The sequence below is a fragment of the Oryctolagus cuniculus genome, chromosome 6 (genome assembly GCF_964237555.1).
Source record: "Oryctolagus cuniculus chromosome 6, mOryCun1.1, whole genome shotgun sequence".
Lineage (NCBI taxonomy): Eukaryota > Metazoa > Chordata > Mammalia > Lagomorpha > Leporidae > Oryctolagus > Oryctolagus cuniculus.
The window spans coordinates 71,500,220-72,338,150 of NC_091437.1; the positions used below are offsets into that span (position 1 = coordinate 71,500,220).

Sequence of the window (837,931 nt, forward strand, 5' to 3'; positions counted from 1 at the left end):
CGGAGCTGTGGGTGCCCACACCCTCCACATAGGGCTACCATGTCCCTCTAATTTCAATAGAGTTTCCTTGGCTATTTTTTCCCCAACTCTTCCCTGAGACTATACTATCTGCACTTTTTTAAAAACTATCTGCTCCTTCCTGACATCTTAGTACTCCCCCTATGATCTCTCTTTTTTTTAAAAAAGATTTATTTATTATTTGAAAGTCACAGTTACACAGAGAGACCCCTATGATCTCTTATGACACTTTTACAATTGGCTTCTGTCTACATCCAAAGTACTAAACTTTATGAAATTGAATTAATTAAATAAAAATAACAAAAACAAAATTAAATCAAAAAGCTAAATAACACAATCTTGAAACATTTTCTTAATCTAAGATTTTCTTGTTTCCATGCAGACAGTGAAGGAGAAATCTCTTTAACTGCCATCCAGGTCCATTCCATCCCTTCTGTTATCTCCCCAGATGTACATCACAACTAATAAAAGTATCATTCCAATTCCTTTTCTGTTTTAATTGTATTTATCCATAATCTGTATGTAGGACTAGTCTTGTTAGCAGTTTTATTGAAATGAAACTCGGTGTGTGCACCCTTCTCTGCCTTGATGACTTTTCACTACATTAGATATTTGGAGGTTATTCCCTTATAAGAACACATGCATTTAGTCTGCTACAGCAACACTGAGGGAGTGCTCTATCATCACAATTTATTCTTTGCCATCTCATACACATCAATGCTGTCTCTTCTATTTTCAAGTGATTCACTGTATTTCTGCAGTGCAGCATCATGTATACTTGAATAGTTTCTCTGAGGATGTTCTGTTAGAGATGATGCTGATGATGCCAGTCCTTGGTCAAACTTTTTTATTACTGTTTTCTTGAGATACAATTCAAGTACCCAAAGGTCATCTTTTAAAGTATACCAATAAGTGGGTTTTATCATATTTATAAAATTGTTCAACAATCAGAGTCTGCATTAAGCCACTGCTTGTTATATTAGCATTCCATATTGGAGTGCTGTTTGTAGTCCTGGCTGCTCTGTTTCCAATTCAGCTTCCTGGTAATGCTCCCTGGGAAGGCAGCAGAAGTTGGCCCAAGTGCTTGAGTACTCCCACCCCACCTCATATGGAGGACCTGATGGGGTTCCTGGCTTTTGGCTTCAGTTTGGCCCAGCCCTGCTTTTGAGGCCATTTGGGAAGTTAACCAGTGATTGGAAAAATCTGTCTCTGTCCCTGTCTCTCTCTCTTTATCTCTATCCCTCTGCCTTTGAAACACATAAATAAATATTTCCTAAAGAAGAATTGTACAGAAATCATTTTTCTAGAGGGCACTTTTTTTCTTAATTTTTAATCTGTTCTTTAAAATAAGTATAGAGATGGTTCAAAAATTAAAGGATATATAAAGATAGATGTGGTGAAATCTTATTACTCTCATTCAAACCACTATTTCCTCCCTTCTGCTAGGTAACCACTTTTACACATATTTATTTTTGTATGTACCATGCATTTTTTCATGAAAATACAAACAACATATTTGTAAACAATATATATCCTTTCCTTCTTTTCTTACACTGGAAAGGCAAAAACACTGACTCCTATTTTGCCAAATGTTTCTTTTCATTGAGTTCAACTTAGATGTTGTTATCTAGGCAGTCTACTGACTATTTATCAGTCCCCTTTTGTAAATTGGTTGCTCTAGTCACCTACTATCACAAATGATGCTACAATAAGTATTCGTGTACACACATTAGGTCATCTTTGCTATGGTATGAATGGGTCCTCTCCAAAATTCAGGTGTTGCCAAAAAGTTAGAATTAAGATATGTAGCCTTTAAGAGGTAATTAGGCTATGAGAACTCTTTCCTCATTAATAGGATTAAGGCCCTTATAAAAGAGATTTCGTGCAGTGTTCAGCTAGCTTACTCTCTTGCCATTCTGTCTCCTGCCAAGGGAGGATGGAATAGGAATGCCCTCACCAGACAATGAATACTGATGCCCTGAATTTGAACTCCCCATCCTCTAAAACTGTGAGAAAGTAAAATAATTTCTGATGGTAATTATCAGTCTCCGGTATTCTGCTGGAACAACATGAACAGACTAAGACAACATGTGTGCAGCTATGTCTGTGAGGTTAATTCCAAGAAGTGACACTGCTAGCTAACATGGCAAACACACATAATTTTGAATAATATTGCCAAATTTCACTTGATAGATTTGAATGATTCTATATACCCCAATAGAAATATATGACAGTGTTGTACTTCAATATGTGCTGTTAATTACTTGAAGTTTAACTAATTTCTCTTATCATAAGTAGGGAGGCACCTTTTCCATATGAATAAAAGCCACTTGTGTTCCTTATTCTTTAACTTTCCTTGTCCTTTGTCCATTTTCCATTGGGCTTTAGGTCATTTCCCCCTAGTTCCCAAGACCAATCTGTATATTAGGGATAGATTGTTTTGATATGCTATGAATTCCAGGTATACTTCCTGGTATATTGTACTATTTGTCTTTGCTTGTGCTTTATCTGGATTTATCATGCACGAATTAGAGTGTTTATATAGTTGCATAAATCAAGCTTTTATTTTATGACTGATGAATTGTGAGTCACAGTGGGGAAGACTTTCTGCACTTCCTACACTTAGATAGTAAATGAACTGCTCATGATTTCTTTTCCTCTGTGATAGAGAGACAGAGAGGAAGAGATAAAGATGAAAGCTTCTATCTGTTGGTGCCCTTCCCACATGCCTAAAATAGCCTGGGCTGGGCCCAAATTGAAGCCAGGAACTTCACCCAGGTCTCCAGGTAGGTAGCGAGGAACTAATAATTTGAGTCATCACAACAACTTCTCGGGTCTGCATTACCAAGAAGCTAATATAAGGAGCTGGAGCCAGGTATTGAATGCAGGTACTCTGGTGTGGGCATCCTCACTTGGTATCTTAGCACGTAAGCCATCGGGCTAAATGCGTTCTCAGTCCATGTTTAATTATAATATTGTACCTTGGCAGTTCTTCCCAAACCTCCAACACACACATTTAAATCTTTGTAGCTCAGAGCACTGCTTACTACTAGACTAGAAAGGAATATACACTAGTAGATGTCAAGAGTTTTTTTCCACATGAGACCTTTCTTAAAACACAGTCTGACCCTCTGATGGAAGGAGAGTTGTCCTGGGGATGCAGCAGAAGTGCTCTCAAGGTTTGTCCTCCCTTGCTGTGGGGTCCCAACAATCATCATAAGCAGAGTGAAGCCACAGACAACTGCAGAAAAACAAGTGAGTCAAAAAGGTTAATGAGGAAGAAGTTAAAATAAGACTATTCTTGCTTATTTTGGTATATGTAATTGTTTGTTGAGGAGGTGATGAAACTGGAGAGGATGCAAGAATGCATTCTTGCACAGACTCATCTTCCTTAGAGACAGTTCCTTTTTTCACTGAGTCTGGTTATTAATAAATAATTCCTTGTCAATTTAGTAGTGATGGTATAGTAGAGAAAGCATGGTCTTTCAGATGCAGGTTCTAATCCTGAACACATAGTAGCTATGCAATCTTGGCCAGCTATTTCTTTTTCATAATGATTATTTATATATATAAATCATTTGAAGACTTCATATGTGGACGACTCTGTGCTAAGTACAAGGAATATAAAAGTGAAGATGCTAGACGTGGTACCACCTTACAGCACAGAGGTGGAACCAATGGTAAACATATAATTACACAAATAATTATATTATTTTAGTATTATTATACCATCATCAAAGGATCAGAAGTTCCCATGAAAGTCAAGAGCAGGAAGTTTCAGATTTGAAAGTTGAAAGAAACTAACGTTATTGGGTACAGGCTTGATAGGTGCACAGGAATTGGCATGGTAATGGGAGGCTAGGGCCTTTAAGGCAAATAGAAGTACAAATGCTTAGACCCTGAGGCTCCAGGGGAAGACAATGAGAAGGAAGGACAGTACAGAGAGCATCATCACCACTGGAAGGTCCATGTGGACAATGGATTATATGTGTGAGATGGACCAGCTGAAAGAGAGGATTAGAAGACATGTGCTGGGATGCTACTAGATGTCTGGGCCTGGAAAACACTGATGGCAGTGGACACAAGGTGACCAGAAGAGAGATTTACACGTGGGATATGGGACAGACAGGACTTTGGTAGGAGACACAAAGTGTTCACAAAATTCCCAAGTTTCTGTATGACTTCCTAGAAGACATCAGTGTCATTACTGGGACAAAGAGGGAGGGGTGGGGAAGAGAGAGAGAGATGGAGAGAGAGATCTGAATAGACCCAAGTTTTGGAAAAGAAACCTTTAGGCAGAAGAACATATCCAAATAGAGAGAAGAGAACAGTGTACTGGGGTTAGAATGGGAGCTGCACAGACAGATGTGGCTGCTGATATGAAATTGAGAAACAAGACGCAAATGGTGAGCTGGTCAGTAAGCTGCTAAGACTGGCTGACCCAGCAGTGGCAAATCTCTCTTCTTGCTGGATTCCCTGTCAGAAGCCCAATAGTCTAAATCTGAAACTATATTTCCAAATGTTGGCAGCAATCTATCTTTCTTAAGCTGAGCACCCTCCCCCCCCCCCCCCGACATACCCCTTTTAAACTTCATGGTTTCAGTTATTAGAGGGTAGGCCTCTAGCATATACCAAAAGTCATTTGTGGTTTTAGGCACTGGACCTCCAACAGGAGAAGGTGGAAGCATAGCGACTAGGGAGGAGAGAAAGGCCACAAGTGTGTCCCTCACAGAACAATGTATTCTTACAGAGGTACAAAGAGTGCTTTTGAAGCCAAAGTCTAATTTACATTTCTGCATGACTCTGAGAGCACCACTCCTTGTGAATTCTTTCCTCCTCCCCAGGCTGAAACTGTTTCCAATTTGCTTATTGCTTTATCTTTTTTCCTTTTCTTTCATCCAGTAGACACTTTTTTTTACTGAATCTTCCTACCCAATTAGTCTTTGCAAACTAATCCACCATCTGCTCAGTCCCGGCTTTTTTCATTGTGTTTGGTTAGAAGTCTACTTCTCAAAGGCTAAGGCCCCAGCATATTCACTTGAGGGGCTAAGGAAGATCGGCTGCCTCCAGTCTTCGGAGTGATCCCTGGTCAGGTATGGGAACTGGTTAGAATTCCCAGCTCTCTGGGCGTGGCTCAGACCTGCAGAATCCCAAACCCTTCTGGTGATTTGGTTGTCTCTTGAGCATGTCAGTATGCAACAGGTAAATGTCACCACTTTGCCCTCATCCCCAACGGATGCAGTAGTAACAGTCTTTTCTCCAGTTTATCAGCAACTGCGACTTAACTACTGATTATTGCATTCGCAGCCGCCTTCTGGCTTCATTTTTTTTTTTATTTTTTATTTTTATTTTTTGACAGGCAGAGTGGACAGTGAGAGAGAGAGAGAAAGGTCTTCCTTTGCCGTTGGTTCACCCTCCAACGGCCGCCGCGGCCGGCGCACCGCGCTGATCCGATGGCAAGAGCCAGGTGCTTATCCTGGTCTCTCATGGGGTGCAGGGCCCAAGTACTTGTGACATCCTCCACTGCACTCCCTGGCCACAGCAGAGGGCTGGCCTGGAAGAAGGGCAACAGGGACAGAATCCGGCGCCCCGACCAGGACTATAGACCCCGGTGTGCCGGCGCCGAAAGCGGAGGATTAGCCTCGTGAGCCGCGGCTCATTTTAATCGTATGTAAAGTCAGTTCCTGTCTGACAACGGATAAAAAAAATTTAATAAACAGCAACCATGCAGCACAACACACCGCTAGACCTTTCCTGCCCCAAAGCGCTCAGAACCCAGCTCAGGTCGCGCAGGCGCGCTTGGGCGGTGACCAGGCGCGGAGAAGCTCCGCCCTACGCCAGATCGTCATCCAATTGCTACGCGCGGTGCGGCGCGCCAAGGTGGAAATGGCGACGCGCACTTTCCGGAGGCGGCGACGAACCCAAGAGGCAGGTACCCGCAGGGAGATGCCCCGTGGCGTCCGTGCTTATGGACTCAAGGTATGCTTTGTGGCTTGAGCCACGACCAAGGCTCCTTCCGCGCCATAGGGTACGCAGCTCTGTCCTGCTGTGCCCGTTCTCGGCGGGCGGTCGCGCGTGGCCTGCGCGGGACTGAGAGAGTGGGAGTTGTGGGTGCTGTGGCTGGCGGGACCCCCGGCCGTTGGTGGAGCCGGGGAGAGGCAGCTACCGTTGGGTCCACCCTGGGTCGGGCTCCTGCCCGGGCACGCGCGAGCCCTTTCCGGGCAGAGTGGGCTCCTGAGAGTCGAGTCTGTGAGGAGTTTGTGAGACAGATCCCTACTCGCTGGTGGTGGCTGCTTTTGAGTTGTGTCTTTTTACCTCTGTCGTCTCAGGAGCTGAGAGCGGCAGGTTTTCACTGGCGCTGCCCGTTTTTCCCAGATGTGTCTGTTGCCACACTTTCCATTGCACCCAAGCTTTCTCTAGATCGTTCTCTACCGGCTACAGCGGGAGAGGTACTTGGAGCCAGTGGCTCCTGGTCCCTGTGCCAGAGCCTCTCGCAGTGTGTGGGTGCTGTTGGGTGAATGAGGCTTAAATGGTGCCGCCTCCAAGTGAAGACATCGTTTTTATTGTTAACTGTACTTGTCTTGGTGTGTGTCCTTTGTCTTCTTAAAAGTCCCTTCTAAGCTCTTTGCTTACATGTTTGGCTCATACAAAAAGATCTAAAACGCTGTCATAGTGCTTCCCTCCTGACAGCTGTTTTACTCAAACTGCTCCCCCCCCCCCCCGCCCACACTTACTGATTTAGTTTCCTTGTCTGTGCCAATCTTCCTTCTCCAATACCATTGATTATCAGAGCATGCTGTCAGTTTTTAAACTGATCTTAGGGACTAAATGAAACCGATTTTCAACAGAGCTGTTGATTTGATAACACATCCAGATTTCAGAAACACTAAAATGTGGGGGAAAAATCAAGAAACTAAGTGAAGTTGCCTCATCCACTATGTGTTATTTACCTGGTCCCTGGAGCATCTTACATATTTGCCCCCTGAGCATGTCTGATGTTGTTGTTCTGTCTGTCTCAGCACTGCTTGGTCACTTCTGTTTACTGTCTCCCTGCCATGCTCTGATTTTGTCTTTTGTGTTTTTTTCTCATAAGTTTACCTTGGGGAATCTTACACCTTGATGTTAACTGTAACTGTTTTAAAAATGACATTAGAGTTGTAGTTGACCTTTCCCTTGAGCTTAATTCGATGTATCATGAAATTCTCTCACCCTGAGTCCACCAGACCCTAATAGCTCCCTGTCACTCTAACTTAGAATTAGTATTTTTGACTTGACATTCACTCTATCATTTTTGAAGACTCAGTTTTTCTTTTCACTAATGTATTGTTTTGTAATGGATTGTTTCAAAATTGAAGAAGTTCAGAACAAATATTTATTATTTCATACAGTTTCTGAGAATCATACATCTGGTGATGGCTCAACTGTGTAGTTTAGATCAAGGCCTCCCAGAAATTTGCCACGAAATAAAGGGTCATTGGACCTTAGAAGTGGAGGATGCACTTTAAGCCCACTGGTGTGGCTGTTGGGAAGTCTCAGTTCCTTGCCATTTCCAAAGTGAAGTTTACAACACAGTAACTGCCTTCCCAAAGTGCAAGATCGGTAACAATCTGAGGCAGAGGCCCTGGTGTCTTTATTAACCTAACTTGAAAGTTAAAAACCATCTCTTCTTTCCCTTTATCATATAGACCAACCTGGACAACATGAGGGTGACCATAGAAAGTATGAATGACAAGTGGTAGGCATGATCGGGGCCATTTGGGAAGCTGGCTACCATAAAAGTTTTGATCCAGGAATTTCTTTTTCAGTTCTGTTATCCTAGATCAGGCTCGAAGTACTTCATGCTTGAAATATTATTGTTATTCCTGTGCTTAAATATTATTTTACTTCTTTTTCATTATGCAGTAATTTATTTCACACTTTTCTGTGCTAAGGGCTTTGTATGTATCAACTCATTTAATCCTTTAATCCTGTGATTAGGTACTATTTATCTTATTATGCCACAGTGCCGGCCCCCTCTTCCTTTCTAATCTAGATGTCTGTTGTTTCATCTCCTTGCATACTTGCTGTGGCTTAAGCCATTACAGCATTGAGAACAGGTGGCAGGAATTGACATCCCTTTCTTGTTTCTTCTCTTAGGGATAAAGCATTTAGTGTTTCATTATTCTGTAAGATTTAAGTTATGAGTTCTTTAGATGCATGTGTTTTTTTATGGAATTGAGAAAATACCCTTCTATTGCTAGTGTTTTGAAAGTTTATTATGGAAAGTTTTTGACTTGCCAACTATTTTGCTGCATCTATAGGGATAGTGGTATGATTTTGTCTCATATTAATATGACATATTACATTAATTAAATTGTACATTTTAATATCATTCTTAAATTCCTGGGAAAAATTCCTATTGGTCATGGTATATAACCCTTTGTATATATTACTGTATTCACTCTGCTGGCATTTTTTGCATATTTATAGGTGATACTGGTCTGTGTTTTCCTATGATGGTTTTGTTTAGTTGTCAGAGTAATTTGGTTGTGTGAATTGGAAAGTATTTCTTCTGTTTTCTGGATTAGTTGGGAAGGATTGATATTAATGCTTTTTTATTTTTAAAAAATGTTTTTCATTTAGTTGAAAGGTCAAGAGAAGAGAGAGCTCTCTATTCTCCCAGTCCCCACAGCAGCCAGTGCTGGCCCAGATAGAAACTATGAGCCAAGAACCCCATCTGGATGTCCCAAGTGGGTAGCAGGAGCATAAGCACTTGAAATCATCTGTTTCCTCCCTTGGTGTATTAGCAGGAAGCTGGATTAGAAGCAGAGGAGGTGGGACTTGGACTGGCATTCCCATATGGGATGAGGATGTCCATGTAGAGGTTTAACCCACTGTGCCACAACTTCTACCCCATTAGTGCTTATTAAAATGTTTGTTAGAAGTCACTATTGGAGCCAAATGAACTACAGCTTTTGTTTGTGGAAGTTTTTAAGCACTGATTTAATATCTTTGTCACAGATTTTTTTTTTAATTTCAAATTAAATTGATTTTGAAACTTGTGTCTTTTTAGACGTTGTCCATTTTATTTTAGTTATCTAAATTTGTTGGGATACAGTTCTTCATAGTATTTTCATAATTGATTGATACCTTGCCTGGGAATAGGCATCTTGACTGGAAATGTAAATTGAATTTTCCTCAATTTTTTTTATTAATTTATTTTTTTCAAGATTTGTTTATTTGAAAGGCAGAGTTGCAGAGAGAGAGAGAGAGAGAAGTCTTCCATCTGCTGGTTCACTTCCCAATTGGCTGCAATGGCTGGAGCTGCAGAGATCTGAAGGCAGGAGCCAGGAGCTTCTTCTGGGTCTCCCATGCAGGTGCAGAGGTCCAAGGACTTGGGCCATCTTCTGCTGCTTTCCCAGGCCATAGCAGAGAGCTGGATTGGAAGTAGAGCAGCTGGGACATGAACTGGTACCCATATGGGATGCTGGGATTGCAGGCAGCAGCTTTACACACTACGCCACAGCACTGGCCCCTATTGTATTTATTTATTTATTTATTTATTAAGATTTATTTATTTGAAAGGCAGAGTTACAGAGAGGCAGAGAGAGAGGGAATTCTTAATTCATTGATCTACTGTCTTCTGTTTTAGAAGTTTGTTTATTTATTTGAATGGCAGAAAGAGAGAGACAAAAGGAGAGATCTTCTACCTGTTGGTTTACTCCCCAAATTCTCTCAATAGTGAAGGCCTCCCTGGACTGAAGCTAGGAGTCAATAACTCCATCCAGGTCTCCCATGTTAATGACAGGGCCCAAATATTTGAGCCATCATCTCCTGCCTCCCAGGGTGTGCATTAGCAGAAAGCTGCATTTTGGAAGCACAGGCAGGACTCAAGTCAGGCACTCCCTTATGGAGTGCAAGGGTCCCAAGTGATGGGATCTCAGTGTACACCCCTCCTCTACTATCTGCTGACATGCATTTTGTTTTAAGTGATTCAATGAAACCATAAATGGGATTAGAATTGGAGGTAGGAATATTCAAAACCTACAGATGTTATTGGGAAAATGAAAATTAAAGCATAACTCACTACTTCTACTATGTAAAAACTCTGTTCCATATATAGGTAATGATCGGAAAGGATAATGGGCTAAGATGGAGGGAGAGAAAAGTATGGGTGTATAGAAGAAATGGGTTGTAAAAAAGCAAGAAATAGTCTTTAAGAAAGAAGAAGTATGAAGTGAGTAGTTATGTTGTTTTCAGATACTTTGTAAACTGGTTTGGATGTTTGTACCCTGAGTGTCATTGCCCTTTGACATGATTTTAAATGCTGGTTAGATTCTAAACACTGGTCATCCTTTTTGGGAACTAGGTAGCTATTATTACCAGTGTTTAATGTTTTTAGGTAACCAGCAGGGGGAGTACTTACTCATGTTCTTTTTGGAACAAAAACTCAAGCTAGAGAATTCGATTTATAATTTGTGCAATTTAGAACAGTTTTTAAATCATTCTCCTGATCATAAAATAAATATACTAATTGTAAGTCTGTTAGAAAGTAAAGAATACAATGGAAAAAGTGAATAATAACGTATCATCAGATAGTATATGCATTTTGGTCTATTTCTTGCTAGTATATTTTCTGCAAATGTTTGTCATATCTGTTACAAAATTGGCGCATTCTTATCTTAAAATTACATATTACTAGTACTACATTCGAATTTTCTTTGAAAAATCAATCTGATTTTTTTTCTGTTCTAATGACATCAAAATTAGGACATTTTCTATTGTATCATAATTGAATCATAAATTGAATCATAAATTCTTAGTTACTGTATAAAAAGTGGTACCATTGAGTAAAGAAGATTTTCCATTGTATGTGTTTTTTTTAAAGATTTTATTGATTTATTTGAGAGGTAGACTTACAGACAGAGGAAGAGGAGATAGAGAGAAAGGTCTTCCACCCGCTGGTTCACTCCCTAAATGGCTGCAAATGCTGGAGCTGAGCCAGTCCGAAGCTAGGAGCCAGGAGCTTCTTCCAGGTCTCCCACATGGGTAAGGGGCCCAAGCACTTGGGCCATCTTCCACTACTTTCCCAGGCCATAGCAGTGAGCTGGATCGGAAGAGGAGCAGCCAGGACACAAGCTGGTGCTCATTTGGGATGGCAGTGCCTCAGGTGGAGGCTTAGACTGCTGTGCCACACTGCAAGCTGCATATTTAATATTTGTGAAAACCTATGACCTGAGAAAAACAGTATATAATAGTGTCTGCTTGAGAGTTATTTTATCTGTAGAAAAAAAGAAAATCCTACTTAGTTCCTGAGTTCTGATCACAATTTTACCAAGATCTCAAAAGTATTTCTTTTTTGGGGCAGGTGCTGTTGTGCAGCAGGTTAACACCGTGGCCTGAAGCGCTGGCATCCCATATGGATGCTGGTTCAAAACCTTGCTGCTCCATTTCCGATCCAGCTCTCTGGTATGGCCTGAGAAAGCAGTAGAAGATGGACCAAGTCCTTGTGCCCCTGCACCCGCGTGGGAGACCCAGAAGAAGCTCCTGGCTCTTGGCTTCGGATGGGCGCAGCTCCGTCCATTGCAGTCAATTAGGGAGTGAACCGGTGAATGGAAGAGCTCTCTCTCTTTCTTTCTGCCTCTATTCTGCCTCTATTCTCTCTGTTTAACTCTGACTTTCAGATAAATAAATAAATCTTAAAAATAAAAAGCATTTCTTTTTATATGTTACCTCTTTAAGTCTTTTATGTTTTGAGCTAGTTTATTAATTTTGATGTTCAGCTCTTTGTCTTTTACATATTAATAAAATGTTGGTAACAAATATACATCTATAAGTATGGAGAAATATAGTAACCAATGGGAAACAGTTTAGATGAGAGTTTGTACATATATAAAATTGCAGTGGACAAATCCTGTATAAGTCTATTGGGAAAGGAAATGAGCCAGCTAGATGAGGTCAAAGGGAGGAATTTTTTTTTTTTTTTTTTTAAACACAAGAATCACCTGAGGTGGCAGTCAAATGCAGATTCTTGAGCCTCCCTTCAAGATTCTCACTTGTGATTTGGGGACCGAGGTATCTGTAAATGCATCCCTGTTGATTCTGATGCACTGAGACCTTAAATTACATTAAAAATATAAATGTATGTATAATATGGAATTTACCATTTTAATAGTTTTTAAGTATGTAATTCTGAGGCATTAAATATATTCACACTGATATAAAATGAATGTATCTCTACCACATTCAGATGTTGTAACCTATTCCCTGATGTGATGATTTTTAGTTGTAGTACCTATGGATAGAACCCTTATGGGTGAGATCAGTGAGTAATGCATAGTAGTTAGAGTTCCTTTGCATTCTTGCCAATATGTGTTGTTTTCTGTTTGTTGTTGTTGTTGTTTTGACTTTTTATGATAATCATCATACAGGATGTAAGTAGTATTTCATTGTGGTATTTATTTGCATATTTCCATAGTGATTAGCATGTTAATCATCTTTCTTTTAAATTGTGCATGTTCTTAAGGATACTAGACCCTTATATATATTATTTGCAAATATTTCTCACAGTTATTCAGTTTTTTTTTAAAGATTTATTTTATTTATTTGAAAGAGTTACAGAGAGAGAGGTAGAGACAGAGAGAGGTCTTGGGTTCACTCCCTAGTTGGCTGCAACGGCCCAAGCTGTGCTGATCCGAAGCCAGGAGCCAGGAGCTTCTTCTGGGTCTCCCACATGGGTGCAGGGGCCCAAGGACTTGGATCATCTTCTACTGCTTTCCCAGGCCACAGCAGAGAGCCGAATTGGAAGTGGAGCAGCCGGGACCAGATCCGGCGCCCATATGGGATGTTGGCGCCTCAGGCCAGGGCCTCAACCCACTGCACCACAGCGCTGGCACCACAGATTTTCTTTTTACTTTCTTCATAGTATCCTTCAGAACTGATGTTTTAAATTATCACAAGATTCAGATTATATATCTTATTTTCTGTCACATGTACAGAAACTACTGGCTAACCCATGATTGTGAAGATTTATTTGTGTGTGTCTATGTTTTAAGATTTACTTATTTGTTTGAAAGGCAGAGTTAGGGAGAGAGAGGGAGAGACACAGAGAGAGAGATATCTTCTGTGCCTTAGCTCACTTATCAAATGGCTGCAACAACCAGAGCTGGGCCAGGCCTTCCCAGGCGCCTTAGCATGGAGCCAGACTGGAGTCTGATGCCCATATGAGATGCCAGACTTGTAGGCAGAGGCTTAACCTGCTGTGCCATAATGCTGGCCTTTGTGGTTTTTTTTTTTTTTTTGAAAATATTTACTGTTACATTAAGGTCTTGATCCATTTTAATTTATATATCTATATCTTGTATTCTTTTGTATGTGATTCCAGTTGTTATTTTTTTTTCTGAATAGTCTTAGCATGTTTTTCAACAATCAGTAGGCCATAGATCTTTGGATTTAACTCTGGACTGTGAATTCTATTTCAGTGAATAGGTCTTTTGTTATGCCAGTACCATATTGCTTGATTAAATTTGTAGTAAACTTTATAGTAAATTTAAAACTGGAATGTGAGTTTTCCAGTTTTGTCTTTACTTTTCAAGATTGATTGGGCATTTAAGACTCTTCGAATTTATGATTTTTTTTTTTTGACAGGCAGAGTGGATAGTGAGAGAGAGAGACAGAGAGAAAGGTCTTCCTTTTGCCATTGGTTTACCCTCCAATGGCCGCCACGGCTGGCGTGCTGCGGCTGGTGCACTGCGCTGATCCGAAAGCAGGAGCCAGGTGCTTCTCCTGGTCTCCCATGGGGTGCAGTGCCCAAGAACTTGGGCCGTCCTCCACTGCCTTCCCGGGCCACAGCAGAGAGCTGGCCTGGAAGAGGGGCAACCGGGAAAGAATCCTGCGCCCCGACCGGGACTAGAACCCGGTGTGCTGGCACCGCTAGGTGGAGGATTAGCCTAGTAAGCCACAGCGCCGGCCTCGAATTTATGAGTTTTAGGATAACATTTTACATTTGTGTACAAGAGCTTGTTGAGACAAAGGTCTTCCTTTTACCGTTGGTTCACCCTCTAAGGGCCGCTGCGGCCGGCGCACCGTGCTGATCTGAAGCCAGGAGCCAGGTGCTTCTCCTGGTCTCCCATGTGGGTGCAGGACCCAAGCACTTGGGCCATCCTCCACTGCACTCCTGGGCCACAGCAGAGAGCTGGACTGAAAGAGGGGCTACCAGGCCAGAATCCAGAGCCCCAACCAGGACTAGAACCCGGTGCGCAGGTGCTGCAGGTAGAAGATTAGCCTGTTGAGCCACAGCGCCAGCCGTCTTCTCATCTATTAATACAAGGTGTTCTTCCATTTATTTTTTAATTCCTTTCAGCTGTGTTTTATGGTATTTGTAGAAATATTGTAGCTACTTGGATACATTGATTTCTAAATACTTTTTTTGTGATACAGTAAATGGAATTTTTTTCAAAAATTTGCTTGTTGGAATGTTTACTGCTACAGTTTGGAAATACAGCTCATTTTTCTGTATTTCTCTTGTATCCTGCAACTTTTCTGTATTTATTAGCTTTAGTAATTTTGTGTGGGTTCATTTGTATCCTATTTATAAAATCATGTCATCTGCAAATAGAGGTCATTTTTCTTCTTCCTTTCAAATTTGGATGCCTTTATTTTTCTTGCCTAGTTCCAGAAGAGTGTTTAATTGAAATGGCAAAGATGTTATCCTTGTCTTGTTCCTGATCTTAAGAGGACCCCTTTTGGAAAAGCAATGTGTCATGTAAAGATATTGCTTTGTATTTAGTTGTTAAATGTTTTTATCATGAAAACATATTGAATTTTTAAAAACATTTTTCTGTATCAATAGATCACCTTTTTTTTTCTTATGTTCTCCTAATGTGGTATATTACAGTCATTGATTTTGAGGTATTGAACCACTTATGTATGCCTAGTATAGATCCCACTTGTTGATGATGTATAATCCTCGTAATTTTTTACTTGATTCAGTTTGCTAGTGTTTTGGTGAGGTTTTTACTATTTTCATAAAGGATATTGGTTTTATTAGGGTATGCTGACCTCAGAAGGGTTAGCTGTGTTATTGTCTTGTATTTTTAGGAGAATTTGAGAAGATTTGTGTTCATTTTTAAATAATTAATAAATAACTGAATTCATCTAGTCCTGTACTTTTCTTTGTTGGGAGGCTTTCAGTTATTGAGTCAATCACTTTACTTGTTGATGTGTTCAGATTTTTTAAATTATTCTTGAGTCAGTTTTGGTGGTTTTTGCATTTCAGGGATTTGTCTATTTCATCTAAGTTAACTTATTTTTGTTGTTTATTAATATTCTCTTTTAATTTTTTAAAGTTTTATTTTATTTTTTTGAAAGGCAGAGATACAGAGAGAGGTAGAGTCAGAGAGGTCTTTCATCTCCTGGTTCACTCCCCAAATGGCCGCAGTAGGCAGAACTGAATTGATCAGGAGCCAGGAGCTTCCTCCAGGTCTTCCACATGTGTGCATGGGCCCAAGCATTTGGGACATCCTCCTCTGCTTTCTCAGACCATAGCAGAGGACTGGATTGGAAGCAGAGTAGTGAGGACTCAAACTGGCACCCATATGGGATGCCAGTGCTGTAGGGCAGGATTTTAACCTGCTGTGCAACAATGCAGGCCCCTAGTGTTCTCTTAAGTTTGGTAGTAATTCTCCCACTTCTTTCTGTTTTCGTAACTTAAATCTTATATCTCATTTTCTTCATCAGTTTAGTTAAAAGTTTTTAATTTCATGTTTTTCAAAGAAACAACTTTTATTATTTGTTTTGTTGATAAACTCTACTGTCTATGTTATCTGTCTCTGTTGTAGTCTTCATTATTTTCTCTTTTTTTGGTGCTAGCCTTAGATTTAGCTTGCCTTTTTTCCCCTTTAGTTCCTTCATGTGTAAGGTTATTGATTTTGGTGTCTTTTTATCTCTTTAAGATATTTACATCTATAAATTTTTCTGTGAACACTCTATCTCCTAGCTTTTGGCATGTTGTATTTTCATGGTTTTGAAATCATGTCCTTATTTGCCTTGTAATTTATTTCTAATTTTTCTTTGGCTCACTGTAATGTGTTGTTTAACCTGTCTTTATTTGTGGATTTCCCAGTTTTCCTGTCGTTGATTTCTAGTTCCATTCCACTGTGATCAAAGAATATATTTTGTATTATTTCAGAATTTTAGGATATATTGTGTAGTGTTTTGTGGCATACATGTAGTCTGTGCTAGAGAATGTTCCATGTACACTTGATAAAAAAGTAGTCTTTGTTGGTATTATATGTAGTGTTCTTCATATGTCTGTAAAATTTAGACAGCTTGTAGGGTGTTCAACCCCTCTCTTTCCTTATTAACTTTCTGTCTGATTCTATTGAAAGGAGGATATTGAAGTCCCCATGTATTGTGGAATTGTCAGGTTTTTCCTTCAATTCTATCAGTTTTTGTTTAATATATTCCAAGCCTATGTTAATAGATTTGTGTTTATTTTAAGATTATTATATCTTCTTGATAGATTGACCCTTTTTTAAAAAAAGATTTATTTATTTACTTATTTGAAAGGCACCTACAGGGGAAGGGGAGAGAGAATGAGAATGAATTTCTTCCATCTGCTGGTTCACTCCTCAACTAGCTGAAATGACCAGGGCGGGGCCATGCAGAAGCCAGGAGCCAGGAACTCCATCTTGGTCTTCCACATGGGTGAAAAGGGCCCAAGGCCTTGGGCCTTCCTTCACTATCTTCGTAGGCACATTAGCAGCAAGCTAATCTGGGACTCAAACTGGCTCTCTGATCTGGGATGTGGATGTTGCAGGCAGAAGCTTAAGCCACTGCAACATAATGCCATTTTTAAGACATTTATTTATTTATTTATTTGAAAGGCAGAGTTACAGAGAAGCAGAGGCAGAGAGAAAGAGCGAGCAGTCTTCGATCCTCTGGTTTACTCCCCAGATAGCCACAACAGCCAGGAACTAGGCCAATCCAAAGCCAGGAGCCAGGAGGTTCCTCTGGTTCTCCCACACAGGTGCAGGGGCCCAAGGACTTGGGCCGTCATTCCACTGCTTTCCCAGGCCATAGCAGAGAGCTATGTATGTGATGCCAGCACTGTAGGCATTGACTTTACTCCCTACACCACAATGCCTGCTCTAGTGTCCCCCCCCCCCTTTTAATTACAGTTTGCCCTTTCTTGTCTCACATAACAGTGGTTATTCTCAAGTTGGTTTTATGTAATACTGATGTAATACTCAACTATGACAGTGGTTATTTTCAAGTTGTTGTTGCTGTTTTTTTTTTTTTTTAGAACTTTTATTTAATGAATATAAATTTCCAAAGTATAGCTTATGGATTACAATGGCTTCCCCCCCATAACGTCCCTCCCACCCGCAACCCTCCCCTTTCCCACTCCCTCTCCCCTTCCATTCACATCAAGATTCATTTTTGATTCTCTTTATATACAGAAGATCAGTTTAGCATACATTAAGTAAAGATTTCAACAGTTTGCTCCCACACAGAAACATAAAGTGAAATATACTGTTTGAGTACTAGTTATAGCATTAAATCTCAGTGTACAGCACACTAAGGACAAAGATCCTACATGAGGAGTAAGTGCACAGTGACTCCTGTTGTTGACTTAACAAATTGACACTCTTGTTTATGGCATCAGTAATCACCCTAGGCTCTTGTCATGAGCTGCCAAGGCTATGGAAGCCCCCTGAGTTCACTGACTCTGATCATATTCAGACAAGGCCATGGTCAAAGTGGAAGTTCTCTCCTCCCTTCAGAGAAAGGTACCTCCTTCTTTGAAGACCTGTTCTTTCCACTGGGATCTCACTCGCGGAGATCTTTCATTTAGGTGTTTTTTTTTTTTTTTTTTTTTTCCCTAGAGTGTCTTGGCTTTCCATGCCTGAAATACTCTCATGGGCTTTTCAGCTGGATCCGCATGCCTTAAGGGCTGATTCTGAGGCCAGAGTGCTGTTTAGGACATCTGCCATTCCATGGGTCTGCTGTGTATTTCACTTCCCATGTTGGCAGAATTGGTGAGAGAGAGACAGAGAGAAAGGTCTTCATTTCGTTAGTTTACCCCCCAAATGGCTGCTACGGCCGGCGCGCTGCGGCTGGTGCACCGCACCGATCCAAAGCCAGGAGCCAGGTGCTTCCTCCTGGTCTCCCATGCGGGTGCAGGTCCCAAGGACATGAGCTATCACCACTGCCTTCCAGGGCCACAGCAGAGAGCTGGACTGGAAAAGGAGCAACCGGGACTAGAACCTGGGGTGCCAGCGCTGCAGGCAGAGGATTAGCCCAGTGAGCCGCAGAGCCAGCCACAAGTTGGTTTTAAGTAATACTGATGTAGCCCCCCCCCCCCCCCCCGGTCTCTCTTGGCTGCTGTTTGCATGGATTATCATTTTCCATCCTTTCACTTTCAATTTTTTGTGTTTCTTGGACTTAAAGTGACTGTTATAGACAATATATTTGATTCATGCTGTTTTAATACACTCTGCTGTCTCTGCCTTTTGAATGGAGAGTTTGGTGCTGTTGAGTCTGAATTTCCCAATCAATGCACTAGGCACAGGTTGCAGATGCAAAAGCAGAGGTTTGTTTGTTACCAGCTGGCTTGGACCCCCAACCCCGCACACAGCCCTTTAGCCAAGCACAGGCAATTGGCCCCTTCGTTTGCATAAGAGAGGTTTTTATAGCCTCACACTTGCAAGGGTGCAGGTCATCTCCTATGTAGGTTACCTTCTTACTCTCTATATGGCAAGGTATTGGGACCTAACATGTTCATTGGTTCATTTAAACATATAGGCTATACACATTATGTGGTGGGAAGGCCACGCAAAGGGGATGGCATGGGGAGGCACTGGCGGGAAGCATTGGGCCATAAATTCCAAGGGAACTGGTGGGGAGCAGAAGGTCATAAATTCCAGGAGAGCTTACCTTCTTTGTTCTCAAGGACCCGGCCTGCCCCCTTCATGGCCCAAGATGAGGCCTATACAGCAGGCAGGGACTCCAATCCTTACAAGCGCATTTATAGTTAATTACTGATTATGATGTCTGCCATTTTGTTTTCTGTATTTATACCTTTTTTCCCTTAATTTCTCCATTACTCCCTAATTTTGTGTGAAATTTTATTCTCTAGTGTGCTGTTTTAAATCCTTGTTTCTTTTTCTTTTTTACTTTTTTTTTCTCTTAGTTGTTTCTCTGGATTTTACAATTTATAATAGCATAGTCTGAATTAATACCAACTTAACTGAAGTAACATGCAAAAATTCTGAACTTGTAGAGCTCCAAATCTTTAGTTTTTATATTTTTACCTTTATGCATCATGAACCCGTTATCATAGAGATGTAATTGTTGTTTTATGCATTTGCCTTTTAAATAACATGAGGAAGAAGGACTTATAAACTGATAATTGTAATATTGCTGGCTTTTATATTTATATTCATATATTTGTCATTCTTTTTTATGTGTATGGCTTTATGTTATTTAATTGCTATTCATTTCATCCTGATAAAGTTCCTTTAGCATTTCTCGTAGAGGCTACTTATGGACTTGGTCAGCTTTTGTTTATCCAGGCATATCTTAACTTCTGTTTTATTCCTTCAGGATAGTTTTATTCAATATAGAATTCATGGTGGACCTTTTCCCTCCAAGCACTTTACATGCAAGTATGTTATCCCACTGCTTACTGGCCTCCATAGTTTATGATCAGAAACCTGTTGTCAGTCTTTAATGAGTATCCCTTTTATGTGACAAGTCACTTCTCTCTTGCTCCTTTCAAGATTCTGTCTTGGGCAGTATTTCTTAGTGTGGATCTTTTTGTGTTTTATTTTGATTAGTTTTTATTGAGTTTTTTGAATATGTATATTAATTTCTTTTATCAGAATTGTCAGCCATTTCTTCATATATTCTCTCTTCCTTCTCCTTCTCTCTTTTTGATCTAGCACTTTTGTTATGTTGGTGTACTTGGTGTTATGTGGGTCTCAAGTTCTGTTTATTTCTCTTCACTCCTTTTCCTGTCTACTTCCTTAGGAGAGATAATCTCAGTTAAATCTGTCTCCAAATCCACTGATTCTTTCTTCGAATCTGCTGTCAAACCTGTCAGTGAATTTTCCTCTAGAATTTATATATGGCTCATTTTTATAATTTCTCTCTTTATGGATAGTTTATTTTGCAAATTGCTATTCCCGCTTCCTAGTTTTTAGTTCTTTGCTTGTGGTTTTCTTTAATTCTTTGAGTATATTTAATATCATTTATTTAATATCTTTGTAAAGATTGGTATCTGGATTTTCTCCTGTGTATGGGCTGTATTATCCTATTTCTTTGCATGTCTTCAAAAATTATATTGAAAACTGGATTTGGATATTACAGTGTGACAACTCTGGAAATTATATTCTCCATTTCCATGAGGTTTGCTGCTGCTGTTTGTAGTGTGATATTTTAGTGACCTTCCTGAACTATATTTTGAAATCTGCATTTTCTATATTGCCACTGACATCTGTGGTCCTTTAACTTAGTGGTTAATTAGTGCGTTGACAGAATTTCTTGAAATGCCTGAAGACAGAAAAAAAAGAAAGAGAGGAGGGGAGGGAAGGAAAGAAGAAAGGAAGAAAAGAAAGAAAAAAAGCAAAGACAGAAAGGTTGAAGGAAAAAAATCTGAGGGAAAAAAATACCCTCCCCATTTGCAGATTGGCTCTGTGTACAGGTATGTTTTTCACACGTAGCCAGGATGTTTGTAACTATATCTTAACTTTGACTTCTTGCTTGCATGGATCCTTAATGTCAGCCAGAGTTGAGTGCTTCAGATATTCTTAAGTCTTCTATGAGTTTTCTAGGTCATTCCTGTGGCCTTTTGATTCCTTTGTATATAAAGGAACTTTTATAGGCTTTTGTTTACCCTCATATCTCCTTTCCCAGTTTGTTCCTTTTATTGTATTTCATTCTGTGTATCTCGTCCTGACTGTTGTCCATTGCTCTAGGCTGCTGTGACCCATACTTGCTCTTATAGATGTGTTGAGTAAATGCTGTGTAAGAATTGTCCCAGCTCTGGGATGGCTCAAGTTTTCTGAAAAAAAAAAAAAAAAAAAAGTCAGACTCATGCTACAGTTCTTCAGGGAGTTACAAGATAGGTCTAAACGGAACAGCTCTTTGAGAATGAAGCACATGTTGATTCCCCCTGGAAGTAGCAACCTGCACCAGGAGTGTGAGCTGCTATCCTCATGTAGGTGGGTAGTTTAAAACAGCACACACAGTGTTTTCTGAATGCAATGTAGCAGGTGTTTCCTTCACTAGACTCCCTTGCATTGCTGGAAGTTCTTGACTTAATTTTAGACTTTCCCCATTTTGAAGTGAATATGTGATTCTTGCCCTATTCAACTCACAGGGTTACTGTGAGACTACTGAGAGAAATTAAAGTGATTTTTAGAATTACATTTTCATGTTGTATGTACTGCCTATGTATCCTCCCATTGATTTCTCTTATTACTCTTGTACCTTTTTTGTGTATTTATGTGTATGTGTGTTGACATCCAGTAGTTGTGTCTATTTATTGTGGGCAGGGCTTATCATGTATCTTCTTGTTTCCTGTGTCTAAGCTATTGCAAGTTCTAGTTTGCTGAAATTAGTTTTTAATAATAAGAATGCATGGATTTCAAAAATTTTTGCCTCAAGGTAAACTTATGTTTCAATTCCATCATCCATGAACTCTTTTTATTAATACAAAGAGAACAGATTTCTCCTATTTCATTGGTACAGTTCTAAGATAACTGTACTTCTCTCCTTCCCTCCCTCTCCTTCCCAGTATCTCTCCTTCCCTCCCATCTTTTCATTAATTTTTGTGAAAATGTGATTTCAACCCTATGTACAATCACAGTCTTAATTCACCACTAACCATAATATTCAGCAATTAAAAAGTAGGAAGACAGGGCTAGCATTGTGGCATCATTGGTTGAGTTGACACCTGCAACGCTGGGATCCCATATGCTCCACTTCTGATCCAATTCTCTGCTAATGCGCCTGGGAAAGCAGTAAAGGGTGGCCCAAGTCCCTTGGCTTCTGCACCCATATGGGAGACAATGATGAAGTTCCTGGTTCCTGGTTGCAGTCTGGCCCAGCCCCCGGCCATTGCAGCCATTTGGGGAATGAACCAGTGGATGGAACAGATGGAAGATTTCACCTGTCCCTCCCACCCCCAACCCACGTAATTCTTCTTTTTAAATAGATATTTATAAATAATAAATAGAAAATAAGAAGTAGGAAGACCACAGTTCCACAGGAGTGTAAACAAGAGCTAAAAGCAACGATAATGTCACAAGATATCTGCTTTGTTCTTGTATGTATATTTTTTGTATTCTATATTAACTGCCATATATCAAAGAAAATATGATATTTGTCTTTTTAAGACTGGCTTATTTCATTTAGCATAATGGTATCCAGTTGCATCTATTTTGTTGAAAAAGACAGGATTTCATTCTTTTTTATGGCCAAGTGTGTGTATATACCATATTGTGTATATACCATGTTTTCTTTATCCAGGCATCAGTTGATGGACATCTGTGTTGATTCTGTATGTTAGCTATTGTGAATTCAGCTGCAATAAAGGTAGGGGTACAGATAACTCTTTCATATGGTGACATCACTTTGTTTGGGTAAATACCAAATTGGAATAGCTGGGTCATTTGTAGATCAATTTTCAGATTTCTGAGGCATCTCCATGTCTTCCATTTTGAAATAGCTGACTAGGGTCCAGTGCTGTGGTATAGTGGGTAAAGCCGTTGCCTGCAGTGCCAGCATCCCATGTGGTCGCTGGTTCGAATCCCAGCTGCTCCACTTCCTATCCAGCTCTCTGCTATGGCCTGGGAAAGCAGTAGAAGATGATCCAAGTCCTTGGGCCCCTACACCTATATGGGAGACCTGGAAGAAGCTCCTGGCTCCTGGCTTCAGATCGGCACAGCTCTGGCTGTTGTGGCCAATTGGGGAGTGAACCAGAGGATCAAAAACCTCTCTCTCCCTCTCTCTCTGCCTCTCCTTCTCGCTCTGTGTAACTCTGACTTTCAAATAAAAATAAATAAATCTTAAAAACAGCTGACTAGTAAAAAATACTGAAATTCCATTTGCTTTTAGTATGAGAGCAGGTGCCTTTTGTTGTATAGATTGAGAACTTCTGTGACTTATGGAGCCTCATTAGTGATGAGCACCTGTTAGACTTGCATGTTTGTTGTGATACCGTTCCACAGTGTTTCCTAACAACATCAATCCGTTAATGGCAGTTTTCTGATAGATTGAACTAAAGGGACAAGGAAAGGGGTGTCTTTTTCATTTGTGTAAAACTGTAGCCATATTAAGGATAAGGCCCTTGGTTTAGACCAACCTGGGTTTGGATCTTGTGGTAGCCATTTATAGATATGTGGCATTACATGGTCTCTTCTTAATTTGTCTACAAAATTGGATTAATCGTACTCATTACATTATAATGTAATGTATAGGACCTGGATGAGATAATGTATATGATATGTTTGCTACAGTGTCTGGCACCTTCCAAGTGCCCAGTGAATAATACGAAGCATCATGCTTACTTTCGTTGGAGCTGGTTACACTTTAGCAGCATGTGATTACAGACATGTTTCAAATGACTTGTAATTAGGGGAAAGATTTAATTGAAAGACCAGCTTACCATCTTTTTTTTAAACTTTTATTTAATGAATATAAATTTCCAAAGTACAGCTTATGGATTACAATGGCTTCCCCCCCATAACGTCCCTCCCACCTGCAACCCTCCCCTTTCCCACTCCCTCTCCCCTTCCATTCACATCAAGATTCATTTTCGATTCTCTTTATATACAGAAGATCAGTTTAGCATACATTAAGTAAAGATTTCAACAGTTTGCTCCCACACAGAAACATAAAGTGAAATATACTGTTTGAGTACTAGTTATAGCATTAAATCTCAGTGTACAGCACACTAAGGACAAAGATCCTACATGAGGAGTAAGTGCACAGTGACTCCTGTTGTTGACTTAACAAATTGACACTCTTGTTTATGGCATCAGTAATCACCCTAGGCTCTTGTCATGAGCTGCCAAGGCTATGGAAGCCCCCTGAGTTCACTGACTCTGATCATATTCAGACAAGGCCATGGTCAAAGTGGAAGTTCTCTCCTCCCTTCAGAGAAAGGTACCTCCTTCTTTGAAGACCTGTTCTTTCCACTGGGATCTCACTCGCGGAGATCTTTCATTTAGGTGTTTTTTTTTTTTTTTTTTTTTTTTTTCCCCTAGAGTGTCTTGGCTTTCCATGCCTGAAATACTCTCATGGGCATTTCAGCTGGATCCGCATGCCTTAAGGGCTGATTCTGAGGCCAGAGTGCTGTTTAGGACATCTGCCATTCTATGGGTCTGCTGTGTATCTCACTTAACATATTGCATCATTCTCTCCCTTTTTGATTCTATCAGCTAGTATTTGCAGACACTATTCTTGTTTATGTGATCCCTTTGGTTCTTAGTCCTATCATTAAGATTAATTGTGAACAGAAATTGATCACTGGGACTAGTGAGATGGCATTGGTACATGCCACCTTGATGGGATTGAATTGGAATCCCCTGGTATGTTTCTAACTCTACCGTTTGAGGTAAGTCAGCTTGAGCATGTCCCGAATTGCACATCTCTTCCCACTCTTATTCCCACTCTTATATTTAACAATGATCACCATCATTTTTTTTTTAACTGATTGCTTTTAAGTTAAGGATTGCTGTGTTTTCTTCACACTTCCCTCTTCTGAGGTTAGCAGTGAACCCCTAGCATAGATTTGGTCAGATAATTTAGAGGAAGTGAGAACAAATATTTGAATCTGTGACTTTTGAAGGGATTTTGATGATGTTCTAGGTAGTATGATCTTTGTGTGGATTAAGTCATAGACTCAGTTCATAGGTTGCTGTGCATCAACTAACAGTGGGGAATCAGGAATGGAAAAGAACCAAGATGAATTCATTGTCCAGTTTTTTTTTTTTTTTTAAGATTTATTTATTTGAAAGGCAGAGCAACTGAGAGAGAAGGAGAGACAGAGAAAAGAGGTCTTTCACCTGCTGATTCACTCCCCAAATGGCCACAACACCTAGGGTCGGGCCAGACCCGAAGCCAGGAGTCAGGAACTCCATCCAGGTCTCATGTGGGTGGCAGGTTCAACAACTTGGGCCGTTTTCCGCTGCCTTCCTGGTTGCTTTAGCAGGAAGTTAGATCAGAATTGGAGCAGCTACGACTTAAACCAGCCCTCTGATACAGGATGCTGACATTGCAAGCAGCAGCTTAACCTGCTGCTCCATAACACCGGCCCCCATTGCTCACTTTTGAGTGGAAAATGATTAATAAAACTGGACCATGATTGTGATTTATTAGCAGTTTCCATTCATTTTTGACTTTTAAAACCCTGGATTGAGTGAGAGTGGGGTTTGCAGGGTGATTGTAGCAAGCTTGGTATGGGCAGTTTTTGTACCATAGGGATTTTTCATTTCATGGAAAAAAAGAAGTGTCCAACTAATGGCATCCTGATCTGGAGTGCAGGTATAGCAGAAAATATTTCTGCTACTTTTCCTTTCAAGTGATGAAAATGAAACAGATCACCAAATTTCTGACAGTTAAATTAAAAATTCCAGATTGTTGAGAAGAGTGAAAACAGAGAGCCAAGTTAACAGATGCAGGATCCTAGTATCAAAATCATTTAGTTGAGCTGTATTGAAGTAGTCCGGGTTGTTTGAACATTGCCTAGGTATTTGATGGTCCCAAAATTAGGTAATTATCCTATTGTAAATCCAAGCAGAATTGCATATTTCAGGATTTACTACTTAAGATATAATAATCTTCATTTTGAAATTATATGAAAGTTATATAAAATATGACATCTGTTTCTTATTTTCTCTGAGAGCAAAAGAACAACTTTAAATATATGTAAGCTGTTAGACCCTTCAGAGTTTTTCCACTGAACATTTTGAAGCTTTGGAATGGTTACGCCCTTTCCTGAAACTCTTCCCTAAAAGGAAAAGGTAGCATAGAGATAGCATAGATGTGGGCCTATATATAGTTAGAGTAATTATTTATGTTGCCTCTAACTTTATTCCACAAATGCTAAAATTACTTACGTACCAATGAGTAAAGCCAGAACTTTTAGAATTTGTCACATGTAGAACATATGTTATACATGAAACCCTGATTTCAGGAGGAAGAAGACAACAGAAGAAAGCAACATTTTACAAGATAACAGGGGTGGTACTATTGATAGTTAATTTGTGTCTTATTTCCAAATGAATGGTTCAAAAAAAGCCACTAAGGGCTATGGTAGTTCAGAAGGTATCCCAGAGGAGGGATTTCTGAGGGATACATCATAGTGAGATTGAAGGAAGTTGAAGTGACAGCCTGGGCAGAAAACCAGATGTGGGCTAAGGAAAATGTTTTTGAACTGTAGTGTTTAGTATTTGTTCTGTCCCATTGTTATGGTTTTCTCCTTCAGGATCTGGGACTCAATTCTCCCACGTGGATGGCACAGACCCCACTACTTGAGCCATAATCTGTGCATTATCAAGAAGCTGGTGTTGGAATTGGAGCCAAGGGTGGGACACGGGCACTCTGGTCCGATATGGGATGGTTTTCCCAACTGGTTGTTTAACCTCTGTACCAAATGCCCATTCCCTGTATTTATTTTAATGTCATCTTTTCCTGAATTTGAGAGGTAGCTTGTATACCTTATTGTTGCTGTTTTTTCCCTTGCTGTTTGCAAAAACATGGCCACTTGTTTATATGTAGATAGTCCCTGGCTCTGCTCAGTCACACTGCTCCAACGGGACCTTTTCTTTATTTCTGTTGTCCATGTATTCCTGAGTGGATTCTACTCCCAACACTTTCTCCTCAGCATGGGACCCTGACCAGTTTAGAGTATCCCAAGCTGCCCCTAGCCTGTCTTGTCTTCTTAGGATGGTACTGTCACCTGGTGCAGGTGCGGTTCTCAGGCTGAGGTCTGCTCTGCTTCCCTGTGAGCCCTGGATGGCTAGGATCTCAGGGCCAGCTTTCCCCCCTGGCTTCCCTCAGCTTCCTTCTTTGCAGATCCTGTTATTGTGCGAGACTTCACAGGGTTGATAGTTTGTACTCACCTGCTTGATTTTGGAGTTTGTTGACTACTTGCAGGTGCTGTCTACATGCTTTTGGTTTTGTTGATCCAGGTGCTCTATCTTTATGTGAAGATTCAGAGAGTTACAAAAATGGTGCCCTTGCTGCTGTTACTGGATTTCCAAATTGTCTGCTGTCATTTTCATGGCTATTTAATGAAATTGACTTAGTTTTTTTTTTCTTCCTCTTAAAAATCACCTCAGAGAAAGAAGAATCGGGGTATAGAGTATCCATCCTTCCCAGGAGACGGGCTACTGCAGTGCAGAGGAGCGGGAATCAGGACTGGAGGAGCAGCTGTCTCCCTCTTGGAATCATGGCGCAGGTGTGGAGAAGGATTTCAGGATACTTCTGGAACTCCGGTAAAGTAGCTATTGAAATAATATCCCTGAAATACTGAAAAAGAAATCCTGGATTCCTGTACATTTAGGCCATTGCAATTACATTTCTTTGGAATTCCCTTCTTTATTTTCTTTCAGTGACACTGTAATTGATGCATAATTCCCTCCCCTCATTCCTTGAGTTCCTTTAACAATTGTGGCAGGTCAGTATTACTGCTTTATGTCATGCAGAACCTTTCTGCTTATTTGTAACTGAGATTACATTCTGAGAATTTTCTCAGAAGTTGAAGCCATTTTGTGCATGCTAGTTTTCACAAGAACTATGTTGATAAAATGACCAAAATATTGTGGGTTTTTTTTTTCCCCAAATTTATTTATTTATTTGGAAGGCAGAGTTACAGGGATGCAGAGGCAGAAAGGGAGAGTGAGAGTTCTGTCATCCATTGGTACACTCCCCAAATGGCTGGAGCTGGGCCGTTCCAAAGCTAGGAGCCTGGAGCTTCTTCCAGGTCTTCCATGAGGGTGAGAGGGCCCAAGGACTTGAGCCATCCTCTATTCCTCTCCTAGGCACATTAACAGAGAGCAAATTTTAAAGTGGAGCAGCCAGGACTTGAACCCACACCCATATATGATGCCAACACTGTAGGCGGTGGCTCTTAGCTGCTACACCATAGTGCTGGACCTGGAATATTCTTCATTTTCTTTGTAAATTTATTCAAGGTATACAAACTTCATGCATTTCACATATAGAAATTTAGGAACATAGTGATTCTTCCCACCCTACCCTCCCTCCTGCTTGTACTCCTATCATTCTTCCTCCTTTCTCTCATATTCCCACTCTTTAATTTTTACAAAGAAATCTGTTTTCAGTTTCTTTCATATTCATAAAATTAACCCTACAGTAAGTAAAGTGTTCAACAAATATTATAAGGGGCAAAAAAAAAAAAAAAGCAAAAAACCTGTTTCTCAGCAGTAGAAAGGCCTGTAAACTAGGATAGTCACAATATTTTTAGTAGTGATCTACTGTTAATTTTTGTCTATGTGGCAATGTACAGTCCTCATAGAGAATTGCTATCATAAACTCTCAAGATAATTTGGGTATAGTAAGTAAGACCTTCTAGGTAGTCAGTGTTGTATAAATGAAGTTACTAGCATTGAATATTAACGTGAAATGTTTCTATCAGTCTACTCTGTTTAGATTCTTGAAAATATAAAAATTTTATAAGTATATAAGGAGTATGTACCTTAATAATCCTTAAATTGGTGCATATAAGTATAGGAAAACAAGAATGTGTTAAAGGAGTGTGTAATTTAAGATTTGGATTATTATAAAAATCAGATTTTTTTTCTCTTGTCATGTAAATTCCATCATTATTCTTATTTTGCCTGCAGTCATTGTTGACAGCTGAAAAGAAGACCATTACAGAAAACTATCCTGAATTATCCCCTAGACCCAAGGAAGGTAATATCACTTTGATGATTTCTTGACACAGAAAGTATAGACTAATATAGCTATTTATGATTGGTTTTCCTTTCTTTTAAAAATTACTAACAAGGTTTGGATAGACTATGTTTTCATGGTTAAAATAATTACAACAGTGTAAAAGGATATTTTTGAGACCTCTTACCTCTGTCTTTGTCACCATATGCCCCATTTTTTCTGTCCTTATGGATAAAAGCTTTTTCGGTGTGTCCTTCACTTTTATCCCAGAGCCCAGACTCATTACCCCAGGGTTTAAAAGGAGATATGGCTTGGGAAATGTAAGCTTATGAACTGTGTTACATAAGAACCATACTGATTCAGGTTATGAAGTTTTTGGTGAATTCATTAGGGAAGGCTTTCCAGCTACAAAGGGTAGGAAACTCTTGCTTCCCCCTAGTGTCTGAATAAATGAGGTTGAATGTATCTCCTGCAAGAAGACTGGCAGAAGGCAGTCTTTTTTCCACGTTGTACAGTCATAATGTGTGCTTGGTCTTCATGGCTGTCAGGTGATAGCTAAATTCTCCAGGCTGAATCCATGGTGGGAGTGTAGATGCTGAAGATTTTATCCAAGTGAGCATTGTGCTTCCTTTGGAAAAGAATGCCTCTCGAACCTTTTACATGGGGTCACTTCCAGTAAAGACAGGGAGTGAAATTAGAAATTTTTTATAGAGGTATGTTGTTATCCAGATGAAATTGGTATTTATTAATAATAAAGAAGAGAGAGGGTGGATATCAGGTAGGCTGCTAGATCTGCTGCTGTGGGCAAGTAAGAACAGTGGGAACTTGAACTTCAGAGGTCTTGGTGTGTCCTGAATATAATCTTGGGAAAACAAACTAAATACCCTGAGCTTCAATTTTTGTGACACAGAAATGGGTGTAGTTGTGTGTGCCTCATTGTGTTATTATAGTAAGTGAGTTCAAAAGAAAAATATAAAATACCTTGTTCAAACGTGTATACTTGAGTACTAAATTGATGGCAGCAGTTTTAAGTCTGATGGTATTGAGAGCTAAATGAGAGCCTGCCAATTTATTTTTTTCTTGTAATTTTGCCTTAATTCAAAGAATCCTGGTGAGATTATCCTTAAAACTTTATGCAAGAAGTTTTTTTTTTTTTAAGATTTTATTTATTTATTTGAGATGTAGAGTTACAGACAGTGAGAGGAAAGACAGAGAGAAAGGTCTTCCTTCCATTGGTTCACTCCCCAAATGTCCACAATGGCTGGAGCTGCGCTGATCCAAAGCCAGGAGTCAGGTGCTTCTTCCTGATCTCCCTTGTGGTGCAGGGGCCCAAACACTTGGGCCATCTTCTACTGCTTTCCCAGGCTATAGCAGAGAGCTGGATTAGAAGAGGAGCAGCTGGGACTTGAACCGGTGCCCATATGGGATGCCAGTGTCACAGGTGGAAGATTAACCCACCGCACCATGGCACTGGCCCCTAGGCAAGAAGATTTGACATATGACATTGATTTCAGTATTGCCAGAGTTTTGTACATTGTTGATTTGGGCAAGTAACATTTTAAAATCTCCATTTGATAAATAACCATAGTCGTTGACACACACATGTATTTTCTTTATTAGAAACTGCCACACCTAAGAGTACCAGTGGGCTTACTGACATAACTTGGAGTTCCAGTGGGAGTGACCTGTCAAATGAAGGTAAGACATTTTCTAAATCACAGTATGATAGTAGATACGGCCCTAGAATATATAAGCTTTGTAATAGGAATATTTTATGTCCAGACAATAGGACCGGTAAATGGTAAATGGCAAACTGCAAGAAATTCAGTTTTTGTCAAACATTGGATTCATTATTGGCTGCAGCTTGCATTCCTTTCTAATATTTGTTGTTGGTTATAATTTTTTCTGAGTTCTAACCTCTATGCCAAGCCTTTAGAAACGTTTTCTTATTTAGTATTTCCTAGAGTAACTCTACCGAGATAGGAGTAACAATGTAAGTTTGGATCTTTAAACTTTGTTGGGATTCTGTTTTGGATCCCTTTGACTTCAAAGCTTGTTCTCTGAACTCCTACAGAATGCTACACCCACACTACCACCTGGCTAACTTGTGGTTATTGGGTCAATATTATAACAATGAATGTGTGATTGAAGTGTAACTTTTACCAGTTTTGTTTGCTATTAGTATTTTGTGTTGTATCTTGATTTAGACAGTTGAAAATAGGGTTTCTCAGTCTTGGCACTGTTATCACTTGGGTCCAGATGCCTCTGTCGTGAGGAGGAGGACATTCCTGTGTGTTGCAGAACGTTTTGCACCTTCTCTGATCTCTATCCAGTAGATTACAGTGATGCCACTGGTCCCCGTTGACACAACCAAAGAGGTCTTCTGAGGTTAGGCATCCCCTGAAGGACACACCCCAGTTGATAGACACAGACTAGAATTATAGAAATCATGTAGTTTTTTTTTTTTTTAAAGAAACCTTTTATTTAATGAATACAAATTTCGTAAGTCCAACTTTAGGAATATAGTGGCTCTTCCCCCATACCCTCCCTCCCACCCCTACTCACATCTCACCACCTCCTCCCTCTCCTATACCATTCGTGAAGATTCATTTTAATTAACTTTATATACAGAAGACCAATTGTATATTAAGTAACGATTTCAACAATTTGCTCCACACACGCAAAGCTGTGATGGTGCTTGTGTTCCTTTGGCTTCTTGCTATGAGCATTCAGCAACCAAGAGAATTTCTCTTGCATTCCCCTGCATGCCTCCATGACTAAACACCATGTTGGATATAGGAAGTAATTGCTATTGTGCATCTGCTTTTCTCGGGGGTGGTCTGAACTTCAGGTTTTATAATCAGTATAGTGGGCTTGGACTGCGTCTTCTGGAATGACAGTACCAGATTAAAGAAGACTTTTTGTCTTATCTCATTTTAACTTTACTCTCTTCCTTTTTGTTAAGATTTATTTATTTATTTGAAAGTCAGAATTAAAGAGCAGAAAAGAGGCCGGTGCCACGGCTCACTAGACTAATCCTCCGAGTACTCCGGGTTCTAGTCCCAGTTGGGGCACCGGTTCCATCTCGGTTGCTCCTCTTCCAGTCCAGTTCTCTGCTGTGGCCCGGGAAGGCAGTAGAGGATGACCCACTTGGGCCCTGCACCTGCTGGGAGACCAGGAGGAAGCACTTTGCTCCTGGCTTCGGATTGGCGCAGCGTGCCGGCCGTAGTGACCATTTGGGGGGTGAACCAACAGAAGGAAGACCTTGCTCTCTGTCTCTCACTCTCTCTAACTCTGCCTGTCAAAAAAAAAAAAAAAAAAAAAGAGCAGAAAAGAGAGGGAAATCTTCCATCTGCTGGTTCACTCCCCAAGACGGTAGCAATGGCGAGGAGTGAGCCAGGGTGAAGCCAGGAGCCGGGGCTTCAACTGGATCTCCCACATGGGTGTCAGGGGCCAAAACACTTGGGTCATTTTCTGTTGCTTTTCCCAAATGTATTAGCAGGGAACTGGATCAGAAGTGGAGCAGCCGGGTCATGAACGAAGGCAAGATGGGATGCTGGCATTGCAGGTGGTAGCTTTACCCATTACGCCACAACTCCAGCCCCTTAAATTTTTTTTAAGTTTTAGATTTACTTCAGGTATTAAAGCTAATATGTTATTTTTAACATTACTTCATTGCACTTCATAGGAATTTTTTTGCTATCAGACCTCCGAAGTAAGACCATGTTATTTTATGAGATTTCTGTGTCGTTGCAGTAGCTCTTAGGGAGCACTTAGATGGTGGTGTGCAGAAAATGTTTATGTGATATGCTAGACCTCAGAGACTAATCTGTCTTTAATAATGATATTTGTTTCTCTAAGCAGACTGCATTAGAATCAAGACATTTGGCTTTTTAACATGAACATAATTTTAATTTGCCACCTTAAAAGTTTGCAAAAGTAGCATCCAGTTAATAATGATTTGATGTGATTTAAAAACTGAATTTACTTTCATGGTTTCCTTACTTTAATGTAAGAAATTTAATAGAAGAAATTAATGTATAGAAAAATTTGAATCGAAAATAATGTTTGAAATTTTTTTAAATTTTTTTAAATTTTATTTGACAAATAGTTAGACAGTTAGAGAGAGACAGAAAGGTCTTCCTTCTGTTGGTTCAGCCCCAAATGGCCACTATTGCCAGCGCTGCGCCAATCCGAAGCCAGGAGCCAGGTGCTTCCTCCCAGTCTCCCATATGGGTGCAGAGGCCCAAGCACTCTGGCCTTCCTCCACTGTCTTCCTGGGCCACAGCAGAGAGCTGGACTGGAAGAGGAGCAGCTGGGACTAGAACCCAGCGCCAATATGGGATGCCAGTGTAGTAGGTGAAGATTAACCAAGTGAGCCACGGCGCCAACCCAAGTTTTTTTGTTTTTGTACTAGAGAACTGGCTAAGTAAACACGGGTTCATTGACACAGTGGAATTCTATATTGTAGAAGGGAATAAGGATATTCCCTGCTTACTAATAAGGAAAAACGTCTTAATTATGTGAAGTGAAAAAGATTATGGTTTGTAAGAGAGGTGGAAAAATAAAACATGCACAATTACTTATATTTAGCTGGAACAGGCAATGGAAACTCTGCAAGCATATAAAACAGGTGGTAAATGTAGTTAACTTAGATTGGAGTGGGGTTAAGAGATGCGAGAAACAAAGTGACTAGAAATAAGGCTAGGAATATATTTTCACTGACTTAATGTATATTTAAAATTTATTCAGAAATGGGGATATAGTAACTACTGAGAATAAAAATAGATTTAAAAAATTTAAAAATTTGAAATTAAGCAAGTTACAACTTATATTTTTTAGATGAATTGCAGTTCATTGACTGGGAGCTCGACAGTGACAGGGAAGGTGCTGGTGAATGTAACGAACTTGAAGATGGCGAGGGTACCATGGATATCTCAGACTGTGCTTCCTGTTCAAGTAGCCAGTCTTTGACGAGTGATGACAGGCTCTCTGAGTTTGCTAAGGTAAGAATGGATCGTTTCAGAAACTCCTATTCTTTTATAACATATGTTCATCAAGGCCTTTTGGTGTTTCTCCCACCGTTCCTTCTCAGGGATCATCCTTTTCACTCTCAGAGCTTTCTTTTGAGCTCCACACCTTGGTCCTTAACTCACATGCTGGTGCTGTGCTTCTCAACATGGGGAAATATGGAGCTCTCTCCCCCCTAACTCTCCACTGCCAACTAGGTAATGAACTTTGGCTGTCCCTCCAGGGCCCTAGTACAGATAGGTCAGGGTTTGGTTAGTTGAGTGTGCAGCATTTACATCATTGTAACTCAATAAGGAATCTTGATCATCAAGACCAGTGCTAATTATCATGATGATCTTGAACAACTATTTGTGTTGCTAGGATTTTTTTTTTTTTTTTTTTTTTTTTGACAGGCAGAGTGGACAGTGAGAGAGAGAGACAGAGAGAGAAAGGTCTTCCTTTGCCGTTGGTTCACCCTCCAATGGCCACAGCGGCCGGCGCGCTGCGGCCGGCGCACCGCGCTGATCCGATGGCAGGAGCCAGGAGCCAGGTGCTTTTCCTGGTATCCCATGGGGTGCAGGGCCCAAGCACCTAGGCCACCCTCCACTGCACTCCCGGGCCACAGCAGAGAGCTGGCCTGGAAGAGGGGCAACCGGGACAGAATCCGGCGCCCCGACCAGGACTAGAACCCGGTGTGCCGGCGCCGCTAGGCGGAGGATTAGCCTAGTGAGCCGCGGCACTGGCCTGTTACTTGGATTTTTTAAAAAACATATTTGTGTGAAAGGCAGTGGGACCCAGAGATTGTCCATCTGCTGGGTTCATTCCCTGAATGCTCGCAGCAGCCAAGGGCTGGGTCAGGCTGAAGCCAGGAGCCTGGAACTGCATTTGGGTCTAGCACTTGTGTGCCAGGGGTCCAGGTACTTGAGACTTCTCTGACCACCTCTTTGGGTGCACATGAGCAAGAAGGTGGAATCTGAATTGGAGCCAGGACTCAAACCCATGCACTCTGACATGGGGTGTATGCATCCCCAAGTGGCATCTTTACCAATTCATGAAAACACCTGTTCCCTATATTGACTCTTTGCTTAGGTAATTTTACTGAACATTAATGGAATCCTAATATTTCATCATTGTCTAACTCTCTGATCATCATTTCTCTACATAGCAGACTTTCTGTCATTTTTATTTTCTTGGTGAATGTTTCCTACAACCTCCTAGTTGTTCCAATTTGGATTCAAGATCCTCTTCTCTTTGTGATGTTGTCACTCTGGGGATCTCTGTTGCCCATCATTCTAGGAATTTGTACTCTTGTTTCCTGCATGGTGCCCCTTTATACTGCATTTCATGTTTTCCTCTTTCTTGGTTTTCACCCTTGTTTTGGTTGAACACATCTTCTGTTAGCTTCTGAGAAATGATGTATAGAAGTTTTTTGATGCTTGGCATGTCTAAATATGCTTTGATCTTACTGTACTTTGACATATTATTGAAAACTTCTATAGAATTTTAGTTTGGAAATAACTTTTTCTCGAGTTTTAAAGGCATTGCTTCATTGTCTTTTAGCTCAAGAGGTTTTGCCAGTCAGGCTGAAGCTTCTTATTAATGATCTTTTAAGATTCTTTTTTCTCTCTCTGTGAGTCTGCCTTCAAATAAATACATGAATCTTAAAAAATTAATATGAATATATTTATAAAAATTCATGAAAAAATAGAATGAAAAGATAGTTATTTTCGTGCAAAAAAGTTTGAATTTTGTGCCGGATAGATTTATTTTTTAGAAACCTTTTGTTTAATGAGTACAAATTTCCTAAGTACAGCTTTAGGAATATAGTGATTCTTCCCACCATACCGACCCTCCCATCCCCACTCCCACTACATTTCCTCCTCCCTCTCCCATTCCCTGTCCCATTCTCTATTCAGATTCATTTTAAATTAACTTTATACACTGAATACCAACTCTCTACCTATAAAAGATTTCAAAAATTTGCATACATGCACACAAAATATAAAAAATCTGTTTGAAAACAAATTTTACAGTTAATTCTCCTAGTAACTCATTGAGGACAGAGGTCCTGCATGGGGAGTAAGTGCACAGTGACTCCTGTTGTTAATTTAACAATTAACACTCTTATGTATGACATCAGTGATCACACTTGGCCTTTAACATAAGCCTCCAAAATATGGAAGCCTTTTGAGTCCACAGTCTGTGTCAATATATGAACAAAGCCATAAGCAAAGTGGAAATTCTCTCCTCCCTTCACAGAAAAGTACATCCTATGTTGGTAGCCATTCTTCCCACTGGTGTCTCATTCACAGAGGTCCTTCATGGAGGACATTCTTTTGGTCACAGTGACTTGGCTTTCCATGCCTGAAATGATCTCGTGGACTTTTCAGCCAGACCAGAATGCCTTAAGGGCTGATTATAAGGTCAGAGTGCTATTTAGAGTGATTGTCATTCTATGAGTCGGCTGTTTGTACTGCTTCTCATGTTGAAACAATCTCTTTTTTTTCTTTCAATTCTATCTATTGTATTACCAGACACTTGATCTTATGTATATAATCTCTTTACTCAGTCCTATCTATATGATCAATTTTACACTTAATATCATCACTTTAACACTTAAAATGGCATTATTACCATAAAGCTTAATGGAATCCGGAGTCCCATGGGAAATTTTTAGCTTACCCTTTGAGGTAATTCCATAGGAATGTATGCAAAACGATACAGCTTTACAATTACAAACTTCCTCCTTCCTCTCTTATTCCCACTCTTATTTTTTACTGGGATATATTTTCAATTGACTTTATACCAATATGATTAATACTATGTTTTTTTAAACTTTTATTGAATAAATATAAATTTCCAAAGTACAACTTTTGGATTATAGCAGCTTTTACCTCATAACTACCCTCTCACCTGCAAACATCTGATCTTCCACTCCCTCTCCCATCCCATTCACATTAAGATTCATTTCCAATTATCTTTATATACAGAAGATCAAGTTAGTATATACTAAGTAAAGATTTCAACAGTTTGCACCCACACAGAAACACAAAGTATAAAGTACTGTTTGAGTACTAGTTTTACCGTTAATTCACACAGTACAACACATTAAGGACAGAGATCCTACATGGGGAGTAAGTGCACAGTGATTCCTGTTGTTAATCTAACAATTGACACTCTTATTGATGACGTCAGTAATCACCCTAGGCTCTTGTCATGAGCTGCCAAGGCTATTGTCATGAACTCAAGGCCTCTTGAGTTCGCCAACTCCAATCTTATTTAGACAAGTCCGTAGTCAAAGTGGAAGTTCTCTCCTCCCTTCAGAGAAAGGGACCTCCTTCTTTGATGGCCTATACTTTCCGCTGGGATCTCACTCCCAGAGATCTTTCATTTAGGTCTTTTTTTTTTTTTTTTTTTTTTTTTTTGTTGTTGTTCATAGTGTCTTGGATTTCCATGCCTGAAATAGTCTCATGGGCTTTTTAGCCGGATCCGAATAACTTAAGGGCCGATTCTGAAGTCAGAGTGCTGTTTAGGACATCTGCCATTCTATGAGTCTGCTGCTGTGTATCCCGCTTCCCATGTTGGATTGTTTTATCCTTTTTGTTTTTTTTTTGTTGTTGTTGTTGTTTTTGTTTTAAACTTTATTTAATGAATATAAATTTCCAAAGTACAGCTTATGGATTACAATGGCTTCCCCCCATAACGTCCCTCCCACGCGCAACCCTCCCCTTTCCCACTCCTTCTCCCCTTCCATTCACATCATGATTCATTTTTGATTTTCTTTATATACAGAAGATCAGTTTAGCATACATTAAGTAAAGATTTCAACAGTTTGCTCCCACACAGAAACATAAAGTGAAATATACTGTTTGAGTACTAGTTATAGCATTAAATCTCAGTGTACAGCACACTAAGGACAAAGATCCTACATGAGGAGTAAGTGCACAGTGACTCCTGTTGTTGACTTAACAAATTGACACTCTTGTTTATGGCATCAGTAATCACCCTAGGCTCTTGTCATGAGCTGCCAAGGCTATGGAAGCCCCCTGAGTTCACTGACTCTGATCATATTTAGACAAGGCCATGGTCAAAGTGGAAGTTCTCTCTGTTTTCTCCTTTTTAATTCTATCAGTTAGTATTAGCAGATACTAGTCTTGTTTATGTGATCCCTTTGACTCTTTTTTTGACAGGCAGAGTGGACAGTGAGAGAGAGAGACAGAGAGAAAGGTCTTCCTTTTGCCGTTGGTTCACCCTCCAATGGCCGCCGTGCTGACATGCTGCGGCCAGCGCATTGCGCTGATCCGATGGCAGGAGCCAGGTGCTTCTCCTGGTCTCCCATGGCGTGCAGGGCCCAAGTACTTGGGCTGTCCTCTACTGCACTCCCTGGCCATAGCAGAGAGCTGGCCTGGAAGAGGGGCAACTGGGACAGAATCCGGCGCCCCGACCGGGACTAGAACCCGGTGTGCCGGTGCTGCAAGGTGGAGGATTAGCCTATTGAGCCACGGCGCCAGCCGATCCCTTTGACTATTAATCCTATCATTATGATCAATTATGAACTGACACTGTTCACTTTGAGTGAGATGGCATTGGTACATGCCACCTTGATGGATTGAATTGGAATCCCCTGGCACATTTCTAACTCTACCATTAGGTGTAAGTCTGAATGAGCATGTGCCGAACTGTATATCTCCTCCCTCTCTTATTGCCACTCTTATATTTAATGGTGATCACTTTTCAGTTAAATTGAAACACCTAAGAATAAGTGTGTGTTAATTAAAGAGTTTAACCAATGGTATTAGGTAGAAAAATAAAATACTATAAAGAATAAAATAGTAAGTTGTTCCTAGACAGCCAGGACAAGGGCTGAACAAGTCATTGTTTCTCATAGTGTCCATTTCACTTGAATAGGTTTCCTTTTTGGTGCTCGGTTAGTTGTCACCGATCAGGGAAAAAATATGATATTTGAGCTTTTAGGACTGGCTTATTTCACTCAGCATGATGTTTTCCAGATTAATTCATTTTGTTGCAAATGACCGGATTTTATTTTTTACTGCTGTATAGTATTCCATAGAGTACATATCCCATATTTGCTTTATGCAGTCTTCTGTTGATGGGCATTTAGGTTGATTCCAGGTCTTAGCTATTGTGATTTGAGCTGCAATAAACATTGAGGTGCAGATAGCTCTTTTATTTGCCAATTTAATTTCCTTTGGGTAAATTCCAAGGAATGAATTGTCTGGGTTGTATAGTAGGGTTATATTCAGGTTTCTGAAGAATCTCCAGACTGACTTCCATAGTGACTTAACCAGTTTGCATTCCCACCAACAGTGGGTTAGTGTCCTTTTTTCCCCACATCCTCGCCAGCATCTGTTGTTGGTAGATTTCTGAATGTAAGCAATTCTGACAGGGTTGAGGTGAAACCTCATTGTGTTTTTGATTTGCATTTCCCTGATTGCTAGCGACCTTGACCATTTTTTCATGTGTCTGTTGGCCATTTGGATTTCTTCTTTTGAAAAATGTCTGTTTAGGTCCTTGGCCCATATTTTTAAGTGGGTTGTTTGATTTGTTGTTGTGGAGTTTCTTGATCTCTTTGTAGATTCTGGTTATTAATCCTTTATCTGTTGCATAGTTTGCGAATATTTTTTCCAATTCTGTTGGTTGACTCTTTACTTTCCTGTTTCTTTTGCAGTACAGAAACTTCTCAATTTGATGCAATCCCAAATGTTAATTTTGGCTTTGACTGCCTGTGCTTCTTGGGTCTTTTCCAAGAAGTCTTTGCTTGTGCCTATATCTTGCAAGAATTTCCAATGTTCTGTAGTAATTTGATAGTTCAGGTCGGAGATTTTGATCTTTAATCCATGTTGAGTGAATTTTTGTGTAAGGTGAAAGGTAGGGGTCTTGCTTCATGCTTCTGCGCATGGAAATCCAGTTTTCCTAGCACCATTTATTGAATAGACTATCCTTGCTCCAGGAATTGGTTTTAGTTCCTTGATCAAATGTAAGTTGGCTGTAGATGTTTGGATTGATTTCTGGTGTTTCTGTTCTGTTCCCTTGGTCTATCCTTCTGTTTCTGTACCAGTACCATGCTGTTTTGATTATAACTGCCCTGTAGTATGTCCTGAAATCTGGTATTGTGATACCTCTGCCCTCGTTTTTGTTGTAGAAGATTGTTTTATCTATTCGAGGTCTCCTGTGTCTCCATATGAATTTCAGCATCATTTTGTCCAGATCTGAGAATTTCTTTGGTATTTTGAATCTATAAATTGCTTTTGGGAGAATGGACATTTTGATGATATTGATTCTTCCAATCCATGAACATGGAGATTTTTCCATTTTTTGGTATCCTCTTCTATATCTTTCTTTAAGATTTTGTAATTCTCATTGAAGAGATCTTTGACATCCTTGGTTAAGTTTATTCCAAGGTATTTGATTGTTTTGGTAGCTATTGTGAGTGAGGTTGATCTTAGCATTTCTTTCTCAGCCGTTGCATTGCCTGTGTGTTCAAAGTCTGTTGATTTTTGTGCATTGATTTTATATCCTGCAACTTTGCCAAACTTTTCTATGAGTTACGATAGTCTCCTAGTAGAGTTCTTTGGATCCCCTAAATAATCATATCATCTGCAAAGAGGGATAGTTTGAGTTCTTCCTTCGCAATTTGTATCCCTTTCATTTCTTTTTCTTGTCTAATGACACTGGCTAAATCTTCCAGGACTATATTGAATAGCAATGGTGAGAGTAGGCATCCCTACTGGTAGTGAATCTCAGTGGAAATGCTTCCAACTTTTCCCCATTCAATAGGATGCTGTCCATGGGTTTTTCATCAATTGCTTTGATTGTATTGAGGAGTGTTCCTTCTAGACCCAACTTGCTTAGAGTTTTCATCATGAAAGGTGTTGTATTTTATCAAATGATTTCTCTGCATCTATTGAGATAATCATATGGTTTTTCTTCTGCAGTTTGTTAATGTGGTGTATCACATTGATTGATTTGTGAACGTTGAACCATCCCTGCATCCCAGGGGTAGATCCCACTTGGTCTGGGTGAATGATCTTTCTGATGTGTTGTTGCATTCTGTTTTCCAGTATTTTATTGAGGATTTTTATGTCTATGTTCATCAGGGAAATTGGTCTCTCATTCTCTTTCTCTGCTGCATCTTTTTCAGGTTTAGGAATTAAGATGATGCTGGCTTCATAGAAAAAATTTGGGAGGATTCCCTCTTTTTTGATTGTTCTGAATAGTTTGAGAAGAATTGGAGTTAGTCTTCTTTAAATGTCTGGCCATGAGTTGTCTAAATTGCGTTGTTTGTGTTGATTAATATTCCTTCTGTACCCAACTTGCTCAGAGTTTTCATTATGAAAGGGTGTTGTATTTTATCAAATGCTTTCTCTGCATCTGTTTTGTTCGTTAGTTCTTTAATATGATGTATCATATTGATTGGTTTGCTGATGTTGAACCATCCTTGTATACCAGGTATAAATCCCACTTGTTTGGAAGGAATATATTTCTGATGTGCTGTTGGATTCGATTGGCCAAAATTTGGTTGTTATTCAGGGAATTTGGTCTATAATTCTCTTTTTCTGTTGTATATTTTCCAGGCTTATGAATTAAGGTGATGGTGGTTCCATTGAAAGAATTTGGGAGGATTCCCTCCCTTTCAATTTTTTGAATAACTTGAGCAGAATTGGAGTTAGTTCTTCTTTAAATATCTGGTAGAATTTCATGGTGAAGCCATTTAGTCCTGGGCTTTTCTTTGTTGGGAAGGTCTTTATTAATGATTCAATTTCTGTCTTGGTAATGGGTCTGTTTAAGTTTTCTGTGTCTTAATGGCGCAGTTTAGTCAAGTTGTATGTGTCCCGGAATCTATCCATTTCTTCTAGGTTTACCAGGTTGTTGACATATGGCTCTTTGTAGTAATTTCTGATGACTCTCTTTATTTCTGTGGTGTCTATTGTTACATTTCCTTTTTCATCTCTAATTTTATTGATTTGCGTCTTCAATCTCCTTTTTTTGATTAATTGGGCCAATGGTGTGTCAGTTTTGTTTATTTTTTCAAGAAACCAGATCTTTGTTTTGCAGGTTTTTTTTTGTATGTATTTTTTGTTCCAATTTTGTGGATTTCTTCTCTAATTTTAATAATTTCTTTTCTCCTACTAGTTTTGGGTTTGGTTTGCTGTTGTTTTTCTAGATCCTTGAGGTGCTCTGATAAATCATTTATTTGGTATCTTTCCAATTTTTTGATGTGGGCACCAGCTGTTATAAACTTTCTTTTTAACACTGCATTTCTTGTATCCCATAATTTTTATTTATTTGAAAGACAGAGTTACAGAGAGAGGTAGAACCTGAGGGAGAGAAAGATCTTCCATGCACTAGTTCACTCCCCAAATGACCACAATGGCCCGAGCTGAGCTGATCCGATATTAAGAGCCAGGAGCTTCTTCTGGGCGTCCCACTTGGGTGAAAGGATCTAAGGACTTGAGGTTCTTTTACTGCTTTTCCTGGCCATAGCAGAGAGTAGAATCAGAAGAGCAGCAGACGGGACTTGAAGTAGTGCCCACATGGGATACTGGCTTATAACACGTTGCGCCACAGCGCCAGCCACATGTATCTTATAAATTTTGATACATTGTATTGTCTTCTTCATTTGTTTTAAGAAATTTTTTGATTTCGTCTATGACCTAATGTTTATGCAGGAGCATGTTGTTCAGTGGCCTTGTATTTGTGTTTGTTCTAGAGATTCTTGAGTTGCTGATTTCCTCTTCATTTCATTTTGGTCTGAGAAGATGCATGGTATGATTGGATTCTTTTGAGTTTGCTGAGACTTGCTTTATGGCCCAGGATGCGGTCAATCCTAGAAAAAGTTACATGTGCTGGTGAGGAAAATGTGTATTCTGTGGCTGTAGAGTGGAAGGCTCTGTTGATATCTGCTAGGTCTATTTGTTCTGTAGTGTCGATTAACTCTGTTGTTTCCTTGTTGATTGTCTTTCTGTTTGATCTGTCCATTGCTGAAAGTGGGGTATTGAAATTCTCCATTACTATTGTATTTGAATCCATCTCTCCCTTTAAATCTGTTAACATTTCTTTTAGATAGCCTGGCACCCTGTAGTGAGGTGCGTGTACATTTATAATAGTCACTTCTTCCTGATGAATTGATCTTTAATCATTATGTAGTGCTCTTCTTTGTTTCTTTTAATACTTTTTTTTGTTAAAGTCTATTTTGTTTTGATATTAGGATGGCTACACCAGCTCTTTTTTGGTTTCTGTTAGCATGGGTTATCTTTTTCCATTCTTTCAGTCTGTATGCATCATTGTTGTTAAGATGTGTTTTTTGTAGACAACAAAATAGTGGGTTTTATTTTTAATCCTTTCAGCCGGTCTGTGTCTTTTATCTAGGGAGTTGATACCATTTACATTCAGGGTGACTATTGTTAAGTACAGATTTTGCACTGCCTTTTTTCTGTAAACAGCCCTAATTTTGTATTTTGAGTTTCCTTTGTATTTTCACTGGGTGTTTTTTCTATATTCATCTTCTTTTGTAGTGATGTTCCTATTTCTGTGTTTCTGTGTGTAACACATTCTGGAGCATCTTTTATAGGACTGGGCAAATAGTTATAAATGCTTTCAATTTCTGTTTGTTGTGGAATATCCTTATTTCTCCTTCATTCATTAGAGTTTTGCAGGGTACAGTATTCTGGGTTGACAGTTTTTTTCTCTTATAAAAAAAAAAAAGCCTTGGATTATATCTCGCTGTTCTCTCCTTGTTTGTAGCGTTTCTGATGAGAGGTCTACAGTGATTCTAATTGGGTTTCCTCTGAATGTGATTTGGGATTTCTCTTGTGCACATTTTAAGATCTTTTATTGGGACCAGTGCTGTGGCATAGTGGGTCAAGCTGCCGCCTGCAGTGCCAGCATTTCATATGGGCACTGGTTTGAGTCCTCGCTGCTCCACTTCTGATCCAGCTTTTTGCTATGTACTGGGAAAGCAGTAGAGGATGGCCCAAATCCTTGGGCCCCTGTACCCATGTGGGAGACCTGGAGGAAGCTCCTGGCTCTTGGCTTCGAATCAGCATAGCTCCAGCCATTGCATCCAGCTGGGGAGTGAACCAGGGATTGGAAAACCTCTCTCCCTCTCTCTCTCCCTCTCTCTCTCTCTCTGCCTCTCCTTCTCTCTGTATAACTTTGACTTTCAAATAAACAAATAAATATTTTTAAAAAAATCTTTTTATGCTTTACCTTGGAAAGTTTTACTACCATGTATTGTGGTGAAGACCTTTTCTGATTGTATCTATTGTGAGATTTGTGTACGTTCTGTCTCTTTCTCCAGATTGGGGAAGTTTTTTGTTATTATTTCATTAAGAAGGCCTTCTAATCCTCTCTCTTTCCATGCCCTCTGGAACTCCTGGTGTCCAGATGTTGGATTATTTGATAGCATCCTGTAGATCTCCAACTGTGTTTTTTAGTTTCCTAATTTCTTCTTTGTTTTTTTAGACTGTAATATTTCCAAAAATTTGCCTTCTAGTTCTAATATTATTTCTTCTGTGTCACATATTCTGTTATTTAGGCTTTCCAATACATTTTTTTATTTGGTCAATTCAATTCTTTAGTATTAACATTCTGACTTCTCTTAGTATCTCAGTTTCTTGGGAAAACTTTTCATTTAGATAATTTGCTTCTGATTGGTCCTAAAGAATCTTATGATTAACTTTCTGAATTCCATTTTTGGCGTATTATCAATCTCTTCATCTTTACCTTCTGAGTTGCAGTGCTCCTTTGGGGAACTCATAATGTCTTCGTTATTATTTAGTGTTTTTCCTTTGTTTTTTGGCATTTGTGTATTTTTTCTTTTTTCTGTCTATGGAGATTCTCTTGTGGTGAGGTTTCCCTCTTTCATGAACTACTATTTATCTGTGTGTTGAAAGTGGAAACACAGAGCGCCATCTACCGGAGCCCTGCTCACATCTCAGTTGTGGTGGAGGTGGGTATGTGCTCCAGTGCACAGAGCTTTTTCTACTTGGCCCCGGCTTGTTTCTCAGTGGTGGATGGAATGAGCTTGTGTTTTCAATATTCAGGACTTTATGTTGTATGGCTTGTGTAGGGAAGAAATTCTTCTGAAATATTGTGGCCCTCATTCTCGGGTGGGGAGTATGGTTCAGTGGACTCCACAATTGAGGGTCATGGGCTCAGGCAGCAGTCCCCTGCTTACATTTGAAAATGTAAACAAAGAATATGGCTTCTCTCAGCTGGCTGTAGGTCCGCTTGGGGCGTGGACTGACATAGGTGGGGGGAGACCTGCCTCACCTTTCTGTTTGTTCTTCTCTACTTTTTCTTATTTTCCCCCAAGTGGAGCTTCAAAAGCAATTTTCCAAGCTCTGCCTCCCACTGCTATCTGCAGTTCCATGGACCTGCGATTTTCCATCTAACCTGGTCTGCTGGGGGCTGGCCCCAGCCTCCTCAGTCCACACCTCTGCTGCTTCCCATTCTTATTTGCTCTTTTAGAGTGGACCTGCCCAGTCTCTGTTTGTCACCTGGGCTTCCCATTGAGAATTTCCCATGGGTCTGTCTCTGGCGTGTATCTTTTTTCCTTTTTAAAGATTTTTATTTATTTATTTTGACAGGTGGAGTTACAAACAGTGAGAGAGAGACAGAGAGAAAGGTCTTCTTTCCATTGGTTCACTCCCCAAATGGGCGCTACGGCTGGCACTGTGCAATCCGAAGCCAGGAGCCAGGTGCCTCTTCCTGGTCTGCCACGCAGGTGCAGGGGCCCAAGCACCTGGGCCATTCTCCACTGCCCTCCCGGGCCACAGCAGAGAGCTGGACTGGAAGAGGAGCAACCGGGACTAGAACCCGGTGCCCACATGGGATGCTGGCCCCACAGGCGAAGGATTAGCCAAGTGAGCCATCGTGCCAGCCCCTCGTTTTTCCTTTTTAATTATCTGTTTTGCCCCACATGACTCGGATTGTCCTGTTCCTATACCACCATCTTGTGACCTCTAAGATTTTGTATTTTGTTTTGTTTTGTTTTTGTGAGGGTGCATGGGCCCTTCATTTTAAGTTTCAACACTTAAGAATAACTGTGTATTAATTACAGAATTCAACCAATAGTATTAAGTAGAACAAACAAAAAAATTACTAAGAGGGATAACATATTAAGTTGTTCAACAGTCAGGGCAAGGGCTGATCAAGTCACCGTTTCTCATAGTGTTCATTTTACTTTAACAAGTTTCCTTTTTGGTGCTCGATTAGTTGTCACCGATCAGGGAGAGCATATGATATTTGTCCCTTTAGGACTGGCTTATTTCACTCAGCATAATGTTTTCCAGATTCCTCCATTTTGTTGCAAATGACCGGATTTCATTGTTTTTAACTGCTGTATAGTATTCTATAGAGTATATATCCCATAATTTTTTTTATCCAGTCTACTGTTGATGGGCATTTAGTTTGATTCCAGGTCTTAGCTATTGTGAATTGAGCTGCAATAAACATTAAGGTGCAGACAGCATTTTTGTTTGCCAATTTAATTTCCTTTGGGTAAATTCCAAGGAGTGGGATGGCTGGGTTGAATGGTAGGGTTATCTTCAGGTTTCTGAGGAATCTCCAGACTGACTTCCATAGTGGCTTAACCAGTTTGCATTCCCACCAACAGTGGGTTAGTGTCCTTTTTTCCCCACATCCTCGCCAGCATCTGTTGTTGGTAGATTTATGAATGTGAGCCATTCTGACTGCCAATATCTTGCAGGGTTTCTCCAGTGTTCTCTAATAATTTGATGGTGTCGGGTCATAGATTTAGGTCTTTAATCCATGTTGAGTGGATTTTTGTGTAAGGTGTAAGGTAGGGGTCTTGCTTCATTCTTCTGCACATGGAAATCCAGTTTTCCCAGCACCATGTATTGAAAAGACTGTCTTTGCTCCAGGAATTGCTTTTAGTTCCTTGATCAAATATAAGTTGGCTGTAGATGTTTGGATTGATTTCTGGTGTTTCTATTCTGTTCCATTGGTCTATCTTTCTGTTTCTGTACCAGTACCATGCTGTTTTGATAACAACTGCCCTGTAGTATGTCCTGGTATTGTGATGGCTTTGTTTTTGTTGTACAAGATTGCTTTAGCTATTCAAGGTCTCCTGTGTCTCCATATGAATTTCAGCATCATTTTTTCCAGATCTGAGAAGAATGTCTTTGGTATTTTGTTTGTTATTGCATATAATCTGTTAATTGCTTTTGGGAGAATGGACATTTTGATGATATTGATTCTTCCAATCCATGAGCGTGGAAGATTTTTCCATTTTTTGGTATCCTCTTCTATTTCTTTCTTTCCTTCTTTTTTTTTTTTTTTTTTTTTTTTGACAGGCAGAGTGGACAGTGAGAGAGAGAAACAGAGAGAAAGGTCTTCCTTTGCTGTTGGTTCACCCTCCAATGGCCACCGTGGCCGGCGCACCGCGCTGATCCGATGGCAGGAGCCAGGTGCATATCCTGGTCTCCCATGGGGTGCAGGGCCCAAGCACTTGGGCCATCCTCCACTGCACTCCCTGGCCACAGCAGAGAGCTGGCCTGGAAGAGGGGCAACCGGGACAGAATCCGGCGCCCTGACCGGGACTAGAACCCGGTGTGCCAGCACCGTAAGGCGGAGGGTTAGCCTAGTGAGCCACGGCGCCGGCTTCAATGACCAGGATTTTTACTGGAGCTGATGCTTTGTGTGTTGTCTTCCCACCATGTACTAAAATGTCAGGTTTCCAGAAGGCAAATCCATACTCAGTATAAACCATACATTTTCACATTTTAAGCATACGTTTTATGTAGTTTTTAAGCTTTTATATATAATGAATGCAAATTTCATAGGTACAGCTTTAGGAATATAGTGGTTTTCCCCCCCATACCTACCCTTCCTCCCTGACTTCCATTCCGCTCCCTGCTCTCTCTGCCATCCCATTCTTCATTAAGATTAATTTTTAATTATATACAGAAGACCAACTCTTTAATAAATAAAGATTTCAACAGTTTACACCCTGCACACACACACAACATAAAATGTACTGTTTGAGAACAAGTTTTGCAGTTAATTCTCATAGTACAACTCGTTAAGGATAGAGTTTCTACATGGGGAGTAAGTGCACAGTGACTTCTATTGTTAATTTAACAATTAACACTCTTATTTATGATGTAAGTAATCACCCGAGGCTCTTGCTGTGAGCTGCCAAGGCTGTGGAAGCCTTTTGTGACCACAAACTCCATCAGTATTGGGACAAGGCCATAAGCAAAGTGGAAGTTCTGTCCTCTCTTCTCAGAAAAGTACATCCTTCTTTAATGACCCCCTCTTTTCACTGGGGCATCATTCACATAAATCCTTCATTTAGGATATTTTTTGCCACAGTGTCTTGGCTTTCCATGCCTGAATTGTTCTCATAGGCTTTTCAGCCACATCCAAATAAGCATACATTTTAAAAGATACATTAATTTGTCTAATTATGAACATGGGATATCTTTCCCATGATCATGGGATATATTTATATCATTTGCTGTTTATTTCATTAGTGTTTTATAGTTTTCAGCAGACTGAGTTTTTATTTCCTTTGTTAAATTTACTCCTTAGTATTTATTTGTTTTTTAATTTTTGAACAGATTCTTATTTCTTTGAAAGAAAGAGGCACAGAGATCTTCCATCTGCTGGTTCACTGCACAAATATTTAAGTTAGGTGTGTCAAACTCAGTTTGGGTCTACAACATGGGTGGCAGGACGCACATGTGTGAATCATTACTTGCTGTCTCCCAGGCTATAGGTTAAGAAGAAGCTGGGATCAGGAGTGGAGTTTGGGACTCCAACCTAGGCATTCTGTTATGGAGGCCCAAGTAGAGTCTTAATCTCTTTCCCAAATACCTGCCTCTATTTATTTATTTTTAATGGTATTGTGAATAGCATTGATGTCATAATTTGTCTTTAGATTGTTCATGGTTAGTGTAGTGAAACAGTATTGGCTTTTATGTGTTCCTTTTGTATCCTGCAACTTTACTAAATTAGAGTATTGCTTCTAACAGCTTTTTGATGGAGTCTTTAAGAGTTTTCTGTATATGAGATCATGTGATAAACAAACAGTTTCACTTCTTCCTTTCTGATTTGGATGCCTTTTATTTTCCTCTTGCCTAATTGCTATGGCTAGTACTTCCAGTGGCACTTGTGTGTTGAGTAGAAATAACAATAGTGAGTATCCTTGTCTTACTCCCTGTTCTTAGAGGAAAAGCAGCTTTACTATGGAGTGTGATAGCTATGTGTTTTTTATATTTGGTCTTTATTATGATAAGATACACACATATTTGTCATCAGACATTCTTTTTCTGCATCTATTGAGATGCCCATATGGTTTTTGTTCTTCATTCTCTAATGGAGGTGGTTCACATTTATTGATTTGCATTTATTGAATCATTCCTGCATCCCACTTGATCATGTTAAATTATTATTATTATTTGGGGCTGAACCAACGAATGGAAGATTCTCTGTCTCCCTTTCTTTCTTTGTAACTCTGCCATTCAAATCAATAAAATAAATCTTAAAAAAATGAGTTTGAAAGTACAGATTGAGTATCTTATCTGAAATGCGTGGGACCAGAAGTGATTCAGATTTTACATTTGTTTTTTTGGTTTTTAAAGATTTATTTATGTATATGAAATGCAGATTGTCAGAGAGAGGGAGGGAGAGGCGGATAGAGAGAGAGATCTTCCATCTGCTGGTTCACTCCCCAAATGGCCACAATGGCCTGGCTTGTCCCAGCCCTGACCAAATCCAGGAGTAAGGAACTTCATCCATGTCTGTCAGGTGGGTGCAGGGGCCCAAGCACTTTGGCCATCCTCTGCTGCTTTCCTTGGTGCATTAGCAGGGTACTGAATCAGAAGTGGAGCTGCTAGGATTCAAACAGGCACCCACGACCAGTGCCGTGGCTCACTTGGCTAGTCCTCGGCCTGCAGCGCTGGCACGCCGGGTTCTAGTCCCGGTTGCTCCTCTTCCTGTCCAGCTCTCTGCTGTGGCCCGGGAGGGCAGCGGAGGATGGCCCAAGTGCTTGGGTCCCTTCACCCTGCATGGGAGACCGGGAGGAAGTACCTGGCTCCTGGCTTCAGATCAGCGTAGCGCCGGCCGTAGTGGCTGTTAGGGAGTGAACCAACGGAAGGAAGTCCTCTCTCTCTGTCTCTCTCTAACTGTCTATAACTCTCTGTTTGCCCCTCTCTCTCTCACTGTCTAACTCTGCCTGGCAAAAAAACCAAACAAACAGGCACCCACATGTGATGCCGGCACTGCAAGTGACAGCTTAACTCGCTGTGCCACAGTTGTGGCCCTGATTGTTTAAGTTATTTAATATTTGCCATATATATTATAAGATACCTTGAGAATGGGATACAAGTATAAACATGAAATTCATTTATGTTTCATATATACTTTATACATGTAGTTCAAAGGTAATTTTAAAATATTTCAAGTGTGTCTGTTTTGACTGTGACATGAGATCAAGTATGAAATATTCTGTGGAATCATGTCAGTAGTCAAGAATTTTTAAATTTTAAAACATTTTGAATTTCAGATTTTTTGATTGGTTGTGCTAACCTTGTATTCCTTCCACTTAAGTCTTTTTGAAGATTTTGAGAAGGATTGATATTAGTTCTTTAAATGTTTCTTAGAATTTAGTAGTGAAGCTATCAGGTTCTGAGATTTTTTTTGAGGAGAGATATTTTATTTCTGACTCAATCTTCTTGTTCACCATTGGTCTGTTTAGATTTTCTATTTCTTCATGATTCAGCCTTGCCAGAATTCATCCATTCCTTCTAGGTCGCCCAATTTGTTGGGGTATAATTAATCCTAGCAGACTCTTAGGTTAACTTTGTAATTTTGCAGTATCAGCTGTAAGGGACCTTCTGTCATTTCTAATTTTATTTATTGGTGCCTTTTGTATTTTTTTTTTTTAGTCTTTGTCTAAGGGTCTGTCAATTCTGTTTATGTTTTCAAAAAACAAAACTCTTAGTCTTATTGAATTTTGTATTTTTCTAGTTAATTTTCCATGCATTCTGCCCCAATTATTATTATTTCCTTCATTCCACTAACTTTGGGCTTAATTTATGCTTTTTTATGTTCTTTAAGTGTAGCATTAGATTGTTTGAGATTTCTGCTTCTTTAAATTTTTTGTTTCTACATATGATTGATACTTGGTTTCAGCTCATTATGATAAAAAAATACTTAATATGATGTCAGTCTTTCTAAGGTTGTCAAGACTTCTTTCATGGCTTAATGTGTGATATGTCCTGGAGAACAGTTAGTGTACATATAAGAAGAATGTGTATTCTGCTGCTGTCGGATGGAATGTTCTGTAAATGTCATTTGGTTTAAGATTGTTTCTATTTCAGTATTTCTTCCTGATTTTCTGTCTCGATGATCTTGCTGAAAGTGAGGAATTAAAATACTCTGCCAAATGTATTACAGTCTTTCTCTTCCTTCAGATCTGTTAATATTTATTTTATATGTTTGGATGTTCAGATATTGGGTACATATATCATTAAAATTGCTATATTTTCTTGATACATTGACCCGTTTTTCTCTTTTTACAATTTGTGACTTAAAGTCTATCTGCATATTGCTACCCCTGCTTTCTTTTGGTTTCCATTTACATGATACATCCTTTTCTATCCCTTCATTTTCAGTCTATATATGTCATTCATCATGTAGTGATTCTCTTATAGGCAACATATGGTTCAGTCTTATTTTAAAATTCATTCACCACTCTATCTTTTGATTGGAGAGTTTGATCCATTTAATCGAAGATTTTTCAGAGTTTGTGGACTCAAAAAGCAGTCTTGGCAGCTCATGTCAAGAGCCTCGGATGATCACTGACGTCATAAAAAAGAGTGTCAATTGTTAAATCAACAACAGGAGTCACTGTGTACTTACTCCCCATGTAGCACCTCTGTCCTTAATGAGTTGTACTATGAGAATTAACTGTAAAACTTGTTTTCAAACAGTACTTTATACTTTGTGTATTTGTGTGTGTGGATGTAAATTTTGGAAATCTTAGTATAGAGTTGGTCTTCTGTATATAAAGTTAATTAAAAATGAAGAATGATGGTAGAGGAAGGAGGAGGTGGGACAGGAGTGGGGGTGGGAGGGCAGTTATGGGGGAAAGAACCAATATATTCTGAAAGCTGTACCTATGATATTTGTATTAATTAAATAAAAGCTTTCTTTAAAAAATTGAAGATTTTTGCCTTCTCACAAGAAGCTTGTAATTTAATTTTGGAGCTGAAACCCACTGAAATGAAGCTGTGTTAGACTGATAACAAGCTGTATCATGTCCATATCAAATGCACTGATAACTTTGCTCATGAAATGATCAAATATGGGCTAACAAAAACATTAATATTAACTTGAAAAAAGACCATTGGAGAGTTGTCAATAACCAGCAGACAAATTGGTTGTTGAAGCTGAATGGAGTTCTCCATGATGCCTTGCCGGAATTGGTTTATGAGACAGTTGCAAAGGATGTGGTTTCTTAGGTCCTCAAGGTCTATAATGACAGTTTAGTTACTTGTTGTCTTACCTAAGAACCTGAGGAGTGCCTCCTGGAGAAAAAGGTGTAAGTATTTTACGGTGAATAAAATAAAATGGGACCTTACTTACTAAAATCAAAAAGGTAAAGGTGCAGGTGAATCAATCAAGCCCCCCAGTCTCCCCAAAAAATAAGTATTCCACTGAACTACTGTCAGTTGAAGTGCCAGCTGCAGGGGAATGTGGTGGTTGGCACTGAGGCCATCCTAAGGCTAGAAAGAGGTGAAAATGCCTGTGTATCAGAAGGAGGATGGGCATCAGAAATTGGTGCCCATCCCCACCCCATCAGATGACTACAGAGTGGAAGATGCAGGGAAACAGTGAATATTCATTGGAGGACTCTGATCCTCACAATAAGGGAGTAGCTACCTAAGAGACTTGGTGAGGAAAAACTGGACTTGGAAGAATTTCAGAGCCAGAGACATCCCTGCACTTCTCCTCTGTCCAGTTAACAACAGCATGACTCCCCCTCAATGCCTGAGAGCTTTCCTCCCATTCTCATCTCTCCCCAGGACCAACCTCTACAAGGCCAACCCTCCACAAGGCCAAGCCACAGATAGTGTTATGTTCAGATACCAAATTAAAACAAAAAGGAGCTGTTTCCTTACTCCCTTCTATTCCTGGCCTTGTTCTTTCCCAGGGCCCTTAATTTGATTCAGCTAGAAACCTTCCTCAGTTCTTGGGTTAACCACCTTCTCCATCCTGGGCAGAGTAGAAAGACAAGTTCAAGAAGAGGGATTCTAAAAACCAAAAGGGGGAAGGGACAGGCGACTAAAGTGTTTTCTGAAAAGATGGGAAAGAACACTGGGGAAGAAGAGGAAAGATAAGTAGGTCATTGTCTTGCACCTATAGTACAAAGTGAAGAAAGTTTGTTTTGGAAGGTAAGTCCTAGGTGATTTGACCTCTAGGCCCCAGATTAAGGGATAGGAGGTCAGTGGCAACAGCTGCCTGGTCCTGGTTGCTGAAGCATTAAAAAGTACCATGACAGGGCTGTCAGTAGGCAGACCTTGTGAGCCAGGGTTCAGTGTGCTCTTACTATAGGGGCTTTGTGCCAAGGGGTGGGGATGGAATTTATTTCTTAGCTCTTGTGCTAGCTCCATACTTATTTGATGCTAGCCACTCCCTTACCTGCTACAACACTGATTTTTGTTCTGCTGGGACTGCTCATGGAGGTCTATACCACAGCTTTGGCCTGCTGCAGCCCCCAGATTCTAGGGTTCACTCTTTAGCAACTTCTTAGCTATTGCCAGAAAGAAATCATACATGTTCATAGACGTCTTGGCTAGAGTCTCTATAAACAGTAAGCTGTTGTCATCTGCATGTCCTCAAGCCTCTTCATATTCGATCGTGCACTTTTCAGTCAGGTCAGCTTTGTTCCCCACCAGGGCAATTATGATGCTAAGACTGGCCTGCCTCTGTAATTCCTTTACCCATGTCTTTGCTTGGGCAAATGTTTCCTGATTAGTAATTTCATAAACCATGATTTCAGCTTGGACATCTCTGTAGTACATGCAGACTAAGCTGTGGTATCACTCCCTTCCAACTGTGACCCAGATCTCAGACTTGACTGTTGTCATGTCCAGACAAACAGAGTTGGTGAGGAAGATTGCTCCAGTGGTACTCTCCTGGTACTCATGAAATTGTCCTTTGACAAAACAAAATACCAGAATAGATTTTTGCATTGCAGATTGTCCTGCAAGACCAGTTTGCATTGGCATATATTGGTGGCCTTAGGCTGCCCATTGGGCCTGGCTATGCTTCTGCCACAAAGTGACAATACTGGGGCTCTGTCTTCCCTGTCAGGCCCAAGCCTGTGTTGCACAAAAGATAATTTGATAGGTAAGAATTTACTACTGACATTTTGCTCATTGTTTTCTGGTTGATTTTAGACTATTTGTTCCTTTGTACTTCTTGTCTCCCTTTGTGATAAGATGATTTCCTGGAGTTGTAGGCTCTGATTCGTTAGTTTTTATAGTAAGGAATAAAAATATAGTAAAAGTGGTTTTATGTATCTACTGAGGTTTTTACTCTGTTACCATGAGACTTATATGTAATAGCTTATAACAGGTTATTTTAAGTAACAACTTAAAGCACTCATTTTTATTATTTGTATTATGAGAACTCTACATTTTTATACTACCATCTACATTTTGTTATGATGTCACAATTTTCGTTTTGACAGTTTTATCTTCTAGTCTTTATACTAGAGAGATAAGCAATTTGTGTTTCACCATTATATATTATATTTTTATTTGACTATGTACCTTCTTTATATGAATTATACCTTAATGTATTTTCATGTTATTTAGAAGTGTGCTTTTCTTTCAGCTTGAAGAATTCCCTTTTTAGCATTTCTTTTAAGTCAGGTCTGGTGGCGATGAATTCCTTCAGCTTTTACTTAACTGGGAAGTCTTTACTGCTCCTTCTTTTCTGAAAGACAGCTTTACCAGATATAATATTCTTGGTTGACAGTTTTTACTTCCAGGACATTGAATACATAATTCCATCCCCTCTGGCCTGTCAAGGTTTTGCTGAGAAATCTAATAGCTGTGGTGGAATTCCCTTGCAGATGATCCTCCTGCTACTTTCTGATCTTTGCCTTTGAGTTTTGACAGTTTGATTTAATATGTCTTAGTATAGTCTTGTTTGGATTGAACCTGATTGCTCTTGTACCTGAATTTTTATGTCTTCCAAATTATTCTTATTCTCATTTTATTTTTAAATAAGCTCCTTTCTCTTTTTCTGCTCTTTCTATGATAACCACAGTACATGTGTTGGTTTGCTCAATTGTGTCCTATAATTCCTATGTGCTTTCTTCACCCTTTTTTACTCTTATTCCTCATACTCCCCCTTGATAACTTCAAATATCTATCTTTACAATCACTGGTTCTTTCTTCTGCTTGAGTCTGTTGTTGAAGCTTTTTATGGCATTTTGCCATTCATACATTTTGTAGTATAGCTCCAAAATTACTGTTTGGTTCCTTTTCATGGTTTTTATCTCTTCATTGAACTTCTTTTTTTTTTTTTTTTTTTTTTTTTACAGGCAGAGTGGACAGTGAGAGAGAGAGACAGAGAGAGAAAGGTCTTCTGATCCGATGGCAGGAGCCAGGAGCCAGGTGCTTTTCCTGGTCTCCCATGGGGTGCAGGGCCCAAGCACCTGGGCCATCCTCCACTGCACTCCCTGGCCATAGCAGAGAGCTGGCCTGGAAGAGGGGCAACTGGGACAGAATCCGGCGCCCCGACCGGGACTAGAACCCGGTGTGCCGGCGCCGCAAGGTGGAGGATTAGCCTATTGAGCCACGGCGCCGGCCCATTGAACTTCTTTTGTTCATTTATTGGTTTTCCTGAATTTGTTTAGTTGTGCTCCTGTATTTTCTTGTAGTTCACTGAGCTTCTTTATTTTGAATTCTTTGTCAATTTGTAAGTTTCCATTTTTTTAAAGTTGATTACTGCTACTTTATTTTGTTCCTTTGGTATTCATGTTTCCTTGATTATTCATGATCATTATGTTTGTACACTGGTGTCTGCAGTGGAATTATTTCTTAACAGACCAGGACATATACCATGATCTAAAATTTCCTGTTGAGTTTTCAGTATATAGACTGGACTAACAATGCTTTACCCCTCAGAACGTCTTCAGTGTGATAGTAAGAGACTCCTGTGATGGGTGATCTGCCTCTTTTGTTATTGTCACATTGCATTAAGAACGTGTTTTTTAAATATTTCTTCTCGGTGATTTTCTCACTCTTAGAGCAGTGATTGCCTTAGTGGTTAACTGTCTTTGATGTGATCTCATGTTCTTTGCCTTTTAAATCACTTCATTTCCATTGAGGGAGATGATCATGGCTTCATATCTCAAGTTAACTTTGTCATTTTCATATCTTATCTGATATTTCATGAACATGTTCTGAACTGATAAAATAAAGCATGCAATGAAGTTGGCTTCATGAGTTCCTTTGTCTTGTTTTGAATAGAAGAAGAGTTGTTTATCATGATTTTTAACATTACTGACCTGAAAATTATTTTTTGTCAAAACATTAGTATTAGGTAAAACCACTTTCTTTGAACTAACTCCTTTCTTTGCTTGATTTTGGGAAATAGTCTTAGAACCAAGAATGTATTTATCACTTGAAAACTTGTATAAAGAACCTTGACAAGCATGATTTTAATGCTACATGGATAGAGACACTGCATAGTTGGCTAGGTTCACCAGCTAGCTAAAAAGCTCATACACAGTTGTTGTACTGCTTGCAATTCAAATTCAATCCTTGTTAAAATCATAATTCACAGTATGACAGAATTTTCACAATTGTAGTTCTTTTGGAATAAAATGTACAGTTATAAGAAGTAAATTATAAATGCCTATTCTCTTATGTATCTCTGGGTAGTAGGAGTACTGGAAAAATTTATTTTCTCTCTTTTTTTTTTTTTTATTTGTTTGAAAGAGTGTGAGAGAGAAAGAGAGAGAGACCAGTCTTCCATCCACTGGTTCACTGGTTCACTTTCTTTTTCTTTTTTTTTTCTTTCTTTCTTTTCTTTCTTTCTTTCTTTCTTTCTTTCTTTCTTTTTTTTTTTTTTTTTTTTTTTTTTTTTTTTTTTTTGACAGGCAGAGTAGACAGAGAGAGACAGAGACAAAGGTCTTCTTCCGTTGGTTCAAACCCCAAATGGCTGCCACGGCTGGCGTGCTGCGCCGATCCGAACCCAGGAGCCAGGTGCTTCCTCCTGGTCTCCCATGCCGGTGCAGGGCCCAAGCACTTGGGCCACCCTCCACTGCCTTCCGGGGCCACCGCAGAGAGCTGGACTGGAAGAGGAGCAACCGGGACAGAATCCAGCGCCCCGACCGGGACTAAAACCCGGTGTGCTGGCACCGCAGCCAGAGGATTAGCCTAGTGAGCCATGGCGCCAGCCCCACTGGTTCACTTTCCAAGTGGTGCAACACCAGGGCTGGGCTAAGCCAAAACCAGCTATCTGGAACTCCATCCAGGTCTCCCACATGGGTGGCAGGGGCACAAGCACATGGGCCATCTTCTATTGCCTGTCTTGGCACATTAATAAGGGGCTGGATTGGAAGCATAGCAACTGAGATTGGCAGTGGTACACCAATACAGGATAACAGTATTGCAGGCTTAGCCCACTGCACCACAACCCTGATTGCTCTTCTTTATTTGTTTCAAAATATAAAAAGAAGTAAACATAGCTTTTAATAGCCCTTCCTCCAAAGGAGAGAAAGAGAAACAAATCATATAATGAACATTTACTGGGCCTTGAACTATGCTAGTTGCTCTATATACATTTCCCCTATGAACCTTAAACAGTCTTGTGAAATAGATGTTGTTATGCCCAATTTTCAGACAGGGAAACTGATAGAAAAATATATAATCATGAACAAGTTCTTTATGTAGTAAACAACACAGCTGTGATTGAAACTACCACATAATAGTAATAAGTGCTGGTTTACTGCTTAGAATCTACACTGCTTAATTTCTTAACTGGAAAAACATGAAAGGTGTGGTCATAGAAAAGAGTAGACCTTGGCTTGCTTACCGTTAAAATACCTAAGAATTTTACCATGTAGTTCCTCTCTTAAAATACACTTACATTACTAAAGTAGCATATTGAAGCATAACATACTACTCTGTTGTTCAAAAGTGACTCAAAGAGTGGTTTGTCCAAGTGGGCATTGAGAGACATTACCATATATAGACAAGGTCCTTTTGGATGGATGATCTGCCCTATCACACTGCTGTTTTCTCTGGCCTCAACTTATTCTTTTCTTCCTTTCCATTGCTCATATATGAAAACAAATCCATTAATTTTCTTTCTCTTCTCAAGTACAGTCTCTTCCAAATACTGATAACTGTCAAATCTTTTTCTATTTCCGGTTGCCCCCCTCAATTCCATATGGGTATAGCAGCCTGATTTCATCTTTGTGGATACCCTGAAGTTTCAAAGCCATATCCTTTCTTTTAAAAGTTTATTTCATTTTTGGGGGGAGGAAGGCATACACATACACACGCACAGACACACAGAGCGAGAGAGAGGGAGAGAGAGAGCGCGCACGAGCGTGCATGTTTGTTCTTGCTGGTTTACTCACCAGATGCTCACAAGGCTGGGGCAGAAGTGTAACCAGATCTCCCCTGTGGGTGGCAGGAACCCAATTATTTTAGATACCCCTCTCCCCCCAAGAAAGCTGGAACTGTACATTGAATGCAGGTACTCCATCATGAGATGCAGACATTTTAACCACGAGGCTATAAATATCTGTTCCCTCTTTGAGTTAATAGAAAAAGTTTGAAAGCTACTGCTCAGAGGAATTTTCATACATGCCCAGAGGAAATATGTGATGGTACAGCAGACAATAATAACTTTTCTTTGTGATGTTGACTTTTGGGACCTTAGCAAGTATCGATTATTGATGTGACTATCCATATCCTTCAGTTGACAGCATTCCCCATGGTTGCCTGGATTTTCAATTTATTTAATCAGTGTCTTCCATAAAAGTTTCCTATAGAGGGCAGCAGAGCCATAGCAGTGAGCTGTGTTCATAACCTACATTTTTCAGGAAGTGTGAAGGAAATTGGAGTTAGGTGAGCTTTGTTATATAATTTTTATGTACTTAGTAACCTTTTTGCAAATATGAACTAATAGGCGTAATAAATACCAGATAACTAAAGTGAGGTTCAGGCTTTTGATAAGCTGAACAACAGAAACTATCAGGCACAGATAAATGATCTGAAAATAATCCATAGTTTTAAGGAGAAAGCAAGTGTGATTTTCAAATTTGCAATATGGATTCACTGTTATAAAACAGAAGTTTTCTTTGTATTCTTACCAGTACTGATAGAAAAAAAATGATTCAGTAATTAATAAATGATGGAACTGTGGAAAAATTTAACAAAACAAGAATAAACAATATTTTTTATTCTTACAAGGAGATATTATCACACTTTATTATTTTTTTTTTATTTTTTGACAGGCAGAGTGGACAGTGAGAGAGAGACAGAGAGAAAGGTCTTCCTTTTGCCGTTGGTTCACCCTCCAATGGCCGCCGCGGCTGGCGCACTGCTGCCGGCGCACCGCGCTGATCCTATGGCAGGAGCCAGGTACTTCTCCTGGTCTCCCATGGGGTGCAGGGCCCAAGTACTTGGGCCATCCTCCACTGCACTCCCTGGCCACAGCAGAGAGCTGGCCTGGAAGAGGGGCAACCAGGACAGAATCCGGCGCCCCAACCGGGACTAGAACCTGGTGTGTCGGCACCGTAAGGCAGAGGATTAGCCTAGTGAGCTGCGGCGCCGGCCAATTAATCACACTTTAGAAAGTGAACTGACAAAGTCTTAAAGCATTTTTTAATTTAATGATGATAGTTGTGATTCTGTTGCTCAATTTTTTATTGTAAAATATACATCATAGAAAAGTTTCCACTTTGACCTTTTTTTTTTTTTAAGATTTATTTATTTATTTATTTGAGAGTTAGGGTTACAGAGTGAGGGAGACAGTGAGAAAGGTCTTCTATCTGCTGGTTCACTCCCCAAATGGCTGCAGTGGCTGGAGCTGGGCGAATCCGGAGCCAGGAGCTTCCTCCAGGTCACCCATGCAGGTGCAAGGGACCCAAGCCCTGTGGCCATCCTGTACTGCTCTCCCAGCTCATAGCAAAGAACTAGAATGGAAGAGGAACAACCCGGACACGAATTGGCACACATAATGGGATGCCGGTGCCACAGGTAGGGCTGTGTAGCCTACCACGCCACAGAGCCAGCTCCCACCTTGAGTGTTTTAATGTGTACAATTCAGTGTTAGTAAATACATCTCTAATGCTGTGCAACCATTATCTCTTTCCATCTTCCAAAGCTGAAGCTCCATACCCTGTAACTCCCATTTCTCCCTCTCTTCCACTCCTGTCAGTCACCATTCTACTTTCTATAATTTTTTATACTATAGCTGATTCATTGGAGTAGTATCATATAATATGTCTTTTTTAAAAAATTATTTATTTATTTATTTTGAAAGAATTACAGAAAGAGAGAGAGAGACAGAGATCAATCAGTATTCTACTTGCTGGTTCACTCCCCAGATGGCCACAATGGCCCGTGCTGAACCAGGCTGAAGCAAGCAGCCAGGAGCTTCATTTGGATCTCCATGTGGGTGGTAGGCACCCAAACAATCGGGCCATCTTCTGCTACTTTTCCCAGGTGTATTAGGAGGGAGCTGGATCAAAAGTCTTCTTGTGGCTGGCTTATTTCACCAAACATCATGTCCTCAGGAGTCATTCGTGTTATGAGAATTTCCTTCCTTTTTAAGGCTATTAATGGTATTCTGTTGTATGTTTATAATACATTTTACTTAATTTGTGGCCTGAAGTGGAGTACCCTGGAAAATTATATTGAGGAGAGCATGTGTACTGATGTGTTTGGATATAGGGTATATGTCTGTTAGATATAGTTGATTGATTGTGTTTCAATTCTCTGTTTACTTACTTTCTGTCTGATTTGTCTATATTGAGAGTAGGGTATTGATTTCATTAACTTATTCTAGAACTGTCTTTTTTAACCATTAAGTTCTACCAGTTATGTTCACACACTTTAAGGCCTCCTATTAGGTACCTTTCTGTTCCTGCTGCATTGAACCTTTTATTAATATATAATTAAAAGCTATTTTTCTGACATTTTATAAAAGATTTATTTTATTTATTTGAAAGAGTTACAGAGAGAGGTGGACACACACACAGACACACACACACAGGTCTTCCATCCACTGGTTTACTCCCCAAATGGCCAAAACAGCTAGAGCTGAGCTGATCCAAAGCCAGCATCCAGGAGCTTCTTCCTAGTCTCCCATGTGAGTACAGAGGTCCAAGGCTTTGGGTCATCCTCCCCTGCTTTCCTAGGCACTTTAGCAGAAAGCTGGTTCAGAAGTAAAGCTGCCAGGACTTGAACCAGCACCTGTATCGGATATCTGCACCGCAGTTTGTGGCTTTAACCTGTTGTGCCACAGCTCTGGCTCCTTTCTGACGTTTTGATAGTCACTTCTGCTGTCTCATGGTTACGATGTACATGGAGTATCTTTTTCCATCCTTTCATGAACAAATCTTGGATGTAAAGTGAGACTAATGTAGACAACTTAGAGTTGGATCCTGTTTTATTGTTGTTGTTTTTTAATCCATCCCAATCCCTGTCTTTTTGTTTATAGAGTTTTTTAAATCTATCTAAATTTAAATAACTTCTCCTGCAGAGGAACTTACTGCATTTTGCTGTTTATTTTCTATACACTTTCTTGCTTTTTTTCTCTTGTTTCTTGCATTATGAAATTTTTATCATGAAATATTTGAAATCCTTTTTCATTTCTTTTTGTGTATATTTTATAACTGTTTTCTTTGTGTAATCATTGGGATTACACTTAACATCCTAAAATTTTAATACTGCACTTTGAATTTAGACCAAGTTAACTTTAATAACATGCTGAAAACTGCTTCTTAACAGCTCCATCCACAACCTTTCAGGCTGTTGATGTTACAAAACAGTGTCTTTTTGCATTGCATGTTCTATATTATAAACTAATAATTCTTTGACATGTATCATTCTCTCAAATGATGTAGGAAACAATCTGTGGAATTACAAGTCAACATTCTAATACTACTTTTTGGACTGATAATTTTAAAAAAAATGTTACTTTCTTAAATCAGGTAGAAAACAAAAAAGTATTGTTACAATAATACTAGCTTTTATATTTCCTTATATTTACCTTTATGGAGATCTTTATTTTTCAGTTAGCTTTTAATTACCATCTAATGTCCTTTCATTTGAACCTACAGGACTCCCCTGAGCCTATTTCACATGGCAAATGTACTGATCCATTAGTTTTTGTTTATCTAGGAATGTCTTAATTTCTTCCTTACTTTTGAAAGACAGTTTTGCCAGCTGCAGTTAGTATTCTTGGCTCAGGTTTTCGTTTTTGTTTTTTCCCTTTACAATGTGGGCCCATTACCTCTAGCCTTCAAAGTTTCTGGTAAGAAATCTGCTGCTAATCTTACTGAAATACCTTCTATTTAACAAATGATTTCTCTCTTCCTGCTTTCAAGATTGTTTGTCTTTTGAAAATTTGATTATAACATGTCTGGGTGTGGATCTCTTTGAGTTTATTTTGCTCTGAGTTTGTTGAGCTTGTTGGAATATTTTATTCATGTCTTTCTTCAAGTTTGAGAAGTCTCCAGCTACTCTTTTTTTTTTTTTTTAAGATTTATTTATTTATTTGAAATGCAGAATTACAGAGAGGCAGAGAGAGAGAGATCTTCCATCCGCTGGTTCATTCCCCAGATGGCCACAACAGCTGGAGCTACACTGATCCAATGCCAGGAGCCAGGAACTTCTTTCGGGTCTTCCACGCAAGTGCAGGGGCCCAAGGATTAGGGCCACCTTCTACTGCTTTCCCAGGCCATAGCAGAGAACTGGATTGGAAGTGGAGCAGCCAGGACATGAACTGGTGCCCTTATGGGATGCCGGCACTGCAGGCAGCAGCTTTATCTGCTACGCCACAGAGCTGGCCCCTCTCGCCACTGTTTAAATATTCTTTCTCTCTTTCTTATAAGCCCAAGATGTGTATGTTAGTCTGTTTCATGATCTGTTAGTTTGCAAGCAGTTTTCTTCAGTTCTTTTCCTTCTATTCCTCAGAATCAATAATATCTATTATCTTGTCTTTAAATTTACTGATTCTTTTCTTCTGCTTTCTGAAATTTACCTTTGAATTCATCTACTGAATTATTCATTTTCATTGATAGGCTTTTCAGCTCCAGATTTTATTTTTGACTTCTTTTTAGTTTTCCTGTCTCCTTGTGGATATTGAAATTCATACACTACTTTATGCCTTTCTTCATATCTTCCTTTACTACTTTGAACATCTTTAAAGTGATGGTTTTAAAGTCCTTGTCTAGAAAATCTAGTATCACATCTTTCATAGACAGATTCTGTTGATTTATTTTCTTCTGTGAGTGGGCTGTACTTTCTGTGCCTTGTTTTTTTTTTTTTTTTTTTTTGAAAGTTGGTTGGACATTTGAATCTAATAATGTGGTCAATTATTAAGTCCAAATTGTCTCCTTCCAAGGGATTTTTTTGTTTTGTTTTGTTTTGTTTTCACTGTTTTTCTTTAATCTATTTTATTATTGTAGGCTGTTTCTGTGCAAATATCCGCCTGAGATAATTTAAGGTCTTCTCATTCTTTTTTGAGCCTGCACTTTTCCCTTCATGAATCCACAGATACTGTTTGTTTATTGGGAAGGGAGGAAGAGAGAGAGAGAGATTGATCTATCCATCTTGCATTTGTTGGTTCACTTTCCATATACCCATAACAGGCCGAAACAAAGACCTTGGAACTTGATTCAGGTTTTCCATATGGGTGGCAGGAACCCAAGTACTTGGGCTATCAATTCTTGCTTCCCAGATTACACATGAGCAAGGAGCTGGAATGAAGAGTTGAACCAGAACTTGAACCTAGGTACTGTGATATGAAATGCAGAATCAACTGCTATGCCAAAAAGCTGCCCCAGTATTTACTTTTGAATGTCTTGATCTTTATTTTCTGGATCCCAAAAGAGAGGAAAGAAAAAATTCAAGGATGGGAAAAGAAAGCACATTAGCTCTTTAAATCTCCTGAGAGTCATTTTGCTGGAGCGGGAAGGTCTTGCCACAGTGTTGGGGGGTGGGAGGGGTGTAACAACAGTGACTACTTGCCTTTCTCTGCACCTCTGTGATCAGAAGCATAAGTCAGGGATTAAAGCCATCATTCTCTATATTTTGAAAATGAGGTCCTTTTTGCCCACTATGGTTCTTTTAAGGTACATGCAAGTTGTTCCTGGGAACACACGCACAACTGCCTGCCATGAGGCTGATCATGATAAGGGGTAGCTGCTGTTGTGCTGAAACTTGAAATTTACCAAAATTAGTTAAATTTATTGTTCAGGTCTTCCCCTGAGAGCCACAAACCTTCACTAGGCCCTAGGGATCCAAACCAGTTACATAGAACAGATTCTGCCATTGTAATTATTTTCTAGGTGGGGACAGAGATTCCTTATAGTTCTTGCTCTGTCATCTGCCTAGAATCCTCTGATAACATACTTATATGTGAGGATTGGAAGCGTGCATTTTAGAAGCCCTCTTTGATGTTAATTAAGTTTGTATTTTTAAAAAAGTGACAAAGTAAAGGGAATACTGAAGTTTTATTTTTCTTTGTAAAGATTTATTTATTTACTTGGAAGGTGGAGAGTTACAGAGAGGCAGAGGCAGAGAAAGAGAGATATCTTCCATTGACTGATTCAATCCCCAAATGGCTGCTGTAGCCAGAACTGGGCTGACCCAAAGCCAAGAGCCAGAAGTGCCTTCTGGGTCTCCCATGTGGATGCAGGGTCCCAAGCACTAGGGCCATCTTCTACGGCTTTCCCAGGCCATAGCAGAGAGCTGGATCAGAAGTGGAGCAGCCAGGACTCAAACCAGTGCCCATATGGGATGCTGGCACTGCAGGCAGTGGCTTTATCTGCTGTGTCACAGTGCCGGGCCCAAAACTAAAGATTTTTTTTTATATTTATTCATTTATTTGAGGTCTTCCATCTGCTGGTTGACTCCCCAGATGGCTGCAGAGCTATGCCAATCTGATGCTAGGAGCTAGGAGCTAGGAGCTTCTGGGTCTCCCACATGGTGCAGGGGCCCAAGGACTCCACCACCTTTCCAGGCCCCAGCAGAGCACTAGATAGGAGATGGAGAAGGTGGGACTCGAACTGGCACCCATATGGGATGCCAGCACTGTAAACAGTTGCTTTATTCACTAAGCCACAATGCTGGCCTCAAGACTGAAGATTTTAATTGTGCTTTTCATGTAAGTTTATTTTAGAGATTACATTAAACATAGAAACATTGCATTTAGAAAAACTAATTCATATTCCATTGTGTTCTCAAGGTAGAAAAGAGAAATGTTGAAGAATTTATCGAAGAGTCTCTGCACTTTTGTCATTATTTTATAATTCATGTGCTGTGTACTATTTATAATATCACATAGTAGCGATTTTTGGCTTTTAATCTTTTAAAGAAAATGAGCATTATATGTACCAAATACTATTTGTATCATCTGTGCCAGAAATTTTACCTTTCCAACAGCCCACTTATTGTTTGGCTGAACTTTAGCTTATGAGATAGAACATAGGTTTTGTAAACTGCCCTTTTGCTTGGCATAAATCTTCTTCCTCTTTTACCTTGTCATCCCATTTCTCTTCATTGCTTTTTTTTTTCTTTTACTTTCTTTCATTTCCCAAATACTTCTGTTTTCTGATATATGAAGTTCTAGTATAGGGAAAGATTAGAAAATATTGTTACAACCATATAATATTTAAAAGTTATGATTTAATTCACCATAGGTCTGACATTTTTTTTTGTTTTTTAAGATTTATTTATTTTATTTGAAAGTCAGAATTATACAGGGAGAGAAGGAGAGGCAGAGAGACAGAGAGAGGTCTTCCATCCGCTGCCACCTACTGAAAAGGAGAGTTTAGAGAGTTAGATTAGCCTTATCTGCCTGTTAAACCAAAACGTAATTACTCTTCAGAATAACATAAAGAAATCTAAAATTTCTAAAATGTTGTCATTCACAGTGTCCAAAATATAATTCACACATTAATATACAGATATATATAATACCTGTTGAAGTGAAATGGACACTATGGGAAACGGTGACTTGATCAGCATAGCCCTGACTGTTAGTGAACAACTTAATACATTATCCCTCTTAGTAGTTTTTTTTGTCTGTTCTACTTAATATGACTGGTTTAATTCTGTAATTAATACACAGTTATTCTTAAGTGTTGATATTTAACTGAAATGTGATCTCTGTTAAACATAAGAGTGGGAATAAGAGAGGGAAGAGATGTACAATTTGGGACATGCTCAGGCTGACTTGCCCCAAATGGTAGAGTTAGAAACATACCAGGGGACTCCAAGTCAATCCCATCAAGGTGGCATGTACCAATGCCATCTCACTAGTCCAAGTGATCAATTTCAGTTCACAATTGATCATAATGAAAGGACTAAGAGTCAAAGGGAGCACATAAACAAGTCTAGTATCTGCTAACACTAACCGATAGAATAAATAAAGGGGAAAGTGATCCAACATGGGAAGTGAGATACTCAGCAGACTCATAGAATGGCAGATGTCCTAAATAGCACTCTGGCCTCAGAATCAGCCCTAAAGGCATTCGGATCTGGCTGAAAAGCCCATGAGAGTATTTCAGGCATGGAAAGCCAAGACACTCTGGCAAAAGATCTCTGTGAGTGAGATCCCAGTGGAAAGAACAGGTCTTCAAAGAAGGCGGTACCTTTCTCTGAAGGGAGGAGAGAACCTCCACTTTGACTATGACCTTGTCTAAACAAGATAAGAGTCGGAGAACTCAAGGGGCTTCCATAGCCTTGGAAACTCATGACTGGAGCATAGGGAGATTACTGATGCCATAGACAGGAATGTCAATTGGTAAAGTCAACAACAGGAGTCACTGTGCACTTACTCCTCATGTAGGATCTCTGTCCTTAGCGTGCTGTACATTGAGACTTAATGCTATAACGAGTACTCAAACAGTATATTTCACTTTGTGTTTCTATGGGGGTGCAAACTGTTGAAATCTTTACTTAATGCATACTAAACTGATCCTCTGTAAAAAAAAAAAAAAAGAAATTATCAACTCCCAACTTGACTCTCACTGGGATTAAACATGACAATAGGTCTGATCTGATTTCATCATCATTTAAAAAAAAATCATCTATTATTTTTCACTTTATGTTTCTGTGTGGGAGCAAACTGTTGAAATCCTTACTTAATGTATACTAAGCTGATCTTCTGTATATTAAGATAATCGAAAATGAATCTTGATGTGAATGGAAGGGGAGAGGGAGTGGGAAAGGGGAGGGTTGTGGGTGGGAGGGACGGTATGGGGGGGAAGCCATTGTAATCCATAAATCGTACTTTGGAAATTTATATTCATTAAATAAAAGTTAAAAAAAAATAATAATATAATTAGACACACATCAATATACAGATAATATATAATAAAATCAGGCACACATAAATATACAGACAAAAATTTGAATCATACTTTAAAAAAAGTCATTTAATTGAGACTGGCTCCAATATGAACTGCATGTCAAAATTAGCAGATACTATAACTGTTTTAGGTCATAAATGAAAACATGTATGTCATGGATCAACAGCTAACAATCTTCAACTAAAAAAAAAAAGAGGCCAGATAAAAGAACCAAATGCAAGTTCTATAACTTAAAAATAATATATTTGAACTCTTTAATTAACACACAGTTATTCTTAGGTGTTTAAATTTAACTGAAAAGTGATCTCCATTAAATATAGGAGTGGGAATAAGAGAGGGAGGAGATGTACAGTTCAGCACATACTCAATCGGACTTACCCCTAATGGTAGAGTTAGAAATGTGCCAGGGGATTCCAATTCAATCCCATCAAGGTGGCATGTACCAATGCCATCCCACTTGTTAAAGTGATCAGTGTCAGTTCATAATTGATCATAATGATAGGATTAAGAGTCAAAGGGATCACATAAACAAGACTAGTGTCTGCTAATACTAACTGATAGAATTAAAAAGGAGAAAACAATCCAACATGGGAAGTGGGATACACAGCAGACTCATAGAATGGCAGATGTCCTAAACAGCACTCTGGCCTCAGAATCAGCCCTTACGGCATTTGGATCTGACTAAAAAGCCCATGAGAGTATTTCAGGCATGGAAAGCCAAGACACTGTGGCAAAAAAAAAAAAAAAAAAAAAAAAAAAAAAAAAAAAGACCTAAATGAAAGATCTCTGGGAGTGAGATCCCAGCGGAAAGTATAGGCCATCAAAGAAGGAGGTCCCTTTCTCTGAAGGGAGGAGAGAACTTCCACTTTGACTACGGACTTGTCTAAATAAGATTGGAGTTGGCGAACTCAAGAGGCCTTGAGTTCATGACAATAGCCTTGGCAGCTCATGACAAGAGCCTAGGGTGATTACTGACATCATCAATAAGAGTGTCAGTTGTTAAATTAACAACAGGAGTCACTGTGCACTTATTCCCTATGTAGGGTCTCTGTCCTTAATGTGTTGTACTGTGTGAATTAACGGTAAAACTAGTACTCAAACAGTACTTTATACTTTGTGTTTCTGTGTGGGTGCAAACTGTTGAAATCTTTACTTAGTATATACTAAATTGATCTTCTGTATATAAAGATAATTGGAAATGAATCTTAATGTGAATGGGATGGGAGAGGGAGTGGGAGATGAGATGGTTGTGGGTGGGAAGGAGGTTATGGGGGGGAAAGCTGCTATAATCCAAAAGTTGTACTTTGGAAATTTATATTTATTAAATAAAAGTTTAAAAAATAGTATATTTGAGGCCGGCTAATCCTCCACCTAGCGGCGCCGGCACACTGGGTTCTAGTCCCGGTCGGGGCACCGTATTCTTTCCCGGTTGCCCCTCTTCCAGGCCAGCTCTCTGCTGTGGTCCGGGAAGGCAGTGGAGGATGGCCCAAGTGCTTGGGCCCTGCACCCCATGGGAGACCAGGAGAAGCACCTGGCTCCTGCCTTCGGATCAGCGTGGTGCGCCGGCCATGGCGGCCATTGGAGGGTGAACCAACGGCAAAAAGGAAGACCTTTCTCTCTGTCTCTCTCTCTCACTATCCACTCTGCCTGTTAAAAAAAAAAAAAAAGTATATTTGAGATAAAAAAATTGATTATTTAGGGTGACAGAGATTGGGGAAGAAAAAAAGAGTTGGTAAACTTCTTAAGTCAGTAGAAATTATTTTATTTTCTTAAAGATTTATTTATTTACTTAAAAGTCAAAGTTACACAGAAAGAGGAGAGGCGGGGGGGGGGGGGGTCTTCCATCCGCTGTTTCACTCCCCAGATGGCTGCAACAGCTGGAGCTGTGCCAATCTGAAGCCAGGAGTTTCTTCTGGGTCTCACATGGGTGCAGGGGCCCAAGGACTCGGGCCATCTTCTACTGCTTTCCCAGGTCATAGCAGAGAGCTGGATTGGAAGTGGAGCGGCCAGGACTCCAACCAGCACCCATATCGGATGCTGGCACTGCATGCAGCGGCTTTTACCTGCTATGCCACAGTACTAGCCCCAGAAATTATTTTTTTAATGAGATTTATTTGAAAGTCAGAGTTACAGAAGGAGAGAGACAGAGAGCTCTGCTATCCACTTGTTTTCTCCCCAGATGACCACAACAGCCAGATCTGGGCCCAGCCGAAGCCGGGAACTTGGAGCTTCATTCAGGTTTTCCAGATAGGTAACAGGGGCCCATATGCCTGGGCCATCTTCTACTGGTTTTTCAAGGCCATTAGCAGGGAGCTGGATTGAATATGAAGCAGCCAGGACATGAACTATTGCCCATGTAGGATGCCATCATCACAGGCAGCAACTTTACCCTGTACTCCGCAACACTGGTCCTGAAATTATTCATTCTTAGAAAGTAATAAACGGTATTTCAAAAAATGAAGTGACTGGTAGAACAGTGCCAGTATTTGTGCTGTATATATTAGACCTTTGGAAATACCAAGTTGATCGCTGTCTGACCTTTTTAATTTATTTTTTAAGTTTCACAAGGTTTAATACATGTGTTGTTTGAGTGCTAGAAGTAGAGGACAGGGAAATTTGGCACAAATTTTTCAAGAAATAATGGCTAACAATTTATATAAATTAGTGAAAAAAACAGTTTATATATTCAAGAATCTCAATGAATTCCAAAATAGAGAAATACAATAAAGTAGGACTTGGGCAAATTATGATGAAGCTGTTTGAAATGATGCTTTCCAAAAAAGAACAATTGAAAGCACCCAATGAAATAGGTCTATAACCAGTGATAGCTGACTGTGTATGTAGGTAGTCATCAAAACTCTTTGATTGAGAGAGTCTGAAATTGCAAGAGTGGGTGTACAATGCCTCCTTTTGCCTTCTGGGTTCATTAAAAATGTAAAATAAAATAGTGCAGATTCTGTCAGAACATTTTTGACAATTTTGGCCTGGACATAAGATATAAAGTACTCCAGTATTTACTCTTTTAGAGACAGAAACAGGTCTTGCACATCTTAGACTCCTGTCTTAACTGTCTCTTACCCATGCTTGGTCTTGGGCAAGTTTTCAGCTTTTTTTAGACTCAACCAGCTTCTCTGTTAACTCACTTTAACAGCCTATTCCTCACGTAGTTACCTTAAAAATTGGTGAGTCACAGAACACAATACACTAGCACATAGAAGACATTCAAGCAATGTCAGGTTAATTTTAGTTTGCAGGTAGACATTCCTGTGTTTAAAATAGATTCAGAAATACAATTAGTCTTTTATTACTTTGGCATTCCTTTAAAGTCTGAATGATTACAAAACTGGTAGGCACCCGCCTACTGTCTACTACTGTTTCTGCTTTCCAAGGTCTGGTTGCATCCCGATTGGGAATTATTAAACATTTGTATGAAATAATATTTTAACTTCTGTTTGTATCAACATTCCTTTTCTTGAATTTTAGTTTACTGGTCTGGTAAATGCTGTAACTTTTACAATGCTAAAATGTTGTTATCTAACGGTCTATTCTGGTTGTGTTAGTAGAAATATATATTTATATTTGTCTCCAGAGACCTTATTCCATAGATCATGATATAAAAGTATAATTTATTAAATTAGCTTATAAAATTAAAATTTAATTCATCTATTCTAGTGGTTTTAGTAGATATATGTAATTATATTTGTCTCCAGAGATCTTATTCCACAGATCATGATATAAAAGTATTATTTATCAGATTAGCTTATAAAATTAAAATTTAATTGATTGGAAAGACATACATACAAACACAGACACACCTTGTGTTTGCTAGTTCACTCCCCAAATGTATGCAACTACTGTGGCTTGGCCAATCCAAGGCTAGGAGCTTGGGACTAAATCCAGGTTTCATGGGTAGCAGAGACCCAGCTGCTTGCACTGCTGCCTCCCTAAGCATGCATTAGCAAGAAGCTGGAATCAGGTATAGAGCCAAAACTTGAACCCAGGTACTCTGATATGGGATGCAAGTGCCCCTCGTGGCATCATATCTGCTATACCAAGTGCCCACCACCTGAAGTAAATTTATTATAGATGTTATCTCAATCTTTACCATTGTAAAGTATTCTCCAAATGTTATTTATACTTATTCATATCTTGTCTGACATCACATAACTAGAGAATGGGAGTTGTCACTTGGACACATCTCTGTGTGATTCTAAGTGTGGTTCTCTGAGCTGTTTTGCTGTACAGCCTCTCCTTTCCTTCTCTGAGCCCCACTTTCTTGTGTGTGCATGTTTTCATTCTCTACCAGCTCTTTTGATGGTACCAATGTGCTAGCTCACTCCAGATTTAAAAAAAGAGCTTCTCTACGTCTTCTATTTTAAGACAAATTGGGAGGTATTTGGTCATCTTTGCTGGGAGCTGAAAAAAAAAGTGGTCTTTTAATGACCACTTTTTGATGTTTACATGAGAAGTTTCATATTTTTAAAAAATTTAAAAAAAAAATTTTAATAACACATTAAAGCAATTAACACCTATATTACTAATGATCTTTCCCATTGTGTTGGATCCTTTGGTTAAGTGGTTCTGAACTCTATAAATGAGAAATTTTCTTCAATAGGGTTTTTATGGCTAATTCACCAAGAATTTGCAAGGTGAAGAATCCTAAGATGATTATATATACTACTTTGCATTGGGATCTCTTGAGAGAAAATGGTAGTTGTATTTGGTTTGCTAGGGCTACCATGACAAAACAGCATAGACTGTGTAGCTAAAACAGCAAATTAATTTCCTTACAGTCTTGAGGGCCAGAAGTCTAAGAACTGGTTATCCTTAAGGCCTTTCTCCATGGCTTGCAGATGGTGGCCTTCTGGCTGTGTCTTCACATGGCTTTTTCTCTGAGCAGATATATCCCTGGCATCTATCTCACTTCTCATAAGGACATCAATCGTATTTGGTTAGGACCTGTGCTAAATGTCTGTGTTTCAACTTAAACATCCGTTTAAAGACATAAGCTCCTAAGATGGCTTCATTTTGAGGACTTAGAATTTCAACATATGAATATGAGTTGAAGGACACAGTTAAGTCAATAATGAGACTATAAAGTGAAATTTTTAAATGAAAATGGAGAATTTATTTTTTAAGGAAGAAAATATATGCTTTTAGAATCTTATATTGGGAATATAAAGTAGGTAGTTCATGATGTCACTTGGAATGGTTTGTAGCACATTTGTTTAGAGGTACTGTATTAAAACAACATAAGAAAATTAATTTTTCTCTTTACCCAATATCTATATTTCTAGGACAAAAAGAAGGAAAAATGTATTGTAAATAACTGCAAAAATTATTAGAAAGTGGAGAAAAGAGCTTACAAGAGAAATTGAAGATTTGTTTCTCATGCATTTATTTCAGTATCTTGGTCATCTTTTCCTTTTTCAAATTCCAGCAGTTTTAAAGAACATCAGTTGTAGTGAAAATGTTTTTCAGATTATAAATATTCTGGAAGGGGTTTACCTAAAACAGGCTGTTTTCCAACTTTCTGAGTTCCAAAGCCATAGAGACATCTTATGATGTTTCAGGAAATCTGTCCCATTTTTTCCCTCACTGGCCGCTGTAGCTACAGCAATTGTGACAGCAGCATCTGAGGCTTGTGCTTTTTTCTTGAGAAAGGAGAGTGCTTCCAGGCCTTGGGCCTTGGTCCCCAGACATCTTGATGAGGGAACACTGCCTATTCTTTACCCAAATGCCTCTGAGACATCTAAATTGAGGAACTTTTCTTGGCATTAGTATTATTTCAGGGGTTGTCCAAGCAGAAGAAAGACAGCTTCCAACAGAACCAAAGTTGACAGTAAGGTAGTGGTCAAAGACCCCCCCTTTCCACCCCCAGATTTTTAAAACTATCTCTATCTTTTTACAAAAGAAATGACCTTAAACACATAGATTGTTATATATAATAATGAAAAGTGCAGCTCTTTGCTTTCTAAACTATTTGCTCTCATTTTGCTTTATGTATTTCCTTAGCAGTGTCAATTTATCACCAATCGCCTAATTGACTTTTTAAAAATTTTGTTGAGGTAAAAATCACATAGTATTGAGCCGGCGCCGCGGCTCAATAGGCTAATCCTCCACCTAGCGGCGCCAGCACACCGGGTTCTAGTCCCGGTCGGGGCGCTGGATTCTGTCCTGGTTGCCCCCCTTCCAGGCCAGCTCTCTGCCGTGGCCCGGGAAGGCAGTGGAGGATAGCCCAAGTGCTTGGGCCCTGCACCCCATGGGAGACCAGGAGAAGCACCTGGCTCCTGCCTTCGGATCAGCGCGGTGCGCCGGCCACAGCATGCCAGCCGTGGCAGCCATTGGAGGGTGAACCAACGGCAAAAGGAAGATGTTTCTCTCTGTCTCTCTGTCTCTCTCTCACACTGTCTACTCTGCCTGTCAAAAAAAAAAAAAAAAAAGAAAAGAAAAAAAAAGAAATTCACATAGCACTAAATTAATTTCCAAAAGTACTTGTCAGTGACACTTAGTATACTTATAGTATTGTACAACTACTCCCTCTATCTCATTTTTTTAAAGAATTATTTATTTATTTGAAAGTCAGAATTATACAGAGAGAGGAAGAGAGGGAGAGAGAATCTTCTACCTGCGGGTTCACTCCCCAAATGGCCAAAATGGCTGGGGCTGGGCCAGACCAAAGCCAGGAATCAGGAGTTTCTTCCAGGTCTCCCTCATGGGTGCAGGGGCCCAAGAACCTGGGTCATCCTCCACTTCCTTCCCAGGCACATTAGTAGGGAACTGGATCGAAAGTAGATCAGCTGAGTGTCAAACTTCTGTCCATATAAGATGCCAGTGTTCCAGGTAGTGGTGGTTTACCCATTATGGCACAATACCAGCCCCTCCCTCAATCTCATTCTAAGACAGTTTCATCTTCCTAAAAGGAGACACTGTACCATAAAAATCCATTCCATATTCCCCTTTCATCTGAGTCTTTGGCAATCCCAGCCTGTACTCTTTCTGTGGATTTTTACCTGTCTTGGGTATTTCACTTAAGTAGAAATCATACAGTATGTATGTTGAATGGCTTTCTGAAAATCATCTTTGGAGAACTATCTATTAAGATCCTTTGACGAGTTTGTTTTATTTATTTATTTATTTATTTATTTATTTTTGACAGACAGAGTGGACGGTGAGAGAGAGAGACAGAGAGAAAGGTTTTCCTTTTGCCGTTGGTTCACCCTCCAACGGCCGCCACGGCTGGCGCGTTGCGGCTGGCGCACCGGGCTGATCCGAAGGCAGGAGCCAGGTGCTTCTCCTGGTCTCCCATGGGGTGCAGGGCCCAAGCACTTGGGCCGTAGCAGGGAGCTGGCCTGGAAGGGAGGCAACCAGGACAGAATCCGGCGCCCCGACCGGGACTAAAACCAGGTGTGCCGGCGCCGCTAGGTGGAGGATTAGCCTGTTGAGCCGCGGCGCCGGCCTCTTTGAAAAGTTTTTTAAATTGTCATTTTCCTGTTGAGTTTTTTTTTTTTCCCTAAGATTTATTCATTTATTTGAAAGGCAGAATTACAGAGAGGCAGAGAGACAGAAAGAGAAAGAGAGGTCTTCCATTCACTGGTTCACTCCCCAAATGACTGCAATGGCCTGAGCTGGGTTGATCTGAAGTCAGGAGCCAGGATATTCTTCCAGGACTTCCCCACAAGCATAGGGACCCAGAGACTTGGCCATCTTCCACAGCTTTTCCAGCCCATAGCAGAGAGCTGGACCTGCAATGGAGCAGCTGGGACCCATATGGGATACCAGCACTGCAGGCAGTGGCTTTACCTGCTGTGCCACAGCGCCTTCTCTTCCTGCTGAGTTTTAAGAGATAACTAAACTCATGTCAAATATATGATTGAGAACTGGTTTCACCCATTCAGTAAGTTCTCTTTTCACTTTCTTATAGTATTCTTGGGTGCATGAAAGTTTTAGTTTTAAGACAGTACAGTTTATATTTTTCTTCTTTTTACTCATGTTTTTGGCATCATGTCTGAGAATCATTTACTAAATCCATGATCATGAAGACTTATACCTATATTTTCTTCTTAGAGTTTTATAGTTTCAGCTTTTACATTTAGGCTGTTGTTCCATTTTGCGTTAATTTTTGTGTATAGTGTGAGGCATGTAGAAATTCAGTTATCCAGGCTCTGTTTGAAGACCATTTATTGTTCACTAAAAAATCATTACATGACAGTCTTGTTGAAAATCAGTTTGCCATAAATGTATGGTTTATTTCTGGACTGTCCATTCTGTTTCATTGGTCTGTCCTTATGTCCCATGCCATACTATTTTGCTTATTGTACAAGTTTTGAAATTGGGAGTTCTCCAAATATGTTCTTCTTTTTAGTATTGTTTTGGCTATGCAGGCCTCCTGGTAATTTCCTATAAATTTTTTTGAAAGGGAGCAAATTTTTTTAAAAGATTTATTTATTTATTTGAAAGAGTTTCAGAGAGGCAGAGGCAGAGAGAGAGTCTTCCATCAACTGGTTGACTCTACAAATTGCTGAAACAGCTGGAGCTGGGCAGATCCAAATCCAGGAGCTAGGAGCTTCTTCTGGCTCTCCTGTATAGGGGGAGGGACCCAGGACTTTGGCCATATACTTATACTGCTTTCTCAGGCCATAGCAGAGAGCTGGATTGGAAGTGGAGCAGCCAGGATACAAACCTGTCACCCACGTGGGATGCTGGCACTACAGGTGGTGGCTTTATCCACTATGCCACACGCAGGCCCCAGTTTCATAAAAATTTAAGAACTAGTTTTTTTCATTTCTACAAAGGGCATTGAAATTTCTAGGGAGTGTATTGAATTTATAGATTGTTTGGGAATATTAGTGCCTTCTTAACAATGCTAAGTCTTCCAATTCATGCAAATAGAGCTTAACATTTATTTAGGTTACCTTAGGTGTTTTGGTTTTTGTTTGTTTGTTTTTTAGCAGTGTTTTCTAGTTTTCAGTGTAGAAGTCTTTTGCTTCCATGGCTAAACTTATTCTACTTTTATTCTTATTGATGCCGTTATAAATCATTTTTTTAAATTTTCATTTTTGAATTATTCATTGCTAATGTTTAGGAACCTAATCATTTTTATATATTATATTCTAGAATTTTGCTGAATTTATTAGCACTAATAGTTTTTTGTGAATTTGTATGACTTTTATGTGTAAGATCATATTATCTGCAAATAGACGTGGTTTTAAATCTTTCCAATTTGTCATTTGTTTCTTTTTCTTTACTAAAAGGTATGGCTGGAACTTCCAGTACAATATTGAATAGAAACCCCAAAAGTAAGGATTCTTATCTTGTTCCTGATGTTAGAAGAAAGCTTTCAGTTTTTCAGTATTGATATGTTACTTTTGGGTTTTTCATAAATGCTTTCTATCTGGTGGAGGGGTTTCCCTTCTATTCCTACACTGTTGTGTGCTTTTAATCACAAAAGGGTGTTGAATTTTGTCAAATGCTTTTTCTGCATCAGAAATGGTCATATGATTGTTCTACTGATAGATTGAATTGATTTTCATATGTTGAATCACCCTTGGGTTGCTGAGATAAATCCCATTTGTTCATGGTGCAAATCCTTTCATTATGCTGCTGGATTCAATTTGCTAGTATTTTATTGAGTATTTTTCTTATCAATATTATTAAGAAATATTAATATGTAGTTTTCTTGTGAGGCTTCTAAATGTACTTGGCATTTGAGCAATGCTAATTTCATAGAATGTGTGGTAAAGTTCTCTGCTTTCCTGTTTTTTGAAGAGTTTTAGAGGGTTTGGTGCTCATTCTTACTTAAATCTTCGGAAGAAATAACCGGTGATACTCTAGTCAGATTTCCTTTCTTGGGAGACATTTGATTCTAATTTAACGTCTCTACTTGTTACAATTTCATTTATATTTTCGATGTTATCTTGAATCTGTTTTGGTAATACGTATATTTCTAGGAATTTGTCCATTCTGTCTAGATTATTTAACTTGTTGATGTACATTTGTTTTAGTATTTTCTTATAACTCATGTTATTTCTTTAAGAATAGTAGTGTTGTATCAATTTTCATTTCTGGTTTACTTATTTGCATTTTTTCTCTTTTCATTCATCTAAAGGTTTGCCAATTTTTTGATATTTTAAAAGAGCCAACTTTATTTTCAATTTTAATTAGCTCTGATCCAAACTTTACTATTATTTTTCTCTCTGCTAATGTGTTTCTCATTCCTTGAAGTGTAAAGTTTGGTTTCTAAATCTCTATTCTTTTTTTCATAAAGACATTCATTATAGCACTGAATTTCCTTCTAAGCACAGCTTTTGCTAAATCCCACTTGTTTTGTGTTACTGTTTTCATTTGTCTCAAAGTGTTTACTACTTTTACATCATCATTTACCCCAGTAACTGTTAAAAGGTGTGTTGTTTTGGGCTGGCGTTATGGGTCATGGTACAGCAAACTGAGCAACTGTCTGCAATTTTGGCACCCCAGAAGAGTGCAATTTGAGGCCTGGCTACTCCACTTAACAATCCAGCTCCCTCTAATGTTCCTGGGAAAGCAGCAGAGGTGGTCCACATTCTTGGGCTACTGACACCTATGTGGGAGACCTGGATGGATTTCTGGGCTCCTGGCTTTGTCCTGTTCCAGCCCCAGACATTCTAGCCATTTGGGATGTGAACCAGTAGATAAAAATCAATCAGTCTCTCTCTCTCTCTCGCTCTCTCGCTCGTTCTCTCTCACTTTCTCTGTGTGTGTATGTGTGTGTGTGTGTGTGTGTGTGTGTCTTTTGCCCTCACCTTCTCTGTAACTCTACCTTTCAAATAAATGAAATACAGCTTTTTAAAATTCCATGTATCTTAATTTTTTAGTTTTCCTTCTGTTATTAATTTAATTCCATTGTGGTCCAAGTAGAGGCTGTTTTGTGACATATTCTTATTCCAAGATTAAGATGTCAGCACAGCCAAGCTGTCTCTCTGAAGGCACTGTAGAAGGATCTGTTTCAGGCCTCTTTGAGCTTCTGATGTTCACATGATGTTCTCCATGTGTGCTCAAACGGCACCAATCATATTGGACTTGAGGCCTCTCCTACTCCACTTTGACCTCATCTTCAGTTGATTAAAGTTAGGTTTTTTTCTAAATAAGGGCACATTTTTGAGATGCAGGGAGTTCAAGCTTAAACATGTAAGTTTTGCATAACAAAATTCAGCTAATAACTGGAAAAGTTCCTTTCTCTTGTAAATTTATGAATTTATGACAAGTTGCTATTAATTTCTATAAATGTTTAGTAGAGTATTCCTATGGAGGTGGATATGCTAGGACTTTCTTTTTAAGTTTCAGATTTACTTATTCAATGTCTTATTATAGTTCGATTCTGATTTTCCATGTCCACTTGAGTCAATTTTGGTAGCTTGTGCTTTCTTAGAATTTGTACTTTCTTTCTATCTAACTTTTTGTTAGATAATTTTTTTTTTTTTTTTTTTGACAGGACAGTGAGAGAGAGAGACAGAGAGAAAGGTCTTCCGTTTTGCCATTGGTTCACCCTCCAATGGCCGCCGCGGCCGGCGCGCTGCAGCTGGCGCACCGCGCTGATCCGATGGCAGGAGCCAGGTGCTCCTCCTGGTCTCCCATGGGGTGCAGGGCCCAAGCACTTGGGCCATCCTCCACTGCATTCCCTGGCCACAGCAGAGAGCTGGCCTGGAACAGGGGCAGCCGGGACAGAATCCGGCGCCCCGACCGGGACTAGAACTCTGTGTGCCGGCGCCGCAAGGCGGAGGATTAGCCTAGTGAGCCACGGCGCCGGCTCCATTAGTAATCATTTAATCAGTACTGTTAAACAAATGGCATTAAGGACCTGCAGTAGATTTATAATGTTGCAACAGTTACATGTCCTAACAGCCATAACATTGTGAGTAATATGAGTAGTGTTGTTACCATTTGAGGCAAGGGGGTATGGTGAAAGTTATGATATTATCCATTATACATATAGTAAATGGTACCTGATTCTGTGAAGAATGTTCAGGTATGTGATTGGACAAGAAATAAATACTTAAAATTTATCAAGTTTATTGATAAATCACTCACGCAGTCATGGGCCTATGAATTTTGTGATGTATTTTGAAATCAGATTATTTATACAGAAAGGGACCTTACAGCAGTTATTTGCCCAGGATTTCCACTTATTGGAAGTTTCCACTTATTGAAGGAATAGACCTATTCAAGTTTACATCAGCAGATAAGATTCCAGCTGTTATTAAGAGGTCCAAAAAGGAAACCTGTTGAAGTGAAATGGACACTATGAGAAACGGTGACTTGATCAGCATAGCCCTGACTATTAATGAACAACTTAATACATTATCCCTCTTAGTAGTTTTTTTTTGTCTGCTCTACTTAATATGACTGGTTTAATTCTGTAATTAATACACAGTTATTCTTAAGTGTTGAAATTTAACTGAAATGTGATCCCTGTTAAACATAAGAGTGGGAATAAGAGAGGGAAGAGATGTACAATTTGGGACATGCTCAGGCTGACTTGCCCCAAATGGTAGAGTTAGAAACATACCAGGGGACTCCAAGTCAATCCCATCAAGGTGGCATGTACCAATGCCATCTCACTAGTCCAAGTGATCAATTTCAGTTCACAATTGATCATAATGAAAGGACTAAGAGTCAAAGGGAGCACATAAACAAGTCTAGTACCTGCTAATACTAACCGATAGAATAAATAAAGGGGAGAGTGATCCAACATGGGAAGCGAGATACTCAGCAGACTCATAGAATGGCAGATGTCCTAAACAGCACTCTGACCTCAGAATCAGCCCTAAAGGCATTCGGATCTGGCTGAAAAGCCCAAGAGAGTATTTCAGGCATGGAAAGCCAAGACACTCTGGCAAAACAAAAAAAAAAAAAACACAAAACCTAAATGAAAGATCTCTGTGAGTGAGATCCCAGTGGAAAGAACAGGTCTTCAAAGAAGGAGGTACCTTTCTCTGAAGGGAGGAGAGAACCTCCACTTTGACTACGACCTTGTCTAAACAAGATAAGAGTCGGAGAACTCAAGGGGCTTCCATAGCCTTGGAAACTCATGACTGGAGCATGGGGAGATTACTGAGGCCATAAACAGGAGTGTCAATTGGTAAAGTCAACAACAGGAGTCACTGTGCACTTACTCCTCATGTAGGATCTCTGTCCTTAGCGTGCTGTACATTGAGACTTAATACTATAACGAGTACTCAAACAATATATTTCACTTTGTGTTTCTATGGGGGTGCAAACTGTTGAAAGCTTTACTTAATGTATACTAAACTGATCTTCTGTAAAAAAAAAAAAAAGAAGAAGAAGAAATTATCAATTCCCAACTTGACTCTCACTGGAATTAAACATGACAATAGGTCTGTTCTGATTTCATCATCATTTAAAAAATCATCTATTATTTTTCACTTTATGTTTCTGTGTGGGAGCAAACTGTTGAAATCTTTACTTAATGTATGCTAAACTGATCTTCTGTATATAAAGAGAATCGAAAATGAATCTTGATGTGAATGGAAAGGGAGAGGGAGTGGGAGAGGGGAGGGTTGCGGGTGGGAGGGACGTTATGGGGGGGAAGCCATTGTAATCCATAAGCTGTACTTTGGAAATTTATATTCATTAAATAAAAGTTAAAAAAAAAAAAAGAGGTCTGCTTAAAGTGGCGTGGCCCATCTGCTGCTTTCCCAAGCGCATTAACAGGGGACTGGGTTGGAAGCGGAGCACTCAGAACACTAACAGGTGCCCATAGGGAATGCCAGTGTCTCAGGCAGCAGCTCAAACTACAACACTGGCCCTCTTTTTTATATTCTTACTGACTCATGTACAGATAAGTAAGACAAATATTTACCAAAATACTTGAAAGAATTATAGGTGCTTTTATAAAAAATATGTACATTAGTGATATAGGTTATAATTTTATGTGGGAATTTCATAGTTTGCATCATAATCAAAATATTGATATACATCCTCTACAAATACATTTAATGATAGTTTGATTTGAAAAAACTTTAAATTCTTTAATGTTCCAGTATTTATATTATGGTTTTTTGGAGGGAAAGCAACTTTGGTTGTGAGAATAACAAGTTAGCTCAGGGTTGCTTAGCTAAATATTGGTGACCTGATTACATGCAGGCCAGTCTGATGTGAAACTCTTTTTCTATCTGCTAATGCCCAGCGTCTTCTTACCTATCTCACTTCATTCTCTCTACAGTCACACAGGTAGTTAGTATCATTCTTGTTTTATGTGGAACTAACCTGGACACCTGGAAGGGAATTTCCTTATCTAAGGCTACTGAGCTAGTAGGTGGAAGAGCTGGGATTTAAGTTGAAGTCTATCTGACTGTCACATTGTAAAGCATATATCTTTTCTTTATATTCCATTAGTGGCCTAGTTTAGAAGACATTTCTATTGCTTCTTTTCTTTTTTTTAAGATATATTTATTTATTTGAAAGAGTTACACAGAAGAAGAGACAGAGAGAGAGAAAGAGAGAGATCTTCCATCTGGTGGTTCATTCCCCAAATGGCCACAACACCTGGGCTGGGCCAGGCCAAAACCAGGAGCCAGGTCTCTCATGTTGGGTGCCCAAGTCCTTGGGCAATCTTCTGCTGGTTTCCCAGGCCATAGCAGAGAGCTGTATCGGAAATCAAGCAGCCAGGACTCAAACTGGTACCCTTGTGGGATGCTGACACTGCATGCAGTGGCTTTACCACCGTGCCACAGCACCAGCCCCAGCAAGCGGCAAGTTAACCAATCCCAGCCACCAATGTTATATTTTTAAAGGTAGCTTTTAATATACATTTTAAACTCCCTTCATTATTATTACCTTTCTTATCATCCTTGGTATTTAAATGCTTATTTATTCCCAATGCAGAAATTTATCCTGGTTATTACTCTTTATTCCTGCCATTAGGATATATTGTACTAGATAGTATTTGTAGGTATTTTCCCAGCATGTTCTTAAAGCCAGACTGTTTATACTTTTGAGCAGACATTATAATATATATAGGTAATTTGTGAAAACACAACTCCCTATTTCATATGGGATTTCTTGGACTGGAAACTGTGAAGATACCCAGTCTCCAAGCTCATAATATAGCTGACCTAACTTTATTATACTAGTCAATTAATTCTGTGTTTAACTAAGTCTGTATTATCCTTGTTTACTTTTTTTTTTTTTTACAGGCAGAGTGGATAGTGAGAGAGAGACAGAGAGAAAGGTCTTCCTTTTGCCGTTGGTTCACCCTCCAATGGCCGCCACGCTGATCCGGCAGGAGCCAGGTGCTTATCCTGGTCTCCCATGGGGTGCAGGGCCCAAGCACTTGGGCCATCCTCCACTGCACTCCCGGGCCACAGCAGAGAGCTGGCTTGGAAGAGGGGCAACCAGGACAGAATCCGGGACTAGAACCTGGTGTGCCGGTGCTGCAGGTGGAGGATTAGCCTATTGAGCTGTAGCACCAGCCCCTGTTTACTTTTAATTTAGGAAAATTTTTGAAGAATATGGACTTGTATATTTATCAGATTGATTTGTTGTTGTTGTTGTTGTTCCTTTTAAATCATCTAGTAGAAATCCTAGTATTTGAGGTTATAGAGTACTTTTTCTGAGCTAGTTTTCCTAAAAAAATTATTTGGCATATAAAATTTGATGATGGTATTAAAATTAAAACTCACTAAGAATAAACAATCTTGCATTATTATTGCTTCTATTTATTTTTGGCTCCAGGTGTCTTAGAGTTGGATTTTCTTGTATTCAGGAAGAGACTCTGAGTCCCTTCTTTAGCATCAGCTTTGATTCATCACTGCTACTACCTAGCATAGAAGTTGGCTTGTGATATAACTCACCAAATGTTTATCTGTTGTTAATGAATTAATAGGGTGGAAGATGTGAAGCAGGTTCACTATGCATTGATTACCAACTTGTTTGAGTCCAATGAGGTAGGCAGCCCCCATAGGAAATTATATGAAGTGAATTTATTACTTACCTGACAGGCAGTACAGGACAGTGGAAGTCTAGGATACACTGCAAGCCAGTCCCCCAAGAATCAGGAAATCTTCCCAGGACAGATAGTGTCTCATCTGTGAGTGCCCGACGTGTACTGTAGTTGAGGGACCTCTGCCTTGGGTTTTGTATCTCAGAACCACAGGATGCAGTAGATTCATATGTGGAAGGAATACTGTTTTGGGAGTGGGAGGAATGTAACAGAGCCCAGCTGTTCCAGCTACACCCTCATTATCTCCTCAGGTTGCATTCCTTGTAAGTTCTACAGTTATTCTTTAGAGCTACAAATGACAAAGGGGAGAAAATTGGGTAGGTCCAAGGCTACTCAGAATTATTCTGCAGAAGAACAAAAGAAAAAGCTTATAGGAATTGTGGTTCTAAACCCTTGTTTCTTTCCTTGACACACATGAAAAATGACAATGTAATTTATGTGCCTTATTGTCAGCGTTCAGTACGTTTTTAAAACTAGCTAATAATACCTTTGGGAATGTGAGTAAATATGATGTAAATTTGTTCCAAATTCTTAAATAAGGGTCAGACATATGCCTTGGTACTTCACTATTAATTATTGTGTGAAGTGAAACAACTTGAACAATGAAATAAAGAATGATAAATATTGTATTATAACTTAAAGAATAAGGCAATGAGCCCATAGTGATAGTAGAGAAAGAAAGGGTTTTCAGAAGAATTTCTGTGAAAAATGTGAAAGCGATGAGGGAAATAGAAAAATCACCTTTACACTACAGTAATAATTGTTGGAGGCAAGGTCTATGAATGAGTGCTAAACTTAGTATGCAAAGCAAAACGAGAAACAAGACATGTGTATTTGTAGTATTTTCCCCCCAAATATTTATTATATACTCCAGGGAAAATACTTACATTATATGTTGAACCCTGTCAGATATCCTGTTAACTAAGTGTTGTATGTTAAACATAAAAAGGCACTGATATTCTATACTTCCTGATACCATGAACTGAGAATACACCACCATAAAATCCGTAACACCAGTCTAATCATGAAAAAATATTAGACAAGCCCAAACTAAGGGACATTCTACAAACTATGCAACTAGTACTGTTAAAGGTGCCAAGATGATGAAAGATAAGAACAAACAGAACAGTCACAGACGGGGGATACTCAGGAGGCATGATAGCTAAATGCCATGAAGGAACCTGAGTTGGATTCTGAGACAGAAAAGGTGGAGACAACTGATTGAAGCCTGCATTTTATTTAATAGTGTTAGAGTGATGTTCATTTTTTGGTTTTCCTAGTATACCATTGTTGAGTAAGATGTTAATATGAGGGGAGGCTAGATGAAAATTTTACAAAACTTCTCTATTCTATCTCTGTGCCTTTTCTGTAAATGTTTCTCTAAAATGTTATCAGAACACTAAGTTAAAAAAACCTGTCTTTTGAGATTTCCAGTATCCCCTTATGTTCATATGTGTTAAATGAGTATTACCTTCTTATGTATACATACAGAGGTATGCATGAAAGCAGGCAGTCTCTCTTCTGTATCATTTGGTGTAGGTGGACTCATTCTGTAAAGATTGTCATGCAAAACTTTGCATAGAATTTTCATAATTCTAGTGCCAAGGCTGTCTAACTTGTTGAATTGCTTCTTTTCAATAATATGGAATGTCATGCTAGAATAACCTAGCAACTATATGATACAATTGATTTTATATAAAGTTAACTAATATAGTAAAAAGTATTTTTTTATTTGTAGATGGCATAGCATAGGAATATACAGTGGAGATGACTTTAATTACTTGGAGCAAAATTTGAAGCATAGGCTGACTTCTGAGCACAGTTGTGGTCCATATATCTGTAAACATTAGTTGGTATCAGTATATTTAGACTAGTTTTAACTTTCATGTGAGTAAACCTTATTTGAAAAGATAAATGTGCTTAAACTAAAGAAGCATTTGTTTGAAAGTAAACTTTATTGTTATTCTTTATTCCACTGGCTGTGTTTAATATGAGAAATTTTTTCAACAAAATTATATCAATATCTTTTAAGATTTAGATCTTTTACAATTTAAATCTTTTACAATTTAGAAGGAAGAAACACCGAAAATTACTTAACTCTGTTAAAAAGTAATTTGACTATGTACTCCTCATTTTTATTTAGAGTCTAAGCCATAAAACTTACCAACATCAGTTAAGACTCTCTATTCCTGTTGCTTTGGCTTACACATTGGATGTCTGTTGCTTTAGAAGGAGAGATCTGATTTCTTTTAACCTCCACCATTAACGTGGTGAAGAATTAAGACTGAAAACTACATGGTTTAAAGATAAAAGAAAGGAGTAAATCTTCATCGTTTTAGTAGTGACTTCTGCTATGGCTGAATGTTGGTGGTTTGGATCTTGTTCACTGTTAATGCTCTGTGACTCCTGTAGGTTTTCTCTGCAAGTAGGCTGAGGTGATTGTGAACTACTCTTGCTAATCATGTAGGGAATGAATTATGCTAATATTGTGCCAAGGATAAAATTTTGTGAGAAAACAAAGATAGCAAAAACTAAAGGGAAGAAAATCGTGGTTTGTTTTGTTTTGTTTTGTTTTGTTTTGTTTTGTTTTTTCCTGATAGAAAGTATCGAGACTCCCTATGTACTTATGCATGTACCAAATGATGTTTCACTCGGCTTCTTATTTGTATCTTACCTTTGTGGCCAAGTTAATATATCTGTATGGCAGTGACATAACTTTACTACCTTTACCTGTGGCCCACATTTTTCTCTAGGGCTTTCCACGGAAGTGAGTCAACACGTTGTTTCTGGCATCACTTGCTGTCCCTCCCTAATATGCCAGCCTAGTGTGCTTTGGAAATTTCCAGGTACATTGTTGGACGAGTCAGCATAGGAGGAGGGCCAGAGTGAGGGTTTAGAGAGCTTGTAAAATGGTTGTTCGTGGAAGCATTCAAAATGGCCAAAATGGAGTGAGAATTTAAAAACAAACAAAAAAACCCAAAATAAATAAGAGTCAAACCTTGAAAAACCCTAATTATAGTGAAATGTCTCTTATCATTTCATTTGGAAATTGATTCTAAATGTATACTGAGATTCTTTTTAGCATGGATTTCAACAAGTACTTTTGTGTTTGTGCCAAGAACACAGTGTTCTGTTAAGTCATCCAGTGAGGAAGGTTGCTGGCTTGCTGCCAACCAAGGTCAAGTTCATTCAAATAAGTTTCATTGTAGATCTTGAGTGAGGAATGTTCTTGTCTTTGCACATTAGGTGGAACATGGCAATTAGTTATTTTAAAATAAGCATATTAATACTTGTTTTTTAGAATTGTTTTTTCCTCTTTTATGGTTTCACATACAGACCTTTGATTACTAGTATCACATTCTTGTCTACTCATTGCCTTTCCATGCCTGAGAATATATGTCTGTCATTAAGTTTACTCATTCCTTCACTGTTTGAAATGAATGGCTATTCCTCTGTTTCTTTTCATTTTTCATTTTCCATCTTTGTAATAAAGCCACAGAAATTCATTGACTATTTTGCAGTAAAAATATAGTAAGTACAGATAAAGCTAATGAATAGAGCTAATAGCACCACTCACATGGCACAAACATATTCAGAGTACATATTTAAACCAAGTTTTTAAAAAAATATTTTATTTGTATTTGTGTGAGTAAAGAGATGTATCTTATATTCTATCCAGCTCACCAAACATATGGAAAATAACTTCTTTTCTTTTGTTCACTGTAATAGTTAACCAGGTCATAAGTTTGTATTGAACCTGATAATGGGTTTTAAAAGCTTGCCTTTGTTTTTGGCAAATGTCTGGTAATGTGCCTTTTTTTCCTCCAAATGATCATTATGTTTTTTTTTTCTTATTCATTAATGTCTTTCTAAAAGGCATTAATGCCTTTTTCAACAAATATTTACAGCCCAATTAGAGAGAATGGTTCACAGTTATAGGTCAGACTTGCAATGGAGCATTTATGACTAGGAACCTGTTTGATAGCACAAATTAAATAAGTAAGCAAGTGAAGGAGATAAATCAAATACAAGCTTTTACAGACATATCAAGTATTTAAAACCAAAAGTATTATCAAAAAGCTATAACATAATCATTCCCGTGGGGCTTTTTCCTATATGAGTTAGATTGGCTGGGAGTCTTAAAATCAGAGTCCCATGAAATTTGAATGGAAGAAACTTTATTTTCCCTTTAAACCTTCCCTTGTTAAAAGTGCTCATTTATTGCTCTTCCAAGGTCCTCTATAAACAGTATGAAATTTTTAAAAAACAAAGACTATGTGTGCATGAATTTCTTAAGAAACCTTTCTATGTTGAGTGCTAGAAGTAGTTTAATGTTTCCTTCCTATTCCCCTTCAAGTGGTTCTGTTGCTGTAAATTAAGCATTGGTTCTGATAAAGAAACAGAAGATGAGGTTCAAAGGTTGCCCAACACAAAGACATGATAAATATTAAGGAGGTGGAAATGCTAGTTACCCTGATTTGATCTTCATGCACTATATACATGTTTCAAATTATCACACTATACCCCATAAATTTTACATGCAATAAGGAAAAGTTGGGTGTAGGTATTACATCTTGCTAGTACCCTTCTTGCTTCCTTAGTGCCCTTTGTCATTGCACCTGATAATTGCTGCCTCACTTCTCTCCTCAACTAAGCTGAAAGTTCCTTGAGGACCAGGATCTTCATGAATGAGTGAGTGATGCATATAGTAAAGAGAAGAAATGAGAACCGATAGTAGCAAGTGATTTTTTTAAAAGATTTATATATTTATTTGAAAGTCAGAGTTACATGGAGAGACAGAGAGAGAGAGAGGTCTTCCAATCACTTGTTCACTCCCAGTTGGCCAGATCTGTGCTGGTCCGAAGCCAGGAGCTAGAAGCTTCTTCTGGGTCTCCCATGCGGGTGGAGGCGCCCAAGGACTTGGGCCATCTTGACTGCTTTCCCAGGCCATAGCAGAGAGCTGGATCGAAAGTGGAGCAGCTGGGACTTGAACCGGTGCCCATATGGGATGCCGACACTGCAGGCAGCGGCTTTACCCACTATACCATAGCACCGACCCTGCAAGTGATTTTTAAACATCAGCAACAAAATCTGGTGAAAAAATATCATAAACTCATGAGTTAATTTGAGTTACATACCTGTATTTATAGTAAAAGCATAGTTAGGTGTTACTGTTTAATCATTCAATTCCCATGAAAATAGAAGTGGTGATATTATACTTCTGTTTTATTTTTATTCTGTCCCTTGAATTTCTCAAGTTTTTAAATTGAGAATCAGAAAGAGAAGCTTACATACACACAGAAGGGAGAGATGCAGAGAGAAACATCTCCTGTGTTCTGATTCACTCCCCGGATGTATGTAACTGCTGATTGGACCTGGGAGCACGATTTAGAGGTCTCCCACATGGTGGCTGGAACCTAGTTATTTGAGCCATCACCTGCTGCCTCCTAAGGTCTCCATTTGCTAGAAGCAGGAATCTAGAGCCATAGTTGAGAACCCTTGTTCCCCGATGTGGGACACAGCTGTCTTACCTGTCATTTTAACTGCTAGGCGAACTGCCACCCCAAATTTCCCTAATCAGACAATTTCACTTATGAAACGAGGGCAATGGGATCAAGTTAATGTATGAGACTTGCTGTCTGAGAGCATAATTTTTCATTCAGTGCAGACCTCCTCAGGGTGTTCAGCACTACTGAAACTTTAATATCCTAGTTAAGAATACTTAACAAAGTATGTTTCCTGATGTAACCAAAATATTCAACCATGAGAAAAATTAAGGGGAGAGAGATTCTGTACTTGATCAGGAAAAAACAGTTAAAGAAATGAGTATGTAATCAACATGCATGATCACATGGCTTCATCATTTGAAAACTTACTGTCTGGATTTTACATGATATTTAAACTTAAATGGACCGCTCATTAGCAAAGCTAATGTGTCCCAAGGGTTGAATATATTTTTAGGATTTGTATAACTTACATTTCCAGAAGAATTTTAATGGAAAACATTGTTGAACAGACAGCAGATTTGCAGTAGGCGGTGGCAGGGATGGGGTGGCATCTGTTACCTACAGTAAGGCCAATATGAACATAAAGTCCTAGCAAAGTTTGAATACTGAACTTCAGTTTTTAAAACTTGTGTAATAGTGACAGCTGCTATTTTATGAGTGCCTACCTAACATGTAGAGTGCTACAGAATCTGTTTTCCGAATATTTTCTCATCCAGTTTTCACAGTGACCCTTTTGAAATGGGTATTACTATCTTTATTTTGCAGATGGGGTAACTTGTCTGTGTCTCCAATAAGAAACATACACAGTATTACTTTGATGGTAGGGGACAAAGTGAAGACAACTGAGGGAATCTTTGAATTAGAAGAAGTGAATCTATCAGCTAGCTTATAAGGGAACAGTTAAACTTTCTAGGCCAGCTTCCTTCTGGTTCTTAGAGTCTTGCATCCACATTTCTAGGTCTTGGCACTCTTTGGTATTTGGATCTGAGGGAGAGAAACTCATTCCAGGTTCCCATGTCCCAACACCCACTCCATAATTGTCTGTCAGGACTTGCTGTGATTATCTGGCCTGTGTGGGAGATTATCAGCACTCCAGTCTGCCTGGTGTATATCTTGTAGTTACCTGAGCTATCCCACCAGGTTCTAGGCTATCTGCTGACAGAACGACTGGGCGAAGGGTCTTAGAGTGGCCAAGAGGAGGAAGAAATTTGCTTGAGTCAAACTTGTTTCTTTTATCTTACTTTTACTTTGATCATTTCTCTTTGGTCATGGGTTACATTCTGTGTTTGGTGGAGCAAGTAACATTTATTTCCTTTGCCATATAATTTTTACTTCTTTTGTTTTAATTGAACTGAATTATAAGAAGGAAAGTATGATGAACCTTCTGTTCGTTTCCATAAATATAGGTTTTTGTTTTTTCACTTACAAGGAAGAAATTCAAGCCTAGAATATGAAGTTCTGAAAAATTAGGGAAAGAAATGAGGAGGAAACACGGAGAAGGAAAATAAAGGAGATTTCATACATGTAGAGTGGGTAGTGTTTTAGAGCCTCATGAGGAATTGACATTGTGACATAGTGAGTAAAGCTACTGCCTGCAATGCTGGCATTCCATATGGGCACTGGTTCATGTCATGGCTGCTGTGCTTCTGATCTAGCTCCCTGCTAATGGCCAATGAAAAGCAGCAGGAGGTGGTTAAAGTGCTTAGGCCCCTGCTACCCGTGTGGGAGACCTGGAAGAACCTCCTGCTCCTCGCTTGGAGTTGCCCAGTGCTGGTTGTTGTGGCCATCTGCAGAGTGAACCAGCAGATGGAAAATCTATCTCTCATGTTTCTTCCCTTTTCTCTGTAACTCTGACTTTCAAATAAATGAATAAATCTTTTTTAAAAACCCTCATGGGTCTGGGGCTGTGGCACAGTGGGTTAAAGCCCCAGCTTGTAGCGCCAGCATCCCATATAGGCATCAGTTCAAGTCCTGGCTGCTCCACTTCTGATCCAGCTCTCTGCTATGGCCTGAGAAAGCAGTCAAGATGTCCCAAGTCTTTGGACCCCTGTCCCCACAGCAGGGACCCAAAGGAAGCTCCTGGCTCCTGGCTTCGGATAGACTCAGCTCCAGCCATTGTGGCTATTTGGGGAATGAACCAGAGGATGGAAGACTTCTCTCTGTTTCTACCTCTCTCTGTAACTCTGCCTTTCAAATAAATAAATCTTAAAAAAAAAAAAAAAAAAAGCATCATGAAAGTCAGTCGGTGATAAAAGATAGAGATGTATAATTTGGGACATGCTCAAGCTGACTTGCCCCACATGGTAGAGTTAGAAACATACCAGGGGATTCCAATTCAATCCCATCAAGGTGGCATGTACCAATGCCATCTCACTAGTCCAAGTGATCAATTTCAGTTCACAATTGATCATAATGAAAGGACTAAGAGTCAAAGGGAGCACATAAACAAGTCTAGTACCTGCTAACACTAACCGATAGAATAAATAAAGGGGAGAGTGATCCAACATGGGAAGTGAGATACTCAGCAGACTCATAGAATGGCAGATGTCCTAAATAGCACTCTGGCCTCAGAATCAGCCCTAAAGGCATTCGGATCTGGCTGAAAAGCCCATGAGAGTATTTCAGGCATGGAAAGCCAAGACACTCTGGCAAAAGATCTCTGCGAGTGAGATCCCAGTGGAAAGAACAGGTCTTCAAAGAAGGAGGTACCTTTCTCTGAAGGGAGGAGAGAACCTCCACTTTGACTATGACCTTGTCTAAACAAGATAAGAGTCGGAGAACTCAAGGGGCTTCCATAGCCTTGGGAACTCATGACTGGAGCATAGGGAGATTACTGATGCCATAGACAGGAGTGTCAATTGGTAAAGTCAACTACAGGAGTCACTGTGCACTTACTCCTCATGTAGGATCTCTGTCCTTAATGTGCTGTGCATTGAGATTTAATGTAACGAGTACTCAAACAATATATTTCACTTTGTGTTTCTATGGGGGTGCAAACTATTGAAATCTTAATGCATACTAAACTGATCTTCTGTAAAAAAAAAAAAAAAAAAAAAGAAATTATCAATTCCCAACTTGACTCTCACTGGGATTAAACATGACAACAGGTCTGATCTGATTTCATCATCATTTAAAAAATGATCATCTATTATTTTTCACTTTATGTTTCTGTGTGGGAGCAAACTGTTGAAATCCTTACTTAATGTATACTAAGCTGATCTTCTGTATATTAAGATAATCGAAAATGAATCTTGATGTGAATGGAAGGGGAGAGGGAGTGGGAAAGGGGAGGGTTGTGGGTGGGAGGGACGGTATGGGGGGGAAGCCATTGTAATCCATAAATCGTACTCAATAAATTTTCTGTAGCCTTCAGCTAGAAGTGGTTAAAGTTTACATTTTTGTGAAGTTTGTTTCATGTGAAGGCATTAACTCTAGCATGACTAGAATGTCATAGACATCTAATGGGAATGATCAGATGTTGGGACCCAAATATGATTATAAATTTTCGTTATATTTTGATATTTTTTTAAGATTTATTTATTTATTACACAGAGAGAAAAGGAGAGGCAGCGAGAGATATAGATATAGAGGTCTTCCATCAGTTGTTTCACCCCCCAGTTGGCCACAACATCTGGAGCTGCGCCCACCTGAAGCTAGGAGACAGGAGATTTTTCTGGATCTCTCACGCGGGTGCAAGGGCCCAAGGGCTTGGGTCATCTTCCACTGCTATCTCATGCCATAGCAGAGAGCTGGATCAGAAGTGAAGCAGCCAGGACTTGAACCGCAACCATATGGGATGCCAGCACTGCAGGCAGCAGCTTTACCCGCTACACCACAGCACCAGCCCCTGATGAAAAATATCTATCGTTTCTGTTATCCCTGTTTGGGGACAAATGTCTTAGTCTGGGACTTTGACAACTTTTCTTTCTTGGAAAGTCTCATGAGTCAAGACCACTTGTTCAGAGTCCCAAGAGTCATATGTATGTCAGAGCTAGAGACTTCCTTTTCCTTAGGCTATCCCCAAGAGCTAAAAGGGGTAAAAGAGATAATGAATACAGAATAATGATTTTATGTCTCACTTTCCCTGTAGTGACTGAGTAGGAGATGAATTTGTTTGATTTCTTTTTTCCCTAGCTGTAGAAAATCAACCTACCACTACAGATAAACTTAAGTAAGATTTTGATCACTCAACAGTATCCTCTATAAAGTTTGTTCTTTAATTTAGGGTAGTGAACATCCCGTCGCTTAAGAAAGTATAGTATTTGGTACCAGTGTTGTAGTATAGCCAGTTAGCTGTCACCTGTAGCACTGACATCCTATATGAGTACTACTTCTATTCACAGCTACTCTGCTTCCTGCTAATGTGCCTGGGAAGGCAGCAAGTTATAACCCAAGTGCTTTAACCCCTGCCACCCATGTGGGAGACCTGGATAGAGTTCTGGGCTTATGGCTTCAGCCTGACCCAGCTCTGGCTGTTGCAGCCATTTGGTAAGTGAACCAGTGAATGGAAGATCTCTGTCTCTTCCTCTCTGTCTGTAATTCTGCCTTTCAAATAAATAAGACAGCCGGCGCCGCGGCTCACTAGGCTAATCCTCCGCCTAGCGGCGCCGGCACACCAGGTTCTAGTCCCGGTCGGGGCGCCGGATTCTGTCCCGGTTGCCCCTCTTCCAGGCCAGCCCTCTGCTGTGGCCCGGGAGTGCAGTGGAGGATGGCCCAGGTGCTTGGGCCCTGCACCCCATGGGAGACCAGGAAAAGCACCTGGCTCCTGCCATCGGATCAGCGCGGTGCGCCAGCCGCAGCGCGCCGGCCGCGGCGGCCATTGGAGAGTGAACCAACGGCAAAGGAAGACCTTTCTCTCTGTCTCTCTCTCTCACTGTCCACTCTGCCTGTCAAAAAAAAAAAATAAATAAGACAAATATTTTTAAAGAAACTGTAGTATTTGCTTCTATGTATTGTATATATTTGTTATGTCCTAAGAATATGTCATGAATGATAGTTTTCATTTTGGAATATGTTACCTGCTGCCTCCTCTTTCAATAAATGGATCCTCAGTAATCATAGTTAAAATGGTATGGTGAAGACCAGCTTCTGTACTGTGTATTTATATATATGCATGTATGTGAACTGAAAGAGCCTGGAGCCATTTACCACTTTTTCTCACAGAAGTGGAAGGACTGGCTTTCCTAGAACAGAAGCAACAAAAATCTAGCTCTGTCTCATCACTATGTGGCCAATGTTTGGCTGTTCTCAGTAGTCCCTAAACAACCAAACTAATTGCTTTTAAATTATAATTTGGTAAGCTTTTAGAAATTTATTCTGCTCAAGTTGTTTACCATTGGTCCATTTTGACTATACAGGAAAAAGCTGAAGCACAGGAGGCCTGTCAAATGCCTGTGAGCCCAGGCAATTGACACAGGAAGGAGGCCCGGGGAACCTGCCTACCAAGAGAGGCCACCCTGTCTGAGTACATGGGATAGTGGTCAGCCCCAGCTGGCTGTGACCTCGTGAGAACATGATTCCATCATTGCCAGATCCCTTCAGTTTTGGGAGAGCTAGTCATCCAGATCTTTAATTGGAAAGCTTTCTTTTTTTTTTTTAACTTTTATTTAATGAATATAATTTCCAAAGTACAGAATATTGATTACAATGACTTCCCCCCCATAATGTCCCTCCAACCCGCAACCCTCCCCTTTCCCACTCCCTCTCCCCTTCCTTTCATGTCAAGATTCATTTTCGATTCTCTTTATATACAGAAGATCACTTTAGCATACATTCAGTAAAGATTTCAACAGTTTGCTCCCACACAGAAACATAAAGTGAAAAATACTGTTTGAGTACTAATTATAGCATTAAATCTCAATGTACAGCACACTAAGGACAAAGATCCTACATGAGGAGTAAGTGCACAGTGACTCCTGTTGTTCACTTAACAAATCGAAACTCTTGTTTATGGCATCAGTAATCACCCTAGGCTCTTGTCATGAGCTGCCAAGGCTATGGAAGCCCCCTGGGTTCACTGACTCTGATCATTTTTAGACAAGGCCATGGTCAAAGTGGAAGTTCTCTCCTCCCTTCAGAGAAAGGTACCTCCTTCTTTGATGACCCATTCTTTCCACTGGGATCTCACAGAGATCTTTCATTTAGGTTTTTTTTTTCCCCCAGAGTGTCTTGGCTTTCCATGCCTGAAATACTCTCATGGGCATTTCAGCCGGATCCGCATGCCTTAGGGCTGATTCTGAGGCCAGAGTGCTGTTAGGACATTTGCCATTCTATGGGTCTGCTGTGTATCTCACTTAACATGTTGCATCATTCTCTCCCTTTTTGATTCTATCAGCTAGTATTTGCAGACACTATTCTTGTTTATGTGATCCCTTTGGTTCTTAGTCCTATCATTATGATCAATTGTGAACAGAAATTGATCACTGGGACTAGTGAGATGGCATTGGTACATGCCACCTTGATGGGATTGAATTCGAATCCCCTGGTATGTTTCTAACTCTACTGTTTGAGGTAAGTCAGCTTGAGCATGTCCCGAATTGCACATCTCTTCCCTGTCTCGTTCCCACTCTTATATTTAACAGCAATCACTTTTCAGTTGAGTTTCAGCAGTTAAGAAGAATTGTGTATTGATTACAGTATTCAACCAAAAGTATTAAGTAGAACAAACAAAAAAAAATACTAAGAGGGATAACATATTAAGCTGCTCATCAACAGTCAGGGTAAGGGCTGATCAAGTCACCGTTTCTCATAGTGTTCATTTCACTTTAACAGGTTTCCTTTTTGGTGCTCAGTTAGTTGTCACCTATCAAGGAGAACAAGTGGTATTTGTCCCTTTGGGATTGGCTTATTTCACTCAACATAATGTTTTCCAAATTCCTAACAGGGATCACTTTTCAGTTAAAATTTAAACACCTAAGAATAATTGTGTGTTAATTACAGAGTTCAACCAATGGTACTAGAACAAAAAAAAAAATACTAAAATGGATAAAGTATTACATTGTACATCAACCGTCAGGAAAAGAGCTGATCAAGTCACTGTTTCTCAGTGTCCATTTCACTTCAACAAGTTTCCCCTTTGGTGCTCAGTTAGTTGTCGCCAATCAGGGAGAACATATGATATTTGTCCCTTTGGGACTGGCTTAATTCACTCAGCATGATGTTTTCTAAATTCCTCCATCTTGTTGAAAATGACTGGGTTTCGTTGTTTTTGACTGCTGAATAGTATTCTATAGAGTACATGTCCCGTAATTTCTTTATCCAGTGTACCGTTGATGGGCATTTAGGTTGGTTCCAGGTCTTAGCTATTGTAAATTGAGCTGCAATAAACATTAGGGTGCAGACAGCTTGTTTGTTTGCCAATTTAATTTCCTTTGGGTAAATTCCAAGGAGTGGAATGGCTGGGTTGAATGGTAGGGTTATATTCAGGTTTCTGAGGAATCTCCAGACTGACTTCCATAGTGGCTTAACCGGTTTGCATTCCCACCAATAGTGGGTTAATGTCCCTTTTTCCCCACATCCTCTCCAGCATCTATTGTTGGTGGATTTCTGAATGTGAGCCATTCTAACTGGGGTGAGGTGGAACCTCATTGTGGTTTTGATTTGCATTTCCCTGATTGCTAGTGATCTTGAACATTTTTTCATGTGTCTGTTGGCCATTTGGATTTCCTCTTTTGAAAAATGTCTCTTGAGGTCCTTGGCCCATCTCTTAAGTGGGTTGTTTGTTTTGATGTTGTGGAGTTTCTTGATTTCTCTGTAGATTCTGGTTATCAACCCTTTATCAGTTGCATAGTTTGCAAATATATTTTCCCATTCTGTTGGTTGCCTCTTCACTTTCCTGACTGTTTGTTTTGCAGTACAGACACTTCTCAATTTGATGCAATCCCAAATGTTAATTTTGGCTTTGACTGCCTGTGCTTCTGGGGTGTTTTCCAAGAAGTCATTGCCGGTACCTATATCTTGCAGGGTTTTTCCAATGCTCTCTAATAATTTGATGGTGTCAGGTCGTAGATTTAAGTCTTTAATCCATGTTGAGTGGATTTTTGTGTAAGGTGAAAGGTAGGGGTCTTGCTTCATGATTCTGTACGTGGAAATCCAATTTTCCCAGCACCATTTATTGAATAGACTGTCCTTACCCCAGGGATTGGCTTTGGACCCTTGATCAAATATGAGTTGGCTGTAGATGTTTGGATTGATTTCTGGTGTTTCAATTCTGTTCCGTTGGTCTATCCATCTGTTTCTGTACCAGTACCATGCTGTTTTGATTACAACTGCCCTGTAGTATGTCCTAAAATCTGATATTGTGATGCCTCCGGCTTCGTTTTTGTTGTACAAAATTGCTTTATCTAGGTCTCCTGTGTCTCCATATAAATTTCAGCATCATTTATTCTAGATCTGAGAAGAAGGTCTTCGGTATCTTGATTGGTATTGCATTCAATCTATAAATTGCTTTTGGGAGAATGGACATTTTGATGATATTGATTCTCCAATCCATGAGCATGGAAGATTTTTCCATTTCTTGGTATCCTCTTCTATTTCTTTCTTTAAGGTTTGGTAATTTTCATTGTAGAGATCTTTAACGTCCTTGGTTAAGTTTATTCCAAGGTATTTGATTGTTTGTGTAGCTATTGTGAATGGGATTGATCTTAGAAGTTCTTCCTCAGCCATGGCATTGTCTGTGTATACAAAGGCTGTTGATTTTTGTGCATTGATTTTATACCCTGCTACTTTGCCAAACTCTTCTATGAGTTCCAATAGTCTCTTAGTAGAGTTCTTTGGGTCCCCTAAATACAGAATCATGTCATCTGCAAAGAGGGATAGTTTGAGTTCTTCCTTCCCAATTTGTATCCCTTTAATTTCTTTTTCTTGCCTAATAGCTCTGGCTAGAACCTCCAGAACTATATTGAATAGCAGTGGTGAGAGTGGGCATCCCTGTCTGGTACCAGATCTCAGTGGAAATGCTTCCAACTTTTCCCCATTCAATAGGATGTTGGCTGTGGGTTTTTCATAGATTGCTTTGATTGTATTGAGGAATGTTCCTTCCAAACCCAGTTTGCTTAGAGTTTTCATCATGAACGGGTGTTGAATTTTATCGAATGCTTTCTCTGCATCAATTGAGATAATCACATGGTTTTTCTTCTGCAGTCTGTTAATGTGGTGTATCACATTGATTGTCTTGTGCACATTAAACCATCCCTGCATACCAGGGATAAATCCCACTTGGTCTGGGTGGATGATTTTTCTGATGTGTTGTTGTATTCTATGGTGAGAATTTTATTGAGGATTTTTGCATCTATGTTCATCAGGGATATTGGTCTGTAATTCTCTTTCAGTGCTGAATCTTTTTCCGTCTTAGGATTTAAGGTGATGCTGGCTTCATAGAAAGAATTTGGGAGAATTCCCTCTTCTTCAATTGTTCTGAATAGTTTGAGAAGAATTGGAGTTAGTTCTTCTTTAAATGTCTGGTAGAATTCAGCAGTGAATCCATCTGGTCCTGGGCTTTTCTCTGTTGGGAGGGCCTTTATTACTGTTTCAATTTCTGTCTCAGTTATGGGTCTGTTTAGGTTTTCCATGTCTTCCTGGTTCAATTTAGGTAGGTTGCATGTGTCCAGGAATCTATCCATTTCTGATAGGTTTCCCTGTTTGCTGGCATACAAGTCCTTGTAGTAATTTCTGATGATTCTTTGTATTTCTGTGGTGTCTGTTGTTACATTTCCTTTTTCATCTCTGATTTTATTGATTTGGGTCTTTTCTCTTCTTTTTTTAGTTAGTTGGGCCAATGGGGTGTCAATTTTGTTTATTTTTTCAAAAAACCAGCTCCTCGTTTGGCTGATTTTTTGTAATGTTTTTCTTGATTCAATCCTGTTGATTTCTTCTCTGATTTTAATTATTTCTCTTCTCCTACTAGATTTGGGTCTGGTTTGCTGCAGTTTTTCTAGATCCTTGAGATGCGTTGAAAGCTCATCTATTTGGTGCCTTTCCAATTTCTTGATGTAGGCACCTATTGATATAAACTTTCCTCTTAACACTGCTTTTGCTGCGTCCCATAAGTTTTGGTATGTTGTGCTGTTATCCTCATTTACTTCCAGAAAATTTTTGATTTCTCTTTTAATTTCTGCTATGACCCATTGTTCATTCAGGAGCATGTTGTTCAATCTCCATGTGTTTGCGTATGCTCTAGGGATTCCTGAGTTGCTAATTTCCAACTTCATTCCTTTATGGTCTGAGAAGCTGCATGGTATGATTCTAATTCTTTTGAATTTGCTGAGACTTGCTTTATGGCCTAGTATGTGGTCAATCCTAGAGAAGGTTCCATGTACTGCTGAGAAGAATGTAAAATCTTTAGCTGTAGGATTGAAAGTTCTGTATATATCTGTTAGATCCATTTGGGCTATAGTGTCGTTTAAATCTACTGTATCCTTGTTGATCTTCTGTCCTATTGATCTGTCTATTTCTGAGAGTGGAGTATTGAAGTCCCCCAGTACTATTGTATTGGGGTCTAAGTCTCCCTTTAAGTCCGTTAATGAATCTTTCAGATAAACCGGTGCCCTGTAGTTAGGTGCATATACATTGATAATTGTTATATCTTCCTGTTGAATTGATCCCTTAATCATTATGTAGTGTCCCTCTTTGTCTCTCTTAACAGTTTTTGTGGTAAAGTTTATGTTGTCCGATATTAAGATGGCTACGCCCGCTCTTTTTTCATTTCTGTTGGCATGGTATATCTTTTTCCAGCCTTTCACTTTCAGTCTGTATGGATCTTTGTTGGAATGATGTGTTTCTTGTAAGTAGCAAAAAGTTGGGTTTTGTTCCTTAACCCAATCAGCCAATCTGTGTCTTTTAACTGGACAGTTCAGGCCATTAACGTTCAATGTGACTAATGATAAGCGGTAACTTTGCCCTGCCATTTGCCAAAGATAAGTTCTAATATATGCTTTGAATTCCCTGTGATCTTTTGCTGTGAGGTTTCCTTCCTTTACCTGCTTTCATATTGATGACCATGTTTCTGTGTTTCTGTGTATAACACATCTTTAAGCATCTTTTGCAGGGCTGGACGAGTGGCAACAAATTCTTTCAACTTCTGTTTGCGATGAAAAGTCTTTATTTCACCTTCATTCACAAATGATAGCTTTGCAGGATATAATATTCTGGGCTAGCAGTTTTTCTCACTTAGTACCTGGGCTATATCTCGCCATTCCCTCCTAGCTTGTAGGGTTTCTGATGAGAAGTCAGCTGTGAGTCTGATTGGAGATCCTCTGAGAGTAATCTGACGTTTCTTTCTTGCACTTTTTAGGATCTTTTCTTTATGTTTCACTGTGGAGAGTTTAATTACAACGTGTCGTGGTGAGGATCTCTTTTGTTCGTGTTTATTAGGGGTTCTGTGAGCTTCCTGTACTAGGATTTCTCTGTCCTTCTCCAAACCTGGGAAATTTTCTGCTAATATCTCACTAAAAAGGCCTTCTAATCCTTTCTCCCTCTCCATGCCTTCAGGAACTCCTAGAACCCGAATGTTGGTCATCCAGATCTTTAATTGGAAAGCTTTCAATTTCTACATGTTGACAACTAATTCAAATTTTAAAAAACTCAAAAGTGAAAAACTCCGTGGGTAAAAAATTTGTCCATTGGTTGGCAGTTTTCATCCAGTACTTTAGCGTATCATCTGTTGTCGTCAGGCTTGTTCTTAGAATTGCTGTGCCACAAATATTGCTTTAGTGTTGTTTATGGTCATGTTAAGACAATATTCTGATTTAGCCAACATTTATTGAGTGTATATGGTGAGCATTTGCATATTGTTTACATCATTCTTAAATACTATGTACTTTTAAGTATTGGAATAGTGATGAGTGATGCTGATAAAAGTATAAAAAAAGTACAACTGATAAATGGATTACATGACCCCAGTTACATAAAAGAAGATAGCTGAAGTACTAGTGCTGTGATTTCAGGAGGATATGCATTCCCTAACCTCAGTTTTAACATTCCTAAAATGGTAATAATGATAGCAACTTTTAGATCTTTTTGTGATGTTCAAATGGCGCAACCAGGAGATGAAAGTGCTTTGCAGATGGTCTTAACGCACTGCATAATTTCTTTATGACAAGAAATTATTAATTCTTTAAAATATTTATTTATTTAATTCATTTGAAAGCAGAGAGGGACAGATAGACATTTCCCATTTGCTGGTTTGTTCCCCAAATGACTGCAATACCCAGGGCTAGGGTAGGCTGAAGCAAGGAGTTGGGAACTCAGTCTAGGTCTCCCATGTGGGTGGTGGAGACCCAACTACTACAACTATTACCATCTGCCTCCCAGGCTCTGCATTGCTAGGAAGCTAGAATGGGGAGTAGAGCTGGGTCTTGAACCCAGACACTCTAGTGTAGGATGCTGGTGTCCCAAGGGGAGTCTTAACTGCTACACCAAGTCCCTGCCCATTAGTTCTTACTAAGGATTCAATGCAATTTTTACTGATTTCTTTCCATCCCTTTGACTATTAGGAAGAATCAGGTGAACTCACAATGATGCTGGCCTATTTGTGGCATATTGTGACTCTAGGAATGGCCTTGGTGGGGACAGGCATCCCCTGTCCCAGCAGAGGTTATAGACTGAATAAGGCTGAGCTAGGCAAGCAGGAAACAAAACCAAACCTTGATGTGTGCATATAAGTCAGAGAGCAATGGTTCCTCAACAGCAGTACCTTGGAAACTGTTAGAAATGCAGATACTCAGGCCCACCACAGATCTGAATCCAAATCTAGGGATGGGACCCTGACATCCTTGTTTAATAAGCTGTATTGGTGATGCTGTGGTTTGAGCATGGCTGAAATAGCTGTTCTGAGGGACAGGAATAGGTAGAAGGATTGGCTGTTTTTCGGCAGCAGGTCAGGGGAGATCAGGATTGCAGGACTGATGAGGGCAGGAGGTCATCCTGAGGTCAGGTTTCATTGTAATTGGCTTCCCAGGGTCTGAGGCAGCAGGCCTTTCATGATGTGAGCCAAGAGCACAACCGACACTTAATTGTCAGGGACACCACACGTGCTCTTGGATGTGGTTGTCCAGCCTAGAGGCTGTCTGTGCTACATTTCTTTCAAGCTTTGACAATCAAGAGAGTTAGGTCCTGGAGTAGCTAGAGTGGCCCCTGATAGACATCTAAGGAGCAATGTGAGCACAGGTGCCGGAGACAGCAGGCTGTGGGCGTGGCATGCTTGTATTTGTACATGTGTGCAGCATACTCAGTTGAGGTCACTGTGCTGGATTCCTGCTGTGCTGTCTAGAAATGCCTGTGAGGCTATGGCTTGTGAGCTTCTGCCAAGAGTTTTGAGTGTTGTATGAATACATTACTTAAATTTTTTTTTTCTTGAAGATGTATTTATTTGAAAGAGTATCAGAGAGAGAAAGACAGACAGATTGGTCTTCTTTCTGCTGATTTAACTCCCCAAAAGTCCACAACAGCCAGGTTTGGGCCAGGCTGAAGTCAGGAGCCAGTAACTCCATCCTGGTCTCCCAGGTAGGGAATATAAAAAGTGTAAAAAATATGGCACTTGGGCCATTTTCCCCCTGCTTTCCCAGGTGCATTAGCAGGTTGCTGGATTGGAAGCTGAGTAGCCAGGACTCCAACAATCTGATATGGGTGGAAGTGTTGGGAGTGGTGGTTTAACCCACTGCACTATAACACTGGTTCCGGTCGCATCACTTTTAATGACCTACACTCATTGGCAACAGAGTTGAAAGTGCCTTTCCCAAGTTCTGTTGCTTTATCACTAGTGGGATCTTGGATGATGAGTCATCCTCTGTGCTTTATGCCCTGTAAAGACCACTTTGATCATGATCCCCCCTGGTACCAGTGCCTGGGCTGAGCCCCATCTCAAGCCTTTTCTCTTGGCACTCCTTAATCACACATCGTCACCTGTAAGACCTGTGAGATTTCTGCAATTTCTGGAATCTACCTTATGGCTCCCTTTATTTTTATTTGTAATGAAATAAATCGAGTATACCATAATGTAGAAAGAAAAATGAATGAATATTTTGCATAAACAGCCTAAGAAATAGAATGTTTCAGGAATGGGTTCTGCCAGTCTGCCTGAGTGATTTTATCTGGCCAAAATCATGCTGTCTAGTAAATCTATGCTCATCAAATGCTATCCCACCTGCAGGTGGTCAGTCTAGATCTTTCTTCCTCTACTCAGTGAGCTGACAGTGTTTTCAGTTTGTCAGGGCTCTTGTGACAAAAACATCTCTGCAGGAATTAAAGGGCATAGAAATTAAATTGTATGTGTGTTTTTTAATTAGGTAGAAGAAACTTTTCAAACTGATTCATTCCTTGGTTTCCCTTCTTCCAGCCCCAGCCTCTAGCAATGATTACTGGAGAAGGAAGTTTGTTTAGCTACTTTCCATAGTTATTCATGTTATTGAAATGATACTTTAAAAACCCACTCAATTTCTGATTTTGCTATCTAGAAGGACAGAAAAGCACTCCATTTTGCAGTTCAGCATGGGAACCACTGTTGGGAGATTGTGGTGCTCTTCCTTGAATGTCATATCTAGCTCATTTTCTGTTTTGTATCTCTTTGGTGGTACGTTAAGAAAGTTATTCTTCCAGCATGATCTGCAGGCTCTTTGGGGATATGAAGGAAGGGACTGATGTAGTCTGTTGTGCTCATTCAAAGGTAGGAATCTGTGTTCTAAATACGCTTGGATCACTGTTCCAAAGGAGGAAGGAACATGGAGAAGGAGGAGTATACTTTTTGTCATGGCCCCTATAATAGTATTCTTCTTCAGTTAATTAGAAAATCAAACATTTGATTCTTGATGAAGTGTTTTTTGCATTTTTCCTAGAACTTGTCACGTTTAATCCTACGCAGATTTGACACTGACCTCAGCCTCTTCCAAACTCCAGTATGGCTTCTGCCCTCTTGAATATTGAGCCAAGGGTTACTGTGAGCCGGGTGTTCCTGTTGGCACTCCCATGTCCTGGTGTAGACTTGGTAACTTGCCTCTTGGCAGCTCTCAGTTGAAGTTAACCTGAAGTTAACCATCATATTGACTGAATCTGAACCAAAAGCAATCAGAAAAACCCTGGGTATTGTTCCAAGCTCTGTTTTTGATCTTATAAATTCAATGCAAATTTTTGTTTTTGTACTTAAAAGGTATAGAAGGGACCCCAGAATGAGGGAGTAGTTTCATGAGTTGGTTAGCTCTCCTCATTTGTTTAATTACCAGTTGGCAGGCTCCAGTTTCTCTTCAGTTCACAAAATTTTCATTTGGAATATATCCAGTGTTCATTTGGTTTCTTTCAGTCGCAGCAAATCTCATGGATGATGACTTGAGTTTCGAAAATACCATATGTTTCTCTGAAAGTCTTTTTAGTGGCATTTCTGGTAACTCAGTCCTCCTTAATCCAAAAAAGTCTATTAAAAAGCTGGTTGGGGGCTGGCATTGTGGCATAACAGGTTAAGCCATTGCCTATAGCACTGGCATCCAATATGGGCATCAGTTCAAGTCCTGGCTGCTCCACTTCTGATCCAGCTCCCTGCTAATATACCTGAGAAAGCAGTGGAGGATGACCAAGTCCTTTGGTCCTTGCAGCCACGCAGGAGACCCAGAAGAAACTCCTGGCTCTTGTTTCCTGCCAGGCCCAGCCCGGGTTGTTGCAACAATTTGGGGAGTGAACCAGTGTATGGAAGATCTCTTTCTGTCTCTCACTCTTTCTCTTCCTCTGTAACTCTATCTTTTAAATAAATAAATAAATCCAAAAAAAAAAAAAAAAAAAAAAAGCTGATTTGAGGATGAGTGTTTGGCCTAGCAGTTAAAACACCACTTAAGATACCTGCATTTCTGGGCCCTGCACTGTGGTACAGCATGTTAAAGCCCTGGCCTGTAGCACCGGGATCCCATATGGATGCCAGTTCTAGTCCCTGCTGCTCCTCTTCCTATCCAGCTCTCTGCTAAGGCCTGGGAAAGCAGAGTAGAGGATGGCCCAAATCCTTGGGCCCCTTCACTTGTGTGGGAGACCCAGAGGAAGCTCTTGGCTCCTGCCTTCTGATTGGTGCAGCTCCAGCCGTTGCAGCCATCTGGGGAGTGAACCATCAGATAGAAGACCGGCTTCTCTGTCTCTACCTCTCTCTGTAACTCTGTCTTTCAAATAAATAAAATAAATCTTAGGCCTGCATTTCCCATCAGAGTACCTGGATGATCCCCAACTCTGAATCCTGACTCTAGCTTCTCTTCTTGCTAATACAGGCCCTGGGAGGCAGGGATGAAGGCTCATATAATTGAGTCCCTATCCCTACAACCCTTAGGGGAGACCCAGATTGAGTTCCAGGCTCTTGACCTTGCCCTGGCCCAGTCCCAGCTATGCAGACATTTGAGAAATGAGCCAGCAGGTGGGAGCTTTGCCACTCTATCTTGTCTTCCTCTCTGCCTTTCTCTCTGTGTCTATATGTCTTGTTCTCTTTCTCAAATGAGCAAATTAAAAATATTTTTTTAACTGGAAGAAGGAAAATTTTTCTTCTTCCGTAATATTCAAAGAAAAGAAGAGAATGGAAGTTTATCCTAGTGGTTAAGATATTTGCAATCCACATTAGAGTATCTGGATTTGATTTCTCAGCTCCAGCTCCCTGCTCATGCATACCATGGGAGGCAGCAGCTCAAGTAATTGATTCCCTGCCACCTATGTAGGAGGCCTGGATTGAGTTTCCAGCTCACAGCTTTGGCCCAGCTGGCCACAACCCAAAATGTGTTTATTTGGGCAGTGAATTAGTAGATGGGTACTTGTTGGCTCACCCTCTCTTTCTCTCTCTCTCTCTCTATTTCTCTGTGTGAGTGTATCTTAGATCATTATGATTTTTTTTTCTGTGTATATTCAAAGCTTTGGTTTTCTGTGGAGTTATGGATTCTGTGGAGTCTGAGGTTGAGTTTGCAGGTTTCCCCAGTTTGCAATCACGCAGGCAGAATGTGGATGGCATTTCCAGTGAGGCTGGAGTGGACCTACATGCAGGCTTGTAGCTTGTTTATCAGGGCACTGCATCCCTAACTAAAGGAGGAGTCTGCAGAGGGTCAGGAAGCATATACTTGTATATTTGTTTATTTTTGCCACAAAACCTGGATCAAGTAAAGACATATGCATTTTTCCTTGTGGAAGCATGAAGCTTATTCCTGGGTGTTGACTTTGTTATAATCCATGAGTGGATCTGTCCTCTCAGAGGATAAGGACTCTGCCAATCTTATATACCATGTTCTCATGGTCCACAGGCACTGGGAAAAAATGGAAAGCTTCTCACTCCTGTCTCCAACTCAAAAGCCCTTCCCCAAACACTATTATTAAGTTCTTTAAGGGATTTAAATTAATGTATTTGAAGTTCTATTGCCAATTCTTTGTAGACAAATGATAGCTTACTAGATAACCATTCCGCTCTCCATGTACAGTGTACTCCAGATTCTTCATGATAACACAGAAAAGGTCCCTGTTTGTACCATATGTTCCACCCAGTGACGATACCCACATCGATTTAGCTATCTCCTGCAGTGGACTTCTCCATTGGTTCCCATCTTGCCCACATGAAAACATATATTTTCCAAGTTCTATACTTTTCCTGTTTTGAAGCTTCTTTTGCAGTGTGACCTTGGTGCCAAAAGAATACATTTCAGCCAGCGCTGTGGCTCACTAGGTTAATCCTCTGCCTGCGGCGCCGGTACTCCAGGTTCTAGTCCTGCTCAGGGCACCGGTTCTGTCCCGGTTGCTCCTCTTCCAGTCCAGCTCTCTGCTGTGGTCCGGGGGTGCAGTGGAGGATGGCCCAAGTGCTTGGGCCCTGCACCCGCATGGTAGACCAGGAGGAAGCACCTGGCTCCTGGCTTCGGATTGGCGCAGTGGGCAGGCCATAACGGCCATTTGGGGGGTGAACCAACGGAAGGAAGACCTTTCTCTCTGTCTCTACTGTCTGACTATCTAACTCTGCCTGTCAAAAGAAAAAAAAAATAATACATTTCTTTTCTGAGATTCCTGATCAGTTGTCCCTGATCGGTGACAACTGACTGAACACCAAAAAGGAAACCTCCTGAAGTGAAATGGACACTATGAGAAACGGTGACTTGATCAGCATAGCCCTGTTAATGAACAGCTTAATACATTATCCCTCTTAGTAGTTTTTTTGTCTGTTCTACTTAATATGACTGGTTTAATTCTGTAATTAATACACAGTTATTCTTAAGTGTTGATATTTAACTGAAATGTGATCCCTGTTAAACATAAGAGTAGGAATAAGAGAGGGAAGAGATACATAATTTGGGACATGCTCAGGCTGACTTGCCCCAAATGGTAGAGTTAGAAACATACCAGGGGACTCCAATTTAATCCCATCAAGGTGGCATGTACCAATGCCATCTCACTAGTCCAAGTGATCAATTTCAGTTCACAATTGATCATAATGAAAGGACTAAGAGTCAAAGGGAGCACATAAACAAGTCTAGTACCTGCTAACACTAACCGATAGAATAAATAAAGGGGAGAGTGATCCAACATGGGAAGTGAGATACTCAGCAGACTCATAGAATGGCAGATGTCCTAAATAGCACTCTGGCCTCAGAATCAGCCCTAAAGGCATTCAGATCTGGCTGAAAAGCCCATGAGAGTATTTCAGGCATGGAAAGCCAAGACACTCTGGCAAAAGATCTCTGCGAGTGAGATCCCAGTGGAAAGAACAGGTCTTCAAAGAAGGAGGTACCTTTCTCTGAAGGGAGGAGAGAACCTCCACTTTGACTATGACCTTGTCTAAACAAGATAAGAGTCGGAGAACTCAAGGGGCTTCCATAGCCTTGGAAACTCATGACTGGAGCCTAGGGAGATTACTGATGCCATAGACAGGAGTGTCAATTGGTAAAGTCAACTACAGGAGTCACTGTGCACTTACTCCTCATGTAGGATCTCTGTCCTTAATGTGCTGTGCATTGAGATTTAATGCTATAACGAGTACTCAAACAATATATTTCACTTGGTGTTTCTATGGGGGTGCAAACTGTTGAAATCTTTACTTAATGCATACTAAACTGATCCTCTGTTAAAAAAAAAAAAAAAAGAAAAGAAATTATCAACTCCCAACTTGACTCTCACTGGGATTAAACATGACAATAGGTCTGATCTGATTTCATCATCATTTAAAAAATCATCTATTATTTTTCACTTTATGTTTCTGTGTGGGAGCAAACTGTTGAAATCCTTACTTAATGTATACTAAGCTGATCTTCTGTATATTAAGATAATCGAAAATGAATCTTGATGTGAATGGAAGGGGAGAGGGAGTGGGAAAGGGGAGGGTTGTGGGTGGGAGGGACGGTATGGGGGGGAAGCCATTGTAATCCATAAATCGTACTTTGGAAATTTATATTCATTAAATAAAAGTTAAAAAAAAATAATACATTTCTTTTCTGAGATTCCCTTTTCCATTTATTCCCATTTTCAGGATCTTAAATGTTATTTAAACACTGAACATATTGATTTGTAACTCTCTGCTGCCATTTGTGTTGTTATTTCATTCAGGTAGAGACTAGAATTGATGGACTATTTTATTAACCTGTATTTTAAAGGCTTTGTCTTTCTGGGCAAGGAAAGATAAAGAGAGTATAAAACAGATGAATGGTCCAGAGGAGATGTAGATTCAGTTGTGAAGAAAAGGCCTGTTTGCTTAGCTTCTTAAGTTTGTGCTATATAAGATGCAATGAGATGGGGCCAGCATGTGGCATAGCAGGTTAAGCCACTATTCCGATTCCAATATCCTATATGGACACTGGTTCAAGTGCTGGCTGCTTCACTTCTGTTCCAGCTCCCTGCTAGTGCCTGGTAAAGCAGTAGAGGATGGCCCAAGTCCTTGTGCCTCTGTACCCACATGGGATACCTGGAAGAAGCTACTGGTTCCTGTCTCTGGCCAGGCCCAGCCCTGGCCACTGAGCACATTTGAGGAAAGAACCAGCTGATGGAAGATTCTCTGTCTCTCTCTCTTAACTCTGCCTTTCAAAAGAAATAAGATAAATCTTTTAAAAAATATATGCAATGGGATAAGGAAAAATGTGTGTTTACTTTGCACACACATGGAGCTTCTAGATAGTGGAAAAGGTAACATGTACCTATTAAAAGTGACTGGAAGCCAGAGCAAGACAAATCTAATGCCAGTCATTCCGAGTCAGAGCGAAGCAGACTGTTGAGATGAGAACAATAAGAAGGGTCTTTGTGGAGCTAGCCCTTTTAGGCTAGGGCATGTCTGTCTGAACAGGGGCCTAAGGTGTGGGTACCAGAAGCTGAGAACATGAAATTGCATGATGGGGTCTAAAGTAGGAGTTTGGGACCTAGGGAACACATGAGTGATAGGATAAGAAGCTTTGACAGCCAAGTCTAGGTTGAAGGAGAACATTCAGCACAGTGCTGGTGCCTTTCTTAGTGTGTTTGTGTAGGCTAGGGCAAATGTGTACACAAAACAGGCAAAGGTAGATCCAAGGACATCAGTTTGGGAAACTCATGTTTCTGATGATCCTGTTCTAGACACTGAGTGTTTAAATGGAAAGGAAGGGTGAGTTGTTAAGATTTATTATTGAATTAGTTTCATTTCTGTTCAGTTTGATGTAAAAGAGGACTTAGAGCAGTTGGTAAATAACTATTGGAAAGCTGAGATCCTGTAGAGCTGACTGACAGGATATAGTGGAATTCTGAGAAAGAGGGTGATTATTAGCTCAGCGTTACGACATGAGGCTATGTGAGATACTCAGTACAGTTGTCCAAAAGTATTCATAGAGGAGTTGGTTCTAAGCCCCCCTGTGAATATGAAAACCCCTGGATATGCAAGTACTCATATAAAATGGCATAGTATTAGCATGTGACCGTAACAATTCTCCTGTGTAAGTTAAATCATCCCTACAGTACTTATACTGCCCAAAATGATGAAAATGTTATGTAATTAGTTGTTACACTGTATTGCTTAGGGAATGATAACAAGAATTAAAAGTTTGTACATGACAGACCCAATTTTGTTTCCAGAATATTTTCCAGTTGAAACTGGAAATTGGTGACTATACCAATGAGGAACCAATGAATACCAAAGGCTGACTATTATATATGCTTCTTAGGCATATATAATGTGATTGGATTAAGGACGAAGGGACTGGAAGCAATATTTGAGAGTTGCCTATGGTTTTTTGGTTATTACGGTCTCAGAATTGAAAAATAAAGTCTTTATCAAATAAGAACCTACTATTTTTAATTAATTGGTACTGTAAGATTCCTTCTGGATATCAAGTGTTGATGCAAAATCTGAACTGTGGTAGGTAGAATTCTAAATGACTTCCAATGTGCCCACTCATCACAGTGTACTGAATAATCCCTGGAACTTAGACTAGGATTTGATTTTACCATCGTGATTAGGTTTTGTTATATGGTATAGCTGGCTTTGAGAAAAGACTTTATCTTCAGTGCACTTTTCCTAATTCCTGAGCTCTTCAAATCTAGGTCTGGAAGACAGAGGCTGAAGAAGTTAGAGACTTGGAGCAGGAAGGGTTTGTGTGTTGTTTCTGGCTTGAAAATGGAGGGAATCCCAGGGCAGGGGACATATAGCATCCTGCAGGTCAGAGCAGACCTCAGCAGGCATCCCAAAAAGAAACAGGACCCGCTTCTGTAACTACAAGGAGCTGAATTCTGCACAACAACAAGAATGAGTTTCTACTTGGATTTTTCTCCAGAGGAAGACTAACCACTACCCAACACATAGATTTCAGCTTTGCCATAGCCTGAGCAGAGGACCCAGCTATAACTTGCAGGACTTCTGGCCTGCGGAACTGTGTAAGTTAATAAGTGGGTCTTGCTTTGAGCCAAGAAGTTTGTGGTCACTTGTTACATAGAAATAGGAAACTAACACACAGTATGAGAACAACAGTTGAAGCACGCAAGTAGTGTGGACCATTGTAGAAATTCACATACTTAAGACAGTGGGAACATGGAATAAAAAGAAGTTTAACTGGTTAAAAAAGGCAAGAAATTCTATCACTAGCTTTCTCCTTCTTCCTGCTGGCTCTCTCCACTCCTTTCATAATACTTAGTCCATAACCAGCCTGACTGTTAGTCAGCATTGTAGCAGTAGCATCCAGCAGATACTTGGTGTTCAAGAAGTGTATGAGAAATGATTGAAGGCAAGTAAGGAATTTTGCTTTGCTAGAAAAAAATATGTCTGGTGGGAAACAGGGAAGATGAAGATGGTAATGACATAGTGATTCAAAAGCTAAATTAAAAATTATAGAATGAGAGGCCAGCGCCTTGGCGCACTAGGTTAATCCTCCACCTGTGGTGCCGGCATACCATATGGGCTCCAGGTTCTAGTCCCGGTTGCTCCTCTTCCAGTGCAGCTCTCTGCTATGGCCTGGGATAGCAGTAGAAGGTGGCCCAAGTGCTTGGGCCCCTGCACCCGCATGGGAGACCAGGAGGAGGCACCTGGCTCCTGGCTTTGGATTGGCATAGCTCCAGCCATGGCGGCCATTTGGGGAGTGAACCAACGGAAGGAAGACTTTTCTCCCCGTCTCTCTCTCTCTCTCTCTCTCTCTCTCTCTCACTGTCTGTAACTCTATCTGTAAAATAAATAAATAAAAATCTTTAAAAAAATAATTATAGAATGACAGGTGTTTTCTTAGTTCAGTTGGGCTACTATAAGAAAACAACACAGACTTGGTGGTTTATAAACAGTAGAATTGCTTATAGCTCTGGAGACTGGAAAGTCCAAGATCAGGCTGCCAGCAGATCTGGTTGCTTGGCTCATCAACAGCCACATTTTCTGTAACTTTACATGGTGGGAGGGGTGGCAGTTCTCAGAAGCCTCTTTCATAAGGACACTAATCCCATTTATGAGGGCTCTGCCTCCATGACCTAGTCACCTTCCAAAGGCCCCATTTCCTAATATTATCACATTGGGGACTAATTTCAGCAATTCTAGGAGGACAAAAACTTGCAGTCTCTTGCAGATGTCACTGGTTGTTGACAGAGTGGGAAGGAGCTAAGAGGTCAAAAAGGCAGTTTTGCTAGGGAGATCATACTGCTGAGTATAGTTGGTTTTCAGTAAAATGGTGAATGCTAAAATAAATTTTTAGTAATTCAAATAAAAAGTAGGTCCTTGGTGCCTTGCATTGTCTTGCCAAGGTGAATGTGCTGTGGCTTTGATGTGAAGAGAGAAAAACATCATGGGAGCAGGAACTTCAACATCTTTCTGGACAGACATGGCTAAATGTATGGTTAACCTGGGGCAAAGAAAGTGAGTATAGTCTTCCCTTAGGAAAATTTGCCAACAGTCTTTCCTCTAGTAACATTGTTAACTTTCATAAAGCTTCTTATTCAGTTTCCTGCTTAGCTCTGGAACAGGTCTACTCTGTGAATGTTTATAAGCATCAGGAAGAGAATTCTGGGCATGAGTTTAAAAATTAAAAAGAGAATTAAATAAGTGGGTAAACACATCCCATTTGATTGACACCCAGTGATGCAAGGGATAGAAACAGCCTCTTCTGTCAGAGATTCCTTAGATTTTATTATTAAGTAGTGTGATGTAAAGCTAAACATAGTAATTATAATGCCAAAAAATGATTGGCAGTGTCTTCTCTGTGACTAGGGTACATTTCCTAGGCATGTGGAAATAAACTGTAGGAGAAGTAGCCATAATCATGTAGGCTGGGTAGGTTTGTATATGAAGATGAGGTGGGACATTCTAAAATGGAGGGAAATACGAATGTGAGGTGAGTGAGAGTGTTTGTCCCCTCTGTCTCTTTGAATTCATAGTGTATATTTTTTCCTGAAAAATTTTTGCAAGGAATAAAAATGGAGAGAGGAAGCTCCTAACAAGACAATGCTTAATAGACATTTGACTTTTGTTTTGGATTTATAATTAATGTTTACCTGAACTAGTTAGTGTTTTAACTGTGTTTGAGACCACAAATAGTTTCTTCAATATTTTCTCAAGTGCTTAAGACACTTAATTCTCCCTCTTGACTTCCTCTTAAGCTTTGAAACTGCAATTTCCTTTGTAGGAACAACTTCCTGCTGGGTGCTGCTTTCTCTGGCCACTTCTGTCTTGGGTGTCCTGTGTTTTTATCTGAAGTCCTAAGTGCATTGCAACACTAGCCATTTCATCATGGTGTGAATTGAGAAAGTCTAGCAGGAAATCACAAGTTGATTGTCCTCTATGCCAGCCTCCAGCCTCATGTTTCTTGGTTGCTGTGTCATGATAGGCAGTTGGTATTCTGAGTGGCAGTTATGAAGGGGACACTTTGTGGAATGGACTTCTTTTCCAGGGGTTTATCTAAGACAGTAATCATCTGGGGAGCAAAATACACATAGAAAGAAAATGTTTTCATGATAGTCTAGAAAAATTCTAATGACCCAATACTGCTTTCCTCTATGCTCATATGAAGTTCATTCTTTTCCAGAAATGACTTTTTTGTTTTTAAATCCTTAGATTTAAAAGAATGGGAGGAAATTTCTATTTGTTTCATCATCCACTCTCTGCTATAAGTATGTTGTATACCATTAATTTTACCAGATCTGTGCAAGATTATCACCTGAAAGAAAAAAGAAAGGTTTTGTAGGCACAATATTGGGCCAAAAGTGTTAATCTATGGAGTGAGGAGCATCTGTACATGTGGTCATGGTCTCCAGAAGGTCTGTTCTGTGTGTGATGTCCACCATAGAGAGAAATCTGTTTGCTGTCCTCTCAAGGCAGAAGGAACTTCTTTAGTTTCCTTCTCTATCAACTGCAGAAGTGGCGCAAAGTTTATTTCCCATTTTGTTGCTGTTCAGATAGGCTCCTGACACATAAGGGAAAGATGTATTGTGAAAGATTTTTTTCCCTGCTGTTGTTATTTAGAGATCAGATAAAGAGAAGTTTTCTGTAAGTGATGTGGTCAACATTTATTTATTTCATATTCTTTCAAGCAGTAGATTTCTCTACTAGTCTTGGAGCCAGGCCTACAGAAAGCAAGTCAGCTTTCAAGGAGCTCATAGTTTGAAAAAAGGGACAGACATGTAGACAAATGCTTGTAGAATATAGAAATTCAGTAATAGAAACAGTTTGTACCTGTTGGAAGAGATGACTAGCTCTCCATGGGAAAAGAAAGACTCCATAGTAGGTAATGTTAAAGCAATTCTAGGGGAATACCAATACCAATGGTAGAATTGCAGTGGGTATATCTGGGTGCCTTCTGCAAAATTCACTCTTAAGAGGAAGTTAGAGGGGGGAGGACGTCATCACAGATGCTGGATGCTTGAATAGTCTTCAACACCCAGTAGGAGTTTACCAGGTAGGCAACATAGAGGAAGGGCATTTTGGGTTAAAGAAATAGCATGTAAAAAATACGAAGACAAAGAATAACTTTCTGGGGAAGCATCAGTAATTTGATATAGCTGAGTTAGATCTTTTTTGTGGAAGAGCATCAGGAAATAATATTAGAGAATTAAGACCATGAGGAAATTGAATGCCACACTATTTGTTTTTTACTTATTTTTGTAAAAGATAAGGGAAATTCTTTTCTCAGATTGAAAACACACAAACAACTTGTACTTGTTTTAACCATACTCCCCCTGCAGCTCTTGCCTCATTCTTCTGTCTAAAGCAAAACTCCTTGAGACAGTTCTCTAGGTTTATGGTCTGTGGGATCACCCCTCCCACCCTCTCTCACTGCTTGCTGTCCAGCTTCTGCCCCTGACCTTCATGGTGCTGGATGCCAAGGACTGGACCTATACAAGATTCAATCCAAAGGCAGAGTTTCTGTCCTCATCCTCTGTGGCTTATAAGAGCAGCACTGGTATGTGACAGGCATTGTGGCACAGCTTTCAGCTGCTGCCTCCCATGCTGACATCCCATTTGAGTGCCAGTTCAAGTACAGGCTATTCCACTTCCGATCTAGCTTCCTGCCTAATGTGCCTGGGAAAGCAACAGCAGATGGCCTAAGAGCCAAGCTCCTGGCTTCATTATGGCCATTTAGGGAGTGAACCAGCAGATGGAAGATCTCTCTATCTCTCATTCTTTTGCTGTGTGTGTGTGTGTCTGTCTGTCTGTTTTTCCCCCTTTATATAACACTACCCTTCAAATGAATAAATCTTGAAAAAAAAAAATGGCAGCACTGGGACTGCTGATCACTTGCTCCTCCATCAACTCTTCAAACAGATTTTTTTTTTAAGGAAAGAGAATGAACACCCCTAAAATTTGGTTCTGCTTCATGAAACTGTTGTTTCTATTTGATATATGTATGTCCTGCCGGGTGAAACATGTATTGTGATCAGAAGTTTACATACGTTTGAGCATGCTGAAATGGATCCTAGCTTGGTCCACTGTTCCTTCCTCTGTTCCTGAAGCAAGTCAGTTAAACTTTTTGAGCCTTGGCTTCATTGTTAGCTTATGCTGCTGTAACAAAATGCCACAGGCTGAGTAACTTATTAAAAACAGACATTGATTTCTCATAGATCTAGAAGCTGGAAGTTGGAGGTAAGAGCATCTGTGTATCTGGTATAGGCTTTTTCCTGGATCATGATATGACAACTTCTCATGTCCCTACATGGTGGAAAAACAGAAGGATAGCTCCCTGGCCTTTCCTGCTAACATCACTGATCGCATTCCTGAGGGCTCCACTGTCATGATCTAATCACCTCCCAACACCCACCTTCAAACATTGTCACATAAAATTATATTTTAAGGTAGGAATTTTGAGAGGCAACAAGCATTCAGCCAATAACAGTTTCCTTCCCTTATAGAACTGTAGTAAAGTCCCCTTATAGGATTGTAGTAAAGATAAAAAGAAATCGTGAAAATAAAGACTGTGGCATACAGTAGGTTGCTTTGAAGAAAAAGAGTTCATGGGGCCAGCACTATGGCGTAGTGGGTTAAGCCACTGCCTACAGTGCCAGCATCCCATTTGGTCATTGGTTTGAGTCTTGGCTCCTCCACTTCCAATCCAGCTCCCCCAACTAATGCCTGGGAAAGCAGTGGAGGATGACCCAAGTGCTTAGGCCCCTGTACCCACGTGGGAGACCTGGAAGAAGTTCCTGGCTCCTAGCTTCAGCTAGGACCAGCCCTGGCCATTGTGGCCATTTGGGGAGTAAATAAACAGATAGAAGATCTCTTTCTCTCTCTCTACCTTTCTCTGTAACTCTGTCAAAAAAAAAAAAAATAGAATACATCTTAAAAAACAAAAAAAAAGAAATAGCTCATAAATAGGTGTCTGAGTTCTCCAGTGAGATAGAAATCCTTTGTTTGGAACTTTGTGAGATATACTAAGCACCTTTGTAACCTAACTGTTCACATTGTCTTCTTCCTCAGCCATACTGAATAAATCATACATAACTAAACATGGCAGTCTGTTCCTTCCATAGCTCTTCCCACACTGTTGTCTTTTTTTTTTCTTTTTCTCTTTACAGGCAGAGTTAGACAGTGAGAGAGGGAGAGAGACAGAGAGAAAGGTCTTCCTTCCATTGGTTCACCCCCTAAATGGCCGCCATGGCCAGCATTGTGCCAATCCGAAGCCGGGAGCCAGGTGCTTTCGCCTGGTCTCCCATGCGAGTGCAGGCCCCAAGGACTTGGGCCATCCTCCACTGCCTTCCCATGCCACAGCAGAGAGCTGGACTGGAAGAGGAGCAACCGGGACTAGAACCTGGAGTGCCAGCACCACAGGCGGAGCATTAGCCTAGTGAGCCGCGGCACTGGCTTCACACTGTTGTCTTTGCTTAGAGCACCCACCTCTTCCCAACTTCTATGAAACATCTACTTCTTTTTCTTTTTATAAAGTCTTTTATTTTATTTACGGAATGCAGCTTCGTGCATTTAATATATACAGATTTGAGAACATGAGTATTCTTCTCCCCTCCCTCCCTCCCATTCATACTCCCACCCTCTTCTTCATCTTCCTTTCCCATTCTTATTTACAGAGATAAATTTTTCAGGTAATTATTCTACTCATAAAATTAACCCTATACCCAGTAGAGAATTCACTCATTAGAATGAAGAAAAAAGGAAAAAAAAAATATTATTCCTTGACAGTCAAGGCAAAGGCTGTTCAAAATCGATGCATTTTCTTTCATTTTAATTTTTTTAAAGATTAATTTTATTTATTTGAAAGACAGAGTTACAGAATGAGGTAGAGACAGAGAGAGGTCTTCCATCTGCTGATTGAATCCCCAGAAGGCCGCAACAGTCAGAGCTGAGCCAATCTGAAGCCAGGAGACAGGAGCTTCCTCCAGGTCTTCCCATGCAGGTGCAGGGACCCAAGAACTTGGGCAGTCTTCTACTGCTTTCCCAGGCCATAGCAGAGAGCTGAATCACAAGAGGAGCAGGTGGGACTAGAACTGGTACCCATATGGGATGCCGGCACTTCAGGCCTGGGCTTTAACCCACTGCACCACAGCACTGGCCCCAAGATCAATGCCTTAAAGTGTCAGTTTCGCTCTTATAGATTGCATTTTAGGTACTCTATTAGTTACCACAGATCAGAGAGATCATATGGTATTTATCATTTTGTGGCTGGCATACTTCACTAGGTGTAATGGTTTCCAGTTGCATCCATTTTCTTGCAAATGAAAGGATTTCATTTTTTTTTACCACTGTGTAGTATTCCATAGTGTATATATAGCATAATTTCTTTTTCCAGTCCCCAGTTGATGGACATCTGGGTTGATTCCATATCTTAGCTATTGAAAATTTTGCTGAGATGAATATGGGGATACAGATCACTCTTTCATATGCTGATTTCATTTCCTTTGGATAAATTCCCAGGGGTGGGATGGTTGAGTCATATGGTAGGTCTATATTCAGCTTTCTGAGATATCTCCATATTGTCTTCCATAGTGGCTGTACCAGTTTACATTTCCACCAACAGTGGATTAAGGTACTTTTCTCCCCACATCCTTGCCATCATTTGTTGTTTGTTGATTTCTGTGTGAGGGCCATTCTAATGGGGGTGAGGTGATACCTCATTGTGGTTTTGACTTGCATTTCCCTGATGGCTAGTGATCCTGATTTTTTTAAATGTATTTTTTGGCCATATGAATTTCCTCTCTTGAAAAACGTCTGTTCAGGTCCTTTGCCCATTTCTTGACTAGGTTGGTTGTTTGGTGGTTGTTTAGTTTCTTGAGCTCTTTATAGATTCTGGAAGTTAATCCTTTGTTAGTTTCATAGTTTGCAAATACTTTCTCTCATTCTGTCTGTTGCCTCTTCACTTTGCTGAGTGTTTCTTTTGCAGTACAAAAGCTTCTCAGTTTGGTGTAATCCCACTTGTTAATTTTGGCTTTGTTTGCCTGTGCTTCTGGGGTTTTTTCTAAGAAGTCTTTCCCTATACCAATGTCTTATAGGGTTTCCCCAATGTTCTTGAATAATTTGGTGGTAATGGATCATAGATTTAGTTCTCTGATCCATTTTGAGTGAATTTTTGTGTAAGGTGTAAGATAGGGGTCTTGTTTCATACTTCTGCATACAGAGATCCAGTTTTCCCAGCACCATTTGCTGAAGAGACTGTCTTGGCTGCCAGAGTTGAATTTTGCTCCTTGTCAAAGATAAGTTGATTGTAGATATGTGAATTAATTTCTGGCATTTCTATTTTGTTCCTTTGGTCTATACATCTGTTTCTGTGGCAGTACCAAGCTGTTTTGATTACAACTTTCCTATAATATATCTTGAGGTCTGGTATTGTGATGCCTCCAGCTTTGTTTTTATTGTTTAAAATTGCTTTAGCTATTCAGGGTCTCTTGTGTTTCCATATGAATTTTAGCATCATTTTTCTATATTTGAGACGAATGTTATTAGTATTTTGATTGGGATCACATTGAAACTATAAATTGCTTTTGGTAGTATGGACATTTTGAAGAGGTTGATTCTTCCAATCCATGACTAAGGGAGATTTTTACACTTCTTTACATCTTCTATTTCTTTGGTAATGTTTTGTAACTTTCATCATAGAAATCTTTGACGTCCTTGGTTAAGTTTATTCCAAAGTATTTAATATTTTTTGTAGCTGTTGTGAATGAGATTGATCTTAGAATATCTTTCTTAACTAGGCCATTGTCTGTGAATACAAAGGCTATTGATTTTTGTGTGTTGATTTTATATCCTGCCACTTTACCAAACTCATGAGTTCCAATAGTCTCATCGTGGAGTCTTTTGGGTCCCCTGTATATAGAATCATATCATCAGCAAATAAGGATAGTTTGACTTCTTCCTTCCCTATTTGTATACCTTTGAATTCTTTGAAATCACCTCTTTAGGGAAGATGTCCTTGCTCATGACCTTGAGCCCTTCTCTTTGACTCCTCTCATGCCCCATATTTAAGGTAGCACCCGTACCTCTTTATGTTAACTGATGTATTTTCTTTTCTGTTTTTTTTTTTTTCTATATTATAAGTTCCTAAAGGTCAAGTAAGTGTCTTATTTATCTTTTGTCCTCAGCCTGGAACTATGCCTGACACACAATAAACATGTAATTACTCTTTGACTAGTAAAGAAAGGAAGGTGTGCTGTTTGATATGCTGGTAACCATTTGTGTAGTTGATACTAGGCAGTAGCAGTAAGACAAGCTACTATCCTTATTCTTAAGAACCTTACCACACTTTTTATACTTTCATTTTACTCTGTTGATGACTTTATGAAATACTTATGAAATACTCATCATTCCTTTTTTACAGCTGGTATTCCTTTTTGAGGCTCAGAGAGGTTAAAACCTTGTCCAGATTAACTTTTGGAACACAATGCCTAGTATTCCTCTCAGGGGTTAATGTGGTAATGCTATAAGATTTAAAAAAAGGTGAGAAATCAGGGTAGGATTAGAACTAGGATCTTCAAGAACTTATTTCTTAATTATCAACCATCTGATCTCACTGTGGAAAATGGAAGTAAACATGAAAATATTCAGCATATTGCTAAAGAATATATTCCTAAAATGACATAGAAATTCTAAAAAACTCTGCCATATTGGGGAAGTAGTATTTTGATAATGCTGCTACTTTTAAAAATAATAAAGATCTCAGCCATCTCTTCAGTGATAAGTTGAGTTCAAAATGAAAAAAAAATCACATTCAATATAAATTCCCTAGACTAGGACATATGGTTAGCCTCATGGTTAAGATGCTACATTTATATTGGAGAGCCTAGCGCTCGCTGTGGCAGCACATACGCTAAAATATATTGGAGAGCCTGGGTTTAGTTCTTGGCTCTGGCTCCTGACTCCAGCTTCCTACTAATGTAGATCCTAGGATACAGTGGGAATAACTGAAAGATTTGGGCACCTGTCATCCATGGGAGATCTGGATAGAGTTCTAGGCTCCTGGCATTGTCCAGGATGAGCCCTGGCTGCTGTGAACATTTGAAGAGTGAACTAGCAGATGGAAGATCTCTCTCTCTGTTTCTCTGGCTGTCACTATGCCTTTCAAGTAGATGAAAATAAATATATAAACACTTAAAAATTCCAAATTAAAAAGGTAAATCAAATGTGAAAGATAATGACCTGTAGACATAAATGTCCAGGGGCAGGGTCCTAGGAGAAATAAACTGTTTACTCCTGATGTTTTTTTTAACTGCTGTTGTCAACCCTGGTAATTGTGTGCTGTTGTTTTGGTCTTGACTTATTGGCATATATTCTTTTAGGTTCCTTTGTTTAACTCATTCTATATGTGGTTGTGGTTTCTATTGAGCCATTGTTTTTCCCTGGTCCACTTCAGAAATTTAAAAAAAAAAAAAAATCAGGTTAAAGACAGATGTGGAGAAACCCAATCAAAAGGGATTTTAGAAGAAAATAAAACCTTCTTCTTAAAATAGCAGGGGGCCGATGTTTTGGCACAAAGGGTTTTGGCTTAAGCCTCTGCTTGCAACACTGGCATCCCATTTTAGTTTTAAAGATGCATGTATTTATTTGAGAGGCAGAGTTACAGACAGAGAGAAAGAGAGAGAGAGGGAGAGGTCTTCCATCTGCTGGTTCACTCCCCAAATGGCTGCAATGGCCAGAGTTGGGCGGATTTGAAGCCAGGAGCCAGGAGCTTCCTCCAGGTCTCCCACGAGGGTGCAGGGGGTCAAGCACTTGGGCCATCTTCCACTACTTTCCCAGGCCATTAGCAGAGAGCTGCTTCAGAAGAAGAGCAGTGGAGACACGAACTGGAGCCAATATGGGGTGCTAGCGCTACAGGTAGAGGCTTAGCCTACCTACTATGCCACAGTGCCGGGCCCGTCTGTCTCTTCTATGTCACTCCACCTTTCAAATAAATCTTTAAAAATTAAAACCTTGTTCGCTTTATTTATATTCTTATTTGTCCATTTATGTTTTTAAAGATTGTATCTATTATTCAAAAGCAGTTAAACTGTTACTTAGAAGTACAATAAAAATATATTTTGTCCCATTTTAGATATATTTTCAAATGGTTTCAAATTATTTTACCTTATACAAGTATATAAAGTTTTGAAGTCTAAGTATCTTTTCAGGTTGACCTAAGTCCTAAGTAGATTGAGTTGGTAAGTAAGCAGAAAACAAAAAAAAATTGTTTTTCTAAAGCAGGACCTTCAAAGAAATAGGTCTAATTGTTTTATAGTCTTAATCTATTAGAAGTTTTTTTGCTTTCTTCAGTTTCTTTTAAGATATTTGTCATTGAATCGGTGATTGTGAGTGATGAAGACAGGAATTTAAATAAATTTGGTACTCTCATGAGTACTCTTAAGAACCTAGTACAGTAACAACAAAAAAAAAAGCTTTTCAATTTGTCTTTATTCAAAGTCCTATGTTGCCTGAATACTTAAGATTTATGTAAATGCCAGTTTAGTATTTCTAGGAAGTTTGCATTGTTCCTGGGAAATTTACCATTTTATAATGCCTTGAGATGGGATTCTTCTGAGAAAAAGGTCTTTTCAAAGCCTTCCCTCACTGTTCCTTTGTAGGGGTGTTGATATCTTATTTGAATAACATTGAATCTGGTTATTAGGTAAATTAAATGTCTTAAACTTTTTGGCTAAGAGCCAATTGCAAGAATTATACAAGAATTGCACAAGAAGATTTATCTGTTGCTGACTGGCTTTGAAAATGGAAGAGTCCACGAGGGCAGTAATGTAAGTGGCCTCTCCAGAGAAAAGTGGCCCTTGCTGACTGCTAGTAAGAAATCAGGGATACCAGTCTCCAAGGAACTGAATCTTGCCTCCATATGAGAAGGCAGCCTAGCCAGTGGCTGATTTTAGCCTTGGGAGATCCTGTGAAGAGCACTTAGCCATGCCATGCTTTGCCTTTTATTTGCCTGATTACAATGTGAACAGAACTGTGAGCTAGGTGTTATTGGGTGTTGCTTTAAGCTGCTACATTTGTGGTGCTTTGTTATGAAATTTGAGAAAACTAGTGCAGGAGAATATCAGCCAATCTGGAATACCTGATGCTGGCCAGGGGAGTCATACACTTGGGTTTTCTCTTTGCAATATTTGGTTATTTTGTGAGGTTATAGAGTTCCAGTAAATGCTAAGTTGAATTTTAAAACTCATTTCTACATCTAATTTAGGTGATTTGAATTTCAGTGTTCTGTTATAGCATATTAAGGTACATTTAAATGATGAGGAAAAGAATCTTGAGGTTTTCCTTTTATTTGTTTTTTTTTTTTTTCAACCTTGAAAAGAAATTGAGAACAATCATTTTTATTGAAGCTGAGTTATTCTGGATCAGGATTGACAAAATAGAACTTGCCAAATGTTCAGTGCTTTGCTAGAAGAATTCATGGGACACCCATGCAGGCGGTTTATTATATGTAGGCAGTTGATTACGGCAAAGCAAGCAAAGGAAAAAGGTGTACCAAGTTGTCTGGAGAAGACCAGGCTCAAGGTTCCAAGAACCCTCCTCTTCCAGAGGAGTTGCACTGGACATGTTTCTCTAGCCATGAATCGTGGCAACATTTGCCATATGTTGTCTGTCAGGGAACCTCCCTTGTCCAAGCAATCTAGGATTTTATCTCGATTCGGTCATTTGGGGACTCAGTTCCTGTGTAACTGGCTGTAGTTACTCAAACTGTGGTACCTGAAAAAGAAAGCTGGTGTTCAGCATAAATTACATTGTTTACACAGACTTTCTATACAAAGTGGTACAGTGTAGTCCAGGCTGGGAGCTTGCAAACCATTTCTATCCAAATATTCCAATAGCTCACATCCCAAGTGTTCAGGTCAAGGGCCAGTCATGAGAACAGGCTCTTCCAGGAATACCCATGGGTTAACACTTTGATGAACACTTCATAATTAGAATCTCTGATGGCATATATCTCAGAAACATAAAATATTCTGATAGTTATATTTTGAGTATAATCTTTTAGTAATATGATTATTTTTAGTCAGTATTACCTTTTTTCATGTAAAAAGTATCTGTATGACTTCACAAATCAAAGTCTGGACAACTTTATGGTATCATGAGTCTTTACAGTTTCATCAAGGTAAACATTATTTCGTTTGAATTCACAATGTAACCAGATATTTTCCTGAGAGCAAGGTTTCTAAGCCTTCCTTGCCATTTCTGGTTTTTATAGGGACTGAAGGTACCTGGTATGTCTTTCCATAGTTCATGTTCTTGCATGAATCTCAAAGAGTAATCATTTTCAGAGATGACTTATCTCCATAATATTTTAGCTCATTGTGGCTAATAAAATTCACCACAGTGCATTAAACATTATCTTTTAGCTATTGAAATAATGATGAAACAAGTATTATGAAACCGTATACCTTTTAAATTCCTTAATATTAAATGTCCTTGGTGTATCATCTCTCTTGAGCCTCATACTTATGGAAAAATATATGGTACAAATTTCTTTAGAGATCATTTATTTGCCTTTTTCTCTTATTTGAAGTATTAAGGATAAATAAATATATATGCATATTTTCCCCTATTCTTCTTATTGTTGCTATTTACTAGACAGAGCCTGCTACAATGTGTGTAGGATACTAAGTGGAGAGTAAGGATCCAGAGACTGTTATCTTGTTGTATACTCTGGACAACTACATAAAAATTATTTAGTCTTCTATTTCATTGGCCTTCTTTCACCTCAGAGTAATCTCATGAGGATTAGATAAAATTTGATTATTTGAAGAGGCACCTTCATTTACATATAAGATATGGTGAGACACACTGCCTGCCAGAAACTCATCCAGGACCTCGGGAGCTGACCTGAGATCTAGAAGGAGACCCTGGCCCTCTGAAATAAATGCTTTAGATTTACTTTATAGTTGAGTGTTTTGGGCCCTTAGTGGCTTGAGTTAATTGTGAATAAGCAGCCAGCTATGACTCTAAAGAGCAAAATCTGTATTTTGTGATTCTTTATAGTCCTTCTGATATCCCACATCATGCTACAAGAAGGGGTTTATGAACTTTGACAGGCAGTCATAAAAACTGTAGGGAGCAGTCATGCGATATCATAGGATAGGGCCAGTCAACAGCTTTACTGATGGAGGGAAAGGAAACCCATCTGGCATATGCAGAACCACGTTATGTTGAAATAATGGTTCTTCACAAGAATATCTCTGAGCTTTTGAGAATATTTAGCTATATTCAGCATATGATGTTTAAGACTATAGAAGAGGCCGGCGCCGCAGCTCACTAGGCTAATCCTCCACCTAGCGGCGCCGGCACACCGGGTTCTAGTCCCGGTCGGGGCGCCGGATTCTGTCCTGGTTGCCCCTCTTCCAGGCCAGCTCTCTGCTGTGGCCAGGGAGTGCAGTGGAGGATGGCCCAAGTGCTTGGGCCCTGCACCCCATGGGAGACCAGGAAAAGCACCTGGCTCCTGGCTCCTGCCATCGGATCAGCGCGGTGCGCCGGCCGCAGCGCGCCAGCCACAGCGGCCATTGGAGGGTGAACCAATGGCAAAGGAAGACCTTTCTCTCTGTCTCTCTCTCTCACTGTCCACTCTGCCTGTCAAAAAAAAAAAAAAAAAAAGACTATAGAAGAAATAATGGAAAACTTCACTTCCATGGGATTTCATTAATGTGATTAAAATATGAAAGTCTGTGGGGGATCCACATTTATGAGACACGGGCAAGCTGGTGAAACTGTGGTCAGGTGGGTTAGGAAAGACACCATCTAAAAAACTCAGATAGGTTACCATCCACAGGAACATATTAAAGGCTCCTCTAAATAAGGTCGGAATTTGTGAACTCGAGGCTAACATAGCCTTGGCAGCTCATGACAAGAGCCTCAGGTGATTACTGACATCATAAATAAGAGAGTCAGTAGTTAAATCAACACCAGGAGTCACTGTGCACTTACTCGCCATTAACTCTATCCTTAATGTGTTGTACTATGCAAATTAATGGTAAAAACAAGTATTCAAACAGTACTTTATACTTTGTGTGTCTGTGTGGGTGCCATCTATTAAAATCTTAGTATATATTAAGTTGATCTTCTGTATATAAAGATAATTAAAAATGAATCTTTTTTTTTCACTTTCATATAAATGGCAGAGTGGACAGTGAGAGAGAGAGACAGAGAGAAAGGTCTTTCTTTTTCCATGGGTTCACCCCTCCAATGGCCGCTGCGGCCAGCGCACTGCGCTGATCCGAAGGCAGGAGCCAGGTGCTTCTCCTGGTCTCCCATGCGAGTGCAGGCCCCAAGGACTTGGGCCATCCTCCACTGCCTTCCCGGGCCACAGCAGAGAGCTGGACTGGAAGAGGAGCAACCAGGACAGAATCCGGCGCCCCAACCTGGACTAGGACCCTGGGTGCCAGCGCCACAGGCAGAGGATTAGCCTGTTGAGCCACAGCGCCAGCCTAAATATGAATCTTAATTAAGAATGGGATGGGAGAGGGAGTAGGAGATGGGATGGTTTGTGGATGAGAGGGTGGTTATGGAGGGAAAAACTGCTGTAATACAAAAATTGTACTTTCGAAATTTATAGTTATTAAATAAAAATTTTCAAAAAAAAAAGAAAAGAAAAAGCTCCTGGGAAATCATGCTATGAGGAAGCCTGAGAACTCCATTCAGCTGAATTTATTAAACTGGTGTCTGTGGAGCCTCCTGGGCCCGTAATATCTGTAAGCCTGGCACCCATGGCAAGCTGTATGGAGGAGAACCACAGGGCCCCCAGCTTGGGGTTGTGTATTCAACCTTTATTGCTTTTGTTTTCGTAGGACACCTGCTGGATGCCCTTGAAGCCTCCTACTTTTTGCAGGGCTCTTTTCTCAGTTTTTTTCCATTTATCTCCTCCTAGTCCTCCATTGTATAAGATTGTTGTTGTTTAAGATTTATTTATTTAAAGGCAGAGTGTCAGAGAGGGAGAGAGAGAGAGCGAGCAAGCGAGATAACAGCCTGTGTTGGGCCAAGTCTAAGACAGGCACCAGGAACTCCGTCCAGATCTCCCATGTGCATGGTAGGGGCCCAAGTACTTGTGTGATCATCTACTGCCTTCCCAGGCCCATTAGCAGGAAGTTGGATCAAAAGTGGATAAGCCCACACTCAAATTGGCACTCCGATATGGGATGCTGATGTTGCTGGCAGTGGCTTAACCCATTGCACCACTGCCAACCCCCATTGTATAGGATTGTAATCCTTTGCTTTGAATAAAAACAAAGCCTTGCTCCTCACCAGAGATAACCCATATATTGCCTCTGGCTCTATTTGCATAAATGAACAGGTTTATTTTTGAAACATGTGGTCATGTTTATTTCTCTATCCAGGTATTGAGTATAGGTCTGAGTTGGATGACCACTCAGGCTCCACCATACTGAGGGCATTGTGTGCCACCCCCTACATGGCTCTGGCAGGAGGTAGCCAGACAGGTTAATAGGAAATAACCACAGTTAATAAGAAAATCCCAGGGTTTACAGTTGTCCTTGGAGAACAGGTGCTTTTCTTTGTCTATGATCACTGTAGACACAACACGCAAGGATCTGGGGTTGGGGAGTGGCAACCACTCTAGTGCAGTACTGTAAGACCTCCTGGCCTAGGCACTTTCTGTGCTTCTCTACTCTCAACTTCTGCTGCATGAACTTTGACTGACCCAGTAGTTTCCTTCCTTGAGCATTGTTACTTAACCTTTCCTCCCTCCCTCCATTTCTCATAAGGTGTACCTTTGCCCTCCTTTCGTTTTCCCTTGGCTCCTCAGAGTGGGCACCTTGGACATGAGAATGAGGTGGGGAGTGCTTTTATAAACTGCCTTGATAGAACTTGAGTCCTCTGATTCCCACTGGGCTGCAGCTTGAGGTTAGAAAGATAGATTTGGTTTGGGGAAGGCAAGCCAAGTGGTTTACAGAGGTGTAAGTATGGGTGTAGCTTGTTAAACCTGTTTACCTCTGAGATTTTTTTTTTCCTTCTTGAATGTGTGAGAAAACCTGTAGGTTTTTGTTTACTTTCTCACTAACTGGCTCTGATTTCCATGGATTGAGTTTCAGCCCCCGAAAAGCACACCATGTGAACCGTGAAAGTATATCTCCTATCAGAGGTTTAAGCCTTTCTATTGTCTGGCATTTATTGATTTTCATTGTAATAGAAAATAAAACCCTGGTAGCAGTGGGGATTTTTTTTTCCTATTGTCCATTTTCACACAGTGAAATACTTGATGACTAGCCAGAAAACAGCCTACTTTAATTAAGATGTGTTTGTGTTATAGTTCTACTAGAATATAAAGACCACACAAAGTGAGGACTTTGACTTCCACCCCTCTGTGGCCCGCTCTCACTATATCCACTGTACCCACAGTGATTCCTGGTACTTAGAATAGGGACTGGAAATGAAAGCACTTGGTAACCAGTTTGATAATGTATTACCACCAGTACCCTTTGATTCCCCCAGTTTTCAGAGCAGTGTCGACTTGGAAATTTTCCTTACCATGGAGTATGTTCTGTAGCATTTTTGTTGTCCCCCTCACCCCATCTGCCCTCCATAAAGTGGTCTGCATGGGAGTTATGGGATACCAAGAGTTGAATCCTGATAATTCTCATGTTCTTTCTTAAGCATTGCTGATTGTTCTCAGTTTGTAGTGTGACTTTAAGAAAAGAAGACTGAACCCAGGACAAACAGGGTGAACTCAACATAGCACTGCTCTGGGTAATCTCATAAGATTCTACCTGGACAGGTCTGGGCCTGGTCATTAATTGGGTGGGAGGCCTCAAAGAGCAGAAACCAGCACCCGGCAGGATGTGTGGTGAGAAGCACGCCTGGCCTGCAAGTTGGGGCGCAACCAGTACCTGCCCCACATGGCACCAGGTATACAAGATGTCCTCTGTGCCTTACCTTCTCATGTTGCTGGGGCCAAAAATGTGAGACTTAGGTTTTTGCGCAAAACGTGACCCAGATAAGCTGTTTTCTGTCTTGTAATTGGTTATCTCGAGGAATAGTTTTAGCTTAGTTTCTAGAAATCAGCTGGTAAGTATTAGTCTACAAAGATCCCATTTACACATAGAGGTGATTATTTATTAGTGCTGTTCCATGGTTGCTCTTGGTGTGACCTTTCTATAAATTCTAGAATTAAAAGCTTTATTTTCCAAATGTGAAAGAGCAGTGCTTCATCTGGCTAATTTGCTTAATTTGTCATTGAGGCAGCTTCCCCACAGAGGCACTGCATCATCTTATAATTAGACTTGACTTTCCTGACTGAATAGTTGAAGCATTTCACCGAGGAGGACTCTAGAAATGCAGACTTTCATACATGGATTTTGGTTAAGATTCAGTTTACACAAACTGGAACACTTCAGTTTTGGATAGCTCTTCAGGTATTTAGGGTGATCGTTGACTAGAATCTTTTCTGATGGTTTTTTGAAGAAATTTATAGATAAGATTACAAAATGTAATATTGGCATTAAGAGTATCAGATTAAATGCACAAGGCATTATGCTGATTTTTCCAGTTCTAAATTTGAAGTTTCCAAATTTATAGTTATCCAAAATTATTTTTTAAAGAAACGTCAATGATATTACTGAATGTCTACCTTTTTATTATTGGCTTTTCTGGTTAGATCACCTAAGTAAACTTGTGCTTCTCGTTTTACCAGAGCTGCATTTCCCCTGCCCCAGCATTGCATATCTTACCAAAAATAGGCAGATTTTAAGAGAGAAATAACAGGTCTTTGTTTTTTTCTTATCATCTTAGCGTGCAGTATTATAACATGTCAAAATCAAGAATCCCCAAAAGGAACAAAAGTCATGGAGTCATTGTGATTTTTTAATATACACCTGTGGAAGGCTGTCTGCAATGAGATTAAGGTCAGAAATTCACATCAACTTGAGGGAATCTAGGAGCCAGGGTACTCGTGCTAGTACATCTTCACCTGTATACATTACAAAGACATCTTACTAGATCTTTTCTTCTCCAGGGGCCTCTTTTTTTTTTTTTTTTTTTTTTTTTAAGATTTTCTTATTTATTTGAAAGAGTTAACAGAGAGAGAGAAGGAGAGGCAGAGAGATCGAGAGAGATTGGAAGAGAGGTCTTCCTTCCGCTCGCTCACTCCCCAATTGACCGGAACTGCTGTAACTGTGACAATCAGGAGCCAGGAGCCAGGATCCTCTTCCCTTGAGGGTGCAGAGGCCCAGGAACTTTGACCATCTTCCACTGCTTTCCCAGGCCATAGCAGAGAGCTGAACAGAAGTGGAGCAGCCAGGACTCAAACCGGTGCCCATATGGAATGCCGGCATGGCAGGCAGCAGCTTTACTTGCTACACCACAGCGGCAGCACCTCTAGTGGCCTCTTAAACAAGCACCTGTGTTTCCAGCCTTCTGCCAGATGTTCTATGCTAGGTTTTTGACCATTAAAACTCCAGATAGTATCTTCCCCTTTCTTTGTTCCTGAATGTGTTCCCTATTTCCATTACTAATACATCATCCTCGGTGTCATGAACTTTGGCCTCTCTTAATACTTCACTTGAACTGATTGACTCTTACTTTGAAGTATTTTCATTAGTACTATTTGGTTACTGAACAGTTTTAGAATAATAATTATTAAAGTAGTGGGCCGGAAATGAATCAGCACTTGCCAGTGTACTGAATTATGCCTAGTCCATTAAAAAGCTACATTCACTTAATTTGCTAGAGTAAACTTGGTGGGAATGGTAACTAGTCAGAGGCACAGGTTCAAACTTCTGGAGTGAGGAGCCACATCAAATGGGTGTGAGCCAGTTTGTCCCTCGAATTCATCATTATTCCAGGAAAATAAATTTGGAGCATGGTCCCCACCATTGATGGAACTATTAATTTATCTTTATGTAAGAGGATACATGTGCTCCTTCTGTACACACACACACACACACACACACACACACATTTATTTAATTACACTTCAAAAAATCATCAGTTTTTAGAGCTGGCTTTATGGCTCAGCAGTTTATGCTGCCACTTTGCAGCAGTGGCATCCCGTAACAGTACAGGTTCAAGCCCTGGCCACTCCACTTCTGATCCAGCCTCCTGTTAATGTTCCTGGGAAGGCAGCAGGTGATGGCACAAGTAGCTGTGCCGTTGCCACTTATGAAGGGACTAGAATGGAGTTCCCAGCTCCTGGCTTTGGCTTGACCTAGCCCTGGCTGTTATGGCCATTTGAGGGGTGAATCAGTGGTAAAAGATCTCTCTTTCTCTGTTTGTTTCTCCTCTTTTTCCTCATTCTCTGTCACCCTGCCTTTCAATACATAAATACATAAATAAATCTTTAAAAAAGAAAATTATAATTAAAACTGTGTTATGATTACAATTTTTTAATTAATAGGAAGTATGTGCTTGCCATTTTTACCATTTGCTTTCATTTTCCTGACTGACAGAAATTCCAGGTAGTCTGTTGATCTTTTTTTCTTTTTTTTTTCTTTTTTTTTTTAACTTTTATTTAATGAATATAAATTTCCAAAGTACGATTTATGGATTACTATGGCTTCCCCCACATACCGTCCCTCCCACCCACTACCCTCCCCTTTCCCACTCCCTCTCCCCTTCCATTCACATCAAGATTCGTTTTCGATTATCTTAATATACAGAAGATCAGCTTAGTATACATTAAGTAAGGATTTCAACAGTTTGCTCCCACACAGAAACATAAAGTGAAAAATAATAGATGATTTTTTAAATGATGATGAAATCAGATCAGACCTATTGTCATGTTTAATCCCAGTGAGAGTCAAGTTGGGAGTTGATAATTTCTTTTTTTTTTTTTTTACAGAAGATCAGTTTAGTATGCATTAAGTAAAGATTTCAACAGTTTGCACCCCCATAAACACCAAGTGAAATATATTGTTTGAGTACTCGTTATAGCATTAAATCTCAATGCACAGCACATTAAGGACAGAGATCCTACATGAGGAGTAAGTGCACAGTGACTCCTGTTGTTGACTTTACCAATTGACACTCCTGTCTATGGCATCAGTAGTCTCCCTATGCTCCAGTCATGAGTTTCCAAGGCTATGGAAGCCCTCTGAGTTCTCCGATTCTTATCTTGTTTAGACAAGGTCATAGTCAAAGTGGAGGTTCTCTCCTCCCTTCAGAGAAAGGTACCTCCTTCTTTGAAGACCTGTTCTTTCCACTGGGATCTCACTCGCAAAGATCTTTTGCCAGAGTGTCTTGGCTTTCCATGCCTGAAATACTCTCATGGGCTTTTCAGCCAGATCCGAATGCCTTTAGGGCTGATTCTGAGGCCAGAGTGCTATTTAGGACATCTGCCATTCTATGAGTCTGCTGAGTATCTCACTTCCCATGTTGGATCACTCTCCCCTTTATTTATTCTATCGGTTAGTGTTAGCAGGTACTAGACTTGTTTATGTGCTCCCTTTGACTCTTAGTGCTTTCATTATGATGTTGATCTTTTTTAATGCAGTGTTGCAGTAAACTCAGTATCCCTAAATAACACAAGACAGGATTAGTAGAAAATATTCATGTTTTGATATGTGGTATTTAATTTTCCTAACTTTCTGTGTTGGTTACATATTTACTAAATGCAAACTGGAAAGACAGAAGTTCAAATGATAACAGTTTATCAAGGATTTAATTTCTCCTCATTGGATTGTCAAAGCCTACTTGGACTATATTAGCATAAATAGGTTTGTGGAATGAATTAATGAGAGTTTAACATTTATTTTTAAGATCCACCTTAAAACGAAACACTCAGTGTTTTAGTGAAACTTCTCTCAAATCTTTGTTCTTGTGTTAGCCTTTGAGAGAACATAGCTTTAATGATACTTCTCTATTTCTGTAACTTTCAAGACACTTAAAGAAAGCTTCCATTTTACTGAAGACAAATGAAACATTGAAGAAAAGGATGTGTTCTTCTCACCTGCATCCAAAACCCTAAGTCTTGAGAGATACATGGTGTTAATTGGGCCCAGCCTGGCCTTCTGGGGTTGTGAGTATAGTCAATTCTTTGATAGAGAATGGAATAGTTATAGAATAATAGAAGAGTATAATATACTAAAACTATAATACTATACAGTATATATAGTTATGCTATAACTATAATATATTTCTGAGACCCTATTATTGTCAAGTATTTTAGTTTAGCATTATTGTCAAGTATTATAGTTTAGCATTGAAATGAAGCATTGAAGAAAAGTTGGAAATATCAAAAATCATTGTTTCATTTTTTTAACCCTTAAGGATAGTTTTTACTGGTATTTCCAGGTCATGTTGCTCATATTTAAAAATTTTTTTTTTCAGTTAGTGGCAAGTATTTTAAAATCAGGAGAATTGGGGGCTGGTGCTGTGGCACAGTGGGTTAAAGCCCTGGCCTGAAGTGCCGGCATCCCATATGAGTGCCGGTTCTAGTCCTGGCTGCTCCTCTTCCGATCCAGCTCTCTGCTATGGCCTGGGAAAGCAGTAGAAGATGCCCAAGACCTTGGGACCCTGCACCTGCATGGGAGACCTGGAAGAAGCTCCTGGCTTCTGGCTGCAGATCGGCACAGCTCTGGCCGTTGTGGCCATCTGGGTAGTGAACCAGCAGATGGAAGACCTCTCTCTCTGTCTCTACCTCTCTCCGTAACTCTGTCTTTCAAATAAATAAAATAAATCTTAAAAAAAAATCTTAAAAAAATCAGGAGATTTCTTTACCTCCTCCTGAAATACAACAAAATTGGGTAATGATTGTCCAGATTCTCCAAGCCATTGCAGGGGTCAGCTGGGTCAGTTGCTGGCCAGTTGTTGGTGATTTCTGCTGCTTCCTCCCTGCACTCTGGAGGCCCTCAAGTTTAGAGTCTTTGTCAAGACATTCCTTTGGTGACTCAAACCAGTGATTATTGATATATTTATGTATCTAGATGGCCTAAGAAATATTTCTTTATTTCTTATTTTATTCATTTTGAAATGAGAACGTCTCTAGTTACTAAATAACTTGAAATGAAGAGTTGTCTCCTACCCATTAGTTGGGTTCCTGACTGAATCGCTCTCGTTTTTGTTCTTTCCCCATTTTGATTTTTGTTTTTGCCTCTCTTGAAATCTGAATGTCTGGATCCTCCAGAAAACTTTTCTTCTTCCCTACTTTGAGTTAAATAATACTAATGGAAGAATATTAAGAAATTAATAATATTCATGCAAAAAGCCTTCCAGTTAAAATAATGATTAAATTGAAAAGTAGCCATCTTAGCGACCGAAGGAAATGCATTAAATTTCTCTGTAAGTCTTCAACCACTGTTCTGTGTATGTAAGAGCATTTGTGTGTATTCCTCTGTATTTGTTTTTGTACCCATAAAGTCTTGATATATACATTGTTTTTGTAATTCTCTATGTCCTTATCATGACTTAGGGTCTACCTCTTTCTTAATGGTTGCATTATATTTTCTTGTGTAACTACCATAACCAGCACATGATTAGTGAATGATTGTAGGTTGTTTTTAAAATAATTATGCTGCAGTGTCTGTACCTCCACCTACATACCTGTCTGTGTAATTAATATGCCAACTTTTTCTCTCTTCAAATAGGTAGTCAGTTATCCCCAAATAGGCTTTTACCCCTTCTGTATTGTTCCTTACATACTACCACCTTATCCCTGTGCTATTTACTTGCCAAGTAGTTGAAAAGGATAATCAACTCAAGAATAAGTCCCAAATCAGTAGAGATGATTTATTGTATCATTGCAATATTACCAATTGATCTTGTCATCTGGGACTGAGTTCTACATTAATGTGATTGAAGTCTCTTTACAGGGTTCCTTTGGGGCCTTTCACAATAACTTTGTGTCTCATTAGAGTAAGAATGACATTTTCTGGATGTTGACAGTATGCTGAGTATGGTTTTCATTCGCATTGTAAATGCAGCAAAGGGACCAAGTAGGTTCTTTTGGTTTTTGCTTCACTGATTTGGACTCTTTATTTTTCTTATTTTTTTATATATGAACTTGGACTTGTGTTTTCATCTATTTCTGGAATTTCATTTCTGTTTCATTGGTTTGTCTATTCCTGTGTTGGTATCAAGCTTTTTTTTTTTTAATTTTTTTTTTTTTTTTTTTTTTGACAGGCAGAGTGGATAGTGAGAGAGAGAGACAGAGAGAAAGGTCTTCCGTTTGCCATTGGTTCACCCTCCAATGGCCGCGAAGGCTGGTGCCCTGTGGCTGGCGCACCACGCTGATCCGATGGCAGGAGCCAGGTGCTTCTCCTGGTCTCCCATGGGGTGCAGGGCCCAAGCACTTGGGCCATCCTCCACTGCCTTCCCGGGCCACAGCAGAGAGCTGGCCTAGAAGAGGGGCAACCGGGACAGAATCCGGCACCCCGACCGGGACTAGAAACTGGTGTGCCGGCGCCACTAGGTGGAGGATTAACCTATTGAGCTGTGGCGCTGGCCAGTATCAAGCTTTTAATAACTGTAATCTTACAGTGTAATTTATTAGCTGGTAGGAGTAATTACCCTTCATTTCTTTTCTTTTCTAGAAGGTTTCTTTCTTGAATTTTAGAATGCTGGGGGGAAGTTCTTTAATTGGGTTATGCTTCTTGGTGTCAGAAAAGCATTTCATAATGTATGTTCACTCTTTGCTGATCTGAGGCTCAAAGCTGTTCACTGAGGTCTCAGCTCAGTGAGTGCTCAGCCGTTTGCAGTCATGGAGGCCAGCAGGTCTTTGAAAGAGTGCAGTTGGAAGTGGGGAGCAGGGAGCTTGGTACTCCACCCTGATAAAAACCGCTGTGGGGGCTTGAGCAGCCCTCATTTTTATAGGACACCATCTCCCACACAGTGACTACCTTTCAGACATGAGGAGTTTTCTGTCATCATTTTACATTCAGCTGTTGTGAGGAACAAGCGAGTGAGTACCTGTGTGAGTCCTTTAAAACTAAAGCCTGGTAGGACAACTTGATGATAATGGTGATGATGCTATTGTGGTTATTCTTGCTGTTTTTTATTTACTTTAGTTGGAGGAAGCCTCCTGGGGTAGATCAAGGGTAGAAGCAGTGGAGACTTAGAGGTATTACCATTACCATCATGGCACTTGGTAGGGAGAAGGGTAGGGGACACCTTTGAGTGAATTTTACAGGCAGGACTTACTGACAAACTTACCATCTGTGGGCTTCTGGTTTGAGTACCTGGGTGGAATGTGGAGTTACTAGGGCAAACAGCTGGTTGTGAGGAATACATTAAGAGTTCAGTTTGGGGGCGAGTGTTGGAGCATAGCAGTTAAAATTTCTGCCTATGACGCCAACATTACATATGGACGGCAGGTTGTATCCCAGCTCCTCCAGTTCTGATCCAGCTAGCTCCTTGCTAATGGCCTGGGAAAGCAGTGGAAGGTAGCTCAAGTCCTTGGGCCCCTGCTACCCATGTGGGAGACTCAGGTGAAGCTCCTGACTCCTGGCTTCAGCCTGGCCCAACTCTGGCTATTGTGGCCACCTGGAAAGTGAATCAGTGGATGGAAGATATTCTCTCTCTCTATCTCCCTCCCTCCCTCCTTCCCTCCCTCCCTCCCTCCTTCCCTCTCTCTCTCTCTCTCTCCTTCCCTGCCTCCCTCCCTTCCTCCCTCTCTCCTCTCTCCTGCTTTCTTTGTGACTTGACTTTTAAAGTGAATAAATAAGTCTTTAAAAACAAAGTTCGACGGGAGGAGGCAAGATGGCGGAATAGGAAGGGAGCACACTGATAGTCCGGGGAGAGACAGTTTAATAAAAGTGGAGATACTGCAGGTTCAAGGAAGAGTAGGGAAAGAAACAGCAGAAGAAACTCTTCCAGAACGAGTGATTCACAGCGGACCTGCGTGGAGAGCGTGGGAGCCCACAGTTTGGGACACCAGCGGCAGACTCAACACACCAGCGCTGGAACGCGAGGTGAGCCGAACCTCAATAGCCTGAGACACCGGCAAGCAAGCGGAAAGAGGAGACTAGAGGGAACAACCCCGAGGGGAAAAGTTCACCAGGCTAACTAGAAGAGAGAGAGAGAGAGAGAAAAAAAAAAAGGTGACTGATACGGACACAGGTTTTTCTCTCTCCGCTCACCTCTCAAAGGCGAGCAAGACAAAGAGCAGGCGCCATCTTGGACATACGTCATAAGCAGAGCGACCTCAGGTCTGCACCGGCCCTGAGCCTAGCAGAAAAACCTGACTCTGGGCAGGGCGAATTAACAGGAGACTAGGACCTAGTAAATTTGTGGTGCTACTGAACTGAGACTGTGAAAAAAGAGACGGTGGGGGAGAGAACTCACGGAATTCACGTGAGCACTCTCCAGAGACGCTACAATTCCGTAACTTTGGCAACCCAGTGGGAGACTGAAGGAGAATCTGAGCCCACTCTGAGGGCAGAACAGATTCCCTGTGTGGTCCTTGGGAAAGAGCTTCCGATCTCTGGCTCCTGTGGGTATATCAGTTGCCTGCTAAGTACCTCCAACTTCGTTCAGCTGTGCGGAATTACTTCCCTTTTGAATGAAAAAAAGAAAGAGAGAGAGAGAGAGAGATTGACCACTCCTAACCTGGGAGTGTCACCTTTGGCACACCAAACAGAGCTTTCAGGCCACACTCATCTGAAGCCTCTAAGGCTCCATCAAAAACAGACAGTCCACTTAATCCAGAGTCATAGTATAACAAGAAAAAGCACCACAGTGAAGAAACCAAATATCTCCAATATGCCAAATAACAAACGCAAAAACCGAGGTAATAAAAACAAGGAAGTCACCATGACGCCCTCAAATGAAAAAGACATACCAATTCAAGATTATGAAGATGATGACATAGAAGAAATGCAAGAAGCAGATCTGAAAAAATTGATAAGAACATTAAGAAGTTCTCAAAAACAAATTCTTGAACTACAGAAATCCTTAATGGACAAGATAGAAAATCTCTCTCGTGAAAATGAAATATTAAGGAGGAATCAAAATGAAACGAAACAACTAGTACAACAGGAAACTGTGATAGTGACTGAAGTGAAGAATTCAATAGATCAAATGAAAAACACAATAGAGAGCCTTACAAACAGAATGGGTGAAGCAGAAGAGAGAATATCGGACTTAGAAGACAGAGAACAGGAAAGGATACAGTCAGACCAAAGAAAAGAAGAGGAAATTAGAAATCTAAAACATATTGTCGGGAATCTTCAGGATACTATTAAAAAACCCAACATTCGGGTTCTAGGAGTTCCTGAAGGCGTGGAGAGGGAGAAAGGATTAGAAGGCCTTTTTAGTGAGATATTAGCAGAAAATTTCCCAGGTTTGGAGAAGGACAGAGAAATCCTAGTACAGGAAGCTCACAGAACCCCTAATAAACACGACCAAAAGAGATCCTCACCACGACACGTTGTAATTAAACTTACCACAGTGAAACATAAAGAAAAGATCCTAAAAAGTGCAAGAGAGAAACGTCAGATTACTCTCAGAGGATCTCCAATCAGACTCACAGCTGACTTCTCATCAGAAACCCTACAAGCTAGGAGGGAATGGCGAGATATAGCCCAGGTACTAAGAGAGAAAAACTGCCAGCCCAGAATATTATATCCTGCAAAGCTATCATTTGTGAATGAAGGTGAAATAAAGACTTTTCATCGCAAACAGAAGTTGAAAGAATTTGTTGCCACTCGTCCAGCCCTGCAAAAGATGCTTAAAGATGTGTTATACACAGAAACACAGAAACATGGTCATCAATATGAAAGCAGGTAAAGGAAGGAAACCTCACAGCAAAAGATCACAGGGAATTCAAAGCATATATTAGAACTTATCTTTGGCAAATGGCAGGGCAAAGTTACTGCTTATCATTAGTCACATTGAACGTTAATGGCCTGAACTGTCCAGTTAAAAGACACAGATTGGCTGATTGGGTTAAGGAACAAAACCCAACTTTTTGCTACTTACAAGAAACACATCTTTCCAACAAAGATCCATACAGACTGAAAGTGAAAGGCTGGAAAAAGATATACCATGCCAACAGAAATGAAAAAAGAGCGGGCGTAGCCATCTTAATATCGGACAACATAAACTTTACCACAAAAACTGTTAAGAGAGACAAAGAGGGACACTATATAATGATGAAGGGATCAATTCAACAGGAAGATATAACAATTATCAATGTATATGCACCTAACTACAGGGCACCGGTTTATCTGAAAGATTCATTAACGGACTTAAAGGGAGACTTAGACCCCAATACAATAGTACTGGGGGACTTCAATACTCCACTCTCAGAAATAGACAGATCAATAGGACAGAAGATCAACAAGGATACAGTAGATTTAAACGACACTATAGCCCAAATGGATCTAACAGATATATACAGAACTTTCAATCCTACAGCTAAAGATTTTACATTCTTCTCAGCAGTACATGGAACCTTCTCTAGGACTGACCACATACTAGGCCATAAAGCAAGTCTCAGCAAATTCAAAAGAATTAGAATCATACCATGCAGCTTCTCAGACCATAAAGGAATGAAGTTGGAAATTAGCAACTCAGGAATCCCTAGAGCATATGCAAATACATGGAGATTGAACAACATGCTCCTGAATGAACAATGGGTCATAGAAGAAATCAAAAGAGAAATCAAAAATTTTCTGGAAGTAAATGAGGATAACAGCACAACATACCAAAACTTATGGGACGCAGCAAAAGCAGTGTTAAGAGGAAAGTTTATGGCCGGCGCCGTGGCTCACTAGGCTAATCCTCCGCCTAGCGGCGCCGGCACACCGGGTTCTAGTCCCGGTAGGGGCTCCGGATTCTGTCCCGGTTGCCCCTCTTCCAGGCCAGCCCTCTGCTGTGGCCAGGGAGTGCAGTGGAGGATGGCCCAGGTGCTTGGGCCCTGCACCCCATGGGAGACCAGGAAAAGCACCTGGCTCCTGGCTCCTGCCATCGGATCAGCGCGGTGCGCCGGCCGCAGCGTGCCAGCCGCGGCGGCCATTGGAGGGTGAACCAACGGCAAAGGAAGACCTTTCTCTCTGTCTCTCTCTCTCTCACTGTCCACTCTGCCTGTCAAAAAAAAAAAAAAAATTAAAAAAAAAAAAAAAGAGGAAAGTTTATATCAATAGGTGCCTACATCAAGAAATTGGAAAGGCACCAAATAGATGAGCTTTCAACGCATCTCAAGGATCTAGAAAACCTACAGCAAACCAGACCCAAATCTAGTAGGAGAAGAGAAATAATTAAAATCAGAGAAGAAATCAACAGGATTGAATCAAGAAAAACATTACAAAAAATCAGCCAAACGAGGAGCTGGTTTTTTGAAAAAATAAACAAAATTGACACCTCATTGGCCCAACTAACTAAAAAAAGAAGAGAAAAGACCCAAATCAATAAAATCAGAGATGAAAAAGGAAATGTAACAACAGACACCACAGAAATACAAAGAATCATCAGAAATTACTACAAGGACTTGTATGCCAGCAAACAGGGAAACCTATCAGAAATGGATAGATTCCTGGACACATGCAACCTACCTAAATTGAACCAGGAAGACATGGAAAACCTAAACAGACCCATAACTGAGACAGAAATTGAAACAGTAATAAAGGCCCTCCCAACAGAGAAAAGCCCAGGACCAGATGGATTCACTGCTGAATTCTACCAGACGTTTAAAGAAGAACTAACTCCAATTCTTCTCAAACTATTCAGAACAATCGAAGAAGAGGGAATCCTCCCAAATTCTTTCTATGAAGCCAGCATCACCTTAATTCCTAAGTCGGACAATGATGCAGCATTGAAAGAGAATTACAGACCAATAACCCTGATAAACATAGATGCAAAAATCCTCAATAAAATTCTCGCCAATAGAATGCAACAACACATCAGAAAGAGCATCCACCCAGACCAAGTGGGATTTATCCCTGGTATGCAGGGATGGTTTAATGTGCACAAGACAATCAATGTGATACACCACATTAACAGACTGCAGAAGAAAAACCATGTGATTATCTCAATTGATGCAGAGAAAGCATTCGATAAAATTCAACACCCGTTCATGATGAAAACTCTAAGCAAACTGGGTTTGGAAGGAACATTCCTCAATACAATCAAAGCAATCTATGAAAAACCCACAGCCAACATCCTATTGAATGGGGAAAAGTTGGAAGCATTCCCACTGAGATCTGGTACGAGACAGGGATGCCCACTCTCACCACTGCTATTCAATATAGTTCTGGAAGTTCTAGCCAGAGCTATTAGGCAAGAAAAAGAAATTAAAGGAATACAAATTGGGAAGGAAGAACTCAAACTATCCCTCTTTGCAGATGACATGATTCTGTATTTAGGGGACCCAAAGAACTCTACTAAGAGACTATTGGAACTCATAGAAGAGTTTGGCAAAGTAGCAGGGTATAAAATCAATGCACAAAAATCAACAGCCTTTGTATACACAGACAATGCCATGGCTGAGGAAGAACTTCTAAGATCAATCCCATTCACAATAGCTACAAAAACAATCAAATACCTTGGAATAAACTTAACCAAGGACGTTAAAGATCTCTACAATGAAAATTACCAAACCTTAAAGAAAGAAAGAGAAGAGGATACCAAGAAATGGAAAAATCTTCCATGCTCATGGATTGGAAGAATCAGTATCATCAAAATGTCCATTCTCCCAAAAGCAATTTATAGATTCAATGCAATACCAATCAAGATACCGAAGACCTTCTTCTCAGATCTGGAAAAAATTGTGCAGAAATTCATATGGAGACACAGGAGACCTCGAATAGCTAAAGCAATCTTGTACTACAAAAACAAAGCCGGAGGCATCACAATACCAGATTTCAGGACATACTACAGGGCAGTTGTAATCAAAACAGCATGGTACTGGTACAGAAACAGATGGATAGACCAATGAACAGAATAGAAACACCAGAAATCAATCCAAACATCTACAGCCAACTCATATTTGATCAAGGATCCAAAACCAATCCCTGGAGTAAGGACAGTCTATTTAATAAATGGTGCTGGGAAAACTGGATTTCCACATGCAGAACCATGAAGTTAGACCCCTACCTTTCACCTTACACAAAAATTCGCTCAACATGGATTAAAGACTTAAATCTATGACCTGACACCATCAAATTATTAGAGAGCATTGGAAAAATCCTGCAAGATATAGGTACCGGCAAAGACTTCTTGGAAAACACCCCAGAAGCACAGGCAGTCAAAGCCAAAATTAACATTTGGGATTGCATCAAATTGAGAAGTTTCTGTACTGCAAAAGAAACAGTCAGGAAAGTGAAGAGACAACCGACAGAATGGGAAAATATATTTGCAAACTATGCAACTGATAAAGGGTTGATAATCAGAATCTACAAAGAGATCAAGAAACTCCACAAGAACAAAACAAACAACCCACTTAAGAGATGGGCCAAGGACCTCAAGAGACATTTTTCAAAAGATGAAATCCAAATGGCCAACAGACACATGAAAAAATGTTCAAGATCACTAGCAATCAGGGAAATGCAAATCAGAACCACAATGAGGTTCCCCCTCACCCCAGTTAGAATGGCTCACATTCAGAAATCTACCAACAATAGATGCTGGCGAGGATGTGGGGAAAAAGGGACACTAACCCACTGTTGGTGGGAATGCAAACTGGTCAAGCCACTATGGAAGTCAGTCTGGAGATTCCTCAGAAACCTGAATATAACCCTACCATTCAACCCAGCCATCCCACTCCTTGGAATTTACCCAAAGGAAATGAAATTGGCAAACAAACAAGCTGTCTGCACATTTTTGTTTATTGCAGCTCAATTCACAATAGCTAAGACCTGGAACCAACCCAAATGCCCATCAACAGTAGACTGGATAAAGAAATTATGGGACATGTACTCTATAGAATACTATTCAGCAGTCAAAAACAACGAAACCCAGTCATTTTCAACAAGATGGAGGAATTTGGAAAACATCATGCTGAGTGAATTAAGCCAGTCCCAAAGGGACAAATATCATATGTTCTCCCTGATTGGCGACAACTAACTGAGCACCAAAGGGGAAACTTGTTGAAGTGAAATGGACACTGAGAAACAGTGACTTGATCAGCTCTTTTCCTGACGGTTGATGTACAATGTAATACTTTATCCATTTTAGTATTTTTTTTGTTCTAGTAGCATTGGTTGAACTCTAATTAACACACAATTATTCTTAGGTGTTTAAATTTTAACTGAAAAGTGATCCCTGTTAGGAATTTGGAAAACATTATGTTGAGTGAAATAAGCCAATCCCAAAGGGACAAATACCACTTGTTCTCCTTGATAGGTGACAACTAACTGAGCACCAAAAAGGAAACCTGTTAAAGTGAAATGAACACTATGAGAAACGGTGACTTGGTCAGCCCTCACCCTGACTGTTGATGAGCAGCTTAATATGTTATCCCTCTTAGTATTTTTTTTGTTTGTTCTACTTAATACTTTTGGTTGAATACTGTAATCAATACACAATTCTTCTTAAGTGCTGAAACTCAACTGAAAAGTGATTGCTGTTAAATATAAGAGAGGGAAGAGATGTGCAATTCGGGACATGCTCAAGCTGACTTACCTCAAACGGTAGAGTTAGAAACATACCAGGGGATTCGAATTCAATCCCATCAAGTTGGCATGTACCGATGCCATCTCACTAGTCCCAGTGATCAATTTCTGTTCACAATTGATCATAATGATAGGACTACGAACCAAAGGGAGCACATAAACAAGTTTAGTACCTGCTAATACTAACCAATAGAATCAAAAAGGGAGAGAGTGATCCAACATGGGAAGCGAGATACTCAGCAGACTCATAGAATGGCAGATGTCCTAAACAGCACTCTGGCCTCATAATCAGCCCTTAAGGCATGCAGATCCGGCTGAAATGCCCATGAGAGTATTTCAGGCATGGAAAACCAAGATACTCTGGGGAAAAAAAAAAAAAAAACTAAATGAAAGATCTCCACGAGTGAGATCCCAGTGCAAAGAACAGGTCTTCAAAGAAGGAGGTACCTTTCTCTGAAGGGAAGAGTTAACTTCCACTTTGACCATGGCCTTGTCTGAATATGATCAGAGTCAGTGAACTCAGGGGGCTCCCATAGCCTTGGCAGCTCATGACAAGAGCCTAGGGTGATTACTGATGCCATAAACAAGAGTGTCAATTTGTTAAGTCAACAACAGGAGTCACTGTGCACTTACTCCTCATGTAGGATCTTTGTCCTCAGTGTGCTGTACATTGAGATTTAATGCTATAACTAGTACTCAAACAGTATTTTTCACTTTATGTTTCTGTGTGGGAGCAAACTGTTGAAATCTTTACTGAATGTATGCTAAAGTGATCTTCTGTATATAAAGAGAATCGAAAATGAATCTTGATGTGAATGGAAGGGGAGAGGGAGTAGATAAGGGGAGGGTTGCGGGTTGGAGGGACATTATGGGGGGGAAGCCATTGTAATCCATATTCTGTACTTTGGAAATTTATATTCATTAAATAAAAGTAAAAAAAAAAGTTCAATTTTGAACTTAATCGAATTTGAGATACTGGTAAGTGTGTGAATTGAACCATCTGAGAGCAGATGTACAACTCTGCAATGTAGAGAATTATGTTCGGATGTTTGCAGTAACTTTCTATTAGTCTTCCCTTTGTTAACCTTCTTCTCAGTGTACCTTCTAAGTTCATCTTCCTTACTGATTCAGACATTTTCAGAAGCTTTCTGCTTTCTTCAGAAGATGTTTAAAGTCTTAAAGTTGACGTTCAAAATCCTCTACAGCAGGGCTGGCATTATGGCATAGCAGGTGAAGCTGCCATCTTTAATGCCGACATCCAATATGGCACCAGTTTGTGTCCAGACTACTCCACTTCCTATCCAGCTCCAGCTCCTGGATGATGGCCAAGTGTTTGGGCCCCTGCCACCTACATGGGAGACATGGAAGAAGCTCCTGGCTCCTGACTTCGTTCTGGCCTAGCCCTGGTCCTTGCGGTCTTCTGGGGAGTGAATCAGCAGATGGAAGATTCTCTCTCTCTCTCTCTATTTGTGTCTCTCACTCTCACTCTGTAACTCTTTGAAATACATAAATAATCTTTTTTTTAAAGAACTTCCACAACTTTCCACTCACCCAGTCTGTAGGATTATGTATTTGTATTTTCTCTTGTTACTCAATATGAACTCTAAATTTTCACTTACTTGCACTCATCTATATATCTATATATCATAAATATCCATTGTATTTTCCTGCCTATGGGTTTTCATCCATCTCTCTTTGTGCATCTGTATCTGTTAAGAATTTTCCAATCCTTTGAGGACCAGTATAGGTCATAGGACCAGTATGCTATTTTCAGATGGCTCAGAAATAAGGACTCCATTCTCTGTTCATTTGGAATATTCATACGAGCCATTCATATGTTAATTCCATGCTTGAATTTCATTATGCAATAGTGTCTCATTAAATAGTCTATCTCCCATAATACTTTTTTTAAACTTTTATTTAGTAAATATAAATTTCCAAAGTACAATTTATGGGTTACAATGGCTTTTCCCCCCATAACTTCCCTCCCACCCGCAACCCTCCCAACTCCCATTCCCTCTCCCATTCCATTCACATCAAGATTCATTTTCAATTATCTTTACATACAGAAGATCGTTTTAGTATATATTAAATAAAGATTTCATCAGTTTGCACCCACACAGAACATAGTGTAAAATACTGTTTGAGTACTAGTTATACCATTAATTCACATTGTACAACGCATTAAGGACAGAGATCCTACATGAGGAGTAAGTACACGGTGACTCCTGTTGTTGACTTAACAATTTGACATTCTTGTTTATGGTGTCAGTAATCTCCCTAGGCTCTTTTCATGAGTTGCCAAGGCTATGGAAGCCTTTTGAGTTTGCCAACTCTGATCTTATTTAGACAATGTCATAGTCAAAGTGGAAGTTCTCTCCTCCCTTCAGAGAAAGGTACCTCCTTCTTTGATGGCCCGTTCTTTCTACTGGGATCTCACTCACAGAGATCTTTCATTTAGGTCCTCTTTTTTTTTTTTTTCCAGAGTGTCCTGGCTTTCCATACCTAAAATACTCTCATGTCTCCCATAATACTTTAAACATGGTATGTACCAGGTAAATATTTATTTAAGGGAAACTTTCTTTTTTGGAAATATTCAGCTGGAAGTTAGCTTCTTGGTAGCAATTACCAGAAAAAAAAATCCAGCCTAGTTTTAAAAGAAGAAGAAATCTTTAAAAATAAATATATAAATAAATAAAGAAGAAATTTATTGGAAAAATGCTGGGTATCCTGAGGAATCTAAAATAAAGTTGAAGGATGAACTGGGCCTCAGGTCAGCTTGGGGAACCTCAACAATAGAGCTCCTGCACTTTTAATGGAGAACTGTAAGTAGTGTAACTTACTAGCTTCCACTTAGCTTCTACTTCCTAGACTTTATCACCACAAAATCTGGTGGAAGAGACTCTGATGGGATCAACTTTGGTCAGTTGTCCATCTGTGATCAATCAGCCCTGATGCCTGAAACAGGTCTTAGTGGAGATGCATGGTTGCTGAGATGTGAGAGACCCTGTGGCTGCCTAAAGGTTGAAGGCTATATTTTCGGGGATAGTGAGGTTGATTCTCTGTATAGTTAGAAGTAAATTGCACCAGATATTACTTTCAAAGTACTGCTAAACTTTGGAATCTGGGTCAATATTGACTACTTTGTACTTTGGATAAATTGCAGATGACATCAACCAAGGGCAGTTTAGTATGTTGTTGTGGAAACAGTACCAGGCTGTTTCCCTTGGTGACGGATTTCCCAGAAACTCCTGCTTGCTTAAATTTTATTCTTGTTGCTTGTGATGCTTAATCTCTTATTCAGAAGGCTCCTTATTCCGAAGTTGCTTACATCAGGAAAAGTGATTCCTTGTAGTTGTAATTGTATTGTGTTTTAAACACTTGCAAATGATGGTTATAGATATAGTGACACTTTCTGTTCTGGGACTTTGACCACTGCAGTTGTTTTTCTGCTGTAAAAGATCCTTAGTAACTCTTTTGTATTATTTCTGTAAATGATTTTCATACCTGAAGAAATGAATATGTAACAGTGTCAAGAAGGAGTTTGTCATTAGTTAGCTTTCTAAAGATAGCAGAAAAAAAGTTGGAAAATATGTTTTTAAAAATATATTGTTAATCTTTATTTTGACACTTGAAATCTATTTTTTGTGTATAAAATAACACATTTCTTAGTGAAGATAATTTGATTACGAATAAAATTTCCAAGGAAGAAAAATTTTACCCACATAACCTTTGGTCACTGTTTATCATTAGTTAATCTATCAGAAATAACTGGTTAAAAAAGTCTCTGGGTAAAAGAATTTTCTTAAGGTCCTAGAAAATATGTCAGCATTGTATATTGAGTTTATTCTCTGTGACTTTTAAGTTCAAAAAGCAATTTTCTGACTACCTTTTTTATTTTAACAACAACATCCAGGTAATAAAAAAGATTCATTGTGTCTCTTACGAGAGAAATAAGTGAAACATATGAACAGGCACTTCACTGAAGAGAAAATATGAATGGCCAGTAAACAAGTGCACAGATGCTCAGCCATACGAATCATCAGAGACATATCAGAGAGATACTATTTTACACCCATCAGATAGGTAACACTTTAGTATATAAAAATATATAAACTGATGCTGCATTACAGATTTCAGACACTGCTAGTGGGTCTATCAGTACAGTGGCTCCACAGAGTGATCTCACAGTTGTGGGTAAAGTTGAGAATGGACTATCCAGTAATCCCCTGAGTTGATGTACATCACAGAGAATCTGCCATGTGTATGCCCAGTGAAACAAATATAGCACATGTGTGGTGCAATAATGCTGCAATGTGAAATAATGCAAAATCTTAAGAATCTAGCAATATTGAAATAGATAAAAAATGGTATATTCGGACTCTGGAATACTATGTAGAAATGAAAACTAATATGCCCTGTTCTTGCAAAATAGTGTTATACATGTATATGATATTACAGTGACATACACAAGATATTAATGAAATATCCTGTGACATACACAGGATATTAATGAATGCCTAATCCAGGAGGTAGGCATAGGAAGAGAGACAAAGGAAATTTCAACTATGTCATTCAAAAATATTCTAAAGTAATTATTTGTTATGTGCCTTTGACCTTTATGTAGAAATCCTCTTGCAAGAAGAAAAATATTTGCAGAATAAATGTACAGTTTTAAAATAGAAAATTAAAAACCCATTTGTGTGTATAGATTACTATTGGGGCTAGAAAGAACAGCTAGCATTTACTAAATGCCCAATATATTGGGTTTTACTGCATCACCAATTGGTAAATGGGAACATCACTAAGATCCCTAAAGTAGCTTGCTAATATGGAGTAGGGCTCAGACTAAGACCACATAAAAGTAAAGTCTCTTAGTAAATACTTTCTTGGCTAAAATTACTCCATGTGATCTTCTGTCTTCTTTGCTACATCTGCATATGAAATTGTCTGTGAACCACTTTGTATGTTTAGTTTTTAATGTTTTCAGTTTTTAAATTAAATATGTAAGTACAAGGATGGATTTGAAATTTTCTTTGTATTAACTGTAGCAGGTAAGATAGCATGTAGGTAATAAGTGGTCAATATATTCTTATTCATCAGCTAGTTTTCATTAAAGATTTGATAGCTTAAGCCAAAAATGCCTAATATTGATTGACATGCATTGATGCCAAGAAATTCCAAAGTACTATCTAAGCTGCTACTAAATCTTACTAATCTTACTGCTCTTAAATTCTTCACTGAGGAAATTCATTTGGATTTTGTGGTTCTCATGATTTTACTCCAAGATTATCATGTCAGTTGTGCATAGCTGAGTCCATGTGTCATTTTATGCTATCCTTTATATTTGTGAAATAAAATAAAGTATCAGATGAAAGCTTCCTAAAAGAATAGTCAGGTCTTCTGTTTTCCTTTATTCTTCAAAACATTCTTCCCAAGGTCCTCTGACTTTGTACAATCTCCTTTGTCATATGCAAAGCTCTTGTCTGTCTCTTCTTACCTACAAATAGCTTAAATGTTGATAATCTTACCAAGATCCCAGCCTGGGCCTTCTCTTTTTACTTTCTACATGCTATTCATGGACAGTCTTCTCTAACTCATGCCATCACAACTGTTTCTGGCCTCATGATTCTTGAAGCTGTAGTTCCATTCTACATCACTCTTAAAATTCTAGACCTGCAGAGCTATGGCCTATTGATGTTAGTTTCACCCCAGGTTTTCCCCAGGCATTGCAACCTTAGTTCATCAAAATCAAGTTCCATAATAGTGACTGCCTTTTCAGATGTGTCTCCTGAATTCCCTTTCTGGGTGCACATGCCTCAGATGACTGGTTGCTCATACTAGATGCCTGAGGTCTGCTTTGATTCCATGTTCACTTTCATCCCTAACATCTGAGTCCTCAAGTGTTGTTGCATCTTTTTTCTCTTTTTCTATCAATTCTGTCTCTCTATTCCTGTTATCACTGAGACCCTTTTCATGTGTTACCCTGACAGTGGAAGAACCTTTTAGCTAGCTGCTTTCCCTGCGTGCTGGCCGGATCCCTTCTCTCTCTCATTTCACTTTCTGTTCTATAGAATGTTGTTGGCATGATCATCCCACATTAACATCTGATGTTGTTAGCCCCTGTTTAAAACTGCCAGTGGACCTCACTGCCTCAGAAGGAAGGCATATGCCCTGCTGTGATCTGCATGGCCCCACTGCAGCCTTATCTCTTGCCACTTCTTCTAAACTTTCCTGCATCTCCTGTGTTTTCCCTGACCTCATATTCTTGGTCCTCCTGTCCCTTCTTCATGATATGTATTTCCTTTCCTCTCTGCCTGATTAACTCACATTTAGCATTCAGCTTCAGGTAGATCCTGGGAAGCAAAGCTTTCCTGATGGTGTTCTCTTCGCTGCTCTATCCTTTTGTCCCAAATGGTCTTATTGCTTCTGTTTCGGGTCCTCCTTGGAGGCCCAGCAATACCTCTAATACATTACTTCTGCCACATGTTTTGTAACTATTTGGGTGAAGCTTCCGCCATCCCTGTGAAGCAGCATGAATTCTTTTCACGTTTGTATGTGAGTTTGTAGCACAGGGCCCTGTGGTTGGTTATTTGTTGACTTATTTCTGGGAGAGTTGTTCTCAACTGCAAGGATGATCTTGTCCCCTAAGGGACATTTGGCAATGTTTAGAGACTTTTTTTTTTTTTTTGGACAGGCAGAGTTACACAGTGAAAGAGAGACAGAGAGAAAGGTCTTCCTTTTTCCATTGGTTCACCCCCTCAAGCAGCTGCTATGGCCGGCGCATTGCGACCAGTGCGCTGTGCCGATCCGAAGCCAGGAGCCAGATACTCCTTGGGTGCAGGGCCCAAGGACCTGGGCCATCCTCCACTGCACTCCCGGGCTACAGCAGAGAGCTGGACTGGAAGAGGTGCAACCAGGACAGAATCCAGCACCCCAGCCGGGACTAGAACCCAGGGTGCTGGCACCGCAGGCGGAGGATTAGCCTAGAGACATTTTTAATTTATTAAAGAGGCAAAAGAGAGACAAGGAGAAACAGATACAGAGAGATCTCTCACTTGCTATTTCACTTCCCAAATGCTTAACAAGGGTAGGAGGATTGTGGGAGGCAGCCCTAAGCCAGGAGCTGTGAACTCAATCCAGGTCTCCCATGGGGTGGTAGGATGAAACTTCTTGGGCCATCACTGCTGCCTCCCAGGGTCCATACTGCAGGAATCTGAAATCAAGAGCTGGAGCCAGAAGTCAAAATCAGGCGTTACAATATGGGACTCAGGCATCCTTCCCTGGAGACATTTTTGGTTCACATAACTGGAGGGACAGGTGCTACTGTCATCCTGTAGGTATAGGCTCTGGACAATGCTGGACATCCTACAGTGCACAGGATGGCCTCAGCATGTTGTCCAACCGAAAATGGTAATGGTGCCAGGGGTGAGAGACCTTGCTCTAAGATGGAATGCAAAGCTTTATCTTAAAGAAATGACATCTTGTAGCAAAATGATATAAATATGGAGTTCTAAAATCAGATGAAGAGTTCTCAGTGTTGACGAGTTTCATTTTCAGTCTGAACTGCTTAGGTGCTTTTTGTGGCTCACTTTCCATATTTACATAGAAGCTATCTTGTGTGGAAAACATGTGCCCCAGTGGCTATTATTAATGGGTAAGCAGCTTACTTTTTCTCATTTGAAATGTATCAGTCAGCAGATGACCACCCAAGCAGATTTTTTTTAAGAGTTGGAGGGATGGATGGTGTATTTTGAAAGACTCTTAAAAAGAATTTAACTATATAATCCACAGAAAAGGCCAAACGTAATCAGCCTTTTGTTTTATGTAGATGAGCAAATAAAAGAAACCCTAGAGCTACCCCCACCACCACTGCACACAGGCACACCTGTGCACATGAACATGTAGCGGTCCTTTCTCTTTCATTGTTTCCATCCGTGTGCCTGCCACAGTGATGGCCATGCTGATCTGTCTAGGTTGATGGGGTCCCGTACGTTGTGAATTGACTGGGAAAAAAAGACCCATTCAAGCGAGTATATGATATATATATATATATATATATATATATATGTTACATTTATAATTTAATATAGATAATAAACTACATGGATATACTAACGCACTGGAAAATTAAATATTGGAGGAGAAATTGTTGCTGGTGCTGGAATAACCTGAGGCTGCATTGTATAACCTACTAATGGCCCTGTCATGCACCAGAGCTTTAGTGTATATCTAGGCAAACAGAAAATATCAGGAGATTGGATTAAGATATTGGAGTAGGGAGGGAGCTTACTGCTCTAATTTTGAGATGATAGTTTAAAAAAAGTGGAGGGAGTGAGTCAGAGAAGAGTTGGGGAAAAAGCAGCAAAGGAAATTGCATGCAAATTAAAGGGACACTGTGGACTACATAGAGAGTGTGGAGATGCAAAACTCAGGACTCCAGCAGCAAGAGCCTCTGCACCAGTTTCAGAGAGTAAGGTGAGATCAATCTTCAGCAGGCCCAAACCCCTGGTGATAAAGCTTTAGGAAGAGCCTGAAGCGAATCTGGCTTGGGGCCCTGAGGGGATAGTGTACCTGCTGAACTAAAAAAGAAAAAAGAAAAAAAAAAAACAGGGAGCCATGTTTCTGTCTCCCAATCACCCTGCAATAGCATCCTGTAACAAGCTGATAGAAAGGGGGCCTCATTTTGGACGTATGTTGACAGCTGTGCTAGCTCATATCTGTACCCAGCAACCAGCCAAGCAGAGACTCCTGAGTATGGTGGGGAGAACTGACAGGGAGCTGGGTGCTTGTGACTGTGGAAGGCTTTTGTGCTGGGTCTGTGAAAACACTGAGGCTGCATGGGAAGGCTGAGGGCATGGCTAGGACTTTGGGCAGTCACTGTGGGAGGTTCCACACGCTCAGGGCTCTCTGGTTCCCTGGTGAGGGACATCACTGTGGAATCTATGCTTGGACCAAGGACTGCATAGATGCTTTGTGCGGTTCTTGTGGCAGCACGGACAAATATTATACCCACTGGGGATAGTGAACAGGCACTGGTCTCTTTTGAGTAGAGGAGGTGAGCTGAGTCTATGCCTGCAGAGAAGAACAAACCTCCCCTATGATGATAAAAGAGGGAGGGAGGAAGAGAGAGAGAGAGAGATTGATTGATTGATTTACCATGCCCAACCTGGGTTCATTTTGGAAACTCCCTTCACACCAGAGCACAGAACAGAGCTCACTGGACACACAAACTACACATCTCTAGTTATTCACTGAAAAAGTAGATACTCTGCTAATCCACACAGGCATAATCCAAAGACAAAAGCTGCCACAGTGAAAAAACAAAGAAGAAACCAACAGGTATCCCAACAAATGCTGAATAATAAACATACCAATTCAAGAAACAAGAATAAGGAATACAACATGATGCACCCAAAAGAATACAACACTTCAGTACTGGATTATGAAGATGAAGAGACTGAAGAAATGCCAGAAATGGAATTCAAAAAATTAACCATAAGATTACTTAGAAATAATCAGAAGCAAAAATATACGATCTTATGAAATCTGTATATGATATGAAAGAGAATTTCTCCTACAAAATTGAGATCTTAAAGAGAAATCAATCAAAATGAAATCTTGGATATGAAGAATTCAGTATAACAAATAAATGCAGTTGAAAGCCTTAACAACAGAATCGGTGAAGAAGAAAGAATTTTCTGACTTAGAAGACAAATCGCAGGAAGTTATACAGTCAGACCAAAAATAAGAAATTAGAAAACTAAAAAACTGTTAGGAATCTATAGGACACTATCAAATGACCCAGTGTATGGGTTCTAGGAGTTCCTGAAAGTGTGGAAAGAGAGAAAGGATTAGAAGGCTTTTTTGGTGAAACAATAACAGAAAAAACTTACCTAATTTGAAGAAAGAAAGGGACATCCAAGTGCAGGAAGCACATAGAACTCCTAATAGATATGACAAGAAAAGATCTTCACCAGGACACATTGTAATCAAACTCTCTACAGTAAAACATAAATAATAGATTCTAAAATGTGCACGTGAGAAACACAAGATTACTTTCAGAGGATCTCCAATTAGACTCACAGCAGACTTCTCATCAAAAACCCTCCAGGCTAGGAGAATATGGTGAGATATATTCCAAGTCTTAAGAGAAAAAAACTGCCAACCCAGAACACTGTACCCTGTAAAGGTCTCATTTATGAATAAAGGTGAAATAAATACCTTCCATTACAAACAGAAATTGAAAGAATTTGCCATCACTCTTCCAGCCTTGCAAAAGATGCTTAATGATGTGCTGCATACAGAAACACAGAAGCATGGTCATCACTAAGAAAGAAGGTAAAGGCAAGAAATCTCCCAGTAAAAGTACAAAAGAAATTCAAAGTAAAAAATAGGAATATTTATGGAAAAATGGCAGGGCAAAGTCATTACTTATAAATAGTCACCTTGGATATAAATGGCCTCACCTCTCCAGTTTAAAGACACAGACTGGCTAAATGGATTAAAAAAAAAAAAAAAAAAAAAAACCATCAGTTTGCTGCCTACAAGAAATACATCTCACCAAGAAAGATGCACAGAGACTTAAAGTGAAAGGATAAAAAAAGATACTCCATGCCAACAGAAACCAAAAAAGAGCTGGTGTAGCTATCCTAATATCAGACAAAGATAAATAAAATAGACTTTAACACAAAAACTGTTAAAAGAGACAAAGAAAGACACAATTAATTAAGGGATCAACTCAGCAGGAAGATGAAACTGTTATAAACATATGTACACTTAATTACAGGGAACCAAGCCATTTAAAGAAGTGTTAAGGGATTTAAAGGGAGACATAGACTCCAATACAATAGTAATGGGGACTTCAGTACTGCATTTTCAGCAAGAAAATGATAAAGCAGACAGAAAATCAGCAAGAAAACAGGAGTGTTAATCAACACTATAGAGCAAATGGACCTAATAGATATCTACAGAACTTTCCATCCTACAGTTGCAGGATACACATTCTTCTCACCAGTACATGGAACTTTCTCTAGGATTGACCACACGCTAGACCATAAAACAAGACTTAGCAAACTCAAAAAAATCTAAATCATACCATGCATCTTCATAAAACAATGGAATGAAGCTGGAAATCAGCAACTCAGGCATCTCTAGAACATATGCAAACACATGGAGACTGAACAACATGTTCCTTAATGAATAGTGGACCATAGAAGACATCAAAAAATTTCTGGAAATACATGAAGATGGCAGTACAACATATCAAAACTTATGTGATGCAGCAAAAGCAGTGTTAAGAGGAAAGTTTATAGTAATCAGTTTCTACACCAAGAAATTGGAAAGGCACCAAATAAATGAACTGTTAGTGTATCTCAAGGACTTAGAAAAACAACAGCAAACCAGACCCAAATCAAAAATTATAGGAGAAAAGAAATAATTAAAAATTAGAGAAGGTGTAAATAAATTTGATTAAAAAATACAAAAGATCAGCAAAATAAATAGCTGGTTTTCCCAAAAATAAACAAAACTGACACACCATTGACCCAATGAACCAAAAAAATAGAGAGAAAAGACCGAATTAATGAAATTAGAGATGAAAAAGTAGATGTAACTGCAGACATCATGGACATTTTTTTAAAAATCATCACAAATTACTACAGAATACTAACTGCCAACAAACCAGGAAATCTGAAAGAAATGGATAGATGCTTAGACACATAAAACCCACCAAAATTGAGTCAAGAAGACATAGAAAACCTAAACAGCCCATGACCAAGGTGGAAATTGAATCAGTAATAAAAATCCTCCCAAAAAGAAAAGCCTGGGACTGGATGGCTTCACTGCTGAGTTCTACCAGACATTTAAAGAAGAACTAACTCTAATTCTTCTCAAATTATTCAAGGCAATTGAAAGGGAGAGAATCCTCCCAAATTCTTTCTGTGAAGCTAGCATCACCTTAATTCCTAAAGCTGAAAAAATTTGCAACAGAGAAAGAGATCTATAGACCAATTTCCTTGATGAACATAGACGCAAAAATCATCAACAAAATTCTAGCTAATCAAATCTAAAACACATCATAAAGATGATTTACCTGGACCAAGTGGGATTTATCCCTGGTATGCAGGGATGATTCAACATTGGCAAATCAATGTGATACATCACATTAACAAATTGAAGAATAATAAACATATGATTATCTCAATAGATGCAGAAAAAGCATTTGATAAAATACAATACCCTTTCACAATGACAACCTTAAGCAAATCGGGTTTAGAAGAATTGTTCCTCAACACAATCGAGGCAATTTGTAAAAAACCCATGGTGTTGAATTGCAGGGTAGTAGTCCACCCGAATAAGGATGGACTGGGTCTGAAGAAAGGTTAAGTGCGCCGCTCTCCTGTTCCCCATCCCCCCAATCCCGGGGACAGTCAGATGCAGCGGGGAGTGAAGTCAAGTAAGCAAGAACTCATTTATTGCATGCATTGCAAAGCCTTTTAAAGCACAGGACTGCAGGATTACTGGGGCAGGGCATAAGGACCAACCAATTACTTACAAGGTCATTTTATGGGGAGACTTTTTACAGGACCAGCCATATGTCTGTACACTCGTCATCAGTTGTCGTCACCTCCCTTGATGCTGCGCAGCCAGTCAGCTTTAGGTGGTAAACAACTCTGGGTACCACCTACCTTACTTCCTTTGGGCGCCATCTTTGAATTGCCTCCTGTGCCTAATTCCCCCACAGATTTCCCCCTTTTTTTATATTAAAGAGAAAGAGGAACTGAGTGGAGAGTGTGCCTGTCTTAGGTTGTCCCCTCTGACTGGGATCAGCCCTTTAGGGAGCATGTCTGTCTTAGGTTGTCCCCCTCTGGGGATCTTACCCGTCTTTGGCTACTACTCCAGCTGTTAAGGGCTGCCCCAGTGGATCTTACCCGTCATTGGCTACCACCTCAGCAACTCAGGGTATTATGTATTATACCTCTACATCTTGGCAGTGGCCATGGGCGAATGTATAGAGTTCCCAATCTAGCGCTTAAAGAGCAGCATAACCCAGTTCTTAAAGAGTGGCATATTTTTGTCAGACCACCATTAACTGGACTGCAGCGATGTGATCTTGGACAAATTTACAAGAAAGACCAAGGGGCCCACAAGGGGGAGGAGATAAGGAAGCCATCCCCCAAGGCCCGACCTCAGGTAATGAGAGTTTTCAAGATCTTCTTGGAGGGTCTTGAATTTGTCCTGCACAGCGCCAGAGCGATTAGCATAGAAGCAGCACTCCTGATGTACCGTGATGATCCAGTTACAATGAGGCAGAGGGTCCAATATGGTCTTTTTATCCTTGTAAGAGAAAAGGAAAAATCACTCCTCAGGACGGGGTCTTCCTGGGTGACGTTCTTTGGCAAAAGGGGGGATATTTAAGGTTTCTCACAGGTACCCATAGGGGATTGGAATTCCCCTGAGGGAACACATCCAAATCCTGTACCAGCACCTATCAGTAGGTCTGGTCCTTGCCAGCATCCCGTTGGTGGGTTTTTCCATTTTTACCCTAACCGAAAGGTAGAGTACTTGGAGGGATTGTAAAAGGCTGACAAGGGCTGATGTTTTGGAAAATTTAAAATAGTTAAGATGAGCATGGCCATTCCTACCTGGTCTTGTGGGGGTATGATTCCCCCTTTTTGTTTTGTAAGTTTTTATTTTGTTTTTTGATGATTGTCCTTGTGGGTTGTGAGGAATTTTAGTAGAGTGTTGAATTATTTTACATCTTGGCAGCACTTTTAATTTAAACATTCCGATTGGTTATTATCTCTGAAAGATGAGAGATATATCTTTTGACATTTCCAGGGGCCCTTCTGGAGATACCAAAAGTTTAGAGAATTTAGAACTTTGATTTTTAGAAAGTGTTAAAGGTGCCAAAAGAACTTACATTATTTGGTTAGATTAGAATTTCTTAACATTTTGAAGTGACAGTCATTTATTTAATTAGGGCAATTTTAACACTTTTAGACCAGATTTAATTATAATGATGTTTAACATAGTTTTTTAAGACTTAATTTTTTTTTTAATCTAAACTTAACAGAGACAGTAGAGTACACAATAGATTACCTTGGCAGAATATGAATTTTAGGTCTCTTGTTGTCGAATAAACCAGAAATAAAACCTTGAACATAAGAGTTAGCACATGAAATCATCACATAACTCAAAACTATTTAACAGAGTCACAAAGAGCTTACAGGACCTAACTCTTGAAATGGCAGAGTAACCAATTAAGCAGACACTGTTAAAAAGAGGCGCTACAATTTTCACAAAAACAGATCTATAAAAGGAACAAGTTTAAAGCATATCAAAGACATGTAAAGGCCCTGCATTGAATGGGGAAAAGTTGGAAGCATTCTCACTGAGACCTGGAACTAGACAAGGATGCCCATTCTCACCAATGCTGTAAAATATAAGCCTGGAAGTTTTAACCAGAGCCATTATGCAAGAATCAAATTTGGAAAGAGGAAATCACACTTCCTTGTTTTCAGATGACATGATTGTATATGTAGGGGACCCCAAAACTCCACTAAGAGATTATTGGAATACATAGAAGGCTTTATTAAAGCAGCAGGATATAAAATAAGTACACAAAAATTAACAGCCTCTGTAAACACAGATAATGCCAAAGTCAAGAACGAACTTCTTAGATCAACCCTATTCACAATAGCTATATAAAAAAAAGTCAAATACCTTGTGATAAATTGAACCAAGGATGTCAAATATCTCTATGATGAGAAGTACTCAACATTAAAGAAAGAAATAGAAGAAGATACAAAAAAGTGGAAAAATCTTCCATGTTCATGGCTTGGAAGAAACAGTCATCAAAATGTCCATACTTCTCAAAGCAGCTTACACATTCAGTGCAATACCAATCACAATACTAAGGTTATTCCCCTCAGAAATAGAAAAAAAAAATTATGTTGAAATGCATATGGAAACACAGGAGACCCCAGATAACTAAAGCAGTCTTCTACAATAAAAACAAAGCCAGAAGCATCATAACACCAGATTTCAAGACATAGTACAGGGCAGTTATAATCAAAACAGCATGGTACTGGTACAAAAACAGATGGATAGACTAATGGAACAGATTAGAAACACCAGAAATCAATCCAAGCATCTACAAACAACTTATATTTGGCAAAAGAGACAAAACCAATCCCTGGAGCAAGGACAGTCTCTTCAACAAATGGTGCTGGGGAAACAGGATTTCCACATGCAGAAGTATGAAGCAAGACCCCTACCTTACACCTTACACAAAAATCCACTCAAAATGGATTAAATACCTAAATCTATGACCTAATACCATCAAATTATTAGAAAACATTGGGGAAACCCTGCAAGACATTGGCACAGACAAAGAGTTCTTGGAAAAGGCCCCAGTGGCACAGGTAATCAAAGCCAAAATTATAAATTGGATTATATCAAATTGAGAATCTTCTGTACTGCAAAAGAAACACTCAGGAAAGTGAAGAGGCAACTGACAGAATGGGAGAAGTTATTTGCAAACCATGCAACTGATAAAGGATTAATAACCAGAATATGTTAGGAGATCAAGGAACTCCACAACAAAACAACCCGTTAAGAAGTGGGCCAAGGACTTAAAGAGACATTTTTCAAAAGTGCAATTCCACATGGCCATTAGACAAATGAATAAATACTCAGTATCACTAGCCATTAGGGAAATGGAAATCAAAACCACAATGAGGTTTCACCTCACCTCAGTTATAATGGCTTTCATACAGAACTGAACATAAAACAAATGCTAGTGAGGATGTTGAGAAAAAAGAACCTTAATCCACTATTAACTGGAATGTAAACTGGTAAAGCCACACTGGAAGACAGTGTGGAGATAGCTGCAAAATCTGAATAAGAGCCTACCATATGACCCAGCCATCCCACTCTTGGGACTTCACCTCAGGAAAATTAGATCTTCATATGAAACAGTTTTCTGTACCCCATGTTCATTGCAGCTCAATTCACAATAGCTAAGACATAGAATCAACCCATATGCCCATCAACTTATGACTGGATAAAGAAGTTATGGCATATGTACACCATGGAATACTACACAGCATAAAATGAAATCTGGTCATTTGCAACAAAATCAGTGTATCTGGAAAACATCATACTTCGTGAAATAAGCCAGTCCCAAAGGAAGAAATCCCATAAGTTCTCCCTGACCTATGATAACTAATAGAGCACCTAAAAGGCAGTCTGTAGAAGTTAAATAGACACTTTGAGAATTAATGACTTGTGCAACCCTTGTCTTGACTGTTGAGGAATGTTTTGTTTTTAATACTGTTTGCTGAACTCTTTACTTAAAATAGAGTTAATCACATGTATATAAAGTCATTTGAAAATAGATCTTAGTAAAAAAATAAGCGTGCAAATAAGAGGTGGAGCAGGAAGAGGGATGGGAGTATGTGTGGGAAGACAGGCACTGTGGGAACAATCACCATGTTCCTAAAGTTGTAATTATGAAGTGTATGAAGTTTGTAAAGCTGTATAGTTCTGCATATGTTCCTATGGACTTACTTATAAGGGTATAGTTTAAAAACTTCCATGGGACCCCAAATCCCCTTACACTGGGTGATAAAAATACCATCTTAAGTGTTAAAGTATCATATGGATATGATTAAGTGTTAAAGTGATCATATAAATAGGATTAAGTAATAATAATAAATAGAATTAAAAAGCAGTGAATGCTCCAACATAAGAAGCAGTCAACATAGCTGACTCTTAGAGTGAGAGTTGTTTTAAGTAGCACTCTCACCTCAGAATCAGCTATTAAGGCATTCTGGTCTGGCTGAAAAGCCCACAAAAACTGTAGTAAAAAATGTCCTACATGAAGGACCTCCGTGGGTGAGATCCCAGTGGAAAGAAATGGTCGTCAAAGGAGGTACTTTTCTGTGAAAGGAGGAGAGAACTTCCACATCGCTTATGGCCTTGACTAAATACTGTTGGAATTTGTGGATTCAAAAGGCTTCCATAGCCTAGGCAACTCATGTCAAGAGTCTCGGGTGATCACTGACATAGTACATAAGAGTGTTAATTGTTAAATTAACAATAGGAGTCACTGTGTGCTAATACAACCTCTGTCCCCAAAGAGTTGTATTATGAGAGTTAACAGTAAAACTTGTTCTTAAAGATTTATTTCATTTTAATGTATTAAGTAGAGGATATTCTTATGTCACATAGGTTTTAGTTATGCCTCAGTGTCCAATTCCATTGCCTGTCTTCTTAGATGCTTCCTTAATTAATGATAAAACTCATTCTCAAGGACATACTTGCTTTTTATGTATTAAGTGGAGGATATTCTTGTGTCTCATAAGTTATAGTTATGTCTGAGTGCTCACAGAAGATGTGCCAGGTGCTTCTTCCTGGTCTCCAGTGCAGGTGCAGGGGCCCAAGCACTTGGGCCATCCTCCATTGCCCTCCCGGACCACAGCAGAGAGCTGGACTGGAAGAGGAGCAACCAGGACTAGAACCCAGCGCCTATATGGGATGCTGGCGCCACAGGCAGAGGATTAACCAAGTGAGCCACGGTGCTGGCCCCATCTTGTATGCTTCTTTAATGTTAATTAAGTGTTTTCTTAAATAAAATGCAATTAATTTCAAGAGGCAATGACTTGAAAGCCCTTGTCTCAACTGTTCAGGAACAATTTTTCTTTCCTGTGCAAATGTTTGAACTCTGTACTTAGTATAGAGTTGGTCTTCTGTGAATGAGTGAATTGAAAATGGATCTTTGTGGAGAATTGGACTGGGAATGAGAGAGGGAGGAGGAGGAAGGGTAGGAATAGGGGTGGGACTCTGGGTGGGAGAACAAGATAGTGGGAAGAATCACTGTATTCCTAAAGTTGTACTTATGAAATGTGTGAAGTTTGCATTCATTAAATAAAAAGTTTATTTGGGAAAGGAAAAAAAAAAAAAAAAAAGAAAGAAAAAAGAAGTAGAGCAGCCAGGACTGGAACTGGCACCCATAAGGGACATCAGCATTGCAGGGGCGTCCTTACCTGCTATGCCATTCCAGCCTTTCTCTACTTTTTTTAAAAGATGGATTTATGTATGTATTTTTTTTTTTATCTATTTCAAAGGCAGAGTAACCAAGAGAGAGAAACAGGGAGAGAGAGATCCTCTATCTGCTGGTTCACTACCTAGATGTCCATGGCAGCCTTGACTGGACCAGGCTGAAACCAGGAGCCGGGAGCTATGTCTGTGTCCTCCACACAGGCATTGGGAGACCAAGCACTTGAGCTATCTTGCACTGCTTTCCCAGGTCCATGGGTGGTAAGCTGGATTGGAAATGGAGAATCTGGGGCTCAAACCAGCTGCTCATTCGACCGCCCATATGAGATGCTAGTGTCACAAGCAGCGCCTTAGCCCGCTACACAACACTTGCTGAAGCCCTAGCTCACTTAATACTTACAACATTCCTATGAGGGTTTGTTCTATAGAGAAAGAAAGTGAGGCTCCACAAAATTAAGTGAAGTGTTCAGGTCCAATGCCATGGTGTAGCAGGCACCTGTATCTGACACCCTGTGTCTGAGCTCCATTTCCATCTGTCTCCCTGCTAAAGGCACAACCTGGGAGGCATCAGGTGGTGGCTCAAGTGCTTGGGCCCCTGCCAACTAAGTGGGAGACTCAGATAGAATTCTAGGCTCCTGGCTCTAGCCTGGCCGTGCCCTGGCTGTTGTGAGCATTTGGGGACTGAACCAGCAGATGGAAGATCATCTCTGTCTGCCCCTCTTCCTGTTAAATAAAAATAAAAATGTTTAAAGTGCCAATTATAATAATCCGTAGAATACAAATAAGAAGGCTTCTCTTGAATAATCAGAGGTATTCTCTGGGCTCACTTAAAGGCCAGTTGCAAACTTACGATTGGCCCTAAACTTCATTAACACAGTGAGCTTCATCAACCCTTAAGGACCTCTGTGGGTGAGACCCCAGTGAAAAGAAGTGCCCACCAAAGAATATACTTTCCTCTGAAGGGAGGAGAGAGCTTCCACTTTGCCTATGGCTCTGTCGAAATATTTAAGGAATCTGTGGATTCAAAAGGCTTCCCATAGCCTAGGCAGCTCTTGTCAGGAGCCTTGGGTGATCACTGACATCATACATAAGAGTGTTAATTGTCAAAGAAACAATAGAAGTCACTGTGTGCTAACTTCCTAAGCAGGACCTCTGTCCTAAAAGACTTGTATTATGAGACTTAATAATAAAACTTGTTCTCAAAGGAAAAAAAAAAGAAAAGAAAATATCAGAAAGAAGGTTTTGATTCTCCTCTACAGTATTGACCAGGTGGCTTGAATTCTTGTTTTATAATCTACTTCTCGAAAAATGTGTATTTTCAGAAATTTAAGTAGGAGACAAAAGGAACCATTTAGGACATGTTAGGAAAATGTGACAATGACTCACTGTTAAATAATAACTGCTGCAATTTCCAAGTAGTCTCTGTGAAATATTATATTGCTATTGTGCTAGAAAGATTAAGTTTTCATCTTTTTTCTTAGGTGTTTTTATTTATTTATTTGAGAGATAGAGTTACAGACACAGAGAGGGAGAGACAGAGAGAAAGGTCTTCCATCTGCTGGTTCACTCACCAGATGTACAAATGGAGTTGGGTTGATCTGAAGCCAAGAGCCAGGAGCTTCCTCTGGGTCTCCCACATGGATGAAGGGGCCCAAGCACTTGGGCCATCCTTTTCTGCTTTCCCAGGCCACACACAGAGAGCTGGATTAGAAGAGGAATAGGACATGAACTGTTACCCATATGGGATGCTGTCACCGTGGATGGAGGCTTAGCCTACTACGCCACAGAGCAGGCAAAAAATATTTTTCCTAATGAGTTTAAGATTACAGTGACTGTTAACATCAGCCTTTAAGGTTACTTGTTCAGTTTGGGAGACCACCTGTATGTGTGGCATTTGTCTTTTTGTGGCTGAAAGATTGAAATGTTTGTACTGACCTCAGTGGGCTCTGTGAGATAATGATTGCTTTATACCTTTTTATCCTCTTCTATTTTTGCCTTGGTTTCTTGCCTCCTAATCAGTCCTATGTTTCAATTTTTTTTTTGACACAAGATAAGTTTAGCCTACAGATACTGTATTTGAAAACCTGTTTTATTTTATTTATTTATTTTTTTGACAGGCAGAGTGGACAGTGAGAGAGAGAGACAGAGAGAAAGGTCTTCCTTTGCCGTTGGTTCACCCTCCAATGGCCGCTGTGGCCGGCGCACCGCGCTTATCCAATGGCAGGAGCCAGGTACTTATCCTGGTCTCCCATGGTGTGCAGGGCCCAAGTACCTGGGCCATCCTCCACTGCACTCCCTGGCCACAGCAGAGAGTTGGCCTGGAAGAGGGGTAACCGGGACAGAATCCGGGGCCCCGACCGGGACTAGAACCCGGTGTGCCAGCGTCGCAAGGTGGAGGATTAGCCCAGTGAGCCGCGGTGCCAGCCGAAAACCTTTTTTAACAAATGTAATTATAAGGGAATCAAATGACATGCATGTATAAATTTGGTCTTGGATAAAACACTCCATATTTAATTGCATTTCTCTTAAATTTTTTCAGCAAAGTTCTACAGAAATTTTGGAGTATTCTTCAGAGAGTGAAAAAGATAATGACTTGGAAGATGCCCTGTGTATTGATTCAGAATCTCCCCACAAATACCACTTGAAGTTTGGATCAGCAAAATCAACAGAGTCTGTCTTGTGTACACCCCAGAGACAGAGGGCCAAATTTTTCAAGACATCAGAAAATTCAACAAGGAAGAAGTTTTTAAGGTTAAACTCTAACTTTTAAAATACTTTTCTTTCAGTTTTTTTCTTTCTTTAAAAACTTAAATATCTAAAATGTTAATTTTAAAATACTTGTTTACTAGAGAAGGAAAATGGGCAGAACATAATTATAATTCTGACTAGCAGTTACTGAAATCCTAAATTCTGGAGCAGACTTAATGAATTGTTCACCCAGTATGAGTGTTGGTGAATCCGGACATGCCCAGCTTATGCAACTGCTTTCTGGAATGCAGATTTGTTCTTTGCCCACCAAATTTTCTTGAGCATCCATGTCCTTGGTGCTATCTCATACAAGACACACAAATGAACCACTGTCTGTTCTTGTGTACCTTGTTATCTGAAGAATAGAAACAAATACAGACCTTGTCAGGTTACTTTCACGAATGTGATGAGTGAGATAGGCCAGGGCAGTGCTTGGAAATGTAAAGAAGTATGTAAGAGCCAGCACTCATGGACAAGAAATAGCCAGAGAGTCTGTAGAGAACCACCGTAGAGGATCATCCCTATCAGTAGAGAAGAGAATCAGGTTGGGGTAGCCACAGTGGGCCAAGTAGGATGTGTGAAAGAGCATGTAGGAACCATGTCATACAAGGTCTCTTTTAAATACAAGTAAGAACAATACAAAGCCAAATAGAAACCCATTGAAAGTGAGACAGAGAGGTCGGCGCCGTGGCTCAATAGGCTAATCCTCTGCCTGCGGTGCCAGCACCCCAGGTTCTAGTCCCGGTTGGGGTGCCGGATTCTGTCCCGGTTGCTCCTCTTGCAGTCCAGCTCTCTGCTGTGGCCCGGGATGGAGTGGAGGCCCCTGCACTTGCACTGGAGACCAGGAGGAAGCACCTGGCTCCTGGCTTCGGATAGGTGTGGCACCATCGGTAGCGGCCATTTGGGGAGTGAACCAACGGAAGGAAGACCTTTCTCTCTCTCTCTCTCACTGTCCACTCTGCCTGTCCAAAAAAAAAAAAAAAAGTGAGAGAACCTATGGGAAACAGTGCCACAAAGCAAAAGTAGAAGAGAATTCCATAGAAAAGGGGTCTCAGTAGAAAGAGTAAATATGGGCCAGGGAGCAGTAGGGTGTGGATCTGCTGGAGGTGTCTCCTCATCAAGAGAGGGCAGGTCGATGGCACTCAGGAGTACAGGCTGAGGAAGCAACGGGGTGGTGCCCATGGCTCCTTGCTGGGAATTTGCATTCCAGGCGTGAGGGGTCTGGACTGTTGGTGGCCTAAACGGGCTGCAACCTCTCCAGAGGTTGCAGAGAATATGAGATACAGACTTTGAGACAATGGTGAAGGTTCAGCTGAGGCTGAGAGGGTGGGATAATGACTCTGTCACTATCCTGGAGAGGAAGTGCCCCCCCCGGGGGGGGGCAGTGTGGTGGTGGGGAATAGGAGAGGGGCAGTCAGCCCTGAGCATCAGAGTGGAGGGAAGAGCAGGATGTGGCTAGGTCTAGTGGCTTGGGTTTAGCAGGGTGAAAAAGTTCATGCCTTTTCCCCATATTGTTTTTCATAAAATAGAACATATTGTTTTTCATAAAATAGAACATAAAGCCTTATACCCAAAGTGCAAAAATGGTAATCTCAAAAGAGAATTAATGGTGGTTTGCAGTAATCTTTAGAGAGGAAGGGAAGGATGCTCATTAAAGAGATTAGAGTATCCTCATTGGTAAAGGCAGGGTCATCCAATTACAGAAATTCACATCCCCAGCCCTCCCAAGGGCCTACAATGTGCTGAGTACTGTTTCATGTGCAAGAAACATGGCAGTGAGTAGATGTGACAGCTTCTGCCTGTGTTGCAGTGCTGTAAAGGAGCCAAGATGTAGTAGACATAATGTCAGAGGAAGGTACATTTATGGAGCAAGGCAGAAGGGGGTATAGAGAATGCTCCAGAGTGGGCAATGTCATTTCAGTTTTAAAACAGGAGCTTGAGGGTGGGCATTTGTCATAGCAGTTAAGATGCCTAAATCCCATATTGGAGTGCCTGGGTTTGAGTCCCAGCTCCACTTCTGATCTCAGCTTCTTGCTAATATGCACCCTAGGAGATAGCAGATGATGGCTCAAGTACCTGGGTCCCTGCCACTCATGCTGGAGACACAGATTGCATTTCTGGCTCCCAGCATCATCCTAGCCCAACCCTGGATATTATAGGCATTTTATTAGTGAACCAGTAGATGAAGATCTCTCTCTGTGTCTGAATGTCCTATCTCTCTCTGTCTCTCAAATAATAATTTAAAAGAAAACCAAGGGCTCAAGGAAGCCCTGAGTAGGTGACATATCCAGCAGCTGGAAAAATGGAGCTGCCCTTTCCTGTGATGAGGCAGGAAACTGTGCAGGGATGAGATAGTTCTGCTTTCATTTCTTCAGGGTGAAAAATCATGTCTTTTGACTATTTTCAGTTGAACATTATGAGTCTGAGTAGGAATGCAAGTCTAGACTTCATGGATAATTTGGGTGCTAGGGAGGTGAATTTATGTGCTTCAGTGTCGAGACATTTTTTAGTAAGAGCTCAGTCAGTCTGCAGGGGATCTGGTACAGATTGAGAGGAGAATCCAGCACCTGGCAGCGTCAGGTGTGGAGGAAGAGGCTGCTGAGGGGGAACCAAAATGAGAGAGTATGGTGGCCTGCAGAGTAGTGAAGAAGTGTCTCTAGGAGGAGAGAGCGTGATGAATTGTGGATGTGCTATGTGGTGAGGAACAGGACGTGGAGCTGTCTCAGTATAGTGGTCAGATAAAGGAGACGACTAAAGATCCCAGAGAGAATGAAGAGAGAGGAGCTGAAGACAGAACTCTATAGAGGAGTTCTGCTTTAAGGGAAGGAGATCAACACGGTATTAGTAGGAGGAGAATGTGAGACTGAGGTTTCATTTTTTAAGTTGGGAGAAATTTCAACTTGTTTATGTCTTAGTGGGAAAGGCCTGGGAGAGGAGAAAATTTCAGAGCAGTGGAGAGGAAGACAGTGATGAAGCATGCCCTGAGATTCTCACCAGGTCGTCACTCCTGTTGGTGCACATCATTCACCATGCCAGCTCTGGCTGTGCACCTGTGCATAGGTGGGGTAGAGTCCATGCAGGTATGGGGATGAATCTGGTCAGGAGTACAGATAGTCCATCTATCGACAGGTGGAAGAATGAAATCCATGCATATATAGGTAGATATATGTGGCTTGGGAACAGATTCTTAACAGGAATTTCCTTCCTGAGATGATAGAGAAGATGAAGAGGAAGTTGTGGAATTTGCAGGGAGAGAGTTTGTGATAGTCACAGAGAGGGAATGAGTGAGCTGGGGAATGCTTGATACTGTCTGGTAGAATAAGGTCCTGTTGGCAGTGGTGATAATGAATTAAATTTGAGATTGACCAACCAGTACAGAGTCAAACCTGGGGCTAACAATGGTAGAATGGGCAGCTTATGGGGATTGTGTAATGATACATCAAAGGAACTGATAAAAGTTCTGAGAGCGAATTAGCCCTTAAGGCATTTGTATCTGGCTGAAGAGCCATGAGAATATTTTAAGCATGGAAAGCCAAGACACTCTGGCAAAAAAAAAAAAAAAAAAAAAAAAAAAAACCCACACACCTAAATGAAAGATCTGTGCGAGTGAGATCCCAGTGGAAAGAACGGGCCATCAAAGAAGGAGGTACCTTTTTCTGAAGGAAGGAGAGAACTTCCACTTTGACTATGACCTCATTTAAATAAGATCAGAGTCGGCGAACTCAAAATGCTCCCATAGCCTTGGCAGCTCATGACTAGAGCCTAGGGAGATTACTGACGCCATAAACGAGAATGTCAATTTGTTAAGTCAACAACGGGAGTCACTGTGCCCTTACTCCTCATGTAGGATCTCTGTCCTTAATGTGTTGTACAATGTGAATTAATGGTATAAGTAGTACTCAAACAGTATTTTACACTTTGTGTTTTGGTGTGGGTGCAAACTGTTGGAATTTTCACTTAATTTATACTAAACTGATCTTCTGTATATGAAGAGAATTGAAAATGGATCTTGATGTGAATGGAATGGGAGAGGAAATGGGAGTTGGGAGGGTTGCAGGTGGGAGGGAAGTTATGGGGGGAGAAAAAGCCATTGTAATCCATAAACTGTGCTTTGGAAATTTATATTTATTAAATAAAAGTTAAAAACAAAACAAACAAAAAAGGTTCTGAGAGCAGCCGTAATAATGGCATGGAGTTTAGGACATCATCTGTGAATAACTTGACCAATTGTATGGAAAACAGTGGACTTTGATGTAGATAACAAGGCCTTCCTTAATTTTCCATTTCTCTCTCTCTTTTTAATGTAGACTAAGTTTTTATTAGAAATAGAATTTTTTATTAGAGGACTTGGTGTGTCCATTCTTAAATTCAGGTACATCTGACCAGGAACTCTGTGGGTAGATTTGAAGCAGAGATAACAGGAAACCTAGCAGTTGCCTGTTGTACAGCCTTTAGTGTCTGGACTCAGAGGCAGATTTCCTCCAGGATTTGGAAACTCCCAGCTGTAGAGAACCCCTAAACTCATGTTACTCTGGCTTTTAATCCTATAACTCTGTAGTCTTTTATTGAATTCTAGATTTGACTTTAATCAGATAGTACTTTCAGATTCCATTTTGTCTTCTTTTTTTTCTCTGTAAAGCCATTGCTTTGAAAACCAACATTTGGCCAATAATTATCTAGATAGTTGTACATTTATACTTTTTGAAATATTTCTCATATTATGAATATAATTTTATTTCTTTTTTATTTGAGTGGTAGGGAACTAAAAAGGGAAAGGTAGGGAGAGACAGAGAGAAAGCCAGAAAGAGATACCAAGTTCCCATCTGCTGGTTCACTCTACAAATTCCCACAACAGCTGGGGCTGTGCCAGGCCAAAGCCAGGAGTTAGGAATTCAATCTGGGTCTCTCACATGAGTGACAGGGTCTGCACTGGTAGGAAACTGTTATAGGGAACTCTGAGGGCAAATTGAAGCCAGGAACTCCAATATGAGAAGCAAGCATCTTAACCTAGGTGAAATGCCTACCTCTACTAATGCAATTTTAATTAGTACAATTAAGAGATGGTAGGTATGTTACCTAGATTTAGGGCACAGAGTCTGAAGTCAGACCACTTGGGGCATGCATCTAGCTGCACCTCTCATTATTCCACTCACTGTAAGGCAGATATTTAATATCTTGGAGCCTCAGTTTGTCATCTGTGATATGGGGACAATAATAGTAATGTTTTCATAATTTTGTTTAGAGTGAGAGGGATATAAATGAGTGACTTCATGAAGAAAGGCATACATATCAAATAGAGGTAGACATGTACTTGTATGCAAAGTAGAGATTCTTGAGTATATTTCTGAGCATGAAGGTGATTTTTAAGAAATATTTTCGTGGGGCTGGTCCTGTGGCATATCAGGTAAAGCTACTGCCTGCTGTCCGGCATCCCATATGGGTGCTAGTTCAAGTCCCGGCTGCTCCACTTCTGATCCAGCTCTCTGCTACAGCCTGGGAGAGCAGTGTACTATGGCTTAAGTCCTTGGGCTCCTGCACCTACATGGGAGACCCGGAAGAAGCTCCTTGCTCCGGGCTTTGGCTCAGCCCAGCTCTGGCTGTTGCAGCCATTTGGGGAGTGAACCAGCAGATGGAAGCACTTTCTCTCTCTCTCTCTGCCTCTGCCTCTCTGTAGCTCTGCCTCTCAAATAAATAAATCTTTTTTTAAATAAAATATTTCTATATATTTATTTGAGAGGTAGAGTTACAGATGGTGAGAGGGAGAGACAGAGAGAAAGGTCCTCCATCAGCTGGTTCACTCCCCAAATGGCCACAATGGCCAGAGCTGAGCCAATTTGAAGCCAGGAGCCAGGAGCTTCCTTGGGGTCTCTCATGTGGGTGCAGGAGCCCAAGTGCTTTGGCCATCTTCCACTGCTTTCCCAAGCTAAAGCATAGAGCTGGATTTGAAGAGGAGCAGCCAGGACTTGAACCGATGCCCATATTGGATGCCGGTGCCACAGGCAGAGGATTAACCCACTGTGCCACAGCACCCAATCCTAAATAAATCTTTAAAAAAAATGTTCTGATGTGTATATACACACACACAAGCATTCAGAAATAATAAGTTCCTGTTGGAAAACACAGTAGGTGGTAGCAATAATGAATAAGAACATGTATTTAGTAAAATAAGACCATCTGATCATAGTGGAAGGAGTATAAGTGTGCGAGTAAAATGCAAGCAAAAACAGTAACATCCATCATGGGCATTTCTTGAGAGTTTACTCTATACAAGGTAGTGTTGGAAGTCCCCCGGCTTTAAGGCCTGATTCCTCATCTAAGCTGTTGTGTAATATTAGAGAAGTTCCTTAACCTTTCTCTGACCTCTGTTTGCATCTGTGAGGTGGGAGTTCAGATTTGTTCTTTCTACCTTAGAAGGACATAATTTGAATAAAACAAAGCAGTGTAGTAAAATGATTATTAAAATAAGACATAATCTTAGGATATAATACATTGACAAATTATGTAGTGTGCAGCCATAATAGTAATTGATAGTTGGTTTGATTTCTCTGGAGAGTACAGATGTGTTAGAAGCATAGAATTTTTTCTCTAAATATATCTGTATCTATATATATGCACACATATATACAACATATAAGTATGTATCAATACATACTTATATATTTATAATTTTTAAAATTTTATGTATCTGAACATATCTATATACAATTGGTAGGTAAAGTTTCAGATGAAGTGACTGTAATGTTCAGTGTTATGAATTGTCTCCCTGCCATCTGTGGAAGTTTTAATAATGTTAGTATCCTTGCTATGTGTCTGTGATTGATAATCGATTATCTCTGCACTTCATATAAGGGGCTCATGCCTACACACATACAATTTGGCAGGGTTTTTCTTGACTGGGACTCTGAACCCACTTTACATTTATCTGTTTGCCCACATCTGCTCAACCCATTGTGAACACCCTCACCCCAGACATTGCTCAGGGTTGTCTTTCTGTCTGTATTCCCTAACAAAGTTCTAGGGCCAGCATATAGCATATAATAAGCAAGTAGTACATGTTTAGGGAATGAACACCTGAACTACTAAAAATGGAAAATGAGTTAAACTGATTTTAGCTGTAATTTCTAAAAAAGTGATATTCTTAGAATAAACCTATTAGCCCATTTTTATAAGAATCAGAAAACTTAGCTTTCAAGAAAATTAAAAAATGAGCTAAGAGGAAGAAATGTAATGTTAAACTTTCACGTTTTATCTATTTGTCTCTGGTTGGTAAATATAAAATATAAATTTTCTTTTAACTAAACATAATACATTATAATTCATTAAACAGAGGTGGGCTAGCCGAAAGACTAAATGGACTGCAAAATCGACAGAGATCTGCCATTTCTTTGTGGAGACATCAATGTGTTTCTTACCAAAAACCACTTTCAGGTAAGGCTTGCTCAGGCATCTGAGGTGGTAGGTAAAAGATATCGTAGTTTATTTCTACATTAAAATATATGAAGTAGATTGTTACTCTTTTTATGACTTTTCAATAATATAATTTCCCCCCAACATTCATTGTTTAAATTTTTTTGATATCTCAAAAGTTGTACATGATTAAGTATACAAGTTGGTGACATAGAAAGTAAGTACACACTCAGTGAAACCAACATACCGTCTCTTGAAAAGATGTTGAAATCTAAGAACCTAATCATACTATCAACCACAGATCTCAGATAATTGCACATTTGAAGAACCTATGAAACCAGCGCCACAATCCTTACCATAAAGCTATCCATCACCTCTAAAAGTTTTATTCTGTTCTCTTATTTATAATTACTGTTAATATTTTTGTGATAAGAAGGCTTAATATACACCTTCTTAACATTATAACTGTATAGTATAGCATAATTAACTATAGGCACTAAGTTGTACAGTGATCTCCAAGACTTACATATCTTTATACAGACAGTTTTGACTGGTACCTCCCTAAACCTCCATACCTTAGCCCCTCACAGCCACCATTCCACTCTCTGCTCCTTTTGCCAGAGCACTTAGCCATAAAAGAAATAAAAAGCATGCATCCAAGTTGGAAAGGATGAAATGAAATTATCTGTTTATGGATAGCATGAATATCCTACACACACACACACACACACAGAGTTAAAAACTAATAAATGAATTTAGCAAAGTGGTAGGATTCAAAAGCAATATAGAAAAGTAAGTTGCATTTCCTTTCATTGTTATTTCAATACCTTTGACAATGAATTATCTAAAATAATTAAGAAAACAATCCCGTTTACAACATCAGCAAGAATAAAGCATGTAGCAAAAAATTAATTGTGCTGTTGAAGATTTGTGCTCTGAAAACTATGACTTCTTTCTCCAGGTGTTTCATAAATCTCAGAAATTATTCCAGAAGTTCAATCCATTCTAACGATCCTTCCTTATAGAGCTTTTCCATTCATAAAACAATTATTATTGAAGATTTGGCTTGGACAGTTCTGTAGTCCACCTTTTTTGCGCTAATTCAAACCTACGACTTTCAGACTTTTCTGAGTGTAACCTTATAATAAGGAATGCATTTTGTATCTTCTACACACACAGACAGACACAGACACACACAGATACACACACACACACACACACACACACACCCCTCTGAACACACAATTCACAAACAATGTTAACCTTTATATGCATATCTTTTATTTTTACCATAATCCTGGTCTCACTAAATTGATTTTGGACCCCTCTAATGAGTAGCCAACATGTAACTTGAAAGTTGCTGCTATGACTCAGTGATTTGTGTGATAAATAAAACTATTCTGAACATTCAGAACACCTACCTGTCCTCTGAAACAGTGCTCTTTTTCCTGATGTCTTCCTGTGTGGTCTCTCCATCAGCAGTTGGGGAAGGGAACAGTAGACATAGTCATCTATTCCAAACCTAATCAATAGTCACTCCAGAAAAATGCTGGAAATATTCATTTTAATAGACTCTCAGGTAATTTTTGCTTTTTCTAGCATTTAAGAAACATTGTTGTTCTAATTAAGTTGATCCTGCATTCCCATCTCCCCATACTCCTAGTAATATATTCTACTGATAGAACACTCAACCAGCATGTTCTCAACTAGTACACATTTTTAATTCTTATCTCCTGTATTACTTTCAGAGTCCTTTCCCAATTATCTTAACATTTGTCTTCTTGATTTCACATACTTGTATTAGAATTTTACAATATGAAAAATATTTGTTTCAAGGTGACTTGCCATGTGTGATCCAAGAATCCTCCTTTTACAGAATTCTTGGTCAGTCCATTGTTATACTTAGGACTTTCTTTTTTCATATCAAGGATTATAATGTTCAGTTATATTTATAACTCATTTGATCAGTCAGAAATTCAGGCATACATGAAGATTCCTTAGTCTTACTATCCAGGGAAATCTTAATAACACACTGACTTAAACACAAAAAAGAATTGAATGGTATCCAGAATTAATAGTTGGAGGGAAAAGTGTTAATGCTTCCATCACGTTGGTTGTGGAAGGTTGGCAGTCTTTCTCCGTGTGGTAACTCCAGCTTCAAATTCAATAAAAAGAATGCTTTCTTTTCCAATATTTTACTAGAAATGTCTGAAATGATTTTCATTGATCTAATTGAGACAGCAGTCCTTCCTTGAATGAATCCTAGTCTTTGTTGCAAGAGTACACCAGTCAGTGGCACTCTACCAGCTGTAAGTTTGACTCACAATTCTATTTCTTTTTTCAGAATCAGCAGCAATCATTTGTGATTCTATAATATGATATCTGATTTATTTATATTCTCCTGTCTATAAATGTTTACATGTACACATTTACTTGCTCAAACATGAATGAACTTGAACTGGAATGATCTACCTACTTCCACCTCTAAGTGGTTTAGAGGTGTTGCTGATCATTTTGAGTTTAGTTTTGAGTTCTGTGCATTATAAACAAATCTTTTATCCTGCTTCAGCCCAACATGTATGGTCTTGCCACATGAAAGTTCTTCCTTCCAATTTTGCTCTTGAATTCTTTTTTTCTATTTTTTAAGATTTTGTTTATCTAATTGAGAGGTAAAGTTACAGAGAGAGAGACAGAGAGAAAGGTCTTTCATCTGCTAATTCACTCCCCAAATGTCTGCAATGGCCAGAGCTGGGCCTATCAGATGTTAGGAGCCTGGAGATTCTTCAGGATCTCCTACATGGGCACAAGGGCCCGAAAGCTTGGCCCATTTTCTATTACTTTCCCAGGCCATAAGCAGAGAGAGCTGGGTCAGAAGAGGAGCAGCTGGGAGACAAACCGGCACCTAACATGGGATGCTGGTGCTGCAGGCAGAGGCTTAGCCTACTGTGTCACAGTGCCGGCCCCAACTTCTTTCTTATGAAGTAATCACACAAGAGACTGGTATGGTTGGATTTTTTTGTGACTAGATATGAATACTGCGTTTCAGCAGCAAGGCCACCATAAATTCTGAGTTGTACAGACCAGCTTTGCAGTGAGAGGTTGGGATAGTGTGGTTAGCTACAGGACTGGAAGGAGGAGGACAAGAAGAACATAGCAAGAAGCTGGCAAGAATGTTCCTAGTGTCTGGCCCCTTATAAACCTTAACTGCCAGATCCCTATATTTATCATTCGTTTGCTACAGTGTTGTTCACTCAGCATACTTGTTTAGTTTTCCCTTGCAAAAAAAAAAAAACAAAATTGACAGAACACCAATTCTTTGAGAACTTCTAGTCCATCCTTTTTCTTTGGGGAATTGAAAGTACGAGGCCCAGAGGAGGTAAGTCACTTGTTCTGATTACGCAACCAGTTGAAGGAAGAGACAGGGCTAGAACTATCCTCCTGGTTTTCAATGCCGGGTACTTTTTTTTCTTTTTCTTTTTAGTGATTAGTGCTTTTAATGTTGCCACACTTTGGTTATGAAAATGATTTTCTCACTCTCTACCAATTTCTTCCTGATACTACTATTTTTTTTTGGTGATTTTTTTTTTAACTTTTATTTAATGAATATAAATTTCCAAAGTACGACTTATGGATTACAGTGGCTTCCCCCACATACCGTCCCTCCCACCCACAACCCTCCCCTTTCCCACTCCCTCTCCCCTTCCATTCACATCAAGATTCATTTTCGATTATCTTAATATACAGAAGATCAGCTTAGTATACATTAAGTAAGGATTTCAACAGTTTGCTCCCACACAGAAACATAAAGTGAAAAATAATAGATGATTTTTTAAATGATGATGAAATCAGATCAGACCTATTGTCATGTTTAATCCCAGTGAGAGTCAAGTTGGGAATTGATAATTTCTTTTTTTTTTTTTACAGAAGATCAGTTTAGTATGCATTAAGTAAAGATTTCAACAGTTTGCACCCCCATAGAAACACCAAGTGAAATATATTGTTTGAGTACTCGTTATAGCATTAAATCTCAATGCACAGCACATTAAGGACAGAGATCCTACATGAGGAGTAAGTGCACAGTGACTCCTGTTGTTGACTTTACCAATTGACACTCCTGTCTATGGCATCAGTAATCTCCCTATGCTCCAGTCATGAGTTTCCAAGGCTATGGAAGCCCTCTGAGTTCTCCGACTTATCTTGTTTAGACAACGTCATAGTCAAAGAGGAGGTTCTCTCCTCCCTTCAGAGAAAGGTACCTCCTTCTTTGATGACCTGTTCTTTCCACTGGGATCTCACTCACAGAGATCTTTTGCCAGAGTGTCTTGGCTTTCCATGCCTGAAATACTCTCATGGGCTCTTCAGCCAGATCCGAATGCCTTTAGGGCTGATTCTGAGGCCAGAGTGCTATTTAGGACATCTGCCATTCTATGAGTCTGCTGAGTATCTCACTTCCCATGTTGGATCACTCTCCCCTTTATTTATTCCATCGGTTAGTGTTAGCAGGTACTAGACTTGTTTATGTGCTCCCTTTGACTCTTAGTCCTTTCATTATGATCAATTGTGAACTGAAATTGATCACTTGGAGTAGTGAGATGGCATTGGTACATGCCACCTTGATGGGATTGAATTGCAATCTCCTGATATGTTTCTAACTCTACCATTTGGAGCAAGTCAGCTTGAGCATGTCCCAAATTATACATCTCTTCCCTCTCTTATTCCCACCCTTATGTTTAACAGGGATCACATTTCAGTTAATTTTCAACACTTAAGAATAACTGTGTATTAATTACAGAATTAAACCAGTCATATTAAGTAGAACAGACAACAAAAACTACTAAGAGGGATAATGTATTAAGTTGTTCATTAACAGGGCTATGCTGATCAAGTCACCGTTTCCCATAGTGTCCATTTCACTTCAACAGGTTTCCTTTTTGGTGTTCAGTCAGTTGTCACCGATCAGGGAGAACATATGGTACTTATCCCTTTGGGACTGGCTTATTTCACTCAGCATGATGTGTTCCAGATTCCTCCATTTTGTTGCAAATGACTGGATTTCGTTGTTTCTTACTGCGGTATAGTATTCTAAAGAATACATATCCCATAATTTCTTTATCCAGTCTACCGTTGATGGGCATTTAGGTTGGTTCCAGGTCTTAGCTATTGTGAATTGAGCTGCAATAAACATTAGGGTGCAGACCGCTTTTTTGTTTGCCAATTTAAATTCCTTTGGGTAAATTCCAAGGAGTGGGATGGCTGGGTCGAACGGTAGGGTTATCTTCAGGTTTCTGAGGAATCTCCAGACTGACTTCCATAGTGGCTTGACCAGTTTGCATTCCCACCAACAGTGGGTTAGTGTCCCTTTTTCCCCACATCCTCGCCAGCATCTGTTGTTGCTAGATTTCTGCATGTGAGCCATTCTAACCAGGGTGAGGTGAAACCTCATTGTGGTTTTGATTTGCATTTCCCTGATTTCCTAATGACCTTGAACATTTTTTCATGTGCCTGTTGGCCATTTGGATTTCCTCTTTTGAAAAATGTCTATTGAGGTCCTTGGCCCATCTCTTAAGTGGGTTGTTGGTTTTGTTGTTGTGGAGTTTCTTGATCTCTTTGTAGATTCTGGTTATGAACCCTTTAACTGTTGCATAGTTTGCAGATATTTTTTCCCATTCTGTCGGTTGTCTCTTCACTCTCCTGACTGTTTCTTTTGCAGTACAGAAACTTCTCAATTTGATGCAATCCCAATAGTTGATTTTGACTTTGACTGCCTGTGCCTCCCGGGTCTTTTCCAGAAACTCTTTGCCTGTGCCAATATCTTGAAGGGTTTCTCCAATGTTCTCTAATAACTTGATGGTGTCAGGTCGTAGATTTAGGTCTTTAATCCATGTTGCTTCATGATTCTGCACGTGGAAATCCAATTTTCCCAGCACCATTTATTGAATAGACTGTCCTTGCTCCAGGAATTAGTTTTAGATCCTTGGTAAAATATAAGTTGGCTGTAGATGTTTGGGTTGATTTCTGGTGTTTCAATTCTATTCCATTGGTCTATCCATCTGTTTCTGTACCAGTACCATGCTGTTTTGATTACAACTGCCCTGTAGTATGTCCTGAAATCTGGTATTGTGATGCCTCCGGCTTTGTTTTTGTTGTACAAGATTGCTTTAGCTATTCGAGGTCTCCTGTGTCTCCATATGAATTTCAGCACCATTTTTTCCAGATCTGAGAAGAAGGTCTTCGGTATCTTGATTGGTATTGCATTGAATCTATAAATTGCTTTTGGGAGAATGGACATTTTGATGATATTGATTCTTCCAATCCATGAGCATGGAAGATTTTTCCATTTCTTGGTATCTTCTTCTCTTTCTTTCTTTAAGGTTTGGTAATTTTCATTGTAGAGATCTTTAACGTCCTTGGTTAAGTTTATTCCAAGGTATTTGATTGTTTTTGTAGCTATTGTGAATGGGATTGATCTTAGAAGTTCTTCCTCAGCCATGGCATTGTCTGTGTATACAAAGGCTGTTGATTTTTGTGCATTGATTTTATACCCTGCTACTTTGCCAAACTCTTCTATGAGTTCCAATAGTCTCTTAGTAGAGTTCTTTGGGTCCCCTAAATACAGAATCATGTCATCTGCAAAGAGGGATAGTTTGAGTTCTTCCTTCCCAATTTGTATTCCTTTAATTTCTTTTTCTTGCCTAATAGCTCTGGCTAGAACTTCCAGAACTATATTGAATAGCAGTGGTGAGAGTGGGCATCCCTGTCTCGTACCAGATCTCAGTGGAAATGCTTCCAACTTTTCCCCATTCAATAGGATGTTGGCTGTGGGTTTTTCATAGATTGCTTTGATTGTATTGAGGAATGTTCCTTCCAAACCCAGTTTGCTTAGAGTTTTCATCATGAACGGGTGTTGAATTTTATCGAATGCTTTCTCTGCATCTATTGAGATAATCATATGGTTTTTCTTCTGTAGTCTGTTAATGTGATGTATCACATTGATTGTTTTGCACACATTAAACCATCCCTGCATACCAGGGATAAATCCCACTTGGTCTGGGTGGATGCTCTTTCTGATGTGTTGTTGCATTCTATTGGCGAGAATTTTATTGAGGATTTTTGCATCTATGTTCATCAGGGATATTGGTCTGTAATTCTCTTTCAGTGCTGCATCTTTGTCCGACTTAGGAATTAAGGTGATGCTGGCTTCATAGAAAGAATTTGGGAGGATTCCCTCTTCTTCGATTGTTCTGAATAGTTTGAGAAGAATTGGAGTTAGTTCTTCTTTAAACGTCTGGTAGAATTCAGCAGTGAATCCATCTGGTCCTGGGCTTTTCTCTGTTGGGAGGGCCTTTATTACTGTTTCAATTTCTGTCTCAGTTATGGGTCTGTTTAGGTTTTCCATGTCTTCCTGGTTCAATTTAGGTAGGTTGCATGTGTCCAGGAATCTATCCATTTCTGATAGGTTTCCCTGTTTGCTGGCATACATGTCCTTGTAGTAATTTCTGATGATTCTTTGTATTTCTGATTTTATTGATTTGGGTCTTTTCTCTTCTTTTTTTAGTTAGTTGGGCCAATGAGGTGTCAATTTTGTTTATTTTTTCAAAAAACCAGCTCCTCGTTTGGCTGATTTTTTGTAATGTTTTTCTTGATTCAATCCTGTTGATTTCTTCTCTGATTTTAATTATTTCTCTTCTCCTACTAGATTTGGGTCTGGTTTGCTGTAGGTTTTCTAGATCCTTGAGATGTGTTGAAAGCTCATCTATTTGGTGCCTTTCCAATTTCTTGATGTAGGCACCTATTGATATAAACTTTCCTCTTAACACTGCTTTTGCTGCGTCCCATAAGTTTTGGTATGTTGTGCTGTTATCCTCATTTACTTCCAGAAAATTTTTGATTTCTCTTTTGATTTCTTCTATGACCCATTGTTCATTCAGGAGCATGTTGTTCAATCTCCATGTATTTGCATATGCTCTAGGGATTCCTGAGTTGCTAATTTCCAACTTCATTCCTTTATGGTCTGAGAAGCTGCATGGTATGATTCTAATTCTTTTGAATTTGCTGAGACTTGCTTTATGGCCTAGTATGTGGTCAGTCCTAGAGAAGGTTCCATGTACTGCTGAGAAGAATGTAAAATCTTTAGCTGTAGGATTGAAAGTTCTGTATATATCTGTTAGATCCATTTGGGCTATAGTGTCGTTTAAATCTACTGTATCCTTGTTGATCTTCTGTCCTATTGATCTGTCTATTTCTGAGAGTGGAGTATTGAAGTCCCCCAGTACTATTGTATTGGGGTCTAAGTCTCCCTTTAAGTCCGTTAATGAATCTTTCAGATAAACCGGTGCCCTGTAGTTAGGTGCATATACATTGATAATTGTTATATCTTCCTGTTGAATTGATCCCTTCATCATTATATAGTGTCCCTCTTTGTCTCTCTTAACAGTTTTTGTGGTAAAGTTTATGTTGTCCGATATTAAGATGGCTACGCCTGCTCTTTTTTCATTTCTGTTGGCATGGTATATCTTTTTCCAGCCTTTCACTTTCAGTCTGTATGGATCTTTGTTGGAAAGATGTGTTTCTTGTAAGCAGCAAATAGATGGGTTTTGTTCCTTTACCCAATCAGCCAATCGGTGTCTTTTGACTGGACGGTTCAGGCCATTAATGTTCAATGTGACTAATGATAAGTGGTAACTTTGCCCTGCCATTTGCCAAAGATAAGTTCTAATATATGCTTTGAATTCCCTGTGATCTTTTGCCGTGAGGTTTTCTTCCTATTTTCCTTCCTTTACCTTCTTTCATATTGATGACCATGTTTCTGTGTTTCTGTGTGTAACACATCTTTAAGCATCTTTTGCAGGGCTGGACGAGTGGCAACAAATTCTTTCAACTTCTGTTTGCGATGAAAAGTCTTTATTTCACCTTCATTCACAAATGATAGCTTTGCAGGATATAATATTCTGGGCTGGCAGTTTTTCTCTCTTAGTACCTGGGCTATATCTCGCCATTCCCTCCTAGCTTGTAGAGTTTCTGATGAGAAATCAGCTGTGAGTCTGATTGGAGATCTTCTGAGAGTAATCTGACGTTTCTCTCTTGCACATCTTAGGATCTTTTCTTTATGTTTCACTGTGGAGAGTTTAATTACCACGTGTCGTGGTGAGGATCTCTTTTGGTCGTGTTTATTAGGGGTTCTGTGAGCTTCCTGTACTAGGATTTCTCTGTCCTTCTCCAAACCTGGGAAATTTTCTGCTAATATCTCACTAAAAAGGCCTTCTAATCCTTTCTCCCTCTCCACGCCTTCAGGAACTCCTAGAACCCGAATGTTGGGTTTTTTAATAGTATCCTGAAGATTCCCGACAATATGTTTTAGATTTCTAATTTCCTCTTCTTTTCTTTGGTCTGACTGTATCCTTTCCTGTTCTCTGTCTTCTAAGTCCGATATTCTCTCTTCTGCTTCACCCATTCTGTTTGTAAGGCTCTCTATTGTGTTTTTCATTTGATCTATTGAATTCTTCACTTCAGTCACTATCACAGTTTCCTGTTGTACTAGTTGTTTCGTTTCATTTTGATTCCTCCTTAATATTTCATTTTCACGAGAGAGATTTTCTATCTTGTCCATTAAGGATTTCTGTAGTTCAAGAATTTGTTTTTGAGAACTTCTTAATGTTCTTATCAATCAGGCATGGAGCAGGCACTGCACTCATCACTCTGAAGTCATCTGTCCTCATAAATCATAGTGATGTGCAAATGTTCTCAATCCAGTGCACAAAGTTACAGGTTATTTGTGACACAAAGAAGGATAATTTTGGGGTCAGAGTCATCGATTTTTACTCTTTTAAATGTTAAATGGCTGATGTCTATTTAAACTTCTCTTTAATCTAAGATCACATCTTTTAGCTAATTAAAAAACATCAGTCAATTCTGTCCTGGTTGCCCCTCTTTCAGACCAGCTCTCTGCTAGGGCCCGGGAGTGCAGTGGAGGATGTCCCAAGTGCTTGGGCCCTGCAACCCGCATGGGAGACCAGGAGAGGCATCTGGCTCCCGGCTTTGGATCAGCGCGGTGCGCCGGCCGCAGCGCGCTGGCCGCGGAGACCATTGGAGGGTGACCCAACGGCAAAAAGGAAGACCTTTCTCTCTGTCTCACTCTCTCTAACTGTCCACTCTGCCTGTAAAAAAAAAAAATTTGTCTTCCATTATATTGTAGAAGGTAAACAACCAAGTAACATCCTCATTATCTTTTCTTGTAAAATTCTCATATACATCAGTTACCCAGAGGAAAATGTTGTGGGTTCCCATTTTTCTGTATTTGTTTTAGTTGTATGAAACAAATATTCTTTTCCCACACTTCAGCTTTACTGGTGCTTGAATATGATGATGGAAATACAATGGTGGGAAGTAGGGCCACAGATACCAAGTGAGGCAAGGGGGCCTTGCATATATTCACTCAACAGGTGCCTGGCCTTGCACCAGGCAGGAGACGCACTATGAATAAACAGAATCTGGTCACGGCACTCATAGAAACTCTCTTTTAGGGGCCGGCGCTGTGGTGTAGTGGGTAAAGCTGCCACCTGCAATGCCAGCATCCAATATGGGTGCTGGTTTGAGTCCCAGCTGCTCTACTTCCAATTCAGCTCTCTGCTATGACCTGGGAAGGCAGTGGAAAATAGACCAAGTCCTTGGGCCCCTGTGCCCTTGTGGGAGACCTGGAAGAAGCTCCCAGCTCCTGGCTTCACATCAGCCCAGCTCTGGCCATTGCAGCCATTTGGGGAGTAAACTAGGGGATGGAAGACCACTCTCTCTCTCTCTCGTTCTCTGCCTCTGCCTCTCTGTAACTCTTTCAAATAAATAAGTAAATATTTTTTTAAAAATTAGTAAAGGGAAAAACTGTAATGTGTTAGTTCCTTAAAGAATTATTATATTTATTTGCTTTCAAGATAAATTATACTGTATTCCTTATTCTAACAATTAGCTAAGATAAAATGCTCTGAGTAACACTCTTGGACAATTATAATAGTTTCAGACTTTGTTCACATTATGAAATAGTTTGGAAATGTTAGTGAGTATACTCATGTAAGAGACCCAATAGAGCTCCTGGCTCCTAGCTTTGGCCTGGCCTAGCCCCCACATTTGGGAGCATTTGGGGAGTGAACCAGTGAATGGAAGGTCTCTTCTGCTCTGTCACTTTACCTTTCAAATAAATGAATTTTAAAAATAAAAAATGTTTTCACAGTTAAAGATAAAGGGAGCTTGGGCTGGTGCCATGGCTTAGCAGGTAAAGACGCCGCATGCATTTAGGTACTGGTTCGAGACCAGCCCATATAGGCGCCGGTTTGAGACCTAGCTGATCCATTTCCAATCCAGCTCTCTGCTATGGCCTTTGAAAGCAGTAGAAGATGGCCCAAGACTTTGGGTCCCTGCATCCATGTGGGATATCCAGAAGAAGCTCCCAGCCCCTGGCTTCAGATTGGTGCATCTCGACCGTTGCGGCCAATTGGGGAGTGAACCAGCGGATGGAAGTCCTCTCTCTCTCTCTCTCTCTCTCTCTCTCTCTCTGCCTCTTTTTCTCTCTCTCTCTGTAACTCTGACTTTCAAATAAAGAAAAAATCTTTAAATAAAAAAAAGATAAAGGAAGCTGCAGGAATTTGGCATAGCAGTGCCTGATATGAGTCCCAGCTCATCTAGTTCCAATCCAGCTTCCTGCTAATGCATACCCTGGAAGATGGTAGGTGACAGTTCAAGTATTTGAGTTCCTTCTACCCACATGGGAGATCCAGATTGATTTCCAGGTTCCTGGTGTCAGCTTGGCCCATCCCTGGCTGTTGCAGGCATTTGCAGGGTGATCCAGCAGATGGAAGATCTCTCTTTGCCTGTCTTTCAAATAACGTAAAAATAGTTTTTTTGAAAGAAAGAAAAGAGTGTGAAAAGAAAAGTGTGAAATGATAGATACTACTGTCCTTTCACTTATGAAGTATTAAAAAAATCACACCTTTGTGTCAGGAAGTTAAACATTCAATAATGAGGGGCTAGCATAGTGGAGTAGCAGGCAAAGCTGCTGCCTTTGATGCCAGAATCCCATGTGGGCACCAGTTCGTGTCTTGGCTGCTCTGCTTCCAGTTTAGCTCCCTGTTAGTGGCCTGAGAGAAGCAGCAGAAGATGGATCAAGTCCTTGGGCCCCTGCCATTCATGCCAGAGACTTGCATGAGGCTCCTAGCTTTTGGCTTCAGCCTGGCCCAGCCCTGGCCATTGCAGCCATCTGGGGAGCAAACCAGTGATGGAAATAGATCTCTCTCTCTCTCTGTCTCTTCCTCTCTATGTAACTCTGATTTTCAAAATAAATAATTCTTTTTTAAAAAATTTAGTAATGAGACTGGTTTTTCCAGGAGGCGGTTTTCAAAATGAAAGGTATAGTTGTTCTTTGTCTTTGGGCATTATTTGCCTTCAACACACTTACAGACTTTGTTCTGTAATCTCCAACACCGCTTAAGCCCTCCTTGTCACCCGCCAGAACTTCAGATGAGCCTTTCCATGTTCGTGATGCAATGACGGATGAGGCTGTGGGCAGCCCTGACCCTGAAACCACTTACCACCTGAATCCCTCCACCTCCTCAGGAGTGGTGCCTGTGGTACCCTGACAGTATAGCTCATAGAGTGAGGTTTTTGGCATCCTTGGGGAAATACAGCCAGCAATCTGGCTACCACCTGTTTCCTGTGAGGATGTGGAGTCCCTGAAATGGAGTCGTGGTCCAAACCTACCTTCTCAATAGTCAGGTGAGAAAGAAGAAACATCAGAGCCTGCATTTCTACACAGAAATAGCAGTGTGAGCAGGCAGATGCAGCTAGGATTCCATGTAGACATGTGTGTGCTTGATGCAGTATTTTCTTACAGGAAGTGAAGTAGAAAATGCTAGGCTGATCATTTCTACCAAAGCAAGTTGATTGAAAAGATAAGCTTGCTTATTTAGTTGAGAAATAATTGTTTGGAAATACATATGATCTACTCTTAAGTCTCCTAACATTGTATATTTAATCCCAAGAAAGAGGTTTATGGTGAGCTAATCATTTAATAAGGCCAGCTTCTGGCAGTATTTTATGCCTTTAAAAATGTTTGATTTCTATGAGGACATAGAAGATTTCTTTACATAATGACAAATCCTAAAGCAATTTATGTTTCTTTAAATGTAATAAATGAGAATGGCATGGGTTGAGGAAAGCTTATTCAAAGTCTTTAAATAGCATATGGATTTTTTGTTTTAAACTCCTTTGCTGCCTTATCTCCCACCCTTTGGTTCAATTGTAGGGATCCTGCTTGTGACCTCAGTGTGGGTCAGCTCTGATTTGGCTGGAGAGGTTTAGTTTCAGTTCCTTTTCTTACTTCTCCTTTCCTCTGGGGTCAAGGGAGCTGACTCTGGATTATCTCCAGCTTCCCCTAGGCCACTAAAACCAGAAAGTCCATTACAGTGCTCAATCTATGTTTCCCCCCCTATTTTATGTCCTTAGATGTGTTTCAGTGCAGCAGCGTTATTTAATATGGCGCTCTGTTGTAATGGGCCAGAAGAATTCACTTGAATATTCTTGGCTGAATGGCAGAAATTGTGGTGTTAGTTTGTCCAATATTAGAGCCTTGGTTTTGTGTCCCAAGTGACAATCATTTCCAGCAATTATTTTGAATATGAATGAGCAGAGAAATAAAGGGTTCATCTTTAACTTTCATAATATCAACATACTTAATTTTATTAAAAATAATGAGATCTAAGAAATAGATGAAGGTGTGCTTAATATCAGGGAGCCTTCCATCCAGCTAATATATCTGTCATGCATTAGTTGCTTCTGTCACATCTGTTTTTACCTACACTCTTGGAAACAAATATTTTCTTGTGAATTATTATACATAAAAGTCTATTAAAGGGTATTTGGTGATACTGTGGAATTAAATGATGCTTTTGTATTCCCAGTGGGTTTATTTAATTTATGCTTTCTCCATTTCTTTTTCCATGAGAAGTTTTAAGATAGTTTTTTTTTACAGACCTGAAATTTAACAGAATTTCTTTACTCTCTCTTGTAAATAACCCCAAAATAATGCTGCAAAGCTAGTCTATTCTAACTGTAATATACTTATATAGAAGGTAAAACATGTTTCCTATTGAATTAATGTATGGAGCTTGATAAATAAAATTCATTCATCGGGTTAAATTGGTACCCTGTTAATGATGAAAATTATCCATAGGTTGAAAACTCTGTGTTTGACCTTCAGAAAATATTGATATTGACATGACAGCATTTCCTTTTGCTTGCTCAACAAATTGTCATTCCTTCCCTCCAGCCTAGTTCAGTATCACATTGATACTTGTCCATGCTGTGAAATCATGCAGATGTCATTGTAACCTTTCCCCAGCCTAGTGTTCCAAACTTCTTCAGTTGATTTTTATTTTCAAAGGGACTATAGATTTTCCACTTGGGATCTTTTCCTGGAGAAGCCTGTTTGGATGTGCAAGTCCAGACTTGATTTCTCCTCATCTTTCAGGGGAGATTGCTGAAGGGATAGTGAGTCAGAAGGCCAGGTGGCCCTGTGCTGGCCAGCATCTGCAGCAAGAATCTTCCAGTCTGACAGTGATCTGAGAATGGATTGCTTTTTATCTAAATGCACTGCTTGTTATCTTCCTTCACAAAAGTGGTAGTAAATTCATTTTCCTGTATAGGAAACTTTTCAGCTGGCAGATGTAATAAACAAATTCTTTGGTCAGTAAAATGCCCTGTGAAGTTGGAAAACATTGGAAAGTGTTCCTTTGCATCGTGACAGGAATATAAACGAGTAACTTGCACCCCATGTTTACTCCCTTTCCGTCTACCAGTGTGCACCTTCCCTGGGTATTCTTTCCTGGCACTGGGCACAGGGCTAGTTGCTTCTCCTCCTGGCTTGATAGCAGCACTTCTTGGTTGGCTACCACCCATGTTCATTTTTCCTCTTTGTTCTTTGCCCACTCCTTCTTTGTGTGCTGCTTTAACATGGTTCCTTCAGGCTCTTGTCCTGCGTCTTTTTACTTCTTGTCTAAGTTCTCTTCCTGCATAATCAATGATCATGGCCACCTCCCCCTGCTAGGCCTGACCTGTGGCATCTTCTAGCCCAGGCTCAGTTCCACCTGCACCTAAGTGACCCCACCCTCGCCTTTCTATCACCCAGTCATCTTAGAGCTTTCTCTTTGATTTTTTCAGGTTCTCATGAACCTGTCTCTTAAGTCAAATGCCTTCATTTATTCCACCTGCCATTACCTGGGTTCAGGCCCCTATTCCTTCATGCCTGGATGCTTTTGTCAGTCTCCATCTGGTTTCCCTATCACCCAGTCTTTCCTCATTCTCAGTCTATGGGGTCATCATCCTAAGAGACAAAACTGATAATGTTAGTCCCTGCTTTAAAAAGTTACATTTCCACTGACCTCCTCATATCCTTGGAATAAGTGTCACTCACCTGTGAGCTTTGTTGTGGCAGTTCCTCAGCTCTGCTGACTTAATCTCATTCCTCACCACCCCTCTTTGTGCTACCTACACATGTGCACAATGCTTTGTACCACTTTGTGGATCAAGCTGTAGCTTTCACTTTATGTGCTTAGACACTAGGCCCAGTATACTATTCTCTCTTAGTGCTTTGTAATTATTCTTTTGGTATTCTGTGGCATTATAATACCAAAGGATGTAAGGAATAACTGTACAAGATCCTACAAACATGTATCCTGAGCCATGCTTGGTATCTTAGGAAACCAGTGTTGAATTTTAAAACATTACAGGACATCCTAATGCAGAAACTGTCATAGGCAGATATTGGTTCAGACCACCTGTACCAGGGCTGAAGGGCCTATGTGGGCCACATCATCTGGCCTCAGTTTCTTTATTGGGAAAGGGTAACTTTGTTAAACCTTAGGTTATTTCTACTTTTACAGTTCTGTTTCACTGTTTCACCTTATCATGTATGTTAATACAGCTAGAAGTTGTTCTCAGAATATTCCTGGCTTCAGAGTCCTTCAGAGCTGTGTGTGGTACTTGCAGTTTTCAGCATTGCAACTCGGTGATCTCTTATTGCTTGCCTTTCCAGAGTGGTGCTTTTATGGTAGTGGTCACTCTTCTACTTTTCCCTCTCTTCCCATCAGTTTGTTACAATTCCATACACCAAGACTAAAACTCAAGTTCAGCAGTTGTGAATTTGCCACGCTCCTTTTCGGATATGCACTGTTCTGGCGCATTGTCAATTCTGCCTGTTTCTACCCAAATATAGTGAGCTACCTAACTGCTGATGAGTTAGAAGTTGTTCCTTAGAATATCCTTTATTAATCACCAGAGGGGGCAGAGGTTGAAGGAATGATGTTGAATTAGAATGAAGGGTAAAGAAGCATTTAGAACACCCAGGATTCTGTCGGCTCACTAGGGAGGGGTACTTTTAATTCTTCTTACTGCACAGCTCATAGTGTGTCTTCCTCACAGTGAGGATGTTGCTATGTACCAGTGTGCCTGTGCTTCTGGTGTTCATCAGGACTGTTTAGAGGAGGTGAGAGTAACAGAGTAACCACCCATAATTGACTACCTTGCTATTTTAAGATTGAGTTCCTGAAATTCTTCCCAACATACTCCCTTATTTCTCATTTGATGCTACATTTATAAAAATAGGAGTACTTTAATATCTATTTCTATAAACTTTTTATATGTGTAGAGCTTTAATATATGACCTTTTAAAACTTGTTTTCAATGTGATTTTTAGAGACAATTTATTCCTATTTTCTGAGTCAAAAATATTACCTAAAGTGAGATGAGATAAGGTATTTTAAATGACACTTCGTGTCATTTTGCACACCAGGTGGTTCTGTCTGCATGACGCAGCCCCTGTACAGTCGACTCAGGCATAGCAGCATACCACAGAGTGCGTGGCTGTAGCAACAGATCTCTATTTCTCACAGTGCTGGAGGCTGCAAGTAAGGATGTTGACAGGCCCTCTTCCTGCTTTGTATGACAGCCACCTTCTGCCTTCTCACTGGTGCTCTTCCCTCTGCATAGATAGAGCTCCCTGGTGTCTCTTTTTACAGGATAGGTCTTCTTCTTTCAGAATGGAGTCCTAACCTTCACAACTCATTTAACCTTAATTATTTCCTTAGAGACCCCTTATCGTAATACAGCGACACTAGGGGTTAGTGCTTTCACATACGTGCTTTAGGTGGACACAGTTCCTGTATCTCCTGATTGTCTGATTTAACTTTGTTTAGAGAGCTATTGTTTTTAAAGCCATTACATGCTTTTTTCCTTACTTGGATTTCTTTAAAAATGGAAATTTCCCTTGTCTATTCACTCTGTATAGAACAGTACAGGCTATCCCTGCAGAAAAAGTATCTCTCAGTGCCCGGTACAGCACTATGACACCATGATCCCCAGGAGGCTAAGTGTTCACTTAAGCTACGTGGTGCTCATCCCTAGGGATTGTGATAAACTTTCCCCTCTCCTGGTCAGTCTTGTCTACTTGGGTTTCTTTTTCTTTTCCTGTTTTTTTAAGAGCTGGGTTTCAGATTTCTGTTTCATGCTTAGAATTATTGTGGCTTTTGGAGAAGAATATTTTAAACTGGGTGAAAAGGCAAAAAAATGTGGAATCAAGAAGTGAAAGCACAATTGTTTACAGTTCAGTAAGTAGATGTGGTTAAGAAATGTGTCTGTTCATCATTGCCAGATGACTTAAAATTTTATGGGGGATCATAAATTTTAAACAAAAAGTAATTGTACTGTTTCTAGGATAAGTATGCGAATTTCTCTATAGTTTTTTAAGGTATTATAGGCTAAATCCTTAGGGATTTTGTTCAAAAATTATCTGTGAAATGAATCTAATGACAGCTTATATTTGCTTGGTAATTTAATCAATAACTTAGCAAAGACTCACCCCCTGACTGTTCACTGGTATATATCACTGCACGGGGTTTGGGATTCATTGGTAAAATCAGGAATAGTTGTAACTTCTTAAACAGATTAATTGTATCTAAATAAATATAAATCAGCAGTTCATGTTGATGAAAAAATAGTACAATTCAAGCAATAAATAGATAAAACATAAGTGGAGTTTGATTTTGGAATGTATTGTTCATTTTTCTCTTTGGAGTATCATTTGAATAACAGTTCAATTTGCATTCTCTAGGAACATGTCAGGTGCAATAAAGGTAAATGGAACGCAGGTCAGAAGCATCCTGGTTGTCGGTGAAGTCACTCCTGGAAACAAAGTCCCCAAATTCTTAACATTGGTTCTTATTAGGGTTAATTTGGCTTTTAAGTATTTGTGGATGCTGATAAAAGTGTAGCACACAGTCCATAGTTTAATAGAAATTACTCATTCTCTAAAAATCAGGTATAAATGAGAGGTGCAGTGATGACATAAAGCAGAGTTTTGCTTAGAGAGAAGTTCTCCAGGAAGACAGTGATGGAACTCTTATTATAAAAGCATGATTGTTTATTTTTCACCTTATTATGCAAATAAATTGCTTGAATAGAGCTGTGGAATTTCAGGCTAGAACAGTAATAAATAATAGGCAACAAAACAATGAATACAAATGGAAAGTAGTTTGAATTTTAGCTATTGGATAGGCACTGAAGGACAGAGGGCTCTCATTAAATGTACATTTTAAATGATCACTCTGGTAGAACTTACGAACAATAGGTTGGGAGAATCAGGGAACAGACTGGGGAGGTCAGTTAGGGCCAGGTTATTTATCGTAATAACTAAGACACATCTCAATCCTAATAATATGACAAACTTAGTTAATATTCTTCCTTTGCAGCCATCCCCCCAAAAAGAGACCTGCACATCTGAAATCTTCTCTATATCAATAAATGTTAGTGCCATTCTTATTCTTGCTTAGGCCAAAAACCTTGACGTCATTCTTGACTACTGTCTTTCATATCCACTCCTAATCTATCAACAAGTCCTACTAGCTCTATTTTCAAAGATTATTTGGAATTTAGCAATTTCTTAGTTCTCCCAGCTGTTCCCAGGCCCTGCCACTGTCTTCTCTTCTGGATTGCTGCAGGTGTGTCCTAACTGGTCTTGCTACTTCTGCCTTTGCCCCTTCAGTCTTTTCTCAGCATGGCTCATGATTTGACTTCCCCATTGGTTTCCCATCACACTCAGAGGACACACCCAAGTCCACACACTATGGTGTAAGACCTGTCTCCTCCCCGCTTGATCATTCTGATCTGATCTCTCCTCCGTTGCTCAGGCTCAGGCCCAGGCATTTTGTCCTAGGCAAAACATAAAGTAAGCTCTTCTCTAAAAAGGTAAAATGAACTTTAGAGGAAAGATGAGACTTCTAATGGGGATACCTGGGCCACAATAATATGCCCTTTCTCTTTCAGAATTTGGAGGACCTAGCCCATCATGAAATTTATTATAGGCAAATCATTTGACTTAAGTCTAGAATGTTTTCATTCAAATGCAACCTTGAGACTCTGCAGCATTTAATTTGATCTGTATAAATGTGCAAATATCAATTTGTCTTCCTCCTAGAGTCAGACTGTGGTCCGAGCAGAGTGTGGCATAGGTTATAGAACATACTGAGCATTAACATTGACAACAAAAGTGGAATTTAAATTATATGGTTCATTAAGGAGGAAAACAGAAAGCATGTGCCCTTCTATGTTTTATAAAGTCAGTAATTCCTCCATAAGTGAAAGAAGGTAATTAACTAGGACCAGAGTTAAAGATATTATTTAAAACTTCACAGTTAACAACAAGTATCTCAAACAAAAAATTTTTGATACTGGATTCATTTATTATTTTGTGAGGAAAAGCCATGTAATGACATTTTGTAAAATGTAGCATGGGTTTGTAGCCTTGTGGTTTGGATTCCTGCATCTCACACTAGAGTACTGGGGTTTAATTTCCACCTCTGGTGCCTGACTCCAGGTTCCTGCCAATGCAGAGCCTGGGAAGCAGCAGTGATAGATCAATGGATTGAATTCTCTCCATGTGGGAGACCTGGATTGAGTTCCGGCTCTTATCTTCAAGTGTGGTCATTTTAGAACTCTTTGTCTATTTCTCTCTCTCTCTCTCACACACACACACACACACACTCACACACATGCACACACACACACACATATCCTCTGAAATAAATGAAGTGTGGAAGGTATAATACAGTAGTTTGAGTTGAGGGCAACAAGGAAAATTGTAATAACAGCTAGTGGTGACCAGTGTAGGCTTAAAAATTCCCCGATGTCCATCCCTGATTTGCTACGCTTGGATAAACTCTGTGTGTGTGTGTGTGTGTGTGTGTGTATACTCAACTTTTGCTGGCTAAGGAATGAGGGGGAAAAAGGAACAATGAGTGTGTGTGTGTGTGTGTGTGTGTGTATACTCAACTTTTGCTGGCTAAGGAATGAGGGGGAAAAAGGAACAATGAGCACTTGTTGATATCTTTGGCCGATGCAGAGAAAAATAGCTATTTCAGAGAATAGTGGTAGCACATATATTTTAAAGCCAAATGGGTTAGCTTTTGAGGTATCTTACAAGATAAAGAGAAACAAAATAATAATATAGGAGGAAAATCCAAATTACTATGTGGTTAGTATTTGGATAACTAAATGTACAACTTAATGTCCATGGTAACAAGTATGTTATGAAAAGTTTTTCTCTTAGAAATACTTACAGATGTTTTTGTCCTCTATAGGAGTATGATTTCCTCTTCCAACATACTAAGTTACTTTACTTTGTCCTATCTTGTATAGCATTCATTCTCCTCATAAGATACACATTAACTCATCAACACAACCCACAACGCTATTTTTTAAAATTTATTTATTTATTTATTTGACAGGCAGAGTAATAGAGACTGGGAGAGGGAGAAAGAGAGAGAGAAACACAGAGATATTCTGTACTTTGGTTCACTCCCCAGATGTTTGCAGTAACCAGGACTGGGCCAGGCCAAAGCCAGGAAACAGTAACTCCATGAGGGTCTCCCTCATGGGTGGCAGTGGCCCAAGCATTTGGATAATCTTCTACTGCTTTCCCAAGTACACTAGCAGAGAGCTGGATTGGAAGCAAAGCAGCTGTGACTCAAACACTTTGTTATGGGATGCCAGAGTTATGGGATGCAGCTTAACTCACTGTGCCACAATGCTGGTCCCTGAGTTGACACACATTTAAACGGATCCTGGTGACCTTTATATTTCAAGTGTCATTTAAATCCAGTAGGCACAAATATGTTTACTCAGTTTTGTTATGACTTCTTGGTCATTAAAACCGAAACCAAAGACTTTTTGAGCAATTAGCTAAAAAAATAAACCATCATTCATGAATATATTGAACAAATGTTATCCTTTAAGGTAAATACTGTCCATTTTTTTAAAATGTTACTTATTTTCATGTATAAGGCATAGCAATACAGAGAGTGAAATCTTCAGTCTACTGGTTCATTCTCCAAATGCCTGCAACAGCCTGGACTCTGCCAGGATGGAGGCAGGACCCCAGAACTCCATCCTGGTCTCCCACATAGTGGCAGGGGCCCAGCCAGTTGAACTGTCATCTGCTGCCTCCCAGCATCAGGGAGGCAAGGAGCTAGATTGGAAGTGGTAATGTTGGGACTTGAAATGACATGCCTTCTTTGCTGTTCTGAATTCATATTTGTGGTCTCTGATCTTTGTGGCTCTTTCTCTTTGGCGTTAAGTTCTTGAGAAGTTTCTCTCTTCTTTTCCAGAGCAAGCTCTGTTGAAATCATGACCATTTTACTGCCACAGCGGCAAGCCACACAGGAGTCCATAGGAGTCCATTTCTCAACCTGATATGTGTCTTTACATTTTAAATAAGCCCTGAGAGAGAAAGGTCTTCCTTCTGTTGGTTCACTTCCCAATGACCACTATGGCTGGTGTGCTGCGCCTATCCGAAGCCAGGAGCCAGGTGCCACCTCCTGGTCTCCATGTGGGTGAAGGGCCCAAGCACTTGGGCCATCCTCCACTGCCTTCCCAGGCCACAGCAGAGAGCTGGACTGGAAGAGGAGCAACCGGGACAGAATCCAGCGCCCCGACCGGGACTAGAACCCGGTGTGCCGGCGCCACAGGCAGAGGATTAACCAGGTGAGCCGCGGCGCCGGCCACAATTTCCTATTTTTAACTGGTATTTACCTGAGAGATATTTTACTCTTGGATTTGTCAGGATCTTTGATTTCTAGGATTAGACCTGCAAGTAATCCTCTTTGTCCTTAAGAAAGTCATCTGAGCAAATGACTATATTTTTCAGTTTTCTTATCTGTCAGAGATTAATATCTTCCCTATGTATTTTATCTGGATATTGCTGATCAAGTAAGAGAATCAACTGGAAAATTCTTTGAGAAGCTGATAATAATAACAGTGGCCATCATTATTGCATGTGAGCTGGACCTGCCAGGTACCGTGTGCCGTGTGCTTTCTCTGTTGTCTCCTGGGATCGCAGTACTTGATCGGGGCAGCTAATACTATGTCCATTTAAAAATGTGGCCAGCCTTTTAAGATAACTATAGATAAGGTACTTGAGGATTTCAAAGGGAAGGAATCATTTATTCTGGCTGGAATTCAGGAAACATTTCCTGGATGAGGTGATATCTTGACTGGATCTTGCAGCATTTATGGAAAGTATTGCCCTGGTGGCACAGAAATGACCTTTAGTGTACCATTCAGCTAATTGGAAAACAATCTTCTTTGTAAAATGAGTATTTTTTGTGCTCTGATGAAAAACTTCCTACAACACATAATTTGAATATGTTATCCTGTACTGTTTTCTTCTTCAGAGAGAGCCTACAGGGCTTCATTCTCTTCTGGGAAAGCAGACATTTGCTTCTCCCTTGGGTTCTTGTGTACAGTAGGAAGATTCTACATGCTCCTGGAAAGGACCAGGCTGCACCCAGCTAGTGCTGGGACCACCATGGCCCCATTCATTAATGCTCCCACACCTGTTTGATCACCAGGCAAGCTGTGGCATACAATACTGGAGTGATAGTGACATAAGATAGCCTTTTTATTTGACAAGTTATTTGGTGCCAACAAATCTTGAACAGAATTTATAGTTAAAGGAATTTTGTCAGAATCTATCATATAAGTCTTCAAAAAACTGCTCTGTGGCAGACTGATTCAATTTAGATTTGTAGATATTTCTTCTGTTATCCTATTTATGTGTCTCTATGATTAATTTTCTTATGAGATCTGTCAGGGTCTCTGGGGGACTCTAAGGTAAGAAATAGGTGAAAAATCTGTGTCACTTTTAAACCTGAGCTGTGCAAGATAATAGTATCTGAAGAGAGAACCTCTGCTGTTAGGAAGACAGCAGAGCATGACTGGGACCTGCAATGACAGATGTTGCAGCTCACAGAGCCAAGAGCCTATACTTAGCTGGCCCCTGAATGTGAACAGGGTGCTGTGAGGGTAAGAGCGCAAATGACCCAGGAGCCTGGAAGAACAGCTGCTTTCAGTATAGGGTGGGATGGGCCTGTGCAGTGTTAAAGATGAGCCTTCAACACAGATTCAAGTTTTAACAATTCTGAAAATATGTCCAAAAATGGCCCTATGGCCCTTGCATCCCCTAAACTTAAGGCTTTTGCCTTTACTTCTAAAGACCCTAATTTTCCACCTGCTACTCTGGCCACTTGCCCAGGAAAAAGCATGTGTACTGATCTGCACATGATCCTGATCTTTTTCCTCCTTGCCAACTGAAGAGCAGCTATGCTTCAATAAAGAACACTTGCTAACAGTTGCCCGTGGATGCGATGGAAGTAGAGGAGACATGTTTATTTCATTCCAACTTCCCAGCAACAGCACCCACTGAAATGGTGGGCACCATTTTGGGTTAGGGTGGGAGCTGAAGAAGACTTTATGCAGGCACACAGCAACTAACTGAGACAGGATATCTTTTGACAGTACCGCTGGTAATGGCAGGGAGACACCAACATTCAGCTAGTGGCTCTTGTGTTCATGTGTGATCCAGTGATTTTAGCGGAGGGAACAACCTGCAGTTCCCACTAACTGAGCATGGCTGGGAGATGGCTGGGCAACTCATTGGATATCGAAGCACCTGCAGAATCCCCAGAAGCAAGACACCTAGGCAAACCTTTCTTGGGGAGCATCTGCCTCTTTATTGACTGGACAGGCTGGCAGGGTGGAGAGAAACCTGTGCACCCAGTAACTATGGGAGACTTGTGTGCGGATACTATAGGGACTTGGTGGTTACATGAGAAGATGGAGGTGTAGCGGGGTCTCTGGGCAATCACTGGGTGCAGATCCATATGCTGGGAGCTCCTTGATTGACTACAGCAAATTATTGCAGGAGGAACTGTGCTCACATTGAACACTGTGCAGATCATTTGTGCCATTCATATGATGGCATGGAACACACTGGGGGCTAACACCTGGGCATTGAGATCTACCACACCCAACTTGGATGTGAACCTGGACACTCACCACACCCGCGAGCACTGACCAGAGCTAACAGTGCTCCCTGGCCACACAACTCTTTGTATTCACTGAAAGTGAAGACATTCCATTAAGCCACAGAGACACAGCTGAAAGATAAATGCCAACAGAGGGAAAAACAAGTCAACTCCACAAATGCCTAAAAACATGCAAAAATTAAGGAAACAAGAATATTGACGAACTATGATTCTGTCAAAGGAACACAAATGTGGTTAAAAGCCTTAAGAGCAAACTTGGTGAGGCAGAAGAAAGAATATCTGAACTAAAACACAAATCTTAGGATATCTTACAGTCAGACCAAAAAAAGAAGAAGAAGGTAGAAAACTTAAAACAGTGTGGTAGATTTATGGGATACTATCAAACCCATCATATAGATCTTAGAGTTCCTCAGGGTATGGAAGAGGGAATGCACTTAGAAGGCCTGTTTAAACATGGTACTGGTACAGAAAAAAATGGATAGAGCAAGGGAACAGAATACAAACACCACAAATCAATCCAAGCATCTACAACCAACTTATATTTGATCAAGGATCTAAAACCAATTCCTGGAGTAAGGACAGTCTATTCAATAAATGGTGCTGGGAAAACTGGATTTCCACGTGCAGAAGCATGAAGACCCCTGCCTTACACCTTACACAAAAATCCACTCAACATGGATTAAAGATCTAAATCTACGACCCGAAACCATCAAATTATTAGAGAACATAGGAGAAACCTTACAAATTACAGGCACAGGCAAAGACTTCTTGGAAAAGACCCCGGAGGCACAGGCAGTCAAAGACAAAATTAACAATTGGGATTGCATCAGATTGAGAAGTTTCTGTACTGCAAAAGAAACAGTCAGGAAAGTGAAAAGGCAACCAATAGAATGAGAAAAAATATTTGCAAACTATGCAACAGATAAAGAATTAATTACCAGAATCTACAAAGAGATCAAGAAACTCCACAACAGCAAAACAAACAACCCACTTAAGAGATGGGCCAAGGACCTCAATAGACATTTTTCAAAAGAGGAAATCCAAATGGTCAACAGGCACATGAAACGTTCAGGATCACTTGCAATCAGGGAAATGCAAATCAAAACCACAGTGACGTTTCACCTTACCCTGGTCAGAACGGCTCACATTCAGAAATCTACCAACAATAGATGCTGGGGAAAAGGGGATACTTACCCACTGTTGGTGGGAATGCAAACTGGTAAAGCCTCTATGGAAGTCAGTCTGGAGATTCCTCAGAAACCTGAGTATAACTCTACCATACAGTAACCCAGCCATCCCACTCCATGGAATTTACCCAAAGGAAATGAAATTGGCAAACAAAAAAGCGGTCTGCAACTTAATGTTTATTGCAGCTCAATTCACAATAGCTAAGACCTGAAATCAACCCAAATGCCAATCAACAGTAGACTGGATAAAGAAATTATGGGACATGTACTCTATAGAATACTATACAGCAGTCAAAAACAATGAAATCTGGTCATTTGCAACAAGATGGAGGAATGTGGAAAACATCATGCTGAGTGAAATAAGCCAGTCCAAGAGGGACAAATAACATATGTTCTCCCTGATCGGTGACAACTAACCGAGCACCAAAAAGGAAACCTGTTGAAGTGAAATGGACACTATGAGAAACAATGAAGAATAATAATAATAATAAATATAAATTTCGAAAGTACAACTTTTAGATTATAGCAGTTTTCCCCCCATAACCACCCTCCCATCTGCAAACCATCCCATCTCCTACTCCCTCCCATCCCATTCTTCATTAAGATTCCTTTTTAATTATATACAGAAGATCAACTTAGTATATACAAAGTAAAGATTTCCACAGATTGCACCTACACAGACATACAAAGTATATATGCTGTTTGAATACTAGTTTTACCATTAATTTGCATAGTACAACACATTAAGGAAAAGATTTTACATGGGGAGAAAGTGCACAGTGACTCCTGTTGTTGATTTAACAACTAACTCTCTTTTTTCTTTTTTCTTTTTTTATTTTTATTTTATTTATTTTTTTTAAACTTTTATTTAATGCATATAAATTTCCAAAGTACGACTTATGGATTACAATGGCTTCCCCCCCATACCGTCCCTCCCACCCACAACCCTCCCCTTTCCCACTCCCTCTCCCCTTCCATTCACATCAAGATTCATTTTTGATTATCTTAATATACAGAAGATCAGCTTAGTATACATCAAGTATGGATTTCAACAGTTTGCTCCCACCCAGAAACATAAAGTGAAAAATAATAGATGATTTTTTTTAAATGATGATGAAATCAGAGCAGACCTATTGTCATGTTTAATCCCAGTGAGAGTCAAGTTGGGAATTGATAATTTCTTTTTTTTTTTTTTTTTTTTTTTTTACAGAGGATCAGTTTAGTATGCATTAAGTAAGGATTTCAACAGTTTGCACCCCCATAGAAACACAAAGTGAAATATATTGTTTGAGTACTCATTAGACAGGCAGAGTGGACAGTGAGAGAGAGACAGAGAGAAAGGTCTTCCTTTGCCGTTGGTTCACCATCTAATGGCAGCAGCTGTCGGCGCGCTGCAGCCGGCGCACCACGCCGATCTGAAGGCAGGAGCCAGGCGCTTATCTTGGTCTCCCATGGGGTGCAGGGCCCAAGCACTTGGGCCATCCTCCACTGCACTCCCGGGCCACAGCAGAGAGCTGGCCTGGAAGAGGGGCAACCGGGACAGAATCCGGCGCCCCAACCAGGACTAGAACCCGGTGTGCCAGCGCTGCAAGGCCTAACTCTCTTTTTTATGATGTCAGTAATCACCTGAGGCTCTTGTCATGAGCTGCCAAGGCTATGGAAGCCTATAATGTTCATAAACTCCGACCTTATTTAGACAAGGCCACAGTCAATGTGGAAGTTCCCTCCTCCCTTCAGAGAAAGGTACCTCCTTCTTTGATGGGCCCTTCTTTCCATCAGGATCTCCCTCACAGAGATCTTTCATTTTTTGCCACAGTGTCTTGGCTTTCCATGGCTTTGAAACTCTCATGGGCTTTTTAGCCGGATCTGAATGCCTTAAGGGCTGATTCTGAGGCCAGAGTGCTGCATAGGGTATTTGCCATTCCATGATTCTGCTGTGTATCCCACTTCCCATGTTGGATCATTCTCTCCTTTTTAATTCTATCAATTATTATTAGCAGACACTGGTCTTATTTATGTGATCTCTTTGACACTTCATACTATCTTTATGATCAATTATGAACTTAAACTGATCACTTTAACTAGTAAGATGGCATTGGTACATGCCAACTTAGTGGGATTTGCAGTTCCATGACACATTTCTAGCTTTACCATTAGGGGTAATTCTGAGTGAGCATGTGCTGAACTGTACATCTTTCTCTCTTATTCCCACTCTTATATTTAACAGGGGTCAATTTTCAGTTAACTTTAAACTCCTAAGAATAATTGTGTGTTAATTAAAGAGTTCAATCAATGGTATTCAGTAGAAAAATAAAATACTATAAAGAATAAAATAATAAGTTATTCCTGGACAGACAGGACAAGGGCTGATCAAGTCACTGCTTCTCATAGTGTCCATTTCACTTCAACAGGTTTCCTTTTAGGTGCTCAGTTTTTTGTCACCGATCAGGGAGAACATATGACATACGTCCCTTTGGGACTGGCTTATTTAACTCAGAATGATGTTTTCCAGATTCCTCCATGTTGCAAATGATTGGATTTCAATTTTGTTTTTACCGATGTCTAGTATTCCATAGAGTATATATCCCATAGTTTCTTTATCAAGTCTTCTGTTGAAGGACATTTAGGTTGATGCATGTCTTAGCTATTGTGAATTGAACTGCAGTAAACATGGAGGTGCAGATGACTCTTTTATTCATTGATTTCATTTCCTTTGGGTAAATTCCAAGGAGTGTGGTGGTTCTTGTGGTAGGACTATATTCGGATTTCTGAGGTATCTCCAAACTGTCTTCCATAGTCGTTTTACCAGTTTGTGTTCCCACCAGCAATGGATTAGGGTACCTTTTTCCCCACATCCTCGCCAGCATTTGTTGTTTGTTGATTTCTGTATGACAGCCATTCTGAGGTAAGGTGAAGCCTTATTGTGGTTTTGATTTGCATCTCCCTGATTGCTAGTGATCCTGAGCATTTTTTCATGTGTCTGTAGGCCATTTGGATTTCCTTTTTGATAAATGTCTGTTTAAGTGCTTTCCCACTTCTTGACTGGGTTGTTTGCTTTGCTGTTGTTGAGTTTTTTGATCACTTTTTTTATATTTTCGTTATTAATCCTTTATCAGTTGCATGGTTTGCAAATAATTTCTACCATTCTGTTGGTTGCCTCTTTACTTTCCTGTTTCTTTTGCTGTACAGAAGCTTCTCAAGTTGATGTAACCCACTTGTTAATCTTGGTTTTTATTGTCTGTGCCTCTGGAGTCTTTTCCAGGAATTTTTGTCTATGCCAATGTCTTGAATAGTTTCTTAAGTGCTCTCTAGTAATTTGATGGTATTGGATTGTAGATTTGGGTCTTTGATACATTTGAATTCATTTTTGTATAAAGTGTAAAGTAGGGGTCCTGCTTCATACTTCTGCATGTAGAAATCCCGTTTTCCCAGCACCATTGATTGAAGAGACTGTCTTTGCTCCAGGGAATGATTTTAGCTCCTTGGGCAAATATAATTTGGTTGTAGATGCTTGGATTGATTTCTGGTGTTTCTATTCTGTTCCATTGGTCTATCCATTTGTTTTTGTACCAGTACCAAGGTGTTTTGATTATAGCTACCTTGTAGTATGTCTGGAAATCTGGTATTGTGATGCCTCTGGCTTCATTTTTGTTGTAGAAGATTGCTTTAGCTATTCGAGGTCTCCTGTGCCTCCATATGAATTTCAGCATCATTTTTCTAGATCTGAGAAGACTGTCTTTGATATTTTGATTGGTATCGCTCTGAATCTGTAAATTGCTTTTAGAAGAATGGACATTTTGATATTGATTCTTCCAATCCATGAACATGGAAGTTTTTTCCATTTTTTTTGTCTCTGTTTCTTTCTTTAAAGTTTTGTTATTCTCATCGTAGAGATCTTTGACCTCATTGGTTAAATTTATTCCAAGGTATTTAATTTGTTTTATAGCTATTTTGATTGGGATTGATCTTAGAAGTTCTTTCTCAGCCTTGGCATTGCCTATGTATACAAAAGCTGTTTTTTGGCTGGCATTGCGGCTCACTTAACTAATCCTCCACCTGCGGAGGTTCTGTCCCCGTTGCTCCTCTTCCAGTACAGTTCTCTGCTGTGGCCCCGGAGGGCAGTGGAGGATGGCCCAAGTGCTTGGGTCCTGCACCCGCATGGGAGACCAGAAAGGGGCACCTCGCTGCTGGTTTTGGATCGGCACAGCATGCCGGCTGCAGCGGCCATTTGGAAGGTGAACCAATGGAAGGAAGACCTTTCTCTTTGTCTGTGTGTGTGTCTCTCTCTCTCTCTCACTGTCTAACTCTGCCTGTCAAAAAAAAAAAAAAAAAAGCTGTTATTTTTTGTGTGTTGATTTTTATATCCTGCTATTTTATCAAACTCTTCTATGAGTTCCAGTAGTCTCCTAGTGAAATCTTTTGGGTTCCAGATAGATAGATAGATAGATATAATCATATCATCTGCAAATAAAGATAGTTTGACTTCATCCTTACCAATTTGAATCCCTTTGATTCTGTTTCTTGCCTGATTGCTCTGGCTAAAACTTCCAGGACTATATTGAATAGCAATGGTGAGAGTGGGCATCCTTGTCCGGTTCCAGATCTCAGTGGGTATCATTCACTATTAACTAGTTGGTAAGGAAATTCATATGAGTGAATGCCTATTATTAACAAAGTACTGTTGTAGAAACTTCACTTTTCTTATTATTACTTCATGCTTTTATTTGTTCACTCATTTTACATTAAAAAGCCCAGAGAATAATAGAAAAGCCCAAGTTTATTTAACCACTTGGAATGAAGTAAACATATTAATCCTTTGGGTTCTTTCACTTCACATATTTTTATAATAGAAATAATATGGCAGAGCCGGCGCCGCGGCTCACTAGGCTAATCCTCCACCTAGCTGCACTGGCACCCCGGGTTCTAGTCCCGGTTGGGGCACCAGATTCTGTCCCGGTTGCCCCTCTTCCAGGCCAGCCCTCTGCTGTGGCCAGGGAGTGCAGTGGAGGATGGCCCAAGTACTTGGGCCCTGCACCCCATGGGAGACCAGGAAAAGCACCTGGCTCCTGGCTCCTGCCATCGGATCAGCGCGGTGCACCGGCAGCGCGCTGGCCGCGGCGGCCATTGGAGGGTGAACCAACGGCAAAAGGAAGACCTTTCTCTCTGTCTCTCTCTCTCACTGTCCACTCTGCCTGTCAAAAAAAAAAAAAAAAAAAAGAAATAATATGGCAGATCAATTTGAAATACCCTAGGTTCCCTTCCTGAGTCATACTCCTCTTTCTCTCTCCTGAGAGACAGTGAATATTAGGACTTTTCTGTATATTAGCAACTTCTTGTGTATATTTCTATATAGGTATTGCACAAGGATCCATGAAAGATCTCTTATTGGTTTCTTGTTCATCCCTTCTTTTGTTGTTTAAATCTCTCCATCTGGTACATAGAGATCTGGTTCCCTCACTTCAGCGCTGTGCAGTATTCTATTATATGCACACATTACAGCTTACCTGTCCTACTGGTGCATGTGATGGTTTTAGGTACACATCTCAGATTTCTGGGTGACAGGCTGTGCATTCCCATTTAATTCTCATAGATGTTCCCTAGGACAGGTGGCATGACTTCCATTTGACAAATGAGAAAACTAAGGTGTTGAAATGCTATGTAACTTGGCCAATTTAGGGAGCCAGTAGTTGAATCCAGATCATATAACAACTGTTTAATTTCAACACTTAGCTGTCCATGTAAATCCTCACCTCTTAACCTTTTCCATCATCACAATAGTTGCAGTCAGCCAGTAATAAACATGCTTTTAAAGCAGAAGATCAGAGCAAGTAATGAGGAGAAGGTGTGTAGAAGAGAGAAAAATGGTTATCAACATTGTTCAAATTTTGAAATAAAAACATGGGTCTGAGGTGTCTGTATAGAGATGACTGTTCCTTTAAGATAGAAGACTATTCATTTTATGCTTCTTAAATGAATGTATTAAATGTAATATGCAGATGTATTTTGACTAAGGAAAGATCTATCAGGGGCCAGCGCTGTGGCACAGTAGGTTAATCCTCCGCCTATGGCACTGGCATCCCATATGGGTGCCGGTTCTAGTCTCAACTGTGGCCTGGGAAAGCAGTAGAAGGTGGCCCAAGTACTTGGGCTCCTGCACCCATGTGGGAGACCCAGGAGAAGCTGTTGTCTCCTGGCTTTGGATGGACACAGCTCAGGCTGTTGAGGCCATTTGGGGAGTAAACCAGTGTGTAGAAGACCTTTCTCTCTGTCTCCCTCTCACCGTAACTCTACCTCTCAAATAAATAAATAAAATATTAAATTAAAAAGAAAAGAAGTATCTAACAGTTAGCATGATGGCTCTGTATTTTACTTTGCAAAATGTGTAGGCCATTTTCTGTAGGTGAAGAAAATTAATCAACTGAGTCTTCTTCATGATACTTTATTCATGCTTGAAGCATATGTTTTGGGCTTCATTTTTGCTTTTGTTCTTTTATTCAATTTCTAGGTGGAAAATCTAGTGTATTAATTGTGAAAATTCTGGAGCTGCATGAGGAATGTACCATGCAAGTTGCTATGTGTGAGCAATTAGGAGGGCCACCAGCTGCCAGTCCTTCCCGAGATGTGACACGCGGGCCTGGAACCAGCCTGAAGGTTCTGTTCACCAGGGAGACTGCAGGACACCTCAGAGGACGTCCCCAGGACATCATCCACATCTTTCCTCCCTGGTGAGTACAAAGAACTGGGTCCAGTAGTCACCAGCTGTGAGTCCTGTCTCATAAGAAAAGACATTTTTATCAGCAACATTTTTGTCACTTTATTATAGAGAAATGCAAGGGAAGAAAGCCAGGATTTGACATAGGCTTTATGTATCAGAAGCAACAGATTGTCTTTGATGGCTTGTTTGTACTTCTGGCAGCAGATGTTAATATTTGGGGAGAAGGGATGGGGAAACAACTGTATCAGGATGCTTGCCTACATGTTATGTAAAGAATGTTCTGTTTTTGTCCTCAGAAAAATCATTTTAATAATATATATTATGTTACAATAGAATAATACATATTAACTTCAATATTTCTTTGGTAGTCACTTGAAAGGGAGGATGAAAAGCCTGAATTAAGACACAATTGCGTGGGGTTTTTTTGTTTTGTTTTGTTTTTTTGCTTCTTTGACAGGCAGAGTTAGACAGTGACAGAGAGAGAGAAAGGTCTTCCTTCCATTGGTTCACCCCCCAAATGGCTGCTATGACCAGTGGGCTGCACCAATCCGAAGCCAGGAGCCAGGTGCCTCCTCATGGTCCCCCATGCAGGTGCAGGAACCAAGCACTTGTGCCATCCTCCACTGCCTTCCCAGGCCACAGCAGAGAGCTAGACTGGAAGAGGAGCAACTGGGACAGAATCCGGCGCCCCGACCGGGATTAGAACCCGGGGTGCCGGCGCCACAGGCGGAGGATTAGCCTAGTGAGCCACTGCCCTGGCCCACAATTGCGTTTGAACACTAGGTGCATAACTGTTTATTATTGGATCAGAAATTATTTTCCTGAATGCCACATTAGTTTTCTTTTGCATGAGATATTAAGTTCCACCAAGAAAAGAAGAAAATTTTTTCACTTTTGAGTGAAGGCTTGAGTAGCCTTATCTTACATTCTTTTTTATGTTATTTATTGATTTTCATTTGTGCAATTCTTGGATTCTTAGAATTGGAAGTAACTTAAAAGTCCTTACGTTATACTTTCTTCCCACGGGAGAGATCTTTCTACTGCATCTATAGCATAGGATCTACACATCTTGGTGTCCATGGTGACTTTCTCATGACATTTCCAGAAGTCCCTTGTGTGAGAGCTGTGGGTTCTTGTGTATCATTGGTGGTTTTCTTCCCTCTGTCTCCTTCACTCCTTCTTGTACCTTTTTTCTGGCTGTTTTTCTTTATTTGTGCTCCATAAATGGATTATGGGTTGAAGAACATTAGTGCAGGAAGCCCTGTACTGGTTCTAAAAATGATAAATGAGACGCTTCTTTTTTTATATACCATGTCATCCAACGGAAGATAGGTTGAAAGACTACTTTAAATGCATGTAGAAAGACAACTTCGAATGCATGTGCCTAACAGACAGGTGGCAGCAGCTATTGATTCCATCTGTAAAAGCTTTTGCAAACTGGCTGGCACAGCGGCTCACTAGGGTAATTCTCCACTTGCAGCACTGGCAACCCCGGTTCTAGTCCCGGTTGGGGCGCCGGATTCTCTCCCGGTTGCTCCTCTTCCAGTCCAGTTCTCTGCTGTGGCCCGGGAGTGCAGTGGAGGATGGGCCATGTGCTTGGGCCCTGCACCCGCATGGGGGACCAGGAGGAAGCACCTGGCTCCTGGCTTCGGATCAGCCGCAGCATGCCGGCCGCGACGCACCGGCCGTAGCGGCCACCTTGGGGTTGAACCTCTCTCTCTCTCTCCCTCACTGTCTAACTCTGCCTTTCAAAAAAAAAAGCTTTTGCAAACTGATAGAAGTGAAAATATAGGAAATACTCATAAGATGTCATTTGATGTACTTATCTGGAGCCATTTGACTGAACTTTCTCAGAATGCCACCTCAAAAGAGGGAATCAAATACATAAATACAGTTAATATATACAAACAGATGAAAGAAGTTTGTTCTTATAACTATCAATAATATAAAACAAGATACTTTGGCAAATATTGACAAATATTAATCATTCTCATATGTTAGTGGAAGTGGAAGTTGGTACCTGTTTTGGCTGTATTCATAAACATTAATGTTTTCTGCACTTAGATATAGAACTCTGATTCCTAGGACATTACCCTATAAGAATATGAAGATATTTATGTAAAAGATAATGTCAGAAATGTTTTGCTCAAACATCTAAAATCTAAATGCAGCCTTAATGTAGTCATCAACATGGGATAGGCTAAAGTTATGGTACATTTTGGCACTGTTCAGTAATCTAATATAGTGATGTAGATAACATATTTTTTCATGTCTAAAAGATATCACAGTCTTCTTTTGCAGAAAACAGGTCATAAGATAACACTTGAGGTTCCTGGGGTAGTAGGAGAAGAAGTTGGATTCCCTATGGCAGAAGAAACAGTCAGGAATTCTGGGGTAGGAAGAACATTCAGGGTCCCCAGGGTAGGAGGAAAAGTTAGGGTCTCTGTGGAGCAGGAGAAGCAATGGGGAGGAGATGCAGTTCCTCTTCTCTTTCCATGGTCTCATTTCATTACCAAGAAGACAGACTATATACTCTTTGTATTGCTCAACTCAGATGGCTCTAACAAAATAGCACAGATAAGACTTCTCCTGATTCTGCACGTCAGAAGTTTACAATCAAGTGTTGGAGTTGGTTGGTAGTTGGTTTCTTCTGAGACCTCTCTCAGTGGCTATCATGTGTCTTTATTGTTTGAAGTTTCTGCTTTTTAATTAAGAGTTTGTTTTATTTTTCCAAATATTAACCAAAGTCAGTCTAGATGCCACTTAAAAATAGCCCACACTAATGGGTGGGGGGAGCCAACTCATTTTTTTTTTAACTTTTATTTAATGAATATAAATTTCCGAAGTACGGCTTATGGATTACAATGGCTTCCCCCTCATAACGTCCCTCCCACCCGCAACCCTCCCCTTTCCCACATCCTCTCCCCTTCCATTCACATGAGGATTCATTTTCGATTCTCTTTATCTACAGAAGATCAGTTTAGCATACATTAAGTAAAGATTTTAACAGTTTGCTCCCACACAGAAACATAAAGTGAAAAATAATAGATGATTTTTTAAATGATGATGAAATCAGATCAGACCTGTTGTCATGTTTAATCCCAGTGAGAGTCAAGTTGGGAATTGATAATTTCTTCTTCTTTTTTTTTTTTAACAGAAGATCAGTTTAGTATACATTAAGTAAGGATTTCAACAGTTTGCACCCCCATAGAAACACAAAGTGAAATATACTGTTTGAGTACTCGTTATAGCATTAAATCTCAGTGTACAGCACATTAAGGACAGAGATCCTACATGAGGAATAATTGCACAGTGACTCCTGTTGTTGACTTTACAAATTGACACTCCTGTTTATGGTATCAGTAATCTCCCTATGCACCAGTCATGAGTTTCCAAGGCTATGGAAGCCCCTTGAGTTCTCTGACTCTTATCTTGTTTAGACACGGTCATAGTCAAAGTGGAGGTTCTCTCCTCCCTTCAGAGAAAGGTACCGCCTTCTTTGAAGACCTGTTCTTTCCACTGGGATCTCACTCATCTCACTCACAGAGATCTTTCATTTAGGTTTGTTTTTTTTTGTTGTTGTTGTTTTTTGTTTGTTTGTTTGTTTGTTTGTTTTTTCCCCAGAGTGTCTTGGCTTTCCATGCCTGAAATACTCTCATGGGCTTTTCAGCCAGATCCGAATGCCTTTAGGGCTGATTCTGAGGCCAGAGTGCTGTTTAGGACATCCGCCATTCTTTGAGTCTGCTGAGTATCTCGCTTCCCATGTTGGATCACTCTCCCCTTTATTTATTCTATCAGTTAGTATTAGCAGGTACTAGACTTGTTTATGTGCTCCCTTTGACTCTTAGTCCTTTCATTATAATCAATTGTGAACTGAAATTGATCACTTGGACTAGTGAGATGGCATTGGTACATGCCACCTTGATGGGATTAAATTGGAGTCCCCTGGTATGTTTCTAACTCTACCATTTGGGGCAAGTCAGCTTGAGCATGTCCCAAATTGTACATCTCTTCCCTCTCTTATTCCCACTCTTATGTTTAACAGGGATCACATTTCAGTTAAATTTCAACATTTAAGAATAACTGTGTATTAATTACAGGATTAAACCAGTCATATTAAGTAGAACAGACAAAAAAAACTGCTAATAGGGATAATGTATTAAGTTGTTCATTAACAGCCTACTCATTTTTAAAAGGACTAGATAGTTTTTTATTCCAATGGAAACTTGACAAGACATATTGAATATTTCCTTCTTTGTAGACTGTATCCTTTTCCTGCTTTAGCCTTTGTGTTCATCTAAACTATTTTTCTATGTGGGAAAATTATTTTTAAGAAATCAATAGTCTTTATTCACTCTTATTTGTCCTTTAGTCATAAATATGGGTTGAGGTACAATAACTGTTTACCCCAAGGACTTTAAAGCCCTCTGTAAATGTTGCCTAATAAATTTCCATTGAATTCCTATGCAATGTAATATTCCTTTGGCCCTAACAATCTGAAAATGAACATAGACATAAAATGCCTTGCTTAGAATAATTGCATTATAAAATAGGCATAACTGTATTACAGTAAGAACTTCTTTTAAAAAGTTTTTTAATCTGTAAATTTTAAAGCACATAAAAATAGAATAATGAATTCCATATCTGCACCACAAAGCTGAAACATTCATTAATAACTGAATAAACAAGTTTTACTTCTGAAGGAAACTGAAACCTTTAAATATAATATGATTCCAAAGAAACAACTCACAAGTTAAACACAGATATTGAAAAAAAATAGTGAAGGAAGTTTCTGTGATGATATTTGATGAGAGAGGGAAGTAGAACATCTGGCTGATTATTTCTTACGCCAAATCTAATTACCAGAATGAGGGCCAGGAAAATGTTAAATATGTGATATGAAGGGTCTGCCAACATGCCTGTTATTCACTCAAAAATATTTATTGGCATACCTGTGTCAAATACTTTGCTTCCCCCCAGAAAAGGCATCTTAATAGGATGGAGGAATGGGGGAAAGAATGATACCTGACTGCATTCATTTTTTGTTGTGATAACAGAATACCTGAGAGTGCATAACACCTGAGACTTGGAAACTGGCAAGTCCAAAAGTGTGGTGCCAGCATCTGCTGAGGGAATCATGCCTCATTGTAACATGGCAGAAGGTATCACTTGGCTGTGACAAGCAAGCAAATTAGCTCCGGTCTCTCCTCCTCATCTTGTATTGTCTCTTAATTACCATCATGTGGTGTCACTCTCATGACCTGATGTAATCCCAAGCACCTCCCAAAAGCCCCATCTACAAATAATGTTAATGTTTGACTGTAGAGACTAAGTTTCAGACACCTAAATTCTAAGCATACACCCAGACCATTGCACTGACTTTTCCCATTATCATGGGTATCTCTCTGTGTTAGTGAATACATGTAATCATTTTCTGAAAAATTTTAATTAGTTCATTTGTAAAGAATCCAAGATGGCAGGATAGGGAAAGGAGTAATGGTAAGAAAAAAAAAAAAAAGGTGGAGGAAGTACATTCTGAGGGGTCTAAGGGGAGAGTTAGAAAACCACAGTGGGAATTCTCGGAAGGAAGAGGGATGCTGTGGATCTATGTGGAAGGTGCAGATGCACAGTACGAGCATGGACACAGTATGTAACCCCAGCAGCCAAGAATAGAGAAAGTGCCAGCTTTGGAGAGTGAGGTGAGACAGACTGTAGCAGCCCTTGCCACTGGTGATATAGCTAAAGGGAGATCTTGGCATGCATATGTCCTGGAGCCCTAAGGGGGATAAGGTACTTGCTAACCCAGTAAAAAAAAAAACAGGGTTGGGGTACATCTCTCTCTCCATTACCCCCACAATGGCATCTGGCAACTAGCTGAGAGAGGGCGGATGCCATTTCAGACATAAGCAGCAGCTACAGACGCTCTTGTGCATGTGCCGAGCATCTGACTGGGACAAGATGTGATCTTGACAGCAGTAGCAGTGGCAACAGCTGGGTTGCAGGTGCCAAGCAAGGATCAGGGAAAAGGCAACATTGTGAAACAAGTAGGGGCTACAGCCAGTAGCTCATGTGCGCATGTGTAATCCAGGGATTCTACCAAAGGGAAAAATCCACATTCCCCACTGACTTTGAGTCTGGCTGGGAAGATTGACGGGCCTGGACACCCATGTAGGAATGTGAGGTGCTTCCAGCTTCTCAACATATCACAGGCTCTGGTGCTGAGACTGTGGGAACTATGACTGCACAAGAGGGTGCAGGGTGTAGTTGGGTCTCTGGGCAATCATTGCGAGTGGTTCCAATCACTCAGAGCTCCCTGATTGCCTGGAGTGGGTCATTGCAATGGGATCGGTGCTCACACTGAATACTGCACTGATTCTTTGTGCATTTCATACGGTATCATGCACAAGTGTTGCACCCACCATGGGCTAACACATACATCTCAGGGATACAATTGCTGAGTCATTACCTGCTGCCTCCCTGGGTAGAAATGGGAGCTGAGCCTGGACTCAAACTCAGTAGACACCTTGAAATGGAATGTAGTCATCTCAACTAGTGTCTTAACCACTAGGCCAAATGCCTACCCCCATATAATCATCTTTTTAATGATTACTTAATATTTTACTATATGGAAATATCATAATTTAAGCAGTCTCTTGTCCTGTATTTTCAAGGTTGATTTCTATTATGGCCTGTTTTAAACAGAACTTGAAATAGAAATAGTCATCCTTGTAGTTCGTTCTGATTATGTTCTTAGGACATTTGTAGAAGTAGAAATTCTTGGTCATAGAATATGAGTTTTTGAGCCTGATAGTATTGTTGCCATAGCAACTTATAAAGGTCATAACTATTATCCTTGCTGTCAGTTTCTCAATCATACCAGGATCACATTCAATGTTTTTTATGGCTGCTAATATGATATAATTTCTTTAATCCCTTTCATATTCTTAGCATGTAATATATATCAGGTATTGTGCTGTCATAAAAACTCTGTAGTAGACATTGTTATATGAATAGGTTGGCCCATTCTTCAGGTTATTTTCCAGCATGAACTCTAGGAATTGTGTTAGTAAATTAAAGAGCATATGTGTTGCCATTGCTGCTATGACTTCTTAATAAGATCGAGTTTATAAACCATAGGATGAAGTACCTAATAATTGTCTAATTGAATGCTTTTCCTTAGATTTATTTACTGGTAACCATATCTTTTTTTTTTTTTAATTGTCTACCTTAACCTTTATTTATGCATTTGTTGAGGTCCTATGGGCTTTCTTATCAATTTGCATGTTTGCCTTATATAATAAACTTTTGTATCTATAGTTAATATCATTTACAATAACTTTTTGTTTTCTTCCCAATAGTTATACTTCCCTGTGTGTTTTATGTCATATAGCTGTGGCTAAAGCTTGCAAATAAAGATTTTTCTTCACTGCTGTATTTCCATTGCCTAGAATAAAGCTTAGCACATAGTAGACAGTCAATGACTAGTTTTTTTTTAAGATTTGTTTATTTGATAGGCAGAATATCAGAGAGAGTAAGAAATAGAAAGAGAAAGTTCTTCTATGCATTGGTTCACTCCTAAATAGCCACAACAACCAGGGCTGAGCCAAGCTGGAGCCAGGATCCTGGTCTCTCACATGGGTGGCAGAGACCCAAGTACTTAGTCATCTACTGTCTTCCCAGGTACATTAGCAGGAAGCTAGATCAGAAGCAGAGCAACCAGGACTTGAACTAGCACTCTCTGATATAGATGCTAACATTGCAAATGACAGCTTAATCACTTTTCCACAACTGCAACCACAATGACTATACAATTAATGATAAGAACTAAATCATTATGAAGACATAGTTGTGGGGAGCAACTGGGAGCAACTCGGACTAGACTGTTACTGGAATTAAGACTTATTCTATGCATCTGCTCTCCCACAATATGGCGCTGGGAGAGGAGGAAACAGTTTCTACACAGCTGCCTCCAGTTCAACCAATAAACAGCAGGACCAGCTCCTGATTGGAGGAGAGCAGCGTACTCGGCGTGTGGGTAGCAGAGTTGGGATTGGTGGAAGAGGACTATAAAGGAGGAGAGAGACAACATGCACCAGGAACATCTATCTGAAGGAACACCTGTGCAGCCCCTGAGAGAGCCGGCCGGCGGTGTGCCGCTCCCCCGTCGAAGTGGGGAAAGTGGTAGGGTGGAAGGACGGTAGCCAACCCGGGAAGAACCAGCAGCAAACCCGGGGAGGGCCGAGCAGACAAAAGAACAACGCAGGGTCCTGTGTCGTTCCTCCACGAAGACGGGGAGCGACATAATGGTGCTGTGACTCGGATATGAAGCCTAGGCAGGGTTTAGTGTCGTTCCTCCATGAAGAGGGGGAGCGACACATAGTCAACTTTCTTTTGCTTTCAGTTTTATTAGAAAGACTGTTGATTTTTTCAGTCATTTAAAGAAACTGAATGTTTACTTACTACATAATAGGCCTTGTGCTAGAAAAGAGGAATATAGTGTTCCAAATGAATGGCAAATTGTCTCTACCCTTAAGGAGCCCACTGTATGATAGAAGAGGAAATTATAAAAGGTTCTTCTGAGTATACCAACATGTACGGGGATGTGAGAATACTGAGGCAGTAGGTACAACTGGTAGGTAGTCTGTCGGGCCAGGTGGTTATATGTGTGGATGGGAAGGATTTATGTGTACGTGTACTGAGGAGGGAACAGGTAGAGAGATGTGGTGTAAGGGTGGCTTCTTACAGTTGGTGATACTGGAACTGAGCCATAAGGGCTATGTTGAAATGAGCCAGGGGAGGGACTGTGTGGGCATACGAAAGAATGGAGACCACATTAGTGAAAATCAGAAAAGCCGGAATGGCATGGTGTAAGATGTATGCAGGGGTGTATGTATTGCTTTGTACAGAGTAGAAATTCCAAGACACGAGTGGCAGGAGTTGAGATTGGAGAACCTGTACACAAGTGTTAACAAGCTGTGATTTAGTTTCCTCTGCTTTCCTAAAGAGAGAGGGTATGATCTGATTGACACTTAGAAGTCCGTGGAGAATTGACTTTCTCTAGAAGGCCAGAGTAAAAGTATTTATGAAGCTTTAGGAGATTCTCAAGTGTGAAAGAAAGTGAAAATTTAGAGTTTGATGGGAAACAGTGGATTCAGAATATGTTCTTGCTGATGAGTTTGATGCAGTATGTGAAGGAAAGACAGGAAACAAGAAAGTCAACCAAGATTGTGGTAATATTAAAACACAGTTATTGGCCAGCGCCGCGGCTCACTTGGCTAATCCTCCACCTGCAGCGCTGGCATCCTGGGTTCTAGTCCCAGTTGGGGCGCTGGATTCTGTCCCAGCTGCTCCTCTTCCAGTCCAGCTCTCTGCTGTGGCCCGGGAGTGCAGTGGAGGATGGCCCAAGTGCTTGGGCCCTGCACCCACATGGGAGACCAGGAGGAAGCACCTGGCTCCTGGCTTCGGATCGGCACAGCATGCCAGCTGTAGCGGCCATTTGGGGAGTGAACCAACGGAAGGAAGACCTTTCTCTCTCTCTTATAGTCTAACTCTGCCTGTCAAAAAAAAAAAAAAAAAAAAAAAAACACTGTTATTGTTTGTAATGTTGGTGTTGCTTGTAATTTTTCTTATATAATTTAGTAGGTAAGCAATAATTGCAAAACTGTGTTAAGACATATAATGTATAAAGTAACATTAACAATATAAAAGGATAGGGACACATGTACAGTATTTGTCTATTATTGCAGCTTAGTTGCTATTATCCAAGGTATGTTGTTATAATTATAAGATAGTAATTCTAGTTCCCAAAATAATTAGGGAAAGAAGAGAACTAAAGTGATACACACAAAAGAAACATCAACAGCAACCAAAAAAAAAGAAAAAAAAAAACAGTAATGGGGTGTATGTATTGCTTTGTACAGAGTACAAATTGAAGAACAAAAATATATATGACATGTAAGAAATAATAGATAAATAATGGGAGTAATCTTTCCTTCTCAGTAATCACATTAAATGTAGATGACTGAAACTCAACTATTAAGAAATAGATAAATAGAATTAATAAAGCAAGATGTTATCTATATATTGTCCACAAGACTATTTAAACATAAGGACATAATACGAACAAAAATTAAAAAATGGAAAAGATTCCTTGCAAACGGTAACTAAAGAGAACTGAGGCCATGTTCTTGTCAGATAAAAAATAGACTTTAAATTTGAAAAAAGATACAAGACACAACAAAGGATGTAGTATGTTGATGAAATATTCTCTATAGTAAGAATATGTAATAATTCTAAAATGTGCAAACCTAAGAAAGGAACCCCAAAATATATGAATTAAAAATGGACAGAATCAAAGGGAAAAACAGAAGTCCTGCACAATGATAGTTGGCAACTTCAAAACTCCACTTTCAGCAGTGAACAGAGAAAATATACAGAAGATTAATAAAGAAATAGAGAACATAAAACCAAGTAGATCTAATAGATATACATGGAACACTCCACACAAACATGACACAGTACCTAGGCTCTCTAAGTACATACAAAACATTCTCCAGATTAAACCACACATTAGGGCACAAAACAAGATGTAATAGTCTGAATTGTGTTCTCCTAATATTCATATGTTGAAGTCCTAACTTCTATTACACACCAGAATTTGATGATGTTTAGAGAGAGTACCTTTAAAAGAGTAATTACGCTTAAATAAGATCATAGGGATGACTCCGAATCCAACAGTGGAAGCAGAAGTGGAAGAGCCGGCGCTGCGGCTCACTAGTCTAATCCTCCGCCTTGCGGTGCCGGCACCTCTCTAAACATAATAGTTCCCAGTTGCCTCCATTTCTTTGAAAAAGATAGGATTTCATTCTTTTTTATGGTTGAATAGTATTCCATAGTGTGTATATGTCATATTGTCTTCATCCAGTAATCAGTTGATGAACATCTGGTTGGGTTCCATATTTCTATATTGTGAATTAAGCTGCAATAAACATGAGGGCACAGATAACTCTTTAATATACTGATTTCATTTCCTTTGGGTAAGTTCCTGGGAGTGGTCATATGGTAGATCTACGTTCAGATTTCTGAGGAATTTCTATACTGTCTTCAGTAATGGTTATACTAGTGTATTTTCTCACCAAAAGTGTATTAAGGTACCTTTTCCCCCACATCCTTGCCAGCATTTGATTTTTTGATGATAGCCGTTCTAACTGGGGCAAGGTGAAACCTCTTTGTAGTTTAAATTTGCATTTCCCTGATGGCTAGTGGTGCTGAGCATTTTTTCTTTTTTTAAATTTTTATTTAATAAATATAAATTTCCAAGGTGCAGCTTTTGGATTATAGTGGCTTCTTCTCCCCCATAACTTCCCTCCCACCCGCTACCCTCCCATCTCCTGCTCCCTCTCCCATTCCATTCACATCAAGATTCATTTTCAATTCTCTTTATATATAGAAGATCAATTTGGTATATATTAAGTAAAGATTTCAACAGTTTGCTCCCACACAGAAACATAAAGTGAAAAATACTATTTGAGTACTAGTTATACCATTAATTCACATTGTACAACACATTAAGGACAGAGATCCTACATGGGAAGTAAGTGCACAGTGACTCCTGTTGTTGACTTAACAGTTGACACTTTTGTTTATGGCATCAGTAATCACCCTAGGCTCTTGTCATGAGTTGCCAAGGCTATGGAAGCCTTTTGATTTCGCCAACTCCGATCTTACTTAGACAAGGTCATAGTCAAAGTGGAAGTTCTCTCCTCCCTTCAGAGAAAGGAACCTCCTTCTTTGATGGCCCATACTTTCTGCTGGGATCTCACTCACAGAGATCTTTCATTTAGGTGTGTGGGTTTTTTTGGTTTCGTTGTTGTTGTTGTTGTTGTTTTTGCCAGAGTGTCTTGGCTTTCCATGCCTAAAATACTCTCGTGGGCTCTTCAGCCAGATCCGAATGCCTTAAGGGCTGATTCTGAGGTCAGAGTGCTGTTTAGGACATCTGCCATTCTATGAGTTTGCTGTGTATCCTGCTTCCCATGTTGGATCGTTCTCTCCTTTTTAATGCTATCAGTTAGTTTTAGCAGACACTAGTCTTGTTTATGTGATCCCTTTGACTCTTAATTCTATCATTATGATTTTTCATGTATCTGTTGGCCATTTGAATTTCATCATTTGAAAAATGCCTATTTATGTCCTTTGCCTATTTCTTTCTTTTTTTTCCTTTGCCATTTTTTTAACTGGATTGTTTGTTTTCTTGTTGAATTTCTTGAGTTATTTATAGATGCCAGTATTAATCTTTATCTCTTGCATAGTTTGTAAATTTTTTGTCCCATTCTGTTAACTTTCCGCTTCACATTTCTGAGTGTTTCTTTTGCATTGCAGACACTTCTTAACTTGATATAACCTCATTTGTCAATTTCTGTTTTGATTGCCTGTGCTTCTGAGATCTTTTCCCAGAAGCCTTTACCTATGCCAGTGTCTTGCAGAGTTTCTGCAATGTTTTCCTCTAGTAATTTGGTGCTATCAGGTCATAGATTTAGATCCTTGACCTATTTAGAGTTGATTTTTGTATAAGATGTTATTAGGTAGATATCTTGTTTCATACTTTTGCTTGCATGGATCCAGTTTTCTCGGCACCATTTGTAGAAGAGACTATCTTTTCTCCATTGATTGATTTTAGCTGATTTGTAAAACATTGGTTGACAACTGCCCTGAAGTATGTCTTGATTTCTGGTATTGTGATACCTCCAACTTTGTTTTTTTGTTGTTGTTGTTTAAGATAGCTTTAGATATTCAGGGTGTCTTTCCTTTCCATATGAATTTTTGAATCATTTCCTTTAGAATGTCATTGATATTTTGATTGAGATCACATTACTCTAATTCACTTTGTATAGTATGGACATTTTAATGATATTAATTCTTCCAATCCACAGACATGAAAGTTTTCATTTTTTGTGACTTCTTCTATTTTATTTAAAAAAAGATTTATTTATTTATCTGAAAGAGTTACACAAAGAGAGAAGGAAAAGTAGAGAGAGAGAGAGGTGTCTTCTATCCGCCTGTTATTCCCCAATTGGCCACAACGGCTGGAGCTGTACCAATGCGAACCCAGAAGCCAGGATCTTCTTCCAGGTCTCCCAAACGGGTGTAGGGGCCCAAGCACTTGGGCCATCCTTTACTGCTTTCCCAGGCCATAGCAGAGGGTGGATCAGAAGTGAAGCAACCAGGTCTCGAACCGGCACCCATATGGGATGCCAGCACTGCAAATGAGGCCTAACTGCTACACCACAGTGCCAGCCCCTCTTTGTTTAATGTGTTATAGTTTTCATTGTAGAGATTTTTTTTCACCTTCTTTGTTAAATGTATTCCAAGGAATCCAATTTTTTTGTAGCTATTTTGAATGGAACTGATCTTAAAAGTTCTTTCTCGGGGCCAGCACTATTGGCATAGCAGGTAAAGCCTCCTTCTGCAGTGCCAGCATCCCATATGGGCGCCAATTCAAGTCCCAGCTACTCCTCTTCTGCCCCAGCTCTCTGCTATGGCCTGCGTAAGCAGTAGAAGATGGCCCAAGTCCTCGGGCCCCTGCAGCCACATGGGAGATCGGGAAAAGCTCCTGGCTCTTGGCTTCAGATCAGCACAGCTCTGGCAGTTGCGGCCAATTGGGGAGTGAACCAGCGGATGGAAGACTTCTCTCTCTTGTCTCTCTCTCTCTCTCTCTCTGCCTCTTCTTCTCTCTCTGTAACTCTTTCAAATAAATAAATTAATTAATTTTTTAAAAAAGTTCTTTCTCAGCCATGGCATTGTCTGTGTATATAGAGGCTATTGATTTTTGTGTCTTTATTTTATATCCTGCAAATTTGCCAACCTCTCTTATGAGTTCTAATAGATTCTTAGTGGTGTCTTTCAGTTTCCCTATATAAATGATCATATCATTTGCAAACAGGGATAATTTGAATTCTTCTTTCCAATATGTATCCTTTTGATTTGTTTTTCTTGCCTAATGGCTCTGGCTAAAACTTCCAGAACTTTATTGACTAATTGACTAGCAATGGTCAATATGGGTATCCTTGTCTGATTCCAGATTTTATTGGAAATCCAACTTTTCTCCATTCACATAATGCTGGCTGTGGGGTTATCATATATCACCTTGATTGTCCTGAGGAATGATCCTTCTATATCCAATTTGCAAAAGTTTTTTTTTTAATCATAAATTTATGTTTTATTTTATCAAGTGCTTTCTCTGCATTTATTAAGATAATCATATGGCTTTTATTCTTCAGTTTGTTAATATGATATATCGAAGCATCCCTGCATACCAGGGATAAGATTAGATTAGCTAGTATTGTTTAATGTGGATTAAATTAGCTAGTTTTTTTGTTTGTTTGTTTGAGGATTTTTGTATCTATGTTCATCAGGAATATTGGCCTATAGTTCTCTTTTTTTGTTGCACCTTTTTCTGATTTTGGAATTAAGGTGATGCTGACCTCATAGAAGGAGTTTGTAAGGATTCCCTCCCTTTCAGTTGATTTCAGTCGTTTGAGAAGAATTGGAATCAGTTTTTCTTTAAAAGTTTGGTAGAATTCACTAGTAAAGTCATCCAGTCCTGGGCCTTAATTTGTTGGGAGATTTTTACTGATTCAGTGTCCATCTTGATTATTGTTCTATTTAGGTTTTCTATGTCCTCATGACTCAAACTTGGTAAACTGTATGTATCTATTTCTTCTAGATTTTTCAATTTGTTGATATATAGCTGTTTGTAGTAATTCTTTGTGATTTTTTTATTCATGTAGTATCCATTGTAATGTTTCCTTTTTCATCTCTGATTTTTATTAATTTGTGTCTTATGCCTTTTTTTGTTTGGTTAGTTGGGCTAATGGTGTATCAGTTTTGTTTATTTGTTCAAAACACTTCCTTTCATTGAACTTGGGTATCTTTTTTTGTTTCAAATTTGTTTATTTCTTCTCTTTTTAAATTTTGGTTTGATTTGCTCTTGGTTTCCTATGTCCTTGAGATGCATTGTTAGGTCATTTATTTGATGCCTTTTCAATTTCATGATGTAGGCAACAATTATAATAAACTTTCCTCTTAATGCTGCTTTTGCTGTATCCCAAAAATTTTGGTATGTTGTGTTGTCATCTTCATCTGTTCCAAATCTATTTTTTGTAGAATAAGAAAACCTATCTTAAAATTCATAAAGAATATTCAGGGACCTCAAATATCCAAAACAATCATGAGACAGAAGAATAAATTGGTTTCAAATCTTATTGCAAAGCTACAATAATTAAAACAATATGGTACTGTTATAAGGGCAGAGATACAGACCAATGGAACAGAATAGAGAGCCCAAAAGTAAAACCTTTACCTATATGAAAAAATAAGTTTTGACAAGATGGCTAAGACCATTCATTAAGGACAGTCTTTTCAAGATATGGTCTTTGAAAAATTAGATATCCATATACAGAATATTGTATTGCACCATTATATTGCACTGTCTTTATAGTTTTACTCAAAATAGATCAAAGATCTACATTTTAGAGCCTAAACCATAAAACTATTGGAAGAAAATGTAGGAGAAGATCTTCATGACATTAGATTGGGCAGTGATTTCTTGGATATGACACCAAAAGCATGGCAACAAAAGAAAAAATAGATTAATTATTCTCCATCAGAATTAAAAACTGGTGCATCAAATGATACCATCAAGAGTGAAAAGGCAGGTGCTGGCATTGTGGCACAGTAGGTTAATCCTGTGCATGTGGCACCAGCATCCCATATGGGTGCTGGTTCGAGATGCAGTTGTTCTTCGATCGACCTCTCTGCTATGGCCTGGGAGAGCAGTGGAATATGGCCCAAGTGCTTGATCCCCGGCACCCACATGGGAGACCCAGAAGAAGCTCCTGACTCCTGGCTTCAGATAGGCCCAGCTATGGTTGCTGCGGCCATGGAGAGTGAACCAGTTGATGGAAGACCTGTGTCTGTCTGTCTGTCTGTCTCTCTCTCTCTCTCTGTAATCTGCCTCTCAAATAAATAAATAAAACCTTTTTCAAAAAAAAAAAAAAAAGGGTGAAAAGGCAGCCTTTACAATGTGAGAAAATATTTGCAGATTGTACATCTGCTAATAGATTCATACTACTGCTAGTAATATATCCAAAAGAAAAGAGACACTCATAAAGATGATTGTACTATAAAGTTCATAGGCATATTTACAATAGACATATGGCATGTACATATAATAGAATATTATTCATCCCTAAAAAGGAGACACCACATTGCATATTGAAGTCCCTAGGTTTGAGTCCTGGCTCTGCTCTCAATTCCAGCTTCCTGCTAATGCACATCCTGAGAGGCAACAGGTGATAGCTCAGGTATTTGGGACCCTGCCATCCAAAACTCAGACTAAATTTCTTCCTGGCTTCCAACTTCAGCCTAGCCAATCCCACCCATTGTGGGCATTTGAAGAGTGAACCTCTGGATGAGAACCTTCTCTCAATAACTCTTTCTGCCTCTGAAATAAATAATTTTAAAAAGGAAAAAAATTCTGATAGATACTATAATACTGGTGAACTTTGAGAACATTATGTTAAGTCAAATATGTGAGTCACAAAAGGGAAAATATTATTTAGTTCTACTTGTCTGAGTTACATAGAATAATGATCCATAGAGACAGAGAGTAGAGTTGAGGTGACCAAGGGATTAGGGAAATGAAGAATTACTATTTAATAATTACAAAGTATGTGCTTGGGTTAATGAGACAGTTCTGGAAACAGTAGTGATGGTTATACAACATTGGGCATATACTTAATGTCTCTGAATTGTTCACTTTAAATTGGTTAGAGTGGTAAAATATATTTATAAATGTCTTACCACAATAAAAATGGGTACAAAAAACAAGAAGGCAGTTCAAAACTGAGTGAAAATTCTAGAGAAAATTAGGACATAATTTTGTAGAATGTAAGGAGTTCCAAATATCAAGTAAAACACTGCTTGCTGAGATACACATGTGGAATAAACCAAGTGAAGTCATAGAGGTGAGATGTGCTATTGACTTGTTTCTGAAAGAGTGTGGTTAACATGAGAGAGCTCTATACTTCATCTGCCAAGAGCAAAGTCTATTTACTTCAGAGAAGCTGGACAGCACTGAACTCAGAACACGTATTTCTGATGCAACAACGCAAGCAGTGACTTGTCAGAGACATAAAGCAATTTTGACCCACCTTTGAAGTCCTATTAAGAACTTTATGGTTAAAGCAATAAACTTGTGGTTAAATATTAAACATTATTGAATGAATGGAATGCTTCATATCTAATGCCACCTCCCAATTGGTCCGTTTTTATTCTTTATCACAAAGGTAAAGATTGGAAAAGCAAACAAAAAAACCTCACTGTTTAAAATGTTTTTGCTTTCTGACCCTGGTCTTCTAGGGGTGAGGTGTTAAAGAGCACAAATCTTGAAGTCCTGACCACAAGTGTGGCCTATGAGACGCCAGATGGTGTTCTCCAGTGCTGCCCTCCTGAAAGACATATCACTTACCACGCCAGTGCACACTATGACCTATCAGGTTAAATAACATATGTGAAAAAAATAGTTTATTTGGGCCTGGTGTCGTGGTGTAGCAGATAAAGCCCCCACCTGCAGTGCCGGCATCCCATATGGGTTCTGGTTCAAGTCCTGGCTGGTCCACTTCCAATGCAGCTCTCTGCTATGATCTGGGAACACCATAGAAGATGGCCCAAGTGCTTGGGCCCCTGCACCCACATGGGAGACCCAGAGGAAGATGCTGGCTCCTGGCTTTGATTTGGCCCAGCTCTAGCAGTTGTAGCCGTTTGGGGAGTGAACCAGTTGATGGGAAACTTCTGTCTCTCTGCCTCTGCCTCTCTGTAACTCTGCCTTTCAAATATATAAATAAATCTTTAAAAAAGACAGTATATTTTACCATTTTAAAACTATTTTATTTGATTTACTTGAAAGGTGGCAAGACAGAGATCTTTATCCAGTTGGTTTACTCCTCAGATGCTTGGACCAGACCGGGATGGGCCCTACTGAAACCAGAAGCTGGGAACTCAGTCTGGGTTTCTAACATGGATAGCAAGGACTCTAGTACTTGAGTCATCACCTGTTGCTTCCCAGGGTACACATTAGCAGGAGCTGTTGTGTCAAACACAGACACACCAATATGGTATGAGGGCAATATCTTAACCACAATGCCAACTACCTGTCCCTATTTTATAATTTAATATAGATTTATTTTTGCTTAAAATGTCTTGGAAACAGTCATATTCTCTTGTCTTCTATGTGTTCACATCACAGAAGTATAATATGCTATACTTGCACCTCTTGCATCTGGAATTAAGTTCTTTGTTGATTTCTCTCATTCATTCTCTTTCATGTAGAGATAAAAATCTATAAGATAAATTCAGAGTCAGAATGGAGGTAACCTTTGATTAGGCCCATTCTCAAAATGATAGTGGCTTGTTCTGACCACAGAAGGTCCATGCACAGTTTCCTCCTTTTGTAGTCATTCTTTCTTCTTCTCTACTTCCTTTAATTCTTTCTGGGGTATCCTTGCACATCCATGGTCTGCTTGGGAAAATGCTAATTCTCCTTCTCTTTTTCTTTGTACATTCCTTGCCATCTTCCTTCCAATACCACACAAACTTGGTTGTTCTCTCCTGAATGGCATCATGGTGCTTTCCACATATGCTCATTGTAACATATTCAGTAGAATCTGTAGTGACATTTTTGCTTTCCCTCCTGTGTTGTTGAGTTTCCTGGCTACAAGCAAGTATCATTTGTGGCTTAAGTGGATATCTTGGCTTTGTAATAGCCGATTAACCATATAGTTTTCATGTTCTCTCACAGGATCTCAAAATTAGATATCAGCTTGTTTCTGAGGAACGAGAGAGAGAATGGGAATTTGTATGCTAGTATTTGTAGCTATCAAAGTATGTGATGTTGTGGATCTTCCTACCCTAGCAAATATAAGGATGGCTGGAAATTTTTCATTCTCATCTACCTTTATAAGGAAGAGGGCTTGCAGTGGGAGGGATTGGTAGTATTCATCTGACCAGAGGGCTCTCTTCCTGTTTCTGCAGTGCAGACAGGAGAATACGTAGGAGCAGGCACAACAACTGGAGTTCAGTTGTTCTCACATGGGAAAGCTTCTCTCTCACAGCCCACTTGGGGATACTGTACAGGGATTTCAATGTTCCTTATTGGGTAAAGAAAACTGACCAAAAGGGAAAACATCCCATTTTTTAATTAAGGACTGCTATCTATATCCTGTTTTCTGTGTATTGACTACAAATCCCAAGCATAGTATAGAGTACAATTTTGAATAAAATAGATCTTCTTTTAATGCTATGCAGGAATATATTCTGAGAAAAATTGAAAAATAAGATTTTTAAATGAGCATGTTTATTGTGATATTACTTAATAATTTGTCTCAATAAAAATATCCTTCCTAGCTGCTTTGGAGGTATTATCTCATAAGAATAACCCAAAGGTGAAAATATCAATGCCCAGAAGATTCTCCCAGCTCCAATCCCAGCATCATACTCTGCTGGCTGTGAGCATGGAGCCTCTTTCTCAAAGGATTGGAGGGCAGCCCTCTGCCTATAGGGAGTCTGTGGTGCCATCAGGCTGCCTATGCCTATTTTCTCATTTAGACAAATCAGGGATGTACAAGTGTACTTTTTTTAAAAAAAGATTATTTATTTATTTATTTATTTGACAGGTAGAGGTACAGACAGTGAGAGAGAGAGACATAGAGAAAGGTCTTCCTCCAGTGGTTCACCCCCTAAATGGCAACTGCAGCCAGCGCTGCGCCAATTCGAAGCCAGGAGCCAGGCGCTTCCTCCTGGTCTCCCATGCGGATGTAGGGGCCCAAACACTTGGGCCATCCTCCACTACCCTCCTGCACCACAGCAGAGAGCTGGACTGGAAGAGGAGCAACCAGGACTAGAACCATATGGGATGCCAGTGCTACAGACGGAGGATTAGCCAAGTGAGCCATGGCGCCGGGCCCCAAATGTACTTGTAAATCCCTACTTCGTGACAGTGAGCTCCAGAGCTTTTCCCTAGCAAAAGAAAATATAAACACCCGTTTAATTTTTTTCTGACATCAAGATACTTAAGGATAATAAAAATGATTTAATTAAGAGTAGAACCTAGTTCATTGAAGTTCATTTATTACCTGCTTGCTTTGTAAGATGTCAGTAGAGTTTGTCATTCCCATTTTACAGATGAAGTGCAGAGCTTATACACTTTAAGGGTAGTGGATTTGCTGGAAGCAATTAAATGAGTCCATGGCTAAGTCCAAATTCTAAAACTCAGAGAATGACCATTGTCATTTTCTCCAGTAATTTCATGGACACTAAGTCATTGAAAACCAATAGTGTATTATTGTTTTAAGTTCCTGTAGACCTCTGGGGTAACAACCCTGTGTTGTGGATATGTTTCATAGCTTCTTATCAAGTACCAAGGCAATGTCAGTGGGCATCCCAACAATGTAGGAAAAGGAAACTTTTAATTAATTTCTGTTACTTGAACGCAGCATTATCCTGAAATGCTGCTCAGGAGACAGATGTAGCTGAATTCTAGCCCCCTTTGGCTGCTTCTTGAGTTCAGGAGAGGTGCTAGCAAGGCAGACAATATGGCAGCTTCAACACAGGCTCCCACATTTTCTTTTTTAAATTCTTTTCTAACTTTCATATAAGAATCAAACTATATATTGAGGAATAGAGGTGTGTTTGTTGGGCTATTTTCATAATTAAAATAATCTAAAGACCATGCAGTGATCTTTACAGCCATGCACTGATTTGTACAACAAAACAAAACAAAAACAAAGCTGGAGGCATCACAATACCAGATCTCAGGACATACTACAGGGCAGTTGTAATCAAAACAGCATGGTACTGGTACAGAAACAGATGGATAGACCAACGGAACAGAATAGAAACACCAGAAATCAATCCAAACATCTACAGCCAACTCATATTTGATCAAGGATCCAAAACCAATCCCTGGAGTAAGGACAGTCTATTCAATAAATGGTGCTGGGAAAATTGGATTTCCACATGCAGAATCATGAAGCAAGACCCCTACCTTTCACCTTACACAAAAATTCACTCAACATGGATTAAAGACTTAAATCTATGACCTGACACCATCAAATCATTAGAGAGCATTGGAAAAACCCTGCAAGATATAGGTACCGGCAATGACTTCTTGGAAAACACCCCAGAAGCACAGGCAGTCAAAGCCAAAATTAACATTTGGGATTGCATCAAATTGAGAAGTTTCTGTACTGCAAAACAAACAGTCAGGAAAGTGAAGAGGCAACCAACAGAATGGGAAAATATATTTGCAAACTATGCAACTGATAAAGGGTTGATAACCAGAATCTACAGAGAAATCAAGAAACTCCACAACATCAAAACAAACAACCCACTTAAGAGATGGGCCAAGGACCTCAAGAGACATTTTTCAAAAGAGGAAATCCAAATGGCCAACAGACACATGAAAAAATGTTCAAGATCACTAGCAATCAGGGAAATGCAAATCAGAACCACAATGAGGTTTTACCTCACCCCAGTTAGAATGGCTCACATGCAGAAATCTACCAACAACAGATGCTGGCGAGTATGTGGGGAAAAAGGGACACTAACCCACTGTTGGTGGGAATGCAAACTGGTTAAGCCACTATGGAAGTCAGTCTGGAGATTCCTCAGAAACCTGAAGATAACCCTATCATTCAACCCAGCCATCCCACTCCTTGGAATTTACCCAAAGGAAATGAAATTGGCAAACAAAAAAGCTGTCTGCACATTAATGTTTATTGCAGCTCAATTCACAATAGCTAAGATCTGGAACCAACCCAAATGCCCATCAACAGTAGACTGGATAAAGAAATTATGGGACATGTACTCTATAGAATACTACACAGCATACAACGAAACCCAGTCATTTTCAACAAGATGGAGGAATTTGGAAAACTTCATGCTGAGTGAATTAAGCCAGTCCCAAAGGGACAAATATCATATGTTCTTCCTGATCGGTGACAACTAACTGAGCACCAAAAGGGAAACTTGTTGAAGTGAAATGGACACTATGAGAAACAGTGACTTGATCAGCTCTTGTCCTGACAGTTGATGTACAATGTAATACTTTATCCATTTTAGTATTTTTTTTGTTCTAGTACCATTGGTTGAACTCTGTAATTGACACACAATTATTCTTAGGGGTTTAAATTTTAACTGAAAAGTGATCCCTGTTAGGAATTTGGAAAACATTATGCTGAGTGAAATAAGCCAATCCCAAAGGGACAAATACCACTTGTTCTCCTTGATAGGTGACAACTAACTGAGCACCAAAAAGGAAACCTGTTAAAGTGAAATGAACACTATGAGAAACGGTGACTTGATCAGCCCTCACCCTGACTGTTGATGAGCAGCTTAATATGTTATCCCTCTTAGTATTTTTTTTGTTTGTTCTACTTAATACTTTTGGTTGAATACTGTAATCAATACACAATTCTTCTTAAATGCTGAAACTTAACTGAAAAGTGATCACTGTTAAATATAAGAGTGGGAATAAGAGAGGGAAGAGATGTGCAATTCGGGACATGCTCAAGCTGACTTACCTCAAACGGTAGAGTTAGAAACATACCAGGGGATTCGAATTCAATCCCATCAAGGTGGCATGTACCGATGCCATCTCACTAGTCCCAGTGATCAATTTCTGTTCACAATTGATCATAATGATAGGACTAAGAACCAAAGGGATCTCATAAACAAGACTAGTGTCTGCAAATACTAGCTGATAGAATCAAAAAGGGAGAGAATGATCCAACATGGGAAGTGAGATACACAGCAGACCCATAGAATGGCAGATGTCCTAAACAGCCCTCTGGCCTCAGAATCAGCCCTTAAGGCATGCAGATCCGGCTGAAATGCCCATGAGAGTATTTCAGGCATTGAAAGCCAAGACACTCTGGGGAAAAAAGAAAACAAAAACCTAAATGAAAGATCTCCGCGAGTGAGATCCTAGTGGAAAGAACAGGTCTTCAAAGAAGGAGGTACCTTTCTCTGAAGGGAGGAGAGAACTTCCACTTTGACCATGGCCTTGTCTAAATATGATCAGAGTCAGTGAACTCAGGGCACTTCCATAGCCTTGGCAGCTCATGACAAGAGCCTAGGATGATTACTGAGGCCATAAACAAGAGTGTCAATTTGTTAAGTCAACAACAGCAGTCACTGTGCACTTACTCCTCATGTAGGATCTTTGTCCTCAGTGTGCTGTACACTGAGATTTAATGCTATAACTAGTACTCAAACAGTATTTTTCACTTTATGTTTCTGTGTGGGAGCAAACTGTTGAAATCTTTACTTAATGTATGCTAAACTGATCTTCTGTATATAAAGAGAATCAAAAATGAATCTTGATGTGAATGGAAGGGGAGAGAGCGTGGGAAAGGGGAGGGTTGCAGGTGGGAGGGACGTTATGGGGGGGAAGCCATTGTAATCCATGAGCTGTACTTTGGAAATTTATATTCATTAAATAAAAGTTTAAAAAATGGGAAAAAAAAATGTAACCTCTAAGGGTGAGTGTTGTGGCGTAGCAGGCTAACCCACTGCTTGCAATGCCAGCATACCTTATCAGAGTGCTGGTTTGAGAAACAGCTGCTCTGCTTCCAATCAAGCTCCCTTCCAGTGTGCCTAGGAAGACAACAGAAAATTGCCCAAGTGCTTAGGCCCCTGCCACTCATGTGGGTACCCCATATGGAGTTCCTGGTTCCTGCCTTTGGCCTGACCCAACCCCAGCTATTGGGACCATTTGGAAACTCAAACAGTAGAGAGATCTCTGCCTGCCTGCCTCCCTCTCTCTTTCTCTCTCTCTCTCTGTATGTGTGTATGTCTGTCTCTGTCTCCCCCAACCCCTGTTACTTTGCCTTTCAAATAAATAAATAAATATTTTTAAGAATAAGTACTATTCTAATAAGGTTTCTAAGAGAATATCTCTTTGATAAATTTAGGTAATTATCACCCTCATAAGTAATCTGAGCATGTAAATGTAACTTTTAATGGAACAATGACATAAAACACTGTATGTTGCTTTCCTTTTATATCTCCTGGAAAATGGAATGCTGCAGCACTTCATGTCCAGTTTTAAATATGAAGAAAAGATAAAATAATAAGCATATTAGTAAGAGAGACAAAAAGACCTATGTAAAATGTCCCAAAATAAAAAAAGATAGATGGTTAGAATTGTGTGATCTAAATAATATAACTGGAAAAAGAACAGTTTACTTTCTTAGTTATTGGTTTTATTTTAGTAAAAAATATATCCTAACATCTTTGAAAAAGTGATTACAGATTTTCTCAGAAAATTTATGTTGTTAGAATTACCTCTTTTAAGTTTTTCTTTTAGAAATTGTTCCTAGCACTCAATAATATGACTATCAATCAGAACCAGCTTAAGGGTAGCCATTGAAATCCAAAATGTTAAGTTGAAATATTGTGAAGCATGTATATTTTCAGTAGAAAAAAGCTCAGTAAAGTAACTTATTTTCACTCCATATGTTTGGGAGTACTTTTAGATATCATGTCAGTGTGTGACAGCCTTTATTGGAGCTGTGAGTTTAGGCGTTAGATGGTTCAAGTGTTGCTACACAGGGGAAACATCCAGGTCTGCTATATCTAAACTCGTGACATGATGTGAAATCGGAGTATTCTTCCACAGTTAGAAGGCAAGGTTGCAAGAGCACTGGCTTTACAGGGCGGAATATTGTGTTTTAAGGCTTCTAGATATTTGCTTTATGACTGAAATTGGACACCCTCCTAGATCGACATGAATCTGCGGTTCCTGCTGAGTATTAATAGCTACCTCATGAAGTTGTCGAGGGTGTTATGAAAAGATGATATGAAATCACCCAGCACGCTGCCACTAAATAACAGCCACTCAACAAATGGTAGCCAAAGTTGGACTACGTTTCTTAAGTTGGAAGACATAGTCAATGGCTTCTCAATTATGCAGTTCCTGGGTCTCACTTGTTTCTTTTTCCAGCAAGGCATTGCACTCCTCACTGATCTCATACACCCAGGGACTCCTCATCCTTGACTACCACCTCTGACCCAGTTCTTCTGCTCTTTCTAGACCAAAAGACTGTGTGCCTAAGTCATCAGGGTACATAGATTTGCTTTGCTGTTGTACATCCTGTCTTATTAGAAAACTGATTTTAATTGGCTTACAAAATTGCAGGGATTCAGGATGCCTAAATTTGTGTACAAGAGAAGCAAGCAGGCAGTGGTAGTCAACACCAGGGCTCAGGACCCTATCTGCAGACAGATCATTACACAAGAAAAGCACAACGATATCTGGGAGTGAAACCTTAGAAAAATCTCATAAGGAAGAAGCTCTAATACAGAAATAATATAGTATAGCAAATATAATAGCCTGTTTAGTAACAATTATTTTTCTTAATATCTATTGGTGCCCAGGTTCTAGTCCCGGTCGAGGCGCCGGATTCTGTCCTGGTTGCCCCTCTTCCAGGCCAGCTCTCTGGCCTGGAAGGCAGTGGAGGATGGCCCAAGTGCTTGGGCCCTGCACCCCATGGGAGACCAGGGTAAGCACCTGGCTCCTGCCTTCGGATCAGCGTGGTGCACTGGCCGCAGCGCGCCGGCCACAGCAGCCATTGGAGGGTGAACCAACGGCAAAGGAAGACCTTTCTCTCTGTCTCTCTCTCTCACTGTCCACTTTGCCTGTCAAAAAAAAAAAAAAAAAATCTATTGGTTCAAGCTACTAGCATAACAGCACAGTGCTAATCAGTACAATTGTAGATTTTATAGTATTTACTGGCCTCTATCATGAGAGTGTTTGAGGGCATTTCTGAGTGTAATTTCTTTTTTTTTTTTTTTTTAAGATTTATTTATTTATTTGGGAGGCAGAGCTACAGACACAGAGAGCGAGGTCTTCCATTTGCTGGTTCATTCCCTAAATGGTTACAATGGCTGCAACTGGGCCATTCTGGAGCCAGGAGCTTCTTCTGGGTCTCCCACGTGAGTGCAGGGGCCCAAGCACTTGGGCCATCTTCCAGTGCTTTCCCAGGTCATTAGCAGGGTGCTGGATGAGATGGCAGTACTGCAGGCAGAGGCTTAACTTACTGTGTCACAGCACTGGCCCCTGATCATAGTTTCTTAATGGCAAAATGGAGATAAAAATTAAATGCTCCTGTTAAATTTAATGAGATGTAGTGTCTGATTCCAATGTCTGTGCATAGTAGATGCTCAGTAAATTTTAGGTATTTTATTATTTGTAGTAATTGGCAATGTTTTCTTCAGTAGCCATAATAGTTTTAGAAAATCTAGTCCTGATATGCCTATTCCAGAGGTATTTTTAATAGTACTTAAGAGAAAGAATAAAAAGTCAAAGGTTTAAGCTACTATTCTATAAAAATTACTTCTTGTAGACTTGATAAGTATCAAATGGCAATGAGTTTGAAGTTACTGTTGACATACTTTTCATTAAATAGCCTAGTTCTAGGGATAGAGTCATGTGAAGACTTTGATGGCATTGCCAGTCCTGTAAATAGGTGGATTCCATATGTTGTGTTGCAGTGTGCCAAGGCATATGCATGGCATTGGAAGGTTAAGGGGCCCTTTGAGATGCATGCCCACAGGAAGGAGAGCTGCACTGAGCTGAGAAGCATGGGTTGGAGGGGATGTGCTGCAAGGGAAAATGTTGAAAGAGCATTTGTCATTCCTAGCTTATGGTAATAAAATAACATATTATTTTCTTTTGGATGATTTTTTTTCTGTTTGTTCTGTCTAGCTTAGGAAGGCATTCATGTTATCCAAAGTGAGAATGTCATAAAGTAAAATTTTAAGAAAGGTCTATGGGGCACAATTCTGTTTTACTTTGCTGGACAGTATCTGATTTGTTGAGAGACAGTTTCCTCCTAGCTCCGAGTCCACTGTGGGCACAGCTTCTATCGCAGTCATAAACAGGCAACTTTGAAAAGCTCAAAGTGCAACTCAACATGACTTTCTCAGTATAAGCCACAGTGCAGAAGCAAATGATAGGCTTTCTTCTCCAATGATGAGTGGTGGCTGGAAAGTAGCCTAGAAAGTACTGCCCTTCCTAAACCAGGACATGGGGAGCTAGGGCATTCTGTCAGCAGGGATTGTAACACACACTGGAGGTGAACGTTTTAATAGGCTGATAGAGTTGTCATTGGAGTGAGGATTTACCAACTTAAAAAATAAGAATAGCTGTGTTGAAGAGCTGAGCAGCATTTTGTTAAACTGAACAATCCCATAGAGCTAGGAGGACTGTGATGGTTCTTTATTTACCACCCAGTTTCTCTTGGTTTGTTCTTTAAATGATGCTTGGTTAAATTATCTGGCTTTAAGGCAGAATGTTTAAGATGTTTCAGATTCCAAGGTCTTTTGTCTGACTATGCTTCAGACTTTAAAATGAATCACAGCAAAAAGAGATTTAGCCACCAACCTAAAAAAAAATATAAATTCATCTCATTTGAGACTTATGATGAAATAAAAAGTAAAATAATTTCTTGGAGACTTTCTTCCCCTCTTTTACTGGTATTTGTCTAATGAATCAAAATACCTCCATTTATGTGCCTAGGCGCCTGGTGTCAGGCCCAGTGTTAGTTACTGAAGGTTGAGAGGTTAATATAAAGAAAAGACAAGATGGATTTAGTATCCAAAGTAGGTAAGGAAGAAAGCAATTTAAGCAGCTACTTTATTCAATGTGTATCCATAGAACTGATTAAAGGCCATATCTGTTGTCTCTTACTGCGTATTAAATGTTTGATTAGATCACTGTGTCCTGAATCACTAGATGTAACAATGGGCACCATTTTATTAAAATGTAAGGTCTTTACTTGAAACTTTCCAGCTCTTACAGATGAGGAAATTCCAAGCATTCTGCTATAACAGATAATGTTAGTGGGTAGCTGGTGGATGACGTCAAATATCAGAATGGTAAACAGCTTTGTTCACATAAACTGAAAATGTAGAAACTGGGATCAAGTGTTCTTACTTATGTCAGTGATCAGCAGATGGGTGGCCTATATATGCTCCCCTGTGGCCTGGCTGGGACTTCAGAGTTTTTGTGGGGCACAGCTGAGAGGTAGGAAGAGGCACAGAGCCTGGTAGTTTCCATGCACACCACCTGATGCAGCAAGGAAGATCCACGCATCTGGTTCCTGGAATTCTTTAAGATAATTCTTCTTCACTCCTTTATGGCAATTAATCTTTGCCTTGGAAACAGCTTGGTCTATCAGAAGAGAACTGTAGCTCACATGTTCACAGTGCCATATGATGTCCAAGCCTTAGATGCTTTAAAGCTAATTTTATTAACTGTCTATTTTTCTGATGGCATGTAATAGCAAAGTTAGGGATATTAGCAAGTTCATCCAAGTTAGTTGGCAGAGTCACCCGAAGCCAGCTGGGATTACTAAGTAGTATGGATGGTAATTGCAGGAAGAGCAAAGGCTCTTTCTTGAAGGATAAGACAAGAACTTCCTGCGCTAGAACCATCCTTGTGGCATTACTCTTCAGGATATGCTGACTGCTATTATCATCTGACTGAAGTGCTTGTCACAGTGTTGTGGCTGCTGTTAAGATGTAGTGCTATTTGCTGGTCATTTCAGGTAGGATTTGTAGTTTATGAGAGAACTCTAGGGAAACAGGTATATAATTTAACATTTGTATGTATATGGTAAGTAAAAACTGTTGAATTACAATGTAGCTCTTTAGTTCCAAGATTAATGGTGAAAGAGAGAATTTAAAGAAATTTGAAGGTATTTGTAGGACTTGTTCTGCATCTTGATGGGTGCTTGGGTTATACTGCCATTGTACATTTGTTAAAATTCAATGAACATTCACTTAAAATGTGTGCATTTCAATGTGAGTAAAATTTACCTTATGGAAATTGTAAAATATTGAACTCCAGTTAATTATATGCAAACTAAACTATTTAAAGGAGATGTACACTGATGCCTTTACTTTAGAGTACATTAAACATAAGTTGTATTGATGGGTGCCTAGAGGAAAAGGTGTGTGTTAAAGTATAATAAAAATGTGAATGCTGACATCCAGTTGGTGGGTATACTGGTGTTTCCTGTAAAATTGTTTCAATTTTGCTGTATGTTTGAAAATTTTCCAAATATTATAGAATAAAAAAGAGACTTATGAAGTTGTTTTAACTTAGGATGACCAGAAAATAGGAAAAGTTGAGATTTTATGGTCATAAAATTCTATCTGTAGGCAACTAATGGGAGATGGTTGTATGTGCAAATCTGAAGCCTTAAGTCCCCAGAGGCCTGTGGAGATCACTTGTGTGGCTGAAGACCAAGCCCCAGCAAGCACCAGAACTGTGCTTGCTGAACAAGTAGCTACTCCAGGGCACTGTGTGTTTTGCCTGCCACTGTATTTCCAGCTCCTAGCTTAGTGTGCCTACTTGAGTGTTTATGCTGCCTCTGTGTAGCATGACTATGTACAGACTGAAGACAATGTGAAAAAATAACAGTGAAGGGAGGAAAACAATTTTTAATGACTAGACTGATAATGTGATCCACAAGGTTGATGCTACATATTGAGCCCTTGTCCCGACTGTTGAACAACTTAATACTTTATCCCTTTTAGTATTTTTTGATCTACTTAATACTATTGGTTGAACTCTGTAATTAACACACAATTATTCTTAGGTGTTTAAATTTTACTGAAAAGTGATCCCTGTTAAATACAAGAGTGGGAATAAGAGAGGGAGGAGATGTACAATTTGGGACATCCTCAATCTGACTTGCCCCAAATGATAGAGTTAGAGTTAAAAAAATTTTAAAAGGACCATTTGTAGTTGGTTAAGGTGAAGTCTGTGGGGATGGTAGAGTTATTAATTCTTATTCTTCATTCTTAGAGTGACCATCTATGTTTAGATATGATGTGATCTGCCTTCTGAGTAATTGCAAATGGATGATACTATCACTTTCTAATACAGGCTAAAGCCACTATTTGTCATATATTACTCTACTAATAAATAAATGTTTTTGGATAATTGTTCCTGTCCCAGTTTCTATCACCTTCAATTGGATGTTGTTATAATGGTACAAGTTGTGGGTTTTTGTACCTAAAGTAGACACTTCCTCCCTCCTGTTGCTGATGTCGTTCAGTAATCCTGTACAGTTTGTAAGTAGCAGTTCTACCTTTTAGGCTTTACTACTCCCCTTTGAAATCTCCTCCCAAACATTTATGTACTTCAATCTTTTCCAAAGCCCCTGGCATCCCTTAATTCACATTGCTACCCTCTTTCATTGTACCCTGTGGGGCTCCTATTCTCTTCAATGTTCTGTAAGTCTTACAGTTTCTCAGTACTTCGCCTCTTGACAAAGCCATTTCCTCTCTGTCTTTGCTTTCTGTTCACACGTACAGGGACAGCAAACACTTAGGCAATAACTGTTCTGTACAAGGTGCACAAGTGCTGGGACACTGATCTGCTACTTAGCTTCCTCATAGCGAGGGACAGAAATAACTAGACAGGCAACCACAAGTAAGAAATATTGTAAAAAGAGGTTTCTACAGGGTACCAGCATGGCATTGAGCTCAGATATAGACCTCAGAGATGTTTCCTAAAGAATGAAGTTAGCAGGATAGCAAGGAGGGCTTACCTCCGTGATTCCTCCAACCTCAGCACTCTTGGGTTTTTGCTGCTTCCCTAACTGAGTCCTCATGGCAGCCATTTTTAAAGAAGTGTTTCTATTTTCCTTATTCAATTCTAGCTCTATACAATTTCCACTTGATTGATAGTGTATTTGGGCAATAAATTATGTCAGAATTATCAGTGTGGACCTTGTCACTATATTGAGAATTTAGAAGGTAGTTTGACAGATAGGGTTAAGTCTTGAAAATATGCAAAGAGGAAGGAACGAAATGCATTCATAAATGAGTGTCAGATGTCTCACTTATGACAGTGCGTATGGGAAGGTAAAACTGCCTATGCTCGAACACTCTCAGTATGGACAGGGCCCTCTGGCCCCTCCAATGTAGGTGTTGTCTAGGCCAAGGGACCAATATGGGCTTCCTTGTTCTTCCTGATTCTGCTTTAGAGACAAGGCGATTCCCATTCCAGGCTACAGCTTCCTGATTTTTTTGTTTTGTCTTGTTTTTATCTTGTGTGTGTGTGTTTCCATTTTATTCTTGAAATTGTCTTATTTCAGAAAAAATTGTTATTCCTACCTTCTGTGTCTTTGGACAATTATTTATTTTAAAGCAAGATTCTCTGTGTTTTTTCTTCACTACTTACATTATGTCACTTCTAATAACTGACCTCTTTTATTTCCTACCATTCAATGGAGATAATAGAAAAATGGCAGTGTAAGAAATGTGAAGCCACTCCACTCTCAAAACAGGACAAGCTAACTACCTTTCTTGATTCTGATAAGCCCTGAATAAATGCTCTTTGTGGTCCCACATTGTTCTCTGTCAACTTTGGTGGGTAACTGCCATCCCCATGGAACTGGTAGTCTATCTTGGACAGAGATCATACAGATTATCCCTGAAGGAGATGAATAAGAAGTTGTACTCCAGCCGGCGCATCGGCTCACTTGGCTAATCCTCCACCTGCAGCGCCGGCACCTGGGTTCTAGTCCCAATTGGGGTGCCAGATTATGTCCTGGTTGCTCCTCTTCCAGTCCAGCTCTCTGCTGTGGCCCTGGAAGGCAGTGGAGGATGGCCCAAGTGCTTGGGCCCTGCACCTGCATGGGAGACCAGGAGGGGGCACCTGGCTCCTGGCTTCGGATCGGCGCAGCATGCCGGCCGCAGCGGCCATTTGGGGAGTGAACCAACGGAAGGAAGAGCTTTCTCTCTGTCTTTCTCTCTCTCACTGTGCACTCTGACTGTCAAAAAAAAAAAAAAAAAAAAAAAAAGGAGTTGGACTCCAGAGATAAGACAGGGAACAATGAATAATATTGTTATCTAATCTTGAGGAAATTATAGGAAAATGATATGTATGTCCCTTTTTTTTAGGAAAAGAAGCCCTTTATATCTGATTGTCACAGGGTTCTGTGGCCTAAAATAAAATTAATAATCACTGCTGTAAGCTCATTGAGGGACATCATGATTGAAAAACTTTGATCTTTCCTTTTATGTATGTCATCTGATATAAGCACTTCAATCAAATGGCTTATGTATAGGCTTAGAAGTGTGTTTAAGAGAGTGTCGGGATAAGAATGGGATGTGTCGCTCCCCCTCTTTGTGGAGGAACGACACAAGACCCTGCGCTGTTCTTTCGTCTGCTCGGCCCTCCCCGGGTTTGCTGCTGGTTCTTCCCGGGTTGGCTACTATCCCTTCCACCTCCGTGGAAGGGCGGTTCCCCCTGGCCGCTTTCCCCACTTCCGCAGGGGAGCGGCACACCGCCGGCCGGCTCGTCTCGGGGGCTGCACAGGTGTTCCTTCAGCTAGATGTTCCCCTTAGATGTTCCCCGGTGCATGCCGTCTCTCTCCTCCTTTATAGTCCTCCTCCGCCAATCCTAACTCGGCTGCCCACACGCCGAGTACGCTGCTCTCCTCCAATCAGGAGCAAGTCCTACTGTTTATTGGTTGAACTGGAGGCAGCTGTGCGGAAGCTGTTTACTTCTCTCCCAGCGCCATATTGTGGGAGAGCAGATGCATAGAATAAGTCTTAATTCCAGTAACTCAGTCTAGTCCGGATTGCTCCCCACAGATCCCCCTTTCTTTTTATTTTTGGCGTTGATACGCGCCTGTCTTCGGTGCCCCGTGGCACACACTCTGCTCTACTTGCTAGAGTTGCCACAGGTTCTTACAAGTCCTATCAATCAGGAAAACCGAATCCGGGTCCTCTCTTCGCCATGTTGTGAGGAGGTTTTTAGGCGCTGATGCATGCCTGTATTCGGTGCCCTGCAGCGCATGCTCTGCTCTGCCCGCAGGGGCTTACAAGCCCTAACAATCAGGCAAACCGAATCCAAGCCTTCTCATTGCCGTATTGTGGGGGAGGCCTTACTGATGTTAATTCGTGCCTGTCTTCGGTGACCTGCGGCGCATAAGCTGCTAGCTGCCCGCAGGTGCTCATCGCCTCACTTAATCAGGCAGACCGAATCCAAGCTTTCTCATTGCCATGTTGAGGGGAGGCCTTTCTATTTCTCTATTTCTCTATCTCCGGGCATTCCTATTTCTCCCATTTTACTTCTGTCTGCCAACATTCCTATTTCTCTCATCTTACTTCTAAACTTCTGTTTCTCTTATCCCTGCGGCCTCCCGGCGCCCCGAGGCTGCCTCTCGGCGGCTTCCCGGCTCTGAGCCACTTCAGCCCGCGCCTCTCTCATCTGCGCGGCTTGGCTTCGCGCGCTCCGCGGTCTCCACGCCCTTCGCGTCTGCACCACGGCCTCGCGCCAGCCCCGTTCCCTATCTATTCACGCCCCGTGCTCTCTCTGCACGCGGCGGCTTCCGCGAGTCACACAGCGTAGCTTACGTGTCCGCCACTAGCATTCAATCTAAGTTCCCCGGGCTAGCCTGGCGAATTCAACCCAGCTTACATCTCCGCCCCACGGTTTGGCTTCCCGTCCTTTGCTCCCCGGGCTAATCAGACGGATCCCAATCTGGCTTACGTTTCAGCTTCTGGTTTCAACTTTTCGCCCCCCATTCCCGGGCTAACTTGAGAATCCCAAAGTGGCTTTCGTATCCGCCTCGGCCTGCCCCCCGCGGCTTCAATTTCCCTAACATTTTTCTCTACCCGGTATGTTTCCCCAAACTTTCCTCCAACGATATTCCTCCCTCATTTCTCCTGGCCTCTCCCCACAGTCCGCGTCCGAGTCTGTTTGTTCTAGCGTTCACTTTTGCTTTCGACCTTAGAGATTTCTCCCAGCTTCCCCCCGTAGTCCGTATCTGAGTCTATGCCTAGGCTTTCAATAGCTTCTTCCGGCACCCTTTTCGTCCGGCTTTTCCCTAGGCTGTTTGCTAGTCTCTCTCTCCGATATTTTCCCAGTTCTTCCCGTTTCTTCCCTCTTAAGTTTGCTATCCGACCTAGGTTTCCTAATCCGAGTCATTTCTTCCCTCCTAAGTTTCCTATCCGCCCTAGGTTTCCTATCCGAGTCACGGCACCATTATGTCGCTCCCCCTCTTTGTGGAGGAACGACACAAGACCCTGCGCTGTTCTTTCGTCTGCTCGGCCCTCCCCGGGTTTGCTGCTGGTTCTTCCCGGGTTGGCTACTATCCCTTCCACCTCCGTGGAAGGGCGGTTCCCCCTGGCCGCTTTCCCCACTTCCGCAGGGGAGCGGCACACCGCCGGCCGGCTCGTCTCGGGGGCTGCACAGGTGTTCCTTCAGCTAGATGTTCCCCTTAGATGTTCCCCGGTGCATGCCGTCTCTCTCCTCCTTTATAGTCCTCCTCCGCCAATCCTAACTCGGCTGCCCACACGCCGAGTACGCTGCTCTCCTCCAATCAGGAGCAAGTCCTACTGTTTATTGGTTGAACTGGAGGCAGCTGTGCGGAAGCTGTTTACTTCTCTCCCAGCGCCATATTGTGGGAGAGCAGATGCATAGAATAAGTCTTAATTCCAGTAACTCAGTCTAGTCTGGATTGCTCCCCACAGGATGCAGTTGGAGTTTCACCTAGAGAGAACTCCAGAGAAAGCCCTCAAATTTTGATATCCAAATTTAAACCTGGAAAATTACCAACTATATTTTCATGCTAAAAAATTTTGGTGTTTATCAAGTTAGTAAACTATTTTTGTGATTCTCTATCTCCATAATAATTCAATTTAACTTATATTCAGGAATGAATTTTCATAGCTAGAGATGTGGGAGTGTTCCCCACACAGGAAGATAGACTGAGTGCCTGGCATGTGCCCTGGCTCACAACCTGACAGCAGGAAATCATGTAATATATGTGCTGAATGAGTAATGGATATTAGATCTGTACTGTTTTTGGCACCAAAGTCAGAAACCAAATAGAAACAATAGTAATAATGAAAAGAGTAACTTTGAGAGTTTACTTGTCTCCTAAGGTCTTTATAACATACAGTCACATTAAAGGCAGATGGGCCAGTATCCCTTATAGCACTGTATCCCCTGATATAACTTATATATCCCCTGCATGCAAAGAATAGTTTGCTCACTGCTTTTTGGACTTACTGTGAGTTTATTGGTGAGGCCAAACAAGGTGCTTCAGCTCACTGCCCTGGTTGTGGTAGGTGAACTTCATAGTCCTTTGTGTGATGCCCTAGGGAACAATCCATTGCCAGGACTGCTCTGACCAAGGGCGAAACATGGTGGAAGGGAGGCAATGACAGTGGCCCTTTGTCTTCCTTTGGCAGTGACTCCTTCTATTTAGTTATTTGGACATAGCAATTATTTTTCAGTCAAGTAATGCAAAATAAGCTTACTCTTTTTCTTCCCCTGATTATTGCCAATAAACCTTTAAATTCTAAATAAATTATAATACATCTATTTAGGAGATTTGGATGTACTATGGTTTCAATATTAATAGAAGCTCCACAGGGCTGGTGCTGTGGAATAGTGGGTAAAGCTGCCACCTGCAGTGCCAGCATCTTATATGAGCACCAGTTCGAGTCCCGGCAGCTCCACTTCCAATCCAGCTCTCTCCTATGGCCTAGGAAAGCAGTAGAATATGGCCTAAGTCATTGGGCCCCTGCACCCATGTGTGAGACCCAGAAGAAGCCAAAAGAAAATTGTTTTTTAAAAAAAGTCCATATTTTTCAATCTGTTCTGTAAAATACAAAGAAAAGTACTCTTAGCATTCTGTATAAAACTGTATTGTTAAATACATGTATGCAATATACAAAAACAAAAAAAACTTATATTTACTTATCTGCTCAATGGCTGCAGATAGGTATAGCTGGGAGTTCTGCCATTTAAAAATAACAGATGGCTAGGCATTTGGTGTAGTAGTTAGGATACCACTTGGGACACCTAAATACCATTATTGGAGTTCTAGGGTTCAAGTACTTGCTCCGCTTTTTCTTTATTATTTTTTTTAAGAGAGAAATTTTCAGGGCTGGCAATGTAGCATAGCTGGTAAAGCCACTGTCTGCAGCACCAGCATCCCATAGCAGTGCCAGTTTGAGTCCTGTCTGCTCCACTTCTGATCAGCTCCCTATTAACGTGCCTGGGAAGGCAGCAGAAGATGGCTCAAGTCCCTGGGCCTCTGTATCCATGTGGGAGATCCAGAGGAAACTCGGCTTCTGGCTTTGACTCTGGCCCAGCTCCAGCCATTAAGGCCATCTGGAGAGTGAACCAGCAGATGGAAGATCTCTTTCTTTCCCTCTCTCTCTGTAACTTTGCTTTCCAAATAAATAAATAAAAAGAGGGAGATTTTCTGCTCACTAGTTCACTCCTCAAATGGCTCAGTTGGGCCAAAGCTAGGAACCCAGAACTCCATTTGGGCCACCCATGGTAAGGACCCAAGTGCCTGGGTCATCTTCCACTGCCTTTCCAGGCACATTAACAGGGAGCTGGATTGGAAGCGGAGTAGTTGAGACTTGAATGATCATTCAGATATGGAGTGCCAGTATCACAAGTGGCAGTTTAACCCACTCTACCATGATGCCAGCTCCCTTGCTCCACTTCAGATTCCAGTTTTCTGATAATGTACATCATGGGAGGCAATAGGTGTTAGGTCTGTGCCACCCACATGGGAGACCTGGATTATATTAGCAGTTCCTGGCTTCAGTACCAGCCCAGCCCTGGATGTTTCAAGCATGTAGAGAGTGAACCAGCAGATGGGAACTAAGTAATCTCTGTCTCTCTCTGTCTTTCTCTCTCTGATTCTCTCTCTTTCTTTATGTTTCTGTTTCAAATAAATTAATTAAAACAAAGTGACACTGGTACCAGACACAATTATAATCCTGGATTGGAAAAGAAGTGTTTTAAAGGACATTAGGACAACTGGTAAGATTTGAACAAGAACTGCCTATCAGATTGTAGCATTGTATCAATATGAAATTTCCTGAAAGGTTTTTGTTATCTGTGACCTTCCTAAACTATAAGTACATTCAAAAGTATTTATAACAATGGTAACTACCATGACCACAACAATAATTTGTGTGTGTGTGTGTGTGTGTGTATCTGCTTTGGAGAGAGTGGCAAAGCAAATGTGACAGAAGTCTTGCTGTTCATGAATCTAGGTCAAGATTACAAAGGGGCCAGCGCCGTGGCTCAATAGGCTAATCCTCCGCCTGCGGTGCCGGCACACCGGGTTCTAGTCCCGGTCGGGGCGCCGGATTCGGTCCCGGTTGCCCCTCTTCCAGGCCAGCTCTCTGCTGTGGCCAGGGAGTGCAGTGGAGGATGGCCCAAGTGCTTGGGCCCTGCACCCACATGGGAGACCAGGAGAAGCACCTGGCTCCTGCCTTCGGATCAGCGCGATGCGCTGGCCGCAGCGCACCGGCTGCGGTGGCCATTGGAGGGTGAACCAACGGCAAAGGAAGACCTTTCTCTTTGTCTCTCTCTCTCTCACTGTCCACTCTGCCTGTAAAAAAAAAAAATTACAAAGGAATTCTTGCATATTTTCCCTAAGTCTGAATGCAATTCAAAATATTGAGATGGAGAGGCTGTCTTAGGAAGCCATAGACCTAGGAGCAGAAAAGAAAAGGCATGATCAGAAGGAAGCATGGAGGGTCAAAGCTGCTGTCCAGAGCTGCCACCTCTGCCACTGGGCTTAGTGTTCAACAGCACATGGGCCACCCGGGATTTAAAGCAGCCTTGCACTGAACTTTTCATTATTAAAATAATTCCATATCAAGGTCTTTAACCACACAATAGCCTGTAAAGAGGGGGAAGGAAGCCAAGCCAGAAGGCCCAATCAGTTAAGGAGGGCTGAGGCCTCCTCCACCTTTAACACTTCTGACACCACCCTGGAAGTGCGAAAAAGCCCTTGCCCCATCCCCTGAATTGCGCAGCCTGCAGGACTAGACCCCCGTGCTTCAGATTCACCCCTTCTCTGTTCCACGTGTGGAGAAGCAGAAAGTGATATGGTAAGAATGGCTGATGCTGCTTTGCAGCAAACTGGCCCCCACAATGTGTCTTTAGCCCACAGTACCACTCTCTTCTAATCTCATTTTCTCTTAGCCAGACAAGGCCTGACTTGAAATCCACCACACTTAGTTTCATTCTTCTCAAGCTGTAAAACCAACATCTTGCGAAGAGGGAGGATTCTCACCAAAATTCTCATCTATAGAGGAGTTGTTTCTAAAGATCTGTCAGATCGCTGATCCCCAAGAAACAGAGAAGTCATGATGTATTTTGCCCTAATGAATTCACTTTTTTTTTTTTTTTTTTTTTTTTTTTTTTGGACAGGCAGAGTGGACAGTGAGAGAGAGAGACAGAGAGAAAGGTCTTCCTTTGCCGTTGGTTCACTCTCCAATGGCCGCCACGGCCAGCGCGCTGCGGCCGGCACACAGCGCTGATCCGATGGCAGGAGCCAGGATCCAGGTGCTTTTTTTCCTGGTCTCCCATGGGGTGCAGGGCCCAAGCACCTGGGCCATCCTCCACTGCACTCCCGGGCCACAGCAGAGAGCTGGCCTGGAAGAGGGGCAACCGGGACAGAATCCGGCACCCTGACCGGGACTAGAACCCGGTGTGCCGGCGCCGCTAGGCGGAGGATTAGCCCAGTGAGCCGCGGCGCCGGCCATGAATTCACTTTTTGTAAGCATTGAATACCAACTTAGAAGTGCTTCAGTCCTCCATAGTAGGTCTTGGCTTTCCTTTTCTGTTTACACAGCTACCTTTTTTACGTTTTTCCTGAACCACTGCAGTGGCCTCTACCTAATTACGTATCCACTTCAGAGTTCTTCATTATGCTAGCCACTTTAGGTCCTATGTCTGGTATTGCCACAGCCCCATTAAGAAGCATAGCTTTGGGGCCAGCACTGTGGCGTAGCTGCCGTCTACATTGCTGGCATCCCATTTGGGTGCTAGTTCAAGTCCTGGCTGCTACACTTCTGACTCAGCCCCTATCATTAGGGAGTGAACCAGAAGATGGAATGTCTGTATCTCTGTCTCTGCTTCTTTCTCTGTGTAACTCTGACTTTGAAATAAATGAATAAATGTTAAAAAAAAAAAAAAAAAGACGAAGAAGAAGAAGCATAGCTTTAGCCATATTGCTTGTCTGCTTAAAAATATCAGTTGGTAACTTGTGGAATACAAGACTAGAGCCTGCTTCCCAGTATACATATGAAGATTTCCCTCATACAACTTTTTCAGATACATTTTCTATTGTTCCGCTATTCATTCTGTGGCCCAGTTAATGAACCTGGTATTTCCACCCACCCTTTGCCTGGAATGTCTTGACTCTTCATTTAAGACTTCTCAGATTCCACTTCCTCATGAAGTCTCCACTGATTCTTTCCAGCTGGCTGGGCTCTCTCCAGTGTTTGAACCCGTATTTATATAATTTTTTTAGCTAGTGCTTTTCATATAACACTTGTCATATTCTGCATGATGTAAGAGCTGCATGGGTTTATCCTGTCTTCCTACTTTTTAGATGGCTAGCTCTCCAAGAGCAGAAACTATGGATATGACGGGATGCCATGCATAGAACAAATCTTCTGCGATACAATTGGCTGTAATTGGAATGACTGTAGAAGGCCTCATTTATTCCACAGAGATCTACCTTTAAATCTCCTACCAATAAGAAACCCAGAACTGAGGTCACAGATATCACTATGAGCTATTTTAAGAGATTATTTAAGAGATTTTAATATTTATTTCCTGGAACATATTTAAGAAAGGAAATTGATGCCATGAGACTCCTAAAATAGGATATTCTCGTTTTTTAATAAATTTCCCAGATTTTATTTTTATTTTTTAGAGATTCATTTTATTTATTTGAAAGACAGAGTTACAGAGAGAGGTAGAGACGGAGAGGGAGAGGTCCTCCATTCACTGGTTCACTCCCCAAATGGCCATGATAGCTGGAGCCGAATTGAAGCCAAGAGCCAGGAGCTTCTTCCCGGTCTCCCATGTGGGTACAGGAGCACCAGGACTTGGGCCATCTTCCACTGCTTTCCCAGTAGCATTAGCAGGGGGCTGGATCAGAAGTGGAACAGCCGGGACTTGAACTGGCCCTTTTATGGGATGCTGGTGCTTCAGGCCAGGGCTTTAACCTGCTGCACCACACACCAGCTCCAGGATGTTCTTTTTTGAGCATTGTGCTTTATTCTACACTTTAGGATCAAATAATGAAATGTTAAATGTATACCAATTTTTATACCTTTAAAACTTAATATATATTGTAGTAGCACTACAAAAGAAAAGTTGAAAACTTTCGATCCCTGGGAGAGACCTGAGGGTTGGAAGAAGCAAGGAGCCCACTCACAGTGCTTGGTGGGGATGTTGTATTGGGTTTTCTTGTATACTGGTACTTGGAAGTGGTCCCTCTGGTAACAACACCTTAAGAGTACTTTCTCATCCAGGAGTTGATATTTTTTTTAACCACAGGTATTTATTGATAGATTGAAGAATACAGTTCTAATGGAACAATAAGACACAACTGTGGATTAAAACAGTTTGCCATACAGCCAAAAGAGAGGAAAGGCCATAATCTTAGGAACTTTAAATATGCAAGTCAAGGAGCCTTTGAAGTACTTCTTTCACAGTTGAGTATCAAACAATTCTTCCCTTTTATAAAATTCCTATATTACATCACTTGATCACAAAGTCAGATTGATACTTCATAAAGAAGTCTTCCCTCATTTAGACTTTAATCATCCAGCCTGGCCACTCCTGTGTTCCCTACTCTTCCCAATCTCTTCACAGTGATTTTTTTTTTTTAAGCAGTACTCTTCCTGAAGAATTGTGTACAATCTCTTCACAGTGATTTTTTTTTTTTAAGCAGTACTCTTCCTGAAGAATTGTGTACACTCGTTGCATAGCCTTCAAAGGCAAGGAAACAAGCAAGCACACAAACACATGGTCAGTCAGAGAAAGTCAGCTGTCAGCCAAGGGCAGATATACTTGTATTGGTGAACAGCCTCATACAGGCAGACATTAGGATGGCAACAGCCAATTCAACAAAGTCTAGGTTAAGCTGATTTTGGCAGAGAAGTTACTCTGGCTTGCACAAAGACTTGAAATGCCACCTTTGGTTGTGCCACTGGTGCCAGACCCCTTATTTCTAAGGGATTAGCAGTGGTCTACAGGAAGAACTAGGAAGCTAATGTAACCAAGCAATGAATGATATGGTACATTCGGTGCTTTAGACCTGTGTTAGAAACTATTGGCATTAGCATTTGCCAAGTATAGAAAGTGCAAAACTTTAAGATGCTGAGGACAATCTTTAAATCTTTTGGACTGGGGTAAGTTACACACTTCTGTAACACTGATCTTTGTACTTGGAAATGTGAAGTGATAACCATTCGAGTGCATGTAACACTGAGACATAAATACCATGCTGCAATGGTGAATGCACAAGGCTTTATAGGATGCCCAGCGTCCTTGTTCAAAAAGCCATGAAAAGTCCCTAAATATGTTGTCCAGAGCAGCCATTCTGGTGGTGACAGTGTCCCTAAAACAAGCGATTTTTAAGGTTTTGATTGTGTAAACTTCTTGTGATAAGATTTTTGTCTCTTAGGAGTTAGTTTACAATTTAGAATTAAACCACTTTTTCTTTGCATTTTAGCACAGAACTTATTTGTTGTTAACTTGCATATTCTTTAAAAAAAAAAAGATTTATTTATTTATTTTAGAGTTACAAAGAGGAGAGACAGAGAGAAAGATATTCATCTATTGGTTCACTCCCCACCTGGCCACCATGGCCAGGGCTGTGCCATGCTGAAGCTGGAAACAAAAGCTTCATCTGGGTCTCACACTTGGATTCAGAGGCTCAAATAATTGGACTATCTTCTGCTGCTTTCCCAGGCCTTTAGCAGGGTGCTGGATCGGAAACAGAGCAGCCAGGACTGGAACCAGTACCCATATGAGAAGTCGGCACTGTAGACCACAGCTTAATCTGCTGCACCACAGCACTGGCCCCCACATTCTTTTATATTCTTCTCAAAAAGAAAAAAGAGGAGAGTAAATTAATAGAATAATTTTTTATTTAAGAAAGCTTTTATTTAATTAATACAAATTTCATAGGTACAGCTTTAGGAATATATTGGTTCTTTCCCCCATATCCACCCTCCTACCCGCTCTCCTGTCCCACATCCTCCTCCCTCTCCCATACTATTCTTTATTAAGATTTGTTTTTTACTGAGCACCAAAAAGGAAACCTGTTAAAGTGAAATGAACACTATGAGAAACGGTGACTTGGTCAGCCCTCACCCTGACTGTTGATGAGCAGCTTAATATGTTATCCCTCTTAGTATTTTTTTGTTTGTTCTACTTAATACTTTTGGTTGAATACTGTAATCAATACACAATTCTTCTTAAGTGCTGAAACTTAACTGAAAAGTGATCACTGTTAAATATAAGAGTGGGAATAAGAGAGGGAAGAGATGTGCAATTCGGGACATGCTCAAGCTGACTTACCTCAAATGGTAGAGTTAGAAACATACCATCAAGGTGGCATGTACCAATGCCATCTCACTAGTCCCAGTGATCAATTTCTGTTCACAATTGATCTTAATGATAGGACTAAGAACCAAAGGGATCTTATAAACAAGACTAGTGTCTGCAAATACTAGCTGATAGAATCAAAAAGGGAGAGAATGATCCAACATGGGAAGTGAGATACACAGCAGACCCATAGAATGGCAGATGTCCTAAACAGCCCTCTGGCCTCAGAATCAGCCCTTAAGGCATGTGGATCCAGCTGAAAAGCCCATGAAAGTATTTCAGGCATTGAAAGCCAAGACACTCTGGGGAAAAAAAACAAAAACCTAAATGAAAGATCTCCACAAGTGAGATCCCAGTGGAAAGAACAGGTCTTCAAAGAAGGAGGTACCTTTCTCTGAAGGGAGGAGAGAACTTCCACTTTGACCATGGCCTTGTCTAAATATGATCAGAGTCAGTGAACTCAGGGCACTTCCATAGCCTTGGCAGCTCATGACAAGAGCCTAGGTTGATTACTGATGCCATAAACAAGAGTGTCAATTTGTTAAGTCAACAACAGGAGTCACTGTGCACTTACTCCTCATGTAGGATCTTTGTCCTTAGTGTGCTGTACATTGAGATCTAATGCTATAACTAGTACTCAAACAGTATTTTTCACTTTATGTTTCTGTGTGGGAGCAAACTGTTGAAATCTTTACTTAATGTATGCTAAACTGATCTTCTGTATATAAAGAGAATCAAAAATGAATCTTGATGTGAATGGAAGGGGAGAGGGAGTGGGAAAGGGGAGGGTTGCGGGTGGGAGGGAAGGTATGGGGGGAAGCCATTGTAATCCATAGGCTGTACTTCGGAAATTTATATTCATTAAATAAAAGTTTAAAAAAAAAGATTTGTTTTTTAATTAACTTTATATACAGAAGACCAACTCCATACTAAGTAAAGATTTCAGCAATTTGCACCCCCACACACACACACAAAGTATAAAGTACTGTGTGAAAACAAGTTTTACAGTTAATTCTCATATTACAGTTCATTAAGGACAGAGTTCTTACATGGGGAATAAGTGTACAGTGACTCCTGTTGTTGATTTAATAATTAACACTCTTATTTATGAAGTCAGTGATCATCTGAGGCTCTTTTTCTTTTTAAGTATTTATTTATTTATTTGAAAGTCAGAGTTACAGAGAGAGAGAGAGACATCTTCCATCCACTGGTTCACTCCCCAATTGGTCGCAACGGCCGGAGCTGTGACTATCCAAAGCCAGAAGCCAGGAGCTTCTTCTGGGTCTCCCACGTGGATGTAGGGGCCCAAAGACTTGGCCTTTATTGCTTTCCCAGGCCATAGCAGACACTGGGATCGGAAGTGGAGCAGCCAGGTCTCAAACCAACATCCATATGGGATGCCAGCACTGCACGCAGTGGCTCTACCCACTATGCCACAGTGCTGGTCCCCAACCTGAGGCTCTTGACATGAGCTGCCAAGCCTATGGAAGCCTTTTGAGTCCACCGACTCTGTCAGTATTTAGATAGGACAATAAGCAAAGTGGAAGTTGTCTCCTCGATCCTTCATTGATGGCCCAGAATAATTCTTTTTTTTTTTTTTTTTTTTTTTGACAGGCAGAGTGGACAGTGAGAGAGAGAGACAGAGAGAAAGGTCTTCCTTTGCCGTTGGTTCACCCTCCAATGGCCACTGCAGCCGGCGTGCTGCAGCCGACGCACCACGCTGCTCCGATGGCAGGAGCCAGGTACTTATCCTGGTCTCCCATGGGGTGCAGGGCCCAAGCACTTGGGCCATCCTCCACTGCACTCCCTGGCCACAGCAGAGAGCTGGCCTGGAAGAGGGGCAACCGGGACAGAATCTGGCACCCCGGCCAGGACTAGAACCCGGTGTGCCAGCGCCGCAAGGCGGAGAATTAGCCTAGTGAGCCATAGCGCCGACCAAGAATAATTCTTTAAAACTATAATTCAAAAGTTGTGCTTTGGAAATTTATATTTATTTTAAAAAGTTGAAAAAAAGAAAAAGCTATAGTTTGGAAAAAAATGAGAAGTTCTTATGTGTGATACACATAAGTCATACAGTGAGCTTTTAACTAATTATTGCCTATCAGCATCTTCAACTTTCACCATCATTTTTTTATAGAAGACTTTAATAAATATAAGTTTTGAAAGTACAACTTTTGGATAATAGCAGTTCTTCCCCCCATAACAACCCTCCACCCACAAACAATCCCATCTCCTACTCCCTCTCGCATCACATTCTTCATTAAGATTCATTTTTAATTATCTTTATATACAGAAGATCAACTATATACTAAGTAAAGATTTCAACAGTTTGCACCCACACAGACACACAAAGTATAAAGTACTGTTTGAAGACTAGTTTTACCATTAATTCTCATAGTGTACAGCTCATTTAGGACAGAGGTCCTAGATGGGGAGCAAGTGCACAGTGACTCCTGTTTTTTTTGTTGTTGTTGTTTTTATTTTTATTTTTTTAAAGAATTATTTATTTATTTGAAAGTTTGAGTTACACAGAAAGGAGAGGCAGAGGGAGAGTGAGGTCTTCCATCCGATGGTTCACTCCCCAATTGTCTGCGACAGCTGGAGCTATGCCGATCCGAAGCCAGGAGCCAGAAGCCAGGAGCCTCAAACCTCCTCCGGGTCTCCCACGTGGTTGCAGGGACCCAAGGCCTTGGGCCACCTTGTACTGCTTTCCCAGGCCATAGCAGATAGCTGGACTGGAAGAGGATCAGCTGTGACTAGAACCGGCACCCATATGAGACGCCAGCATTTCAGGCCAGGGTGTTAACCCGCTGCATCACAGCACCGGCCCCATCCTGTTGTTGATTTAATAATTGACACTCCTATTTATGATGTTAGAAATCACCCGAGGCTCTTGTCATGAGCTGCAAGGCTATGGAAGCCTCTTGAGTTCACAAACTCTGACCTTATTTAGACAAGGCCACAGTCAAAGTGGAAGTTCTCTCCTCCCTTCAGAGAAAGGTGCCTCCTTCTTTGATGGCCCCTTCTTTCCACCAGCATCTCCCTCACAGAGATCTTTCATTTAGATAATTTTTTGCCACAGTGTCTTGGCTTTCCATGGCTTTGAAACTCTCATGGGCTTTTTAGCCGGATCTGAATGCCTTAAGGGCTGATTCTGAGGCCAGAGTGCATAGGGTATTTGTCATTCTATGATTCTGCTGTGTATCCCACTTCCCATGTTGGATCATTCTCTCCTTTTTAATTCTATCAATTATTATTAGCAGACACTGGTGTTATTTATGTGATCCCTTTGACACTTCATACTATCTTTATGATCAATTATGAACTTAAACTGACCACTTTAGCAAGATGCCATTGGTACCACCAACTTAATGGGACTTGGAGTTCCATGGCAAGTTTTTGGCTTTATCCTTAGAGGTAAGTCCAAGGGTACATGTGCTGAACTGTACATCTCCTTCCCTCTCTTATTCCCACTTTAACTCTAACAGGGATCAATATTCAGTTGGATTTAAACACCTAAGAATAATTGTGTGTTAATTAAAGAATTCAACCAATGGTATTAAGTAAAAAAATAAAATACTATAAAGAATAATGTGGGGAGCAAACCGGACTAGACTGTTACTGGAATTAAGACTTATTCTATGCATCTGCTCTCCCACAATATGGCGCTGGGAGAGAAGTAAACAGCTTCCGCACAGCTGCCTCCAGTTCAACCAATTAACTGTAGGACTTGCTCCTGATTGGAGGAGAGCAGCGTACTCGGCGTGTGGGCAGCCGAGTTGGGATTGGCGGAGGAGGACTATAAAGGAGGAGAGAGACGGCATGCACCAGGAACATCTATGGGGAACATCTAAGGGAACCCGTGCAGCCCCCGAGAAGAGCCGGCCGGCGGTGTGCCGCTCCCCTGCGGAAGTGGGGAATGCGGCCAGGGGGAACTGCCCTTCCACGGAGGTGGAAGGGATAGTAGCCAACCCGGGAAGAACCAGCAGCAAACCCGGGGAGGGCCGAGCAGACGAAAGAACAGCGCAGGGTCCTGTGTCGTTCCTCCACGAAGAGGGGGAGCGACATAATGGTGCCGTGACTCGGATATGAAGCCTAGGCAGGACTTAGTGTCGTTCCTCCATGAAGAGGGGGAGCGACAAATAAAATAATAAGCTGTTCCTCGACAGACAGGACAAGGGCTGACCAAGTCATTGCTTTTCATAGTGTCGGTTTCGCTTCTACAGGTTTCCTTTTAGGTGCTCAGTTAGTTGTCACCTATCAGGGAGTACATATGACATGCATCCCTTTGGGACTGGCCTATTTCACTTAGCATGATATTTTCCAGATTCCTCCATGTTGTTGCAAATGACTGGATTTCAATTTTGTTTTTACCAATGTCTAGTATTCCATAGAGTACATATCCCATAATTTCTTTATCCAGTCTTCAGTTGATGGGCATTTAGGTTGATTCCATGTCTTAGCTATTGTGAATTGAGCTGCAATAAACATTAATGTGCAGACAGCTTTTTTGTTTGCCAATTTAATTTCCTTTGGGTAAATTCCAAGGAGTGGGATGGCTGGGTTGAATGGTAGGGTTATATTCAGGTTTCTGAGGAATCTCCAGACTGACTTCCATAGTGGCTTAACCAGTTTGCATTCCCACCAACAGTGGGTTAGTGTGGGGAGCAAACCGGACTACACTGAGTTGCTGGAATTAGGACTTATTCTATGCATCTGCTCTCCCACAATATGGCGCTGGGAGAGAAGTAAACAGCTTCCGCACAGCTGCCTCCAGTTCAACTAATAAACTGTAGGACTTGCTCCTGATTGGAGGAGAGCAGCGTACTCGGCGTGTGGGCAGCCGAGTTGGGATTGGCGGAGGAGGACTATAAAGGAGGAGAGAGACGGCATGCACCAGGAACATCTATGGGGAACATCTAAGGGAACCCGTGCAGCCCCCTAGAGAACCGGCCGGCGGTGTGCCGCTCCCCTGCGGAAGTGGGGAATGCGGCCAGGGGGAACTGCCCTTCCACGGAGGTGGAAGGGATAGTAGCCAACCCGGGAAGAACCAGCAGCAAACCCGGGGAGGGCCGAGCAGACGAAAGAACAGCGCAGGGTCCTGTGTCGTTCCTCCATGAAGAGGGGGAGCGACAGGTTAGTGTCCCTTTTTCCCCACATCCTCTCCAGCATCTATTGTTGGTAGATTTCTGTATGTGAGCCATTCTAACCAGAGTGAGGTGAAACCTCATTGTGATTTTGATTTGCATTTCCATGATGTCTAGTGATCCTGAGCATTTTTTCATGTGCCTGTTGGCCATTTGGATTTCCTCTTTTGAAAAATGTCTATTTAGGCCGGCGCTGCGGCTCACTAGGCTAATCCTCCGCCTTGCGGCACCAGCACACCAGGTTCTAGTCCCGGTCGGGGCGCCAGATTCTGTCCCGGTTGCCCCTCTTCCAGGCCAGCTCTCTGCTGTGGCCAGGGAGTGCAGTGGAGGATGGCCCAAGTCCTTGGGCCCTGCACCCCATGGGAGACCAGGATAAGTACCTGGCTCCTGCCATCGGATCAGCGCAGTGCGCTGGCCGCAGCGTGCCGACCGCGACGGCCACTGGAGGGTGAACCAACGGCAAAAGGAAGACCTTTCTCTCTCTCTCTCTCACTGTCCACTCTGCCTGTCAAAAAATTAAAAAAAAAAAAAAGTCTATTTAGTTCCTTGGCCCATCTCTTAAGTGGGTTGTTTGTTTTGTTGTTGTGGAGTTTCTTGATCTCTTTGTAGATTCTGGTTATTAATTCTTTATCTGTTGCATAGTTTGCAAATATTTTTTCCCATTCTGTCCGTTGCCTCTTCATTTTCCTGACTGTTTTCTTTTGCAGTACAGAAACTTCTCAATCAGATGCAATCCCAATTGTTAATTTTGTCTTTGACTGCCTGTGCCTCCGGGGTCTTTTATAAGAAGTCCTTACCTATGCCTATATCTTGCAAGGTTTCTTCTATGTTCTCTAATAATTTGATGGTGTCGGGTCAGAGATTTAGATCTTTAATCCTTAGAGAGTGGATTTTTGTGTAAGGTGTAAGGTAGGGATCTTCATGCTTCTGCACGTGGAAATCCAGTTTTCCCAGCACCATTTATTGAATAGACTGTCCTTGCTCCAGAAATTGGTTTATATTTTAAAATTTCATTTATATTTTAAAATATAAAATTGGAGTTTTTTTTTTTTTTTTTTTTTTTGACAGGCAGAGTGGACAGTGAGAGAGAGAGACAGAGAGAAAGGTCTTCCTTTTTTGCCATTGCTTCACCCTCCAATGGCCGCTGCAGCCGGCGCGCTGCGGCGACGCACTTCGCTGATCCCATGGGAGGAGCCAGGTGCTTCTGCTGGTCTCCCATGGGGTGCAGGGCCCAAGGACTTGGGCCATCCTCCACTGCACTCCCTGGCCACAGCAGAGAGCTGGCCTGGAAGAGGGGCAACCGGGACAGAATCTGGCACGCTGACCGGGACTAGAACCCAGTGTGCCGGCACCGCAAGGCCGAGGATTATCCTAGTGAGCCGCTGCGCTGGCAAAATTGGTTATATTTTAAAATTGCCTCTTGGGCAAATATAAGTTGGCTGTAGATGTTTGGATTGATTTCTGGTGTTTCTGTTCTGTTCCATTGGTCTGTCCATCTTCTTCTGTAACAGTACCAGGCTGTTTTGATTATAACTGCCCTGTAGTATGTCCTGAAATCTGGTATTGTGATGCCTCCTGCTCTGTTTTTGTTGTATAAGATTGCTCTAGCTATTCGAGGCCTCCTGTGCCTCCATATTAATTTCAGCATTATTTTTCTAGATCTGAGAAGACTGTCTTTGGTATTTTGATTGGTATCACATTGAATCTGTAAATTGCTTTTAGAAGAATGGACATTTTGATGATATTGATTCTTCCAATCCATAAACATGAAAGGTCTTTCCATTTTTCGCTTTCTTCTATTTCTTTCTTTAAAGTTTCGTTATTCTCATCATAGAGATCTTTGATATTTTTGGTTAAGGTTATTCCAAGGTATTTGACTTTTTTTATAGCTATTTTGATTGGGATTGATCTTAGAAGTTCTTTCTCAGCCATGGCATTGTCTGTGTATACAAAGGTTATTGATTTTTATGTATTGATTTTATATCCTGCTATTTTACCAAACTCTTCTATGAATTCCAGTAGGCTCTTAGTGGAGTTCTTGGGTCTCCTAAATAAAGAATCATATCGTCTTCAAAGAGGGATAGTTTGATTTCTTCCTTCCCCATTTGTATCCATTTGATTTCTTTTCCTTGCCTAATGACTCTGGGTAAAACTTCTAGTATTGTATTGAATAAAAATGGTGAGAGTAGACATCCCTGTCTGGTAACAGATATCAGTGGGAATGCTTCCAACTTTCCCCATTCAATATGATGCTGGCCGTGGGTTGTCATAAATTGCCTTGATTGTGTTAAGGAATGTTCCTTCTATACCCAGTTTGCTTAGAGTTTTCATCATGAAACATTGCTGTATTTTATAAAATGCTTTCTCTGCATCTATTGAGATAATCATATGGTTTTTCTTCTGCAGTTTGTTAATGTGGCATATCACATTGATTGATTTGCAAATGTTGCACCATCCCTGCATTCCAGGGATAAATCCCCCTTGGTCTAGGTTGATGATCCTTCTGATGTGTTGTTTGATTCCATTGGCTAGAATTTGATTGAGCATTTTTGCATCTATGTTCATCAGGGAAATTGGTCTGTAATTCTCTTTCTCTGCTGCATATTTTTCAGGTTTAGGAATTAAGGTGATGCTGCCTTCATAGAAAGAATTTGGGAGGATTCCCTTTCTTTCAGTTATTTTGAATAGCTTGAGAAGAATTGGAGTTAGTTCTTCAAATGTCTGGTAGAATTCAGTACTGAATCCATTAGTCCTGGGCTTTTTATTGTTGGGAGGGCCTTTATTACTGATTCAATTTCTGACTTGGTTATAGGTCTGTTTAGGTTTCCTATGTCTTCATGGTTCAATTTAGGTAGGTTATATGTGTCCAGGAATCTATCCACTTCTGATAGAATTCCCAGTTTGTTATCATACAACTCTTTGTAGTAATTTCTGATAACTCTTTTTATTTCTGTGGTGTCTGTTGTTACATTCCCTTTTTCATCTCTAATTTTATTGATTTGGGTCTTCTCTCTCCTTTTTGTGGTTATTTGGGCCAATGGTGTATCAATTTTTTTTTTTTTTTCAAAAAACCAGCTCTTTGTTTTGCTGATATTTTTAATGTCTTTTTGGATTCAATTTTGTTGATTTCTTCTCTAATTTTAATTATTTCTCTCCTACTAGTTTTGGGTTTGGTTTGCTGTAATTTCTCTAGATTCTTGAGATGCATTGATAGCTCATTTATTTGGTGCCTTTTCAATTTCTTGATGTACGCATCTATTGCTGTAAACTTTCCTCTTAACACTGCTTTGGCTGTATCCCATAAGTTTTGATATGTTGTGTTTTTATCTTCATTTGCTTCCAGAAAGTTTTTGATTTCTTCCATAACCCACTGTTCATTCAGGAGCATGTTGTTCAGTCTCCATGTGTTTGCATATGCTCTAGGGATTCCTGAGTTGCTGATTTCCAGCTTCATTCCATTGTGGTCCTGGAAGAAGCATGGTATGATTTCAATTTTTTTGAATTTGCTGAGATTTGCTTTATGGCCTAGTATGTTTGACCATCATTTTTACCCAAACCTTTTTGGCTAGCTGTACTATTCTCTCTGCCTGGCACTTCCTCTCTGGTTCTGCCACCTTACCAAGGCAGGACCATGCATGACACCCCCTGGAACTATGACGCTGGGTGTCAGTTTGTTTTGTCTTCCTAGCCTTGCCACTTTGTGGTACTATATGAATCAGGAGAATGGGATTCTGGACTCTAGATTTGGGCTGTCTCCAAGACAGCTGCTTTGGCATTGTTCATTTTTAGACAGAATTTACTGTTTTCATTGTTTCTTCTTTAAAAAACACAAGTAGCAGGGCCAGAACTGGCTGGCTTGTTAAAGCACTGACCTGCAGCACCTGTATCCCATATGGGTGCAGGTTCTAGTCCAGGATACCCCACTTCTGATCCAGCTCCCTACTTACATACCTGGGAAAGCAGCGGAGGATGGCCCTAGTCCTTAGGACATTCACTCACGTTCACGTGGGAGACCAAGCTCCTGGCTTCAGATTGGCTCAGTTCTGGCTGTTGTGGCCATGTGGGGAGTGAACCAGCAGGTGGTATACCTCTCTGTCTCTACCTCTGTATATAACTCTTTCAAATAAATAAATCTTATAGAAAAAAACATATGCACAAGCAGCTTGTGACTTTAAACATTACATTTTCACTATATCTGTGAAGTTTCTTTTTCTTTTTTATAAGATTTATTTATTTATTGGCAAAGCAGACCTATAGAAAGAGAAGGAAGGACAGAGAGAGAGAAAGATCATCCATCCATTGATTTACTCCCCAAATGGCCAAAATGTCTGGGAATAGTTTAAGCAAAAGCCAGGAACCCAGAACTCTATCGAGGTTTCCCACATGGGTGGCAAGCACTCAAACACTGGAACCATCTTTGACTGCTTTCCTGGGAAAATGGATCAAAAATGGAGCAGAAAGAACTTGAACCTACACTCATATGGGATGCCAGTGTCACAAGCTGAGCCTTAGCCCACTGCCCCACAGTGCCTGCCCATGTAGTCCCATTTTTGATGAAAAAGTCTTCAATAGTTCCCTATGATTTATTGAGTTGCCTGAGTTCAATGCCACAACTGATTCCAGTGTCCTGCTCATATAGACCCTGGGAGACAGCAAGTGATGGCTTAAGTAGTTGGGTTCCAGCTAAACACCATAAACCAGTTGGTGGGAACTCTCCCTCTCTAACTAATTAATTAATTAATTTTTAAAGGCCCCATGAGAAAACAAAAGTTACAAATATTTCTTTGATGCTTTCTCTTTTTAATATAGGATATAGGATGTTCTGTTGCAAGAGTAGCTTAATCCACTGCACCACAATGCTGGCTTCTAAATTTACTTTTTAAAGGTGTCATTTAAAATATACCCTTTCAGTAAAAACTCCATACTTTTAAGATTGTATCTCCTATGGGTTTAATAGAATTTGACCCATTAGTAGGGTTCTCATAAAATGTCCCGATCACTGTTTCCTGTTAGTTTATATTCCATGCAAATACTTACTTTTTAGTTTAATATAGTTTAAAGACAATATTAATTTTTATTAGTAAAAGAGCATTTATTATTGTATTTATACAAACAGCCATCTCTTGAGCTCTCAACTAGTATTTTCAAGTTATATTTTTATTTAAGAATTTTTATTTACTTTCATTTTATTTGCCAGATGAGATGAGATCCAGTGCATTCAGGGTGGTATGACTGTAGATTACTTTCATTTTATTTGAAAGGCAGAGAGAGAGATTTTGTCTGCCAGTTCACTCCCAAAATGCCTGCAACAGTGACATCTAAGTTAGGCTGAAGCCTGGAATTCAGTCTATTCTCCCACATGGGTGGCAGAGAACCAACTACTTGAGCCATCATCTACTGCCTCCCAGAGTGCACAATTAGCAGAAAACTGGATTAGAAGCAGAGGAGCCAAGACTCAAACTGGACACCCCGATAGGAGATGCAGGTATCCCAAGCAGCATCTTAACTGCTGTGCCAATCACTGCACCAAGTTACATTTTTAAAGACTTCTCGGGTAGTGAATAAACTTTGAAATCTAAGGAGTTATAAATAGAATCTATCCAGCAAAATAAAAGGAGCCTTTTAAATTGAAGAATAGTTTCCAAGTTAATTTATTAATTTGTTTAGGAAATCTACATTTTGTGGGAAATATCATTTCAAAATCTAGTCATCAAAAAAAATCTAGTCATCAAATGTAACTAAACAGTAGTGGACTGAAATACTTCCTGAAGTACACTGAAACTGTAAAAGAGTTGTTTGTACTGTGAGACTTCATATTGACTGATTGTCAGAATTTTCCAGTTAACTCATTGATCATTTGAAACAAGTGGGCTTAGGATACTAGATCCCAGAGGGATCTTGTAAGGATCAAATCAGATTATAGGTCTGAAATCCTTCACAAACTTGAAAATACAGGTGTTGGTATCACCTGGTTGTTGTACCATTGTGAAGGCTCTTTACTGTGGCTAGTATGCAAGCCAATGGACTTCCACTACCAATGGTGTCTTTCATTCTCAACACAGTAGGGAATTAGCTTGCCTTGCTAGTTCTTGGGACTGAAGTGCAAGTTCTCTTATTTTTCAGCTTATTTCCGGAGAAAGTATGCATTCTTTAATGGGGTGGGTGTTCATTGGCATGATCTGGCCATAATTTATTTATGTTTTCACTTCAGGGAAGGGTGATGTTCTTCAATAATGAGATAAGGCCATCTCAATGATCTTTTGGGTGGTTGTAAACTCAATTTCAGTGACAGTATTTTTCTGAAGTTACCGTTTGGAATCTTGGTACCTTATATGTATATATATTGTACAGACCAAGTATTTGATCAAAATAAATGACATGACAGCAATACTGTCACCAGGCTCTGTACATTTTAGAGCTGATATTAACTGTAGCAATTTTATGTGTCCCTGGCCAGAGACGTGCTATTGACACCTCCCTTCCCGTGCAGAGTTGTTGGAGGAACTTGGGCCCCTGGGAACAGAGGCACCAAGCACCGGAGGGTAGAATTGTTTATAGCAGCAAAGTTGCTGGGAGGACAAGCTTCCCTTCAGAGGAGGGCTGGCAGGAGTGGGATATCACCATCAGGGTCCTGTGGGTGAGAGACAGGCTGCAGTGTGAACTCTGCACCTTTCTCACATGGCCAAGAGCCTGTTCTAGGGTGTGCTTACCATCCAGTGCTACCTGACTCTTCCTCTGCTCCCCTCTGCCTCATTGTATGACCTCTCTGTGCAGCCCTGGGCACCTCTTGTTCCAGGGTACCTGCCCCACCTCCTCTGCCATGCTCGCTTGTGTCCTCATCCTCAGAAAAGCCTGTGTGTCTTCAAAAAAAGCTATAGCAGCTTTTTAATGCATAGTTACACGTGCTAAGAAATTGACCTAGGGGTTACTAAATGGGCATTTTATTCCACTGTATCCAGTTCAGTTGGAAATCAGCATATTGGGATTTATACTTCTCTGTCTCTTTCCCTGTCCTCTTAGATAGTACAGGCACCATCTGAAAGGATTTGAGTAAAATAGGTATAGGGAAGCTTCTTTTAAGAAAAACAGTAAGATGTAATTAACGTAAAATATAGTTTATCATTTTTAAATACACAGTTCAGTAGTTTCTAATATATTCATAGAGTTGTATAACCATGACCACAATCAATTTTAGACCATTTCATCATCCCCAGTAGGAGCACCATACCCCTTAGCAGATACTTCTCATTCCATCCAAATCCCCTTACACTAGATAACCACTGATGTGCTTTCTATTCTGTGGATTTGTCTATACTGGACATTTCATATAAATGGAAGATATTTTTGTGACTAGCTTCTTTAGTTAGTGTAAGTTTAACAGTTATCCTTGTTGTAGCATATATCAATACTTCATTTCTTTTGAGAGCCAGATGGTGTTCCATTGTATGGATATACCACATTTTGTTTATCCCCTCAATGCTTAATGTTTACTTGGATTATTTCTTTTTGACTCATAGGAATAATGCTGCTGTAGCTATTCATGTTCTGGTTAATTTGTGAATATACTTGTATTTTCATTTCTCTTCGAACTATATCCAGCAGTGAAATCACTAGCTATAATGACAGAAAACACTATGTTTAACATTTTTAAATCTGCCACATGGTTGTCCAAAGTGGCTGTACTGTTTTGTAGTTTGCCAAGATCATATGAGTGTACCAATTTCTTTGCTACCTTGCCAACAATGGATACCATTCATTCACCTTTCAATTAAGCATCTTATTGGTGTGAAATGATATTTCACTATAGTTTTGATTTGTATTTCCCTGATAACTAATGATTTGGGGTACCTTGTCATGTAATTCCTGGCTATTTGTGTATCTTCTTTGGACAAATATCTATAAATGTTCTTCAATCATTTTTAGTTGTTTTTTAATAGAAAATATAATATAAAAGTCAGAAAACTCTAGATACAGGTTCCTTGTCAGATACATAATATGAAATATTTTCTCCCATTATATAGGTTATCTCTTTAACTTTATTAATGATGTCTTTTAAACACAAACTCCTTTACTTTGATGCCTTCCAACTTATTTATTATTTTCTTTTGTTGCATGTGCTTTTGGTTTTTAAAACCATTTTGTTCCTAGATTTGATTTTTAATTTTTATTTGTTTTAAAGTCAGAGAGAGAGATTGAGAGAAAGATCCTCTATCTGCTGTTCACTCCCCAAATGCCCACAACAGATGAGGCTGGACTGAAGCTTGAAACTCCCACATGGGTGGCCAGAATACAAGTACTTGGGCCATTACCTGCCGCCTTGTAGGGCACTTAGAAGCACTGTAGCAGGAAGCTGGAATTGGAAATTCAATCAGAACTCCAACCCAGGCCCTCTAATAAGGGATGTAGATGTCCCAAGTGGCATCTTAATCACTGCACCAAACACCTGCCCCTTGAAGATGCTTTTGGTATCATATATAAGGAGCTATGACCTGATCCAATGTCGCAAAGATTTATTTCAATGCTTTCTTCTAGAAAAAGAAAAAGTTTCAGTGTTTACCTATGGATCTGTGATCCATTTTGAGCTAAGTTTTGTGTATGGTGTAAGAGTCCAAATTCATTCTTTTACTTCCAGATATCTAGTTGTCTCAGGACCATTTTTTCATAAGATCATTCTTTCCTTATTGAGTTATCTTGCACCCTTGTTGAAAAGCAGGCCGTTGCCGCAGCTCACTAGGCTAATCCTCCACCTGTGGCGCCGGCACTCCGGGTTCTAGTCCCAGTTGGGGCTCCGGTTCTGTCCCAGTTGCTCCTCTTCCAGTCCAGCTCTCTGCTGTGGCCCGGGAAGTCAGTAGAGGATGGCCCAAGTGTTTGGGCCCTGCACCCGCATGGGAGACAGGAGGAAGTGCCTGGCTCCAGGCTTTGGATCGGTGCAGCGTGCCGGCCGTGGTGGCCATTTGGGGAGTGAACCAACGGAAGGAAGACCTTTCTGTATGTCTCTCTCTCTCTCACTGTCTAATTCTGCTGTCAAAAAAAAAAAAAAGAAAAGAAAAGCAGTTGAGGGGCCAGCACTGTAGCATAGCAGGTAAAGCCTCCGCCTGCGGCACCCACATGGGTGCCAGTTCAGGTCCCGGCTGCACCACTTCCGATCTGGCTCTCTGGTCTGGCCTGGGAAGTCCGTAGAAGATAGCCCAAGTGCTTGACCCCTGCACCCACATGAGGAACCCGGAGGAGGCTCCTGTGTTCTAAGTTTGGATCAGTGCAGCTCCAGCTGATGCTGCCATTTGGGAACTGGACTGGAGGATGGAAGACCTCTCTGTCTCTGTCTCTGCCTCTGCCTCTGCCTCTGCCTCTGCCTCTGCCTCTGCCTCTGCCTCTGCCTCTCTGTAAGCTCTGCCTTTCAAATAAATAAGTAAATCTTTTTTTATATAATTTTTTAATTTGACAGGTAGAGTTATAGACAGTGAGAGAGAGAGAGAGAAAGATTTTCCTTCCATTGGTTCACTCCCCAAATGGCCGCCATGGCCAGCACTGCGCCAATCCAAAGCCAGGAGCCAGGTGCCCTTCCAGGTCTCCCATGCGGGTGCAGGGGCCCAAGCACTTGACCATCCTCCACTGCCCTCCTGGGCCACAGCAGAGAGCTGGACTGGAAGAGGAGCAACTGGGACTTGAACCTGGCGCCCATATGGGATGCCGGTGCCGCAGGCAGAGGATTAACCAAGTGAGCCACAGCACCGGCCCCATAAGTAAATCTTAAAAAAAAGCGGCACCACGGCTCAATAGGCTAATCCTCCACCTGCGGCGCCGGTTCCAGTCCTGGTTGGGGCGCTGGGTTCTAGACCCAGTTGAGGCGCTGGATTCTGTCCCAGTTGCTCCTCATCCAGTCCAGCTCTCTGCTGTGGCCCTGGAGTGCAGTGGAGGGTGGTCCAGGTCCTTGGGCCCTGCACCCGCATGAGAGACCAGGAGGAAGCACCTGGCTCCTGGCTTCGGATCAGTGCAACGCGCCGGCCTTAGCGGCCACTTTGGGGCTGAACCAGCTGAAAAAGGAAGACCTTTCTCTCTGTCTGTCTCTCTCTCACACTAACTCTGCCTGTCAAAAAAAAAAAAAAAAAAAAAGGAAAGAAAGATAAGTAGTTGAATGTATTTGTAAGAATCAATTTTTTTTTCATTTTTATTTATTTTATTTCTTTGAGACAGAGGGAAGGTAGACATCTCCCATATGCTGGTTTACCCCATAAAAATGTGAAATTATCATTATGCACAAGAGGCTATGACACTTGCTTGGAGATGAACACATATATGTGCTCCTGCCCTATGTGGAAATACCATGACCCTTCTGAGAACCACAGAAAAACATACCAAAAACAGTGGTACTCAAGTACTATCCCAAATTCCACCCTATTTGAATATTCAATTAGGGCACCACTGCTACCCTGTAAAAGAACAACCCCAACTTCAGTTGGGGCGTCAGCCATTTCTTCCTCATGATTGGAGCTTGCCTACACTTGTTTCTGAGTTTATACTGTCCCTTTCAATAAATCTTGTTTTCCTGCACACCTTTGTGTCTCCTTCTTGAACTCTTTCTTGCATGAAGATACGAGCCTAGAGCAGCCCAGCCAGAGATTGTGTTCCCACAACATTATGAAAGGTTTTTAACTTTGCATTTAGCATAACCACAGCTTTTAATTTTGCTTAATCAAGCAGGAGTTGCTGCTGTGCTGGATCACACCTGGCCCCTGCCTCTTAACCCACAGATAGATCAGAATTTCCAGGCTGCCTGGCTGTTCTGCTCCCAGGGACCCTCGTCGCAAATGCTGACTCTCCTGTCTGGCATCCTGGGGGTGTAATTAGGAAGTAGGTGAACAGGAGACATGATAAATCTAACTCTGTATATTTCGATGCCTACATTTTATCAAGAAATTTCTGGCTTCTAGATGTTTTGATTATTGTAATATGCAGAAGGTAGAGCCTTTAAGATAATTTGTTTTAGAGCCTCAGAGAATGTGTTTACATGTTGAACTTGTGACAGTTGTGACCAGTTCCTGGTTTTGAATATCTTATTCTGGTAACATATCGCTATAGCTAACAGAAAAAGACAACTCAAATAGTTTCTTAGTGTACTTTCTTTTTTTTTTTTTTTAACTTTTATTTAATGAATATAAATTTCCAAAGTACAGCTCATGGATTACAATGGCTTCCCCCCCATAATGTCCCTCCCACCTGCAACCCTCCCCTTATCCACTCCCTCTCCCCTTCCATTCATATCAAGATTCATTTTCGATTCTCTTTATATACAGAAGATCAGTTTAGCATACATTAAGTAAAGATTTCAATAGTTTGCTCCCACACAGAAACATAAAGTGAAAAATACTGTTTGAGTACTAGTTATAGCATTAGATCTCAATGTACAGCACACTAAGGACAAAGATCCTACATGAGGAGTAAGTGCACAGTGACTGCTGTTGTTGACTTAACAAATTGACACTCTTGTTTATGGCCTCAGTAATCACCCTAGGCTCTTGTCATGAGTTGCCAAGGCTATGGAAGCGCCCTGAGTTCACTGACTCTGATCATTTAGACAAGGCCATGGTCAAAGTGGAAGTTCTCTCCTCCCTTCAGAGAAAGGTACCTCCTTCTTTGATGACCCATTCTTTCCACTGGGATCTCACTCACGGAGATCTTTTATTTAGGTTTTTTTTTTTTTTTTTTTTTTTTTTTTTTTTTCCCCAGAGTGTCTTGGCTTTCCATGCCAGAAATACTCTCATGGGCATTTCAGCCGGATCTGCATGCCTTAAGGGCTGATTATGAGGCCAGAGTGCTGTTAGGACATTTGCCATTCTATGGGTCTGCTGTGTATCTCACTTCCCATGTTGGATCATTTTCTCCCTTTTTGATTCTATCAGCTAGTATTTGCAGACACTATTCTTGTTTATGTGATCCCTTTGGTTCTTAGTCCTATCATTATGATCAATTTTGAACAGAAATTGATCACTGGGACTAGTGAGATGGCATTGGTACATGCCACCTCGATGGGATTGAATTGGAATCCCCTGGTATGTTTCTAACTCTACTGTTTGAGGTAAGTCAGCTTGAGCATGTCCCGAATTGCACATCTCTTCCCTCTCTTATTCCCACTCTTATATTTAACAGCGATCACTTTTCAGTTAAGTTTCAGCACTTAAGAAGAATTGTGTATTGATTACAGTATTCAACCAAAAGTATTAAGTAGAACAAACAAAAAAAAATACTAAGAGGGATAACATATTAAGCTGCTCATCAACAGTCAGGGTGAGGGCTGATCAAGTCACCGTTTCTCATAGTGTTCATTTCACTTTAACAGGTTTCCTTTTTGGTGCTCAGTTAGTTGTCACCTATCAAGGAGAACAAGTGGTATTTGTCCCTTTGGGATTGGCTTATTTCACTCAACATAATGTTTTCCAAATTCTTCGTGTTTCTTCTTCAAATGACCTTGTGGTATAGGTTGAACTAGATTCTTAAAGAAGAAGAAACAAAATCAAAAAAGGTAATTAACTTTGTTGGATGCTGAACTGAATCTAAAACATACATCTCTTAATTTCTTAATCTTGTCCTCTTTGTTTATTACATAGCACCTTAGTAGCAGGTAGATATTTGCATGCATATAATATGGTGCACGCACACACACACACATTGTATCTGACACATCACCAAACATACTACCTGTGACAGACATACCACAAATACACATACCATACACACATGCCTTGCATACATACCCCCTACACTGATACGTAACATAACTGACATGACACAACATATAAATATACACAGGCATCACATACATGCTGCCCAGACTCACATATATACAAAGGGTCTTTAAAAAGTTTATGGAAATGTCATATTATGAATGAGTTTTGAAATTTTTGTGCCAAAATAAACTGACCTTTATAAAAAAAAAGTTTTACATTTTTTAAAAGGTTTATTTTATTTATTTGAAAGAGCCATAGAGGTAGAGACGGAGAGAGGTTTTCCATCTGCTTGTTCACTCCCCAAATGGCCGCGATGGCCAGAGCTGAACCAATCCAAAGCCAGGAGTTTCTTCTGGATCTCCCACGTGGATGCAGGAGCCCAAGGACTTGGAACATCCTCCACTGCTTTCCCAGGCACATTAGCAGGGAGCTGGACTGGAAATGGAGTAGCCAGAACTCAAACAGGCACCCATAGGGGATGCCAGTACTGCAGGCTGGAGCTTTAACCCCCTGTGTCACCGCACCGGCCCAATAAACTTAGCTTTTAATTACATGTGTCCATGAACTTTCTGAAGCCCCTCATATGTAAAAAACACACACTATACAGGTACACACACTACTCATGCAACAGCATACACAAAACACACATGCACACATATACCCACACTTTATCCAGAAACTATAATTTGTGTCACATTATGTGTTTATTCCTCCTAGCATTTGCATATTATGTTTATTAAGATGTATTTATTTATTTGAAAGAGTAAAGAGAGAGATCTTTTATCCGCTGCTTCATTCCCCAAATAACTGAGGTGGCCTAAACCAGGAGCCAGGAACTCCATCTGCATTTCCCACATAAATTGCAGGGGGCTAAGCACTTAGTCCATCACTCATTGCCTCCCAGGCACATTAGCAGGGAGCTAGATAAGAAGCAGAGCATCAGGGACTGAATCAGAACTCCAATATGGGAAGCTGGTGTTGTAGATGGCGGTTTAACCTGCTATACCACAATACCAGCCCCAATAGCATATATTAAGAAACTCAAATTCAATGATTATTTTGTTTGAATGAATACAAAATCTGCATTTTTATTTTACCTATAATCATTATTAGTAATTATAATATATTTTTTCTAAAAATTCTCACCAGAAATTTGCTGAAAACATAACTGGTGAAAGAATTCTCATTCTCATTGATAATCAAGGAAATATAAATTAAAATATCTTGACAGAATGGTAGTGGCCAGTATGTATGCAATTGTAAGTACACACAACTGCTGGCACATTCCAGGGGATGTACTAAAATGTATCATTGTCTTATAATTGATTATAATTCTTTTGGAAATCAATATAGCAATATTTAGCAAATGTCATGAGACATGTCATACTCAATCTAGTTATCCATGCCTACAGATTTATTCCAGAGGAAATTATTTTGCAGAAACAAAATTATAAACATAAAATATTTTTTGTAATAGAGCTCTGTCTCCTCCCCTAAAGACATTTCAAAGTTTTAGAGTTTCATAAAGTATGGCAGGTCATAACACAAAACGGAGAAATAATATAGTATTTGCAAAAATACAGACTACAAAATGTTCTGTATGCTATAATTGTAAATTTATAAATGTATCTATTGACAGTGTAGAAAATGACTGTGAATGAAAATTGTAAAGATTATGTATGTGTTTGTGTTTCCTACAAAAATATTACAAAATATTTATACTTTTCAGTTTCTATCTCCAGACAGTATTTCTTCTTAGAGGAAATGCATCCTCTGCTTTCTTAGTATTTCTAAAGCAAGCTTGTTTGAGACTTTAGTCCTTTCCTCCTGAGAAGGGAGTACTCAGGGCGTGGTTTAATAAAAAAAGTACAGCTGGTGGAAGCCCCAGCTCCAAATGTTCTTTTCACCTTCTCTACAAGCAGATGCCTGGATGATTCGTCTCTCGATACTGTTGCAAGGTCACTTTCTCTGCTTTTTTTCTCCCAAAAATAAAAAAATAAAAAATAAAAAAAATTTTTTGAATTAAAAAATAAATAAAAAACTTTGGATGTTAACAGAAAATAAGGCTTAGAAAGCCAGCTCTGTTCTCTGTGACTTTTTTTTTCTTTGTTTCTTTTATATTTTTTAAGAGGAAGATACTGCCCGTCTTCAAAGCATAACATGAAGGAGTTCTTAGTATGATTTAGTGCAGGCCTCAGCAGCTATCTCTTGTTGGGGTTTGGCTGGAGGCTGGAGCTTCCCGACAGCTCTGACCACGGAGAGGTGGAATGCGGTGCTGACGTCAGGGCTGCTCCTGGGAATGTTTTGCATTCCTCTTCCTGGCAGTGGTCAGGTGGCTTCCAGCAAGAATGAAGGACAACAGCTTCCAAAGGGGGGGGAGGGGGGGAGGAAAAGAACAGTTTTAATCAAAGTACTGTGGGGGAAGGCACTTTTATTCTGAGCCAAAATTGAAATTAGAACCAGATGTCTTGCATTCTGATGCTGCACGGATGTTAAGTACATTTATTAATGACTGTAATAGCTGAGCTATTTGGCTTTTTGCGGAACTTAAATCTTGAAACTCTCTTTTAAGAATTATGGAAAAATAACTTTTGAGTTGACATTTTAACTGTGAAAGAAGCTTTCTGAAGGTAAACGAGAGGACTCTGATGAATTGGTCCTGTAGTTAATGTCCAGGCTGTTTTAAGGTCTGTTAATCTTCTAAAAAGTTGCTTCTGAAACATAAAATATCTGTAATCCATTAATGTATTTTGAGCTGTTCGAATAAATTCAAGCCATTCTATTGAGGAGGAGAGGCAAACTATTTTAGCATCTGCTGCAGAATGTTTTTTCTCAAAATATTTACATTTCCAATGTTACCTCTGTACATTACATTGCTGCTCAAACCAGATATTCAAAACAAAACTTAGCAGTTTCTTAATTTAATAAACATAGGTTTTGCAATGTAGAACAACACTACAATTATGTGTGCAACAGAAAATGGACAGTAATTCAGTTAAATCTTTTCTTGTCTCTTAGCCACTGAAGTACCTTTGTTTGAATTCACTGTACTAGTTTAATTGAAATTTAGGTGCCTGTACTTCAAATGAAATGTTATACACTTGGCGTGGAGTAGGGAGATTGTTGCCTTTCAGGAGATTTTTTACTTATTTTGATGCTATAGCAATTACATTAACAACAGTTCTCCACTTTAGGTGAAATCTGTTTGAACACTTCCTGTTATACATTGAAATGGAAAGTTGCTTTCCTGTTGTAGGTCATTTGCTGGTGAGGAATTTCCAGAAATGTGGAGAAGATGCTGACTCATGGTATACAGTGTTCTGATCCAGCAGCAAGTTGGGCTTAAGGGGGTTTTTGAGCTCTTGGCTGAAGCAAGCAAAATATGTGACTGTAATGTTCTATTTTATTTTTAGATGTAGGAGTTGGGGTGGAGGAGAGACTACTGCTTTAGATGGGATCCTTGCTAATAGCTTCAAAATGGCTAAAAGTTCTAGAAGTAGATATGTGTCTAAATATGGGTTTTCCTGTATAGTCTGTGGTTCAGATTTGGGAGTCAGGTTGTTTTTGTAGTCACCTGATGTTGGTTGCTCTCTTATGTGGTATTGCACATTTTATGTGTATTCCTGGTCTGTCCTCTGTGTTTTACATTTGTTAAATTGTCTGATTCTGAAATTACTGGTTGAGATTTTTCTTTTAATTTGTTTGGTATAGAAATAACTGTTATGTGCGGGGAGGGGGTACTTTCTATAGCAAAAACTCACCTTTCAAACTCATCTCGGTCTCATAAAGTTAAGCTATCCCAAATGTATTCATCAACTCCACAGACGATGAGTACTGGCTCCATATTGGCCCTGAGGGCAAAAAGAAGAGGAGGATATGCTCCTTTTTCTATAGCTGAGGGGCAGGAAATGTGGGAGGCCAGTATAGGAGTTATTTGTCCATCACATGTACACTGTCACTGTGTGGTATTCTGGTAGATATCTACAAGCACAGTGAGGCATGAAGGACAGAGCTGTATCAGTCTGTGCTGAAGTCTTGGGACTGGTGTCTTTTGATCATATTCTGAGGCTATCAGAATTGCTGATTGAAAGTAATGTGAGTAGGCAGTGCTAGGAGAAACAAAAAAATAGGAAACACTGTCTAGTGACGGAGGTGAGAAAGATATAAATGTATATGTGGCAGAGATATTCTCCTTGGATATAAAACTAAACAAATATCAGCAATAGGCTTCAGATACATTTGTGTTGTGCCTTGATGCTACCCACCCAAAACAGCTTGCTGGGTTCGTACTAGCATTGTGATTTTGCTTTCAGAGGCTGTGCTCTTCAAAGAAGTTGTCATGGGCTTTATTTCAGAGGGCTATCTTTCTCCTACACTCCTGAAGAATTTGAATGGCTATTAGTTAACTATAAGGAATCACAGAACCACAGAGCTCTGTTATAAAACTACTTCCTGTTTTGCTTAAAGAATGACAAAAAGAAGAACACATGCCCTTTTGAAAAGACTCCATCCTGTGCCATAGAGGTTAATTTGCACACCTGACACACAAGGGTGCTCTCTGACAATAAGCCCGTCATTTATCTGCCAATTTCCTCTTTTGCTAACAGATTGAAAAGAAACTACTGACCTGTTTTGGTGCTTACAAGGAATTACTAACAGTAAAACTCATATTTCAAACTGTGAGGTCTTGTTCTCTGCTTTTTTTTTTTTTTTTTTTTTTTACAGGCTGCGGCCGGCGCACCACGCTGATCCGATGGCAGGAGCCAGGAGCCAGGTGCTTTTTCCTGGTCTCCCATGGGGTGCAGGGCCCAAGTACTTAGGCCATCCTCCACTGTACTCCCTGGCCACAGCAGAGAGCTGGCCTGGAAGAGGGGCAACCGGGACCGAATCCGGCGCCCCGACTGGGACTAGAACCCGGTGTGCTGGCGCCGCAAGGCGGAGGATTAGCCTAGTGAGCTGCGGTGCCGGCCTGCCTTTTTTTTTTTTTTTTTTTTTTTTTTTTTTTTTTTTTTTTAAGTGTATGTTCTCTGGACACTGCCTGGTTGCCTGTGAACCAAGTGATCCATGAGTCATAATTCATGGTCGCCTTCAACTATGATGTCTGCTTGTAATAGAGAAGACTGAGGGGGTACTTAGGGACTGTCACATTGTGCCAAGGACCCTTGGGAAGGGTTATGATCCAGGGATAAGTCTCAGGACAGAATAATCACATATGTTTCTATAATAGCACTTTCAGGATTTTCTTGTGTTTTTATGGACGTTTTATCTGTTGTGCTCAATTCTCTGAAATTCTAGGTCCTAAATTGTATAAGCTGTTTTATGCATATCTTATAAGTGTGTAGGGTTTTTTTTTAAAGATTATTTTATTCATTTGAAAGGCAGAGTTACAGAAAGAGAAGGAGAGAGAGATCTTCCATCCACTGATTCATTCCCCAAATAGCCACATTGGCTGGGGCTGGAATAGGCCAAAGCCAGGAGCCAGGAGCTTCATCTGAATCTCCCATGTGGGTATGGGGCCCAAACACCTGGGCTGTCTTCTGTTGCCTTCTCAGGTGCATTAACAGGGAGCCAGATCAGAAGTGGAGCAGCCAGGACTCAAACCAATGTCCATGGGATGCTGGTGTGGCAGACGATGGCTTTACCTGTTAGGTTCAGAACTCCAGGCCCAGTGTATAGGTATTTAATACATTTGCTGACACAGAATAAGTGAAGGTGCTCTTCTCTGAAGCAAATCTATATCTTTTCCTCTGTAAGCTTTCTGGTGTATATACACGTAGGTGTGAGCAGCTTTTTAAATAAAACTTTAGTAAAATAAACATACCCTAAAACACTGTTTTTAGCATTTGTAGGTTTAAACTTCCATAGTATTAGCTATTTTCATAGTGTAATACAAGCATCACTCTACCTACTTCCTGATATTTTTTATTATCCCAAATAGAAACTGTACCCAATACACACCAACTTCCCAAACTTCGCTTATCATGGCTCCTGGCACCACCACTCTACAACGTGCCGGCTGTAGCAGCCATTTGCGGGGTGAACCAACGGAAAAGAAAGACCTTTCTCTCTGTTTCTTTCTCTCTCACTGTCTAACTCTGCCTGTCAAAAAAAAATTTTAAGAAACAGCAAATTCCTAGAACAGCAGGTGCTAGATCTGGCTAAAGCCAGGAACAGGATGATTTATCTGGGTCTCCCACATGGGTGGCAGACAGGGACTTGAGCCCTCACCTACTTCCCAGGGTACACTTAAGGAGGATCAGAATCAGAGGTGGAACTCCACCCCAGTAATTCAGATATGGGATACAAGTATCCCAAGCCATGGCATCCACATTATCACAAAACCCAGTCCCATGAAGTATTCTGAATATTCCTAGTATAAAATCTAGTCACTATTGCCTGCAAAATAAGTCTGCAACAAAATTGTAGAGTTCCTTGTCAGTTCTTCTGTAATCCAATCCAGCCTTCCCTTGCCCACAATCACCATCTACTGATGTCATGTTCAACCCAGAACCACTGGAAGAGGAAGAGAGGGGGCTCTCCTGTAATCAACTAGTCCATGTACAAAATGTTTTCTTGGGGCCAACATTGTGGCATAGCCAGTTAAGCCTCCACCTGGGGCTCTGGCATCTCTTATATGGGCACCAATTCGACACCCGGCTGCCCTGCTTCTCATCTGGCTCCCTGGTAATGTGCCTGGGAAAGTAATGGATGATGGCCCCTACACCCATTTGGGAGACCTGGAAGAAGCTCTGGGCTCCTAAGTTTGACCTGGCCCAGCCCCAGCAGCCATTGAGACCATTTGGAAGTAAACCAACAGATGGAAGATTTTCATTTTCTCTCCCCCTCTCTCTCTCTCTCTCTCTCTCTCTCCCCCTCTCTCCCCCTCTCTCCCCCTCTCTCCCCCTCTCTCCCCCTCCCTCCTCTCTCTCCCCTCTCTCCTCTCTCTCCTCTCTGTTACTCTGCCTTTCAAATAAATAGAGACTAAATTTTAAAAATGCTTTCATGCTACATTTTTTTAAATTTTATTTCTTTATTCAAAAGGCAGAGTTACATCACTAGGCCATGAGAATTTTTTCAGCTCTATTACTGTCCTTTTTTTTTTTTTTTTTTAAGATTTATTTATTTACTTGAAAGAGTTACAGAGAGAGAGAAAGAGAGAGAGGTCTTCCATTCGTTGGTTCACTCCCCAGTTCACCACAACAGCCGGAGCTGTGTTGATCTGAAGCCAGGAGCCAGGAGCTTCCTCTGCATCTCCCATGCGGGTGCAGAGGCCCAAGGACTTGGGCCATCTTCTACTGCTTTCCCAGGCCATAGCAGAGAGCTGGATTGGAAGTGGAGCAGCCTGGACTAGAACTGGTGCCCACATGGGATGCCAGCACTGCAGGCGGCAGCTTTACCCACTACACCACAATGCTGGCCTCCTCTTACTGTCTTACAGGACCACCTTCATTGTATATGCTGACATTGATCAATGTCTTTATGTGGAGAATGATTTTATATTTAGCTCTTTAGTACATCTGAAATGTATTTTGGTATATCATATAGGTAGAGATAGATTTTCATTTTTCTTTCTAAATTTTTTCAGGATCACTTGCTGGATAATTTACCCCCATTGATTTTAAACATCTCTTTTATCAAATACTATATTTCTGTACACTATAAGATATATTTCTGGGGCCATCTGCTGTGGCGTAGTAGGTTAAGCCTCTCCCTAAGGTGGTGGCATCGCATATGGACATGGGTTAGAGTCCCACCTGCTCCTCTTCTGGTCCAGCTTTCTGCCTATGGCTTGGGAAAGCAGTGGAAAATGGCCCAAGTGCTTGGGCCCATGTACCCATGTGGGAGACTCAGAGGAAGCTCCTGGCTCCTGGCTTCGGATCGGCCCAGCTCCTGCTTTTGCAGCTATTTGGGGAGTGAACCAGTAAATGGAAGACTTCTCTCTGTCTCTCCCTCTCTCTGTCTGTAACAACTCTGCCTTTCAAATAAACAAATTTACAAAAAAAAAGATTTTTTTCTTGGTTTATAATGTTTTGTGTGTTGATAGCTATTCTTTTTCATTCTGATCTTTTTAGCAAAATATGTTTACTTTCTACACTTAAAGTTTTTACTTTGCAAGAACTTTGAATATGGAATATCCGATAACTTCATTCTCAGCTACTCATCTTTGTTTCTCAGTTTTTCTGAAAATTTCCATAAGGAATTTTAGAGTGATATGTCTCATAACAATGATAAATATTTTGAAAACACTGTATGCACTCCTGTATTGATCAGGTGGCTTGTTAATGATCTTCTAGCTTGTTAATGACCAGCTTAGCATGTGTGAACTTCACAGATAGCAAGGACCTCACTTGTTCATCTTTTTACATCTTGTTGAAACTGGTACCTGCTCTGGTAGGAACTGAACAAAACTTGACCCATTTAATTTTATGCTTGCCTCAGACATGTTCCAAGAAGTCTGCCTAAATAATATTTTGTTCGTTCATTTTCAGTATTAGCCTTGAGAATCTAGGTACCCTCAGTTTTTTCTCTCAGCCCCTGAACTGATTCCTACCTTTCCCAGTTTAACTATTGTTAGCCCAAGACCATGTGCCAGATATGGCATGAAGATTTTTAACTTATCCCTTTAAAAAAAAAAAAGCTGCTGCACATTATGCTTTGCATGTTTAATCCTTAACGCACACTTAAAGGAGACATTATTATCCTAAGTTTGTAGATGTGGAAACTAAAGTCAGAGAGATTAAAGAATTTGCTAAGTGCCCTGCCATGGCAGACCCCAAAGCCATGGTGGCACCGGGCCTAGCTTCAGAAGCAAGCCCGTCTTCGTCTTAGACTTGCTTCGGTGTTTAGTACACAGTGACCTGCTAATGGCCTGGGGGAAACAGCATAATGTAGCCCAAGTGTTAGGGCACCTGCCACCCATGTGGGAGACCCAAAAGAAGTTCTTGGCTCCTGGCTCCAGCCTGGCCCAGCACTGGCCTAGCACTGGCCTTTGTAGCCATCTGGGAAGTAAACCAGGGGAGAGAGGATCTCTCTCTTTCTGTCTCTCCCTCTCTCTGAGTAACTATTTCAAAGTAAATACATCTTTTAAAAAAGAAAAAAAACTTTATTTTAGGAGGCCTATATTTCATCATTTCTTCCATACTGTCCTCCTGTATACATCTAGATTTAAATGTTTATATCTGACATTTGCTTCACTGTTTCACATGCCTGGCCACTGTCCCTCGGGGCTCCTGTAATCACAGCAGCGCTGTGGTACAGCCAGCCATGGACAGCAGGCAGAGGTCTTGACCTCTCCTGACCTGCCCCTATGAAACCTCTGGCTCTCAGAATTTGTGTGTGTGTTCCTCCTCCAGGCTCTGTGACAGCCCTGGCCAGCTGGAGGCTTGAGAAACAGGCACATAAACCTCCTGGCACCATTCAGGGTCTGCTGGGGCCAAAATATGTCACTGTCCTAATTCTCTCAGGATCTTAAAGCATTTTCATATTAAGTTATTGAAAAGACCCAGAGAACCACAGTTGATGGTACATGAGGTCAGAGAGCATTCAGAGGTTGGAAGGCAGCTGGGAGAATTAAGTAATTATTCATATGTTTTAAGACTTTTTAACAGTCAGTATCCAAAGGAGAAAGAGCAGAGCTAACAATTTCCATCATAGGTGCTGGCTGTGGAAGTTGAGATACTTCCTGCAAAGCATTTCTGGTATCATTTGGGTAAAACTTAATCTTGTGTGGGGACCTTTTGCAGAAGGAAGTTTCTATTTCCACAGGACTACATGAAAGGTGTAAAGGGCACACTGTGAATTGGGGATGACACACCCTGTTTTGAATTAGATTTCCTGCTAGTTCTGATTGGCGGCATTCTTCCCGGACTCGGGTGAATTTGGTTCCAGTGTTTGCTTGTAAAACTGAATCCAGTCATTGTATTTTCAGTTTGGCTTCCTGCCTGCTATTAAAGTACAGAGCAAACTTCAGCCAGTAACTCCCTATGATTCTGTGTCCTCCATAAAGAGTAGGGAAAGGAGAGGGGAAAACCCAAGGGTGACTGAGTTCATTTGCATACTGTGCCAGAGGGCAGCTGCTGGCTGCTTTGCCATCACATGATTCTGTGGAGAATCCTCATATTCCACTTACCGGAATAGGAGACAGCCCAGGGCAGGGGGCAGGGTGTAAGCTAGTCACTCACTCTTCATGGTTCTAGCTTTGGCATTATCAGCCATGTAACCTGTTTACTTCTACCTGGTTAGCAATTCTATGTGAAAATGTGGGAGAGTTTCTGTTCCTCCCCCTTTCCAAAGTATTTCGGATAAAGAGTGTGTAAAGAGAAGTCACTGCAAAACCGTGGAACCTCCCTCAGTAGATCTGATTGTCCCTGTTGCATTTTCCTGGAGAGTCAACCAGGCCTTGGACATGGTTGATTAGATTCATGGAGAAGCTCTGTGGGGCTCACCCTTCTCCCTGGAGTCTGCAAACATGATGCAGTCTACTCACTGTAGCTTCAGAGCCCATTGTGACTCCTGCAGAACTCAGTAGGGGAAGGGTCAGAAGGGGCTCATTCTTTGCAAATGTGAAGAGGTCCAGAAAGAAGCCATTTGCTAAGAGTCCCCCAAATCCTCCTCCTCCAACACACACACTTTAGACTTCATAGATTTGGGGAAAGGGCAGTAGGGAAGGATGGTCTGTTCCGGGACTCTTCCAAAGGTCCCTTTTTCACATGGAGGCATTGCCATGGAGGCACTGGATTTGAAATGATGCCGAAGGCTTGGTATATACCCACAGCCTGGGTGACATCGTAGCATGCATACCTCCCACTGTCCTAATTGAGTTAATTCTAGTCTGACCCATAGGATTAGAGCCAGATTGCTTTTTCTTTAGACTTTGCTTAAGCAAATAAAGGTAAATAAATTTTTAGTTTACTGTAACAAAGAGCAGAATCCAGCTACCTTTCCGTTCCTTGCTAGGTACTAAGAGATAAATCCAAGAAGTCAAGACACAGACTTTGGTCACGGGGAACCTTTGGTCTTTCTTTGACTAGAAGCCTTAAGAACAGCTGTCATATCATGACAGACCATGAACAAAAAGGAAAAAGCGGGTTCTTGGTTCTTGGATGTTTTATGGAGATGATCCAGTCAGCTGCCTGGTATTCAAAGGAACCAAATGTACTGAATGAAGGAATTGTTGATACAGTTAGCAAAACCAACTGTAGAGTGCTGTAGGAATGATGGCAAATGACCATCTAAAAACTCTAAACAAGACATTGTTTAGAGGGTCAAAGTGCAGCAATCACATCAGGAGTTCTGATGTCTGGTTTCTGATCTGGCACATAAAGAGCCCGGAAATCATCACTCTCGTCTCCACAAGGAAAAAGCTGAACAAACTGAAAATGAATGCTTCCTAATGAATTGAGGTCATGGAGCAAACCACAGCCCCAAAAATTGTAGCTACAAACAGGTGGATACAGAAAATTTCAGCTTCCTAGGACAAGACCAAGAACAAAAAAATATTTATTAGAACCAGCACCAGGGTAAGACAACTTAAATTTGTGGACAGGCTTGGGAGTTAAAAACTCAATGGGATCCACTCTTGGGGAAAAGGAGCATCCTTTTTTAATTTTGCCTCTAGGAGTCCTTCCAGATTCTCAGAAATCAGAGAAAAAAAAACTCTTATGCTCCTGCAGGGAGAGCAAAAATATTTTTTAAGTATGCTAGAGCATTCTGCTCTTCTTAACAAGGCCTGCCCTCAAGAGAAGCTGTTTTACCTGAATCTGATTTATTAGTGTTTTATCATAGTCCAGCTAACTCGGCAGTAAGGGAAAAACCAAATTTCAAATCCTTCTAACATTTCTAACTCACCTAAGAGAAAAGAAAAAAGCTAAAGACATTCATGTCCCTCAAAATGTTGTTTTGGTTAATAGACCACATATACTACAGCAATGGTCCCCATAAGATTGTATCACCTAGTTATGTTGTAGCCATGTAGTGTATGTGAGTACATACTATGATGTTCACACAGGGATGGATTTCTCAGAACATGTCCCTCTCAGGAGACAAGGATTGTCAGTACTTGTGAAGATCACAGTCCAGAGGCACAGGCTTACTCAAAGATGGAGGCCTAATCACAGGACTTGAGAAGCTCTCCCCCACTGCATTAACACTGCCTCTGTAAAATACTACAGGAATAAAACTGAAAGAATTACATGTCTCAGACCATAGTTAAGAAGGCTTCAGGAAAACCCAGACAACAAGGGAGACAAAAACATGAACATCAGAGAAAATTTTAGCTTATGAGAGCTGTGCTACAGCAGATGGGAAAGACAGCATAACATCTAGGCAGATAAATTAAAATATCAGGTTAAAGTTCTGTGTACCTCAGTTCCTGCCACCTACTATAGCATCTCTGGCTTTCAACAAAAAATTACAAGTCATTCTAAAAGACGGCAATCACAGTTTGAAGAAATAGAGTAAGTGTTAGAACCAGACTTAGATTTGGCCGAGATGTTAGAATTAGTCAAACTGGGACTTTTTTAAACAACTGAAGATGCTAGAGGCTCTAAAGGGAAAAGTGGACAACATGGAAGAACAAATGAATAATGTAAGCAGAAAGATGGGAACCCTAGGGAAGCACCCAGAGGAAGTACTGGAATCAAAAACATCCTAACTGGGGCTGGCACTGTGGCACAGTGGGTTAAAGCCCTGGCCTGAAGCACTGGCATCTGATTTGGGCGCTGGTTCTAGTAGTCCCAGGTGCTCCTCTTCTGATACAGCTCTCTGCTATGGCCTGGGATACCAGTAGAAGATGACCCAAGTCCTTGGGCCCTGCACCCATGTGGGAGACCCAGAAGAAGCTCCTGGCTCCTGGCTTCAGATTGGCACATCTCCAGCCATTGAGGCCATCTGGGGAGTGAATCAGTGGATGGAATCCCTGTCTTTCTTTCTCCCCTCTCCTTTCAAATAAATAAATAAATAATTTTTTAAAGAAAGTGTAACTGTAGAACGTAAGATAGGAGAGAATCTAGATGAACTTGTGTTTGGCAATGCCCCAAAGCCATATCCATTAAAGAAAAAGTGTATCTTAGACTTCATTCAGATTTGACAAATATGTTTGGCAAAAGACACTGTTAAGAGAATGAACTGACAAGCCACACAGTTCAGGAGAAAATCTTTATAAAGCACATAAAGAATTTATATATAAAATAGTAACAAAATAAGTAACCCAATTAAAAAATAGTATAACATTTCTTTTAAAGGGATGAACATATGGTAGATAATAACATAAAAAGATTCATCAGGAGTTGGCAGTGTGGCACAGCAGGTTAAACTGCAGCCTGTAATGCTGGCATCCCATATGGGTGCTGGTTTGGGGTCTAACTGCTCCACTTCTGATCCAGCTCCCTGCTGATGCACCTGGGAAAGCAGTGGAAGATAGCCCAAGTCTTTGGGCCCCTGTACCCATATGGGAGACCCAGATGAATCTCCTGGCTTCAGTCTGGACCAGTCCTGACTGCTGCGGCCATTTGGCTAGTGAATCAATGGATGGAAGATTCTCTCTCTCTCTCCCTCTCTCTCTCTCTCGATTGAAGATGACCTTTCTCTCTCTCTCTCAATTGAAGATCTTTCTCTCTCTCCCTCTCCCCCCCCCACTTCCTCTCTCCTTCCCTCTGCCTCTCTGTCTCTGAAATTCTGAATTTCAAATGAAGAAATCTTTTAAAAAGAGAGAGAGAGAGAGTGAAAAACATGGAGCAGGCATTTAGCTGAGCACTTAAGCTGCTGGTTTAAGTTTCTCATATCCTGTGGCAGGCGCTGTGGCACAGAGGGTTAAAGCCCCAGTCTGCAGCATTAGCATCCCATATGGGTTGCTCCACAGTGATCCAGCTCCCTTCTGATGTGCCTGGGAAAGCAACGGAAGATGGCCCAACTTCTTGGGCCCCTACACCCATGTGGGAGGCCTGGAAGACGCTCCTGGCTTCAGCTACAGATGTTGTGGCCATTTGTGGAGTGAATCAGCGAGTGGAAGATTCTCTCTCTCTCTCTGTCGACCTCTCTCTGTAACTTTGTCTTTCAAATAAATAATATAAATCTTATAAATAAACATTCCGATATCCTACTTCAGGTTACCTGAGTTCATTTGCTGATTCTAGCTTCTTGCTGATGTGCATCCTGGAAGGCAGCAGTGGTATTTCAAATGGTTGGGTTCCTGCCACCCATGTTGGAGGCCTAGATTGAGTTCCCAGCTCCCAGTTTAAGCTCCAGTTGTTCTCAGTGGTTAGGGATTCATTCTCTCTCTCTCTCTCTCTCTCTCTCTCTCTCTCTCCTTGTCTCTCTCTCATCTCTCAAAAACAAAGAAATCCAAAAGCCATCTAGAGGAAGTTGGTATAAATTGAACCATTTTCATTTTTTAAAAAAAAGTTACTTTTTCCTAAAAATAATAGGAAATAGTTGTTGTAGAATATGTGGGAAAACTGCTGAGAGAGATATCAGAATAGAGCCTTGAAACTATCTATTATTGCAGTAGGAACAGATACACCTTTTTTAAAACATCACATAATAAAAGAGTTTACATTTTGGTTGGTTCTTTGCTTGTTAGCATAATATTAGAACTTTCTTGTCATTAAAAGACTTCCTAAGCAGTTATAGTGATTACATCATATTGGGTTAGGTGGACAGATAATAGTTTATTTCTATTTAATGTTTTATTTAAAAATATTTCAATTCTTTCTGTACTATCTCCTTTTAATAAGTTGAGTCAAGTGATATTGATATTTGCAAGACGGAAAACACGTCAACCAAATCTCTCCAAATAGGCTCTAGGAACCCCCATAGACCCTGTAGCATATTAGTGTGCCCATTTCCTCTTGTCTTCATAAGCACTGACCAGATACTCCTTGATTATTTGCAGGGCCCAAGACAGGAGTAGAGTAGAAAGTGGCCATTTGGCATAATGATTAAGATGCTGCTTGGGCACTCATATCCCATAATAGAGGTCCTAGGTTCAAGTCCCAGATTTTTTTGATTCCATTTTCCTGCTAAAGTGTACCCTGGAAGGCAGCAGGTTTTGGCTAAAGTACTTGGGTCCCTGCTACCTACATGGGAAACCTAGATTGAGTTCTAGGCACCTGGCTTTGGCCCTTAGTGTTGTAAGTACTGAGAGAGTGAACCAACACAACAGATGGAAGATCTCTCTGGCTCGCTCTCTCTTTCTCTGCGACTTTTTAATGTTTTAAGTAATTTGTTGAAATATTGCAAGTAGAGGCTCATTTATCATATATACAAAAGTTTACCTCAAGTACCAAACTGCTAAATTCAGAGGTACCTTTGACAGAGAAGTTATAGATAGACAAATTTTTAAACAAAAATAGAAAATATGTTACAAATGAGACTTGAGCCATATTCTGTTGCTTTCCCGGGCCATTAGCAGAGAGCTGGGTTGGAAGTGAAGCAGCTAGGACTCGAACCAGCACCCATATGGTGCCACTGCAGGCAGTGGCTTTACCTGCTATGCCATAGCACTAGCCCCCAGGTCTAATGTTCTTCAGAACCTCTTTATCTTTGCATCAATTATTTTATCATTATAAATGTAAATAGTATGTCTTGAGCCTTTATGTAGCTATACTTGAATGCATACTATTTTTTCCCAACAAGGAAAAGTTCTGCAGTGTTCCATAAGGAACCAGTAGATAATGGCAAGTTGAAGTTATGCTTAAAAATTGTAGATAATGTCTATCTTTGCAAACCTGCTATTGAGTATGCAACAAGCCTCACTCTTTCAAACATAAGGAAGAGCCTGAATTCCAAATTAACCTTGTAACAAGCCAGTGAAATATTCAGTGATGTATCTTGTGCAGTATCTAACCCTTCTCTGTAGATTTTAATAACCTTTGTGGTTGCTGTTGACGTGGTTTGTTTTAGTCTTTGAGGAATGTTTGCCCTTGTTTATTTCTCTAGTTTGTTACTAGCTCATCTTGGAGTGTTCCTTTAAACAATTAGCTGCATAGCACAAAAGGAAAATAAAGCAATTTTGGTGTACAGGGATGAAAAAAATTACTTACATGAATCATGGACATTTTAAAGTAATACAGTTTTTTAGATTTTAACAGTCTAGTACTGAACAAACTTGTTGCATTATTATATTTAACCACCTGTAAGTATATTGTGGTTACAGATGGTTATAAAGGGTTACAGATGGTAGTGTGACATCTGACTTTAGCTTTAGCTGCATGTTGTAATTTTAAAAAAGGGGCGGGGAGCTGTTGTACCCTGTCTGGCTGCCTTTCATGCATGTGTTCCATTGAAAGCAGAGGCTTTGCATACCCCAGGTGATCAGATTAGAACACATGAGCCCATCCTCCTTCCTCGGCTGCAGGACCCCTAGGAGCTGTACACCTGGTAACCTGTGTGTCTGTTCCCTATCTGTAAAATGTCCATGACAGCATAAAGAAATAGTGGCATTCTGCTAAGGTGGAGTAGTCTTCCTAACTGGTGAGGATGTGTATGTGTGTGTGTTTGTGTAGATGGGTTTCAGATGTTGTTTACCCCAGAAGCCTCTGTGTTTGCTGCAGTGGGTATAGAGCTGAGAATGAGGGACAGTAGCATATGGCACTATGTTGGTTGGCTCTTGTACTCCTTGTTTTCTATTGTTAAGAAAATGAAGTTAAGGGGGGCCAGCACCCTAGCTCACTTGGTTAATCCTCTACCTGTGGTGCCGGCATCCCATATGGGCACCGGGTTCTAGTCCTGGCTGCTCCTCTTCCAGTCCAGCTCTCTGCTGTGGCCCGGGAAGGCAGTGGAGGATGGCCCAAGTGCTTGGGCCCTGAACCCGCATGGGAGACCAGGAGGAAGTACCTGGCTCCTGGCTTCAGATTGGCGCAGCGCGCCGGCCGTAGGAGCCACGGGGGGGGGGGGGGGTGAACCAACGGAAGGAAGACCTTTCTCTCCGTCTCTCTCTCTCTCTCTCTCTCTCTCTCTCACTAACTCTGCCTGTCCAAAAAAAAAAAAAAAAAAAAAGGAAGTCAAAAAAATTATGAAGTAACTCTCATAGGAAAGACTCCATTTGATAGCATCTGGTGTCTTCCATGACCCAAATCCAAGTTTTCTCCTTCAGATTGGGTGGACCTTTGCAAGGAGAAACTGTAACTTAATTATTGTTGGTCTGATCTTTAAGCAACATGTAAAAGACCAACTGCTGATAAGAATAAAATTTAATATAATGTTATCTGTTTTAAATGAAAGGCTTTTCATTTTGGGAAAAACAGACACAGATACTCACTCTCCTTGCTTATGTTATTTTGATGGGCCACATCAGATGCAATTTCAGGTGATCTTATCAAAAGTGGTTATTTTTATTGGCAGAACTAAAGAGCATTTCATAGCTTTCCCTTGTGTTAACCTTTCCTCAGCTATGAGATGCAAATATAAGTATGAAGCTTGATATTCTGTCAGCTCTTTTATTGGGTGAACATTGCTGTTCTTTCACTGCATGTGATATTTTTACAATCTTGACTGTTTTTTCTGAAAATCCCTTTTCACGTATAGTTCAAATGGGCCAAGGAGAAACTCCTTCTCTACCCTGGCTGAACAGATTCTTGGGCCCAGTGTCTTTTCTGGAAGCCCTGCAGTCAGTCATTCACCGGTTTCATCCTTGTGTGTTTGGATGCCAGGCACTGCTATTTCCTCTTGTTCAGCTTGCAGCTGTCCTCTTACATCTGGCTGTTCCCTGGGGATGTCCAGTTCCCTGAAAAGCCTTCTAGTTTCTGCAAAGTAAAGATGTTCAGACTGTACAGGCAGGTGGTCTGCCAAAATCTCCTGGCTCAGGGACAGAAGCCTGAGAAGCCCAGTGTCATTGCTTTTACATATAACACCTAATCACAGAATGACCTGTTCAGTATGGCTAGCTACCTAGTGATTTTTTTTCCTCTCCCTTTTTTACTTTTCTCATTCCCTGATTATCTTTAAAGGCCATTATGACTTTCATACTCATAAAGCTCTTCTTTTTTTTTCTCGCTGCTGTGCTACCCAAATCATCTTGTGATTTGGCCATCCTTAAGTCCACAGTGACCCCACATTTTACCATTCTCAGAGTATGCATCTGCATCTTCCTTCACAGAAATAGGCATTCCACTTTAAACAGTGCCTTCTGGGCTCTTTGCTGTCCAGTGGAACTAAACTGAAGATATCCTTTCTAGGTGTTATGTTAGATTAACTGAGGCATGGATAGATCAAGCCCCACTTCTCTGGTCCTGGCTGTCATCTTGGTGAATTAATTTCCTCACTTCAGTTTTCTCAACTATAAATCTGTAATAAAAATATTACTTATTTTGTAGAGTGGCCTTGATGCTTCTTTGAGGCAAAAGAGCAAGTACTGAGCATAATGTCTGGCTTGAAATGAATACTCAGCAAAGTCTTTGCTGTTGTCCTGATGTCAGCTCAAATAGTCCACACATTCAAATCCAACTCAGGTACACTGCTGGAGCCCATGAGGTCATGTCTGTGTGGCAGCATAGCAGATGTGTTTCTCAATTTGTATTTTAGTCACACTGCATAGAATTACATTTTGTTAGATGACAGGACCTCCCAACAGTGTATACCACGTAGCCTAGGTGCCTAGTATGCCCTACTAGCTATGTCTGAGTAAGTATACTCTGTAATCTTCACACATCAACAAAGTCACCTAAGGACATTCTTGACAGAGCTAGGTTGTGGACTTCCCAGCTGCAGCCTCCAAGTAGAATTGCTCTACATCTTGGCCTTTAGTCCCTAACCTGTTCAGTATCTTGCTGCATCACTTACCTGGAAAAAAAATTTCCTCCGTCTTCCCTGCTTTGAGCCAAACTCCAACACTGTGCTTTGGAACTCTCCTCCCTGAACCACTTGAAGAAATCCAACAACCCCCAACCCCAACCCTGTGCAGATTTTTTGTTCCCTTAGCCCCTTGCAGCAGCTCTTCAGCTTAGCTCAGCTGCTCAGTGACAAGTTCCTGAGCAACTTCTTTTTAAATCCATTGACTTTTTCTAGGTTGCGTCTTCTTTGGCTGCTTTGCACCTCTGCCCTTACTCAACTGGGACCTGAGTAACCTGGTCAGCACTGACCCCTCCTTCCTCTGCACCTCCCCTGTCCCAACCCCTCCTCTCCCCAGCCTCTCCTGTGGGTTCCTCACCTTATCTCCCTCCAGCACATCCCTCAGTTTCTCTTTCTCTGAGTCTTTCACATCATATCTCCCAGTAGCTGCCCATATGTGAAGGTTACCATTGGTCAGTATGGAGCCCTAAGGAGCAATGATTAACACATTATATTTATTATATTAATTATGCTGATAGAAAGATATTAATAGTAATGTTAAGAAGTGGAATACTATGTTTTGTGGAGCACAATTACACCAGTAAAATGCATACACAGAAAGAGGTAAAGGACCAGTGTTCATTGCTGTTTGCCTAATGCTTTTTCTGCTATATACTTCTCTGATTTTTCCAAGCTTTGATCATTTACTATTTCTATAACCAGAAAAAGGTTTTTCCCCTCTCTGCCCTTCCTTCTTGGAGTGGTTAAATCTATGTCAATATGATCTAGCATCATTTCCTTCCACTCTTTTCACCCAGTGAGATACCATGTAGATTTCCCCATTCTTACAATGCTATTTGTGACCACTTATTGAAGACATAATAGCCCACTGATTTCAAAAGATACCTAATTTAAAAATGAATCTTAGTGAAGAATAGGATGGGAGAGGAAGTAAGATGGGATGATTTGTGAGTGGGAGAGTGATTATCGGGGGAAAAACCACTACAATCCAAAAGTTGTACTTTCAAAATTTATATTTATTAAATAAAAGTTTTCAAAAAAACAAAATACCCAATTTTAAATAGCATGTTGATATTGTTGCCTATGGTTGATGCTAGAAGTTGTGAATTTTCAGTTTTCAAGTCAGAGGGTTTTTAAGTCCTGAGTTTCTCTAAGGAGTAAAGACTCACCTTGTTTAGGAAGGGTTTCTCTCCTCTCTCCACATCACCACCCACTTCTGGACAAGGCTAACCATTTGGAACCAAACATGGAGGAACACCTGCCTCAGGGAAAGGCCTTGTAGTCAACAGAGAGCAAGCCTACAGACATCCTCTGCCGACACTGGTGCTGCCAAGTGTCAGAAGACCAAGGACTTCAGTCCAGAACTGACTAACCTGATAGTTGGCATTTTTTTAACCTTGAAGGATAGGAGGAGACTCATTTTTCCCCATTCTTCAATGTACGTATATGTGTTTTTAAAAGTTTTAAGACAAGTTTTTTTAAAGCTATTTATCATTGTTCCAGACCACACCTGCTTTTAGGGACTGTACTTGTTCACACTCCTGTGTCAGAGTCCCCTCCGTTCTTGCAAACCGCACCCCTCCCCAGCTGATCCAGCCCCAGTTCACTTCAGGTCTCATTATTGTCCATTCTCTTGGGAAAGTGTCTGAATGAAGGCTAGAAAGAATGTCCTAACTCTTTGGATTTACGACAGTTCGTTTTAACAAATGTATTTCCCAGTATTTAGAATCATTGACTTATCAGTAACATTAATTTAATGGTGTTTTTTTGTTTGTTTGTTTGTTTTTATCTAGTAAAAGGGAAAAAAAAAAAGATAATCCTCATCAAGAATAACTGTGCATTTTGTGTTTCTCTTTGATTGTGTTAACTTCTCACAGATGCCCAGTGAGGAAGGCAGATCAACCCACACAGGGTCATTGGACTTCAAACCCTGGTCCTCCTGCCTCACTTTTCATTTGACCTTTGTGCTCAATGCTGTCCCATGTTCTGGGATAAGCCCATCTAGAGGGGAATGCTATGACAAATAAGATTCAATAGTATGAGATCCGATATGCCATGTGATCGTGTAAATCAGCATCTTAATTGCTAGGCCACTCTTTAGAAGTGAACTTAAAGATTTTTGTTGTGTCATTCTAGGCTTTTAGAAACATTTTTAATAAATTTAAATATTACTATTAAGAATTTTATTTTTGTTGAGTTTTATATGAGTTATACTGAAAAAAAATTTAGAACATTTAGAATGAAAAAGGTACCTAAGTTTTCCACTGTTGTAATATAGGTTGAACATCTCTATTTCAAAAATAAAACCCTCAAATTTTCCAAAATCCAAAACTTTTTTAGTGCCAACAGTTCCATACCTGATCTCTTGCGATGGGCCACAGTCAAAACACAGATGCATCAGAACATTGTATAAAATTACCTTTAGTCTACAAGGTATATATGAAGCACATGAATTTTACATTTAGACTGTATCCCAAATAATTGCTGAGTGATAAATGCAACCTTGTTCAGACCCTATAATAGGAATGTATGTCATCTGGTTAAGGAATATAGAACAGGTAAATAGAGAAAACAATTTCCTTTTCCCTTGAAGACATAAAATATACAAGTGCATCCATAACTGCAAGGAGTGCTATGTAGATGATAGAGGAGACTGTAGAGATTCTGGCTGCACTTGACTCAATGAGGGCAGTCTTCCTCGTGAAAATGGGGAGTAAACTGGTCATAGAGGACAAACAGTATTTCTAAAGAATGTGAATTCTAGACTCTGCTATAGCACACAAAGTTCCCTCTACTAGAAAAATATTTTCATTCACATTCCAAAAGCTCAAGTGCTTTGAAAAACCAGGATGTATGACAGAACAGTGCTGGCAACTATGGAGAAAAATTATCATTGCTATACCTTTAGTAGACTGTATGATCTTTGGACAATTCACTCACCTGAATTTTTGTTATTTTCAGTGTTAGTGACCTGAACTTCATGGGCCACTGTGTGTGTGTGTGTGTGTGTGTGTGTGTTTATTCTGAAAGTTTCTGCATGGAGGATTGAGTAGCTATGAGCACAAATCTGATGCTAACCTGCCTTGTGTATGTCCTAGCCCAACCATTCCTCTGCCTCCATTCTTCTGTTAAATAGGAGTCTTAATAATATCCTCTCTCATGGGGTCAGTTTGAAGGTGAAAAGTGCTTAGAGCAATATTCAGTGTGGACTGAATGCTCAATAAATATTAGCTAGATTGAAGTGGCAGAAGGGAAGGAAGCTCCAGGAATTTGGACCTCCATGAGAACAGTGACTGAACTAGCAGGAACTGTGTGAAACAATTATTTTGGAACTCTGGTTGTAGTACAACATTTGTAGCTTTCAGGGAGAAATCACTCATAAATTTTGGAAAATTTTGGTCCAATATAGATTTCTCTCTGTAACAGCTGCCATCCCCCACCCCTGGCCTCATGGCAGGCAGTTCTGGGCAGCAAGCATTCCTCATGCAGTATGTTGGAGCCAACATGAACAATGAAGATTTTGTCATGTTAGAGAAAAGGCAGAAAATATATTTGAAGAAATAATGGCCTCACATTTTCCCAAAAAGGAAAGACCTGAGTGTACACCCTTAAGAGCTCAATAACAGGAAAAATATAAAAAGAGATTCATGCCAAGATATACTGTCACACTGTTTAAACCAAAAGAAGTGAGAAATAACTTGTCATGCACAAGGAATCCTCAATAATATCAAGAGCTGATTAATTATCAAAAACCATGAAGAGCCAGAATTCAGTGAGATAATGTAAGAAAGATCTATCAACCAAGATTGTATGTCTGACAGTGGTATCTTTCAAGAATAAAGAAGAAATTTAGATAATTCCATATAAACAAAGGCTGAAGGAATTCATCACTAGTAGATGTGCCCTGTAAGAGATATTGAAGGGATTCTTTTAGCTTGAAATGATAGGACATTAGCCCGCAATTCAAAACTATGAGAGGGAAGGAGGGAGGAAAAGAGAGGAGGAGAGAAATAGAGAAAACAAACGTACTGATAATGATAATTATAGGTAAACATGAGTAAATGCAGTAATGCTGTACTTTTGGTATTGCTGGTAGTTTCTGTATGACATAAAAGGCAAATGCATACACCAATAATTATAAATCTGTACTATTCAGTATATGATATAGACAGATATAACCGATAACCATCATATAAAGGGAAAATAATGAAGATGTACAGGTATATAGTGTTTATATACTCTAAAACCAAGCTGGAATGATTCAAACCAGTGAGTTATAAGTTTAAGATGTTAATTCTAATCCCCAAAATGACTACCAAGAAAATAAATTTTAAATACAAAAGAACATTAAAAAAGTATATTACAATAAACAATAAAAATGAAAGAACTGAATGTGTGTGTGTGTGTGTGTGTATGAGACATAGAGGAAACAATCCTTTATCTGTAATCATATTGAAAGTAAATGGATGACAAAAATTGGGTGGAAATGTAAATGGATAAAACTCCACTGTTATAGAGATTGGAACTTGGATTAAAAAAAAAAAAAGAATCTATCTTAATGATGTCTATGGCAGACTCAATTTAAATGTAAAGACACATTGGGGGCAGGGGACCAGCACTGTGGCACAGTGGATTAAAGCCCCAGCCTGCAGCGCCAGCATCCCATATGGATGCCGGTTCAAGTTCTGGCTGCTCCACTTCCCATCCAACTCTGCTATGGCCTGGGAAAGCAGTGGAAGATGGCCCAGGTCCTTGGGCCCCTGCACCTGTGTGGGAGACTTGGAGGAAACTTCTGGATCCTGGCTTCAGATCAGCTCAGCTCCGGCTGTTGCGGCCTTCTGGGGAGTAAACCAGCATATGGAAGACTTTTCTTTCTCTCTGCTTCTCCTTCTGTGTAACTCCGTCTTTCAAATACATCATCATCATCATCATCATCATCATCATCATATAAAGAGACATTGACCTTGGAGTTTGGCCTAGCAGTTAAGATCCTAATTATGATGTGTGCATCCTATATCACATAGGTTTGTATCCAAATTCCAGCTCCTGAATCCAGCTTTCTACTAATGCAGACTCTGTGAGACAGCAAGTCATGGCTTAAGTGATTGAGTTCCTACCATCCTCCTAGAGACCCAGATTGAATTTCTAGCTCCCTGCTTTGCCCTGGCCCAAATCCAGCCCCAGCCATTGTGGGTATTTGGGGAGTGAACCAGCGGATCACAGCTGTCTATCTCTCAAATGAGTAAAAATAAATAAATATTATAAAATAAACAGTCTGAAGTGTAAATCAAAGTGTCTGCACAGTGAGCTTTTAAGAGCCAAAGTCCACTTGGTGCTTTTCTGCTCTCCCCTGGAGGGCTAAGCACAGAGTGCAACATGGTGGTACCTGGGAAGACTTTGACATGTAGATGGACACAGCAGGTGACTGTTGTAGTTAAAAATTTATGTTTCACCTTGGAGTTAGTAGACTTCAAGGATTAATATTTAAAGTGCATCTTCTTACTATTTGTTGAATTTTTTACTTAGTGTAGGGGTAAGCTTATGATTACAAAATTAACTGAAAGTATGTCATTGTAAAAATTGAAAGAAAGAATAAGAAAGGAAGGAGGAGGGAAGAAGGGTGGGATGGGAAGTATCACTACACTATGCTCCTAAATCTGTATGCATTAAATTTGTTCACCTTATACAAATTTTTAAAAAATTAAAGAAATTCAATTAATTCCAGTTTAAGGCATTAAGAAATGAGAGAAATGAGCCGGCGCCGTGGCTCAATAGGCTAATCCTCCACCTTGCGGCGCCGGCACACCGGGTTCTAGTCCCGGTTGGGGCGCCGGATTCTGTCCCGGTTGCCCCTCTTCCAGGCCAGCTCTCTGCTATGGCCAGGGAGTGCAGTGGAGGATGGCCCAGGTGCTTGGGCCCTGCACCCCATGGGAGACCAGGAAAAGCACCTGGCTCCTGGCTCCTGCCAGGATCAGCGCGGTGCGCCGGCTGCAGCGGCGGCCATTGGAGGGTGAACCAGCGGCAAAGGAAGACCTTTCTCTCTGTCTCTCTCTCTCACTGTCCACTCTGCCTGTCAAAAAAAAAAAAAAAAAAAAAAAAAGAAACTCGCTTAAAAAAAAAAAAAAAGAAATGAGAGAAATGAGTATTTTTTCGTTTCTGTTGGAAAGACACATTAGGATGAATTCTTCAGGTAGCTCTATTTTAGTATATGATCTTTAACCTCTTGAGTTGACTTGAGAAATTATAGTTTCCAAAGGAAATGTATTGTTACCCAGGAAATGTAGGTTGCCATGGTACAGCTCTTCAATTTTATATATAACATATGCTTAGGCCGGCGCTGCGGTTCAGTAGGCTAATCCTCCGCCTTGCGGTGCCGGCACACCGGGTTCTAGTCCCAGTCGGGGCACCGGATTCGGTCCCGGTTGCCCCTCTTCCAGGCCAGCTCTCTGCTGTGGCCCAGCAGTGCAGTGGAGGATGGCCCAGGTGCTTGGGCCCTGCACCCCATGGGAGACCAGGAGAAGCACCTGGCTCCTGCCTTCGGATCAGCGCAGTGTGCCAGCCGCAGTGCGCCGGCCGCGGTGGCCATTGGAGGGTGAACCAACGGCAAAGGAAGACCTTTTTCTCTGTCTCTCTCTCTCACTGTCCACTCTGCCTGTCAAAAAAAAAAATTAAAAAAAAAAAAGTATGCTTACCACTAACATCAATTTGTATCCAATAACTTTATAGATCCCTCTGCATTTTCCATAATGAAAGCGTTAATAGTCCAAATGGCATTCTGTTTTATCATTACATGGTCTGATTGACTATTATTTGCAGATTAAGTAATGAGACTCACATTCATTAATTAATATCATCAGCCTACAGAGAGCCCTTCAAGAATTTCAGTATTATGTACCATCTGGGAATTGCCCCTGCAGGAATTGTAGGAGCTAACAATGTATTTACAGTCAACCTATACTTGAACATTTTCCTTAAAAAATTGTGGAACAAACATTTGGCTTAGATTAAGACACTGTTTGGGGCACACACATCCCATATTGACATGCCTGGGTTTAAGTCCTGGATCTACTTCAGATCCAGCTTCCTACTGTTGTACATCCTGGGAGGCAGCAGATGATGGCTCAAATATTTGGGCTCCACACACTTTCCTTTCAGTTGGACTTGCTCAGGGATCCTCCATGATAAGGCAGGAGAGTTGGAGTGTGTTGTGTGAATATGGACCTGCTGCCATATTCACGGGTGCTAGGGGAAGGGGGATACAACACAACATCTGAGGCCAGAGCCAGGCCACTCTCAGAAAGTGATATCAGGAGAGGCCACATCTGGCCTCTCCCCTCACCAGTCTAAAAGGTGACAGGGAAAGTCAAAGGAGAAAAGCCCAGGAAATGTGATCCTTTCCCCAGGGTTAATCCTCACCAGGACTGTAGCCTTCAGAGTACCAGAGAAAATTTTCATTTGCAGGGACACATTCTCACTTTTGAAGGGTCAGAGTGTGTTTGTATTTTTGACTCTACTTATTGTCGAGTTTTTCATGAGCAGTGAAGCTCATTTTGTTGTATTATTTTAATTTTAGCATATGACATGCCCTGCTATGGTTTTGCTGTGCTCTGATTGCTCTGTGACATTCTGAGGTTTTTTGCTGTCCTTGTTGCCCTAATTTCTTTGTGAAAATAAGATGTGCCATTCAAGAGAAATTATGCTTCCTCTGTAAAGTACTTATAACCCAGGAAGGTCCTTCGTACATTTGAAAAACAAAGCATTGTCCTTTACCCAGATTTGCACATTTATCTAGTTTAACTGAGGTTTGTTCTGTTTGAAGCTAGACTAAGCTTAGTATTTGCCTCTATGTGGTAATAATTAAACTTAGGCTTTATGATTTTTGAGGACAGTATTTCTTGGTTTTATTTTACTGACTTTTATGTTACTAGCGTCAACCTCAGGTCTTTTGTGGTCATTGACTTCCCAGACGCCTTTTATTGCTATTCAGGGTGATCTTTTTGTTCTGAATTTCTTCATAAATTTTCAACTAAAAGTTCAATTTAGGATATTTTGTGGATTTTTGAAAAACACATTTCAATCCATTTGACTTGTTTTTTCCCCTTTATTCTCAGTGCACAATTCAAATTCTATAGTCTGTTCTTCATGTCTTGTGCTTTCTCAATTTTTATTACTGTTTCTGCTCCCTTGTGATGTCAAAACATTCAGCCCGTAGATCCTGTGATACATTTGGACATTTGGACAGTGTAGACTTTTATTGATGATGACCTGTATTTTGCTAAAAATCAATAAAATCCCTTTTTACACCTTTTAAAATCAGCCTCTGCTGATTTTTAATTAGCTGAATCTATTTGCAAATTATTAAATTATTTCTATGAATAGTCACTAAGCTGCTTGTTGATAAAATGTTTTTTATAAAGATTTATTTATTTTATTTGAAGGAGTTACACAGAGAGAGAGAGGTCTTCCATCGGCTGGTCCATTCCCCACATGACCGCACCAGCTGGAGCTCTGCCGATCCGAAGCCAGGAACCAGGAGATTCTTCCAGGTCTCCCACATAGGTGCAGGGGCCCAAGGACTTAGGCTGTCTTCTTCTGCTTTCCCAGGCCATAGCAGAGAGTTGGATGGGAAGTAGAGCAGTCAGGACCAGAACCTGCACCCATATGAGATGCCAGCACTACAGGCGACAGCTTTACCCGCTATGCCACAATGCCGGCCCCAATAAAGCAATTTTTTGGTGAACATTGTCCATGTTTTTATTTCAAGTAGGAGTAAAACTAGAAAACAGAGCAGAAAGGGCCCATGCTATTTTTCCTGAGGTGATCTTAAGCCTCTCCTGAGCCAACTTATTATTCCCAGAACTCTGAGGAAAAGTAGTGTAAGTGAAAAACTGAGGTGTTTGTTCTGACCTCTACTCACCTGGGGAATTGCCACTTCACCTTTTTGTCTAACCCTCCATTTTCTTTGTTGGCACACACAGTTGAAGTTTGTGGTTGCTACATCCTATAACTTACATTGATGTTGTTACCTGTAAATTTGGAAATTCATGTATTTTTATTAAAAACGATATACCAAAGATTTCTCAATTCTGTAGTTTAAAAAAAATTCATTTCTTTGTTTAACTTCAAACGTTACACTTGAAGGCTTGTCTTGAATAACTTGTTACAGGAGAGATAGTATTTTGAAATTTAATCTGTACTGATTTTGATAAAGATGAGTTTAAAGAATAATAAACATCATTGTATAATGTAATCATCTATCACATATCTTCACATTGATTATTGCCTTAAAATGCTCTAACACAAATATTGCAATACTGCTATAGCGATAGCTGTAAAATGGAGTCTATTAATTTGGTGATATAATCTAGGTCATTTTTTTGGCTTTTAAATGACAAAACTGGGAATTAAATCTGTGTCTTTAGATTTCACATGTTGTCTTCTCTGCATTATACCACACTAATGCTTTGGACAGACAGTTTACACTTACAGAAAAATGTAGTGGTATGTTGGACATTTCTAAAGACTTGTTTAGAAATGTCTTCATGACTTGTTGACACTACAGATGAGACACTAATGATGCTTTGTAAAATCAATCAATTGAAAAAATATTCTTCAAATTGTAGCTGTCTCCACAACAGTTGAGCTGTGAATCTAATGAATGAGGGTTCAATTTTTACCTTTTCTTCTGTTGCTTAGTGAGTTCTTTATGGTGAATTAAGGAACTAGAAAGTCAAGACATGCGTGTCAATAAGTAAATTCATTAAAATATTATAGCTGCAATGACTGCAGAGATTGACAAGTATAATGGAACTCAAAGGAAGATAGGCAATAAGTGGCAGAGCTAAAATTTGAACCCTGGTCAATGTGACCCCAGATTTTGTTCTTCCTCCTGCTCCTCCTATCCTTTGTATTTTTTTTTTTTGTAAGACTTATTTATTAATTTGAAAGGCAGTTACAGAGAGAGATCTTCCATCTGGTTCACTCCACCATTGTTCACAACAGCCAGAGTCGGACCAGGCCAAATCCAGGAATAAGGAGCTTCATCTGGGTCTTCCAGGGCCCACATATGTGGGCCATCCTTTTTTACTTTCACAGGCCAGTTAGCAGGGATCTGGCTCAGAGTGGAACAGCCAGGACTTGAACCATCACCCATGTGGCATGCTGGAGTCACAGGATGCAGCTTAACCCAATGCATGACAATGCCAGGCCACCCCCGTCTTTATATTTTCTCTTCAGTTTTTGTAGAATTTTTTTTTATTTGAAAGAGTTACACAGAGAGAGGAGAGGCAGAGAGAGAGGTCTTCTGTCCATTGGTTCACTCCTAAAATGGCTGCAACGGCCGGAGCTGCGCCGATCCGAAGCCAGGAGCCAGGAGCCTCCTCCAGGTCTCCCATGTGGGTGCAGGGGCCCAAGGACTTGGACCACCTTGTACTGCTCTCCCAGGCCATAGCAGAGAGCTGGCTCGGAGAGGAGCAGACGGGACTAGAACCAGCGCCCATATGGGATGCTGGCACTTCAGGCCAGGGCTTTTAACCCACTGCACCACAGCGCTGGACCCAGTTTTTGTAGAATTTTTATGACAATAAAAATAGAATACTGGGGCTTTGAAAGTGAAATTTAAATGACCACTAAGAACTATGGTGGTTCTTGCTTCAGATTACATTTTCCAGTGACACTGTGCCTCAAAAAGGAAATGATCAAATCAGATTTACATGTCTAGAGAATTAGACTTCTGGTTTATAGAGAAAATTTGATTTCATATTATAGCCTTCTATGAGTATATCTTTTTTATTCTTTTCACTTCAGTACATAAGTAACTTGTGTAAAATATAGTCTGCTAATCTGTGTTATGTTTATATTCAGATAAAAGGGGAATTAGACCATGTATAATCTGGGACTTTCAGAGCAGCACATGCATTCATAAGCATCAATCTTCTCCAGTGTGTTTATTGGTTTATTAGATATGTGTATCTGCCTTGGATAGGAGGGTAGAAGAAAATATGTCTGAACACAAGGGCTGAGTCTTGTCAGGTAAGAAGTTGAAAATAAAGCCTTAACTGACTATTTCTGAAACATAATACTTTAGTTTAGAAACATCCCTAAGCCTTCTATTTTTAAAGGTTTCTTAGGGTACATCTGATTTTTGGTAGGGAGAGGTACCCGTTCACTCTTTGAATGAGCAGGTAGGTATTTTGCTATTTTTATATATTCATTGGCAACAAACCATATTGACGTTTTCTTGTCACTGAGATTAATGCTGGTGCACTGTGTAAAGTAGGGAACAGAGATGACATGAAAGCCTGTGAAGTTAACCTTAGAATTAGCTGGAGCATAGTAGCCTTTTCAAATCCAGTCAATCAAGGAGCATTTACTGAGTGACCAGAATGTGATTTATTGTCTTCCCTATAAATACAAATTCTCAGATTGCCCTGCAGAACTTTTTGCAGTAATGGAATGTCCTTTTTGTTTCGTTTTGTTTATTTGAAAGTCAGAGTTACAGAGAGGGAGGAAGAGGTCTTCCACCCAGTGGTTTACTCCTCAGAAGTCTGCAATGGCCAGGGCTGGACCAGGCCCAAGCCAGGAGCCAGTTGTTTCATCCAGGTCTCCCATGTGTTTGACAGGGGTCCAAACACTGAAGCCATCTTCCACTGCTTTTCCTAGGCCATTAGCAGGGAGTTGGATCAGAATTAGAGCAGCCGGAACATGAACTGGCACCCATATGGGATGCCAGCGTCACAGGCAGCAGCTTTACCCTCCATGCCACAACACAGGCCTGAAAAGTTCTATTTCTGTGCTATACAGTATGGGAGACACCAGCAACATTGAGTACTAGAACTATGGCTCATGCAGTTCAGGAACTGCATTAAAAATGTTGTTGTTGTTGTTAGAATGACAGAGAGAGCGCTTCTGGTTCACCAACGAAACATCCACAGTGATTGGGACTGGGCCAGGCCAAAGCTGGGAGCTAGAACCCAATATATGTCTTCCACACAGACAGCAGGAATCCTATCACTTGAATCATCACCCCTGACTTCTAGAGTCTGCATTAGCAAGAAGCTGGAATCAGGAACCAAAACTAGAAATCAAACCCAGGCATTCTGATGTGGGACATGAGCATTCTAACTGACTTCGTAATTCCTAGAGTAAATGCATGTCCTTCAAACTTATTTTGTTTCATTTTACTTTATTTCATTTAAACTTGATTAACCAGGTGGATTTAACAGACAGCACAGGTGTAGAAAGTAGCTCTAAAACTGTTGAAATCTGTACTTAATATATACTAAACTGATCTTCTGTATATAAAGAGAATCGAAAATGAATCTTGATATGAATGGAAGGGGAGGGGGAGTGGATAAGGGGAGGGTTGCAGGTTGGAGGGACGTTATGGGGGGGAAGCCATTGTAATCCATATTCTGTACTTTGGAAATTTATATTCATCAAATAAAAGTTAAAAAAAAAAAAAAGAAAGTAGCTCTAAATGTTCTGCAATCACAAGGGACCTTTATGCAATTACATTTAATTCTCTCTATAATAACTTCTCAGATTGCCTAACATTTGATAGCTATGAACAGAGAGCAGCAGTTTCCTCTAGCCCCACCCAGTCCCTCCAGTTTCATACCTTCTTGTTAACCCCATCTAATTTTGTATGCCTGATTAGCCAACCAACTCATCAGCTGTGTCACTTCCCTTTCTAGTACATTGGTTCCTCCAGGGCAATGGCAAGAACTTTCTTGTCTATATCCAAGTAGTGAGTCCCTGGTCCCTCCAGGGGAGTGGCTTAGTATCATGGAAAGAGAACAGACTGGCCTTAAAACCAATTGGTTTGCATTGCAGCCTTGTCATGGACCAGTGGTGTAAAATTGGTTGTTATTTCATTTAGAATTGGTTGACCTCCTCTGAAGATTGGGATAGTCCTGTTTGCCCCCACAGGGTTCTTGTAAAGAGGTCTAAATAAGAGTGTAGCCAATGCAGTGAAGCCCAGTAGAATGTAACTGTGATTGAATATAATAGCAAATGAGCATATGAGCTGTTAACAGAAAAGTAATATTTGTTACTAATAACCTATAATTCTAATTGATATATATGAAGAAAAGGATAATGGGCCTAGAGAAGTAATATTAAATAACCCCAGTATTTTCTAGGCAGTAGACAGTAACTAATTTGAGATAACTGAAGGTGTGATTCATATACACATGTTAGGCACAGATGCAGTTTTTTAAATTTCCATCCACAGTTGGTGGAATCCAAGAATATAGAACCTTTGGATATGATGGCCAATTGCATATTTGTTAATGAAACAAACATTTGTTAATGAATCCCTTGAACATGTCAGGTTATAGTGAAGCACTTAAAAAAGAAAAAGACAGATGCTGCATTCTAGAAGTTTAAGATTTGTAGAGACAGACACTTGAACATGCTAACTGTGAAAAGTACTCTCAGCCCAGAGCAAAAAACAGCTTTTCCTAAACCGAAAGAATGGTGATGTTCATCCCAAAATCACTTACTTTTTAGGCATTGATGAACCAGCCAGCCAACACTCACTGGTATGGAGAAGTCCACATTCCTTCTGTTGTAGCTCCAATAGTACGTGCATGCAGGTGTTTCCTAGAGTATGTCTGCACACTGTATGGATGCCCTCTCAATTAGCCACCTGGGACCAGATTCTAATGGGTTTTCAGGAAGTTTGAGGGCAATCCAGGCATCTTCACTTTCAGAGTGATTTTTTTTAAGTGATAGCCTGAATTTAACAATAGTGTTTCCCTAAGTAGACATTAGTAAATCTATAAAACCAGAATTAAATCTGAGAACTTAATGTGATGATACAATAATTAAGTAGGATCATGTTTTTGAGCAAATAACTGGGTTTTCTCTTTAAAATTAATCAACCAGTTTTTAAAAAATAGATTCCCATAGAATGGGCACCCAGTGGAGGATCCGTCTCTGTACCATGTACCTCATTGAGCAGGCAGAATATGTCCAGCTGCAAAGTCCTGGGCTGGTGGGGCTTAGAATTGAAACTAAACTGTAAATATAAATTTAGTTTATCCCAAGCCTATCTTCAGGGAAAAAAAAAAGAAAATCTAGATTTATTGTTAAAACAACTACAATTCTTAGTCTAACCTCCTTTATCTACCCACTAGAAAATGGAAGGGAAAAGGGGAGGGGAAGGAAGGAATAAAAGAGATATTTCTACTTATTTCTTTAGGTCACTGCATTAATCCCTGTTTATGCATTAATCCTCTTTGCCACTTACCCCAGACTTGGACATATTCTTCCTAGACAGTAAACAAGCCAGTCAATCTCATGATTTGAAAGAAATACTTCTTTTAAGGTGATTATGATAACCTGCATGTCAATCACATTATCCCTATCTCCACATCCACTGCATAATTGTTATTAATTTTATGAGTCTCTAAACACAGAAGAAATTTGATAAAGCTTAATTAGTAGGAAAATGAAAGTAAACATATCTCACAAACCTGAGACTTCCTAAAGCAAATTGTTAACAGGGTATTTCACATGTTGACAGTGAGAGAAAAATGAAAGGATATTTCACATGATTTTCCTTCACTGGTCTCGGGGTTTTGTTTGTTTGTTTGTTTGTTTGACAGGCAGAGTGGACAGTGAGAGAGAGAGACAGAAAGAAAGGTCTTCCTTTTCTTTTGGTTCACCCCACAATGGCCGCTGTGGCTGGCACGCTGCAGCCAGTGCACCGCGCAAATCCGAAGCCAGGAGCCAGGTGCTTCTCTGGATCTCCCATGAGGGTGCAGGGCCCAAGCACTTGGGCCATCCTCCACTGCACTCCCGGGCCACAGCAGAGAGTGGAAGTGGAGCAACCAGGACAGAATCCGGCGCCCCGACCAGGACTAGAACCCGGTGTGCTGGCACTGTAGGTGGAGGATTAGCCTATTGAGCCGCGGCGCTGGCTTGGTCTTGGGTTTTTAAAAGTCTGTTGTTTCCTGTTTAGTTGAGTTCTCTAGATTTTCAGGTGAGAAGAGGAAATGTTTCTTCATTCAAAGCATATGTGTTTAGGCTGCCATTTCTGAGATGCACTCAGAAAACATTTTTGCCAAATTCTGATTTTTATTGATCATACAATATTCTCTGTTTAAAAACAAAACACTTTATAGCAGAAACTCTGGCACTTGGACTCCCCTGAAGACTGCCATTTGTAGCTTTTGATGTATTTCATTCACAGGTGAAAGTCTTCAACATTTTAACCTGTCTGGCTGCTGTGGATGCTCATAGTTTGCTGGAAAGCAGATGGGTTTCCTTAATTCCTTAAAGGAAAGAATCAGTGGGAATCCAACATCCTGATGTTGTTCACTAGTAGTGTTGTGGTTTTGGTTGTGTCTGTGATTTACCAAATAAAATTTAGCACCTAGGTTTGTTTTTATTTTCAGTTCACTCTTCAGAAAAGCTAGTTAAATTTGCTGTAATCTTTAATCTCAATCTATATATGTTCTGTAAATTTGTTGATTTTCACATAATATTTGTGACAGTGAAATGTTGATGAGCAGAAGATAGCCCAAGACTTGGGAGCCACCCACTTGAGAGATCAAGGAGGCCAAGTCCTGGCTTTTGTGCCCATTTGTAGAGTGAACTAGAAAATCAAAGATTCTCATTCATTCTCTCTCTCTCTCTCTCTCTCTCTCTCTCTCCCGCCACCCCCCCATGCCCTCAGCTTTTCAAATAAGTAAAATACATCTTAAAAAATAACAGTAAAGGCCACATCAGTTAGAATTGGACTGGTGTAAAAAGATATTGAAACATCATGCTATGTAGAAAAATAGCACTGATATTGTAGATGTGTAGTTTTAAGCCATAGCTCCGCCCATCTGCCAGTAAAGGAAACAACACATAGGAATTTTTCTGCAGCAACTCTGTGATAATGGAGCATGCTTGTTCATTCCATTGGCTCCAAAGTGTAGTGGTTGCCCCAGGCAGCCCTTCGTGCTGTGTGTATCCCATTCTTCTTTCAGACACCTTGGCCCTGGCAGCCCCAGCTGTCAGCCTCTCTGGGGAAGCCCCAGATGCTCCTGTTCCTTGGGAAATCATATTTCAGCCACAGTCTCTTCCATTGTGGTGATATTTCCCACTCAACTGGTTGGAGACTAGTTCCATAGCACTGAGCTCACCTTTCCCAAGTGGCCATAAAAGAGTAAAATCCAAGCAGGCTTATTGTAAGCTGATTTTAAGATCTAATATCCACTAGCCTTGTCTATTTTATGTAGAATTGCTATTATGTGACCTAGTTTCCAAGATTATATGGGTCTACAAAGTTATATCTTGGACTAAAATTTCAGACTTCCCACATTATGCTGAATCATACTCTAAATATCATTCAGGTTCTGTTTCAGAAATTATGATCCCGTGGATCTAAACTAATATTATCTGTATAAATAGTTACTTTTGGGAAATAAAGGGACTTGTGAATACATGAGAAGACTGAACAGATTTCAAATTAGAGAATTTCCAAGTCCCAGTGATATTTGTACAGAAATAAGTAAACATGCTAATCACAAATAATGTGCCAATTCCAAGTTTACCATAGTTTCCCCTTCCTAAGAACAGTAATTCTATCAGTTTATTTGATTTAAAGTTTAAAGTAAGAAACTGAATTTACTTACAAATTATTCTATTCTAGACTAATTAACTTGAGTTAAGAAGAGTGGCATTAAGCATTAACACAGTTCTAATATTGGAATTTTATATACTATCAAGTTCTCATTACATACATAAACTTTATCTGGCACTTTCTTCTTAAGTATTCAGTAGTATTTAACATATTTTAAAAATTAATTTGAGCCGGCGCTATGGCTCACTAGGTAATCCTCCACCTTGCGGTGCCGGCACACCGGGTTCTAGTCCCAGTCGGGGCGCCAGATTCTGTCCCAGTTGCCCCTCTTCCAGGCCAGCTCTCTGCTGTGGCCAGGGAGTGCAGTGGAGGATGGCCCAAGCACGGGCCCTGCACCCCATGGGAGACCAGGATAAGACCTGGCTCCTGCCATCGGATCAGCACGGTGCACCGGCCGCAGCGCGCTGGCCACGGCAGCCATTGGAGGTGAACCAACGGCAAAAAGGAAGACCTTTCTCTCAGTCTCTCTCTCTCACTGTCCACTCTGCCTGTCAAAAAAAAAAAAAAATAACTTGAACTAAAAAGCTGGAAGTTTATGACATCTTTCTTCCCTCTGGCTATGTCTAGCAGATCTGCATTGTCTTCAAACACTTTGCCTGCCTCCACTCATTTGCTTTCTGGTAACCTCCCCTCCCCTCCCCTCCCCTCCCCTCCCCTCCCCTCCCCTCCCCTCCCCTCTCCTCTCCTCCCCTCTCCTCTCCTCCCCTCCTCTCTCCTCCCCTCCTCTCTCCCTCTCTCCCTCTCTCCCTCTCTCCCTCTCTCCCTCTCTCCCTCTCTCCCTCTCTCCCTCTCTCCCTCTCCTCCTCTCCTCCTCTCCTCCTCTCTCCTCTCTCCTCTCTCCGGGTTACTATCCCTATACACTATAGGCTCAAAATATTACCATGTCAAATTGGTATTGAATGGAAAAATATTAGATACTAAGAAATCTGTCTAGATTAGGATAAAGTACAATCTAGAAGAAAACATAAGTCTCATTCTTGAAAAGACAGAAAGGAATACAAACCTTACACATGTTTGTACATGCTCCACATGTTAGGTAACCTGAGCCCAAAACACAGAATATGAAACTATAAATAAACCTTTTGTCTTTGAGAAGGGAAATTGGAATACTAGAACATTTTGCATAAAGCTTAAACTTATGCTTGCATAATATGTACTGATGATCAGACAAATTAGATATTGACCCTTGTTAACTAGTATTTTTGCATAGTATAAGAAAATCTTAAAGACTAGAAATCTCAAGATCTTAATTGACCAATAAAGTGAGTTTGAGGGTTGTTAATTTACATTGACAAATATTATAGATTTCAATTAATTTTTTCCCAGAAACATCTTATTTAAGGAATACAAATTTATTGTATTTCATAAATATAACTTTAGGAACATAGAGATTCTTCCCACTTTACCCATCTTCCCACGCACACTCTTACCTCTCTTCCTCCTCCCTCGCTCAATCCCATTCTTACTTTTAACTAAGGTCTCTTTTCAATTAACTTTATGCACATACAAATAGCTCTATACTAAGTAAAGAGTTCAACAAATACTACGAAAAAAAAAATGTTCAACAGTTAAGACAAGGGCTGTTCAAAGTGCCAATTTTGAGATTCTGGAGATTACTTTTTAGGTGCTCTGTTAGAACACATGTTATTTGTCCTTTTTTGTACTGGCTTACTCACTAAGTATGATATTTTCCAGTTTCATCCATTTTGTTTCAAACAACAGTGTTTCATTTTTTATTGTTGTGTAGTATTCCATGGTGTACCTATCCCATAATTTATCCATTCTTCAGTTGATGGACATTTGGGGTGATTCCATCTTAGTTATTGTGAATTAAGCTGCAGTAAACATGGTAATACAAATAAATCTTTTATGCTGATTTCATTTCCCTTGGGTAAATTCCCAGGAATGTGATGGCTGGGTCATATGATAGGTCCATATTCAAATTTCTGAGGTATCTCCATGCTGTCTTCCATAGTGGCTTTACCAGTTTACATTCCCACCAACAGTGGATTAGGGTACCTTTTTCCCCACGTCCTGCCCAGCATTTGTTTGTTGATTTCTGGACAAGAGCCATTCTAACTGGGGTGAGGTGAAACCTTATTATGGTTTTGATTTGCATTTCCCTGATGGTTAGTGATCCTGAACATTTTTCCATGTGTCTATTGGCCATTTGGATTTCCTCTTTTGAAAACTGTCTAAGTCCTTTGCTCATCTCTTATCTGGGTCATTTGTTTTGTTGTTGACTTTCTTGATTTCTTCATATATTCAGGTTAATAATCCTTTATCAATTGCATGGTTAACAAATAATTTCTCCCATTCAGTTGGTTGTTTTTTCACTTTCGTGAGTGTTTCCTGAGAAGCTTCTCAATTTGATGTTATCCCTTTTGTCAATTTTGGCCTTGATTGTGTGTGCCTCTGGGGTCATTTCTAAGAACTCTTTGCCTGTTCCAATGTCTTGTAGATTTTCCCCCAATGTAAGTGTGAAGTAGGGGTCTTGCTTCATACCTCTGCATATGAAGATCCCATTTTCCCAGCACCATTTGTTGAAGAGACTGTCCTTGCTCCAGGAATTGGTTTTAGCTCCTCTGTCAAATATAAGTTGGTTGTAGATGCATAGGCTGATTTTTGGCATTTCTGTTCTGCTCCATTGGTCTATCCATCTGTTTTTGTGCCAGTACCAGGCTGTTTTGATTATAACTGTCCTGCACTATGTCTTGAAATCTGGTATTGTGATGCCTCCATCTTCGTTTTTGTTGTGTAAGATTGCTTTAGCCATTCGAGGTTTCCTGTATTTCCATATGAATTTCAGCATCATTTTTTCTAGATCTGAAAAAAATGTCCTTGATATTTTGATTGGTATCACACTGAATCTGTAAATTACTTTCAGTAGTATGGACATTTTGATGATGTTGATTCTTTCAATCCATGAACATGGAAGATTTTTCCATTTTTTGTGTCTTCTATTTTTTTCTTTAATGTTTTATAATTCTCATTTTAGAGATCTTTGACATCCTTGGTTAAATTTATTCCAAGGCATTTGATTATTTTGTAGCTATTGTGAATGGTATTGATCTTAGAAGTTCTTTCTCAGCCATGACATTGTCTGTATGTACAAAGGCTATTGATTTTTGCTTGTTGATTTTATATCCTGCCACTTTACCAAACTGTTCTATGAGTTCCAATAGTTTCTTGGAGTCTTTTGGATCCCTTATATATAGAATCATGTCATTTGCAAATAGGGATAGTTTGACTTCCTCCTTCCTGATTTGTATCCCTTTGATTTATTTCTCTTCCCTAATTGCTCTGGCTAAAACTTCTAATACTATGCTGAATAGCAGTGGTGAGAGTGGGCATCCTTGTCTGGTTCTAGATCTCAGTGGAAATGCTTCCAATTTTTCCCTATTCAATAAGATTTTGTCTGTAGGTTTGTCATAAATTGCCTTGATTGTGTTGAGTAATGTTCCTTCTATATCCAATTTGCTTAAGGTTTTCATCATGAAAGGGTGTTGTGTTTTATCAGAGGCTTTTTCTGCATCTGTTGAGGTAATCATAATTTTATTGTTCTTCACTTTGTTAATGTGATGTATCACGTTGATTGATTTGCCAGTTTTAAACCATCCTTGCATACCTGGGATATATCCCACTTGGTCCAGGTGAATGATCTTTCTGATATGTTGTTGGATTTGATTGGCTGGTATTTTGTTGAGAATTTTTACATCTATATTCACTAGGGAAATTGGTCTGTAGTTCTCTTTGTCTGTTCTATCTTTTTCGGGTTTAGTAATTGAGGTGATGCTGGCTCATAGGAGGAGTTTGGGAGGATTTCCTCCCTTTTAATTGTTTTGAATAGCATGAAAAGAATTAGAATTAGTTCTTCTTTAAATGAATTCAACAATGAAACCATCCAGTTGTGGGCTTTTCTTTTTTGGGAGGGTCTTTATTACTGATTCTATTTCCGTATTGATTATTAGTCTGCTTAGATTTTCTGTGTCTTCTTCGCTCAATTTAGGTAGATTATATGTGTCTAGGAATCTATCCATTTCTTCTAGGTTTCCTAATTTGTTGGCTTACATCTCTTTGTAGTAATTTCTTATGATTCTTTTTATTTCTGTGGTGTCTGCTGTTAAATTTCCTTTTTTGTCTCTAATTTTATTTATTTAGGTCTTCTCCCTCTTGTTTTTGTTAGTTGAGCCAATGATGTGTCAATTTTATTTTTTCAAAAAAGCAGCTCTTTGTTTTGCTTATCTTGTGTATTGTATTTTTGTTTCAAATTTCTTTAATTCTTCACCCTTCAATGCAGCCACAGTGTTTTCACAGTCTCTCAACACACAAGGCTCCCACAGTCATGAGCATCCAGCCTCCTATCAATTTTCCCAGCCAGATTAAGGTGTCTCCTCACAGCTGGTTCCTGAGCACATGGATATGAACCAGTGCAGCTGTTACATATGTCTATATGTCCAAAATGGCACCTGCCCTTTCTTGTCTAGTTACAGGACACTGGTGCCAGGTGTTCAGAGAGAGAGAAATGTGTCCCCATTTTTTCCCTCTAGTTTCCCAGGTACATTGTCCCCCACAGGGCTCCAAGCTAGATTCATAGTAGGCTCATCTTGCAGACTTATTGCCAGTGGCTTTGGCTGCTACAGTCTGGTCTTGCCTCACTCCAATGCTTATCTTCCCCTAGACTAGAACAATAAGCTCCCTCCCTATTCTGCCATCTTTCAATTATATTTTTCATTAGACTTTTTTATCTTCATGTAGTTGTACATTCAAATGTAGCTGTGTGAAATAATATAGACATATGGCCAGCGCCGCGGCTCACTAGGCTAATCCTCCGCCTAGCGGCACCAGCACACCGGGTTCTAGTCCCGGTCGGGGCACTGGATTCTGTCCCGGTTGCCCCTCTTCCAGGCCAGCTCTCTGCTGTGGCCAGGGAGTGCAGTGGAGGATGGCCCAAGTGCTTGGGCCCTGCACCCCATGGGAGACCAGGAGAAGTACCTGGCTCCTGCCATCAGATCAGGGTGGTGCGCCGGCCGCAGCGCACCGGCTGTGGTGGCCATTGGAGGGTGTACCAACGGCAAAGGAAGACCTTTCTCTCTGTCTCTGTCTCTCACTGTCCACTCTGCCTGTCAAAAAAAAAAAAAGAAAGAAAGAAAGAAAAAAATAATATAGACATGTCAGTTGAATCATTTTTATCTAGTTCACTCCAATGACACATTTTATAAAATTACAGTGCAGTATCACAACCAGAATATCAGCATCCATTCAGTCAAGATACAGAACAATTCCATTAACACCATGATGGTTTCTGTTATCCTTTTCTAATTATATCATCTTTCTTCCTTCCGTTTATGCCACCCCTATAGACCTTAGATTATTGATTTGAGATGTTCTGTCTTTTTTAAAGAAAGATTTATTTTATTTATTTGAAAGACAGAGTTAAAGAGAGAGGTAGAGACAGAGAGAGAGGTCTTCCATCCGTTGTTTCACTCCACAGATGGCCGCAATGGCCAGAGTTGCACTGATCGGAAGCCAGGAGCCAGGAGATTCTTCCAGGTCTCCCACGTGGGTGCAGGGGCCCAAGGACTTGGGCCATCTACTACTGCTTTCTCAGGCCATAGCAGAGAGCTGGATCGGAAGAGGAGCAGCCTGGACTAGAACTGGCGCCCATGTGGGATGCTGGCACTTCAGGCCAGGGCGTTAACCTGCTGCGCCACACGCTACCACCTCCCTCTTTTCTTTTCTTTTTTTTTTTTTTTTTATTTTTATTTTTTGACAGGCAGAGTAGACAGAGAGAGAGAGAAAGGTCTTCCTTTTGCCATTGGTTCACCCTCCAATGGCCGCCGCAGCCGGCGCGCTGTAGCCGGCGCATTGTGCTGATCCGAAGCCAGGAGCCAGGTGCTTCTCCTGGTCTCCCATGTGGGTGCAGGGCCCAAGCACTTGGGCCATCCTCCACTGCACTCCCGGGCCATAGCAGAGAGCTGACCTGAAAGAGGGGCAGCCAGGACAGAATCTGGACTAGAACCCGGTGTGCCGGCGCCGCAGGCAGAGGATTAGCCTATTGAGCCATGGCGCCGGCCACCTCCCTCTTTTCTAAAATGACCTCTTTGTATTATTTTAGCTATTTCTCAAAAAAGTTTTTAATTTATTTGTTTTTATTTGAAAACTAGAGTTACAGAGAAAGATAAAGAGAGCACTCCCCAAATGGCCATAAAAGCCACGGTTGGGCCAGGCTGACCTTCACAGATTTTTATAGTAATTTGCATTGTATTCAGTTCATTTCATTTCGTCAAGTCTTCCTTTTTGACTCATGGATTACCTCATAGAAATGCGGGGGAAGGTAATTTTTTTAATGTTTATTTATTTATTTGAAAGGCAGAATAATGAAGAGAGTTGTCTTCCATTCTCTGGTTCAGTCCCTAAATGCTTGTATCCAGAACAGAACAAGGCTGAAACCAGTAGCCAGGAAATCTATCTGTATCTCTAATGTGGGCAGCAGAGACTCATGTACTTGAGTCATCATCTGCTGCTTCTCAGGCATATTAGCAAGAAACTAGATTGGAAGCAGAGGCAGAGGCATGATTCAATCCCAGGCACTCCTAAGGGATACAGGTATCTTAGTGGTAGCCTGACCCACTGTGCCACAACGCTTTCCACAGAAATCTGTTACTTGCAAGTTTTTTTGTTTTTTGTTTTTTTGTTTTTGTTTTTGTTTTTTTTTTTTTTTTTGACAGGCAGAGTGGACAGTGAGAGAGAGAGAGACAGAGAGAAAGGTCTTCCTTTGCCGTTGGTTCACCCTCCAATGGCCGCCGCGGCCAGCGCGATGCGGCCGGCGCACCGCGCTGATCCGATGGCAGGAGCCAGGAGCCAGGTGCTTTTCCTGGTCTCCCATGGGGTGCAGGGCCCAAGCACTTGGGCCATCCTCCACTGCACTCCCTGGCCACAGCAGAGGGCTGGCCTGGAAGAGGGGCAACCGGGACAGAATCCGGCGCCCCGACCGGGACTAGAACCCGGTGTGCCGGCGCCGCTAGGCGGAGGATTAGCCTAGTGAGCCGCGGCGCCGGCCATGTTACTTGCAAGTTTTTGGAAATGTTTGTGCTATCTTTCTGGTATTGATTTTGTTTTGATTCTGCAATCAGAGAACACACTCTGTATGATTTCAATTTTATGTGTTGTGATTTGTTCTATGGCCCATAATGTTTTATATGGGTACATGAAAAGAATGTATTTTGTTGCATGGGTGGTTCTATAATGTAAGGTGGATTATATTAATTGATGATAGTGTTGTGCTCTTCTGTCTCCATGCAGATGATCTAAGTTGTTCTGTCAAATGTTGATAGAGAGATACTGATATCTCCAACTTTGGTTATATATTTATTCTTTCAGGTTTATAATTTTTGCTTCATTTATTTGGAATCTATGTCATTTAGTTGCATATACATTTAATATTGCTATTTCTTCTTGGAGGTTTGATCTTTTTATCATCATGTAGTGCCCTTCTCTGCATCTGTAACATTCTTTGGTTTCAGAACAATGTCACCAGATAATAATGTAGCCCTCCTCCCCATTATCTTTTGATCAGTGATTACATGAGATATTTTCCCCATCCTTTTGCTTTTGTCCTGTCTATATCTCTATATTTATAATGAGATTATTGTAAAACCATATGGATGGATCATGTTCTGGAATCTACTTTGCCAATCTCATTTTTAATTGTTTTATTTAGACCATCATTAGAACTTAAGTCTACCTATTTTCTTTTTGTTTTCTCTTTCTTGTTCTCTTTTCATTTCTGTTTTCCTTTTCCTGGCTCCATGTAGGTTACTTGAGTATTTTTTAGAATTTTACTTTTGTTTATTTATAATGCTTTTGTGTATGTATCTTTTTAACTTTTATTTAATAAATTTAAATTTTCAAAGTACAACTTCTGAATTATAGCGGCTTTCCCCCCAATAACCTCCTGCCCACCTGCAACCATCCCATCTCCCACTCCCTCTCCTATCCCATTCACATCAAGATTCATTTTCAGTTATCTTTTTGTATATGTATCTTTTTATAGCTATTTTGTTGTTTGTTCTAGGCATTACATTATATGTACTTAAGTTATCAAAGTCTGCTGCGCTATTTTAACAGTTTATGTGAAGTGTATAAACCATACCTCTCTTAATATTTCCACTTTAAAAAATTTTTTTTTGTTTGAAAGACATTCAAAGTGACTGAGAAGGAGTGTGTGTTGTCAGGGAGCGGGAGAGAGAGACCTTCCATCTGCTGGTTCATTTACCAAATAACCACCACCGCAAAGGCTGGGCCAGGTTGAAGAAAAGATCCAGGATCTCCATCTGGGCCTCCCACATAGGTGGCCGGGGCCCAGACACTTGGGCCGTCTTCTGCTACCTTCCCTGGTGCTTTAGCAAGGAGCTGAATCTAAAGCAGAGCAATTGTACTCAAACCAGCAATTAGGATACCAGCATCACAAGCAATGGCTTAATCTGTTGTGCCACAACGGTGGCCCTGTTCATATTCCCTTACCCTTCCTATTTACAATATGATTATATTTAATATTTTCTTTGCATGCACTTTTTTAAAGATTTATTTATTTATTTATTTATTTGAAAGTCAGAGTTACACAGAGAGAGAAGGAGAGGCAGAGAAAGAGGGGCCTTCTCTCCGCTGGTTCACTCCCCAGTTGGCCTCAATGGCTGGAGCTGTTCCAAGCCGAATGCAGGAGCTTCCACTGGGTCTCCCATGCAGCTTCAGGGCCCCAAGCACTCAGACCATCCTCTACTGCTTTCCCAGGCCATAGCAGAGAGCTGAATTGGAAGTGGAGCAGCTAGGACACGAACCAGTACCCATATGGGATGCTGGCACTGCAGGTGGCAGCTTTACCCACTGTGCCACAGCACCGGCCCTGCTTCTCTGAATACATTTAGAACTACATCAGATAGTGTTAGTTTATGTGCCAACCCCGAACTAAGAAAGCCTAGTGTATATATCTGTATCTTTCTGTTTTTATTTCTTCCTTCCCATAGATTTTGATACTCTCTTCCTTTTGTTTTTGCTGTCTACTTTACCTTTACTGAACTATTTCTATTATTTTATCTTCAAGTTCATTCATTATTTTTTTTCTTCTGCATTCTGCTGTTGAATCTATCCATTGAGTTTTTTAATAGTATTAGTTTGGGGTTTTGGAAAGAAGGAAACAGTCTTCTTTTTTTTTTTTTTTTTTTTTTTTTTTTTTTGGCCAGGCAGAGTTAGACAGTAAAAGAGACAGAGAGAGTTATAGACAGTGAGAGAGAGACAGAGAGAAAGGTCTTTCTTTTCCGTTGGTTCACTCCCCTAATGGCCCTACTGCCGGCGCTTCACTGATGCGAAGCCAGGAGCCAGGTGCTTCTCTGGGTCTCCCATGCAAGTGCAGAGACCCAAGCACTTGGGCCATCCTCCACTGCCCTCCCAGGCCACATCAGAGAGCTGGACTGGAAGAGGAGCAACTGTGATAGAACCAGCGCCCCAACCAGGACTAGAACCTGGGATGCCAGCGCCACAAGCGGAGGATTAGCCAAGTGAGCTGGAAACATTCATTTTTAAGAAATATCTTGGGGCCAGCGCTGTAGCGCAGTGGGTTAAAGCCCTGGCTTGAAGCGCCGGCATCCTATATGGGCGCCGGTTCTACTCCCAGCTGCTCCATTTCCTACCCAGATCTCTGCTATGGCCTAGAATAGCAGTGGAAGATGGCCCAAGTCTTTGGGCCCCTGCACCCAGGTGGGAAACCCAGCAGAAGCTCCTGGCTTCGGGTCGGTGTAGCTCTGGACACTGTGGCCAATTGAGGAGTGAACCATAATATGGAAGACCCCTCTCTCTGCCTCTCCTCTCTCTGTAACTCTTTCAAAAAATAAATAAATCTTTTTTAAAAAAAGAAATATCTTATTTCTTTCTGAAACTTTCTAGTTTTTCATTTGTCTCAAATTCATAACGTCTTATTGAATAGCTGCTTTAATGCTGCTTTAGAACCTACGTCAGGGGCCAGCACTGTGGAGTAGCAGGTAAAGCTGCCACCTGTAGTGCCGGCATCCCATATAGGCACCAGTTGGAGTCCCAGCTGCTTCACTTGCGATCCAGCTCTCTGCTATATCCTAGGAAGGCAGTAGAGGATGGCCCAAGTCTTTGGGCCCCTGCACCCACGTGGGAGACCCAGAGGAAGCTCCTGGCTCCTGGCTTTGGATCAGCACAGCTCCAGCTGTTGCGGCCAGCTGAGGAGTGAACCAGCAGATGGAAGACTTTTCTCTCTCTCTGCCTCTCCTTCTCTCTCTGTATTTAACTCTGACTTTCAAATAAATAAATCTTTAAAAGAAGAAGAATCTTTGTCAGATAATTCTAACATTTCCGTCATTTCAGCATTGATATCTATTAATTTTCTTTTTTCACTCAGTTGAATTTTTTTTCCTGGTTCTAATATAACAAGGGATCTTAGATAGGAACGTGGACATTTAGAGCATGATGTTGTGAGACTTTGTATCTTATCTGAAACATTTTTAAGTGGCTTCATCTGACATTGGTGTAAGGTCAGAGGATGAGGGTTGTTACTGTCTGATAGTGGTAGAAGTTCAGATTTCCCACTTGACACCTATGCTGTTCCTGCTGTAACGAGGTATGAGTTGCAGCTCCCTGCGAGGCTTCTGCTGATACCAATCTGGCTGAAAAGCCAGAGATGCTGTACTGCTACTCCTCATATGGATTCCACTGAGAGATAAGAGAGTAGAGGGCATCTTCAGTACTGCTGGACATTGGTGAAAGCCCTAACTCTTAGCTAGTCTTCCTCTGGTACCACCTCAGAGGGTAGAGAGGAACACTTAGTTATTACTGTGAAGTTGGGTGATGTGCAGGCCACAGGTGGTCTCCATGTCACAGTGAACAGGGTACTCATTGCAAGCCTGCAGGGTTGAACTCCTAGCTTGCTGCCTCACCTTCTGTCACTGCATTCTGACTTGGCTATTGCAGTTCCTCCTTATAGCCTGTTAGGACTGGAAGCCCAGGCTGGCGCCGCGGCTCAATAGGCTAATCCTCCGCCTGCGGTGCCAGCACACCAGGTTCTAGTCCCAGTTGGGGCGCCAGATTCTGTCCCGGTTGCCCCTCTTCCAGGCCAGCTCTCTGCTGTGGCCAGGGAGTGCAGTGGAGGATGGCCCAAGTGCTTGGGCCCTGCACCCCATGGGAGACCAGGAAAAGCACCTGGCTCCTGGCTTCGGATCAGTGCAATGCACCGGCCGCAGCGCGCTGGCCGCAGCGGCCATTGGAGGGTGAACCAACAGCAAAGGAAGAACCTTCTCTCTGTCTCTCTCTGTCCACTCTGCCTGTCAAAAACAAAAAACAAAACAAAAAAAAAAAAAAAAAAAAAAAAAACCCTTTGAAAAAGGGGAAAAAAAGAGTGGAAGCCCAGTCTCCCCATTCAGCCTTTGTTGCCTACATGGAGATGCATGGTGTTTACCTAGAGTAGAACAGTTTCTGTCTACAGGTTTTGCCTTGCTAAGCTGCCTCTCCCCTAGTTCTCTGGTTGGAGAGAGCAAGCTGTTGTTGACTGTTTTCATCTGCACCTGCTGCTGTTTCCAGGTTGTCAGTTTCTTAAGCTCCAATGTGGGGTATCTGAGGCAAAACAAAATCTCAGCAATTTGCTGCTGTTTGTTCCTCAGGTCCTAAGGTCCCTAGGTCCTATCCAATGTGACTTCTATTCTTCACCTTTCAATGTCTTCTTGAATTTATTTTATGTAGAGTATCAGACCTTTTAGTTATACTTAGAGAGGAATAGGGAAAAATAGGTCTACCCCAGTCTTCTGGAATCAGAAGTCCTATTTTTCTCTTGGTATTACCATCAGTACCTCCTGTTTTGTTATTGCTGTAGTTTGTTTTTCCTCTGTTTCTTGGTTTGTTTGTTTAAGAGATAGTGAGAGACAGAGAGAGAGAACTACTACCTACTGGCTCACTCGTCACATGCCCACAATGGCCAGGTCTGGACTAGGGCTGAGAGTAAGGAACTTGATCTGAATTTCCCACATAGGTGGTAGAAAGCCAACTACCTGATCCATCACTAATGCCTCCTACGGTCTACATTAGTAGGAAACTGGAATCAGGAGCTGAGGATTGAACCCAGGTACTCCTTTGTGAGATGCTGGCAAGAATAGGAGGGGAATCCAACATTGCAAATAAAATGGTGGCATCCTAATTGGCATCTCAACTGCAAAGCCAAATGCCTGACAAGCATCTCCTGTTTAAACACATTAAGATTAAAGTGTTTTCTCATTTCAGGAGACTGAGAGGAATCCAAAAACATTCTCTACTATATTCACAGACTGTTTGTATTTAAATATTAGACTTTGCAGCAACTCTGATCAGTTTGAAGGGAAGCTAGAAGTCCTTTGGCATTTAATGTCATGTTCTTTGAAAGACTAGAGTTGTCAAATTATCTGAAGGTTTATTTGTAGATAATATTTATTTCATTGTTTGGGCACTAGTTTGATTCTTGTTAGTCTTGTTCATTGTCTATGTTTCCCCTCAAGGGGTCCTGATGTCCTTGTCTACTAGTCTAGGAGGGACTGAAGGAGCCAAGCCTAGGGACTTAGCTGACAGCCTTCTAGCCTTGCTAGCACTGGACGTTTACTGGAAAAGTAAAGTTGGATTCATTCACAGTCACAATTGAGCACTAAGGACAGCTATCCATCATTAGATGTGGCTGTCCCTCAGCAGGCTGGCCTGAACTTGCCGTCCATTGATAGATGTGGCTGTTGGCCAGCGCTGCAGCTCACTAGGCTAATCCTCCGCCTTGCGGCGCCGACATACCGGGTTCTAGTCCTGGTCGGGGCGCCGGATTCTGTCCCGGTTGCCTCTCTTCCAGGCCCGCTCTCTGCTGTGGCCCGGGAGGGCAGTGGAGGATGGCCCAAGTACTTGGGCCCTGCACCACATGGGAGACCAGGAGAAGCACCTGGCTCCTGCCTTCAGATCAGCGTGGTGTGCCAGCCGCAGTGCGCCGGCCGCAGCGGCCATTAGAGGGTGAACCAATGGCAAAGGAAGTCCTTTCTCTCTGTCTCTCTCTCTCACTGTCTACTCTGCTTGTCCAAAAAAAAAAAAAAAAAAAAAGATGTGGCTGTCATTCAGTGGGCTGGCATGGTCTTAACTTTCTGAGGTAGCTACATCATTGAAATTTACGTTTCTGATTTAGCAAGAATAGGAGGGGAATCCAACATTGCAAATAAAATGCTGAATTTCTTCTCTTTCAGGCAAAAACTTACTATCCCAAATGGGAGATGCCCTATTATTCTGAATACTTATTTTTGTCAGAAAGTTGTTGCCAAAGAAAATTCAGAAACAACTCATGAAGTGTACTGTACAGACACACCCCTTCCAAGAAGAAACATCACTTTGGTCCAGATGTATAGAATTAGAGATCTATCAAATAATTCATCTGAAATCCAGGTAACCTCTTACTGACTTAGGGATATGTACTTATAATAATATTGATGACTAAATTTGTGAGCGTTTTGGAGTAGGTGGAGATGTTCTTCTTTTGTCTCCCTCCAAATACACAGCAAATACTTCTGCTGTGGCAACTTATTATTCTTGTTAGGCTTGAAGATATTACAGTGCATTTTAGCATTTAGTTGTGATCTTTTATAATATTTTATCTTCCTAATTATGTATTTTAATATTCTAATTTTTAAAAATATGTAAAAGTTTTTATTTTCTCTGTTCTCATCTTGTAATTGTCTAAGAATTCAGTATTAAGCCCTCTTTTTTATCATATTTTTACTTTCTATAATATTTATATCCTTTGGGATAGAAAGAGCTATGTAAGCTTGAAATTATACCCTAGAGGTTGCCTTTTGGAATTTTATTGGCCCTGAACCATACTCATCTGACAAGATGAATTTGGGGAACCACTAAAATTCACTTGCAGTGGCCATGATGTGTGCCTTGGGACACTCTCAGCTCTGATAGTCTGTGTGGCCAGGGTGCTGATCTTAATGTCATTGGGTTACAGGAACCATCACTGAATAAAATGCTGAGATGACAAATTGACAGAGGGAAAGTAAGAAAGGAAAAGAAGGCAAACTTTCATTCTGCTTTGTCCTATATAATCAAGCAAAAAAAAGAAATCTTTCCCATCAAAAAAAGTATCTAGGCAGGATTATTTGAAAAAGAGTGTTCTCCAAACAATTTATTTTTAACATAAAATATGTCTCAAAGAGCATTGTTGCTTTAATATATGGTTGTAAACAATTATGTGGGCCGGCACCGCGGCTCACTAGGCTAATCCTCCGCCTTGCGGCGCCGGCACACTGGGTTCTAGTCCCGGTCTGGGCGCCGGATTCTGTCCCGGTTGCCCCTCTTCCAGGCCAGCTCTCTGCTGTGGCCCAGGAAGGCAGTGGAGGATAGCCCAAGTCCTTGGGCCCTGCACCCCATGGGAGACCAGGAGAAGCACCTGGCTCCTGGCTTCGGATCAGCGCGGTGCACCGGCCGCAGCGCACCAGCCGTGGAGGCCATTGGAGGATGAACCAACGGCAAAGGAAGACCTTTCTCTCTGTCTCTCTCTCTCTCTCTGTCCACTCTGCCTGTCAAAAAAATAAATAAATAAATAAACAATTATGTGTTAACCTGATGAGATATTTTTGTCTCATGACAATGGCTGTGAAGCTGCAGTATAGCATAGTGTACATCATGGCCTTTGAAGCCAGAGGCCCTGGTTCAAATTCTGCCTCAGTCAACGTTCTGCTGTGAGACTGTGGGCAAGATCTGTAGGCTCCTGTGTCTCGATCTTCAGATTTGCAAAGTGGGAGAAGGATACATGTCACCTACTTCCTTGACTGGTTATGAAGGTAAATTTGCTCAATAAGTAAAGAACAAAGCCTGGAATATAGGAAGCTCTCCAGAAATGTTACTGTCTTATGAGAGTGAATATTACTGTGAAGGATTATTGGGAGAACACATGAGGATATCAAGTGTTTAGCCTAGTAGAGTGTACATACAAGCACCTAATAGCAACATCCATTTTTTAAGTAACCTAGTCACTCTTTTGATTTTTAGTTTGTACTGTTGGAATTCTTACCTCAGAAAAGAAAAGCTTATTAAATTACCTTGTGATATCTTAATAAAAGAATTATCTGTGCGTTTCCAAACTATGTGCAAGCTGGTCTGGTATTCCACTAATGAGAAATACTGCATTGTTTATGTTCTGTTGCTCACCTTCCCTCCTCAGCAATGGTAGTTACCTAGGGGATGCAGAGGCCTACACTGCAAACTGTTCAGTTTGTCTTCATCATTCCTTCAGTGTAACACTAATATGTTGCAAGATTGCCCAAGAATGTCATTATTGGGTGTGCATCATGCTGTAAATCAAACTGAAACTGTTCTCTCTGCATGTTTTGACCAGGTTATGTGTAGTGGGGTGACTCCCATGGGCACAGGCTGGACCCATGAGCATGAAGAAGCAAAACAGCACCTTGCAGCTGGCGCTCCCCCAAGAGATTCTCTCCTGGACATGGTGGAAAGCCAGGGAGCCTCCATGTGGTCAGGAGTGGTTGTCCGAGTGGTGGTACAGAGAGTTTATACTCTTCATGGCAGAGATAGCACCTGGGGCCAGCAGGGGAGCAGCTCAGGACTCATAGATCTGCCTGGAGCTCGGTGAGTAACAAGATACAGCTGTGCATGGGTAGTCACCTATGTTGAATGCTGGGGAAAGTAGAGGCCTCTGCACAAGAGAAGTTTGTTAACTTCATTTACAATATAAATGGGTTAGTTTTGTCTGTCTGTTTCTCACATCAAAATTTAGGATCCATAGTATGACAAAAGATTTTTACATACTTATATAAAAAGACCTACTAAAATTAAATTTGTTGCATTTACTTTTACTTTTAATGGATCATGTGATTGAATGTGTGATACAAATATTAAAAATATTTTATTGTTCTGGAAAAACCAAGACATGGTTAGCTATACCTTAAAACACCTTATAATATCAAGTGGTATATGTCTTAAAACTCTGAAGAAATAACTTGTTTTTAAATCTGGGTGCTTTTAGCATGCTGCTTCAGACAGTGTGCATCAGTGATGCCTGATGTGCATTCTGCAGTAATGTAGATGTTGTACATCTACACCATCCAATGTAGTAACCACTGGCCACATGTAGTTGTTGAGCCCTTGAAGTATGACTAGTGCCACTAAGGAACTATATATTAAATTGTATCTAATTTTAATTACCTATGTTTTAAGTAACTACCTATGACTAGTGTTACTGTGGCTGATGGTATAGCTAGATGGCTACACAAGCAAGGACCAAACCCATAACTCAAAATGCTTTGCTCATATAAACCATAGAGGTGATACCTTCTTTTCTACGGAGATTTAGGCCATCTAGTTTTGTGGTTTTTTAAACTGCAATAGACACATCATTGACTGAGGAGCTGATATATTTTGTCAGAGCCTTGGCATAACTCTTTGAAGTTATCTACCTGATGATATGTTCCCATTAAAGCAGTAAGACAAATTTGTAGCAGAATAGAAATTGAAAGTACAGGTGCCACTTGATCAAATCAATCACTTTTTCTTTCTACTTTAATAAGAAAACACATATTGAAGAAACAATAGTTAATAGTCATCTTGATGTCTTCTGATGCCATTCAAAAGAAATAACAGGAAACTTTATGTTAATTATGAATCATCTTCAAATAAATAACACATTGTTTGAAACTAGTGTGAATTTTAAAAAATACCCTTGAGATCAAGAGCCAGAGAATATTTCTTTTGGAATTACAGAAAGAAAAAAAATACCTTTCTTTGGCTTGTAATGAATGAAATCAGTTTTAAAATGTTTAACATGGCTTGCAGTTATAGACTATATTGTACCGTTGAGTTAAATCTTTGGTAGATTTAAATGGAATTAGCTGAGACAGTTTTAGACATAGATGTTTATTTTCCTTGTGTTTTTCATGGAATGATCTAGTGTTAACCCTTGGAAATGGGAAGACTAGTAAACTTGGCATTGAGGATCTTGGTAAATCTACCCCAGCGTAGTACACAGACTATACATTCCCAGGACAGGGTCATAGTCAGGACTGAGTCATTGTGAGCAGAAAATATTATGAAACTGACACTGCACTGACTTCATTATGAGTAATCACAGTGCACATCTTGAAAGCTGTCCCCCAGGTCCTTCAGTGGAACTTGTTTTACCTGTTGAACAAAGAGAAGAAAATTGGAAGCTAAAGTGTGGTGAACTGCTGTCAATGATCACCACTGGGCGTGATTTGGATTTGTGCCTTTGAATATAAACTGTGACATATCACATGAGAATATGCTTGTGGTAGATTAAAAGAAGAGCAGGAACAAATATAAGAAAACAATAATCAATTATTCAGATACAGTGACTATATAATATTCAGATATAATGTGTAATATATTCCTGTTGTTATTAATTACATTAATGGCTAATGTAATTTTGGATTGATGTGAAATACCTTTATAATTTATGGAATATAATGTAATATTTCAATATATATATATATAGCAAAAATCAATCATGGGAAAAATTACTCCTTCAATTTCCCTTTTTACAGACCATAGATTTCCTACTGTTCTATGGTATACCAGAACCTGTTGCCTCTCACTTCAATATGTTTTAGTACCCATTATCCAATGTACCCCTATCTCTCTATCTCTAGCAATTACTATCTTAGATTCTCTAATTCCAACCATTTTATTGCAGATGTCTGGGTTTATTCTTTTATGACTAATATTCCTTGCTATATGTTTATCACATTTTCTTCATTCATCCATTGATGGATATCTGGGTTGATCCATATCTTAGAAATTGTGAATAAGGCTGCAGTAAATGTGAGAGTCTCTTTCATATGCTCATTTCTTTTCCTTTGGATGTTTTACCACAAGTGGAATAGCTTGGTCATTTGGTAGATTTATTTGTAGTTTTTTGAGAAACCTCCATACTGTTCTCCGGCATGGCTGTACTAATCTGCATTCACAACAACAGTGTATTAGGGTTTCTTTTCCTTCACATCCTCACCAGTATTTGTTATTTTTCATCTTTTTAATAATAGCCATTCTAATTAGAGTGAATAATACTTCATTTGTTGTTTTTATTTACATTTCCCTGATGACTAGTGAGACTGAGTATGTTTTCATGTGTTTGTTGGCCACTGGTATGTCTTCTGAAAAATATCTATTTGGATCCTTTATACATTTCTTAACTGAATTATTTGTTTTGTTGAATTTTTTTAGTTTTTTATATATACCTGATTTTAATCCTTTATCAGAAGCATCATTTGTAAATATTTTCTCCCATTCTTTTGGGTATCTCTTCACTATTGTGATTGCCTCTTCACTATACAGGAACTTTCTAATCAGATAAAAATTCCATTTATCTACTTTTGCTTATGTTGCCTATGTTTTCGGTTCTTATGCAAAAAGACATTGTTTATGTTTTCTTCTAGTAGTTTCAGAGTTTCAGGTGTTACATTTTTTATCCATTTTTAGTTTATTTTTACACTTGTGCATGTGGAAATCTGATTTCCCAATTCCATTTAGATGGTTCTTTCTCCAGAGAGTACCTTCGCCACCTTTGTCAGATAAGTTGGCATTGGCTATAGATGTGTGTTTATTTTGGGAGTTTCTATTCCTGTTCCATTGGTCTTTGTGTCTATTTTTATGCCAGTACCACATACACTGGTTTGGTTACAGCAGCTCTATGTCAGGAAATCTGGTATTGTGATGCCACCAGCTTTGTTCTTATTGTTAAAGATTGCTTTGGCTATTTGGAATCTCTTGTATTTCCATAAGAATCTTAAGATTTTTTTCTAATTCTGTAAGCAATGTCATTAATATTTTGATGATGATTGCATTGACTGCTAATTGCTTTTGATAGTATGGACATTTTAATAATATTATTTATTATGAGAGGTCTTTCCATTTTTTCCCGTTTTATTCAATTTTTTGGTGGTTGTTTTGTAATTTTCACTGTAGAGATATCATATGGGCTCCCTTTGGCCATGTAGCATACATAGGAAGTATGAAAAAGCAAGTCAGTAAGACTCCACAAAGAACACAGTAACGCTTTGATATCAGATTGTGAAGAAGGGGAAATTGATGAAATTCCTGATGAATTTAAAAGAATAATTATAAGGATTCTAAAAGATGTAAGAGAATACAGACAGTTAAACAAAGCTAGGAAATCAGTGCATGATAATAAATGAGAATTGGCCTTGAAAACCTGTTCAATGAAATAATAGTTGAAAACTTCCCCAATCTGGAGAAAGATACGAATATCCAAGGACTGGAAGCCCACTGAACCCTAAATAGACATGAACAGAAAATAACTTCTCCACGACACATCACAATCAAACTTTCAAAAGTACAGCACAAAGAAAGAATTCTAAAATTTGGGAAAGAAAAGTGCCAGGGACTTTTGGGCAATTCCCATTAAATTAACAGATTTTTTATCCAAAACTTACAGGCCAGGAGGTAATGGAAAGGTATATTCTACATTCTGGAAAGGGAAGAAAATGCTAACCCAGAGTACTTCTCCAAGCGAAGCAATCTTTCATAAATAAAAAATAAGGACTAAAGGAACTCTTTTTTTTTTTTTTTTTTTTTTTTTTTTTTTTTTTTGACAGGCAGAGTGGACAGAGAGAAAGGTCTTCCTTTGCCGTTGGTTCACCCTCCAATGGCCGACGCGGCCGGGGTGCAGGGCCCAAGTACTTGGGCCATCCTCCACTGCACTCTCTGGCTACAGCAGAGAGCTGGCCTGGAAGAGGGGCAACCGGGACAGAATCCAGCGCTCCGACCGGGACTAGAACCCGGTGTGCCGGCGCTGCAAGGCGGAGGATTAGCCTAGTGAGCCACAGCGCCGGCTAAATAAGGACTAAAGGAAATGACTTTATCACTTAAGAAGTGATGCTTAAGAATATACTACATATACAAAGAAAGAAGGATAACTTCCATTACAAAAATGTGTGAAAGTATAAAACCCATTAGAAAAAGAACAAAGGATATTCAAAACAAACCAAAGAAATTTTAAAGAGAAAATGACAGGACTAAGTCATTATTTATCAATAATCTGGAATGTAAATGAATTAAATTCTCAAAAGATACGGACTGCCTAAATTTGCATTTGATGAGACCTAGTTTTGTGACTTAGTATATGGTCTAGCCCAGAGAATATGCTATATACTGAGAAAAAGAATGTGTATTCTGCAGCAGTGGAATAGAATATTCCATCATTGTGTTAAGTCTGTTTGGTCTATTGTATAGTTTAACTCTTGATGTTTTTTGTTGATATTTCTGTTTAGATATGAACATTAGTGAATAATAGGATGTTGAAGTTCTTTAGCATTATTGTATTGGAGCTTATGTTTCTCTTTATATCTAATAACATTTGTTTTATAAAATGAAGGGCTTTCTTAGGTCCATACACGTATACTATGGTCATATCATCTTGTTTAAGTGATCTCCTGATTGTAACATAGTGACCTTTATTGTCTCTTATTATAGTTTTTGTCTTAGAGTCTGTTTTGTCTGATATAAGTATGCCTATTCCTGTTTTCTTTTGGTTTCTGCTTCCATGAAATATCTTTTTCACACCCTTTTACTTTCAGCTATGTATGTCTTTACTAATGAAGTGAGATTCTTGCAGGTGGTATATTGCTGGGTCTTGTTTTTGTATCCATCTACCTGTTGCTTGGATTTTTCTTTGTGGAGGAGGAGGTGAATCTTGTCCCCTCTTGTGTGGTACATTTCTTGTAGCACATATGAGATTATAATAGCCCTGAGACTAGGGAATCATATTCCCATTTTGCAGATGAGGAAACACAAGCCTCAGATTTTCTCTTGCTGACATTTTTATAAGTGGACAAAAGGAAAAACATAATGGAATATAGAATACTAAAAGGGCACAGTTGCAGAAACTATTGGAGGCAAGATAAAAGGAAGGACATTGAGTTAGAACCAAGCTGTGTTTGGATTAAGGATGACCCAGGAATCAGGTTTCCCTGCGCATCAATCGGACAAGTGCCTCACCCCAAGGAGATTTGGCTGGACTTTGTAGGATAATGAACCTGTGAAGATAGAACGATACCATTTGACCTCGGGTTTGGACAGGACTGCTGAAATGTCTTTTGGGTAAAAGAATGATCATTAATATTTTCTTGATTCATTTGCTGTGATAATAAACAGGGTCTTCAGTTTACAAATCAGGTTAATATAGAAGTAGAATTATAGAGTTGGCATTGTGGCTCATCAGGTTAAGCAGCTGTTTGCAATGCCAGCATCTCATACCAGGAATGCACTTAGGTTTGCAGCAGAAGATGGCCAGTGTTGGAGATCAGAATAGAATCTCTTGGCTTCAGTCTGGTCCAAACATGGCTGATGGGACTATCTGAACAGCAGATGGAATGTCCATCACTTGCTCTCACTGTCACTCTCACTCTACCTTTCAAAAAAATAAATGAAAGAATGAATGAAGTAGAATTGTACTTTACCAACTACTAGTTCTTTGCCTATGTGTGTGCATATATATATATATAGAGAGAGAGAGAGAGAGAGAGAGAAAATGAAAAGTTTATTAAAGTATCTGCCTTAGAGACACATTTAGCAATATACTTTCTTCATTACATTCATCTATCTTTCTACCCATGTATCTGTTTATGTGAGAAACATACAGACAGAGCTCACATCTGCCAATTCATTTCCTAAATGCCCACAACAACCAGAGCTGTGCCAGGTCAAATCTGGGAGCACAAAACTCAATCTAGGCCTTCTATATGGTGACAGTAACCGTTACTTGAGCCATTTCCACTGCCTTCTAGGTCTGCACTGGACAAAAGCCAGAAGCAGAAGCTGAACACAGGCACTCTGATGTGGTACCTGGGCCTCTTAACTGCTAGGCTAAATGCCTGCTCGCTATCAATGTGCTTTCTGATGTAGGCTTTTTATACATACACATGCGACACATATCGAAGATAAAACATTGTTAGAAGATGTAGACAAATAGCCTAGACAATTCCATTCTTTACTACTTGTTATTTCTGTAGTCAGCTTTCTGTTCACAGATAACTTTGGTGGGATACATTGTGGGACACATTTGGGTGTATCTTTGACAGACTCATCAAAAGACATAGGAGAACTGCATAAGCAGTTACCTCTTTCAACTAAAGGCAGTTTAAGTCTGGTCTCCTTGGGACAAAGGACTAGAAGACCAAAAAAGTAGAGAGTAAACAAATAAAACAGCTTAATTAGGAGATTTAAATACAGATATATTAATAATTACACTCAATATACATATATTACCTACTCCATTTGAAAGTGGTGATTTCTACCCTAGTCAGTTAGGGCAAAAAGGTATGATTCAATGATTTGTTGATTACAAGAAAAATCTTTAATTATAATGAATGGATTATGAAAGAATGAAAAGCCATTCAGAATGGCTCTTCTTGAGGTCTCACCATAATCTACTTTACCTAAAGATCTTTCTGTCAGTGAACTTATATCTTCTGAGTTATGAAACATTATCAAAAATGTACTTTAGATTTCAGAAATACTGTAAGAGTCTCCTGTCCATTGTTCTGGATGACTTCATTCAACTCCCAACTATTAATGAAAATACTTCTTTGAGGTTTCTCAAGGTATTGTAGGTCAGAGTAACCAACACAAGCCCACGTTTTACAAATGACTGAAATCAAAGATCACACTCCCTAACCACCAGGCAAGACAATCTGTTCTGATCTACTACGTGTTGATTATTAAAGCATGACTAATAAAGTCATGGGTTTCTCTCTCTCTCTCTCGCTCTCTCTCTCTCTCTCTGACAGAAAGAGAACCCTTGGAGATAATTTGTAGTGGAAATTGAGGCCAAAATAAAGAGTCAGTGAATTCTCTAGAGCCTCTCTGTGTCCTACTGGAGTGGGTCTAGACCATTATTACTAAACTCCAAGATCCTGCTGATTTCTATTAGCACCTTCCTTTTTCCTCTGCTGAAACATTATCTTTCCTTGTCCTTAGGAAAGATAACTTAGAAGCCAGTAATTTAATTTCATCTCTCAGAAATGCCTGAGCTGGGTCCTAAAACAAAACATTACATTCATAATTGTGAAGCATTATCATGGGATCAGGGGAGGGGTCACACACAAAATCATGAAAACAGAAATCTTTATGGGTATAACTTGTCGTAAGTGCCCTGGTGAGAAAAGGGGAGTGGGGGTGCATACTGTGGCAAAAGAACAAAATTTAGTTTAGAGGAGTCAAGGATGGGTATTCTAAGACAGCACTGTTTGACACCTGAAAGATAATGAGGTGTTGGTCAGATAAAGAGCAGATGAAAGAGAATTGCACATAGAAAAGAAGATGCCTGTGTAGGCTCTGAGGGAGAAGCCAGTATGGTCAGCAGAGAGCACAGACAAGCAGACCTCTTACAACCTTGTAAGTCATGTTCAGGAGCAGTGATACTTGCTGTGATGCCCACTTGGCCACGAATAAGGTGGCTCTGTTGCAAAGACAGTAATAACTGTCAGATGGAAAGTGGTTTGGGAAAATAAGTGTGTCTGGTAGGAACATGGTAGAAGTGTCCATTGCTGTGGCACAGGTCAGGGATGCCTGGAAGGGTCCTGAGTCTCATAGGGAAATGAAAAACATGCATATCTAAACATGTGAAATGAGTTGGTGGAGGCTTGGGCATGTATGGGAAATAAAATGGAAGGAAATACCAACAATGTTCCTCAGCTGAGTTCCTTGGTGGACTAGTGGGCCATTTTCTGAAATGAGAATCTTGGTATGACAGCAGGTTTGGGGGAAAGCTTGAGAATTGACCTGTTTAGTTTGAGATTTCTGAGATATTCAAGAAGAGGTGGCATGTGGAAAAGCTGAACATACAAGACTTATACTCAGAGAAGGATTTTAGATTGGAGATAAATATTTGGGGGTTTTCAGGGCCGGCGCCATGGTGCAGTGGGTTAATCCTCCGCCTGTGGCACCGGCATCCCCTGTGGGCACCGGTTCTAGACCTGGCTGCCCCTCTTCTAATCCAGCTCTCTGCTACGGCCTGGTAAAGCGGTAGAAGATGGCCCAAGTGCTTAGGCCCCTACACCCACGTGGGAGATCATGAAGAAGCACCTGGCTTCGGATCAGCACAGCTCCGGCCGACGCAGCCATTTGGGGAGTGAACCAATGGAAGAAAGACCTTTCTCTCTGTCTCTCCCTCTCACTGTCTGTAACTCTACCTCTCAAATAAATAAATTAAAAATAAATTTAAAAATTTAAAACATTTTGGGGTTTTTACTCTATACCTGATGAGCATAAGTATTTGTATATTCATTCATTTGCTTATTTCAGCAGGTTGTATGTGCTCTTGCCAGTCCTTGCCACCAACCAGCCCTCCTCATCCTAGGCTGTGCCTCCCACCTCTCCTCCCTGTACATGCTTCCAGAGGTATCCTGACATAGCTAGTATATAAAGGTAGGGTCATGCCTGGAGGAAGCGCATGGCTCAGCCCTTGTAGTTACAGCCACTTGGAGAGTGAACCAACAGATGGAAGATCTCTCTGTCTCTCACTCTCTCTCTTTCTAACTTTGACTTTCAAATAAATAAATCAATCTTTAAAAAAAAATAAAAGTAAGGTGATGGAAGATATAACTTTAGGGAAATAATAGGAACAAAGTAAAGAATAAATGTAGGGGCCAGCACTGTGGCGCAGTGGGTTAACACCCTGGCCTGAAGCAGCAGCATCCCATATGGGCGCAGGTTCTAATCCCAGCTGCTCCACTTCCCATCCAGCTCTCTGTTATGGCCTGGGAAAGCAGTCAAGATGACCTAAGTTCTTGGGACCCTGCACCCACATGGGAGACCCTGGCTCCTGGCTTTGGATCGGCGCAGCTACAGCCTTGTGGACATCTGGGGAGTGAACATCGGATGGAAGGACTCCCCCCGCCCCCCGCCTCTCCTCTAAGTAACAATGACTTTCAAGTAAATAAATAAATCTTTAAAAATAAAATAAAATAAATGTAGCACTGAACTCTAAGGTCCTCTCACGTTGCAGAGTGAGTAGAAGGGCCAGCAGAGGGAACAAGGAGGCCCAGCCAATGATACAAGCAGAAAACCTGGGGGCCTTTGGGGCATTCAGGATGGGGTTCACCGTGTGGGATTGTGTAACTCTACATATGTTGTAAGATGTCTAATGCAGCCGGCGCCGTGGCTCAATAGGCTAATCCTCCACCTAGCGTTGCCAGCACACCGGGTTCTAGTCCTGGTTGGGGTACCGGATTCTGTCCCAGTTGCCCCTCTTCCAGGCCAGCTCTCTGCTGTGGCCCGGGAGTGCAGTGGAGGATGGCCCAAGTGCTTGGGCCCTGCACCCCATGGGAGACCAAGATAAGCGCCTGGCTCCTGCCTTCAGATCGGCGCGGTGTGCCGGCTGCAGCGCACCGGCAGCAGCAGCCATTGGAGGGTGAACCAACGGCAAAGGAAGACCTTTCTCTCTGTCTCTCTCTCACTGTCCACTCTGCCTGTCCAAAAAAAAAAAAAAAAAGATGTCTAATGCAGCCAGTCCAGAGTACCATGCCCAGGATTTGGCAAGGAGTTCCTGGGTAACTCTGTGAACACGAGGTATAAGAGAGTGGTGAGGGTGAAAGCCAGCTAGACACAGAATGAATGGGAAATGTTCCAGAGGAGACACAGGCTTTGCAGTGAATGTTTTGTTGATGCCTAGCGGATGAGAATGTCCAAATTGAAGTAGAATAATAGAACCATAGTGAGGGCATTCTGTCTATTGTTTCCAAATGGTACATGTAGGCACCAGTTTTCTTTTTTTTCTTTTTCTTTTTTTTTTTTTAAGATTCATTTATTTATTTGAGAGGCAGAGCTACAGAGGGAGGGAGACACAGAGAGAGAGATCTTCCATCCGCTGGTTCACTTTCCAGATGGCCTCAATGAACTCAGCTGTGCCAATCTAAAGCCAGGAGCTTCTTCCAGGTCTCCTACATGGGTACAGGGGCCCAAGCACTAAGGCCATCTTCCGCTGCTTTCCCAGGCCATTAGCAGAGAGCTGGATTGGAAGTAGAGCAGCCAGTACTCAAATAGGCACCAGTATGGCATACAGGTACCATAGGCAGAGGCTTAACCTGCTATGCCTTGACCAGTTTTCTTTTAAAAGTACATTGAAGTAGGCCGGTGCCACGGCTCAATAGGCTAATCCTCTGCCTGTGGCGCCAGCACCCCAGGTTCTAGTCCCTGTCGGGGCGCCGGATTCTGTCCCGGTTGCCCCTTTTCCAGGCCAGCTCTCTGTTGTGGCCTGGGAGGATGGCCCGAGTTCTTGGGCCCTGCACCCACATGGGAGATCAGGAGAAGCACCTGGCTCCTGGCTTTGGATCAGCGTGGTGCACCGGCCGCGGCGGCCATTGGAGGGTAAACCAACAGCAAAGGAAGACCTTTCTCTCTGTCTCTCTCTCTTTCACTGTCCACTCTGCCTGTCAAAAAATATATATATATATATATTGAAGTAAACTGTTCAATGAAAGGAACAAAAGGTCTGATATCAGGCTGGCTGACTGCTGACTCTGCCCCTTAGCCTGGAGACTTGGGGTATATCCTTATCTGTAAAACTGGAATCATAATGCATTACCATAATCCAGACTCATAGTAATGATGTGTTGGGATTATGTATGTAAAGTATTTAGCATGATGCTTCTAATGTAATAAGTGCTCAATAAAGAATACCTCACTAAGTCTTTAAAAAGTAAGCACAGGGTAGGGGCTTGGCACAGCAGTTAAGATGTCACTTGGGTCGCCGGCGCCGTGGCTCAGTAGGCTAATCCTCCGCCTTGCGGCACCGGCACACTGGGTTCTAGTCCCAGTCGGGGTGCCGGATTCTGTCCCGGTTGCCCCTCTTCCAGGCCCGCTCTCTGCTGTGGCCCGGGAGTACAGTGGAGGATGGCCCAAGTGCTTGGGCCCTGCACCCCATGGGAGACCAGGATAAGTACCTTGCTCCTGCCATCAGATCAGCGCAGTGCGCCGGCCGCAGTGTGCTAGCCGTGGCGGCCATTGGAGGGTGAACCAACGGCAAAGGAAGACCTTTCTCTCTGTATCTCTCTCACTGTCCACTCTGCCTGTCAAAAAAAAAAAAAAAAGATGTCACTTGCAACACCCACATCCCATGTTGGAGTGCCTGGTTTGAGTCCTGACTAGTCAATGTCCAGTCCCACTTACTTCTGATGTACATCCAGGGAGCAGGTAATGGCCCAGATGGTTGAATCCATGCCACTCATTTAGAGGAACCAGATAGAATTCTAGGTTCCTGGCTTTGGACTGGCCCTGACTGTTGCACACATTGGTAGATTGTGTTCTCTCTCTCTTTTTCTCTCCCTCCTGCCCTCTCTTTCTCCCTCTCTCCCTCTTTGTATGTGTGTGTGTCTTTCGAATACAATGAAGATAAATAAAAATTTACAAAGTGAAACATTTAAAAAATAAAAGCAATCCCAAATACTCAAAATTGTAAAATGTCAATAAATAACCTCATTACAATAATAGAAACCTAAAATAAGCAAAGAAGAGACATCACATTATAAACCAGCATTCAGTATTAGTGTTGAATCTGTCCTCATCTGCTGAAGAGGCTTACTTGGAATTCATTTGCACTTCTGTGCTTTTGGCCACCTTACCCCACCCTCCACCCCTCATCACTCCCTTCAAGTTGTTGGCCATTTACTTTAGAAAATAAATATTTGTGTAAAGTCAGACAAGACAGAAATTTGAACACCTCTGCATAAACATGTTGCAGAAAACTGCCCTAATGCTGGGTAGAGTTATTGGCTGGTACTACTAGTTATGGTTGCTCTGTAATTGCCTGAACCTTAAACAAAGACATCTCCAACTCTTTAAGATTTTATTTATTTATTTGAAAATCAGAGTTACAGAGATAGACAGAGATCTTCTGTCCACTGATTCACTCTCTTGCAGCAGCCAGGATTGGGCCAAACCAAAGCCAGGAACTTCATCCAGGTCTCTTACATGGGTGGAGGGGCCAAAGCATTTGGACCATCTTCTGCTTTTCCCAGGCCGTTTGCAGGGAGCTGTATGGTAAGTGGAGCAGCTGGAACATGAATTGGCACCCATATGGGATGCTGGCGTCTCAGGTGGCACCTTTACCTCCTACTCCACCACACCGGCCCTCATCCCTGACTCTTATTTTGTTTTCTGTTTTTTTTGTTTTTTGTTTTTTAAGATTTTATTTTATTTTTTTTTTTTTTTGAGAGGTAGAGTTACAGAGAGAGGGAGAGACAGAAAGAAGTCTTCCATCCTCTGATTCACTCCTCAAATGGCCACAAGGGTCATAGCTGGGCCCATCTGAAGCCAAGAGCCAGTAACTTCTTCTGGGTCTCCCATGTGGGTGCAGAGGCCCAAGCACTTGGGCCATCTTCTGTTGCTTTCCCAGGCCATAGCAGAGAGCTGTATCAGAAGAGGAGCAGCCCAGGACTAGAACCAGCGCCCATATGGTTTGCCGGTGCCACAGGCAGAGTTAGCCTACTATGCCACAGCGCTGGCCTCCATCCCTGACTCTTAATAGTGAAGCTGATCCAGTATTAAAGCAGAGTGAGGAGTGTGAACTAATAGATAGGGGATGTGATGATTAGAGATTGCCTTTTGTGTATGTTTAGACAGTGGAGAAAGACTTGTGTCAAGCTTCTTGGATTCCTTTAGGCACTCAGCTGTGGCACATTGAGTCCTCAGCCAAGTCCCCTGGTGGGTACAATGCTCTCCCTGCTGTGAACCTTTACTTTTAGGTAATATGCTGTTTTGATACAGGAAGGCATGGAATTCCTTCTCCAGAAGTGACACATTCCTGCCCTTGATTAAAGAACCCAAAGGAAAGATGACAACTCCCCATCACGCATGATGGTTTCATCTGTTCTTTTGTATACGCCCACATACTACCAAAGTCTGTGGGATGATTTCATTCATTGACCTGCTTAGCATCACATTCTCATAAAGCAGTTATTGTAATGCCTATTTTCTTTATTATGAACTTTTTTGCTTCTTCGTGTTGCAGAAAAATTGAATTTGCTCATTTTGAATGATTTGAGTATTTTTATTGTGATTTGAGTTATTTTAAAGTGAGATTCTGTTTTGTATACACAATTGGTGTCATAGCCTAGTCTAGTTTTCTTACCTGTTCTCTCAATAAATTCTAATAATCTCTTAATATTAGCTCTTTGTTCATTAATCCTAAATAAACTTTTCAATCTCAGTTGCTACCCTCTTGAACTTTTTCTTATTTCTGCTCTAAAACAATTCCTGGTGGTCTTGATGACACCTCACAGGGTCATTTGGCCCTATTTCTTCTCAACTTTGTCTACTGCTAATTCTATTAATGGACATCCACAGTCTTTTCTATTCTTCATCATTGTCCCTGTTCATATTCTGACTTGTTGTGAAGTGTTAAACACTATCAGATGCTATGAATTTACAGGTCTAATATTTATTGTTCTTTGGTGTGCACACAGATATCTAGAAGATGGATCTTGACTGAAGAGGAAGTTGATGCAATCTATCTTATCCCTCTACATCCCCCATGTTTTTAAAGAGTTTTATTGATGTGTCATTCACACCACATAAAATTCATCTTTTTATTATATTTATAGAGTTGTGGTCATAATCATAATTTTTAATATTAGGACACTTTTTTAACCTCAAAAAGAAATCCCATACGTTCTTCTTAGCCCCTGGTAAACACTAATCTACTTTTTATTTACGCATATTTGCATATACTGTACATTTCATACAAATGGAGTCATGTAATTTGTGGTTTTTTGTGACTGGCTCCTTTCAAAGTTATCCATAGTGTGACATACATCAGTACTTCATTTTTTACCAAATATAATAATCTATTATATGGATATAGCATATTTCATTTATATCTTTATCAGTTAGTATATATCTGGGCTCTTTCCATTCTTTGGCTAATTATGAAAAGTGTTATTGTGAACATTCATGCTTTTATTTGTGTGGACACATTTTCAGTTTTATTGGACATTTATCTAGGGGCAGAATTCCTGTCATATGATACCTATGTTTAATTATTTGAGAAACTGCCAGACTGTTTTGTAACGTGGCTGTAACATTTCATATTCCCAACATGAATGTATGAGGTTCCAGTTTCTCAACATCCTCAATAAAACTTTTTTTTATTTCAACTGTCCAAGTATGTATGAAGTGATACCTCACTATGACTTTGGTTTGCTTTTTATTGATGGCTAATGTCACTGAGTGTCTTCATGTGCTTCTTGCTTGTATGTCTTCTTTGGAGAAATATGAGGGAGATTCAGAAAGTCAAAGGAAAATAAAATTAAGATAATTCATGTTTTCCGTGAACTTCTTGATGACCCCTTATATCTTTCAAGCCCTTTGCCTAGTTTTAAAATTTCATTGCTTGTCTTTTTATTTTTCAGTTATAAGAGTTCTTCATGGATTCCAGACGTTAGTCCCTTATCAGATACTAATTTTGCAAATGTTTTTTCCCTATTATGGGACTTTATTAACTTTTTTGATAATGTCCTTTGAAACACAAAGGTTTATAATTTGATACCACCCAATTTATCTTTTGTTGTTACCATTGCTTTTGTTTTCCTTGTTGTATCTAAGAAACCACTCCCTAATCCAAAGTTATAAACACTTTCTTCTAAAAGTTTTACATTTTTTGCCTTTTTTTTTTTTTTTTTTTGACAGGCAGTTAGACAGTGAGAGAGACAGAGAGAAAGGTCTCCCTTTTCCATTGGTTCACCCCCCAAATGGCCGCTATGGCCGGTGCTGCACCGATCCGAAGCCAAGAGCCAGGTGCTTCCTCCTGGTCTCCCATGCAGGTGCAGGGCCCAAGGACTTGGGCCATCCTCCACTGCACTCCTGGGCCAAAGCAGAAAGCTGGACTGGAAGAGGAGCAACTAGGACAGAATCCAGTGCCCAGACTGGGACTAGAACCTGGTGTGCCGGCACCGCAGGTGGAGGATTAGCCTATTGCCGCGGCGCTGGCCACATTTTTTGCTCTTATATTTAGGTCTGTGATTCATTTTGTATACGGCCCAACATTGTAGGTTGAGCCTTCTTTGTGGGTAAGAATTAAGTTTAGTTGTATTGGTGTAGTAGTATTTATTGCATTTTCTGCAAATACTGGGGCTACTTTATATGAGGCCTCAAATATATTTCAGTTAAATGTGTACCATTTGCAACTATATTATGTCTTTGTGTACATATCATTTCTTCTCTTCCAGATGGCAGAAAAGTGATTCATTTTCCATCCTTCTGTCTCTTCTCTAAGCTTTTATCATTTTATTGGTGTAGTGTCATGACATAGCTATCTGACTGAAATTTTAAATGTTTCATAGTAGAATCAGAGATGTAGATAATTTGAAAGCAGTATTTCATGTTCTTTAAACACTAGGCAGTACTTATGTTCTCTTATATATACCTTGATTGACATTCTAAGTGAACTTATAGATAATATGAAAATAGCAATGAATGTTTTCATGTTCCTTTTTTCCTACTTTTATTTTTAATTTATTTCTCTATTTTTATTTGAAGGAGAGAAAGTGATCATCTCTCCACTGGTTTACTTCCCAAATACATGCAAACAGCCAGGAAGGAGCCAGGCTGAAGCCAGGAGCCTGGAATTTATCCAGGTCTCCCATGTGGGTGGGCGAGGACCCAAGTACTCAGGCCATCACCTGCTGCCTCCGAAGATACACATTAGCATATGCAATGCAGGTGTCCCAAGCAGCAACTTAACCACTGTGCTAAACACCTGTTGTGATTTATATATGAGAATTAAACCAGTGTTAGATTTAGATTTGATTTGAAGAAAGAAATGAGAAGGAATGACAACAGCCTATTAACATCAGTATGAACAGTTATAAAGTTTTCATGACAGAATGAAGAAAAGTAACTTCCCAGTTTCATATACTGTCAAGCTATATGCAATAAACTTGCATCTTAACCTTCCCATGGTAAATTTCCAGCACCTGTCATCCATCAAGATCAAGGATGACTTCAAGGTGGCCCTATATAAAAGGCATGGAATTTTTTTCCCTCTCTGTCCTTGACCTCCTTTCCCTGGAAACTTTTGCTCCTAAAAGAGTCTTGAGACCTGAATAGTCTGCCCACCCTTTCCCTGCTCCCCCTTCCCATGCCTGCAGCTGTGACCTGGAACAGCACTGTGGTTACACTAGAACTTTCCTATGAGCCAGATTGCAGCTCTGGAATGTGCTTTGCTGAGATGTCAGCATGAAGAAGAGTCATGGGAAAAGGCACACAGCCTGGCAGAGTCTCTGGGGACTGCTGAATGTAAGAACACAGTGCTGAATGCCTCTGTGAACAAGAAAAGCACCAGTGGGGTAGGATCAAGTCTGACCCTACTTGACTTCCCACTCCAGCTGAGCTGCTACACCTTGCTGTGCCTCCCCTTTCCTCTCCTCCCTATTGTCCATGTCAAGTGACCTATTCTGCCCTATGTCCCAGCTGCTGCTAGACCCATAGGAATGGGTGCAGTCAGCTGGCAGTCTTGGTAGGCTCATCCTTGTGCTGACTTCTTGGCTCTGCAGTTCTAAATGACTTGAACCAGGTCAGCCCCATCTCCACAGAGTAAACAGATCCTCCCAAACAATTCAGTTCCTTGGATGAACACCCTGCTTCCCAAGAGAGACAGACCATAACATAAGAGCAGGTACTGTGTTGCCTGGGCAATGGTTTTAAAAATATTCTGTACCTTCTCTTTTATTTGCACAGATACAAAAAAAGAGTGGCAGATACAAGGGCATCTAGACAGGTGCTTACTTATATTGTGAAACTAGTGGCAGGGTATTATACCTTGCGCTGATTCTTGTCAGCTCCTTCAGAATAATCCCATACTTTGCTTCATTTCTCCCATTTAGCCATAAATAAGCTTTCTAAGGTCAAGGACTATGACTCATCTGGTTTTGGTACAGGACCATGAATGCAGTGGACACTTAACAAGTATGTGCTGATGGGAAAATAGTGACTGTCTGAACAGCAGAGGGAGTAGGGTGAGGTTGTGTGTTCCCTTCTTGGAGTTGTGCTGCAAGTGCTGTCATGTGTGTAAGGAGATTGACAAGGAGGCCACAGAGGTAGGAATCAACAGGAATACTCTGCTTTCAGATACAGATGAAGTCTAATCTACTCCCTTCAGACAGAGTGAGGTACTTGGAACTGAGATCCTTTGAGGCATGTTCCGTCAACATAAACCACTCAGGAAGAAGTCAAAGAGAGGGACCCTTTGGAGGGTGACTAGAGAGGAACAAGGGCAGCTCTTGAAGGAGAATGTTTATAAAGAAAAAAATAGAATTCAGCTGACAAAAATATAAGGGTTTTAAAACATTTATGGCAATTAATGCAGAATAAATAAAGATCAAGAAATAGTAGATGATGAAAGCATTAAAATGCAAGTTTAGCATGCAATGCTTTAGATGACCTGAGAGGAAATAACCCATGATGTGAATTAGATGAAAAAAGAGAATTGAGCCATCTGGTGGAAGCTGGCCAGGAGACTTCACTAGCTCTGTTGCGTAGGGCCCTGTGAGGTCCTCAGCCGCATATCCACCCACCACTTGGCTTCCATCCTGCATATAACCCTGCTTCTTCTTTCTGGTATGGGATTGCAATGTCAGCAGCTCCTGCAAAGAGAACAAGAAGAGAAGACCAGACTGTACTCACATGTTCAGGCTTATGAAGAATAAATCAATGTCAAAATTGCCTGGGTGTCTACCACTTTATAAACTTGGAAAACTTAAGAAGTAGCTTCTACAGCTCTGTACTTCAAGTCTTTGCACAGGAATAAGATACAGTGGAGCCCAGAATACCCAGGAAGTTCACAGACATTTGGATGCAGAGAAACTGAAGATCTCCAAGGGCCTCTCTGTGAGCTATAAGAGAGTAGGCAACTGGAGTGGCAGCAAGGTTACCAGGAAGTCTTATCTTTGAAACTTCGGAACATAATTCTGATTTTTACTCTGCCTCATTCTGTGTCCATAAAAATAAATGTTCAAATTTTGAATTCTATGTGCTTTCTAAAGAAGCATATGGGGGAGGAGGGCAGCATTGTGGTGCACTGGGCAGTATTTGCATCCTCCTGTAATCTTTAAATCGTCTCTAGATTACTTATAATATCTAATGAAACATAAATACTATGTCAGTACTTACGTTACTGTTAGTTATGTTATTGTTAGGGAATAATGACAAGAAAAAATTCTTGGATGTTCAGTATAGACACAGTTATTTTTGTCCAAAAATGATGAAGCCACAATTGGTTTCATCCACCCTTTGGATATGATGGGCTGACTGCATGCTTCATATACAAGAGTATATCTTTTAACTCCATTTTCAACAAACTTTTTGAAGTTCCCTTTTGTTCCCCATGTGTATAGACTACCTGGAAGTTTACATAAGAGACAGTTTCCTGTCACTGCCTCTGAAGTGGATGCTATAGAATGGGCTTCTTAGTTACCTAGTAGAACCATCTGAATTTTGTCTGTATGTACTCATTAGCTTTTACTTACAAAAGACTTCAAAAAGTTCTTGAAAAATAGACAACCCCAGCGCCGCGGCTCACTTGGCTAATCCTCCGCCTGCAGTGCTGGCACCCCGGGTTCTAGTCCTGGTTGAGGCGCCAGATTCTGTCCTGGTTGCTCCTCTTCCAGTCCAGCTCTCTGCTGTGGCCCGGGAAGGCAGTGGAGGATGGCCCAAGTACTTGGGCCCTGTACCCGCTTAGGAGACCAGGAGAAGCACCTGGCTCCTGGCTTCGGATTGGCGCAGTGCGCTGGCCGTAGCAGCCATTTGTGGAGTGAACCAACGGAAAAAGGAAGACCCCTCTCTCTCTCTCTCTCTCTGTCTAACTCTGCCTGTGAAAATAAAATAAAATAAAATAAAGCTCTAAAATAAATAAATAAATAGAAAAATAGACTTAAAAGATGTTTATTGTGTTACCATTTTACTGTTGAATTATTTAGAGTTTTTTTAATGTTTGTTCTTTGAATGTTTACTTATTTCATTACTTGAAAAGCAGAGTGACACAGAGCAAGATGTCTTTTATCTGCTGGTTCACTCTCCAAATGCCTATAATAGCCACAGTTGGACAAGGCCAAAGCCAAAATCCTGCAATTCTATCCAGGTTTCATAAATGGGTACCAGGGGTCCAACACTGTAGTCATCATTTGATGCCCCTCAGGATACATTAGCAGGAAGCTGGATCAGAAGCAGAGTAGCCAGGACATCAACCAGCATTTTGATAAGGGATGCAGTTATCACAGTTTTTGTGGCTTAACTCCCTGTGCCACAATACCTTCCCAGAGGTATTATTTAAAAAAAAAAAAATTTATGTATCTATTTGAATGGCAGTAACAGAGAGAGAGGCAAAGACACAGAGAGAGAGAGAGAGCTTCCATCCACTGATTCACTCCCCAGATGGCCACAGTGGCCAGCATTGGGCAAGACAAAAACCAGGAGCCAGGAACTTCATCCGAGTCTCCCACCTAGATGGCAGGGGCCCAAACACCTGGGCCTTCTTTCACTGCTTTTCCCAGACCATTAACAGGGAGCTGGATTGGAAGTGGAACAGCTGGGATATGGAGGAGCTGGGACACAAACCAGCACTTAACTGGAATGCCAGCATCACAGATGGCAGCTTTACCTGCTACACCACAACACCGGCACCCAGAGATATTTTTATATGCTGTATAAAAGACTATATGGAGGGGGCTGGCGCTGTGGTGCAGCGGGTTAACACTCTGGCCTGAAGTGCCAGCGTCCCATATGGGCGCCAGTTCGAGACCCGGCTGCTCCTCTTCCGATCCAGCTCTCTGCTGTGGCCTGGGAAAGTAGTGCAAGATGGCCCAAGTCCTTGGGGCCCTGCACCCACATAGGAAACCCGGAAGAGCTTCAGATTGGCGCAGCTCTGGCCTTTGCAGCCAACTGGGGAGTGAACCATCAGATGGAAGACCTCTCTCTATCTCTCTGCCTCTCCTCTCCCTGTGTAACTCTGACTTTCAAATAAATAAATAAATCTTTTTAAAAAAGACTGTATGGAATCCACCCAGATGTCCATCAGCTGAAGACTGGATAAAAAAATTATGGTGTATATATACACAATGGAATACTACACAGCAGTTAAAATTTAATCCTGTTGTTTGCAACAAAATGAAATAAGCCAGTCCCAAAAGACAAATGCCATATGTTTTCCCTGATCTGTGGTAACTAATATAGTACCTAAAAGATAATCTATAGTATTTAGATTTTGAGATTCAATAATTTTTAACAGCCTTTGTCTTGCCTGTTGAGGAACAGTGTTTTGTTCTTCATATTCTTTGTTGAACTCTTTACTTAGTGTTGGGTTAACCTTATGAGTATAAAGTAAACTGAAAATAGATCTTTGTAAAAATTAAGAATGGGAATAGGAGGAGGAGGAGGAAGAAGGGTGGGAGTGTGAGTGGGAGGGAAGGCAGGGTGGGAAGGATCATTATATTCCTGAAAAAAAATAAAAAATTTTTAAAAAGACTCCTATCAGACACATAATTTGCCAAAAAATCCTTCCACTGTAAAATCTGACTTTTCATTTTCTTTTTTAAGATGTATTTATTTATTTTTAAAGGCAGAGCAATAGAGAGAAAGAGGGAGAGACAGAGAGAGAGTGTGTTCCTCTTCTACTGTTTACTCCCCAAATGACCAAAATGACTGGGACTGATCTAGACCAAAACCCAGAGCCTGGAACTCCATCCTGTACTTAAATGTGGGTGGCAGGGACCTGACCTCTTGAGCCATCTTCCCTTGCTTTCTCAGGCACATTAGCAGAGAGCCTATCAGAAGCAAAGCAGCCAAGACTCAAACCAGCACTCCAATATTGGATGCTGCCATTATAAGTGATGACTTAACTCAGAATTCCGCAAACACCAGCACCCACTTTTCTGCTTTCTGAATTTGATGACATCCAATTTATGTTTTTTTTTTTTTTTTTTTTTTTTTTTTTTTTTTTTTTTTTTTTTTTTTTGACAGGCAGAGTGGACAGAGAGAGACAGAGAGAAAGGTCTTCCTTTTCCATTGGTACACCCCACAATGGCCGCTGCGGCCAGTGCGCTGCGGCCGGCACACCATGCTGATCCGAAACCAGGAGCTTCTCCTGGTCTCCCATGTGGGTGCAGGGCCCAAGCACTTGGGCCATCCTCCACTGCCTTCCCGGGCCACAACAGAGAGCTGGACTGGAAGAGGAGCAGCCAGGACAGAATCCGGCGCCCCAACCGGGACTAGAACCCAGTGTGCTGGCGCCACAGGCGGAGGATTAGCGAATTGAGCCACGGCACCTGCCTATGTTTTCTTTTGTTGATTGTACTTCTGGTGTTTTTTATTAGAATCAGTTGTCTAAGGTCATGAAGATTTACTACTGTGTTTTGGTTCAAGAGCAGTATGGTTTTAGCTTATGTATTTAAGTATTTGATACAACTTTGGTTAATTTGGCTAGAGAAGGTTCACTGAAATTCTGTCTTTATTTTACAATTAGCATTTCTATTTCTGCAAAAATGGTTATTTGTTTTGGTGGCGATTGCTCTCAATCTGTGTATGGAAGTATTACTATCTTAATATTAAGTCTTCCAGTCCATGAAAACAGGATGCCTTTCCATTTATTTAGGTCTTCATCTAATTTCATTCATGAATGTTTTGTTTGTGTGTGTTTATGTGCATGCATGTGTGTATGAAATTCTATGCCTCTTTGGTTAACTTCACTTCTTTCGAGTCTATTATAAACCCATTGCTTTCTTAGTTTTCTTTTCAGATTCTTCATTGATAACGCATGAAACATAACACATGAAATATTTTTCTTTGTCAATCATTGTTGATCTTCTTGAACTTGTTTATTAGCTATAACAGAGTTGTGGATTTTCTACACGTAAGATCATGCCCTAGGCTGGTGCCGTGGCTCAATAGGCTAATCCTCTGCCTTGCGGCGCCAGCATACCAGGTTCTAGTCCCGGTCGGGGTGCCGGATTCTGTCCCAGTTGCCCCTCTTCCAGGCCAGCTCTCTGCTATGGCCAGGGAGTGCAGTGGAGGATGGCCCAGGTCCTTGGGCCCTGCACCCGCATGGGAGACCAGGAGGAAGCACCTGGCTCCTGGCTTTGGATCAGTGCAATGTGCCGGCTGCAGCGCGCCAGCCGTGGCGGCCATTGGAGGGTGAACCAACGGCAAAGGAAGACCTTTCTCTCTGTCTCTCTCACTGTCCACTCTGCCTGTAAAAAAAAAAAAAAAAGATCATGCCCTCTATGAATAGTTTTATTTCTTACTTTCTAGTTTGTTTACCATTTGTTTTTCTTTTTCTTGCCTAATTACTCTGGCTAGAATTTGTACTATAGCATTGAATGGAAGTAGCAAAAGTAGAAAACTTTATCTTGTTCCTGATCTTAGTGGGAAAACATCTTTTACCATTGGCTTGGCTATTAGCTGTGAATAGCTCACCCCTGTGCTAGCTTGAGTAAATTCCCTTCTTTTCCTAATCTGTTGAGTGTTGTTTTTTATATATATATAAAAGGGCATTGGATTTGTCAAGTGTTTTTTCTGCATAGCATAATCAAGCATTTTTACCTGATGCACTATATAATTAGCAATTAGAAAGTTACTTAATCGGATAATTCTTTCTCTTTTTTTTGACAGGCAGAGTTAGTGAGAGAAAGAGAGACAGAGAGAAAGATCTTCCGATGATAATTCTTTCTAGTAGTGTTATAACCAAATTATGAAAATAATTGCTGGGGGCTGACACTGTGGCATAGAAGGTAAAGCCACTGCCTGCAGGGCTCAGGGCTTATATCCCACATGTTTGCTGGTTCAAGTCTCAGCTGTTCCTCTTCCAATCCAGCTCTCTAGTATGGCTTGGGAAAGCAGTAGAAGGTGGCCCAAGTCCTTGGGCTCCTGTGCCCATGTGGGAGACCCAGAGGAAGCTCCTGGCTCCTGGCTTCAGATGGCCCAGCTCCAGCTATAGCAGCCATTTGAGGAGTTAACCAGCAAATAGAAGACTTCTCCCTCTCTCTCTCTCTCTGCCTCTGTAACACTGCCTTTCAAATAAATAAATAGATAAATATTTTTTAGAAAATAAAGTAATTCCTTTCAGTCATGAGGAGCTAGTTCCATTCTACTTGATCCTTCTTTCCAATAATAGTCTTATTACTTACCATAGCTGTATTATTTAATTTAAAGAAAATTTTCAACTTTACAATAGTTTTATATTTGCAAAAAACATTGCAAAGATAATATGGTGAGTTTCCACATGCCCCCATACCCAATTTCTCCTGTTGTCCACATCTTACATTAGTACCTTACCTGTCATTGTGGCACAACAGATTAGGCCACTGCTTACAATGCCAGCATCCTATATTGGAGTGCCAGTTCAAGTCCCAACTGAACTTCTACTTCCAACCCAGCTACCTGCTAAATGTGCCCAGGGAGGCATTGGAAATGCCTGGTCCCCTGCCTTCCTTTTGTGAGTCCTGGATAGAGTTCTAGACTCCTGGCTTCAGCACAGCCACTGTTGCAACCATTTGAGTAGTGAACCAATAGATAGAAGCTTTTCTCTCTCTCTCTCTCTCTCTCTCTCTCTTTCTCTCTCTCTCTCTCTCTTTCTCTCTCCCCTCTCTCCCTCTCTCCTTCCTTCCCTCTCTCCCTCTCTCCCTCTCCTCCTCTCTCTCCCTCTCTCTCTCTATGTCACTCTGCCTTTCAAATAAATGAATAATCTTTTTGAAAAACATACCATAAGGCCGGCGCCACAGCTCACTAGGCTAATCCTCCGCCTTGCAGCGCCGGCACACCGGGTTCTAGTCCCGGTCGGGGCACCGGATTCTGTCCCGGTTGCCCCTCTTCCAGGCCAGCTCTCTGCTGTGGCCAGGGAGTGCAGTGGAGGATGGCCCAAGTGCTTGGGCTCTGCACCCCATGGGAGACCAGGAGAAGCACCTGGCTCCTGCCATCGGATCAGTGTGGTGTGCTGGCCGCAGTGTGCTGGCCGTGGCGGCCATTGGAGGGTGAACCAATGGCAAAGGAAGACCTTTCTCTCTGTCTGTCTCTCTCACTGTCCACTCTGCCTGTCAAAAAAAAAAAAAAAAAGAAAGAAAGAAAGAAAAACATACCATAACCAGTTTCCCTGTTGTTAGCATCATATGGTAGTATGACACATTTGTCAGAACTGATTAACTGATTTGATGCACTGTTACTAACTTATGTCCATACTTTATTCAGATTCCCTCAGATTTTTCCCTCATGTCTTTTTTCTAGTCCAGTGTCCAACCCAGGGCACCACATGACCTTTAATTGTCGTGTCATTGAAGGTACCTCTTAGATCATCCTGGTTTTTTTATTGCCCTTATGTCAGAATTATTGGTATTTTGTAGAATATCTCATAGCTTGGTGTTTTCTGATATTTAGATGGGTAATAGTTTGGAAAAGGGTTGAGCTACCGCAGAGGTGCCATTTTTATCATCCTTTCAAGGGGACATGCCATCAACATAACTGACCTCTGGGGATGCTGACCTTGGTTTCTGGCTGAGGTAATGTTTGTCAGGTTTATACACTGTGAACTTACTTGTTGTTATTGTTGTTGTTGTTTTAATTCACTTATTTTTTAACTCCCCTTTCATAATATCCTGGAACATGAAGCTGATTAGCTCCTCTTGTACCTAGGAGAATCTGAAGCAAGAGCATCTGTGACTTAGACAAAACCAGAGGAAAGCCAGCATACACAACACATTCCCAGAAAATCTTTGACTTCAGTTATCATTCATAACATTTCTGGATTGAGAATAAAAGGTCGGGAGACCTCTTGGTCCTCAAACATCATTGTGTGGTGGGGTGAACATCATCATGGTCACCAAAAGAGCAAGCATCACCATTTAGTCATGTCCTGTGAAAATAATAAGGCCTATTATTAGCTACCTGTTACTGCTAGGGTTAAACATCATAACATGTCAGAAGTGCTGTTCAATTAGCAGAATTTTATCAAGTGCCTACTGGAGCACATCACCCTGCAATTTAAGAAAATGTTGTTTATAAGAAAGAGAAGATACAATTCCTGTCTAAAATATCTTCATGAAACAGAGTCACCTCCATAACAAGTCTTGCCCTGGATGATATGAGTTAATGTTTCCAAAATACTGACCTCAGATCACTTTATGCTGTTTCAAGTGTAAGAAATACTAAGTTGGAATGAAAGTTGTTTCTCTGTGCCACGCTGTTGTGCTGGGCTGCTGCTCCCTTGTTGGGCTGGGCCAGCAACAAGCCATGGTCTGTCGTCAAGATTCGTGACTTCCTCAGGGTACACAGTGTCCTGAAACAGCTCCTTTATGCCAAAAGATGCCTTTAACATGAAAGTTTCATGTGCTGGATTAGAAAAAAAGCAGGTGATCACTGCACTGTTAGCAGGGTTCTGTGTGTGTGGTTTTGTTTGTCAGAATCCCTCCCCTCTGTGTCACTTCAAGTTGGTTTATTTGGCTAGATTTTTATGATTATTTATTTTTTAAAAAGATTTATTTATTTTTAATTTAAAGGCAGAGCTGGAGAGATGCAGAGAGAGAGAGAGAGAGAGAGTCTTCTATCCGTTGGTTCACTCCCCAATAAATAAATAAACCCAGTGGCCGCAACAGCCTTGGATGCACTGATCCAAAGCCAGGAGCCAGCAGCTTCTTCCAGGTCTCCCATGTGGATGTGGGGCCCAAGGACTTGGGCCTTCTTCTACTGCTTTCCCTGGCTACAGCAGAGAGCTGGATCGGAAGAGGAGCAGCTGGGATTAGAACCAGCACCCATTTGGGTTGTGGGCGCTTCAAGCCAAGGCTTTAACCCACTGCACCACAGCACCGGCCCCGCACTACCTACTTTAAAAAACTTTTTGTACTGAGTTTTCTAAAATGGAAGCCAGCGTTAAGTTTTGTTAACATTGAATCTCACTTTTCATTTAGTCCTGGAGTTGACCTCATGTGCTATGAGATGTAATTCTACAAGATGCATCTCTGTGTGCTTCTTTCCAAGTGTTAGGATTACTTAGCATCACCAAATTCAGTTTTCTGTGTGTTTTTATTTTTAGTTTAAATGTCTTTTTTTAGTTTATTTTTTATTTATTTGAAAGGCAAGTTAGAGAAGGAGCAGACTATGTCTCAGCTGCAACACAGGTGAGCACTTTGGTGGCCGAGCTGCTGCTCTCCTGCTGTCCACAAGCAGTTCACTCTGAGAATGCTCTGTCCTGTGCTGAGCCTGAATCTTTCACCCCTTGCAGCTAATACTTCTTCTCAGGCTCACAGAGAATCAGTCTATCTGCTTTTTCAACAAGACAGCCCTGAACATGGCTCCGGTCACCATGGCAGTCCTAGTAATTGTCCTGGCAGTACAGTTCCTGGAGGGGCTGATGAGTCCCATCTTCTCTACCATTTGTGAAGTTGTGTAGTGCTTTATATTTATCCCAGTTAAGTTTCATTTTGAAAGACTTAGCCCAATGATCAGTTTATTTCTTGAAATACTGATAATGCTGATTTTATCTCTAAAAATTAATTATTATTCCAGATTTTTTTAAGTGTAAATATTTTTATTCAACCAGTATTTGTCCAGGGTGTTCATACTGGGAGCACAGTGCAGAAGTGACTGTGCCATGAGTGCTATGCTCAGAGGAGGACTGGCCAACCCTGGACAGTGACCGTGCAACAGTCTTCCAGGAAGGCTATGGGGAGGACAGTCAGTATGGCAGATCACTTTCTAATTCCCAAGACAGTCTTCATGTCTCCTCTTGTTTCCCTTTCTCCCTGACCTCTCTACTCCAAGGTGGGCCATTGTTATCTGGTTTGGTGTTCCTCTGCTGCATTTCTCAGGAACTAGCCCAACATATGGTAGACACTATACAAATACTTACAAATGAGACCAGAGCAGATAGCTGATTTCTTCAAATCCCTGTCCCAGTGAGCTTGATATGGTGATAGCCAAAACAAGGAGTCCTGTACTCTGCCTTCTCTGCCCTACCTGCATCCAGTCTCTCTGCAGTCCTCCCACTGTCCCTGGGTTCAGAGGCCCTGCAGTCACATCCCAGGGGTTGAGTGGTGCTGACCTTTCACAGGTGTCCTCTGCCATGTCTCTCGTCAACTTGTCCTCAGAAAGACCTTCTGTCTCTCTGTGCCTTTTCCAACTGCAGACTATATTGGTGGTTACTTTGAAGACAGGCTCTTGGGTCAGCATTTATAGTATGAGATAAAATATCAGGATGCAAGGCTGTACTAACTTTTATTAATATTTTTGTCTTTAAGTTTGTATAGTTGATATGAAGTGCAGAATGAGCTGCATGTTGGAGTAAATAAAAATAAACATTGTCGAGCCCATGATGAGTTCAGAAAATTGCGCTCCAACCACAGCTGAGAAGTTGTTTGAAGGACTTGGGTGCTAGCCCCAGGCCTGTACTCCATCTTCACCGCCTGTTTGCTTTTGGAATTTGGGTAACATATCTTAATGTTGTTTTTCCCACTTTAAAATGGGAATACTAAAGATGCTTGTTGTGGGTTTGCTGGCAGCATGTGCTGCACATGGAGTCATCAGGACCTGCTGGAAGCTCACACTGATTGACTAATTGTTTACATTTTCACTAAGATCTCTGCTCTTGTGTCTGGGCTTTTCCTTTGAGGTTGCACAAAAGTTGTGTTCTGGGTGAACCATTGTCAAATCAAATAATATGCAGCTCCTCCAGAATTCTTCATTATGTTGGGAATGAGAGACTGGAACAAAAGGGCAGTGCCATGCAGGTGGAGGCAGGTATGAGTGAGCACCTCCTTGAGGGACAGAGATGGAGCCAGTGCAGAGGTGCTCTGGAGAGAGGTTCTCACAGTATCCATGGGAAGAAACAAACAGGGCACTGGGTCAGATGGACCCAGAACCACATAGTTGCTGGCCAAGGCAGAACATTCAGGGATTCAGTGAGGCCTACTCAGGCCTAGACCTAATGAGGATAAAATCTATATGAGATATTTTCACATACTGAACCACAGGACATTGTTCCTGGGGAAGGAGATCTGAGCTGTGAAGAACAAATGGATGTGAGATGAAGGCAGGGGCCAGCCAGTCACCTTCAGTCAGTTCACATGTCTTAGAACCAAAGTAGCTCAAAGAAGAGGCTAGCAATGGCAGACATTTAACAACAGTTTAGATAGCAATTTGAACTCGAATCAGTTACTTAAACTAGGATAACTAGTTGTGAGGCTCAGTTTCCTCATGATAGCAATATCCCTGGAGGCTTGGTGTCAGAACTTAGTGAGTCTGTATGTGTAAAAAGCCCAAGTAAGTGTAGACAGAAGATACATGATCAGAAATAATACCTATACCCCATCCTAGGTGACAGGTGATCATGAAGGCATGTGGAGATGCTATTGCTCACAGAAGCTCACATGGTCTTTCTGCCAAAGTCCTGATCACTGTGACAAATCTCAAATTGGTGGAATCCAATGAAGTATATTTACAGAGTTGTATGAAAGGTTTATTGACTAGGCAGTGAGGCTCAGGACTGGAGGTTGTGGGACATGGCAGAGGAATGTCAGACACAAAGCTTCCAAGTGAACAAAAGTAAGTCGATGAAATGGAATAATTCCTCTGGAGGGAGAGTTCCTGGGCAGAGTGGTGTATAAAAGCTCTTGCATACCATGCCACTGTAGAAAGAACAATTGCGGGCCGGCACTGTGGCTCACTAGACTAATCCTCTGCCTTGCGGCACCAGCACACCGGGTTCTAGTCCCGGTCGGGGCGCCGGATTCCGCCCCGGTTGCCCCTCTTCCAGGCCAGCTCTCTGCTGTGGCCAGGGAGTGCAGTGGAGGATGGCCCAAGTGCTTAGGCCCTGCACCCCATGGGAGACCAGGATAAGTACCTGGCTCCTGCCATCGGATCAGGGTGGTGCGCCGGCCGCGGCAGCCATTGGAGGGTGAATCAACGGCAAAGGAAGACCTTTCTCTCTGTCTGTCTCTCTCACTGTCCACTCTGCCTGTCAAAAAAAAAGAGCAGTTGCCTAATAATCAGGAGTTCTGGTTGTAAAGGAACTGGGGTGTTGTCCAGCACAGCACACTGAGCTGATAATTATCTCCCAACTTTAGCTGTCACACCTGATGAATAAACTGAGTCTTTATGATGCTGCCTGTCACATGCTTTTCTTTGGTTCTTTCATGTGTTTGAGCACAACTCCTTTATTTGGTATCAGATTAGCCTCAAAATAATTTTAACCACCTGCCTGGCATATGTGTTCTGTTTTCTCCATCATACTGCCTTTAAGATGGAATTGTGGCCTGCACCGCAGCTCACTAGGCTAATCCTCCGCCTTGCGGCGCCGGCACACCGGGTTCTAGTCCCAGTCGGGGCGCCGGATTCTGTCCCAGTTGCCCCTCTTCCAGGCCAGCTCTCTGCTGTGGTCAGGGAGTGCAGTGGAGGATGGCCCAAGTCCTTGGGCCCTGCACCCCATGGGAGACCAGGAGGAAGCACCTGGCTCTTGCCATCAGATCAGCGCAGTGCGCCGGCCGCAGCACACCGTCCACGGCGGCCATTGGAGGGTGAACCAACGGCAAAGGAAGACCTTTCTTTCTCTCTTTTTCTCTCTCACTGTCCACTCTGCCTGTCAAAAAAAAAAAAAAAAAAAAAAAGATGGAATTGTTAGGAGGGAAATAATAGTAGAAGAAGAAAGAAGAGGGAGAAAGAAAGAGGCAAAAAAAAATTACTCTGAAGATTGAAAGAATGCTGAAGGAGCCAATGTCTTTTTAGGAAGTCAGAAGGGATATATTCACACACATATATTCTCTCTGTAAAGTCGGAAAGTATAGTATCGGGGTAAGGAATAAAGAAAAACAGCAGTTGCTTTAAGTAGTCAAGGAAACATTTTGAAGATGATAGAGTTCATCAGAGTTTGAGAAGTCAAGTCAGATCTCTGTGATGGATGTTGGCATGACATCCTTTGGTTTTATTTTGTTTGTGAGATAAAATTTACCATTAAGGGATATAAATCAGTGGCCTGATATATTTTCAATGTTGTGTGGCTGTCATCATCATCTAATTTCAGAATGGTTCATCTCAGAAGTAGAAGTACTCCCCACTCCTCTCCTGCCGCACAGGCCTAAGCAACCACTGATGTACTCCCTGTCTCTGTGGGTCTACCTATTTTGGACATTTTATATTAGTAGAATCAAACAATGTACAGCCTTTGGGATGGACTATTTGGGTTTGTTATTATTTTCTTACATGAATTAACTTCCTTACAGTGATGGAAAATACCAAACGAATGATCTAGGCATGTCATATAATCCGTTCCTTCCTGCGTTATCTATCTTGTCTATAAATTATAGATTTGGGTGATGTGATCTCCAAGATCTGTTTTAATTTTTCATTCTTTCATCTGTGTTCATGCCTGTATTAATCAGATTCTCATCACTGTAACAAATATCTTAGAGGAGCAACTTATGGTTTTAGAGGTTCATAGCCCAAGATCTCATGGTCCGATTGATCTGGCACCTGACGAGGATGGTGGATGGTGGCATGTACAGAGGAAGGATCACATGGAGAGCCAGGAAGCAGAGACAGGATCACTGTGGTCTGTGCATCCTTTGTATGAGTTGGAGACCAAATATGTTCAAATCATAGTAATGTCCTTGTCTTCCTTGATGGTGCCTGTCCTCTCGCATCATGACTTGAGAATCTTTAAGGAAAAGGTTCTGCCTTGTGTGGTATATGTGGAAATTCATTTGCCCCAAGCATCTCAGGACCATCTGACTAAGAGCTGTGTGAATGATAGGGCCTCTGTAAATGTTTAGGAGAGAAATAGAATGTGTGCTTAGGTCCAAGCTGAATGTCCAGGCCACCATCAGATTCTCAGCTCCAAAAGTTCAGGTATGGAAGTAATTGTGAAAGCTAGACTGAAGTCCTGTTGCAGAGGACCTTGGAATTTATCTCACAGGAAAACTCCCGATGGCTGTTGATATGATTAAAGTAGTATCTTCATGGTGAGGCAAGAAGCAGAATTGAAAGCCTGAATGCCAAGGGTGCACAGCCCAGACCCTGCCAGGAGCAAAGAATGAGAGCAAAGGCAGGCAAGAGAAGGACTTCTCGAATGAAACAAGATCATTTGGACTTGGTGATGATTTGGGTTTGGGAGTCAAAGAGATAAAGAGTCAAAGATGGCTTTGACATTTTTTATCTCTGTAACTTGGAAAGTGGCATTGAGAACCAGGGCTAAGGAGAGGGTAAAGGGAAGATCAGACTTGGCATCAGAGGCCTGCCCCTTGGAGTAGCTGCTAGGCTTCCTGGCTGTGAGAGACAGCAGCTTCTGGATGTGTCCCAGTTGGGGGAAGAGGGAGGTGCCTGTATTGGCCTTACAGCGCCCCTGGTTGTGCTCAGAAGGTGGAGATGGAGGTGATGACAGGACACCCTGGTGGGATGTCACACAGAGATGAAGTTGGGGACTGGAGTTCCCAGGGGTGGGGAAGGGTGATGACTCATGAGCCGGCATCTGCACTGCAGATTAAGGTCTCAGGCACTGAGTGTCAGCCCTACATGGCTGAGGCAGAAACCCTTTCATCCAGCAGAGCAGCTTATTGAATGACACTTTCAACCTATTTAAGAAGATGAAAAAGGGCCAGGGCACCTCCCTACCTTTTTGGTTGACTTTGCAAGTAACCTCATACATGAAAAGGCTAGGTTATATCAAAATCCATGATATTATGAAATAATCCAGGCTCTCTGTTTTATTCTTGGTCATGTTCACATAGTCATGGGTAGCACAAGATGGGGTAGAGAAACAGCAATGCTTTGCCAGGACAACCACATTCTTTTTGCCACCAAGCATTGTAACTCAAGGCAGGCTAGGAGGTCCTCTGAGCCCTCTGCAAAAAGCACATCTGTGAAGTGAAAGACAGGAGAAAATCGCATGGGCCCCTTCCACTAGCAGCCTGGGCTTTTTTAAGCAAGTAAAGAAATAATAATCATCTTTATAATAAGACTGCTTCCTCTTGGAAAATAAGTTGCTTAAGAAGAAATGATTTGCCGTAAGAACTGAGAATATTTTATAAGGCATGGATTTATCTCAGATTTATTGATACATATTCATAATAAAAACCAAAGTACTCTGAGTATATTATGTATTTAAGAACTTGCTGAAGGTACTCTCCCTCTGCTTTTGAATGCTTCTCAGCATCTTATTTGTTATAGAACTAAATCCAAGATTGTCTGGAAAAATTGGCTTTGTGTGCTGATAGATCATGTGATTCCCTCCACCCCAAGAGTGCTCGGCACATCCCCTGCACACACTGTTCAGTAAACAACTTCAGAGAACCAGACCCGGGTGGTTCATTCACTGAGAGCATTTGGAAAGGGCTATCTTTGTGCAGCCTTGACGTACTGGCCAGAGTGGAATGGAGAAGTTAACGTTTGTGTTTTCATTAGTTCTTTTTATAGCAATGAACCAGCTGTAGCTGGTTAACCCTACCCTGAGCTGCCTATTAGTGTACAGGTCTCTTACGCAGGATAAAGGGTTTCTGATGGAAACAGATTTTGTTACTCATGATACCACTGACTGTTTACATGAACTCGCTCACGCTGTCATGGGATGTGATTTAGGACAGCTCCACTAAAACCCAGGAACTCCCGGGGTGCTGGGCAGATCCATCCTTGAAAACAAACAGGAGGCTTGGAAAACATAGGTAGCCTCCTCTAGTACACTAACAATCCTTGGGGGATGCTTCTAAAGAAAGCTAGATTTTGGCGATCCAGGATGTTTTCTCTCTGTGTTTCAAAAATTGAATGGAGAAAGTCGTTTTTCTTTCAGCAACAGCAAGGAATTATCATCTTATAGAGGGAAGACAATAATGTACCAAACCATTTTTGGCTAAGTGGAATAGAACTGTTCATGATTCTGCAGTTTTTCATGGGTACAAATGTGGACTAAAGGCAAAATTAACTTTTTATAAATCATGTAGAATACATTAATATGTATATCTCAAATATATTTATTCATTTCTATATAAATGGAAATAGGAAGTGGGAAATATTTTAAATGGAACATTTTATTGATTTCTTGTTTGTGTGGCTGGTCTTGAAATTAAAAGATAACTAATTTAGCCAATATTCTCAGGTAGCCAAGAATCTGTAGGTCTCAACTACTTCCTAGATCAGTCTCACTGGAAATTATAAAATATATTCTCTTTAAACTTTAAACAGTTGCAGGCTGAAAAGTCCTAAGCGATTAATTCATGAATCTGTAATGGCTAAGATTCTTCCCTTAAGGGTTCCAGCAGCTGATTGAAGGAAGGCAGGAATCTCCTGCAGGGTCCTGGGGCAGCTGGTTACTTGATGAAAACTTGTATTTGACTTTTCCTGGTGCTTCCTTTTATTCCTCAGAATAGGGAATAACAGTATTAGGGACTTAGTAACCACATGTGTGAGGATGGTACAAAGATTCAACTTACAAGATTGTTTAAAAAATTAAGTAACCTGAGGCCAGCATTGTGGCACAGTGGGTTAAGCTGCTGCCTGCAACACCAGCATCCTATATGAGCTCCAGTTCAAGTCCTGGCTGCTCTACTTCCCATCCAGCTTGCTGCTACATGGGAGACCCAAAAGAAGTTCCTGGCTCTGCCTTTGGCCTGACCCAGTCCCAGCCATCGCAGCCATTTGGAGAGTGAACCAGCAGGGGAAGATTTCCTCTTTCTCTCTCTCTCTTTCTCTTTCTCCCTCTCTCTCTCCTTATAACTCTGCCTTTCAAATAAATGAAATACATCTTTAAAAAATTAAATTACATACAAAGATGAGATCCCTAGCATGCAGAAAGTCTTGATTTTCTTTTTCTTTTTCTCTCTTTTTTTTTTTTTCATTTATATATACCAAGGTTTGGGCCACAGAGTATCTTGGCCTTGACAGGTATACTTCACAGTCTCTGTTGCAAACACTCAGTTGTTGCATTGTGAAAGCAGTCACAGATGATAACACCTAAGTAGATGGGCGTCTCTGATCTACTCAAATTTCTTACTTAGTATTTCCCTTGTACTTTCCACAAAAGATAAAAGAATTTTCAGCTGTTGTTTTACTGAAGTTTCCACTTCAAACACTGTACATTGAAATACTACATGTATTTTTGAACTTATGAAGAATGTAAAATTACAGTGCTGAATGTATTAATATATCCACTTTCAGATAAAATAGCTCCTGTCACATGAGATGTAACATTTGAAAATTTCAGGTTTTTCATGCAAACTTTGGCTCTCAAATATGTTTAATTACAAAATTTTAAATTTTTGAACCAAGATGAAGTGAAATTTAAACATTGATGCCAGAATTTATGATTCATAAGTAAGAGAAGGATCTCTGGGGAAAACAGAAGATCCTGGAAGAAGAAAATATAAATAACATAAAAATATAAATGAAAACAAAGTTTAGGGTGATTCAAGAGACGAACAGAGGGAGGTGGGAAAGAACCCCCTAGATTCCAGGACCAGCTCTGGTCTCCACACAGATATATAATCTGAGGTAAATTAATTGCTGGCGTTTTCATTTCCTCAGTATTAAGCAGCAAGAATAATATAGTTGGCCGGCGCCATGGCTCACTAGGCTAATCCTCCACCTTGCGGCGCCGGCACACTGGGATTCTGTCCCGGTTGCCCCTCTTCCAGGCCAGCTCTCTGCTGTGGCCAGGGAGTGCAGTGGAGGATCGCCCAGGTCCTTGGGCCCTGCACCTGCATGGGAGACCAGGAGAAGCACCTGGCTCCTGCCTTCAGATCAGCGTGGCGCGCCGGCTGCAGAGCGCTGGCCGCGGCGGCCATTGGATAGTGAACCAACGGCAAAGGAAGACCTTTCTCTCTGTCTCTCTCTCACTGTCCACTCTGCCTGTCAAAAAAAAATTTAATATAGTTTACACATTGTTTATAGTGTTCATGAGATGTGTGAAGGGCTTTAGGAGCTTCAGCTCTCTGTAAGCACCGTTGTCCCCCATCCATGTGACAGGTGCACTGCCTTCTAAGTAATATAGCTGACCTTTCCAGTGCCATAGGATTTAAGAGTACCTATACTTTTTCCTAGTTGCCCACGCATTCATCTTGGCTATCATACCTCACCTTTACAGGTACACAGAGGCACCCATCATGTAACCCGCACTCTCTTTGGGTGCATGTTTGTTGCTGATCGGACTTGCCTAGTCTGTGTTCACTTGAATGCATTTGTTACATTGAATGCATTTATTATGCCTTGTTGACCCAGTAAAGAGCTATAGCCTCTGAGAAGAAGTCACAGTGCCACCATCAGACTGACTCCAGGCCTTTAAAAGGAGACTTGCAGACACAGTGCCCTGGGTACTCTTAAGGACTAGGAGGGACAGAGGGAGCCACAAAGATGCCAAGGAGGAGCACCCCAGTGAGGGACACCTGTGTTTCTGACCCATCCTTAAGGTCACCTGGATACCAGAGGGCAGAGGCAGGATGTAAGCCTGGACTTCTTCCATGTCTCTGCCCTACACGCAGCAGCTCTTGGATCCTCTGACCCTGACATTGGTGATGTGCTCACTGCACCAGGACTTGTGACTGCCCCTTGTTCTTGTAGCAATGGCTAGAAGAAATATTGTAGTCTTGTTTAAGGCTTTGAATTCTCTATGCCCTGTTATAACAATAGCTTTTAAGGAAAATCTGTTAGAGTCCGTTTACAAGCAGCCTTCAAAAATAAGAATTTAGACATTTGTTTACAATCATATGGGTCTAACCTCCTGATGGTTGCATATTTCTTGCATTAATTAATGATTTATAAAAGCCACACAACTTATTATTGCATATCTTCAAACTAAAAAGTAACACAGAAAAGCACTGGGTTCATGAATCATCACAATAAATATATCAGGGAAAATGGTGACAAGATTTAAATTTTATTTGTTCAGAACATACAAAAAAAACATAGAAGAGTTGATGAAGAATTCTTATTTGACTTCTCAGAATTCATAATTAGCCAAAAATTCAGAAATTAACATTTAGTTTTCATTTATAATTGTACCCTATTTTCTGCAAAGCCAGTAAAATACAGCTCCCTGATTATAATGACTGTAATTTACTCCATGACAAGCTAAGTCTTTCTAATAAATTAGACTAGAATCTAACATTCAGCTGTTACCTCGGGATGATCTGAGAAGACTGAGGGCCAACTGTTTTATTGCTTTAGATTAGTTAGGTGATGATAACCATGAGCATTTATAATATTATTTTTAAATTGGCCCTATGAGGTTTTAGACACAGAACTGAATGTACTGCCAGATATTTTTGCAGGAGTCACAGATGTAGAAGAAGATTCTGCACACACACACATCCCCCTCCCCAGCACCCAAATGGAACATATTTTGAGTTAAACCTTTTGGAATGGATTATTTTTAGAGAAATGGCGGGGGTGTAGGGGAGGAAACATGTTCTTCACAACCTTTTTCATTACGTACTAGAAAAAATATTTACATTTTAATATCATTGTGACATGTCCTGTACTGTGACTCACCCTACCAATAGTGGAATATCAAGTTGAACTATTATCCCATCTTTTTAAAACAAACTGCAAAGTTTCTGCATTCTCTGAAAGTTGAGAGTTAACACATGGTACCCAGGCCTGGGCTAGGCTTGGCAAAACTCAAAATAAAATTGCTCAACATCTTTCACTCAAGGCTCATCTTGTGCATAAAATAATGTGACTGTGGAAGTAACAGCCTGCTTGTTTAGTATTCTTCCTGTAATGCTAAAAGCAATATATTGACATTATAGGTTTCAAAACTGGCAGAAGCAGAAAGATTATTATATTTCCTATATAACTATTTTATATAGTCCAATCTTTTTTTTAAAAAAAAATATTTCTTTCTCTGTTTAAAAGGCAGAGTTACAGAGAGAAAGGGAGAGACAGAGAGGGGGAGAGATCTTCCATCTGCTGGTTCACTCCCCAGATGACCACAATGGTCGGGGCTGGGCCAGGCCAAAACCCAGAGCCAGGAGATTCTTCCTGGTCTCTGACATGAGTAGGGAGGGCCCAAGCACTTGGGCCATCTTTCGTTCCATTATCAAGGAGCTGGATTGAAAGTAGAGCAGCTGGGACTTGAACCAGTACCCATACGGAATGCCAACATTGTAGGCAGCAGCTTTACCTGCAATGCCAGCCCCTTGAGGATTGTTTTTATGATCTTTGTTTTATGATATTGAAACATTTTCTTAAAGGTTTAATTATTTATTTGAAAGGCAGAGAGACAGAGAGAGAGATCTTCCATCTGCTGGCTTATTCCCTAAATGCCTACAACGACCAGGCTGAAGCCAGGAGCCATGAACTCCATCAAGGTCTCCCACGTGGGTAGCAGGAACCCAAATACTTTATCCCATCATCTTCTGTTTCCCAGGCACATTAACAGGAAGCTGGATCAGAAGCATGGAGTAGTTGGGGTTCTAACTAAGCACTCCAGTAGTGGGATGCAGATGTACCAGACAGTACTCACCTAAATGTTTTATTCTTTGCCCAAAGAATGTTGGCAAACTATAGTCACCTTCATTCCCACCATATAATATATCAATTTGACTATGTACTCAGAAAGAAGAGATAAGAACTTGGCTGAGAACCTATGATATCCCAAGTACATGCTTTTAATGTTTTCTTTCTTTTCTTTTCTTTTCTTTTCTTTCTTTTTTTAAGAAATACTGAAATAAGCACCCATATAATCTGGCCTATCAGGGTACTCTACACACAAGTGGGCAAAGGCTAACCTCTCAGAGAGATGAGGGAGAGTTCTCCTTTGACTGGAGGACTCAGCTGAAGCTGGCCACTGATCCCAGGCTGAGCTGGAACTTGAAATCAGCTTTGACTCTGAGCATTAAATCTAACAAGGGCACAAGGCAGTTTGCCTTTGTAGATGTAGCAGCCAAGTTGTTTGATATTTTGTGCTCAGTAGAACAGTGACCACTTAAAATCACCAGTTACAGCCGGCGCCACGGCGCCAGCACCCCGGGTTCTAGTCCCAGTTGCTCCTCTTCCAGTCCAGCTCTTTTCCGTGGCCCAGGAAGGCAGTGGAGGATGGCCCAAGTGCTTGGGCCCTGCACCCACATGGGAGACCAGGAAGAAGCACCTGGCTCCTGGCTTCGGATCGGCGTAGCACGCTGGCTGTAGCGGCCATTTGGGGAGTGAACCCAAATGTTTTTATCAAGGAGCTGGATTGAAAGTAGAGCAGCTGGGACTGATTCCAGTTTTGGGCTATTATGTATTAATAAAGCTGCAAACATTTGTTTACAGGATGTTTTGTGGTTTTGTTTCAAGAAACAGAGACACAAAAGAGAGCAACTATCTGCTTTTTCACTCTTCAAATGTCTGCAGTGGTTCAGGCTGAGCCAGAGCCAGAGCCAGGAGTTTAGAACCCAATTAACTGAGCCCACCACTCCTGAAGCCAGTCAGGAGCCAGAGGCAGGTATTGAACCCAGATACTCAGGTATCTTCACCAACATCTTAACTGCTAGCCAAACGCCTGCTCCTTGTGTACAGGTTTTCATGCGAATGTAAGTTTTCATTTTTCTGCATAAATACCCAAGAGTACATTTGCTAGGTGCCACCATCATGACTAACCTATGTTTAGCTTTATGAGAACTTTTCAACATGTTTTCCAGACTGGCTGTACCATTTTGCATTCCTACCAGCAATGTATACATGGCTCAGTTTCCACACTTCCTTAATAACATTTTGGTATTTATAGCATTTTTTTTATTTAGCCATTCTGATTTGTGTTCTGTGTGTTAATTTTTCAACTAGAAGTTTCAGATTTCTAGTGTTTTTTACTTTTCCTACTTTGCAATATATCTCATGGACCACTTTGAAAAACCACCCGTTTATCTTCCCATAGATCTAACTATAAACTTCACCAGTATAAGAAATTTACAACACTCAGGTTTGCATCCCTAGCTTAGGAAGCAAGGTCTGGGATAAGACAACCTCAGGAATATGGTCGGCAAATGGGTACTTCTAACTAATCACATTCCTCATCCCCATTAGTTAGCGTTCGTTAGACATATTGAGCATCTGCAGCAATATGGTGGCTTGGGAAAAGCATAGTGAACCTAATCAGCTAAAAATAACAAGCCCTGTTGAATCCTCAGCTGTATCTTAGATGACAGCTTTTCAAAGTTCAAAGTGAAAAGGAAACTTCAGATACCCTGAAATGAGCAAGCGTGTTCATTGAAGCCGCTGTTTCTCTTTGAGCATCATGTGACAGTACATTCTGGCTGAGCTGCAATTTCTCGCCTACCCAGGTCTTGTCCTACATCGTGGTCTGCCACCATTAAGCCTGACACCCTTGCTGACTTCACTTCCACAGAATGTTGGGTAGCAGCAGAGGTTTGTTTCCCTCATAGAAATGAAATAATGGAGATTCAAACAGCTGGAGAAAATTTATCACCATCCACGAAGTTTCTAGTTAATCTCTCTCTCTCTTTTTTTTTTTTTTTTTTTTTTTTTTGACAGGCAGAGTGGACAGTGAGAGAGAGAGAGACAGAGAGAAAGGTCTTCCTTTGCCGTTGGTTCACCCTCCAATGGCCGCTGTGGCAAGCGCACCACGCTGATCCAATGGCAGGAGCCAGGTACTTCTCCTGGTCTCCCATGGGGTGCAGGGCCCAAGCACTTGGGCCATCCTCCACTGCACTCCCTGGCCACAGTAGAGAGCTGGCCTGGAAGAGGGGCAACCAGGACAGAATCCGGCACCCTGACCGGGACTAGAACCCGGTGTGCCAGCGCCACAAGGCAGAGGATTAGCCTAGTGAGCCGAGGCGCTGGCCTCTAGTTAATCTCTTAAACTGCTGGCTATAAACATCTATCTGACCCAAGGAAATCATGTGTACAACAGGTAACATTTTTCTTGAAATAATATTTTGGACACAGATATTACTTTTAGAAAATATTCAGGTGGCCAGCACTGTGGCGTAGTGGATAAAGCCGCTGCTTGCAGTGCCGGCATCCCATATGGACACCTGTTCGAGTCCCGGCTGCTTCACTTCTGATCCAGCTCTCTGCTGTGGCCTGGGAAAGCAGTAGAAGATGACCCAAGTGCTTGGGCCCCTGCGCCCATATGTGAGACCTGGCTCCTGGCTTCTGATCAGTGCAGCCAATTGAGGAGTGAACCAGCGAATGGAAGACCTCCCTGTCTGTCTCTACCTCTCCTTCTCTCTCTGCGTATCTCTTGACTTTCAAATAAATAAATAAATCTTAAAAGAAAAGAAATTATTCAGGTATGATTCTGATTAGCTGGAATCAATGCTTTTATTGACACTTACTTAGCATTTGCCTAATGCTACTTAATTCTGCTCCAGGAGCCCATCCGGGAATACTATATTCTATAGTTGTCTTATCTCCTTTGACTCTTCTTGGCCAAACTTTAATTTGGTGACATTAATAGTGTTGAAAAGAACTGATCAGGTATGTTGCAGAATCTTCCAAACTGGAATTTATCTGATGTGCTAAGCATGATGAGGGAGGTGTTATATGTCCCTGAGAGGAAAACCACAGAGGTAAAATACTTTTCATCATTTCATATGTGTATGGACACTATCAACATGACTCCTCACCACTGTTGGTGTTGACCTTGGTCATCTAGCTGAAGTAGTATTTGCCAGACTTTTCCACTGTAAAGTTACTGTTTTGCCCCTTTTTTGTCCTTAATTCTTTGGTAGGAAGTCATTATGCACAACTCATATGGGATAAGGAATTCTGATCCCTTTCTGTAATGGTGGAGTAATTATTTGCAGATGTTTCACATGAGACTTCTGTTCCTTCTACCCCGTATTTATTTATTTATTTTAAAGATTTATTTTATTTATTTGAAATACTTACAGAGAGAGGTAGATAGAGAGAGAGAGGTCTTCCACCCATTGGTTCACTCCCCAAATGGCTTTAATGGCTGGAGCTGAGCTGATCTGAAGCCAGGAGCTTCTTCCAGGTCTCCCATGTGGGCATGGGGGCCCAAGCACTTAGGCCATCTTCCACTGCTTTCCCAGGCCATGACAGAGAGCTGGATGGGAAGTAGAGCAGCTAGAGATTGAACTGACTCCCATATGGGATGCCAGTGCCGCAGGCCAGGGCTTTAACCCACTGTGCCACAGCACCGGTCCCACATATTTATTTATTTATTCAATTACTTATATCACTATGGACTCATGCATGTTTATTTTATTCTTTGAGTTATAATCTAGTCATTTGTTATTGCTCAAATTGTTCTAGCTTTTGTCATTGGGAATTCTTTCAGTTGATGCCTATGTCCCTTTGACACACTCCTCGTAGTGACTTTTGTTTTATTTCATTTTGCTCTGTTTTGAGTACTCCTTACCTTCTGGCACTTGGCAATGCTCCAGGCTCATTGGATATATTCCCTGCCGTGGTCCAAAAATCAGCTATTTCTCAAAAAATCCCTGTTTCCTTTTGTTGGAGGGTGGTATCGGACAACAAGAAACACAAGAAGATTATGAAAATAAAAGTCCACTGTAAAGCATTATAGAGTTGATCCATTCTTCAGTAATTATGGCCATATAGAAGCTTTGAAAATAGGAATGCCCTGTTTTGGATTGTTTGTGACCACTAGAAGAGATTATCTGTTACCCCTGGAAAATATCCTTTTCTCAAAATTGTTCTGTAGACCTATAGAGCTGTTGTTTGTTCATTTGCTGTTTCTTTCCTGTCACTCAGACAGTTTTCAATATCATTAATGACCTTTTGCAGATGATACTTTTGTCATTTATTGTCATTCAGCGTTTCTGAGAACCTAGTCTGAGAATTCCTTCTGCCTGGCAGCCTTAGTATCTCCCTGTGCTGGTCCAGATCCCCAGGCAGATATTGCTTGTCTTTATCTCATAGGCTGGGCTTTTTAATTTACAGGCTCACATTATTGCAGCCATCATTTTAGGATATCCTCATATTAAAGGGTCCTGGATGGCTTACCATCCTATCTGTGACTCTCTGGTGGCCAGATCCAGTGATTTCTATATCTGAGATGATGGTGTTGAAAGAATATGCATTCTCGCAGATGTCCTAAACAGCACTCTGGCCTCAGAATCAGCACTTAAGGCATTCGGATCCAGCTAAAAAGCCCATGAGAGTTTCTCAGGCATGGAAAGCCAGACACTGTGGCAAAAAAAAAAAAAAAAAAAAAAAAAAAAAAACAAAGACTAAATGAAAGATCTCTGTGAGTGAGATCCCAGCAGAAAGAATGGGGCATCAAAGAAAGAAGTACCTTTTTCTGAAGGGAGGAGAGAACTTCCACTTTGACTATGGCCTTGTCTAAATAAGATCAGAGTTTGTGAACTGAAGAAGCTTCTATAGCCTTGGCAACTCATGACAAGAGCCTTGGGTGATTACTAACGTCATAAATAAGAGTGTCAATTGTTAAATCAACAACGGGAGTCACTGTGCACCTGCTCCCCATGTAGGATCTCTGTCCTTAATGCATTGTACTATGCGAATTAACGGTAAAACTACTACTCAAACAATACTTTATACTTTGTGTATCTGTGTGGGTGCAAACTGTTGAAATCCTTACTTAGTATATACTAAATTGATCTTCTGTATAAAAATATAATTGAAAATGAATCTTGATGTGAATGGGATGGGAGAAGGTGTGGGAGATGGGATGGTTGTGGGTGGGAGGGACGTTATGGGGGGGGAAAAGTTGCTATAACCCCAAAGTTGTACTTTATACTTATTAAATAAAAGTTGAAAAAAAAGAAAGAATATGCATTCTCAAATACTTTTAAAAACAGAGCTTGATTCATTAGGAACGGGGTACATAAAATAATGGTTGTCAAGTAGCAAAAATTCTTTTAACATGAGAAATTCTGTTTTTGTGAAAATTTGTAATCCTAGCTCAGGAGTATTTACCTGTGACTGTCTTTGGTGAGAACTTAGTAAACAGCACGTGAGAGGTAAGATAAAAGCGCCTGGATGTATTCCTCCTTTTGTATGTAAATGATATTTTGTTGCGATTTTTATGTCATAACAATAATTCTATATTAAATTACCTAATGGCACAGCTGGTTAAGCTACCATGTGGAACACCCGCATCCCATGTTGAAGTACTTGAGATTAAGTTCCTTCTCTGCTTTCAATACAGCTTCCTACTAATGCTCACCCTGGGAGGCAGCAGATGATGACTCAAGCACTTGGGTCTTTGCTGCCTACATGGGAGTCCTGGATGGATCCAGTTTCTAACTCCTAACTTGGCCATCCCCAGCTTTTGTAGACATTTTCATAGTGAACCAGCAGATGGGAGATTCATTTTCATATTCTCTCTCTCTCTCTCTCTCTCATGCTGTTTCTTTCTAAATAAATAAATAAACTGTTTAAAAATACCTGGGTCCAACTGATTACTTGGATCCCCACTCTGTAGGAATTTCTAGGCTAGATAAGTGAAATGCTTCACTCCTTAATTCACATGTCTCTCAAAGAGATATGGTATTTCCACAAAAGTGTATACCAAATTGTTTAATCTGTTAGTGCTTTTTTTTTTTCCTTTTGGCTATAGTTGATTTATAGAGAGAAGAATATATGTTCCTTGCCCCATAGCTGTACTTCTTAGACTGAGTATCACACTCAGTGGCAGAGAAGTTGACTCCATCCAACCTAAACAAAAGAGAGTTATTAAAGGAATTTAAACAGCTTATGCAATCATTGGGGAGACTGAAGAAATAGACTCTAGGTTGAACTTAAAGACCAACAGCCAGGCCACCATAGGAGTGGAAGCAACCAGAAATCAAGCACTTCTATTCCCAAAGCCATGGCCAACAGCAGGGAACTGCCTGATGGTGATGCTATTACTATTACCCCTGACTCTAGAGCTACCCAGTGTGGGCTAAGGGCTGAATCAACAAACTGAATGCCTCATTTCTGCCTTTTATCAATGCAGAGCTATTGGCCAGACTCTGAACTCTTTGTTAATGCATAAATAGCACAGTTAGGCCCTCTGCCTTTGATTGACAGGGTCTGAGTTACAAGGGAAACTGAGGTAGGAAGAGTTTGCTTTCTAGTCTCAGAAATTATAAGAAGACCCAAGGAAGGTGATTGGACTCCTTCATATCCACGAGAAATGTTTGAAGGAACTCACTAGGAAAAGAAAAATGAAACTATGTGAAGGAAGTAGAGGATAACATCAAAGCCTGCAGTCCTAAATTTTCAATTTAGAATGTCACCAACTGTAGGATGTAGAATGTGCAAGACCATGTCTTTGTCCTTTTCATGTAATATTCTATATTTTTAAAGAATTCAAAGTCCAAAAAAATTCTGCATACATCACCTGATAATAAGTATGCTTGAATGTTGGCAAAGCATGGAACCCCCCCCCAGAAAAAAAAAGCTAATATAATAGCCTGAGACTGAAAATTAAAAGAAAATTTCCATATAAGAATGAAAGAGAGGAGCCTGCACTGTGGTGCAGTGAGCAGGGCCTCTGCCTAAGGCACCAGCATCCCATATAGGTGCCAGTTCATGTCCTGGCTGCTCCTCTTCTGATCCAGCTCTCTGCTTATGACCTGGGAAAGCAGCAGAAGATAGCCCAAGTGCTTAGGCTTCTGAGAAGAAGCTCCTGGCTCCTGGCTCCTGGCTCCTGGCTCCTGGCTTCGGATTAGCCCAGGTCCAGCCATTGCAGCTGTCTGGGAAGTGACCCTGTGGATGGAACTCTACCTCTGCTTTCTCTGTCTATAACTCTACTTCTCAAAGAAATAAATAACATCTTTAAAAAAAAAGATTTTATTAGAGCAACTTATGTAGAAGATTCCAGATTGAGATAGACAGTCCAGGCACAACTGTACCAAGCTTTTTCTATACTGAGCATCAGAAGAAGCTAGGTTTTACACATTTACAAATTAACAGCGAGCCCAGATAGGAGCTTGTGTTATAATATGTTTTCTTAAAATTGTCTAGGAGATAGTCCCTCAGATATCCTGCTTGGCTTTATGACCTTATCACAAAGGCTTCTGATAACACTTAAACTTCATGGTTGGAGAGTGGCCCAGTTAGTCTAACAGGCGGTCAGCATCCTTCTGAGACATAAAGAGATCAAAATGGAGAAACAAGGCTCAAGATGGCATTACTATGGTTTGTTGTCATACACAAGCATTAAAGCAATAAAATGTTAGGCTATAGAGTACAACTGTTGAGCCGTGATTTAAAATGAAACTTCAGCGATGCTAAAAGCAGATATACATATTTGAGGTACACTTTTAAAAGTTTTCAAATGAGCATATATTAGGGCAAATAGATATTGCAAACATCAAGAAGTTGAATAAATGAAATCAATTTTTACTTTTCTCTGTGCTGCTTGTTACTGCAGTGCATGAATTTTTTTATTTTTTATTTATTTTTTATTCCCACAAAGCTGTAAAATATGCCAGAGATCCGTTTCTGTTTTATATCTAGAAAAGAGTCAATTTGAAAAGACTTGAGTATCTACTATAGATGACATATTTTTAAAAAGTATGACTATTGCAAATACGTGCTTAATAACTATCACTATGCTCCTAAATCTGTATTTATGAAACATGAAATTTGTTCACCTTTATAAGTAAAAACTATTGTTAAAAAAAATAAAAAGATGATGGGGGGCCAGCACTGTGGTATACTGGGCTAAGCCGCACCTGAGGTGCCAGCATTCCATATGAACACCAGTTCATGTCTTGGCTTCTCCTCTTCCTATCCAGCTCTCTGCTGATGGCCTGGGAAAGCAGTAGAAGATGGCCCAGGCCAGCGCCGCGGCTCAATAGGCTAATCCTCCACCTAGCGGCGCTGGCACACTGGGTTCTAGTCCCGGTCGGGGCACCGGATTCTGTCCCGGTTGCCCCTCTTCCAGGCCAGCTCTCTGCTATGACCCGGAGTGCAGTGGAGGATGGCCCAAGTGCTTGGGCCCTGCACCCCACAGGAGACCAGGAGAAGCACCTGGCTCCTGCCTTTGGATCAGCGCGGTGCGCCGGCCACAGCGCGCCGGCTGCGGCGGCCATTGGAGGGTGAACCAACGGCAAAAGGAAGACCTTTCTCTCTCTCTCTCACTGTCCACTCTGCCTGTAAAAAAAAGAAGAAGAAGAAGAAGAAGAAGATGGCCTAAGTCTTGGGCCCCTGTACCCACATGGGACACTCAGAACTCTCCTGGCTTTTGGCTCCTGGCTCCTGGCTCCTGGCTCCTGGCTCCTGGCTTCAGATCAAACCAGCTGCGGCCATTGTGGCCTTTGGGGAGTAAACAGAAGATGGAAGACCTTTCTCTCTGTCTCTCCCTCTCTCTGTCTGTAACCCTACATCTCAGATAAATAATTTTTTGACAGGCAGAGTGGACAGTGAGAGAGAGAGACAGAGAGAAAGGTCTTCCTTTGCCGTTGGTTCACCCTCCAATGGCTACTGCAGCCGGTGCGCTGCAGCTGGCGCACTGCACTGATCCGAAGCCAGGAGCCAGGTGCTTCCCTGGTCTCCCATGTGGGTGCAGGGCCCAAGGACTTGGGCCGTCCTCCACCGCACTCCCGGGCCACAGCAGAGAGCTGAACTGAAAGATGGGCAACCGGACAGAATCCGGCGCCCCGACCGGGACTAGAACCCTGGGGTGCTGGCGCCACAGGTGGAGGATTAGCCCAGTGAGCCGTGGCACCAGCCTTAAAAATGATTGGCTTATTAATAATAAATGCTTAACAGTAATAATACTAAGGGCTTCATGGTTCTTGCAATGTATAAGTAAAAGGTAGTGGTACTGAGATAAATAGGAGTGGATGCTACACATGGTTGGCAGCTGCTTTTGTGCATTCAGCTGCTAAGGGGATGAGGATGTGCCCACAAGAGAGGTTTGCTCAAATGAAAAACTGGGACTTGGCAGCTGTTCAGCACGCAAGCCCAGCTGTCACAGCCCTTTGTAAATCAGCATATGTAAGAGAGAGTGAGGAGATCACAGATCACAGATTCTCTATATGATGCATGCGCAGTGATGAACTGAAATGGAATACTTGCTAGCAGGTAGAGTAGAGGTAAGAAAGTCAGAACTTCAGGGAGATAGCATCCAATGTGGCTATGGTGGCTGGGGGCAAGCATTAGCAGCCTGTGTGAAACCACAGCTCTCTTGTGGCCCCTAACCTGAGTAGTCTCAGTGCATCTGCTGGAGGATAGCCCTAGCTGCAAGGATTCGTATTCATGGACTTAGCTGAGAAGGCCCTAAAGGTGGGCAGAGTGTTTGGGTAGCTGTGACTTTGTTGGGATAAGAACTTGACTTGTGCTTGCTGTATGAGACCAGTGAGTTAACCTATATCTGCAGCTCAGGAGTGACAGGGCAAGGCAGTCTCCTGGTGTTCTCTGGGTCCCATTATAAACAGTGACTTATAAAGTGTTAATGTTTTTCTTTTATATATATATATATATATATATATTTATATATATATAAAAGACCATTAATAAAAGAGGAAACTTTGGTAAAAATTGAAAAAACAGGTCATATGACTCTGCACACAAAATGCTCATTGAAAATGCAGTTTGGTGGAAGGTGGGGAAAATGTACAGATATTGCACATTTGGGGAATTATAAAGGTCTTAGAATGGATTTTTTTTAAGAACTTGTTTATTTTAGAGATAGAGTTACAGAGAAAGGGAGAGACAGAGGGAAAGGTCTTCCATCCGCTGGTTCATTCCCCAAATGGCCTCAACAGCCAGAGGTGGGCCAATCAGGAGCCAGGAGCTGCTTCTGGGTCTCCCATGCAGGTGCAGGGGCCCAAGCACTTGGGCCATCCTCTACTACTTTCCCAGGCCATAGCAGATAGCTACATTGGAAGAGGAGCAGCTAGGACGTGAACAAGTGTCCTTCTCCCTCTCCCTCTCTCAGTTGCTCTGCCTTTCAAATAAATAAAAAATAATTTTTAATAAGTTTCATATGAGCAATATTTTTCAAAATAGGAAGACTTTCCTTCCAGCCCCAGTGACACAGAAGTTTAGCTGTACAGTATCCGGATCTTGTAGCACAATACATAACACCCTTTCGATTTACTGAAGGTTGGTTTTTTTCCATGCCATGTTTTGTTCAAGTATGTAAACTTTCGGAGGTCATTCCTCATAGTTAGTGACAAGTGGACGATTTTTTAATTACCATGTTTAAACACTAAGCACAGTGTCAACAGAGGCTTAGGGTGTGGTGTTCACATTTCTGGAACCTGTGGGCTCCACCCTCAGTCTGTCCTAGCTGCCTTCAGGACAGAGTGTTGGTGGTTGATCCTTAGCAGTGAATCCAGATCATATCCAGCCCCTGTGGGGCAACTCTCATCCTGTGGAGGCTACCTGTGAAGAAGAACCTGGGGATTATAGACTCCACTGTACTTCCCCGGCCATTCTTTTATCTTGCACAGTGGCAAGTAGGAGCAGGAAGGACAGCCCAGCACATACAAATCCGAATGGAGGCCAGCGCCGCGGCTCACTAGGCTAATCCTCCGCCTTGTGGCGCCGGCACACTGGGTTCTAATCCCGGTCGGGGTGCCGGATTCTGTCCCGGTTGCCCCTCTTCCAGGCCAGCTCTCTGCTGTGGCCAGGGAGTGCAGTGGAAGATGGCCCAAGTCCTTGGGCCCTGCATCTCATGGGAGACCAGGATAAGTACCTGGCTCCTGCCACTGGATCAGCGCAGTGCGCCGGCCACAGCGCGCCGGCTGCGGCGGCCATTGGAGGGTGAACTAACGGCAAAGGAAGACCTTTCTCTCTGTCTCTCTCTCTCACTGTCCACTCTGCCTGTCAAAAAAAAAAAAAAAAATCCGAATGGAAGCTAAAATCGGCAACTCCCCTCCCTGGTGTCTGCACTGTCCTGCTGTGTCATAGTGTTCCTCTGATGATGAGGATGGTCATGTTCCCTTCCATGCACTGAGTCCTTATGAGGCATAAAGAAATTATAAAGTACACAGTTGTGTTCTGTGCTTACAGTGTAGAGCAATGAATAAAACAGATAAGAGCCAGCCCTGGAGAAGTTTCCTTCTAGTGGGGCAGAGACCAGCAACTAAAGTAAACAACATAATTTCCGTTGGTTTGTGTTTATGTGATGTTAGAAAAATAATCTAACTGCTTTATGCCTCACTTTTCTCATCTGTAAAGTGGATGAGAATTTTGATACTCTCTTATGTAATGCAGATATTAATACAATAAAACTCATAAGGCACTAACAGCAGGGCCTGACATGTAGTAAGTATTAAGTTCTCAAAAAAAATTGCTTTTCAGCAGTTAAGACACCACTTGGGACATCTGCATTTCGTATTGGAGTATGTAGGTTCACGTCCCAGCTCCACTCCCAATTCCAACTTCCTACTAATGTGCACCCTTGGAGGCAGCAAGTGATGGCTCAAATATTTGGGTCCTTGCTACCCATGTGGATATCTGTATTGAGTTCCTGGCTCTTGGCAGGCATGTGAAGAATGAGCCAGTGGATGGATAATCAATCTCTCTCCCTTTCAAATAAATAAGATTTTTTTTAAATTTTCTACTATTATGAGAAATAGTATAGTGCTGTGATACAGAGTAGCCTGGGGTAGGAGTGTCAAGGTAACCTTGGAAAGGGTAGAGATGGGAGGTCCAGGAAGGAGACCATTGAGGTAAGACCTGAATGGTGCAGTGGAGTCAGTCATGTAGAGTTCTGAGAGACACACTTCTCAGGCAAAAGGATCAATGATTGTAAAGAAAAGGATGGACTTGGTGTGTTTGGAGAACAAAAGGGAGGTTTGTGTACATGGGATTTCATGAACATAGGAGCCACAACAGAAGATTAGTGCAAAGAACAGGCATGCAGCCCAGAACAATGAGAACCCTTCAAGGTTTTGGCATGAAATGGTTGGGATCTGATCTGTATTTTGAAAAGATGGGTGTGACTGCTCTAGGTCAGATGGAATGTGGAGGTACAATAGTGGGATGAGGAAGCAAATTAGGCTATTTCAGGAATCCAGACAGGTCAGACTGGTGACCTACACCAGAGTGCTGGGGTAAGTGGTGGGAAACAGAGATTTGGAGTCTATTTTAAGAATAATGTTTATGGTATGTGCTAAAGATTGGATATGGAATTATAAGAAGAGAGGACTCCAAGACAACTGTGAGATTTATTGGACTTGGAGTGGCAGTCACTGGGAGAGGTTGGCAGTTGGAGCCCAGTTCTAGGATGGCCTTGATGAGATGAAGGTACCCGTGAGACACTGAGCTGAGGAAGTCTAGCTGGAGATGAGACTGCAGTAGTGCAGAGGTCACCATGCCTGGGCAGGAACTGTCTTCTGTGTTCTACACAAAAACACCAGAAGATAGGTAACATCTAGCTAATGGCAATAAAAAATTAATTGAAAGTCATTTTTAAAGTTAAATTTTAATGAAAGTAGTTTCCCTTTTAATATAGTAGACCAGTGGAACAGAGATTACCAGATACATACAGGAATTTAGTAAATAATACATATATTTCAAATCAACGGAGAAAAGTGAGCCATTCTAGGGACTACTGGGCACATAAATGTTTCATTTTTGCTATATGAGGCTCAGAAAGTTCTTGGAGAATATGTATGATGAAAAAACTACGCATGTTATTGAAAAATTTTTTGTACCCAAATAAATTTATAATTCTGTTTTTTCACAAACTTTTTGAAGTATCCTTGTGTATTCTTTACTGCTATCCAAAATACATGTGATGTTTTAAAATCCCAAGAGCAATAACTGTATAAACATCCTTTGATTTTTCTGAATAAGGTAATACATAAAATTCAACATTTAAAGGCATAGAGATATACGGTGAGAAGTTCATCTCTACCCTTCTGGCCCTCCATTCTTCTAGTTCCCACATACCCTTCACAGACATACCCCCTGACATAATCTCTTATATATCCTTCCAGACTTTGTTAATAAATATGAATGATTAGATGTGGAAGCAGGAGGAAGAGGAGAGTCTAGAAATAGTCTAAGGTTTGTGAAACAAGAAGACTAGTGGCTACTTTAACTGAAAAAGGAAACTCACTGGGGGAGAACAGCTGGAGAGAGCCGGGAAGATAGGACATTTCATTTAGACATGTTGAGTGTGAGGGGTTGTGAATGGACCCTGCCGTACTGAAACAGAATTAGACATAGTGTAAACTCAAAGTGTTCAAGATGGATGGGTAGAGAACCAGAAGTAAATGTGTGTCACTGTGTATGAGAGGCTGGTGTGACATACAGCCCTATCACAAGGTCTCTGAGGGGAGTGATAATCCTTAGCAATGAGTTTATTTAGCACCAGATATTAGCTTCTGTATATCTAAAGGAAGCTAGGATTCCTTGGCAAAATGGCTGGTTCCTGGTAAAGATGAGAGAAAATACAAGATGAGCCTTGAGCATCTCATTTCAGAAAGTTAAGTATATTCTCTAAGAATGAGGGAGCGTCAAAAAGAATCAAAAGAGCACAGGTGCTGGCTTGCAAGGGGCTCCCACTAGGCACATCTGGGGCAGTTTGAGCATGAAAATAAATTGTCATTATGGATTATAACCCATTCAGTAAGAATTTGTGAGTTTACAATGAAATAAGAAAAGAATGAACTGAAAATTTGATAAAGAAAAGGAAGTTACATGGTTCCACAGTTTTTCCCACACAGTATTTTTCAATTTCAAAAGGAAAAAGAGTAACTTGCCTTTTTTGGAGTCTGGCAAGCAGCATCTTAATCAACTAATACAAGTGAATCTCTTCAATAATGGGACAAATCAAATCAGTGCGCCAGCTCTCAGAATGTAATTGGAGGTGCACAGCATCCCTTCTGTGCTATTCTTACCAGTCTGCATCAACTGAATTACATCACAAGAGTGCATCAGAAAGCCCAAATTGAGTCTGTATCCTACACAATAACTGGCCTGCATCCTTCAAAAATGTTAGGGTCATGAAAATGAAGGAAAAACCAAGGAAGCATTGCAGTTTGCAGGGGATCACAGTGACATGACATCTAAAAGCCAGGCAAGATTCTGAATTATCTCCTCTTGCTATGGAGGACAGGACTGGGACACTGGGTCAAGCTTGAATGAAGTGTCAGGATTAGGGGAAGGAATGTCAGTGTTTATTTCCCCTCCTTAATGGTTGCAGATCAGTTATGTTGGAGAAAGTCCTTATTTGTAGGAACTATACAGAGTATTTGGGAGAATAACGTGTTTAGAACTTTTTAGTACATTTGGGCTTGTTTAAAATAATTTTTAATTGTCACAAACATGAATAGAGGTAAGTCCATGGAAAAAAAGTGAGACCCACACTTTCCAGCAGATTGGCAGTAAAGAGAGGGTGGCACAGGCCAGCAGTTAACAGGAGCCTGTGCTGAGCTCCCAGAGCACACCAGGCTGCCTTCCAAAAGAGCTGGTGTGTACACGACAGGCAGAGGCAAGCAGGATGGTGATCAATGCAGAACAGAGACTGGAGGCCAGGTGGGAAAACCAGGCTGAATAGGAAGCCAGAGGGAAGTTGGCTGGGCCTGTAGGCATCCTAGAGCCTGAGGGGAACCAGCTAGAGTGAATTCCTACCTGAGAACCTCCTTCCCTCAAGGAGGAAATGGACCTTTCTTCTGAAAGTGGCCACTTGTCTACTCTCTGAAGTACAGTAAACTCAGAGTGGTTTAGTCTTTGAAATTGAAATTACTTCTTTGTAAAATATATTAAAACAAGTTAATTTCTATCACTGATATTGTTCCTAGTACAGGAACTCTTAGGATTGCAGAATTTTTAAATCTACCACTGATGATTAAAAAAGAATAAAGCCTTCTGCATCTGCATTTTGCCTTGGTAGTTTGTTTTTAGTTAGTGGGTCAGAACAGGCAGAACACATATTTGTACCTCCCAAACACAGATGATTTATAAATCCTTGCATTTGACATGACTGGTTTCTAGGCCAGTTAGGTAGCTTAGAGCGTGAAACCCTGATTCAGAAGCAAATCATCTAAGAATGAGTCAACACTGTGTTCCCTGTTGTGCCAACAGGCCCACTACAGCAGTGCAACTTACCCCACCTAACTCAGCTCGTTTAGACACTTGGCTGGCTCCTGTATTAAAGCTACAGAACCCTGAAGATGGCCTGAGTGACCATGGTCTTGGTTCTCCCATAAGTGCACACAACCAGTGCTATTCTAGTTGCACAGGAAGGGCATGAATCCACTCATGCAGTGGGCCTTAGGGTGTCTGGGCTTCACATCCTTACAGGACCTGGCTTAGGAAGTCTGTGGTTCCTCTGGTTTAGGCCAACTTACTGTTTGGTGGTCAAGAGGAAGCCACAAGGTACTGTAACTTACCTATGGCTAATTGGCGCCTTGTTCCTTACTCTGCACCCAGTTACTTTTCACCCTTCAGGTTTCAGTGACAAGTCGGCATGAGGAAGTGGGAATACCAAATGACCCTGCACTGAGGAGTGCAATGGTAATAAATGAGAAAAAATATACCCCAGTCTGCCCAGGGCTGCTAATTTCATGAGCACATTTTATTTTATTTTTTTTATCTTTTATTTAATGAATATAAATTTCCAAAGTACGACTCATGGGTTACAATGGCTTCCCCCCCCCATACCGTCCCTCCCACCCACAACCCTCCCCTTTCTCACTCCCTCTCCCCTTCCATTCACATCAAGATTCATTTTCGATTATCTTAATATACAGAAGATCAGCTTAGTATACCTTAAGTAAGGATTTCAACAGTTTGCTCCCACACAGAAACATAAAGTGAAAAATAATAGATGATTTTTTTTAAATGATGATGAAATCAGATCAGACCTATTGTCATGTTTGATCCCAGTGAGAGTCAAGTTGGGAATTGATAATTTCTTTTTTTTTTTTTTTTTTTACAGAAGATCAGTTTAGTGTACATTAAGTAAAGATTTCAATCGTTTGCACCCCCATAGAAACACAAAGTGAAATATACTGTTTGAGTACTCGTTATAGCATTAAGCCTCAGTGTACAGCACATTAAGGACAGAGATCCTACATGAGGAGTAAGTGCACAGTGACTCCTGTTGTTGACTTTACAAATTGACACTCCTGTTTATGGCATCAGTAATCTCCCTATGCACCAGTCATGAGTTTCCAAGGCTATGGAAGCCCCTTGAGTTCTCCGACTCTTATCTTGTTTAGACACGGTCATAGTCAAAGTGGAGGTTCTCTCCTCCCTTCAGAGAAAGGCACCTCCCTCTTTGAAGACCTGTTCTTTCCACTGGGATCTCACTCACAGAGATCTTTTTGCCAGAGTGTCTTGGCTTTCCATGCCTTAAATACTCTCATGAGCACATTTTAAGCACTAAACTTCCTTCTCCCTCCCTCATTTCTTTCATTAGTCTTATCCTAATGTAGAACTTAACTAAGACAAGAATACTTCCCTTTCTACTTCTATACTCCGTAGTGAGATATAGGTCCCACTTTATGAACTGTCTGTGTAGATAATTTTAATTGTCTCCAAGAGAAGGAACCATGTCTTATGCCTTCTTTCTCTACAAAGGGTGAATAAATAATTCAACTTGGTACAACCAGCACATATCAGCATCTGTAAAGCATAAATCTAAGGGCTCTGATTGGTGCTTTGGGAATAATAAATATGGTTCCTGCTCTCAACAAACTTCCAAGCTAAAAAGAAAGAAAAAGATCTGTACATAAGACATTATTTTTTATATATTTGTGGCATATGTTCTTTAAAAGATATAATACCTTGCATTATGAGTCATTTGATTTTTGACAAGGGTGTCAGTTCAATGGAGAAAGAATAGTTATTGCAGCAAATGATTGTGGGACAACTGGGTTATCTACTACAAAACAATAAAGTAGGTCCCTTGCCTCATACCATACACGAAAATTAAGTCAAAATGGATCATGGACCTAATGTAAGAACCCCGGGTTGGCATTGTAGCACAAGTGTTTAAACCACTACTTGGGACTGTGGCATGCCATATCAGAAGGCCTTTTGGGGTCCTGGCTGCTCTAGTTCCAATCCAGTTTCCTGCTAATGTGTCTAGGAAGGCAGCAAAAAGAGGCTCAAGTACGTGGGCCCCTGCTGCCCACATCAGAGACCAGGATGGAGTTCCTGGCTTTCCTAGCTTTGGCCTGGCTTAGCCCCAACCATTGTGGCCATTTGGGGAAAAAAAACAGCAGATGGAAGACTGATATCTCTTTTCTCACCTCCTCCCCAATCTGCCTTTCAAATAAATAAAAATCTAAGAGCTAAAATTCTCAGAAGAAAACTAGTACTATATCTTCATAACCTTATGTATCAGGCTATAGTTTCTTGGACTTGACACCAAAAGCATAAACAGAAGAAAAATATATTAATGGGACTTCATCAAATTAAAAACCTTTGTGCTTCAAAAAACTGGTGTAGAAATGAAAAGACAATCCACAGAATGGGAAAACTTTTTTGCAAATCACTATCCAGGATATATAAAGAACACTTACAACTCAACAATAAAAAAGCCTAAATAAAAAAAGTAATCAAAAGGTTTGAATAGACATTTCTCCAAAGATGATATGAAAATGAAAAAAAAAAATGACCATTAAGTACAACATCACTAGTCTTTAGGGAAATTCAAATCAAAACCACACCCATTTGTATGGCAATGTAAAAATTTTTTTAAATTTTTAGTAATAGAAGTTGATGAGACTGTGAAGAAGCTAAAACCCTCATATACTGCTGGTAAGAATGTAAAATGGTGCAGCCACTTTGAAAAACAATCTGGCAGTTCCTCAAAAAGTTAAACAGAATTACCAAATAAGTCAACATTTCCACTCCATAGATATACACACAAGCATGTTCATGTAACTTCTAAAAAGATGTTCATAACAGCATTATTCATACATGAAAAAAATGGAAATAATCCCCTGCCCATCAGCTGATAGAGAAATAAATATGACAGAGCCATGTAATGGAATATTATTCAATAACAAAAAGGAATGAAATGAAAAAATAATGTATGCTACAATACCATAAATTAAAAAACATTATGCTACGTGAAAAGAAGCCAGGCACAAAAGCCACATATTCTGTGATTCCATTTGTGTGACCTATCTATAATAGGCAAATTTGCAGAGGCAGAAAGTAGATTAATTTTGAGGAGGGAAGAATGGCAATGGTTGCTTAATGGAGTGAAGTTTCCTTTTGGGGGATGAAAGCATACATTAAGGAACTAGACAGTACTGATGGTTGCAGAACATTGCAAATGTACTTCATGCCACTGTTGTATACTTTAAAGTTATTAAAATGGTAAATTTTATGTGTATTTTGCCACACTAAAAAGAGGTCAATTTTATGGTATGTTATATCTCAGTAAAGCTATTATAAAAATAAAAAGCATAATAGCTTTTATTATTCACAGGGAATTGTCCTAAGGGAAGAAAATCCAATCACGAAGAGTATACACTGGACAATTACATTTTTATAATATTTTTGAAGTGGCAAGATTTTAGATAGACAGATTAGTGATTTCCAGATGTTAGGGATGGAGGGAGGGGAGGTGGAAAGAGATTATAAAAGGGTAACTTGAGAGATCCTTATGCTCAGTATCTTCCACTCTTTTTCTTAAAGGTTGATTTATTATTTTTAAGGCAGAGTTACAGAGAGGCAGAGAGAGAGAGCGAGAGAGAGAGAGACAGGTCCTCCATCTGCTTTCACTCCTCAAATGCTGCAATGGCTGGAGTTGGGCTGATGTGAAACCAGGAGCCAGGAGCTTCTTCTGGGTCTCCCACGGGGATGCAGGGGCCCAACGACTTGCTTGGACCATCTGCCACAAATTTCCCAGACCATAGCAGAGTGCTGGATAGGAGGTGGAGCAGCCATATGGGATGCCTCCTGTGCTCAATATCTTACCTGTGGTGGTGAATACAGGTTCCTACACAGGTGCTAAAACCTGTGAAGGATACAGCTAAATGTGCACACATACAAGTAAACTTGGTGAAATATGAGTTAGAGTAACAGGTTGTAGCAATATCAGTATCCACTTTGTGATGCCTTGTTGTGATTGGGCTGAGCTGGATCTCTCTGGATTGTCTCTTACAACTACACGTTTCTCTACAATTATCTCAATAGAAATTTCAATTAATAATTAGGCATGAGGTAACTGTCTTTGACAAACCTGTTCCACAGGTAAACTTCTATCAGGTTATAAAGCATCTTATCTTCCTGGGCAATAACCAAAATCAAAGTCCAAGCTGGCACTGATTGTGTCAGCTGTTTTATTTGTGCCTTCCTTACAGACCAAACTTGCTGCGCACGGGTGGCTTGCTGTTGTTCATTTCAGTCATGCGCTATTTTCCAAAAATAAAAAGGATGTGGAGTGTAGAAAAGATCTTTCTCAGACTTTTTCCAAGTCGAATCACTTTCAGCAAAGAGAGATTGTTATTTCTTCCTGTTCGCTGATATTAGAAAGTTTACATGTCACATTTCAGCGAGGAGAAAATACAATTCTTAAGTGAACGAAAAACACATTTCTGTGCAGTAGAAACTGTGCTGTTAACTTCTCGTCATGTTAAAAAGATAAACAACAGGATTAACTGTTTACTTTGGGAGGCCGAGGCTGGTTGTTTTTGAGGAGAAGAACACAATGTCCTGCTGTCTCTGGTTTCCCGGCGGCTGCAGCGGCGGCCCCGCCCACTCGCCCCGGAGGCGCCCTCGGCTGGTCTCGCCCCTGGTCCACGCGCGCCCCTAGACCCCTTCACCGGCTCGTCGGCACGCCTTTCCTTTTATTTCTGTCTTCCCCTAACTGAGCTGTAAGAAGAGTTTAGAAAGCGGTGAGGAAGATCCTTGTTGATCTTCAGGGGCTGCTGGGATTGACAGTGACCTAGAAGGATTCCGGGAATTCTCGGTGGCCTGCTAGGCAGGCGTCACCCGGCACAGGCCCGGCCTGAGGCCGAACCCTCCTCCTCCTCCTTCTCTTCTTCCTCTAAGGACGGCCTGCACCATTCAGTGGGAAGTGCGGGGTTTGAGAAGTGGGGGAGGGCTCTGAAAACTTAAAAGAGGAATTTACTTATTCTCCCATTCTGTAAAGATCCTCGGTTTTGTTGTCCTTATGCCTTGGGCTTTGTTCTGTTGCTTTTATCAATGAACAACATGCATTTTTATAATTTTGAAATATTCTCCAACTGGCATGATGTGACATTAAGCTGGTAAGAGAAGAGGAAATAACACTCTTAAAGACGAATGTTAACTCTATAATGGACTCTCATACTTCCAAAATGTCATGACTAGAAGTGAACAACGAACCTCTTATCTGTATTGTTTCGTGTTGCTGGGAATGCGTTGTGGAATGTGGTTTCATTTGGCACAGATTTCAGTGGGTTCTTCCAACGTGGTCTAGGACTCACCCTCTTGGCTCAAAAATGCCAGAGCCCAGGCCCTGCAAATAGCTCCTTCCAGGGAAGCCACGGCCAATTCTGCTGGAGCTGCTTTCTGACTGCTGCCTTGTTCCCAGAAGGAGGGTGCAGGGCAGCCACCCAGGAAGGAACAAACTGTGGACACAGTATTTTAACGTTTATTGCTTTGCTCTGATCAGGGCTGACCCATGAGGTTGACGCCATTAGGCCCAGTCACTGCTTTGCAAGTGCCAGGCTCACGTAGGAGATGGGCCCTGGCTTGGCTCTCAAGCCCTTCCCTAGGAGCCCTTCACTGAAGAGGCTTCTGAAGATGCAGACGCCCTGCCTCAGGGCTTGGACATGGCAGGCAGTTAGAGAGGACTCACTTTCCTGTGGAGCAACTACATCTGTGACAGCGTGAATGTGCCTGGTAAAATAAGGAAGCTAAGGTTTTGAGCACAGGAGAGGTGGAGGCCCTTAGCTGGGTGTGCAGATCTGAGGGCACAAGCTTCTCTACAGCGCATTTCCATGAGCCCAAAACAGAGCCTTTTCAGGCCCTGGTGCTCCCTGAGCCACGGGCTTCCAGCCATGAAATAGGGGATCATTTGGATGAGGTCTGTGTTGTAGGTATGAGAGGAATATTGATCTCAAATAAGTGGGATTTGTTTTACAGGTTATTTTAAGAACTTTTGACTGGTAAGCTCTGTCTTGGGATGAATGCTCTTACTCTAACCACTAACATCCTACTTCCTCCCTGTGTGACATTTTCTCTTTGCTGATGTAAGCATTTATCTGAGTTAATCACTCCTAAAAATAGCAGTCCCTCTCCCTCAAGTCACAGGGTGCCCACCAGCAGTGGTCAGTGCTGTGTGGGCTATGGAAAGTCACCTGCATCCCAAGGCATAGGGAGAGCAGTTGGATGTTTATTTACCCTACCCAGTGGGTACTCTGTGGTGTGACAACACAGAGTATGTAATGGGTCTGCTTCCCAAAGTAGAAGTTTGATTCTATGAACACGAATCCATCACGTACTTTAAAATGTGAAGTCTCCTAGCCCCTTGTCATGGCTGACTGCTAGCTCCCAATGTCTCAGAGCTCACTAAAGACAGTGCAGTGTTTCCTCCGTGAACTTGGTAGTGGTGCTTGAATTGTAGCTTCCTGGACAGATACATCTAACTTTCTTTGGACTGAAGTAATTGAAAAGACCTGGGGAATAGCACCTTGTCTTATAAAAGGAATCTCGACTCAGAGAGCTTCCTCAGCTTGTCAGTGGCAGTAGAAGGGCAGGGGCCTCAGCCCCTCCATGCTTCTGTTGCCTCCGTCACTCTGTTTTGAGTCATATCCTCCACGGAGCAGTTTGGTCTTTGCCAATCAGCTTAGTCCTTGCCTGCACCATGACTCCTCACCCCGACAACTTCCCTTCTCTGAAGTGAGGCCCATCTCTAGCCCTGATGCCACTCTGTATTTTCTCTGTGTACCCACCTCATTAGAAACCATAGGCCAGGGTAGGCTCTCCCTGTCCCTCATCCATCACATACCACTGTGCTCTCTTGTCTCTCTCTCAAAGTGTTTCTTTGTCATTGTTAATTAATTAATTAGTTAATTTTTTAAGGAATACAATTTTCATAAGTACAACTTTAGAAATATAATTATTCTTCCCACCATACCCACCCTCCTACCCACACTCTCAACCCATCTCCTCCTCCCTCTCCCCAGTCCCATTCTCCATTAAGATTCATTTTCAATTAACTTTGTACATAGAAGACCAACTCTATACTAAGTAAAGATTTCAACAATTTGCACACACACACAGAAAAAAAAAAACTTTGAGAACTAGTTTTACAGTTAACTCTCATTGTATAATTCATTGAGGACAGAGGACCTGCATAGAGAGTTAGTGCACAGTGACTCCTGTTGTTAATTTAACAATTAACACTCTTATGTATGAAATCAGTGACCACCTGAGGCTCTTGACATGCACTGCCTAGGCTATGGAAGCCTTTAGAATCAACAAACTCCATCAGTATTTAGACAATGCGATAAGCAAAGTGGAAGTTCTCTCCTCCCTTTAGAGGGAAGTATAACCTTCTTTGATGGCCACTTCTTTCCACTGGGGTAGCACTCACATTGATCCTTCATGTAGAACACTTTTGCCACAGTTGTCTTGGCTTCCATGCCTGAAATTCTCTCATGGACTCTTCAGCCAGACCAGGAAGCCTTAAGGGCTGGTTCTAAGGTCAGAGTGTTACTTCGAGTGATTGTCATTCTGAGTCTGCTGGGTGGTCTGCTTCCCATGTTGGAACGTTCTCTCCTTTTTAATTATATCTACTATTATTACCAGAATCTTGATCCTATTTATATGATCACTTTAACACTTAATCCTATCTATATGTTCAATTTAGCACTTAAGATGACATTTTTACCAACCAGCTTAATGGAATTTGGGGTCCTATGACGAGTTTTAAATTATACCCTTAGAAGTATGTCTGAGTTTCTGCTAATACTAACTGACAGAATTAAAAAGGAGAGAGCAATCCAACATGGGAAGCGGGATACACAGCAGACTCATAGAATGGCAGATGTCCTAAACAGCACTCTGGCCTCAGAATCAGCCCTTAAGGCATTTGGATCCGGCTAAAAAGCCCATGAGAGTTTCTCAGGCATGGAAAGCCAGACACTGTGGCAAAAAAAAAAAAAAAAAAAAAAAAAAAAAAAAAACAACCAACCTAAAAGGAATGTGAGTGATCCCAGCAAGCAGAAAGAATGGGGCCAGGCCATCAAAGAAAGAAGTACCTTTTTGACTATGGCCTTGTCTAAATAAGATCAGAGTTTGTGAACTCAAGAGGCTTCCATAGCCTTGGCAGCTCATGACAAGAGCCTTGGGTGATTACTGATGTCATCAATAAGAGTGTCAATTGTTAAATCAACAACAGAGTCACTGTACACCTGCTCCCCATGTAGGATCTCTGTCCTTAATGCGTTGTACTATGTGAATTCAAGGTAAAACTAGTCCTCAAACAGTACTTTATACTTTGTGCTTCTGTGTGGGTACAAACTGTTGAAATCCTTACTTAGTATATACTAAATTGATCTTCTATATATAAATATAATTGAAAATGAATCTTGATGTGAATGGGATGGGAGAGGGAGTGGGAGATGGGATGATTGTGGGCGGAGGGAGGTTATGGGGGGAAAAAAGCCACTATAATCCAAAAGTTCTACTTTGGAAATTTATATTTATTAAATAAAAGTTTTAAAAAAAGAAGTAAGTCTAAAGGACTGTATGCAGAATGATACAGATTTACAGTTACAAACTTCCTCCTCCTTCTCTTATTCCCACTTTTATTTTTTACTGAGATCCATCCTCAGTTGACTTTATACACGTATGATTAACTGCAAGTTAAGAGTTCAACAAATAGTATGAATGAAAAAACAAAAAATAAAACTGTTCCTCGACAGTCAAGACAGTCAAGTCATCTCTTAACAAAGTATCAATTTCATTTCTACAGATTTTGTTTTAGGTGATCTATTAATTCTCACAAGTCAGGGAAAACATATGATATTTGTCCTTTTTGGACTGGCTTATTTCCCTAAATATGATGTTTTCCAGATTCATCCATTTTGTTGCAATTGAACAGATTTCATTTTTTATTTACCGTTAATGTAGTATTCCATAGTGTACATACCTCATAGTTTCTTTATCCAGTCTTCACTTGATGGGCATTTAGGTTGATTCCATGTCTTAGCTATTGTGAATTGAGCTGCAATATACCTGGGGATACAGATAACTCTTATTTACTGATTTCATTTCCCTTGGATAAATTCCTAGTAGTGGGATGGCTGGGTCACATGGTAAGTCTATATTCAGATTTTTGAGGTATTTCCATACTATCTTCTGTAGTGGCTTTAGCAGTTTATATTACCACCAACAGTGGATTATGGTACCTTTGTCCCCATGTCTTGGCCAGCATTTGTTTAATTTTTGTATGAAAGCCATTCTAACTGGGGTGAGGTAAAACCTCATTGTGGTTTTGATTTGCATTTCCCTGATGGCTAGTGATCCTGAACGTTTTTTCATGTGCCTATTGGCCATTTGGATTTCCTCTTTTGAAAAATGTCTAAGTCCTTTGCCCTTCTCTTACCTGGGTTATTTGCTTTTTTGTTGTGGAGTTTATTTTCTTTTTCAAAGATTTTATGTATTTATTCAAAAGTCAGTGTTACAGAGAGAGGAGAGGCAGAGAGAGAGAGAGAGAGAGAGAGAGAGAGTCTTCCATCTGATGGTTTATCCCCCAATTGTCCACAATGGCCAGAGCTGCACTGATCCAAAGCCAGGAGCCAGGAGCTTCTTCCAGGTCTCCCACGCAGGTACAGGGGCCCAAGGACTTGGGCCATCTCCTACTGCTTTCCCAGGCCACAGCAGAGAGCTGGATTGGAAGAGGAGCAGCCGGAACTAGAACCAGCACCCATATGGGGTGCCAGCGCTTCAGGCCAGGGCGGTAACCTGCTGTGTCACAGCACTGGCCCCAGAGTTTCTTGATCTCTTTATATATTCTAGTTATTAATCCTTTATTAGTAGCGTGGTTTGCAAATAAATTTTCCCATTCTGTTAAAGTTGCCTTTTCACTTTTCTGAGTGTTTCATTTGCAGTACAGAAACTTCTCAATTTGATGTAATCCTATTTGTTAATTTTGGCTTTGACTACCTATGCCTCTAGGGTCTTTTCCAAGAAGTCTTTGCCTGTGCCAATATTTTGCAGAGTTTCCCCAATGTTCTCTAATAATTTGATAGCATCAGGTTGTAGATTTATATCTTTAATTCATTTTGAGTGGATTTTTGTATAAGGTGTAGGTAGGGGTCTTGCTTCATACTTCTGCATGTGGAATCCAGCTTTCCCAGCACCATTTGTTGATTGTCCTTGCTCCAAGGATTGTTTTAGCTCCATGGTCACATATAAGTTGGTTATAGATGCTTGGATTGATTTCTGGCATTTCTGTTCTGTTCCATTGGTCAACTCCTCTGTTTTTGTACCAGTACCAGACTGTTTTGATTATAATCGCCCTATAGTATGCCTTGAAATCTGGTATCGTGATGCCTCCGGCTTCGTTTTTGTTGTATAAGATTGGTTTAGCTGTTCGAGGTCTCCTGTGTTTCCACATGAATTTCAACATCGTTTTTTTCTAGATCTGAGAAGAATGTCTTTGGTATTTTGATTGGTATCGCATTGAATCTGTAAATTGTTTTCAGAAGAATGGACATTTTTATGATATTTATTCTTCCAATCCATGAACATGGAATATTTTTCCATTTTTTGTGTCTTCTTCTATTTCTTTAATGTTTTATAATTCTCATCATAGAGATCTTTGACATCCTTGGTTAAATTTATTCCAAAACATTTGATTTTTTCTTTAGCTGTTCTGAAGGGATTGATCTTAGAAGTTCTTTCTCAGCCGTGGCATTGTCTGTATATGCAAAGGCTGTTGATTTTTGTGTATTGATTTTATATCCTGCTACTTTACCAAACTCTTCTATGAGTTCCAATAGTCTCTTGGAGTGTTTTGGATTCCCTATATATAAAATCATGTCATCTGCAAGTAGGAATAGTATGACTTCCTCCTTCCCAATTTGTATCCCTTTGATTTCTTGTTCTTGCCTGATGGCTATAGCTAAAACTTCAAGGACTATATTGGATAACAATTATGAGTGTGGGCATCCATGTCTGGTACAAGCTCTCAGTGGGAATGCTTCCAACTTTTCCCCATTCAATAGGATGCTGGCCATGGGTCAAAGTGTTTCTTTTAATGCATGGCCCCTTTATGGCAGAGGCCAGAACTGAAGAAGAGCACAGCTATGAGGGACTTGGGATCAAGAGTAGAGGGAAAAGCCCTGAGATGAGCCAGCTGCTATGGGCTCTGCGAGTTCCATAGGTGTTGACCTAGTGCCACCAGAGCTAGGTTTCCCAAGATAATGAGAAATTTGAATTTTACATTGCTTTCCCATTTCAGTTACAACGTTTTAAAAATGTTACCAGCGTGGGTCCAGCCCTGTGGCATAGCGGATAAAGCCGCTGCTTGCAGTGCCGACATCCCATATGGGTGCCAGTTTGAGACCTGGGTGCTCCACTTCTGATCCAGCTCTCTGCTATGGCCTGGGAAAGCAGTAGAAGATGGCCCAAGTCCCTGGGCCCCTGCACCCTCATGGGAGACCCAAAAGAAGCTCCTGGCTTCTGGCTTCAGATCAGCGCAGCTCCAGCCTTTGCAGCCAACTGGGGAGTGGACCAGTGATCTCTCTCTCTCTCTCTCTCTCTCTCTCTCTCTCTGCCTCTCTGTGTAACTCTGACTTTCAAATAAACAAGTAAATCTTTTTAAAAAAAAATGTTACCAGCGTAGAAACAAAGAAGATATTAGCCAAGCAGAATCCCAAGAGAACCACTTTTAGTCTCGCTCTAACAGGTGATTATCATTGATTTAGAGCATGGGCTCCCACCAGATGTAAGGAGACTCCCTAAAAGCTCTCTGTTCCAAGCCTCTACTCTGCCCCAAAGCTTACATTTTTGAAACAAAAATTTAACCAGAACCTTCATCTATTTCCATTGTTTGATAAAATACAACACCCGTTCATGATGAAAACTCTAAGCAAACTGGGTTTGGAAGGAACATTCCTCAATACAATCAAAGCAATCTATGAAAAACCCACAGCCAACATCCTATTGAATGGGGAAAAGTTGGAAGCATTTCCACTGAGATCTGGAACCAGACAGGGATGCCCACTCTCACCACTGCTATTCAATATAGTTCTGGAGGTTCTAGCCAGAGCTATTAGGCAAGAAAAAGAAATTAAAGGGATACAAATTGGGAAGGAAGAACTCAAACTATCCCTCTTTGCAGATGACATGATTCTGTATTTAGGGGACCCAAAGAACTCTACTAAGAGACTATTGGAACTCATAGAAGAGTTTGGCAAAGTAGCAGGGTATAAAATCAATGCACAAAAATCAACAGCCTTTGTATACACAGACAATGCCATGGCTGAGGAAGAACTTCTAAGATCAATCCCATTCACAATAGCTACAAAAACAATCAAATACCTTGGAATAAACTTAACCAAAGACGTTAAAGATCTCTACGATGAAAATTACAAAACCTTAAAGAAAGAAATAGAAGAGGATACCAAGAAATGGAAAAATCTTCCATGCTCATGGATTGGAAGAATCAATATCATCAAAATGTCCATTCTCCCAAAAGCAATTTACAGATTCAATGCAATACCAATCAAGATACCGAAGACCTTCTCAGATCTGGAAAAAATGGTGCTGAAATTTATATGGAGGCACAAGAGACCTCGAATAGCTAAAGCAATCTTGTACAACAAAAACAAAGCCGGAGGCATCACAATACCAGATTTCAGGACATACTACAGGGCAGTTGTAATTAAAACAGCATGGTACTGGTACAGAAACAGATGGATAGACCAATGGAACAGAATTGAAACACCAGAAATCAACCCAAACATCTACAGCCAACTTATATTTGATCAAGGATCTAAAACCATTGAGTGGTACCCCATCATTTACTCCTAGATGGCAGGAGGAAAGTGTGCTGACACCCATGCCCCTTTCTTACCACCACAGCCCCAGGTCGGGTCAGCCCCTTTACATAGAGCCCTTCGTGGCCTCTGCCCCTACACTGGGCATTACTCAGAGATGGTGGCTCTTTGTCCATCTCTGAACCCCATTAGCTCCCTTCTTTTTAAGTGCTTATCAAAAGTTTGTTGGTTTTTTTCCCACATACTTAACTTTGATTTTAAATCAACAATAAGAAGCAAGCATGTGGTGCAGGGATTAAGACTCTGCTTGAGAGCCTGTATCACATATGGAATACCTGGGTTCCAATTCTCACTCTACTTCTGATTCCAGCTTCCTGCTAATGTACTTCCTGGGAGGGAGCAGGTGATGACTCAAGAATTTGCATACCTGCCACCCATCTGCCACCCACATGGGAGAACTGGATTGAATTCCTACTTCCTGACTTTGGCCTGGTCCAGCCTTAGCTCTTGTAGGCATCTGAGGAATTAACTAGCAAATGAAAAATCCCTGTAGCTTTCTCTCTCTCTCTCTCTCTCTCTCTCTCTCTCTCTCTCTGCCTTTCAAATGAATAAAAATTTTAAATTAGGAATAATGCCTTAGAAGCCCCAGATATTAAATAGTCTTTGAACTCCATCACTGTTTTCTCTTATTGTTATGGTCCAAATGTTTGTGCCCCCCTCAAAAAAAATCCATATGTGGAAATATTCAAACCCAAGGTGATGGTATTAGGAAGTGCATTTGGAAGGTGACTGGTTCATGAAGACAGAGCCTTTGTACATAGAATGGATGCCCTTATAAAAGAGGCCTGGGAAAGATCTCTTGCCCCTTCTGCCCTGTACAGCTGCAGCAAAAGATGGCTATTGTGGGGGATTAGCCTCACCAAATTCTAAATCCGCCAATACCCTGACCTGGTACTTCTCAAACTACAAAATTGTGAGATATGAATTTCTATTGTGTATGCAGCACTCAGTCAGCGATATTTTTGTTAATAGCTGTTGGAACAGATGAAGACACCTGTGTTACCTTTCTCATTTACTATCTTCAAGCCTTAAGTTTCTCAAACATGGGAAAGCTCTTTCCTGTCCTAGGTTTTGTACATGCCGGGCCCTCTGATGAACATTCTCTCCTTGTTGAGAGACTGAGGGTTCCAGGTTCTAGTCTCTACACAAAAGATTACAAGGATGAGATGTAGAAAAAGGATAGCAGAGGAATAAGATTTATTAATAAAGTGAAAGTACATACTCAAGAAGGAGTGTGGGAATGCTATAGAGTGACCTGTAACCCATGAGATGTGGGATCATCCATCCCTTTATATGATCTGGAGATAGAGCAGGTGCTGCTTTGGGTGAGTTTTACAGGAAAGGGTGGAGATTCCTAGGAATTTGGTGACTACTCAATTTCTCACCTTTTTGGGAAATCTTTAAGTGTTATAGAATCAAGTGTGTGATGGGAGTGGGATTGTCAGTCATGGCAATTTTATTAAAATGATATAAAAGGCCGTAGATCACCAGAGGGACCCAGTCAACAGCTGTATTGAGTATTTTTGGTCAGCAATGGTTTCTTCCCAAGTGGTAACTTTGCTACAGTATTGATTTAGGGTCGATCATGGGAGGAGTTTTAGAGGCAGCCCTGAGGGAAGGTGTGGTGACAGATTTATGCCAGCTCTTTCTCTGATCCCTTTCTCCTTACCATGACTTTCTCTCAACTTTTTGCATAGCTGGCTGCTGTTTCTTCAGGCTCAGGTGAAAGATCACTTTGTTTAAGGTGTTGGCACCCCAAATCCCCAGTGTTGTCTCTTACAGCACTCTGTTCACTTCCTTCCTAGCTCTCACAATTTGTGATTGCATATTTGCCCATGTGTTAAGTTGCTCTCCCCCAAGGAAGTACCGAGAGCAGCTGTTGTTGAGCTCACCACCAGGTACCCAACACATCACAGAGGACCTAGCTGAAAAATAGTCTTGCTGTATTTTGCACATAAATGGATGGGTCACAGCTATATTAGACATCTCCAAAAGGCCACAACACCATTTTGGAATACAGTGATGCACCCCTGAGTGCTTTGTTGTTAAGGATCTTGTGATACTTATTTCAAGGTTCTGTGGCCCTCCACGCCTCACTGCATCTGTGGTACTTACATTGTCTGGTTTGGTAGTTTTGTACTTGGCTCATTTGTCAGGTTCAAGCAAATCAAGCTGTCTTTTAGGGGGAAAAAAACAACTCACATTTAAGTCTACAAATTCAGAAGGGATGGTTTCCAAATATTCTCAAAACTTATAAATAAGGACTAAAGAGCCATTATATTTTCCCATTGACACATGCTAAGCATCCAGAGGATCTTTATTTCCAATGGAAGTGAATCAAAGAAACAAACAGAAAACTGACTTCTGGAATGGCAGTGTGAAGACACAGTGGGTTCTTCTCTCAACAAACATTTAACTGGAGAAAATTATAAAAGCAGTCATTTAAAGTCTCTGGAAATTGTCCTAAAGGCATGCAACAAAAGGAGAAACATTTCATCAGTGGAATCAAGAAAATTTACTGTCTCAGTAAGACTAGTGAGTCTGTCGCCTTCAGCTATAACCCTTCCCCACTACTCACACTTGGTTTATGTAGACTATGCTGGGGATCTACTATAAAGGGCTATTCAAGAAGATGACCCCTTGGCCTTCAGCCCCCAGTCAAAGGTACATCTCACCCTAGGATGGCTAGCCACCAGTTTCTATTCACCCATCAAGAAGAATGCCCAAGTGCCCCACTGCAGAGGCTCCCTGAAGAAGAGACAAACCCAGAAGAGCCATGCCACTACATGCCTGAGGACCTGTAGAGCAGTAATGTCACACCAAGAGAGGAGACCACTCTCCCCACTTCTAGCTCCTGAGAAGTGGCCCAGAGCCTTTGCCCAGAGGGAAGCAGTTTTTAAGAAGGGTACTATTGGCCGGCACCACGGCTCACTAGGCTAATCTTCCACCTTGCGGCGCCGGCACACCAGGTTCTAGTCCCAGTCGGGGCACCGGATTCTGTCCCAGTTGCCCCTCTTCCAGGCCAGCTCTCTGTTGTGGCCAGGGAGTGCAGTGGAGGATAGCCCAAGTCCTTGGGCCCTGCACCCCATGGGAGACCAGGATAAGTACCTGGCTCCTGCCATCAGATCAGCGTGGTGCGCCGGCTGCAGCATGCCGGCCGCAGTGGCCATTGGAGGGTGAACCAACGGCAAAGGAAGACCTTTCTCTCTGTCTCTCTCTCTCTCTCACTGTCCACTCTTCCTGTCAAAAAATAAAAAAATAATAATAATAAAAAAGAAGGGTACTATTGCCTGGCCCAGTGCTGGCTGTTTGACCATCTGCAGAGTGACCAATGGATGGAAGGTCTCCTTTTCTATCCATCCCCCTCTCTCTGGAACTCTTACTTTCAAATAATAAATAAATAAATCTTTTAAAAAAATAAGTATGAAACTACAGAAAAGGTTATTTTTCTCTCTCTTTTCTTTAGTTGCCATTATGTGAATTGACTAGATCATCAGGGAATCTCTGCTTCACTTTGTCAGAGCGCCAAGTTTCTGGCTCCAGTTTCACCTACAGTGGTGTCATCTACATGATAGAATCTACACTGCCCTTTCGGATCCAGCTAAAAAGCCCATGAGAGTATTTCAGGCATGGAAAGCCAAGACACTGTGGCAAAACACACACACACACACACACACACACACACCTAAATGAAAGATCTCTGTGAGTGAGATTCCAGCGGAAAGAAGGGGCCATCAAAGAAGGAGGTACCTTTCTCTGAATGGAGGAGAGGACTTCCATCTTGACTATGACCTTGTCTAAATAAGATCGGAGTTGGTGAACTCAAAAGGCTTCCATAGCCTTGGCAACTCATGACAAGAGTCTAGGGTGATTACTGACGCCATAAACAGAGTGTCAATTGTTAAATCAACAACAGGAGTCACTGTGCACTTACTCCTCATGTAGGATCTCTGTCCTTAATGCTGTACTATGTGAATCAATGGTATAACTAGTAATCAAACGGTACTTTACACTTTGTGTTTCTGTGTGGGTGCAAACTGTTGAAATCTTTACTTAGTATATAGTAAGTTGGTCTTCTGTATATAAAGAGAATTGAAAATGAATCTTGATGTGAATGGGATGGGAGAGGGAGCAGAGATGGGAGGGTTGTGGGTGGGAGGGAAGTTATGGGGGAAAAAGCCACTTGTAATCCAAAAGTTCTACTTTGGAAATTTATATTTATTAAGTAAAAGTTTTAAAAAAAAGAAGGGTACTATTGCACTGCCTAAGTGTTGATGACTTTATAATGGTAGGAGAATTCCATGCACAAAGGTTTTGTTGGAAACAATAGAAATCCTGGTAGACAACAATTCAGAAAGTGCCTGTAGCTCCATGATAACTATAGCAGCCAGCAAATGGCAAAGCAGTAGGCTTACAAAGAGAATCAGAACTAGGAGTTTTCCTAGGATCCCAGTCAAACCTTGGGGCACAAAGCTGTGTACAAGTACTCCCCAAGAGACCCACTGAGGAGCAGTCAGAGCAGCTGTGGCCACAAGGAAGACAAAAATGTCACAATTTGCTGACTTGAAAGATCAGCAAGGAGAGAAGGCATTACCAACATGGCAGCTCTTACCACACTGGTTGAACAACAAGCTGCTCTGGCCCAGGGGAACCCATTGAAAAGCAATATTTAAAACAAAATCACATACATCCTTGGCAGTCTGGCTTGCCATACTCTTAGGAGGAATGGAAGAGAAAATTCAAGTGCTACCTGAAGAACAGGAGGTGAAAAAAACCTACGCAGTTGATTTATTGTGATAGCAGTCTCTAAGCCACACACATCCAGTGGTAAAGAGGAAAAATCTAATGGGCTGTGGAAGTTTTATCCATTAAATCCCAGGTTTTTAATTCTGTGGTTATGTTGGTGAATTGACAGGTGCGTTAAAGTAGATTTGAAATAATAAGCTAGATTTTAGTATCATTAAGAATAAAAATACAAATTGTGCTATAAATTGGATACTAGGGTAATATAGTATGTTTTACATAAATATAAACTATCAGTAGGACATTGAGCAAAGGATGCTTTCATACATTACACAATAAAGAAAGAAGTGGTTTTCATGACCTCTCAACAATTATTTTTTGTGGAAAGGAGCAAAACACTGTAAACAAGGGGAACACTTTAAATAATAGATTTGAGAGAGCAGAAGATAGCTTTGGTGAGCTCAAGACTAGGGTAATCAAGATTCTGTAATCTGAAAGAAAAAAAAAAGGGAATGAATAAAATGAAAAAACAAACCCTCTCAGAAATATATAGGACACCATTAAATCTCGCAACAAATGTATGACAAATGTGCAAAAGGGATACTGGTGCAGAAAAAATATTTAGGAAATAATGGCTAGCGGCTGGCATTCTGGCATAGTGGGTTAGGACGCAACCTTTGACACTATCATCCCATGTGGGTGTCAGTTCAGGTCCTGGCTGGTTTAATTCAGACCCAGCCCCCTACTGATGTGCCTGGGAAAGCAAAAAAGATGACTCAAGTACTTGGACCCCTACCACCCATGTGGGAGACCTAAATGGACTTCCAGGCTCCTGGCTTTATAGCCCAGCCCAGTCCCAGACATTGCAGCCATTTGGCGAGTAAACCAGTGGATGGAAGAACTCTCCCTCCCCATCCCTCTCTTCTTCCCCTTCCTCCTCCCTCTCTGAGTAACTCTAGGGAGAGAGAAAGGAGAGAAGAAATTAAGATATCTCAAATGTGATGAAAATTTTTACAAATCCAGGAAGTTCAGTGAATTCCAAGAATGATGAATTCAGAGATCCATACTCAGACATCTCATAGTAAAAATGTTGTAAGTAAAATATAGGGGCCGGTGCCATGGCACAGTAAGTTAATCTACCTGCAGCACCAGTTTGAGTCCCGGCTGCTCCTCTTCCAATCCAGCTCTCTGCTGTGGGCTGGGAAAGCAGTAGAAGATGGCCCAAGTCCTTGGGCCCCTGCACCCGCATGAGTGACCTGGCTTCAGATCAGCACAGCTCTGACCATTGTGGCCATTTGTGGAGTGAACCAATGGAAGGAAGACCTTTATCTCTGTCTCTCCTTCCCACTGTCTGTAACTCTACCTTCCAAATAAATAAATAAATAATCTTAAAAAATATATAAAGAGAAAATCTTGAAAACATCAAGAGAAAAATGATTCATTATATATAGGTAACTCCTATAAGATACTAGCTAGGGTTCATTAGGGTTAGGGTACAGCCGATTAGACCACTGCCTGGAACACTGGCATCTCAAATCAGAATGCTGGTTCAAGTCCTGGCTGCTCCACTTTTGAACCAGTTTCCTGCTGATGATGGCCCAAGTACTTGGGTCCTTGCCACCCATGTGGGAGGCTCACATTTATTTATGAATTTATTTATTCAAATAAATAAAATAAATCTTTTTGTAAAAAAGGAAATGTTTAAATGGAAGATTATTTGTAGTAACCTCTTGTTCACTTATGCCGTGGTTTTTCTAATGTTAATTATCACTGTACTGATCTTTGAAAGAATGTTTACGTAATTAAGTATTCATAACTTTTGTTTCCTCTATGTATGTATGTATGGAATTCCTGGCTCCTGGCTTTAGCCTGGCCCATCCTAGCTATTACGGCCATTTGTGGAGTGAACCAACAGTATTCTCTTTCTCTGTTTCCCAGTCTCTGTCACTCTGCCTTTAAAATAAAGAAATAAATGAAACTTTATATTAGCTGATGTCTTATCATGGAAGCCAGATGGCATCATATTCAAAATGCTGAAAGATACCAATTACTTATATCCCCTTTTTGACCTTTAATTCCTGAAGTTAAGTCAGTAGGATTGAACATTGATTATTTTGTCTTGATAAACTCACCTCTTCATTTTTGTAAAACTCAAAGGTCACAATTGTTCATCTTCATTTTGAAGGATTCTAGCTTTCTACTTGTTTGGATCAGACCTAAATCTTAGCTACAGAACCCTAATTTTTGTGTAAAGTTTCCTTTTTTCTAGTTATAGTACCATGTAAATTGAGTTTGTCCTATAGCAATATCCTATAGCTACTACATATTGAATAATGGCATAGGTACTAGTATATGTGGAAATATTAAGACTACTTATCTTATAGTGAATGACATATTCATTAGGTGCATCAGATTTCGTTGTGGTCTTGGTTTTAAAATACTGGAAGATTGAATGTAGTAAAAAATATACAAACATGTTTGGAAGATTATACAATGTAGAATTTAAAATAAGTTTATTTTGGTGCAAAAAACTTGGAAGTCCATGCATAGTTTTTCAACATAGTTTCATAAGCTTTCTAAAGTAACCTCATATGTGGTTTTGATGTATCTTCCTAAGTAAATCTGCTACAATGCAATCAGAAAAAAAATGTTGCTAGAAGCATTTTAGTGGTAGTGATGATTTTCAAAGAGCATCCATTAATAGGTCATGAATATTAGTGTTTGATGAAACATAATTTGGAAATGCTTTAGGGCCCAACATTGCAGCGTACCGGGTTAAATCATCACCTACAACACTGGCATCCCTTGCCAGTGTAAGTCCTGGCTGCTCCACTTCTGAACCAGCTCCCTGCGAATGTACCCAAGAAAGCAGTGGAGGATGGTCCAAGAGCCTGGATCCCACATCCACTTGGGAGATTCAGAAGTGCTCCTGGTTCCTGGCTTTGGCTTGGCCCAGCCCCAGCAATTGTGTCTTGCCTTCTCTAACTCTGCCTTTCAAATAAATAAAATAAATCTTTTTGTAAAAAAGGAAATGTTTAAATGGAAGATTATTTGTAGTAACCTCTTGTTCACTTATGCCGTGGTTTTTCTAATGTTAATTATCACTGTACTGATCTTTGAAAGAATGTTTACGTAATTAAGTATTCATAACTTTTGTTTCCTCTATGTATGTCTTTAGACTGTGCTGTCCATTAGGGTGGCCCCTGGCTAAGCTTGTTATTTATATTTACATTTAAACTAATTAAAATTAAACATTCAGTTCCTCAGTCACATTAGCCACTTCTCTCTCTCTCTCTCTCTCTTTTTTTTTTTTTTTTTGGCAAGATTTATTTATTATTTGAAAGATAGAGTTACAGAGAGAGGAGAGACAGAGATCTTCCATCCACTGCTTCACTCCCCAAATTGCTACAGTAGCCAAGTCTGAGGCAGGCTGAAGAAGGAGCCAGGAGCTTCATCCAGGTCTCCCACATAGGTGGTAGGGGCCCAAGCACTTGGGCCATTCTCTGCTGCTTTTCCCAGGCCATTGTAGGGAGCTGGATGAAAGTGGAGCAGCCAGGACTCAAACCAGGGCCTAACCCTTTACACCACAGCCCTAGCCCCACATTAGCCACTTTTCAAGCACTCCATAGCCACATGTGTCTAGTGGCTGTCACATTAGACTGCACAGAGAACATTCCATCAGTGCAGAGCTGTCTCTTAAACCACAATAATTTAGACCAAAGGTCTGTTCTTTATTGTTAACAATGGTATGTAAATCAATTTCACTTACACTTGATCCCTTACAGAGCTTTAGCTCCAGAAATTAGGCTGATAATTCTCTCCTTTTGTTAATTTCAAATGGTATTTGTCAAATAGGCTCTGTATTTATTTCACTATAATTTTAGAGTTTTCTTATTTAATGTTGTGTGCCATAGAACAATATAGTAAACCTCTCTGACTTTTTAATATTCTGTGTATTGGGTAAGGATAACAGCAGCCTACCCCCAAGGGCCTTTTGAAGATAAAGTGATGCAAATAGAACAGAGTCTGCCATTAACCAGCTGATATCAGGATGAATCTCTAACCCATGTATACTGTGGAAAAATAAGTGTTCATTATTTTAAGCTTCTAAAAGTTATGCAGCTATTTGTTATGCAGTAGTATATAATGAATGCATTGATCATCAGTGAAGCAGATCAAAATATTACTAAATATTTAGATTTTTTAAACAACTAACTTTGTTTTTGGTCATATACAAAGCACTCTACCTAACAACTAGGCCATGGCATTCATCTCATATATTAAAGGTTTTTGTTTTGTTTTGTTTCGTTTTTGTTTTAAGATTTAGTTATTTGAGAGGCAAAGTTACAGACAGAGAGAGGGAAAAAGACAAGAGATCTTCCATCTGCTGGTTCACTTCCCAAATGGCCCCAACAGCCAGAACTGGGTCAATCTGAAGCCAGGAGCCAGGAGCTTCTTCTAGGTCTCCCATGTGGGTGCAGGAGTCCAAGCACTTGGGCCGTCTTCCTCTGCTTTCCCAGGCCATCAACAGAACTGGATTGAAAGAGAAGCAGCTTTGACAGGAACCAGCACCTGTATGGAATGCTAGTGCCTTAGGCGGAGGCTTAATGTACTGTGCCACAGAACCAACCCCCTAGCAAGTGTTCTTGGTTATGATATGGGGAAGACATTTTCTTCAATATCAGGATTAGTGTGAGGATGCCCAGAGTCACTGGTTTTTCCTCAGTGTTGACCTGAAGTTCTTAAAAGGCAGATGGAAATGAAAAGCACAAGAATTGGAAAGGAAGAAACAAATGATAATTAAATGATTACATCAGGGGTCAGCTCTGTGGAGTAGTAGGTTAATCCTCTGCCTACAGCACCTGCATCCAATATAGGCACTTCTGATCTCTGCTTATGGCCTGGGAAAGCAGTGAGATATGGCCCAAATGCTTGTGCCCCTGCACCCTCATGGGAGACCTGAAAGAAGCTCCTGGCACCTGACTTCTAATCAGCCCATCTCTGGCCATTGGGGCCATTTGGGGAGTGAACCAGCAGATGGAAGACCACTCTCTGTCTCCCCCCTCTGTGTCTATAACTCTACCTCTCAAATAAATAAATAAGTCTTCAAAAACAAACAAACAAACAAACTATGTGCAGAAAATTATAAGAACTGCCCGGCGCCATGGCTCACTTGGCTAATCTTCCCCCTGCGGCACTGGCACCCCGGGTTCTAGTCCCGGTTGGGGAGCCGGATTCTGTCCTGGTTGCTCCTCTTCCAGTCCAGCTCTCTGCTGTGGCCCGGGAGGGCAGTGGAGGATGGCCCAAGTGCGTGGGCCCTGCACCCACATGGGAGACCAGGAGGAAGCACCTGGCTCGTGGCTTTGAATCGGCACAGTGGGCCAGCCACAGCGCACCGGCCATAGTGGCCATTTGGGGGGTGAACCAATGGCAAAGGAAGACCTTTCTCTCTTTCTCCCTCTAACTCTGCCTGTCAAAAAAAAAAAGAAGAAGAAAATTTTAAGAACTAGTCTAAGTACCCCACCCAGGAAAGATACATATGCTTGTGCCCATCCCTCTGCCAAGCCCTATATCATGTGAGTCACTTTTAATATGCACAGCAGATCTCTCAGGTCGTCTTATTCCTGTGAAAATATTAGTAAAATAAGTCCGCACAAGTAAATGATTGCTGCAAGATCCAGAGTTGCTAACATGGTACTGTCTCCCTGTGAAACTATGTGAGTTCCACTGAGTATTATTTAACTTAGGGTACTGTCTGGTTGTTCAGGAAAAACCAGTTGATCATGGGGCTCTTTTCTGCTCAGGCCTGTAGAGCTAGCACTGATTTTAGAAGATAGTGTTTGATAGAGCAAGAAGCATGACAAGTGCTTGGAATTCTGTGTGTGCTGCTGATAAGCTAGTTTGGTTTGGGCTGTCTGTGGAATGCCAGTTTCAATCCAGTTGAACCAGTGGGAATGACTCCACCTCAGGCCTGAGCCAGCATGCCGCTGAGCTGTGAAGCCATACAAGGTGGGAGTGTGTGTGTCCAAGTGTGAACAAAAGCTAGGAAAAGAACAATAATGGTAACTCATCTCTAGGGTGGAAGAATAAGTAAGTACACCCTTTCTTGGTTATTTGAGATACAGGCAAATGTCACATAAAGTTAAAGCACAGGTACTAGCTAATTCCCTTTTTGAACACAGTCAAAAGGAGAAAGGCTTTGTGTTTTTGTTTGTGGGGAGTTTTGTCTTTGTCTTGACTGTAATAAAACTTTTCAGGCTGGCACTGTGACACAGTGGGTTAAAGCCCTGGACTGCAGTGCCAGCATCCCAGATGGGCTCCAGTTCAAGTCTCAACTGCACCACTTCTGATCCAGCTCTCTGCTAATGCACCTGGAAAAGCAGCAGAGGATGGCCCAAGTCCTTGGGCCCCTGCACCCACGTGGAAGACCCAGAAGAACCTCCTGGCTCCTGGCTTCAGATTGGCTCAGCTCCAGCCATCGTATCCATCTGGGGAGTGAACCAGCTGGAGGAAGATCTCTCTCTCTCTCTCTCTCTCTCTCTCTCTCTCTCTCTCTTTCTCTCCCCTCTCCCTCTCCCTCTTCCTGCAACTCTGTTTTTCAAATAAATAAGATAAATCTTTGAAAAAAACTTTTTTTCTTTCCTGCGTATTTAAATTTAGTTTCCTATGTATTTATTGTGAATTCTATGTCCAGCCTCTGTTAATTATCAGCATCTCTTCTTAGGCCATTAATAGGGAGCTGGACTGGAAGTGGAACAGCTAAGACTCCAACTGGCACCCATATGGAATGCTGGTGTCAACAGGCACAGCTTAACCTGCTGTGCCACAACACAGCCCCCCCCCCCATATCTTTGTTTCTTAGTTAACATCATTCAGTACCTATGTCCAGCTTCCTAAAGAGGGGCAAATGAGGGCTGTGTCAAAGGCAAAATTTTTTAATCCATTCATTAAACTGTCAGTAATCTGTCTTCAAACTTTATATGCATATTGTCTGGGTATAGATTTCTGGATTGAAGTTAATTTTTCCATTCAAATCCCAATCACATTTTGTTTCCCTCCCTTCTTTCTGGAAACTGAGGTGTATCACAGTTTACAGTATGCTCCTTGAGAATGGGAATGAAAATATACATTTTTACAGTTGGTTTGTAGTGTCTGTTTTTGTCTTCACCATTTAAAGGCATCCTCATCCCCTACCCAACTCCGTAACAGAATTCTCTACTCTGCTTCTAAATAGGAAGATCAAGGCAGAGCCTTGGGGACCAAGACATGTAGGTGAGCTGAAGGTGGAAAAGACTGCATTTCCTAAGGAGGATGCCCTGCCCTCTGCATGTGATGATAAGCCCTGCTGATCTGTGACAGAAACACCCTAGACTTTGCTTTAAGTGCTAACATTTGTTATAAAGACTACAGACTATGTTTCCTAACATATCGTTGTGATTCACTGGTCTTAATGTGGTGTTTTTATTATCAACTAATTTAAAGTATTATCTCTTTTTTTTTGGTATCAAACACATTGTCAACTTTTTAAAATTTATTTATTTATTTTGACAGGCAGAGTGGACAGTGAGAGAGAGAGACAGAGAGAGAAAGGTCTTCCTTTTGCTGTTGTTTCACCCTCCAATGGCCGCCGCAGCCAGCGCGCTGTGGCCAGCGTACTGCACTGATCCGAAGCCAGGAGCCAGGTGCTTCTCCTGGTCTCCCATGCAGGTGCAGGGCCCAAGCACTTGGGCCGTCCTCCACTGCACTCCCGGGCCATAGCAGAGAGCTGGCCTGGAAGAGGGGCAACCGGGACAGAATCCAGTGCCCCGACCGGGACTAGAACCCGGTGTGCCGGCGCCGCAAGGTGGAGGATTAGCCTATTGAGCCGCGGCAACGGCAAGTATTATCTCTTTTCCACTGTGATTTCCTATTTGACTTATGAGTTGAAAAGTATGTTGTTGAAAGAATTTCAGGGGCCAGCACTGTGGAGTGCCAATTGAGGAGTGAACGAGAGGATGGAAGACCTCTCTCTCTCTGCCTCTCCCTCTCTCTCTGTGTGTAACTCTGACTTTCAAATAAATAAATAAATCTTGAAAAAAAAAAGTTCCATATCCTATCGGACACATTTGCAGCCTAAGGAATATAATTAAATGAAAAATCAAGGACAAATATCTATTTAAATTTTTTCTTACATTTGAATTTTTTAAAATATTTATTTATTTGCTTGAAAGAGTTACACAGAAAGAGGAGAGGCAGAGAGAGAGAGAGAGAAGTCTTCCATCTGCTGGTTCACTCCCCAGTTGGGCACAATGGCCGGAACTGTGCCAATCCGAAGCCAGGAGCTTCTGGGTCTGCATATGGATGCAGGGACCCAAGGACTTGGGCCATCCTCTACTGCACCCTAGGCCATAGCAGAGAGCTGGATCGGAAGTGGAGCAGCCGGGTCTCAAACTGGCGCCCATATGGGATGCCAGCACTACAGGTAGCGTTCTTACCCACTACGCCACAGCAGCGGCCCCAGATATGGAACTTTTTAAAGACATATTTGTCTATTGGTCCACTTCCCAAATGGCTGCAACAACCAGGTCTTAGCCAGGCCAAAGCTAGGAGCCAGGATCTCCCTCCAGATCTCCCATATGGGTAGCAAAGGCCCAAATATTTGAGCCATCATCTGTTGTTTTCCCAGGCATGTTAGCAGGGAGCTGGACTAGAAGTAGAGCAACCAGGACTCAAACCAACACTTCAATTTTGGATGCTGGCATCACAAGCAGCAGTTTAACCTGCAGTGCCACAATGCCAGTCCCCATTTCTCTTCTTTGGTGGTTATCCTTGAAGTTTTACCACATATATTATATTAAGTATCTAACCTCTGAAGTGAAAGTGATGTGAGGACTTGGGAACATTTGAGCTGCATTCACTACAGTTGACTTTCTTGCCATCCATCTCCAGGTTTTTGGCTCTCTACACATAATTAGATGTGTTTTTTATTATGTTGTTTATTTATTTTTATTTGTTTATATTTTTGCTTGCTAGTCTTTCTTGCATTTTATAGACTTTTTTCGTGGATAATTTTCTTTTTCCTAAGTTGCATAATTTAGAAATTATTTTAGGTATTACCTAAGTCATTAGTAAATATTTCAGTCAGGCTCTGTAGGTAGAAAAGGCTGCTAGCTTTTCTTTATCTGAAAATGTTTTTATATCACCACCATTCTTGAAAGATAGTTTTCATGGTACATGGTACACATTCTAAGATGGTTATAAGAATTTTGAAAATATTCTGGTATTACTCTGCTGTCTTCTAGCTTCCTTCATTGCTTTTGAGAAGACTGCTGGAAATTAGATTTTTATTTCTTTGCAGGTGTTCCTCTGTTAAAATTGCCTGTCTTTGGTGCTCTCTCTTTTTAATTGTGTTGTGCTAGAATGGATTTCCTTTCTGTTGTCCTGCTGGGTATTTGTTTTTCTTCCTGTATCTTACATGAGTTGGGAAAATTTCTATCGTTAGACTTACCAATGATCCTTCTTCTTTCTCTGTTTTGCTCTTCTGGGATTTTATTAGACATAGGTGACACCTCATTCTGTCCTCTGTTTCTCCACCCTTCCCTCAGGCTTTTGGCTCTCAGTTTTCAAGTTGCATCCAGGGTACATTATCAGTTATATAACCCAGATCCCATACACACACTTTCCAAGTATAGATAGCTACGTGTTACATCTCAGTGAATTTTATTTCAGAAAGTATAGCTTTCATTTTTCAAAGTTCTATGTCATTCTTCTTCAAACCTATCCAGGCATTTTGTCTAACTTCTTGTGTCTTGTTTTATTTTTTTGTTTGTTTGTTTTGATTTTGTGTATGTGACTTTATCTTTTTTAAATAACAATTCTATTTTTCCTATCTGTTAATTCTTATCTCTCAGGTTCTCAACAGGCCTATTATTTCTTTGGAATCTTTCCACATAATGACTTGCTTCCTTGTGTTGGATGGTAATTATTTGATCACATCTTGTTGAATCTTACTCTATGGCACACTAATGATACAGTTAAAGGCACTTTCTTTCAGGCAAGATTTACCTTTGCTTCTCTTGCAAGCCAAGGTGACCTGCAGATGTAGAGACATCATCAGAAAGCCTAGAGTTCTTGTCCTTCTGGCCAAAATAGCATTCAAGGCTTCTTATCTAACTTTTCTTGTTCATTGTTCGCTTGTGTCATCCGTTCTCCAAAATGTACTTTCCTTGATGTTATCTGAAAAATAGTTTTGTGTTTCACAGTCTATTTTTTTAAAGATTTATTTTATTTATTTGAAAGTCAGAGTTACATAGAGAGAGAAGGAGAGGCAGAGAGATAGGCCCTCCATCCGCTGGTTCACTCCCCCACTGGCCGCAATGGAGGGAGCTGCACCCATCCAAAGCCAGGAGCTTCTTCCGGGTCTTGCACACAGGTGCAGGGGCCCAAGAATTTGGGCCATCTTTCACTGCTTTCCCAGGTACCAACAGAGAGCTGGATTGGAAGTGGAACAGCTGGGACCTGAACCTGCCCCCAGCTTTACACGCCACGCCACAACGCCGGCCCCTCTATAGTCTATTTGCCATGTTATTTACTGACTTTTTTTTTTTCAATCCCTTTGAAATATTTTCTATGAATGTGTTATTGTGTAATAAATACTTGGAAGATTTCATTTACCTCAGTTACCTCAGTGAGGAAAGTAGCAATTCAGTCATAAACAGGCTCTCATGAACACTGCCCTTTGAACTTTAATACTGGGAGATCTCAGCACGTCTCTGGATGTCCATCTTCTCTTTGTTGCTGCCTTGGGGTCACTGGTTCTTTTCCTGCTGGGGTATGCATGTTTGTAAATCAGTATCTTTTCAGAGAAAGCCCCCATTTTGTTGTTATGTTACTTGGAAGCTTTTCTCATTATTGAGCATCCAGACAGAATATAAATGTTTCTTCCCAGAGAAAACGGGATGAAAGTAGGGAGAAAGGATCCTGTGTTTCTGGGCATTTGAGATGATACTTGTCTTTATGTGCTTACTTACACATTTGGCATAGGGTTTATGGTGGTTTTTTTGTTTGTTTGTTTGTTTGTTAGGTTTATGTATTTATTCAAAGGCACTGTTACAGAGAGAGAGGGAGCGACAGAGAAAGAGACAGAGATCTTCCATCCACTGCTTCACTCCCCAAATGGCCACAATGGCCAGAAGGTTTGCTGAAGCCAGGAACCTGGAACTCTTATCAGGGCTCCTATTTGGGTGGCAGGGGCCCAGGTACTTAGGCCATCATCTGCTGCTTTCCCAGGTGCTTTAGTAGGGAGCTGGATCGGAAGTCGAACAGCCATGACTCAAACTGGCATTTATATGAGATGCTGGCATCACAAGTGTTGTGTGGCCACTGGCATGGGGCTTAGTTTCATGCTGTTAAGAGAGTTCCATCTCCTGTATTTTGCTGATATCCATCCATACACCTGCGTGTACAAATCCAAAAGATGTGCTTGAATTCAGCTTCTTTTACATTCACTCAGCCATTTTGGAAGATGGCTACAGTGGATTTCTAGAGAAAGAGAGGGAAATCCTGATCCAGACTTCTCCTCAAAGAACAATTGTGAATGCTCTTTTTACAGAGTCTGCCTTCTGGTCCAGGATGCCTGTGGAATGTTTGGTGAAGTGCACTTGGATGGCGCCCTCCTGAAGGAAAGACAATTGGAAGGGAAACCTTGCAACCTGGCTGGAATGAAGGTTCTGCAGAAGGCTACCAGAGCAAGGTGAGTGTACCAGCACAGCATCTGATTTGCTGCAAGGGTTGGTTCTTTTGTTAGTCTTTTATCTCCAATTATAGTTTTAAAGACACCAAACCAAGATCCTATGGTTCTTCCTATAAAACAAGGCCAGAGGTAGGGAGAATCCTATAACATTGTAAGTGACAGCAAAAAGAATCATGCAGGTTTAGTGTTTCACAGATTTCTTAAAATTAAGAAGTTAGGACCTGACCTTGTGGTTCAGCAGGTTAAGCTGCTAGGTAAGAACACCAGCATCCCATTTTGGAGTGTACGTTCAAGTAGATGAAAGATTTTCTCTCTCTCTCTCTCCCTCCCTCCCTCCCTTTATTTATATATGTGTGTGTGTGTGTTTGTGTGCCATTCTGCCCTTCATATAAATAAATTTTTTAAAATTAAAAAGGTAAAAATTGTGTATACAAGGGCACTTCAAAATGTTCGTGGAAAATGGAATTAAAAGATAGTTTTTGGGGCCTATGCTGTGGTGTAGCAGATAAAGCCAACTCCTGCAGTGCCAGCATACCATGTGGGCACCAGTTTGAGTCCTGGCTGCCCTACTTCCTGTCCAGCTCTCTGCTATGTAATAGAAGATGGCCCACGTTCTTGAGCCCCTGCACCTGGGTAGAAGACCCAGAAGAAGCTTCTGGCTCCTAGTTTCAGAATGGTCCAGCTTCATCTGTTGCAACCATTTGGGGAGTGAACCAGTGGATGGAATATCTCTCTCTCTCTCTCTCTCTCTCTGCCTCTGCCTCTGCCTCTGCCTCTGCCTCTCTGTAACTCTGCCTTTCAAATAAATAAATAAATCTTTTTTGAAGCAGAGGCAGAGCAGAGAATGAGATCTTCCATCCACTGGTTCACTCCCCAAATGGCCGCAACGGCTGTAGCTTGGTCACTCCTAAGCCAGGAGCCAGGAGCTTCTTCCTGGTCTCCCATATGGCTGCACATGGCTGCAGAGGCCCAAGTACTTGGGCTATCATCTACTGCTTTTCCAGGCCATTGCAGAGGGCTGGATCATAAGAGGAGCAGCCAGGACATGAACCGGCAATCATATGGGATGCTGGCACTGTAGGCGGTGGCTTTACCCACTACATCACATCACTGGCCCCTAAATAAATCTTTTTTAAAAAAAATGATAGATTTATTTTTGTGCAAAAAAGTGAAATCTATGCATAGTTTTTTCATAGTGAGCATTTTCCGTGAGCTTTTTGAAGATGCCTTTTATATGACTTCAGAATTTTTTATGCATGAAAGTATACTTACCTTTTAATTCTAATTTTAGACAAACTTTTTAAAGCGCTCTTGTTTATGTGTTTTAATTCTAAAGATTTGTTTCTGTATGTTTTCCTAACTATAACAGTAAGGTGTTTTTCATGATAGTTTATATCCATGAAAACTTAATTTAATGAGCCAGCGCCGCAGCTCACTAGGCTAATCCTCTGCCTTGCGGCGCCGGCACACTGGGTTCTAGTCCCGGATTCTGTCCCAGTTGCCCCTCTTCCAGGCCAGCTCTCTGCTGTGGCCAGAGAGTGCAGTGGAGGATGGCCCAAGTCCTTGGGCCCTGCACCCCATGGGAGACCAGGAGAAGCACCTGGCTCCTGCCATTGGATCAGCGGTGCGCCGGCTGCAGCGCGATGGCCGCGGCAGCCATTGGAGGGTGAACCAACGGCAAAGGAAGACCTTTCTCTCTGTCTCTCTCTCTCACTGTCCACTCTGCCTGTCAAAAAGAAAAAAAAAAAAAAACTTAATTTAATGGAAAGCCATATTTTAAACTTTAAGCAAAACTGAAGTTGTTGCATGTTTATGCTTTCCATAGTAAACAAGTGTGTCTTCTGCAAAATTTGGGCTATCTCACCTAAAATGTTGTTCCAGACAGGCAGAGGTCGAGTGACACACAGATCTGTCCCCAATTGTACATCTCCAGTAATCATCCTAATTTGTGAATCAGAGCAGAAAAGAAATATTTGTAATGGTCATTTAGTGCATTTGCATAAGCAGTGATTGTGGAGTTCTCAGTCTCACTGTTATTCTTTCTTTCAGCTGTATGTTACTTTAGCTGTCTCACTGTTGATATCCATGTAATTATAGTGACATTTGATTTTAGAATAGTATTGGGGGGGAGAGGGATATCGTTTTGAATTCTGATGTTGTGATTTTGAAGCAGTTATTGGGATCGTGTGCAGTGGTTTGCATAATGACTATTCAAACCATGGCCACATGGATCATGAAGGGTTACCCATCATTTCTCCTGGCTGACCTCATAAGCTGGTCAGCTTTCCCCAGGGCCTCACTCTGTGCCTGTCTGCCTTGCCTGTAGCTTCCTCAGGTGCATGACAACTCTGCCTGAGAGCTTCTTTTCCTGGAAGATGTGTGTTTTTTAGATCCCTATAAACCTAAGTATACACAAGAACATTTTTATTGATCCATATAGATGTAGTGTATAACAAATGCTTCCTTTTGTTAGTAAAAAGGCGGTTATAGGATGTAAGTGGTGTTATAAAATAACTGCATTATAGATTGAGGGTTGGGAGGTGTGTCCAGATATTTGGAAAGCCAACCTAGACATGAGACAAGCTTCTCGAATCACATGAACTATGTTCTTATTCAGGTCTAACCTCATTTGAGTCCTAGTTACAATCTACCTTCTGAACAGGTTTAGTTTTACAAGATGAAGATGAAGAGCACTTGTCCCTAACTTGTGACCTGACAGTGTTCAAGGGAAAGTACCTTTGATGCAGACTTCACACAAGAGCTGCCCACCTGAGTCCACTAAAGACATGGGTAGGCTCCTGCCACAGGGTGCTTCAGCTACCAGGCTTCCCAGGATACTGCAGGCTGAGGGAGCCACTCTGCTTGGAGTCTGCAGGACATACTTGTGGAAGTCAGGACTGGGGGCCCAGGGGTAGTTGGCACTATGGAGGTTATGTTCTTTTACCATAATGCTGTATAGCTCCATGTGCACCTAACATTTAATCTGGTTCTTTGGGTTACACTGGCAGCCTAACTACCCTCCACAACATTCCCTTAGGAGAATATATTGAGTATTCCAAATAATTCATTTGCCATAAACTTTTGGACTCCTTTCCATGTTTGAGTGAGTGATGAAATCTTTGATGCTTTTTCAGGTTGGGATTAATTTCTTTATTTCATATATTTAACTTTATTTTGGCATGCAACCATTCAAATAAATATTTAGATTGTCTTTTTGTTCTTTTGGATGCCGTATTTCTTCAAAACAAATTATTAAATGGTTTTGGAATGCTGGATGTTATAATTGCCTATTAATGACATCATCCAATTGTTGGTCATCCATCCATGGCTCAGTAAACATAATATTGTCTCTCTTGTTTTTTTCAAACTGTTGTGTTTTTTTTTTACTGACTCTCATAAACTTTAGCAAAACATACTTCTTTTAATTTTTAAAAAAAAAAAATTTTCAAAATGAGACAGAGCAAGAAAATGGGAGAGACACAATGACTGCAGTTGGGCCAGGGCCAAAGCTGGGGGCCACAACTCATTCCAGGCCTCCCATGTGGGTAGCGGGAACCCAGTTACTTGAACCATCATCACTGAAGTTGAAGTCAGGAGCAGAGCTGGATATTGAATCCAGGTACTCTGATGTGGGATGTGGGTACCTTGCCTGTGGGTTAAATGCCCAACCCAGAAAACACTTGTTGTAAAGGTAATAATATTTCCTTACTTCCTAAAACTCTTCTAAAATGATTAATTGTATAATTCCAGTATCCGATATAGAAAATAATCTTTTCCAGCTGGAAGAGGTTGAATGTTTAGAGTATATCATAGAGTCTTTCAGGTCTGATCCACCAGGTTTCATCTGGTCCATGATTCTAGGGATGAACTATCACTTATCCCTACCTACTGTGCTGCAGCTGTGTTGAGAGGAACTGATAGCCACAGAGCCCTGCAACCATACAGACGTGCTGCTGGACCATGTGCGGGGGCTCCACTCAACCACATGCCTCATGCCAGAAGGTTTGCAGAAAAACAGCCAACATGGCATTTGTTTTTCTCTTCCGTGAATTTGAATCTGAGTGCCTATACTGACTGGTGAGAGTGAAAAGAAAACTAGCCCGAATTTAAATTTAAAAGCTACTATTTCAAACAAGCCTGCCTGGTAGAATGTGTTCACTGGCAAAACACGATACCACCTGTGCTTCCTTCCTCTCCAGAGCACTTGCTGTTTAACCAGGGATCTTCTTCTAAGGCATGATCCATGACCTTTGTTCTGCCCAGAGGCCTGTGCAGCAGTTCAGTTTTGTGGGTTAAATGAGATGAGAAGTCAAACTGCTGTGCTGTCATAGTTCTGTGCATGAACTTTACCTCTCTTACTGCTGATTGTTCCATGATTTTATTTTTATATTACAGGGCAATACTGAGAAAAAGAAAAGAAACTTCCTGAACTATGTTAACCTATAATAGCTAGAGTTAACAAATGCTTTATTTGGCAGGGAAAAGGGTGCTCTTTTTCTGTTCAAAATTCGCAGTAGCTGGACAAGTGTTTGACACAGCAGTGAAGACACCACTTGGGACACCTGTGTCTCATATCAGAGTATCTGGGTTCCAGTCCCAGCTTCACTCCTAATTCCAACTACCTGCTGATACATACCCTGAGAGGCATCAGTAACAGCTCAGACAATTGGATCCCTGCCATCTGTGTGGGAGACCTAGATTGAGTTCCCAGCTCTCGGCTTGAACCAGGCCCAATGGCTGTTGCAGGCACTTGGGAGAGTGAACCAGAAAATGGGACCTCTCGTTCACTCACTCTAGCTCTTTCTCTCTGCCTTTCAAATATAAATAAAAGAATAAGTTTTCAAAAAGCCCTACTAGCATTTACTCCCCAACTTATTAGAACAAAAACACACTCTGAATCTAAAGTATATTGTTAATTTATAGGTGCTATGTTAAATGATTCTCTTAAAGGGCTTTTTAAAGGTTTGTTTGGAAGGCAGGACCAGTGTTGTGGAGCAGTAGGTTAAGCTGCCACTTGCAGCTCTGACATCCCATTATCAGAGTGCTGGTTTGAGTCCTGGCTACTCTACTTAACAATCCAGCTTCCTGATAATGCACCTGGGAAGGCAGCAGAAGATGACCCAAGTACTTGGTCCCCTGCTATCTACATAGGAGACCAGAATAGAGTTCCTAGCTCCTGGGTTTGGCCCTGGCCCTGCCCCTGCCCTAGCAGTTGCAACCATTTGGGGAACTAGATAGAAAGATAGATAATTGCAGCCATTTGGGGAACTAGATAGATAGATAGATAGATCTTTTATTTGAAAGGCAAAGTAACAGGGAGAGACAGAGATCTTCCATCCACTCCCCAAATCTTAAAAAAAAAAAAAAAAGGTTATTTTTTCTTTTGAAAGCATTACAGAGAGGCAGAGGCAGAGGTAGATCTTCCATCCACTGGTTCACTCCCCAAATGGCTACAACAGCTGGAACTGGGCAGATGTGAAGCCAGGAGCCAGGAGCTTCTTCCTGGTCTCCAACACAGGTGCAGGGGCCCAAGCATTTGAGCTATCTCCTACTGCTTTCCCAGGCCATTAGCAGAGATCTGGATTGGAAGTGGAGCAGCTAGACTTGAACTGGCACACATATTGGATGCTGGCACTACAGGCAGCAGCTTTACCTGCTTCACCACAGTGCCTGCCCTCAAATAAATAAATCTTAAGAACAAAATCACAGAGTGGCAGAAATGTAGAGAAAAAGAGAAAGAGATCTTCCATCTGCTGGTTCACTTCCCAAATGCCCATAATAGCTGAAGCTGGACCAGGCCAAATCCAGGAGCCAGGGTGGGTGGCAGGGACTCAAGTACTTGAGCCATCATCCACTGCTTCCTAGACACATTAGCAGAGAGCTAGATCAGAAGCAGAACATCCAGGGTTCACATTGGCACTCTGACATGGGATGTGAGCACCCTAAAAGGCAGCTTAACCCATGGTGCCACAGTACCTAGGGGGACTTCAGAGTAATGAGTTGGAGATTTTATTGAAGAACAGTTCGTTCATATCCATTGTGTACAGAGAGCTGGGCCTGAGTGCTAATAATGACAAAGGAAGCAAATAATACAGTTTTTGACCTTGAAGCCCATCCCTTTGAACCAAAAACAGGACAGGCACAAGTACTTGAGCAGTTGATTCCAGTTGACTAAACAGATCGTAGCTAACTGATCTCAGGTTTTGTGAAACAAATGAGGTTTTAAACCAAATCTGTTGAATTTGGTAAAGTGTTACCTGTGTAGATATAAAATTAACATTGAGAGAGAGAAACATGCAAAGGGAAGAAAGAGGCTTACTGACAAAATAATCCACTCATTTACTCAGTGCATATTTTTCAGTGCTCTTAGTGCCTTGGTCCTGACTAGTTGCTGTGGCATTGAATTTCATGCTAGGTTTGGCATTTATCCCAACCTAGACTATACTGGACTAAAAAACTGGTTAGATAAGCTTTGAATGCTATTATTAATGGGACTTTATATTAATCTCAGAGAAAGTACAGTCACTAAGGTCACTGTGAATTTAGGCAAGAAGAAAGGAAGAAGTGATAAAAATGAGAATGCAGTAAGATTATCCTTAGGCTTGTATCTATCTTTTTTATGTCTTTTTTTTTTTATCTATCTTTGATAAGAGACAGAGGGAAAAATTGGGACAGATCTACAAATTTGTATAGCACTTGAGAGAAGGAAAATGAAGAACCAGTTGCCCACCCATTTTGAATTTTTGGTACATATAAAGCTATATTAAGAGTCATGGCAGGTACCTGGAGTCTAAAATATCTTCTTCCTCCAAGTACTCACAGAGTAGCATCAAGTGAGGAGGAGACCAGGGACAGCTGATGAGTCAGTGCATCAACTCAAAGTGCCCACACAGAGTTGGCAGGAGGGGACTTGGAGCTCTGGAGAGAACCAGAAAGACCTGGGGCTAATGATATAAAGAGCCTTTTTACCTACCTTGGGAGAGCAGTAAGAAGGTAAGGAGAAGGCTGCTGCTCTGTGGGCATTAATGATAGAGAACAGGGCACTGTCAGGGGAGGAGGTATGTTTCAGAAAATGAGCCATTGTTATAAAGAAGTTATTGTTTAAATACCAGCTTTGTTTTAAAGTAACAGATTAAGTGCTGATAAATTTCATCCAGAAGCCAACTTAGTCAACATGTTAAAAAACTAACCAACCCCAACTGCACGGTTGGCCTGTAATAGTCCCTTCCTTAGTAGCCTGTAGTCTGGTTCACAACCCACTGCCTGGTGGCCTCTATGCACATTCAGTGGGCTTTATTTACATGCTACCTTCTCCTCACAGGTGAGTTCCATGCTGTTGCCCCAGGTTCTGCCTCTTTGGTCTTTTGCCTGATTCCCACAGCTGCCTGCTGGCCCCTCTTGTCCACCAGGGCCCATCGTACAGCTCATGCCAATGTTTGGGCCTAGGACTTTGTGGGAAGCCTGCTGATCTGTGTCCCTCCAAAGAGGCATGCTTTGATGTGAATGAGAGTGACATCATAGGCATAGGTTTGAACATGTCTTTTTTGTTGTTGTTCATTTTTGTTTTAGTAAATAACATGCAAATATCTACATTCCTTTGAGGAGCCTCAAATGATATGTCATGGAACAGCTATTCCCCCAGTGCTGGCCTATGCCATGGGCCAGGCTGCTAGGTCCTGTGTCTCATGGCATAATCACAGTCCTGGCTTGGTCATCATTGCACCTTGCTCTTTGCAAGGCACTTAACTGGTAGAGCTTCAGTGAAGGTGACCTTAAATAAATGCCTAGACAGGCCTGCTTTTGGTAGCTCCTTGAGGGCAGGCATTGTTTCTCATTCCTGTATGTGATAGGATGCCTGGCATGTGATAGGTACAGAAGAGATATTTGAATGTGTATTTTGTACTTCAGAAGCATAATTGTTGGAGCTCAAGTTGAACAAGAAGAGTGGAGCCCAGATTGGTCTCAAGACCTCTGTCTAGTGATAGCCATGCAAGCCATTTGCCTCCAGACTGAGACCCTCGTTTCTTAAGCGCAAGAGGAAATGAGTGGCCGGCGCCGCGGCTCACTAGGCTAATCCTCCGCCTTGCGGCGCTGGCACACTGGGTTCTAGTCCAGGTCAGGGCGCCGGATTGTGTCCCGGTTGCCCCTGTTCCAGGCCAGCTCTCTGCTGTGGCCAGGGAGTGCAGTGGAGGATGGCCCAAGTCCTTGGGTCCTGCACCCCATGGGAGACCAGGATAAGTACCTGGCTCCTGCCATCGGATCAGCGCGGTGCCGCTGGCCGCGGCAGCCATTGGAGGGTGAACCAACGGCAAAAGAAGACCTTTCTCTCTGTCTCTCTCTCACTGTCCACTGTACCTGTCAAAAAATAAAAATTAAAAAAAAAAAAAGAGGAAATGAGTGAGGGTGCATTGTGAACACGCTTGATCAAGGATGGCACACATTTGTGTTCATTATTAGCTCTTCGGAGAAAGCCAATTTGGAACATTTTGTGTTTTCATTTGCTTTTCTCTTTTTGTCATCACAAAAGTCAATGAAGGAGGAAGAGGCTGTGCTCCCACCCAGGGTGTTACAGAGGATGGCTTGAGGCTAAGGGAGTGACTCTGGGCGGGGGTGTGGGATTTGAGGCTCCTGAGGGGCTTATCACCTCTCCATCACCTTCTTTCCAGCTGAGTGACAGTGCAGGGAAGGGCTATGGAGGGACTCCTTAGGCATCATTGGGCATCCTCTGGACTGCAGGATTTGTTGCAGACTTATTTCAGATGCTCCTCTAACAGGAAACGTGTAGTTGTAAGAGCTCTCTTTAGGCAAGAAACTTCAATAGTAATTTCCTTCCTTTGATTTTTCCCTCTTCAAAAAGGCCACCCTTTAAAAAAAAAAAAAAAAAAAACAACGCATACTTCCCTTGGGGTTTGAGGTCCAGAATGTCTTTGCTAATTGCCCTGTTTAGAAACCTTGCTTTAAGGTACATTTTTTTTTTTTTTTTTTTTAGGATATATTTATTTGCAAGTCAGAGTTGCAGAGAGAGAGAGAGAGAGAGAGGTTTTCCATCCATTGATTCACTCCCCAGATGGCCACAATGGCTGGAGCTGTGCCAATCTGAAGCCAGGAGCCTGGAGCCTCCTCTGGGTCTCCCATGCGGGTGCAGGGGCCCAAAGCCTTGGGCCATCTTCTACTGCTTTCCCAGACCATAGCAGAGAGCTGGATCGGAAGTGGAGCAGCCGGGACTAGAACCGGCACCTATAATGGGATGTTGGCACTGCATGCAACAGCTTTACCTGTTATGCCACAGTGCCAGGCCCTAAGGTACATTCTTAAGAATTTGTTCATGATTTTGAAAAAATAAAATTGTTCCTGGTTATTCACCTAGGATTTTGGAAGGAAAGGAAAGTACCACTTAAGGAAGAGTGCTGAATCCTGGGCACATAGGTGATTAGAGAAGCAAAAGTAAGCATCTCTTGGTGAAACAGCATTCTCTGAGTTTGCATCCTCATCACTTTAGAAGTGCATTTTGAGTTTTATTTATTTATTCATTTATTTATTTTTATTTGAAAGGCAGAGCAATGAGGGAGGGAGTATGAAGGAAAAGAAGAAGGCCCTCCATCCTCTGGTTCACTCCCCAAATGTCTGCTAACAGTGGTGGCTGGGCCAAACTGAAGCCAGGAACCTGAAACTCGGAATCTGAGTTTCCCATATGGGTGGCAGGGACTGGAGCCATTACCTGCTACACATTAGCAGGAAGCTGGATCAGAAGCAGGCACACCATTGTGGGATGGGACATCCCAAGCAGCAGCTTTAACCACTGCACCCCAATGCCCACTCCTTAGAAGTACAAGTTGAATTTTCCCTATCAGTTTTTTTTCTTCCTGCAACATGTTTCCTATCATTAATACTTTAAGTCAGAATTAAATCTTATTTTTGTCTTTTAAGAGTAGGGAATTTTTGGCCCATGTTTAACAATTGTACAGGAAAGCATAAATAACAGTAAAACACTAAGTAGAAGACCATATAAGCAATTGTTTTTCAGATTGTCACCTCTCTTCTGACAACTAACACCTGGACATGAACTTCTTTTGGCTATTGGTAATCATTTGTGTGTTCTGATGTTCTCCCCTGCTGTTATTTCTCATCAACTTTTCTTACGTATTTTGACCATCCACAACCCTGCATTTTTTTTGCCATGCTTTCTCTAACTTGGGGCAAAGGGACACTCTGCTTATGGTGGCAAGTTAGGAAGGTTTTAAAACTCATGATCAGGAGACCTGGTTGTACTCTTGGCTCTGCTCCTGGTGCCAATAGGCATGGCCCCTCATTTGTCTGAAGATGAAGAGACTGTATGAATGACCTGTAAGCTCTTCAGAGAACTTTTTTTAAAAATAGCTTTATGCAAGTAGAAACTTTTTCCATTTTGAAGTCTTTCTTAAAGGGAAGATTGAACCTCTTACTAAAACAATTTTCTTACATTGGCCCTTTATTTTCCAGATGTGTAGCATACAAGTCTTTGAGTAAGCATAATCAAAGTAAAATATCTCCTTGTAACATCTCCTATTATAACAGTGGTTCTGATCATCTAGTCCATGGTGGGGAACGTCCAGCCTGCAGGCTGTATACCACCCACAAAATCGTTTGGTCTGACCCTGCTAGGGCAACCACAGGCGGGACTTAAAATTCAATAAATCTATAACACTAATTTTTAAGTTGAATGTTATAAGTATCCAAATGGCCCTTGTCAGAAAGAAGACTGTAGTTTAAAAAAAATAGAGAGCATTTTTGGAGGTAAAATAATCTCTACCAAATGTTTTCCTTGGAATGACTACATTTTAGGAAGATGAAATCTACTTTTCTAATCATTATTTGCTTAATTACTTCTTAGTGTCTATTGCTTCTATGAACTGACAATTATTTTTGTTAATGGTTTGAATCAAAGATTGATGGAGAACAGGACTTTTTAAAACTATTTATCTTTAAAGATTAATTTATTTTTTTGAAAGGTAGAAAGTCAGAGAGAGCAATTCCATCCGCTGGTTCACTCCCCAAATGGCTGCAAGAGCCAGGGCTGGGCCAGAAAAAGCCAGGAGCTTTGAACTTCATCTGGGTCTCCCACGTGGCTAGCAGGGTCCCAAGTATTTGAGCCATCTTCTGCTGCTTTCCCAGGTGCAATAGCAGGGAACTGGAATGGAAACAAAGCAGCCAGGACTCAAATGCTCATATGGGATGTTGGCATCACAGGAAACAGCTTAACCCACTGTAGCACAGCACCAACCCCTAAAGATTATTTATTTATTTGAAAGGCAGAATGGTATGCATGCACATGTGCGCGCACACACACACACACGAGAGAGAGAGAGAGAGAGAAAGAGAGAGAAAGAATATATGTTGGTTCACTTTCCAAATACCCTCAACAGTCAGAGCTAGGCTAAACTGAGGCCAGCAGCCAGGAGCTACAGCTGGGTCTCCTACTTGTGCCAGAAACACAAGTTCTTGACCATCATCTGCTGCCACCTAAGGAGTATTAACAGGAAGCCAGATCAGAAGTATGGTATAGCTGGAACTCAAACCCACATTCAAGTATGGAATGCAGGAGTCCCAAGCAATGGCTCATCTGTGCCAGAACACCTGCCCTGTCTTTATTTTAGAGGAAATGTACTTTTGAAATCTGAGGTCTGAGTCCCTTGTCACACAAATCATAGTTAGAATTTATAACTCTGGGGCCAGCACTGTGGCACAGCGAGTTAATGCCCTGGCCTGAAGCGCTGGCAACCTATATGGGCTCTGGTTCGAGACCTGGCTGCTCCACTTCCGATTCAGCTCTCTGCTATGGCCTGGGAAAGCAGTAGAAGACAGCCCAAGTCCTTGGGCCCCTGCACCCATGTGGGAGACCTGGAAGAAGCTCCTGGCTCCTGGCTTCAGATCGGTGCGGTTCCGGCCATTGTGGCCGTTTGGGGAGTGAACCAGAGGATGGAAGACCTCTCTCTCTCTCTCTCTCTCTCTCTCTCTCTCTCTCTCTCTGCCTCTCCTTTTCTGTGTGTAACTCTGACTTTCAAATAAATAAATAAATAAATACATCTTTTAAAAAAGAATTTATAACTCTAAGATTTCAACTCTCTTGTATATCTGGTTACTTTGCTTTAATCACATTAATTAACTCTGGTACAATGAGGTCTTTTTATACTTAATACTTTAATCTGGTTAAAATAGTTTTGTATATTTTGCATAAAAGCAACAAAGATAATCATGAAAAGTTCAATCTGTAATTTATAAAGACATATTTTCTATCAAGATAAGAAAGAAATGTATAGAAATATGGTAACCTGAGTAATATCACAGATTTAAGCTTTAGTTTCTCCATTTTCATCAACAGCCAAATACTCATGAGTCTTCAGTGATTTAATTACAAATATAAAAAAGAAAGGAATTTATATACTAGACCAGAGAATATGTGACGTAGCACCAGTAATAAAATTCAAAGGGATATAATTAAACCAAAATTATCATTGTCCCCAAAACATCATCCCAGTTCAAACACAGAAATAGAATGAGAAGTAAAAGAAGAAAATGTCTTCCAATGGGGCTGGTGTTGTGATCTAATGGGTTAAGCTGCCACCTTGTGAAGCTGGCATCCCATATGGGCCCCGGTTCAAGTCCTAGCTGTTCCACTTCCAATCCAACTCCCTGCTAATGTGCCTGGGAAAGCAGCAGAGAATGGCCTAAGTGCTTGGGCCCCTGCTACCCACGTGGGAGACCGGGAGGAAGCTCCCAGCTGCTGGCTTCAGCCTGGCCCAGCCCTGGCTATTGCAGCCATTTGGGGTGTGAAACAGAGAGAAGATTCTCTCTGTCTCTCTCTGTCTCTGTCTCTCTCTCTCTCTCCCCCTCCCCCTCCCTCCCTCTCTTTCCTTCTCTCTCTGTATCTACCTTTCAAATAAATAAATAAATCTTAAAAAAAAAAAAAGCCTTCCAAAAAAGACATAAAGTAGCCACAAAAAAGGTTTTTATTAAGTCCAAAGCTAAAGGAATATGCTGCGTATAACATGGATAGACTTCAAAAACGTGATGTTAAACAAAGAAAACCATACACAAAGATTGCAGTTTGGACACCTTGCACAGTTATGTGACTCCATCTGCATGAAGTATCCAGAACAAACCCATGGCAACAAAGCAGATTGCTGGTTGCCAGGCACTGGGAGGAAGGAGAAAAGGGAGTGACTGCCAAAGGGATGGGGTTCTACTATGTGATAATGAAAATATTCTAAAACTAAATAGAGGGGATATGTGTACAACACTGTGGATGTACTAAAATGCCACCAAAATGTGCAATTTAGAATAATTATATGTTCTGTGAATTTTACTTCAACTGAAAAAAACAAAATGTCTAGAAAGTGTTTGCACTGAGTTATGAAAATGACTACAAATCTGTCCTAAGTCCAGCTGGAGAGGAACAGTTTCTAAATGGAACTTTGAGGCATAATTCTACATATATCAAAAAGGCGCAACACCATTAAGGCTATTTTTTGGGAAATAAGGGGAAGAATTTATTTATTCAAATGGGTACCTCCTTATATCAGTCCTCACCTTTATCTTTCAATGAAAGCTCCTTAAGATAAGAAAACTGATTTTATATCTGCTCTAACTAATCTGTTTTCATTATCAATGAGAGTGAAAATCAAGACATTGATTGGGGCATACAAAGGGAAACAACAGAGTGACTACAAGGCTTAGCCACCCACTGGGCTAATCACAGGAAGGTAGGTGAATGAGAGCCCCAGACTACCTGAAAGATCCTGTTTGAACTTAACCATCCCCAGCATGACTGTCCTAAGGGCCTGCCCTTCAGCTACTGAAGTAAAACCAACTGTTAGACTAAACATGCCGCTATTCAACAAAAACAAGTTCACATAACTATCAATCCAATAAAGACTTTCAGCTTTGAACACAATCTTTTCTATGGGGCTGTCTTTTCACTAACTGGCTTGTAGATACCCAGATGGACTTTCAGTTGCAGTCCCCAAGGCATTTCCACTGTAAAGGACAGGAAGCTACTATGGCTTCTGCTGTGAGTGGTGGATGTCCACCCCGCTACCCCCATCCCAACACCTCCCCCCACCCCTACCTTGTGCTCTGGCTTTATGGAGGAGGAGACCTTGGATGACACTCATAGACTCATCCTGTTTTTAGAGAGAAACCCAAGGGAAGGCATGCAAGGCAGAATGTGCTTTTCCTCCCACCCATAAGCTTAGTCTTCCTAATATCTTTTGACCAAAAATAGGCTGTGTTTTGGGGACCAACTTATTTTTCTTTGTGTTTTCTAAAACAGTGTAGTGTTCAATAAAAACCTGATTAACAGATGATGAAATCTGAACCAAAACAAACTGATATGAAAACCAGCATTTTTTTAGAAGTAGTTTGAAAAGTGCTTTTGGTCTTCCTTCCTATTACACTACCTATGCCCACATAACCAAGAGACAAATTAAAACCAAGTTAGCTCTTAAGTGTTTCATTCTGTGGGCCTAGCTTATGTAAGGGGTCTTACTGTTTAAAAAACAAAGCAAAAACTTGAAGAGTGCCCATGGTCACTGAGGGGAGGCAGCTGTGATTCAGCGCTGATTTAGAGCACTGGCGCTGGAACCAGCATATCTTGGGTCTTGCCTTGGCTCTTATGTTTGCTGGTTAATTGGTACTAATCGTGTCCTCAGTGACCAATCAGGATAATTAACATGTACTTCCCAAAGGTGTTAGGAGAATTTAATGAGATCATGAACTTAAGAGTGCAAAACAGCATATAAGAATACTTCCTTAGTCCTTTAGCTTATTTTCTCCTTTCTAATTAACTGCAAAAGGGAAACATAGTATTAATACAGGATGTATCTTTGTCTTTTTGGAGACAAACTGGGTAGAGGAAGACTATCAAGAGTGATTTAGAAGACTGACAGATTTTGAAAGGGTTCTATTTTTCCCCAAGGAAGAAAATAAATCTATTTGGAAATTGCTAGGCCTTGTCAATTACCTGATGATAATGGGAAAGAATAGATAATTGAGCCAGTAAGATTAAAAGTACAGAGAGATTTAGTTAGAACAGGGATAAAAGAAACTAGAAGGAAGATCAGCTGATACACCACCATAAAAACAAATACCAGTCAGTCCTCCAGGTTAGTTATTTAACTAGTTAATTTACCTTGCAGAACAATAAGTCTAGGATTCAGTAAATTAGTTAGGGTTCTGGTTTTCTTCTTTTTCATTCATTCCTTCTTGTAGAAATCCTTCCCTCCTCTCCCTACAGAAGTCATAATGACTAGCAGGAGGTGAGTATTTTAAAGTTTTCAAACTATTTTCTATAAAGTAGAAATGTAAAGAGAAAGCCAAAGGTCACAGCAGATGCATGTAGAGTTATTTGCTCTGTTGGAAACTGGTAGGTGGATAGGTCAGACCACCAGAGTCTCTCCACTCAGCTCCTTAGGACTCCAGCTGCATGGTTTGAAAGCAACTATTGAGAGTCAGTTGCTCGGCCAGCGCTGCGGCTCACTAGGCTAATCCTCCACCTAGCGGCGCCGGCACACCGGGTTCTAGTCCCGGTCGGGGCGCCGGATTCTGTCCCGGTTGCCCCTCTTCCAGGCCAGCCCTCTGCTGTGGCCCAGGAGTGCAGTGGAGGATGGCCCAAGTGCTTGGGCCCTGCACCCCATGGGAGACCAGGAAAAGCACCTGGCTCCTGGCTCCTGCCATCGGATCGGTGCGGTGCGCCGGCCGCAGCGCACCGGCCGCGGCGGCCATTGGAGGGTGAACCAACGGCAAAGGAAGACCTTTCTCTCTGTCTCTCTCTCTCACTGTCCACTCTGCCTGTCAAAAAATAAAAAAAATAAAAAAAGAAAAAAAAAAAAAAAAAGAGAGTCAGTTGCTCACATAAACATTTCATGTATTCAGTGTAATTTTTGCTCTCTCAGATATATAGCCTTCGCAATACTTATTACCATGGGGACACTCTGCAACATTATAACTGAGAAGCAGAATGGAAATATTCCTTTGGTAATCTCAAATAATAAATATAAATACCTAATTAAAATATGCTTTTATCAGCAGTATTCTCAAATTTGGAGGATCTTATAATGTTAATTTTGAACAGAAAACTCTTAAATCTTTATAATTTACTAGTGAAATATCTTTTTGTTAACTTGGGAGACTGAAAGTGGAAAGAAAAGAAACTTTGAGCAGTACTGTCATCATTTTTTTCTTTCATTTACTCTTCAAACTAGCTGACAAATTAGGTAGTGATGTCCATTTTTTTGATAAAGACCTGAAACTCATTGAAATTAAGTAATTTGGCTCCATGAATGAGTTAGGCCTCAAGCCAGGACTATCAGATTCCAAAGTCTGGGTTTTGGGTGCTGCAACTGACATTCAGTTACTTCTGATTTTAGGGGAATTCATTTCTGTGAATTTCCCATTTGTTTTATAGTTATAATCCCAGACCCTCAAAACAGAAATCTGATGATTTCTTGTCAGTGCTGTTGATATTTAATTTAGATTCTTGATGCTTTCCATTGTTTTTGTTAAACAACAACAATAAGCTATCCATGCTAGAATTGTCTTGAGTAATCAGGAAGAGTGTCCAATCCATAGTAAATACACTGCCTGCGTAAGGTGGGGAATTTTCTCCTCCTAGTTTACTTAGACACTGATCCATGGAAAAGGAGTTTGTAACAAAGGTAATTTTCATTACTAGCAAAAACAATGAAAGAAAGAGAAGTAAATTTCCTAGTGTGGATAATCATAAAACTATTGAACTTGGACCATACATTTCTAAAAATGCTTCAAATTTGGTCTCTCAGTGCTACCTGTTTTTTTTTTTTCCTGGTTGTTGCTGTTAAAGTGAACAATATAAATTCTAAAAGGAAATTTAATAATGTCTCTTTCAGCTTAAATCTCCCATACTTCTCTCTATCAGTGTAAGCGTATCTACAGAGAGATAGGGCTTGCCTTCTTCACCAGCTCCCAGAAGGCATTTAGCCTGTCTCAGGGCTGTACATCACAGAATAGCTACACACAAGTCTTTGTGAGCCTCTGAACACCTCCTTTACTGCTTTTATATTTTTACTTTCTCATAGTGAAATATAACAGCCATGTGAAAGAGTGCGTGAGTTAAGTGTAACAGCCAATCAATGAATAACTAAAGCACACCCATGAAGCCACCACCAAGTCAAAAAAAAAAAAAAAAAAAAAAGTGACCGACCAGTGTCCAGAAGCCACTCACCCCGTCCTAGAGATCTCAGTTCACTGAGATTCTTCAGTGTGTTTTAGTTTTTGCTACTTTGTGTAGGTCCTTAAAAATATTGTTGGGTTTGCCTGTTTCCAAAGCTTTGTAGAGATGGAATGGTCCTTGTACATTCCTAATGTTTTGCTTCTCCTGCTCACCAGAGTTGCCTCAGACTGGCTGCACACAAGAGGACCCCAGTGTGGGAGCCCACACACTTTGTGCATGCATGTGTACATAGATAGGTGTGTGTGTGTGCATGTTGCTAAACCAATAAACCTGATCTGTTATATACTTTTCACTGATTTTCATTCCATTTTGTGCTTTAACCACAACCTGTGAATCCATGCAGTTGTTCTGGACATTTCTGGCCATCGCAGGCAGCAACAAGAGCCCTTGTTGTGTTTCATAATGCACAAGTGTGCACATTGCTTTGGGGGGGTCAGAGATGTTCTTCACCTTCACTTGATAATGTTAAATTGGCTTCCAAAAGTAGAGTTCTGATCTCCATTCCTATTAGCATCCTAGACTGTTCCTGCTGCTCTACTTTATTATTTGAGTTGTTTAAATGTCTTTTTTTCACCCAGACTTAGCAGCTTTTTGGCCTGATAGGTCTGAAATAGAATCTTATTGTGATTTAAATTGCAATACCTGATTTCTAAAGAGGCCCAGAACCTTTTTAGATTTATTAGCCATTTTAAATTTTATCTTTATTCTGAACATAAGTACTTTATTGGTTGTCTATAGAGTGTGTTATAGGTGGCTTGTCCTTTTGTTCTTTTTATTAACCGAAGTACCAGGTTATCAAATTTATCAGTCTTTTCCCTTATAGTTAAGGCTTTCTTCTATACTTGTTTGACAAATTTTTGAATGTCATGAGGTCATGAACGGTATTTTTATTTGGAATAATATTCCCATATGTTCATTTTCATAACCCACAAGCAGGGCAATGGGGAGCATCTTTTTCTTTTCCTTTTAAAAATTTTATTATTTGAAAGGCAGAGTCGGGGTGGGGGAGTGGAAGAGAGATTGAGAAAGAAAGAAGGATCTTCCATCCTCTGGTTTATTTCCTCAGTGGTTGAAAAGACTAGGATTGGGCCAGACCAAACATAAGAGCCTGGAACTCTATCCAGGTCTCCCACATGGGTGGCAGGAGCAAGCACCTGGGCCATCTGCTGCTGCTCTCCCAGGTACATTAGCAGGAAGCTGAATCAAAAATAAAGCAGCCAAGACTCAAACATTGTGCTCATATTGTATGTCAGCATTACAGGTGTTGGTTAAACCTCTGTGCCACACTGTCAGCCCCTCAAAAATGGGTCAGCCCTCTTCCCCACTTTCTAGTTGTATGGCATAGGATAGAATATTTATCTTGATAAGCTTTAAGTTTCTCACAGATTAAATGGATAAAATACCTACTTTGAGAGGCAAAGGATCACACGTTGCATGTATACTCAGCCCATGATAAGTGGTAGCCCTTGGTTTTAGAATATCCACTTGGCTTTTTTTTTCTTTTGCACTTCACTGTTTTTCTTTGTGAATTTTAAGGTAACCTCTCTCTCTCTCTCTGCCTTTCCCTATCTGTATGTAACTATGCCTTTCAAATAAGTCTTTTAAAAAATTTTTTTGAATGGTTTGAATTCCAATTCTGTTAAAAGATATACCTGGCAGCCTGAAACACAGTCTATCTTGATGGCACTGGGGTGCTTTTGGGCTGGGGAGTTCAGAGTGAGAGAGCTAAGACACTGCCCCTTCCCTTCTGTTCTCCCTGTGTCTGGGGATGGTGGAACTCCAATGAGACACACTCAGAAATGCCAGCTTCAGGCTGGACCTTTAAACCCAGGGAAGGGTGAGAAAGGTCTCAGCTGGGTCCTCCCACCTCCCTGAGGCTGTGAGTGCAGCAGTGCAGGTTGTTTATTTATTAGGCTGGAGCCTGGTGTCTGGGTAAGGGGTGTTTTATAGTTTTCCTCTTCAATATTTGACATGCCAATGTAAAATATTAGAATAGATCTTACAAGTGCAGTCTTTAAAAGGAAGGATACATGATATATGAGTTCATGAAAATAGGATGAATTGTTAGGAGGCAAGTTTTATCCCAAAGTACAAGAGCATATTTGTAATAATGTTTGGTAAAAACACATGTATCTATCAAGAGATATGTACTGACAGATTTTGTGTGGAAGTGTGGGTGTTTCAGCCTCCAGCAAGTGGATTGTGTGACAGTTTTGAAATAAGTACCACCTGGGACATGAGAGAAGGCCAAGAACTGTTTGCAGAGTTTCACACAGCAACATGTTGTAGGACTTGCTTATTTCCTGTGCAAGTGTGTGTGTGTGTGTGTGTGATTTGTAAATATGTAAAGAACTTGTTTTTGATAGTTATACAACTAGATAATTTTATATTGCAGAGCTTGAGGTAAGAGTTGCCATTAGAAAGGAGATTTTTTAAAAATGTATTTGGGGCAGGCATTCTGGAGCAGCATGTTAAGCCAGGCTTGAGACATCTGCTGGTTTAAGTTCCAGCTACTCTTGCTTCTGATCCAGCTTCCTGCTAAGGCATCCTGTGAGACAGAAGATGATGGCTCAAGTGTTTGGGCCCCTGCCACCCATGTGGGAGACCCAGATGGGGTTCTAGGCTTCTAGGAGGTTTCAGCGGGCCCCAGCCTTGGCTGTTGTGGGCATTTGAATAGCAAACAAGGAAATGGAAGATGTATCTCTCTCTGTCCCCTTTCTGCTTCCCTCCCTCTCTCTCTTCTTCCCTCCTCCCTTCTTCCTTCCATTTCTCTTTGTCACTTTACATTTCAAATAAAAGAAATGAGCATTTATTTAAAAGTAATAAAATAAATTTTATTTATTTGAGACAGACAGATAGGTCTCCTGTCCACTGGTTGACCCCCCAAATACCCACAATGGCCAGAACTGAGCCAAGTCAAAACCACGAGCCAGGATCTCAATCCAGGTCTTCCATGTTTGTGGCGGGAACCAAGTATTTGAACCATCACCTGCTGCCTCCCAGGGTGCACATTAGCAGGAAGCTAGAATCCAGGTGAACCCAGGACTGAAATTTTATCACTCTGATATGGGATCATTGAGTCCCAAGCAGCTTCTTCTTGACAGGCAGAGTTAGACAGTGAGAGAGAGACAGAGAGAAAGGTCTTCCTTTTCCGTTGGGTCACCCCCAAAATGGCTGCTAAGGCTGGCACGCTGCGCCAATCCGAAGCCAGAAGCTTCCTCCTCGTCTCCCATGCAGGTGCAGGGCCTAAGCACTTGGGCCATCCTCCACTGCACTCCCGGGCCACAGCAGAGAGCTGGACTAGAAGAGGAGCAACCGGGAAGAATACAACGCCCCAACTGGGACTAGAACCCAGTCCGGGGTGCCGGCGCCGCAGGCAGATGATTAGCCAAGTGAGCCATGGCACCAGCCCCCAAGCAGCTTCTTATCTTCTTCATCAACAAACATCCACTCCTGAAATGGACTTTATATATATAATATATAAAATATAAATTTATAAATATTTATAAATATATATATATAAACAGCTGATTTAATATGTGAGGCATTCTAGTTACAGACATTTGAACTGACAATCAAGATGCCAGTTAAGATACCCACATGCCTCATCAGATTCCCTGTTCCAGCTCCAGCTTCTGAATACAGCTTTCTACCAGTGTGGACCCTGGCAACCAGCAAGTGGTGGCTCAAGTGGTTGAGTCCCTGGTTCCTACGTGGGAGTCTTGGACTACATTACTGGCTCCTGCCCCAGCTTAGCCCTGACTGTCGTGGGCATTTGGGGAGTGAACTAATGAGTGGGGATATCTATTTCTGTCTATGGAATAGTTTTTTTTTTCTTTTATTTTAAGACTTACTTATTTTGAAAGTGTTACAGAGACAGAAGGACAGAGAGATCCTGCATCTGCTGGTTCACTCCCCAAATACCCACAATTACCAATGCTGGGCCAGACCAAAGCCAAGAGTTTCTTCCAGGTTTCCCTCATGGATGGCAGAGGCCCAAATACTTGTGCCTTCTTCTACTGCATTTCGCAGGCAGTTAGCAGGGAGCTGGATCTGAAGTGGAACAACTGGGACACGAACCAGCACCTGGATGGGATGCCAGCATCGCAAATGATGGCTTTACCCACTGTGCCACAATGCTGGCTCCTCAAATAACTTTTTTTAAAGATTTTTATTTATTTATCTGAAAGAGTTACACTGAGAGAGAGAGAAGGAGAGGCAGAGAGAGAGAAAAGGAGAGGCAGGGGGTGGGGGAGGAGGGTCTTCCATTTGCTGGTTCAATCCACAATTAGCCACAATGGCTGGAGCTGTGCCGATCTGAAGCCAGGAGCCAGGAGCTTCTTCCAGGTTTCCACGTGGGTACAGGGGCCCAGGGACTTGGGCTATCTTATACTGCTTTCCCAGGCCAAAGCAGCCGATCTGAAGCCAGGAGCCAGGAGCTTCTTCCAGGTTTCCCACGTGGGTACAGGGGCCCAGGGACTTGGGCTATCTTATACTGCTTTCCCAGGCCAAAGCAGAGAGCTGGATTGAAAGTGGAGCAGCCAGGACTCAAACCAGCATCTATATGGGATGCCAGCACTGCAGGCAGTGGCTTTATCTGCTACGCCATGTGCCAACCCCCTCAAATAACTTGTTTAATGTGAGCTATTCCAGAGTTATAAATTCATCTTACATAATTATATAAATTTAAGCACTGATTCAAAGGAACCATGCAGAAGGCTTAATCTCTTTTTATGGTTTCTTCAGTTAACTTCAATTTGAAAAGTACCTTTCTGAAAAGCAGTGACATAACTTTGGGAAGTATTTAGTAATCCCAGCATCTGGAAGATATTGTAGGATATTCTGAGCAGAAGTCCGTCTCAAGTCAATATGCCCATCTGATGCCCTTGGTAGGTGCTAACCCTGGTCAGCTCATGCCCCAGTTGAATTACAGGATAGCTGAGGTCAGGGCCCAGCAAAAGGTGCATGCATTCCCTGGAAATGTAAATATTAGCTGTGGTGGCTACCATCATCACCGTCCCAAAGGTGTTACTGAAATACTATTTTATGGTATGTATCCTGTCATTTTGAGTATCTTGAGTCATCACAATAGAAGGTTTAAATATAAAATTTACCCATCAGTCAGGACAGTCTGTTCAGAAATCCGACCACATCTTTATATGGAAGTTCATAGCAATTCAAGGGGAAGTGTTGTCTTTGTGTGTGTGTGTGTGTGTGTGTGCTCTAACCCATACTCTCCTTAGCTCCCACAAATCCTGAGCCCAACATGCATGCAGTCTGTCCTCTGCAAAGCACTGGGGGTCACAAGGAGCTGGAGGAGCAGCCATTCCAAAACATGGATGTTGATACCATCCCACTCTTCCAGCCTCTTTCACCCTCTCTCCAGCCCTAAGTTGTCCCCTGGGCCCCAGGTCAACTTTTCAGTAGTGATAACAGCAGTAATGTTTTATTGCGGGAGACCTGCCTTTCAGTTTCCTGGGTGCTTTGAGATTAGTTTGGGTGGAGGCTGAGGCTCTTAGGAAAGGGAAGAAAGATAATATTGTAGCAAAATCTTGAGCAGAGCTGAAGAAGAGGTAATAATGAATACATTTCAGGTCAAGGCAGGAGGTCTTCTTGTAGAGACCTGTCTTAAGTTAATAACCCTTTTTAAAAGGGTTTTATTTATTATTTATTTGAGAGGCAGAGAGAGTGAGAGAAAAATTTTGCACTTGCTAGTTCACTCCCTAAATGCCAGTCTGGCTGGGCTAGACTGAAGCCAAGGACCTAAAACTCCATCTGGGTCTCCCATGTGGGTGGCAGAGAATCAAGAACTTGGACAATCATCTGCTACCTTTCCAGAATGCACTAGCAGGAAGGTGTTTCTGAAGCAGAGTAGCCAAGATCAAATAGGCACTAAGATATGGAGTGCAGGCGTCCCAAGTGTCTCCTGAACTTGTGGTGTTGAAAACCTGCAGTTGATACTTTTTAATAACAGCTCGACTGGGATGTCATTTACATAACATAAAATTTACCCTTTTTAAAGTGTGCAAAACATTGGTTTTTACTCACAAAGTTGTAGAACTGTCACCATTGTCTAATCCAAGAATATTTTCAATATCCACTGACAGTCACTTGTTGTCCTTCACATCCCCTAACAAACACTGCTCTCCTTTCTGTCACCATAGAATGCTTTTTTGGGACATTTCATATAAATGTGACCTCTGGTTTCTTGTCTCTTTCACTTTAGCAGAAAAATCTTCAAGGTTCATTTATGATACAGGTGCCTCAGGATGGAATTTCCTTTATAACTGAATAAATTTCATTGTACAGATATACCAGATTTATTTATCCATTCACCAGCTGATGGACATTTAGGTATTTCAGCTTTCTCATTGCCATGAATAATCTGTTTGTGAACATTCATATATAAATATATGTGTGGACATAAGTTCTTTTTCCTTGGGTAAACACTTAGAAGTAGAATTGCTGCATCACTGCAGTTCTCATCTTGTTAGGCTCTCAAGGTTTCCGTGGCTCCTACCAATTTGTTTAATGATCTGCTGGGCTACTTGATGATGTCTTTGAAGGTTTAACCAAACTTTATTGAAGGAAATGCATTGAGTATTGGGGCAAAAGTTTAATTCATTCAAGATGGTCTGTTGGTATGTAAGGTGATGTAAAAGGACTTAAGTTACCTTCTAGAAGGCATGTTTTCTGTCTTAATCATATATAAACTGTATCTACAAATGACAGAGAGTCTGATACTAAGTGAATTAAGTAAGCAAGTGAGAATATGAAGGTAGACATGTGGCACAGCAGGTAAGCCACCACTTGGGACAACCACATCCTACATCAAAGTGCCTGGAATCAAAGCCTGGCTCTGCTCTCTGTTTCAGCCTCCTAGTAACCAGGAGGCAGCATGTAATGGCTCAAGTACTTGGGTCCCTACCAGCCATGTGGGAACTTGGATTGAGTTCTTGACTACTGGCCCAGCCCTAGCTGTTGTGGGTATTTAGGAATTGAATCAATCAATAGTTCAAACTCTCTCTCTCACATACACACACACACACATAAATTAAATTAAGAAAAAAAAAAAAACAATTTTTTTAAACAAAAGTGACAGGGCCAGTGTTGTAGGATAGTGGGTAAAGCTGCCACCTGTAGTGCTTGCCTACCATATGGGCATCTGTTCAAGTCTTGGTTGCGCTCTTCTGGTCCAGCTCTCTGCTATGGCCTGAGAAAGCAGTGGAAGATGGTCCAAGACCCCTAGGAAGCTCCTGGCTCCTGGTTTCAGATTGGCCCACCTCTGGCTGTTGCGGCCATTTAGAGAGTGAACCAGCAGATGGAATGCATTCTTTCTCCCTCTCCCACCCCCTCCCCCTCCCCCTCTTCTTCTCCAGAACTCTTTAAATTAAATAAAATCTGTAAAACAAAAATGAGACCTCATGAGAAGTTCTCACACTGAAGCATGAAGGAATGTCTGGTATGTGACAGATGCCAGCATTGCTGAGACCCCACATGTCTTTACCAGGTGGAACTGACAAGTGGAGTTTCAAGGGCATGGCCACCCTGACCAAACAGTACAGCAGGCCCACAACCACATGCCCCTGTACCCTACATTTTCCTATTCCTTGCCCCATATTCTGTTATTCTACAGAACAGAGAGACAAGGCCTGTTCTCAGGAGCCTTCATTCCTGTGAGGACAAGAGTCAACAAGCAGGACTAACAATATCAACATAAGAGAGTGAGGTGGATGGAGCTGCATCAAATTGGCTTCAGAGGAGCCTGTCTCCCTGCACAAAAACCAACAGTGGTTCCTGCTAGAATAGTAGTCTCAAGACTTATTGGCCTTTGCTGGTCTCATTGGCATTGGTGTTAGAAGAGCCAAGACAGTGCCACCAGACACCCTCAGAATGATCTCAGAGGATGGGCGATGAGCTGTGACCCACCTGCCTGGACACAGCTTGCTAAGAAATTTCCTCCCTGCCTATGAGACTCTTCAGAACGTCTCTAGGGCCTCACCAACATGGCAAATTTGAAACTACCTTCTAGTTGAGTGTTGGGTCACAGGAAATGTTGGAGTTGTAGGAAGTTACATTATTTACAAATAGCCCACATGCAAACAGTTTTACAAACAGTAGGAAGTTACAACTCAAAATAGGACTCCTGTCTTAAGTTACTGGGCACTGTTAATGATTCAACAGTTAAGAGAAAATTATTTCTTAGACTGCATAAAGATTATGTCTTAAAATACAACCAACCAGAAATACCTGAAGTTTGTTGTCTCCTGACAGTCAGTGACCATTTGGGTAGGTAGACTTGCTGCTGCCCGAGGAAAGGTACAGTGGTTGTCATCAAGCGGGGTGAGGGAGAGTGAGGGCAATGTAGAGAAGAAGGGCAATGGTAGAGCCAGTCTTGAGAAGCAGAGAGGTTTAAACAACCCTTTCAAACTTTTTCATCACAAGAAAATATTTAAGAATCTAAAAGGTTTTAGACTCTTAAATATTATTATGTACCCAAATAGGCTTTTAAATCATTTGGGGAAGCTGAAAGACAAAAACTGATAGAGAATTCCCATCTACTAGTTCATTCCCAAATGCCTACAACAGCTGGGGCTGACCCAGGGTCAAATCCAGGAGCCAGGAACTTAAATTCAGGTCTCTTACATTTTGGCAGGAACCCAAATGCTTGAACCTCCCAGGGTCTTCATTTGCAGGAAACTGGAGTAGGAACCAGAGCCAGAGCCAGAATCAAACCCAGATACTCTGATGTGGGATGTGGGCATCTCCACCACTAGGCTAAGCACCCACTCCCAAAGAGGATTTTTAAAACAAACTTGGTTATATTGACCAATATTTACCACATTATGAAATAAAACTGAAAAGATTTTCAGTATTCATTAATTCACCTCAATAAACAATAAACAATAAACCCATTACATGATAACATAAATAGTATTTTTCTGAAAAATATTTTCTAAAACAAAAACAACTTAGTGGGAGAAGTGGCACTGTTTCGTGCTTTTGCTGCTTTCTGTAATGTCAGGCTTAGTAAAAGATGGTGGATTATCACCTCTGCCCTGAAGTCAGTCTGCTGGTGCATGATGCATCCTGGGCTTTGGGAAATAGGAGACAGTGAAAGTGAGAGAGAAATGGAAACTCTCAGCGGAAAGCAGTTCTGGCCTTGCAGGCCACCTGGAAGAGTTGAGCCGTGCACTTTGAGAACTGCTGATCTGAGATACTCCTTTTTCCAGATGAACTCTGTTGGAGAGTTGTACTACCACAATCATAGATACAGGGAAATTAGCAACTATGTGACAGATTTCAAAAACATTTTACATCCAAAATAACTACTTGGTTTAAAAAAAAAAAAGTCTGAGCTGTCTGAGGATGAACTAGGTCAGTTGGTCAGGTTGCTAATTATCTTTCTGTCTTCTTTAACTGACATCATGATGGTGGTTTAAAGCTCCTAGATCAAATTCCACTCTGTCCACACCCAAAAGAAAGTAATTCCAGATAGTCATAGATAGCCCTGCAAAGATTTTGGAGCTGTTAAATGGCACACTATCAAATGGGGGAAATGACCCCTGAAAAGACTCAGAGATCAGGCAAGTGAATAGGTAACTCTATTGATGGTAGGGTGTGCAGAGTGCAAGGTGTTCACATTGAAAATTTCTAGGTGCTGGAGTTTTAATCGCCTACAAGTCAAAATAAATAACATCAGATATAATGAGGCCAGCAGAAGTCAATTATTTACTGCAACCAAAAAGTCTTGAAAAGTTGAAAAAATAATTGTGTTGAGCTAAAGAACTAAATAATTTATGTAAAAATATGTAAATTTAGCATTGCTTCAAATGACAGATAGGAATCCCATTCCTTCCTCATTTATTGTTTATGTTTGTCTTTGATATCCTTGCTCATACTCTACTCTCATCATCTACTGTTTAGTCCCCAAGAGAAGGGCTCTGCTCTCATGGGCCGGGACTAAGCCCGATCTTTGTCTCCTCATCAAAATGACTGAGAACGCTGGTAATATAGGGCTGCAGGCAGCCTGAAGTTTAGGAAGTGGACGTCCCATTTTAGGTTTCTGCACACATGTAGGTAGCTCAGTTCCATACATATTTCTTGTACAAAGATAGAAAACCTTAGCTGTCTTATGGAATCCAGGAGATACTTCTGTGCCTTGACATCATTTCAGACTCCTACACTGAATTCTTGAGGTCATTTCTGAAAACAATCCCAAGTCAGTACCCTCCCATTGTGATTTTTGGTGTGTTTTCTATTTAGATTTCAACAGCTTCCAGAATATCTCACAAACAAACCACAGGCAAGAAAATGGGCTTTTTTCATTATAAGGAATAAGTTAACTTTGCTTCATATTAGTATTTCTGTTTATTCCAGCCTTTATAATCTTGGGGGTATTTTTTCTGAAGAATTTGGTAATTCCTAAAACAAGTAGAAAATATTTTTAAAGTTAGTTAAAGTCTTGATTACCCTGTATTTTTAGCTTTTTATTACAAATGAGTTGGAAAGGTTGAGGTTCACTGTTGTTTTGTTTTAATCAATACCCAAAGCCTTTTGCAACATGAAAAGCCTTCCATCATCGTCGCCAAGCTTATGTCAGCCTGCAGGAAGGCGTGGATCACAGATGTTGGCTGTTTGCAGGTCTCTCTACAGCTGTGCTCTCAAGAGAAGGAGAATGTGCCTCACTTCTGCTCCCCTGCTTCGGCCACTGCAAACTTCACCACCCTCACCGACCCTCACCCAACATCAAAGACTCTGGAATCAGCTTTGCTCCTCAAATACAGACACGTGGCAACAGCGGATGGTAGCAATATTAGGAATTGGAGCACAGGGACTAGTGTTGCTGAGCAGCAAGAACTAGAACCCTGGTTCAAGTCCCAGCTGCTCTGCTTCTGATCCAGCTCCCTGCTAATGCACCTGGGAAGGCAGTGAAAAATGGCCCAAGTACATGGGTCCCTGCCACCCATGTGGGAGACCCAAAAGAAGCTCCTGGTTCAGCCTTGCCCACCCTGAGCTGTTGCAACCATTTGAGGGAGTGAACGAGCAGATGCAAGATCTCTCTCTCCCTCTCCCTCTCCTTCTCCCTTTCTATTACTCTGCCTTTCAAATAAATAAATCTTTAAAAAGAGTGAGAGAAAGGCCGGCGCCGCGGCTCACTAGGCTAATCCTCCGCCTAGCGGCGCCGGCACACCGGGTTCTAGTCCCGGTCGGGGCGCCGGATTCTGTCCCGGTTGCCCCTCTTCCAGGCCAGCTCTCTGCTGTGGCCCGGGAGTGCAGTGGAGGATGGCCCAGGTGCTTGGGCCCTGCACCCCATGGGAGACCAGGAAAAGCACCTGGCTCCTGGCTCCTGCCATCGGATCAGCGCGGTGCGCTGGTCGCATCGCGCTGGCCGCGGCGGCCATTGGAGGGTGAACCAACGGCAAAGGAAGACCTTTCTCTGTCTCTCTCTCTCTCTCACTGTCCACTCTGCCTGTCAAAAAAAAATAAATAAATAAAAAATAAAAAAAATAAAAAAAAAGAGTGAGAGAAAGAAAGAAGGAAAGAAAAGAAAAGGAAAGGAAAAAGAAATTAAGAAATCAAAGCATAATAGAAACCTACCAGGGAAGAAAATGAGGCAAGAGAGCTGTCAGGACTGCACTTTACAGATGAAAGGTATTTCTTCCAAACCGCTGCTGCCTGCTATGCTCCTCAGAGCAAATGCCCAGTACTGAGGTTGAGAACGGGACACGTAAGCCCTAAAGGACAGGAGTGGGCAGGCTTCCTTTCTGTGACACTCATCTCTAATATGTTCCTAAGTCTCAGTCAATCTCTGGGGCCTCTGTTAACTCCAAATGCTGATAACCCCATCCTCACAGCATCTCTCTTAAGGGATTCCCCCAGGGACTTTTTCATAAGCCTGAAGGTGCCTCTTACACTTCAGTAACATATAGGGGTGGCTCTTGCTTTGGAAGGTGTAGAAGACTTGAGCAATCTTGGAGGCAGTCTCTTATTCCACATCCTGCACATGCTGCTGGTCACTGGAATGTGTGTCTGAAGAGAGCAGCACCTTGCTCCATATATTATCAGCTCATTCTGTTGTAGAACTTTGCACCAGCATGCTCTAGTCACTGGCTGTTTTTATTCTCTTTGGCAAGGCACTAATCATGTTTATCTACCTTTCCCACCTGGAAAGCTCATCTTCAAGTAACCTTTCTAAGACTCTTAAGATTTAATGAAGCAAACTATTAAAAGCCCTGTTGGCAGATAAATTGTGGCAGGAATATGAGAACCTATTTCAATTATTTATTCACAAGATTACATGGAAAACAGAAACTAATTGAAATTTTACATTCCAAGCCTTAGTAGATAATTAAGTCTGAACTTCTCAGTAGTGTTTTAGCTCTTTTTTTACTCACCAAAGCAGCCAGTCCACTGGGCTAAAACCAGCCATTTGGCTTCAAGCAAATGCACACAAGTGGTGAGTTTGTTTGTTTGTTTCTAGAGGTCCATATTGGTTTATAGTTTCTGTCAGTCCTGGCCCAGCCTTTCTTTGAATGTAGGTTCATTATTAGGAGTGAGTGAGTGAGGGGGTGTGTGTGTGTGTGTGAGAAGGGGGGTGGGGGAATATGAAATAAATCACATTAGAAGAATTTGAGTGGAGATTGCAATGTGAATTTGGCCTTTAAATGTCAGCCTTGTTTGCTCCATCCTGCTCTTGCAGTACCCCATCATCATCACCCCAGTGGTACCCTCCAGGTGCATTTGGAGCCCTAATGGATTTTTTTTTTCTCTATCAGGCCTGGCTAACAGAGGAAGTCAAATGTTAGATTCTGACAGAGTGTATGGGTTAGCCAGCACAGCAAGACAGGAAAAGGAAAGAAAAAACTTACAGATCAGTAAAGAAGCAAAGAACATTTACAAAGAACATCATGGTCCATGTAGAAGATTTTATGGAATCTACCAAACAAATGAACAAATAAGCAAACTAAAACCTAGAACTAGATATTTAAGCAAAGTTGGAGGATACAAGATTAACCTACCAGAGTGAATTACATTGCTATGAACTAGCAATGAACCTTTGGAAAGAAAAATTAAAAATATAATACCATTAACATTTGCTTCAAAAAGTGACATATTCAGATATACATGTAACAAAACATGTATAGAGTCTATATAGTGCACATTACAAGGCACCGATTAATAGATATAAATAAACGGAGAGGCATTACCTGGAAGAGACAGCATTGTGAAGATGCCAGTTAAACCAAAATGACATACAACCTTCATGCAGTACTCCAATGCCCATTAAAATCCCAGAAAAAAGTGTTTATAAGTATAGATAGGCTTATTGAAATTTATATATGTCCATAAACTGATGAATGAATAAGTAAAATGCACTTTATTCATATCATAGAATATTATTCAGCCACAAAAAAGAATGAAGCTACATGAGTGAACTCAAAAATATTATGTTAAGGGAAATAAGCCAGTCACAAAAGACCATATATTATATGATTCTATTCATAAGAAATGTTCAGAATACACAAAATTCAAAAATGCAGGAAGTAAATTCATGGTTGGCAGGGGCTACAGAGAATGAATATGACTGCTTACTAGATAGAATGTTTGTTTCAGGCATGATGGTTGCATAATTCTGAATACACCAAGAACCATACTCTGTACACTTGAAATGGTGAAATTTTTGGTATGTGAATTATCTCAATTTTTAAAATTGGATTTATGCTTTTTATATCCCTGTGGTACTGTAAATATAACTTTAATAAATATGTATCTTGTTATACTTCCACTTAAAAAGTATATTAATTACCATCAATGCAAATACAGTTCTAGAAACTGTCCTGGGTGTGAGTTTAGGAAAGCTTGTGTGGGCTCAGCCAGCTCTCACCAAGCCATTTGTATCCTGCTGCCAGAAGCAGCCACATGTCTTTTGGTCCATAGCATCAAGCCCTCTGCTGTAACCCCCTATGTGGGTGTAGAGGAGGATCACAGGCTGCCTCAAGTCCTGCACAGGCTTCTAACTTCTCTTCCCATGGTGACAGCTGAGAGAGTCAGGTGAACCCCTGTCCAACTGTGGTGTGTGTGGCTTTCTCTACTGTGATACAGTAGTCAGAATTTATGAACCACAGAAATACCTAAAACAAGCTACCGAGGGAGGAAGGAAGTTAATTTAGCTCTCAGTTCTGGAGGTTCACAACCAAGGTCGAGTGGCCCCATTGGTTGCATATCTGGTAAGAGTGATCTTGTTGGCAGAGTTTCAAGGTGATACAGAGCATCACATAGCAAGAGGGCATGTATGTGCCTCTCCTTATAAAGCCACCAGGATTCAATGATAGGGCTCCCACCCTAACAACTTAATCCAATCTAATCACCTCCAAAGGCCCCACCTCTACACACCGTGATTACATTGTTTCCACGATCCTAGTGGAACATAAGACATAACATAAGACTTTGGGGACAGAGCCTTTAGTACATAGGCCTTTGGGGACACCCAAATCACAGCAAGTTACATCAGCTAACTTTACCTACTCCACTACATCACCAGGGAAGGGAATGCCATGGAACCACTGTCCCACTTAGTTCAGGTAGGAGGACAACCTGTCTAGCTCCTCTGCTATGTGTTCAGAGATAAAGATGACAACTTTCTGTCAAGTACCTAGAAACTTTGTTTTCACTGAATTTACCTTCAGATTCATTTTATGTCATCTGTAAATTAAAGTATAACTCCAAGAAATTCATTCTGGTATAATGATATTATCAAATCGCCCTATCTTAAGCATAATGTATATCCTTTTTTCCTTCTAAATATATTCTCTAAACATTAAACATTTGAGGTTTTTTTTAAAAAGATTTATTTATTTGAAAGGCAGATTTAGAGAGAAAGAGAGACTGAGAGACATTGTCCATCTATTCAGGTTCATTCTCCAAATGGCTGAAATGGACAAGGTGGGGCAGGGCTCAAGCCAGGAGCATGAAACTCCATCCAGGTCTCCTACATGGGTGCCAAAACACTCAGGCCATCTTCCACTGCTTTCCCAGGCATATTAGCAGGGAGCTGGATTGGAAGTAGAGCATCCAGACCTCAAATGGGATGCAGGTGGCAGCTTAAGTCACTGTGCCTCAACACTAGCCTTTTACTTTTTAAAAAATACCTTCTTGAATAAAAATTTTTATTAACTTTTGAAAAGGCAAATTTAAGGTGCCTGTCCCTTGGCAGACAGATTGTTGTTTAAACATATTTTAAAGGCTGACTTTTTAAAAGAATTTTTGCTCTGTAAAAAATGAAACTTTATGGAAAAATGAATCATAAGGAATGCATTGTAGTGGAAAGAACAATGCATATTAATTGTGCCAAAGTCAGCTTCTGTGCCACACTTGTCCGCCTGAAAGTTTGCAGTCATTTAAACAAATGTGCAAACTGCCCAAGATGAAAATTCTAATTTACAAAGCAGCAAAAGTCATCTAAACCACATCTATTTTTAAAAACAGTGGAGAAGCGGATTTTTTATGAGACTAAGCATTTTATTTAACACACAGCTGACATTCATCTAGGGTTCTGTATTAAAATATAAATGGGAGGCAAGTGTTGAGTACAGCTGTTAAGTCACCACCTGGAATGCTCGCATCCTATATCAGAGCACCTAGGTGTGAGTCCTGGCTCCTGATTTCAGCTCCCTGCTAATATACACCCTGGGAAACAGCAGGTGATGTCTCAAGCACTTGGATCCCCACCATTCATGTGGTGAGACCCAGATGGAATTCCCAGCTCCCAGCTTCAACCTGGCCCAGCCTCAGCTGTTGGAGGCATTTAGGAAGTGAACCAGAAATGGGAGCTAGCGCGTGCACTCTCTCTCTCTCTGCCTTTCAAATAAATTATAGAAATGTATATGTAAATATGTCATTTGTCCAAATTTTTAAAATTAGACAGCAGCATCTTCAATAACTCAGCACCATTACATTCAAATAGATGTCTTCCTTTTTTTTTTTTTTTTTAAGATTTATTTATTTGAGAGGCAGAGTTACAGACAGAGAAAGGGAGAGACAGAGAGGTCTTCTATCCACTCCCCAAAATGGCCACAGTGGCTGGAACTGGTCTGATCCAAAGCTTGGAGCCAGGAGCTTCTTCTGGGTCTCCCATGTGGGTGCAGGGGTCCAAGGACTTGGGCTATCTTCTACTGCTTTCCCAGGCCATTAGCAGAGAGCTGGATCTGAAGAGGAGCCGCTGGTACACAAACCAGCGACTATATGGGATGCTGGCACTACAGGTGGAGGCTTAGCCTACTATGCCACAGCACACACTAAGGCTGTGTGTGTAGAATCATGTTTCTCAAAGAAAATTCCAAGTGAACACTATTTCTTCAGAGTATTACTAGTGATTATACTGACAGGGCTCTGGTGGTTTTAAAGTAAAGGAAACTGGGCTTGACAAGACATCACAGACCCTCCACCCCTGATAGTCCCTGTGCTTATTCCTGAGAGTGACCTGCCAGGCCACAGACGCACTACACACAGCAGCCCCACAGAGTCCTGTTTTCATTAGTTGGACTCCATAGTACACTTTGTGAGAAACTCCAGAAATTTAGGAAAATTGAGAAGCACTCTGTCAACTAACAACAAAGGAGTTTTTTTTATTTTTCTATTCTGCACAAAGAAAATAATTTCTATCTTTTTTAATGATTTTTTAATTTTTTATTTTTTTTAACTTTTAATTAATGAATATAAATTTCCAAAGTACAGCTTATGGATTACAATGGCTTCCCCCCCATAACGTCCCTCCCACCCGCAACCCTCCCCTTTCCCACTCCCTCTCCCCTTCCATTCACATCAAGATTCATTTTCGATTCTCTTTATATACAGAAGATCAGTTTAGCATACATTAAGTAAAGATTTCAACAGTTTGCTCCCACACAGAAACATAAAGTGAAAAATACTGTTTGAGTACTAGTTATAGCATTAAATCTCAGTGTACAGCACACTAAGGACAAAGATCCTACATGAGGAGTAAGTGCACAGTGACTCCTGTTGTTGACTTAACAAATTGACACTCTTGTTTATGGCATCAGTAATCACCCTAGGCTCTTGTCATGAGCTACCAAGGCTATGGAAGCCCCCTGAGTTCACTGACTCTGATCATATTCAGACAAGGCCATGGTCAAAGCGGAAGTTCTCTCCTCCCTTCAGAGAAAGGTACCTCCTTCTTTGAAGACCTGTTCTTTCCACTGGGATCTCATTCGCGGAGATCTTTCATTTAGGTGGGTTTTTTTTGTTTTTTTTTTTTTTGTTTTTTTTTCCCTAGAGTGTCTTGGCTTTCCATGCCTGAAATACTCTCATGGGCATTTCAGCCGGATCCGCATGCCTTAAGGGCTGATTCTGAGGCCAGAGTGCTGTTTAGGACATCTGCCATTCTATGGGTCTGCTGTGTATCTCACTTAACATATTGCATCATTCTCTCCCTTTTTGATTCTATCAGCTAGTATTTTCAGACACTATTCTTGTTTATGTGATCCCTTTGACTCTTAGACCTATCAGTTTGATCAATTGTGAACAGAAATTGATCACTGGGACTAGTGAGATGGCATTGGTACATGCCACCTTGATGGGACTGAATTGGAATCCCCTGGTATGTTTCTAACTCTACCATTTGAGGTAAGTCAGCTTGAGCATGTCCCCAAATTGCACATCTCTTCCCTCTCTTATTCCCACTCTTATATTTAACAGTGATCACTTTTCAGTTAAGTTTCAGCACTTAAGAAGAATTGTGTATTGATTACAGTATTCAACCAAAAGTATTAAGTAGAACAAACAAAAAAAATACTAAGAGGCATAACATATCAAGTTGCTCATCAACAGTCAAGGTGAGGGCTGATCAAGTCACCGTTTCTCATAGTGTTCATTTCACTTTAACAGGTTTCCTTTTTGGTGCTCAGTTAGTTGTCACCTATCAAGGAGAACAAGTGGTATTTGTCCCTTTGGGATTGGCTTATTTCACTCAGCATAATGTTTTAATTTTTTTTATTTATATAAAGGGGACACATTTCATGTATTTCATATATACAGTTTTTTTTTTTTTTTTTTGACAGAGTGGACAGTGAGAGAGAGACAGAGAGAAAGGTCTTCCTTTTTGCCATTGGTTCACCCTCCAATGGCCGCCGCAGCCAGTGTGCTACGGCCAGCGCATCACGCTGATCTGAAGCCAGGAGCCAGTTGCTTCTCCTGGTCTCCCATGCAGGTGCAGGGCCCAAGCACTTGGGCCACCCTCCACTGCACTCCCGGGCCACAGCAGAGGGCTGGCCTGGAAGAGGGGCAACCGGGACAGAATCCGGCGCCCCGACCGCGACTAGAACCCGGTGTGCCGGCGCCGCAAGGAGGAGGATTAATCTATTGAGCCGCGGCACTGGCTATATATACAGTTTTAAGATTATAATGATACTTCTCACCTCACCTTCCTTCCCTCCCACCCTTCCTCCTCCTTTTCTTTTTTTTCCTCTTAATTTTTTTAAATTTTAAATTTTTTTTTTTTTGCCAGGCAGAGTTAGACAGTGAGAGAGAGACAGAGAGTTACAGAGTTACAGACAGTGAGAGAGAGAGACAGAGAGAACGGTCTTCCTTCCGTTGGTTCACTACCCTAATGGCCGCCACAGCCGGCGCTGCACAGATCCAAAGCCAGGAGCCTGGTACTTCCTCCCGGTCTCCCACGCGGGTGCATTTTCCTCTTAATTTTTACAGTGACATAACAAGCTTAATCCTCTGCTAATATAAAGAATTTAACATTTATACTCATTTCATCATAATTTTATTCTGTTCCTTCACAAAATAACTGAGAATAAAATCCTGCCATAAACTGTTTAGGGCAGGTTTCTGAGCTTAAAAACATAGGTGTTTATGACTCTAACAATACTAAGAATTACAGTAACATCAGATATCTGATGTGTTGGGCACCTACGGCGAGAGTAGAAACCATAATAGTGCTGTCTGTGCTTCATTTCTTTTACTCCTTGCAGTAACACCAACAGCTAAATACCAGTCTCCTCCCCACCCACCCACCCTATTTTATAGAAGGGGAGACACAAAGTCCCATGATTAAGTGACTTTCTCAAGGTTGCACAGTAGCAGAACTAACATAAGACCCATGCAATTCTCCCTCCCTGTTAGCAAGGGGCTCCAGTAAAGGTCAAAGCTGTGCCTTCGAAATGCCGTGAGATCTAACATGAGAACCATGCAAGTTGAATCACACAATGTTTGTCCTTTGGTCTCTGGCTTATATACTTTATGTTAGATAAATTTTCTTATTGTATAAGTAATGTACTGGTGGTTCCTGGCTTACATTGGTTCCGCTGACAATTTTTCGACTTTACAGTGGTATGAAAGTTTTGTGCATTCCGTGGAAACCTTACTTGGAATGTTGAATTTCAGTCTTCTCCTGGACTAGCACTGTGTGAGCAGTCCCCTGGGGGTGCTGGGCAGTGGCAATGAGTGTGCTCCCAGTCAGCCTAGTAGTCACAAGGGGAACAACTGATGTACTCCAGTTGCTGAGCCAGGATGTGTAATTAGATATTTTGGCTGCATTTTCAACTTATTGGATGCTTTTCTTACAATTTTTCAGGGTAAATCCTATTGTAAATCAGGGAGCATCTATATATCTGTTTTTGAATAATATATAAGGAATATATAATCCAAAGGAAGAAAGTAAGAATCACCTCCAAGATCTACTCAGTGCTTTCCCCGCAAGGTTTTTGGTTTTTATTTATTTATTTATTTATCTATCTATCCATCTATCTTTCTATCTATCTTTCTATATCTATCTATCTATCTATCTATCTATCTATCTGAAAAGCAGTTACAGAGAGAAGGAGAGACTAGAGAAGAAGAGATTTTCCATCTGCTGGTTCTCTCCCCAAATAGCCACAACAGCCAGAGCTGGACCAGGTCCAAGCCAGGAGCCTGGCACTCCATCTGGGTTTCCCATATGGGTGCAGGGGCCCAAGCACTTGAACCATATCTGCTGCTTTTCCAGGCACATTTTCAGGGAGCTGGATTAGAAGTAGAGCAGCTAAGACTCCAACCAGGGTCCATATGGAATGCCAGCATCCCAGGCAGTGGCTTAACCCACTGCACCACACTCCAGCCCCTTCTTTTCTTTTGATATATTATGTGAAAGGCTTATGGGAAATGCACATAATGAAAAATCAAGATTTGTTTGCATCAGAAAAAAACTTATCTTTTAATTCCATTTTCCATGAGCTTTTTGAATTCCCTGCTTACACAAATGCATACGTAGATAAATTATAATATGTTGCTTGCTTTTCATTTAGCAAGGTAGCATAAGTATGTTTCTGTGTCATTATTTCTATATTCCCATTTCTAATGACTGTATTTCATTGCATAGGTATGTAGTAATATATTGAACAGACTCCTTGTGCAGTTGAGCTCACACATGTGTTAGTCTGTCTGGGTGTCCTGCGCCTCCATCATCTGGATCACTAACCATGTCCTTAGTGCTACGGATGGTGTCTATTAAGCACTGACTGGCTCACTGAGGAGGCACTGGCTAGGTGGTGTTTGAAGCTGAATCCCTTTGATAGCATCTTTTCTTGTTTTAGGACAGTGGGACTCTTCAGTCTGATTGACACCATATGGCCTCCTGTGATGCCTCTGAAAGCACCTGGCCGCGGCCAGCCCTGTGAAGAGGTAAGCTCAGCATCAAGAGCTCCTGGGAGCCGTAGGCTGCTCTGTGCCGAGTGCCAAACCAGGTGTCCTCATCACCTGCACAGTCCATGTCTCCACGATAGCACAGAGGAGCCCTGCCCAGTGAGTTCCTTTGTCTGTGGTGGCACATGAGTATGAGTCGGAACTGGGATTCAGTTGCACTCATCTCACTGTGTACCCAGCCTCTGGCTACTTTCCCTACCATGCAACATGACTTGCGTCTTGAGAGTAACTGGTAATGTGCACTTAAACTGCGTTCTTTACACTCTGTCCCAGCAGTTAGGGTCTTTGCTCCTTGCTAGACCAAGCACACAGTGTTTGTTTTTCCTGCTGCCTGCCAGTTGCTCATAGAACCAAATAGAACAGGAACTCCCTACAAGCCATGGACACGTATACAATCACCAGGTTACCCAGAAATTCCATTTTCCTGCCTTATCAAATTTCTTGTGGTAGTGGCTTCCAAACAGCAAGATGGACTACTAATAGGTGTGCCTTCTACCCTCCTGAGCCTCATCCAGCAGGCTTGCCAGTGGCTGCTGAGGGCATCTGGTTGAGGTAGTGGCTGACTTCTTAGATCATATGAGGGGAATTAATTTCTAAATGACATAGTACACTCTGAAGAATAGATGTTTTTCATGTAGCCTTCCAGAGACAGTATGCATCTATAAGCAAATGTGCATGTTTATATTAAAAGAGTATTTTTTAAAGATTTTTTTATTTATTTGAGAGGCAGAGTTACAGAGAGAGGGAGAGACAGAGAGAAAGGCCATCCATCTCGGTTCACTCCCCAAACATCTGCAGTGGCTGTAGCTGGGCCAGTCCAAAGCAAGGAACAGGAACTTATTCTGGGTCCCACACATGGATGCAAGGGCCCAAGCTTTTGGGCCATCGTCTACTGCTTTTCCAGGCCATAGTAGAGAGCTGTATCAGAAGAGGAGCTGCCAGGACTAGAAATGGTGCCCATATGAGATACCAGTGCCGCAGGCAGGGGCTTAGCCCACCCTGCCACAGCACTGGCCCTAAAGAGTATATTTTAATAGCATATTTTTGTTCTATCTTTGTCTTTGTGTTGAACAGGTGAAAACTCATTTGCCTCCTACTATCTGTTACATCCTCACTGCACTTCCCAATCTGGGACAGATTGATGTCATTGAAGAGGACCCCCTTTCCAAGCTTTACCAGCCTCCAGTTTCCCGCTGCTTAAGAGAAATTCTTCAGGTAGCATTTTGTTTCTAACAAGTTCTTCAAGTATTTTTGCTGTGTCTGTGTGCTTCATGTCATATTACTAATATTTTTTTTGCCTTTTCAGACTGATAACCTGGGTACCCGTTGCACTTTCTATGCAAGAGTGATCTATCAAAGACCACAGGTAATCAGTTTCTTGCTCTCTCTCCACACCCATCTCTCTGTTATATAAGGTATTAAATTATAAAGTATTAGAAGTTTATTAAAGGATTATCTCAGAAATTAACAAATGCTGCAATGAAGAAGTCTTTTTAAAACCCAGTTATGCATGCTAGAGTGGTAACAGACCCATTCCTGTGTGGGTGTGGACCACCAGTCACTGTGCTGAATACTGGGGTGTAAAACAGCCCAGGCATAACCCTGCCTCTGAAGATTCTTGGCCCAGTCAGGTCCATTCCTTTCTGACATACAGGCTGGCTGAAGGAGGGAAAGAGAAACTCAAACCTTGATTGTGGGGTAGAAGTGGGGATGTCAGCTCTGAGAACCATGGATAGTAAAGGACACCCTGTGTTCCCTGTGAGGCCTTGGCAGTTCTAGGAGTAGCTGCCTGGAAGAGCTTGTTGTTGGGTCAGCCAGAAGCAGATGAGGGAAGATGTCCTTGCAGTCTGAATACACCAGCTGCATTATTCAGGAAACCTCTGCTATCAGTCTAATCGCCTGAGAGGCACAGAGGACACCCTCTTTGTAAAACCCTCATGAGTGAGGTACATTGGGTGCATCTGTTGTGAGTGTCTGCCCCTCAGAGGGCAGCTGTGGTGTCACTGATGCCCAGCCAGATCAGAACACCAGAGAGAAGTCCTGAGAGGAGAAAAGAAGCTAGAGCCGGGGCAGGAGACCTGGATTGGACTGGGCAGGCCTAGCCTGTCTTGGCACATGGGTATAGGGGCTAGGGATAGGGAGACCACAGGCTGTCTTTTAACCAGACTGTGCCTGCCTATCAAGATTGGATACACGTATCCCTGCTTTTCTTTTTGTTGCTGAAGTAGTCTAACACAAATACTGGCCCTTACATTGTTTTACCCCTATATGCTTGCGAATCTCTCTAGAGTGCATGTGCTTATACACAGCAGAGTTCAGCTGCCTATAGGACCACCAATTTCCAAGTACACACACCCACTGAAAGGCCGTGGAGCCTTTCCCTACTACATAAGCCATCTGCAGTTATCTTCTGTATGCATCTATCATGAACAAATCCTTTACATTTCCCTAATCATCCATAGACAGTTGAAGAACAATAACACAACTGGAAGGATATGCTTCTTACCTTCTGAATTATTAGTGAGTTGCATATGTACAAATATCAGCAGATCTGTGTTAGCACAAATGTGTTACATCAGCTTAGCCTGCATGTGTGTCAGGACTAGGCAGCCAGTTCCTGCAAAGGACCAGACTCTCAATACTTCAGGCTTCTCAGGCCATATAGCTTCTGTGGCAACTACTCAGCTCCACCTTGCATTGAAAAAATCAGCCAACTTGTCCTTCAAAAATGAGTAACCCAGGGCTGTCTTCCCAAACCTTTATTTATGGACACCAAAATCTGAATTTCATATAATTTTCACATTTTATAAAATACTCTTTTTTTTCAACCATTTAAAAATATAAAAAACCTTAAATAAATATGGAAACCACACTCAGCTTGCAGGTCACACTTAAACTTGCAAGCCTGATTGGCCCATGGCTTTCTGACCCCTGATCTAGAAGGCAGTTTTGGTATCTCTTGTGAGCTACCCCAGGGCTTTACAGGGAGGGGACAGGCCCTGTAAGGATAAGGTTTGAATATATGGTGTGTCCTTAATTTCCAAAACTGGGGCAAACTAAAAGCCAACTTCATGCTTCTGCACCCACCCAGAGAATGGTGCAGGTGTGGAGACACACTCAGCATCTGGCACATTCCTGTTCTTCCATGGTGGATGGTGGGTCAGGGGCCAGAGGTGGTTCACTATGCAGGTGCTAGATACTACAGATCCAGCACTGTCTTCAGGAGATAAATTGCAAGAAACACAGCTGGTATGGCACACACTTCTGCGCATAGCCTTCCCACTGCGACCAGTGCCTGGGAGGAAGGAAAGCAGGTGTGAAATACACCGAAGCCAGGTGGATGGGAGTGCAGATGTAGATAAAGACAAACTGAGTCATCTCCCTTGCTGGGTGGAGCGGCCCTGCCCTGTCAGGCTCAGTAAGATACACTGATCCCTTCCTGCATGGGAACCAGACCACCACTATGAGCATGACTTTCAGTGGGTGTGTGTACCTGGAAATTGGTGGTCCTTTAGTCAGGGAACAATCAGGGATCAGAACCTAGTTTAATAAATTCCTTGATCCACTAAACTTCCAGGTATCTCCTGTATTCTGCTTTTGTGGGAAGGAGAATCGGCAGAAACCAGGGAGAAACAAGGAAGAAACTGAAAAAAGCTTAGGCCTGGGGCCAGACCATGGCTAAGCAGGTCACCTGCACTTTCTATAGAAAGGGCTGGCTTTCAGAAGGGCACCGTGAGTCACTGCCAGAACTGAATCATCAAAGAAAGCCTGGTAGTATTCCCACTAAGTCATGAAAATGAAAGAAAGGGTTGTTTGTTTTTTTGTTTTGTGTGTTTGTGTGTGTGTGTGTTTTTAACTTTTGTTTTGAGGTAATCATAGACTCACAGTAGATTGCAGATGCACCCTCCCCTTGTCAACATTCCACAACCACAGTTACCACAGTACAAAAACCAAGACACTGACACCACACAATCCAGGGAGCTGATTTAGATTCACCTATCACACATGTACTTGCATGTGTGTGTTCTCACATGTGTGCATGGAGACTTTTGTGCAATGTATTTACACATAGCCTTGCCTGACAACCACTGCAATCTATATTCTCAGCTGTGCTGTCACAAGATTCTCTTGTGTTCCTCCTTTTAACCACACCCGCCCTCTCCCCTGCCCTAACCCTGCAGCCACTTGCTTTCTGTTATTACTATACTTTGTGATTGTTACAGAAGAATCAAGCACTAGGTATCTATGAGTTTGCCATAACAAAGTACCATAGACCAGGAGGCTAAAACAACAGAAATGTGTTCACTCCCACTTCTGGAGGCCAGAAGTCTGAAATCCAGCAGTTGGCAGAGCTGTGCTCCCTCTGATTTCTTTAGAGGAGGATCCTTCTCGCCTCTTCCAGCTTCTGCGGTTTGACGGCAGTGCTTGGTGTTTGTAGCGCTCAGTCTGGTCATGTGGCCATCTTCTCCCTACTGTTCTCACTGTCTTCCCTCATGTCTTGTTCAAATTTCCCCATTTTTAAAGGACCCCAGTCACACTGGGGGCCCACCCTAATGACTTCATCTTTACTGAGTCAAATCTGCAAAGACCCTATTTAGGTCACATTCTGAAGTCCTCAGTTTAGAACTTTAACAAATCTGTTTTGGGTGACACAGTTCAACTCATTACAGATACTTTTGAGGTTGGCTTTTTTCGATTAATGTATTTCTCCAAAGACTCATTCAGAGACTAATAGTGTTAAGCATCTCTGTGTTTCCTTGCCATCCATATATCCTCTTGGTGAAATGTCTGTTCACATCTTGTGCCCATTTTCTAATTAAACTGCTTGGCAGCTTATTGTTAAGTTTTTAAAGTTTTGTTTTGTTTTTTTTTTGTTGTTGTTGTTTTTTTTTTTTTTTTGACAGGCAGAGTGGACAGTGAGAGAGAGAGACAGAGAAAGGTCTTCCTTTGCCGTTGGTTCACCCTCCAATGGCCGCCGCGGCTGGCGCGCTGCAGCTGGCACACCGCACTGATCCGAAGGCAGGAGCCAGGTGCTTCTCCTGGTCTCCCATGGGGTGCAGGGCCCAAGCACTTGGGCCATCCTCCACTGCACTCCCTGGCCACAGCAGAGAGCTGGGAAGAGGGGCAACCGGGACAGAATCCGGCTCCCCAACCGGGACTAGAACCCGGTGTGCCGGCGCCGCTAGGCGGAGGATTAGCCTATTGAGCCGTGGTGCCGGCCGATAAATTGATTATTAATTTCAAAGGAAATTAGAACATTTTGGTTCATCAATGGCTTGAAATAGCCCTTAGGCCAAATCCAGGGTATTTATATAGGACATTTAAAATCTTTGAAGATTATCAGAAAAACTCCCAAACTCAGATAGTTTTGTAGAAATCATTGCCTTTTCTGAGATATATACCAATTTTAAAAATTTTGATTTTACCAGTTGTCCCAAAAATATCCTTAATAACACCAGGGTCCAATACAGGGTCATTAAGTGCATTTAGTTGTAATATTTCTTTCATCTCCGTCAAGTGAAATACTTATTTATTTTGCTTGTTTTATGACCATGGCAATTTTAAAGAATGTAGGCCAGTTAGTACAATGTCCCTCAGTTTAGGTTTGCCTATGTCATCTCCTGAACAGATTCAGATCATGCATTTTGTATAGGAATGCCACATAAATGATACTTTGTTCTCATCAGGAAGTACACAACTGATTTGTCCCAGGACTGTGATATTCTTCTATCAATTGGTTAAGATACTATCTTCCAAGTTTAGATTTTCTACTCTAACTAATAAATATTTCACACTTATTAATTAGTAAATAAGTATTTTGTGGATAGATACTTGGAGATCTTGTAAATATTCTGTCTCTTATCAAACTTTTACACACTCATTTTAACATCTGTTGCAATTCCTGCCCAAATTGATTATTGTACTCTGATAGTGGCTAAATGCTAAATCCTAACTCCAACTTTCTTCTACATTTATGAGCTGGAATCATTAGGAGTTTTCCATTTTCCTGTCTTATTTGTGGAGTCACTTACTTGTTTATATCAATATGGACCAGTATATTTATTTTTTATTCAGTGGGTTATAGTTTGTCACTATTATTCATTTTGATACTCAAGTCTTCAAAGGTTTAAGCTGGCTACCATGTGCCTTGGACATATAATTCCAAATAATTCTTTGAGTACTTCCCTACTTTATGTCACAGTGAGATATTTCAGACTCATCCTTTGCTTTCTAGGGCCTAGGATTCAGGAGATATAAATGGAGCCATGGAAGGCCATAGGCCTGGGGCTGAGGAGTTGGCCAGCTTGAGGTTCGGTTGGTGCTGGTGGTTTGGATGGGTGGTCAGGCTGAGGATTCCATACAGCTGGTCCACAGGACTGGACAGGGAAGGCTACTTGTGTTTTCTTTCTGTGCCCTGAAGTCAGCTGTATCTTCAAGGAATTCTGGTCAGTTTTAAAGGACAGTGCTGTTTAGAAGCCAAGATCTGTTTGGGAGGTGGGATCCCTACTATTGGGATGTCATTGCTGCCTTTCAGTGGACAGAGCAAGGAAACAGATATGTATATATTCATGCACACACAAATCCTTGTCTACTTCTATATGTCCATTCATCTATCTAAAGCCATGATTTCATACCAATATCTCAAACTCTAGACCATTACCACAGAATTTATTCAAGACCTCTCTGTTTCAATGTGTAACTCCCTTCTCCAACAGTGAGAAACCTGGCTGTGTTTTCCTCAGTATTACCTATTCAAACTTCCAGTGTGTAATCGCCCTCCCAACCATGCAGACTGCCTCCTCTATCCCAACTTACAGCTCCCAACCATGCAAATAGTTTTCCCTGTCCAGTCCTGTGGACCAGCTGTATGGAATCCTCAGCCTGACCACCCATCCAAACCACCAGCACCAACTGAACCTCAAGTTGGCCAGTTCCTCAGCCCCAGGCCTATGGCCTTCCATGACTCCATTTATACCTACCAAATCCTAGGCCCTGACCAAAGGGCTGAGCCAGAATGCTAGTTTAATGGAACCTGAAAAGGTACTGCAACTTTTGCAGATAAGGAAAAATGAAAAAAAGTTACAATAAAAGGAAAAACAAAAGAAAAATGGTTGCACATACAATAATTATGTGACACCTGCTCTATACCAATGCTGTACAAAGCCTAAATGCAAGTGAGATCTATTCCTAACCATCAGGAAACTTACAACTACCTGGAGGGAAGAAAATGGCTTTTTAGGTATATAAACACAGGGTCTGGAAGAAAAGAACAGTGAATTCCAACTGAGTAAATCAAAAGACCTTCTACTGGGGAAGGATGGACTATACTCCAGGGAAGGAGTCTTGTAGACAGGTACAAGGTTGGAACACTCAGGGCATAGGCATTGCCATGGAGGCCAGGGACCAGGATGTGAAGTCTGTTGTTTGTTTTAAAGTTTATTTGAAATAATATCTTAAACTGTTAGTGTTAATAAGAGTCCTCTAAGATCATTGATTCTCAATTCATAATTTTAGGTATGAGAGTAGTTAAGTCAATAGTCCTTACCTTGTCTTCAAACTGTAGCTGAAGAGTCTGCTTCTTCTGGAACAAAGGGAGATTTGGCTGCTGGTTACAGACATCACGCTGCAAGGAAAGGATAAGAGTGACCCCCGCCTTCCCAAAACTCTGCCAATCTGCGTGGCCCCCTCCTGTGTGCTGGACCCAGAGGTCCTGGAAGCACTTATTGCAGCTGCTTCTCCCAGCATCCTCTTCAGGGACGCTCTTCAAGACCAGGGTATGCTTGCTTCTTCTCAACAGCTTTCACCTGGGGCAGTTGATCAGTGACCACAGAATTGCTTTCTGGAGCTCCTGGTTGCCTTCATCCTACCTTGGCACTGCTGGCACCTTCAGGAAGCCCAGTGCAGACATGGCCAGTTAGATGGGAGAGGCCCATGTCATAGCCCTGGGTTTGACTAACCCCACTGGGCAAAACCAGCAAGAGATGCTGACTTGCCTTGCTGAGATGCCACCAGCCATCCCATGATTGTCTGTTGGTGGCACCCTGCAAGAGCCACCTTAGGTCATGTCCTACAGCATTCCTTTTTAAAACAAACCAAAAGCTAGAACATTATAAACTTAGATGCTTAAATCAGTCAGCCTTCTTTTTCCAAGGATCAAACTAATATCCTTCCTGAACTGTATATATATTTTCATTGAGATTTCTCATGCCACAACATTTATCCTTTCTAAATTGAATGTGATTCTAGAATGTATGTGCTTTTCTAGCCTGGCTCCAGCACATCACATGTGCTGCTGGACATGGCCTGGCATTAGGAACACATGGGCCCACACCTGCACCTTTGTGCCTCCATGACCCCTAAGAGGGCTTTACTAGCATGAGGACTCACTGTTTTCCTCGGTGCTTCCATAATCTGAAGTGTCTGTTGGCAGGTCGGATTATCTGTGTTGAACGGACTGTCCTCCTGCTTCAAAAGCCCCTTTTGTGTGTGGCCTCTGGTGCTGCTTCCTGTGAGCTGATGGACCCTGTGATGCTCGATGAACTGGACTCTCTCACGCCTGTGAACTCCATTTGCAGCGTTCAAGGTGGGCAGCATCTGTTTGGAAATGCTTTTTGTGCTTTCTTAAGTATTATGCTGTTTTATATCTGGTTACTTGTTTAATCAACAAGTATTCGCTGAGCATCTACTATGTTCCAGGCATGGATTACACAGTGAACAGGATGAGAATAAATTCTTGCCTCTGAGGCTTATAATCTGCATCAAACGACTTAAATCACTCAGTGTACAAACTGACAACAGGCTACATCATTCTGAGCACTCCAGCTGCCATAATCCAGTCCTCACCCTGTCTGGGAGGTCAAAGAAGATCCCTAAAGACAAGATTGACCTGAGGTCTGAAGGATTAGGGTGAGAAGTTAGGTCAAGGTGGTGGCAGAGAACAGGACTTGTCAAGACCACTGGTAGGAGGCAGCTGGTAAGCAGTGCTGCCCAGAAACAGGCAGGAAGGTAGCTGAACAGAGAGAGAGGGATTATATGGGACTAGAGGGGCCAGCTTAGCATCAGGAGTGTGCCTGTGTGTTCTCATTTACATCCCTGCAGAGCAGAGTGGAGGGCTAAGGTGGCAGTGGTAGTAGAGAGAAATAGACCCAGTAGAGTTAGGGAAATTAACTGGTTGATCCCAGAGAAAATGGGCCACAGTCAGGCAGAGAGGACATGTGCGAAGACCTCTGAGTTTTAAGTTAGACAGGGAAGCAATGAAAGTTCTTTCCACTGAAGTAAGATGTGATGGACAGGAAGGACAACTTTTTTGGGATCATATCAGTTCTGTCATGTTGTGTGGCTATGATGCATCTAAGAAGGAGATGTTTTAGTAGCTTGTTGGATGTGTGAATCTAGATCTGAATATAGCATTAATCTTTTCTTTGTTAACTTTATAAAATGTTTTAATAATGCATGTGTCTTGGAACTAATGAAAGATGAGCACAGAGAGGTGGCACTGTTCTGCATGTGCCTGCTGTAGCCATGTGCACACCGTGGAGGGAGTTTGTGCAAATGGGGTGGTTTGATACCCAGTATCTGTCATTTACATCCCTCACTTAGTAGTGTTGCAGAGCTATGTGTCCAAGTGGGTGGAGAAGGTTACAGCTACAGAGGTTTAAATCATAACGTGGTTTTTCATGATTAACACTTTCACAACATAAAGTTTTGAAGGTTTGTCCAGGAGGTAGCATGTATCAAAATTTTATTCCCTCTATAGTGGAATACCATTCCACTGCAGGGACATACTGTGCTTTGTTTATGTTTTAATCAGTTGCTGGACATTTTGGTTGTTTCCACTTTTTGGCTCATGTGAAAAAAGGTGCTATGGAGATTCATGGGCATGAGTATTGTTTTCAAATTTGGCGTCATATCTAACAATGGAAGTGTGAGTCATAAGGTAACCCTGATAGCCTTTTTGAAGAATGCCACAGTGTGTTCCAAATTGACCACATAACAGGTTTGTATATCTTTAATAGCAAAAGATACTATTGTATAACTTCCCAGAAAGTATATAGCAATTCAAACTTCTCAGTGTAACATCTAAGAAGTTCTGTTTTCCTCACTCTTGCCCACCACTAGTTCTTGATTCTCTGTATAGTTTTTGCTGAACAAAAAACCCTGTGATCTCACTGTTGCCGTACTTCACATTCTGCTTGTGTGGTGGGGCACTTGTTCACTGTATTGAGACCATTTGAGTTTTCCCTTCTGTGCATCTCCCTTTGGGGCTAGTGCAGAATCATAAAAGTGAAGGCAGGAGTCAGAGCACAAGGGCCCTGCTGGCTCCACCCTGAAGCCGTGGAATCTAAGGGGCTTCCACATTCTCACCTGTAAAATAGAGAAAATAGAAGTGGCCTCAGAGCATTGTTGAAGATTACATGAGACGATGCACTCGCACTAGCATCGCAGTCCAGTGGAGAAGGTAGATGCCACTTCTGCTCCCAGAAAGCAGCAAGGGTAGGACAGAGGGCTGATGGCTGGGTTCTGAGGAAGCTTTGCTAGGGGTGAGATACAGCCATGAGGGCCACAGGACAGCAGAGCCTTCCTCTCCAGCATGAACCTATGGTACCTGCTGCACAGCTCCCTGATGAGGCTCATCATCTTTGAGCCCCATTTATTAAGTAAACAACAGGCAATTCAGTCTGTCACAAAGTCTGGTCCTGGTCCCTGGGATTGAGATTTCAGACTCCTGACATCCAGTTGTTGGAAGGCATCACACCAAAGGCTTTGTACCAGGAAGGATGTGCTGCCTTCGAGGCCGTGGTTAGCTTTACTCATCATGGCACTTCCTAGAGTGAGGGAGGTCCTGGGGCCGGCACTGCTGAGGCCCACCATAGTGTAAAACTTCTGCAGGAACTGTGGCCTGGTGTCTGCATAAACCAAGGGTCCCAAGTGCAGGGATTCCGGTCACTTAGACCACACTGCAGATACAAAGTTTGTGCCTACTTCTATGTCTTTTTTCCAAGGTTTGTTAGTGCAGGCATAAACTGGTAGGTACACATACTTGCTTCCCTTCCACAGTAAAGGCTTATCAGTTGTCCGTTGTTCATTCATCTCTCCTCCCACTTTTCCAAAAAGCAATGAGTGCAGAAAAAAGATTAGTTTTGTTCTATGTCAAACACTTCTGAGGTGTTATTAGCAGAGAAGGAGAACAATATTTCTAAACATCAGAGCAAACAGGCTCAGGTTGGCTCCTGTACTTCCCTTGTATTAAGATGAGATGTTACTAGCCAGTGCCATGGCTCACTTGGCTAATCCTCCGCCTACAGCGCTGGCACCCCAAGTTCTAGTCCCGGTTGGGGAGCCGGATTCTGTCCAGGTTGTTCCTCTTCCAGGCCAGCTCTCTATTGTGGCCCAGGAAGGCAGTGGAGGATGGCCCAGGTGCTTGGGCCCTGCACCCGCATGGGAGACCAGGAGGAAGCACCTGGCTCCTGGCTTCGGATCAGCGCAGCGCGCCAGCCATGGCATGCCGGCCGTAGCAGCCATTTGGGGGGTGACCCAGTGGAAAAGGAAGACCTTTCTCGCTGTCTCTCTCTCTCTCTCTCTCACTGTCAAAAAAAAAAAGATGAGATGTTACATATTGGTGAGATCACCAATTCTAAGCCAGTTCAGTTAAGTCCTTTTTTTATTTGCTTAATAAGTAAGCTTACACTGTTTCAGTTACCTGCTGTGTCTGAATTTGAAGTAGCTACCACCTCTTCCTCTTGATTGGCATTACTGTGGTGTATCTCTCTCCATCCTTCTGCCTTTAACCTATCCATGCCTTTACATTTAATTTACCATTTATAGACAGTACATAAGTAGAACTAGTTCTTATTTTTTGTCCACTTCATACAGTGCCTCTTAATTTCTGTATTGAGACCATTTACATTTAAAGTGATTATTGATGTAATTGAATCAATATACTTATAACTTGTCTATTTGTAATCCAGTGCTTCTGTTTTGTTTTCTACTCTTTCTACCTTTTTTCATTTTATTTTAAAGATTTTATTTATGCCTTTGAGAGGCAGAGTTACAGAGACAGAGGGGGAGAGAGAGAGAGAGCTTCCATCTGCTGGCTTACTCCCCAAATAGCCACAACAGCCAGGGCTGGGCCAGGCTGAAGCCAGGAGATTCATCCATTTCTCCCAAGTGGGTGGCAGGGACCAAATCACTTGGGCCATCTTCCACTGCTTTCCCAAGCACATTAGTGCAGAGTTGGATCAAAAGTGGTGCAGCCAGGACTTGAACCAGTGGCCATATGGGATGCCAGCATTGCAGGCAGCAGCTTAACATGCTAGCCACAATGCCAGCCCCAGCCTCTTCTTGTTTTAATTGGTATCTACATGATGGCTTTCTTTTCTTCTCTCAGCATATCAATTACATTTTAAAATTATTCTAGTGGATGCCCTAGTTCACTGTCAAATAACACTGTCCTTCACACATGATGCATGTTCCTTATAACACTACTGACATTCATTTTATTTGACCACAAGGTAGAAGTATAACAATAATATTATAATTTGGACAAACTGTTATCTTTGGATCTCCTCAGAATAAGGAATGTAGGAGCCAGCAACACTAGCATCCCTTGCTTCTGCCTGGCCCAGCCCCAGCTGTTGCAGTGATTTGGGGAGTGACCCAGAAATGGAATATTCCTTCTCTCTCTCTCTCTCTCTCTCTCTCTCTCTTTCCCTCTCTCTCATATGTGTGTGTAACTCTACCTTTCAAATAAAAAAATACATAAATTTAAAAAAAAAATAAGCAATGTGAGCCAGCACTGTGGTATAGTGGATAAAAGCAGCCTGCATTGCCTGCATCCCATATCAGTGCGGGTTTGAGCCCTGTTTGCTCTACTTCTGATCCACCTCCCTGCTAATGTGCCTGGGAAAGCAGCAGAAGATGGCCAAGTACTTGGGCCTCTGCACCCACATGGGAGACCTGGAAGAAGCTTCTGACTCCTGGCTGCAGATTGGCCTTGCTCCTGCTATTGCAGCCATTTGGTGAATGAGCCAGCAGATGGAACATTGTGCACACACTCTCTCTCGCTCACTCTCTCTCTCTCGACTCTGCCTTTCAAATAAATAAATCTTTTTTTAAAAATAAGCAATGTGAAATACTTTATTTTACCAGAATTTACCCCTTCTCTAATGTTCCTGCTCTCCTTATATAGATCCCAGGGTTTGAAGTAGCATTCTCCTGCCATCTTGCATTTTCCTGTAGCATTCCCTGAGGGTCTGCTCTGCTTCCAGGCCTCTCTGAAGCTGCCCTGCAGGCCTGTGGGTAGGTGAGCAGATTGTGTAAACAGAGAATTATCCCAGAGCAGGACTCTGTGTGTCCTTAGATGCCTGACAAGAACCAGTCAGCTGGGCACTAGGAGTAGACAAAGCCCCAGCTGCAAAACAGCAAGGATGAGTAGAGGCTCCCCGACAGGAATGCCCGCAGTGGGGCAGCCGCTGGGCACAGACCTGCCCCACCATGCTGCCTTCACACGCGTACCAGCCAGCCGCCCATCCACGCAGTGGGATCTGCGATGCTTTCTGACTTCAGCATCCCATATCAGTGCGTGCCCTCTCCGTGGCCTCAGCATAGCTTCAAGAGAGCTCGCTCATCCCTGAGGAAGTTGGTACTGGGCATCGGGCACTGTCCGCTCAAGTGGCTGAGTATTGATCATTTTCTCTGAGCAGGGCTTGAAAGGACCCTGTCAGAATTCCCGGCACTGCGCATGTTTGGGCTAATCAGCCAGTGGCTCAGAGCCGGCAGTGGCCTCCCATGTGTCCATCCGTGAGTTGGTCCTGGGTCTCACTGGAGGGTTGGAAGGCACACAGTGCTCCGAGGAAAGGAATCCTCACTGAAGGGGAGCACTCACCTCTGCTCCAGCTCCTGCTCCAGCAACTGCTTTGTCAGCCCCAAAATGCTACTGAGCCCCCACTTCTTGGAGTCAGGAAATGGAGGCAGAATCGGTACACCCGCCTGGCAGACCCTGTGCTTCTGGGCCCATGCTTTCCTAAGGACTCTTGAAAGGAACCTTTTTTTTGAAAGGAACCTTTTTTTTTTTTTTTTTTTTAATTTTTTGACAGGCAGAGTGGACAGTGAGAGAGAGAGAGACAGAGAGAAAGGTCTTCCTTTGCCATTGGTTCACCCTCCAATGGCCGCTGTGGCCGGCGCGCTGCGGCTGGCACACCGCGCTGATCCAATGGCAGGAGCCAGGTGCTTCTCCTGGTCTCCCATGGGGTGCAGGGCCCAAGCACTTGGGCCATCCTCCACTGCACTCCCTAGCCACAGCAGAGAGCTGGCCTGGAACAGGGGCAACCAGGACAGAATCTGGCACCCCGACCGGGACTAGAACCTGGTGTGCCAGCGCCGCAAGGCGGAGGATTAGCCTAGTGAGCCGCAGCACCGGCCAAAAGGAACCTTTTTAAAAAGACATTTTGGTAACTGAGTGATCAGTGGTTTTAAGTGATAGATACTTCTCAAACCTGATTTCCAGGGGCCAGCGCTGTGGCGTAGGGTGTTAAGCCCCAGCCTACAGTGCCTGCATCCCATATGGGCACTGGTTAGAGTCTTGGCTGATCTGTTGTGGCCATCTGGGAGTGAACCAGCGGATGAAAGATCTCTCTCGTTTCTCCCTCTCTATAACTATTTCAGTAAATAAATAAATCTTAAAAAAACTGATTATGAGAGATTTCTGCACACAAGACAAATTGAATTGCCTTTAATAGCAACTTCCCTAAAGCCAGTGAGTATGGTGTCAGAGCCCTCTCCCCTGGCAAAAACTGTTCTTTTTCTTTCTGATTCTTGTTTAAGTAATCCTTCTTAACACTAACAATTTAGTAGCAGGCTTCCCAGCCACGCCTTGAAATTCACTTAGAGCTGCCTAGAAAGGTCAGGGTTTGTAGGTAGACCCCAGATGAATTACATTTCCTCAACTCTTTCTCTGTTCTCTAATTGGAAGGAAATTACTTAATCTCATATAAATGTAAATTGTTTTAACACCTACATATCCTAGAGTAAAAAGAAACTGTAGTTGGTAGCAGCCTACTTTTTATTAATTCTGTAGCAGTCCCTTACCAAGCACCACTGTGAGCAGCTCAGCTCCGCCCAGTGATGGGAATGGGTCCTGGCCACAGCGCAGGTGCGGTCTGATGTTTGGGGTGGCACCTCCTTGTTTCTTCCCATGGCCCTCCTGTGTATCTGCCAGCTGCGAATAGTCCACACTTCTCTGCAGCTGCAGGATAAGCCTCTATTGACTTTGCTTTGCATCCCTTTGACTTACTTTTGATTAGATTTACAAGGACAGAGTCATTAGCTGGGGCTGCCTTTTCAAAATTAGGAACTACTATTTTCATTTTTTTTAAAGTCATTCAAGCAGACATTGTATGAATGCACTTTAATAAACTAAGCCTCCTAGCTCTCATTATTCTGCTTTATCCTCTACAGATAAATTTCCTCTTCATCTTTGTTCTAGCAGGGAATAAAATGTGTGCTCCAAGAGTAGAAAGGCTATTTTTCTGGAAACTCAGGTCAATCTTAATATTTCTTCAACTATCTAATTTCAACACCTTTCACCAGTATGGTATACAATTTACCAGTAATCTAGGCCCTATATGTAATGTTTCATATCCAAGAAAATCAGGCCATCTCAATCCCCAGCAAACCCTGCATGAGCATGCCTCTGCCACCTTCCCTGCCAGATGGCCTGCCCTTCCTCACTGCCCATCCAGCCCTCTGCCCCGCCAAGGTGTGCAGGATCAGCCAAGGGTCAAGCTTGCCCCAGCTCTGGTGGGCCTGCATCCTTCCCAGCCTCAGACCCAGCCCACTCTGTTCTGTAGGAGGTCTTTGCTTATGCCCACAAAGACCCCCAGGGCATCTCTGCTGCACTTCTCAGTGGTCATGGTTCCATTTCCCAATAGAGCATTTTTCATGGTATTCTTACTATTGTCTGCTTCCCCAACCAGACTAGGATGAGAATAAAAACAGATATTCATCTTTATGTTTCTACTGCCCCCATATATCCAACACTTAATAGCATCACATGCATACATACTTGTTGGTTGAATAAATAAATCATAAATTTTGGAGTAAAAAAAGAAACTTATGTGTCCTTAATTGCAATAGCAATAAGGAAGCTAGAGAAATCATAAAAGAAGAGATTAACAAACCAGTATTTATCTTTCCATTCAAAAGAAGTGGAAAATAGCAATTCCATTATACCTAGTGCAGAAGCAAATCCTAAGGTGATGTTAATGTGCAGTGAACTATGAACTGTAGCAGTGTAAATCAGAAAGTCTTTTCAGAAAACACTTTCTTAAAGGGTTTTTCTGTTTCTCTTAATAGTCATATCCTTTCACATACTAATTCTTCCCATTGCTGCCAAAGTCATCTGAGGACGTAAATGCTAATATGGAGGATGGTTGAGGGGACCTGGACACATCAGATAAACAGAGCATCAGTGCAGTGGGTAACCCAGGCCTCACAACAGCTGTACTGCAACCGAAAAAGTAGGAGACATCAGGGGCCAGGTTGTAGAGTGATGGGTAAAGCCACCAGCTGTGAAGCCAACATCCCATATGGACGCCGGGTCATGTCCAGGCTGCTCCCCTGCCCATCCAGCTCCCTGCTAATGGCCTGGGAAAAGCAGCAGAAGATGGCCCAAGTGCTTAGGCCCCTGCATGCACATGGGAGACCCAGATGAAGCTCCTGGCTCCTGGCTTCAGCCTGGCTCAGCGCTGGCTGTTGTGGCCATCTGGATAGTGAATCAGCAGATGGAAAATAATCTCTCTCTCTCTCTCTCTCTCTCTCTCTCTGTCTCTCTCTGTAACTCAGTTTCAAATAAATACATAAATCTTTCTTAAAAATTAAAAGTAGGAGACATCAGATAAATGGTTTGGTCATCACAATTTAAATACCTGTACATTGGGAAAAGATCAAGCAAAAATGAGAGTACTTGGTTAGGTGGTGATGTTGTGGACAAATCTTGTACAATAAATAGAAATTATAAAAAGCTTAGAAACATTTATATAAACTCACAAGTGAGAAAACTACTGGAGGCCTGTCCAGGAGGCCCTTTTAGTTATCTGTGTGCTGAGGAACAGAGAGAAATCTAGGGACAGAAACCCACTCTGAGAGTCTGGCTTTTCTTTCACTTGGCCTAGGCACTGTGATCGCTGTAGACGAGGACACTGCTTTCTCATGGCCTGTATGTGACAGGTGTGGCAATGGGCGATTGGAGCAGCGACCAGAAAACAGGTAAGGGGGCAGAGGCTGGCCCAAAAGCCCCAAGGACCCAACAGGCCTGACAGCAGCCAAGCCCCAGGCTCCCATGAACTCATACCTCAGACCTTCCTGCCTCCCACTGTCTTCCCGCAAAGCTCCAAGGGGAACCCTGTGTGCCAAACTGCAGAAAAGAGGCCATGATGCCAATGTGGGTTTTCCTAACAGAGATTTCTGCTGCTTCTTGCAGCTCTCTATCTTAAAAGAGAAAACAGCTGGGTTTTGTACTAGGCCTTTTTATTATCAGTCAGAAGAAAACAGCAAAACAGGAAAATGGGAATAAGTGAAATAGACTTGTGACTGAACAGTGTGTCCTTTGCAAGTGGAGCAGACTTTTTCAGAGACCAGGGAGCAGCTACTTGAACAAACATCCCCCTGCCCAATCTTCCTGCACCTTCACCCTGGGGCCGTGTTCTGGACTGGCATCATGCATTTCATCACTTTGGAGTCAGCTCTCTGGCGGCCCAAAATGTCATTCCTTTTCTCCTTCCTAAGAAGCAAGGAGTACACGACCCGTGGTGCATTCAGGGTTGGCGGCCTTGTGAATACACAAGTCATCACTAGACTCTATAACAGATAAGAGAGCTTGGGCCCAGGTCACATGGAAGAGGGTCAGAGCTGAGATGCTGAGGCTTGGGTGGGCTTTCCCATCCTGGCAAGTGGGGAATGCTGACCCCTCTGCTTGGGCTTCCTAGAAGGTCTGCCCTGCCTCTCTACACTCCACCTGCACAAGGCTTTTTGCCCTTGGTGTCTCCCCAGCAGCCTCCAGTTGCTACTGACCAAAGCTGACCTTCATCCCTCAGAGCAGGCTGAGTCAGGGCTGCTTCCAGCCTGTCTCCAGAACTTGATTCTTAAGAGAAGACCCCCCTTTCTATATGAGCAAACATGCGTGCTTAGAAAAATGGCTGTGCACTGGCAGAGCTCTTCTGACTTGTACCTTCTGGGTTGCTTATCTTCCTTGTGCATCTTCACAAACAGAGGGGCCTTTTCTTGTGGGGACTGTTCCCGGATAGTCACTTCTCCTGTCCTCAAGATGCACCTGCAGGTCTTCCTGGACTGCCCCTCAAGACCAAAGTGCAGAGTGAAGGTCAAGGTAGGAACCGCTGCCTGGAGAAGCTGGTACCCAGAGCTTGTGTTTGTCCTGTGCACCCAAGAGCAGGAGCAGAACCTCTGCTCATTCCTGTGGCATCCTGTGGAGATGTGCGGTGTGACTCCCTGACTAGGGAGAGCTGCACACAGAGCCCTCTGGAGCCCTTAGGAGCTTCCCTGGAAAAGGGGGAGGACTCGCCCTTCATGAACACAGTCTCTCTGTGTTGTGACTTAAACATCATGTTTGACTTGAGGAGCAAGACTGAGGCTCTGAAGAGAGACAGGCAGTTCAGATTGGGCAGGTTCATTTCTGGGATGAGAGAGGCTTCAATACGAGCAGTTCCTGAACAGGGGGTGGGAGAGGAGGGTGAAGGAGGGTGCAGGGGGTGGGCCCCAAGTCCACTGGTTCCTGTCTGTTGCAGCTGTTGCAGAGCAGCATCTCATCCCTGCTGAGCTCGGCCACCTGTGAGAATGGGGTGAGTACAGGGGGTCTAGCCCGGGTGTGGCCTACACTCCACCCTGAGAGGGTAGCTCAGCCCCTGTGAAAATCCCTCTGCCATGTATTAGGGGACCTCAAAAAGTTCACAGGAGATGCAGTTGAAAGATAAGTTTATTTTAGTGCAAAAAATCTTAGAAATCCCTGCATTGCTTTTATATAATATATACTTTCCGTGAACTTTTTGAATACCACATATGTTTGATTACAACAGATCCCACTCTAACATGTATGCATTGACACTGAAATGCAGATGTATCTAAACACTGTCATTCAGCAGGCCAAGGAAAACCCCTCCTCTGTGAAAATGAGGTTACTTCCAGATCAGCCTTGAGATGGACACTGGAGTCTGTCCCCTGGCTTTGGTTGTGGTCCTGCTGGCTTTAATTAAAGTACTACTGCCGTGGTTTCACGTCAGCAGGACAAAATTGCCTAAGTCGCACTTTTTAAACATTACTGTGTATTGCAGACTCTGACTACCTGGCAGACATTACCATTGCTTCTCAGAACTGGTTTGCCTGCCCAGAGAGGAACTGTATCGAGCTAGTGAAGCACCCAGTACCCCCCTGAGAAAAGCAGCACTCCAGTGTATGTAATCTGTGGGCCAAAGACAGTTCTGTCTTGTGAGCTTTGGTCTGCTAAAGAAAACTTCTGCCCTTAGGGCCCTGCCTCCAACTGGTCAAAGCATCTGCAAGCACCCAGAATAACTGGTGGAACTGGCTAGCCCACAGGAGGGTGCTAGGTGTGTGTGGCAGCAGGGCACAGCCCCCAGTAGCAGAAAGACATGGGCCAGCCTCGTGGTCATGGTGAACAGGAGGCTGGTCACCCAAGAACTACCCTGGTCCATTGAATAGCAGTCTTTTTCTGATGGGTACCCATGGCCAAATTCCAGCTCCGATTGTAGTCGCAGTCTGGTGACTTGACCCATCATTTGTGGGTACCCCACCCCATCCCCACTGCCCTCACCAGCCCGTCTCCACTGCACCTCTGAAGGGGCTGATGGATCTACGGTTCTTTTCTTCTTTCATCTAAATCATGGCTATCAGAATGTGGATTAAACTAGAATGTGGGTAAATTCATGAGTGGCACCTTGGAGGATCCCTGGTTTCAGCTCATGGTTCTCAGCCCTGTCTTTGTGTAGACCACCCATGAGCTCTAAAGACCCTTCTGTTCCCTTTTAGGAGGAAGCCCACCTACTTTTAAAGCTCCTTGGTGCCCCTGCTTCTGCTTAGATAGGGGTCAGTACCTAGATGAGGCTGTAGGAGGGCTTAGGTCAAGTGTCCCGATTGCGGAGGCCAACAACCGTGCCCATGTTGTTCTCACCTGTGTCCTCATTCAATCTCCCCACCATCCCAGTGAGGCAGAATCCACCTTTTACCGATAGGCAGTACAGGGCTCATGGCAAAGGCTTCCCACCCAGAGAAACTCATGGTTATCCACACGGAGTGACCACCCAGCAGAACTGGTAGCCAGCTGGGATAGCAGACACCTGGAGAAATTGTGTTTAGCAGGTAACGAGACAGCAGTGCCTCTTGACCAATTCTTGTCCCCTCCTCTCAGTCTTTGGAATAAGAAAGATGAGACAAGGGTGACTGTGGAAGGCATTGGTCAGAGGTTTCCAGGAGAGGGAGTTCAAGGAAGAGCTGAAGATGGCACACTTGATTATTAGAGTACATTCTCCACAGAGGATGTTGGGGAAAAGTATTGGAAACACTCCTGCTTCAGAATATGTAACACAATGAAGCAAAATTTGCAAACTAAACCAACAACGCTTGGACACCCCACCACCGCCGCCAAAACATGCATATACCAGCTGATCTATGCTGAGAAGTGTGCAGGGCACTGCAGACTTTAGGTGATCATCCTGTCAGTCCCTGTGGGTTCCCAAGAGTGCCACCTGGTGCTTCCTTCCTCCGAGGAAGAAGGAGGCCTCCAGCAATGGACAGTGTTCAGTGACTCTGCTGATCCCCCAGCCCTCTTTAGGGGACCCAAGAGCAGAAAGCTGCAGGAGAAATTTCTCTCCTTCACTTGGTGTCCTTCTGGCTGAGGGACTTGTTCTTCCTGCACATCTAAGTGCTCAACCACAGTGTTCCTGTGGTAAGCCCTGCTTACAAAGTCAGAGCAGGTGAGCACTGCCCCTTGGGACACCCACATCCATATCAGAAGGCCTGGGTTCTAGTCCTGGCTCTGCTCCCAATTCCAGCTTCCTGCCAATACACACTGTGGGATACCTCAAGGTATCCCCAAGTCTCAGCTACACACATAGGAGACCTGGATTGAGTTCTTGGCTCTTGGCTTTGGCCTAGCCCAGACCCAGCCAGTGTAGGCATTTGGGAAGTGAACCAGCAGATGAGAGTTCTCTGACTCTCTGCCTCTTAAAAGTAAAAAGTAAATTCCTTTCTAATAAAAAGTGCCAAAGAGGGTGTGCATGTGTACATGCATGAGGACATGAATGATGATACATTTGCTGTGTGACATGAGTAGTGTGTGTGTATGTGTTTGAATATTCTGTGTACACATGCATTTGTGTGCATGTGTGTGTGTGCACATGTGTGTGTTGGGTAAGAAGCATAGTGGTGATAGCCCCAGATGTCACCTTTGTGGGTACTATGATTGTAAGACCCATGTGAGTGGAATGGGGTTAAGTTCTGAGCCTGGAGGGACACATTTGAGGAAGTTCTTGCCTTATCCGCAGTGTTACAGTAGATAACCAGCCTTTATATCTGGCCTAGAAAGGACTGAGAAGATGGGTATCAGAGGGACCTGCATGAAGATGTCAACTGCGAGTCACCCAGTCTGGATTCTTTCCATTTTCTGGGCAAGAATGCACATTTACCACAATCCAAAGAATCACACTAGGGCATTCTAGGAGAACCCTAACTCCACTCTCTGGAACAAACACAATGTTTCTGTTAAATGTAGAATGGGTGTTACATTTTATATCTTCACATTTATATCTTCACTTTAATGTAGTCAAACTACAGATGTAAAAATAGGATTGGCCTTTGTAGTATATGCAGTTTCTCAATGGTGACATCATAGGGGTAACAAATTTGGGGTTAATCTCCTTAAACCTTCAGAAAAGAAAATGTTAGAAGAACATGTAAGTTGTGCCTTTTAATAATGGAGACACATTTTTTTACATATGCAGACATTTGAATGGTACCTGTGAGTTTGCTACTTGTGGTTATTTTAACCTGGACATGTTAATTTCCCCAAATACAAAATATTTATAATTTGACATAGCAAAACTTGACACTTTCAAAAAGAAATTATTTCTTTTAATTTTCTGAAAGATTTATTATTGGTTTGAAAAGCAGAGTGTCAGAGAGAGAGGGAGAGACAGATTTTCCATTGCTGGTTCACTCCCTAAATGACCACAACAGCCGGGGCTGAGCCAGCAGGAAGCCAGGCACCTGGAACTACATCTAGGTCTCTCAAGTGGGTGGCAGGGGCCCAATACTTGGCCTATCTACTGCTGTCTTCCTAGGCACACTTGCAGGGAGCCAAACTGTAAGTATAGCAACCAGGTCTTAAACTGGCACTCACATGGGATGCCAGCGTCACAGGTGGCCACTTAACCTGCTGCACCACAATACCCCAAGAAATTATTTTTCTGAAGTCAGAATTTCATATTTTCACTCCAGAGTATCACAGAAATGCCTGGCCATCTCTTTAACACACAAAGCTAACTAAAATTGTAAAACAGAAGACCAAAGTATGCAGCTGTCCCCCCTCCATCCTCCTAGCACCACGGTGCCCACCGCATTCTATATTTCCTGATACTCTTCCCCCCAGACAGGCAGCCTCTAGGCTGCATCTTCTTCACTGCCATCTCTTCAAGGTTGGCTCATAAGGCCTCATAATAAACTCTGCAAGAGCGAATGGGTGCACGGGCCAAGAACTTGCCATGCATATCATATGTGAGCCTTAAGAAGTAGGACTCCCTGTCCAGTTCCTTCTTTTTCTGTCTTGAGCAGCAACTCTCTTGCCCCCCATTACTCACTCCATAAACCACCTGCTGACCTTAATCTTAACAGTTTTACCAAGGAAGCCAAAATTCTTCACAAAGCACATTACATAGGCTAGATATTTTTGCACCATGCCTGTCTTACATAAAAGAAAACTGAATTAGCACAGTGAGTTGGCATCAGAATGGTGCTCTCTCACAGATTGCTTATTGCTACGAAACAAACCATCCCAAAACATTGTGGCTTCCACATTTATTCAGCACACAGACCTGCAGTTCAGATAGTTCCCCTAGGACAGCTCGTCCTGCTCCACTGGGCATCAGCTGCAGTCCCCCAGGCTGCGCTTGGGGCCACCGGAGTCTCCTTGCTGAGGCGGTGGCTGGACTCCTCCCGAGAGAAGCAAGCAGAAAGCTGGCCACCTTTCCTATCTACATTTAGACTGCCACTCAGCGTCCCTTCCACTACTCTCTGTTAATGAGATGCTGGTCACTGAGGCCAAAAGGGTGAGGGCAGTGAGGTACTCACCTCTGATGGGAGGGCCACACTGGAGCCACAGACTGTGCCTGCTTTGACGTCAGAGCCTCAGTCTTCCTGGTCATGACACGTTCCTGGTAGAAGGGGTGAGCTAGCATACACATCACAGAGCTGTTGTAGACATTTGGTAGGTGCCTTGCACAGAGGAGGAGAAGGAACTGCCTGTAGAACTACTGTGCAGGTGGTATTACCCTCTAGGGCTTTCTCCTCTCAGGCGGCCACAGATGGAATTTATCCCAACGTTTTGAAGCCTTTATTTTCAGCCTGTCTCATCAGGGTAGGAACCCTGGATGCCCGGTTCCTGTGTTATGTGAAGCTTGCCCAGTTAATCACACGGACTCTAAAGAAGCAGTTTAGTGTCACTACAACACAGAAAGAGGCCAGTGTAACTCTAGAAGAAAAGGAGGGAAGTTTGGGGCAAAGTACCAGGAAATCCTTTGACCGGAAGTGTTGCTGGATTGGGGAAGTGTCCCAAAGGAAGTGGGAGACAGCTGCGAGCCACAGGCCCACCCTCTGCCCAGCTGGAGGACAGGCAGATCCTTTGCACATCTTGTCCCCCAGTTCCTTTCCTAGGCCAGGTTATTGTGACATCCCCGAAAATATCAGTCAGAAATATTCTAAGTGTTCCTTTGGTACAAACAGAATTTAGTTATCAGAATAAAGTAATTCCTTCACTTTCCCTAATAAAGGGGGCTTTTTTAGCAGCCCTTGGTCCCCTACTTCCCCCACCAGTGTTCTCACCCTTTGAGGACTAAAAGGTCGTGGACGAGGGAAAAGGCCTCTGCTCTGGCCCTCTGGTGCTCTGTGTTGCCGGGAACAGAACGTCCGGGCTAACTCTGTTTGCTTTAACCAGCATGCCTTTCTCACTGCAGAGTTATGAAGTGAAGAGTGTCCTCGGCAGGGAGGTGGGGTTGGCGAGTTGTTTTGTGCAGTCCATCACCACCCACCCGACCAGCTGCATTGGACTGGAGGAAATCAAGCTTCAGAGTGCGCGAGGCACCTCGGCAGAGCGCCCGCCCCAGCCACAGGACCTGTGAACTTTGTAGTGTGGCTGCGGGGGTGGCGGTGGGGGGTTGAAGTAGTTATCTGTTAACTATGGACCCAGCTAATGTACTTTATGATCTCAACACAAAACTTAGATTTTTCTGGGGCAAAAGTTATTAAAATGGTTTTGTAAGCTGTAAATCAAAATACCTCTCTCTACAATTTTGGTGGTTTTTTTTTTTTTATCAACTTCCAATAAATTCAGGAACATGTTGTTGAAACTGAAGGTCTTTTTGTATTTGCTTGGGCAGTAATAATGTGTAAGAAAATCCTGTTCTATTCAGTTGTAAAGTGTTTAGTATTTAACAGTTCCCCCCAAAGAATAGCTGTAAAGCAGAACCTTCCTCGCCCCTGTGATTTCGGTCTGGAGGGCTGTGACGAGTGTCCAGCAGAGGCATCTTCCAATTCAGTATTTTGGGGAAAATGCTCAGGGGAGCCATGTCAGAGGTGAGATTCCCATAAAGTGTAGCTAAGAAGCAGCGTGTTTACCACTCCTGAGCAGAGAGAGGGCTCACCCCACGGAGCTGTGTCATCACATGGGCCAAGCACAGACCTCAGAACCAGCCAGATACCCTTGGCTTTGTTGGCAGAGATTTAAATTGCACTTAAAACCACGAATTAATTAGCTTTGGACACTAAAGGTTTTGTGTTTCCTCCTTAGAGCAGTATAATCATGACAGGCTGGTTAATTAATTACATAATATCCACGCAGCAGGTAGCCCAAGAAAAGGTGCCTAGGACCCAGTTTTCTTGGGCGGGAGGCACACGGTTCTATTTATTTGGATTAAGTCTAGAAACTTTACAGTTACCTCCAAGATGAAATTTTAAGTAGCTCGATGACTGTCCTTTTCATCAGCCACATGACTTGTGCGCTTAGGCGCACTTTGAAAATCTGAGGAAAGTGAAAGCACAGGCCAGCCTTGAAGCCCGAAGGGACTGGGAAAGGCCCCTGGGTCTCCTGAGCCCCACACTCTCACCCCTCACGCAGCCATCTAACCTTAGGGAGCTCCTGGGCTGAGCTCTGCAGGGCCCCCAGGTCGCCCTGCCCCCGCACCTCCCGCTGGAAAGCTGCTAGCTTAACGCGCGGTTACTCATCTGCATCCACCTCAGCCAAGTTCAGTAAGACCTGTGGAGCTAGACCTTGGCGGGTTTCAAAAGCAGTGCGGACCCAATCTACGGACCAGCTCGCCTCCCCCACGGACACACACCTGGCCCCGTGCTTCCCAGGCGCTCGCCCTCCGCCAGGTCCTGGAACGCACCTCCCCCAGCGAGGTCCTGGCGCCACCGGCGTGCAGCAGTCACTGCGAATATAGGAAGCAGGGGCGATTTTAAATGCTTCTTTATTCTTACAAATACTGTAAAAATTAATATAAAAAAGTGAGCATGCTCAGTCTTTTCCTCTTATCTATAATACAAAGGGTTTGTCTGAAAAGTTTTTTTTTTTTTTCATACAAATGTACCTTAGCTGCATCAACAGGAGTATGATGTAGAAAAAGCTACCATTATAAAAATAATTTAAGGGAAAATAAACACGTATAGCTTCTCTCGCAGTTCAGTGGTGGTAAGTCCAGGCTGTAGCTTCCCGTCGCCCACACGTCCCGAAGAAAACTGCAGCCGGCGCCGGGCGGCTCTGTGGGCGCCCGGGCTGCGCAAGGCAGGGCACGCTCGCTCCCGGGCCGTCGGGTCTGAGGTATCGGTCGTTGGTTAGTCTGTCCCGTTCGGGCCGCGCGTTACCGGCAGTCGGCGGCCCCGGTGGCGGGCAGGAAGGGCGGGCTGGGCAGCTGCTTGAAGAACTGCCGGAGCCCGGCCAGGTCCCGCGTGAGCTGCTCCACGCGCTGGTGCAGCTTCTCATTCTCCGCCGACAGCTCCACCAGCTTCTGCTGCATCTCCTGGTTGCGCCGCTTGGCCTTGTCGCGGCTCTTGCGCACGGCGATGTTGTTGCGCTCGCGCCGCTGCCTGTACTCGGGGCTGCCGCGGTCCGGGCCCCTCTTGCCGGTGCCCTTCTCCCGGGCAGGGCCGGGCGCGGGGCTCGGCCCCGGGCTGGCTCGCGGCGGCTCCGGCGACGTGGGCGGTGTGGGTTGCGCGGCGGCCGCCAGGCTCACCACGGTCTGCGCGCACGCGGCCACCTGCGCGGGCAGCAACGAGCCCGGCGCGTCGCCGCCGTCGCCCCAGTCGGGTTCGCGCTTGAGCGGACGCGGGGCGGCGGGGCCTGGGCCCGGGGGCCGCGGGGGACCGCCTGGCAGCAGCTCCAGGGCGCCCGCTCCGCCCGCGCCGCCGCCGCCGCCTGCTTTGTGGTTGCTGTTGAAGAGGTCAGCGAAGAGCTCGTCGTGGCACAGTTCCAGGGTGGGCACTGCGGCCATGGAGTCGATGTAGGCGCTGAAGTCGATGGCGCTTTCGTCGTCGTACATCGCGGGGGCGGCGGCGCCCGGCTCCCCGAGGGTCCCCGGTTCGGCCCCTCGGCCCGGCTTTCCCACTCGACCCGGCTCGTAGAAGGGTGCGGGCTCCGTGGGCCAGGGCGCGCCGCGCGCCGGGCCGTCCAGGCTGAAGAGCGCGGCGCTCATGGCGGCGTCGGGCCGGGCTCGGAGTCCAATTGCGGCTGTCACCCAGCTGGGCCGGGCCCGCCGCCTTTTCTAGCCCCGGCTGACGCGCACGCCCCGCCCCGGCTCCGGCACCGCGGGGGCGCCCCGGGGCCGCGGGGGAGGGGGGGCGCACCCTAAGAGCCCCCGCCCTGCGCCCTGGAGCCGCCCCCAGCCCCGAGCCTTGCCCTGGCGCACATCCCGCCTTGCTGCGCGCCGGGGGCCCCTACGCGGCCGTGGGACCCCCGGAGCGCGCGTGGGGGAGGGGCGCGCGCCTCTTCCCTCCGCCCCCGGCCGGCCCGAGCCGCGCTGCTGGGAATGACCCTCCCTCTGCCCGCACTCCAGGCCTTCCCTCCTTCCTGTTTGTGAGCTTTGGAACCTCTTGGTTTCTCGGTGCCGGCAGTGAAATCAAAACCAAGACTTGGCCGTGGCGTGCACGTCGCGGGAGGGAGAGGGACTGGGCGACTCAAGGACGGAGGGGTGCGCGCGGCCGGGAGGCTCCTGGGCCGCAAGCGGCTGATTCGCCCACCCGACCTTTGCCCGGACGCCTCCGCCCCGGGAACGGATGCGGGCAGCTGCCCAGAGGGCAGGCTGCCGGGACGGTCTCCCGGCGCAGCCTCTACTGGGACATGTCCGCGAGGCGGCGGGCAGGCAGTGGATGGCGGGAGGCCGTCCCGCACCTCACCCGCCCGTCGCTCTGGAGCTGGGCGTTCCAGCTAGCCCTAGGGGTCGACGCCCAGCAAAATGCTGTTGGTGCGTCCCAACCAAGGGGCAGCGGGACGTCCTCGTCGAGAGCGGAGTGCAGGGCAGCGGTGGTCGCCCTGGACATAGCGTGCCCCGGGGGCGCCGAGGCCCTCCTGCCGTCCCGAGCCCCGCAAGGCACCCGCGCTCCCCTCGAGCTCCTGCGCACTGGGCCGAGGCTTCCGGGTCTACTAAAGCAGTGCCATCTTGTGGTGGTGTCTTGCTTCAGCCCTATTGTTAATGCCAGGCTCTTTTTCCCTTTCTGACTACTCCAAAATACAGTGCTGTTGAATTTACAGTATTTAGGTCCTTTAGGGAAGAAACACAGCTGTAACCGGGTGTTAGGCTGCTAGCTCTTCATACTGTGAATTGCATGAGAAGACGCGGCGAGGATGGGCTTGATTTCCTGCGGTTTGAGGCAGGCATTCTCGTCAATTCTACTAAGTCACAACCCTTATTCAGTCCTGGCCTCCATCTCGCATCTCTTCTTCGCTTAGGCTTTTCACGCACCCTGGGTTGGTTCCGAGCACCAAACGTTCCACAGACTGCTCCGGTCCATCCTAGAGATAATTGGTAATTTCTTTTTTGTTTTAAAGATTTATTTATTTTACTTGAAAGTCAGAGTTACATAGAGAGAGGAGAGGCAGAGAGAGAGAGAGAGAGAGAGGTCTTCCATGGTTCACTCCCCAGTTGGCCGCAATGGCCGGAGCTGCTGCACCCATTCGAAGCCAGGAGCCAGGAGCCAGGAGCTGCTTCCGGGTCTCCCACATGAGTGCAGGGGCCCAAGGACTTGGGCCATCTTCCACTGTTTCCTAGGCCATAGCAGAGAGCTGGATGGGAAGTGGAGCAGCCAGGTGTTGAACCCAGATGGGATGCCAGCGCTTCAGGCCAGGGTGTTAACCCGCTGCACCACAGTGCCGGCCCCTGGAGGTAATTTCTAATATTGCACTGAAACTATGGGATATTTAATGGGTTTTCTAAAAGGACAGACCGCTTTAAAATTTCATAGAGAGGGTCCCTCAAGTTGCTGTTGAGACTACTTACCTATTCAGAGTAAAACCCAAGAGTGCATATAGCATGGGCCCATGCACACTCCGAGAGCCTACATTTTTCTTGGTTCTTAGGGAACACAAATACACTGAGTGACCATGCACTCAAGAACAATTCAGGTACAACATTCTAGGAGATGATCTTCTGCTTGCCCACCAGAGTGGATGTAAATGTGTTTCTGACAGCTGAGTTTCCTAGGCCATGTTGTACCCTGGGATGCTCAGACCAGCCAGGTAGAAGGCCCTTGACTGGGTGGGGCTGAACTAGGGAGAAAGGCTAGGCCTACATTTTAGAAACTGATGGGCAGGCGCTCTGGCGCAATAGGCAGGGTTTCCGCCTGGGCACTGGCTCATGTCCAGCTGCTCCTTTTCTGGTGCCGCTCTTTGCTGTGGCCTGGGAAGGTGGTGGAGTTTGGCCTGAGTACTCGGGCCCCTGCACCCATATAAGAGACCCAGAGGAGGTGCTTGCCTCTGGATGGGCCCAGTTGTGGTTGTTGTGGCCATTTCGGGACTGAGCCAGTGGATGGAGGACATTTCTGTCTGTCTCTCACTCTCTCTGTAACTCTGCCTCTTAAATTAAAAAAAAAAAAAAAACTGACCAAGGTGGGCCAGCACTGTGGCGCAGTTGGTAAAGCTTCTGCCTGCCTGCCCACATCCCATAGGGGTGCTGATTAGAGACCCAGCTGCTCTACTTCTGATCCAGCTCCCTGCTAATGCTCCTGAGAAAGCACTGGAGGATGGCCCAAGCCCTTGGGCTCCTGGCTCCTGCCTTCAGACTGGCCCAGCTCCAGCCCTTGCAGCCATTTGGTGAGTGAACCAGCAGATGGAAGATTCTCTGTCTCTCCCTCCCTCCCTCTCCCTGCCTCTGTATCTCTGCCAGAAACTAACCAGTGCCTATATTAGCCATATACCATCACTTTTACATTTAGAGATTTTCTTACCCCTCCAGAAAGAGAAAGGAGAGATCATAGGACAACAAAGTATGGGTTGGTTGTGCCATTTGAGCCCACCACAGCCTCTTTTTTTTTTTTTTGACAGGCAGAGTGGATAGTGAAAGAGAGAGAGACAGAGAGAAAGGTCTTCCTTTTGCCGTTGATTCACCCTCCAATGGCCGCCACGGCTGGCGCACTGCGGCCAGCGCGCCGCGCTGATCCGAAGGCGGGAGCCAGGTGCTTCTCCTGGTCTCCCATGGGGTGCAGGGCCCAAGCACTTGGGCCATCCTCCACTGCCTTCCCAGGCCACAGCAGAGAGCTGGCCTGGAAGAGGGGCAACCGGGAAAGAATCCAGTGCCCTGACCAGGACTAGAACCCGGTGTGCCGGCACCGCTAAGTGGAGGATTAGCCTATTGAGCCGCGGCGCAGGCCCACCACAGCCTCTTTTCAAAAACAATAAAATGGGGTGGGCATTGTGCTGGAGCAGGCTAAGCCACAACTTGGGACACCTGCATCCTGTATCTGAGTGCCTGGGATGGAATCCGGCCGCAGCTTCTGAGCCAGCTTTCTGCTAATGTGCCTGGGATGTAGCAGATGATGGCTACAGTACTTGGGTTCCTGCCGCCCACATGGGAAACCCATTTGGAGTTCCATTGCAGGCATTTGGGGAGTGAACCAGCAGAGTGAAGATTCTATCATCTATCTATCCATCCATCCATCCATCTATCTATATCTATCTATAATCTCCTGTCACTCTGCCTTTCAAATAAATTAACTTTTTTTTTTAAAAATGTACTGTTTAACTTTTGTGATATTTGTGGTCATTATTTATTTGTCTCCACCTGCTGCCCATTTTTCAAGGCCCCGTCCTAACTCTACCTATTCATCTATTCAAGGAGAATGCAATTGTCCCCGTCGTTCTCTACTGTTAGGCATCTGCTTCAAGCCACTCTCTAACCCTTTGTGACTGCTTGGGATTCTCAGGAGACTTGTCCGAAGACGGGGGGCAGCATTCTGAGTGGAACTTGTAGTCCCTGTGTCTCCTAGAACTTTCCTCTGTCAAGCACGGTTGAGTTGTTCCAACAGAGTGCACTGCATGTGGGCTTTGTAGACATGCAGGCGCTCAAGGGAGCCCTCATGTGATCTAGTGTTCACTGTTTGGTGCTGCCGGGCTCCCTGTTGGGTCATCACGTGGAGCCACTGCACCGCAGCTCTCTTCCTGGGGATCGCAGTGAGAAACTTTATATGGCCCAAGAGCAGTCCTCCCAGATGGAATCTGAAAAAAGGAACGTCTTTTTGAGTGGTCCAACCCAAACTGAAATGGGAGGTGTTCTGGGTGGGCACCGTGTTAACTCCAGCACCCTCTTCAGGTTGTTCCTTTCAACCTTCTGCCTCAGGGCTGATATTATCATTGTGGCTGCTTTTCCTATGCTCTGTGTCCAAAAATATGGGCTTTCCTTAGATGGAATTTGTTCCCAATGTAGGAGTTTGGAATAGGGAGGACAAGGGCTACACCTCATCCCCTTATGCTGTTACAGACTGCATTTCACTAAAAACGGACTGTGAGAGGCTGGCGTTCAACACAGAGGTTAAGCTGCAGCTTGGGACACCCACATTCCATATCAGACAGCCTGGATTCAAGTCCTGGTTCCTCTCCCCACTCCAGCTTCCTTCTAATGTGCACCCTGGGAAACAACACTGATGGCTCAAGTACTTGGGTCCCTGCCCCCCATGTGGGAAACCTAGATTGAATTACCAGCTCCTGGCATCATCCAGGCCCAACCCCAGCTGTTGCAGGTATTTGGGAAGTGGAGCAGCTGATGGGAGCCTTCTATCTCCTACTATGTGTCTTTGTCTCTTTCTCACTGCCTTTCAAATTAAATTAAAAGAAAAAAAAAAACGTGATGAGGAATAAAAAAATTCTGCATGCACTTCAGCCTCTGGAATGAACAGACTGAGCCTCCAGACTCCAGCGACGTAGCCGGAACAGAGAACACGTGTGGAGCCTGCGGGTCGGTGTCCCACCTGCCGTGTACTTGCTTATATTTTCCTTTTACATATGCTTAAGAGTGGTACATTATTTTGATTACTTATTTATTTTAACTTTATTTGAAAGGCAGAGAGAGACAGAACACAGATTTTCCATGTGCTGGCTCACTCCCCCACACAACCATAAAACCAGGGCTGGGCCAGGCCAAAGCCAGGAACTCTGAACCCAGGTTTCCCATGTGGGTATCAGGGGCCCAAGTTATCACGCGCTTCCTCCCAGGGTACACATTCGCAAGAAATTGGATCAGAAGTGGAGTAGCCAGGACTCGAACCAAGCACCCCAATATGGGATAACAGTGTCCAAAGTGCACAGAATGCCTTACCCCATGAGTGATATTTTAAAAATCAATGTCTGTTAGAACAAGTTCTGAGAGCAAACTAGAAAATTCAAGAAACATGAGAGGAGTAACATCACCAAAACTGGTGAAGCAGGAAACTCCAGGGCCCTGGCCTCAAAAACAGCTGGCAAAATCTGTGGGCATCAGCTGTGCACTTGGCCCTGGCCAGAAGCTCCCTGAAGGCCTGGAGCAAAGGGTGGCATGTGAGCATTTGCGAAAGCAGACAGAGGGCAAGCACTGGCTGCAGCAGCCTGAGACAGGCAACAGAAAGACCAAAAACTCCGGGAAAGGGGATGCAGGGAAATCGAGCCTTCTAAATGCTCCTTCGCCTAGCAGATGGGTGGATAGGCAGCACACAGGCCCAGGAGGGGCCGTGCGCTCACAAAAGGCCTCCAAACCCTGGAGTGGCCACTTCTGGCTGCACACACTGCAGAAGCAAAAGCTCTGGCAGAAGTCTACACCGGCTGGCTAAGAGCTAAAGCGGCTCCCACCCCACAGCCATCTGCAAAGGCTGGCATGGGTTTGATTTTTCTTTTCTTTCTTATTAGGAGGAGGGGTGTTTTGGGCCCTGAAGGTAATTGTGTTGAAACACTGGCTGACCTTGGGGCTAATGGGACACAGACTCCCGTGGTCACAGGCCACAAAGAACACAAACTTTACAAAAGCAGTTTCAAAAAGTCACTGAAGTAATAACAAAAGCCCACAACAAACAGCACTGGCCCTGGGGAGGGGGAAATCGGATTTGAGGAATTGCCACATTAATGTTCCGAATGTCTAGTTTTTGAAACAAGTTTATGAAGCATGCAGAGAAGCAGGAAAGGGTGACCCATACGCAGGATCACCCTGTGAAGCAATGACTAAGAAATGGACCCTGACGGAACCCAGACTGCCCCTCTGAAAGCCACGCCACAGTTATGGCAAAGCAGAGAATGCGAGGAAACCATGAGGGTGCGGCATGGCTGCCAATAGACAGACAGGAACTATGGGAAGGAACCAAACGGAAGTTCTGTCGCTGAGAGGAAGAACTCATTAACGGGTAACAACAACATATGAGAATCAGCAAACTTGAATGTCAGATGGTTGAAATGATGCAAGCAGGGATGCAACGTGGACACCACACCACACACACACACACACACACACACAGAGTGAAGTGACAAAACGTGAGCACAGCATCCCGACACCGCCAAGCAGAGCAGCACAGCGAAGCTGAACTCCAGTAGGAAGCAAGAAAGGGCACACAAAACATCTGAAGAAATAGCCAAAATTTCACAGAGTTTATGAAAGACATGAATCTACACATCCAAGAAGCTCAGCAAACTAAGTAAATGCAAAGTAATCCACGCTAGGAAACATTATAGCAAAACTTCTAATACCAGACACCAAGTGACAGCCTTGAAAGCTGCCAGAATGAGAAAACTCTTGCTCCCTCCATAACCTAATGATCATCTCCATGTCAGAAACCACAGCAGTCGAATTCCAAGATAGCAGACTAGGGAGGGAGCTTATGGCTCCAGGTGAGGGGAAGTTAAAAAAAAAAAAGTGGAGAGAGTGCAATCTCAGGGACGAGTTAGGGAGAAAACTGCTATGGAAATTCCACAGAAGAAGAGGGACGCTGTGACCCGCGTGGAGGGTGTGGACACACAGCCGAGCACAGGCACACACAGGACCCCCGCAGTCGAGAAATGGCGTGCCAGCTTTGCACAGTGCAGTGAGGCCAGACTGCAGCAGCCCTTGTCAGTGGTGATATAGCTGTGGGGGGAGCCCGGACTGAGTCCAACCTGGAGCCCTGTGGGAGATAGGGTATCTCCCAACCAAGAGGAAAAAAAAAGGGCACATTTCTCTCTCCCTGTCCTGGCATCCAGCAACAAGACTGAGAGAGGGCAAGCACCATTTTGGACATACATAACAGCTGTGCCAGCTCATATCCCTGTGCCCAGCAAACAGCTGAGAGATGTCTGAGTCTGGCTGGGATGATTGGCATGGAGCTGGCCACCCACATGGGACTGTGAAGTGCCCCCAGGCTCCCAATGAATTACAGGCTCTGGGGCTCAAACTGCCTAGGTGGAGCACCCACAGGAGCTGCCTCTGGGAGAGTCTCCGCCTCTCTGTGGATGGGACAGAGTAGCGGGATGGAGCAGTGCAGCACCCCGTGACTCTGGGAGACTTGTGTGCTGAGACTGTGGGAATACTGTGACTATAGGAGAGGGTGCAAGGTATAGCTAGCTCTCTGGTCAATCACTGTGAGTGGCTCCACATGCTCAGAGCTCCTTGATTGCCTGGGGTGGGTCATTGCAATGGGATCCTTGCTCACACGGAGGACTGCACACGTGTTTTATGTGGTTCTCAAGGCAATGCAGATGAATATTGCAACTACTGGGGGCTAATACCTGGGCATTGCTCCCTTTGGAAGAGAGGAGGTAAGGGTGTGACTATGCCAACAGAGTGGGTCAAACCCTCCCTTCTGATTAAAAAAGACATCTACCACACCCAACTTGGGCGTCAACCTTGATGCTCCCTGGCCACACCTATCACCCACCTCTGAATATTCACTGAAAGAGCAGACACTCCACTAAGCCACAGAGGAATAGTCCAAAGATAAAAACCATCAGAAGGAAAAACCAACAAGTATCTCCACAAATGCCTAAAAAATAAAGGCAGAAATTCAAGAAATGAGAATAAGGAAAACAACATGAACTCCCCTCCCCAAAAGGAACACAATGACATTTCAGTATTAGAATGTGAAGATGTAGAGATTGAGGAAATATCTGAAATGGAATTCAAAAAATCACATGATTCCTCAGAAACAATCAGAAGTAAATCCACAATATGACATGAATAAAAATTTTCCCCATGAAACTGAGATAAAGAAATCAAAATGAAATATTAGAAATGAAGAATTCAATAGATCAAAATAAAAAATGAGGTGGAAAGCCTGAACAACAGATTTGGTGAGGCAGAAGAATGAACAAGCTAGAAGACAAATCTTTGGAAATTTTTCAGTCAGACCAAAAAAAAAAAAAGAAAGAAGAAATTAGAAAAATTAAAAACAGCATTGGAGATTTATGGGATACTATCAAACAATGAAACATACAATCAGTGAAACTAAAAGCTGGATTTTTGAAAAAATAAACAAAACTGATACACCATTGGTCCAACTAACAAAATAAAAAGAGCGAGAAGACTCAAATCAATAAAATCGAGATGAAAAGGAAATGTACAGATACCACAGAAATAAAAAGAATCACAGGAAATTCCACAAAGAGCTGTATGCCAACAAATCAGGAAACCTAGAAGAAATGGCAGATCCTTGACACACACAAGGATGACTCAGGATCTGCAAATCAATCAGTGTGATACTCCACATTAACAAACTGCAGAGGAAAAAACATATGATTATCTCAATAGATGCAGAGAAAGCATTTGATAAAATACAACACCCGTTCATGATGAAAACCTAAAGCAAATTGGGTGTAGAAAGAACATTCTTCAACACAATCAAGGCAATTTATGACAAACTGACCGCATTCTTACTGAAACCCACATTCTTACTGAATGTGGAAAAACTGGAAGCTTTCCCAGTAAGATCCAGAACCAGACAAGAATCCTCACTCTAATCATTACTATTCAATATAGTCCTGGAAGTTTTAGCCAGAGCCATTAGGCAAGGAAAAGAAGTCAGAGACACAAATTGGGAAGGAGGAATTTAAACTACCCCTGTTTGCAGATGACATGATTCTATACATCAGGGATCCAAAAGAATCCACGGAGAGACTATTGGAACTCATAAAAGAGTTTGGTAAAGTGGCAGGGTATAAGATTAACACACAAAAATCAATAGCCTTTGTATGAGCAGTGCTAGGGCTGAGAAAGAACTTTTCAGAACAATCCCATTCACAATAGCTACAAAAAAAGAAAACTAAATACATTGGAATAAATTTAACCAAGAATGTCAAAGATCTCTACAATGAAAATTACAAAGCACTAAAGAAAGAAATAGAAGTAGACACACACAAAAAATGGAAAAATCTTCCATGTTCATGGGTTGGGAGAATCAACATCATCAAAATGTCCATACTGGCCGGCGCCGCGGCTCACTAGGCTAATCCTCCGCCTTGCGGCGCCGGCACCCCGGGTTCTAGTCCCGGTCGGGGCGCCGGATTCTGTCCCAGTTGCCCCTCTTCCAGGCCAGCTCTCTGCTGTGGCCCGGGAGTGCAGTGGAGGATGGCCCAGGTGCTTGGGCCCTGCACCCCATGGGAGACCAGGAGAAGCACCTGGCTGCTGGCTTTGGATCAGCGCAATGTGCTGGCTGCAGCGCGCCAGCCGCGGCGGCCATTGGAGGGTGAACCAACGGCAAAGGAAGACCTTTCTCTCTGTCTCTCTCTCTCTCTCACTGTCCACTCTGCCTGTCAAAAAATAAAAAAATTTAAAAAAAATTAAAAAAATAAAAAATGTGTAGACCACCAGAACAGAATAGAATCTCCAGAAATCAATCCAGGCATCTACAACCAATTTATCTTTGACAAAGGAGCTAAAATCAATCCCTTGAGCAAGGACATTTGCAGTGTCAGCATCCCATATGTGCATCAGTTTGAGTCTCGGCTATTTCACTTCTGATCCAGCTCTCTGCTATGGCCTGGGAAAGCAGCAGCAGATTGCCCAAGTCCTTGGGCCCCTGCACCCACATGGGAGACCCAGAAAAGGCTTCTGGCTCCTGATTTCAGATTCGCTCAGCCCTGGCCATTGTGGCCATTTGGGGAGTAAACCAGCAGATGGAAGACTTCTCTCTGTCTTTGCCTCTCTGTAAAATAAACAAACATATTTTTAAATCCCTAATATAGTTTTTTAAAAAGATTTATTTATGAGCCAGGAGCTTATTTTGGGTCTGCCACATGGGTACTGAGATTCAAGCACTTGGGTCATCTGCTGCTGCTTTCCCAAGCACATTAGCAGGGAGCTGGATCAGAAGTGGAGCAGCTAGTACTTGAACCAGCACTCATGGGAAGTCAACACCACAGGCTATGCCACAGCACTGGCCCCAACAAATAAATCTTAAAAACAAATAAACAAAAATAGCTATGCTTGTGAAAGTCAATCTGGCCTCCTTAAAAAATGAAACAGTTTTTCACTGTAGATAGAATGGTCTTTTTCACCCAAAGACACCTTGTATTTAAGGACTACAGGGGCTGGCACTGTTGCCCATTGGGTTAAAGCCCTGGCCTAAAAGCATCGGCATCCCATATGGGTGCCGGTTCTAGTGCTGGCTGCTCCTCTTCCAATCCAGCTCTCTGCTATGGCCTGGGAAAGCAGTAGAAGATGGCCCAAGGACTTGGGCCCCTGCACTCACGTGAGAGACCTGGAAGAAGCTTCTGGCTCCTGGCTTTGAATCGGCGCAGTGCTGGCTGTTGTGGGCCATTTGGGGAGTGAACCAGCGGATGGAAGACCTCTCTCTCTCTCTCTCTCTCTCTCCCACTCTCTGTAACTCTATCTCTCTTTTTTTTTTTTTTTAATTTTTTATTTTTTTTTTGACAGGCAGAGTGGACAGTGAGAGAGAGAGACAGAGAGAAAGGTCTTCCTTTGCCGTTGGTTCACCCTCCAATGGCCGCTGCGGCCGGCGCACTGCGCTGATCCGATGGCAGGAGCCAGGAGCCAGGTGCTTTTCCTGGTCTCCCATGGGGTGCAGGGCCCAAGCACCTGGGCCATCCTCCACTGCACTCCCGGGCCACAGCAGAGGGCTGGCCTGGAAGAGGGGCAACCGGGTCAGAATCCGGCGCCCCAACCGGGACTAGAACCCGGTGTGCCGGCGCCGCAAGGCGGAGGATTAGCCTAGTGAGCCGCGGCGCCGGCCTACTCTATCTCTCAAATAAATAAATCTTTTTTTTTAAGAATATCTTCTACTTAATACTCCAAAACCAAAAAAATCTTTGGAACAAGTTTTACTGTTAACTCTCATAATACATCTCTTTGAGGAGAGAGGTCCTGCATGGGAAGTCAGTCAGTGATCACCTGAGGCTACAGAAGCCTTTTGAACCCACAAACTCCAGATTTAGACAAAGCCATAAGCAAAGTGAAGTTCTCTCCTCCCTTCAGAGAAAAGTATCTCCTTCTGGATGACCACTTCTTGATAGAACAGTCTTATACTGGAAAAGGCGCCATACAGGTCATTCATAGCTACAGAAGAAAAGTCAGCTCCTGGCTTCAAAGTTTCTAAGGCCACACTGGCTCTCTTATTAGTGGCTAAGGCAGTTTATTTATTTGCAAGGCATCACCTCATGATCAAATGAAAGAATGAAGAGTTGCTTCTCATGGGTGAGTAAAGTGATTTCTTGAGATGGAATCTACTGGTAAAGACTGTTCTCTGTGAAAGCAAGAGAGGTGATTGATGTGGCAAATTTCATAGTTGTCTTAAGAAATTCTCCAGCCAGCACAACCCCGACCGGTCAGCAGTCATCAACACTGAGGCAAGACTCAATGTTATTGCACACTTAGTATAGTGTAGTCATGGCCGGCGCCGCGGCTCAATAGGCTAATCCTCCACCTTGTGGCACTGGCACCCTGGGTTCTAGTCCTGGTCGGGGTGCCGGATTCTGTCCCGGTTGTCTCTCTTCCAGGCCAGCTCTCTGCTATGGCCTGGGAGTGCAGTGGAGGATGGCCCAAGTCCTTGGGCCCAGCACCCGCATGGGAGACCAGGAGAAGCACCTGGCTCCTGGCTTCGGATCAGTGCAATGCGCCGGCTGCGGCGACCGTTGGAGTGTGAACCAACAGCAAAAGGAAGACCTTTCTCTCTATCTCTCTCACTGTCCACTCTGCCTGTCCAAAAAAAAAAAAAAAAAAAATAGTATAGTGCAGTCGTAACTTTCACACACACTGGGAAGCCAGACAATTAATGTGACTCTTTTTATTGACATTTGTAGAACCAAATGCACCCGGCCCTCCCTCTGTCTTGGGACTCTCAAAGGATTAACGAGCTGCGATTGCAATCGCTGTGAAATCCCACAGGAACTCATACCATGCCACGATGTGCTGTGACCATCTCACCTGCAAAGTTAAACGAACGCCCACCCGCAGTAAGGCGATGAAGCAAGAGCTCACCTTGGAGAAGCAGCCAGACACTGAAAGTGCCCATCTGATTATTACCCACTGGCGACCAAGGCATTTTTTTCCTTAAGTCTCCAGAATCAAGTTCAAGGTGCCGAGGTAGATGTCACTAGAGTTATTACAATGAGGATGCTAGACCCCTGCTCTCCACATGGTAGCCACCACCACAAGTGCCTCTTTTGGTGAACTAAGGCTACTCCTCTTTATCCAGATTCCATGCTTGCACAAATTCATCTACTTGGCTGAAATCAATAATGGTGCTCTTGGGATCATTCAGGGACATGAACAAGTACTAAAAAGTCTGAGCTGGATGTGTGTGCTCCCAGCTGAGTCCAACAAAGCGTTGACTTTTTTTTTTTTTTAAAGATTTATTTATTTAAGAGTTACAGAGAGAGGGAAAGACAGAGAGGTCTTCCATCCACTGGTTCACTCCCAAAATGGCCACAACGGCCAGAGCTGGGTCGATCCAAAGCCAGGAGCCAAGAGCTTCTTCTGGGTCTGCCATGTGGGTGCAGGGGCTCCAGCACATGGCCTAGCTTCCACTGCTTTTCCAGGCCATTAGCAGGGAGCTGGATTGGAAGTAGAACAGCCGGGACTCGAACCAGTGTCCATATTGGTTGCTTGAGAAAGCCTCAGAGGATGGCCCAAGTGCCTGGGCCCATGCACCCACATGGGCGGTCTAGATGAAGCTCCCGGCCCTCGACTTCAGCCTGGCCCAGCCCTGGCTGATGCGGCTATTTGGGGAGTGAACCAGTAGATGAAAGATCTCTCATCTCTCTTCCTCTCTCTCCCTGTAACTCTACCTTTCAAATAAATAAATCTTAAAAACAAAATACAACAGGGTTTCACGTGGCATAGGTGATTCAATTAATGAAGGCTGCATTACTGGGATCCAAGCACAAATTCTAGCCAATAAAGGTTGCAAAAAATAATACACTGTGATCAACAAGACTCCCAAGTAGGCTGCTTTGGTATGTCTGTACTATAGCAAAAACTGTTTCCTTAGTTATGTATATACAAGATTTTCACAGGGGCAGGTGCTATGGCGTAGTGAGTGAACCACCGCCTGTGGCACTAGCATCCTATATGGGCACCAGTTCGAGTCCCAGCTGCTCTAGATGTGCCTAGGAAAGCAGCAGAGAATGACCAAGTCCTTGGGCCCCTGCACCCATGTGGGAGACCCAGAATTCGAAGCTCCTGGCTCCTAGCTTCAGACAGGCCCACTTCAGGCCATTGTGTCCATTTGGGAAGCAAACCAGAGATGAAGGATCTTTCTCTCTCTGTGTCTTTGAAAGTAATTAATTAATTAAAAACAAAAACAATTTTTTTTTCACTAAGGTAATTCAGAAAGTTTGTGAAAAAGAGAGATTAAAAGACAAAGTTTATTTTGTGTCAAAAAATTTGAAATCCATGAACTACTTTCATAATACACATTTCCATGAATTTTTTGAAGACTGCTTTCACAAGATCATTTCTTTTTCTTTAAAGAGGAAATTTCTCGGGGCCAGCGCTGTGAGGCAGCGGGTTAAAGCCCTGGCCTGAAGCGCCAGCATCCCATATGGGTGCCGGTTCTAGTCCCGTCTGCTCCTCTTCCAATCCAACTCTCTGCTGTGGCCTGGGAAAGCCGTGGAAGATGGCCCAAGTCCTTGGGCCCCTGCACCCACATGGGAGACCTGGAGGAAGCTCCTGGCTCCTGGCTTTGGATTAGCATGGCTCCAGCCATTGCAGCCATCTAGGGAGTGAACCAGTGGATGGAAGACCTCTCTCTCTCTCTCTCTCTTTCTCTCCACCTCTCTCTGTAACAGTCTTTCAAATAAACAAAATAAATCTTTTTAAAAAAAACTTTGGTATTCTAAAATCATACTTGTGCAATATGATTAAAAAAAAAAAAAGATGAAATTTCTGGGCCAGCATTGTGACATACCTTGTTAAGCTATCACCTACAATGCTGGATCTCATATTAGAGCCCTGGTTTGATTCTCCACTGCTCTGCTTCTGATTCAGCTTCCTGCTAATGTGCCTGGGAAATTAGAGGGATGTGGCCCAAGTACTTGGATCCCTGCCACCCACCTGGAAGACCCAGATGGAGTTCCTGGCTCCCAGCTTCAGCCTGGCCCAGCCCCAACTGTAGTGGCCATTTGGAGAGTGAATCAGTGAATGGAAGATCTCTCTGTAATCCTTTCAAATAAAATAAACCTCAAAAAAAAAAAAAAAAAAAGATGAAATTTCTTTTGCCACTTTTTGAGAACATAAATGTTTATTTTTGATGTCATAATACATTCAATCAATTTGTATTCATCAGGATAAATTTGGCAGGTAATATAATGAACTATTGTGTAAGATGAACATTTATACTCGAAACTGCATACAAAGATTTTGGCACTATTTTTGGAAAAAACTTTGTTACACACATTACCATTTCTCAAAATCTTGTAAGAGTTTCCAAACACAGATGTTTGAAGAAAAAAACCAGTAACAAGGAGCTAACAGCCAATCTGCAAGCAGTGGCAGGCACTGCAGGCTTGCAGGAGGCAGGTGGGGTGCACGCTGTCTCCGCCTCTCACAGCTGACCTGCTGTGCCAGAGGCACTGCTTTCCTAGGGCTGAGGCATGAAGCGCTGCTGCCTTTGCCCCATGTGCCGCAGCTGATGCTCTGAGACCTGCAGGCAGCACGCCACCACCTGCCCTGCAGCTGAGGACCAGGGGAGCAACAGGAACCCTGAGACCCAGGTTTTCCCTCTCCAAATAGACTCTCTCTTCCAGAGAGCAACTCCATCATGACATGTCAAAACTAGTAGGAAAAAAAAATCTTAAAACATCAAATGCAGGAGTTGGTATTGTGGGGCAGCAGGGTGAGCTGCCATCTGCAATGCTGGCATCTCTTATGGGCACTGGTTCAAGTTCCAGCTGCTCCACTTCTGATCCAGCTCCCTGCCAGTGTGCCTGGAAAGGCAGCAGCAGGTGGTCCACTTCCTTGGGTCCCTTCCCACCCACATGGGAGACTTGGATGGAGTCCCAGGCTCCTGGCTTCAGCCTGGCCTGCTCAGCAGTTGTACCCATTTTGGGGAAATGAACCAGTGGATAGAACTCTCTCGTCTCTCCCTCTGTAACTCTTTCAAAAAATAAATAAATCTTAAAAAAAAAAAAAAAAACACATCAAATGCAGTCACTTCTGATACTCCATAGTCACAGCTCTACCTGCTATCATTTGATTATGCTGTTGGCTTTAGTTTCATAAGGGCTTAGCAATAAAGTGCTATTTCCAGTATGTCCTATGCAGTGAGTGAACATGACCCTAGATACGCATTTTTCTAGTTACATCTTATTACTGCCCAAATCTTGGATTATACTGTATCATCTTTGATACACACCAGTATTTGTATACTCATCATGATCTTGATTTCAAGCCATGCTACAATACTGTGTCACTAACGTGATTTTTTTCTCTATCATGCTTTAGGAAAGTCAGCTTATTGATTGCTGTTGATTTAAGTTTAGGAGACTTTTTTTGTCATATCAGTTTTATTCATAATAGTCCCAAAATGGAAACATCTCAGATATCCACCCTTTGGTGAATGGATAAACAAATTATGATGCACCTGTTCCATGAAATATCACCCCAGTAACAACAACCTATGACACAGGCAACACGAACGCGTCTCAAAGTGACTGTGCTCGGAGACGCTAAACCACCCACGCTTCACGTCTGCTGGCCCCAGCAGACCTCACATCCAGGGCTCCCAGCCGATCCAGGTTCTGCCCAGGATATTAGGGTCCGTGGCCTGGTCAATCAAGCACTTCACTTGTGTCTCTGCAGAAAGGCCACTCTGTGGTTCTCGGGCACGAACGTTGTGATCTTTGCTTCCGCCAGCTACAGCCCTGAAATCCCCAAAGGCAGGTGTCTCCTCGTGGCCCAGAAGTAGCTCATCACTGCAAAGAAGAATAAACAAACATCAAAATACAAACCGTACATCACCCTCCTGTGGGGCCTGCACTCCAAGCTATCCTGCGAAATGTTCCTTCTCAATCCTCACCCAACTTCCTCTTGCTCTTAACCTTGAAGTTAAAGACTGGACGTTTAGGAAAATAGAAGGTAAAGGGCGTTAGTGTGGCGGCATCTGCTTAACCTGCAGGTCAAATGCTATGTCTGCATTTAACGTGTTGAGCGACTGCCAGACTTTCCACTGCTACCAGCAGTGCATGAGGGCCCCTGTTTCTCCACATGTTGCTAACACTGGCTGTACCCTCTTTGAAAATTAAACACAGCTTAGTGGGTAAAGTGTTGTCTCATCTGTATTTCCCTGGTGACAAGTCATGTTGAACATTTTTTTGTTTCACGTGCTTACTAGGCAGTTGTATATCTTTCTTAGAGAAATACCTATTTGATTCCTCCGGTCATTTTTTTTTTTTTTTTTTTTTTGACAGGCAGAGTGGACAGTGAGAGAGAGACAGAGAGAGAAAGGTCTTCCTTTGCCGTTGGTTCACCCTCCAATGGCCGCCGCTGCAGCCGGCGCACCATGCTGATCCGATGGCAGGAGCCAGGATCCAGGTGCTTTTCCTGGTCTCCCATGGGGTGCAGGGCCCAAGCACCTGGGCCATCCTCCACTGCACTCCCTGGCCACAGCAGAGAGCTGGCCTGGAAGAGGGGCAACCGGGACAGAATCCGGCACCCCGACCGGGACTAGAACCCGGAGTGCCGGCGCCGCAAGGTGGAGGATTAGCCTATTGAGCCACGGCGCCGGCCCCCCTCCGGTCATTTTTTAAATTGGGTTGTCAATTATTGAGTTGCAAGAGTTTTTATTTATTTATTTATTTATTTTTTACCTATGCTAGATACGAGTTAACACAATAAGTTTGCAGAACATGGAATTCAAAGATGTTTATTTTGGTACAAGAGGTTTTGGAATCCAAGCATTAAAAAGGTCTTTAAAAGGTCATGGAAGGGCCAGCGCCGTGGCTCACTAGGCTAATCCTCCGCCTGCAGCGCCGGCACCCCGAGTTCTAGTCCCGGTCGGGGCGCCGGATTCTCTCCCGGTTGCTCCTCTTACAGGCCAGCTCTCTGCTGTGCCCCAGGAGTGCAGTGGAGGATGGCCCAAGTGCTTGGGCCCTGCACCCCATGGGAGACCAGGAGAAGCACCTGGCTCCTGGCTTCAGATCAGTGCGGTGCACCGGCCGTAGGTTGTGGGGGTGAACCCACGGCAAAGGAAGACCTTTCTCTGTCTCTCTCTCTCACTATCCACTCTGCCTGTCAAAAAATAAATTAATTAATTTTTTTAAAAAAAAGGAATTTTTTTTTTAATGTGAAAAGCAGGGGGAGGGAGGGAAGAGGAGGGAGAGGGAGAGATAGAGATCTATCATCTGCTGGTTCACTCCTTAAATGCCAGCAACAACTGAGGATGGGCCAGGCTGAAGCCAGGAGCTCCATTCTGGTCTCCCATGTGGTGGCAGGGGTCCTAGTACTTGGGCCATCTTTCACTGCCTACCCAGGCATATTAGCATGGAGCTGGATTAAAAATAGAGCAAAAGGGGCCCATATGGATGCTCCAATATGGGATGCTGGCAGAGCAGGCAGTGGCTTAACCCACTGTACTACAATGTTGGCCCCTAGTTTTAACTTTGACATTTAGTCTTTGATCCATTTTCAGTTAATTTTTGTAGATAGCGTGAGACAGAGATCCAATTACATTCTTCCACCAGGGCCTTTTTGTTGGAAAGATCATTTGATAGTCTTGGCATCCTTGTCAAAAACAAGCTGACATTTGGCCTAATAGTTGAGAAACTGGTTGAGTTGTCTGCACATCAGAGCACCTGGGTTCAATGCCCGGCTCCACTCCGGACTCCAGCTTCCTGCTAATGAAGACCTTGGGAGGCAGCAGGCAATGGCTCCAGTAGCTGGGTCTCCACCACCGACATGGAAGACTCAGATGGAGCCCCTGTTGGCCTGGCCCAGCCCTAGCTGTGATGGCATTTGGGGAGTAAATCAGCAGATGGACATCTCTCTGTGCTTCTCAAATAAATAAAATACACACGCACACGTAAGAGCTGACCAAAGACTGACATGTACTTAACTATAAAGCCCAACTACTTTTCTTCTCTGCACGTTCTCTCTATATTTTCTATTTACTTTCGACCTTAACATGAGAAAAACTGGAAGGCTGACCTAAATGCCAGCCCACTTGGATTGTCATCTAGCAAGCAGGCCCACGCCATGTTCTTCACACGTATGAAGAACACACACACACACACATTGCAGAACAAAAGCAAATCCAAGTGCCTGTCTCGTCCTGTGGGTAACGTAGCTGGCCACTGGAGAAGCCACAGCCTCTGTGCCCAAGGCTGCAGGTCCTCGCAGGGCTGGCGTGCAGGTTTCAGAGCCACGGGTCTCACCCTGGCTGGGGAAGCCCCGCTTTCCTCGTGGATAAAACGAGGACAGTGACACCATCAGCCCAGCTGAAGGTAAGGCACTCAGCGCTCTGCACGTACATCCACCCATTAGGAAACCGTAGCAGGGTGGGGCTATGTTATGGTTTTTTCCCACAAATTACAATCTTACCAAGTAATAACCGCTGGGTTGGCACCTGCTAACTTCCTCTCAGCGTAACGTATTTTCTGCCGGGGAAACCAATTTTTTTCGGTTACATTTACTTTTTGAATCCATGATCCTCCTTTTTTTAGCATTTTCTTTTCAAAACACTAAAAGAAGAGAACACAGCTTTACGACATTCACACAGAATAACTCACATAATTACCTAACAATACACAAGTACCTATAACTGGGAAGCACTCTACAGCTTTCTGTCCGAGGGCAGTGGTGGCACTGCCCCACGTCACCCCCCGGAAGGACAGCACCGCCAGGCTTCGTTCTTGAGGGGCGGTGTTAGGGATGGCCTTGGAGACTTAGGAAAGCACCGTCTGCTTGCTGGTCAAGTAAGAGCTCACGTGGAATGGCTTTCAAACTGAACACTGTGTCAGAGACACAGGGGCTGCCAGCCCCAGCGGGGTCTGCGTGCCCTCTCCTGGCAGCAATGAAGGCAACTGAAGCTACATTTCTCTCCAGTGAGGATTATTGTCTCTCCTCTGGTTTTCAGGCCACATGACCCCCAAATGTCAGTTTTTAAGAACTGCCATACAAAACCCTGGGAATTTTTAGGAAAGACTTGCTGTGTTGCTGTGACACAACAGGCCACAGCACAGGTGTGCAGGGTGGCAGAATGAAAGCTACCTTCCAGTCAAAGGAGGGCTCCTTTATGAACACGTCCATGGTGTTAGTGAGCAGGCCTGGGTCGGAGCGGAAGGCCCTCAGCGCGTGCACCATGACACTGTAGATAAGCCCCGTATCCTTCATGGGTAACATGAGATTGATAAACTGGCGGGTTAGGCGAAAAGGCATCAACTCCGGGACTGGCAGAAACTAAACAAGAGAAAAAATATCCATGCAAGAAGAAATATAGATTAGCAATGTCCACAGTAACAGGCACACATGAAACACATTGGCAACGCTGCTGTTCACATGAGTGAGAATCTCAACTCCACCCTCCTGGACACCAGTTAGAGAGAGGCGCATTCCAGTGCCTAAGAGCAGTCAACTCAGCTCGTGCCACCTCCCAGTGCAAAAGCCTGCACACGTGGGAACACGCAGCGGGGCAGGGAGTCACATTCAGAGGGTTTTGTCAGACCAGAGACCTGTGTCACATCCTGTGCAAGAGAGCTTGATTATGAGGCTTTATAAAGCTCAGATCCTCATCTTCATGACAAAACTGATCTGCACAGCCTGTGTGATCTGTCTGAACAAGGCCGGAATGGAGCCGAGATGGTTCCTTCTGCAAGAATGTCAAGTATGATGACCACGGCAAAACCCACCTCACGTGTCACTTCTTGAGACACTCTCCACTTCTGGAGGGTGACACAGAGCCCTAGGATGCTTCTAAAGTGGCCTGGAAAAAAAGAGAGGCCAGCACACCTGGGTAGCTGATCCAAAGGCATGGCCAAAGTCGATTCCGATCACACTCCCCGTCTCCAAGGCCACCATGAAGTTGTTCAGGTGTCTGTCCCCGATGCCTAGGACCCAGTGGCTCACACACAGCAGCGCGTGAGAGCTGGCGAAGTGGGAGCGGAGAGCCAGGAAGGCCTCGGGGCCGGTGCTCATCCTCACAAAGGCGCGCCTGCAGAGAGACAGCAGCTGTGGACCTGGCTGTGCCGCCGGCTTGGGCGCGAGCCTCACAAGGATACTTACTTTAAGAGGTCAGCGGGCACTTTGCTTTCTCTTTTCCTGAAGGCTGTGATAGTTTCAGTCCGATTAGCTCTCCTATGATTTAATGAAAGGAAATGTCTCATACAACAGAATTCCTGTGACTGGAGATTCTAATTTTAAAATTCTTTGTTTACAATGAAGCTCAAATATCAACTAGGTTTTGAACATTTCTGAGGCAAAGCTTTCTAGGAATCACAAGTGAATAAGTAACTTTAAGAAGAATGAACTGGTTAATACAAAAGGAAAATCAGAACAAAACTTACTTAAACATTAGCATATAAGCGCCAGTGCCACGCTTTCCCGACATTTTTGTCAGCCACTCACTGTAGTCACACATCGGTGCTTTGGAGTCACTAACAATAAGTAAAAGGGAGTTAGTATCAGCTAGATATTTAGCACTTCATGATTTCAGAGGCAAAGATCACCAAGGTGTCACTGAAAAATAGTGTAGAAGTAGGAAACATGATTTTAATCAGATGTTATCATACAGTGATCCCACATTACTCGGGATCTAGCTATTATGCATTCTTAGTTACTCATACAGAATCTCAAGCCATTTCCTACGCAAAAATCCAGGCCCAAAATAATCACATCTGATGAATCTCCCACTTCATACAGAGGCCCAAGATGCGATAAACCTAAATGCTTGTTCCCCAGGTGTGTAATTCCGAGACTCTCACCAGGAAAAGGGCGACAGCGAGGCAACAGCTCGACACGTGGCTGCTGCGAGCAGGCCGGCAGGAGGTCAGCACGCGAGCGCTCAGACACAAAGCCTGTGTGGGATCTGTCGAACACGGGCTAGGCCTGTCCTCTCCCTTATCACTGCCACACTTCACCACTTCCCAGATGGGGAGGCACGTACAGCCATAGTGTGCACAAGAAAGTGCTGTGTGAAATGACAATGGGTGCTCAAATTGGGCTTCAAAAGCTGTTCATGTTTCATAGAAAAAAGGCAGTACCTGAGGGGCAGGAAATGATGCAATATTTGCACATTTTATCAACTTTCGGGTTTGTGCCAAAAGCTTCAACAGTTTTTCTATGAAGATCCAAAGACAGAACAATTGCAAACGTGATTTGGCAGTTCAGTCACTACAGGTGAATTTTTTCTGAATCACAGATAAGTGAATTTCACAAACACAACACTCCATTTTCATCTGAGCTCTCTCCTAGTGCTAACGAAGATGAAAAGCCTTAGATTGTAAAACTGCAGAACTAAGGGAAAAACAGCAATGATTTTAAGTAACAGGTGGCTAGAAATCCCTCATTTTATTTATATTTACTTTTTAAAGAATTTTTTATTTGAAAAGAGTTACAGAGAGGGAGAGACAGAGAAAGAGAGATCTTCTATCCTCTGTCTCACTCCCCAGGATGGCCACAATGGCCAGGGCTGGGCCAGGCCAAAGTCAGGAACCAGGAGCTTCATCTGGGTTTTCCACGTAGGTGGCCATTTTCTGCAGCTTTTCCCAAGCGATTAGCAGGGACTGGATTGGAAATAGAGTGCCCAGAACACAAACTGACTCCCATATGGGATGCCAGTGTCCCAGGTGGTGGCTTTACCTGCTGTACCACAATGCTGGCCCAAATGTGTAGTCAGGGATAATGTTTACCATTCTGTGTTTGTTTTCAATATTTACGCAATTGTTTTTTAGATTTAACCAATTTTAACGTTTTTAGATTTAACCAATTTAACGTCACTTCATATGCAGTAATATATACAAATACACACATCACATACTATTCCTCTTGAAAGCAGGGATATTTATATCACATAATTTGAGTGTCTTAAAAACTGTCAAGTCAGCTGCACCTGTGCTGACCAAGCACCACCCTGAATCACAAGGCCCTGCAAGGCACAGGCACACAGGAGGCAAGGCCCTGCTCCAGCCTCAGCGCCTCATGGACAGCTCAATTTCACACCAGGAAGTTGTTCCACCAGCTTGCCTGTCTCCTAGGGGATAAGAACAATTCCAGGCAAAGCACTCTAAAAGTGTCTAGAACTAAAAGGTGGTAAACAGTGCCATATCTAGTCCCAATTACCCAGGAATATGAGTTTGGTTAAGAATATGCTTAATTTTACAGATACCCTCTGGCTGATGAGAATATGGGTCTTATTCAAATACTTTCCAGAAAGAATGAGAGCACAATAAGGAGAAATGGGTCTTGAATCTACTTTTTTTTCCCCCCAAATATTTGCATTTTCTTAATTTTTATTTTTTAAAGACTTACTTATTTGAAAGGCAGAATAGCAGAGTTACAGAGAGAGAGTGAGTGAGAGCTTCCATCTGCTGGTTTACTCCCCAAATGGCAACAATGGGAGGAGCTGGGCAGGTCTGAAGCCAGGAGCCAGGAGCTTCTTCTGGATCTCCCATGTGGGTGCAGGGGCCCAAATACCTGGGTCATTTTCCACTGCTTTCCCAGGCCCATTACAAAGAGCTGGATCAGAAGTGGGGCAGCTGGGACTCAAACGGGCACCCATATGGGATGCCAGCACTGCGTTACCACAGCACTGCCCCCTAGGCTACTTTTAACTATTTCCTCTTCCTTCACCTTATAGTTCATCACCAAAAACTGTCAGCTCTACCTTTAAGATCTCTCATCATGCTGTCCTTATTTTTCTTTACAGAAACAAAACACACATTTTAAAAACTCACCTGACTAGAAAACACGTCTGTTGTAGAAAGTGGAGATAAGGCAAAGAGAATAAAAGTAAAAAGCATGCAGAGAATTCATCTCTGATAACTCCAGCTATACCACTTATTCATGTGGAAGTGACAACCAGAGTGGACCTTGTAGAAGGCTGTGAAACCTAGGACAGTGCTAGGACACAGAAAGTGCTTAATTTCATGCTAGCTGCTAACCATATCACTGAGTTCCTTTCTTCATGGTTGTTCTTTTTCAAAGTTATACTTTTTTAAAAAACTGTAGTATAATACTCACAACTACTACTTAGTATCTAGCACTCCACTTAGATCATTCAGTCAGGCAAGAGGGAGGTGAAAGGGCAAGCCGGGGAGCGGTACTGTGGCACAGTGGGTAAAGCCTTGGTCTGCGGCGCCAGCATCACATATGGGGATCTGTTTAAGTCCAGGCTGCTTCACTTCCGATCCATCTCTCTGTTAATATGCTTGGGAAAGGCCGGCGCCGCAGGTCACTTGGCTAATCCTCCACTTGCAGTGCCGGCACCCTGGGTTCTAGTCCCAGTTGGGGCGCCAGATTCTGTCCCAGTTGCTCCTCTTCCAGTCCAGCTCTCTGCTGTGGCCAGGGAGTGCAGTGGAGGATGGCTCAAGTCCTGGGCCCTGCACCCGCATGGGAGACCAGCAGGAAGCACCTGGCTCCTGGCTTCAGATCGGCGCAAGCGCCAGCCCTAGTGGCCATTTGAGGGGTGAACCAACGGAAGGAAGACCTTTCTCTCTCTAACTGCCTGTCAAAAAAATAAATAAATAAATAAATAAATATATATATATATATATATATATATATATATGCATGCTTGGGAAAGCAGGAGGATGGCCCAGGTGCTTGGGCCCCTGCATCCATGTGGGAGACCTGGAAGAAGCTCCTGGCTCTGGTCTGACCTAATCCTGGCCATTGTTGCCATTTGGGGAATGAACCAGCGGATTGAAGCTCTCTTTCTCTGTAACTCTGCAACTCTGCCTTTCAAATAAATAAATCTTAAAAAAGAAAGAAAGAAAGAACAAACAAACAAAGGCCAGGGTGGGTGTTGGGAGCACCACTTCATCTCTGGGAATGTGATGAGGAAGAAAGTGCCCTAGAGCCCACCCTACAGAAGGAAATGACACCTGGGCAGAAGCAGGGTGGGGTGGGTGTGAGGGGCAGTTAGCCTTCAGTTACCTGGTATAAGATGCTTTCTCCTCACGTGACATGTTATTCAAAAGGAGGTCTTTCAAGGTACAAGTATTTTCAATCCATTCAATTAACCCTAATCTGAAAAGGAGAATAAAAGTTTATGGGCAAGCACGAATCCAAACTGCTTTTGCTTCACTAGGAGAAAAGTTCCACACAATCAAACAAAATAGATTTCTCATGTCCCAACTTCTGGGGCCCCACCCCCGGGGTTTCCCAACATTTCTAAGTTCTCCAGGGTCCTCTGCTGTGGGACAGAAAGCACTTTGTCCAGAGACACCTACGCCCAGCCCAGGGACACATCCTCACACTTGGATCTGCATGGCCGCACCTGGAAGTCATGGGCACCACTCGGTATGTCCTTAACTGCATGTTTCTCTGGCTGCAGGCGGCATCACGGGACAGAATGATGTTCATGACCTCGAAGAGCTGCTCGATGCGCTGGTCCTGCCGAAGGTCCTCGCCACCCTTCACAAGGAAAGGGTGTTCTCGCTCATCATGGCCTCGCATGATGATGCGCTTTGGTTTTCTGAGAGAAGGCATGACTTTTACCTGTAGGAATCAATGAAACAGTTCCGGTGCAGTTGAGACTACCCCATCACGTCATCGGCAAAGAAGGAAAAGCAAGCATGAGTGCGTGCATTCCTCAAAGAGGGGCCTCCCTCTGAAGACAGGTGGCAGAGGAGATCAGAGAACCCAGACCAGCAGCTGAGTAGGCCAGCAAGTTACTTCTGTTACGTGCTCATGCCCAAGTGCTCTGCCCACAGAACTCTGTATCGCTGCTTACAGAAAACTGCTGGTGAACTTGGACATCCTTCACAACAAGCAAGAGCCACCCTGCACACCTTCTGCAGTAAGGCAACGCTACACAGAGTTCATGGAGGATGCACACACATGCTTTACTCTCCCAGATTCCTGTACCCCTGAGTACGACTGACACTGAAATGCTGGGGACATTGTGTTCAGAAACACAGTCCATAACAGAATCAGAGAACTCTGTACATTTGAGAGCAGTGTGGGAAGACGTCTCTTCAGAAAAGACATGTTCTCGTAACTGCAGAACTACCCAGCATGCACCATCAACCCATACCTACCCTCTCATCAAACCCTGTGATCCGAGCATGGTATTCCGGCAGTGGCTTTCCTCTGCCATCGTACTGACCTGGAACAAACCAGAGTCTGGCTCACACACAGCTGGTTGTACGACCTCTGTATTTTAAAACATAGTTGTTAATCTAAATTTCTTTTAAAAGATCTATTTATTTGAAAGGCAGAGTTACAGAGAGAGGAGGAGAGAGAGAGAGAGAGAGAGAGAGGGAGGGAGGGAGGGAGGGAGGGAGGGGGAGAGAGAGAGAGAGAGGTCTTCCATCTACTGGTTCACTCCCCAGTTGTCTGCAATTGTCTGCTGGGAGCCTGAAACTCCATCCTGTCTCCCATGTGGGTGTAGGGGCCCAAGCACTTGGGCCATCTTCTGCTACTTTCTTAGGCACATTAGCAAAGAGTTGAATTGGAAGTGGAGCAGTCAGTGGCTTAACCCACTGCACCACAATGCCAGCCCTTGTTAATTTTAAGAAGAGCTAATCTAATATAATAATTGTTTACCCAAAGCTTATATTTAAACAAAACTGACTTACATTTCCTTAAATGCTACTATTTCTCAATTCGAGTGATTAATGGAAATAAGCTCCCTATTCTTACAGAGCAAATTCCGCAGAGAAAAAAATGCATGCAATGAACAACACAAGGTCATCACAAGGAGAGCCAAGCTGCACACTGGACACCTCATTTACAGTTTTTTCTTTAAACTGATGGGATGTAATTGCATGGCTGCTAATAACAAAGAAACATTTTTGTCAGTGGCCAGGGCTGATGTAAGGGTGTCTGAACACTTGTTTGGGTCAGGAAGGGAAGTAAATATGATCTCATTAGACATTTAGTAATGTGTACTAGCTCATAGTAATCATGGATTTTCCTAATGACAAAAAAATACAGTGAAATTTCGAATTCTTTTAAAGACAGGTAACTGTCAAGATGCCAGTCTCGTGACTTCAGAAAGCAGGAGACCCCAGTGCCGCCAGCCACCCCGCGGGGAGCTCACCGGGAATCTCCAGCTCATCTCTTAGGAACTCCACTCTGAAGTTGCTCAGCCAGGGTGACCATTCTTTCAGATTCCCAGGCAGCTTCAAGTCTTTGCTCATGTTGAAAAGTAGTGAGTTGGCAACGTCATTGAAGTCACTGAGCTTCATTTGAAGCAGCTTTGTGCCTCCTTTCCCAAAGTGTTTATCAAATTCTTTTCCAAAGGCCTGAAATTAATAGTAATTGACCATAAGGATTAATGTTCAGTCTGAACTTTGGAAAAGGTTCTAAGCTTATGAATGCAACTTATTATAAATAAACAAGTGCCCAATTATACAGGTTTCTTTTGTGCTTTTAAGATTTATAGTTTTGCTTTCCTCGACTATTTGAATACTCTAAACATCTGGAGCTTGCCTTTGTTTTTTGTGCTCCTTTAGAAAGGTCATGGTTACTAGTGACTTCTAGTTATAAACTCTAATGAAGGCTTTAAAAACTTGGCAAAGTCATTTAACCTCTTTGTGTCCATTGTCCAGTCATGAGTCTACATTATTATGATGACACAAACAATTAGGAACAAAGTTGAAAACAACAAAATAAAAGGAGTAACTCAATAAAAATGAATAGTCCATAATTCTTCAAATGAGTTGAAGAGAAACATCAAAGAATGCTACTTTCCTTAGTATGGATCTTTTAAGCCATTGTTTTGCATCATAACCCAGTCTAAATATTACTTAAATTAATATTTCTAGTAACTGTTATTATTATAAGTACTCTACTTTGGAATTCACATCTTTGAATTAGTCCCTACTCAGATATTTATCTAAATTATAAACCTGATTAAATAAAAAAGGCTCAAGAGTATTACTAACAAGTAACTTTGTAGTTGTCAAGATGTACCCATTTTTAATTTGAAACATTTTTACCAAGTTTAAAAACAATTTATATACAATATAAATCTTGTATATTTGAAATATATACTCTATTTTAAGACAGCCCATTATAAGAAAACTGATATACAGAATTTCTTCTTTGCTATGTAAATGTATTAAAAGTAGAGAAACAGTGCCGGCATTGTGGTGTAGCGGGAAAAGCCACTGCCTGGGACACCAGCATCCCATACTAGCACCAGTAAGCATACTGGCTACTCCACTTCCAATCCACCTCCCTGTTAATGGCCTGGGAAAGGCAGCAGAAGAAGGTCCATGTGTTTGGGCCCCTGCCACCCACATGAAGCTCCTGGCTTTGGCCTGGCCCAGCTCTGGCTGTTGAGCCATGTGTGGAGTGAACCAGCAGACAAGGTGTCTCTCTGTCTTTCCCTCTCTCTGTAACTCTTTTTTCTTTTCTTTCTTTCTTTCTTTTTTTTTTTTTTTTTGACAGGCAGAGTGGACAGTGAGAGAGAGATAGAGAGAAAGGTCTTCCTTTTCCATTGGTTCACCCCCCAATGGCTGCTGCAGCCGGCGCACTGCACCGCTGATCCGAAGGCAGGAGCCAGGTGCTTCTCCCTGTCTCCCATGCGGCTGCAAGGCCCAAGGACCTGGGCCATCCTCCACTGCACTCCCTGGCCACAGCAGAGAGCTGGACAGGAAGAGGAGCGACCGGGACAGAATCTGGCACCCTGACCAGGACTAGAACCCGGTGTGCCGATGCCGCAGGCGGAGGATTAGCCTAGTGAGCTGCGGCGCCGGCCTCTCTGTAACTCTTGACTTTCAAAATAAATAAATAAATCTCAAAAGAAAAAAGGGAGGCAGGAAGAAAGGAAGGGGGAAAAGAAAGAGAGAAATAAAAACAATCTACAATTCTCAAATGCTTGAGAAGATGATGAGCTGGTTCCCAAACATAACCAGCATCACTGTATTTGAAAGGCACACAGTCTTGAAGAATATTCTACCATCAAACTTGGGAAAGTTAATTTTGGTAGGTTATTTTTTAATTGATAAAAATTACTGATTGATTTGTGATGAGCTACAAAGTTCTGGATAGATTTCTCCAAGGTACTAGAAATTAAATTTCAAACAAATTGCCTGACTGGGAGGGGGTGTGTGCAGTGGTGGCAGCTGGGAGGCGCGATGGTCCACGCTGACAGATTTTTAGACTACCATCTGTGGTGTCCAGCATGCAGGAAAAGCAGGTGGCCAGGAACTGGAAGAGATAACATGCGGGGTTTGCTGGGGGTGTGTGGGGCTCTTCCACATGAGGATATTTTCAAACTGCAGGGCAGGGCAGGGCAGGGCAGGGCAGGGCTAGCTGCAGGAGAGGAAATGCCCTAACACAGCCCTTCACAGGACAGCCCAGCTCCTGCTGGGTGAGGAGACCTGGTCTCCGTTCTACCCTGTTGCTCCCAACCCACACAGGACAAGCCACCTGCTTTTCAGCTCTGGCTAATTTGTTTAACACAAGATTGGGCAAACTCTGGCCTAAAGGCCACATCCAGGCTGTGGCTTGTTTTCATAAATGGATTTTGCGGACTGCCGCCAGCCACACCCACTCTCCCATGCACTGTGTGGGGCCATTTTCGCACCAGGACAGCTGATGTAAGTTCCAGTAATGGAGACTGGCCATACGGAACAGTGGTTTTCAGCGTATTCAAAATTGCGAAGCCATCACATCAATTGTAGAACATTTTCATCACCTGAGAAAAGAAACCCTATACCCATTGGCAGTTACTCGCCATTCCTCACTCCTGTGACCCCGGAAACCACTTAACTACTTTCTGTCTCTAAGTATTGGCCCGTTCTGAACAATTTATACAACTGCTTTCTCCCTCCTAGCACAGTGGCTCTGAGTTCATCCACTTTATTTCAGGTCATGTGGGGCCATCCCCAGGACTAGAAACTACTCCTGGTATTTAACTGTTCCTTTCCCTTCTGCCTCCTGAGTTAAGAGTCGCAGGAAGAGATTTTGTTTTGTCACCTTTGTCTCTGCACTACCTGGAACACTGCCTAGTATGAGGCATCTTTCATTAGATGAGTGATGGTGTAAGTCTTATAGGAGATTGAGTTTGATGGGTTGTTTCCGCTCCCAATGAAGTCGCCATCATCATCACAGCTACCGCACCCATCCATACCTGGATGAACCTCCTTCTGCAGGGCCCCAAGCCTGGAGCCTGTGGGTTGCCCAAGGCTGCATGCATTCTTTTATACATGTTCTCAATGTTTTTCTTATTTACAGCAGGTTTTGCTAGTTCAAGTCTTACATCGTCAGTCCAGTCCTATGCAGGAAAAAAAAAAAAAAAAAGAGAGAGAAAAATCAAGCTAGTTTGCAAGTAAGTTTAAAGTTTAACCAAGTTGTACGTTCTACTTGCTAGAAGCTGTTCCATTACCTTAAAGATCAAATCAGGATTAGAGAGCTGTTCTAGGGCATTAATGAAATCTTGAATCATTCCTCCTTGATCCAACTTACTTTTAATCCTATTTAAAAAAAAAAGTTTATGGAATTAAACATCATCCAAAGAGCAGGCCTATTTATGTGTGTATATGTGTTATTTTTAAGTATATAAATTATAACATGTAATTTATATATTACAAAATTATATATGTGATGGACCCTATAATTATATTGACATTAAATATAATATATTTTTACATATATTAGCATATTTAAACCAATTAAGTACTCCAGGAAGGGAGCAATTTAACAGTTCCATCTCAGTATTACAGGAAGCACAAAGTATCTATTCTATGGAGTGTTCTTATATAAGGTAAAAGCAAATCTTAGAATAACGTCAACATCTTGGTATATACAATCTGATTCATATATTTCCTGAATTTATGAAAGAAAACATAATTTTGTCACATTTTCTTTCAAATCTTTCTCTCTTCCTTTGTTTTAAAAAATAATCACTCCTGGCAGTTGGCTCTGCAGAGAGAGCACACTGTGGCAGGCAGCAGGTGGTGCATGCACAAACTGGGACAGCGTGCTGCTGCCCTCCCACCTGAAACACCATGCACTTACCAAGTATTCTCGCAGGAGTCACATACCCCTGCTTGCTATGTCAACTGTCTCCACTCACAAATCAGCTGAAGTCGGGAAAAGGACAAGAACGCATTTCACTGACTCCTATTTCTAACTAAAGGACAATCTCAGGAGCTTATTAAAAAAACACCTCCTCTAGAGGCTGGTGCCATGGCTCACTTGGCTAATCCGCCTGCAAGTGCCAACATCCCATATGGGCACCGGTTCTAGTCCTGGTTGCTCCTCTGCCAGTCCAGCTCTCTGCTGTGGCCCGGGAGGGCAGTGGAGGATGGCCCAAGTGCTTGGGCCTCTGCACCTGCATGGGAGACTGGGAAGAAACACCTGGCTCCTGGCTTTGGATCGGCGCAGTGCTGACCATAGCGGCCATTTGGGGAGTAAACCAAAGGAAGGAAGACGTTTCTCTCTCTCTCTCTCTCTCTCTCTAACTTTACCTGTCAAATAAAAAAACGAAACAAAACAAAAAAAACACCTCCTCCGGTCAGTCTCAACCAGATCATTAATTACCAGCAAAGGGTAGGATGCTTTGTGAATAACACCGTAATAGGAAATGTTATTAAAAGAAAAAATAAATTCTATAGGAAGTAACACACCTGAAAAACATACATTCAAACAACAGATTTCTAAGATTTTTCTATTCAAGGAGAGCTCTACTTAACATGAAGGCAAACACAAGCTTCCATCTGTAACTTTTATCATACACATTTGTATGCCCTATAGTATTTAATCAAACTGATTTTTCTGTAGTATCACCTTGCCACAAACTCCTTATTCTTGTGGCCAGTGGATGTCTCTGGGAAGAAATAGCTTTCGCTGCTTATGGTAAATGGGTAGACAATGGCCTGTGGGTAGTGATGGGCAATCTCTTCCACAGTGTGCTGGACAGCTATGGCCTCCTCCTTGTCCAGCAGGGCCACAAGGTGGCTGGTCCAGCCGATGAACTGCCAGCAAGGAATGGAGGACATCTGGAACACAAAGAGCCACAACTTACTAGTGAATAGAACAGTTAACACTGGTGTAGCCCCAACTACATGTCTAAAGTAAAAAGCAAACAAACAAAAACATAAACCTGAAGCTCAAAATTAAAATCCTTTGTCCCACAGCCCTCTTTTGCTGAAGTACCCACTGGAGTATTCCAGATGCTTTCTGTATCTGTGTAGACATGGCCTTTGTTTTCGAGAATGGAATCTCATCATAGTGTTACTGGTTTTCCTTACGTTTACCCCAGTCCTTTTAACAGCTGCTCTGTGATGAACATACAGGGAAATTTCTCAATCGTTTTTGTGTTTTACTATTACAGATCATGCTACCATGGACATCCCTATAGTTTCCTCTTCTTTTTTTAAAAGCTTTATTTTATTTAGGGGTCAGTGTACTGGTGTAGTGGGTTAAGCTGCTATCTGTGATGTCAGCATCGCCTGTGGGTACTTGTTCGAGCCCTGGCTGCTCCACTTCCGATCAAGCTCCCTAATGCACCTGGGAAAGCATCAGAGGGTGGCACAAGTGCTTGGGCACCTACACTTCCACATGGGATACCTGAAAGACGCTCTAGGCTCCCGGCTTTTGCATTTAAATAAATAATAAATCTTAAATTTTTTTTTTAATTTTATTTACTTGAGAGGCAGAGTGAGAGAAAGAGAGGGGGAGAGACAAATGGCCACAACAACTAGGGCTGTGCCATGCTGAAGCCTGGAGCTGGGAGCTTCATCTGGGCCTCCCACCTGGATGGCTAGGACTCAAGCACTTCAGCCATTTACCGCTGCGTTCCCAGGCCATTAACAGGGAGCTGGATAGGAAGTGCAGCAGCTAGGACTCAATTTGGAGCTCCAATATGGGATGCTTTATCACAGGCAGCTGCTTAACTCACTGTGCCACAATCTTTCTGGATTTGTGCTATATACCTAAAGCATAGATTCTGAGAAACAGGAGCAGGTATCTGGCCTAGGGTGGGCCTTATACACCTCATATCAGAGTGCCTGGCATAGAGTCCTAGCTTGGTTCCCAATTCCAGTTTAACACTAATGTGCACCCTGGGAGGCAGTAGTGATGCCTCAAGTAGTTGAAACCCTGCCACCCACATGGGGACACCTTTACAGAGTTCCTGGCTCCTGGCTTCAGGCTGGTCAGCCCTGGCTGTTGACGGCATTTGCAATGTGTACCAGTGGAAGGGAGATCTGTCTCTTTTTCTCTGCCTTTCAAGCAAATTATTTTTTTTAATTTCTAGAAGTAAAATTATTATAACAACTGTAATGCACACTGCCATATTCCGTACACTTTTTTGTAATTCTTAAAACTATTAGAGTAACTACTTTCCAACATCCTTGCCAAGATTGGACACATTGAATTTTTGAAATCAATCCAAGAAGGAAAAAAGTCTAAGTTTTCATGTTTCATTATTAGCGAAGTTGAACATTCCATGTTTATTTGCCTTATACATTTTAATTATACATGCATTTCTTTTGACCATTTGCAATTGGCCTCCTGTGACCACTTATTTTAGAGACTGGAGCAGTCAGCTCCGCTTCTCACATATATATTGTAAACCACTTCCCTTCTGTACTTCCCCGCCCCCACCCCGAAGTTTTTAACTTTCTTTTTAGCATTCTTTTTTCCTCTGGCATAGAAGTGTTAAATTATTTTCCTTCATGGCTTCTGGTTTTTGTCTCTTTATTCCAAGACTGTTTTTAGAAATATATTCATATTTTCCTCTAATGTTTTAAGGTGTTACTTCTAAGATGAAGTCAGACACACTTGGAGTATTGGCATAAGGAGTAAGCTTGGGCAGGTTTCTTAACAGCATCTGTGAGCTGAGGACAGAGGACACGTGGGGACAATAGACAAGCGGCCATCCATGCAGCCCACGACGGGGAAGGAGACACAGGTCTGGCCATGCTGTCGCCAAGTGCCTACCAGGTGTCACTACAACGTTGACAATGGACGATTTTGGACAATAGGGTGACACTCCATTTATTTCCTCACAAATTCAAAGTGCTATTTTTACCATATATAAATAAATATGCTTATAATAAATATTATTTTGAGGAAAAGTAACTATTTGTTCCCTTATCCTTAAGAAAAACACATATAAACTGCATTTCTGAATTTACTTCGATCTGAATTCTTCATCATCTAAATTACTTGCGACTGCAAAAGCCCACCTTCAGAGTCCCTGGGCAGGTGGAGGGCGTGGCTACAGGTCCACACAACCTTCTTGAGCTTTCAGCTCAGAGGCTGGACCTTTTCCCCACTGCACACGTAGGCTTAGGGAGACTTCAGATGGCGCTGCACTTCCGCTCACCAGCAGCGTCCACAGGTCAGGAGCTCAGCTGCTGCAGCAGCCAGGTGTCCCCCACACGAGCCCCACAGATGTCACTGGGGGTGGGGAGGCAAGCGGAAACCTCTTCATTCTCCCTGGGCACCAACTGATGTCACAGACCATGGCTGCACTGGTGTGGGCAACCAGCTCCCACAGACACAACCCATTTCTGCCCCACACGTGCCCCTCCTGGAAGTTTTCGGGTCTTTTGTTCATCAGACACAGCATTCTCATCAACACCCACAGAGGAAAACGGGTAAATATGAACATTCTTCATACTAGTTTTAAATCACCCAAGTTCTCAGGTGTGACAGAACGCAACAAGAGCTGGGAAAAGGTGAAATACATGCGCTGCACGCCCTGACACATCTGTGTATGAGTCAGAATACATTCTGTAAGGTCCCTGCTGCTCGCAAGAACAAAGATACCAACCTCTTTTATCATGAGGCTCAAGGTCTCTTCTGGATACTGCTCTATGATCTGCAGTAACCTAGGGAACTTCAGCCTGGCTTCCATGGAATTTAATTTTAAAGCTTTCAACATTTTCTCCACCACAAGTGCTGGATACACCTGCAGGTCTATAGAATGAACAGCTACCAAGGAGAGCAAACAATAAAACAATGGTCAATATATCTACTTCAGCAACAACTGTGTTTTCACTCTTTGGCTTCTATTTTGTAGCCTGTCATTGTTCTCTTCCTAGCTACCACTTCAGATCAACAAAAAGCACCCATTTCTATGCTCCTCTCTTCAGTCTGAACCTTCCAAGAGCCGTCATTCTGCATGAAGCATAGCTTGCATCCTGGGGTGGGAACTGAAGGTTACTGACTTTATTCCAGGAGGAACAGGCAGGCCACATGAGCGAGTACCACCAACACTGCAGCAAACATCAAACAGTAAATTACTCAAATCAAAATAGAGAAAACAGCTGAACTCCACCTAAACACGGCTTGTGTTATAGGGAGATGCCACTTTCTCTGAAGAGGACAACAGCCTTTTCTTAACAAGATTTTCATTTGGGGAGGTGTTATAGTAAAGGGTTAAGCTGCCACTGAGTGTCAGTTTGAGTTTTGGCTACTCTACTTTCAATCCAGCTCCTTGCTAATGTGTCTGGGAAATAGTAGATGATAGCCCCAAGTACTTGAGTCTCTGTCATCCCCATGGGAGACCTTAATGGAGTTTAGGGCTCCTGGGACTGGCCTGGCCCTGCCCTGGCTGTTGTGGCCATTTAAGCAGTAAATCAGTGGGTGAAAGAATTTGTGCCCTCATTCTCTTTCCCTGTCACTCTGTCTTTCAAATGAATAAATTTTTAAGCGCACTGTCATTTAAAAACAAATAGGAGGGGCTAGCATCGTGGTACAGTGGGTTAAGCCATTGCTTATAGAAGCTGGCATCCCATTTTGGAGGATCGGTTCAAATCCCAGCTCTTTTGCTTCCAATCCAGCTGTCTGCTATGTCCCTGAAAAAGCAGCAGATAATGGTCTCAAGTACCTGAGCCCCTGACATTTATCTGGGAGACAATGATGGAGTTCCTGGCTCTTGACTTCAGCCTGGCCTAACCCCAGATGTTGCAGACATTTGGGGAGTATACCAGAGGATGGAAGATCTCTGTCTCCTATGTCTCTCTCTCTGCCTTTCAAATGAATAAATCTTTTGAAACAAAAAACAAGTAGGAATCCTAAAATATCTACAAAACTCTTTAGACTATGCTGATGTCACAGGACACTCACTTGTCTCTTTCTTCTGTGATTCATCCGATGCATTCTCTTCCTCCTTGCGTAGCTGCTGGTCACAGAAATCCACCAGGGTCATATAGGCATCGGCCACCCCAGCTGTGGGCCCCAGGCCCCCGGAGGAAGGCTGAGCCCCCTCCTCGGCGGCATGCACGGCCCGAGAGAGATGGTGGAATGCTTTCTGGTACAGACTGGCGATCACCTGGAATTCACACAGACCCCGAAAAACCCATGGGTGAGACTGAAGCCTGCTCAAAGGCCTCCACTTCCCACGTGTGATGATGAAGGGAAAATACTTGATTTGTGACCTATGAAGGAATCAACAGCTCCACCATGCGCTGAAAGCAAGTTAACTGGAAAAGGAGAGTCTGCCCTGAGAGGGAATAAGCAATCTCAGTGAGGGTCTGTCTGAGCACAGAACAAGCAGTCAAGCAGAAAGGACCAAGATGAACACGGGCCCCACAGTCCGTGAGCCTCATGGAGCTGGACCCAGCCAGCAGGGTCATGCAGCTCTGCCAGGAGCTTCAGAAAGAGACAGAAGATCGTGCCTTCCACTCAATTCCACGAGACCCTGATGGCATCATGGAAGGAGAAGGCAAGACTACCCCACTGATGAAAAGAAGGCAGGTAACTGTCGACAGTCCCAAACAGTCTGACAAAAGCCAAGCAGAGCAAGCACTGAACAAAACAGGAGGAGAAGCTGCTGTGTCCCCCAGGCTGGTGGGAAGTCTGAATGGCGACTGCTGGGGAAATTGCATTAACAAAGTTCATGAAAGAGCTGTCACATCAATCCAATGAAAATTTCTCATTCTTCATACTAAAAAATTTTATCCTTCAAATAAACAGGAAACACATGGAATCTGTCAATTTTCCACATAAGAAACTTGGCTGTGCACAACTGTATTTTAAGAACACAGAGAAATACTTCATTACTCCCCTGCAGCCTGGGGGCTGCACACTGAACACACAACAGCACCCAAACCTTCCCGCCCTCATTACCATCTCTATGCTTCCTGAACTGGATCCAGAAAGCTCCAAAATTCTTCTGGCCTTGCTCTCTTCAATGTTAGCCAGGCAGCCTGGCTCACTGCTGAGTGCATTAGCCATGATCCTGTATGTTGTACCCAGGAGGATGTTCTGATCACACAAAGCCCAGATATTTTTGCTTAAGTAGCTTGAAATGTTGTGTTCATCTGTTGTTAGGTTAAAATTAAAAACAAACAAACAAACAAACAAAAAAACACCGTATGATTGGTACTGAAGTAAATGAGAAACATAAGAAATTCATTGTATACAAAACTGGTTTTCCATTAAGAAATTGTTTAGAATACATTTTGAAGGTACATGAAACCGACTTCAAATTCTGTTTAGGGAATTTCTTAAACTCACTCATTCATGAGAAAGGTTCTTTGTCAGAGTGAATCATATCAGGTTACACAGAGGCTAAGCAATTAGAACTCTGAATTTTTACCTCACTTGTTGTCAGTGCCCCTAATTCTGTCTTTCAAAGAACAGAAAATGGCTCTTAACAAGGCATTTATGCATACACACTGCTAACCCAGAGTGGGTTTCTGAACTGATATTATGGATTACAGATGACAAAGTCACAGTCTCTGCTGCACTGAAAACTCAGGTTCTCATGTGCAGGGCAAGGAGCTTCACTAGCCCTTGACAGTGCTCTGCCGGCACCTCCTCAGACACAGGGTCGCTGCTACTGGCTCTGCCTGCCTCACAAGGCTGTCATAAAATACAAACCTACTCGGCACCCCACAGAGTTATCTAATGCATCAGATGATGGTTCTCCGAGAGGGGTCACTGAGGAAAGACTGCTTCTCCTTTGAGCACTTTTCGCTGAGACTGACACTTGGGCACAACACTGCCTTGAGGAAGAATCCACTATCAGTGCTGCCAGGTACGCCAGGATGCCCGGCTCCAGCAGGGCCATCAGATCTGGACCCATGCCTCTACACGTTTTTCTGCCCCTCGGTCCTGAAGGCTACATTATAATGAAAAGAGAATTAGGAAGGCAAAAGGGTTTCATGTTGAATCTTTTATATCTTACTTGCTTATTACTCTCAAAGTATTTAAACTATTAGGGCTGTATTTTCATCAAGTATTAAAAAGAAAAAAATCTTAATTTCCATTGTAGCTTATATATAAAAGCACCAAATATCGTACTCAATAGCACTCTTAAAAACCCCAGCTCAGCCGGCGCCATGGCTCACTAGGCTAATCCTTTACCTGCGGCGCCGGCATCCTGGGTTCTAGTCCCAGCTGGGGTGCTGGATTCTGTTCTGGTTGCTCCTCTTCCAGTCCAGCTCTCTGCTGTGGCCGGGGAAGGCAGTGGAGGATGGCCCAAGTGCTTGGGCCCTGCACCCGCATGGGAGACCAGGAGGAAGCACCTGGCTCCTGGCTTTGGATCAGTGCAGCACCGGCCGTAGCGCCCATTTGGGGGATGAACCAACAGAGGGAAGACCTTTCTCTCTGTCTCTCTCTCTCACTGTCTAACTCTATCAAAAAAAAAAAAAAAAAAAAAAAAAACCACAGCTCCAAATCTTATGCTGTAGTCCCAAGGAAATGACATCACCCTCTCAGGCACACTCTGCTTATTTACTGAAGTTACTACAGAGATGTAATCGCCAAACATCAGGTGAATGAAGGTCAACACATGTCACACAGGACATGACATGGAAGGGCAGTGGACAGTGTGCAGGGTCAAGAGCAGCCTGTACCCAATAGCGAGATGGTCTTCAGCACAGCGAGGATCCGCTCAGCCGGGCTCTGCCCGTGGCTCCGGCAGTGGCTCAGCCGGCAGTAGCTCTGGACCCATGGCACCAGCCGCTCGGTGCTTCCTTTGGACTCTCGGTGCAGTTCCTTAAGTAGTTTCATGGCAAGTGAGAAGTTGTTCTACATTAACAGGAGAAAAAGGGGCATGATGACAGGCAGGTGGCAGTGGGAGAGATGAAGCTGTCTTACAAATAAGCCTTAGATTGGCCGCTTCCCTTGCCCCACACAGTCTGCCTTGTAGCAGCTTGCCTCTTTGCTTAGCTGGGAGCTTGCTACTTTGCATTTCATTTCAGTCTACAACTTTTCAGGAGGAGAACACTGACAAAGTTGGGCAACCACCACTACTGTCTTATTCCAGACACTTTGTAACCCCAGGAGAAACCCTTGGCCCAATGACAGCCTCTCACTCAAGTTAGTAAGTAGCTTGCTCCTCCTGTGTGCCCTCCCCAGCCACCCTGTCTCCTCACCCAGTCAATGTGACTGCTCCCAAGGGCACTTGTGCCCATCTTGCTCCCAGGACTTTGTTGCTCAATTGCACAACAGTGCCCAACCAATCAGAAGCAGCTACAATGCAACCTGGGTTGCACTCAGGAGACCAAGCGTCCCCAGGTCCTTCTTGGGTCTCCATTCCCTACTCAGACACCATGGCTCCCCCAGGAAGCTTTCTCCCTTCCCCCACCTGAGGGGCACCCTTCCACGTGACTAGCCTTTGCTACTTATCACAAAGCTGCTGTCTAGCTACGGTCTCCACAATGCTCCACAAAGCACCTCCAGCACCTGATGAAGTGTGGGCAACAAGAAGAGGTGAAACTCAAATTCAAATCACTAGTTTTGAAGAGCTCTTAAGAGTATGCGCAGGTAAAGTGGAAACCAGTGAAGGCTTTCTGTGGTCTTCAGCTGTGTATTATTCTTTGTTCCTCCACCTCTAGTATTCCTGGTACTGACAGTAATTAGCTGCTATTTATATGTGAATATATTGTTGAAAAATGCTGAAGAACACTGAACATTCCATCAGAAAGATTTTTAGCTTTCTTAGTGATTTTCACAGGATTTCTCAGTAATATTTCTCTTTTAGAATTACATTTTTTGCTTTGCAATAGCAGTCACATGAGCTATAATATATTTAAAGAATTATATGCAACTTTTAAGCAAGGCATACTTAGTATCAAGAAAGGGTCTTATTAAATGATAGATTTCTACAAACTGAGCCTAAAACTAATTTGAAACTTACTGGCAAGCATTTATTTTGTTAAATGAGATCAAACCTGATGTTATTTATTTGCTTTTCAAATAATAAACACTCTGAAATGATTAACAAGCACATAACAAACTTGAGATGCCTTCTGTATAAGTGTTTCTTCATGTTTGCTGTCTTATAAAGAGAAAAAACACACTATTTGATTTTTCAGCTTCAGACTTCAAGGAAAAGCTAAGTTAAGGGAAAAAGCTAACTGAGGTGGCCTCTGGCCCACCACAGAGAAGCAGGGTCACGGGCCCCCACCTGCTTCCGAGCACTCTCTGCCATCCGCATCTTCATGGAGAACTTGCAGCTCTGGATCAGCGAGCAGATGTCTTCCTCCTGTGTGTTCACCTCCCTGCTGAGCCGGGGATCCTCGTCTTCATCCACACTCATGCTGTGATCGTCTGCGAGAGAGGGCAGCTTCTCCTCGATCTTACTGAGAAAGAAACATCTACACAAAGAAAAGTGAGACTGCCGTCAGACTCGTGAGACAAAGCTGTGATCACGGGGAGCTCCCAGACAGCTCCCTCAGACAGGAGGTCCACAGTTGGAAATTTCTGCCCACCTTCAGAGTACGAAAGTACACTCTAGGTATGGGACTTACTCTCCACTTTAATAAACCAACACTTCAAAGATCACCAAGGATATTTCTTTTCTTTTCTTTTCTTCTCTTTTTTTTTTTTGACAGGCAGAGTGGACAGTGAGAGAGAGAGAGACAGAAAGAAAGGTCTTCCTTTGCCGTTGGTTCACCCTCCAATGGCTGCTGCGGCCAGCGCGCTGCAGCTGGCACACCGTGCTGATCCGAAGCCAGGAGCCAGGTGCTTCTCCTGGTCTCCCATGCGGGTGCAGGGCCCAAGCACTTGGGCCATCCTCCACTGCACTCCCGGACCACAGCAGAGAGCTGGCCTTGAAGAGGGGCAACCGGGACAGAATCTGGCACCCCAACCGGGACTAGAACCCAGGGTGCCAGCGCCACAGGTAGAGGATTAGCCTATTGAGCTGCGGCGCCAGCCAAGGATATTTCAACAGAACTTTCCAGCTATTACTTAATGCCTCCAATCCATAAAATAGAGCATTTAGCTCACAGTTTTCTCTCTCAATGAATGGGCATTATACCCTGTGTTGTGGGAAAAGCCATTTATTCTTGCTGTATCTCTCTGAGGTCTTACATCCAAAGTTCAGAAAATTAAGGCAGTGAACAGTTATAAACAAGCACTGAGAATTATGAAAGACATGTCTGGGTTGGTATAGGGTTCTTTTATTTGTTATCATCATTTATTTTGTATATGTGATCTTGTTTAAGTGCCTTTATGTTCATTAATATCAGTAACACTGAAAAACAGCCTTAACATAATAATAAAGTATATCCTTGCTCAATAATCAAGTAACTGTTGTTCATCCAGGGACTAATTTCTGATTTCTTAGAAACCTCATGGCCAGGTAAAACCAGTATAACCAGTATGCCTCATAACTCTTTCCTCTTCTGTTTTGGTTATTCCTAAGATGCAAGCCTCTCTGGCCACCCATCTACTCCTGCTTTCCTCACTCACCACACTGCTCTGTGCTGCTCGAAAAGAAATTACCTTAGCTACCCCTGCACTACCAGAACAGCTAAAGGACATTTTAGCTAACAGCAAATGATACCAGAGGAAATTTGAATAGAAGTAGAATTAAAGGGAGAAATAGATAATTCCATAAATTTTAACATCCATGTTTCAGCAGTTGATGGAATCAAAGAAAAAAATCAAACTCTTTTATATGGAGATAGCTATATGAGACAGCTGGACATTATAAAAACACACACACACATATAAATAAAAGGCCCATATGTGTATGGTTAATGCATTCTTCCCCAAAAAGGTGCCACAGCAATTATGAAAAGGCAGACTTCAGGGGCTGGCATTGTGGCATAGCGGTAAAAGCTGCTGCCTACAATGTCAGCGTCCCAAATGGGCATCAGTTCAAGTTCCGGCTGCTCCGATCCAGCTCTCTGCTATGGCCTGGGAAGCCAGCAGAAGATGGCCCAAGTCCTTGGGCCCCTGCACCCACGTGGGAGACCCAGAAGAAGCTCCTGACTCCTGGTTTCAGATTGGTGCAGCTCTGGCCATTGCAGCCATCTAGGGAGTGAACCAGCGGATAGAACTCTCTCTCTCACTCTCTCTCTCTCTCTCTCTCTCTCTCTCTCTGCCTCTTTGTAATTCTACCCTTCAAATACATAAATCTTAAAAAAAAAAAAAAAAACAGACTTCTGGAAAAAAAGGTTAAAAAAACTACATATCCATACAGAAAAAGTGAACATCCACTATACCTCATGCCACCTACAAAAATTATCTTCCAATGGCTCATACACCTAAATGTAAAACCAAAACAACACAATTCCTTGAAGAAAACAAGAGAGTAACTTTGCAAGAGGAGCCTGGAATATCAGTTTGAACACTCACCAGACAAAGGCAATTTGAAAATGAAAAAGACAGCAATAGGTTATATCCCAGTAACTAAAAGTGGAATCCTTGAGTCTATACCATTTATTTTTTTAAAGTAGATTAACAGATGAGAAAGGGGGTGGGCTTCTCCTTAAGACACGGACTGATAAACATGAAACAAGTGGTGGACTTAGAAGTTGTTACACTGCCACCATCCTTGTCAGGACTGGATGGGCCAAGAGCCAGCCACAGATGTGAAACACGGAGGAACATGTCCCATATTCCAAAGGACCTATCACAATAGTTTCTCACTAGTTGCAAAGGAAAAAAATTGCTTTAATACATGAGAGATCAGACAACATTTTAACCAAGTGATCAAAATGACCATTACTAGTAAAAGGCAGATGGACACTGTATACCCAACATGTGATGTTGACAGCTTAAGAACTCAGGGAGGGGCTGGCGCCATGGCACAGTAGGTTAATCCTCTGTCAGCATCCCATAGGCGCACCGGTTCTAGTCCCGGCTGTTCCTCTTCCGATCCAGCTCTGCTATGGCCTGGGAAAGCAGTGGAAGATGGTCCAAGTGCTTGGGCCCCTGTGCCCATATGGGAGACTGGGAGGAGGCACCTGGCTCCTGGCTTCAGATCAGCACAGCTCTGGCCGTTGCGGCCATTTGAGGAGTGAACCAATAGAAGGAAGACCTTTCTCTCTGTCTCTCCCTCTCCCTGTAACTCTACCTCTCAAATAAATAAATAAATACAATCTTAAAAAAAAAAAAAAAGAACTCAGGGAAGGACTATCTGGCTAAGGGTGGGTCATCTGAATTTCATCATGAGGAAATGACATAAACCCATGCTGAAGAACTTTCCTCTAAGCATCAGTGCCATAAAAGACAAAAAAAAAAAAAAAAAAAAAAAAGGCTGAGGAATGGCTCCAGATTAAGGGAGACTAAAAAGACACATCAACTAAACGCAATCCACAATTTAGGACTGGCTCCATTCATGTAGGTAGAGAAAATGCTATCAGGGACATTATTAAAATCGGACTGCAGATTAAAAATGAAAGCATTAGGGTAGGTGTGTGGCGCAGCAGCTGGGGCTCTACTTGGGATGCCCTCATTAAACATAGGAGTGCCTGGGTTTGAGTCCCGCTTCTGCTTCTGATTTCAGCTTTTTGTTACGATGCACCCTGGGAGGCAGCAGTCAATCGCTCAAGCACTTGAGTCCCTGTCACTCATATGAGAGAGCCAGACTGAGTTCCTGGCTCAGGGCTTTGGCTTGGCCCAACACCAGCTTTTGTGGGCATTTGGGGAGTGAAGCAGCAGATGGGATATCTCTGTCCATCTGCCTCTCAAATAAAACAGATTAAAAAATATGCAAGCACCAAAGCTGATTACTCTTTCTTAGGAAATGTACACAGATACAAACAGGTAAAGGGTCATGATGTGTGCAGCTATGCTCAAATGGTTCAGGACATAAATAATCTGTGTACATGAGTGGAAAGAGTAAAAAAGTTATATGGCAACAAAAAAAATTTGATCTTTGTAAAAGGCACACAGAAGAATTATATTTTTCTTACAACTTTTCCATGAGTAAGATCTTTTCTCAAAATAAGAAGTTTAAAAAAAAGTATTAGTAGAGGAAATAATGGAAGAACTTAGGGGTCAGAGCCCTTCAGTCCTATTTTACATGGATACAAGGGTATTTAAAAAGGTTTGTAGGAAATGGAATTAAAAGGCTATTTTGGTCTAAAAAAGTTTTGAAATCCATGTATAACTTTTCATAGTATGCATTTTCCATGAATTTTTGAAAACCCCCTAGATGCATAAATTTCTAATTTTTTCACCAAAATAAACTTACCTTTTAATTCCATTTTCCACAAACTTTTTGAAGTACCCTTGTACCTGCACAAAGTAATTCACAACCTCCCTGATTCTGCTGCCCAAAGTAAAAGCTTAGCGTCCGCCACCTCGATCCTGTAGTGATGACCCAGGATGGGTAAGCCGAGGGCACGAGAGTGAGCGTAAACCTGGGGAAGCGAGACTCACACGCAAGCACATAACACAGGGAGGAGGCATGTCAAAACAGGTTTAATAGCAGAACAATAAAAGGTCCTTACACAGTGTACTCGGTTGCTGTCATCCATCACCTTAAAGGCAGTGGTGAGACAGCAGATGCAGTCGCCCCTGCAGTCCCCGCCTGTGCTACGCCCCCTACCAGAGCATGTGGCCAGCAGCCAGCAGCACCAAACACCTCCTAGATGGGTGGGCAGCAACTCCCCCCAGGGGGCAGGCAGGGACAAGACACACAGCAGTTCTGTTAGAACAAAAATGGGCATCGGCATGACAAAACAGAGTTATATTAGACTCAAATACCAGCTTTCTTTTTTTTTCTTATAATTTTATAAACAATTTATTTTATTTTAGAGTGTACGAAACAGGCAATCCACTCCCCAAACGCCCACAACAGTAAGAGCTAGGCCAGGCTGATGCCAGGAGCCAAAATTCAATCCAGGTCTCCCACATGGGTGGCAGAGACTCAAGTACTTGAGCCATTAGCTGCTGCCTCCCAGGGTGCACATTAGAAGGAAGTTGGAATCGGGAACACAGCCAGAACTTGAACCCAGGCACTTCAACACAGGAAATGGAGTTCTCAACTGTGGCTTAACCACTATGACAAACACCCATCCCAAACTCCAGTTTTTAAAGCAATAGTTTGAGAGAAAAAACATTCTCACAATTTTAGAAAAAAAAATTCCACATTTGACTCAAAAGGACCACGTTTTACCGATTTGTGATGATGTCATCCCAGATGTTCATTGGGTCCATGTTTGCATCTGGATATCTGTTTGTCCAGGTTTTCAGAAGTCTCCTAAGGGGAACTTGAGATGATAAATTACCTAAAAATAATGTTAGAGCTTAATCAATGATAAGACCAACTGACAAAGTAGGGTCATCATTAGTAAATAGGAAATACAAATTTTCTCTCCAAATTAAAAAAAAAAATCTTGTCTTTTCTTTTACAAGAGCAGCAGGAAGTTACCCCACCACTCCTATATTCTGATGTTTCACCCTCACCATTTAAGGATATAAAGATGGGAACTGCAATTCTTACTTTTACCACAGGTCCAGAATCCCTCATCTGCAATTCCAAATCTAACAAGCACTGAAAACGGAAAAGAGTTTCATGGTGTTGCAGCAGTTTCTCAATGGCAGCATCAGGTCTGAATGGGCACAGGATTACTCAGATCTTTGTATATAGCATTAATGTGGAGAATCCTAACAGAGCCAGTGACTTATGACTATGCTTCGCTATGGGTCGCTACCCAGCCCTGGGGTGTACACAAGGCCCCATTTCTAGCACTTGAGAGAATCTGGCCTTGAGGGTCTCAGAGGGGGATTCACACTAATCCTGTGAATTTGAAATTGCACACTGTTCATGCAGAATGCTTTAGCTTTCTCTTTTCTGTTGCTGGGAACCAGAGGATGGGAAACTGAGCTCAGATCAGATAGCCCTGGATTCTAGATCTGGACCTTTCACTTACTACTACCTTAAGTGAGTCCTCCAGTCTCTCTAAGCCTCTATAAAATGGAGGAGGGGGAGGTGAATGGGAAACTACATCTCATAAGGTGTTAGAAAAGCTAGGTTATACAAAGAGACTAACATAGCTCATGGAAAGCAGGAAGCACATAATAAAATGCTGCACCATTAACAGTATGTACTCAAAAAGTAACTCTCCAAATTTAAAGCAGGAACAATTGGGCAGTTAGATATAAGTAACAATTTTTACTATTATTTAAAAAGTTTCTTTTGTAAGGATTTTTATTTAGAATAAAAACTGAAATGTATTTTATTATTTATTTAAGTTTCAAATGGTTACAGCCTTACCGAAGCAAGGAGCCAGGAGCTTCATCGGCCTCCCAGATGAGTGGCAGGAGCCCCGCTGCTTTTCCAGGTGCATTAGCAGGGAGCTGGATTGGATGTGGAACAGCTGGGACTTACTGGTGCTTATATGGGACACTAGCATTCCAAGTGGCAGCTTACCTGGCTGTGCCACACTATTGGTCCCTCAAAATTGAAATTTATGACAAAGATGTACCTGTTCCATTAGAATCCTGCATGGCTTCCCATGAGCACCAGGTTAAAACCTACTCATGAGCATGCACAAAGGCCCTGCACTCACAGTGTCATTGTCCTGTCCTCAATCTGGGAGGCCGAGCACCTAGTAACAGCCACCACAGCAGTTTTCTGCTTTCCACTGGACTCTGTGAGCCCCTTCCCTTCACACAGCACTTGAGACCTCCTCCCCTGGTCCTTGGGCACGTGTGCTGTGTAGTCACCAAACCACATGAGCGCCTCCTCAAGCTGGCAGTGACATTTCCTCTGGCTTTGCTTCCACAGTGCCTAGAACAGCACCTGGTCATTTCAAAATCTTATTTCAATAGTCTTGAAATACTTATTTGTGGAATAAATCCAAGGCACTTTCCTCCCTATACACTAAGAAATATGCCCTTTCACTAAGAAAAAAAAAATCAGATGCTAAAGCTCTTCCATAATTAGAAAAGAAATAAAACAACAGCAAGTTAAGATAATTACCTTGTTTACTCATAAAGCCAATGAACTCCTGAATTTCTATCAAAGCCTGGACAGACTGTAATTTGGTGAGCCTGCTTCTGTGTAAGAGGACATCGATGCTAGAGTAATTCTAGAAAAAAAGGTAGTGGGTATTGCGGTAAATCAACTTGCTACATAAAATCCGGGATATTGGTCTCTGACACATGAAATACAGCAAATGCCCTAGAAATATATCAGTTACCCAATGTCTCAGCATGGTTGATGCTTTTTTAAAAAAAAATTATTTATTTACTTATTTATTTGAAAGACAGACTGACAACAGAGGGAGGGAGAAATACACACACAAAGAAAGAGAGAGAAAGAGAGAGATCTTCCAACTGCTGGTTCACTCCCCAAATGGCAGTAACAGCCAGGGCTAGGTCAGGCAGAAGCCAGGAACAGGAACTCCACCTTGGTCTCCCACTTGGGGAGCAGGAGCCCAAGTACTTGGACCATCATCTGTTGCTTTCCCAGGCACATCAGCAGGAAGCCAGATGGAAAGCAGAGCAGTGGAGACTTGAATCTGGACTCCAGTATGGAATGCTGGTGTTGCAAGCAGCATCTTAACCTGCTGTGCAGCAACATTTTTATTTTTATTTTACTTTTTTAGACTTACTTATTTGTTTGAAAGTCAGAATTACAGAAAGGGAAAGGGAGAGAGAGAAAGAGAGAGAGAGAGAAGAAAGAGATTGAGAGAGAGAGAGAGATCTTCCATCTGCTGATGGTTCACTCCTCAAATGACTGCAATGGCCAAGACTGGGCCAGATGGAAGCCAAGAGCCTCACCTGGGTCTCCCACATGGATGTAGGAGCCCAAGCACTTTTGGTCCATATTTCACTACTTTCTAAGACCCATATGCAAGAAGCTGGATCAGAAGTGGAGCAGCTGGCATTCATATGGGTTGCCAGCATCGCAGGCGGTGGCTTTACCCACTATGCCAAGGTGCTAGCTCCCAAACAGAACTTTTTAAAGAAAAAAATGATTGGCTGGAGCCGTGGCTCACTTGGTTAATCCTCCGCCTGTGGCGCCGGCATCCTATATGGGTGCCAGTTCTAGTCCCAGTTGCTCCTGTTCCAGTCCAGTCTCTGCTGTGGCCCGGGCGGGCAGTGGAGGATGGCCCAAGTGCTTGGGCCCCTGCACCCCATGGGAGACCAGGAAGAAGCACCTGGCTCCTGACTTCGGATCGGCACAGCACTGGCTGAAGCGGCCATTTGGGGAGTGAACCAATGGAAGGAAGACCTTTCTCTCTGTCTCTCTCTCTCACTGTCTAACTCTATCTGTCAAAAAAAAAAAAAAAAAAAGATTGACAAAGACATTTAAGACAAAGGACAGATCCAAGAGCAATATCAGAAGAAAATGGAAGAACAGAGAGAAGGAGAAAATGGGTGGCATGAAAATCTTTGCTGATTGATTTTACCATGAGTTTGACTTTTAAAATGATCACAAAATTTCATATTTCAGATAGATCTATCTGCATTACCTGCATAAAAATCTGAATGCCATTTTCAATGTAGTATTTGGCTCTGTCCACGTCGTCCTGCAGGAGGTAAAGGAGACTCAGCTCCTGGCTGTACTGAAGCTCCAGGACTGTCTTCTGCAGTTCTTGGTGCACGGCCTCGTCCACAAATGTCAGCAGGGACTGGTCAGCCTCTCCCTGCAGCAGCAGCTTCAGCTTGCTGCGGACCATGTAAGGCAGGTACGTTTCCTGCGGAGCACAGAGATCTACAGGTAATGCTTACCTCTTTTATTTCTATCACATTCTCTGGACTAATTTTGTAGGTCAAGACTTAACAGCCAAAATTCAAACCTAAAACTACAATTTTTAAAACAAGTTCATCTGTTAATAGCTTGTTTGTCAACCACAAAATATACAGGACCATGTTCAATAGGAAAGGGGCTCTCCTGTTAGCTTGGTGTTGCTTATACACTAAGGAAACATGGGCTCAGGGGATGCCGGGGTGGCACATGAGGGCTGCATGGCACTTTGCATGGGGCTCGAGACGCAGCGCATTACAGGAAACAACATGCAATATTCTTCCAAGTTGTCATACGAGGGACGTTAACATTTACCGTAAAATATATCCCATTTATTTTGAAAGAGATAACTAAAAATGACAAGAGATTCACAATACCATGGAGCCTGCAGGGGGAGCCAGGTCATATATACCCAAATACTTCACAACTACCACATGTTTCAGAAAAGTTTTAAACCATTTTATTAAGGAGAAAATACTTTACCTTCTAAAATGTTTTATTTCAGTGACCTGTAAATGACCCTCCCCACCTGATAAAACGGCTCACTCCACATCTTGTTGAGATCCGGAGGGTTCTCACTGTCCACACTGGCTGTAGAGCAGTATGCAAGGGATTTCCACTCAGAGAGGTGGTTGTAGCAGTCAAGGGATGCAAGTTCCCAGAAGTCCTTTTCGGCTTCCGTAGGCTCACCATCTTCCCACTCTTGTTTATTGAGAGCCTAGCAGAGAAACGTCATCAAGATTATTTAGCAAACTTGGAGAGAAAACCAAGGAAAATATGTAAAAAAAAGGAGGCAGTAAAACATTCGCACTAAGGCAGTTATTTTAAGAGTTACAGCAAGTTGTGAGAAAAGGGAGATTATTCGGAGTAACACTGAATAGAAGAAAAAAAAAAGGAATCTGAAAGAAATAAATGCATGCCAAACCTTACCCAGAAGGAAGCCATTTGTTTTTCTGAGAAACTTACCAAAGGAGCCAATTAATAAGCTGAATATGTTCAATGCTCCATAATCTGATTTAAATCAATAGTATGAGTTATTTACAATTTAACGAGTTCTTAGAATGAAAACTAAAATCTAGGATATTTGCAAAAAATTATCGAAGATTGTAAAGCCCTGACTGTTTTCCAAGAGCTGCACAGGCCACAAACCCTGAAGCTCAGCATCTGCACCTGGACAAACAGTGGCCACACATATGCAATACGGACAAAACCAAACTTCCAAGCTCAGTGCCTGCACCTGGACAGACACTGGCCATGCAAGCACCAAATGGACGAAGCTGATCTAACAGTCACCTACTCAAGCTCTCCCATACTTGATTACAAATGTTTTACTTCCTGAAGGGAAACAATCTACCCAAATAGAAACCATGGTAATAACATTGCACAGTTCTATATAATACTTGGTAATGTATGAAACGGTTTGTCTTTTATTCAATGGTTTATAATATTTTTAAAAATTTATTTGAGATAGAGATGCCATCCATTGGTTCACTCCCCAGTTGTTCACAAGAGCAGAGGCTGGGCCAGGCCAAAGCTGGGAACTTAATCGAGGTCTCCTACATGTGTGACAGGAACCCAATCACTTGAGTCATCACTGCCACCTCCCAGGGTCTGGATTAATAGGAAGCTGGAGTCAGGAGCTGGAGATGGGTATCAAACCTAGGTACTCTGATATAGGACATCTTAACTGCTAAGGATAAACACCCACCTCCACTCAAGGGTTTTCTTAAAAACAGTGTAGATACAATAATTATTTCACATCTGCTCATTATGAAACTACATTTGGTTATTATTAACCTTTGGGTAAAGTCCAAGAGCTATGATTTGGATGTTGTTTGTCCTCTCACAGGTCCATGTGCTGAGAACTTGGTCTCCAATGCAGTGGTGTGAGAGGTAGAACTTTTAAGAGGCGGGGCCTTGTGGGCAGTGCTTGGGTTAACTGGGGCCCTTGAAATGGGATCAAGGTACTTGGGGGCGGTGTGGGGATCAAGGTACTTGGGGGCGGTGTGGTAAGGGGAAATGCTGTTGAGTTCTCCCATGAGGCTTGTTACAAAACCCTGAACCCGGTCCCACTGGGCCTCTCTGCTTCCTGCCTTGTCCTCTGATCACTTCCTCCCACAGATGCTCCATCTCTGCTATCAGTCATGAGGTGACACTTTTTTTTGGGGGGGGGGGGGGGATGGAGCTCGCCTAGCCTGAGGCATGCTATTTAGACTTTCAGCTTCCAAAACTGTGAACTAAATACATCTGTTTTCTTCATAAGCAGCCTGCCTAAGGCATTTCATCAGGGAGACAGTAAGCTGGCTAATAATTAAGTAATATAGTTCATATGAAGTACTAAGTCATAAAGCTAACATTTTTTCATGCAGAGCAAAAAAAATGTTTAAGTAAAAGACATATGCTAGAGATCAACTTTACCTCATTATACTGCTTGGCAGCTTCAGAATAATCACTCCTGGCTTCTGCTAATAACGCATCCTGAGTGACAGGCTTTGTTCCTATCTCACTGCTAAAAATACCACGGAGGACGTCGTATTCTCCAATCGATCTATACAGCCTATAAAACAAGCCAAAACGAGGGACACATCAACAGACACTCTGGGATTTTCACAATTACTTGGTCTAATGAAATGGTATTAAATTAGAATGCCAGACATTATATTAACTGAAGATGATAATATAAAATGTTACTTTGCACTTGCTATAAATCTATAATTTTTTAAATGCTGAAGTTGTCCTTAAGTTTTACCACTGTAGTCACACAGAAAGCAGAAAAACATTCTAATATACTTTTAAAATGAAATCAAAGGTTCACAATATGTATACTATATACTGTCTTTCATCTATTAAATAAGCAGCTTTAGTATTAATAAAATTACAGCATCTGTAGGTAATCTTGGAATTCTTCCTTAGTCCTAAAAAAACTCAGAAGCAAGTAAAAAGTAACCCTCAGTCTACAATGTCATGTTTCTTTTTTTTTTTTTTTAAGATTTATTTATTTATTTGAAGGAGTTATGCAGAGAGAGGCAGAGAGAGAGAGAGAGAGGGAGGGAGGGAGAGAGAGAGAGAGGTCTTCTACCCACTAGTTCATTCCCCAGTTGGTTGCAACAACTGGAGCTGTGCCAATCCAAAGCAGGAGCCAGGAGCCTCCTCCAGGTCTCCCATGTGGCTGCAGGGGTCCAAGAACACGAACTGGCACTCATATGGGATGCTGGCACTGCAGGCGGCAGCTTTACCTGCTAAGCCACAGTGCCGAGCTCTGCCATATTTTAATCCAGGTCCTACAGGCTGCAGGCTGTCTCAACTCCACTGATGAAAAACTTTTTTTTTTTTTTTCCAGAGCATTCACTCCCCTCTTTACCTTAACAAAATCTGGTTTGACCTTGTCAACCTTCCCCTCCTACAATATTCTCAAGTATTTGTTAGGTTTGGTCCTCTTGGAAATCTCTTTTCCATCTTCAAGTCTCAACTCAAATGTCAGCTCTCCCAAACCTGCCATCACGTGACCAGCCAGGTAAGGGCAGCTTCCTCTGATGCTCCTGCCTTTTGGTTCCCTTCCCAGGTACTAGATCTCTTGTATTTATACCAGAAGAGCCGTGCAATATCTCTGTGAGCCTAGCCTACCAATTCCAAATTTAGAAGAAAATTTAATAGATGGTCCTCTCTTCTTGTCCTGAAGCTAGAGGGCAAAGGTTAAATCCCAGGACAGGGAGGTGGTGGGCAGATGGGCAATGGACAGCACTCAGAGCCCAGAAGTCAAGGAGAGGAGAGCTCAGGCATTTTCTATGACCGCAGGGAAGAGACCACCCTATGTCCACCACACACAGTCCCCAGGTCCCTGGGTCATGCCCACTACAACAGGGTCAAATTGATGACCACAGCATAGCAAAGAAAGGCTAAACCACATTCACTATACTGCCTCCAAGGAATGTAGAAATATATTCAAAAGCATAAGGAACAACACAATAAAATTAGAAAAAAATGTCAACACCCTTAAGACTTGTATGATGCATTTATCCAGCAAACACATATTTAGTTTTTGGGTTGCTCACTCCCTGAAAATATAAGGTGTATTACTATCCCCAGTACAGCTGAAACAATGGGCTACAATGCTCCTTGAGTAAAAAAAAAATCACCTTAGCTACAGGCTGTCTCTGAATTGCCCCAGCATCTTATTTTGCCTCTCCTGACACCATCTCCTACTGTATTTTATGGTAAGTTATGCATAAAAGTACATACATTTCCTACTGCATAATTAGTTTTTTCTGTCTGTGACCAATGTCCAATTCACAGCTGTTCTTGGTGCTAGGCAAAGCACCTTAATGCTCATGGTGCTTATAGACAGGAACTGTCTGTGAAACAACCAAAAAGAACAGGGATTCCCTGCCTCTATTTTCCCTATCTTCTTTCCCAGAACCTAAAAATCTAAAAATCAGCACTTTAAAATAGTACTTCAAATTAAATTTCAAACTTACTATAATGTCCTTCTCAGGATTAGGAACTGGATTTCATTAGGACAAAAATCACAGGACGCGAAATTGCAAACTACAAAATAAATTCATTTTCCCCAAATAAACAAAGTAAACGGATTAAAATGTTTCTGAAATTCTGAGTCCTGCTGAAAACAATAAATCATCCTCTATTCAGTTCAACCACGCAGGAAAAAAAAACATTAAAACATTAGGAGCTATAATTTACAGCCACACTTTACAGGAAACGAAACTTGGTGGCTAACAGTGAGTCCAAGGGATCAAATACTGGGGAAACTAACAGGTTTAATACAGATCTCCATCACTGAGCAAGATAGTTCTGGCTGCTGCAACAACTGTCAACTCACAGAATGGTACCCAGCCTAAAAGACGAATTTCTTAATTTCACAGAGGTGTTACCATCAACTTCATTGGGTCATTTCTGCCAAAAGAAGCCATGTGCTCTCTGTATTCCCTGGCTGAGTTCTTCACTTCTCTGAGTGTGGGATCCTCAGCTTACTTAGCAAGTTCGATCCACCGGAGGACGTCAGGGGGAAGGTGGGTCTTCCCTCGGATGCGTTTGGTGGGTGGCTCCACAGGCCCCAGGTGGAGCAGTGCCTCCTCGAGAAGGCGGATGCCCGTGGGCTGCTGCAGGCTGGCCAGACAGCCAGAGCGCACAGCGGCCGGGTCAAGGCTCAGCAAGTCTGCGTGTTGACAGCTGATTTCCTGAGAAACCACAAACACATGTAGCTGTTTAGCCTGTGGTTCTTGGACCATATCTTCACAAGTGAATAACTCATTTTACTAAACATAAAAGGAAGTTTTGACGTAAGTAGTGATATCACCAAAAGCTTCTCTTTGTAATTCTATTAACAAATTTTCCCTCAGTATTCAAATGGCTCAAAGCAGGAAATGATCTTTTATTTTTACACTTCTAATCCAGGAACTAATTTAAAGAAAGAAAACACTAGCAAAATGTGAAGATTTATATATATTTATATATTCTACATATCCAAACAACAACTGCAATTTCCAGGAATTTGTAGCCTGACTTGCTAAGAAAAGCAGCTGAAACACAAACATTTTGCATGTTCACCAAAAAGTGGGCGATTCATCTGCCTGTTATTCTATGCAACCTCTTTTTTCCCATCTTTTCCACACAGAAGTAACTTATTCAACAATTCATGAGTTATAACAATCTGTACTTTGTAACTCTCATTTGAGATATTGATATGTATATAGTGATATGTAGATATATTTATATATATATCAAAGTAATAAAAAAAATCAATATACAGATAAACATAAACAGAGTAACACTGTTTTCATTAAAACAAGTATGAAGTGTGTATGAGATTTCTGTGTCTCTGTGTCCATGCGTGTACTCCTTGCTCACCTGCACTGACCCCACTTGCTCCTCACATACCAGTCACCTGCCAAGTGTTCACCATGCCAACTTAAGTTCCACTTAAGGATTAATGGAAGAATGTAAATTTCCCAAAGCAGCTGAACAAACAGAAATGTCTGTCATAAATTCTATTTCAATTAATAACAAAGCAAAGGCTCTGTCATGGCTGAAGTGTCAGATTTTGAGATGGCATCACCCTGATTTACATACAGAAGCCCAATGTAAGATTCAGGATAACTTTAAATAAATAAATATATTTTTTCAAGTAACCTCCTCATTCTATAAATATTTATCCAGTGCCTTCCATGTTCCAGATGCTGTGGCAGACAGTATCGTCTCTGACTGTGTAGAGCTCAAGACTCATTCATCCTCTGCTCAACAGAACTCACAGGTGAAATGGTTTGAATGAATTAATGACTACCACTGGGCTTGTGTAATGTAAATGTGGTCTGCAAGTTATTTTCAAGATCAACCATTCTGTAGAATCCTGTTTACAGTATTATTCTACTTTATAAACAATTAGTTGCTGAGCAAAAGCTGAACTTTCAGCTACAAAATCTTAGTTGTATAAACTTTTAGTGTTGTAGGCCTTGCAAGAATAAGCACCCATGTAAATTGTGGGCCAAACAGCTACAATGACCTGGGAAGAGAAAACACATCCGTTTCAGACACATGTCCCCACAAAACAAGTCTTCACAGCTGATGCGCCAGCCGCAGGCACCCATTTGCACTGAGCCGCTTACGCCACCATCACTGGCAATGAGCAAGCGCTACAAGTGGTTTACTTAGCAGCGGCTAATGACTCTTCTAAAGAGCAATGGAAAAAACCAGTTTGTAATCACTATTAGGTTACAACTAGAAAATCAGATTTTAAAAGTCACTTTGGAATACAATACTGTAAAGAGAAATTTCCTCTGAAATATTAGTTGATTCAATATAATTATGGAGATTCATCAATTTAGTGAAATCAAGAGAAAAACAATGATGGAATTCTACTTGTAAATTATAAGTCAAATGAAAATAAAACTAATATATAAAAAGACACTCTATTTTAGTTTCATGCTATATCAAAAATAATAAAACAGGAAAACTACATACTTCATCTCAGATAATTATTACCAGACTAGTTTGTAAGCCAATACTACTTATCAAAAGTATCAAAAAACATAACTGAGTAATTCAGGGAATCGCTACATAAAAAATGAGTAGAGGGCAGGCTTTGGCTTAGAGGTTGAGACACTAGTTAAGACACCCATATCCCTGAGGCTAGCGCTGAGGCACATGGGGTAAAGCCGCTCGTTGCCTGCAGTGCTGCCATCCCATCTGGACGCTGGTTCGAGTTCCAGCCTCTCCACTTCCAATCCAGCTCTCTGCTATGGCCTGAGAAAGCGGTGGAGGATGGTCCAAGCTCTTGGGCCCCTGCACCTGCATGGGAAGACCTGTAGGAAGACCTTGGCTCCTGGCTTCGGATTGGTGCAGCTCCGGCCATTGCAGCCACCTGGGGAGTGAACCAGTGGATGGAAGACCCCTCTCTCTCTCTGCCTCTCCTTCTCTCTGTGTGTAACTCTGACTTTCAAATAAATAAATAAAAATCTTAAAAAAAAAAAAAAAAGATACCCATATCCCTGTCAGTGCCAGGGCTGAAAACCCAGTTTTGCCCTTGACTCCAGCTTCCTGCTAATGTAGACCCTGGGAGGCAGCAGTGATAGCTCAAGCAGTTGTGATCCTGGAAACCACAGGGGAGACCTGGATTGAGCTCTCAGCTTTTGGCTTCAGCCCCCAGCCCAGGGTTATTATGTGCATTTTAAGAGTGAATCAGTAGATGGGAGTTCTACCTGTCTCTCAAATAAATAAACAAATTCCTAACAAGTAGTTAAATGTGTTCTTTTGAAAAGTAGTAAAATTAATCAGAAAGATCCTTATTGGGGAATTAGTAACGGTCTGTTTTAAATGACAGAGACAATGAGTGTCATTGGTACTCAAGTAATGTAGAAGCATTACATTGGTGTAGGGTAATAATAGTGCAGTTATGTAGACAGCCTCTTGATCAGAGCAGGTGCATATGTCATTGATGCAACGCTCTGAGAGGTCCTCTCTTTAGCTCTAGAGTTTGAGCAGAGAACTTCACGTAGGTGTGCTTTCAGTTACTACACAAATCTACTTACTGGAAGACTATGCTTTTGTGCATGTCGGTGGATTGCCTGCTGCCCAATGAGGATGTAAGTTCTGTGAGAGGGAAGGGCTTTTGCCTCTTTGTAGCCATAGGCATAAAGAAAGATGTGTGCTCAATCCACACCGTTAGACAGCAGTCAGCAGGCAGCAGAGATCTGAGGAACTACCACATAAGGAAAAAGAACTAAATAAAATGCAACATTCGATCTAAACATGAAGGGACTGGCTTACTGAAAAACAAAACACTTTTATTACAGGCTTGGTTTTTGATCATTTGTTGTAGATATGGGGTTTCTGTGGCAGGGAGGGACACAAAAATTACCTGTGCCCGTTTGGAAACAGGAATGCAAACTGCACATCCTCTCTGTTAAACACCTTGCTCCTATGAAGACTCTCAACTTGGGAAACAAAGTGATTATGGAGATACTGCCAAGGAAAGCCAAACATGATGACATACATTTGACAAAGAGGGTGTGCAGACCTACCTGGATGCAGGAGACAAAGGGTGGGAAGAAATAAAAAGTGGTGTTGAGAAAACTATTAAAGTCTTGGAGCAACTTTTGAGTGATACTGCTTTTCTCAGATGCCATCTTGAACTTATCCATCTCCTTTAGAATTGCAGAAAATAAACTGCTAAAGAGTTGTTTTGCAATTATTGGGTCTCTCTGTAAAAAAATGCAAAAGAAAGACAAATTAAGATCTGAGGCAAAATGCTATAATTTATCTGCATTATCAGAGCATTACACAAACTTGCAAACACTACCACACTTCTCAATTCTATTTATAAAGTTTTAACAGAGACTGCACAAGGGTAATCAAATATATCTCTTGGACATATTATAAAAGCATGGACTGTGGCCGGTGCTGTGGCACAGCGGGTAAAGCCGTTGCCTGCAGTGCTGGCATCCTATATATGTGCCAGTTCAAGTCCTGGCTGCTGCACTTCCAATCCAGCTCTCCGCTATGGCCTGGGAAAGCAGTGGAAGATGGTCTAAGTCCTTGGGCCCCTGTACTTGTGTGGGAGACCTGGAAGAAGCTCCTGGCACAGCTCCAGCTGTTGTGGCCATCTGGGGAGTAAACCAGTGGATGGAAGACCTCTCTCTCTCTAGCTCTTTCAAATGAAAAACAAAACAAAAACAAAAACAAAAAAAGCATGGACTGTTGATCCACAGAGGGGACTCTGAAGCTGGCTAAGTTTATTCATAACCATAGAGCTTATCTCCTAAGTCTGGGGTCCCCAACCACATCTTGACAACAGGGCTGACAGATGAGGCCTTGGAGGGTTGTGGTGAAGATTATCCAAAACCACAAATGTCAAGTGTGTCTGATGTGGCGTCTGATAAGAAATTCAATTAGATTTGTTGGTTTTATTATTATATAAGCATTATGATAAAGATTTTAAAAACTAATTGATGAGCATAATAAAATGTCAGCTTTAACTTCCCGACTGCCATCATCACGATCATCTAACTGTTAAAACTGGGACCACACCTGCCAATCAGGCTACATAACCACTCCCATTTGGAAGTGGATAAAAGGCCTGGAACATGGTGGGTCTGGCCCTTTTTTTCCATTCCCCCGCCCCCCTGCCTTTTTCCCTTTTGTCTTTATTTTCCCTCAATACTCTGGATCCCCTTTGTTGCCCCACACCTTTGGAGTATATGGCCTTGAGGCCCCTGTGCTCTGCCTCTGTTTCGCTGCCAAGATAAGCTGCTAGTATAAGCTGCTAGTAACTGCTCATAACCAAATGCTTGCTGCATGTGGCTCTTGGTCTGCTTTTTGCTTGGTATGGATTCCAACTTAATTTCCAGACTTCCCTTTCTCCTTTAGATAGAGCCCTCACTCTCCTATGTATTTCTCCCACTGAATAAAAAGCTTTAAAAACTTTAAAAAAATTAATAAAACCAGGGCCGGAGCTGTAGCACAATGGGTTGAATTGCCAGCCTACAGTGCCAGCACCCCATATGGGCGCCAGTTCGAGTCCTAGATGCTCCACTGCTAACACGCCTGGGAAAGCAGCAGACGGCGGCCCACGTCCTTGTGTGGGAGACCTGCACCTGTGTGGGAGACCCAGAAGCTCCTAGCTCCTGGCTCCTGGCTTCAGATCAGCTCAGCTCCAGCCACTTCAGCCATTTAGGGAGTGAACTAGCAGATGGAAGATTTCTCTCTCTCTGTCTCTACCTCTCTCTACAACTCTTTCAAATAAAATAAATCTTTTAAAAAACAATAACTGTTAAAATCAGTAGAAGCTACTGTCTTGTCTCAGTTCCACCTGAGGGCAGGCTGCCTGCTTGCTTGTGGCCATTATGCTCACACACTCTGTGACTGCTAGAGCATCACTCTGCATTCACATCTGCAGCATCAGTGCAAAAAACATCACCTGGCATACAGTATCTATATTTGTGAAATGAGATGTGTATGTACAATAAATCAAATTTTAAAAAATATTATGCTTGAGGGGCCAGCATGGGGTACAGCGGATTAACACCCTGGCCTGAAGCGCCGTTATCCCACATGGGCTCCGGTTGCGGACCCAGCTGCTTCACTTCTGATCCAGCTCTCTGCTGTGGCCTGGGAAAGCAGTAGAAGATGGCCCAAGTGCTTGGGCCCCTGCACCCTCATGGGAGACCCGCAAGAAGCTCCTGGCTCCTGGCTTCGGATTGGCAAAGCTCCGGCCAATTGGGGAGTGAACCATCAGATGGAAATCTCTCTCTCTCTCTCTCTCTCCTCTCTCTGTGTAGCTCTTTCAAATAAATAAATAAATTTTTAAAAGAAAAAAACCACAAAGTGCAGAAAAATATTATGCTTGAATTAAACACACACACTTGATTTATCCTTTGTTGTTGACTGATTTGCTTTAAGCAATGTATTTGTTTTTGTCTGTTAAAAGATTTTATTTATTTATTTGAGTAGAATTACAGACAGTGAGAGGGAGAGACAAAGAGAAAGGTCACTCCCCAAATGGTTGCAACAGCCACAGCTGAGCCAATCTGGAGCCAGGAGCCAGGAGCCATGAGCTTCTTCTGTATCTCCCACGTGGGTATAGGGGCCCAAGCACTTGGGCCATTTTCTGTTGCTTTCCTAGGCCATAGCAGAGAACTGGAACGGAAGAGGAGCAGCCAGGACTCAAACCGACACCCATATGAGATCCACTGCAGGCAGAGGATTAACCTACTGCACCATAGTGCCAGCCCCTTGTCTTGTTATAAAAGGTTATCATAGGGCTAGTGATGTGGTACAGTGAATTAGCTGCCATTAGCAATACCAGAATTCCATACTGGAGTGCCAATTCAAGTATCAGCTGCTTGGGCCTCCAATCCAGCTCCCTGCTAATGCAGTATCTGTGTCTGTCTCTCCCTCTCTCTGTGTTGCTCTACCTTTCAAATAAATGAATAATTTTTAATTTTTTTTTATTTATTTGACAGGTAGAGTTATAGACAGTGAGAGAGAGAGACAGAGAGAAAGGTCTTCTTTCCGTTGGTTCACCCACCAAATCGACACTACAGCCGGTGCTGCGCTGATCTGAAACCAGGAGCCAGGAGTTTCTTCCTGGTCTCCCAAGTGGGTGCAAGGGGCCCAAGCACTTGGGCCATCCTCCATTGCCCTCCCAGGCCACAGCAGAGAGGTGGACTGGAACAGGAGCAACCAGGACTAGAACTGGCGCCCATATGGGATGCCGGTGCCACAGGCAGAAGATCAGCCAAGTGAGCCACGGCGCCGACCCCCAAATATTTTTTTAGAAAGATTTAAGATTTATATTTGTTTAAAAGAGTTACACAAACAGAAGGAGAGACAGAGAGAGATCTTTCATCTGTTGGTTCACTCCTCAAAAGGTCACAAAAGCCAGGGCCATGCCAGGCTGAAGATATGAGCCAGGAGCTTCTTCTGAGTGTGCCTCATGAGTGCAGGAGCCCAGCGACTTGGGCCATCTCACATTGCTTTCCTAGGTGCACTAGCAAGGACCTGGATCAGAAATGGAGCAGCCAGAACTCGAACCAGCACTCATATGGGATGCTGGGCTAGCACTGTAGTGCAGAGGGCTACGCTACTGCCTGCAATGCCAGCATCCCATTTTGGAGCACTAGTTAAAGTCCCTGCTGCTCTGCTTCCAATCCAGATCCCTGCTCATGTGCTGGGGGAAAGCAGCAGAAGATGCACCAAGTACTAGGGTCCCTGCCACCCACATGGGAGACTCTGTTGGAGTTTCTGGCTCCTGGTTTCCACCTGGACCAGCCCCAACCACTGTGGCCATTTGGGGAATAAACCAACAGATGGAAAACCCCTCTCTCTCTCTCTCAAGAAGTTACACTGGTCACTATATAAAATTTAGAGAAATATGGATTATAAAAAAAGAAAATACATGTGGTTAAACTACAGAGACATCACTGTTACACATTGGTCTTTTCCTGACACGGACACTCTTTTATCTGGTATCCACTGTCTGGCACCTCCTGTTTTCAGTGAACATGTTATAGACAGGTTTTCATGTCTTTGCCTACTGATCCTTGAGTGCTATGCAAATTCCTTCATTTTCCAGCACACATTCACTCTGGTAAGACAACTGTAGTGATAACGAAGATAAATCAGGTTCCCGGATGCCCTGGGATGGCTAGTTTCCATGCACCCCCTTAATGAAGAAAGGCAGCCCCAGGAAGGCAGAGGAGGCTTCATCTGTCCTGTCCATTGCTACAACCCAGCGCTCAGCACATTCCCTGGCACAGAAGAATAGAAAACCCGCACAGTTGTGCTTTCTCAAAGCAACATTCGCCATCTTTATTTTTAGCCAAGCACAAACAGGCCACACTGAGTTGGATATGGTTCCCTGGTGCCAGGCCTGCTAAGCTGCTGCATCATCATACACTATAACTCATCTCCCTGGTGAGCAGGTATCCCTACCACCACAGAGGCAGCAACATGAGGCACTGGGGAGGTGTGAAACCATGGAGCACAGCAAGACAAGAGCCTGACCCTCAGCAACACGCAGCAAGGCCTGTGGCTTTCAGCATCCAGTCTTTGTGGACCTTCAACTCTTCACTGCTGTGCCTCCAGCAACTGCTGCAATGCACTAACATTACTCAGAGAAACTAACGTGAGAATGTGAAAGCACCTCATGACCACAAAAGGCTGCGCTGTGGGGAGTTCCGAGAGTACGTATGGGGCATGAGGCACACATGCAGACACACAAGTGCTGGGGAGGCGATGACACGGGATGAGATCTGCAGTCTAGTCAACACCATCATGCCAGCATCAACACCAAGGCTTTAATACTGCACTATAGTTACACATACAGGAGGGATCTGGGTGAGGGTAGATGGACTATATACTACCTTTACTTTTGAAAATTCCTGTCAATTGGTAATTATTTAAATAAAAAGCTTTAAAACTTAAAATGTAGTAGAATACTAAACAAATGTGATATAACTGCTACGAGTATTAGAAACTTAAGAGGGGCTGGTGCTGTGACGTAGCGGGTAAAGCCGTTGCCTGTGGTGCCAGCATCATGACCCAGCTGCTCCACTTCTGATCTAGCTCTCTGCTATGGCCTGGAAAAGCAGTGGAAGATGGCCCAAGTCCTTGGGCCCGTGCACCTGCGTGGGAGACCTGGAGGAAGCTCCTGGCTCCTGATCGGAGAAGCTCTGGCCATCATAGCCAGATAGGAAGTGAACCAATGGATAGAACCCCCCCCCCCCCACTTCTCCTTCTCTCTATGTGTAACTCTGACTTTCAAATAAATAAATAATTTAAAAAAACTTAAGTACGATAAATTAGAAAGCTTTATAGTTCAGTATTTTGCATGATATACTATATATGGTTCAATAGTCTTCTTTGATTTTTAAAATTATTATTTCAAGACAACTCAAAGAAATCTTAATCAGGCCTACAGGGGATAAAGAACCTATATTTATCAGAGAACCGAGCCTGTATTTATCAGAGAACCCAGACAGAATACTGTATTTACTCTCTAACTTCATTCTGCATCCTAATGTTTTAGAGAAAGCTCTCCAGTCCTCTCTTACTAAGTGAATCAAAAGAGAAAAATGCTGATTCCACAGATCAACTGATCCTTCTTTCCTTGTCCCCAAAAAAGCATTTCACAGGGGCAGGTTTTGTGGGGCTGTTGGATAAGCTGCTTCCTACAACGCCCACATCCCATATATCTCATACTATAGTGCTGATTCAAGCATAGTCTGCTCCACTTCCAATCCAGCTTCCTACTAATGTGCCTGGAAGGCAACAGACAATGGTTCAAGTAACTGGGTCCCTGCAACCCATATGGGAGGCCCAGATGGAGTTTTAGGCTCTTGGCTTTGGCCTGGCTTTGGCCTGGATCTTGAGGGTATCTGGGGAGTGAACCAGCAGATGAATGATCTCTCTTATTCTCTGTAATTCTGCCTTTCAAGTAAATGAGAAAATAAGTAAATAAAACATTCTTTTAAAATAACTGTCTATAACCAATAATGTAAATAGTTTAGTATTTTAATGTTTCACTGACTTGTTTTACACCTTATTTGATTCTAACATTATTGGATAAGAAAAACAAGTTTAAGTCTCTGATTTGACTGATGGAGACTCTGTGACCCTGAGCACTAGTTAGCTTCATATGAACACTCAGTTTTAGGGCCAAATTCCTGATAACTCTAAGTCAGTCTCCCTGTGTGAAAAGAAGTCATGAAACTGGAAACAATAGAGCCTGGAACAGAGTCCAGGGTCTTTAAACCAAGTTCACTGCTCAGGACAAACACCGGTGATATACAGCAGCCTCAACTCTTCTTCCTCGTGCACAGTAGACCACAGAATTGCACAGCCATTCGACCTGTAAGTGGAGGACATGGTCGCCAAGCACTGACCTGGGCCACGGCCTGCAACGGGGCGATCAAGCTGCTGTGTTTGATCTGGATGTCAGGCAGGTCTCCCAGCCGGTACTTCCTGTACAGAACCACCTGCGCATCCTGCTTCATTTTCAATTCACTCTGGATCTCCTAAAATCCCCCCAAACAAGAAGAAGATTAGAATCTTATTCAAGAAAATAAAAGTAGAGGCCAGCATTGTGGCACAGCAAGTTAAGCTGCTATTTACAAGTCTGGCATCTCATATCAGAATGCTGATTCACTCCCAGCTGCTCTGCTTTTGATCCAGCTCCCTGCTAATGCACCTGGGAAAGCAGCAAAAGATGGCCCAAGTGCTTAGGCCCCTGACACCCACACAGGAAATCAGGATGGAGTTCCAGGCTCCTGGCTTAAGTCTGGCCCAGCCCCAAACATTGTAGCCATTTGGGGAGTGAACCAGCAGATAAAGATCTGTCTCTTCCTTTGTTACCTTTCAAACAAATAAAATATTAAAAAAAAAAAAAAAAGTAAAGAGAAGGAGGCCAGCGCTGCGGCTCAATAGGCTAATCCTCCGGCTGCGGCACCGACACCCCAGGTTCTAGTCCCGGTCGGGGTGCCAGATTCTTTCCAGGTTGCCCCTCTTCCAGGCCAGCTCTCTGCTGTGCCCCAGGAGTGCAGTGGAGGATGGCCCAAGTGCTTGGGCCCTGCACCTGCATGGGAGACCAGGAGAAGCACCTGGCTCCTGGCTTTGGATCAACGTGATGAGCCGCCCACAGCACACCGGCCACGGCGGCCATTGGGGGGTGAACCAACGGCAAAAGGAAGACCTTTCTCTTTGTCTCTCTCTCCCTCACTGTCCACTCTGCCTGTCCGAAAAAAAAAAAAAAAAAAGAGAGAGAAAGAAGGAAAATCAGTGAAAATTAAAAAGTTGGGGGTGAGGACAGGCATTGAGTACAGCAATTAAGACTCTGCTTTGGATGCCTGCATCCCATATTGAGCTGGTTCAAGTCCCAGCTCCACTCCAGGTTTCAACCTCTTGATAATGAGTACATACCCTGGAAGGCAGCAGTGATGGCTAAAATACTTTGTTCCCTGCCACCCATATGGGAGACTCAGATGGCATCCCAGATTTCCAGCTCTGGTCTGACCCAGTGCCAGCCACTGTGGCTACTTGGAGAGTAAACCAGTGGATGGAAGATCTTTCTCTCTCTCTCCCTCTTTTATATAAAATTTAAAAAAAATTTTAAAAACCACTTATGTAATAAGAAATATGAAACTGTGAAGATCCATTTTTTAAAAGGTTGTTTATTTGAAAGGTAGTGTTACAGAGATTTTTCCATCTTTTGGTTCACTCCCCAAATGGCAACAATGGCTAGGGTTAGGCCAGCTGAAGCCAGAAACCTGGAACTCCATCTAGGTCTCCCACATGAGTGGAAGGGGCCCAAGCATTCAGGCCATCTTCTGCTACTTTCCTAGGCATATTAGCTGGGAGCAGGATTGAAGCAGAGCAGCCAGGGACTTCAACCAGCACTCATACAGGATGCGAGCATCACAGCCAGCCACTTAACCCACTGTGCCACAATGCCAGCCCCTCGGATCCACATTTAACACAAAGGCGAAGTGATGACAACTTGTATTCACAGTGGTTTAGTCATCATGCCTTACCAGCCTATTGTAGACAGTGAATCCAAAGCAAACTTACTACGATCAATGAACAAAGAAAATGTTCTTTAAACACTCATTAGAAAGTAATCTGAATATTGACAAAAATCAGAAAATTTGATTTAAAACCTTTTAAAAACACAAATGGGTGGGCTATGGTTCTTCTTCAAGTTCTCTAAGAATAAGCCTGGGCTACAAGGCCACAGTGATGGCCATCCCGGAAACACTAATGCTCCCCCGGTTACCCTAGACTCACCGCAACCTCCCCCAGGACCATGGGCACCTGCCATCTCCACTGGTTTGTCCTTGGCTTTTCTCTCACCATCTGGTTCTCACCTTGAGCATGATCTCCTCTGAGGGGCCTCCCACCATTACCTTTCTCAGCACAGGCCTTCTCTCTGCTGTGCTCAGCATCCATCTTATTCCCAGCCTGCACAAGTCGCCATCAAGTCCTGTGGTCATGCACCGGCCTGTAGCTGCGTGGGGGCTGGGATTCTCTCTGCCCACTTCTAAAGCACAAGCACCTAGCACAGTACCTGGCTCTGAGCACAATGTTGTGGAAGCGCTTTCTCAATAAATGAAATGACCACCAACTCATACCCTCCTGGTGTCTGATCACCTCTGTACCACTTCTGATCAGCAGCTTCATACCAGCATGCGTGTGTCAGACACTGAATGCACACAGCAGGCCAATTCCACCTTTAACAATCATGACAAAGCCCTTCTCGTGTCAGGCCAAAACATCTCCTGCAATGTCTAGTTCCCTCTTCCTTCTATCAACTAGAAACTGTCATCTTCACCAGCATTTCTCGTTAGGTTTAGTTTTCTTTTCTTTTCTTTTCCTTTCTTTTTTTTTTTTTTTTTTTTTTTTTTTTGACAGAGAGAAAGGTCTTCCTTTGCCGTTGGTTCACCCTCCAATGGCTGCCGCGGCTGGTGCACTGTGGCCTGCACACCGCGCTGATCCGATGGCAGGAGCCAGGTACTTATCCTGGTCTCCCATGGGGTGCAGGGCCCAAGCACTTGGGCCATCCTCCACTGCACTCCCTGGCCACAGCAGAGAGCTGGCCTGGAAGAGGGGCAACCGGGACAGGTTTAGTTTTCATCAGGAGCCCAGGGCTCTTTCTCTGAGGGGCAAAGAGAACCCCCCCATGGGGAAGGATCTTGGACATGCCCTGGTTTTTGGATTCTCCCACAGCAGATACAATGGACCATTCACACTCAGATTTCAAAATTAACTAAGTGGTTGAGAATTTAAACTGAGTTAGATCAATGGCAGGGTTTTTATTGACAAACCATCTTACCTTTCTTCAAAATTTTGTCATAATTACTGACTCAGCAACAAAAGTGACATGCCATGGCTGAACAAACACTTTCCTTATGTCCATATTTTGAGGCGTGTTTAGCTATATAATTCACGCCATCAGTGTTGTCTCCAACCACAGCTTTCAGCAGATGCTCTGGCATATCCAGCCAGCCTGCCACTACCCCTTCTTCTGGGACCACCTTCCTCCCAACCCTATGGCCTATCACATTGACGACTTTTGCAGTGGCCCTACCCAGGGAGGAACATGACTCTCTCCCTCAGGCTCTTGCCTTGAGGGTGAGAGCTAGGCCAATCCCCAAGCTTCGAAAGCCCCAATATGCAAGACCCAGGAAGACCAGTGGTCACATCTCCACTGAGGGGCCAGTGGAAGCCACTTAGATAGAAAGAGACTGAACTGCAGTGAGCAACAGGCAAGGAGGTAGAGAGGGGCCCTAAAGTCCCAAGATCTGGGCAGTCCACAGATTCATGGGCCTGGGATTCTCACGAGCACGGCCTCAACACCCTTCACTCCAAAGGGCTGAGAGACTCTGGCCATAGGAAACCTGAACTCACACAGTGCTACTTCCTGCATTTTGGGTGCAGACTAATATTGGAACCAACAGCTGACAGGGAACTGGATAACAGACATTTCTAACCAATTCTTAAAAAAGATACAAACCTTTTCTCGTTTTTGTTCAACAATGCCTTTTCTGGCATAAATCAAACTGACTTTTTCTTGGTCCTTTAAAAATCGTCTGCGTAATCTTAGTATTTCCACCCGATTGTCTGTGCCTGGAGAACATAAAGCAGGTGAACAAGTCAATATGCACACTTGGCCCTGCCTCTGTCTCAGCCTAAGTCACCCAGTGTACCTGGCCTCACATCCTTCCCAGGCCACATCAACCTGAGCGCTGGGTCTACCTCCTTCCAGGTCATGAACCTGAGCGCTGGGTCCCACCTCCTTCCCAGGCCACATCAACCTGAGCGCTGGGTCCACCTCCTTCCAGGTCATGAAAACCTGAGTGCTGGGTCCACCTCCTTCCCAGGCCACATCAACCTGAGCACTGGGTCCACCTCCTTCCAGGTCATGACAACCTGAGCGCTGGGTCCACCTCCTTCCCAGGCTGCCTCCTTCCCAGGCCAAGGTGCCTCATTTGGGCCTCATCTCCTTCCCCCAGCCAAGTTTCTGTGTGCACTTGGCCTCACCACCTTCCCAGAGTCTCTCCAATGAAAATGAGTATGTGTGCTTAGTTCTATTTTTAACTTTTATTTGGTGTTTTCTTAAAGATAAATGCCTACAGGGAATAGCAGAGGAGACAGCTAAGCAAGTCCAGAAGCTGGGGAACAGAAGAACTGTAGCCACCTCAGCCAATCCTGGCTCAGCAGTAGAGAGGTGGAACAGAGAGCTACACAGTTAGGGATCTGGCAGGACCAGCCCCTCAGGGCAGGGAAGAGAGTGAGCTGTCTGACTGCATAGCGGCCTGGGAATGGACAACACCTGCAGGGACCCAAGGGTTTTCTGAAACCCCTAGCTGCTTCTCCCATGTGCCCCCAAAATGCTGGCAGAGGCCCATGCTGGATGTTTCACCTGGGCCTTATTCCCAATGCCATTTCAGTGCCCTACCTGCAAACACAAGCCAAAAAGCTTCAAAAATGAAGGACAGAAACCAAAATAAATGACAGGAAAAGAGTTGCTAAAAGCAGACCATGCAGGGAAAAAAAATTTCCAAAAACTTATTTATCAGAAAAGAGCAAATACAGTGGCTGAGTCAAGGACTGAAAAAACACAGATCAAACAGAAACAAAACAGACCTCATGAAAATAAAAAAAAAATGCCAAAAATTTAAATTTAAGGTTGAGAAGAAAAGGTCGAAGAGATTTCACAGAAAACAGAGGCAAAATGAAAAATGTAAGAAAATGACCCAGAAGGTCTCATCCAAGATGACATTACAGACCTGGAAAATGGAGCTGGCTGTCTGAAAGGGCTCACCTTATTATGCCCACAAAGGACACTTCAGTGACATTTCAGAAAATGTATTTAGAAGAACAGATGCTAACAGTCTCACAGAGCAAACATAGGGTTCTTATAAAGCATTGACAACAAAGATGCCAGGAGTCTGACTTGTACCTACTGGTTCCTGTGTAGAATTCTGCAGTTAACCTACTGCAAACATGGACTCATCAAAAGTAAGATGACGGCACTGGGGTCTCCAAAAGTTCTAGCTCAGGACCCAGAGTAGGGGCTACACTAAAAGAAGGAATAACCACCCCACTTTCATCAATGGACTGATCAACTAGACAGAAAATCAACAAAGAAACAACAGAGCTAATTAAAACTATGGATGAAATGGACGTATTATCTACAGAACTTTTCACCCCACAGTTGCAGAATACACATTCTTCTCATCAATGCATGGAACTTTCTCTAGGATAGACCATATGCTAGGACATAAATCAAGTCCCAGCAAAGCATTCCCCCTAAGATCCGGAACCAGCCAAGGATGCAAACTCTCATCACCGCTATTTAATACAGTCCTGGAAATTTTAGCCAGAGCTATTAGGCAAGAAAATAAATCAAAGGAATATAAATTGGAAAGGAGGAAATCAAACTATCCCTATTTGCAGATGACATGACTCCACAAATAGGGTATCCAAAAGACATCTCTGAAACTGTTGGAACTCAAACTGAAGAGTTTGGTAAAGTGGCAAGATATAAGATCAACACATAAAAATCAATAGCCGTTGTATACACAGACAATGCCATGGCTGAGAAAGAAATTTTAAGACCAGTCCCATTAACAATAGCTCCAAAAAGACTTAAATACCTTGGAATAAATTTTATTTTATTTTATTTTATTTTTTATTTTTATTTTTATTTTTTTTTGGACAGGCAGAGTGGACAGTGAGAGAGAGAGAGAGACAGAGAGAAAGGTCTTCCTTTTCCGTTGGTTCACCCCCCAATGGCTGCTGTGGCCGGCGTGCTGTGGCCAGCGCACTGCACTGATCCAAAGCTAGGAGCCAGGTGCTTCTCCTGGTCTCCCATGTGGGTGCAGGGCCCAAGGACCTGGGCCATCCTCCACTGCCTTCCCGGGCCAGAGCAGAGAGCTGGACTAGAAGAGGAGCAACCAGGACAGAATCCAGCACCCCAACCGGGACTAGAACTTGGGGTGCCGGCGCCACAGGTGGAGGATTAGCCTAGTGAGCCGCGGCGCCAGCCTTGGAATAAATTTAACAAAGGACTCAAAGATCTCTACAATGAAAATTACAAAACTCTAGAGAAAGAAATAGAAGAAGACATTAAAAAATGGATGAATCTTTCATGTTCATGGATTGGAAAATCAACATCATCAAAATGTCCATACTATCCAAAGCAATTTATGGATTCAATGTGATCCCAATCAAAATACCAATGACATTCTTCACAGGTCTCGAAAAAATGATGATAAAATTCATATGGAAACACAAGAGACTCCAAATAGCTAAAGCAATCTTATACAATAAAAACAAAGCCAGAGGCATCATAATACCTGATTTCAAGACATTCTACAGGGCAGTTATAATCAAAACAGCCTGGAACTGGCACAAAAACAGATGTGTAGAACAATGGAATAGAACAGAAATTCCAGAAATCAATCCACGCATCTACAACTAACTTGTCCTTGACAAAGGAAATAAAATTAATCCCTGGAGAAAGGACAGTCTCTTTAACAAGTGGTGCTCGAGAAACTGGGTCTCCACATGCACAAGTATGAAACTGGACCTACACCTTACTCCTTACACAAAAATCTACTCTAAATGGATCAAGGACCTACATCTACAACCTGATACTATCAAATTACTAGAGTACATTGCAAGACATTGGCATAGGCAAAGACTTCTTGGGAAAGACCCCAGAAGCAAAGGCAATCAAAGCCAAAATTGACAAATGGGATTACAGCAAGCTGAGAGGCTTCTGCACTGCAAACGAAGCACTTAGCAAAGTGAAGAGGCAACTGACAGAAGGGGAGAAATTATCTGCACATTACACAACTCATAAAGGGTTAACACTCATCAACTGTTGACTATTGACTGGATCAAGAAATTATGGTATATGTACACTATGGACTACTACTCAGCTGTAAAAAAATGAACAAAATCCAGTCTTTTGCAACAAGATGGACATAACTAGAAACCATTATACTTAATGAAATAAGCCAGTCCCAAAAGAAGGGTATCATATGATTTCCCTGATCTGAGGTAACTAATAGAGTACCTAAAATGCAATATATTGAAGTGAAACAGAAATACTGAGATTCGATGATTGTTTATGGTCCTTGCCTCTTCTGTTGAGGAATGGTGTATTTTTTCTTTACACTATTTACATAGCGTACTTTTTACTTAGTGTAGGGTTACCTATACAATCATTAAGTAAACTGAAAATAGATCTTCGTAAAAATTAAGAGTGGGAATGTGAGAGAGAGGAAGAAGAAGGGTTGGAGCGTGGGCAGGAGGGAGTGCAGGGGGAAAGTATCACTGTGTTCCTAAATCTGTATAAATGAAATACATGAAACTTGTATAACTTAAATAAAATTTTTAAGAATTTAAAAAAAAGAGAGGAAAAAAAAAGAATGAAGGAATAAAGAGCCAGGGTGGAAGGTCAGATCCAGGAAACATAAAGGAACCCTCAGGATGAGGAAGAACTCTACATGACAGCTGAGTGGACCTTGGGGCAAGCAGCCTGCAACAGGCTGGGTCAGAGGCCCCATGAAGGGTTGGTTGGTTTCTTTCTTTCTTTCTTTCTTTCTTTCTCTCTTTCTTTCTTTCTCTCTTTCTTTCTTTCTCTCTCTCTCTCTCTCTCTCTCTCTCTCTCTTTCTTTCTTTCTTTCTTTTCTTTCAAGATTTATTTATTTATTTGGAAGTCAGAGTTACACAGAGAGAGAAGGAGAGGGAGGGAGAGAGGGAGAGAAAGAGAGAGAGAGAGAGGGAGGGAGGGGGAGGGGGGAGAGGAAGAGGGGGAGAGAAAAAGAGAGAGAGAGAGAGAGAGTCTTTCATCCGATGGTTCACTCCCCAGTTGGCTAGAACGGCCAGAGCTGCGCCGATCTGAAGCCAGGAGCCAGGAGCCAGGAGCTTCTTCTGGGTCTCCCACATGGGGGCAGGGGCCCAAGGGCTTGGGCCATCTTCTACTGCTTTCCCAGGCCATAGCAGAGAGTTGGATCAGAAGTGGAGCAGCCAGGACTAGAACTGGCACCCATATGGGATGCCAGCACTTCAGGCTTTACTGTAGCTTTACCTGCTACACCACAGCACCAGCCCCATGAAGGGTGTCTTATGAAAATCAAACACCTACCTGTTAGGACACAGTAAAAGACACTGCACAACTCAAGGAAATATAGTGATAAATATGCAGACATCTAAGTACATAAACCAAAATACTTACTAATACTCAGGGAAAAAAACACAAGGAAAAATAACCACAGTATTACTCATGGTCCAATCACAAGGAATATTATATACTTAAAGTAAGAGGAGCCGGCGCTGCGGCTCACTAGGCTAATCCTCCGCCTGCGGCGCTGGCACACCGGGTTCTAGTCCCGGTCGGGGCGCCGGATTCTGTCCCGGTTGCCCCTCTTCCAGGCCAGCTCTCTGTTGTGGCCAGGGAGTGCAGTGGAGGATGGCCCAGGTGCTTGGGCCCTGCACCCCATGGGAGACCAGGAAAAGCACCTGGCTCCTGGCTCCTGCCATCGGATCAGCGCGGTGCGCCGGCCGCAGCGCGCCGGCAGCGGCGGCCATTGGAGGGTGAACCAACGGCAAAGGAAGACCTTTCTCTCTGTCTCTCTCTCACTGTCCAGTCTGCCTGTCAAAAAAATAAAAAAGTAAGAGGAAACACTGAATATTGATGAAACTAAGACTATGACATAACTAAGCAGAAGACAAAGACACAGATGCAATGAACTGTGTGTGCCTAAGCCTGTGCCCACATGAAGGCTAATCCTCAAATATCTGTCAAACATAAGACAATGACTGAAGCTGAAAGAAAACAACAACAATATATGCATTAAAAAACATAAGTAAATATCAGAAGTAAATATCAAAACTCAGTTACAAGAGCTGTTGAGTGATCATTTCTGGGATTTCTGGGATTTGACATGTAGGGAAAGAGGGCTGCCATTTCTTCTAACCAGCTTTTTTGTTTGTTTTCTACCTAGGTTTTTTTTTTTTTTTTTTAAGATTTATTTTATTTATTTGAGAGGTAGAGTTACAGACAGTGAGAGGGAGAGACAGAGAGAAAGGTCTTCCTTCCGTTGTTTGACTCCCCAAATGGCCACAACGGCCAGAGCTGTGCTGATCTGAAGCCGGGTGCTTCTTCCCAGTCTCCCATGCAGGTGCAGGGGCCCAAGCACTTGGGCCATCTTCTACTGCTTTCCCAGGCCACAGCAGAGAGCTGGATTGGAAGAAGAGCAGCCGGGACTAGAACCAGTGCCCATATGGGATGCTGGTGCCGCAGGCGGAGGATTAACCTACTGCACCACAGCGCCGGCCCCTTCTAACTAGCTTTTGAAAACATCGGGGTTACCATGGCACAGCAGATTAAGGTACCAACTGTAACACCAGCATCCCATAATGGAGCACTGGTTCGAGGGCTGGTTGAAGTCCCAGCTGCTCCAGTTCTGATCCTGCTCCCTGCTAATGTGCTGGGAAAGCAGTGGAAGGTGGCCCTGCTGCCAACCTTGCAGGAGACCCAGATTTCTGGCTCCTGGCCATTGTAGCCATTTGGGGAATGAACCAGCAAATGGAAGACCTCTCTCTTTCTTTCTGCAACTCTGCCTTTCAAATAAGCAAATACATCTTTAATAATAATAAAAAAAAAAGACATAAATTGACACACCTGTATACTATACTGGAATGCCTGGGTTTGAGTCCTGGCCCTACTCCTGATTCTAAGCTTCCTGTTAATGCACACCCTGGGGGGAAGAGAGTGGGCACTCAACTACTGGGGTCCCTGCCAGCCATGTGTGAGACCTGGAGTGAGTTCTGGGTTCCTGGCTTCAGTCTGGCATAGTCTGAGCTGTTGTGAATATTTGGGGAGTGAACAAGCAGATGGGAGATTTCTGTCTCTCTGTCTGTCTGCCTTTCAAATATATTTAATTTTAAAAAAGTTAAAATAATAGATGTAAAATATTTTAACCAAACTATAATTTAAATTTTTAAACTGTTTTATTTCAATGACAAATAGATAGCACATATATAATATTAATTCATCATTTTTATGAGCCTCCACCAAATGCTCTCATTTAGGCAAGAAAGTATAAAGAATATAGTATGTGTAATATTTTAAATAGTTACTAACATTTATTTTACCTACTAAATTCTCTGAGTTTCCCAAATCCACACATAAATGGTTTCAAATTAAGTTCTGTCTTGTTGATTAATTTCTACATGTGGTCCCTCAATTGTACTCAGATCATCAGCATGGCATTTTTTTTATTACTCTAAAAATGTATAGAGGGAAACAGGTTACAATTTGAGATGCAGACAATCACAGCTGTCATCCTTCAGTCTTCACTCCTTTCCCACTCTCAGCCCCTCCATTCAAGAAAGCCAATTAGTGCAGAGTTGGCCTGGCCAGCATTCAAAGCACACTGCAGCGCTTCTTCAAAGCTTGCCGTGAAAGCGTCACTCACAGCCAGCAGTGTGTGCCCATGGGCTTGAGCTGAGAGAGATGACAGGAACCTACGAGGTGAGGTCACCTTGGGAAGCTATTTTGGTCTGGGCATTGGAGGTCCATGCACAGCCTGGAAGGAGGGCTGCGCATGCTTGGTGGGGCTGAAGTGCAAGGGTTTAACATTGGAGGAGGGAGAACATAAAGGATAGACAATGAGAAGCAGCTGAGTGGGGAGGATGGTGTGCGCCGGGAGTGAGGCCACTGGCACTCCCACAGTCTGCAGCAGTAACAGGGCCAACTTTACCGCATTCGTTCTGTGACCCTCAGAGAATTATGAAGGGGCCATAATTTGAAACAAGTAGCTAGAAGTTTAAGTACTGTGTGTGAGAGAGTGTTTTAGTTCCTACTGTTAAGTAAAAAGTAACTTACCCTGAGTTTCACTCTGTCTATCCAAACTGATGCAGGTACGCTGGCTTCAGAGCAGACTCGGGGACCTTTTCTCTCTGCATATTTTCTCCCCGGATTTTCACTCACTCCCAGAGCTGCAGATCTCAACAGCTCCCTCCCGGCCTGCATTCTTGGCATCAGTGGCCAGCTCCACCAGAATGTCTACCTGGCCCCTTGGCATCCCATTTGCCTCGTGTTAGAGACCTCAAGACCCCCAGGTCATGGAGCCTTTGGCCCCTGCCTCCAGGTCCTCTTCTCTCCATGAACTGCCCACAGAGCTCGTCTCAGAGCAGGCCACTCAGAACCACTTTAGGAAGTACCTGCTTCCTAAAGCTGGGTGGATTTGCCACCCACAAGCCTATTGTGTCGGCACCCATTCGCCAGAGCCAAGTCAGCTCTGAGTAAACGGGTCCTGTCCAACAGCACCTTCCACGCTTCTCCATGTCTTCTGAGCTCTCCCTTTCTGCACCCTGAGCTCCCACAGCTCCTCTCAGGGCCCATGCCCGCCCAGGCTTTCCAGGTGTTTTCTCCTTTCCTTACCTGGATTTAAGTCTCATCTTTGAGGCTTGCTTACTAATTATACCTCATCTCACAAGCACCAATTTGCTGCCTTGCCTGCCCCCAACTGTTTCAGAAAGTCACAAATGAAATCTAACTTTCTCAATGGTTTTCCTGGAAAATCTAAAAAATGGTGTTTTCCACATAGTAAGTGCCCAGACAGCATTCACCGCATCCGATTTCAATGGGCTTAATTACAAGTACAAGGAGACAGAGACGCAGTTAGAAAGTCGCTCTGCAGTAACTGAGAGGGGGGTTGTTTCCAACACATCTCAGCAGGCTGCCTCACCTTTCACTTTGTTATCCACCTCGTCCCCAGGAAGGCCCAGCCTTTTCTCTCGACAAGCAAGGCCCACAGGTTTCCACGGCGCTCTCACTGACTTGTCGCTCTTGTGGGCAAACAGCAAGGAGGAAGATAAGGAATCCGACGATGACGATGAGAAAGCCGTGAAATCTGCTAGCGGGTCAATACTGCTCCCTGTCAGCCAGTTAAATGAGCTCCTTCCATCTGCAACACGGATGATCAGAGCAGTCACGCCACTCAGTATCTCATAGCCCAGCCCAGCCTGTAAATCAGCAGTGAAGCCTGCTGGACACACCTGGTGACATGGGGGCCTCCGCACTCCCCTGCAACAATGAGGGGAGTGCGACCTGAGGCTGACCAGACACCTGCAGCTCAGTGTCTCCATTTGTAAAGAAACACCTCACATGCCCCTGCAGCCACTGTGGTTGCCACAGGAACACTACTTTGTATTTACTAGAAGGTGCCACTGTCCATAACTCCGACGCTGGTGTCACAGAATTTCTGTTCCGATTACTCTGAGTAGTCCTACTTCCAGAACCAATGGGATGTGGAATAAATTACATGAAGGAAAAATGGTGAAGCGCTGATATAAAATTATTCAGACATCTTACTCTACAATTTGTACTTTGCTGATCAAAGCAAACAGCTAAACAGTTTAATAAACTGTAGTAAATGAATTTGGGTCACCACTAAGATGTTTTAAATTTGATGCACTAAATAAATTTTCTTGGACAAAATATAAAACAAAAGCAGATATATCCTGAAAGTCTGACTGTTCCAGGCAGAAATATATTCCCTTTCTCTCTCTTTTTTTAATTCATGGTAAAATATACAAAAAAACTGCCATTTTAACTATTTTTAAATGCATAGTTCAGTGGCACTGAGTACACTCACAGTGTTGTGCCACCATCACAACTCTTTCAACTCCCAGTGCTGGAACTCTGTCCCAATTAAATGTGAATCATCCAACTCTCCCAGCCCTTCACTGCATTCTGTCACTATGGATGCGACTGTTGGAGGAACCTCTGTGCTTTTCTCCATTGAATGATGCATCTTTGCTGGGTTTCTAGTGCCCAAGTGCCCGGGGAGCTGGTTACCTGAAGTCTGCGTGGGTGTGAAATCATACTGCTGCTGGGTGGCCCTTATTTGCCCAGCTGCTGGCCCTCGGGGTTCGGGTCTGGAGCCTTCCTGGGTTCGCGTCTGGAGTGAATTTAAGGAGGCCTGGGTCTCAATAAACATTGGAGTGAGCACGGTGCTTCGGAAACGCCAGTCAGGCTCAATGGTGTATTCCTGCGTGTCAGACAGTTCCACATGAGATGATGTCCTTCTTTAGTCACACTGCAATATTTCTACTAAAAAATCCATCAGCAGGTATGTACCAAGATTTCATGTCTCTCTGGGAGAGGCAGCCAGGAGAACCTTTCCTAGTTTAAGAGTTTCAACCAGACACTTATTTGTCAATTACAAAAACTAATTAATGGGGTTGGCATTGTGGTGCAACAGGTTAAGCTACTGCCTATAACACTGGCATCCATATGCTGGTTCAACTTCACTTCTGATCCAGCTCCCTGCTAATGCGCCTGAGAAAGCAGAGGAAGATGGTCCAAGTCTCTGGGGTCCTGCACCCACATAGGAGACCTGGTTGAAGCTCCTGACTTCAGTCTGGCCAGCTCTGGCCATCTGGGGAGTAAACCAGTGGCTGAAAGATCTCTCTCTTTCTCTGCCTCTCAAATAAATACAAATAAATCTAAAAATAAACAAATAAGGGATAACTCCTATAATAGAAACACCAAAGTAAATGGCACAAAACCAGGTCCCACCTCCCTCTAGCTCTGACCAATGGGTGGACCATCATGAGTGTGCCCCAAGAAGGCACAGGAAGATGGGGAGGGTGAGGGGAGAGGGAAAGGGAATCCCAGAGACGCTGAGAGGATGAGGGGGATAATCCCTCCAGGAGGAGGGAAGCACACCCGAGTGTTTCAGAAAAATAAGAGAACCAGTTTATCACTGTTAGAAGGTGTTCATTAACTAACAAAGTAACCCTGCAATATTCATTATTTTCATAGAAACAAGCACATACCTGAAATTCACATTCTGACAGAGGATGCTCAAACATGGGGTTTGGGTAATCTGGGCTCAAGCTGGTCATTTCAAGCAAAAAATTTGTTGCTAAACTTAAAAAGTGCACTTCGATTTTAGGAGAATATAAGGAGTTTAGTGCCAACAACCGATCCAAGGTATTTGAAGGCAACCTAGTTTCATGGCTCCAGAAATTTCGAATAATCAATCTGAAAAGCAGACAGGAGAAAAGCACATTGCTTAAGTATTGGTAAACGAGAAAAAATATGCTATCCAGGGTGTCATGTGGAGGAGGCACAGAAAGCTTAACTGAGAGGCAAAGCATACTCAAATTTGTGCATGTAAAGATAATGAGATGAGGCCGGTGCCGCGGCTCACTAGGCTAATCCTCCACCTTGCGGTGCCGGCACACTGGGTTCTAGTCCCGGTCGGAGAGCCGGATTCTGTCCCGGTTGCCCCTCTTCCAGGTCAGCTCTCTGTTGTGGCCAGGGAATGCAGTGGAGGATGGCCCAAGTGCTTGGGCCCTGCACCCCATGGGAGACCAGGATAAGCACCTGGCTCCTGCCTTTGGATCAGCGCAGTGCGCCGACCGCAGTGCGCCAGCCGTGGCGGCCATTGGAGGGTGAACCAATGGCAAAGGGAGACCTTTCTCTCTGTCTCTCTCTCTCACTGTCCACTCTGCCTGTCAAAAAAAAAAAAAAAGAGAGAGAGAGAGATGAATTAGGAATAATAATATGCCTTGAAGGAGGGGAATTTTCCAAAACTACAGCACATTTAACAAGAAGTGAGGAACTAGGGGGATGTATTTTCTCATCTCTATCCTCTTGGACACCTGTGAGAATGAGTACATAATATTAACCATGCTGAAACTGAAAAGACATCTTGAGAAACTACATATAACCATCCACTGCCTTGCTAAAATAATTTGCTCCAATAATTGTCCTGGAGCCAGTGCTGTTGCACAGTGGGTAAAGTCACCACATGCAATGCCAACATCACGTAAAGGAGCCCAGTTCGTGTCTTGGCTGTTCCACTTCAGATCCACTTCCCTGCTGATAGCCTGGGAAAAGCAATGGATGATGTCTCAAGTGCTTGGTCTCCTGCACCCACGTGCACAAAGAAGCTCCTGGCTGCTGGCTTCAGCCTGGCCCAGTCCCGTTGGCGGCCATTTGCAGAATAAACCAGCGGATAGAAGATCTCTCCCTCTCTCTCTCTCTCTCTCTCTCTCTCCGTGTCTCTGCCATCCAAATAAATATATAAAATCTTTTTAGAAATTTTAAAGTAATTTGCTGGGCTTTTTCTTACTCCTTACAATGTGACTTAAGACACATTTTCACTACGCATATGAAATGCAGGAAGGAGAAAAGATGCTAATACTACAAGTACATTTCTATCATTGTTGAAAAATACTATACATTAGTTTAGAAAGCAGTATCCCTAAAATTCAATTGTCCTGTTCCAGTTATTCCAGGAAGACACATACTGAAGTCCAGGGTTGTCATCGATCAGTCCTTGAATCAGCACATCTTTTGCCAATTTAAATATTTCCTGGGAGTCATTATCTGTTTGACTTTCTGGATCTCTGTTTGAGAAAAATAACAGATGGTAAAACATCAGCACTCTCCTCCAGCCTTTTGTTCAACTACAGTAACACCATCTAGAATTAAAGAGAGCTTCCCATAAGAGGGGCCCAAACTCACAGCCAGACCCCCTGCTGAGAGTGTGCCCGGGCCTGATACCCTCCTGCCCCACGTCAGGAGTCCCCTTCACTGCTGCTGGCAGGAAGGGGTGGGAAGAGCAGGGGGCAGATGTGGGCACCACGAGCAGCCCCAGAGCAGCGTGCTCAATGCTGCCATGAGTTCCTGAGGGATGAGTGTCCTGGCCGAGTTCCTCTCAACCTCATAAAATAGTAAACAAGTTCTTATTCTACAAGCAGAATACTCACACTTTTAACTCAATCAATTACTTCATTTGTGAGTATTTCCTACACAAACAGCAGTCTCCCCTGATCCATGGCGGAATATGTTCTAAGATTCCCAGTGGATGTCTGAAAGCAAGGATAATAGGGAATCCTGTATCTACTACATTCTTTCCTATACACACTTACCTGTGATAAAGTTATAAATTAGGCATAGGAATTTATAAATTAGGCACAGAGATTATCAATAAGATACAACAATGATAATAATATGCTGTAATCAAATTAATGTGGGGGGCAGGCACTGTGGCATAATAGGTTAAGCATTCACTTGTGGCACCAGCATCCCATATGGCACCAGTTTGAATCCCAGCTGCTCCACTTCCAACCCAGCTCCCTGCCAATGGGCCCCTGCACCAGGAAGAAGCTCCTACCTCCTGGCTTTGTATCAGCCCAGCTCTGGCCATTGTAGCCATCTGGAGAGTGAACCAGTGCATGGAAGATCTCTCTCTCTCTCTCTCTGTAACTCTGCCTCTCAAATAAATAAATATTAAAAAAAAAAACCTAATGTGAATATCTCTTTTTCTCTCAAAATCTTATTATATGTTCTCCTTTTCACATAAAGCAGGGGTGGAGAATATCTGGCTCCCAGAAGTCATTTGGTCTGCCCCTGCCAAGGCAACTATAGGGAAGACTCAAAATTCAGTAAGTCTATAGCAGGTTAATTTCTAACTTGATGCTTTTGTATGACCCACAAATGATGTTATAAATATCCAAATGGCACTTGGAAGAAAAAGGGTCCCTAACCCCAACATAAATGAAGCACTTAATCCTGATTCTCTTCAGCATGTCTGAGTTGCTAGCACTGTGACTCTTGTGCTTTGAGAGTGAATCTGACAGCCAAGAGGGCTACTAACGTGACTACTGGGTGGGCAACATACATAACATGGATGTGCAGAAGGATGATTAAGGCCCTACACAGGACAGAGCGGCATGGTGGGAAATGTTAGCACACTACTCAGATGGTGCAATTTCAATTTCAAACTTCTGTACCTTTTACTTCTGGAATTTCCCATTTAATATTTCCAGACCTTGATTAATTGCAGGTATATGAAACTGCAGTAAGCAAAACTACAGATAAGGCAAGACCTCTGTATGTGAGATGACTTAAAGATATAATTCTAAATAAAACAAACTTATTTAATTTCTTAATTATGTGGTTAAAAAGTGTTTTATTAATTTTCAGACTGCACTCAAATGCAGTCTTTATTCAATTATTTTCAAATGCACAGAAATGATCCCTAAGGAAAGTCCTATCACACATGAATATGAAGCTTACCTGTAGTTGTCATGTATCCACATGAGAATATTATACATTTGTTCCCTGCACATAGGAGAAGGGTGGGACACAAACTCTACAACAGAGGCCAGAAGTTCTCGGAGTTCTACTGGTTTCAATTTTGCCATCATCTTATAAATGATGTCCAAACACACCTTTTGTCTTTCATCATCTCTACAATAAAACAGAGTTTTTAAAAACAACAGACTTAACAATTTTCATTCTTGCACCTTCAAAATGTGACAAGAAACATTCTTTCCTTGTGCTGTTCTTCACTCTCAGCCTTTGTTATAACGATAACACTGCACCTACATAAACATTACACTCCCACAAATAACTACCATGACCTAGATTACGAAACAATTCAATATATTATCTTGGATTGGCTCCTGGAAGAGAAAAAGGATACTGGGAGAGAAATTGGTAAAATGCAAAGAAAGTCTAAGTTAGTAAATAATAATGCACTGCTGCTAGTTTTTTGGTTTTGACAAATGGACCATCAATATATAAGAGGGGGAAAAGAAGTGAAGAGTATATGAGAATTCTAGGTACTATCTTTTAACTTTTCTGTAAAATTATTTGAAAATAAAAAGTTTATTTTAGAAAAAACTTGAAAATGCCAAACAAAATAACTTAAAAATACAAAGGATTTCAGACTTTAAAAAGTGATTTTAAGTGCCACCCTGTATAGTGTCATGTAGCAAGGTTAAGTGTAGCAGGGATCTTTAATGAGGCAAACATCTATTTCCCATTTTGTCTTTTGCCCTTAAAGTATTCAAATGAGTGCCTGACATGGTAGATATGCAGTAAATGCTGATCACAGGATATTAAAACACAATAACATTCTGTGAAACTGACACATTACACATTGATCAATAATGTATCACTATGTAACATTATATACATGGATCAATACTGCAAAAGTGTACAAAGAAATAAACTACTGTAAGAGGAGTAGCTTTCTCTTTTAACATTCATATAGTACAATCCTACAAATTAACAAACAATTTGAATATACAATGGAAGGTTCTCACCTGACACATCTCAAACCCATACATTTTAAATCTGAGAAAAGCCTGAGGCTACTCCACAGGCCACCTCTTGTATTTATAGGTGACCTACAAGCAGCTGAGATGTGGCCTCCCCAAGATGCAGGTGGGTGGCGGGGGAAGGTGGAGGCCCAGGACCAACTCAGGTACACCTTTCATTCTCAGGCTGTCTTCACCTTTTCTTCTCAGATCCAATATCCATAAATACACATTTAATGAAAATCTGTAAGCTCTTCATGAGTTGAAGACGTCTGAACGAATTCACATTTTTCGAGCCAGTAGGATCCTAGAGTGTGGGGCTGGTGCACACTCACCTGTGTCGTATGACCTGAAAAAAGTCCTTGCTCCTGAGCTGGAAGTACAGATCTGTGATTTCCTCTGCACGACAAAGCACCACCTCCAGACACAGTGTCTTCATCACGCCATGAAACTTGGGCAGCAGGAAGAACACTGCATTCAAGAACCTAAGCGGTGGGACAAGGGCTTAGGATAGCTGCTGGCCCAGAGACCCACCAACCAAAGGTGGCCCCAACAACCCCTACCTGTCAGCAAGGGGAGGGAAGCTCTTGACCACTTTATTCAAGCACACAATAAATTTGTCTTCCATAGTATTCTGATGTTGCTTCAACTGTTTTACAACCAGTTCACGCACAGGCTCCTCCAGGATCTGAAAAATTAAATTTCTTTAGAAACACTCAAGGTATAAACTGCCATTAAATACTAAAAATAAGGTTTTTTTAAGAAGTTATTTATTTATTTGAAAGGCAGAGTTACAGAGAAGAGAGGGAGAGACAGAGAAATCCTCCGAATGCTGGTTCACTCCCCAAATGGCCAAAACAGCTGGGGCTGGGCTGGGCTGGGCTGGGCTGAAGCCAGGAGCCAGAAGCTTCCTCCAAGTCTCCCAGGTGGGTGCAGGGCCCAAGCACTTCAGCCATCTTCTGCTACTTTCCCAAGCACATTAGCAGGGAGCTGGAGCGGAAGTTGAGCATCCAGGACACAAACCAGAGCTCATATGGGATGCCAGTATCACAAGAAGCAGCTAAACCCACTGTGCCACAGTGCCAGACCCTAAAAATAAGTCTTATCTTGAAAATTTAAGCACACCAAGGGAGGTGTTGGATGTTGTCATCTATCACAGGGTTTAATGTTTTCATCATCACAAGATGAATGGCAACACAGCAAGTTTTTGGAATGCCTCTTGGTTTGCATTAACCACTACCCTAGGGCTCTGGTCTCTGGGTTTCTGTTTGGGTTTGGGCTGGTGAGAAACATCAACAGCTGGGCTGTGAGCTGTGAACACCAGGAAATAAACTTGTGTCAGATATCCAATCAATGGAGTGTTTCCTTCGGACATGAAAACATTGCTAGGAAGTCCTTTGACAAACTGAAACAAAACCAGCAATTAAAGACTATTTCAGACAATTGTGTGAAGTTCTAGTTTCCAAATATTCAGATAGAACAGAAAAAACTCAATCAGAAGAGCAGCCCCTCTCTCTCTGTAACTCTGCCTTTCAAATAAAACAAATAAATCTTAAATTAAAAAAAAGAATGTTCTAAATTATTATATCGACTTATAAGGTTTGTCTTGTCATTAGAAGTATTTAATCTGAGGCCACAGTGAAATGGTCACAATATAACATGAAAAGAGAGAGATTGTAAAACAGCATGGATAAAGCAAACAGTAGACAAATGAATGCTGCACACTGGAGACGACTGAGCATCTCAGGTCCCAAGAGCAGCCTCGTGGGGAGAGAGAGGAGCCATATCTACTTCTTTACGAGCCACTCTGCTTCCCATGGGAGACCCAGATGAAGCCCTTGACTCCTGGCTCTGGCCTGGCCCAGCCCTGGCTGCTGCAACCATCTGGGGAGTGAACCAGTAGATGGAAGATCGATCGATTGATCCTTCCCCACACCCTCTCCTTCCCTCTCTAACTCATGCCATTCAAAGAAACAATCTTTATTTAAAAAGTTCATAGATAATGGAATAGATATGTTTATTTTTGTACCAAAAACTGAAATCCGTGCATCAAAAAGTTCATGAAAATGCATATTATGCAAAAACTATGCTGGATTTCAAAAAAAAGGTTTTGTATCAAAATAAACATGTCTTTTGATTCTATTTTCCATGAATTTATTGAAGTACCCTTGGGTCATTCTTTTTAAACAAGATTTACTTTATTTATTTATATATTTATTTGAAAGGTAGAACAGAGAGAGGAAGGATACATAGAGGGAGGGCCTAAGAGAGCTTCCACCCACTGGTTCATTCCTCAAATGGCCACAACAGCCAAGTCTGGGTCAGACTGAAGTCAAGGGCCAGGAACTCCATCCTGTCTCTCACAGGGATAGCAGAGACACAAGCACTTGGCTTACCCTCTGCTTCCCAGGTACATTAGCAGGAAGCTGGAGAGGAAGTAGAGCAACCAGAACTCAAACTGGCACTCTGATATGGTAGGCTCATGTTTTAAGCGGCAGGCTTAATTCACTGCACCACAACACTGCCCTCTAACTTCGTATTAAATTCAAAGTTAAGTGATGACAAATTACACCTGGGGATCTGCTGAAACCTGCTTCATCTGTTGTGAAAATGAAACACATTACATAAATTCAAGCCTAACACATGAGGATATTAGGATTACATTGTAACAAGATTATTCTCAGGTTTAAAAATTTAATTCACATAAAGAGCGGTTAATCCTAGAATAAATTGTAAATCTGATCTTCCCAAGGTGATCTATTTCCTTGTATTATTTAATTTTGCTTTAAACCCTAACAAATACTTAACTAGGGAAATGGACAAGGGTCTGATTCGCTGGGCTGGATCCTTGGATTCTCCAGCCGGAGAGTGACCACAGCCACTCTCTCACGTCTCTTTCACAGGAGGCTCTGGCCTGGAGACACAACCAGTACTCACAAACATCAACATGGCAGTTTCTAAAGTCAGAAGCTATGTGATGTGGGCAAGAAAAAGCGAAAACCACAGCAGCACTGCGGGGATGGGTGGGGGACAGGGAGAAGAAGACACTGCCAGGGAAGCAGGGACATAGCTGAGTGTCCTGGAAGGGGTGACCAACTGCCTGTGCCACCCTGGACAGACTAGGGACGTGCACAGCATCCTAGAGCATCGAGTGACCACAGGAGCACTTGAGAATCTGTGAGAGGGATGCCACGCACACAGGAGGCCTCACTCTGCCCACATGTGGACCCTTGCTAACACACACAGCTCAAACAAATAACTTCATTTAGCAGTCGGGTATGGGATCTGCACATTAGCTTTCAGTAAAGTTCTTCTCACACCCTGCAGAGTAGGCAGGGCACAGGCCTCTGATGAGGGCCCCACAGGTGCATGCTCCTCATCAACATCCTTATTGGAGTCAACTGCCAAAATCGGGGATTGGCTAGGATGACTTAGCCCGATCACAGCCACTCTCTACAGGGTAACATGATCACAGCCACTCTCTACAGGGCAACATTTTCCAAAAGGACAGGCTGAGACCGAGTTCACAGGCATGGGGAGCTGGTTAAATATTCTCATCATGATACAAGCTTTAAAGGATTATCAAGTTTTGACGTGTTTTAAAAAATCTTATGTCCCGACACACAATGCAAGATGAAGGAACAGAGGGTGCTTACTGCTCTAGTCTTGGCAGGATAGTTAAAAAAAAAACTGTGGAGGGAGCCCAATCTCAGATAGGGAGAAAACAGTAGAGGAAACTCCACGCAAATTAGAGGGACACTGTGGACCTATATGGAGGGTGTGGATGTGCACAACTCAGGACCCCAGGAGCTGAAAGCGTCAGCACCAGCTTTGGAGAGGTGAGGCCAGACTGCAGCAGCCCAAGCCACTAGTGATAAAGCTGCAGGAAGAGCCTGGCTTGAGTGTGGACTGGAGCCCAGTGGAGGACAGTGTACCTGCCAACCTAGAGGGAAAAAAAGGAGGAGCACATTTCTCTCTCCCCAACCACCCTTCGCCAGCGTCCTATAACTAGCTGAGAGATAGTGGACATCATCTGGGACATCCATAAGCAAGTGTGCCAGCTCAAGTTCGTGAACCCGGCAACCAGCTAAGCAGAAACTGGAGTCTGGCTGGGAGAACTGACAGGGGGTGGAGTGTTCATAACTCTGGGAGCCTAGTGTGTCTGGACTGTGAAAACACTATGGCTGTGTGGGAGGGTGCAGAGTGTGCCTGAGACTTTGGGCAGTCACTATGAGTGGCTCCACACACTTGGGGCTCCCTGATTCCCTGGTGAGGGTCATTGCTGTGGGATCCAATCTCACACGGAAGACTGCAAGGATCCTTTGTATGGTTCTTGTGGCAGTGCGAATGAACATTATACCCACTGGAGTATCACACACTGGTCTCCTTTGGAGGAGAGGAAGTGAGTGTGAGACTACATCAACAGAGCAGATTAATCCTCCCCTCTGATTAAAAAAAAAAAGATTTACCACACCCAATTTGGCTATCACCTTGGACACTCTCCTCACCTTGGAGCACTGAACAGAGCTACCTGGTCACACCCTGCACACACCTCCAGTTATTCACTGAAAGAGCAGACATTCCACTAATCCAGAGAGGCATAGTCCAAGATAACAGCCATCACAAAAGGAGAAAAAAAAAAAAAAACCTGACAAGTTCTCCACAAATGCCCAAAAATAAACACAGCAACTCAAGAAACAAAAATAAGGAAGACAACAAGATGCCTCCAAAGAAACACAACCCTTCAATTCTAGAGTGTGAAAATGAAAAGACTGAAGGAATAGCGGAAATGGAATTCAAAAAATTCATGGTAGGATCACTTAGAAGTAATCTGAAGCAAATTCGCAAATTAAAGAAATCGATACATGAGACATGAATGAAAATTTTTCCTGTGAAATTGAGATTTTAAAGAAAAATCAAAATGAAATATTGGAAATGAAGAACTCAATAGAACAAATAAGAAATGAGGTGGAAAGCCTTAACAACAGACATAGTGGCCGGCGCCGTGGCTCAATAGGCTAATCCTCTGCCTTGCGGCGCTGGCACACTGGGGTCTAGTCCTGGTCGGGGCGCCGGATTCTTTCCCGGTTGCCCCTCTTCCAGGCCAACTCTCTGCTATGGCCCGGAAGTACAGTGGAGGATGGCCCAAGTGCTTGGGCCCTGCACCCCATGGGAGACCAGGAGAAGCACCTGGCTCCTGCCTTTGGATCAGCGTGATGCGCCGGCCGCAGCACGCCGGCCACGGCGGCCATTGGAGGGTGAACCAATGGCAAAAAGGAAGACCTTTCTCTCTGTCTCTCTCTCTCACTGTCCACTCTGCCTGTCAAAAAATAAAAAATAATAATAATAAAAAAAAACACAGAGTGAAGCAGAAGAAAGAATATTCAGGTTAGAATACAAATCTCTGGAACTTTTAAAGTCAGATCAAAAAAAGAAGAAGAAATTAGAAAACTAAAAAACAATGTTGGAGATTTATGGGATACTATCAAAAGACCCAACATACATGTCTTAGGAGTGCCTCAAGGCATGGAAAGAGGCAAAGAATTAGGTCTTTTTAGTGAAATAATTACAGAAAACTTTCCTAATTTGGAGAAAGAAAGGGACATCCAAGTACAGGAAACACATAGAACTCCTAATAAAGATGACTAGAAAAGATCTTCACCACAACATATTATAGTCAAACTATACACAGTAAAACATAAATAATAGATTCTAAAATGTGCATGAGAGAAACGCCAGATTACTTTCAGAGGATCTCCAATTAGACTCAAAGCTGACTTCTCATCAGAAAACTTACAGGTAGGAGAGAATGGCGAGATATATTCCAAGTCTAACAAGAACAAAACTGTCAGCCTAGAATACCGTATCCTGAAAAGTTATCATTGATGAATGAAGGTGAAATAAGAACCTTCCATAACAAACAGAAATTGAAAGAATTTGTTACCACTTGTCCAGTCTTACACAAGATACTTAAGAATGTGTTACACAAACATGGTCATCAATATAAAAGGTGAAGGCAGAAAATCTTCCAGTAAAAATAGAAAGGAAATCCAAAATAAACAATGGGAAAATTTATGGAAAAATGGCAGGGAAATTGAACCTATTCTGGTTTTTCTTATGTAATTCCTTAGATTTTAGAATATTCTGTTACTGGGAATCTAGCCACATTAATAGGCAATCTGGTTTTGAATCTTTTTAAAAAGAAGGTATTTATTATATTGGACCATTTTTTATTATTATTATTACATACCATTTGTGTGATTACAGTGTTAAGCCTCAGTTCTTATGTCTTTGGGCAGAAGAGTGTATCAGTTATTTTAAATGAAATGTTCCCTGTCTTTGACATTCAGTTCGTATGTGTTGCCAAAAAATACTAGGTTTTGTATTACTTGGATATTTAAAAACAAATGGATAAGATACTTTATGCAATCAATTAGTTTTTATTTCTGGATAAAATAGAAATGAAATAAATATCTTAAGTACTTAAAGGATGAAAATAATGATAGTGCTTATAAGTACTGTGAACCCTTTGTGTTTGAGGCATCCAAAATTCAAGTGTTCACTAGATTTTTCTCCTGCAATCCTGCTCTTTTTACTATGCTTCATGCATTTACCCTTTTTATAACCCTGCTGTTTTACAACAGGGTTAAAGTGTCATTATATCTGTGGTCATTATGAATCCTATAGCTTTTCCAGTTAGGAAATAGTCTCAACAATACTTAGTGGCATTTTTTTGGTTAATATTTTACCCACTGATGGTATTTTAGATACCTTTAATCATTTTAATAAGGGGTCTACAAAAATTTAAAACACTACATACTGTATTTGAACTAGTTAGTGAAGAATAAGAAAAAAAATACTTATTCGGACTGGAGATGTTCCATTAGTTAAATTTCAAAATTTTTAATAAAGAACTTCAGAGACAGCATGAGACCTGATGGTATCCGTTAAAATAGCTCCTGTGATATGGAAAGGAATCCCAGAAGCAGTGGAAGACATGTGGGGCATTTACTTGCTATGGTTGTGGTTGTGGTGTGCTCATACTTAAATATAGGTAGTGACACACTGACATTTTTGTTGTTGGATAATCTGGAGTAGTGTCTTGCATCTCTACTAAAATAACTATAAATTAATGGAATTCACAAAGAAGAAATTTATATGACTGTACTGTATTTGGGAGCTTTTGTACAGTCAGGTAAAGTTTCCATAATACAAAGTATTTGGATTTTAAAATTTATTATTATAAGAAAAAGACATGGTATTATTCCATGTGTTCAAATGATAACTTGCTTATTGAGTTCCAGAAGAAAAAACTATGAAATGAATAACTGTCACTGCATTAGCTATAACATTAAATTGGCAAGTTGTAGCATAAGCCTTAAATCTGTGTTTCTCCAATGTGAACCATATGGGTGAGACCCCAGTGGAAATAAGTGATCATCAAAGAAGAAGGTACTTTTCTCCAAAGGGAGGAGAGAACTTCCAATTTGCTTATGGCCTTGTCTAAATACTGATGGAGTTTGTGAATTCAAAAGGCTTCCATAGCCTAGGCAGCTCATGTCAAGAGCCTTGGGTGATCACTGATGTCATACATAAGAGTGTTAATTTTAACAATTAACAACAAGAGTCACTGTGCACTAACTTCCCATGCAGGAACTCTGTTCTCAAAGAGTTGTTTTATAATTAAGTGCGTACAAAAGATGTATCATTCTTGGGTGCTTATTTAAAGTTAATTAAGTTTCTAAAAACAAACAAACAAAAAAGAAGCGATGGGGCCGGCATTGTAGTGCAGCAGGTAAAGCTGCCGCCTGCAGTGCCAGCATCCCATATGGGCTTCGGTTCTAGTCCTCTTCTGATCCAGCTCTCTGCTATGGCCTGGGAAACAGTAGAAGAGGGCTAAGTGTTGGGCCCCTGCACCCACATGGGAGACCCGGAAGAAGCTTCTGGCTCCTGGCTTCAGATCGGCACAGCTCTGCCTGTTGCGGCCAATTGGGGAGTGAACCAGCAGATAGAAGACCTCTCTTTCTCTCTCTCTGCCTCTGCTTTCTCACTCTGTGTAACTCTGTCTTTCAAATAAATAAATAAATCTTTAAAAAAAAGTGAAATTAACTTTTAGATGCAATGACTTTGAACAACCCTTGTCTTAAGAGTTGAGGAACAGTTTTGTTTTGTTTTGTTTTGCTTCTGTGCAAATTGCTGAACTCTTTACTTAGTACAGAGTTGGTCTTCTGGGTATAAAGTTACTTGAGTGGAGAATGGGACTGGGAATGGAAGAAGGAGGAGGGGTGGGAGGGTGGGTGGTGAGGTGACTATGGTGGGAAGAATCACTATATTCCTAAAGTTGTACTTATGAAAAGCATGAAATCTGTATTCCTTAAATAAAGGGTTTCTATGGGGGGGAAATTTTTTTAAAAAAATGTAAGCCATAGTAGTATACTGCTGTTTTGTATATACTGTAAGTGCTACATATATTCTCAGCACTGAACAGGTTATTGATACCTCTCAAATGAATGTAACCTTTGATGTAGGTGTTTTGATATGCCTCAGAAAGTATCTCAGTGTCTGCAAATTTGTTAATCAGTTTGGTAATGAAGATACTTCCTCTTCTTTTTTTGTTGTTGTTTCACATTTTCATATTTAAATTTGAATTTTTACATTTTTACTACTGTTAAGTACAATTTGTTCAACAGTTAAAATAGGGGTGTCAGTGAAGAAACTTACAGCCTCATTCATGCAACTGCTTAAGTAAAAACTACAGTTTGCGATTGATGTTTATACACTTTTAATGATCTATTTCTGTTTAAATATAAGTGATGATGCTTAAAACAAAATTAAATTTTAAAAAATCTTATGTCCGTTTTAAAAAATCTGAGCACTCTATCTGAAGCACTGTAGGAAAGAGCGTGAAACAATAAATGTAGGCACCCACCTTGCTCCTAACAACACACAGGAAATACATATAAGCAACAAATCAGAGACATTCACTGAAAATTGCACACTCACATCTTTTCTCTCAGTAATGTATCGGAGAACGAATCCTAGAACTTCTGCCGCTGCTGCATACACCTCTCTATATTTTACAAAGGACATATTATTGACTAAAGCTTGAAAGTACCTATAACAAATACAGAAAAAAAAAAAACACATAAATGAATCCACTGTGCTGTTTGAGGTGATAAAAACACAGCAACATGATGCAAATCACTCATGCAAATACATATCTGAACACGTATGTAGGTTCTGACATCATAACCATGGTGACACAAGGAGGCCCAGCATGCAATAACATGGAACTGTTACTGATGGAAGACATGCCAAAGCCAGAAGCCATACAACCCACACTGAGGGAAAGAGCTAGTATTCAGGATGTTGAGGCACCAACTCCCTTTCAAAAGCCATCTCCTGTGACAGGACAAGGACAATACAATGATGGTCTATGTGAGGGGACTGTCGGGAGCAGCACCTTATCAGCCTCACAGCAACTCTGAAAGGTTGCTCCTGGTAAGGAAATCAACACACACAAAAACAGCTCAGACTAACAGAGAGCAAGTGCCTGAGTCTGTGTTGAGCATCTGGCTGTCTCGGACCCCAGGTCACTTGCTAGGTATGGCACCTGCACTGGTGTGACTGGTAGTAGGCAGGACACAGGGGAGAACCAGAGAGGGAAGCGCTCCCTGGAGGAGGCAGAGCTGGGGGCAGTAACCAGGCAGGAACAGAGGAAGGCCCTTTGGGGATGTCCCAAAACTACCTGACTAAAGCCCCTCCCCATACCCATCACATGCACCCTGCCCTGAGGAATAATATCATCTTGGGCTGGAGCACAGTGGGGTGCAGGAAAGAGAGCCCAGGGACAGGGCGGTCAGTGCCTGGGCCCTGTCACAGTGAGGCCCGGGACTGCGCCTCTCCCAGGAAGATGTTGCTTACAAAACAAGGAAACATCTAACAGTTGGGACCTGTCAACACCTACAGGAAGAAAACACACTCCCTTTACAAACACACAGCCCTCATTCACTCCAGACACATTTATTTCTTCTCTCAAATGACCTCTTATCCAACTAAATTTAGGTAGAAATATTTTTAACATGGGTTCTGTTCCTTAAATTTATGGAAACTGCACCATCCTCAAGTCTGTCAATCTAATCCAGGTAGATTTTAGCTTAAAAAAGAATCACAACAGAAAAACAGAACACGTACATGACACTCTCGACTCCACACTTGGGGTCATAGGGAGGAAGGTTATTGGCCATCACAATGCCCAGTAACTGAATCCCTACGGAGTTGTCTTTAGAATTGGCATCTTTACTGGAAAACCTTTCAAATATTAACCTGAAACATAAGCATGGCAGAGAAAACAGAGATGGTCATGTAATAAAATGAGAAGCAGGAAGACAAATACAGAATTTCCTGGAGCTATTTTTCAAGGTAAGAAATACTTTTTCTTTTCCATCACACCCACTTCTTGATTATACTTCCTTGTCTGAACATAGGCTGCTTTATATTTGTATTTTTCTAATTACCTAGTACAATTCTCCCTTAATTAGTAGCAAAACTTTGAAAGCTTTAACTGCCTCAGGCTATGCTCAAAGGACTCAAACAAAACTCCCATGTTCCCCTTTGGGCCGGGACAGGGCAGGATGGGGCATACCCTACCTGCCCATCATGGGGCAAAGTCAGAGCAACCTGAGGGACCCAACAGGGGTCACCAGAGACAACGACCAGCCAGAGAGGCCTCTGGGGTCAAACTGTGGAGGCTATAGTCTCATTAGCAGTAAAATGATTGCCTTATAAATGGACTGTTTCAAATCATCTTCCTCCTATCACTTCACACGATTACATTTCATTTACGGCATGCTACATTTAAACTGAAACGTCTAAACATGACAGAGAGTAGTAGTTGAGTACCTGTAAGGGATGGCTAAACAATCCTTCCAGCATTCAACGAGGGTTTTTATAATCTCAAGGTTGTGTCTAAAAACAGCTCTTTTTGGATGAAAAACATGTTTCATTAGGAAATGAAGCAGTCGATTTGCTAATATTTCATCTTTAGGGATCCCCTGAAAAGATACAGAAAGCCTATATTAACATGCAGCATTCCACTCCAGAAAAGTACTTTGTTTAATCCAAAAGTCCATTTATAAAAGAATCCTGGCTTTTTCCTGAGGAGTGGCTCCTGGCTAAAAAACTCAGCGTGATTTTTCAGGGCTGACCACAAGCAATGCCAAAGGCTTTCCCTGCAGGCCTTGAGGGACGCGGCCTCCACACCCGGACAGGGCATGATGTAGTGTGTGCTGCAGTCTACAAAGGAGCTGTGGTTCAAGGGCCCAGGCCTGGCCAGCCTCGCTCTTTGCACATCAGCATTTCCTTGGATACGACCTATGCTGAGACCTCTTCATGGGGGCCAGTGGGTAAAGCTCCCTGACTCAGAACCCTCACCCTACTCAGGGTCCATAAAACTGGGGGAGCCTTTTGCTTTGGGGTCCTCATCAGTGAGATGACCCCATGTCTGTGTTGACCCTTGAAGGGCTCTGTTGTATGAAGAACATGGGATGGGCCCTTTCATGCCTTCTCCCTCATAGCTTAGCACAGTCAGAGGAATTATCAGAAGCAGAAAAAAGAAACCTAAACCAAAGCAGCATGAGGCCATTTAATGAACATGACACAACATCACTAAGCAGAGTGGGACTCTGTCGCGGGCTCTGTAGGCTATCAGCAAAGGAATAAGACATCACAATATATAAAACGTGTCAATGCTCACCACAGGAGTAGCCAAGCCTGTCCAGGAAAGAACAGTAGCCACTAACTCAACCACCATGTAGTGAATCCCTTCACCTCCGTTGTTTTCAGAAACAGCCAGCTGCAGCAAGGGGCTGAGCCAGTGCTTTGCGTAAGGGCGAAAGACCTGAACGAGAATGGAAAATCAAACATCACAGAATCATTTAATAACCAACACATTAATACAGAAATATATTCTGCATCAGCTAAAATTTTACTTTATCAGGGCCATTGTTGTGGCACAGCAGGTGAAGCCACTGCCTGCAACGCCAGCACACTTTATGGGCACCAGTTCATGTCCCTGTTGCTCCACTTCCAATCCAGCTCCCTGGCAACAGACTGGGAAAAGCAGTTGGAAGATGGTCCGAGTGTTTGGGCCTCTGCCACCTACTTGAAGACCTGATGAAGCTTCTTACTCCTGAATTCAGACTGGACCAACACTGGCTGTTGTAGCCAGCTGGGGAGTGAACAGGATAGAATCTCTCTCTCTCTCTCTCTCTCTCTCTCTGGGGAGTGAACAGGATGGAATCTCTCTCTCTCTCTCTCTTTGGAACTCTTTTGAATAAGTAAGTAAATCTTTTTAAAAATTGCTAATTGTTGGGAGCAGCACTGTGGTGCAGTGGGTTAATGCCCTGGCCTGAAGTACTGGCATCCCATATGGGCACCAGTTCGAATCCCTGCTAGTCCACTTCTGATCCAGCTCTCTGCTATGGCCTGGGAAAGCAGTAGAAGATGGCCCTAGCCCTTGGGCCCTGCACCCATGTGGGAGACCCAAAGGAAGCTCCTGGCTCCTGGCTCTGGACCAGCACAGCTCCGGCCATTGCGACCAATTGGGGAGTGAACAAGAGGATGGAAGACTTCTCTCTCTCTCTGCTTCTCCTCTCTCTGTGTAACTCTGACTTTCAAATAAATAAATAAATCTTTTTAAAAAATCGCTAACTGCATGATCCTTTAAAAAATAAATATTTAAGGAGCTGGTGCTATGGCATAGTGGGTAAAGCCACTGCCTGCAGTGCTGGCATCCCATATGGGTACCGTCCTGGCTGCTCTGCTTTCAATCCAGCTCTATGCTATGGCCTGGGAAAGAAGTAGAAGATGGCCCAAGTTCTTGGGCCCCTGCACCCATGTGCAAAACCCGGGAGAAGCTTCTGGCCCCTGGATTTGGATCAGCCCAGCTCGGCCATTGCAACCATTTGGGGAGTGAACCAGCAGATGGAAGACCTCTCTCTCTCTCTCTGCCTCTGCCCCTGCCCCTGCCCCTGCCTCTCAGTAACTCAGCCTTCCAAATAAATAAGTGAATCTTTAAAAATAAATAAACATTTTTAAAAATTGTGACGCAGCAGATAAAGCCGTTGGCTGCAATGCTGGCATCCCATATTTACCTGCTGCTCCACTTCCTCCTAATGTGCCAGGAAAGCAGCTACAGAAGTCCCCTGCACCCACATGGGAGACCTGGACAAAGTTCCTGGCTCCTGGCTTCAGCCTGGCTCAGGCCTGGTTGTTGCAGCCTAACTCTGCCTCTCAAATAAGTAAAATAAATCTTTAAAAAAATTATACTTCTATTTGATGCATATGCATATGAAAATGAGATTATAGAAATTAAGTAGTCACATGTGCCTCCAGTGCTTCATGTCTTCCTATATTTTTTTTTTTGACAGGCAGAGTGGATAGTGAGGAGAGAGAGACAGAGAGAAAGATCTTCCTTTTTGCCATTGGTTCACCCTCCAAAGGCCGCCACGGCTGGCGCGCTGCGGCTGGCGCATCGCGCTGATCTGAAGGCAGGAGCCAGGTGCCTCTCCTGGTCTCCCATGGGGTGCAGGGCCCAAGCACTTGGGCCATCCTCCACTGCACTCCCAGGCCACAGCAGAGAGCTGGCCTGGAAGAGGGGCAACCGGGAAAGAATCCGGCGCCCCGACCAGGACTAGAACCCGGTGTGCCAGCGCTGCTAGGTGGAGGATTAACCTATTGAGCCATGGCGCCGGCCCTTCCTATATTAAAGAAATCATTCTATTATGTCATACATTTAAAATCTCTGAAATCTAAAAACACATCCATATACTAAATTCCATTAATTTATTTTAGGAACTCTTTTTTTTTTTTTTTTTTTTTTGAGAGGTAGAGTTATAGACAGTGAGAGGGAAAGGTTTTCCTTCCGTTAATTCACTCCCCAAATGGCCACCAAGGATGGTGCTGCACCAATCCGAAGCCAGGAGCAGGTGCTTCTTCCTGGTCTTCCATGCGGGTGCACTGCCCTCCCGGGCCACAGCAGAGAGCTGCACTGCAAGAGGAGCAACCGGGACTAGAACCCGGTGCCTGTATGGCATGCCAGCACTGCAGGTGGAGAATTAACCAAATGAGCCACGGCGCCGGCCCTATTTTAGGAATTCTAAGAGAATGTCACTTTGATGGCAAAGAACAGAATGAAGACTGTAGTCCAAGCTGTCTACCTTCTTAAGCTTTCTACCTTCTCTTTTTCAAATATGAAGGCATACTTTCAAAAGTTCATGGAAAATAGAATTATTTATTTATTTATTTATTTTAATTTTTATTTGACAGGCAGAGTTATAGACAGTGAGAGAGACAGAGAGAAAGGTCTTCCTTCCATTGGTTCACCTCCCACATGGCCACTATGGTTAGCACGCTGTGCCGATCCGAAGCCAGGAGCCAGGTGCTTCTTCCCAGTCTCCCATGCAGGTGCAGGGGCCCAAGCACTTGGGCCTTTCTCCACTGCCCTCCTGGGTCACAGCAGAGAGCTGGACAGGAAGAGGAGCAACCAGGACTAGAACCCAGCACCCATATGGGATGCCGGCGCCGCAGGTGGAGGATTAATCAAGTGAGCCAGGGCGCCAGCCCCAGAAAATAGAATTAAAGTATAAGTTTATTTTGGTGCAAAAAACCCCACATATTTGGCTCCTTTTTGGTAGCCATCAAGACAGCATTTAGAGGAACTTGGGCTAGAAATCACATATAACCCCACGTATTATGGTATGGACTGTATCCCTCAAAAAGCTGTTGAGGTCTTAACCCTAAGAATGTGACTGTATTTGGAGACCAGCCTTTACAGAGGTAACTTAGTTAAAGTGAGGCCATTAGGGTAAGCATTAATGCAATCTGACTGGTGTCCTCCTAAGGAGAAATCTGGGCAGAGAGACATAAGGGAACACAGTGTGAAGACTGAGGGAGAATGAGCTGATGTGCCAAAGGATGCCTGAGGCCACCAGCAGCTGGGATGGACCTAGACCAGAGTCTGCTTCCCAGCCCTCAGGAAGATCCAACACTGTGACTCCTGGATCTTGGACATCTGACATTAAGAACTGCTGCTTGAGTCCTCCAGTCTGTTGTACCTTGCAACAGCAACCCCAGGAGCCAGAAATCACACAAGACGCTCAGGAAAGCAGGCCCCACTGCAGTCCCAAGCAGTAGCTCAAGGGCTTCCTGCTGGGCCCAGCCTTGGGTTCATGGCATCTGCAGAGTGCCCAGAAGAACTTGCTATCTGGCACAATGGATCCCATCACCCCTGCTGCCCTTCAGGGGCTCACTACTACTCGACCAATGAGCCACACACCTTGCACGGCTCGCAGTAGCCTGGTCCAGCATGCCTGTCCCTGAGACATCTTTTGTTCAAGCCCAGCCCTTTGTGCTCCATGCAGTTGGTGCAGACACACAGTGGGTCTTCCAGGGCTGCCTCTGCTTGGCCTCTTCTATGGCAAACTCCCACCACATGCCCCCAAGCTTAGCATAAGGGCTTGCTGTGAGATCCACCTAACTCCCACTGTTGAAGAAGGTCTAACTGAGGTATGCCAGAAGTAGACAAATAGCAGCGACCTAAGGCAAAGGCAGCTCTTTCTCATATGTTGGTAATAGGAATATTTTCAACCATTTTTTTCTCCTATAAACAAAGAAGGTTGATAGCCTAACACAGCCTAGTTATGATGACTATAAACAAAGAAAGCTGATAGCCTCGTTAAGATGACTTCTAACTAGAATGGGATGGGAGAGGGAGTAGGAGATGGGATGATTTGCAGGTGGGAGGGTGGTTATGGGGGGAAAAACTGCTATACTCCAAAAGTTGCACTTTCAAAATTTATATTTATTAAATAAAAGTTTAAAAAAACAAAAACAAAAAAAGATGACTTCTAACTCAATAAAAATTAACCTACTCATTTGTAAAGAAATCAAGAGGAGGCCGGCGCCGTGGCTCACTAGGCTAATCCTCCGCCTAGCGGCGCCGGCACACCGGGTTCTAGTCCCGGTCGGGGCGCCGGATTCTGTCCCGGTTGCCCCTCTTCCAGGCCAGCTCTCTGCTGTGGCCAGGGAGTGCAGTGGAGGATGGCCCAGGTGCTTGGGCCCTGCACCCCATGGGAGACCAGGAAAAGCACCTGGCTCCTGGCTCCTGCCATCGGATCAGCGCGGTGCGCCGGCCGCAGCGCGCGGGCCGCGGCGGCCATTGGAGGGTGAACCAACGGCAAAGGAAGACCTTTCTCTCTGTCTCTCTCTTTCACTGTCCACTCTGCCTGTCAAAAAAAATAAAAAATAAAAAAATAAAAATAAAAAAAAAAGAGAAATCAAGAGGAACCAGCATTGTGGTATAGTGGGTAAAGCAGCCACCAGCAATGGGCACCAGTTTGCAGCCATTTTGGGAGTGAACCAGCGGATGGAAGATTCTCTTTCTTATGCCTCTCCCTCTCTCTGTAACTCTTTCAAATAAAAAATTAAAAAAAAAAAAAAAGAAACTGAGAAAAGAATGATGTTGAATAACTAGATAAATACATAAATATAACTGTCTATTCAGTGGATCAGTGAATAAAAATGTCATGCTCTGTCCCTTTCTATCTCCCTTTGTTGTGGTTTTTTAAGTAGATGTAAAGAACTGTTAAAGAAATGACAAATTACTTACTTCTTCTGTATTAATGACAAGCTTGGCTAAGAAGAGACGAACATTTAATGGCACTGATGGATTTCCTAGTTTGTCATGAAGAAATTTCATCCAAGGAGGAAGATCTCTTGACACTGAACCCTGAAATCAAACACTCAAAATTACCTTAAAAAGAAAGGGGGAAAAAACCTTCACATTTGATTCTATAAGAAAATGATGATAAAGTAAGATATGAACAACAAAAAACTGTATTTATTCGACATGCAATTTGGTTTACCTCCAACAGTAAAAGATCATTTTTCGGTAAGATACCAGAGAATAGCATCAACAGAGATAATTAAATTAGTTGGGGAAAGTACCTCTTCTGCCTGGGGTGGGACCAGCTTTCTCATGTGCTTCAGCAGGGCAGCCAGGGGGGCCATGCATTCGTGCTGCCCAAGCTCATCCATCTCTAACTCCAGGACATCACCTTGGACCTTGGAATCTGGATGTTCCTAAGAAGCAGGAAGTGCAGTGTTGAAATGTCAGTGCACAACTGGGGGCATTATCGTAGAACAACTGACAAGGTTATAACAATATCAAATAGAGCCAGCATGGTTTGCTATTAAACAACTAAAAGATAAATAGGACCCCATGTCTTCCTTACATCCCAGACTGTCCCCAGATCCTGCCTGCCTAATCACTCCCCCAGGTAATCCCTCAAGTCAGACCATCTCTGCTATGGTGACCATAGACCCTGTCTGTGCAGTCATGTCACTGGGATCACAACTTAGGTTAGTTGTGCCTATGCTGACCTCTAACCCACCTGTATGGTCACCCTCAGGGGTCTCATCAGGTCAGGGCATCTCTGCTGCTTGGATTTCTGATCTCCTAACTTCCTTTCTGTGCTGATGAAAACTGACTGCTGAGTCTACGGGATGAAAGGCTAGGGCTTGGATATTGGGAAAATTCCCCGATCTACACTTCTGTCCCAGGACTACCTCGCTTCCTCCAACAATCACAAGGCATACTCTGAGCCCCCCACCCTGCCCTTTACAAACTTCAGCAACATTCTTTTAATATGGGCGATGTGATCACCTGTCTCCGAAAATGACCAGTGGCAGATTTAGGGTCTTGGGAGCTGTATGAATAGCTTTGAACCCCAGTTGAGAAATCAAATTGACTCATTTCCTCACTCAGGCTACTGTCTGCCAAATATGACAAGGATGACATATAATGAGGACCATCTGAAATATATTAAAAAAATACATGTATTCAAAACCAATCAGAAACATTTCTCTAAGCTCAAATGATATTAAAATAGATACTTTTAAGTAAGATTTTCATCACCAGTTAAAGATTTAACCATTATTTATTTATTTAAAAGAGTGACAGAGAAAGGGAGTGATACAAAGAGAGAATCTTCTATCTACTGATTCATTCCCCAAATACCTGCATCAGCCAGAGCTGAGCCAGGCTGAAGCCAGGAGCCAGGAACTCCATCCTGGAGCCTGTCTTCCACTGCCTCCCAGCTACATTAGCAGGGAGCCGGATCAGAAGCACAGCAGCTGGTACTCAAACTGACACTCCCATATGGGATGCTGACAACAAAGGCAGTGCTTGACCTGCTGTGCCACAACACTGGCTCCAAACTGGATCCAGTTTTGAACAGAATTTTTTTACATTAAAATTCTGATATTGTACACTTTGTCCACTAAGCCTAACAGAAATGTGGGAAGAAATACTACTGGAAAAGAGCTAATCCAAATATGTAAGGAATTTAGAAAACTGGTTCAAATTTTATCCTCAAGTCAATAAATGGTGATAAAACCTATGAAGAAGAAAAGCTGCAATAAGGAACATGCAGCAGGATGGAGAGTTGATAACAAATAGGAAGGCCAGGAAGGGCCTCCTTCAGACCCTGATATTTCAGACAATGTCCTGAGGCATGCAGGGAACAGCAAGTGCAAATGCCCTGGGGAAAAAGCAGGCCTGGCACCCACAAGGCACAGCAGCAGTTTATGCTGCTGCAGCAGAGTGAGTAGGCAGTAGGGCAGCAGGGGAGGCAGCAAACAGGTTCCGAGAAGTTTGGAACAGAGGGGTGGTAGGGTAGCATTTGTATTCTAATGCAAATTTCTGAATGTATATGAATAATTTGATCTATGTGTAATCAAAGAAACATCAAGCTAATCTTTTACTTTAAAAAACTGTGACACACATGGGTACTTCAAAAAGCTCACGGAGGGCCCAGTGCTGTGGCGTAGCAGGTAAAGCCGCTGCTTATAGCACCAGCATCCCATATGGGCACTGGTTTGTGTCCAGGATGCTCCACTTAAGATCCAGCTCCCTGCTAATGTGCTTGGGAAAGCCAAGGAAGACAGCCCAAGTGCTTGGGTCCCTGCACCGATGTGGGAGACACAGATGAAGCTCTGGGCTTCAGATCGGCACAGCTCTGGCCGTTGAGGTAATTTCAGGAGTGAACCAGTGGATACAAGACCTCTCTCTCTTTCTCTGCTCTAACTCTGCCTTTCAAATAAATAAATATATCTTTAAAAAAAAAAAAAAAAACACTTTTCAGAGTTGGCACTGTGGTGTAGAGACTAAAGCCGCTGCTTGCAGCACCAGCATCGCATACGGGCATCAGTATGGGTCCCAGTTGCTCTACTTTAAATCTGACTCCCTGTTAACGTGCCTAGGAAAGCAGCAGAAGATGGCCTGAGTCCTTGAACCCCTGCATCCTCTTTGAGGACCCAGAAGAAGCTCCTGGTACCTGGCTTTGGATTAGCCCAGCTCTGGCAAGGCAGCCATTTGAGGAATAAACCAGCAGATGGAAGTTCTGTCTCTCTCTCTCTCTCTCTCTCTCTCTAACTCTGCCTTTCAAATAAATAAATAAAGCTTAAAATGTTTTTTCAAACCCAATTTCAGTGTTTTACTCCTGAGGTATTTAAAATATTTTCTATTTATTTATTTATTTTTTAAAGATGTATTTATTTATTTATTTGAAAGGCAAAGTTAGAGAGGCAGAGGCAGAGAGAGAGGTCGATCTTCCATCTGCTGATTCACTCTCCACATGACCACAGCAACCCAAAGCCAGGAGCCAGGAGCTTCTTCCAGGTTTCCCAAACGGGCGCAGGATCCCAGGGACTTGGGCCATCTTCCACTGCTTTACTTTTTTATTTTTTTATTTTTTTTATTTTTTGACAGGCAGAGTGGACAGTGAGAGAGAGAGACAGAGAGAAAGGTCTTCCTTTTGCCGTTGGTTCACCCTCCAATGGCCGCCGTGGCCGGCGCGCTGCAGCCAGCGCACCGAGCTGATCCAATGGCAGGAGCCAGGTACTTCTCCTGGTCTCCCATGGGGTGCAGGGCCCAAGTACTTGGGCCATCCTCCACTGCACTCCCTGGCCACAGCAGAGAGCTGGCTTGGAAGAGGGGCAACCGGGACAGAATCCGGCGCCCCGACCGGTGTGCCGGCGCCGCAAGGCGGAGGATTAGCTTAGTGAGCCGCGACGCCGGCCTCCACTGCTTTACAAGGCCATAGTAGAGAGCTGGATTGGAAGTAGAGCAGCTGGGATTCAAACCAGCGCCCATGTGGGATGCCAGCACTTTAGGTGGTGGCTTTACATACTACACCACAGCACTCACCCCAATATTTTCTACATATATAAAAATACCAATTAATAGAATTTTTTCATTATTTTGAAAACACCCACCTGAATCCCCATTTGTTGCTTCCCTCACTTCTTTTCTAATTTCAATGTATTTTTTCTTTCTTTCCATAGGAACCTATGAGACAAAACAAATATACAATATAAAATATTTTAGAATCATGGCCAAGCTTTCTCTACCTTAGTAGCAATCTGGCAAAAAAAAAAAAAAAACCCAAATCACCCAATTACATGATTAGGATACAACAACAAAGCTAACTTTACAGCATCATCATAAAGATTAGATACAACAGGACAAGTATCTAGGTGTTTTATAAACTGGAACTGTTTTTTGTGGCTATTATTTAGTTCTTTGAGCATATGCCTAAAAGAAAATCCCAGTCTTCTTTCAAAAGGGCACAAGGCAGGAAATAAGCACCCACAAGCACTGATGAAAATGCTAGGATGGGGTCGAGGTCAATACTATGCAGCAAAATGTATAGGCCAATGGTGTTTGATTTCAGTCCTCTGCCCAGTTTTCCACTTCCAACGGGACACAAGGGCAGTAGCCACCACCTTCTCAACAATTACTAAAGCCAGCATGTCAACCTGAGCATGGCTAACACTAAACTTGTCTCTTTGGCCAGATCAAGTCTTCCAGTAACTCCTATGACTACCCAGCTGTCCTGCCAAGTCATTCAATCAAGGCCACAAGGCCATAATTCACATCAGTCGGATCTCAGTTTCTTTGGAGCAATGTACTCAGAAAATAACTTCTGGTATAGATACTAATAACTACTTTGATTGGCAATATTCTTTCTTCACTAGTCACGACAGAGGGGAAAAGCTCAATTCCCATACGTTTTCTTGTGGTTGCTTGCGGTGAAACATCAGATTTAAACTGCCAGTTTTTGTGGTTGCCAGCTTTTTAGAAACTACATGAAATGGTCAGTTTTTATACTAGAGAGCATACTTGAATATTGGCAGTTTAATATGTTCAACATCATATTTGCTTTTCTCTGTGTGCACTTGATAAGGTTTTTAAACTTAGAAACAAAACTGAAAATTTCACTCACCTCGATTTCTACAGGAAATGAATAGCAGCGCTTCAGGTCTATCAGATTTTCAAAAATAAGCAAGTTCTATAAATCCAAAAATTAAGATATAAGAATATGTGAACAATGGAGAATCTTTTTAGAATTAATATATGTGACACCTTTTTATTTATTTTTAAAGGCAGCATTACAGAGAGGAGAGACACACAGTGAGAGAGCTTCCATGTACTGGTTCACTCCCCAAATGGCCACAACAGCCATAGCTGGGCCAGGCCAAAGCCAGGAGCCAGGAGCTTCTTCTAGGTCTCCCACATGGGTGCAGGGGCCCAAGGCATTGGCCATCTTCTGCTTTCCCAGGTGCATTGAGGTAGAGGCCTAACCTGCTACACCACAATGCCTGTCCTAGATGGAGATTCTTACAGCAATGCCTCTATAGAATGAATGCTACTTAGTAACTCATGGAGAAGCACTTCAACTTTAAAATATATCCATGAACACTTGGGCCATCTGCTTTCTCAGGGGTATTAACAGGGAACTTAACCAGAAGTAGAACATCCAGGTCTCGAGGCGACACCCATATGGGATGCTGGCATCACAGGTAGAGGCCTAACCTGCCAAACCACAATGCCTGTCCCAGATGGAGATTCTTACAGCAATGCCTCTATAGAATGAATGCTACTTAGTAACTCATGGAGAAGCACTTCAACTTTAAAATATATCCATGAAGAACAGCAAAAACACCTCTGCAACTTTAATATAAGAAGTTGCAAATTACAGAGTACCTTTCACTAATATAGTCTAACTTTTGAAACCCACAAAGACAGCAATAGGGAACATGTCAGCAGAGGCCTACCTTTTCTGGTTTTTCAGTAAACAGAAAACCTTGGTAGAATTTTAATTCGTTGAAGACACAGCAGATGACAGAGATGGCACAATTGTAGGCAGCACAATGGAAAAGCCTTCTCCTTTCCAGCAGCTGGTTCTCCCCAGCCATATTCTCTGTGAATGCATCATGGCACAATCTGCAAAGTACAGCCAGGTAACAAGTTGGTTCATGTGGCATGGACATCACTACTCAAAACCCCCGACTCCTATCCCCATCCCTGATTCTGATCAGCCTCTGCCAAGGGTCAGGTACAGCGAAGGCAGCATAGGTGATTCTCTCTGCACAATAAGTACAATAAGGAAAGAGCTACAGAAGCAGGAGGACAGACAGCACCCCACTCTCAGAAGGTAATAAAAGATTTCAGAGAAAACATCTGAGCCTTGAAATGCAGGTTAGCCAGAGGAGAAATGTACACAGACATTATAAGCAGAGTGTCACAAGCGATAAGCCAAGTGGTGTGCTGGGAACAGGCATAAAAGCAGCAGCTGTCAGCATTAGTGAGAAGAGGTGTTCCCTGGAGAGTGCATCCACAGTGCTAAGGAATGAAGACTCAGCCTGCAGGGTCACAAGTACACCCAGTGGCTGATTTCTCCTCTAAACAGTTTCCTCAAACATAGACACGTCCATTGGTATAGGTATTACTTATGGCTGCTTTTGCATATGATGCAGTAGTTGCAATGGAGACCATCTGGCATACTAAGCCAGAAATGCTGACTATGTGGCCGGTTACACCCTAGTAAAGACCAAGTACCAATGAAGGGTTTTAGGCAGGAAAATGAAACAATCAGGTTTGTTCCTCAGTTGTATGAGGGTACAAGAAAATGTTTATGGAAGATGGGATTAAAAGAAAAGTTTATCTTGGTGCAAAAAATTTGAAATCCATGCACACAAGGAGTCTTCAGAAAGTTAAGGGAAAGTATATAATATGAAAAAAGTATGCTTCTGGTAGCATCATAGACAGGGAACAGAGGCAGGAGTAGAAGCAGGGAGAACTACTCCAAAGGAGCCACTTGCACTGGCTCTCAAGGGAGCCAAATTAACACAAGGCCGAGGGAAGGCAAATGGAGAAAAAGACACTGGTTTCCGAAACACTAAAATGATAAAACTGCAAAATCTGGTGACTGACAGGGTATGCCTCGAGGATGGAAAGAAGAAGATGAAGGAAAAGCAAAATATGACTCCCATGTGCATTATTTAAGCAGGTCAGAGGATGGTGACATCACTCATGGAGAAGGTACAGTAAGGACTAGGGAAAAAGGAGTGATGTTAAATTTGTACAGAGATGGCAAGAACTAGCAAGGCAAAGTCCATGTTGAATGTGTACCACAAGGGGAACCTCATTAGAAGATCAGTTTTAAAGAAAATGTATTTTGGGGGCTGGCACTGTGGAGTAGCAGGTAAAGCTGCTGCCTGTAGTTCCAGCATCCCGATGGGTGCCAGTTCAAGTCCTGGCTGCTCCTCTTCCGATCCAGCTCTCTGCTATGGCCTGGGAAACAGTAGAGACAGCCCAAGTCCTTGGGCCCCTGCACCCGCATGGGAGACCTGGAAGAGCTCAAGGCTCCTGATCAGCTCAGCTCCGGCCATTTGGGGAGTGAACCAGAGGATTGAAGACTTCTCTCTCTCTGCTTCTCCTCTCTCTCTGTGTAACTGTGACTTTCAAGTAAAATAAATAAATCTTTAAAAAAAAAAAAGAATATGTGTTTTGGTTACTTTCATAGAATACTTGTTGGTGCTGGCGCCGTGGCTCATTTGGTTAATCCTCTACCTGCGGTGCTGGCATCCCATATGGGCACCGGTTCTAGTCCCGGTTGCTCCTCTTCCAGTCCAGCTCTCTACTGTGGCCCGGGAAGGCAGTGGAGGATGGTCAAGTGCTTGGGCCCTGCGCCCGCATGGGAGACCAGGAGGAAGCACCTGGCTCCTCGCTTCAGATAGGCACAGCCGTAGCAGCCATCTGGGGAGTGAACCAATGGAAGGAAGACCTTTCTCTCTGTCTCTCTCTCTGTCTACAACTCTACCTATCTAATAAAAAAAAATTTATCACTTCTTTAAATTTCAAACAATAAGAAAAACTAAAACCTAAAATTTCTTCTTAAGTACAAGTCACATCACTAAAAATAAATCAGGCTACTCAGGGGAAAAATGGTAGAAAAAGAAACAGTAAAAGAAAAAAATAGTTTTATTCTTTTTTTTTTTTTTTTGACAGGCAGAGTGGACAGTGAGAGAGAGAGACAGAGAGAAAGGTCTTCCTTTGCCGTTGGTTCACCCTCCAATGGCCGCCGCGGCCCGCGCGCTGCGGCCGGCGCACCGCACTGATCCGATGGCAGGAGCCAGGAGCCAGGTGCTTTTCCTGGTCTCCCATGGGGTGCAGGGCCCAAGCACCTGGGCTGTCCTCCACTGCACTCCCTGGCCACAGCAGAGAGCTGGCCTGGAAGAGAGGCAACCGGGACAGAATCCAGCGCCCCAACCGGGACTAGAACCCGGTGTGCCGGCACCGCAAGGCGGAGGATTAGCCTAGTGAGCCGCGGCACTGGCCAGTTTTATTCTTTATAAAACATGAGAACAGGGTAATATATCTGTTGGCCAATAACATATTAAAGTCCACCTTATATAAGAAAAAGCAAATATTTTAAATGAAACCATTTAGTCACATATGCATAAAAATATATATAAATGTTAAAAAATCAAATGAAATATAAAACGATGCAACATCTTACTTAATTAGTGTTTTTGTGAGCTCATTTCCTTCTGTAATAGATGAGCCATGGAAAACTTGATTGACTTTAGATTCCTTGGAGTGAACGTCATCTTTTGGAAGACGAGAATACATCACATCTAGCATCTTGTAATAGCCCATCTTCTTCGTGATTTGAGTGTCAAAGGTAGATTCATTCAACTGAGAAAATGTAAAAGATAATTATCTTGAATCTCTAAATATGAAAAAGATATTGAATGTATCAAATGTAATACTCAATGCCCCTTGAGTAAAAGTTAATTTTAATAGTCAAACATGATAAATCTCTTGAATAAAAAGGCACCCAGCTGTCCTGGTCTAAACACGGATACAGGCATTGATGTGTTATAATGAGTAAAGTGGGAAATAACATACAATATCCAAACAGTAAGTTTAATTTAAGAAGAAGTAGGAGACCTTTGTAAACCTGATCTTCAACACATCAATGGCGTCCACCACAATTCTGCTGAAGAATTCTCTCAAAGCATCCAGGCTGCAGTGCCACAGTAGAGTGAGGAGCACACGGTCTACAAACGCCTGGCGAGTGATACTTGGAAGCAGGTCATCCTTTCTGAACATTCGGTACACACTTTCCAGAAGGTCTAACTGTGTGACACATAAACCCCTAGGAAAAGACGACACAATTACACAGATGCCCGTGCTTGGGACAAATATTTTATGTGTGTCCACTGCATAACAGGAAAATTCCAGTAATCATGAATTACAAATACAACTTTAAGGAATGTATATACAGCTCACATGAACTACATAAAGTATCTGTACACAAACCGTATTGTATTCACCTCCAGAAGTTTAAGCACCAAGGAAAAAACACTTTTTTCATTCTCAACCGGGTCTTGCTTAAAAACACATCTGGAAGGCTTTGGAAGAGTCTCAGGTCAAAAAATGATTGTATTTCTATGGCTGAAACTAGAATTCCAGTGTCTCCCTAACAAGGAACCACCTTTCCTATTTCCTATGCAGAAAAATGCCCTACTATGTGGCCCTTTCTTACCTGGAAAATAAAATATTTGAATGATCATCTGTAAGGTGTCTTCATCTATAAAAGAGGGGTAGGTCTACATGCTGCTAAAAATTCTGATGCTTGGAAGTTAGATAATAAGTTGGGCAAAGACACTGTTCAGAATGTAATTCAATCATACAATTTTAAAGTGACAGGCTGCCCTAAGTGCTCCATAGGCTTTTAATGTTCATCTGGGCACTACAATGATTGAAAGTTACATTCCCCAAATTCAAGTGTGCTGTAATTCTTTCTTCTTTTTTTTTTTAAAAAAAGATTCATTTATTTATTTATTTATTTGAAAAGCATAATTAGAGAGATAGAGGGAGAGACAGAGACCCTCCATCCACTGGGTCACTCCCCAGATGTCCACAATGGCCAGTCCTAGCCCAAGTCAAAGTCAAGACCCAGGAGTTCATTTGGATCTCCCACATGGTTGGCAGGAGCTCAAATACTTGGGGCCAACTTCTGATGCTCTTCCTGGGCCATTTTCTGATGCTCTTCCTAGGCCATTAGCAAGGAGCTGGATGGGAAGTGGAACAGCAGGGTCAGGAACCAGCATCTACATGGGTATGCAGGACTGAAGATATCTCTCTCTTCTCTCCCTCTCTGTAACTCTTTCAAATAAAAAAATAAACTTAAAAAACTCCAACTCTTAAATATTAAGTTAGATGGAGAAGAAGCAGCAATAGAAAAAGAACAAAAATCTAATTTAAAAGTGGGCCAGAATAAGCATTAAGTTGAGCAGTTAAGATGCCGGCATCCCTTATTGGAGAATCAGTTATACACCCAGTTCTGGTTCCTGACTCCAGCTTCCTGCTGATGTAGACTCTATGACGGCTTAAAAGTAAGTTCCTACCATGCATGTGGGAGATTCATACTGAGTTCCGTTGGCCTAGCCCAACTGTTGGAGACATTTGAGAAGGGAACCAACAGGGATGGGAGTGTTCTCTCTCCAGTTCTCATATAATTTTTAAAAACAAAACAGGGGCCGGCGCTGCAGCTCACTAGGTTAATCCTCCGCCTGCGGCGCCAGCACTCCAGATTCTAGTCCTGGTTGGGGCGCCGGATTCTGTCCCGGTTTCCCCTCTTCCAATCCAGCTCTCTGCTGTGGTCCGAAAAGGCAGTGGAGGATGGCCCAACTGCTTGGGCCCTGCACCCGCATGGGAAACCAGGAGGAAGCACCTGGCTCCTGGCTTCGAATCGGCCATTTCGGGGGTGAACCAATGGAAGGAAGACCTTTCTCTCTGTCTCTCTCTCTCACTGTCTAACTATGCCTGTGCCAAAAAAAAAAAAAAAAAGACAGGAGCAGTCATTTGGCACAGCAGTTAAGATACAACTTGACAGGTATGGAGGGAGGCATTGTGGTATAGTGGGAAAAGCTGCCGTCTGCAACACCAGCATCCTATTTAGGCACCAGTTCGAGCCCTAGCTGACCTGGGAAAGCAGCAGAGGATGGCCCAAGTGTTTGGGCCCCTGCAACCAGGTAGGAGAGCTAGAAGAAGCTTCTGGTTCCTGTTTTTGACTCAGCCTTTTGGGGAGTTAACCAGCTGATGGAAGATCTCTGTCTCTGTAATTCTGCCTTTTAAACAAATAATATAAATCTTAAAAAAAAAAAAAAAAAAAAAAAAAAGATACAGCTTACAACACTCACATCCCATAATAGAATGCCTGTGTTTCGAGTTTTCAGTTCTGGTTCCTATCTCCAGCTTCCTGCTTATGTTGAACCTGGGAGGCAGTGGTGATATAGGTGATATATCAAGGAATAAGTTCCTGCACCCCTGTGGAAGATTCACTTTGAGTTCCTAGCTCCTGGCTTTGGTCTAGTACAGTCCCAGCATATGATATGCAAGTGTGCTGATTCTCAGAAAATATTTTCTTTTTTGGTGACTGCTTGACGTGTAGAATTCATGCTTTTTTGCTTTTTAAAGATTTATTAATTTATTTGAGAGGCAGAGTTACAGTTAGAGAGAGGGAGAGACAGAAAGAGTTCTTCCATCCGCTGGTTCACTGGGTCAATCTGAAGCCAGGAGCTTCTTCTGGGTCTCCCACACAAATGCAGGGATCCAAACACTTGGGCCATCCTCCATTGCCTTTTCCAGGCCATACCAGAGAGCTAGATTGAAGAGGGACAACAGCCAGGACTCAAACCCCTGCCCATGTGGCATGCCAGAGCTGCAGGCAGAGGCTTATTAACCCACTACACCAGAGCACCAGTCCCTCAAATAATTTTTAAAAAATAAAATGGGCAGGCATTAGGCACAACAGTTAAGACGCAACTTGGGACACCCATATCCCATACTGGAGTGCCTGGGTTTAAGTCCCAGCTCTGTTTCTATTTCAGCTTCCTGCTAATGTACATGCTGGGAGGCAACAGATGATGGTTCAAATACTTGGTTCCTTGCTACTCATGTGGGAGACCTGCAAAGAGTTCTGGGCTCCTTGCTTCAGCCTCATGCAGCTGCAGCTGTTGCAAGCATTTGGTGAATGAACTAGCAGATAGAAGATCTCTTTTTGTCTCTCTGCCTTTCAAATAAATTAAATAAATAAATAAATATAAAAATGGGCCACCATATAGCTTATCAAAAATAACTGTATATGGGGCTGGCGCTGTGGCGCAGCAGGTTAATGCCCTGGCCTGAAGTGCCGGCATCCCATATGGGCACTGGTTCAAGACCCGGCTGCTTTACTTCTCTGCTATGGCCTGGGAAAGCAGTAGGAGATGGCCCAAGTCCTTGGGCTCCTGCACCATGTGGGAGATCCAGAAAAAGCTCCTGGCTCGTGGCTTCAGATTGGCATAGCTCCGGCCGATGCAGCCAATTGGGGAGTGAACCAGCAGATGGAAGACCTCTCTTTCTCTCTCTGTGTAACTCTTTCAAATAAATAAATAAATCTTTAAAAAATAAATAAATGTATATAAACAGAAAATATATGAAAAGATGTTCGACTTCACTCATAATACTTCATAATTAATATTTCACAAATTACAGTAACCCTTTCATCAAAAAACCTAAAAGAAACCCAAATGTTTGGAAGTATCTATTGGCAAGATGGTGATAAAATGGACACTTCTGCACATTGCTGGAGAGAATTTGTACAATATAGTCTCAATAGAAGGCATGTGGAGATGTGCAGCAGAATTACAATCCTATTTAGGAATCTACCTCAAAGATGTACTAGTAAGATACAAAATGACATAAACCATTGGCTGTTCACTTTGACAATATTTTTAATATTTTGGCTTTTAAACCCAAAAGTCATCAGTAGGAGACTGATTAAAAATATTATGATATTTCCACACAATGAAGAATTACACACTTTTTTTTTTTTAAAAAAGGAACAGGGGAAGTGAACCAGCAGGTAGCAGTGCTTTCTCTCCCTCTTTCTCTCTCTCTCTTTTCTCCTTTTCTGTCAACTTTGCTTTTAAATAAGACAATCTTAAAAGCAAAAGACCTTTCTGTGCCAGTATAGAAGACATCAAGCAGAGGAAGAGAGCAAGGAAGGAACAGGAAAGGAACAGAGAAGCAGGAGTCTACAATCAGCTCACTAATCACGACTTTAGCATCTTGTAAATATTTACATGCTAAAAAAGAAAACCAAGGGCAAATAGAAAAGAAAAGAGAGGGCACTTGGTCACAGTGGATTAAGCCACTGCTTGGGATGCCCACATCCTATATCAGAGTACCTGGGATCCAGTCCCATGCCTCCTTTCTGATCCAGCTTCCTGCAATGTGCACCTAGGGAGGCAGCAGATGATGGCTCAAGTACTTGAGTTCCTGCCTCCTAAGTGTGAGACATGAATTGAGTTCCAGACTCCTAGCCCCAGCTGTTCCAGGCTTTTGGGGAGTAAACCAGTCAATGGAAGATCTCTCTGTCTCTCTAAATCTGTCTCTCTGTTGTTCTTTCAAATAAATAAATAAGATAAACAACTTCTAAAACTTAAAAATCAACTAAAACAATGTACCTAATTGATATAATAACCACAAATCAAACAGGTTGTATCAAATATCTTTAGAACACAAAATTTGATTATACTCCCAGAGTATACATTTTAAGTACATTATAACTAGAATGAAAATTTTAAACTTAAATTAGATGTGATTATTGTTAGTATTAATACTGGTATTGCTATTTTTGAAAATATTTCATGTACATTATAGGATAAAGCAATTAGGTAATGACAAGTCATTGGTGATAATATTGTAAAAGAAAAAAGTAAGATCTGTAGTATAAGGGAACAAGAGAATACGAAAATGAGTTAAATTAAATGATTGAATTACTACATTTTTAAAGTTCGTTATTTTTTTATTTATTTTAAAGTGGGAGAGAGGGAGCCAGAGCACTTCTATCCCTTGGTTCACTTCCCAGATGCCCACAAAAGCCAGGCCAAAGCCAAGAGCCCAGAGCTCTATCCAGGTCTCCCACATGGATGGCAAGGATCCAAGTACTTGAGCCATCATTTATTGCCTCCCAGAGTATGAATTAGTAGCAATCTGGGTTACAAGCACAGGTGGGACTCAAACCAGGTATTCCAAAATGGGACACAGCAGCTTAACCCATTGTGACACAAGGCCTGCTCCTATAATGTTAAATCTGAAAGAAAAATAAGAGGAAATAAATAAAAAATAAAGTTCCATAAAGGGAAATAAGGAATAAGAAGAGAAAATAATAATAAATAATAGCAAAAATTTTGGGGCCAGCACCATGGCTCACTTGGTCAATCCTCCGCCTGTGGTGCCAGCATCCCATATGGGCACTAGGTTCTAGTCCCAGTTCCTCCTCTTCCAGTCTAGCTCTCTGCTGTGGCCCAGTAAGGCAGTGGAGGATGGCCCAGGTGCTTGGGCCCCTGCACCTACAGGGGAGACCAGGAAGAAGCACCTGGCTCCTGGCTTCAGATTGGTGTAGTTCCGTCTGTTGCAGCCATTTGGGGGGGGGGGGTGAACCAACAGAAGGAAGGCCTTTCTCTCTGTCTGTCTCTCTCACTGTCTAACTCTATCTGTCAAATAAAAAAAAAAAAAGCAAAAATTTTAGTTGTCTTTTTTTGCCTCACTGTACTGCGTTTGCTAAAAGCTTCAGTATCATGTTGAATATAAGCAGAGAGATACAATATCCTTGTCCTGTCCCCGTATTAAGAGGGAAGCATTCAACCATTGATTATTATATATTTTGTTGGCTGTTGGTCTTTCATATAGACCTTTGTCAGTTTTACCATGAATGGGTGTGTTATTTTGTCAAGAATTTTTCTGCATTGACTGAAATGATGTGTTTTTCATCTTTTATTTTATTAACATGGTATACAACATTGATTTCCTGATACTAAATTAGCATTACTTTCTTTGGACAGAGATGAATTAGTTATGGTCTGTATTTTTTTATATGGTGTTGGATTTGATTTGCTAATGTATCTTTGAGGACTTTTGGGTCTATATTCATGAAGGATATTGGTCTGTAGTTTTCTTATGATTTTTTTTTCTTGTCTTTGGTGTCAGGGTACTAGACTCATAGACAGAGCTGGGAAGAGTTTTACCTGCCTCTATTTTCTAAGAGTTTACTAAGCATTATTGGTATTATTTCTTCTTTAAATATTTGATAAAATTCACCAGTGAAACTAGCTGGGTCAAGGTTTCCTTTGTAAAAGGAAAAAACAAAACCTATGTGTATTAATAAGTTATACATTTATTTGCTAGAGGTATTATTCAGACTTTTTATTTCTTCTTGCAACAGTTTTGGTAACTTATGAGTTTCTAGGAATCTTCCCATTTCACTTAAGTTGCTGAAGTGGTTAGTAGGATGCTGGCATCACTACCTCACAATTTTTTAAACATTTCAGCAGTCAGGGGCCACATTCCCTTTCACTCACCTTTGCTTTTTCTTTATTTTTGATTAGTCTAGCTAATAGTTGGTCAAATCCATTTACCTTTTCAAAAACCAATTTTCAGCTTCATTAATTTTCCTCCCCCATTTTTCAGTTTCTATTTCATTATTTTGACTCTAATCTTTATCACTCCCTTCCTTCAGCTTCCCTTTCCTTTTTCTTCCCTCCAGATTTGAAAGCAGAAAGTTTAAATTATTGATTTGAAATGTCTTCTAGCACAAGTATTAAAAGATGTAAATTTCCCTCTAAGCACTGCTTTAGCAGATTTTGATATGCTTTAATTCTTATTTCATTCAGATCAAACTACTATCTGATTTCTCTAATAATTTCTGCTTTGACTGAAGGATTGTTTGGAAATGTGTTATTAATTAGTAGCTTATTTGGAAATATTTTTCAGATTCCCCAAATTCCTTCTGTTGTTGATTTCCAATTTAACTTCACTGTGGTCAAAGAATATGCTTTGTATGATTTCAACCCTTCTAATTTTAGTAAGAATTGTTTTATGGCCTAGCATATGGTCTTTCCTGAAGAATTTTCCCTGTGTGCTCAAAAAAGAAATTATGTTCTGTTGTGACAAATATTTGGTCAATTATGACTTTTAAAAATGTTGATTAAAAAAAGTGAATTATTATTAATTCATGCTACTTCATTATGCTGAATAAAGAAGCCAGACATAAAAGATCACACCTGAGTACTGTATCATTCCCATTTACATAAAATGCCCAAAAAGGCAAATTTATAAAGACAGAAAAAAGATTAGGGGGCTACAAATGGGAATAAATTTTAAATGGTCATGTTGATCTTACTAGAGGATAAAAATGCTCCATGGTCATGGTTTCACCACTCTCTCTGGAAAGCTCCCCAAAATCGCTGAATTATGTACTTAAAATAAGTGAATTTTATGATAATATATAACAAACAAGTTTACATCAATATTTACAAATTAATATAAACAAACACAACTTTAAAATACTCACTGATAGTTAAACAATTCGAAGAAGCTGTTGTATCAAGCCTTTATTTATTTTTTAAAGACTGATTTATTTTATTTGAAAGGCAGAGTTACAGAGAGATGGAGACACAGAGAGAAAGATTTTCCATCTGCTGGTTCATTCCCCAAATGGCTGCAACAGCTAACAGCTGGAGCCGGGCCAGTCTGATTTCAGGAGCCAGGAGCTCCCTCTGGATCTCCCATGTGGGTGGAAGGGGCCCAAGCATTTGGACCATCTTCCATTGCTTTCCTAGGCAGATTAGCAGGGAGTTGGATTGGAAGCAGAGCAGCCAAGACTCAAACCGGTGTCCATATGAGATGCTGGTGCTGTAGGTCTTTACCTGCTTGCCACAGCACCTACCCTCAAACCCTTACTGTAAACACTGTCATCAAATATGCCATCCTTCCCCCTATATTTATGCTAAAATAATAAATTGTATCTAACTAAACAGTCTTAGTGATGTGGGAAACTTCAACCCACTATATCTGTAAATTTAAAAGAAATAAAAGGGGGTGGGTGTTTGGTACAGTGGTTAAGCAACTGCTTGAGATGCCTGCATCACATATCAGAGTTCCTGGTTAGAGTCGCAGTTACTCCACTGCTGATTCAGCATCCTGTTAATGTACACCCGGAGAGGCAGCAGGTGGATGGCTCAATTACTTCAGGGGTCCTTGTTTGGATCAAAATTCAAATAATCCAATGATATAAAAACACTTGAGAAAAATGAGAAAATCTTGAGTATGGAATTACTGACATTTTTGCCCAACTGATACTAGTATTATAGCTATATAAGAAAATATTGTTTAGATATATATACAGAAGGATTCAGAAGTGAATTGCAATGGTGCCTGGGATTTGCATTAAATTATAGTAACAGCAGCAAAACCGGGAAAACGCTGACATTTTCTCAGTCTGGAATCTCATTTATACTTTTAGTTTAGAGCACATTTAAAAAGTCACAGTAACAGCTTGGTTTGTTTTGATGTTTTAGAGAAAAAGTAAGTCTGGTGGCAAGTGCAATTGCCATTCAGCTGTTTTTGGAACAAAGAAGATAAGTTCCCACATAAACAAAATATGGATGTTTCTTGGATTTCTAGACTACAATGACTTACCTTCTGGCAATCCTTTTGAAAGTCGATTGAAATAACTCTTCCATAACATGCTGCTGCTCCCGACAAAGAATTTCTGTCACCAACTGCAACAGTACCGGACTCTGAGACAACTCCAAAGCATCTAAAAGCTAGGAAATCATCATCATCAAAATTGTGTTGTGCTTTATTTTTAATAGTTCTAAAAACAGACATAAAATATAACACAGTTTTCAAGAATTATCAAATGCTGATAATTTTGTCATCTCTGCAGCTGCACAGACTACCTGGCAAATAACAAGGTACATGAAGTACCTCAGTTCTGACTCTTCAGTTTTACAGATGTCTCTCTTCCCTTTGTTTCTGGTTCTGAAAGTCCACACGGCAATGTGCCTTCACTGAGGTCCTAATCCTCCACCAAGCAAGGCAGCCTTGGCCCTGGCTGGGGTTCTTTGCCAGGCCCACAGATGTCCTAGGCTGCTCCTCTGATGTTCTTACCCATCACTATGACTATCTTTTTACTTTATAAGAGACACTCTCAATTTCACCTTCCCAGAATAAGTAAGTTCTATCTCAACCCTTCTTTTACATATTTAATCCTGAAGAGCCTTCACATACATTCTTCATCTCTGAAGCTGTTCTGCGATTGTTCTTTGGTGAGTTCTTCCTGCTGAGCTCCTTTTTTTCCTGTTGATTGGCATCTTTCTCCAAATGTTGTCATTATTTATTCACATTTATATGAAAGCATTGTCACTAAGAGAAACTACTAAGGTCAGCTTAGAATTTTTGTAGATGCCAGTCATTAGGTGGCAGGTTGTTGGGGAACAAGATCCTAAAATGATTCCAACATAATGGTGTCACCATGTTGATCACTTATTAATCACAGAAAGAAAACACATCATTCAACAGGAAGAGGAGACAGGTACTACCTTAGCCTGGGCACCAAACGTGATGCCCTTCTGTGCTACTGTTGCTGGTAAGGTTGAATTGTGGGGTGGGGTCTGACCTAGCAGGTAAGATGCCTGCACCCCTCATTGCAGTACATGGGTTTGATAACCTATCTCCACTCCTGACTACAGCTTTCACTAATATAGATCCTGGGAAGCAGCAGTTGATGGCTCAAGTAATTGGGTTCCTGCATGGAGACCTGGATTGAGTTTCCAGCTCTCGGTTATGCTCCAGCTAGGAACTGTTGTGGGCATTTTGAGAGTCCCCAGTACTATAGGGACTTTCAGAGGCATATTAAGTGGTATCAGCGATAATCACTAAATGCTTCTCAAACAATCACTATTCTGCTAAATTTTAGAATCTAGAACATATTGGTAATTTCTTAGCGTCTTTTGGTATTATTGTTCATGACTTACATATGTTACATATTCTACTGTTATGAATAACATATTTAACAATTTTAAAATGGGCAAAGTGAATTCCAAGGGATGGAAATATACAATCTTCACTGCAGACAGCTAGCTTTTCACAAGAATTAAGCTGAATTATTAAAAGTTACAGGACTTCTCTGATTCTGGATATTTCACTTACGCTTTCTCATCAACAAGTGTAACAAATTTCACCCTATGCAAAACGAACCTTTTTCATACAGTCCACATAATTATTGTACCGCAGAGTTCCGGGGGGGAATTCATCAGACTTCATGGGGAAATGAGAGACTATGAGCTTCTCCAGAACACACTTCAGGTCCTGCAGGCTGCCTCCAGGGAGGCCAGTGAAGAATGGAAGGAGAAGGATGGCTTGGCCCTGAGGAACAATGCAGTCATGAGGGTACACTGATGGTAGCTTTTGGATCCTACAGAATAAATGAATTTCCTGCTTTCTAAAGACTTTGCAGGGGCCAGCGCTGTGGTGTGGCAGGTAAAGCCACCACCAGCAGTGCCAGCAACCCATATGGACACCGGTTCGAGTCCCAGCTGCTCTACTTCTCATCAGCTTTCTGCTATGGCCTGGGAAAGCAGTAGAAGATGCCCCAAGTCCTTGGGCACCCACATGGTAAACCTGGAATAAGTTCCTGGATCCTGATTGGCACAGCTCTGGCCGTTGTGGCCACCTGTGGAGTGAACCGGCAGATAGAAGACCTCTCTCTCTAATTCTGCTTCTGCCTCTCTATAACTCTGCCTTTCAAATAATAAATAAATCTTTTAAAAAAAATGACTGCAAAACAGCACTCTGGATTCAATGAGCAAGTGCAGAACAACCTGCACACTGCAATAAAAGCCAACCTAGGGGCCAGCGCTGTGGCATAGCCAGTAAAGCCACCATCTGCAGTGCCAGCATCCCATATGAGCACTAGTTCAAGTCCTGGCTGCTCCTCTTCCTATCCAGCTCTCTGCTATGGCCTGGGAAAGCAATGGAAGATGGCCCAAGCCCTTGGATCCCTGTACTCACGTGGGAGACCCGAAAGAAGCTCCTGGCTCCTGGCTTCAGATCAGCACAGCCCCGGCCATTGCGGCCAATTGGGGAGTAAACCAGTGGATGGAAGACCTCTCTCTCTCTCTCTGCCTCTCCTTCTCTCTCTAACTTTCTCAAGTAAAAAATAAATAAATCTTAAAAAACAAATAAATAAAAGCCAACCTGAATGCAGTTCTGCACCTCAGCTTTGATTCCAGAGGTCACAGAGCTGCCTTGGGACACACATGTAAATAAATAGGATGCTCTATGTCGAGTCTACAATATGATCCCTGTAGGAGGACATGCTTTGTGTGGGAAGAGCATCTTGAAGAACCTGCAGGGTAAATCACAACTCCTGCTGCAACACCACTCCACTTCACACTAAGTTTAACAGGTCTAGTTGCTGTGCCAGCTCGCCCCAGGACGCTAGTGAATTCCTAAGCGCTCTCATCCAGACACATGGGAAACCTGACTAATCACACAGAACAGGAAATTCCAAAGAATTATCCTCTGTATCCGCATTTCATTAAGGCCACATGTTCATGAAGCTTAAAAATATAAAGACTTCTATTCTGGGACTTTAAAATTAGCAAGCTTAAAATAACCACATTAAATTCTTTACCCTAAAGATCACCAAGAAATTTTTTATTACTTTAAGTAGAAAAACGGATTAATAAAGTTAATGCAGCAATTCTAACAGCCAACTTAAGTCATATGAGAAGTGGTAAGTTTGAACGTTTTCCCTGAAGTTTACATTTTGGAAACTTAATCTCTAACTTTACACATTAGTGAAATTTGGAGGGGGAGCCTTTGGAAGGTACTTGGGTTTCAATGAGGTCAGGAAGGTGGAGTCCCCTTGATGGCATTAGCAGCTTTGTAAGGAGAGAGACCTGATCAAGCAGCCTGCTCTGTCTCACCATGGGATGCTCTCAGCCATGTAATAAAGCACCAAGCAGGCCCTCACCAGACGTTGAGCAGATGCCAGTGTCTTGTTGTTGGACTTCCTAGCTTACAGAAATGTGAGACAAATTAACTTCTATTCTCTTTATTCCAGTCTCAAGTATTTTGTTATAGCAATAGAAAACAGACAAATGTCAGTGCTCCCAAGAAAGACAATCTCATGGCTACATTTGAAAGAAACGCTCTCCTCTATGTGGGGACCTACCCAAGCATGTGCAGATCAGACATGTGGAAACCTGGGGTTTCCTTCAAGGTCAAAGATGGGGCATGCAGTAACTGTACAGTTGCAACAAACATGCCTACACATGGATGGTTATCAAGACAAGGTGGTTAACTGCATGGCGGCTTACTGTGCTAGTCTATTTTTGTACATTTCTGAGATTTTTAAAATTAAAACAAAAAAATCACAGGTATACAAAAATGGAGATACAAAATAGAATTTGATCTGAAAAAATAATTTTAAATCACTTACCTTTAAATGTAGACCCAACTGTGAATCAGCAAGTAGAGTGGTGTATGTTGTAAAGACTTCGGGGAATGCACTATGGCTTGTATTAAAAGACACAGGTGAATCAATCTAAAGGTCGGAGAATGAACATGACAGGTTGCTGTTATGCCTGTAATTCCTTTAACACATTTTTCAAACATTTAAATCTCAGTAACAGACTGCAAATTTGCTCTTGGGCTTTAATAATATTTCACCAATCTCAGTCTAAAATAATTTAATACTATGTGTTAAGACAATGCATGTAAATGTACACTAAAAAATGATAAAAGTATAGGAAATAAGTAAAAGAAATGATATAAAATAATGAGAAAAGTAAAAACTGTAATGCAATCTGCAGTTAGCCTTCCAAAATATTTTTTGTCAAACCAATGAGCTTTTGAAACAGCTTCCATTACATTGTTAAAGATACAAGCTACACAAAACCACAAGCATGACTGCCTATTTAAAGACTCCCAAAATACCTGTAAAATCTTTGCCAGCAAAGCCAGCACTGCCATTTTGCTCTCGGGTGGGGATTCTCTGGCCCACCATGAGTTGCACTTCCTCCAATTTTGCAAAATCATGGTGGCAAGCTTCTGTCCTTGCTGCTTCTGACTTGTCCGATCTCGGAAGCTCTGATCTAACATGCCATTCAGAACTGCACTCACCTGAAATAATGTGCGGCGATGGAAGGACAAGTTGTCAGCAATGAGAACAACAGGTTAAAGCCAAACTTACTCTTCTCCAAGACTATTCTTGGTAACGACACTATTTCTAAAACAGGCATTGACCAACAAGCTCCTCGAATGTGAGAACACTGCTTTAACAAAATATAAATTCTCCCAGAGAGAGCAGGGGTGGAAACACTTCAGTCCTTGTGCTCATCCTGCCATTCCCAGTGTTTTCAGTCTGTGGCACCCACGAATTAACTCCGCCTGAAGGAGATGAGCTCTCTTCTGTGCACACACCACCATCATCTGTGTGTACACATGTGTAAGTACACACATGGGCTGCCCCCCTCACCCTTCCAAAAGAGTGACATCTGAACTCTGGTTATGTCAACATTCAGCATCCCTGCTATCCTGACAATGCACACATTTCTCACAGGAGCACCAGGCAGTCTGATACCAATGCTCTCCCTTCTTGCTAATGTTGTCCTCTCTGAAGTTAAACTTGGTATGCTCATCTTTGCTCTTTTCTTTTCTTTTTTTTTTATATAACATTTATTTTATTTATTTGAAAGAGTTACAGAGAGATGTAGAGCCAGAGAGAGAGAGAGAGGTCTTCCATCCACCAGTTCACTCCCCAAATGACTGAAGTGACCAGAGCTGAGCTGATCTGAAGCCAGGAGCCAGGAGCCTCCTCCGGGTCTCCCATGTGAGTGCAGGGGCCCAAGGACGTGGGTCATTTTATACTGCTCTCCTAGGCCACAGCAGAGAGCTGGATTGGAAACGGAGCAGCTCGAACTCAAACTAGTGCCCATATGGGGTGCCAGCACCACAGGTGGCGGCTTTACTCAGTCCAACACAGTGACACAGCGCCAACCCCTGCTGTCTTCAAAGTGCATATCTGTGGTTGTTTTTTTTTGTTTTGTTTTTTTAAGATTTGTTTAATTGAAAGAGTTACAGAGAGAGATAAAGACAGGGAGAGATGTCTTTCATCTGCTGGTTCACTCCCTAGATGGCCACAATGGCTGGAGCTGTGCCGATCCAAAGTCAGGAGCCAGGAGCCTCCTCCTGGTCTCCCACGTGAGTGCAGGGGCCCAAGGACTTGGACCATCTTCCACTGCTTTCCCATGCCATAGCAGAGAGCTGGATCGGAAAAGGAGCAGCTGGGACTAGAACCGGAGCCCATATGGGATGCTGGCACTTCAGGCCAGGGCTTTAACCTGCTGTGCCACAGCACCGGCCCCCAAAGTACATATCTTAATTTGTCATCAAAGTCTCCCAAATTAATTACATCACTTCAAGCCATCTTTAAGCCCACTAGGAAGTTTTGTTCCACCTTTGTGGAAACACAGCTCTCATTCTCCCACGCTGATGCCCAGGCCTGGCTGCTCCATCCCTTGCTCTGCAGGGGGCCGATTTGCTGCACCTAGCACCTTCCTCTGTCTTGGCTCACTGCCTTATGCTGCCTACCCAGCAGCTCCCTGATGAGAAGCACAAAGGAGACATCCCTGTGGGATCCCACATGTCTGAGACGTCTGCATTTCTACACCCCCACAACTCCAGACTGCAGATTTCTTCATGAACTGTGGAAGAAATCAGGCTCACAAACTTATAGCATCCACAACGCAGCTGAGAAGCCACACACCATTTCACTTGTGATCCTTTTTACATGTTATTATTTTTCTTCTGTATAAATGTCTCGGGATCTTTCCTTTGGTGACACCCTAGGGTTCTGAATTCTCAGGAACTGCACTCTGAGAGGCGCCTTTTCCACGTACCATGCAGGACACTGCAGAACCCTGGGCCATGGTTTCTGTGGCCTCCTGTGCTGTGGCATCAGGAAGGGCTGTCCTGGTCCTGCCCTCTGCAAAAGTCCTGCTGCGCAGCCTGGGGGGCTCCTCGTCACCTCTCTCCTACGCTGGGTTCTGTGTCTCTAGTCTGGGAGAGCTCCTATACTGTATTTCATTTTTAATTTCTGATGCCCATGCTTCATCCCAGGAGTTCTTTTTTGTTCTCTGATGATTTTCCTCAGTCACAATTCTTGTTTCACGGACATAATATCTCATCTCTTTGAAGCTTCTTCCTCTTCTACTTCCTCCTCACTGAATGTTCTCTGCAGAGTTGCCTTTTCCCTGCAGAATGGGGTTTCTGGAACCTCTGTGCGCAGGCCTGCTTTCACATTTAAGAACTGACTGAGGTGCTGTGCACTGGGCAGGGTTCGCACACCTGAAGGTCTCTGTGAGTCATCAGGCTGCAGTGATGACCGAGTCTTTATTTGCTCTAAGGCTGATCAGAATATCCTGACACTGTGTCAAGGGTGAACACCTAACTGATGGCACTCCAGACACCAAACAGGAGAAAGGGCTATGAGGCTGTGCCCTGCTCCTGTGAGGGTCTCCATACACCCAGCCAAGCTCAGATCTTTACCCACAGAGAACCCTGCCACCAGGTTTCTCCCCGCAGCAGTAGCACCAGGCCTCAGAGACAGAGGGCCCTGGTAGGGAGACTGACTTCTCATAGTCCTTCCTGCCCCAGCCTGTCTTGCATACTCCGCTCTGCACAGTGCTGCCAGGCCCCAGCACAGCCCTCTTGGACTCAGAAATCTGTCACGTTTGTCCTTGTGCTTTATGGCTTGTGTTACTCTTGAAGTTTTGTGGGTTTTTTTCCAAATATTTTAAGATTATTTTGTCGTTTTTTGAACCCCATTTTGTCATTTTAGAGGGATTTGGGGAAGGAATAGATGATATATATAGATTTTTGTTCATCATTTTCACCAGAAGTCTGAATGGTTTAAAAGCTCAAAATGCTAAATTTCCTGAGTGTTGTACGTCTACTACAATTTTATTTCTAACTTTCAAAAATATAAATCCAGGGAATGCCATTGTGCCCCAGCCAGATAAGCCACTGCTTGCAACATGGACATTCATATAGGAGTGCCAGTTCATGTCCCAACTGCTCCGCTTTCAATCCAGGTCCCTGTTAACAAATCCAGGAAAAAAGCAGAAGATGGCCCACGTGCTTAGGCCCCTATTATCCACATGGGAGACCTGGATAGAGATCCTGACTCCTGGCTCTGACATGATCCAGCTCTGGTTATTGAGGGCATCTGCAGAGGGAACCAACAGATGGAAAATCTCCCTGTCTCTCTGTCATTTGGTCATTCAAATAAATAATTATTTCCCAAAAAAGGGAAAAAACAACGAATTCCTAGTGTTCCATTTCATAAAATAGTCTACAACAGACAAGTACCCCAGAGTAAAAGTTCAACTTAGTAGGTAGTTACATTCTCTCTCTTTAAATGGCCACACCAACAGGTAGCTGTTTCTGACTATCCACAGAACATTTCAAAATCCCAGAAGTTCAATAAACCAAAGAAAACTAGGTATTATTAAATACAGTTAAACATTGGCCTCCAAGGAGTCAACATGAGGGGCAAAGGGGAAAACAGCAGGAGGCACACAGGAAATGACGACACAGCAGGAGGCTGTGAGAGCTGAGCACAGAAAAGCTCACCAGATGTGGCAGAGCAGCGCATGGCTGGTGAAAAGCCAAAGACAGCCCTGGGTCTCAGGATGGTGTGCAAGTTTCAACACAGCAACTTGGCAAAAGCCCATACTCTAAATGTTATCCCTTATGATAGGCATAAAGATTTGGGAGGCATGACGGAATAGAAAAAATAATGCTCCAGGAGCCAGTGCTGTGGCGCAGCAGGTAAAGCCCTGGCCTGAAGTGCCTGCATCCCATATGGGCGCTGGTTCGAGACCCGGCTGCTCACTTCCAATCCAGCTCTCTGCTATGGCCTCGGAAAGCAGTAGAAGATGGCCCAAGTCCTTAGGCCCCTGCACCTGTGTGAGAGACCTGGAAGAAGCTCCTGGCTCCTGCCTTCAGATAGGCACAGCCCGGCCATTGCGGACAATTGGGGAGTGAACCAGCAGATGAAGACCTCTCTCTCTCTCTCTATGCCTCTCCTCTCTCTGTGTAACTCTGACTTTCAAATAAATAAATAAATCTTTAAAAAAAAAAAGAAGAAAAAATAATGCTCCAATACCCGGTAAACCCAGTAACATTCACTTACTGATAAAAACTATTTTGCTTTTTTTTCTTTTGAAACATTAGAAAAGTTTTTAATCTTCCCAGAAGAAATCTTGTTTTGTGTTAATCAAATATTTCAGGGATATGGCAATGACTTATAAACATTATATTTAAAATATTTCATGGGGCCAGCGCTGTGGCGCAGCAGGTTAACGCCCTGGCCTGAAGCTCCGGCATCCCATATGGGCGCTGGATTGCCACAGAGCTGCTCTACTTCTGATCCAGCTCTCTGCTATGGCCTGGGAAAGTAGTGGAAGAAAGCCCAAGTCCTTGGGCCCCTGCTCCATGTGGGAGACCTGGAAGAAGCTCCTGGCTCCGGATCGGCACAGCTCCGGCTGTTGTGGCCACCTGGGGAGTGAACCAGCAGATGGAAGACCTCTGTCTCTTTATCTCTCTGTCTCTCCTCTTTGTGTAACTCTTTCAAATAAATAAATCTTTAAAAAATAAATAAAATATTTCATTACCATTTTGGGATTGTCCACTGATGACTTCATGAGCTCCAGCACAGCAAGATCGAGACTTTTCAGCAATTCAGTGTTGATGGTTTCTGAGAACACACTATAGAAATACTCTCCACGGGAGAAGCAGCTACTGCTGCTTCTCGAGGAGCTGCCCAGCGATGGCATGGACAGCACTGCCGTGTCCAGAAGAAGACTCACAAGGCGCTCACACTGTGAAAAGAAAGAGAAGCAGCATGGCAGGGGGAACAGGCTCATCCTTATATGACACAGAAAATCACACAAGACCCAAATGAGCCTGGTGGGGGAAGCAGAGGCTGAGTTTCACAGTGCACATGCTTGCTAGCCTCCATTTCCTAGGTTTCGTTTTGGGAGAGCAACTGCCCTGGCTGGCATTTCTTCTGAATTCACAGAACTTCTTGTTGCTTTTGCTTTGAGGACAGAATCTAGTAAAAGCAAGTGTTTTCAGAGAACTCAAATATGCTATTGTCTGCACTAAATGGTAAGGGGCCAAGTGTTTGGCTACAGAAGATAATGGGGGACTGGCGTGAAGGCACAATCTGCAGATCTCAGCCCTGAAAGGCTCAAAGAACCACAGAGACTTTTCTTGGTGGTGCTTCTGGAACTACCCTCCAAAGGCCTGCCAAGCCACCCATTTCAAGAAGCACCAAGGCCAAGAGATGGACCATGTGCCAACACAGGTCAGCTTTACAATCACAAAATGTTCTCTGCCTGAAGCTGTTTGTAAACAAAGGAGGGAAGACAAAACCTCAGTTAAAGATGAATGTGGTTCTATTTTGTTCATTAAAAAAGAAAAAAATGCCAGGGCCAGTGCCATGTCTCAGTGGGTTAATGCCCCAGCTTGCAGTGCCAACATCCCATATGGGTGCCAGTTTGAGTCTTGCTGCTCCACTTCCAATCCAGCTCTCTGCTATGGCTTGGGAACACAGTGGAGGATGGTGGAAGTGCTTGAGACCCTTCACCAGTGTGGTAAACCCAGAAGAAGCTCCTGGCTCTTGGCTTTGGATTGGTTCAGCTCCAGCCATTTCAGCCATTTGGGGAGTGAACCATTGGATGGAAGATTTCTCTGTCTCTACCTCTCTCTACAACTCTTTCAAATAAATAAAATAGATCTTTAAAAAAAAAAAAAAAGTAAAAAAGTGTTAACACATTAACACATTGTTTTATAAAGAAAGCTTGTGTGAACCAATGCCAGTACTTGTCCAGCTAAGACTTCACCCAACTACATGCCGCTATTTCTAGAGACACGATGTGAGCTGTGCTCATACATTTTCATCATCAGGGTAGTAGAGCCTGTAGATGTTTCTCTTACCTGTCCTCCAAAAGAAAAGGCCAACTCCAGAAATCCAATGGCCAGTCGCTTACAGCTGGGGTCTAGTGAAGGTAGACCCTGCCTGTCACCTCCAGATGTGATGCTATTGTACACCAGGGAAAGAAGTCTTGTGCCAATAGAATGCTGCAGGTCTGTAGCCTAAAATAAAATCAACGCTGAAATACTGGCAAAAAGTATTTTACAGAAAAACACAATTCCACACCTCTCAGTAATTAAAATATCATTCTGAGCTAACACTGACAATTTCCTTCCAGCTTTCAGGACAACTTTAATTCAACACTGCCTTCTAAGCCACCCGTTTCAATTTTTCTTTTACATAGCCACACCAGAAAGGCACAGTAAACAGTTAGGCTTTCAGATTTTTCAGAGGCTGCTCTTGAAACATCCAAATGTGTCTTTTTATTTCATGTGCCTCTTACATTTACTCTCATATTTACATCCCAGATAATAGCTATGTGTCTAGAGCAAAGGTTTCTACAATTTCCACCTCAGCACTCTCTGTACACAAAGGATATATAACAAAGAAGATACATAGGCTAGTTACCTTAATAGTCAAAAGAAATGTAAAAACAAAGTGGCAGCGATTACCTGAGATGGCAGAACGACGTCCAAGAACCCAGCTCTGTGAAGCTGTTTGTAGGCAGACACGACAGAAGCCAGCCTGCTCCTCTGCAAGTGAGCATCCAGACTGCACAAGTCAGCTGAACAAAGCTCCTCAAGGCTGGCATGCAGGGAAAGCAAAAGGGAAATTCAGGAAGTTAAGATCCTGTCACATTATCAGGACACACTGAAAAAAAAAAACCCATGTGTTCTCACAAATTTGCTAAGTACCCAGCATTCAAACTCACTACCGTGATCCTAGAAAGTATGGCACACACTTACCCAATGTGGAGACCAAACATGGTGCAACCTAATAAGATAACAGAATTGGAATGATGTGTGTGTGGCACCAGCGTTGTGATGCAGTAGGTTAAGGCCACCACATCCGAGGCTTCTTTTCTTTTTAGTCTAGGTGCAGGGAAGGCATTTGCTAAATATGCAATTTCCAAACAGCGGGTGAGCGCCTGTGTCCTGAGCACTGCACTGATGAGCTCCTTTCCTGGAGGAAATGGGAGCTTCAACAGCCATGCACACAGCTACCAGGAGCACTGCAAGGCGCTGAGCCCTGGAATTAAGTTCCACAACGTGCCGCGGAGCGCAACCGCATGCCCACCTCTGTGCTGTCATTTTTTCCTTCAGGTGGGTCTCCAGGACGTCTCTGTATGGGGACTGCTTCAGTGCTTTCATCAGGTTCACACACACACTGGGAAGATGGTCCATAACCTGGACGTCGCCGACGTGGAACCCTACACTCACGGGCTCACAGAGCGTTTGCACCAGGAGCTGCATCAGAGCTGCGTTGCACAAGTCCTTCTCCAGGAGCTGTAGAGACAAAGCTTGTTGTGGGCATGAAAACACATCTGTGATTCTGTCGGTTATGGTTTCCAAAGTGTAAGGCCATTGAGGTGAGGAGTTTTCTCTGACCACACAGAGGTTGGGAAGCTTTCGCTGTCAAGTCCTGTGGAGGCCGCACAATCTCCACTGAGTCTCCTAGCCCATCATAGTGTGAAAGTAGCCATGGGAACCAGGTACACAGATGGGCAGGTGTGGTTCCAGTGAACTATTATTTACAAGAGTAGGTGGCAAATGGGGATTTCCCGGACCACAGCTCCCCAGCCCCTGGTTTACAGCATGCCTCGTATACAGCACAGACTAGAGCAGGGCCTCGTATACAGCAGGCACTTAGTACGAGGGTACTTCAAAAAGGTCACAGGAAAATGGAATTTAATAAGCTTATTTCAATGTAAAAATAAAATATGAAATCTATACACATTTTTGTGAAATTTCTGAAGTACCATCATGCATACACTGAAAGGGCTGCATGGAATTTGTTGAAAAAGTACCACAGATAGGCTGGCGCCATGGCTCACTAGGCTAATCCTCCACCTGCGGCGCTGGCACCTGGGTTCTAGTCCCAGTTGGGGTGCTGGATTCTGTCCCGGTAGCTCCTCTTCCAGCCCAGCTCTCTGCTGTGGCCCAGGAAGGCAGTGGAGGATGGCCCAAGTGCTTGGGCCCTGCACTCACATGGGAGACCAGGAGGAAGCACCTGGCTCCTGGCTTCGGATCGGCACAGCACACTGGCCGCAGCACACTGGCCGTGGCGGCCACTTGGGGGGTGAACCAACAGAAGAAAGACGTTTTTCTCTCTCTCTCTCACTGTCTAACTCTGCCTGTCCAAAAAAGAACTATCACAGATATATTCACAAATATATTAATGAGTGTCACAGTATGAAATGTAGCATCCAATAAAACATTTGGAAAAAACTATTTTGTATTTTTAGTCACACAAGGAAAATCCAAAGGATATGCAGTTTTATTACTGGTAAAACAGATTATACATCAAAGTTTTATTATTTTCAAAAACAAATTATAAGTAATTAATACACTTAAAAATTTCTAAGAGGGTAGACGTTAAATGTTCTCACCATTCAAAAAGGTCAGGTATATGAGGTAATAGATCTGTTAATTATCCTGCTCCAGCCATTCCACGATGTATACATATGTGAAACCATCATGTTATACATCAAAAACAAATAATTTTTATTTGTCAATTAAAATAAATAAGAATACCTTGGACGGCGCCGCAGCTCACTAGGCTAATCCTCCACCTGCAGCACCAGCACCCCGGGTTCTAGTCCCGGTTGCTCCTCTTCTAGTCCAGCTCTCTGCTGTGGCCCGGGTAGGCAGTGGAGGATGGCCCAAGTCCTTGGGCCCTGCACCCGCATGGGAGACCAGGATAAGCACCTGGCTCCTGGCTTCGGATCAGCGCAGCGCGCCGGCCGTAGCAGTCATTACAGGAGTGAACCAACGGAAGGAAGACGTTTCTCTCTGTCTCTCTCTCACTGTCTAACTCTGCCTGTTAAAAAAATTTAATTAAAAAAACAAAAAAAGAATACCTATTCTGGTTATGGAAATACGTAGAAAAGCCCAAATCGAGAGGGAGCAGGAAATGGGAGGGCTGCGGGTGAGAGGGAAGTTATGGGGGGAAAAAGCCACTGTAATCCAAAAGCTGTACATTGGAAATTTGTATTTATTAAATAAAAGTTTTAAAAAAAAGCCCAAATCACATCTTAATAGGAACTTTCCTAACAGGAACTTTTAAAATATTTGTCCTCTACCAAATACTGCCCTCACATTGATAGCACAGCAAGAGCACTCATACCTTCCACCCTTCTGGATAGGTGCTGAGCAGAGTTGTGGTAAACTCCATAGTCCGGACCACGACTGTGCATTTGCTGTAGTTGTACCTTTCCTGCTCTTGCGGGCTGGGTCTGTCACTTGCTGTCCCAGTGCCAAAGCACTTTTCTGCTGCTGTGATATCATGCATAGCAAGGCTCTCTAAAAAGAAAGCCAGCGACTTCAAAAGTGAAGATTGAGCTTCAGTACCTAGAAATAATTAGATTAAAATATTAGCAGAGATATTCCCCAGTTTATGAGAGTTCCACATCCAACATTCAACTTTACAAAGGTGCGAGTCTGCTAAGCATTTAGAAGAAATTGTGCTTGGAGGGGCCGGCATTCTGAGGCCCCTAACTGTGAGGGGTGAGGCCACCACCTGCAGTGCCGGCATCCCATATGGGCACCAGTTTGAGTCCTGGCTGCTGTACTTTGGATCCAGCTCTCTGCTATGGCCTGGGAAAGCAATAGAAGATGGCCCAGGACCTTGGGCCCCTGCACACAAATGGGAGACCCGGAAGAAGCTCTTGGCTCTTGGCTTTGGACCGGCCCAGCTCCGGCCATTGTGGCAATCTGTGAAGTGAACCAATGGATGAAGATCTCTCTCTCTCACTTTGCCTCTAACTCTGCCTTTCAAAGAAAATTAATAAATCTTTTAGAGAGAGAGAGACAGACAGACACTGTGAGGCCATTAAAAAAAAATGTGCTTGGAATGCTAAATCTGGATCTCGGCCAGCGCCGTGGCTCAACAGGCTAATCCTCCGCCTAGCGGAGCTGGCACACCGGGTTCTAGTCCTGGTCAGGGTGCCGGATTCTGTCCTGGTTGCCCCTCTTCCAGGCCAGCTCTCTGCTGTGGCCCGGGAGGGCAGTGGAGGATGGCCCAAGTGCTTGGGCCCTGCACCCATGGGAGACCAGGAGAAGCACCTAGCTCCTGCCTTCGGATCAGCGCAGTGCGCCGGCCGCAGCGCGCTGGCCGCGGCGGCCATTGGAGGGTGAACCAACAGCAAAAGGAAGACCTTTCTCTCTGTCTGTCTCTCTCACTGTCCACTCTGCCTGTCAAAAAAAAAAAAAAAAAAAAAAAAATCTGGATCTCTCCCAGGCTAGGACTTTGTGTCTGATCCTTCCTAAGAGGCTGGGCAGTGGCAGTGAGCATGGCTCCAAGTCACCCAGCAATCATAACAGGGAGCAACCCACTATGCTGCCAAGCTGGGAAGTGTGGTAGGGTCAGGGGGAGTCAGTACATTTTCAAATTAGGATATTTTCTTGTTTTTTTAAGATTTATTTATTTGAAAGCCAGAATTACAGATAGGCAGGGGGACAGAGACAGAGAGGTCTTCCATCCGCTGGTTCACTCTCCAGATGGCCACAAGGGCCAGAGCTGTGCTGATCTGAAGCCAGGAGTCAGGAGTCTCTTCTGGGTCTCCCACACAAGTACAGGGGCCCAAGGACTTGGGCCATCTTCCACTGTTTCCCAGGCCATAGCAGAAAGATGGATCAGAAATGGAGCAGCTGGGACTCGAATCGGTGCCCAGGGATGCTGGCACTGCAGGTGGTGGCTTTACCCGCTATACCACAGTGCCGCTGCCCCCAGGATATTAATTTTTTTTTATTTGACAGATAGAGTTAGACAGTGAGAAAGAAACAGAGAGAAAGGTCTTCCTTCTATTGGTTCACCCCCCAAATGGCTGCTACGGTCGGAACTACGCCGATCAGAAGCCAGGAGCCAGGTGCTTCCTCCTGGTCACCCATGCGGTGCAGGGCCCAAACACTTGGGCCATCCTCCACTGCCTTCCCGGGCCACAGCAGAGAGAAGAAACCAGGACTAGAACCCGGCGCCCATACAGGATGCTGGCGCTGCAGGCGGAGGATTAACCAAGTGAGCCATGGCGCCAGCACCCCCCAGGATATTTTTAACTCATGACAAGTCCATCAGATATAACCCAGCCTAAGTTGAAGAACATCTGGATAAGCTTCCTCCTGACTCCACTAAGATTAATGTAGAATTCCTTTTTAAAGTATAGGTGTGATATGCTTTCCAGACCAACGAAAGCTGAATACAGTAAATTATTGCTTCTCACTTCAAAATCTTTTCTTTTTTTAATAATTGAAGCTTCCTCTTTTTTTTTTTAAAGAATTATTTTATTATTTATCTGAAAGACAGCGTTATAGAGAGAGGTAGAGCCAGAGAGAGAGAGAGGACTTTCATTTCACTGGTTCACTCCCCAAATGACTATAATGGCCAGAGTCGAGCTGATCTGAATCCAGGAGCCAGGAGCCTCCTCCTGGTCTTCCACGTGGGTGCAGGGGCCCAATGACTTGGCCATCTTCTACTGCTTTCCTAGGCCATGGCAGAGCTGGATCGGAAAAGGAGCAGCCGGACCTCGAACCAGTGCCCGTGTAGGATGCTGGTGCTGCAGGCTGGGGCTTTAATCCACTGCGCCACAGTGCTGGCCCCTCACTTCAAAATTTCAAAAGTAATACAGCCAAAAGCTCAGCTTTAGACTCACAATCAGAATGTATCTATGAAAGGTCAGATCATGACTTACAAATACCACTTGTGAGAAAATAAACTAACAGGCACTTTAAAGGCAAGTCAAACCAACAGCTTTAAAAAATATGAATGCCAGTTTCTACCAAATGTTTAAAATGTAACATATCTTTGATCTAGCACTGAAATTTAAATCTAATGAAATAATAGAATTGAAATTATATGTTTATGGTACAGCAGGTTAAGACTCTTCCTGTGACATCAGCATCCAGTTCGAGTCCTGGTGGCTCCACTTCTAATCTAGCACTCTGCAAATGGTCCTGGGAAAGCAGTGGAAGATGACCCAAGTGCTTGGGCCCCTGGCACCCACACAGGAAACCTGGATGGAGATCTGGGCTCCTGGCTTTGGCTATGGCTGTCACAACTTTTTGGGGAGTGAACTAATAGATGGAAGATCTTTTTCTCCCTCTCTGATTTTTTTTTAAGATTTATTTATTATTTGGAAGGCAGAGTTAATGAGAGAGAAAGAGGGAGAGAGACAGAGATGGAGAGACAGAGAGAGATCTTCCATCCACTAGTTCACTCCCCAGATGGCCACAACCACCAGCACTGGGCCAATCCCAAGTTAGGAGTCAAGAGTTTCATCTGGGTCTCCCATGTGGGTACAGAGGCCCAAGCACTTGGACCATCTTCTGCTGCTTTCCCAGGTGCATTAGCAGGAAGCTGGATTAGAAGTGGAGCAGCCAGGACATGGAATGCCTGTACTACAAGTGGTAACTTCATCCACTACACCACAGCACCAGCCCCTCCCCATCTCTTTCTGTTAACTCTGTTTCAGACAAATAAATAAATCTTTAAAAAACTCTTTCAAATAAATAAATAAATCTTAAAAAAATGTGTTTGTAAGAATGTTTTCTTTACTACTTTTATTAATAATGAAAAAAATAAGGCCATCCTAAGAGTCCTTCAAAGGGGCAATATACAGATTTTGACAGTCATCTTCAAACATGCATGGATGCTCACTGGTCATCTTAGGGAATCAGTCTTCAGATCAATTCCCAGCTGGGCTTTATCACAGAAATCCCTCCATCTGAAGATGCCATTGGGCTAGTGGTCCTCTCCCACATCTCACAACTTTCTCCCACCTAACTGACTCCCTGCTCACCCTCCTGAACCCCTGGCTCATCCAAGGGTGGAAAGGGCCTTCAGAGCCCCAAAGCAGCAATCTGAAATACAGTGTGCATGTTGGAAGACTGAATAAGGGAAATGCCTGAGTCAGAAATCTTCTGAGGGTTTACAATTTTTTGTTTTGAACAAAGTATAAAGAAAATTAATAAAATGGTCAATTGATTAACTGCTTTTAAAAAAGTAAGAATGATGACAATGCACTATGTAATCAAAGGACTGAGAGATCATATATTAAGAATTGGGTTTGCAAACATCAAAATATTTAAGTGAAAGACAACAAAGGACACATTCCAACAAAATATATAGGGAATGTGGAGAATGTGCAGTTTAGAACTATCAAATATGGCACTTATTTTTGTAAACAAGTCCTTTTTTTGTACTAAAATGTACACAAACAGTATTTTTTTTTTTTTTTTGGACAGGCAGAGTGGACAGTGAGAGAGAGACAGAGTTTTCCTTTTCCATTGGTTCACCCCTCAATGGCTGCTGCGGCCGGTGTACCGCGCTGATCCAAAGCCAGGAGCCAGGTGCTTCTCCTGGTCTCCCATGGGATGCGGGGCCCAAGGACTTGGGCCATCCTCCACTGCACTCCCAGGCCACAGCAGAGAGCTGGACTGGAAGAGGAGAAACCAGGACAGAATCCGGCGCCCCAACCAGGACTAGAACCCGGTGTGCCAGAGCCACAGGCGGAGGATTAGCCTATTGAGCCGCGGTGCTGGCCACACAAACAGTATTTTAACCATATAATTTTACTTCTTGTACTTAAGTATCAAAATTTTTATATTTATGGTGCTGTGATTTTAATAAATGTAGTTCACACTAATAACTGAATGATAACATAGAAAAAAAATTTTTTTAAATGCAGACCCTTCTGTTTGGAAGATGTGAATAGAGTTTTAGGGATAAAAATACAATACTGGAGCCAGCACACCAGCATCCCATATGGGTGCCAGTTCATGTCCCAGGTGCTCTACTTACAATCCAGTTCCCTGCTAACAGCCTGTGAAAAGCAACAGAAGATGGCCCAAGTGTTTGGGCCCCTGTCACCCACATGGGAAACCAAGATGAAGCTCCTGGCTTCAATCTGGCCCAGACCTGGCCATTACAGCCATCTGAGGAATGAACCAGCAAATGGAAGATCTCGCTCCCTTTCTCTCTGTGTGAAACTTTGACTTTCAAAATAAACAAATAAATCTTTAAAAAAAAAAACTTTAGGATAAAACAATGTGGGAGGTAGGGTACTGAACTGAAATAACATTTCAATATTACTCCGTAACCTTCCAAATTACTTTGCAAGTCTTGCAACAAAATTTTTGCATTTTAAAGCAGATAGCAATGGAATAAATTGGCTTCAGTATTTATGGTCCACTGAATACATTTAAAAATTTATTCATTTATTCATTTGGAAAACAGAGTGACATAGAGAGATATCTTCCACCCACTGGTTCACTTCCCAAATGCCTGCAACAGCCAGGACTTGGTTAGGCTGAAGCCAGGAGCCAGGAACTCCACCCAACAGGGACTCAAATACTTGAGTCATCATCTGCTACTTCACAGGGCATTAACAGGAAGCTGGATTGGAAGCAGAGGAGCTAAGACTTGAACCAGCGCTCCAACATGGGACACTGTTGTCATTGTAACCCAGCTTAACTCACTGTACCACAAAGCCCACCTCCTGAATAAACTTTTAAAAAATTAATATCAATAGTCTTATTAAAATATTATTCTCTTCCCCTCTCTGTATTTCAAATTTTAAAAATGAAAATAAATATATTGGAAAAAATGGGGGGGGTAGCACAGCAATAAAAACTCATATCCATGAGAGAGGGCTTGGTTCAACCCTGACTAATCTGCTTCTGATTCAGCTGCCTGCTTATGTGTACCCTGTGAGACAAGCAGGTCATGGCCCACATACTTAGGTCCCTGCTACCCACATGGGAAAGCAGGATTGAGTTCAGGATGCTGGATTCAGCCTGGCCCAGCTCTGGCTATTGCAGGCACATGAGGAGTGAACAGCAAATGGAAGATCTCTCTCCTTCTGTTTCTCTATGTATCTTTCTGCCTCTCAAATTTGAAAAAATAAAAATAAATACATCACAGAATATCAACATTTAGAACACATTAGAAATTATCTAAAGGTATGAAGAAAATTTTGACAACAAGTGAAAGACACATTATTTTAATGTTCCCCTCCCTCAAGGGAATAAAACAGCTTGAAGACTACTCAATTATAATACATCTACATAATTTGGTAATATGTAATCATTTAAACAAGTTCAAGCTTTACTGGCATAGAAATATGTAAATATTGGGGCCAGCGCTATGGTGTAGTGGGTAGAGCTGCCGCCTGTGGTGCCAACATCCTATGTGGGCGCTGGTTCGAATCCTGGCTTCTCCATTTCTGATCCCGCACTCCGCTGTGGCCTGGAAAAGCAGTAGAAGATGGCCCAAGTCCTTGGGCCCCTGCACCCTCGTGGGGGACCCAGAAGAAGCTCCTGGCTCCTGGCTTCGGATCAGCACAGTTTCAGCCATCGCAGCAAACTAGAGAGTGAACCAATGGATGGAAGACCTCTCTCCCTCTCTCTCTCTCTCTCTCTCTCTCTCTGCCTCTCTTTCTCCTTCTCTCTCTGTGTAACTCTTTCAAGTAAATAAATAAATCTTTAAAAAATATATGTAAATGTGTTCAGTTTCTTCATAAAAAGCAAGTTATAGTAAACAACACATAAGGATTCCACTAAGTAAAACATCAGGATAAAAATACATATAATAATTTTATATGTATACAAAAAGTTTAGGAGACTAACAGTAAGTGATTATTAGTTTTATCACCAGGGAATACAATCAGGGAAGGTTTTACATGTTTTACTTTCCAGGCTTTTATTGTATTTTTTGAAAGATTTATTTTATTTATTTGAAAGAATTAGAGAGAGAGGCCGGCACCATGGCTCACTTGGCTAATCCTCTGCCTGTGGCGCTGGCACCCCAGGTTCTAGTACCAGGTGGGGCGCCGGATTTTGTCCCCGTTGCTCCTCTTCCAGTCCAGCTTTCTGCTGTGGCCTGGGAAGGCAGTAGAGGATGGCCCAAGTGCTTGGGCCCTGCACCCTCATGGGAGACCAGGAGGAAGCACCTGGCTCCTGGCTTCAGATCGGCGCAGCACGCTGGCCGTACCAGCCACTTGGGGGGTGAACCAACAGAAAAAGGAAGATCTTTCTGTCTCTCTCTCTCTCTGTCAAAAAAATAAAAAAAGAATTAGAGAGAGAGACATCAATATTCCATCCACTGGTTCACTCCTGAATTGGCCACAATGGCCAGGGCTGGGCCAGACCAAAGTCAGGTGCCAGGAGCTTCTTCCATTTCTCCCATGTGGGTGCAAGGGCCCAAGTACTTGGACCATCTTCTGTTGCTTTCCAAGGTACATTAGCAGGGAGCTGTATCAAAAGTGGAGCAGGGGTCAGCGCTGTGGCATAGCACTTAAAGCCACTGCCTGCAGTGCTGGCATCCCATATGGGCACTGGTTCAAGTCCCACCTGCTCCACTTCCAATCCAGCTCTCTGCTATGACCTGGGAAAGCAGTGGAAAGTGGTCCAAGTCATTGGGCTCCTGCACCCATGTGGAAGACCAGGAAGCTCCTGGCTCTTGGCTTCGGATCAGCACAACTCCAGCCATTGCAGCCAACTAGGGAGTGAACCAGCCTCTGAAAGACTTCTCTCTCTCTCTCTTCTCTCACAGCTCCGGCCATTGTGGCCAACTGAGGAGTGAACCAGCAGTTGGAAGACTTTTTCTCTTTCTCTCTCTCTGCTCCTCCTCTCTCTATGTAACTCTCTCAAATAAATAAATAAATCTTTAAAAAAAAGAAAAAAGAAAGTAGAGTAGCCAAGACTGGAACTGATGCCCCCATGGGATGCTGGTGTCACAGGTGGTGGCCACAACACTGGCCCCTAGATTTTTTTGTTTATGTTTTCAAAATGAAGACAGAGATCATGTAAAATAAGAAATCTAAGGTACAATTCATGGCCGGCGCCGCGGCTCACTAGGCTAATCCTCCGCCTAGCGGCGCCGGCACACCGGGTTCTAGTCCCGGTTGGGGCGCCGGATTCTGTCCCGGTTGCCCCTCTTCCAGGCCAGCCCTCTGCTGTGGCCCGGGAGTGCAGTGGAGGATGGCCCAGGTGCTTGGGCCCTGCACCCCATGGGAGACCAGGAAAAGCACCTGGTTCCTGGCTCCTGCCATCGGATCAGCGCGGTGCGCCGGCCGCAGCGCGCCGGCCGCGGCGGCCATTGGAGGGTGAACCAACGGCAAAGGAAGACCTTTCTCTCTGTCTCTCTCTCTCACTGTCCACTCTGCCTGTCAAAAAAAAAAAAAAAAAATAAGGTACAATTCATAACTTAACAGACAAATTGGTAGAATTTTCACTTTCTGACCTGTCCTTCTACATAGCATCTTACGCTAGTGAATCAACCTTCCTTAGGACTGTGTAAGACAGTCCTGGGGATGGGTGTCATGGTGCAGTGGCTAAGCTGCTGCTTAGATACCAGCTGCTCTGCTTCCAATCCAGCTCTCTGCTAATGTGCCTAGAAAGAGTAGATCCTGGCCCAGGCACCTGGGTCCCTGATACCCACATGGAAAACCTGGTTGCTGGGGAGTGATCACTCTCTCTACCTCTCCATCTCTGTCACTTTGCCTTTCAAATAAATACATCTTCAACACAAACAACTGTTCCTGAGCCTCAGCACATATGTGCATGCCTACCACATGCATGCCTACCACATATATACTCACTAAACACTCCCTATCAGGGCTAGCTTCTACTGTCCTCAAGCCAAGAATACAAGGTGCTTCCCTCTCCAATTCCCATAACTTGGATTTTATCTCTGACAGAAGTGAAGAGAGAATGAGGGCTCCTTTATAAACCATCACCACTTTGCACCAGAGCAGATGCTCTTAGTTAAAACTTATCTCCATGTCTCCTTCCTGAGCACTACCTCCCACCTGTTCAACTCTCCATCTACCAAGGTGTCTGCACTGATGGAGCCACCCGGAACTCACAGGTTCTCTACCTTGCATCCCAGCCTCTGTAAACACTATCACCATATGGGAATAAAAAAACTTAAGGAATCTGAAAATGTGAGAAATCCAGACTGGAATAAACATAGGGCCAACATTTAAGACACCAAGTTAGGATAAGTCTGCATCCCATTAGAGTAGCTGGGTTTGAGTCCCGCCTCTACTTCTGACTCCAGCTTCCTGCTTTCAGGACCTGGATTGAGTTCGTGGCTCCTGGCTTCAGCCTGGCTCAGCCCCAGCCATTTCAAACATTTGGCGAGAGAAACAGCAAATGAAAGTTCTTCTCGCCATCTCAGTTTGTCTCTGTCTCCCAGTCTCTCAAATAAATAAGTAAAAATTTAAAAAATAAAGATCACAGAGCCTCTGTCAGGATGAGCTCTTGTAGCATGCCCCATGCAAGTTACCACCTCCAGGGGTTATTTTTCAAGAGATCATCAGAAGCCAACGGACAGGGCCAAAAGGAATCAGAAGCTCTGGACAGGTGTGTGGAGACTCAGTGGTATCAAGGTTAAACAAGGTTGCAGGGCACTCATCTCACAGCACAGCACAGCAGAAGTCTGACCGCTGTGATTGACACACAGCGAGCCACCTTCCCAGAATGAATCCACACAGAATCAGCCATGCTAACTGGGGTGAGGTTGACCTACCCAGGACATCCAGCGCTTCAATAGTCCTCTCCTGGATGAACGTGTTGTAGCACTCGAGCGCGGCCAGCAGCAGGCCCAGCCACTGCAGCGTTGTGCGCAGGCTGAAGGGCCCCTGCAGGTGGAAGAGGGTGGGCTGAGCAAGGATGCCCGCCGGCCGGTCACCACTACTACCACCCCCTTCAAACGTGTTTATGAGAAAAGAGGTCTCTTCTTTCTTCATAAGATCTTTCAGCCATAATGAAGGGGATTTGTTGCCTTAAGAAAGAAACAAAATTAAAACGCACATATAAATCACTTCCACATGGTTAACTGTTTTAATTCAACCTCTGCATCTAGTTAAAACAACCAAATGAGATGGGATAATATTTTTTATTTTATTACAGCACACATAACTTGTTTCAACAAGGTATCGCCACCAAAGTCACTCTCTTGGGCTTCTTTGAACATTTTAAAAACAACTGAACACCACTTGGAATAGCTATAAATGAACACCCTTTTCAAGTCAAAAAGGAAAGCTGTGACTGCTGGGCTCCTAGGCTGGCTCTGCCACCTCCCAGCCAGGGGCTGGGCCTCTCTGTGGCTCAGTTTGCTCATCTGCAAATGAGAACCGTATCAATCTCTGGCTCTTAGGTTACCTTATATGAACTAGTTATTGTTTGAATACATGCTTAGAACAGAACTGCCAGACAGTATGTGCAGTGCATATTGAGTCAAATTACCCACCTTTCAAAGAATATTTTTGGGGCCGGCGATGTGGCATAGCAGGTAAAGCTGCCACCTGTGATGCCAGCATCTCATATAGCACCAGTCTGTGTCCCCACTGCTCCATTTCCTATCCAGCTCCCTGTTAATGGGTTGGGAAAAGCAGCAGAAGATAGCCCAAGTACTTGCTACCCTTGTGGTAGACTCAAAGAAACTCCTGGATCCTGGCTTTAGCCTGGCCCTGCCTTGGCTGATGTAGCCATTTAGGGAATGAACTAGTGAATGGAATCCCTCTCTTTTCTCTGTCTTTCCCTCTCTGTAGCTATTTCAAATAAGTCTTTAAAAAGCAGGGGTGGGGGGTGGGGGTGTGAAGTACATAAAATTGCATCCTGTATACTCTGAAAAAACCATATCACTCTAACAAAGTTAGAGAAGAAGTCAAAACAGTCATCTATTTCTGATGTGTTACAAGGAGAACACTTCACACACTAGCATTGTGGCACAGCGCGCCCACAATGCCAACATCCCATGTAGGTGCTGGTTCACGTCCCAGATGTTCCACTTCCAATACAGCTCCCTGCTAATGTCCTTGGAAAGCAGTGGAGTACTGCCCAAATGTTTGGGCCCCTACCATTCATGTGGGAGACCTGGAGGAAGTTCCTGACTTGGGCACCCACGGGATGCCAGCACTGCAGAAGGCAACTTTACCCACTATGCCACAGCAACAGTTCCAAAATAAACATCTTTTAATTTCATTTTCCATAAACTTTTTGAAGCACTCTCATTTAATATTATTATATTACAGGATAACAAAACTTGGAACTACCAAGAAGTCATTTTTCCTCTTGTTCCATGAAGACCTATCCAGATAGCAGACCCCACCCCATGTTCTGCCCTGCAGTGAGCTCCTTCCTGACTCAACAGGCATGCACAGCCACAAGCAGCACTTCTGGCTCTGGGTTGGTGCCCAGTGCACATGAAAGAGGAAGTCAACACCAGTTCCATTCCAAGACACAGCTTCCTCCACACACATCAAAGCCACCAAACCCTGACTTGGCGTCAGCGGAGAAAGTAGAACATTTATTCCTGAGAAATCCAGCTATTATTTCAAGCAGCTTAATGATTTAGTGAATAATTACCCAAAAGCTTCACTGCTTTCCTTTAATAGCACAATGATCTGAGATCATTCCTAATAGCACAATGATCTGAGATCATTCCAATTTAAGATTCTAGCAGTTTCATATTAATTATACATTGAGACAGACTGCGTTACTTCATTAACTGTTAATATTCTGAATTCTGATTAAATATTATATTGACTACAGTGGTCACCCAACTCTTCTTTATTTCTTTTAAAGAGAATAGGAAAGAAGCAAAGTGGTATGAAATTAAAAAGATATGGGGAAATTCTGGCCAGCGCCACAGCTCACTAGGCTAATCCTCCACCTAGCGGCGCCAGCACACTGGGTTCTAGTCCCAGTCGGGGCGCCAGACTCCGTCCTGGTTGCCCCTCTTCCAGGCCAGCTCTCTGCTGTGGGCCGGGAAGGCAGTGGAGGATGGCCCAATTGGTTGGGCCCTGCATCCCATGGGAGACCAGGAGAAGCACCTGGCTCCTGCCTCCAGATCAGCGTGGTGTGCCGGCCGTGGCGGCCATTGGAGGGTGAACCAATGGCAAAAGGAAGACCTTTCTCTCTGTCTCTGTCTCTGTCTCTCACTATCCACTCTGCCTGTCAAAAAAAAAAAAAAAAAAAAAAAGATATGGGGAAATTCTAAATCTACTTTTCTATCATTTGACTAATACCAAAGTAGCATTTTTTTATTTCTTTCTATAAATCTTTGAGAAATGCAGTCATAACATCATGTCATACAAACCTGAAATGATTACTGAACATAATTATGTTTTGTGTTTATTAGAAACATATTACTTGTAATACTCATTTAAATAAGAGAAGGATCACATTTTTAATAAATCTGTGTGTCCATACTACTAGCAACAGCAAAACTCATTTTATTTTATAGGATGTAAGAATCAGCATACCTGGCAATAAAGGAACAAATTTATAAAAGAGTTCTATGGACTTGTGTCGGCATTCAGTCTGAGGCCTCCCACAACGGGCTAACAGCCACTTGACCAGATCCGATAAACACAGTGATGCTGAAGGTGGGAATCCTCTACAGGGAGAAAACATACTGCTGTCACTAACGTGCTTTGAAGTCAATGCTTGGCTATCCCAGAATCTAGAAACAACTCATCAATTTGACCACACTGACACATGTACAGACCTCATTAAAGGGCATTCAACTCATGTTTTATCATTAGGACACAATCAGCCATCAAAGAGTAAATGGGCTCCACAGGCTGATGACCTTCATTTTTATTTTTATCCGGGAAAAATTTAAAAGCATTTCTTAATGGAACAGCACACCAAGTATTTTCATGCATCCTTTTTAATTTGTTTAAAAATAAATAAATAAATAAGGATTCAAGATCTAAAACAGCACTTCTCAGAGTGTGCCCCCAGCTTCACCCGTGAACTTGTTGTAAATGCAAGTTCTCTGACCCCACCCCAGACTTGACAGAGAAATCCTGAGGTGCAGGCTGGCCCAGCAATCTGTTTTAACAAGGTCTCCAGCAAATTATAATAGGTGTTAAAGTCTGAAACCAACAATATATAGAGATGTCATAATGGTAGAATCTGAAAGAATCAAATTTAAAACAGGAAAAATATAAACGTCCAGTCCACATGGTACTATGCCTGTCCAGAGCACTGGCCACCAGTACAAGTACCTGCCGAGATTCCCGAGCGGCTGATGCATGGCACCACACCCTGTCTGAGAATGAGACACAAGGGGATGGAAATGACAGCAATGGCTGGAACCCACTGGCTGATACCCAGCCTTGGCTCTTGGCAACTTTGTTTCACAATTCTATTTTCCATGAGTGTCAAAATCCTACCGTTTCACCATTCAATGATTATATTTCAAAATTTACTGCATAACAATTCATGTACATGCTAGTAAAACAATTCAACATCAATTTGTATTCAAAATTAGTGCAAGTAAAATAAAGTGCTTGTTACAAAACTAATGTTAAATTTGTATCTATTACTCCAACTAAGAACACATACTTTATACCTTAAACCAAGTATTTTCAAGCATAAAGCTTTTGCTTTAGAAAATAGACTCTCCTACTACTTCTACACATTCTTTATTTAAAAAACTAATTCCTTATACTTGCACACATCCATCCCACGTTGCCCTTCATAAGCTGAGAATCAGTTTTAGTTTTACGTTAGGAAACGAAAAGAAAAAGGAAGCAATAACACCCACCGTGGCAACCGCCGTTTTTTTGGTTTGTTTAAAGAAACGCATTTCTTCTCGATGATGCGGCTTAGGTGGTCAATGGCATCACAACACTGTTGAACTGTACCTGTTCTCAAGTACAAAGAAGACATAGAACTGACTACAATGAATAAATTAGAATTATTAATTTGTTGGCCTAATTTTTTTAATTAAAAAGATAGTTTTACTATAGGTTTAAAATAATTTTACCTTTCAGAATATAAAATTTAATAAATGATTTACACAGCATGTTCAAAACTGAAACCCATATTTAAGACTGCAACATAGTTTGACACACACATGTACACACCTGCACACACAGAGTAATACCACATGTAATCAGCACCACGCACCAGACAAGCACAGCCTTACTTAAAGGATCTGACATGCAGGGGACCTTGTAGATATTCCAAGACCCACATACCAGGCCACAGCCTGTGTGACCTCTTTTTCTTGCAAGTGACAAACTACATGATAGTTTAATAATACGTCCACTGTGGATAGAGAACAGAAATAAGATGGCAAACCACCCACAGAAATCAAATTATTTAGGAAAGGAGCCTTATACAACTTATTTTAACTTTTCTCACCAAGAAAAGGCTTCCTTCTATGCTTTTTAAATATGGCAGTGATTTTAGCGTAGAGTTTCACTTGTTTAGGAAAATTTACCTATATGGGAAATGAAGATAAACAAGGCAAATTCAAGATATTTTATGGCAAGGACTGAGTTAAAAGCCTTTTGCCAAGATCTCTGTGAGTGAGATCTCAGTGGAAAAAACAGGTCTTCAAAGAAGGAGGTACCTTTCTCTGAAGGGAGGAGAGAACCTCCACTTTGACTATGACCTTGTCTAAACAAGATAAGAGTCGGAGAACTCAAGGGGCTTCCATAGCCTTGGAAACTCATGACTGGAGCATAGGGGGATTGCTGATGCCATAGACAGGAGTGTCAATTGGTAAAGTCAACAACAGGAGTCACTGTGCACTTACTCCTCATGTAGGATCTCTGTCCTTAATGTGCTGTGCATTGAGATTTAATGCTATAACGAGTACTCAAACAGTGTATTTCACTTTGTGTTTCTATGGGGGTGCAAACTGTTGAAATCTTTACTTAATGCATACTAAACTGATCCTCTGCAAAAAAAAAAAAAAAAAAAAAAAAAAAAAAAGAAAAGAAACTATCAACTCCCAACTTGACTCTCACTGGGATTAAACATGACAATAGGTCTGATCTGATTTCATCATCATTTAAAAAAAATCATCTATTATTTTTCACTTTATGTTTCTGTGTGGGAGCAAACTGTTGAAATCCTTACTTAAGGTATACTAAGCTGATCTTCTGTATATTAAGATAATCGAAAATGAATCTTGATGTGAATGGAAGGGGAGAGGGAGTGGGAAAGGGGAGGGTTGTGGGTGGGAGGGACGGTATGGGGGGGAAGCCATAGTAATCCATTATTCGTACTTTGGAAACTTATATTCATTAAATAAAAGTTAAAAAAAAAAAAAACACATAATAAAAAGTAAAAAAAAAAAAAAAAAAAAAAAAGCCTTTTGCCAGGGCTGGTGCTGTGGCATAGCACTTAAGCTGCAGCCTGTGATGCTGGTATGCCATATGGTTGCCAGTTCATGTCCCAGCTGCTCCACTTCCTATCTACCTCCCTGCTAATGTGTCTGGGAAATCAGCAGATGACCCAAGTACGTGGGTCCCTGCACCCACATGGGGACCTGGATGAAGCTCCTAGCTCCTGGTTTCAGCCTGGTCCAGCCCTGACCTTTGCCATTTGGGGAGTGAACCAGCAGGCAGAAGAACTGTCTCCCTTTCTAGGCCTTTCAAATAAATAAATCTTAAAAAAAAGAAGAAGAAGAAGGAAGGAAGGAAGGAAGGAGGAGCATCACGATTTAAAAAAAAAAGCCTTTTGCCTACACTAAGAACATCACAGCAGAGGATCAGGGCCTCTGACCTCCCAGAGTCAGGCAGGAGTGGCTGCCAGGGGTACTTGGTGAGTCTTAGAGGATAAAGGAAGGAGAAAACCTTCACAAGCTGGAGTTTGGGCACTGAGGAGTGTATCTCCCCTTCATATTTGCCAGGTTTATGGGAGATACAAAAAAGAGAAAACAACTCCCCGTGACAGAATCATGTTAAGACCTGTGAAGCAAACAGATTTGGGAAGCAAACAGAAGGCTTGGGGGAGACAAACCTAAGGATTTCTCGTCTGCGTGAGCTAAGGCCAGACTTTCCATATATATCACCAAGGCTTCAAACACAAACTGTTCTACCAGGGACTCTTCTTCCCTGCAAAACAAACAGCAATAAACTTACCCAAGAGAATCATAAAGCAGAGGGCATACAGCAAACAGTAATGGTGTTAAAGAATGCACACATTAATTAAATTTGCTTTTTCTTTTTTAAAAAAAAGGCTCCAATACTTGTCAAAGAAGACTACTTCCCATAACAAACTAAGACAAATGCACAAACCAAAAAGAGGCAGCACCAGCTTTTTCTCTATGTACACAACCTCCCCCTCACTCTCCCATCCCTGGGGTAGTAGACAGCACCTAACCTTCGAACCGATTCTCTGACCACACAGCTCATTAAAATTCAGTGCAGGGAAAAAAAATAGATGATACCATATCCACAGTCTTCCAAAATAAAGGAATTCTAAAAGCTCTCAACCTGTCTAAAAGCAAGTCAACATCAATAGTAAGTTCTAAGCCTTTTATAGGCATACCCCCTACATGCAAATAATCTGATCAACGACATCTATGGACCATGTATTTATATAGAAACTTACAGTGGCGCCAAGCACCAGTGCCAAGAACTAAGCTGCAGAAGTGAGCTCACTAGAAAATATGTTCCTTACTGAAACAGGACATCCAATGGTTAAGAGCAAAACAACGGGTATATACAATAATTCTCACAGGAGATCTTAGATAACTAAGAAAAAAGAATTCCAGTTGAGTCTTCTGTCCCCATGTTGCTAGGCTGCTGCACCACTGACTTGGAAGAAGTGTATCCACAGAACAAGAGATGCTGAGAAAAACATGGAGGATATGGAGGACTTGGAACTAGAACTACAAACTGCTGTTTCACTTGACAGAAGTATTAGCCTAATATATAGATATACAGATACATACATTTATAGGTAGATACATACATAAATAAATATAAATATATATATATGTATATATATTTGGTTTTTTATTTGAATCTCATGGGCAGGGACTCTCAAGAGTTCCACAAGCCCCAAATGCCTTCCAACGTGTCACACCCAGATCTGACACTGAGCAGTAAGGACGCCAATGAACAAAAACAGAATGAGTAAAGACTGAGAGGTAAGATTAAAAAAAAAAAGTGGGTGTCAATAAACAAACTGGCTAAGCTAGAAAAGGTTCAGCTGGAGGACTGTAAAAAGGTTGGTTGGGTTTAACTGCAGAGGTGTTGGAAATCCAAGCCAAGTGCATCAGGAAAACAGTAAAAAGTGCAAATACAGAATGATGTGACAAAACAAGGATTCCACCTGTGCTAAGACAGCTCAATGTCACATAGAAAGTGAACATTCGGATCCTATTTACAGGATTCAACATGCACCACCTCAAAAACTATCTCCCAGGCACCCTTTCTCAAAAAGTCACTTGAAATGTGGACCAACTAATAAAGAGTATCCAAGAAAAACAACAACAAGGGGAGAAGAAAACAGAAGCTCAAACACAGGAAAGAGGGAAAGGGACATCCTAAGGGACAATCACAGATACCCTGAGCATCAGCAGTGCATCAGAGTGCATCTGGGACTGCGGAGGAGGCTGCCTCCGCCAGGACACAACTGCAGGGCTCCTTCAACTTGGAAGGGACACCCAGGTGAGCCCAGCCCAAGCTGCTGTCTGAACCTGACCCACCATGCCCACATGTTTGAAGTTCTGTGTTCCGCCCAGATCAGCTGACCAGGTACATGTACTCATAAGAATACTTTGCTCTGATCCACGCCTGTCAGACAGGGTAGGCCACTGCGAGCTGAGAGGCAGAAAGCAAAGGTCAGCCCACAACCTGCAACGATATTCCCAGCATCTGTCGGCCATCTCTGGAGAACCCCACTGCCCAAGACTAACCTTGGATCTTGTAAAGCAGAAGTGGGGAAACTTTTTTTCTGTCAAGGGCCATTTGGATATATTTATAACATCATGAACCAGCCATACAAAATTATCAACCAAAAAAGTAGCCTGTTACTTAATTTCAAATCCCATCTACAGTTGCTTTGGTGTGTCCAGATATTCCTTAGCCCTGCTAGTCATCTCCTCTCTCTTTTAGGGCTCTTGTGATCTCTGAGGGAGGCTCCAGCCAGACTCCTCTTAGCTGCCTTCTCCCAGAACCCCCCACCTGACAGGAGAAAGATGGCTCTTGCCTTACATAGCTGTGCTCACACTTAGTAGTGTCAGCTTTCTAAAATCCAAGAACACAGTATGTAGGGTTGGAAGCACAGGTAACAAAACTATAAAGAAAACGAGAAAAAGCAACATAAAAGTCAGGAGAATGATCCCTCTGGGATAGTAAGGGTTTGGGAGGTTTCCAGAACATTGGCAATTTCTTAACCTCAAGGGTAAGTATGCAGGACTTGTCTTATTATTAGTCTATGAACTTTACATGTTTTATATACTCTTCTGCACACAGGTTTCACAATTTAAAAAGCTAAAAAGTAACCTATGGCTTCAAACTCTAAGCAGTTATACAAATAAATATATACACATTCCCATCCACGTATCCTCTTATTTTTTTATTACTGATCTCCCCCAGATTATCAACCATCTACTCATCTTCCTGTCCAGCTATCCTACCTTCTCTTTGTCTCCTCTCCTCTATCCCAACTGCCACTTATTCAGAGAAGCTATTCCAACCCAAAATGCTCAGGTAGCTCATCATATTATTAGTGACAATGCATCATTATTTAGCATCACTGATATCAGTTACAAATCTTACATGTACCTATGTGACTAGTTAATTATTGTCTGTCTCACGTTCTGAAGTGCAACCCTCATGAAAGGGTACATCTTTGAAACTCCACCATGTGGCACAGGGCCCAACATATAATAATATTAATAAATAGTGCTGAAGGATGGCATGAAGGAATGAGCAAACGCACTGCTACCTTAGGGGAGTGACTAATGCATTGGTCCTTGGGCTTGGGCAACAGCCTATTCCTTGGTGTCCTGGGCCTTCAGTCTCATCCCAGGGAGATACCCTCTCCGCAGGCACCAGCAGGTCACCTTTGGGAGAAAATCTAAGTGCAGCACTCTCTGCTCTCACTATTCCAAGGACTATGAGCAGATGTGACCCACACTTCGTCCCCATCAGACAAGGGCTCTCAGCGGCCTCACTGTGTTTCCCTCCACTGTCAGACTCCATAGTCTGGGAGCACCAGGCATCATCATCACCAGAGATCCCACCTAATTTCTCCCCTTTCCCACCCTGTGATTTGAAATGCCTCAGCTGGCTTCCATTCATCCTTTAAGTCTTGTCTCAGGGATAAACTCTGCCAGTAGGCTTGGCCTCCAGGGCACTTCCCTGGGTTCCAAAAGACCCTGGATTCCAACAGACTTCTGGTGTTCCAATAGACTCCCAGTGTTGTGCTTATAAAACTGCTATTGTATTAGGTTGGTAAGCCCAACTTCTCAGTAGTTTCTAAGTTTCTTGCATGCAAATTAAATATTAATTAATTTTAAAACCTCAGAACACAGCACAGCATCCAGCACACACTGACTAAAATAGAGCATGATATGTGAATACACGGATACACAGAGTTACACATCAAGCCACCTTCAAAATCAATACCTGCTGAAAATTTCAAGAGTGTCTTTTACCTTCTTCCTGCCAGCAGCTCCCATACCTGAATTCCTTGTAGATGTTATTGAAAGCGAGTGATGCCCCGAGCCTCTTGAAAGCATTGGGGTGGAGTGCAAAGCTGTACAGGCGCTTGAACAGCGATTTGGTGTTGACTGGACTCTCTTCCTGCTGCTGTGGGGTTGTCTGCTTAATGGACCATTTGAGGAATTCTCGAACACAACGACCACAAAAGTCTCTTAAAGTACTGTCAACGGGGTCCACAATTCCATCCTGGAAAAGAAAAAGGGGCCTTGATTTGTAATCATTGGAAAATGACAACCGAATTTCCTTGGTCTGCCTCTTAACATAACGGAAATCTAGCACCAAACAGGATGAAATCAACACTAGCAAAACCTACCTGGTTGACCAGAATCCAGATTCAAATAACTATTTCTTTTTGACCTACTGAGAACACTTCCTTTTAAACAAAGTAATAAGGTTGAAAAGCCCATGGGAAGGGGAAAGTATTTTAAGTTATAGCCACACAAGCCTTTCCCTTCCCTGAAGAAACACAATGGCTATACTGAGAACCTCTGCGGCTGCTGATTTTACCCACTAACAGTGTCTGAGGTGCTCTAGGGTGAAGGAAAGTAAGCCCCTTAGTTGGTCCAAGGAAACTGTATTCTCACAGAAACAAACAGTGCCCGGTGTGTGGTTCTGAAAACCTGATTTTCGGAAAGAGCAGTCCCCATAAGGCACAGTCTCAGCATATATGCAGAAAACTGCTAAGGACATCTGACCACAGAGATTCCACATAGAGAAACACTCTGCTCAGTGGTTCTGCTGTCCTCTAGGCCCTGTCCCCTCTCAGATCCACAAAGGAGGAGTAACACTAAAATAGGGAAGCTCTGTCCGACATCCCATAATCTGCCACGTGTGGAATCCCTGACTGCAGCACTACTTAGAACTCAAGACTGAACGTGGGGCTGGCGCCGCTGTGCAGTGGGTTAATCCTCTGCCTGTGGTGCTCGCATCCCATATGAGTGCTGGTTCTGCTCCCGGCTGCTCCACTCTGAGAGTACAAGGCCTATCATCATGATGACACCACCCAACAGACACAGCTGCCCTGGGCGATGCCCTGCACTACCCTGCCTCATGCCTTTCCCAGCCTCTCCTCTCATAATGATCTGCAGAAACAGACCCCAGTCCTCGCCACCCTGGACCTAGCACATTTGTTGCCCCTCTCCAGATGCTCTTGTCAACTCCTATTTCCTCCTGCTCATCTCAAACTGAACAAAAAGTGATAAAAAAAAAAAAAGAAGATGTAAGCCGGAATCAATTTGCAAGAATATGGAATTAAAGGATAGTAGTATCAACAAACTTGCTATGTATTTACTGCAACTTTCGACTCTAACATGAATATATGACAAAACAAAATGGCAGGCTGAAATAAATGACACTTAAAGGAATCAGATATCAACTTACCTGCACAAGTTCAAAAATCATGAAAAATTCAACATCCAAAGAATGCACTTTAACTGCCCTCTCTGCCTGTGCCCTCAGTGAGCCAGTGACCAAACCCTAACACATCCATCTCCCTCTACTGCCTCAGGGGAGTTCTAGGTAAAAGGTAAGCTGCAGTTTCTCAGTCCTTCAGCTGGTGAATTTGAACGCAGGAGAAAGCTGGGTATGCTCAAAAAGTGCTTTCATTCTTCAATACCGTGCTACCATAGCTCTGGTAAGTCCAAGAACATTCTTATTCCTCCTATCTTCAACTCATATACAAACGCACATGGTTAATATAGATAAAGTGTATAAAAGCTAAAACCACTTGAATATTTAGTTACAGACATTTAAAGTATCAAATAAATATATGATATTGTGTCCATTAAAATGGCATTTCACAAATAAAATGAAAGAAAACAGAAAAAAATGAACCAGTTAGAGGCTACATTTTGGTGTCTTAACAGCTAATTTTTCTTTTTCTTTTAAAGATGTATCTACAGGAGCTGGCGCAGTGGTGTAGCAGGTGAAGCCGCCGCCTACAGTGCTGGTATCCCATATGGGCGCCAGTTCAAGTCCTGGCTGCTCCTCTTCCAATCCAGCTATCTGCTGTGGCCTAGGAAGGCAGTAGGGGATGGCCAAAGTCCTTGGGCCCCTGCACCCACATGGTAGACCTGGAGGAGACTCCTGGCTCCTGGCTTTAGATGGATGCAGCTCCTGCCGTTGCAGTCAACTAGGGACTGAACCAGCAGATGAAAGACCTCTCTCTCTCTCTCTTTCTCTCTCTGCAGATGAAAGACCTCTCTTTCTCTCTCTCTGCCTTTCTCTCTCTGTGTAACTCTGACATATAAATAAATAAATAAATATTAAAAAAAAATTTATCTACCTATTTGAAAGCCAGAGTTGCAGAGAGAGAGAGAAAGAGATCTTCCAACCGCTGGTTCATTGCCCAAATGGCTGAAACAGCTGGAGCTGGACCGTCCTGAAGCCAGGAGCCAGGAGCTTCTTCTGGTCTCCCATGTGGGTGCAGGGCCCAAGCACTTGTGCCATCTTCTGCTGCTTTCCCAGGAGCATTAGCAGGGAGCTAGTCCAGAAGTGGTGCAGCCAGGACTCACATTGGTGACCATGAGATGCCAGCACTCTAGGCGGAAGCTTTACCACTATACCACAGCACAGGCCCCTAGATAACTGTTCTTAAAGGTCAAAACAGATACATATCAACTATGACTAGTTGATAGAAACAGCAGGAAAAGAATCAACTTCTACTCACCAATATTGTGTCTAGCAGGGCGACCGTATCCTGACTTTCAAATTTCTTGTTGTTAGTGAACCAGTGAATCAGCTGCATGACGAGGGGCTCATAGAGCTGCCTGGTCACCTACAAAGACAATACCATCATGGCTGATTCCTTCAGAGTGAGTCAGAAGCAAGCAACTCAAAATCACTCCCTTACCTGATCCACATCACACCCAAGCCGAAGCAGCACAGGAAATGTTCGCTTATAGAGCTGGTACATGGGTGGGGGACCCTGACTTCCTTCAGGCATCTGAGTGGCTTTTCCCAGCATAAACATAACCATGCTATGTAACAGCTCACAGGCTGCCACCTGAAACAAGACAGTTCAACAGTTATTGGATTACAAGAGAACAGTCTGCCATGTTACTCAGTTTAGGACTTTAAGAAGAAAAACATTTACTGCAGGTGATTTTCATGTAACTCAAATGTAAGTTAACTGAAAGTGGTGCTTCTCATATAAAATTCCTGCTCACTTTGATTTTTAATCCAAGAGTTAAGAATTAAAATTTATGAGCTAGCACTGTGGTACATCAGGCTAAATAGCCACTTGCAACACCAGCATGCCATTTTAGAGTGCTGGTTTGAATCTCAGCTGCTCCACTGCCAGTCCAGCTCTTTGCTGATGTTGCTAGAAAAGCAGTGGAAGATGGCCCAAGTGCATGGGCCCCTGAACCCACATGGGAGATCTGGAAAAAGCTCCTGGCTTCAGCCTGGCCCAGATCTGGCTGTTATGGCCATTTGGAGATTGAACCAATGGATAGAAGATCTCTCTATCTCTCCTTCTGTATCTCTCTGCCTTTCAAATAAATAAATCTTTTTTTTAAGAAAGCAAAATTTATAAACTTTATACACTGGGCCTAATATATTCATATTCATAGGAAATATATTTCAATGCTGCCATACTACAGAACTACTTAACCGTGTTTCATCTGTTAGCACTTTTTTTTTTTTTTTGACAGGCAGAGTTAGACAGTGAGAAAGACAGAGAGAAAGATTTTCCTTTTTCCGTTGGTTCACCCCCCAAATGGCTGCCACGGCCGGCGTGCTGCGCTGATCCGAAGCCAGGAGCCAGGTGCTTCCTCCTGGTCTCCCATGCGGGTGCAGGGTCCAAGCACTTGGGCCATCCTCCACTGCCTTCCTGGGCTACAGCAGAGAGCTGGACTGAAGAGGAACAACCAGGACAGAATCCGGCGCCCCAACCGGGACTAGAACCCGGGATGCTAGCACTGCAGGCAGATGATGATTAGCCAAGGGAGCTGCAGCGCCGGCCCTGTTAGCACATTTTCAACTATCGCTTTCAATATATATTATTTTGAAGCACTTTAAAATTTTATAAATTAGGGGCCAGTGCTTTGATGTAGCAGGTTAAACATCTGCCGCAGTGCCAGAATCCCATATGGGCGCCACTTCAATTCCCAGATGTTCCACTTCTGATCCACCTTCCTGCTGATGGCTTGGGAACACAATAGAAGATGGTCCAAGTGCTTGGGCCCCTGCACCTCTGTGGGAGACCTGGAAGAAGCTCCTGGCTCCTGCTCATTGTGGCCATCTGGGGAGTGAACCAGCGAAGGAGAAGGAGGACCTCTCTCCGTCTCTCCTTCTCTCTCTAACTGCCTCTAAAGTAAATAAATCTTAAAAAAATAAAAATTTATAAATTAATACTAAATTTCAGATGACCTGCTTCCAATACCCTGGGCTAAGGCTATAACCAAACACAGACTATCAGCTTTAAATGCAACATTTTCTACAGCTGAAAGATTTTGGCAGAGGTAGGCATCTAGTGTAGCAACTAAGATGCTGCTTGGGACACCTCTATCCATGTTGGAGTGCCTGGGTTCAAGTTCCACTTCCACTTCCACTTCTGGCTTCTTGCTGATGCATACTCTGGGAAGAAGCAGATGATAGATAGCTCAAGTAGCTGGGTCTTGAGCATCTATACAGGAGACCCAGAATGAGCCCTGGTTCCTGGCTTTGGACTGGCCCAGCCCTTGTTGTTGAGACCATTTGGGGAGTAAATCAGCAGATGGGAGCTCTCTCTCTTCCTCTCTTTCAAATACATAAAATAGATAATTCCTAAAAAAATACTTTTTGTATATTTATGTTTTGCAAGGTTCTTTTTTTTTTTTTTTTTTTTTTTTTTTTGACAGGCAGAGTGGATAGTGAGAGAGAGAGACAGAGAGAAAGGTCTTCCTTTTTGCCGTTAGTTTACCCTCCAATGGCTGCCACGGCTGGCGCGCTGCGGCCGGCGCACTGCACTGATCCGAAGGCAGGAGCCAGGTGCTTCTCCTGGTCTCCCATGGGGTGCAGGGCCCAAGCACTTGGGCCATCCTCCACTGCCCTCCCGGGCCACAGCAGAGAGCTGGCCTGGAAGAGGGGCAACCGGGAAAGAATCCAGCGCCCCAACCGGGACTAGAACCCGGTGTGCTGGCGCCGCTAGCTGGAGGATTAGCCTAGTGAGCCGCAGCGCCGGCCTGCAAGGTTATTTTCTATTAAAATGATTTATGTTTAACTTTTATTTATCAATGACTCCTACTCCCTTTTTTTATTTTAAGATTTATTTATTTGAAAGGAAGAGTTACAGGGAGAGAGAGCAAGAGTGAGAGAGAATCTTCCATCAACTAACTCCCCAAATGGTATCAATGACTGTGGCTGGACCAGATTAAAACCAGGAGCCTGGAAATCCATCCAGATTTCCCATGTGTGGCAGGGGTCCAGGTACATAGGTAATCTTCCACTGCTTTCCCAGGCACATTATCATGGAGGTGAACTGGAAGTGGAGCATCTAGAACTTGAACCCAAGCTCTGATATGGGATGTCATAATCACAGACAGCAACTTAATCCACTGTGCCATAACATTGGCCCTGACACCAACTTCTAGTAAGTGAGTTTTCTAATTACTATATTACCAAAAAAACAAAAATTAATGACACTAGCATCGATGACATAGCCAGTATGTTTTAAAAGCAATGGACTCTAGATAATGAATGAAATGCAAAACTAAAAGTACTTTGGTTTGTCTGTCACTAGCTGAAAGGGCTAATTCTGTGACCCGAGGCAAGAACCCCTCCAGATGAATGACAGGCTTCATGTCTCTGAACGGCACTGCAAAGCCAAGCCTTCTCTCCACATCCCAGGCCATACACTTCTTCATCATTTCATCAGAAGATGCAGCTGTCAAAAAGATTTAAGAATAATATTTTTCCATTAAAAGTCTTATAACAACCCTCATTACTTAAACCACAATGCTTTTGTATATGTTATTCACTTTTCCTTTTTTTCAAAAAAAAATGTATTTATTAGAGAAGCAGAGAGACAGAAAGAAACAGAGAAAGAGAGAGAGTTCCTATCTGCTGGCTCATTCCCCAGATGCCTACAGCAGGGGCTGGGCTAGGCCTGGCAGAAGCCAGGAGCCAGAAATTCAGTCTCCTAAGTGGGTGGCAGGGACCCAGTTACTTGAGCCATCACAGCAGTCTTCCGGTGTCTGCAGCAGCAGGAAGCTAGAGGCAGGAGGCGGAACAGGTTATGGACCCCTGGTATTCCAATGTGGGATGTGGGCATCTTAACCAGAGTCTTAATTGCTAGGGTACACACCCACCTCCATCTTTCCTTTTAGTTTTGCTTCAGATATGTAATTACAACAATAGAAATGACCAACATACTATTTCTGAATTTAACTTAATGTAAAATTACTGTTAACCAAGTCTAACAAAGTGGAATGTTTAACATCCAATTTCAGTGATAATCACTTAGGTACTTTGCAGAAAACAGGAAATGAACAATATTTCTATTAAAAATCTCCTACTCAAAATATTTGCTTTCCAAATATAAGCTCCAACTCCCTAAATAACCAAAAGTCACTGGTATATTTAACAACTTCAAAAGTAAGAAACAGATGAATTTTTACTAACCAAAAAATGTTCATCATGATAAAACAATCTAAAAATATCTGAATATTAAAACTAGGTTTACAAAAGACTAATTTGCCTTCCTCTGACATAATGTGTAATACAAAAAGAACATCCGATTAGATTATGCCTCAAAAGGGAAAGCATACTTAACAAACAAAGCTAGAACATTTTCTCCCTTATCGATAAAATTATTCTGATTATATGGGTACAAAGTATTTCATCAGAGGAATACTGCTTTTTAGAATCTTATTTGAAAATATGTAAATCACAAATAGGAATAAACTGTGATCTGCATACACTCTAATCAAAGGACAAATATGTCCAGAGGTTAACTTATCTTAAAGGGAAGTTTACCTGTTACCAGATTTTTGTTTATTTGTCCTCCTAGAGATCCAAGCATTTGTACTATTCTAATTCTTATATCTTCTAAAGACAGTGCTTCATTCTGTAAATTTGAACAACAGGATATATGTGATACATGTGATAACAGCATTAAAAATTAAAGAGAAGATGAGAAGAAACAAACACTAGGTTACCACCCTCTCCTAATGGTTAATTATATCCCACAGAGCAGGGCTGATAATGAGACTGCAGACCTCGTGGAAGAGGTCACATCCCTTTCGGTTTTGCAGCCGGGGGCTCATTTCTTAGGCCAGAGGTTCCAAATGTTTTGGCAAAACCTCTTTTCATCTTAAGGAATAGCAAGAAGTCCCAGTGAACTTCTATTTATGTGGGTTGTACTTACAAACATTTATCACATTAGAAATTAAACTTAAGAAGTCTACAAATGGTTTTTATTTAAAAATACTAAACTCACTGCATATTAACACATTACATTCTCTTATGAAAAATCACTCTTCCAAATAAACAAAAACCTCAGTAGGGTGGCCCTGGTTTCACATTCCCGTAATCTCTGTGCTTGCTGCTAAAGACAGCTCTGGTGATGCTGGCTGGAAGAGAGAGGAGCACCACAGTAGGGTACTGAGATAATTGTGACTACTCTGATATTACAACAAAATTGCACCAGGGTAACTTCTTAAAGGTTAGTTACACTGTATAATCTGAAACCTAACAATGAACTGTATATACCTTTTTCACATTAAAAATCCACTGCTTTATTTTGCAGTTTGAATGGACTATTTGCCTATGCACAATGTTACCATCATGTATTGCTCATTTGAAAATAATGTATCATTGGATTATGCAGATCTTACAAGATGACACCTTTTGTTGTACATGCAAAAACATTACATTTGTTAACATCGCCCCCAATCTGATCAGAAAAATTTCTTAAATATGAAGAAGCTAACAAACCACTATAATAGCTACATATTTCTCAAAATTTTAATTTCTGCTTAAAAGCTTGAACTTTAATATTGGCAAGAGATGCTTTCCTGAAATGGCAGGTGTCACTCTGTTCATCTGAAAGACAACATCTGCTGACTAACCAAGTCTGAACGACTAGGGTATGGCTGTCAGTTGTTGTTTCAAGTACAAATGGCGCTGTGGTTCTGGGCTCTTCCTATAGACAGCTCCATGCTTCACTGGCAGCAGGCCCACTCTACACAGCTTCCGGCCTCACCACAGTGCTAAAAACACCTGGGCCCAGGGCAAGCATCAACAAAGTGCCAAGGAACAGCAGTGCTACCCACCATGACACCACAGTGCAAACGTCAACACAGTCAAACTGGCATTGGCCTTGTACCTGTGAGCCCCAGGAGTCCACATTTAGAGAACCACCATCCCAGGGAACATTATATTTGCAAACTAGAGATACACTTAAGTAATGCCTTGTTTATGTGTGAAAAAATTAAGAAATTTCAACAGTCATTTCTTGCCTTTTTTTTTTGGACAGGCAGAGTTAGACAGTGAGAGAGACAGAGTAAAAGGTCTTCCTTCCATTGGTTCACCTCCAAATGGCCACTATAGCTGGTGCACTGCGCCGATCCGAAGGTAGGAGCCAGGTGCTTCCTCCTGGTCTCCCATGCGGGTGCAGGGGCCCAAGCACTTGGGCCATCCTCCACTGCCTTCCCAGGCCACAGCAGAGAGCTGGACTGGAAGAGGAGCAACCAGGACAGAATCCGGAGTGCCGGCACTGCAGGCAGAGGATTAGCCTAGCGAGCCGCGGCGCCGGCCATTTCTTGTCTTATTCAATGTCTCAACCAAAAGTTGCCCAAAATAATGAGGTGGGAAGAAATTACATTATCAGTTTGAGACATTTAAAGTTTTTCAGGGGACAGCGCTGTGGTGCAACAGGTTACAGCCACCACTTATGACACCAGAATCTCATATAAGCGCCAGTTCAAGTCCCAGATGTTCCACTTCCAATCTAGCTCCCTGCTAATCCACTTCGGAAAGCAGCAGATGGCCCAAGTGCTTAGGCCTTGCCATCCACATGGGAGACCTGGATAGAGCTCCAGGCTCCTGGTTTCAGCGTGGCCCAACCCTGGCTGTTATAGTCATTTGGGACTAAACCAGCAGATGGAATCGATCAACTGATTGATCTATCTTTATCACTCTATCTCATTCTCTCTCTATAAATGACTTCCAAATAAATAAACAAATCTTTAAACTTTTAATTTTTATTTCATACCAAAAAATAGGCATTTCCCTAAACTAACTCGATTTTCTCCGTTTATAGTTTCTTTCAGATCATGTGACTCATCTCAAAGCTAATCTCAAGAAATTATCACCAAAAAGAAAAAAATCTGTTATGAACTAAAGTTGATAAATTTTTGTTTAAGATCTTACCAGTGAACAAATCAATTTTACAGATTTATGTGATAGGGATTCTGACTTGCATATCACATTCCATTATACCAAACACATTTGACAGTAGTAACAAACAGGAAAACAGAATCAAGACAATAAACAAGTCCTTAATATACTTTATGTTTTTACTCCTAAAAATACACTGGAATTATTTCTATATTACTACTATATTATATCTCTATGCAAAAACTTTAAACAATGTTTTCTGCTTTTCACAAGCATTAAAGCCCAAGTTTTATATTATTTATGACGAAGAAAATAGAAAAGATTTCTTACTGATGAAATGTTCTTTGTTTTTTTCAACTGCTTTAATGCAGCTTCAGTGAATCCTTTCTGGACAGCCCGAGAAAGTGCTGACACTTCCCAGTTATTCTTGGTCTCACCTATCAACAATAACAAAAACCAATATTAAATAGTATTCATTCATTCATTTAATGAGCAATAGGGAGAGTATAATATATTGCCATTAGAATCATTAAAATTGTAACTTAAAAAATTAACTTTCTAGAAAAATAGCATTAATAGTGGTTGTCTTATGTTTAAAGACCACTGTCTACCAAAAGTGATGTGGCTCCTTTACAAAGTGGCTGACTGCAGGACTTAGGCAGTCTGGCACTTACAGAGCCCAGATCACCTTGTCACAGTGCCAGGACCCAATTTCCATAAACAGGCCATGTGTGTGACAACATGAGCCTCAAAATCAATCACAAGGGTAAAAGATCAGACCCTCTGAAAAAGGAAGAATCCTTAAGTCTTTACTAATCTAGAAAAATAAATAGAGGGAAGGAACAAGTTAATTATTTTTTTCCCCTAAAGATTTATTTATTTATTTATTTGAAAGTGAGAGTTATAGAGACAGAGATCTTCCATCCACTAGTTCACTCCCCAAATGGCCTCAATGGCCACAGCTCAACTGTTCTGAAGCCAGGAGCCTCTTTGGGTCTCCCACATGGATGTAGGGGCCCAAGCACTTGGGCCATCTTTCACTGCTTTCCTAGGTGCATTAGCAGGGAGCTGGATTGGAAGTGGAGCATCTAGGTCTCGAACCAGTGCCAATATGGGATGCTGGCTCTGCAGTGTTGCAGCTTAACCTGCTCTGCCACAGCACTGACTCCAAAGGCAAGTTAATTCTTACAGTAAAATGCCAACTAGGATGAAAGAAGTAAAACTTGAGTAATAACTGATTCAAGAAGAACTATGAATGGATATTAAAACTCTCATGGTAAAAGTGCAATGAGGAGGGGCCGGCGCTGTGGTGTAGCAGGTAAAGCTGCCGCCTGTAGTGCCGGCATTCCTCATGGGCCATGGTTCGAGTCCTGGCTGCCCCACTTTCGTTCCAGCTCTCTGCTATGGCCTGGGAAGGCAGTAGAAGATGGCCTAAGTCCTTGGGCCCCTGAAACCACGTGGGAGACCATGTAACTCTGACTTTCAAATAAATAAATAAATATTTAAAAAAGAAACCATATCCAAAACCATAGCACCGTGTAACATATTTTTAAAAAAGAGTTCAATGAGGAATAAAAATATGTACAGTTTTAAATATCCTCTACAAATTATTACTTTTCTGGAAGCAATTATAAACTAATTAAAAAATATGGGATGCCAGCATTGTGGTATAGGGGATTAAGCTGCTGCCTGAAATGCTGGCATCCCATTTGGGTGCTAGTCTGAGTCCCTGCTGCTCCATTTCTGGTGCAGCTCCCTGCTAAAGACCTGGGAAAGCAGTAGCAGATGTCCCAAGTGCTCAGGGCCCTGCACCCATATAAGAGACCAGGAAGCTCCTGGCTCCTGGCTTTAGCCAGGCCCAATCTTGGGAATTGCAGCCATTTGGGGAATGATACAGCAAATGAAAGTATTCTCTCTCTAACTCAACTTCCAAATAAATAAATAAATCTTTACAAAAAAACACCGGGGGCTGGCATTGTGGTATAGTGGGTTAAGCCCATAGGTGCACTAGTTCAAGTCCCAGCTGTTCCACTTCTGATCCAGCTCCCTGCTCAGTGTCTGGGAAAGCACCAGAAGATGGCCCAAGTGGTTGGGCCCCTGCACCCATGTAGGAGATCCAGAAGAAGCTCCTGGCTTCTGGCTTTGGATTGGTCCAGCTCTGGCCATTGTGGTCATTTAGGGAGTGAACCAGTTGATAGAAGACTAGAAGACCTCTCTATCCCTCTCCCTGTAACTCTGCCTCTCAAATAAATAAAATAAATCAAACACACACATAAAAGTTTCCCATAAAAAACACACACACACACACACACACACACACACACCTGAAAGTACAGCACAAAACTGCTTTCCTGAACTGAGAAGTTACCAACGTGATGCATTACCACCACCACTGAATTCTTTAGTGTGGCTTCCCCACAGGGACACTATTGCACAGCCACTCAAACTGAGACATGAGTGACACTCCAAAACTGAGACATGAGTGACAGTTAACTCCTCAGACATAGTCAGGAACCCAGCACTGAGCCTAGTGTTTCCTGTTCAGAACTGCAAGTTGTATTTACCTGACCTGTTAGTCTCTTTTAGACTGTTCCTTGAATTTCTTGATTTGGATATTTTCTTCAGCAGTGCCTTGAATTTCATGATTTAGATATTTTCTAAATCACACACCAGTAATTTTGTACAGGGTCCCTACATTTGGATTCGTTCACTGTTTCCCCATAATTAGATCCAAATTATGGGAACCAGTTCTAACACCTTATCTCCCTTATTAACTGCTGAGTTAAATAAAATCGTGACCCTTGTTCATTTTATATCTACATAGGGTGTTTTTTTTGGCTATTTTTTTGAAAGGCAGAGAGAGAGGGAGATGAAGGGAGGGAGGGAAAGAGAACTATAGTCCATCTGGTGGTTCAATCCTCAAATGCCCACAACAGCCAGCAATGGTCCAAACCAAAGCCAAGAGCCTGCAACTGAATCTGGGTCTCCCACAAGAGTGGCAGGGACCAACTACTGGGGCCATCATCTGCTGCCTCCTAGAAGCTAGAATCAGAAGCAGAGAAAACAGGTACTCCAATATGAGATGTGAATTACCCAAGTGCTGACTAAACAACTGTGCCAAATACCCACTGCTATAATATGAATTTTTAAAGCCTACAAATGGGGGCCAGCGCTGTGGCATAGTGGGTAAAGCCAGCATTTGCAGTGCCAAAATCTCATATGGGCACACATTTGAGTCCCAGCTGTTCCACTTCCAATCCAGCACTCTGCTATGGCCTGGGAAAACAGTGGAAGTTGGCACAAGTGCTTGGGCCTTGTACCTGCATGAGAGACCTAGAAGAAGCGCCTGGCTCCTGGCTTCAGATCGGTTCAGTCCCAGCTGTTGCAGCCATTTGGGGAGTGAACCAGTGGATGAAAGACTTCTCTCTCCCTCTGCCTCTTTGTAACTCTGCCTTTCAAATAAATAAATAAATCTTTAAAAAACAAGTCTACATATGCTATGAAGATTAACTAGTTTAAAAATACTCGTTGCCATTATGAATTATGTAAAAATCTTGCAGAATTCTGACTCTTCGTGAACTCTGCAAATGTACTGAGAGCATCACACAAACCATACAGAGAATGGAATCTGTCACACACTTTCACTTAATGTTTTCAAGCCAATAACATTCAGATTTCACAATAAAACAATAACCTATGTACATAAAACAGAAATTAACACTACATTTCTACTTTGAAGGCAGCAAAACTTGAATTTTCCTATACATACTTCAGAGTCCTCTGAGCTGAATCTTCCTTTTTGCTTGCATGAGTGAACAATGTCCTTTTTCATTCTGGCTTAAGTAAATCTGTCCCCTAACTTTAGGTACTACTTTTCTTGATCAGTTATATCTTTGCCTGGCCAAATGATTTTTTTCTTTCAATCTTTTTCCAAACCTATTTCTTCTAAGATGGCTTTAAAAAAAAAAACTTCTTAACTGGCTATCATTAGTAATTCCTCAGTTATATTTTTAAGAATAAAAATCAAGTGAAATTAGGTCAAAATATAAAACTACTATTAAATTTTCTAATGGTTTTAATCTCTGCATGATTTATTCCTCAGAAGATTTTTACAAGGCAATAATATGAGGAATTATAAGCTCAAGATATTTAACATTGAATTCTAGCCCTTAAAGATTTATAAACTTTACTAGAAAATAAGTGAGTAAAATGAAAAATGGTTTTAATTTCTCAATTACATGTTACTCAAATTATATTAAGGTGAACTGGGGAGGTCAAAAAAATACCGTTCAAACATATTTGAGGTTTCAAAAGGGTAAAATACAAGGAGTCCCTACTACAGTTATAACATTGCCATTACAACTAATGAAGGGAGCGGCCAAGAGCCGCCTTAAAAGTGGCCTTGATAAAATAGAAAAATAGGAACTTAAGACAAACAGTTTCAACCCCTCCCCGTCGTGCCCTTTCGACCTAGTACTTTTCCACTGATACCCCCTCCCCTGTGCTTGCTCAAGCTTGACAAAGAAATGGCAAGGCACGTAGCCACCCGTTCCTCTTCCTCTACGACCCCCTCCCCTTGTCCATGTACTTTGCCCAACTGTCTAGTTGCCCAATGAACTTACGCCACCATATAATATGTTAATCTTGTGGTTTTGCCCTTTAAAAGCTGCGTGAAATGATTGCTCAGGGCTCTCTCTCTCTCTTTCCCGCTGCTTGCGGCAGCAGAGGGCCCATTTGCACAAATGAAATAAAACTGCCTCTTGCTTTTTGCATCACCTGGTCTGGAGTCTGTGTTTCTGGGGTTGTCACAAAAGGGCACCACTTTTGGGGTCCTTCACTACAATACACATCCCCATCCGTCCAAACCTTACCTGATGAGGTGGAAGTCTTCAAGTATCCGTCAAGGCAGGGGAGAATGTCTTTGTAGTAAGGCTGAATTACATGCTTGCGGATGTGTCCTGACCATTCTTGGAGGGCATTCAGGCCTACTTCGGCCAGCGGGGTATAGCTCAGGCCCAATTTGAAGGCCATCTGTATGTCAATACAAAGTAAGCTGAAATGCAGGGAATTTTAGATTTGAAGGGAAAAAAATTAACTGCAGTTTCTATTTAATATATTTTCTATTGTTGGGCCACCAGACAGAGTTAAAGGTTAAATGGGTACAGTTTGAGTAATTATGAGGACAGCAAGCTGCCCCAACCCAGATGACAGGGTATGCTACACACTTCCCACACACACAAGGCTTAACTCTCACATTAACTGGGAAGAGAAGTTCAGACAGGCCAAGTTAAGTGTCTTGTGTTCCAAAACTAGTTAAGTTGCAGAAGCAGAACCTGAGCCAGGTGCGCCCTGCTGGGTAAGCACCTGCTGACATACTTCCATCTCTAGAAAACCTAACACTGATGAAGAAATAGGTTTGTTCAAGACAATGTACCTACCTGCAATGCAGGAACATAGGCTCTGACATCAAGTTCAATGATGTCATGTGGCAAGGACAGAACAAAGGTCAAACAGGAGGCCAAAAGTTCATCTTTGTATTGCTTCATTTTAACTGATACCTAAAGGAGAAAAAAAGACAATGCTGTGTAACTGCATAGAGGCCTACAATTTGAAAAAAATATTTACCCTATTCTCAAGTACAAAAAATTGACATGTTGCCTTTATCTAACAAGACCACTTACAAAGTCACTTACAAATAAATCCCTAGATCCAGGAACATTTATTTTGTTGAAATAATTAATTCTTACTCTATGGAAAAACTAAAGAATCTACTTAATTTTGTGTTGTCAACACTCAACCGAATTATTTTAAGAGAACTTGGAGGATTTCTGAAGTACAATGACTTCTAGGTTAGTGTTTCCAGGCCATATTCCCAAGCAAAATTTAGCAAACCAATTTTTAATCAATTTTAATGCTGTTTAGGACACCCACATCCCATATCAGAGTGTCTGAGTTTGAATCATAGCTTTGTTTCTGATTTCAGCTTCCTGCTGATATGCATCCAGTGGGGCAGCAGTGATGGCTCAAGCACTTTGGAGCCACATGGAGACCTGGATTGAGTTCCAGATGCCTGGATTCTGCCTGGCCCAATCCTAGCCATTGTGGGCATTTGAAAAGTGAACCAGTGGATGAAAGAGTTCCCTCTCTCTCTCTCTATTTGCCATTCAAATAAATAAAAATAAAAATGAACAAAAAATAATTATGACCACTAGAATTTTTTCAATATACATTAATTTAAAAATAACGTATGAAAACACTAAGAGAAATCATTTACAAGTTACCTCTTTACCAAATTTTGCAAATAAAGCAAAACAAGAAAACTTTTCTGGGTCCTCAGGAGAGTGCTTCAGACTCTTAGGACTAATTCCCTGAGAAACAGAACAGCAAATTAGTGCAATGAACAACAAACAGGTGATTCCTGATCTGGCCGTTCCCTTCACAGGGGAGACCTCATCAATGTCTTCATCTCATCATTATCTTCACCTCCTCAATGACTCCTGCAGACTGGAAGGGAGACTGGGCTCCAAGGACATTTCTAGGCAGAGGCCAATCAGAAACAGAGACGGGGGGAGGTGATGGCTGGCCAATGGCGTGGGCCTAACTAAATCCATGAATCTTTCACCATCTTCCAGAAACATGTGTCTATGCCCCAAGTCAATCTGCTCAGCCTGTAATTAGCAAGTGGGCTCCTCTTGCAACTGACTTGAGCCTTTGTGGCTCTCAACCTTCAACAGGCACCAGAAGAGCCTGGGTTGCTGAGCCTCATGCCAGAGTTCCTGATTAGGTTAAACCTGGAGAGGGCCTGAGACCTCACAAGAAATATTAGTACTTCTGGTCCCAGCACCCTGAAAATTCCTGCCAAGCTTCCATAGTCAGCCAGGTACTTAAAAATCAAAGCAGAGGGCCAGTGCTGTGGCATAGTAGGCTAAGGCTCCACCTACAGTGTCATCATCCCATATGGGCGCCAATTAGTTCCCAGCTGCTCCTCTTACAATCCAGCTCCTTACTTATAACCTGGGAAAGTACACACGTGGGGAACCCAGAGGAAGCCCCTGGCTTCTAATCAGCCAACTCCAGCCATTGCAGCCATTTGTGGAGTGAACCAGCAGATGGAGAACCTTTCTCTCTCTCTGTAACTCTGCCTCTCCAATAATTAAATAAAGTTGTAAAAAAATAATCAGGCAGCCGGTGCCGCGGCTCAATAGGCTAATCCTCCACCTAGCAGCGCTGGCACACGAGGTTCTAGTCCCAGTCGGGGTGCCGGATTCTGTCCTGGTTGTCCCTTTTCCAGGACAGCCCTCTGCTATGGCCCAGGAGTGCAATGGAGGATGGCCCAAGTGCTTGGGCCCTGCACCCCATGGGAGACCAGGAGAAGCACCTGGCTCCTGCCTTTGGATCAGCGCGGTGCGGCGGCCATTGGAGGGTGAACCAACGGCAAAGGAAGACCTTTCTCTCTGTCTCTCTCTCTCACTCACTATCCACTCTGCCTGTCAAAAAAAAAAAAAAAAAAAAAATCAGGCAGAAAACAATACTAAGTATCATCCAACTACTATTCACATATCAACTTCTTATATATATAAACATATATATGACTGACTTTAAAACCACATATGCCATTATCACATATTTTACAAGGCATTTATATTCAGGCAACCTAAAAAAAAAAATCACAGGATTATTCAATGTTCTCCAAAAAAGACTTACCTCAAAATACTTTATTTTCTTGGCATTTCTCACTGCAATAGAAAGCAATTTGTAGAAACCACTGATGAGTGGCAAGCGTGTAGAATGCACAATTAATTCATATGCAAATGAGTATACCCAAGGTTCAAAAAATCGTACTTGTTTCCCAGGGAGAATGTCTCTGCAAAAACAAATTAAATGTCTGAGGTACAAATCCTTATCATGTTAATTTTTATTCAACTTTAAAAGCACTGGGGACACAAAACATTATGGACTATAATTCCATAACTTTTTAGGTATACCTATATTCTAAGGATCTTCTACATATTAAAAAAAAAGAGAAAAGTAATTCCAAGCTGGTACATTTAGGTGCATTTTAAAGGTCCACGTAAGTGGGGCCTGTGCTGTGGCATAGCAGGTAAAGATACTGCCTGCTGGGGCGGGCACTGTGGCGCACTAGGTTAATCCTCTGCCTGCAGCACCGGTTTCCCATAAGGGCGCAGGTTCTAGTCCTGGCTGCTCCTCTTCTGATCCAGCTCTCTTCTATGTCCTGGAAGAGAAATAGAAGATGGCCCAAGTGCTTGGGCCCCTGCACCTGTGTGGGAGACCCGGAAGAAGCTCTTGGCTCTGTTGCAGCCATTGGGGAGTGAACCAGCGGATGAAAGACCTTTCTTTCTGTCTGTCCCTCTTACTGTCTGTAACTCTACCTCTGTAATAAATAAATAAAATCTTTAAAAAAAATCAAGTACTCTTCCAAAAGATGAGTACGCATTTAAAAAAGACTCCACTTGCAGTGCCTGCATCCCATTTGGGTGCCAGTTTGAGACCTGGCTGCTCTACTTGCAATCCAGCTCTCTGCTAAGGCCTGGGAAAACAGTAGAAGATGGCCTATGGGAGACCCAAAAGAAGCTCCTGGCTCCTGGCTTCAGAATGGCCCAGTTCTGGCCACTGCAGCCATTTGGGGAGTGAACCAGAGGAACTCTCTCTCTGTCTGCCTCTCTGTAACTCTGCCTTTCAAATAAATAAATTACAAAAGTCCATATAAGTAATTCTGGATTTTAAGTTTCTTCCCATTTCTTAAATTTGTTATAAAGATATTTATAACATTATAGTTAACCACTGATCATTTTCATTCTTAAATAGTTAGAATTTTATAAAATACCTGCAAAATTCCACCAGGTTAAGGAAAGCTGAAAAATCTTTAGGTTTAGCAGGATGCAAGTTAGCAGCTGGATCTGAAGTCGGGATCACCCAAACACCAGTGGCCTCATTTCCATCCTTAAAAATTAATTGTACCAAATAGACATTGTACCATTGAATCATACACTGTTCAACAAGTCACATTCCAATTGATTTCATAGTCTAGGCCTGGGGCTATGAGAAGAGAGTGAAAAAGTGAGAAAGGCAGAGACAAGTGCTCTGGAATTCACAGCTGATCAGAATGATGTGACTAGCAGAAAACCCAAGACAAAATATGGACTCACGGAAAATGAAGTAAAGAGATGAAAAAGGGGCCGGCGCTCTGGTGCAGCAGGTTAACACCCTGGCCTGAAGTGCCAGCATCCCATATGGGTGCTGGTTTGAGACCTGGCAGCTCCACTTCCAATCCAGCTCTCTGCTATGGCCTGGGAAAGCAGTAGAAAATGGCCCAAGTCCTTGGGCCCCTGCTCACTCGTGGGAGACCTGGAAGGTGGTCTTGGCTCCTAGTTTCAGATCAGCACAGCTCCAGTCACTGCGGCCAACTGGGGAGTGAACCATCGAATGAAAGACCTCTCTCTCTGTCTTTCTCTGCCTCTCCGTTCTCTGTGTAACTCTGACTTTCAAATAAATAAATAAATCTTTAAAAAAAAAAAGAGAGAGATGAAAGAACCAAACAGAAAAACATGAAGCATAAAGCTGTGGTGTCATTTTGTGACAGAGCTAGCAATGATGCCTTAACAGAAGCAGAATTTCAGAAGGCAGAAAGTATCAATAATGACTTAGAGGTTTCAGGGCCGGCGCCGCAGCTCAATAGGCTAATCCTCCACTTAACGGCGCCGGCACACCAGGTTCTAGTCCCGGTCGGGGCGCCGGATTCTTTCCCAGTTGCCCCTCTTCCAGGCCAGCTCTCTGTTGTGACCCGGGAGTGCAGTGCAGGATGGTCCAAGTGCTTGGGCCCTGCACCCCATGGGAGACCAGGAGAAGCACCTGGCTCCTGCCTTCAGATCAGCGCGGTGTGCCGGCCACAGCACGCCAGCCGTGGCGGCCATTGGAGGATGAACCAACGGCAAAAAGGAAGACCTTTCTGTCTCTCTCTCTCACTATCCACTCTGCCTGTAAAAAAAAAAAAAAAAAAACTCCATAAAATAATGACTTAGAGGTTTCAAACTGAGAAAAGACGAATAATAATTAACAGTGAGAAAGAAAAAATAAGGGAAAATGTGATTTCTTAGAAAGTGTATAAATTTGAGTTTTAAACATTATGTTTGTGTTACCAAACCTGTATTATCAAATATAATATGTATATTCAGACCCAAATGTTACACCAGCATTTAGAAACATGGCGGGGGGGGGGGGGGGGGCCTAATATGGCCTAGCAGGTTAAGCCACTGCTTGCAACACCTGTAACTAGTAGTCAGAGCACAAGTTGAGTACCAGCTGATTTGCTTCCGATCCAGCTCCCTGTTAACATACCTGGGAAGGCAGGAGAGGATGGGCCAAGTATTTGGGTCCCTGCCACCCATGTAGGAGACCAAAATGGAGCTTCTTGCTCCTGGCTTTGGCCTATGGCAGCCCAGGCTATTCTGACCATTTGGGGAGTGAACCAGAAGATGGAAGATCTATGTTGCTCTGCTTTTTAAATAAATAATTAAAATCTTTACACTGGCACTGTGGCAGAGCGGGTGAAGCTGCCGCCTGCAGTGCTGGCATCCCATATGGGCGCCAGTTCGTGGCCCCATCCAGCTCTCTGCGATGGCCTGGGAAAGCAGTAGAAGATGGCCCAAGTAATTGGGCCCCTGCACCTGAGTAGGAAACCCAGAAGAAGTTCCTGCTCCTAGCTTTGGATTAGCGCAGGTCCAGCTGCTGCAGCCGTTGCAGGGTAGTGAACCAGCAATGGAAGACCTATTTCTCTGCCTCTCCTTCTCTCTCTGACTTTCAAAAAATAAATAAATCTTTAAAAAGGAAAAAAAAAAGAAAACAGGTTGTGGAGGCTGAGGCCCATCACAAAAAAAATAAATAAAATAAATCTTTAAAGGAGAACAAGAGAGAAAGAAAGAAAGAGAGAAAGAGAGAGAACTGGCATCTACAAAGAAGGGTGAGGCTCTGAAGACTAGACTGCAGGTGGCAGCTGGCCTGGGACAAAGCAGGGGCAGGACAGAGAGAGAAAGGGAAGCCACTAAAAGCATCAACAATGACAAGACGTGCTAACAGTTTCAGGAAGTCCCTTTTGGCAAGTTTTTTTCAGGTGAAATTACTTGAGACACATACAAAGCCAACAAAGTAATGCAACACTCAGAAAACAGCACACGCAGGAGCAATGCAGCCCCGGGGCCACTGCCTTTTCCAGCTGCAGTTCTCCACCCGATGCATCTCCTCCCCACTGCCTCCCAGTAGATGTTCCAGGTCTCAGCAGAAGCACCCAGGCCGGAAGCATACCTACCACAGTCTAGTCTGAAAACCACTGCCACACTCCACATGTCACGCCGGAACCCCAGCCCCTCCACACCTGCCCGGTTTGTTACTACGAACCCCTGTTGACAACCGGGCAGCTCCTCACTGGCAGCTTTGAGCTTGAGAAAGAGCAGTGTTAGCAGTCCTTGAGCACTACCTCAAGAACACATTCAACATCTCACAACCCTTTGCAGTTTCCTCAGCTACAGACAAGAAGAACCCCAGGTTCATCTACCCTACTACAAAAAGTCATTTCTACACAAATTATGTGACTCTTAACTATTGGTCAAGGAATCAAAGTATACAACTTTTTCCAAAATATTATTTTAATATACTATATATTTATATAATCATATAACAGTGTATGCAATATGTAAATGTTTATATATTTATATTATGTATTATATTTATTTATATATTCAATATATAATATACAAAATTCCTATATTTATGCATTTACATGTAATATATTGTTTTATATTTATTATACATTTATATTTATATATTGAACATATATAAATTTTGTATAATTTATATGTATTTATATATTATATAAACTTATATAATAATATATAAAGTACTATTGTTAAAAGCTAGCGATAGAGACCAGTGTTGTGGCACAGTTGCTTATGCCTCAACTCCAGTCATATATTGGAGTGCTGGTTTGAGTCCCCACTGCTCTGCTTCACATCCTGCTCCCTAGTAATGTTCCTGGGAAGACAGAGGACTATGACTCAAGCTCTTGGGGCTCTGCTACCCATGTGGGAAACCAGGGAGAGTTCCAAGCTCCTGACTTGGGTCTAGTCCAGTCCCAACCATTGAGACCATCTGGGAAGTTAGCCAGCAGATGGAAGATCTGCCTTTCAAATAAACAAGTCCTTAAAAAAAACAACCTAGTGATAAAATTTTCTATACATTAGGCTATGTCCAATAGAAAAACATAAATGGCACACAATAATCCTGAAGAAACCAATTTTCTTCAAACCCACACAAATGTGTTATCTTTCCTGAATATTCACATGCAAAGACAGTTGGTATAAAACATATACAAAATTATTATTGACAAAAACAACTAACCTCTTGCTCCCCAACGGTCTGTTTTTCTAGTGTAAGATCCAATTTCTCAACAATCTTCAAAACAGATTTTATAAATTCATCATAGAGTAAATGATTCAGACTTTGAAGAGAAGAATTCACAAAGAGACATGCTTCATCTGGTAAAATACAATCCTTTAAATAAGAGAAAAAGACTTCCAAATGTTGTACCAAGGAAGTAAGAGCATTTCAAAAGCACTGTTATGGACAGAGAGATGTATACATACATTAAATATTACGCAAACAGATGTGTAAACTGTAGCAGACAAACCTGAAAATTTTCAAGCTGCAAAATGTATTCACCTTCTTAAATTATCATCACAGCATCATTTCAGTCAAAGGGTCTTACCCAGCCACATGACAAGTGGTAACATTTGCACACAGCAATGAGTAAGACCACTTAGGTCCAATCCTTGCCAAAGCTCTTAGGCCAGTTACTTTGTGTGTGCATATGCACATACAAACACAAAGTGTCACAGTTAACACTCAGAATGTAATTGCTATGCTTGTGTACATACACATATGTGTACATACACAAACATGCATACATATACATGCATGACTCTCAGGAATGATTTAAAATATAATCATTACTTTAAAAATGAAGCTATTCGGGGTTGGCGTTGTGGCACAACAGGTTAAAGTCCTGGCCTAGAGTGCCAACATGGCCACACGGGCGCAGGTTCGAGTCCCAGCTCCTCCACTTCCAATCAAGCTCCCTGGTAATATGTCTGGGAAAGCAGCAGAGGACAGCCCAAGTCCTTGGGCCCCTGCACCCATGTGGGAGACCTGCAAGAAGATCCTGGCTCCTGGCTTCAGATAGTCTCAGCTCCGGCCACTACAGCCATTTGGGGAGTGAATGAGCGGATGGAAGATTTTCTCTCTCTCTCTCTCTATCTCTAACTGTCTTTCAAATAAATAAAAATTAAAAAAAAAAAGTGGGGCTGGCGCTGTGGTGTAGCAAGTAAAGTTACCACCTGCAGTGCCAGCATCCCATATGGACACCAGTTGGAGTTTGGCTTCTCCATTTCCAATCCAGCTCTCTGCTATGGCCTGGGAAAGCAGAAGATGGCCCAAGTTCTTGGGCCCCTGCACCCATGTGGGAGACATAGAAGAAGCTCCTGACTCCTGACTTCGGATCAGACCAGCTCTGGCTATTGCAGCCATTTGGTGAGTGAACTAGCAGATGGAAGACCTCTCTCTCTCTCTCTCTCTCTCTCTCTGCCTCTGCCTCTCTGAAACACTGCCTTTTGAATACATAAATAAATGTTAAAAAGCAAAAAAAAAAAAAAAAAAAAAAAAAAAAAGGTAGGAAGGAGCACTCTGAAGTCCTGGAACACTTGTTTTTGTTTTTTTTGTTTTTTTTTAGTGAATCTATTCTACCATTCAAAAATTATAGACAAATTATTCTGCCAATAGTCAAATGTTTTTAGGGGACTTAACCTCAAAACATAGGGATACCTGGGGACTGCTGCTGTGGCATAGCAGGTAAAGCTGCCCTTAGCCCAGTGCCAGCAGTGGCTGCAGTGCCGGCATCCAATATGGGCGCCAGTTTGCATCCCGGCTGCTCCACTTTGAATCCAGCTCTCAGTTATGGCCTGGGAAAGTAGAAGATGGCCCAAGTCCAGTCCACATGGGAGATCTGGATGAAGCTTCTGGCTCCTTGCTTTAGTCTGGCCCAGCCATGGCTGTTACAGCCATTTAGGGAGTGAACCAGCGGGTAAAAGACTTCTCTCTCTCTGCCTGTGCCTCCTCTCTCTGTAACTTCAGCTTTCAAAAAAATAAATAAGTCTTTTAAAAGTAAAAACTTAAAACACCTAAGGTTTTTCAAAAAGTAAGAATTATCTACTGACAAAATTGCTTATTCTAGGCTATTAATGCTCACAGGGAGAGGCATATGACCTAGTGGTTAAGCCAATGGCTGGAACACCCATATTTCATATCAAGTCCCAGCTCTACTCCCAATTCCAGATTCCTCCTAATATGCACCCTGGGAAGCAGCAGGTGATGGCTGAAGTGGTCCCTGCCATCCACATGGGAGACCTGGATTGATGGCTCCCAGCTTTGGCCCCAGATGGGGCCAATGAAAGCATCTGAAAAATGAAGCAGTGGATTGGAGCTCCTGCTCACTCTCTCTCACTAAATAAAAAAACACAAAACAATAAAAATGTCAAATAAAATACTAACCACTACCTGGCTAAAAGAAGATAGTTAAGAAACATCTACCAGGGGCCAGCGCTGTGGCACAGCAGGTTAATGCTCTGGCCTGACACACCAGCTCACAGATGGGTGCCAGTTCTAGTCCTGGCTGCTCCACTTCCAATCCAGCTCTCTGCTATGGTCTGAGAAAGCAGTAGAAATATGGCCCAAGTCCTTGGGTCCCTGCACCCGCGTAGCAGACCCAGAGGAAGCTCCTGGCTCCTGGCTTTGAATCAGCACAGCTCCAGCAGTTCTGGCCGACTGGGGAGTGAACCAGCGGATGTAGGACCTCTCTCTCTCTCTGCTTCTCCCTGTGTAACTCTGACTCCAAATAAATAAATCTTAAAAAAAAAAAAAAAAAAAGAAACATCTGCTAGAAAATTGGAACACAGCTATAGTAATTATTCCTTTTTTATTTGAAACTCAGTTAGAGGTAGGGACAGAGAGAGATCTTCCATTTGCTGGTTCACTCCCCAGATGGTCGTAACAGCTAGGGCTGGGTCAGGATGAAGCCAGGAGCCAGGAGCCACATCCAGGTCTCCCATATGGGTAGTGGGGGCCAGAGCATGTGGATCATCCTCTGCTACTTTTCCCAGGCCACTAGCAGGGAGGAGGATAGAAGTGGAGCAGCCAGGACTCAAAACTAGTGCCCATACAGGATACTGGCATCACAGGCAGCAGCTTTATCTGCTCCATCACCATGTGAGCCCTCTAGTAGTTAATGTTAAAAAGAGTTCAACATTGAGGCCGGTGCTGTAATGTAGTAGGTTAAGCATCCACCTGCAGTGCTGGCATGCCATACAGGTGCCGCTCCAAGTCCTGTCTGCTCCAAATCCGATCCAGCTGATGGCCTGGGAAAGCAGTAGAACATGGCCCAAGTGTGCACCCATGTGGGAGACCCTGAAGAAGATCCTGGCTTTGGATCAGCCCAGCTTGGCTGCTGCAGCAAACCAACTGATGAAAAATCTGACTCTTTCAAATAAGTAAATCTAAAAAAAAAAAAAAAAAAAAAAAAGACCTGTCTCTCCCTCTTTCTCTAATTCTGCCTCTCAAGTAAATAAATCTTAAACAAATAAATAAATAAGAGTTCAATGCTTAGGTACCAGTTCATGTCCTAGCTATTCCACTTCTAATCCGGCTCCCTGCCAATGGCCTGGAAAAAGCAACAGAAGATGGCCCAAGTGTTTGGGCCCCTAAGACCCATGTGGGAAATCCAGATGAAGCTGGCCCAGCCCTGGCCATTGTGGCCATCTGGGGAAGGATGCTGCAGATGGAAAATCTCTCTTCCTCTTTACCCCTTTCAAATAAATAAATTTTTTTTTAAAGATTTTATTTATGGGGCGGCTCTACAGCGCAGTGAGTTAACCAACTGGCCTGAAGCGCCAGCATCCCATATGGGCACCAGTTCAGGACCTGGATGCTCCACTTCCAATCCAGCTCTCTGCTATGGCCTGGGAAAGCAGTAGAAGATGGCCCAAGTCCTTGGGCCCCTGCACCCACGTGGGAGACCCGAAAGAAGCTCCTGGCTCCTGGTTTCAGATCAGCACAGCTCTGGCTGTTTGTGTTCCTTTCACTTATTTTCAAATTTTACTTCAACTGTCCTGATTTATACTGTTTTAATTTTTTATTACTTGAAATGTTTCTTAAAAAGTCTTTGAAAGTTAAGAAAATACAATTTAGGAATAAATGAGCTTTAGATCTAAAACCATGAAGAATCATAAAGAGAGGAAATAGGTACTTTTATGGGTTTCAAATTAATTTTACCATCATCTGGTCACAGCTCAGGAGATTTCTAAAAAGATCCACATAGTCTTTGCAGGTGGGCATCTTCCACCTTCCAGTTCTAACTTCCCCTGTGGCACGATGCTCTTCAGATTCAGACTCCGAGCCCTGGCCAGAAAGACAACACACTAGCTTTAGCCAATGGGCTTACAGAAGCAGCAGTGCTGCCACAACTTGCCGATTTTCCAAATTTTCTATGCTTATCAGCTGCTGCAGACTACATGATTAGATTGAGAAATACACTATGAAAGCATCACAAGAAGAAAATGGATTAAAAAGAGGTATGATTCTTCCATGACTAAAATTGTGACATACCAACAAGTACTTCAACAGAGTATCCACTGACTGCACAATACATCATGTATTTCACAGTTCAGTCTCTCATTCTATTTCCTGTATCTTCTAATAGCTAAGATATGCTTCCCCTAAGATACCCTAGGATTTTGTCTTAGAGTTTCAAGGGAGAAAACCCTTTCTGTAGAAAGGGTCAAAACAGTAAAGTTATTCTCATATCTGACACAACACATAGGCATCTTGTCCTACACTTTTCTAAACATTAAGTTATGGCTAATGACTAAGAAAAGTATATCGAAACCACAGCAACTTTCAACATTCAATCATCATGCTTACTTTTGAAACATTAGATTCAGAATTTACCTTTTGAAGCATTACTGGCTTAGAACATATTCTGATTAAACCCTGATGTACTGAAAAAAAAAAAAGGAAAAAATGAAGGAAACATTGTATAATACAATCAAACACTTAATAAAAATGATAATCAATACTTTCTGAAACATAATTTTCCTTCTCAATTTCTTTTCTAAGTTTAATATTATCTTTATTTCAAAATTTGAATTATTAAGATTCAGAAGCAAAAGGATGAGAGTGTGGCCCATCAAAATTTTAGGAGTTCTCCAAGAGACAAAGATACAAAACAGTTTGGCGACTCTATTTTGTTTACCTACATCAACCGACCTGTTACATATTCATCAATCATCACAACAACAAGAATAAACTGCACACTTACCCACAGTACTGATGCAATTCCAGAGAACTGGCCCCTTCTCTGCCAAGACCAGGAAAAGCCTCACCATGGCTTTGCAACAGACCAATTGCATTTTTGGACTGTACTGTGGGAAACTGTCTATCTGTACCACCATGAGATGCTCCAGGACTGGAGTGTATACCTCAGGAACCTGCCAGAATTGGAGAGCAGACCAAAAGTTAGAAAGGGAAACAGTCAATAGAGGAATAATACAAACATACCAAATACTACCACTGGACTTAACACCTACTAGATCAGTGAAAAACCTGACTTATTATCTAATCTGCTAAGCTTAATATTTACTACTTTGATGACCTAAATAAAAACAATCAGAGTGAAATTGTCTAAATGACATTTCAGGTACAACTCCATCCCGAGGGGCAATTCTAGATATTTTAGAAGGTTAGAAGGAGTAAAAAAATATTTGTCCTGCTCTGTATAACAAAAAAAATTACATGTTCATGATAATAATTCTGTTCACACAAAATACCAGTTAAAAATGTCATGTTGAACACGATGGTACCTGTAGTAAATGCAACACATTATTTGAGGAATGAGCTGAAATACTTGGAATTGTTATCAGCTTAACGAAACATGACTTACAGTGTCGAGGTAAAGCAAGACACTGGCAATGGATTGGAGGAAACTCGGCATCTGATACATGTGGTCATCAGCAGTGTCCATCTGGGTGAGGAAAATCTGCTTACAGCGCTGAATGAGCTCAACATACATGAAGTCAACATCCTTGGCATTGATGACCTTGCAAGGCTTCAGGAAAGGTAAAGGAGAAGGCTTTGTCAATCTTACTCATGTCAAAATTACGGCTTTTTAGGTGTTGTGTTAAAGCTGGTGAATATCAGCTAGTTAGTTGAGAAGAAAGACACAAAGCTTACACAGTACTTTACAAAGATATGTTTTATGATGACCTCTAATCACATCCTAAAATATTTATTCAGACACAAAGCATTTCTTGATGGTTACCTCTCTTCTAGGTTCCGTTTAGATGGGAGATCTCAAACAAGGCTAGCCACCCACAGGAGGGACTGGGGCCAAACCCTCTGTGGAGCTCCTGCACACCAAGCACAGAGTCTCATTCTCTAACTCACAAATCTTAGAACACAACTGCCCAGTTTCAGATTTTTTTTTCAAAGGTCTCTTTATTTTTTTATTTATTTATTTTTTTTTTTGACAGGCAGAGTGGACAGTGAGAGAGAGAGACAGAGAGAAAGGTCCTCCCCCGCCGTTGGTTCACCCTCCAATGGCTGCCGCAGCTGGCGCGCTGCGGCCAGCGCACCGCGCCGATCCGATGGCAGGAGCCAGGAGCCAGGTGCCCCTCCTGGTCCCCCATGGGGTGCAGGGCCCAAGCACTAGGGCCATCCTCCACTGCACTCCCTGGCCACAGCAGAGAGCTGGCCTGGAAGAGGGGCAACCGGGACAGAATCCGGCGCCCCGACCGGGAGTAGAACCCGGTGTGCCGGCGCCGCTAGGCGGAGGATTAGCCTAGTGAGCCGCGGCGCCGGCCTCAAAGGTCTCTTTAGACCTCTGCATCTGGTCCAGATTCTTCTTTCTCACCGGTCAAACTCCAGTTGTACCATGGACATGGCCCAGCCTCCATGAACCAGTCAAGTTGCTAACCAGGATGTAAAGTAGAATATTCCTGCTACCTATTGCCTCTGAGCGTTCTCCCACTGTTTCTTCTGCCCTAAGTATATTTAAAGCAGCAGACAAATATACATGAAGATTTTAAAAAGTGAAGAGTGGCACTGATGGACAGATGTGTAGAAAGACAGGTATGAAGCTATTTTCTCTGCAAAGTAGTAGTCACAGAGACCTACTAGGAAGAAAATAAGTAGCATTGCCTTAATACTCTTAGACATAACTTATCTGTCATATGAACTTCCCTGTCTAAAACTCTGAGTTAAATCAACCACCATTTTATATGTAAATAAGGGGCAGCATAGCATAGTGGAAAACACATAGTATTTCTAGTTTTCAGACTTCGGTTTGGATTTATGTCTTGGTTCTGTCAATTCTGTGTGTCCTTCAATAAGTTACCTATCCTCATCTGTAAAAGAGAATAACATCTGGAATATAGGAGAATTACAAGGATTTGAGATAATATATGTACAGAATTCTAGTACATAATACACTAAAAAATGTTTAACAGTTGTAAAAACGAACATTTTCACAAGTACAAGATGTTATTCAAAATGTAATAATTTATGCTCCCTCAAACACTCCAGGGAAATAAAAAAATAAAGTATATTAATGAACCATACTCCAGCAAAAAGTCCATATCCACGAATAGCAATGGATAACTCCTTGTTGTTCGAATCCACATTTCTGATGATTTCATAGAACTGCTCCATAAAGTACTGCAACTTGCTCTTATGCATTTCTGCATCTTTGGCCACCATAAAAGAAACCTGCAATTGCATAGCATTTATTTTTAAGAAATATTTAATAGAACAAAGGATTCACACAAGTATGAAAAGATGAGATTTGTATAAACACATAATATACTATTATATAAACACTGTGTTGTTTTTCTTTGTAACACCTTTTGCTTCGATTTGCTTAAAGTTAGCCTTCATCAAGTTCAGAAAAGACTTTCTTAAATAAGGCTGTATTGTATGCGATGCATATTTTCCTACAGAAAGGGGCTAAAAGAGACCACAGAGATGCAGAAAACATCTGTGCAAAAACACATGCTTTGAATAAGGGTTCCCGGGGAAAGCAGAAAACTCATCTGTCTGGAGGGTGATAGAGCTGGGAGGACCAGGGGGCTCAGAATGCATCAACAAAGAGAGATTATAATCAACACTCAGAAAGGGAGACAAGATAGCTCAGTCCTTGAAAAACACAAGCCACAAACTACAGAGCTTATGTTAAAAGTGTGGCAAAAGAGAAAAGTACTTTAAAAACAAAAAAAGATTTATTTATTTACTTATTTGAAAGGCAGAACCACAGAAAGGCAGAGAGAGAGAAAGGTCCTCCATCCACTGGTTCACTCCCCCAGAAGGCCGCAACAGCCGGAGCTGAGTCTATCCAAAGCCAGGAGCAAGGAGCTTCTTCTGGCTCTCCCACACGGGTGCCAGGGCCAAATGACTTCAGCCATCCTCTACTGCTTTCCCAGGCCACAGCAGAGAGCTGGATTGGAAGAGGAGCAGCCAGGACTCAAACCAGCGCCCATGTGGGATGCCGACATTGCAGGCAGCGACTTTACCTGCTACGCCACAGCACCAGCCCCAAGAAAAGTATTTTGAGAAGCAGATAATCACAATAGGGAAAGAGTCTTTTTAAACAAAAATCAATTTCAATCCTGATTTTACACTACACACAAAAATTGATTAAACTACATGTAAATGCTGAGACTATACAAAATTTCCTGAAGAAAACACAAGACAAATCTTTGCAGTCACTGGTTAGGCAAAGATTTCTGACACAGAGCCACGTCTCTTCCGACAGCAGCTGCTTACCTCCCTGGAGATGGTGGAGGAGAAAGGCTCCTCACTACCTGTCCTGCCCAGCCATCCACCTTTCCCTCCACCTCCTACAGCCACAATTTTCCTGTTAAACTCATCTCAATGTTGGTTGTGATTAAGTATACGATCTTCCTAGCTTTTCAGTCCATTGCCACCCCTGTAGCTGAGCAAGAGGAACGATTTCTGCTTAAGTACTACAAAAGCTAATAGTCAGGGATAGTGCTTTGGCATAATGGATTAAGCCACTGCCTGCAGTGCCAGCACCCTACATGGGTGCCAGTTCAAGTCCTGGCTGCTCCAATTCCAATCCAGATCCCTACTAATGTGCCTGGGAAAGCAGTGGAAGACAGCTCAAATGCTTGGGCACCTGACCCCATGTGGGAGACCCAGATGAAGCTTCTGGCTCCTGGCTTCGGTCTGGCCCAGCTCTGGCAATTGCAGCCATTTGGGGAGCGAAACGGTGGATGGAAGATATCTCTCTCTCTCTAACTTAGTCTTTCAAATAAATAAATCTTTAAAAAATTTTGTCAACTTGTATTTATTTTTCAAACATCCTCACAAAGTTTGGAATTTAAATTTAGTGTGGAGAAATTATTTTTAAGTAAAGACTGAATTAATAATACCTGTTTCAGAAAGGATTCCAGAGCTGAATGTGCAGTTTTTTTCAATTCTACATTTGTATGGCTACACCATTTGGACAGTACTTCAAATAACAGGATGTAGTTGTCCAGAAGGCAGGTGCTAAACTGAGATGCATGCAGGGTAAGCAAACGTAGGCCAGCTGCAAAGGAAAAACCATCACATTTGAAATGGGACAACAGAAGCCAGAACAGAGAATGAGGACAACTGCAGGCATATGGCAAAGTAAAAACCATTTAGAAAGACTAAGGACCACTACAGGCTGATTACCCAGGCGTTCGGATCAGTCCTGGACTGTGCCAATCCCAAATTAAATCAGAAGGCCACAGTTTGGCTGACAAAACCCAAACGAGGGCCTGAATGAGGATCAGGATTTATTTAGCCAACATCAGAATAAAACAGTCTGGATCAAATCAAGGATGCCCTAAAATATATTTTTTTAAAATCATGTAACCCAAGTGTGAACATCTAAACCAGTGTGCTAAAAAGTCCCCAAAAGTCTTGTCATAAATAAATGTGTAAAACACCACAAATGTTATATTTACTTCCATTCACAGTTTAAAAGCAAAAGCTTACCTGAGACATTCACTTAGTAATCTAAAAACATCATACTTTACTAAACACAGAATCTTACCTAATGGCACAGCGTATCTCTTCAGATCAACCTGGTTTAGAAAAGAATTAACCATCAGTGTTTAAAAAATCACAAGTCTCAGTTGCAGAAGAATGAGGCTGATTTTAATCCTACCTGGGGACGAATTGCCTTTAGTGTAAAATCAAAAATATCCCTTGAAGTCTGGGGATCTGCGGAAACAATAAACAGATGGCCCTGTCACAAATTACAGCCCCAGTACCACCTGACACAACCTGCCAACACTCTACAACCCATGGCTTTATTGCAGACAGCCTGACGCCTGTGTCAAGTCCCACGGTCTCCTGCAGATTCACATGCAGCCAGGCAGGTGCAAGTTAATACTGCTGCAGCTATAACTGCAGAAAAGCAGCAAGAAAATCCAAGGTAACAAAGGCAGCGCGCTGGCCGCGGCAGCCATTGGAGGGTGAACCAACGGCAAAGGAAGACCTTTCTCTCTGTCTCTCTGTCTCTCTCTCTCACTGTCCACTCTGCCTGTCAAAAAAATACATATATATATATATATATATATATATATACAAAAACTGCTGGGTTTTGCGGAGCAGGCGTTTGGCTTAGTGATTAAGACACCAGTTAGGATGGCCATGGTCTGCACCGGAGTACCTGGGTCCAACTCCAGCTCCAGCTATTGACTCCAGCTTTTTGCTAACACAGACCCTGGAGGCAGTGGTGATGGCTCAGATGATTGGGTTATTGCCACTCACATGAAGACCTGAATTACATTTCCGCCTCCCAACTTTGGTGCCAGTCAGGGGTCATTGTGGGCTTTGGGGGAACCAAGCAGTGGATGGGAGCTGGCTCGCTTGCTCTCTCTCTCTGTCACTCTCTCTCAAATAAATTTAACACTAAAGCAAAATAATTTAAAATAGTAACTGTTTACAGCAATTTTACAAGTTTCAACCTAATGAAAATAAAACACAGGAAGTACGAAAATTATAAGCATGATAAAGAAGAGTAAACACATTTTTCAAATAATGTTTTAGAGTTTAAGATTGTATTTGCCTTTTTTTTTTTTTTTTTTTTTTGACAGGCAGAGTGGACAGTGAGAGAGAGAGACAGAGAGAAAGGTCTTCCCTTGCCGTTGGTTCACCCTCCAATGGCCGCCGCGGCCGGCGCGCTGCGGCCGGCGCACCGCGCTGATCCGATGGCAGGAGCCAGGAGCCAGGTGCTTTTCCTGGCCTCCCATGGGGTGCAGGGCCCAAGCACCTGGGCCATCCTCCACTGCACTCCCTGGCCACAGCAGAGGGCTGGCCTGGAAGAGGGGCAACCGGGACAGAATCCGGCGCCCCGACCGGGACTAGAACCCGGTGTGCCGGCGCCGCTAGGCGGAGGATTAGCCTAGTGAGCCGCGGCGCCGGCCTTGTATTTGCCTTTTAAAAAGAAATGAATTTCATAATGCTAGATTGTGTCAGCTAGATTATCCTGTAAACCTTTAATGTTGAATTACTGTGCAAGAACACTGTTGATAACTACAAAGAAAAGTGGATTAAGCAGAATTAAAAAATGAATGGGTGGGGGGATTGGCACTGTGGCATAGTGGATAAAGCCATCGCCTGCAGTGCCAGCATCCCATATGGGCACCAGTTCAAGTCCCGGCTGCTCCACTTCCAATCCAGCTGCTCCACTTCCAATCCAGCTCTCTGCTACGGCCTGGGAAAGCAGTGGAAGATGGCCCAAGTCCCTGCACCCACGTGGGAGACCTGGAAGAAGCTCCTGGCTCCTGGCACAGCTCCGGCCGTTGCAGTCAACTGGGAAGTGAAACAGCGGATAGAAGACCTCTCTCTCTCTTTCTCTCTCTCTGCTTCTCCTTCTCTCTCTGTGTAACGCTAACTTCAAATAAATAAATAAATAAATCTTTAAAAAAAAAAATGAATGGGGAGGGCAGCACTGAGGCAAAGCAGGTAAAGCCATCGCCTGCAGTGCCAGCATCACAGATAGGTACTGGTTCGAGTCCAGGCTGCTCCACCTCTGATCGAGCTCTCTGCTATGGCCTGATAAAGCAGTAGAAGGTGGCCCAAGAATTTGGGCCACCACACCCATGTGGTAGACAAGGGGGAAACTCCTGGTTCCTGGCTTCAGATCAGCCCAGCCCCAGTCATTGTGGCCACTTGGGAAGTGAACCAGATGGAAGACCTCTGCCTCTGCCTCTCTGTGACTCTGCCTTTCAAATAAATAAATAAATCTTTTAAAAAAATGAATAGATAAGGCTCTACATCTTAAGAATTCCAAAACGCTGATAAAAAAGTCAAAGTTCTAAAAAAGGAGAGATATATTGCATTCATGAGCTTAAAAAGTCAATATATTAAAGATGTCAACTCTCCTTGAAATACAAATTTAATGCACTGTCTTTCAAAACCACAACAAAATTTTTCTGTACCCACCAACAAACTTATTCTAAAATTTATACTTTTAGGGGCCAGCACTATGACAGGGTGGGAGAAGTTACCACCAGCAGCGCCAACATCCCATATGGGTACTGGTTAAGTCCCAGCTGCTCTATTTACAATCCAACTCTGTTAATGTGCCTAGGAAAGCAGTGGAAGATGGCCCAAGTGCTTGGGCCCCTGTACCCACATGGGAGACCTAGAAGAAGCTCCTGGCTTCATACTGGCCCAGCTCCAGCCATTGTAGCCACTGGGAAATGAACAAGCGGATAGAAGACCTCTCTCTGTCTCTCCCTCTCTCTCACTGTAATTCTGCCTCTCAAATAAAAAAATAAATACATAAAATAAAAGAGGGAATGGCACTGTGGCATAGAGGGTAAAGCTGCCACCTGCAGTACTACCATCCGATGTGGATGCCGCTTCAAGTCCTGGCTGCTCCACTTCCGATCCAGCTCTCTGCTATGGCCTGGGAAAGCAGAAGATGGCCCAAGTTATTCGGCCCCTGCGACCTCATGGGAAGACCCAGAGGAAGCTCCTGGCTCCTGGCTTCAGAGTAGCGCAGGTCCAGCCATTGCAGCCAATTGGGGAGTGAAACAGCGGATGGAAGACCTATTTCTCTGCCTCTCCTTCTCTCTCTGTAACTTTGACTTCCAAATAAATAAAATAAATCTATAACAAAAAATGAAAATAAAAAAGAAACAGACTCATAAACATATGCCCAAGTGATTTTTATTTCTTAAATATTTAGTTGGGGCCAGCAGTGTGGCGTAGCAGGTAAAGCCGCTGCCTGAAGTAATGGCATCCCATATGGGTGCCGGTTTGAGACCGGCTGCTCCACTTCCGAACCAGTTCTCTGCTATGGCCTGGGAAAGCAATAGAAGATGGCCCAAGTCCTTGGGCCCCTGCACCTGTGTGGGAGACCCGGAGGAAGCTCCTGGCTCCTGATTGGCACAGCTCCAGCCATTGCAGCCAACTGGGGAGTGAACCAGTGGATGTAATCTCTTTCTCTCTGCCTCTCCTTCTCTCTGTGTAACTCTGACTTTCAAGTAAATACAAGTGGCTCTCCGAATGGGAGACCTGGAAGAAGCTCCTGGCTCCAGATCGGCTCAACTCCAGCCACTGTAGCCATTTGGGGAGTGAACCAGAGATGGAAGACCTCTCTGGCTCTGCCTCTCTGTAGCTCTGCCTTTCATATAAATAAATAAATCTTTAAAAAAAAAAAAATACATGCCAGTTGGGATACCCACATCCCATATCAGAGTGCCTAACTTGAGTCCTGGCTACTCTGCTTCCAATCCAACTTCCTGCTAATGAGCATTTTGGGAAAAGCCCTTGACAGTGTTAAGTACTGGAGTCCCTGCCATTGATGTGGAAGACCTGGACTGAATTCCAGGCTCCTGGCTTCAGCCTGGCCCAACTCTGTCTGTGTAGGAAATCTGGGGAATAAACCAGAAGAGAGAATATGTTCCTAATTCACTGTTCGGCTCTCTCCCTTTCAAGTAAAGTGAAAACAAACGCATATAAATTAAAGCAAATAGGGGCCAGCACCATGGCACAGTGGGTTAAAGCACTGGCTTAAAGCGCCAGCACCCCATATAGGTGCCAGTTCTAGTCCTGGCTGCTCCTCTTTAGATCCAGCTCTCTGCTGTGGCCTGGAATAGCAGTGGAAGATGGCCCAAGTGCTTGGGCCCCTGCAACTGCATGGGAAATGGGGAAGAAGCCCCTGGCTCCTGGCTGAGGATAGTCCCAGCTCTGGCCTTTGCAGCCAATTGGGGAGTGAACCATAAGATGGAAGATCTTTCTCTCTGTCTCTCCTTCTATCTGTAACTCTATCTCTCAAATAAATAAATAAAAATCTTAAAAATTTTTGCCTTCAAATAAATAAACCTTTACAAAATGAAAAGACAAGCCACATACTGGGAGAAAATATTGACTAAAAAAAAAGTACTATTATCAAAAATAAAGTAGTATTATCAAAAAACAAGGGGGGAAAGGGCAGCAAGGAGAACCCTGTAATGATTTTGCTCAGTATCTTGACTTTGATGGCACATACACAAAGCTGTGTGACAGAATAGCATAGCACAAACCACCCACGCACAAACGCATGCACATAACATTGATGACATCTGAGAAAGGTCCAAAGATGGCACCAATGTTAATTCTCGGTCATGCTACAGACAAGAAAGGTGATGTCATCAGGAGAAACCAACCAGGGCACACAGGTCTCTGGATTAGTTCTCACAACTACATGTGAATTCACAATCAGTTTACAAGTTCAAAAAAGCTAACAGGCAATTCTTGTTAGACTGAAGCAGTTCTGAATAGAGAGAGTAAGTCAGGTAAAGCAAGCAGTACCTTCTTCCATGGACTTAGTGAAGTTACACAGAAGTGAAGACAAGCCCTTCAGACATCCGGCCAGAACGGGGAGCTTGGGCTCTCTTACTGCTGATGTCATCTAAATGGAATGTTTTAAGAACATATCATTGAAAGAGAAAAATGTAACTGAGTCTATAGAAACAGAGTATCACCAAGTTCATCATACCTGGGTCTTAAGTTCACTCAGAAAAGCCCGGAACAGGTTTTCTGAGTTATTTATCATTTCACTGGGATGAACTTCACCTAATACTCCCAGTAGCTCGTAGACTTTTTCTAAAACTGAAAAACAAATTTCAGACAAATGAAGCCCTAAAACTACATTTAAGTAAGCTAATAAAATGTACCAATAAGAAAATGAGAAGATGTTTAGTTCAAAAGTAAATATATAACACCAAACATCTAGTTTTTCATAGTGGAATCTCTCCAGATAGGTTTTACACAAAGCTATTATTATAAACTAAATTATATTCTACATGTTATTAGTTTAAATGCATCTCACCTGTATCTGATATTTTTGTTTTCAATGCAAGTTCTCCATAGAATTTATTAAATAATTCTCCAACTCTAAATTCATCCATGATTCTAGAACTTCTCAAAGTCTGAAGTAGCTAGAAGAATACAAATTCAGTTTCTAACAAAAGAAATAAAGGCATCCCCTAACCCAGTGTGTCAGTACACAGCAAAGTTTCAGAATCCCACATCTCCAGGGACTGATGCTCAGCTTCCCCAGGCTCCTTTCTCTCCAGGTGGGTGGTGGATGAGCATGGGGAGGGATGGTCTGGGCCCACCTTTCCCAACACACTAGTAACACAACTGCAATCATCCCCCACAGGCACTCAAGACCAAGGGCCAGCCAGGCCCAGAGGAATGCCAAAACAGTGACACAGGTGACAGATTCCTGATCCACACTTAAAGACAATATGTGGGGGCCAGCGCCTACAGTGCCAGCATCCCATATGGGCTGGCACTGCAGTCCAAGTCCCAGCTGCTCCACTTCCAATCCAGCTCTCTGCTATGGCCTGGGAAAGCAGAAGATTGCCCAAGTAATTGGGCCCCTGCACCTGCACGGGGAACCCAGAAGAAGCTCCTGGCTTCGGATCAGCACAGCTCCAGCCATTGCGGCCATCTGGGGAGTGAACCAGCAGATGGGAGCCCTTACTCTGCCTCTCTCTATATAACTCTACCTTTTAAATAAATGAATAAATGTTTAAAAAAAGCCAATATGTAGGTCCATTCCTACTGCAAATATTTCAGGGGAAAAAACTAAGACAGAACAAGGTGATTGTTAAGCAATTCCTAACAGGATAAGGTTCCCCCAGAGGTAATAAAGGTGACACATGAAAGAGATATAAATTCCTTACTTTTCTCCTTCATTCCCTTCATAACCCTCAATTTTTTTTTTAACTACATGTCGCTCCCCCATTCTCAGAGGAATGACACCAGACCCTGCGCTGTTCTTTCGTCTGCTCGGCCCTTCCAGGGTTTGCTGCTGGTCCTTCCCAGGTTGGAGGGACGGCACACCCCCCGCTGCTTTCCCCGCTTCTGCGGAGGAGCGGCACACCGCCGGCCGGCTCTCTCAGGGGTTGCTCAGGTGTTCCTTCAGATGTTCCCGGTGCATGTTGTTTCTCTCCTCCTTTATAGTCCTCTTCCACCAATCCCAACTCTGCTACCCACACGCCGAGCACGCTGCTCTTCTCCAATCAGGAGCAGGATCAGCTCCTGCAGCTCATCAGTCAAACTGGCGAGAGGCAGCTGCATAGAAGTTTACTCCTCCCCAGCGCCATATTGTGGGAGAGCAGATGCATAGAATAAGTCTTAATTCCAGTAACTTAGTCTAGTCTCAGTTGCTCCCCACAACTACACAAAAGTTCTAAGAAGAAATATCAAGGTATTGTCGGGTGACGGTTTGAAAACATGAAGTTCCTCTTTCTGTCTCTCCTTCTCTCTCTGTAACTCTGCTTTTCAAATAAATAAAGTAAAAAAATAAAAAGGATTTAAAAAAAAGAAAATGTCGGGGCCAGCACCATGGCACAGTAGGTTAATCCTCCGCCTGCAGCGCCAGCATCCCATATGGGTGCAGATTCTAGTCCTGGCTGCTCCTCTTCCCATCCAGCTCTCTGCTGTGACCTGGGAAAGCAGTGGAGGATGGCCCGAGTGGGCCCTTGCACCCGCATGGGAGATTGGGAAAAAGCTCCTGGCTCCTGGCTTTGGATCAGCGCAGCTCCAGCCATTGCGGCCATCTGGGGAGTGAAACAACGGAAGGAAGACCTTTCTCTCTGTCTCTGTCTCTGAAACTCTACCTCTCAAGTAAATAAATAAAATCTTAAAAAAAAAAAAATGTCATCCATCATTCCATGCAATTTAACCCTATCCTCCCATAAACTCCCCCAAACTCTGCTGTTGTATTCTGTAAGTTACATGTTTAATATAAAATACATATTTGCAAACATAAAATTACCTTAATGAGAAGGTCGAGGGCTGGAATTTTACATTTTGCAGCTCTGTCTTTTGTATAGACGCTGGTACAAATATTCTAGTTTTTAAAAGGAGACATACCAAAATCATCAAAAAGATAAAAAAACTAAGATTAAATAATAGCTAAAAGTAGATCTCAGAAGACCAATTCCAATGTATGAAACAATAAAATACAGTACTTAAGTGTGAAAAGTATAATATTGTAGCATATAAATGTAGATATTAAAAATCACTAAAATTTGCATTGTAGCATAGCAGGTAAAGCTGCCACCTGTGATGCGAGCATCCCATATGGGTACTGGTTAAAGACCCAGCTATTCTAGCTCATATCCAGCTCCCCACTAATGGCCTGGGAAAGTGCTTGGACCCTGTCATCCACGCAGGAGACCTCTCTCTCTCTCTGCCTCTCCTTCTCCCTCTGTGTATCTCTGATTTTCAAATAAATAATGTTTAAAAATAAAATAAAATATTTTTTAAAAAAGAAATGAATATCTCTCTCAAATTTTATTCAAATGGTAAAATGGTAACTAAAGAGAGTCTGAGAGAAACAGCTACAACAACTAGCCCAGTGTCACGAAAGATTAGGTGCTCTAGGAACGAGGCCCCAGCTCCACAAGACGGGTGAGTTTCTTGACTATTAAGTCTTATTTCTAACCTAGAGATCAAAAATTAAAAAAAAACTCAGTTTGGTAAAAATTGAGACCAACTGTTTGTTAAAGGAATTGGAAAAAAAACTATGAAAAAAAATCTGTATTAGCTATTCCCACTGGGGAAACTTATTAAAATATTAAGACTCCAATAAGATAGAAAACAAAAAGGGAAAAAACTGGGGCTGGCACTGTGGCATAGGGGTAAAGCCATTGCCTGTAGTGCTAGCATCCTACATGGGTGTTGGTTCAAGTCCCAGCTGCTGCACCTCCAATCTAGCTCCCTGCTAATGTGCCTGGGAGACCAGCAGAAGATGGCCCAAGTCCTTGGGTCCCTGCACCCACCTGGGAAACCCAGAAGCAGCTCTTGCCTTCTAATCAGTCCAGCTCTAGCCATTGTAACCATTTGAGGAATGAACCAGCAGATGAAAGATACATCTCTCTCTGCCTCTGCCTCTGCCTCCACCTCTCTAACTCTGCCTTTCAAATAAATAATAAAAATCTTCAAAGAAAAAACTATTAAAAAATAGGCCAACAATCATTAACAATCTTATACCCTTTAGATAAATAAAACCTACAAAATATGAGGGTAGGGGGCCAGCGTCGTGGCGCAGTAGGCTAATCCTCTGCCTGCGGCGCCGACAACCCATATTGGCACCAGTTCTAGTCCCGGCTGTTCCTCTTCCAATCTAGCTCTCTGCTATGGCCTGGGAAAGCAGTAGAAGATGGCCCAAGTGCTTGGGCCCCTGCACCCATGTGGGAAAACTGGAAGAAGCTCCTGGCTCCTGATCGGTGCAGCTGTGGCCATTGCGGCCATTTGGGGAGTGAACCAACGGAAGGAAAACCTTTCTCTCTGTCTCTTCTTCTGACTGTCTGTAACTCTACCTCTCAAAGAAATAAATAAAATCTTTAAAAAATATATGTAAGGGCGGGTGTTGTGGCACAGTGGATTAAGCTTGTGATGCCCACATCTTGTATCAGAGCACAAGCCCCAGTAGTGGCTCCTTCTTTCAATCCAGCATCCTGTTAATGCACCTGGAAAAACAGCAGAAGAAGGCCCGAGTACTGGGGCCCCTGCCACACATGAAGAAGACCCAGATGGAGTTTGGGACTCCAGGCTTTGGCCTGGCCCAGCTCCAATTGTTGTGGGCATTTTGGGGAGTGAACCTACAGTTGAAGGATCTCTCTCCCTGTCACCCTGCCTTTCAAATAAGTAACTAAATCTTTAAATAAAATATACAAAATAAGGGCCAGTGCTGTGGCACAGCAGGTAAAGCCACCAACTGTGATGCTGGCATCCCATATGGCTGCTGGTTCAAGTCTTGGCTGCTCCACTTCCAATCCAGCTCCCTGCTGATATTCCTGGGAAGCCAGTGGAAGATGCTTGAAGTTCTTGAACCCTGCTACCTTTGCGGGAGTCCCAGATGATGCTCTTGGCTTCAGCCTCACCCTCACCTAGCCCTGGCAGTTTTGGCCATTTGGGGGTGAACCAGCAATAGAAGATCTCTCTCTCTCTCTCTGCTTCTCCTTCTCTGTAACTCTGACTTTCAAATAAATAGATAAATCTTTAAAAAAAAAATCTACAAAATAGTGATCCCTCAGCATCCATGGAGGATTGGTTCCAAGATCTCCCTCAGATACCAAAATCTGCAGATGCTCAAGTCCCTCATATACAGTAGCACAGTATTTGCGCATAACCTACCTACATCCTTCCGCATACATTAAATCATTTCCAGATGACTTATAATACTTAATGCAATGTATAAATAGATTCACTCTAGTGTTTAGAGAATGACAAGACAAAGAAATCTGTACGTGTTCAGTACAGAAGTCATTTTTTTCCTGAATATTTTCAATCAACAGTTGGCTGAATCTGCAGATGTGGAGAAGAATGGGAGGCTTGAGAATCAAACTTTTCAGAAGAAAAGAACGCATGAGCTACAGGAAATATGGCTCTTATTCAGTGGGAAGATTCCTTAAAGTCATCTTTTAAAGTGTTCTGGGATCTCCCACTATTCAAAAATCTTCAATTTGTTGTGACTTATTACAAAAAGTATTATTTTATACCATGTGCAAAATACTATCAAGATACTTATAAGAAAAATCAAAATAGTTTCTCTGACAAGAGCTTTAGCTTAACAAATTAAAAAAAATTAGAGCTGGCCATTTGGCACAGCAGCTAAGATGTTACTTGCAATACCTGCACCTCCTATTAGAATGTCTGGTTTTGGAGCCAGTGGTGTAGTGTAGGTAAAGCTGCTGCCTGAAACACCAGTATCCCTTAGGGATATCTGTTCAAGTGCGGGCTGCTCTACTTCTCATCCAGCTCCCTGCTAATGTGCTTGGGAAAGCAGTAGAAGATGGCCCAAGTGCCTGGGCCCCTGCACCAATGTGGGAGACTGGAATTAAGTTCCTGGTTCCTGGCTTTGGCTTGGCCCAGCCATGGCAATTGTGTGGCCATTTGGGGAGTGAACCAGCAATGGAAGACCTCTCTGTCCCTCCCTCCCTCCCTCTAACTCTGCCTTTCAAATAAATAAATAAGTCCTTTTTTCAAAAAACAGATGTTTTAACATAAAAGACATAAGTTTTTCCCTCCTTACCTTTACATCAAGCGAGTAAGGCATGATCTTCTGGCCAAGTTTTTCTAAGAAGATATATAAAAATTTGAGGGCTTCTTCTCTACAATCACGAAACTGTAAAAGAAATACAAATAGTAAATATGAGAACAAGAGTCATTCCAATATACAGGAATACACAAAGAAAACAAAATGATTTTCAACTTACTTCATCAAAGGTGAGTGACTTCCGAACAAATACAAGCAAACCAAAGTCTTTGGAAAAAACTAAGGAAGTCTGTAATGCTGGACAAAAAAGAATAAGTAAAAGTTAAAAAGAAACATTCATAAACCCACCCATAAAGGGCTGTATGCTTTCCAAGACAGCCTGTCAGCTCATCCAAGTCTACTGCATCAAGATGAAGAAACACAGGGGGCCACCCTCACTGTGGCTATGGCCTAGTGGGTAAAGCCACCTGCAGTGCCTGCATCCTATATGGGTGTCAGTTCGAATCCAGGCTGTTCCACTTTCAAGCCAGCTCTCTGCTATGACCTGGGAAAGCAGAAGATGGCCCAAGTCCTTGGGCCCCGGCACTTGCTTGGGAGACCTGGAAGCAGCTCCTGGCTCCTGGCTTCAGATAGACTCTTCATAGGGGTGTGGTAGGCAGAAATATGGCTCAGAGTTCCCTGTGCCCTAATCCCTGGCAACACACCTTTGAGTGTGTTCACTTCATATGGAAAAAAGGAAATTAGGTTGCAGACATAAGAATGCTAGTCAGCTAACTTTAAAATGAGGAGCTCACCTTGGGTTAACTGTAATCACCTTGGGGGGGGGGGGAGAAAAGCAGGTAAGGGAATAGGGAAAGGCCACGGCAGGAGACCCCAAACCTCCCCCTGAGGGTTCCGACGGCCAAAGGGGAAGCTTCTAAAAGCAAGGCACTTTAGCAAAGAATCGGGACCTCAACCCCACAACCTGCAGGCTAGGGAAGTAGGTTCTCCCCCTAGAGCTTTCCGACAGGAAAGCGGCCTCGTGTGACACTTCCATTCCGGCTTGCTGCCAGGCTTCTGCACCCAGATCCCCAAGACCACGCGCCGCTGGGCTGTTAGGGCAGCGGCAGGCGGCCACGACTCCCCAGAACCGCTCAACTGAGGCACTGAGGGGTACTGGTGTGACGCCGGTGCTGCCAACAACACTTCTAAGTTCCAGGTCTGCGAGTCTTCTCTGAGGAACCAAGAGCAGAAGGGCTTGGAAAAGGTTCTGGTGATGCCGGTGAGAGGAAGCTGAGAAAAGTCTTTTTGCCCTTTCACCCGACCTCAGAGAGCCCTGATGGCCAAGTCTGGGGTCCCTTTTTAACCAAATTTGGTACAAAAATACCTTTTTCTCTAACTCTACTTGGGGGGGGGGAGCAGAAGGACAAATCACTTTTCACAGAAAATACGCAGAAATTCCGAAGATTTCAAAATACCGTTAACTACACCCACAGGGGAGAGACTACCCGGCTCAGTGGCTCCAGGGCAACTCGGAAAGCACTCGACCCGACCGGTACCCACCCAGCACCGCCGGGCTGCTGCTCAGCACGCACTCCTGCCCCAAGCCACGGATCAGCTGGCAGCCGGCCACAGCTGCGCCGCAGCGGTCCCCGCACGACAAGAAATCCCGCAGCTGCAGCAGGGAGCCCTGCACACCAGATCCAGGGTCCGCCATGACCGCGAGCAGAGCACCCGAGCGTGCGCAGCATCGGCCCAGGCCCGGAAACGCCGCGGGGCTCGGGGGTGGGGCTGGCAGCTGCCAGAACCTTCCATGCGACTCCTGAGGCGGGGGTAGGAATCCTCACGGTAGAAAGAGCCCGCTTTCACCTGAGTTCCCAACTGGCAGGTTTATGAGTGTGCAGCAGGTAATACTCTTAGCATGCACATATAGAACTTTGAGTAAAAACAGGAAGCCATTGGCTTGGCCAGCGAAAATAGACGGATGGAAACTCAAGTAATGGGCTAAACAAAATAAAAGGTCTGCAAGTCTGTTCCTGAATAGAATATTTGATGATGTCTTTAGAAGTAAGAATGCCTGAGAAATAAATTATTAGTAGTGAGAAACACCCCTCTGAGAACTTGGTCTGATGGTACTCCCCAGATTTCCCGCGAAAACGCGTTCAGGCTTGAAGTCAAGCCATCGAAACTGAGGGGGAGACCGAGCGAACGCTGAGTCCGCTTTCCATTGGGGCGCCGAAGGAGGCCCGTCCTGTGCCCCCTGTGGACACGCAGTGGCGCCATCCAGAGGCGGAGCCAGGCGGACGGCGCCGCTGTGATTGGTGCGGTCCCGCTGGGGGCGGTGACGATCGTACCGCCGGCGGGAACGCTTAGCGCAGCTGGTGCGTCTAGGAACTGGACCTGCCGGGTAGAACCGGAGCCCTAGAGCTTCTTCAGGTATCCGCCTTTCCCGGTATCACGCGCCGGCCAGGAGGGCCTGGCGGGGGCGTCCGCGTGGCGAAGCGGGGAGGCCGGGAGGTGGGCACGGCACGAGCCTATCCTTGTCGCGCAGATACCCCGAGCACCATGTCGTCCCCAGCGTCGACCCCGAGCCGCCGCGGCAGCCGGCGCGGCCGAGCCACCCCTGCTCAGACGCGTGAGTCTCCCAGCCCCTTGCTCCGCTGGAGCCGGTCCCGCCACAGACCCGCACGTGTCCACCCCTTCCGCCTTCCCTGCCCCGGCTGGTGCCCCGCCGCGTCGGTGTGCGCAGACGCAGACCGCGCGGGACGATCGTCTGCACTCTGGCGGGGATGTTTGTATTTGTTCAGGAGAGCGGTCCGGGAGGGCCAAACGCGAGATCTGATGGCCGTGTTTTCTGTTTTGATGACAAGCGCGAAGTGAGGATGCCCGGTCGCCTCCCTCGCAGAGACGACGAGGCGAGGATTCCACCTCCACGGGAGAGCTGCAGCCTATGCCCACCTCGCCCGGAGCGGACCTACAGAGCCCGGCCCCGCAAGATGCGTTATTTTCCAGCCCTCCTCAGATGCCTTCCTCAGGTTCGTTTTTCAAAACCTGAGTTACGCCGTGCTCGGTATACAGGTGACCCTTCAGCGGGTCGGGTTTGCTGGTCGGGTAATGGTGGCTGATAATTCCTTGGCAGCTCTGTGCAGGAGCTCGTGTCATCTTCACGCAAGAACTGGAGAACGAGAGCACAGAAATGGCACGTGCTGCGCCTTAGTGGGCAGAGACAGCAGCTTTGCTTGTGCGTCTTGTTTAGGGCGTTTGGTAGCTGTCAGTCTCAGCCATCACAGGTGATGATAGATAATCAGTGTGCACTAGCGTGTAGCCGGCCTGGGAGACAGGTGCTGTGGCTTCCGGCTTGCTATGCTGCCTTTCTTTTATGATTTCGTGGTAAATATTCGCGTTCTGGTTTTTTTATAGCCATTCCTCTTGACTTTGATGTAAGCTCACCCCTGACATATGGCACTCCCAGCTCCCGGGTAGAGGGCACCCCGAGGAGCGGTGTCAGGGGCACCCCTGTGAGGCAGAGGCCCGACTTGGGCTCTGCAAGGAAGGGTCTACAGGTGGATCTGCAGTCTGATGGGGTGAGTACTGGCGCCACGGGCTCTGGCAGCATCACTTTGGCAACAGAGACCTCAATCATATTATTCCTGTGTAGGCAGCTGCAGAAGATAATGCAATGGCAAGTGAGCAGTCTCTAGGACAAAAACTTGTGATCTGGGGAACAGATGTAAACGTGGCAACTTGCAAAGAAAATTTTCAGGTGTGTGTTAAAATCCATACCGTGGGGCTCTGGCAGCGATCAGGGGAAGGGGGAGGGTTTATGATCTATTCGGAAGTAGCTTTAACAACTAGGTTTTAGACTAACAACTAGGGGTTTTAGACTTGTTGATGTCTTTCCAGTTTTTTTAAAAAACTTTCGCTTAATCCCAGATGCTTAATATTTATTTTTCTCTCTGCATGAAGCGATTTCTTCAGCGTTTCATTGATCCTCTGGCTAAAGAGGAAGAAAATGTAGGCATCGATATTACTGAACCTGTGTACATGCAACGACTTGCAGAGGTAATCATATATTCTTATTTACACATTCAGGCTATATGTTTTAAAATGATGATATCAGAAGGTGTAAGTGTTCATGTTATCTTGCAGATTAATGTCATTGGAGAACCATTTTTAAATGTGAACTGTGAGCACATAAAGTCATTTGACAAAAATTTGTACAGGCAGCTCATCGCCTACCCACAGGTAAGAATTTGGCCTTGACCTTGAGAAACGAGTAAATATCCAGCAGGAATGCATTTGCACAGCATAATTTCCTTGGTGGCGGAGAGAGTACTCCTGTTTCATTTCTTCTAGCATGAATAGCTTTTCATATTTCAGTATTTCTGAAATTGAGATGTGCATTACTAACAACATATCATTTAATTGATAGCGTTTCCTACATGTAAAGTAGTAATAAACGTTAGAGTTGATAGTTCCTTAGATTGCATGAAGTAATTTATAAATGTACCACCTCCCTCTTTTCATTTGTAGTGTAGTCTGTCAGCTGCTCTGCAGTCTCTTAGGCCTAAGATCAGTTTTTTATTAGACATTGGCTCTGCATGTAAGAGGCCAGCAGACTTGGTTTTTTAAGTCTTTTTTTTTTAAGATATATTTATTTATTTGAAAGGCAGAGTTATAGATAGGCAGAGAGGGAGAGACATCTTACATCTCTGTTCACTCTCCAAATTACCACAACGGCCGGAGCAAGGAGCTTCTTCCCGATTTCCCACATGGGTGTAGGATCCCAAACACTTGAGCCATCTGCTGCTTTCTGAGGCCATAGGAAAGAGCTGGATTGGAGGTGGAGCAGCAGGTATTCAAACCAGTACCCACGTGAGATGTCAGCACTGCAGGCTGCATCTTTACCCGCTACACCACAGCACAGGCCCTGGTTTTTAAGTCTTGACTTTACCTCTTAATGGCTGTATCTCCTTAACCTCCCAACAAGTTTGCTCATCCGTAAAATGGAATCATGGTAACAAATGTGGACATAATATGTGCAACTTAATCTACTTTGGTGTCATTTCATTATGGCCAAAAAATAAGACATGAAAATATGAGTTCAAAACCTTTTCCCTGGCCGGCGCCGTGGCTCAATAGGCTAATCCTCCGCCTTGCGGCGCCGGCACACCGGGTTCTAGTCCTGGTCGGGGCTCCGGATTCTTTCCCGGTTGCCCCTCTTCCTGGCCAGCTCTCTGCTGTGGCCCGGGAAGGCAGTGGAGGATGGCCCAAGTGCTTGGGCCCTGCACCCCATGGGAGACCAGGAGAAGCACCTGGCTCCTGCCTTCGGATCAGCGTGGTGCGTCGGCCGCAGCACGCTAGCCATGGCGGCCATTGGAGGGTGAACCAACGGCAAAAGGAAGACCTTTCTCTCTGTCTCTCTCTCTCACTGTCCACTCTGCCTATCAAAAAAAAAAAAAAAAAAATTTTTTTTCCCTTACTGATGGGAAGCATAAAATATGCTAGCACATCAGGAAGGCACTTTCACATATGCGATTGCTTTTGATCCAAATGAGGATATGCAGAAACAAGATGATTCATTGTACCCAAGGGATGAAAACAGCATGTGTGCAGTGCTGTTAATGCTTTGGGCTTCTGCTGTGGTTTTTGTTTTTATAGTATGCTGCTATGGAATGCTGTTAACCCTACTGGGGGGATACTTAATCTAAAGGTGAATTCTTTGTGGGTCTTTGGGGAAGTAAGACAGTGGGAGCTGGCAAGAGAACCCCCATTTTTCCATTGCTACCTTGGTGGTAGGGGTGGTGGACCTGTAGCCCTTGGCTCAGAAGGGGAAACATACTTCTGAATGTTAACGGAGGTAGGACTTGATAATCACCAAGTATTCCTGCAACAGAATTATCCCCTAAGTGGGATTAGTAATGGCCACTAATAGTCTCATAGACTTGTATAATAGCCATCACTCTGCCCCACTTTCCAGAGTTTAGACCGTGCTTTGTTTAAACCAGACCAGGAAGGTCCGTTGACCTGTTTCTTTGCTCTACTTGAAAGGACCCACAATTAGCAGTTTTCTGTAGAGCCACCATTCCCTGATCAATAAAACTTCAGAATTGGGATTGAAAAAGCAGTGCTTTATTTCTGATACTTAAGTTCAGTATAGAAACATAAACTTAGCTTGGCCACTTTATACTTGTTTTTACAGGAAGTTATCCCAACTTTTGACATGGCTGTCAACGAGATCTTCTTTGACCGTTACCCTGATTCCATCTTAGAGCATCAGATTCAAGTGAGACCATTCAATGCATTGAAGACTAAGAATATGAGAAACTTGAATCCAGAAGGTAATATACTTTTTTGTTTGTTTAAGGTTTATTTTTATTTATTTGAAAGTCTTCCATCTGCTGGTTTACTCCCCTAAATGGCTGCAACAGCCGGGACTGAGCCAGATGGAAGCCAGGACACAGGGACTTCTGAGTCTCCCACCTGGTTGCAGGGACCCAAGCAAATGGGCCATCCTCTGTTGCTTTCCCAGGCACATTAGCAGGAAGCTGGATTGGAAGTAGAAGAGTGAGCATTCACTGCTGCTTATATGGGGTATCAGCGTTATGAGTGACAACCTACTCTACCACAACAGTAGCCTCAAAATGTGACTATTAACAGTTCTCTAACAAATTAACTTACTAGAAATAGTAGATCCACAGTTATTTTGTTAAGTAGGCATTTTTTTCTTTAAGATTTATTTATTTATTTGAAAAGCAAAGTTATAGTGTTGGGGGGGCCAAGACTGAGATCTTCCATCTGCTGGTTCACTCCTCAGATGGTTGCAAGCTGAGCAAGTCTGAAGCCAGGTGCTTCTTCTAGGTGTCTCACATGGGTGGCAGGGGCCCAAGGACATAGGCCATCCTCTGCCACTTTCCCGTGAATTAGCAGGGAGCTGGATGGAAGTGGAGCAGCCAGGACACTAACTGGTGCCCATATGGGATGAAAGCACCACAGGTGGCAGCTTTACCTGCTAAACCATAGCCCTGGCCCCCTAAGTAGGCATTTTCTTAGAATCGTTTTAGAAAACAAAGCTTTCTTGCCCTTGAAAGTATGAAGGAAATCAGTCTGGGAAGTAAATCAAAGACAGCAAACACTGCAATAGATGTTTCAGCCTAGGGCAGGGAACAAAAGGCTAGGCCCACATGGGAAAACAGAAGTTTGGAGTACAGTTAGGGTTTGAAAAGCAAGCATGAAAGCATTCATTCTAAACAACAGAAGACAGATATAGGGTACAAGCCTTTAGTCCAGCTTACATTTCACATATTAGGGCACCTGAGTTTGATTCCTGGCTCCAGCTCCTGACTGAAACTCCCTGCTAATACACACCAGTGAAGCAGCAGGTGATGATGGCTCAAGTACTTGGACTCCTGCTCCCCACATATCAGACTTGGATTGAATTCCCAACTTTGGCCTCAACCCAGTCCCACCTGTTGTAGGAATTTGGAGATTGAACCAGTGAATGAGAGCTCATTCTATCTGTCTCTCAAATAAATCGTGTTAGAGACTTATTTATTTATTTGAAAAGCAGAGAGACAGAGATCTTCCAACTACTGATTCACTCCCCCAAGCAACTGCAACAGGCAGATCTGGGCCAGGCCTGAGCCAGGAGCCTGGAACTCTGTTCTGGTCTCCCACATGGATGTCAGGGGCCCAAGCACTGGGCCATTATCTGCTGCCTTCATAGGTGCATTAGTGGGGAGCAGGATTGGAAATGGGGCAGCCAGGACTCAAACCAGCACTTAGATATGGGAATGAGAAGACCTGGTGAATCAGCAGTAATTACTGGTGGATCTGGGCAGTCCCCAAGGCCAGCCATGGCTAACCATAGCCATGATTTCATGACAGCCAGGGACAGTGCAACTCATCTGGAACCAGTGGGAATTAGTAGAGGGTAGTATGACCTTTAAAGGGGGAAAAGTTGTCTGTTGAGAAGGGCCTGGCTTACAGAGGTGTGGGGAGCAATCCGGACTGGACTAAGTTACTGGAATTAAGACTTATTCTGTGCATCTGCTCTCCCACAATATGGCGCTGGGAGAGAAGAAAACAGCTTCTACACAGCTGCCTCCAGTTCAACCAATAAACAGCAGGACCTGCTCCTGATTGGAGGAGAGCAGCGTACTCGGCGTATGGGCAGCCGAGTTGGGATTGGCAGAGGAGGACTATAAAGGAGGAGAGAGACGGCATTCACAAGGAACATCTAAGGGGAACACCTAAGGGAACACCTGTGCAGCCCCCGAGAGAGCCGGCCGGCGGTGTGCCGCTCCCCTGCAGAAGTGGGGAATGTGGCCAGGGGGAACTGCCCTTCCACGGAGGTGGAAGGGACAGTAGCCAACCCGGGAAGAACCAGCAGCAAACCCGGGGAGGGCCGAGCAGACAAAAGAACAGCGCAGGGTCCTGTGTCGTTCCTCCACGAAGACGGGGAGCGGCATAATGGTGCCGTGACTCGGATATGAAGCCTAGGCAGGGCTTAGTGTCGTTCCTCCATGAAGAGGGGGAGCGACACAGAGGAAGCATGAGCAGGAGTGAACAGTAAAGTCCTTTCAGTAAGGAACAGTCTGTCTTAGGCAGGTAGTGATGACTTACTAAGGGTTAGGATTAAGGTGCTTTTCTCTGCCATGCACACTTACTAGGCTTGATATATGTGACTGACTCAGTCCTTAGCAGCTCTGAGGCAGCTGCTGTCATTACCCATTTTGTACCTGACACAAAAAACTAAGGAATCCCCAAGGTCACACGTGCTAGCCTGGGCCATCTGGCTGTAGAGCCAGTGCTTCTCAGGTGAGAGTGGGACTTAAGGTGGCCCTGAGAGTGAGCTGGGAGGCCACAGGAGCAGATAAACAAAGCATCAGCCTTCTAATCTGCCAAGAAGGGAGGGGTGGGAGGCCCTCTGGACAGCAGGCCTTACAGAAGAATGGGCTAGAAGTCAGCTAGCGTGCCCAGAGAACTGTTGAGGCCCAGTACAGAGCCTGCAAGGAACCCAGCCTTCCCTATGCCTCAGGTGAGACCTGCTGGCTTGATGGCAAGCCCATACCTGTCTGGACCATGGGGAGTGGCTGGTGGGAAGCTGACCTCTCTCCCCACAGATATCGACCAACTCATCACCATCAACGGCATGGTCATCAGGACGTCCCAGCTGATCCCCGAGATGCAGGAGGCCTTCTTCCAGTGCCAAGTGTGTGCCCACACAACCCGGGTGGAGATGGACCGCGGCCGCATCGCAGAGCCCTGCGTGTGTACACGCTGCCACACCAACCACAGCATGGCGCTGATCCACAACCGCTCCCTTTTCTCCGACAAGCAGATGGTGAGGCCACCTGCACCCTGGCCTTGGGTCTGCCTCTGTCTATATCCTCGAAAAGCCAAATTAACTGGGTGCTCCACAGCCCTCAACCTTGCTTCCCAATTGACCTGATTCACTTCCACTCCTTCCCCGACTGGGTCTTGCTGATGGATTATGGCCAGAGCACATGAAGCACACTGAGGCTCTAGTGTTGGGACACAGTGTCCCTATTTTACTGCCTGTGAGCCTGTGTTTGTGACTGTGTGCTCCGTGTTCTCGTGCTCTGAAATATTTTATCAGGAAAACATTCTTCCACTGTACACACCCTAGAAAATTCCAGGTCACTTTCAAGTTAACGCATCAAATTTGCTTGCCCTTTGAATTATTAAATAAATAAAAATATAGAGCATGAGGTGATTTTGCGGGAAATACTTAAGATTGTGTAATAGTTTTTCAGTAAACATACAGGTTAGATGAGGGTATAGAAAACATTTAAGATCAAAATTCCATGGTTGAATTTCATCAGTTTTGCAACTCTTCTGGTAAAGAATAGATGGAGTAGTTTTTCTAATGCTTCTCAAAAGTTTTATTGTCTAAGATGTTTGCTGCTTTACCTTTTTTTGTTGTTGTTGTTAGGATTATTTATTTGAGAGGCAAAGTTAGAGTAAGAGACAGATAGGTCTTCCATCTGCTGGTTCACTCCCTAAATGGCCAGAGCTGAGCCAAGCTGGAGCCGGGAGCTTCTTCCAGGTTTCCCGCGTGCAGGGGCCCAAGCACTTGAGCCATCTTCTGTGGCTTTCCCAGGCCATAAGCAGAGAGCTGGATGGGAAGTGGAACAGCCGGGACTCAAACAAGCACCCATATGGAATTCCAGCACCACAGGCAGGGGCTTAACCTACTATGCCACAGCACCAGCCCCGATGTTTTACCTCTAATTATGAAAATACCTTTGAGTGAGAGAACTAAGTGGAAGGAGAAAGGCAGACAATTGTTTATTTGTTGTGATGAGTGAAAGTTGATGTACAGGGGTGAGGATTTGTTGTATTAAGTGCAGGGAGCCAGGGATACAAAAGCAGAGGCCCAGTTCCCGGGAGCTGCTCATCTTAGACTCCTTCAGAGATTCCCAAACTGGCTTAGAATAGAGGCCCTGACATTCTGAGAGCTTTCCAGAGGGCACCTCGTCTTAGAAAGGCCTTACCTGGGGCCGGCGCCATGGTTCACTTGGTTAATCCTCCTGCTGCTGCGCCAGCATCCCATATGGACGCTGGGTTCTAGTCCAGTTGCTCCCTCCTCTTCCAGTCCAGCTCTCTGCTGTGGCCCGGGAAGGCAGTGGAGGATGGCCCAAGTGCTTGGGCCCCTGCACCCGCATGGGAGACCAGGAGGAAGCACCTGGCTCCTGGCTTTGGATTGGCGCAGCACCGTCCTTGGCTGCCATTTGGGGAGTGAACCAATGGCAGGAAGACCTTTCTGCCTGTCACTGTAACTCTACCTGTCAAATAAATAGAAAAAAAAAAAAAAGGCCTTTCCTACCTGGTTCCTCTAACCTGCCTGGTTCCTCTGCTGCTGCCCTGAGGTCCCTGCCCTCCTTGCCATATTTGTTTCCCTCCACTGCCATGGTCACCGACAGATCAGTTGTCCAGATTTCCTGTCCCACGCCATCTCACTGAGTCAGGGAACCTGGTTTGCCAGGTGTCCCCAACACCTGGAATGGTCTGGGCAGACACCTGTAGGATGAGTGGATGGAGACAAGGACAAGGGCAAGTAGCTGAGATAGAAGCACCTGAACTTTCTGTACCCAGGAAATCCACTAGAGGTACTTCCTGAAGGAATAATTAGAGCTGTAGACAAACACAGATAGGGAAGCACTACAGCCTTCCTCACAGTGGCAGAAAATGGATCCTGCGAGTCACCCCCTCCCCAAGTCAGGACCGTCCCTACAAGACCTGTGTCCCTGTCCCATTCAGAGTAGATTCACCAACCAGCTGGAGATAACAAAGAACAAATTGTTAATAGAAGTGAAGGTGCTAGGAGTCAAACGCGGTTCTCCATAAGCAGCACAGAGGTGCACAGTTTGGTCTCCATGGTGCTTTCAGCATCTCCCAGGTTCCATTTCTGTATTCACTGCTCTTCCTCCAGATCAAACTTCAGGAGTCTCCTGAAGACATGCCTGCCGGACAAACGCCTCACACTGTCATCCTGTTTGCTCACAATGATCTTGTGGACAAGGTTCAGCCCGGGGACAGAGTGAACGTCACAGGTAAAAAGGGGGTCTGTGCCTCAGTCATTGGTTTGTGGGAATAGGGCCAGTTCTGCCCCCAGTTGTCAGCACGGGTCTTCATAGCCTTGCTCTTTTTATTTTTGGCTTGGGGCCATGTGAAATCTTTGTTTACTTCCTGAACTTGAATTTCTGAACTCTTCAATGGTTGTGTTCTGACCACTTGCCTCCTGTTATCTTGGTCTCCTACTGTCTTGAATTGTGTTGGTTCCATGGGACAGCAGCTCTAGATCAGGCTGGAGTTGGACAAATCTGAGCTGTGCCAAGCAGCTCAGGGAAGTATCGCCAACCTTGGAAATAAATAAAAAGAATTCTCTACTTATTTCCAAAATACACAACTGAGGTTAGCATTCAGTCATCATAGAGAAGGGGTACCTGTGTCGTATTTACATGCTCAGAAGCTGAAATGCAGATGTGAATGTCACCGCAGCTCAGGTGCTACTGTAATCTGGGATCCAAATCTCTTCCTGCCAACAGAGCGCTCTCTGCACAGCACTCTCAGCCTGGAGGTCTTTTTTCTGTACTCTAAAGGCACATGGTCTCAGAAGTTATGTGGCAGTGTCGGTTATCAAGCGGGTAGTGTGGGGATTGAGTCCTGGGGCCTACAGGCCATCTGCTCTCAGGGAGTCAGGTTTCTCAGGCTGTGCCTTCCCAGTGTGGACCCAGCCACTTCATTTGTGAGAGAACGTGTAGTCGTTGAACATTTGAAGGGAAGTGTGGTCTTTAGTGGATGAGATATGCAGGTCCAGTTCCACTGCCTACCTGCTCTGCCACCTTTGGTACCGTATTTAATCCAGTATTTTAATGTGCAGACGCATGTGGAAGTATTTGGGGCAGAGGCTGTGGGAAGTATCATCAGTGCTGCTGTATGAAGGTGAATTGACGCAGGTGCCATTTGGGAACATAGCTGGGCCATGTTAACCATAGTAAACGCCATCTCCCATCCCTAGTCAGTCGTCAGTCTTTTTTTTTTTTTTTTTTTTTTAAATGAATGCATTTTTACATAGATAACAACTTTAGGAATACAGTGGTTCTTTTGCCCATGCCTCCCACCCCACTCATCCCACCTCCCATTCCCTCTCCCATCTTCTTCATTATGGATCATTTTTAGTATGCCTAGTCAGTCTTGAAGGGAGGAATGATGAGCGAGCATTTTAAGCATACTGTCTGTGAACTGTTGCTTTAAAATAGAGTGACACTGACCTGTTAAAGAGAAAGGACAGTGGTCTGTGCCTTCACCCTGTGAGAAAGGGCACATTTTTTTTCTCAGCAAAGCAGCCAGAGGGGGTAGGCGTTTGGCACAATGCTGAAGATGCCACTTGGGACACTTGCATCGTATATCATTTCCTGGTTTCAGTCCCAGCTTCTTGTTGGACCCAGATTCCTGCTAATGTGTACCCTGGGAGGCAGTAGGTCACGACTCAATATTTGGGTGCCTGTCACTCACTTGAGAGACTTAGATTTAGTTCCTGGCTCTTGTCTTTGCCCTATCCCAGCCCCAGCTATTGCAGACATTTTGAGGATTGAATGAGTGGGTGGAAGATTCCTCTCACCCCCATTTTTTTAAGATTTCTTTATATATTTTAAAGAGTTACAGAAAGAGAGAGAGACAGAGAATGATCGTCTACCCACTTATTCACTCCCCAAGACACTGCAGTAGCTTGGGTAGCCATACTGAAGCCAGGAGCTTCATCTGGATCTCTCACATTGATGGCAGGGGCCTAAGCACTTGGGCCATCTTCAGCTGGTTTTCTCAGGGCCATCAGCAGGGAGCTGGATCAGAAGTGGAGCAGCCAAGACTAAAACTAGCACCCATATGGGATGCCAGCATCACAGGCTGCAGTTTAACCCACTACTCCCCAATACTGGCCCCCACTCTGTCTTTGAAATAAAATGAAGATAAAATAAAAGGAAACAACAGGAAGAGAGATCCACTTGTACTTTAAGGTTTTTAGTTTGAAGTTCACAAAAAATGAACATGAGATACAATGGATTGGGAACCTTTCCCTCCTGGAGAGTGAATGATTATTAATCTACTTCTTGACATTCCTTGAATTATATTCTTCAGAAAGCATGGCACAGACACTGGCCCAGAAACACATGTTATTAACAGAAAGTAGTTATTTTTCTTTCCCTGTTGACTCTGTAGATATTTTACTATCTATGAAATAATTTGAGTGTTTTTAGGATTTTCTTTCCAGGTTTCTGGTATGGGATTTTAACGTGTGTGTGTGTGTCTTTTTTCTTATTTGAGAGACAAAACTGCCATCAACTGGTTCACTCCTGAAATTGCTCATGACAGCCACAGGGCCAAAACCAGGAACTGGAGATATGGCCCAGGTCTCCCAAGTGGTAGCAGAGACCAATTGGCTGAGCCATCACCTCTGCCTTCCAGGTCCACATTAATAGGAGACTGGAGTCCAGAGCTGGGTAGCAAATCAAGGGTCCTCAAATGTGGAATGTGGCCAGGTGTCCACCTACAGAAATTTTGGAATTTTGTCCAGTAAAATAAGTATCAAGCAGATTCTGTGTACTCGGCTTAGGGAAATGAAAACACTACTTACTGGTCACAACCATGACCCAGGCATTGTGCTAGAAGCGGAGTAATCGCTTTTCATTCTCAGGGCTCTATGTGAGGTATGGCTATGCCCAGGTAACTGCCCGGGATCACTGCTGACTTGCCTTCACAGGCAGCACACTTTGAGGTCTGCCGCTTCCAGAAACCTGTGTTCTTTCTAGCTGGCCCTCTCCTGCCGCCTCCCTAGTTGTTCAGAAGGGGCTGACTGGGAAGGGTCGCAGAGGCCGGTCTCAACTCTCTCTGCCCAGCGTTGCTGTGTTCTGCACTGGCTGATGCTGTCCCTCAGAGGAGTTGGGGGCTGTGCAAGAGAGAGCTTGAATAAGTCTCGTGCTTCTGCTCTTAGGGGTCTACCGAGCAGTGCCTATCCGAGTCAGCCCACGGGTGAGCAACGTGAAGTCTGTCTACAAAACCCACATTGATGTCATCCATTATCGGAAAACGGATGCAAAACGTCTGCATGGCCTCGATGAGGAAGCAGAACAGAAACTTTTTTCAGAGAAACGTGTGGAGTTGCTTAAGGAACTTTCCAGGAAACCAGACATTTACGAGAGACTTGCTTCAGCCCTGGCTCCAAGCATTTACGAACACGAAGATATAAAGAAGGTAACTGGATATTGTAGCTCAAAGTTGGGATTAACAATAGCTCCTTGGGATCAAAGAGCCTATATGCCTGTTCTTCTAATCCTTCACTGAAGGATGTGAGATGCACCCTGATGCAGTCATTGGTGCAAGAGAATCAGGGTGCTGGTGTCTTGCCTCATCTCTGCACAAACTCGGGTTTTCATCATAAGAGGACACACGGGGTCGGGAGAGGGATTTATGCAGCTGACATTGTGGCGTGGTGATGCATGTTTGTGTGTAAATTGATCAGTGATGGGGCATGATCAAACCACTTCCACATGCCTTTTTTATGCCTTTTTCAACTTTCCATTTTGTGTTCACAGAGTACAGAAAGTAGCACTAAAGTTTAAGCTGCTCATCTCACTTACCCTGCAGTAAATCCGTGTTTCAACGTGTTTATTTAGGGCATCTTGCTTCAGCTCTTCGGTGGGACAAGGAAGGATTTTAGTCACACGGGAAGGGGCAAATTCCGTGCCGAGATCAACATCCTGCTGTGCGGTGACCCCGGCACCAGCAAGTCCCAGCTGCTGCAGTACGTGTATAACCTGGTCCCCCGGGGCCAGTACACATCTGGGAAGGGCTCCAGCGCAGTTGGCCTCACGGCATATGTGATGAAAGACCCCGAGACAAGGCAGCTGGTCCTGCAGACAGGTGCCCTCGTCCTGAGTGACAACGGCATCTGCTGTATCGATGAGTTCGACAAGATGAATGAAAGTACAAGATCTGTGTTACACGAAGTCATGGAGCAGCAGACACTGTCCATTGCAAAGGTACGTTGCATCCTCCTTGTGCATGCTCAAATTAAGGCATTTCTGAAACGATAGGGCATTTACCCTACTCTCAGGGGCACTGATGAGCAGTTTCCAAATGAGATTTCAACCAACTCTAAGTCTCCTCTACAGTGGCTTCTTCTCTCTTCTTTTTAAGATTTCTTTATTTGTTCATTTGAAAGATAAAGTTAGAGAGGCAGAGGCAGAGAGAGAGAAACTTCCATCCACTGGTTCATACCCCAAATGGTCACAACAACCAGAGCTGGGCTGATCCAGAGCCAGGAGCTTCTTCCAGGTCTCCCACATGGGTGCAGCGGCCCAAGGACTCGGGCCATTTTCTTATTGCTTTCCCAGGCCATAGCAGAGAGCTGGATTGGAAGTGGAGCATCCGGGACTTGAACTGGCTCCCATATGGGATGCTGGCACTGCAGGTGGCAGCTTTACCCACCATGCTGCAGCACCAGCCCTTCCTCTTTTCTGTTCTAACGTATGGTGTTCATAGACTAGAGTTTGTCCCAAAGTTTGTGCAGTGGGTTCGCTGTCTGAGAAAGATGTAGATACAGCACACATGCTTCTACGCTGGGTCTCAGGTGTGAATCAGGATAGAGTGTGACCACGTGACTCTGAAAAGTCAGTAGGGTGACATGGCTCTTGGACAGCAGAAGTGTAACAGAGGTGATAAGGGGTTAAGCAGGAGATTGGGCAGAGATGACTCAGACCCCCTGGCACCATCGAGCTAGAGCTTCTCACTGCAGTACCTCCTGCCCTAGGCTGGGATCATCTGTCAGCTCAACGCACGCACCTCCATCCTGGCAGCAGCAAATCCCATCGAGTCTCAGTGGAACCCCAAGAAAACCACCATTGAAAACATCCAGTTGCCTCACACATTGTTGTCAAGGTACTGAGTGATTTTTATGAGATGAGTGTGTTGCTCATTGGTAGAACTTGCAGGGAGTGGTTGAGAATGAAATACCAGGATGGAGCAAATGCTGGTGTACTCCCCTTCTGATGCAAGATGGTTCAGATGTGTTTGGTCCAGAGTCTTCATGGCAAGAATTCTGTATTCTCACCCCAGCTGTGGGCAGTATCTAAAGTCCCTTAGCCCTCATTTGTTTTTTGAAGTACTAGGAACATGTCAATTTGACCCCTTTTTCAGACCGTAATCACTCCTATTCTCAGGATAACTGTTGACCTCTGCTTTCACAGGTTCGATCTGATATTCCTCATGCTAGACCCTCAGGATGAGGCCTATGACAGGCGTCTGGCTCACCACTTAGTCTCGCTGTACTACCAGAGTGAGGAGCAGGCAGAGGAGGAGTTCCTAGACATGGCAGTGCTGAAGGACTACATCGCTTATGCTCATAGCACTGTCATGCCCCGGCTCAGCGAAGAGGCCAGCCAGGCTCTCATTGAGGTAATCAGACCTGGAAAAGGCATCACTAAGCCCATAGCCAAAGAATTCACGTGAACAGCCATTCACTTTGAACATTCTGTTTGGGATAACACACTATTTTCTCTGATTGCTTCCTCTCATGTTACAAAATTGAATTCCAAGTGTTGTAGAAAAAAAAAAAGTTATCTGTTAGGTCCATTTGGTGATAGCATCAATTAACTCGCTGTTTCCTTGCTGAATTTTCTGTCTGGTTGAAATATCCATTGCTGAAAGTGGGATATTGAAGCCCCCCTTTACTATTGTATTTGAGTCTGTGTCTCTCTTTAGATCCGTTACCATTTCTTTGAAACAGCTGGTGCCCTGTAATTAGGTGCATATACACTGATAATGTCACATCTTCCTATTGAATTGATCCCTTATTCATTATATAGTGTCCTTTATCTCTTTAACGATTTTTGTGTTAAAATCTATTTTGTCTGATATTAGGATGGCTGCACCAGCTCTCTTTTGGTTTCTGTTAGCATGGAATATCTTTTTCCATCCTTTCACTTTCAGTCTGCATGCATTTTTGTTGGTGAGATGTGGTTCTTGTAGGCAGCAAATAGATGGGTTTTTCTCTTTTAATCCATTCAGCCAGTCTGCGTGTTTTAACTGAATAGTTGAGGCCATTTACATTCAAGGTGACTTGATAAAGTAACAACTTTGTCCTGCCGTTTTTCCATAAATACTCCTATTTTTTACTTTGGATTTCCTTTGTACTATTACTGGGCAATTTTCGGTCTTCACCTTCTTTCATAGTGATGTTCCTGTTCCTCTGTGTAGCAGCATATCCTTGAGGGCTGAGCAAGTAGTTACAAATTCTTTCATTCATAAATGAGAGTTTTGCAGAGTACAGTATTCTGGGTTGATAGTTTTTTTCTCTAGGACTTGGAATATATCACCATTCTCTCCTTGCCTGTAGGCTTTCTGAGTATTGTTTCTCTCATGCACGTTTTAGGATCTTTTCTTTATGTTTTACTGTGGAGAGTTTTACTACATTATGTCACAGTGAACATCTTTCCTGGTCATGTCTATTGGGAGTTTTTCTAGTATTTCATTCTGGCTTTTTAGTATTTCAGTTTCTTGGGAAAACTTTTCATTTAGATTGTGAATTTGCTTCTGAGTAGTCTGATTAATTTTCTGAATTCTGTGTTTAGCATCTCCTCAATGTCTTCATCCTCTGCTTATACTATTGAAGAGTTGTAGTGTTCCTTTGGGGGACTCATTGTGTCTTCCTTATTCTTATTTAGTGTTCTTCCTTTGCCTCTTGGCATTTGTGGGTTTTTTGGGTTTTTTTGTTTGGTTGGTTTTTGTTTGCCTGCTTTTCTATAGCGACTTTCCTGTGGGCGCTGTTTCCTCTGTTACGGGCTGCTACAGGCCTGTATATTGTGAGCAGGTGCACAGAGCCCCGCGTGCTAGAGCCCCTCTTAGTGGTGCTGTGGGCGGGTACGAGCTTGGGTACACTGAGCCCCGCCTTGGAGCCCAACTCAGTTCTTTGTGGTGACGTGGGTGGATACTAGCTCGGGTGTGCGGGACCCAGCCTACTGGTGCTCGGCTCACTTTTCAATGGTGCTGGGAGCGTTACAAGCTTCTCAACAGATAGGGTTTCCCCTGGCTGTTCAGTCTACGTGGTGGGGGAAGAAATTCTGGATTCTTGTGATTGTTCTTGGGTAAGGGTGGGGGTGTGAACCCTGCAGTTGATGGGCACCTGCACGGGAGGCAAGGGCGGCAGGCCTCTACTTGTATAAATAAAAAATGGGGTAAGATGGCTTCTCCCACCGGCTACAAGTCCGTGTGGGGGAAGGGATTGGGAGGTGGTCAGGGCAGTGCCTGACCTCTCACCTGTTCCTCAGTATTTCCCCCCTCCCTCAGTATTTCCCCCCTCTTTCTTTTCCCATGTGGAACTTCAAAAGCAGTTTGCCAAGCTTGCCTTCCCACCACTATCCAAAGCTCTGTGGGCCCGCAAATTCCTATGTCACCTGATCTGCCACAAGCTGGCGCCAACCTCCCCTTTCCAATCCTATGCCATTTTCCCAAGATTCCAGGTTCCCTCTCTAGTATTGCACTGCATGCTGGCATGTCTTAGGTTATTGGAACATCCTGATGTGAATAATGTTTCTAGTAGGGCTGGTGCTGTGACACAGTGGGTAAAGCCACCTCCTGCTGTGCCAGCACCCCCGTATGGGCTCTGGTTCGAGTCCCAGATACTCCACTTCCAATCCAGCTCTCTGTTATGGACTGGGAACGCAATGGAGGATGGCCCGAGTGCTTGGGCCCCTATACCCATGTGGGAGACCTGGAAGAAGTTTCTGGTTCCTGGCTTTAGATCAGCCCAGCTCCAGCCATTGTGTCCATTTTGGGAATGAACCAACAGATGGAGGATCTCTCTGTAGCTCTGCCTTTCAAATAAATAAATAAAATTTTTTTTTAAGGTTCCCAGGTTTTGATGAGCTTTAACTGAGCTCCTGAAAATACTCAGATAAAAGTTACTTGAGAGGCAGAGTTACAGATAGAGAGGGAGAGACAGAGAAGGAGAGGTCCTCCATCCGCTGGTTCATTCCCCAAATGGCCACAACAGTTGGAGCTGGGTCGAGCCAGGAGCCTCCTCTGTGTCTCCCACATGGATGCAGGGGCCTGAGCATCTGGGCCATCTTCCACTGCTTTCCCAGGCCACACAGAGAGCCGGATCAGAAGTGGAGCAGCCAGGACTTGAACCAGTGCCCATATGGGCTGCCAGTGCTACAGAAAGATACTCAACCTGCTTCACCACAGTGCCGGCCCCATGTAGTTTTATTTGTGCGTCATATTCTTTTTTTCTTTTCTTCTTCTTCTTCTTCTTTTTTTTTTTTTTTTTTTTTTTTTTTTTGACAGGCAGAGTGGACAGTGAGAGAGAGAGACAGAGAGAAAGGTCTTCCTTTTGCCGTTGGTTAACCCTCCAATGGCCGCCACAGCTGGCGTGCTGTGGCCGGTGCACTGCTCTGATCCAAAGGCAGGAGCCAAGTACTTATCCTGGTCTCCCATGGGGTGCAGGGCCCAAGCACTTGGGCCATCCTCTACTGCCTTCCCGGGCCACAGCAGAGAGCTGGCCTGGAAGAGGGACAACCGGGAAAGAATCCAGCGCCCCAACTGGGACTAGAACCCGGTGTGCCGGCGCCGCTAGGTGGAAGATTAGCCTATTGAGCCGCGGCGCCGGCCATGTGCATCATATTCTTAAGGCTTTTTTAATTTTGTACATAATGACAATTTTATTTCTTCATGGAAAGCTTTAAAAATGAAATTGTTGGCCGGCACCGCGGCTCACTAGGCTAATCCTCCGCCTGCAGCACTAGCACCCCGGGTTCTAGTCCCAGATAGGGCGCCAGTTCTGTCCCGGTTGCTCCTCTTCCAGTCCAGCTGTGGCCCGGGAAGGCAGTGGAGGATGGCCCAAGTGCTTGGGCCCTGCACCCACATGGGAGACCAGGAGGAAGCACCTGGCTCCTGGCTTCAGATTGGCACAGCGCACCTACTTAGCGGCCATTTGGGGGTGAACCAACGGAAGGAAGACCTTTCTCTCTGTCTCTCTCTCTCTTCACTGTCTAACTCTGCCTGTCAAAAGAATGAAATTGTCATTATGTACAAAATTAATACTCTTCCTTTTATTATAACATTGTCCTCATCATCCTTTACATGCCTCATCAGATGGATCCGTAGCCATGGGTTTAAATTTAAAACAGCCCCTCTGAGGGAGTTTTTCAGACAGCTCAGCTTTTGTCCTCTGCTTTGATTGCTGCCCACATACCTGCCCAGCCTGGGTTCCCTTCCCCTGGCCTGCTGACGCCACCTTCTCTGAGGGAGTCTTTTGGGTATCTCTCAGTCTGGGTATCTCTAGCCACCACTGCACACTGCTCTTGAAGCCCCCTTCCAGGATTCCAGAGTGCCTGTGTGTGTCAGTGTCAGTCAGCACCACGGCCCAGGACTACATAGGACTTTGGATTCCTGTCAGTGCCTCCACATGGCAGCCAGCCAGTTCAGGGATTTTATTTTATTTTATTTTTTATTTATATATTTATTTATTTATTTGAAAGGCAGAGAGAGAGGGAGGGAGATGCATCCTCTGCTGCTTTCCTAAGCACACTAGCAAGGAGCTGGATCTTAAGTGGAGCAGCTGAGACTCGAACCCTTGCCCATATGGAATCCAGTGTCACAGGCAGTGACACTCCCTACTACGGCACAATGCCGTTCCCAGTTCAGATTATTTAATGGAACCCTGTTCAGGGCTCAACCACAAAATTAAGGCTGCTGACACCAGGTGGTTTTGCTTTTGTTTCTTCTGCCTACCCTAGGCTTACGTAGACATGAGGAAGATTGGCAGTAGCCGAGGAATGGTGTCTGCATACCCTCGGCAGCTGGAATCGTTAATTCGCCTAGCAGAAGCCCATGCTAAAGTTCGGTTTTCAAACAAAGTGGAAGCGATTGATGTGGAAGAGGCCAAGCGCCTCCACCGTGAGGCTCTGAAGCAGTCCGCCACCGACCCCCGGACCGGCATCGTGGACATATCCATTCTCACCACAGGTTTGTTATCTGCATTGAACAAAGATGCTTTTTGAGAACTGTCTAAACATGTCAGTACTTGGCATTTCACATCGTAACTAGCAGTTAAATCATCAGAAGCAGAAGTTCTAAACCTTTGGCTCAGGACCCCTCTGAGAATATGATAAGATTCTAACCCCTAATCTTTAAGATACAGTTTTGTGTGTAGTTTTAAGGGAGATTCTGCGTCCATCTCTGCTGTTTAGATGCCCATGTTAACCCGTTTTAAAGAAGCAGTTTGTTTCTTAATAAGCAGTTACTGTGCTGGCCGAACAGTTTACATGAACCAGGTTTCAGTGGGCAGTAGCAGCTGCTGACTTACTGAACATTTGAAACTGCCTACAGCAGAGCTCAAGAACTTGTGGTGCTTTTCAATACATTCTGCATTCAGCTACTGTTCCCTTAGGTTTCTTGGCAGTACCGCCAAAGAAACATTTGTGGAAGGAGTTTGAGACATTTTACTTTCTTACAGAAATATTTTCATTGATTTCTTTTAAAATCAGGAATGAGTGCCACCTCTCGTAAACGGAAAGAAGAATTAGCAGAAGCATTGAAAAAACTCATTTTATCTAAGGGCAAAACACCAGCTCTAAAATACCAGCAACTTTTTGAAGATATTCGGGGACAGTCTGACATAGTAAGTGTTTACATGTTTTGTTTGTTTGTTTTTAAATAATAAAGTAGAAAAGAATAGAGAAGAAAAGTAAGATCATCCATAAAGCCCCCCTCCAGAAATAGTCACAATAAAAATGTTTTCCCCCTTTCATTGTTTTTTCTTTCGGAGACAAAATACTGCAGTGCCCGTTTGTGAGTAAGGTTGAGTCATTGAGGGACAAGCCCAGGACCCTGCCTGCTTTTGTAGTGTCTCCACCTGACCTGATTTAGAGCATAAGAATTAGGCACCGCCACCAGAAGGGGAAAGAAACTTCGGGTGGTACTTCCACATTAAAGTTAGCATGTCTCTGGCAGGTACAGGGGGACTTGGCATGGCGTGTAAAATACGTTCTCTTTTTTAAAGGCGATTACCAAAGATATGTTTGAAGAAGCCCTGCGAGCCCTAGCTGACGACGACTTCTTGACAGTGACTGGGAAAACTGTCCGCCTCCTCTAATAAGGCTGCTGTGTGATGGGAGCCGTGCTGCCTGGGTGAGGCAGCCGGGCCAGGCCGCTGCTGCTGTTGCCATCTGTCTCAGTGGATTCTGAAAGGCAGCATTTGGCTATATAAAAGCTTCCTAACCCAGGTTCAGTTTCCTTAGTGAAGTGTATGCTTTTTGTGTTTTTAACAAAGTATAAATACCATGCTAGTTCACAAACATAGACTAGTACAGCAGGGATTGTCCTGAAGTGCCTTCTGTTAGCAGTGGGGCTTTTATGCATTCGTAGAGATGCATGTGCAGACAGCAGCCACCATTCAAGCTGGTAGCAAGGCCAGGTTTCTGTGCTGGACTTTGTAATGGCATTCACCCACATGCTGGAGGGTTTTGTAATACAAGGTAGCAGAAGAGGCCAGGGAACATCATTCTGTGTGAAGGAACAGAGGGCTAGAACCCCTTTCTCTCCCATGCATGGCATTGGAGTATAATTCTTTTTAGAGGTCTTTTTCCTTGCAGCTACGATTAGGTCAGGAATGAGTGGTTGGAAATGACTGTCTTCTGGGCTAACTTATGCCACTTTATCCTAATTTGTAAAGCTTTTTCCTAAATAAATGACAGAAAGAATAACACTTGGTTATCTGGCATTTTTCATTCTTTGGGGTGAGTGAATGGCACAGCAGTTAAGACACCCGCCCTGGGTGCCTGGGTTCAGGTACTGGCTCCTCTTCCAATTCAAGTCCCTGCTAATGTGCACCTTGGGAAGCAGCAGGTGATGGATGGCTCAGTGCTTAGGTCCCTGCCACCTACATAGGAGACCCAGATTGAGTTCTGGGTCCTTGGGTTTTGCCTGGCCCAACTTTGGATATTGGGGGCATTTGGGGACTGAACCAGCAGATGGAAGATCTCTTGCCTTTCTCTGCCTTTCAAGCAAAATGAAAATAAGTTTTAAAAAGAAGACTACATTCATGGAAACTCTCTTAATAGTAAGTACTTTATTAGTTAAAAAGTTTATTTTGACATAATGAATTTGATCTTAGTGGAATCAAATCCTAGCATTCTCTATTGTTGTAAAAGTACCATTGGCTGAAGTCTTACATGTGGTACGGGTTGACTTGGGTGGTCACTTGACCACCTGCATCTCAGATCACAGTACCTGGCTTCAATCTCCTGATGCCAGCTTTTTTGCTAATGTAGACCCTGGGGGACAGTAGTGATGATTCAGTTACTTGATTCTTACCACTCACATGGGGAGACCCAGTTGTAGGGATTTGGGGAATCAAACAGCAAATGTCAACATTGTCTCTGCCTCTCAAGTAAAAGTGGGGTATCTGTCCAAAATACTTGGGACCATAAGTGTTGTGAGTTTTTTCACATTGCACATATACATAATGATATTCCCTGTGGGTGAAACCCAAATCTAAACAAGAAATGCACTTACTGTTTTATTTGTACCATAAGCAAGGTAATTTTGTACTTTGCATTTTGACGACAACATGGCCCATGAGATCAAGTATGAGATGATTCATCTAAGGTTTCATGTCGGTGTTCAAAGAATTTTGGTCTCTGGAGAATTTGAGATTAGGATTTCCCAACGTATATTATAATCATTGAAACACTAAAAGCTTTGTTTATTAATAAGATATCCATGGAAACGTTGATTTAGTTGAATATATAATGTTGAAGGGGGTGGCAGTTAGGTTGGAACATCACATCACCAAGGAGGCATCGCCAGCTGCCCACCTGGCTTTGCTAGTGCAGTGCCCCATGTGAACACCTTTGTAGGTGCTTCATTGCATATCCTCACAGCTACCCTGTAGAATCAGGACTCTTAACAGAGGAGCGGAGAAGTCCCAAAGCAGGAGGCAAAGCCATAATTGATACAGCTCTAACTACCTGCACCATCCTTGCCAGTCTCCAGCCCAGCTTTTAACTTGTTGCCTTTGGACAACTCAGCTCAGGCTTCCGAAAGACTTCTGTGCCTGTGGCGGGTGCTCTCTCCATGCTCCAGTGAGAGAACAGAGAAGTCAGCATCTCAGCCACAGACTTTCTGGGCTGGAAGTGTCTTCACAACTCTGCAGATGCTCCAAGGTGCCTGGTCTTTAGGCCGCCTTTACTCTTGCCTCTGACAGGCTGTGAATAGCACACATGCCGAAAGTCAAGCAATTCACATAATGCAGGCTTCTGTGGGCTAAGGTCCCTGAAGGTGATAGGAAACCATGGTCCATGGCCACAGTGAGAAGTAGCCCTCAACTTTTCCCTAAACTGCATACTGAGTAAGGTTGCCAGAAAAGAGTCCATACTTTAACTCTTAAAATTATAAACCTAGAGTTAAAAAAAAGCGTTACCACTACTAAGTGGCTAAAAATCAAAACATCATAAACTTCAGGGGCAATTCCCTGACATGATTCTGCAGAACTGATGGCAGGAAATAGATTCTTCAAATCAAATTTTCAGCTAGAAGATTGGAACCGATCTTGGAAATGAAGTAATATGTACCCACAGTGCCTAAAACTACCTGGGAAATTGTGTGTACTCAGTACTAACATGTTTTTCTCCTGAAGTTTATATACAATATTGCTAGTTTGTAGTAGTGATATTTTTCTAAACCCTGTAATTCAATGCCAAGATGAAGGAATATACAACTGCAGATGCAGTGTATGTAGTCTCATTAGGAGAGGATTTTAATTTGAAAACATGGTTGACCTGGGGCTGGCTGTGTGGCATAACAGGTTAAGCCACTGCCTGCAATGTTGGCATCCCATATGGGTGCCTGTTTGTGCCCTGGCTGCTTCACTTCTGATCCAGCTTCTGCTGTTGGCCTGGGAAAGCAGTGGAAGATGATCCAAGTACTTGGCCCCTGCCACCCATGTGGGAGACTCAGAAGAAACTCATGGCTCCTGGCTTCTTCCTGGCCCAGTCCAGGCTGTTAGGCTCATTTGAGAAGTAAGCTAGCAGATGGAAGATCGATCTCTCTGCCTTTCAAATAAACGAAGGAAGGAAGGAAATATGGCTTCCATCATTCTGCATATAACTTAACTTGGGTAAGCTTCCTGCTTGCGACCGTAACCTGCCTGCTGGTCTGGAGGCTGCTTGAAAGTGGGATGGCTGTATCCCTTGGGTGCAGGGCCTGGTACTCTGCTTGCTGCAGGTTTATAGACAGAGCTGACTTCTAGGAAGGGAGGGTAATGCTATAAAAGTTGTCAGAGGGCAATCTGTGTTTTAAACATAAGTTTTGATTTGAAAGAGTGACAGGGAGAGATGATCTTCCATCTCCTGGTTCACTCCCCAAATGCATAACAGCCAGGGCATACTAAGCCAGGCTGAACCCAGGACCTGGGAGCTACATCTTGGCCCTCACGTGGGTCAGGTACACAAGGACTTGAGCCATCACCTGCTACCTCACAGAAGCATTAGCAGAAAGCTAGATAAAAGCTAAGGCAGGGCTCCATCCCAAGCACTCCACTCCCAAGCAGCAGCAAAATTCCTCAGGCTGCAATACCCACAGAAGTAGCAATTTTAACATCTAGTGAGGTTTGTCCTTTGAAATCTGATCTGATCACGACCTCATTTAAACCTTAATTACTTCATTACTCCAGAAAAGCCACTCATAGGTTGGGGTTAGAGTTTGAACCTGCAAATTTGGGGGGAATACAAATACATGACTTGCAAGTGTCCCACAAGTCTCTTAAGACTCCAATTCTCTGCCTTCTAGTCTTTCTCCTGCTCAAACTAAAAAAATGCCAGTAGTCCTCTTTTTAGGCTCATAGGCTGTTCTGTTTGCTCAAATCTGCAGTTGAATACCTCTATCAAGGTTTTCACTTCAGCTCTTGAACTTTTTAACTGTAGAATTTGTTTGACTCTTTTTCACTTTTTATCTATATAATATTTATTTATTTGATTGACAGATGGAGTCCCCATCCACTGGCTTCCTCCTTAAAAGCCCACAATGACCAGGACTGAGCCAGGCCAAAGGCAGGAACCAGCAGATGGCAGCTCTCCTCTGTCTCTCTACCTCATAAATAAACAAAATTTTTAAAATAAGACTATATCTATAGAAACAAGCATGGTAGTGGTTCTAGTTTTATAGTGCTCTAAGCATAGTAAACATGACAGTCATTGGGTCTCTCTTCTCACATTATAGTACAGGACTCCTTGGTCACCCCAGGCCACAGCTCAAGCAAGCCAAGGTGTGCTCCAGCGTGTCACTCCAGAAGGTACAAGCTGTAAGCCTTGGTAGCATCCACATGGTGTTGTAGCTGTAAATAGAGAAGACAAATGCTGTGGGGGTGTAGCTTTCTCCACCAGATTTCAAAGGATGTTTCAGACAACCTGTGGGCCCAGGGGCAAAGCTACCACAAAGAACCCCTTGGGGCAATCCCAGCAGAAATGTAGGGGCAGAGGCAGAGCTGCCAGAGAGTACCCACTGGAACAGTGCCTAGAGGAACTACAGGGATGCAGCTATGCTCAGAATTAGAGAGCTGCTAGGGTGCAGCACTAGCCTAGGGAGAGCTTCTGGCACAAGACTGCAGCCCATAAAAAGTGTTGCATAAGCTGAGCCCAACAAGTAGCTTTAAAAAGCCTTAAAATAGGCCGGCGCCGCAGCTCACTAGGCTAATCCTCCGCCTTGCAGCGCTGACACACCGGGTTCTAGTCCCAGTCGGGGTGCCGGATTCTGTCCCGGTTGCCCCTCTTCCAGGCCAGCTCTCTGCTGTGGCCAGGGAGTACAGTGGAGGATGGCCCAAGTCCTTGGGTCCTGCACCCCATGGGAGACCAGGAAAAGTACCTGGCTCCTGCCATCGGATCAGCGTGGTGCGCTGGCCGCAGCGCACCGGCCGCGGCGGCCATTGGAGGGTGAACCAACGGCAAAAAGGAAGACCTTTCTCTCTCTCTCACTGTCCACTCTGCCTGTCAAAAAAAAAAAAAAAAAAAAAAAAAAGCCTTAAAATAGAGCTGCCGGGTAGGGGCCGGTGCTGTGGCACAGTGGTCACAGCCTGCAGTGCTGGCATTCCATATGGGCGCCGGTTGGAGTCCCAGCTGCTCTTGAAGAAATGCTTACAGGGCCGGCACTGTGACACAGTGGGTTAACACCCTGGCCTGAAGCACCGGCATCCCATATGATTGCCAATTCGAGACCCAGCTGCTCCACTTCGTGTCCAGCTCTCTGCTATGGCCTGGGAAACAGTAGAAGATAGCCCAAGTCCTTCGGCCCCTGCACCCACGTGGGAGACCCGGAGGAAGCTCCTGGCTCCTGGCTTTGGATCGGCGCAGCTCTGGCCGTTGCAGCCATCTGGGGAGTGAGGACCTCTCTCTCTGCCTCTCCTTCTCTCCCTCCCTCTCTCTTCTCTCTTTCTCTCTCTCTCTCTCTCTTTCTCTGCCTCTCCTCTCTGTGTGTAACTCTGACTTTCAAGTAAATAAATAAATCTTAAAAAAAATCCCACAGCAATAAACACTTTTATTTAACCAATGGTTAAAGCACAGAATCAAAAAACATTAACATTTTAAAAAAGGAAGAAGTAGTGTAGAATGCAGTTTCACAGTTACATTAAGCTATATAAAGTGCCTATGACCCAGAAAGGCAGGCTGTGGAAGCTAGCTTGGGTTATCCCTGCCCCACATGACATTCCTGGTGCATAGCCATCACAAGGCTGTGAAACTGTTTTATCCAGTCAGCAGCCAAACCAATGGGCAGGAATGAAGAAAAAAAAAAAAAAAGATTTTGAAAGGCTGAATTTTAGTGGTTACAAAGAAAGGAACAAGAACTGCTCTTTCTTTGGCACTGTAGCTCAGAGAGGGCTAACAAGAAGCACCAGGTGCAGATTTGACAGATCAGGTGCTTAAAAACACCAAAGACCCAAAGTGGATGCTAGTCACAAAGTACTTTAGAATTAATACCAACACAGTACAAATTTTCTTTTTCTGTTTTTTTTTTAACTTTAATTTAATGAATATAAATTTCCAAAGTACAGCTTATGGATTACAATGGCTTCCCCCTCCCCCACAGTACAAATTTTCTTCCCTGTTTTACTATGTTTTCTACTTTCCAATAAATCATTTCCTGTTATGGCTAAGTGGTAAATATTAGCTTATATATATATATATATATTTTGGACAGGCAGAGTTAGACAGTGAGAGAGACACAGAGAGAAAGGTCTTCCTTCTGTTGGTTCACCCCCCAAATGGCCACTACAGCCGGCGTGCTGCGCCGATCTGAAGCCAGGACATCCTGGTCTCCCATGTGGGTGCAGGGCCCAAGCACTTGGGCCATCCTCCACTGCACTCCCGGGCCACAGCAGAGAGCTGGACTGGAAGAGGAGCAACCGGGACAGAATCCGGTGCCCCAACCGGGACTAGAACCCGGGGTGCCGGCACTGCAGGCGGAGGATTAGCCTACTGAGCTGCAGAGCCGGCCAAATATTAGCTTATATTAGGAATGTTAAAAATCTTTGAAATTTATGTCCAATTTTTAAAGGATCACTCCTTTAAGAATGGTTTCCAGATGTCCCATGCTCCCTCCGTATTTCCAGCATGCAGCTTCCTTCCTAAGGAATCAGGTCACATCCCAGGGTGCAGATCTCAGGGACACCCTTCTCATTCACGGGGGCCAGAGGCTGTCACAAACGACATGCACACAGGGGCTCACTCTGCCTCTTCACTCTTCTCAGGACCAGTCCCTGCTGAGTCTTCTGCCTCCCTGATTCTCCCACCATAGAGGGTCTCCAGCTGCACTCACCTACTTAGAGAAAAGTTTCTAGCTGATGCAGCGGCATGGCAGGCCAGTTCTTAATCCTTAATTCTTTGCAGTTTTCTGTTGCTTATTTGCCTCTTTTGTGTCTTTTTCTTTTCTCTTTTTCTTGCAAGCATTTCTTTTCTTTTCTTTTTTTTTTTTTTTTTTAAGATTTATTTATTTACTTGAAAGATTTACACAGAGAGAGGAGATGCTGGGGGGCGGGGAGGGAGTCTTCCATCCACTGGTTCACTCCCTAACTGGCCACAACGGCCGGAGCTGTGCCAATCCAAAGCCAGGAGCCAGGAGCTTCCTCCGGGTCTCCCACATGGGGGTGCAGGGGCCCAAGAACTTGGGCCATCTTCTACTGCTTTCCCAGGCCACAGCAGAGAGCTGGACACGAAGTGGAGCAGCTGGGTCTCGAACTGGCAATCATATGGGATGCCAGGGCTTCAGGCCAGGGTGTTAACCCACTGTGTCACAGCGCCAGCCCCACAAACATCTCTTTTCTAACTTCCTCCTTCATTCTTGTTTCTCAACTTCTCTGCTTTTACAATTTTCCGTTTTTAATATATTCTAAAAGGGGCTTACTTCTAGCAGTGAGCTCCCTTGACCTTGCTTCCAATTCTCTGAGGAGAGTTTTGGGGCTGGCATTGGTTTTCTCCTCCACCACAGTCAGCTTCTAAAAACCTCTTGTACTCATGCTCATCTTCAATGCTTCCAGTCTTGGCATCTTTCTTTTTTTTTTTTTTTTTAAGATTTATTTTATTTATTTGAGAAGTAGAGTTACAGACCGTGAGAAGGAAAGACAGAGAGAAAGGTCTTCCATCCACTGGTTCACTCCCAAATGGCCGCAACGGCTGGAGCTGCGCCGATCCAAAGCCAGGAGCCAGACGCTTCTTCCCAGTCTCCCATGCAGGTGCAGGGGCCCAAGGACTTGGGCCATCTTCTACTGCTTTCCCAGGCCTCAGCAGAGAACTGGATTGGAAGAGGAGCAGCCTGGTCTCGAACCAGCGCCCATATGGGATGCTGGCACTACAGGAGGAGGATTAATGTACTGCACCACAGCGCCAGTCCCCTTGGCATCTTTCATCTTCAGCTTCCTCTTGGCTACCTTCTGGAATGGAGCATATTCAACCACTATTAGGAAAATATTTGCATATTGGCGCCTACTCACACGGAGCACCAAAAATGTTAGGAATAGAGGTGCAGAATAGAGAGGAGACGGTGTACGAATTTACAGCCAGACCGAATTTATTCAGAGAAATAAATCCGTAGAGGTGGGTGACCAACTCCCAGCATACACATGCTGGAACGCGTAGCAGAAGGCCCTGCCCCCCAGAGGCCGGGCCTTTTTCTATTTTAGGAGGGCTAAGGATGGGCATGGGGGTAGGGGGCAGCAGGTGGAGGGGAATTTCTGGAACTGGTCTTTCAGGTGGCCATGGGAGGTGGGGTATGAAGGCAGTAGGGTGTGAGACCAATTGAGATTCAAGGGCAAGGAATAAATTCCAGTGTTTATCTTTTGGGCAATGAGCAAGAATGGCTGAGGCTTATGTCTTTTTCCATCAACCACTGCTGGGTACTCCAGGCCTTTGCTGTCAATGAAGATAAATCCATCAAAACGATCTCTGAAAAGAAGGATATCATCAAAAAAATGATGTATCCCCTTGAGTAGAGGTGAGGATAAAGATTGAGGTCTGCCTTGAAGTGCTCAAAGTAATGGCACACAGGCAGTGGGTGCAGCTGCTCCTCCAGCTGCTGCTTGGTGAAGCCAGGCGGGAGCCATCGCACCACCACCACTTGCCCACCAAGCCAGCAATCAGGACACGGCCTGACCCAGGCCAGCAGGGACCCAAATCCCTACCATCCTGCACACTTCCAGAAGAAAGGTTTTGCTCATGTTCCATAATGTATCTTGAGAAATAAATTACCTTTTCAGATAATCATCTCTGAGGAGCTTTGAAGCCTCAGGAAATAAACTCGCTTCCATGCAGCTGATGTAACTAAAGAGCATTTTTCATGCTTCACTTCAAAAGATGGGCACGGGGGTGGGGTCGGGGGGGTGGTGCTGGTCAGTGCTGTGGCATAGTGGGTAAAGCCACTGCTTGCAGTGACAGCATCCCATATGGGCACTGGTTCAAGTCTGGGCTGCTTCATTTCTGATACAGCTCTCTACCACAGCCTGGGAACGCAGTAGAAGATGGCCCAAGTACTTGGGCCCCTACACCTATGTGGGAGACCTAGAAGAAGCTCCTGGTTCCTGGCTTTGGATAAGCCCAGTTCCTGCCTTTGTGGCCAATTGGAGAGTGAATGAGCAGATGGAAGACCTCTCTCTCTGCCTCTGCCTCTGCCTCTGCCTCTGCCTCTCAGCAACTCTCTACCTTTCAATTAAATAAATAATTTTTTTTAAAAAATCTTATTAAGGGGGCCAGCATTGTGGCACAGCAGGCTAAGGTGCCACCTGCAACACTGGCATCCCAAATCAGAGAACTGGATCGAATCCCAACTACTCTGCTTCTGATCCAGCTCCCTGCTAACGTTCCTAGGAAAACAGTGGAGGACGGCTCAAGTACTTGGGTCCCTACCACCCACATGGAAGACACAGATGGAGCTCTGAGCTACTGGCTTTGGTCTGGACCAGCCTCAGGCATTTTTGCCATTTCTGAATGAGCCAAAGGATCAAAGGGATGGAAGATTGAGTGTTCTCTCTCTCTCCCTGTCTCTCTCTCTCCTCTCCCAGATAAATAAATAAATGTTAAAAAAGAAAGAAAGAAAGAAAGAAAGAAAGAAAGAAAGAAAGAAAGAAAGAAAGAAAGAGGCCAGCACTGTGGAGTAGTGGGTAAAACTGCCTCCTGCTGTGCCAGCATCCCATATGGGCGCCAGTTCAAGTCCCAGATGCTTCACTTCCAATCTAGCTCTCTGCTGTAGCCTGGGAAAGCAATAGAAGATGGCCCAAGTCCTTGGGCCCCTGCACCCATGTGGAAGACCTAGAAAAAAGCTCCTGGCTCCTGGCTTCGGATCTGCATAGCTCCAGCCATTGCAGCCATCTGGGGAGTGAACCAGCAGATGGAAGACCTCTCTCTCTCCCCCCGCCCCCTGCCTCTCCTTCTCTTTCTGTGTAGCTCTTTCAAATAAATAAAATAAGTCTCAAGGAGGAGGAGGAGGAGAGAGAGAGAGAGAGAGGGGAGGAGGAGGAGGAGGGAATAAGGAGAAGAAAGAAAAGGAGACAGTATGGGGGCAGGGGCAGGGCCAGCATTGTAGCATAGCTGGTTAAGCCTCCTACTGCAAGGCCAGCATCCTATATGGGTGCCAGTTCAAGTTCCAGATGCTCCACTTCCAATCCAGCTCCCTGCTAATGTGCCTAGGAAAGCAACAAAAGATGACCCAAGCACTTGGGTCCCTGCACCCAGAAGAAGCTCTGGGTTCCTGGCTTCATCCTGGCACAGTCTGGGCCATTGCAACCTTCTCTGTAACTGCTTTTCTAATAGATAAAAAATACATCTTTAAAAAAGGCTTACTAAGGCAGCTTTTCTGAAAGGTTTTTAAAAATTTTTATTTATTTTTTATTTGAGAGGAGGAGGTAGATAGAAACAGTGTTCATCCCCTAAATGCTCACGATGGCCAAGGCTGGGTTCAGCCAAAGCTCAGAGCTGGGAACTCAATCCTGGTCTCCCACATAGGTGGCAGGAATCCAACAACTTGAGCCAACACCTGCTGTCTCCCATGGTGTACATTAGCAGGAAATCAGAATTGGGAGTGGAGTCATCACTTGAACTTAGGTATGAGTGTTTTACCTGACATCTTAACTAGGCCAAATCTCTGCTCTTAAATTTTTTATTTTGAAATTTTTTTAAGATTTATTTTTTATTTATTTGAAAGGCAGTGTTAGAGAGGAGAAGAGAAAGAGAGAGAGATCTTCCATCTACTGGTTCACTCCCCAAATGCTTGCAACAGCCTGGGCTGGAACAGGCCAAAGCCAGGAGCCAGGAGCTGCTTCCAGGTCTCCCACGTGGCTGCAGGGGCCCAAGGACTTGGGCCATCTTCCTCTGCTTTCCCAGGCTTATTAGCATGGAGGTGGATCAGAAATGAAGCAGAGGCCGGTGCTGTGGCATAGTGGGTAAAGCCACCACCTTCAGTGCCAGCATCCCATATGGGCACTGGTTTGAGACTCGGCAGTAGATGGCCCAAATATTTCAAGTAAAATAAAGTGAAGCAATAGGGTCTTTTTTTTTCTAAAAGATATATATAGATATAGATATAGATATATATTTGAAAGGCAGAGTTACAAAGAGGTAGAGGCAGAGAGACAGAGAGAGAGGGGTCTTCCATCCTCTGGATCACTCTCCAAATAGCCACAATGGCTGGAGATGTGCCGATCCAAAGCCAGGAGCCAGGAGCTTTCTCCGGGTCTTCCCATACGGATGCAGGGGCCCAAGGACTTAGGTATCTTCTGCTTTCAGAGGCCATAGCCGAGAGCTGGATCAGAAGTGGAGCAGCTAGGACTTGAACAAGCATCCATATGGGATGCTGACACTGCAGGTGGTACCTTTATCCACTACGCCACAGCGCCAGCACCAGCAATCAGGTCAAACTGGTGCCTGTATGGGATGCCTGCCTGGTAGGCAGAGGCTTATGCGACAACTCTGTCCCCTTGAATTAATTTTAAATTTATAAAAAATGGCAAAGATTGTACAAGGAATATTTGTCTACTAATAATTTCTTCTAATATATTACATATTAACATTTTAAAAATATATTACATACTCATGTATCTTAAATAACATAGTACAATGATGAAAGCATACTAATATTGGTATCACACTATTAACTAAGCAACCAACTTAACTGAATTTCACAGCTTTCCCTCTTCTGTTCTTTTTCTAATCTAGGGCCAAATTCAGGATCACATATTTCATTTATATCTCATGTCTCCTTAATTTTCTTCAATTTGTCACAGTTCTTTAGTCTAAAATAAACTCATGATCTCGACACTTTGGTAGAACACTGATCACATATTTTGTGGAAGGTCCCTCAATCTGGCGATCTGTTAGAGCACCATCTAGTGTTAAGTAGCAGAAGGGTCTACAGGCTCAGAGAAAATAGAATTTCTGGAAGGACAGCCACCGAGGAAGCCAGATGACTATGACTAATCCTTAATGTGCGGATAATGTTATATGTCGACAAGCATCAGGAACTTCCAGGGGACCAGGAGCTTATTCATCAGAATAAACTAGGCTTCAGCCAGAAGCCAACCATCTAGGATTTCAGATTTTCAAATGCTCAGATAAGGATTTCAAGGTAGCCATTTCAAGGAAACTCAATGAACTGCAAGGGAACACACAGAAATGATTTAACACTCCAACAGAGAGCTTTGACAGACATATAGAAGTAATTAAAATAAGTTAAACAAAGTTGGGTGTTTGGCATCGTGGCTAAAACACATGCATCCTATTTTAGAACTCCTGGCTTTGCTTCCAATTCCAGCTTCTTGCTAATTTGCACCCTGGAAGGCAGCAGGTGATGACTAGAGTGGTTGGGTCCCAGATATCCATTTGGGAGACATGATGGAGTTTGAGGCTCCAGGCTTTGGCCTGGACCAGCCCTGGCTGTTGCAGGCATTTGGAAAATGAAGTAGTAGATGGAAGATTCTCTCTGTCTCCTCTTCAAATAAAATAAAAATTTTAAAAATATGTTCTAGGGGCCAGCACTGTGGTGTAGTGGGTAAAGCTACTACCTGCAGTGCCGGCATGCCATATGGGCGCCAGTTCAAGTCCCGGCTGCTCCACTTCCGATCCAGCTCTCTGTTATGGCTTGGGAAAGCAGTGGAAGATGGCCCAAGTCGTTGGGCCCCTGCTCCCATGTGGGAATACCCGCAGGAGGCTTCTGGCACCTGGCTTCGGATCAGCACAGCTCCAGCTGTTGCAGCCAACTGAGGAGCAAACCAGCAGATGGAAGACCTCTCTCTCTCTCTCTGCCTCTCCTTCTCTCTCTGTAACTCTGACTTTCAAATATATAAATAAATATTTAAAAAATATGTTCCATACAAATATAACCAAAAAGAAAGTAGAAATAGTCATACTTATATCAGATAAAATATATTTTATTTATTTTTTTAAAGATTTATTCATTTATTTGAAAGGCAAAATTACAGAGAGGCAGAGGCAGAGAGAGAGAGAGGAGAGAAAGAGAGAGAGAGAGAGAGAGGCTTTCAATCCACTGGTTCACTCCCAATCTGAAGCCAGGAGCCAGGAGCTTCTTCCAGGACTCCCACGTGGATGCAGGGGCCTAAGCACTTGGGCCATCTTCCACTGTTTCCTCAGGCCAACAGCAGAGAGCTGGACTGAAAGAGGAGCATCCAGGGCACAAACTGGCATCCATATCAGATGCCGGCACCATAAGCAAAGCCTTAGCCTACTACACCACAGCACCAGCCCCCCCCCCAAAAAAAAAATGAAAAATTCCTTGAAATAAATGATAAATGGAAACACCACATACCAAAACTTTGGGATACAGCAAAAGCAATACTAAGAGGGAAGTTTATAGTAGTCACAAAAGCAGATAGGGATGGGGCTAGTGCTGTGGCGTAGTGGGTAAAGCCACTGCCTGCCAGTGCTGGCATCCCATACGGGCATCTATTTCCGATCCAGCTCTCTGCTATGGCCTGAGAAAGCAGTGGCAGATTACCCAAATCCTTGGGCCCCTGCACTGCACCCACGTGGGAGATCCAGAAGAAGCTCCTGTCTCCTGGCTTTGGATCGGTCCAGCTCTGGCCGTTGCAGCCATCTGGAGAATGCACCATTGGATGGAAGACCCCTCTCTCTGCCTCTGCCTCACTGTAACTGCTTTTCAAATAAATAAATTTTAAAAAATTAAAGAAAATAGAGACAGAAAAACAGAGGATTGTTATAAGTAACTGAAAGCAATTAGATGGCAACAAATTTGATAATGTAGAAGAAATGAACAAATTCCTGGACAATACACCTTACCAAAAAGAAATAGAATACTAAACAGACAAATGAAAAGCAGCAAGATTGAATTTGTAATAAAAATTCTCTGATCAAAGAGAAGCTCAGGACTAGATGGCAATAATTCTGAATTCTACCAAAAATTTAAAGAAGAATTAACGCCAACATTTTTTTTTTTGGACAGGCAGAGTGGACAGTGAGAGAGAGAGACAGAGAGAAAGGTCTTTCTTTGCCGTTGGTTCACCCTCCAATGGCCGCTGCGGCCGGCGCGGGGCAGCCGGCGCACCGCGCTGATCCGAAGGCAGGAGCCAGGTGCCAGGTGCTTCTCCTGGTCTCCCATGAGGGTGCAGGGCCCAAGGACTTGGGCCATCCTCCACTGCACTCCCTGGCCACAGCAGAGAGCTGGCCTGGAAGAGGGGCAACCGGGACTAGAACTCGGTATGCCGGTGCTGCAAGGCGGAGGATTAGCCTAGTGAGCCACGGCGCTGGCTCCAACATTTCTTAAAGTACTCCAAAAAATAGAAGAGGGAGAAATTCTTTCAAATTCATTTTATGAGGCCAGTGTTACCCTGATACAAAAACTGGACAGACACACAAGCAACAAAAAGCAAGCAAGCTACAAGCCAATATCCTTAATGAACATAGATTAAAAATCCTCACAAAATACTAGCAAGTTGAACCTAACAGCACATTAAAAATGTTGTTAACTAAAGTCAAGTAGGATTCATTCTAGGGATGCAAGGATGGTTCAACCTATGTAAATTGTTAAACATGACACACCACTTCAAAAGAATGAAGGACTAATCCTATGATCATCTCAACAGTCACTGAAAAAGCATATGATAGAATTTGACATATCTTCATGATAAAAACTCAACAAGTTTGGTAAGGTAGGAACACAGTTCAACACAATAAAGACTATATAGTCAGTAGCTAACGTTATATTGAATGAGGAAAAGCTGAAGTCTTTCACTCTCTAAGATCTGCAAGAAGACAAGTACAACCATTTCACTACTTGCATTCAACATAGCACTGGAAGTCCTAACCAGAGCAATTAGGCATGAGAAACAAGAATATCCAAATCAGAAAGAAGGAGGTCACCTTTCTACTGTTTGCAGATGATATGATTTTTTTTTTTTGACAAGCAGAGTGGATAGTGAGAGAGAGAGACAGAGAGAAAGGTCTTCCTTTTGCCATTGGTTCACCCTCCAATGGCCGCCACGGCTGGCACCTGCAGCCGGCACACCGCGCTGATCCGAAGGCAGGAGCCAGGTGCTTCTCCTGGCTCCCATGGGGTGCAGGGCCCAAGCACTTGGGCCATCCTCCACTGCCTTCCCAGGCCACAGCAGAGAGCTGGCCTGGAAGAGGGGCAACCGGGACAGAATCCAGCGCCCCGACCGGGACTAGAACCCGGGGTGCCGGCGCCGCTAGGTGGAGGATCAGCCTAGTGAGCCGCAGCGCCGGCGATGATATGATTTTATATACAGAAAACTCCAAACACTAACAACTAATAAACAAATTCAGCAAAGTTGCATGATACAAAGTCAGTGACATTGTTACACATTAACAGTGAATTATCTGAAAAAGAAATCAAGAAAGCAATTCCATTTTCAAAAACTATCAAAACAAACAACCATATGAACAAATTTCACCTAGGAGGTGAAAGATCTTTACAATGAAAACTACAAATCATTAATGAAAGAGATAGAAGAGGACATGAAGAAATGAAAAGACATCCCAAGTTCTTGGATTAAATTAATTAACAGCTTTAAAATATCCATACAAGGGCCCAGCATTGTGGCACTGTGGGTTAAGCTGCTGCCTGCGATGCCTGTATCCCGTATGAGGAATGGTTCTAGTCCCAGCTGCTCCACTACCAATCCAGCTCCCTGTTAATGCAACTTGGAAAGTAGCAGAAGATGGCCCAAGAACTTGGGAGACCCAGGTGGAGTTTTAGGTTCCTGGCTTTGTCCTGGCTCAGCCCTGTTGATTGATGCCATTTGGAGAGTAAACCAGCAGATGGAAGATCTCTCTCTCTCTCTCTCTCTCTCTGTGTGTGTGTGTATATATATATATATATATATATATAAATCTGCCTTTCAAATAAAAACGAATCTTTTTTAAAATGCCCATATGAGGAGTAGGATTGAGATGCAGTGGGTTAAGCTGTCACTTGGGATACCCACATCTGGTATAGGAGGATGGTTCAAGTCTTGGTTGCTCTGATTCTGATCCAGCTCCCTGCTAATGTACTTGGGAAGCAGTAGATGATGGTTCAAATCCTGAGTCCCTGCCATTCATATGGGAGACGTAGATGGATTTTCTGGCTTCTGGCTTCAGCCAGGCCTAGCCCCAGCTGTTATAACCATTTGGTGAGTGAACCAGCAGAAGGAAGATCTCTCCCTCTCTTTACCACTCAGCCTTTCTTTCTTTCTTTTTTCTTTTTCTTTTTCTTTTTTATTTTTATTATTATTTTTTTTGACAGGCAGAGTTAGAGAGACAGAGAGAAAGGTCTTCCTTCCATTGGTTCACCACCCAGATGGCTGCTATGGTCGGCGCGCTGCTCCAATCCGAAGCCAGGAGCCAGGTGCTTCCTCCTGGTCTCCCATGCAGGTGCAGGGCCCAAGCACTTGGGCCATCCTCCACTGCCTTCCCAGGCCACAGCAGAGAGCTGGACTGGAAGAGGAGTAACTGGGACAGAACTGGCACCCCAACTGGGACTAGAACCTGGGGTGCCGGCGCCGCAGGCGGAGGATTAGCCTAGTAGCCGCGGTTCCGGCCCTTTCTTTCTTTTTTAAGGATTTATTTATTTTTTGTTTATTTGAAAGACAGAGTTACTGAGAGAAAAGGAGAGAGAGAGAGAAAGAGAAGAGAGAGAGATCTTCCATCCTCTGGCTCACTCTCCAAATGGCTGCAATGGTTAGGGGCTGTGCCAGGCTGAAGCTAGGAGCAATGTGGGTGCAGGGGCCCAAGAACTTGAGCCATTCTCCTTTTCTTTCCCAGACCATTAGCAGGGAGCTGGTGCCCATAAGGAATGCTGGCATCACAGGCTTCAGCTTAACCTGCTAGACCACAACGTCGGCCCCATCATTCAGTCTTTCAAATAAATAAGTAAATCTTTTTCAAATGTCCATATTAGGGTCAGCATTGTGGCGTGGCAGGTAAAGCCACTGCCTTCGACACTGGCATGCCGAAATAGGCACCAGTTTGCGTCCCAGCTGCTCTGCTTCCTATGCAGCTCCCTGCTAATGGCCTGGGAAAAGTAGCAGAAGATGGCCCAAGTATCTGGGCCCCTGCCAACCATGTGGAAGACCCAGATGATGCTTCTGGCTCTTGGCTTTGGCCTGGCTTCCTGCTAGTGGTTACAGCCATCTGGGGAGTAACCAGAAGATGGGAGACCTCTTTCTGTGTCTCTCCTTCTCTCTATAACTCTGAATTTCAGAAAAAATAAATAATGTTTTAAAAAAGTTTATAATACCCAAAGTTATTTACTGATCCCCTATCAAAATATCAGACATTTTTCACAGAACTAAAATTTGTATGGAACCACAAAGACCCCGAATAGCCCAAGTGAAAAGGAAAAAGCAGTAGACATAATACTACTTGGCTTTAAGATACAGAATTAAAAAGGAGGGAATGTCCAACATGGGAAGCAGTCCACACAGCAGACTCATACAATGACAGTCGCTTTAAGTAACACTCTGATGCTGGCTGGAGCCGCGGCTCAATAGGCTAATCCTCCGCCTTGCAGCACCGGCACCCCGGGTTCTAGTCCCGGTCGGGGTGCCAGATTCTGTCCCGGTTGCCCCTCTTCCAGGCCAGCTCTCTGCTATGGCCCGGGAGTGCAGTGGAGGATGGCCCAAGTGCTTGGGCCCTGCACCCGCATGGGAGACCAGGAGAAGCACCTGGCTCTAGGCTTCGGATCAGCACAGTGCGCCGGGCCCCAGTGGCCATTGGAGGGTTAACCAACGGTAAAGAAAAAGAAAGACCTTTCTCTCTCTCTCTCTCTCTCTCTCTCTCACTGTCCACTCTGCCTGTCAAACAAAAACAAACAACAAAAAAAACCACCTCTGACCTCAGAATCAGTCCTTAAGGCATTCAGATGTGGCTGAAAAGCCAATGAGAGCAATGCAGGCACAGAAAGCCAAGACACTGTGGAAAAAATATCCTATATGAAGGATCTCTGGGAATGAGACCCCAGTGGAAAGAAGGGGACATCAAAGAAGAATGTACTTTTCTCTGAAGGGAGGAGATAACTTCTCTATTTTGTTTATAGCCTTGTCTAAATATTGATGGAGTTTTAGGTCACAAAAGGTTTCCGCAGCCTTGGCAGTTCATAGCAAGAGCCTTGGATGATCACTGAGGTCATATATAAGAGTGTTAATTGTTGGCCAGCACCATGGCTCAATAGGCTAATCCTCCACCTGCAGCGCCGGCACCCCAGGTTCTAGTCCTGGTCGGGACGCTGTATTCTGTCCCGGTTGCTCCTCTTCCAGTCCAGCTCTCTGCTGTGGCCCGGGAGTGCAGAGGAGGATGGCCCAAGTCCTTGGACCCTGCACCCACATGGGAGACCAGGAGAAGCACCTGTCTCCTGGCTTAGGATCAGCGCAGTGCTCTGGCCACAGTGTGCCGGCTGCAGTGGCCATTGGAGGGTGAACCAACGGTAAAGAAAGACCTTTCTTTCTTTCTTTCTTTTTTTTTTTTTTTTTTGAGTTCCAGTGGGCTTTTATTGAGATAAAGGAACAAAAATCCAGATTTTACCACTCATATTTTCTGAACCTTGTAACCTCAGTAGACTCTGGTCCATAAATGTGTACATACAACATAACACATCCCAACAAAAGCAGAGACCCACTGGAACATTTGCCAATTAACAGAAAGCCAATTTTCCCTTTCCCCAAATGTTTTCAAAGTTTTGAGTTCCCACTGCTCATTTCTCAGTGGAAGTGGTCCCTTGTGGCTAGGGACAAGGAAGACCTTTCTCCCATATAGAACCTCTGTCCTTAATGAGTTGTACTATGAGAATTAACTAAAACTTGTTCTCAAATAGTACTTTTTACATTGTTTGTGTGTATGTGTGCAAACTGTTGAAATCTTTACTTAGTATAGAGTTGGCCTTCTGTATATAAAGTGAATTAAAAATGGATCTTAAAGAAGAATCAGATGGTAGAGGGAGTAGGAGGTGGGATGGGAGTGGAGGAGGGAGAGGGAGCTTGCGGGGAACAAACCACTATATCCTTAAAGTTGTACCTATGAAAATTTGTATTCATTAAATAAAAGCTGTAGTAATTAAAGCAGCATGTTATTGACATAAAACAGATCCATAGACCAATGGATATCCCAGATGTAAACCCATGCCTCTATAGTCATCTGATCTTTGACTAAGATGCTAAGAACATGCATTGGGAAAAATGTAGTCTTTTCAATACTGTGATGTGAAAATTGGATATCCACTTGCAGAATAATGAAACTAGACCACAATATCTCACCATGTCCAAAAACGCATGGAAAATGGATGAAAAAATTAAATGTAAGATGTGAAACTTTATTTTTTTAACATTTTTACAGGGCCAACACTGTGAAGTAGTAGGCTAGGCCTCCAACTGTGGCTCCAGCATCTCACATGGGCACCAGGCTCCTGGCTTCAGATCAGCGCGGTGCACCAGCTGCAGCGCGCCAGCTGCGGCGGCCATTGGAGGGTGAACCAACGGAAAAGGAAGACCTTTCTCTCTCTCTCTCTCTCTCTCTCTCACTGTCCACTCTGCCTGTCAAAAAAAATTATTTACTTTATAGCATACTCACTCAGAAGCTTGGTAATTTATGAGTCTATGAGAGAAGAGCAACCTTACTTTTACTGAAAAGAGACTATTACCCTATTATTATATTAATGCTCATATATTAGCACAAAATATTTCATCTTTTTCTAGAGCAAGCACGCAACCAAAATTTTCATGACTAGTGGAAATTTTTTATCAAGAGCTACATATAGCCTCTCATCTTATCCAGGTATTGATTTCTTAGGAACATATCTTATTATAATGGTTCAGCATAAACAAAAACTATGCTCACTATAGACCTGTCAACAATAGTAAATATTGAAAAACATCTGACAAATATCCAAAATTAAGAGAACAGCTTTAAGGCTGGCGCCGCGGCTCACTAGGCTAATCCTCCGCCTTGCGGCGCCGGCACACCGGGTTCTAGTCCCGGTCGGGGCGCTGGATTCTGTCCCGGTTGCCCCTCTTCCAGGCCAGCTCTCTGCTGTGGCCAGGGAGTGCAGTGGAGGATGGCCCAAGTGCTTGGGCCCTGCACCCCATGGGAGACCAGGAGAAGCACCTGGCTCTTGCCTTCGGATCAGCGCGGTGCGCCGGCCACAGCGCGCTGGCCGCGGTGGCCATTGGAGGGTGAACCAACGGTAAAGGAAGACCTTTCTCTCTGTCTCTCTCGCTCACTGTCCACTCTGCCTGTCAAAAAAAAAAAAAAAAAAAAAAGAGAGAGAACAGCTTTATAATGTTTTAAAGCCTGAAAACCTTTAGAATTATAACTATGAAGACTGAATAAAGTAGAAAAATATTTTTACTAAAAATAGCAAATAATATTTAGAGTATAAGTTCAATGCTATGAAAATGTTTGGGGGCTGGTGCTGTGCCACAGCAGGTTAAGCCTCTGCCAGCAATGCCGGCATCCCATATGGGTGCTAGTTCAAGACCTGCTGCTCCACTTCTGATCTAGCTTCCTGCGAATGCATCTGGGAAAGCAGTGGAAATGGTCCAAATGACTGGGCCCCTGCACCCATGTGGGAGACCCAGAAAAAGCTCTTGACTCCTGGCTTCAGCCTGGCTCAGCGCTGGCTGTTGTGGCCATTTGGAGAGTGAACCAGCAGATGGAAGATTCGTTTTCTTTCTTCCTCTCTCTGTAACTCTGCCTTTCAAGTAAATTTAAAAAAATACAAAAAGAAAATGTTTTTATGTGAAATGTACACAAAATATAACTAGTATGTTAAAGTAATAGAATTATGCATACATTATTATAGAACTCTTTTTTAAAAAAATGATTTATTCATTTATTTGAAAGGCAGAGTTACTGAGAGAGAAGGAGAGAAAGAAAGAGAGACAAAGAGAGAGAGAGAAAAATCTTTGATTCACTGGTTTACTCCCAAAGGGCCACAACTGCCAGAGCTGGGCCAGGCTGAAGCCTGGAGCCAGGAACTCCATCCAGGTCTCCCGTATGGGTGCAAGGGCCCAAGCACTTGGGCTGTCTTCTGCTTTCCCAGTGCATTATCAGGAAGCTGGATCAGAAGTGGAGCAGTGGGACTTGGCACCCATATGGGATGCTGGCATTGCAGGCAGTGGCTTAATCTGGCCCAACTGTAGATCTTTTTTTTTTTTTTTAAGATTTATTTTATTTATTTTGAAGGACAGAGTTACAGAGAGGTAGAGACAGAAAGAGAGGTCTTCCATCCGATGGTATACTCCCTAGATGGCCGCAATGGCCGGAGCTGTGCCAATCTGAAGCCAGGAGCCAGGAGCTTCTTCCGGGTCTCCCACGCGGGTTCAGGGGCCCAAGGACTTGGGCCATCTTCCACTGTTTTCCCAGGCCATAGCAGAGAGCTGGATTGGAAGTGCAGCAGCCTAGACTAGAACCAGTGCCCATATGGGATGCTGTCGCTACAGGCCAGGACCTTAACCCACTGTGACACAGCACCAGCCCCGGTAAATCTCTTATTAATTAATGTTATTTCTTTTTTTGGAAAAAAAAACAATTTAATTCTTTAAGAAACTTATTACTATATGTCAACTCTTTGTCCTGAGTAATCTTTTATTTTTAGCATACATAATTCATGTTATACCAGTGGTTATTCATCTTCCCAGCTAAGAACAGGAAAATTTCAACAGAATTTCCTAAGAATCCCCTTACATAATAAGAAAAACAACAAGAGGAACAAGGGAGTAACGACAAATGCTAGGGTTCTATCATCTATTATTTATTTAGATTTAAGGATACTTCAGCAGCTTGTTACGAGGAGGAAGAATAGGCCCAGGGAATTCAGACACTGTGGACAATTATCAATGTATTAGTCAGCTTTTTTTGTTGTCGTTGTAAGTTTTATTTATTTATTTGAGCCACTGGTTCACTGGCCTAGGCCAAAGCCAGGTGCCAGGAGCTCTTTCCAGGTCCCCAATGTGGGTGTCAGGGGCCCAAACATTTAGGTATCTTCTGCTACTTTTCCTAGGCCACTATCAGGAAGCTGGATCGGAAGTGGAGCAGCTGAGACTTGAACTGGCACCCATGGGGGATGCTGCATCATAGGCAGCAGCTACCCCACAATGGCGGACCCATTAGTTAACTTTTTGTTCCTATAAGGAGTTAGTTAGGAAGGAGCAAAGTCTATTTCAGCTTACAGTTTGGAGGTTTGCAGTCCACAATTGAGCAACCCTACTGGATGTGGTACCTTGTGAGGCTGGGGATGCCAGAGGGACAGTCGCAAGGTGAACCTGAAAGTAGAGACACAAAGAGCACAGTCTTCTTACATAACCAACACTTTTATGAGGACTACCTCCAGTGATCTAAAGACTTCACATTAGGGCCGATGCCATGGCTCAATAGGCTAATCCTCCAACCTGCAGCGCCGGCACACTGGGTTCTAGTCCCGGTCGGGGCGCCGGTTCTGTCCTGGTTGTTCCTCTTCCTGTCCAGCTCTCTGCTATGGCCCGGGAGTGCAGTGGGGGATGGCCCAAGTCTTTGGCTCTGCACCTGCATGGGAGACCAGGAGAAGCACCTGTCTCCTGGCTTCGGATCAGCGTGGTGCGCTGGCCACAGCGCGCCGGCTGCAGCGGCCATTGAGGGGGTGAACCAACGGAAAAGGAAGACCTTTCTCTCTGTCTCTCTCTCTCTCTCTCGCTGTCTTACTCTGCCTGTCAAAAATAAATAAATAAATCAAATAAAGACTTCACATTAGGCCGCCTCCCAGACACCACAATGAGATCAAGTATCCATCATTAATCAACTAATAGTAATCTAGTAACCTTTAATGTAAGACTTTGGGTTTAAATATCTATGTGCGTTTGGAGAGTCAAATCCTGTTCAAATCATAGGTATCATATCAATATTCTATCAAGCCTTTTAATCTTAGCGTTGTGATAAAAGGGTATTCGCAGTATTTTAGGCTTGAATAATCAGCTGTCACAAAGTGATCAAGAATGAGCCTTTTTCCTCTGAGAGTTTTGTTGTGGACACTTGGAGAAGCACCTGCCACACCTGAGGAAGGACAGCTGGAATGGGCAGCAGTGTCACGGAGACCTTCGCTGGGGAGTGTGCTGTTAATGTGGCACAAAACCAGCAACAATCTCTCTCTGAGTTTTGGCTGCTTTAACAAAGTACTATAGAGGTTGAGTGACTTATAAACAATATAAGTGATTTCTTATAGTTTTGAAGGCTACCAATCTGGGATGCTGAGGTGCCAGCATCATTGGTTTCTGGTGAGGGCCTTCTTCCAGGTAACAGACTGCTGACTTCTTGCTATGTCCCTACATGATAGAAAGAGAAAGAATTCTCCAGTTTCCTCCTATAAAGATACTGGTCCCTCTTATGAGGGTTCCACCCTCATGAGCTAACTATCTCCCAAAGACTCTACTTCCTACTACCATCATTTTGCAGATTATATTTCAATATATTGGTTCTGTGGGGATACACATTCTCTTACGCTGTTTGTGCTGTGCTGTGTGGTCTTATAGCCACAGCTCAAAAGACTCTATTTTCTTTTTCTATCCATATTTTGCTTAACAAAATAAAACACCAAACCTTTGACCTTCTGATTAATCAGACTTATGTTTAACATGACAAATAATACTTACTTTTTTTAAAAAAAATTATTTATTTGAAAGGCAAAGTTAGAGAGGGAGAGAGAGAGGGAGAGGAAGAGGGAGAGGGAGAGGGAGAGAGAGTTTTCCATCCACTGGTTCCCTCCTCAAATGGTCGCAATGGCTGGAGCTGGGCCAGTCTGAAGCCTGGAGCTAGGAACTTCCTCCAGGTCCTCTGCATCTTTTCCAGGCACACTAGCAGGGGGCTGGATCAGAAGTGGAGCAGCCCAGATGTGAGCAGGTGCCCATATGGAATGCTGGCGCCACAGGTGGCAGCTTTACCCACTATGTCACAGCCCCAGACTCTAAATAATGCTTTTTTACAATTCCAGGGAAAGGGCTGGCATGGTGGTGCAGAGGGTTAAGCCACTGCCCCATGCTCACATCCAATATGAGTGTTGGTTTGAAGCCGGGCTATTCCATTTCCAATGCAACTTCCTGCTAATTTGCATGGGAAGGCAGCACAACATAGCCCAAGAGTTTTGTTCCTTGACACCCACATGGGAGACCCGAATTGAGCTCCTGGCTTTGGCCTGGCCCAGCGCTGGCCATTGTAGTTATTAGAAGAACTCTCTGTATCTCTTCCTCTCTTTTTGTGCAACTCTGCCTTTCAAATAAACAAACCTTTAAAATAATTCCAGTGATTGATCTGATATTGCAGAACATCAAGTAAGCTTGATGGAGAGAATTCATGACCACGAAACTGTGAACAGAAAACTTACACCATTCAGCCCATCTGGTCAGTTTTATGATGATGACCTGCACATAGCCAACAAAACTTGTATCCTTTCTATCACCCCGCCCCCTTAATTTTCTCTTCCCTTAAAAAAAAGCCTCTTGATACCTTGATAACTCGAGATTTTCTTCATGACAGAAGTCCACCATCTTCTCAGTTTACTGTCTTTTGTAATAAACCTGATTTCTTTGCACCAACTCTTGTTCCTTGAATATTGGATTTTGAGCAGTGGGTAGCTAAGCCTCTGTTTGGTAACCATATGAATGTGTCCCCCAAATTCAGGTATTGTTGTCAGCCCCCCAGTGTGGTGGTACGGGAGGGGGACTTTTGGAAGTTGGTTCACTCTCCCATTCCTCTGCAATGTGAAGCCATAGAATTCATTCTCATTTGCCCTTCCACCTTCTGCCATGTGAGCAAGCAGCAGAAAGGCCTCACCGGACAGTGTGATAGTGCTTTGATCTTGGACTTCCCAGACTCCAAATGGTGAGAAATAAACTTCTGTTCTTCAAAAATTCTGGAATAGCAGCACGAGTAGACTAAGAATTGGCACCAGAGGATTAAAAAAAAAAGTGGAAGCAATGTTGGAACTGGGTAATGAATAGAGGCTGGAACAGTTTTTAAGTTCCACTTTTATGGGTGGAAGCAGCCTGCAAACCATGACCGAAACACTAAGAGGAAGAAAAGAAGAGCTGCATGGATAAGCCTCTGCTTAAGTGCTCCTGATAGTGAAGACTTCTCTAATGAAATCTCAAATGGCAACGACACACAAGGTATTGGAAACTGGAGGGAAGGTTGTCCTTGTTATACAGTGGCTAAGAACTTGACTGATTTATGTCTGCGTCCCAGGGTTTTATGGAAGGCAGAATCTCAGAGCCATGAATGTGGACAGTTGCAGGAAGAAATGGCTAAGCTGCAGGGCATTCAGGCCACTGTGTGGCTTCTCTGAACTCCGTATAATAACACACAAGAAGAGAGAAATTATACAAAGAATTTACAATCTGACGTGAAGCAGAATGTCAAGATTTGGAAAATTCTCAACCTGGTCATGTAAAGAATTAACAGTATATTTTGAGAGAAAATCCAGGGGTTTGGCCTGGTGACCATTTGATAAGGGAATTAGAATGGACAGAAGGAAGCCAGATGCTATTCACCAAGTAAGTGGCAGAGCTATTTCTAAGTAGCTTCAGAGACCTTTGAGGCTGACTTTGTCATCACAAGCCTAGTTTGAGGACCCTGGAGAAGAACAGTTTTGGTGGGGAGATAAGTCCATGGTGCCTGTGGGAACTTGGAGCTTGTCACTCATAGCTGCTTCCCAAGTTCTGCTGTGGGACTCTTCAGCTACCCCAGGTGTGGCTCAGACCACCACTGTGGAAGGCACAAGTAGTGAACCCAGGCAGCATTCGCGTGGTGCTAATTCAGCAGGTGCACAGAGTGCAAGATCTGTAGAAGCATGGCTGCCTTTACCTGGATTTCAAAGGATGTCATACAGCCTCAGGGTCCAGGCAGAGGACGCCACAGGGACAGTGCCACTGTCCCTAATAAGCAGCATCCCATGGAACTGTGAGGATGGGGCTACTGACCAAAGCCCCACTAGGGCCATGCTTAGTGGTGGCACTACGGGGGCGGCGCACAAAAACTGTATTGTCTCAACACCAGAATGCTTCTAAAAAGTTTGTGGAAAATGGAATTAAAAGGTAAGTTTACTTTAGTGCACAAAAGATGGAAATCCATGCATATGAGGGATCTGCACAACCTATTTATGGAAAACATTGTGGAAAAAAAACTATGCATGACTTAAGATTTATTTTCCCCCCAAAACACATCTTTTAATCTCATTATGATCTTTTAAAAGTACTCATACTTGGAATCTAAAAATTTCAGCTAGACAGGAGAAATAAGTTCAGAGATCTGTTATACAACATGGAGACTATTGTAAATAATCATGTATTGTATTCTTGCAAACCTCCGATTAAAAAAAAAAAATTCCTTTTATTTGAAACCTAGCGTCAGAGAGACAAGCAGAGAGATATTCCACCCACTGTTTCACTCTCCAAATGCCCACTTTAATAGACAGGGCTGGGCTATGCGAAAGCCAGGAGCCCAAAACTCCATCCAGGTTTCCCACATGGATGGCAGGGACCCAAGTACTTGAGTCATCACTTGCTGCCTCCCGGGTTGCGCAGCAGCTCCAAACGACCACCCATGCAAAGTTTAAACGAATGTTGTCTTTGCCCCACATTATGGAGATCAACCTAAGTTAGTTTCCTAACCCTCCACGAACTTTTCCTTTAGGGCGTTACTTTGGCGGACGCGAGAACGGCGGCAAGAACCCGGGTGCCCCCTGCCCACGTGCGCACTGTCACCGCTCTGCGCCGCAGAGCTTGCCCAGGAGGGCGGAGTCGTGGTCACGCGGGCAGGGCGCACGCTCCCGGAAGTGACGCGGTCGTCCCGTGCGTGCGGCGGCTGCGTCGGGCTGCAGGAGAAGATGGCGGTCTCCACAGGTCTGTTCCCGGGCTGGGCTGCCTGCCTTCCTGCTCCGAACTGGCTCTGCCTCTCCGCCTGCTGCTGGCGGCCGGTTGCTGACCAATGTGGGAGAAGTCGGAGTGCGCTTTTCTGGGACCCTGCGCTCCATGGAGAGCGAAGCCCGGATCCGGGGAGGGTCCGGGCGGGACCGGCGCCGAGGGCCCGGGGCTGCCGTCGGGGGTGGCGGGTCGTGCTCGCGCGTCGGCCACGCGCCCGCTGGCTGGGGGTGGGGTGGCCTTGGCGCGGGCTCACGAGCGGGGTCTGGCGGAAGGCGATACGGGAGGGATGAGCAGAGGCCCAAGGTGGGCCGGGTGTCGGCCTCCGGCACTGAAGGGGATCGAACCGAGAGGCGTCCTGGGAAGAGTGGGGGGTCTTGTTCCCCCGGACTCTCCTTGACATGGATGAGGGAGGAGAGGACTAACGAGAGGACGGTTGCTGTTTAGAAAAGGGAGGGACAGGAGCCTTCTTACCTGACTCAGCGCATGATTTTTTTTTTTTCCATTTAAGTGAGAAACTGCAGTACAAACAAAATAAAAACGCAGAGGAAGATGAAAGCTAATTGAAGAACAAGTGGTTTCTTAGATAAGCTGTTCAGCTCCTCTCCTGGACTGAATGCGGTGGTTTCCAATGAGCACAGGCTTTGAAATTAAGTGTTCATGCTGAGGTTTCAGGAATTTGACCATTTAAAAAATGTTAATAGTGCTATGTAGGCTTTATGAAACTAGGTTGTAGAACAACGTTGTCTCATGACATCATTGCATAATAAAGCAAAATTTCAAACCTGTATTTACTAAAATGGAAAGTTTCCAGTGTATGTTGTGATTGGTACTTTGAATACCTCAGGATACATTCTGCAGACATTTTAATTTAAAAAAGATGTCTTTTAAGTCCTTTTTGGATCTTGCCTTTATTATGTAGAGATGTCATTAGGTGATAAGATCTTTAGCAATTGAAGCTTTGGGGAAATAGTTCAATATAGGTAGGGTCTGATCTCACTAGTAAAATAAGGATTATTTTTAACTACTGCACTTGATATTTGAGATCCATGTGCTAGTGATTTCTGGCCTTTTTGTTTTGAAATGAGTTTCTTAGTATCTATAGGTTTTTGAAAATTTAGTAATTAAGTGATTGGTTTTAATTATAGTTTTTGATTTTCACTTTGGATGATGTTCCTATTTAAACCACATTTTTTTCTTAACACTGTGCATAGGAGATAACTTTTACAATATTTTGAAAAGATCAAAGGTTAGGTGATACTAATGGCAAATACTTGTCATTTTCATATTACTCTGATTAGCTATGTTCTCTGCTTTAGATGATTGGTAGTATTATTAAATTGGGAAGGAACTGAGTCCAGGCTTTGCACTATTTTGACACTAAGAATATTTTGAATTATACTGTCTGCTACTTTTTTGCTTTTTGATAGCATAAGAGAACACCTAGGTTTTGTGAAATAAATGTGATTGAGTTTGAAATTAAAAATTAGATCAACTAAATGGATTTTTAAAGATTTAGGTATTTTTTTTTATTTAAGCCAAAGTGTCTTGCTAGCAATAGTTTTTTTTTAAGATTTGTTATTGTGAGAAGTAGAGTTATAGACTGAGGGAGAGACAGAAAAGTCTTCCATCCACTGTTTCACGCCCCACATGGCCTGAATGGCTGGAGCTGAGCTTATCTGAAGCCAGAAGTCAGGATCTTCTTCCAGGTCTTCCGTGCTAGTGCAGAGCACTTGGGCCATCTTCTACTGCTCTCTCAGGCCATAAGCAGAGAGCTGGATTGGAAGAGGAGCAGCTGGGACAAAAACCCGTGGCCACGTAGGATGCTGGTGCCGCAGGTGGAGGCCTACTAAGGCCTACTAAGCCGCAGTGCCTGCAGTAGTTGTTTAATAGGTCAAAAAGAAGAAAGATCTTGACAGATATCTTTTGATCTTTATTAAAGCATTATGTTTCAATGTGCAGTATGTAAGTCATGTACTTTTATCCTTTTTACAGAAGAAAATTTAGGGAACAGAAAAATCTGGTTAGGTTGAGACTATTAAACCTTCACATACTTTGCCTTGCCATCTGGTCCTCTGATTTTACATGTTAGAAAACTGAGGCAAAAGAAATACAAGACAACATATCTGGTTAGTAGTAGAGAAAAGATGGGAATCCAGGTCTTTTGCCCTAAGGGCAGTGCCAGTGCTTGCTCTCCATTATGAGGGACTGTGAGAGAGGTAAAGACAGAGAAAGAGGTCTTCCATCCACTGGTTCATTCCCCAGATGACCTCAATGGCTGGAGCTGGGCTGATCAGGATCCAGGAGCTTCTTCTGGCTTTCCTATGTGGGTGCAGGGGCCCAAGGACTTGGGCTGTCCTCCGATGCTTTCCCAGGCTCGTTAGCAGGGAGCTAGATCATAAGTGGAGCAGCTGAGACTCGAACTGGCACCAATATGGGGTATGGGATATGCAGTCTGGCGCTGCAGACTGGGGCTTTGATCTGCTATGCCATAGCGCTGGCCCCATAGAACTGTATTAATACTATTTAGTGTCTTATGGTTTGAAATTTTATTAGCTCCTAGCTTTAATAATAACAATGACTATTAGATAAAAATAGTATGTGCACTGCTTTAGATAAAAAGTTTGTTTTATAATAGTTGTAGATTGACAGGAAAGTTGTAAAGATAGCACAGTGTTCCTAAATACCTCACACTCAATTTCTCTCTTTTTAAAAATATTTTATTTTTTGAAAGTGTTACAGAGACAGAGATTGGGATTGATCTTCAATCTTCTGGTTCACTCCCCAGATGGCCCCAACATCCAGGGCTGGGCCAGCCTGAAGCCAGGAGCTAGGAGCTTCATCCATGTGTACCATGTGGGTGACAGGGGCCCAAACACTTGAGCCATATTTTGCTGTTTTCCCAGGCCATTAGCAGGAAGCTGGATTGGAAGTGGAGCAGCTGGAGCATGGACCTGTGCCCATATGGGATGCCCATGTTGGGTGAGGTGGCTTTACCTGCTGCATCCCAATGCAGGCTCCTCAGTTTCTCCTTTTAATTTGTATCGGTATGGTTCATTTGTATTGATACAATCAATGGAGAACTATTGGCATTTATTAATTTAAGTTCATCTTGTATTCAAGTTTCCTTAGTTTTTATGTAAAGTACTGTATCTGTTCCAGGACCTCATCCAGGATATTACACTACATTATAATGTGAAAAACATTTTTTTTTTTAAATCTGTTTATTTGAAAGGTAGAATGTCAGAAGGGGGGGAGGGCAGGAGGGGTGGGGAGAGAGAGAGAGCTAGAGATAGATAGATTGATCTTCCCATCTACAGGTTCACTTGCTGAATGCCTGCAAAAGCCGGGGCTAGATCAGGAACTCCATCTGGGTCTTCCATGTGGTTGGCAGGAACCCCCAAGTATTTGGACCATTATCTGTTGCTTTTCCAGAAGTATTGGCTGTAATTTGGATGGAAAGCGGAGTAACCAGGACTCCAACCGGCACTCCTGTGTGGCTTCAGGGCATCACAAGTGGTGATTTAACCTGCTGTGCCACAACCCCTGCTCAACATGAAATGCTTTAAAATTTATCACTTAGATTATACCAATGTTACAGTAGAGCTTTAGTCTCTTTGACTATAAGTACTTACAAAATGTTGATGACAAATGTTTTCTCCATCTTTAGATTACTTAGGAAGAGTAATAGGAAAGAGTTGTATGTATAAATCATAGCATAAAACTTCAGACCTAAATAGAACAGCTGAAGTAGTTTTTTCAGATTTGTTAGGAACTTGGATACTCTTGGTACATGTATGCTTTTGAAAATGTGATTAGATAATACAACCTCACCATGTTGGCAGTGTTTGCTTTGCACAGTAGTTTGAGAAGGTAAAAGTGGCCTGGCAAACTGAAACTGATCTAAATAATTGGGAAAATTATGATTATTCTGAGATCTTTGAAAATTTCAAAGTATTAAAAATTCTTCCTTTTGGTTACAAATGAACAGAAAAATGAAAACAAAACTAAGTTTACTGTAGTTTAAACAATGGAGACTGAGAATTGAAGTGTTATTTTTTATTTTTTTAAGATTTTTTATTTATTTTATTTGAGAGTTAAGAGTTGCAGACAGTGAGAGGGAGAGACAGACAGAAAGGTCTTCCTTCCATTGTTTCACTCCCAAATGGCTGCAACGGCCAGAGCTGCGCTGATCTCAAGCCAGGAGCCAGGCACTTCTTCCTGGTCTCCCATATGGGTGCAGGGACCCAAGGACTTGGGCCATCCTCACTGCTTTCCCAGGCCATAGCAGAGAGCTGAACTGGAAGTGGAGCAGCCGGTCTAGAACCGGCGCCCATATGGGAAGCTGGTGTTGCGGGTGGAGGATTAACGTACAGCGCCACAGCATCGGCCCCCTGAAGTGTTATTTCTTTATAAAAAACTTTTCAAGAGTAGTATAAACATACATGCTTGCCATTTTCTTTGTTGTATAATTTATGATAAAGAGCAAACACCATTTTTTTTTTTTTAAGATTTTATTTATTTGAAAGGCAGAGTGACAGAGAAAAGATTTCCCATCCACTAGTTCACAAAATCTGCAGGAGCTCCTTCTGGGTCTCCAACATGCATAGCAGGGCCCCAGGTTGCAGACCATCTTCTGTTGTTTTCCCAGATGTATTAGCAGGATGCTGGATTAGAAGTGGAGAACTCAACTTGGCACTCTGATATGATGTGCTGGCGCAGTAAGCAGTGGCTTAACCCAGTGTACCCTAATGCCAGCCCCAGCAAACGGCTTTTCTAAGCTTTGGTGAATTGTTATACTCCTGGGTTTAGATTACAATATTAGAACATTTTATCCTTTGTGCTTTCAGTCTTAAGAACTATCTGAAAGTTCCTTTATTGTGAAGTTTTTCACTTTGGGATGTAATTCCTTTCTCACAAGCAGTGTTCTCATTTATGTCTGTAAGCTCACCTTCATGAAGGTTTTCTGGCTGTGTTCAGTTTCAAATGGCAGCTGTGTCAATATTCCTATGGCCAAATAGCCTGTAACTTTGTATTTGATTGAAATTTTGCTTCTAGTGTTGAGTTTTTGTTTCTTTGGTGCACTTCTTTGTTAGCCAGTTTCCTTTCTCAAGTATGTATTTTTGTAAAATGTCTTAATGAATTTACCACTAGTAGACAAGGAGGAGGCTTAATTACTCTCTTTGTGTACATTAACTGATAATAGATGCACGTGAGCTATCATTGGCAGTCTGAAAAAGTTGATGTGATTACTGATCATGATACACATCTGTTACCTACATGGTGGTTTGTGGATTAAGGGGCCAGCAGCAAAAATTTGTGCTTTATGTGATTACTCACAGTTAATATAGTATGGTAATAGAAGTACTGTTGTGGGGAGGCTGGTGTTAGTTAAATAAGCCTTGGAGACTGGCATTTGTATATGGTAACCATGCATTGCAAGGATGGCCTCTTTATGGAAATATCCACTTAGTAATTAATATGGCAGCTATTTAACAAACTTCAAAGAAGTAGATACAAAGTATGCATACTAGAAAAAACAAAATTCAGGTATTTGAAAGTTTCAAAAGTAGTTGACTTTTTCATAGAGGCAATTTAAAATGTCTTTGAGCTATATGAGGGGTCTTCAGAAAGTTCCTGAATGATGAAAACAGTATGCATGGATTTCAACTATTTTTCACACCTTACAAACTTACCTTTTAATTCATTTTTTTCTGTGAATTTTTAAAAATCATATATGTAAGATGAGACATCAGGACTCTGGGAATGATTTGTTTATAAAGTCTTATTAGCCGATTTGTGAGAGAGCAGGTATTATTTTCATTTTAAATTGAAATTCTGAAATTTCAAACTACAGACAGAGAATTCCTTATGGCCTTATCTCTATTGAAATAATAGCTATAATAGAAAGTACATTATCATCTAGATTAGGGGTGGGGAGTCTGGCCTACAGGCCATGTAAGGCCTGTAAAATCGTTTGATCTGGCTCTGCCAAGGCAATTGTAGTTAGGATTTGAAATGTAGTACATCTATAGTAGGCTAATTTCTATGTTGGTAATTTTGTATGGCCTGTGAATAATGTTATAAATATCCAGATGGCTCTGGGCAGAAGAAAGTTTACCCACCCCTGATCTAGACTCTAGTCCAGGTTCATTTTATAGATGAGCAGTGGAAATCTAGGTATGAAATGACTTCCACAAGATTACTTACCTAGATACTGAGGCCAGAGCTAGTTTCTTCATTTCAGGTTCTTTGTGCAGCTTCTCAGTCACGCTGTATTCTATGTATGCTTAGGTTGCATTTATTTTGGGGAAACCAAGTGTTGTTATTTCATAAATAAATGCCATTATGGATCAAGGAAAGACACTTGCTAGAGTAGGTAATTAAAGTGTGTTGAAAAGAATAAAGAAAAAATTAGGAAAAATGCTGTTAGTGGCTAAATGTTGTTCCACATTGATGCCAGTCTTTGTGAGCAGTAATTAGGTATTGCAGGCAAATACACATATTGTAATTGTTCCCTAAGTGGTTTCTGTAAATCTGGTTTTCTTCATGAATTATTTTGGGGAGGGAAAGGAAAAGGAAGTTATTGGGAGTTCTGTGAGTTGTTGATGGAAACTCACCTCTGAATGGGAAGTAGGAGACCTACCTGATGGGCTGTCTTAAATGTTTCCATATTACATCCTTTGTTCCTAAAGTGGCCCATTAGAGCATGTTGTACTGTTCTGTTTTTTTCTTACCATTCTTCTTGCCTACTTCCCCAAATACAGTGCCTCTGAATATGACCATGTATGTTTATCAGATAGGAAGGATTTGGTTTCAAGAGTTTGTGAACTGGGAAAACTGGGCAACTGTGTGTAATTCAGGCTTCTTATACTCTCCCAGGGTTTTGAAGCAGTTACCTAAAATCTAGAGTCCTGTTGGAAAAGGGCCAGTGCCAGTCTCCTCGCCTTTGACCATATCTTTTAAGTAATGCATCATGAGTTGAATCTTCTGGTAGGAAGAGTTATAAATGAATACTGACTTTGCTTTTTGGGTAATTATCCTATTCTTTTTGAACAGCTAATTCACATACCATAAAGTTTGTTCATTTGGAGTCAAAAATTCAATAGTTTTTTTTTTTTTTTTGACAGGCAGAGTGGACAGTGAGAGAGAGAAAGGTCTTCCTTTTCCGTTGGTTCACCCTCCAATGGCCGCTGCGGCTGGCGCGCTGCGGCCGGCACACCGCGCTGATCCGATGGCAGGAGCCAGGTACTTATCCTGGTCTCCCATGGGGTGCAGGGCCCAAGTACTTGGGCCATCCTTCACTGCACTCCCTGGCCACAGCAGAGAGCTGGCCTGGAAGAGGGGCAACCGGGACAGAATCCGGCGCCCCAACCGGGACTAGAACCCGGTGTGCCGGCGCCGCAAGGCGGAGGATTAGCCTAGTGAGCTGCGGTGCTGGCAAAAAATTCAATAGTTTTTGGTATATTCACATTTGTGCAACCATCATTGCAGTAATTTATTTTTTTAAAAGATTTATTTATTTATTTGAAAGAGTTACACAGAGAGAGAAGGAGAGGCAGAGAGAGAGAGAGAGAGAGTTCTTCCATCCACTGTTCACTCCCCAGTTGACTGCAGTGGCCAGAACTGTGCTGATCCAAAGCTAGGAGCCAGGAGCTTCCTCTGAGTCTCCTACATGGGGGCAGTGGACCAAGGAGTTGGGCCATCTTCTGCTGCCTTCCCAGGCCATAGCAGAGAGATGGATCAGAAGTGGAGCAGCTGGGACTTGAACTGGCGCCCATATAGGATGCCAGTGCTGTAGCCGGTGGCTTTACTTGCTACGCCACAGCACCGGCCCCAGTAATTTATTTTTTTAGATGTATTTATGGGGCTGGCATTGTGGTGCAGCGGGATAAGTTGATGCCTGCAACGCTGGCATGCCGTATGGGTACCAGTTCATGTCCTGGCTGCTCCACTTCTGATCTAGCTCCATATTCCCCACCTCTCTCCTGGAACTGCCTTTCAAATGAATAAATATCTCTTTAAAAAAATGTTTGTATTTATTTGAAAGGTGGAATGATGGGGGTGAAGGGGAGGAAAATGGAAGGGAGGGAGGGAGATGTTGCGGGATTTTTCTATTCTTCCTTTTCACTCTCCAGATGACTACAACAGCTGGGGCTGCACCAGGCTGAAGCCTGGAGCCAGGAAATCCATCCGAGTCTCACACGTGGCTGGCAGGAACTCAAGTACTTGAGCTGTCATCCACTGTTTCCCAGGCCTGTTAGCACAGAACTGGGTCAGAAGTGGAATAACCAGGACTCCAACTGACACTCATGCAGATGTCCTAAACAGTGACTTAACCTGGTACATCCTGAATTGCACCCCCACTGCCATCATTTTGGAACATTTTCATCATTCCAAAGAGAAATCCTGTACCCATTAGTCCTGTCCCATCCCCCATAACCTGCAAGGTATTACTCCATAGCCTATAGCAACCCACTAATCCAGTTTTCTATCTTTATGGCTCTGTCTGTATTTTAAGTAAGTGGAATTGGATAGTATGTGGTCTCTCATGTCTGACTTCTTTTACTTTGATTAATGTCTTTAGGGATCATTGGCTTTGCAGTGCATGTCAATACTTTTTCCCTTTTCGTGACTGAAGAACGTTCTACTATATGGGTTTTTTAAAAAGATTTATTTATTTACTTGAAAGACAGAGTTAGAGAGAGGCAGAGGCAGAGAGAGTTGTCTTCCATCTGCTGGTTCACTCCCCAAATGGCTGCAGCTGCCGGAGCTGGGCCAGTCTGAAGCCAGGACCTTGGAGCTTCTTCCGGGATTCCCACATGGGTATAGGGGCCCAAGGACTTGGGCCATTTTCTGCTGTTTTCCCAGGCATATTAGCAGGGAGCTGGTTTGGAGGTGGAGCAGCCGGGACTCAAACTGGTGCCCATATGGGATGCCAGGAAATCCATACCCACTATACCATAGCACTGGCCCCCACTATATGAATTTGCCACATTTTGTTTATCTGCTCTTGTGTCGATGGACATATGGGTTGTTTTCACTTTCTGACAGTTTGCAGTAGGCTGCTATAAACATCTGTGTGTTTCTATCAGAGTATATTTTTTTGTTTGTTTTCAATAGATACTTGGATGTAGATAGTAGCTGTTTAGCTGAGGAACTGATAGATTACTTTCTAAAGGAAAAATACTTTACATTCCTACCAGTAGTATATGAGAGTCTTGATTTTTCCACATCCTTACTAGGGAATGTGACATAATATCTAATTGTAGTGTTGGTTTGTATTTTCCTGATGACCTTGTAATATTGAATATATTTTCATATGTTTACTATTCATTTGTATGATTTTAGGGAAATGCTTATTATGAAGGAGTGCAATGGTTAAGATGCTGCTTGGGATGCCTGCATCCTATATTGGAGCATCTGGGTTGAAGTCCTACCTCTGCTTCTGGTCCAACTTCTTGTTCATGCCATATCCCGAGATTACTTGAAGATCTTAGGTTCCTGCTACCTGCATGGAATTCATACTCCTGGCTTTGACCTGAATTGTGGACATTTGGGGAGTGAACTAGAGGATGAAAATTTCTCTTTTCTGCCTTTTAAATAAAAATAATTAGAGAAATGCTTATTTTGCTCCTTTGTCCATTTTTAATTGGATCTTTTTTTATTGTAGGAGTTTTTTTTTTTTTTTTTAAGATTTATTTTATTTATTTGAAAGACAGAGTTACAGAGAGAGGTAGGGACACAGAGAGAGGACTTCCATCCACTGGTTCACTCCCCAGATGGCCACAACGGCTGGAGCTGCGCTGATCCGAGGCCAGGAGCAAGGAGCTTCTTCTGGGTCGCCCATGTGAGTGCAGGGGCCCAAGGACTTGGGCCATCTTCCACTGTTTTCCCAGGCCATAGCAGAGAGCTGGATCGGAAGAGGAGCAACCGGGTCTTGAACCAGCGCCCATATGGGATGCCGGCGCATCGGGCCAGGGCTTTAACCTGCTGTGCCACAGCGCCGGCCCCATAGGAGTTCTTTATATAGTCTAAATGCAAATCCCTTATATCAAGGTATGTTAGGAAATATACAGAAATGTGGAATTAAAAGATAAATTTCTTTAGGTGCAAAAATTTGAAGTCCATGGTTTGCAGTATTTTCTGCCATTCTTGGTTGTCTTCACTTTTTTGTTTTTAAAGAATTTTATTTGTTTATTTGAAAGGCAAAGTTAGTGAAGGAGAGAGAGTGAGTTTCCATCCGCAGGTTCACTCTCTAGATATCTGCAATGGCCAGAGGTGGGCCAGGCCAAAGCCAGGAACTTCTTCAGGGTTATCCACACAGTTGCAGGGGCCTGAGGACTTGGGCCATCCTCCATTTCTTTCCCAGGTGCAGTAGCAGGGAGCTGGAATAGAAGTGGAGCAACTGGAACTCGAACTAGTGCCCTTATGGGATGCCGGTGCTGCAGACGGTGATTTAACCTGATGTAGTACAGTGCTAGCCCCAATTGTCTTCATTTTAAAAAAACTGGGGTCGGCGCCATGGCTTACTTGGCTAATCCTCCACCTGTGGTGCCGGCATCCCATGTGGGCTCCGAGATCTGGTCCTGGCTGCCCCTCTTCTGGTCCAGCTCTCTGCTGTGGCCCGGAAAGGCAGTGGAGTGCTTGGGCGCTTGCACCCGCACGGGAGACCGGGAAGAAGCGCCTGGCTCTTTGCTTCGGATCAGCATAGCTCCGGCCATGGTGGCCGTTTGTGGGGTTAGCCAATGGAGGGAGGACCTTTCTCTCCGTCTCTTTCTCTCACTAACTCTACCTGTCAAATAAATAAAAAAAAATTATATTTATTAGAGAAGAGACAGAGAAAGGCTACAAAAACTGGTCAGTCTGGGTCTCCTGCATGGATTGCAGGGACTCAGGTACTTGAACCTTTATCTGCTTCTTCTAGGGGTGTGCATCATCAGGAAGCTGGATTCGAGCTGACCTAGGACTTGAACCTGGGTACTCTGATATGATATGTGGGTATCCCAAGCAGTATTTTTTTCTTTTCTTTCTTTCTTTTTTTTTTTTTTTTTTTTTTTTTGACAGGCAGAATGGACAGTAAGAAAGACAGAGAGAAAGGTCTTCCTTTTCCGTTGGTTCACCCTCTAATGGCCGCTGCGGCTGGCGCACCATGCTGATCTGAAGCCAGGAGCCAGGTGCTTCTCCTGGTCTCCCATAGGGGTGCAGGGCCCAAGGACCTGGACCATCCTCCACTGCACTCCCGGGCCACAGCAGAGAACTGGACAGGAAGAGGAGTGACCGGGACAAAATCTGGTGCCCCCGACTGGGACTAGAACCCGGGGCGCCAGTGCTGCAGGCGGAGGATTAGCCTATTGAGCCACTGCTCCGGCCCCCAAGCAGTATTTTTAACTGCTGTGCTGAACATCTGCCTGGTTCTTTGTTTTAGTAATGTCTTGTTGATGTTCTGTGAGTTCTCTTGATCTGGCCATAATTAGTTTATGTGAATACCATGTGATAGGCAGGATTCTGTGTGTCACCTTGCCAGGTGAAAAGTTTAACCTCACATTAAAAAAAGTTATGTATAGACAGATACTGCAAATAGGTTTTCTTTGAAAATCCTATAGATATGTCATGGATTCTTTTACTCTAGGGATTAGAATGTTACTGAAAAATACAAATAATGCATGCTAGTGTTACCTGCTACCTAAATTATCAGTTGTGTGTGGTTTACTAAACGGTATTGATGTGAGTGGTTACTTCCTCAGAGTAAATACTTAAATTATTGTAAAGTCTTTAATTTTCTAAATGCTTACCTCATAAACAGTGATCTAGAGTGATATCTGTTCAGTTTGTTTAATATGGTTTCTGACTGTGGAAACTATAGCTTTCTGGACTCAGTCCCACCGATTTAGTGGTCTTTGTCAGATTTCACATCCTTTAGAGGACACTATTCCTAATTTTACTTAGAATTTAAAACCAAGTAACCAGATTGTATTGTAGTTTACCCAAATTTCCTCTGCTCTCTAGTTTATTTTTTTCCTGTATTTAAAATGTTTCTCCTAGTTTATTCTAAGGGAAGTTTCCCTTCATAGTTCTGTAATAAACATTGTTAACTGCTTTACTGGAAAATCTTCAGTAACTGCTGTGTTTTCCCTGGACCTTTTTGAAATATTTATAGTGTATCCAGGCAAAAATCTCTGGGGACAGCTGGGTTGTATTGGAATGTATATCCACCTGCACAATTGTCTGCTCCACTGGAATGTCAGGCCTTAAGAAAAGGCTTTTGTCTTTGTGTTCAGGATCAGCAACACCTGCTTTTTTTCTTTGTGTGTAGGATCAGCAACACCTGCTATAGGTTGTTTCATAAATGTTGAGAGGGTAAATAAAAGTAAACAGCTGCCATACATTCACTAGGAGTTTATTGAGTGTTGTGTTGTCATTTTCTGTGGTATAATTTCTGTGTGATTTAATACTGAAAAAATGAATGGTCCAAGTAAAATCTAACTTTTCCCCCTTGTACTTTATAGTATTTTGCTGTTTTGCTTTAGTTTACCTTTCTGAAGTGAAACAATATTAAGGGACTATTTAATGCTCAAATACAGCCATTAAATATAAACAAATACTGCTTCATTCCCCTTATCCAGCTGAGTTAGTATCTAGTAAACAGACTTCAAAATGTGCTATCCATATAGTTGAAGGGTTTTTTGCAGGTGGCTATGGGACAGGGTGGTTTTGGTTGTAACCTGAGGAGTAACAGTAGCATGATAGAATACTTCCTCTACACTTTTTTTTCTTAAAAGCAAAAAGATTTATTTATTTGTTTGAAAGGCAGGGTTACAGAAAGAGGGAGAGACAGAGAGAGAGAGAGAGAAAAAGAGAGAGAGAGAGAGATCCCATCCACTTCTTCACTCCTCAGATGGCTGAAATGGCCAGAGCTTGGCCAGACTGAGGCTAGGAACTTCATCTGGGTCTCCCACGTAGGTGCAAGGGCCCAAGGACTTAGGCCATCTTCTTCTGCTTTCCCAGGTGCATTAGTAGGGAGCTGGATCGGAAGTGGAACAGCCAAGACTCAAACTGCTCATATGGAATGCTTATATGGCGTGGAAGGAGGTGGCTTAACCTGCTGCACTACATTGCCAGCCCCATCCTCCACTTCTGCAGAATTAAATTGTCTAATACAGAGGTTTCCTTCTTCCATCCCTCCTTCTCTCCCTCCCTTCCTGGACTTAATTATTTATCTGAAAGGCAGAAGGAGAGAGGGATCTTCCATCTGGTGGTTCACTCCCAGATGGCCACAACAGCTAGGGCTGCGCCAGGCCGAAACTAGGAGCAAGGAGCTTCTTCTGGGTCTCCCAAGTGGGTGTAGGGGCCCAAGGATTTGGGCCATCTTCTGCAGCTTTTCCAAGGTGCATTAGCAAGGAGCTGGATCGGAACTGGAGCAGCCAGGACATGAACTGGCGCTCATAATGGGATGCCGCTGTCACGGGTGGTGTCTTAACCTGTATGACAACACTGGCCCCAATATAGAGGTTTTCTTACCTGTATTTGAAATTACAGATGCTACGTATGTACAAAGTTTCATTTGAATTCTGTCTTCTCAAATATATTTTTATCATGTTTTATTGATTCTAAGAAATTTTTAAATCTGAAATTGATTTATGACTTTATTGGTAATATTTTATAATTTATTTATTTATTTATTTATTTTGACAGGCAGAGTGGACAGTGAGAGAGAGAGACAGAGAGAAAGGTCTTCCTTTGCCGTTGGTTCACCCTCCAATGGCCGCCGTGGCTGGCGCGCTGCGGCCAGCGCACCGCGCTGATCCGATGGCAGGAGCCAGGAGCCAGGTGCTTTTCCTGGTCTCCCATGGGGTGTGGGGCCCAAGCACCTGGGCCATCCTCCACTGCACTCCCTGGCCACAGCAGAGAGCTGGCCTGGAAGAGGGGCAACCGGGACAGAATCCGGCGCCCCAACCGGGACTAGAACCCGGTGTGCCGGCGCCGCTAGGCGGAGGATTAGCCTAGTGAGCCATGGCTCCGGCCCTATTGGTAATATTTTATAATTTATTAAATGAATGAGCCATCATAGAGTTTATGCCATCTGAGATTTGATGAAAGACAGTATTTAAATATTTTTAAAACATACATTGAAGTGACTGTATATCAGGTTTAAAATACTGGACTCTCCCATCGCATTAACACGTGTTCTCATTTATTAACTGAATAGTAAGCAGTAAATTTAAATTTAAGCTTAAATGTATTCTAGTGAAACATTTTTAATTTCATGTGAATTTTGTTTATTTTAGAGACCAAACAAAAATTGCTGTACCTGTTAAACCTTCATTTCATAAGCAGAGTATTACTTTCTGATTTTTTTCTGTAAATTATATGAAGTGGTTAGCATTAAATCAGTATTTGTACAAATTATATGTCTGAATGATGCATGAAATTCAATTCTAAGTTTTTAAATCACCTAATAACTGTATTCTTGACATTTTTTATGTCAATAAATAGTGCTCTTAATAGTGGGGTTGTAAGTGATATCTTTGAAACAACCTGTGAGGATTATGGGCCTAGTTAGGGACATAGAACATTTTTTTTTTTTCTGAGCCTAGAACTGTGCCAGGTGTTAATGATTCACATTTGTGGTTTACTGAATGACCGTTCAGTGCTGATGGGATGGCAGGCTCATCCAACTAGGAGTGCCATGATGGAGCCTGAAATCCTTGAACAAGTTTGGTAATCCAGAATAGCGGGCAGAGTAAAGTAGAGAGAGAGACACAGAGGTCTTCTGTCTGCTGTTTCGCTTCCTAAATGGCCACAACAGTCAGAGCTGGGCCACCTGAAGCGAGGTGCTTCCTCCAGGTCTCTGGCTTGGGCCATCTACTGCTTTCCCAGGCCATTTGCAGGGAGCTGGTTGAGAAGTGGAGCAGCTGGGACCCAAACTGATGTCCATATGGCTTAACCTACTATGCCATAGCACCGGCCCCTTGTTAGTGTTCTAAAATGCTCTGCTAGATATGGGGAATTTCGGCCCTAGAATTTAAAGTTTATTGTGTATTTTTAAGGTATACATATATGATGTTATGAGATACATTTATGATTAGGTTACTGTAGTGAAACAGATTAGTATATGCATGTTTCTTTGTTTAGGCCTGGCCCCCCATCCCCTCGACCCCTGTGGGGGTGGGGGGGGTGGAGCCACAGGAGTAGCTGTAAATTCATTTAGCAAAAATCCTGAATATAATATGCTATTAACTGTAGTCCTCTTGTTGTACATTGGAGCTTTCTACTTGTTCATTTCACATATCTGTTACTTTGTATCTGTTGACCTAAAATTTCCATAGTTCTCCACCCCTGGTAACCACTCTTATTCTCTATCTCTGTTTATTTAACTTCTTTTTCTTTTTTTTTTTTTAGATTCCATAGGCCCAGTGAACCTGAAACATCAGTTGTAGGTTATATTTTTTCCTTTATATTTTTTCCGATTATAAGAAAGTTTACCAGTGCCACATGTTTTTCCACAGTTCTACCAACATTGTATTTATGTTTTATGGGTATGTAATAACTTCATAGATCTTAATAGTTTTCTTGTTTATCTTTCTTGTTTACCAGTGGTGTTTCATGTCTGTCTATGTGTGTATCTGTTTACTACAAACTCAGTCTAACTGGTTATAGATATTAACAGGTTTTAATCGTTTAAAAATTAAGTTGAAAGTTTTTACACGTTGTGTTTTATTTTTTAAAGATTAAAAAAAGAATATTTGAAAGGCAGAATGACAGAGAGGGAGAGACAGAGAGTGAGATCTTCCATCCACTGAGTCATTCTCCAGACACAACATCAGGGGCCAATCCAGGCTGAAACCAGGAGCCTGGAACTCCATTAGGGTCTCTTACATGGCTGGCAGGGGCTCAAGTACTTGGACCATCTTCTGCTGCCTTGCGGGTCATATTATCAGGGAGCTGCATCAGAAGCAGAACAGCTGGGACTCGAATTGCTGCTCTGATATAGGATGCCAGCGTTGCAAGTGGCAGCTTAATGTGTTCTACCACAGAACTCACCCTTTTTTATCTTCTTTTTTAAAAAATATTTATATATTGATTTAAAAGGCAAAGTGATAGGGTGGAGGGGGAGAGAGAGAGAGAGGGAGGGAGAGAGGGAGAGAGGGAGAGGTAGAGGTAGAGGTAGATATAGGTATTTTCCATTTGCTGGTTCACTCTCCAGATGGCTGCAACAGCCAGGAGCCAGGGATTCTGTCCTGATCTACCATGTAGGTGGCAGGGTCCCAAGTATTTGGGTCATCTTCTGCCTTCTCAGACATATTAGCAGGAAGCTGGATCAGAGGTGGAGCTAGCTGGGACTCGAACTAGCTCACCAATATGGAATGCCAGTGTTGGCTTGGTAGCTTGTTGAACCAAAATGCCAGCCCATTATATTTTGTATTGTTTACATCCCCCCCACAACTTGCCCATGTGCTTTGAATTTTTCTCCCTTTTATTTGAATTCTTGTTTTAAACTTCTTAGGATAGGGTAGAGTCTGATGGTCTGAAACAGTGCTCCAACTGAAATGAAGGAGGTTAAATGGGGAGGAAAAATCACTCTATATCTTGGTGGGAGGAATAGCAAAGAATTTTTTATACTAGCTTTTTTTTTTAAAGATTTATTTATTTAGTCATTTGTAAGTCAAGAGTTAAACTGAGAGGGAAGATGGGGAGAGAGAGAGAGAGAGAGAGATCGATCGATCGATCTCCATCAGATGGTTCACTCCCCAATTGGCCGCAACGGCTGGAGCTATGCCGATCTGAAGCCAAGAGCCAGGAGCTTCCTCCGGGTCTCTCACGTGGGTGCAGGGGCCCAAGGACTTTGGCCATCCTCTGCTGCTCTCCAAGGCCATAGCAGAGAGCTGGATTGGAAGTGGAGCAGCTGGGTCTTGAACCGGCGCCCATATGGGATGCCGGTGCTTCAGGCCCAGGCATTAACCCGCTGCGCCACAGCGCCGGCCCCAGCAAAGAATTTTTAATCCTTAATCTGTTAGAGTATGATGATTCTTTTCTGATTGATACATGCAGAAGTCATGAGTTTTTAGGAAATAAAACATACATGGCACAACACCAGCACTGCATTTGATATTTGATTCAGAAGGCATTTCAAGCATCTCATATATTTAAAGATTTATTTATTTGAAAGGTAGAGTTACAGAGAGGGAGATAGAGAAATCGGTCTTCTGTCTTGTGGTTCACTCTCCAGATGGCTGCAGTGGGTGGGGTTGGGTCATATCAAAGTCAGCAGCCAGGAGTGCCATCCTGTTTTCCATGAGGGTGCAGGGGCCCAAACACTTGGGGCAATCTTCCACTAACAGGAAGCTGGATCAGAAGTGGAGCAGCTGGGACTCACACCTGTGCCCATATGGGATGCTGGTGTCAGTGTCCTAGGCAGTGGCTTAAACCTGCCCTACCACAAGGCTGGCTGCATAGGTTGTTTTAAAGTCAGTCCATGACAGCTTGCTTTTATGTCCTCAAAGCAGCATGGATCAGCAGTGGTTCCAACACATGGGTTGAGGTAGGGGACAGAGGCAAGGCGATAGGATTTCTTCTTTTCTCTTCTCTGTCCAGCAGATCCCTCCTGAATTGGGCTCTTGGGTTTGACCATTGAGATATGTTGCGTTGGACCTAAAGGTGTTCATCAGTGGTGTAGTTAAAGTTTTATGAAAAAATAAAAGATTCTTAGTACATTTAAAGCCATCCTTTTCTTTTCCAACCCTTTCTCTTTTCCCAGAGGTGATTACTACTATGGTTTTTAATAATTTAAAATTATTTTTTAATACTTTTCTACAAACTCCTTTGTACTTTTGCTACATGTGTATGTACCTATAAGCAGTATAAAGGTCTGTTTATATATAAATCTCGGTGTGCTTTTTGTTTGTAACTGAGGTAAAATACATATAAGAAAATTGTATTTTTAGTTTTACAGTTAAGTAGTATTAAGTATATTCACAGCGTAAACCAATCTCTAGAATATTTTCATCTTGGGAGAATGAAGCTCTATCCATTAAACAACATGTTTTAAAAATTCTAGCTTTTAGCCGGCGCCATGGCTTGCTAGGCTAATCCTCCGCCTTGCGGCGCCGGCACACCGGGTTCTAGTCCCGGTCGGGGCACCGGATTCTTTCCCGGTTGCTCCTCTTCCAGGACAGCTCTCTGCTGTGGCCCGGGAGTGCAGTGGAGGATGGCCCAAGTGCTTGGGCCCTGCACCCCATGGGAGACCAGGAGAAGCACCTGGCTCCTGCCTTCGGATCAATGCGGTGCGGCGGCCGCGGTGGCCACTGGAGGGTGAACCAACGGCAAAGGAAGACCTTTCTCTCTGTCTCTCTCTCTCACTGTCCACTCCTGCCTGTCAAAAAAAAAAAAAAAAAAAAAAATTAAAATTCTAGCTTTGATTAACACTTGTCATTCTAAATATCCTGTCATTGATTATACCATGTTATGCTTAGGCTACTTGTAAGTTTTCCCTGTTAGAAACAGTGTTCAGTGTTCATGCTTCCTGGAACACTTGCTGCAATTTTTCTGGGCCTGTGCCTGGATCTCTGTCAACATATTACTAGTTGGCTTGTCAAAGTAGTTTTATCAGTTTATTCTAACCTTAATAGTGAGTGAACTTCCATTCTCTACTGCACATTTCTACTGCAAGCAAGAGTTGCCAGACTTAATATTTGAAATGGCCACAACATCCAGGTCTGGGCTTCGCCAAAGCTAGGAGACAGAAACTCCATCCTGGTCTCCCACATTGGTGGGCAGAGTCCCCTAGCACTTGGCATATTGTCTGCTACCTTTCATGGTGTGTTATCAGGAAGGTGGAATGGAAGCCGAGTACTTGAACTGGCAGCAGCCATCCTCTGCTGCTTTCCAAGGTGCATTAGCAGGGAGCTGGACCAGAACTGGAGCAGCTGGTACTTGAACCTGCACTCATGGGATGCTGGCGCTGCAGGCTGGGGCTTTAACCCTCTGCGCCACAGCGCTGGCCCCTGGACCTCCATTTTTCTTTTTTTTTTCCCTCCCTCCTTCCTTCCTTCCTTCCTTCCTTTTTTTTAAGATTTATTTATTTGAAAGAGTTACAGAGAGGCAGAGGCAGAAAGAGATGGATGCAGCAGTTGGAGCTGTGCCCATCCAAAGTGAGGAGCCAGGAACCTCTTACAGGATTTGGGCCATCTTCTGCTTTCCCAGGCCGTAGCAGAGAGCTGGATTGGAAGTGGAGCAGCTGGGACCTGAACTGGTGCCCATATGGGATGGTGGCACTGCAAGTGGTGTGTGTTTTTTTTTTTTTGACAGGCAGAGTGGACAGTGAGAGACAGAGAGAAAGGTCTTCCTTTGTGTTGGTTCACCCTCCAATGGCCGCCGCGGCTGGCGCGCTGATCCAATGGCAGGAGCCAGGAGCTTTTCCTGGTCTCCCATGGGGTGCAGGGCCCAAGCACTTGGGCCATCCTCCACTGCACTCCCGGGCCACAGCAGAGGGCTGGCCTGGAAGAGGGGCAACCGGGACAGAATCCGGCGCCCCGATCGGGACTAGAACCCGGTGTGCCGGCGCCGCTAGGCGGAGGATTAGCCTAGTGAGCCGCGGCGCCGGCCGCAAGTGGTGGTTTTTACCTGCTATGTCACAGTACTGGCCCCAGGACCTCCTTATTTCTAATATGTGCCCCATTTTTTCTGGATTTTTTCCTTGATTTCTAGGAGGAATTCTTTCTATATTTTAGATACTAACATTTTGTTACATGTTCTTTCAAGCTCTGGCAAATCTTTTCATTTGTCCTGTCTTTTGTGCTTGTTTTGCTGTAAGAAACCCTTATTTATATCCCAAAGTTATAAGGATGTCTTTTTTTTTTTTTTTTTTTTTTTGAGATTTAAAAGTATTAGAGTCAAAGGCCTCTAGCCAGAGCAGCGTGGGGGGGGGGGGGCTTCCAAGAGAGGAATAAACTCAAAGGATTGGTGGCAGTGGGCTTTTTAAGTACAATTTCTGAAGGGGGAAAAAAAACCCCAAAAACTTGACACTCAGTTTGGCATTCAGTTACCAGGTGGGGACAAAAGCCATCAAAAGATCTCATTTATAATTCTCCATTCTGTCTGGCCTGCTGAGGGTAGGATAGGTAACTTGTTTTCACCAGAAGCTGTGAGCTCAGGAAGAGCTCCCTTGCTATTCTCATGGTAAATTTGGAGATTCCAAAGGAAGGAGGGTGGCTTGTTTGTTCTTGCTAAAGATAACTTTTTGGAGAAAGAAGCAAATATTTTATATCCCAAATTCCATTGGGATCTCCTGACTATCTATTAACCCATCTGACTCATCACATTCCCTCCTCCAGAAGATGGAAACCCTAACGTCTGATAGGGGAACTGGGCGATGAACACTCTGGCTGCTTCATGCTGAAAAGGGGTGTCTTTGGGAAGGGGAGTCAAGGCAGGGTTGCAGCAGGAGATGGCTTCTCAGCAGGAACTGGCTTCTCTAGGGGGATGCAGTGCCAGCTTGCAGAAACTGCTTTCATTGGAGGTTTCATGTGCATGGCCACCTAGACTTTTCCAGAGAAAACAAATTAGCGAGCAGTTTAAACTCACAGAATCTGAAATCACAGGATCTAAAACTGAGGACAGAGTCATTAGAGGCCCTAATAAAAGTGTCTAAACCATGAGCAAGTTTTTTTCTGTGTATAAGAATCTTACAGTGAAGTCTATTTTGCTCTTTGTACTTAGACATTTAATCTACCTAGACTTGATTTTTATTTTTACTGTGAGAATAGGAATCTTAATTTCATTTTATTTCACATATCTATACAATATTCCAACACCATTAACTTTTATTTTTTTCTTTTTTATTTGAAATAGCCTCAGATTTACAGAAAAGAATTCCTGTATACCTTTACCCAGATTTATCAGATGGTTAACATTTAACATTTGTACATGTGCTTGCATGCTTTCTTTATGCTTGGTATACACATGTGCACAGACATACACGTTTTTTTCAGAACCATTCAGGTGTAAGAACATTGTCCTCTGCACCCCCTGAATACTTCACTGTGTATTTACTGAAAATCAAGACATTTTCTACAACACGACAGATAATTATCAGCATCAGGAAATTAACTGATGAGGAATTGTTATCTACAGACCTTATTCAGATTCTGCCAATTTTTCCCCTGATGTTCTGTAAAGCAAATTACTAGTAACTTTTTTACTGGTACCAAGGTTGCATTTTGTTGTCTGTATCTCTAGGCTTTTAACTTGGATTCCTGGTGTGTTTTTTTTTTTTTTTCCTTCCTTCCCCTTCTTGGAGAGGCAGAGTAAAAGAGAAAGCTTGCCTTTTTTTTTTTTTTTTTGACAGAGTTAGATATATATAGAGAGAGACAGAAAGGTCTTGCTCCTGTTGTTTTACCCCCTAAATGGCTGCCATGGCCGTTGCTGCGCTGATCTGAAGCCAGGAGCCAGGTGCTTCCTCCCGGTCTCCCATGTGGGTGCAGGGACCCAAGCACTTGGGCCATCCTCCACTGCCCTCCCGGGCTACAGTAGAGAGCTGAACTGAAAGAGGAGCAACTGGGACTAGAACCCAGCGCCCATATGGGATGCTGGCGCCACAGTTGGAGGATTAACCAAGTGAGCCATGGCGCCGGCCCGTGAATTTTTTAATTTAGGCAGGTTGCTCTATTTATTTTTAAAGATTTATTTATTTGAAAGTGATTTAGAGGTGCTGTGCTGTGGCACAGCAGGTTAAAGCCTGTGTCTGCAGCATTGGCATCCCATATGGGCGCCAGTTTGAGTCCCAGCTGTTCCACTTCCGATCCAGCTCTCTGCTATGGCCTGGGAAGGCAGTAGAAGATGGCCCAAGACCTTGGGCCCCTGCACCCTTGTGGGAGACTGGGAAGAAACTCTTGGCTCCTGGCTTTGGATCAGTGCAGCTCTGGCTGTTGGAACCTTCTCAGGGAGTGAACGGGCAGATGGAGGACCTTTCTCTCTGCCTCTGCCTCTCTATAATTCTGCCCTTAAAGTAAATAAATAAATCTTAAGAAAAAGTTTTTTTCATCTGCTGATTTACTCGCCAAATGGCCACAATAGCCAGGGCTGGCAAGGAGCCTGAAGCTCCATCTAGGTCTCCCACATGGGTGGTGCAGGTGGTTGCTTTCCTAAGCACATTAGCAGGGAGCTTGTTTGGAATTGGAGCAGCCAGGACTCAAAACAGGATGCTTATGTGGGAAGCTGGCATTGCAGGCAGCAGTTTAACCTGGTACACCAGCCCCTTATTCAGTTTATTGATGTTCTTTATTCAAACTTTATTTCTCCATTGACATCTGGTATTGTTTTACCGGCTCTTTGCCCGGTGATTGGTGTTCTTTACAGTGCACCTGGAGAGTTGCTTCTCTAAGGAGCCCTTCCTTGTCCCTTACGTTGGGCTTAGTTGTCCTTTCTGTGTGCTCACAAAGGACTTTCATGTTGATTTATTTATTTGAAAGGCTGAGTTACAGAGAGGCAGAGGCAGAGAGAGAGAGAAGTCATCCATCTGCTGGTTCACTCCCCAAATGGCTCCTGGAGCTGTGCAGATCCAAAGCTAGGAGCCAGGAGCTTCTTCTAGGTCTCAACATGTGGGTGCAGGAGCCCAAGGACTTGGGCCATCTGCTACTTCCCCAGGCCATAGCAAAGAACTGGGTTAGAAGTGGAGCAGCCGGGACTTGAGCCAGAGCCCTTATGGGATACCGGCACTGCAGGTGGCGGATTTATCCACTGTTCCCCAGCACTGCTCCCCTTTTGTTTTTAAAGATTTATTTATTTTGAGAGAGGGAGAGGGAGAGCAAGCGCAAGCATGGGTTTTCATCCTGTGGTTCACTCCCCAGATGGCTGAAACAGCCAGCGCTGGCCCAGGCTGAAGTTATAAGTGAGGAGCTTCATCCGGGTTCCCACATAGGTGGCAATGGCCCAAACACTTGGACCATCCTTTGCTGCTTTCTCCATGCCATTAACAGGTAGTTGGATCAGAAGTGGAGCAGCTAGGACACAAAACTGCACCTATATGGGATGCTGGCATGACAGGAGGTGGCCTTGCCCACCATGCCAGGATGCTTGCCCCTGGATCAGTGGTCCTCTTAGATTATAATTTCTTGAGTGCAAACAAAGTTCGTAGTTCTAGTAACTGGAGCCAGTAGTCATCAAATGTTTTTGAGTGAATAAATGAATTAATATAAAAATGAACACATGAAAAAATAGAGGTTTGTTGATACCTTGCTATCTAATATGTTTTTTTTTACATGGTATTCTCATACTTACTTTGTTCTGTTGAGAAAGAAGAATGTTAAAATCAACCAAATATTTGAGTTGTACATTTCTGAAATATTAGAAAATGCTACCAACAAGGAACTTTTATAAATGTTTCTATTAAACTCTATAACTTAATTTAATTTAAATTAACTTCAAATTCTGCAAAACTGGAATATGTCCTTATTTCTTGAATTCAAGCTTTAAAACTTCCATATTTTTGTTGCATAGTAGGTAATTTCAGTAATGAATATCTTTTGAAAATGCGTTCTAAGTTCACATTCTGTAGTCATTATTTTTTTGTCTTTATTTTCTGGAATTTAGAAATAGTGCGCTCAATTTTGTGAAATTTTAATTTTAGTTTTGACTCAGCTACAAGCTTTCTGTGATCTTGAATGGGTTATTTCTTTCATATTTATAAAATGTGAATCCATCATTATAACTCCCAAATTTTTCCTGTATTCAAATGTGGTGGTGGCTCTACGAGAAAGTACTTTGAAAAATATGGAATGGTGGTTATATTATTTCCCTTCCTAAGAGTTTTGCTTTGAACATATCCGGTGTATGAAAGTCAGAATTCGTACTGGGCTCTTTCTTTCTGTAAAGGTTCTTTTTTTTTTTTTTAAATTTATAAACTTTTTTGTTTTAATTTGAAGAATGGAGAGACAGAGATAGAAATAGATCTCCATCTATTGGTTCACATCCCAAATGCCCACAACAGCTGGGTGATGGGCTAGGCTAAAGCCAGGAGATAGAAACTCAGTCTGGTTTCATATGTGGGTGGTAGGTACCCAGGTATTTGGGCCATAACTTACTGCCTTTCAAGTGTACATCAGCAGGAAGCTGGAATTGGAAGCAGAGTCTATAAATGAATCCAGTCAGTGTGATGCAGGATGGGCGCTACAAGTGTCATCTTAACTGCTGTACCACCTTTGGAAAAGTTCCATTTTTCTTTAAAAATATTTAAAATTTATTTTTATTTTATTTAACGGCAGGGATACTGAGACACAGAGATATAGACCTTTGGTCTGCTACTTTACTCCCCAGATGCCTGCAGTAGCATTGCTGGGCCAGGCTAAAGCCAGGAACTTAGAACTCCATCTAGGTCTCCCACATGGATGGCAGGGACTCAGGTACTTGAGCCATCTTTTGCTGCCCCTTAGGATGTACACTAGCTGGAAGCTGGGTCAAAAGTGGAGTAGCTAGGATTCTACCAGGCATGCTGATATGGGACTTGGGTGTCTCAAGTGGTGACTCAAGCTACTGTGCCAAATGGCTGCCCTGGAAAGTTTCTTTATTAAAAGAACAGGGTTGGAGGCCTGGTGCTGTAGCGTAATGGATAAAGCTGCTTCCTCCAGTGCTGGCATCCCATATGGGCGCCGGTTTGAGTCCTAGCTGCTCCACTTCCGATCCATGTTTCTGCTATGGCCTGGGAAAGAAGTGGAAGATGACCCAGGTCCTTGGGTTCCTGCACCGGTCTGGGAGACCCAGAAGAAGCTCCTGGATCCTGGCTTTGGATTGGCCCAGCTCTTGCCGTTGAGTGAACAGTGGATGGAAGACTTCTCTGTCTCTGTCTGCCTCTGCCTCTCTGTAACTCTGCATTTCAAATAAATAAATCTTAAAAAAAAAAAAAAAAAAAAGAACAGGGTTAGTTTTTGCTAAAGATACTCCTGTAGTTAGTTAAGGGGTTTTTCCCTGTTCCTCTCAGATTTGCAGGGCTTGGGGACAATTTAGCAGGAAGCTAGGAAAGTGAGTATGGTCCTGGACCTGGTGGATTGCAGGTGGAGGCAACTCTGGTATTAGAAAGGACTTGGGCCAGCGCCGCGGCTCACTAGGCCACCTGCGGCGCTGGCACACACACACACACACACACACACACACACCCCCCCCCCGGTTCTAGTCCTGATTGGAGTGCCAGATTCTGTCCCGGTTGCTCCTCTTCCAGTCCAGCTCTCTGCTGTGGCCCGGGAAGGCAGTGGAGGATGGCCCAAGTGCTTGGGTACTGCACCCACATGGGAGACCAGGAGGAAGCACCTGGCTCCTGGCTTCGGATTGGCGCAGTGCCGGTTGCAGTGGCCACTTGGGGGGTGAACCAACAGAAAAAGGAAGACCTTTCTCTCTGTCTCTCTCTCTTTCACTAACTACCTGTCAAAAAAAATTAAAAAAAAAAAGAAAGAACTTTATGAAATTGCTGTTTGAAAAGATGGCTGAATATCAGTTTCATAAGATTCAGTCTAATAATTTGAACCCTCAGTTTTCTTACCCACTAAATGTGACATTAATAATGGACAAGTTGGAGTTTAATGAATATTTCTGCTTGTGAAGCTTTTAGCAAGCATCTGTTACATAGGAAGTGCTGAGTATGTGTGATTTTAGGGAGAAGTCAGAACTCCTATTGTGGGGAAGGAACCAGAGCACTAAAATAAGGGTAGGATTCTTACTGTATTCCATCTTAGCAGGGTGTCCCCTCAGGTTTGTTGAAGAGTGGCAGAAGCCTGTGATCAAATAGTCAAAAAAGGTGAAGTCTCCTTGGACCTGTTACCCAACAAGACTAATATTTAAAAATGTCTTTTCAAGCTTCTATTTCTGTGTTTTTCTCCTGTTAACTTGAAAAAGGTAAAAAGTTTGCTTTAAAACTAGAAAATCCTTGTTCCTAGTAAGCATAATATGGCAAGACTCATTCTCCTGGTGTTTTTTTTTTTCCCGTCAGTCTTTATTGCCTTTTTTGGGGGGGTGTATATTGGAATTAAAGGCAAATAATTGAGAGTCAGATAATCCTTCAGATTAATAACTGGAAGCATATTTGCCGTCAAGGTTTTGTTTATGAGTTGTACAAGTGTGAGTGGCGATTCATTGTTATGTCCTAACTGGAAAATGATTAGTGAGGAACCTGGAGGCTTGGATTCTTGGTTTGGTGACTAAATAATCTGTAATGATGTAATGATTGCCTGATTCTGAAGACACAGCGGGTACCTCATGCATGCACAGTGCAGCTTTTGTGGAGCAACATTCCTATCTTCTGGCCTTTTGCTCTTCACAGGCTTTGGTGGTTAGGTGCCAGAGGACCAAGGTGCTCTAGCTTACTGGGTATTTGGTTTTGAATCTCACATTTTCCAAATAAATGATCTTTAGCTGTCATTCTTTAACATTAGCATTGCCAGGACTTGGTCTATGACTCTTAAGACTGTATTTCCAGGCCAGCGCCGCGGCTCACTAGGCTAATCCTCCTAGCGGCGCCGGCACACCGAGTTCTAGTCCCGGTCGGGGCGCCGGATTCTGTCCCGGTTGCCCCTCTTCCAGGCCAGCCCTCTGCTGTGGCTAGGGAGTGCAGTGGAGGATGGCCCAGGTGCTTGGGCCCTGCACCCCATGGGAGACCAGGAAAAGCTCCTGGCTCCTGGCTCCTGCCATCGGATCAGCGTGGTGCGTCGGCCGCAGTGCGCCGGCCGCGGCGGCCATTGGAGGGTGAACCAACGGCAAAGGAAGACCTTTCTCTCTGTCTCTCTCACTGTCCACTCTGCCTGTCAAAAAAAAAAAAAAAAAAAAGACTGTATTTCCAAAATGCTATATGGAGACATGGTCAAAAGTTTAGCAATAACTAGGTTAGGCACTTTTATGGCATTTAGGTAAAAGGAAACACTAATTTTACATTGTTTACTTTGTAGTTTTAGGAACTCATAAAGGTCACTTGACTGGATTGATTATAAATAGGAGGCAAAGAAATTCAGTACAAATTTAAGAGAATTATCTGGGGATGGCTTTGCAATAGCAAGGGTAATGAAGCTTTTTAAAGATTACTTTATAGCTGGTGCCGCGGCTCAACAGGCTAATCCTCCGCCTTGCAGCGCCGGCACACCGGGTTCTAGTCCCGGTCGGGGCACCGGATTCTGTCCCAGTTGCCCCTCTTCTAGGCCAGCTCTCTGCTGTGGCCAGGGAGTGCAGTGGAGGATGGCCCAAGTGCTTGGGCCCTGCACCCCATGGGAGACCAGGAGAAGCACCTGGCTCCTGCCTTCGGATCAGCGCGGTGCGCCGGCTGCAGCGTGCCGGCTGCGGCAGCCATTGGAGGGTGAACCAACGGCAAAGGAAGACCTTTCTCTCTGTCTGTCTCTCTCACTGTCCTCTCTGTCTGTCAAAAAAATAAATAAATAAAAAAATTTAAAAAAAAGGTTCTTTAAAAAAAAAAAGATTACTTTATAAAGCAATTCAAGGGGTGGGCATTGTGGCACAGTGATTAAACTGCCACTTAGGATGTCTATATACTGTATCAGAGTACCTGTGTTCAAGTGATAGCTCTAATTCTGATGGCTTCCTGGTAACGCACAGATGATGGGAGGTAGTGGATTATGACTCAAGTACTTGGGTCCCTACGACCCACGTTGGAAACTTGGGTTGACTTCTGGGCTCCTGGCTTCATCTGGTCTAGCCCCAGTTGTTGTGGGCGGTTGTTCAGTGAACCAGCAGGTAGATGATCTCTCTCTATATCTTTGTCTCTTTCCTCCCTCACCCTCCTCCTCCATTGCTCTCTGACTTTTTAATAAATGAAAGAAAAAAACCCCTGAGCAAAACAATTCTCAGTAAAAAGAAAAAGAAAATTCAATAGCAATAAGGTTTGGAAATTATGTCTATAAAAATACATCTACAGAAAAAAATTAACGTTGTTGTAATTTAAATAAAAAGTGTTTAGGATAAAATTTCTAGAGACCAGGCCGGCGCCGCGGCTCACTAGGCTAATCCTCCGCCTAGCGGCGCCGGCACACCGGGTTCTAGTGCCGGTCGGGGCGCCGGATTCTGTCCCGGTTGCCCCTCTTCCAGGCCAGCCCTCTGCTGTGGCCAGGGAGTGCAGTGGAGGATGGCCCAAGTGCTTGGGCCCTGCACCCCATGGGAGACCAGGAAAAGCACCTGGCTCCTGGCTCCTGCCATCGGATCAGCGCGGTGCGCCGGCCGCAGCGCGCCGGCAGCGGCGGCCATTGGAGGGTGAACCAATGGCAAAAGGAAGACCTTTCTCTCTGTCTCTCTCTCTCACTGTCCACTCTGCCTGTCCAAAAAGAAAAAAAAAAAAAAGAAAAAAAAATTTATAGAGACCATCCTACAGGAATTTACAAAGACTTTTTCCCCCCCATTAAAGATTCACCTGTTAATTTGAGAGGTAGAGTTACAAAGAGAGGGAGACTTAGAGAGAAAGGCTTTCGAGCCTCTGGCTTACTCCCCACATGGCCGTCGTGACTGAAGCTGGGCCAATCAGACAGGAGCCAGGAGCTTCTTCTGGGTCTCCCACATGGGTACAGGGGCCCAAGGATCTGAGCCATCTTCTGCTTTTCCTAGGCCATCTACAGGGAGCTGGATCAGAAAGTGGAGCAGGAGTTTTAACAGGAGGTGGCTTAAGCCATCATGCCACAACACTAGCCCCAAGAAATAGAAGTTTTATGTAATATGTTTAATCTAGACCCTAAAATGATCATAGTTGACATTTACTGTGTTTAAAGTAGATTACGTAATTTAATTTTCAGACTGATTCTGTGCAGTAGAAATCATTATCCCATTTTTATGGATAAGATGACTGTGTTGAAGTCACCTGTCGGGCAAATGGCACAACTGGAATAACACTGGGCAGCCTGATTCTAGATGATCCATGACGGGCTGCCTGTGTCACTGGTAGCTTGGTGCAGCTTGGTTATAAATAGCATGGCTGTGGTCTTAGAACTGCATCTTATTGTGAACCTGCCACTTAGAGCTGTGTGATCTTGGGGAGGTTATATCACTTCAGTTTTGGCTTTTGGGATTAAATGGATGATTATGTGGGATGGCACTTAGAGTACACAAACGGTATCAACAAATTGTTGATAATCATAGTAATTGCAGTGACTCTTTACTGTCATTTACAATAACTCCATATTTCTGTGGCCTATGATTTTCAAATATTTTGTTTAATGAAGCACAGCACACAGAGTGGCTAGTGAGTTTTCTCTTTTTTTTGAGTTACAGTACTTACTGGTTTTTCATTATATAATCAGGAGAATTACTATGGATTAGTAAGTGAAAGATATTTTGGTTTTGTGGGAGAAAAGTGAAAAAAAAAAACCAGCAGTTTCTTTTAAGGAGATAACAGTTTTTTCTTTCTGCTTTATAATTTGTGTGTGTGAGAGAGAAAGAGAAATTGAGATGGAGAGTATTCTGAGGGCATTTACATATTTTTTTAAGACTTGTGTGATGGCTTGGAGGTTTTGTGTCAGAGGCTGTTGAGAACGCGGAAGACTCCTTTGGTAGAGGGGTCAGGTTATTAATCCTTGGAAAGGAAATTTGTGGAAAATTGAAAGAATTATGGGTAGCTTCCAGGGATTGAAGGTCACAATGATGGCAAAGACCAGGGTCAGTGAGAATGAAGGAGTGGGAAATGTGAAAGGGGAGGACATTCTCGGCAAGATGTTAAGATTTTAGGAATACAGTAAGGAGCGATATGGTATAAAGAGTAGAAACGTGTATGGCATGGAGTCAGCATCTGAGAACAGTTAATAGTTGGTGAAGAGTTTGCTGTGTTGGACAAGGAAGTGAAGAGAATAATATAGGGAACTGTTAGTCTATTTGCTCATGAGTCAGCTAACTCCTCAAATGATGCTGCTGACAGAGCTGCTGTGACATGCCAAGACAAGGCATCATTGGCTAGGGGTAAGGGTCCTTACCAGTTGAAAGAGCACCCTTGGCAATTTAAAAGACACTACTTTTTGGTGCAGTTTGTAAAATGGAGCATAATTCTACTTTTTAAAAATGATTACAGAGTGTATATTAACGAATTTCAGCTTTTATGAACTTTCTGGTCATGCCTATTCCTTTTATTTATTTGAAAGAGTGACAGAGAGAGGGAGTGACAGAGAGAAAGTGAGGGAGATTGTGCATTTGCTGGTTTACCCCACAAATGGCTTAACAGCCAGAGATGGACCAGGAGGAAGCCAGGAACCTGTAGCTCCATCACGTGGGTGGTAAGGGCACAAGCATTTGGATCATCTTGTGCTGCCTTCCCAGTTGCATTAGCAGGGATCTCTGTTGGAAGTGGGACAGCTGGGACTCTAATCTGTGCTCTGATCTGGAATCTTAATCTACTGTGCCAAAGGGCATCCCCCTGCATATTTATTTCTGTCCTTGACTAGGCAAAGAAACCTCCAGTAGGGAAAATGATTACTTTATGATGATTTCCTTATGATTGATTTATGACAGTTTAAGTAGGAATTTATATACATGCTCTGCACTGTTAATGTTTAAAGTGGTACTTTCTGTAATGTTTTTATTTTGAGGGGTTATTAGACTTCGCATTTTCTAGGGAAGAGTGATTTTTAATGAGAATTTTGTCTTTTGGGGAAATAATTTGTAAGGGTTGACCTGGAAAAAATGCATTTTAAATATGTGTACCTCTTACAGTTACAAGCTTTTTATATTTACATTGACGTTCTTTTGTATAGGAGTTAAAGTTCCTCGTAATTTTCGCTTGTTGGAAGAACTTGAAGAAGGACAAAAAGGAGTAGGCGATGGTACGGTTAGCTGGGGCCTTGAAGATGATGAAGATATGACACTTACAAGGTGGACAGGCATGATTATTGGGCCACCAAGGGTCAGTGCTATAAATTATATATTCTTTCTGTTTATATATATATGTATAGTTATTTTAGAATGACCATTTAGTTTTACACTATTGATATTAAAATAAATGTAACTTTTACCTGAAATAATTCCATTTACTAATGCTTCCTGTGTGTGGGGTATAATGATTATCTGGAGGATTGGGGAGGGGGAGATTGATACAGGCTTGCCATCAAGGTATTTGTGGTTTAGTAGAGGAGAAAAAAGTCTGTATCTGTTATTTGTATTAATAACAGATGCTGATTTGGCAGAACAGGTTCACTACAGGACTTTAGAATATGTTTCTTCTAGCTGGAATAATTGAGGAAAGCTGAACAGTGGAGAAAGTTGCCTTTGGAATAAACCTTAAAGGACTCACTGGTAGGATTTCAGAAGGTGGTGATGGGAATGGAGAACATTCCAGATAGAGAGGAAAAAAGGTGAGGACCTGGAGGGGTTATTTGGGAAGAGCAATCATTCTGACATACATGTTACTAACCCCTTGTGTGTAACAGGGGTTTCTGAATTGGTTTGTATTGAGTACATGTTGCTATTGCCTTCCAGTGTTTCACATGCCATGAAACACTATAGGCTTCAATTTGTTGATCTTAAAAACCTATGATTCTTAATATTTTCTAGTATTACCATTGGCAACTGGCCCTTTGTATGTTAGTTTTAGGTCTTTCTCATGCTTATGAAGTTTTGATTTTATTCAAAACCTTTTTTCTAGATTAGGAAGCTTTCTCTTACATTGCATTACCTCCTCCAAGGTCCCTGACCACTGCAGACACTGCAGTGAGTCTTTGAAATGTGCATTATGTAATGTTTTTGACTTGTTGGGAAGAATACCAGTTTAAAACTGGTATTGGTTTGATTTAAGATTTATTTATTTGAAAATAAGAGTTACAGAAAGAGAAGGAGAGAGAGAGAGAGAGAGAGAGAGAGAGAGAGAGAGAGAGAAAGAAAGGGGAAGAGAGATTGATTGATTCCATCTGCTGGTTTGTTGCCCAGACTACAACCACAAGGGCTGAGCCAGGCTGAAGCCAGAAGCTTCATCTGTATCTCCCATGTGGGTGGCAGGGGCTTCAACACTTGGGCTGTCTTCCTTTGCTCTTCCCAGGTGCATTAGCAGGGAGCTGGATCGGAAGCAGAGAAGCCAGATCTCAAACCAGCGCCCATAAGGGATGCTGGCATCTCAGGCGGTGTCTTTACCTGCTATACCACGATGCAGGCTTGATTAATTTTTTTAAAGATGTATTTATTTATTTTGAAAGAGAAAGATACCTTCTACCCACTGGTTGACTCCCCAAAGAGAAAGATAACCTTCTACCCACTGGTTGACTCCCCAGGTGGCTGCAATGCCCAGCACTGGGCCAGGCCGAAGCCAGGAGCTACATCTGGGTCTCCCATGTAGGTGGCAGGGGCCCAAACACTTGGACCGTCTTTTGCTCCTTTTTCCAGGCCATTAGACAGGAGCTGGATTGAAAGTGGAGCAGCAGGGACACATGAACTGGCATCCCATATATGCTGGCGTTGCAGGTGATGGCTTTATCTGCCATGCCACAGTGCCAGCCCCGGCAGTTTCATTTCTGGTGTGTTTGTGTGTTCAGTGTTCTGAAACAATGCTTTTTTGGTATTATAATTGTAGGAACTCTTCCAAGTTTTCTCATATGTAAATAGAGGTGCTATATACCCATTTTTAGAAGTCAGTGTGGTGATGCAGCGGGTTAAGCCATCACCTGTGATGCTGACGTCCTATGAATGCCAGTCAGAGTCCCTGGTTACTGCACTTCCTATCCAGCTCCCTGTTAATGCACCTGGGAAAGCAGCAGAAAATGGCCAGAGTGCTTGGACCAACCCTGCCACTCACAAGGGAGACCTGATGGAGTTCCAAGCTCCTGGCTTGGGCCTGCCTTGACCCTGGCAGTGTGGCCATTTGGGGAGTGAATCAGTGAATGGAGTAGTATCAGTCTCTTTCTTCTCTCTTTTCTTCTCTCTCTCCTCTTTCTAACTTCTGCCTTTGAAATCAGTCAGTCTCAAGAAAGTGTGAAAATTAAATGAGACAAAAGAAAAGTGCTTAGTAAATTGTAGTTCCTTTTTTCCTTTTTTATTTTGCTCTGGCCTTTTGTTATGCAACAGAAAGACTTGATTGTTAATTTAAAGTTTAGAATTGATAAAATTAATCAAAGGTTTCAGACTTAGTGTGATGTTTATTTCTAATAGGTAGGATAAGGATTTTTTGTTTGTTTCTTTTTAAGTGCGAAACAGACAAAGCTCCCATCTGCTGGTTTACTCCCAGATGCTCACAACATCTAGGGCTGGGCCAGGTCAAAGCTAGGAGCTGGGAATTCAATCTGGATTTCCTGTCTGGGATCCATCCATTTGAGCCATTACCTGCTGCTTCCCAGGGTGCACATTAGCAGGAAGCTGAAATTGGGAGTGGAGCTGGTACTTGAACCCATATTGTTTCCAAATACTTCAAGTATTTTTTTTTTAAAGATTTATTTATTTATTTGAAAGAAAGAGAGAAGAAGAGGCAGAGAGGGAGAGAGTCTCCATTTGCTGGTTCACTGCCCAGTTGGCTGCAACGGCTGGAGCTGAGCCAATTCGAAGCCAGGAGCCAGGAGCTTCTTCAAGGTCTCTCTCATGGGTGCAGTCCAAGGACTTGGGCCATGTTCTACTGCTTTCCAAGGCCACTGCAGAGAGCTGGATCATAAGTGAAGCAGCTGGGTCTCGAACCAGTGCCCATATGGGATGCTGACGCTGCAGGCAGTAGCTTTACCTGCTTTGCCACAATACTGGCCCCTCAAGTATTTTTAATGTTTTAGAGTTTTGAGGTGTGGGAGGATGTTATTTTTTTAAATGCTTTTCTATGAAGAGTCTATGCATCTGGATTGGAGAAGCAGAGATAAGGTGATCTTTTGTGATCTGTCTGATTTTAGTCACATATTTATATCCTGAAATAGCTTTTTATAAGGAAGTAATATTAATTAAACTTTGTAATTAAGAAACTGCTTTAAAATGCTATATAAGCATAAGGTTTGCTGTTGTATGTCTGAATTCAGATAAGAGGATTTAATGAACCACAAAATTAATGAAACAGTAATGTAGTATAACCTGTAATGAATTTATGGCTATAATAAAATATGACAGTATATTTTCCTTTGGTTATAAGTTACTGATTGCTTTATACATAGGTGACTATGAATTTGTTACCCAGTGAGACCCTTTTGAGAATGAAAAGAGGTACTATTAATTAATACTGAGACAATAGGAACAGACTATCCTGAGACACAGGAACCTTCATATGTATGTGACAAATTAAGGGGTACCTCCTCCCACAATGTAAACGCTTTACTGAAAATTTAAATATAAGTGGTTTTCTTTCTTTGTAGTTCATCTACTTTTAAGTATGCTTGCTACATTTTTTTCTAACCATATATGTCAGATAAATTTGAATATAGAAAACTAAGTTTTTTAAAAAATGAATTAGTTTATTTGAAAGGCAGAGTTACAACGAGAGAAAGAGAGATATCTTCTTTTTTTTTTTAAAGATATATTTATTTATTTGCAAGTCAGAGTTACACAGAGGAGAGGCAGAGAGAGAGTGAGTGAGAGGTCCTCCATCCGATGGTTCACTCGCCAGTTGGCCGCAATGACTGGAACTATGCCAATCCGAAGCCAGGAGCCAGGAGCTTCTTCCAGGTCTCCCATGCAGGTGCAGGGGCCCAAGGACTTGGGCTGTCTTCTACTGCTATCCTCCCAGCCATAGCAGAGAGCTGGATCGGAAGTGGAGCAGCTAGGTCTTGAACCAGCACCCATATGGGATTCCGGCGCTTCAGGCCAAGGCATTAACCTGCTGCACCACAGTGCCGGCCCCAAGATATCTTCTGTCTACTGGTTCTGAGCTTATCTGGAGCCAGGAGCCCAGGTCTCCCATGAAGGTACAGGGACCCAAGCACTTGGGCTGTCTTCTGCTGTTTTCCCAGAAGTATTAACAGGGAGCTGGATGGGAAGTGGAGCAGCTGGGACTTAAACCGGTGCCTATAGGGCATGCTGGTGCCACTTGGTGACCCCCAAAACTAAGTTCTTAGTCATAAACACTCTCATCATGTACAGTCATACTGTACTTCATCACTTTATTATCACTTAGACATTACTATTTTAGGTATTGTAATTTTGATTATCCTCTCTTTTTGCCTTCCAGACAAATTATGAGAACAGAATATATAGCCTGAAAGTAGAATGTGGACCTAAATACCCAGAAGCTCCTCCATCAGTTAGATTTGTAACAAAAATTAATATGAATGGGATAAATAATTCCAGTGGAATGGTAAGTTATAATAGTCATTTTATTCTTACATAATACATAAACTATTGTCAAGAGACAGTGTTTGAAAACTTTTGTTTAGCTTTCCAAAAAAAAGTTTTTCAAAAATGCTTTTGTTTTTCAAAAAAAAATTCTTGTTTGAAAGTCTGAAGAAGTTTGTCGTATTTTTTTTTTAAGTCAGGCTATCATTAAAACTTTAATGTACCTACCTAGGTGGATGTGATGGTGGCACTTTTCTTGGGGTTTTTCTAATTATTTCAGTAGTCATATTTTGGCCCAAAATGTATTTCGTGAAAAGATGATCATTATTTCTTTTTGAATGTTATTTTTCTTAGGGTTAAGTACTTTTGATGAGAGTAAGAGGATGAATATTCATGAATGAGTTTTTCTTTGGGGAACAAGTATGTCTATATTAGAACAGTCATGGCTGGGTATGGTCATTTCTTTAAAGCAAATAAACCAAAATGACAGGCTGTACCTGACCCACACAAATGAATGGAAATTTTAAGTTTCTAGTAGAAGTAGCTTGTAGTGTTCATATTAAGACCTTGAAGCCCGGGCACCTGTGTCACCAGCACATTCACTTGCAGAGTACATGTTAAGAAGCAAAGTAACATCATGGGTAAAATGGTCATCATTTTAGGGATAAGATGCTGTCAGTATCCTTGACTTCCCCTCTTCCCACCCCTGTGTTCCCTCTCCCTGCACAAGTCCTCACTACCAGACATAGCTATTCTCAACTACTGGCTTATTATCGTATTATGTAAGAAAATGTATTTTGTACTTCTAAGATATGTGTATACATATTCATCCTCTCAGTTTTCTCCCTCCCTTTTTCCTTCTGCCTATCGGTCCACTATCTATTAAAAATGACAAGTTGTACTAATACCTCCAAATCTATTCCAATACCTTTGCAGGGTTTATTCTAGATTTCTTTTCCATATTTGTAATTACCTCCTTCAGCATTGAGAAACATGTCCCCCATTTTCCCCAGTGCATTTACTTATTTGCTTAATTCCTCCTGCATGTGACCCACACTTGTGGCAACAAGCCTCACAGCCAACCCTTTACTCCCTTACCACTGCCTAATAAACAGATCCAAGACTAGCCTCCAGAGCGACTGGTGCCTCCCTGCTGGGCACACTGACCCCAAGGTATGACCTTGAAGAAGGAGGAGGTAGAAAAGGTCATGAGAACCCTCAGCCCTGGCTGGACCTGCCTGGCCATTTTCTGTACCTCCTCTTTCACTCTGTGGGCTAATTCAGAGCTGGTTCCTGAGAGGTTCCTCTGCAGCCTCAGTGTTTTTGATTTACTGGGAACATTTAGTTTGAGTAGATTTAATATACAGTACCAATATGTTCAGGTTCAAATAGATCATCTTAGTTCGTGGTTTCTATTTTCCTGCCGTTTCTTGTCTACTTTTGGAATGATTCTCATTTTTTTTTTCAATTTCTGTGTTCTTTCAGTGGTTATTTTAGAAATTATAATGTGCACATTTATCTATTTCTTTATGGTCTAATATTTATTAGAGATTTGATGGAAACTGGACCATGAAGCATTTGAATTTACAGGAAGGATATTGTTTAGGGAATTTCTTTTATTACACAGTATTCTCTATGAGAAAGCTATTTTGTTAGCTTTCTCTACTAGACATAGGTGTTCTTCTCAACTACTGGTTTATGTTTATATTATAGCTTCTGTAAATTAAGTAACTAGTGATGGGTTCTGTGTTGTTGTGGGAGCTGAGAAATTCTAGATTAAATTTCAGACCTACGTCTTGCAAGCTTTCCTTGATCTCATGGGCCTCTGGTCGTTTTTGACATTTTGCCTCCTTCCCTCAGTTCATTTATTAAATTAAGTCTTAGCAGTTTTATGTTCCACATGTAACTTGAGTCAGGTCTTACATTTCTGTTTACTTTGCTGCCATGAATGTTGACCTTGTCTGGATTCTTCTAACAACTTTTCTGGTTATACTTTTTTTTTTTTAAAGATTGATTTATTTATTTTAAAGGCAGAGTTACAGAGAGGCAGAGGCAGAGGCAGAGGCAGAGAGAGAGAGAGAGAGAGAGGTCTTCCATCCACTGGTTCACTCTCCAGGTGGCCACAACGGCCTGAGCTGTGCTGATCTGAAGCCAGGAGTCAGGAGCTTCCTCCTGGTTTCCCACACACTGGGCAGGGTCCCAAGAGACTTGGACCATCCTCTGCCGATTTCCCAGGCCATAGCAGAGAGCTCAGTTGGAATTGGAGCAGCTGGGACTCGAACCGACGCCCATATGGGATGCCAGTACTGCAGCCGGCAGCTTTACCCGCTGCACCACTGTGTCCTTTTAAGACTTCAGCCTCAGTATACCTGCTTCTTACCATGGCTCTTTGGGAGCTCCTGCATGCTTTTCAACTGGCCTTGGGCTTTTGCACTTTTCTCTTTTCAGCCTGTCTGGACATCTCTTTTCCCAGTCTGGTCAGTCCCCATGGGTTTCTCACATACTTCTCACTGTAAATAAACGTTACTTTCTGAGATATGTTATTTCTGACTCCCCAGTTTGAATTAAATTCCTTAGTTTATTCTGCTGTAGACACTGTGTTACTCATTTTATTTTACTCTTGGTTTTACTTATGGTGTTTTTAAAAGAAATAATTTCCAGGGGCTGGCATTGTGGCACAGTGGGTTAAGCTGCTGCCTGATATGCTGGCATCCTATATCAGAGTGCTGGTTTGAGCCTGGCTGATCCAGCAGAGGATGGTCCCTAGTGGTTGGGCCCCTGCCACCCATATGGTAAATCCAAATGGAATTATAGGCTTCTGGCCTCAGCCTGGCCCAGCCTTGGCCTTTGTAGTCATTTGGGAAGTGAACCAGAAGATAGAGGATCTCTTTCTTTTTCTGTCACTCTATGTTTCAAATGGATAAAGTATTTAAAAAAAAAGAAAACTGTTTTGTAACATATAGATGAAAATAATGTAACCAACATCTATGTATCTTCCACCTAGCTTTGCCAAATCCTAACATTTGTTTTATTTGTCACAAATCTTTTTATTGCAAATACCATATTATGCTTGGAGCTAACTCTCTGTGTGCCTTTTTCTTGTTTCTCTTTCCTCTTTCCACAGAGGTAGTCTTGGACTTGGTGTTTAATAGTTCTGTACAAGATTACTGCTCTTTCACTATGCACATGTGCATGTAGCACTTTGGTATCATATTCATGTTGGTGATTTTCAACTTCATCTATGTTGAATCATTCAAGTTAAATTGCTTGTTTTTGTTGCATAATATTCCATTCTCACTTACTGGGCATCTCGTTTGTTTTCAGTTTCCACTGAAAGGATTTCTTCAGTGAATATTCTTATACTAGTACTCTAACCTAGGGCTGTGCTTCTCAAGGTGCCATTAGTTGGTTTCTTTCTTTTTCTTTCTTTCTTTTTTTTTTTTTTAAAGATTTATTTATTTATTTGAAAGAGTTACACAGAGAGAGAGAAGGAGAGGGAGGGAGGGGGAGAGAGAGAGGTCTTCCATCCTCTGGTTCACTCCCCAATTGGCCGCAACAGCTGGAGCTGTGCCAATCAGGAGCCAGGAGCTTTTTCTGGGTCTCCCACGCGGGTGCAAGGGCCCAAAGAGTTGGGCCATCTCCTACTGCTTTCCCAGTCCATAGCAGAGAGCTGGATCGGAAGTGGGGCAGCTGGGACTTGAACCGGCACCCATATGGGATGGAGGCACTTCAGGCTGCGGCTTTACCCACTACGCCACAACCCTGGCCCCGGTTTATTTATTTCTAATCTGTGTGGATCAATACTTTAAAAATATACAATAAAAGAGCATTTTTAGAAAAATGAAATAAAGACACAAAATACAAGTTCAAATTAAAGATGTTTATTCATTTTTATTTATTTCTAAGGCAGAGCTCTAAAGAAAGAAAGATCTTCTGGCAGGCGCCATGGCTCAATAGGCTAATCCTCCACCTGCGGCACCAGCTCTCCGGGTTCTAGTCTCGGTTGGGATGCCAGTTCTGTCCCGGTTGCTCCTCTTCCAGGCCAGCTCTCTGCTGTGGCCTGGGAAGGCAGTGGAGGATGGCCCAAGTGCTTGGGCCCTGCACCCGCATGGGAGACCAGGAGGAAGTGCCAGGCTCCTGGCTTCGGATCAGCATGGTACACTGGCTGCAGCGCGCCGGCCGCAACAGCCATTGGAGGGTGAACCAACGGAACAAAAGGAAGACCTTGCTTTTCTCTCTGTCTCACTGTCCTCTCTGCCTGTCCAGAAAAAAAAAAAAAAAAAAAAAAAAAAAAAAGATCTTCCATCTGCTGGTTCCTTCTCCAAATGTCATTCTGTAAAGGAGACTGCAGTACAGTAAAATAAATACTGATTTTAGTTGTATGAGTATAGGTATATATATAGAGAGAGAGGTGGGAGTAGTGTGTATGTATTGGACATCAGTTTTTCTTTTGATAGCTAAAAATTTGGATTGTTATTTATTTATTTTTTTTAATTTTTATTTTTTTTTTGACAGGCAGAGTGGACAGTGAGAGAGAGAGACAGAGAGAAAGGTCTTCCTTTTGCCGTTGGTTCACCCTCCAATGGTCGCCGCTGCAGCCGGCGCACCGCGCTGATCCGTTGGCAGGAGCCAGGATCCAGGTGCTTTTCCTGGTCTCCCATGGGGTGCAGGGCCCAAGCACCTGGGCCATCCTCCACTGCACTCCCTGGCCATAGCAGAGAGCTGGCCTGGAAGAGGGGCAACCGGGACAGAATCCAGCACCCCGACTGGGACTAGAACCCGGTGTGCCGGCGCCGCAAGGTGGAGGATTAGCCTATTGAGCCACGGCGCCGGCCTATTTATTTTTTTTAAAAGATTTATTTATTTATTTGAAAGAGTTACACAGAGAGAAGGAGAGGCAGAGAGAGAGGTCTTCCATCCGCTGGTTCACTCCCCAGTTGTCTCAATGGCTGGAGCTGCGCTGATCCGAAGCCAGAAGCCAGGAGTTTCTTCTGGGTCTCCCACACAGGTGCAGGGTCCCAAGTACTTGGGCTATTCTTCACTGTTTTCCCAGGCCATAGCAGAGAGCTGGAGCAGCTGGGACTTGAACCAGCACCCATATGGGATGCCGTCATTGCAGGTTGCAGCTTTACCCACTTTGCTGCAGTGCCAGCCCCAAAGGATTGTTATTTTTATAACCAGTAACTAGTGCAGAATTTCTTGCTAGCCGTTGGTGATTATGCCATGATAGTTTTATGTATTTTGAATCTGTTTAAGTACCTGATAAATGGTATTTCACAAGCAGTAATTCTTGTTTATATCTATTTAATACAACTAGGAAAATTGATTCCTTGTGGGTGGTTAGCAATGTAAAACATAAATTACAGTACTTTATACTGTGAGGTCCAAGTTTTGGAGGTTCCTGTATATTATAGTCTGATAAGATGCAGGTTTTGTTCTGACATAATATTTATTTTCTCATGCTTTTTTCTCTCATTTTTCTACATATTTTTTGTTCTTTTTTTCCTCCAGTTTTTTTGTGCACTGTTGGTATTTCACAGGATTTGCAATCACTTAGGTTTATTTTACTACCATTTGCAGTTGGGAGTGTTTGTTTCTACTTTGGAAATAGCTTGGTATTCTCTGCACTTATTTTATAAACTGCTGTTCAGTTGTGGAGTCTGTTTAGAATAGGCAAAGGGATTGCTGCTCTTCTAACTAAAGCTTTAGAGGCAGCATTTTAAAAACATCTTAACATCACATTTTCTTATTTTAATTACAAAGAGAAGTATCAACTAAGATTAATTTTCTGTTTTTATTTTTATTTTTTATTTTTTGACAGGCAGAGTGGACAGTGAGAGAGAGAGAGAAACAGAGAGAAAGGTCTTCCTTTTGCCTTTGGTTCACCCTCTAAAGGCCGCTGCGGCCAGTGTGCTGTGGCTGGCGCATCACGCTGATCCGAAGCCAGGAGCCAGGTGCTTCTGCTGGTCTCCCATGGGGTGCAGGGCCCAAGGACTTGGGCCATCCTCTATTGCACTCCCTGGCCACAGCAGAGAGCTGGCCTGGAAGAGGGGCAACCGGGACAGAATCCGGCGCCCTGACCGGGACTAGAACCCGGTGTGCCGGCACCGCAAGGCGGAGGATTAGCCTATTGAGCCACGGCGCCGGCCGATTTTCTGTTTTTAAATACTTTTATTGTGTTATAATTCACCTTTCATACAATTCATTCATTTAAAGTATACAGTGTTTTTTTATTTTTTTTTTTTAGAATCCAGAGAATTGTGGATCCATTACCACAATCCAGTTTTAGAACATTTTTTTTTTCCCAAAGAAAATCTGTACCCATTAGTTGTCATTTCCCATACCACCTCACCCTAAACACCTACTCTAATGTGCTTTCTGTCTTTATAGATTTGTCTGTTTTGGACATTTGATATAAACAGGATCATACAATAACATGTTATTTTGTGATACAATATTTTCAAGGTTCATCTGTGCTATAGTATGTATCAGTAATTTATTCTTTTTTGCTGGATATAATATGCCAACGTATGTATGTATCATGCTTTTTTATCCATTTAACATCCAACGGACATCTTTATCTTTCCACTTTTGGCTATCATGAATAGTGATGCCGTGAACATTTGTGTATAAATGTGTGTGCAAATATTTTCTTTTTTTTTGAGTAGATACTTAGGAGTAGAATTGCTAGATCATAGGTAACTGTGTGTTTTATTTTTGGAGAAACTGCCAGACTCTTGACCAACATGGTTAGCCATCTTAGATTACTATCAGCAGTGTAGGAAGGTTCCACATTCTGCTTTCTTGCTGACACTTGTTACTGTATGTGTTTTTGATTGTAGCCATTCTAGTGTGTGTGAAGTGGTAATTCATTGTGTTTTAAAATTTATTTTCATTTATTTGGAAGAGACACAGACAGGGAGAGATCTGCTGACTCACTCTCTAAATGCCTGAAACAGCTAGGATGAACCTCAGTTTCTCTCAGGCTGTTGCCCAGAGACCCCCTCATAGGGTTCCATGCCACATAGGGAGGGCAGTTAAAACCATCCATCCTGAGCCGGCGCCGTGGCTCAATAGGCTAATCCTCCACCTTGCGGCGCCGGCACACCGGGTTCTAGTCCCGGTTGGGGCGCCGGATTCTGTCCCGGTTGCCCCTCTTCCAGGCCAGCTCTCTGCTATGGCCAGGGAGTGCAGTGGAGGATGGCCCAGGTGCTTGGGCCCTGCACCCCATGGGAGACCAGGAAAAGCACCTGGATCCTGGCTCCTGCCAGGATCAGCGCGGTGCGCCGGCTGCAGCGGCGGCCATTGGAGGGTGAACCAACGGCAAAAGGAAGACCTTTCTCTCTCTGTCTCTCTCTCTCACTGTCCACTCTGCCTGTCAAAAAAAAAAAAAAAAAAAAAAAAAAAAAAAACCCATCCATCTTGTGCAAGTAGGTGAAAGAAAACAAGAGTGAGGTGGGAGCCAGAGCTTTTTAAAATCAGATATGATTTAACATTAGAAATGACATCCAAATACTGTATTCATTAGAAGCAAATCACTACAGATACACAAAAATAATAAGCAGGAGATAGCCTTTGCAGTTGATGAGTAGGTTTATAGCTTAGATTGTGGTGTTAGTTTCATGGATGCATACACAACTGCAATCTATGTTAATAGTGCACAGCTTTTTGTATTTATACAAATTAACAAGAAAAGGTCTAGCCCATACTGAAGGGGAGAGATTACATAAGGCATGAATATCAGGAGCCATTTTAAAAGCTATCTACCACACAATCTACCTTTGCCCACATAAAGGGTTACTGGATTTTTGTCAAGCCCTTTTTTGTTGTTGCATATATTGAGATGATCATTGGTTTTGTTCTTTATTAATATGGCATATTATGTTGATTGACATGTTTAAATTGAACCTCTCAAATATATTGTAGAAATTCCATTTGTTGCTTGTGGTCAGCCATAAATGAGAGCTTATAATCTTCTCAGGACTTTTGTGAGCCTGTGCACAACCCTGTACATTTGTGTGATCTTACAGATTCCTAGTTATGTGTTGGGATTGTTCAGTTCCTCTAGGGACATGTCATTTCCCAGCTTTTCGGATTACATATTTTGATCACTTTCCTTTTTACCCCAGTTGTTACTGAAAACACCCAGAGTAGGATGTAGGGAAGAACAAGCAGTTCCTCAATGAGTGAGCTGTGAGACCAAATCTAGAAAGGCTTTGAGAGTGGAGTTTTGCAGGGAACCTCAGGGAGGCCGAGTGTTGATAGTTACCTAAAAATGGGGCTTTGAGGCCACTCCCAGTCTGTGTAGCTTTCACAATGGAATATTAATGCAGAGTTGTTGCAGTTGATTTCTCAACAATGTTGCAGTGGATTTGTTTCTGAGAGGAGGAGCATGGTGGGGGCTAGAGGCTCAGAGTCACCACACAGACCCCGGGAGTCGGGTGAAAGCAGGCTTGAGGCAAGCAGCCCACAGACTCGTTTATTTCAGTTAGTACGGCAGCTTATAAGGCCAAGACCAGCCAATCCAGTCAAGGGGTGGTCTATGCCCCAACCAATCACAGCCTGTTGCCAGGCAGTTTCCAAAGCCATCCAATCACAGCCTGTTGCCAGGCAGTTTCCAAAGCCATCCAATCACAGCCTGTTGCCAGGCAGGCTCTGTTTGCCATGTGGGTTTCAAAGCCATCCAATCACAGCCTGTTGCCAGGCAGGCTCTGTTTGCCATGTGGGTTTCAAAGCCATCCAATCACAGCCTGTTGCCAGGTGGGATTCAAAGCCATTCCTGAGTAACTGACGCTCCCTTGGCCGCGGCCATCTTGGCATGGCCTTCTCATTCCACCACACAGAGTAGTGCATAGAATACAATGGAAAGAAAAATCTGAAAGCAGAGATCAGGTAGCACTCTCACATAAATGTCAGTGTCAGATAATTGCCTGGATTTTGGATAGTAACAATGGAAATGGAGAGGACATTTCCAACTTTATTTCATCAAGAAAGAATTAGTAAATTTGTTTGCAAAGTGATTACTTAATGTTTATTTCTGACAAAGTTCACATTGTTTGTTGTAAAATATAAAAAGAAAAAGAAAAAAGATCCAGATTTTTTAGGAAAAAATCTATTAAAGAAGGAATATTTTCCCTAAATACTATATTAATTCTCAATCTGTGATTTCATAGTATACTTTTTTTCAATATGGAGCAAGGCTATAAATTTTTAAAAGCACATTTAGTAAAGTGTGTTTACAAAAATCAATGCTCTTGCACTTTTAAATTTGGTAGTTGATTGTACTCATTTTTTCCCATTTCAGGTGGATGCACGGAGCATACCAGTATTAGCAAAATGGCAAAATTCATATAGCATTAAAGTTGTACTTCAAGAGCTAAGACGTCTAATGATGTCCAAAGAAAATATGAAGCTTCCACAGCCACCAGAAGGACAAACATACAACAATTAATTTTAATGGATCTCAAACTTGTCTTAAATCAACAACCTTCTACTCATATTAATGTCTTGATTAAATATCACAATGCAGAATACCCACACATTCAGTAAAGAATTCCAGCTGGTATATGTGACCCGGACATTTGTAATATATTTAATATATGTACACCCATTATGTTTTCAGGTAACGGGAGGAAAAATGCAGCACAATTTTTCTTTCTCTTGTTGAGGCACTGTCATTTAAACATAAACCTGGAGTGCTCCAAGTAGGATTCGGGTTTACAAGACGCAAGCGTGGCGAGACGTGTGAGATGGCAGTGGAAACGTGTGTTTCTGAAAAGTAAAAATTCCAAGAAGGACAAACAGAAATGGCATGCTTTATCCATCTTGCTTAGTGAAAGAGCTGCAGTTGAAATTGTTTAAAGTAGCAGGTACAATGAATATTGTCACAAATTGTGTTAAATTTTAAAGCGGTGTGGGTGCTGACTACTAGTAGTATAAAAATATGTTCAGGATTGTTTTGATACCTGTATTTATAATAAAAAAATGTTGGGGGGGTCGATGAATTTCTGTTAAAAGCTGTTCCTGTGTGTTACATGTAACAGACATGGTAAATATTTGTTTACATTCTTTGTTTAACAAACCATGCATTTAAGTTCAAGTGAAGTCAACAAAAAAAGAAAATAGGTGTATGGATATGTGATTTTGAGATTAAAGTTAGTCATAAAATGTAAATAAAATGTGGAAAGTGTCCTCGGAGACTGTGCCATTTCTATTATGTTGATATAATTTGTGTACAGTACCTTGCCAAGGTAGCACAAATTGGAATTACTGTAGTTTTTCATCTGTAAGCACCTTTTAGTATAATTCTGCTTTGTATACTTGTGAATTGGAATTTGCAGAGTATTTCACAGAATAAATTACCTGATTTGTTTAACTGCCTTGGACAAGGAAGAGTCCCAAGTGTTACATTTTAAATTTGATCTTACCAGAAATAATATTAAAATGATTTTTGAATTTAATAATTCTTAACAGAATTATAGATTGCAGATTATTCACAGATACATGCTGTTTTACTTTGTAACATCTTTTGTCTTTATTTTTTCCCTGAAAAATTTTGGTTAATAGATTGAACAAATTGGAGACATTTCCTTCTCCAGTTAATGCTTTTAATGCTGATGAGGACTAGTTTTATCCACCCATATCCCATTATAACAAACATGTAAACTCTGAAGTTGAAAATCCATTTATGTTCTCAGTGACCTGAGGCTTTAGGTCACTGTTCACTTCAAAGCACTGAGTGTACTGCTTTGTTGAAAAAGCTGTTTTCTTATGTATTCATTGAAGAACAGAAAAGTGGTCAGGTAAACTCACCTTTCATTTTGGTTTGCTTAATAATTTTACTCAACATTCTCCCCAGTCTACATAGGCAAACCAGAATTATGAATGTCAGAAATCAAATTAGATGTTTAAACCTTGCTTATAAAGAAAAAAATAATCAACCTGGACATATGTTAAAATATTTTCTTACTTTTATAGTACAACAAAGACAAATTTCTCATGCACGCCCTACGTGTCTGTTATGCTCATTCACAGTTAAAGCTTTGAACTGCCTTTTCTTGGTACAGTAATGCCAATGCAATTTGTCTAAACTTACTAATTTCCATGACTAATTTATCTTAATTATCAAAGATGTTTAAAATTACATGTAGAGAACATACAAATTAGTACATGTGTGATTTATTAAAATAGATTTGAAATGAACTATGACCTTGAAATGTAGTCTTACACATTTTTAGCCACTTAGGGGAAATTAGGTTGATTTACTCTGATGCTATATAAGCTAACTGATGGTTTCAATCAGTATTTGGAATAGCCTCTGCTTTGAAAGCCTGTCTTGCCATACCTGGAAGCTCATAATTATTTGAGTGCTGTTTGCTGACTGAGGATCCTAGGAACTTCAGTGGCTTGTCCTAGTAAACCACTACAGCTCTTGCGAAGTTTTCTTTTATGTCCAAGCCTGTGTTGCCAGAGTCAGCCCCACAGTGTTTATTTCTTCTTTTTGGGACTATGGAATTCTGCAGAAATCTGCATGCCAGTTAACCAGCCTCCAAGGCAGACTCCATTTTGCATGTCTCAATCAAGATGTGCCTGCAATGTGAGACACACTGGTTGATTATAGGAGGAGTTCATCTAGAGCCACTCTTAAGTATAGTAACATTTCTAAGACAGCAGTTTTGAAGCAATTTTTCCTTTGTTTTGTCAAGTGGCTAATGCCATAGGTCTTGTGTGGTATTAACCTTTAAATGAATTGTGAAATTGCCTTAGAAATTTGTTTAAAAGGCCAGCAAGTAAGATCCATGAGGATGATCATATGTTAATAAAAATTATAAAAATAAAATTCTTGTCCTGTTAGGTCAGTGTAATGCTTTAATGATTTTGTTGACTTCAGAATTGGTACTTAAAAACATTTTTCTAGCATTTTACAGCATTTGAATTTGTTACGGGTTTATGTGTAACTGTACAGGATCTGGGAACATAAACATTTGGAAATTTAATCATTGGTATTTCTTGTGATAAAGATAGAGAATTACAATTTTATATTAATCTTCAAAAGAATTTGTAACCCTTAAAATTTGAACAAATGCTTGCAGAATGGATTAGTTTGACTCACTTATGATTTATTTTTTAGTTGAGATTACTTAATACAGCTACATAGATTTTAATGTTGATGCCCACTAAGTATATATATATATATCAATAAATACAGATGAAAGTAATATGAAGGTACTTTAGAGAGATTAGGGAATAGAATTAAAAGGTAAGTGCTTTGGTGCAAAAAAAAAGTGAAATCTATGCATTTGAGAGAGCCTTCAAAAAGTTCTTAGGAAATGCATATTGTAGAAAAAAATGCATGAATTTCAGAATCTTTTTGCATCAAACATTTTAATTTTATTTTCCATGAACTTTTTGAAGCACCCGTTTATTTTGAAAATTTAGAGGACACAGCTGGAAAATATTAATACTTTTTTCTTAGTAGGTTTGGTGTTGGCTTTTTTTTTTTTTTTTTTTTTGACAGGCAGAGTGGACAGTGAGAGAGAGAGAGAGACAGAGAGAAAGTCTTCCTTTTTGCCGTTGGTTCACCCTCCAATGGCTGCCGTGGCCGGCGCACCGCGCTGATCTGATGGCAGGAGCCAGGTACTTATCCTGGTCTCCCATGGGGTGCAGGGCCCAAGCACTTGGACCATCCTCCACTGTACTCCCTGGCCACAGCAGAGAGCTGGCCTGGAAGAGGGGCAACCGGGACAGAATCTGGCGCCCCAACCAGGACTAGAACCCCGTGTGCTGGCGCCGCAAGGCGGAGGATTAGCCTAGTGAGCCGTGGCGCCGGCCGGTGTTGGCTTTGATAGGTGCATCATGGAGAGACAGTGTTAAGTCAAAACCTTGTCAGTCTTTTTTTTAATTTGTGAGACAAGAGACAAACAACTCCTATCTGCTGATTCACTCCCCAAATTCCTGGGAGCCAAGTTTTCAGTTCAGGTCTCCCATGTGGGTGGTAGAGACCCAAGTACCTGAACCTGCTGCCTCCCTGGGTACACATTAGCAGGAAGTTGGAGTTAGGAGTGCAGCTGTGTGTGACTCAGATGTAGACACTCCAACATGTGATATGGACACCTAACCAGTAGGCAAAACATATGTCCCAAAACGATTGATTCTTTGTGCAAATTTTAAAGAATCCTTGTGCGAGTACTCATGATACAGCCTACTACAGGTGATTGAATTTCAGGAGATGTTTAAGGATTTTTTTCCCTCCAGATTTTCCTTTTGTAAGTATTCTTTTTAGACACATTAAAGGTCTTCAAAATGTTATGGAATTGCATATTATGAAAGAACTGCATAGATTTTAAAATATTTTGCATTAAAATAAACATCTTAATTCCATTTTACACAAACTTAAAGCACCCTTGTATATTTAACGTCATGATACCACTCTACTGCTGGGAAGGATTAAAAACCACTGGTTTTACTTTTCTAAGTATGATTACCAAGTACTGACTTGATCAGCTTTTGGTTATTTTTACAGAAAGATTCCAGCTCTGTGAGGCTTTGGAGAAGTGTATATAAAATGAAGCATTTTGAGAAGGTATAGATGCAGTGTGTTTTTTATAAACTTGATAGGTACATTAGTGGTTAATTTCCACCCCATATTGAATTTACTAAACAGAACCTGTGTAGGAGTAGAATACCTTTTACGCTGCAATGAATGTGTCATTTAGAAGTTGCTAAAGAGTAGATGGAAATCTTACCAAAGTTCATTCAGAAAGTGTTGCTTATTTAGAAAGTATTATGGATTGTTGAAAAAATACACCATAAATTTTTTTTTCTTTTTTCCAGTGTAGAGATTTAATTTTTATTTTTATTTTTTTTTTAATTTAAGAGACATATAGAATTGGCATCTGCTAGTTCGCTTCACAAATGCCTCTCAGTTGCTGGAATTGGGAGAGACTAAAGCCTAGAGCCAAAAACTCAATTCAGGTCTTGCACGTGGGTGGCAGGAACTGCACTACTTCGGCTATTCACCCGGTGCCTTCCAGGGTCTGTGTTAGGAAATTGAATCAGGAGTCAGAGCTGAGAATTAAACCCAGGATCTGTGAAGTGGGCTATGGGTGTTTCAACTGGCAACTGCTAGGCTAAATGCTTATTTCATCATAGTATTCTCTGAAGAGAAAGTTAATGAAAGTATTTGATGATAGAGAAGATAAGTGACATGTCAAAACTTCAGAAATAAAGGGGTTTTGGGTAACTACTGGAGTGACCAAAAAAAAAAAAAAAAAACAAACTAGAGGTTGCCATACTAATTTCAAAAGGCCATCTTTTTCATGTGTATTCTATAAGACCAACCTAAGGTCTTTTCTGCAATTTTATGAAATGAATTAGAAAAGCCTAAGCCAGATCTCGCTGTCTTGGGAATATTCCTGGAATCATTCTCAAGTGAATAACTGACCAAATAGCATGTAAGGTTAGTACAGTGACCCATTTGCTGCCAAATGTAGACTTAGGTGAATTCTTCTAAAACTAATCTTTTTGGAAAAAAAAAATTCTGAGAAGCAGAAAGGTCCCATTCACTTGACTTATTTCCCCCAAATGCCCATAACTCCACTCAGCAGGTTGAAGTGGGTAGGGGAGGAACATGAGGCAAGGAACTTGATCTACGATCTACATCTCCCACTCGGTAGCAGAAACCAAATCACTTGAGCAATCAGCGCGGCCTGTTAGGGTCTGCATTAGCAGGAAGATGGAGTTGGAAGAGCCAGGCACTCCACATGGGGGTTCAGGGTTCTTAGCTGCTAGGCCTGATGCCCACCTTGTGAATTACTTTGTCTTTGGTAAATAAGCACCTGCTTTACTCTGCCTTCAAAAGAGGACTGGTAGTTGGATAAGAAACTGATTATAAGAAATCTGGTGAGTAAAAAGAAACCGTGGAACTTCACTGGTAGTGAAAATTACTGTAATTTGTTCAGCATAGTAGTTGGATTTAAAACAATGTTCAAAGGTTACAAGGAAGCATTCTTAACCATGGAGTCCAGGTTTTTTCTCTTTATAGTCTTTTTAAAACAGCCATCTAACTATAGATTAAAAATGGGCTACAAGGTATTGGAGAAGGTTTACATTATAATGTGAGATGAGATTTCAACAGGATTTCCTTATACCATAAACTACAGTAAAATTAGTCACTGAATAGCTTTTAAAAACTTTTGTTCCAAAGATTATCCATTTTCAGTTAATAAACACGATAACTTGTAAATACTTTATTACATAGAGTAGGACTTTATAGTCCCTAATGTTTAGTAGCCTTTATTTTGGAGAAAAATTATTTGCATAGCTGATAATAGAGATATGCATTGTTTACTTCTCAAGGCACATTGGCCAAATAAGTAATGATGGTCATGTGACTGTCCAGGTTGTATCCATTATAAATTACCTCTCTACTGCTATAATTTAAAAAAATCTAGGTAATTGTAATGATTATTTGGACATTTACAAAGTGGGTATTAGGCTTTTCTTTATTCTCATACTCAATTGAGTTCACAAAATGAAATACCTAATTGTCTAGGTTTCTTGAGGAAAGAACTCCCTTAAGATGCAAAGGAATTCTTGGGAAATCAGTATTGTCTTGAATAATTTTTGTTAAACTGTTTAATGCATGAAACTATATTAATGTGAATGTTGTATAAACTTAATCTTTTAAGATTATAAAGCAAATTATACTCAATGACATAGTAATTAAAATTTAAAATAATATTGAAGGTGTTTTCTTTCATCTCTGCTTGAAATGCAAACAGGTGTCATCTCCTCTTGTTTTTTATTTTAAATTTATTTACTTGATAGGGGGAGAGCTTCCAACCACTGCTTTTCTCCCTAAATGTATGAAATGGTTGGGACTGGCCATGTGCAGAGTTGGAACCCATGAACACAGCCTGAGTGCAGGAACCCAATTACTTGAGCCTTCACCACTGCCTCCCAGGGTGTGTGTTTGGCAAGAAGCTGAAATCAGGAGCTGGAGCCTGGAATTAAACTCAGGTATTCTCATAGGGGATGTGGGCACCTAATGCCCATTCCTGTTTTTGTTATGTAATTTGCCACAATTATACTACTGTGTGGTGTTAGACATCTCGATTTTTATTCTCTCCCTAAACTATGAAAGCATCCTTGTTATATTTTTTACTTTTGCTTGTGTAAATGTAATTATGTATTAAATCTATCTGTATTTTTTCCCATTAGTTGGAGGCAATTCTGAGACTATTGCTTCATCAGGAACACTGTTAAGTGCAGTTGTCTGTTCCTTTTTTTTAATTTGAAAGCCAGAGAGCTTGCATCCGCAGGATCACTCCTCCAAAAGTCCTCAGTGGCTGGAACTGGACTGAGGTATAGTCAGGAGTCAGGAACTCAATCCAGGCCTCCCACAAGGATGGCAGGGACCCAACTACTTGAGCTATCACTACAGTCTCCCAGGGTGTTGATTATTAACAAATGAGTCCGGAGCATGAGCTAGACTTGGAACCGAGGTACTCTGTGGTAGATGCAGGTATCCTAACTGGTATCTCAAACGCCTGCCCCAGAACTTCTGAGACTGATTCCAGTTGGAGACCATGGTTGATCATGAAGAATTGTAATATTTTCTTTGCTGTGGATAAGGCCTTCTGTAGAGATAAAAATAATTTATCATTGCTGAGGGTAGATAACTTGATACATAGAGAACATCATTTCAAACTCTGGTATTCATTTTAATCAATGATATTGTAACAGTAAATGTGTGATTTCCTTAAGCACGGTAGTATGCAGCTGCTGAATACATTTACTAGTTTAGAAAATAAACTGCATTTAAGATTGCATTCTGGTCTGACTGCCAAGCCATCATTCTCTCCCCTTGCCAGTAGTCTCTTTGCACCCCTCTTTTTAGTTAATGTGATCACTATACAATCCTGTTCATGTTGAGTTCTTTTAAATTTAGCTCTTTTGATTTTCTTTTCCCCATCATCCTTGCTGTGAACTCCTTCTTTCTCTTCCTTTCACATCAACATTAACCATGAATGTAAAACTTGACTGATTGGTTCATCCAATCTGAGCGAGTTTCTATTCAGAAGCCCAACTCTTGTTCTGTTACTCTGACTCTTGACCCCTGTATGCTTTATCACTTCTGCTAATGTCTTTCTGTTCCTACTTCAGCTGGGGTCTTGTACTAACCTCTTTTTTTTTTAACTTTTATTTAATGAATATAAATTTCCAAAGTACAGCTTATGGATTACAATGGCTCCCCCCCGCCATAACTTCCTTCCCACGCGCAACCCTCCCCTTTCCCGCTCCCTCTCCCCTTCCATTCACATCAAGATTCATTTTTAATTCTCTTTGTATACAGAAGATCAGTTTAGTATATATTAAGTAAAGATTTCAACAGTTTGCACTCACATAGAAACACAAAGTGAAAAATACTGTTTGAGTACCATTTATAGCATTAAATCACAATGTACAGCACATTAAGGACAGAGATCCTCCTACATGAGGAGTAAGTGCACAGTGACTCCTCTTGTTGACTTAACAAATTGACACTCTTGTTTATGGCATCAGTAATCTCCCTAGGCTCTTGTCATGAGTTGCCAAGGCTATGGAAGCCTTTTGAGTTCTCCGACTCTGATCATATTTAGACAAGGTCATAGTCAAAGTGGAAGTTCTCTCCTCCCTTCAGAGAAAGGTACCTCCTTCTTTGATGCCCTGTTCTTTCCACTGGGATCTCACTCGCGGAGATCTTTCATTTAGGTCACTTTTTTTTTTTTTTTTTCCCAGAGTGTCTTGGCTTTCCATGCCTGAAATACTCTCATGGGCTTTTCAGCTGGATCCCAATGCCTTAAGGGCTGATTCTGAGGCTAGAGTGCTGTTTAGGACATCTGCCATTCTATGAGTCTGCTGTGTATCCCGATTCCCATGTTGGATCATTCTCTCCCTTTTTTATTCTATCAGTTAGTATTAGCAGACACTAGTCTTGTTTATGTGATCCCTTTGACTCTTAGTCCTATCATTATGATCAATTGTGAACAGAAATTGATCACTTGGACTAGTGAGATGGCATTGGTACATGCCACCTTGATGGGATTGAATTGGGTTCCCCTGGTATGTTTCTAACTCTACCGTTTGGGACAAGTCAGCTTGAGCATGTCCCAAATTGTACATCTCTCCCCTCTCTTATTCCCACTTTTATATTTAATAGGGATCACTTTTCAGTTAAGTTTCAACACTTAAGAATAACTGTGTATTAATAACAGAATTCAACCAATAGTATTAAGTAGAACAAACAAAATACTAGGAAGGATAAAGTATTAAGTTGTTCATCAACAGTCAGGGCAAGTTGTACTAACCTCTTCACCACTGTCCTCTGTGGATGTTTCCCCCAGCCTGCCACTATCAGCCTCTTTGGTTTAGCAGAACTGAAGTTCTTGGCATTCCTGTAGCTGCTCAGAGTTGACATCTAAGCTGGCATGCATAGTGGTAGTGACCAACACAGTAATAGAGTTGAAGGATTATTTCTCAATATACTTCTAAAATTTATTTATATCCTTTGATTTAGTCTCTGAAGTATAATTTGTTGAAACTAAAAATGAGTCAACATTAGTTTTGTTATTTTGCATTCTTTTCTGAGGTCTACTTCAATAGTAAACTGCTCATAAAATTCATTTTAAGGTTCACATTTGTGTTTTCATCTAATAGCTTGTAGTTTTGCCTTTCATTTAAAAATATTTGGTCTATTTTGAGTTAATTATTTCATATGGTGTAAGATAGAGGCCAGCTTTTTTTTTTTTTTTTTTTTTGACAGAGTGGACAGTGAGACAGAGACAGAGAGAGAAAGGTCTTTCTTTGCCGTTGGTTCACCTTCCAATGGCTGCCGCGGCCGCGCTGATCCGAAGGCAGGAGCCAGGTGCTTCTCCTGGTCTCCCATGGGGTGCAGGGCCCAAGCACTTGGGCCATCCTCCACTGCACTCCTTGGCCACAGCAGAGAGCTGAGGCCAACTTCTTTTGCATGTGGATATCCACTTGTCAAAAAGAAGACTGGGGGCCGGCATTGTGGCACAACCTGCAATGCCAACATCAATATGAATGATGGTTCCTAGTCCTGTCTGCTCCACTTCTGATCCAGCTCCCTGCTAATGCACCTGGGAAAGCAGTAGAAGATGACCCAAGAACCTGGGCCCCTGCCACCCATGTGTGATGGAGCTCCTGATTCCTGGCTTCAGCCTGGCCCAGCCCTGGCTGTTGCAGCCATTTGGGGATTGCACCAACAAGCAGGAGATCTCTCTGTTCCTCTTTCTGTAATTCTACCTTTCAAATAAATAAATCTTAAAAAAAAAAAGAAGAAAGACTATCTTTCCCCATTGAATGATCATGACATCTTTGACAAAAGTCAGTTAATCTCAGACATAAGATTATTTGTGAAATTATTCATCTGTCTTTATGCCCTTACCACACTGTTTTGATGATTGTAACTTTGCAGAAGGTGTTCAATTTGGGAAGTGTGAGTCTCTGTATTTAAAAAACTTTTGTGTCTGTTTTGTCATATACTATCTGCATTTTAGTATCAGTTTCTCCATTAAAAGGAAAATGGCTGATGAGATTTTGATGGGGATGGCATTGCATCTGTGGATCATTTTGGGGAGTATCATGAATATGTGATAATATTCCATTTATTTAGGTCTTTTTGCTTTTTTTTTTACTACCACATTTTTATAGTTTTCAAACCTTTCACTTCCTTGGTTAAATTTATTCCTAACCATTTTATTCTTTTTGATGTCACCATCTGAGATCTTTTAAGATTGTTAAATATACTGCTTTTTGAAAACAATGTATTTGTGGATAGGGCTGCGGCTCACTAGGCTAATCCTCTACCTGCGGCGCCAGTACTCTGGTTCTAGTCCCGCTCGGGATGCCAGATTCTGTCCCATTTGCTCCTCTTCCAGTCCAACTCTCTGTGGTGGCCTGGGAAGGCAGTGGAGGATGGCCCAAGTGCTTGGCCCTTCACCCGCACGGGAGACCAGGAGGAAGCACCTGGCTCCTGGCTTCGGATCGGCACAGCATGCCGGCCATAGCGGCCATTTGGGGGGTGAACCAATGGAAGGAAGACCTTTCTCTCTCACTGTCTAACTCTGCCTGTCCAAAAAAAAAAAAAAAAAAAAACCAAAAAAAAAAAAAACAAACAAAAAAAAAAGAAGAAGAAGAAAACAATGTATTTGGCTACAAAGAAATGTTGGAGTCACTTATTTGGATTAAAATTTATTGAAATGATTACTGCCAAATCCTAGATAATATTTTGTGAAATGACAACTTTATTGAGTTCTGTTTACCAAACATGTTGGGCTGTGTTAAGTTCTCTTGAAGAGCTACTTGTTTGGTGTTTATATGTGGATGATAATATTGAGGTCATAGGTAAATATATATAAATTATGGGCAATTTTTGGTTATGGAATTGGTGATCAAGTTTGCTTGACCTGGTACTTCTCCCTGTCCCTTGGCCATAATGTTCTAAGCTGAATTGGATAGTAATGTTGAGCACTGAAGAGTAGCCAAGAGGAACCTAACACCCTGTGACTTTGGGCACTTAGCTTCTGGAACCTTCTGTTTCTTCTACCAAGGCTGTATTTATGTTAGAGTTTTGGTTTAATGAAGTAACATGAATGATTTTCATTACAGTACCAGAGCTCGAGTGATTGATCAATAAATGATAACATTTCTTTTTTTAATGTAAGATTTATTTGAAAGGCAGAGTTAGAAGGCCGGCGCCGTGGCTCAATAGGCTAATCCTCTGCCTTGCGGCGCCGGCACACCGGGTTCTAGTCCCGGTCGGGGCGCCGGATTCTGTCCCGGTTGCCCCTCTTCCAGGCCAGCTCTCTGCTATGGCCAGGGAGTGCAGTGGAGGATGGCCCAGGTGCTTGGGCCCTGCACCCCATGGGAGACCAGGAAAAGCACCTGGCTCCTGGCTCCTGCCATCGGATCAGCGCGGTGTGCCGGCTGCAGCGGCGGCCATTGGAGGGTGAACCAACGGCAAAGGAAGACCTTTCTCTCTCTGTCTCTCTCTCTCACTGTCCACTCTGCCTGTAAAAAATTAAAAAAAAAAAAAAAAAAAAAAAAAAAAAAAAAAAGAAAGGCAGAGTTAGAGAGGCAAAAGCAGAGAGAGAGAGCGCTTCCATTTGCTGGTTCACTCCCCAAATGTCTGCAACTGCTGGAGTTACACTGATCTGAAGCTGAGAGCCAGGAGTTTCTTCTGGGTCTCCTTCAAGCACTTGGGCCATCTTCTAATGCTTTCCCACACCATGGCAGGGAGCTGGATAGGAAGTGGAGCAGCCAGGTCTCGACTGGCACCTATATGGGATGCCAGTGCTACAGGCAGTGGCTTTACCTGCTATGCCACGGTGCCGTTCCTGATATTTCTTAATGTTATCGATCTAAGAACATTTAGTCTCTGTTAAAATACACATTTGCATCCAGTTTGTACTGGGTTGATCTTTTGAGGTTATATGAGACTTCATGAAGCATTCTGAATGAAGCTAATTTTTGTTCATGGTTGAAGGCAAACAGATGAACTTCCAGATTTCTCTGAGTCCCTACATCCCTGCTCTCCCAGAGAATGTTCTCGGTGTCTTGGCCCTGGGGAATCTATCTCCATTTGGACACAGTAGCTTGGGCACTAGCAGTATGTCTTTCAGAAGAAGTCCAGTGGAAACAGGTAGCTACTATTTGTAGTAAAAAACAAAAGATCATAAAGCTTTGGTTGAAACGCTCACACTGTTGTAATGACTTGGTTTCATATGTACAACATACATAAAGTATATTGCTAAAAAATTACTAATTTGGAAAGGATTTGTTTGTAAGGATTTATTTATTTGAAAGACAGGGTTGAGAGACAGAGAATGAGATTTTCCATCAGTTGGTTCACTCTCCAGATGGCTACAATGGCTAGGACTGGGCCAAGCCAAAGCCAGGAGCCAGGAGCTTCATCTGGATCTCCCACATAGGTGGCAGAGGCCCAAGCATTTGGCTGTCTTCCGCTGGTTTCCCAGGTGCATTAAAAGGGAGCTGGATTTTTTTTTGTAAGATTTATTTATTTATTTACTTGAAAGGTAGAGTGACAGACAGAGGGAGAGACAGAGAAAGGTCTTACATCCACTGGTTCACTCCCCAAATGGCTGCAACGGCTGGAGTTGGGCTGACCTGAAGCTAGGAGCCAGGAGCTTCTTCTGGTTCACTTACACGGGGTGCAGGGCCCCAAGCACTTGGGCCATCTTCCACTGCCTTTCCAGGCCATAAACAGAGAGCTAGATTGGAAGAAGAGCAGCCGGGATCTAACCGGAGCCCATATAGGATGGTGGTGTTGCAGGCAGAGGCTTAGCCTACTATGCCACAGCGCAGGCCCCAGGAGCTGGGATTGAAGTGTAGCAGCTAAGACTTGAATTTATGTCCATATGGGATGTCGGCCCCACAGACAGAGGATTAACCTGCACCATAGTGCTGGCCCCCGTGTTGTTAATTTAGCAATGAACAACCTTATGTATGACGTTAGTGGTCACCTGAGGGTCTTGATATGAGCTATCTATTCTATGGAAGCTTTTAGTGTCCAAACATTCCTTCCATATTTAGAGAAGGTCATAAGCAAATTGGAAGTTCTCTCCTCCCTTCAGAGAAAAATACATTCTTCTTTGATTTCCACTGGAGTCTCTCCCACAGAGGTCCTTCATGTAGGACACTTTTCCCCAGTGTCTTGGCTTTCCATGCCTGAAATGCTCTTGTGGGCTTTTCAGCCAAACCAGAATGCCAGAATGCCAGGTACTTTTTTTTTTTTAATTAATTTATTTATTTAGAGAGGCAGAGTTACAGACAGAGAGGGAGACAGAGAGAAAGGTCTTTCATCCATTGGTTCATTCCTCGGCCACAATGGCTGGATTAAGCCAACCTGAATCCAGGAGCCAGGAGCTTTTTTCTGGGTTTCCCATGCAGGTGCAGGGGCTCAAGTACTTGGGCCATCTTCAACTGCTTTCCCAGGCCATAGTAGAGAGCTGGATCAGAAGAGGAGCAGCCGGGATATGAACTGGTGCCTGTATGAGAATTGGGCACCACAGGCGGAGGCCGAGCCCACTACACTGCAGCACTGGCCTCTCTAGGTACATATTGAGTAGGGTTTTTATGTTACCCTTGCATTCTGGGAGCTGTACATAACTTAATTCCCAGACAGGTTAGATCTTCAGTAGGTGTATAATCAATTGCTCTTCAAAGTTAAAATGTGGATTATGTTGGTAAAATTTGCTAATACTTGCCCTGCCAGGTTTTATACTATTGGCTTTGAATCCAGACATCTTCATAACAGCTGTGTGATTTTGGTCAGTTGATTTCACTTGGTTGATTATAACTAAAACATGTGAGTTTCTGTCCATCTACAGGGCATGGTTAGGTACTGATGATGTAGAGGGGATATCTTCATCCTTGTTTCTTACAGTTACAACCTAGTGGAGCTCAGAGATAGGTAAATCTATATAGTGACAAATACCAAAAGAGGTAATGTAGTGGTTATTGGGGAGCATTCAGAAGGGGCACCTACCCTCTCAGGGTTAAATTTCTAAAGTTCCTTATGAAGAGCTCAAGAAACTTGACAACAAAACAAAGAATCCAGTTAAGAAATGGGCAAAGGACTTGAATAGACATTTTTCTTTTTCTTTTTATTTATTTATTTTTTTTGACAGGCAGAGTTAGAGACAGAGAGAAAGGTCTTCCTTTTCCATTGGTTCACTCCCCAGATGGCTGCTATGGCCAACATGCTGTGGCCGGCACGCTGTGCCGATCCGAAGCCAGGAGCCAGGTGCTTCCTCCTGGTTTCCCATGCGGGTGCAGGGCCAAGCACTTGGGCCATCCTCCACTGCCTTCCCAGGCCACCGCAGAGAGTTGGACTGGAAGAGGAGCAACTGGGGCAGAATCTGGTGCCCCAACCGGGACTAGAACCTGGAGCACCCGGTGCCGCAGGCGGAGGATTAGCCAAGTGAGCCGAGGCGCTGGCCTCGTATAGGCATTTTTCAAAAGAGGCAATTCAAATGGCCAACAGACAAATGAAAAAATGCTTAGGATCACTGGCCATCAGGGAAATGCAAATCAAAACCACAATGAGAGTGGCTGGCACTGTGGCTTAGCAGGTAAAGCTGCTGTTTGCGGTGCGATCATTCTATTTGGGTGCTGGTTCAAATCCCGGCTGCTCCACTTCCAATCCAGTTCTCCACTGTGGCCTGGGAAAGCAGTAGAAGATGGCCCATGTGCTTGGGCTCCTGCACCCATGTGGGAGACCTAGAAGAGGCTCCTGGCTCCTGGTTTGGGTAAACTGAGCTCTGGCTGTTGTGGCCATCTGGGGAGTGAACCAGCAGATGGAAGACCTTTCTCTCTGCCTCTGCCTCTGCCTCTCTGAAACTCTGCCTTTCAAATAAATAACTATATTTTTTTAAAAAAAGAGTAATACTGCTCCATAACACTTAAAAAAAAAAACACCACAATGAGGTTTCACCTCACCTCATACAGAAATAATGAAAAATAAATGCTGGTGAGGATGTAGGGAAAAAGGTACCCTAATCCACTGTTGGTGGGAATGTAAACTGATACAGCCACTGTGAATGATAGTATAGAGATACCTCAGAAATCTGAATATAGACCTACAATATGACCCAACCATTTCACTCAGGGAAATTTACCCAAACCAAAAGAAATCAGCACATGAAAGAGTTATCTGTACTCCGATGTTTGTTGCAGCTCAATTCACAATAGCTAAGAGATGGAATCAACCCAGATGTCCATCAACGGAAGACTGGATAAAGAAATTATGGTAGCCGGCGCCGCGGCTCACTAGGCTAATCCTCCGCCTAGCGGCGCCGGCACACCGGGTTCTAGTCCCGGTTGGGGCGCCGGATTCTGTCCCGGTTGCCCCTCTTCCAGGCCAGCTCTCTGCTGTGGCCAGGGAGTGCAGTGGAGGATGGCCCAGATGCTTGGGCCCTGCACCCCATGGGAGACCAGGAAAAGCACCTGGCTCCTGGCTCCTGCCATCAGATCAGCGTGGTGCGCCGGCCGCAGCGCGCCGGCCGCGGCGGCCATTGGAGGGTGAGCCAACAGCAAAAGGAAGACCTTTCTCTCTGTCTCTCTCTCTCTCACTGTCCACTCTGCCTGTCAAAAAATAAAAAAAAAAAAAAAAAGAAATTATGGTATATGTACACCGTGGAATACTACACAGTGGTAAAAAAAATGAAATTGTGTCATTTGCAACAAAATGGATGCAACTGGAAACCATTACACTTAGTGAAATAAGCCAGTCCCCAAAAGACAAATACCATGTGTTCTCCCTGATCTGTGGTAAATAATAGAGTACCTAAAAGGAAATATATAGAAGCGAAATTGAATTTTTTTAAAAAGATTTATTTATTTACTTGAGAGGCATCGTTATAGACACAAAGAGAGAAACACACACACACACAGAGGTCTTCCATCGGTCATTTCACTCCCCAAATGGTTGCAGTGGCCAGAGCTGGGCCGATCTGAAGCCAGAAACTAGGAGCCTCCTCTGGGTCTCCCACGTGGGTACAGGGACCCAAGCACCTGGTCAAACTTCCATTGCTTTCCAGCCAGCAGAGAGCTGGATCAGAAGTGGAGCAGTGAGGACTCGAACTGGTGTCCATATGGGATGCTCAACCCACTACAGCAAAGCACTGGCTTCCCTACACTTTTTTTTTTTTTAACTTATTTATTTATTTGAAAGGCAGAGTTACAGAGAGACAGAGGCAGAGGCAGAGAGAGAGAGATCGAGAGAGAGATCTTCCATCCACTGGTTCATTCCCCAAATGGCACTGTAGATTGCGGCTTTACCCACTACTATGCCACAGCACCACGAATCCCCCCCCCCCCCCCATAATACTATTTGTTGAACTCTTAGCTTAGTTCAGGGTTAATCTTACGAGCATAAAGTTAATTGAAAACAGATCTTGTAAAAAATAAGAATGGGAATAGGAGAGAAGGAAGAAGGGTGGGAGTATGGGCAGGAAGAATCACTGTGTTCCAAAATTCGTATGCACAAAATCCATGACATTTGTATACCTTAAATAAAATGTATCTAGGTTAAAAGAAAGGTAGCAGTCAAAAAAATCGAGCAGATGGGAAGTCAACTAAATGTCTTTTGATTTCAATGGGAGGAAATGTCAAACACAATCTATCTTCATTTAAATAGAATATTTTCATAAATCTTGAGTGGTTTAAAGAGAAAAAATAAATTTCTAAGGCTCTTGAATAGCTACAAGTGTATGGTTAATAACAAGTCTTGAATTGCAAGTCTTTGAATATAATGTAAACCATGGTTATTTGTGTAGAGTGTTACATTGTCACTAAACACACTCACCCACACCCCTCATAGACAGCCCATAGTCTCTCTGGAATAGAGAGACTCTGGAAGTTCCATCATCAAGAAAAAAAGAAATTGGGGTTGACAATTTCCTAGACACCTTCAGAGTCAAGTGTAATTCCTCAGTTATTTACCTTGTTCATACCGTGCTTCACCATGCACTGCTCATTGCTGGTCCCCTGGGAGGCACTCAGAATGATAGTTTTATTCCCTTGTGCTGTACAGCCTGTTTTAGGAAGGGTCTTTATTCAGTGGGCAGGGGTCAGTGCTGCTCAGAGTTTCATGACATTCCTGGAGGTTTGTAAAACTGCAGATTTTAATTCAGTAGGTCTGGGATGAGGTCCTTGGTTCCGTATTTCTCACCAGCTCTTGTGATAGCCACAGGTTGGTAGGTCACAGTTTGAGTTTTGGGGGAAGGCTCAGGGGCAGTGTATCTAGCAGAGAGCAGGAAACTAAGACTGTGTTTGGGTGCAGAAACTCAGTTCCCTTGTCCTGTGCCGAGGGGCAAGAGTGTCTCCCTGCGGTGCCCTTGGGTGTCCCGATTCTTCTGTCTTCCCGCTCTGCCCTCTCACTCTCTTTTCACATCCTCTGCTGTAAATTCTTCTCCTGTTCTCCAGCTGTAGACTTCTTAGTTGAGATCGACTCACTCTCAAGGCATGTGTGTGTGTGTGTATGTGTGGGTGAGAGTAGAGGGTGATTGTGCCCCAAATGTCCAAATTTTAACCCTGCCACACTGTGAAGGTGAATTGCCTTTCAAACGTTCTCATCTACTTCCAGTCATGCGTCCCCCCTCGATGCCCTCGTGCACAGTTCGGACCACCCGCAGGTGCAAGCCCACATCGCATCTGCAGTCTCTCCACACACTGCCTCGCACGTTCCAAGCCTCCATCCTCTCTGAATACTTGTTCTTTTCCCAAGCCTGGGGAGCTCCTCCTCCTCACCCCAGTTCCAGCCTCATAGTCATTTCCTTTTGCAGAACAGATGTGATTTCTTCCTGGGAAAACCGCAAATTGATTTTATAGCCCCCGCCCCCAATATCCTTCCATCTGTTAAGGCTAGGTTCAAATCTTACCTCTTCAACTGAAAAATTCAGCTCACATTCATTTCTCTCCAACTGTGTTGGTAGAGGGGAATCTTGCTGGTGGAGACACTGTTTTCCTGTAGTGGGCAGCAAAGTGGCGTGCCGGGGTGTCTGCACAGCTTGATTGGCACCAACTGGCCTGCCTGGTGTTGGCACAGCCATCATGTGAAGGAGTCAGGGTGGGAAAAAGCAAGCTACTGGCCAAGGTGCAGAAATTGGATTCCCTTGCCCCGTGCAGAGAAGCAAGGGTGTCTCCTCTCTGTGTCTTTGGGTGTCTGGATTCTTTCTTCCCACTCCTGCTCCTCCCACTTACACTGGGGCTCCTTCTTAGTTTTTGTCACCACTAAAACAGTTGAGAGGATTTTTAGAAGCTTAATATACTTTTCTCAAGTATTTTTATTTAACATTGTAAAAGTTCATCCATTTTCATTTAATTTCAAAGAGAGAGAGAGACTGCTGGAGCAATTTTGTAGCAAAGAGCCAGCAGCTTCATGTGGGTCTCCCATGAGTGCAGGGACCCAAGCACTTGGGCCATCTTCCACTGTCTTCCCAGGCCACCAGGAGGGAGCTGGATGGGAAGTGGAGCAACTGGGACTCGAACCTGTGCCCACATGGGATGCCAGCATCACAGGTAGAGGCCCAACACACTACACCAAAGCGCCGACCCCCATGTATTCTTTTTTTTTTTTTTTTGACAGGCAGAGTGGACAGTGATACAGAGAGACAGAGAGAAAGGTCTCCTTTTCCATTGGTTCACCCCGCAATGGCCACTGCTGCTGGCGTGCTGCGGCCGGCACACCGCGCTGATCCAATGGCAGGAGCCAGGTACTTATCCTGGTCTCCCATGGGGTGCAGGGCCCAAGCACTTGGGCCATCCTCCACTGTACTCCTGGGCCACAGCAGAGAGCTGGCCTGGAAGAGGGGCAACCGGGACAGAATCCAGCGCCCCGACTGGGACTAGAACCCGGGGTGCCGGCACTGCAGGTGGAGGATTAGCCTAGTGAGCCACGGCATCGGCCCCCCATGTATTCTTTTTGATGTTATTGTACACAGAATTGTTTTCTTAATTTCATTTTCAGATTGACTTTTTTTTTTTTTGTAGATTGACTTTGTTTCCTGCAATCTTGCTGAACTTGTTTATTCCAGTTTTTTCTTTTGCATAAATTCTTTAGGGTTTTCTATATAGAGGATGGTGTCATTTGCAAATATAGATAGTTTTTCTTTTTCAATCTAGATATATTTCATTTCTTTTTCTTGCCTAATTTCTCTTTCATTATCTTTTGTGGTCATAATTTCTACCAAATTCATGTTTCCTGGGTAATTTTTTCCCATACTTTCTCTTTATTTTTTCAGACCTAAATTCTACCAAGAATAGTTTATAGGTATGGTCTGGGTTTGTATCAGTCAATTCCAGCATTAAATTCATTATAAATTGGATAAAATACTGACAGTTTGTATTTATATCTTACCTAATCCAAGGGAATATATAAGAGGTCTTCAGAAAGTTCACAGAAAACACGTATTATGCAAAAATTATCCATGGATTTCAAAAGTTTTTCTTGCACCAAAATAAACTTTTTTAAAAGAGATTTTATTTGGCCGGCGCCGCGGCTCACTAGGCTAATCCTCTGCCTTGCGGCGCCGGCACACCGGGTTCTAGTCCCGGTCGGGGCGCCGGATTCTGTCCCGGTTGCCCCTCTTCCAGGCCAGCTCTCTGCTATGGCCAGGGAGTGCAGTGGAGGATGGCCCAGGTGCTTGGGCCCTGCACCCCATGGGAGACCAGGAAAAAGCACCTGGATCCTGGCTCCTGCCATCGGATCAGCGCGGTGCGCCGGCTGCAGCGGCGGCCATTGGAGGGTGAACCAACGGCAAAGGAAGACCTTTCTCTCTCTGTCTCTCTCTCTCACTGTCCACTCTGCCTGTCAAAAAAAAAAAAAAAAAAAAAAAAAAAAAAGAGATTTTATTTATTTATTTGAGAGGTAGAGTTACAGATAGATAAAGGGAGGGACAGAGAGAGGGGACTTCTACCCACTGGCTCATTTCTCAAATGACCGCAATGGCCAGAGCTGGGCTGGTTTGGATCCAGGAGCGTCTTTCAGGTCTCCCACATGGGTTCAGGGGCCCAAGCACCTGGGCCATCTTCTGCTTCATCAGGCTACAGCAGAGAGCTGGATTGGCAGAGGAGCAGCTGGGACACGAACTGGCAACCATATGGGATGCCAGCACCGCAGGTGGAAGCCTAGCCTACTATGCCACAGCATTGGGCCCCATGGAATATGTAAGTTTATTTTGGGCTGGTGCTGTGGCTTAGTAAGCTAAGCCTCTCTGTGATGCTAACATCCCACACTGGGGCTGGTTCATGTCCCAGCTGCTCTTTTACTGATTCAGCTCCTTGCTTATAGTCTGGAAAAGCAGTGGAAGATGGCCCAGATGCTTTAGCCCCAGCATGGGAGACCTGGAAGAAGCTCCTGGTTCCTGGCTTTGGATCAGCCCAGCTCTGGCTCTTGTGTCCATCTGAGTAGTGAACCAGCAGATGGAAGACGTTTCTCTCTCTCTCTCCCTCTCTCTGTAACTCTACCTTTCAAATAAAGAAATAAAATAAAAAAGTTTCATTTTCCATGAACTTTTTGAAGCACTCTCACATTCTTGAATTGCTCTGGTATCCAGAATTGGTATATGGGATCATTCCTCAACTCTCCAATTCCTCATTATAGTTTTTTTTAAATTATTTATTTGACAGGCAGAGTTACAGAGAGGGAGAAAGACAGAGATCTTTTATCCACTGATTCACTCCTCAAATGGCTGTAGCAGTCAGGTCTGGGCCAGGCAGAAGCCAGGAGCCAGGAACTCCATCCTGGTCTCTCACATGGGTGACAGAGGCTCAAGTACATGGGCCATCTTCCACCACCTTCCCAAGCGCATTAGCAGGAAGCTGGATGGGAAGCAGAGGAGCTGGAACTTGAACTGGTACTCTGATGTGGGATGCAGATGTTGCAATCAGCAGTTTAACCTGCTGTGTCACAAGGCCTTACACTTCTGAGCAATGCATACTAACTCTGGAAGTAGTTGTTGGAACAAATAATAAAATGGTGGGATCAAATTGTCTTAGGAGTACAGACACTGAGGTCAGCCATCCTTTCTGTAGTAGTAATTTGTCTGAGACCATGTGAAATTTCCAGTTTCATAATTGGATTTGTCCTGACTCTCACAGATTCTTTTTTTTTTTTTTAAGATTTATTTATTTTACTTGAAAGTGAGAGTTACACAATGAGAGAGAAGGAGAGGCAGGGAGAGAGAGAAAGAGAGAGAGAGAAAGAGAAAGAGAAAAAGAAAGAGAAAGAGAAAGAGAAAGAGAAAGAGAAAGAGAAAGAGAAAGGTCTTCCATCCACAGGTTCACTCCCCACATGGCTGCAATGGCTGGGGCTACACCGATCTGAAGTCAGGAGCCAGGAGCTTCTTCCGGGTCTCCCATGTTGGGCCCTCTTCTACTGCTTTCCCAGGCCACAGCAGAGAGCTGGATTGGAAGAGGAGCAGCCGGGACTAGAACCGGCACCCATATGGGATGCCAGCCCTTCAGGCCAGGGCTTTAACCTGCTGCGCCACAGTGCCAGCCCCATGATTTTAGTTTAAGGGAACATCTATCTTCTGGAAGCCTTGTAATATAAATAAGATCCGTATCTAGTGTGGGCTGAAGCCATGTAGGTAAATTAAACAGTGGTACAGAACATGACTTCTGTGTGTATGTTTTAGTTTCTACACAAATGGATGAATTTTCTAAATCACTGAGTAGAGCATGTGGGAGTATTGCTAAAACTGGACCTGACTGAAGCACCTGCTCACAAGATCCGTCGCTAATTTTCCCATTCAGCTGAACTAGAGAGTGCAGAGACCTAAAAATCATGCTAAATAAAGAAAATCTTAATCAGCCAGTGCTTTATAGTCCATTATCATGTTTAACAGTCTGGATGATTCATGGAAGAACAAGATGGTAACTTGGCAGTGCTCAGGTGCAAGATTGTGGTACTTCTAGCCTTATCTGTGGCCTCACTTTCCACACTTTGTTGCAAGTGGTCAACTGAGGACCGAAAATGCTCAATGGAAAATTCCAGAAATAAATACTCCAAAGGCATTTTCAAAAGATCTATTTATTTGAAAGAGTTATGCAGAGAGAGGAAGAGAAGAGAAGAGGAGAGGAGAGAAGAGGGAGAGGGGAGGAGAGGGGAGGAGAGGAGAGGAGAGGGGGAGGAGAGGGGAGGAGAGGAGAGGGGAGGGGAGGAGAGGAGAGAAAAGAGAAACAAGAATTTCCATCACTGGTTCACTCCCCAAATGGCTGTAATGGCTGGAACTGGGCCAGGCCGAAGCCAGGAGTCAGGAGCTTCTTCCAGGTCTCTGACATGTATGCCGGTGCCCAAGGACTTGGGCCATCTTTCCCAGGTGAATTAACAAGGAGCTGGATCAGAAGTAGAGCAGCCAGGTCTTGAACTGGCACCCATATGGGGTGCTGGGACTGCAGGTTGTGGCTTTACCTGCTAAGCCACAATGCCAGTCCTGCTCCATAGGTTTCAAATTGTGTGCCATTCTGAGTAGCATGATGAAATCCCACACTGTTCTGCTCTGTGCTGTTCAGGATGTATCATCCCTCTGTTCACTGTATCCACTCTATATATGCTACCCACCTGTTAGTCACTCAGTAGCCATCTCAGTTATCAGAGCAATGATATCACAGTGCTTGTGTTCAAGTAATCCTTATGTAGTAGCCTAATGCTGTCACCATGCCTACATCATTCAGCTCACTTCATCTTTCACAGACATTGTATCTCACATCATTACAAGAAGGGTGAGTTGAGTATGGTACAATAAAATATTTTGAGATAGAACATAACTTATTAGAGTATATTTTTGGGATTTTTTATTAGTTGTTTTTGTTACTCTCTTTTGTATCTAATTCATAAATTAAACTTTACCATAGGTATGCTATGAATGAGAACAAGCACAGTACATGCAGCGTTTGGTGCCATCTGCAATTTCAGGCATCTGCCGGGGTCTTGGGATGTGTCCTTTGCACATAAGGGCGGATGGAGCCACTGTACTTGGAAAAATCCTCTCTGCGTCTTCTGGAGATGACCAGGTGGACTTGAAAATAAGCAAGCTCAGCCGACAGCCGTTTGAGGAAATTCACTGGGGCTGATGCGGTACTGGGAGAGAGAGGAGCTTGCCACAGTCCATTCATGTTTCCCTTTCCAGAGCAGCTCTCTTTCCTATTTACAGGCACATGTGCTATCTTGGCTCTCTGGGATCCTCAGCTCATGCTTTACCCAAGGAGTTTTCCTAGGAGGCAGCTTCCTAAGAGAAACAGGACATGTGTTTATTTGTTTTACTTTTGATTTCACTAAAGAAGGATTGTTTAGTATCAGGCACTCTGTAGATGCAAAAATGCACATGTTTTGCTGTAATTCCTCGTTAATTGTGTGGCACAACAGCAATCAAAGCAGAGCACAGGATCCCGCGCTGCATGAATGAAGGGAGTCTAGCTTGGGTGACACCAATGCGCACATGAGAAGGCACAGGGACTGGAAAGGGACGGATTAGGAGCCGAATCTGAGTCCCAAGAGCAGAGGCTCCCCGTTTTTGATTCTAACAAAAGGACTTAGTTTTTCTATTCTGTTGTGAACACACAAGTGAGTGTGACTCACTCACCTCTACTGAGTGTGCTCTGGGAAGACAGGAGGTGACAGGGGTGAGCCTGCTGGTGGGGTTGGGGCAGGGGTGGGCTGCATTGCCCACTCCCCCTTGCACTGAAAGGAGTGACCACGGTATGCACCAAGCATTCTGGAGAGCCATGGTTGGCGTTTCTCAAATGCTCATGCGTCTTCAGAAAGGAAAAGCAAAACTGGTCTTTGATGAACAGGATGCACCAGAGTCCGAGAGGGAATAAAAGCTGTTGGCTACCCTCACGACATTGGTTAAGAAAACTCAATGCCAGCAGGGCTCTTACTGGATTTCTGATTGAATTTTAAGGGTTTCCAGGATTGAATTTGAGCTACTGTTTTTCTCTGGGGCCCTAAATTATTATGTGATCATGTTTGGCACAATTTTTGATTACGTCTCAGAAAGGATTTGGCCAACATCTTTAGGTTGACAAAGGTAATTTTAATATATAAAAATCACTTGATTGTGGTGGAACTATTAGGGAATTGTAGGAAATCTAACTGCTAGCATACTTTCTGTGTTTATTTGAATAGCGATATGAAGATTAATATAAAAGTTGGGGAGGAGGGGTAGCATTTTGGCAGAGCATGTTAAGCTGCAGATTGCAATGCTCGCGTTTCATATCAGAGTGCGAATTTGAGCACTGGTTGCTCTGCTTCTGATGCAGCTCTCTCCTAATGCATCTGGGAAGGTAGCAAGATGGCCCAAGTGATTGGACCCCTGCCATCTACATGGAAGACCTAGGTAGGGTTCCTGGCTTCAGCCTGGCCCTAGCCTGACTATTGTGGACATTTTGGGGAACAAACCAGCAGATAGAAGATCTCTCTCTCTCTCTCCCTTTCATATAAATCAATCTTTTTAAAGATTTATTTATATATTTGAAAGGCAGAGTTACAGGGAGGCAGAGGCAGAGAGACAGAGAGACACAGAGAGAGACAGAGAGACAGAGAGACAGAGAGACAGAGAGAGAGGTCTTCCATCCACTGGTTCAATCCTGAAAAGGCTGCAATGGCCAGAGCTGGGCTGATCCGAAGCCAGGAGCCAGGAGCTTCCTCTGGGTCTCCCATGTGGGTGCAGGGGCCTAAGGACTTGGGCCATCTTCTACTGCTTTCCCAGGCCATAGCAGAGAGCTGAATCGGAAGTGGAGCAACCAGGACTTGAACCGGTGCACATATAAAAATTCATAAATAGGGTATCTGTAAAAAAGTTCAAGGAAAACATGCTTCAGAATCATTCTTCTGCTTCAGGCTCTTCAAATAGCTTCATCTGATATCAAGGGCTTGTTTTATTTTCTGTCATTTCTGGCTTTTGTGGCAGGAAAGGAGACCCCTGGGGAAGGGGAAAAGAAGACGCAGTACCTAAACTTGTGATGGCTTCTCCTCGATGCACCAGAGTAGGCAGTTTTCTTCCAGGGAGCAGTACTTGGGTCGCTTTGGGATTGTGCTTCTCTTTTTGCACACGTCAGTGGGCACTGGGAGTAGCGCTGTCCCACAGGGACTGACTCCCTGCATGCCATGGTTGGAGATCGCAACACTGACTGCACAGATGTTGCTTTACGGTGGCCGTCATCCAGAGCTGATTAATCAGCTCTGCTCCAGACGCCATCACTTTCCTGACTCAGAAGACCGTATTCTTGTGCTTGCTGTCATGTTCAAGTTGTTCTCGTTGTTTCAAAATTCCACAGATGGTCTATTTTACTTCATGATCTTATTTACTTAATGCAGGCTACAAGGTGGCCTGTGGCTACAAACATGACCTGTTATTGTCGTCAGCTGAACAACATTCTCCTTGTGCTTTCTTTTGAAGTCCTGATTCTCTAATACAGAGACCCACACACTGGGGGTTTCTTTAGTACTTTTGGATCCCCTGATGGAAGCCAGTTTTGCTTTCAATGAGCTCGCAGCAGACTGTTCCGTGGTGGTCTGGCCAGCAGTGGGGATGTGGAGAGAGGCCCATGCCCACTGAGCTAGGCTGGCCTTTAGGCCCCTAGCCTTGACTCTTTGCAAGCCAGATCCTGGGATGCAGCTTCTGAGAAGACACTTTCTTTTTATTTTGTTTTACTTAATGAACATAAATTTCCGAAGTACAGCTTATGGATTACAATAGCTCTCCCCCCCAATAACTTCCCTCCCACCCACACCACTCCCTCTCCCCTTCCATTCACATCAGGATTAATTTTCAATTATCTTTATATACAGAAGATCAATTTAGCATATATTAAGTAAAGATTTCAACAGTTTGCACCCACACAGAAACACAAAGTGTAAAATACTATTTGAGTACTAGTTATAGCATTAATTAAACACCTAAGAGTAATTGTGTATTAATTACAGAGTTCAACCTATATATATATATATATATATATATATATATATATATATTTTAACAGGCAGAGTGGATAGTGAGAGAGAGGGAGAAAGGTCTTCCTTTTTGCCGTTGGTTCACCCTCCAATGGCCGCTACGGCTGGTGCTCTGCGGCCAGCGCACCACGCTGATCCGAAGGCAGGAGCCAGGTGCTTCTCCTGGTCTCCCATGCGGGTGCAGGGCCCAAGCACTTGGGCCATCCTCCACTGCCTTCCTGGGCCACAGCAGAGAGCTGGCCTGGAAGAGGGGCAACCAGGGCAGAATCCAGTGCCCCGACCGGGCCTAGAACCCGGTGTGCCGGCACTGCTAGGCGGAGGATTAGCCTAGTGAGCCGCGGCACCGGCCCCCTGAGAAGACACTTTCACACAGGAAGTTGACTAAGAGGTGCTCTTGGCATCAGTGTGTATGGGGGAGCAAGGAGAACAGGATGGGACAGAGGGAGAATTTGAGCTGCGATACAGTTACGACGCAGGATGGCTCTTCCAAGTTGTCCGATTTAGGACAAGTGGTGCACTCTCATGTCCTTGGGCAGAGAGCCCTTGTCAAACCCATCCCAATGTTATATCTGTTCCAGGCAAGATGGTACTCCCTTCCCCAGGATGAAAAGGATCCCACGGACTCTCCTTACTACAGGTGTTGGGGCGGTACCAGGTCCTGCTCAGTTCTGGCCACAGTCATGGACACCCGGCAGCAACAGCTGGAACCCTGGCTCTGGTGAGCAGAAGTCCAGGCTGATGGGCCCAGGCACAGCTTCCACTCTGAAACTGTTGATATTCCCTTTCTGCAGCCATTGTGCTAGCTCCAAGGTGGCCCATGCCAGGCTAGCTGGGGTCAACTGTCCGTTTAGTTCAGTTTCTGTTTGGATGGGGTGTGTGATCTCACATGGTCCGGGACCCCTTGGTCACCTTACACCTCCTCGTCTGGGACCTCCAGTCATTCTTCTTCAGGCCTCTCGCCAGCCACTGTCACAAACCCAGCTATGTACTCACCTGGGGCTTCTCTGTCCTCACAACGTGGATGGTGAGCTGTGATTGCTTGTCGCTCTGTCTGTGGGGAGCAGGTTCCCTCACTGCTCCCAGGGCTGCCCGTTTATGGGTTGCACTGACCAACACATTTCAGTGACTAACACATAAGAAATGCTTTGCTTGCTGGTCCAGAAGACTCCTCCTCATCCAACAATGGGGCACAGGAGTGAGCTGAGGGATTGGCAGTGATGTAGCAATGGGGAGTGGGGAGGGTGTGATGTTCACAGCACAGGCTTTCCAAGTTCCCCTGTTTCCTTTGACCTGCCGTACTGATCCCTAAGCATCCTGTTTATGAGAGAGAGAGAGAGAGAGAGAGAGAGAGAGAGAGAGAGAGAGAAATCTTCCATCTGCTGTTTCACTCCCCAAATGGCTGTGTTGCAATGGCCAGAGCTGGGTCAGCCTGAATCCAGGAGCCAGGAACTCAATCCAGGACTCTCACCTGGGTGGTGGGAACCAAATGACTTGAGCCATCACCACTGCCACCTACGGTCTTGCATTGACAGGGCGCTGGAATAAGGAGCTGGAGGCAGGTATTGAACCCAGGAACTCTGATGTGGGATGTAGGTGTCTTAACTGGCATCTTAACTATTAGATCAAATGCCTGCTCCCTTAGCCCTGTTCTTGCCACTTACTTATTTTACAGTAGTTCTTCCTCGTATATTTAGTTGTCTGATTTTCATCCTTTGGTAGTTTTGAAAGATAAACTCATGGATGGGCCGGCGCCGTGGCTCACTAGGTTAATCTTCTGCCTACGGCACCAGCATCCCATATGGGTGCTGGGTTCTAGTCCTGGTTTCTCCTCTTCCAGTGCAGCTCTCTGCTGTGGCCCGGGAAGGCAGTGGAGGATGGCCCAAGTGCTTGGGCCCTGCACCTGCGTGGGAGACCAGGAGGAAGACCTGGCTCCTGGCTTCGGATCGGTGTAGCTCCAGCCGTAGTGGCCATTTGGGGGGTGAACCAACGGAAGGAAGACCTTAACAATAAAAAAAAAAAAAAAAAGAAAGATAAACTCATTGAAAACAGGCAGGATAATGAGACTTTTCTATTTTGAAAGACGGTTGGGCTGTATATGAATTTGTGGCCGTACATTCTTTCTTTGAGTGCATCTGTGCATTGTTCTACTGTCTTCCAGCACTGAACACTGTTGGAGGGGAAATGTGTGGTCAGCCTAACCCACCTGCTGCCTCCACTTAACACTTCAAACTTTTTACCTGGTGTACAAAAATGTTTTGCCTTGATGTTAAATGTTTCATGCTGATCTCTCCTGGGATACATGGGCCCTTTTTAATCTGTAGATTTATGCCTTCTTTTATTTCTGGAAAATTTTCTCGAATTGTGTCTTTAAGTATTTTGACTGTCTCATTATTTCTGTTTTCATCTTATGCGTACATTTGGTCTCCAGTGCCATTCTTGCATCACATTTGATTTCTGTCTTTAAAAATGTGTTTGTTTCCATTTCTCTTTCCTGTTTTTATAATTCTTTTCCTCTGTGTCTCTTACTGGGTTTTCGGCAGTGCATAGTATCTTGTGTGTTGCTTCCTATTTTGCTTTTTCTTTTTGTGATATTTTTCCTTCTTTTTTCCTAAGGTCTGCCATACATTGAAAAGTTTTTTTTTTTCTTGTCACATATTTCCCATGTGTTTGTATTTCTGATTTGCAGTGGGTTAACTTCCCTGAGTCATATCAGCAACTGCTTCAATAACATGAAACAATTCCTGGTGAAATATTTGTTTATTTTATTTTTTAAAGCTTTATTTATTTATTTGAAAACCAGAGTTACACAGAGAGAGAAGGAGAGGTGGAGGGAGAGAGGTCTTCCATCTGCTGGTTCACTCTCCAGATGGCTGCAACAGCTGGAGCTGCACTGATCGGAGCCGTGAGCCAGGAGCCAGGAGCCAGGAGCCAGGAACCAGGAGCCAGGAGCTTCTTCTGGGTCTCCCATGTGGGTGCAGGGGCCCAAGGACTTGGGCCATCTTCTACTGCTTTCCCTGCCTTAGCAGAGAGATGGATTGGAAGTAGAGCAGTCGGAACTCAAATCGGCACCCAAATAGGATGCTGGCACTGCAGGTGGTGGCTTTACCTGCCACGCAACAGTGAGCACTGGCCCTGAAATATTTGTTTATAATTTTTACTTGCTCTAAAACAGGACTCATGCTGTAAGTGAAGGTAAATACTGAAAGAAGACCAAAATAACATAATTTATTATATAATAGGAACTGAAGTGCAATAATAAAAATAATCTAAAAGCAGAGAAAAAGAAATAGAGGATAGGTAACAGAAGATTAGAAAGATGGTAGATGGAAGTCTTGTATATCAGTAATTATGTTAAATGTAAGTGGTCAAAATTCCTAAATTAAGAAAAATATTTTCAGATGGGATAAAAATACTTAACATGGCACACAGCTTCAAAGATACAGCTACAGTTTTCTGTTGAGAGAAAGATAGAATAATAGAGACCAGATTTATTGTCCCTTCTGAAACAATCAAAATCCAGACAAAATACATGAAACCATGGTTCTGAAGAACTTGACATCAAACAATGAAATAAGAAAAAAATGTTATTTAAAAAATTATTTATTTGAAAGAGTTACAGAGAAAGAGAGAGAGAGAGAGAGAGAGAGAGAATATCTTCCATCCACTGGTTCATTCCCCAAATGGCAACTCCCAGGGCAGGGCCAGGCCAAAGCCAGGAGCTGGGAGCTTCTTCCGGGCCTCCCATGTGGTTGACAGGGCTCAAACACTTGGGCCACTTGGGTCATTTTCCACTGCTTTCCCAGGCCATTTGCAGGGAGCTGGATGAAAAGTGGGGCAGCTGGGACTCGAACTGCTGCCCATACGGGATGCTGGTGCAGCAGGCCATGGCTACACCCCCTACACCACAACGCCAGTCCCAAAACAAATGTTCTGAGTTATATGACTCTCCTGATTCACTGCCTGGAGAGGTTCTCTGAGCTGTGGCAGAGGGGGAAACGCAGTGGTGCATGGGAGTATCTCTGATTTGGGGAGAAAAAGCTGGAGTCCGGAGATGCCCAGTGGCTGGGTTTTGCACAGCAGAGTACTGGAGAGGAGAAAGCTGCACAGTTGGAGAGAACTGTGGAGACTACAGAGGGTCCCACTGACAACTTAGCTAAGTACAGAGCAGCACGTGTGAGACAAGTATCTGGGGCTGGGGGAAAAGAAACACTTGAAGGGACTAAAGGAAACATTCTCGGGTTCTCCCAGGACTAGAACAGTGACTGCTCCCACAGCAGAGGGGAACTCTCTGGAAGGTTTTGCCTCAGTACTTGGATAAATTAACACTAGATTAACTGCAGATCTGGTCCAGGCCAATATAGTTTATTATTTTATTTGAAAGGCAGAGAGACACACACAGAGAGAAGAGAAACACATACAGAGATCTTCCATCTGCTGGTTCACTCCCCAAATGGCCACAATGGCCAGGGTTGGGCGAGGCTGGAGCCAGGACCCAGGAGCTTCTTCCAGGTTTCCCACATAGACAGCAGGGGCCAAAGGACTTGGGCCATCTGCTGCTGCTTTCCCAGGCACATGAGAAGGCAGCTGGATCAGAAGTGGAGCAGCTAGGAACTCACGTCCATACGGAATACTGTCACTGGGGCAGCAGTTTAACCTTCTATGCCACAGCGCTGGCTCCAAATACATTTTATTTATTTATCTTTTTAAATATTTATTTATATATTTGAAAGTCAGAGTTACACAGAGCGAGAAGGAGAGGCAGAGAGAGAGAGAGAGGTCTTCCATCTACTGGTTCACTCCCCAGATGGCTGCAACATTTGGAGCTGCGCCAATCAGAAGCCAGGAGCCAGAAGCTTCCTCTGGGTCTCCCACATGTGTGCAGGGGCCCAAGGACTTCAGCCATCTTCCACTGCTTTCCCAGGCCATAGCAGAGAGCTGGCTCGAAAGTGGAGCAGCCAGGTGTCAAACTGATGCCCACATGGGATGCTGGCATTGCAGGCGGTGGTTTTACCTGTTATGCTACAGCGCTGCACCCAGCCCAATACAATTTAAAAGTAGATCTGAAAAGATCAAACTCTTGCTAAGAAATTTAACTGTGCCTCATAACAAATCTCAAAAATATTTATAGGTGGGACTAGTGCTGTGGGTGCAGTGGGCTAAGCCACGGCCTACGTGAGGCATCCCTTATGGGCACCAGTTCAAGTCCTGACTGCTCCACTTCTGATCCAGTTTCTTGCTAGTGCACCTGGGAAGGCAGTGGAAGATATCCCAATTCTTGGGGCCCAGGACCCATGTGAGAGACCCAGAGGAAGCTCTTGGTTCCTGACTTCGATCTGTCCCAGCCTTGGTCATTTTATCATTTGGGGAGTGAACCAGCAGATGGAAGATATCTCTCTTTCTCTCTAACTCTGCCTTTCAAGTAAGTAAGTAAGTAAATAAATATATATATCTTAAAAATTGTAGGAATAGAAAAATGCCTTATACTCAACAAGCACATTTTCTGGCATGCAGTCAAAAGTTACCTCGCATACAAACAAATGGGAAAGTAAGATCACAATGAGGAATCCCCCCAACCTCCAAAAACCAATTACTTGAAACTGACCCAGAAATAACATGAATGACAGAATTAGCAAATAAGAACATTGAAATAGTTATTACAACTGTATTTCATTATATTCAAGAAACTAGGGCAAGTGTTTGGTGTAGCAGTTAAGACAAAGCTTGGTGGGGGTGGGTGTTTGTCATAGCATTTAAGATGCCTGTGATCCATTATGGGACTGCCTGGATTTGAGTCCCAGTTCCACCTCTGATTTAGCTTCCTGCTAATGTGCACCCCAAGAAGCAGCAGGTGACTGCTCTAGTACTTGGGACCTTGCCACCTATAGGTGAGATGTGGACTGAGTCCCTGTGTTGGCTTGGCCCAGCTCTGGCTGTTGCAGACATCTGGGAAGTAACCCAGCTGATGGAAGATCTATCTCTGTCTCTCTGCCTTTTAAATAAAAATAAAAATAAACACTTTTTTTTTTTTTTAAAGATACTGCTTGGTATGCCTGCACCCACATCAAGTGCCTGGGTTTGAGTCCCAGATCCATTTCCAATTTCAATTTCCTTGTGAATGTGCACCCTGGAAAGCATCAGGTGATGGCTCAAGTAGTTGGGTTCCTGCCACCCAAGTGGGATATATAGATTGTGTTTGCAGTGCCTGGCTTCAGCTCAGCCCCAGGCTGCTGTGGGCATTTGGAGAGTGAACCAGAAGATATAAGATCTCTGTTTCTGTGTCTCTCTCTGCATTTCAAGTAAATAAATAAATAAATACAATAAATACATGAAAAAGAAGCTAGAGAGAGGATCAAACATGTTACATAGAGACCAGGAGATACATAAAAAAGATCTAAATTAACTTCTAGAAATAAGCATTTCGATGTCTGAGATGAAAAATTGGATTGATAGGAATGAATCCTAGCTGAATAGAAGAGCAGATTAGACCTTGCAGACTACAAGAGGAGTGAACCGAAAGCCATGAACTGCAATAGAAATATCCTAGGTGAGATGGACACACACACACGCACACACACACATGCACACACACAACTGAGAAGAAGGGCAGGGACTCCTTAATAAGAGGATTCTCCAGCCTGAGACCCTTTGAGCTGGGACTTGGACTGAATCACTGACTCCTCCGGGTTTTGAGCCTGTGGCCTTCAAACTGGACTCATCCCATCGGCACTCCTGGGTCTCCTGCTTGCTGGCTCATCCTGCAGATTTTCTGGCTTGCAGGCATCCATAATTACATAAGCCAGTTCCTTACAGTCAGCATCTTTTTATATCTATCTATCCATCATCTCTCCCTCTCCTAATTGACTCTGCTTCTCTGCAGAGCCCTGACTAAAACTATTTATCTTTCCATTTCTTCATGTCTTTTCATTTCTCTCAACAATATGATCTGTATCTTAATTTTTTACATTATAAATAGTATTTTGTCAATTGTTTATAGCAGAAAAAAGCATATAAATATATAATTTATATTTCTTATGTATATGAAGTAACATAATATAAATATAAATACATATAGAAAACAAACATGTTCAAAAGGTGAGCATGATAGCCAAACACTGGAAACAACCCAAAGATTTATCAACAATGTGTGATACTATGCCTTCAAATGTTGATCAACACACACATAACATGGTTGAATGTACAAACAGTTTGAGTGAGAGAAGTAAGACACAAGATTCTGTTCAACAAAGTAAGTTCAACAAAGCAGCAAAAATGAGTTATACTGTTGAAGAATGCATGGTAAAACTATGAAGTTTTACCTTGTAGGCCAGCAGAGTGGTAATTCATTGAACTGTAATGTTTGCTCTCTGTACTGCACATGCAGGATGGAGGAATAGTGAGCAAATGACAGAGTTGGGAATGGGAGTAATAGCTTTATTGCTTTGGGTATTAGGGTGATGCTGCTCTGATGTAATAAATTAGGAAGTACTCCCTCTGCTGTTTTGTGGAGCAGATTGTAGAGAATTTATATCATTTTTTCTTTTTAAAGATTTATTATTTGTTTGAAAGTTGGAGTTACACACACACACACACACACACACAGAGTGAATCTTCCATCTGCTGGTTCACTTCCCAGATGGCTGCAATGGCTGGAGTTGGGCCAGGCCAAAGCCAGGAACCAGGAGCTTCTTCCAGGTCTCCCATGTGGGTGGTAGGGGCCCAAGCACTTGGGCCATCTGCTGCTGCTTTTCCTAGGCCATTAGCAGGAACCTGGATGGGAAGTGGAGCAGCCAGGACACAAACAAATACCCATATGGTGCTGGTGTTGCAGGCAGCAGCTTTACTGGCTATGCTACAGTGCTGACTGTAGATAGTTGGCAGAAATCACCAGTGAACCTACCTGGGCCTGTGGCTATGTTTTTGTAGGTTATTAATTATGTTTTGTTTCTTTAATAGAGGTAGATCTACTCATATTATCTAATCCATCTTTAGTGAGTTTTGATTGACTGTCTTCAAGGGATTGGGTCCATTTCATCTAAGTCATTAAATTAGTGGGCACAGAGTCCTACATAGGAATCAATGATAATGATCCCTGCCTCACTTTGGAAACTACTTGTATTTTTTCTCTTTTTGTCTTGGTTGGCCTGTCCTGAGGATTCTCAGAATTACCAATCTTTTTTTTTTTTTTTTTTTTTTTTTTTAAGAAAACAGCATTTACGTGGAAGACAAACTATTTTAACTTGGGTAGTGTTGAATAGCATCCAGCAAGGCCAGATTTATTGATTTTTTAAAGAACAAGATTTTGGTTTCATGGATTCTGTTCGTTTCCTACTTTAAAAATTATTTTATTTATTATTTGAGAGGCAGAGTTACAGACAGAGGGAGAGACAGAAAGGCCTTCCATCCACTGGTTCACTTCCCAAATGGCTGCAATGGCTGGAGCCAGGCAGATCCAAAGCCAGGAGCTTCTTCTGGGCCTCCTATGTGGGTGCAGGGCCCCAAGCACTTGGGCCATCTTCCATTGTTTTCACAGGCCATAAGCAGAGAACTGGACCAGAAGTGGAGCAGCCGGGACTCGAACTTGTGCTCATATGGGATGCCAGTGCCAGAGGTGGAGGCTTAACCTACTAAGCAACAGCACTGGCCCCTCATTTCCTTTTTTCAATTTCATTGATATCTTCTCTAATTTTAATTTTCCTCCTTCCTGCTTGCTTCTGGTTCATGCTGCTCTTTGTCTCTAGTTTTGGTCTCGTATTTCATGTCATGAAGTTCGCCCTCTTTCAGAGAGTAACACAGAAAGTAACACCTTCAGCCTCCCATTGGCCTGGCTAAGGAAGCAGCTCCGCTTCTAGTTTTTATTTTAATCTCCTCCTCTAAGTGCCCTAGACTTCTGTGGCAGTTCATTCGATAATCACGAAACTTTGTCGGTAGCCTGGGAAGATATTCGGGGACTGTTATGGATTAGAATGAGTCGCTGCTTGAACACCATTTATGATTTCAAATGCCTGATTTGATTACAACCACAAACGAGATGAGAGAAGAGGCCGCCGCAGTGTCTGCTGAAGGGTGCAGGTGCAGACCAGAGACAAGCACGTCTGTCTTTGCTTTTGGTTATTTGTCAACATAAAATCCTCCACTGAACACACAAGACCGTGAGTGGCCGGGAATTGCTGGCAGGCTTTCTGGCCTCTTCCCTCTTCGCTGTTTGCCCAGCTCATGTCTGACGCCGGGACCCTGAAGCAGAGCTCCTGTGTAGAACCTGTTCTCTGGGGGGCACTTCCAGAAGCCTGGAGAGATGATCCTGCAAAACCACCTGCAAAATAGGACAAATCAGATAAGTGGTCATGAAAACACCAGACTAAGAGTATTCTTAGGTGACCCCTACTGCCAACTCAGGTATGGGAAAAAACTGGTAGCATTGCTATGTTAAAAATATGCAAAAATGGGGGGAAATTCCTGTGGGCATCATCCAGAGATGAAAACAGATAAGCTGCAGTTTCTGAGATTCTTCAGATCTGAAGATCTGATCGCCTCTGTAGACCTGCAACCCCTGTAGACGCGGACTCCACCGCGAAGGTGCAGACTGAAGGAGGCACAGGAGCGAGATTCCGGGCTAGACACCCGGGGAGTTCTTGGAGGCAGACGGCGGAGCGGAGCGCTCACGGGCCCTGCGGCAGGAACCGGAATTAGCTTTGCTGGTCCGGCTCAGCTTGCCCACCCTGCTCAGTCACCCCTGCACTGAGGAGCGCTCTGGCCAGTACCTGTGCGTTTTTACCCCCAAGGGCTGTCAAGAGGGCCCACAGGAGGCGCCCTGCACCACGGGTCGACCAAGGAGGTTGAAGGAGGGCCCAGCGTGCTAAAGCCAGGGGCCTTCAAGGAAGGGCAGCTCCCCTGCTGGGCATGAAGCCTCCAGGGGATTACATGCAGGCTCCAGGGAGGACGCTTGGTGGATACCGTGGCCCACGCTGACGTCCTTCCTGTCGACGCGGCCCTGATGTGCGCCGCTGACGTCATTCTTGTGGCGTCATGGTTCCTGCAGGCAGCCGCCCAGGGCTGGGAGCAGGGTAGACAGGTCGAGCCGGAACGTGCAGTGATGGACGTGGAGCCGCAGACAGACGGTGAGTACAGTCCCTAAGGGTTTCAAGTGGATTTTATGTTAGGATGCCGTTGTAAGAACCGCCAGCGAACTACAACTGCTTCTTGGTCATTCCTTTAGCTTAGGACTGATGGGCTTTACTCTTAGCCAGTGGCTTTCAGATAGAGGTGTTCTTGACTTTCGCCGGGCTGTGTCCTGATAAATGGCTGTAAGTGGAACTTATGGTAGGTAGGTTCCTAATGCGCTGACACCACCTAACCCACCTCAGAGAAGTGAGTGGATAGAGTCAACACCCATTCTTTTCTGAACCAAATTGCTATGATTTAGATGAGCCCGGTTCTTAGTTGGGCTGAACCTGGAGCTGCACTGAAATCTTGTAGTTTTGCTCAGATCTCTCTCTCTCTCTCTCTCTCTCTCTCAGGCTTATTACAGGTGGTGTGTGTGTGCACGCTCACACGAGCATTAGCAAAGATACAAATTTCAAGGAGAGGGAGGTGTGAATGCAGCAGCACATGAGCCACCCCTTCCCTGCACAGCTGCCATCCGGGAACCCACAGCAGTGAGGCAGGTATGAGTGCTTCACTGCTCTGACCTTCAGGCCCTACTGAAACGTATGGGAAAGGCCAGGTTTCAGGTCCTAACATTTTAGCATTTGGGTCACTCATTTTGGAGACTGATTCAATAATGTTAGTTCACTGAGAAAAAAATGGCTTTGATGTAAGTTGACCTGGTTTGCTATGCATTTCTTTTCTTTTCTTTAAGGTTTTTATTTATTTATTTATTTGAGAAGTAGAGCTACAGAAAGAAAGACGGAGGGACAGAGGGGAAGGTCTTCCATCCACTGGTTCATTCCCCAAATGGCTGTAATGGCTGGAGCTGGGCTGATCTGAAGCCAGGAGCCAGAAGCTTTTTCTAGGTCTTGCACATGGGTAAAGGAGCCCAAGTACTTGGGCCATCTTTTTCGGCTTTCCCAGGCCATAGCTGAGAGCTGGATCGGAAGAGGATCAGTCAGGACACAAATTGGTGCCCATATGGGATGCTGGCACTGTAGGGGCAGGTGGAGGCTTAGCCTACTACACCATAGCGCTGGCTCCGCTACATACATTTTCAAATGATATTAGATCTCTCTGATTAGTTTATCCGTTTTAATTTTAAAAAGGGATCAAAATGTATAACATTGTGTTCAACATGTGTTGGGTTTACTTAAGTTGTTTCCCTTTTGGAGATAAAGTTATACACAATAGTCACCCAGGTGCAATTTTATTGCTTTTTGTATGCCATTGAGGGGAAACAGAAGATAGAATCTAAAGAGTACATTTAACTGCAAGCATTTTTTTTATTTGACAGGTAGAGATATAGACAGTGAGAGTCTTCCTTCTGCTGGTTCACCCCCAAATGGCCGCCACGGCTGGAACTGTGCCAATCCGAAGCCAGGAGCCAGGTGCTTCCTCCTGGTCTCCCATGCAGGTGCAGGGCCCAAGGACCTGGGCCATTCTCCACTGCCTTTCCGGGCCACAGCAGAGAGCTGGACTGGAACCTGGACTAGAACCGGGCCCATATGGGATGCCGGTGCTGCATGTGGAGGATTAACCAAGTGAGGCACGGCACCAGCCCCAACTGCAAGCATTTAATGACTTTCCACTGTATACCTGCCAGTGTGATCAAGAGGTCACCTGGTGTCTCTGAACCTTGAGTTCTATATAAAATAAATTCTGTGGCCGGCGCTGTGGTGTAGTGGGTAAAGCCACTATCTGCAATATCAACATTCCATATGGGCACTGGTTCAAGTCCTGGCAGTTCCACTTCCAATCCAGCTCTCTGTTATGACCTGGCAAAGCAGTAGAAGATGGCCCAATTCCTTGGGCCCCTGCACCTGCATAGGAGACCTAGAAGAAGCTCTTGGCTCCTGGCTCCTGGCTCCTGGTTTCGGATTGGCACAGCTCTGGCTGTTGTGGCTATTTGGGGAGTGAACCAGCAAATGGTTGACCTCACTCTCTCTATGCCTCTGCCTCTCTGTAACTCTGCCTTTCAAATAAATAAATAAATCTTAAAAAAATAAATTTGTATATCAACAAGATTCATAAGCCCTTAGCTAGACTGACCAAAGGAAAAAAGCAGTGAATATGCAAATTACTACAATCAGGGACATTATTATTGACCTTAGAAAAATGAAATTCGATGGGAATCCTGTGCCAACACATTAGATAACCTGGATGAATTCCTAGAAAGACATGACTTGAGACAACTAAAAAGAGGTTAAAAATCTGAGTATACCTATAACAAAGAGATGGAATTAGTAATCAGAAAACCACAAAGAAAAATTCAGGCCTTAATATCAACAGTGATGAATTCTACCAAACATTTAAAGAATTCACACCAAGTTTTCTCAAACTCTTCCAAAAAAACAGGAGAGGAGAGACTACTTCCCAATTCATTTTGTGAGGACATCATTACTCTGATACCAAAATCAAAGACATTATAAGAAAATCATAGACCAAAATGTCTTATGAACACTGATGCATAAATCTCAACAAAATCCTAGCAAATCACATCCAAGTCCAACCCACCCACATATAAAAAGTATTATGCACAAGATGAAGTGGGACTTATCCCAGATATTCAAGGCAGTTGAAATAGTACACCAAAAAGTAGAATAGAGGCCCAAACCCCATCATCATCTTAACAGACACAGAAGAAGCGTTTTGACAAAATCCGACTTCCTTTCATGACAAAAACACTCAGCAAACCAGGAATAGGAAGGAACTTTCTCAACCTGATTCTGACATCTCTGCAAACCCTACGGCTGACATTATCCTTAATGGTGAAACAGTGCAAGAAAGTGTTTTCCACAAAGCTCTGGACAAAGGAAGGGTGTTTATGCTCACCACTTCTGTTCCTCATTGACCTAGAGGTTATTGCCAGGGTTGTTAGGCGAGGAAACAAAAGGCATTCAAATTAGAAAGGAAGAAGTCAAACTATCTCCATTCATGGATGACACAGTCTTGAACATAGAGAATTCTAAGCAGTGTACACACACACACACGGACACACACGAGCTGATAAATGAATCCAGTAAAGATTATTTGTGTATAGGTATGGGTAATTGTGTTTCTGGTGGAAGAGGCATCCAGAAACACAATGGGATGGTTGCAGGTGAGGCCAGGGAAGAAGGAGGCAGATCAGGCCCTTGTAAGGTCCTGGGGTATTCCTTTCCAGGTCTGTTGGCACATTCATTGGACAGTCAGTGTAGGCGAAGGCTGGAAGGTGTAGGTATACATTGGTACCATCAGGGGGCGCCAGGGCCAGCTGGCTGAGTCCTTGGACTCCAGGATCTGAAGTCTGAGGGATGGTTGATCAAGGAGAATCTGCAGAATTCCAGCCAATAGCTCAGGGACACCATTTTATTTCCAAAGCAGGCTGCAGCCTAATTAGACATAAAACCAGCTGGTGCAGGGCTAAGAGTACCTGGGGTTGTCTCCATACTTGTCTGACCTGAAAGTCTTGAGATGCTTCCCCAAATGCTTTTCTTCAGGCTCCTTGCTGAGAAGCTGTATTTCTTCCAAATAGGGACAAAACCCCAAATGAAGTAAATAGCTTTGGGTGTGGTAGTAAGAAGGCTACAGATAATTAAATGCAGAACAAGGGTTGCTACATCTGTGAAGTTCAATGGCCGGAGGAGTTTTAAAAGAAATAAAAGATTTTTATTTTTTTTTTTAGTATTACTTTTTCCCAAGGAAAAAATTTGTAGAAAATGTTCTGAGATTCCAATTTTAACCCAGACACTCATCAGACATGAGACTCATTTTGACAAGTCTATTTATTAAGTATTCTTAAATGGTTTCTAAATACCATGCTGTAATTAAAAACAAAAACAAAACTTGTGCTTCTCAGGGACTTGGAGAAGACCCATTCTTGCTGTGTTTACTTAGTTTTAAATCAACATCAATGAGTTTATACTATATGTGATGCTCCATGCCTTGCTTTCTTTTTAAACCTAATAATGTGTTTTTTCAGCCTTTCTATGGCAGTACATTTGGGCCCAGTCCATTCTTATTTATTTATTTATTTATTTATTTTTTAGTTATTTGACAGGTAGAGTTACAGAGAGTGAGAGAGACAGAGAGAAAGGTCTTCCTTCCATTGGTTCACCCCCCAAATGGCCGCCATGGCTGGAGCTGCGCTGATCCGAAGCCAGGAGCCAGGTGCTTCTCCTGGTCTCCCATGGGGTGCAGGGGCCCCAGCACTTGGGCCATCCTCCACTGCTGGGACTAGAACCCAGCGCCCATATAGGATGCCGGAGCCTCAGGTTGGAGGATTAACCAAGTGAGCCAACGGCGCCAGCCCCCCAGTTCAGTTCATTCTTTAAATAGCTGCCTTGTAATCACTTTGAACCCTCCACCACAATTTCCAGGTCAATTTTTTTTTTTTTTTTTTTGACAGGCAGAGTGGACAGTGAGAGAGAGAGACAGAGAGAAAGGTCTTCCTTTGCCGTTGGTTCACCCTCCAATGGCTGCCACGGCCGGCGCGCTGCGGCCGGCGCACCGCGCTGATCCGATGGCAGGAGCCAGGAGCCAGGTGCTTTTCCTGGTCTCCCATGGGGTGCAGGGCCCAAGCACCTGGGCCATCCTCCACTGCACTCCCGGGCCACAGCAGAGGGCTGGCCTGGAAGAGGGGCAACCGGGACAGAATCCGGCGCCCCAACCGGGACTAGAACCCGGTGTGCCGGCGCCGCTAGGTGGAGGATTAGCCTAGTGAGCCGCGGCGCCGGCCCCAGGTCAATTTTAATTTTCATCATTACTGACAGTGCGACCAAATGCACACCTTTGTGCAAGTGTGATCACTTTTTTTTTTTTTTTTTTTTTGACAGGCAGAGTGGATAGTGAGAGAGAGAGAGAGAAAGGTCTTACTTTGCCGTTCGCTGATCCGATGGCAGGAGCCAGGTGCTTCTCCTGGTCTCCCATGGGGTGCAGGGCCCAAGGACTTGGGCCATCCTCCACTGTTCTCCCTGGCCACAGCAGAGAGCTGGCCTGGAAGAGGGGCAACCGGGACAGAATCTGGCGCCCCGACCGGGACTAGAACCCGTGTGCCGGCGCTGCAAGGTGGAGGATTAGCCTAGTGAGCCGCGGCGCCGGCTAAGTGTGATCACTTCTATAGGAGAGAGTACTCCTATGAACATTTCTATCTCGTTAAGGTTCAATCTGTAATTTCCCAACGACTGGTGGCAATTGAGTCCTTTCCATGTGTTTATCATCCATTTGGGTTTCTTCTTTTTGTTTGAAGGAGGTTTTTTTTCCCCTATTGATTTTTAGGAACTATTTATATATTTTAGATAATAACCCACTAGTTTTATGCACATTGAAAATAGCTTCTCCCAGCCTGTTGCTGTTTTCAAATTTTGCCCATAATCTGTCCCACCCTTCAGAAGACCCCAGTTCTCTGCCCACGGGTAAGAATTTTCTCTTCCTTTCCAGCATTCTTTCTTTTCCTTGTCTAACCTCACACCAAGCTGGATAGGAGTGGCACTGGGGACATCTGGTCTTGTTCTGAGTTCATCAAGCGCACTTTGTTAGTCAGTGGTGTGGGCTGATGGCCTCCATCAAGCTGGTTCTCACAAAAGCGTCTTTCTATTCTTAGATGGCTAGCTTGCCAGTGGGTTTGATGAGGAGCAGGTGTTTTAGGGGCTAGTCTGTGTTTGCTGTGGCTCCTGCTTCACACACGGTGCAACGTCCATCAGCGGCTGCATGTCGTCCAGCGCATGTGGGCGTCTTCTCAGGTGTGCTCTCATGCTGCCCACACTTCGCTTTCATCCCCAGTGTGACTGTCAGCTGCCGGAGACCCACAGCTCTCCCCTGGTTGTTCCTGTGGGGTCCCGGGGCGGAGGCTCGTTCAGCCTTGGGCTACCTTCATTCCCACCCAGGAGCTGAATCACAGGTGGTTCTTGTTGGCCTGGCCCCCTCACATGTGCACCATGGAATCAGAGGGTGAGATTGGCCCCACCAGGTCACATGGACTGGGAGGGGGATGGAGGTGTCTCTCCAAGAACACTGCTGTGCTGGGCAGGCAAGCACAACAAGTATTAATGAGTCTTCCCTCATATCAACAATGATGTTGACAAGCCATGTCCATAGAGCACACCCACTTTTCCTCCCTCCTGCCATTTCTTGTTGTTTCTGGTAGTCCCCGAGGGTGGCTTCCATGTACTTAGAACCATGTCCATCATCCCTGCCCTCTGGCTCCTTTGAGGATGCCCCCATGTGAGCCAAGGGTGCCTGCCCCCTGTTCTCTCTCTGTAGCCCTGGGCCTGACCAGCATGTGCAGAACGTCCTCTTCCTGCTCTGCAGGGGGCTCTGAGGCATCACGCACCTGCCGTCTGCCTTGAGGGCAGGCAGCATCATGTGGCTGTGTGACTCACATCTCAGCAAGTCAGAGGGGCTTGGCAGGTCTGTACAGCTTTGCTGCCACAGTTTCTGTTGCCTAACACACATCGTGGGGCCCTATGGACTGTGCCTTCTGTCATCTTAGTGGCTGGGGGACATAACAGGACCAGTGGCGGGATGGTGGCTTTGGTGTTGCCCTGGAGTGGGGAGATGCCAGCGCTGACTGTGGATGTTCGGGATTTTCCCATGCTTAACTCCAACACCTTGTGTGACACTTGACTTGTCTTTACTATGGGAGGTAGTTAGAAAACCGCATCTTGCATTGTATTTGTTGTGGGCTCTCCAGAGAGACAGAGCAGTGGGAAATTACACAGATACTACACACATATGTACAACAGGGACTCGGCTCTCATGGTCACGGAGGCTGAGGAGTACGAAGGCCTGCGGTTGTCGAGGTGGAAACGCAGGGGAACCCGCCCCACAGCTGCAGCCTGGGTCTGAGTCTGTAGACAGGAGAGCTGCATCCAGCTTGAAGATGGTCCAGCAGAGAGAAAGGATTCTTCCATACTCATCATTTTGTCCTACTTAGGCCTTCACTGGACTCCACGGTGGCGAGGGCCATCTGCTTCATTCAGGGAACAGACATACGCAGAAATACATTTAGTTAAATATCTGGGCAACCTGTGGCCTCGCCAAGTTGGCACACATGTCAGTTAACCATCACACAGCAGCACTCACGTTTGTATGAGGGCGATGAGGGGGCCTGCTTCAGCTTTTGTCGCTTGTGCACTGTGCCTTCCTTCTGTAGGTCTCTGTCTCTCGGTGCTCCTACCTCCTCCTCTAGCCTTCACAGCCAACAATCACCCCATGGGTATTATGGCAACTTAGAGCATCTGCTACCTAGAAACACACACTTGTGCCTGTGTAAGATACATCGGGACAGGGATCGGCATTGTGGTGCGGTGGGTTAAGCTGCTTCTTGTGATGGTGCTGGCATCCTGTTTCAGAGTGCTGGTTCAAGTTCCAGCTCCGGCCCAGCGGTAGAAGTTGGCTGAGTACTTGGGTTCCTGCTACCCATGTGGGAGACCCAGATGGAGTTCTGGGCTCTGGGGAATTGGCTTGGACCAGCTCTGGCTGTTGTGGCCATTTGGAGTGTGAGCCAGTAGATGGAAGAACTTTCTCTCTGTATCACTCAGCCTTTAACATAAAGACAATCTTCCAAAAAAAAAAAAAAGTCACCATAAATATAGAATGTGAAGGCAAAACTAGGGGAAAAATTGCCACTCGTATAACAGATAGAGCTGATATACTCAGGCATGTGTGTGGTAGTGTTGTGTAAAATCAGAAAATTAGTGATTTTACAAAATCTAGTGTCAAGTTTTTTACACAACACTGGTGGGATATTCAAGAAATGAAAATGAATGAATGTGTGGTACATACACTAGCTGAATAAATCTTAAATATAATATAAAGCAAACAATCCAGTTTGTGCAGCCAGCATTGTGGCAGAGCAGGTTAAGCCACTGCCTTCAATACCTGTATCCAAAATCAGAGTGCGTGTCAAGTCCTGGCTACTTTGCTTCTGATCTGGCTTCCTACTGATGCTCTTGGCTCTTGGCTTTGGCTGAGTTCAGACCTCGCTTTTGCTGCCGTTTAGGGACTGAATGAGTGGAGGGAAGATCTTTCTCTCTCTGTCTCTGTCTCTAATTGCCTTTCAAATAAATACATTGGAAAAAATATCCAGCTTTCATAAAATATATCCTCTGATATTTGTGTGAAGCTTAAAAGCATGCAGACCAATAAAATTCTGAGTGTGAGCCTCTACACACATGTAGTTAGCATGTAAGAGTGGAAACAGGGTGATGGAAATGAAGCTCAGTGGTTTCTTCTGGGGTGGAAGGAGGGGCACTTGGGCCCCGACCTAATCTGCAACACTACATTCATTAGGAAATGCCAATATATCTAAAGGACATGAAAGCAGTGCGTTAAAAAGACACCGTGTTCCCGTGTTTATTGTGGCACTTTTATTTTTAAAATAGCCAAGGTACCAAATCAACATAGGTGTCTATCAACAAGTGGATGGGTAAAGAAAATGTGACTCTATCCAGTAGAATACTCAACCATGAAAAGAATGACATTCTGCCATTTGTGGCAATGCGGGTGGAATTGGGGGACAATAGATTACATGAACTAAGTCAGGCACAGAAAAGGACGTGGGGTGGGGGTTGAAGAGAGGATGGTTAATGGGTCCAGAGGACTTCTGATGTTCTATAGCACAGTAGGGTAACTGGTTGAAAAGAATTCACTGAGTATTTCAAAACAACTAGCAGAGAGGCTCTTGGATGTTTCCAACACAAAGGAATGATAAATGTCTGAGGTGGGGGGTATGCCAGTTACCTCTCATATGACCGGTTAATCTGGTCATATATGTTGTACATGCACATTGAGATGTCACCTGTGCCCCGTGAATAGGTGCAGCTACTGTATGTCAACATTGTAGTCACGTTATACACCATAACTTCAAGCAATAAAAACCAAGAAGATGAAGCAAATGTGTATCTTATTATCTGTGTTCTCCTTTATACTTGAAATAGTTGAGTAAACAAGAAGCTAGACTATTTTTGAATGTGGCCCCAGGGCAGCAGCCAGCTGGCTGGGCTGTGCAGTGAAGAACACGGGGCAGGGGCAGGGGTGGGGGTTGGGAGGGAAGAGAGGGGACGTGTCAGGTGTCCTCTCAGGAGGATGCACTTGGAGGCCACCTGAGCCCTGCCCTCAGGGCGGCCACTGCAGCTGAGGAGAAAGACAACAGCAAACAATGGAAATGTCATAGCAAACAACTGAACTGTGTATCACAGTTGGAGGTGCTAGCACTGTGGGTAGAAAAGGAAGCAAGAGGAGGCTCGGGGGGCTCGGTGAGGGAGGGGAAGGTGCAGAGAGCCCTTGCAGAGGGAGCAGCCAGGGTGGTGGTGTTATCGGCTGGAGGGGGCCTAAATTCATTTTCCAGGTTCTTGCCTTTTATTCAGAGAATTCTAAATACAGACCAAAACATGGCATGCTGTGTGATCAACTTTATTTATGAAGTGAGAAAAACACACAGGCCCATTAGGGCTTTATTTAGGGAGACTGGGGCCAAAGAAAGATAGTTATCCTACCCTACTCTGCCCGTCCTGAGTCCACGTGGAGGACAGAGAGCGTTTCCATTCTTCCTAGCTTTTTATGAGCTTAGAAAAATGGAAGTGTTTACATGGTGGTACCTCCCCCACGACCCAGGTAAGAGGAGGTACTTCCTGGGGAGAGGGGTCCCCTGATTGACAGGTGGGTGAACAGGGCAACACAGAGTGAAGGAGGTGCGGCTTCCAGCTCATGAGTTTAAAACTATCTATCTAAGCTGTCCTGCCTCAGTGGGGTTGCGGTGACGCATCAGCCACGTCAGCCATGTCGGCCAGGACGCCACGTTGTCTCTGAGGAGGACATGCACTGGTAAGCGTTTTAACCCTGTCCCTCAGGCTGCAGCACTGTGGAAAGTGGCCCCGCGGCCATGCCAGGGGCAAGGAGAGGAGGAGGCAGAGGTGCAGAGGGTGGGGGGAGACCAGGGTCACCCCGTGTGGGCCCCCCTGTCTGTTGTGAGGCTCACCGCAGGGACAGGCACCTCTTTCCTGAATCTCTAGTGGGCCCAGCCTGTGCCTGGCGCCTTTCTGCCTAGTTCGATGTTTCTTTCATTGAAGACTTGGGTCCCCAGGCTACTGTGAGCATAACAGGGCACCGGAATGCCACCGAGAGTCCTGGAAACTTGCAGGTGGTGTTTCCTCATGGCCGTGGCAGATGATCTGCTTCAGCAATTTGAGTTCAAGATGAATTTGTATGACAGCTGGGTCTGACTTCCGCCTGGGCATCGGGGAAGGGCCTGTGTCAACAGTACGGAGCTGTGGGTGAATTTTTGCTGCAGCACTTTGCGCGGGAGCCTAGCCTCAGGCGCCACACGACCCCGTCCCTGGCCGGCCAGCATCAGCCACAGGCAGTCTGGATGTGGCCTTGGGGAGCTCCTGGGTCCCCCAGATGCTGTACATGTTAGGGAAAATGTTAGTGTATTGTTTCAGAACTCATAAACGCCATCTTGATCTCCGTTTGATTTTTTAATGGGAGTCCCAAGGAATCAGGTTTAAAAATGGAGTGAAACAAAGCTGAACATGGCCAGGAAATGCCGAGCCGGGAGGCAGGAGGTGAGTGCGTGCTGGGGTCGCCTTGAGCTTGCACATGTGCGCAGCCTCCTGCCAAACGGAAAACAGAGCGGAGGTCTCTCCCGGGAGTGCTCTGCAAGCTGAAGGCCCACGGCAGCACAGAGTGTGCCGCATAACAGAGTTTACAGGCAGTTTGGGGAATGGTGGGTGGTCTCCCGGGAGGAGAGTCTGTGTGGGAATTTATCTGGAGCCTGGTGGAGTCCCATTCTGAAACATTTAATGAACACCACTTTGGAAACATTCGCCTTTTATTTTACCCGGTTCGGTCGCTAGGAGGAGCATGTGCACAGCAAGTCGGTGATGCTCTCCAAGTCCTGGTGCCTTTCCAGGATCACATCGTAAGGTTTCAGTTGTGTGAGCCCTGGGCTCTGATCCTCCTCACTCCTGCCCCGCCCGGGCCCCGTCCTTGGGTGACTTTGATTTGGAACGACGTGAGACGATGATGAAGGTGTGGGTGGAGGTGAAGGCTGGGTGTTTTGCTCTTTGCTTCTGGGGCTGGCCCTAGTGTACTAATGGAACTGACTGAAAATCAATTGAAATTTCCATCCCAGTTTCCAGTGCTCTCGGTGCACTTGCTGTCCACTCTTGGGCACGTCTGGAACAGAGGGAGATGTGCAGGTGCATCAGAGACACAGTTCAAAATATGAGAATGTAGGTGCCTTGTTTTGATTAGTCACTTTCTTAGTTCTGGTAATTGTGAATATTCTAGCATTTTTATTTTTCAAACAGTTTTACCAAATCTGAAAGGGGATTTTTCTCCTGTGGGGATGTCATTGCAGCTTATGGGGTTCTAATGATTGAAAAAAGTGCTTTGTTAGGGTGATGGGGTAGTAAGTGATTTAAAAATATATATTAAAATATTAAAATGTTTATTAATGTGTATTAAATATTTGGTTAATGGTGATGTGGTTTCATTAGGGCAATACAAATACTATCAGTGGCTTGGGAAACTTTTTCTTCATTTTTAAAATCAAGTGCTTTTTCTTGGCTCAGTGGTAGAAATGTAAATCATACCCCTATATTCTTCTTAATCTCCCATTCTCCACATCATCTGTACCATATTTACTTAATATCTAGCAAAAATCTACCTAAATCCAAGAATGTCACTTCCATTGCATGAGTAACTTAAGGCCTTTTCTCTTAGGTAGGTTTATTTATTTAGATATTTAAAAAGATTTATGTGTTTGGAAGGCAAAGTGACAGACACAGAGAGAGACAGAGAGAGAGATCTTGCATCTGTTGATTCACTTCCCAAATGACTGCAATAACTGGAGCTGGTTAAGGTTGAAGCTAAGAGTTAGGATTTCCACCTGGGTCTTCTATGCAGGTGGCAGAGGCTCAATTCCTTGGGTCCTCTTCCACTGCCTTCTCAGGCACACTAGGAGGGAGCTGGGTCAGAAGTGGGGCACCCAGGACTTGAACCAGTGCTCTGATGCAGGCTGCCAGCATTGCAAGCAGAGGCTTAAACTGCTGTGTCACAATACTGACCCCTGTTTAGGAATTAAAAAAACCATGAATTTATTACTGGAAGGTAATATAGATATATTCCATTTGCTGATCCGCTCCTCAGATGTTCACACAGCTGAGCTGCACAGGCTGCAGTCGGGAACCAGGAGCTTGAGTCTCCCACGTGCATGGCAGGGACCCAGTACTTGAGCCATCACCTGCTGCTTTCCAGGGAGTGCATTAGCAGGAAGCTGTAAGCAGGAAAGAAGCTGGGGCTTGAACCCAGGCACTCTGATATGGGTTTTCAGGTCTTATATAACATGTGTTAACTTTTAGACTCATTTCTGATATTTGTAATATGCTTCAAAGTACTTTACCTATGATTTTTAAAAAATGAAACTTGTTATCGTCCAAATTACCATAAAAAAGCAACATTGCGGGATTGAGTAGGACTCAGTCACTTCTACTTTTTTGACTTCAGGGAGTTCTTTTCTGTGCTGGATAAGAGGTACTGCTTTATGTTGTCTGGAACGTTCCTTTGAAGTATTTACCATATCTGACAAACTCAGGCATTTAGAAGTTATCCATCTTCTGCAAGTGTCCACATTTTCCCAGAGGATTTTAGTAAAATATCCCCATTCCTACTGTGCCCCATATGTGTGGGAAGAGCAAGAGCAGAGAACCTTCTCTGTTGGAAGAGTGATTTTTAAAATGATTTTATTCTCGAAAGTAATAGCTTTGTGCAGGACAACAGACCCTGACACGGCAGCAAGATATTTTACTGTTTCAGAGTAAGAGGATCCCTGGGGTCCAGGGCAGGCGCCTGGCTGCATCTGCTCTGTTTTGCCTTCAGGGGACTGGAGGAGGAAATGGGGTTTATAAACGATCATTTCACAGTGTACTGGAGTGGGAGATTTCCCACCCTGGGAAAGGCAGAGCGGGCGAGACTTAGGGACTCTGCCGAGCGACTTCCTGCTAACCGGGCGTAAGCAGACAAGGTCACCGAGTCATTGCAGAGTGCATCAGGGCTGTGACTTAGTCATTTGCTGCTGTTTTCTTAGACTCTGGCAGCTGCTCAGGGGCCCTCTGGGAGCTGCTCCCACCCATGCCCACGGCCAGGATAGAGCCTCTCCTGGCTGCAACGTAACCCGAACGGAGTAAAAACGTACCTCAGTTCTCTGGAGATTCTGGTATTGAGCATTAAATTCTTCTTCTTTTTTTAAAAGATTATTTATTTGAAAGAGTTAGAGAGAGAGAATCTTCCATCTGCTAATTTATTCCCCAAATGGCCCAACAGCCAGATTGGGCTGGTCCAAAGCCAGGAGCTTTTTCCGGGTCTTTTACGTGGGTGCAGGGCCCAAGGACTTGGGGTATCTTCGGCTGCTTTCCCAGGCCCATTAGGAGGGAGCTGGATTAGAAGTGGAGCAACCAGGACTCAGACCGGCGCCTAAATGAGATGCTGGCTTCACAGACTGTGGCTTTACAGGCCAGACAGAGGCTTCCACAGAGCCAGACCCTGGGCATTAAATTCTTAAGTGAAGCTCACCAGACTGTTCAACATGAAAAGCCATTTATATAACAGCAGCAAGGCAGTGGTGACACATCTGGAGTTTGCCTCCTGTTTTTCACCTCTGGATCATTTTGATCCAATCAGGGCCATTTGAGAGATCACGAGCAACACTCACATTTTTTAGAAGCTAGAAAGACACATAAATGGCACATAAAATGTTTGAAGTTATTCCTTCCCTTTGTGTGAAACAAAGGTCGTGTTTTCCTGAAGGGTGTTTCTTTGCCATTAAGTGAATCTGTGCCCCCGACCTGACCCCTCTGCTCTCACAGCCTCCTTCACCACCTCTCTCCTTATCAGAATCCTTGCTACCATAAATTTGCCTTCCTTTCTGTCATCTCCCACCTCTCAGGCCTTTGTATTCTGTTCTAAGTCTCTGTTGCTGCACCGTGATCATGCTGAATGTGCACTGCGGTCCATGACTTCCAGGCAGCAGGTGGCATGCTTGCTGCTTCTGCCCTTGACCTGGTGGCTGGGGGAGCTGCCGCTCTTTCAACCCTGCGCTCAGGCCCAACTTCTGATGGGACAGACTTGTGGGGAGCTGAGGCCCCTTCTTACTGCCACTGGGGTTTATGGGCTGTGACCCAGGAGAAGGAGAATGGGAGATTTAGGCTGCTGTTTGGATGGCTACACTGACCCCAGCCTCCTGACCCTCATTTGCTTGAATTGCTTGGACTGTTTATTTGAGCTCTGGCAGTCTGGTGTGAGGTGGTGACTGGGGGAGCTGCCACAGTCAGACCTGCCTTCCAGGGAGGGGTAGGTGTGTGCCCTTCCTGGTTGATCATGGAGCATATGTGAATTCAGGTTTGCCGAGGGTCTGAAATTAATGGGTGAAAGATGTCGTATAAGTACAAGGTGTTCTGATAGTGTTTTACTGTCTTCCCAACAAAACCAGAATTCCTCCGATCAAACGTTTGTCTAGACCTTTCCTACTCTGTGGCATCCACTAAACATGGAAAGCTCGTGGGTGCTGCTTCCCAAGAGAGAGATTCATTTTCTTCAGTTTTGCTGTATCGAGTCCAATGTTCCCGGAGTGGTCAGTGCTCTACCTGTCACTATGCCTTCAGTTCTCTGAAAGGAGGAGTTAAAAACAAGACAAGCGCTTACAGGTAGAGGGAGCTCTTTTGTTTATGCAAATGGCTGACTTTAGTGACCAGATTCATTCATTTTCAATTAAAAAAAAAAAGATTTATTTATTTGTTTTGAAAGAGAGGGAGAGGGAGAGGGACAGGGACAGGGACAGGGAGAGGGAGATCTTGTTCACTTCCAGATGGCTGCAATGGCCAATGCTGGACCAGGCCGAAGCCAGGAGCCAGGAGCTTCATCTGGGTCTCCCACATGGGTGCAGGGGCCTAAACACTTGGGCCATCCTCCACTGCTTTCCTGGTCACATGAGCTGGATTGGAAGTGGAGGGGCCGGGACTCGAATCAGAGCCCATATGGAATGCCAGTCTCACAGGCAGCAGTGTTACCCTCTGTATCATGTGGCAGCCCTTCATTTTCAATTTTTGATTTTTAGAAAATTTCATGATGGTTCCTGAAAAGGGTTATTTTGGAAAGTGCCATAGCTATGAGGAAGTCAGGGCCTTTTTTCTGCTCTGTTGTCCTGTTATAGGTATCAAATAGAGAATTTATGATGCTGAGTTTACTGAAGAATAGCTGTTAGAGTTAAAACTGACACATGTTTATTGTGGCTTTGGGCTCAGGGGCTCCCCAGATTCTTCACTGCTGTCTGGGTTGGGGGCCATGCTGAGTGGGATGAACCTGCCACTCATTCAGGGCTGGGGGTGGGGAAGGAGGGCATGTGCTTGGCCAGTGGACTCCTGGGAGCTCTGTCCTTTGTGTGAGGGGCTGGTGCCAGCAAGCTTGTGTGTCTCCGGTGTGTCCTGTTGTTTGCTGAAGACACCAGGAGGTCTCCCTGCAGGCTTGTGCTGTGGCCGTGGCCTCAGGGGTGAGCGTTTGCCTGTTGTGCTCTTGGTTTCCTATGAGTAGCCTGGGTCTCCACCTCCTCGGTGTGCAGGTGTGTCCTGTGTTCTCTGAACTTTGCTGGAACCAAGAGCCTTTGTAAACTCTGGTCTGGGCATCCAGAGAACAAGGTTTTAGTTTTCCCTCGTGTGTGTGTGTGTGTGTGTGTGTGTGTGACTTGGAGAAATGCATGGGTTGAGCTTGGTAATAAGCTAGGAGATGGCATCAAACCGGATGCTAGGGCCAGTGTTACAGCACAATGAGTTAAGCTGTTACTTGCTACATTGGCCATGCTTCCAAGCCATTTACCTGCTGACACTCCTGGGAAGGCAGTAGATGATGGCCCAAGTGTTTACATACCTGCCAGCCACACGTGAGACCAGGGTGGAGTTCTTGGCTCCAGGTTTCTGTCTGGCCCAGCCTTGACTGTTGTGGTCATTTGATGAGTAAACCAGCAGTTGGAAGATCTCTTTCTGTCTCTGTCTCTCCCTCTCTTTCTCTGTGGGATGCTCTGCTTCTCAAATAAATATTAACAAAAGAGAAAGACTGGATGGCACCTGAAGGCCAGTAAGAGGCTGTGGCCACCTCTTCCCTCTGTCTCAGGAGCAGGGGTTGATTGGAAGGGAGAGGAACGCGGACTCTTGTATCAAATTTCTTTCCTCTCCCATTTTGGAGTCTTCAACAGAAGGCAGCACCCACCATCGTAAAGGAATGAAGGAGCCCGTTCTCCAGGGAGAGGAGCCCATTCTGGGTGGGTGCAGATGGACCTGGGTGGAGTCAGGAGCATAGCTTTTCCTCATTCTCCTCAAAAAGTGGTCTGTGGTGAAGGACTCACTATGTTTACTCCTATGTGTTCTGAGTGTTTCCTCTGCTCACTCATTTAGCATCTCTGGTGGAACATCACTATTTCTTTCTTTCTTTTATTTTAAAGATTTATTTTATTTATTTGAAAGTCAGAGTTACATAGAGAGAGGAGAGGCAGAGAGAGAGAGAGAGAGAGAGAGAGAGAGGTCCTCCATCCGTTGGTTCACTCCCCAGATGGCCGCAATGGCTGGAGCTGTGCCGATCCATAGCCAGGAGCCGGGTCTCCCACGCGGGTGCAGGGGCCAAAGGACTTGGGCCATCTTCTACTGCTATCCCAGACCATAGCAGAGAGCTGGATCAGAAGAGGAGCAGCCGGGACTAGAACCAGCACCCATATGGGATGCTGGCGCTTCAGGCCAGGGCTTTAACCCACTGCGCCACAGTGCCGGCCCCCACTATTTCTCCCTCTCTCTCTCTCTCTCTTTCTTTGTTTCTTTCTTTTTTGACAGGCAGAGTTAGACAGTGAGAGAGAGACAGAGAGACAGAGAAAAAGGTCTTCCTTTTCCATTGGTTCACCCCCCAAATGGCTGCTACGGCCGGCTCGCTGCGCCGATCCGTAGCCAGGAGCCAGGTGCTTCCTCCTGGTCTCCCATGTGGGTGCAGGGCCAAGCACTTGGGCCATCCTCCACTGCCTTTCCAGGCCACAACAGAGAGCTGGACTGGAAGAGGGCAACCAGGACAGAATCCGGCACCCCAATCGGGACTAGAACCTGGGGTGCCACAGGTAGAGGATTAGCCAAGTGAGTCGTGGTGCCGGCTTATTCCAATATATGCATTTGTGAAGATCAGAGGAAGCATATTAACAAGTTTCAGAAGGAAAACAGGCAGGGTTTGGGGAGCTGTGTATTTCTGGTCAGGAAAAAAATCTTATCTTCTTGGGATGGGGACAGTGTGGGGCATAGAAACACTCAGCGACACCTGCTTCCTGCCAGGCCCTGCATAGCCAAGGGTCTGTCCTAATATGGGGATGAAAAATGAGGTGTGGGTGTTGGGGTGGGAGGTCTGTGGCCCTGGGACTCTGGCCTGTTCTGTATTTGATTATTTTCTTTCTTCCTTCAGACGTGTTTAAGGCCCAAGACGGTGTCTCCTTTCCTACTGCCTTTTGGTGAGGTGCCGACATCCATAGGGAAAGAGACAGCACGAGACTCCAAGTATAAATTGTCCCCAGTATCCACACAACTGTTTGCCTTTGGAGTGAACTCTGAAACGCCCCCACTCCGGTCCACACTGGCAGTCTAACTAAACTCGCTCTTGTCTTATTGGGTCTTTCACTGGGCTTAAAAGACGCTCATACTTTGGAAAAGAAGAAACATACCAATGTGTTCAGAATCTCTCCTCTCTATTTGTACAGTTCAGTAGCTTTCAGGGTGTGGAAATCTGGAATAGTCCCTGTTGCCCAGTTAACCTTGTGGAGATATAGCAGAAAAATGACACCCGCTATCTCCCGGTGGAAAACTGAATTTGAGTCTGAAGCAAACCCCAGAAAGACAGTGGTGGTTCTGCAGGAGTTGAGGCAAGGAAGGGACTGGACTTTCCTGTGGGATGAGCGGCAAGGCCTGAGGGCAAGAGGTAATGATGTTGCATAATGATTGACCAAAACACATGCACATGTATTTCTCTGAGAGGGCATTCGCGTCTTTTATCAAAAGGTCAATATGTTGAAACCTTTTATTACCATTCTCTAAAACTGGCTCTTTTCTACTGTCTCCTGCAAATACCTTTCCAACTCTATCTTGTATTAATCCTCATCTGCTTGAGCTATTCTCTGTGTTTAGACTGGACAGTCCTTTGCGCTGAGGTTTCTGTGTGCTGCTGTTTCTCTCAGGACACTTGAGTGCTTCCTGACCCAGGGACCAGCCGCAGGTCCCCTCTGTGGTGGCCCCTGCCCCACCCCTCAGCTCTGCCCTGGACGTCTGCAAGGGTGATTCATTCCCACATTGTGTTCACCCACTCACCTGTTGCTGGACATCTGGACCTTGTCCACATTTTGGTTATTGTGAATAATTCTGCTATGAGTGTGTGTGTGTGTGCAAGTGCTTCTTTGAGTGCCTGTTTTCAATTCTTTTTGATGTGTCAGAATTGCAGTGTTCATGAAAGTTCCTTAAAGGAGGGAATGGGGAATGGTGCCCGTTTGGATTACTCATGGACTTAAACTCCAATGGGGGATAAGCTTTCAATCACTTGCTTGGTACACACTTTTTTCTTGCTCTTTTATGCATGTCTATGTCAATTCATTACTTTCCTTGACTCCTTTTCTGTTTCTGGTTACCAACATTTTCTTTCTTAGAGAAGTGCTACTTTTTGTTTATGTTTTCCTCACAAGCATGCATTTCTGATCTTGGGGCCATTTAATTGCCATGATGTCATCTAAGTTGAGCTGGCTGGCATTGCTCTGGCCAGTGTGTCATGGACACCCTAGATCACAATCCTGTCCTGAGTCTTGGCACCTCTTTCCTGCTTTCTTCTGGTTATCTGACCTTATTGACCTCCTAAAGAGAGAACATAAGTGGCTCAAAAATCAAATGGGTATTTGAACACGGAAGACTGAATTTCAAGTTCTCAAAAAGCTTTCCTGGTTTCCAGTGTAGTCAGCTGCACTGAGGACAAAAATGTCTTAGGAGAAAAGTGCTGAACCTTTCTGATGGATTCATATAAACCAGACTTACCTCGTTCCATCCCCTTCGTGCCAACCCTCTTGTTTTTTCCTCCTATGAGAGAGGCAGAAGAAGGGGGAGAAAGACAACGTGGGCACTTGGAGTCTGGATGTGGCCTCCCTCCTTTGAGACTCAAGCTCACATTTGCAAATGAGCAGCAGAGGCCCCCAGGGCCCCATATGCAGAGAGTGCTTATTGGCAGAGTTAGCTGGACTCTATCAAGCCTAGAGCTTCGACTGGGGAGCTTTGAAGATTTGAACAAGACATAAAGAGTATTTTACAGCCTGCCTTTTAGAAGTGCTGTGCCGTAATTTTCCACCAGACAAGAAAGGCGCCCAGCAGTTATTTTCCCCAAAGGTCAGAGAGCAAATGGACAGCTTCCCTTGATTGGGCTGGAAAAGGCTGCTTGACAAAACAGGGTGACTCTCTCATGCCCACACAGAGGAGATAAGCAGAGGCCTTGCTGGGTCTGCCTCTGCAGGTGGGCTCCCTGTGATAAGACAGGAATTTCCCTGCCCTAGGTTCTTGGCACCAGGAGTCACAGCTGCCCTTGTGCAAAAAGATCCTGGCCTGGGGAAGAGGTGGATGGGACCAGGAGACTGAGTGTTCATAACGACCAGCTGAGGGTGAGATCCTGGGAGCAGCCCAGAAACAAGTCTCCTGGCCCCATATGGCAGGACTGGGGCCAGGTGCGGTCATGACCATGAACTAATTGTGTGTTTTCACTGTCCCTGGACCTTGCCTCTCCACAACGGCCTCCACTCCATTGATGACATTCCCTCTCTTCTGCCCCATTCATGGCCCTGAGCACTTTCACTTCGAGTAAATGAAAGGAGTCACAGTGCAATGTTGGACAGAAGGGGGTCAATCTCTGTGCCAGGATGTAGCACAGAAGAGAACTACTGGGAGGAGAGGGAGAAAGGCTGTGGCTTTGAAAGGAATTGGAAAATAGACCCCTCTCTACATCCTTTCATGCCGGTGGCCATCACCTAACAGCACGCAAAAGCACTCTGGGACAGGTGTTTGACCCAGTGATTAAGATGTTGCTTGTTTCACCTTCCTCCGCTGTCATTGTACTTGGGTTTGAGTCCAGACTCTGTTTTCAGCTTCTTGCTAATGCACACCCTGGGAGGCAGCAGCTGATGGCCCAAGCAGTGGGGTTTCTGTCACCCATGTGGGAGACTTGGATTCAGTTCCTGGGTCCCAGTTTCAGCCTGGTGCAGCCCTGGCTGTTGTAGGCATTTGGGGAGTGAACCAGCAGATGGAAGAACTCTGTCTCAGTTTCTGTCCTTCTCTGTGTCTTTCAAAAACAAACAAACAAAAAACCAGAAAACCTCCCTGGTCTTGGGCAGAACCTTCTTTCCTAGCTGTGCTCAGAGGACAAAATGAGGGGCCATTCCCAGACTTCCCTTTCTCCCTCTGTGCTGCGGACAGACCAAGGCAGAGGCAGCGAGCGGCCAGAGGATCATTCTCTGCTCTTCCTCACTGCCCCTGTCCTGTCCGTCTCTGCTACTGTTGAGCAGCTCCTGCTGCTTAACCCAAGGCTCCCTAAATTCAGAAAACGATGCTGTGTGCGTGCCTACTGGGGAGACAGAAGTGGTCGACTGGGCGTGGAACAGTCTTGGTGCACTGTTGGGAAACTATACCTGCTTCCCTGCCCTCTAGTGAGGAGCAAGTGGTCCCCATGGAGACTCTTGGCGTCCTTTTTAATATTTTTAGAATTTTGAAAATCTGCACAATGCACACTTGTGTCTAATGACAATAAACTCGTTTTAAGCAAATGACTTGCATCCCCTTTCATGCCATAGGATCCCCTCCTAAGCCAGCTCTTCTCCTGCCCCTTCTTCAGTTTTGTGTTTCTCTTTCCCTTGGTTCGCTTTGCAGTTTTACCACAGATGAGGGCACTTCAGAAAGCTTGTGCAGAAAATTTAATTTAATTTTAGTGCAAAAAATTTTTGAATTTCAGGCATAGGTTTTTCATAATATGCATCTCCAGGAACTTTTTGAAGTATTCTCTTATATTTGTTCTTATAGATAATATTTTGTTTGGTTCTCTTGCATTTGAACTGTAAATGGCATGGTGCTTATATATTCTGTGATTTCCCCGTTTTACTCACTTTTCTGTGTCCGTGCGATTTATGCAAGTTGTTTGTATGATTGTACTTTGTTTATTTTTATTGCTGTACAGATTTCATTTGAAGGAATGCACCACTCTTTTGTTGATGGACATTTGATTTGTTTCTAGTTTTCTGCTACTACAAAAAGCACCACTATGGGGACCAGTGTTTTGGCATAGCAAGTAAAGTCAGTGCTTATGACCTTGTGACTCCTGCATCCCACATCAAGTACCACCTTCTCCGTTTCTGATCCAGTGCCTTGCTAATGCATCTGGGAAGACACTGAAAGATGGCCCAAGTGCTTGGGCCCCTGCTACCCATGTAGGAGACGGGGATGAGGCTCCTGTCTTTGATTTGGCCCAAATCCTGGCTGTTGCAGCCATTTGGGGAGTGAACCAGCATCTTTTTCTCCTCTCTCTCCTCTGTCACTCCGCCTTTCAAATAAATAAATTAAAAGAAAAAAGGAGGGACGGTACTGTGGCGTAGTGGGTAAAGCTGCCGCCTGCAGTGCTGGCATTCCGTATGGACACCACTCTGAGACCCAGCTGCTCCACTTCTGATCCAGCTCCCTGCTATGGCCTGGGAAAGCAGTGGAAGGTGGCCCAACCCCTGGGCCCCTGCACCTACATGGGAGACCCAGGAGAAGCTCCTGGCTCCTGACTTCGAATCTGCGCAGCTTGGGCCATTGCAGCCATCTGGAGAGTGAACCAGTGGATGGAAGACCTCTCTCTCTTTCTCTCTCTCTCTCTCTCTGCCTCTGCCTCTCTGTAACTTTGCCTTTCAAATAGTAAATAACCTTGGGAAAAAAAGGAGCCATTCTCCTATATTTTCTTGTATGCATGTGCAGCTGCTTTTCAGAGTACTTTATTTACCCAGGAGTCGATTTGCTGGGTCGTAGAGGATATGGCTGCTTCACATTTTCTACTCTGCCAAATTGTCTTCCAAATGATTGTAGCAATTAACGCTCCACCAGGAGCATGTGTGACTCCTAGATGCTGTTGGGAAGGTGTCAGCCTTCCTAAGGGTCAATATTTTCAGAGGTTAAAATCTGCCAGGCTGGGGGGTTTGGTGGAAGTGGTTTCTTCTGGCTGCTACTGAGCAGTATGTTTTCATATGCTCATGAATCACCTTTACTTCTCTTTGAAGTGTTTTCATGTCTTTTCTCCATTTTCATACTGGAATTATCTCTTCCTTATTTAAACAATATTTGTTCTTTGTGGGGCAGAGAGAGAGCGAGCCAGCAAATTCTCATCTGCTGGTTTACTCCGTAAATGTCTGCAATGGCCTGGGGCTGGGCAAGGCTAGAGCTAGGTGCTAGGAAGGGATTCAGGTCTCCCACCTGCGTGGCGGGAACCCAGCTGCTGGAACCATCACTGCTGTCGCCCAGGGTCTGCACTGTGGGAAGCTGGAGTCAGGAGCCAGGTGCTCTGATGTGGGCCACAGGTGGTCTTAATTATCTTATTAACTTACGTAAGGGGAACTTCAAAAATGTTGTGGAAAAATAGAATTAAAATACAACTTTTTCATAATATGCAATTTACTTGCATTTTTAAAAAGCCTCTCATATGCATGTATTTCAAAATATTTTGTACCAAAATAAACATCTTTACTCCCATTTTCTACGAACTTTTTGAAGTACTTTCATGCATTTTTTTACATAAATATATTCTAGGCATTAATCATTTGTCAGTTAAAAGTGTGGCAAATATTTGCTTTTAAAATTCTCCTTCCAAGGTCTTTTATACAGAATAGAATTTAAAAAATTCAATAAAGTCAAAGTCAATCATCTTTTCCTCTGTGTTTTTATTTTGGTGTTGTAAGAAATCTTTCACTCTCTATACCCATATTTATATTTTTTTTTTAGATTTATTTATTTTATTTGAAAGTCAGAACTGCAGAAAGAGGGAGAGGGAGAGAGAGAGAGAGAGAAATCTTCCATCTGCTGGTTCACCCTGCAGGTGTCCACAATGGCTGGGGCTGGGCCAGGCCAAAGCCAGGAGCCAGGAGCCAGGAGCCAGGAGCCAGGAGCCAAGAGCTTCTTCCAGGTCTCCCATGTGGGTGCAGGGACCCAGGCATCTGGGCCATCTTCTGATACTTTTCCCAGGCCATTAGCAGGGAACTGGATTAGAAAGGGAGGGAGTAGTGGGTAAAGCCACCACTTGCAGTGCCAGCATCCCAGATGGATGCTGGTTTGTGTCCTGGCTGCTCTACTTCTGATCCAGCTCTCTGCTATGGCCTGCAAAAGCAGTAGAAGATGGCTCAAGTCTCTGGGCCCCTGCACCTACGTAGGAGACCTGGAAGAAGCTCCTGGCTCCTGGCTTTGGATAGGCCCAGCTCGGGCCGTTGTGGCCATCTGTGGGGTGAACCATCGGATGGAAGACCTCTCTCTCTCTGCCTCTGCTTCTCTGTAACTCTGCCTTTCAAATAAATAAAATCTTAAGGAAATGGAGCAGCTGGGACTAGAACCTGTGCCCATAAGGGATGCCAGCATTGCAAGCAGAAGCTTTACCTGCTAGGCCACAATGCCAGTCCCTTGTTTTTTTTTTCAACAGTGTTTTATAGTATTGCTATTTTCTTTGTCTCTACTGCCCTAGAGTTGATTTTTTGTATGCTGTGTGCCAAAAACTCAATTTCATTTTTTTCCATTGTGTCATCAAGGGTCCAGCATCATCCACTGAACAGTCCTCTTTCCCCCCTAATCTGCATGCCAGCTCAGACACACAGGGCATTTTCAGTTGGACCTGACATGCTGGTCTGTGTCAGTCTCTGATAGGTTCTGATTGACTTGTCTATGTCAATACCACGCTGGTAATTTCTGCACTTTTGTGATCATTCTCAGTATCTGTGAGGCAGTTCTTCCACCTTATTCTTCAGGAGTATCTTGGATGAGCTCTGCTTTTTGCTTTTTATATAAACTTTACAACCAGCTTTGCAAATTTCACACAAAAGTGTTGGGATTCAGGTGAAACTGTGTTGAATCTATAAATCCATTGAAGGAGAACTAATATTTTTTCTTGTGTTTTTTTTTAACCTCAAACATGATTGTCTATTTAGATTCTTTGAAAAGCCTTTTTTGTGAGTTTTAGCTTCTTAAAACATTTTTAAAAATTTGTTTTAATTTTATTTTAAAAGTGGAGAGACAGAGGGAGAGGGAAAGACAGAGAGAGAAATAGAGAGAGAGAGAGAGAGAGAGAGAGAGAGGTATCCCATTCACTGGTTCACTCCCTAAATGGTAGCAATGGTTGGAGCTGGGCCAGTCTGAAGCCAGGAGTCGGGAATTTCTTCCAGGCCTCCACATGGGTGCAGGGGCCCAAGGACTAGTGCCATCTTCCCCTGCTTGCTGGGGAGCTTGATCAAAAGCAGAGTAGCCAGGACTCAAACTGGTGCTGCAGATGGCGGCTTAATGTGCTGTGCCACAAAGCTGGCCCCTTTTTCTTGCCTTCTTAACAGAGACTTTCGTAGAACAAGCGTTTTCAGCCAGTGCCGTGGCTCAATAGGCTAATCCTCCGCCTATGGCGCCGGCACACTGGGTTCTAGTCCCGGTCGGGGCGCCGGATTCTGTCCCGGTTGCTCCTCTTCCAGTCTAGCTCTATGCTGTGACCCGGGAGTGCAGTGGAGGATGGCCCAAGTGCTTGGACCCTGCACCCGCATGGGAGACAGGGGAAGCACCTGGCTCCTGGCTTCAGATGAGCGCGGTGCGCTGGCCGCAGTGCACTGGCAGCAGCGGCCATTGGAGGGTGAACCAACGGCAAAGGAAGACCTTTCTCTCTGTCTCACTGTCCACTCTGCCTGTCCAAAAAAAAAAAAAAAAAAAAAAAAGGAAAGAACAAGTATATTTTTACTTTTAATGAAGTCCAACCTATTGATTTGTTTTTCTTTTTGGATCGTGCTTTGGTGTCAAGTCTAGGAACTCTTCCTAAACCCTTGTTGCTGAAGATTTTTCACTCTGTTTTCTTTCCTTGAAAGTATTTTATATTACATTTTGTTTTTAAATCTAAGATCCATTTTTGAGTTACCTTTGACAAGAAAGCATGAGGTTTAGGTTGAGGTTCATTTTTTCCCACTATTAATGGATCTCCAATTTATTGAAATAAATATGCTTCCTCCATTGAATTACTTTTTCACCTTGTTAAAAATCCTTTGACTCAACTGGAGGATATCATGTTGAGGGGAATAAGATACAGAAAGAAAAATATTACATGTTCTTCCTTATTTATAGGAGCTAACATTAGGAAAAAAAAATCAAAAACAAAAAAAAAGAGAAAGAAATGCCTGTGGGTATTTATACTGCTGTAAATATAGTTTTGTAAAACTTTGTTTTATAGCTTTGTCAAGCCAATAGTTAATAATATTATACTAAAAATCTTTTGACTGTACTTCCATTTCTGGGTTCTCTATTCTGTTCCATTGATCCAGGTGCCTATCACTGTACCAATACCACATGGTCTCGATGAACATAGATGTTCTGTAAGTCTTAGAATTTTATACAGTAATTCTTTCTTCTTTTTCAAAATTGTTTTTAGCTATTCTAGTTCCTATGTCTTTCTGTAGTAGTAGTAGTCTGTCTTTTCTGTACTTACAATAAATTTTGCTGATATTTTGATCAGATTTGAGTTAAATCTACATGGCCATTTGGGGATAATTTGTGTCTTTATGATGTTAAATTTCTAATTTGTGGCCACTTATGTCTCTCCATTTACTTATATCTTGGCTTTCTTTCAACAGTGTTTTGTAGCTTGCTGCATACAAATCCTGCACATGTTTTGTTAGATTTTTTCTAAGTTTTTTTGAGCGACTGTAACTGGTGTTGCATTGTAAGTTGCAGTTTCCATATGTGTATTGCTGGTATATAGTATTGAAATTAATTACTTTCTAAATGTTTAAATCTTGTCTCCTTCAATTTGCTGAACTCATTAGTTCTAGGAGTTCAAAAAATGAATTCTTTGGAGTTTATCCGTAGACCATCTACAGAGAGGGACAGTTTCAGTTCTTCCTTCCTGATTTGCACGTGCCTTTTTTCCTTCCTTGGGATGGCCTAATCTAATAGTTTAAGTATTTAAAAGTGAAAGAGAAGGCAGGGGTATGGGTCATAGAGGTGAGATAATGGAAGAAGAGACTTGAAGCATGAGAGTCCAGATGCACAGGTGCTGGCTTTGAAGATGGAGAAAGGAGGACTGAGCCAAGGCATGTGGTGGTCTTCAGAAGCTGAGAATGGCCCCAGCTGATCACCAGTAGGGAAGTGGGCACCTCAGTCCCAAAACCTGAATGATTAAGGGAATGAGTTCTCTCCTAGAATCTCCAGAAAGGAATGCAGCTCTGCTGACACCAGCGAGAACGTTAGACTTCTATAGACTGGCCTATAGAACTGTAAGATAACAGATTTATGCATTGTAAGCCATCAACTTTATGCTAACTTGTTATAGCAGAAATAGAAAAATAATGTATCTGTAGTATCCTTTTTATTCTTTTAGTGTCTGTAGGGTCTATAGTGATGGCCCCTGTTTAAAATGGTAATTCTTGGCTTTGCTTTGTTTTTCTTTCTCAGACTTGCTAGAACTTTACTTTTGTTGACTTTTCAAAGTTTTCATTAGTTTCCATTTTGTTTTTATGTTTTCAATGTCATTGATATTTGCTCTTTATTATTTCCTTCTTCTGCTCACTTTATTTTGTTTTCCTTTCTCTAAGTTCTTGGAGCAAAAATTCAGATTATTGATTTGAGATTTGGCCTTGCTTCTTTTAGAACATCAACATTAAGTGCTATAAAATTCCATCTCAGTGTACTGCTTGAGTTGTTTCCCACCAATTTTGATTATTGTATTTTGATTTTCATTCAGTTCAATGTGTTTTAATAGTTTCCTTGAGATGTTCATTTTTTTGTTTAAGTTACTTCAATTTGTGTTGCTTTGTTTCCAAATGCTTGAAAGATTTTCCTGTTGTCTTTTTGATGTCAATTTCTAGTTTGATTTTATTATGGTCAGAAAACAAGTTCTTTATGATTTTCAGTGTTTGAGTTGTATTTTTAAAGATTTATTTATTTATTTGAAAGGCAGAGTTACAGAGAGAGAGAGAGAGAGAGAGAGAGAGAGAGAGAGAGAATCTTCCATCTAATGGTTCACTCCCCAGACAGCTGCAACGGCTGGAGCTGTGCCAATGTGAAGCCAGAGCCAGGAGCCTCCTCTGGGTCTCCCACATGGGTACAGGGGCCCAAGGACTTGAACTATCTTCTACTGCCCTCCCAGGCCATAGCAGAGAGCTGGATCAGAAGTAAAGCAGCCAGGACCTGAACTGGTACCCATATGGGATGCCAGCACTGCAGGCGGCAGCCTTATCCAATACGCCAGGGTGCTGGCACCTTGAGATTTTTGAGGTTTGTTTTGAGACTCAGGATGTGGTCCACCTTGGAGTGTGTTCTTTGGGTACTTGTTAAGAATGGAGATTTTTGGGGCTGGAACTGTGGCATAGCAGGTAAAGCCGCCACTTGCAATGCCAGCATCCTATATGGACCCTGGTTCAAGTCCTGGCTGCTCCACTTCCCATCCAGGTCTCTGCTATGGCCTAGGAAAGCAGTAGAGGATGGCCCAGGTCCTTGGGCCCCTGTACCTGTGTGGGAGACCCGGAAGAAACTCTTGGCTTCGGATCAGCGCAGCTCCTGCTGATGCAGCCAATTGGGGAGTGAACCAGTGGACCTCTTTCTCTCTTTGCCTCTCCTTCTCTCTCTGTAAATCTGACTTTCAAATAAAATAAATAAATATTTTTTTTAAAAAAAGAATGGGGATTCTCTTGCTGTATGGAATGTTTCATAAAGGTCAGTCCTATTGGTTGATGGTGAATGTTGTTGAGCTCTTCTTTATAATTGCTAATTTTCCATCTAGTTGTTCTGGATGTTGAAGTTTCTAGTTGATTTTATGAAATCATCTATTTCTCCTTTCATTTCTAACATCACATATGTCTCTGATTTTTGGTGCATGCTAATTTTGGTATTGCCAGATCTCCTTGGTGGATTGACCCTTTTCTCATTATATGATGTTGTTCTTTGTCCCTGATAACTTTCTTTGTTTAAAAGTATACTTTTTAAAAAGATATATTTATTTATTAGAGAGGCAGAGAGGGCAGAGAGAGAGAGAGAGAGAGAGAGAGAAAGAGGTCTTCCATCCACTGGTTCACTCGCCAGATGTCTTCAATGTGCTGATCTGAAGCTAGGAGCCTGGAGTTTCCTTTGGGTCTCCCACTTGGATGCAGGGGCCCAAGCACTTGGCCATTTTCCACTGCTTTCCCAGGCCATAGCAGAGAGCTGGATCAGAAGTGGAGCAGCTGAGACATGAGCTGGTGCCCATATGGGATGCTGGCACATTACCCCCCAGGTCACAGCACCAGCCCCAAAAAGTATACTTTTTAAAGCTTTTTTAAAAAAATTTCACTTATTTTTTTCTTTCGATTTATTTTATTTATTTGAAAGACAGAGTTACAGAGAGAGACAGAGATAGAGAGAGAGAGAGGTCTTCCATCTGCTGGTTCACTCCACAGGTGGCTGCAATCTGAAGCCAGGAGCCAGAAGCCTCTTCCAGGTCTTCCACGTGGGTGCAGGAGCCCAAGAACTAGAGCCATCCTCCACTGCTTTCCCAGGCCACAGCAGAGAGTCAGATCAGAAGAGGAGCGGTCGGGACTAGAACTAGTGTCCATATGGGATGCCAGTGCTTCAAGCCAGGGCTTTTCCCTGCTGCACCACAGCACTGGCCCCTTAATTCACTCTAAAGAATCACTCAATAATGATATATCTTTTGTGAGCACATAGACATAATTATAATACAACTCTTCAAGGACAGAGGTCCTGCATTGGAAATTAGCGCACAGTGACTCTTGTTGTTAATTTAACAATTAGCATTCTTAAGTATGACATCAGTGATCACCTGAGGCTCTTGACCTGGCTAGGAAGGCTTTTGACTTGCCTAGGCTATGGAAGCCTTTTGAACCCACAGACTCTGTCAGTATTCAGACAAGGCCATAAGCAAAGTGGAAGTTCTCTCTTCCCTTCAGAGAGAGAAGTACCTCCTTCTTTGATGACCATGTCTTTCCACTGGAGTTCACCCACCAAGGTCCTTCATATAGGACATTTTTCTGCCACAGTGTTTTGGCTTTTCATGCCTGAAATGCTTTTGTGGACTTTTCAGCAGATCAGAATGCCTTCAGGGCTGATTCTGAAGTCAAAGTGCTATTTAAAGTGATTGTCATTCAATGAGTCTGCTGTGTGGACTGCTTCTCATGTTAGAGCATTCACTCCTTTTTAATTCTACCTATTATTATTACCAGACCCTTAATCCTATCCATATGATCACTTTAACACTTAAGATGGTATTTTTCCACCCAGCTTAAGGGGATTTGGGGTCCTATGGCAAGTTTTTAGACTGTACTCTTAGAAGTAAGTCCATAGGGGCCAGCGCTGTGGCGCAGTGGGTTAATGCCCTGACCTGAAGCGTTGACATCCCATGTGGGCGCCGGTTCTAGTCCTGGCTTCTCCTCTTCCAATCCAGCTCTCTGCTATGGCCTGGGAAAGCAGTAGAGGATGGCCCAAGCCCTTGGGCCCCTGCACCTGCGTGGGTGGCCCGGAAGAGGCTCCTGGCTCCTGGCTTCAGATCGGTGCAGCTTTGGCCATTGTGGGCCATCTGGGGGAGTGAACTATCAGACAGTAGACCTCTCTCTCTCTCTGCCTCTCCTCTCTCTGTGTAACTCTGACTTTCAAATGAATAAATAAATCTTTTTTTAAAAAAAGAAGTAAGGCCATAGGAATGTATGCAGAACTATACAACTTTATAGCTACAAACTTCATACACTTCAGAATTACAAATTTAGGTACACAGTGATTCTTCTTACCATGCCCACCCTCCCACCCATGCATCCAACTGCTCTTCCTCCCCCCTCTCTTATTCCCACTGTTATTTTTTACTGAGATCTATTTTCAATTGACTTTATATACAAATGTTTAACTCTGTGTTAAGTAAAGAGTTCAATAAATAGTATATAAAAAAACCTGTTCCTTAACAGTCAAGACAAGGGCTGTTCAAGTCATTGCTTCTCAAAGTGTCAATTTCACTTCTACAGATTGCCTTTTAGGTACTCTATTAGTCATCATAGGTCAGGGAGAACATGCTTTCCACATTTGTTGTGATAATCAATTGGTTTTTGTTCTTCAGTTTGTTAATGTGATGTATCACATTGATTTATTTGTGAATATTTAACCATTCTTGCATACTAGGGATAAATCCCACTTGGTCTGGGTGAATGATCTTTCTGATATGTTGTTGGATTCAGTTGGCTAGAATTTCATTGAGGATTTTTTTTGTGTATATGTTCATCAGGGAAATTGGTCTGTAATTCTCTTTTTCAGTTGCATCTTTTTCAGATTTCGGAATTAAGGTGATGCTGGCTTCATAGAAAGTATTTGGGAACATTCCCTCCCTTTCAATTGTTTTGAATAGCTTGAGAAGAATTGAAGTTAGTTCTTTAAATGTCTGGTAGAATTCAGCAGTAAAGCCATCCAGTCCTGGGCTTTTCTTTCTGGGTGAGTCTTTTAATACTGATTCCATTTCTGAATTGATTTGGTTCTGTTTAGATTTTCTATGTCTTCATGGCTCAATTTAGGTGGGTTGTGTGTGTCCAGGAATCTATCCATTTCTTTTAGGTTTCCCAGTTTGTTGACATAGAGCTCTTTGGTCCAATGGCGTGTCAATTTTGTTTATTTTTTCAAAAAACCAGCTCTTTGTTTGGCTGATATTTTGTACTTTTTGTGGTTCCAATTTTCTTGATTTCTTCGCTAATTTTAATTATTTCTTTTTTCCTACTAGTCTTAGGTTTGGTTTGTTGTTGTTCTTCTAAATCCTTGAGATGCATTGATAGCTTATTTATTTGGTGCTTTTTCAATTTCTTGACATAGGCACCAATTGCTGTAAACTTTCCTCTTAACACTACTTTTGCTGTATCCCATAAGTTTTGGTATGTTTTATTATCATCTTCATTTGTTTCCAGAAAGTTTTCAATTTCTCTTTTGATTTTTCTATGACTCCCTGTTTATTCAGGAGCATGTTGTTTAGTCTCCATGTTTTGCATATGTTCTAGAGATTCCTGAGTTGATGATTTCCAGCTTCACTCCATTGTGATCCAAGAAGATGCATGATATGATTTAATTTTTTTTGAATTTGCTGAGACTTGCTTTATGGCCTAGCATGTGGTCAATCCTAAAGAAAGTTCCATGCACTGGTGAGAAGAATGTGTATTCTGCAATTGTAGGATGGAAAGTTCTGTAGATATCTTTAGGTCCCTTCGGTGTATAGTTTCAAAGAACTCTGTTGTTTCCTTGTTGATTTTCTGTCTGATTGATCTGTCCATTGCTGAAAGTATGTATTGAAGTCCCCCATTATTATTGTTTTGGAATCTATGTCTCCTTTAGGTCCATTAACATTTTTTTTAAATAGCCAGGTACCCTGTAATTTGGTGCATATACATTTATAATAGTTACATCTTCTTGTTGAATTGATCCTTTAAGCATTACATAGTGCCCTTCTTTGCCTGTTTTAACAGTTTTTGTGTTAAAGTCTATTTTGTATGAGATCAGGATGGCTACACCAGCTCTTTTTTGGTTTCTGTTAGCATGGAATAACTTTTTCCATCCTTTCACTTTCAGTCTGCATGCATCTTTGTTGGTAAGATGTGTTTCTTGTAGACAGCAAATAGATGGGTTTTGTTTTTTAATCCATTCAGTCAGTCTGTGTCTTTTAAATGGAGAGTTGACGCCATTTACATTCTTTTTTTTTAAAAAAAAACTTTTACTTAATAAATATAAATTTCAAAAGCACAACTTTTGGAGTATAGTGGCTTTTCTCACCATAACCTCCCTCCCACCTGCAACCATCTTATCTCCCACTCCCTCTCCCATCCCAGCCTTCATCAAGATTCATTTCCAATTATCTTTATGTACAGAAGATCAACTTGGTATATACTAAGATTTCAATAGTTTGCACCCACACAGATACACAAAGTATAAAGTACTGTTTGAGTAGTAGTTTTACCATTAATTTGCATAGTACAACACATTAAGGATAGAGATTCTACATGGGGAGCAAGTGTATAGTGACTCCTGTTGTTGATTTAACAATTGACACTCTTATTTATGATGTCAGTAATCACTCGAGGCTCTTGTCATGAGCTGCCAAGGCTATGGGAAGCCTCTTGAGTTCACAAACTCTGACCTTATTTAGACAAGGCCATAATCAAAGTGGAAGTTCTCTCCTCCCTTCAGAGAAAGGTACCTCCTTCTTTGATGTCCCACTCTTTTGCCACTGGGATCTCACTTACAGAGATCTTTCATTTAGGTCTCTTTTTTGCCACATTGTCTTGGCTTTCCATGAGACCATTTACATTCAATGTAACTTGATAAGTAACAAATTTGCCCTGCGATTTTCCCAAAAACATTCCCATTTTTTGCTTTGCATTTCCTTTGTACTTTTACTTGGAGATTTTTTTTCCTTTACTTTCTTTAGTAGTGATGGCCATGTTTCTGTGTTTCTGTGTGCTGTGCTTCCTTAAGCATCTTTTGCAAGGATGGATGGGTGGTGATAAATTCTTTCATTTTCTGTTTGTTATGGAAGGTCTTTATTTCACCTTCATTCAGAAATGAGTTTTTCAGGGTACACTATTCTGAATTTACAGTTTTTTTCTCTTAAGACTGACTATATCTTGCCATTCTCTCTTAGCCTGTAGGTTTTCTGATGAGAAGTCTGCTGTGAGTCTAATTGGAGATCCTCTCAAAGGAATCTGGCATTTCTCTGGTGCACATTTTAGAATCTTTTCTTTATGTTTTACTGTGGAGAGTTTGACTACAGTGTGTCATGGTGAAGATCTTTTCTGCTCATGTCTATTAAGAGTTCTTTGTGCTTCCTATACTTGGATGTCCCTTTCTTTCTCCAAATTAGGAAAGTTTTCTGTTATTATTTCACTAAAAAGGCCTTGCAATCCTTTCTTTTTTCCCACACCTTCAGGAACTCCAAGGACCCATATGTTGTGTCATTTGACAGTATTCTGTAGATTCCCAATAGTGTTTTTTAGTTTTCTAATTTCTTCTTCTTGTTTTTGGTCTGACTGTATACTTTTCTGCAATTTGTCTTCTAAGTCAGATTTTCTTTGTTCTGCTTCACTGATTCTGTTGTTAAGGCTTTCCACTACATTTTTTTTATTTGTTCTATTGAGTTCTTCATTTCTAAGACTTCATTTTGCTTTCTCTTTAAGATGTAATTTTGTGGAAGAAATTTTGTTTCATTTCATGCCTGGATTTCATTAGTTCATGCATTTGAATTCTGATTACTTCTAAGTAATCCTATGATCATTTCTGACATTTCTTCAAACTCTTCATCTTCACAATCTAGTATTTAAGTGTTGTATTCTTTTGGGAGCATCATTTTGTGTTCTTTATTCTTGTTTCTTGATTTTATTTATTATTTTGCAATTTTGAAGATACTTGTTGGTTTCTTCTTTGTTATTTTGCTGTGGCAGGTTTTATCTTTGGGCATGTCTGTGTGGATTATTGGAGTGTCTGGTTTCAGGGAATACCTAGAAGTGTGTGGTGGGTATGGTTGGAAGCTCTGTTCAGTGCTCCAGGGTGAAAGGCATGTCTAAGATGAAACACCCAGGTTTGATGTGGTAAATATTTTTTGAATAAATATTTTTTTACTTACTTGAAAGTCAGAGTTACACACAGAGAGAAGGAGAGGCAGAGAGAGAGAGAGAGAGAAAGAGAGAGAGAGAGAGAGAGAGAGAGAGAAAGATCAGTCCTCTATCCGCTGCTTCACACCCCAATTGGCTGCAACAGCCAGAGCTGCGTGGATCTGAAGCCAGGAGCCAGGAGCTTCTTCCAGGTCTCCCACTTGGGTGCAGGGGCCCAAGCACTTGGGCCACCTTGTACTGCTTTCCCAGGCCATAGCAGAGAGCTGGATTGGAAGCAGAGCAGCCAGGTCTTGAACTGCTGCCCATATGGGATTCTGGCACTGCAGATGGTGGCTTTACTGCTACACCACAGTCTGGCCTCCACTTTTTTTTTTTTTTTAATCGGAAGTGAGGTTTATTCTGCTCAGCTGAGCTCCTCTCCTCAAAGGAGACCAACGCCTAAATACTAGCCCCAGTGTGTATAATATTTGTCTGCTCTGCTCCAAGCACCACACAAAGGATCTTTTCAGTCCTCAGTGTAAGCTCAGATTCACCAGCAATGCTTCTCCCCAGGAAACCAGGGAGCCCTGAGTGTGTGGAGCCTCCCACAGTGACTGCCCAAAGTCCAAACCACACCCTGAGTCCTCCTACACAGCCTCAGTGTTTTCACAGTCCCAGCACACAAGCCTCCCACAGTCATGAGCACCCAGCCCCTTGTCAATTCTCCCTATCAGGCTCAGGATTCTTCACTTGGCTGATTGTTGGGTGCAGACATGAGCTGGTGTAGCTCTTTTGCGTGTCCAAAATGGCACCTGCTGTCTATCAGCTTGTTACAGGATGCTCTTGCAGGGTGACTGGGGAGAGAGAAACATGCCCCTCTTTTTTTTTTCCTCCTCTAGTTTGGCAGGTACACGATTCCCCATGAGGCTCCAAGCTGGACTCCCTGTAGGCTCTTCCTGCAGCTTTTTTGCCAGTGGCTTGGGCTGCTGAAGTCTGGTTTCACCTCCCTCTGCAATGCTGGAATGAAGGCTCTCTGCTGCTGGGGTCCTGAGTTGTGGGCATCCACGCCCTCCATGTACGTTCACTGTGTCCCTCAAATTTGCATACAGTTTCTTCGGCTGTTTTTTCCCTAACTCCTTCCTGAGACTGCATTCTCTCCAATTTTTTTTTTTTTTTGACAGGCAGAGTTAGACGGTGAGAGAGAAAGGTCTTCCTTCTGTTGGTTCACGCCCCAAAATGGCCGCTATGGCCAGCGCTGCGCCGATCCTAAGCCAGGAGCCAGGTGCTTCCTACTGGTCTCCCACGCAGGTGCAGGTGCCCAAGCACTTGGGCCATCCTCCGCTGCCTTCCTGGGCCACAGCAAAGAGCTGGACTGGAAGAGGAGCAACTGGGACAGAATCCGGCGCCCCAACTGGGTCTAGAACCTGGGATGCTGGCGCCGCAGGTGGAGGATTAGCCATGTGAGCCACGGCGCCGGCCCCTCTCTCCACTTTTTAAAAACTGTCTTCTCTTAAACTAGAGCAGTAAGCTCCCTCCCTACTCTGCCATCTTAATCCAATCCCCTTTTTAAAGCTTTTAATACAGTGACTTCCTGTATCTTTTGATTTATGTTTATATAGTATATTTCCTTGACTTTCAAGGTATGTTGTATTATTTGAACTGAGTTTTTTAAAGGCAGTATATAGTTGACTCACATTAAAAATCCATTCTGCAATCCATGTCTTTTAGACAACTTACATGTAATGTAATAATTGATATGTCAGGGCTTATGTCTGCCATTTTATTTATTGTTTTCTGTTTGTTCTCCCTTTATTTTTCATGTGTTTTTATTTCTCAGCCTCCATATGGGGTATGGAAACATTTTTGGGAATTCCATTTTTATTCAGCCATAGTGTTTTGGCTGTATAATTTTTTGTTATATTTATTGGAAAGTCAGAATTACAGAGGGGAAGAGACCATTAGAGAGGTCTTCCATCCACTGATTCACTCCTCAGATGGCTGTAACAGCCAGCTCTGTGCCAGGCCAAAGCCAGGAGCTAGAAGTTTCTTCCAGATATCACGTAGGCAGCAGGGGCCCAAACTCTTGGACTATCTTCTGCTTTTCCCAAGCCATTAGAAGGATCAGAAGTAGAGCAGCCTAACATGAAATGGCACTCATATGGGATGCTGGCATTGCAGGTTGTGGCTTTACCTGCTGTGCCACAATGCCTGCCCCTGAGGGTATCATTTTTTAAATTTTTAAAAAAGATCAACTTATTTGAAAGTCAAAATTACAGAGAGAGAAGGAGAGGCAGAGAGAGAGAGAGAGGTCTTCTATCTGCTGGCTCACTCCCCAGTTGGCTGCAAAAACTGGAGCTGTGCTGATCCAGAGCCAGGAGCTAGGAGCCTCTTCTGGGTCTCCCATGTGGGTGCAGGGGCCCAAGGTTTTGGGCCATCTTCTACTGCTTTCCCAGGCCACAGCAGAGAGCTGGATGGGAAGTGGAGCAGCTAGGACTCGAACCGGCACCCATATGGGATGCTGGCAGTACAGGTGGTGGCTTTACCTGCCATGTCACAGCGTCGGCCCTGAGTGTATCGTTTTATAAAATAGCCTTTTTAAAGTGATTGCTCTGGGTATTACATAATGTTTACATACCATCATAATAGTCTTGATATTTCATTAGTTTTAATGCAGTATGCACATTTAACCTCTTTTTGTATTATTTTCTTTCCTTCATTTATAATATCATAAATATTATTTTTGCATAAATTAAGTCACATCATCCAGTATTATAATTTTTGCTTCAATGTAAACATAATTTAGAATACTCAGGAAGAGACAAAATGTTTATTGTTTTTACCCATATTTTACTCTTTCTGCTATTTTTTTTACTGATATCCCCAAATTCTTTCTTTTATCATTTTTTGTTTAGATAGACTGCTTTAGTCATTCTTTTAGGATGACTGCTTGCAAAAAATTCTTTTGGTCTGTATGCATCTGAGAATGTTTTCATATATGATTTATTCTTAAAGAAAAATTTTCCTGGATATAGAATTGACACCATTTTTACTTAAGGCGTTTGAAAATGTCATCCCACTTTCCTTTGGCTTCCATGATTTCTGATGAGAAATATGCATTTTGAATCATTTTTCCCCAATACGGAAGATGCCATTTCTTGTAGGCTGCTTTCAAGATTTTTTCTTTGCTTTTAGTATTCAGAACTTAATAATTATTCTTGGCATGGATTTTTTTTGACAGGCAGAGTGGACATTGAGAGAGAGAGACAGAGAGAAAGGTCTTCCTTTGCCGTTGGTTCACCCTACAATGGCCGCCGCGGCTGGCGCGCTGCAGCCGGCGCACCGTGCTGATCCTAAGCCAGGAGCCAGGTGCTTCTCCTGGTCTCCCATGGGGTGCAGGGCCCAAGCACTTGGGCCATCCTCCACTGCACTCCCTGGCCACAGCAGAGAGCTGGCCTGGAAGAGGGGCAACCGGGACAGAATCCGGTGCCCCGACCGTGACTAGAACCCGTGTGCCGGCGCAGCAAGGTGGAGGATTAGCCTATTGAGCCGCGGCGCCGGCCTAAGAGAGAAAGTCTTGCATCTGCTGGTTCACTCCCCAAATGGCTGCAATGGCCAGAGCTTCACTGATTTGAAGCCAGGAACCAGGAGCTTCTTCCAGGTCTTCCACATGGGTGCAGGGGCCCAAGAACTTGGGCCATCTTCTACTGCTTTCCTAAGCCATAGCAGAGAGCTGTATTGGAAGTGGAGCAGCCAGGTCTTGAACCAGTGCCCATATGTGATGCTGGCACTGCAGGCGGCAGCTTTACCCACTACACCACAGCTCTGGCCATTGTTATTATCATTTTTTATTTTTGTTTATTATTTTGTTATTTTTAAGGATTTATTTATTTAAAGGCATAGTTATAGAGAGAAGGACGGAGAGACAAAGACCTCAACAATCCCCTGGTTCACTTCCCAAATGGACATAATGGCTGGAGCTGGGTTTATGCGAAGCCAGGAGCCAGGAGATTCTTCTGGGTCTCCCGCATGAATAGAGAGGCCCAAGCACTGGGGCCATTCTCTGCTGCTTTCTCAGGCACATTAGTAGGCAGCTGGATGGGAAGTGAAGCAGCTGGGACTCAAGTTGGCTACCACATGGGATGCCGGCACCACATGCGGTGACTACCACCTGCTAAGCCACAGCGCTGGTCCCATATTGTTATTATCATTTTTAAAGATGTGTTTATTTGGAAGGCAGAGTTACAGAGAGAGGAAAGGAGAGAAGCGAGGGAGGGAGAGAGAGAGAGCCTTCCACCTGCTGGTTTAGTCCCCAAATGACCGTAACAGCCAGGGCTGGGCCAGGACCAAACCAGGAGCCTAGAACCCCAACCTGGTCATTCAGGTGGGCGACAGAGGCCCAGTCACTTAGGCTGTCTTCTACTGATTTCCAAGGTGTATTAGCAGGGAGCTGGATTAGAAGTGGAGCAGCCTACACTTGAACCAGCACCTATGTGGTATGCTGGCATTGCAGGTAATAAATTAACCTGCTGTACCACAATGCTGACCCCAATGTTATTTTTGTTGTTGTTGTTTCAGAATCCCATCTATGAGAACCAAATTTTCCTTTCGTCAACTTTTCTAAAAATATAACTTGATTTAATTTAATCATTTATTTGAAAGGTAGCGTTACAGAAAGAGGTAGAGAGAGAGGTCTTCCATATGCTGGTTCACTCCCCAAATGGATGCAACGACCAGGGCTGAGCCAGGCGGAAGCCAGGTCTCCCACGCTGCTTTCCCAGGTGCATTAGCAGGGAGCTCGATTGGAAGAGGAGCAGCTGGGACTTCAACTGATGCCCATATGGGATGCCGGTGCTGTAGGCCAGGACTTTAACACTGCCACAGAGCAGACCCCTTTTACAAATTTTATTATTAGTCACCATGTATTCTTAGGCTCTTTTTGTTTGTGACCTTTTCTCAGGCTTTCCTTGCTTTTGGTGACCTTGGCAGTTTCTTTTCTTTTTTTAAAAGATTAACTTATCTGAAAGGCAGCCTTACAGAGAAAGATGGGTAGTGGGAGGAGAGGGAGATCAGTCTTTGCTGCTGGTTCATTTTCCAAATGACTGCAACAGCTGGGGCTGGGCCGGGCTTAAGCCAGGATCCTGGAATTCCATCTGGGTCTCCCAGATGGATTTCATGGGCCTACGCACTTGAGCCATCTTCTGCTGCTTTCCCAGGTGCATTAGCAGGGAGCTGGCTCTGAAGCGGAGCAGCTAGGACTCAAACTGCCACTCCGATATGGGATGCTGTTGTTGTAAGCTGCGGCTTAGCTCCCTATGCCACAACAGCCCTGATATTAATCTCTTTTACTTGAGTGGGGGAGTGTCTGATACATGTCTCTAGTATAAAGTTAATCTTCATCCCTCTATTTTTTTATAAACTTATCTTTTATTCTGTTTCCGCTTAGACTGTTTTTTTTTTTTTAAAAGATTTATTTATTTATTTGAAAGTCAGAGTTACACACACAGAGAAGGAGAGGCAGGGAGAGAGAGGTCTTCCATCTGCTGGTTCACTCCCCAAATGGCTGCAAAGGCTGGAGCGGCGCTGATCCGAAGCCAGGAGCCAGGAGCTTCTTCCAGGTCTCTCACTTGGGTGCAGGGGCCCAAGACTTAGGCCATCTTCTGTTTTCCCAGGCCTTTTGTAGAGAGCTGGATGGGAAGTAGAGCAGCTGAGACTTGAAGTGGCAATCATATGGGATGCTGGCACTGCAGGCGGTGGCTTTACCGCCTACACCACAGTGCCGGCCCCTCCCCCTCCTCTATCTTAAAACTCTGCTCTTTAGAAGAATGTTGCAAAGCTCAGGCCACACTTAAAAAGTGGACAGTTACGTAAATTATTTGGAATTCTTCTCCATGAGAGATTTGATTTCTTTCTCTTTCTTTATATTAGTATGTGCTAATGGATATTTACTATGCTGTTGATTTTGTTCCTCAAATTGTTCTAGCATTGGCTGCTGGAAACTCTTTCAGTTGGCTCTGTATCCCTTTACAACACTCCCATCAGTGTGTGTGTTTGTTTATGCATGGCAGTTTCTTACTTTTGGTACTACAATTTGCTCCTGACTTCTCCTATATATATTTATATATATATTTATATATATTTAGAATCAGCCATGTCATCATCAAGCCCTGGTTCCTTTCACTTCAGAAGGATCTTAAAAATCCAGATCTGTGCTCTGTGCAATGGGATCTCATTCCTTCTTGGTTCTCTCAGCTGTCAGAGCAATGAACAATGTGTGTGTGTGTGTGTGTGTGTGTGTGAATAAACTTGTGTTTATGTCTCACAAGGGATACTACCAACTAGAGTATAGTGCTTTTGTGCAGTGAATTTTGCCTTTAATATTACAGATTTATCTTATTTACAAAATAATTTAGATCAGTCAGTACCTTCCACGCTGATTATTTCATATACCTATAGTCTAGCTGAATTCTCTTGTCAGAGACAACTTTTCATCCTGGGACTCCCTTCAGTGGTTTAATAATGTTTTAAAAATTTGCATACATCCTCAGGGTTGACCTCCCATGGGAAGGGCTATGTTTGTTTTTTTTTTTTTTTTTTTTTTTTTTTTTTTTCCTGTATGGAACTAGGGGAGGTGTGGATATGGGATGGCCAAAGGGGACTGTGGCAGTCTCCTGTTTGCTTGGCTATATCCACACTTCCCCTTGATGCTACATTTTATTTCTCTCAGATTTTCTAATTTTACTCCCTGTGATATCTTACCACAGTGAAAACATTATTTTGAGAGGCAAGAAACACACAAAGAAATAGAGAGGGAGACAGAAAGACAGAGAGGAAAGACAGGGTACAATACCATCAGCTGGTTCATGCCCCAAAGCCCACAATGGTTGGGACAGGACAAGGGCTGAAGCTAAGAACTGAAAACTCAGTTCAGGTCTCCCAAGTGGATAGCAGGGACTCAACTACTTTAGCCATAACTTGCTGCCTTCCAGAGAGGAATTAACAGGAAGCTGGAATTGGAGGCAGGGCCAGGGCTTGAGTCCAGGTACTTAGCTATAGGATGGGGACATCTTAACCTGTGTCTTTACTGCTGGTCCGAGTGTCCACCCCATCATCAGCACACTTTAAAACGCTAGAGCAGCCCTGTCATGAGCTCTGACCAGCGAAATGTGGATAGAGTTAATGCGTGCCTTTTCAAACAGGCGCCTTTGCTGCTAACACGGGGTTGTCTCTTCATCCTCTGCCACAGAGTGGCCGTGCTTTTGAGGGTGGTGTTCTGTTGGCCTCAGTTCTGGAGGGAAGATGGCACCTGGCAGCAGTGCTGCAGCTGGCCTGGCTGGCCGTGTGCCCAATGCGGGGAGCCCCTGGGCTTTGCAGTCACAGGTTTCTGTGACAGAACCGACTTTGTGATGACTAAAACATCCCTCTTCTGTGATATCAAAGTCTCCACGTTTCTGACTTGCTCTTCATGCTCGATGTGCTGGAGACTCTGTCTCTGTTGCTTGCATCCCCCAGGTTTCCTTTCCATCTGGCTTCTGGTTGGAGTCAGCCAATGGGAGGCGCCAGTGGGTTACTGGACAGGTGAGGAGAGGGAGCTCAGGCTCTCTGTGCCCTGGCTTTTCCCTTGCCAGGCTGTGCATTAGAGATGGCTGTGTCCCCCTACCCAAGATCTCAGTGCTGTACTAGCACCCACCCCTGGGTCCCTTCCCTTCAGGCCCAGACGTCATGGCCTGCCACTGTCGTTTTGTCCCAGGTCAAGTCTTGTAATTTCCCTTAACTTCACCACTTCGTTAAACTCCTGAATTACCCCCTGACAGGTCATGTTGAAGAGTGGGTGAAGTGAGAATGAGCAGGTCAAGCAGTCTCCACTCCCAGGAAAGACATTGAGAACACAGCCCCTCTCAGTGGCAAGGGCAGGGGCAGCAACAGCAACATCTTTGTATGGTAAGGGCTACACACATTATTATACCTGCAGAGTATTTACTGGAGCAGTCACACATTTGCAAACAAATGTTTGACCTGAATTTGCAATCATCCCCACCATGTGCTCTGGCCTGAAAAGGGTTGTTATCCCAAATTCTCAGGAAAGGAAACTGCCAATTTGGGGACTTAATGACACCCTGTAGGCCACCTACTGGGAAGCATGCAGTGGTGTTTACAGCTATGGTAAGCAGAATCCTGCAGTGGTCCCTTGAGATGTCCTCCCTGCTCTCTGGAACCTGTGAGCTGGAGGAAAACCTGCTTCCCCAGCTGACTGCATGTTCTGGGCATGGCTGGCCTTCAGATAAGGAGATGATTCTGGGTTACATGGGCAGGACTAAGGTAATCGCAGGAGCCCTTGAAAACTTCTCCAGCCACTGGCAGAAGTCAGAGAGATTTGGAGCTTGAGGGGAGTTTGATGGCACTATTGCTGGCTTCTGTAAGCTGAGGAAATTTGTGATTTCATTCTGCATACTTGGTTGACCTGGTGACCAGTAAACCCACACAAGAGAATTTAGGAGGCAAATTGGAGAAATCGGAGGCCACTTTTGGCTAGAAGTAGCCTGCAGGAAACGATGGTTGTTGTCCTTTTGGGTTTGGAAGTCTCTGCTGGGATGTGTCACTGGAGGGTACTGGTACTGCCCCTCAGTCTCGCACTGAGAGCTGGGCCTGGGTGTTGTGCCTTGAGCAGCAGCACTGTGTTGTCCCTGCAGCAGGGTTCATCCTTCTCTCAGGTCTTGATGTTTGCACCAAAGTGTTTGCCAGAGCACAGCTTACAGACCACTGCCCATAGGGTCTGGGGGCAGAGCTGGGCTGAGTCTGTGAGTTAGAGCTGAGGTAGGACTAATTGGCACTTTCACAAGCTACCCCCATGAGTCTGTGTATTGTGAAGTTTGGAAGGAACTGACCTAGAAATATCTCCTTGAGGAAACAAACATTCTTGAGGACAGACCTGTGTTAGTACTGTTGGTTACACCCACTCTTGTTAACAAGGGGCATTGGGTCAAGCACACTCTTAGAAATGGTGGCTGTTCCTGAATCTTTAAGTCGGGTGGATGTTAGTTTCTTCATGAGCTCTGGAGTTCACTGATTCCTAAGTGGCTTCACTCAGTGCATTAGAGAGTTCCTTTATTCATGGAAAGATGGACTAAGCTGCCTTCATATGGGTGGAGTCTAAACCAAGTTTCAGCCAATTGTCTCAAGCTTGGCCACAGTGGAGGTTGTGGCAATCACATCTGTTACACAAAATCCTTCGGAAGTGAATGCTCATCAGGGAAATGCAAATCAAAACCACAATGAGGTTCCACCTCACCCCGGTTAGAATGGCTCACATTCAGAAATCTACCAACAATAGATGCTGGAGAGGATGTGGGGGAAAAGGGACACTAACCCACTGTTGGTGGGAATGCAAACTGGTTAAGCCACTATGGAAGTCAGTCTGGAGATTCCTCACACACCTGAATATAACCCTACCATACAACCCAGCCATACCACTCCTTGGAATTTACCCAAAGGAAATGAAATTGGCAAACAAAAAAGCTGTCTGCACATTAATATTTATTGCAGCTCAATTCACAATAGCTAAGACCTGGAACCAACCCAAATGCCCATCAACAGTAGACTGGATAAAGAAATTATGGGACATATACTCTATAGAATACTATACAGCAGTCAAAAACAATGAAATCCGGTCATTTGCAACAAGATGGAGGAATCTGAAAAACATTATGCTGAGCGAAATAAGCCAGTCCCAAAGGGACAAATATCATATGTTCTCCCTGATCGGCGACAACTAACTGAGCACCAAAGGGGAAACTTGTTGAAGTGAAATGGACACTATGAGAAACAGTGACTTGATCAGCTCTTTTTTTTTTTTATTTTTATTTTTATTTTTTTTATTTTTTGACAGGCAGAGTGGATAGTGAGAGAGAGAGACAGAGAGAAAGGTCTTCCTTTTGCCGTTGGTTCACCCTCCAATGGCTGCCGCGGCCGGCGCACTGCGGCCGGCGCACCGCGCTGATCCGATGGCAGGAGCCAGGAGCCAGGTGCTTTTCCTGGCCTCCCATGGGGTGCAGGGCCCAAGCACCTGGGCCATCCTCCATTGCACTCCCTGGCCACAGCAGAGGGCTGGCCTGGAAGAGGGGCAACCGGGACAGAATCCGGCGCCCCGACCGGGACTAGAACCCGGTGTGCCGGCGCCGCTAGGCGGAGGATTAGCCTATTGAGCCGCGGCGCCGGCCTTTGATCAGCTCTTGTCCTGACTGTTGATGTACAATGTAATACTTTATCCATTTTAGTATTTTTTTGTTTTGTTTTGTTCTAGTACTATTGGTTGAACTCTATAATTAACACACAATTATTCTTAGGTGTTTAAATTTAACTGAAAAGTGATCTCTGCTAAATATAAGAGTGGGAATAAGAGAGGGAGGAAATGTACAATTTGGGACATGCTCAATCGGACTTGCCCCAAATGGTGAAGTTAGAAACGTGCCAGGGGATTCCAATACAATCCCATCAAGGTGGCATGTACCATTGCCATCTCACTAGTCCAGGTGATCAATTTCAGTTCACAATTGATCACACTGATAGGTCTAAGAGTCAAAGGGAACACACAAACAAGACTAGTGTCTGCTAACACTAACTGATAGAATCAAAAAGGGAGAGAACGATCCAACATGGGAAGTGGGATACACAGTGGACTCATAGAATGGCAGATGTCCTAAATAGCACTCTGGCCTCAGGATCAGCCCTTAAGGCATTCGGATCTGGCTGAAGAGCCCATGAGAGTATTTTAGGCATGGGAAGCCAAGACACCCTGGAAAAAAAAAGACCTAAATGAAAGATCTCCGCGAGTGAGATCCCAGTGGAAAGAACAGGGCCATCAAAGAAGGAGGTATCTTTCTCTGAAGGGAGGAGAGAACTTCCACTTTGACTAGGACCCTGTCGGAATAAGATCGAAGTCAGTGAACTCAAAAGGCTTCCATAGCCTTGGCAACTCATGACTAGAGCCTAGGGAGATTACTGATGCCATAAACAAGAGTGTCACATTGTTAAGTCAACAACAGGAGTCACTGTGTACTTACTTCTCATGTGGGATCTGTCCTTAATGTGTTGTCCAATGTGAAGTAATGCTATAACTAGTACTGAAACAGTATTTTACACTTTGTGTTTCTGTGTGGGTGCAAACTGATGAAATCTTTACTTAATATATACTAAATCGATCTTCTGTATATAAAGATAATTGAAAATGAATGTTGATGTGAATGGAATGGGGGAGGGAGCAGGAGATGGGAGGGGTGCGAGTGGGAGGGAAATTATGGGGGAGGGGAAGCCATTGTAATCCATAAACTGTACTTTGGAAATTTATATTTACTAAATTAAAAAAAAAAGAGATACCCATTCAAAAAAAAAAAAAGAAGAAGTGAATGCTCTTCCAGTGGGTGGGTGGGTATGTTAGCACCTGAAGCTTGGGATTTCTGCCTCTGTTTTTTGGCTGAGTAGAATTTTAAGCTCCTTGTACATGTGGCCCGTTTTGGCAATCTGTGTTTTCTCAAAGGTCTGAAATGCAGTTACTGATTTGGAATCATTAATTTGATTTCTTATATGTTGTCTGGTTGATAAATATATTTAGATTTTCATAACTTCTCTGTTGACCAAAATCTTCTCAAATTCGTGTAGTTCAAAGGCTGTCACATCACCTGCTACTAAATAGAGGGAAATTGATCCCTAGAAATATATGAGATTAAGGAAAAGGTTTTGGGAGAGGATGAACCATCTAATAGTGGCTTTGGGACACTGGAGATAAAAGGTAGAGTCCTACCTTTCACCAAACACAGAAGTAAAAATGCATTCTTTTTTTTGAAGAAAGATTTATTTATTTGAAAAGCAGAGTTATAAAGAGAGGGGGGAGAGAGAGAGAGAGACAGAGAGAGAGAGAGATCTGCCATTTGCTGGTACTCCCCAGGGCTGGTCTAGGTGAAAGTCAGAAGCCCAAGGGTCCATCTGGATCTCCCACAAGAGAGGCAAGGGTCAAAGCACTTGAGCCATCTTCCACTGCCTTCCTAGGTTCATTAGTAGGGAGCTAGATCGGAAGTGGAGCAGCCAGAACTCTTAGTGCTCATACAGATGCTGGCCTCATAGATGACAGCTTAACCTGCTGTGTCATAGTGCTGGCCCTGAAATACATTCCTAAAATGCAAAACATAAAACTTGAAAAAGTGCTAAAATAAAATATAGGCGGTGTTTTCATGACTTGGGATCATAAAGAGTTTCTGAAGCAGAATAAAAATCCAAAACCCATGGAGGATATGATTGACAGACCTGACACAGAACAAAACCAAACAAACAAAGCCAATAAACCAACAGAACCAAAACAAAATAAAAATCCCTGCCACTTCTGATTGGAAATGGCATCACAAACAAAGTGCAAACATGAGCCAAGGGCCAGGAGAAAATTTCTGTGTACAGACAACAGAAAAAGATTATGTCATAATAGTTATCGAGGTCACAGAAATCAGTAAGAAAAGAAGACAAGTAACAGAAGGAACAAAGTCAAGTGCCAGCAACAAAATCCACTAATGACCAATAAACAACAATGCAAAGATGTCTAACTTCACTAAAAATTAGGGGAATGTAAATTAAAACATCAGCAAAATGCCATGTTTTACTGGTTAGGTTGATCAAAGGTGAGTGGACAGAGATCATATCTGAGGCTGTTGGGGCACAGGGAAAGGTGTACCTGTACCCCTCTTTGCCTATTAGTGCAGTGTTTGGTGGCACTTTGGCAATGGCTGTCAACATTCAGCAAATCTTGAAAAAATGAAAAATGCATATTTTGGACCCAGCAATTCAATTTCTTGGAATATAGCTGCTGCTTCTCCCCCTCTCCCTCCTGCTGCCTCTCCCCTTCCTCCTTCTCCTTCTTTTTTTTTTTTTTAAGATTTATTGGGGCCGGGCTGTGTTGCAGTGAGTTAAAGCCCCAGCCTGCAGTGCCAGCATCCCATATAGGTGCTGGTTTGAGTCCTGGCTGCTGTACTTCTGATTCAGCTCTCTGCTCTGGCCTAGAAAAGCAGTGGAAGATGGTCCAAGTCCTTGGGCTCCTGCACCCGCCTGGGAGACCTGGAAGGAGCTCCTGGCTCCTGGTTTCAGATTAGCTCAGCTTTGGTTGGTGTCATTTGGGGAATGAACCAGTGGATGGAAGACCTCTCTCTCTATGTCTCTATCTCTCTCTGTAACTCTGTCTTTCAAATAAATAAATAAATCTTAAGAAGAAAAAGAATAGAAAGATTTATTTATTTCCTTGAAAAGCAGAGTTAGAGAGAGAGAGAGAAAGAGAGAGAGAGATCTTCCATGTACTGGTTCACTCAAGTTGTCCCAATGGCCAGCAGTAGGCCAAACTGAAGCCAAGAGCCAGGAGCTTCATTCAGGTTTCCCACATGGGTGGCAGGGGCCCAACTACTTGGGCCATTCTCCTCTGCTTTCCCAGGAACATTAGCAGGGAGCTGGATTTTGAGTTGAACAGCCAGGACCCAAGCCAGCACCCATATAGCATGTTAGCATCACAGTGGTATGCAGGGTCTGAGTCCACCCGTACAAGGATGGACCGGGTCCGAGGAAAGGTAAGTGTGCCGCTTGCCCATTCCCCAGCCTCCTGATCCCGGAGACAATCAGATGCAGCGGGGAGTCAAGTCTAGCATAACAGAGCATAACAGAGCCTTTTATAGCAGGGCTTAAAGACCACCAATCACTTAAAAGATCACTTTACGGGGCGATTTCTATAGGACTAGCCATATGTCTATACACTTGTTACTAGTTTTGTTACCTCCCCTGATGTTGCGCAGCCAATTAGCTTTAGTGGTAAACAACTTTGGATTTCACCCACCTTACTTCCTCTGGGCACCATCTTTGAATTGCTTCGTGTAACTAATTTCCCCACACTGGTAGCTTTACACACTACACCACAATGCCTGCCCTGGAATATAGCTTCTACTTGAATATCCACATATGTACAGAAGATGAATAAACAATAAACTGCACCTTGCATCATTACACTGAAAATTGGAAACAACTTTAATGTCCGTTAACAGGGAATGGTAAACAATTTTTGCTTGCAGACATATGTCTTTGAAACATTATGAGGCATTGTGAAACATAAGTTGGGTATAGTAGCCCCCCTTGTTCATGGAGGACACATTCCCAGACTCCACAATGGATGCTTGAAACTGTGGGTGGTACAGTACTATGATTTTCCGCTATGCCCTACTGCCTTTCCGCATAGTACCAGACTGAATCTGTCCTTCCATGTTTTATGTCCTGGTGCCTCCTTTGCATATTACTCTGGCTCATTGGAGCCATTGTTAAGTGAAATAAAAGTTATTTAAAAACAACCAGTACGATGAAGGATAGTGGATCTGATAACTGAGAGGACTACTCAGTGACTAATGAGCAGGTAGCACATACAGTATGGATACTGTGCACAAAGAAATAGATGATTTTCATTGCATGTGGGACACGGAGAATGGTGCGTGATTTCATCACACTACTCAGAATTGCATGCAATTTGCAACTTACCAATTGTTTACTTTGGAATTTTCCATTTAGTGTTTTTGGATTTCGTTTAGATAGAAAGTGAAACCACAGATTGGGCAGAGTGGCAGAGGACTACTCTCTGTAAATACATACATATAAAACTCTTTAATATGTATTTAGTAAATTTCTCAGTTATCTTAAAAACAACGGGGAAAAAAAACTATAGACACGAAGGATCTCAAATGAATTTGTTGAATGAAATGTAGGTAAATGGACATGGACGGCAGACTGTCCACAGCTGGGACCCACAGGATGTGGATTCAGGAGAGTGAGTTCAGGGCATTCATACATCACACTGCATGCATTTCTCTATGGTTTGCTCTTTCATTTTGTGATTTTTGAAGGAAGTTGTGCTCTTCCAAAAGTGAAGTGACTTCACTGCCATCTGCGCAGTGTAGATGGTTACTTAGGTAACAATAGAAGCGTACGTCTCCTGAAGTATGCGTGCACTGCTGAGTCATGCCCATGGCATGAGCAAGGTGTCTCTGATGATGTTTCAGTAGCAAGGTGCCAGTGAGTTCTGAGAAGCTATTTCTTCCCGTATGGGTGTTTGGAGGGGAAGCCTCAAAGACGGGAAGAGTGGGGGTGCAGGCTCCAATGGACTATCCAAGAGAACTTTGTCTCCATTGGTCACTTCCACTCCCTCATCTCCTCCTCGTTTCTCAACCCACTGCCACCTTTTGCTCTCACCAGACCTGAATTTTTTTTTCTAAGATTATCAAAAACTTCCTGACAACTGAGTCAATGGACACTTTTTAATTCTCGTGTGACCTGACCTATGGAGCAATGTCTTCTTCCTTCTCCTTCCTCTCCTTCCTTTTCTTTTTCTCCTCCCCCCCTTTCTCCTTTCTTCCTTCTCCATTTCCTTCTCCTTCTCCTCCTCCTCCTGCTCCTCCCCATTCTTCAAGATTTATTTATTTGAAAGAGCAGCAGAAAGAGGGAGGGAGACAGAGAGATCTTCCATCTGCTGGTTCATTCCCCAAATGGCTGGAGCTGGTTTAGGCCATAGCCAGGAGCCAGGAGCCAAGAAGTCCATTCAAGTCCCCCACATGGTGCCAGGGCCCCAGGCACTTAGACCATCTTCTGCTGCTTTCCCAGGCCCGTTGCAGGGGATCGGATCAGAAGCAGAGCAGCTGGGATTCCAACCAGCACTCAGATGTGGGATGCTGGTGTGTCAACCTGCTGTGCCATGGCTACGGACTCTGCTCTTTTGTTTTTGAAGCCTTCTCTTAACTTCCATGCAATCAACACTTCTGGCCTTCCCACCTTCTGTGCCACTTTGTCTCAGTCCCTTTTAAGTTATTGCCTCGGGGCCAGCACTGTGGCACAGGCGGTTAAAGCCCCGGTCTGCAGCGCCGGCATCCCATATGAGTGCCAGTTTGAGTCCCCGCTGCTCCACTTCCGATCCTGTCCCAAGAAAGCAGTAGAAGATGGCCCAAGTCCTTGGGCCCCTGTACCCTGCATAGGAGACCTGGAAGAAGCTCCTGGCTTTGGATCGGTGCAGCCCCAGCCATTGCGGCCACCTGGGGAGTGAACCAGCTGATGAAAGACCTCTCTGTCTCTGCCTCTGCCTCTCTGTAACTCTGCCTTTCAAATAAATAAATAAATAAATAAATAAATAAATAAATCCTACAAAAGACTCTTAGATACACATGTTATTCAACCACAATATATAAGAAATACAGAAAATAAGCAAAGGTGAAAAAGGAAGTTCTTTAAAAAAAAGTTACTGCCTATATCCCCCTCCTTAGATTTTGTTTGGGGTTGTCTTCAGACTCCTTATTTCCTGTGCTCTCTATAGTCCTCCTGCCTGACCCCATGTACTTTCATGGTTCAACTGCAGTTTGTGTGCCATATTTCTAGGCCAAAACCTTCTTCTGTGCTCCAAACAGAGTCTCCATCTGCAGTTGGCCATCTCTGCTTGGTTGTGTCACAAGCATCTCAAAGCCAATATATTCAGATTCAGGCTCGTTTTCTCCAAACCCAGATCAGCTCTCCCTTTTCAAGTCCCCAGCTTCACAAACGGTGCCCCCTCTGTCTGTTAAGAACCTTGAAAATTGTCCTTGCTCCTTCTCTTTTATTTTCACCCACACCCAGTGGGAGAGGAAACCCTGCCAGTCCTTTGTTACTAACGCCTCTTGAGCCCACTCTGCTCTGTGTTCTCTCTCCAAAGCCACTGGGACACTGGTTTGACATTTCTTGGCCTAGACCAGTAGAACAGTTTTCTGAATGGTCCCTCTGCCTCCAGTCTTGTTTCTCTCTGATCAGTTGTACTTTGTGTATAATGCTTGGTCTCAAAATCCACCAGTGGCTGCCCATTAAATCTAGGGTAAAACACTAGGTGTGTCTCTGTCTGGCATTTATTCTGTTCTCCCTTTGTCTTTCTCTGTCTGCTGTACTCTTTTTTTTTTTTTTTTTTTTTTTTGATAGGCAGAGTGGACAGTGAGAGAGAGAGACAGAGAGAAAGGTCTTCCTTTGCCGTTGGTTCACCCTCTAATGGCCGCCTCGGCCGGTGCGCTAGGGCCGGCACACCGCGCTGATCCGATGGCAGGAGCCAGGTACTTCTCCTGGTCTCCCATGGGGTGCAGGGCCCAAGCACTTGGGCCATCCTCCACTGCACTCCCAGGCCACAGCAGAGAGCTGGCCTGGAAGAGGGGCAACCGGGACAGAATCCGGCGCCCCAACCAGGACTAGAACCTGGTGTGCCGGTGCCGCAAGGCGGAGGATTAGCCTAGTGAGCCGCGGCGCTGGCCTCTGTCTGCTGTACTCTTGCACACAGAACAACTTGTGGTTCTTCTAGCATGTAATGCTACTCCCCCCCCCCCACCAAAGATTTATTTATTTAAAAGACAGAATGACACAGAGAGAGGAAGAGACAGAAAGAGAGGCTTAGAAAGAGAGAGAGAGAGAGCAAGTGAGCGATCTTCCATCTGTTGGCTGCAACAGCCAGGTTTGGGCCTGGCAGAAACCAGGAGCCAGAAACTCTATCCTGGTTTTGACATGGGTGGCAGGGACCCAAGTACTTAGGCTGTCATCTGCTGCCATCCCAGATGCATTAGCAGGGAGCTGGATTGGAAGTGGAGCAGCCAGGACTCAAATCAATGCTCTGATATATGATGTCAGTGTCCCAGGAGGCTGATTAACCTGATGCTCCACTATGCTGGCCCTCATGCCGTGTTTTGTTCATTTGAAAGATACTTATCAAACAGTAAGTCTCCAGCCCTAACCTATATGCTACACCATGTTCCTGCCGTATGCAGCTTACATTCTAGCAGGGGAGGCCAAAAATAATGTGTCAACAAATAAATAGGATCATATAGTGTAAGAATGAATGGCATGGGGGAAGCAGAGGACCACGAAACAGAACAAGTTGAACACAGAGGCGGGTATGGTTCCAGCCAAGAGTGGGGGACCAGGTTCCTGTGACCGGATGACCCTGACCCAAAGCCAGTCTCGATGAGGATTCTGTGCAACAGCAGTCTAGGCAGGAACAAGCAGTAGGAGCAAGCTCAGCACATGCCAGAGACACGAAGAAGGCTGGGGCTGCTGAATGGGATGAAGGAAGTATAACCTCACGATGCTCTGGGGTGCATGTAGGAAAAAGTCTAACTCTGGCTTACTTGAGCTGTAGGGAAATAGATAATGTCTTTAATGTCTGGAGGTTTGGAGATGGGTGAGTTCTGGCTGTTTATTTATTTATTTTTTTGAGAGGTAGAGTCACAGACAGCCTGAGGGAGAGACAGAGAGAAAGGTCTTCTACCCACTGGTTCACTCCCCAAATGGCCGCAACAGTTGACCTGGACTGATCCGAAGCCAGGATCCAGGAGTTTCTTCCGGTCTCCTAGGTGCAGGGTTCCAAGCACTTGGGCCATCTTCCACTGCTTTCCCAGGCCATAGCAGAGAACTGGATCAGAAAAGCAGCAACCAGGACATGAGCTGGCACCCATTTGGGATGCCAGCACACTTCAGGCAGAGGCTTAGCTTACTCCACCACAGTACCAGCCCCATGGGCTGGTTTGATTGAGAGACCACCTTACCATCCAGGACTCAAGACTACCTGTCTTTCACTTTGATATGCTCTCTTTGGTGACTGCATCATTATGAGACCTGAAGTGAGATGAATGTTACACCTAGCATGCCTTGGACACAGACCTGAAAATACTCAGAGGTCAGCAAGAGCCCTTCTCTTCCTAGGGCCTCTCTGCTGAGGAGAACGGTTCCCAGAGCCTCAGCAGACTTTCCCTGCAAGCCTGTCTGGCTTGCAGGGCCAAGTGCTTCTCCTGAGCTTGCAGGCTGGGACGTGGGGTTTCCATGGCAAGAACTCATCAGCCATGTAGGCTGGATGCCTGCACGGCAGCCTCCGTGCTCGTGGTAGATCAGGGTGTAGACAGGCATGCCTGTGTGGGAGGGTGAATATTTTGGTAACTGTAATAGGAAGCATTTGGAGGTTTGAATGGATGATTCAACACCATCATGACTGTGTAGTGGAAAGAATGTTGTCTTCTACAGACTGTGGGTGAGGGGTCATAAGAAGCACTGAATTAGGTGTTAGAGAAGATGGTGCAGTGGTTTAGAGAGGAGAGGGAGGTGTGGATCAGGATGGGAGCAACAGCAGTGAGTGGGAAGGGCTGTATTTAGGATATTCTCTTTATTATATATATATATATATATATATAATTCATTATATACAATTTTATATCCATATATAATTTATTAGAGAGAGAGAGAGAGAGAAAGACAGAGACAGAGAGAGAGCTCCTATCTGCTGGTTCCTTCCCCAAAAGCCTGCAATGACTGGGTTTGGCCCAGGGTGAAGCGGGGGCCAAAGCTCCACCCAGGTCATCCATGTGGATGTCAAAGATCCAACAACTTGAACAGTCACTGCTACCTCCAGGCTGCACATTAACAGAAGCTGAGGAGCTGGAGTTGGGACGCAAACTCAGGCACTCTGATGTGGCATGTGGTGTTTTAACCACTGGCCAAGCACTTGCCCCACCAATTTAGCATATTCTTGAGGTAGAGTAGAGGACTTGCTGCTATGGGCATAGAAAGGTGAGGAAAGAAAGAGAAGAAACATTCCCGGAGTTTTGGCTGGAGCATCTGGTGGTGTCATTCATGAGATGTGGGGACTGGGAGAGAAGTGGGTTTTGAGAGGCAGATGGTGGTTTAGGTTGGTTCAGAATGCCTATGAGAAAGATGCCTGCCAAGTGTTGTCAGGAGGATGGCTCCAGATTTGGGTATGGAGCTCAAGGTAGGGATGGCAACAGGAGAGGTTGAGTGGGTGCGGCCCATGACAGCACCTGCAGCCTTGACACTGAGTACAGTCTCCTAGGAAGGAGAGAGAAGCAGAGAGCGAAGAAGCAAGCTCTGGGACACTCAGCCACTTAGGGGCTGGCAAGAGGAAGAAGTCAGAAAAACAGATACTAGAGAAGGAGATGGGGAATGAGAGAGAACAAGGGCCTGTGTCCTTCAAGAAGGGGCAATTGTCAGTGGTTTCAAATGATGGCCAGTGTCGTGGCTCACTTGGCTAATCCTCCGCCTGCGGCGCCAGCACCGCAGGTTCTAGTCCCAGTTGGGGCGCTGGATTCTGTCCCGGTTGCCTCCTCCTTCTAGTCCAGCTCTCTGCTGTGCCCGGGAATGCAGTGGAGGATGGCCCAGGTCCTTGGGCCCTGCACCCACATGGGAGACCAGGAGGAAGCATCTGGCTCCTGGCTTCGGATCGGTGCAGCGCGCTGGCCGTAGTGGTCATTTAGGGAGTGAACCAACAGAAGGAAGACCTTTCTCTCTGTCTCTCTCTCTCTCACTGTCTAACCTTGCCTGTCAAAAAAAAAAAAAATGCTATGAGAGAGCAGATTCTAGGAAAACAAATGATAGGCTGCTGGGTTGGAGATTGGGAAGATACAGAGGAAACTAGTCTTGGTGAGATGGAGACACACTTCTTGGTGGAATATCCTAGGGAGAAGGTGGGGTGAGGCATTGTGTACAACCTGTAAGGAAGCAGCCCTACTGTGGGGAGTGCCTCACATAATTGGAGAAGCTCAGAAGTAATGGTCTGGAGGGGCGCATTGTGGTGCAATGGGTTAAGCTGTTGCCTGTGGTTCTGGCATCCATATGAGTGCTGGTTTGAGTCTTGGCTACTGCTCTTCTCCTTCTTCCTCCTTTCCTCCTCCTCCTCTTCCTCTTCCACCCCCCTTCTTCTTTTCCTT

General features: G+C 42.6%; 5 protein-coding genes, 1 long non-coding RNA gene and 1 pseudogene across 29 annotated transcripts; 3 read left to right on the forward strand and 4 right to left on the reverse strand.

Moving 5' to 3' along the window:
- Positions 1 to 5,781: 5,781 nt before the first annotated feature.
- SPIDR (scaffold protein involved in DNA repair) lies at positions 5,782 to 474,819 on the forward strand. 11 transcript variants are annotated; one of them, XM_070076567.1, is made up of 21 exons: positions 5,907 to 5,997; positions 8,641 to 8,747; positions 27,351 to 27,506; positions 28,878 to 28,947; positions 30,547 to 30,624; positions 33,769 to 33,932; positions 163,494 to 163,705; positions 171,030 to 171,130; positions 203,215 to 203,434; positions 312,519 to 312,714; positions 314,669 to 314,919; positions 397,537 to 397,677; positions 435,523 to 435,610; positions 436,706 to 436,846; positions 436,938 to 436,997; positions 443,196 to 443,406; positions 444,063 to 444,215; positions 452,803 to 452,896; positions 453,899 to 454,013; positions 454,432 to 454,485; positions 459,883 to 460,275. In XM_070076567.1, exons 2-21 carry the CDS (start codon positions 8,739 to 8,741, stop codon positions 460,045 to 460,047), a joined length of 2,679 nt encoding a protein of 892 aa, XP_069932668.1. In that variant the 5' UTR covers positions 5,907 to 5,997; positions 8,641 to 8,738; the 3' UTR covers positions 460,048 to 460,275. The 11 variants fall into 11 exon arrangements, with proteins under 11 accessions (XP_051700436.1, XP_008253725.1, XP_069932669.1 ...); XM_051844476.2 differs by lacking the exons at positions 8,641 to 8,747; positions 459,883 to 460,275 and adding an exon at positions 474,654 to 474,819 and having other exon boundaries at positions 5,782 to 5,997; XM_008255503.4 differs by lacking the exon at positions 8,641 to 8,747 and having other exon boundaries at positions 5,782 to 5,997.
- On the reverse strand, positions 53,628 to 155,827 carry LOC127490634 (ras-related protein Rab-5B pseudogene; annotated as a pseudogene).
- On the reverse strand, positions 373,280 to 459,403 carry LOC108176496 (uncharacterized). Its single transcript, XR_007919030.2, has 4 exons — positions 459,002 to 459,403; positions 443,178 to 443,255; positions 377,288 to 377,373; positions 373,280 to 373,412 (listed from the first exon to the last, which is right to left on the reverse strand). It is a non-coding gene; the product is annotated as an uncharacterized lncRNA (long non-coding RNA).
- On the reverse strand, positions 461,378 to 462,678 carry CEBPD (CCAAT enhancer binding protein delta). Its single transcript, XM_051844484.2, has one exon. The coding sequence runs from the start codon at positions 462,613 to 462,615 to the stop codon at positions 461,785 to 461,787; it is 831 nt and encodes a 276-aa protein (XP_051700444.1). The 5' UTR covers positions 462,616 to 462,678; the 3' UTR covers positions 461,378 to 461,784.
- A 2,256-nt stretch (positions 474,820 to 477,075) lies between the features above and the next one.
- Positions 477,076 to 654,735, reverse strand: PRKDC (protein kinase, DNA-activated, catalytic subunit). Of its 7 annotated transcripts, XM_070076561.1 has the most exons (86): positions 654,525 to 654,733; positions 653,203 to 653,279; positions 653,019 to 653,111; positions 649,755 to 649,829; positions 647,796 to 647,904; positions 647,463 to 647,575; positions 647,276 to 647,375; positions 642,633 to 642,688; positions 642,519 to 642,549; positions 641,869 to 642,026; positions 640,040 to 640,186; positions 638,364 to 638,528; positions 637,743 to 637,911; positions 637,373 to 637,422; positions 636,698 to 636,823; positions 632,717 to 632,869; positions 629,151 to 629,266; positions 628,010 to 628,169; positions 626,587 to 626,673; positions 625,744 to 625,863; positions 625,177 to 625,336; positions 620,636 to 620,742; positions 617,942 to 618,032; positions 616,687 to 616,850; positions 613,836 to 613,988; positions 613,653 to 613,760; positions 610,944 to 611,170; positions 607,266 to 607,360; positions 605,056 to 605,155; positions 603,764 to 603,897; positions 601,024 to 601,278; positions 591,625 to 591,848; positions 589,576 to 589,784; positions 588,951 to 589,083; positions 588,342 to 588,500; positions 587,015 to 587,221; positions 582,273 to 582,458; positions 581,776 to 581,880; positions 579,528 to 579,695; positions 577,965 to 578,092; positions 569,382 to 569,589; positions 568,948 to 569,126; positions 566,201 to 566,369; positions 565,369 to 565,434; positions 564,359 to 564,431; positions 561,747 to 561,895; positions 561,029 to 561,163; positions 560,691 to 560,810; positions 555,777 to 555,920; positions 554,924 to 555,075; positions 554,216 to 554,347; positions 553,025 to 553,136; positions 544,585 to 544,709; positions 544,357 to 544,506; positions 542,994 to 543,167; positions 541,220 to 541,318; positions 539,738 to 539,945; positions 538,755 to 538,947; positions 537,643 to 537,861; positions 529,386 to 529,498; positions 525,763 to 525,894; positions 519,400 to 519,579; positions 515,855 to 516,060; positions 513,284 to 513,422; positions 511,395 to 511,583; positions 510,591 to 510,815; positions 509,093 to 509,201; positions 507,284 to 507,395; positions 502,334 to 502,523; positions 500,778 to 500,952; positions 499,045 to 499,238; positions 498,043 to 498,247; positions 496,745 to 496,905; positions 493,750 to 493,961; positions 492,347 to 492,434; positions 492,092 to 492,235; positions 489,050 to 489,254; positions 488,046 to 488,113; positions 487,283 to 487,503; positions 486,940 to 487,032; positions 483,351 to 483,440; positions 483,070 to 483,141; positions 482,797 to 482,998; positions 482,059 to 482,247; positions 481,390 to 481,529; positions 477,076 to 478,766 (listed from the first exon to the last, which is right to left on the reverse strand). In XM_070076561.1, exons 1-86 carry the CDS (start codon positions 654,676 to 654,678, stop codon positions 478,562 to 478,564), a joined length of 12,438 nt encoding a protein of 4,145 aa, XP_069932662.1. In that variant the 5' UTR covers positions 654,679 to 654,733; the 3' UTR covers positions 477,076 to 478,561. The 7 variants fall into 7 exon arrangements, 6 of the variants coding, with proteins under 6 accessions (XP_069932662.1, XP_069932663.1, XP_069932664.1 ...); XR_011389983.1 differs by lacking the exon at positions 489,050 to 489,254 and having other exon boundaries at positions 654,525 to 654,735; XM_070076562.1 differs by lacking the exon at positions 582,273 to 582,458.
- Positions 654,736 to 655,268: 533 nt separating this feature from the next.
- On the forward strand, positions 655,269 to 676,249 carry MCM4 (minichromosome maintenance complex component 4). Its single transcript, XM_002710523.5, has 17 exons — positions 655,269 to 655,397; positions 655,513 to 655,596; positions 655,832 to 655,996; positions 656,382 to 656,545; positions 656,620 to 656,724; positions 656,928 to 657,023; positions 657,111 to 657,206; positions 659,164 to 659,302; positions 662,087 to 662,307; positions 664,420 to 664,540; positions 667,480 to 667,739; positions 668,162 to 668,527; positions 669,298 to 669,425; positions 669,734 to 669,941; positions 674,282 to 674,510; positions 675,032 to 675,165; positions 675,547 to 676,249. The coding sequence occupies exons 2-17, from the start codon at positions 655,527 to 655,529 to the stop codon at positions 675,637 to 675,639; spliced, it is 2,595 nt and encodes an 864-aa protein (XP_002710569.1). The 5' UTR covers positions 655,269 to 655,397; positions 655,513 to 655,526; the 3' UTR covers positions 675,640 to 676,249.
- A 26,059-nt stretch (positions 676,250 to 702,308) lies between these two features.
- Positions 702,309 to 749,446, forward strand: UBE2V2 (ubiquitin conjugating enzyme E2 V2). 8 transcript variants are annotated; one of them, XM_051843709.2, is made up of 5 exons: positions 702,321 to 702,408; positions 733,140 to 733,288; positions 737,504 to 737,629; positions 742,123 to 742,247; positions 746,912 to 749,446. In XM_051843709.2, the coding sequence occupies exons 1-5, from the start codon at positions 702,393 to 702,395 to the stop codon at positions 746,937 to 746,939; spliced, it is 444 nt and encodes a 147-aa protein (XP_051699669.1). In that variant the 5' UTR covers positions 702,321 to 702,392; the 3' UTR covers positions 746,940 to 749,446. The 8 variants fall into 8 exon arrangements, with proteins under 8 accessions (XP_069932675.1, XP_051699669.1, XP_069932678.1 ...); XM_070076575.1 differs by lacking the exon at positions 742,123 to 742,247 and adding an exon at positions 717,829 to 717,965 and having other exon boundaries at positions 702,350 to 702,408; XM_070076578.1 differs by lacking the exon at positions 742,123 to 742,247 and adding an exon at positions 717,829 to 717,862 and having other exon boundaries at positions 702,365 to 702,408.
- Positions 749,447 to 837,931: the final 88,485 nt, after the last annotated feature.

Bases quoted from the DNA above. Each gene is read 5' to 3' on its own strand.
- SPIDR (XM_008255503.4), top strand. From the start codon at position 5,905: ATGGCGACGCGCACTTTCCGGAGGCGGCGACGAACCCAAGAGGCAGGT. The intron at 443,407-444,062 runs GTATGCTTGCTT...GTCTGTTGGCAG, and splicing joins GGACGCTCTTCAAGACCAGG to GTCGGATTATCTGTGTTGAA. The intron at 452,897-453,898 runs GTAAGGGGGCAG...CTTCACAAACAG, and splicing joins GAGCAGCGACCAGAAAACAG to AGGGGCCTTTTCTTGTGGGG.
- CEBPD (XM_051844484.2), bottom strand. From the start codon at position 462,615: ATGAGCGCCGCGCTCTTCAGCCTGGACGGCCCGGCGCGCGGCGCGCCC.
- PRKDC (XM_070076561.1), bottom strand. From the start codon at position 654,678: ATGGCGGACCCTGGATCTGGTGTGCAGGGCTCCCTGCTGCAGCTGCGG. The intron at 653,280-654,524 runs GTGGGTACCGGT...TTTTTTGTCCAG, and splicing joins CAGCAGCCCGGCGGTGCTGG to CATTACAGACTTCCTTAGTT. The intron at 647,905-649,754 runs GTAATTTTATGT...GTATTCTTCTAG, and splicing joins CCCTCGACCTTCTCATTAAG to CTACTTCAGACTTTGAGAAG.
- MCM4 (XM_002710523.5), top strand. From the start codon at position 655,527: ATGTCGTCCCCAGCGTCGACCCCGAGCCGCCGCGGCAGCCGGCGCGGC. The intron at 656,725-656,927 runs GTGTGTGTTAAA...CTCTGCATGAAG, and splicing joins CTTGCAAAGAAAATTTTCAG to CGATTTCTTCAGCGTTTCAT. The intron at 669,426-669,733 runs GTACTGAGTGAT...CTGCTTTCACAG, and splicing joins CCTCACACATTGTTGTCAAG to GTTCGATCTGATATTCCTCA.
- UBE2V2 (XM_070076573.1), top strand. From the start codon at position 730,032: ATGACTCAAGTACTTGGGTCCCTACGACCCACGTTGGAAACTTGGGTT. The intron at 733,289-737,503 runs GTCAGTGCTATA...TTTGCCTTCCAG, and splicing joins TGATTATTGGGCCACCAAGG to ACAAATTATGAGAACAGAAT. The intron at 737,630-742,122 runs GTAAGTTATAAT...TTTTTTTGACAG, and splicing joins TAAATAATTCCAGTGGAATG to GCAGAGTGGACAGTGAGAGA.